Below are 1,153,433 nucleotides of genomic sequence, written 5' to 3' on the forward strand. Positions count from 1 at the left end.
TTGTTACAGCATCACATTCATGCACCACATAATTATAGTTGTCAAATATTTGTTATGTTTTATGCAGAATCCAAAATCATTTAATACCACCTTTCACTGATGACTCCCAATTTTATGCCTTTAGTCCTGATGTAAGCCTAAGCTTCTGCATCTAATTCAATTGCATACCTGATAGCTATACTTGATTCTCTAATGGGTATTCCAAACTCAACAAGCCCCAAACCCCTAAAGATATTATCCTCCCAGACTTTCCCACTTCAGTACCTAGCAGCACCTTCCATTTACTTACTAAACCTAAAACCCAAGAGCTACAATACACTCCACCTTATCATTCATTCCCCACACCCAACCTAAGCAAATCTCAAATTAACCCACTTTTCTTCTTTGCTGGATTACTAACAAGCTTCTATTTTTTACTCTACATTCCATTCTGCTCTCGGTAGACAAAATGATCTTTATAGAACATAAATCAGCTTCACGCCTGCTTTGAAACCCCTCAAAATCTTCTCATTGTAGTTTAAAAAAATTCTAAGTTATTAATGTCAGTTTTTCATGGGCTGATTAAATAATAACTTTACATCCTAACAGACCCAGGAGACAGGCATAAAGAGGGCAAGGCACAATCTTTACTTTTGATAACACTCTCTAGAGAATGCAGCTGAGTATCGACCAACTAGGACCGCTGACAGCTCAGCCCTGGATTAGACAGTGGCACTTCCTGATGATCATGGACTCAACGACAACAGCAGGCAGAACTCATCACATGACACATGCCTTCTGCAGGCAAGTGTACTTCCCCACCAAAGAGAGAGCTCAGAAGGGGCAATCTCAGTTTTCCCAGTCTCACCATTCAGCAAGTGCTCTGATCCCCTGGGGATGGAAAGAAGCTGGGAGCATTCCCTAATGGAGAGCTCCCTTCTTGGGACACAGATTTTTCCCAATACTCAACATGGCTACAAGATCAGTCCCCACCTGGCTCCTATCCTCCACCCCAGAGAATTCTTACACCAGGCTTCAGCCACACTGATCTCCTCTCTTGTCCTCAAATATGTCAAGTTTTTTCTTCCCTGCTTTCATGTCTTTGCACTTATTCTTTCTTTTTTCCTGCAGTCTATCCCAAGCCTGAATGCTTTTCATCCTTAAAGTCTCATACCAAATGGCACGTCCTCAGAGATGACAAGCAGAACATAAAACAAAACCTTAGAAATACGCCCAAATCCATCAGAAATTATTACTATTGAAATTATTTTTTAATCTAGCAATTTGATGCTTATGTAATACGAGCATAAGCATAAAAACAGAAATGTTGAAAATAAAGAATTGGAAAAAGATGTCAAAAGATAATATTGAGATCTTAATGCCAGACAAAAGGGAATGTGAGGATACAGCATTAAGACAGATGATGTGAGATGGTACATAGTAATAAAAAGGGACAATTAGTCTTGTAGATATAATGAAATCATGAACTGATATGCACAAAATGGTCCTGATATAGATAGTCTCAAAACCCAGTGGAACCTTATGAAAAACTGCCCAAACTATCATCATGGTGGGAGATTAACACATCCTCATCAGAAACAGATAGACCAAGATGGAAAAACTAAGCCATGCCACATTGGCTTCAAGGCCAGGCAGTGAGACAAGTTTCAAGATACCTCACAAGACAGTGAAGGTTGCAAAGTCAGTGAGGAAATGAGCAGCTGATTTGTGTCAGAACAGCAAGCAAAACTCCTGCTTTTCAGTAAATGGACAACAAAAAGGATTCCTAATAAAATTAAAGATGTGGCTAAGGAGATTTCCATGGCAAAATGCAACTGGCTTCTATTAGCTGCTTATAATAAAATATGGAAAAAATAAAATGAGCTAAAGAAGGAACTGTTTCATTTTCAAGTGAAATTTAGAGGAAATAAATAAAGACTAGGACTTTCTGGTTTCCAAAATAAAACTGTTTTTTCATCCCCAGTCTTTTGTAGTGAAATATTCTCAACATTATCAATTTCCCCATAGCAAAGATCAAATCCAAAGTGCCTCCAGTAAGAGAGTGGCCTCAGGAACAAAACCCTGTAAGGCACTTTGCTAAGACTTCAGGAATTTTTAAGCAAAACCTCATAGACTCTGTCCAGTTGACAAAAAAAAAAAAAAGCTTTATTTCTAAGTATCTTAAGACTGTGCCTCATAGACTCCCCAGGTAAACTGTAGAGCTTCCAAGAATTTTAGTTTATCCCACACTACCCTGACTTCCACCTCAAAGTAGAGAAAGATCTTTCTTGAAGGGATTTATAGGTATGGCTTTTATTCAATGGGGTAAATTTATATTTTATACATTACAAATTTGACAATTTTTCAAAGGACTTATAATATATTGGACTAAAAAGATCAGAGACAACTCAAAATGAAAAGAGGCTTCTAGGCCTCGGGCTTCTGAAGAAAACAGAATGTGTGGGAAAGGGTTAACTTAGCAGGCCGGAATTTCTCAAACATTCATGTCCCCAGGAAATACCTGTCTTCACAACTGGACTTTGGCTGACTCCTGGAAAATGAGCTCTGAGCCTGGAATTTTCTACCTAGGAGTGGTTTTGTATACCTGATGCTTTGGGGATGATGTTGGAGTCTGAGTAGCTAAAGTAGGTCCTGCAGGCACTATATGCCTACATGACTGATCTCAATAAAAACAGTGGATGTTAAGGCTCAGGTGAGCTTCCCTGGTAGTCAACACTTCATGTGTGTTGTTACACATCACTGCTGGAAGAATTAAGTCTGTCCATTGACTCCTGGGAGAGGACACCAGAAGCTTGCATCTGATTTCTCCTGGATATTACCCCTTTACTGATTTTAATATATATCAGTTTACTGTTATAATCCATAACCATGAGTATAATGGCTTCTGAGCTTTGTGAGTCTTTCCAGTGAGTCATTAAGCAAGGGTGGTCTTGGGGACCTTTGATACAGTGGGCATCGTAGGTAGGATTTTCTAGAATGACCCTGACTCACTTGAAATATGGTGAAAGCATTGTTTGGGGAAAGGCAAGATGATAGGATGGGGGATGACAAAACTCTGATGCCTGAATGGCTACCAAGTCACCTGTGGAATGGGACAACTGCTGTGCTATGATCAGTTATTGGAGGTAAAAATTATCAGTGGAATTTAGGAAGATAGACCTGGCTCCTGAGGAATTGACTCACTGAATATGAAAAGAAATGCAAAATAATGAGAAACAAACTAAATATGCAATCTTAGTTGTCTTTATCTGTAATAGCTAAAATGAAAGTAAAGGGTTGTGTTGGGGCAGATCCTGGCCCTGTGCCAAGTTCAGATTTTAAATGGTTTGAGCTATAGCTTTTAGTCTCAGAGCCACTACTGAAGGGACAATTTATGCTGTAAAAACAGACAGCACCTCTAGGACCTCTGATCACATTGAAGGTAGTCTTGGTGCTGAGGGGAGGCAAAACCAAGAAACTACTGATATTGTCAGCTTTCTGAAGAACTTTTACTAAAATGGATTGTGAGAGTGACCAACTTAGGGACAGTCTGATTTTGAATAGTGCAGAATGGAGGAACATGTTTGGGTTGATGCTTTTCTGGGTGTATCTAGGGAAGAAGGTATGGTATGCTTGCACAGTTATACAATTATCCCCCCACATCACCTCAACTGCTCCAGGACCAGAGCTGCAACAGTGGTGCTAGAGGCAGGAATGGTCCTTAAGCAAGAACTTTAGCTTTAAACACTTATGCCAGAATTCCTAAGGGCTCTGTGTGGTGGACTGGGCCTTCACTCTTACTGTCAAAATTAGGGTTGACAAATGACTACAGCTATATTACTTAATGATCAAGAGAGTCCACTAGTTCTACACCTGACCTTACCCCATGTCAGTGGGAATAGACTAAGTGGGAAGCACTTGCTAGACAAGCATTGCTGCTGGCAATCAGAACCAGCACAGAGGTGGAAACTATGTTCCTTCCAAAATTGGAAAGTTTGGGTAAAAATCAATGACAAATGGAGAAAAGGAGAAAAAAGTAGCCAAGGGTAAAGTGATGTGTAAATGAACTATGAAAATATGGAAATCCAATATTATTTTGCTGCCTCAAGAAGGGCTCAGAGGAAGGGATGATATCTCTTAGCTCAATTATAATAGATGTCTGAAAGGGTGAAGCTATATACTGCCAAGACAAGGTTAAATAGAAGCCTGTAAACATGAGAGGGAGTGTTCTGGGAGACATTTTGGCCATCAGTATGATGATAAACTAGACCAATTTTTAAATAATGATGAATGTGACTCTAGTAATATGTCAGTATCTTTTGATTCTTATTTTTCAGATTACATATATTACAAAGGATATCATCTGGCAAGGAATTTCTGGGAACTACTCCACATTTGCCACTGGACCACATAGTGTACAGTTCTTGGCAGACTGGTCTATGTAACTATAAACCTTGATGACCAGATGCTTAGAAAAGTTCCTGGTTATAGTGGATAAAACATAGAGACTGCATGCCTGACATGCTAAAATATGCTGTGCACAAATACATACCAGTTTTGTTATTGTGTATGTAAAACTATGAAACAGAATAGAAAGGATAATAGGAATTAAGCAGTAGGCATCACATAGTGGCTCTGAAATTTCCTAGGAAATGGTCCCACCCTGAGATAAGGAAGGCTGCAGTAGCCTTATGGCATACTCAGACTAAATTACATCTAGGTGTGACTACCATTCACCTGATCCTAGTATGAGGGACCTAACGTTTTTGGGCACACAAGTGTCTAACTACACTCAGGCCATTACAACATAGTGGCAACAACATGCATGGTGGAGTAAGCAACACTGGCCCACAAGATAGAAAAGGATTTTAGAGGGACACTGGTGCTGGTCTAGGTATCCCAGGACAAATTGAATTCAATTTAAAGGAGGAGCAGCACTCAGAAGAAAAAGATTTATTAACTAGAATAAGCAGATTCAGAAGTATTCTCTCCTAGGAAGAGAGCAATGGATGAGAGTCAGCCTGGAAAGATAATAGGTTTAGTGAAGTGGTCAGGCAGATTCAACAGACAATGCTAAACAAAGCCAGGACCCAGCATTGGGAAAGGCTTATTCCTGGCCCAACAGGGTCTCTTGACTACTTGAACACAGATAGAGTCTGAAGTAGCCATGGGACAATGGCCCTCCATCCTAGCTGCTGAGGCCCAAGGAGCACACCTATGAAAAACTTACAGACTTTTAAAATTATCAGAATTCTCTAAGGGCACTTGTAATTTACCTTGATGCACTATGACTGCCTTCACCCCAAGAACAGATCAAAAGAAGACATATTTGTAGTACAGTGAGCAGAATTAGGAAGTATTCTGAACACCACCTGTGTCCTTCCTGTAGAAGGGATGTGGACCCCACTATATAACAGTACACAATGGAAGCCAGTCTCAGTACAAGCCTCTGAACTAAGAGAAAAGGACTGGCTTTTCCCCCAACTGACTTGGAATCCAAAAATAATGAAATCATAGCCACATATAATCATTCCTGTCCATTATAATTTCTGGTATATGGGTAAGGGATTATTCTGTTGGGAAGACATAGCAAATATTCTGTTGGGAAGACATAGCAAATACAGCAAGTTCAGTATAGTGTAACACTGGCATTGTTGATAAAATTCAAGTACCTTATGTAAATAAGTGATATGACAATACTGATACTGATGATCAAATGTGTTGGGAGATCAAGTTAAAGACCCCTGAAGATATAATGTCAATGGAAAATTACTTGCCTGGGAAAGTACTGGATATAACAAACCATCAGTTGATTTCCATGTTAAATAGTTCTGTACAAGTTTATTACAAGGTACAAATAATAGATTAAGAGGGAAAGCAAATAATCAAATAAGTACAAAAATATAAAAATGTATGTAATGCCTTCAAAGGATGGATTAGTTGTTTCTTTAAATCTATCTTTGTCCCACACCCTGGCTTCTCCAAATGTTAAGCATATTCATTTGTCTGTCATATAAATTTTATACTAAATGCAGATGCTCATAAAAATATGATTGGCTTGCTGAAGGAAAGCCTAGGGCAAGGACCAGGGAAGGTGGCTATGCAGAAAAAGGTTAGGAGATCTGGTTTGCTCAAACACAGCACATTCCCAAGAAAGGCATCATTTCAGAACTGGACCTTGGCTCATTCCTGGGTAATGAGTTGTGAGCCCCTGGAATATTCTGTCTGATATAAGAAGAATTCTGTATGCCTGAGGCTTTGGGCTGTGCTGTACCAGTTTGATCAGAGAGTTCATGCTAATGATGTGATTTATGGTGAATGTCTGCTTTTGCTCTGAGAGTCTAGAGTCTGAATAATTGAGGTGTTGTGTGCTTGTATGACTGACCCCAATAAAAACCCTGGACAACAAGGCTCAGATGAGCCTTCCTGGTTGGCAACATTTTACTTATATTGTCACACATTATTGCTGAGAGAATTAAATCCTCTTCAATGGAAGAGGATACCTGAAAGCTTGTGCCTGCTTTCTCCTGGACATCACCCCATGTGCCTTTTCCTTTTGCTGATTTTAATCTGTATCCTTTCACTGTAATAAGCCATAATCATAAGTAAACAAGCTTCCAATCTCTGTGAATCTTTTTAGTGAATCACCATTGTAGGACAGTGAACACAGTGACTGCATGGGCCATGTTCAATAGGTGTCTGTCAGGTACCAAGAGATGTCAGTTATCCTGGCCACAGAGTAAGAAGCCACAGCTTTCCAAAGGATACATTTCCGATTTACATACATTTTAAAGTGACTATTTTGACTATCACTGAAATCATAGGGCTTTTAAGCAGCTGCTTTTCCACTTGGCATGAGCATGAACTTTAGAATTAGACAAACATGGATTGAAATCCTGACTTTTTTGTTACTCTGCGTGATTTTGGATGTCACTTAACTTCTCTGCAATCTATTTCCTTTTTCTGTGGAATGAGAATAACAATACACATATCACTATTGATACATATTTTGTCAGTTACATATAACATTGTGTTATTTATCAAGCTCCTATTCAATTTTTCTTCAGTTTTGCCCAAAACTTCCATGAAAACAAAATATTTCTGATAAAAAAAATTGCACTAATTACTAGCACTAAAATTTATATTCATCTACTTATCATAAGGACTGTTTAAAAAAATTTACATAATTCCACAAAGAATCTACCTATTTTCTATTCCATGAATAGAAACACTGGTGGTTGTTTTTTAATTAATGTTAGACTAAATTCTTATTGCATGAATTAGCCAATAGATGGCAGGACTTCAGAGAAAACTGAACTTCTGCTGCCCCTGTGCAAAATACTATCTGCATATCCAAAAGATCATTAACAAAGATACACTAGCTCCAGTTTGGCGTTTTCCATTCAAGCTTTGCTTATTTATGTTTTAAATGTTATACTATCTTCTCTTAGTCTAACAATAATTTGTATTTTTATATAATTTTAACAAAAACATTCCATTAATCGTGAGGATATGATGATATGCTGTAGTGCTATGTTAAAAATGTTTAGTGTTTTGACACTAAAGAAGATACATAATTCATCTCAGAATAGGTGGCTCTTAGTTTAGGAAAATATAGTTTTTAGGGAAAAAATAAAGTCTGCCGGGTATAATCTGGAAAGAGATGGAGAACAAAGAAAGCTGATTTTTTGCAGCTGAATTAAATGTTAGAGAGACCAGGAGAGAGAAATTGAGTAACACAGGGACCAAGAGAAAAGGCGAATATGTGAGGACCCCATGAGGAAGAGCTATTTAGGCAACATGCTTCCCCCTTCTTATAACCATTTTTGAACTCTCCTGCAAAATATGCAGGCCCCGGAAGCATCTTGTCCTTTTGAAAATTATATAATGTCTCCCTCTGGACCATGTGATCTCAGGTGTTTTAACATGCTATAACCCTGGGGCTTCATTCGGTTGCATATTTGCATAGTTTTGCAAATGTTCTGCTCCTTTTGCAGAATCTGCCCTCAAGTTTAAATCTACAAACAGCAGCTTGAGTAGGGTTTTGTAAATTAAAATAATTTTCAGGCACACTGGGACATTCATATCCTATATTATCATGGCACTCTTGGCAAGAGCTCAAAAGTAATTGTACACTACATTAATATTAAACAAGCCCTTTAAAAATCTTTCTGAAGGTGGTGATACAATTTCAGTAGCTTCCCCCCCCCAGGCATTTATAAATATCAAATTGGTTTAGTAAAGAGGCACTATTAGAAGGCTTCATCATAAACTGCACCTCTTAAAATAATCTTTCAATATACCATGTAGAAATCCCCAAAACTATGGTGTTGAAACAGATGGCACAATTGTGCTATTTAGCAACAATGCCACTCTTGGACTGTTAATTCCAATTATAAAATCTGAATCATGGAAGGGTAGATTATGCTACTGGTGCCTATCAGAAGTGTGTTTTCATAAGGTCACACATTTTTTGATGTTAGGTTATAAAGTAGGAGACAGGGATCTTATGACACTTATACCGGAACACTGTCAGAATTACCGGAGCTTAGTTTTAGGACACCCTGGGTTTGCCTCAGGTAAAACCAAAGCCTCCTGGGATAGGTCTCAAGAAGTAGGCTGACAGAACCCCAAATTTACACCATCTTTCTCTTATTTGAGAGGCTCCTCTGAAATAAGAAGGTAGAGTGAGATAATGAAATAATGGCAGAATGAAGCTGGAAGACAACATATTGTTTTCTGAAACTGGACAATATAAATAACATCAAAACTTAAAAGTGCTTAAAACTATGCAAGATCCTCCTACAAAGGAAGGGGCACAGTTTCATTAGGGACCTATTTATTATCCTGAAAAGAGAATATTAAAGAAAGAAAGTCAAAAGATACTAAAGACTTTTGAGTACATCATATGCTTGCTTTCCAACCCATCAAAATAGTATGTGAAATATTAACAGAGTTAACAAATTTTAAAAATCCTAATAATACCACCAAATTTGCAGAAAAGAACCAAAATGGGTTTGGTTCTTTTGGGGGTTAGCCCAAAAAGATGCAGAAAACCATCCGAAAGTAGAAATGCTTCTCACCACTTCAGTAGCTCATCACTTCCACTGCAGGCTGGGGAAAAACTGTCATGATTTGTCTTATTTTGTTTGGTTGGTTTTGGTTGGGTTTGGTTTTGGTGGTAGTAGGAGGGAATGGGAAGATGTTGGCCCACCAATAATGGAGGAAAATATTAATGTAAAAAGGCAAAATTATTGTGGTCATTTCATTAGTTTGCTATAACAAAATTCCACAGACTAGGTAGCTTAAACAACAGAAATGTGTTTCCTCACAGCTCTGGAGGCTGGAAGTCCAAGATCAAGGTGTCCAACCAGATTTGATTTCTCCTGAAGCCTCTCTCCTTGGCTTGTAGATGGCTGCCTTCTTACTATGTCCTCACACGGTCTTTCCTCTCTGTGTGTGCATTCTTGGTGTTTCTTCTTCTCTTTATAAAGACAAAGGTCATATTGTATTAGGGTCCCAACTACATGACCTTATTTTAATTTAATTACTCTTAAAAGGTTCTGTCTCCAAATACAGTCACATTGTGGAGTACTGGGGGTTAGGAATTCAACACATGAATTTGGGCTTGGGAGGCACAATTAAGTCCATGATGGTGGTCTAAAATAATCTATAATCTATCAATAGAGACTTAGTAAAACTTGAAGCCTTAAAGGGATGTGAATAGGAGATGCATTTTGGGCATGGAAATGTAAGGAGCTCCACAGACCCACTCCACAGTGGAACTGGTGAAAATTACAAAAAGACAACCATTTAAATTCCCTGGAAATAGTCCTAAGGTGAAATAGTAAATGAAGAAACATTTATTCAAAAAAAACTACTAAAACTTGGTAAGAACAGCAAGAATCTATGGCATTTGAACTATGGCCCGTTTCTCCTTCCCTTCTCTCCTTCTGCTGAGATGGAAATTCCACTCCAGATGCAGGTAGCCAAGAACACAGGCCTCCTTCTCTCTCCAGTAACCCCCTTGGAGGGCTAAGGTATCTTCCTGGGATGGGTAGGATGTCAGCATTTGTCCTCTTGTTCTCAGCAACCTGGGGCAGAAGCTAAGTTCCAGAAGGGTGCAGCCAAGATATGGGTACTTTCTTCTTTCACCACATCCTCATTTGTGGTATGGAGGCTCTACCTCAGTTGCAAACACTGAAAATACTGGGATCTGGGTGTCTCTCAGTCCTCCTGACTCACAAGGTGGAGATTCTCCCCCACGGAGAAACAAGCTAAAAAGACCAGAAGTGACTCTGCCAATTGGCAAGAGAAAAATAAAGTTTTACTTAGAAGGGAACCCTAATAAGATTATAGCAGACTTCTCTGTGGAACATAAGGAATAACATTAGGAGAAGGAAGGGGAAAATGAAGGGGGGTGGAAATGGGAGGGAGAGATGAACCATGACAGACTATGGAGTCTGAAAAACAAATTGAAGGTGTTAGATGGGAGGGGGGTTGGGAGGATGGGTTAGCCAGGTGATGGGTAATGTACTGCATGGAGCACTGGGTGTTACACGGAAACAATGAAGCATGGATCACTACAACAAAAACTAATGATGTGATGTATGGTGACTAACATAACATAATAAAATAAAATTTAAAAAAAGATTATAGCAGACTTTCTCATCACAAACAATGGAGGTCAGAAAAAAAAGGGTAACATTTTCCAAGTATTCAAAGAAAAAAAAAAGTCAACAAAGAATCCTATATCCAGCAAAGCTATCTTTTAGAAATGGAAGCAAAATATAGACATTCCCATATAAACAAACACAGAAAAAATTTGTTGATAGCAGACCTACCTTACAAGAAATACTTAAGAAAGTTATTCAAAACTGAAAACAGGGACAGTAATTTGAATTCACATGAAAAACAAGGGCTCTGGTAAAGGTAATTATGTATCTATAAAAGACAGCATAAATGCATATTTCTTCTCTTAACTGTTCTAAAAAATCAATTATATAAAACAGTATGTTTATGACTGTATTGTTAGACCTATAGCATATCAAAATATTTGCCCAAAATGACACAAAAGAGAAGGATGGGAGCAAAGCTGCATTAGGCTAGGGAAATGACCAGAGATGGTAACTCAAAAGCCCAGGAACAAATGAAGAGAATCAGCAATGGTAAAAAAAATAAGGTTAATATAACAAAAGCTATAAATATACACTTACTCTCCTTTCCTGTCCCAGCTCTTTAAAAGAAATAAAATTGTGTGATTATTTGTAACCATGTGTTGTTGAGTTTGTAACATTCATGGATACAATATGTACAACAATAATACCACAGAAAGCATAAAAAGGGAATAAAGCTACATAGGAGCAACATTCCTATATTTCATTGGAATTAAGTTAGTATAAATATGAAACTGATTTTTATAAATTAAGATGTATATCATAAGTCCTAGAGAAACCACTAAGGAAATAACTCTAAAAATAGTGAAAAAATATTTAAAAAATCAAAATGTTACATTAGAAAATATTCACTTACTGCAAAAGAAAGTAACTAGGGAGTAATAGGGGAACAGAAAAGACATTAGACACTTGAAAAATAAAATAAAATGACAAACATAAATCCAACTATATCAATAGTAACATTAAATGTGAATGGATTAAATAATCTAGTCAAAAGGCAGTTTGTCAGACTAGATTTTTTTTTTTTAAATCAACTATATGAGGCCTGTAGGAGACAGAGTGTAGATTCAAAAACACAAAAATACTGAGTCAGAATGAAAGAGGGGACATTACTTCCAGCCTTACAAAAATAAAGAGGATTATTAAGGAATACTATGAACAGTTTTGTCAATAAATTAGATAACTTAAATACAATGGATGAATTCCTAGAAAGACAAAAACTACTGAAACTGACTCAAGAAATAGAAAATCTGAATAGTCCTATACCAACTAAGGAGATTAACCACAAAAAAACAAACAAACAAACAAACAAACAAAAAACTATGTTGAAAGATGCAAGCCCAGATAGCTTCACTAGTGAATTCTACCAAATGTTTAAAAATTAATGCTAATTCTTCATAAACTATCCACCAAACTCATTCTATGAGGCCAATGATTACCCTGACACCAAAACCAGACAAAGATATCATAAGATGTCTAAGAAAACTATAAACATAAGAAAACTACAAACAAATGTATCTTATGAATATAGATGCAAAAACCTTCAATAAAATGTAGCCAGCTGAATTCAGAACCATAAAAAGCATTATACACCATGACCATCCCAGTAATGCAAGGTTGGTTTACCATCTGAATATCAATATAATACACTGTATCAAGTGAATAATAAGTAAGTTGGGCTGAAGTCAAAAAGAATGGACAACTCAAGTGGAAACCACCAGATTTTTATTTAGGTTGAAGTTCTGGTATTATTCACATTGTCTGGGATATAACAGTTTTTTTAATAATTGTGGAATAATAAAATTTAAATTTTTTGCATTTATACAGCAGGGCTTTAAGCTTAGGGCTTCTCTACCTAGATGTTTCTTATGCTCTATATTTATTAAGCAGCTACTTCATTTCCCATTTTATCTCTCTTTTGTTTCTTACATTCTAAACAAAATAAGCTGCCTTAGCCAATAAACAGTAATGGGTACCTGGGGCACCTGGGTAGCTCAGTTGGTTAAGCGACTGCCTTCGGCTCAGGTCATGATCCTGGAGTCCCGGGATCGAGTCCCACGTTGGGCTCCCTGCTCAGCGGGGAGTCTGCTTCTCCCTCTGACTCTCCTCTCTCTCATGCTCTCTGTCTCTCATTCTCTCTCTCTCTCAAATAAATAAAATCTTTAAAAAAAAAAAAACAGTAATGGGTACCTGCTGACAGTGGCTTTTTTCTGCTTTTTCTACTTCAGTATCAAAAGATCCCCTCTTTTAAACCTCCAAAATCCCACAAGAGCTCCCTGACATATTATGAGATTCCCATCATCAAAAGACCATTTTGATACCCTACTCTGCCTTTCAAGGCAAGAAAATGGCCTAGTACATTTAAAAATTGTGCACAAAGAGAAGAATAGTCATGGGCACATGGCCAGGTTGCTTCTTCTAATTGCCTGCACTGAGGATGGGCCAACCAGGCTTCCCTTTAGCTTCTCCAGCCATAGGGACCCACCACAGAAGGTGATGGACCTAAGAGTCATCATCCATAAAAGAAGGAAATAAAAAAATGCTGGGAAGACATTTCTTTTATTTTTGTTATTATGAGATATTTCAGACATGTTAAGAAGTCTTAAGGATAATTTAATAAACACCCATGTATCCTGAATCCAGTTTAAGAAATCAGCCAATTTAGACACATTTTGTTCTTATATGTTTTAACATTCATTTCATCTGTTCATTGGCCTTTATTTTAATTATATGACAAGAAGTCTGAAAATAATGCCTGGGTAAGAATTAGAATTAAAAGTTCAGGTCACATTCTTTGGCTGAAGCTTGGACACATGTTCTTCCTTTTTCTTTTGTTCTTCAAGCCAACTGAAATCTTTTTGTCATAATTGTTATTAGCTACTATGAGTTTTTATTTTTACTTGTTCAAAAGCAAGCAATCAAAAATTGCAATAAAAAATCCTTTTAAAATCAGTCTGCATAAAACTGTTAAAAAATCTCTGACATATACAGGTGAATGTACATTAAAGGAAACTTTTAGGGTATTATTGTTAATTATCTTTTTAAAATTTTATAGGCTTCTTTTGTCACTCATTAGATATTCAGATAACTAATGACTGTACCATCTGGTTCTTTTTATAAATGCACATAACATTACAACATGAGTATGGAAAATAGTCACTACTTGTTTGGGCCATTTTTAGGCTCTTTAAATCATGGGTACCCTGGTTATAGCCAACTTCAGCCAGCAGAGAGATAGCATTGTTATTTTATGATCCAGGCACTTCTCAACATTCCAACAGAAAGAATGAGTTTTGAAGTATAGCCAGTTCTGACTGTAATCTAATCTGGAAGCTGAAATAGTCATTTAAGTATATACTAAAAACTCTTGTAAAATTATCTTGTCAGAAGCAATTGCAGAAGTTGAAGCAAAGTGAATTTACATTCCAATTTATGTACATTGGTTGGTTTTACCTTGGAAAATATCTCACTAAGATTCTTAAAATACTTTGTGAAGAGTTTTGCTTCAATAAGTTGGAAGTGGTCTTTCCAACTATTAAATTGTTTCATTCTCTAATTTAGTGGAATGTATATGTCATGTTTAATACAGATGAATCACAGTAAATTTTCTTTTAAACCTTGGAAATGACCCAGAACTATGATTTATCCATTGCTCTTCTCATAAAATATAACACTTGGTAAAATAAAAGGATTCAGAGACAAATCTAACATACTTTCTCCTTAGTTCCCTGGAAAAATGGAGACTCTGAGGTTAAATCAGGGTAAATGATTCACTACCTATTGTTCACTCAGAACAGAAGTGAAAAATTGAATGTACGTGTTCCTGTGTCAGTCTGCAAGGGTGCCTTAACAAAATACCACAGCCTGGGTGACTTAAACAAGAGGAATTTATTTCTCACAGTTGTGGAGGCTAGAAGTCTGAGATCAAGTTGTCATCAGGGTTGGTTTCTCTGGAAGCCTCTTCTTGGCTTACAGATGGCCGCCTTCTCCCTGGGTCCTCACATGCTCTTCCATGTGTGTACACATGTCTGATGCTTTTCTCCATCTGTGTCCAGATTTTCCTTTTTTTATAAGGCCACCAGTCATGTTGGATTAGGGCCCATCCTTATGATCTCATTTTAACTTAATTACCTCTTTAAAGACCCTGTCTCCAAATACAGTCACAGTCTCAGGGACAGGGGTTAGGGCTTCAACATATGAATTTAGGGGGTCACAATTCGGCTCATAACAATTACATAACACTTGTGCAAAGCACACACTCTAACCAGTTTACAAAGGCAGGGCACTCATTCTTGGTGCCACTTTCTGAAAGAAGCCCTTTTATTTTAATTCAAAACAATGATTTTCATCCTTGTTTTCAATTCTGATTCAATGTTAACTATGCTAGCTGACTCTAAGAATCTGCTAAGTATTTACAAAAAGAAATAAATTATTGGATATTCAGCTGAAAAGAAAACACTCACCTTGATTTTCTAAGGCTGCCAATTTTAGACTCCAGCATGTCTTCTGGCATTTCTGAAGTGGCTTTGGCACCTGTTAATAATGGAAACACTGCTCTGCTAGCAGCAAACAGTTCCAATGACCCCACCAGCAGACTAAAAGTACTTCAAGCCACAACACGAGGCCATCAAGCATATGGGGCCCTAATGTCCAGGTTGTACTTTCATCTCCAAAAATAAGCTGAGTCCTGCTTCTGTGAGGTTAAGAAGTACCAAGACTCTGCCCTTTGCCTTGACACTGCTTTCTGCAGCTGGACTCAAATTTAAGTAGAACGATTCTAGTCCTTCTTATACCTGTAAAAATATATGCTGTAATTTTTATTTTTGTGAATTTAGAAATAGAATGTTATACATGATGTATTTAAGGAAATAATGTTATACCCTGGGCACCTGTCTAATACTCCTAATCCCCATGGTTTAGGAACTTATTACCATAGAACCTCTGTGGCTTAAGGATTTCTTGAATAATTCATGACCTAGCATCTCCTGGGAATTAGTGGTGAGCTCTAGGCCTGATATAAGAGAAAAGACGCCCCAGCCCAGGACTGTCCTGGGAGCAATGTCATAAGACCCAGCAGAGCCATTCAGCCTCTGGGTGAAGGGAGAAAAGCAATCTGGGCTGAGCACCTTCTTACAAGGCTCACGCTAGATTGTTTTCATCTTACCTGTTCATTTCATCCTCACAAGCTTAAGAAAAGGTATATGTTCTTCCCTCCTTCCTTCTTTCCTCCCTCCCTTTCTTTTTCTTTCTTCTTTCTTTCTTTCTTTCTTTCTTTCTTTCTTTCTTTCTTTCTTTCTTTCTTTCTTTCTTTCTTTCTTTCTTTCTTTCTTTCTTTCTTTCTTTCTTTCTCTTTCCTTCTTTCTTTCTTTCTTTCTTTCTTTCTTTCTTTCTTTCTTTCTTTCTTTCTTTCTTTCTTTCTTTTCCTTCCTTCCTTCTTTGTTTTGTTGTTTCGTTCTGTTTTTGTTTCTGCATTTTTAGGAAACTGAAACTCAAGGCTGTTACCTTCTTATTAGCAAAACCTCATAAGTAGAAATGCCAAAATTCCACCATATGGTCATCGTCCACCAAAACCTATGGTATTTAGGTGCTGCATGCCTTCAGTTAGGTGCAGGGATAAATGTCTGGCCCCAACTGGCCATCAGAGTGTGGCAACATTTTGTGAGATGTTCTGTCAACAACTTCTTAGGGAAACCTAGTTAGCACTACAGAAGTTATGTAGAGTTTTCAAGTTTTTGAGAATATAATCCAAACAAGTATGTATATGAGTTATTTTTATAAGAGTAAATTTGGCTCAGAAGACCAGTTTCTGAGAACTTAGTAAATAGTTATTGAGAAAAAGAATAAAGATGCTTCAAGAAGTTGGTAACAGAGTATGAGTGTGTTTCCTTTGGTGATGAACATGACTTCATAGGTAGACTGTCCTAGTCCAAACCCTGCTCTGGTGGCCAGGGGCAATTGTGTTTCTGGGTGCCATGGGTCTGATATAATTGAAGAGACAATCTTTGGCAAGCTATCACACCCAGGGCACTGCACAAACAGCAAACTGAAACATATCCCTAGTCTTCATGTGAAATAAGACTTCTTGTTCCTCAGCTTCATCCTAAGGAGCAGGCTTCAGATTTTCCACATATCCAGAAGCTACAGAGGTGCCCCCAGGGAATGTGGACAGGAAGATCCTGTATAGTACTCTTCCTTGGCCTCACCACAGCTTGCTGATACCCCCCAGAAAGGAGTTTATAAACTCATCTAAAACAATGATATTTGCAACTGTTGCCCAAGTGACACCTCCAGAATTCCTAATCTGGAAACCAGCAGAGTTTACAATTATAGGCTCACAAGACTGTATATATTTACATACCTTAAAAGCTGCTGCCTGAGGATCTGGCTTACAATTAGCCTGAACTAGACATTGTCTGAGATCCCTGTCTTTGGAACACCAGCGGGTCTTGGCACACCCTCATCAACTGGGACCTATGAAGAAAAAATCAGGCTACTTAGACAATCACAAAGGTCTGATAAAAAAAAAAGCTATGGCAATGTTAAATAACAAATGTCATCTCCTATACAAAGCCAAGATTGAAAGCAGTAGCTATTTAACTGGGTAGATAGACACAAATACAGAAAATCTAGCAAAGTAAGGGGACAAGAGAATATGTTCCAAATGAGACAAAACCTCAAAAAAGACCTTAATGAAACAGAAATAAGTAATGTACCTGATAAAGAATTTTAGTAATAGTCATAAAGGAGCTCACTGAACTCAAGAGAAGGACAAACACAGTGAGAACCTCAACAAAGAGATAGAAAACATAAGAAAGTACCAAACAGAAGTCACAGAGCTAAAGAATGCAATATCTGATCTGAAAAATACACTAGAGCAGCAGACTGGATGAAGCAGAGGAGTGAATCAGCAAGCTGGAAGAAAGGGCAGTGGAACTCACACAGACAAAGCAGCAAAAAGAAAAAAGAATTTTGAACAGTTATGTGGAATAATGTGTTATTCCACATCAAGTGGAATAAGATTTGCATTACAGGGATTCCAGTAGGAGAAGAGAGAGAAAGGGGGTTGGGAAACCTATTTGAAGAACTATTATTAGCAAGGAGATTGAATCAGTAATCAAGACCTTCCAAACAAAAGTCCAGGAACCAGACAATTCTACCAAACATTCAAAGAAGTTTTAACACCAATCCTTCTCACACTCCTTCAAAAAATTGAACAGGAGGAAATGCTTCCAAATTCATTTTACAAGGCTAGCATTAACCTGATACCATTTACAAGGCTAACATTAACCTGATACCAAAACCAGCACACAAATGAAAGAAAGTTACAGGCTAATATCGTTACTGAACATAGATGTAAAAATCCTCAACAAAATTTTAGCAAACCAAATTCAACAATACATTACAAGGAAAATACACCATGAACAAATGGGATTTATCCCAGGGATGCAAGAATGGTTCAACAACCATATATCGATCAACATGATACACCACATTAACAAAGGATAGGGACACCTGGGTGGCTCAGTAGGTTAAGTGTCTGACTCAAGGTCATGAGTTCAAACCCCACGTTGGGCTCCATGCCCAACTTAAGGGGTGATAAAAGGATAAATTTCATATAATCACCTCAATAGAAGCAAAGAAAGCATTTGACATGATTTAACATTCATTTATGATAAAAACTCTCAACAAAGTAGGGATAGGGGGAATGTACCACAATAGAATAGACCATATATGACAAGCCCACTGCTAACATCATACTCAATGGTGAAAAGCCGAAAGTTTTTCCTCTAAAATCATGAACAAGGCAAGTATGTCCACTCTCACTACTTTTATTCAACGTAGTACTGGAAGTCCTAGCCATAACAATTAGGCAAAAAAAGGAAATAAAAGACATCCAAATGAGAAGGAAAGAAATAAAACTGCCAATATTGCAGACAATAGAATTCTATATATAGAAAACCTTAAAAACTCCATCAAAAAACTGTTAGAACTAAAAATTCAGTAAAGTTGAAGGATACAAAATTAATATACAGAACTCTGTTTCATTTCTATATATTAACAACCTATCAAAAAGAGAAATTAAGAAAACAATCCCATTTATAATTACATCCAAAAAATACCTAGGAATAAATTTAACCAAGGAGGTAAAAGACCTGTCCACTAAAAACTACAAGACATTAATAAAAGAAATTGAAGAAGACAGAAATAAATGGAAAGATATCCTGTGCTCATTCATTGGAATAATTAACATTATTAAATGTCCATATTAGCTAAAGCAACATATGGATTCAATGCAATCCCTTACCAAAATCCCAATGGAATTTTTCACAGAACTAGAACAAATAATTCTAAAATTTGTATGGAACCACAAAAAATGCCAAGGACCCAAAGTGATTTTGAGAAAGAACAAAGCTGAAGGTGTCATGCTCCCTATTTTCAAACTATACAACAAAACTATAGTAATCAGAACAGTTTGGTATTGGTATAAAGTAGAAAACAGACATATAGATCAGTGGAACAGAAAAGAGAGCCCGGAAATAAATTCACATGCATATGGTCAATTCATTTACAACAAAGGAGCAAGAATATACAATGGGAAAAGGATAATCTTTTCAATAAATGGTATTGGGAAAACTGGACAACCACATGCAAAAGAATGAAGACCATTATACACATAAATTACACCATATACAGAAATAAACTCAAAATAAATACTTGAATGCAAAACCTGAAACCATAAGATTCCTAGAAGAAAACATAGGCAATAAGCTACTTAACATTGGTCTTAATCATTTTTTTTTTTTTGGATGTGACTCCAAAGGCAAGGGACAGTGAAGCAAAAATAAACAAATGGGATTATTATCAAAACAAAAATTTTCTGCACAGCAAAGGAAACCATCAATGAAACAAATAGGCAACCTGCTGAAAATGAGAAGACATTTGCAAATCGTATATCTGACAATGGGTTAATATCCAAAATGGGCAAAGAATTCATACAACTCAACAAGAAAAAAAATCAATTAAAAAATGGGCAGAAGACCTAAACAGACATTTTTCCAAAGAAGATGCAGATAGCTAATAGGCACATGAAAAGGTGTTCAACATCACTAATTATCAGGGAAATGCAATTCAAAGCCACAGTGAGATATCGCCTCACAACTCTTTGAATGGCTAATATCAAAAAGACAAGAAAAACAAGCATTGGCCATGATGTGGAGAAAACGGAACGCTTGTGCACTGTTGATGGGAAGTAAAGTGATGCAGCCACTATGGAAGACCACATGCAGATTCCTCAAAAAAATTAAAAATAGAATACCACATGATCCAGCTATTTCACTTTTGCTTATTTATTCAAAGAATACAAAACTACTAATTTGAAAAGATACATGCACCCCCTATATTCACTGCATCATATTTACAATAGTCAAGATATGGAAACAACCTAAGTGTTCATTACTGGATGAATGGATAGAGAAGATGTGGGATGGATAGATAGAGATTATATGATAGATGATAGATAGATAGATATAGAAAGATAGGTAGATAGATAGATAGATAGATAGATGATAAATAGATGATAGATAGATACACACAGTAGAATACTACTCAGTCATAAAAAAAAGAATGAAATCTTGCCATTTGTAACAACATGGATGAAACTTGAAGGTCTTATGTGAAATAACTCAGACAGAGAAGGACAAACACCATATGATATCATGTATGTGTGATATCTAAAAAACAAACAAATGAAAAGACAAAACAAAAGTAAAGTCATAAATATAGAGATCAGATTGGTGGTTACTAGAAGGGGAGGGGATTTGGGGTGAGAAATAGGTAAAACGGCTCAATTGTATGGTGACAGTTGATAACTGGACTTGTGGTGCTGATCACTGTGTATGTATACAAATGTGAAGTTATAATGTTATACACCTAAAATTTATATAATGTTGTATACCAATTTTACCTCAATAAGACAAAAACAAAAAGATCAAGGCAACAACAAAAATAATAGAATACCAGAGACATGTATCACTACTTTAGATAGCAGAAAGAAGTATTTATACTGTTATTAAAGAATCACAAGATATTCAATGCCTGGAAAATTCAAAAGATGAAAACAGGAAATGTTCTAAGCAGGAGCCCATGACAAGGAATGGTCCTCTACAAGAACCTCAGGGCTCAAGTTCAGCAACAGCAGCTCCAGGCCTTTATCCACCAAAAGTGATTCTCCAAGGGAAATAAACACACAGAGGTGGGAACACCTGCTGGAGGAGGAAGTCAGTGTAGTCCCAGCAACAAGGGGCAGTGACAGCGACACAGAAGGAGCAGACATTGTGTCATTTGTCAGAGTTCTGCCCTCAGCTCAACCTTAGTAGGTCAGGGCCCCTGGGAAAAAAGGGGCACCTGAAATAGAGGTTTCATTATGCCGGGTGGGAAAGAAACACACATCAATAAAGCCTTGGGTCTGTAGCTGCAGCTTGTGCAAATTTCTAATTTTTTAACAAACAAAATTTTTAATAAACAAAATTTGCAAAATACTGAGAGGAAACACTATACACAGATGAGCTTTTCCCCAGCTTGATGAGTGAGTTCCTCCAGTTAAGCCTAAGTCCATACAAGGGTGGACACTAACTGACATAGTGCTGAGATTGAAACAAAAATTGTCTAGATTTCTGTTCTTCCATCAGTCATCACCTCATCTTTGCCCTGGATGCCAAGTGTGGTTCCACATGGCATTAATTGCTGGGTTCTGTGGACATCATTTTGCTTCAGTTAACCGTGATACCAACAGTGACTTGCTTATGTATGTGTCTATTATGTATGTATGTGTGTGTGTGTACACATATTTGTGTGTACATTTGTGTATGTGTATTGTGCCTTGTGTGCATGTATGTGTGTGTGCACATGTTTGTGTCTCTGTGTGTGCATATGTGCACATGTATGCATGCATAGGCGCATATATGCATTTGATAGGAGTGGAGATGGTAGTGTGGTACATGTCCTATTAGCCCTCCGGATTCTCTAGAAAATGAAACAATTAGAAGCTTGCATTACCTCGGTTGGACTTCTGAAGTCCTGAAGGAAGCGTGGCTGGCAAAGACAGCCCAAGCTACAGCTGTCACCAGGAATCACAGTGAAGACTTTTTGGCTGAGGCTGAGAGGTTTAAAGACCGGGAGGATCATTTTGAGTTTCTACTTTCTCCCTGGAAATCTATTAATGTACAGGAATTCACCATGGCCAAATTTGGAACATTTCTATTTGCTGGTGTTATAGAAAGATGCATTTTTAGTTGGTCTTTTATTTATGTGGTATAGTGTCTGGAGATCTGTACTCCACTGCTCAGCTGGGCAGGACCAGGGCTGGAGAACACAGCAGGAAGGGAATTGTCAGTCTCAAAACAGCACTGTCCTGGAGCACAAGGGGGTGCTGTGAGGCACTGTCCTGGGACAACTGAGGTCATCTGGAGTGATGCGGGCAAACCTGGGTGTCAGAGCATCCATCTCATGAAAGCTAGAGCCAGGCTGAGGATGAAACATTAAACTGATGGCTTCCTCCATCCAGAAATCAAACCACAGCCTGCTGTAGAAAATGAAACCCAAGGGAATGTTCCTCATGCCTTGGAGATTTCCACTGAGCACTTGTATCAGAACACCCTTCGCCTGTGGCCTCTGCCTCTATCCCACACTCACTGTCCCGGAGGGAGGCATGCCTTCTCGGATTGGAGAATTCTGAGAGGGGACTGAGCTTTTCTGCATTGCTCACCCCTCCCCTCCCCTGCAGGTAGCTGCCTGACCTCCAGCGTGTGCTCCCTCATTCAGTCAACCCTCCAGGCTGCCAGGGAAGGCCTCCAGCTAGGGAGGTGGAGTCAGTTCAGGCAGATAAGGAGAAGGTTAGAAGGAGGGGGCATGGGGTTACTGGCCAGATGCCATCTGCATGCTCCCCCTTAGGTGCATCAGTAGGACAGAAAATATCATTTTGACCACCTGTCTGATTTCTGCATCTACTTCTCCACTGGTTCCAAACTTGGAGAAGGGTCTGAAGAGTTCATGATTATCACTGCTCAAACCTCAACTGTGGTAGCAAAACTTTTACTGGCTATGGCCAGATCGGTCGTGAATTACGACGAACGGTGTCACAGCTCTCTCATTTCTGTTTGAAACTCTGCCATGCCCAGCTTTCCCACAGCTAAGACTCCCAGGGACATATGCCCCAGGGTAGTCATGATTTCACCAGGTTTATCACTGAAACTCAAGCTAACCGTGATGTCTGGAGTGGGGGAGGGGGAGGAAAACTGGAGTCCCCACCAATACAGAACTCTAAACCTTAGTTTCAACTTCCTCCTCCATAAGCCCTTTAATTGTTACTAACCAAAACAAAAGCAAAAAACTATGCAATGCAAATTCCACTTTCTCCATGAATGTTTCCCTCTGCATCCTAGTCAAGAGTAATTTTCTGCTTTCTGTGAACTCCTAGAGTTTTTAAGTCTTCTGTAATAGTATAATTCACTATACTCTAACATGTTAGAATATCTAATATATTCATGGCTAATCTGCTACTTGACTCTAAGCTATTGGAGGGCAGGAACTTCATCCTGTTCATCCCATGTCCTTAGAAGAGTGACTTGCAAGGAGCAGTTGATACAAGTTTGCTCAATGAAATCAGTTTTACCTCCTATCGAAAGTATTTAAAGCGCTCAGCATTACAGCTTTGTACATTCATCCCATGGGGAATTATTCTTTACCACCCAGAAATTGTGAATTGCATTTCAGATGAAAGCTTTTGATTAAAACAGGCCTTGCTGGCAAAAGCACCTCATGTCACTAGCTGCAAGTGGTGCCAGAATGTGAAAATGAGCCGGGTCCCATCCGGCTTTCAGATTTCAATAAACATCAATACTCATATGTTTAAAACGGAAGCAAAATCCTTCAAAAGATCTTAAACTGTGTTGGAGTGAGGATGAAATATACTGCTGATCTGAGAGTTGGCATGGCAAACAGAATTTCTCAGCTCTTTGATCAATGCTGAAATGCTTAGAGTCTTACAATGGAAAATAACCACGTAGGTTATGCAGTAAGAGCCCTCCTTCTGTGGATGAGGAAACTGAGGCTCAGACAGGGCCGGCGAGGTGACCAGTGAAGTCACAGACGATCAGCTGCCATGGGTCAGAGCATACAGCCCCCCTGACTCCCACTGAGGCTGGCCTGTGAAGGGACCCAGATATCACCACAGCGATTCAGAGTTAGTCGAAATCTGGCCACTGAGAGAGCCACCGGCGATCTCTGAGCACAAGATGCCATGATCCAAGTTGCAGGAGCAACAGTCTGGAGGTCATGCTCAAGGCTAGAAAGAGGCAGAAAAGAGGGGCCAGACAGGCTACGGGAGAGACCCTGGGCCAGGAGGAGGTCACAATAGCATGAGTGTTTTAGGGGACATACTAGGCAGAGAACATTTTATAGAAATAATTTGTTTGATTAAACCGCTTTCTAAATAAATTAAGGAATGTTAGTCCTTGTTATGCTTTTTTGTACTTATTTTCCAGTATCTCCTGCAGGATTGTTCCTCTGGGCAAGACATAAGAAAATGATGAAGTTAGAGTTTTTGTCCACAACAGGGAAGATGTGTCTTTTATCCATCTCAGAGGAGGAAACAAAAAGACCCAAGTACACAAAATAAAATACATTTACATTTTGGAATATTAAGCAGCTATGAAAAGACTATGGTCTTCTGTAGTGATGTGCCAACATTTCAAGAATCCCATGTAGCTCTGTGAATAATACCAGTCAGAGAACAACATTATAATACCAGCCTACTTATTTAAAAAACTAATAGGGCAATAATCAGAAAGTGCATGCACACCCCTGTGTTCATAAATACAAAGGCCTTCCCCCGAATAATTTCTATGGGAAAAGGGAACATGCCCTTGTCAGCCTATATCCATCTACTCCATTCAAATGTTTGCCAACAATAACGTATTTTTGTGATATTTTTATTAAAAAATAAATTTAAAGTGTGCTTACTATACCAATTACTTTTGTATATTGCAGACAAAAAGGAAATTTCTACCCCATTTTCTTGGCTTGTAGAAATAAGCAAAAGCTACAGTGAGAAAGTTTTAGGAAGATGTGGCTTTGAAAGGGTCAAGAGCATGCTAAGCCCGGCTGGCCTTAGAAAGCCCACGCATACCTGATATTGTCGTCCTACAAGGACTTAGCCAGTGATTCTAATATATGGGTTATAAGAATTTATTGCACACTCTACTGTCCAGTTTCATCAACAATATCAGTGTTTCTGTTTCTTTTTTGATTTTTTTTAAAGATCTTATTTATTTATTTGCGAGAGAGAGAGAGAGAGAGAGAGAGAACTGAGCGAAGGGGATGGGCAGAGGGAGAGGGAGAAACCGACTCACTGCTGAGCAGGGAGCCCGATGCAGGGCTCAATTCCAGGACCCTGAGATCGTGCCCTGAGCCAAAGGCAGACGCTTAATCGACTGAGCCACCCAGGCGCCCTCTTTTCTTGATTTTTTATAATAAAAGTCCTTCCTCTTCATTAAGTTAGCCTTAGCAGATAAATGAGACAAACTTTGCATAGTAAGCAGACTCTTCTAACTCAAAGAGTAGCTCAAAATGACATTAAAATTTTCACCACATTCCCCTTTAAAGGCTTCTTTTCTTTCACTTATCAAACTGATTTGAGGTTTTACTGGTCTGTTTTATTTTTGTTTTGAAAATTACTTGAGGGTGCCTGGGTAGTTCAGTCAGGCTCTCTGCTCAGCGGGAGCCTGCTTCTTCCTCTCCCACTCCCCCTGCTTGTGTTCCCTCTCTCGCTGTGTCTCTCTCTGTCAAATAAATAAATAAAATCATTTTTAAAAAAAGAAGAAGAAAATTACTTGAGCTTCTAAAAAAAAAGTGATCCAGCAATTAAGTAATTGATTATTTTTAAGATTAAGGATTTCCTGGGGACGGTAATTTTATTGCAAACACCTTATCCATAAACTACAGAAAAATCACCAACTAACTTGAAGCTGTAGAAATATTGTCAATATGGATCCTAACTATACTGAATGTGCCCCCTTTTAAAATGAGAAAATAACCTTCAGCTCCTTTAAAATGTAGAGTTTGGCATTTTACTAAATTTCATAGGGAGAAAATGTAATGAGTCAATAAACCCAATTTGGAGGCTGGTTATTGTCACATAAATTAATTTGCCTGCTAAATGATCAGATTCACATCCACCTTTTTCCCCACCATCTGCCTCACAACAAAGTTGGCATTGTACTCCTTTGAGGACGGACTGTAAAAATGTCATTACTTAGAGGCTTATTATCCACCAAGTCATGTTAAACTCCAATTTCCCTGTGCTTGCTAGCTAACCAGGTAAAGAACGGAGTCTGGATTTTTTTTTTTCTCAAAAAATTATATACACCAGTGGTATACCTCAAGACATTTCTTTTTATTGGGCTGTTGTCCAAAAGAGCAGTGCCGCCATGTGACCTTGGACTCCTGCTTGGCAAGCCACCCCCATTTAGTGGGAAGATGGCAGGCCACGTTTCCATGGCTCAGTTTTGACTTGTCTCTCCAAACACTTGTGATCTGTGAAATCTCTCCTGACTGTCACACTGAGTGATCCCATCCCATTTCTCTGCGCAATCAGGCACCTGGCAGGCTTTGCCAAACAGAATGCTGGTCAGGGAGGGGTGTGTGGGAGCCAGATTTTTGCTCTAGCCAAGTTCTAAATATGACCCTAATAGAATCCAAAGGCCAAGATAATCCTGACCAGGATCTTCATACAATCCTTATTTGATGGGAGAAGGGGAAATATGCTCAGTAGAAAAAAAAAAAAATGGTAGCTATAAAAGAACTTATATAAAAAAAACTTTTAAAAGTTTTTAAAAGTCAGAAACCAAATCCAGAGTCAATAGTAATAGCCTTTTTTTTTTTTTTTTGAATAGCTAAACTATAACACCCGGTTGTAGGTAATGTTTTTGTGTTTTTATTTTTTGCTTTTTCATTTGCCTTCTCTAGCAGTCAAGATAGCATTATCTATACCAAGCCATTACGTGCTGTATAATTCCTACTGTCCAAAAGCTTCACGATAATGATATACTATGGATTTCTTGTTAGATTAACTCAAATTTTCTTGGAAAAATGTGATATGTAGATCATTGCAGTTACTCAAAAAATGGCTGATAATTATATAACTTGAGGAAAGAATAGTGGGGAATATACTTTGACCTCAGATCTGCACAAATATATTATTAATCCACCGAAAATTTTGAGGATTTCCTATGCATTAAATATGCAAAAACAAATACAATATAAAAAGAGATGGTCTGTGCCCATAGGGCTCCTCGTCTGGACTCTAGCAGGAAATCAGACAAGTAAAAAAGGATCTACTCTAGTATGTGGTACCAGAAAATGTTATGTTAGGTACAGAGTAAGAGGGAGAGAGTAAGGGTATCATCAGCCCAGTGACAGAGCCAGGGGTCCCCAAGCAGGAGGGTCCATGTGAGTAGGGCACAGGACACTGCAGCGAGGTCCCTGGGAGCAGCGGGGTCTAGCGTGGAACATGACTGGAAACTGCCAGATGCATTCAGGAATTCAGTTCTCAAGGGTTTCAAACGTCATGCAAGGATTTTAGAATTTGTCTAGTTAGGAGCCCCTGAAGAATTTCAGGCAGAATAGCATGAGGTATGAGTTTTGGAAAGCTCATGTATTTTACCAACATCACAGCAAATGTGTTGGGACCAGGGTGAAATGCAGATGTGGACACCAGAGGAGGCTGCTGTGGGTCAATCCAGGAAGAGATTACGGGTCAGAGTCACACAGCAACAGCAGGGATGCCCAGAAGGGTGGGTTCAGATGATGAGAAGGGACTGTGGTTAGTCATCGGTGACAACACCACAAACAGTGAGAAAGGCAGATATCAACTATGATTCCCAGATGACTGTCAATGACAACTCCCCACAACTATGTGGGATGAATTTCCACCTTCAATACAAGTGGTGAGAGTGAAAAGCAATGAGAGACACTGATCACACAATTTACCTGCAGGACAGACAGTTAACTTTGTGCCGGAGAAGGAGATTTTGCTGTTCGAATGGCATGAAAATGAAGCTGAAGGAGAAGGACAGAAATCCAGTCCCCAAAGGCTCTTGCTCAACCATCCAGAGAGGCATTTGGGGAAAGTTAAACAAGAAAGGAGATGGGGCTAGTGGGTTCAAGTTTTAATTTAAAAATTTGGTTTAGAAAGCGGTGAAAAGGGGCCCTGGGTGGCTCAGTGGGTTACACATCTGCCTTCAGCTCAGGTCATGATCCCAGAGTCCTGGGATCCAGCCTTGTGTTGGGCTCCCTGCTCAGCGGGGAGTCTGCTTCTCCCTCTCCCTCTGCCCCTCTCCCTGCTGGTTATCTCTCTCTCTCTCTTTCTCTCTCATAAATAAATAAAATCTTTAAAAAAAAGTAGTGAAAAGACACAAGACATTGAAACATGCTAAATATGTCTCATGCTAAATATGCCACAAACTGTGGCAGTGGGAGGAGGAGGGATGCGGAGGTCAGTTGGGAAAAGAAGACGGTGACAAGGGAACAGAGACAAGGAGTACACACCCACGAGTGAAGCCCCCACCTCCAACCCCCTCTGCACCCAGAGAGAAGCTGCCAGTGTCTAGGGCCGGAGGTGGCTCAAGCCACGGAGGGCACTGGCCCCTCCTGAGCTCCAGGTCACCTTTCCTGAGCTTGCTCAGTGCAGTGTCAGTCCCTGCCCCAGGTGGAATCTTGTCTCCTTAAAAAACCTGCTACTCAGTGAGTCTTCTCTACAAGATCCTGAAACACCTGGCTGAGTACTGAGGCAGCTTAGGAGGCATCGAAAACATTTAAGCAACAAAAGAATCCCAACTCAAGTTCCAAGGGTTGAGGTTTCTGGGCCGACATGAAATTTGTCAGGTTAATCTAAACTGTAGAAACTAAGTCATACTGCAGATATTTGCCTTGAGACTTACTTAAATCTGCTACCTTTATTCACTCCAAATCGGATAATTTCCAGATAGTCCTTTCACTTAATACTGCATAGACTCAGCTTGAGGGATTCATTTCCAGAAGAAATTTTTAAAATTCAATTATGGCTTCACCATAGCAGAGTTAAAGAGATCCTCCCCAAGGTTAATACCAAAGAAGCCTGAAGCTCATTCTACACTGTGGCATTATGGAAATAATCCCAAACTTGCAAATATAGCTTGAGTAGACAAGAGTACTCTTAGAAATCAAAAGTATTATAGAAAATAGAGGAATTATATTTACAAATTGTCATTTGTATTCAGAAAATATAACGTCTATTGGAAAGACACCCCATGCATTATTTACATGATTTGAGACCACTTTTTCATACGAATGATTTCAGTACTAACTCTAGCACCACACAGCAATTTAAAACCTTTTTACCCTATACTTTGAAAAGACATTTTTGGTCATTTTCATATATTAAATGTTAGTGATAATGGCAAAAATCCATCTGAATTAGTTGCTATCTGATTTTTATTTTATTCCTGTGTACTATCTAATTTTCAATTTAAAAATAAAAAATATTTGACTCGAGGCTACCAGCTCAACATCATCAAACTTCTCAATAAATTGGTGCTAAGTTACACAGTAAGTTCATCGGAAATTTAATTCTATTTTAAATGTGTTGAAAATTAGGCATATTTATTTCCTCTAGAAAAGAGTTCTTTGTGTCAAAACACCCTTTAGTAGGATTGACTCATTTTAAATTTTGGAACAAGGTTAATTATGACTATATCAGGATAATATGGAAAATAAGTTTTATTGTTCAGACTTTTTTCCATATCAAATCTTTTGTGTCTCCATAAATTGCATTTCTGATTGTGATCTCTGAGCTCCTATAAAATTTACTGATCTCTTTTTGATATTCTAATTATTATTCCTCTTCATTTTGACTTATTAATTTTCTTTTTTTTTAAAGATTTTATTTATTTATTTGACAGAGAGAGAGACAGCTAGAGAGGGACCACAAGCAGGGGGAGTGGGAGAGGGAGAAGCAGGCTTCCCACGGAGCAGGGAGCCCGATGCGTAGCTCAATTCCAGGACCCTGGGATCACGACCCCAGCCGAAGGCAGACGCCCAACGACTCAGCCACCCAGGGGCCCCTTGACTTACTAATTTTCATTCCCATTTTTTCTATAGTCAAAAACTGCATGTCTGACATGTCTTTAAATATTATGCTATGAGTCAATAATAATAAATTTTTTCAACAAAGATGTTGGTGTAGAATCAATACCCAAATCTATGCACATCATTTCATTTTTCTTCCTGAAAATTAGGACTAATTTAAGTACTAGTTTACTAAAAGAGGTTTGCTATTGGAATAGGATTTGCATTCTTTCAACAGAGATGCAAAAAGAAAAACTAGTCAGACGTCAGGGATGTATTTAATGTTGAATGAACGCACACACGCGCGCACGCGCACACAAGCATACGTACGTTAGAAAGTCTGAAACTAATGGGTATTTGCTTAGAGCCAGAGATGCCAGAAATCTATACCACACATTCATTTTTCAGATCTCTGCTAGCAGCTCTGAACTGGTACTATTTAAACTGCATTTTGTTAACTCACTTTGATAATAGGATTAAGTAACTGAATACTGTTTGCTCACCCCAGAAGCAAGTACTTTCATCATTCACAGCTGTTTCAACTTGAAAACTACAGTGTTTCCAGACCCTGACTACGTATTTCTTAAAAACTGTGGATATATCTATTTTACTATTTGAAATAATTCATAACAATGCATTTTAATACAAAAATAATGTAAAAAGAATAATGAAAAACAACAATTTGATTTTAAGAGATTCTGGAGCTTATGCTGAAAATCATAATTGATCACCATCTCAATGTGATATTTTTGTCTCCATCTTCTCATCACAACTGTGGTAAACATAAATGCTTTTAAGGAAAAATTTTCTTGGCTGTTCCTCACAAATTTAATATAGACTGCTGTGTAAATCCCCATGGATATCTAGGGGAGCCAAATAAACAGGTTGGAAAAAACACAGTCCACTGTCTAGGTCTGATTTAAGAAGACTCTTCAAATAATTTGTTAGTGTCTTGGTAGTTGAAATACTGTCCTCCTTTACATACACTTGCAGCTATTTTTACAAACATGGCATCCCTATCTTTAAAGTCTCTCTCCCCAGACTTACAGTAGTTGGTGTATAGTAGATGTTCAATAAATATCTGCTGAAAGAACTTTTCTACACTAATATAATATACTGAAAAACAAAAAAGGCTTCAGGCAATTAGAAGATGCCGTGAATATTTTGCATGCACCTTACCTTCTCTTTACATTGAATTCTACTTGATAATTACAGGTAAGCCTAAAAATATAGTGAAGATATTCACCAACATGATTATAGACTATGCATCTCCCCAGCCAGGAGTACACATTACTCAAAAGGACTGAAGAGAAAATGGACAATGGACAGATGGAAACACATCATCAAAGAAGTATGAGAATGGCGGAGATAATTGCCTAAATGGTGAGCCTAAACGATGAAATACCCTGCTTGTTTGGCTGAAGACATATTACTGAGCTAGCCCACTGCATTAAGGCATAAGGCATAGAACTAGATGTAGAAGAACTTTGGAAACGCACAAGACAATTGCGTGCTGATGGGAACTGAAGATGGGCAGTTCATTTTCTTGGGTCAGAAAATTATACCTGGACCTCCTGTCAGGTGACCTAGATCAAATTTTTTCTGGGATCTCTAAAAATTGAGCTTTCTTTCCTTTCTTTCTGCATATTGCCTTTCTCAAGGAGCATTCTTCCTCTCTTCTCTGAAGATTGGCTTAGGGACTGTTCTTATTTTTCCAGTTCCCATTTTCCTTACTTTCTTGGGGAAGAAAAACCCACTGTGTTATTTGGGCTTTTACTACTATTTTACCAAAAGGCAACAGAGATTTGGAAAGTAGCAAGCATGGGGGAAGTTTCAAAGGCTCAGGAAACCCCCTGAAAATAACTGGCATGAGTTTTTCTGTGGGCCCAGCCTTGCTCTAAGCACTTTCAATGTACTAGCACATTTGTTGTCATGGCAACCCAAATAGGTGCTAGCATGATTAGTCCTATTCTTAAAATGAGGAAACCAAAATTTGCACAGTAGTTATTCCATTCCCTGTGTTGTAATGTAAAATAATTCAGGCCTTACTTCTCACAGCGTTTTCTTTGACTTCTTTCTAAAAAGTCTGGAAGTTTCTCTGCCATGAAACTTTTCTCCCTTGATTCCTGGAGTTCATCACGTCTACCCTCACCAATCCCATGAAACATTCTCTTAATAACTTGTAACTTCACTGTGTGAAATAAGAGGAAATAACACTCACTATTGAGCATTGTGCTAGTTGCTTTACATAAATTTCTTTATTTAATCCTCATAGAAAATGTAGGAAGCATTTTCCCCAGTTCATAGAAGACAATGAGACTCAGACGTTAACAGTTTCCCAAAGTCATGTAGCTGGCACTCACAGTGAGGGTTTGATCCCACCCTGTGGCATCATTCCACGCTGCCTGCCTTTGGGGTAGGTAGATCATGAGCAGCGATGCAGCCCACAACGAGAGATTAGCAGAGGAGGAAAAGGCCAACAGCCCCCATAAATTCAGAAATTGAAGCCAGTTGCCCAGGGACCAAAGTCTAGAGGGCTGGACTGAGCAGGAAGAGATAAGATCCAGGGAAGAACACACATGTTGCAGACGTCACAGGTGTCGCTGTCTTGATTCAAACAGCACTGGCAGGGCTAAGCTGGAGAACTTTGCACCTGAGAGCCAGGCCTCAGGTGCACCGGTTGGGGTTGGTAGTAGTCCATCGTTTTCCATTGTCTTGCAGGTAACTTCCGTGTGCTCCTTCCAGTGCTTCTTCTCCGCCCTTCCCCCCTAGCCCCCTCACTAACTCCCAGAGCTCCTGAGTCCCAGTGGGAGAGCAGATGAAGGGAAAAGAAGCAGAATTTTTATTCCTGGATCTTCCCCAGCCTGCGAGTGGGATCCTCCCTTAGATTCCAGGTCTCCTTAACGCTACTGGCTGTGCAAGACTTTCCCTCCAGTCTGGGGACCTCCCTGCTGGTTGCTTACACCCAGCCCATTCCTTAGGAAGTAGCCTTCTATTAAATCTTCCTAAAATGGTCCTCCTGGAGCACATCACTGATCACTTCAGGTTCAGTTTGAGGAATATTTTTATCATAGATTCCTAATTTAAGAAATTATAGAAAATATAGGAGATACAGAAAAATTATTTAAAAAAAAATAAGAAGTTATATTTTTACTGAAACATATCTATTTAAAATTAATTTTTGAACCATTGAAGTGATGCATTTACACATGAAAACCTCCGATCTTTCGCCCCTCCCTTTTTCACCCCTGGGTATCTTTCTCAGAGCCTACCACATTCAATTCATTTAACTATTTCCTCAAAGCTTACCTCTGTATTTCCAGTTTTAGAAATGCTTTTTTATTTGGTTCGCTATGGTCTACTGACATCTGATTGTGAAGGATGGGGATTTCGTCTCTATGCTGGCTACCCCTATTTTTCTCCTGCTTTCCTCCCAGTATAAACACATTGCAATGTTTCATCATTAACGTTGTGTGTAAATACTTTTATTGACCTTCTGTGAGTATCGTTTCACTGCTGAGCTAATCAGCATACTATAAATACATTTTTTCTGTACAATTTTATTAATTGACTGATTTTTCCATCAGCTTGATTTTTCTACATCCCTATTATTAATTATTAGTTCCTAAGCTTCCTAACACTATCATTTAAACATTTTGAACACGATTTTCCATGTAGTCCAGCTCATCTAGTAGTTTATCAGTTTGCTTTCTTGTTCGCAGGGAGGGCCCTGTTCTTAGGCTCCAATAGGAACTGGACACCCAGCTCTGCTGCTCAGCTGTCTCCCTGGGACTTTTGTTGCCCTCTGACTGTGTCACTTCACTTGTTCTCCAGAACCGGAATCTTACTCTATTCTGACTTATACCTTCATACTGGAAGAAGACCTCTGCTTTTCTTTGGGAGTGTATTTGAGTGGTAAGCTTTTTGAGAACTCCCATGTATGGAGTTGTCTGCTCTGCCCTCAAGGGTTAGAATTATTGTCCTTTGTAATTTAGAAGGTGTGTCTCCATTGTCTTTCTCAATTCCAGTGTGATCTTCAGAAGTATCAGAGTATTCCGATCTTTCATCTTTGCTTTAAAACATTTATTTTAGGGACGCCTGGTGGCTCAGTCGTTAAGCGTCTGCCTTTGGCTAAGGTCATGATCCCAGGGTGCTGGGATCGAGCCCCGCATCAGGCTCCCTGCTCGGCGAGAAGCCTGCTTCTGCCTCTCCCACTCCCCCTGCTTGTGTTCCCTCTCTCGCTGTGTCTCTCTCTGTCAAATAAATAAATAAAATCTTAGAAAAAAAACATTTATTTTAATTCCACAATACATTTAGACTCTTTCCTGTATTGCTTATTCTCTTGGGGAGTTAGGTTAGTGGGAGGAGAGGATAGACCAACCCCAAAAAATAATTTTCTTCAGTTTTGAAAAAAAAACTTGCTTTAAAAAAAGATTTTTCTCTCTTCTAGAGAAAATTTCTGTTTTAAAGAAATTCTTTAAAAAACACTGGAACTCACAGACTACTTTTATCTTTCCTCTCCCAGTTTTCACTGTTTTACCATCTTGTTTTCATTTCTTCTGCTTGGCTTTCTCCACTCTATCTTCTGAATCTTTAACTGTTTTTAGTTTGAGTTCTCACATATTTTATTATCCAGAGTTCTTTCTTGTTCTCTCTTTGTTCCTTCTGATATTTTTACATGAATAAAACATCATCTCTTATTTCTCTGAGAGCATTAAGTATAATTTTACTGTTTTATTCTAATATCTTTATTATCATTTTCCCACTGAGTTCCTTTGTTATTTTCTTATTTTGTTTCTTTTTTTTATTCATTGACTTTATGACTTTATTGCTGGTATGGCTGTTAATTCACACTTAAGAATGAGACACTGAAAAACCTATTGAAACCACTTCTCACTGGGCAGGACTTGGAAGGAATGGGCTTCCTTGAACATGAATCAGCCAGGGACCTGGAGCCTCATAAGTCCCTTATCTCAGGCATTTTCCCTGAGGCTGCTTGGTTTCTCCAGAGAAGAGACCCCAGTGCCCCACCTGAAAGGAATGCCAGGAACCAATGGGGAGAGAAGTATGAACATTTCCCCATTCACCTATGGAATTGGAATCTCTCAGTTCCCCAGATTTCTTTATTTTTTTTATTTTTTTCTATTTTTTTATTATTATGTTATGTTAATCACCATACATTACATCATTACTTTTTGATGTAGTGTTCCATGATTCATTGTTTGTGTATAACACCCAGTGTTCCATGCAGAACGTGCCCTCTTTAATACCCATCACCAGGCTAACCCAGCCCCTCACCCCCACCCCCTCCCCTCTAGAACCCTCTGTTTGTTTTTCAGAGTCTATCGTCTGTCATGGTTTGTCTCCCCCTCCAATTTCCCCCCCTTCATTCTTTCTCTCCTGTTATCTTCTCCTTTTTTTTTTAATATATAATATATTATTTGTTTCAGAGATACAGATCTGTGATTCAACAGTCTTGCACAATTCACCATAGCACATACTCTCTCTAAGGTCTATCAGCCAGCCACCCCATCCCTCCCACCCCCACCACTCCAGCAACCCTCAGTTTGTTTCCTGAGATTAAGAATTCCTCATATCAATGAGGTCATATGATACATGTCTTTCTCTGATTGACTTATTTCGCTCAGCATAACACCCTCCAGTTCCATCCACGTCGTTGCAAATAGCAAGATTTCATTCCTTTTGATGGCTAATATTCCATTGTATATATATATACCACATCCTCTTTATCCATTCATTCCCAGATTTCTTTCTTTTTTTTTTCCCCTGGCCATGTGGGGCTGGTTAGCTCAGGCCCAGGGTCAGAGGCTGCTGGGGGTCCTGGGGGCACCCTTGGTGGTCCTGGGCACCACAGTGACTATCCAGAGAAATGTTCAGGGAAAGGGAAGTAGTCCACTAAGAAGCTCCCTGGGCAAGCCTGGGCAAGGCTGAGGCAGGGGCATGGATGCTCCGGGTGAGTGCGGTGGTTCTTGGTTCCTCCATGCCTTAGGCCTATCTCTCTGAGGACACCTGGACCAGGCTTCGACCTGGAGGCGTTTTCCTTTCTCCCATCCCTAGATTTCTTTAACTCATCCCCATCCCACCCTGTGTTGAGCCTGGTGAGTTTGAGCCCAATGTGACTCATTCTCATCAGAAAATAAACTTCTAATGCCATTGTGGGAAAGGGTGCTTGTGGAACATGATGTGGGAAACAAAGGCAGAAGAAAAATTATTACCTACAGCCCACTGATAAGTCCTTAAAACAGGCAGAATGACATTCCTCTAGGGACTTAACTGCCTGGATGTTAATACTTTGCTAAGGGCAAAGGGCAATCCTAGCCTGAGCCACACCTCCCCATCCAGGATCCTGTAAGTCTATCTTAACATACAAAAATTCCTTTGGAAACTTCCTTTATCTCTAAACCTCCCAAGATACATGTTGGCAGTCACTCCCAAGCATATGGCCCACCGATATACATCTGAAGGGTCTCATAACTAAGGTTTTATTAGACGGTAATAAATGACCTTTTCCCAACAATACCTAGCCCCCTCAAGGTCCTGGAAACCTTGCTTCCAAAATTCCTTAGAGACTTAACACTATCCCTAACCCCCTCCCAACTTGAAAGTATATAATGGGCCACTCCTCATGATCCCGGGGCAGCTCTTCCTGCCCACAGGTTCTGTCCCCGTGCTTTATTTTTTTATTTATTTATTTTTAAAGATTTTATTTATTCATGTGAGACAGAGAGAGAGAGTACATGAGCAGGGGGAGAGGCAGAGGGAGAGGGAGAAGCAGGCTCCCCGCTGAGTCAGGAGGCCGATGTGGGACTCGATCCCAGGACCCCAGGACCATGACCTGAGCAGAAGGCAGACGCTCAACCATTTGAGCCACCCAGGTTTCTCCCCCCGTGCTTTAATAAAACCACCTTTTTGCACCAAAAAATGTCTGAAGAATTCTTTCTTGGCCATCGGCCTCAAACCCTAACGTTTTTCCTACATCAGAACAGAGCAGAGGAGGGGGAGAATGTAGGATCCAGCTACTACACCCATTCCAAATGCTCCTCCTGTTCTTAGCCCAGCCTTTCTCTTCACTGGCTGGCTCCCCTTCTGAGGTCCTTCCTGAGACCCCCAGGCAGGGCTGGCATGTTCTTTATCAGCCATTCCCCTGCCCCTCTACAGACACTTGCAGTTCTGTATCTTTTCTGATGCCTTCCTTTAGTCACCATCTGCACCGTGACCACTCATCACTCATTCTCCTGACCAAGGACAGACTAAAAGCATCTTTCATTCACTCAGAGTTTGTGGGCTTATGCCTTTCTAAGCTTTTAACCTTCATTTTGGTGGTGAAGGAGCCAAATAGTGAAAGTTCACAAGGTAGGGGCTGCCTGACACCTGATGTGGTATGAGCTGGGAGTGAACGTTCAAGAAATTCTTGAGACATTTTTGGTGCAAAAATTTCCTTTTATTATAGCACGGAGAAAGGACCCATGGGCAAAAAGAGCTGCACTGGGATTTTGAGGAGCAATTGATTATATACTTTTAAGTTGGGAGGGGCAGAGATGAGGGAAGTTTCCAAAAGGATTTGCATATATTAAAGACTTACAGGATCCTGGAGGCCTGGCTATTGTCAAGCTAAGGTTGTTTTTTTCTCCTAGCAAAGCATTAACATTAAGACAGTTGGGAGTTTCTGGAAGAATATTGTACTCTTTGTCAATGGGCTGCAAGTTGTAAGGAAATTTAATCTTATCTACATTTCCTTTTGCTTTTGTTCTCCACATCAGCACCTATATCCCCAGTGAGCATTGCCCTCATCCTAAGGCTTTGTCCTTCCGTTTCAAACTTTTCCTTTTATTTCCAGGGGAAAAAGAGGAACTTAGGAATCTTATCTTCAATTCAAAAGGAAATATTAGAATTTAACGTGATTCATGTGAAGATATTTTTGCATGATTTTTTTAAAATTATTCTCAGGAGTTAAGTAATTATTTTTCCTTTTTTGTTTTATAGAACACTTATAGTGGAGGAAAAACATCCAGAGAGGAAGCTGTGCATAGCCAAAGGCTAATAGCCAATATTTTGACTGGACGCATAGGAGAGACTCTGTAGAGCTATTACAAAGGAGATCCAAAAGCCGACAGTCATAGTAAATAAAACTTTTGTGTTTATGTCTGAATATGAATAACATATTCATGGAATTAAGTGGGATGAAAACAAACCTAGAAGCACAAAGCCCAGTGGTGATATGTGTGACGATGTGGTGGTTCCTTTGACGTGTCAGTTTTACGGGGGTGCCCAGATATTCGCTCAAACATAATTCTGGGTGTGTCTGTGAGGGTGTTTTTGGATGAGATTAATATTTAAATTGGTGGACTAAGTAAAGCAGCTTGCCCTCCCCCATGTGGGTGGGCATCATCCAGTCAGTGAAGGCCTGACTAGAACAAAAGTGATCCTCCCTCCACCCCCCCACAAGTAAGAGAGAATTCTCCTGCCTGAGAGTCTTCAAACTGGAACATGGACTCTTCCTGGTTTTGCAGCAGCTTCCAGCCTTTGGACTTGAACTGGGACATCAGCCGTCAGCTCTGCATATTTTGGACTTACCAACCTCCATAATCATGTGACTTACATCCTTACAATGAATCTCTTTATTTATCTATCAGTTGGTCAACTGATGGGTTGATAGACATGTGTGTATATATATGTGTATATACACATCCCGTTGGTTCTGTTTCTCTGAAGAACACTGACTAATACACACTGTTAGTATTGTATTGACCACCCCCAAACTCCCATCTTTGTGTCTTGACCACTATCACCGAGGGCTCCAGTGCAGGGGTGGTGTGGGTAAGTGACTGCTGTTGAGGGCCTTGACCACAGCTGCACATTGGAATCCCTGAGGCAGCATCACAAAATACACATATTTTGGTCCCTCAGAAATTACAAGGGTCAGCCTGGGCAGCCTGGAAGTTGAGACTTGGGTTATTCAACACGACCTGCAAAATTTCACAGGATGACATGACCTAGTAAATCTGAGGTATGGTTAACTCAGCAAGTGTTGGAGGGTGGATACACAGTGAGTACTTTATTCTTTCATTTAGCAAGCCAATTATCTCCTGTGCGGCAGTCCCGGCCCTAGGTTCCGGAGAAATAACATCTGCCTAAAGACAGAGCCCTTTCTTTCATGGGCCTTACACTGTCTTGGGGAGCAGATGGAGAGAGCATGTCAGATGGTGAGCAATGGAAAAGGGGGTCTAGTTAGGGAGGGTGGTCAGTCAGGGAAGCCTTACCCGTAACTTGGCATTCCCTCACAGTCTAAAAGAAAGAAAAGAACCAGTCAGGCAAAGGTCAGGGGGACAGCAAAGGAGCTGGCAAGTGCCAAGACCCTGGGGTGGGAACATGGTTGGGATGTTCAAGAAATAAGGAGGAGGCCAAGGTGGCTGATTCATCCTCAAAAATCTCCCTTAAAATATCTCTTCAACATATACCCCTTATTATGTGGACCCATTGAAATGAAGTAACAAGAATACTGGAGATTATTGCAAACCAAAATAAAGCAAGGAGCCATTGTACCTGCTTGGGATATCATCGATGTTCAGACACATAGAATGCACATTTTAGAAAAGAGTTGACTATTTCCTTAAAATATACACTCTGAAAACCAAAATAACCCCATGGTAAAAATATTATTTTGTAGGTAATGTGTGTTAAAAGAATAGATGAGGCAAATAAATACCTTACTTTATAGAGTGCTTTATGATTTGAGAAAGATTTTTGTTACATTTTTTTAAATTTGCCCTCACAGTAGAGCTATAGAAAAAAATATATCTAGCTGCTTTATCATCATCGTTTTACAGACGAGAAAGCCAAGGCTCAGAAGGGCTGCCCAACCACTCATAGTCATGTAAGATCCATCTGCTATTAGATATTTGTCATTGTGCAGTGGATTGATATAGGTAGTCGACAATGGTTAAGATGATGTTGAGATTAAAATATTTCCCCTTAACTCCAAATTTTCTTAAATGTCTTACTTAAGATTCTCTGGTTGTAAGAAGACCTCACTCTGTGAAACAAGTAAAAAGGGACTTATCGCAGGGCCCTCAGGCAGTCCCCAAAGTGGAAAGGAAACTGCAGAACTTAGCTTTGGGCTGATTAGAACCAAGGGCAGCTCTGGAGCCTGGATGCGGTGGACACCTGGACATCAGGGGACAGAGTGTGGGATGGATAAGGAGCCTAGCGGGTCACCACTGATTGGACAAGAGAGTGAGAAACATCTTGCTTTACAATCCTAGCAAGACGAGACACTGTGGGGGAGTCAAATCCCCACTGTAACTGTGGGTACTGTGACCTAAGGAGAAACAGACACTGGGCAGGCAAAATGGCATCTGTCCACTCTTCTTGGTTCACAGCTCTGGCTTATTTTTGGTGATGCTAAATGCAGAGTAGTCCAAACTAATCTGTGCAATTTTCCAATGCACCTTATTCTTAGCGAGTGGAAAAATATGGTTTAATAAATGCAGAGTTGGGTAAAATCCCAAAGAAGTTGAAATTTCCAAGCCAACAGGAATAACTCTTTTATGGTTGTGGTTTTTCTCAAGAGAATAGAGCTATCAGAGTTGAATAGAACATTAGAAGCTCTGTAATTAATGGTCTGAATTAGCTTTGATTTTGTATTTAACCAAATTTTGAACGATTGTGGACCTCTGAGTTAAAAATTCTGAGTTGAAAGGATAGAAGCCAGTTGTTTCATCCAGAAATTATTTTGTACAAGTAAATCAAGGCAGTAGAATTTAGGATTCTGGTTTCTCTTTCTAATCAGAAGTTAAATTGAAAATATATTATTACAAAATGACAAGATGAGATTTTTCTCATTGCTTTAGCTGTACCTCATGTCCTGCTAGAGTTTATGTGATTGATACTAATAGAGTACATTGTAAATACGTTCAGTTGCTTTCTTGTCAATTTCTAGATTTAATCTCTGTGTCCATATTCTATCATTCATTCAATAAATATTTGAAAGTATGCTATAGTTAGACTCTGTGCTAGGTACTAGGGTACAAAGACACAGACATGAGTAGAACCTTACAACAATTGCCTGGGTGGCTCAGTTGGTTAAGCAACTGCCTTTGGTTCAGGTCATGATCCTGGAGTCCCGGGATCGAGTCCCACATCGGGATCCCCGCTCAGTGGGGAATCTGCTTCTCCCTCTGACCCTCTTCCCTCTTGCACTCTCTCTCAAATAAATAAATCTTAAAAAAAAAAAAAAACGATCATAATGTAACCAGTGTCAATGGAGAACAATGTGTCTATTGATAGCCTTTTTTTCTAACAATAACACCCCAAGGTAAATATGATTATTCTCACTGCATAGAAGAGTTGTACCTAGAATCTACAGAGCTGAAGTTTACAGAGCTGGAACTCCAGCCCTGTGCTCTGAAGTCTGTGCTATTTTAACAAGACAAGGCTTCCTTGGGGAGCTAGCCATGTACCTGAGTGTGCACACTTTGATAAATGCTAAAGAGGTTGTACACTCCACAACGGGAGTTCGTTCTACCTGGAGAGAGGGTGACATTTGACTTGAGCCTTGAAGCACGTGTAACATTGTGCCAAGCAAAAAGGGAAGAATAGACATCTCATGTAGGAAAAAAAAAATAACAAAAGGAGAACAGAGACTTAACATGCACTGTTTCCATGGAATGATGAATAGCCACGTGATAGGATATATGCTAACAGGGGAGCCTAAATATGATGCTGGGAAGTCTGGCCAGACCCAGCCATAAAAGTCATAAAAGCCATCAAAATTAGTTTTGTTTCTCAAAATACTGATGACTGTGGCTGAATGTGGCCATGTGACAGGAACCATCGCCTGATGTTTCCATTTTCTCAAGTGTGAAGTTATAGATATAGGGATGTGGGAGGTGTAGCTCTCTTGATAGACAGACAGGTAGGTAGATCAACAGACAGACAGAGAGAGAAATCAATTCTTAAGATTTAATTCTTTTAACTCAGAATACAAAGTGAATACATTCTCAATATAGAGAAAAATATCAATCAACAAATACAAAATTCCATATATTAACCACATAATAAACTCACAAGTCATAATCAACAATAATGCCCCAACTTTCAACTTTGTGTTCTTTTAATTCTCATTTTTAGAATAATCTTAGGTTTTTAGAAAAAATATATATATGATGTGTATACATAGGATGATGTGTATATATAGGATGGTGTGTGTATACAGAATTTTTTCAGAATCATATTTGATTTAGTGAGAACTTTGGACAACTTACTATCTTACTCCAAATCTTAGAATGAACTTAATTGGGAAACAGAATGCTAAAGGAAGACAGCATCACTCAGAACTGAGAGCTTCTAAGACTGAGAATAGAGATAGCAGGAGCCGAGGAAGAAAAAAGAGGAGAACAAATGTGAAAAGGATGCATTTTAGAAATACATATTTAGGCCTCCTCCCTGTCAGAAATACTTTCCCGAAGTATGTTTATCACTTTGGAAACTATGTTTTATTAAATAATTCACATGCTAGCTATCCCAAATCCTGAGTCCTGGGGAGCATAGCACAATGTGTGGGTCAGTGCCAGAAACTTCTAATGACATCGATGTGGAAAATAGGGTAGAAATATTTACATGTCATTAACAGTGCTTAAGTTAGACTGACACACCCCATTCATTTGCCATCAGATAGACTCTTTCTCTTCCCACTTCCTGTCAGCAAAATCACAACTCTAAACCTACGATTCTCTAAGAAAATATCTCAGGGTATTTTTAATTTCGGAAGTATGTTGACATCTGTTAAATATGGGTGGTAGTTTCCTGTTATGTTTTTTACTGCGTTTTTTTTAATATTTTAAATATGTAATCATTACTCTTTAAATGATTGCTGTTAAAAAGGAATATTTGTTCGTGCTGAATGATTTACAAATTTTAGAGAAAGAAGTTGTCAGAAGAGGATCGTCACATTGGTCTGACTCATGCTCTACCCCCAGACTGGCATGACACTGTGACAGTGCAGCCTGGCACAAACCAAATTTCTCTAAACACTCCTTCAGTTCCAGAAAGGAGGGCAAGCCTCATTAAGCCTTGAGACTCCTAACTTCTGAGATGCTTTTCTATTTGTTTGCTTGAATGTGTAGCACAGGGCATCCTGCATGAGGGGCTTAAACTTTTACTAAAATTCGGTGATGACTAAGCAAATAACAAATTTCTCTCTTACTTCTACAGTCTAAAATCAAATGCCTTATTAGGACAATTTTCTTTTTCTTTTTCTTTTTCTTTTTCTGTTCAAGCTAATATGATTAGGTTCAGTGACGATGTCTGAGAGAGCCAAGTAAAATTATTTTAAAAGGGTGTGTTTTATTTTCCAAACTTTGGTTAAATTTTTATATAATGAACATTAAGTAAGTCACATGCAAAAATAAGGGTTGTTATTCTTCAGGATGTATTCTGTCATGTTGATTAAGATGCAATGCAAGATGCCTTGACAAAATTTGACCAGCAGAAAGAAGCAGGATTTGAAGTAATTTTGTGGAAGATTCATGCATAGATTTGTCTTCCTGAAATATATGAAAGTACTCTATTGTAAAATAAATTATCCACCTATATTCCCAGGGTCTTTTCTAAACAAAAGACGGATAGTGGTATTCCTCTGCTCAAGCCCTGGAATAGCTTCCTAGCTTCTCAGAGTAATTGCCAAAGTTCTTAGAAACATACCCGTGACATCCAGGAGCCCGCCCAGCACTCACAGAAAACTCACGGAACAAATGAGTGTTCTCCTACTGAACACAAACCATTTCACACCAACATCAGACAAGGCCATTCTGTGGCCACGATCCACCAAAACAAAAGCAAGACCACCCTGTCCTCCGGTCTGAACTGTCAAAACATCATGTTCAAACCACAAAATGACCAAACATCGCCCTCTCCTGGCTAGAATAAGTCACTGCTCTTTCCTTATAAATCACAGCAGTAGCCTTGCTTCTCATCACATAAATAAGATGAGATTTAGTAAAGGACCTAATCACTGCTTCCTGACAGTATCATTCCTTAGCCGTTGTTTGAACCCTCCTCCAAAATCACCTAACAAAAGCCCAAATCCTATCATCGTTTCTTTCCAACACCTTCCTGAGACATCCATGGTTCCCCCGGCTGTGCATTCTCCCAGACTGCAAGAGCAGTAAACACAACTTCTCTAACCACACTTGTGCTTTTGGTGGGCTCTGGTATTTCCCCCACTATGATGTGGCTTTTTGCCTTTTGCTATTAAATCCAGAAACTCAAAAAATGGCTTCTAATCAATTTTTCATCTAATTTAATGAAATTTTGTGAAGTATTAAATTGAGTATTGTTAAAGGTAAGACCACAGACTTCACATTTAAAATCTACACTGTCGCTGATTTGCAAGATGAAAGAGATTATTCCTAAGAGAAAGTTGCAAGATCATAAGTCTGTTTTCTTAACATACAAACTGTGGGAGTTCTTACCAACTAAGACCAGCTTCCAAGATTGCAAGGACAAAGGTCCTCTGAACCTTAGGAAGGAGGGGAGGGTATATCTTGTAATCATAGACTGGCAAACCTCAAAAAGGCTGTCTAGAAAAAATCACAATGTTTGTCTGGAAAACATAATATTGAAGATTTTCTCTTTTAATGGGGATTTTATCTTCCTTTTTCTAACAACCAACATGCAGCACTGAGTGACTGTGACAGAGATTCCATCTTTATTGACATATCTACAGAGATTCAGAGAATTCTCTTACATTTGGATGCCTGCTTTGTAAATATTGTACTCTGGTGATGTCTCTATGCTATTACTAGTATATCTGTCAAGATACTAAGCTGAGGTTCATTATTACATTGTAATACATTACTACATTGTAAATATATTTTTCAACTCTTTCTTCTTGATAACCTCAATTTTTGTGTGATTCATTGTCAGATGCCATTTTGTTGTTTTTTTTATTTTTTGCCTTGTAATATGACTGATAAAGAAGTTTTTTTAGTTATAAGAGCAATGGCTCTGCCACTTTTTAATTTTTAGTTTGTGTTTACATTGGTGCCATTATTTCAGTTTATGATTTCTTTGCAGGAATATTTTTAGTCTCTTGTTCATTTTGCAGTGGTGGTTTAGTTAATACCAGATAATATAATCTGCAAATACATTTAACTAGGCCCAGCCAAACTGTATAACCCTGCAATATGCTGAAAGCAAACAGAGATAACATGACACTCTTGACCCTGGGGGTTATGGCTCCCCCATTATTCTCCCAGGAAGCTTTGCAAGTGTGCTTGAAAAGCGACAAGACACAGGAACCTCATGAGAACACAGTCTTCATTGGAACTGAATACTATTTAGCTCAATTGCTTTGCTTACGATATATAAAAATACATATGAAAAGTTCTAGTTTTTTCTTCCTGCACTGAAATAGAGCAGAGCATTGCTTCCCATCCTATCTTTAGTGAAGGACTAGTGCTATTTTCCCCCTTCTTGGACAAACACACTTGCAAAATATAATAAAAATAAATTACTAGGAAAATAGTTTTTAAAAAATACATTCAAAATACAAAAGAATTTTTTGGTTATGATATTCATAAAATATAAAATTACTATCATACTGCCATACCTGTTTCTACATGATCACTCTCAATTTCCATGCTGATCTCCCCACAGACCAAGAATCTGTGGGCTGGCACCAGCTTAAGGCAGCACAGCCCAGAACGCTGAATGGGGAGGTTAGCTCTATGTAGACAGAAGTGGGGGCAACATCATTTGCTACTGTACCCCCAGTACCTGGCATGATGTCTGGAACTTAGAGGGTCCTCGATACATATCTGTCAAGCAAATGAATGAATGCAAGCAGGAATGATGTAAAAGGAGCATCATTCACTCATTTACAAACATTTATTGGGCATTATTTGTGTCAGGCATTGTTCTAGATGTTGGAAATGAAGCACTGGATGAAACAGACTAAGTGCTCACGTTGCTTGTAAGAGTAAAACATTTATCAATGCCAAATGTGCAGGAATATGTATCAAGTGAGTGTCTTTAAAAAGTTCATACCCTTTGATCTTATAATTTAATCTGGAGGAATTATTATATATCATATAAACATATGATATATAATTATATATTACATACAATATGTACATATTACAATATACATATATGTATTAATATATATATCACTATATATATATTAAGAAATAGAGTGAAAAGTTGAAAATCTACCACCTAAAAATCTAGATGGCTAAAAAAAAGTTTAAATAAAGATTTTATTTAAAAGTCTACAGGGTGAAATATTGTGCAGCTGTTCAACTTACATATATATATTATTATTATATATTATATAGTGAAATTTTTGTGGATGAAGTGATGTAGTATCTTGGATTTGCATCAGAACACTTGAGGAGAAACCAGAGAAGAGGGAAGCATAGATGTGCCAGTGGCCTCTGCCCAAACTCTGTATCTTTACTTTTTCCAATATTGTGATGACACACGAGAGAATGGCAAATAGCTCTGTGGAGTTCACTATGTGCCCAAACACTGTGCTAAGTATGTTAGCACTTCAATTAATCCTCACAAACCCCAGACTCTGAGAGGCAGAGAGGAATCCCATTCAGGCTGCCAAGTACTTACTTGAACCACCACACTCTTTAAATACAACTACAGAACCCACACCAGTGGCTTTTCCAGAATAGACTTGGCTTCACCCGAAAAGTGAACGAAAATCTAACTTCTGGCAAAAGACAGAACAAAAGGAAGCTTTGAAATGACATTCACATCTGCTTTTACCCTCCCATCAATGGTTCATTTCTAACCTCTTACAGATAACTTTTGCCCTCAGCTCAAAACACTTGTATTGCTTTCATCCCTATCAAATATCCTACTAGAAAAACTCTTCTCCCAAGTCCTTGTTTTAAGAATGGGACTTGGCCCAATGTTGGTAAGGATAAAAGTCTTCTTTCCTCTTTTACATTTAGCTTCCAGAATCATGTATCTTCTCCCCACTCTTCTATATGCACATAACTGAGGGAACTGCTTTTAACAGAAGCATAACAAATCTACAAAGATGTCGAGATTTGTCTTCATCATGTCTTTGTCATGATCAAGGCCTCAGGTGGTTTGGTGTGGCTAAAGCATGGAGCACACAGGAAGGAGTGCTGGCAAGAGCTGGGCCCAGATGCTGAACACCTTGTAGGAATAACGTGCCGAAGAGTTTAGATTTCTCCATAGACCATGGAGGAACCACTGAAGCAAGACAGTAACTTTATCAGATTCATGCTTTAGAGTGATGAAATGTTTGTGCAACATGGAGGCAATGAAGGCAAGGAGAACACGTAAGCAGCCCTTACAACAGTCTATTGAGAGTTCATAAGGGTTTGAATTAGAACAGTGCTTTCTACACTTGAAAGTTTAGCTCCCATCTTTACAATTTTTTTAAATTTATTTATTTGACAGAGAGAGAGCACAAGCAGGGATGAGGGGCAGAAGGAGAGGGAGAAGCAGACTCCCCGCTGAGCAGGGAGCCCAACACGGGGCTCAATCCTAGGACCCTGGAATCATGACCTGAGCCGAAGGCAGATGCTTAACCGTCTGAGCCACCCAGGTGCCCCCCGTCTTTGCAATTTTTATAGAGAGAGTAAATATGGGCTTTAATTTAACTTTTTTTTAGTAACTCATTTTTAAAAGAAACTTTAGATTATTACCACGACCATAAATAGCATGACAGTATTACTTGTCATAAATAGAATATAGGTAGCAAAATACATTCAAGGAAATAAAATCACACTCTTGAATCCTAGCTAGGCATCTTTGCCAGGTAAGGACCCCAGCCTGAGGCTGCTGATTTTAGGTAGACACTAGCTCCAGATTGAGATGTTTCCCTTATATAATTGGAAGGATTGAAAGAGAATAACTTTTTCTACATAAGTCAGTATCAATTAAAACTATGTCCAAGAAGTACCTAAAATGACCTCGTCACATTGCTGTGCATCTCACTTCATGGAAATCCCTGAATAAGAACATGGCCTTAGGAGTGAGGAAGTGGACCCAAGATCCATTTAGGAGGCTCAAATCATAAAAACAGGGGTCAGATTAGAAAGGCTGCTGATTTCTCATGTCAAGCTCCCTTTCCTTTTTCAGATGTTGGAGTCAACCTAGTTAAAGAAAACTTTTCAGCAAAACAATATAAAAATTGAAAGATATGAAAGAATAATAGTCATAATACACACATATTATATAATATATATAATATTTTTCTGTACCTTATCCACAGAAATGGCCAGGAAACAGTTCTTTTACATAAATACATTGCCATGGTTAAGGATCTAAAAGAAGGTGATAACAATGACTACGGGCCCCAAATTCTTTGACTCAACCTTGATTTTAATCATAGTTAAAACTAAGAATCACAAGCTTCTCACTTGAAAACCTTGACAAATGTGTTTTTAGCAATACAAAAAGGTAGATTGACCATTACTTTTTGTTTAGAGAGGAAAGAAAGGTTGTTTACTATTTACTCATTATTATTAAAAAATAGGTTAAATCTCTATTCTATGTCTGTGGGTCTCTTTCCTTCTTTTAGCTCATTAAAAGGACAAAAAAAATTTAAGATTTTTTATTTATTTGAGAGAGAGCGTGAGTGGGAGGGACAGAAGAGAGAGAGAGAATCTCAAGCAGACTCCACGCTGAGCATGGAGCCCCACTTGGGGCTCCATATCACAACCCTGAGATCATGACCTGAGCTGAAACCAAGAGCTGAACACTCAACTGACTGTGCCACCTGGGTGCCCACCCCAAAAAAAGAATTTCATAAAAATAGGTTTACCATGGGGCACCTGGATGGCTCAGTCTTTTAAGCATCTGCCTTCGGCTCAGGTCATGATCCAGAGGTCCTGAGATCGAGCCCCACGTCCAGCTCTCTGCTTGGTGGGGAGCTTGCTTCTCCCTCTCCACCTGCTTGTGTGCTCTCTCTCTCTCTGTGTCAAATAAATAAAATATTTTAAAAAATTAAAAAATGAAAGGTTCACCTTAATAATTTCAAGGGTCTATAACCTTAAGATTCTGATTGTTATAAGAAACTACATTTTAAGCACATTGGTTGTAGGAAATTGTGTTTGTTTGAAGTTATAAACAACCTTTTTCTCAGGAGATTAATTTTCATAACATAACATAACTTGTCATGATGAACTACAAAGACCTCAAAGATTTTAAGAAGGCCATTAATTACATATAGTACAGCATTTCTTATGAGTTAGGAACACCTAAAAGTATACCTTATAAAAGCTACTACTCAAGTAAAATATATAAATACTTTAGCAAATTAACTTGAATACCCAATGAAAAAATGAAAAAAATCCCAAACTAAAAGAGAACAAAATGGAAAGAGGTGCATAATCTCAATAATCTAAACTGAAATTCATTCAACCCACTTTTCCTTCCTAACAAGGAAATACACTGCAGGAGGCTCTGGATTTCAGCCAGTTGTGTAGGAAATGACAAGGGAGAACTGGATCCTGACCCAGCCCAGGAGCCCAGTATTTATAGTGCTGCTGTGGCCAGAGTATGAAAGGGAGATGGCTGAGCCACACAGAAGGGCCGTGCAGGTGATGCTGCCCTGTGGGGAGGAAGTCTGGTTACTTCCCCTGCAGCACCTGAGCTAGGGCCTGGGGCTGCCCCATTGCAGGGTTTGTTTGTTAGAAGACCAAAGGGCAGAAAGTTGCTACAACAGTGAAAGTGAACCAATTAAGCTCATGTATCTCAAGTCATGCCAGGAAACTGTTTGCAGGAATTAAAAGTCAGTTGCTCAATGAGAGCTAAGTACTTGTCAATTTCTTTCTTTTTTCTTTTAAGATTTTATTTATTTATTTGAGAGAGAGAGTGTGCATGAGCGGGGGGGAGGGGCAGAAGGTGAGGGAGAAACAGACTCCCTGCTGAGCAGGGAGCTCGATGTGGGGCTCGATCCCAGGACCCCGGGATCATGACCCAAGCCGAAAGCAGATGCTCTACCGACTAAGCCATCCAGGTGACCTTTGTCAATTTATTTCTGGAGACGAAATTGAAATGCAGTCCCATCTCTAGATCTAGGTGAAAGGAACTCAGACCCTGGGACTACCCTGTAGGCCCTCCTTTGGGTTCCCCCTCCTCACAATCTAAGCATGAGGAATAGAATTCCTTTCCCAATGTGCCTGCTCCTTTTCAGAGACTTGCACTTCTCTCCCTTGGGTCTACTCTCCAGAGGGTGAACCTGGACATCAGTCTGTGTCCTTAGGCCTGAGGGGTGCCCTAGTGGTGTCCTGTTGCCAGGTCATGGACTTCAGGGTGACAGGGGAAAAGGAGAGGCCCCTCATTCCACCATCACATTCCAGGGGGCATTTGGGTGAGTCCCAGATCTGGAACTTCACACCTGGCCCTCTCCTTCACCGTTTGGAAAGGTCTGAAGATAGGACATACATCATTTAACAGTTTTACCTTGATTTATCACTTTAACTCTTTATATATTTCTACTATTGCCCCTGGCCACACAAAAGTAATGGAAATCATGACAGAGTAAGTTTAATACATTAGGTTTGATAATGAAGGTATGAAAGGAATCCAGAAAAGTGAAATCCAAATAATAAAAAAATTGTGTCAACAGGTCAGACTGATCTGAAATGGAGGCATCTGAGTCCAGTGATCCTCAATCTAGAGAGGAACCCAGAAACAGGTGTGAGCAATTCAGCATCTACCCTGGTCGTTAGTTTGCTAGGACTGAGGTATTAAAATTCCACACACTGGGTGGCAGGAACAAGAGATTTATTTTCTCACAGTCTGGAGGCTGGAAGTCTGAAATCAAGGTGTCGGCAGGGTTGGTTTCTGTCGAGGCCTCTCTCCTTGGCTCGCAGACAGTTGCTTTCTCCCTGTGTCATCACAGGGTCTTCTGTCCATGTGTACCTGTGTCCCAAACTCCTCCTTTTATACAGACCCCAGTCATACTGGATTAGGAAAACCCATATGGCTTCATTTTATTTTAATTACCTCTTCTAAAGACCCTGCCTCCAAATATAGACACATTCTGAGGTATGGAGGGCTAGGACTTCAACGTGAATGGGAGGGAACACAATTCAACCTCTAACACCTAGCTTCAGGAGATTTTATCTTCAGCATATGCAACACCTTCTGTTTTCATTCTCTACTCAACATGAAACTCTGTGATGCAGACTTTTGTCTTCTGGTGTCATTCCTCGGAAGGAAAGAGCACCACGTGCAAATGACAGTTATCAACCCATCATTAAAAAATAATCAACTGATATTTGGGTAACTTTCAGATGGTCTCTTTGAATTTCAATGGGATTCCTAGATCTAAAAGTCCCCAAATAAAATAATACATATATAATATAATAACAAAATAATTCCCCAAACTGCCCTGTGGAAGACAGAACCCTAATCCCACTGCCCCCAGGTTATGTTCGAGGAGAGGGTTTCACACAGACTGTTCTGCAAACACCCCCATCCTGCAAACACCCCAGATGTACCAGGCTGCCCACATGCCCACCCTGCTGGCCAAGCAGATGCCCCCCTGAGCTGGCCAGCCCCTTCCCTTACACTGATTCTTGCCAGTCTGTTATCCCTGGGGCTGTCAACTGCCCTCCCACTCAGAAAATCAGTTGCTGTGAACAGGCCAGAGGGAAGGAAGACAGGAAGGGAAAGCTAGCTCTGTCAATGTGGGCTTAGGAAACACTGGGGTACACTGATCAAGTTGAGGCCCCTCATCCCTGAGGCTGAGCGATAAGGCTGCCTCTGGAGAGAAGAGTGGAAGGGACACCAACATTGGCATCACCAGACCAGTGACAGGTTCAAAACCCACTCTGCTACTTACCAGCCATACAGCTTCAGTTGTGTTCATGTGCATTTATAGCCACGGCTTTATCATCTACAGGCGCGCTCTTCAACACTTTGGCCACTAACCCTGGGTGGTGTTGAGCACTTGAAATGTGGCTAATCCAAAAAGAAAGAAACTCTAACTATAAATACACACCGGATTTCAAAGACAGTACAAAAAGGAAGAATATATGGGGCGTCTGAGTGGCTCAGTCGTTAAGCGTCTGCCTTCGGCTCAGGTCATGATCCCAGGGTCCTGGGCTCAAGCCCTGAGTCAGGCTCCCCGCTCGGCGGGATCCTGCTTCTCCCTCTCCTTCTACTGCTCCCCCTGCTTGTGTTCTCACTCTGTTAAATAAATAAATAAAAATCTTAAAAAAAAGAAGAAGAATATGGAATAGCTCATGAACAATTTTATGCGGATTACCTTTGAAACTATAATATTTTGGAGATACTGGGTAAAAGATATTACTAAAATTAATTTCATCTGTTTCTGTGGCTTTTTTAAAATGTGACTACTAGAAAATTTTAAATCACCTATCTGACTTGTCTTATATTTCTACTGGAGAGCACTGATCTATAACATGAGTTGGATGGCCATCTGTCCTGGTCTGCCCAGAACAGTCTTAAATCATGCCTAGTGTCCTTATGGAATGATCCAGTTTGGCACTTTTCCTGGATTTTTTTTTTTTTAACGAAGTAGTACTAATAGTTGCATTAAAATAAGCTGGAATGAGTTTGCGGATCCGCATGATAATACCTCTGGCTTCTGCCGTGCTCTCGTTTATGGGTAGAGGAGACGCATTTCGCAGGGAACAGAGGCTGACGTGTGGGCAATTCCTGCAATAACTTACGTCTTTTCCTGACCCTTTCCAGAAGCAATTTTACTTGCACCTCCCTTCCAAGGACACATGCAGGCATGGGTAGATTAAATAAGATGCACTCAGAAACAGGCCTATTTACAAATCTTGTGCATTTGGACAGCTGCAGCTTCTCTTTATGTCGGAACACCACCACAGCTGGTGTGGACACACTGTGAATTATATCCGCATCACAACCGAATCCAAGTGCTTCTCTGACCCACAGTTTTCTTAACTTAGTAAGATCAACATTGTTTGATCTTACTGTTTCCAGGCCTCTGCACTCCACCCAGAACGTTTGGTATTTTCATCCCCAAACTAATATCTACCACATGGCAGAATTTACTCTGCCATTGCTAAATGCTTCAACATCTGTGGAGAGTTTTTTCAATTAAAAGTATTCCAGTCCATAGAAAGAAGTCAACGGAAAGTACCAATAATTCCCACTTTATTAACTCCAGATGGAACTTTGAAAAAGACTGCAGGCAATTTTATTTTTAACAATTTTAAATAATAACTATATTGAAAAAAATATTTTCAGAAAAATACCAGCGCCATGGTGTTTAAAAAAGAGATATGTCTTAAAAGTTGATTAAAGTATTTGACTATAAAGCATTACAGTATTTGAATATATAGCAAGAATAATGATTCTGTTATTTTAATGATCAGATAATCAATATAAAGTCATTTAAAATTTTTCTTCAGTATACACAAATATACCCTATTTTCATTTTTTAGAAAGAATAGGTATTTGCAAAATGATTTTTGAATCTAATTATTTTACAGATCTGCCACATAATAAATCAATGTGTTGGTTAATACATTGATAATTCAAAAAAATTTTTTTTTAATTTAAGGACTCTTTTTTATTCTCAGAAGTGTCCCAACTAGGTGGTCTACCATTTGGTCACCCAAGCCTAGAGACATCATTACCCCTCCCCCTGGGGCTGTGTCCCAGGTCTGCAGGCTTCTGTGTGAATCGTTTTGCACATACATCCTTCCAGATGCATCAGTCCTGCCTGTGGCTTACAGGCCTCCTAAAGCTTCCCATGATATTCCTGTTCCCTCCTTTCCATCCTCACCATCTTCAAAAGCCTCGACAATCGGTGGTATTATCACACTCCATTACTGTGTAAAAGTAGCCATTGGCTAAGAACTGAATCATTAGCATATAAAACTTCTCACCCGATGTGCCTGTTTTAAATAACTCTTTTTTGGAGACTTTATGATATAGTATGGAACCAAAGAAAGTGTCCTTTTCTTTGAAATGACTAAATGATCTCAATTTATAATTTTTATTACCTAACAACTGTACCTTTCAAGTTAGGAGAATACTAATTAAATCAGAGACCTAGTGGTATAATTTTTAATCATTACCTACCTAACTCACCAATATATGTTTTAGCGTTAAACAAAATATAAAGATTAATTCATTATGTTTTAAATATGTTAATTATGCTAGTTCACTGTCATTGTAGGAGCAATGATGTACTGTAATTTCATTTTAATGTATTTTGATTTATGATTTTTTTAAATGCTTGTTTTAAGACATTTCTAAATGTAAGCCATTTTCCAAAAAAGAAACTTTATTTTCAAAAACCTATTCGCTAATCAATTCTAATCTTGGAAAAGAAAAAAAAGTAGAAGGGCAGTGGAGGGGAAAACATTAAGAATTCATTCATTATTCCTAGGGTATTTTCAGAAAGTCTAACCCTTTCATTGCTATGTCAGGTGGTTGAAATTAAACTCTCTGATATTAAATAAATAAATAAATAAATAAATAAATAAATAAATAAATAAAATAGGGACGCCTGCGTGGCCCAGTCCGTTAAGCGTCTGCCTTTGACTCAGTCTCCTGGGATCGAGTACCGCATTGGGCTCCTTGCTCAGCTGGGAGTCTGCTTCTCCCACGGCCTGCCGCTCCCCCTGCTTGTGCTCTCTCTCTCTGACAAATAAATAATAATAATAATAATCTTAAAAAAAACAGACATCATCATACTTAAGATGACTTAAGAGTATATAAATGAAAAAGATGACAACATGCTCAGGAAGGTTAAAAGCAAATGTCTTTTATCATTTTGGGTTTAGATTTACATTTTCTAACATGTGGTCTTCCCAGATATTTTATTTCCATACTATTATTTACAATATAAAATAAAGGCTAATAAATCAGTAAAAAAATCTACCCTGCCTCAAACTCTAAAGGTCACAAGTGACTTCAGAGAAAAAGAAGAATCAGCGTGCTTCTTCCCTTTCCTTCAGTTGTGCTTTCTAAGCCTCTGCTCGGAAGCCTCTGCGCAGTGCACTGCCGCATGGCGGGGGGCGCGCGGCATCGAGGTCCCCGCCAGCCGCCAGCAGCCAGCCTTGCCAGGACTAGCCGTCACAGAGTTCCCCTGGCAGTTCTACGCCAGAGGCAGCGGTATCTGGGAAAGTGCAGAATTTCTGGACCTTTCTACAGCTGTATTCTTTCATGAACTGCAGTCACTGCAAGCTAGTGAAGGCGAAGCTCACTGCTGAGGGGAAAACAGAGGTCCTAGTGAAAAATGTAAAGCAATCTGTGATCTGGGAAATGGTGGTTCAAACTTTCAAGAAAAACTGTCTCGGAATGACATCAGCTTCATGGCCGCATGAGTCATCCTTTTTGTACCTCCACCTCCATTTCCAACTAGCCAGACAGCCACCAGGACACCTGAGAGATCCATTCATCTGTGCCGGCGGGCGGGTGGGACCTCGTGGGGGCTGCAGACACAGAGGAATCTGGACGGCAACAGGGGGGCCCCGGCGGCGGCAGCAGCGGTGACAGTGGCAGTGGCCCCAGAGGGGGTGGCCCCAGAGGTGGCAGCGGCAGCAGCAGCAGTGGTAACCCCCCAAAGAAGGTGGAGGGTGAGAACGGTGAGTGGACGGTGCCTGGCACCACAAGCTGCAGCTGGAGGGTCCGGCTGCTCTTCAGTAGCGCCCAGATTTCTGAGCGGAGGCCCCCCACGGCTGGGGAGGGGGAGGAGGAGAGGAGGAAGGCAGCCCGAGAACTCTGGAGGAACACATTTCCTGCTGTCAGCCCGGGGGCTCAGCAAGAGGCCCTCCCAGGACCTCTGGGACTCCCCTGCTTGAGGATCCCCGCACTAGGCGGTGGCACACCCAAAGCCCCAAAGGCTAAGCACATGCCTCCCCCTACTCTGCCAACAGCCTTTCTTTTTTGTTGTTGTTCAAATATTCTTTTTAAAAAATAATTTATCGGTTTTTCTTTTCTTATGCCCGCTCCCAAATACAGAGGCCACACAGTTCAAGTAAGAGAAACTAAAAACTTGTGCTAAAGCGCCACCTGCTGGAAAACAAAAGAAAGGCTTCTAATTGCCAACCTGTTGAACTGTCAGAATCCAAGTGAACAAAACCTGACCTAAATAAGAAAATGCGTTCATTATTTCAAGGGCAGCGGCAGAGACCCGTTTCATCAAACGCCAGGTGTCACAAAAAGAAAATGAAGAAAATTCTTCAGCAACCAAACAAAGACAGGGAATATTGTGAACTAACTCATATTCAACAGCTGTTATGAAAAAATTCAACAAGCTAAAATAAAACTCAGAGAGGCAATTCAGTGAACTCAGGGATAAAATTTATGAACAGGAGTACTTTACCAAAGAGACTGAAATGCTAAAAAAGAACCAAACAGAAACCCTGGAACTAAAGAACTCAATAAACAAGATGAAGAAATGCATTAGAAAGCATTGGAAACAGAGTAGATCAGATGGAAGAGAGAATAAGTAGTCTGGAAGATAAGAATCTAGAAATGATTCAGGTGCAAGAGAGAGAAGAAAGATTTTTAAAAAGTGAAGAAATCCTTTGAAAACTATCAGACTCCATTAGCAGAGTCAACATAAGAATAATGGGTATACCAAATGGAGAAGAGGAGGAGAAAGGATCAGAGAAGTTATTTAAAGAAATAATGGCTGAGACTTTCCCAAACCTGAGGTAGAAACTGGATATCTGTGTCCATAAAGCTAATAGAACACTTTATTACCTCAAGGCAAAAAGACCTTCTCCTAGACATGTTACAATGAAGGTGTGAAAAATCAATGATAAAGAATTTTAAAGGCAGCCAAGGAAAGAAAGAAAGTAACTGACAAAAAAGCTCCCACTAGGCCATCAGCAGATCTTCAGCAGAAACTCTACAGAATAGCAGAGAGTAAAATGACGTATTTAAACTATTGAAAGATAAAAACTGTCCATCAAAAATATTCTGATTAAAAAAAATTTTTTTTTTTAAAGAATGGCTTATCCAGTTAAGTTATCCTTCAGATATGAGGAGAAGTAAAGGCTTTTCTCCAGGCAAATGAAAGCTAAGGGAGTCACCACCACTGGATTTGCCTTACAAGAAATGTTGAAAGGAGCTCTTCAAACTTAAATGGAAAAACAAAAGTGCACAAACTTTAATTAAGGTGATAAATAGGCAGTCAAACTTTTAAAACTGTAACTGTATTAGAATAGAGTGTTAATTGTAGCATAAAGGTTAAAGGAAAAGAGCATTACAAATAACTATAGCAACTACAATTTGGTAACAAAATTACAGCATAAAAAGATAATTTATGACATTAAAAATATAAAAAGAAATGAAAAGGATGAAACTTTATAAGTGAATGAAGATAAGTGCCTGTCAGCAGAAAAGGGACTATTTTATTTATGAGATGTTTTACACAAAACCTCATGCAAACCACAGAACAAAAACCTAGAGCAGAAACAGAAACATAAAAAAGGGAGACTGAGAAAATCATGGAAAACCACCAACTCACAAAGGTAGAAAGAGAAGAAAAAAGAAACAATGGAGATACAAAATAACTAGAAGGCAGTAGTAAGTCCTTACATACCAATAATCATCCTAAATGTAAGGGGATTAAATTTACCAATAAAAAGGCACAGAGTGGCTGGATGGGTAAAAAAAGCAAGATCCATCTATATGCTACCTACAGGAGACTCATTTCACCCCTAAAGACACACATAGGTTCAAAGTGAAGGGATGGAAGACAATATTCCATGCAAACAGAAAACAAAAGAAGGCAGGCATAGCCATGCTTATATCAGACAAAATAGGCTTCAAGCCAAAAAATGTAACAAGAGACAAAGAAAGTCACCATATAATGATAAAAGGATCAATACATCAAGAAGATATAACAATTGTAAATATGTACCTTCCCAGAATCTGAGCACGGAAATACATTAAGCAAATGGTAACAGATCTTAAGGGAGAAGTAGACAACAAGACAATAATAGTAGAAGATTTCAATACCCCACTATCAGCAGGGATAGACCATCCAGATGGGAAGTCCACAAGGAAATATTGGACTTGAACCATGCCTTAGAACAAATGAACTTAACAGGCACATACAGAACATCCATCCAACAGCAGCAGAACACACATTCTTCTTACAAGCACACAGAACATTCTCCAGAATAGATCATATGATGGGACACAAAATAAATTTTAGCAAATTTAAGATTAAAATCCAATATGTAACTGTATCAAAGTAAAATGTTGTACACCTTAAATTTACATGTTTATTTTAAAAATGAAAAAAAAACTGCCTTACCCTGCTTTTAACCTAAAATACAGTAACATTGTTTTTTGCTAGTTTATTTAAGTACCATAAATTATGCTAAAGTTGTTGAAAGTGAACTGAGTCAATGAATTGATATGAATTGGTATAAATATATTATGTATTACTATTCATTATTGCATATTTTATTACAAACAGAAGAAGACTGTATCTTAGATTTGAATCCTGGCTCTGCTACTTACAAATTGCATGATCTGAGGCAACTCCTATATCCATAAAGAGTTACAGATTATGCCTGGTTACATATAAAGGAAACCTGAAATGATTGGCTTAAACAAGATGGACATGTATTTCTATCACACATAAACTCCCACAGTCATTTGGGATCCTGAAACTTTCTCTTTCTGCTCTTTCATTTTCAAGTTCTAAGTCCAGTGGCTTTTACCTAAGACTACCTCATAATCCAATATAGTGCCCAGAGCTCCATCCATCACTTTTGTAGTCCAGGAGGCAGAAGAATGAGGGTCAGAAGCCCAACCAAGTTAGGTTCCTTTAACGTACTTGCCAGAATTCCCACACAACACTTACAATTACACCCAGGAAATAGAATGTAGTCTCATGGTTTCACCTAGCTTTAAGAAAGGGTAGAAATTTAAGCCTTTAACTAGGTACACTGATAGTCGCAAATGTAGTAAGAATTACACTCCTTAGGAAGAAGACAAGAACTGATTTTGGGAAGCAACTATCTCTAACATTATATTAATGTTAATATATGTTAATATATTAATAATGTAAATATATTAATATTATATATATTAATATAAAATGGGGTAAATAATGCCTAACCAAATGGTGGGAATCCAGTTCAGGTCTGACGGCCTGAGAACCAGGAGCATCGAGGTAAGGAGAAGATTGAAGTACGGCTCCAGTAGAGTTCATTCGACCTCTCTCCACCTTTTTGCTCTATTCAAGCTCTATTCAAGTGGGTTGAAGGATGCTCACCCACATGGGGGAAGACAATCTGCTTTACTGACTTCACTGATTCAAATGCTAATCTCTTCCAGAAACACCTTCACAGAAACACCCCAAAATAGTGTTAGAACAGATATCTGGGCATCCTGTGGCCCAGTTGAATTGATGCATAAAATTAACCATCATTCCTGCGGAAGCAGCTTGCCTTCCAGAACACGAATCAAGTAAAGCCTTCCTTTACTTAAGATGCATAACAAGCTCACTTAGGGTAGTTTCCACATGAGGGGAGGCCTATTTTCCTTAAGATACAACTCAGCTACCTCTTGTTGCCACAAGACCCAAAGCTGGTGTCATGTATCAGCATCTCCAGGGGGAGCACAAAATCTGACTGCAGGAAATAGTTTGTGCACCAAAGTAATTGCAAGTTTTTGCTAATTTATGTTGTCAGAAAGCTGAGGAATCTGTATAAGAATGGATTCTCATGATGTTATATCAAGGAAGATGTATTAAAACACCACATAGAACCAGAATTGTTGAAATGGGTGCACCTGCCGGAAATTCTGGATTTAATGTGCTAGCTCATGCTGTTGTAGATAGCTCTGACAGTTTATTGGGTTTTTGTTGTTGTTGTTGTTGTTGTTGTTTGTTGTTTCATTTTAGCATAGTTGATACATGATGTTATATTAGTTTCAGGCATACAACATAGTGATTCAACAACCATATGTGTATTGCTATGCTCACCATAAGTTTATTTGGTTGGTTGGTTGGTTGGTTGAACCCTGAACTTAATGGAAGCTTAGAGAAACTATATCACTCCATGACCTGTATACCCATCCACCCACTACATCCCCGAGAGGAACCAGAGGACCTTCCCTCCATTAAGACATTGAAAAATGCATTAGGGAGGGGGGCACCAACATCTTTGCAAAGCTCTGTGGTGACTGCCTTCTGTACACCAGATATCAAGGAAGGAAAAGCCACCATTGAGGTGGACTCCCCAGTTTCAAAGGGTGTAAGTGACAGTGTACTAGAATGGCAGAGTTCAACTGGCAGTCCAAAGACAAAGAAGGTACACTAACCATAATGGGAAAGGGATGAAGTAGTCATGAAAATGTTTTGACCCATTGGCATCTTTGGCAGTAGCTAATTGACCATGGTGTCCCTACAGTGCAAGAGGGAGACAGCTTACTAAAATGTTACTTGATCTCTGTAACAGGGAAGTTTCCAGACCTGTGGCCAGAATCTGGATTTAAGACACCACAATGGAGGGTCATCAACTTTTATCTAGGTTCCATTCACAAAACCAGAGTGCCTTGACTAAAGTATAGGCAGATCCCCTTGAAGAAGGGACCCTGCAGCACAAATACAAGTGTATAAATGAGTCCTTTTTTATACTTTCCCAAAAGTATCTGTGGCCATTTAATGAAGTTACTCTATCCTGGAGAAAAGGGGAAATACCTAGATCTTTGGGGAATTACTAGGCATTGGTTCCAAAGTGACATTATTTCCTGGGCACCCAAAAAAACCATTATGGAATTCCACTGAAAGTAGGGGTCTATAGTAGTGAGATGATAAATGAAGTTCGGGCCAAAGTTTGAATCATGGTGGACCAATGGATTCATGAACCAAACTTATGGGTATTTTCCTATTTTGCAGAATGTATGATTAGAATAGACATTCTGACTTTTGAAACAAGGTCCATTATGATAAGAAAGACAAAGTAGAAGCCCCTAAAACTTCCTCTCCCTATCAGTATACAAACCAATGACAATACACTTGCAGGGGATTTGCAGAGATTTGTACCATTATCAAAGACTTGTACAATGTACGGTACATGCCTACATCTAATTTGCCTCTTTTTCCTATGCAAAGGATGAAAAAGGTGTTCCAAGAATGACTTTGGATTGTCATAAACATAATCAGATGATGGCTTTAACTGTAGCTGCTCTTCCTCACTGCTATCTTTACTAAAGCAAATTACATAGCCCTGGATACACAAGTATTGATTTGTCAAGTGCTCCTTCCTCTACACTAGTTAATAAGGACCACCAGAAGTGGTTTGCTTTTTCCTGGTAGGACCAAGAGAAGATCTTCTCAGTCACATTTCAGGGGCTCATCAACTTTCTTGCTGTCTCCCATAACACGTTTCACATAGAGATTGATCATCTTGATATTCTACAAAATATCACACAGGGCCACAGTATTGATGATTTTGTGATAATTTACTGAATGAACAGACACAAGCAGTATTTTGAATACCTTAGTAAGATAACATGTGAACTAGAATATAGGAGATACACTCCATGAAAATTTAGGACCCTAGCATTTCAGTGATGTTCTGGCACCCAGTGATCTAAAAGCATGTCACTTTCATAAAACAAGAATGGCAAGATATTGCATCTTGCATGGTTACCACTGAAATAGAAGCATAATGCCTGGTAGGCCTTTTGGATTTTGGATTTTTGTGGGTAGTTTGTAGTAGCATTTGAGTATGCTATTCTGACTCACTTATCAAGTGAACCAGATGCCTGTCAGTTTTAAGGTGGGAATCAGAGCAAGAGAAGATTCTGCAGCAAGTTCAGGCTATAGTGCAAGGTGCTCTCCTACTTGGGCCTATCACCAAGGAGATAAAATGATACTTGCATCATCTGCGGATGTACAGAGCCTCTGGAAAATACAAATAGGGAAGGCATTGCTCAGATCTCTAATGTTTCATAGTAAATTAAAGTCTTCTGCAAATAACAATTTTCTTTTGGAGAAATAGCTTCTGGTTTCTTCCTAAGCCCTAATGAAAGCTGAATATCTAATGATGCTTCATCAAGTGACCATAAGAACTAAGCGGCCTGTCATGAATCAGTGATATCTGACCCAACAAACCATGAGATTGGATATGGATAGCCACAATTTATTATCAGGTGGAAAAGGATTGAAGATCTTGCTTGACATTTTAAGTCATAAAGATACAAGTTATAGGGCCAGATAGATAAGACAACTTTCATCAACTGCATTACCTCCTTCCCTTCAAATGATACCTGGAGCCTCAGGGTGGGGGGCGTTCTTTACGACCTGTTGAATGAGAACGGGGGAAACTTGGGCCTGGTTTGCAGATACTGTTACTGAATATGCTGGCTCCAACTGAAAGTGAATGTTTACACAATTATGGGCCCACTCAAGAACTGTCTTGCAGAAGAGTAGTAAAAAGAAATCTTTCCAGTGGAAAATGGGCTTATGTCTATGGAATTAACTAATATCATCATAGATACCATCACCTAGATCGGTTGGACTAATATAAAAAGAAAAGAGCCTAATGATGACACAGTTTTAGTGCCAACTGGGAGAAAACAACCCTGAAAGCATGGGCTCGTAGCTTACAGAATACAGTAAATGCTTTGAATCCATGACCAATAAATGATGCAGTCCCTCCCATAAAATATATACTAGCTCAGGAATCAAGGGGGGTGAAAACGGCAATGGCCCTTCTCACTTTTATACTTAGTAACTCACTCATAAAATTTTCATTTCCCATTCCTGAAACTTTGAGCTCTGCTAGTTTGAAGGTCTTGCTTCACAGAATTCTTTCACCAGACCATGATAATAATTCTATTGAAACAGAAGTTGTGACCACTATTTGGCCTCTTGGAATCCTCATACCACTGAAACTAACAGACAAAGAATGGAGTTATTCTCCCAGTTGTTTGATCCTAGATTCTGGGGAAAGTTTATTCTCCTTCATGAGGCAAGCAAAGTGGATTATGTCTGGAAAATGGGATTCACTCAGGGCTCTTCGTACTTCCACATCCAGTAAGAAAAAATTACAGGAAAACTCAAGCAACAACAACAATGCAGAACCACTAATAATTCAGGGAATTTAGCAATGAAGTTTTGGGTCATTCCACTGGGTAAAAAATCCCAACTTGCTCAGTTCCTGTAAAGGAAACATAGACTGAGCTGTGGAAGAGGGAAGTTATAGGACAGTGACAGCTATTGTCTTTCTTACTTATGAATATATATTAAGTAATTTATTTTTTCTTTTTATAAATTTTTTTTATTTATTTGTTTGTTTATTGAGAGAGAGAGAGTGAGTGGGAAAGAGAAGCTGAAGCAGACTCCATGCTAAGTGCAGAGTCTGATGCAGGGCTTGATCCCTCAACTGCAAGATCATGACCTGAGCCAAAAACAAGAGTCAGATGCTTAGCAGACTGAGCCACCCCGGTGCCCCATTTTAACTAATTTCTTAAATCTTCTCCCTTCCCTTAATTTGATACACAATCTGTTGGTAATGGTTAGCGTTCCAACTTGGTGTGTAGATAACAGAGTATTCAGATAGATCTGTGACTGAATTTAAAGAGTAATAACAGCACCTGGAAATACATAGCATCACTGTTGGCACCTTGTGTATCCCTGCTCTGGGGAAAGAGTGAGAAACTCTTTGTACAAAAGATAACTGCAGCTCATTAGGAAGATGTATGGAGTTGTTTTGGATGTAGTGTGGAAGTTCAAACATGTATGAAAAGGCAATTATAAATTGACTGTATCAATGATTAAATGTACTTTCTCAGCTTTGAACCCATCCTTCTAAATTTTGTTGGGACTCTGCAGACCACATTTATATTTTGCCCACAGCCTCCATGTTAGGCTCCACCAATCAGGGCACAAAAGGGTGGCCAGAGTTTGAAGAAAGATGAAGGGACACACCATTTCCTGTTTCTTGTTTGTTCCAGCTTCTGCTTCCTGTCATTGTCCCCAAGGCAATGGTTCCTAACTCTGGTTGTGGCAGTTTGTTCCAACAGCAGCACTTGATTCACAGACCCAAACTCATCATGTCTCTTCAGAGATGCCAGCCCTAATTGGTCCTGCCTCTTTGGAGGTCTGGGTCCAGCCCCCTCGAGGCTTCCATGAGCTCAGAGACACCAGGATGGTCAGGCAGCCTCCCTACCTCAAGGCCTCCTCAGTTCTTTAGGGTTCCTTCTCCTAGTGTGTAAGTTCTAATAATCCCACCCACTTCCCTTTGTTCCCACAGCCCAAGAAGTGGTAACTGCTTCCTGAAAATCAGAGTGTCCACCTTTCTTAATTTTCAGTTCATCGATACTAGTTAGCAATTGTTATGTAAATTCTGTTAAAATAACTGGTATGGTTTCTGTTTCCTGACTGTCCCTTGACCTAGTGGACAAAATGACTTCGAACTTGGGGGATTTGAGCACAAAACCTGGGTGCACAACACGTGAGCTAAAAAACTCGGTAAAGACATCAGTCCAAGTGCTGTTACAGAACCTGGGCTGGATCGCCCGATGAAAGAACCAAGCAGCACTTGGAGATCTTGGAGGATAGGAGGTTTATTTAACACTGGTTGGCTCAGAGGAGAGTGATCTCCAAAGATCTGAGCCCCGAGCACAAACAAAAGGGGTAATTTATACACTTCTACTTCTGCATACTGGGCACTCTTGGCACGTGCGCAAAGTGGGGCAGGGAGAGGAACCTGGATTGGTGCACGCAGGAAGCAGAGCAGAGCAAAGAACTCGGAAGAGCCCCGGGGCAAGGACTGGGACTCTCTTGCTGGCTCAGTCGGCCATCTTAGGACACAGATTTCCCTTATCAGTGTTAGTTCCCATAACTATAAAAATGAGAGAGTAGTATTGCTAAAACTGTGAGGATTAAGTGATAAAATTCAAGTAGAACAGGTTTATTCATGAAAATTACAGCACAGATGTACAGGAACAAAACAAATTTTCTATTATAGAACTTAGTTTAGCTCTGAAACACCCATTTCCATGTGGAAATAACTTAATCTTGCCAGCAAACATGATTACTTCTGAGTTAACCCCATCACTTTCAGATTCACCCCAGTTATGTTCCCTTTTCAAAGAGTCTTTCTTCCTGTCCTCTTTCATGGTCTGACTGGTTAGCTCCTGTACTCTCAGGAAACTTAGGTGAAACATGGCACCAGTCCAGCACATCACATCCTATCCTCATGAGCTCCTCAGAGGCTTTCCATCTGCCTTGTCTTCAGTGTATGATTCTGCCCTTGGTCCCCGCTGTGGAGTTCTGACTAGTTCACCCCATCTGGTTGATGCTCAGCCAATTGGGCCACCTGGCCCCCCCCAACCCCTGCACACATGTGCCACCCAACACCCTTCAATTTTGGTTCTGCTTCTTGGGGTCTCCCAAGCTTGCTAGGCCCTCTGCAACCTGGCCTATGGCTCTGGATGGTCAGAGGGCATGAGATGAGCCCATTGCCTCTTCATCCCCCAACATCCCAGGGGTGTCTGTCCCTCCCTCCTCAAGTCCTCCTCCTGGAAGGACCTCAAAGACACTGTGGCTTTGTAGAAAGAGAATAGGCAGAAACTAATAGAAAGGATTTATTTTCACTGCAAAACACATTGCACTATTTGAATTTTCTACCATAAGTGGGTTGTCTCTATTTTATTTTTAAAATGGTACAGAGATTATCTGGGCAGTAGATTATGAATCATTTTTGCTTTCTTATAATATTTTCTTCTAAAAATGAATAAATACTTGATTAATGTGGGGAGGGGCACATTAAAAACTTTCCACAGCATTTGCAGATCCTAAAGGGTCTGGTGACATGTCCTGCATCCCATTCTGCAGTGACTCATCTCAGCCACTGGCCCAGATGAAGCTAGGCAGCCTCAGCACCAGGAAAAACAGACACCCATTTTGGGAAGAGCAGGGCAATTCTCTGCTTCAGTAATTGTGGCTTTTAGTCACACGAGAAATATTGCAGGTTTGTGCTAGATGAGGCTTGCTTCCCATTTATTATACATTATTCTGTGAAGCATTACTCATTATTCCACATTTGTGTGAAAGATAATGTCGTTAGTAGGCAAGAAGCAGAATGTGGCTAGGGAGTTTACCAAGAAGAATTGATTCAAAACCATGCTAACTGATTATGATCCTTATTGGAGCAGGGACAGAAAAAGAACTGGTTATGTATTAGCAAAAATCAAATTGTGATTTAAAGGCAGTAATTTAGTTAACCGAATGTATGCAAGTGATTAAAATGCAATATTGCTGTGATTATAATGCAATCAGCAAATTATTAAACTGCAATCAAAATGTAAACAAGTCCTATGTGTCTGCCAGAAGTCTCCTCGTCTCATTATTTTAACTCAATCTGTAAACTAGTTTTTAGTAAATAGACTCTTTCATATTTCTCAGCTGTCACGTTTCATTTTTTTTCTTTTAATTTGTTAAGTGAAAGAAAATATCAGAGGGACATTTTTGAAGAACGTAGTATATCTTTCCAAAAATAATTTTTAAAAGTATACAAATCAGAGTTTTTCAGTATTATTGTACAAAATTTGATTTGCTAAAAGAAAAAAATTAAACATCTTGTTTTCTTGTTTATAACACAAAAATTAAGCAACATGTTAATGAATGATAAGCTTAACACTACTTTTATGATTGGTAGATTAGTTTACAAAATAAGTTTTAAAAGGTCGCACTACATATGTAAATGTACTCAACACTAGCAGTGGATGTGATTACACTTTTTAAAATGTTTTAATGCAGGTGATTATTCAATGTTAAAATTATACCATTTTCAAAATGTAACGATCAAAACAGTGCATTTATTTAAATCACACATGTTGACCACATCCCTAGCTTTCTTTGCTCTGCCTACATTCTTTAAAATATCTTCCTGGTTTTCTGATCATAAATCATACAAAAAAGAAACAATCTCGCAAATATTTCACCCATCTTACCACAGTATGCGCCCCTAAAAGAAAACCTAAAATATTTTTCACGAATAATATCCTAATTTTTATTTTAATTAACATTATAGTACCCATTTTTTTTAAGATTTTATCTATTTATTTGACAGAGAGAGAGAGCAGCAGAGGGAGAAGGAGAAGCAGACTCCCTGCTGAGCAGGGAGCCCCATGTGGGACTCGATCCCAGGACCGCGGGACCATGACCTGAGCCGAAGGCAGACGCTTGACCGACTGAGCCACCCAGGCCCCCAGTACCTATTGTTTAATATAAATTATCATCTCCAGACTTCTTCAGATTCCTATCATGTAAGCCTCAAAGAAGTTTTGTCCCTCATTGGGAAACTCCTGCTAGAAATTCTGACTGTACTTATAATGTTGTAATATAGGTGGGTTGGACTGCCTTCAAGGGTTGAGACACAAAGAGCTATTTCATTTAAGCAAAATAGAGTGTTTCAGAACTGTTTTCTTAGACTAGGGTGAGTCCCAGTGGCAATTATGGTATTTGAGGCTTTGATTCCAGACAGACTACATTGTCTGTCTCTGGAACTGGAACAGCTTAGAGGCATCTTAAAATTGACCTGGTTGTTAAAGGAATTTTAATTTTTTCTTTCTATATCTTCTTTTTTAAAATAACAATGTACCAAGTTAAAACAAACAAAAGTAAAATACAGTCTTTTTTGATTGCAATCTTTAAACACTGAAGAGTTAAATACAAAATCAATGTATAAATATATTAGGTATTCATTTTTTTTCTTTTTCCAAACAAAAAAAAATTTATGAATCTACTTTTTCCATATGTTTGCCTTTTAATTTGCAATACAATTCTGTGATTTACTGATTCATTGTAAAATTATTAAACATTTGAGTTGTTCCTAGTTGTTATTAATACCTTATAAAACTATACAAATAATGTTTTTCTCACCTTTGAAATAAGTAAACAAAATTAATTGGTGGTGCAATCCATAAAACCAAAAAAAATTAAATCATAACATTAACGAGAGAACTCTTTGAATTTTAAGAACATATTATGTATAAAACAGTAAATGTGCTGGACAATATTCTAAGTGACTTACACATATTCACTTCTAATCCTTCAAACAATCTCACAGAGGTGAGATCATTTGTAGTCATTAATACGGTTACATTTTTACAGATAAAGAAACTGAAGCATGGAAAAGTAAAGCAACATGTCCAAGGTCACACAGATAACATATGAAAGAGCTGAAATTCCAGTTCGGGCTATCTGGTGTCAACATACACACTCTCAACCATTACACTACACTGCCTCTCTAATGACTACAAAAATATAGGATCCAAAAGTAAGAAAGACGAGATTTGGATAGTGGACTGAAAACAGAATTGTAGTAGACACACAGAAAAGAAGGAAGAGAAGAAGGGAGAGAAGTAGGGAGGGTGGGAGAAAAAGGAAAAGGAAGGAAGAGCGGAAACGCAAACCCGTAACGGTGCTAGAAAAGAAGAACTAGGCACCAGTGGAAGAGAACGGGTGAGGAATTCCTAGACACTGGGGCCATGATAGTGAATGGGACAGTGGACCAGTTGAGAAGCTTGAAACCTGGAACATGTCCTAGGAAGACAGTGAAGTAACTGCCTTTGGAAGATTCCAAAGGGGAATAAATATCGGCAAAAAAGGGAAGTCTATCTCAAGAAACTCTGGACCACCATAACAATCATAAAAGAGAAAGAAAAAAGAAGCTTCTACCCAGAATGGGAATACCACCCAGCCAAGTAAAGATGCCTTGACTTGGTTCTTCGGGATCCTTGTCCTGCCTCACTGTGTCACGTCCATGATCCCCTAATATGAACCTGCCATCTACCCCCTTGCCCACCTTACTGACCTGCCTGGAGTCAGCTCTCTCACTCAAGGGAAAAGCCAGTGGAAATATGGACTTGCAAATTGCAGAGAAACTCACACCAGCAACCTGCAGGGGCAGGAGGAGAATCTCCAGACGGAACAATTGATCCTTAAAAGTCCATAGTGATGCAGGTAGCAGAAAAAAACTTAGAAAAAAAAATAATTAAAAAGTTATTAAGTGGATCTGAGAGAATAATGTACAAAAAAGAACAGATTTCATGGGGAAAAGAACGGAAACAATAGACTATCATTTGGGGTAATGGAACTGTTCCATATTTTCACTTTACTTATAGTTACACGACTGTGTGCTTTAGTTAAAACTCATGGAACTGTATACTAAAAGGGGCAAATATTACCCTATGCAAATTATATTTAATAAACATGACCTTAAAAGAGTTCTAATGTGATTGCAAAAGGTTTTTTACATTAAGACTCCTAAGGGGGAAAAAAATAGCATAAGTAAATTAGTAATCTAAAAGACAAAGTAAAAGGGCAAAGTCAGAACTTCCCCAAGAACACAAAATAAAAAGACAAGAACAAATCACAAAGTCCAATATGCTTTTAGTAGGGGAGCTCCATAAAGATTTTAAAGAAAGAGAGAGAGAGAGACAGAGAAAAGGGAAGGGAAAAAGTAAAAAAAAAAAAAAAAATATATTTCTCCCAGCTAAAGAGAGGCACAAGTCCTTGAGTTCACATGCCTAGTCCAAGACCAAACAGGATAATAAATCAAAGACCATGACTTATATGCATCCTGATGAAATAAAAGAACTCAAAAGACAAGACTTCTAATAGCTGTAGTTAGGTTAGAAGATGGGGGAACAAGGATCGGTCTGGCATCAGAATTCTAATTGGCAATTAGGTTGCTATTAAATAATGAATTATCTTCAAAATTCTGAGGGGAAAGAAATGGCTAGGTTTCTCCCCTGGGAAGGTACTGTGTTTCTTTTCCCATACTCCATTAGCCAGTCACTATACCCAGCTCACTTCTCCTTGGGAGAGAAGTATCAAAGAATGCAGGGACAAATGTTAAAATGTTTCTTCTGCAAGGTTCAGGCTAGACCTTCAGCTCTTCTTCAGGTACAACCAGTATGTACCAGCTCAGCCTGTGCTTATGCCAAGACCGCAGCATGCATTCTCTTCTCTTCTTCATACTTCCAATCAGAGGCCACTTCACAGCCCTCTATGAACTCACACATACCACCTTGAATCTTCTGACCACCGTCACTTTTCTTATTAGCATTAGCTGACCTTATATTGTAATTAACCTATTGTAAGTTATTTCCCCACCACCACCACAATGTAAATTCCACGAGAAAGGGGTTTTGTTTATGTCTTTCACTGTTTTATAGGGTGTCTCCATGGAACCTGAAAAATGTTTGCTGAATGAAGAAACAAATATTAATATTGTTTGGAACCAAAGGACTCTGATTGTAATTTATATTTATGTTAAATAATGTTTCTTGTCTTTTTAAAACCTAAGCCTAAGGGAAAGATAAGGCAACACATACTTCCTTTTCCTCTCTGTCCTTTCTCAGTCATCAGTAACCCAAGGCAGATAACCATGATGGAATGTGCCAGTATCAAGAAGCAAATGGAAACAGTTGATTTTGTTTTCTGTGGTGTTTCTACTCTTCTCATAAGAATGAAGTGCATATGCATGCAATAAACCATGAAACGCAAATTGTGTAACTTCAGTGATTATGCATATGAGTTCAATGGTTTTATATCTGCATTTAAAACTGGCATTGCACCATATAAAGACAAAGGGCGAAAATCATTCTTAGTAATTAAAAATTTTGGGAGCAGAAAATTTATTTGAAGAAATAATGGCTGAAAATGTTCATAACTTGGGGAAGGAAACAAACATTTGGCTCTAGGAAGCACAGGGAGTTCCAAAGTGGGAAAAGTTATAAATGCCTACCAAAGGAAACAAGAAGAATCTCAAATAAATAACCTAACTTTACACCTCAAGGAACTAAAAAAAGAACAAATGAAGCCCAAAGTTAGTGGAAGGCAGAAAATAACAAAATCAGGCGCGTATCAGTCTCCTGGCGGCACCCGCTGGCCTGCATCAAAGCTTTGTTTGATCAGTTTGTCCTTTGGAGGAGCAATTGGGCTGATGTTTTTTGATGCTTGGATGTGCCCTTCCAACATACAACCAATACTGGCCTCTCTTTGCTCTGCTTTTTTTTTTTACATCCTCTCACCTATTCCATACTGCATAGTGAGAAGATGAGTGGATGATACCGATGCTATGAGTAACGCTTGTAAGGAACTTGCCATATTGCTTACAACAGGCATTGTTGTCTCAGCTTTTGGGCTCCCTCTTGTATTTGCCAGAGCACATCTGATTGAGGGGGAGCTTGTGCACTTGTTCTCACGGGAAGCACAGTCATCTCTGCAACTATACTGGGCTTTTTCTTGGTCTTTGGAAGCAATGATGACTTCAGCTGGCAGCAGCAGTGACAGGAATAACTGAACTACCGTCAAGTGGACTTCTCATCGTTTGTTGGCCATCCACGCACACAGGAGCTGGGGCAGGGAAGCTGAGTGGCACAGCAAGCCTCCTGGGTATTCTAGGTGCTCCCGTCTCACTTTTATTGTAAGCATACTATTTGCACAGACTTGCTGAAAGATTCAAAGTGTTTTCTCTTTTGGAAAAACTTGACTGATTTCACACTTACCTCTAGCATGCTCTTGTGGTGTCCAGCTGAATTTAAATATTTATGTGTCCCTGTTTAGCTATTTTTTAAATCAGTATACAATGTTAAGCATTTTTAAATGTAATAACCATTTGCATTGGTTAGAAATTAGATTTCTGCTGGCTATTACTGGGCTAAAGGACATCTTTTGTCTTAAAATTATTTAACCTCTGTTGCAAAATGTTCAAAAAGCTTTCAATCAGTCAGGATGACATCACTCCCAATTTTATGCAAACATGCAGACCGTTGGCATACCTTATAGACCGTATACTCAGCACAAACATAGCTGCATTTATACCTCAGAAGGGCCAAGTATCAATGCTCGTGCCCTCCATAAGGGTTGCTGGTTTTGCTGCCAGGAAGCAGGTGTTTTGTGAAATGAAAATTATTTTATGAAATTGCTGTAAAGGAGTACTTTTCTTCTCAATTGTTAGAAAAATTTATTGGTAAGCTTAAAGGTAAGCGTGTAAAACCATATTTTTGAGATGGTTTTTATTTATGTTTATTATAGTGAAAGTAGAATGAGTTGCATCGTGGGAAGAAATGACGTTGAAATTCCACTTTTTGAATCCTTTTTCTATCTATAAGTGAAATGTTTGATTTTCTATCAGCCTTTCATATTTTACCATGGGTGAAATGGACATACATGGAACTATACTACTGATAAGGGAAAGTTGTATGTTTGCATCATCTAGACCAGAAAACCTTTCCCTGCTTCCTCCTTTTAACTTATTTTATACATTGTATATGTTAAGTAAAATAACTTTTCAAATATAGTTTAATAACACTTTAAATTAGAGGTGTTTATCTCACCTGGAAAGTAATCCCTATGCCATACAAGCCGAGCACCCCCTGCCCCGCAAGGCCTTGACATGATTAGCAAGTGACTTGTTAGTCTTGCAGAGAAGTGATGCGTTAACAATTTAAAATTTAGACCATGGTAATTGTAGTTCTTATTCTCTAAGGTTATATCATATGTAATTTAAAAATATTTAAGACAAGTTTCCTGTATACCTCTCAACTTTTTTGATTTTTATTTCATCATGATAGATACGCTGTTTCCTTTTAAAAGGCATTTATTGTGTGAATTAAAGCAAAGTAGCCAAATCCAGCTGTATAGCAGCTTCAAACACAAACCTGACCAAAAAATTCCCGTTAACCAGGCCTGATCAAATCGTAGTCGTCATTTGCATCTCAACCATTATCAGTACCTTTTTCTAGAGTTAGTTAGGAAAATGTTCGAGTTGGTCCTACAGTATGTTGTTGAGGATATTTGTGTGTTTATTCAGTAAACTTACAGAAAAATTATCTTGCCTTCAGACAAAACTGAGTGATCATGACAACTACCTTTTGTTGTTTTGTAAAGTTTATTTCTCAAGAAAATGAGAACAGATTTTGGGTTTGTTCAGCTTTTTACTAAAGATGCATAAAGGCCACAACCCACGTTGTGACTTTAGCTGTGAGATGGGAGGCAGAATGAAAGATCTGCATGTGGCCGTCCCACTTAGACAGTAGGTTGGACATGACTTGCAGTGTTATAATGACGGAGACCTAAAGAGGAAGGTACAGGTATGCATGAAGTAGCTGGCCGTACAGTGGGTAAATCAGTGCCTGTGATCTACTTGATTTTTTTTTTTTTGCAGGAAGTACATCCTCTGGCCCTTCCCCATTTTCTGTTCTAGAATATCAGTGCAGTGCACTGCTACTGTTTTATTCACTTGGCCATAGAGTTTTTTTCTTACAGTTGCATATTCTTTCTGTTACTGATTGCATTGGCAGCATTGTGTCTTTTGTCTTGCACACTAGCTCGACATAGTGTGGTCTCTGATTTCTAGGCTAGTTATTTGAGGTATGAATTTTCCATACCCTATGCACTGATCCTGCATTGCCATTCTTCTATGGAAAGAAAACTTTTGACAATGAAACAATAAAGATTTTAAATATCAAAAAAAAATCAGAGTGGAAATTATTGAACTAGAGACTAAAAAGACAAGACTGTATCTGGTTTGCTAAAATTTTGTTGATACAAAAATCCTCAACAAAATTTTAGCAAACCAAATTCAACAATACATTAAAAAGATCTCACACCATGACCAAGTGGGATTTATTCCAAGGATGCATGAATGGTTAAACATTCACAAATCAATCAATGTGATATGCCACATTAAACAGAATGAAAGATAAAAATCATATGATCATCTCAATAGATGCAGAAAAAGCATCTGACAAACTTCAATATCCATTTATGATAAAAACTCTCAACATAGGAGGTGTACAGGGAATGTACCTCAACATTAAAGGCCAAATATGACAAGTCCACAGCTAACATCATACTCAATGATGAAAGCTGAAAGCTTTTTTTCTTAGATCAAGGATGTCTACTCTGACGACTTTTATTTGACATAATAGTCCTAGCCATAGCAGTCAGGCAATAAAAAGAAATAAAACACATCCAAATGGGAAAAGAAGAAGTAAAACTGTCACTACTTGTAGATGACATGACATCATATGTAGAAAATCCTAAATACTCCACCAAGAAACTGTAAAAACTAATAAATCAGTAAATAAAGTCACAGGATACAAAATCAATATACAGAAATCTGTTGCATTTCTATATACTAATAACAAATTATCAGAAAGAGAAATTAAGAAATGTCCCATTTACAATTGCATGAAAAAGAATAAAATACCTAGGAAAATATTTAACAAGAGTGAAAGACCTATACACTGAACTGTAAGACATTGATGAAAGAAATTAAAGAAGACATAAATAGATGGGCAGATATTCATGTTCATGGATTGGAAGAATTCATATTGTTAAAATGTCCATATACCTAAAGCAATTTACAGATCCAGTGTAATCCCTATCAACATTCCAATGGCATTTTTCACAGAAATAGAACAAAAATTTGTGTGGAACCAAAAGATCCTGAATAGCCAAAGCAATTCTGAGAAAGAGAAACAAATCTGGAGGTATCACACGGTCTGATTTCAAATTATACTATAAATCTATGTAATCAAACAGCATGGTATTTTATTGGCATAAAAATAGACACATAGATCAATAGAACAGAATAAAGATGCCAGAAACACTCACACATACATGGGTCAATTAATTTATGACAAAGAAGAAAGAGTATACAGTGGAGAAAGGACAATCTCTTCAATACGTGGTATTGAGAACAGTGGACAGCCACATGCAAAAGAATGAAAATCAGATCAATATCTTAACACCATACACAAAAAATTAACTGAAACTGAGTTAAAGACTTGCCTACAAGACCTGAAACCAAAAACTTCCAGAAGAAAACACGGGTTGTAATCTTGACATTGGTCTTGGTAATGAGTTTTTGGATCTGACTTCAAAAGCAAAAGCAACAAAAGCAAAAATAAACAAGTGGGACTGCATCAAGCTAAAAAATTTCTGTACAAGCAAACAATCAACAAAATAGAAAGTCAACCTACTGAATGGAAGAAAATATTGCAAATCATATACCTGATAAGGAATTAATTTCCAAAATATATAAAGAAGTTATACAACTCAGTAGCAAAAAAAAAAAAAATTAAAAATGGGCAGGTAATCTGAATAGACATTTTTTCCAAAGAAGACATACAGATGACCAACAGGTACATAAAAAGATGCTCAACATCACTAATCATCAAAGAAATGCAAATCAAAACCTCAATGAGATACCACCGTGCACTTGTTAGAATGACTATTATGAAAAAGACATGAAATAACAAGTGTTGGCAAGAATGTGGGGAAAAGGGGATTTTTGTGCACTGTTAGTGGAAATGGAAATTTGTGGAGACCCTATAGAAAATAGTGTGAAGTTTCCTCAAAAGATTAAAAATAGAACTACCATATTATCCAGCAATTCCACTTCTGGTTATTTATCCAAAGAAAGTGAAAACACTAATTTGAAAAGATATATGCATCCCTGTATTCATCACAGCATTACTTTCAATACCCAGATATGGGAACAACCTAAGTGTCCATCAATGGATGAACAGATAAAGATGTCACACACACATACACACACACACACACACACACACACACACACTAGAATATTGCTCAGCCATAAATAAGAATGAAATCTTGCCATTTGTGAAAACATGGATAGACCTGGAGGGCACTATGCTAAGTTCAATAAGTCAGACAGAGAAATAAATACTATATAATCTCTCTTATATGTATAATCTAAACAACAACAACAACAAGCTCATAGATACAGAGAACAGATTGGTGGTTGCCAGAGGTGGGGGTGGAAAAATGGGTGAAGGGAGCCAAAAATTACAAACTTCCATTCATGAAACATATTAGTCATAGGGATGTAATGTATAATATGATGCATATATGCATATATGAAATTGCTAAGAGAATATCTTAAATGTCCTTGTCACAAGAAAAAAAATTTTTTTTGTAAGAATGTATGGTGATGGATGTTAACTAACTTATTGGGGTAATCATTTTACAGTATGTACAAATATCGGATCATTATGTTGTATACTTGAAACTAATATAATGTTACATGCCAATTATACCTCAATAAAATTTTTTCACATTTTCCTTACTTAAAAAAACATTAAGTATCAAAAATATAGCAAGTCCAGAAATAGATGATAGAAGAAAGAGAAAAAATTGTTTATGTTGCAGTACCTTTAATGACAGTTTCATGCTATGCAAACAAGGTTACCTGTGCTTTCATTTTGACTAGACCCTATCAAAGATAAACTAAGCCAGGCACTAGTTAAAACATTATGGAGAGATATTAATCAGTAATTACTACTGCAATAAGGAAAAGAGTCCAGCAGGAACTGTACTCAACTTTGATTTGCTGAGAGGTGACAGCACAATTTAAACAATATGAGTAAATAGGGCCTGGGTGAATGGCGCTCAGAGGAGTCAGGAAAGGGAATCACAAAAAGCAGAAAGGGGGTTGGTCATCATGACCTGGCCATCTGAGTTTGCTAACTCCTGCTTATCCTTATCAAAGTCAGGCTCCTACTCTCTCACAAAGACCGGGAGGAAGGGGCCCTATCTTCAGGTGTTGGTTGGAACAAACAGTAAATTCTTTTGACAGCCTTGACCTTTCCCAGGCAGGATAAGGGGGCTGGAGCAGTCATCCCAGAGATGCTGCCTTGAGCTGTTAGAAACTATGCTGGTGTGTGTTCCAGGCTCTTAGTGAGGGCTGCGGGGGCGGGGGAGGGGGGGTGGGGACGACACAATATTTATGTTAAGAGTCTGCTCTTTGCCTAGGCCAGGGCAGAGGCCTAGTCCAGAAGAGGGCCCAGAGGAGCCTAAATAGAGTTGGCCACAGAGGGAATCTGTGTCAGTCTTGGGGATTACCTGGTGGGCACCTGCTGTTGATGCGGGAAATGACTGGGATAGTGTCAGGAAAGAGAAGCTTAGGTCATACTGTGATGGATTCACACACTCCAAAATGGATTTCTCATTCCAAATGAACATTACTTTGTAGGACATATTTTTTTCCAGAGGGATGGCAGCATATATTTAATACATTCCCATTAAAATTTATCCATAAATTCTATGGACTCCTTGCCTCATAGTGCCTGAAAGAACTTTAAAATCATTTCCAACTTGTATTTTAGGAGGGAGAAAACTAAGACCCTGAGATGTGGATTAGCGAGAAGTAGTAGGAAAAAAATGTGTTTCTGCCAACTCTTAATCCAATCGATACAATAAAACGTGTATTTATTTTCTTCCTCTTCTTTCTTCCCCTTACTACCTAAAATATATATATTTCTTTGTTCATTTAATCTTAGAAAGAGCAAAAGCAAGTCTAAGAATAAGTAGAACACTCTACCGCTGCATAAGGCTTTACCAATTAAAAGCATTTTCACCGGGGCGCCTGGGTGGCTCAGTTGGTTAAGCGACTGCCTTCGGCTCAGGTCATGATCCTGGAGTCCCGGGATCGAGTCCCGCATCGGGCTCCCTGCTCAGCAAGGAGTCTGCTTCTCCCTCTGACCCTCCCCCCTCTTGTGCTCTCTCTCTATCTCATTCTCTCTCTCTCAAATAAATAAATAAAATCTTTAAAAAAAAAAAAAGCATTTTCACCAGTGTTCTACTTGGCCTGCACAATACCGCAGACAGAGTGGCATGCCAGATCACACAACTTCTCTGCAACACCTGGAGACTCTTGGGCTCAGAAGAGCGACAAGACCAGTAACACGTACCTAGTGCTGGACAGCCAGGGGCAGAGCAGTCCCCTGAGCCTCCTCTGATGGTATGCTCTCAGAAATCTGTCTCATTCAGCTCTGGCTGCTATAACAAAATACCACACACGGGATGGCTTAAAAAAAGAGACATTTATATCTCACAGTTTTGAAGCTTGGGAAGTCCAAGGTCAAGGTGCCGTTCAGTTTGGTTCCTGGTGAAAACCCTCTTCTTGGCTGCTTTCTTGCTGTGTGCTCACATGGTGGAGGGAGAGAGATCATTTCTCTGGTGTATCCTCTTTTAAGGCACTAATCCCATTCACGAGGGCACCACCCCCTGAGCTAATTGCTTCCAAAGGCCCCGCCATCACCCTGGCGGTTATGGCTTCAACATATGAATTGTGGGGGGACTCAAACATTCAGTCCATAGCAAAATCCTGGCACCACATGCACATTAGTTAAAAAGTAAGATAAAGTGTAATATCCCCAACTCCTCCTTAGCACACAATGACAGGGAAAGGACAAATAAGTTTTGCAGGATGCTGTCAAATTGTAATGCTTTCAAACTATGCATGTGACATGAAGAGTATTGACCATCTTTGGCTGAATATTTTTTTTAATGTCTTAAACCTGGTTCCTGGCAAACTAAAACTAATTAACACTTATTCCTTTCAGTTTTTATATTTTGATGCTTTAAAATATCAACTTCAATATTGTATTGCTCCATGGTGCAAAAAATAAGCTACTTTAAACATATACTTATATATTTAAGACTTAACATATGGTATGTAATGTCTGATTCTGAATTAAGAAGGTTTTCTCTAAATTCAGCAGTGGAGAAAATCAGCTTCGTAAAAATGGTTTAGAACTAGATGGAAATGTTTTATTTCCGTGTTTCAAGAAAGAAAATTAATGAGTCTTTGGGATCATTAAACTCTAAATAAAAAGTTCCACTGCTGAGACATTATTTTTTTTTAAAGAGTGAAAACATCTTTCGAGCCAATAAAATGCTATGTAGGTTTGGAAAAAATGACTCATTTGGGGAGTGTGAATGTGACTAAAATATTCAGTGAGCTTCATTCACTACCTAATATGGACCAGTTCAGACGAGCCTGCATGTTTGCTGAAGTAGATAAGCAGTGGGGAATCTAACTTGTAGCATTTTTAGAAATCTCCTTTATTACTATGCGGCTCCTTTGGGATATCTTTTATTCATTCACACATTTATTCACTTCACAAAAATCTGTTGAGAGTTAGATCAATCAAAGACAGACCCTCTGCCTGAGAGTCTGGTGGGAAAGACCATCACATCAAGGACCCCACGGGTCAGTCTTGGAGGGAGTGGTGACAGCCAGAACACAGTACATGCAGTGCAAAGAAATTTCAAAATAAGTGCTCTCTTAACTTACATTTTCCCAGAACCCAAGTCTAAAACAAGGGAATGTACATGATTTGGGAGTTGATTCCAGGAAACACCACCAGTAAAGTGTGGAAGTGAGACAGAAAGGGAGAGAAGCCAATAATGGCTGTGGCATAGCATTGTGTCTCCCCTGGGGCCCTTGGAGGCCGGGGCTGTGGGGACACTGGGTGTGTGCTGGAGTCAGGGGTCAGGCCAGTTTGCTACATGGTGACAACTGGGGACAGCAGTTTGGGTAGGGTCCCTGCAGTGTGCTCCGTGGACTTCACATGGGTTTCCCAAACACTCTAGGTGAGCAGGAGACCCGCCTAATATTCCTCACATGGCCCTCTCGGTCTCTTTCGACTCCTAGCCTCTTCATCTTTTGGTACTATCCCTTCCAACTCTGGTTTGGAAGAACACGAAAGGCTTAAAAACAGTCTTAAATTAGCAGTTTTTGCCTTGGCTTTTATTTAATCCAATAATGACTATGCCAGAGGTCCTGGGATGCTGTCAGGAGCACAGGGAGGGGAGTGGCAGCCTCAGCTCGGGATGGTTGGAGAAGGCTTCTTAAGAGGTTTGAGAGGGATGGGGAGTTTGCCAGATAGGGATGGGAGTAAAGCCATTTCCAGCACAGGAGAGAACACGTGCAAGGCTCCAGGGTGCCCTAGAAAGAAGAAAACGTGCTTTGTGCCTGGAGTACAGGGTACAGAGATATTGGATAACAGGTCTCGGGTTAGGTAGAGCCAGATAGCACATTGGAGGGTTGGGAAGGACCGCTGCCACAAACAAATGCTCTCCTCCCAATTTGTTGGTAACACTAAAGATTTACATAACCCAAAGTCAAGTATAACGACATAATAATGGAAAGAAGATGGAGAGAAAGAAAGTTGGGGGGAGGGGAGTGACATAGCCAATCCTTCATTTTTCCATAATGGAAATAATAAATACTAAGTAACTAAGTAATAATAGAGATAAGGAGCAACGAAGAATTTAAAATGGCGGCAAAATGTTATGTACAAGTAAGACCATTAGACATTGCAAAACAGGCTAAAAATGATTGCACCTAGGAGTGGGGCTTGGAGGGAGAGGGAGAGACAGTAAGCTGATGGAGGATAATTTGATTTTAAAATATGAATATGAACACGTGTTATTTCCATAAGATTAAGGATAATTTTATTACAACTTCGCAGTTCAATACCTAAATGAATGTAGTTAATCAAGAAACATTATTTGAATGAGACTCTGTAAGATGTGTTTATTTGTCATCTGTATCTCCTGCTAAGAGAACCATTGAAAATTCTGACTGGGGGAGCTCTGAAAAGTTTTCTTGCTTCCTTTAAGTTTATTAGAATTCTAGTCAGTAAAAGTTCACAACTCTTTAGTGTGTTAAAAGTTTGCTCCATTATCGGTTTAAATAATTTTCCATAAATACAGTCATTTTGAAGATCAAAAGCCTGCATTAGGGTAATAAAAAAAATTTTTTTCACCATTTTCTCCCCAGAATTCAGAATCTCTTTAAAGCTGTGTTAAATGTTTAATCTAATTCAAATTAGCAAGACTGTGTGCTGAAACTTTGAGGAAGAGAGGCCACTAAAAGTATTTTCTTGCTTTTTTGTTTTTACACTGGAAAAAAACTAAACATTAAAGTGTTTTCTGCTAAGCAATCATTAGCCTACAGCCCTTTTGTAAAATTAATTTTCTAATTGCATAATTTTATTACACATAGGTGAATGTTATTAACTCTTTACCTAGGTCTCCTCAACAGAACCTTTGATTGCCTGGTGACCGTCTACAAAGTCAGACAAGCTTAACAGAAAGATAGGATGTGCTTATGATGCTCTCCTTCAGTTTGTCAAAAATGTGTCCATGTGTTTGTGTGGGTGTGTGTTTGTGTGGGTGTGTGTACGTGCATGCAGGGCTTTCCTGTAATGATAATGACTGGAAAATAATTGGTGTTTTAAAGTCCTTGTAAAATGTCAGATGCAAAAAGAATGGATAACTTTTTCCTAAAAGTTCCTGTCAGTGGCATTGTATCTGTCACTTACTAGACATTGGTAATTCGATATGCAAAGGTATGTGTATATCTTGTACTGTCATAAATAATAAATAGCCCATCAATACACTGTTGCATAGTGTTTATTACCTTAGATTTAGAATGACAATGTTAATCACTTACAAAAGAGGATAGTTGCCTGAAACAGTTTTTTTCTGTGGTGTCCCTGGATTTCTACCATGATAACCTTGACAACCTTTGATGCATATTTTTACAATGGCTCACCAGAGCTGATTAAAATCACATATTGTGGCCATGAAATAATGCAAAGCTAAGTGACCCATATAGAAACTAACTAAGTTCCATACTATGGCATTGGCTTCATTTGCTGCTAACAAAAGACATGACTTAACCTCATTGTACAGCCAGGTCATAAAACACAGATCATATTACAAACTCTGGTATATTAAGCACCCCAAGGGATGTTCTCTTGATTGCCACCATAAGGGGAAAAGAAAAGAATAAACAAAAAGGATGAAATGAGGCAGTATACTTTTCAACAAAACTAATTGGCAATTTAGGCAAGGAAGAGATTTATCAACAATTTCACGTTATAAAAATCTGCATTATAAAGTTAAGTGTGTCAACTCCTTTTTAGGACTATTGGGCAGTACTTTGAAATCTACTCCAGAAATATTTTATATTTGTATAATTTTATAGTGGGTACAAGTTACTCTTGACTTAATTTTACAAATGTATAGAAAATATCCCCCCAAATAGACAATTTTTTTGACTCAGTGTGATTTGGTAATATGACCTCTGTCACAGTTTGTAAAATTAACTCTTAAACTACCGGATTTTCTTTAGCCCTGAAATTTGCAGCCTTGCCACAAGGTGGCAGTAGGTCTACTGCTTCAAGTAATCAAATACTATCTCTTGAGGTCCAAATTTCCACCAAAAATTTTGTACGAATTCTTGTTGGTATATAAATCCACTGTATAAATCTGTTAAAGCTACCAAACATAACAGACATGGAGAGTACATAAGGCATTTTATGGTCATGTGCCCCAAGGAGATTTGTGTCTATCTGTCCCCAGCTGTGTCCAGCCCCTAAGGATAGTCTGACACCAAGTAACTATTCAACGAACACTTCTGGAGTGGACAAAGAATGATATAGAAAGCTTTCTGAAATGAGTACAATTTGGTACTCATCTTAACAATCATAAGTGTATCATTCTGAACAATAAATTGCTATATTCTATTCATAGGCTTTTTGTCTTAGAGTCAAATCCCTCAAAGGACATGCATCTTTCTGGGAATCCTCAGCCCAACATGCATTCCAGAGATTTCCCTAGAGGGAAAGTCTAGTCGATCATGTTTGTCATAGCTACTCCTTCAAGAATTCTGGATTGAAGTAAAAATGTTCATTTGTATTTCTGGCAATCTTTAATACATCAGAGAGGGGAGGAGGAAGAATAGGATTGGAAGAGCTATCTGGTAACAAAAATACAAATGTTACCATCCAACAGGGCAGAAGCAAATAGTTGCTGAAGAAGTCAGCAACTATTTGCTTCTGCCCTGTTGGATGGTAACATTTGTATTGCTGACTTCTTCGTGTGTGCCGGATTGTGTGCTAAATGCTTACTGCGTGGTTCCATGCCTTCTTGCTGGGTAAGCCTCAACCTCCTTACCTCTAAGTGAGAAACCTGTTACCTGCCTCATGGAGTCATTCTATCATGAGGTGACTAATGTAAACTGCTTAGCACAGTACTTGGCAACATTCACCAGCTCTAACCAATATTCCAGACATGCATACTCAGCGATGGACTCCAGCAGGTTGACTAACTTCATTTAAGTCACAATTCTAGTAAAATGACAGAACTAAACTTTAAGCCCAGGTCCACCCATTTCAAAGTCCGTGTCTTTGATTTCCCTGCAATAGTGTCTCTGTTCTGTATTAAGAAAATAGTTTTTGACTTGTTTCATCATCAAAATATTACTTTTTCGTTGTGTTCTTTTTAATTTTTTTTAAGATTTACTTATTTATTTATTTTTGAGAGAGAGAGTATAAGCAGAGGAGGGGCAGAGGGAGAAGCAGACTCCCCGCTGAGCAGGGAGCCCGATGCGGGAATTGATCCCAGAACCCAGGGATCATGACCTGAGCCGAAGGCAGATGCTTAACTGACTGAGCCACCCAGGCGCCCTGTTGTGTTATTTTTTAGTGAATGTTCTCTAATTAAGTGTTTCTTAACTTTTTTGAGGTCACATCTGATAGAAGTTCTGCACTAGTTTCTACCCCCCAAAAAATTGCCAAGACAATCTTGCACATAACTTCAAGAAGATTACATGCCCCCAAAATTCTTGCATGGAACCTAGATTAAGAAAGTCCATTCTGAATCCTCTTTTACTTAAGTATCTTATTTTTTAAATTATTTTCCGATGTTCAGTTGGTGCTTGTTATACTAAATGTTTGTGTTCCCTCCACCCCCCAATTTATATGGTGAAGCCCGAACCCCCAGTGTGGTTGTATTTGTAGATGGGACCTCTAAGGAAGTAATTAAGTTAAATGAGGTCATAAGTCTGGGGCCCTGATCTGATAGGATTAGTGTCCTTATAAGAAGAGATACCAGAAAGTGCTCTCTCTCTCTCTCTCGCTCTCGCTCTTGCTCTCTCTCTCCCTCTTTCCCTGAATGCAGGCATTAAGGGAAGACCATGTGAGGACATGAAGGCAGCTATCTGGAAACCAGATAGAAAATCCTCACCAAAAAACAAATTGGCCAGAACATCTGGACTTCTAAAACTGTGAGAAAATAAATTTCTGTTGTTTAGGCCACCCAGTCTGTAATATTTTGTTACGGCAACCCAAGCTAAGGGGGCACCCCAATAAACCTACAACTATCAAACCCACAACTATTCACAAACAAACTCTTTATGGAAATTAATGTTATGTCTTATGTTTTAAGTTTTAAATTTTTTATAGATGCTCATTTGTAGAAAATTGAAATATACAGAAAAATAAAACTAAATTAGCAATTAGTTTTTCCTCTTCTACTGATTAAAGGTAACTACTATTAAAATTTTGTTATGCCTTCTAAAATAGTTTTGATTATGATATATATATAATTCTATACACTTTTTCAGTTAAAACTATACAAAAACATTTCTCAATTTGATTAAAATAGCTGATTTAAATTTCTTCAAACATGAACATTTCTAGATTTAGGTTATTTTCAATTTTTTTACATAAATTTTTAAATATATTTATTGTTACTCTTTGAATGAGTCATGGTATGAGATCATTTAACCCCATGTATGCTTTTCTATGGCGTTTTGATACATTCTTGCAAATCATTTTTCCAAATAAATAAGGTTTTTATTTTTATGAGCAATTTATGCAATACACACACACATACACACACACACACACACACACACACTCGTGAGTAAAATTATGGGTGTGGGGCTGAGCTAGACCTAGGTTTCCCTCTTAGTCCATCTGCTTACTATCTGGTTCCTTAGCTGGTTATCTGACCACTCTCAGACCCACTTTCCTCATCTACAAAGTGGGGTTTATAAAAGTAGCAATTATCTTAAGAGTATGTTGGAAGGATTAAGATGAATCATCTTAACACATCTGACACAGCACCAAGTACATAGCAAGAGCTAAATAAATATTAGTAATATATGTTTACACCAGTGAGAAACATTTTCCTAACTTCAGGATCTCTCTGAAACCTCCACTCCACCTCAAATCATAGGTGTGTCCTATAATTAGGACTCATAACCCATTCTGTGTTTGCTTCTTCTGGAGAATGGTCCTCTTCCTTTGAGTACTCACAAAAGTTGGTTAAATGAATTAGTGCCAGACTTAAAACTGTAGGGTTCTCAACACTTACTAAGAATCAGTATAAGCTAAGGAACTTAAAAATATTAACGCAGATACTTGGGGCCCATCCACAGAGATCCCAATTTGATTCATTATTTTTTTACATTTTCTTAGGTGATTCTAATGTAGAGTCAGAAGTAAGAATCAATACTTTTATTATGAGCTCTATCATTTAAATTTGAGGCTTTATAATTAAAATTTGGCCTTTGCATAGGAAAAAAATGCAGTCAATAGGAACTGTCCTTAAGGAAACTCTGACGTTCGACTTAATACTAAGACTTTAAATCAGGCATAATAGATATGTCTAAGAACCAAAGGATACAATTTTGAAAGAAATAATGTATAACAAGGTTGCTCTATCAAATAGAGAGTATCAGTAGAGAGAAACTGCAAAGAAAGGACCCAATTAGAAATTCTGGAGTTGAAAAGTATAATAACTGAAATGAAAAAAAAAAAAAAAATCACTAGAGGGATTTAACAACAGATCTGAATGACAGAAGAAAGACTCAGAAAACTTGAAGATAATCGAAAGACACTATCCAGTCTGGCGAAGAAAAAGAAAAAGAATGAAGAAAAATGAAGAGTACCTCAGAGACCTGTGAACAGCCTAAAGTATGACAACTTATACATGGAGTTCCTGAAGGAGAGGAGCAAGTGAAAGAAGCAAAAAGAATACCTGAAGAAAAAAATGGGTTAAAAAGTTTCCAAATTCATAAAGACATTAATCATTTATGAATTTCAGCCAACCCCAAATAGGACAAACTCAAACAGATTTTCACCTCAATACCATAGCCAAAATGTCAAAAGACAAGGACGAAAAGAGAATCCTGAAAACAGCAAGTGGAAAAAGACTCATTCTGTACAAGGAAGCCTCAATAAGATTTACGGCTGACTTCTGATCCGAACCCATGGAGGCCAGAGAGCAGTGGGATGACGTATTCACAGTGCGGAAAGAAAACAGTCAATAACAGAATTTCTCTCTAGCAGCCCTGCTCTACAAGAAATACTAAAGGGAGTCCTTCAGGTTGAAATTAATGACATCAGACAGTAACTCGAATCCATGCAGAGAAAGCGCACCGGTACAGGTAACCACACATGTAAACATAAAGGACATTATAAGTGTCTTCACATGTTAGTCCTTTCTACTTCTATCTGATTTAAAAGACATTTGCATAAAGCAATAATTTTAAAATGTTTTAATGGGCTTATAATGCATAATGTTATTATTTTAATGATAATGATTAAACAAAGGAGGGGGAGAAAGGAGTGCTACATTGGAGCAAAGTTTTTGTATAGTATTGAAATTAATATTTTTTAATGGAGGAAACTAATTGTAATCTTTAGGGCAACGACTAAGAAAATAATTTTATTTTTTTTTAAAGATTTTATTTATTTATTCATGAGACATGGGGAGAGAGAGAGAGAGAGAGAGAGAGAGAGAGGGAGAAGCAGAGGGAGAAGCAGGCTCCCAAGGAGCAGGGAGCCCGATGCGGAACTCAATCCCAGGACTCCAGGATCATGACCTGAGCCGAAGGCAGTCGCTTAACCAACTGAGCCACCCAGGCGCCCAGAAAATAATTTTAAAATACAGTAAAAAAATTAGTGGATAAAATGGTACAATAGGAAATACCTACTTAACATAAAAGAAGGTACTAATGGAGGAATAAGGGCAAAGGGATGTAACATGTAAAGGAAACATATAAAAAATAGCAAAAATAAATCTTACCTTTCAGTAACTATGTTAACTGAAAATTGATTCAACACTCCAATCAAAATGCGGAGATTGGTAAAATGGATTTAAAAAACATTGTTCAACTAAATGCTGTTTGCAAGAGACACAACATAGGTTCAAAGAGACAAACTGGTTGAAAGTAAAGTGTAGAAATAGTATGAGAACAGTGATCAAAGGAAAAATGGAGTGGCTGTACAAATACCAGATGAAATAGACTTTAGACAAAAATTGTTACTAGAGATAAAGGACATTTTGTAATAATAAAAGGATAGATCATTCAGGAAGATATATAACTGTAGATAAGAAAATAAAATAATAATGAATAGGTAAATTCATAGAGACAGAAGAGTTGCCAGAAGCTGAGAGGAAGTAATGGGTATGGGCAATCTTTTTGTGGTTATAAAATATGTAAAATTAGAATATACTATGAATATACTGCATTTGTGAATATGCTAAAAACTACTTAATTAAACACTTTGAAAGGATGAACTCCGTGATACATGAATTATATCACAATAAAGTTGTTATAAAAACAAAATGCAAAGGCTTCGAAGATGATGTTGTAGTCCCATTATTATCTATTAGGTAAATAAGGAAGCCTGGCATAGCATAAGTGTAATATCAGCTTCATTGTCCTCAGTTACTCTGTTCTTCAACAGTTTTGGAGATAAAGTTAACTCCATTCACCTTTGCTAAATAATAACTAAATAGTTGTCACATGTTTCAGCTGTTGACCAAAAGTGGGAAAGTAAAACATAGAATTCTAGTACCTTCTGTAGAGAAAAATGTACTGAACCAGTGATTGAAAGACCAACTGTTTGCACGATATTTCCCTTGCAATCTCCTAAAGTCACCTCTAACTGAGCAGTTGGTCTACTTCCTGGTTATTTACTTGGGAGAAAGGAGACTGAGGATCCACTGTGATTCTTAGATATTGCCAGAACTGGCCATTTCTGGTGGACATTATTCATGATAGAAAATGAATCAACAACCTATTTTCAACTATGTGGCAAATAACCAGATGCCAAATCACCTAAATGAAGTAGCATACTTGGAACTTACTTATCGTAATGAAAATGACCCTCTTATGTATTTCTAAATTTCTTGAGATAGGTGGAAGATAGAACTCCTGGACATAGATACACGTATCTACATATATACCATATGAATGGGAGGCTTCCTCCTAAAATGTGATCTTATTTCCGTCCCTCAATGCCTCCCCCTGATTAATGCCAAAGTTGTTTAACTATCATGTCATAGTGCCTTGGCAGAGGAGAGTTCATATTCAGAAAAAGCTCATGTGATAATAATGTAACATGGAAATATTTTCTATGTCATAGTAAGAATCCGGCTGCATACTAAAGCCCATAGCAGTTGTGATAATGCAGGGAGAACCATTTTGGTGTCTATCAGTTGTCCATGAAAGTTGAGAGTTTGTGTGGCTTCAAGGTTTCTATTAACTTGTTTATGAGCACTAAACACTCACTAAATTTTTAAATAATAGAGGAACCAACTGATACAGTGGAAACAATAGTTGCACATTCACTGATAACTTGATAATGGGATATTTTTTATATTGTTGCCGTGTGTAAAATAAAGCAATGGCTAATCAAACTTTGTATACTAAGTACTGCGTGTTAGGAAGTAGAATCTCCTTGAGGCAGATTTATCAACATTCAATCTGCAGTTCAGCAAACAATGACTGCAAAGAGCAATGCTTAAGCTCTGCAGAGCTACAAAATGCTCTGCCCTCCCAGCTTCCTTCACACGCTACCCAAACGCACAGCCTCATGAGTTCATGCAATCACTTTATCTAAACCCTCCCCCTCTCTGACTCCTTACTATGCTTTATTTTTCTTCCCAGCGTTATCCCCATCTAAAATTATATTGATATTTTTCTTACTTGCATGTTCCTTTCCTTCTCCCCTGTTAAACTCCACATGCAGAGATTTTCTTGTTTATTAGCTCCAGCACCAGAACAGCACCTGCACATAGTAAGCACTCAGTAATATATGTGCTGGATGAATAAATAAAAGTTCATTTCAGGCTATGAATACAAAACATTACAAACTTTCCTAGTGCCCTAGTTTTACATAAACATGAAAGTCAATGAATTTTGAGCCCTTCACCAGTTAGGAATTTTGGCTTGCTTGTATGGCCCTCAGGCAAACTTTTGTCCTCAGTTAGGGCTCACTGGTGAAAACCTCTGACTCTAATCTACAAGGTCATGCTTATTAGGTTCAGCTATTCTGAAGCCTGGGTGTGTAACATGGACCTTAGGAAGTCCTGGGTTCTAGGAGAAAATTTAATGCAAGTTGATTTATCCAAGCTCAGAGTGAACCAGAAAAATACAGAGGCATAATGGGTAGTAGTTAACATTTGGTGAAGAGAGTGATAGATTATATCTAAATGTTTGTGTTATTTTAAACCTCTCTCATAATTGCATGTTATTTTAATTCCTAGTGGTGAGTGACACTTGCTTGGTAAAATCCCATCTGCTTTCTTCTGCCTTCCGGAGCAGCTGTGTGTTGCTAAAGGAAATTACAAACCAAGCTGAATGGTTTCACTTTAAATTCATGACCACAAAACTGAAATGCGTCTTACCACAGCACAGGACTCCTACTATGTTTCTTTAGTAAGATAATATTCCCATGCCCCTGGGCAACTGTTTCAAACGTTTTTCTTTTCTTCTTCTTTTTTTTTAAAAGATTCATTTATTTAATTGAGAGAAAGAGAGAGCAAGTAGAAGGAAGGGCAGAGGGAGAGAATCTTCAGACTCCCTGCTGAGCACAGAGCCGGACACTGGGCTCAATCTCATGACCTATGAGATCATGACCTGAGCCGGATGCTTAACCAACTGAGCCACCCAGGCACCCCCTTTTTCCTCTTTTCAAATCTCCTCCCCATACATGTTTCACTGAGACTGTAGAAGCCATAAACTAGACACACTTTCCCTGCCCCATCTTTTTCTGTTACAGGGGAAAAAAAATGTTTTTCCTTGTTATGGAATGAATTATGTGCCCTTCCAAAATTCATATGTTGAAGTCCTAACCCCGAGTACCTCAGAATGTCACTGCTATAAAATAAATGTTTGTGCACCTCTCCCCACACCCTACCAATCCATGTCGAAACCTAATTCCCAATGTGATGGTGCTTGAAGGTAGAGTCTTTGGGAGGTAATTAAGTCATGAGGACATGGGATTAGCGCCCATAAATGGGATTAGCGCCCTCAGAAAAGAGGCCAAAGAAATCTCCCTTGCCCCTTTGCCATGTGAAGACACAGTGTAAAGTCTGTGAACCAGGGAAGAGGCTCTTACCAGACATGAACACTGCCAGTGCCTTGATCTTAGACTTTGAGCATCCAGAACTACAAGAAACAAATGTTGTTTAAGCCACCTAGTCTATGGTATTTTTTTTCTTCAGATGAATAGGTTTTTTTTCCATAAAAGATTATTCCTTGTATTTGATTATAGCCCCTACAGTATTTGGATCATTTATATTCAGTGTACACTTGCTGTTTTGAATTGTGAATGTGGGGTCAAAAATTCTGGTAGAGCTGAGATTTTTACTCATTACATTAAATGGGTAAAACATTTTATTCCATCTGTTGAAAATACGACTTTACTCCCTACAAAAGGGATAAGAAAGTCACAGGTTCTCAATTTCTGCAAGTCAAGTTCAGTTTTTTCCTGAATCCCCATCCTTCTGGGCTGGGAACAGGTTTAACCAGAGGACCTAGAGGGGAGTTTCTTTCCCTCCCTTCAGGGTTGAAGGAAAGTTGTTGGCTTCCTACACCTTCCAGAACACTGGCTACTACTAACATTTTCACTGTCCAAATCCAGAAAATATGGAGCTCAAAAAATCTTGAGTTGAATTTGAAGACAGCATCTCTGGCAAAGCAAGCCCCCAGGATTTAAGTCTCCCAGGGATAGCACATCATTGTTTCCCTCTGAGATGCCCGTTTCCTAGAATTCTGTATTGGAAACCTCCTTGGCTCCCACTCCCCGTGGCTCCCCTGTCAGTAATATCTGCTTTGGTTCTCCTTCCATTTTTAATAAGTCTAGGTAGAATCTACTGGACTTTCCTCTAGAAGCCTACTTTAAAAATAAAAATAAAATTAAAAAAAACCCTCTGATTTGGTCAAGTTTTTTTTTTTTTTTGAAGTGAGATTGAGGGAAGACAAAGTTCTTGGTATAGATGAAAAAAGAAAACATCTACAATTTTATTTATTTAATCCAATAGAAATGCATTAATTTCCCACTCTCTGCCAAGCACAGTTCTAGACATCAGTTGCAGCAATGAACAAAACAATGTTTCTGCCAGCATGGAGCTCATATTTTATGGAGAAGACAATATATAAGAAAATTCATTTATTTGCTTATTCAATTAATGATAGGTGTTTTGAAGAAAAGTACTGGAAAATAAAGGAAGAAATAGCAACGAAAGTAAAATGTAGGTTGTGATGTCAGGAAAGAGGTTGCATTACACGAAGACCTGAATAAAACTATGGCAGAAGACACATAAATATAGAGGAAAAAGAAATCATTCCAGGACAATGGAAAAAACAAGCCTCAAGGTCCTCATCTTGGCATACTCAAGGACCAGCAAGGGAACAGTATACACTAATACATTGCTCTCATCATAATACGTACCAGAAGACAGTCTCCTCAGCTGTGGTTTGGTGCACATGCCTTTGTCTTCTCTGGTCACTGCTTTCTGTTATCTACTCTCTCTTGAATCACCAATCCTTTCCTCTCTCCTGGATATTTCTTCAAAGTGTGGAAACTCTCATTTGATTCTCTGTCCAGCCACCATTTGATGTCTTGCATCTACTCATACACCATGGTGGCCCCTTCAATTCACTAGTCTGAGCAAATCTAGTCTGGCTCTAGCCCCGCTCATGCCACACAGTCTTGTGAAGGTCACTGGCTTCCCTGCTAGTCTACATTGTAGAAAATTCTGTCTTCATCTCACACAACCTCTCAGCAGTATTCAGTAGAGTTGCTTTTCCCCCTTCCAGTAACACCCGCTTCCCTTAGCTCCCAGGACTCCACCCACTCCTGTTTTTCCCTCCCACCTTGTCGGAGGCGTCACAACGTACTAGGTAAGACGAAGTGCCAGAAGTGGCAGAAAGTCTCCACGAACTTGTTCTTCAACAATCATCAGTGCCCTGGATTGCATGAGATTAGTGTCATCTATAGCAATACCAGAATGTGCATGAATAAAGAGGACACTCCAGTTTCATGACCTCAAAATTATTACATAAATGTCTAATATGAAAATGTGATTAGTTTATTACAAAGAGGTAGACAAGTCCTAGACAGGTCAGTTGATGTTGCTCTTTATATGGCGTCCTATCTAATGAGATGAAAGTCAAAGTTTAGCTTTGCAATAAAAGCGAACTTCAGATTTGCAAGAAATACCTTTTTAGCCCAGACGGTCTAGAAAGTAGAGCCAGAAGTAAGGATTCAGTTGCTAATGCTTATTTGAGAGGTGCACATCCAGGACAGTGAGGTGAGGAAAAAGGCAAAACTAGGCAAGGAAATATAGGACACACTGTGCTGCGTGACACATGACAACACTTGACATCAGCTGGAAAGCAACCTGACTGTCCACATGCAGGACTGGGAGGTAGTCCACAGCAGAGGGAAGGAAGGGCGACTTTATTTGCTCAGCTCCCACCTGCATCCCACTTCTCACTATCCAAGGTTCACTCTGCAGGCAGGTAACTCTCACACTATGGCTCTTGTTGTGTGGCCCCATGGGAGCCAATCCCCACATTCCCTGGTTTTCCTCTGAGTCTGAAAGTGGCAAGGAAACTCAGTATGAGTGAATCATCAAGTGAAAGAGGAGTCAGGGAATCTGAAATAGGACAAGCCCACCTGCAATCTTTGACTTTCTTTCTAACTTCCTTGAGATAGGATCATCCAGACTAAGATTTAGCACCTCCGGAATTAGTTACCTCCTTTTGTTAGGAAGTTTTAACTTATCTTGAGTTAAAATCTGACTCCTAATGATCATGCTTTTATTGCTACCGTCTATGCTACTTGCATTAAGTGCCAGGCAGTGGACTGAGCACATCACTGACACCATCTCATGTATGCCTTACATGAACCCTGTGAAGTTAGTATGGCTGTCTTTAGGACAGAGATGAGGGTAATCAAGCTTAAATACATCAACTAGCAGAGCCAAGTTTTCACAGCTATTGAAGGGTGAGCTGGCACATGAATATGAGCAGCCTAACTTTGAGTTTAGACTGAACTGCTGTGCCAGATGATCACCCTTCACAGCCCTATTGCTCAGGATTTCTTCCCTGGATCACACAGAGGCTTATTGTCTCATCAAAATACAATCCTTCAATATCAGAGGTAGCTGTCATGGCCTAAGCCATGACCCCACAGCCCATTCTTTATTTTCATGATTACCTTGGTCAAGCCATGTCAGTTCTTTAAAGGTTTTTGGAGATCATCTCTTTATACAGCCATTTCCCACCTTTGAGTACAAATGAGGAGAAAAGAAAAATCATCCTCTGTTTTCTGTTTTAATTTGGTCTTTCTGCAAGTAACAGCACACACACACACACACACACACACACACACACACACATACCACTTCTTCAATCTTTTCCCATGGCACCTGGTACTAGAACCTGATATGCAGATTTACAGCTGTGCTTCACAGCCTTTTTTTTTTTTTTGCAGCATTTAGAAGTGTTTTTGTGTTTCTAGCAGAATTATTAAGTGTTACTATATTAAATTCATTTACAATGCTTCTATTTTATTTCCAGAAAATTCTGATTTCTCAAGCGTTGTGTAAAACTAATTGCCAAACCCCAGAACAAGAAAATTAATGTTAGAATAATATTTTCTTTTCTGCTTATTTGAAAAGTTATAACTTCTACATGGTCACAATCTTCATTAATTAAATCTCTGATAGGTACAACACATTAAGTCATTTAAGGTAAAAGTTACATTTTAGAATGGAGAAGTACAGGAAATAGGGTACAGAGCTATGCAAACTTTGCTTCGAATCTCAGCTCTGTGACTTACTAGATGAGTGCTCTCAGGAAAAGTTACTCCAATTAGCTAAACTTGCTTTTGGCAAATTGAGGATAATGGTTTCTAACTCACAGGATCTGGGGAGAGATGAACACAAGATAACAGTTGTTCTTGACTCAATTTTAATAACCAATGAATGGACTCTATTTTTGATGATGGCTATTCTTACTATACCTTCATAACATTTAAAGTAACAAGCTTTGTTACCCTCAATATTACCCATTAATATCTTTAATATGAAAACATTCACCTTATCAAATTCAAACCTCAAGCACTCCTCACCATACTTGGCAGCTTTATCCATATATTTCCACATAGCTGCATATTCAGAGATGTCCCCTGGGAATTAGCAATGCCCCACATATATTGTTAGGTATTACATGAGAAAAGTTCCAAAATTAATAAATGTGGGAAACCACATGATATTCCCTCTTGAAAATCTACATGTACAATAGCATAATAAAGGTTCAGAGATGCCTTATAGTAAAGAACCGATTTAAATTTGTGCTAATTCAGTGTCTTTTGGAAATTATTTGGCCAGAAATTTTTTTTTTTCATAGAACATCTATTACTATCTCTCTGGACATTAGTGTTACACGGGACCCAGTTTGGGAACACTTCATTAAAACATGTAAAGATGGAGTGACTATAAGAACCATGGAAGAGTTGTACAGAAATAATTATCTGGAGTGTGCTTCCCTGACGCTTAGGAACTCTGAGTCACAATGTAATTATATGGCACTAGCACAGTTGCATTTCTCAAGGAAGTCATTTTCATGCAGATTACTGGTGGGAAATAAAACAGCATATCATGCATAAGGCAATTCTATTGGCTCAGGCACTGTGAAAGCGATCTGTTCACTTTGGTAGTGCCCATACAAATTTCGCTATGTTTTGTTTTTAATAATATTGGCTTAATTTGTGATTCTATATGTCAAATACTGTTTTGCCTTTTAAAAATAAGCAGTCACACTAGGACATTTCATGTATTTTGTAAAGGTAGTTCCTGCTTCCTAGCTGATCAGCAAAGGTGAGCAGGCAAAGACACAGACTTGGAGCCAGAGACCTGGCACAGGGTCAAGCTTTGTTAGTCATGAGCTGCCATACCCTTTGGAGATCAGTCTCCCATCTGTGAGTCTGGAACAAAATAACCTATGTGGTAGCATTTTACATAGCGATAAATTCTATGTACACATAAGGTGTTAGTATCAAAGTCAATATTGCTAGACAGTGGAGAATAAAGATCTACATATGTGTATGAGCAAGAAATAACAATCATGATTACACATTTGAGGGGGATTCTCTTCTTCTTTGCTAATATTTCTAAGTGGGGATTTCTACTCCATTCTCCAAAATGGATCTATATCTGAGGACCAATTTCAGCCTTTCACATTGCTCTTCACATAAAAGTTGATTTATCTGATCAGGGAGAAGTTGGCATCTTTATTTGATTTGAGACGAACATCCATTTGTCTCCTGTCATCTACTGGTTATGATGTTCATTGGGACATCAATGCCCAGCTCCTTGCTCTCTGCTCATGGCTTTCTGCTTTCTTCTCTCCCAGGTGGCCTCACTGGGCAGGCTGGGACCCTGGGCTGGGGGGCGGGTAGGGGAAAATGAAAGGAGCCTGAAGTTTGAGGTGGACAATTTCAATTCAGAGATGACATTATTAACAACCCTATTTTCTTGCTCCAAATGTAAGGCCACATTCTCCAGTCTAGCTCCACCAGCAATAAAAATAACATCTTTTATTTCCTGGTGTCCTACTTCTCCCCCGGGGAGAAAGAGTGTGATTGGCTTTTCAGAGAGGAATCTAGTGACAAAGAGCATTACTTATAAAAACCACATATCAAGTCTATAACAAAAAAGACAGACCATACCAAGCATTGTTGAGGATGTGGAGAATATGGACCCCTTATATGCTGCTGGTGGGAATGTAAAATGGTATAGTTGCTTTGTTGTTTTGGAAAAGAGGCAATTTCTGAAAATATTAAACAGGAACTTACTAGTTCACAGCAATTCTAGTGAACCAGGTACCCGCTGGTGCCTGACATTGCAGTAACTCTAGTTACTCTACTCTACTAGTTACTCAATAATTCCACCCCTGGAAATTCACCCAAGAAAAATAAAAGCATGTTTCCACACAAAGATATGTATGTAAAAGTTCTTGGCATTTTTATCCATAATAGACCAAAACTGGAGACAATCCAAATGTCTGTCAAGAGATAAATGTGTTAGGGGTACCTGGCCCCCACCCCCACCCCTGAGGAGCATACCGCTCTCAATCTTGGGGTTGTGAGTTTGAGTTCCCTGTTGGGTGTAAAGATTACTAAAAAAAAAATAAACTTTGAAATAAAAAGAGATAAATGCATTTAAAATGTTGCATATACATATATGGAATACTATTTAGCTAAAAAACAATGAACTACTGATACATGCTAAAACATGGATAAATCTCAAAAGTATTATGTCAAATGAAAGAGACTGGATGAGAAGCCCACATATTATGTGATTCCATTGACATCAAGTGATCAGAAAAGGCAAATTCATAGAGTTGGAAAGCATATCTGTGGTTCCCTAAGGCTGAGGAAGAAGTGGGAATTAACTGAAAACAGGCACAAGGGAGTTTTTTGGGGAGATGAAAATGTTCTAAAATTGGATTGTGGTGATAACTGCACAACTCTGTATATTTACTAAAAATTGCTGAATTGTACTTATAATCAGTGAGTTATATAGTATGTAAATGAAAACTCAACAAAGCTGCTAATAATTAGCAAAACCCATAATAGTTTAAAAACTGGTGTGCTTAATATAACTATTGAAATATAGGAATTTTATTTGAAAATATGTCTTCACCCACACCTCCTCCTTTCCCCGGGCACCTGCTGTCTGTGCGAGGTTGCTTCATTCCATAGTCGCACCGCCCTTGCAAGGGTGCCTGAGCCTGCAGTGTCAGGCACCAGCGGGTACCTGGGCATGCCGGTGGAGGCAAGCGTGGGAGGCAAGGACGACAGCTTCCGGGAAGCAAAATATGTTACCATCAGCTCCATGTTGGACGAGATCAACTGCTGTCTGAACCACCTGGAGGAGAAGAATGACCACGTCCATGCCCGCCTCCAGGAGCTGCTTGAGTCCAACTGGCAGACACACCTTGAGTTCAGCAGCAGCTCCAGGAGATCCCTCGCGATCCCAGTCCCCAGACTCTGGAAGCCCCCCAACCAGGCCCAACCCTGCCTCCCTGGGCTAGGGGCTGTGGCCTGGACACTCACCACCTGGCTTAGATACCTTCTGGAGGGCTGTCCTATAGGTGCCCTGGTGGGTCTGCCTGCCTGAGCCACCCTTCTGGTACTACCCTTGGTGTGTTTGGGCGGCCCCCACCAGCCAGCATCTCCTCCTGGGGTCAGGTGTGGGCCTGCCTACCCAATTCCAGGGCACTCCCCACTCTGCCCAGGCCTTGAGCGTCTACATTAAATGGGTCTCTATTTTTTTTTAAAGATTTTATTTATTTATTTGAGAGAGGGAGAAAGCACGAGCAGGGAGAGGGGCAGGGGGAGAAGCAGGCTCCCCGCTGAGCAGGGAGCCGGATGCGGGGCTCCATCTCAGGACCCCGGGATCATGACCTGAGCCGAAGGCAGGCGCCTAACCGACTGAGCCACCACACCAAAAAAAAAAAGAGAGAAAGAGAGAGAGAGGAGGAGAGAAAGAAAAAGTGAAGAAGAGGAGAGGACAGGAAGGGAAGAGGATTTCAAGCACTATTATAGTTCTTTGGATGTCTATTGTCTTCCACCATTTAATAAACCATAATAATTGTATAAGAGTGTACCTACAGGTGCAAATTCTGCTACTCGTAAAATACAGTCAGCTGGATTTTTGAACTAATCTACAGGCAGCTCTGATTTGCAGGTCCATTTTGTAGCCCTTTCATGTCTGAGCAGAAGGGTCCAGGAGTACTCCCTACCCCAGAAGCTCTTTCAACATGGAGTTCTGTGAGAGTATTAAATTTGGAGAAATCTTGTTTTTTCAGGATTTTCTTAATTTTGATATGAAATGGGTATATACATCCTTACAACTACTTAATATAGTCTCCAGTGTATGGCACCTTGCTTTCTGAGAGGCTGTATGTAAATTCTCTGGCTAATCCCTAATGCCCTTAACACCCTTGCTAATACTAGCTACATGAAAGACCAGCTACAAGAAATATCTGTGTAAAATAACAGCTTTATACCTACAACGCCTTGAAGAGTGGTATCTCACATTTTCCATGACTTGTTTTTGTTTTTGAAATCAAGAAAATGTTTGTAAAGCTAGACAGAGGTCTGATTCAATAAATTGATAATTTATTAAACAACAGTTCTGAAGCTTAAGGGCCATGCCCAGAAGACTTATTTTCTCGGTAGATTTAAGCACATTATTAATAACAGAAGTATTTTTATATACTGTAGGCTGCAATGATGAACTATTACCTAAGTCCAATAGTTTGTAAGCCAGACGAATAGTCAACACCAAACCTGGAAAGTCGTTACTTAGGTTCAATTGTTATTTTTTTCATGCTCCATGGCTGCAAACTCAGACAGAAACTGACCATGCAGTTGTTAAAGTGAGTATGAAAATGATCATCAGAAACAAGAAGTAAAACACTGACAACTAACCAGCTGCCAATAATTAAAATATTGTGGAACAAAGCCCCATGAAAAGAGAGATTTCAGAATTGCTGAAACTGGGTAGGAACAGGAGAGCACCATGGCCAAGGAAGCTCCCCCTCTGCACCTAAAGCATCTTGCAAGTCTTAACCTCTACCCCAGATTGTCAGACAAATGAAAAATGATCCAGCAAGAGCTTTCCACTGGCAACTAGTAGCTGTGTTCCATAAAACATTTTGAGGAATTGAGGCAGAACATTTATCAGTACAATGTGACTTTTTAAAAGACCTTCATGCTCCTTTTATTTTTTTCATATTCTGGAAGATTAAAAGCTACTCCCTAAGTTGCACATGAAAATGACTTCTATACACACAGCAAAGTTGTCAGATCCATTCAGGATTGTTTTTTACGGGGTATATTTATTTTTCTCCATGACATAATAAGGCCTAAGCCTTCCTTGCCTAGAAATCCTTGAAGCTGTTTTATATTATTAAAATTTTTAATTGTGGTATTACACCTGACATAAAATTCACCATCTTATTTTTAAGTGTACAGTTCAGTAGTGTTAACCATGTGTACCCGTTGTGCAACCCATTTCCAGAATTTTTGTCATCTTGTAAAACTGATACTCTATACCCACTGAAGACTAACTCCTGATTTCCACCTCCCTGCACACCCCCTGGCAACACCATTCCACTTTCTGTCTCTCTGAATGTAACCATTCTAGGTAACTCATTAAGTAGAATCATACAGTATTTGTCTGTGACTAGTTTATTTCACTTTGCATGTCTTCAAGGTTCAACCATGTCATAGCACACATCAGTACATCATTCCTTTTAAAGGCTGACTAATAGTCCAGTGTCTGTATCCATTTATCTGTCAGTGGACCTTGGGCTGCTTTCACCTCTTGATTATTGTGGATAATGAAGCTGTGAACATGGGTGTACAACTATCTCTTTGGCATTCTGCTTTCAGTTCTTTTGGATACATACCCAGAAGTAAAATTGCTGGTAATTTTATTTTTAATTTTTGGAGGAAATGCCATACTGCTGTCCATAATGCTTGCACCATTTTACATTGTCACCAACAGTGTACACGGTTTCCAATGTCTCCATATCCTCATCAACACTTGTTCTTTTCTGTTTGATTTTTTTATAGTAGTCATCTTAGTGGATGCGAAATGTTATTGTATTGTGGTTTTGATTTATATTTTCCTAATGATTCGTGATATTGAGCATCTTGTCACATGTTTGTTGTTTTTGAAAATTTTAAGTTAAAAAACATGGCCAATTGTTATAGGTCAACTATTTTGCTAGTAGATTCCCATTAATCATGCTATTTGTTCAGTGGATTTCCTTTCTTTGGAAGCATTTTCAAGAAATCATGGCTTGAAACATATATACACATCTGCAATGAGAAGACATGTCAAAGTCCTGTGCTTTTATTTTTTATATATTTTTAAAATATTTTATTGATTTATATTTGACAGAGAGAGAGAGAGCACAAGTAGGTAGAGTGGTAGGCATAGAAAGAGGGAGAAGCAGACTCCCGGCTGAGCAGGAAGCCTGATGTGGGGCTCCATCCCAGGACGCTGGGATCATGACCTGAGCTGAGGGCAGACACTTAACCGACTGAGCCCCCCAGGCACCCCAGTCCTGTGCTTTTAACAAGAAACACCATGATCATCTTAACAAACATCTTTCATAAAAAAAAAAAAATCTGTTACAAATAAGCTAAGACTAATGGCTTGAAGAGTAGGCAAAATTCTGTTCTCACACCTGGGTTGGTGGTTGTGTTAGTTTGCTACTGCTGCCATAATGAAGTTCTATGGGGTGGCTTGAACAGTAGAAATTTATTTTCTCATGATTCTGGGTGCTAGGCGTCCAAGATCAAATTGTCATCAGGGCTGATTTCTTCTGAGACCTCTCTCCTTTGCTTGTAGAATGGCCTTCTCCCTGAGTCTTCCCAGGTCTTCCTTGTAAGTATGTCTGTGTCCTTATGTCTCCTTATAAATGCACCAGTCATATTGTGGTAACCCCCCCCATGACTTCACTACCTTAATTATCTTTTTAAAGACCTGTCTCCAAATACAGTCACATTCTGAGGTACACAGGGATACGATTTCAACCTATGAATTTGGGGGGACATAATTCCCCCTAACTAGTTGTAGCAGATGAAGAGAAGATAACACACTTCTGGTTGGAACCCAGCTGAGAGACCAGACTCCAAATCCAGCTGGGAGGAAAGCTGTGTGGCAAAGCCTGTTATGGAAAACTAACACTACACTACTCAAATCGTTACAGATGGCCTTCCTAACATTGTGTGGGGCTGTGCATAGAGAATAAGAGTCCATAGGGTCCACAATAGCCAAACTGTGGAAAGAGCCAATATGTTCATCGACAGATGAATGGATAAAGAAGTTGTGGTATATATACACAATGCAATATTATGCAGCCATCAAAAGGAATGAGATCTTGCCATTTGCAACAACGTGGATGGAACTGGAGGATGTTATGCTGAGTGAAATAAGTCAATCAGAGAAAGACATGTATCATATGACTTCACTGATATGAGGAATTCTTAATCTCAGGAAACAAACTGAGGGTTGCTGGAGTGGTGAGGAGTGGGAGGGAGGGGGTGGCTGGGTGATAGACATTGGGGAGGGTATGTGCTATGGTGAGTGATGTGAATTGTGCAAGACTGTTGAATCACAGATCTGTACCTCTGAAACAAATAATGCAATATATGTTAAGAAAAAAGAAGAAGAAGAAGATAGCAGGAGGGGAAGAATGAAGGGGGGGAAATCGGAGGGGGAGACGAACCATGAGAGATGATGGACTCTGAAAAACAAACACAGGGTTCTAGATGGGAGGGGGGTGGGGGGATGGGTTGGCCTGGTGATGGGTATTAAAGAGGGCACGTTCTGCGTGGAGCACTGGGTATTATGCACAAACAATGAATCATGGAACACTACATCAAAAACTAATGATGTAATGTATGGTGATTAACATAACAATAAAAAAATTTAAAGAAAAAAAAGAATAACCCTAGAAAATGAAAAAAAAAGAGTCTGTAGGGTCAAGAAAAACAGAAAAACAGAATCTGTCTTCTTGGAGCAGCAAAAAGGAAGACCCTAGAGAGAAGAAGGAGTCACTCTCTTTTGTATTTCTATGGCAGTGTTTGCTCTAATGACTGACACTAACTACCAACCAAAATTGGCTTCTAACCTGTTGTGGGCCCCCCCTCATGGCTTTGTCTCTTCCTCAGCCTTGCATCCTACCCATTTTGTTCTTTTTCTGTGTATTTTACTTGGGCTACTACCTTAGAAGGGATGCTTTTTCCTACTTCCTTTGGGGGAAACATTAATATTTGTACTGTGCTTAAACTGCCCATCAGGCAAAAACATAAATGCAACCCATTACCCAAGTAACGGAATTCTTTCATGCATCATGGAATCTATTTCAGTCTTATTAACATAAAGACCTCCATGGCGTTCTGAGCAGGCAATACCTGTTGGAAGTTGAATTTATTTAAATAAATATATATTTTATACATAAATATTAGTAATAAATTTAACCCAAAAAGTGAAAGACCTCAACATTGAATATTATAAGACATTGATGAAAGAAATTGAAGAAGACACAAACAAATGGAAAGATAGTCCAGGCTTACAAATTGGAAGAGTTAATAATGTTAAAATGTCCCTACCATCCAGAGCAATCTATGGATTCACTGCAATCCCTATCAGAATTCCACAATGGCATCTTTTACAATCCTAATATTTGTGTGGAACCACAAAGACCCCCTAATAACCAAAAGTCATCTTGAAAAAGCCAGAAGCATCACACTTTCTAATTGCAAGCTATACTATAAAGCTATAGCAATCAAAACCATATGGTATTGTCATAAAAATAGACACAAGGATCAAGGGAACAGAATAGAGGTCCCAGAAGTAAACCCATGCAGATATGGTTAATTATTTTTTGACAAAGGAGCCGAGGATACACAGTACGGAAAGAACAGTTTCTTCAATAAATGATGTTGGGAAAACTGGATAGTCACATGCAAAAGAATGAAACTGGATCACTATCTTATACCATACACAAAAATCAACTCAAAATGGATTAAAGACTTGAATATAAGACCTGAAACCATAAAGCTCCTAGAAGACACAGAGGGTAAGTTCCTTGATACTGGGCTTGGCAATGATTTTTGGATTTGACACCAAAGGTAACAAAAACAAAAATAAACAAGAGAGACTACATCAAACTAAAAAGCTTCTGCACAGCAAAGGAAACCATCCACAGAATGAAAGCAACTTGTGGAACAGGAGAAAATATTAGTAAACCACATATCCAATGAGGAGTTACTACACAAAATGTATAAAGGCCTCATACAACTCAATAGCAAAAAAAAACAAGTAACTCAATTAAAAAATAAATAAAGGATTTGATTAAATATTTTTCTGAAGAAGACATACAAAGGGCCAATGGGTACATGAAAAGACGTTCAACATCACTAATCCTTAGGGAAAGACCAATCAAAACCACAATGAGATATCACCTCATACCTGTTAGAATGGTTATTATCAAAAAGACAAATGGTAAGTGTTGGTGAAGATGCGGATAAAAGGAAACCTTTTGCAGTATTGGGGGGAATGGAAATTGGTGCAGCAATCACTATGAAAAACAGCATGGAGATTCCTCAAAAAATTAAAATCATAATTAAAATTATGATCCAACAATCTCAATTCCGGTCACATAGCCAAAGGACATGAAAGCAGGATATTGAAGAGATATGTGCACCCTCATGTTTATTGCAGCATTGTTCACAATAACCAAGATATGGAAACAACTTAAGTGTCCATCAATGAATGAATGATTGAATTATATATCTATATAGTATGGAATATTATATAAAATATGTATAACAGATAAAATATATAAATTATATAATTTTAATTACAAATGTTTATTTTATTATATATTATATATTTATTATATATAAATAAAAATTATGTATATAGTATAGAATATTATATAAAATATGATATATTATTCAGCCATGAGAAAAAGGCAATCCTGCTCTTTACAACACCATAGGTAGATCTTGAGGCCATTATGCTAAGTGAAATGAGTCAGACAGACAACTACAGCATGGTTTCATTTATATGTGGAATCTAAAAAAAGAAGTCGAAGTCATAGAAATAGTAGAAATTGGCTCCAGTGCTAGGGGCTGGGAAATGAGGGAAATAGGGAGAGGTTGGTAAAAGGGTATAAACTTCCAGCTATAAGATAAATAAATTCTGGGGATCTAAGGTAAAACATGGTGACTATAGTTGATAACATTGTATTGTATAAATAAAATTTGTTAGGAGAGTAGACTTAAATGTTCTCACCAAAAAGATAAATATGTGAAGCAATGGATGTTATGAATAACTAGTTGGGCAGATTCGTTTTACAATGTATGTGTTTACTGATTCATCACAATGTACACTTTTTTTAAAATTTTGTTATGTTATGTTAGTCACCATACAATACATCATTAGTTTTTGATGAGGTGATCCATGATCCATTGTTTTCGTATAACACCCAGTGCTCCATGCAGTATGTGCCCTCCTTAATACCCGTCACCAGGTTAAACAATCCCCCCTCCCACCTCCCCTCTAAAACCCTTTGGTTTCTCAGAGTCCATAGTCTCTCATGGTTCATCTCTCCCTCCAATCCCCCCCGATCATTTTTCCCTTCATTCTCCTAGTGTCCTCCATGCTATTCCCTATGTTCCACAAATAAGTGCAACCATACGATAATTGACTTTCTCTGCTTGACTTATTTCACTTCGCATAATCTCCTCCAATCCCATCCATGTTGATGTAAAAGTTGGGTATTCATCCTTTCTGATGGTTGAGTAATATTCCATTGTATATATGGACCACATCTTTATCCATTCATCTGTTGAAGGGCATGTCAGCTCTTTCCACAGTTTGGCTATTGCTGCTATGAACATTAGGGTGCATATGGCCCTTCTTTTCACTACATCTGTGTCTTTGGAGTAAATATCCAGTAGCGCAATTGCCGGGTCATAAGGTAGCTCTATTTTTAAATTTTTGAGGAACCTCCACACTGTTTTCCAAAGTGGCTGTACTAACTTGCATTCCCACCAACAGTGTAAGAGGGTTCCCCTTTCTCCACAACCTCTCCAACATTTGTTGTTTCTTTCCCTGTCCATTTTTGCCATTCTAACTGGTGTAAGGTGGTATCTCAATGTGGTTTTGATTTGAATTTCCCTGATGGCTAATGATGATGAACATTTTTTCATGTGTCTGTTAGCCATTTGTATGTCTTCTGCAGAGAAGTGTCTTTTCATATCTTCTGCCCACTTTTTGACTTGATTATTTGTTCTTTGGGTGTTGAGTTTGAGAAGTTCTTTATAGATCTTGGATACCAGCACTTTATCTGTAGTGTCATTTGCAAATATCTTCTCCCATTCTGTGGGTCGCCTCTTTGTTATGTTGACTGTTTCCTTTGCTGTGCAGAAGATTTTTATCTTGATGAAGTCCCAAAAGTTCATTTTTGCTTTTGTTTCACTAGCTTTTGGAGATGTATCTTGGAAGAAGTTGCTGTGGCTGATGTCAAAGAGGTACTGCCTATGTTCTCCTCTAGGATTTTGATGGATTCCTGTCTCACATTGAGGTCTTTCATCCACTTTGAGTTTATTTTTGTGAATGGTGTTAAGAGAATGGTCAAGTTTCATTCTTCTGCATGTGGCTGTCCAATTTTCCCAGCACCATTTATTGAGAGATGTCTTTTTTCCATTGCGTGTTTTTTCCTGCTTTGTCAAAGATTATTTGACGATAGAGTTGAGGGTCCATATCTGGGTTCTCTATTCTGTTCCATTGGTCTATATGTCTGTTTTTGTGCCACTACCATGCTGTCTTAGTGATCACAGCTTTGTAATATAGCTTGAAATCGGGCAACGTGATGCCCCCAGCTTTGTTTTTCTTTCTCAACATTTCCTTGGTGATTCGGGGTCTTTTTTGATTCCATACAAATTTTAGGATTGTTTGTTCCAGCACTTTGAAAAATGCCATTGGAATTTTGATCAGGATGGCATTGAAGGTATAGATTGCTCTGGGTAGCGTAGACATTTTAACATTGTTTATTTTTCCGATCCATGAGCATGGAATATTTTTCCATCTTTTTGTGTCTTCTTCAATTTCTTTCATGAGTGTTCTGTAGTTCCTAGAGTACAGATCCTTTGCTTCTTTGGTTAGGTTTATTCCAAGATATCTTATGATTTTTGGTGCTATTATAAATGGAATCGTTTCTCTAATTTCTCTTTCTACAGTTGCGTTGTTAGTGTATAAGAAAGCAACTGATTTCTGTGCATTGATTTTGTATCCTGCCACTTTACTGAATTGCTGTATGAATTCTAATAATTTGGGGGTGGATTCTTTTGGGTTTTCCACATAAAGTATCATGTCGTCTGCAAAAAGAGAGAGTTTGACTTCTTCTTTGTCAATTTGAATACATTTTATTTCTTTTTATTGTCTGATTGCTGTTGCTAGGACTTCTAGTACTATGTTGAACAATAGTGGTGAGAGTGGGCATCCTCGACGTGTTCCTGATCTTAAGGGAAATGCTCTCAACTTTTCCCCATTGAGGATGATATTCGCTGTGGGTTTTTCATAGGTGGATTTTATGAACTTGAGGAATGTTCCCTCTATCCCTGTACTCTGAAGAGTTTTAATCAGGAAAGGATGTTGTTTTTTGTCAAATGCTTTTTCTGCATCAATTGAGAGGACCATATGGTTCTTCTCCCTCCTCTTATTAATGTGTTCTATCACATTGATTGATTTGCGAATGTTGAACCACTCTTGCATCCCGGGGATAAATCCCACTCGGTCGTGGTGGATGATCCTTTTAATGTATTGTTGGATCCTATTAGCTAGGATTTTGTTGAGGATTTTGAAATCCATATTCATCAGGGATATCAATCTGAAATTCTCCTTTTTGATGGGGGTCTTTGCCTGGTTTGGGGATTAAGGTTATGCTGAGTGAGTTTGGAAGTTTTCCTTCTGTTTCTATTTTTTGAAACAGCTTCAGGAGAATAGGTATTATTTCTTATTTGAATGTTTGGTAGAATTCCCCAGGGAATCCATCAGGCCCTGGACTCTTGTTTTTTGGGAGGTTTTTGATCACTGCTTCAATCTCGTTACTGGTTATTGGCCTATTCAGGTTGTCAGTTTCTTCCTGTTTCAGTCTTGGCAGCTTATAGGTTTCCAGAAAGGCCTCCATTTCATCCAGATTGCTCGGTTTTTTGGTATATAGTTGTTGATAATAATTTCTAATAATTGTTTCTATTTCCTTGGTGTTCGTTGTGATCTCTCCCCTTTCATTCATAATTTTATTAATTTGGGTCTTTTCTCTTTTCTTTTGGATAAGTCTGGCCAGTGGTTTATCGATCCTATTAATTCTTTCAAAGAACCAACTTCTAGTTTCGTTGATCTGATCTACTGTGTTTCTGGTTTCTAATTCATTGATCTCTGCTTTAATTTTAATTATTTCTCTTCTAATGCATGGCTTAGGCATCGTTTGTTGCTTTTTCTCTAGTTCTTTAAGGTGTAGAGTTAGTTGGTGAATTCGGGATTTTTCTATTTTTTTGAGTGAGGCTTGGATGGCTATGTATTTCCCCCTTAGGACTGCCTTTGCAGTATCCCATAGGTTTTGGACAGATGTGTTTTCGTTCTCATTGATTTCCATGAATTGTTTAAGTTCTTCTTTGATTTCCTGGTTGATCCAAACATTCTTGAGCAGAGTGGTCTTTAGCTTCCAAGTGTTTGAATTTCTGCCAAATTTTTTCTTGTGATTGAGTTCGTTTTAAAGCACTGTGGTCTGAGAATATGCAGGGAATAATCTCAATCTTTTGGTATTGGTTGAGACCTGATTTGTGTGGTCTATTCTGGAGAAAGTTTCATGTGCGCTCAAGAAGAATGAGTATTCTGTTGTTTTAGGGTGGAATGTTCTGTAAATATCTATGACGTCCATCTGATCCAGTATATCATTCAAAGCTCTTGTTTCCTTGTTGATTTTCTGCTTAGATGATCTGTCCATTGCTGAGAGTGGAATATTGAGGTCTCCTACAATTAACGTATTGTTATCAATATGACTGTTTTATTTTGGTTAACAGTTGGCTTATGTAGATGGCTGCTCCCATGTTGGGGGCATAGATATTTACAACTGTTAGATCTTCTTGTTGGATAGATCCTTTAAGAATGATATAGTGACCGTCTGTGTCTCTAATTACAGACTTTAGTTTAAAATCTAATTTGTCTGATATAAGAATTGCTACCCCAGCTTTCTTTTGAGGTCCGCTGGCATAGAAGATGGATCTCCATCCTTTCACTGTCAGTCTGGATGTATCTTTAGGTTCAAAATGAGTCTCTTGTAGGCAGCATATGGATGGGTCCTGTCTTTTTATGCAATCTGCAACCTTCTGCTGTTTTATGGGAACATTTAGGCCATTCACATTGAGAGTGATTATTGAAAGAGATGAATTAATTGTCATCATGTTCCCTGTGAAGATGTTGTTTTTATAGATTGTCCCTGTAAATTTCTGTTGTGTATCACTCTTGGGGTCTTTCTCCTTTTATAGAACCCCCCTTAATATTTCTAGCAGGGCCAGCTTAGTGGTCATATATTCTTTCAGTTTCTGCTGGTCGTGGAAGCTCTGCATCTCTCCATCCATTCTAAATGAAAGCCTTGCCGGATAAAGTATTCTTGGCTGCATGGTCTTCTCATTTAGTACCCTGAATATGTCTTGCCAGGCCTTTCTGGGTTGCCAGATCTCTGTGGATAGGTCTGATGTTATTCTGATGTTCCTCCCTCTGTAAGTAAGGAATCTCTTCCCCCTAACTGCCCTTAAGATGGTTTCCTTGGTTCTAAGATTTGCAAGTTTTACTATTACATGCCGGAGTGTTGGCCTGTTTTCCTTGATCTTGGGAGGGGTCCTCTCTGCCTCTAGGATGTGAATGTTTATTTCATTCCCCAGATTAGGGAAGTTCTCAGCTATGATTTGCTCAAATACATCTTCTAGTCCTCTCTCTCTCCCCACTCCCTCCGGGATTCCAGTTATTCTGACATTGGAACACTTCATGGTATCACTTATTTCTCTGATTCTATTTTTATGGATTCTGAGTTATTTTTCCCTGGCCTCCTCTTTTCCCTTTTTATCTATTATATTGTCTTCCAGGTCGCTTATTCATTCTTCTGCCTCAGTTACCCTAGCTGTTAGATTATCTAGATTGGATTGGATCTCATTGATAGCATTTTTAAGTTCTGCCAATTCAGCTTTCATTTCTGCCCTTAGAGACTCTATGTTGCCCATTAATTGATTTCTCCATTCTAGCCATTGTCTTCACAATTGCTAGCCTGAATTCCATCTCTGACATCTTGGTTATATCTGCATCCATTTGTAAATCTGCAGCATAAGTCATGATCTCTGAGTCTTTTCTATTTTGGGGGCTCCTCCTCCTAGTCATTCTGTTGATGGGTGTTTGAGGGAATGTATAGAGTCTAAATTATTGACCAGAACCTAAGCAAGATGCACCTGTTTTCTAGGGACCTTAGGGGTTGCTGGCCTCTTGTTTTCCCAGCCTGTCTTCTGGGGGAGGGGCCTGCCGTGCTGTTGCTCAGGCAACCCTGTTTGGGTGGAGTTGCCCTGCCCCCCTGAGGCGGGGGATGGGCTCAGCCGGAATCAGTTTTTTGGGGCTTTTGTTCTCTGGGGGCTTTCCATGGTGGCTTTCCGCGTCTCTTCCGCGAGTCAGAGCAGAAGAGACCGTTTCCAACCCTCTGCCTCAGAGCAGAAGGACGGCAGTCTGTTCAGTGAGCTCTCCAGGCCACACTGTCTCCGTTTCTGTCCGTGCTGCTATAAACTGCAGCGTCCTGGGTTGTGCGCCCCTCCGCAGTGCTCCTAGTCCTTTCTCCAGGTCAGAGCACGTCTCTGCCCTTTGTGCTTCTAAAACTGCCAGCCACGGGGCGCCTGGGTGGCTCAGTCGTTAAGCGTCTGCCTTCAGCTCAGGTCATGATCTCAAGGTCCTGGGATCAAGCCCCGCATCAAGCTCCCTGCTCAGTGGGAAGCCTGCTTCTCCCTCTCCCACTCCCACTGCTTGTGTTCCCTCTCTCGCTCTCTCTGTCAAATAAATCAAATCTTCAAAAATAAAATAAAATAAAATAAAACCGCCCAGCCGCTCCCAGATTGCACGTGCGACCCCACCACTCTGGGTTTCCTCCCCGGGGGCTGCCCTAAAGTCCTTTCCCTGCAGCTACTGGTCCGCGAGTCTGTGCCCTGTCCCCAGAACGCAAGGCTGTCGCTCACCGGAGGTGTAGATCCCCACGGCCAGGCTCCCTCCTGCTGGGTTTATCCTCCGATATCTGCCTGCGGAATCATGGCTCCCCGCTTCGTACCTCGAAACCAACCGCCTGCTATATTCTTTTTGTAGAAATCCAGATCTTCTTACATCTCAGGCTGGTTTTGTGGGTGCTCAGAGTGGTCTGGTAGATATCCAGCTCAATTCTGGGACCAGTTGAAATAGGGTCCCCTACTCCTCCACCATCTTTCCTCCACCACAATGTACACTTTTAAATATCTTACAATTTCATTTGTCAAGTACACCTCAATAAGCTGAAAAAATATATATATAATGTATGTATATCTGTGTGTGTGTATATATATGTATGTATGTGTGTGTGTGTGTGTGTGTGTGTGTATAATTTAAGGGCATATGTGAGGTTGACCTTTAATTCTAAAATTAAATATGTATTTTGGGGTGCCTGGGTGACTCAGTTGGTGAAGTTCCGACCTGTGATCTTAGCTCAGGTTTTTTTTTTCCTAAAGATTTTATTTATTTATTTGAGAGTGTGTGAGAGAGAGCATGAGCGGGGGGAGGGGAAGAGGGAGAAGCAGACTCCCTGCTATTCAGGAAGCCCGCCCCACCGGGGCTCAATCCCAGGACCATGACCTGAGCCAAAGTCAGATGCTTAACCAACTGAACCACTCAGGTGCTCCTCAGCTCAGGTCTTATCTCAGGGTTATGAGTTCAATCCTCATCTTGGAGCCTACTTAAAAAATAATAAATTAGATGTTAAATAAACAAACAAATTAATATGTACTTTATGCCCGCTAAGCAGTTCTGCGTAAGAAGTTTAACATTCCATTGTTGCCCAAATAATCACAAGTGGATGTATTACTGTGGGACACAGAAAAATGAAAAGATAGTCCATGCTCATGAAATGGAAGAATTAATAATGTTAAAATGTCCATACTACCCAAAGCATTCCACAGATTCAATGCAATCCCTATCAAAATGGCAAAGCAGGGGTGCCTGGGTGGCTCAGTCATTTGAGCATCCAACTCTTGATCTTAGCTCAGGTCTTGATCTCAGGGTCATGAGTTCAAGCCCTATGTTGGGCTTCATGTTGAGCGTGGAGCCTACTTAAAAAAAAAAAAAAATGGCAAAGCAGACACACAAGTTTCGAACTGACCAGGCAGAGGTGAGTCACTGTTTATGTTTTATTTGATTCTACTACTTCCCACAGTCCTTCTGAAATTGTGTGCGGGAGTCTTAAGCAGAAGACTGGAGGCTTTAATTCCTGCAAGGCCAGTCCTAGCCAGCCTTGACAGACCCATCTCCTGATTCACGTCCTTGAGGCATCTTAGCATATTCTAGGGAGCCCTGTGAAGCTTGGGTAAACCTCTATTTGTAACCAGCAGAAGGACTCCTGCTTCCCATGCTGGCCTGTGGCCCCAAATGCAGGAAGTTCCAACCATAGCGTTCATGTCCCCTTTCCTTTACTTACTGCTTGTGGCTCAGTTTCAGTCCTCAGGGATATGTTTATTATTGAGAATAGCAATCGCAATCTCATTTTTAGACCAAAAAATGGGCTATGAGGGCTTAATTCGACTCAGTGCAAGACCAAAACTCTCCCTCTCCAGCCCTCATTCACCTCCTCATTCTCTCAGGAACAAGCTCCTGGCTCTATAGGCCCCTGCCCTCAGTGAGCTCCCTCTGAAGACGCTGAGGGCCCAGGGTGTGGTGTCTTTCCACTGGACCATGTACACACAGATGAGCTCTTCTTCCAACCCAATCTGGGGTCAGCACATCTTCCGTTACCCGAATTCTAGTCTGTGATTAGCAAAAGCAGTCCCAGGTAGCGGTGGGGCTCACAGTCGGTGGTAGTGCTGCTGTGGTACTTCCTTAGGCTGCTTAGCACCACACAGAATTTGGAGCTGGAGATGGGAAACCTGCACAAAGATGGGAGATGTGAGGAGCGGCAGAGTACAGAAATGGTGGGGGCCGGGCCAGCTCAGCAGCATCCCAGCCACACCATGGATAATACTATCCCAGGGCACATGTCTTCGTCCCTCAGGAGGAAGGGACACTGTATATGCAGGCTGTCTGGGGATGAGGGCAGTCATACCCTCTGGGGAGTCACAGAAACGATCTCCACTAGGAGGTTTTTGTCTGGGTTGGAAATAGGGAAGTGGTCTGCAAAATGAAGAGAAAATGTAATTTCTTGATGTATACATTTTGTGGTATTTTTGAGAGTGATCTGATTATTCTATGACATGGAAATGCTTGATTCTGAGACCCTGGTATCAGAGGGAGGGAGAGAAGAAGGGAGGGAAGGAGAAAGGGTATTAAAAGGACATGCTAATTAGAATTCTGATATCATAATATGCATTGCAATTAAGGAAAGGAGTCTGAAACCCAGACCTGCTTTAAATCACATTTCCCCTACTTAACCTCCATTTTCAGGGACTATCTGTTGTCCCTGTCAACTTCCTTTTTTATTAAACAGTCACCTCAGAAAACGTGGTCTCGCTTTTACTTTCCCTTAGGGAGTAGGTAGGCTTTATGTAACTGACAGGTTAGGAAAAAGATCTTTATTGACATGTATTAGCCTTAACTGAAACCTATTTTGAAGGAGGACTGAGAAGTATTGATTAATCCCATGATGCTGGTGTTACATGAAGTCAACATTTTATTTATTCATTAACAACCATTTACTGAGCACTAAGTATTGCATACAGTATTCTAGATCGTGAGTCTACACCATTGAATGAGACCAACCAGGTGCCTGCTGTTGTGCACTTAATATCCTTGTGAGGGGAGACAGTCAACTGACAAGTAATCAAATGAAAAATAATAATATCAAGGAGGGCATGTATTGCATGGAGCACTGGGTAGTATACACAAACAATGAATCATGGAACTCTACATCAAAAACTAATGATGTACTGTATGGTGACTAACATAACATAATAAAAAATTATATAAAAAAACAACAATAATGAGTACCATGAAATATTTTGAAGAGTGTCATGATAGAGAGTGATGTAGGGGTTACTTCATATGGGACGACCAGGGAAGGCCCTCTGATGAGGTGACATTTGAACAGACCCTGAATGAAAGAAGGAAGCCCCAGATGCAGAAATCTGCCTGGTGGCTGGGGCGCCTGGGTGGCTCAGTTGGTTAAGCGACTGCCTTCGGCTCAGGTCATGATCCTGGAGTCCCGGGATCGAGTCCCACATCGGGCTCCCTGCTCAGCAGGGAGTCTGCTTCTCCCTCTGACACTCCCCCCTCTCATATGCTCTCTCTCTCTCACTCTCTCTCTCAAATAAAAAAAAAAAAAAGAAAAAAGAAATCTGCCTGGTGTTTTCAAGCAGCAGGAAAAGTAAGCCGGTCGGTGTGGCTGGGGGATAATAAGACACGGTCAGGGAGGTCTGAGCAGTCCTGTTTGCTGTCTTCTCCTGTTACCCAGGACCCAAAGGGCCACAGCTTAGGGATGGGTGTGGGAGGTGCAGAGGGTAGAGTGCAGCTCCAGGAGCAGTGGGAGAGCCGGGGAAGTGAAGAAGGAAGTACCCACCCAGGCAGGCAATCTGAGCTGTGGTGTGCGCCCAGCATCCCGGAGCCCTGAGAATGCACATGGCACTTGAGTGTCCTGCACCAAGGAGAGCCTCCAATCCTCCTGTCCTACACACTTCAACCCTGGCCTTCCTCTGCACTTCGAAGAGAACTTAGGATCACTTAAGCACCAACCCCAGGTCCTAACCTGAGTTCGTCTGCAATAGCAGAATCACTTTTGGTGTAGATTTTTATTCCATTCTTTCTAGATAGTATTCTCTTCACAACATGGAGAACACTGCCTATCTCTCTCTTCCCCTGTTTTCGTCACTGAGTAATACGCACACTCAATAGACAATGTTGGAATGTGTTTAAGAATTTTGAAATAGGGGCGCCTGGCTGGCTCAGTCAATGGAGCATAGAATTTTTTATCTTGGGGTGGTGAGTTCGAGCCCCACACTGGGTATAAAGAGTACTTTAAAAAAATCTTTAAAAAAATTTTTGTTAATAGAAAAAAAAGTTTGAAAAGGAATTTCTTAAAGAAAAAAATGTAATACGTTCTTCTGGTTTCTTGAACTTAGTTGTGTCCGGCACATGACGTCTGCACAGAAACACAGGGGCGACACCCTCTGAACCTACCAAGCGGCAAAACTTGGTCACTTGCGTCTTCCATCACATGCTGAAACTACAATTTAAGGCAAGTAGATACGGCCACAAGTGTCCTAATGTCTGCTGATACTAGTAAACATTTTGCTTTTGAGTTCTTCAAAGAAGATTTGACATTTCATTTTTTAACCTTTTTTATTTGAGTATAAGTGACACACAATGTGACATTAGTTTCAGGTGTACAACATAGTGATTCAACTTCTCTATACATTATGCTATGCTCACCACAAGTGTAGCTACCACCTATCACCATACAACACTATTAAAATATCATTGATTATATTCCCTATGCTGTGCCTTTAATGCCAATGATATACTCATTTCATAATTGGAAGCCTGTATCTCTCACTCCCCTTCACCCATTTTACTTATTCTGCAGCCTGCTTCCCTCTGGCAGCTATCAGTTTGTTCTCCGTATTTGTGGGTCTGATTCTGCTTTTCGTTTGTTCATTTGTTTTGGTTTTAGATTACACAAATGCGTGAAATCGTGTGTCATTTGTCTTTCTCAGTCTGACTTACTTCACTTAGCATAATACCCTTGAGGTCCATACATATTTCCTCAAAACTCATTCTTTTTTATGCCTGTGTAATATTCCAGTGTGTGTGTGTGTGTGTGTGTGTGTGTGTGTGTGTGTGTGTGTGTCTGTGTCTGTGTGTCTGTGTGTCTGTGTGTTTGTGTGTATGTATACCACAGCTACCAATGGACACTTAGGTTGCTTCCATATCTTGGCTATTTAAATAATGCTGCAATATATGTGTACATCTTTTTGAATTAGTGTTTTTGTTTCTTTGGGTAAATACCCAGTAGTGGAATTGTTGGATCATATGGTATTTCTATTTTTAATTTTTGGAGGAACCTCCATACTGTTTTCAGTGGCTACACTGATTTATATTCCTACTGAGTGCATGAAGGTTCCTTTTTCTTCACATCCTCACCAACATTTGTTATTTTTCATCTTCTTGATTTCAGCCATTCTGGCAGGTGTAAGGTGATATCTCATTGTGGTTTTGATTTGCATTTCTCTGATGATTGGTGATGTTGAGCATCTTTTCATGTGTCTGTTGGCCATGTGTATGTCTCCTTTGGAAAAATTTCTATTCATGTCCTCTGCCAATCTTTTAATTGAATTGTTTTGTTTTGTTTTGTTTTGTTTTGATGTTGAGTTGTATAAGTTCTTTTTATGTTTTGGATATTAACTTCTTATCAGATATATCATTTGCAAATATCTTCTCCCATTCAGTAGGTCACCTTTTTGTTTTATTGATGGTTTCCTTCACTGTGCAAAAGCTTTAGAGGATTTGACATTTTAAATGAGCTAATTGAAATGGAGAAGTGGAAAACAGAGGAATATATTTTAAACTAATGATTTACAAAAATAATGAGACCCTATGGAAATACCTAAAAGTCTTACACTTGACTGATGCATCCTGTGGTCATTGCACATTAAGTAAATAAATAAACATTAAAAAATAAATTAAATAAGCAAATAAACTTCAACATGGAGTCCAGGGAAAAGCCACAAATTTGTATATGACCCAGTCCACCCAAGCAGAATATGAAAACGAAATATTAAGTTGAGTTGTCTTGGCAGCTCTCAGTGGGCAGAGAAACTGCATGGGATCTGGGGTCATGTGGAATATGGCTGTTCCCACCATCAAAATATTTACCAGGGGAGGGATCAAAGATCAAGGATGGCTCACATGCAGATGCTAACAGCTGCAGAGACTTTAAATGTGCTCAGTACCTCCCTGAACAATTTAGCACTTTGGCTAGACTAGTTCTCTGGGCAGAAGCTCATCTCACTTTTTAAAGAAGTCCGTTAAGAATCAATAGTCAGAGCTTTCCAACATCCATTAATTCTAAATAGCAATAACTTCTTGGAGACTTGTCTGGGACCTCAAACTGGAGAATACTGGCAACACAGAAGCCTGGAGCCCTGTTTAGTAATGGTGCATAAATCCCAGGTTCTGAATGTGCTGCCAGTCAGCAAAATGGGAATGACGATAGTAATCCATTAATAGTAACCAGCTCCAAGAATGATCAATATCTTCCAAGTGCACTGACCTTTACAAACTCAAATCTGAACATGCTCTGTCTTAAATCTACCATCATTTATGTACGATAACATGGAACTTGTAGTGCCTTAAGACAGTATTGGTGGGCACTGAAAAGTAATTTGAGCAGGGAGAAATTACAAATCAAATATGGGTAACATAATGTTGAATATTCAACACTTATTAATTAAAACTGTATGGAAATTATTGGCAATAAAATTTTAATAACTTGTGCAATATTAATATTAGATAAAATTAACTTGCTAATATAGTATACTGAGTGACCTTACATAAAAAATGTAAAAAATTTAGTTGCAAAATATATTTATGGTAGCACATATTTTATGATTTTAAGAAAAAGTATGAGGTTGAAGAGAAAAAAAAAGGTTAAAGAAAGTGATAAATGATTGATTTTAAAGCATTCTAAAAGCATAGTTCCTTTAACTACCACAAGTCATGATAGTATCTTCTCCAGATTATGTTGGATTCTCTTGATGAAGTGAATTCTAGAAATAGCCTATTTAATATTAAGAACAAAAACCATGAGTCCTAGTTGTGTAACCTAGCCAAAGAGCACATGAAAATTAAATGTGAGCTTTGAGATGAAAAAAATAAGGCCCGGAGAGTGTGAATGACTTAGTGGAGGTCAAACAGGGAATCATGCTGAGCAGGGTCTTGAAAACAAATCCTCAGACAGGTGCTTGTAAACCTTCAGTGGTGCCAGACTGTCTGCAATAAATTAAATCATTCCACCTCCTCTCCATTTGGAGAAAAAGTGCCTGCTTGACAAACCACTAGGTGAAACCCTTACTCTTAGAATGATAATCAGCTTTTTTTATTCACTTGTGTCTCTTATTTGGCTTAGTTTCTCTGGCAAGTTGCAGAGTTGTTTTGATGAGAACTTACAATATTCATACAAAGCCAACAGGAGATTTTTTCTACCTTTGTTCATGAAGTTTTTTTCTTTTTAATTCCATTGTTTTTTAGCCTTAAATAGAAAGAATAAATTAGGGTACAGTATACTCACTTATATTTAAAAAGTACTGTTATCGGTGTGATCTAGATTTGGAAGTTCTCAGTAAAGATTTCACATTTATTGTTAGATATTTTTTTGGTAGTAGTTATCAGGGAAAAATTGAAAACAATTATCTATCCATTTCAAGTTACATGTGGTCAGTGTGAGTGTGTTAAAGATTCATTAATAAGTTTATATCTAGCACCATATCTTATAAGAATAAAATAATCCTCCTTTTAAAAAATTCTAAATTTTTATTTTAAAAGTAAGATAATATCTGGAAAGAGTCCTGATGCCTTAGCTATATACTAAATGTTTTATTTCAGATTTTTACAGTTGGTAGATTTCTGGGAAATTAGTTAGCCCATAGTGCATCCCAGTGTTTGTGATATGAATCACATTACAGTATTTTTACTTTTAACTTTTGAAACTTTTTACTTCAAACAAACACCAGTTGCAAACAGCTAGGGATAGATGTTTATTTATTTATTTTTTTAAAGATTTTATTTATTCATTTGAGAGAGAGACACACAGAGAGAGCACAAGCAGGGGGAGGGCAGAGGGAGAGGGAAAAGCAGACTTCCCACTGAGTTGGGAGCCTGACGCCTGATGCAGGGCTCAATCCCAGGACCTGGAGATCATGACCCAAGCAGAATGTGGACGCCCAACCATCTGAGCCACCCGGCGCCCCGTGATAGGTGTTTAAAAGTAACTACACAGTACAGCACATTCATCTTTAAAATTGTCTTAGTTCACAACTGACACAGTTTCTCTGTGGATATATAAAATTAACATTCAACTTCCAAATACTGAATAACACATAATTTTAAAATTATATTTGAGACTTAAGTAGAATTTCTAAACAAATAGAAATGCATGGGCTCTATGGAGCAAGTGATATCCCAGAGAGCGCTGCTTCATGCAGCAATGAGATGCCTATTAGTCCCTGTTCAGGGGTTGAGAAGATGTCTCTTCTGTGATTCCCTCTTTCTGAGCTCCCCCTCTTCTTCCCTATTACCATTTTTGGGTGAATGGCTGATGCTGCCAAATGAGTTGGAAGATTAATTTATTTGAATGCATGCATAGCCATGACATGCTAATTTTTTAAACATTTCAAAGTAGATGTTTTCAACTGACATGCAAAAACACAAACCAAAAAGGCATCACAAATCCTGAATATGACATAAGATGAAGAATTAGTTATAAATATTTAAAACTATTATCAAACAATATCAGGATTAGAAAGCTTCTTTAAGATTCTGTGCCAATTCCAATGTATGGGTATTTTTCCTACACCACCAAGCAATTCTCTGATACCAGCTGGGTGTCCTACAATTCAAGTCATTTCTGATACTATTTACTTGGGAACTGTGTCAGATCCTACAGGTTAAGGGCTCCATCCCACAAAACTGTCCCTCCCCGCAACTTCTGTTGCCAATCACAACCTCCAGTCTTTCTCCCTGACCCAGAGTTTAAGGGGTGAAACTGAAAGTTTTAACCCTCTAATCATGTTGGTTACCTTAGCAACCAACTCCCCCATATTTAGGGGATTTCCAAAAGTCACCTCATGAAGATAAACTCAGTTGTGGTTGAAAGGTACTTGTTATGAGTAACAAGACAAGCAAAAACTCCAAAGCGATTTCAGAAACTGAAGACAAGAGACCAACTATAGCAAAAGATGCTCCCATTGTTTTATTGCTTTAGGAAATTTCAAGGGTTTTCGGAGCTCTGTGCCAAAACTGGGGACAAAGACCAAATATGTATTTATTATAAATCACAATAACACAGTCCACTCCCTGGTCTCCAGGGAGGGAAGAGGGCCTGGAGGTTGAATCAATCACTGATGGCCAGCGATTTAATATTCATGCCTATGTAATGAAGCTTCCACATAAACCTGAAAGGTTGGGGTTTGAGGAGATTTTAGGTTTATGAACATGTGGAGATTCATGGACAGTGGCAAGCTCAGAGAGGACATGGAAGCTCCATGCTTCTTCCCCATGCCTTCCCCATGCCCCCTTCTTCCCCATGCCTTCCCCATGCCCCCTTCCATCTGGCTATTCCTGAGTTATATCCTTTATAATAAACTGGTGTTCTAGTAAGTAAAACGCTTCTCTGAATTTTGTGAGTCACTCTAGCAAATCATTCAAACCTGAGGAGGTCATTGGAAACTCTGATCTATAGCCCAGTTGGTCAGAAGCACAGGTAACAATCTGGACTTGCAATTGGCATCCAAAGTGTGTGGACACGTAGTCTTGTGGGACTATCTTTAATCTGTGGGATCTGCCACTGTCTTCAGGTGGACAGTGCCAGAGGTAACTTGAATTGTAGGACACCAAACTGGTATCAGAGAATTGTTTGGTGGTGTGGGGAAAATAGCCCCCCCCCACAAATATAAATATTTTTTATATTTATACACACAAATAAACAAATAAACAAAGAGATGCCACAAATCCCAAACATGATATCCACTAAATTTTAAATTATTATCAAATAATTTTAGGATTAGAAAGATCTTTCAATTTCAAACACCTAATGCTTAACTTTCCTTCGCATTGCCTTCATAGGCTTAAAAAATGTAAAATGATGAGAATTTACCATCCAATGCACCCAATTTTTCTTATATAAATAGCTCTTTCCCTCATATTATCTTTCCTGGTAATAGTTTTACCAGAGTTTTGGTACTTTCCTAAATGTGGTTTTGCTGTGTTCTCTGAGCAAACTGGGTGCTGTTTCTTGTTAAATTTGTTCATAGTAGGGGCGCCTGGGTGGCTCAGCCATTAAGCGTCTGCCTTCAGCTCAGGTCACGATCCCAGGGTCCTGGGATCAAGCCCCACATCAGACTCCCTGCTCAGTGCGGAGTGTGCTTCTCCTTCTGCCCCTCACCCGGCTCTCATACTCTCTCTCACTCTCCCTCGTAAATAAATGAAATCTTTTAAAAAAATTGTAGTACACACACACACACACACACACACACACACACACACACACACACAACATTTGGAAAAGACTGGATCCTTTTAAAGTGGACATATTAATTGAAGTAAAGAGCAAAATGAAGGAATTCGTGCAGAAATACCAAAAGGATTTTTGACAGTTGGCAATATTAACAATATATATTATTAATTATACTTTGTTAATATATAAAAAGTATATATTAACGATTTATGCTGTGTTGTATATATATGCTATATTGTCTATATGTAATATATACTAAGTAAATTAATTATATTGTTATGTGTACTTATTTGTTTAGTTAAAGTGCAGACACTTTAGATCCTGATTCAACCATTACATGCATAGGGAATTCAGAGCCTTATTTCTATGGCTGCTCTACGATATCTGCCATAGTAACAGTAATGTCTTAAAAAGTGATTCAAATGACCTGATGGAGACACCCATATTCCAGGTGGCAGAGTATATTTCACATCATTTTTTTAATTGAAGTATAACTGACCTATAATATTCTATTATCTTCATGTGCACATCATGGTGATCCAATATTTTTGTACTTTACAATGATCCCCATAGTATGTCTAGTTCCCATCGGTCACCGTACAAACTTATTACAATGTTTTTGACTATATTCCCTGTGCATTATATCCCCATGACTTATTTATTTTATAACTGGAAGTTTGTACCTCTTCATTCCCATCACCTACTCTATTGCATTCCCCTCACCCCCTCCCCTCTGGCAACCACCAGTCCATTTCCTGTATCTATGAGTCAGTTTCTGTTGCCTTTCATTGACTTGTTTGTTTTTAGATTTCACATAAAGTGAAATCATACGGTGTTTGTATTTTTCTGACTCATTTTACTTAGCAGAATACCTTCTAGGTCCATACATGTTGTCACAAATAGCACTACTACATTCTTTTTTAATGGCTAATATTCTGTTATATATACACCATAGTTTCATTATTCCTTCATCAGTGGTTTGCTTCCATACGTTGGCTATTGTAAATAATGCTGCAATAAGCGTAGGGGTGCATATACCTCCTCAAATTGGTGTTTTTGCTTTCTTTGTATAAATACCTAAAATTGCTGAACTGTATGGTAGTTCAATTTTTAATTTTTGGAGGAACCTTCATACTGCTTTCCACAGTGGCTGCACCAATTTACATCTCCACCAACAGGGTACAAGGGTTCTCTTTTCTTTACATCCTCACCAACATTTGTTATTTTTTGTCTTTTTGATAACAGCTAATCTGACAGGTTATGAGGTGATGTCTCATTGTGGTTTTGACTTGCACTTCTCTGATGATTAGCGATGTTGATCATCTTTTTGTGTGTCTGTTGTCCATCTGTATGTCTTCTTTAGAAAAATGTCTATTCAATTCCTCTGCACACTTTTTTAATTTATTTTTTTTAAGATTTTATTTATTTATTTGACAGAGAAAGACACAACGAGAGAGGGAACACAAGCAGGGGGAGTGGGAGAGGGAGAAGCAGGCTTCCTGCTGAGCAGGGAGCCCGATGTGGGGCTCGATCCCAGGACCCTGGGACCATGACCTGAGCCAAAAGCAGATGCTTAACGACTGAGCCACCCAGGTGGCCCCTCTGCACATTTTTTTATCAGGTAGTTTGTTTTTTGATATTGAGCTTTTTATATATTGTGGCTATTAACCCATTATCAGATATATAATTTGCAAATATCTCTTCCCATTCAGGAGGTTGTCTTATCATTTTTTTGATGGTTTCCTTTGCTGGGCAAAAACTTTTTGTGTGATGTAATCCCATTTGTTCATTTTAGCTTTTGTTGGACTTGTCTGTAAAAACTGGTCCCTCTCCCCACCCCACAGATACGTATATATGCTGATAGATAGATAGATAGATAGCTAAGACTGATGTCAAAGAGTTTACTGCCTATGTTTTTCTTCTAGGAGTTTTATAGTTTCAGGTCCTACATTCATATCTAATACATTTTGAATTAATTTTTGCATATGGTATAAGATAGTGGTCCAGTCTCATTCTTTTATATGTAGCTTTCCAGTTTTCTCAACATCATTTATTGAAGAAACTGTCTTTTCCCCATTTTATGTTCTTGCCCGCTTTGTCATAAATTGACCATATACGCATGGGTTTATTTCTGGGCTCTCTATTCCATTTCATTCTTCTATGTGTCTATTTTCATGCCAGTCCCATACTGTTTTGATTACTGTAGCTCTATAGTATAGTTTGAAATTGGGGCACATGATACCTCCAGTTTTGTTCTTCTTTCCCCAGATTACTTTGGCTATTCTGGATCTTTTGTGGTTCCATACAAATTTTAGGATTCTTTATTCTAGTTCTGTGAAAAATGCCATTGGTACTTTGGTAGGGATCACATTGAATCTTTAAGTTTATTTGAGTAGTATGGACATTTTAACAATATTAATTCTTTCAACCCATGAACACAGAACATCTTTTCATTTATTTGTGTCATCTTCAATTTCTTTCATCAATGTCTTATAGTTTTCAGAGTACTGGTCTTCATCTCCTTGGTTAAATTTATTCCTAGATATTTTAGTCTTTTTGGTGCAACTGTAATGGGATTTTTTTTCTTAATTTCTCTTTCTGGTAGCCCTATAATTGGTCTATAAAAACACAACTGATTTATGTATGTAACTTTTGTATCCTGAAACTTTACTAGATTCTTTTATTAGTTCTAATAGTTTTTTGGTGGAGCTTTAGGGTTTTCCATATATAGCATCATGTCATCTGCAAATAGTGATAGTTTTCTTTCTTTTTTGGATACATTTTATTTATTTTTCTTGCCTAATTGCTGTGGCTAGGCCTTCCAATACTATGTTGAATAAAAGTGGTGAGAGTGGGCATCCTTGTCTTGTTCCTGATCTTAGAGAAATAGCTTTCATCCTTTTACTGTTGATTATGATGTTAGCTATGGGTTTGTCATATATGGTTTTTATTATGTTGAGGTACATTCCTTCTATACCCATTTTGTTGAGAGTTTTTATCATGAAAGGATATTGAATTTAGTCATGTATTGAGGTAATCATATGATTTTTATCCTTTGTTTTGATAATGGGATGTGTCACACTGATTTATTTCTGGATGTTGAACCATCCTTGCAACCCTGGAATAAATTCCACTTGATCATGGTGTATGATCCTTTCCATGTATTGTTGAATTCAGTTTTCTAATATTTTGTTGAGGATTTTTGCATCTATATACATCAGGAATATTGGCCTGTAAATTTGGGGTGTGTGTGGTGTTTTTGTCTGGTTTGGCATCAGGGTGGTGGTGACCTTGTAAAGGAGTTTGGAAGCATTTCTTCCTCTATAACTTTCTGGAATAATTTGAGGGGAGATGTACTAACTCTTTAAATGTTTGGTAGAATTCACCTATGAAACTATCTGGTCATGGACTTTTGTTTTTTGGGAGTTTATAAATTACTGATTCAATTTCATTATTTGTAATCAGTCTATTCAGATTTCTTATTTCTCCATGATTCAATCTTGAAAGGTTGTGTGTTTCTAGGAACTAATCCATTTCTTGTAGGTTTTCCAATTTGTTGGCTTATAATTGTTCATAGTAGTCTCTTATAATTCTTGTATTTTTGTGGTATCAACTATAGCTTTTCTTTCATTTCTAATTTTATTTATTTGGGTCCTCTTTCTTTTTTTCTTGATGAGTCTGGTTAGAGGCTTATCAATTTTGTTTATCTTTTCAAAGAACCAGCTTTTAGTTTCATTGATTTTTTTCTATTGTATCTTTAGTCTCTATTTATTTCTGGTCTGATCTTTACTATTTCCTTCCTTCTAACTTTGTGTTTGCCTATTTTTTTTTTCTAGTTCCTTTAGATGTCAAGTTAGATTATTTATTTGGGATTTTTCTTATTTCTTAAGGTAAGTCTGTATCACTATGAACTACTCTCTTAGAACTGCTTTTGCTGTGTCCCACAGATTTTGAAAAGTTATGTTCCTTTCCATTTGTCTCAAGGTATTTTTTAATTTCCTTTTTGTTTTCTTCATTGACCCATTAGTTGTTTAGTATCATGTTGTTTAGTGTCCATGTGTTTGTGTCTTTTCCAGTTTTCTTCATGTAATTGATTTCCAGTTTCATACCACTATGGTCAGAAAAGATGCTTGAAATTATTTCAGTTTTCTTGTATTTATTGAGACTTCTTGTATTTATTGAGACTTCTTTTGTGGCTTGACATGTGATCTATCCTGGAGAATGTTCCATGTGTTCTTCACAACAATGTGTATTCTGCTGGTTTTAGATGGAATGTTCTATATGTATCAGTTAAGTCCATCTGGTGTAATGTGTTGTTTAAGGCCAATATTTCCTTATCAATTTTCTGTCCAGATGACCTATCCACTGATGTAAGTGAATAAGCTACTGAAACCCCCTACAATAGTATATTGCTGTTGATGTCCCCCTTTATGTGTTATATTTGCTTTATATATTCAGGTACTCCTATGTTAGGTGCATAAGCATTTACAAATGTTATCTTCTCTTTGATAGAACCCATATTTCATTATGACTTTCTTTTTGTTTTAAAGCCCATTTTGTCTGATATGAGCTATTCCAGCTTTCCCTTTATTACCATTTGCATGGAATATTTTTTTCCATCCTTCCACTTTCGCTCTGTGCATGTCTTTACATCTGAAGTGAGTCTCTTATAGGCATCAGACTCATTTTTCTATCCATTTAGCCACTTTTATGTCTTTTGCTTGGAGTATTTAGTCCATTTACATTTAAAGTAATTATTCATAGATATGTAACATTTTGTTAAATGTTGCCATTTTTGTTAACTGCTTGGGGTTGTTTTGTAACATCAATTTTAATTTAAGAAGACCTCATTATTGAGTTCTTTCTCCAAAGGTCGATAAAACAATTTTCCAGAAGAATATCCTCAATTTAAAGTTAACTCCTAAATTTACCTAAATAGCCATACAAGATTCAAGGGATATCAAGGCTATTCTTAGGGTTATTTTTTAATATATAGTGAAACTGTGGCCTGGGGAAGTCAGGTGACTTTCCCAAGGCTATACAACAAAGTGGAATATCTCATACAAAACCTCTGTTTACATGTTTTGTTTAAGGAAAGATATTTGATCTTAACAGTACAAAATGTTACTTGTTTTGTTCTGTGGTGATGAAGCATAGTACATGAGCCTCCTGCCATATCTCCACCCACTTTGGCTAAAGTTTTACTAAGCAATTAAAGAAACTCACAGCAATTATACACTAACATTTAAAATGTGATTTGGAGAACTTTCTAAAAGATTATTATGAGCAAACCATGGTACCATGTGTTCAAACAAATGAGATTTTCTTGCAAGAGTTTTGTCTTCATCAACCTTCATCAAAGTTGAGTATGAATAAAGACATGAGATGTCCCAAGACACAAGGAAAGAAATCAGCAGCAATGTAAACTGGGTTCTCTTTGTGTTATACTTAGGGAGAAGGGAAAAGTTTTCTTCTTCTTTCTTATGATATAGCAGAATGGTTAAGAACCAAGTATTAAAGTTTTTCCTCCCAACATCAGGCATAAACAGTAACTGAGAAACACCTATGTTGCAGAGATACAGAGGTGAATGAGACAGCCCATGCCCTGACCACACAGAGCTTATATTCTACCACAGGCATCAAAGAGGTCTGCACTGAGTAGCACTTTGTTGCATACTAGTGCAAGACTATATTTCACTGGGCTTCAACTTTCCTACATGTCTAATGAAATTAATATTAGTTACATGGAGACATGTAGTTTTAATCATGAAAAGAGACAATGCATGAAAAGTGAAAAATACGAAGTTAGAAATATGGTAACCTATCAATAAAGATGGATTTCTATTACAAGTTTCCTTTGTTTTAGGGACCATCTTACAGGGACCCTCTTTCTTTTTTTTCCTCAACCGGGCTATATGATCTTTTAAAAAGACATTTTATATTAGGATTTTCCTCTTAGTCAAAAAGAGCATAGTGATTATAACTGAAGTAGGCACCAAATATCCAGTGATGAGCTGACCAACAGACTCACTGAATGAAAGGCTATTATTATTGTATATTTTTTATTAGTAGTCAATATTTACCTTTCATCTCTTTTGAGACTTTTCATTGGTAAGTTTAATAGCCACATTAGTTGTGAACTAAAACATAATCTCTTCCCAAAAGATGACATACTCCTTAAGTATTTTAAATGATATATTTTTATCTCTAAAGTGCAAAATTTTTAAAAATACAGAATAATGCCAAAATCACAGGCAATAAAAGAAAAAGAAGATAAATTGGACTTCATCAAAATTGAAAACTTTTGTGCATCTAAAGGCACTATCAACAAAGTGAAAGACAACCCACAGAATAGGCAAAATATTTGCAAATCATATATCTGACAAAGGATTGATATCTATAATACATAAAGAACTAAAACTCAACAGCAACAAAAAAATAAACAACCTGATTAAAAATGGGCAAAAGAGGGGCACCTGGGTGGCTCAGTCGTTAAAGCATCTGCCTTCGGCTCAGGTCATGATCCCGGGGTCCTGGGATCGAGCCCCACATCTGGCTGCCTGCTCAGTGGGAAGTCTGCTTCTCCCTCTCTCACTCCCCCTGCTTGTGTTCCCTCTCTTGCTGTCTCTGTCAAATAAATAAAAAAATAAAATCTTAAAATAAAATAAAAAAATGAAAATGGGCAAAAGACTTGAATGGATATTTCTCCAAAGACGATATACAGATGGCCAATAAGTATATAAAAAGATGCTCAACATCACTAATCATTAGGGAAATGGAAATCAAAACCACAATGAAACACCAATTCACACTCATTAGGATGGCTATCATAAGAAAATAAAAACAGAAAGCCACAAATGTTGGAAAGGATGTAGAGAAATTGGAACTATTGTGCATTGCTGGTAGATGCAGATGCTGTAGAAAACTATGGCAGTTCCTCAGAAAAAAATTAAACACAGAATTACTATTACGATCCAATAATTCCACTTCTGAGAAAATAACCCAAAAGAATTGGAAGCGGGGACTCAAACAGATATTTGTACACCCGTATTCATAATAGCATTTATCACAGTAGTCAAAACATAGAAACAACCAAAATGTCCATCAATGGATAAATGGATAAACAAAATGTGGTATATACATACAATAGGATATTATTCAGCCTTAAAAAGGAAGGCAATTCTGGCACATGCTAAACATGAATGAACCTTGGAAACATTATGCTAAGTGAAATAAGCGAAAAGGACAGATATATGATTCCATTTACATGAGTAATTGGAATGTAGAGTAATCAATTTCATAAAGAAAAAAGTAGAATGTTGGCTCCCAAGGTTTAGGGTAAGGGGGAATGAGGAGTTATTGTTTAAGGTCTATAAACTTCAGTTTGAGATGCTGTAAAATTTCTGGAGATGGATAGTGGTAATGGTTGCACAACACTATGAATGTAAATAATTCCACAGAACTGTACACTTAAAAATGGTTCAAATAGTAAATTTGTCATGTATTTTTTACCATAACTAAAAAATCATAAAAGTTAAAAAGACAAATATCCAGAAAAATTCTCTTTTGAATATTAAAATAACAGATAGATTGATGAAGAATGAAAATGAGCTCTTAGGGGCGCCTGGGTGGTTCAGTCAGTTAAGCATCTGCCTTCGGCTCAGGTCATGATCCCAGGGTCCTGGGATTGAGCCCCTCATTGGGCTCCTTGTTCAGTGGGGAGCCTGCTTCCCCCCTCTCTCTGCCTGCCACTCCCCCTGCTTGTGCTTTCTCTCTCTGTCAAATGAATACATAAGACCTTAAAAAAAGAAAAGAAACGAAAAGAAAATGAGCTCTTATGTAATATCAATGTATTAATGATGATGGAGTTCTAAAAACTTTTGACAAAATTACCTGAATAGAAGACTGCTCATTTCCTTAAAAAAATTCATTTTTTAAACTTCTAAATACTTTAGCCATTTCAAAACACATTATTCCAAGCATTAAGGGAGAAATATTTCTTCGGACCATTCAGTGACCTGTTTGTAATGTCTATATACTTTTTCTGTTACAAAGGTCATTCTTCTACTTAAACCAAATGTCTCACATTGCAATTTAATCTCATGTCTTCTTCTTCAATGTCTAGTGGATTTGTTGTACTTGATTTATTAAAGAAGATTCAATTTCCAAGATAAAAAAATGTGGTAATTAAACCATCTTTAAGGAAGCGATTTTCATCTTAGATTCACACCAACTTTCATTTTCTTCACAGGGCAGGAAACAATGACTGGAATAGAGCCAAAGCGAATTCCTGAGATTGAAGCTTTTCTATCACCAAGCTTTGGCTGCATCACAGTCACAGTGGTTTGGGGGATCCCTGTGATGTTACCAAAATGACAAGGACCATCTGCTCCCAGTCCACACTCCCAGCCTGGTAGAGAGCTATATTTCTTGGTTGCATTTAATTAAGGCATAGGCTTAGTTTTCTGTGACCAATCTGTTTTATATTTAATTATAACTTGCTTTCTTCCTTTCTTTCTTAAAAGATTTTAAGAATTGTGAAATTTAAATATACATATTTTGTAAGTTTTCCTTTCAGAATGCTCAATTGCAAAGTATGTCTAATAGAAGCAAATCAGTATCTGATCAAATATTTGCATTATCTGAAAACTAAAATAAATATTCAATGCAGAACTAGAGGTTGAGACTTTTCTATTCTTATCTAACTCCTCATTCCCTCAAGTAATTACATTAGACTAAAATTTACAAAAAGAAAAAGCATAAGGAAATCAGTTATCTTGTTCAGGTAACTTCATATTTTGATTCATGAAAGAGAATATAAAACTATTCACAAATCTATCTTTTAGCAAGGAGTTAATTCTGTTCATACTTGGGTTATCATCACCTGTTCTTCTTAGTGAAAATCATTATTTTGACCTTCATTTCTTTAATTCAATAAAAATTGACCTAAGAAATTAGAAATAACTAGCCAAAATCTGTGAAAAATAAGCTCAGTGGTTCTGACGGAGGTGGAATAGCATCTTTGTCTACTGGCTTTAAATTTATGTAGAAGGCCCCATGGTATTTGAATTTGAACAGAACTTTGCACGTTAGGTAGACAGACACACAGGCAGAGACTAGTTGGGGACAGGGCTGACCACTTCCCAGCCTTGTCGCCTTGGATGTCAGCTCTACTGCATGGTGCTACAACTCCAAGAAAAGACAGTCATTTTTGTAACACTTAGGAAAGTTATGTTGGTTGAAGAGCAGGGGGTTAGATCACAGAATTAACTGAGAAGTACTACAATTTAATCTTCCATTCATCCAGACACTGGACAAGGCACTGGGGGTAACAAAATATATAATCAAGTCAGGGCACCCGTTACTCACAGCTCCAAAGGAACTTCCAGATCTGTGATTCTGAGCTGTGAGGCTTGCCCTGAGCTCACCTTCCCCTGGTACTGCCCTGATAGTACTCCCTCATCTCACATCTTAGTTCCCCGTGCCCCCCTCACTGGGCTCCATGTTCTTCTTCACAAGTGCTAAGCACACCTCTCCCTCGGGACATTTGCACTGCTGTTTCCTTGTCTAAAAGACCTACCTGCAGATATTATCTTTATTTCACTCAGGGCTCTGCTCAAATACCACCTTTGCCTTCAGGCCTTCCAGGCAACAACTATCCGCATTTGGAGACTTCTTTTTCCTACACAGGTCACCCCTCAGCCTGCTTTATCTCCATAGTATTTATCCCTACCTCATGTACCATAAATCTATTTGTTCACTGATTTATTGTTTGTCTCTCCCTGAGAGTCCATGAAGGCAGGGACTTTGTTTTGTTTGATGCTGTATTCCCACAGATTTAGAACAGTGTCTGAAATGTAGAAATAAAAAAGTCATTGTTTGGGGGAATGAGTGAATGAATGAAGACATAATTCCTGTGGGGAAGACAAACACATCAAAATAATTGGAGCACACAGTCCAAGTCCTTCTGTACGGAGTCCAGAGAAAAAACTCCCCAGACAAGTGACATTTGAGAGGTATCTTGAAGATAAAGAGATAGGTGTTAGGCAGAAAAGGAGGCAAAAAGAGCATTATATTGCAGGACAGGAAACAGGAAGGCACAGAGTTACAACACTGTTAGGTTCAAGGGAAGGTGGAACATAAAGTGTTTCATACACTATGTGGTATCAAGTGGAGAAATTACAACATCCTAACAGCAGGCACCTAATTCATCACAGGAAGTCAGGCTCCTGGCACACTCAAGTTGGGTAATTTGAGGAGAGTTAACAGATGATTTACAAAGGTGGATCAGGGTTTAAAGACACCAAAAAGGGGTAACACTGCTCCCTGGGAACCCTTTGTCAGCCCTAGGCCTGAAGTGGAAATAGAAGAATGGCCAGACCCAGAGAAGGCATTTCAGAAGAGACACAGCCCACCCTGGGATCTGCCCAGATGCCACTGGGGAAAGGTGTGCCTAGACCTCCCCTTCCTCCAGCCTCCCATCCTCTTCAGGGCCTGCCACTAGCTGAATCTAACTGGAAGTCTAAGACGGGAAACTTTTGTTGATGTGGTCCACAGGTTTCCTGAGCCACAGAGCAGGACAGAGAAAATTCTCAGGGACCATGAGAAGATATCCAGCACAGAACTCTCTTTGGTGGGAAAAATTCTTCATGGAGCACCTTTAGATGGATGGTGAGACCCCAAAGTTATGCCCAGGCAACCAAAAACGTTCATCATTAATGCCTGCACAGGCAGCAATGAGGGACGTTTGTTTTACCTCAAAGGCAAAGGGGAGAATGTGAGGAGAGAACAGAGAAGTGCAAGGGAGAGAACCCTTGTGTCTACTGTAAACAGTGTATGTAGTTTCTCCTCAAGGATCACAGACCTTCAGCAGCCTGCACATTCCTGAGCAGATCCATGTTTATTTTTTGAGTAGATTATCTTTATTATTATTATTATTATTATTAGTGTGTGTGTGTGTATGTGTGAGATCTCATAAAGAAACTAGGTTTCACGCACGGGACAACAGACCCTAGAATTCCATAAATCTTTTAGGGCTGTTAGTTTTCCACAGGCTATAAAATTGCCAAGTTTTGTCCAATTTTACCAAGTTTTGGTTTCAAAGGGTTGAAATTTTGTAACTTTAAGTTGCAACTTAAAATTACTAAGAAGTGTGGATTTTTTTTTTCTCCAAACAATGGTCAAAATATGGAGGAATTAAGTGACCACTTAAGAGGTTGTGAAAATAGGTTAGGCAAGAAAGACAATGTCCCCACCTATGACAAAGCCACTGAGAATGCTCTGGGCTGTTCTTGAAAATGTTTGGTTCTACACTTAGGCCATGAATATCATCCTTAATAAATCACTCTGGGCCTGGGTTCACATATACTTAGACTTTATGCTGTTTCATTTAACATCCACCGTCTGTTCAACTGCTGCTAATCACTTCCTCTGTGCATTTTCTGAGGGATTTTTCCCTCTCGAGTTTATTTTAAATAGAGGTAATAACTTCTTTCTCTCCCATGCAATGTAACACTCTGGTTCTTCTAGAGCCCCTGTCTTTCATATACACTCCTTACCATCTGTTATTTTCATGAATTAATGATTCTAACTAGCAAATGATGATTTCATCTTACTAGTTTAAAGGAAAATTTAAAGTTTCTGTTATGTTATACTGGAAGACAGAAAGATAATTTTTTAAAAACACTAAATGGTGGGGCACCTGGGTGGCTCAGTTAGTTAAGTGTCTGCCTTCAGGTCAGGTCATGATCCCAGGGGCCTGGGATTGAGCCCCACATCGGGCTCTCTGCTCATCGGGGGGATGGGGGGGTCTGCTTCTTCCTCTGCCTCTGCACCCCCCCACTTGTGCTCTCTCTCTCTCTGTCTCTGTCTCTGTCTCAAATAAATAAATAAACCTTAAAAAAAATAACTAAATGGCATTCCTTTTTTTTCTTTTAGAAAAAAGAATACTTCAGGAAAACAAATGTTGATTTTTCATTAATTCCTTATTTTCAACTAAGACCAAAATAGGGTTCTGGGCTCAAACATGGCAAATTTGAGCATTCTGAAAAGGCCAGAGCTTTCATAATACCATCAACATAACCAAAAGTCATTGTATATAACCACCTACTGACCCACATGCTTATCTGAAAAGGCATGACTTCAAAGGAATGTTGAAATTTAAAAGACCATTGTCCTTGGTAGAGACACTAACTTCCTAGAATTCAATGGTCCTGTTTCCTGTAATTTTCATCTTTGGGAAAACCATGATTTCTATGAGATGTGACATTTATTTATGGCATTTTTTTAAATTATCTAACATGAGCCATTTTCTAATACTTACATAAGAATAAAGTTATTCTTTATTTTTGAGCCACAGATAAAATTCATCCACAAACACTCCCACATTTATTAACTCAAAGAAATAAAACACACTTTCATGTACTTTAATATACCCTATGACTATAAGAATAGTTATTTTAATAGCATGATCTTTCATCAATTTTTAAAAATTTTTGATATAACTGGTTAAAACATTGTTGGACTTTGTTTTGTGGTACACTGTAAAAGCACTGAACAAAATCCCAATGTACAAAACTTTAGTCATTGCATAGACACCATGCTCACACCCAGACAAATAATATTATTTTTTAGAATACGTGCACTTGGGATTGCTTGAACCAATTTTTATAAATTATCAAACAGAAAAAGAACTGAGGATTCTAATGTGAGATTAAGGGTTAGGTCAGAAATGTTAAATAAAGGAAACTGTTCCTATTCAAAGAACATACATTTTGCATGTAAGAATCCAGGATAACTGTTACTAGGTTTTTTATTTTCATTCCATCTAAAATGATAAAGAATGGAAAACCTCTGGTAGCTTATTCAACTAAATTACAATATATTTCTAAAAGTTATGAATTTGACTGAAATTTAACAAAGGAATTGACCTGTGTTTCTCCAAGGGTGATCCTCAAACCACCTGCATCAGAATTAACTGAGATGTGTATCAAAAACACCATTTCCAGGGGCACCTGGGTGGCTCAGTTGGTTTTACGTCTGCCTTCGGCTCAGGTCATGATCTCAGGGTCCCGGGATGGAGCCCCGGATCCAGTTCCCTGCTCAGCGGAGAGTCTGCTTCTCCCTCTGCCCTCTCCCTGCCCCACTCATTCTCTCTTTCATTCTCTCAAACAAACAAACAATCTTTTTATTTTTTTTAAAGATTTTATTTATTTATTTGAGAGATAGAGTGAACGAGAGAGAAAAAGCACATGAGCAGGGGCAGAGGGAGAGAGAAGCAGGCTCCCTTGCCGAGCAAGGAGTCTGATTCGGGGCTCGATCTCAGGACCCTGGGATCATGACCTGAGCCAAAGGCAGACATTTAACCCACTGAACCACTCAGGCGCCCCTAAATAAATAAAATCTTTAAAAAAACTCCATTTCCCAAATGTTCCAGGAAACACTTGAACACTCCTGAACCCCAGAGGTTGGATTCCTCTGCCATGTGACAACTTTCTTTTACCTCTGCGTATCTGGCCTTGATAAACTGCCATAAGAAACATGTGGTCATGCTATTTCGGTCTCATGAGATACATTTCAAAACAGAAAGAGAACAAAAACATGAGATGTTCTTGATCTTTACATCTTGCTCTAGAGCTTCTGTGTGCTTGAAACTTTGTTATATTTTTGTTACAAAGCAGATACACTTCTTCCCTCTGTGCTCAACTAAGAAAGAGTTGCAATTTAATGCTATTAATGGCATAAGAGAGAGGCAGGTATAGCCTTCGGAAAGTTTGACCTGGGTTTTTTTAACAAACTGCTAACATGGCACTCATTATGTGCTAGGCAACGTTCTGAGTACTACTTTACCAGTAGTACTGACTTACACAAACCTCTAGATAAGACTCTCAGGTAGGTATTATTGTTATCCCCATGACATATTATGAATGAACATTTTTCTGATTACCTCTTCTGAGAGCATTGTGTCTTAAGCTCTCAGAACTTTAAGATACATCACCAAAAACCAAAACAGAACAAACAGTTTTGCATAAGTAGAAGAGGGAGAAATTGGCACCAAAAATTTATTATCTTGAAGTGTTATTTGGTGTGGAAAATAAAAAGACTACTGAAAAATTCTTTGTCAGGGGTCCCTTGGAGCTCTGATATAAATTTGGGACATAACAGAAGGAAAGAGATCTATTTTCACATTTGGATAAGAAGTTCCTAAAACTCTGGGTGCTGCTTGAGACCTTGCCACTCTGAATCTCTGGGGGTGGAGCACAGAATACATAGGTGGACTGTCACCTCCTCCACACCGTCTGAACAAGCTGCATTCAAGGAGGCTGTTAGTCCCCTCTGCAACCCCAATGACAGGCAAACATCAGGAACGGAAAGAAGTTAATTTTTAATAAAAGAGGAGATATGTTCTACAGAAGCTAAAGTTCACCTGTATAATAGTAAAATATAACCATGGTCTTAAATATTTCTTTAAATTGTTCTGCAGGAGAACTGGACTACAAACTGGCAAAGGGAGGACAGGACACAGCTCATGTGAAAGTCCCTCTAAGGAGGATGCAGCTTCAAGCAGCTAAACTTGTGATGTCTTTCCACTCTGGATGGATATGGAAGAGTTTATCTGAAAATTAAAATTGTGTGGGACTTTTAACTCTTTGCAATATCAAAATTTAGTAGGAAAGTGGAGGATCCTGAAGCGTGGAAAGGAATCAACATCTACTAACAGTTGATTATATTATACTTTCACCTTCCTCATTAATGACTTGAGCAATTAAAAAGGATGAGTCAGTGCAGTTTCTCATATGAGCTAATATATATTACATTTAAATGATGTGATCTTGTTTATGATCCCCAAATGATAAAACATAGTATATTAGTCAGGATTCTCCAGAAACAACAGAACAAGTAAACACATACATATATATGTATATTTTGCTATATAAACATACATATAAACTCTCTCTATATCACGTATCTATAAACATTATCTATCATCTATCTATCTATCTATTGGAAGAAAGACAGAGAGATTTATTTTAAGGAATTGGCTCAGGTGATTGTGGGGGCTAGTTAGCCCAAACTCTACAAGGTGGGCTATCAGACTGGAGACACGGAAAGAAATGATGTTGCAGTACAAGTCCAAAGGCTGTCTGGAGCACAGTTCCAGCTTTCTCAGAGGGCCTCAATCTTTTTTTCTCCTGAGACTTTCAACTGATTGGATAAAGTCCACCCATGTTATGGAAGATAATCTACTTTACTCAAAATCTACTGATTTAAATATTAATCCCATCTAAAATATACCTTCACACCAACATCTAGACTGGTGTTTGACCAAATATCTAGGTATAATGGCCTACCTAGCCAAGATGACACATAAAACCAACTATCACAGTAGGAAAATGATCAACATTTTATTGACAGGTACTTTGTTGATTTAGTAATAGTTCCCTTTTTAATAGAATTTTGGAATTGGAAAGGTTTTTAAAGATGAAACATCTTAAAATCAGAGATGTTTAAACGATGGCCCCCAAATCATGGTTGCTAACTGTCAGAATCATAAATGTTTGTGGGCCATAATTCACTGCTACATCCCCAGAGACAAAAACAATCCTTGGTACTTAAGAATTAATTAGTTATATTCCAACATATATCACTACCATGTGTCAGGCATTGTTCCTCACAATATCATTAAATCCTTATAACTATCTTGAGAAGTGGGTACTCTATTAATTTCCACTTTACAGATAAGGAAAGAAAGTCATGGAGATACAGCTCACCTGGCTCTATGAAGCTGAGCTGACATTCAAACTCAGCCAGTGTGACTCCTCATCCATATGTTGACAAATGATCTGGTAGCAGTTTTGTTATTTCTCCAAGTTCTGGGAGACCACAGCTCCCCAACTCTTCCCCCAATAGTCTATTGGCCCTGCAATCCCACTCAGAATTCTTCACCATCCTTCACACTGCCTGGGATGGGCAATGGGTTAAGGTCAGGAGAGCTTATTTCACAACCTTATAATCTTCCTTGCAGAAGTGCTCTAGCGTTACTTTTATTTTTTTAATTTTATTTTACTATGTTATGTTAATCACCATACATTACATCATTAGTTTTTGATGTAGTGTTCCATGATTCATTGTTTGCGTATAACACCCGGTGCTCCATTCAGTATGTGCCCTCTTTAATACCCATCACCAGGCTAATCCATCCCCCCACCCCCTCCCCTCTAGAACCCTCAGTTTGTTTCTCAGAGTCCATTGTCTCTCATGGTTTGTCTCCCCCTCCGATTTCCCCCCCTTCATTTAGCATTACTTTTAGAGTATGACGATACTTGATGCATATTTTGCACTTTTACTCTTTTGAGTTCTCTGCAGAAAGTAGATAATAGTTAAAAGTATTATCTATCATCCTATGTTAGCAAAGTTTATAAGACTGTAATTCAATTCTAAATTTATAGTTGTATGAAAAAAAGAAATTATTTCACCCTATTCTTTTAAGTGCAAAAAGGAAATATTTCTTCTCTACTCATGCCTTTCCAATTTAATTAGGGTCCCAAAGTCAACTCCCAATCTGCGTTTATCCTGGTGTCTTCACAGGCCAGAGTGAGCAGCCAGGAATCCTTACAGAATGAGATCCTACAGGACTCATATCAAAAAGGGCTTTGATCTCAGAGGTAACTCACCAAGCATGCTTAGAACTGAGATTAAGACTCTAACAAGAAGATGATATGGAGACCACCTCAAGTAGTTTGCCATGTGCCCCAGGTGGGCAAGTGCTTGTCCTCAGATAGGAGAAAGATGACCTGTCCAGGATCCATTCTGAGACAAAGGGGAAGGTAGATTTGAGATGGACGAGGTGGACCTTGTTACTCAAATATCTCTTGACCTGGGTATGCTTGTTTCATTTAAGTTGAGAGAAGAGGATTCAATATGCCATGATCCCTTTGGAGGAAATTATGTGAAAGTGTTAAATAGTAAAACAAAACAAAAAACAAAAACCTCTCAGTTCTTGCAGCCACAGATGTATTGGCACTAATCAGGAAGGACATATGGATCGGTCTTAGAACATTGTTTTCACAGTATGATCCTGTGAGCTCGTTAGAAATGCAAATTCATGCGCCCCATTCATATCTGCTAAGTCAGAATCTCTGGGAATAGAACACACAAATTGGAGTTTTAACAAGTTCTCCATGTGATTCTTAAGCACAGTAGAGTTTAAGAGCTACCACCTTAGTGAATATTTTTTGTTATACCTCAAACTCAATCTAGAGGTGAGTTTCCCCTTTCCCATCCATAGAAAGCATGGTATAGGTTCATCCCATCAATACAATTCAAGCAGAACACAGAGGCTTTACAGCACTTTTGAGAGAGAGCATAGTGTAAAGCAGTGGTTCTCAAAGAAGAGATGTTGTTGCACTGAAGATTTGTAGCAATCATCAGGAAGCCAGTCTGCCCCGGGCACTGCTGTGGCTCTCAGGGTACATCTGTGATAGAGAGAGAGAGAAAGAGAGGGAAAGAGAGAGAGAAGGACTGAAGTGCCTGCTCTCAGGGAACTCACATTCTAGCAGGGCAAGACTCACAAACACATACATGGCACAACTCGTGGGGATGAGTGCTAGGAACAAAATAAAACAGGGGCCTGGGCTACAAAGCACAGCAACTGGGGCTGGGATAAGAGGGAAAACCTCTCTGAGGAATCGAATTTTCAGATGAGAAATAAGAGACAGTAAAATGTAAACTGTGTAGCATGAGTTCTGTTATATATCTACAAGAACAGTGATTTAGAGAGCATATACACATAATTAGAAAAAGAAGGCTTTCTGGATGATATAAAACAAGAATCAGGTATTTTACCTATCCTACTGTGAAAGCATTAGATATTCTTAGAGATCAAATGGAATTTATTAATAGAAATTGAAGCAGGAAGGGAAAAATGAAGGGGGGGAATCAGAGGGGGAGACGAACCATAAGAGACACTGGACTCTGAGAAACAAACTGCGGGTTCTAGAGGGGAGGGGGGTAGGGGGATGGGTTAGCCTGGTGATGGGTATTAAGGAGGGCATGTACTGCATGGAGCACTGGGTGTTATACGCAAACAATGAATCATGGAACACTACATCAAAAACTAATGATGTAATGTATGGTGATTAACATAATAAAAAAAGAAATTGAAATCTAGAGCAATTAGAGGTTCAGAAACCAAGAATGACTTAAGTGACCACTTGAGGTTCAGCTATAAGGAAGCAGCAGGCATTCAGTGCAGAAGACCATGAAGCAAAAACTGGGAAGAGGGTCACACAACAAGAGAAGAAAAATCTGCAATAGATAAACCCAGCTGGCGAAACTTTTACTAGTTCTAAGTGAGGAAATATTGAAAGCTAATTTGGAAACAGCAATTTAAGAACATTAATATATGTTCTACATAATTTGTTGCATAAAATTATACATACTTGAACTGTAAACTACACAATTCTCATTTTGTAGTAGTCCTTCGATTACATCCTTTTTATAGTCCATATTTATCAAGTTCCAGGTTAAACAACCCTGATTTAATTAAAATTATAATTTTAATACAAATAATAAAAATCATATGACCTTGAGAGCTCACAGAGATTGGAAGTTGGGAAGGGAAGAAGAGAAAGTGGGGAAGTGAATGCCATTCTCTTACAAAGTGGAGAATCAAGAGACTGTTTATGATTGATAGAGCAGGAAACATAGGCTTATACACATATTTCCAAAGATTAGAAGATATTGTAGAAGCAATAATTTCACAGGAATAAAATAAGACATCAGCAATAGTGAAGTAAGGGAACAATTTCCATATCCATTATTGGAAGAGGACGATAAAGTCTAAATTAGATGATAATCAATAAATAGCAGTTCATGCGTAATTTTAGAGTAAGGAAATGAGCACTACAAGAACTTAAAAGGGAATGATTATAGGTGGTGTCCCATGGGGAGAGTGGGTCAGAGGTAAGGGAGGATGGGTAAAGGGACTGTTGGCTTTAAGTTCTACAGGAAGATTTGGTTTTTATTAACCATGACACATCACTTTGATACAGTTTGAATATGGAAATTTTTTAAAAAACATTTCTAGGGAATCATTATAAATAAATATTTGGATTAGTAAACCTGGCTGTAAATTTTAAGTGCACACTGTTCTAATGCTTAGAAGCTCACAACAGGTAAGCAATACCCCTTGTGGCACTGATGATCAGCATGCTGCCCAAGGACAGCATGCATCAGAATTACCTGGAGCATGTGTAACACATTAAAAATCCCTGAGCTTCACCCAAAACCACTGACTCTGAATCTAAGAAAGGGGAGGATGGTGACAATCAGCATTTTTAACACAAGCGGCTTTTGTGAATATAAATGTCCAAAGACTAAGTCTTTTAGAGTATTTTAAACATGAAATTCTATAAAATCTGAGGTGACAAGGCCCCTCTGTTTGAGATACAATGATATTTCTTAAATCAACAAATTGTTTTTAAATGTAGGTTTAGGAGCTAGAGTTAATGCTTGGATCCATCACTACTACATACCTGACTTGATAGCTACCAGAACCCCTGGATCAGTGTGAAGTGATAAACACAGCACTTTGCACCATGTTGACAGTTACAGAGAGAAGTGGCACATCTCTAGGCTGTAAGAGCAAGAGGAGTAGCAGTTAAGGTGAAGCGATGACAGAACAGAGTGGCACCCGGGCTACAGCACGTGGGCATCAGAGGCATCCTTCCCAGGACATAGCCAAGGGAAGGTGTGTATTTGAAATGAGGTAGGACCTCCAGTTATTGTACTGGTGAGATCCAGGGGCTAAGGACTATTTCTCCTACTAGTTATTTTTCACTTATAGTCTTTGATTATCTCTTGCTGGGGCTGGTGTTTCCTGAGAAAGAAAATGACGAAGAAAGGAGGAGAAAATTGCAGTGTTTTTCTTTAGATCAAGATACAGAACATATTTTTAATCAATATACTATATTTTTAGCAAGACTTAGCAAGCCCAATTTGTGGTTCACATAACATTTGTTAATCCTCTATGCTGTGTCTGACACTGTAACATGAAAGGTGAAGAAGAGGAAATGCTTGCCCTCCAAGATTCAATTCAATTAGGAAAGCAAACAAGTAGACAATCATGAAAGTGATAGAGAGCTGGTGTGACTCTCCCCAGAAAAGTCAGAAATGGTAGTGCACTTTGAGTGGAAAGCTCAAAGATGTAATGAATCCACTAGCAGGCTCTGGCTATAAGCAGTTTGAAAGAACTGGAGAGACTATGGTGACAGATGACTGTGGAGAGGAAGACTGTGGCTACAGCAGTTCTTATCTGGGCTGCTCACGAGAATCATCTTTCCAAAAATAATAAAAAAGACTTTAAAAAATAGTGAGTGGTCAATGAAAATTAGGAAGTAGCCAACTATAAGCACTCATCCCTCCACAGAAGCGTTAAAAAAATTTAAAAAAAAATCAAAGGGAAACTATCACAGAACCACCTTTGCCAGAGTTCTGGAAGACAGCCACACTAAATGCTGAAGGAAGGACAACTGAAAAATGGTAGAAAAGCTTCGTGGCATTTTTACTAGCCATTGCCACACCCCTGCCCCAGCTCAGCGGTGGTCTTGAAGATGGCCACCCACATTCCCAAGGTGGGACCCTGGTCTCCAGCTCTGGAAGGAGCAGAACATAACTTATTTGCAAAGAATTGTGTCTCTGTGTTTTAACTTGTCTGGGGCTAACTGAAGGACAGACAGTAAACACTTGTTTTTTTTCACCTCAGAGCTCAGGTTGGAAAAGAAGCAGGCATACCTTAAATCATTCTAAGATGAACTAGCAACTTGTATTCTCCTGGGACTAAAGATTACAGTTGAGGTATATATGACAGAGTGACAAAATCTTAGAGAGAAAGCTGGGGAGAGAGTTTCTTTAGGAAATTAGGGTATACAAAAGCACCTATGTACACTATGGAATTTAGAAGGCCATGTACATGTTGAGACAGGATATATATTCACAAAAGAACTGAGACAGCCTTAAGCTCTCACTTTTGGCTGATTTCTGGGCTCAGTGCAAGCAGAACGAGCACTGAGACAGTACTGCTAATGACCTGGCTCAGTACTGATAGTACACTAGCACAGAGCCAGTCTGCAAAGACTGGGAGAGGTGGTGTGTGTGTGTGTGTGTGTGTGTGTGTGTGTGTGTGTGTGTGTGCATTTGGCTTTTTTGTTTCTTCTTCTCCTCCTCCTCCTTCTTGTTCTTCTCCTCTCTTTGTCTTCTTTTTTTTTCCCTAGGTCCTGGTGTTCAAGGAAATTACTCTCAAAACACTAGCTGAATACAAACTAAAGGAACAGAGGCTTCAGAGACCACACATGACAAAGAACACACACTTTACAAAAATAGTTTAGTAGGGTACTAAAGGGCACCTGGGTGGCTCAATCAGTTAAGTGTCTGCCTTCAGCTCAGGTCATGATCCCAGTGTCCTGGGATCAAGTGCCGTATTGGGTTCCCTGCTTAGCAGGGAATCTGCTTCTCCCTCTATCCCTCCCCCCTGCTCGTGATCTCTCTCTCTCAAATAAATAAATAAAATCTTAAAAAAAAAAGGTCACTAAACGAAAAACATCCCAAGGAACACAACAAAAACAAATGCTACGGGGAAAAAATCTGATTTCCAGATTTACTACATTATACTGTTTAATATGTCTAGTTTTCAACAAGAAATTATGAAGCATGCAAAGAAACAGGAAAGCATGGCCCTTCACAGAAGAAAGTAACAGAAACTGTGCCTGAGGAATATAGATCTGGACTTACTAAACAATGACTTTAAATCAATGTCTTAATTATGCTCAAAAATCCAGCATAGCCAGGAAAAAGATGTGGAAATAAATAGAGAATAGCTGAAAAGACACAGGCATTACAAAAGCAACCAAATAGAAATTCTGGAGCTGAAATGTACAATAACTGAAATGAAAGTGAAATTTAAAAAAACCTAAATAAATGGAAAGACAGCCAATGTTAATGGATTGGAAGACTCAAAACTGTTAAGATGGCAATCTATAGATTCAATAAAATCCCTATAAAAATACTAGTGGCCTTTTTTTATTTTTGCAAAAGTTGAAAGCCTTCCTCAAATTTGTTTGAATTATAAGGAGCTCTGAATAGCCAATGTTAATAAAGAAAAACAAAGTTGGAGGACTCATACTTCCCAACTTCAAAACTTATTACAAAGATATAGTAATCAAAACAGTGTGGTACTGGCATAAGGAAAGACATACAGAACAATGGAATAGAATAGAGAGTTGATAAATAAGCTCATGTGTCTATGGACAGTTGATTTGCAACAAGGGTGTCAAAGCCATTCAATGCAAAAAAATCTGGGATAAGTGGACATCCACACACAAAAGAATGAAGTTGTACCTCCTACTACACATCACATACAAAAGTTAACTCAAGAACTAGAACCATAAGGGGTACCTGGGTGGCTCAGTCGGTTAAATGTCTGCCTTCAGCTCAGGTCATGATCCCAGGGTCCTGGGATCGAGCCCCACATCAGGTTCCTTGCTCAGTGGGGAGCCTGCTTTTCCCTCTCCCTCTGCCTGCTGCTCCCCCTGCTTGTGCTCTCTATCAAATAAATAAATAAAATATTTTTAAAAAATTAAAAAAAGAACTAGAACCGTAAAACTCTTAGAAGAAAACTGAGGGTTGTTAAATCTTCATGACCTTTATTTTGGCAATGAATTCTTAGACCAAAGCATGAGTAACAAAACAAAAAATCGATAAATTCAACTTCTTGAAAATTAAAAACCTTTGTGCACCTAAGGACATTATTATCAAGAAAGTGAAAATACAACCTATAGAATGGGAGAAAATATTTGCAAGTCATTTATCTGATCAGGATCCAGTATCCAGAATATACAAAGAACTATACAACTCAACAACAAAATAATAACAAACAGCCCAATTAAAAAATAGGCAAAAACTTAAATAGACATTTCTTCAGAGAAATATGCAAATGGCCAGTAAGCACATGAAAAGATGCCTTACCTCATCATTCTTTAGGGAAATGCAAATCAAAACTATAATGAGGTACAATTTCACACCTACTCGGGTGGCTACAATAATATAAAACTGGAAATAACAACTATTGGTGAGGGCCTAGATAAATTGGAACCCTCATACATTGCTGGAAGGAATGTAAAATGGTTCAGTTGCTGTGGAAAACATTTTGGTAGTTCCTCAAAATGCTAAACATAGAACTACTTTATAACTTAGCAGTTCTATTCCCACATATTTTGAAAGGATTGAAAGGAGGTACTCAAATCCATTTTCATGCATGATCACGGCAGCACTGTCCACAATAGCCAAAAGGTGGAAACAGCCAAGTATCCATCAATGGATTAATGGATGAACAAACTGGGTATATATATAATGGAATATTATTCAGCCATAAAAAAGAATGAAGTACTGATCCATGTTGCAACATGAAAGAACCTTGAAAACATTATGCTAAGTGAAAGAATCCAAACACAAAAGATCACATATTGCATGATTCCATTGAGATGAAATATCCAGAACTGTTAAATACATAGAGACTGGTGATTTCCAGAGGCTGGGGTAAGGTGGGGGGAATGGGAGATAACTGCTTAATGAGAATGTGGTTTTCTTTTGAGGTGATAAAGAATTTAGAACTAAATAGACGGGATAGTTACAGAGCAATGTGAATATACTAAATGCTTCTGAATTATTCACTTTTAAAATATTGATCTTATGTTCGTTTCACCCCAACAAAAAAGCAAAACAATAATAATAATAAAGCCTGGACATCAAGCCATGTCAATTAAATCAGAATTTTTCATTGTGAGGCCCAGGAACTTTTAAGTCTTGAAAACTGCTCAGGTAATTCTAAGGAATATCCAGATTTGAGAAACACTGGGCTGGATTGAGAAGAATTTGCATTTTATGAATATTTTGTTTGAATGTTGTTTTTTTTATACTTAGGGGAGCCATTAAAGAATTTTGAATAGAACATGACAAGACATGATTTTTAAGATATTTGGAAGCAGAGTAAAGATAAATTGAAGGGGGCTTAGACTGGAATCAGTGAGTTTGAGGGGACTGAGACTGACAGGCCTAATGCAGGCAAAGCCAGTGAAGATTGAGAGCATCCAAGAAATAAAACACATGTGGAGGTGAAGTACAAGGATAGAGTTTTGACCCTCAGTTTTCTGACTTTGGTAATTGAGTAATTAGTGTTATCATTAACTGAAAGAAAGCTCAAGGAGATGGAGGTAAGAAGAAATGCTGGATCCCAGGTTTGCCTCAATTTAAGAAGTATTGAGCTTGAGGTACTGTGCTCATAGGACATGTGAGTAGAACCATGCAAGGGGCAGTCAGAACTACTCATCTGGGAGTCCTATTTATAATGTGTTGATTGGCTTTCCACAACATAACCTTTCCAATACTTAAGAGATTCTCAAAAAGACAACAAGGTAACACCAAAAATAAGATTGGCAGTATATCTCACAATAACTTGGAAGGAATTTCCAAAAACAACATCTGAAGCGTAAGTGGAACTACAATCACAAGCAATAAATTTTTTGTCACCAAAGCAAAGTTATACTGCTGACACCTAGATTTTAGCCCAATGAGCCTCATTTTCAGAATTCTGACTTCCGGAACTTAATACAAATCTGTGTTGTATTAAGCCACTAAGATTGTGGTAATTTTTTACAGCATCAATAGGAAACTAATATAGATTTTGGTACCGAGTGGGGTGCCGCTAGAAAACAATACCTTAAAATGTGGAAGTTGGGAACTTTTAAAATTGGGTAAAGTGTAGAGGTTAGAAAGATTTTTTTTTTAAGTAGGTTCCACACTCAGCGTGGAGCCCAATGTGGGGCTTGAACTCACAACCCTGAGATCAGGAGTCTGATGCCCAACTGACTGAGACACCCAGGTGCCCCAAGAGTAGAAGAATTTTAAGGAGAATGATAGAAGTTTAGATAGTCTTGAACAGACTGTTAGTTGAAATACAGATGTTAATGGCTTTGCTAGTAAGGACTCAGAATGAAGTGAAGGCAGGGTTGAGAAAAAAATTATCATCAACAGACTGTTAATAGAAACAAAAACATGAAGGCTTGGAAGGAAGTGAGAAAAATGTTCCTGGGAATTGGAGGAAAAGGGATCCTTGTTATATAGTAGCATAGCTGGCAGAAGTTACACAGTGGCTTAGCTGAATTGTTTCCTATTTTTATGTGGAAAGCAGAATTTAAAAGTGATGGACTTAAACACTGTTAAAGAAAAGTGTATTTCATGACACTTGCTAAAGAGAGTAGGTAAGGCTGTCACTAAAGATGGGGAGAGGGTGGTCAGAGATTGAGCTAAACAAGAGACTGAGCTGTTACAAGGACATGTGGAGATTTACAGCCAAGGAACAGGGTGGGGGGTTAGTGGATGGAATGTTACTAAGAGGAAACATCAGGGTAGGGGGATTCTGGTTAAACCAACTTGACAGGATTTTTGCTGAAGACAAGTTAACAAAGGTTGGGGATAATGAATTTGATTTGATTATCAAGGGTGGAGATTTTCGCTAAACTAACCCAGCAGGATTCTTGCTAAAACTAAACAAAATAGGCCAATGACAGAGCTCAAAGGGCAAGGCCTAGTCAAAAGAGGACTCTGAAGAGCCTGACTAAAGTTTGGTCAAAAGAGAGAATTTGTCAATATTTAGCTGAGATTTTCAAGCAGAGTATTGAAGGTGAAACCTGGTTCTTTCTTGCTGCTTATAAGTAAAATGTGAGAGGAAAGAGATAAATTGAAGTAAGAAATGTTAAGCAAAAAGGAATTAGAGCTTGATGATTTAGGAAATTCTCATCCTATCCAGACTGCCAAAGATGCTAAAATTAAGAGATTCACCGTCAGGAAAGCATACTCTGAGAGAAAGCCAAGAGTGTGGCTGGATAACCTTTTGGTAGTGCCTCAGAAGGATAGAAAGGTTGGAGTACTCAGTCACACAGGGGGCTCTCTGAAGAGAAGGAATTTGGTTCATGGATCTCCTCAGCCATCTAAGCAAAAACGAGGAATAGATATGGGATTATCTAGGAATGATTTGAGGAGGAGCCTCTTGCTTAATGGAGTGAAGCTGAGACATACATGAGAGACCCACAAGGATCTTGGCATAAATGCTGAACTGAAACGGACAAAGATAGAACAAAAAGAAGAAAGGCTGCCCAGGCTGTCAGACTACCACAGTCCTTCACACAAGAGAGAGGCTGATGGAACTACTCAATTGCAGATAACTGCTAGCTTTAATGAAAAAAGAACGATAACTGCAGGGGTGGAGCCAGGAGCCCAGAAGGCAAAGCTGAGACATCAAGGTGAAGCGGAGCCTGGGTGGCTCAGTCGTTAAGCGAGGGCAGACCCTCGGCTCAGGTCATGATCCCAGGATCCTGGGATGGATTGATCAATTGAGCCCCATGTCGGGGGTCTCCCTGCTCAGGGGGAAGCCTGCTTCTCCCTCTACCACTCCCCTTGCTTGTGTTCCCTCTCTCACTGTCTGTCAAATAAATAAAATCTTTAAAAAAAAAAGAAAAGAAAGAAAAGAAATCAATGTGAATCAGTGAGCACAGATGATTATTTCCAGGCCCTAAAACCTAGTGGAATTTGCCCAGTTGGATTTCTAAATTGCTCCCAATCAGTAAGTTATTTTCACCTTCCATTTTCTCTTAGTTGGAATAGGAATGTCAATAACTAGTATCCTATACCGGTCCCACCATTATATTTCTTGTTTTCTAGTTTCATAAGCCCACAGACTGACAGGAATCTTGCCCCAGGATAGATTATGCAAGTTCAAAAGATGTCATTCAGAGCATGTTCTTTGAATATAATGGAATCAAACCAGAAATTGATTACAAAAATATTATAGAAAAAATTTCCAAATTTTTAAATAATATACTTCTAATTAAATAATACACTTCTAGATTAAGAAGAAAATCTGAAGGATAATTTAAAAAACACATTAAACTGAATGAAAATAAAAACATAGTAAATCAAAATTTGTAGGACACAGCTAAAGCAGCATGAAGAACAAAATTTATAGCACTAAAATGCTTGTATTAGAGGAAAGTCCCAAATATTCTAAGCTCTCACCTCTAAGTAGTAGGGGAAGAATGAACTTAAATTGAAGTAAGCAGAAGGCAGTAATATAGATAAGAACAGAAATCCATCAAATTGAAGGCAAAAAACAATAGAGAAAAATCAGTAAAACCAATGATTTTTTTGGTAAAGATTAATAAAACTGATAGACCTCTAGGAAGACCAAAAAAGAAACAAAAGAGAGAAAGTACGAATTACTACTATCAGGAACAAAACACAGGATATCACAACATATCCTGCATTCATCAGAATGGTAATAAAGGATTACAAAGAAAACTGCACACATACGTTTGACAACTTAATTGAAATTACCACAACTCACCCAATATAAAAAAGACAATGTGAATAGCCTGTAATTACTAAGTAAATTGAATTTTTAACTAAAAGCCCCCTGAGAAAGAAATCTCTAGGCTCAGATGGTTTCACCAAAGATTCTACTAAACTTTGGTTTAACGAAAATTCGATCTCTTCCAGAAATTAGATGGAGAAGCACATTCTAACTCGTTCAATGAAGCTAGTATTATGCCGATATCAAAATACCACAAAACAGCAAAAATAGAAGACTACAGATTAATATCTCCCATGAATATAGATGCAAAAATTAGCAAATAGAATTCAGCAATATATAAAAAGAATTATACACCATAACTAAATGGTGTTTTCCCAAGATGCAATGTTGATTCAATATTTGAAACTTGATCAGTGTAATCCACCCTATTAAAAGGCTAAAGAAAAAAAATCACATGATTATATCAACAGAATCAGAAAAACTCTTTTGACAAAATTCAATATCCATTTATGACAAAAACTCTTGGGAAAATAGAATAGAGGAGGAACATCTTCAATTTGATAAAGAACATCTACAAAAAACCTACAAATACCATTATGCTTAATGATGAAAACCTAAATCCTTTTCCCCTAAGATCAGGAAAAAGGAAGTATATGTACTCACTGATAATCTACTTAGTACTACTGAAAGTTTAGGAAGCACAAGAAGACAAGAAAGGAAATAAAGGCATACAACTTGGAAGGGACGAAATACACTGTCCCTGTTTGTGGATGGTATGATAGTCTACATAAGAATCCCAAGAAATCTACTCACACATACGCAAAAGGTCTATAACTAATCAGTGAGTTCAGCAAGGTCACAAGATAGGAGGATAACATACAAACATCAATTGTGTTTTATATACTAGCAATGAGTATGTGGACACCAAAATTTAAAATTCAATACCATTTACAATTGCTCAAAAAAGTGAAATAAATACTTACATATTTAACAAAATATGTACAGGATTTGTATGCTGAAAACCAAAAAAACACTACTGAGAGATAGTCTGTGGCTATGAATGGGAAAACTCAACATACTATGTCAATTCTCTCCATATTTTTAGATACAGATTTAACATAATTCCTACCCAATTCCCAGCAGCAATATGTTTTTGTAGATGTGGACGTGATTATTTTAATATTTATATGGCAAGAGGATTAGAACAGCTAAAAGAATTCTGAAGAACAAAGTGGGTATAAATCACTCTGTTTTCAAAACTTATTATATAGCCAGAATCACAAAAGACTATGTGGCACTGGCAGAGGGATAAACTCATAAATCAATGGAAAAGAATAGAAAACTCAGAAACAATTCCATATACATACTACCATATACATACTACCAACTGTTTTTCGACAAAGATGCAAAATCAATTTAATGGAGAAAGGATAATCTTTTTAATAAATGGTGCTAGAGAAATTGAATATTGTAGGAAAAAAATAAAACCCAGCATAAAATTCATACCGAATATAAAACATTAGCTTGAAATGAATGATAGATTTGAAATACAAAACTATAAAACTTTTAGAAGACAACATAAGAGAAAAACTCTGGTACCCAGAGTTTGGTGAGTAGTTCTTAGGCATGATCCCAAAATACTGATTTATAATAGACAAAACTGATATAGTGGACTGTGTCAAAATTAAAAACTTTTGCTCTGCAAAGCACCCTGTTAAAAGATGAAGAGACAAGTGAGAGACTGGAAAAAATATTTGCAAACCACAATTTTGACAAAGGACTCAAACATGACATTAAAAACACAAAAAATTCAATTAGAAAATGAGAAAAAGATATAAGACATTTACTAAAGAGAGTATACTAATGGCAAGTAAGCACATAAAAAGATGTTCAAGGTCACTATTATTAGAACAGCTAAAATAAAAAAAATAGCAACGATATGGAAGACTGGTGAGGATGTGGAGAATCTAGTTCTCACGCACATGGCTTGTGAGAATGTAAAATGGTACAGCCATTGTGGAAAATAGTTTGGCAGACTCTTAAAAAAACTAAACATATACTTATCATATGACCTAGTAATTGCACTTCTGGGTATTTATCCCAAAGAAATGAAAGCTTATGTTTGCAGAAAAACCTGTACACAATTGTTCATAGCAGTTTTATTTGTAATAGTCCCAAACTGGAAACCACAAAAGTGACCCTCAATAAGTGAATGGTTCAACTAATTGTGGTGCATTTATACCACAGAATACTACTCAGAAACAAGAAGGAACAAACTACTGATACATGCAACAACTTAGGTAAATATCAAAGACATTATCTTGAGTGAATCACAAAATGTTATATATTGTGTGATTCCATTTCTGTAACTTTATATGACAAAATCAGACATGGAAAACAGATTAGTGGTTGTTAGAAGTTAGGGCTGGTGGGAAAGGGTGAGTGTGATTACAAAGGGGGAAGATGGGAGATCTTTGTGATGATAGAATAGTTTTAGGTCTTGATTGCACTGGTGGTTACAAGAATCTACACATGTAATAAAATTATGTAGAGTTATACATACAGAAGCAACGTCAGCAAGATGGTAGATTAGGAGGTCCCATCCCCATTGTCTCCCCCCACAAAAACAATGGCTGAACAACTACTCATGGAAGAAAATAGCTTTGAGAAAGTTGCAGAGTACAATTAAGAAACTGCAACAACCCACTTGAGCACAAAAACCAAGAATAGCTGCATAGAAAAGTATAGGAAGCATTTTATCTGTGTCAACCTCATTCTCTAGCCCAGTACAGTTTGGTGTGGAGAGGGATCCCCTTAGTTGCAACTTCCCTTGTGGTGGGAGGTGAGAGCAGGAGGACCCCAGCAGCCCTCACTCACCACTGCAGCACACACTGTCTTTGCCAATGAGGATTCCCATAGTCTTTGCTGATGCCCACGAAGCTTCCTGAAGACCATGCTGCTGAGCACCACGCTTCCCTAGCTGGAGCTGCCTCTGCACCCACTCCTCCCACCCAGCTGGAGCCATCTCTGAGACCCTGTTGCCAGGGCTGGAGTTATTGCATAACACACCTCCAGCCCTGGTGCAGTACACTTCCCCAGAAAATAGTGTCATCACAGGCCCCCCTGAACAAGAGCCCCTATAGACTCCCCTAAAAATGGCATCCCCACACATCCCTAGACTGATGCTGGACCTGTCACTGCTGTGTACCCTACCCAGCAGGTGATCTCGTACCTACTACTGGTGAAGGTCTTTCCCTACCAAAGCCAATCCATAAAGTCTGCAAGAGGTGATTGTTTTTTTCTTTTTTAAGATTTTATTTATTTATTTGAGAGAGAGAGAGAGAGAGAGCTTGAGCAGGGGGCAGAAGGAAAAGCAAGCTCCCTGCTGAGCAGGGAGCCCACTGTGGGGGGCTCCATCCCAGGACTCTGGGACCATGACCTGAGCTGAAGGCAGAAGCTTAACCAACTGAGCCACCCAGACACCCTGGTGATTCTTTCAAATGCAGACACCAACAAGGCTACAAGGAATACACACACACACACAATCAATCAAAGAAACATGACACCACTGAAGAAACAATATATTTCTAGTAAATAACTCCAAAGAAAAGGAGATTTACAAATTTCCTGACAAAGAATTCAAAATAATTCCTTTAAAGATGCTCAGTGAGCTACAAGAGACCACTTATTTGCTGGCATAGGACACTCCAAGAGAACACAGATAAACAATGAAATCATGAAAATAATACACAAACAAAACAGGAAGTTCAAAAAAGAGATAGAAATCATAAAAAAGAACCCAACAGAAATTTCTGGAGTTAATACAATGAATGAAATGAAAAATGCAATAAAGAGCTTCAATAGCAGACATGATCAAGCAGAAGAGTCACACATGCATATCGTACAATGTCATGTTCCTGGTTTTGATATTATAAATATGTAGGATATTAAACCAAGTAAAAGGTACATAGGAACTCTCTGCACTACTTTTAAAATTTCCTGTGAATCTATAATTATTTCAAAATAATCTCAAAGATAATGAACAGGACTAGAATCCAAATACCCAAAAGGGTGTGCTATACTTTTGTAGTGAATCATAAAATTTCTCAACGGTCAAACAAATGCTTAATTTTCACAACAAATATGCTAGTAGAGCATTAAGGCATATATATGAATTAGCTCATGGTTTTTATTCCAGACTACTATTTAAGTTAGGGAGCTATGCAATACAAATATATTCATAGAGTGTGTATTTCTGTTTCATGACTTTTACTTTTTATTGTTACTGCTATCAGACTAAAAGGATCTTCATATTTGGGATATTGTTTTCTTGTCTACTGTTGATTCTCTTGTTTAGTGACAAACAAAACCTTAAACTGTCTTAACTTTAAGAACTGGGACTAGGGCCCTCAGAGAGTCATTGTTATTAAGATTATGACTAAGCATGAAGGTAGTGGCAAGGAAACTTTGTCAGTCTATGTGAGAGTATATTTTTTAGCTTCATAATACCAATAATAAACAGGCCCCTTAGCACTTGGCTTTTTGTTTGAATATCTAACAGTGAGACTTTTCATACTCATATTTTGGTCTTTTCTTTGTGGAAATGGGAAAATTACCCACCCCCTTACAGACTGAGCTCTATGAAAAGTTCTGGCCAATGAGTTTTGGGCAGAAATGATGTGTGTCACTTCCAGGCTGGAACTACTTACTTATTTGCTGGCATAAGACACTCCAAGAGCTCTCTGTTCCTATTATAACAAATGTGGAAAGCATGTGTTAATATGGTGGTGTCTGGAATACTGACCCTATCCGTGGAGGACACTGCCTAAAATGTCACCTGATAAACTTCTGTTGTGCTATGCCACTGCAATTTTGTGTTATTTGTTAGAACAGCATAATCTGGCCTATTGAGACTGATATAGTTGAATCACTTATATATCAGGAAGCCATATAATTTATCTTTCAAACCTGGACATCTTTGAGAGTAAAAGGATACATTATTAATAAGTACAATAGGACAACAGTCATAGATGGGGATTGTCCTGAGCAACCAGGATGTATGGTCACCTTAAACATGTAGTAAGTAAAAGCAAAGAACAACTGACTGCCAGAGAGATCTCCAAGAATACCCTCTAGTGGCATGTTGGAAAGTAGTTAAAACCACAACAGATTGTACAAGTTTTAGATCATAAAATAATAGTCAAATTTTTTTCTAGTCAAATTAATTTTGAGTTTGTGCTCATAATCTATGGCACTAATGAAAAATTTTTAATTTGAATTATGTTTTTAGGTCTCCTATTCTTCAGGATTCTGGGTTATTATAGATGGTCAAATCATTGAGGATTCTTTGCAGGCCATGAGCCATCAGTTTATAAGTGGTTACTGCTGAAATGCCCATCGTCCCAGCTGGTGTGGGCCCTTTAGTTCTAGAGGTTCTACTGATTCCACCCTACGTTTGGGGCATGAGAAAAATGTGGTAAAACCGGAAACCCCAAGTCTAAAAATCCAGCCTCTCTAGATATACTGTGCATTTACTTTCTCTGAGGTTTTGCCTCCTGCTTGGGGAATTGCTTGGTAAACAGGTTTTTGTTTTGTTTTGCTGTTCCTTAGATCCAGGGTCATCTCTTTCATTCCCCTTCTGGGGAGGGCTTGGAGAGTTATTTTTGTGTGAGCAAGTCTGGTTTCTGCCTTGTCAATAACTTTACCTCTTCAACAAGGCAAAGAACCACACAACTTGACTACCTGCTAAAACAGATTAAGAAAAAAGGAAAAATTATAGAACAAAAATATAAACAATTAGTTCAGAGATATATTTTATCTTTCAGTCTTTTAATTAGAAACTGAAGGAAGCTAAGAAAACAAAAAGTCCTCCTGACTATAACAATCTAGCGGTAGCTTACCACCGAGGCCAAAAATCCTCTATCATTGGTAGAATATAATTATTTAATTCCTTTGTAATAATTTTAGATTTTAAGAGTTCTCTAAATAAAAACATTCCTGGAGAGAAATCAAGCTGATTTTATATATGAGGCATCTTGGTATGAATTTCTTTATCATATGATCTTTCCAACATGGTTTTATCTGAGTGCTGGGTCGAATAGGACACATTGTAGAGAAGGAGAGAAAAGGCTGGGTCAAAGGACAATACAGACGGGTAAGGTATGGATGAGACTATAAAGGGATACCCACACAGCCTCAGGCAGCATGAGGGCACTGTTTCCTGAAACTGTGACACACTCTGCTCATGTTACACACTGATTTATAGCCAGTCCTGACAGTAGAAGCAGTGGAAACAGTGGGATCCAACCATTTGTGCTTTTTGGACTGCCTATATCACTTAGCCATGACCTTCCAATTGGGCAACACTGAACACTTTTCCAGAATGTTTGGTGTTGACCAGACTCTTTAATGTCTCTTTGAAAGACACTGAATTTAAATCACGTTCTGATTTATCCAGTATTTATTCAGCATCTAAAAGGAATGATGTTGATTATTTAGAACAAGGGATGGCTTTAGGATTTTTCATTTAAAAGATTTTGTTCTGTCCTAATAATGGATTTGTTGTCACAACCCCTATTTTTAATGTTATTTTTAGCAAACTATTCCATTTAGTGGGATTTAAAAAAATACTCTATTTGAAGACCAATTGGTTCTAGCCAATTCCTCATAATTACTGTGTTCAACATTATCAACCTATTTAGAGCAGAAAGAATCTATAAATACTAGTTATCACTTCAGTGCCTGGACTCATTACTGTGGTTCAGTATCTGATCAAGTCAGGCTTCTGACCAAGTAATTTATCATCTTCATTTCAGAATTCTAATGTCATAGCTTACACACACAGAGTAATTTCATAAATACTATCAATCACTAAGGCAAACTCTCAAATGGTTTGACCTAATAGCAATAGCTATGTATAGTATGATTTTTAGCTCTGATATAAGGCACTAGAATCAATTACACATAAATAAAAATGAATATGGCTCCCCATTGCCTGATGCATAAAATCTAATGACTACCAAAATCTAAAAGTCTTAATCTACTTTTCTACACTTGGCTCCTATTATCCCTTTTGCACTTTATATTCTAGCTAAATGAGTTTTATCTCCATTCTTTGAAAATGCACCATGAATTTTCTATTTCAATGTTACACTTTTTTTTTAAAGATTTTATTTTTGAGAGAGAGAGAGAACGAGCAGGGTGAAGGGCTGAAGGAGGGGGAGAAGCAGACTTCCTGCGAGCAGGGAGCCTGTTGAAGGGGCTCGATCCCAGGATTCTGGGGTCATGACCTGAGCCAAAGGCAGACGCTTAACGACTAAGTCACCCAGGCACCCCTCCATGTGACTCTTTATGCTATTCCCTGTCCTAAAAATGACTGCTTTCATCATCTTTGTAATGCAAATTTTCTATCTAAATTTTAGATCTTGATTAAAATTTGACTTCTGCCCTGGAGACTTCTATGATGCAACAGCATCCTATTAGTACCCTTTTTACCCAGGGTCCTGGGATTGAGCCCCTGCAACAGGCTCCCTCCTGCTGGGAAGTCTGCTTCTCCCTCTCCCTCATGGGTCACTTTCTTCCTTGTATTATTTTAGTACAAGTTTATTAAGACAGCAATTATGTCACATATTGTTGTGTATCTTCAGCACCTATCATAGTTTCCCAGAAAATGTTGATTTTTTAACAGATTATTCAAAAATTGAAAATTTGGTTAAATATAAATTTAAAAATATTTTTATCTGTAGTTTCGATGCATTCAGTTTATAAGCAGAATTTTTTAATTTTATTTATTTTGAGAGAGAGAGAGAGATAGCGAGAGCAGGAACATAAGCAGGGGGAGTGTGAGAGGGAGAAGCAGGCTTCCCACTGAGCAGGGAGCCTTACGTGGGGCTCAATTCCAGGACCCTGGGATCATGACCTGAGCTGAAGACAGACACTTAACAACTGAGCCACCCAGGTGCCCCTATAAGCAGAATTTTTAGTGAAGGGAAAGCACCTATATAGTTTAAAAACCATAATAGTTTTAAAGTTAAAGTCACTATTTACTTGACACAATAAATTAGAAATGTTTATTTTCGTAAAAGAAAATTCCTTTTGTTGATAATTTTTATATTTCCTCTTATTGGAAAAATTTCCAATATCCTATTAATGTTAAATTTAGTATAATTGCCAAGTTAGTTAATACTCAATCCATCTGCAAAACATGAGGAGCTCACCAAATGGCTTCTAAGGTAATGTTCAGTTCTAAAAATTTTTATACTAGTATTCCATAATTTCATTTTGTTTTACATATAGCTGCATTAAAATATGTGCTCAAGAAGGCAAGGGCCTTTGCGGACATATTACCTGCTATATCTCCCACGTCCAGCATATCTTACATTCTAGTAAATATTTGTTGAATGAATGAGTTTGTCTTCCCTCCCCCAGAAGTTTACATATTATGGAAATTCTACTCAATACATTTTTTTGTGAAGCACTGATCATGAGCAGGACATTGTGCTAGGCCCTGGACCTCTATTAACCTTCTCACAATCTATTTGGAAAGGTCTGTCAACAAATTAAATATGAACACAGCTGTGAAAGGAGTTAAAAATAAGATAATATGGAAAAGGCAAAACAAAAGGATAAGAAAGCAACTAATCTGGCCTATTATGAACTTTATTAAATAGAGAATGGGCGGGGCGCCTAGGTGGTTCAGTCGGTTAAGCAGCTGCCTCCGGCTCAGGTCATGATCCCAGAATCCTGGGATCAAGTCCACAACTGGGCTTACTGCTCAGCAGGGAGTCTGCTCCTCCCTCTCCCTCTGCCTCTACCCCTTCTTATGCTCTCTCTCGCTTGCTCGCGCTCTCAAATAAATAAAAAATCTTAAAAAAAAATAGAGAATGGGAGTTATTAACAGTTTTTAATTTTCTTTCTCTCCTCTCTTTACACCATTCCTCCCTTTTCTTCCCTCCTCCTTTCCCTGTCATCGTCCTTCTTAGGAGAAATGTAGTACTTTATTTATAGATTATAATTCTCACGGTACCAAGTAATAGGAAATATAGAAATGAATATACTTCCAGTGTTTCTCTCCAATTTCTCAGTAAAAGATTGACCTTACCAAATCTGAAAGTTATATGCCATTATTCAAGTTTCTAATAGAAGTTTGTTTATATGCAGCTCTCTGGGAGAAGCCTTGGTATAAAAACAAACAAACAAAACACCTAAAAATGGATCTGAATCCAGATCCAAGATGAGTTATATTTCTCTTTTCTTAAATATTAATGATCTCTGAAAACTGAATAATCTACTTTTTCTGTTTACTAGTGCTGGATATCCCTGAGAAAAGAGATAATGAAAACTTGGAAAAAGAAGAGGTTGAATTTTCATGGATACAGAGTATCTTAAATGCTGTTTGTCAATAAAATAACATCCTCATTATATCTATTATTTTAGTAGCATAACATATATACTTACAATATATAGTTAGCAAATTAGGGTAATCCCTTCCTTAAATTGTAATTCTAATGAAAAGGAAAACCATATATTCATATTTGAGTTCTAGAAAACAGACTGTTTTCAAGAAACAATGTAAATTTCATCATAAAGAAATGTTTTAACTTGTACTTTTAAGCTATTATAGAGAGAGGCAAAATCTGATATGTGCAGGGAAGACAAATTCCAGGGCAAGAGAAAAAACAGGCAAAGATAGCTATATACTGAATATACAATTATTTCAATTGTTTAAGATGAAGCAATAGAAGTTCTTTTGTCCCATTTAAAAGCAACAAAAAACACATTCTTCTCAAGTGCACATGGAACATTTTCCAAGATAGATCATATGTTAGGCCACAAAATAAGTCTTAATAAGTTTAAGAGGATTGAAATAATATCAAATACCATTTCTAAGCACAATGATATGAGACTAGAAATTAATTACCTAAAGAAAACAGGAAAATTCACAAATATGTGCAGATTAAAACAACATGCTACCAAACAACCAGAGTCAAAGAATAAATAAAAAAATACCTTGGTACAAATGAAAATAGAAATGTAACATACCAACATTTATAGAACACAGCAAAAGCAGTTCTAGAAGGGAGCTCATAGCGATAAATGCCTACCTCAAAAAACAAAAGCCTTAAATAAACAACCTAAGTGCCCTAATTATCCAGAAGGAACAACAACAAAAAAGAACAAAGGAAGCCCCAAATTAATAAGAAGGAAGGAAGTAACAAAGAGAAAAAAACGAATGAATAAAGACTAAACAAATAATAGAAAAGCTCAATGAAACTAAGAGCTGGTTCTTTGTAAAGGTAAACAAAATTGACAAACCTTTAGCTAAGCTCACCAAGGAAAAAGAGAAAGGACTCAAAATCAGAAATGAAAGAGAAGATGTTACAACTGATAGCACAGATATGCAAAGTATCATAAAAGACTATAATAAATGTATGCTCACAAAGTGAACAACCTAGAAGAAATGGATACATTTCCAGAAACATATACCTAGCAAGATTGATCATGATGAATTAGAAAATTTGAACAAATCAATTACTAGTAAGGAGATTTTATCAGTAATCAAAAACCTCCCAACAAACAAAAGCTTTATTGGTGAATTCTACCAAACCTTCAAAAAAGGTTTCCTCAAACTCTTCCAGAAAATAGTTGAGGAGGGAACTCTTCCAGACTCATTTTACAAGGCCAGCATTACCCTGATACCAAAACCAGACAAGGATACTATAACAAAAGAAAATTACAGGCCAATATTCTTGATGAACAGATACAAAATCTTCTACAAAATATTAGCAAATTGAATCCAACGATATGTTAAAAGAATCATACACTGTGATCAAGTAGATGTATTCCAGGGATGCAAGGATGGATAAACATCCACAAGTCAGTCAATGTGATATACCACATTAACAAAATGAAGGATAAAAAAAATCACATGATCATCTGAATAGATGCAGAAAAAGCATTTGACAAAAATCCATTTATGATAAAGACTCTCAACAAAGCAGGTATAAGGGAATGTACCTGAACATAATAAACACCATTTATGACAAGCCCACAAGTAATACCATACTCAATAATGAAAAGTTGAGAGCTTTTCCTCTAAGTTCAGGAACAAGACAGGATGCTTACTTTTGCTGCTTTATTCAGCACAGTATTGGACGTCCTAGTCAGAGCAATTAGCCAAGAAAAAGAAATAAAAGGCTTTCAAAATGGAAAGGAAGAAGAAAAGCTGTCACTATTTGCAAATGACATATTTACAGAAAATGCTAAGGATTCCATCAAAAAATAGTAGAATAAATTAGAATAAATTCAGTCAAGTTGCAAAATACAAAGTGTAAAATACCAAATTCTGTTAATGAACTATTCTGATAATGAACTACTGAAAAGGGAAATTAAGAAAAAATCCATTTACAATTGCATCAAGAAGAATAAAATACCTAGAAATAAATTTAACCAAGGAGGCAAAAGATCTGTATATTGAAAACTATATGACATTAATGAAATAAATTGAAAAAGATACAAATAAATGGAAAGATATTCCATGCTCATGGATTCAAAGAATATTGTTAAAGCAATCACTATCAAAATTCCAATAGCATTTTTCATAGAAATAGAACAAACAATCCTAAAATTTGTGTAGAACCATAAAAGATCACAAATAGCTAAGGCAAATTTGATAAAGAACAAATTGGAGGCATCACACTCCCAGACTTCAAACTATATTACAAAGCTATAGTAATTAAAAGTTTGGTATTAGCATAACAGCCGATACATAGATCAATAGAACAGAATAGAGAACCCAGAAAAAACCTTACCCATACATGGTCAATTAATTTATGATAAAAAAAGAAAGAATATACAATGGGGAAAGGACAATATCTTCAATTAATGGTGTTGGCAAAATGGGCAGCCACATAGATTAGATGAAACTGAACCATTATCTCCCATCATACACAAAAATGAACTCAAATGAATTAGACTTGAACATAAGACAGGAAACCATAAAACCTCTAGAAAGAAATATAGTTGGTAACCTTCTTGACAGAGGTCTTAGCAGTGATATTTGAATCTGAGATCAAAAGCACAAACAACAAAAGGAAAAATAAACTAGTGGGACTATATCAAATTAGAAAGCTTCTGCAAAGCAAAGGAAACCATCAGCAAAATGAAAAGGCAACTTATTGAATGAAAGATAGTATCTGCAAATCATATATCTGATAAGGTGGTACTAATCAAAAATATATTTTAAAAATTCATACAACTCAATAAGGAAAAAACTCCAAACAATCCAATTAAAAAATGGACAGATTTGAACATTTTTCCAAAGACATAAAGATAGCCAAAAGATGCATGAAAAGATGCTCTACATCACTAATCAGGGAAATGCAAATCAAAATCAAAAGGAGATATCACCTCACACCTGTTAGAATGGCTGTTATAAAAAAGACTAGATATAATAAGTGTTGGCAAGGATGTGAAGAAAAGGGAAAGGGAACACTCTGCAGTGTGGATGGGAATGTAACTGATGAAGCCACTATGGAAAACAGTATGGAGGTTCCTAAAAAAATTAAAAATAGAAGTACCATGATTCAGCAATTCTACTTCTGGGTATTTATTCAAAGAAAGTGAGAACACCAACTTGAAAAGATAATATGCACCCCCATGTTCATTGCAGCAGTACTTGCAAGAGCCAAGATATGGAAACTACCTGTGTTCATTGATGGATGAATAAATAAACAGTGGTATATATATACAATGGAATATTATTCAGCCATAAAAAAGAAGGAACTCTTGCCATCTGTGACAACATGGATGGACCTCATGGGTATTATGCTAGGTGAAATAAGTAAGACAGAGAAAGACAAATACCCTGTGATCTCTTATATGTGGAAATCTAAAAAAAGAGAAATAAATTAAAAGAAAACAAGCTCTTAAATATAGAGAATATATTGGTGATCGCCAGAGGTGGCAGGTGGAGGGTGAGAGAAATGGGTGAATTGTTTTTTAGTTTAAATAAATTGAAAAAAAAGGAACTTACGTTATTACTTCCAAATTGTTATTTCATATATTTAGTTATTTCATGTTTAAATGTATATAGCAATAAATTATCTAATTCAACTTAGTCTTATGACATCAAAACTTATGACATATAAATACAACATGTTAGATAACTCAATCACTCAAATCACTTTATAAGTGAGAAAATTTTTCTTTAATAAGACTGGTACTTGCACTCTTTTTTTCACTGAATATCAAATTACTTAGTAATAGATCACTTTTAAATACCATTTGGCCAATTTAATATTACATTAGTATATAATTATAGTGTTTGGCAAATGCAATATAACCTTATACTTAGGTGATCAACTCAGGTGATCAAAAGGACTATCTGTATGGCTCTTTAAGTATAATGACTTTTCCCCAGCCAGCAGAAAAAAGAGTTGATGCAGGAATCAATTGTCCATTATAAGTTAATTTAGTAAATCCTAAAAAAGAAATGAGGCCTAAACCAGTCAATTATTTGTCTTTGGTATTTTTATGTATTATTAGATAAAAGATCTCTATATAAAAATAATGTAACATTATGTACATATATTAAGGTTTATAGGTACTAGAGAGTAATTCTCTAATTAAAATTCATTTCTATTGGATACAGTCTGAACCAAGAGGTTTCATTTTTAATATTAAATAGGGCAGGAATTCCTCAAGTAACCACTTGAAGAATAGGATCAAATGACTTTGGGAAAGTACAGTTTTATTTTTAGTATTTTAGTTGTTTAGTGAATTTAGTGTATTTGAGCAACTTTTCTGCTTTTCAGTATTTTGCTTTGAATACTTTTGGTGGAGGGAGGTGGTTGGACATGACAAGGCATGTATATTTACATTTTTTGTTTGGTCTCGTAAGAGTTATATTCTTTGATGTTCCAGTTTTTTTTTTTTTTTAAGATTCTCATTATAACTTTATATGAGCTTTATTGCAGCTTTTTAAAACACATTTGGAAATTTCAGAAAATATAGAATAGCCTGGAAAGGCTGGGAAAATACTGGAGTCTACTGATCCACTTGGCATTCTGGCTAGGTAGTTCCTGAGGGGAAAGAAAAGAAAACAGTTACCAAACATTAAGGCCCACTAAAGCAGCAGGGGTGCACAATTCTGGGCAACTTTCCAGTATGGAAAGGATTGCCTGGGTTGTCTTTTCAGTCACATTCAGAGTCACAAATACCATCTTTACATGTGAACAATGACAGCAACAAAACATTCTATTGTGGCTTGAAGGATTGAGAAAGGCTCATAAAGGAAAAAATTTGGGGGTGGGTCCATGAGCAATGAGTTAAATTGTCTTAGAAGGGTATAATACAGACATTGGGAATACCAGGAATGGAGTATTTTCACCAAAAGAAGCCTATTTTTTACCCAATTTCGTATCTAAGAACTATACGTATTTTTGAAAAAAATAATGTACTGAGAATGTACATTTTGTGGTTAGAACCAATGGTTCTCAAATTTTAGCATTTATCGAAATCGCCTGGAGGATTTGTTAAATTGGGGTAGGACACCATGAATTTGCACCTGTAGTAAGTTCCCTTATGATTTTATGCCTCTGATCACAGACCACATTTTGAGAACCACTGGTTTAAACAAAGTGTTTTTCATTTTTCTCTAGAGAATAGCTACTTTAATGCTGTCATAGAGCTCTTGATGCTTAATTTTGACTATAATGTTGCTTAATATGTGAAGTAATCATAAGTGGAATTCCATAAAAGTGGAATACAATTCCAGGGAGAGATCTTGTAATTAAAAAAAAGTGCTAATGGCTATAGACAAAGGTTGGAAGTTAGGAGATTCCATCTGTCAGCTCAAAGACTATGTATTTCCTCAATTTGTAAACTACATAGATATTACTTCTCTGGAATGTAGGGTCTTAAGCTTCCTCCTTCATTTTCAAATTCCAGTTCTACTTTAGAAAACATTATCCTCTTCCTAACAAACTACATTTATGTTTCTTAAAATCAGTAAGGAAGTGTTAATACGTTTTGTTTTTCAAACAGAGAAAAAGAAGCACCATGAAACTCAACCTCTTTAGAGAGCAAATATTTGTTTTTATTGTTTTTTTTTGGCGGGGGGAGGCAGGAGGTGATGCATTTGTAACTCTACTGAAAATAGTACAAGGAAATAAAATTGTAGAACAAAACAGTTCCATATTTAGTAGAATTTAGTTCTGGGTTTTCCCCAGACACTGCAGGTCAAATGAAACATATAAGCAAATTTTTTCAGGCCTCACAGGACAGACTTGGCACTATAAACCAAAACCAAGGCCTATTATGCAACACAGGTGTTTGCAAATAACTAGATGATTTGTTAATCTGGGCAACAAGGGAGACCTCAAATTCTGAAACTTTGCCATGCCTGTGGGAAATGTAAACTCCTAGGATGGTGACAGTAGTTTGTATGCTGAGTTAGATTTAATTTAATAAGCATTTGTTGAATGTCTTATGCATTCAAGTAACAGAACATTTCTGACAATATAAGGTTCCTGCCTACCCAGTACTCGGTATTCACAAGTATTCACTTTGGGTATTTTCTGCTTCACATTAAAATTGAAACAACCTGGTTTGGAGAATTAAGTTATAAAAGTGTTACTTTTCTGTTGCAAGACCAGACTTGAAAATTTAAATTACCCATTCAACAAATGCAGAGTACCAACATTGAAGCGGATTTTGTACTAGGCACTGGAAAGCAATAGTGAACACAGTGGGCATATGCCCAGACTTTATGGATTATAAATTAGTAGGAAGACACACATTCACCAGAAGTAAATTATATATGACACATGCTAAACAGAGGCATAATCAGAAATGGTCCGAATGGTGGAGATGGGAGGGACCATGAGACGTGTGCACCACAAAAAGATGTATTGATGGCTTATTTGCTGTTCAACTACTCACCCACAAGAATAGCACTTAGTCCTGTTTATTGACAAAGTACTTACTAGTAGTCTTATTAAAAATAACCTGTGGTCAACTTTAATAGAGTGAAGAAGAGAAAAAAGGTCTACAACTCCTGAAAAATTCCTACAGCAGAATGGGAGAAAACGAATACCTATGTGGAGGAGAAAAAACGGGAAAGGCGGTAGCAGTTGTTTAAAGATTTTAACTGTTTTCCTAACTTAATCATTCCTACTTAATTTGCTTATGGTAAGATATTTTCATGTGCTAAAATTTCTGCTTGGAATAGCAGAATGCTAATCCTGTAAAACAGTTATATGATCCCACCACAGTTAGAGAAGTGCCCTGGAACCAGGCCAAGTGCAAAAAAATCTGTGGCCAAGGGCTCTCATCCAGAAGGCAAGTGAATAGAGATTTTGCAGTTAGGAGCAAAATGTCCACCGTATTTGCATTCTTATTAAATAAAACAAAGTTCATTAAAATAACACAAGGTTGCTGGATTGCTGGCAGACCACCTTAGCAGCAACTTTCCTCGTTTGCAAAATTCCTACTTCGCGATTTCAGCTTTGACCTTAACTGCATGTTCTTTTATGAATATATTATTTAACCACTTTTGCACACAATCAGCTATGGTGGGAAATAGTAACCTGGGCATCAAAGATGTTTTAATTCTAACTTACCATAGGTTACCTTTAAAGGTAGGTACCCTACAACCACTAACACGTCTGAAAATCAAAACCGAATAGAATTTCAATGCAAACCTACTAGTGGGCTGGAGTGGCACACACACTGGAGGATTTGAGTAAGTAGAACACTGGCACAAAAATTATCGTACTTACGAGAAGACATACTGCATTTTAGGCATGCTAAAACCCCACTGAAAAGTGTGACTAGCTTGTTTACTGCCTAGGTTCGTGGGGCAACATTTTCTCAGCTCTTCAGACCCTGGTCTCCCTTCCCTTTCTCAATTTGCCAATCCCCCTCTCAAAACCCTTTCTCTCTGTTAATGGGCTATGGGATGTTTAGGCAAGACACGAGAAACTTGATTGGCACACATCTTCACCGGTTCTAGGTACTCAATTCGTTGAGTATTGAACACGTTAGTTACGGTAACAGGATCAACTCCCGAGCCAGGCCGAGAACGCAGGGAAATGCGAAGGCCCAGACGGCGGAAGCGTTAACACCGGGAGATGGGGAAACTTCTAGATGCTAAGCGGACACTTTACAGTGGCACAATCTTGTGAAAAACGGTTGTTGGCTCTTCAGATAAATCGGTGAGCACTTTCCACAAAAGTCTCTGTATAGTTACCCCGCGGGGAAACACCCTCGAAGATGCTCCGACACCTAGACGGCCCGTACCAAATCACCGCGGAACAGAACGGCCTCCTCGGGGTGAAGCCTCCACCCTCAAATCTAGCTCCACCACGGGTGACCGCCTCTCGGCAGCTATTCCGTCCCTGAGCGTCCTAAAGCGGGGAAGGGGGCTGGGAGGTTGAGGCCCTGTTCTCGCGGGATCTCTCCCACCAGGGTCCGTCCCCAGGTATCCTCAAGACCTCGCGTTGTTTGGGCGTGGGGGCGGAGCGATCCCCGTGTGGGGCGGAGCCGAATGGGGGCGTCCCCCAAGTCTTGTTGACTCCGGCGTCCTCCCAGAGCGGTCCTTGCGCCCGCTGCCCTCTGCGCATGCCCAGGTTCCCGACGACTCCCGAGGCAGCGACTGTCGGGCTTTCCCAGCCGTGGGTCCGGGCCCCGCCCTCCTCCAGGCTGCGGCGGCGGCGGTGTTGGCGGCCGTGTTGTTCTGGCGGTGGGGGCGGAGGGCTGCCGTGGAGCCCTCCGAGTCCTAGTGCCGGACCCTGCGCGTCGCTGCGGCGGGCCAGACGGACAGCCTCGCCGCAGGTAACGCCGCTGCCTGTGGACTCGGGGTCGTGCGGGTTGGCGTGTCTCGCGTGCTGGGGCACGCGTGCTGGGGTCAGGCTGGGGGGTCGGGGAGGTCTGGAGCTGGGGAGTCGAGAGAGGCTGGGGGTTTTGAAGAGGGCCGGGAGGTTGGGGACCGGGGTCCTAAGGGTCGTAGGGGCTGGGAGTGGAGGGTGGTCGAGGGAGTCTGGAGGGGTCGAAGGTATGGGAGGTCGGGGCGGACGGTCCTTGGTCTCTGACTTGGGTTTGGGGACCAGGACTCCCCGACGCTGCGGTCGGAAGACACCCTCGGGCCCCTTAGGGCCTTTTCAGTTCCACCCCGTGACTTTCTGTTGTTGTTTTGATTTTGAAGGAAGAGAATCCAGCCTACGTAGGCTCGGGGAAGCCTTGGGGGTTGAGGCTGGGAAGGGATTTACGAGGCTAGAGCAGGCGCTAACATTTTCTTACTTTCTGTTTTTTGTTTGAGCGTTTACTACTGTTTAAGTGTGGTACCCGTCCTTAGGGTATTTCAAGTAGAGAGGACCCACGAGTAGAACCAGCGGGAGTAATTTTGCAAATCCAAGATTTTTCGTTTTTAACTTCCAGTACGGTGTTTCTGTATGTCTTTTTTTTTTTTTTAAACTGGGAAACTATGTTTTTTAAAAATTACACAGTAGAAGAATTTGGATACGGAGGAGAAAGTATAGTTCTACCAATGGTTATTTTCTCCCAGTTATTTTTTTAATTACAAAAGTACTACGTGCTCTTTAAGAAAAAAATTAAGCAGCTAAACAATGAAGACGTCTTCTCCCTACCCCCCGCCCCCCATTTTTCCTCTCTTACTACCCAGGGTAACTAGTCTACCAGTGTGGTATTTAGCCATTCACGATTTTTCTATTCGTGTAAGTATGTTTTAAAAACAAAACTGGGATCATGTATAGTATATACTTTTTATTGGCCAAGGATATTCACAGATATTCATCCATTTTATTACAGTCTTTTTAAAAGCTACACAAACTGTTTTTTTATTGCTGAACATTGTCTCTAGTTTTTCTATAATCTTTTATTAAGTAGCTTTTAAAAAGGGCTATAAGCTATTATTTTGAAACATAATTTGGCAAAACTTTCAGATTGTCTAAGGCCAGATGGGGATACTTAGGTATTAGGCAAGTTTAGTAATACATTTACACAGAGCTTATGGTAGCTTACAGGAGGCTTGGATGACTTCATAAAGCAGCTTACTAAAATAGTTTATTTTTTGTTTTTTGGTAAGTGCATTTTTCAACTTAAATTTAAGTTCTGTATGGTCATTTGAAAACAAATTCAATTCCTTGACATGAACCTGCTCATGTCTGAAGATAAGGTAAAAGGTAGAAAGCCAGTGGCCTAAACCAAACCTCAGAACAGCCAGGAACTAAATATTTTGATAGTAGACCATAGGGAGTAAGCTGTAAGTAAAAGGATGATATTACACTGCTTACTATTAAGTAAGACAGAAAGCTAGGAAATCCCTATTATATTTTGTATGTTTGTGTGCAGAATAGCTGGAGGCTTTGTTGATCTGATCAGTGTCATGTATTTATTAAAAATGTATTGTGTGTTCATCTTCTTGCTAGCTTCCAGGGAAAATGTAGAACTGAGTAAGATAATCACAAAGAGGTTTGGTTCTAAGAAAATATATATATATATACATACACACACACAGCCTGAAATCTTAGGTCCAATTGTGTAATTATTCGGGGAGCCATGTTTAAAAGTAACCACAGTATCTACGGCATTTTAGTTATAGTTGCTGGTAATAATATGCTTTTTCTTATTTATCTCTAACAACATAGGTGGCATTCTCCCCAATCTAAAGATTAATAAACAGAGGCTCTGAAAGATTAATTCAGCTGCTCAAGATCTCATCACCTTTTTAGTGGTGGTGACTGCATTAGACTCAGGCTTAAGCCAAGAACCTGGGTTTTCTGCTTTGCCATCCTGCCTTTCATTAATGAAAACTACCTTATAAAATTGTTGATCTTAGAGTTTTTTTCCCTCTTTTTTGGCTTGGAGATGTTCCTTACAAAATAGAGACCAGAATATAATCATGCACTGAAAAATAGTAAATAGTATGAAACTGTATTGTTTTAGATGAGGTTTCTGTGCTGTATTACTAAAATATTCCTTGAGCTGGTGCCATTAACCAAGAAGAAGGGGGATTGTGTTAGTCACTCTATTTGATGCCATGGTAAATTTGGATATTATAGTAAACTGTAGCTCTTACAGGCACTTGTATTCCTTACAAACTTGGATGGATAATCTCATTTCATTTAACATTTTCATGAACCCAGTTGCACTCTAGTAAACTAATGTAATAAAAAGAATACAAAGAGGGCCCTAAAAAGATTAAAGTGTGCTTGTTTCATTTTTAGTATTTTGTAGTCTCTTAAAAATACATAATGACAATTTAATAAAGTATAGTTCCTAATACGGTATATTAATTTGTTTTGGGTTCCCAGCATATGTGACAACTGTGTATTTTAAAGAAATAGGGCAAATGCTGAAGTTAATAAAGTATGATCAGTTGTAATATGTATTTGAGAAGAAATCTACATATAGGAAAATATTTGAGCTTTTATTTCTTGGCAATTGTTAAGGATAGTAATTGGATTCATATCTAAATGGCGTATCTGCTCTCGATTATCTCTTGCACAACTTAACATTGAATGTGGGTGGGTTTTATAGTAGTGGGATACAAAAATGTTTCAGCACCAGAAAGAAGTCTTTAGAGTATGTTGAGATCTATTGACTTTTCAGCTGTTGAAGGGTGGGGAATCCAACACTGCGTGTGTGTATTTTCAAAAATTAATAAGAGATCTTATTGCTGATGGATAGAAATAGAAAGTTTATTTTGCAGTTTAGCCTGAAAGTCTCTTTTGGGGGCCTATATTCAGATGTAGCCAAAAATGAAGAAACTATGTAGGTCCTATTAATGATAACAAAAGAAGAATTAGGTAGGATCTAGAGTTTAAAATCTAGTTAGGTTTTAAAAACTAGCTGTTTAAAACAATTATTGTGGAATTGCAAAGAGGACTGTTGTTCCCTGAGGGTTCTGTTTCTAGGGAGAAACTAGTTAAGATGAAAGGAAAGCCAAAATAGAAGGGAGAAAACCTGAGAATTGGCTGTCTTAAGTGTGGGGGGGGGGTTCCCTCAAATAATGGATAATCAGTAGTCAAATGTGTGGATGGATGTCAAGGAAGATGAGGACTTAATACACTTTGAACTTTGAGACACTGGAAAAATATCTAATTGTAATTATACTGTGTTAGTTGTGTCCTTCTTGGGGTTGAGTCGGAATAATTAACACTTTTCAGTAACTTGCAGGCTCTTAAAAACCTATAATAATCACATCATCCTAAGTGTTTATAATCTGAGTTATGAGCATCTGAAGAGCCATGGAATATAAAGTTCTAGCAAGGCCTTGTCTTCTCTAACTTTCACAAGCCAGAACCTCAGACTTCTACCTTGTGGCTTTGTTCATTTTCTCATCTCACTTTAGATTGAGTTCACACTTCTTTTTAAGAGTTTTATTTTCTCCTTTCCAGTCCTACGCACTCCCATAGTTTCCGCTGTTCATTCCCTCCCCTGCTGAAGCTCCAGTTCTGCATCACCAGCCTTATTGTCTTTCCTGAGCTTCAGCCTTGCCTTTTGTTGTTCTTGATAAACTCTGTAAGTAACTGTCATTTTGTAATCGTGAATTAAACTGTTTCCTCCACAATTTAATTCTTCCCTCATTTTCCTGTTTATATTAATGATCTTAACACTTTCTTAGTCATCTAGGCTTAAAATCAAAGGTCACCTTTGATTCATCACTCTCCCCCTTCTCAGAAATTCTTTGTCATTTTATTGCATTATGGTTCAGGAATCAGGTTCTCCTGCTGCTTTTTCATTTTCTCAGCAACAAAATACTTTTAATTCCTTTGCGTCAACTGCCATTAATAAGACATTCCTAATCTCTGGGTTTTGCTATTCGTCATGCATACTGCTATCAAATTAATTGTCCTAAAGACAGTCTTGATCATATTTTCCCTGCCTGACAGAAGCAAACAGAACAAAAAACCGCTTATTGAATGTTTCTTATGTTAGCCTTTGTGCTGAATGCTTTGTTCTCGTTTGGTCCTCAAAATAGTTTTATATTGTAGACACTATTTTCCCACTCTACGGATGAAAAAAATTGAGACTTCATGAGCCCAGAGGGTTTCTAGTAGGTAGAAGAGCTGGAATTTGAATCTCAAGCACGTCTTCCAAGTCTGTGTTCTTGACCACCATGCCTCCTCTGAGTGGCTCCTGATCAACTCTAGCATGAAGTCCTTTTCGTCAGTGTTGCCTTTCAAAACTCCATTATTTAGCCTCAGTGCTCTTTTTCAAATTTAATTCTTGTTTTATTCAAACTTGTGTTTACATTCTTTCTGGAACAGAAGGAATGTAAACTCTTGGTTTCTTATGCATCTCCACTTGGAATTTTCTCCCTTTCCTATCTCTGCCTTCTGAAGTCCTTCAAATAAAAGGCTTGCTTATACACAGTATTTCCCTAGAGCCCCTTCTTTTCCGTTTTCATAGTGGTAAGATCTACTCTTATTTGTGCAGTTGCTTAACCTCTTGATGATAACTTTCTATTCTGAAATTGTTTTTGAGTGCTCTAACAGTAATTGAATTATAAAATGCCTGAAAGCAGAAACCACGTCTTATTGTTGTATTTCCCAATGGATGCTCAGGAAATATATGTGAATGAATATGAAAGTGATCACTAGTCAAGTGCTCCTTTAATGGCATCTAAGTAGTATTTGATTTTAGATGCTAGATGAGACATACAGTTCACTGAAGTTTTTAATTGTGTGTACATGTAACAAAACCAGATTGTCTTGTTGTAGGCTATCAAATGAGTTCTTTATTTTCAGATTGATTACTAGGTAATTATGATAAGTTGTTTATTTTAAGAAATTCTGTTTTGGGGGCTCCTGGGTGGCTAGTTGGTTAAGCGACTGTGTTTGGCTCAGGTCATGATCCTGGAGTCCCGGGATCGAGTCCCACATCGGGCTCCCTGCTCAGCAGGGAGTCTGCTTCTCCCTCTGACCCTCTTCCCTCTCGTGCTCTCTATCTCTCATTCTCTCTCTCTCAAATAAATAAAATCTTTAAAAAAAAAAGAAATGCTGTTTTGTTTTTCTATATGCACATGTCTGTGTTACTGATTCTACATTTTCACATGAACTGCAATGTTATCATAATTCTTTGGCCTCAGTTTCTTCTATGCTTATATGGATATGAAAGGTAGAATAAAACTTTCCCTATACTGCAGTGTCATTTTCTGCCTTTTGGTAATATCAAGAATCTCCAACTATGTGATTAGCTGAAATGCCCTCACACAAATTACAGATAACTCTTTGCTTCCTAAAGAGTTCATGTGAAATTTCAGACATAGTTGAATCCATCAAGGTTAATAGTTACCATGCAGAGTTTACAGTTTTATATTTCTCTTATGTCTGTCTTTGCATCCTATATTGTGTTACAGTTTAGCAGCTTAACAAGTAATTATTGCTTTATTAAATAAAAATAATAACCCTTGCTGTTAGAAATTAATAAGGTAGGATATCTTGTTGATGGTGTTGGGGCAGACATTTGGGGTTTCTTTTGGAATGCTAAAATGTTTGATTATAAAGGAGTGAGGTTGATTCTCAAGGTAATTAATTTGTCAGTTTATGTGCTCTCAACTTTGAAGTATTAACAGCAGTCACAAATACTCTGAAGATAAAAGTTTTAAGCAAGTTTAAAATAATTCATTGATTTTAAAATTAGGTAATATAGTCACATGGTTCAAAATTTAAACATACAAAAAGTTTTATAAACTGGAAATGTCTCTTCCTCAGCCTCCTGCTTTGTCCACTGGGAGGTATCCGTTCATCTCTGGAATTTATTGTATGCAAGTAAATATGAATAAATACTTTTTCTCTCTGCTTACATAAAGATGAGGTACACTGCACACAGTTTTTCACTTGATTTATCACTAATATTCATGTTAGATGAAAAACTTCACTCTTCAAAAAAATTTTTTTGCAGCCTCAAAGTATTTGCTATATATAACTTACATACATAGATTGTATATATACTAATTTAACCGTATTTTCTATTGGTGGGCATTTAGATAGTTTTCAGTTTTTTACTGTTCTATCCATTGAAGCAATACTTGAAGGAAGAGAAATAAAAAGTAGCAGCTCTTTCCCTGTAGGGGAAAATAAAGCATGAAAGCTGAAATGGATGTTTCATGGTGGGTAATAAAATGGATATCTTTTCTGGGCCTGGATGATTAATAGCTAAGTGAATGGAGAGAAGGCAGAAATGGAGAATCATGCAAAAATGCTTGCTAAAATTCATACTTGACTGTTGAGTTGGAAGACCAGGGATGGCAGTGCTGATGTGTAGCTCCCGTGACCAGTTGTCTGATCTGGACAAAGGTCAGCCTTGGATGTGTTTAGAAGTTTGGTGCTGAGAAGTAATCCTTGATATCTGGAAACTGGTCTCTGGGACTTTGGCTTCTAACAATATATTTAAGAAATCTGTTCAGGGATGAACTAAATTCCCTCTATCATCTAGAAGGAACTATCATGGCCTCCAATGCAATATATTTTATGTGGTCATTCATTTTTTTATTGTATGTTCAAAGATAAGATTTGAATTACTAAAATGCATGAAATTAAAAGAAAATTTCCTTCTTCAAGTCTCCCTCTCCACATCTGTTCCTCAGGGGTTTCTTGGGTAATGGTTTTTTAATAGTATAGTGTGGATCCTTTCAGACTTTTACATATAAACAAATAACATATTCATGCCTTTTAAGAATGTCATTGGGAATCCTGTTGAGTAAGAATGATGGAAGTCAGAATTAAATGGAGTAACAAGTGAATAATGTGATGACAGGATACAAGGTAAATAGCGAATACCCTTTGATTCTCTCAGACCAAGGGTGCTATATATACAGAGTATTGTTGTGTAAAGTGTCGCAGCTTCTGAGGTTTTGTAGCTGCTCTATCAGGTTACTCCTGACAAGTCATTTAAGGTTGTGCAACCTGTGCCTTTTTTTTTCCTTAAGTAGTACCATATGGCTTACTGAATAGTCAAGTGTTTTCTTTGTCATTTTTCAGTCATTCTGTCCTAAATTTGCGATTTGAGTATTTTTCTGATCAGTATGAAAAAATTAGTTTTTAGATGTTTGATATGTCATTTCCTTTTATGATGGTACTGTATATACTTTAGGTGGTACTTTGTATAGTTTAGATTTTTTGAGCAGTGGTTCATTTGCACCTATGATTCTGTACACTTATGATTCACTTTTGGTTACTTAACATGCGTGTTACTAGTCACTGTAGAAATAATAAGTAAAATATTTGTTTTTGCTTTTTTTCCTTCATACAATAACAGTAGGAATTCACTATAGAAAAACTAGAAAATATGTATAAAGAAGCAAAGGATTGTCAGGAATGTTACCACCCAGGGATGGTATATTCTGTAGTTAATTCTGAGAGACTTCTGTGTCTTGCTTCCCTCTCTATCTATTAGTACTCTTTGTTGAGTAGAGCATTATTAAAATCAAGTCCTGTTCGTAAATGTCTTAATTTTTTTGACTAGTGTGTCTTTCCATTCATTTTTAGTGATGCACTGAAAACATTTACCTGCAGGGCAGTCTATTTTTAAAAGGATGCTGCTCCCTCTTGAGGCCAGTCTAGAATCATACTACATTAAAGTTTGACAATTTTGAATCTGCTACAAATCTTGGCTATCATGTACAGGGTCTTACTCATGCTGAACTGAATTTTTGTAAGCACACAGAATGAATCCGCATAATTTCCACATTTCTATAATTTTTTTTAAGATTTTATTTATTTGACAGAGACACAGTGAGAGAGAGAACACAAGCAGGGGGAATGGGAGAGGGAGAAGCAGGCTTCCCGTCGAGCAGGGAGCCCAATGTGGGGCTCGATCCCAGGACCATGGAACCAAGACCCGAGCTGAAGGCAGACGCTCAACGACTGAGCCACTCAGGCACCCCTACTTCCCACATTTCTAAAAGTAAGGTCACGACTTAAGCACTACTGAGCCCTAAGCAGTTTTTAAGCTTCAGGTTTAATTTAGGCACAATTTTCCCAGTGGTGTAAAATGTTAGAAATACTGCATGTTTTTTGTAATACTATATTCAATACTAATTCAAGGGTTATTAAGACTGGGCATATATTTTCTAAGAGAGAAATAATTACATGGGTTAATAATAGCCAGACCAAAAGGTTGATGGTTTTATTTGTTACAGTGTTTCCAGTTGGTATTTCGAATTGAATTTCAGGGTCTTTGTAAGGTTTTTTTTACAGTCTATGGTGTAGTTATCACTGATTCAGTCAGGACTTCGTGCTGTCTTAAGAATGTGACCACACGTTATATATAAAAGAAAATGAATTCCAAGTTCTGTGAAGGAATGAGAGCATATCTCTCTGCACTGATTATCCTTGTGACCGCTTCTTTCCTTTCCTGTATATGGGGGGGCGGGGCGGGAAACAGGACTGGTGAGGATGGACTTGGGTTGCACATTACACGTTTAAGTTGGATTTGTTTGATTCCGTACTCTGCTGGAGATGGAGGGCAAATAAAATTTGGGTAGTGTGGTAGACAAGTAATGCCCCTTCCCCTGCAGAGATGTTCGTGTTTTAATCCCTGGAATCTGTGAATATGTTACCTAATAGGGCAAAGGGGAATTAAAGTTGCTGATCCCCCGACTTTAAGTTAGGAAGACTATTCTGGATTTTCCTGATAGGCCTAGTGTAATCAGAGGGTTCCTTAAAAGTGGAAGAAAGACAGTGAGAGGACTCAGCCTGACGTTGCTGTTTTTCAAGAAGGAGGAAAGGATCATGAGTCAAAAAAGTAGATGGACACTAGACAGTTGAAAAAAAAAACGCAAGAGAACAAACCCTGTAAAAGCCTCAGGGAAGGAATGCAGCCCTGCTGACACCTTCATCTCAACCCAGTGAGACCTGTGTCAGACCTCTGACCTCTAGAACTGTAATATAGTAAACTTGTGTGGATTTAAGCTACTAGTGTTTGTGGTGATTTGTTGTTAGGGCAGTGATAGAAAACTAATATAGGTAAGTATATTGAGACCATTTGATCCCATAGGGAAATGATTGCTAAGCAATACCTTTCCCCCCCACAAAATACTAAGATGATGTTTATAAAACTGATAAAACTAGCGCTACTGGGTTTAAATGATGATGACTTCGAACCCCTGCCAGGTGGGATTTCTTCTCATTTTTGCGGCTTCCTGGAGGCACCTCTGAATTTTTGGAGCTGCTTCCTTAATGACAAAAGGGTTTTATTGGGCATGTGAATCAGAATGGTATACAGGATGCTCTTGAAGTTGGGAGAACCACAGGTATGAAGACCAAATTGAAGTTAGTTACAGTAATCTAGCTAACATTGATATGACAGAACAGGATTTTCACTAAAGAGGAATATGAGTAATTGAATACAGTAGCTGGTTTGAGAGGTGGGCTATATAGAAGGTTTTGGGTTTGGACATAATTTGAAGTGGAGTTAATCTAGAAACTTATTAAATGCACTGGGAAATCTGTGCTAAAGAGAAGGATGATTTTGAATCAGCAGAGCAGGGGAAAGGATAAATACATACCTGCCCTAAAGTCCCTGAGGCAATTATGTTGGAGAAAGGCAGGGACAAAATTAACAGCCATGACATTGCTTTTCTGGCAGATAAGAAGCTGGGATCCTTGTCAGTTTGCTTCGTGAGTCTTTCCAGTTGGGAGGCAAGAATCTTGTATTTGAAGAAGGTGTACGTATGCTTTGTTCTTAGTAGGAAAGTGCATTCGCTGTGCATTCCCTGTAAATACACATAAATGAATTTCTGCCCTAGGCTTACCAGCTATAAAACATATTTGGAGAAATTATAGTAAGGTAGTGGGATAAGAGAAGTTACTACAAGTTACTGTTTTTGAAAGTATTTTTGTTCCTCCAAAATACGTATACCTTCCAACCCATCACACTAAAATAAAACAAATACCCTATAGAAACATAAGGCTGTTGGGGCACCTGGGTGGCTCAGTTGGTTAAGCATCTTAAACCAGTTTGGGTGCTGGGATTGAACCCCGAAACAGACTCCCTGCTCAGCGGGGAGCCGCTTCTCTCCCACTCCCTCTGCTTGTGCACATGTTCGCTCGTTCTCTCTGTCAAATAAAATCTTAAAAAAAGGAAACATAAGGCTGTCTTTCTGGCAATTACTTCTCTTCTTTGGGCTCCAGTGTATTGCATTTGTAGTACAGGTGCAAAGTAGGCGTGGCTTACTTAGTGTCATTTATTACTGATTTCTTCCAAAATTGTTTTCTGCTAAATGAGTGATACAATAAATTTGTTGATTTTTTTAGTGCCTACTTATTAGTTTTCCTTCTATATTTCTCCAACTCTGGGACTGCTTTTTTCCAAGAAATATTTTTTGATGCTCTTTTCTTTGATTTTGGAATGCCGCTAACAAGAAAAAGTAACTTTTACCATTGTTTATTCCTGGCATTTGTGTAAAGAATTTGGCTTTGCTGTTAACCTGCTCCTTTATTCCTTTGTGGGTTTCTATTTTTAGTTTGCCTACCTTGCATACATGAAATTTAATGAGTTTTTTCAATGGTTTTATTTTGTCCTTGTCCATGTATGCTAATAATCATTGAAGTCTATAGAGGGGAAACAGGGGCACCAGAAAGATCATGTGCTTCACTTAACAAGCTCATGTTTAAGCTGACTCCCAGTAGATGAGGCCACTAAGCCATCCTCCTGTCTAAAAGTTTGACAGTGATGGATTTCCTGAACAGGAATTTAAGATGTCAGAATGAGCAGCTGCTGCCCTCAGTACTCTTAGTCACTTGGCTAGCTAATGTTCCTCTGTGAGGATGGACAGCTCTCATAGCGCAGAAAAGCTGGTGACAACATTTTGCCCTGAAACTAAGATAAAACACACTCAAATACTTAGAAGTTAAAAAAACAAACAAACAAAAAAACCCCAAAAAACCAAGAGTGTTTTCAGTACATAGCAGTTGAAGTCAAATCCAAGGGATTGTGGATGTTTTGTCTGGCAGTGTATCAGGATCTGTTGTATTCACAGTTCATTTTATTGCCTGTCTTGTTCTTCATTCCCTCACTGACCTGAGTGTCATCTTAGTGGTTTTCAGCACTGTATCAGTCTAGTTCAAACAGGAAGGAGAAACCACACGGTAATATGAACAGGGAAAGTTTAATGTAAAGAAATGTTACAATAACAGGATTGGGTAGTAAGTAAAGAGAGTTCTAAAGAATATGGAAATAGGGTGCCTGGGTGGCTCAGTCTGTGAAGCAGTCTTGATTTCGGCTCAGTTCATGATGTCAGGATTGTGAGATCAAGCTCTGAGTTGGGCTCTGCACTCAGCGTGGAGTCTCCTTGAGATAATCTCTCTTCTTCTACCCCCCTCCCTTTCAAAATAAAATCTTTAAAAAAAATAATTTGGAAAGAGATAGAAGGATTAGCCTCTACCCCTAAGGACCAAGATTAAGCACCTAAGGAAGAGCCCCACCCAGGGTTGAGATCTGGACTTTGTGGATAGGATGTTTGGCTCACTGGATGGCAAGGAAGTTGCTATGGTGCCTCCTTAATGGAATTGCCAGAAATCTGCTTTCTGGTACCAGGGAAAGATGTTCACGGAGAGGTGTTTTACCAAAGACTGTCTTCTGCAAACTGTCCAAGGGAGGGCACTGGGGGAGGCTGCAGGCTGTTGTGCACTGTAGGAGTCTGTTGGTGGAGAACCCTTAAGGACTGCAGGAGCCTGCCAAGCAGTGCACCAGACCCAGAAGCAAAGCCCTTTTCTCATGCAATGTCTCTCTGGTACCATCTTCTCATGCTGTGACTGAATATTACCCATCAGTAGGAATTGATACAGGACGTAGAATTTTTTTTTCTACTTTTAATTGACTAAATTTGACACATGACACAGTATAAGTTTAATGTGTACAATGTGTTACTTTGATACATTCGTATCTTATAATGCCTTTGTAGCAATATTTATCATATTACATAATTATAGTACAATATTGTCTGTATTATATTGTGCATTAGATCTCTATGACTTACTGCTTGTTGCAAGCTTGTACTCTTAAAACACCATCAGTCTTATTCCCCCCACTCCCCATCCCCTGGTAACCACATTTACTCTGGAAGTAGAATATTTTTGATTTGTACTTAATTTCTCTCTGGCAGAATCAGGGCAATGAGCTGCTGCTGCTCTTAAAACCTTTCTCCATTGCTTTTGCTCCCTTGGCTATTCTAAACCTTTCTCCCAGCTAAAATGATGGTAGACTCCTTTTGACTTAAAGGCCAGTTGCTATTTTTATATTTTGTTCCCAATCAGCTGATCTTGACTATTTCTTGCTGGCCTTCTGTATTCTCTCGCATTTAAATATCAAAATGGAGTCCTAGTCCCTGGACCAGATATTTGAGCAGGCCTTTCTTTTTACTACACTGACTCAAATATTAGCAGCTCTTTCTACACTTTTAGTAAGGACTCTACACTTCTTCCCAGTCTTATTTTAACAATATGAAGGTTTTGTTGCTTTAAAAATAGACAAGCACATGTTATCTCAGAAAAGGTGTCACTTTTTGAGCTTTTATTTTAATGATGTATTGGAAAGAAACTCAACCAAGACTCTGGAGCCTTGAATCTTGTAAGTATGACCTTGAACAAGTAGTTTTCCCCCGTGCATGACAGGGTGAACTGGATAATGTTAGAGGTTTTCTTCTTTACAGTTTATTATTTTTCTTGACTTTTTCACAAATATCAAAGTGGTGTATTTTTAGGGGCTTATATGCACAGAAAACAATACTGGATAATTTTAGAGGTTTTCTTCTTTACTTTTTATTATTTTTCTTGACTTTTTCACAAATATCAAAGTGGTGTATTTGGGGGGCTTATATGGATTATGCCTTTGGTCTCATGGATTACAAACTTTTGAAATTTTAAAGTTCTAGAATGAGATTTCAAATGTCAGCAATATATAGGTATCCTCCGCTTTCTGAAAGGTCTCATTGTGCCACTTGGCTTTTATGAAAGACCTGCATTAGTACCTGTTTTCCTTAACTGAAAGAAATCTGTAGAGGATTTTCACTTTTAGGAAAAGAGCCATTACCATACTAATGTAGGTCTTTCTTAAAGCCAAGTGGCATCAGAAAGCAGAGGGAATACCTTTTGCTTAAATGCCAGTTTGGCTTAGGAAAGTTTTCATGGGAACACTCTACTTTGGAGAGCCTGGGAAATCTATCATTTGTTTTTGACTCATTTTATTCTACTCATTTTATTGCAACTGCCACAGTTCTTCAACTATAAAGAATTAAGGTGCCAGAAAAAGCTCTTGTAACCTATGCTAGTTAGGTCTGTACCTCACAGGAATGATTTAGAAAATGTGGTATACATGCCTGGGTTGCTTTCAGGTTGACTTTCTGAACACATTTTTAAGATCTCTTGGACATTTTACCAGCCTTTGTGTAACTCTTTATACTGACAATATTTGCAAAAGTGATCCTGATAGGTGTCAGCAAATTATGGCCCATGAGCCAAACTTGGCCCACTGCCTGTTTTTGAATAGTCTGCAAACTAAGAATGGTGTTTACATTTTTAAATGGTTAGAAAAAAAATTAGAAAAGTAGTGTGTGAAAATTAAATGGAAGTTTCAGTGTTCATGAATAAATAAAACATTTGGAACACAGCCGTACTTCCTTTACATGTTGTTTGTGGCTGATTTTGCTCTTACTGGCACAGAATTCAGTAGTTGTTAACAGAAACCAAGGGCTGCAAATTCTGATGTATTTACTCTTTGGTCTTTTATGGAAAATCTTTGCTGTACCACTAGTGACACTGAAGATTAAATGTAGTGGTAGAAAAAGAATGGGCAAACAATGTGTAAGATGTGATTGTGGGATAAAATAAGGATGCAGAGGTTGGACAGTGGGTGAGTAGGTCCTTGGAGTTAAAGGTGTTGTGGTGGTTGTTACCTTTGGGGCTTGAATAGTTGTTGAAGATGCCCAGGATGCTTGTGAGAGCTGGGAGCAGAGAAGACTGCAGCAGAGATGCCAGAGTCATGCTACTGATGGAAGGGTGGGCACCTGAATGTCTTCAGAATGGGGAATGGGGAGATTACTATTAATAGATAGGAGAATGTAGTAAATAAAAATGCAAAACATGTTTTCCTGTACACCTTTTCAAGAAGAGTTTGGGTTTTTTTTGACATTGTCTATCTTTGAGGCATTCATAAACAAGGAAAAGTATGTATGTATATTTGTTTTCTATAGCTTTGTAGTTTTTCTGTGTGTGTGTGTGTGTGTGTATACATGCAGTATTCCAAGTCAAATAATGAGTTCATGGTGATTCCTCTCATTCCATCCAGCATCACAAGATATGTCCCCAGGGTCTTTCCCCATCTTTCCGTGCTTTGGTTTCCCTCAGAAACACCATAGAGCTGTTGAGATCTCAATGAAAACTGGCACCTAAAATCCAAAGTATTTTATATATATTATATATTATTACTAGATACAGATTTTTATGCATTGAACAAATGCTTCTTGAAATGGGAACATGTTCTTTTGTGAGCGGATGAAATAGGACTGTGTTAATAGAAACAGGTAACACCTATTGAGTACTTGGTATGTGACCAGGGACTATAGGCAGTTTACATACATTATCCAGATACTTCTCATATGAATCCTGTGAGGTAATTATTGTTATTAATATTAACACAGCTAGAATTTACAGAATTAGGGTTCCAATCTAGAACCCACACTATATTATATGCTCTTTTCAGTATAATTTTTACTTACGTTGAGAAACATTCTATTAGAATATAACTGAATAATGAATCTATAACTTGATATGAAATCATAATTTGACATACTAGTATTCAATCTATAAATAATCTTTCTAAGGTTATCAAATGAGTAAAGTAAAATTGTTATATTCCTATTGATATAAATCCTGTTGAATTCAGACCAGAATTTTATATTGCTTACTGTTGTAACTCACCACTATAACCTGTGGGGATTCAGTCTAGATATATTTAATACATTGTTAAATAATTATTGTCCAGAGATTGATAATAATTCATAAACTTTGTTGTGAAGAATATGAATAGCTTCAAGTAAGAAAAAATGATTTTAGCTATCTGACTTTTATTATGTTTTCTGTAATAGTTTAAATTGGGCATTTTTTTTCCTTACGATCTCCCAGCAAGCTGTCATAAAGTCAGGTTTTAGTAATATTGCTTACTATCAGTAATTATTGAAATTAATAAAAAATTCTTTTTAAAAGAAGCATTCTGCTCAATTTCAAGAAATCTAAAAAGAGTAAATTAGGTCTTTTTGGCCTTATATGTTCTAATGTTTGAACAGATTTTCTCTTATCTAGATTATTATAAAATGACTTATAGAACTTGGGTTTCTTTCTAACTTGTGTGATCTTGGACAAGGCAGCTGCTGGGGCTCAATTCTTTATCCGTGAAATGAAGTGAGCTCTTGTGCTGTTCTTAGCTCCTAAGATAGCTCTTTAATTTGAGTTTAGCTTCTAGAGTATGGTCTCTGAATCCTCCATGCTTATCATAGTTGCTGAGGCAAAAGTCGAGGATCAGTTTTTGTTATTTGAATGAGGAAATCAACAAATAGAAGTCTTTTTGTGCAAAACTTAAAATATCCAAATGTCAGGCAATCTAATTGCTTTGGGTAACTTTTTGTTGACAGAGCATTTAGTTATTTTAACGTGTACTGTTAATAAACATAATTATACTCAGTTATGAGGACATAGTTTGACCATCAATCTAATTAATATGAAATAATTCCTTAAATTATTAAAAACCTTCAGTTCTATGAATTTATTGTAGTCAAAAGTAATTTTTAAAACTTTTTTTTTAAATACACAAACCATTTAAGAGACTAATTTCCATGAACAAAGACTGTCTACCGAACTGAACTGAAGCCATTTTTTTATTTTCTATCCTCAATGTCCCTGGGTGTTATTCAACTTGCTGGACCAGTGGTGAAGAACTTGTTAAATGAAGCCTGGAGGGAGGTACTGGGCTATGGTTTAACAAGCTTTCACAGCATTTTGGTTGTTTAGTTTGCATGGTGTTCTCCAAATGAGTTTTATTGTTGATACAAAGAACTATTGATGAAAGAGTGATCATTTTGAAATTAAGGTGTGCTTCCTAGCCATTACTTTAGAGCCTATAGAATTATGGTGGTCTTATAATTACAGTTTTATTTTAAAGATTTTATTTCTTTATTTGAGAGAGAGAGAGCATGAGCAGTGGGGAAGGGGCAGAGGGAGAAGCAGACTGATCAGGGAGCCCGACATGGGGCTCAATCCCAGGACCCTGGGATCATGACCTGAGCTGACGGCTTAACTGACTGAGCCACCCAGGCATCCCTGATTACAGTTTATTTTAAAGAACTTCTTAAACTTTCTCTGGGTCATGAGTAAAAATAGGGATAGAATTATTTGTCCCAATAAATGAGATGAAGGTATTAGTATCAAATGTGTGTGTGTATTTGTCAGGTCTTAGACCTACATTTCTAGTTGCTGTGTTTTCTTATTTCTGATAATGTGAATATTAGTGGTAGTACATGCCATTAGATCTATGAATAAGACCAAAATATCCAATTTGTTCTTTCTCAGTTGGTTTTCTTCATTTGCATGGTGCAGGTAATACCACCTGTCCTGTGTAAATACCTTGGGGTAGTTAATGAAATTATATGAGTTGCTATTGAAACGCTGAAAAATTAAGAATGATATATAACTAGGTATTTTATTCTATATAGCTTTCACTGCCTGTCCATAGATAAAATGATCATCTTGGACTTTGGAAAGATGCCATTTTATAAGGCCAAAAAAACTTTATAGTTAACCTGTTTATATTCTTTATCTTTGTATAGCAAATACACTTAGACATTTTTAAAGTTTTTATAGGTGCCATTGAGAAAATTTGATTAAGTGACATGACAGCATCTTCCAGGTGAAAAAACCAAAGCCAGAAAAGGTATCAGTTTGCTCAAAACCATAATGTGACAAGGCCAGTCTTTGCATTCCACAGTACGATAATACACAGAAAGAATATCTTTGGTGTGAGCTCGTATATTGGTTTGTGATATACTAGTGGAAGGGAACAGATACAGACCATCCGAACTCCCAGATTGTGGAATTTTGCTTTGGACTATTGTTTTATTTTTTATTTGAATATTGTTCTTTTTGAACTAAAAATTTTTCAAATAAAATAAGCCCAACTTTAAAAGCCTGACCCAAGAGGAGCCAAAAATGTCTATGTTCTTCTCTCATGCTTCCTTATTGATCTCATTACTTCCTAAGAACATTGTCATGTAATGGGTTAAAACCAGAAAGCTCAGTAGTCATTTCAGTGTTCTGCTTCAGACTTTTCCTGAGTTACAGGGGGTAAACAATTCTTCTGTTTGAAAGGTTTTCTAGGCTGTAGCTTCTGTAAGGAAAATTTTTAAGTGTTAAGGATGGTTACTAGAGCACTACTTACATTTCTTGAAAAATTGAAGATGTTAAGCAATAATCCTAAAATCTGAGGCAGTTATTCTCTGATGATTTTGTTAGGTCAAAGATACATGGAACTTTGCATATTGAGGGCATTTGTAGTATAAGGGTGTGATTGTGTTTAGGAATATGGACACATGCTTGTGTAGTGATACAGGTTTAAAGAGGTCATATATTCAGATGTTTAAGTAAAAGGAGTGGAGGAGACATTGGAGATACATGAAATCCTGTAACTTTCAAAATGATGAAATTTCAGCTTAAGTTGCCTCATCTTGTCCTTTAAAAATGTTTTATATTCCCCCATCCCTTTACATCCTATACCTTGAACTCCCATAGAGCTATCTCCTACTGTTTCTCCATCTTGTTTTGAGTTTATGCTGATCGTCACTGCCCCAGGCAAGGAGAATAGGAAAATTAAAAGAATGAGGGTGGAGGTAGAGAGAAGGAAAAGGCATAGGAAGCAAGACTGGAATAGAATTGAAAATATGACTGAAAAGTCTACATCTATGAATATAGGCATCTTAAAACTTGCCAAATATTAAAATACAGAACCTACTTGCTTCCAACAGAACTTTCTTTTGTTATTTGAAACAATTTGTAGTAGTGAATTGAAGGGTTGGGGAGCGAGCAGATAATCTTTAATTATCTTGAGACAGTGGTTTGTGAAGATTCCAGAGTTCAAGGGACTATGAAGGAAAAATAAACTTTCACTTAGCTGTAGCTGTTAGGTATGTTAAAATTTGAAAGGATGTCCTGGAGTAGAAAGCTAGAATTTACTCTTACAGTGTTTTATGTTTAATCATCATTTATTAAATGCTTGGTAACACCTTTACAAGTGTGATGAATATTTTAAATATTTTATCTTCATTTTATTTTATCTTTATTAATTATTGAGTTTGCAGTTTGGACAGAAAACGTGTCGAACCAAAGAAAACTGTACAAGACAGCTAATTTTTGCTAATTTATATAACAAATGCTCCATTAGAGAAAATTAGCACACGTGGAAGTTAGCTAGTAAGCTACCCAAGAGAGGTTCAGTACCTGACTGCTGCCTGAGCCCATGTAAGGGAGTACGGAGGGCAGCTGGTCCTAATTTAGGCCTCTTGGCTGAGTTTGTGGCCCAGAGCATGATGGAAAGCACTGCATTGTTTTTTGGGTTTTTTGTTTTGTTTTGTTTTTACATTAATCTCTCTCAATCAACTTACATGTAAATGGCTATATTTTTCCTTTTGCTTCTGTATACACCGTTCCTTGGCTTTTTTTCCTAACACCTTTAACTTTAGGATTTACATTTTCATTCTGTAATTCTGTCTTAAGGAAGTCACTAGGTGATCACTAGATTTCAGAACTGACACTTTTTTTGTTTTCCCTTTCTGGTCTTCTGGGTTTACGAATGAAGGTTTCAAATGTGTCTTTTTTGTCCTAGATGCGAAAGAAAGTGAATTACTTATTGGACATGTGTACATTAGAAGCTTTATGTGCGGTGCACTATTCACTGTTTACAAATTTATGATGTGGTTATTATTTTTCCCATTTTATAGGCAAGGAACCTGAAGATCACAGGTTAAATAATTTGCCTGAGGCTGCAGTCAGTACATGACATCAGCTGCTTTATTTCCACCATTCCATTCTTCTTTTGGAACCAAGAGTACTAAAAGGGAGGAAAAAGAGGAAATGAGAGTTAGAGAGAGAGAGAGAGATCTGAATCTTTTCAGGCAAGGGGACACAAAGTCTGCCTTCGAATTATGGGCCAGGGGCCTCTTTGCAAATTGTTCTGCTTCAGGAGGATTTTATGGCTTGCCAAACTGGATTTGAGTTGTGGTTCAGCTACTCACGAGCTCTGAGCTTGTCTCCTGGTCTCTCCGAACTTTGGTTTCCTCATTAGTAAAATGAAGTTAGTGCTTCTTCATAGAGTTTTGGTGAAGAAATAGGAAATTGCATGTATATGTTATTACTAGTAAAAAAAATAAATAAGATTGACACAATGAGTAGTGGACCTTTAATGTTGGAGGAAAAATTTTTCCTTCTACTATTCTAGGTTCTTTGGCTGGTCTGATAAATTAACATAAGACAGATTAGCAGGAGAAAAATTTAATTGTATATATATGGGAGCTCCACAAAGACGGGGAGACCCAAGGATAAGCTGGGCGAGCAGTTGAGGCTTACATGCCCTCATGAGCTAAGAAGTAGGATAGGGGCCTGAGATGTCACAGGGGAGGAGGTGGTTCACAGGACGATTAAGAAGAGCAGATGTTTGGTAATTAGATGTTTGTCCTGCTATACAGATAGGTCATTCAGATTAAAAAAGAAAAAAAAAGGTTGTATCTTGGTAATAGCTCTCTTTCTGGGCCAGGATCCTTACCTAAATTCTTTTAGGTAGGTTTAAAGGGAGGTAAAAGTTTTTTAGGGTCTTGATTGCCTTCAGCTCAAAATGGTCCACTTGTTAAAGAAGCACATTTTGGGGAGACTTGTTCTGAACCCCTTCATTAGCCTCTTCTTGTCTTTTCATGATTCTGTATTTATGTCTCATCATAGCTATTTGCCGTCACTGAGAAAATTTCTTCTGTGTCGTTGTCTCCACACTGAAAGCAGCCTTCGTGCAGGACCCCCATGACAGAGTCTTTGAGGGCATGAGGAAGAAAGATTGCTTTGTTCATGCCCTCAAATGGTGTGTTCTCCTTTGAATCACCAGTCTCCTTTACTTCCAAAGCTGGGTGAGCTTTGTCCTCACCTTTGCAGAGAAAGGAGCAGCAAGCAGCAGTTGGCTGCTTGCCACCGGTTGCTAGGAAGGAAAGAAAGAGAGTCAGCATTCATTCTGTTCTCCGACTCTGGGACATCTGTCTGCCATCTGTTTGCTTCCTGCCTCCATTGACTTGTCTTTAACCTTCCATAAAACATCCCTAAGCTGCCTGAAAGACACTGTAATATTGACCTGGGCCTTCAGTAGGTCTTCCCCTAAACAAAATACATTAAAGCTACATATCTTGTTTTGAAAGACTAGAAGCCACTTTTGGAACACCTTGCAAATCATTTCAGGTGAGCTTATGTGAATGTATGTACCCCAAACACAGGTACTAGAAAGAAAATGCCAAGGAGTGAAATTGTGTTCTGTAAGTAAATATGACAACTTCCTTCTCAAACAGACATAACTACGTAAGCTGTTCTGTCTTTTATTTTCGGATGCTTCTCTCTTTTGCCTTTACCTTTTCTTGTTTAATGCAGGACTTGAACATACCTAATTTTTTTTTTCTTTTCCATGTTAGAGAAAATGGCAGGAGTGGGGCACCAAAAAATGTGACCAAAGTAACAGAGATGCTGAGGCATGGACCGACATTCCTGGATAACTAAAACTGAGCTGTACTCAAATATGGGTTTGATGCCAACATAGCAGGGAAATTAGAGCTCTGGGGAACCTTAGGAATCATAGAATTTAGTCTCTTCATTTCACAGGTGAGGAAATGATGTTCTGGAGAGCTGCCCAGAGCCATACAGAAAAGTTATCAGTGGGACCAAGGCTAGACCTTGGTCTCTTGACTTGTATTTGGCACTTTTCCATGATTGAGATGAAATTATCTCAGAATTAACAAATGGCAAATGCTTCCATGACTTAATGCTGTAATGGCCTTTTAATAGTGTTTGTTTTACTCATAAAAAATGAAGTATAATTCAAGTTAGAGGATTATTATTGAATTATCACAATATTTATTACAGATTTTAACTTGCAAACTCCTCACATGTACATTAATTATGATCCAAAATTCATGGCCCAGCAGTTAGGGGGCTGATTTCATTTTGGTGCCTCCATGTGGTGGGATATCACACTTGGATTTTGGAAGAATTTTTAATGGCATGAAAATGCTTAAGACATATTAAGCAAAAGTTTGAAATAGTATATACAGTATAATAGTAATATTGTGTTAAGAAAGCGTATAGATGCTTAGAAAGTAAATATTAATAGTGGCCCTTTGTGTTTTTTTTTTTTTAAAGGCTTTTTTTTTAAAGATTTTATTTATTTATTCATGAGAGACAGAGGGAGTGAGAGAGGGAGAGAGAGAGATAGAGAAGCAGAGGGAGAAGCAGGCTCCTGAGGAGCAGGGAGCCTGATGCGGGACTCTATCCCAGGACTCTGGGATCATGACCTGAGCTGAAGGCAGACGCTTAACCATCTGAGCCACCCAGGCGCCCAACAGTGGCTCTTTGAATATTAGGGTTATGAATAATTTTTATTTCTTTGTTTTCAAATTTTCTACAAATGCACATAATACTATCACTGAATTGGTCAACGTTATGAAAATGTAATTTATAATAATTCATTTTCCACCCCATCAGAAGCTATGTATATGATAAAATGACTTATCTTTGAAGCTCTGTAGTATAAATTATTACTGTATTTTCTCTTTTTTTGTTCTTTGATTTTTCTACTGTAGCCTATTTGCTAAATGTATTTTTATTCCTTAGGAAATTATGTTCTGTGTGTCTTTTATCTTATTCTGGTCTAAAAAACACACACACATATATATTTAAGTATTCCCTTTATTTTCACCTTTACTTGTCAGTTTTGTTCAAATAATGCATGTACACAATTTAGAAAGTCAGGTGATACCCTGAAGACAAAGTATAGCAGTTCCTGGCTTTACCTGTTTCCACCTGGAGGCTCACACTCCGGGGGGATCTTAATGCATTCAGCTATTTCATAGTAGGGAAGTTACCTCCATGTTGCTAACTAAGATGCTCTTTTTAAATTCATGAATTTTAGATAGCATTTACTTTCCTATAATCACAGATGAGGTATTAACTTCCATACCCCTCTTTACCGCTTCCCTTTCGTCCTATTATGGTTAAATGACTATTCAAATGGAATCAGCAATTGTTTTCACTGTTCTGACTATGTAAACATTGTCTTCCCCAGACCAAATAATGTATAATTATATTCTCTTTCTTTTACAGTTTTGGTTTTTCCTTTACATCTTATTTTAAAATTAGTCATACAGTATGTTTCTCATTCTTTAAAAAGTCTTTGCTGGCTCCATTGTCTGTGGGAGGAAGTCCAAGCTGCATGTGTGTGTGTGGCCTACAAGCTTCATTTTTCATTCCTCTTTATTGTTTTAGCCTCACCAAGTACTGCTTTCTATTCCTGCACTTCAGCTCTTCGGTACTATTTGTAGTGCCTTAAGTGGGTGGGTGTATTGCCTCTTGTCTCCTTGTCTTTTCTGCTTGTTTTGAACACCTCTCCTTCCTTCTGCCTCTGTGCTTACCACGTCTTCATATTTAGGAAATTTTCCTATCCTTTTGTGTCCACCCCCATGTCTGGGCTGGTGTTCCATAACACCCCTGTATAACTCTACCATGGCTCTGCTCATCCCATTTTGTAGTTTTTCATGCCAGCTCTTCTCCTGAGGTCCCTCAGGTTTCCTGAGGTTCTTACAAGGGCCTGAGAAGTCCAGTACTGGGTTTTTCTATAACATCTGAAAACACCTACTAATGTTTTGCAAAACAACAGGACTTGTGGGAACAATAGCCTCAGAACATACCACTGAAAACCTGTGCAACTGTGTAACCAGTTTACCAACAAGAACAATAGCAATCCTAATAAAATTTTTAGCATAGCTAAATCTACTGGAATTTGCAAGTAGCATTACAGTCAGTCAGTCCTTCATAGCCTTAAACCCTAAGGTTCGTCTTCCTCTGAAATTTAGGCTCTAGAAGATAATTTGCTTATGGATATTGTTTTATTTGCACATGTATATTTTTATCAAAATTTAAAAATCTGAATCTGGGTATAGCCTCAATTCGTCTGTTGCTTTAATCCAGAGACATTGTCTTAACATTTTTTTCGTCAGCATTCACAGCTTCCCTAGACCCTTGAATTGCCTTGGAGGTAGGCACTCTCTATTTTTAGCTTTTTGCTGGAAGTTTTCTTAAGTCGCTAAGGTATCTTTCTATTTTTTAGTTTTATTTTATTGTGTTATCTTAATCACCATACATTACATCATTAGTTTTTGATGTAGTGTTCCATGATTCATTGTTTGCATATAACACCCATCTTTTTAATATGTGTAAGCTGTCACTTCAAAACATGAACATGGCAACCACCACAACTTCTTCTTTATCTGCACATCATTACCTTATATACTAAATGTGAGCTAATAATTTGCGTTAAAGAAACGATGCATTGTAGCAGATTGCACGTCCTATTCCAGAAAACCTTTCCTGACCACCTCCCTCCTGGATACCTTACAGTTTTGTGTCCAGATGTATTTGTCTTTCCTATCAAAATAGAAAAGAGTCCGGCAAATCTGTCTTCAAATTTTTGCGTGGCTTCTTGTTAACGAGGTGATGTGTTTCCCAGCTTTCTGAGTACCTGGTCTCTGGTTTGCTGCAGTAGTTCAGAAACACAAATTACACTGCACTTTCTAAAATGGAAATGTAATTCTCCCTCCCTTGTTAGTATCTGTGGCTGACTCTGTTGCAACTAATAGATGTCCTTAAATTAGATTCAACTCATGGGTCTGTAGGCACTCAGGATCCTTCTGAAGTTGGTTGTAAAACTTCTCATTCATTCATTTTTTAATTAGAGAAAGGGGCCAGAAATATCAGATTCTCAAAAGGGTTCAGGCTTAAAAAAGAAAAATCACAGGCCTACATGATAGAGGTCATATGGTACTTGGAAGGTACCCAACTATGTGTAGTTTCTTAAAAGTGTCATCTGGTCTTTTGCTTTAATACCAGCCATATCCTTAGCCTTTAATTCCCAGTGTCCGTCAGCAAATGGTAGTAGTTCGTGTTGGTTTGATACTTCTTTGCCTTTCTCACCAAGAGTGTGTGCTTTTGTGTAGTGAAGTCAGCGTTTGCTTATTTTGCTGTGATAATTTTGGACAGGTTAGAGTTCAGAAGGACCTGAGAAGGATTAGGTCACTCTGTGGAATAATTTTTCAAACTAGTAAAATAGAGCATTTCCAGGAGAGCCATTAAGTGTCTGCATAGTCAGAATTAGGCTTATAAATTCCTGAGGTAGGTGCCACACTGGAGACTCAACTGAAGCTGCCTCCTAGTCTAATGTAGCCGCTTTTTCTTTCATCTTGGGAAGGAATTCTCTCTGAGTACCAGGTAAAAAAGTTAACCTATGCTTAGAAGCCATGTTAGTAAAAAAAATAAAAAAAAAAAACACACAAAAAACCTTTAAATGCTAGAATTGTGCTCAGCAAGTTGAGATGCTTGGGCTATAAAAGGATGTCCAACTAAGACTGTTGAAGTTCGTTTCCACTTGCACTATGTGCTGTAAAATACACTCATTGAGGAGAATGGTGCTGCGAGCCCATGTATTTTTTTCAGTTATTTTTTTGGGTGTGGGGGGCATTGGAGCCATCCAGGTTTGTAATAGTGAGTTTGAATAAGTTAAATAAGAGTGTGACATAAGTTCACAATATTTACTCAGAAAGTTTAAGGAGCTCATAGGAAAATACAGAAGAGGACATAGGCAGTGGGGACAGGGACAGGACCTGGTGAGGCAGCTGCCCTAGTAGTGCTGGGGCAGCTTGGTGCCAGAGGTGTGAGGACCCTGATGAAGCTCGAAGCATCAGTTGTTTTTCTTCTCTAAAGTCAAGAGTGAATATACAGCCAGAGTTGGCTGTCATAACTCTTTTTTTTGGCCACAGGCATTTCATTTTTCTTTCTTTTTTTTTTTTTTTTAAGATTTATTTGTCAGAGAGAGAGAGAGAGCACAAGCAGGGGGAGGGACAGAGGCAGAGGGAGAAGCAGGCTCCCTGCTGAGCAAGGAGCCCGATGTGGGACTCGATCCCAGGACCCTGGGATGGTGACCTGAGCTGAAGGCAGACGCTTAATCAACTAAGCCACCCAAGTGTCCCGGCATTTCATTTTTCATTTTCCTTCCCTTGATTTATTAATTCAGCAATTGTTATATGAATTCATTTACTAACTATAGTTGAATAAAGATTAAATTGTGTTCATTATGATGTATTGACATTTTTATTTAATCAGATTGCACTTGTTTTCATTTAAAGATGCTGAATTTGACTTTAAAGAAGTTTATTGTACTTGTGTGTGTAACATATGTTCTAGTGCTTATACTATTAAAGTTGTTAATAAAATTTGTGGTCTCCTTATTTATCACCACAGGGCTTACCAAATAAAACAATCTTAATATATACTACTTGTTTGTGGGTATGTGGGTGTCTATATTTTAAACATGTGGATCTGTTTTTTTTTTTATATATATTTTGTATTCAGTGTTTAGGTAATATGTTACTTTGTGTTAACATTTTGAATTTATGTGGTGCATTTAAGATGTTTAGCATTCAGGTGTTAGTGGATTTTTAAGTTTAGGAATTTTAAATCAATCAAGTAATTCATGCATATTAAACTAGACTTACCATACTCCAAAGGCCACCTGGCTTAATGCTTAAGAGCATGGTTTCTGGAGTCTGAAAGACCTGGGCCTGTGTCCCAGCAGTGTCACTTTCTAGAGCAGCTCTGTTCAGTGTGGCAGGTACTGGCCACATGTAGCTATTAAGCACTTGAAGTGTGGTTAGTGTGCCTCACTGGATTTTAAACTGTATTTAATTTTAATTTTGGCCTAGGTAGCCATGTGACTATTGGCTAGCAAATTGGGCCTCATGGTATGAGGTGACTTAACCCTTCTGTGTCCCAGATTTCTCATCTGTACAGATGAGATCAAACTTAAGCTACCTTTTGTGATTGTTAAAAAGAATAAATAAAGTAATATATTTAAAGAACTTAAAACTATGCCTGGAACAGAATATGTCCTTTAAAAGTTATAATGACTATTATATATTTAATAAACTGGAATTACTTTCCTGTGAGTGTTAATTTAAACCTGTTTATTTTTATTCTTCCCTTTCAGGATTAATTTATTTTTGGAAATCAAGTGCAATATTAAAGGGAAAACAAACCACACTACATTATTGGAAGCCATTTCTGCTAATTTTATTACATTTTAAAATTTATGATTTGATTTGAATACTATCATGGGAGGAGCTGTGAGTGCTGGGGAAGATAATGATGACTTAATTGATAACTTAAAAGAAGCTCAGTATATCCGCACTGAAAGAGTGGAGCAAGCCTTCAGAGCGATTGATCGCGGAGATTACTATTTGGAAGGCTACCGAGACAATGCTTACAAAGACTTAGCCTGGAAGCATGGGAACATACACTTGTCAGCACCTTGCATTTATTCTGAAGTTATGGAAGCATTGAAACTTCAACCAGGATTGTCTTTTCTTAACCTGGGAAGTGGAACCGGATATTTAAGTACAATGGTGGGCTTAATTTTAGGTAATTTTATTTTTGTGAAATTTTATTTTAAAAAGTAAGCTGAGTTTGTATTACTGTTTATGATTTACAGGGTTTGTAAATTTGTATATCTTTGAATGTATGTACTCAAAGTAGTTCTTTTCCTTTCTTAAGTGTAGAAACACAAGGCAGTAGTAATCTTTCTTATTCTCTGCCCTGACCCTGACAGTTAGCTTGTGCATTTAATCCCAGACTTAAGAAACTCTTGGAATTGTTTTTCCAATCATTGTACTTAAAATTGAACAGCTGGTAGGCAGGAAACTCAGGGGTATCGTGTAATCTATTTCAGGTAAAGGGTTGTGACTGACTGCTGGCATAGAGGGTTCAGTCAGTCATCGATGTCCCATTTTAAAGGGAATGGTGCCAGGTTTTTGTTAGAGTTTGTGGGATGTAGAGTGTATGGCACTGGTGAGGCAAAGCAAGGGATTGGGAGAAAAACAAGAGAAGTATATGTCAGTAAGCTTTCATCATACTTACTGTCTGTTCTGTCAGGGATTATTCCTGGTGTAGGTACACAGCAGTGATCAAAAGAGACTACTCTCTCTGCCTTTGAGAAGCTTACTGGGTGCTTACTATGAGAATGAAGCATTGTTTAAAGCACTTTACATAGAGTAACTCATTTAATGTTCCTAATAATCCTGTGACGTACATACTATTAGGATTCCTGTGTATATAGGTGAGTAAATGGGGGCTCAGAGAGGTTAACTAACTTGCCTCAAGTTGCATAGCTAGGAAGTGACACCTGCAAAATACAGAATGTGGGTTGAAAAGGCATGGATGGAGGAAAATAAGCACTAAGACCTTAGGATGTTGGTGGAGGTTGAGCAACCATTATTTTTACTAAGCCACTTGGTATTTACCGAGTGCTACTTTGTGACGAGCCTTAAGGTAGAGCATCAAGGCCCACAATGTAGACTCTTGTCCTTGAGTTCACAGACTGGCAGGAGTAGAGAGACATAAGAAAATCAGCCATTGTCATCCAGTGTGTTATGTGCCATAGTTGAGGCATAATCATAGTTCTAGGGATGAGACTGATTTAAAATTCACCCTGCAGTGATGTAGAATCATTGAAGGATTTTGAATAGAGAAATAAGTATACTCTAGTAGGGTGACTACCTGTCCCAGGGTGCTGGGTCAGTCCCAGTTTATCCCTCTTGTCCTAGCATCAGTATTTATAATGTCCTTTTCTTTCCCAAAGTGTCCCAATTTTGACAGTAAATTATATAGTCACATTAGATGACTAATAAGGCATTTTCAGGCCTGAAATTCCCCTTTCTTACACACTGACTAGCTCCTTCCTTTCCTAGTCATGGAACCTATGTCTATCTCATAAAGACAACTGAGTCAGTTCCTAATACATAATACAACCTAATACATAAAACAATCTATTTCATCCCATACTAAGTTTCTGGTTCATAATGATACGCTCAAAAGTAGCAAAGTATTAATTTTTACCAAGAAAGAAATTAAGCAGCTTACATTTAAATTTGGTATTCCTGCCCTTCCTGAGACAGGAGTTTCTCTGCAGGTTGGGAACCCCACTTATTTGTTAACTTTTGAAAAAAGAATCTCAGGGTTTGAGACTGTCTCCAAATCAAAGGAACTTAGTTGAGGGAGTAGAGAGAGCTTTAAAAAAAATGGGAGTTGCCTTCTTGAAAGTGCATTTCTTGACCAGCTCTGGCAACTTCAGGCTGGAGTCCAGGCCTCCTAGCACGTCTGGCTAGCCTCAGAGCGCCTGTTACCCTGTCTTCCACCTCTCTAGCCCTGTCAGCTGGCTCATGCTGAGGGAGGTCAGTCTTAGCCAAAGGCCTGCAGGGAAGAGGGGGGTCATAATTAGCAACCTTGCTAGCAGTGAGATTGCCCCCTTAAACTCTGTTCCTCAGTCTCAGTCTCCAAGAGATCAGGTTCCTATGGCCAGATGCATTTGTAGGGTGACCTCACACTTTTATCGTATCTGGAATGTCTTTAAACCCGTACCAAAGGGAAGCATGGAGAAACAGACCCCTGTGTAAGTGATCCACAATGCAGTTGATATTTTCCTTCTGTTACAAGACTCCAGGGAGTCAGGGTCTTTAGTTACATGTATGACTATGGTTACTGGACTTTGTTCCAGGATTTATCTGTGTGTGACCCTGCAGTCAAGACGAAGATAAAGTTTCTTTCTTTTTGATAGGAAATGGTCATTTGGTGAGAAAGATAAAAACACTTTAAAGAAGAAGGAAAGGCAGAAAGAATAGTCTGGAAATTAGTGATTGCAGCTAATAAATCTTGGATCTGTCTAGCTACTGAGGAAGCTTAATCTTTTTACCCCTGCCCTTCCTTTTTTGGTTTGCTTTGTGAGGGTTTTAAGTTAAGAAGGTAGACCCAAAGAAAGGTCTTTACATGTTCCCTACAATTCACTGAGTATGGTGAATCAGATTTGGCTTCATTGCCTCACAGTGACCTTACTAACAGAAGTTCTGTCCTTATTAAGTAACTGTAACATCATGGCTCTAAGCCATGTTTCTCTCCTAGTCACAAGATGGGGATGACAGGTGCTCACCATAGGCAGGGATTCTCATTTGAGGACATGCTGAGCATGATCTGGAGGAATTGTGGCTAAGGCAGGGAGAGCAGGGTGTCTGTGGTTTGGTAATTGCAGATAAGAAAAATGCACACTGAGGAATTTCCACCGCCTCTCCAGAAACACACCTGTAGAGGATGGGCTGCAGTCTTTCGAGAGCTTTTGTTCAGTGAGAGAAAGTTAGGTTTATCTTAACCTCAGGAAATTTCTTGTGATTAAAGTATACTTGAAGCAGTTATTCATAAGTGGAATTTATTTTTGCTCTAGACCTGGAGAATGGATCACTCTGACTCCCAATGTGCCTCATTTAGGTAACTTGTTTAGTTTCACATTGAAGATAAGTTATTCCACTTGCTTCTCCTTAAGACTCTTCCTAGAACTAAGAACTTTCACAAAGAATCAAGTACTTATTTAATTCTCCTCTCAGTACTGTCTTTTCATACCTAAAGAGTCCTGTTGAAAAATAGGGTCCAAGAGAAGAGGGCTCCCAAGTCCTCTGCTTCCCAGACTTGAGTTATGAATATCAGGTCTATGAAGGCAAATTGGTCTGATCATCTTTCTGATTCAGGTAGGGATGGTTCTCCATTCTGATCCTTTTTGCTTAGGGATTCACTCCCATTTTCTAAACCTATAATATGAGGATTCTTCCAATTTAATGAGTTCCTTAGTCTCTTGACTAATTCTTGAGTTAATAGAAATGACTGGAGAAACTGCCAGAATCATTCCAATACTATGTTTGCCACTACCTCAGCATGACAACATTAGTTTCTAAAGTTAAAACAGTTGGCAAGCTTATGTGCTTAACAGACAACTCCCTGCCAGCATTATGTTGTCCAAAAGGCTGATTAGTTAAGCTACATGTTGCCATCATGTTTGGTCTCTATAGTCTCTATCTCTTTACCAGAGGACATTAAATGGCCCTCATTCAGCTGCCCATAGATTGCCTTTGACTTGAGATACTCATGTTTTAGCTCTCATTTTAGCCCCCTTTCTCCCTTTAATGAGATACAGCTTACCATAAAGTTTGCCCATTTTAAGTATACAGTTCACTGAGTTTTGGTAAATTTGCAGAGTTATGCAAACCTTACCATAGGTCAGTTTGAGAACATTTCCATCACCCCAAAAAGATCCCTCATGCCTGGCTGAATCTACTCCCTGTCCCCACCCTAGCCCCTGGCAACCACTTATCTATGTTCTTTCTCTATAGATTTGTCTTCTCTGTACATTTCATATAAATACAATTATATATGGTCTTTTGTGTATGGCTTCTTTCACTTAGCAATATGTTTTCCAGGCTGTAACATGTATTAGTATTTCTTTCCTTTTTATGACTGAATAATATTTCATTGTAAGGGCATACCACATTTTGTCCATTCACCACTTAATGGACATTTGGGTTACCACTTTTTGGCTATTATGAATGATACTGTTGTGAACATTCAAAATGTACAAATGTTTGGGTGACCATCCATTTTCATTTCTCTTGGGTGGATTCCTGGAAGTGGAATTGCTGGGCTCTATGTTAAGTTTATATTTAACTCTTTTTTTAAAAAAAGATATGTTTAATTTGAGAGTGAGAGAACGTGCACGAGAGTGTGAGTGGAGGGAGGGGCAGGGGGAGAGAATCTTTCAAGCAGACTCCCCGCTGAGTGCGGCTCAATCCCACGACCCATGAGATCATGACCTGAGCCAAAACCAAGAGTTGGACACTTAAATGACTGAGCCACCCAGGCGCCCCATGTTTAACTTTTTAAGAATTTGTCAAAGTATTTTCTACAGTGGCTGCACTATTTTATATTCCCACAATGAATGAGGTTCTAGTTTCTCCACATATTCACCGATGCTTGTGTGGTTTTTTGTTTGTTTTTTTAATAGCTACTATAGTAGGTATAAAATACTATCTTGCTGTGCTTTTAACTTGCCCTTCTAATGATGTGGAGGAGCATCTATTCCTCTGTTTTCTAGTCATTCCTATATCTTTAGTTAAATGTCTTTTCAAATCTTTCCCCCATTTTTTAATTAAGTTGTTGGGTGTTCTTATTATTGAGTTGTAAGTGTTCTTTCTGTATTTTGGTTACAAGCCCTTTATTAGAAATACAGTTCTCAAATATTTTTTCATGCTCCTTTAAGCACCTTTTTTAGAAATCTATCTTGGCTCACTGTGAGCCAGAGAATCAGGGAGATCCAGAGTGGTCTTCAGCTCCCCTCCCCCATTCTTTTTGATAAGACAAAACACATTCTGCAGGCTCTCAGGGTTCTCTTTAAAGCAAGCACATTTTCTGCATTAAACCACACCTCAGTTTTTCCTCTATCCATTTTTTTTTTTTGGAGGATATTTTGTTTTTTCTTTTTAGGAATTACAGAGGCTCTTGGTATGTGCTTTATTTTGGGCTCTGAGCAAATCTGTTTTGAAAAGAACCATTTCATTTGGGCTAGTCATATTTTCTGAAATCAGTAAAGCTTGTCACTGTTTAAACTTCTTACTACTAGCTAGACTTCTCAGCATTTTCTGCCCACACACCCTGTATTGAGTTACCATTACTTTTCTATATCTTAGGGTTTTTTCCCCCTCTCACTTCTGGTTGTGGAGTGGAAGTCTGACTCTCAACCATCTCTTTCATTGCTGCTATCTCTAAAAAGACACATGATTTTGTGTTTATGCAATATTACTGCTTATTCTTGGGCAACCAATAGTAATAAAAATATCAAATATTAGGAAATAGTATGGGTTTTAGTTTTCATAGTAATTTCTGGTTCTATTTCCTCATACTGTTCTTCAAAGTTTTAAGGCAATCCCCTCAGTGGTGTGAAAAATCTTAGGTGATTCTCTGAGCATCCTGAGTTTTTATTTACCTTTGGGATTAACTATACCCAATTCAAGATTATCCTTGTACCAAATACAGTTGATCCCTGTTGTTTGCGAATTCGCTACTTCTTAAAATTTGTACCCTTAGATGGTGGCTTTTGAGGTCATTTGTGCACATGTCCACGAACACCAAATTACCAATGCTACTTGGGGAAATATGTACATACACATACCTCAAATTGTTAATAATTTTAAATCCTAAAAACTCAACGTGGTTTATTTGCTTTATCTTACAAAAGAGAAAATGAGCTTCCAAAGTATTAAGAGATTTGCCTGAGAACGGCCCAGGAGGGGCCAGAAATGGGCCCCAGAGCCAGAAGGAGCAGGTTGTGCTGCACTGTCCCCTCTGTCTCCATTCTCTAAATGTTCTTTCTGTTGTATTTCTCATTCTGGTGAAAGGTACTTTTTTTCTACCAAAAATTACTCAGGTGGAAACCCGGACATCAGACTATTCTAATATTTTGTGGAATAAGTAACATATTGCTAGGGTTAAAAAAAATTCAAAAGAATAAAAAGTTTATTTTTTATTTTTTATTTTTTTTGAGAGAGAGAGAGAATGCCTGTGTGTTGGTGGGGGGAGGGGCAGAGGGAGAGGGGAGAGAGAATTCCAAGCAGGCTTCATGCCCAGAGTGGAGCCCATCATGGGGCTTGATCTCATGACCCTGAGATCATGATCTGAGCCAAAATCAAAAGTCATATGCTCAACCACTTGAGCCACTCAGGAGCCCCTCAAAAGGCATACTTTAAAAGGTTTTCCTTTTCTTCATTTTTTCTGGTTGTCTCCCCACTTAAAAGAATAGTTTCATAGAGCCTGGGATACCTCTACTTTTATATAAAACTCACATGATTATAGGGATAATAGTTGACTTGAAGTCATATTTTTCTTAGGTACATAAAGGAAAATATGTATTGCATTTTGGAAGATTCCTGTCAACAGCTAAAATTAATAAGAAATTTCTTTTGAATGGAATGTATTTATCTCTGTCTTCTGTGGAATGTCTCATTCTGTGATAACATAAAATAGATCTGACATATACTTAATGACTTTTGCTAGTGTACTTTATATTTAAATTAAGACATGAAAAATAAACATTTTGGGCTTTGTATATCATTGCCTCAGTCTTGGTTGTGAACCTTTTAACTTTGGGACCATAGCTACATTTTTGTACTTACCATTCTTTCAAAAAATAATTATTATATCAAACATCGCGCCAGCTGCCAAGGATACAGCAGTGCATAAGACACATCCCATAACCTTGAAATTGTGCATATCATCTCTGAACTAGCAGAAGCATTATGTCAGTTTCATTGGCTGTTCTCTTCATTTAGTTCACTAAATATTATGTGAATTGGTCACTACACTGGCCCCAGCATATCTTCATGTATTTCACAAATAAATACCCAGTGGAATGAAAGAGCTCCTAAAAATGGCTTCCAGGGGAAATGATTGCATTAAAGACAATCTAGATCAAGAACTAAAGCTGTTTAAATTAGCTTTTAGAACTATTTTCTGTTTTGTAGGTGAGCACAACTTTTTCTGTTTACTGAATTTACTTTCGTAGAAACAATCTATTTTAATTTTCTACTGTAGATGTGTGAGATCGTCATAAGTTGTAAACATATTAGAATTGAGTATTAGCCTGCTTGGTGGAAATATGTAAATGAGCTGATTGTGATGTCTGTTTTTGGTATTTTAGACATGTAGTTTACGTAGGGGTTTGGATCCATTTTCTGTGACTATTTAAACCAGTATGTTCAGATTTTGTGTAAACATATATCTGAGATTAAAGTGTAATAAAGAAAAACCACATTTATAATCCATCAGCTGAGAGGAGCTCGAGGGGCCGAACTGGAACTTCTGGAAAATTTTTCAGGATTTGCTTCATGAGGCCTTTCCTAAACTAGAGAGCAGAGAACCAAGTCTCTAGTCTAGTCTTAGATATATCTAGCTAGCTTCAGAATAGTTATGCTGACGTGGCCAGACTCAGTAAACATTTGAGTGTTTGTTTTTCTCTAATATGCTCTTTTTGTGTAATATATATAGGATGGAGAAACCATAAGAAATTAATTGTATCTTAAGTGTCAGTACATGAGATGTTTCTTTTTATCTAGTTAATGATTACCTAATCTTTTGCTGATTCCTTTTACTCCCCTTCCTTTATCTACCTTTGCACTATTTTATGTCTGTTATACTCCGAGGTGTTCACAGAGTGAAACCTAATCTTGTCTGCTTACCATATGTTACTGTCCCTGAATTCTTATAAACTTACTTAGAAGTCTTCCCAAAGATGCCTTATTTTATACAACTGAAATTAGTAATAAAATATCTTTGGAACTTACTAAAAGATGTTTTTACATTATATATTTCAGTTCTTACTGAGAAACTTTACACTAGGTTAATAGAAACCAAATAACTGATTCACCTGCTCCCTCTTGTGGTAAATACTTAGTTTTATCCATAATGCTTTTATTTGCAGTTATTAACTCTTGATAACACTTACTATTAGTGAGAACAGAGATTTGGATAGTCCAAAGAGATTTTAAAAATTAGGGATGTGGCTAGTGTGCTCAACCTGGGCTGCATTTAAGGTTATCTGCAGGGCCTGGGCCATACCCTAGGAGATTCCCTCTGCCTGCCTGGGTTGGGAACCAAGCATTTACAGCTTAAATTAAATTTAATCTACTTTTAAATATAATTTAAAAATTCCCAGGTATGCAGTCAGAGTTGAGAACTACTTAGAGGTTATGGTTTTGCTTATATAGCTAATCAGTTCTGTATACAAAGAGGGCACGTTATGATTTTTAATAATTTGTACCCATTTTGTACTTTATAGTGGGTGAAGCACTTTTACATAATTTACTTGATTTTCCCAGGAACCCATTTTATGCAATAGGAAAGACTTCAAAGGGTAAGTGACTGGTCTGAGATTATGCAGCTGTTAGGAGGAGGAACCAGGATTGGAAACTAGGACATCTAACCTTAAATCCACTCTCTTTCCTTCTGCTCCATAGAATTTAGATCTGAGTCCTCAATTGAAATGATGGATCTTAAATTAGTTTATCTTGAGAGCTCTTCTAGTTTATGTATCATGAAGTGGTTTTTTTTTTTTTTTTTTTGCCTGTGACTGTGTTCTGTAAATTAGCTTTACACAAAATACTGAAGGCACTGAAAACTTGATTAAAACGTGTGAAGCTCTCCTGATTTCCCTGGATTGCCTCAGGCCAGCTCTACCCTGCATACCACACTCAAAAAGCCTTTCAGGGTGCCTCAGAGAACAAAGCTGGAGTTTTGGGTGTCACATAGGGTCAACATTGATGTAAAGAAGAGATCTATATATTGAATAGACACCTAAACCTAATAATTATTGACCTTTATATAACATATGGTTTGATTCTTGACTGATATAAATGAGCTTGATTAGATCCAACTACTACAAAGGAATAATAGTCTCTAGATTTTATTATATTGGAATTTTGTTATATTTGTTACTGCTCTTAATAAATAGGCCTTTTGCCAGCCTTAAAAATCACATCTAATATTACATAGGATACCTAGGTTTTTCTAGTAACTGTTTGTCTTAATAAACTTTGACTTCTGTGTACTGTGTATATTTCTATTTTTCCTTTATTTATTAAAGATAATGGTAAACTGTTAGTACTTTTATTTTTTTATATGTATTACAAAAATGATGCCTTTCTCATTTTATAGAAAAACCTTCACATTGGCAAATACAAAATAGCATTGGAAACTATTGAATACAAAATTAAATTTATGCTTTATCTGTTAGATATGGTGTTAGAAAGTGTTGACAAAGTTTCTTTCGGATACTGTTTCATTTTTTTCCATTGACCTTTCCATTGTACCTTTCTGCCAGAATTACTTTCTGTTGTTTATTTTATTAATTTGAAAATCTTATACTCATGTTTTTCTCATCTCTTTGACTAGCCCAGTGTTTTTTGTTGGAAAAAGTTATAGGTATAGTCAAGACACTTTAGACAAAAGGGTGTAATGATGGAAATGTGTCTGTCCTTCTCACCCTAGATCTCTTAATCCCTTTCCTTAGACGCAGCTATGTATACTTTTTTAGTTTTGTTTTATTTTTCTGTTCTATTTAATATAGATGTCAAATATGAGTTGTAATAAACAGTATCACGCTACATTTTTATCATACACTTGATGTGTTCTAGTTGCATATCACATTCTAAATAAATGAGATATTGGTGACATTGCTATTTAAGTTCACCTTTTAATAATGCATTCTTTTAGATTTATTTTCAATATGTTAATTATTATTCAGTTTATTAGTGATAAAGATGTGTCTCTGTTATTTACATTAATTTCATTCACTAAAAAATCATAAATGGTGTTTTTGCACTAGAAGTTAATAGTCTATTCTGCATGTCTGTTTATGATATTGTCAAATCCTTTATATGTTAATGAAATTGTTTTCATTTTACGTCAAGGTAATGTGAAAAATAAGTTATATGAAAAACATTCTAAAGAAATTTTCTTAATAGACTTTAACCTTATTTCTGAAAGTTGCCACTTTGGTTTTAGACAATAAGCAGAAAGCAAGGAAAGGAAAAAGAGACCAGTGGTGTCTTTAAGTGATGAACACCTGTGTAGTCCCTTTGATCTAGAACTCTGAAGGTCAAACTCCCTCTGTTAAGAAAGCAGTTTGAGAGACTGAATAGAAGCCTTGATTTCCAGATTATTTACTTGACACTCTATTATAGTGCTTATGCATTTGGTCTTAACAGGAAACTTCAAATTACAGCAATATTGATGTTTTTCATTGATCTCTTACCCATGTAGCCCTAGTTTTGTTTTGTTTTCAAAAAAATAGTTGATTAGTATAGCTAGATGATGAAAATATGGAAGTCTGTTTTACATTAAATGGATCTCCTTTAAAAGGGTAAAATGAATTCATTTCATAGAACAGTATTTTCCTTATGTACATAATGTTAAATTAACTGGTTTAATTTGAATTTTTTAAATGAGGAAAACTTTATTCAGTGTTTCCTAACATTCTTTGTTTCCTTATGGAAATTCAAGTTATCGAAATATTCAGATTCCGTATAAATTAAAGAGACGTCACTGTGTGTTCTGTGAGTTTATTTTTAGGCACTTTATTTTTGAAAACAGTAAATTTTTGTTTGACTCAGTTTATGATAAAATAAGGAGTTGTGAGAGATCTTAAATGCTATCAGATGGATGTTCTAGTTTTCAGATGAATAGCAACAGTTCCATCATAAGGAGACAACAAATCAAAACATTAAGATTGCATCAATCAGAATAACTTACTTTAAAAAAGTATAAAAACATTGCAAAGGGAGTTAATTCTATCTGTTGTATTTTGACAGATCAGTACCTTTTTATTTACCCTTCTTATCTGAATACATTTTTCAAGTAGAACCAGTTTTTTTTTTTTTAATAATACTAATCAAATGCAATATGATAGAAATGTAGTAGGTTAAAGCATCATCTGATTTTGGCTTGAAGATAGTCTCCAAACATTTTGGTTTAATTTTTATAGTTTAGGTAGTTCTAGATCACTTTTTTTTAATGTGCCCTCTGAACATTCAAACGTGGTAATTGATGACTGTCTTTTGTTATTTAAAACATTTTAGAGGTCAGTAGAACTCCACCGTATTATTGTATTTTTAATGACATTCAGTAGGGGGCATATCGAGTTAATTAGTTCTTAAGATACAAGATACAGAAAATAAGTATGTATAAGAGACAGAAAATAAACATACACATACTTTTTCCTAGGAGACCAATTTCAAAATAAAAATATAATAAAAATGTAGTGTGGAAAACCCTGTTTGGCTCAGTTTTGGAAGTTCAAAAGCAATTAGCCTAACTAGATGAGATGGTGTGTTACTTTCGTGTGCATCATGGGGCAGGCAATAATGCACAGTAGCTTTAGGAAATGTGAATCCTGTTTGGTCATATTCTCAGCGAGTATACCAAGGTACCATCTGTTGACCATCTCCCGGGCTTGCTCTCTCCTTTTCTTTGTTCTTACGATGTCACTTATCCATGGCTATGGGTAAAAGAAATACTAAGTGAAGTGTGAAGTATGCTAAAACAGGAGAGTAAGATCAGCTCTGCAATGAAGTGTCTTGATGGCCACATTCTGCTAGAGTTTGGGAGCTCCAAAAGGCATGGAATGTGGTCTTGGCCCTCTAAGAATTTAGCATATAGTAGGGTGGTGTGAGATATTTATATAGTATCTATCTCAGCCCATGGTTTCAGGCATTTTAGAATTACAAAATTTTTAGAAATGATAAATGAAAATGTAATGGTAAAGAATTTAAACTTTATGTAGAAATATTATTTCTTTGTCAGTATTGTCCTGATGGATAAGCTACTCCCTTGAGAGAACTCTATAACAGCCTTTCATTTTTCTTTTCTTTTTTAAATTAAAACCATGCAAATAGTGAAATTTCCATTCAGCTTTTTAAATCTGGCTAGCAGATGTGCACATCTTTAAGCCTTTAAATGCTCCTGTGATAGATAAATGAGCAGATATTAAAAGAGCTCTGTAAAGACATATTTATATATATTATAAACATGTTGCTGCTACAATTGCAGGTCCTTTTGGAATAAATCATGGGATTGAGCTTCATTCAGATGTGGTGGAATATGCCAAGGAAAAACTGGAGAGCTTCATCAAAAATAGTGATAGCTTTGATAAGTAAGTATTCATATCTATAGTTTTGGTTTGAAAGCAGTTGATAAGTAGATATATATGACATGTCTATTCCTCAGTGCTAGTAGTTTATTGATCCTGAATTGCTCAGTTGAATGTAGCAAAAATCAGTGTGATATAAAATGATGGAAGAAATTAAGTTAGAAAAATTATTTGATGCTATAATTTTTGTTCTATGTAAGTCTCTAGTAAATTACAAATAACTTACAATTCTGTATTACTGTCACTTTATTAGTGATAGTAGGGTAATGTTTCATTCATTAAATATCATACAAGTACCTTTTCTAAAAATAGAATGTAAAGATGCTTGGCTTGAGAGAATTCTGTTCTGGAACTGTTTTTATACTTTTGGAGTGATAATTTAATAGATCTGCCCTCTTTATAAAATGAAGGTGATACCTGTTAGCATACAAACGACTTTCTTTAAATCATTCAATTACCTTATCATAGAAATACCATGATCTATTTTGTGATAGGGTTGTGTTTGAGCAATTTCTTTAGAAAATCATTGTTTGGAACTCTTTATTTTGACTTAGAAGAAATACTGCACAGACTTTTGGTCCTTAGCCTGGCAGGGGAGTCTTCTTGGTGTATAATGTTCCTAAAATTCAGCAATGACAGTACTATGGGGCAAGGATGTCTTATGCTAAAATTCATGAACTCTTGTGAGTTTATGTAAAATTTGAAGGCATTTATATCTCCCAACTAGTCCTATTTTTAAAGAAAGAAAGTTTTAAAATCTTAGAAACACTAGCTTAGAACTCAGTCACCTTATATATATATAAGCAAAGTTTTAGTACAAAACCAGAGTTCCAACTTGGCTTGTTGGGAGTGGGTCTTCCTCACTCATCTCTAGACCCTGGCCATGACCATGGAGGTGAGAAACTGGGGGGTCTGAATCAGAGCTGAGGGCTTCTTCCCAGAGAGTCTTAGGCTTGAGACAGTGCCATGAAGGAAGCAGAGAAGGCCCTGTGGATGTCTGCTGGAGTATATTTTTCTTTTACCTCCCCTTCTCTGCCCTTTCTCTCCCTCCCCTTGCTCTTTACTTTTACTCCCTTTGCCTTTGCCAGCGTGTGTCTATCCTCTGGCGAGTGGCACTTGATTGAAGAACAGAAAACTGCTGCAAAATCCTCGGTGTTATAGAGAGGGAAGGGGAGGTCTTGTGTATAGGTGTGATTGTAATTGGGTTATTAAAGACCTCAGGCAGGCAGGCTTAATTTAAGAGAATTGGAAAATGCTCAGGTTTATTTTGTTCTATAATTAATTCAGTGTATTTGAGCAAGCTGTTTGAATTTCCTGCATCAACTTGCTGAACACTATCCTTTATCTTATTTATGCTTGTCTTTATAAATTAAAATTTAATTCACATTTGAATCATTTTTCAAGTGCTTACCGTGTTGGTTCATATTCTGTTTCCAAGAATAACATGTTGTTTGACAGAAGTGAAATAGTTTCTAGCCTAAGTTATTTTATAAGAAGTTGGGATTCAATTTTACCATCCTTTTGTGTCTTGTGTTTCTGTCTGTCTGATGATTTGTAGCATGTTAAATGCTTAAGATATGGAATGAATATTTTTATATTGCTTATTAGAGCTGTAGAATTTTGTTGAATTTATTGAATTCCTATTGTATGTGTTTTGATGTTGAAACAGTGTACACATAAGGACTTTCTGAATACATTTGGACTTAGAAAATATAAAAGTACTATTAGTAAAAGCCGATGTTTAAGGTCTATCATAAGGTCTATTATATGTTAGATAGTAATACATTTCAGGCAGAACACACTCAAGGATGAACCTTGAATCACTGAAGCACCTCTATACAAGTATCTGTGGAGCTCAAATTTATTGCTGACAAGTGGGCATGGTCCTGGGAAACAGTAAAATATGTCATTATTCAAAGCATTTCTATGTTGATGTAATTTAAATATTAAATAATTCATAACAGATAAGTTGGAAGACTGTATATATTTGTCTCAATTTAAAAAAATTCTAAAATTGTTTCCATATAATTGTAAAATGATTAGATTTCCTTGTATTTCTTGAGTTCTGTTGTTCTGTTACACAGATTTTGTTATTCATAAAATGATGAATCATAAAATATGGTGACACGACTGATCTAAATGTTTCTTTATAATCTTCAGTGGTCTTGTTATTTTAGTTAAAATAATCAGTCAGACTTTGTAATATAGTTGTTTCTGAAGTGTTGAACTTAATTTTTAAAACAGATTCAGACATTAATAAACTAGTCTGAAAAAATTAGTTCTGGAAATGTTATCTATTCTGGTTTTCAGTAGTGTTCTAAAGTATTAGTTAAATTTTTCAGATTATAAAAGTATCTTGCATACAAAAAGTAGTAAGTACTGGGAAAATGTTTCATTTTGCATAAGTAGTGAATGGTTGGAAGCTTAGTAAAGTCGATGTGGAACTCATTGGGCTCCTTTTTTGGTCTTTATAGTATTGGTTTATATTATTGGTTTATATTATTGGTTTTGGTGATAGAAATTCTAAAGGTATGATAGTTTTCTTTCTGTCTTGTGTTTTGATGATTTCTTTGCCATTTTTCTTGATGTTCGTGGATGATATTTTATTTATGGTCGATTTTTTGAATTTGAAAGACTTGTGGAGCAAAGTGATTTTAAAAATCCCATTTCCAAGCAGTTTCATTATATCTAATTGTATACAGGCTATCAAAATACATATATTAATTAACCAAATATAAAGTAACTCTGTTAAATTGATTGCTATTTTGGTATTCCTTAGTACCAGATTATCCTTGATTATGTGTAACAGAATAGATAGCTAAAACCTAAACTCTTCCAATCTTACTTATCCTGTTGTGTGGATCTTTTTTAGTCAGTTCTTTTTTCAGAAGTGTTGTTGTGTCACTTATGATTTAAGTTGCATCTTATATATCTATTGGAGGTCATAATGAACTCTAAATATAGTAGGTGGGAAAGAATCTATAAACTCCTCAACCTTAAAATATATATTTAAGGTAAGGTGACCTTTTAAAAAATAAAATATTTGTTTTTGTGTGTGCTTTATAAAGCAAGCTTGGTTCCTCTGTCTTGAAAGTAGTAGTTCTTCTTTTAGAAGAAAGAATCTTTATTATATTGTATGTACTTTACTTTTCTTTCCATGTATCCATGTTTCCATGTACTCCTGTTATCAGCAAATGAAATAATTTGGAGAGGCTACTCTAAATTTACTGTATTTGGAGATGGGCAGGAAGGGGCAGCTCTCTTGTATGGTTTATCCCTTTGGCTCTACCTGTGGTATTTCCAGGTTCGCTGAAATGCCCTTATAAAACTGACATTTAATTTCAAAGGTCGTTCTAAACACTGGCAAAACTTTTGCAGTAAAGGACCAAATAGTAACTATTTTGGGCTTCCTGGGCTAAATGGTCCCTGTGGCAACTGCTCAGCTGTGCCACTGTAATGCAGAGGCAGCCTTAGCTACCAAGAAAGGGAATGGGCATGGGGTGTTCTAGTAACACTTTATTTACAGAAACATACAGCAGGCTGGATTTGGCCTGTTTGCTGCCCCCTGTTCTGCTCACTCTTTAGAATACATTTATTTTAGCCCACTCTGATCTAGACAAGTTTTCGGGCCTGGGTTTTAAAGGTCCTTAGGTATCTGGCTTTCATGAGGGCAGAAGTTTGGAGAAGGTCAAATTATAATCAGTATTTGTGCTTGAACAGTAAACAAAATAATCTCTCCAGTTATAGTAACTTGGAAGAGTAAGTCAGTTCAAGTAGCCTGAATTATAAACCTTTACCCTGTAAGTACTTTGCAAATGAGTTGATAATTGGTATAGCATTTGTTTATAGCAATATTTATGTACTTCTATGTGTACATGTGCATGAGGTTGACTTAGCTCTCTGGAATGCATGCTTTGGAATGTGCCATTTCCTTACAACAGATCAGTCCATCCTGTCTCCCCTCTGTTTCAAGGATACCGTAGCTGACTTTGGAAATATTCTAACATCAGTAGTCAAATGAGTGCAGCATGGTCTGATTTATTTGAAGATTTTCATTCTGTTTGAAAAGGGAGGACTTTTGTTTCTATGTAGTTTGTCATATAAATGAGTCATGATAGGAGTACTGAAAACAGTAATGAGATAACAAAAAATAATAGCACCTAATATGTATTGTCTCTTCATTAAGTACCATGTACCATTCATTCTGAGTGCTTAGCTCACAGCCCTAGAGGCAGTATTGGTATCCACATAGCCCAGGTGGGAAAACTGAGGAATAGACAGGCTGTGACCTCATTAAGCCAGCCTTTTTATTTAGTTCTGATTTAGATATGATGATGTAAACACTGATTTATTCTAACATTTCCTCCCAGCAGTAAGCTACTACCCATGAATTACTATCAAGCAACTTAGCCCCAGATAAAAAAGTTGAAGCAGCACTTACTTTTTCATCATCTACCTCCCTCAGGTTAGAATTAAGGTATGCTGTTAACACGTTTAAATGCACCATAGCATTTTTAATACAAAGCATACCTACCATGTTCATTAATGAAACTCACCTATGGCATGAGTTACTTTTGAGGGCAGAGATGACTGGGAGAGGCAATGCAGTCCTCAATTTTGTTGAGATATAAGTTTTAAGTTAAGTGAAGAGTTAGTATAGTCTTGTATTTTAGAAGATTTCTTTAATTGACTTATGGCAGTATCTAGTGGCCTAAGTTTATCTTTAATTATAGGTTCATTTTTCAAGTAATTTGATTTGCATTGGAAAATTAAATGCTTCTATATCCTGTCAGTTTTATCACTAGAGTAATCCTGCTTTATCTTTAAGAGAATTATGGCATACTTGAAGTAGTTTTGCTATCTACAAATACATATTCAACATTATTTCAAAATATTTCTCAGATATTTGAATGTTTTGATACACCAATAATGTTCAGATGGTAGTTTTATAACAGTTACTACAGGTTGGTAAACAGTTTTTAATCATGACAAACATTCAAATGGTGGTAACAGAAATGCTTGAGAATAGTCATCAGGGCTATTTATCAGTTATATATTTTAACATCAATGAGAAATGGCATGGGGAAAAGTTGGATGGCTTCAAAGATATTGTTAGGAGAATAAATTATTGTTGAAATACTGAAGGCTCACTTTCATGTGATGTACCTGCACATTTCCTATAAAATATTTAGAGATTGTTTTTGATCCTCTGGATTTTCCTAAAGCTTCATTCAATGGAAGAACACTGTATGTACTTACTCTTAACACTTTGCTTTAAATAATGCTTGAATTATTCTGAGATGAGTTTGGTGCAGTTGGAAGGGAAAACACTTGAAAAGGTAAAGTCTTCGATTTTTTGAATATTACTTTGCTTAATTATTGATTTAAGAGTTTTTGAATGGTATAACTGCATTTGGAGATCAAGAGATAATGTTTCCATGGATTTTCTTCCCAATGGAAAGTTTTGAAGTTGTGTCTTGTTTTAACTAAGTAGTCATAGCTCTTAAAACCCAAAATGTGTATTTTGACAAAGTGTTTTAAGAAAAAGAGGTTTCTCTGATTCATTTGGCAGATTGTTTTGGATGAGATATGAGAACAAGGTAGGATTCTCTCCTATGACCTTGAAATCCTTTATTCCATTGGAATAATTGTCTAAACTTTCAATGACAGCATCCTGTGGCACATGATAAACTAGGTGTGCAAATTGTCAGCCCCCACTTCAACAGTGTATTGAAGGGGAATGTTGTTTTTTCTACTCTCAGTCAGCTCCTAGACCTAGACTATCCGTCTAAGAGGGAAGCTGCAGGGCAAGGCTAGGTCACCCTGATCTCCTAGCAGCTTATCAAAAGAATTATATGGGCAAGTTGGCAAGGTCCCTGCTGTGAAGGAAATCACCTGTCCGTCTCCAGACGAAGATATTCCAACACGCACCTATAAAGAAAACCACTGCTAAGGTAAGTGATGAGAATCCCGGTGTTATTTTGGGCAAGTGTTCATGTTGTAAACCAAAATAATATGTGTTCTATATTTTTCCACAAATGATTTCCAGTGTACATTTTAGTAAGAGTGTGCCTAATATTTTTCCCTCTGCATAAGAGAGTCTAAAAACAGTTACTAGATTTTCAGATTTAAATCAACAAACAATTATGTAAGTCTAACGTGAATTAATTTGTAGTTATTACACACATTTCAGAACTGTTTATTTATTTTGTATACAGATAAGTTATATTGTTAGGTATAATTCAGTGTAATTTAGGAGTGTGAGTCATCTCTATCTGGGAAATTGTGTTTTGGAAGTTTTCTTCAAAGAATCAAAATGATTGCTACTTTTCATTTTACTGATAGACATAAAATTTTAATGAACTTTCCTAAATTAAGAATAAAAATTAGGTCAAGCACATGTGAATCATACTTCTTTGAATAAAATAATAACCACATAGGAAATGCCATTTTGGTATACCTGTTGCCTTCCCCACCCTCCCCTCAGGTTTTGTATAGTATGTGGTTGATGTGAAAAAATGGAATTTGGATTTTCCTTTTCACTATTTTTAATCTAGATTTTATGTATAGATCTATAAATAGTGTAGTGCTATTTTGTGATAAACTGAAAACTTCTGGTTAGTTTATTGCTGAAGTCTTCCAGATTATACACAGGTTGTATTTGTGGTTTAAAATATGTCCTTTGCCTCTGTAGAGGTTTGTGGAAACCTAGGTGAGATGCAGCTTTCAGAAGATAGTAAAAGCCTACAGAAGAAAATGTTTTCTTTATTTTCCTGTCTACATTGGAAAACTGAATAGGAGTTGTAATTTACTTTGGTAACACGGTGGCCATCATTCAGTTGTTTAGTTCTTGTAAATATTGGCATGAGCGTGATCTGACATGGTAGGAGCATATCCATAAACATTGGCCTAAACATTTTTAATCATAGACTTTCTCAAACAATATTGTTAGCCCTGGAATTGGTATGGGTTTATTTATGTGAAATGCTATTAATAAAATAAGCCATAGTTTTAATATTAGAATACAAAATGTCTAAATAAGATCCTCAACTATGTACTTAGTTAGAAATACTAAAGCTCATCTCTAAGTCCTTTATCAGGAAAAATAATCCATTACCCATTTATATTTATATATATATATATATGTTTGTGTGTGTGTGTGTATACACACATATATATAAAACATATATATATAATAATATGCAATTTGAGAATTGTTTTGTATTCTTTACTGATGTGAAGGATTCATGTATTACTGGTAGAAAAGATCAAGCCATAGTTACAATAAAGAATCACCAGATAGGACAGTATCTCTGGTAGATGCTTTTCTTAATAACCACTAAATTGATAGTGTTACAGTTTTTCTGTGAATTTTCTATGTTCTACATATTTTAGTGCCAACATTTAAAAATATACAGTGTTCTCCCCAATGTTACTTATGTCCTTGAAGTTTTACTATTTTGTATCTAGAAATAGTCTAATCCTTTGGAACATCTCAAGTTTGATTTAACTTTTCAGATTTGAGTATTCTATTAAAGGAGATTAATTTGACTATGTTAAATGAAAGTGTAAAGATCCCATATGTATTTGTTAGAAATATATGTTCCATTTGCATTAGTAGAAATTGATAGATTTAGAGATCTGATTTTCCGTATAATGATCCTTTGTATTACTCCCTAAGTGGAAGCAAATATACTTGTTTTGATCTGCATTACTGGGGAAGAAAGCATTAAGTTGTTTCCTAAAATTATGGTGGCTTATTTAAGATCTTCAGAAAGGCCCAAAAAAGTGCCTTTCAGTTATAGGGCAGTTGATTTATTCATTAAAGACAAAGATTTTTTTAAATTATTTGAGTTTTGCTTTTTTTTTTTTTGCATTTTGAGAAAAACTGTATTCTGTAGCATGAAGTTATGGCTTTTTATAGTGATTAATTTAGTAAAACAAGGGACCATCATATTGATATAGAAAGTGTCATAATCACATATTTTTTTCTGTAACTTTCTGGGCAAGTTTCTCTTCTAGTCTTGAGGTTTTTTGGGGTTCATGTTCAAAGTGGACAGGTGGAAAAGTTGACAAAACAGTTTTTTATGTGGTTCACTCAGTAAATGTATTTTGAGGACTGTAATAGGTAATGGAGATACATTGAAAATTCAGAAGAAATAATCACAGACATAGCAGGAAAACCAGGAGAATGTTTCAAAGGGAAGATTGTGTTAAGGAGAAAGTATTTGTAGCTCTTAGTTATAGGTGATAAGTAGAAGGGTATTTCTTTAGTATCTTCAGTTTGTGTGGCTGTTGAAATACACACACACTCACCCTCACCCACTCCTAAACACATAAATATAAAAGAAATATTGAGCTATTTTATATTTATTTTGGACTAAATCTTTGAAATCCCATGTGAATTTTATCCTTACAGTACATTTTGATTTGGACTAGCTGCATTTTAAAGTCTCAATATCCACATGTGGCTAGTGACTACCATCTTGGCTACCCTGTGTCTCTAGATTGTCCTGTCTCATCTTTCAGATCTTGACATTTCTCAGGGAACCATTCTCTGATTCCCTAGGTCTGTCCATTTTCGTTCACCCTCAGTCTTAATGGACTCCTATTCCTTTCCTTTAGAGCATTTATCATGGTTGTAAATCTTTATTACTGCGATTCTTTGATGCTCATCTCTTCCACTAGATGTAGGCATGAGTGTTTCCCATTGTATTTTCAATCTTTATACACAACTGGTGCTCAGTAAATAATATTTCGCTTAGTGAACTGTGCTTATGAGTAGTATAAGGAAATTTGACCAGAATCACACATCTGATTTTAAAATCAGGCACTAAATTCTTTCTAATTAATTTTGCTGGGATGAGGACATATAAAATACCACTAATCTGAGAAATGGTTTTAACTGTAAGTTGTTTACTTGCAGTGGTGTTGTCCTAGGTAGTAGTTCTGTAAGCTATCATTTATTTTTAACAAGTAGAAAGCTTTTAAATCTGTAAGTGTATTTTTGAGTTGATTTAACAGACTTGATAAAAGAGGTTTTAATAATTTAATTTTTAAAATAAAAATTCCCTGCTCATATTCATCCTGAAAATAAGACTGACTTAAATTATCATAAAATTAATTTATTTAAGATGAATTTTTATAAGAATAAACATTTTTAGATAGACTTAATTGAAAATAGTCTAACTTTTTCATTTTAAAGAATGCTTACTGTGACTTTGATAGAATGATTAAACCACATGATTCACATTATCTTATTAGTTAAAAGTCAAGAAATTATATTTTGGCCATATTTTAGACAATCATAGGTTGTACCATAGTCTTGAGTTTAAAAGGAATTTAAGCATGATCCCCACCTTAGGTAAGTTTACACTTCCTGTGTACTATGCAAGTAGAAAGAATGAGATACTGTTAAAATAGAGTTGGGTAAGATTTCATTACTAAAACTGATATTTGAACTGTATCTTGAAGGGATAGTAGGCATTTATCAAGGGAAGAGAGGGAAGGGTATTTCAGTCAAAGGAACAGCATGTACATAGATACAGGGTTTCAAAACATTTTGGAATAGTTCCACTAAGCAACTAGAAGCAGACACAGTTGACCCTTGAACAACATGGGTTTAAACTGTGCGGGACAGCTTAAATGCAGATTTTTTTATGGTACAGTACTATAAATATGTTTTCTCTTATTTTCTTTAGCTTACTTTATTGTAAGAATACAGTATATAATACATGTAACATACAAACTATGTGTTAATCAACTGTTTATGTTATCAGTAAGGCTTCCAGTCAACAGTAGGTTATTATTAGTTAAGTTTTTGGGGAATTGTAAGTTATACTCAGATGTTCCAGGGAGGAGGTCAGCACCCCTAACCTCTGCCTTGTTCAAGGGTCAACTGTAATTCATTCTGGCTACAGCATAGTATGGGGGGTGGTGTGGGGGAGGCAGAACCAGGAAATGAATCTGGCAGAACAACTTGATGGTAGGGTCATAAAGAACCCCATGTGGTACTCTAAGGGAGCTTCACCCTGTCCTTTGCAGTAGGGAGCAAAATAATGGAAGAGAGTCCTGAAAAGTGTGAGCAGCAAGGAGACAGTTACAGTGAAAGAAATAATGGGACATGGACTACCTTAGTGTGGAGTGTTGAAAAGAGAGTATACACTGATGATTCACCCCACCCCAACCCCTCAACCCTTCCCACCCTACCCGTGGCCCCTCCACTAAGAAGACAGGATACTGAAGACAGGACATAATTCTGGTAAACTTTTCCTTAAATATTAATGAAGATAATGTGTTGTGTTTTAGTGAATTTTAATGGAAACTTGTTATGTAATAAGTCTGTTAATTACTAAAGGACAGGATATGTTTTACAAAGTAGAAATGATTATGATTTAATCAGTGTCATTTTTCACTGCATGCCGAAACTTTTAACATAAATTATTTCATCCTCAAATAATAGCCTGATTTTGCTGTGTGGTCATATTAACTTTAATCAACTTAGATGTAAAAGGGTATTTCGTGAATTAGTTTTTTAAAAGATTATATGTTTTATTAGGGCATTGGGGTTTTAATTAATGTTATATGTTAGAAACTATTTTCTGATTTGTGTAAAATTTAAGGAATAAAGTAGAAGTCTAAATAGGGTAGCTTGTAAAAGCATAACTATATACCATGAACCAACACTGTAACCAGGAGCAAGCAGCCTGGATATGACGCCTTTGCTTTGAAACCACATCTCCTTTTGTTGCATAGGGAGATCACAGGGGCCAAAGCAGCAGTTACATCCTGTAACAGCCCTGCTAAAATCTATTAGGAAAATCTCCCTAATCTTAGTGGTTGCTAAGGTATGCGGTCAGGACATTGGTGTCTTCCTGACAAAGCTTTCTGCTGTTAGCCATAGCAAAAATATCAAACAGAGATGAATACTGTATGAGCCCTTCCCATTGCCACTGGCCCATCAGCTTTTTTTGGAAAGGGCAGTGGAAGGTGAACCTTTTCTTGTTTGCTTGACCCTTGTGATTCTCATCTTTAGTATACATCATTTGTGGGGTATCACAAAATTGGTATCATGAAGGGCTTTTCATTATGTTCATTTTTTTAAGCCCTAAGTGAGGTTTCAGCCTGGCAAAAAATAGGTTAATGTTTGAAAACATGTGCACTATAGTAAAACAATATATTTGATCAGTTAAACTTCATAAATGTGATATTTAAATCAAATTTCATAATGACATTTTATCCTAAAATTAATTTTGGTAACTTCACTATTTCAAAGAACTGAATTTTGTTAAAATTTTTAGACCTAATCTTTTGTTTAAATGAATTAAAATACATTTGTTTTTTTGTGCAGATTTGAGTTCTGTGAACCTGCATTTGTGGTTGGTAATTGCCTCCAGATAGCATCTGACAGTCACCAGTATGATCGAATTTATTGTGGAGCTGGTGTCCAGAAAGACCATGAAAACTACATGAAAATATTACTGAAAGTTGGAGGCATTCTAGTCATGCCTATAGAAGATCAGGTAACTTCTGTACTTTGCTTAAACACAGTAGTTGAGGGTGGGAAATACAATCAATGAAAAGTACGTTGTGATTTCTAGAGAAAACGCTTTATAGATAAATCTATCTAACATCTATCTATCTATCTATCTACCTGCCTACCTAAAACAACTTGAAATGGATTCTTAATTATTGAACCAAAAAAAAAATACATATATAGAAGAAATCCTTTATACTAAGATTTGAAGAGATTTGGTCTTTCACCAGAGCGTAGCTACTACATATGTGGTGTTTGCCAAGTTGCTTCCTTACCATACAGTCTCTTTACCTGGAGCTTTTTAATTGAATGTGATGATCTTTACTAGCTGCTCAATTTCTAACATTCTTTTTTTTTCTTTAATTTTTTATTGTTATGTTAATCACCATACATTACATCATTAGTTTTTGATGTAGTGTTCCATGATTCATTGTTTGTGCATAATACCCAGTACTCCACACAGAACATGCCCTCTTTAATACCCACTACCAGGCTAACCCATCCCCCCACCCCCCTCCCCTCTAGAACCCTCAGTTTGTTTTTCAGAGTCCATCGTCTCTCATGGTTCATCTCCCCCTCTGATTTACCCCCCTTCATTCTTCCCCTCCTGCTATCTTCTTCTTTTTTTTTTTTTCCTTAACATATATTGCATTATTTGTTTCAGAGGTACAGATCTGTGATTCAACAGTCTTGCACAATTCACAGCGCTCACCATAGCACATACCCTCCCCGGTGTCTATCACCCAGCCACCCATCCCTCCCCTGCCTCCCCACTCCAGCAACCCTCAGTTTGTTTCCTGAGATTAAGAATTCCTCATATCAGTGAGGTCATATGATACATGTCTTTCTCTGATTGACTTATTTCACTCAGCATAACACCCTCCAGTTCCATCCATGTTGTTGCAAATAGCAAGATCTCATTCCTTTTGATGGTTGCATAATATTCCATTGTATATATATACCACTTCTTCTTTATCCATTCATCTGTCGATGGACATCTTGGCTCTTTCCACAGTTTGGCTATTGTGGACATTGCTGCTGTAAACATCGAGGTGCACATACCCCTTTGATTCCCTACATTTGTATCTTTGGGGTAAATACCCAGTAATGCAATTGCTGGATTGTACGGTAGCTCTATTTTTAACTGTTTGAGGAACCTCCATACTGTTTTCCGGAGTGGCTGCACCAACTTGCATTCCCACCAACAGTGTAGGAGGGTTCCCCTTTCTCCGCATCCCCACCAACGCCTGTCATTTCCTGACTTGTTAATTTTAGCCATTCTGACTGGTGTGAGGTGGTATCTCATTGAGGTTTTCATTTGGATTTCCCTGATGCCGAGTGATGTTGAGCACTTTTTCATGTGTCTGTTGGCCATTTGGATGTCTTCTTCGGAAACAATGTCTGTTCATGTCTTCTGCCCATTTCTTGATTGGATTATTTGTTCTTTGGGTGTTGAATTTGATAAGTTCTTTATAGATTTTGGATACCAGCCCTATATCTGATATGTCGTTTCAAAATATCTTCTCCCATTCTGTCGGTTGTCTTTTGGTTTTGTTGACTGTTTCTTTTGCTATGCAAAAGCTTTTTATCTTGATGAAATCCCAATGGTTCATTTTGGCCCTTGCTTCCCTTGCCTTTGGCGATGTTTCTAGGAAGAAGTTGCTGAGGCTGAGGTCGTAGAGGTTGCTGCCTGTGTTGTCCTTTAGGATTTTGATGGACTCCTGTCTCACGTTTAGGTCTTTCAACCATTTTGAGTCTATTTTTGTGTGTGGTATAAGGAAATGGTCCAGTTCCATTCTTCTGCATGTGGCTGTCCAGTTTTCCCAACACCATTTGTTGAAGAGACTGTCTTTTTTCCATTGGACATTCTTTCCTGCTTTGTCAAAGATTAGTTGACCATAGAGTTGAGGGTCCATTTCTGGGCTCTCGATTCTGTTCCATTGATCTATGTGTCTGTTTTTGTGCCAGTACCATACTGTCTTGATGATGACAGCTTTGTAATAGAGCTGGAAGTCCGGAATTGTGATGCCACCAGCTTTGCTTTTCTTCTTCAACATTCCTCTGGCTATTTGGGGTCTTTTCTGATTCCATGCAAATTTTAGGATTATTTGTTGTATTTCTTTGAAAAAAAGTGGATGGTATTTTGATGGGGATTGCATTGAATGTGTAGATTGCTCTAGGTAGCATTGACATCTTCACAATATTTGTTCTTCCAATCCATGAGCATGGAACATTTTTCCATTTCTTTGTGTCTTCCTCAATTTCTTTTATGAGTATTTTATAGTTTTCTGAGTACAGATCCTTTGCCTCTTTGGTTAGAGTTATTCCTAGGTACCTTTTGGTTATGGGTGCAATTGTAAATGGGATTGACACCTTAATTTCTCTCTCTTCTGTCTTGTTAGTGTATAGGAATGCCACTTATTTCTGTGCATTGATTTTATATCCTGCCACTTTACTGAATTCCTGTATGAGTTCTAGCAGTTTTGGGGTGGAGTCCTTTGGGTTTTCCACATAGAGTATCATATCATCTGCAAACAGTGAGAGTTTGACTTCTTCTTTGCCGATTTGGATGCCTTTGATTTCTTTTTGTTGTCTGATTGCTGTGGCTAGGACCTCTAATACTATGTTGAATAGCAGTGGTGATGGTGGACATCCCTGCTGCGTTCCTGACCTTAGGGGGAAAGCTCTCAGTTTCTCCCCATTGAGAATGATATTCGTTGTGGGTTTTTCATAGATGGCTTTTATGATATTGAGGTATGTACCCTCTATCCCTATACTCTGAAGAGTTTTGATCAAGAAAGGATGCTGTACTTTGTCAAATGCTTTTTGTACATCTGTTGAGAGGATCATATGATTCTTGTTCTTTCTTTTGTTAATGTATTGTATCACGTTGATTAATTTGCAGATGTTGAACCAACGTTGGAGCCCAGGGATAATTCCCACTTGGTCGTGGTGAATAATCCTTTTAGTGTACTGTTGGATCCTATTGGCTAGTATTTTGGTGAGAATTTTGGCATCCATGTTCATCAGGGATATTGGTCTGTAATTCTTTTTGATGGGGTCTTTGTCTGGTTTGGGGATCAAGGTAATGGTGGCCTCATAAAACGAGTTTGGAAGTTTTCCTTCCATTTCTATTTTTTGGATCAGTTTCAGAAGAATAGGTATTAATTCTTCTTTAAATGTTTGGTAGAATTCCCCTGGGAAGCCATCTGGCCCTGGGCTTTTGTTTCTTGGGAGATTTTTGATGACTGCTTCAATTTCCTTAGTGGTTATAAGTCTGTTCAGGTTTTCTATTTTTTCCTGGTTCAGTTTTGGTAGTTGATACATCTCTAGGAATGCATCCATTTCTTCCAGGTTATTTAATTTGCTGGCATATAGCTGCTCATAATATGTTTGCATTTCTTTGGTGTTGGTTGTGATCTCTCCTCCTTCATTCATGGTTTTGTTGATTTGGGTCATTCTCTTTTCTTTTTGATAAGTGTGGCCAGGGGTTTATCAATCTTGTTAATTCTTTCAAAGAACCAGCTCCTAGTTTCGTTGATCTCTTCAACTGTTCTTTTGGTTTCTATTTCATTGATTTCTGCTCTTATCTTTATTATTTCTCTTCTCCTGCTGGGTTTAGGCTGTATTTGCTGTTTTTTCTCTAGCTCCTTTAGGTGTAGGGTTAGGTTCTGTATTTGAGACCTTTCTTGTTTCTTGAAACAGTCTTGTATTGCTATATACTTTCCTCTTAGGACTGCCTTTGCTGCGTCCCAAAGATTTGGAACAGTTGTGTTTTCATTTTCATTGGTTTCCATGAATTTTTTAAATTATTCTTTGATTTCCTGGTTGACCCATTCATTCTTTAGTAGGATGCTCTTTTGCCTCCATGTATTTGAGTTCTTTCCGACTTTCCCCTTGTGATTGAGTTCTAGTTTCAAAGCATTGTGGTCTGAAAATATGCAGGGAATAATCCCAATCTTTTGGTACCGGTTGAACCTGATTTGTGACCTAGGATGTGATCTCTTCTGGAGAATGTTCCATGGGCATTAGCGAAGAATGTGTATTCCGTTGCTTTGGGGTGGAATGTTCTGAATATGTCCGTGAAGTCAATTTGGTCCAGTATGTCATTTAAAGTCTTTATTTCCTTGTTGATCTTTTGCTTAGATGATCTGTCCATTTCAGTCAGGGGGGTGTTAAAGTCCCCCGCTAGTATTGTATTGTTGTCAATGTGTTTCTTTGCTTTTGTTATTAATTGGCTTATATAATCGGCTGCTCCCATGTTAGGGGCATAGATATTTAAATTGTTAGATCTTCTTGTTGGATTGACCCTTTAAGTAGGATATAGTGTCCTTCCTCATCTCTTTTTACAGTCTTTGTTTTAAAATCTAATTTGTCTGATATAAGGGTTGCCACCCCAGCTTTCTTTTGGTGTCCATTAGCATGGTAAATGGTTTTCCACCCCCTCACTTTCAATCTGGGGGTGTCTTTGGGTCTAAAATGAGTCTCTTGCAGACAGCATATTGATGGGTCTTGCTTTTTAATACAATCCGATAGCCTGTGTCTTTTGATTGGGGCATTTAGCCCATTTACATTCAGGGTAACTATTGAAAGGTATGAATTTAGTGCCATTGTATTGCCTGTAAGGTGACTGTTACTGTATATTGTCTGTGTTCCTTTCTGGTCTATGCTACTTTTAGGCTCTCTCTTTGCTTAGAGGACCCCTTTCAATATTTCTTGTAGGGCTGGTTTCGTGTTTGCAAATTCCTTTAGTTTTTGTTTGTCCTGTAAGCTTTTTATCTCTCCTTTTATTTTTAATGACAGCCTAGCTGGATATAGTATTCTTGGCTGCATATTTTTCACATTTAGTTCTCTGAATATATCATGCCAGTCCTTTCTGGCCTGCCAGGTCTCTGTGGATAGATTGGTTGCCTAATGTTTCTACCATTATAGGTTACATATCTCTTCTCCCAAGCTGCTTTCAGGATTTTCTCTTTGTCTCTGAGACTTGTAAGTTTTACTATTAGGTGTCGGGGTGTTGACCTATTTTTATTGATTTTGAGAGGGGTTCTCTGTGCCTCCTGGATTTTGATGCCTGTTTCCTTCCCCCTATTAGGGAAGTTCTCTGTTATAATTTGCTCCAATATACCTTCTGCCCCTCTCTCTCTTTCTTCTTCTTCTGGGATCCCACTTAGTCTAATGTTGTTTCATCTTATGGTATCGCTTATCTCTCGAATTCTGCCCTCGTGATCCAGTAGTTGTTTATCTCTCTTTTTCTCAGCTTTTTGATTGTCCATCATTTGGTGTTTTGTATCGCTGATCCTCTCTTCTGCCTCATTTATCCTAGCAGTTAGTGCCCCCACTTTTGATTGCACCTCATTAATAGCCTTTTTGATTTTAATTTGGTTAGATTTTAGTTCTTTTATTTCTCCAGAAAGGGTTTCTCTGATAACTTCCATGCTTTTTTCAAGCCCAGCTAGTATCTTTAAAATCATGATTCTGAACTCTAGGTCTGACATCGTACTAATGTCCGTATTGAGTAGGTCCCTGGCAGATGGTACTATCTCTTGTTCTTTTTCTTGAGGTGATTTTTTTCCTCTTGTCATTTTGTCCAGAGGAGAATAGATGAATGAGAGAACAAAATGCTAACAGGGTAACAACATCCCCAGAAAATATACTCCAAACAAATCAGAAAAGACCTGAAACCAGGGGAGAAGAAAGGGAAAGAAAGAAAAAAGTAAAAGAAAAAGATAAAAACAAACAAAAACAGAACATGATCAGATATGATCAGGCTGGTGCAGAGATCAGTGCCACACACTAGATTTTGGGTGTATTTTGATCTGTTAGAAGAACGTGCCTCCAAAATTTTAAAGAAAGAAAGACTTATATATATACAAAATAAGGGTTGATACGATGAAGGGATGGAATATGACTGTAAAGATGAAAATTATAAAAAATTTTATAAAAGGAATTGATAAGAAGTTGTTTGAAAAAGGGAGGATTTAAAAAAAAGGGGGGAGAGAATGTGATCAGGCAGGAGACTAGAACAAAGCCATACACTAGAGATTTAGGGTATATTTTGATATGTTAGAAGAAACTGTATCTCAAAATTTTAATGAGAGAACAACTTATATATATATATGCCTAAAATAAGGGTAACTAGTATGAAGGGATAGAATATGACTCTAAAAATGAAAAATAAAAATGTTTTTTTAAAAAAAGGGATTGATAAGATCTTGGTTGAAAAAGGGAAAAAGAAAAATAAAAAAAAAAACAGTTGAAAAAATTAAGTTTGAAAGACCAAAGAATCATGGTAGAAAAGCCATGAATTCTATGTTCAGCATTCCCCTAGCGGTGGAGTTCTGCCATTCTCATTGATGGGTAAACTTGGTCTTGGCTGGTTTTTCTTGCTGATCCTGTGGTGGAGGGGCTGTTGCTCCGGTTCCCAAATGTTTTTGCCGGAGGCAGAATTGCCCCGCCCTTGTCCTCTGGGCTAAGTAATCTGCTAGGGTTTGCTCTTGGGAGCTTTTGTTCCCTGCAAGCTTTCCCTACAGCTTTGGAGGACGAGAGTGAAAATGGCGGCCTCCCAATCTCTGCCTCGGAGGAGCCGAGAACTCGGCCCCGCTCCTCAGTGAGCCCCAAGAGAAAAGCAGTCCATCACTCCCGTCTCCCCGTCTGTGGCTGAACTCCGTGCTCACCTGGCCTGTGACTGAGTGTTTCTATCTCTGGCACCCGACTTGGTGTGGAGTCCCCAAAGCCAGCAGATCCCTGCAGTGTGCTCCCGCGCCGCTCCTCCCTGGGGAGGAAGGGGAGTCTCCCTGGATCTGCCGCTTGTTGGGTCCCTGCTGGAGGAGCAGCGGCCCGACTGTGCCGCGGATCACAATTTATGGCAACTGTGAGCTGAGAGCCCGCGCCTCGGCTCTCTCTGCAGTGGGCTTCCCCGCTCTGATACCCAGGAGCGCTGCTGCACTCAGGCACCCCTGGTCTTTCTGTGACCCTGAGGGTCCTGAGACCACACTGTCCCGCGAGTGTTCCACCCCCCACTTAGCCACTGGAGCGAGTCACTCAGCAGACCCGCCTTCTAAAAGTTCTGATTTTGTGCTCTACTGCTGTGTCACTTGCCAGAAGCGGCCGCTGGAGTCCCCCTCCCCCATCGTCTATCCTCCCGAATATCCCCTCAGATTCACTTCTCCGCATGTCCTACCTTCCAGAAAGTGGTCGCTTTTCTGTTCAGAGAGTTGTTGCTATTCTTTTCTTCAATCTCCTGTTGAGTTCGTAGGTGTCCAGAATGGTTTGATCCCTATCCAGCTGAATTCCTGGGACCAGATGAAATCCAGGTCTCCTACTCCTCCGCCCTCAATTTCTAACATTTTTTAATTCTTTGAACGTATAAAAAAGAAAATCTATTTGGGATTTGGTTTGGACTGCTTAAATCTATTAAAGGAAAAATAAATGTTTAAATCTTCATTTAGGGGGCGCCTGGGTGGCTCAGTTGGTTAAGCAACTGCCTTCAGCTCAGGTCATGATCCTGGAGTCCCGGGATCGAGTCCCACATCGGCCTCCCTGCTCAGCAGGGAGTCTGCTTCTCCCTCTGACCCTCTTGCCTCTCGTGCTTTCTATCTCTCATTCTCTCTCTGTCAAATAAATACATAAAATCTTAAAAAAAAAAGATTTAAATCTTCATTTAGTACTACATAGACTCATTTGAAAATATTTTTCAGCAATTTGCCTGCCCTGGTTTAGAATTACTAGGTATAATAAATATATGAAATACTGAGGTATTCAGAAAATGGGTGGGTCTTTTAAAAGGAAATTACTTTAAAAATGCATTTCAAAAAAATCTTTAGTATTCATATTAACCTAAGTTTGAGATGTTTAAAATGCCTTGTGTTTTATACAGTAGAAGATAAATTGTATAAGACAACTGGGACCTTGTCTGATCATTTCAGAGTTTATAATCCTAAGGGGTCCCTTAACATCACAGCATGTTATTTGCGGCTCAGTAGATTTCACCATTACCATGCACTGTGCTCTGTGGCAGGTTGTTTGTCAGTTATTAAAAAGACATAATATAAAAACATTCATTACAAAACATTCCTAGAAAAATGTTACTTGAATGCTTCCACAGTTGAGACTCCCACATGAGCAATCTTCTGTTTTCTGTTAATGATACATTTTCAAACATTTAAGATATGGCTTCCCAGTGGTGTTTTATTAAATATTAATTATATACTATTCTACTAATGTCAAATATAATGCACTGATTTTTATAATAGAAATTGGAGATATTAATTCAACTTGATCGAACCATGTACTGAGCTAATATTTTTTTCCAAGGACCGGGGATGGGTTTTTGCCAGGTAGGTAAAACTTCTAATCCTCTTGTGACTAATTACATTTATTTGTGAAATACTGATTTGGGATTGGAATTAGAATCTGCATTTTATTACCTTCATGGAAGACCATGAAGTTGACTCTTTGGTACAGTAATGAGGACATGGTTTTATTAATATCGTGCTTTAACCATCAGCTGAGTCTATGTGAGACATATATTTTGGGAGCCACAGGCAGGTATGGGTTGGAATAAGACCCCTAGAAGCTATCAGAGCCCAAATATAACATGATGAGTCACTTGACCATATTTGGATTTTTATTTACATGGACTAATCTTTCTTGAGCTGCAAATATTTGTCATTCCTTCTCTATTATTTTATGGTAAGTATTTAAATGAAAGTAATTTGGTTGCATTCAAATACAAGTGATTATAGCAACCACTGGCATTTATTCCATTAAAACAAAATTGTGACTGTAAGGCGATCACATTTCCAGGATTAAGCTATTCTGTTTCTGTTTTTCTCTCTAAATAGTTAACACAAATTATGCGAACTGGACAAAACACTTGGGAAAGTAAAAACATCCTTGCTGTTTCATTTGCTCCACTTGTACAACCAAGTAAGAATGATAATGGCAAACCAGATTCTGTAGGACTCCGTAAGTAATCGTTGGTCCTTTCCGATTGAAGTGTGACTTAGATTGTTCAACTCTTATGCTTAGAATTTAATGGACTATATAATTATGAAGAATTAAATAGGCAGTAATATATTCAATAGATTTATTCAACTTTTTTATGGAGGCAGGTTAAAGCCCCTATCTTGTACCAGGTGCTGTTAGCTGCCTTCATGGACATATGAAAAGAAGGGGCAGGTCAAAGAAAACATGAATTTATTATAGTTGTGAATTTATTAATTATATTAAATTGTTGGCATTTTCTATACAGAAGGACAGCAAATGCAAAAGCCTTTATTTGGGCTGAAAAGAGCTTGGTTTTTTCAAGACCAGAAATAAGTTTCAGGGTAGCTCATTGGCTAGAATGTAGAAGATTGATTATACAAGACTTTTCTTATACTCAAAGGGAAAATCAGTGTTGGTGTGGACAGAGTTGTTTGAAGGTAGAAAAATAGTAGACTACATGGAAGATGGTGGTAGAGAAAAAAGGAGTATGTAAAATTTTGCCTTGGATAGCTATCTGAGTGATGGTACCATTTATTGCTGTTTGCAAGACTGGCAATGGAATAGTTTGGAAATAGGTGTAGAAAGATGAGATATTTTATTCTGGCCATGTTTGAGTTGGCATGCACAGGTCAGGTAGTCGAGTAGGTATAAACCTACTGTGTGAGGGAGGTATAAATTAATCCTCAATGTAAAAATGGCCTTTTAAGCTATAAGAATAGATGAGAGCACTTGCGGGAGAGTGAGGAGAGGTGTTTGTGTTAGAAACCAAGAAAAAACATTTCAGGGAGAGGGGAGTGATCCACTTACTGCAGCTGAAAGACGAAAAGAGGTGAGAGTAGTATTAGGTTTGTGATTTATCATGATTTTGGAAATCACTAAATAAAGTTCTGTACCAAAAATGAAGTTTACCATGGTAGACTTCTTCCTTTAATTTGCTTTTTAAATGAATTTATTTCTGAGGAACCTGGATTTTTATTTAATTTTATTTTCATTTCATTTTACCCTCTTTTGAACTTTATGATTTTTGTGGTCTGTTTTTCCCTGTTTAGGTTCTTAACCAATGGAGAGATGGATTTGGCGGGGAGATAGCTAGGAATTGAAATGTCAGTTTTATCACCTACCAAAGTAGGTGGGGGGGAATATGGCTTAGGTCTGCACATTAAATTATTTTCTCCCTCCTTTTTCCAAACATTAGAATTACAGGTTATTTATGACAGTTTTCTTTACCTATCCATAACTGGTTAGAGAGTCATAAAGAGAAGTAATGAAAACAATGCTGTGACACTGTTTGGTCTTGACAATGGCCTAACTTAACCATTAGCATGATGTGTACCTGTAGAGATATTAGAAGTGTCCTTACAGAGGGCCCTGTAGATTTCTGTGCATCAGGCATTTAGGTGTTTTTCTTTCTAACAGACACTGTTGTAGCCTGAGCATTCCTCTTTATCTGACAGTTTTCCTACTTTAGTGTCCTTTAGAAGAGTGTAGGTTGTAAATGTGGTTTTACAGTGACATAATTATGAATGGCATGGATGATGATATGTTATAAATGGGCAGTTTTCATTCTCAGTTTAAGGATGTCAATACAAATAGATCTAGGTAGTTCCTTGGTTGCGTTGATTGACATGACTGTGAGTGTAGAGTAGGGATAAATTTTGGTTAAAAAAAGGATAAAATGGAAGACAAGCCTAAATGAAAAAAAAAATTCATCATGCCTCTAAAATATTTACAGGTGAAATGATCTGTCTAACTTTTCATCAGAATAATGTGGTGGGGATGGAAATAGGAAATGGCAGTGTTGATGAAGGAAGATTGGCTAGAAGGGATGGTTGTTGAAGCTGAGTGTCCGGTACATGGGGTTCCTTATACTATTAACTGTCTTGTGTATACTTGAAAGTTTCTAATAAAAAGAAAAAAAAATTATCAGCTCCAAAAGGAATTTATAAAAATGAGTCAGGAATTGTGATTTTGTAAAAAAATAAAGCTTCACTATGAATAATTTTCACAGAATGAAAAATGTTCTGAAAATATTGTTTGTCAAAATTTAATAAGATGTTTGGAGAATAAAACAAGTTTCCTCTTCTGTTAAAATTGCTTTCTGTTTAGAGAACATTATTTCATTAATTATAGAGGGTTAAAATAAGAATGTTAGCAAAAATAAAAACAACTGAAAACATACACGTGTAAATTTTTTGCCAAATATATTTTGTGGCTGTGAAATTGCCACATTTAGTAACATAAACAGTTACTAAATGTAATTATCACTTTTTCTCAGGTTTATTTGTCTCTACTTTTGATTCAACTTAAAGTCCTCTTTCTTTTTTGGGGGGGTATACAAACTGCTTTAACTTCAGGGTAGGCCCTTTAGAAAGGGGTGAAAGGAAAAAGGAAAAAAACTCTATACCAACTAAAGGAAAACTGTTTCCTCTACACACCAGCCATTGAACACTTCTTTCTGTATTCCAGATCTGTGGGTTTTTCCACACCAAGCAATTCTCCAATTCTTTGCGGACACCAACTAGGTGTCCTGTGACCTAACTCCATTCTGACACTAACCCGTGTTAGCATAGACCCTAAAGGTTAAAGGGCTCTATCCCATAAGGCTGCCCCCTCCTCCTCCAGCTGGAGACACCAATCACAAGTACAGGTTTTCATCTGTGTTTCTGATTGCCTGGCTGTAAATCAGAAACTCCCATGACCCCTTTCTAGAGTTTGATAATTTGTTAGAGCGGTTCACAGAACCAGGAAAACAGTTTACTTACTAGATACCAGGTTTATTATCAAAGTATCCAACACAGAAACAAAAACAGATGGAATTGACATATGAAGGGTTTATGTTCATCAGCCCAGAAGCTCTCTGAACTCTTTCAATTAAGGCTTTTTATGGAGGTTTGATTGATTAAATCATTGGCCATTTATGATTAATTCAACCTCCAGCCCCTTTTCCCCTCCCAGAGGGTGCTAGTGAAAGCCCCAATCCTCCAAGCACATGGTTGGTTCCCTGCCAACCAGCCCAGCATCCTCAGGGGCTTACCAAAAGTCACCTCATTAACATAAACTCAGGTGTGGTTGGAAGAAACCTGTTACGCTTTTATCACTTACGTAATTCCAAGTGTTTTCAGAGCTCTGTGTCAGGAATGGGAAGCCAAATGGATATTTCTTGTTAATAAATCACAAGGGACAAACGAAACTTCAGAAACCGTGGCACTAAACCACCTGAGCTATATGAAGTTGCTGTTTCTGTCGCCTAAAAAATGACCCCAAATCATCACTTTTGTGCGTTTGACCAAAATATAATGCCCTTTTCAATCTTTGTTAATAAATGGAAGTACTGACTGCTAGGTTCCTATGAAATCTTAATAGAGACTACCTTTTGGGAAACGAATAGAGCTTACACGTGTGTGTGTTAGAGATAACCTTAATTATAATTTTGGAGTGAAAGCTTCAATTCAAAATAAAATTTTAAAAGCAGTCAGGATTAGCATTGTCTAGTCCACTAAATCCTTATCTCATAACTGGAAGCATTAGAAACAAGGGAGTGTTAAAGAATAGAAAATATGGGGGACTTTTGAATAGCTAGTGCTGAGAATTATCTACAAGTTTTTGTATCATTCAGAAAAACTTAAATGCAGCTCATGTGGGTACTATCTTAGGACTTAAGGGAAGTCTGAATCTTTTCCATTGTGGATCTAGTTGGTTCTTTATGAAGTTCAGGTATTCTGACAGTTTAGGATTGAAAGGTTCATCATTCTAACAGTGTCCTTGGAATAACAGTGTTGCAGAGTAGGAACATAATTAAGGTGTGAAAAGAGAGTACCAAAAATGTAAGAGAGGTTTAAGAATAAAGACCAGCCAAAAAGACTAATTATAGCTCTGTTTCTTAGCTCTTATAATTCCCAAAACTCTTCTATAGATTTATTCTCCACCAGCTTCCCCTGCCCCTCCTTTTTCAGAGCTTCCTCAGGCATAGGCCTTTCTTCTCTGTCTATACTCCCTATTAGGTGCTCAGGGGGAGGCTGATGGCTCCCACTTTCTGGCAGCCTAAGTCCCAGAGGCATGATTCAGCTGCTTGTGGTTGGGCAGGAGCATAGACTGTGCAGTTAAACACCCATGTTCAGGTCCCAACTCGTGTCACTTATTATGACTTCTGTGACTGGGATCAAGTTATTTCACCTCTGTCTACTTCCTTTTCCTCACTTAGTGTGAAGTGTGTGTTATTGCCTGTAACGTGCTGAAATGGTGCTCAGTATATCACCGTTGTTTTTCTTCCTGAAATCTCCATTCAGGAAATGTAACAGACATTTCAGATTTCATAAAGAACAAAATTGTGATTTTCTTCTCCCCAACTACTCTTCCTCTTTGTCATGTCAATAATTGACCATTAGCACCTGCCTAGTTGCTTGGGCCAAAAATTCTCCTACATCTAATCCCCATCCATCCTGTCTTCAAAATATGTTGCAAATTTGTCCACTTCTCTACGTCTTTACTGACACCCTCCCTTACTCCCATCTGCATCAGAGCATGCTCAGGTCTCAGGTGGATTACTGGAGTGTTCTAGCTGATCTCCTGCTCCCTCTTTTTATGATCCATACTCCATAGAGGAGCCTGAGTGCCATTTTCATTGCATTATGACCCTGCTTTTTAAAAACCTTAAGTAGCTGCATGGCCAATACAAGGCACATTTTTTACCAAGGCCTGCAAGATCAACCCATGATCGTACCTCTTACCGTTTTCTTCCTGCTCTAAACTTCATCTGTACTAGCCTTCTTTCAGCTCCTTGAACATGTTGAGCTCATTTACCTCTTAGGGCTTTGCTATTTCCTCTGCCCCAAGATATTTACATGTCTGTTTCCTCATATCATTTAGATCTTAGCCTAGGCATGACTTCCTCAGGGAGACCGTTTGGACTACCCAGTCAGAAGTAGCTGTACCCCATGTTACTTTCTGTGCCATTGGTGTTTTTTCTCCTATCCTCTTTTTCATAATTATTTTTTATCTACCCCCTCCCCCAAATATAAAATCTCCATAAAAGCAAGGACTTACTTAGTCTGAAGCATCCACTATATGTAAGTGAGTTCTTTAATAGTAGGTGGCATATATTTTAACACATAGGTGTTGAGTGAATGTTAAACAGCTTAAACAGTTTGGGGAGGTAGGCAGAGCAGGTGATATTTTACACATTTCAACATATAAGGGATGAGATCCCACATGTTTTTACTTACCAGTGTTCACAAAACTCTGTCATTGGCAGAAGCAAGACTTGAACTCAGAATGTTCTGTATTGTTTCAGTTTCCATCTCATATAGTTGGGGGCAGGCCCAGGCAGTAGAGCAAACAGTTTCTAACTAAACATGCCCGGTCTGGCTCTTTGGAATTCTTTTCTAGTTCCGGTTTCAGTAGGGAGTTGAAAAAAGACAGTTTGAAGAAAAGGTTTTGTAGTGGGCCACTTAGGTATGTGCTAAGGGATCTTTGAATCAGTCTGAGAAGTCTTCCATGCTGGAGTTTAAAAAAAAAAAAAAACATAAAACAAACTTATCTCAGAGTGTATCTAATTTGTGGTAGGGTCTGGTGTTCAGAACACAGGAAGCACTCTGAGCCTTGGACAGGATGGTGCACTGTGCAGGCCTAGTGCCTACAGGGCCCTGTGAGGAGCACAAAGAGGAAATGCTGTGGCCCCTCACTCCTGGAGCTTATAGTCTGGCAGTAGAGAGAGACCACATACCGAAGAGTTACTAAAGAAGGCAGGATTTCATAGGTATAACAAAAAAGTTTGCAAGGGAAGTATCCAGAAAAGAGTACCAAAAGTAAAGAAATAAAAAAATAGTGAAGATTTTTTAATGCTGTTTAAACTGGAGGAGGGTTATGTTTTATTTTGTTTAGGCATTTGAGAGGGATCCTTGATGACAGTTTTATTTCCGCAGGGATGGAAACTTAGTGGGACTAGAAAATTAATTTCTCTATGTATAAAGTATTGGAACAGGCTACAAAGAAGAGTGTGTGTTCTAGGGCTTATGCGTTCATAGATCTGTGGGAGATGGGAGTGAAATGACGGACCCGATAGGGTACAACTGTGATGTGTTTGATAGAAGTAAACATCAATAACTTAAGGAAATCTGTGGTGTGTTTTTGGGTTATTAAATTGTTTACAGCATGATTTGTGGTGGCCCTTTGCCTATGAACCAGTTCTACTCACTGATTTACAGAGAAAAACTGTGTGTGTGTGTGTGTGTGTGTGTGTGTGTGTGTGTATACGTGTTTTTGGAATAGATCGTTCTCATATGGTTTTCAACATCAAAAAGTATAAGAAATAGATAGTATAAAATCTCTCTTTTATTCTTATCTAACTACTTCATTCTCATGTGATCTGTTTCTAAGTTCGTTCTTATTCTTTCAAAGAATTTTTATGCATATATATGGGGACACACATATCTGTACATAGAAAACTTTCCACTGTCCACAGAATTTAGAATGGTGGCTTGGCAAATAGTAAGCATCTTGAAATCTTTGTTAGATGAAAGTCAGAGTTTTTATACTTTCTGTGTTTTCTAACGTTTGCTAAGAAATACTTGTTCTGCGAAGAAATGAGCAATATATGATGTTTTACTTTTTTATGTTTTATGTGTGTGTGTTTTGTTTTTGTTTTTGTTTTTTTAGCCCCCTGTGCTGTCAGGAATCTCCAGGACTTGGCTCGTATTTATATTCGACGTACACTTAGAAATTTCATAAATGATGAGATGCAGGCCAAGGGGATTCCTCAGAGGGCTCCACCAAAAAGGAAAAGAAAGAGGGTTAAACAGAGAATTAATACTTACGTATTTGTGGGTAATCAGCTTATTCCTCAGCCTCTAGACAGTGAGGAGGATGAAAAAATGGAAGAAGATAACAAAGAAGAGGAAGAGAAAGATCACGGTGAAGCCATGAAGCCCGAGGAGCCACCTCAGAATTTACTGAGAGAAAAAATCATGAAACTCCCCCTCCCTGAATCTTTAAAGGCTTACTTGACATATTTTAGAGAAAAGTAACTTAGATCAAGAAGAAAGAATGCCTACTGATTATTCCTTTAGTCTTGAAAATGTAGCATTTGTTAGGAGTTAAAAGAGAATTCTTTCATCAGAGCGAATTATAGTGGAAAAAGTATAACTTGTTTCTGTCTTAGTAATAAAAAATGACGTATTCAGTAATTAAAAAGAATCCCTTTTATAAAATATATTTTTCTTTAAATCTTGGAAAAAATGCTGTTTTAACTCAGAGTGACTTCAAGAGTGGAATGCAACAATACTCAAGATTTGTGTACTGTAAATCCTTTTCTGATTCCTTACAGATTTGTAGTGGTGAGGCTTACATTTAATTTTGTATAAGGTTAAGTAATTGTTAAGCATATACTGATTTTTGAATTGTAGTTGTTTGCATTTCCTCTATGAAAACTTTCTTACCTAATTAGAAGATCAAATGCTGTGTAGACCCACTTACCTTACTTTGTTGCAATCATTATTACTGAGTTGCTATAGTATTCCGGGCAATATATGAGTGCAATAACAATACAGATACTGAATAATTTAGCTTTAAAAAAAAAAGTTTTATGGAATTCAACAGCACTGCTACTTTTGCTTTTGAATCTATTGCCAAAAGACAGGGGAAACTATCTGCTTCTCTCATAGAGATTTTAAGAGCACATCAAGTGAGTATTAAATAAAAAGTATATACCTAATACAGTTCTTAATTTGTGTGGACCCTTTACATTTTCAGTATTTAAAAATAATGAGGTTATCTTCCTTGCTGGAGTTTTAGAAGATAGTACATTTAAGATTGGTTTTTCTGTTATCCACTGTATAAAGTATTTAGGTTTAAAAAAGAATATCCATTGTTCTGAATGACTGTCGACAGCACAGACAGGGAGTAAACATGGGTAACAGCCTCTTTCTTGAGTTGTGCTCAGAGGCAGGACCAGAGCAGATTTGGTCAGCAGGTGCACTTTAGCAAATGGAACTCCTAGTTCATTTAAATATTTGTCTTTGACAAGGTGGAACTGAGCTAACCTACATTTACTTTGAAATTCATCTTTATGTAGCGTATGAGATAGTCACAGGAATTGTATGTAGATGCCTTTTTGCTTTGAAAATTGTGTTCAGAATCATAGTATAATCTTCGGGACCTATGTTGTGCTTATTTAACTTCTCATGGTGTGTGTGGTTTTTTGTTTTTTGGTTTTTTTTGGTAAAATTATAATGATTTTCACTTTTTTCTTAATATCATAAACTTACACTATCCATCATTTGACTATTAGTTATAGCTTATCAGTGATAAAACAGGTAGTAAATGCCATTGTTGGTTTCTTTTCTTTTCTTTGTTTTCTAGGACCTGAAAACAGTCATTCCTTGTTAAGAAAGTACATAGTGTAACATATTTACTACTTAGTGTCACATGGATTATGTACTTTTTAAAAGGAAAAATTTGAGAGTATCACTACCACCAGCATCACTATTGCAGTAGTTGATCAAATATGTTTAAGGAAATCCAATTAATGTATATAGTAAAAATGATTATTATCTCTTGAAAGATTCAGCTATTAGTAATACATAGATGGTTTCAAAAATCTCAGATCTGGTGATTCTACATATTTAAAAACAAGTGTTTGAAATATTCTAAGTATGAATTCTCCCAAGTAAATGAGGATATTTTAGTAATGGGAAAGATAATTTCATGGAAGTTATTTATTTTATACCAGGGACTGGGGTTAGGGGCTAGGGTTTGGAGTTGTGTATATCTCCACAATTTTTTTTTTTTTAGATGATTACTAAGCTGTTACTGTTAAGAAATGTCCCATCTCATTTCTATCAAGGAAAAAAAAATAGTTTTATACAGTTGTCACTTGTTAAGAATGTTCATTTTATTTAAAATTGTTAGTTTTAGAGGTTTAATATCAAGTTCCCAATGCCCACATATTTTTATCTAGCACCCTTCCCCTGGCTGCCCTCTACACACTTTGTTGGTTTTGGAGCTAGTGTCCAGTTATGTAAACATACATATTCTAAATGATGATTTTACCGTTCAAAAGAGAGTTTTTGTTAAGGATATATTTGAAGATTGACTTGTTCATATGGTCTCTTATTCTGTTGACCTTAGTAAAGTGTACAGTAGATTTTCATGATCATTACATATTTTTTGTCATTGAAATGTATCTTTTGTGTTTTTAAATGCAATTCATTCATTTTACAGTTGTGACTTTATTATTGACTTTAAATAAAGAAGTAGAAATAAAAAATGAAAGTTCAAGTGAAAAGCCCTTTTATCTATTAATGGGAATATATTAGAATGATTAAGAATCTTTGTGTTTGTGTTTATATTTTAATGAATTCACAGTTACTTGAGGATGGTCAATTATGCTTTATAGGTGGAAAAGTAGCAAATAAAGGTTAAGTAAAATTAATTGAAAATGATGAGGAATATATTCATGGAATTTTAGCAGCCAGATAAAACAATAGAAATAATCTAATCTAGTTTTTATTTTATTTTATTTTACAGAGAGAAAGTAGGGCTGGGGAGATAGCATGATTTTCCTAAGTCAGACAGCTAGATGGAAATGGCTTGAAATAGCGTCCAGCATCTGATAAATCCAAGAAACCTTCAGCGGCACCATTACTACCAAGAAGATAATTTAAATCTACATCTCTTATTGGTTGACACATTTGGTTCTAGTCTTAGTAAAGAAAAATGTCATTAAAATAGCATACATAATGGTTAAAATACAAAAAATGTTAAGTGTTGGTTTCTAGCTGTTTGAGAGGATAAAAGTGAAGCAACACCTGTGAAATCATGGGAAGGCTTGGAAAACTATTTTAAATAAACAGTTGCATATAATTAAATTTTGTTCTCCAGTGGCCTGGCTTTCTTTTTTTCTTCTTTTTAATTTAGAAAATCTTAATACACCCATGGATATATGCTTGAAGTATTATATACAGTTGTCCATAATTGGACATCTCATTTCCTTTTGACTGTTGCCACCTCTAAAGCAGTGTAGGTTTTGTTTTTTAAATTTGTTTTTATATTCAGTATAGATGAAGGATATTTAGAAGATATATGCAAAACACAAGGAATAATTCAGTGTACCTATACATACATGTGTGTACCTACTACTAGATTTTGACTTGTGTGCCCCTTCCTAATCTCCTCTTAATTCCTCTCTGGGGTGTTCCTTTTGTGTTTATCGCAACCTTGCCTTTTGCTATAGCTTTAGCACATATGTTTGTATCTCTAAACAATGTATCATTTGGCTTCATACATACTTAACTTTATACAACTGGAATCATACTCTGTATTCTGCAGGTTACTTTTTTCACTCCAGGTTGTCTTTCTGAGATTGTTCCATGTTGTATATAGTTAAGTTACATCCGCAACTCGGTTTAATTATTCATCCTACTGTTGATGGACATTTGTTGTTACATCAAATGGTTTGCTCATCAATATTCTTCAACAGGTCTTGTGACTGTATGTGTGCAAGAGTCTTCATAGAGTGTACATCTAGGAGTAGAATTACTGGATCATAGAATACGTTCATACTCACTTTCACTAGGTGGTGCAGATTTATTTCCCCAAAATAGTATAACATTATGTTCCTTCCTATAGTGTTTAAACATTCCAGTTATTCCATAATCTCACCTACATTTGATAGCGGTTTTGCCTATTTAGTAGTGTGAAGTGTTATAGAGGCTTTGTTTCTTATTAAGGAGGTTTTGTACCTTTTTGAGTGTTTCTTGGTTTTAGGTTTCCTTTCTGTAGAGTTCCCATTAGAGTCTTTTGGAAATGTTTTATTCGGTAGTTTCTTTTAAAGAAGTTGGCTTGTAGAGTTCCTTATGTAGCCTGACCCATTGTCATTTACATGTATTGCAAGTATCTTTCATTAGTTTGTGGTTTCTGTTCTCATTCTGTTTGTGGTATCTTTCTCGAATTAGAATTTTCAAATTTGTGTCAGATTCATCCTCATACAACCTCAACCCAGAATCATGAAAATGTTAGCCTATATTTTCTTACAAAAGTTCTAAGATTTTTGTCTTTCACATTTAAGTCTGTAGTACACCTGCTATTGATCTTTGTGTAAAGTGAGAAATAATACTTTTTTACTTTTTGATCAACTGTTTCAACACCATTTTTTGAAAAGTCCCATTTTCTTCCTCTGATCTGCAGTTAACTGTTATAAATTTTCGTATTTATGCTTTGTGTCTAGGTTTTCTTTTCTGTTTTGTTAGTCAGTTTATGGATCCCTGTACTAAAACTACCCAGCCTTATTTACTATAGATACAGTATTTCTTGATTTAGTAAGATAAGTCCCTTCAACTTAAATTTCAGTAATTTCTTGGCTATCCTTGGACCATTGACTTTGATACACAGTTTAGAATCAGCTTCTTAGATTACATATACACAGTCCTCTTGGGACTTCCTTTGGAATCACTGAATTTATAGATCAGTTTGTGTGAGAATTAACATGTTAACATGTTTATGATATGGAGTCCTTCAATCCATGAATAGGGTACTTCTCTCCATTTATTTATTTAATGTCTTAATAAAGGTACACAATTTTGTTTCAAGCATCTTTTGATTTATGTGTAGATATTTTATATTTTTCAATGCTGTTGTATTGTTTGTTAAAATCACTTTGCTCCATTATTGATTTTTGTACATTACTTAAATCCCACTGACTTGTGATTGTTCTCAATTTTCAAATAGACAACCAAATCATCTTTATAAAGACAGTTTATTATTTCCTTTGGGTTTCCTTGGGTTTCCTTTGGGTTTCCTTGGGGTTTGTTTTTATTTTGCCAGATATGCTGGTTGGGACCTCCAGTACAGTGTTGAATAGAAGCCACGAACAGGAGTAACCTTATTTCTTGTTTTATTGCCCATTTATAGTCATTTTTAATAAATGGCTTGGTGTGCTTCGAAAGAATATACTGTTCAGCATACTATTCTGTAAATGTCATTTGAATCAAATTTTTTATTGTATTCAAATCTAATATAGTCTAAGTAAGCTTTTTTTGTATGCTCTTATGATTTTCAGCAAAATCTCTCACTTTGATGGTAGAATGTCAGTTCATTATAGGTCTTTCAATTTTTCCTTTGTATATTTTGATGCAGTGATGCTACACTTTAGGTTCCCTATGTCTGCTTGGTGATTTGAACCTTTAACATTATGTGGGAACCCCCTTTGTATTCTTTGCTTCAAAGTCCATTTGGTTTGATATTCCTATAGCTATTTTTGGGGGGGATTGGTGGTCACCTAGTGTATCTTTGTAAATTGTTATTTTAGAAGCTAATTTGGGGGTATTATATCTGCAGGGAGATTTTTGTATTCCCTTCCTCCCCATAGCAAGTTTGATAACAGGCACTTTTCCTTGTGTTCTCTGGGTGAATGGGGATGGTGGTAAAGTGGATTATTTCTAGTTCATCCTTAATGAACTTGATGAAAATACAGGTTTTCCAGTTAAGACCCTCCACTTAAGGAAATCGGCTTTTTCTTCTTCCTGTAACCCTGCTATCCCCAAATCTCTTTATTTTACTTGGTTAAGCAAATACTCTCAAGCTGAACCAGGCTTCAGTGTTTACCTACCTTCTTAGCTTCTCATTTTCTCTTCCTTTTTGGACTCTAGTATACATGTTTAACTTAGCAGCTCAATGTATTTTTTAAAAATTGCTTCTAATACTTAACATATATAATAATAGTTTTCTGCAGGAAAGTTGTCCTGAGGCATTCTAGGAAAGAACCTACGGTCTATAGTGGCTGTGTCATGCATGTGGTTCTCTGTGCCTTGCTTGCAGTTCTTAGCCTTGTATTCACGGGAGGAAATCAGTAGAATTTTCTCATTTAATGGCAGCTTAGGTTTCTAAAGTAGAGAGTGTATAGTCTATCCTGGAAAAATGCTCGATCAGTACAAGCTAGTATTATGTTTTGAACTGAAAACAATGCACAAACTTGTATGCCTTGCTCATCCAAGTCCTCCAAGTCACAAACATTGGCAAAAGCACAGTAATTGTAAGGCATGGGATTGAAAGGAAGAAATTAGCTTTTTTAGTTTATTTCGATACTTAGACAAAAAAATAAACATTGAACAATTGTCAAGCATACTTGGTTTGTTTTAAAATTATTCTTGTTCGTAGAGTTTTTTTTTCTTGCAATCTCTGTATTTTAATAAAATAATAAAGCCCCACATATTTGAGTGTGAACATTTTGCCAAAAGAGGGCACTATTCACCCACTGTAGGATGTAAAGGGACTGAAAAATTACTGGAAAGAAGGCAAATAAATTTATTTTCCTTCATAAGGTTGATAAAGTTTGACAAAACTAGATCTGCAATCATTACATTTGTCTCCCAGTCTGGTCATCTGGGATTGTTTCCTACATTGGACCATCCCAAGTTTTAACTTGTTTTTCTATTACTTTTACATTTTTTAAAGTGCTAGTTTAGGGAAAAGATTTGTTTGGAAATTTTAGGCTTTAAGGTTAAAAGCAAAAACCTTTTCTAAACACCTGCCTAGAGTGACCAAAAAACTCGTGTTTAAGTCCTATTTGTTGGAGTCTGTTTTTGCCAGTGTCCTCAGGGCTGCTCACCTCAGTGACCCATGGCCAGTAAAACCTGGTGAAAAATGCGTCTACAGCCAACGGTGCGGCCACTGAGCCCAGCGGTGGCTCGGCCTCGTTCTACTTTACACATATGTTTGTCTATCAATTTGTCTCCTCTGCATGTTGGTATAGGAGTTCATGGTGTAGACATTAACAGCTTTAAATATTAAAGGAAGAAATTGGAAGTAGCTGGTTTGAATCTCATGAGTGAAATGCTTTGGGCTTCAGGTGTAGAATATATAGGAAGAAATGAAACCATTTTTTGAAAGCATACTTTGGAGCAGGGAAGGAAAATGTGAGCCTAGATCAACTAATTAGAACTCTGTCTGCCCTTTAGGATTTGGTAATACTGCCAGATGAAAAGAAAGGCTGTTCCGCATTGATTCAATAAATAATCAACTTGCGCTTCAAAAGGACAGCTAGGGGGAGAAAAAAGCACAACTAGGGGCTAAGAGGCTGGCGCTTACATAATATGTGCAGTGGAAGCAACTTTGGAAAAGTTTCTCTTTGCATTATGCTGCCGAAATAGAGTACGTTTGTTCCCTAAAGCGGCTTTGGCACGGACAAGCTTCTCCGCGTCCCTGAGAGTCCAGCGCCCCCTAGAGGCGGCGGGCGCCCTCCGCCCTGTAATGTGATCTCCCTGCTCCTGGATTGGTCAGAGGCTGAGTTTTCCCTGGGAGCTGCGCTTAGCTGGGGCTCCCAAGCCCGGCTCCGCTCCGCACGGCAGGCCTGCCTCTGCACGGCAGGTCCTGCACCGCAGCCACCGCCGCCGCCGCCACCGCCACCGCTGCTGCTGCTCCTGCTTCTTCGCTTCCAGCAGCGGGTGGAGCTATGGAGTCCAGACTCTTCTGCTGGACCACTTGCTTTCTTCTGGTCGTGTGGTGCCTGCCAGTGCTACCCTGCCCTAGCCGGTGCCTTTGCTTGAAGAGCACCGTCCGCTGCATGCACTTGATGCTGGATCACATTCCTCAGGTGCCGCAGCAGACCACAGTCCTGTAAGTTCACACAGATTCCCGTTCAGCACTTTTGCATTGCCCTCTACTGAGACTGAGCACTTTTCTTTTAACCTAGATTCCTGATGCGGTCTCTGCTGTATAATCGGAAGAGGGTTTTCACGTTTCAAACAACTCAGTGGTTCTGCTTTGTTAGACTAGAAAATGTGAGCAATGATGAGTTGAAATAAATATATTTACACTAGGTGCTGTTATCTTTTCCAACATCTTCCAGAACTTACTGTTGAGAATTTTCATCTCCAACTTAAGAATATTCCTGCATAGATTCTCAGATTATTCCTTTCATCCTCTCCAAAATCCTTTGGACTCCTAATTAGGTCACCATGTGTCTGTACCATTTGAAAAGAACTGATTTAGCTTCGTAATGTGCTTCCAACTTATTATGTGCTGGCAATTTGCATTTCTTCTGTTCATTGTCGGGCTTTGTATTGCGTGTGCCGCTCAGGTGGGTGATGCTGTCAACCTCAGGCCCTTGAAGGACTATTGGTTTAACAGAGCAGACCCTGTCCAGTAGAGCACTGGGTACTTGGAAACCTTCTGGAGCAGTGACTTAATCAGCATCTAGGAGGTGTTATGGGTTGGTAGTGGGATGGTAGAATAAACCATAATACAGGTATCAGATGGACTTGGGTTCAAATCCTTGTCAATATGGAGATAATAAACCTGTACCATTGAATTGACATTTGGATTAAATTAAATGATATGTGTGAAGTGTGGATCTTTTATTATCATAATTTTCAAGTCCTACATCACAAGAGAAGGAAAAACACTGAAAGGACATGCTGATTTGAAGGGTTCACCTCTCCATGGTAAAGTTTTTGCAGATTATGTCATGTCCATGGAAGAGAACTCCTTTCACTGTTCCAAGTCCATTCTTGAGCAGAGTGAAATAGCTTAACATTCCTGGGATTTTGAGATATGAGATAAGATCAGCACTGTTTTTTTTTTTTTTTTTTGGTCATAATCATGAAATGAGGAATCTAGCTTGGTAATGAAAAGTTGAAGTTAGTGGTTGGTAGTTGTGTAGAATAAGAGATAGGTATTTGCCGTACATCTTTATGGTAATTTTTATTAAGCATTTTGTTTGTTTCATATGCTTACAAATAACAAAATAAGTCTTACTTTAAAAAGTAATAAGACAGGTTCTGGAATCGGGAACCACTGCACCATCAGCACAGGCAATCAGCACAGCACCAGAAAGACCTTTGGTGGACTTATAACCATCCCTGTGTCATTTTGTAATAGCGGTTTCTGATAGAAAGTAACAGAGCCTTACAGAAGGGGCAGCTTGTCTAATCAAGTGCCACAGACTTAAATAAAAGGCTACCTAAGGTCCAATCTGGACCTAAAATTTTGATTCTTAGGTGTTTCAAAGAAATAATTAGCACTCATTAGACACTCTCCTCCTGACATATGGACAGAACTGAAAGGACACTATTGATGTACTTGTGAAGAGCCTTCCACTACATGTGGAAATAAGTCCCAATGGTTGGGTTCTCAGGTTCCAGACTGGGCCCGCCGGTGAGACAGATACCCCTACAGACGAAATGTGTGTTGCCATAGGTGAGTTCTTGGCTTCTTGATGTCTCGGTTTCCTTTTCCATAAAATGGGAATGCTAATAAGTTCACCCTCCAGGGTTATTCTGAAGATTAAATGAGTTAGTGCATGCTAAACACTTAGGACAGTGTCTGGCCCTACTAAGCACCATGGAAGGGTCTGCTATTATTATGTTTACAATTAAGGATAGGAGCTGCAAACTTAAATACCTCCAGGAAGCTAGCTGGTAAAGTAATGCGAGGTGGATGAAAGTAAGTGGATGAAAGACAAACCACTGCGTGAGCAGTATGATGGACTGCAAACAACCTCGGCTTGGGTCTGTGGGGGCCGCGAGGAGGGAGAGGCGAGCCAGTGGCAAGGCCCGGCCAGCTCCTGAGCTCATCGCTGCCCTGTGGGAATTTGGGCCTATTGTTAATGAGCTTGCCATATTTTTCAAGAGGATATGGAAGTCAAAAATGAAATACCCTAACTTTTAAATCTTAGAGGATAATTAAAATTTTTTTATGTGAAAGGCAACAGCACACAGGCCCAACCACACATATTTGTAGGTTACTTTTATCCCAGGACCTTCCGCTTGTGACCTCTATTAGAGAAATAGAATAAAGGCCAAGAAATATATGTAAAGTTTATAAAAGTTGGTGCGCTCTACTTCTTTTGGGCTCCAAATCCTTGACATAGGATTGTTTTCAAGTAAGCAATATCATGAAGGTACACTACTAACTGCATTAAGGTAAGAATTCTGAAAGAGAAAGAGCCAATCAGCCTTTGGAAGCTAAGGCAAATGGAGCCGGGCCCAGTTCCTCCCTAGCAGCAGCATTGAGAGTTTTTGTTAAACCTCACTTAAATATATATGTGTTGTCATCCTAACTGTGGAAACAAGATAAATAAACATAGCCAAAGTGCTTAGTAAATGTTAATTAGTAGTAGTATAACTTTCTTGAGTTTGTCTTTACATGTTTTTAAAATTTTAACCTTAATACAGAAAATACTTTTCTCAACTGTAGGTAAGGAAACTCCACTATACTTAATGACTGATTATGGTTAGGGTTTCAAGTTTAGAAAAATGAAAGAACTACTCCCCCTAATTTTAATTTAATTCCATCTATAAAGATATCATTGGGTATTCAAAGCAAATATCATTTACCAAATAGGCCGCTACCATTTAGAAACTCTCATTCCTCATGCTGTGTATTTTAGTAAAGCAAATCTTTCAGAATTGGAATTACCAAACAAAAAATTTCTAGTAATGAACTTTAGGGAGCCTATTCAATAATCAGAAGTCCTGTGTAGCTTTAGTTGATTTTACTTCAGCCCCAGGTCATTAGGTTGCACCTCCAGAATCTCAGCTGCTGTTTAAGAAATGTGATGTTCTTTGAATTCCCAGGAGTGAAAGACTGAGCCTTGGTTGAACTCAGGGACTGCGATTAAACAGACTCTAAAAACCATCTCAATTCCACTAGAAAAATGTAAAAAATGAGAATTTCCCCAAAAGTTTTAAATTTATAAATATGTAGAGTGTGAAGTTTTAACTATTTAAGGCATTTCCTTTATGTACAAACCTTGCCTAGCCCTCTAGATATACCCACCTTGGGAGGAAGGCTGGGGGTGGCAAATGGGAAAATGACAAGTTCAGTCATGAAAACATTTATCCAGCTGATAGAAATGTCATCTTGTTCAAGAAGAAAATAGAATTCCTTCAGTTCTTTCCAGTTTCCAATCCAATCAGACAAGTAGTTTTTTTTTCTTAAATTTAACCCTCAGGGGTTACTTTGACCTTTGAAACAGAATTTTTCATAACTTTTTTGCAACTGACATAACTTGCTGGCTTTGAGTTATCACTTAGTGAGCAGGCCTGGACTCCCTAGACGCTTTCCCATTTGGCATGGTTGAAGGGAAGCATGAGGGACCCGGCTAAACTATATCTAAATTCAAACCTACCCCAGTTGTTGACCAGTTGGGGAGAGAAATGGAACTAAAAGTTGAAATACATTTCCTATTTCATTGCCTACTTAATAAGTCAGGGTACACTATTTCAGCAAATGCCTCCAGTCTTGGGGGCCTAACATGATGCAACCTCACCACCCTAATGACTCAGGACGGCTTGGTCCTCAGAGAGGAGCTAGAAGAGCCTGTTCTAGAAGGTGGGTTGAGTCTTAATGGAGCTCACATGAGGATCTCAGGTGGAGGAACAGTGAGGAGAGGGCAGGGCTAGATACGTGGGGAGGATAAACACTGCCAGCTCTTGGCATCACTGTCTAGGATGTCTAGGAGTCATCCTTCAGTAAAACCAACCTACAGGAGAATTAATTTAGGGGATAAATGAGTCCTTTCTGGACATATTAATTTGGGAGTCTCCCGTGGGACAAATAGTTGAAGTCCAGCAGATAGTTATGGGGACCTGGCGATTTAGATCTGTGCTGTTGAGCATTCCCCTAAAGCACCAGGGAGGGTGCAGGGCAGAGGCGTGGGACAGGAACACACCACTGAAGGGGAGAAAGTGAGCTGGCCAACTCAGGGAAGGCAGCAGGATGTTTCCCAGAAGGGTGTGACCAAGGTATGGCAGAGTCCAGCTTGGACAGTGAAAGACAACTTGACGATTGGATGGTGCAGATGACTTAGCAAAAGCAGCTTTGCCAGATAGGAATAGAAGCCAGATTGCAAGGATTAAGGAGTAGTAGGCTTGCTTTCCCAGATTTCAGAACTTGGCCTCTACCAAGGAAGTGTTAGCATCCCCATCTCTGAGTCTTGGTATCCTCATCGGCAAAATAGGAATGAATAATTGCCTAGTGATGCCAGGATCCAAGTGATCTCGTCTCAGGATTTCCTACAATAGCCTGTACTTAGATGATATATGCTGATTAAATTAATGGAAGAGAATAGTGTTTTCTTTTTTTATTATGTTCAGTTAGCCATTGTGAGAATAGTGTTTTCTATACTGAACTCTGCATTTCAATCCCTACTATAGATTCTATAAGTGAGATGAAGGGAAGCATTGCACAATAACAGCTTTTGGGGGAGTAGTTAATATGAGGCTGCAAAGGTGAGGTCCCTGTTCTAGTTAGAGAGCTAGTGCATATATAAAAAGTTGAGTAACAGTACAGGTCTGATGCAAGAAAGACCAATCTGTTTTGTATTTATGGAGTAAGAAAGGATGGTGAATGTCCTGGTTTGTCAACTTGATAGGGTAATGTAAACAGTGAAAGTAAATGACAAACAAAGAGGGAAAAATCTGAAGAATAGGGAAAATTTGAGTTTTACTCGGGCATCCTGGTGGAGAGGGTAGAGGCTTAGGAATATAGTAAGCTTGGGAGGCAAGGGATACGATTTTGAGAGTCATTGGGATAAGAGTGTGCAATTAATTCAGCTGGAGGGAGGAAATGTGCTTTCCCAGGAGGCTCTTGTAGAATGAGACAAGTCTGCATAGGCTAGGATTTTGGAAGGCCCCACAGTCAAGGGAACACATATGTAAGCAAGAGCCAGGACGGTCAGCTGTGGTTGTGAAGTCTGTACACTCCTCAACTCCACACTGTGCTGGGAATGGTGCCCCCTGCACTTGTGCGGTGTGTTGGCCCTGGGGTCAAAAGAAGGAGGGGTCAGAGAAGAACACAGCAACCAAAGAAGTAGGAGTACCAGAAACGAGTGCTATCTGTATTTCAAGAGGGAGGAGGGTGGTCAAATCTGGCAGAAGAGGTTGAGGTAGCAGAGTGCAAATTTTGCCTTCAAGCTGTTAGAAGAGAAGAAGGTCGAAGGAATATTGTTGTTTTTGTTGTTGTTTTTTAAAGATTTTATTTATTGATTTGACAGAGAGACACAGCGAGAGAGGAAACACAAGTGGGGGGGGGGCGAGGAGGGAGAAGCAGGCTTCCCGATGAGCAGGGAGCCTGATGTGGGGCTCGATCCCAGGACCCAGGGACCATGACCTGAGCCGAAGGCAGACGCTTAGCGACTGAGCCACCCAGGCCCCCCTGGTTTGTTTTTTAAAGGATGGGGAATGTTTTGTGTGAGTGGTAGGCAAAGGGAATGGAAGTTACATAGGAGGAGTAAAGATACAAGAGAAGAGAGTGGGTATGTTTTCGTTGGAGCTTGCAGTTGCAAGGAGAGGTGTTCAATAACAGATTAGTGTAAGCAAGCAACTGAGAGCTTGATGTCTAGATGGATGAGGCAGGATGCAGACCTTATCTGAAAGGGAGAAAACCGAGCAGGACAGAGACTATAAACCTCACAGCCAAGGCATCTGGAGGCTATCACTGCTGCAGCAGATGTCCCAGCCCAGGCTCGGGATGAGTCTGATGTTTCTGGCTCCAAAGGGAGAGAGAAACTTATAGGAATTAAGTTAAGGAGACAGTGGTTGTTGAGCAACTAGATGTTTCTGTTAATTTATTCCACTGCTTCAATGGCATCTTCAACAAATAATTTTTATAAAGTGTTCTTTTATTCAGTGGAGTGGTAAATTTACTTAAGGCGATTGTGTTAGTCAGCTCAGGCTTCTATAACAAAATACCATAGACTGGGTGATGTAAATGACATTTGTTTCTCACAGTTCTGGAGGCTGGGAAAGCTCTCTTCCTGGTCCAATGAGATGGCTGCCTTCTCATTGCCTCACATGGTGGAGAGAGAGACCATCTCTCTGAGGGCATTAATTCCATCATGAGGTCTCCACCCTCAAGACCTACTTATTTCCCAAAGGCCCCACCTCCTGATACCACCACAGGGGGATTAAGGGTTCAACATATGACTTTGGAGGAGAATCAAGCATTCAGTCCATAGCAGTGACTCAGGTTTAAGTTATCAAAATGTTCATCCAAAACCAATAGGTTACTGATATAATGTAAACATTTTTGTATGTTCTTTATTTAATCTGTATGTTCCCACTCTGAGACACAATAAACTATTGTTTATTGTGATACATGGAAGGCATATTCTTCGTCTTGCTATCACATGAAGTTGAGTATATCTGACCAAAATTCAAATCATGAGACCTTTTCCAAATGCAATATGAAAACATTTAAACATTTTAAATATTCTGCCCTTCCTTCAGGCAAGAGAGAAGCCACAACAAATGACATAAACAGTTTTATTGTCTAACTCCAGACTCTGCAGTGAAAAACTGAGTTATGTTCAAAAATCGTTTGTTTTCTTGTTCCATCTGATCAGTTTGGATCACTGTATCATTCCCTCTCCCAATGATTCTTCATCTGAGTAGGAAAAAAAAAGTTTTATGTTTGGATTTTAAAATGGAAACAAGAAAAACATGAACATTATTTCAGCTAAAGAGACTCTAAAAAAAATTCCTAAGTCTACTAACTTCATTTGTTTTAACAGGCAGAACCAAAAGGCCCTCATTTAACCTCAATTGCTGCAAAGTGCTATATCTATATAATATAGATATCCATAATACTTTGTATAAATGGTTTCTAAGAGTAAGGACACAGATCTTTTTTTTTTTAAGTTTTTTTTTCTTAAGTTTTTAAATTCCAGCATAGTTAACATAGAGTATAATATTAGTTTCAGGTGTACAATATAGTGATTCAACATTTCCATAAAATACCAGGTACTTACCACAAGAAATGCACTCCTTAATACCCATCACCTATTTCATCCATCCTCCTACCCCACCTCCCCTCTGGTAACCATCAGTTTATTTCTCTATATTTAAGAGTCTGTTTCGTGGTTTCCCTCTCCCTCTCTCTCTCTCTCTCTTTCTCTCTTTCTCTCTCTCTTTCCCTTTGCTTCTTTGTTTTATTTCTTAAATTCCACATATGAGTGAAATCATATGGTGTTTATCTTTGTCTGACTTATTTCACTTAGTACAATAGTCTCTAAATCCATCTACTTTGTTGCAAATGGCAAGATTTCATTCTTTTTTATGGCTGAGTAATATTCCATTCTCTCTACCACATCTTTATCCATTCATCAGTCAATGGACATTTGGGCTGTTTCCAAAATTTGGCTGTTGTAGATAATGCTGCTGTAAACATTGGGGTGCATGTATCTCTTTGAATTAGTATTTTTGTGTTCCTCAGGTAAATACCTGGTAGTGTGATTGCTGGGTTGTAAGGTAGTTGTATTTTTAACCTTTTGAGGAACCTCTGTACTGTTTTCCAAGTGGTTGCACCAGTTTGCATCCCCACCAACAGTGCAAGAGGTTCCCCTTTTTCTACATCCTCGCCGACATGTGTTGTTGATTTTAGCCACTCTGACAGGTGTGAGGTTATAATATCTCATTGTAGCTTTGATTTGCATTTCCCTGAGGATCAGTGATGTTGAGCATCTTTTCATGTGTCTCTTGGCCATCTGGATGTCTTCTTTGGAAAAATGTCTGTTATGTCTTCTGCCCATTTTTTAATTAGATTATTCCTTTTTTGGGTGTTCAGTTTTATAAGTTCTTTATATATTTTAGCTACTAACCCTTTATCAGATATGTCATTTGCAAATATCTTCTCCCATTCCATAGATTGCCTTTCAGTTTTGTTGATTGTTTCTTCACTGTGCAGAGGCTTTTTATTTTGGTATAGTCCTAATAGTGGTGTTTTTATTTCCCTTGCCTCAAGGGACATATCTAGAAGGAAGTTGATAGAGTCAGTGTCAAAGAGGTTACTGCCTGCGTTCTCCTCTAGGATTTTGATGGTTTTAAGTCTCACATTTAGGCCTTTAATCCATTTTGAGTTTATTTTTGTGTTTGGTGTAAGAAAGTGGTCCACTTTTCATTCTTGTGCATGTTGCTATCCAGTTTGCCCAACACCATTTGTTGAAGAGACTGTGTTTTTTCCCACTGCATATTTTTTCCTTTGGTGAAGATTATTTGACCATATACTTGTCATTCATTTCTGGGTTTTGTATTCTGTTCTGTTGATCTGTGTGTCTATTTTTATGCCAGTACCATACTGTTTTGATCACTACAGCTTTGTAATATAACTTGAAATCCAGAATTGTGGGCCCATGGTGTAATGGTCAGCACTCTAGACTCTGAAGTTCAGAATTGTGATGTCTCCAGCTTTGCTTCTCATTTTCAAGGTTGCTTTGGCTATTTGCAGTCTTTTTTGGTTCCATACAAATTTTAGGATTGTTTGTTCTAGCTCTGTGAAATATGCTGTTGGCATTTTGATAGGGATTGCTTTAAATGTGTAGGTGGCTTTGGGTAGTATAGACATTTTACCAATATTTGTTCTGCCAATCCATAAGCATAGAATGTTTTTCCATTTCTTTGGGTGATCTTCAATTTCTTTCATCAGTGTTTTACAGCTTTCAGAGTACAGGTCTGTCACCTCTTTGGTTAGGTTTATTCCTAGGTATCTTATGGGTTTTGGTGCAATTGGAAATGGGATCAATTCCTTGATTTCTCTCTCTGCTCCTTCACTATGGATGTATAGAAATGCAACAGATTTCTGTACGTTGATTTTTGTATCCTGTGACTTTATCTGGTCTTAGTATCAGGGTATTGTTACTCTCATAGAATGAGTTTGGAAGTTTTCTTATCTCTTCTATTTTTTGGAATAGTTTGAGAAGAATAGGTATTAACTCTTCTTTAAACGTTTGGTAGAATTCCCCTGGGAAGCCATTTGGTCCTGGACTTTTGTTTGTTGGGAGTTTTTGATTACTGATTCAGTTTCTTTGCTGGTTATGGGTCTGTTCAAGTTTTCTATTTCTTCCTGTAATTTTAGTTTTGGTAATTCACATGTTTCTAGGAATTTGTCCATTTCTTCCAGGTTGTCTAATTTGTTGACATGTAATTTTTCATAATATTATCTTATAATTGTATTTCTGTGGTATGTGCAGGGGCTTGTGCTGGTCTTTTGGGGGAGGGGCCCACTATGCTGGGATTGAGTCAAGTTTGACTGAGAAGGGCAGTCTGGCCAGAGCACAGGGTGGGTGGGGCTTGGTATAAGTAAGTTAGGCAGCCAATGTTGGCATTGCACTGCTTTTTGCAGTGGTTCTATGTTTATGCTGAGGGGCAGGGGAGGGAAATGGTGCCAGTCAGCTCCTTTTTTCCCAGAGAGGTGTCTCCATGCATGCTGCCTCTCATGCACTCTGAGAAGAGTGAATAGTCTCCCCACTATGTGTTGTTCCTCAGATTGCTGTTTCCATGCCGTCCCCCCCCATCCCCCCTGCCCCAGGTTGTTTGTCTGCCTTCTCTCCAGGAACAGGGCATTGCCCTCTGGGCTCTATCCCAGCCAAACCCTCTGACCTTTAAAACTCCAGGCTTCAAATCCTGCTGGCTGCAAGCACTCACAAAATCCAGACTCTTTCATTTTCCAGGCCAATGGCTTTGGGGAAATGTTCTCCTTGTGCATTTCCCTATGTGCTCCTCTCTCTCTTGCCTTTCTCCTCCACCACAGTCCCATCCATCTGCAGCAGCCAGGATCTGTTTCTCCCCTAAACCACAGTCTCCACACTGCCTATCTTCTTCTCTGTGGCCTCTTCTCTCCCTTTAGTTGTGGAATTTGTTCTCTCAGTCTTCAGTTTGATTTCTGCGGTATTTAGGATGATTTAATAGTTATCTAGCTGTGTTTGTGGTACCAGATGAGCCTAGGGCCCTCCTTCTCTGCCCCATTTTGAAAATGCAGGACACAGATTTTAGGATTCATTTACCAATTTCACCTGGATTGTGAGCCCATGAGTAATTAGAAGAGGCAGCTGCCTACACACATGGTTTGGAAAAAACTTAGAGGTCTCCCAAAGATAGATTCCCAGATCCTGGCTTTTTCCAGATCCTGGCATTTTCCATGATCTTCCCTTGTATTAGATCACATAAGACTCCAATGAAAGTCATCCATTTTATCTTGCAGGAATGTTGTGCCCTCATAGATGAAATAGGACCACTGAATCAGTTAATTAAGTTAGTACTAGTCGAGCCCCTGGTGTAATTAGAACTTATATGGATTGTGTTTCTAGGAAGGTACAGCAGGAAGTCCAGAGATGCAGGAAGCCAATGGGCTTTGTACACACTGCTCTTTTGGCTTGGAATGCATGAACCCCCATTTTCCTCACTTGGCCTACTTCGGCTTAGTCTTCAGAGGTCAACTCAGAGCTCACCTCTGGGGATTCTTCTCCATCTCCTTTCCCTTCTTCCCAGTTTTTGGGAGATACCTTTCCTGTCTTGACCAGCGAACATGTCACATGAGATTAGGATTGTTAACTTATCTCCCTGACAGACCAAGTCCTGCCAGGGCAGAGAAGACAGATTACATCTTTTCTTTTTGAACTCTTAGGGCCTGACAACATAAAATATGTTGAATGCATGAATGAGCCAATTGGCAAAATGAAACTTGAGAGGTGGTGAAAACATGCCCTACCTTCTAAGAAAGCTGCAGACTGCTCTGTTTGGCCTGCATTAAAATGATTTCTGTTTTTTTGACCCTTACCTACTGCTTCTCCCGTGTTGGTCACTACTCTTGTAAGAGCCTTATGTAATATGCTCTTGAACTGCAGGCTGAGAGAAGAAAACTGATGCCTAGACACAAAAAACCTTAGGGGAAATGAGGTAAAGAAGAAAAGAGAACTGGAGGCCAAAATTCCAGCAAGTAGAAATGGGTTATCAGAGCACTGACTGATACTGTAGTACAGGGACAGGGAGGAGGTACTTATGAAGATCCTTGCTTCTCAAGTTGGTCCCTTTGGTTTGAAACAAGGTGTTGGTGCACTAGAAGATGGTTTGTTTTCTCCTTCACCCCACATACATGCATCAGAGGGCCTTCCTACCTGGAGCTGCTTCCTTCTTGTTTCACCTACCATCCTCCTTGTTGGAGAGAGGCCGACTTGGCTATCATCTGTATTTGGCCACCTCTAAAGACAAGCATAGATGAAAAGCTGGTGCAACATTGAGAATTTATTTTTAAAATGTTCCAAACCAGCTAAAAGCGGCTACCAACAAGGGATTATAACTCAGGGCCCATGGGAATACTCAACAGTGCTCACAAGGAGCTTCCCAAGAAAACAGGGACATCACTTATTATACTGTTAAAACTCCCCAAAATTGGTTATAGTAGTATTTTATTTACTTATCCCTCACATTTTTCCAGAAAGGTTTTCAAGTGGCTAATAGCTAATAGTTATGGGAGAAGATAAAAATCAATGTTTCCCATCTATTTTTCTAAATCTTGTGTTTTCCCTTTTTTGTACTTGTCTTATTTCTGATCATGTTTTTCATTTAATATTAATCTCTCTGAACTTACTGAATGCAAAAGAAGAGGAAGTGGAATTCTGTCAGAACAGAATACCATTTTTTTCTAAGTGTGACATCAGCAGAGTTGTAATCTAGTGCTGAATCTGAGTCAGACTTCCAGGTTATTATATTGAGAGTGGGACCCATACAAAGAATCTGATATCTAAGAATAAACATATGAAGGATTTTGCATCCATGACTGAATTTCCATTTGCCTTTATCCAGTGTGATAGGTCAAGTTCAGTACTAACCTGGACTAAAGGCAGCCGGAAGCTAACTAACTTTACTAAGGGGAGTCTAAATTGGCACTCTAAATTTAAAGAATTGCCCAAACTGGCAGGGGTGAAGGTGATGCAAAACTTCTTGCATACCGTTCTGCACTTTTCTTCCTCCAGCAGATTTGAACAATGAAATCCTGGCCAGGGCCTGAGAATGTCATCAGGCTGAAGTTGTTACCCCCCCAGCCCTTGGGCGCTCTCTCGCTGTCTCAGAATGGCCGTTCATTTTATGAACTTCAAGTCCTGCACTGTTGTTTCTAAAAGGGGATCATTCTGAGTGACTGCATGTCATGTCAATGCAGTGTGCATGGTACCTCGTGGCTAGTATGGACTGTATACTTGTGATATGATTCCGGTCACACTTGGAATAAAATCCTATTGAAGACATATGGCTGCATGACTTCCCAGTATTTTTCTGTGCTAGAGGAAGAATTTTAGTAAGTTTATGTTTTGCCTAAAATGTATTTCAGACTAACAGATCTAGTTGTGAGGCAGTGTGCTCAGTAGTTAGGATCACAGACCCTGGAGCCAGACTGCCTACGTTTGAATTCTCCCTTCACAATTTATTGTCTGCATGTCCTTGGACAAGTAACTGAAGTTCTTTGGCTTCAGCCTTCTCCTCTGTAAAAATACTACTTACCATGTATTGGGAACTATTTAAATGTTACTTGCTGCAATTAGCACTAATATTATTATAGTCATTAAAGTCTAGAGGTACAGATATCAATTCTAAAAGGTCCTCTTTTTTTCCTTCTCTCTCTATTTTAATAAGGCAGAGTATAAATATTATTTACAAAGATTATGAAACTGGTCAACTCATGTCTCTTGAAACCAAAAGCTTACTTTTCTTGAGAAAGCACTGGAAATATTCTTAAGCATGATTTTACTACGGTTGTGTCTGAAATGATTCAATGTTTAGAAAGTGTTATTTATTTCTGAAATTCAAGTTTTTATAGAGTCTGAGAAATACATGACAGTCAAATTATTAGCCTAGAGAGTAGGTTTAGTAGATTTTAACATTTTGATAAGATTTATAGATTTGCCTTTTTCCAGTATATAGTCACACTTGTTTTGATATTATGGTCATCCTGCTTGGATCTTGTTCTGATCCCAAAGCCACTACACTATTTTAGCAACCATATTTGTATAATGGAGAAGGGGAAACTCTTCAAAGTGTCTGCTGATTATAACACAGAAACAGTTCGTAGTTCTGGCAGTGAATGTCAGAGGTTAGAACAAAGTTTTATGCCACTTAAAACCATAGATTATAAATTGTATGTTTTTTCCAGATTCTAGTGTGTATTTATAAAAATTCTGAGATTTATACTGTGGGAAAATGCTCTCTTCATTTTTCCCTTGGGAGATATGTGTAAGGAAGAAGGAGAATCTTAGGTCATCTGTTTTGTATGTGTGTGTGTGTGTGTGTGTGTACACAGCTGTGGAAGCCTGAAACTCTAGATTTTTAAAAAATAAAAGAAGATGGAGACAATAAAAAGATCAGTGGTTGTCAGAGGTTGAAGGGAGGAGGGATGAATAAGTGGAGCAAAGACTATTTTTAGGGCAGGGAAACTATTCTGTATGATACTACAATGGTGGATACATGTCAGCCTGTAGAATGTACAACACCCAGAGTGAACCCTAATATAAACTGTGGACTCTGAGTGATAATGATGTGTCAGTGTGGGTTCATCAGTTATAACTGCACTACTCTGATGGGGATATTGATAACTGGGGAAGCTGTGTGGATGGAAGGGACAGGGGATATATGAGAACTCTGTACTTTCTGCTCAGTTTTGCTGTGAATTTAATAAAAAAAAAAACAGTTCTAAATATAAAGTTTAAGGGGCGCGTGGGTGGCTCAGTTGTTAAGCGTCTGCTTTCGGCTCAGGTCATGGTCCCAGGGTCCTGGGATCGCGTCCTGCATCGGGCTCCCTGCTCAGCGGGAAGCATGCTTCTCCCTCTCTCACTCCCCCTGCTTGTGTTCCCTCTCTCACTCCTCCTGCTTGTGCTCTCTTGCTGTGTCTCTCCCTGTCAAGTAAATAAAAAAAATCTTAAAAAAAAATAAACTAAATATAAAGTTTAATTAAACATATAAAATAAATAAAAGAGGATCCCTAGGGAGGTACAGTGCAGGAGTCTAGAAAGGAGCAGGAAATTCTGGAGACCAGGAAAGTACCTGGAAGCAAGGGGGAGGGGACAAGTTGGAAAAGCAAGCCACTTGTGAGTTAGTTAAAAATCTCTAGCCAGCTTTAGTGTCTGGGGGGAAGGGAGCCTCTTGACAGGTCTCCAGAGAAACCAAGCATCATGGTGTGGGTCCATTTATAAATATGATCAAGCAGTCATCAAACTTTAAGATGTGAGTAAAGCATCTATAAATTTATTTTAAAAAGTTTAAGAGTTTAGATCCTGCCGCTATATACTTCTAAATGCTTCTTGACAACTTTAATCAATGTTTATGTTTACTTATTTAATGTTTTCCCCATGACTTTTAAGCTCCACAAAAGCAGGAATCATTGTATCTTTGTTAACACTCCATCCTCAGCTCATAACACAGTTTCTGGAGCATAGGCGATTCTCAGTAAGCATTTGTTAGGTAAAATACCTAAGAGCATTACCATTAACAACAGTGGCGTCCATGCAGCATTTCCTGTGTTCCAGGCTGGAATAATGTAGGAAAACATACATGTGCATAGATCCTTCCAGCAGACCTGACAGCTCCCCTGGGAGTCAGTCATTGTCTTTACTATTCTGTCATTTTACAGATTCAGCTTGGAGCCTGCTCCTTGCTGGGACAGAAACAGGGAAGGCCCTTGCTTCTTGGAGCTTACATTCCAATGGATGACATACAGGGTGCTGCAAGAGAGATGGGTTTGGGGTGGGAGGATGTGCTTGTTTAGATGGAGTGGTCCAGGGGCCACTAAGGCAGAGACATTTGTCATGGAATCTGAATGACCAGAAGGAGCAGGTTTCCGAGGTTTGGGGTGAGCATGCCAAGTAGGGACCAAAGGTTTGGGGTAAGCATGACAAGCATGGTGCTTTTGAAAGAGGAGAGAAAAACAGATGAGGAGAGAAGATAGGCAGGAACCTAGGGCCGAGATGGAGTGGCCATGTTTGAGGTGCAAAGACAGCCATGGGGACCCAGCAGGACTTCCGTGACAGAGCAGCAAGGAAAGCAAGGAGATCTTGCTGTCAGGAGGGGAGCACAGGTGCAAGGTAGGGCAGAGAAAAGGAGAGGGGTGGGGCAAGGGAGGGGGAGGAGAGGAAAGGAGACCAACACCTGGGTCCAGGGTCTCGGGGAAGTGCATGCAGCATGGTCCCCTTCCAGATGCTTCTCTCCACGACCCAGGGCTGAGTTTCCTGGACCCCATCAGCCCCCGCCCTCTCCCTCCCTCAGTGTAGCCCAGGCAATGGGGTCTTCATACCTTTTGTCCCTTGTGTGACTTTGCTTTTGCTTTTGTTTTTGTTTTGTTTTGTTTTATGCCAAGACTCCCCATCTCCAGGCCTTGTCTGCAAGCCTTTGTTTTGCCCTTCAACGCTAACATTGGGAGCCTAGAGCAGTGTTGGAGAGAGTAGACTGATGGCCGTTGTTCCTATAAAGGAATAAAAGAGTCCTGGGGTCTCTGCTTCAGGGCCAAAACAATGGCGCCACTCAGTTTCTCCTGGGTGTGAGGAGGAAATAGGAAAAGGACATAGGCTTAGAAAGGCTTCTCCTTTATCTTAAAAAAGGGGTAGAAACTTCCACCAAAATAATAACAAATGAGATAAAAATTTAATGGTAAAATTTAAAAGTAATTTAATAGTTTTTTGGAATATTCACTCTTTGGAGTCTAAGGCAAGTTTTACTTCACAAATCACTGACTGACAAAATACCATACTTGCTGTTTGAAGGCAGGTTGATAAAGAATTTTTTGCCTCTTACTCTTACCTCTAGGAGGTTGTTTATCTATAATACTTTCTCTCATTTTTCTTTTAAAATGGGGTTTGTGCAAAAAAAATCTATTAATGAAAGAAAATTTTACTTGTGAGTTGTTCCCATTTCTGTCTCTAATCATTTTTTTCTTTTCCCATAAAATTATACCATGCTTTTATTCCTTTTAAAAAATACTACATTTAATTATCCTTGAATAATCTCATAGATTTTAATACACTAGAAGCATTTAAAACAAACAAACAAACAAACATCTGCCTTGGTTGTTCATTATGAGTCTTGTTGCATTTCAGATTTCCTGTGAACTTCCCAGAATTGAAAAACAGGGGAAAATTTACTAGAAAAATATTTTGCAAATATATTATGTTTAGGGCAACAATAATAATGGGTACAATAATTCATTTTTCAAAAATGACTGAATCTGAAGATAAGTAAACACAAGTTTCCCTTTCATTTTCAAATATACGTTCTTATTTCTAAACCCCAAACCCCTTTATTTGTATGTTCTTTCTCCTGAAAGATACTCCCTAGGTAGATTTATCTTATTTACCTTTTAATAAAAAGAGTGCAAAATAGGAGAAGGTAATGCTCATAGTTCCTTTGTCTTTTTTTATTTTGATTAGCCTTTAAAATTGCACAGGCATGGCATCATGGAAGGCCATGAATCAGAATACCTGTTTTCTTCTCACTCTAAGAAAGTATATGATCTTGGGCAAACCATTTAAGCCCCAAGCCTCCAGGGCTCTCTTTTTTCTCAATGTATAAAATGAAGACTATACCCAATAACTGCATGGGATGCTGCTGAATGCTGGTCATTGCTTATCCCTGAAGACTCTTGTGTCATTCCCCAAACCATTGATCTTGCTAAACTCTCAATGATTATTCTTTCTGAGAAAGAGAAAAAACAAATTTTATCTCTGTCAGAGCATTCTTTGAAGTACAGATATTTTCTAGAAATATCAACATGTTATCTGTGACTCTCTACTTCTGGTTTCTTCATTTCATGTTTAAGGTGGAATGATCATCATCTCTTCCACTGTGAAACTGTTCCATGAGTGAAGTGAGTGGTGGCCTCTGCCTCCCTCCAGCACCTCCCCAACGGGTGCCTTTCCTTTGGAGAATTCATCCTTGCACCCATTCTCAACCACACATTTTAGGTGAGAGTAATTTCATTCCTGGCTCCATAGGGGCAATGGTTCCACGAATCCTGAAAGTTATTAGCTGATATGCAAACATTTCTTACTAATAGTACCATATTTATCAGAATAACAATAAAATCTTGGAACTAGACTTTAAATGTGCACATCTCAAGTATTATTTAATGAGTCATGCTTGTTCTTTCATCCAAGTCCTTTGAATAGTACAAATAACCAGTATTATATTGTTTGTAATGAAGCCAAAAGAGTGAGTTTTGTACTTAGAGTGAGGACAAGTTTCAGAGAGTGTGAAATACAATGATCAGGAACATGTTAGAAAACAGACTGTTCTATCTACAATGAAATATTTAGTGCCCTTGAAGATCTTGATGGTGAGCCCAGGACTTTCACTGAAGACCATTTGCTGAGAGAAGTGTGTCTTGGGTGTTTGTTCATAATTTTACACATCATAGAAACATGGCAGTCTGGAGTAGTTCAATTATTTCAATAAGCAAAAGATACATAATGAAGATATTTTAATTCTAACAATAATATAATTTTTCTTACTAAGAAGAAGGGTAAATGAATCTCTTTGTTTTTCAGTTGTTTTAGGCACTAAAATATGACTTTTTTCTACATGTATCATTCTATGCTATAAAATTTACAGCAACTTAATAAAGGGAAGCAATGCAGAATGATGGTGTCTAACTGTAGGAGAAAATTCTGTGCTGCTTAATAAGTGCTCTTCTGATGAACAAGCATACTGTTTATTGTGTGTTCAGACTCTTCTATATTTTATTACTAGAAGCAAATTGTATTTGTTTCCATGTAATATTGATGCAATTAGGAGTAATGCTCATGTAAAAAGAGATGGCGGGTGCAAAGATGGACTGTAATAAGAGGAGTACTTCAGACAAGGGCATCCAACTGCCATATTTTCTGTTTAATGTTATATGAACTGTCAAAGGCCTTGAGGCTTCTTAGCTACTCACAATGATTTTGCAATGCACTTGTAACAAACAGGAAAGAAGCATACAAAATCCATGAATGATATTATGGTATGAGTGTACTACGATGATCTAGGAATTCACAAAAGTAATAAAAAAGCATAAGTTGTTAAGGAGAGATGATTAGTTTTTGACTGGTAGCATATGCAGTTTGGTTCTGGCAGGTTTACTTGGATCTTTTTTTTTTTTTTAAAGATTTTATTTATTTATTTGACAGAGAGAGAGAGAGCACAAGTAGGCAGAGTGGCAGGCAGAGGGAGAGGGAGAAGCAGGCTCTCTGCTGAGCAGGGACCCTGATGCGGGGCTCGACCCGAGGACCCCAGGATCATGACCTGAGCCGAAGGCAGCCGCCTAACCAACTGAGCCACCCAGGCGTCCCTACTTGGATCTTTTACCCGGGAGTTGTTTTGTGGTGATGCTATAGTAGGAGCCATCTGACTGATTAAACTGTTACAATTCAGAATTCTTATTCCCTATGGAATTTCTCTTGGTTGAGAGAATGCATGGAGGGTGCCTTTCCCCTCCAAATCAAATATGTATCCTATTTCAGTAATGGCCTCTATTAGTTTATCCTCTGTTTATCCTATATTGAAGATAGATAAGAGGGGATTATTTCTATGAAGTTTAATTATCATAATGCATGAGTGGGAAAGCATTGAAATTAAGAGTATCCTGTGTTATCTTTTTGTTTACTGACTCTTGTTGTGAACGCTTCAGTTTTAGGGATGTGAACACTCTAGGAAGCCAAGCAAAAGCATCTATCCAGGACAAGTTATTCAGTTACTGTTCTATATTTCTTGCCTCAGGATTCTGAGCCACTTCATTCTCTATTAGTAAAAGCAGTAAGTGTTACTCAGCTCAGCAACATAAAGAGGTTTTCTTCAATGGCCAGTGATTACTGGTATTTCAAGCTTGTGTATATCATGGTGAAGATAATAAAACACTTCCCATTTTGATGGTAGGGGTGTGCATAGTCACCAAATGCCAGCTAGTTCTAGACATTAATTATGGCCTAAGAACCCTATCTTTTGGCAAAGTAAACTGGAGTGAAATGGTCTCCAACTAAAACTATACTGCTTTTACACCTATCTGGATACATTTTTACCCAAGAGGAAGCCTATGGCTATAACTATGCAATATTGAATTTTTTAACTCAAGTTTTATAAAACTTCATACATGTTTGAATATTGCCCATTACCTGAATGATCAGCCACTGCAGATCTGAGAATGCTGTACCTCTTTTATAAGCCAATTTGCTTTATGAATATTAAAATCTCAGATTGCCCTGCTTCTTAAATTGAGTATAGAGGGAATGCTCAATAGGGAGAATGTTTGACATATTCAGGACATTCGTAAACCACTAAGTAAATTTTCTGCCTAAAAGGAAAATTTAAAAAGGGTAAGGTGATGTTAACTCTGGAAGATGGTTGTTGGTAATCTAGGCTTCATGGGTAGATGTCTTGAAGTGTTGGCTAGAAGGTACTATATTTTACTATAGAATGAAATTCTTTTTATTTAACATACTGTAAAGAAGTGAGCATATGCTAGATGGATTATTCAGCATAATTCAACAAATATGAGAAGTGATTGAGAAGAATCCATCAATATTCTTATGTGGGATGAATTATTCAACAAATATTTGATCAGTGACTATCATGAGTCCAAACTATAGTAAGAACAATGGAGGAGAATATGAATACATTCTTTAAGGAGCTTGTAGTCTACTGAGAACGGAAGTAAACCTACCAAAAGCTATGATGAGTCCTGCGGTTGGAGGGAACTAAGAGAAGTGGCTCTCCCCTTAAACCTGGGGCATCATGACTGCTCTAACCCACAGTGTATGGTGGGATCCTGAGATCCCTCTGAAGGCCAGGTAGTGCTGCTCAGTTTGTGGGAACTCTTGCTAATGGTAGAGTGGGGCCCTTTATAAGGGTCTGGCTTCTCTGAGGCATGTGTGGGCACCACAGGCAATAGTCCCCATAACCTCAACTTTCCACCTTTTCATGGAGGCCCCAGACACCAGTGGGAAAGGACAAGCCAGTCATACTGTGTTCTCCCCAAATTTCTGACCCAGAACATCATGATGTTTTAAGTCGCTAAATTTGGGGGTGGTTAGTTTTGTAGACTTTGCACAGAACATGTTTCATGAAGTGGTGGTAGCTAAGGATGCCCTGGAAGCAGCTGGACGAGGAGTGAAAGGAAGGTGCTGTAGACAGGAGCAGCTGTGCCAAAGGCTTTCACTGAAAATTAGTCTTATAATCATGCACCTCTGTTTTCTGACATGTCTTTTTCTTTGGTTTATGTTTGCTCTGGAATAATAATGACATCAGAGCATAATATCAGGAACTGAAAATTTAGCAGCAGAGAATGATGAGTTTACACGTCCATGTGAGCAACAGATAGCAGGCTCTCCTTGCCTGACAGGGACCACCGTGTCTCTGTCCTCTGGTGACACGTTTCCCTTAAAACTTTCTCTTTTTTTCTGGAGGGAGAGGATCCCAAGAAACATGTTTTATGTGAACATGACTATTTGCCACTAGATGGAAGTGAGAGTTTTCACTAAGAAAGAAGGATGAGCACAACTAAATGAGTGAGAATCAAAACCAATCACAGTGAACCACTATCAAGAAGATGAAATCATATGTAATTGGATGAAGAGTCCTAGGGAAACTAATGTGCCTCAGAGTCTCAAAGGATCACAAAGTTCCAGCTGATTGTGACTGAATTCAGTGATGTTTCTATGGCTACCACAAGTACCCTTGTTCTTTAATGCTTTTGGATGACATGGTTGACAATAGCCAGTCAAGGCCACATATGTGTATGTGCCCCCATGCATTTATGCAAATCGTAAAAGTAAAACTAAAAAGAGGTTGCTTCTTATTCTCCCTTTTCCCCAACCCTAGAACATTCACCACAAAAGGAAAACCCTTTTTGATTTATAGATGTGATCTTTCCACAGTGGATGTATATAGTATAAATATTTTATTTAACCTCTGCATACACAGTTTTTAAAGTTTTATCAGTTTAGGATAAGTTGTCATGGACACATTCCCCTAGAAGTATTTTTTGAGCTGAGGTCCTTGGAATCATGGGGACTTATATGTATTCTTGGCTCTCTGAGAATTTTCTATGAGAAAAACTATATGTCTTTTTCCTTCTGTTGGCATTCTGAACCCCCTACTTTCAGTGCTCCTCACAATTTACCATACAAGCGGATCACTGGGAGATGTTACAAAGCATGTTCTCAATCAGGAGGTCTTAGGAGGGCCTGGGTTACTGCATTTCTAACACATTTTCCAGTGAGGACAATGGTATGAGCCTGGGGACAGCACACTGAGTGGCAAGGACTGAGGTCACTGCCTGCCTTGTGTTTATGTGGATGATCATATGTGACCCACGGTGCCCTGTTAGAATTTCCACAGTTGAAAAAAGGCTGAGGATAGCTAAGTATTATTCAGCAGCCTCTTTGTTTCAGAAGAAGCAAAATGGAATTCATTGGCACACATATTCAGGAAAAATCCTGGCTCTGGGGTGGACTAGAACTGGAAGCTCCAGGCTATCAGAACTCTCCACCTCTGCTCAGTCTTCATGGCTGTGGGCGTGGCTTTTTCCCTGTAGTGAGGAAGGTCACCACTCAGGTTTCACCACACCCTCCATTACTGTACCATTTCTGTCACACCTGTTTTTCTTTTTTTAAAGATTTGATTTATTTGAGATAGAGTGAGAGAGAGAGAGCACAAGTGGAGGGCAGAGGGAGAGGGAGAAGTAGGCTCCCCCTGGGCAGGGAGCCTGACTCAGGGCTCGTTCCCAGGACCCTGGGACCATGACCCAAGTTGAAAGTGGACGCTTAACGAACTGAGCCACCTAGGTGCCTCTGTCAGTCCTGTTTTGATTCCTTTCCTCCCTCTTACTGTCTGGTTTCCCCTAATTTGGGATTTTGTGATAAGTAGTTTGAGGCAGATAGGAGGTTCCCTCTCATACACCTTGGAAACTCACCAAGGTGCCATGTGGACTTTTCCCATCCGTCAGACTGTGCTATGTTGTAGCCTTTCCTTATGGCCTTGCCTAGAAAACATTTAGACCATGGTTTATGGTGTGTGTGTGTGTGTCTGGGGGCAGGGTAATTACATAGAGCTGGCATACTGATGAGAGACTATAAACTGATAAACATAAAATATTAATATTTATCTGTAGTGTAATAACAATATTCTTTTTACTCTATCCCCCTTTTTATTAGCTTTAATTTATTTAAAAATTTTTCTGTGTTTTCAATTTTAAGTGGATATGGTTATTTTAGAATCATCTCAGAATCAGGTCAGATTGATACCGCCAAGATAGAAATAAAGTAGAGGTTCAACAAAAACTAGTGAACAACATAAAAGTTATTCCTAGGTTATAGTTTTTTGCATGCTTTTACAATCTCAGAACTGTAAATAGCAAAAATCTGTGTGTTCTTTAAAAAGTAAAAGAGCATATTTTTGGATAAGAATACTTGCAAAAACTGAATCATAAATAAAATATAGCTTCTGGCAGAAATTGGAATGCCAAAAAGAAGACATAAGAGCTATTTTAAGAATTATCATTATCTCTAATTTAAAAGTGAAAGTGTGGGAGGCTGCACAGCAGGAAAAAAGAGCTGGGTTTTGAAGTCTAACAACTTGAGTTTGAATCTTGGCTCTGCCCCGTTCCAGCCCTATGATCTAGGGCAAGCTGCTCAATCTCTTGGAGCCTCTTTCTTCCTCTGTAATAATAATCTCCAACTTGGAAAGCTGTGAGTATGAAACGAACAGTGCACTTAAAGTGACCAGAGTGCGCCGCACCCACAGTAACCACTCACCTAGTGAATTGTGCTTTTAAAAAAACTGTGTGCAGAGGAATGGTGAGGATATTGGATTGACAGTGCCCTGGGACCACGCTGTGAGTGCAAAGGGGTAGAGCCGAAGAGCCCAGCTGAGGCCTGTCCCTGGGGGCAGGAGGGAGTGCCTCGCAGAGTAGCCACCCTCCCACAGTCACCGCCTCAGGATCTTTGGCAGTACTGGAAAATTCTCATGAAGGAATTCAAGGTCAGACTGGCTTCACTTATTTGTTAATTTACTGGTGTTTGTTTCAGATCTCGAGTTTGTGAACATTTGCTAATATCCATGGCTCTCATTTCTGGCTATTTCTATTCAGTTTGCATTTTCCCAGTATACAGTGAAGAATAATTTCTCTATACCTGATCTGACCTGATGAAAACTGTGTACTTGGTACTGACTAAATTTGTGTTTATTTTTTTAAGTCAATTGACAGAAACTTCAGAACTGAACATAATAAATAAATTTGATCATTTTTTCTGTTAATGGTTGATGGTGTGTTACCTAGCACAAACTACTCTGTGGCAGCCATGGGTTTGTTTTCTCCTTTTGATTATTTTTGTGAAGTTTAAGTTTATTGAGAATTATTACATTCCAAGCACCATCCCAAGCACTTGACAGGTATTAACGCTTTTTAATTCTCACAACCCTATGTGGTAGATAATAATGTTATTTCCATTTTAGGAATGTAGAAATAAGCTCAGAGAGGCTAAGTAACTTGATCACAGTCACCCTGCTGCGTAAATGGTGGAAAATTGGAACTTGTTTTTCTGCCTTGGGAAAAAGTTCTGATATTTAACAAAGGTTTTAGAAACTATTATCATTCATATGTAAATATAAATATATATGCATATACACACATATACATGAATAAATATATGTATACATGTACTTACATATACATGAATACATATATGTACATATATTTATATATGTGTATATATATAGTGGGCATATGGCTGTAAGACATCATGAAGGAAATGAGTAGTTAATGCATTTTACTTATATATTTACTTTTACTTTAATGTGAAAATACTAAAGTTTTGAGTCAGGGCTTGTGTAAATCTGTAGTGAAATACTTTAAGTTGCTAACTGTAAGGTGTGGAATGGTTATATAGTGTAGGCTGTTTAGAACTGCATTTGTTGCTGGGCTAATAAACAGTATTTAAAACCAGAAAAAAGCAAGAGGGAGTGGTGAAGAAAAAATTATTCTGTCAGTTGTTAAAAGGCAAGGAAGACTTTATTCAGGAACACTGTGATAGGTAGTAAGACTGTCGTCATAAAAGGGGAGAGAGATTAGGTTCACCTTTGGATATAGCTGGGGACTTATAGCCATCGAGCAGAATGAAGGGGTCAGTGGATGGAAAACTGGTAAGAGGAGACATCAAGGGTAAGGGCAATTCTTGCTAAACCGACTCAACAGGATTCTTGCTGAAGGCAGAAGAGGATGATCTTATATTAAGGGTGGGGGAATTCTCTTGAAACTGACTTAGCAGGATTCTTGCTACCACTGGACTAGGCAGGTGGAAGACAGGGCCCTGTTGAGAGGAGGCTCAGAGGAGCCTGACTTAAGTTTGCTCAAGGGCGGCCCTGGTGAGTCCTCTAAAGAATCAGGAAAATGCGTTACCTCCTGAAAACAGGACTATATTATCCATTTGAATGTTAATGGATGGAGTGGTATGTTAAGTTGGTTTTACTCTTTTTCTTTATTGATTAATTTCATGATAAAGTTAATAAATGTTAAAACCATTGATTTTCTCCTATTCTCCATACACTTCTCTGTTGAGGATACAAAATTTCATTAGCTTTGTTTTTACTCTTAAATTGATGAGTTTTGTTTTTTTAGTAATCAGATCAGCCTGTAAATTTGCACTAAGGCCTTTGTGGATGGACAGATACTAATTAGTAAGCAAACCACCTAAGTAAATAACTATTGTATAAACATGTTCAACATAATTAATGGGAGAACAAAACCCATAAAAAACTGTATTGTTCTTCTGTACATATTTAATTTTGGAAGGAAATGAATCACACTGAAACCATAGACTTTTGGAAACCTCTTGCTTGAGTGAATTGTAAGCAAAGTACAATTCCACAATGACTTGAAAATACATTGTATGTCTTATTCTCAGGTATGAAAATGTATTATGATATTAAATGCATTTTTTCTTGATCTTTTATGTAAACTTCATAAAGCAATATGGGGGAATTAGTTGCATACATTTTCTACTTCAGACTGTAGTTTTTTGTTTCTTTCCTCTCCTTTATTTTTGCCTACATCATATAAGACCAAATGATAAAAAGCCAAACTGGTGTTCTAATAAGAGTAACCAATCCACAGACTTCTTTTTTTTTTAATTTTATTTTATTATGTTATGTTAGTCACCATACATTACATCATTAGTTTTTGATGTAGTGTTCCATGATTCATAGTTTGCGTATAACACCCAGTGCTCCATTCAATACGTGCCCTCCTTAATACCTATCACTGGGCTAACCTATGCCCCCACCCCCTCCCCTCTAAAACCCTCAGTTTCTCAGAGTCCATAGTCTCTAATGGTTCGTCTCCCTCTCCGATTTCCCCTGCTTCATTTTCCCTTCCTACTATCCTCTTTTTTTTTTTAAACATATAATGTATTATTTCTTTCAGAGGTACAGGTCTATGATTCATCAGTCTTACACAATTCATATACCCTCCCCAATGTCTTTAACCCAGCGACCAACCCTCCCACCCCCACCACTCCAGCAACCCTCAGTTTCTTTCCTGAGATTAAGAATTCCTCATATCAGTGAGATCATATACTTGTCTTTCTCTGATTGACTTATTTTGCTTAGCATAATACCCTCTAGTTCCATCCACATTGTTGCAAATGGCAAGATTTTTTTTTTTGATGGCGCATAATATTCCATTGTATATATATAATACCACATCTTCTTTATCCATTCATCTGTGGATGGACATCTTGACTCTTTCCATAGTTTGGCTATTGTGGACATTGCTGCTATAAACATTGGGGTGCACGTACCCCTTTGTGCACTACATTTGTATCTTTGGGGTAAATACCCAGTAGTACAATTGCTGGGTCATAGGGTAGCTCTGTTTTTAACTTTTTGAGGAACCTCCATACTGTTTTCCAGAGTGGCTGCACCACCTTGCATTCCCACCTTTCTCTGCATCCTCGCCAATATCTGTCATTTCCTGACTTGTGAATTTTAGCCATTCTGACTGGTGTGAGGTGGTATCTCATTGAGGTTTTGATTTGGATTTCCCTGTTGCCAGGCGATGATGAACACTTTTTCATGTGTCTGTTGGCCATTTGGATGTCTTCTTTACAGAAATGTCTGTTCATGTGTTCTGCCCATTTCTTGATTGGATTATTTATCCTTTGGGTGTTGAGTTTGAGAAGTTCTTTATAGATTTCGGATACTAGCCCTTTACCTGATATGTCATTGGCAAATATTTTCTCCCATATCTTTTGGTTTTGTTGACTGTTTCCTTTGCTGTGTAGAAGCTTTTTATCTTGATGAAATCCCAATAGTTCATTTTGGCCCTTGCTTCCCTTGACTTTGGTGATGTGTCTAGGAAGAAGTTGCTGCAGCTGAGGTCGAAGAGGTTGCTGCCTGTGTTCTTCTTTAGGATTTTGATGGATTCCTTTCTCAAATTTAGGTCTTTCAACCATTTTGAGTCTATTTTTGTGTGTGGTGTAAGGAAATGGTCCAGTTTCATTCTGCATGTGGCTGTCCAGTTTTCCCAACACCATTGTGGAAGAGACTGTCTTTTTTCCATTGGACATTCTTTCCTGCTTTGTCAAAGATTAGTTGACCATAGAGTTGAGGGTCCATTTCTGGGCTCTCTATTCTGTTCCATTGATGTATGCGTCTGTTTTTGTGCCAGTACCATACTGTCTTAATGATGACAACTTTGTAACAGAGCTTGAAGTCTGGAATTGTGATGCCACCAGCTTTGCTTTTCTTTTTCAACATTCCTCTGGCTATTCGGGGTCTTTTCTGGTTCCATACAAATTTTAGGATTATTTGTTCCATTGATTTGAAAAAAGTGGATGGTATTTGGATAGGGATTGCATTGAATGTTTAGATTGCTCTAGATAGCATTGACATTTTCACAATATTTGTTCTTCCAATCCATGAGCATGGAACGTTTTTCCATTTCTTTGTGTCTTCCTCAATTTCTTTCATGAGTATTCTATAATTTTCTGAGTACAGATTCTTGGCCTCTTTGGTTAGATTGATTCCTAGGTACCTTTTGGTTATGGATACAGTTGTAAAGGGGATCAACTCCTTAATTTCTCTTTCTTCTGTCTTGTTGTTGGTGTAGAGAAATGCAACTGATTTCTGTGTATTGATTTTATATCCTGCCACTTTACTGAATTCCTGTATGAGTTCTAGCAGTTTTGGGGTGGAGTCTTTTGGGTTTTCCACATAAAGTATCATATCGTCTGCAAAGAGTGAGAGTTTGACTTCTTCTTTGCCGATTTGGATGCCTTTTATTTCCTTTTGTTGTCTGATTGCTGTGGCTAGGACTTCTAATACTATGTTGAATAGCAGTGGTGATAGTGGACATCGCTGCCATGTTTCTGACCTAGGGTAAAAGCTCTTAGTTTTTCCCCATTGAGAATGATATTCGCTGTGTGTTTTTCATAGATGGCTTTTATGATATTGAGGTATGTACCGTCTACCCCTACACTCTGAAGAGTTTTAATCAAGAAAGGATGCTGTACTTTGTCAAATGCTTTTTCTGCATCTTATGAGAGGATCATATAGTTCTTGTTCTTTTATTAATGTATTGTATCACATTGATTGATTTGTGGATGTTGAACCAACCTTGCAGCCCAGGAATAAATCTCACTTGGTCGTGGTGAATAATACTTTTAGTGTACTGTTGGATTCTATTGGCTAGTATTTTGTGAGATTTTTTGCATCCATGTTCATCAGGGATATTGGTCTGTAGTTCTCCTTTTTGATGGGGTCTTTGATTTTGGAATCAAGGTAATGGTGGCCTCATAAAACGAGTTTGGAAGTTTTCTTTCCATTTCTATTTTTTGGAACAGTTTCAGAAGAATAGGTATTAATTCTTCTTGAAATGTTTGGTAGAATTACCCTGGGAAGCCATCTGGCCCTGGGCTCTTGTTTTTGGGAGATTTTTGATGACTGCTTCAATGTCCTTAGTGGTTATAGGTCTGTTCAGGTTTTCTATTTCTTCCTGTACAGTTTTGGTAGTTGATACATTTCTAGGAATGCAACCATTTCTTCCAGATTATCTAATTTGTTGGCATATCATTGCTCATAGTATGTTTTTATAATTGTTTGTATTTCTTTGGTGTTGGTTGTGATCTCTCCTCTTTCATTCATGATTTTATTTATTCGGGTCATTTCTATTTTCTTTGTGATAAGTCTGGCCAGGGGTTTATCAATCTTGTTAATTCTTTCAAAGAACCAGCTCCTAGTTTCGTTGATCTGTTCTACTGTTCTTTTGGTTTCTATTTCATTGATTTCTACCCTGATCTTTATTATTTCTCTTCTTCTGCTGGGTTTAGGCTGTATTTGCTGTTTTTTCTCTAACTCTTTTAGGTGTAGGGTTAGGTTTTATATTTGAGACCTTTCTTGTTTCTTGAGAAAGGCTTGTATTGCTATATACTTTCCTCTTAGGACTGCCTTTGCTGCATCCCAAAGATTTGGAACAGTTGTGTTTTTATTTCATTTGTTTCCATGAATTTTTAAAATTCTTCTTTAATTTCCTGGTTGACCCATTCATTTTTTAGTAGCATGCTCTTTAGCCTCCATGTATTTGAGTTCTTTCCAACTTTCCTCTTGTGACTGAGTTCTAGTTTCAAAGCATTGTGGTCTGAAAATATGCAGGGAATGATCCCTATCTTTTGGTACCTGTTGAGACCTGATTTGTGACGTAGGATGTGATCTATTCTGGAGTATATTCAGTGGGCACTAGAGAAGAATGTGTATTCTGTTGCTTTGGGATAGAATGTTCTGAATATATCTGTGCAGTCCATCTGGTCCAGTGTGTCATTTAAAGCCTTTATTTCCTTGTTGATCTTTTGCTTAATGATCTGTTCATTTCAGTGAGGGGATTGTCAAAGTCCCCTACTATTATTGTATTATTGTCGATGTGTTTCGTTGATTTTTTTTATTAATTGGCTTATATAATTGGCTGCTCCCATGTTAGGGGCATAGATATTTACAATTGTTAAACCTTCTTGTTGGATAGACCCTTTAAGTAGGATGTAGTGTCCTTCCTCATCTCTTATTATAGTCTTTGGTTTAAAATCTAATTTGTCTGATATAAGGATTGCCACCCCAGCTTTCTTTTGATGTCCATTAGCATGGTAATTTGTTTTCCACCTCCTCACTTTAAATCTGGAGGTGTCTTTGGGTCTAAAATGAGTCTTCTGCAGACAACTTATTGATAGGTCTTGGTTTTTTATCCAATCTGATAGCCTGTGTCTTTTGATTGGGGCATTTAGCCCATTTACATTCAGGGTAACTATTGAAAGATAGGAATTTAGTGCCATTGTATTGCCTGTGAGGTGACTGTTATGGTATATTGTCTCTCTTCCTTTCTGGTCTTTGTTACTTTTAGGCTGTCTCTTTGCCTAGAGGACCCCTCTCAATATTTCCTGTAGGGCTGGTTTGGTGTTTGCAAATTCCTTTAGTTTTTGTTTGTCTTGGAAGCTTCTTATCTCTCCTTCTATTTTCAATTGCAGCCTAGCTGGATATAGTATTCTTGGCTGCATATTTTTCTCCATTAGGGCTCTGAATATATCATGCAAGTCCTTTCTGCCCTGCCAGGTCTCTGTGTATAGGTTTGCTACCAATCTAATGTTTCTACCATTGTAGGTTATAGACCTCTTTTCCCGAGCTGCTTTCAGGAAATTCTCTTTGTCTCTGAGACTCGTAAGTTTTACTATTAGATGTCAGGGTGTTGACCTATTTTTTTTTTTTTTTTTATTTTGAGGGGGTTTCTCTGTGCCTCCTGGATTTTGATGCCTGTTTCCTTCTCCAAATTAGGGATGTTCTCTGCTGTAATTTGCTCCAATATACCTTCTGCCCCTCTTTCTTCTTCTTCTGGGATTCCAGTTATTCTAATATTGTTTTGTCTTATGGTATCACTTATCTCTCGAATTTTGTCCTCATGATCCAGTAGTTATTTATCTCTTTTTCTCAGCTTCTTTATTCTCCATCATTTGGTCTTCTATATCACTAATTCTCTCTTCTGCCTCATTTATCCTAGCTGTTAGAGTGTCCGTTTTTTATTGCACCTCATTAATAGCCTTTTTTATTTCAACTTGGTTAGATTTTAGTTTTTTTATTTCTCCAGAATGGGTTTCTCTAGTGTCTTCCATGCTTTTTTTTAAGTCCAGCTAGTATCTTTATAATCGTTATTCTGAACTCTAGTTCCAACATCTTACTTATGTCCATATTGATTAGGTCCCTGGCAGTCGGTACTGCCTCTTGTTCTTTTTTTTTGAGGTGAGTTTTTCCATCTTGTCATTTTGTCCAGAGGAGAATAGATGAATGAAAGGATAAAATACTAACAGGATAACAAAGACCCCAGACAAATATATACTAAACCAATCAGAAGAGACCCAAAACCAGGGGGAAAAGAAAGGGAAAGAAAAAAAAACAGAATATGATCAAATATGATCAGGCTGGTGAATAGATTAGTGCCACACAATAGATTTTGGGTGCATTTGATCTGTTAGAAGAAACTGCCTCCCAAAATTTTAAAGAAAAAAAAACTTATATATGTACAAATATAAGAGTAAATATGATGAAGGGATGGAATATGACCATAAGGATGAAAATTATAAAAGATTTTGTAAAAGGAATTGATAAGAAGTTGGTTGAAAAAAGAAAGAAGAAAAATTTTAAAAAAAGGGAGAGAATGTGATTAGGCAGGAAACTAGAACAAAGCCATACACTAGAGATTTAGGGTATATTTTGGTCTGTTAAAAGAAACTGTAGCCCAAAATTTTAAAGAGAGAACAACTTACATATATACAAAAAGTAAGGTTAACAACTATGAAGAGATAGAATATGTCTGTAAAAATGAAAAATAAAAAGATTTTTAAAAGAAGGGATTGATAAGATGTTGGTTGAAAAAGGGAAAAAGAAAAATTAAAGACAATAGAAAAAGAAAAAAAAGCAAATTTAAAAAATTAACTTTGAAAGACTAAAGAATCATGGGAAAAATGCCATGAATTCTATGTGCAGTATTCCCCTAGCTGGAGTTCTGCCATTCTCATTGATCGGTAAACTTGGTCTTGACTGGCTGTTCTTGCTGATCTTCTGGGGGAGGGGCCTGTTGCAGTGATTCTCAAATGTCTTTGCCCCAGACAGATTTGCATTGCCCAAGGCAGGGGCCAGACTGAGTAATCTGCTCGGGTTTTCTCTTGGGAGCTTTTGTTCCCTGCAAGCTTTCTGTACAGCTTTGGAAGATGTGAAAGAATATGATGGCCTCCCAATATCCGCCTCAGAGGAGCTGGAGACTCAGGGGGCCCTACTCCTCAGTGAGCCCCCAGAGGAAAGCAATCACTCCTGTCTCCCTGGTCTCCGGCCGCTCTATGTGCTCACCGGCCTGTGACCGAGCGTTTCTATCTCTGGCACCTGAGCCCGTGTGGAGTCTCCAAACCTGGCAGATCCCTGCTGTGCACTCCTACGCCACTCCTCCTGGGGCAGAAAGGGGATCTGCAGCTTGTTGGGTCCCTGCTGGAAGAGCAGTGGCCTGACTGTGCACTTCACCATGGTTTATGGCAACCCCGAGCTGAGAGCCCACTCCTTGGCTCTGTCTCTGCAGCCAGCTTCCCTGCTCCAATACCTGGGAGCTCTGCCGCACTCAGGCACCCCCGGTCTTTCTGTGACCCCGAGGGTCCTGAGACCACACTGTCCCAACGAGGGTTCCATCCCCCGCCTAGCCACTGGAGCGACGTCCTTCAGCAGAGCTGACTTCTAAAAGTTCCGATTTTGTGCTCTGCTGCTCTATCACTTGCCAGTAGCGGCTGACGGAGACCCCTCCCCTACCATCTATCCTCCCAAATATGGCCTTGGATTCACTTCTCCACACGTCCTACCTTCCAGAAAGTGGTCGCTTTTCTGTTCAGAGAGTTGTTGCTATTCTTTTATTCGATATCTTGTTGAGTTCGTAGGTGTTCAGAATGGTTTGATCCCTATCTAGCTGAATTCCTGGGACCAGACGACATTTAGGGCTCCTACTCCTCTGCCATCTTGCTCCTCTTCCCAATCCACAGACTTCTAATTTATCTTTTTTAAAACTTTTTGTGAACGTACATAGGCAGAAGATTCACATGATTCTTTTAAATGTCCAATCAACCTAAAGTTCTTAACACTTTAATCTTCCCACCCTGGATAATTTAGAAAACGTAACGTTGGTGATGGAAAGTAATAAAGAATAGCCTTTAAAAATGTCATTTTTATTAACTAACTAGTGAATACCATTGGAAGTTAAGCTCCTTTTTCTCTAAAGTGGTTCAACATTTTTGCAGTTAAGTAGGGAGAAAAATTCTGATATTCTTCTTTTTCTTTTTTAAAGATTTTATTTATTTATTTGACAGAGAGAGACACAGCGAGAGAAGGAATACAAACAGGGGGAGAGGGAGAAGCAGACTCCCCATTGAGCAGGGAGCCTGATATGGGGCTCAATCCCAGGACCCTGGGATCATGACCTGAGCCGAAGGCAGATGCTTAAGCAACTGAGCCACCCAGCTGCCCCCTGATATTCTTCTGAAACAAAGTAGCAGTTAGGTAGGACAAGGACCACAGTTTGAAAACTCACTTAAAGTTCTGAATATTATGAAATGAAAGAATCCTGTTGTTTCAATTACCATGAAACAATTAAAATTGCAGAGATCTTAAATAACTTTCCTGTAAGTTATACCACAGTGGGTTAAAGAAGACATTCATTTCAAAGTGCTGTATTGAAATTACACTGACAGTGAATATTTGATGGTCTTTTCAAATTATCTTCTACATAGTTACCATCATTTTATATACTGTTTTACATTTATCTGAATACTAATTCCCAGAGTAATGCTACTTTACATGAGTATTTCATTGAAGAAGAAAAGGACTTGCCAAAGGTAACTACAAACCAGCTTTTCATATGTTTTATATAAAGATTCAGTTCAGTGGAACAACCCAAAACAACTAGTAACAACAAATGAACAGGACCTGAAAATTGCTTAATTCATATGAGCTTGATGGAAGGACTTTCAATATAAAAGTGTCAAGATACACTCTTTCTTAGCAGAATGTTTAACTTGATAAATGGTAAATAAAAATAACTCATTGTAAAACTAGAGCAAAGTAATCTGGTTATATCTGACCTCCATGAGGAGTGCCGATTCAAAATGCAGACCCCGTTGCCCTTCTTGTTTCTTGTTTTTTTTTTTTTTAAAGATTTTATTTATTTGAGAGAGAGAGAATGAGAGATAGCACGAGAGGGAAGAGGGTCAGAGGGAGAAGCAGACTCCCTGCTGAGCAGGGAGCCCCATGCAGGACTTGATCCCGGGACTCCAGGATCATGACCTGAACCAAAGGCAGTCGCTTAACCAACTGAGCCACCCAGGTGCCCGCCCTTCTTGTTTCTTGTGATGGGAACTCAGGAACAAACTCTGAAGGGTGAGCATGAAGGACCTGGCCACTGTTTCACCTTTTGGGTGTCTAGTTTACTCACTTAGTCAGCTTCTCTGCCCTCTTTTATATCCCTCCAGGCTAGCATCATGCAGGAAGACCCCTCCACAGGTCCTAAGAGGGGCTTAATTCAGGCTGGGCTCTCTTCTCCCAGGGGTTTTGGGGCCAAGGGGGTAAATTGTGTGAAGGGCTGAGGGCGAGGTGGTGTTTCCTAGAACTAGAGGTGAGGGCTTAAATCCCAATTCATCCCTTACCAGCCCTGAACTTGAATATGAGAAAAAAAAAAAGTAACAGAAGTCTTACCTCATTGTTGTGAGGATTAAATAAGAAAATATACATAAAAGGGTTAGCAAAATGTCTGACACATAGTGAACAGTCAAATGTTAGCTATGGCTTCTTCTAAATATGCCAGGTTGCCTATCTCAACAACTGACTTTATCATCCTACTGTTTCTGATTCTCTTTAGTCTAAGCCCATTCTCTCAATATTCCAGTCCTACATCTTGTCTTAAAAATTGTAGAGCATTGTCATGTTGTTTAAGGGTTAGAGTAGATCTATGTAATTACCTAGAACCATAGCAGAGCATTAGCATGCAATAAAGGCAGTGTCTAACTTCTTGATTTTCTGTCTCTGTTAACAGGGTCGGTGTCCCCTCAGTCTTCTGCACTGGAACCCTTCCAGTCACTCTTGTGGTTCCCCAATCCTCTTGGTTCAATGGCAAAATCATCACTCTGATCTAACCTCACTTACTTGGTCCCTTTCTGTCTCATGACAGCCACCCAGCATGTCACAGCCTCTCTTTCTTCAGCCCTTCTCCCTCCTGCCCATCCTCTACTCCAACCCCAGAGGTTTCTCCTTAGACTCTTACTAGGTCACCTCAGCCTGAGGTTAAATGAGATCAGTCACAAAGTTGAATTCCTTAGCTTCCTGCTTTCCATGTTCTCAGATAATTCCTCCCAGAGAGTTCTGGGGGGCTCAGTGCTGATGATTTTTAGCATGTGGCATTTACTATTTTTCTTTTCTGCCACAGTTGGTTGAACTGACAGCATCTGCTCTGCTGGGGTCTGCCCAGGTCTGCCAAGGCTACCTGTACTCCTGATCTCCCATCTGCCCCCCCCATAGTTGCTACCAGGATTTTCTTTCTTCTTCTTTTTAAAAAAGAGTTATTTGTTTATTTATTGGAGAGAGAGAGAGAGAGAGAGAGAAAGAGTGTGGGGAGGGGCAGAGGGAGAGAATCTTCAAACAGTAGAGCATGGAAGCCTGACTCTGGGCTCCATCCCACAACCCCTGAGATCATGACCTGAGCTGAAACCAAGAGTCAGACACTCAACTGATTGAGCCACCAGGTGTCCCCAGAATTTTCTTCCTTAAAAAGCAAATCTGATCCTGAAAAACCCATTAGATTCTCTTGACAGCACATGATATCCTCCAGAAGAGCAGGTGTCAGCTGTTTCCATTCAGCCAGAAAAAAGTGTGGGACTCATGAAGAGATGGAACCCCGAGGCATCTAGAATGTTCACACCCATCCCGTTGATGTGACCTCCCTCTCCAGCTAATTTTGTTAACCTCCCACTACTCACCTCCACAACTGTTTTTCCAGTTTCTGACAAGTGTCACTGTCTAGCTCTGGAGGGTGTGGTTCTCTCTCTCTCTCTCCCTGCCCTTCTATACTCCATGACTGACCTTGTGGCAAGTGACATACTTGCAGGATCCTTCTTTCCTTAACTGTCCCCAATGATAATTTAGGGGTCTTTAGCATCTGAGCGACAGATTCTGAGGCCTGGACATCTCAGGGAACTTTGCATATATCCCCACCATAGGCCTTGTTGTAAAGGATGAATAGATAAAGAAGATGTGGTTCTTATATACAATGGAATATCACTTAGCCATCAGAAGGATGAATGCCTACCTTTTACATTGACATAATGGAACTGGAGGGGATTATGCTAAGTGAAATAAGTCAAGCAGAGAAAGACAATTTCATATGGTTTCACTCATATGTAGAACATTAGGAATAGATGGAGAACCATAGGGGAAGAGGGAAAATTGAATGGGAAGAAATCAAAGAGGGAGACAAACCATGAGAGAATCTGGACTCCAGGAAACAAAATGAGGGTTACAGAAGGGAGGGGGTGGGGGGATGGGGTTTAAGGAGGGCATGTGCTGTGATGAGCACTGGGTGTTATACATAACTAATGAATCATTGAACACTACATCAAAAACTAATGATGTACTATCTGTTGGCTAACTGAACATAATTAAAAAAAAAAGACACACACAAAAAGAATTACACTCAATGAAGTAGATCATGTCATTATTCATTACCTATAGGTTTATTTTCCCATTAGATTCGGAGTTTCTAGTGTAGTTAGGAAAGTGTATTGTTTATAACTCTCCTAATTCAGTGACTGTCTGTAAAAGAATGGATTAATGTAGTCTGTGTTTACTAAAATTTGTCGTATTGTACTGCTATGGGGAGATTTTGTTTTAAAACTTTCCCTTAACATTCTCTGTGGTATTGAGATTTATCAGGAGCAGTGTTCCTTGTGTCACTTGATGGATTTGGCTAGACATATTTTTTATTTTAGACATATTTTTGAAAACCCAAATGCAAGCCCATGGTTTTAGAACAGTTTCTGTTCTGGTGTTGTTTTTGGCTTCCAGAGATGAGACTGATAGTAGCATGCTATCATGTGTGTGTCATTCTCTTTAGTATCCCAGATACTGTTATTGCTGTTGCCACCATCCATGGGTCTGTGAAGGCCTCTGGGGAGCAGGCACTTTCCTTTCTTGGGGAATGATGTGATGTGCTGTAGTGTTTAGAAACATTTTTATGTCTTGTGTATGAGAGGCCACCCTCTGTCTGAGAGCAGCATAAATGGCCCCATCTGCCATTGAGAGCCAGCACAAAGGCATCTGGAAGTATTTCTTCTAACTTTAACAATTTCATTACTGCCACTTTATTTTTGCCATGAAAATATCTATCTCACTGAAGATATGAATGTTTTGTCTGGTTTAGAAATGTGGTATAACCAGCTTAATTTTATATTAAATGAGTAGTTTGCATCTGAGAGCCTGCTGGAGGCCTACCACATCCTGGCCAAGAGACAAGAAGAGAGAATCATACAGAGATCCCTGGCATGTAGATTCAGGGATCAAAGGGGGGGAAAGTCAGTCTGCCATGAGGGAACAACCAAAGGAAAAAACCTTCAGAGTAGGAATCAGGACATCTGGGACCCTGTGCTGGTCCGTCTCCACCAAAGCCAGTATTTTTGGAGCCTCTGTTTTCTCTTTTGTGATATTAGCTCCATGAAGGCATAGATTCTGTCTTCCTTTGTCACCTTGATAATAGCTATTCACTTAAAACTTGTTGACAGAATGAATGTATGGTTGTTCTGAGTTTCTTTTGGTACAAAATTTTATTAGGTGTTAAAGTGTGTATCACAGGAAAAGGGAGACACAGTTGAAGAAATGGAACATCAGATTATTAAAGCCATGTAATTCTTGAATAGCCAGAGAGGAGAAGGGCAAAGTTTTCACACACAGGTGTTTAAGACTACCCAGAGAATAGGATTGAGATCTGTGAAGTAAGCACCAAATATCAAATACTCTAAACAGAATAAAGTCTGCTCAGTAACAAACCCAGAGATAGTAAATTAGGTAAATGGTAATTTAGATCCATAACTGCATTTTGTGAGTTGGATTGAGAGTCAAGGTAGGCAGCAGGAGCCCAAAGCTAGCAGAGAACTTTAAAAACATCAGGCTTTTCTGTTGCCGAAGCTATGTTTTGGAGAAATGGTAACTATTGAACCAGTTTCATTAGAGTGGATGTAAGGTTGGCTAGGGCTCCAGAGCTGCTTCTGGGTCTCAAGGACAAATTCTCAGGAGTATGGCATTTCTTCAGATGTGAACTGTTAGGCATATAATAAACCATTAATAAATATTTGTGAAGTGAATGAAAGATATAATGTTAAATTGAACTTTGGTGTGACTTAACTAGGACATGTGCAGTCACACTTTATCTGTTTGCCAGTGATGTGCATTCTTTTTCATTCTGTGTTTTCACCTGATTTATAAGATATAGAATGGTGATTGCTGGACATGTTTTTAAATTATCATGTGTTTGTGCACATATGCACTCATGAAAAGTTGAAGCCAGCTTTAAATTTTTCATGGCTCATTTCGGATGCTGAGAAAGCTCTTCCAGTCCTGTATTAGCATCATTATCTAAAAATTTAGAACTTGGCTTTTACTGGCATCATGAATTTTTCCACAAATTCTCTTTTCCCCAAAATTTGCACTTATATTTGAACTTGAATGTAACAAAGTTAACTTCTTATAATTTGTTCCTAATATAGCAGAAAGGCCACTGATTTTGACATCAAACTTGGATTCTTATAAAGACTCAATTATCAACTTGCTATGTACCTTGAAGTCAGTTAAATTCTCTTAGCCAGAGGAAGCACTTTTGGAATGGCAGAATCAGGACTTCCAAAAATCCATTTATCCATTATAAACAATAAGAACATTGGCAATTTTTCCCCTCAGGATTCTGGAAATTAACCAAGAGCTTACAAAAATCTAAGGAGCATTTATGTAAGAAAAGTGGCTAAATTTCAGTAAGGATGTAGCTTTTTAATGTTTAATGTTTATAATGTTTTACTTGCTTTATTTCCTTCTTTTCCTTCTCTCCACAGTAGCCTTGAAAACTAACAGCCTCACAGCCATGGTAATTGTGAAAATAAGCTGCCTACAAATCATTAAGAGGGAAGAATAGGTTTGAAAATCCTTAAAATAGACCAGTCCTTAGAAAATTGTTACTATTTGACTTATCTGGAAACCCCCTCCCCCAAAAGTCCTATTCACATGTCTAGTCTAATCTTTATTTTATTTGATTCAGAGCTATCTCTGTGAAGAAAGCCTTATCCTTAGGGCATTGGTTGAAAATAATTAGCAGCAGTCATTTACTGTCATAGCTGCCCTATGCAATGATAGTAGTTGGGACAAACATGAAGATGGCCACAAAAACTTAAAAGGAAAATATGAGAAATAAGATGTCTGTAGAAAGCTTTGAAAAATGCTGACATATTCCAGGGGATGTAGAAGGTTATCCACATGTGCAGAAAAAAATTGACAAAGCCTCAATCTTTTATCTATGGCTGACCTTGAGATACTGCAAAACAGGAAGTGAAAGCTACAGCAGAGTAGTAAACTGCCAGAGTTTTGAAGGGCGAAGACACACACACACACACACACACACACACACACACACACACACACACTGAGCAAAGGGTGGAAGATTTATGGTTCAAGGCATTTAAGGAAATAGCTTTTTAATCATTAGCTACCTAATGATTAGCTATCTGAACAGAGACTTAACTGGCACTACAAAACAAAAATGCAGACTTTAAAAAAATATTTCAAGAAAATCACTGAATAAATAGCAAAAACAACTAAACTGGGGGAGGGTTTCTGGTTTTCAGTATTGGCACACTATATTATGTTAAATGTTCAGTTTTCAAAAAGAGGGAGGAGAGGGAGAGATTGAAAGAGAGAGAGAGAGATGCAAAAAAACAATAAAGTATGGCCCATGCAGAAGGAATAAAAAAGTCAATAGAAATTATCCATAAAGAAGCTCAGATGTTGGACTTACTAAATAAATATTTTAAATTGGCTATTATAAATATGTTCAAAGAACTAAAGAATTGTTCAAACAATGCCTAAAGAATTAAGGACACTGTGAGAATGATGTCTTACCAAATAGGGAATATCAGTAAAGAGATATAAATTACTAAAAAGAACTAGATAGAATTTCTGGAGTTGAATAGTACAAAAATGGAAATAAAAAACAACTAGAGGGGTGGAAGAGTGTTTTTGAGCTGGCAGAAGAAAGAGTAAGTAAACATGAAGACAGGTCAGTGGAAATTACCTAAATTATCTAGTCTTAGAAACAAAGGGGAAAAAAATGAAAGAAGATGAACAGAGCCCAAAAGACCCATAGGATACCATCAAGTGTACCAACATATACATAATGGGAGTTCTAAAAGGACAAGAGCAGGAAAAAGGAACAGAAAAAATAGTGAAAGCAATAATGGCTGACAACTTCCAAAATTTTCTGAAAACAATAAACACATCAGACAAGTTCAACAAACTCCAAATAAGATGAACTCAAAGTGATTCACACCTAGACACATACTCAAAATGATAAAAGCCACAAGGAATCTTAAAAGCAGGAAAAAAAGGAAACATCACATACAAGGGGTTCTCAATAAGATTAACAGCCAATTTCTCATCTGATACTATGGAGACCAGAAGGCAGTGGATGACATATTCAAAGTGTGAAAAGATTGTCAATCAATAGTTCTATATCCAGCAAAACTATCCTCCCCAGATGCAGAAATTAAGATATTCCCAGATCAGAGAAGATCCCAGACCTGCTCTACCAGATATACTAAGGAGTTTTTTTTTCAGGATGAAATCAAAGGACACTAAGCTATAATTCAAATTCATACAAAAAATCATAAAGGTTACTACATCAGTGAGAATAAACTATATTTTTATTTGTAAGTCTTTTCTCCTCCTATCTGAGTTAAAAACCAGTTAGATCAAACAATTTTTAATAAACTGTATTGATGGGCTTATAATAGAGATGTAATTTGCATGACAATAATAGCACAAAGAGCTCTAGGAGCACTTTTTTTGCATATTATTGGAATTGATATGGTATTAATGCAAGTCATTTATTTTAAGATGTTAATTGTAATCCCCAGGGTAACTACTAAGAAAAGAGCTACAAAAAATTGTAAGAGAAACAATGGAAGAATTAAAATGGCACACTAGAGAATTTTGGTTTAATAACAGCACAAAAGGCAGTAATTGGAGAAAGAGGAACAAAAAGATATGAGACAGAAAACAAAAGGTAAAATGGCATAAGTAAATCCTAGCCTATCAATACTTATATTAAATGGAAATGGATTAGACACGCCAATCAGAAGGCAGAGATTGAAGAATGAATGAAAAAAACACATGCAACTATATAATATCTATAAGAGGTCCACTTTTGATTTAAAGAAACAAATAAGGGGGGGGCGGAGCAAGATGGTGGAGGAGTAGGAGACCTGGATTTCATCTGGTCCCAGGAATTCAGCTGGATAGGGATCAAACCATTCTGAACACCTACGAACTCAACAGAAGATCGAAGAAAAGAATAGCAACAACTCTCTGAACAGAAAAGCGACCACTTTCTGGAAGGTAGGACGTGCGGAGAAGTGAATCCAAGGGATATTCGGGAGGATAGACGGCGGGGGATGGGGCCTCCGTCGGCCGCTTCTGGCAAGTGATAGAGTAGCAGAGCACAAAATCGGAATGTTTAGAAGTCGGCTCTGCTGAGGGACGTCGCTCCAGTGGCTAAGCAGGGGATGGAACCCTCATGGGACAGTGTGGTCTCAGGAACCTTGGGGTCACAGAAAAACTGGGGGTGCTTGAGTGCGGCAGAGCTCCCAGGTATCAGAGCGGGGAAGCCGGCTGCAGAGATGGAGCTGAGGAGTGGGCTCTCAGCTCGGGGTTGCCATAAACTGTGATCGGTGACAGTCGGGCCACTGCTCTTCCAGCAGGGACCCAACAAGCAGCAGATCCAGGGAGACTCCCCTTCCTCCCCCAGGAGGAGCGGTGCAGGAGTGCATTGCAGGGATCTGCTGGGTTTGGAGACTCCACACGGGCTCAGGTGCCAGAGATAGAAATGCTCGGTCACAGGCCAGGTGAGCACGGAGTGTGGCTGGAGACCTGGGAGATGGGAGTGACTGACTGCTTTTCTCTGGGGGCTCACTGAGGATCAGGGCCCTAAGTTCTTGGCTCCTCCCGGGCAGAGATTGGGAGGCCACCATTTTCACTTTCGTCCTCCAAAGCTGTATGGAAAACTTGCAGGGAACAAAAGCTCCCAAGAGCAAACCCGAGCAGATTACTTAGCCCAGACCCGGCAAGGGCGTGGCAATTCCGCCTCCGGCAAAGACATTTGGGAACCAAGGCAACAGGCCCCACCCCCAGAAGATCAGGACGAACAGCCAGCCAAGACCAAGTTTTCCTATCAATGAGAACGGGAGAACTCCAGTGCTAGGGGAATACTGCACATAGAATTCATGGCTTTTTTACCATGACTCTTTAGTCTTTCAAAGTTAATTTTTTTAACTGTTTTTTTTTTTAAATTTTTCTTTTTCCCTTTTTCAACCAACATCTTATCAATCCCTTTTTTAAAAAAAACATTTTTATTTTCATTTTTAGAGTCATATTCTATCCCTTCATAGTAGTTACCCTTACTTTTGGCATATATATATATAAGTTGTTCTCTCTTTAAAATTTTGAGATAGTTTCTTCTAACATATCAAAATATACCCTAAATCTCTAGTGTATGGCTTTGTTCTAGTCTCCTGCCTGATCACATTCTCTCCCTCTTTTTTGTCTTTCTTTCTTTCCTTTTTTTAATCCTCTTCTTACTTTTTCAAACACCTTCTTATCAATTCCTTTTTTAAAATTTTTTATAATTTTCATCTTTACAGTCATATTCCTACCCTTCATCATATCAACCCTTATTTTGTATGTATATAAGTCTTTCTTTCTTTAAAATTATAGGAGGCACTTTCTTCTAACAGACCAAAATACACCCAAAATCTAGTGTGTGGAACTGATCTACGCACCAGCCGGATCATATTTGATCATATTCTGGTTTTTAGTTTGTTTTGTTCTGTTTTTGTTTGTTTTTATCTTTTTCTTTTTTCTTTTCTCTTACTTTTTTCTTTCTTTCCCTTTCTTTTCCCCTGGTTTCAGATCTTTTCTGATTTATTTAGAGTATATTTTCTGGGGATGTTGTTAACCTGTTAGCATTTTGTTCTCTCATTCATCTATTCTCCTCTGGACAAAATGACAAGACGGAAAAAATCACCTCAACAAGAAGAACAAGAGGCAGTACCATCTGCCAGGGGCCTACTCAAAATGGACATTAGTGTGATGTCAGACCTAGAGTTCAGAATCATGATTTTAAGGATACTAGCTGGGCTTGAAAAAAGCATGGAAGTTATAGAGAAACCCTTACTGGAGAAATAAAAGAACTAAAATCTAACCAGGTTGAAATAAAAAAGGCTATTAATGAGGTGCAATAAAAAATGGGGCCACTAACTCCTAGGATAAATGAGGCAGAAGAGAGAATCAGTGACATAGAAGACCAAATGATGGAAAATAAAGAAGCTGAGAAAAAGAGAAATAAACAACTACTGGATCACGAGGGCAGAATTTGAGAGAGAAGCAATACGATAAGATGAAACAACATTAGAATAATTGGGATCCAAGAAGAAGAAGAAAGAGAGAGAGGGGCAGAAAGTATATTGAAGGAAATTATAGCAGAGAACTTCCCTAAAGTGGGGAAAGAAACAGGCATCAAAATCCAGGAGGCACAGAGAACCCCTCTCAAAATCAATAAAAATAGGTCAACACCCTGACATCTAATAGTAAAACTTACGAGTCTCAGAGACAAAGAGAAAATCCTGAAAGCAGCTCGGGAGAAGAGATATGTAACCTATAATGGTAGAAACATTAGATTGGCAACAGACCTATCCACAGAGACCTAGCAGGCCAGAAAGGACTGGCATGATATATTCAGAGCACTAAACGTGAAAAATATGCAGCCAAGAATACTATATCCAGCTAGGCTGTCACTGAAAATAGAAGGAGAGATTAAAACCTTCCAGAACAAACAAAAACTAAAGGAATTTGCAAACACGAAACCAGCCCTACAAGAAATATTGAAAGGGGTCCTCTAAGCAAAGAGAGAGCCTAAAAGTAGCATAGACCAGAAAGGAACACAGACAATATACATTAACAAACACCTTACAGGCAATACAATGGCACTAAATTCCTATCTTTCAATAGTTTCCCTGAATGTAAATGGGCTAAATGCCCCAATCAAAAGACACAGGCTATCAGATTGGATTAAAAAGCAAGACCCATCAATATGCTGTCTGCAAGAGACTAATTTTAGACCCAAAGACACCCCCAGATTGAAAGTGAGGGGGTGGAAAACCGTTTACCATGCTAATGGACACCAAAAGACAGCTGGGGTGGCAATCCTTATATCAGACAAATTAGATTTTAAAACAAAGACTGTAAAAAGAGATGAGGAAGGACCCTATATCCTACTTAAAGGGTCTATCCAACAAGAAGATCTAACAATTTAAATATCTATGCCCCTAACATGGGAGCAGCCGATTATATAAGCCAATTAATAACAAAAGCAAAGAAACACATTGACAACAATACAATACTAGTGAGGGCTTTAACACCCCCTGACTGAAATGGACAGATCATCTAAGCAAAAGATCAACAAGGAAATAAAGACTTTAACTGACACACGGGACCAAATGGACTTTACAGACATATTCAGAACATTCCATCCCAAAGCAACAGAATATACATTCTTCTCTAGTGCCCATGGAACGTTCTCCAGAGTAGATCACATCCTAGGTCACAAATCAGGTCTCAACCGGTACCAAAAGATTGGGATTATTCCCTGCATATTTTCAGTCCACAATGCTTAAACTAGAACTCAATCACAAGAAGAAAGTCAGAAAGAACTCAAATGTAGGCTAAAGAGCATCCTACTAAGGAATGAATGGGTCAACCAGGAAATTAAAGAAGATTTAAAAAAATTCATGGAAACCAATGAAAATGAAAATACAACTGTTCAAAATTTTTGGGATGCAGCAAAGGCAGTCCTGAGAGGAAAGTATATAGCAATACAAGCTTTTCTCAAGAAACAAGAAAAGTCTCAAATACACAACCTAACCCTACACCTAAAGGAGCTAGAGAAAAAACAGCAAATACAGCCTAAACCCAGCAGGAGAAGAGAAATAATAAAGATAAGAGCAGAAATCAATGAAATAGAAACCAAAAGAGGAGCAGAACAGATCAATGAAACTAGGAGCTGGTTCTTTGAAAGAATTAACAAGATTGATAAACCCCTGGCCAGACTTATCAAAAAGAAAAGAGAAATGACCCAAATCAACAAAATCATGAATGAAAGGGAGAGATTACAACCAACACCAAAGAAATGCAAACAATTATATATTGTTTATATATTATGAGCAACTCTATGCCAGCAAATTAGATAACCTGGAAGAAATGGATGCATTCCTAGAGATGTATCAACTACCAAAACTGTACAGGAAGAAATAGAAAACCTGAACATACCTATAACCGCTAAGGAAATTGAAGCAATCATCAAAAATCTCCCAAAAAACAAAAGCCCAGGGCCAGATGGCTTCCCAGGGGAATGTTACCAAACAATTCAAGAAGAATTAATACCTGTTCTCCTGAAACTGTTCCAAAAAATAGAAATGGAAAGAAAATTTCCAAACTCGTTTTATGAGGCCACCATTACCTTGATCCCAAAACCAGTCAAAGACCCCATCAAAAAGGAGAATTACAGACCAATATGCTTGATGAACATGGATGCAAAAATTCTCACCAAAATACTAGCCAATAGGATCCAACAGTACATTAAAATGATTATTCACCATGACTAAGTGGGATTTATGCCTGGGCTGCAAGGTTGGTTCAACATCTGCAAATCAATCAATGTGATACAATATATTAACAAAAGAAAGAACAAGAATCAAATGACCCTCTCAGTAGTTGCAGAAAAAGCATTTGACAAAGTACAGCATCCTTTCTTGATCAAAACTCTTCAGAGTATAGGGATAGAGTGTACATACCTCAATATCATGAAAGCCATCTATGAAAAACCTACAGCAAATATCATTCTCAATGGGGAAAACCTGAGAGCTTTCCCCCTAAGGTCAGGAACGCAGCAGGGATGTCCACTATCACCACTGCTATTCAACATAGTATTAGAAGTCCACAGCAATCAGACAACAAAATGAAACCAAAGCCATCCAAATCGGCAAAGAGGAAGTCAAACTCTTTGCAGATGATATGATACTTTATGTGGAAAATCCAAAAGACTCCACCCCAAAACTGCTAGAACTCATACAGGAATTCAGTAAAGTGGCAGGATATAAAATCAATGCACAGAAATAAGGGCATTCCTATACACCAACAACAAGACAGAAGAGAGCGAAATTAAGGAATTGATCCCATTTACATTTGCACACAAAACCATAAGATATCTAGGAATACATCTAACCAAAGAGGCAAAGGATCTGTACTCAGAAAACAATAAAATACTCATGAAAGGAATTGAGGAAGACACAGAGAAATGGAAAAACCTTCCATGCTCATGGATTGGAAGAATAAACATTGTGAAGGTGTCAATGCTACCTAGAGCAATCTACACATTCAATGCAATTCCTGTCAAAATACCATCCACTTTTTTCAAAGAAATGAAACAAATAATCCTAAAATTTGTATGGGACCAGAAAAGACCCCGAATAGCCAGAAGAATGTTGAAAAAGAAAAGCAAAGCTGGCAGCATCAAAATTCCAGACTTCCAGCTCTATTACAAAGCTGTCATCATCAAGACAGTATGGTACTGGCACGAAAACAGACACATAGATCAGTGGAACAGAATAGAGAGTCCAGAAATGGACCCTGAACTCTATGGTCAACTAATCTTCAACAAAGCGGGAAAGAATGTCCAATGGAAAAAGACAATGTCTTCAACAAATTGTGTTGGAGAAATTGAACAGCCCCATGCAGAAGAATGAAACTGGACCATTTCCTTACACCACACACAAAAATAGATTCCAAATGGTTGAAAGACCTAAATGTGAGACAGGAGTCCATCAAAATCCTAATGGAGAACACAGGGAGCAACTTCTTTGACCTTAGCCGCAGGAACTTCTTCCTAGAAACATCACCAAAGGCAAGGGAAGCAAGGGCCAAAATGAACTATTGGGATTTCATCAAGATAAAAAGCTTTTGCATAGCAAAAGAAACAGTCAGCAAAACCAAAAGACAACCAACAGAATGGGAGAAAATATTTGCAAATGACATATCAGATAAAGGGCTAATATCCAAAATCTGTAAAGAACTTATCAAACTCAACACCCAAGGAACAAATAATCCAATTAAGAAATGGACAGAAGACATGAACGGACATTTTTCCAAAGGTATCCAAATGGCCAACAGACACATGAAAAAGTGCTCAACATCGCTTGGCATCAGGGAAATCCAAATCAAAACCTCAATGAGATACCACCTCACACCAGTCAGAATGGCTAAAATTAACAAGTCAGGCAACAACAGATGTTGGCGGGGTTGTGGAGAAAGGGGAACCCTCCTACACTGTTGGTGGGAATGAAAGCTGGTGCAGCCACTCCGGAAAACAGTTTGGAGGCTCCTCAAAAACTTGAAAATAGAACTACCCTATGATCCCGCAATTGCACTACTGGGTATTTACCCCAAAGATACAAATGTAGGGATCTGAAGGGGTATGTGCACCCCAATGTTTATAGCAGCAATGTCCACAATAGCCAAACTGTGGAAAGAGCCAAGATGTCCATCGACAGATGAATGGATAAAGAGGAGGTGGTATATATACACAATGGAATACTATGCAGCCATCAAAAGAAGTGAGATCTTGCCATTTGCAATGAAGTGGATGGGACTGGAGGGTGTTATGCTGAGTGAAATAAGTCAACTAGAGAAAGACATGTATCATATGACCTCACTGATATGAGGAATTCTTAATCCCTGGATACATACTGAGGGTTGCTGGAGTGGGGGTGGGGTGGGAGGGATGGGGTGGCTGGGTGATAGACATTGGGCAGGGTATGTGCTATGGTGAGTGCTGTGAATTGTGCAAGACTGTTGAATCAAAGATCTGTACCTCTGAAACAAATAATGCAATATATGATAAGAAAAAAAAAGAAGATAGCAGGAGGGGAAGAATGAAGGGGGGTAAATTGGAGGGGAAGACGAACCATGAGAGATGATGGACTCTGAAAAACAAACTGAGGGTTCTAGAGGGGAGGGGTGGGAGGATGTGTTAGCCTGGTGATAGGTATTAAAGAGGGCACATTCTGTGTGGAGCACTGGTTGTTAAGCACAAACAATGAATCATGGAACACTACATCAAAAACTAATGATGTAATATATGGTGATTAACAAAACAATAAAAAATTTAAAGGATAAAGAAACAAATAATTTAAAAGCAAAAGAATAGAAAAGATATGCAAGAAGCAACCACAAGATGGGTGAAATGGCTATACTAATATCAGAATAGCCTTTAAGACAAATTTTTGCTAGAAACAAAGCAGGACTTTTACAAATCATGAAAGATTTAATCCATCATGAACACATGATGATTATAAACCTATATGCATCTAACAACTGAATCCCAAAATGCATGAATAAAAATTGATAAAATTGAAAGGAGAAATAGATATTTTAATAATAGTTGGATTTTTCAATACTTTCTGTCAAGTAATTAAAATAATACAAAATATTAACTCCCTGGAATGGAATTTGAAATCAATAACAAAAGGAAACTTGGGAAATTCAGAAATATGTGGTAATTAAGCAAAACACACCTAAAAAACAATGGTCAAAGAAGAAATCACAATGAGAATTAGAAAATGAGTTGAATGAAAGTGCAAACTTAAGATAGCAACAATTAACTGCTGTAGCTACAGCCATGATTAGAGGGATATTTGGAGTTGTAAATGCTTGTATTTTGAAAAGAATAGAGATCTCAAATGAATAACCTAATTCTCCACCTTAAAAGATAAAAAAGAGCAAACTCAATCCAAAGCAAACAGAAAATAGGAAGAATAAATATTAGAGCAGAAATAAATGAAACTCAGAATACAAAAACAAAAAAGTAAAACAAAATTGAAAGTTGGTTCTTCAGAAAGATCAACAATATCGACAAACCTTTAGTAGACTGACCGAGAAAAAAGGGGAGAAGATTCAAATTACTAGAGTCTGGAATGAAGGAGGGGACATTACTTCTGAAATTACAGAAATAAAAAGAATTGTGAGGGTCTAAGACTATGCATATAGTAGGTAATGTAGATGAAATGGTCCAATTCCTAGAAAGACACAAACAGCCAGCACTGACTCAAGAAGAATTAGAAAATCTGAGTAGACCTACAACAAATAAAGAGATTGAAGTAGTAATTTAAGAAAATTCTCATAGTTATACCCCAGTATCAAATAGCCTCAGATGGTGGTGAATTCTCCCACACATTTAAAAAGCTATTAGTAAGAACTCTTGACAAATATTTTCAAGAACCAAAAGAGGAAGGAGTACTTCCTAGTTCATTTTATGAAGCCTGTATTACTCTTATACCAAAATCGTACAAAACCATCACAAGAAAACCATAGACTAATATCCTTTATGAAGAGAGATGTAAAAATCCTCAAGAAAATATTAGCGAATTTAACCCAGGAACTTATAAAAGGATTATACACTATGAGCAAGTGGGAATTCACCCAAGAATGCAAGGTTGTTTTCACATCCAAAATCTACTGATGTCACACACTGTATTACTAGAATAAAGGAAAAATACCACATGACCATCTCAATATATGCAGAGAAAATAATTGACAAATTCAACACCTTTTCTTGTTAGAAACAGCCAACAAATTAGGAATAAAAGGGAGCTTCAGCTTTATGACCTAATTGTCTCCCAAATTCCATCATATTGGAAATGAGGCTTCAACATATGAATGTTTTGGGGAGACAAACATTCAGTCAATAGCACACTGGAACCATGTTGAAAGACATTAAAGAAGAAATAAATGGAAGGGCACCTCATGTTCATGGGTTGGAACACTTAATATTAAGATAGCAATACTTCTCAAACTGGTCCATAGATCAAATAAATCCCTATTCAAGTTCTAGCTGCCTTTTTGCAGAAATTGACCAGCTGATGCTAATATTCATATAGAAATGCAAGACACCCAGAATAAACAATCTTGAAACAGAAAAAACAAAGTTGGAGGACTCACACTTCTTAATTTCAAAACTTAATACAAATATGTTGTTATCAAGATTGTGCAGTAATGGTATAAGAATAGACATGACATAGATATCAATGGAATAGTATTGAGAGTGCAGAAATAAACTCATTAATGATCAAATGAATTGACAAGTGTGCCACGTCTTTTCAACAAATGGTACTGGAATAACTGTATGTCCACATGGAAATGAATGAAGTTAGACCTCTGTTTCAAATAAAAATTAATGCAAAATGGATCATTGACATAAATGTAAATGTGAAAACTATAAACTCTGAGAATAAAACATGGGAGTAAGTTGGTTAAGCGACTGCCTTCAGCTCAGGTCATGATCAGTCCCGGGATCGAGTCCCACATCGGGATCCCTGCTCAGCAGGGAGTCTGCTTCTCCCTCTGACCCTCTTCCTTCTCGTGCTCTCTATCTCTCATTATCTCTCAAATAAATAAATATAATCTTAAAAAAAACACATGGGAGTAAATCTTCATGGTCTTGTGTTAGGGAATGGATTCTTACAACACCAAACACAAAGTGACAAGAGGAAAAAATAAATTGTTCTTCATCAAAGTTAACAACTTTTGCACTTCAAGAAATGAAGTGCACCACCAAGAAAATGAAAAAAACTTCTCAAAGAATGGGAGAAATATCTTCAAATTCTATGTCTGACAAGGATCTAGTATCTAGAATATGTCAACAATAAAAAAAACAACCTGATTAAAATTGGGCGAAGTATTTGAATAGCTTTTTCTTGAAAGAAGATACACAAACAGCCAATAAAGCACAAGGTGATGTTCAGTATCATTAGTAATTAAGGAAATGCAAATGAAAAACACAATAAGATATAATTTTACATTAACTAGGATGGCTAAAATATAAAAAAGACAGATAATAACAAGTATCAGCGGGTGTGGAGAAACTGGAACCCTCATTCACTGCTGATGGAATTGGGAAATGGAGCAGCCATTTGGGAGAACAGTTTGGCAATTTCTCAAAATGTTAAACACAGAATTACCATATGAACGAGAAATGCTAATGTCAGTTAAATAGAGAAGAAAATGAGAACATATTTCCACACAAAAGGCTGTACAAATATGTTCATACTTACATTATTAATTGGGAAGAGTGGATAAAGAAAATATGGAATATCCATACAATGGAATATTATTTGGCAATAGGAGGGATGAAGTACAGATTCATGCACAATATGGATGATACTTGAAAACATTCTGCTAAGTGAGGGAAGCCAGTTACAAATCATCATATATTGTATGATTTTATTTATATAAATGCTCAGAATAGACACATCCATAGAAGCAGAAATGCAGATTAGTGATTGTCAGGGGCTGAGAGGTAAGAGTCAATGGGGGAATTAGAGCTAATGAATATGGTGTGATGATATGACTAATGGGGCATAATTATATGGGGTGATCTTTTTGGGGTAGTAGAGATATTCTAAAATTAGTGGTGATGTCTATAAATCTGTCAATATTCTAAAAACCACTGAATTGTACCTGTTGAGTGATTTTTTTTTTGGTATGCAAATTATATCTCAAAAGAGCTATTATAATTTTTTTCACTTGGCCTTCAGTTTCTCATTTGAGAAATGAGAGTTGGGGTTGATTATCTCTATAGCTTTTTCCAGCTCATTTTACTCATAGCTCATGTACTTTACGTATGCCTAGGAAGTTGTATGGAAATTGAACTTTGTAAAGCAGAAATGTATTTGCTCATTGTTTCATTCTCAGAGATACTTTAATTTTATTTGCCATGGTCTTTGTTAATCCTGTACCCTAGCTTCAGTTGCTCTGTAGAGAATGCAAACATTTCAGGGCTTCCCAAGGATGTACAGTTTTTAAAAAAGAATGTATATATGTGCACACATACACTGTGAGTGTTAAATGTAAAAGAGATCATTTTAATCCAGCAAGAGAAGTGATCTAAATTAAGTGAAATTTTCTGTAATATACTTCATTTTTCTCAGTAAGCATTTTTGAAATAACTTTTAATCAAACAAACTCTGGAGGCACTAAAGTAAGTGGAAATATTTTAAGTAGGTACAGTTATTGTATGTAGTAACAAGAACATTAAAAAAGGAATACCAGGACATGGGAGTTTAATTTTAACTTTGATATGGGCAAGTTTATTAAGAACCTTAAACCTTACTTTTTATTTTAAAATATAGATAATAAATAAACGTGTGTGTGTGTGTGTGTGTGTGTGTGTGTGTGTGTGTCTGTGTCTGTGTCTGTGTATAATTACTGGACAAAATTCCCTTAGTATTTATCAGAGGTAATAATAAAATAATAGGTGACATTTACTGAGCACTGTATATGAGCTAAGTGAAGAATACCTTGGGATAAGGATATCATATTTGTAGAATATGAACAATGATAAAAGCATGAGTTCCAAACTAAGTGCTAAAAAATTTGAGTTTTTTCCTTTTTTTCTGGAGAAAATTAGCCCTAGAGTTATTAGAGAAGTTTGAGATATGTGTAGAGAGTCTTAAAGGGACCCTCAAGTGACAGCATCTAAGGGATGTTTGGAAGTGGCTAAATTTAGCAGGGCTTACTAAGGGCTGTTAGGTCCCCACAAGCACTCATGACTTAGCTAATTTATCTGTGTAACAGCCCAGTCACCAAGCAGAATGTTTCCTGGATGCATCCGAATGGAGACCCAGGTTAATTGAATGCTTAGACATCTGGCTAAGATACTGTACAGGGTAAGGAGCTTAGCTCTTTGATGTTAAGTCCAGTATGAGAACAACATAATTTAAATGCTCCATTATTGCTTACTTTTTCTTCTTTTAGTTTTCCACAACACTAAAATGTGGCAAACTAATGAACAGTCATTTCTAGAAGTATTTTTAAATGGAGAATTGATCTGTTTATAACTCTTACCTATGGAGAATTTTCCAGTCTTTTCCCCCCCTCTACGTCCCACCAACAATAATGTAGTGCATATTGTGTGCTAATCGGAGTGCTTTGTGGTCCTTCCTTGTGGCTCTTATATTCGAAATGGGACATAGATAATAAAGAAAAAGCCCCAAATATATAGAGTGAAAATTCTGAAACTATGTGGAAAATGGTGCAGTGATGAAACATAGGTGATTGGGGTGGAGGAATTTATTTAGAAAATCAGGGCTTCCTTGCCCGAGAAAAGGACATTTAAGTTGAGACCTGCAGAATGAGGAGGTAGCCATTTGAAGAACTTCCAAGCAGAGGTGTGAAGTCTAAGACAGGAAAGATTTTGGCACTTAAAGCAACTGAAAGAATGGCAGTGGGGCTTAGTGACTGAAAGGAGAATAGTGCAAGACACTTAGTAGATGAGATGAATAGGTGAGGAACCTCCCTCAACTAACCTGGGGCAAACAAACAACCCATGGGTGCCTCTGTCCCTGGAAACTGGTGCTCAGTGCTGACACAGTACACATGTAACCCCAACATCTGATCTTATCGTCAACTCTATTCTGGTTCTGGAAAATGCTTCTTCACATATCTTGCCTCAATTCCTCAAAACAAAAGGTGATGTTACCTCTCCAAATGCTGCCAAGATTTATGGGTTATACCAGTGCTAACACTGGAGAAGACCACTGCTTTGGAGTGCAGAGAGGATTTGAGATGTGAAAATATGTTGGTAAGAGAAACCACCAATATGTTAACTTGTCAAATCTCTCCATTCAAAATACCTTGAAAACCATCCTAATTCTTGCATAATAAAATACTATTTCCCAATATTGTTGAACATCCATTTCCTTGATTGTCTTCATATACCCTTTCATGGTCTGGAAGTACTCATAAATTAGCATGGCATTTGAAATAGCTGCACATGGTGGCTAAGGAATTTATAAAATACAATATAATTTTAATTTATAATTTATAATACAATAATAAGTTTATCTTATCCTTAAATGCATAACACTTTACAGCTATATATACATGTGTCTAGTTGAATATATGTGAAGTACGATACAGATTCTTTACACTGGTAACTGTGTAGACCTAGAATGCTTAATTACAAATAGATTTAGTTTTGTAAAAATATTTAATGAGATTTATTGAATTTTTATAATTAAAGATTTTAGTTTAATTTTAAGAAATTTGATTTAAAATTTGATATAGATTATAATTTTGCAGTTGCCTTTTCATTATATTGTTTTGGATTATTTTATTTTAATTTTTGCCAGCTTCAATAAGTTTAATTAACAAAATTGTATTTAAAATGTACAATGTGATGTGTTGAAATATGTATACATTGGGAAATCATTACCACAATCAAGTTAATTAACACATCCTTCACCTCACGTAGTTGTCTTTTTTGGGTGCATATGTGAGGATGTTTACTTAGCAAATTTCAAATCTAACAATACAGTATTATTAACTAGAGTCACCTTGTGCATACTGGATCCTCAGAACTTATTTTATAACTGAATGTTTGTACCCTTTGACCAACATCTCCCCATTTTCCCCACTTCCAGGCCCCTGGAAACCACCATTTTATTCTCTGATTCTGTGAGTTGAACATTTTTTTAATTTTAATATTACTCATATAAGTGATACTATACAGTGTTAATCTTTGGCTTATTTCACTGATAATGCCCCTCCAGATTCATCCATGTTGTCACAAATGGCAAAATTTTCTTCTTTTTTTATGACTGAATAATATTCTGTGGTTATAAGTATATACCACATACTATTTATCCATTCATCCAGAGATGGACAGTTGTGTAGTATTTCATATCTTGGCTATTGTGTATAATGCTGCAATAAACATGAGAGTAGTTATCTCTTTGATATACTGATTTTATTTCCTTTGGATACATATGCAGCAGTGGGATTGCTGAATCATATGGTAATTCCATTTTTAATTTCCTGAGGAATCTCATATTGTTTTCCATAGTGGCTACATCAATTTTCATTCCTACCAACAATGCAAAAGAGTTCCCTTTTCTCCATATCCTTGTCAACACTTTTTCTCTTGTCTTTATGATGATAGCCATTCTAACTGGTGCAAGATGATATCTCATTGTGGTTTTGATTTGCATTTCCCTGATGATTAGTGATGCTGAGTACCTTTTCATATACCCGTTAGACATTTGTATGTCTTCTTTGGAAAATATCTATTCAGGTCCCTTCCCCTATTTTAAAATCAGATTATTATTATTATTATTATTATTATTATTATTATTATTGCTATTGAGTTGAATGAGTTCCCTATACATTTTAGATATTAACCCCTTATCAGATATATGGTTAGCAAATATTTTCTCCCATTCTATAGGTTGCCTTTTCATTTTGTGTATGGTTTCCTTTGCTGTGCAGAAGCTGTCTAGTTTGATATATTCCCACTCATTTATTTTTGCTTTTGTTGTTTTTGCTTTTGAAGTCAAATCCAAAAAATCTTTGCCAAGGGCAATGTCAAGAAGCATATTCCCTATGTTATCTTCTAGGGGATTTAAGGTCTCAGTTCTTAACATTTGAATCTTTAAACCATATTTAATTAATTTTTGTGAGTGTTGTAAGATAGGGGTCCAGTTTTATTCTTTTGCATGTGGTTATCCAGTTTTCCCAACACTATTTATTGAAGAGACTATCCTTGTGCATTCTTGGCATTCTTGTCAAAGATTAGTTGACCTTCTGGTCTATTTAGTTCCATTGGTCTATGTGTCTCTTTTAATGCCAGTATCATACTGGTTTGGTTACTATAGCTTTGTAATACTATAGCCTTGAACAATGCAGGGGCTAGGGGCACCAACCCCTCACCTGGCTGAGAACTTGTGTATAACTTTTGACTTACCCAAAACTTAACTGCTAATAGCCTACTGTTGACTGGAAGCCTTACCAATAACATAAACAGTCCATTAACATGTATTTTGTATGATATATATATTATATACTATATTCTTACAATAACATAAGCTAGAGAAAAGAAAATGTTATTAAGAAAATAATAAGGAAGATGGGACACCTGGGTGGCTCAGTCAGTTAAGTGTCTGACTCTTGGTTTTGGCTCAGGTCATGATCTCAGGGTGGTGGGATTGAGCCCTGTGTTGGGCTCTGCACTCAGCGAGGAGTCTGCTTGAGATTCTCTCTCCCTTTCCCCCTCCCCCCACTTATGCTCTCTCTCTCAAATAAATAGATAAATCTTAAAAAAAAGAAAATAATAAGAAAGAGAAAATACACTTACATTACTGTATACATACCTATTGAAAAAAATCCACATGTAAGTGGACACATACAGTTCAAACCCGTCTTGTTCAAGGGTCAGCTCTATAGCTTGGAGTCAGGTGTGATTTCTCCAGCCATGTTCTTTCTCAGAATTGCTTTGGCTGTTTGGGGTCTTTCATGGTTCCATATGAATTTAAGGATTTAGAAATAGGTTTTTCTATTCCTGTGAAAAATGCCATTATAGTTTTGATAGAGATTACATTGAATCTCTGTATCACTTTGGGTTGTATGGATATTGTAACCATATTAATTATTCCAGTCTCTGAACATGAAGTATCTTTATTTATTTATACCTTTAATTTCTTTCATTAATGTTATATAGTTTTCAGTGTACAGGTTTTTCACCTTGTTGGCTAAATTTATTCCTAAGTATTTTATTCTTTTTGATGCAATTGTAAATGAGATTGCTTTCTTAATTTCTCTTTCAGTTTGTTGTTCATATATAAAAAGGCAAAAGATTTTCATATATTGATTTTGTATCCTGCAACTATACTGAATTTATTAGAGTTTTCTATTTATAAGATCATGTCATCTGCAAGCAGAAACAATTTTATTTCTTTTCTGATTTGGATGCCTTTTATTTATTTTTTTTTCTTGCCTAATTTTTCTGGCTGGGACTTCCAGTACTATGTTCAACAGAAGTGGTGAGAGTGGGCACACTAGCTTTGCTCTTGATTTTAGAGAAAAAGCTTTCAGCTTTCATCAAGTATGATTTAACTGTGGCTTATTATATGGCTTTTATTATGTTGAGATATGTTCCTTTTAAACCCACTTTGTTAAAATTTTTTTATCATGGAAGAATGTTGAATTTTGTCAAATGCTTTTTCTGCATCTATTGAGATGATCATTTGATTTTTATCTTTCCTTCTGTTAATGTGCTATATCATATCTATTGATTTGTGCATATTCAGCCATCTTTGCATCCTAGGGATCAATCTCACTTGATCCTGGCACATGACCCTTTCAATGTGCTGTTGAATTTAGTTTGCTAGTATATTGTAGAGGATTTTTTCATCTATGTTCATGAGAGATATTGGCCTGTACTTTTCTTTACTTGTAGTGCCCTTTTCTGGCTTGGCAGAAGAGTAATGCCTTGTAAAGTGATTTTGGAAATGTTCCTTCTGCTTCAATTTTTTGGAAGAGTTTGAGAAGTGTTGGCATTAATTCGTCTTTAAATATTTGGTAGGATTCACCACTGAAGCCATCTGGTCCTGGACTTTTCTTTGTTGGGTGTTTTTGATTACAGACTCACTCTCCTTACTAGTTACATGTCTTCAGATTTTTCCATTTCTTCATGATTCAATCATGGTAGTTTGTATGTTTTTAGGAATGTATCCATTTCTTCTAGGTTATCGAATGTGCTGGTGTATAATTGTTCATAGTAGTCTCTTATGATTCTTTGTATTTCTGTGGTAACAGTTGTCCTATCTCCTCTTTAATTTTCAATTTACTTATTTGAGTCTTCTTTCTTTTTTTCTTAGTCTTTCCCAAACCCAGCTCTTGGTTTCATTGATCTTTTCTATTGTTTTTCTAATTTTTTTTATTATTTATATCTGCTCAGATCTTTGTTATTTCCTTCCTTCTGCTAAGTTTGGGCTTAGTTTGTTCTTTTTCTAGTTCTTAGAGGTATAAAGTTCTTACTTATTTAAAATCTTTCTTTTTTCTTAATGTGGGTACTTACTGTTATCAACTTCCCTCTTAGAACTGCTTTTGTTGCATCCCCTAAGTTTAGTATGTTATGTTTCAATTTTCATTTGTTTCAAGATATTTTTTGATTTCCCTTTTAAATTTTCTTTGACCCATTGATTGTTCAGGAGTGTGTTGTTTAATTCCCACATATTTGTGAATTTTCCAGTTTTCCTTCAATTATTGGTTTCCACTTTCATTCCATTGTGGTCAGAAAAGATACTTAGTATGATTTAAGTCTTCTGAAGTATGTGAAGGCTTGCTTTGTGACCTAAAATGTGATCTATCCTAGATAATGTTCCATGTGTGCTTGAGAAGAATGTGTATTCTGCTGCTGCTGGATGGAATGTTATACATATGTCTCTTAGGTCTGTCTGGCTAAAGTATGGTTCAAGTCCAATATTTTCTTATTTATTTTGTTGGATGATCTATGCATTATTAAAAGTGGGGTATAGAAGTTACCTACTATTATTGCATTGCTGTCTATTTCTGCCTTCAGATTTGTTAATATTTGCTTAATGTATTTAGTTGCTCTGGTGTTGGATGTATATATATCTGCAATTGTATATCCTCTTGATGAATTGACCATTTTATTATTATATATGAACTTTTTTGTCTCTTATTATAGTTTTTGACTTGAAGTCTATTTTGTCTGATATAAGTACAGCTATCCCTCCTCTCTTTTGGTTTCCATTTGTGTGGAGTATCTTTTTCTAACTCTTTACTTTGAGCTTGTATGTGTCTTTAAAGCTGAAGTGAGTCTCTTGAAGCTGTCATATAGTTGGTTCTCTCTTTTTCAGTCCTTTCAGCCAATCTTTGTCTTTTGATTAGAGAAATTCAATGCACTTACATTTAAACTAATTATTCATATATATAAGGAGCCACTATTGTTTACTTGTTTATTATTTTCTAGCTGTTTGTACTTCCTTTTTTTCCTTTCTTCCTTTGTGATTTAGTGATTTTCCATAGTGGAATGCTTTAATTCCTTTCTCTTTATCATTTGCGTATCTACTGTAAGTTTTTGCTTTGTTGTTGATATGAGGTACATATAAAATATAACTGTTTTATGCTTGTAACAACTTAACTTTCATCACTTACAAAAACTCTACTCTTACTCTCCCCTACAACATTTATGTTTTTGATGTAACAATTTATATCTTTTTATATTGTGTATTCATTAACAAATTATTGTAGCTATAATTATTTTTAATATTTTTTTCTTTAACCTTAATACTAGAGTTAAGTGATTTACTCACCACCATTACAGTGTTAGAGTATTCTGAATTTGACTATATACTTACATTTACCAGTGAATTTTATACTTTCATGTATTCTCATTTTGCTTGTTAGCGTCCTTTCATTTCAGCTTGAACTCCTTTTAGTATTTCTTGTAAGGCAGGTCTAGTGGTGATGAACTCTTTAGCTTTTGTTTGTCTGGAAAAGGCTTTATTTCTCCTTCATTTTTGAAGTTTAACTTTGTAAATAAAGTATTCTTATTTGGCACTTTTTTTTTTTCTTTTAGCACTTTGAAATGTATCATCCCACTCTCTCCTGGCCTGCAGGCTTTCTGTTAAGAAATCTTCCTATAGCATTCTGGGGTTCCCTTGTATGAGATAGGTTTCTTTTCTCTTGCTGCTTTCAAACTTCTTTATCTTTGATTTTGACACTTTTATTAGAATGTGTCTTGGTGAATTCTTGTTTGGGTTGAATCCATATGGGGACTTATGAGCTTTATGCATATAGATGTTTAAGTTTCTTCACAGATCTGGAAAGTTTTCAGCCATTATTTCTTTAAATAAGCTTTCTGCCCCCTTTTCTGTCCCTTCTCCTAAGAGGGATAGTGTGAATATTATTTTGTTTGTTGGTGTCCCATAACTCATGTGGGCCTTCTGCACTTTTTCATTCTTTTTTTTTAAAGTTTTTATTTATCTTCCCATTAACATACAGTGTAATATTAGTTTCAGGTATACAATATAGTGATTCAACACTTCCATACAACACCTGGTGCTCATCACAGCAAGTGCACTCCTTAATCCCTATCACCTATTTAGCCCATCCTCCTACCCATCTCCTTTTTGGTAACCATCACTTTGTTCTCTATAACTAAGAGTCTGTTACTTGGTTTGCTTCTCTCCCTCTTTTTTTTTTTTCCTTTTGCTCATTTCTTTTGTTTCTTAAATTCCACATATGAGTGAAATCATATGGTATTCGTCTTTTCCTGACTTATTTCACTTAGCATGGTATTTTTAGCTCTATCCATGTCATTGCAAATGGCAAGATTTCATTCTTTTTTATGGCTGAGTCATATTCCATTGTACATTTATTTAACATGTCTTCTTTTTTTCTTTAAATTTTTTATTGTTATGTTAATCAACATACATTACATCATTAGTATTTGATGTAGTGTTCCATGATTCATTGTCTGTGCATAACACCCAGTGCTCCATGTGCCCTCTAAAATACGCATGACCAGGCTAACCCATCTCCCCACCGCCCTCCCCTCTAGAACCCTCAGTTTGTTTTTCAGAGTCCATCGTCTCTCATGGTTCGTCTCCCCCTCCTATTTCCCCCTCTTCATTCTTCCTTTCCTGCTATCTTCTTCTTTTCTTTTTTCTTAACATATATTGCATTATTTGTTTCAGAGGTACAGATCTGTGATTCAACAGTCTTGCACAATTCACAGTGCTCACCATAGCACATACCGTCCCCAATGTCTATCACCCAGCCACCCCATCCCTCCCACCCCACCCCCACTCCAGCAACCCTCAGTTTTTTCCTGAAATTAAGAATTCCTCATATCAGTGAGGTCATATGATACATATCTTTCTCTGATTGACTTATTTCACTCAGCATAACACCCTCCAGTTCCATCCACGTCGTTGGAAATGGCAAGATCTCATTCCTTTTGATGGCTGCATAATATTCCATTGTATATATAGACCACATCTTCTTTATCCATTCGTCTATCAATGGACATCTTGGTTCTTTCCACAGTTTGGATATTGTGGACATTGCTGCTGTAAACATTGAGGTGCACATACCCCTTTGATTCCCTACATTTGTATCTTTGTGGTAAATACCCAGCAGTGCAATTGCTGGATCGTATGGTAGCTCTATTTTCAACTTTTTGAGGAACCTCCATACTGTTTTCCAGAGTGGTGGCACCAGCTTGCATTCCCACCAACAGTGTAGGAGGGTTCCCCTTTCTCTGCATCCCCGCCAACATCTGTCGTTTCCTGACTTGTTAATTTTAGCCATTCTGACTGGTGTGAGGTGGTATCTCATTGAGGTTTTGATTTGGATTTCCCTGATGCCAAGCGATGTTGAGCACTTTTTCATGTGTCTGTTGGCCATTTGGATGTCTTCTTTGGAGAAATGTCTGTTCATGTCTTCTGCCGATTTCTTGATTGGATTATTTGTTCTTTGGGTGTTGAGTTTGATAAGTTCTTTATAGATTTTGGATACTAGCCTTTTATCTGATATGTCATTTGCAAATATTTTCTCCCATTCTGTCGGTTGTCTTTTGGTTTTGTGGACTGTTTCTTTTGCTGTGCAAAAGCTTTTTATCTTGATGAAATCCCAATAGTTCATTTTGGCCCTTGCTTCCCTTGCCTTTGGCAATGTTTCTAGGAAGAAGTTGTTGTGGCTGAGGTCAGAAAGGTTGCTGCCTGTGTTCTCCTTTAGGATGTTGATGGATTCCTGTCTCACATTTAGGTCTTGCAACCATTTTGATCTATTTTTGTGTGTGGTGTAAGGAAATGGTCCAGTTTCATTCTTCTGCATGTGGCTGTCCAATTTTCCCAACACCATTTGTTGAAGAGACTGTCTTTTTTCCACTGGACATTCTTTCTGGTGTTGTCAAAGATTAGTTGACCATAGAGTTGAGGGTCCATTTCTGGGCTCTCTATTCTGTTCCATTGATCTATGTGTCTGTTTTTATGCCAGTACCATACTGTCTTGATGATGACAGCTTTGTAATAGAGCTGGAAGTCTGGAATTGTGATGCCACCAGCTTTGCTTTTCTTTTCCACATTCCTCTGGCTATTCGGGGTCTTTTCTGGTTCCATACAAATTTTAGGATTATTTGTTCCATTGCTTTGAAAAAAGTGGATGGTATTTTGATGGTGATTGCATTGAATGTGTAGATTGCTCTAGGTAGCATTGACATCTTCACAATATTTGTTCTTCCAATCCATGAGCATGGAAGGTTTTTCCATTTCTTTGTGTCTTCCTCAATTTCTTTCATGAGTATTTTATAGTTTTCTGAGTACAGATCCTTTGCCTCTTTGGTTAGATTTATTCCTAGGTATCTTATGGTTTTGGGTGCAGTTGTAAATGGGATCAACTCCTTAATTTCTCTTTCTTCTGTCTTGTTGTTGGTGTATAGGAATGCCATTGATTTCTGTGCATTGATTTTATATCCTGCCACTTTACTGAATTCCTGTATGAGTTCTAGCAGTTTTGGGATGGAGTCTTTTGGGTTTTCTACATAAAGTATCGTATCATCTGCAAACAGTGAGAGTTTGACTTCTTTGCCGATTTGGATGCCTTTGATTTCTTTTTGTTGTCTTATTGTTGTGGCTATGACTTCTAATACTATGTTGAATAGCAGTGGTGATAGTGGACATCCCTGCCACATTCCTGACCTTAGGGGGAAAGCTCTGTTTTTCCCCATTGAGAATGATATTCGCTCTAGGTTTTTCATAGATGGCTTTTATGATATTGAGGTATGTACCCTCTATCCCTATGCTCTGAAGAGTTTTGATCAAGAAAGGATGCTGTACTTTGTCAAATGCTTTTTCTACATCTATTGAGAGGATCATATATTCTTGTTCTTTCTTTTGTTAATGTATTATATCATGTTGATTGATTTGTGGATGTTGATCCAACCTTGCAGCCCAGGGATAAATCCCACTTGGTCGTGGTGAATAATCCTTTTAATGTGCTGTTGGCTATTGGCTAGTATTTTGGTGAGAATTTTTGCATCCATGTTCATCAAGGATATTGGTCTGTAATTCTCCTTTTGATGGGGTCTTTGTCTGGTTTTGGAATCAAGGTAATGGTGGCCTCATAAAATGAGTTTGGAAGTTTTCCTTCCATTTCTATTTTTTGGAACAGTTTCAGGAGAATAGGTATGAATTCTTCTTTAAATATTTGGTAACATTCCCCTGGGAAACCATCCGGCCCTGGGCTTTTGTTTGTTGGGAGATTTTTGGTGACTGCTTCAATTTCCTTAGTGGTTATAGGTCTGTCCAGGTTTTCTATTTCTTCCTGGTTCAGTTTTGGTAATTGATCCATCTCTAAGAATGCATCCATTTCTTCCAGGTTATCTAATTTGCTGGCATATATGTGTTCATAATGTGTTCTTATAATTGTTTGTATTTCTTTGGTGTTGGTTGTAATCTCTTTCATTCATGATTTTGTTGATTTGGGTCATTTCTCTTTTCTTTTTGATAAGTCTTTCCAGGGGTTTATCAATCTTGCTAATTCTTTCAACGAACCAGCTCCTAGTTTCGTTGATCTGTTCTACTCTTCTTTTGGTTTCTATTTCATTGATTTCTGCTCTGATCTTTATTATTTCTCTTCTCCTGCTGGGTTTAGGCTTTATTTGCTGTTTTTTCTCTAGCTCCTTTAGGTGTAGGGTTAGGTTGTGTATTTTAGACCTTTCTTGTTTCTTGATAAAGGCTTGTATTGCTATATACTTTCCTCTTAGGACTGCCTTTGCTGCATCCCAAAAATTGGAACAGTTGTGTTTTGATTTTCATTTGTTTCCATGAATTTCTTTAATTCTTCTTTAATTTCCTGGTTGACCCATTCATTCTTTAGTAGCATGCTCTTTAGCCTCCATGTATTTGAGTTCTTTCCAACTTTCCTCTTGTGATTGAATTCTAGTTTCAAAGCATTGTGGTCTGAAAATATGCAGGGAATAATCCCAATATTTTGGTACCAGTTGAGACCTGATTTGTGTCCTAGGATGTGATCTATTCTGGAGAATGTTCCATGGGCACTAGAGAAGAATGTGTATTCTGTTGCTTTGGGATGGAATGTTCTGAATATGTCTGTGAAGTCCATTTGGTCCAGTATGTCATTTAAAGTCTTTATTTCCTTGTAGATCTTTTGCTTAGATGATCTGTCCATTTCAGTCAGCGGGGTGTTTAAGTCCCCCGCTAGTATTGTATTGTTGTCAATGTGTTTCTTTGCTTTTGTTATTAATTGGCTTATATAATCAGCTGCTCCCATGTTAGGGGCATAGATATTTACAATTGTTAGATCTTCTTGTTGGATAGACCCTTTAAGTAGGATATAGGGTCCTTCCTCATCTCTTTTTACAGTCTTTGTTTTAAAATCTAATTTGTCTGATATAAGGATTGCCACCCCAGCTGTCTTTTGGTGTCCATTAGCATGGTAGGTGGTTTTCCACCCCCTCACTTTCAATGTCGGGGTGTCTTTGGATCTAAAATGAGTCTCTTGCAGACAGCATATCGATGGGTCTTGCTTTTTAATCCAATCTGATAGCCTGTGTCTTTTGATTGGGGCATTTAGCCCATTTACATTCAGGGAAACTATTGAAAGATAGGAATTTAGTGCCATTGTATTGCCTGTAAGGTGACTGTTACTGTATATTGTCTGTGTTCCTCTCTGGTCTATGCTGATTTTAGACTCTGTCTTTGCTTAGGGGACCCCTTTCAATATTTCCTGTAGGGCTGGTTTCATGTTTGCAAATTCCTTTAGTTTTTGTTTGTCCTGGAAACTTTTAATCTCTCCTTCTATTTTCAGTGACAGCCTAGCTGGATATAGTATTCTTGGCTGCATATTTTTCACGTTTAGTGCTCTGAATATATCATGCCAGTCCTTTCTGGCCTGCCAGGTCTGTAGCCAATCTAATGTTTCTACCATTGTAGGTTATATATCTCTTCTCCCGAGCTGCTTTCAGGATTTTCTCTTTGTCTCTGAAAGTCATAAGTTTTAGTTTTAGGTGTCGGGGTGTTGACTATTTTTATTGATTTTGAGAGGGTTTCTCTGTGCCTCCTGGATTTTGATGCCTGTTTCCTTCCCCACATTAGGGAAGTTCTCTGTTATAATTTGCTCCAATATACCTTCTGCCCCCCTCTCTCTTTCTTTTCTTCTGGGATCCCACTTAGTCTAATGTTGTTTCATCTTATGGTATCACTTCTTTCTCAAATTCTGCCCTCGTGATCCAGTAGTTGTTCATCTCCCTTTTTCTCAGCTTCTTTATTTTCCATCCTTTGGTCTTCTATATCACTGATTGTCTCTTCTGCCTCATTTATCCTATCAGTTAGTGCCCCCATTTTTTATTGCACCTCATTAATAGCCTTTTTATTTCGACTTGGTTAAATTTTAGTTCTTTTATTTCTCCAGAAAGGGTTTCTCTAATAACTTCCACGCTTTTTTCAAGCCCAGCTAGTATCTTTAAAATCATGATTCTGAACTCTAGGTCTGACATCATACTAATGTCCGTATTGAGTAGGTCCCTGGCAGATGGTACTACCTCTTGTTCTTTTTGTTGAGGTGATTTTTTTCCTCTTGTCATTTTGTCCAGAGGATAATAGCGAATGAGAGAACAAAATGCTAACAGGGTAACAACATCCCCAGAAAATATACTCTAAAGAAATCAGAAAAGACCTGAAACCAGGGGAAAAGAAAGGTAAAGAAAGAGGAAAAAATAAAGAAAAAGAAAAAGATAAAACAATCAAAAACAGAACAAAACAAAAAAAAAACAGAATATGATCAAATATGATCAGGCTGGTGCATGGATCAGTGCCACACACTAGATTTTGGTTGTATTTTGGCCTGTTAGAAGAAAGTGCCTCCCAAAATTTTAAAGAAAGAGAGACTTATGTATATATAAAATAAGGGTTGATACAATGAAGGGATGGAATATGACTGTAAAGATGAAAATTATAAAAAATTTTTAAAAAGGAATTGATAAAATGTTGTTTGAAAAATGAAGAGGATTTAAAAAAAAAGAAAGAAAGAAAAAAAAGGGGAGAGAATGTGATCAGGCAGGAGACTAGAACAAAGCCATATACTAGAGATTTAGGGTATATTTTGATCTGTTAGAAGACACTGTATGTCAAAATTTTAAAGAGAGAACAACTTATATATATATATGCCAAAAATAAGGGTAACTACTATGAAGGGATAATATATGACTAAAAATGAAAAATAAAAATGTTTTTTTAAAAAAGGGATTGATAAGATTTTGGTTGAAAAAGGGAAAAAGAAAAATTCAAAAGAAAAAAATACAGTTAAAAAAATTAAATTTGAAAGACTAAAAAGTCATGGTAAAAAAGCTATGAATTCTATGTGCAGTATTCCCCTAGCGCTGGAGTTCTGCCGTTCTCATTGATCAGTAAACTTGGTCTTGGCTGGCTGTTCGTGCTGATCTTCTGGGGGAGGGGCCTGTTTCCATGGTTCCCAAATGTCTTTGCTGGAGGTGGAATTGCCCCGCCCTTTTTGACCCAGGCTAAGTATTCTGCTCAGGTTTGCTCTTGGGAGTTCTTGTTCCCTGCAAGCTTTCGGTACAGCTTCGGAGGATGGAGTGAAAATGGCGGGTTCCCAATCTCCCCTGGAGGAGCTGAGAACTTGGGGCCCCACTCCTCAATGTGCCCCCAGAGAAAAGCAGTCCATCACTCCTGTCTCCCCGGCCTCTGTCTGCACTCTGTGCTCACCAGGCCTGTGACCGAGCGTTTCTATCTCTGGCGCATGACCCTGTGTGGAGTCTCCAAACCCAGCAGATCCCTGCGGTGTGCGCCTACGCTGCTCCTCCCAGGGGAGGAAGGGGAGTCTCCCCGGATCTGCCGCTTGTTGGGTCCCTGCTGGAAGAGCAGTGGCCCGACTGTGTCGCCAATCACAGTTTACAGCAACCCTGAGCTAAGAGTCCACTCCTTGACTCTGTCTCTGCAGCCGGCTTCCCTGCTCTGACACACCAGAGCTCTGCCGCACTCAGGCACCCCCGGTCTTTCTGTGAACCTGAGGGTCCTGAGACCACACTGTCTCATGAGGTTTCCACCCCCCGCTTAGCCACTGGAGCGATGTCCCTCAGCGGAGCCGACTTCTACAAGTTCTGATTTTGTGCTCCATGGCTGTATCACTTGCCAGAAGTGGCCGATGGAGGCCCCCTCCCCTGCCTTCTATCCTCCCGAATATCACCTTGGATTCACTTCTCTGCACGTCCTACCTTCCAGAAAGTGCTCACTCTTCTGTTCAGAATTGCTGCTATTCTTTTCTTCGATGTCCTGTTGAGTTCATACGTGTTCAGAATGGTTTGATCCCTATCCAGCTGAATTCCTTAGACCAGACAAAATCCAGGCCTCTTACTCCACCGCCATCTTGCTCCTACCATGTCTCCTTTATCCATTCATCACTTGGGCTGTTTCCATAATTTGGCTATTGTAGATAATGCTGCTGTAAACATAGAGGTGCATGTATCCTTTTGAATTAGTATTTTTGCATTCTTTGGGTAAAGACTTACTAGTGCAATAGCTGGATCATATAGTAGTTCTATTTTTAACTTATTGAGGAAGTTTTTTCATTCTTTTATCTTTTTTCTCCTCTTACTGGATAATTTCAGATGACTTGTTTGGACTTCATAGATTCTTTCTTCTGCTTGATCAAGTCTTCTTTTTTTTTAAGATTTTATTCATTTATTTATTTGAGCAGGCAGAGGGGCAGATGGAAAGGGAGAGAGAGAATCCTAAGCAGATTCCACCCTGAGCACAGAGCCCAATTAGGGGCCAATCCCACAACCCCAAGATTATGACCCGAGTTGAAACCAAGAGTCCAACAGTCAATCGACTGAGCCATCCAGGTGCCCCTCAAGTCTATAAATGCTCTATATTCCAGTTTTCACTTCATTTATTTTATTCATCAGTTTCAGAATTTGTGTTCAGTTCTTTTTTATGATTTCTATATCTCTGTAAAACTTGTCATTTTATTTGTATACATTTTTTCTGATTTCATTGAGTTGTCTATGTTTTCTTGTAGCTCACTGAGCTTCCCTAAACAATTAATTTGAATAATTTTCCAGCAATTCATATGTCTCTATTTCTTGGGGTCAGTTATTAGAAAATTATTGTGTTCCCTTGGTGTGTCACATTTCCTTGAATTTTGGGTGTTTCTTGTAGCCTTGCACTGATGTTTGCACATTTAATGGGGCAGTCACTTCTTTCAGACTTTACAGATTGGTTTTAGTGTAGAAAGACCTTCACCTGTGCATGGCAGAGAGGGTGCTGGTTGGGCTGGGTGTAGTGGTTCTGGCTCTGGGGAAGGCTCAGTGATTTAGTTTCTATTGAGTTATATTAGGTGAGGTCAGTGTTGATGAAGATTGCAGGGGTCCTTATGGTATCCACAGAGGTGAAGGGACGTTGGGATCTTTGGTGGCAAAGTCTTCTGGGACCACCCAGTGTTCCCTCTGTGGGGAATTTGTGGCTGAGGGGATCCCAGTTGGTGTTTGGTCTAGCTTGTGGTTGCCCTGATAATGGTGATGGCACTGAGGTCTGATACATGGATGCCCATGGAGTTGCCAGGGTTTGGAGCATAGGCTGTGGACCAACAGCAGCTCTGGCATCCAGAGCACTGGATAGCATATAGTGGCAGTGGGTGCTTGAGAAGTGGGTGCATGTCAAGCAGCCATAGAACTGGTGTCCAGAGCATGGTGCACACTGGGAGATAATGACTCTGGCCTCTGGGGTGCTAACTAGCCTGCAGTGGTACTGCATCTAGTGCCTAAAACATGGGCACAGAGCTATTATCTAGAGCACAGGTGACTCAGCTGCCATGGGGCTAAGTCTGAAGCACAGGGACAAGCAGAGCAGTCATGGCTCTGGGGTTCATGGTATGCGTTGGGGTGGGGGTGTTGGCAGCTGTGGTTCTGGGGCAGTACAGTGAGGCTCCTTTTGGGGGGGTGGCACAGTAATGTCTTTCTCCCCAGGGGACAGAGTATACAAACACTGCAGAATCCTCCACTATGAAAGCTTCAGGAAGTCTGTAGCTGTCCTAGGGGCTTTTGAGGTCCTAAGCAGCAAAGGCTCCCCAGGGCCCTCCACAGGACAGGTCATTGTAAATCACTTGCTGCATAGCTGATAGTGTCAGCCCCACTATCTTTGTTTCTCTCCTCTTCCAGATGTCTCTGTTAAGCTGATCTCCCCAGCAATCCTTTCTGCACAGTTATTCTTTTTTTCTTGCTCCACTGTGTTGCTGTAGGTTCTTAATTGGATTCTTGAGCCCTCCTAAGGCTATTCTCATTTGTGAAAGCTGTCTAATTGTTGTTTTCTTGTCAGGGGATTGAAGGCTTGTATCTCCTACTGTGCCATCTTGGTTTAGATTATTTTAGAAAAATACTTTCTGTCAAAATACATATGAAAAATAATTTTTCAGTTTTTTACATTTAACTCATATTTTTATGGATATATATTCAAATTTTATAGTCTTTGGATACAATTATGTTTTAAGAAATTGTTTAGATCATGGAGAATAAGTATATGTCAAGATAGGGCTAGAAAAGAAGATGCAAAAATTAAGCTCAGGGAAGGAAAAAAGCAGCAGAAAAATAGGAAATTTTAAAAGAATCTGCTTGAATTTTTTAAATCCCCAAATAATGGTAGAATAGGCTTCTGTCAAGTATGACCCATATAAGATTTGCCGAGAGTACATTACACATTTTTCAGATTTAATTACTGATCAAAACAATAAAAAGAAGCCATTGCAAATTGTTTAGATTTTTATCACTGATCAAAATAATGAAAATAAGCAAGAAAATTATTCTCATGAAATCCACTACATTATCAGGTCTGATAAATTCCACGAAGCTGTAATCTTTACTAAATGAAGCTTGAATTACTGATCAAAATAATGAGAATAAATGACAAAAGTATTCACATCAAATTCCTAACCCAGAAATAACAAATCCAGTTCTGTCAGCTGTGAGAGGATGAAGAAAATGCCTCCCCAGAATCAGCACATTGGAGGACAAAGGTAAGTCTTGTGAATCTCTACTGTCTTTTGGAAGCTGACTTTCAATCCTTGTTGTCTGGAGGTTTGCTTTTAGAAAACAGTCTGGTCCAGGTTAATGATGTGATTTTTCAGTGAATGAAGAAGTATTTAGAAACTAGCCCTTACTTTAAGTTCAAAAATAATGTATACTTTGTTACTACTGTTCCATGTTTTATAGCCAATCTTTAAGACCAGCTTTTGGCAGTGAAGTTATTTGTGATGAAAGCATTTAGGTTCCTTATGAACAGAATATAAAAAATCACTATACAGAGAGATGTACACATGATATAATTACTAGAATTGAAAAAAATCTGAAGAAATAGAAAAAATTAATAGTATTAACAAAGAGAATAGCCAATATAAAACATTGGTGTGATCTAAAAATACAAATGTCCAATATTTAGCCAAACATCATGATGCTTAATTTTTTTTTAACTCTAATGTCCAATATTTACTGAAAACAATGGATATATTTTAAGTATGGAAGAAATAATTTTTGCTAGGAAGTCTGAATATGTCAGATAAATATAAAAATGAAATAAAAACTACCTACAGTGATAGCATCAAAATGAAATTGTTAACATAATGGGAATGTTGTACAGTACAGATATTTCCTTAAGAGATGTGAGATTTGTAATATATGTAATAACAAGTTAGATGATGAAATTAAAAATATTTTGTGGTATTTTCCATGATAATGTATTTTTTTAAAGATTTTATTTACTTATTTGCCAAAGAGAGAGATAGAGCACAAAGCAGGGGGAGCTGCAGGCAGAGGGAGAAGCAGGCTCCCTGCTGAGCAGGGAGCCCGATGCGGGGCTCAATCCCAGGACCCTGAGATCATTACCCCAGCCAAAGGCAGACACTTAACCGACTGAGCCACGTAGGCACCCCGATAATGTATTTTTCGTATTCAATCCCCCTTTACAATTTTATATGTAGAATCTGGTTTTTTTCTGAGTGTAAATATCACTTTAAGAATTTTATTGACAGTTGCAGCTGCCTCAGCGAATGAAATTTCTCCAGAAGGAAAAACTCTCCAAGAACTACGGTGACTCCAGAAAGATGGTTTAATTTGGCATTAGAACAAGATTAGAACAAAATTATGTGGAAAATCTTGATTGTAATCACATAATTAGTGATTTTGTACATATGAAGGCAAAAGATAAATTTTGTGGAATAAATATGTGAACGTGACTGAGTTACATGTTTTCATTTTACTAGTCATCTACCACCACTGGCTCATCAGAATATCTCAATACAGGCAATAATGATTATATTTTTAAAGATCTTATCATCATGAAGGTATACTTGCCAAGAGAGAATGATAAAATGTATTTTATTTAATAAGTTAGGTTTATATCATTTCATTATTTAGATGTATAGTGTATGGGGTCTATTTGTATTCATTTATTTGATAAATTTGATGTTACAATTTCTAAATTTAAGGTGTACAGCATGTTACTTCGATACATTAGTATATTTTAACATGATTGCCATTGAGCCTATTTATCATATTACATCATTATAGTACAGTATTATTGACTATATTCATTTTACTGTGCACTAGATCTCTATGGCTTATTTACTACTCATTACAAGTTTGTACTCTTAAACACCATCAATCTTATTTCCCCACCTTCATCCCCTGGTAACCACTACTTTACTTTCTGGTTTTATTTTTTTATAGTTTTGACTTTTTTTTTTTTAGATTCTACATATAAAAGATATCATCAGTATTTGTCTGTCTTTGTCTGATTTATCTTATTTAGCATAATGTACTCAAGGTTCATCTAAGTTGTCTTAAATGGCAGGATAACTTACTTTCTCATGGGTGAGTTATTTTCTCTTAGGCATGTATATCACATATTTTTTTTTATCTATTTGTTGATGGGCATTTGGATTGTTTCCATATCTTGGCTATTGTGAATAAAGCTGTAATAAACATGGGGATGCATATATCTCCTTGAAATTCTGTTTTTTATTTCTTTTGGGTATATACTGAGAAGTGGAAATGCTAGATTATATGGTAGATATATTTTTAATTTTTTGAGGAGTCTCCATATTATTTTCCATAGTGACGGGACTAATTTACATTTCCACCAATAGTGTGTAAGAATTCCCTTGTCACCACATCCTTGCCAGCACCTGTTGCCTCTTGTCTTCTTGATGATAGCCATTATAGCGGGTGTGAGGTGATATTTCATTATGGTTTTGATTTGTATTTCCCTGATGATTAGTGATGTTGAGCATCTTTTCATGTGTCTGCTGGCCATTTTTAAGTCTTCTTTGGAAAAATGTTTATTTAGTTCTGCCCATTAAAAAACAGATTTTATTTATTTTATTTTATATTTTTTAAAGATTTTATTTATTTGACAGAGAGAGAGAGAGTACAAACAGGGGGTGTGGCTGGCAGAGGGAAAGGGAGAAGCAGGCTCCCCACTGAGCAGGGACCCTGATATGGGGCTCGATCCCAGGACTCTGGGATCATGACCTGAGCTGAAGACAGATGCTTAACCATCTGAGCCACCCAAGCACGCCTAAAAAAACAGATTTTTAAGTTGAGTTAGTTTTTTATATATTTTGGATATTAACCCCTTAGGGTTTGCAAAAAATTTTTCCATTAGGTTAGACTACTGTTTAATTTTGTTGATTGTATATTTTGCTGTATGGAAGCTCTGAATTTGATATAGTCCTATTTGTCGATTTTTTGTTTTGTTGTTTGTGTTTTTGGAATCATCTCCAAAAAACCATTGCCAAGACCAATGTTGATAAGTTTCTTCTAGGTGTTTTATGATATCAGGTCTTATTTTTAAGTCTTTGATCCATTTTGAGTTAATTTTTGCAAGTGGTGTCAGATCCAATTTTGTTCTGCATTGTTTCTCTAGTTTCCTCAGCACCATTTGTTGAAGATACTAACCTTCTCCCATTAGGTGTTTTTTATTTCTTGCTGAATATTAGTTGATCATAAATACTGGGTTTAATTCTGGGCTCTCTGTTCTATTCCATTGGTCTATATGTCTATTTTTCTACCAGTACCATACTTTTTTTTTATTACTATAGCTTTGTAGTATAGTTTGAAATCAGTAAGTATGATACCTCTGGCTTTGTTCTTTTTTTTCTCATGCTTCATTAGTGTTAAGGAATGAAACTGTTTTCTGTAAGTTGATTTTGAAACCTGCCACTTCACTGGAATCATTGATTAATTCCAACAATTTTTTGATTGACTCTATGGGATATTCTATATATATAGGATTATATTATCAGCAAATCACAACAATTTTATTTTTTCCTTCCTGATTTAGATTCCTTCTATTTCTTTTTTTTTCTTTCTTAACCAACCGAGCCACCCAGGCGTCCCTGCATTCCTTCTATTTCTTTGTCCTGCTTAATTGCTCTAGGTAAGACTTCCAGTACTATATTGGATAGGGGTAGTGAGAGTGGGCAAAATTATCTTGAACCTTATCTTAGGGGAAATCATTTTAATTTTTCTCTACCGAGTATAATGTTAGTTGTGAGTTTGTTGTGTATGGCCTTTATTATGTTAAAGTATGTTCCTTCAATACCTAATATGTTAAGGATTTTTTATCATGAAAGAATGTTGTATTTTGTCAAGTGCTTTCTCTGAGTCTATTGACATGACATGATCATGTGATTTTTATCTTTCATTCTATTGATGTGATGAATTATATTGATTTTTTTTTTTATGTTGAACCATTCTTGAATCCCAGGGATGAATCCCACTTGGTGGTTATGGTGTATAGTTCTTTTAATTTATTCTTGAATTCAGGTTGCTAATATTTTGTTGAGAATTTTTGCATCTATATTCATCAAAGATATTGATCTATAGTTTTCTTAATCCCCTTCACCTATTCCATCCATCCCCCACCCACCTCCCCTCTGGTAACCATCAGTTTGTTCTCTAATAGTTGAGTCTGTTTCTTGGTTTGTCTCTTTCTCTTATCTTTTTTTCCCTTTGCTTGTTTGTTTTGTTTCTTAAATTGAACATATGAGTTAAATCATATGGTATTTGTCTTTCTCTGACTGCCTTATTTATACTCTCTAGCTCCATATTGTTGCAGATGGCAAAATTTTCTTTTTTATGGCTGAATACCATTCTATTATATATATGTATATATATGTATATGTATACATATATATATATATCTTTATCCATTCATGAGTGGATACTTGGTCTGCTTCCATAGTTTCACTATTGTAAGTAATGTGCAATAAACATCAGAGTGCATGTATCCCTTTGAATTAGTGTTTTTGCATTTTTTGGATAAGTACCCAGTAGTGTGATTACTGGACCGTATGGTAGTTCTATTTTTAACTTTTTGAGGAACCGCCATACTGTTTCCCACTGACTCAATTTCTTGACTCATTATTTGTCATTCAGATTTTCTGTTTCTTTCTGACTTAGTCTTGGTAGGTTATGTGTTTCTAGAAATGTATCCATTTCTTCTAGGTTATGTAATTTTCTGGAATATAATTGTTCATAGTAGTCTCTTATAACTCTGTGTTTTTGTAGTATCAGTTATAATATATTCTCTTTCATTTCTAATTTTGAGTTTTCTCTTGTTTCTTCATCTAGCTAAAGGTTTGCCAATTTTTTTTCAAAGAACCAGTTTTTAGTTTCATTGATACTTCCTGTTGTTTTTCTGGTCTCTATTTTGTTTATTTCCATTCTGAGTTTTATTATTTCTTTCCTTCTGCTAACTTTGGGCATAAATTGTTCCTTTTTTTCTAATTCTATGAGGTGTATAGTTAGGTTGTTTACTTGAGATCTTTCTAATTTCTTAATAAGTGCATTCACTGCTATAAACTTTCAGCACTGCCTTTTTTTTTTAGATTTTATTTATTTGAGAGAGAGTCAGCGAGAGAGAGCACAAACTGGGGGCAGGGGTGGTGGGGAGGCAGAGGGAGAAGCACACTCCCCACTGAGCAGGGAGTTCCAATGTGATGTGGGGCTCGATCCCAGCAACCTGGGATCATGACCTGAGCCGAAGGCAGACACTCAACTGACTGAGCCACCCAGGCGCCCCTCAGAACTGCTTTTGCTGCATCTGACAAAATTTGATATGTTGTATTTTCATTTTCATTTGTCTTGAGATAATTTTTATTTCCTTTTTAATTTCTTCTTTAACCCATTGGCTATTTAAAAATGTGTTGTTTAGATTCCACATATTTGAAGATCTACATACTTTCATTTTGTTGTTGTTTCTAATTTCATGCCATTCTGGACAGAGAAGATAGTTGGTATGATTTCAGTCTTCTTAAATTTGCTAAGATTAGTTTTGTGGCCTATCATGTGCTATCTCCTGGAGAATGTTCCATATGCACTTGAGAAGACTGTGCATTCTCTTGCTTATGGATGGAATGTTCTCTATATATCTGTTAACTTCATTTATTCTAAAATGTGGTTCAATTCCAACATTTCCTTGTTTATTTTCTGTCTGTATGATCTATCCATTATTAATAGTGAGGTATTAAATTCCCCTACTATTATTTTGTTGTTGTCTGTTTTTCCCTTCAGATCTGTTAGTATTTGCTTAATATATTTCAGTGCTCAATGTTGGGAGAGTATATATTTATGATTCTTATATCTTCCTGATATATTGATGTCTTTATCTTTTATAATGACCTTCTTTATCTTTTGTAGTCATTTTTGGCTCGTAGTCTATTTTGTCTGCTATAAATATGGCCTTACCCACTTTCTTTTGGTTTCCATTTGCTTGGAGTATCATCCTCCACCCCTTCACTTTGAGTCTATGTTGTCTTTGGACAAGCATGATGAGTCTCTTGAAGACAGCACGTATTTGGATCTTTTAAAAAAATCCATCTGGTCACTCTGCTTTTGATTGGTGACTTCAATCCATTTACATTTAGGATGATTGCTGATATGTGAAGACTTACTACTGCCATTTTGTCTTCTCTTTTCTGGTTGTTTTGTATCTCCCTTGTTTCTTTTTCCTTGTGTTTCAGTCTACCTTTTTAAGTTGATTTTATATGATAATTTGCTCAGTTCCCCATTTTTTATGTTTTTTGTCTTTTCTCTAGATTTCTGTTTTGTTGTTACCATGGAGTTTTTATAAAACATCTTGTAGATAAAATGGTCCTTTTTCTGCTGATGGCAACTTATCTTCATTTGTCTATACATGTTCTATCATTTTTCTCCTCCCCTTTTATATTTTTGATCTCACAAATTATCCCTCTTTGTGCTGTGAGTTCATTGCCAAATTGTAGTAGCTATAGTTATTTTTAATGCTTTTCTCCTTTAACTATAATTAAGTGTTATACGTAAGTGTTTAACATCCTATTCTAAAATACAGTTACAAATTTCTGATTTTATCTGTCTATTTAACACCTTACTCAAAGTTTTGTGTTTTCAGGTAGAAGAGCTCCTTTTCAACATTTCTTGTAAGGCAAGTCTAATAGTGGTAAACTTTGTCAGTTTTTGTTGGTCTAGAAAAGGCTTTATTTTTCCTCCTTAAAGGAGGACTTTGCTGGTAGAGTATTTTTGGCTGGCAATTATTATCTTTCATTACTTTGATGTTTTTCCACTCCCTCCTGGCCTGTAGTTTCTGCTGAGAACCTTCTGATAGTCTAAGGGGGTCCTATTGTAGGTTATTTACTTTTTTCTCCTGGTTACCTTTGAGAGTCTTTATCACTGACATTTGACAGCTTCATTTATATTTCTTAGAGAGGGTCATTTTGCATTGAGATAGTAAGATGAGGCATTAGCTTTGTGGATTTGTGTGCCTAGTTCTTTCTCCAGGTTGGGGAAGTTCCCTGCTATTGTTTTTTTAAAATAACCTCTCTACCCTGCTCCTTCTCTTTTCCTTCTGATATATCCATTATTCTTATGTTGGCTCTCCTAATGGAGTTTTGTAGCTCTCATAGGGTTTCTTCACTTTTTAAAAATCTTAGTTCTTTCTCTTCTTCTACCTGAATCATTTCTAGATTCCTATCTTCCAGATTGCTTATTCTCTCTTCCATCTGATCTGCTCTATTACAATGCTTTCTAAGGCATTCTTCTCATTTATTTAATTCTTTAGCTCCAGAATTTCTCTTTGGTTCTTTTTTAGGATTTCAGTCTCTTTGGTAGAGAAGTCCTGCCGTTCATTAATTTTATTCCTGAGTTCACTGAGTTGCCTTTGTGAATTTTCTTGTAGCTTGTTGAATTTCTTTATAACAGCCATTTTGAATTCTCTTAGATCCCTATCTTCTGTGACTTTGTGTTTGGTTGCTGGAGAATTACCATTTACTTTTGTGATACTGTATTATCATGATTTTCAGTGTTTGATGAGATGTGCCTCTGCCGGCACATTTGAAATACTGAACACCTTTCTTAGGTAAAAGTGTGTTTACTTTGATTCTAACAATTCGACAGGTTGACAATTAGAAGCCTTTCTTCTGTCTGCCAGCAGGTGGCGCTACAGCACAAGGTTTTGGTTTTTCTTGCGCGGCTTTGAGGCTGTATTTGGGAGCAAGCACTTTGCACCCTCCACCCCCTCTGCCAGAGGGGTCATCAGTGCTAACATCGCTGCCATGGCCCTGATGCCATCGATGCTGCCAGTGTTGCCAGGGTGTCACTGAGGTCCTGCGTGTCATTGTGTGTGTGTGTGTGTGTGTGTGTGTGCGTGCGCACGCGCGCGTGTGTGTGTGTGTGTCTGTGTGTGTGTGTGCGCTGTGGGGAGAGACTGGTGTTTTGGGCGCTGCTGCCACTTCGGGGGGATGGTGGGGTTCGGGGTCACTAGAGCCACAGGCACTGCTGCCAGGGGAGCTTGGGTCACAGATGCTGCCACTGTTTTGGGAGCCATGCGGCAGGCAACGATGTGGGTGCTTCCTCAGTTCTAGGACCTCTACAAGGTAAAAGCCACCCACCCTCAGATATACAGATGTATGGATTGCTCAGCCATCCTACTGGTGTCTGCAGTTCAGGACATCCTTTGTTGGGCTATGGATGTCCAGCTGGTTGTAACTTAAAGGGGAGAGACAAAGGAAAGGAAACCCACCGTCTGGATGCTCAGGTCACTCCTTCGTTGTATTCTTACCCAGACACTGGGAAATGTCAAGGGCTGGCCTGAGTAGGTGACCCTTCATCACTCAGTGTTGTATTGCCTGCTACTACTTCCCTCAGTTCTGCTTGTCAGTACGATTTGACTTGACTTGACTTTCAAAGCCTAGATGAAAGCTCATTCTCAGAGAAGCCTTTTCCATTCCCCATCAGTCAGAAGTCATTGCTTCTCCCTCTTCCCTTCTGCAGACCTTACCTGTGTGCTGTATCCTGTAGAGGATCACTGTAGATGCTCTCAGCAACATCCTCCCCCAACCCCCAACAGCAACATAAGGGCAAACACACTGACCTTTACTAGTTTCCCACAGGATTTGGCAGATAGGTATTCATTACATGTTTTCTTTTACTCACACTATATTTTAAGAAATTGATGTAAGTTCCTACAGAAAAATCCCTATACCCCACATTATGAAATAAGTACTTCTGGTTTTACCTTTTTGCTGTAGATTTTTTAACCTTGTATTAAATATACACATAACAAACACTGTATATTTTCTGAGACCAGTGAATGGTTTTTATAGTGTTTCAGAATAAATCTTTAGAGCTTATTATCAAAATAGCTAACAGAAAAATATAAAAATAAGTTTCAATCCTGGTGGGTTGATAATTGAAATACGTAGTTTGAGGGGGAAAGATGCATTAGTTGGTTGAGGTGAAGTGTGATTTTCTATCAAATCAAAGAAAGGAATGCATGCTGGTTGCTGTGTCTGAGACGTCTGGGGGACAGGACTGCCTTACAACCGGGCTTTGGGTCAGTATCTTTCAGGCTTGCTTATTTAATTCTGAGTCTGCTTTTGGAAACACCTTTATCCTGTTTGCTATAGATGATCAATTTTTAGCTGCTATAATCTTCTCAGAAAACTCTATACCCCTTTAAACACCTTATTTCTTTTTCATTTTTCCTTCCCTGTAAAGGAATCTTCCCAACTTGACCCTAGCTAAATTTCTCTGTTCTTTTTATTCTGCTTGCTTCAGACAGAAGATAAACCAGATCACCAATGAACCATTTGGTGTGAGATGCACAGGTTTAAGTACTCCACTGAGTTACTATTTAAGGATGACTGATACAATGGATCAGAATAAAAACATAAAAAAAAGAGATGTTCTTCTTTTTTAATTAAAAAACAATTCCAAATGAAATTACATCAGTTTATAAACATTTGAAATGCATTCTCATTTTCCAACTGTTTGGTAAAAGTGGAGGGATTATTGCAATTCCTGTGGGTCTTTACTCTTTCCTTAAGGACAATCTTTTTCAAGGATTCTGCCTGGTATTCATTGTCTCCCACTTGGGAAATCGTGTGATAGTAGTTTAAAGAGGAAAATGAGTAATCAGTGTTCAAAAATACTTAAAAAAAATAGCTGATAGCAGTTTATGGTTTTGGGTAAACTTAAATGAAAAATGGAAAGGAGAATTAGATTTCCCTGGAAACTGTTCTGTTAGATTTTACATGAGCAAGAGAAATCTGTTTGGAGGACAAATCTGTGCTCTGAATGACAATTGTGCTATTCCTTATAAATGGTCAAATGCTCGCTGATGGGGAGGGCTAAGGGTACTGGCTGGAGGCAGACAAGTGTTGGCAAGCACCACCTACTTTTCCCCAGAGCTTTGTGCCTCTTGACCTCAGACACCTCAGCTGCACAGTTTGTATATGTCCGACCCCCACCCACCCCACATCATTTGTGCATTCTTTGTGAGCAGCCTTCATAATGTGGAAAGTATTCATGGCTAGCTGAGATGTGACCACCAAATTAACTTCCATCTGCAATGAAAGCCAAAGTTTTTCCCTCACTGCCAAACAAACTGCCTGGGGCTACCAAAACTTGGTGCTTTATTGTATAAGCAAGTATCACTGAAATCATGACCAGTGATTTTAAATTAGGTGGGCATTGAGAAAAAATGAACAATGAGAACAGTAAACCTTACTGTAGATATGTGGGCTCACCAACCCCTCTCCCAAACTCATTACCAGGAGACTGTGGGTGGGGATTTATAGTTTTGGTTCATGGTGCTAGGATATATGATCCATATTAAAATAGTCCTGTCTGCGTATAAGTTGAAATTATGGAGCACTTATCTTGGATAACAAAGAAAGGAATTTGGATGGAAAATACAATAATTGTGAAAAATTACTTAGTTTTCAAAACCTTTGAGATTATCTAAGACCAGGTAGAATTATAAGGAAGTCAGAAAGAAAGGGATAAAAGCAGACTTATTTTATCCCTTTCCTCAGCTTCTGCTTCCTATAGTTCTTTGTTGAATCTGGGCATAATCAGAGAGCAAGACTGTGGAGTTCAGTTTTGGATTAGACCAAGTGTTCAAATCCAACATTCTCTTTTTTTTCTTACCAGACCTTGGGAATTGATGGTATCTTGGAGTCAGATAGGTCAACTAATATATGCAGTGAAACTCAGAGAAAACATGAGCCTTAGCATAATGTAGAAGAAACATGCAAATTTATTTATTCACACATCACAGGGAAGTCATCAATTGGAAATGTTGGTTAAAATTTAGAAAGAAAATAAAAAATACTCTGACAGGGGTGGAATTTATAAAGGAATTACTCAGAAAAATACGACTTAATAGTATTTGATCTTAACAACATGGTCTTTAATGGTGATATATGTCTGTAGTGTGTCATATGCCCTTTTAAATTCTATTTTGTCAGTAATTTTAAGCTTTCAGGTAATTAGAATTAAATTGGATCTGCATACATATTTGGCACAGTATCTGGGGCATTTTGTTGCCCAGAACACATTTATATGACCTTTGATGAGGTCTCTCAATTTTTTGGCAAGAGCAATGATATTTCTGTTTGAAAAATCACTGCAACTGTCTGAAAGCATATTGCCTCTATAAAGACTTTTTTTGTTTGTTTGTTTGTTTGTTTTTGGTAAAGTAACGCTGGCATTTTCTCTGGATTGACTTTGCTTTTTCTCAGCCATATGCACAAAGTTGAAAACCACCAAAGCAATTGTGGTTCTTGTCCCAAGCCAGGAAAGAACTTCTCTGTCTGAACTGCCTGTTTATTAGCAAAGACAATTTGTGTATTCAAAGGTGGGTTGTTTTTTAGAAGGTTGTCTATATTGAGCCACATACCTTGAGCCACTGTGAGCCACAGTTGAGCCATTGCATACCACCTTGGGTACACAGTGTAGTAAAAAATATGGTGAGCACTGTGAATCGTGTAAGACTGTTGAATCACAGACCTGTGCCTCTGAAACAAATAATACATTGTGTTAAAAAAAAAAAAGAGAGAGAGAAGAAGATAGCAGGAAGGGAAGAATGAAGGGGGGGAATCGGAAGGGGAGATGAACTATGAGAGACTATGGACTCTGAGAAACAAACTGAGGGTTCTAGAGGGGAAGGGGTTGGGGGATGGGTTAGCCTGGTGATGGATATTAAGGAGGGCAGGTTCTGCATGGAGCACTGGGTGTTATACACAAACAATGAATCATGGAACACTACATCAAAAACTAATGATGTAATGTATGGTGATTAACATAACATAATAATAATAATAATAAAGTGTTTTGTTTTCTATCATGTTTGCTGGGAAGCTGATGCTCCAGGCTTCATCTAGGTGAATTAATCTGGGCCCCCACTTGGGGCCTCCAATTCAGATTGAAACTCTGAGATGTATTATGAATATTGACATGGTTGGTATTTGTGAAGGTACTGACATGTTTGCCACTTTGCATCACTTGTGCATTTTTTTCCCTTTTTTGTTGGAGTGTTGTGTCAACTGTGTGTATTTTGATAATAAGTTACATCGGAAGTAATACTTTACATCCTTCTGAACAGGGCCTGGGATATTTTTAATCAGCCTGTACTCCATCATCTGTTCTAACTGAAGAACACATTCTCTGAGAGAAGACAGCAAATACAGGGAAAAAGAAAGAGAAGATACACATTGATATCAGTGCAGTTCATCCTAAATTTATAAATCAAATTTGTATTATTTAAGACATTTCTAAAATCTTTTAATAGCTAAATTCAACAAACATTTATCAACAACTACATGCCCTATGAGATAGATGAGTATATTAGTTAACATGAGAGGAAACAAAAGATCTTGAAAGTGATTTTGATTGGGGGTTGGATCAGGGGAATGCAGGTCTGGCCAGTGTTTATGACACCACAGTATCTCCCTGAGAATCCTAATTCAATCCATACTTTTGTTCAGAGCTGTGGAAAATGAAACAAATAATTCCTACAAGGTGTCAGGTTGAGGTGAACCATCAGAGGAGATCTTATAAATGGGCTTTGAGGGCCTCTTATAAGAGTGGTTTGAAGGTCAAGCAGGGTATTGAAACTCTGTGACAAGAAAGGTTCTTTCCAAGTGGCTGTAATCCTAAGGGGAGAGGCTCAGGGATTCTCAAATGTCTTGTGTGGATGGCAGTGGGTAGCCTTTAGTTTATTCTTTTATGGCTGCCCTATGGCAGCTACCATTGTACTTTATGAAAACCCTGCCATGGGTTAGTTGAGGGACCACATAAGTGTAATAATGCTACTTTCTCAGCAAACTTATATTCTGGTGAGGTATAGCACATTTCTTTAAATACCTTAGGGCACCGGAACTGATTTGAAGAAAACGGCTGTAAGACAATTTTGTTAGCTGGGAAAGTAGGTAAATAAGGGAGCCTATGTCATGCCATGCTGGCATGGCAGATTTATAAATAACCCTGGCTTAAACATTATCTTGGATGGAAAATAATTGTCAGATAATTCCTCTCCAACAGATTACTATCTGTTTAAATATCAAACCTTCCTACAGTGTCATAGGACATAATTTGGAAGATAATTTCTATGTAAATACAATCATCTGCAGACATTCTTCAAAGTAATTTTATCTTCTTGTATCACATAATTAGTATCAATGAATAATTTAAAGCATATAGACCAATGCAATTACTACTGGTACCAAAAGGTTTAAAACTATTTAAAAGAATTCATAATGATGACTTTTAAGTAGTGATTTTTTTTCAAGTTGTTGTCTAAATTTGTCCTGTTACATTCAAACTAGTTAAGTCTTTAAATTTAGAATGAAATTTGAATGAACTTTGAGACAACAGGTAGTTTTAAATCAAATGAGGTTCTTAAATAAAATACATTCTCTGCTTATTTGTGATGTCCTAATCATGAAATAAAAACTCGCTCTTTCCTAAGTAATTTTTTGAAGGTTAGTTTGGACTGACAAATATCTCAAAGTTCAGCTGTTCATCCCAGGAGCCAGGGGAAGGACACTGGGAACCCTAGGCAGTTCTCGCCACTTGTGCGGGGACTTCTGGGCCCCGTGGCCGCACATGGTTCTTTCTCTCCATCCTCAATTCCGTGTGAATTGTATGATTACTTGTGCATCGTTTTTATAACCCCTACTTCACCCCCATCCCCAAACAAACTTTCCAGCTTTTCTTCCTGGGCCCCCCCCCCCCCCCCCCCCCCCCCCCCCCGCAGTGAGGCTGCTCTGCCCTCAGGATGGGTGGGCGGAGCTACAGGAACGAGCGGCGTGACTTCCGCCCTCTCCTTGCCCCCCCCCCCCCCCCCCGCTAAGCACAGGAGGTGGCGCTGCTCCTCAGCTTGGCACAATCCCAGCTCCCACTGCTGGGTCTCACGTCAGCGAACAGAAAAACGACCTCCACTGAAGACACAGGCCCTTTCATTGTCTGCTTTCAGAGCGTGGGAGAACAAATCTAACGTATTTAGTATTCTTCCTTTTTCAGTATTAATAGGAGATGATCTCCAAAAATAGGCAAACATGCCTTTAAATTGAATCAATCACTGCTGTAAACTGACAAAATGTATGTGTAAATCCTATATGTTCTATTATGTGTCGCATAACACAACTTTAGAGAACACGAGTTAGGAGCCTCTGCCTAGTCCTCCATCAGCAAATGATTCATGTGACCCTGGTAAATCACTTTGCTAAACACTCTCAATATATTGGTTCCTTTACTTCTCAAGATACTTACAAAGGCACTATTATTGCTTCTATATTTAGACAAAGAAGCTGAGACCCAGGGAGGGTGAATAACTCTTTTTCATTCCACCAGTTGGTGAAAAGGGGCTGAAGTCAGGCCCCCAGGCAGGCTGTCTTCTGAAATCAAGCTCTCACTCCTGACTCCTGCTATTTTGGCATAAGGTAACTTAAATACAAAGTTATTTTTTATGGTTTGAAAGACCAGGTTGAATTCATTAACACTGTGGCCTGGGAATTGACTCAAGTTTCATCCTACTTAGTAAAAGACAAAGGTACTGTAACACCAGCTAATTGTGTTTTAACTTGTGTTAAAATGTAGCCTGAAAATGTTTCTGGACTACTGAAGCATTGCCTTTATATTGCCACCTGTCCTTGACCCCTGATCTCCTTTATGCTTGGGAAGCTTGTGGACTGAATCTCTCTTCCTGAGGTTGGCAGGGGTGAGATTCATATTCAATATTCAGGTACTGTAGTGTGCTTCAATCTTAAACATCACCAAATTCTGATAAGTTCTAGTAAGAAAAGATGAAGTTTCACAATTTTCTCATAGAGAGATCATCCTTAATTATAATTATCTTTTTAAGTGAGTCCCATGCCCAGTGTGGAGCCTAATGCAGGGCTAGAACTCATGAGCCTGAGAACAAGACCTGAGCTGAGAGTCAGACCCTTAACCAACTGAGCCACCCAGGGGCCCTGAGATCATCCTTATTTTGATTATACCAGTTTGCTGTCTTTCCAAGGTGGGAAAAAAATCTATCATAAGAATTATTATTTAATATTTGTGAACATTGCTAGAGGGAATAGCAGATTAATAGTGAATTTGTAATTATTGGCCCTTGATTTTTTTAATATTTAGTACCAATTACTGACACTTATTGATCTATTTTGCACTTTATTTGCCTTGTTCACATTTTGAGTGAACAATCTTACTGCATTGAAGTGTGACAAAGCTCTAGTGTTCAAACTTGACTCACATAAACTAGATGTAGGTGTTCTACTGCCGAGATTAAACTATATTTTTTCCCCAGACAAACATTTTTCTCAATTTTGCATTTTTCTACTGTTTTTTCTTAGGTCTTTTAACCCATTACTGTTTGTCCATGCCAATGTCAAATATAAAATGATGTAGATAAAATTTCCATATTTTTAATTTTAATACTACAAATGATTATTTCATGTTGTTCCATGAAAAGCATGGTTTCTTCCAGGTGACCTGCCATCCTCACCAGTTTAAGAACTTCTGAAGATAAAAGCTAAACATTTTTGTCCTATATGTTAGGTGTTGGGAGTTCAGAATTGTGCGGAACACAGTTTCTATCCTATGTGAACTAAAAACCGAGTAGGGTGGGCAAGTCTGTGTAGATTTATTCACAGTAGAGCATTATAAACTGACCACAACGCCTGGTAGACAGAAACTGAATGCTATATGCATAATGTGGTATAAAAAACAAGTTTTTCCTGGGAATGTTGGAGAAGAGTGGGAATTGGTACCATTTGAGCTGGGTTTTGAAAAGCAACCAGGTTCACATGATGAATAAAATGGCAAAGGGCAATGTAGGAAGATGAAATAACATTGGTAATAAAAAATGGAAGTAAAGATGCATAATGTGTTTCTGCAACACATAGTGTTGTGTGTCTGGGGACTTGCCTATTGCCCCAGAAATGGTGACCAGTACCTACTGCAGCAAACACTGGATGCTGGATTTCCTACTAATTATAAAGAAAGTTGCCTCTATTGAGATTCTCACTAGGTATCCTAACAAAAAACAGACAAGACCCTTCTATAATTAAACTCCATCCAGACATCCAGACATCTCCTGCCTGATCTAGATGAAAAGAGGACAAAGGGAGGAAATGGACTGTTATTGGTGCCCTTGGCCTTGTGAGAATTACAGTGGTTGTAGACCACTCCCTCTTCTCCCTTAAATGAATGGAGCTGCTCTAAGGGAATATCTTGGACAGATGGAGGGGGCCTGCAGAAAAAAGACATTTGGTTCCTTGAATGGATACTTCTTGAGTTGCAGGTACATTCTGGCACTGTCCCTGGAGATGGAAATCTTGGAGGTGAGGGTTTTAACTGAATATAGAGATGATGCCTGCTTCTCTAGAGATTTGTGGAAATGGTGATCTTGGTTTTTTAAGAAAGGCTCATGGAACTGTGTGCCTTAGATGAAAATAATGGTAGGTAAAATGTGTGGTGCCAGAGGTCTTGGAAGGGCAAGGAAGTTGACTTCAGTGTTCCCATGTTTCCATACATGAAGGGGAAGGCAGTTAGAGAAGAAGGCAAGATTGTGGCAAGGACCACTGTCATAGTTAGAAGAAGACATGATGCTGAGAAAGCCATCATCACCTATGTAGGGACTTGCTTACACATAGAAGCCACCAGTGGCTGAGGTGTGCCTCCTTGCCTTTGTGGATAACCAGTTACTGAAGATCTTTGTTTTCCTCATTCCAGGCTTTCCCATTCCCACCCCTTTACCAGGGCAACGAGGCTAGAAAGAGAGGGAGGAGATATCTAAGCTAGGCCTTATTGTTATGTCTTCTCTGCTTTGAATTTTAATGTGGGGAACAGAAGCAACCTTCATCAAACAATAGTGTGGACTATGAGGGAGAAGGAGCAGAGTTTTGAGTGGGAATGTAAAATTGACATTTAAAATTGGTGATCAAAACTGATCCGCAAGGGGCGCCTGGGTGGCTCAGTCATTAAGCGTCTGCCTTTGGCTCAGGTCATGATCTCAGGGTCCTGGGATCGAGTCCCTGCATCAGGCTCCCTGCTCAGCTGTGAACCTGCTTCTCCCTCTCCTGCCTGCCGCTTGCCCTGCTTGTGCTCTCTCTCTGCCTCTCTCTGTCAAGTAAATAAATGAAATCTTAAAAGAAAATGATCTGCAAATTAGAGATTAGGACCAGTAAGCAGTATTGGAGACTCAACCCCACAGTTGCAAACAGCAGTCGGAGGGGGTGGGGGACTTGAAACTATTTTCTACCCTAAAAAACTGAGAATCCTCAAATTTAACATGTGCAATGTAAAACTGGTCAGACTTAGAGTTCCAGTTTTACACTAAGCAATATTGCATGGGCAAATTCCGTCTTAATAAACATTGGTTATGTTTATTGTTTTTAGTTGCCACAGGATATTCCATGAATTGATAAACCATAAACTACCCTTTCTTGATGGACATTAGGATATTTCCAAAATTGTGTGTAATATAAATGGTGTTGCAATATATACCTTTGTAATTACAGTTTTGCATAGTCATCCAATTATTATTTACTTAGGATAAATTCAGAGAAATAGCATTCCTAGGTCAGAGGGCAAGACATTTTAAATTTTGTTACTTATTATACAAAATGTCTTCTCTCCAAATAGGTTTTCAAATGTCAATTTTTCTTTTTTCTTATATTACTCTACATTAATATGTAAACCTGTTAAAATTGTGTTACCCTAATAATTCAATCTTATGGGATATCTAGCTGTTTTAATTTTTATTTCTTTCATCGTGAGAGTTAAGTGCTTTTTCCTGGATATTTTTGTAGGTATTTATGTTTTATCTTTTTTTAAAAAGATTATTTATTTGAGAGAGAGAGAACAATGTTAATTAAGATATTAATAATAACTAATGTGTTAATGGAGTATATTTGCCGAATTAATTGCCTTAAAATATCATGGTAATAAGTTTCTGTGTTTAGTTTCAGAGTAATCATAATAATAAGATAGTAAAAATTTATAGTGTGTATTATGCACTAGATACTAGTCTATGTACTTTGTATGTATTACCTCATTTATGCTCATAATAAGCTTATCAGAAAAGTTCTACCATTGTTCCCATTTTAAAGATGAGAAAACTGAGTAATGTGTCCATGGAAACACAAACAATAGGGCAGAATGGAGATTTGAGCCCCCTGGGTCCAGCTGTAAAGCCTGCCCTCTGTGGTGGAGGAGACTTAGTGAAATAACTTTGGGCATATTTACATTAAAGAAGTATAGTAAAACCAACTTATAAAAAGGTACAAAAAAGACATTGAATGAATTTGATCATGAAAGCCTTCTTTCTTGAAATACTATGTGATCCATCTTTGTTTCCATTACTTGCCATCTTTTATTTAGAAAAGACATTCAGTTTCTTGGGTTGGTTTATTTCATTTGGGGCATTTTTTGTTTCATAAATAATCATAATAATAGTGATGGTTAAGAAAATAATTAGTGTTGCTTGCATGAATTTGTTTGCAGCTGGATGAGTATTGTGGGAAATTGCTAACTCTAGCCCAACCTTCTGAGGTTCCTTGTGCAGAACTTGAAGCTCAAAGGCTTACAGGGCTGGGGGGACCCGAGAGCAGCTGGGTGGTCATGGACACAGGAGCTCAGTCTCCTCACTTCACCTGGGTTCTCCCTAGCACAGCACCGGGTTTTCTAGGTCTTCCAACCATTGCATTATATTTTAGGGGTTTTGTTTATAATTGTGTAAAAAATATGCATAACATTGACAGTTTTAACCATATTAAGTGTACAGTTTTATGACATTAAGTATATGCATATTGCTGTGCAGCCACCCCACCATCCATTTCCAGAACAGTTTTTTATCTTCCCAAACTGAAACTATACCCATTAAACAACATATACCCTTCCCCTCTTCTCCTGAGCCCCTGGCAACCACCATTCTACTTTCTGTTTTTATGAATTTGACTCCTTCAGCTACCTCATATATGTGGAGTCATACAGTATTTGTCCCTTTGTGGCTGGATTATTTCACTTAGCATAATGTCTTCAAGTTTTATCCATGTTGTAGCAATAGGGTTGTTCTGAGGAATTAATATATAAAATATATATAAAGGAGATAAAATAATGCCTGGCAGATAGTAAGCTCTTTGTAATTTGTTATTGTTATTGATATTAATTATATTTGGTTCCTGTTGCTACTGTAACAAGCTCCTACACATTTTGTGGCTTGAAACAACACAAATGAATTCTGTTACAGCTCTGGAGGCCAAGAGGTTTGCAATCAGTTTCCCTGAGCTACAGGCAGGGTAATGGCAGAGCTGGCTCCTTGTGGAGGCTCTAGGGGAGAATCTGTTTCCCTGCCTTTTCTAGAGAACCCCTGTATTTCTAGATTTGTGGCCCCTTCCTTCATCTTCAAAGTCAGCAGCATAGCATCTTCTCTCCTATTTGACCTCTGCTTCTGTCCCTCCATCTTTTTAAACTTTTTTTTAAGATTTTATTTATTTATTTTTCAGATTGAGAGAGAGAGAGAGAGAGAGAGCACAAGCAGGGGGAGTGGCAGGCAGAGGGACAAGCAGACTTCCTGCCAAGCAAGAAATCTGATGCAGAACCCGATCTCAGGACCCTGGGATCATGACCTGAGCCAAAGGCAGACCCTTATCCGACTGAACCACCCAGGGGTCCCTATCTTTTTTAACTTTGACCCTTCTGCCTCCTTCTTCTAAGGACCCTTATGATTACACTGAGCCCACCTGGATAATCCCAGATAATTTCCTCATCTCAGGATCCTACTTTAATCACATCTGCAAAGTTCTTTTTGTCAGATAAATTAACATATTGATGAATTCCAGGGATTAGGACATGGACAATTTGGGGAAACTTTATTCAGCTAATAATAATAATAATAATAATATAGGATTTACTTATGGAAGGAATGTTCTTATATGTTAACTCTTTGCTAATCACAATTGCATTGGTAGTTATATGGGAGGCTGTTAAATCTCAACACTCACTTTAGAACTTCTGATTCAGAAGGTGGATTTTAACCAGATTCCTTATAGATTTCAATGCACATTGATGTTTGAAGTGCTCTGCACTACCTCTTTTTTTTTTTTTAAAGATTTTATTTATTTATTTGAGAGAGAGAGAGTGAGCCAGGACGAGCTGGGGGAGGGGCAGAGGGAGAAGCAGGCTCCCAGATGAGCAGGGAGCCCAACCCTGAGATCATGACCTGAGCTTAAAGCAGATGCTTAACCTGCTTAACCAATCTGAACCACCCAGGTGCCCCACCCTGCACTGACTCTTATTCTCCCCATTGTTATTTAAAGTTTCTGTCCTTCATCAAGTGCCTTAATGGAAACGATATGCATGGATATAGCCTTAATTTTATTTTATCTGCTTGATCTTTCCTTACTAATGAAATTACCACAACATTGAAGACTTAGAATCGGAACTAAGTGTTGTGGACTTAAGTCTCAAATGAGACCTTAAGGTGTTATAGGATATAACGATGTTTGCTTTGTGAGTGATCACTGGCACTATTTTACCTGAAATTAGTGTCTAACATGGGATACCCATCGGTGCTCTCTATCGCCAGGGTCATTAGTACACCTCAGGAAGGGGGGTTATTGATTTATGACCCTCGAATTAGAGCAGCATTACCTTCTATTTTAGATCAAATGATCTGATGATGAATAAAATCTGCTACTCTAGCACATATCCTCTTTTGATTGTCTAACTTTTTACAAGAATATAAATTTGAAGATAATTTCTTGTTCTGTAGCCTTGCTGAGGAGATGGACAGGATTTTAAACGGAAACATGTACAGGGGCTGGACCAACAGACTAATGTGTTTTCTTTTTGTTGTTATTATTTGTTGGATTGGCTTTCTCCTACTTGGTTGTGTTGTTTTGTACTACTTTTCTTTGAAAAGTGAGGTTTTTTGAAAGGTGGAAGCTTTACCTTAACATACCACTGATTACTAATAAAAAGTCTTTTAAAATTCCATTGTATTAGAATGTTGTCTAGTGCCAGTTTTATATTTAATTTATCCTACAGGCATTTGGTATTTTCTTCGAGTATGCAGAAGAAGACATTAACAAATAAGTGGGTCTTCCAACAATCTTGTGTCTTAAATATCTATTTTAGTATTAGCTAGTAGTATGAAATCAGTAAATGTCATTTCCATCCAGAATTAACATTTTCTTCTGCTTTCTTTTCTTCAATGTGTTAACATTGGAAAAATAAAGACCCCAGCATTTATTGTAGGTACTCTCAACTGACCAAGAGAGACAACCCAAAACAAACAAAAACCAAAAAACAAAACTTGGAAATATCAAAAGTGGGGGCTGTCTCCTTGGTGTTACATTTGGTCTCATTTGGGCTTTTAGGTAGTATACTTTTAAAGGCACTACTTTGTTTCATTTTTAATGAGGTGACAAAAACCAATTTTAAATGAAGTGGGAGGAGCATTTTGTGTGTCTCTTTTTCCCTTTTACAAATTGGTAATGTTGCATAAATACCTTCCTGGAACTGGATGATGACCTATGGTTCTACTTATATTTCAGAATTCATTAAATTTCAGGAAAAACTCAGATTACTCACCCACAGCAAACTCCATTGGTTCTAAAATGTGTGCTCTTTCCTCATGCTGTCTTGGATTGTCTATCTGGCAAGTGCTTCAGATTTGGCCCAAATTTTCTTCTCTCGAGAAACGTTGTTTCTCCATTTTCAGATGACAATTATCAACTGCCTACTGTAAACAAAATAGTCACTGTTCACTGAAACTTGTTAAAGCTTATCTGTTGGATTTTACTTCTGCTATCCTATTTTCTGCTATGTATATGTTGATGTTTCCTTGATATCCTGATGTTTTGTTCTCCCTCTTGCCTAAATGAAAAAAATTGATTATTTTGAGATAATTATCGACTCACATGTGGTTGTAAGAAATAGTAGAGAGACAACCTGTATCCCCTAATGGTAACATCTTGCAAATCTATATAGCACAATATCACAGTGAGGAAACTGACATGGATATAGCCCATGCTTGTCATTCAGACTCTGCCAGTTCCAGATGCAGGCAATTTTGTGTGTGTGTGTGTGTGTGTGTGTGTGTGTGTGTGTGTATTTAGTTCTACTCAGTTTTATCACATGAGTAGATTCACATGAGAACAGTCAAATACAGAATAATTCCATTAGAAAGATTCCTTGTTCTCTCCTTCTTTAATCACAGTGATCCCCACCCCTACCTCTGCCCACTGGAAACCATTAATCTGTTCTCTTTAATAATGTCATTTTAAGATTGCTATGTAAATAAAGTTATACAGTATATAATATCTTAGATTAGCTTTCCATTCATCACAATTCCCCTGAAATCCAGCTAAGCTGTGTTGTGTATCAGGTTCTCATTCCTCTTTATTGATGAATAGTGTTCCATGTTATGGATATACCATAGTTTAACCATTCACCCTCAGAAAGACATTTGGTTGTTTCCAATTTGGGGGTATTTTGGGTGTAAATATAGCAGCTGTGAGCATTTATGTACAGTATTATTGTGAGCATTAGTTTTAATTTCTCTAGCATAAATACCAAATACAGAAATTGCTGGGTCATGTGGTAAGTATATGTTTAGTACTGTAAGAAATTCCCACACTCTTTTCCAGAGTTGTTGTATTTTACATGCCCACCAGCAAAGTATGAGTCATCCAATTTACCCAAATCTTCACCAATATTTGGTATAATCACAATTTTTAATTTTAATTATTCTGATGTCAAAAATCATTTGAATATAATTATGTGGGTCTATTTTGGGTTCTATATTAGTATATAGGAATGCAATTATTTTTTTATTGATCTTATATCCTGAAATCTCACAAAAATCACTTTTACTTCTAGGAGATTTACTTATTTATTTTTGTAGATTCCTTAGGATTTTCTATTTAGACAATCATGTCATTTATAAATAGTGATAATTTTATTTTTTCTTTTCAATCTGTATGACTTTTATTTCATTTTCTTGCCTTATTGCACTGGCTAGAACTTCTGGTACTGTGTTGAATAAGACTGGTGATGGAACATACTTTGCCTTGTTTCTAATATTAGGGGGAACCATTCAATTTTTTATCATTAAACACAGTGTTAATTGTAAGATTTTTGTAGATGTTCTTTATCAAGTTAAGGAAGTTTTCCACTATTTGTAGTTTGCTAAGAGTTTTATTTTTTTTTAATCATGAATAGGTTTTGAATTTTGACAAATGCTTTTTCTGACTCAAATGAGAAGATAACATAATATATAATTCTTTTTCTGTAGCATGTTGATATGTTTGGTTATAGGGATTGATTTTTTTTAATGTTGAACCAGCCTTGTACATACACCTGAAATAAACCCCAACTTATCACGTATGCATACTGTGATACATACACATATCACAGTATACATACATTCCTTTATACTTTGCTTTGTACTGTACTTTTGATTTGCTAATATTTTGTCAAGAATTTTTGTATCTAAGTTCATGAGACATATTGATCTGTAGTTTTCTTTTCTTGAACTGTCTTTGTCTAGTTTTGTTATTAGGGTGACATTGGCCTCGAAATAAGTTGGCAGTGTTTTTTAGTTTTCTATATCTTGGAAGAGATTATAGCATGTTGCTGTTGATTCTTTTTAAAATGTTAGAATTCTCAGTGAAACCATGTGGTCCTGGAGATTTATTTTTTGGAAATACCTAAATTAAAAACTCAGTTTCTTTAATGATCATGGAACTATTCTATTTGTCTAGTTCATGTAGGCTGAGTTTTGGTAGTTTGTGACTTTTGAGGAAGTTGTGCATTTATTTTAAGTTGTAAATTTATGAGTGTAAAGTTCTTTGGAGACTAGCATGGTACCAGATGCTGGACATGCAAGAGGTCATGACAGTTTCTGTCCCTGCCTCCATGAATCTTATAATCCAGTATTACCAAATAATTAATATTATACATTATATCTTAGATAATATATATTATATATTATATTAATAATATATATTATGGGGGTACCTGGGTGGCTCAGTCATTAAGCATCTGCCTTCAGCTCAGTCATGGGGATTGAGCCCTGCATTGGGCTCTCTGCTCAGCAGGAACCCTGCTTCTCCCTCTCCCATTCCCCCTGCTTGTCTTCCCTCTCTTGCTGTCTCTCTCTCTCTGTCAAATAAATAAATAAAATCTTGAAAAAAATAATATATATTATGTATAAGATATATGTGTATATGAATATAATCATGTCATATAGAACCTTTATCAGTGAACCATCTGGTCTCTCTGAGAGCTCTCTTTTTAGTCTATCAAGTTGAATTAATTACGATTATTCTAATTCAATGTTTTGCATGTGCAATTTCAGGGAGGTTCAGAGCACTCACCTTTCATGTTCTCAGATTTCTGCAGTGCTAATTTTGTCAAGTAATATAATTTTGAGTCTCAGTGGCTCCATGCTTAACACCATCTTTTAATTCTCCTTGGAGGTTTTAAAGAACAGAGAAGAAAATACAGTCTACACTTGATTTATTAGGTGTCATCCTAGAAAATTCCAGATGGTTTTGTCTGGTATTTTTGTCTCATATTTAGAGGAATACTTGTTTTTGAAGTTGCTAGGCTCGATGCCTATTTATACTGTCTGTGTCTTTTATCTCTCTCCTATTAAGATGTTAAGATAATCATACAAATACTATGTATTGATGTAGATGAGCTGTAAATTCCTAAAGGGTTAGAGATTATTCACCCGCTCTTTTGGACTCTCTTTTTTTCAGGCCTCAACTATTATAATCAAATTATTTCCATCATTTTGCAAGAATAATTGGGACTTAAATAGACCAATTTATCTGGGCTACACACAGAAAGGAATTTAGGTTATTGAAAGAATAAAGTATTTTCAGATATGTCCTGTATTTTTGCTTTAGTTTTCTTTAATTCTTGTTTTTAGTAAATGATTTAAAAACCAGTTAGTCTGAACTCATTGTTTGTTACTCTTTTCTAACAAACTTAAAAAAAAAAAATTCTTGGAGCTGTAAGTCCTAAAATAAGAAACTCGGGAAGATGTTATCCTATTGACCAAAGCTCCATAATATATTGACAGTGAAATTTCATGTAGTCATAGGAATTAGCTGCTCTTTGCTGATATGGTGACAATATCATTCTTCAGCTTGAAAGACATACTTTCAGTCAAGGGTGTTTAGTGTTAACCACAAAATAGGTATTCAAGATGTTTATTAACACAAAATGAAATCTTCTTTTGCAAATATGCTCCTTAAAATTCATTTTGAGCCAAGCAAATCTTCCTGTAATTCTTCTTTTATTGTTTCTCTTTATTTGTTTTTTTTTTTTAAGATTTTATTTATTTGACAGAAAGAGAGAGAGAGAACAAGTAGGCAGAGAGGCAGACAGAGGGAGAGGGAGAAGCGGGCTCCCTGCTGAGCAGGGAGCCCGATGCGGAACTCGATCCCAGGACCCTGGGATCATGACCTGAGCCGAAGGCAGCCGCTTAACCGGCTGAGCCACCCAGGTGCCCTCTCTTTATTTGTATTACACCCTCTTCTGTTCCTTTCTTCTTCATGTCTCCTCCTTTTCTGAAAATGAATCACCAATAACCTGATTTCTATTCATGGTAAACACAGGGTGTGCAAATCTTTTACTTTTACTTTAATGTTCTGAAAACAAAATCTACCCAACTGAGCACTCTTCAGTTACATTTTAACAAGTTCTGTCAATTCTGGATCAGCCCCTTGGGCATGAAGTGGGAGCCATAGTCTTAAATTACTTTATAGGGTTCTTTTGGGGATGGAAAGGAGAGAAGGGGAAGGAGAAAATATGTTACTTACCTATATTCTTCAGAATGCTAATGAAATGTGTTTTATAATATCAAGCAAGGCCAATCCAGGATTTTCCCTTTCCCCTTGGCTTTAGATTTACCCCCAGATTTGGTTCCAAAGCAGTTGTTCCTGGGTATTGTGTTCACACCACAGATAATTACTGAGTACCTACTATGTGACAGATACTATTCCCAGAATAAAACATACAAACAGAAGTCAGACTCTTACTAAAGCCATTAGGAAACAAACTGATCTAAAAATAGCCACAAGGAATTTATGTTTATAGTGAACACAGAGCAGTGAATTGTTAAAGCACACCTGGGATCCCATATCAGTTTTTATTTATATATAAACAGTTTATTATGATTATTTACTTTTCTGTCTGCTTCCATTAGACTATTAGTCCTTAGTGTCAAGAGATTTTATCTTAATCATCTTTGTATTCACAGTTTCAGTGGTACTTAGGAGATAATTGATTAGCTGTTCATAGACTGATTAGAGATTTTCCCTCTATCACTCCAAAATAAAGACTATGGTTTCATAAAACCTAGATTGTAAAAATAAAGCAATAATTTGTTCAAAAAATGTGCTAGAATTAAAAATGGGTTCTGAAATTTGGGATGTATAATGAGGGAAATAAAAATAAATAAAATCCAGAAAAGGTTAATTGATATTTTATATTTTATCAATATAAAATATTTATATGTTATAAATATATTTGTATTTATATTTTAGAGCAGTTTTAGGTTCACAGCAAAATTGAGTGGAAAGTACAGAGTGACTGTATACTCCCTGCTCACCCCACAACCTCCCCAACTATCAGCCTCCCCCATGATCAACATCCTCTTCCAGAATGGTATGTTTGTTATAATCCATGAACCTATATTGACACGTCATTGTCATTCAAAGTCCATAGTTTACATTAGAGTTCACTCTTGGTGTTTTCCATTCTCTGGGTTTTGAAAAATGTATAATGGCATGTATCCAACATAGTATCATACAGACTGTTTCACTGTCCTAAAAATCCTTTGTGCTCTTCACCTATTCATCTCTTCCTTCTCTCTAATCCCTGGCAACCACTGATCTTTTTACTGTCTCCATAGTCTTGCCTTTTCCAGAATGTCATATAATTGGAATTGTACAGTATGTACCCTTTTCATATTGGCTTCTTTTACTTAGTAATATGCATTTAAGTTTCCTCCATGTCTTTTTATGGCTTGATAGCTCATTTCTTTTTTGATATTCCATTGATTGCATTTACCACGGTTTATCCATTTATCTACTGAAGGACAGTATGTTTGTTTACAAGTTTTTGACAATTATTAATAAACTTTCTCTAAATATCAATGTGTAGGTTATAGTGTGGATATGTTTTCAACTCATTTGAGCACAAATGCCGGGTCATCTAGTAAGAATATGTTTACTTTTGCAAGAAATGCCAAACTATCTTCCAAAGTGGCTGCACCATTTGCTTTCTCACCAGCAATGAAAAAGAGTTCCTCTTGCTACAGAATTTAGTATTGTCAGTGTTCTGGATTTTGAGCATTACAATAGGTATGTAGTGGTATCTCACTGTTTTAATTTGCAATTCCCAAATGACATATATGTTCAGCATCTTTTCATATGCTTATTTGCCATCTGTATACTTCTTTGGTGAGGTGTTTTTTCAGGCCTTTTGCCCAGTTTTTAATTGGATTGTTTGTTTTCATATTGTCGAGTTAAGAGTTCTTTGTTTGTTTCAGATAGCAGTTCTTAATTAGATATGAGTTTTGCAACTATTTTATCTCAATCTGTGGCTTTTCTTCTCAACTTCTTGGCAGTGTCTTTTGCAGAACAAAAGTTTTTAATTTTTTTGAAGTCCAACTTACCAATTCTTTCTTTCATGGATCATGTTTTTTATATTATATCTAAAAAGTTATCACCAATCTAAAGTTCTCTTTCTCCTATGTTACTTTCTAGGAGTTTTATAATTTTGCATTTTATATTTAGGTCTATGATCCATTTTGAACTAATTTTGGTGAAGGACATAAACTCTGTCTAGATTCTCCTTCCTTCCTTCTTCCTTCCTCCCTTCCTTCCTTTCTCCCTTCCTCCCTCCCTCCCTCCCTCTTTTCTTTTTTCTTTTCTTTTCTTTCTTTTCTTCTTTTTATGTGGATATCCAGTTGTTCCAGCACCATTTGTTGAAAAGTCTATCTTTTCATTATTATATTGTCTTTGCTTCTTTGTCAAAGAACAGTTGACTATAAATTTGTGGGTCTATTTCTAGGCTCTCTACTCTACTCCATTCATCTATTTGTCTATTCTTTGCCAATACCACACCATCTTTATTATAATAAACAACTTATAGTAGCTTTGTGGTTTGGCAGTGTCAGTCATTTAACTTTGCTTTCCCCTTCAGCACTCTGTTGTTTATTCTGGGTCTTTTGCCTCTCCATATGATTAGAATTGGTTTGTCAATATCCCCAAAATAACTTGCTGGGATTTTGATTGAGATTGTATTGAAACTATAGATCACATTGGGAAAAACTAACATCTTGACAGTTTTGAGTCTTTCAATCCATAACTGTGGAATATTTCTCTATTTATTTATTAATCTTTGATTTCTTTCATCAGAATTTGATAATTTCCTGGGGCACCTGGGTGCTCAGTTGATTAAGTGTCTGCCTTCAGCTTGGGTTGTGATCTTAGGGTCCTGGCATCGAGCCCCACGTTGGGCTCCCTGCTCAGTGGGAAATCTGCTTCTCCCTCTGCCCCCCACTTGTGCTCTCTCTCTTGTTCTTACTCTCACTCTCTCTCAAATAAATAAATAAAATCTTAAAAAAAAGAATTTGATAATTTTCTTATATAGGTCTTGTATATATTTTGTTAGACCTGAGAATTTAATTTGGGGATGCTAATGTAAATGGTATAGTTTTAAATTTCAAATTCCACTTGTTCATTGCTAGTATATAGGAAAGTGATTGACTTTTGTATATTAACCTTATATCCTGCAACTTTGTTGTAATTGATTATTAGTTCCAAGAGTTGTTTTGTCAATTCTTTCATATTTTCTACACAGACAATCATGTCGTCTGTGCTTGTGCTGACTTTTAAAGGAAGGATGGAAAAGCTTTTCTGCTTGCATAGGGAAGTTTATTTTTAATTAACTGCCCCTCTATTGAAGACTGTTCTACAAATGTTTATTGTGGAGTACAATGTGTAGCTTTTATATATGTCCCTTAGGAATAGAGAATCACCCCTCATTAAGGCTATTTCTTAAGCAGTTACCCCCACTTCTACTACGATTGGTACTATGTTTTGAAGATGTTATCAAATACAAAATTCTTAAATTTAAATCCAATATTATGTACATAGGTGAAAGAACAAATATTCAGCAGACTAAATCTGAAGATCTAATTGGCTTTATTAAGCAAATCATGAACCTGGCAGCATCCTATCTAGCAAGTAGAGGAGATCTTTCAGTAGTTGTACAAAATGGAAGGCTTTTATAGGAAGGAGGGTGGGGAAAGAAGTTATTAGCAAAAGAAAAGAAAGGGTTGTTTCAAGCAAGGTCTTAAGGGTAAGGGCAGGGAGTCTTATTATGCAGATTACCTCACTTCCTTTGGGGGATGGAAAGGGCCCATGTGACAGATTACTTCATTGTCGCTGACCAGAAAATTCTAGATGGGTTGGCTTAAAATTTCACTCTTGGAGAGGTTAAAAATGCAATTAAGTCTTAGTTTGCTATCCTGAGGAGAAGTGACTCCATCTTGTGCCTGTAGGTTTCTTTTTAACAAAGATAACATATTTTAGCTGACAAAGCAAGGGCCAAATAAAATACCACACAATAGCCGAGGTGACATTTTTAAGACATAAATCCCTTGTGTAAAATTCTCAAGGCAGCGAAGGGAGCAAGATGGTGGAGGAGTAGGAGACCTGGATTTCGTCTGGTCTCAGGAATTTAGCAGGATAGGGATCAAACCATTCTGAACACCTACGAACTCAACAGGAGATCGAAGAAAAGAATAGCAACAACCCTCTGAACAGAAAAGCGACCACTTTCTGGAAGGTAGGACGTGTGGAGTAGTGAATCCGAGGTGATATTCGGGAGGATAGACGGCGGGGGAGGGGGCCTCTGTCGGCCGCTTCTGGCAAGTGATAGAGCAGCGGAGCACAAAATCGGAACTTGTAGAAGTCGGCTCTGCTGAGGGACGTCACTCCAGTGGCTAAGCGGGGGGTGGAACCCTTGCAGGACAGTGTCAGGACCCTCCGGGTCACAGAGAAACCAGGGGTGCCTGAGTGCGGCAGAGCTCTGGGTATCAAAGCGGGGAAGCCGGCTACAGAAACAGAGCCGAGGCGTGGGCTCTCAGCTTGGGTTTGCCATAAACTGTGATCAGTGACAGTCAGGCCACTGCTCCTCCAGCAGGGACCCAACAATTGGCAGATCTGGGGAGACTCCCCTTCCTCCCCCGGGAGGAGCAGTGCGAGAGTGCACCTCAGGGATCTGCTGAGTTTGGGGACTCCACACTGGTTCGGGTGCCAGAGATAGAAATGAAGGTCATAGGCCAGGTGAGCACAGAGTGTGGCTGGAGACTGGGGAGATGGCAGTGACTGACTGCTTTTCTCTGGGGGGATACTGAGGAGCGAGGCCCCGAGTTCTCGGCTCCTCCCGGGCAGAGATTAGGAGGCCGCCATTTTGACTCTCATCCTCCAAAGGTGTACGGAAAGCTTGCAAGAAACAAAAGCTCCTGAGAGCAAACCTGAGCAGATTGCTTAGCCCGGCCCAGCAAGGGCGGGGCAATTCCACCTCTTGCAAAGACATTTGGGAACCATGGCAACAGGCCCCTCCCCCAGAAGATCAGCACAGCCAGCTAAGACCAAGTTTACTGATCAATGAGAATGGCAGGACTCCAGAGCTAAGGGAATACTGCACATAGAATGCATGGCTTTTTTACCATGATACATTAGTCTTTCAAAGTTAATTTTTTTTATTTTTCTTTTTCCCTTTTTCAACCAACATCTTATCAATCCCTTTTTAAAAAAAATTATTTTTCATTTTTAGAGTCATATTCTATCCCTTCATAGTAGTTACCCTTATTTTTGGCATATATATATAAGTTGTTCTCTCTTTAAAATTTTGAGATACAGTTTCTTCTAACAGATCAAACTATACCCTAAATCTCTAGTGTATGGCTTTGTTCTAGTCTCCTGCCTGATCACATTCTCTCCACTTTATTTTTCTTTCTTTTTTTTTTAATCCTCTTCTTTCTTTTTTCAAACACCTTCTTATCAATTCCTTTTTTAAAATTTTTTATAATTTTCATCTTTACAGTCACATTCCATCCCTTCATTGTATCAACCCTTATTTGGTACATATTTAAGTCTTTCTTTCTTTAAAATTTTAGGAGGCACTTTCTTCTAACAGACCAAAATACACTCAAAATCTAGTGTGTGGCACTGATCTATGCACCAGCCTGATCATATTTGATCATATTCTGTTTTTTTTTGTTTTGTTCTGTTTTTGTTTGTTTTTGTCTTTTTCTTTTTCTTTTTTTTCTCTTTCTTTTTTCTTTCTTTCCCTTTCTTTCCCCCTGGTTTCAGGTCTTTTCTGATTTGTTTAGAGTATATTTTCTGGGGACATTGTTACCCTGTTAGCATTTTGTTCTCACATTCATCTATTCTTCTCTGAACAAAATGACAAGACAAAAAAAATCACCTCAACAAAAAGAACAAGAGGTAGTACCATCTGCCAGGGACCTACTCAATATGGACATTAGTACTATGTCAGACCTAGAGTTGAGAATCATGATTTTAAAGATACTAGCTGGGATTGAAAAAAGCATGGAAGTTATTAGAGAAACCTTTTCTGGAGAAATAAAAGAACTAAAATCCAACCAAGTTGAAATCAAAGAGGCTATTAATGAGGTGTAATAAAAAATGGAGGCACTAACTGCTAGGATAAATGAGGCAGAAGAGAGAATCAGCGATGTAGAAGAACAAATGATGGAAAATAAAGAAGCTGAGAAAAAGAGAGATAAACAACTACTGGATTATGAGGGCAGAATTCGAGAGATAAGCAATACCATAAGACAAAACAACATTAGAATAATTGGGATCCCAGAGGAAGAAGAAAGAGAGAGGGGCAGAAGGTATATTGGAGCAAATTATAACAGAGAACTTCCCTAATGTGGGGAAGGAAACAGGCATCAAAATCCAGGAGGCAAAGGGAGCCCCTCTCAAAATCAATAAAAATAGGTCAACACCCTGATATCTAATGGTAAAACTTACGAGTCTCAGAGACAAAGAGAAAATCTTGAAAGCAGCTTGGGAGAAGAGATATATAACCTACAATGGTAGAAACATTAGATTGGCAACAGACCTATCCACAGAAACCTGGCAGGCCAGAAAGGACTGGCATGCTATATTCAGAGCACTAAAGGAGAAAAATATGCAGCCAAGAATACTATACCCAGCTAGGCTGTCATTGAAAATAGAAGGAGAGATAAAAAGCTTCCAGGACAAACAAAAACTAAAGGAATTTGCAAACATGAAACCAGCCCTACAAGAAATTTTGAAAGGGGTCCTCTAAACAAAGGGAGAGCCTAAAAGCAGCATAGACCAGAAAGGAACACAGACAACATAAGTAACAGTCACCTTACAGACAATACAATGGCACTAAATTCCTATCTTTCAATAGTTTCCCTGAATGTAAATGGGCTAAATGCCCCAATCAAAAGACACAGGCTATCAGATTGGATTAAAAAACAAGACCCATCGATATGCTGTCTGCAAGAGACTTATTTTAGGCCCAAAGACACCCCCAGACTGAAAGTGAGGGGGTGGAAAACCATTTACCATGCTAATGGACACCAAAAGAAAGCTGGGTGGCAATCCTTATATCAGACAAATTAGATTTTAAACCAAAGACTGTAATAAGAGATGAGGAAGGACCCTATATCCTACTTAAAGGGTCTATCCAACAAGAAGATCTAACAATTTAAATATCTATGCCCCTAACATGGGAGCAGCCGATTATATAAGCCAATTAATAACAAAAGCAAAGAAACACATTGACAACAATACAATACTAGTGGGGGACTTTAACACCCCCCTGACTGAAATGGACAGATCATCTAAGCAAAAGATCAACAAGGAAATAAAGACTTTAACTGACACACGGGACCAAATGGACTTCACAGACATATTCAGAACATTCCATCCCAAAGCAACAGAATATACATTCTTCTCTAGTGCCCATGGAACGTTCTCCAGAATAGATCACATCCTAGGTCACAAATCAGGTCTCAACTGCTCCCAAAAGATTGGGATTATTCCCTGCATATTTTCAGACCACAATGCTTTGAAACTAGAATTCAATCACAAGAGGAAAGTCGGAAAGAACACAAATACATGGAGGCTAAAGAGCATCCTACTAAAGAATGAATGGGTCAACCAGGAAATTAAAGAAGAATTTTTAAAAATTCATGGAAACAAATGAAAATGAAAACACAACTGTTCAAAATCTTTGGGATGCAGCAAAGGCAGTCCTAAGAGGAAAGTATATAGCAATACAAGCCTTTCTCAAGAAACAAAAAGATCTCAAATACACAACCTAACCCTACACCTAAAGGAGCTGGAGAAAGACCAGCAAATATAGCCTAAACCCAGCAGGAGAAGAGAAATAATAAAGATCAGAGCAGAAACCAATGAAATAGAAACCAAAAGAACAGTAGAACAGATCAACGAAACTAGGAGCTGGTTCTTTGAAAGAATTAACAAGATTGATAAACCCCTGGCCAGACTTATCAAAAAGAAAAGAGAAATGACCCAAATCAACAAAATCATGAATGAAAGAGGAGAGATCACAACCAACACCAAAGAAATACAAACAATTATAAGAACATATTATGAGCAACTCTATGCCAGCAAATTAGATAACCTGGACGAAATGGATGCATTCCTAGAGATGTATTAACTACCAAAATTGAACCAGGAAGAAATAGAAAACCTGAACAGACCTATAACCACTAAGGAAGCTGAAGCGGTCATCAAAAATCTCCCAACAAACCAAAGCCCAGGGCCAGATGGCTTCCCAGGGGAATTCTACCAAACATTTAAAGAATTAATACCTATTCTCCCGAAACTGTTCCAAAAAATATAAATGGAAGGAAAACTTCCAAAGTTGTTTTATGAGGCCACCATTACCTTGATCCCAAAACCAGTCAAAGACCCCATCAAAAAGGAGAATTACAGACCAATATCCTTGATGAACATGGATGCAAAAATTGTCACCAAAATACTAGCCAATAGAATCCAACAGTACATTAAAAGGATTATTCACCATGGCCAAGTGGGATTTATCCCTGGGCTGCAAGGTTGGTTCAACATCCGCAAATCAATCATTTTTCAAAGTACAGCATTCTTTCTTGATCAAAACTCTTCAGAGTATAGGGATGGAGGGTATATACCTCAATATTATAAAAGCCATCTATGAAAAACATAGAGTGGATGTCATTCTCATTGGGGAAAAACTGAGAGCTTTCCCCCTAAGGTCAGGAACACAGCAGGGATGTCCACTATCACCACTGCTATTCAACATAGTAGTAGAAGTTATAGCCCCAGCAATCAGACAGCAAAAAGAAATCAAAGGCATCCAAATCGGCCAAGAGGAAGTCAAACTCTCACTGTTTGTAGATGATATGATACTTTATGTGGAAAACCCAAAAGACTCCACCCCAAAACTGCTAGAACTCATACAGGAATTCAGTAAAGTGGCAGGATATAAAATCAATGCACAGAAATCAATGGCATTCCTATACACCAACAAGACAGAAGAGAGAGAAATTAAAGAGTTGATCCCATTTACAATTGCACCCAAAACCATAAGATACCAAGGAATAACTCTAACCAAAGAGGCAAAGGATCTGTACTCAGAAAACTATAAAATACTCATGAAAGAAATTGAGGAAGACACAAAGAAATGGAAAAAACTTCCATGCTCATGGATTGGAAGAACAAACATTGTGAAGATGTCAATACTACCTAGAATAATCTATACATTCAATGCAATTCCCATCAAAATACCATCCACTTTTTCAAAGAAATGGAACAAATAATCCTAAAATTTGTATGGGACCAGAAAAGACCCTGAATAGCCAGAGGAATGTTGAAAAAGAAAAGCAAACCTGGTGGCATCACAATTCCAGACTTCCAGCTATATCACAAAGCTGTGATCATCAAGACAGTATGGTACTGGCACAAAAACAGACACATAGATCAGTGGAACAAAATAGAGAGCCCAGAAATGGACCCTCAACTCTATGGTCAACTAATCTTTGACAACGCCAGAAAGAATGTCCAATGGAAAAATGACAGTTTCTTCAACAAATGGTGTTGGGAAAAGTGGACAGCCACATGCAGAAGAATGAAACTGGACCATTTCGTTATACCACACACAAAAATAGACTCAAAATGGTTGAAAGACCTAAATGTGAGACAGGAGTCCAACAAAATCCTAAAGGAGAATACAGGCAGCAACCTTTTCAACCTCAGCTGCAGCAACTTCTTCCTAGAAACATTGCCAAAGGCAATGATAAGCAAGGGCAAAAATGAACTATTGGGATTTCATCAAGACAAAAAGCTTTTGCACAGAAAAAAAACAGTAAACAAAACCAAAAGACAACCGACAGAATGGGAGAAGATATTTGCAAATGACATATCAGATAAATGGCTAGTATACAAAATCTATAAAGAACTTCTCAAACTCAACACCCAAAGAACAAATAATCCAATCAAGAAATGAGCAGAAGACATGAACAAGACATTTTTCCAAAGAAGACATCCAGATGCCCAACAGACACATGAAAAAGTGCTCAATGTCGCTCGGCATCAGGGAAATCCAAATCAAAACCTCAATGAGATACCACCTCATGCCAGTCAGAATGGCTAAAATTAACAAGTCAGGAAATGACACATGTTGGCGGGGATGCAGAGAAAGGGGAACCCTCCTACACTGTTGGTGGGAATGCAAGCTGGTACAACCCCTCTGGAAAACAGTGTGGAGGTTACTCAAAAAGTTGAAAATAGAGCTACTATACGATCCAGCAGTTGCACTACTGGGTATTTACCACAAAGATACAAATGTAGGGATCCGAAGCAGTACGTGCACTCCAATGTTTGTAGCAGCAATGTCCACAATAGCCAAACTGTGGAAAGAGCCAAGATGTCCATTGACAGGTGAATGGATAAAGAGGAGGTGGTATATATACACAATGGAATATTATGCAGCCATCAAAATGAATGAGATCTTGCCATTTGCAACGACGTGGATGGAACTGGAGGGTGTTATGCTGAGTGAAATAAGTCAATCAGAGAAAGACATGTATCATACGACCTCACTGATATGAGGAATTCTTAATCTCAGGAAACAAACTGAGGGTTGCTGGAGTAGTAGGGGGTGGGAGGGTTGGGGTGGCTGGGTGATAGACATTGGTTTGGGTATGTGCTATGGTGAGCGCTGTGAATTGTGCAAGCCTGTTAAATCACAGATCTGTACCCCTGAAACAAATAATGCAATATATGTTAAGAAGAAAAAAAAAGGAAGATAGCAGGAGGGGAAGAATGAAGGGGGGTAAATCGGAGGGGGAGATGCACCATGAGAGTCAATGGACTCTGAAAAACAAACTGAGGGTTCTAGAGGGGAGGGGTGTGGGGGGATGGGTTAGCCTGATGATGGGTTTTAAAGAGGGCACGTTCTGCGTAGAGCACTGAGTGTTATGCACAACAATGAATCGTGGAACACTACATCAAAAACTAATGATGTAATGTATGGTGATTAACATAACAATAAAGAATTTAAAGAAAAAAAATAAAATAAAACTCTCAAGGCAGTTTCCTGTGGGGCTTAGAGTGAAATTCAGACTGGTCTTGGGAGTCTGTCTGGTTTGGCCTTTCCCATCTGCCAACTTCATCCCCTATCTCCCTGCCATTCTCTGTTCTCCCAGGACCCAACTTTTCCTTTGCCTCAGGTTGCTGAGTCACTGGCTTGGAAAGGCCAAACTTTTGTTTTTCAAAATGCTGGCTCCTTTTTGCCAGAGGCACTCCTATATTTTCTCCTTCTTAGTGAGATATTTCTAACATCCCCCTGCCCCCCTGGGAGGTCAGTCAGCATCCATGGCCACCTTTTGTCAGTGGTTGTCACATCCATCATTATTATGTCTTCCTCCGTAGGTGTTTTCCTAACACTTTCCAATACCTGATATTGTTCTGTAAAGCTATTAACTTGTTTCTCTATTATCTGTACTTGTCCATCATTATATGTGTTCCAAGAAAATTGGAAATTTTGGGGATCATGTTCTTGCTCTCTCCCTTATCAGAATGCCTAGTGTCTAGGCATATAGTGAACGTTTGTTACAGAAATAAATGGACATTCACTATAAATATGATAAAGATACTAAACCTTGCAGAAATTGAGTGTGGCATTATTATAAAATGTAGAAGGTGTAAAGGGGAAAATATACATAGATACGTGTATGTATAAAATCACATAATTCTTTGAAGAGAAACAATTTTTCTTGGTTATTGCCTTTTGGTGGCTTTTGATATCCTTTTCTTTTGGCTCGTGGTATACATGTGATCACTCACTATCTCTGCTCTTGCTTAAGCATTGGACCTGGAACAGCTTTTGAAGGAATGGGCTGCCTTCTGTGTCCACTCAGAGATACCACTGGGACCTATAGGGCTGTTCCTTACCTGGTGAAAAATTTTATTTCTCCAGTTTTAAATGATTTCTAAGGCTTCCCACATGCCTTAAATGATAATTTGTGAAATTATTTTCAACTTTTAACTTATCTATAAAACATTAGTCAATTATAAGTATGATAAACTCCCATGAGAAAATACCTCTTTGATTAGCAGCAACCTAGAGAATGACTAAAGCCACATATCAGGCATTTGTATCAGGAAGACTTTTAGTGTCAATATGACTAAATTATGGTTTTATACAAGTGGATGGATGATAGGTTAGAACACCAGTTGTGTAGAATTGAGCTCCACTCCTTACAAATACATTGGTATTGCGATAAAATGGCTAGAGAGGAATTCTTTCTACAGGGCCATGTGGTGGGTCTATGGTATGATTATAGGTTTTATTAGACTTGATCTCCACAAATCTGTCTATTTAAGAAAAGATGAAATATATAAGCTTGATTTAAAATGTAGAAGTTGGTTTTGTTTATAATCTGTATTTACCTTGTAAATACTTTTTTTTTCAGAAAATAGATGAAGATTAGAAAAGGTAGACAAAATAATTTTTGAAGGTTATTACTATTCTTCTGCTATGTATTGTCCAGCTATTTGGTGTTCATAAAATTAGTCCTACCACATATACAGACTGTAGATGGAAATATAAGATCAATGATTATGGAGGCTCATTGTGCTTCATATTGTGCAGTTATGGGAAGTTTGTTTGGATGTATGTGTCATTCGTGAAAGGCTTTTTCTGATCTAAAAGTAAGACAAAACAAATATTTAATTTTTGCTGAGTTACTATTTGGAATTTTTTGCTAATAATGAATCTGCCAGAAGCACTTAGTGTTTAAAATATTAAAAACATTTTAAGAAATAGAATAAATGTGTAGAATTTAAGAGGACATAATTTTACTTTTATCTTATTTTCTTTCTTCTTTCTTTATATTCCTTAAATAAATCCTGGGATTTTTCTATTTTTATAAGTGATCCTGCAATAGCAGACAATTTTAAAAACTAGAATTGCCATGAAGAGAAACATTTTTATAGTACTATGCATTATTGGGAATGTTTCATACTAACCAATTTATTGTTACAGTGGGATATGGTACAAAAGCTTATGGACCCCTACTGTGTACCAATAGGCTAGAACAGTTTTTATGTTTGTACCCAGTTCAATTTTAGTGTGTTCAGTTGTAATATGATCCATGAATTAAAAACAAACAAACAAAACAAAATGCCATGTTCTTTGGTAAAAGCAACACTATAAAGCATTTGGGATCAGCATTTGGGGTTTTTAGGCAAAATCAGTCTTGTTCCTAGTCTGTGCTTATTATATGCTTGTTTTCTAGCATTTCAGGAGCCATTTCTTTTTTGATGCAAAATATTTCTTTTAATTTGTACTATGTTGTGGGGCGCCTGGGTGGATCAGTTAGTTGAATGTCCCCCTCTTGGTTTTGGCTCAGATTGTGAACCTGTGGGTAACAAAGATAAAGATCAAGCCCCATGTTGGGCTCTGTGCTGGACATGGAGTCTGCTTGGGATTCTCTCTCTCCCTCTGCTCCTCCCCCTTACTCCCACTCGTACTCTCTCTCTTTCTATAAATAAAGAAAAAATTAATACTATATTGAGATCATTTTATAAGTGTGAATGGACTAGTTAGACTCTCATTCAAGATGAACTTAACTTTCTTGTATAGAGGAAGGCCAGGCAAGGGTAATGGCTGTTCTCTCATTCATGAAAGTGATGGAGTCCTGCTTGAACTATAGGAAAAAAAGCCAAAAATCTTTAATAATCCTAGGAAAACTTGTCTGAGTCTAAAAGTCTAGTATTACTTTGTAACTTATTTCAAATTGAATATTCTAAAAGGGTGGCAAATGAAATCAAACTTTTCAATAGCATTGACTATTTTTTCAAATGGCAGTTTCTTTTAATGGCTCAGTGTTATGAAAATGTTAGAAGAATTCATACCAAATTCATAAAGTTTGTGAATTAGTTCAACTTTTGTTTTTCTTAGGTTAAGCCTTATGCTATTTTATTTTATTTTAAATATTTTATTTATTTGACAGACAGAGACACAGCAACAGAGGGAACACAAGCAGAGGGAGTGGGAGAGGGAGAAGCAGGCTTCCCCTGAGCAGGGAGCCCGATGTGGGGCTCAATCCCAGGACTCTGGGATCATGACCTGAGCTGAAGGCAGACGCTTAACGACTGAGCCACCCAGGCGCCCCAAGCCTTATGCTATTTTAAGTATTGTTTAATGTTCTATGAATCTGTTAGCTTATAACCTAGACTAAGTTAAAGAGTGGGTCAAAGAACAATGATTAATAAAAAAGCCTTATGTACAGGTGGGAAGACCTGTTTTCCTTACTTTCTCTCTTTGCAGGGTCACACCTGCCTTTTCCTGGTCACAGGTGGTTTCCCTAAAAGCAAAGAGGCATAGAGTGGGAGGTGAGGCAGGCATGTGGGCACCTTAATAATCCCATTTTTCTGAAGCTCACCAGACCCTGAGCTAGAGGAGCATAGGTACTCTACTCATTAAGAGACTTTAGCCCAAAGGTACTGAGAGCTGTTCACTCTACCTTGGGCCATTAGGGATAATGGAGCTCAGCGCTCCTCACCTTGGAGCTCCTGTTAGTGGGAGAAATGGACTAGTAAAGCACTGATTTGATTGTGATGAAGTTAGAGCTACAACGAAGATACACACAGGGTGTCAAAATCCTGCGTTTCTTTCTGTAATGTTTAGGTCACAAAATCACCATTCAAGAGATTGAAGGTAATTTTAGACAATCCTTATTTTACAGAAAACTGAGGCTCAGAGTTTGAAGTGATTTAGTTAAGACTACATCGTTAGTTACTGACTGAGCTAAAATATCAGTGCCAATATTGTTTAAATGGTCAGTGATCCCACTGAAACCCGATGAAGCAAATTTTTTTAAAAAGCCAATAAAATCAACTTATAAGATGATCTACATTTTACCTATATTTGAATATTTGTCTGTTGACTAGTTATGTTTGAGACTTTATTGTCCACACTCATAAGAAACAGAAAATTATGAAGTGTATTATTAAAGGAAACTGGACTCTATGCCCAGTCAAAATGTTCTTCAGCTGTCTTCTCTCTCCTAGGACTTATAATTCATGCCTGGGAGCACTTGGTAATACTGATATTATGACAACTCAGCAGCTAACAGAGCATGGTACTTCAGGCGCCAGAGGTAGAGTGTTCACCTCTAGTGATGGGGCAAAGCACATGGCTCCTGGGAGGAAAAGAGAACATTTTGCCCTTGAATATGTTCATGAAACCTCATATTCGGGAAAAGCGACTCTAATTTTGTGGCTAGGTTTATCATAAAACAATAAACTAAATGGTGTTAGAAAAATGCTTATAAAAACAATTAGGATTTTTAATATGTTTATTTAATACATTTTTCTCTTCACTTCAAATATTACTAATAATAATGTAGCTTTTATTTCTAACTCTGGTATTTCTTGCTGATGAGAAAGGTAAACATGTTGATGACTTGCTTAATGTGGCACATGTGTTATTCTGTCTGTGAGTGATTAGCATAGCACAGTGAGGATGAGGGCAGTGCGGCTGATTCTCCAACAAGCATTTATTGGAAGCTTGATATTTTCAAGTCACTGCATTCGTGGACACAGCAAAACCATTAAACGGTCTTTGTCTTCAAGACCTTATAATATGGTTGAACACAAAATACGCAGATATAAGCCATACACAGAGTTGATACTAAGTCCAAAGAACATAGGTGGAGCCTAGAAGAGTTAGAGAAGTCTGGTTTCTTGGTGAGATGAGCCCTTGTGGGTGATTCCTGGAGAAGGAGCTGGACAGGAGATGAACTGAGAGATGTGTGCATTCTAATCAATTGTAGAGAAAGGCAAAGAACTGATAGCACTCACAAGGTTAGGGTGGGGAATCCCTGGGTGATGAAAGGATGGACAGGGTGCTATGAGCTTTCTGAGAAGTTTTTCTGTCTCCTCTGGGCTTCTTCTCACCTCTGCCTACTATGGGTGGACTTTGCTGGTGCTGGCTCTGCCATTTTACCACCTAAGAAGTACTATTCATGGCGGTCTTGAAAAGTGGCCTACTTTCAAAGGGTAGACACACCCTCCATAGGTAAACATAGCTTCAGGTTCTATTGAGAATGTTCTTGAGATATGCTTTTCTCTTGCCTTCTGCAATATCGTGTGCTCACTATTAGCCACTTCATAGAACAAATGTCATTAAGCTCCCACCTTGTCACCACGTGGCCCCTCACTGCCATTATCTTAGTTTTCCTGTGTTATTCCAAGTGGCTCCTGCTGGACTCCCTGTTACAAGATTTATTTTTTTCCAATTTATTTTTCTAGTTGTCAAGAGTAAAATTTCTGTAAAAACAGCTCTGATTGTGCTACTTCCCTGTTTAACGTTTTCAGTGGCTTCCTCTTGCCCTCAGGAAAATGTCCAGACATGGTTCATGGCCCTTGTTGACTGAATGCTGCATGTTTTTCCATCCCCACCTGCCATGGTCTACCTCCCCATAGCAGCCATACTGTTAGAGAGCCCATTTGGTTCTCCTGTGACCAAGACACTTCAATGTATTTCTCTTCCATTTAGGGCCTCAAGGAATCCTTTTCTGGTATTCTGGGCAGGTTAGTTGCTTCAGGGACTGCTTCTACTATCACCTGAGTGGTTCTGAAGCTGAGATCACCTTAGCAGTCATTAATTGTCAGCTTTACCTGCTAGATCATAAGTTCTGGGAAGGCAGTGTCCATGTCTACTTTTTGTTTTCCTTTTTATTATTGTTCTGTTGTTGTTGTTGTTTAATATTATTCAGAAGGGAGACTAGTTTCCACACACCAAGCATTTCTGTGACACCAGCTGGGTGTCCTACGGTTCAATTCAGTTCTGACAGGATTTACCTGGAGATAGGGTCAAGTCCACAGGTTAGGGCTCAGGACTGCCCTCTACACCCCCTTCAGGCAACAATTCCAAGTCCAGGTTGTCACCTGTGCTTCTGATTGACTAGCCATAAATTTGAGGTTTGCACAATCCCCTTCTCAGACATGATTACCTTGCTAGAACGGCTCATGGAACTCAGGAGAACAGTTTACTTACTAGATTACAAGTTTGTCATAAAAAGATATAATTTAGAAACAGCCAAACAGAAGATGGGGCTTGCAGGGCAAGGTATGGGGAACATAGAGCTTCCATGACCTCTGCAAGTGCACCATGGTCCCAGCATCTCCATGTGTTCATCAACCCAGAAATTCTCTGAGCCCTCTCCTTTTGGGATTTTTTGGAGGCTTCATTACATAAGAAGATTGATCAAATCATTGGCCATTGGTGATTAATTCAACTTCCAGCCCATCTCTTCTCGCTGGAGGTGGGTGGTAGATAGTGGAGGGCTGAAGGGATGGGCTGAAAGTTCCAACCCTCTAATTACATGATTGACTCCCCTGGCAACTAACTCTCATCCTTAGGTGCTTTTCAAAAGTCACCCATTAATATAAACTCAGGTGTGGTTGAAAGGGGTTTGTTATAAATAATAAGACATTTCTTTTTTCTCCTTTATTACTGTGGAACTATTACTGGACCCGGAGCTATTTGAGTATAAAACACCAAATATTTTAACAAAAAATTCTCCCATTGCTTTTATCACTTAAGAAATTCCAATGGTTGGGTGCCTGGGTGGCTCAGTCGGTTAAGAATCTGCCTTTGGCTCAGGTCACAATCTCAGGGGCATCAGCCTCCCTGCTCAGAGGGGAGCCTGCTTCTCCCTGTGCCCTGCCCCCTGCTCATGGTCGTGCGTGCTCTCTCTCTCTTAAATAAATAAATAAATAAAATCTTAAAAAAAATTCCAGTGGTTTTAGGAGCTGTGTGCTAGGAACAGGACAAAGACAAAATACATTTTTCTTATTATAGATTATAGTATCACAGCTATAGAAGTGAATTCTTGAATGTGAAGAGTTGTTTTAGTTTTTGCAGTCTGTGCTCATTTTTAGGGCTTGGTAAAACTTGTCAGACTGCAATTTTGAGGACTTGTCTGCCATTCGAAGATAGTCTACATAGTGCAACCTTGGGTGGAAGTCTTTGTTTCAGGGTTACTTTCTGCCCTGCAGTCTGGGGGGTCTGATGGAGTCTTATCTGACTTTGTGGCCTCTGACATATTAGCCTTGGTTCGCTCTGCCTGTCACCATCCAGAAGCTTCCTTTAGTGATAGGCATCCAAGGGCCATGATGGGACAAGCTTTCGGAAGAAAATGAGATTTGACTTTCGTTTGTGAGTGACTGTGCTGAGTCTTCATTTATTTGGCAACACTGAACAGCTGTTCTTATCTGCATGTTCATGGGGCCTTTAGTATGAAATTATTTAGGGCCAGCAGGGTCTGGCAGCAAGAGGAAAAAATACTGTGACAAATATCTTCCTATTTGAATATGTACCTTATTCAGTTACAAGAGTGATGTTTGCTATTTAGTCCTAATTGTTTCACCAAAATAACTAGCCAGTAAGTGAAAGATACACTCAATTTTTGATAATGGCTAAGTTAATTGTACTTGAATTTAGTGATTGTTGTGCTCACAAAATACCCCAAATATTTATAAAATATTAGGATCACACATTATTTTTGAATTTTTGGTTCATAAAAATAAATAAAATGCTGTGTGTAAATTCTCAGAAAAGCATATATTTTTTTCACATGTGATTCATGTAAGTAACATCCTGATTATTGAAATAAACCTGATTTATAAGTAATATCTATGTTATAACTAATAGCTGACAGTAAGCTTAGGAAAAGAGAAATGAATTAAAACTCCCCTTTACAAAGATACTTTCAAAATATAATAAAAATTACTGAGTATTAATATTAAAAGTTAATTCAGACACAAAGAACAAAAATGTCATGCATATTGGTTTTTAGGAGTAATTTCCATCTTTATAAATTTTCCTCCAAACTCAGATAAAACTTATCTTTAGTCTATGAGCATTTTAATAGTAATGACAAGTTCAGGGTCTTGGAGAATTAAAAACATCAGCTTTTATGGTTATAAAGTCGATGGAGGTGCTCATGCAGATAATCAGTATAACAATTTCCAAATATATTTACAAAGAAGTAGAAATCTCTAGTCCTTGGGGTGTCATATGAGTTGTCACAATGAAAATTGTAAAATGAGGTACCTCAAACAGATGTGTCTATCTGTGAGTTTTATAGCACACAAGAAGACTTATTACACTATACTTTTCAAAAATAATTCTATTAGAAAATATAACTGAAGCAAATGTGACTGGTAAGCAAGTGAAAACTGCCTTTTCAGGGCACTATGTGAAAATACAGGTAAAGGCAAACTATTAAATTTTAGCTATGATGGTATTCTTGGTTCCCTGTGGGTGGCTGCCATCTTTTTTGAAAAGAAAGAAAATCTAATGCTGGAAAAATGTGCAGTTGAGTTCAGATAACTTATACCTCTTTCACCCAACGTCCAGTGCAGCCAGTGACATTGGCATTCCCCGACCCTAGTCTCTCACAAAAAGGAGAAGATACCTCCTTGCTGGGTCTAGAGACAAATTCAGCTGGAAGGTCTTTGCTTTGTCATTTCTGATGGTAAGAAAAAACAAAACAAAACATTTTATCTTTATGAGTCTGAAGGCACCTGCTCAGGATGTTAAAACAAAAGGGTTGTCCACAATGACACTGCCGAATGCCACGGCAGCCCTGGACAGCCTCAGCTGGTCTTTTTGTGGGATGTATGTGTTTCAGCCAGATTCAGATTTTCCGTTATTTGTAGCCAAAGCCATTCCAAATTAATATACTAGGAAAGAAAAAAAAAAAAAAAACAAGAAAGAAAGAAAAAAAGGAAAGAAGAAAAGAAAGAAAAAGAGCTCTTGTATAAATAGTAAATATGGGTAGTGATTAAAATGCTACTTTTTACAAACCTCCTCTCTTTCTTCCCTTTGCATGCTTTGAGGAGCATGAGGAAGCTTTCTACTTTCTTCCTGACGATTACAGAACCTGCATCTGCAATGGCTTCCTACTTTCCATTGGGTCTGTCCAAAGTTTTTTTCCTATTGTTTTTGTACTTTCCTATATTACCATTTATTTTCTTTGATATGAATTAGAAACACAGAAAATAATCTGGAAAAAAATCATGGCACACATTTAGGGTTTTATACCATTGTCCTTAAGGATTCTGAAATGTCTTATTTTTTATGGGGTCTTTTCCTAACTAAAGGTATGTTGGCCTCTTATTGATTCAGCTTTTTTTTTTTTCCCCTGCATGAGTGCAGTTGCTTGTCAAAATGCATAGCATAAAGGCAAATTAGATGACTATACTTCAGTTTAACTATTATGTGAGACTGAAGGTCAGTCCCATTCTATGGAATAGCAAAAGAAAAAAGCATTTCTGTATTTCTGTCTATGTTTTATTTGAATGTATTTTATACATTTGAGCATTTGAATACATTTGTTTTAGGGTTTTGCTTTTTTGAAGAGGTAACAATGCAGCCAGAACTGCAATGGCTTCAAGGTACATCTGTCAAGAAATATGTACCTAAAGGGAATTCCTTCATTAAACCTAAGCCTGTCCTTTGTTCATAAGGATCTTGCCAGATGGGAATTTAGTGTTGTGGAAGGCAGGCATCCACATGGAATTTTGTTCTTGACATTGATGAATGACTTTCTGAATCCTGAGATGGGGGTTTCGCTATAGTGTTTCAAGGAGTGCCAGTCCAGGGTGTGACTCTAACTTGTCATGATATGCAGATCTGTAAGTACCAAGGTAGCCTGTGGTTGAGTGACCACATTAAGGCATCAGTATCTGTGATTCAAAAGGGTAAAATTAAACTTTTGAAGTCAAATTTTCATATTCCAAGATTCTTCCAAGTGGACTGAATACCACTTTGTTTCAAAACACTTTCATTTAGGGGCGTCTGGGTGGCTCAGTCGGTTAAGCATCTGCCTTTGGCTCAGGTGTTAATCCCAGGGTCCTGGGATCAAGCCCCATGTAGGGCTCCCTGCTCAGTAGGGGAATCTGCTTCTTTCTGTCCCTCTGCCCCTGCTCATGTTCTCTCCCTCACTCTCTCTAGTAAATAAATAAATAAAATCTTTAAAAAATATTAAAAAACAAAAAACAAAGCACTTCCATTAAACTTTCAGGTACAGTAATTTGCTGTGTCTGATGAGAAGCACAGGCAGAGCTGATAGAACTTTGGATTGAAGACCAAAGCAATTGAGATTCATAACAAAGAGGTCTGTTCTGATTCAGGTTATGCTACTTCTGCCTGGCTTGTCACCTGACTGTGTCCATGAACTTGACTGGAAACACTTCTCCCTTATACAGCTGAACAACATGGGTTTGAATTGGGCATGTCCACTTATATGGGGCTTATTTTTTTTCCAGTAAATACCGTATAGTACTGTAAATGTGTTTTCCTTATGATCCTTATGTTTTTCTTCATAGAATTTTCTTTTCTCCAGCTTGCTTTATTATAAGAATACAGTATATGAGGCATATAATATACAAAATATGTGTTAATCAACTATTTGTTATCAGTGAGGCTTCCAGTCAACAGTAGACTGTTAGCAGTTAAGTTTTTGGGGAGTGAAAATTTATACATGGATTTTCAACTGTGCAGGGGTCAGCGCCCCTGACTTCCATGTTGTTAAAGGGTCAGCAGTACTTCATTAGGATCTTTGGAGGGTGAATAAACTGCTTCATTTTCTAATGTTTGTAGAGCCTCTTGTCGGAGCATACCATGTTGTTTCTCTTTTATTAAGTTCTGTCATCAGATGTCAATGGGGTAGCTATTTATATTTGAAGAAACTAAGAATGGGAAAAGTCAATAATTTTTATGGTCATGTATTAGTAAATGACATTCAAAAGCTATTTTTTCACTCTTCTCTGCTGTTTAGTATAGTCACTACAGTTGTGTTTGGTGGAGTTGGTCAGAGTTTGTTCACATACCCAGCTTTGCAGTTGACTAGAATGTTTTTGGGCAGATAAGTCAATCTCTTGCTTCCTCATTTTTGTCACCCAAAACATAGCTATAAAATATTGCCCATCTCAGTATTATTGAGAAGAGTAAACAATTTCATTCATGTAAAGAAGTTACCATGTATGGCACCCAATAAGCACTCAATACACTGTGGACTTTATTATGGTTATTGGCAATGATGGATTATCTCTGTTTACTCATTTGCTGGTAGCAAGATTTGAGCCAAATATGTGGCCTATTAATAGATAATTATGTTGTACAGATTTTTAGCTTTGCTCTTGACTGCATCCACACTTTGGTTTTCTTTTGGCTCATTTTATAATTTATGCAAATATTTTTCTAGCTTTATTCAAGTATGATTGACAAATACAAATTGTATGTATTTAAGGTGTACATGTGATGTTTTGATATATATATATACACATTGTGAAATGATTACCACAATCAAGCTAATTAGTGTGAATGTCTTTTATGTATTGCTGTAAGCTAACTTAAATTCCTTCTGGAATAAAGGAGCATATAAAATACATGCTTACAAAAGACTCTTCCTAGGGAAAGAGCATCTAGCCACATTTCAATTCATGGGAATGTCTTTTTTTCCCCTACTTGGTAACACCATCTCATAGGCTTCTATAATAGACAGTGCACTTGAGATACTCTAAATTCACAGATGTTGTCTGTGTCTTAGAACTCTGGCCTCGAATCCCTATACGCCTGCTGAGTCAGGGATGCATATTTGAAATATGTTAACAAGACAAAACTAGATTGTTTTACTAGAGGGTGGAAAATTGAGGGTCCAAGCCTCAGGAAGGACCCATGTTCACTGTTGAATGGTAGGGGAAATGAGACTTATGGCCAGATAGGGCACCCAGTGACCAGATGTACTCTGGTAGCAATGGGAAGCCCCGTCTGGAGGCTTTGTTTTAAGTAATCTTCATAGTACCTTTGTCAAATTGTGAAGCAATAATTCAGCTGAATGAAAAAGGAACTACTTTTATTGATTTCTGTGGTTTAGGAAGTGAGATTGGTATTTTATATATATTATCCCGAATATATAGGTATTTTTATTTCCATAGGGATAATGACACTGAAGATCATAAAATTAACTTGTTCAAGATCTCAGTTTGTGAAGCCCACACTCTTTCTTACATTCTTTCTTATATTCTTTTTTTTTAAAGATTTTTATTTATTTGACAGAGAGACAGCGAGAGAGGGAACACAAGCAGGGGGAGTGGGAGAGGGAGAAGCAGGCTTCCCAATGAGCAGGGAGCCCGATGTGGGGCTCGATCCCAGGACGCTGGGATCATGATCTGAGCCAAAGGCAGATGCTTAACGACTGAGCCATCCAGGCGCCCTCTTTCTTACATTCTTTCTAAATAACTCATCTTATACCAAAATCCATGCTGTTAACCACTACAATATGTCTCCTACCATATTTGGTGACTCTTAGCTCGAGTTAATAGACAATAATAATAATAATAATAATGGTAAGGAAAATAATTTAGGTTGTTGTAAGTTATCTCTGGATCAAGTGACTAGCTTAGAAGATAATGAGGAAATACATGTGTGTGTGTGTGTGAGTGTGTGTGTGTGTGTGTTCAAGAGTGAAATCAGATATTAGTATCTAGACATGGAAAAAAAAACACCACATTCATCAATTAGATTCTCATTTCTGTAAAAAAGTAAAGTATAAACAAATTACCTTTAATAAAACCTAATGTTCTTACATTAAGAGATACATGAAAATATTGGCTATGCCACTAGCAAATGTTCAGAAAGTTGAAGATTTGCATGTTATGAATACTGATGGCTTCTTAAGGTTCTTACTTATTCAGAGACATTAATGACTTTTAAAGTAGGAGAGATTAGCCAAAGAAAACATTTGCTAATACTTAAATAAATAAACATGCTAACTTGGCTCCTTTATATGGGACAAATAATTTCCTATCCTAGTTGGACCTGAACAGTTCTGTATTTCTTTTTTTTTTCTAATTAGAGTTTTTTTTATTATGTTAATCACCATGTATTACATCATTTGTTTTGGTGTAGTGTTCCATGATTCATTGTTTGTTCATAACACCCAGTGCTCCATGCAGAATGTGCCCTCTTTAATACCCATCACCAGGCTAACCCATCCCCCTACCCTCCTCCCCTCTAGAACCCTCAGTTTGTTTTTCAGAGTCCATCATCTCTCCTGGTTCGTCTCCCCCTCTGACTTAATCCCCTTCATTCTTCCTCTCCTGCTATCTTCTTCTTTTTCTTTTTTCTTAAAATATGTTGCGTTATTTGTTTCAGAAGTACAGATCTGTGATTCAACAGTCTTGCACAATTCACAGCGCTCACTGTAGCACATACCCTCCCCAATGTCTATCACCCAGCCACCCATCCCTCCCACCCCCAACCACTCCAGCAACCCTCAGTTTGTTCCTGAGATTAAGAATTCCTCATATCAGTGAGGTCATATGAGACATGTCTTTCTCTGATTGACTTATTTCACTCAGCATAACACCCTCCAGTTCCATCCACGTTGTTGCAAATGGCAAGATCTCATTCCTATTGATGGCTGCATAATATTCCATTGTGTATATATACCACCTCCTCTTTATCCATTCATCTGTCGATGGACATCTTGGCTCTTTCCACAGTTTGGCTATTGTGGACATTGCTGCTATAAACATTGGGGTGCACGTACCCCTTCGGGTCCCTACAATTGTATCTTTGGGGTAAATACCCAGTAGTGCCATTGCTGGATCGAATGGTAGCTCTAATTTCAACTGTTTGAGGAACCTCCACACTGTTTTCCAGAGGGGTTTCACCAGCTTGCATTCCCACCAACAGTGTAGGAGGGTTCCCCTTTCTCCACATCCCCGCCAACATCTGTCGTTCCCTGACTTGTTAATTTTAGCCATTCTGATGGGTGTGAGGTGGTATCTCATTGAGGTTTTGATTTGGATTTCCCTGATGCCGAGCGATGTTGAGCACTTTTTCATGTGCCTGTTGGCCATTTGGATGTCTTCTTTGGAAAAATGTCTGTTCATGTTTTCTGCCCATTTCTTGATTGGATTATTTGTTCTTTGGGTGTTGAGTTTGATAAGTTCTTTATAGATTTTGGATACTAGCCCTTTATCTGATATGTCATTTGCAAATATTTTCTCCCATTCTGTCGGTTGTCTTTTGGTTTTGTGGACTGTTTCTTTTGCTGTGCAAAAGCTTTTTATCTTGATGAAATCCCAATAGTTCATTTTTGCCCTGGCTTCCCGTGCCTTTGGTGATGTTTCTAGGAAGAAGTTGCTGCGGCTGAGGTCGAAGAGGTTGCTACCTGTGTTCTCCTTTAGGATTTTGATGGACTCCTGTCTCACGTTTAGGTCTTTCAACCATTTGGAGTCTATTTTTGTGTGTGGTGTAAGGAAATGGTCCAGTTTCATTCTTCTGCACGTGGCTGTCCAATTTTTCCAACACCATTTGTTGAAGAGACTGTCTTTTTTCCATTGGACATTCTTTCCTGCTTTGTCAAAGATAAGTTGACCATAGAGTTGAGGGTCCATTTCTGGGCTCTCGATTCTGTTCCATTGATCTATGTGTCTGTTTTTGTGCCAGTACCATACTGTCTTGATGATCACAGCTTTGTAATAGAGCTGGAAGTCCGGAATTGTGATGCCGCCAGCTTTGCTTTTCTTTTTCAACATTCCTCTGGCTATTCGGGGTCTCTTCTGGTTCCATACAAATTTTAGGATTATTTGTTCCATTTCTTTGAAAAAAGTGGATGGTATTTTGATGGGGATTGCATTGAATGTGTAGAATGCTCTAGGTAGCATTGACATCTTCACAATGTTGGTTCTACCAATCCATGAGCATGGAACGTTTTTCCATTTCTTTGTGTCTTCCTCAATTTCTTTCCTGAGTATTTTATAGTTTTCTGAGTACAGATAGTTTGCCTCTTTGGTTAAATTTATTCCTAGGTATCTTATGGTTTTGGGTGCAATTGTGAATGGGATCGACTCCTTGATTTGTCTCTCTTCTGTCTTGTTGTTGGTGTATGGGAATGCCACTGATTTCTGTGCATTGATTTTATATCCTGCTACTTGACTGAATTCCTGTGAGTTCTAGCAGTTTTGGGGTGGGGTCTTTTGGGTTTTCCACATAAAGTATCATATCATCTGCAAAGAGGGTGAGAGTTTGACTTCCTCTTTGTCGATTTGGATGCCTTTGATTTCTTTTTGTTGTCTGATTGCTGTGGCTAGGACTTCTAATACTATGTTGAATAGCAGTGGTGAGAGTGGACATCCCTGCCACGTTCCTGATCTTAGGGGAAAAGCTCTCAGCTTTTCCCCATTGAGAATGATATTCGCTGTAGGTTTTTCGTAGATGGCTTTTATGATATTGAGGTATGTACCCTCTATCCCTATACTCTGAAGAGTTTTGATCAAGAAAGGATGCTGTACTTTGTCAAATGCTTTTTCTGCATCTATTGAGAGGATCATATGATTCTTGTTCTTTCTTTTGTTAATGTATTGTATCACGTTGATTGATTTGCGGATGTTGAACCAGCCTTGCAGCCCAGGGATAAATCCCACTTGGTCGTGGTGAATAATCCTTTTAATGTACTGTTGGATCCTATTGGCTAGTATTTTGGTGAGAATTTTTGCATCCATGTTCATCAAGGATATTGGTCTGTAATTCTCCTTTTTTATGGGGTCTTTATCTGGTTTTGGGATCAAGGTAATGGTGGCCTCGTAAAATGAATTGGAAGTTTCCCTTCCATTTCTATTTTTTGGAACAGTTTCAGGAGAATAGGTATTAATTCTTCTTTAAATGTCTGATAGAATTCCCCTGGGAAGCCATCTGGCCCTGGACTTTTGTTTCTTGGGAGATTTTTGATGACTGCTTCAATTTCCTTAGTGGTTATAGGTCTATTCAGGTTTTCTATTTCTTCCTGGTTCAGTTTTGGTAGTTGATACATCTCTAGGAATGCACCCATTTCTTCCAGGTTATCTAATTTGCTGGCATAGAGTTGCTCATAATATGTTCTTATAATTGTTTGTATTTCTTTGGTGTTGGTTGTGATCTCTCCTCTTCCATTCATGATTTTGTTGATTTGGGTCATTTCTCTTTTCTTTTGGATCAGTCTGGCCAGGGGTTTATCAATCTTGTTAATTCTTTCAAAGAACCAACTCCTAGTTTCGTTGATCTGTTCTACTGTTCTTTTGGTTTCTATTTCATTGATTTCTTCTCTGATCTTTATTATTTCTCTTCTCCTGCTGGGTTTAGGCTTTATTTGCTGTTCTTTCTCTAGCTCCTTTAGGTGTAGGGTTAGGTTGTGTATTTGAGATCTTTCTGTTTCTTGAGAAAGGCTTGTATTGCTATATACTTTCCTCTTAGGACTGCCTTTGCTGCATCCCAAAGATTTTGAACAGTTGTGTTTTCATTTTCATTGGTTTCCATGATTTTTTAAAATTCTTCTTTAATTTCCTGGTTGACCCATTCATTCTTTAGTAGGATGCTCTTTAGCCTCCATGTATTTGAGTTCTTTCCGACTTTCCTCTTGTGATTGAGTTCTAGTTTCAAAGCATTGTGGTCTGAAAATATGCAGGGAATAATCCCAATCTTTTGGTACCAGTTGAGACCTGATTTGTGACCTAGGATATGATCAATTCTGGAGAATGTTCCATGGGCACTAGAGAAGAATGTGTATTCCGTTGCTTTGGGATGGAATGTTCTGAATATGTCTGTGAAGTCCATTTGGTCCAGTGTGTCATTTAAAGTCTTTATTTCCTTGTTGATCTTTTGCTTAGATGATCTGTCCATTTCAGTCAGGGGGGTGTTAAAGTCCCCCACTATTATTGTATTGTTGTCAATGTGTTTCTTTGCTTTTGTTATTAATTGCCTTATATAATTGGCTGCTCCCATGTTCAGGGCATAGATATTTACAATTGTTAGATCTTCTTGTTGGATAGACCCTTTAAGTAGGATATAGTGTCCTTCCTCATCTCTTATTACAGTCTTTGTTTTAAAATCTAATTTGTCTGATATAAGGATTGCCACCCCTGCTTTCTTTTGGTGTCCATTAGCATGGTAAATGGTTTTCCACCCCCTCACTTTCAATGTGGGGGTGTCTTTGGGTCTAAATGAGTCTCTTGCAGACAGCATATTGATGGGTCTTGTTTTTTAATCCAATCTGATAGCCTGTGTCTTTTGATTGGGGCATTTAGCCCATTTACATTCAGGGTAACTATTGAAAGGTATGAATTTAGTGCCATTGTATTGCCTGTAAGGTGACTGTTACTGTATGTTGTCTGTGTTCCTTTCTGATCTTTGCTGCTTTTAGGCTCTCTCTTTGCTTAGAGGACCCCTTTCAATATTTCTTGGAGGACTGGCTTCGTGTTTGCAAATTCCTTTAGTTTTTGTTTGTTCTGGAAGGTTTTAATCTCTCCTTCTATTTTCAATGACAGCCTAGCTGGATATAGTATTCTTGGCTGCATATTTTTCTCGTTTAGTGATCTGAAGATATCTTGCCAGTCCTTTCTGGCCTGCCAGGTCTCTGTGGATAGGTCTGTTGCCAATCTAATATTTTTACCATTGTAGGTTACATATCTCTTCTCCCGAGCTGCTTTCAGGATTTTCTCTTCGTCTCTGAGACTCGTAAGTTTTACTATTAGATGTCGGGGTGTTGACCTATTATTATTGATTTTGAGAGGGGTTCTCTGTGCCTCCTGTATTTTGATGCTTGTTTCCTTCCTCACGTTAGGGAAGTTCTCTGCTATTATTTGCTCCAATATACCTTCTGCCCCTCTCTCTCTTTCTTCTTCTTCTGGGATCCCAATTATTCTAATGTTGTTTTGTCTTATCGTATCACTTATCTCTCGAATTCTGCCCTCGTGATCCTGTAGTTGTTTCTCCCTCTTTTTCTCAGCTTCTTTATTTTCCATCATTTGGTCTTCTATATCACTGATTCTCTCTTCTGCCTCATTTATCCTAGCAGTTAGTGCCCCCATTTTTGATTGCACCTCATCAATAGCCTTTTTGATTTCGACTTGGTTAGATTTTATTTCTTTTATTTCTCCAGAAAGGGTTTCTCTAATAACTTCCATGCTTTTTTCAAGCCCAGCTAGTATCTTTAAAGTCATGATTCTGAACTCTAGGTCCGACATCGTACTAATATCCGTATTGAGTAGGTCCCTGGCTGACGGTACTACCTCTTGTTCTTTTTGCTGAGGTGATTTTTTTCGTCTTGTCATTTTGTCCAGAGGAGAATAGATGAATGAGAGAACAAAATGCTAACAGGTTTACAACGTCCCCAGCAAATATACTGTATACAAATCCGAAAAGACCTGAAACCAGGGGAAAAGAAAGGGAAAGAAAGAAAAAAGAAAGAGGAAAAAAAAAGAAAAAAAGGAAAAAACAAAAACAGAACAATACAAAAAAAGCAGAATGTGATTAAATATGATCAGGCTAGTGCATAGATCAGTGCCACACACTAGATTTTGGGCGTATTTTGGTCTGTTAGAAAAAAGTGCCCCTAAAATTTTAAAGGAAGAAAGACATATATGTACAAAATAAGGGTTTGATACAATGAAGGGATAGAAGATGACTGTAAAGATGAAAATTATAAAAGATTTTATAAAAGGACTCGATAAGATAAGAAGTTGTTTGAAAAAAGAAAGAAGATTAAAAAAAAAAGAAAAAAGGGAGAGAATGTGATCAGGCTGGAGACTAGAACAGAGCCATACACTAGTGATTTAGGGTATATTTTGATCTGTTAGAAGAAACTGTATCTCAACATTTTAAAGAGAGAACAACTTATATATATATGCCAAAAATAAGGGTAACTACTATGAAGGGATAAAATATGACTCTAAAAATGAAAAATAAAAAGTTTTTTTTTTTTTTTAAAAAAAGAGATTGATAAGATGTTGGTTGAAAAAGGGAAAAAGAAAAAAAAACAGTTAACAAAAATTAACTTTGATGAACTAATGAATCATGGTAAAAAAAAAGCCATGAATTCTATGTGCAGTATTCCCCTAGCGCTGGAGTTCTCCCGTTCTCCTTGATTGGTAAACTTGGTCTTGGCTTGCTGGCTGTTCGTGCTGATCTTCTGGGGGAGGGGCCTGTTGCTGTGGTTTCCAGATGTCTTTGCCGGAGGCTGAATTGCCCCGCCCTTGTCCGTCCGGGCTAAGCAAGCTGCTCGGGTTTGATCTCAGGAGCTTTTGTTCCCTGCAAGCTCTCCGTACAGCCTTGGAGGACAAAGGCAAAAACGGTGGCCTCCCAATCTCCACCCAGAGGAGCTGAGAACTTGGGGCCCCGCTCCTCAGTGCACCCCCAGAGAAAGGGCAATCAGTCACTCCCGTGTCCCCGGTCTCCGGCTGCTCTCTGTGCTCACCCGGCCTGTGACCGAGCGTTGCTATCTCTGGCACCCGACTTGGTGTGGAGTCTCCAAACCGAGCAGATCCCTGCGGTGCGTTCCCGCGCCGCTCCTCCCCGGGAAGGAAGGGGAGTCTCCCCGGATCTGCCGCCTGTTGGGTCCCTGCTGGAGGAGCAGTGGCCCGACTGGGCCGCGGATCACAGTTTATGGCAACCCCGAGCTGAGAGCCCACGCCTCGGCTCCGTCTCTGCAGCCGGCTTCCCCGCTCTGATACCTGGGAGCTCTGGCGCACTCAGGCACCCCCGGTCTTTCTGTGACCCCAAGGGTCCTGAGACCACACTGTCCCGGGAGGATTCCACCCCCTGCTTAGCCACTGGAGCGACGTCCCTCAGCGGAGCCGACTTCTAACTGTTCCGATTTTGTGCTGCGCGGCTCTAGCACTTGCCAGAAGCGGCCGGCGGAGGCCCCTCCCCCGCCGTCTATCCTCCCGAATATCGCCTCGGATTCACTTCTCCGCACGTCCTACCTTCCAGAAAGTGGTCGCTTCTCTGTTCAGATAGTTGTTGCTACTCTCCTCTTTGATCTCCTGTTGAGTTCGTAGGTGTTCAGAATGGTTTGATCCCTATTCAGCTGAATTCCTGAGACCAGACGAAATCTAGGTCTCCTATTCCTCTGCCATCTTGCCTCACCTCTCTCTTTTTTTTTTTTAAGATTTTATTTGTTTATTTGACAGAGCGAGACAGAGTGAGAGAGGAACAAAACAGGGGGAGTGGGAGAGGGAGAAGCAGTCTTCCTGCTGAACAAGGAGCCTGATGTGGAACTCGATCCCAGGACCCAGGGATCATGACCTGAGCTGAAGGCAGACACTAAATGACTGAGCCACCCAGGTGCCCCGAGTTCTGTATTTCTGGAGGGATGTTTTTGAAATGTAGGATTCAGGACTACCACAGGGTTGTCAGGTGACATGGGACTTGTCTTCCCTTCACACTGATTGGATGTGACGCTTCAGTCTAATCTCCAGGCCCCTCAAGCATTCAGTTCCCTCATCCACAAAATTGGAAAACAAACAAGCAAGCAAACAAACATCTTTTGGGACTTCTTCCTGCTGTGTTCTGTGTTCTTCTTATCCTATATGAATATGTTGGGGAGGCATCTCCTTTGTGGAGCCAACTTCCTGGAAGGTTATCTCCTCTGTACTACCACCAAATGCCCCATTTCAAGGCCATTTAAGTTAAAAACATTTTATTTACAATTTTTATGATGACACCAATGACCTGATCATATAATTTAATAGAGACAGAATGAGGTGGCATCACTAAAGTAAAGCAGAGTACCCAAGTTAATGAATTTAAAAAAGAGTTTGTTGATAGCAAGTTGACAATATGGGAGAAATAAATGGAAGTGACATGAGGAGAAAGAACAAACCATACTTTGAGTGCCGGCCCAGAGAGCTGAAAGCAGCAAGCATGAGGTGGGTGGTGAAGGGCCGTGGCCACAGTGGGAAAATACCAAAGGAGTAAAAATAACCAAAGAGTTAGTTTAGTTTTCAAAATCAAAATATCTCTGAGTTTATTGGCATCATTGTGATATAGGATAGAAAAATCTAGAAAGGAATCATTCCTTTCCAGTCAGCAAGTCAAGGTTTTATTATGCTGCCATGTTTACATTTAGCATTCATCCTTTTTTTTTAAGATATTATTTATTTATTTGACAGAGAAAGAGAGAGAGAGAGAGTGCAAGCAGGAGAGAAGCAGGCAGAGGGAGAAGCAGGCTTCCCGCTGAGCAGGAGCTCAGTGTGGGAATCGATCCCAGGACCCTGGGCCCATGACCTGAGCCAAAGGCAGATGCTTAACAACTGAGCCATCTAGGTGCTCCTAGCATTCATCTTTTAAGAAGCAACAGAAACCTTAGAAAGAGTTGAAAAAAATGGCAACGGTGTCAGCAAATATGACTGGCCCTATGTTATCTGTGTAGTGAAAACCTAAAAACTGTTTAATTTTGCCTCAGGAGAAGTTGAACATGCTTTCTTTATGGCATTTATGATTTCTTCCCTAGCTGAAGGAAGAATATTAACACTTCATTGATGCTTTCTTTCTCTATTTCCTCAAAAAAAGGAAATTGCAGCTTTTGAATTTGTAAGCTGTGTGGAAAAACAGCATGTAATAGGAAGGGAAAAAAGTCTGACTGGAAATTTATTTTATTTGTCCATTCAGAAGATTCATTTTAGTTTGCAAAATGATACATTGGAAGAAATACCTTATCATTTTTTTTCCCCTCACTCAAATCAATTATTTCCCTCTCTGGACTATTCTCTTCCCTGGACTATTCTCTCTTGAATCCTTCTGTGAAAATTAGTAACATTTTATTCTTTCTAGATTTTCAAATGCTTTCACCATTGTATTATTGTGGTAGTAGGATCTCAGTATTTGCTTTCAGAATTGTATTGTGTTTTTGTGGTAATAGGATCTCAATATTTAACAACTTCAGTATTTAAACTTGAATGTTTTTCTCAGTATTACACTCAGAAAAGCCTTTTTTTTTCTTCTTGAGCTATTAAAAAAAAAGTGCTTTTCCAGAATGACTGAAGTATCTGTTCACTATAAATATATTCAGACGGTCAAAAGTCGAGTGGTAATAGAATGGTATCTGAGAACCCCTCAGTGCTGTAAGATGATGATGCTGGGTAATAGCACTGTAATATTACTAAATCAGTGAAATAGTGTCTTGGATTCATTAACAGTGCAATGTAGTCAATGATAGGCAATCATTCTGTGCAGAAGAGAGAATCTGAATGCACAAGGAAAGTACGGGGACATATTTGCTAAATCAAAAATATGAGGCCTCAAGGATAACATTTGATAAAATTTGACCAATTTATGCAATAGTCATTAGGGATGACTTAATTTTACTGGTTACAATATTCTAATCTTAACAAGGGTTTGGAATCAATGTGCTATCTATTCTGAAGAGTTCTAAAAATCATTTTGGGTGATTACTAGATCTTGTTATTTTTGCAATTTCCTTCATTGAAACCTCCCACAAAACAATTTACATTTTTATTATATGGATTTTGCAAACAACTGTATAAAGAATTAGAATGATACAGAGAAAAGGTAAGTTTTTTTACAGTCTACTTTTAATTTAATACAATAAGCGACAATTTTGCTTGGATCTGACGTCTAATGCAATTTGGGAATACATTTCAACCCTAATTAAGATAAATGGTAATTCACAATGGTAAATTCAGACTTTGTTAATCAGTTCTTCTTATATCACAAGTGAGTCCTTAAAAAGATGTGTGCATCTTCATGGCGAGCACTTAATTTTTTCATTGTGTTTTACTTCTACTTTGGTAACAAAAGGAGAAAGCCCATTTCACTAAACAGGCCTTTCAGCATGTTGGTTTGCACTTGATGAATTTTTCATGCTTAAACTATTGGTTCTATCTTCAGATTAGTGGCTAAGAACTGATTTCACAGAGTGGGAACCTGTGGGCCTGGCTTGTCTGTGGACCCAGGGTGATGTTAAAGATGTTCTTTTCACCCTCAAGTGTCCTCGTTTGGATGCCAGGTTACATCATTACTCTGCATTTAACTAGCTGCTGCTTTTGATTAAGACTGCTCTAGGAATTTAAAATGTGTTCATTATAAAAAACCATAGGCATATCAAACCTGAGATAAGAAATGCCTTGGGGCACTGTTTCATGTGAAACTTTTAATGTGTTTAGCCTCAGGGTAGTTATGCCTTTGCACAGCTGAAAGCTGATATTATAAATACTTGGTAAAGTTGAAGGGAATCTATCTAATTAGATTTCCTAAGGATAAAAGATGTATACTGGTTTGAGGTCATGTTTTCCATATTAAGGCATTTAGAAAGATCCGGATGTATTTAAACCCCAAATATTAGTTAAGCAGAATTTTTATGCACTCACATATTAGGAAAAAGATAAAAATGACCTTAAAATTAGTTCACATTAGGGATTTAATTGTCAGTACCCTTCCAGCTCATTCTTCCATACTTTTTATTTCTACAGTTTATTGTTGCATAATGTGAAATAATGTTCAGAATTAATGCTCTGAAACCCTGCAAAATTGTGAATAATTAAAATGTTATATTTTGTTGCCCATTAATCATAACATATTAGAAAAATTTCCAAAACAGGCTTGAAAGGAATATTTTAACAGCCAGAATGTTGCCAGAATGCAACAAACCAGATTATATAATTTCCTGAGCATGTTAAATTTGAACCCATTCATGGGTTCAAATAAGGTGTCATATTTTACATCCTTTTTCACATCCATTTTTACATCCTTTTATTTTGTGAGTTCCTTGACTGATTTTTTTGCAGAAATATTCATTTTTACTGCTTTTTGTTTCCTACTTTCATACTGTCAGTTTTGGTCTTTCCTTTCCACCCAGAGTCCCCTTTAATATTTCTTGCAGGGCTGATTTAGTGTTCATGAACTCCTATAGTTTTTGTTTGTCTGGGAAAAGCTTTCTCTCTCCTTCTATTCTGAATGATGGCTTTGCTGGATAGAGTATTCTTGGCTGCAGATTTTTCCCATTCAGCACTTTGAATATATCATGCCACTTTCTGCTGGCTTGTAAGGTTTCTGCTGAAAAATCTGCTGGTAGGCTGATAGCCTTATGGAGTTTCCCTTGTATGTAACTGTCTTGTTGCTTTAAATTTTTTTTGTTTCTTTATCACTACATTTTGCCATTTTAATTAAAATGTCTTGGTGTGGTTCTGCTTTTGTTAATTTTGTAGGGAGTTCTCTGTGCCTCCTGGATCTGAATATCTGTTTCCTTCCCCAAATTAGGGAATTTTCCAGCTATTATTTCTTAAAATGAATTTTCTGTCCTCTTTTCTCTCTCTTTTTCTGGGACTCCTATAATATGAATTTTATTATTACATTTGATGGAGTTGCTGAGTTCCCTATGTCTATTCTCATGTTGCATAATTCTTTTTTCTCTCTTTTATTCCGATTGATTACTTTCCATTACTCTGTCATCTAGGTCATTTATTTGTTCCTCTGCTTCTCCCAGCCTGCAGTTATTCCATTAAGTGTACTTCTTATTTCATTTAATGAGTCCTTTATCTCTGCTATGTTATTCCTTATCTCAATGTTAAGGGTCTCACTGATGCCTTCCACTCTTTTCTCAAGTCCAGTGAGTATCTTTATGATTATTACTTTAAATTCTTTATCAGGCATGTTACTTATATCTGTTTCACTTAGATGTCTGGCCATGGCCTTGTTCTGTTCTTTCATTTGGGACACATTCTTCTGTCTTCTCATTTTGTCTAAGTCTGTGTACCCTTGCTGTGTATTAGAAAAGTCAGCATGGTCTTCTGTTCTTGAGGACAATGGGCTTACAAAAAGAGGTCCTGTAGTGCCCTGCAGTGTAGTGTCCCCTGGTCCCCAGGGCCTGGCTCTTCAGGGAGTATCTCCAATGTGTGCTGCATGCATTCTGCTATTGTGTCCTGGCTGCTTTATCCTTTAGGGCAGTTGTCTGCCAAGGCTGTCTTTGCTGTGGGCAGCATTTGGTCCCTGGCCTGAATGTGGCACATTTTAACTAGATGTGCTCTGGTCTGCTTGTGAAATGAGATCTATCTCCACTGCCACTGGATCTAGGGCTTTGCAAAACTCCTGGGTCAGGAGATGCAGTGTAGGCAGGGGTTTGGCCCAGTCTTCCATGGGAGGGGGCCTGCTGTGCTGGGACTGAGGCAAGTAACTGGGAAGGACAGTTCTACTGGAGTGCAGGGGTGGGGAGAAGCTTGGTGTAAGCAAGTTAGGTAGCAAGTGTCAGCACTGTGCTGCTTTCCGCAGGTGGTCCTGTGCTTATGCTGAGGGGCAGTGGATAGAAATGGTGCTGGCCAGTTCCTTTGTTCCTGGAGGGGTGTCTCTGTGAATGCTGCCTCTCTGGGACATACTCCAAGATGAACAAATAACCTCTCCATTGTGTGTCCCAGGCACTCTTCAGATCACTGTTTCCACACTGTGAATCTGCAGGTTATTTGCCTGCCTTCTCTCCAAGAGCAGCCCCAATGCCTCCAAGCTCTCCTCAAGCCAAGCCTACTGATCTTTAGAACTCTAGGCTTTAAGCCTCGCTGGTTGTAAGAATTCATGAAATTCAGCCCTCTCACTTTCCAAGTTAATTGTTAGAGATTTGTCCTCTCTGTTTGGGTTCCCTGTGTGCTAGTCTGTCTCTTGCCCTTCTCTGTGCCTGAGGCTCCCTCCCCACTATGGTGGCCACAATCCATTTATCTCCCAAACCATATTGCCACACTTCCTACTTTCTTTGATGTGGCCTCTTCTCTACCTTTAGTTGTGGAGTGTGTCCTGCCAGTCTTGAGGTTGATTTCTAGGGTATTTAGGATAATTTGATAGTTATCTAGTTGTATTTGTGAGATAAGGTGAGCTTAGGGTCCTTCTACTCTGCTTCTATCTTTCCCCTCTAAAAACTCGAACATCTTGTTTAATTTAGATTTATCTGTATGGAACATGTGTCCAGTATCTAAAATTTACCATCTAAGGCAAATTATTTTTTTCTTACACTATGAGCTAAAGATATTATAATTTTCTTATAAGGGCTAACATCATCTATTTTGTTTATATTACTTTTGATACATGTCATCCATGTCTAAATGCTTATTCAACAAATACTTATTAAATGATTACTGTGTCCCAGGCATGGTTCTAGGTGCTTGGGATAGATCAGTGAACTAAAAAGAGAAAAATTCTTGCCCTTATGGACTTGTATTTTAGCAGAGGGATAGAAAAAAATAAATGAGAAATATAATAAAGAAACATATTTTGTATCGTAATAAATACCATATAAAAAGGAAAATTAGAGTAAGGTAAAGATGGTTAGGTATGCAAGGAAAATTACATAGCCACAGTATTTTTTGTTGACACATTGTAAAATTATATTGCCTACATATGTACAATGCTTTTGGAAACACTGTTCTAGGCCAGCATTTGGAAATTGCTGAAAAAAATCACTGTTAGAACAAAATCACTTGATAAATGTAAATTGACAAATTTACTAGGAGTATAGAATAAATCTAGAGTCTAGAAGTCACAGTCCTCTGGTTCCCTACTATGTATTATTTCTTTCCAATAATTCTGGAGCTTCATGACAAACTTGCAACTGTATTAGATCTTTGTAATTTTTATAATCTGAGGACAAGCTAAACCATATGTATATCTGTGAAGCAAAAGATCACCATGCATTTATGTGATCAAGAGAAAATTTTATGTTCACTTGAAATGGAAGGAGCGAGTTGCTTCAATATAAATTTTATTGATTTAAAATCTGGAATATGATAACTTTTGTCTTTTTTACTTAGAATTTCGGTAGGGGACATTATAAAGAGTACCCATTTCTCACTGTAGAAAATGAAAGTTAAGAAAGGAAAAATGTTAAGTGGTGTTTAGCATCAAGTTTTTAAAGCTCAAAAGTTCTAGCTTTGTTAAAGTTCAAATAATAAATTCAATTAGTAAAGCAGTGACTTATCTGAATAAACTAAAAAATTAAATTTAATGTTTTAAGCATTTTTAAAAGATTTTATTTATTTTAGAGAGAGAGAGAGAAAGGGGGAGAGAGAGAATCTCAAGCAGATTCTGAGCTTGGAGCCCAACATGGGGCTTGATCCCACGACCCCAAGATCATGACCTGAGTGGAAATTGACTTGAATGCTTAACTGGCTGAACCACTCAGGCTCCCCTTAAGCATTTTACTCTTAAACAAAAACTGTTCATAGCACAGTAGTATTTTATCTTGATTCACACAGATGCTTAATTTCATAAAGGGATGATAAAAGAATTGAGTAATGTCAATATTAAAACACAACCTCTTGGGGCACCTGGGTGGCTCAGTCATTAAACGTCTGCCTTTGGCTCAGGTCATGATCCCAGAGTCCTGGGATTGAGCCCCACATCGGGCTCCCTGCTCCGCGGGAAGCCTGCCTCTCCCTCTCGCACTCCCCTTGCTTGTGTTCCCTCTCTCGCTGTGTCTCTCTGTCAAATAAATAAATAAAATCTTAAAACAACAATACAACCTCTTATTCATTTAAGGCATTTTTTCCTGCTTAGCTTTAAGTTTATGGAAATTTTTTATCCTTTGGTTATAGTTGGATCACAGACTGCCGTTTTCACTGTTAGAAACAATTGCCCCCTTTGCACATAGTTGCTACTAATGCACCTCTTTATAATTTGAGATGTGCCATTTTACAATTTTTAATTTGGAGTTTCTTTTATGAGCATTCAATTATTCTTTCTCCAAGTCTTTATTGATATGATAGGCAAATATTCTCTGTAGTGGGACCTCACACAAGGAAAAACAATAGTTTCTCCCCTCCAGATGTTCTTAATTGAATGGAGACAGTGGACATTGTAATAATACACACTTACAGAAACAGGGCTTAGAGAGCCTAGAGGCAGGAATGTTTGATCCTGCCAGCCTCCCTGAGCAACATCAATGTGGCCACATAATGGATGCTTGTGATAAAATGGAGTCACCTCAAGATGTGACTTTCAGTAATTGCTGTCAAGAACTACAAAGAACGTATATGGTGCAATTTTGTTTAAAAACATTAACAGTTTTGTAAACAGACAACTCCCCTCCCGCCAAACCTGAGTCTCCTTTCCTTTACAATTTCTCTGGCCTGCCTATTCCTGGCAATACCATATTCTGATATGCAGTCTTAAGGTGGGCTGCCCAGAGTCAGTTATGTGCTGGCATCCCAGAGCCCTGCACTGGGGGTGGCTGCAGTTACAGACCTCAATAGAGCAGCAAAGGCAAGAAGAAGGGAGAGAGAAAGTATTTTTTATCTCTGTTCTTCAAGATTAAAATCTCTTGAATGCCTCTTCTGGTTAAGCGATAGATGGTTGGGGTGCCTGGGTGGCTCAGTCGGTTGAGCATCTGACTCCTGATTTCGGTTCAGGTCATGATCTCAGGGTTGTGGGATCGAGCCCCACATCAGGCTCCATGCTCAGCGAGGAGCCTGCTTGAGATTCTCTCCCTCTGCTCCTCCCTTGCCCCCCACTTGTGCTCTCTCTCTCAAATAAATAAATAAAATCTTAAAACAAGCAATAGATTGTTTATCTACAATGCTATAGAATAATATAAACATAAAGTAAAAATTATCTTCTTCCTTTTTCCTAGCCATCTCTAGATGTGTGAGGTTTGCTGGTCTGTGAGTGAGTGCTTTGTGCAGTGTCCCAAAAGGCTGGGGAATCTGGGCGCTCACTCCATTCTCCTCTTCCCAGTGACAGGAATTCTTTCAAGCCAAGTGTCCTGTTGGCACTGAGCAGTGCTGGTCTGGGGGATGGGATGATGCAGCAAAATGAAGCTGTTCCTCTTTTTTTGGGGTGTGGTTATTCTCAGATATGTTGCTGCAGCTTCGTAAGTGGACTCCCAAGCCCTCCCAGAACTATTTTAATTCATGAATAGAATTCTGTCGAATTCTTGATCTTTAGGGGGAGATAAAGGCTGGAGCCCCCTACTTTACCATCTTGGTGAAAAATCTTGGTTCTGTTTTTATAAAAGGATTATTTACTCCAGTGGGGAGGAGAGATAACAAAACAAACCTTTGAAAATACTAGAGACATTCAGTTCTACTACAAATGGGTATGATACATAACAAATTATTAAAATAGCTAGTTAAAAAATGGAACTGGTTTGCATTTGGGGCTATCATAAGCAATGAAAGAGTCTGAGTAGACTCCATAATGGTTCAGCTCTCCTTCACAATGCTACACAAAGCAGAACTCATTGGAATACAAGCATTAACCGCCAGAGTGCCTTTCTACAGTCCTTCTACCTAAAGCCCTGAGGATGGCCTCTGAATGATTCATCATTACACTTGCAGAGCTGGGAAAGCACTGTGGAAGTCTGGTAGTTTTGTTATGGAATTCACTGGTTTGGGAAAACCAGATTCCAAGCAAGAGTAGCATGAGGAGCTGCATATTGAATTCTGATTTGTCAATGGTATTCTTTTCAAATTCTTGACACATTTCTGAGGGAACCTTTGAAGTCAAATAGATTAGATGTTAAAAAATTGTTTCCTGAGTGTTGCTGAGTGGTGGGGGGTGGGAGGGATGGGGTGGCTGGGTGATAGACATTGGGTAGGGTATGTGCTATGGTGAGCGCTGTGAATTGTGCAAGACTGTTGAATCACAGATCTGTAATTCTGAAACAAATAATGCAAGATATGTTAAGAAAAAAGAAAAAAGAAGAAGATAGCAGGAAGGGAAGAATGAAGGGGAGTAAGTCGGAGGGGGAGATGAACCATGAGAGACGATGGACTCTGAAAAACAAACTGAGGGTTCTAGGGGGAGGGGGGTGGGGGGATGGGTTAGTCTGGTGATGGGTATTAAAGAGGGCACGTTCTGCGTGGAGCACTGGGTGTTATGCACAAACAATGAATCATGGAACACTACATCAAGAGCTAATGATGTAATGTATGGTGATTAACATAACAATAAAAATTAAAAAAATTGTTTCCTTTATTTGCTTTTTTGTAGTTTAGTTTGAAAACTCAACTTTAGGATTTTAATGCTGTTACTCCTCCATTTGAGAAAACTATTGCAATAAAAATAATTGTTGAAATATTTGAGATAATTGAATAATTAAATATTTGAAATAATTGAAATAATTATGGTATTAAACTAAATTAGGTATGTTCAATAAGCAGTTGTCCTCTTCGTGCTTTAACTTTAACAAAATCTGTGTGGACATCTTTCTTGACCTTCCAGTTTACATGTTATTCTTCCTGTGCAAGTCCTCCACTTCCTTACTTTACATCCTGCATTTTAACTATTTCTTTACTCATTGATCTAATTGAACCATGAGTTCTTAGAGGGAAGGAGCATTCCCAAATTCACAGTGTCTTGTCAGTTTTGAAAAATTCTCTGTCATTATCCTTTCAGATGTTTCTTCTGATTCATTCTTTCTACTCTGTCTGGAAGTCTATTGAAAATGTATAATTCCTAATAATATGTACAAATATGTATGTAAACATAAGACTGTATGTATACATTATGTTTTTACCAGGAGGGTTTTTCTGAACTACTTGATGTGCAGTTCTCAGGAGCTGGGCTCTGTTCCTGACATTAAAGAAGAAAATCAAGAAATATTTGTTGACAGAGATAATACATGCATTCTCTCTTTTATTTTAAGTGTGTTATAAATCTAAGTAAAACAAGGAATTCCTGGAATGGATAATATTCTTTCCTGCATGCATCGTCTGTCTCATTGTGCTGAATTACCCTGCTTTAGTAATATGATATGAGTTCTGATTTAGAACTCACCTTCTTTTCCCCTCCTCCCCCTTCTCCTCCTCTTCCTCCAGCTCCTCCTTCTTCTCCCTCTTCTTCTTTTGGCTAAATGGTTCTTCAATTAGCCTATAAAATTATTGCTTAGATGATCACTGATCTTCCCATGAAGCACATTGCTAATATGTGCTGTGCTATTTTCTATGTGATATTAGTCATTAATTTAACTTCTTGAGGTGTTTATTAGCAATATTCCAGACAAGGTAACCTAAGGGGCACCTCCGGCACAAGATGTATAAAATATTAATTGAATTTTCCTTTAGTGTTATAATAGCAGTGGCAAAAAGAAAAAAAAAAAAAAGAAAAAAGGATGCTACACTGGAATGTTAAGATGAAGAGAAATCCTGGATCCAGAGGATGTGTTTAACAGGCAGTCACTTCCCTCGTAGGCCAGGACCCCATGCAACAGACAGTTATGTGGAGACACTCCAGCCTGAGAATCAAAACTTCAAAGGTTGAACCAGGGGGCAGTATGGATATTTGCTGGTCTCAGTTTTGTCACTAAGTGAACAAAGGGCAACTATTTTCTTCTGAGGATTCTTAACCACAAACCAGCCCACAAACAGATTTGGGGGCATGAATTCACATTACTTGGGTGACACTAAGTCCACGATGTGAGAATTTAGTATAAAATGTTTCTTGGTAGGTGCATTTATTAAGGGCCAATAAAGAAAATGTACATATATTACATATGACAGACTAATAAGATCCAGAATATATGAATTCCTACAAATCAATAAGAAAAACAGTAGAAAAAAGACCATAATACAAAAGGCATTTCATGTAAGAGAACACATCAGTGGCCAATAAACCATTAAAAAATGCTTTACCTCATCCGAAATCAGAGAAATGCAAATTGAAACAATAAGCTACATTTAACATCCACTGTACTGACTAAAATTAAAAAGACTAAATACCCCACTGCTGTCATGCATGTAGATCAGTGAGGACTCTTACACACTGGTGGCAGTCCAAATGGGTATAAGCACTGGAGAAAACAATTTGCTCTTATCTAATAAAGTTGAATATATGCATATCCTATAGCCAGCAATTTCATTTCCAGGTACATAATCTAGAAAATTCTTATACACACCACAGTAGGAGACATGAACAAGACTGCTCATTGCACCATTATTTGCAATAGTAACTATTACAAAAGTAACCAACAACCCAATGTCTTGCATTGAATGGATAGATTATTACATATTCACAATTACAAAATACTATACAGCAGTAAAAGGAGTGAAGTGCCGCTCACATCAACATCAACTACTCTTACTGAGTTAAAGACACAGGTTGCCAAATATCTGCATATGATTCCACCTTATGTAATGTCGGCAACATGCATTATGAATTGTCTATGGGTATACTCATGTGTGGTAAGCTGAGAGAAAAGCAAGAGAGGGATGAACACACAACAGATGTAGGCGGGTGATTACCCCTTGTCAGGGGCACAGAACTAGGAAGGGGCAGACACATGGGACTACAAAGTTATTGGTAGTTTTCTATTTTACAGGCAAAATCATGAGTGCATTGGTATTTGTGGGGGGTGGATTTGGTGCTTTTCCCAGTAGGAAAGACTCTGATGATAGATTGTTTTTTCCTTACTAAAAATTAGATGAAAGTACTAAAATAATTTTGTACTCTTTTGCTATGGAAAACAGAAGAAATAAGCAAATGCTCTAAACTAATTGTCTAAGAAAATATCTGACTTAGCATAACATAAAGTTAAAGCATAACTTTAGAAAATCAAATTTGCAAGAGGGATTCTTAATCATGGTGCACTAAAATAGATTATTCTTTTTAAATATATACTAGAATTAATAGGATTATGAGTTGAACAAACTAAATTACATAGAAAATCCTTCAGAGGTGATTCTGAGTGGATACTAGAAGTTTCTCTTAGGACTAGGCAATATTTGTTACCCACAGTTTCTGATGGAGTGGCTCAGTAGGGCTGGGGCTGGACTCCAAGAACCTGTGTTTTTATCAAGCATGTCAGGTGCAGGTATTCCAGTGACCATGTTTTGAAAAACATTGGGTTAGCATTGAAGTTAACAGTTTGCAAATTTTGGCAAATAAAAGAGAAGCAAAAACAAAAATAAACTAAATCTTCAAATATTTTGCAAAGATATAATTATACTTGTTAATTTGAAAAAATGCACCAAAAGTAACATAAATTAATGATCAATTTTCCATAAAGAACATGCAGTTATAGGGAAAACAGCCAGAAATTTTCCTTGGCTGTATTCTGTGGACAGTTGTTAGTGAGAAATACCAGTATCTCTTTCCCTCTGAAAAAAAGCCTCAACTTGAAATATCTGGGCTGTACTATTAAATTACACCTGTAAAAATTAAGATTGATCAACGTACTAAAAGTGAGTTACTTAGCATGGAAAATTAAAGAAGTTCCTTGACAACTAAGAGATTCACAGCAAAATGCAGCCGTTTTCCACATAGTATGCCTATGTACATTTAACCTTAGCTGGGTAGTGAAGATTTCAGGTTTCAGGTAGCAGCACCAGTAAAGTGTAGAAAGGAATGTTTCTGAAAAGATTATTCTCAATAGGGAGGAAATGTGATAAAAATGAGATCATGGAAAGCGTAGAATCTACCTGCATGTTTAGGTTCTAGGATCCTTCCTTTCAACCAAATAGATTATGTCCACATAGAAAACAGCCAGGAAGTTTTGTGTTGCCATTTTATTTCAATATATTTCTGGATTGGCTGGATACATTTGATAGTGACTGAAAAGGAGGTGCATTCTGTGAAACCCTGATAGTCCAAGCACAGTTCCAGGAACATGGATAACAGTTCACGTTGATTCCTGAAGGAGGTAGTTTTATTTATTCTTCAATCAGCCATATGGCAGAGACACTATTATTGGGTCCATTTACTAGATGGGGAGATTGAAGCATAGCAGTTTAAGTATCTCGCTTAATATTTCACATTTAGTAACTGCAAGATTGAAATTCATGCCGCAGCTACACCCGGGTCAGTATCCTTCAAACAGATGGTAGGATGAAGGGAGGGCATTAGTTGATTCTGACCTGCAAGATCTTAGCGAAAGCTAGGAGATTGATTGGCATGGCTGTATACAGTACTTGGATTTAAAACAAATGTTTTTCCCCACCATATTTTAAAAGTTTCTTTCCCAAACCTCTATCACTTTTGTCATTTACTTCCCACCCTAAATTTCCCAGGACTCTGATGAACAGGGGTCACGTTTCCACTTCAGCTCTGGGTCACCACAGCCCAGTATTTACATAAGTAGCAGAGTCAACTGCCGAGTAGCCAATAAGTCACTCTGAAGTCAGCCTAGAAGTCAATCTTTCTTCAGCCAGCTTGTTATGGAAGACAAATGGATATATAACAGGAGGTACCACTGCAGTATTAGATCCATTATGCAAACTGACCGTACTTTACTTAAAAAGTTGGGGAAAAATAGCAGACTAAATGCTTCTTAAAGTGAGCCTGAATGTGAAATATATATATATATATAAACATTATACAAATATTTAGAGGAGTAGTCTGGATTAATACAGTTTTCACTTTTGGTTATATTAATAAAAAATAAATAATTTTTTAAAAATTTATTTAAAATTTATTTAAAAAATTTATTTAAATTTTATTTGTTTTTAAATTTTATACATTTAAATTTTACATTTTATTAAATTTACATAAAATTTACATTTTATACATTAATTTTATACATTTAAATTTCACATTTTATACATTAAAATTTTATACATTAATTAAATACAAATTACATTGTATTTAAATTTTATTTATTTAAAAAATAAATAAAAAATTAATAAAAAATAAGTTGATTAATAGCCAATCTTCAGTATTTGTCTAAAGTCCAAACCTCAGGCCAGTGGCTTTCTCCTTGCCTACACACTAGAATTACATAGACCCTTTTAAAATGTACTTAGAACCAGGTACATCACACATCACTTACTTCAGAATCTCTGGGGATGCGACTCAGCCATCAGGATTTAAAAATTTTCCTCAGGTGTATCTGATGAGCAGCCAAAGTTGAGAACCACTGTCTTAGCTATTTCCCATGCAAGAGCCACTTGATTTGGTTCTAAACAATTAAAGGGACTGTATTTTCTTTATTCTTATATCTGGAAAATCCTGTCCTTATCTTTTTAATCAAGAAATAATAGAATACCTCACCTTTCCTTAATGGAAAAGCAATCAGATGTTCAAACAGAGTTGAAATTTGTTTTGCTAGAATGAGAGAAATGTATAGTGGAGAGAGAATCACCACTAATGTAAATCAGTTATGCTGGTAATCTGTTTAACTACAGCGCTGTCGAATGTGGTGTGAAATATGGGACTGTAGAGGTTGTACTAATTGCTGTAATTAGCCACCAAGGACTAAAGCGAAGAGGATCACTAGTGTTGGGGAAGTGGAATGGCAGAATGATCCTATCAGTTTTCAGCCTGAAGGAAAACCCTTCGAATTTCTAACTCATCTTCTTCTAAAACAAGGGGAAAATTAATCATAATTGAATAATGCATTAAATCCGTTCTGGAATGATAGTCAGCACAAATTATTCAAAACAGTGTCTGAAGACCTGCTGAATATGAAAGAGGAGTTTTTAATGCAGACTGGGTGAAGGAGCCCAGTGACTCGCTATATGAGATTCATCTGCATTCATAAATTTTTAATATCTTTTTCATCTGTAATATAATTATATAAACAGGATGAAGATAAAATTGTCTGTATAAGTATATATGAACTACTAATTAAATGCTTATGATAATGCATATAATTTATGCCATCTTATGTAAAACATGTTTTCCTGAATATACTTGTAATTACATGATTTTGAGAAAAAGACAATGATTAATGTTAGGAAGGTTTCTATAGAAAGCTTTTCTAGTTGGTAAGAGTCTTGAAGGCATATATTTCTATTAAAATCCCTCTCCCAAAATATATATTGCCTCGCAGAATATACTGCTTATCCTATGCACTATGTTAAATATGTTTACACCAATAAGCCTTTTGGTGAGTCTTTGTACAACAAGAATAATCACCTCTTCTATTTCCTTATTTAGTTTTGAGTGTATTCATCAATGTTTAAATGAAAATTCAAAGAACTTCATCTATAACTTTCCTCATACATGCACCCATTTTTAGCTGTTGGTTTCTATTTTGAAATAGCAGCACCGTAATCAGCCAAAGCCATTCCAAAGTAGAATGTGTGTGTGTGTGTGTGTGTGTGTGTGTATGCATGCATAAGCATGTGTTTTTATGTGTTTGTGTGTGTGTGTGTAAGGATGGGCCTATGCACAGGTGATGAGTCTGCCCAGTGAGCTTCCTGCATTCTACTCTGTCCAGGTGCTCTTCCTATTGATCCAGTGTCTTAGTCAGCTCAGGACACCATATAAAATACCACAGACTGGATGGCTTCAGGAACAGACATTTATTTCTAATGATTCTGGAGCCCGGGGAGTCCAGGATCAGGGTGCCAGCAGGGTTCCAGATAGCTGCGTTCTTGTTGTATCCTGATAGGGGAGAGAGAGAGAGTTCTGGTGTCACCAGCTCTTGTGTATTATAGCTCCATACTTATGACCTCATTTAACCTTAATCACTTCCTAAAGGACCTATGCTACAATGCAGTCACATGAAAGGTTGGGGCTTTAATATATGAATTTTGGGGATACAATCCAGTCTATGGCAATCAGAGTCTATTTTCTTACCTGAGATGAAACCAGTGCTATTTTCATTGCTTTAGCAAGTGCTCAGTGCCAAGAACCGAAGTAGATCATGAGGAAATAAAACACATGATACTTATTTCAGACAATGCCATGCCTGAATTTGTACCTTTGTGTGGTATTTTAAGAAATCGAGAGCTAAAGTTTTATTCACCTTCAGATGTACTTTTTTGTATCAGCCCTGTTCCCTGAGGAAACTGCAAAATCTTGTTGTCCAAACCACTAGCCTGTGAAGGATATGAAGTAAGAGTCAGGGGAGCATGGAGTTAGAGATCAAATAGCTTCTAATTATCAGCTTCCCCAGGCACTTGTCCTTGAAACTTTTCAGCTCTTATGTTCCCTTGGTTTCAGATTTACCTTAGCTTTTTCTAGCAGAAAAAAACTCATATTTCCTTAAAATAATGAGTTGGATCATTTATTTTTATTTTTAAAAAAGATTTTATTTATTTATTTGACAGAGAGAGAGAGCATAAGCAGGGAGAGTGGCAGGCAGAGGGAGAGGGAGAAGCAGACTCCCTGCTGAGCAGGAAGCCCAATGTGGGGCTTGATCCCAGGACCCTGAGCCGAAGGCAGATGCTTAACTGACTGAGCCACCCAGGTGCCCCGAGTTAGATCATTTGATGTGAAAGTATAGAGGAACCTTACTATCCCATATGAATGGTTGCCATGATTGACTTGGGAAATGGCAGTTAACGGACATGCACACTCTTTGTCCTATGTGTTATTGTCTCTGAGGGTCTCACTCATTCAATGCATTTATTATATAAACACTATGACACCAAATACAAAACATAGTGTGTGGTGCTGTGGCACTGGGATTTACCATGTTGGTGTTTTCCTGACGTAATTGATGATAATAATGACAAAATAAGAACAAAATATGTGCCAGATTCTGTGCTAAGTGCTTTAATAGGTTATCTTCATTTTTACAAAAATCCTGTGATGGCATTAAAAGTCACCCCTATTAAATAAAAAACTAAATGTGACAACTGGCAGAAACTAATAGGAGAATAATGCATTTATTTTCATCCTTTCCTTCATTTTTAAGCAGAAAAATGACTAACTAAATGGGTCGGTGGTGCTAAAGAAAATTCTACGCATAAGTAAAGGGCTGCTACAGCCACAGTGAACCCCAGAACCACACCAGATACAGACATCAGCACATTCTTCTGACAGTCTCTGAGGTTAATCAGAACTTAGCACCCATCCTTTTATTTCTAATAAATGCAGTGAAACTATATCCTTGACTACTTTGCCCAACTTTCAGAGAGGCTCTGAACCCACTTGGGTAGAGTCACAGTGTATACTTTACTAGATTCAACATCCACATAGTCAAAGAAGAATGAATAGAAGTCTTCTTTAAATAGCTTGGACAGCAAAGGTATAGTTTAAGCACAATGTACTGTGGAAGATTATAAATTCTGGAAGCATGAAGAGTAGATTTTTACAGAATTGTAGGTCAGAGAGTGCCGTGAGATGGTCCTAATATTTGTCTAGTTTCTAGCCCAATACCTGTTTGTTGAACTTAAGGAAAATTAAGTCTAATATTGCCCTGTTATTTTACAAATGGAAATCTGGAAAACAGAGAAATTAAATGTCTACTTTAAAGTCACATAGCTCGGTAATTGTAGAGTCAGGATAAAAGTTTAAATGTTCTTGCTCCAGATTCCGTGCATTTGCCTGAATTGCAAGGCCTAGCTATGGGGGGATAGTTTGGGAGTCACGTGGTTCTCCTTTGTGTCAAACAGTATGTTAATCAAGATGTAATGCATTAGCAGCTTTTTTTTTAGTAAAGGGCTACTGTAAATGTTAGAACTTGAACATCTAAGTTCCCATCAGTTTGTTTAAAATCTCTATGAGATTTGAGTGTGAGTACCCGTTCCATTGTGTTGAGGGGGTAGCCACTGGGAAAACATTTTTCTTCGAGATCAAGCTCATGCTCAGTGCCCCCCATTGGTGGGATGGGGGGTGAAAAAGAGAAAGCTGTTATGTTTCACAAAAAAGAATTATATTTTAGAATATTACTTGAAGAAAAACAGATCTTTGATTTGATGACTCTGCATATAGTATCTTTATTAGGATAAATTCTTAGTTTTTATTTACTTTTATTTTATTTTTTAAAAATATTTAATTTATTTATTTGACAGAGAGAGACACAACAAGAGAGGGAGCACAAGCAGGAGGAGTGGGAGAGGGAGAAGCAGGCTTCCCGTGGAGCAGGGAGCCCAATGTGGGGCTCGATCCCAGGACCCTGGGATCATGACCTGAGCTGAAGGCAGACGCTTAATGACTGAACCACCCAGGTGTCCCAAATTCTTAGTTTTTAGAGTTTTCCTCTAAACAACATATATACTTTGTTCACATATTTGCTGGCAATGACAGATGCTCTTCTATGTCATCCATAGCCTATGGACTAAGAGCCTGAATCAAAGGGATATCAACCTTGGTTTGAAACTCTCTTACTAGATGGATGATATATATTTTTAAAGATTTTGTTTATTTATTTATTTTAGAGAGAGAGATGGAGAGTGGGAGGTGGGAGGGAGAGGGCAAGCAGACTCCACGCTGAGTGCAGAGCCTGACACGGGGCTCAATCTCACAACCCTGAGATCATGACCTGTGCCAAAATCAAGAGTTGGACGCTTAACTGACTGAGCTATCCAGGTGCCAATAGATGGATGATATTGAACAAGAAACTTAAGTGTCTGTTTATCTTCTGTGAAATGAGGATAATAATTTAGAACACAAACCCAGTGGTTAGCATGAAATAAATACCTTGTATTGTTATTAATCTTCACTCAGTGACAGTGTGAGTAGTAGCCTTGATGTAGCATGTAAATCTTTGGTTTATTCTGTACTACACTGAACTTGACTAGTGTTTTGAGCAAATAAGACTTTACTATTTTGTGCTTACCTCTTACAGTAAATGGAAAGGATTTTCTTATGACATGATATTTTTATGTTAGAGTTTACATAACTGATTTCAGTTATTTTTAGTGTATTAAAATCATTAATATTCCTTAAGTGGATGGAGGTTCTGATGTCTTTAGAGGACAGATTGTATTTAAACCTGGGGATCTGCCGGAAAATGACTTTGAAATTTTCCACCAAAATAATTATTAAAGCCACAAAGTTGTGACTTCTGATGTGAATCTAAATATAGATATAATTTTGGAAATTTATTTAGCTATTGCATTTTTGTGTAGTTTTTATTTATGTTGCAATTTGGAGGCATTGAGATAGGAACTTACACAATTCTGCTAGAGTGTATTTTCCATGAGGGTGATGAGAGCTTTCGCTTCTTTGTTAAGGTAAGGAGTGTTTCTAGTGGGAGAAAACCCTCTATTTTAGACTTGTGATATACCACACCTAGTAAACTATGATCTGAGCTGATAGTTAAGAAATTTTGCCATTTAGACTCAAAAACTTGAAACTATAGTTTTGGCATGATATTGAAAAGATGTGTCCACCCTAGTAAACCCCTCCTCTTCCTCTGTGATTTTTTTTCCTGGGTTTCTTTTGAGTTATGCTCTAATAAAATTGCTTCTCACCCCCATTAACTCACTCTTCTAGCTCTCCTTTATTAGATTTTTGATTTATTACTAAATTTTCAAATACTTGTTTGAGGAGGTTTTGTAGCCAAGGCCAAAAATAAAAAATTATTCTCTGTCTTTCCTTGTGTAAATCTTTATTCTCCCCCCCACACCCCACCAAACACATTGTATTTACTGTTCCAAATTCCTGTATGAATCTGACTGGAAGATATTCAAGAGATTCCCATATTTAAATAGCTTAACATTTGTCTTGCTTTTGCTTTCTCTTTGTGCTTTTGGAAAGAGACATTCGAGAACAAACAATAATTGGTAAAACTAATTTAGTATTGAATATTATTTTATGCTTATCAGTTAAATTCTTGTAGTACTGACAGAATTAAATACTAAAAGTTCTTTAGATCCTGCTCTAGGATCTCTCATCTTTTTCAGGTTCCATTAAAAGATAAATTAAGGCATATTAAAATTTTAAGAGTATATTTGAACAAAAAGCTATTGAGTCAGGCAGTGTCAAACCAGATGTTGTTAGGAGCACTCCACGGACAGGAACTCAGGGGAAGACTTTGGTAAAGAAGATGTGGAAGGAAGCAAAGCAAGGAAGTTATTTGATTGGCTCTAGTTTAAGCATTTGCCTTAACTAGAAAAGCCTAGTTGGCTATTTGTGATTGGTTTTTCTTAGGTTTAGATTTCTTAACCTTGAGGGATATACAGGCTTAGGTTTTGGTATGCTTATGTAGGCTATGAAGACATTAGAACCACCTAGTCTAATGGCCTCCTTGTTTAACTGATTTTATATTTCTTAGAGGCTGGCCTAGGTAAAGAGGAGGTTTGGAGATTGGGGTGGCTATAATGGAGACCTCATCCAAGGGGCTTTCTTGTACTTGCCACAGCCTGAGTCTACTTTGGCCTTGGATGCTTGGGGCTATTTTGGTTCTACTTATAAACAAATCTAAATTTAGGTTATAAGACCAATAGACACCTGAGTTAGTAAGAGCTTGTTTGGATCAGTAGGACTGTGTCGATTTGAAATACATCTTTTGAAACTGGACTTATGGATGTAAGGAATCACACACTGGCCTTCTTCTGGCCTAGGGTGAGGATGTGAGTGGATGGAGAAAGAGAGATTATCTTGGCATTGATCAGTGGTGCTACTAATTAGAAGTACCTCCGTCTTGATGACTTTTGATAACTTCCCTTAGATGGTTTGCTCTACTTTATATTTTATTTTATATTTAAGATTTTCCATTTTAAATTAACTTCCTTAAGTCAATCTAACTTGTAAATATTAAACTTTAAACTCTAATTGAATAGGTATTTCCTCTAGAAGAATAGTACTTTTCCACATACGAGATTAGCCCATCAAGCGGTTGATAATCCAAATGCAGTTGTGTTAGTTTGGTCTTTGCCAAGGGAAAAAATAGAGGCCTGACTTTCATTATCAGAGAGGTTAGGAGGACATGACTTTATTATTTCTCTATTACTTCACACAATGTGATAAAATCTTTATTTAGAGTTTTGCTATTAGCTGTTTGGAAGGAAATTTAATGTGCAGCCTCTGAAACTCAAGGAGGCATCTCTGTGGTGATGAACCTTTGGTGGATGCTTGTATTTATCAGGGATTTTAAAATTGAAAACTGTGCTTAGTTTCAAGCCAGTGTAACTTGGTGGAAGATTATTCTTCTACAAATGGGAAAATAAATTTCATTTTCATTGGGCCATTGTCCTTTCTCTGCTATTTATTTCCTTTAATTGGCAAAATGACAGGTGCTAGTGGATAACATTTTAGACAGTTCATTGTTAATGTTTTGGTTTTCTTATAATCTATTCATGTTTTATCTTCTCTTCCTTTAGCATCAGGACTCACTGGGGTAGGAAATTATGGAAGCAGTTATTTCATTAGAAAAAAAATACATCAGGTAACAGTCTCTTAAAATATCACTACTTTGGGTAGCATATATAAGACTAACTGGTACACATGATGATGAAAGAACCAGCCACTTCCCCAAATAAAATCAACTAATAGACCAAATGAGGGTAGAAAGATTAGCCATGTATTGATTTGATCAAGAGAGAAGTTATGGAATGCAGGTCATTAATATACAAAGTTCTTTAATAGATTTACATATAAATTTTTACTTAAAATAAAGCAAAAAATCTGGATATCTGAGATGGCCTATATGTTGGAGTTGAGTACAAAGAGTTGAAAGAAGTCATCAAGAACCCAAGAGCACAGTAGCTTCAGTGTTGCCAGAGTAGAAGAGCCTTCTGCTACAGAAAATATAGTCCTTGCTTTTCATAAGATGCCAATGTAAGCTTCCATCCTTGCCTTATGACTGGGCTCTAAACAACTTGAGGGTTGGCAACCTGCTGTTTGAACAGATGAACTCAAATATAGGCAACCCAGTGAGTGTGACAGTGCATACATTTTTTGTTGTTGTTGTTGGGTAGTTACAGGTGTCTGAAAGCACATGTTTCGATTTACAAAAGTAGTTCCTCTCTGTGAAGGCAAGTCTCCAAATCTTTAATGGGTTAAGAGGAAATTCCACTTCAGGATGATGGTTATTATCCTAGAGATTTAATTCTTCCTGGCTTTCTACAAGTGACAATAAGGCAATCTTTTGTAATTAGATAATTCTTTGGGAAAAATGTGTACTCACTTATTTTAGAAACATATGTTCACTCAGGCTGATTTTCTGTCTTAAGTCTGGTTAGTGCTTGATTTCACTTACAACTAGTAGTGGCTACTACAAACATGTTTCTGGTATCATACCATCAATTGATGGAAACTGTAAAACTTAGATGTCTGGATGTAAGGGTTAACCAAATACAAAATATATTTTGCAGTTGATGTTGTCATTGTTGTCAACTCGTTCCAGAAAACTCAGGGTTATCCAAGATCCCACCATCTTCCTACAACTGGCTTCAACCCAAAAGGCCACCAGAAAGTGTTTTTTCAACTTTCTTATCATTTAACTAAAAGACTGCCTACATAAATTGTCAATGCATTACTTTGACCTCACTTTCTGCTTTATAGTATGTTTTGGTTGTCTTTTTTTGAATCCTCCAAACAGCTGATTCACCTCTCTTTCTCTACCCTGTACCGCCTTCTCTTGCCCAATGCATCTCTGCTTTCTCTGATTACTACACCAGTTGTATAACAGAATTTTTAAGAAATATTAGGGAAAAAAAGTGCCGATCAAAATTTTTTTTTCATTCTGAAGGAAAATAATTCTCTTATAACCTAGATTTTCTACTTCATTGGGCAGAAGAATATCATTGAGACCACTGGAACAATGTAGGCACTGAAATGTCAATATTGGTGATATTTTAAAATTAATAACACTTTAACAGCTCTTTAATACTTCATTCTGAAAATAGGCTGAGGGCTTTAATGTAAAGTCATTTAGGCTGTTTTTGATACGCAGACCATGGCTTGCTCATTTCTTAAAACTTCTGTGACTGAGGTGTCATTTCCTCCATTCCCACTGATGTCTTGCTTTATCATTATGTCAGCTCCATACTCATCATCACACTTATCATACCTTGTTACAATGACTGTTTTAACAAGTTTATCTCCTTTATTAGACCATGAGTTTCACAAACACAGGTTCTTTAATCCCTAGAGATTACACCCGGCATGGTACACAGAAAGAACTCAATAAAAGTCTGTTGGATCAAGTGTAATCAGTCATATGATTTTTTTTTAATTCCATTCAGTAAGACTTCTGTGATGTTCTCATTATAAAATTACTTACATACTCATATAGAAAACTTGGAAAAAATGCAAAATTAAATCCCACAGACCAGAGATATAGTTAACATTTTGGCATATTTCCTGTACCACCTACATATATATATAAACTTATATATATGTAAATTTAAATATATAAATTATTTATATTAATAAATATCTATATTATATATTATAATAATAGAATTGAGATCATGGCTGTAGATATATTTTTTAAAAGCATTATGCATGAACATTTTTGCCATGTCTTATTATCTTTCAAACTATATTGCTAGTAATGGAATTATTGGACCAAAGTGTCTGACACGCTAAGACTCCTAAAACACAATGACATATTGCTTTAGAGGAAGGAGGTTAACAATTTTCACCTTCACTAGCTGAGTGTAAGTGTTTGGTTCTGCTACATTCTTGCTGCTACTGAATATTTAATTATTACTATTATTTAAACTTTTGCCATATCATATCACATCGCATCATGAGATGAGAAATTGTATTTGCAATCCTTTGGTTATTAACGAAGATGACCAATTTTCTCAAGTCTAGTATTCAGTTCTATTTATTTTACTGTGAAATATCTATTTCTGGCCTTTATTCATGTTTCCACTGGGGTTTTGATGTTCTCCTTATTGATTTGTAAAAGACAAAATATTGAGAATATTAATCCTTCCTGATTTATTGTAATCATTTCATAAATTGTTTGCCCTCTTTTGCCCTTTGGCTTTTATAATTTTTTGTGTGAATTATAACATTTTTCAGTGTTATGTTTTGATGCAGTCATTTGTCACTTATTCCATTTCTTTATGCTTACAATGTATTTCACCATTCAATCCTTAGAAATGTCCTTATATTTTTCTTGTTTGATTTTTTTAATTATATTTAACTTTTTATATATCTGTAAATTATTTTGATCTTTTGTATGAGGTAAGGATTTAGTTTAACTTTTTTCCATTGATTCTTGGTCAATTTTCATGCCTGTAAAATGCCATTGTTATAGAAAACTACTGTTATCTCCATGCTTCTTGCTCAGTAAATGTTGAAAATATTGATCTCAGAGCCTGATAGTCAAGTGGGACTCATTAAATCAGAGAATCATGATTGGAGGAAAAGGACAATTAATACTGTTTTCCTAACTCTTATTTCAGTGAGTCAATAGGGGAGGCACAGGCTTTCATTCTTCCTTCATTGCCCTATTAGCTCGTGACCACTGTGAATCATTCTAGGCTGGGAAGAAAGCATGGCTGTGGTTCCTTATACTGAATTATCTCCAGAAATATGGAAGTGCCAAACCATTACTGTGAGGTGTTATTACATTACTAAGTGAATTCTAGAGAATTATTTAAAAACAATGTCATGGTGCACTTGGCTAGAAAGTAGATCTACTTTCTAGATTGATTTACCTCTAACCCCACTGGAAGAACAATCAAGGACAGAGATTACACATAAATTCCTCTGTCTTTTTAGAAAGGATTGGAGGATTTATGGCAGGAAGGCTAATCTTCAGGTATGTCATCCTTGGGGAGGGCAAGGGTATTTGAATTTGTTCAAATTTCCGAAATTTTACTATCTGAATAGAAGCTAAAATAAATCATGTTACTCACACTCTTTATGCAGTATTCATTAATTTAGTAAATATCTGTTGCTGTAGGAACTCCTTTTAAAGTATAGTGGGAGATGTAACAGAAGCACACAAGAAAAAATATCCCTATACCAGTGTAATTAGAAACACAAAATGGACTAAGCTGCTGGGAGACAACATGCTCATCTGTTTGAACGCACCAGGGACATGAGGTTGGGAGACCTCAAAAAGTTGCTGAGTGCTTTATTTATTTTATTTTAAAATATTTATTTATTTATTTATTTATTTATTTAGAGCAGGTGAGCAGGGGGAGGAGAGAGGGAGAGAGAAAATTTCAAGCAGACCCCATGTTGAGCTTGGAGTCCTATGCGGGGCTCAATCTCATGACCCTGAGATTATGACCTGAGCCAAAACCAAGAGTCTGATGTTTGACTGACTGAGCCACCTGGGTGTCCCATAAAAGGCTCATTTGCTTTGAACACAGCAGTGCCTGTGTTGTCTGTCTGTGTGTGTGTGTGTGTGTGTATGTAAGTAAGGGAGAAAGGAGTTGGGATTGGAGAGGATAGAAAAGAATCCAGAGTGTAGGAAATGAAATGAGAACAGGCTCAGAGACAAGGACATATTCCATGTATTCAGGGAATAAGAAATAATAGGGTTCCCAGAGAGGATAACTAGAAAGGGATGAGGTTATAACAGCCCACATACATGGGGCTCAATCAGTGGTTCTCAGAGGGATGGTTCCACTCCATGCGGCCTTGCCAAATCTGGGCTAGGTTTTTTGTTGTTGTAGTAACTTGGAAATGCTGGCATTGGAAGAGTGAGAGCATGACCTGTTAAGCAACCTGCAATATATGGGGCAGACCCAGTCAGTAATTTCCCATATCCTCAACTTTCATATTTCCTGTCAGGTATTCATTTAGGTAAAAAAAAACTTGTGCATAGTGATGTTAGCCTAAAAACCATTTTACACAGGACATTTCTAGTATAGTTGATAGTGAGAAGAATCAGAAGGGAATAGAATAAAAACAGAAATGTTTAGGCACACTGGTTTGTCCCAATTAAAAAATCCCTTTCTTGTCTATATTTGTTTTCTAGTGCTGCATATCAAATTACACAGACTTAGTGCCTTACAGCAATACCCATTTATCAGTTCACAATTCTGTTGGTCAGGCACAGCTGAATTCTCACTCAGTGTTTCCCACAGCTAAAATCAAGTGTCAGTGGGGCTATAATCTCCCTGAGGTCAGGTCCTCTTGCAAGGTCATGCATCTTGTTGGCAGAATTCACTTCCTTGCAGTTGTAAGACTAAGGTCCCTGCTTCTTGGCTAGTTGTTACCTGAGGGCCCTTCTCGGGTCTTAGCAGCCATCCTCTGTCACCTGCCATGTAGCCCTCTCCACAAAATAGTCATCTGCTCCTTCAGTAACAGGAGGAGAATGTCTCCATGGCTTTACATCTCTGACTTCCTCTGCCTCTGATCTCTGGACCCAGACCCACATAGTTAAGTCAGACCTACATAATCTCGCTTTTGATTTAGTCAAAACCAACTGATTAGTAACCTTAATTATGTCTGCAAATTCTGTTTTGCCTGTAGTATGATATAATCATGATAACGATGCTCCATCATATTCACTGGTTCCTCTCACGCTGAAGGGGAGGGAATTATGCAGACATGTACATGGGAGAGTGGACTCTTGGGGGCTACCATACTATTCTGCTTTCTAAATTGTCTAGAAGCATCCAGAAAAACTTTGTGCTAGCACCCTCATGTTCATGGTGATGATTGAATACTTATCAGATCTGGTAAATTCTAGGCTTGGCTTTTGCCTTGGCCTTGACAGTGGATCAGATACAAAGAGATTATGTGAGATCTGTGAATTGGACACAATTACCACTCCTTTCCAAAAAGAAATCATCACAAGATATTTAATAAGTATGTGGATGCATATGCTACTAGCCATAAAACCAAACTCTGCTTTAATATACTGCCTTCTAGATGGAGAAATATAGCATAGATACTGGTGTCATATTTTAGTGATTATGAATTTATTTAAATTGACTAATTTGTCAAGTATGATTTTATTTTATACATCCCTTTATTTTATTTGATCTCTAGGTATTTAACATTTAAGTAGGTGAGAGGAAAAGGAATAAAAAAAGTAGTTGTGGAACAGTAAAAGTGAGAACAATAGGTTAGAGAAAGAAAAGGAGACTGAGCCTGGGAAAACCAAGTTTTCTCTGCTTCCTCCTGGTGCTGAGCTGTTTGCCTACATATTAATAGCACCTGTCTTGGACTCTGTGTGTCTTTTCTTATGGTCTTGCTAAAACTCTTTAGAGCTTCAAAACATGGTCTGTAGTGAGGCTTTTGGTTCAGAAGATTTAAAGGAGTTTAGGGAGAGGGCTAGAAGCAGCTCTCCAAGGGTGTTGGTACTTGGCTTCAGTATCTTACTTATTTCATCATGCTGATCAGGCTGGGCACAGTATGCTAATTAATATTTCTGGGTCTTTGATTTGAACATAGGTATTTTATACATTGGCTTACACAGTGATGACTCATCTATAATTTGTGGTTTGGAGTGAGGGTATACTCTATTCCCTGTGGTTCTTAAGTTATAAGTGGTATTGGCATCCCATGGGAACTTGTTAGAAGTGGAAATTTTTCCCCATCCAGACCTACTTCATCAAACCTCTAGGGAGGTTCCAGCCATCTGCATTAAATAAGTCCTTTGGGGGTTCTGATGAACTGAAGGATTTTCACTGGTTCTCAAACTAGAGTTCCAGTTGGACTGAAGGAACCAAATCCAGGGGGAACTCTAGTTTGAGAACCAGTGCTCTAGTCAAATCATACAGTCTTACCTTCTCTCTTTTATATCTATGTCTACATCATCTATCTGTCTGTCTACCTATCTACATACCTACCCACCTACCTATCATCTTTCTCTATTTCTGAATTTCTTCTTATTAAAAGTCTGGAGACAATGAATACTGTTTTATACACTTCCAAAAATTTAGAATATTTAAGTTAACAAAAATTTAGAATATTTAGGTTAAGTTCGATTGTAGCTCAAGAGGAGGTAGGTCAGAAAACAGGAAGTGGTATAAGGCTATCGCAGATGTCCAGCACAGTTGTTAAGCAACTAACAGGTTAAGGCTGGAGTTGTGTGTGAATAAGGACCATGAAGGCAGTGGAGCTGTTCATTCCTGAGTTCATATGAACACTGCACTAACAAGTAGGAATCCCAAGACCCCCTTCAAAAAGTTCATCACCTACAGTAGGAGATTAGGCAAAAGGCTTACTGTAAGTCTCTTGGTGTCATTTTCTGTTCTGTATTTGCTTTAAAATTAAAACAGTGCAGTGGTAGAAACTAGCCCACAGTAGCTGATATCTAGAAAATGCCCATTGTTTTGGCAGTTCTTCTTTTATTTTTAAAGACTTATTTATTTATTTGAGTGGGGGAAGGGCAGAGGGAGAGGGAGAGAATCCTTAAGCAGACTCCCCGCTGAGCAAGGAGCCTGATGTGGAACTCAACCCACGATCTTGAGATCATGACCTGAGTCGAAACCAAGAGTTGGACACTTAATTGACTGAGCCACCGCCCATGGCAGTTCTTTTAAAAAATCTTTCCTGACAAAATTTTCTCTATACATCTTTCTTAGAATGTATATATAATGTTTAAAATGCTCTATATAGATGTTTATGGTCTTTGTAATGGTCAATGTGTAATAGCCATATTTTTACTATAGCACTTATATAATAATTTGCTAACTGTATTTTAGCTCTAGAATGTAAAGATCACCCTCTTCTTATTAGTCTGCTTCTACATATTTTCTTTCTTTATAGCTTTTCATATTTAAAGTATTTTTATGTGGGCATATATTCATTTACCCTTTTTTTAAAGATTTTATTTATTTATTAGAGACAGGGAGAGAGCATGAGAAGGGGGAAAGACAGAGGGAGAGAGACAAACAGACTCCCCGCTGAGCAGACCTGAACCAAAATCAGTTACTTTTTCTTTAATGATTTTATTTATTTATTTAAGAGAAAGAGAGCAAGCACGAGAGCAGCATAAGCGAAGGGAGAAGCAGTCTCCCTGCTGAGCAAGGAGTAGGATGTGGGATTCGATCCCAGGACTCTGGGATCATGAATTGAGACAAAGGCAGATGCCCAACTGACTGAGCCACCCAGGTGTCCCGAAGTCAGATGCTTAACCAACTGAGTCACCCAGGAGCCCCTATTAATTTATTCTTATAAAAAGTCGACCTAAATATGTCCTAGACTACCTTTTTTTAATGGTAGACTTCTACAGATTCCATAATAAAGAGTGTCAAAGTTTTACAAAGCATTAGACAGTGTGTTAATGCCCAGTGGAACCAAAGCACCCACTGAGAGTTGGAGTTGACAGACATGCATGGAAAAAAATGTTTCAAAACTGTAGCAAAGCTGTGGTTTTTATTTTTGAGCTGGGTTATTTTGAAAATGCTCGTGTATTTTTCTTGTTAGCTTTACAACTTTGTAAGAAATAGTGGTGCTTATGGTCATCTGTGGGCCATCCCCTGGGACAGACTGGAGATGGTGTGGGACAGCAGGAACCTGGATGCTGGCTGGGTTGTGGAGTGACCCCACAGCACCGCTTGCTGCAGAGCTGCAGTGCTGAAGGTCCAGAGCTAGCCTGCTTCTCTGAGAAAATTGACTGGAATAGCCAGAAGCAAGACAAGTGAGAGGATGTGTGCCAACTCCACTGAGAATTTCAGGAATAAATACCAGCAAGCCAGACACCCATTTGTAATCCCTTGGGACCAGAAATGGGAGAGAAAATTAAGAGATAAATGATCAGGAAAGTAAAAATTAAGAGGGAAGGGAAGGGAACAAGGTAAAACAGGGAGAGTACTTTTCTTATGGGAGCATCTGTACAGGTGCTGATGGCATTGAGGAGGGCCTAGGGAGGGGAGGGAGTGGAGAGTACATGTTTGGCTTGTGAAACCTGAAGAAACCTTTCTCCTCCCACTGCCCATGTTCTTATAGTTTGTTCTTTTTTTCATTATTTAGTGGGCCAGCCCCTTGAATGATTCATATCCACTCATAAAGGTGCACCCAGATTCTGTACTAGATTGTGAATATCGTGATGTCCTTTGGTCCCAGTAACAGCATTCATCTCACCCCAGGAGGAAGAGCCCCCAGGCCCACAGCCCCAGGCACGTCCCATTGATGTTTCTGGGCAAATCCAGGAAACTAATCTTCCATCTTCTAGGGTTTACTTAGATCTAGGTACGTAGAGTGAAAAAAATTCCATGCTACCACCTCCCTCTGATTAAAATACATGTGTTCTACCTAATGAAGTCTCTTAATCACTAATCTTTACAACAGTCCTATGAGATAGATACTACTTAACAGTGAGAAAATTGGAGCACAGAGATGCCCAAGATCACACAGCAGTGCCAAGTGGGAGCGCTACTCCATGCCTGCAGAGCACAGGCATTCAAGGTGCTCCCCTTGCCTCATAACGCTGGAGGAGAGCACCGTGGGTTGGAGGGAAGGATGGTACCAAAGGTATACTGGCATTTTTTCCCACTCAATAAAAATAAAGTTTTTTTTTTTGTCAATAGGACTCAATAATGGTGAAAAACATAATGTTTTTGAGAATATGTAAATAGTTTTTTAAAAACACATACACACAGTATTAAATATACTCCCCAAACAATTTTTCTCCCTGTAATAAACTTTCACTTATAAAATTGTCAATGGAAGATTCCTGTACTGTATTAGATATGACCTTCATTGGCAAACTAGTCATTGAAACCCTGGATAAATTTGAGAAACAGCCAAGCAAAGAGTACCACCCCTTCTTGTTTTGTTTTTAAAGATAATTGGTTTCACAACCCAAAAGCTTCAATCCAGGTGCATACACACCAGGTACAGCTGCCACACAGACATCTGGCCTCTGTTGAAACCGACTCCATTTGGGCAGCATCTCTCTATTATGGATAAAGTGGAATCATAGTGCTAAGTACATCAGCACAAGTCTGGAGATTCGGATGCTCCATCATAACCACAGGAGAAATCATCAAAGCTTATCATAAATGAAGAGAAAGGGAATAGTTTTGAGCACAAATCAAAGTAAGTGACAGAAATAGAAGTGACCTGTGAATTTTATTGTGTATTATTCATAAACAAATTTCAGGGAATGGGAACTTAAGATTAAATAGAGCAATTCTCTGTAGCTAATGGATATGTGTGCCCCAGGAGAAAGTCATACACATATCAGCAGGGACAATCCTCACCCTTTCATCAGTCAGTCCCACTTTGGTGAAGCTGTTCTGTCAGAATGAGTAACAGAGGTTTGCACTTAGCTTCTGAAGGTGATGCATATTCATGAAGCAGGCACTTGTGAGGCTGTCAATCTGTGCTATGAAAGGGAATTCTGTTTCCATACTTTGAAGTTCACATAATACTGACCATATGCTAAATGTCTCTCTCTGGCAGCTGAGGTGTGAAGCCCTAATGCAAAATAAAAAGTTTTGTCTTCTCAGAAATGAACATGTTAAAAAATAAAATGGATACATTTACCTCACGGGCATAAATAATAATAATGATAAATACCATTTATTGAGTACTTACTATATGCCAGCCATTTTATACCAACTATCTCCAATTATCTTCTCCAATAATATGAGTTAGAAACTCTTAACTCCCATTTTCAAATAGATGTTATGTAATTTGCCCAAGGTGGTACAAGACCTATGACTCTGATGTAGGGTGCTGCAAGCAATATTTATACATCATACTATCTCACTGTATCCCTATTTGTAGATATGACTACAGGAAGCTGAGGCTTAGAGAGTTTACACAAATTACCCAATATCCCAGGACCAGGGAGTTTGAGATCTGGACTTCCAACCAGGTTTATCTGTTCAATATGTATGTGCTCTTTTCACTGTAATAGTCTGTTTTCCAGGCCCCCTAATAAAGAGGACCTGTTGTCTACCCAAAACAACGTTACTAGTAAAAGTAAGAAATTAATCAGATGCCTATAACTGCAATGTACATTGAACAGTTGAACAGAAATGATGGAGTTCTGAGATGGATATCAGAGACGTGTAAAATTGATTTTGGTTTAAGCCACTATTCCATTCTACAGTTAAATCCATGGCATGGCATTTTGGGGCCAAATCTGTAATAAAAGAATTGCAGTTTACAAATGAGGAAAAATCATGATTACGAGATATCAGATAATTAGGTTGTGGAGAATTTAGAATAGGTGGTGTAAAGAATGAGGCCCTGAAATGTCAGACTGAGACAGCCAAGGATAATTTGGTGTATGGTGAGTTGTGATTTAGTAAAAGCAGTAGTTAGATTCTTGAACACCTACCCTACCCCCTTCTCTTCCTTATACCCAGGAATGCAGGAGCCATATCAGAACCAATACTTGAAGAATAATGCATTTTGCTAAGTTTCTCCTTCCTAGATTATGCTCTATGCCTTCTCTTTACCTCATTTCCCTCATGTGAAACAAGCGGTTTTATGAGATAATCTCGTAGACTCCCTTAGCCCTGTCATTTTAAACCCTTGTCATTCAGCACACTCTCCAGGAACTCCTCAAGGTCTTCCTGATGAAGGAAGCCCTATTCCTAGGACTGATGTTAGCTGTAACCCTGACTTAAGGTTTTAATCCAGCCATCAAATACCCAAGGAATTAAAAAACCACAGTTTCCATATTTACTCTCATTGTGGAATGTTATAGATAAAATAGTGCTTTTTCTTTATTTTTAAAAGATTTTATTTTATTTTTATTTATTTGAGAGAGAGAGTATATGTGCACAAGCAGGGAGAGGGGCAGAAGAGAGGGGGAAAGAGAATCTCAAGAAGACTTCCTGATGAGCACAGAGCCCAATGCAGGGCCCCATGTGGGGCTCAATCTCATGACCTAAAGATCATGACCTGAGCAGAAATCAAGAGTAGATACTTAACCTACTGAGCCACCCAGGCACCTCAAAATAGTGCTCTTTCTAAAACAGTTATAATTTATCCAAATCTCATTTCATTTCATTTTGGGCAAAGATTTTATATAAAGAAATAGAGTATTTTTTTTAGAATTTGAAACCAACATTTCAAATTAATTTTTAGACCAATTTTAGACCAAAAGTCATCTACTTAGGAAATTAATATTGACTTCAAAGTATGTATTTGCTATTTATTCATTTCTTTATTTTTTAACTCGTTGACACATAACCCCACTAATACAGGAGCTAGCAGTTTTATTGCATACCAGAAACATAGTTTAAAATCACTTTTCTTCTGAGTAGTTTGGACAAATGCTTTTTTTCCCCCTCTGTTTGCTTTAAGTAGTGGAGAATAATGACTTGGCTGAATTAAAGAAACATACGCAATATGTTATACAGATTATCTGTTTTTATAAAAGAATAATCAGGATATCATGGACTAATGAGCAAAGGAGGTATGTAGGGTGATGTATGGCTCTAAGCAATGGAAAGTCGTTCAACTATTTGGCACCAGAAATGCTTACCAAGTATTTTCCTCCAATTCATCACCAAAACAAATGGGAAAAGTAATTAGAAACAAAGTGAAGGCTTTGGCAGTAAACTCTCTTCTCAATTAGAGCTTCAAGTAAACAGTCATATTTGAATTCTGCAGCTACCGCAACTGAAACTGCTCTAGTTTAATGAGTCAGTTATGAGGATACATTTCTACTCTGTGCTTTCTTTTTCCATTGATCTTGACCCATCTCAGAAGCCGACTCCCACCTGGAATTCTACTGTGAGCCCTTAGGTCATTGTGTTCCTTTGTTTTTTGACTGCCTAAAAATTTTTTGGTAGGATTGCTTGTTATTTTTCTGTCTTTTGCATTACTCAAAAAATATTTGTTATGTGGGCAAGGGATATATGACACTGAGCTAGATAATATATAGTGATGAGACAGAAAGCAAACATAAACCTGTCCTAACAGTTCTGAAAACTAATTTAGATAGAAGAGATAGAGGCATTTAGCCAAGAAACATATTATCCCCACATGTTTGGTAATTTTAAGTCAGGTGGGAAGGGTCTAGTTGACTTTGGATGGTGAACTGGACAGTTTCTGGAACAGGGGCACTTCTCTGTTGAAGAATGAAAATAGGGAGGGCTAGTGGTCAAAGGCAGTTCCATCCTGAGAGAACCGCAGAGAAAACAGACACTTGTCAGGGAGCAAATGGCCAGGACAGATAAAGGAACTAATGGGTTTAGAAGACATATGCAGGGTTTTCATAGTAGATAAAGTCAACAATAGTAATAAAATCAACAATAATCTGTGTAATAAAACATGCTTATTGAGGACTTCCATTTACATACATTCTTCCATTTAATTATCTTAACCTTGTTCTATGGAGGAGTAAAGGCTTAGAACTGTGAGTAACTTTCCCAAAACAACACAGATTATTGAATGTTATACTAAAGATGGCTGGAAAAAAAACTTGTAAGAGATGTAATGGATTAAGAGTTTATATAAGGGACTTTGAGAAAGTTTTCTGTATTGACTGAAGTGGAGCTACCTTGCAGCAGGAAGATCACTAAAGGGGCAACAGCAGTATTCCAACGCAGAAATGACTGGAGCTCATGAGTCCCAAGAGTAGGTAGTTGTTTACCAAAAAATAGAGGAGGAGAGTCTTAACTTTTGCTCTTGGATTTAAGTCAAGGTACTGTATAAAATTTGTGTAAAATCGGTATGGAAGTTCAATGTTGCTTTTCTTGCTCAGGGATTTTGAAGAAATTGGGTAGTTCCAGTGTGATATTTCTCTTTCTTTTCTAAACTGCATTCTTATGCCCACCTAAGGCATGCTTCTATGTATTGGCTGCTGCAGTATTTCAAAAAGTGTTTGAGACATTTCTTTAAATTATGCGCAATCCATAATGTTCGTGTTTTGTATGGATCACAAGTGCAGCATTCCATAATTCTCTGTTATTTGTCACAATTGTTATTTAAAGAACCAGGTATGTATTGCATGAAAACATTATGACCTTTTCCTCTTAGTTTAAATAAACTCCAAGGTAACTGGACTTCTAAAGCACCTTTCTGTTTGCCTGATATCTACTTTAGCAATAATATTTTTACGACCCTCTGACTCAACAAAGTAAATAAAAGTATATTTTATCACTGTTAAAAAAAAATGCATGGAACTCATGAGTCCCAAGAGTATGAAAGAAGTGTATTGAAGTGTAGGGGGGTGTTTAGTAGATGAAGGGCTATATAGAATACAGGGTGATTAATATTCAAAAGCTAGTTTTCAGTTTCCTGTGGACTAGAGAAAGGGCCATCGATTCCCACTGTCACTGTCCAGGAGTCTAAGACCTAGGGAGAAAATGAAATTTGTTCACAGTATACACAGAAGTGTAGGAGGGCTGTTAAGTAAATGCTTTGGGAAGAGACAAATCTGGATTTGAAACATAGTTCTGCTATTAACTGAGCAAGTTGGTAGTCCTTGGGCAAGTTATTTAGTTACCTCATATGTAACACAGAGGTAGTGGCACACCAGTCTAACAAGAAAGTGATAAAATATAAGGGCAGACCCAGTACACACTACATGGTGGCTCTTGTTGCGAGTTCCATGACTCCATGATGAGAACCCCAACTCTTGACTCCTCCAGCCCAGCAAGCTGCTCCTATAGCAGTGCCACACACCACTTTGAATTTCAGAAGAAAGACTTCTTACAAGATGAAATTCATGTTAGAGCTTCTTTCAGTGTGCTACTTTCCTGGGAGAACTTATCATTCAATAGCAGTCACTTAATATTAAGTGAACAACAGCAACAAAAACCCCTGTGTCTGAGGTTATCGGAAAAAAGCAATCTCTAGGAAGTTTCTCTTTCTGAAGTTGTGGCATCCAGTTATTTCAGGGGTTCTCCTTTATTCTCAGTTCCAGACAACCAATTTGCCATTATTTCCTTTACATTTCAGTTAACTAGTGCTGAGACATTCCAACTCCCAGGGCTATTTAACTTTAGTCACTGAATCCATCATGGCACCAGTCAGCCTGCGTTCCATGCATCACCGAGCAGATTCATGAAGCTGCAATGCAATCTTTTTGTCTTTTTGGGATACATAATAGAGTCCTTTCTCAGCAATAGTAAGAGAAAAGCAGGCAATGACTGAATCCTGCTCCATAACAGGTATAAATTGATAGGAAAGTGTGAGTGATTCAGAGACACCAACTCAATTTCAAAGAGATGAAAATACATTTCTGAAATTTAATGGTTGAACATATTGGATCCATCAATGAATTTAATGCAGCTTCAAGATTTGAGCCACATTGTTTTAACCAATGCATTTAAAAATTACTATTTAGTTCTTATTTAAGTTCTGAGATTCTTTTTAAAAGACATTTATTTAGCATCTGTGATCTATTGGCATTTCCTAATTAAATATTGAAAAATTTATACCCACATCTAAAAACCTATAAAAGCCTAAACTTCTTTCAAGTCTAAATTGCTCTGGGGCTAATGTCTTTCTGTGCATCATGTCTGTGTTTAACCAAACTATTTGGAGAGGCTGGTTTCGCAACTCTTGGGTTTCCTCTCCTAATTTTTATATTTAAAGGATCATAGATTCTGTACATTAAAAGGATTGTAAAAGTTGAGAACATCTTCTGCTTGACTCTTCTTTATGATGTGCCAGTTAGGTTATCATCTAGCCTTTGTCAAGATGTCTGTGGCCATGAGCACTGTTTTCCACACCCATTCATTTCATTGGATAACCCTTAGAAGCTTAAAATGCTTATTAAGCTGAAATCTGTCTCTCTATAGCTGCTGCTATTTATTGTTCTCTTTTGGGAGGAACCCATAAGCATATCTTTTATTATATCATTCATATTTATAAAATAAATATTTGCTCATTGTAGAAATGTTAGAAAGTATAAAGAAGAATGAAATATAAAAATGAAATTCATCTACATTTCTACCCTGCAGAGATAATCGCTATTAGGATTTGGTATCTTTTCTTATAGGTTTTCTTATGTGTGCTTATAAACACACTCAGGTGTGAAATTGGAACTGAACTCTGGCTTTGTTTATACACTATTTCTGGAACTACATCTTATGTTGTGAGCATTTCCCCACATCATTCGATATTCTTCAAAGTTGTTTTCAAGTAGTCCAAAATTTTGATGTGCCATAATTTATTTACCATTCTCTGAGTTTGTTAGTCACTTAGTTCAGATAAATATATGTTTGTAAAACTTGGAAGTACTTTCAAACATTTGAAGAGAGTGTGCATGTATTGCCTGAATCTTTTCAAAATTAAATATCTGTCAGTTTTTATTTCAAATGTTTCTCCTCTGATGTGCTTTCTCTGCCTTTCTTCATCTGAATTGCTTTCTCCTGATTTGAAATTTGTTTCACCCACAATTGAAAACAGTATTTTGATTGACATCTGAGCATTTCAGAGTCAATTAGGAATGTTTTCCTATAATTGATGAATGTTCTATAATAATGCAATGTAATATTTCATTAGCCTTTTTCACTAATATTGGCTAATACCAGCTTTACACTTAATTATTTTTAGTTTATAGAACCTCTCAGAGTACCTGGTACATAGTCCTGATAGACTCTAATGAATAATAAAAACAAAATCCAAAGTGATTCCTTTTCATTCTAGACTTATACAATTTGGTATTTGTACTGTAAAGGGTATTTATTCACTTTATATTTCAAATTTGTGCCATTATTCCAAGGGTCACTTAAAACATGACTGTGAATAGGCAACATATGACCTTCTCTGCAAAGGTTCAGGCTATTTGTAAATTCACCATTGCCTTCTTTATTGTTCCCCATTTCATTAATAAGATGTCAAGCCATGGGATTCTGACACTCTTGTAGAAACCTCCTCCTAGGTTAAAGTCAATCCATTTATCTGCAGCTCTTGACCAGCTTTTGACCAAATTTCCACCTGGTCCTTGTGAGATAAGTTATTTAGTCCCCTCTGTTATGTTTGCTGCATTTTCTGGATTCCAAGACTCTGTTAAAGAATGATTTGGCTTGCAAGAATTAATTTGTTTTTGATGAAACCATGCTAATTCTTGGTAATCATTATTTAAAATATCATGTGCTTATTAACCTTCTTCAAATAATCCATTTTAGTTTCTTTTCAAAGATTAAGTCAAGTTCATTTACTCATCAAGTAAGCCATTTAAGCTACTTAGATTTTAGCTAATTTTAAAATTCTTTTCTTCCCTCAACAAAATAGGTTTAGAGGGAACATACCTCAAAATAATAACATAATAAAGACCATATATGAAAAACCCACAGCTAACATCATCCTTAATGGATAAAAACTGAGAGCTTTTCCTGTAAGGTCAGTGAACAAGACAAGGATGTCCATTCTCACCACTTCTATTCAACATACTGGAAGTCCTAGCCACAGCAATCAGACAACAAAAAGAAATAAAAGCAATCCAAAACAGTAAGGAAAAAGTAAAACTTTCACTATTTGCAGATGACATGATATTATATACAGAAATCCCTAAAGACTCCACCAAAAAACTACTAGAACTGATAAATGAATTCAGTATAGCTATAGGATACAAAATAAATGTACAGAAATCTGTTGCATTTCTATACATCCATAATAAAGCAGCAGAAAGAGAAATCAAGGAATTGATCCCATTTGCAATTGCACCAAAACCCACAAGATACCTAGGAATAAACCTAACCAAAGAGGTGACAAACATATACTCTGGAAACTGTAAAACTTCTGATGAAAGAAATTGAAAACAACATAAAGAAATGGAAAGACATTCCATGCTCATGAATTGGAAGAACAAATATTGTTAAAATGTCTGTACTACCCAAAGCAATCTATGCATTTAATGCAATCCCTATCAAAATACCAACTGCATTTTTCACAGAGCTAAACAAATGATCTTAAAATTTGTATGGAACCACAAAGCCCTCAACTTGCCAAAGCAATCTTGAAAAAGAAAAAAAACAAACCTAGAGACATCACAATTCTAGACCTCAAGTTATATTACAAAACTGTAGTAATCAAAACAGTATGGCACTGGCACAAAAATAGACACAGAGATCAATAGAACAGAATAGAAAATCCAGAACTGAACCCACCACCATATGGTAGGAAAAGTAGGAAAAGAATATCCATGGGAAAAGGGCAGTTTCTTTAATAATTGGTGCTGGGAAAACTAGACAGCAACATACAAAAGAAAGAAACTGGACAACTTTCTTACACCATACAAAAAATATATTCAAAATGAATTAAAAACCTAAATGTGAGACCTGAAACCATAAAAATTGTAGAAGAGAACACCAGTAGTAACTTTGACATCACTATAGAAACTTCTTTCTTGATATGTCTCCTGAGGCAAGGGAAACAAAAGCAAAAATAAATTATTGTGACTACAACAAAATAAAAAGCTTCTGCACAGCAAAGGAAACAACAAAACTAAGGCAACCTACCAAATGGGACAGGATATTTGCAAATGACATACTCTATAAAGGGTTAGTATCCAAAATATATAAAGAACTTATAAAACTCAACACCACAAAAGCAAATAATCCAATTAAAAATGGGCAGAAGACATGAACAAATTTCTCTAAAGAAGACATCCTCCTAATGGCCAACAGACACATGAAAAGATGCTCATCATCACTTATTATTAGGGAAATGTAAATCAAAACCACAATGAAATATCATCTCACAGGTGTCAGAAGGACCAAAATCAACAACAGAAGAAACAACAGATGTTGGTGAGGATGTGGAGAAAAAGGAGCCCTCTTGCACTGCTGATGGAAATGAAAACTGATGCATCCAATGTGGAAAACAGTATAGTTTCCTCAAAAAGTAAAAAAAAAATAGAGGTATCTTATGATCCAGCAATTACACTACTGGGTATTTACCCAAAGAATACAAGAATACTAATTCAAAGGGATACATGCACCCCTATGTTTATAGCAGCTTTATCTACACTAACCAAGATATGGAAGCAGCCCAAGTGTCCATCAATTGATGAATGGATAAAGCCATAAGAACAAATGAAATCTTGCCATTTGCAATGATGTGGATGGAGTTAGAAAGTATAATGCTAAGTGAAATAAATCAGAGAATGACAAATAACATCCCACTCATATGTGGAATTTATGAAACCAAACAAGCAAAGGGAAAAAATAAGAGAGATAGAGAAAGAAATTGAGAAACAGATTCCTAATTATAGAGAACAACTGGATAGTTACCAGAGGGGAGGTGGGTGGGGGGATAGGTTAATAGGTGATGGGGATTAAGGAGTGCACTTGTCATGATTAGCACAGAGTGATGTATGGAAGTGTTGAATCACTATATTGTACACCTGAAACTAATATAACGCCATATATTAATTAACTGGAATTAAAATAAAATTTTAAGAAAAAAATTCATGGGGTGCCTGGGTTGTTCAGTCAGTTAAGTGTCTGGCTTTTGCTCAGGTCATGATTCTGGGGTCCTGGGATCAAGCCCCGCATACATCAGGCTCCCTGCTCAGCAGAGAGCCTGCTTCTCCCTCTCCCTCTGCCTCTGCCCTTCCCCCCTGCTCATGCTCTCTCTTTCTCTCACTCTTTCGCTCTCTCACTCTCGTTCTTGCTCTCTCTCAAATAAATAAATAAAACTAATAAAAAAAGAAAAAATTCAACAGCTGGAGCTTCCAAGGACCTTTAGAAGTGGATCCTATGTCTAGTAAAGCAGTTTATTCTCAGTAGAGACTGTGTACTTTAAAACATTTTAATTTGTGGAGTGAATCTTTATGTGTGCTAATACATAATATGACATAAAGGAACTTTAATTCAGTTCATACAAAAAGAGGCAGTCAAATTATACTTCAGTGTATCTTTGTCATTCTGGAAATGGATATGTAAATGTTTTACCTAGAAAAAAGACTTTGCTGTTTATTTTTTCTTGGAAGTAGATTTTAGCATAGATCTTCTGGAGAAAAACTCTTATTAACTTTTATTTTTCTACCCACCATACTGACTGACCTTCATATAGACACAGCCATGCCTAGGAAGTGGAGGCTGCTGGACTGTTAGCTCCAGGAGCAAGATCAAGTGTCCAGAGAGCAAGCAAACCTTGTTTATTTTACCATTTTCCTAAATATTTACTTTAAGTGTAGAATAGAGACAAAAATTAGTAGATGAGATATAGTCAAATATTTTGAAAAATGATAGTAGCACTACAATATTTAATTCTTGTGTACTTTAGGAGGAAACTCAGATCTTTATTTCTAAATAGGATTTGGTAGACAAGGAAAACAAAGGCAAAAATGAACTATTGGGACTTCATCAAGATAAAAAGCGTTTGCACAGCAAAGGAAATTGTCAACAAAACTAAAAGACAAGCAACAGACTGGGAGAAGATATTTGCAAATGACATATCAGATAAAGGGCTAGTATCCAAAATCTATAAAGAACTTACCAAATTCAACACCCAAAGAATGAATAATCCAGTCAAGAAATGGGCAGAAGACATGAACAGACATTTCTGCAAAGAAGACATCCAAATGGCCAATAAACACATGAAAGAGTGCTCAACATCACTCGGCATCAGGGAAATCCAGATCCAAACTTCAATGAGATACCCCTTCACACCAGTCAGAATGGCTAAAATTAACAAGTCAGGAAATGACAGATGTTGGCGGGGATGCAGAGAAAGGGGAACCCTCCTACACTGTTGGTTGTAATGGAAGCTGGTGCAGCCACTCTGGAAAACAGTATGGAGGTTCCTCAAAAAGTTGAAAATAGAGCTACCATATGATCCAAAAATTGCACTACTGGGTATTTACCCCAAAGATACAAATGTAGAGATCCAAAGGTGCAGGCGTACCCCAATGTTTATAGGAGCAATTTCCACATTAGCCAAACTATGCAAAAACCAAGATGTCCACGACAGATGAATGGATAAAGAAGATGTGGTATATATATACGATGCAATATCATGCAGCCATCAAAAGATGAAATCTTGCCATTTGCAATGACGTGGATGGAACTAGAGGGTATTATGCTAAGGGAAATAAGTCAATCAGAGAAAGACATGTATCATATGATCTCACTGATATGTGGAATTTGAGAAACAAGGCAGAGGATCATAGGGGAAGAGAGGAAAAAAATGAAACAAGACGAAACCAGAGAGGGCGACAAACCATAAGAGAGTCTTAATCTTGGGAAACAAAATGAGGGTTGCTGGAGGGGAGGGGGGTAGGGAGATGGAGTGGCTGGGTGATGGACATTGGGCCTCCCCAATGTGTTGTGGTGAGCACTGGGTGTTGTGTAAGACTGATGACAGACCTGTACCCCTGAAACAAATAATACATATATGTTAATTTTAAAAAAACTAAAAAAAAAAAAGAAAGAACACAGATCTAAATAAATAAATAAATAAATAAATAAATAGGATTTGGTAAACAGTGTAACACTACACAGGTCTCTGTTGTTGTAATTTCTGGAAGGCTATAAAAGGAGAAAACTTCTTAGGTTTTATTGCAACTTTAACTCCTAAGAAGGACACTACAAGATTTTTATTTAGGACATATGGATTTCCAGTACTATAATTATTAAGCTAATACAGACTGATAATAATTATTAAGCAAATACAGACTAATGATGATTTTATACCTAATTATCAGGTTTGGCAAGAATGTTACTTAGTACAGAAGTAAATAAATTTCATCTTTCCCCAAATGAAGACACTTCATTCAGTTCACAGAGGTTAAAGAAATTGCCAGTGCCATGCAGCTAGTTAACAGTAGACCTTAATCTAAAACCCAGTGGTCTTTCTAGTGCATCATACTTTATCAGCAAATGAGCAATTTAAAAATTATTTTAAAAAGTCACAAAAATGATTTATCATAAGAATCATAAATCATAATGACATTACTTCATTGTTCATAAATGCATTTGTGGAATTAGAGAAGATACGGAGAAGTGTAATATTCTATGCTCTTAGGTGTTCATGGAGGTATTCTTTGTGTGCATGTATATGTGTGTGTGAGTAAAAATACTGTTTTGTAAATGGTTAAAAAATTCCATTCCTTAGATTAGCACGTCTCTGTTTTGGATTCTGATGTTCAGGAAAGCTAGGCTAAATTTACTCCTGCCCAGTATGACCATTTTGCTCTTTATAGTTATTTTATAATCTTTGGTTAATTAAATCAGGAATTTAATCTAACTTTATGAGTATGTGTAGTGCTTATGTGTGCACCTACCTATGTAATAAATTCCTGCCAATCTGTAGCACATTTGAAACCCTGAAGTTACCCTGAAAAGTCTGACCAACCATCTCCTAATCAAAAGACTAAAGGATGCTGTAAATTATAAATTGTCTAAGAAGTTAAAAATGCTTCTGAAACCTAAGTAAGCAATTATAATCATTCCATCATTCCAGTCATACAATAAAACTGCTGACTAGAAGCTACAATGAATTGTACAGTACTCTTTTGCTCATTAAAAATTGTTTCTCTGAAAATAGGTCATAACAGTACCATTTTTTTCTTTTTTAAAATTTTTTATTGTTATGTTAATCACCATACATTACATCATTAGCTTTTGATGTAGTGTTCCATGATTCATTGTTTGTGCATAACACCCAGTGCTCCACGAAGAATGTGCCCTCTTTAATACCCATCACCAGGCTAACCCATCCCCCCACCCCCCTCCCCTCTAGAACCCTCAGTTTGTTTTTCAGAGTCCATTGTCTCTCATGGTTTGTCTCCCCCTCCAACTTACTCCCCTTCATTCTTCCCCTCCTGCTATCTTCTTCTTCTTTTTTTTTTCTTAACATATATTGCATTATTTGTTTCAGAGGTACAGATCTGTGACCATTTTTTTTTCATTTTTGTACTAGAAGCAAACAATATGTGCTCTAATGGAAAATCACTTTAAATCAAAGTCAGAAGATCTGATATCTAGTCCCCTTTCTAGTTAATTCTATGAACTTTTGTAGACTATGTTTCCTTATTTTCTAAATCTGGACTGAAATACATGACTGACAGTTTTCTTCCAACAGATTGGTTTTTGGTTAACCTGAGGGATAAAATAAGTTGATATTTTAATATCTTCATTCACTTCATTGATTCTTTTTTATCATACAGTTTCTGGGTGACTTCAGTGTGTGAGCTACTATATTATTTATTTTTCATAATATTTGTTTTACTTTATATTTATTGTCTTCTTGAAAGAGCCCACATCTATCTATGCATTTTTCCTTCCATCCATCCATACATACATACATGCATCATTCCTCAACAAATGTTTATTGATCATTTGTCATACATAAGAACATTTAGAAGTTTATGGATTTTCTGATCAGGTAATATTTCTAGAAAAACTGGGACATTTGATAAAGAATAAGTTTCAATCTTTATCTCTCATACCACTTAAAGGAAGAATAATTTTTTAATAGAAGATAATATTGTTTAATGTATTATTTGAATTTTTAATGAGAATGCTAATGATATAGATGTCCAAATTGTGTATGTTATGGGATTGGAGAATTTTGTGACATGAATTATGATCTGTACTGTAAAGTGAAACATACTACCAGCAGTATGTACATTTATACAAATAAGTTACAGATACTATAGAAAGAAATAGGTTGAGTAAAATTCTTCCTACAAGAGATCTTTTCTTCTTTTAGCCTGTTGTATTACTAACACGACAATTCATTAGAAATAAGATTTTGTATTATGGTAAAAACTGGTGATAGTAGATAATGTTCACCATAATACTCAGCTGGTTGGTCCTTCTTTTAAACTTCCACAATGTTGGTAAGCTTTCTGAGGGTGACACAAAAATTCCTACCTGTGACACCAAAAATGGATAATCCAATGACTTCTCATTCAGGGCTTCAGCTATGTTACAGGCAGAATCTCAACCAGGGGCTCAACTACGCTGTCAACCTGATATTTCAAACAGGATGATTTACAGGCATGGAATGCAGATGGAAGCAGATTTGTGAAAACCCATTTATGAGCCTTAAAACAAAAGGATTTGCCATGGAATGAGCAAATATGTAGGTTAATTCTGAGCATATCTCTATTGCAAATAGCTTTCAAAAAAGCAGTCCCTTCCTCTTTGTGTATTTTTAGCGAGAGGAACTGAAGTTGCACTTTCAAACAGTTGTGCTATTGTGGCCACTTTCTCAGCATGTTGATTTCTCTGTCTTGCTATCCTATTCTATAATGTAGTGAGGTCATAGACATTTACTTAACATCTTTAGCTCTTTGGATGAGATGTTACTGCTGATCTCACTGTGGGGTAAATTATGGTGCAAAAATACCATTACAGAAAACCAGCCATGGTAATAGCGGATTGGTAAAGAAAAGAGGGCAAACCATTTTTCTATAAATCATAAACAAATACTCATTTTTTTCAGTTTTGACTGTGTGTAGATTTAGTAGGGCTAACACAGGGGGAAAATACTTTGTTTTTGCAAAAGGTATATTTTGGAACTCTTAAGAGTGTAATGTACTCATTCATTCATCTCTTTGTTGAACCAAATTACATCTCGGTGACCATGCTCAATTCCTGACACAGAACCTGTGGGCTGTGTTGCAGATGTTTACAGAATAGTAGCTAAGGAAGGGGGAAAGATACATTGAGGGCACAGTTGAGCTTTCCTTTTTTTCTTTCTTTCTTTTCTTTATTATTATTATTTTTATTATTTTTATATTAATCACCATACATTACATCATTAGTTTTTGATGTAGTGTTCCATGATTCATTGTTTGTGTATAACACCCAGTGCTCCATGCAGAACGTGCCCTCTTTAATACCCATCACCAGGCTAACCCATCCCCCCACCCCCCTCCCCTCTAGAACCCTCAGTTTGTTTTTCAGAGTCCATCGTCTCTCATGGTTCATCTCCTCCTCCGATTTCACCCCCTTCATTCTTCCCCTCCTACCTTTTTTTTTTTTTTTAACATATAATGTATTATTTGTTTCAGAGGTACAGGTCTGTGATTCAACAGTCATACACAATTCACAGCACTCACCATAGCACATACCCTCCTCAATGTCTATCACTCAGCCACCCCATCCCTCCCACCCCCACCATTCCAGAACCCTCAGTTTGTTTCCTGAGATAAATTATTCCTCATATCAGTGAGATCATATGATACAGGTCTTTCTCTGATTGACTTATTTCGTTCAGCAGAACACCCTCCAGTTCCATCCACATCATTGTAAATGGCAAGATTTCATTCCTTTTGATGGCTGCATAATATTCCATTGGGTATGTGTGTGTGTGTGTGTGTGTGTGTGTGTGTGTGTGTGTGTGTGTGTGTATATCTCACATCTTCTTTATCCATTTGTCTGTAGATGGACATCTTGGTTCTTTCCATAGTTTGGCTATTGTGGACATTGCTGCTATAAACACTGGGGTGCATGTACCCCTTCGGATCCCTACATTTATGTCTTTGGGGTAAATTCCACAAGTGCAATTGCTGGATCAAATGGTAGCTCTATTTTCAACTTTTTGAGGAACCTCCATACTGTTTTCCAGAGTGGCTGCACCAGCTTGCATTCCCACCAACAGTGTAGGAGGGTTCCCCTTTCTCCACATCCCCTCCAACATCTGTTGTTTCCTGACTTGTTAATTTTAGCCATTCTGACTGGTGTGAGGTGCTATCTCACTGAGGTTTTGATTTGGATTTCCCTGATGCCAAGCGATGTTGAGCACTTTTTCATGTGTCTTTTGGCCATTTAGATATCTTCTTTGGAAAAATGTCTGTTCATGTCTTCTGCCCATTTCTTGATTGGATCATTTGTTCTTTGGGTGTTGAGTTTAGAAGTCCTTTATAGATTTTGGATACTAGCCCTTTATCTGATATGTCATTTGCAAATATTTTCTCCCATTCTGCTGGTTGTCTTTTGGTTTTGTTGACTGTTTATTTTGCTGTGCCAAAAGCTTTTTATCTTGATGAGGTCCCAATAGTTCATTTTTGCCCTTCCTTCCCTTGCCTTTGGTGATGTTTCTGGGAAGAAATTGCTGCGGCTGAGGTCGAAGAGGTTGCTGCCTGTGTTCTCCTCTAGGATTTTGATGGACTCTTGTCTCACATTTAGGTCTTTCAATGATTTTGAGTCTATTTTTGTGTGTGGTGTAAGGAAATGGTCCAGTTTCATTCTTCTGCATGGGGCTGTCCAATTTTCCCAACACCATTTGTTGAAGAGACTGTTTTTTTTCCATTGGACATTCTTTCCTGCTTTGTCAAAGATTAGTTGACCATAGAGTTGAGGGTCCCTTTCTGGGCTCTCTATTCTGTTCCATTGATCTATGTGTCTCTTTTTGTGCCAGTACCATACTGTCTTGATGATGACAGCTTTGTAATAGAGCTGGAAGTCCGGAGTTGTGATGCCACCAGCTTTTTCTTTTTCAACATTCCTCTGGCTATTCGGGGCCTTTTCTGGTTCCATACACATTTTAGAATTATTTGTTCCATTTCTTTGAAAAAAGTGGATGGTATTTTGATGGGGATTGCAGTGAATGTGTAGATTGCCCTAGGTAGCATTGACATCTTCACAATATTTGCTCTTCCAATCCATGAGCATGGAACGTTTTTCCATTTCTTTGTGTCTCTCTTAATTTCTTTCATGAGCATTTTATAGTTTTCTGAGTACAGATTCTTTGCCTCTTTGGTAAGATTTATTCCTAGTTATGATTTTGGGTGCAATTGTAAATGGGATCAACTCTTTAATTTCTCTTTCTTCTGTCTTGTTGTTGGTGTATAGGAATGCCACTGATTTCTGTGCATTGATTTATATCCTGCTACTTTACTGAACTCCTGTATGAGTTCTAGCAGTTTTGGGGTGGAGTCTTTTGGGTTTTCCACATAAAGTATCATATCATCTTCAAAGAGTGAGAGTTTGACTTCTTCTTTGCCAATTCGGATGCTTTTTATTTCTTTTTGTTGTCTGATTGCTGTGGCTAGTAATTTTAATACTATGTTGAGTAGCAGTGGTGATAGTGGACATCCCTGTGGTGTTCCTGACCTTAGGGGAAGAACTCTCAATTTTTCCCCACTGAGAATTATATTTGCTGTGGGTTTTTCATAGATAGCTTTTATGACATTGAGGTATGTACCCTTTATCCCTATACTCTGAGGAGTTTTTTTTTTTTTAATATTTATTTATTTGACAGGAGAGAGAGAGAGCAAGAGCAGGAACACAAGCAGGGGGAGTGGGATAGGGAGAAGCAGGCTTCTGCCAAGCAGGGAGCCTGATGCAGGGCTCAATCCCAGAATCCTGGGATCATGACCTGAGCCAAAGGCAGACACTTAATGACTGAGCCACCCAGGTGCCCCAACTCTAAAGAGTTTTGATCAAGAAAGGATGCTGTACTTTGTCCAGTGCTTTTTCTGCATCTATTGAGAGGATCATATGGTTCTTGTTCTTCTTTTATTAATGTATTCTATCACATTGATTGATTTGCAGATGTTGAACCAACCTTGCAGCCCAGGGATAAATCCCACTTAGTCGTGGTGAATAATCCTCTTAATGTACTGTTGGATCCTATTGGCTAGTATTTTCGTGAGAATTTTTGCATCCATGTTCATCAAGGATATTGGTCTGTAATTATCCTTTTTGGCGGGGTCTTTGTCTGGTTTTGGGATCAAGGTAATGGTGGCCTCATAAAACAACTTTGGAAGTTTTCCTTCCATTTCTATTTTTTTGGAACAGTTCAGAAGAATAGGTATTAATTCTTCTTTAAATGTTTGGTAACATTCCCCTGGGAAGCCATCTGGCCCTGGGCTTTTGTTTTTTGGGAGATTTTTGATGACTGCTTCAATGTCCTTAGTGGTTATAGGTCTGTTCAGGTTTTCTATTTCTTCCTGGTTCAGTTTTGGTAGTTGATACATCTCTGGAAAGCATCCATTTCTTCCAGATTATCTAATTTGCTGCCACAGAATTGCTCATAATATATAAACAATATATAATTGTTTGCATTTCTTTGGTGTTGGTTGTGATCTTTCCTCTTTCATTCATGATTTTGTTGATTTGGGTCATTTCTCTTTTCTTTTTGATAAGTCTGGCCAGGGGTTTATCAATCTTGTTAATTCTTTCAAAGAACCAGCTCCTAGTTTCGTTGATCTGTTCTACTGTTCTTTTGGTTTCTATTTCATTGGTTTCTGCTCTGATCTTTATTATTTCTCTTCTCCTGCTGGGTTTAGGCTGTATTTGCTGTTTTTTCTCTAGCTCCTTTAGGTGTAGGGTTAGGTTATGTATTTGAGACCTTTCTTGTTTCTTGAGAAAGGCTTGTATTGCTATATACTTTCCTCTTAGGACTGCCTTTGCTGCATCCCAAAGATTTTGAACAGTTGTGTTTTCATTTTCATTTGTTTCCATGAATTTTTTAAAATTCTTCTTTAATTTCCTGGTTGACCCATTCATTCTTTAGTAGGATGTTCTTTAGCCTCCATGTATTTGAGTTCTTTCCGACTTTCCTCTTGTGATTGAATTCTAGTTTCAAAGCATTGTGGTCTGAAAATATGCAGGGAATGACTGCATATTTTAACTGACTGCTCCCATGTTAGGGGCATAGATATTTACAATTGTTAGATCTTCTTGTTGGATAGACCCTTTAAGTGGGATATAGTATCCTTCCTCATCTCTTATTACAGTCTTTGGTTTAAAATCTAATTTGTCTGATATAAGGATTGCCACCCCAGCTTTCTTTTGGTGTCCATTAGCATGGTAAATGGTTTTCCACCCCCTCACTTTCAGTCTGGGGGTGTCTTCGGGTCTAAAATGAGTCTCTTGCAGACAGCATATCGATGGGTCTTGTTTTTTAATCCAATCTGATAGCCTGTGTCTTTTGATTGGGGCATTTAGCCCATTTACATTCAGGGTAACTACTGAAAGATAGGAATTTAGTGTCATTGTATTGCCTGTAAGGTGACTGTTACTCTATATTGTCTGTGTTCCTTTCTGGTCTATGCTGCTTTTAGGCTCTCTCTTTGCTTACAGGACCTCTTTCAATATTTCTTGTAGGGCTGGCTTTGTGTTTGCAAATTCCTTTAGTTTTTGTTTGTCCTGGAAGCTTTTTATCTCTCCTTCTATTTTCAATGACAGCCTAGCTGGAAATAGTACTCTTGACTGCATATTTTTCTCATTTAGTGCTCTGAATATATCATGCCAGTCCTTTCTGGCCTGCCAGTTCTTTGTGGATAGGTCTGTTGCCAATCTAATGTTTTTACCATTGTAGGTTATAGATCTCTTCTCCCGAGCTGCTTTCAGGATTTTCTCTTTGTCTCTGAGACTCATAAGTTTTATTATTAGATGTCGGGGTGTTGACTTATCTTTATTGAGTTTGAGGGAGGTTCTCTGTGCCTCCTGGATTTTGATGCCTGTTTCCTTCCCCACATTAGGGAAGTTCTCTGCTATTATTTGCTCCAATATACCTTCTACCCCTCTCTCTCTTTCTTCTTCTTCTGGGATCCCTATTATTCTAATGTTGTTTTGTGTTATGGTATCACTTATCTCTTGAATTCTTCCCTCGTGATCCAGTAGTTGTTTATCTCTCTTTTTCTCAGCTTCTTGATTTTCCATCAAGAAAATCAATCAGTGATCCTCTCTTCTGCCTCATTTATCCTAGCAGTTAGCACCTCCATTTTTTATTGTACCTCATTAATAGCTTTTTTGATTTTGACTTGGTTAGATTTTAGTTCTTTTATTTCTCCAGAATGGGTTTCTCTAATAACTTCCATACTTTTTTCAAGCCCAGCTAGTATCTTTAAAATCATCATTTTGAACTGTAGTTCTGATATCTTACTAATGTCCGTATTGATTAGGTCCCTGGCTGTCGGTACTGCCTCTTGTTCTTTTTTTGAGGTGATTTTTTCCATTTTGCGTTTTGTCCAGAGGAGAACAGATGAATGAGAGAACAAATGCTAACAGGGTAACAACGTCACCAGAAAATATACACTAAAGAAATCAGAAAAGATCTGAAACCATGGGAAAAGAACGGGAAAGAAAGAAAAAGGAAAAAAGAAAAAAAAAAAAAGAAAAAGATAAAAAGAAAAGAAAACAAAAAAACCAAAAAAACCAGAATATGATCAAATATGATCAGGCTGGTGCATAGATCAGTGCCACACTAGATTTTGGGTGTATTTTTGTCTGTTAGTAGAAAGAAGAAAGTTCCTCCCAAGATTTTAAGAATGAAAAACTTATATATGTCCAAAAATAAGGGTTAATATGATGAAGGGATGGAATATGACTGTAAAGATGAAAATTATAGAAGATTTTATAATAGGAACTGAGAAGAATTTGGTTGAAAAAAGAAAGAAGAAGATTAAATAAATGGGAGAAAATGTGATCAGGCAGGAGACTAGAACAAAGCCATACACTAGAGATTTAGGGTATATTTTGATCTGTTAGAAGAAACTGTATCTCAAAATTTCAAAGAGATAACAACTTATATATATATATATATACACCAAAAATAAGGATAACTACTCTGAAGGGATAGAACATGACTCTAAAATGAAAAATAAAAAATATTTTTTTAAAAAGGGATTGATAAGATGTTGGCTGAAAAAGGGAAAAAGAAAAATTAAAAGAAAATTTAAAAAATTAGCTTTGAAAGACTAAAGAATCATGGTACAAAAAGCCATGAATTCTATGTGCAGTTTCCCCTAGCTCTGGAGTTCTGCTCTTCTCATTGATCGGTAGACTTGGTCTTGGCTGACTGTTCGTGCTGATCTTCTGGGGGAGGGGCCTGTTGCCATGGTTCCCAAATGTCCTTTGCCAGAGGCAGAATTGCCCTGCCCTTGCTGGCCCCGGCTAAGTAATCTGCTCGGGTTTGCTCTCGGGAGCTTTTGTTCCCTGCAAGCTTTCCGTACAGCTTTGGAGGACGAGAGTGAAAATGGTGGCCTCCCAATCTCTGCCCGGGAGGAGCTGAGAACTCGGGGCCCCCCTCCTCAGTGTGCCCCCAGAGAAAAGCAGTCAATCACTTCCGTCTCCCCAGTCTCCAGCCGCACTCCGTGCTCACCCGGCCTGTGACCGAGCATTTCTATCCCTGACACACGGCCCTGTGTGGAGTCTCCAAACCCAGCAGATCCCTGTGGTGCGCTGCCACGCCACTCTTCTCAGGAGAGGAGGGGAGTCTCCCTGGATCTTCTGCTTGTTGGGTCCCTGCTAGAGGAGCAGTGGCCCGACTGTGCAGCAGATCACAGTTTATGGCAACCCTGAGCTGAGAGCCCGCGCCTCGGCTCTGTCTCTGCAGCCAGCTTCCCTGCTCCGATACCTGGGAGCCCTGCTGCACTCAGGCACCCCCGGGCTTTCTGTGACCCCGAGGCTCCTGAGACCACACTGTCCCAGCGAGCGTTTTACCCCCTGCTTTGCGACTGGAGCGACCTCCCTCAGTGGAGCAGACTTCTGAAAGTTCTGATTTTGTGCCCCGTTGCTCTATCACTTGCTGGTAGAGGCTGACAGGCCCCCTTCCCTGCTGTCTATCTTCCCAGATATTGCCTCAGATTCACTTGTCCACACTTCCTACCTTCCCAAAAATGGTCATTTTTCTGTTCAGAGTTGCTGCTATTCATTTCTTTGATCTCCTGTTGAGTTTGTAGGTGTTCAGAATGGTTTGATCCCTAACCAGCTGAATTCCTGGGACCAGACAAAATCCAGGTCTCCTACTCCTCTGCCATCTTGCTCTGCCCCCCTGTTTTTACTTTTGATCCACATATAAGTATTTGTCTTTCTCTGTCTGACTTAATTCACTCAGCATATGCTTTCAAGGTCCATCCATGTTGGTGCAAAGGCAGATTTCATTCTTTTTTATGACTGAATAATATTTCATTGTATATATCACATTTTAAAAATCTGTTCATCTATTCATGGACTATTAGATTGCTTCTAACTCTTGGCTATTGTAAATAATGCTGCAATGAACTTGTGGGCACACATATCTTTTCCAATTAATGTTTTGTTTCCTTCAGATAAATACCCACAAGTGGAATTGTTGGATTATATTGTAGTTTTATTTTTTGAGGAAACTCCATACTGTCTTCCATAGTAGCTGCAGCAATTTACAACCCCACCAACAGTGCACAAAGGTTCCCTTTTCTTCATATCTTTGCCAACACTGTTTCTTCACCTTCTCCTCCTCCTCCTCCTTCTTCCTCTTTGATAATAGCCATTCTAACATGTGTGAGGTGATATCTCACTGTATTTTTTATTTGAATTTCTCCAATGATTAGTGATATTGAGCACCTCTTAATGTGCTAATTGGCCGTTTCTATGTCCTCTTTGGGAAAATATTCAGATCCTCTGCCCATTTTTTTAGTTGGATTGTTTATTTTTTTTGTTATTGAGTTGTAGTTCCTTGTATATTTTGGATATTAGCCCCTTTTCAGTGATAGGCTTGAAAATATTTTCTCCCATTCAATAGGTTGCCTTTTCATTTTATTGACGGTTTCCTATGCTGTTACATAAGCTTTTTAGTTTGATATATCCCACTTACTTAGTTTTGCATTTGTTGTTTTGCTTTTGGTTTCAAATCCAAAAAAAATCATCACCAAGACCAATGTCAAGGAGCTTACTACCTATGTTTTCTTCTAGGAGTTTTATGGTTTCAGGTCTTACATTCAAATCTTTAATCCATTTTGAGTTAATTTTTATGTGTGGTATAAGATAGTGGTCCAGTTTCATTCTTTTGCATGTGACTGTCCGGTTTTCCCAACACCACTTATTAAAGAGAATGTCCTTTTCCTACTGTATACTCTTGACTCCTTTGTCATAAATTAATTGACCGCATGTATGTTGGTTTATTGCTGGGCTGTCTGTTCTGTTCCATTGATATCGGTCTCTATTTTTATGCCAGTACCATACTGTGTTGATTGCTATAATATAATAACTTTGTAATATAGCTTAAAATTAGGAAGTGTGATGCTTCTGGTTTTTGTTATTCTTTCTCAAGATTGTTTTTGCTATTCGAGGTCTTTTGTGGTCCCCTACAAATTTCAGGATTATATGTTCTAGTTCTGTGAAAAATGACATTGAAATTTTGATAAGGATTGCATCGAATCTGTAGATTTCCTTGAGTAGTATGGACATTTTAACAACATTTGTCCAATCCATAAGCATGGAGTTTATTTCCATTTATGTAATGTCTTCAGTTTCTCTCATCAATATCTTACAGTTTTCAGTATACAGATCTTTCACCTCCTTGGTTAAATTTATTTCTAGTTATTTTATTCTTTTTAATGTAATTGTAATGATTAGGTTTTTTAGTGAGGTTCATGGCTTTACAGAAGATATCACTATTAAGCATAATGCTTGAAACGGGTGGGTATTTTCTAGGGTAGGTTGGTGAGAAGGAATTCTAGAAAGAAAGAACAACACGTTGAAATCCATAAAAGCATGATACATCTTGAGGTGTTGTAGAGATTGAAAGCACTTTGACATGGCTAAAACATAGGTGTCAGAAGTATTCGCAGGTGAAAGGCAAGGAAGTAGGGGAATCAGGGAAGACTTCATATACCATATAAGCAGTTCCAGTTGGCCTCTGCTGACAGTGGAGAGCCACTGAAAGATTTTAAACTGGGAAGGTTAAAATAAATCAACAACAAAACAAAAAAGATTGCATTCCTACAGAAATCTTCCACAGCTGCGTGCAAGGGGAATATAAAGAGTGCATGAGGGGGTGCCTGGGTGGCTCAGTCGTTAAGCATCTGCCTTCAGCTCAGGTCATGATCCCAGGGCCCTGGGATCGAGCCCTGCATCGGGCTCCCTGCTTGGTGGGAAGCCTACTTCTCCCTCTCCCACTTCCCCTGCCTGTGCTCCTGCTCTTGCTATCTCTTTGTCAAATAAATAAATAAAATCTTAAAAAAAAAAAAGAGCATGAGGATATAGATTGTCTGGATGGTGATGATGTAGGCACAGAACTTGCCCATGGTAGGACTCAGGGGGACTTGATAGCTATACAGATGTGTTCTTAGGTTTGTGATTTTGTGTCTGGGTGGATATTAGGAGCAAGGATTTGGGGAAAGTTGAGGTGCCTTGGTACCTTTATCTAATAGAGAGATCAAGTGGCTGGATTAATGTCAGGCATGGAGAATGTGGTAGATATCTAAGAAAAAGGTAGAGATTTGGTATGTCTGTGTTTGTGTATATACAAATGTATGTGTGTATACACACCCATGTTACTCATATAATTCACGTTTCCTTGCTTTTACATAGTTTCATAGAAAACAAAATAGTGGATAGGATTGCTCGAGAAGGTTAAGGGAGGAAAGAAGATGGTTGAAGGCACAGCCTTAGAGACATCAGCATTTAAGAGGCAAACAAAAAGAAAATAATCTGGAAAAGGAGTCTGAGACAGACTATTAGGAGAAAAAGGAGAAAATCCAGAAAGGCTTAAAGAGGAAGGGAGTTAACATTATCAAATGCTACCAAAAGACAAAGCAAAATGATAACTCAAACAAATTCATTGACTTTATCCATCAAGAATATATAGATGGGGGCACCTGGGGGGCTCAGTTGTTAAGCGTCTGCCTTTGGCTCAGGTCATGATCCCAGGGTCCTGGGATCGAGCCCCACATCGGGCTCTCTGCTCGGTAGGAAGCCTGCTTCTCCCCCTCCCACTCCCCCTGATTGTGTTCCCTCTTTCACTGTATCTCTCTCTGTTAAATAAATAAATAAGATCTTTTAAAAAAATAAAAAAAAATAAAATCAACCTTAAAAAAAAAAGTGCATAGATGGCCTGGGCCAGGACAATTTGAATGAAATGATAAAGGAGAAAGTCACCTTCAGTGGGTTGACAAATAAATGCAACAAAAACGCTAAATGTAGAGACTTCTTTCTTTCGGAAATAAAATTAGACTTTTTTCCTTCAGTTGTTATCATTGGCATGCAAATCTTGGTATGGGAGATAGAAGCAAAAATGTTAAATAATTTACTTAAATTATAGACAGAAATATATTTTCCAAAAAGACATCACATATTTGAGAAGTCAAGGTTATTGCAAAATCTAACGTCCTTTTCAGCTTCTCTGAAAGTTACAGGAATTAAGTAGTTGTATGTGGAGATTTGATTTCCAGTCATTGTCTCTGGCATACAGGTCACATTTCCCAATAGTCAGGCCAATCTGGTGTGTGATGCCCAGGTACAGAATTGCAAGTGTCAGTGTCTAGCTTCATAGAGGAAAAACTATACATTCAGTTAACTGAATTTCTCTTTTCTTTCTGAAAAGTGGATTTTGAATTAGAGTATGTTATCACTAATATTTACAAAAGTTGAGTTTTCATCTATGGATGAACATCTTATATGCAACAGAACTGAAACCTAACTTTTCATTTGTTTTATATTTCTAGTATTTCCTATTTTGCCTATTATGGACCATAGCTGATTCATCCCACTATTATTATTGTTGTGGTTGTTATTATTAAACGATCTGTCTCAGTACTTATGCTTGGGATGCAAACTGTGTGCTATGTATACAAAGATGACTTAGACATATTCCCTGCTCTTAAGGAGCTCCCAATTTAGCTGTGTTGGGTGGGAAGCACAGACACTATAATTAGAAAATTACAAATCTTGCATTTAAAATGTTATAATAACAGAATTTATATTGATGATGGTAATGTTACAACTGCTAACATTTAAGACATGCTAGGCACTATTCTAAATGATTTGTGTGAATTCTGATATTTAATACAATGGGCTGAGTATCATTGTCCACAGTTTATGATGAGGAACCCCAGAGAGAGTATGGGCTTGTCCAAAGCCACGTGGCTGGGGAGAGGCCAAGACCTATTTGAGTGTGCTTCATTGGTTATGAAGCCTGCACTCCGAACCACAGCACTAAACTGCCTCCCATTGCAAGGCCTTGAAGGAGCACATAGGACCCCAGAGAGAAGTTGTCAAGGAATGTTTCCTGAGGAAATAAAGGATGGATTTGGAGGCTCATGCCAATATTGCATTGTGGAACACAGTCTGGGCATTGACGGTGAGGGACACCCAGGTAGATAGTGCAGGTGACAGAGCTGCTATCACTGGCTGTGCCTCCTTCTGACCAACTGTGAGGCTGCTTCAAAGGTGATGCCTTCAACGTTATCATGGAGGTGATATTTGCATGTTGTCTTGGAGGATTCTTGAGCATGTGATAGAGAAGAAAGGGAAGGGCGTTCCAAATAAAGGAACAGCATGTGCACATATGTAGAGTTATGAAACAGTGTGACCAACATGTGATTAAAACGTTTGGCCTATTTCACTCCAGGGTGCCTGGGGACAGGCAGGGAGGTGTGGAGCTAGATATGTGACATGCAAATAAGATCAACTTTATCCTGTGGCACAGGGCACCCCGGAAGTGAATCTCACCCCTGACAAATCCTTGGTCAGCAAATACATGGTCCTCTACAAATTTGGTGGAGAACCAGGTCAGGGGAGATCTTTCTGACTGCCCCAGAACAAAGTAGCAACCCAGTAGTAGGAAACAGCAAGGACAAACAAGATACATATAATCCAAGATAAAAATATAACCAAGTCTGATTTCAGGGATTCTGTAATATTCTTTCAGACTGTGTTTATTGGCTCATGAGACATACTTGTCTAGCGGGATCCAAGGGTGTTGGCCACTCTCCCAAGCACAGGGGCATTCAGACAAGCCATGCTTAACATGAAAAGAGGGGACAGAAATGTTAACATTGTTGCATAGTATCATAATGACCCTAATAGTGTGAATTATGTTAAGTAATTAATTTGAAAAGTTAAATCTTATTATTTTGAAATATATTTTCACCTAAATGACAAAGTTAGCAATGTCTTTACATTCAAGAAGTTACATTTGAGTTTTGGGTGAAAATTGAGTCACAGCTTCTTACTCCCCAAAAGACATTACTTTATGCAATGTGGTATATTATCACCTCAGAGTGAAACTTTGCTGCTGGCTGCTATTTTCACATGCAAATGAATGGGATTCAGTGAACGCTATTTAGCCTGCAGTCTAGTCCTTCAGGCACTGTGACATTTAGGACACATTAAACCACCTCATCTCCCTTGAAATCATTTATTTGACCTAGAAGAGAGGACTGCCCTTTAGTGACATCTGCTGGAAGGATCAGGTACATAAAGAAAGAAAAAAGTCTGGAACTATTTTGTCGGGTTGTCTGTTCTCTTTAAGTTTCCACAGACAGGAACACCATGCTTCAAAATTATAATGCTTTCTTTTACATTTGGATGTCTTTAATGACCTGAGTAGTGCAGCTGGACACTCGTGTTCATACTGACTTACCTTGGACTGGTTCACACCTTCCACTGACTTTATCATTGTTAGCTCATTTGTGCACGTCAGGGGTGTTTGTTAATTCTAACCACATAACCTCTGAAAGACAAAGAATTTAAATGGAATGCCAACTGGTCTGAGGGAAGTGGGAATTTGGTTTAGGATAATGAGGTGGAAATTATACTAAAATGAAAACAAGGAAAACTGTTTTCTGATACAACCTCTGGTCCTCGGTGGCTGGCAGATGATGAATGTGCCCTTCCATTGTCCTGGGCCCGTTTTCCTCAGGACGAGCTTAAGGTAAGGTGGGAGTCTGTAGACAGTGCCTGCTTTGTAAGCACACACAATTGGGAGACATTCCCCAAGGCCACTTGCTTTGCTTTGAGGTGAATGAAATGTTTTGAATGAAATGTTCCAGCTCTGAAATCAACATATTAATACCTGCTTTGAAAAGGTAGAGTTAAGATTTAGCCAGGATGAATATGTACTCATATTCCACTTCTCTCCTCTCCCCTTTACTTTTCCCTCTTGTCTTACACATAGAGTCAGAGGTTGGACTAATTAATCTGTAAGACAACTTCTTTTGTCAGAGGTTGGACTAATTAATCTGTAAGACAACTTCTTTTTAAAAAGTTCAAGTTCTTTAAGATTGTAATAGCACTACTTATTTCTTGTAAGAAACTGGTATATTAGAGAAAAGTACAACCTAAGTCTTTGTGTGTGTGTGTGTGTGTGTGTGTGTGTGTGTGTGTGTGTGTGTGTATGTCCCCCTGTTACCTTCTAATTTTAACTTTCTAGGAGCACCTGATGGCTCTCAGTGCTTTAAGACCCTTTGTTTACTTGATTTCCTTATCCTGGGGATATTGTGAACAAGTGCAGTGGAAAGAGCTTCAATCCAAATTGGTTTAATTCATAGTTTGAGAGGTGATTATAATCCATTTCTGGAAAACAGCATGGAGCTGGGCTGGAAATTTCATTGAAGAGCAAAATGAAGAAGCTAGATTGAGAAACTATTATAAGGTTGTTCTAATATCTTCTGAAGTCTTTATAGTATTGTGATTTATGTATAGAAACTTTCGCCATTATTGAAGATATGTAGGTAAATATCAAACACGTGAAAAAAAAAAAAAGGAAAAATGCCAGTACTATCTACCCAGCACCAACCCCAGGCAATGTTCACATGAGATCTGCCCTTCCTTTCCTGTGCTCCTCACTTAGTGGTCTCAGTACAGCTAGTGATGATTTTCACTTGAACACTGCAACAGCACCTTGTCAGGAGTGGAGACCCCTCAGAGCCACCCTCCTCAGAGAATTCCAAGATGCAGATCTGACCTTGGGAGGCCCTTCAGTGACTGCGCATATTCCATACAGATTTGGAAAGCTTTGTTGAGCCTCCCTAGCCAGGGGTTCAACCCTTTCTTACCCATGGCATGTTTCATTCATTGAAACTACTTGCCTCTCCCTTACAAGGGATGGCGCTTGGCCAAGTGTGGGCCATGTCTTCAGAAAAGCTACACTGAATGAAGGAATGAATGGACACCATCATTTTCACTTTAGCCAGGAGGGTCATATTGGGTATGTTAGGGTTTTCTAGAGAAACTGAACCAATAGAATGAGGAGATCAATAGGATCTTTCCAACACAGAGCAAGAAAAAAGAGAGGGATTCATTTTAAAGAATTGGCTCATGCTCTTGTGGGGGCTAGCAAGTCTGAATTTTGATGAGGAGGCAGGCAGGACTTTAAAGTGTTCAGATGATCACTTTAGGATCCACATTATGGAGGGTATCTGCTTTATTCAAAGTCTACTGATTTTGGTGTTAATTACATATAAAAATATACCTTCACAGCAACATCTAGACTGGTGTTTGACCAAAATCCGGGTACCATGGCTTAGTCAAGTTGACACATAAATTACCCTTCATAACAGGTTAACATCAGTCCAGACAAACAGCAATGGATGATAGACTCAAGCTCTGGCTGCTTCACACTTGGTAGGCAGAAAATGAACCTGAGGTCAGGGAAAACCAAAGAACGTGATTGGAAATCAGGCAAGCCATGCATTGAGTGGTGTCCTGCAACTTCTCTTCCTCAGGCCTGGAAAATATTTTTCCAATTCCTACCCTGAAAGGCCTGCAAGATGGAAAGATAAAGAAGATGTTTTAGGGCAGCAGGAGAGGTTGTGGAGAGATCTCTTACGTTCTTCCCCTGATTCCAAGGTCTGGTCAGTCTAGACACCATGGATGAGGGAACGGCACGTGGGATAACAGCTGAGAAAAGAGATGGAGGCCAGGGCAGCTCTAGGAGTTAGGATCAGAGTAACAGGGAAACTGGCTACAGGGAGCAGAGTGCACTTATGACTTTGACTCCAGAGACAGACAGGAGGCAGGAGTGCACAGATGTGTGCTCCTGGGAGAGATGATGATAGCCGGGCTATCAGTAGTCTATCTCACTCCCTCCTGCCCTTCCTGGAAGCCAGGGGAGACAAGAACCTGCTTACTGTTTTCCTGCAGTTTTATGCTTTTGACTATGGTGACTTAGTTGCATCCCCGCCTTCAACAGGAATGCTTTTGGCTCAAGTATGGATCTGCTTGATCTTTTTTTCATGAAGATAGGCTTTCTGCCAGAATGAATATTTCTCACTTATGAGAAAACAAGTAGCACACTCAGACTGAAATCAGCCTGCCTAAGTTGGTGCTCTCTGATAGCTTCCCTTGTTTGTTGTGCTCTCTCAGTGCTAGATTCTTAGCTAAAATGTCTAGGAATGGGCCCCTTTCGCTCAGGCATCTACTCACAATAAACCTGAAGGCCATCTCCAACCAGGGCACTATTAGGAGGACCCATACCACAGCAGGACCAGACAATCTGTTGGCCTGGGTATCACCTTCAAGAACTCAGATTTAGACTTTGATTTTATCTCCTAATGGCCTATGCATTCAGTCCCAGGGCAGGCTGATAGTGTTTTTCAAGAGCATCCCATTCATCTTACAACTTAAACTGGACTACCATCTGTGGACAATTACAATTTTATTTTTTATGTTTAAATACCCACTTGTTTAATGTTTTCAAAAATATGCCTTATGTTTGGCATTTATAAAATACACTGGGAACCTCAGACCTCTGGGCAAGGTCTAGCCTCTCTATCCCTCTGTGAGGTCTTTCGCTGGACTTTTCCACATAGACATAGTATAACTCTAACTAACCCACCCAGAGGGTGTGTAATGGGTGGTGATATGGGCATGGTGTGCCCTGTTCCCTGGAGGAACTAAATGACATGATCTTGAGCTATGTTAATGTGTTTGAGCCTAGTTCTGTTTGCTGTCTGTCCCTGCTTGTTCTCTGCCCCCTGTGTACAATGGGAGAATCATTTAAAACTCTTTTTGGAAGGAGATTCTTCTGGGTTGAATTTGAACTAAAACCCATCTCTTATTGGTTAAAAACATCAATTCCAAATTTCTCACCGTAAAAATCATTAAACGTTTCTTCTCCAGCTTTAGCAGCTTTAGATGGGGGTGGGCAGGCCAGACAGACAGATAGAAAGACAAACTCATGTTTAATCACTGCCAGTAAGCACTGTGTGCTCGGTTTTCATCTTGGTGCATTTCCTAAAGTTGCTTCTAAATTGGATTCCAGTGAACAATGAATGGGATGAAAATTGTGCTAAATAATAATAATTATTTTTATGAATATTATTTTATCAATATTACATATATCATAAAGGGATGAATTGTATAGGATATATAAAAATTCAATTTTCACTCTATGCAAAGAGTGAAAATATAATGCTATAACTTATGCTAAGGGAAGTTTTATATAAATGACAAATTTTGTGTGGGTGAAATTTTAGTGATCCATCTTGAACACAATAGAGGCAATATGGGAAAATAAATTATATTTTTGTATAAACTTATTTACACAGAAGGTAGCATGATCAAAATTTGGTGGTCATTTGAATTCAGATGATCTTTTAGTGTAATTTCATAAAAAGGTATGGTAAATACTACTTTCAGCAATTGTGTAACGCCCCATATGCAATCCTAAATGCAGCAATTAAAATTAGGAAGGGAAGTTTTTCCTTAGAGTTTTCATTTTTAATGTACCTAACTACACAAGTTTATGTGGTAGAATATACTAGCAAAGAAGATGAATGTTAACAGGCTAACTTTGGTGCATTTGAATATGCCTTATGGGAGTTTAAGTCAATGGGGAAATAATCTTTGGGTCTCTAGGTGTGTTTTGCTTCTCTGGAAGAAGTACCCTGTGGGTGCCTGAGCAATGAGAACTGTGGGTCATGTATCTCACAGTCCCCTGAATAACCCTTGGGACAGTGGACACTTTGCCACACTATTCTTGTGACAGGAGACCTTGGTTTTGCTTGCTAGTGAAGACAGGAGGGAATTTTGATAACCAACATACTTAACACCTTGACTCTTAAATCAATCCAGTGAAAAGTTTAAATTTGGTGATTAGTTCAAGCATCTTTTTGCATTATTTTTAATTACTTATATTACTGCTGTAGTATCTAATTGAAAATAAATTTGGAATTGACATCATTTTGTAAAACCGAGGCTGTGCATACACTATGATCTAGCAATCATAATTCTAAATATGTTCCAGAGAAACATTTCTTCATGTGCACAAGGAGACATGCATGCATGTTTATTGAAATATTATTTGTAAATGTTGTAAAAAATTGAAAACAGTCAAAATGGCTGTCAGTAAGGGAATATATAAATGAATGGTGGCCTGTCTGTATAGTGGAATATTACAGAACAGATGGGGATAAATATCTAGATCTTTATGTGCCAAGGAATGACCTAGAAGAGATGCAGTAGAGGGGGGGAAAAAGAAGTTTTAAAAACTATATAAAATTTAATACCATTTTTGTAAATTCAAAAACACTAAATATTTTATATTTACCTGTATTATGTTAATTTTCATATTTTTATATGTATACATTTTACTTATATTTATTCATATCCCTGTGTATGTTTGTGTTTCTGAAGAGAGGCATTACACTCAGGAGAGAGATTATATGAGGGCAAAGGAGACATAGCTAAAATTAAGATAGTGGTTAAAAGAGACTTTTACTTTACTTGTAATATATTTTTATATGTGATTTGTGTAATCAAAACAAAAATGTGTGGAACTATGAATAGAAGCAACTGTATCAAGTGAAAGCAGTTGTTAATTCTGGATATGGACAATAAAGAGTATTCTTTTCTCATTTGTACTTTTCTGAATTTTTAAAAAATTTCAAAGCCTAAAAAAAAGAAAGTGATTTATCCTTTTATATTTACTCCCTTCTTGTATTGTTGGAAGCTCAGTTTGGGAGGACTATTAGGATTTATGGTTTGATGTGAGAGGAGAGTCCTTTTTGTAATTTAAAGCTACTGTGTTGAAGGGAAACCATAGGTCTAGGGTATTTGGATTTATGTAACTTTATCTCTTATATGTTTATAGTGAGAATTTCACATCATTTATAAAGTTTCTTTTAAAAATATAGTACAGATGCATCAAATAGCAATGTATGATGTTTAAGCAGTGCATTCCATCTTACAAAGAGGTATATTCACATTGAGTTATTTTAATTGAATACCTTTGAAAAAATTTCATGCATCTTTTTTATTTCTTGGTGTCAGGATTTAATTGAATGATTTTAATTGAAAAAGCTCCTATAAAATTGTACATATTCTTCCAAAGTCAACTCAAGAGAAACATAAAATGATAGAATTTTAAGGTAATCTTACAAAGATTTTTGAATCAAGTATTCTAAAGAAGAACTTTTTATGGTGGTGAAAGATTTTATTTTGAGAAATTAGTTGAGGGGAAGTAGATGTTTTGTTTTTTGTTTTTCCTTTTGTGTTTGTTCTTCTGACACACTAATGTCTGGCTTTAGTCACCTCTTGAAGAGCACCTGATTAACATTTCCACCAAAATCATAGGCAGCAGAGTGGGTTCTTCTTTCACTGATAGAGAGGGTCTAGGCAGACCAATACCTAAGTTGGCTATCTGTGCAGAACATTTTGTTTGTTGCTCTGTTGTACCATTAATACTTTATATACGAATGCTGTAATTATTTGTTTGTAATCCTCAATTCAACTGTGCCTGCTCAGTAGCAGGGACCATATATTGCACATCTTTGTGTCCCTATTACATAACACAATATGTGGCATGTAGTTGGCACTCAATAATTTACATGCTGAATAAAATAATGTATTAATTGATGAAAGAGAATGTTGGTTGTCTCTCTTACACTAATTGTTTTGTTGACTTGTTTTAATACTTCCTTAGAAGGCTGTTATATTCCTGGGCTATGAAGAAAAATTAACTAATTAATAATAATTTTGCCTAAATCCAAGTAATGGTGTTATGTTGAATTGATAAGTGACATCTGATCTATCAATATTGTCCAAATTAATTATGCTCAATTGGCATGTTGCCATATATAGAATTTATTTTAGTGCCATATAAATATAACCTAAAGGAAATAGTATAACTGCCTTTAACACCTTGAAGAACTCTGTAAGTAGCTGCACTTGTCTGGCACCTTTGGACTAGCATATAGCTCTTGATGTGCATAATCTGCTATAAACAATGTACCTGCCTAATGATTATGCATAATGTACCTAATTCTGTCTTATGTTTAGTCCTTTAGTGCCATAATTTGGCTATAAAAGGATAATTAGTTTTCAAGTTTCTGGAAATAACAGCACCACTGGAATCCACATATTATAATCTTTCTCCCTCTTTTTATGTTTCCAGAGACTTGAGGTTTAACAGAATACGAGAAATTCCTGGGAGTGCCTTCAAGAAACTCAAGAATTTGAACACTCTGTGAGTACTTATTGCTTATCTGTGAGGTTTCTAAAAATACAATCTACTTGCATTGCAGTTTGCCATAAAAAGTCATTTGGAGAGTAAAGAACAGCTAGTATGGGAGTGAAAACTTGCTGGTGCTCTTGTAACCGGGAAGTTCTCTGCTTCTTTCCACAGTCTATATTTTTGTTACCTTCTGAATCTGTGAGAAATTCCTACTTATCTAATTGTCCTTTATATTCTATTTGTTTATAAAAGCTTCATGGATGAAGAAACTGAGAAAGAATAGTTAAATAATTTGTCTATGGGTCTCATAGCCAAAGCAATAGGCATGAAATTAAAATTCATGGTCTTGTGATTATGAAGTCCATACTTTCACCAACATGCCACTGGATCTCCTTATTTGTAATACCACAAATATCTTTAAAGTCATGTATTTTGAGGAAAAGCTACAACTTTATGGTTAAGTTTCGATAAAAATTTTCAATGTGTAAAAATACTCATTTTATTCATTCAAGAGATTTTATTATCTGTGGTCTGCTTAGCAGTTTGCTGGCTTTGGGTCCAGACCAAAATACACAGGAGTCTGCTATGGTATAGCAGATAATCTGACCTTGCAGATAATCAGTAAACAAAGATTCAACTGTAAAAACTGTAAAACATGTAATAGAAATATGGCAACTACTATAATGGAAGAGAGTAGAATGCTATGATAGATGATGACAGGGGGCTTACAGGTATTAACATTGCTCAATATTTAAAATTACTTGTGTTGCACTTAGATTAATCCATAAGGTAAAATCACTGGAAGTTAAGAATGTACAGTGTTGTTAGAACTATGTGGGTACATCAATCTTCTTGACATAATATTTTCATAATTGAGTTAATAATATTTTCAACCTAGCTGAATTTATCACCATATTACAACCAAGCTAGTCCTTCTAACTTCAAGGTTGAGATTATAACTTTATACTTGTGCTTTTCCCACCTGGATTCTTTCCAATAACTGATGCCTGAATACATATACTTTATCACAATATCTCTGGTTGGGGTGATGTAAGAGCATAAGGAAGTAAGGACTGCAAGGTTTATTTCCTATTTAACAATAAAGCAGTTGTTCTCAAACCATATTATATAAAAAAGTTTCCTGGAGAGCTTGTGGACATGAAGATGCCTAGTCCTCGTCCCCAAAGATTCTGATTTAAGACTTCTCAGGAGAGACTTAAAGATTTGCATTTTAACGAGTATCTCCAGGGGGTCTGACACTTGGGGAACACCTTCGCTGAAGCGTTCAACCACTATCTACTGAGATGTGTAGATGATAGAAAACCAAATATCTTATTAATCAAATGTTACCAAGTGTTATCAAATCCATTCTTCCATTATAGTTGCCACTTAAAAGTTTTTTGAGGAGTGTAGCAAAGTGATGATCTTTATTGCAGTTTGGCCACATTTTGGAGTTATAGCACACAACACTGTAATTATTAATGAACAGTCCATCTCCTCATTTGGTAGAAACCATACTTATTATTAATTTATGTCTAAATATTTTTATTAAAAAAACAAAATGAAATAATTATCATTTGTGGTGTTAATTACAAGCCTTATTCTATACTGGTTGCTTTATGTATATTAGCTCCATTTCTCACTCCATTTCATACTGTGTGATAGATGTTATTATTTCCATTTTACAGATTAGGAAACTGAGACTAATAACTGTAGTGTAATTTATCCACATTCATACATCTAGAAAGGGGCAGAGTCAAGATTCACACACACATTGATCTGTTAACTGCTGGGCTGTATGGTTTCTCATGATAGATTTTTAGGAAGCCTAGTTCCCTGGAATAACAGGTGATGGATAACTTAAGTAGTAAGTTGTGTAAGAAGGAAAGAAGTGAGATCAGAAATGGGACACTGGAAGACTGCTGGGGTTGGAGATAACTTGTGCTAGAGCTGTGTGGTGAAGCCCCAATTGCTCAATGAGTTCTGAGGACCCAACAGAGTTATACTTATAATGCAGGTATGTTCATGAAAGTTAGGGAAAAATAAACATTTTAGCTGGTGTAATTACTGAGTTTCTTGTTGTATGTTTTTTTAAACTACCAAATTACCAAATTTTGTAAGAAAATCTCAATATTTAAAATATTTCTCAAATAAGATATTATTATAAGGTATGATATTATGTTTTATATAATGTGATGGGAAATCTTCACTATGCCTCATTTTATGAGAGCTTTTTATCATGTTTATGAATCAACAGTCACTATTTCATTTATTTGTTTTTATTTTAAGATCTGGCATAGTGTTTTCTTTTCTCTCAAGACTTTGAAGGATTGATATTTAATGGTTTGTCAAAGGTGTTACTCTGTTAAGTAGCCATAACTTTAGTTAAGATATTTGATTTGTCTTTAAGGTTATTCTGTGATGTAGCAAGGGAACAAAATTTCCTGCAGTAAATACTAGTGTAGTTTTCTAGTTGGAGGTATGCAGGACAATTTTTAAAAAGCATTAATTTCTGGGATAATAGAAACATGTAGATTAGATTTGGCTTTCCACCCATTATTAGTAATAAGGCTTTGGTTGGATCACTTTGTAACTTCTTTAGTTTGTAACTTGCTTTTAAGATGAAAAAATAACCACACATGGTTTTATGCTGAGTTAGCCAGGATCATACACACTATCCAGGTGAAAAAAAATCGCAAAGATCTGAATAAAATACAAAAAGCAACTCTTTGGAAGTTCAGATGGCAATGAAAGCAGCCAAGATTTGAGTAACTAAAATCTGGGAAAGAAAGGAAACTCATTGAGCTGACTCAAACCTTCTGTGCAACTTTTCCTTCTTTGGCGATTTGCCAAATCAAGATGCAGAGCATGGAGGATGAAAAGAAGGCAATAGCCTAGATTTCATGTCAGTCTCACTGGACTGGGAAGACAAAGATTGGAAGTTAAGACCACCAAGACAACCAGCACTAGAAGGCCAGGATACTTGAAAGAAGGCAGGTGCAGAATAGTGAGATGAAGATTTTGCCAGCCATTTCATTGAGGTACTTGCTAACTTAGAACTGAAACACATAGGGAGAGGGTACCAGGAAGACAAGGAGAAAGCAACTATTAAGACTTAAAAAGCTAATCAGAGATTTTGGCCACTTCAATGTACCAGAGAAACAAAAAGAAGACTTTAGGGCCCATCACAGAAAAAAGCCCCTGATAAATACCTCTGGTTTTATTTTTTTTTAAAGATTTTATTTATTTATTTATTTTTAAAAAGAGAGAGAGAGCGAGCAAGAGAGAGGGAGAGAAAGCAGAGGGAGAGGGACAAGCAGACTCTGTGATGAGGGCTTGATCTCACGACCCTGAGATCATGACCTGAGCCAAAACCAAGAGTCAGATGCTTAACTGACTGAGCCACCCAGGTGCCCCAATACCCCTGGTTTTAATTTTGTACTCCTAAAAAGCTATGCCCTAGAAGCAATGGACCATCCTAGACTGGGAGAAGGTGATCTGCTGTATTCTTTCTGCCTCCTAAAAACAAATCAAACCTTCTCTGGAAAAATATAAAATGATCCCAACCCTCTACAATTTTTCACTCACAACATCAGTCAATAAAAGATGTCCAAGCATGCCACGAAAACCAAGAGAAAAAAAAAGAGAACCAAAGAAGCTATGTTTAAGATTTTGAAGTTATAAAACACAGACTTTAAAATAATTAGAATTAACATATTTAAGGTAATATATGAAATGATAAAAATTTTCACCAGATAAGAAGTAATTACTATGTTTTTCTTAGACCTAAGAAGATCATTCCATTTAGGAATTGAGTGGACTGATTCAATCATAGATTAGAATATGGCAGAAGGGAGAATCAGAGTCCTGAAAGATAGGTTATTAAAAATTACCCAGAGAGAAGCACATCGGGGGAAAAAAGATGGAAAACACAGAAAAAGAGAGTAAAAGACAGGGACATGACAAAAATATCTACATGTAATTGGAAGATGACAAAGAAAATAGGACAGGGGAATATTTGAAGAAATTTTAAACACCAATGTTCTTCTAAAACAAAAGATAACAAGTCAACAGTTTCAAGAAGCCTTATGAAATTATGTAGGCTAAATATACAGAGAACTACACTCAGTCACATTGTAGTATATTTGCTGAAAACTAAAGACAAATGGGTCATTTAAAAAAATATTTTTTGGGTAAACATACATTATCTTTTAAGAAATAGCCATAGAAATGGTGAAAGTTAAAAACAATGGAAAGGCATTTTGCTGGGAAAAAAAATAATGGAAAGACTTGAATTCTATTCACAGGGAAATTAGCCTTTAACAATGAAGGTAAAAAACCCAAACAAACAGACATTTGCAGAGACATAAAAGCTGAGATAATTTGCATTCAGTAGGCCTGCAAATTCTTTTTCCCCTCAGGCAGAAGGAAAAAGATGCAAAATGGAAATGCAGAAGTGTAGGATACAATGAAAAACACATAAAGGGTAAATATTTTGACAAACTTTAAATTATTTATTTCTTTTTTTAAAAGATTTATTTATTTATTTTAGAGAGTGTTTGAGCACACACCAGTGTGGGAAGGGGCAGAGGAAGAGAATTTTCAAGTATCCTCCTTGCTGAGTGCACAGCCCAACCTGGGTTTTGATATCATGACCCATGAGATCATGACCTGAGCCCAAACCAAGAGTTGGTTGATTAATCAACTGAGCCACCCAGGCACCCCATTTATTTCTTATAATAATAATGTGCATGTAACATATGTAGAATTAAAAGAAATGATAACAATAGGACAAAATATAGGAGGAAGTCAAATGGAATTAAAATGCTTTAAGGTATTTTTTTTGTTAAGAAAGTGCTAAAATTATCAACTAAAAGTAGACATTAATTAGGTCAGTATACTTGTTGATATTTCTGGGGTAACCACTACAAGAATAATAAAAAATGTATACTTAAGAAGTTAATAAGAGAAAAATCAAATAATAAAAATTATTGATTAATACAAAGAAAGCAAGAAAGGTAAAAGGAGCAAAGAACAGATATTAATATTTACCTATGTTATATTTGTGTATACATGAAATACACAGTAATATTCAGATTGGCTATTAAATTAATAACTTAATTTATTGATATAAAAAATCAAGTTTCGGGGGGGTGGGGAGGTAGGGTAGCCTAAGGATGGGTATTAAGGAAGGCACGTGTTGTAATGAGTACTGGGTGATATATGCAGATAATGAATCATGGAACACTACATCAAAAACTAATGATGTACTGTATGGTGTCTAACATAACATAATAAAAAAATTTAAAAAATTAAACATTTATCATCAAAAGGCAGAAAGTGAAAAGGCCATCCATAAGCTGGGAATGTATAGATCTGACAAAGGACCTGTATCTACAACATATAAGGAATTCCTGTATCTCAATAAAAAGACAACTCAGTGGAAAAAAAATCAAGTATATGTCTATATTCTAGTAACAACCATTTAAAAAAAAGTGATACAATTTGTAATAACATGAAAAATTTTGATAAGTAGAAATAAATGCAACAAAGATTATATATAACTTGATGAGAAAACTGTAACAGATTACTGGGAGAAATTAAAGAAATCTGAAATAAATGAATACATATATCATGATTATGAATTGGAAGACTTGATATTGTTACATTATCACTTCATTTTAAATTGATTTATAGATTCAATGCAACCCCAGTCAAATCTCAGCCATCTGTTTTGTGAAAGTTTATAAGCTGAATCTACAAAAGGCCACACATAGCTAATCAAGTAGTAAAGAAAGATGTTGTAGAAAGATTTAGACTCGATATCAAGAGTTATTATAAATAAAAGAAATTGCAAGTGTGGGTTTGGTTCAATGACAAAGAAACAAATGAAACAGAATGAAGAGTCCAGAAATAGACCCACATGTAAATGGTCATCTGAGATGTCACAAATGTGTATTGCATTGCAGTGGGAAAATGACAATTATCTAGTAAATGATGCAGAGTTATTTGGATATCCATGATGAAAAAGATAGATTTTGGCACTATTTCACTACTTTGGCTCACATACAATAATCAATTCTAGATGGATCATAGATCATGTAAAAGATAAAAATAATAAGGATTCTAGAAGATAAGAGAAAAAATTCTTCATATCCTTAAGACAGACAAACATTTCTCAGAGGACACAAAAAGCAATAACAGTAAAGAAAATGATTGATAAATTAGATTTCATTAAAATTAAGAACTTCAGCTTACCAAAGACACCTTTATGAATAAAAAAGAAGCCATAGCCTGGAATATTTGCAATTATGTATATCCAATAAAGGATTTGTATCAGGAATTCTTACAAATCAATAAGTAAAAGACAAAAACCCCAAATTAAAAATATGTAACAGCCATTTGACAAATTATAATATCCAAATGGCCAATAAACTCATGAAGATGTATTCAACATCCCTTTGCATAAGGGAAATGCAACATAAAATGACAATAGGATACCTCACACCATTACAACAAAAAACACTCAAAATATTCACTTATAATGGAGCACTGGCTCAATTATTTTAGAACATTGGCAGTATCCACTAAAACTAAATACATGTAGATCTGGTGACTCAGAAATTGCACATATAAGCATATAATCCATGGAAAGGAGTATAGTATTTCAAAATTATGTATAAGAACTTGGTAGAAACATTATTTGTAATACTGAAAACTGGAGAAAAGATTAAACCTACTAGCCAATCAAGTCCTAGTAAACCTAAAGTTATGCAAAATTAACTATAGAACAAACTATATTCCTGTGAGCTAGCACAGGTAGAATTATACAGCTACATGTGGTTACAGAGGAGGGCAAGAGAGAGAGAGGAGCACATGGGAGAATGCACAAGGAGAACCATTGGCTTGGAAAATGAAAGGGGCTGAATTTTGTGAATTCTCACAACCAGCAGGGCTTAAAGCCTGGAGTTTTAAAGGTCAGCAGACTTGACTGAAATAGAGCTTAAAGGGTACTGCCCTGATCCTGGAGAGAAAGCAGGCCAACATCCCAGGGGCAGAGTGATCTGAAGAACACCTGGGGCACACAGTGGGGAGATTATTTGCTCATCTAAGTAGGGCCCCTGGGAGGCAGCATTCACAGAGATACCTCTCTAGGAACAGGAGAACAGGCCAGCACAATTTCCCTCCCCTGCTCCTCAGCATAAACACGGAGCCACTGGTGGGAGGCAGCACCATGCCACACTGGCCGCCTGACTTGCTTACACTAAATACCACTCGCTGCACTCTGATAGGACTGCCTTTCTCAGTCAAGCTTGCCTCAGTCCCAGTGCAGTGGGTGCCTCCCCAAGAATACCAGCATAAGCCCCTGCCCACACTACATCTCTTGACCAGAGAGTTCTACAGGGCTTCAGTTCTGGTGGAGTTGCTGTCAGGTCTCATTTCACAAGCAGACCACAACACACCTAGTTAAAACTTACCACATTCAGACGAGGGACCAAATACTACCCACAGCAGGCAAAGAGAGCCTCTGCAGATGACTGACCTGAGGGATAGAGTAGGCGAAACAAAACAGCAGAGCACAAGAGGCCCCAGGCCATGGGCACTACATGACCTCTTCTTCATAAGGGCATTACTTTCAGGAGCAGGAGACATAAGGAGACTTTTCTAGCACACAGAAGGCAGAGACTTAGACAAAATGCCAAGATGGACGAATGTATCCCAAGTGAAAGAACAAGATAAAGCAAGGCCCAGAGATCTAAGTGAAACAGATATAAGTAACATGCCTGATGGAGAATTGAAAGCAATAATCATAAGGATACTCAATGGACTTGAGAAAAGAATAGAAGACATCAGTGAGACTCTTACCATGGATATAAAAGAGTTAAAAAAGAATCAATCAGAGATGAAGAATGCAATAAATGAGATTGGAAACAAGCTTGATGCAATGAACAGCAGGCTGGAAGAAGCAGAGGAATGATCTAGAAGTGATCTAGAAGGCAAAGTCATGGAAAGCAATGAAGGTGAACAAAAGACAGGAAGAAGAATTATGCAACACAGGAATAGACTTAGGGAACTCAGTGACTTCATCAAATGTAAAAACATTCGTATTAGAGGAGTCCTAGAGGAATAAGAGAGAGAAAGGGGGGCAGAAAATTTACTTTCTAGCCAGAAACTTCCCTAATCTGGGGAAGAAAACAGACATCCAGATCCAGGAGGCACAGAGATCTCCCATCAAAATTAACAAAAGCAGACCAACACCAAGACATGTTATTAAATTGGCAAAATATGGTGATAAAGGAAAAAATTTAAAAACAGCAAGACAAAAGAAGTCCTTAACTTACAAGGGGAGACCCATAAGCTAGCTGGAAATTTCTCAACAGAAATTTGGCAAGCCAGAAGGAGTGGTATGCTATATTCAAAGTGCTGAATGGGAAAAATCTGCAGCCAAGAATCCTCTGTCCAACAAGGTTGGCATTCAGAACAGAAGGAGAGTTTCCCAGACAAACAAAAACTGGAGCTCATGACCACTAAGCCAGTCCAGCAGGAAATATTAAAGGGGACTCTCTGATTAAAAAAAAAAAAATCTAATTTAATTAACATATACTGTATTATTAGTTTTAGAGGTAGAACTTAGTGATTCATCAGTTGCATACATCACTCAGTGCTCATTACTTTAAATGCATGCCCTCCTTAATGCCCATCATGCAGTTACCCCATTCCGCCAACCACCTCCCCTCCAGCAACCCTGTTTGTTTCCTATAATTTGAGTGGAAAGGAAAGACCACAAGTGACAAAGATGAAAAAGGATCAGAGAAAATCTCCAGAAATAATGACAAAACAAGTAATAAAATGGCAATAAATATTTATCAATCAGTAATTACGTTCAAGGTCTCCTGGGTAGCTCAGTCTGTTAAGCATCTGCCTTTGGCTCAGATCATGATCTCAGGGTCCTGGGACAAGGCCTGTGTCTGGCTCCCTGCTCAGTAGGGAGTCTGCTTTTCCCTCTCTCTCTGCCCCTCCCCCCTGCTCATGCTCTCTCTCAAATAAAATCTTAAAAAAAAAAATTACTTCGAATGTAAATGGACTAAATGCTCCAATCAAAAGACATTGGGTGTCAGAATGGATAAAAAACAAGACCCATCTATATGCCCGACCTACCAGAGACTCATTTTAGACCTAAAGACACCTGCAGATTGAATGTTAGGTGATGGAGAAACATTTATCATGCAAATGGATGTCAAAAGAAAGTTGGAGTAGCCATACTTACATCAGACAAACTAGACTTTTTTATTATCATACTGTTTTTTTTTAAGATGTACTTATTTATTTTAGAGAGAGAGAGAAAGAGAGCACAAGTGAGAGGGGCAGAGGGAGAGGGAGAATCTCAACTAGACTGCACACTGACTGTAGAGCCCATTGTGGGGCTCGATCCCACAACCCTGAGATCATGACCTGAGCCAAAACCAAGAGTTGGATGCTTAACTGTGCCACCCAGGTGGCCCTGTTCTTATATTGTTTTTATCCTGCTTGGTATCAAGGTAGTACTGGCCTCATGGAATGTTCTCTCTATTCCATTATTTGTAAGATTTTTTTTTAAGATTTTATTTATTTATTTGACAGAGAGAGACACAGCGAGAAAGGGAACACAAGCAGGGGGAGTGGGAGATGGAGAAGCAGGCTTCCTGCAGAGCAGGGAGCCCCAAGTGGGGCTCAATCCCAGGACCCTGGGATCATGACCTGAGCTGAAGGCAGATGCTTAAGGACTGAGCCACCCAGGCTCCCCCCATTATTTGTAAGATTTTGATACACAATGTCATTAATTATTTTAAAGAAATATTTGGTAGAATTCACCAATAAAACCCTGTGGTCTTGGGCTTTTCTGTGCTGGGAGATTTTTGATTCCTAATTCAACTTTTTTTCTTGTTTTTGGTCTAAGAAGATATCCTATTTCTTAGATTCAAGGTTCATGATTCAATCCTGGTAATGTGTGTTTTTTGGAATTATATGTTTTTTTTTTCCCTAAGTTATCTGATTTGTTAGTATATAATTGTTTATAGTAATGTATTATCACACTATATTTCTGTGGTTATCTCTTGTATTGTTTTCTCTTCCATTTCTCGTTTTGGTATTTGAGTTGTCTCTCTTTTTTTCTTAGTTAATGTAGTTAAAGCATTGCCAATTTTTTTTTTTTTGGAAAAACTGGTCGTTACTTTCAATGTTGTGTTACTGTTTATTCTGATCTCTATTTTATTCATTTCTGATTTTTCTTTGTTATTTTCTTCCTCTACTAAATTTCAGCTAAGTTTCTTCTTTTTCTACTTCCTTGTGGTATAACATTGTTTTAACGTTTTTTGTTAATACAAGCATTTATAGTATAAATTTCACTCTAACATCTGCTTTTGCTGCATCCCATAAGTTTTGGAATATTGTGTTTTCTTTTTCTTTTGTCTTGAGACATATTTTGATTTCCCATTTGATTTCTTATTTGACCCATTGCTTATGCAATAATGTGTTGTTTAATATTTACATATTAAGTATTTAATATTTACATGTAGATTTTCCAGCTTTGTTTTATTGTTGATTTTTATTTTGTACCATTGTGGTTAGAAAATATACTTGGTATGATTTCAGTCTTCTTAAATTTGTAAGATTTGTTATGTCTCTTTTTATATGATTTAACCAGGGGATTCTTCTGTGTGTACTTGAAGAAAATGTGTATTCTATTTTTCTTGGATGGAATGTTTTATATATATTAGAACCATGTTTTCTGAAGTATGCTTCAAATAAAAAATGTTCTTGTTGAAAAAAATAACTTTTACTGAGAGTACTCATTTAAAATAAAACATCAGGGGTGGGGGATGGGTGAAATAGGTGAAGGGGATTAAAAGGGCAGTTATGATGATGAGCACTGAGTAATGATGTATAGATTTGTTGAATTACCGTATTGTACACTTAAACTAATATAACACTGTATGTTAACTCTATGGGAATTGAAATTAAAAACTTAATTAAAAAAAAAGAATTACACAGCTAGAATCATAAGGATGAGACTACCAGAGTTCAATGTCATCCCTACAGGAGGTTGTTGAATAGTCTCTTGCAAGACAGCTCACCACAGTGTCTCTGAGAGATAGTGAGAATAGTAAAGCCACACTTTTACCAGTTTATTATAAGGACAAAGGGAAATAAAGAAAAGAGCTTTAAAAATAAAGTTAAAAGTTTCATGACAGAATATTAACAATTTTGACTATGTGGTTTTTATACCAATATAGCAGTACAAAGTGAAATCAAGCATCTGATGATTTTATTTCCTTGAGTCACCTTTGCACTAATTGCAATGGGAGCTCCTCTGTTTTCTTGATGTTTAAAACAAATTCCAACTGCACCAGCATGTTTGAGCCTTCTAGTTTCTGGATGAAGCTGATAAGAATAATACATTTGGGAAGAAGGCTCAAATTCAATTATGGATCACCCAAATGGATTACTCAAGTGGATTACTCAAATATGATTATAGGAGAGATAATTGAGACCCAGAGGAGCAACAATAATTAATAAACACCAAAGGCAAAGGTTATACTATACCACAGAAATAAAATAAATGCATGCTGTTATTTAAATAACACAACTGAAACACATAGATCTTAGTCCAGGGCTGATCCCCTCTGGTTTGCCTGCATTCTTCTGGAAGAAAGACTTCCTCAAATGGCAGGGTGAAGAGAGCCTTGGGGAGAATGTCAGAAGTATTATTTTTGGTTCTTCAAATAGTTTTGTGAAGTTTAGTGAGTTACTTAACCTCTGTTTTTATTAACATATCCCCCAACTTTTTAATTTGAAAATTTTCAAACCCACCCCAAACTCAAAAGAACAATACCATGATTACTTGTATACCTTTCACATAAATTTGCCAGTTGTTAACATTTTGCTACATTTGCATTTCTCTCTCTTTATGTACACATATATATATGTGCATAGATAATCATGCATTTATGTATTTGTTCTAATTGACTGAAACACTTCCAAGTAGGTTGCAGATATGGTACTTCATCTTCCATAATTTTTTATGCCTCTCCTAAGAACAAAGATATTTTCTTACATAACTGCAATATCTTCTAACACCTAAGAAATTTAATTTTAATTCAATATTATCTGACATAAAGTCCATATTCAATTTTTCCCAAGTGTCCCTCTAATTTCATTTATAGGTAGTTTTTCCTCCCAGCCTAGGACCCATTAAGTGCCAGGTTATCATGTGTCTTTAGTACCCTTTAATCCAGAACACTCACCCACTTTGTTTTTCAAAACATTGATATATTTTAAGAATCCACATCCGTTATTTTGTAGGATGGACCATAATCTGAATTTGTCTTATTATTTCTTCATGATCAGCTGTAGTACCGCTAAGTTTGATTGCTTGGTTAATGTGATGTCCACCAGATGTTTCCATTGTGAAGACAGTTTCCCTTTGTGATAAGTATCATGTGGGTGATACTTGGAGATCTCATATATACCCTGTTCCCCAAAAAGTTTTTACCCACTGGTTTAGAATCCATTGGTAACCCTGCCTGAATCAGTTATTACATTGGGGATTGCAAAATAGTAATTTTCTAAGTCTATCATCCTTCTGCATTTATTGGTTATCATTCCTCTGTAAGAAGAGTTTCCTCCCTCATTAATTTTAATATCATTATACACTCAGGTATTTTTTCTATTCACTGTGTTATAATCTGCTGGTGTCATTATTTTTTGATGCCCAAATTATTTCAGATTTGATCATGGGAACACTTTGAACAGCGCCTTCATTTTTCTGACATGTTCCCACTAATCTTTTTGACTACTTGTTTGCTTTCTGGTCCCAAGTGGTCCAAGCTCACTTTGAACTTTTCTTCCATAGATATAGAAATAGCCTAGGAATCCTGGTTCTTCTAAATGAGAAATAATATGTGGAAACAAAAATCTGGGCCATTAAATATACAGCAACACACACATTTATTTAGTCATGAGTTTATACTGATACCTTCAGTTCAAATCCAACATGACAGGGTTTTTCTTCATTCTCCCCCATTACAGATTTACATATTCTTCTCCCATCGTGAGACCACTGATTTCCAAAAATAGGAATGTATTTACTCATTTGCCATATTCTACAGAACACTCAAAATAGTTTCAAAATTATTTATACCAAATACAAAATTTATACCAAATATATTACAGCCAGCATGCCAAGTTAAGTGTATGGTAAGTCTCTTTTTGTCTTTTGTATCACTGAGCCAATAAAGTCAGCATGCTGTATTTAAAAGTTACTCAAATCAATTATTTCTGAGTATGCTATCTGTTTGATATACAGTTAAGTTCATTTTTTCTGTTCACATTCATTTTTAGGTTTTTAAAAAATCTTGTTTGATATAATATGTACATGTCTCAAAGGTCAAAAGTATATTAAAAAAAGATACATTAAATCTCATTCCTACCCTTACTTTTCTACCCTCTTAGCACTCACACCCTACACAAACTGTTCCATTAGTTTCAGCTTTATCTTCCTCACGTTTGTTTTATAATAAAATGCAAATATATGTGTAAATATATGAATATATAAATACAACATAAAGTATGTATATGTATTTTATTTCACTTTCTGTCTTACATGAAAGGTGACATATCTTTTGTCATTTGATAGTGTATTCTGGAAATCATAATAGTTTACAAAAGTTCTAATGGAAGTATTTCTATGGCACCACTGCACTCCATTGTATGGGTTTACGGTAGTGTACTCAGCCAGTCTCCTATGAATGGCATTAAGGTTTTGTCCAACATTTTCCTGTGAAATATTATGCAATAAAAAAACAATGAATGGAGTTGCTCATACATTATCTCCACTGGTAGAGTAAAACTTGTATATACCATTTTGTTGGATATTCCTAATGCCTCTTATAGCAGGGCAATTTACACTGTCACTAGGGATGCATGAGATTGTCTATTTCACTATAGTCTCATCTAGATAATGGCCATCACACTTTTAAATTTGATCTTTTGCTGATCTGATAGAGAAGAAATGATATCTCATGTAGTTTTAATTTTCATTCTTATGAGTGAAGTTAAAACATCTTTCACATGTTTAAAAGCCACTTGAATATCTTTTTCTGTGGACTGTTTGTTCATGTCCATTGCCCATACTTATATCAGAATTTTAGTCTCTGTCTTCATTTTTAACTCTTTATATTCTAGAGAGAGTAAACCCTTTCTTTCTTTGTAATGTATGCTACAAATATATTCTTCCAGTTTTTCATTTGTCTTTTGACTTTACTTAAGATGTTTTGTTGTTTGCAATTTGGAAGTTTTTATGTCAAATTTTAGGTAGTTAAATTTACATATCCTTTCTTTTACTGCTTTTAACTTTTGAATCATATTAGAAAGCCTTTCCCCCACACTGAGTTCATAAAAGAACTTATCCATATTTTCTTTCAGTGATCATATGGTTTCATATTTTTACATGTAGATCCCTGGTCCATTCAGAACTTATTTTGGTGTTTTTTGTAAAGTATGGATCCAATTTTATCTTTCTCCAAATGCCTACCATTTGTTATACTACCATTTATTTTAAAAAAGTTCAGTCACTTTTAGCATATACTAAATTTCCAAAGGCATTGGAATTAATTTTGAACTTACTTGTCCTTTTTGCTAATAGACTTTATTTTCACAACAGTTTTAGATTTATGGACAAATTGAGCAGATGTTACAGATTTTCTATATGTCCTCCTCCCCTTCTGGCAGACAGCTTCTCCTGTGATTAGCATGTCATGTTAGTATGGTACATTTGATACAATTAATGGAACAATTGTATGTACATTATTATTAGCTACAGCCCACAGTTTATTCACACTTGCTTAGTTTTTACCTAAGATCTTTCTGCTGTTCTGGGATCCCATCCAGGATACCATATTACATTAAGTTGTGTTTCTTTAGACTCCTTTTGGCTATGGCAATTTTTCAGAATTTCCTTATGTTTGAAGACTTTGATGGTTGTGAGAAGAATTGGTCAAGCATTTTGTAGGATGCCCTTCTACTAGAATTTGTCTATTTTTTCCCTCATGATTAGACTGGGGTTATGAGTTTTGGGGAGGAGGACCACAGAAGCAAAGTGCCATCATCATACACCTTTTCAAGGATACACATTATAAAAGTGATTTATGACTGTTGGTGTTGACCTTGATCACCTGGCTGAGGTCATGTTTGTCAGATTCCTTCACTCTAAAGTCACTTTTCTGTTCCTCCCTTTTCATGTTGTACTCTTTGGAAGGAATTCATTATATGAAGTTCACACTTACGGAGTGGGGACTTAGTCTCCTCTTTCTTTAGAGTGGGACATCTACATAATTTATTCAGAATTCTGCACAGATTTGTCTCTCCTCTCCAAATTATTTGTTTATGACAGTATGAAGTTATGGATATTTATTTTATAGCTTGGGTTATAATCCAAACTACTTTTTTAATGTTGTTGCTACATTTATTCCAGCTTTGGCCACTGAGAACTCTTTCCATTGGCTCTTGTATCCTTTTGACAACAGTCCCATCATTGTGGGTTTTTTTTTTTTTTGAGCATTATTTTACTTTCTAGAATTAGTCATTTCTCTAGCAGTCATTGCTCCCGTGTTTTGATTTTATTTCTGTTTCTTTTTGAGAATGGTATTAAAAACCAAGATCAGGGCACTGTGTTTCTATTCCTTTTCCACTAGTTTGTCTATTCATATGCCAGCATCACATGTTACTATAGGGGCTTACTAGTGTGTTCTAATACCTAGTTGCCCTATTCTCTCCCCTCCCCTATTATTGCTTTTCTTTTTTAGTTTTCCCAGCTATTTTTATGTTATTCCATGTTTGTTTTTTTATGTCTGGAATTAGTACGGGAGTCCAGTATGTTTTCCATTTGGGTATCCAATTGCTTCTTCACCATTTATTACAAAGATCACCCCTTCAATACTATGTTACAATGGCGCTTTTGACATAAGTTAAATGACTAAATATGTATGGACTGTATAGTTCTGGACTGTATATTCTGTGCCATTGGTCCAATTGTTTATACTTGTACCAATATAATACTGTCTTAATTACTGCTGTTTTAAAGTAAGACTTGAAATCTGATTGCATAAATCCTGCAAGTTTGTTCAGTTTCCATAGAAAAGGCCTCTTGGTACTATGATTGGGATTATATACATTTATATATTTTATTCATTTTGGGGGAATTATATACATTTAAAGATCAATTTGGGAAATATTGACTTATGTACAATATTGAGTCATTCAACGCATGATATATATTTTCTCTTCATTTAGTTAGGTGTCTACCATATCTCACAGCAATGTTTGAGTTTTCAGTGTAGAAATCATACACATTCTTTATTTGATTTATTCCTAGGTTTTATATATATATATATATGTATATATATATATATATACATATATATATACACATACATATCACATATAGCTACTAAATGGCTTTAAAATTTAATTTCTAATTGTTTCTTGTTAATATATATAAATGCAATTGATTTTTGTATATTGACTTTGCATCCAGTGACCTAATTAAATTAATCCTTATTAATTCTAATGGCTTGCTTATAGATCTTTGGGAGTGTGTAAGTACACAGACATGTCCTTTAGAAATAAAAATTTTCTTTTCCAATCTTGGTACCACCTCAGGGGGATAACATGTAATGTTAGCTGTAGATTTTTTTTGCAAGGTTTGTTTTGAGAAGAGAGCAGTATGTGAAGAACTAGTGATTGATTTGTGGCACAACTGCTGAGAAGAGTTAGATGATTAGGTCTTTGCTCTTACTGAATTACAAAGTAAATGCATTTTTCTTACTTTTGTTCCTCAACAATTAACCTCATCACTAGTGGCTAAGAGACTAATTTATCTGCTCAAATTTGGCATTGTAGCATAAATTGCACTCAGCTTCACCAACATGAGACCAATTATTCTGCCTCTTAACCCAGTCTGATCCTGGATGTAATTCTTATAGTGCAATTTCCAGCAGCAATAGGCCCAGGGTATTGAAAGCAGTGGTAGACAATTGAAAGAAGGGTTATGGTAAGGCAACTGAGGGAGGGCATACTGTCTTTTATCTCTGGCTGATCTTTTCCTAATGAGTTTCTCTTCCTCATTATCCTACAGAAGAAAATCACAACATCAGGAGATACAGCAAAGTTAAATGGTTTTGATGTCTATTTTTTTTTTATTCTTTACATTTCATGACAGAAATGTGTGTGTGTAGCTAAAGGGCTGGTGGAAAGAATCCGGTCAGATCAGAGAAAACTTCCAGTTAGTAAATAATTTACTCCAAGACCTATATGAAGACCTCCTTATTTTTTTTCTGTCTATGCCTGTACATTATCAAATTTTGAGTATCAGTCTCTTAATCTCTTGACTTTGTCAATATTTTGCTCTATATAATGATGCAGCATCCAATGCAATACTCCTCGGGAATGAATTCAAAAGCTACAAACTAGGTTTTCATCCTTGTTTTTTTTTAAAGATTGTATTTATTTATTTGAGAGAGGAAAAGAGAGAGAGAGGGAGAGTGGAGAGGGAGAGTGAGAGGGAGAAGCAGACTCCCCACTGAGCAGGGAGCCTGATGTGGGGCTCAATCCCAGGACCCTGGGATCATGACCTGAGCCTAAGGCAGATGCTTAACTGACTGAATCACCCAGGTGCCCCTAGGTTTTCATCTTTCAAAGAATGTTTTTCGGGCGCCTGGGTGGCTCAGTTGGTTAAGCGACTGCCTTTGGCTCAGGTCATGATCCTGGAGTCCTGGGATCGAGTCCCACATCGGGCTCCCTGCTCGGCAGGGAGTCTGCTTCTCCCTCTGACCCTCTTCCCTCTCATGCTCTCTGTCTCTCATTCTCTCTCTCTCAAATAAATAAATAAAATCTTTAAAAAAAAAAGAATGTTTTTCATCTATGAAACAGATCAATAATGATAATTTTTCTAAAGTCAATATAAAAGTTTTAATTAAAAATAAAGATAAAACATTTACTATTTATTGTACATATGCTATATGTGAAGTATTCTAGTGGATGGTTTACAGTGACTAAATATGTGAACTTGAGTCAATCATTTTACTCTTTGGGTCACAGTTTCTTCATCCATAAGTACAGGAATTATGCTTTCTAAGTATTAAAAATTCACATATTTCTTAGTGGAAAAAATAATTCCACATGAACATTTTACATGGGAATTGTTAAAATTACAGGCTAAAAAATTCTGTATATTTAGTGAGAAAGTTTCAAGTCCCATAACAGGTATGTTACTTGCCAAATCTCTTTCAAGTTCAATAGGTTGTTTCCAGACTGATGAGAGTATGGCAATTATAACAATGCTGGGTTCTGTGTTAGTATTTCAACTGTTTTAATGTTTTCTTCAGTGTCTTATCTGAGTAACTGAATACACAATTACCAGCCAAAGTGATCTCTCTTTTCTTTAAGACCTATTTTGGGCATGGAAATTTTGTTATTATTTCTTCTTTAGAAATCCTTTCACAATTGCAGATGAGGTGGTTGACTCCATAGTAATTGTTCTCTATTCCATTCTCCACCTTATTTTTTAAAAAGATTTTATATATTTATTTTATTTGAGAGAGAGAGAGAGCAGGGAGAGGGACAGAGAGAGAGGGAGAGGGAGAATCTCAAGCAGACTCCCCACTGAGCACAAAGCCTGAGACAAAGCTCGATCTCACGGCCCTGAGATCATGACCTGAGCCGAAATCACGAGTCAGATGCTTAACTGACTTAGCCACCCATGCACCCTCTCCGCCTTATTAATTGTTCTTCACTAGTGTGTCCTCATTAGTAGAAGAAAGAAGAAATAAAGTATATAAGTATATATACACACACACATAAGTTCATATATGATAAGTTCATATCAAAGTATATGAACACTAACCCAATTCTTACCCATCTGCAATGTTTTTACATGTTATTTAAACTTTATATTTACATAGTTTCTAAGCATAGTAAAACATTTTAGTAAAACCACAAAATCCTAACAATATAAATATAAGCCTAATGATAGCTTTTGAAATCATCTACTTGGATAAGAGTTCCAGCTTTAATTTTACAAGCTGTGTGATGTTGATTTCAGTATCTATAAAAAATATAATCCCACTTGATGGAATTAGTGTAATTATTAAACAAAATAGTAAGTGTAAAAACATAATATGTGAAATTTAAAGATGATGTACTAGTCTTCTAGGGCTGCTGTAAAAATTGCCACAACATTGTGTCTTAAACCAAAGGAAATTTATTCTCTGACAGTTCAAGAGGCCAGAAGCCTGAAATGAAGATGTTGGTAGGAATACCTTTCTGGAGGCTCTGGGGGAGAATTGTTCTTTGTTTCTAGTAGCTTCTGGTACCTGCCAACATTCTTTGGTGTTCTTTGTAGCTACATCACTCCAAATTCTGCCTCAGTCTCTGTGTTCAGATTGCCTTCTGTGTGTGTATGTGTGCATGTGTGTGTTCTCTCTCTGCCTCTCTCATCAGCACACATGTCCAGGATAATCTCCCATAATCTATTCCTTAATTTAATCATATCCCTGAAGAGTCTTTTTTCTTATCACATAACATCTATAGATTCCAGACATTAGACCTGATGTCTTTGGGTGGCCATTATTCAGGTTAATACAGAAAAGTAAATATTCATAATTATTATTCATTATGGGCAGTAGTCATAGTTGTAGAGGTAATGATAGTAATAATAATGGTAGTACTATACAGATAGTATATATTTAGAGACACTCTAATTATGACTCTCATAAGGAAGAATGATGAATGAAAAAGGCTCACTGTATGAGACTTCGGAAATCAGTACTATAAAAGGAAACATTACACGAATCCCAAGATATCATCTAAGAATAAAAGATTAAATATTTTGAGAGTTCTCCTATTGATATTAAAAATAGTTTAAAAGGTGGAAGGAAAGAAGCTAATATTGTTGAGTGCCTTCTCTGTCTCTGGCAGTATCTATTATGTAATAATAAAAAATGACAATATCCAATATTTATGGAGACACTGTTCTGAATACTTTTCATCTATTTACTCATTTAGCAAACCCTATAAAGTGTTATCATGATCCTTATTTTGCAGCTGAGGAAACTGAAGCACAGATAAATTGGCCAACTTGGTCAAGGTTACAGAAAAATTAATGGTGGAGCCTGTACTTGGAGCCAGGTACTCTGGCTTCAGATTTCAAGTTCACAACTGCTTCATAATACTCCCCCTCATATATGACAGTCCCTATGTACTTTGGGGAAATTTTAACTACTGCATCTGTAAAATGATAGGTGTAACATTTTTTTTCTATATTTTCAAAAGACTTGCAAAATACTCAGTGGAACAGTTGAGTTCCTCCCTAACTGGGTTTGGGACCTCCCAGAACGCACTCAGCAAGCATGATTCTATCTCTTCCTTCCCTGAGAAGTTTTCTTCACTTCCTTACTTTATTTTTTTTATTCAATTTTATTATATTATGTTAGTCACCTTACAGTACATCATTAGTTTTTGATGCAGTGTTCATGATTCATTGTTTTCGTATAACACCCAGTGCTCCATGCAGAACATGCCCTCTTTAATACCCATCACCAGGCCAACCCATCCCCCTACCCCCTCCCCTTTAGAACCCTCAGTTTGTTTCTCAGAGTCCATAGTCTCTCCTGGTTCATCTCCCCCTCCAATTTCCCCCCCGCTCATTTTCTTTCTTTAGTCTCCTTCTTTTGCCCAACTTAATGCCATCTATTGGTCCTGGCTGAAAAAAAGGTTTCCAGGGTGGATGCCAGGAAAATTTGGCTTATATAAAGTCCATGCAAAGCCCTTCTATGATAGTTAGGCATGACCCAGAGATTTCTTGGCTCTAAGGTGTGGACTTTACTACTTGGGCAGAAAAGCCTTCCTGGAGTCTTCTTTTTTTTTTTTAAGATTTTATTTATTTATTTGATAGAGAGAGACACAGCGAGAGAGGGAACACAAGCAGGGGGAGTGAGAGAGGGAGAAGCTGGCTTCCCGCTGAGCAGGGAGCCCGTTGCGGGGCTCAACCCCAGGACCCTGAGATCAGGACCAGAGCCGAAGGCAGAGGCCCAACTGAGCCACCCAGGTGCCCCTCCCTGGAGACTTCTTATCAGTTGTTTCTGCTTAATTTATGTTGCTCTGAATTACAGGAGGATGCATACTGATAGTTACAAAAAGGAAACTCCATAATGGTGAAAGACACCAAAGAACATGAATTTCTCATAAAATTGTATTATTTTTACAATGTATCTGCATTTTAAATTCACCAATATTCACATGCACTTACACTCCTAGGTCACCTACTCTATCTGCTCTCCTGCTACACCAAATGAATGGTCTTTGCTTCTTTCTAAGATCATATGTGCTCTGGATCATGTCCCTTCTTTCCTAGCCAATGGCAGCAGGCTTTCAATTGTCCCCTATCTCTTCTGAATCATAAATTTGTCCTTTTCTATTGTATCTTTCAAACAATTAAATAGACATTCTACAGTTTTTGCAATATGAAAAAATAAGTTTGCTTTGACCACCATCTCTCTCTTTCCCTAGCTATCTCATCTCCCTATTTCTCTGCTCTCCTTTAGGAGCAAGTCTCCTAGAAGCGTCAGTTTTCATTGTATCTGTGTGCTTTCCACCCTTTCTCTCTTAAATCAGCTGCAATCGATTTGTAACACTGACATTGTTCTTTTTAAGGTAACCAATGGCCATAGTGAAGGTGCCAAATCCAAAGGTCATCATGCCTCAGTGTTCATCTTGCTTAATTTATCAGCGGTATTTGACACAGGTGATCAGTCCCTTTCTTTTGACATACTTTCCTAAACAGACTCTGGGTCACAAATTATATCAGTCAACTAGGACTTTCCTAAGAAAATGTCCTGGCCGGGGTGGCTTACACAACAGAAATTTAATTTCTCACAGTTCTGGAGACTGGAAGTCCAGGGTGATGCCCGGCAGGGTTTGGTTTCTGGTGAGAGCTCTGTTTCTGGCTTGCAGACATCCACCATCTCTCTGTGTTCTCTGTGTCCTCAGAGAAAGAATGCGAGAGAGACAGACAGACAAAGAAACAGAGACAGAGAAAGAGAGAGACACACACAGAGAATCTTCTTATAAAGCCGCTAATGTTAATGGATTAAGACCTGCCCTTAGGGCCTTATTTAACATTAATTACCTCCAAAAGCCCTATCTCCAAACACAATCACATGGGGGATTAAAGCTCCAACATATAAATTTGGGGGAGGGGGAAAACAATTCAGTCTAAAGCAGTGGTCTTGGCACCCGTGTTAAAAATCAATTTGCCATAAATATGAGGGTTTATTTCTGTGCTCTTGTAAATTTGTTAATCTCTATAATGAGACAATATGGACTCGATATAAGTGTTGCAGAACAACTTTATGGCAGGAGAGCTAATGTGAATGGAAACCCTAAGATTTAAGTGGACACAGCCCACATAATGACAGCTTTGGTTCTTTCTGCCATTGTTCACTCTTAAAAAAATTTTTAGGGAGGCATAACACATTTTTAAAATTTAAATATAATTGACATACAATGTCTTATTAGTTTCAGGTGTTCAACACAGTGATTTGATATTTTTATACATTACAAAATGATCCCCATGGTAAGTCTAGTTATCATGTCATCACACAAGCTTATTACATTATCGATTACATTCCATATGCTGTGCATTACATTCCCATGACTTATTTATTTTATAACTGGAAGTTTGTACCTTTTAGTCCCCTTCACTTACTTTGCCCAACCCCCACCTGTTCTGGCAACCAACAGTTTGTTTCTTATATCTACGAGTCTGTTTCTGTTTTCGTTTGTTTATTTTGTTTTTTAGATTGCACATATAAGTGAAATCAGATGGTATTTTTCTTTCTCTGACTTATTTCATTTAGCATAATAACCTCTGGTCCATCAGTGCTGTTGCAAGTGACAAGATTTTCCTTTTTATGACTGTATAATATTCCATTGTGTATGACTATACCACATCTTCTTTATCCATTCATCTATCGGTGGACACTTTGGTTACTTCCATATCTTGGCTATTGTGGATAATGCTGCAATGATCATAGGGGTACAGATATCTATTCAGATTGGTGTTTTGTTTTCTTTGGATAAATATCCAGAAGTGGAATTGCTAGATTATATGCTAGTTCTATGTCTATCACCCTTTCAATTTTTGATAACAAAAAAATAGCCTCTTTGGTTCATAATGGCAAAATGATTGGCTTTTACTTACATTGTGCTAGGTTTACTGATTTGATTGTTTAAATTGAATATTTGTTAAAATATAAATTGACTCTAGTCACAATGACAAACATTGGCTTTGACAGAGGTTATTATTTACATTATACCAGATCTGCTGTTTGGAATGTTTGTCAACATAACTGAATCCACCGTTGACACTTGTTAGTCAGGAAGAACCAACGACAAAAAGCTTGAAAGTTTTTTTGGAGATTCCAAACAGAGCATATATTTACCTGGGAAAGTTATCTTCCTCTACGGAGCAGTAGTTATATGAAAAATACACATAAAGGAAGAAGGGGCACAGCACGTCAGCCAAACTGGAACTCTTCATCCAAGTGTTAGCTACTACCTTCAGAGTCAGAGCACCCTCATTATTAAATGAGGTTTTAGAAAAATAGATTGACATAGGGAATGGTTTGCTTCTTATAACAGAACTGTAGCTTTTATGTTTATATATCAGAGAGAATGAAAAGTCACTGAAGATTGTCTTGGTTTATATATTCCTGCAGATAGATAGGTAGGTAGGTAGATAACTCTCCCAACAGTGTCTGGCAGATAGTATTATGTAAGTGTTAGTTCTATTATCTTTGATAAAATACTTCTTGTTATTGTTTCCTCATTAATTCAGGTCATTTGATGCCACCATCACATTAGTACACTTTTAGCATAAAAATAAAATTAGGTTTTAAAATTGCACTTTTTGTTCAGTGTTCAAAGATATTGCTTTATGACAGACATTTGGTCACAAAGGCCTTAATTCTGGCATGATACAATGAAATCCTAATTTGCTCATTATTTTGGGAAGGCTCAAAGACTACAAGATATTCAAAGAAAACCTTTAATCTTTGGCTGTTTAGTAAGTCTCGTTATAAAGAAGAAAAGAGTGATAGAATTGCAGATCACAGTTTCTTCCCTTAGAGTACAAAAAAAAATCTATTCTGAATAAATATTTTAAAGACAGGCTATTATTGGGCTTAAGCCAGGAAATAATTTCAGTGCTGAGTTTTTCTTTTTTTCTATCGTGTGACTAGAACTTGCTGCTTTGTTCTTTCCAAACTTCTCAACCTGATTATACCTGTAAGCAATCCCAATCATGTGCTACCATATTCTAATCAAAATATTTTACTTATTCCTGTTATCCCTCCAGAGCACTGTGTGAAATTTACACCCTAATATTTTGCTCAGAAAAACAGATTTTTCTCCATTAGAAAAAAATCATTATATGTTTAACATTTTAATATTTATATCACAATATGTCATTATATATTTACCATTTTATTAAATATTAAAATTTAAACTTGTTTTTAATTTAAGTGAATCTTAAGGAATCTACAGAGATGGTTGTAAAATGGAAGAATTAGTGTGATTTGACCTACTTGGGGTTAGAATGAAGATTAATCTATTTACTAATATTTGTCTTTATAAATATTTGATGGTGATGGTGTTTAGAAGTCACATGAGTGTTGTATAATTTGTAAGAGTAATATTTTAAAATCATATGTCACTTTTTTTTCCCCTATGGATGAAAGAGACCTAGCTGTTTTAGTCTTTAGTATCCTAAGGATTCTAACAGTTTCCTGATAAAGCAGGAACTCTCATGGAATAGGAAGCCTGGGTGACTTGGGCAAGCACTATGACCAGGACTTTGTCACTCTGACTCCAAATTCTATTATATATTCTCCAAATTCTATTACTATAAATTCTCCAAATTCTATTACTGTTTTGTATAGTGCTTTTTCAAGTACCTTCAGTAATTTTTCAGGTTTCTATGTATCATATTTTATTATTTTTACATCCCCCAGGATTTAGGAATAAATCTGAGATATGGTAGATAACTTTTCATAATATTATTTCAAAATTTAAATTATTTAAAGCTCATGTTAATTATTCATTACTTAACATTTAAATTTATGATTATTTAAAAAGTAAGTTTTATTAATAAAACATGCATACAATAATGGATAATGGGTAATGGTCATCACTAATTATAAATAATTGTTTTATCTTGAGTACTTGATTATAGATTCATGTTTGAATGATTTTCAGACTGGGAACTCCTGAGTCCTTGGCTATGTTACATTCCCTGGCTAGGAACTGATTTTAATAATGTTGAGCCCACTTTGAGAAAAGAAGGGCATATATATATATCAGAAAGACATGGTAAGGTAGAACAGGCTTCCAATCATCACCTTTCCATTTGATAACTGGAGGGTGTTATGTTGATTTCTTTATTTTTAATGCTGACAGTCATCTTTGTGTTAGTTTATTTTTAGTATGCAATAGTTTGTTTTAGAAAATATTATTTCTGTTCAGTGGACTGAAAACAAAAGTAAATATTTTCTATGATGAAACATAAAATAATCACAGTAAGAATGCCATTATAAGTAGTAATGAAAATGCTAAATTCAAACACAATATTGCCAAAACAATTTTGGTAATAAATACTTCTTTCATGGCCAAAGTAGAGGGGAAAAGATGCCTGACTATTTTCTCCCTACCTTTGAGACAGATTCATTTCTGCTCTCATGACGTGGGTCCCAGACACCTGCTTTAAAGGGGTAAATCCCACACCCAGTCACAGGGGGCTGGGCAACCTCCGCTGCTCCAAGTGGTCTGCAGTTCTTTCACTGGGAGGTGTTGGGGTGGGCTGTATTCAGAGTCACTTCTGGATTACTCTATGCTCCTGGGGTTGATAGGATTCTGGCAAGGAGAAAGGAGGCTATTTACCTATGTGGATTTCTCTTCATTGCAGTGTTAAATCTGTAAGCATCCTCTAGAGCACCCTTTTCTCAAAATGGCCAAAGAGTAAAAATGAAAAAACAAAACAAAACACGACAGTATAGGAGAGGAAAAAACACAGCAAGAGGGTTTGGCTGTGTGTTATCCATTCTTACAAGGGCACTGAGGGAGCCTGGGTGTGTACAGAATTCCTCTTTCCTGGTCCACCCCTCATAAGAGGAAAAGCCCTCCAGCACTTCCACGCAAAGTGAGGAGATAAGACATATGCAACTGTAGTGGTTGAAACATAGACAGAGAATGCATGATTAAATGCTAATATAGACTAGGTACCAAATAAACATCGGCGTGTGCACACAGGCATATACTTTAAGGGGGAGAGTGAAGCAGCCCAGAGTCACAATGAGAAAAGTGAATACTTACTGCACAGTTACCACTAACTCTTTTAAATGCTTTGCATTCATAATGTGTTTAATCTTCTTAATAGTCTTTTGAGGTCCTGTTGTGATCCCAGGATATAGGAAGCACAAAAGGCTAAGGTAACACAGGGCAGCTCGGTGGTAGAGCTGGTGTCAGGCCCAGAGTGGCATACTTTACCTCTTCCATGTGCTGTGGATTGACTTTCCCAGGAATGGAAAGGAGGGGAGCCTTTCTGTCTTAGAGGATATAGCTAGAGAGAAGACAAGGAAGACCCTTTCAGTAGTAAGAGTTGAAGTTTCAATCCAGGAAGCATAGGAAGTCTTGTATTTCTTTTTACAGAAATTTAACACATTTAATATTGAGAAGAGCAGGTTTGTATAGGCCCAGGGAGCTGGTCGGGGGCAAAACCCTCTCTTCCTTCTCAGAGGTGGGATGCTGAATTGCCTTCCTTGGTTAACCCTCACTTTCTGTTTGGTGCTGGGGCAGTGGGGCAGGGCACAATGGACATTTGAGCTGCAGGAGACAAGAGGCAGTTGAGCCTAGCTTCCTTCCTTCCAGAGGTCTGAGACTTGATTTTCTCTTTATCTATTATTAGAAATAAGTCTGTACACCCAACTTATTTTGTGGAAGAAACTGAGGCCCAGAGGGGCTGTATGTGTTAACCACTTAGTCTGGGATCCAGGGCTAAAATCTGGTTCCGTTAAGCCCTCGTTCCGGGCTGTTTCTACTGCTACCTGTTCATCTTGCCATTCATGACATTATGCTATTAACTGCCCTGTGGTCACTTTCTATTAGTCTTTTCCTTCTTGAGAGTTCATATGTCATAAATTAAGGTAAGACTTTATTCTAGCTGATTTCTAATGTTAACACAAATTGTTTAACAATCAGGTTGTTATTGCTACATTGTCAGGCATTTATGTAATCTCAAATTATATAAAATATCCCTCTGTACTAGTTTTCTATTGTAGCATGGCAAATTACCACAGACTGCCGGGCTCAAAACAATGCCCATTCCTGAACTCACTGTTCTGTGGGCAGAAGTCTGGCAGGCTCTGCTGTCAGCCGGGTGTCGGTGGCTGGGCTGTCCTCTGGAGGCCCTAGAGAAGCACCTGCTCCCAGGCTCACTCAGCTTATCCCAGAATTCAGATCCAGGTAGTTGTAGGACTGAGGTGTTTGCTTCCTTGCTGGCTGTTAGTTGGAAGTCATTCTCAGCTACTAGAAACCCCTCTCTGGTGGCAGGTGGCCCCCCTCCATCTTCACAGCCAGCAATGGCCTACCAAATCCTTTTATGCTTTGAGTTTCTCTGACTTCCCCTTCTGCTGGAAGTAGAGAAAACTCTACCTTTAAAGGGAGTGAACTAATTAGTAACTTTAGCTGAAAAATTCCTTTTGCATTTGTAAGATGATACAGTCATAGACATGATATATCATTATATTCAAAGTCTCATCCCTGGGGAATAGATCCTGTGGGGGGGCGGACATCTTAGAATTCTGCCTGTCGTACCCTCCCAAGTCTGTATTTCTGCTTCACTATATCATTCATCTGGCATATATTCAAATATATATATGTATACACATATATATATATATGGTCTTGTAATATTATTTTATATTAATACATCACATGTTTCTCAACAAGATTTTATAGGGGCACATAGTAGGAAATTAATAAACCAATTTTGAATGCTCAATATTTTTAAAATACCAATTTTTGCTATTATTCCATTTATATTATACAGAATACATGGTTGTATATTACTATAAAATAATCTAAGACATACAGATTAGTAGCAATTTTATGATGTGTGGAAATCTGTAATATATGCTTATACATGGAAACAGAAAATTTGAGAATAGTGTTTATAAAATTGATTTGAATACAGATATACTTGATATTCCTACTAAATTTTTTTAAAGGAAAAATTAGATAGAAAAGTACTTTTTTTGTTCATTTTACAATATATTAGTAATATCATGAAAACTATGAGTCATGAATCGGGGTAAACTATATTGCATTTTAGTAATCTAATTTTCATTTCTTTAGAAGTTTACAGAAATATTGATATATTGTCTTGAGAAAGCACACAAAAGTAATTTTATTTAGTTGTTAGGAGAAACTATTTTGTTTCTCTAAATGGCTGAGTTGTAAGCTGCAAATATGCAAATGCCATGGTTACCCCATAAATTGGGCTTCTGTAATATCTGGAATTCCAAGAAAACAGTAACAGGCAAGACATTAGGAGTAAATGTTTGCAATATGTTGCCTAAAAACACTCTGGGAATAAACTATAGTGTTGTGTATAGCAAATTGGGAGAATCTTTTATTTTACATCTGACATATTGAGAGTTTTCAACCATCTCCAGGATTAAAGGCATTTTTGAAACCTTCAAAATACAGAAAATTTCTTCAGGATATCTCAAAAATATGGCTATAAGCCATGTGTCTTCAGCTGTTACTTTTGGTTCAATGATATATTTTATCCAAATTTTTCTTTGTAAGATCTTCATTGTGTTCAAAAAGTACATTTTCAGTTTTCCCTTAAAAATACAAATAGGTTTCCAATGCAAAATTTCTGAAATCTGATCTCTGTTGTAGATCATATGCTTCAGATTGTGCTTCCAAGCCTAAAAATATGTCTCAAAACATACAAGAAATACTAGAACTTTCACTGTGTAAAAGAATGTTGGAACACAGGAGATTTAATCATTTTTAGATTAGGAGACACTAACATTTTTTTGAGCATTCATTAAGGACCAGACTATACTAGTTCAGTCCTCATCATAATTGCACAGGGTAAGGCATCATTATTTCCCACCCTGTGCAAGCTAAGATGGTACTTTTGGATCTGGGATTCAAACTTGAGTCTGCATGAGTCCAGATCACTAAATTTTAACCACTGTTCCTTATTGCCACTCTTTATGAATCATCAGTTACCACCTAGAGCACCCTCTTCTTAATTTCAAAGTTACCCTCCTCCAGAGCCCTGCTCTTCCCCATGAGAGTCACCTTTAACGGGGTGCCCTCCTATCAGGATGTGCATTCTCAGGCACTCTAAGCTGAGAACTCACTTCTCAGTGAGTTTTCAGCTGAAAGGGGAACTAAAATATGAACAGTTGGCTGGTAGTTGGAGACTACTGTACCTTTCTCTTTAAAAGCAGATAAGGTTTTCCAAAGGAATATAGTAGCAATTTTATAGTACCCAATTCTTAGAATACGGTTCCATCCTGATTCTGCAGGATCCATCAATCCATCAGGCAGGTTTTCATTCAATTTCTCATTTACTGTTTGGTTTATTGAAGTCCATGGAAATGGACTCTGTCCCGAATGCCAACACCTGCTGACTTTCAGATTGTATGGGCCTCACCTTTCTGACTTTGCTTGGTTTGTGTTTCCTATTTCTGGACAATTCTCTGCTTTGGTAGTGGCTGGTGTCTTTGCCCTTTAGCTTCAATCCTGCTGTTGCCATATGGAGAGCCTGGGGACTGGCAGCTTTTGTAGAGAGAGGCAGCACCTGGGGGCTCAGACGACCATTTTCATTGCACAATGACTCAATGGGGAGCTGGAACTTGGCAGCCAAGAAAGAGGCAGTGAATTTCAAAATGGTGGGATTTTTTTCAAAAGATCTTTCATAACCATTTGGAAATCTTTGTATTTGAAAAGGGCTGGGATAGAAGACTCCTCACTGTGTGTATATGTAGGTGTGGAATGTGTGTGTTTACCACTAAAGTCAGAGGAAAGAGGACACTTTTCAGACTGTCTTGGCTTTATTTTCCCTTTCCATTGTTAGTAGTAGAACTACATCTAACAGGCATTTCTTAAACCCATGCGTAATTTATGTTTTTAAGTAAGCACGCTTGTTTCATTATAAACTAAATGCCTATTTACAACAGACATCTTGTAAAATGCAGAATATTCAAACATAAACACTCAAACCTAAACCAAAATCCCAACACTCAGAGAACACTGTCTTCTAAATTTGCTATATTTCCATTTAATACTGACTGATCCAGAAATCACTATCTTTTTAAACGTATATTTTCTTAAGTTTCCCAGTCACTCCATGGCACATGTGAATACTGGATGAAAGTCTAGCATTCTGTTTGTGTTGCTGCTTCCAGTGGCATCGAGAGAACCAAGAAACTTGTGGCACTCAATAGAAAAGCATCCTACTTGAAGAATGCAATTCTAATTTTAAAAACTTAAAAGAGATTAATAGAGCATTTATATGCTTTATTTGCGCTATCTTTTGGGTATCTCCTGTTAACCTTTTGCAAATTAGAATGTCCAAATATACAGTAACAGATGCTGTCATTTAATGTCATATGATTTCAAGAAATGGATCAAATAAAATTATATTGCTTTTAAATTTCACATGCATTTATTTAACTTAAAGAGGTTGGGGAAGATTGGGATAGCCTTTAGTTAAACTGGCAAATTGGTGAATTATGTTTTTGATTTATTCTCTCAAACTTCCCTGGAGATTTTCTGTTAACAGTCCAAACTCCTGACTCTTCTCAGACCCCCTTTGCTTCCTTTCACTTGTGCCTGTGTGTGCACACATACATGTATATACATATACACACAGATGCAAATATAGATACGGATACAAATATGTGCATGGATGTATTTTTCTCTAGAAAGAATTTAATTTCGTTTCTAGCCCAAAGGAGACCCAACCAATGGATTTACACTTTGTTGCATTTAGGCACCTCAATTATAGTCTCCCCTAGGCTTAACCCATGACCAACCCTGACTCAACATCTCCATATGCCTCTGGCCATGTTCTCTTTTTTGGTAAGTGATTATGCCACTGTTCTGGTAATCCAGATCTGAAATTTGGGAGGAACCTTTGATATTCATTTGTGCCCCCATATTCAGTTGCTTATTAACTATGATTGATTTTACCTCTAACCTTCCAGACCATTCTTCTTTCTATCTACAGCTTTAATTTAGGTTTTTGGTAAGTCCTCCTTATATCATGGCAATAATCCCTATGGCAGGCAGCACCTGACAAGAAACAATGGCATACACAAATTGGGTATTCTAAAGACAGATTAGTTCAGGAACTACTACCAAGTTTTGGGTGTGGTATAGGAAAATACACAGAAAAATGCAATATCCCATGCTTAGCCTTATCCCATGACTTTATCCCCCCCTGAAGGGATAATGGGAGAGAGAAAATATCAGACATAGATTCAGACATACAGAAAATTGTGTGGAGAGAGGCACTTAACAGGAACTGTGATCTTTACATGAAGGCTGACAGTCCTCTGCAAATCTGTAGGAAGGAAGCTGGGAAATAGATGCCTCAATTTTACTCTCCTTCCTCCCTTGAGTATCTTGCTGCTGCTCCCCATTGGCTGAAGCTAACTGGAAGTCAGAGGACGAAGAAACCATTGTTTCAGTCCCTATAGGTCAGCACAGGGCCAGGTGGAAAAGGCTAGAAGTGGGTCCCAGGGGCAAACCAAATATCCAGCCCCCTCTCACTGTCTTCCTCTACCTCCCTCCAATCTAAACAAACAAGATAAAAGAACATAACAACATTGTTTTCATCCTGTTGTTGGACTGATACTTGTAAATGCCATTATTCCTTTGGCTAAAGGGTTCCAGTGAGTCTCCAGGGCTTTCACCATAAGAAGAAAGCTTTTAGCAGGGCCTGGGAGGTTCTTCATAATGTGCCTTTGTTTGCTCCTAGCTTCATCCACCCCCTACTAGCTCCCTCTAATCTGCACACCTCCAATGCCCTCTGGCAGTGACAGACATCCACAACAGTGTACTGTTCCCTGTGACATCTTCCTGACCCTCTTTTGGCACTCTCTTCTTTTACTTCTTGAGATAATTCCCACCTGTCCTCCAAACCTCTATGCTCCCTCCTCTGGTAGACTTTCCCTGACTTTGTCTCTCTCAGAAATGGGTGTGGGTGCCTGACCCATCCCATGGCTTTTTTTTTTTTCACATAAAAATTTATAAGAAATACGTAATTTTTTATTTGTCTGGTTCCCTTGTTAGATTTTTGGGACTGTTGAAGGCAGAAGATTTGTCTTATAACTGTGAAAACAGAGTCAGGTACATGAATGCTTGTTTAACGTTATCTAAGTATTTATTACAAAATATTTAAGGACTCTTAAAAGGTCTAATAATGAACACTATGTAACCACCATCCCAGTTAAGAAATTAACCAACACTAAACCTTATTACATCCTCTTTTTCCACTATCAAGGGGACTACTATATTGAAATTACTCTTTTTCATTTCTTTATATTTATTTATATATCAAATAAGGGTGACACATATCCCTAGATAATACATACTTTTAAATGTTTAAAAAATTTTATTAAGTGCTATCACACTGCAGCTAAAAATAAAGTTGACAATGATGTGTCAACTACCAACCCCAAAGCTTCAGATGACAGTAAGAATTCTAAGATGACCTTCAATCATGTGCAAAATAACCCTTCCCTGGAGTATGGTGGGGGTTGGGGGCTAGGTGTCTAATGGGTTATCACTCTTGTGATTATTTATATTATGTGGCAAAGGTAAGGGGATTTTTCATATTTAATTAAAGCCCTTTTTTTTATTATTATGTTATGTTAATCACCATACATTACATCATTAGTTTTTGCTGTAGTGTTCCATGATTCATTGTTTGCATATAACACCCAGTGCTCCATGTAGTACATGCTCTTTTTAATACCCATCACTAAGCTAATCCATCCTTTCCACCCTCTAGGTTCCCACCTAGAACCCTCAGTTTGTTTCTCAGCCTTAATCAGTTGACTTTTAGTTAATCAAGAGTCTGTTCTGGGTGGGCCTGACCTAATCTGGTGAACCCTTTCAAGACAGCTCTAAGCAGCAGACGTGCTCTCCTACTACCTGGAAGAAGAAAAATAGTCATGCTGTGAACTGCCTTTGGAGAGAGTGGTGTCCAGTGGTGAGGGCATCAGTCCTCTCACTGCAAGGAACTGAATTCTGCCAACAATTTGAATGAGTTTAGAGGAGGACCAGATGAGGACTCACCCCTGCTGATCCCTTGATTTCAACCTGCTGAAATGTTAGCAGAGGATCCAACAAAGCTGTGACTGAATTCTTAACCCATGGAAACTGAGATAATAAATGGGTGCTGTTTTTTTAGCTACTAAATTTGTTGTAATTTGTTATAAAGCAATAGAAAACTCAAACAGACTTTTCTTCCTCTAATTTAGGGACACTTAAAATATTTTGCTATGAAATGTTTTTCAGAAAGATTTTGTCACAAAGAGAAGGAAAGGTCTATCTGTTAATAACTGGTAGTCCTGAATGCTGAAAAATATTACAATTGAAACAGCAAGCATTTCAATTAAAATTATTTATTTTTGTTTTAATTTAAATTTTAGTTAGTTAATATACAGTGTAATATTTGTTCCAGATATATAATACTGTGATTCAGCACTTCATAATATTCTCTTATAATTGTTGTATTTCTGTGGTGTTTGTTGTTTTTTCTCCTCTCCCATTTGTGATTTTATTTATTTGGGTCCTTTTTCTTTTCTTTTTGATAAATCTGGCTAGGGGTTTATCAATTATTTAAATTTTTTCCAAAACCAGCTCCTGGTTTCATTGATTTGTTTTATTGTTTCTTTAATTTCTATATCATTTACTTCTGCTCTAGTCATTATTATTTCCTTCCTTTTGCTGGCTTTAAGTTTTGTTTGTTGGTTTTTTTTGCCAGCTCCTTTAGGTATAAGGTGAGGTTGATCATTAGAGATTTTTCTTGCTTCTTGAGGTAGACCCATGTTGCTATAAAATTCCCTCTTAGAACCACTTTTGCTGCATCCCAAAGTTGTGTTTTCATTTGTTTCCATGTATTTGTTTATTTTTCTTTGGGTTGACCCATTCATTTTTTTTATTAACATATAATGTATTATTTGTTTCAGGGGTACAGGTCTGTGACTCATCAGTCTTACACAATTCACAGTGCCCACTATAGTACCTACCCTCCCCAATGTCCATCACCCAGCCACCTCATCCCTCCTACCCCCCTCCCCTCCAGCAACCCTCAGTTTGTTTCCTGAGATTAAGAGTCTTTTATGATTTGTCTCCCTTTCTGGTTTCATCTTGTTTCATTTTTCCCTCACTTCCCCTATAATCTTCTGTCTTATTTCTCAAATTCCTCATATCAGTTAGATCATATGATACTTGTCTTTAACTGACTTATTTCACTTAGAATAATACCATCTAGTTTCGTTCACATCATTGCAAATGGCAAGATTTCATTTTTTGATGGCTGCATAATATTCCATTGTGTGTGTGTGTGTGTGTGTGTGTGTGTGTGTGTGTGTGTGTGTGTGTATAATATCTTCTTTATCCATTCATCTGTTGATGGACATCTAGGGTCTTTCCATAGTTTGGCTATTGTGGAAATTGCCGCTATAAACACTGGGGTGCCTGTGCCCCTTTGGATCACTACATTTTTATCTTTGGGGTAAATACCCAGTAGGGTAATTTCTGGGTTGTAGGGTAGCTCTATTTTCAACTTTTTGAGGAACCTCCATACTGTTTTCCAGAGTGGCTGCACCAGCTTGCATTCCCACCAACAGTGTAGGAGGGTTCCCCTTTCTCCGCATCCTTGCCAACATCTGTCTTTTCCTGACTTGTTAATTTTAGCCATTCTGACTGGTGTAAGGTGGTATCTCATTGTGGTTTTGATTTGTATTTCCCTGATGCCGAGTGATGTTGAGCAAGTTTTCATGTGTTTGTTGGCCATTTGGATGTCTTCTTTGCAGAAATGTCTGCTCATGTCTTCTGCCCAATTCTTGATTGGATTATTTTTCTTTGGGTGTTAAATTTGATAAGTTCTTTATAGATTTTGGATACTAGCCCTTTATCTGATATGTCATTTGCAAATACCTTCTCCCATTCTGTCAGTGGTCTTTTGGTTTTGTTGACTGTTTCCATTGCTGTGCAGAAGCTTTTTATTTTGATGAAGTTCCAATAGTTTATTTTGCCCCTTGCTTCCCTTGCCTTTGGTGATGTTTCTAGGAAGAAGTTGCTGTGGCTGAGGTCGAAGAGGTTGCTGCCTGTGTTCTCCTCAAGGATTCTGATAGACTCCTGTCTTACATTTAGGTCTTTCATCCATTTTGAGTCCATTTTTGTGTGTGGTGTAAGGGTATGGTCCAGTTTCATTCTGCATGGGGCTGTCCAATTTTCCCAACACCATTTGTTGAAGAGACTGTCTTTTTTCCATTGGACATTCTTTCCTGCTTTGTCGAAGATTAGTTGACCATAGAGTTGAGGGTCCATTTCTGGGCTCTCTATTCTTTTTTTTTTTTTAAGATTTTATTTATTTATTTGACAGAGACACAGCAAGAGAGGGAATGCAAGCAGGGGAGTGGGAGAGGGAGAAGCAGGCCTCCCGTGGAGCAGGAAGTCCGATGCAGGGCTCGATCCCAGGACCCTGGGATCATGACCTGAGCTGAAGGCAGGCGCTTAACGACTGAGCCACCCAGGCACCCCTCTGGGCTCTCTATTTTGTTCCATTGATCTATGTGTCTGTTTTTGTGCCAGCACCATATTGTCTGCATGATTACAGCTTTGTAACAGAGCTTGAAGTCCAGAATTGTGATGCCACCAGCTTTGCTTTTCTTTTTCAATATTCCTCTGGCTATTCAGGGTCTTTTCTGGTCCCATACACATTTTAGAATTATTTGTTCCATTTCTTTGAAAAAAGTTGATGGTATTTTGACAGGGATGGCATTAAATGTGTAGATTGCTCTAGGTAGCATTGACATCTTCACAATATTTGTTATTCCAATCTATGAGAATGGAATGTTTTTGCATTTCTTTGTGTCTTCCTCAATTTCTTTCATGCGTATTCTATAGTTTTCTGAGTACAGATTCTTTGCCTCTTTGGTTAGAGTTATTCCTAGGTATCTCATGGTTTTGGGTGCAATTGTAAATGGGAATGACTCCTTAATTTCTCTTTTTTTCTGTCTTGTTGTTGGTGTATAGGAATGCCACTGATTTCTGTGCATTGATTTTATATCCTGCCACTTTACTGAATTCCTGTATGAGTTCTAGCAGTTTTGGGGTGGAGTCTTGTGGGTTGTCCACATGCAGTATCATATCATCTGCAAAGAGTGAGAGTTTGACTTCTTTGCAGATTTGGATGCCTTTTATCTCTTTTTGTTGTCTGATTGCTGTGGCTATGACTTCTAATACTATGTTGAATAGCAGTGGTGATAGTGGACATCCCTGTTATGTTCCTGACCTTAGCGGGAAAGCTCTCAGTTTTTCCCCATTTAGAATGATATTCGCTGTGGGTTTTTCCTAGATGGCTTTTAGGATATTGAGGTATGTATCCTCTATCCCTATACTCTGAAGAGTTTTAATCAAGAAAGGATGCTGTACTTTATCAAATGCCTTTTCTGCATCAATTGAGAAGATCGTATGGTTCTTTTTCTTTCTTTTATTAATGTATTGTATCACATTGATTGATTTGCGGGTGTTGAAACAACTTTGTAGCCCAGAAATAAATCCCACTTGATCGTGGTGAATAATTCTTTTAATGTACTGTTGGGTCCTATTGGCTAGTATTTTGGTGAGATTTTTTGCATCCATGTTCATCAGGGATATTGGTCTGTAATTCTCCTTTTTGATGGGTTCTTTGTCTGGTTTTGGGATCAAGGTAATGAGGTGGAAATTTTCCTTCCATTTCTATTTTTTGGAACAGTTTCAGAAGAATAGGTATTAATTCTTCTTTAAATATTTGGTAGAATTCCCCTGGGAAACCATCTGGCCCTGGGCTTTTGTTTGTTGGGAGATTTTTGATGACTGCTTCAATTTCCTTAGTAGTTATTGGTGTATTCAGGTTTTCTATTTCTTCCTGGTTCAGTTTTGGTAGTTGATACATCTTTAGGAATGCATCCATTTCTTCCAGATTATCTAATTTGTTGGCATAGAGTTGCTCATAATATGTTCTTATAATTGTTTGTATTTCTTTTGTGTTGATGTGATCTCTCCCCTTTCATTCATGATTTTATTTATTTGGGTTCTTTCTCTTTTCTTTTTGTCTGGCCAGGGGTTTATCAATCTTGTTAATTCTTTCAAAGAACCAGCTCCTAGTTTGGCTGATCTCTTCAACTGTTCTTTTGGTTTTTATTTCATTGATTTCTGCTCTGATCTTTTTTTATTTCTCTTCTCCTGCTGGGTTTAGGCTTTATTTGCTGTTCTTTCTCCATCTCTTTTAGGTGTAGGGTTAGGTTGTGTATTTGAGACCTTTCTTGTTTCTTGAGAAAGGCTTATATTGCTATATACTTTCCTCTTAGGACTGCCTTTGCTGCATCCCAAAGATTTGGAACGGTTGTATTGTCATTTTCATTTGTTTCCTTGAATTTTTAAAAATTCTTTAATTTCCTGGTTGACCCATTCATTCTTTAGTAGCATGCTTTTTGGCCTCCGTGTATTTGAGTTCTTTCCAACTTTCCTCTTGTGATTTAATTCTAGTTTCAAATTATTATGGTCTGAAAATATGCAGGTAATGATTCCAATCTTTTGGTACCAGTTGAGACCTGATTTTTTTACCCAGTATGTGATCTATTCTGGAGAATGTTCCATGGGCACTAAAGAAGAATGTATATTCTGTTGCTTTGGGGTGGAATGTTCTGAATATATCTGTGAAGTCCATCTGGTCTTGTGTGTCATTTAAAGACTTCATTTCCTTATTGATCTTTTGCTTAGATGATCTGTTCATTTCAGTGAAGGGGGTGTTAAAGTCCCTTGCTATTATTTTATTATTTTTAATGTATTTCATTGATTTTATTATTAATTGGCTTATATAACTGACTGCTCCCATGTTAGGGGCATAGATATTTACAATTGTTAGATCTTCTTGTTGGATTGACCCTTTAAGTATGATACAGTGTCCTTCTTCATCTCTTATTATAGTCTTTGGTTTAAAATCTAATTTGTCTGATATAAGGATTGCCACCCCAGCTTTCTTTTGATGTCCATTAGTGTGGTACATGGTTTTCCACCCCCTCACTTTCAATCTGGGTGTGTCTTTGGGTCTAAAATTAGTCTTTTGTAGACAGCATATCTATGGGTCTTGTTTTTTTAATACAGTCTGATACCCTGTGTCTTTTAATTGGGGCATTTAGCCCATTTACATTCAGGGTAACTATGAAAGATGGAATTTAGTGCCATTGTATTGCCTGTAAGGTGACTGTTACTGTATATTATCTCTGTTCCTTTCTGGTCTCTGTTACTTTTAGGCTCTTTCTTTACTTAGAGGACCCCTGTCAATATTTCTTGTAGTGCTGGTGTTCACAAATTCTTTTAGTTTTTGTTTGTCCTGGAAGTTTTTTTATGTCTCCTTCTATTTCCAATGACAGCCTACCTGGATATAATATTTTTGGCTTCATATTTTTCTCGTTTAGTGCTCTGAATATATCATGCCAGTCCTCTCTGGCCTGCCAGGTCTCTGTGGACAGCTCTAATGTTTCTACCATTATAGGTTACACACCTCTTGCCCGAGCTGCTTTCAGATTTTTCTCTTTGTCTCTGAGACTCATAAGTTTTACTATTAGATGTTGGGGTGTTGATTTATTTTTATTGATTTTGAGGGGGTTCTCTCTGCCTCTTGGATTTTGATACCTGCTTCCGTCTCCAAATTAGGGAAGTTCTCTGCTATAATTTGCTCCAATATACTTCTGCCTCTCTCTCTCTTTCTTCTTCTTCTGGGATCCCAATTATTCTAATGTTGTTTCATCTTATGGTTTCACTTATCTCTGGAATTCTCTCCTCGTTGTCCAGTAGCTGTTTATCTCTCTTTTTCTCAGCTTCTTTATTCTCCATCATTTGGTCTTCTATATCACTAATTCTCTCTTCTGTCTCATTTATCTTAGCAGTTAGGGTCTCCATTTTTTATTGTGTTTCAACTTGGTTAGATTTTAGTTCTTTTATTTCTCCAGAAAGGGATTCTCTAGTATCTTCTATTCTTCTTTCAAGCCCAGCTACCATCTTTATAATCATTATTCTGAACTCTAATTCTGACATCTTACTAATGTGTGTATTGATTAGGTCCATGGCAATCGGTACTGCCTCTTGTTCTTTTTTTTGTTTTTTTTTTTTTGTTTGTTTTTTTTTTTAAGATTTTTTATTTATTTATTTGAGAGAGAGAGAATGAGAGATAGAGAGCACGAGAGGGAAGAGGGTCAGAGGGAGAAGCAGACTCCCTGCCGAGCAGGGAGCCCGATGTGGGACTCGATCCCGGGACTCCAGGATCATGACCTGAGCCGAAGGCAGTCGCTTAACCAACTGAGCCACCCAGGCGCCCTCTTGTTCTTTTTTTTGAAGTGAGTTTTTCCGTCTTGTCATTTTGTCCAGAGGAGAATAGATGAATGAGAGAACAAAATGCTAAGAGAGTAACAATGACCCCAGAAAAATATACACTAAACAAATCAGAAGAGACCCAAAACCAGGGGGAAAAGAAAGAAAGAAAAAAGAATATGATCAGTCTGGTGAACAGAACAGAGCCACACACTAGATTTTGGGCATATTTTGGTATGTTAGAAGAAATTGCCTCCTAAAATTTTAAAGAATGAAAAACTTATATATATACATAAATAAGGGTAAATACAATGAAGAGGTGAAATATGACTGTAAAGATGAAAATTTTAAAAAGTTTTATTTTTTATTTATATTTAAGATTTTATTTATTTGACAGAGAGAGGCACAGCGAGAGAGGGAACACAAGCAGGGGGAGTGGGAGAGGGAGAAGCAGGCTTCCCATGGAGCAGGGAGCCTGATGTGGGGGTAGATTCCAGGACCCTGGGACCATGGCCTGAGCCGAAGGCAGATGCTTAATGACTGAGCCACCCAGGCGCCCCTAAAAAATTTTTTTAACAAGGAATTGATAAGATAAGGAGTTGGTGAAAAAAGAATAAAAAAAATTAAAAAAAGAGAGAGAATGTGATCAGGTGGGAGACTAAGACAACGTCATACACGAGATTTAGGGTATATAGTGGTCTGTTCAGGAGAAACTGTATCCCAAAATTTTAAAGAAAGACAAACTCATACACACACACACACACACACACACACACACACACACACACACACACACACATAAAATAAGGTTAAATACAATGAAGGGATAGAATATGACTGTAAAAATGAAAATTAAAAACGATTTTAAAAAGGAATTGATAAGATGTTGGTTGGAAAAGGAAAGAAGAAAAATTCAACTAAAAATAGAAAAAGAAAAAAAAAGAGAATTAAAAAAATTAACTTTGAAAGACTAAAGAGTCATGGGAAAAAAGCTATGAATTCTATGTGCTGGATTCCCCCAATGCTGGAATTTTGCAATTTTCATTGATCGGTAAACTTGGTCTTGGCAGGATTTTCTTGCTCATCTTCTGGGGGAGGGATTTGTTGCAGTGATTCTCAAATGTCTTTGCCCCAGGTGGAATTGCACTGCCCTAGCCAGGGGCCGGGCTGACTAATCTGCTTGGGTTTGCTCTCTGTAGCTTTTGTTACCTGAAAGTTTTCCATACAGCTTTGGAGGACAAGAGTGAAAATGGCAGCCTCTGAATCTCTGGTCCCAGAGGAGCTGAGAGCTGGGGACCCCACTCCTCAGTGAGCCCTGAGAGAAAAGCAGTCAGTCACTCCTGTCTCCCCAGTCTCTGGCCTCACTCTGTGCTCACCTGGCCTATGACCGAGTGTTTCTATCTCTGGCACATGACCCTGTTTGGATTCTCCAAACCCAGCAGATTCCTGCAGTGCACTCCCGTGCCTCTCCTCCTGGGGGAGGAGGGAGAGTCTCCCTGGTTTGCCACTTGTTGGGTCCCTGCTGGAAGAATAGTGGCCCAACTGTGCCGCAGATCACGGTTTATGGCACCCGGAGCTGAGAGCCCACTCCTCGGCTCTGTCTTTGCAGCTGGCTTCCCCTCTCCAATACTTGTGAGCTCTGCCACACTCAGGTCCCCCGACAATCTTTCTGTAACCCCAAGGGTCCTGCAACCACACTGTCCCAGCAAGGGTTCCACCCCTCGCTTAGCCACTGGAGTGATGTTCCTCAGCAGACCAGACTTCTAAAAGTTCCAATTTTGTGCTCCGCTGCTCTATCACTTGTTGGTAGCTGGCTGAGGGAGGTTCCCTCCCTCCATGGTCTATCTACCTAAATATCGCCTTGGATTCACTTCTCTGCACGTCCTACCTTCCAGAAAGTAGTCGCTTTTCTGTTCAGAGAGTTGCTGCTATTCTTTTCTTCAATATCCTGTTGAGTTCGTAGGTGTTCAGAATGGTTTGATCCCTATCTAGCTGAATTCCTGGGAGCAGACGAAATTTAGGTCTTCTACCCCTCTCCCATCTTGCTCCTCCTCCTACCCCCATTCATTCTTTAGTGGCATATTGTTTAACCTCCATATATTTGTGATCTTTCCACATTTTTTCTTGTTCTTGACTTCAAATTTCACAGGGTTGTGGCCAGAAAAGGTGCATGGTATGATCTCATTCTTTTTGTACTTGTTGAGGCCTGATTTGCCACCCAATATGTGATCTATTTTGGAGAATGTTCCATGTGCACTTGAAAAGAATGTGTATTCTGTGCTTTAGGATGAAATGTTCTGAATATATCTACTAAGTCCATCTAGTCCAGTATGTCATTCTAAGCCATTGTAAGTACTTCATTTCCCTTTCATAATTCCTGATTTTTCTCATTTTTGCCTATGTTATTCTTGCTCTTAGATTCATCCTTACACCTCAGTTGGTTTGTTTGTGATTTGTCTTACTTTTGTTTTCTATTTCTTACCAATTCTCTTCACCTCTATCACCATATTGATATTATGTTGATATGTATTCCCTTGATTCACCTTAGTTACCTGCTTCCCACCTGTGGATTCTGCCTACTGTTCTCTCCTTTCTCAAACTTTGATCAGCCTTGACATTTAACCTGTAGGAAGTGAGATGGTAGACTGCCAAACACCAAAATAAATTTTGTGACTGCTGTATATCATTTGTATTAGCTATTACTCCCTTATAGCTTAAAATTGAGACTGGAAACTGGAGACTATGGCTGGGATACTTCTTGAGGCCTCAGAATCTAGGACAGTGGTTCCCATCTGGCATGGTTTCTCTCCATAGGGGATATTTGACACAACTGGAGCTCCAGCATCTAAAGGATAGAGCCCAGGGGTACTACTAACTATCTTACAATTCAGAGGACAGAATTATCTGGACAGAATTATCTCCCATCACAGAATTATCTGGCTTCAAATGTCAACATAGCTAAGGTTGAGGATCCTGTTCTAGGGAACACTATATTCCATTGGACTTCCTGAGGTATCTTCCCAGGGAGAAACCCTTATTTCCAGGTAATTCTTTACCACCCTGTCCCTATGGTAATCCTCATTCTTTATAAATAACCAACCCTACTTCCCTCTAGTTTCTATTTTCATATATATTATCTTATTTTAATCCCAATTTAACTCTGGGGTCGCCAGATTAATGTTAGTATGATTTATTTAAAAAAAATTACAGATAGACAAACTCAAACTCCAAGATATTAAATAATCAAAAAGGTTTATTGAGGATTAGAACACATTACCTTTTTATTAAATAGTGCTTTTTGTAGTGCCCTAGAGTCTCTCTTTCAAGGCTGTCATTCATCATTAGAGAGCCATAAAAGCCTTAGAAATGGCTTTATAAGAAGACATAGCTAACAGAATGGAATCTTGAGAATTTTCAAGTTAATCTTGGTAGAATTGGGAAAGGGCTGGGGTCTGGGTTAAGTGACCTGAGAGAGCATCTCATCAATTTGAGTATTTCCATATTCAAAAGTCACTGAAAATAAGGTTCAAAGCAGGAAATGAGAGGAGCCTTTCCTTTGCCTTACTAAATTAAATGTATTTTCTCTTTTTCTTTGCCTTATTAATTCTTCATGGCATTATGATTAAAAAGGAAACCCAGGGGCACCTGGGTGGCTCAGTCGTTGGGCGTCTGCCTTTGGCTCATGGTCATGGTCCCGGGGTCCTGGGATCGAGCCCTGCATTGGGCTCCCTGCTCGGGGGGGGGGGGGAGCCTGCTTCTCCCTCTCCCACTCCCCCTGCTTCTGTTCCCTCTTTTGCTGTGTCTCTCTCTGTCGAATAAATAAATAAAATCTTAAAAAAAAAGGAAACCCAAAGGTCAATGAAAATGGTGTCCTGAGAAGATGAGCCAGATGACATAGTAACTTTGACAAACAAAGCATCCATCTGCTTTTTTATTGTGCTGAGCAGTATTGGTGGATAGAGGAGGCATTCTTCCTAATAGTAGGGTGGTTTCCCATTAATTCTAATAATCTGCCATTGATTATTCATTGTAGGGATAGAAAATTGGTTGAGAGCCATGATGATAATGAGCAACACAAAAGCCTAAAATAAGGGGGCTTTGTGTCACCTTTGTTATGATCATTAGGTATTGCAGCCTCCTGAGGTTGACAAAGAAATTGAGATCATAATGGGGCTCCTGGGTGGCTCAGTCAGTTAAGCATCTGCCTTCACTCAGGTCATGATTCCAGGGTCCTGGGATCGAGCTCTGAATCAGACTTCCTGCTTAGCGGGAAGTCTGCTTCTCCCTCTCACTCTGCCTGCTGTTCCCCTTGCTTGTGCTCTCTCTCTATATATATATCAACTAAATAAATAAAATCTTTAAAAAAAAGAAAATGAGATCATATTAATTACTGCTATTAGAGGAAATTAACTCTCAAAGATGACCTGCAGTCTTTGGCAGCGGGATGCCTTGGACTGTATAGGAACAGTCATCTGAGGATGTAGGAAAGTTTTAGCTGTATCCCTTTCATTTTCCAGGTCTACCGCTATACAGAACAGGTGTTGGCATGCTGGAGCTTGACATTCAATAAAATATTTCTCTCTAGAGTGCCTAATTAAAAATATGGGCCAATCAGATGGTATTCCACAATATGTATAAGCATGTTAGTTTATCAGAAAGAAAATATCCCAATACATAAATTTTAGTAAATTTTATGAGGAGAGAAGGCAAGTTCCTTCTGTTGTATAAGGCACATTTTAGTTAAGAAAGGTTTTTGGGAACTTGTGGATAACTTTAAATACCTTAGAGTATTATTTCTAATTGTGATAAGTGCATATACCTGAAGGTTTATTATGTTTTGTTTTGTCATTGATCTATGCAAGAACCATGAGGATGAAGCTTCATCTATTTAGCATCCCTAGTGGAATATGAGTGATTACTTTGCTAGCCATCACTCTCTGAAAGGCACGTGTTCACTTCATTGAAAATATGCTATGATAAGAAACAGACTCACGTTTCATCAGTTTCACTATTGAATCAGAGTCAAAACAAATAAAGACATTCAAAGTGAAATAACTTTTAGTCTCTTTATGTCTAACATTCTATGACGCTCTATACTACAAGATGACATCAGCTCCCCATCACAGGTGTGAATAATTTAACAAGAGGTGATTTTCCTTGTTTCCTGAAGTCAATCCTGCTACAATTCATGATAATATAGCATCTGGCATCTTTTTTTTTGAAGAGCATCTAACCTTAATTTTTCTTTTATTCCACATTAAAAAATTAATATTATTTATTATTAAACTCATCATTTAAGAATCTTATTTCTGATATTCAATTTTAAAATGTACTTAGCAAATTGATATTATCCTGTATACATGGCCTTGGGATTATCTTTTTAACATGATATATATATGCATATATATTAGTTTAAATAATGACTATATGTGTGCATTTCACAGTATTGAACTTAGATCCTTCCTTTATATTTTTTAACAAAAAAATTATGTTACATAAAGTGTGATCATAACCGATTAGCAAGAAACAGTCAAATGGCTAAACGTAGAAGAAAGGTCAGGAAAATTGGAAAATAGTATTTAGTCTGACCTATTTTACATTTCAGCAAATCTATAAAATTATCCTATCAGTTTGGCTAATTTCAAATTTCATAGCTTGACTCCTCCAAAATAGATTTAATTTTGTTAACTATATGTGCACAAATGGTGAGAGAAATGTCTTTGACTTATTGTATGTCATCATATATTTCATAATCATATCCTAGAAAGAATATTTGTATTTGATATGGTATAATACAAGAATATTAGAAAGTACAAAAATACTAGCTATCTGACTGTGGGCAATTTACAAACATCGAATCCTTCTATCTAAAATTTGGGAGTTATTTACCAAAGTAGTTACTTCTAAGTAGTGTCTTTTTTCTTTTTTTCTTTTTTTTTTTAACTTTCTTTGTGCATGTCCATATTGTCTATTTTTTCTATAATTAACACAGATCATTTATGTAGCATTATAGTTCTACTAAAATAGAAGTCGCATGAAGATGATATGTTCCTTGTATTTTGTGAGTTCAGAGGAATAGACATTGGCTCTGTGTGTTGGAAGATGACATAAGAGCTCTTGTATGTATGCATGTATAGTTTATTTAGATTTAGAATGGTAAAAAAGCTTGCAGTTAATGTGTCTTAAGATAACACTAAGACCTAAAACTTTTTAGAAATCTAATGTATAGGCAAATTTTTAAATTTAATAATGGATTTTACAGATTGGATAATATACTCATTTTACTATAATATGGGGAGAGGTTTCTTAAAGCAGTTCTAATATGCCTGCTATATTACTAAAAATGCACCCTTCTTTGGATTTGGTATAGATCTAAAAATGTCATATTTTTAGTTACTGCTTGTAATAACAATTTTTTGTGGTAAGACAAAGTATGAGCACAATGGCAGTATTTTGTCCTGTTTCTTTGTTTACACTTGACTGGTGCATTCTTTTTTTTCTCCCTTCTAAAACTTCTAGTCTAAAACGATCATAATTCTTTAGGGTAAAAGACTAAAACATTGTCACCATTATATAAAGTACATCTTAAAGAGTTTCCATGACATTAGGTCAGAGAGAGATGAGTTATCATTATGGAAAGAAGACAAAAGTATCATGGTCAACATAAGATTGTATAATGAAAACCCCACATTCAACTGAAAGGAGAATACTTCTTTTAGATAGACAGTTTAGATAAGTGGAAAGACAAATCACATTCTTAGATAAAGTCACAGTGGTAAAATTTAAATGTTAATTAAAGTATCCAAAGGATTTTTTTTTTAATTTGTATGCATGCTGCTGAAGTGAGCACATTGAATTTGAAGAATTGTCCTAAAATACATGGGGGTGGGGGGTGGGGTGGAGGGCTGGGGTTGTGGCTGTGGAAATAACCACTAAAATAGTAAAAAAGAAGAGAGATAGAAACTACCCTATACAGAAAATAAAACAGAAAACAAGAATATTTGAAATATTTCCATTGTACTTTGTCTAGAAATAGACCCAGTGCATGTCAGAGATATGTATATGACTATACATTGCAAATCATAGAGGAAATATGACTATGTCAGCCAATAATAATGACAGTACATAAGTAATTTGGAAAAAATAAAAAATTAATTCCAGATAAGTCAAATATTTAAGCATTAAAGTAAAACCACAATAGCTTAAGGAAAAATAAGCTTTTAATGTAATTTTAGATTCAGACAAGCCTAAGCAGGATACAAAATCTCAAAGCTATGAAAGAAATGACTAACAAATTTCATTAGATAAAGATTTAAAACATCTGTGTGATACAAATAATAAAGAGAGCTAAAAGTACAAACTATACTTTGAAATACTATTTCTAACATGTTACAAGCAAAAATTTATTTTTTTACATACAAAAGTTCTTAACAAATTAATGAAGACAAAGAACCAAGTGGAAATACAAAGAAAGAATTTATTTAGTTAATTTTTTTTTTTTTTACCTGAGCCGAAGGCAAACTCTTAACCGACTGAGCCACCCAGGTGTCCCTATTTAGTTAATTTACAGAAAAAGAAACAAATGACCATCACTATAAATTTTCAAATAGCTGTATCTTTCTTTTACTTCAGAACATTTAAATTTTGAAGTCTTAAAATTTCAAAAGATAGAGAGGGCAGTTTATCTATTGGATCTGTGAAATAATTTGTCACTCACAGAGAGATTTCACATGTAAATCTGCTTTTTCCTTTGAGAGATATGCATGAAGAGTTGATACATGCAAATGAAGAACTGTGTTCTTTAAATCTGCCTGATTTTTTCTTCGGTTCCTCTCCCACACCTTGCCTTATTTATTTATTTATTTATTTTTGTTTGTTTGTTTTCCACTGTTTTGAACTGCAAATGATTTATGTGGTGCTTAATAATTTACATTATTATGTAAATATTTTTAGTGGTATTAGTGGTGGCAAATTTTCAAAAAATAGTCATTACTGACTTTGGCCAAGAATCTCTTACTTGGTAACTATACAGATAACTCAGGAATCACAGTTTATGGTTATTGAAAGTTTTAGACTACTTACTTTATTTTTATTATTATTATTATTTTTAACGATTTCATTTATTTGACAGAGACACAGCGAGAGAGGGAACACAAGCAGGGGGAGTGGGAGAGGGAGAAGCAGGCTTCCCGCTGAGCAGAGAGCCTGATGTGGGGCTCGATCCCAGGACCCTGGGACCATGATCTGAGCTGAAGGCAGATGCTTAACGACTGAGCCACCCAGGCGCCCCTAGACTACTTACTTTAGTAAGCATGGAAATGAAGTACACAATCCTGCCATGTTAAGGGTAGCAGAACCACATTTCTGGAGAGTGTCCAAATGAAAAATAAACATAATTATAAAGCAGGAGCAGATTAACATTATTACCACTTACAAAACACCCCAAACTATCTTATTTGCATTTAAATGTAGATATAATAATTCACTTTCAGAGTAACTCTTGGCATTGTCTTGAATGGAAATTTTGACACAGGAGAAAGCTCTATTTTGCTTCTTTCCACTTTGATGAATACATAACCAGGCAAAAAGCTTTTATCTTTCCTAATGGCCACCAATTGCTTTTTAACAAAATATTTCCACCCACACAGTACACATTTGTATGTATATCAAATGTACAAGTATGTGTGTGCATCCTGTGTGTAAGATACTGTTTCAGCAATGAAAGATGCAATTAACACAAGCCCGTTGATCTATTGCTGGTTTTTCTTCCCCAAGGTTTTGATCATCAGGATCGCAGATCTCCTGTTTTCAGGAGTTATTTTATTTCCACAATAAAAGTATAACATTTTTCAAGGGAGCTTTGTTTGCTTCTTTTTTTCCCCTCCTTGGCATCATAGGCAATATTAGGATATAGAATATAACCACACATTTCCTCAAGCTTGCATTGATTTTTTGTGAAAGGATGTTAGATATTGCTTTATGCCCTGAATGTCAGTAGAATCACTCATAAATTTTGAATACATCTCCTTTATGAAAAATAAAACAAAAAATAATATATATGACAGTCTTTATAATCACTTAACCTAAACCTTGTTAGGAAAATATTCCATCCATTAAAATTATAACAAAGAAATTTTGATGGAAAACATAATGTTTTGAATAAACTTTAACAAGGTATATGTACTTGTGATTGGAAAACACATTCAACTGTGAACCACTGTAATGGGTTTGTTTCTTGTCAACAATAAAAACATTTCCAAGAAAACCTATGAGTTAAATTGCTTGATCTCATACGTTAGATTATTAACATTCATATTGAATTACAATGTTCAAGAAATGCAAACAATTTCAGTGCAATTTTAGAAGTCTAATGTTTTTTATTTTCACCAAAATTTAGATAACTATGTAAGAATATGCAGAAACATAGGAATTGAGCACATTTTATATACCAAAGAAAGATGAATTATGATGAATAGTATCTTTTCCTTTTTCAGTTCTTGTATTGAAAGAGAATGAACACTAATGACCAAAGGCATCCCTTTGTGTTAAATGGATCAGCTCCTTTCCTAGGCACCATCCTTCAGACAATTAAGAGAATAGTCAAACAGTTTCCTATATTCTATGGTTCAGATGAGATTGAGACTGTATATACATATCATGTAACACACATACAAACATATCACAGAAGATGCACAAATCACACATGCATGTAGTATATGTATATACACATGTATGCATACACACATGTACATGTATACACATTCAAATACACATCTATGTGTACACATGTGCATTATATCTATGTGCACACATATGCATATAAATATATGTATATATGCATGTGTGCATACATACATATACTTTTTTACATGTGGTGGTGCATGTATTTAATAAAATGTGGGGTAGAATAGTCATTCTTCAAGTAACAATAGATGTATAGTGGTAGTTTGGGGATCTAAAGCAAGTGTTGTATTGGATTTTGAATATTTGATTAAGAATGTACAAAGAGTAACTAACAAATTTTCTCAGGACAATATTTGTGACTGGTATTAACTAGATATTAACTAAGTGTGTTGCTTTTAGTCAGCTTAAACAATTTCTTGAACACATGGTAGACTAAAGTTGATGGGATCATTGACTGAAGCTAAGAATTATCCGTAAAAATGGACATTATCTCTGTTTGGCCTCAGCTCTAATGCATACAGTAGATTGATTGTTCTGCCTCCCTGATGGCCAGAACACTAGGCATAAATGGCAAGGAGTGGCTTTGGTACCATAAGTGGGGTGTTGGGTAGTGCCTTCAAATGCTATTTGGGGAATTAATTGTGTGACTGAACATTTAGAGGTGAGGCATGTCTGAATAGGTTAGAGGCAGTTGAATTTGGGGTCTTTGGGCTGTCTCTGTGTGTATAATGAGTAAAATAATCACCTGCTCCACTGGCCGAAACACTTATGTTTCCCTAATAAGTCATACAAAAAAAAAAAAAGGCACAAAACAAATATTTTATAATATACTAAAAGTGAATCCTCTAGCATTTTACTCTGGCAGTGGATTTTAGAAGCTTTGGAGTTTTTAAATGATATAGGATATTCAGAAAAATGTGTGCCAGTTCAATTAGTAGACATTCCCTGTACATTTAGACATGCCATAATAACTTAAATTTGAAAGAAATTGAAAGTGTATTTACTAGGGAAAAAAATCTATAATTTTTATTTGCCAGAGTGCTTTTTCTAAAATGTTCAAAGTTGTTGAGAGGTGATTTTTCTGTAACTTGTTTTACTGTTCAAATCCAATTTATTTTTGCCACCTGTTATTTTTCTCCCTGGAATTTTTAGAAGTCAGTTTTGGACCATTTGAGAGTACTATAATAAGAGCCTCACTTCCTATGGTGTAATTGACTCTCAGTTTGACAGTTCAACAAATACACAATGAGAGTCCACTGTTTGCCAAGAGCAGTGATATTTATTTTTCCAAGGAAAATGCTTAAGCCTGAGTGTATATAACTCTCCATTTGTTTATTTAGAAATATATTCCTTTGTCACTGTGACTATGTTGATAATTTTCCTTTTAAATGGTAGGCTTCAGGAAAACAGGATTTTATCCTAGGGTTTATAGTCCTCTTTAAGGGGTATTTTAGGGTAATTTAATAAATATAAATTATTTTTGAAGTCTTTTGTGACAAACTAACATTTTAATATAGCCTTGTTGAATAGAAAATTTTAAATTTGTAAATTTAGTGAACATATCTGTAAATGTTTTTCAACTCTGTAATCACTATTTCTAGTAGAATTATTATAATATTTGCAGAATCTGTTTCTCATTCTGGAATTTGTGTTTGTTTCTGTTTTTCCAGTCTCCTGAACAACAACCAAATCAGACACATTTCCAGAAATGCTTTCGAAGGACTTGAAAATTTGCTTTATCTGTAAGTTGCAAGAAAGAACAACAATAGCTTATGGTGTTGATAGATTATTTTTGCATTTTTGTTTGTTTTAACTAAAGTAATTCTTCATCTTCTTGAAAACTACTGTCAACCTTTACACAAAACACATTTGAACATTTCTAAGTGAAGTCAATTGTTGCTTTCAACAGATCATTCATCTGAGCACATTTGAATATTTATGCACATTTTTATCCCTTCATCTCTGCCACAAAAATTCTAAATTGGAGAAAAGTAAAACAAAACAGTTTGTTCAACTTTCACATTCAAATCTAATTAACCAATAATTACAAAAATTGCATAGATCCAAGAGAAGATTCTTATATCAACAACTCAGCCGTCCAAGACCTTCTGAAGCCAGTGAACACATTGCAACTAGGAACTTTAATGAACCTAGATAAGAATCAAATTTTGGAAAAATTAGCTCACAATTATGATCATTGACAATTGAGGTGCTCTTTTATTTAAAACAAGTAAATGAGTATAAAGTTATTCTAAAGATTTTATTTATTTGAGAGAGAGAGAGAAAGAGAGCACAGAGAGTGAGCAAGCAGAGTGGGGGGTGGTGGTGGTGAGGGAAATGCAGGCTCCTCCCTGAGCAGGGAGCCCGATGTGGGGCTCGATCCCTGGACCCTGGGATCATGACCAGAGCTAGAGGCAGATGCTTAACTGACTGAGCCACCCAGGCGCCCTGAGAATAAAGGTATTTTAAATGAGTCCCTGTTTTGACTTAGAAACTAGTCCATGTTGGTAAGTAAGTTGGGAGGTCATGACTGATGCACTTATGTGGAGGCTGAAGGAAGAAACTAGGACATTTGTCTAAGCACAGCGTGAATGCTGCAACTTTCCTTTTGAAGAACCTTCAAGAGGTTACTAACATTTTTACACAAATATGCCCATTTGTACTTCATTAAGTATTTTGTGTAAAAAGTTGGTTATTCTTTTAAAGAGAAGATGCTATCCTAGCCCTTTGGCTCCCATTTCATTTCTACAATGATCACAGCATCTTTCTGAAGCACTGGAATTCATATTACACCTCAGCTCTGGAGCCTTACAGCCTTTTGTGTTCAACTGAGATACCCCAGCCTACCAGGCAAGGCCTTCTACAGCTTTTTTTTTTTTTTTTCATCACTTGGTCCTAAATTGCTGGTTCCTTCTTGGAATTGTCCCATTCTATTTGCTGTCCTAATTGTTGATGACCAACCTACCAACCTAACATGCTCAGCAGGTGCATGTCAGTTTTAATCTCCATGTGAGAAACATTACTAAGAGTGCTTCAAGCTTTCTCGACTGGTGATGTGAGAAATCAGCTTCTCATAAGTGAAGGAGCTCTACCCGCCCTGCATAGCACCTCAGTCCTGTGGTTCTATGTTTCTTTGCTCATTGGCATGTAAAGAGTATCACCCTTACAGTAAAATAAGCAAATTAATAAAAAACACAAAACAAAAACTTTATAACTTTGTAAATAATGGCTTAGAAAAAACCTCATTACTACTGCAATATTCAGTGAAAGAATCTAGTAAAATGACAGTTATTAACAAGAAATTAATTTTGGATAAAATGAACATTCAACATTGCTGTGGCTTGGATCAATTACATGCACAAGTGCACTATCTGCTATGTGTAAGAAGCATTTTCTTTAGCCAGTTCACACACTACTCATTAAGTGAAAGATACAAATCTTCTGTAAGATGTGTATTTAGGAAAGGGGAAGGATAATTTGTAAATGTTTCATTATGCAATAGGTTGTGAACACATTCATGTGGCCACTGGAGTAAATCTTTCCATATTTTCAATAACATTGACAAGTAAGGATTACCTCTCAAATCAGAGAAGTTCATAGAAAAAAGAAGGTTATAGGCTACAAGACCTATTCATTTCAGACAGCACCTGTCTGGATGAGAAGAAAATGGAATTGTAAGGTTTAGAAGAAAATGTCAGGGTTTGAGGCAACTGAAGATGGTCTAACTCTGCCACTTTGTGTCAATAATACTTTAAGATTGAGCTGGCCATCCACTATCATTCTGTGAGCTGATCCAGAGAAAATGCTTGGAGCAGACATAAACTCTTTGGGGATAAGATTCACAAATACTCTGAAATATGGTGGTATTCATTATTTAGGTGGTCTGTGGTGATGTTGGGATAGGCAGTGGGGAAGATGGTAGTATATGAAGATGAAGAGGCATGAGTAATGCCTATATATGTGTTTGGAGGATTAAGACACACATGCTTATAGGACAATAGGTTTTATAATATGGGCACGTATAAGGCGGGGTGGTATCAGAACAGAAGGAAGACCAATTCTGTCTCCCAGTATGATGGGCAATTTAGACTTCAAATAAGGGGGTATTTAGGAATTATTGAATCATTGACCAATCATTGACCAAGCTAAGAACTGTCAACGTTGACATTGTTTCTGTCATGATATCAGCTATAAAGCATACTATAGTTTTGTTGTCTTGCTCCACTTTGGCCAGAAAAATTAAACACAAGTTGAGGAAAATAATATGCAAAAACATTCATAGAGACAATTCTGAGTTTGAGATGGCATGTGTTGGTTGGAGCAGTGAGTGCAGTAGGAAGGATGGAGTGAGCTGTAACTGGGAGCAAAGGGGTCAGACCGGAAAGGCCTTTGCACAGGTGTTGTGTCAGGGAGAATTTATAGGGGAAGGATATGATCAGCTCTGTGGTTTGGGAAAGGCCAGTCTGCGTGAATGGACAGGTTTGCTTGAGGCAGAAACTCAATGGTAGTAAGCTATGCCAAGGTCTCCTGAACTTCATGATGACAGCCTAGACACGAGTCTGCAGTGGGGTTGCAGAGCTGGAAAGGGACTCCTTCTTTCTTCTTCTTCTTCTTCTTCTTCTTCTTCTTCTTCTTCTTCTTCTTCTTCTTCTTCTTCTTCTTCTTCTTCTTCTTCTTCCTTCTTCTAAAGATCTTATTTATTTATTTGAGAAAGAGAGAGAGAAGGAGCACACAAGCAGGGGAAGGGACAGGGGAAGTGGGAAAAGCAGGCTCCCCACTAAGCAGGGAGCCCAACACAGGGCTTAATCCCAGGACCCTGAGATCATGACCTGAGCTGAAGGCAGACCCTTAACTGACTGAGCCACCCAGATTCCCCTGGGGAGGGATTCTTTATTGTAGATTTGTTTAATGACTTTATGACAGATGAGAGGGAATATCTGTCTGCTCTTCTCATAGAAAATCCCCATTCCTGTCTCAGTCTGTGCCACTAATACTCCAGCCCCTTCCACTGTCCTGAGTCTTCCTTGGCCACTTTCATACTCATACTTTCCTTCCACATTCCCACTCCTCCACAAATCTAGTTTTTATTTTCTACCCCATCTGAATCTTTTGATGGGTCACTCATAGGATTTACTCTATAATTTGACATTTAATTACACTTGGCATTTATTTCCACTTCTCTCCCTATGTGTATGTGTGTTGAGGTCTCCATGGCCACATACTTGAGAATCAGGGTCTTGCTTGTATTTCTGTCCAGTTCATACAAATTTTTAGACACAATTCTATGCTTCCCCAAACTTGCATGCTCCTCCAGCACACATCTGTTTCCTTTTCAGTAAATAGCACCTGTATTCTCAAGCTGCTTGACATCATGCTTAGGTTCTTCTTTTTTCATATGCTACTTCGGCACATTCAAATCCTAAAAATATTTCTAATTTGGTCACCTTATCCATCTCTCCTGCACCCATCCTAGTGTAAGCAGTCATTATTCTCCTGCTTCACATTTCATTTTAATAAAAGTGACACTCCCTATTTTGGCCTGTAAGTCCTAGCATGGTTTTTCATCCATCTATACATGTAAATCCATCTCATGTCTTTTTTCCTTTGCTTTTTATATTTGATCCATTGTTCTTTTATTTCTCCAAACACAGTAAGTGCTCCACCCCCAGCTCCCGTGGGCTGTCACATGCTGCTTGTTGGTTTTTCCTTGGTGATCTTCTGCTTGTCTCAGCTTTAATGTCATCTCCCTAGGACTCGTTCTATCTAGGTCAATTAACCTTCACCTCCTTTTTTCTCTATCAGGGTGCCCTGTTTATTTCATTTATCATGTCTGCCATAACAGTTAATGTTTTCCCCCTTATTTTTTTAAACTTATTTTCTGACTTCCCACTGGATTCTATGAAGGAAAATGGCCATACTCCCTTTATTTACCACATATCCCATCATCTAGAACATAGGAAGCAAGTGCTCATTAAATATTTGTTGACTAAATAGGAGAACATGAGGTGGTCAGTAAATGCTTGATATTTGACTGATTAACGCTTTTAGTTATGCTGAGTTCATTATTTCTTGAAAAGGGAGATAACACCATTAAATGTGTTAGCTTTTTCACAAACATATATCAGTTATTTATATTGTGTCTTTTCCCAAGGATTTCAGGTGTTTATATTATATAAAGTAGTTCTAGTGCATGTATATTCATTCAGGAGGCTAATTTTTATTAGACCAGATATACTACAGTATTGCAGTTTTGCCCTGCCAATACAAAGGAGGGCACATTATTTTTCCCTAAAACAAAAGCATTTCTGAACTCTTCTGAAATTCTAATGTGTTTTGGTCCAAAACATATCATTGATTCCCTTGGGTCAAAACAAATTGAATATCTCAGGACAAATTTTGCTTTCAGATTCACAAGAAAAACTACGACTGTTTGAGGATATCTTTGGAAACTAGTTCATTTAAGGTTAGCTGAATTTTGGACCTAGATGTATTGAAAAACTGAGAGCAAAACCTTTTTCTTTAGGTTAACAGACCAGCAACTGTTACGAAGAGCTTCTCTGATATTCGTTATTGTTAACCAAGTTAGAATTAATCTAATGATAAACTCCAAAATAAAATTTTATTTATTCAGAAACATCTTGGAATCTACAAAGTGATAATGATCTCATTACTGATGAGCATTAACAATTAAAAAAATTATCCATACAGTAAGAACTGTTACCTATCTGCTTGTGTTTGAGATACACTGAGTATCATTTGGTAGTATTTATAGAGGAAATTTATTTCACTTTAAAATCCATAATTTTGTTTCTGGGTTTGGTTCCCAGAGTTTCTTCTCTGAATTATAGCTTTCTGCCCCTAGTCCATCTCTTGTCATCATTGTCTTCATGAACTCCTATTTCTGAATTCTATTCCCTCTGCACAGACTCAACTTCTTTAGATCTTTAGTTGAATATGTCATTTGCAATTGTATACTCAGCATTGGCCTTTTTCATCTCTCTCAAGTCTCTGAATTTATTTGGAGTCTATCACATTCTTTTTGCAACCTGTAGATAAAAAGATATTCTTGTGGAAATATTGGGCAATTTACAAATGTTGAGTTCTTGAGCAAGTGAGTGCTACTGAAGAATCTCACCTTTAATACTGTGAACTTGAAGGACACAACTCTCACCATTTCTGGCTTCTCTGTTAATACTCCCTGAGCATTAATGACAATATAACAAAATAAATGAAATTTCCATAGGGTTTCTTGTTCACTGTATCAGCTTTTGCTGTGTACCAAGTTACTTTAGAACTTAGTGACTTAAAATAATAGAGAATTACTATTTCTCATGAATGACTTATGGGTTGACTGGACAGATCTTCTGGTCTAGGCTGACTCAGCTGAGGCTGGAAACTATAGGATGGATTTACTTACATATCTGGCAATTGCCCAGTGTCAGCTGGGATGGCTTTCTCTTCCATGTGGTCTCTTTTTCTCTAGCCAGCTAGACTGTGCTTGTTTATGGTGATCATATCCCTAGTGCCATCAGAGATGACCTTTTCATGCCTTTCTTTTGTCATATTTGTTAGCATTTCATTTCCCAAGTCAAACCACATGGTCAAGATCTGATTCAAGCACTGGAGAAATGGATTCCACCTCTTGAAGGGCAAAGCAGCAGAATCATCTGGCAAAAGGGTATGAATCCAGGGATGGGGAGAAACTTGCGGCCATTTCTTCAATCCATCACATTGACATTGGGCTTCCAAGAGTGAGGCCCAAGTTGCAATCACAATCAGACATATCCCGGTTTAGTCACCAGGATAGACTTATGCCATGGGTACTGTGTTCACAAGGAAGAAGAGGTCATATCTACTCAGGAGACATAGATCTGGGGGCAGGTTAGACTTGATGGAAGGGAAAGTGCTTTAGCTTAATCTTGAAAGGAAGATTTCTGAGAAAAGTCAAGACATGGTCTAGTATGTTTGGGAAATGGCAACTATCTTTTAATGATTAGATTGTAGGGCCCAAATAGAGCATGCTGAGAGATAAGGTTGGCAAGTTTGACAAAGGCCAAATAATGGGGAAGGGGAGGTTTGTATACCAAGCTCTCTGTCTCTACTTATTTACCTCTTACTTACTTCTATTCACTCCAAACCAGCCTCTGTTCCTACCACACTACTAGAAATTCTCTGACAAAGGCCATTCATACTATTAAACATATTGGAAATATTCCATTGTATGCTATATTTAATTATGTCTAGTGGTTTCTTTTTTTGACCACTCATACTCTTGAAAATATCTTTGGTGTTAGTGACACTTTTCATGTTCCTGGTCTTCCCTTCACTGTTCTTTCTGCTCTGTCTCAGACTCCACCTAGAGTTCTGTCCCAGGCTCTATTTTTTTTCATACTATGGTTGAACATACCTGCTTCCACTGTATCAGTTATTATCTAGATGCCCTGGCTCACAAATCTTTATTTTGAGCCTAAATTGTCTTATGTGTTCAAATACACACACACACACACACACACACACACACACACACACACTTGGCATGTCCCATAGGAGTTTCATACTCAACATGATTTAAACTTAATTAAATTATCTTTCTCCCTTCAAACTTGCTACTTATTTTCCCTTCAAAGATGCTTCTTAATTTGGGAAATGATGACAGACTCATACAGTCCTCTGAACTAAATATCCATGCATCATACTGGCCTCCTCCCAATTCCTCTCCAACTGTATCTAGTTAGTTGTCAAGTTCTGTATTCTGCGTTAGCAGTTTGTATCTTCCCTCCTGTCTATGCCCACAGTGATGACTTATATTTAATCCTTGTTACTCATAACCCTGACTATGAGAAAACCTCATTCCTCTGTTCAAGCTTTTCCTCTTCTGTCTCTGAGGGACAACCTGTCATCTTTTTTTTAAAACAAAGTCTCTATCACACCACTCTTCTAAGGGTCCTTCAATTGGCTCCACATTGCTGTTTGCATGAAGTAAAATTGAATTAGCACCATATACAAGACTTGACTTCACTTACACCTTCAGCTTTCTTGATGATCCCCTCCTCAAACCCTGTGCTCTGAAGTTCCTGATGCGTAGTATTTGATGGCCTCCTGACTAGGTGTCTTTAGGTCATCTCTGAGTTGCTGGATTATACTGGTATTGTGTCTTCCTGGGATTCCTTCCTGCTCCCTGACTCTGATACTGAGATCACGTCACAGATCTATTATTTATTATCACCTACTATGTGTGTGAGCCGTACACAATATCACTAGTCTGTGCAACAAGCCTGTTTGGTTTTATAACTGGAAAAATGGAGAAAGTAATTAATTTTATCAGGGACCCAATTGTGGGAATACTATGCCTTATGAAGAATAAAAGGGGAAAGAAGAGGGGAGCAAAGAATTTGTGGTAGGGGTAGAGAGTGTGGCAACTTTGCACTTTTGGGTAGTGTCTGCATATTATGCAGTACCATGCATACTTAGGCCTGAGTTTCCTCTTTCAACCAACTGATCTTAGGAAACTCCCCATGAGGCTATAGCTGCAGGCTGGGAGAGAGAGGGTGGTGTAGCAGGAATAGGGCCATGGGCTTTTAGGCCACTTCCTTATGTCCTTTGTTTTTGGCTTTAGGGCCTGCTTGGGCCTGATCATGTATATACTACTTCTGTTTGAGGATGGAAGTGTTGCTGTGCGCATCCAACTTTAGGGCTTGGTGGGTCAGATAACACCCAGCTCATGATAGACAGCTTAGTTCACTGAGCTTTATTTTTTTGTTTCCAGCTTGTTTGTAATTGCTTACTGAAACATTTTTATGACTCTTAAAATCTCTATCACAGAATTCTAACTTCACAGTTGTCTTGTAGGCATTTGTATTAGTCAGCTAAGGCTACCATAATGAAGCACACACTGGGTGGCTTAAGCAGAAGAAATTTATGTTCTCAGAGTTCTGGAGGCCAGAAGTCCAAGACCAAGGGATTGGCAGGGTTGCTTTCTTTTAAGGTTCCCTCTCCTTGGCATGTAGATGACCATCATCTCTCTATCTTGCAGTGGTCTTCCCTCCATGCATATATAAATCTGTGTCCTAATCTCCTCTTCTTCTAAGGATGCCAGTTGTGTTGGATTAGGGACTACCCTAATGACCTCATTTACCTTAATTACCTCTTTATAGAGCTTTATCTTCAAATATAGTCACATTTTGAGGTATTAAAAAGATAATGCTTCAACTTATGAATCAAGGGTGGGGGTGGGGCACACTTCCATCCATAACAGCATTTATTTATTATCTTTTTTCCTTAAGTTTGAGATCTCTCTGGTTCTCATTATGGTGAGTAGTTTTTGGTTAAAACCTGGACCTTTTTGGGTATTATGTTATGAGACTCTGAATCTTATTTAAATCTGCCTTAGCTGACTTCTTTGTTAGGGAAGGGACTGACTTTTTACTGTCAGGTTGAGGTAGAAGCCCAGGTTCCCCAGTTGGCCTCTATGGATATCCATGTGGTAGTGGGACTCCTTGTTGCTTCTAGGTAGAGTTGGGAGTTCTGGTTTTCCACTAGGCCTCCACTGATATGTTCCTTGCTGGGAGGAGTGTAAATGCTTCATTACTGCTCTCCACATGAACTGCACTGACACCAAGTAGAGAGGGTGGCTTCATGGTGGTAAAATTACTGACTGTTCACTAGGCCTCCCCTGATGCCACCCCAGTGGGGAGCAAAAGGGGCTGCTCTTCATTGCTAGTTTGGGATGGAGGTCCAAACTTGGAGGTCCTTGTGGTGGGTTTCCTTATTTTCACTGTTTGGAGATGAATGTCCTAGCTCCTCTAACAATACTGCTATGGGGGTATTAGGTGCCTCATTAGAGCCTCACAGGGGTGGAGATCTACCTCCTCTGTTGGCTTTTGCTGGCATGCGTGTGGATGGGGACACAGATTTTCTGTGGTATTTGGCTGGAGTAGAGTGGTTCTTTCCCAAAAGTTTTCTGTCTTGTTAGACTTCCCTATTCCCTCATTTATTGTGAGTTTTTATTGTCTGCATTCCTTGACATTTCCTGGTTTCTGGCTGTTCATCTTCACATCTGAATGACTGAGCGAAAAGAAATTATCTTTATAATTAAATTATCTTTATAAAAAGCAAAAAGAAATTATCTTTATAATTAAATTATCTTTATAAACACTTTGTGTCTTTTTCAGTATATCTATCTATCTATCTATATCTATCTATCTATATATATTTTTTCCTTTTAAAATTTAACCCATGTGTCCCTGCAAGTCCCCCCTCTGGCCCAAACTATCTGTAACCCTGCCCCTGTCATTGGGAGCTTCTACTTCAGATCACCCAAACATGTGCTCTTCTCTCCCTGTGCACCTTGTGCCCTTTGGCCTTCCTGACTTCTAGGTCTGTGTGTTCAGGGGGAGCCCCAGTCCAGGAGGCCATCTTCCTAGAGCTGGGAGTTCTTCACACACTGTACTCAAGGTGCCTCAGTTGGGGGTTGGGGGGGTTAGTTTGAGTCAGACCCCTGTGGATCTCTGCTGGGAAGAGGCTCAGGGCCTCTGCAGGAGTACGGTCTCCCAGCAATCGCTCATCAGCAGGCTTCCTGGCCCTGCCCAGAATCAAGTATAAGGAGTTCCATGACATCTGGCTTCAGTGGAACAGGGAATATGTTTTGGAGTAGGGTGGACCTTGGTATCACTATGAGTCCCCTCAGAAATCCCCACTGGGGGCCAGTCTATCCCCCCAAGTCCCAACTCAGGGACCCATCCCAGGGTACATGGATTCTGAGTCCCAGTGGCCTGCACAAGAGCACTTTCTCCCACCATCTTCCCCGCCAGGCATCAGGCCCTCAGGGCCTATTGGATAGGACATGCCATTGCCCACCAGTACATGTTAGGACAGATTTTCTCCACACTGTGCCCTTGAAATGGAAGTTTGAATGCTGGTTACCATTAGACCCCATTTGTGGGAGTAAGAGCTAGTATGTTGTTTTGGGTTTTTTTTGACACACACAAAAAGAAATAACTAATAATCACAATTCTTCAATATATGATAAAATTTCTTTGTTTTTAATGTGGTAAAATATAAATAACATAAAATTTACCATTTTAATCATTTTTAAGTGTATGATTCAGTGGCATTAGGTGTATATGCACATACATATATATATACACAATGTGTACAATCATAAGTATTTTTCCATTTCTGGAAATTTTCATCATCCCAAATAGAAACTCTGTATCCATTAAACAAAAACTTCCTATTTTTCCCTCTCCGCAGGCCCTGGTAATCTTTATTCTATTTTATGTCTCCATAAACTGGCCTATTCTAAGTACCTTGTATAAATGGAATAACTCAATATTTGATTTTGTGTCTGGCTTATTTCACTTAGCATGATGTTTTCAAGTTTCATCCATGTTGTAGCATGTATCAGAATTCCATTCATTTTTAAAGGCTCAATTATATTCCATTGTATGGGTATGCCACATTTTGTTTATCTATTATCTATTGATGGGAATTTGGGTTGTTTTTTCCACCTTTTGGCTATTGTGAATAATGCTACTGTGAGCATTGCTATAAATGTACCTGCCTGAGTTCTTGCTTTCAAATCTTTTGGGTATATGAGAGAAGCAGACTTGCAAATTTCTTTTTATGCAATTGTTTACTGATTGAATACTTTCATTAGTTTATATATTCATTCATTTATTCAACACATCTCTTGATTGTCACCCACTAGCCAAACTCTGTACTGATATTAATGTTCAGTATTACACATTTGCATAGTGTCTTATAGAGTTTTTATAAATCTTTCATTGACCCCTCACAATAGACTTATGATTTGATGTATTAATATCCTAACTACATACATAAAGAAATGTATCTTTACTGATTGAATACTTTCATTAGTTTATATATTCATTCATTTATTCAACACATCTCTTGATTGATCACCCACTAGCCAAACTCTGTACTGATATTAATGTTCAGTATTACACATTTGCATAGTGTCTTATAGAGTTTTTAATAAATCTTTCATTGACCCCTCACAATAGACTTACGATTTGATGTATTAATATCCTAACTACATACATAAAGAAATGTATCTTTATAAGCTTAATTTTCTGAGAGTTCCACACTGAGTCCAGACTCACATTTCTGCCTTCTAATTTTGAACACAATACTCTTTAATTTGACAACCTTGAAATATTTAAGCAAAGATTAGATTAACATTTGAGGACAGTGTTCCAAAAGCATGTTCTGTAACCTAAACTCCAGAAATTTTCCATTATAATGAATCCTATAGATGATATGTAGATGATTTTCTAAAGTTTTAGACATTGTTTTAGTTTTTCTTATTTTAACAGTAGGAAACAATATCTCTGGAAATGGCATTATCAACAGCGTATTTCGTTTGATGTGTAAACATTCAATGAATCATATCAATATAAATTTTATCAATGTATTAATTTTGCATATATATCTGTTATCTAAAGATATTTTTTGGAACCTGTAAAGATGTCTCTGAGCTGATGATTGTATTTTTGGAGCTTATCTTTAGCGATTTTATAATACTTTATTTCCAAAATGACTAAATATTGATCAAAAATTATGATTATGCTCTTGGCTCCAATTGTTGTAGAACTGAAATAAATTTGTTATTGAAAAGCCAGACTTGAATTTCAAATGAAAGTATTTCTGGAATACTTAGTACATGTTAAATACAATTTTACTTACAGTAATTTAAATTATCTGGCAGATTTTCAAGAAAAGGGACAGAGATAAATGATATGATTTTTAATTGTCACTTTTCTATTACTGTTTAAGAGCTTTGGAAAATTATGGATTATTACCTCTGAAATAATTCAGAACACAGTTTTAGTGTATAGAAAAAACTTTAGTTTTTTCCTCCATATAGTAAAAATAGATGTGTTTGCTACATGAACTTTGCCCATTTAAAGATTATTGTATATGCATATAGTTATAAAACAAAGTTTTAGTTATAAGATATATAGTATGTAATAGTATTAACAATATAACTATGTTTTAGTTATAAAACAAACCTACTGCTTGACCCTCACTAATTCTAGTTTGGATATTGAAATGACTTGGTGAGTTAAATGTGATTTTGTAGTGTGAATATGCACTATTGTCAGTAGAAAATGTATTTGAAAAGCAGGGGAAGTGACAAGAGATTGTTTCTCATGGTGGCAATTTTTAAAAATAAAAATCTTCAGGTTTGTCAAGTTTTCATGTTGCTGAAGACATTATGAAGAATTCAGAGACAAAGAAGATGAAGAGAGAGAAAAATAGAAAAACAGAGGTCTTTCTTTTCCTTGTCCTTTCTTTTTTTAAACATAATATCAGTTTAGATTTTCTTGGCTGCAATAGAACAAAATAAACAAACAATGAAACTCTTCAGATGGGCATAAATATTGTAGAGATAATGCAGGCATCAGGCCTGGTTTGATCCAATAGCTCAAAGGGTTACAGAGGGTTTTGTTTCTTTGCATCTCTCAAATGGGCCATCTCTTAGGTCTAGTCCATCCAGAAATTCTACCTGGTGGATCCTGGCAGCAACATGTTTCCCCCTTGACTTAGCAAAATTTCTCTGCCTGACCCTTCACACCACCGTAAGCAGGGTAAAGAGTGGGACTCTCCTGTTGACTCCTGAGTAAGACAGATGAAATTTTTTTGATATACAAGAAGCCTGGCAACATCCCCTCATGTTTCACTAGCTCAGGTCCTTTGCTGAGCCAGTCACTGTGGCCAGAAGAATGGAATGAGTCATTGACTTACATACCCTTGGAGTTGGATGTAAGCAACATAATTAAGACACACAAGGATGATTCCATCAAAACCATCCCTGAGACTTTTCAGTGCTGCTGTTAGAAGAAGGCAGATGGACGCTGGGTGGCAAAACCATCCTCAAAAACTTGTGCCATTTTCTGTAAAGCATCTAAACACATTATTTATTAAGCAAATATCTTCCCTTTTTTAGTAAAACTGTCACAAGCCAGTGTTTTGGAGAAGTTTTATGATGATGTATCTCTGATTTATTATTGAAGAAAAATATGGCTTTATAAAATTAAATTAGTTTTCAGCTTTACTGGAGCAATAATCTTTATTTTGACTTACATATCTTACTTAAATAGAATAATCTCTTAAAATGTTTAAAATAGTTTACGGGTTTTAAAAGTTATAATTAATGCATATGATAATAAAAACAATCTCATAATATATTCAGGAGTTCCAAAAGTTTAAGGTTAATGATATTTTTGGATAGCATTTCCAGTCTTGGACTAACCCCTCATCCTGCCTTATAGGGATACTAAGGAATAATTGATACTAAGTTGTATTACATTTTTAAGTAAATAGAATTTTATTTGCCTTCATAGGGGCACATACAATTGTCATGTTTGCTTAAAAAACATGGGTCTATCTCTGTGTCCATATCATAAAGTACTTGAAAGGACTAAAATGTGCATAAAATTTTATATCATAAACACCTGAGTCCTTTTTATTTTCTCTCAAAATTTTAATTTATAAAGTTGTAAGAAATGGAAAAATGGTTGAATACCTGTATATCCTCCACCTAAGAAAAACTAATTAGAGGGAGGAACCAGAAGGCGGAGGAGTAGGAGACCTGGATTTTGTCTGGTCCCAGGAATTCAGCTGGATAGGGATCAAACCATTCTAAATACTTACGAACTCAACAGAAGAGAGAAGAAAAGAACAGCAACAACTCTCTGAGCAGAAAAGCGACCACTTTCTGGAAGGTAGGACATGTGGAGAAGTGAATCTGAGGTGATATTTGGGAGGATAGACGGCGGGGGAGGCGTCCTCTGTCGGCCACTTCTGGCAAGTGATAGAGCAGCAGAACACAAAATCGGAACTTTTAGAAATCTGCTCCACTGAGGGACATTGCTCCAGTGGCTAATTGGGGTTGGAATCCTCGCTGGGACAGTATGGTCTCATGACCCTCGGGGTCACAGAAAGACCGGGGGTACCTGAGTGCGGCAGAGCTCATAGGTATCGGAGTGGGGAAGCGGCTGCAGAGATGGAGCCAAGGCGCGGGCTCTCAGCTCAGGGTTGCTGTAAACCGTGATCCGCAGCACAGTCAGGCCACTGCTCTTCCAGCAGAGACCCAACAAGTGGCAGATCTGGGGATACCCCCTTCCTCCCCTGGGAGGAGGGTATGGGAGTGCGCTGCAGGGATCCGCTGGGTTTGGACACTCCACACGGTGTCATGTGTCAGGGATAGAAATGCTCGGTCACAGGTCGGGTGAGCACGGAGTGCGGCCGGAGACCAGGGAGAAGGAAGTGATTGCTTTTCTCTGAGGGCTCACTGAGGAGTGGGACCCCCCGAGTTCTCGGCTCCTCTGGGTTGGAGAAGGGAGGCCACCATTTTCACTCTTGTCCTCCAAAGCTGTACTGAAAGCTTGAAGGGAACAAAAGCGTCCAGAGCAAACCCGAGCAGATTACTTAGCCGGGACCTGACAAGGGCGGGGCAGTTCCGCCTCAGGCAAAGACTTTTGGGAACCATGGCAACAGGCCCCTCCCCTGGAAGATCAGCAAGAACAGCCAGCCAAGATCAAGTTTACTGATCAATGAGAATGGCAGAACTCCAGCACTAGGGGAATACAGCCCATAGAATTCATGGCTTTTTCCCTATGATTCTTTAGTATTTCAAAGTTAATTTTTTTTAACTTTCTCTTTTTTTTTGAATTTTTCTTTTTCACTTTTTCAACAAACATCTTATCAATCCCTTTTTAAAAACATCTTTTTTATTTTTCATTATTAGAGTCATATTCTATCCCTTCATAGTAGTTAACTTTATTTTTGGGGTATATATATATATATACTATATAACTTTATATATATATAAAGTTCTTCTCACTTTAAAATTTGGGGATACAGTTTCTTCTAACAGATCAAAATATACCCTAAATCTCTAGTGTATGGCTTTTTTCTAGTCTCCTGCCTGATCACATTCTCTCCTTTTTTTTTTTAAATCTTCTTCTTTCTTTTTTAAACCAACTCTTATCTTATCAATTTCTTTTAAACAATCTTTTTTATTTTCATCTTTACAGTCATATTCTATCCCTTCCTCATATTAACCCTTATTTTTGTACATATATAAGCTTTTCTTTCTTTAAAATTTTGGGAGGAACTTTCTTCTAACAGACCAAAATATGCCCAAAAACTAGTGTGTGGCACTGATCTATGCACCAGCCTGATCATATTTGATCATATTCTGCTTTTTTTTGTTTTTGTTTCTTTGTTTTTATCTTTTTCTTTTCCTTTCTTTTACTTTTTTCTTTCTTTCCCTCTCTTTTCCCCTGGTTTCAGGTCTTTTCTAATTTGTTTAGTGTATATTTTCTGGGGAGGTTTTTACCCTGTTAGCATTTTGTTCTCTCATTCATTTATTCTCCTCTGGACAAAATGACAAGATGGAAACAATCACCTCAAAAAAGAGGCAATAGGCAGTACCGACTGCCAGGGACCTGATCAATATGGACATTAGTAAGATGTCGGAATTAGGGTTCAGAATGATGATTTTAAAGGTAGTACCTGGGCTTGAAAAAAGCATGGAAGATATTAGAGAAACCCTTTCTAGAGAAATAAAAGAACTAAAATCTAACCAAGTCAAATAAAAAAGGCTGTTAATGAGGTGCATCAAAAATGGAAGCTCTAACTGCTAGGATAAATGAGGCAGAAGAGAGAATTAGTGATGTAGAAAACCAAATGATGGAAAATAAAGAAGCTGAGAAAAAGAGAAATAAACCACTACTGGATCACGAGGGCAGAATTCAAGAGATAAGTGACACCATAAGATGAAAAAACATTAGAATAATTGGGATCCCAGAAGAAGAGAGAGAGGGGCATAAGGTATATTGGAGCAAATTATAGCAGAGAACTTCCCTAATTTGGGGAAGGAAACAGGCATCAAAATCCAGGAGGCACAGAGAACCCCTCTCAAAAATCAATAAAAATAGGTCAACACCCCAACATCTAATAGTAAAACTTATGAGTCTCAGAGACAAAGAGAAAATCCTGAAAGCAGCTCAGGAGAAGAGATATATGTCACCTACAATGGTAGAAATATTAGATTGGCAACAGACCTCTCCACAGAGACCTGGCAGGCCAGAAAGGACTGGCATGATATCTTCAGAGCAATAAATGAGAAAAATATGCAGCCAAGAATACTATATCCAACTAGGCTCTCATTGAAAATAGAAGGGGAGATAAAAAGCTTCCAAGACAAACAAAAACTAAAAGAATTTGCAAACACGAAACCAGCCCTACAAGAAATATTGAAAGAGGTCCTCTAAGCAAAGAGAGAGCCTAAGTGTAACATAGACTGGAAAGGAACACAGACAATGTATAGGAACAGTCACCTTACAGGCAATACAGTGGCACTAAATTCATATCTTTCTATAGGTACCCTGAATGTAAATGGGCTAAATGACCCAGTCAAAAGACACAGGCTATCAGATTGGATAAAAAAACAAGACCCATCCATATGCTGTCTGCAAGAGACTCATTTTAGACCCAAAGACACCCCCAGATTGAAAGTGAGAGGGTGGAAAACCATTTACCATGCTAATGGACACCAAAAGAAAGCTGGGGTGGCAATCCTTATATCAGACAAATTAGATTTTAAACCAAAGACTGTAATAATAGATGAGGAAGGACACTATATCATACTTAAAGGGTGAATCTAACAAGAAGATCTAACAATTGTAAATATCTATGCCCCTAACATGGGAGCAGCTGATTATATAAGCCAATTAATAACAAAATCAAAGAAACACATTGACAACAATACAATACTAGTGGGGGACTTTAACACCCCCCTGACTGAAATGGACAGATCATCTAAGCAAAAGATCAAAAAGGAAATAAAGACTTTAAATGACACACTGGACCAGATGGACTTCACAGATATATTCAGAACATTCCATCCCAAAGCAATGGAATACACATTTTTCTCTAGTGCCCATGAAACATTCTCCAGAATTGATCACATCCTAGGTCACAAACCAGGTCTCAACTGGTAGCAAAAGATTGGGATCATTCCCTGCATATTTTCAGACCACAGTGCTTTGAAACTAACAATCACAAGAGGAAAATGGAAAGAACTCAAATACATGTAGGCTAAAGAACATCCTACTAAAGAATGAATGGGTCAACCAGGAAATTAAAGAAGAATTTAAAAAATTCATGGAAACCAATGAAAATGAAAACACAACTGTTCAAAATCTTTGGGATGCAGCAAAGGCAGTCCTAAGAGGAAAGTATATAGCAATACAAACCTTTCTCAAGAAACAAGAAAGGTCTCAAAAACACAAACTAACCCTACACCTAAAGGAGCTGGAGAAAGAACAGCAAATAAAGCCTAAATCCAGCAGGAGAAGAGAAATAATAAAGATCAGAGCAGAAATCAATGAAATAGAAACCAAAAGAACAGTAAAACAGATCAATGAAACAAGGATCTGGTTCTTTGAAAGAATTAACAAGATCGATAAACCCCTGGCCAGACTTATCAAAAAGAAAAGAGAAATGACCCAAATAAATAAAATCATGAAGGAAAGAGGAAGATCACAACCAACACCAAAGAAATACAAACAATTATAAGAACATATTATGAGCAACCCTATGCCAGTAAATTAGACAATTTGGAAGAAATGGATGCATTTTGGGAGATGTATCAACTACCAAAACTGAAGCAGGAAGAAATAGAAAACCTGAACAGACCTATAACCACTAAAGAAATTGAAGCAGTCATCAAAAATCTCCCAACAAACAAGAGTCCAGGGCCAGATGACTTCCCAGGGGAATTCTACCAAAGATTTCAAGAAGAATTAATATCTATTCTTCTGAAACTGTTCCAAAAAATAGAAATTGAAGGAAAACTTCCAAACTTGTTTTATGAGGTCACTATTACCTCGATCCCAAAACCAGACAAAGACCCCATCAAAAAGGAGAATTACAGACCAATATTCCTGAGGAACATGGATGCAAAAATTCTCACCAAAATACTAACCAATAGGATCCAACAGCACATTAAAAGGATTATTCACCACGACCAAGTGGGATTTATCCCTCGGCTGCAAGGTTGGTTCAGTATCTGCAAATCAATCAATGTGATACAATACATGAATAAAAGCAAGAACAAGAACCATATGATCCTCTCAATAGATGCAGAAAAGGCATTTGACAAAGTACAGCATCCTTTCTTGATCAAAATTCTTCAGAGTATAGGCATGGAGTGTACATACCTCAATATCATAAAAGCCATCTATGAAAAACTGACAGCAAATGTCATTCTCAATGGGGAAAAACTGAGAGCTTTCCCCCTAAGGTCAGGAATGCAGCAGGGATGTCCACTATCACCACTGCTATTCAACATAATATTAGAAGTCCTAGCCACAGCAATCAGACAACAAAAAGAAATAAAATGCATCCCAATCAGCAAAGAAGAAGTCAAGCTCTCACTCTTTGCAGATGATATGATACTTTATGTGGAAAACCCAAAAGTCTCCACCCCAGATTTGCTGGATCTCATACAGGAATTCAGTATAGTGGCAGGATGTAATATCAATGCACAGAAACCAGTAGCATTCCTATACACCAACAACAAGACAGAGGGAAGAGAAATTAAGGAGTTGATCCCATTTACAATTGCACCCAAAACCATAAGGTACCTAGGAATAAATCTAACCAAAGAGGCAAAAATCTGTACTCAGAAAACTATAGAATACTCATGAAAGAAATTGAGGAAGACACAAAGAAATGGAAAAACGTTCCATGCTCATGGATTGGAAGAACAAATATTGTGAAGATGTCAGTGCTACCCTGAGCAATCTACGCATTCAATGCAATCCTTATCAAAATACCATCCACTTTTTTCAAAGAATGGGAACAAATAATCCTAAAATTTGTATGGAACCATAAAAGACCCCAAATAGCTAGAGGAATGTTGAAAAAGAAAAGCAAAGCTGGTGGTATCACAATTCTGGACTTCAAGCTCTATTACAAAGCTGTCATCATCAAGACAATCTGGTACTGGCACAAAAACAGACACATAGATCAGTGGAACAGAATAGAGAGCCCAGAAATTGACCCTCAACTCTATGGTCAACTAATCTTCGACAAAGCAGGAAAGAATGTCCAATGAAAAAAAGACAGTCACTTCAACAAATGGTGTTGGAAAAATTGGACAGCCTCATGCAGAAGAATAAAACTGGACCATTTCCTTACACCACACACAAAAGTAGACTCAAAATGGTTGAAAGCCCTAAATGTATGACAGGAGTCCATCAAAATCCTAGAGGAAAATACAGGCAGCAACCTCTTCAACCTCAGCTGCAGCAACTTCTTCCTAGAAACATCACCAAGGCAAGGGAAGCAAGGGGCAAAATGAACTATTGGGACTTCATCAAGATAAAAAGCTTTTGCACAGCAAAAGAAACAGTCCAAAAACCAAAGACAACCGACAGACGGGAGAAGATATTTGCAAATGACATATCAGATAAAGAGCTAGTATCCAAAATCTATAAAGAACTTCTTAAACTCAACACCCAAAAAACAAATGGTCCAATCAAGAAATGGGCAGAGAACATGAACAGACATTTTTCCAAAGAAGACATCCAAATAGCCAACAGACACATGAAAAAATGCTCAACATCACTTGGTATCAGAGAAATCCAAATCAAAACCTCAATGAGATACCACCTCACACCAGTCAGAATGGCTAAAATTAAGAAGTCAGGAAATGACAGATGTCGACAATCGGGATGCAGAGAAAGGGGAACCCTCCTACACTGTTGGTAGGAATGCAAGCTGGTGCAGCTACTCTGGAAAACAGTATGGAGGTTCCTCCAAAAGTTGTAAATAGAGCTACCATATGATCCAACAATTGCACTACTGGGTATTTACCCGAGATAATGGGGTAATGTAGGGATCCGAATGGGTACGTGCTCCCTGATATTTATAGCTACAATGTCCACAATAGCCAAACTGTGGAAAGAGCCAAGATGTCCATCGACAGATGAATGGATAAAGAAGATGTGGTATATATATACAATGGAATATTATGCAGCCATAGAAAGAACGAAATATTGCCATTTGCAACAACATGGATGGAACTGGAGGGTATTATGCTGAGCGTAATAATTCAATCAGAGAATGACATGTATCATATGATTTCAGTGATATGAGGAATTCTTAATTCAGGAAACAAACTGAGGGTTCTGGAGCAGTTGGGGGTGGGAGGGATGGGGTGGCTGGGTGATACACATTGGGGAGGGTATGTGCTATTGTGAGTGCTGTGAACTGTGTAAGACTGTTGAATCACAGACCTGTACCTCTGAAACAAATAATACATTATATGTTAAAAAAAAAAAGATAGCAGAATGGGAAGAATGAAGGCGGGAAATAGGATGGGAGATGAATTATGAGAGACTATGGACTCTGAGAAACAAACTGAGTGTTCTAGAGGGGAGGGGGTGTGGGGATGGGTTAGCCTGGTGTTGGGTTTTAAAGAGGGCACATTCTGCATGGAGCACTTGGTGTTATACACAAACAATGAATCATGGAACACTTCATCAAAAACTAATGATGTAATGCATGGTGGTTAACATAACATAGTAATAAAAAACTAATAAGAAATTTCAACATTTACTTTATATATTTTTATGCATAGTGCATTTTTACTAAATTATATGAAAATAAGTTAGATGCATTGTACAAGTCATCCTTTAGTTCTGAACAACTATTTTGCTTGGTTCCTATTACCTGATAGATCTTGCCAAGAAAGAGAAAATAGTTACATAAATGGTAGATATTAATACAACTATACTAATAATCATTTATGTGAATGGCATAAGTATGGCAATTAAAAGAAATACACTGTTGGAATGGATTTTTTGAAATAGACACAACTATGTGTCTTTAAGAACTGCCCTTTAAATTTAAAACGAATTGAGATGAAAAGTAAGGCCATGGAGTTGTATCATGCTTATACACATCAAAAGAAAACTCAGAGATTATATTAACTTCAGGTAAAGCAGACTTCAGAACAAGGAAAATTATAAGGGATAGAGAGGGTCATTACATAATGATAAAGAGGGCTGATTCTTCAAGAAGACATAACAATCCTTAATGTGAATACACCTAACAGTAGAACATCATATATGTATTTTTAATTTTTATTTATTTATTTGACAGAGAAAGACACAGCAAGAGACAGAACACAAGCAGGGGGAGTGGAGGAGGGAGAAGCAGCCCCTCGATGCAGGGTTCAATCCCAGGACCCTGGGACCATGACCTGAGCCAAAGGCAGATGCTTAATGACTGAGACACCCAGGCACCCCTAGGACATCATATTTTGAGGCAAAAACTGATAGAACTGAAAGGAGAAATAGACTAATCCACTATTATAGTTGGCGATGTTAACATCCCTCTGTAAGTAATTGACAGATCCATCAGGCAGAAAATTAGTAAGGATACAGTTAAGCTGAACAGCACCATCAGTCAACTGGTTCTAATAGACAGTTGTAGAATATTCCATCCAACAGCAGAATAACGTTCTTCTCAAGTTCACATAGCACATTCACCAAGATAGACTATCTTCTAGGCCATAAAACACACCTCAACAAATTTAAATGATAGAAATCACTCAGAATATGTTCTTAGATAATAATGAATTTAAACTAGGAATCAGTAACAGAAAGATAGCTGGAATATCTCAAGGTATTTGGAGGTTAAACAACAAATTTCTAAATAAGATATAGTTCAAATGTCTATCAAGTGATGAATGGATAAGGAAGATGTGAGATATATATAAAATGAAATATTACTCAGCCAAAAAAAAAGAAATCTTGCCATTTGCTATGATGTGGATGGAGCTAGAGAGCATTATGCTAAATGAAATAAGTCAGCCAGAGAAAGACAAATACCATATGATTTCACTCATATGTGGAATTTAAGAAACAAACAATCATAGGGGAAAAAAGAGAGAGGCAAACCAAGAAACAGACTTTTAACTAGAGAGAACAAACATGGTTATCTGAGAGGAAGTGGGCAAAGGGATGGGTTAAATAGATGATGGGGATTGAGGAGAGCACTTGTGATGAGCACTGAGTGTTGTATGTAAGTGTTGAATCACTAAATTGTGCACCTGAAACTAATATTACACTGTATGTTAACTAACTGAAATTTAAATAAAAACTTCAAAAAATAAAAAAATAAAAAAGACAGTTCAAAGAAGTCTCAGGATAATTTAAAATTATTTTGAATGAAATGAAAATGGAAACACAAATTATCAAAACTGTGGAATGCAGTGAGAGCAGTACTTAGAGGGAAATTTATGCATTAAGTGCATATTTTAGAAAAGAAGAAAGATTAAAGTCAATAATCTAAGCTTCCATCTTAGGAACCTAAAGAAGAGGAATATAAGCTTAAAGTGAGCAGGAGGAAAGAATAATAAAAAACAGAGCAGAAATCAATGAATCTAATACCAAAACCAGATGACATTACAAGATAAGGAAACTACCAACCAATATCTCTCATAGACATAAATTCAATAGTCTTGGTCAAAATGTTAGCTATTCATATCCACCAATGTACACCGAACCACATGAGATTTGTCTCAGTGCAAGGTTGTTTCAACATTTGAAAATCAGCAAGTATAATCCATCACATCAACAAGATAGAGAAGAAGAATCCTATAATCATATCAAAGATGCAGAAAGAACATTTGATAAAGTTTAACATCTACAATAAGAATTTAACGCCCTTGATAAAAGCTCTGAACGAATTAGGAATAGAGGAACTTCCTCAACTTGATAAAGAACATCTACAAAAACCCCTATAGCTAACACATAATGATGAAAAACTAGTTGCTTTCCTCCTAAGATTGGGAGTAAAGCAAGGATGCTGCCTGTTACTACCACTACATAACCATCATACAGGAAGTTCCAGCTAATGCAATTAAGACAAGAAAAGGAAATAAAAGGTATACAGGTTTGGAAAGAAGAAATAAAATTGTATTTGTTCTCCAATGACGTGATTATTTGTGTAGAATATCTCAAAAAATCAACAGAAAAATTCCTGGAACTAATACGCAATTACATAGCAAGGTTGTAAGATGCAAGTTTAATATACAAAAGTCAATTGCTTTCCTATATACCAACCAGTGGGAGACCATTCAAGCTAGCTCCTTTGTTCTTTTGGAATGATCCCATTAAACTCTGAGTGGTTTTTTTTTTTTTTATTGCTTTCTGTCAAGCATAATATGTTATATATTTATGCTGCCCCAGACTGAAAGCAGCCATTTCTTCAAATAGCTTGACCTATCTGGGGGAAATTAGCATTTTGAAAACAAGATCTGAATATCAGGTGTCTAGGACACTAACTGCAGGATTTTTCAGGGGACAGAAATAACAAATGGTTTTTTAAAATTGTGATTTTATATTTATATGTAGTTCAAACTTAATATTAACAAATTGGAGCAGCCACTATAGAAAGCAGTATGGAGATATCTAAAAAAATTAAAAATAGAACTACCATTTGATCCAGCATTCTTAATTTTGGGTATATCCAAAAGAATTGAGTTCAGGATCTTGAAGACTGATTTTTCTTAATTTCTTATTTCAACATTTGTATATGATTATTCTTAGAGTAATAATCTTTATACATAATAATATTGCTACTTCAAAATCTTGGTGCTAATTTATTTTATCTTACAATTAACATTCTCATCAAAACAGTCATATAGCTAAAAAATTAAACCCACACTAGAAAAAAATAATTTCTCTCTGCTTTTCTCTGTGTCATCAATTTTGTATACAGTAAAGTCCATTGTATTTCTATTTTTACCTCATTTTAAATCTGCATTTTTTTTAAAAGATTTTATTTACTTGACAGAGAAAGACACAGTGAGAGAAGGAAAACAAGCAAGGGGAGTGAGAGAGGGAGAAGCAGGCTTCCCTCTGAGCTTCCCTCTGAGCAGGAAGCCTGATGAGGGATCATGACCTGAGCCACTGAGCTACCCAGGCACCCCTAAATCTGCATTTTATTTTTTATTTAATCACATATTTAAACATGTTAATTATTAGCATGGTTAAAAAGTTAAATTATGTGACAAAATATACCCAGAGAAGAATTTTTACATCCCTTTTTTCACCTACTTCTTATCGACCCTCTTCTGCATAATCCTAGTTGTTGGTTTCTGGTTTACTAGATCTATTTTTTTAATGCAAGAATAAATACATATATATGTTTATTATATAAAACATGCTGTAAATTGCAAATATATTATATATTTTCATATATTCTTTATGCAAATATAAATACATATGTTTACCATGTTTGTTCTGTATAACAATTCTAATTCTTAATTATATTTTGTATAAAAATAAATAAAATATATACAATATGTGGAAGGTTTTAGGTTTTTTTGTTTTCACTTAATAAATACTAGAAATCACTGTATATAATTTTACAGAGAGTTTTCCCATCTTTTATGGCTTCATTGTATTCCAATATGTGACTATATCATATTTTATTCAGTCAGATCCTACTGATAAACATTTGAGTAGTTTTCAGTGATTTACTATTTTAAAAACTTATCAAATAATCTTGTGTATATGCTATATTTATTTGTAGAGGAATATCTTTAGTTCTAGAAATGGGCTTACTATGTCAAAGGGTAAATGTATAGTATATTTCTTGTGTATGTTGCTGAAATTAATTCCCTAAGCATTGTGCCATTTTGCATTCTCACTAGAGATGCACAAGAGTGTAGGCTTCCATACAATCTCAGCAGCAGGTCATGTTGACAGGATTTAGGACTTTTTCCCTCAGGGTGATAGGGTAGAAATGATATTTCAGTATAGTGTTAATTTGCATTGATCTTATTATGAGTGTAGTTTAATATCTTTTCATGCATTTCATCATTTTTACATATGTTAAATGTGCAGTCTGTGATGGTTTTTGCCCATTTTATGATTGAATTTTTGTTTTCTCAAATTTTAATCTTTCTGTGATATTAGTTTTCAAAATGTTCCCTTTCTTTTTTGACTTAGGTATGAAATTTTTTGCCATGTAAAGTTTTATTATTTAAAAAATTTATTATTTTTGAATTATTTCTGGATTTTGAGTCATGGTTAGAAAAGCTTCCCCAATTCCATCAATAAAAGAATTCATTGTTTTCTCAACACCAATGATTTGAAAATGAATCTATATTATATACTAAATTTACATATGTAATTAGTTCTTCAGCTAGACCATTTGTTTTTCCTGTTGGACTGTTCATGTGCCAAAACCATACTGGTTTAATTATAGACGCTTTATTGAGTTTTCTAAATATATGTTATCGTGTGTCTCCTCGTTGCTCTTCTTTATTAGGGTGTATCTAGCTATTCTTATTTGTTTACTTCTCTATAGGAACATTAGAATCAATTTATATACCTCTATAAAAATTTGTTAGTATTTTTATTGGAATCACTTTGAATGTATATGAAAATTAATGGGGGAAAATGGTATATTTTAGTTTTGAGGCATCTTATTCAAGATGTCTTTCCATTTGATTTATTTCTTCTCATGTAGGCTTGTGTATTTCAAATTTTCCTAGTTTTCTTTTTCCTGTTACTATTATATGTGGTGTATTCTTTTCTATTATATCCTTTATTTGAATATGCAAAGCTTTTGATATTGTATGTTAATTTTATATTTTGTAATCCTACTAAATTTTCTTGTTTTGTTTTAAGATTTTATTTATTTATTTGAGAGAGAGAGAATGAAGAGAGAGAGAGAGAGCACAAGAGGGGGGAGGATCAGAGGGAGAAGCAGACTCCCTGCTAAGCAGGGAGCTGGATATGGGACTTGATGCCAGGACTCCAGGATCATGACCTGAGCTGAAGGCAGTCGCTAAACCAACTGAGCCACCCAGGTGCCCCTAAATTTTCTTGTTTTTAATAATTTTGGCAGCAATTATTTTGCAATGTCCAGTCATCTATCATGGCATCCGGAAATATAAATAGATATCAACATGGGTTTTTTTGGTATTTTAGAATATAATCATAAATATTGCTCCTTAGAACTATTAAATGGTAAGTTCAGTTTGCTAATATTTTTATTAATTTTGCATTGATATTCAAAGATAAGATGAGTTTATTGTTTTCTTGTGCAATGTTTCTCAAGTTGAGATGCTAACATTTGATTTGAGTAACAGGTGATTAAATATGAAGGTAGAGGAGAGAACTTTGGATGGCTTATTTCTTAGTTCAAGGCCATGCCCTTCTGTTGACAGAGTGAAGCACAATTTCCTTATTAAGTATAGCCTTTTTTGGTGTGCCTTTATTTTTAAATTTTTTGAAAGGTTTTATTTATTTATTTGACAGAGAGGGCGAGAAAGCATAAGCAGGGGGAGTGGCAAAGGGAGAAGCAGGCTCCCCACTGAGCCACCCAGGCACCCCTTGGTGTGTCTTCAGATTCTATATTATCTTATCTCTGTAAGATCCTTTAGTTTCTTACTTCCTTCTTTACCTTTAATGCTACTCCTCCACAAGACACCCTGAAATTGTGAGGTGCTTCCCCCATTCACTTTCCCAGCCCCTTTCTGTCAATTCCCAAGAGCTAGGGCTCTGATCCCCCAGGGCTCAGGCAGATTTTCATTAGGTTGGTACTTTCCCAGCTTTCCTGTTCCACCCCCTTCTCCCATGCCCCTTGTCTATAAAATCCTGCCTGACTCCTTTCTGCAAAGCAGCCTCTGGAGCTGACTTTGCTGGTGTTAATACTTCCCCTACTTAAATGTAAATTGAAGTTATTAATTTCTCTTTCTCCCAGTCATGGCATAGATTGTATTCTGGCTGATTTGTTTTTCCCTCTTAGTTTGTTTTCAGGATGTGTGGAGAGATTTGAATTCAGGTGGTTACCATGATTCCACAGGAAGCTGGAATTTCTCTTGCTGGTGTTAACTTAAGTAGCAGTGCATCTTGACTGTATACTTTATTGTTTTAATCAACATGTACTGATCTAACTATAGAAGTTCTATTGCTTCTTTTTTCACTACTATTTGGTCACTTTTTTAGTTTTCTATAAAATATAAGTTTAAAATGAATTTGTATATATAATGTAAAATTTTATAGGTGTTTTCAGTTTTGAGACTCCTCAATGAATATTTGATAATTTAGTTTAATTTTTATGAAACAGCTCATCATTATTTAAATATGATAATAATAAAAACATTTTAAGCCATTATACATATCTCCATAGAAATTGGGTCAATTTTTTTTTTAAAGATTTTATTTATTTGAGAGAGAGAGAATGAGAGATAGCATGAGAGGGAAGAGGGTCAGAGGGAGAAGCAAACTTCCCGCTGAGCAGGGAGCCTGATGCGGCACTCGATCCCGGGACTCCAGGATCATGACCTGAGCCGAAGGCAGTTGCTTAACCAACTGAGCCACCCAGGCGCCCAATTGGGTCAATTTTTTTATGCCTCAAGATATGATACCTGAAAAGTAATGTGGTTCTTTGACATTCTGATAGTCTGAGGGTCCTTACCAGGGAGGTGTATCTGAATCCTCTGGAATAAATTTACAAAATACTTTTTACCTGGTCTATACCCCTGCGATAGAGGTTTTAAAATTTTCTGCATATTATTATCTTATTCCACATGCCAGACCCACTATTAAATCAGAGTTTGTGGAGGCAGTATCCCATCCATCAGTATAAGGCCTGAGATAAAGCTCAAAATTATGTCTTAGAAATATTGATTCATATACCTATACACTGATTCACACACAATTGATATAGGAAAGATGTTAGTGTTTGAAGCCAGTGGCCAAGAAAGAATTCTTGAGACATCTTTGGTACAAAAAGGTGGTTTTATTAAAGCACAGGGAAAGGACCCATGGGCAAAGAGTTGCACCCGGGTCTTGAGGAGTGGCCCATTATATACTTTCAAGTTGGAAGGGGGTTAGGGATAGCATAAACCTCCCAGGTATTTTGGAAACAAGGTTTCCAGGATCCTTAAGGGGCTAGCTATTTTTAGAAAAAGGTCATTTATTACTGTTTAGTAAAAACTCAGTCATGAGACTCTTCAGATGTATATCGGTGGGTCATATGCTTGGAGGATGATTGCCAACATGTATCTTGGGGGATAAAGATAAAAGAAGTTTCCAAAGGAATTTTCATATATTATACAAGACTTACAGAACCCTGGGGGTCAGGCTAAGATTGCCTTTTGCCCTTAGCAAAGTATTAACATCAAGGCAACTGAGTTCCTAGAGGAATGTCACTCTGCCTGTTTCAAGGACTTGTCAATGGGCTGTTAAGTAGTAAGATTTTTTTCTTCTTCTGCCTTTGTTTCCCACATAACAACCACAGTTGAGAACCAGTGGTGCTTTTTGAGACCACAGCTCAGTACTCCTTATGAGCTAGTTGAAGAAACATGGTTCTAGAATTTTTTTTTTTTGTCATCCTAACACGTAGCTATATTTCTGAGATTTTAGGTCAAATCAAGATCTTCCATAGTATCAAGTAATGCTAAGGAAATATCTCCAGTTAGGCATATATCTCTACCAGTTACTACTACTGCTCTGAGAAACTTAACAGAAGTTCTAATCTGTGGGAAGAGAAAGTAATTTGGAACTTCCAAAGCTTTACTAAGCACACTTTGGAAAAGCAATCTCATTTTTATTTTCAACTAGAATTGTGATTTCTATGATGTCTATGGTTTTTAAGTCATCTGCTGAGAGATTGCTTCAGAATCAACTGGGAAACTTGATAAACATGCAGTTTCCTAGACCTCACCCCAAGAGAATTGGATTGAGGAGGTTTGGGGGTATGCTCAGGAGTCAGCGTTTTTAACACACCACCAGGTGATTCTGAAGCATTCAAAATCACTGTGAGGGGGCACCTGGGTGGCTCAGTTGTTAAGCATCTGCCTTAAGCTCAGGTCATGATCCCAGAGTCCTGGGATTGAGTCTCAGGTCAGGCTCCCTGCACAGCAGGAAGCCTGCTTCTCCCTCTCCCACTCCCCCTGCTTGTGTTCCCTCTTTCACTGTCTCTCTTTGTTAAATGAATAAATAAATAATGTTAAAAAAAATACTGTGAGCTCTAGCTTATGCAAAGGTGCAATCCAGAGGAACTTGGTAGGAAGTTTCAGGAATTCTGATCATCTCAGATCCCCAGAGGCACAAGTAGAAAAGATGTAGGTTTCAGTTTCATGACATTCACCAAATATTCACACTGAGATTTAAAAATGAAATAACTTTGCTATCCCATAGTTGAAGAAAAAAGGACATAGTGCTCATGTTATGGAAATTGTTTTCATCAAATCTTTTGACCAGATTAGTTATCATATTTCTAAATCCATTAACAGTATCCTTTCCTGTAGGTTTTCAGCAGTAGCCATGGGAGAACCAAAATACATCTTGTGGATCTGTTAATATGTGTTTATCCCCCTCAGATGAATCCTATGATATTCGCCAGCTTTGCAAATGTAACTCCTAGTTCAATATATTCTGTATGATAGCATGAATTTGAAAAAAATTGTTGTAGTCAAACTTTTCTTTGTCTTAGAGAAGATGTTACCCAGTACATGTGACCTCATTAGTCAGAATTTTTCTACAATCTAAGTTTTGGAGGTTAAGGCAGTGATTCTTAATATTTTGGATCAAGGATTTCTTTGAGAATCTGATGAGAGCCTTGGAACTGTCTTACCCAGATACTTGAACATATTCAAATGAAATCAAAATCTCCATATATTTTTAGGGAATCTATTAACATTCTAAAGCTCTTTAGAGCCACACTGCAGTTTAAAAATTCCTGATATAAGAAAGGTGGTATCTACGCAAATTTATAACTTAATAGGATTTTATGTTTTTCAGGTATCTGTACAAGAATGAAATTCATGCCCTAGATAAGCAAACATTTAAAGGACTCATATCCTTGGAACAGCTGTAAGTAATAAAAACTTCTTTATTGAATCATTGATGGTTATGGTTCAGATAGAATCTTTTAAATGCCATTATGTGATAGTTGAGCAATTATTTTAAGTTTTGTCATGCAGCTTGAATAATTGAATATTCTGTCATCAATTGGATAAAAATCAGAATGTATGATCAAGTTGGCATGAGGGCAGGAAGACAGACAGAGCTCCGCTGGAATCCCAGCTCCTGCATTTATTAGTTGTCTGTTGGGCAAGTTGCCTTCCCTGAGTCTCTGTTTCCAAATCTCTGAAATGAAGATATTTCTACTGTGAATATTAAGATATTCCATGCAAAAAGTCTGGTTTATCACTTGACACAAAATAGACATTTCATAGAAAATAGACATTGATACCTGCGATTATTATTAATATATCAAGTTCATAGATATTTAACTGATATGGGATTTCCCAGAGCATGAGATCTAACCTCTCATTTGACAAATTAATAACCAAATACAATGTTAATTAAATGACTTGCCTGAGGTTAAAAGTTTGTAGAATTATCATTACAACCTAGATGTCCTGACTGCTATTCTAGTGCACTTTTCAGCATTTGACACCTTACTGCTGGTTTCAAGAATAGTTTGAAATCCCATAAACTTTAGTTTCACTTTTCAGAATTTCAGTGTGAAATATAAATTCTTCAGTATGAAAAAGTTATGTTATGTAGTTATACTGCTACTGAATGACAATTTGATGTTTCTTCAGCTATTTCTCTCAATTTTTAGTGTCTGTGATGCAAACATTAATTAGATATTTGAAGAGATTTTTCCTCATTTACGACAAGCTATGGGATATTTATCAGCTTAGATATATAGAACACGTCTTGATCTTTAATAAATCGGACTCTTAAATATCAGAAACTTCAACTCTCAGCTTTGTTTCTATCTTCAATGCCACTTCTTATTTTCAAAAGGCTATTTGCAATCATTTCTGTAATAAACATGTTTCTATAACAGTCCAAAGAAATCTAGATTTTAGATTATTATATTAAAATATGATCAAACACTTTTTAAAAATTATTGTTTCTGTTTACTTCTCCCCTTATTAATTTTCTTTTACATGGCTAATGAGCCATCCTATGACAAAGTGTGTTTCTTCACCTTTACATAATTTTTACTGTATTATAGAACCATCACAAAAACCAATTAAATATAACTTCTTTAATAACAACAACAAACAAAACCCTTATCACTGTGATGTGTTTTTCATCAAATATATTCACAGATAGTTTATAAAAATTAACATATGAAAAGTTCTAATTCTTGTTTAAAGTGCACATAATTCTCATCAGTAAATGCTTTGTATTCTGATAATAATTATTGGTCTTATTAATATTGAGTAATACTATTGTTTAAAGCCATGGAGATAGGCATTTCTGCTTGCTAATTTTAAAGCATGATTCCATGCTCTTGTAAATCACTATTCAAAGAGGATTTTTGGAATCCAAATATGTAATCTCTAATCCTTGGAATTTTTCATAATTTTAATTGTAGCTCTGAAAGCCAATTCATTTCAGTATATCCCTATCAAACTAAAGAAGAGCTTGAGATGCCTGAAATATTTGTTCTTTAGGATCTATATACATGGTCTTTCTTTTAGTGATTCTTATTGTTCATAATCTTTTTTGGGTTAAAATCCTTTTTGAGGAAGGGAGGGACACATGATAGATGTTTGCATAGCCTTGAAAATATAGTAGGGCATTGTAATGCCAATTCTGCTACTGACATGATTGTTTACATTCAGCATGAAAATACATTTTTTGATTTTCCTGTAGTCTTCAAGACATAGTCTGTGATCTAAAAAAAAAACAGGAATGAGAAGTGAGGAAGGGATATTGAAGAAGGATTTGTTAGTCTAAGTCTTTTTTTTTTATCTTTTGGTCAATTGAAAGTTTGATAAACTACATTTTTTTTAAGATTTTATTTATTTATTTATTTATTTATTTGAAAGAGACAGTGTGTGTGAGCAGTAGCGGTGGGGAGGAGTAGAGGGAGAGTGAGAAAAAGAATCTCAAGCCCACTTCATGCTGAGCACAGAGCTGACACAGGGCTTGATCTCAAGACCCTGAGATCATGGTCTGAGATGAAATTAAGAGTTGGAAACTTAACCAACTGAGCCACCCAGGTGCCCCAAGCTACGTTCATTTTTTAAAACCACTTTATTGAGGTATGATTCACATACAAAAGGCTGTGCATACTTAATGTAAAAAACTTGATGAGTTTGGGGATAAGTATATACCCATAAAATCATTGCCACAATCTATGCCATAAATATATCCATCACTTCCAAAAGTTTCCTCCCATCTCTCTAGTATTATTTTTTATAAGAATATATAATATACCCTCTTAAATTTTTAAGCATACAATTCAGCCTTAAGTCCTGAAACTATAACACTACCAGAAGAATACATAGAGAAAAATCTTCTTGACATTGGTCTTCAATGATTTCTTGGATATGAAAGCGAAAGCACATGCAACAAAAGCAAAAATAGACAATTAGAGCTACATCAAACTAAAAAAAGCTTCTGTACAACAAAGGAAACCATCAACAAAATGAAAGGCCTCTTAAGTAATGGAAAAAATATTGCAAACATACATCTAATAAATCCAAAATATATGAGGAACTCCTACAATTCAATAGCAAAACACCAAATAACCTGATTAAAAAATAGGCAAAAGACTTGAATAGATATTTCTCCCTAAATGACTTACAAATGGATAATAATTATATGAAAATGTGCCCAATGTCACTAGTCATCAAGGAAATGCATATGAAAACCATGATGTGAAGTCACCTCACACTTGTTAAGATGGCTATTATAAAAAAAAAAGTGTGGGGATGCTGTAAAGAGTGTACAGTGTTGGTGGGAATGTAAATTGGTACAGCCACTATGGAAAAAAGTACAGAGGTTCCTCAAAAAATTAAAAATAGAATTACCATGTGATCTACCAACCCCACTCCTGGGTATTTATTCAGAGAAGTTGAAATCAGGATCTCAAAGAGATGCAATCAGGATACAAAGAGATACAAGAACTAATCTTCGACAAAGTAGGAAAGAATGTCCAATGGAAAAAGACAGTCTCTTCAACAAATGGTGTTGGGAAAATTGGATAGCCACATACAGAAGAATGAAACTGGACTGTTGCTTTACACCACACACAAAAATAGACTCAAAATGGTTGAAAGACCTAAATGTAAGACAGGAGTACATCAAAATCCTAAAGGAGAACACAGGCAGCAACCTCTTTGACCTCAGCCACAGCAACTTCTTCCTAGAAACATTGCCAAAGGCAAGGGAAGCAAGGGCAAAAATGAACTATTGGTACTTCATCAAGATTAAAACTTCTGCACAGCAAAGGAAACAGTCAACAAAACCAAAAGACAACCAACTGAAGGGAAGAAGATATTTGCAAATGACATATCAGATAAAGGGCTAGTATCCAAAATCCATAAAGAAATTCTTAAACTCAACACCCAAAGAACAAATGATCCAATCAAGAAATGGGCAGAAGACATGAACAGACATTTTTCCAAAGAAGACATCCAAATGGCCAACAGACACATGAAAAAGAGCTCAACATCACCTGGCAACAGGGAAATCCAAATCAAAACCTCAGTGGGATACCACCTCATACCAGTCAGAATGGCTAAAATTAACAAGTCAGGAAACGATAGATGTCAGCGGGGATGCAGAGAAAGGGGAACTCTCCTACACTGTTGGTGGGAATGCAAGCTGGTGCAGCCACTCTGGAAAACAGTATGGAGGTTCTTCAAAAGTTGAAAATAGAGCTACCATATGACCCAGTAATTGCACTACTGGGTATTTACCCCAAAGATACAAATGTAGGGATCCGAAGGCATCCATACACCCTGATGTTTATGGCAGCAATGTCCATAATAGCCAAACTATGGAAAGAGCCAAGATGTCCCTCGACAGATGAATGAATAAAGAAGATGTGGCGTATATATACACAATGAAATATTATGCAACCATCAAAAGGAATGAAATCTTGCCATTTGCAACAATGTGGTGGAACTGGAGGGTATTATGCTGACAAAATAAGTCAATCAGAGAAAGACATGTATCATATGACCTCACTGATATGAGGAATTCTTAATCTCAGGAAACAAACTGAGGGTTGCTGGAGTGGTGGGAGGTGGGAGGGATAGGGTGGCTGGGTGACAGACTTTGGGGAGAGTATGTGCTATGGTGAGCACTGTGAATTGTGTAAGACTGTTGAATCACAGACCTGTACCTCTGAAACAAATAATACATTATACGTTAAAAAAAAAAAAGAAGAAGAAGAAGATAGCAGGAAGGGAAGAATGAAGGGGGGCAATCGTATGGGGAGATGAACCATGAGAGACTATGGACTCTGAGAAACAAACTGTGGGTTCTAGAGGGGAGGGGTGTGGGGAGATGGGTTAACCTGGTGATGGGTACTAAAGAGGGCACATACTGCATGGAGCACTGGGTGTTATAAGCAAACAATGAATCATGGAACACTACATCAAAAACTAATGATGTAATGTATGGTGATTAACATAACATAATAATAAAAAAATACAAAAAAAAACTAATGATGTAATGTATGGTGATTAACATAACAATAAAGAAAGTGTTAAATGAATAAATTTGTGAGGATTCAATCAATTTTACCAAAGGTAAAGACCATTTCCTTGGGTACAATTTTCCATTTTATATATAGTTGAACATCACTCTTTAAGGGCGATAGTATCTCCAAAGCATGTTTTTATCCTACAGATGACACAGAGGACTCTAATGCTTCTATCTTTCAGAACAAAAGTAACTGCTGTGTTCTTACAAAGCACAGTTTAATATTTCTTTATTAGTCAGTCATCCTGCTTTCAATTATTCTTCTTCATCCAAAATTTCTGTCTTTATTCTGTTGATACAATAGACATATTTTCATTGATTAATTTTTTTTGCCAATAAATTTCTCATCTTAGCCTCCTTAATAGGCGCTAAATATCTCTTGTGAAATTGATATTTTCTAGTAATGGTCATCATATGACCACTGAACTAGAAGTAATACAATCCATTTTAGCCATTATTTTTAAGTTATATTTCCTTTTCAATGTATAACTTCATATTCCTTACTTTTCCTTTTCTTTAGATGTTTACTTATTGCTAAATGGTATATTTTATCTAGAGCATTTTTATTAGATAACAGCAGGCTTTCATACCTGTGTTAAACTGTTATGTTTTCCTCCATGTCTTAAATATCAACATCTTATTCCATTGTCTACTGAAATTATAGAAAAAGGCAGAATGGTGTTTCCAAGAACATAAGATCTTAGAAATCAGACTGAAATAAGTGTGATCTGACTGAACACGTGTTGCACTTATTAATTATTTAATCTTCAGCATTTCACTTTACAATTCTAAACTTCATTTTCCTTTTATTGTTTTTTTAAATGAGGATAATAGTATCTATTTGCCAGACTGACTCTGAGATCTAGGAATAATATATATGAAAGACTTGGCAAGAGTTGACCTTGAAATAACAATACCTATTATTTTAATAACTATATTTATTATTATTTTATAGTTATTAGTTCACTAATTATTTTCTACACAATTTGTTAAAATAAACAGCTAATTTATTATTTATTTATTTTAAGAAATAGCTAATTTAAATGGTGTAATTTTTTTGAAGATTTATTTATTTGAGAGAGAGTGGGGGTAGGAAGGGATAGAGAGGGGGAGAGAGAAACTCAACCAGACTCTGTGCTGAGCATGGAGCCTGAAGCGGGGCTCCATCTCATGACCCTGAGATCAAGACCTGAGCTGAAACCAAGAGTTGGAGTCTTACCTTATTGAGCCATCCAGGCATCCCTAAATGGTATATTTTTAAATACAAAGTTTAATTTAGCTAGTGATACAAAGTATTATTAACAATGTCTTTGATCTTTCTTGATCTGTCTAGTTTATTTTAAAGGACTTTCCAATTTGATTACTTAATATAAGCCATAAGTGACTATAAATGCTAACAAGATGTCATCTTTTTAAACATGTAAATATATCAAATTATAAAGTTAATATTTCAAAGCTTTTTAAAAGTAACTTATTTTTTCAGGAGGCTTTAAACCTAATTAAAATTTTTTAAGAATCTAAAATTACAAAGAATTGAATAACTATCATAATGCTTTTGGATTTACATATACTTGGAAAATACAAAAATTCTGACTGGTCAAAAGAATATATGAGTAAAACTTCTTTTGCTTATTCATTGCCTGAAAGTCCTGCATTAGAGCCACTTTGGGTTTATCCAAATTGTCAATGTCATTCATCCAAAGACAACCAGGTAAATCCCCATAGTTAAGCAAGTTGAGTTTGTTACTAATTGCAGTGAATGAGAACACATGCTGTCGGGAGTCATGAGGGGTATCAGTAAGAGGGTGTTAGAAAAAACATATTATAAACTTAAACTTTGGTTAGGTGATTTTGGAGAGGGAAAGAAGGCAGGGATTTTCTCTAAATTGAATAATGCCCCCAAATGATTGTGTATCTTAATAAATCTTATCTATAGAGAGGGGAGAATAGAATGAGGTTAAAGATGTAATTGGTAAGGATATAGCATTCACTCAATCTGGCCAAAAGAAGAGGGTGTTTGGTATTTGCAGGTGGCAAAGTAAACTTGTTTTTGTTTGTGCTTAGACAAAATTAAGAAGTAGCCTTGTTTTGTCTCATTTTATCAAGGTCTCAGAGTAACCTTGTTTTAGCTAGGATTCTGTGAGATTATGTTCAATAGAATACCATGGCGTATCTATGAGTGCCAGGCCAGCTTCTGAATGTCAAAGATAATCTTCCTTTTTTTTTTGTTTTTCCTGTCTCAAGATAAATTAGAGCCCAGAATTCAGAATAAAATATAGATCATTATGGTGGTAAAGATTCTTCATTAAAGACTTTATTTAAAATGATCCTTCCATCATGATAACTAGTAACTTATTCTCAGTGTAAAAAGCATCTTTGATGTATAACATCTGAAAAAGTTTCATTGATTTATGAACAGAGACAAATCTCTGCTTTTGGCTATGATGTTGTAGGAGAGAGCAGTTTTACATTCTGCTTTTAAAAACTAGAAAACAAGGCAAAATATATAAGCCAGCAGTTTCCAGGCATTGGACAACAGGAACAAAGAGCTGTGATCCATGACACAGGTACACATGATGTGATCTCTGTGATTGTCATAGTTCACTGCCCAGAGGCAGTTTCCAGGTTGAAGCACAGGAAGGGTTACACAAGCCAGAGACTGGCTGAGTTGAGGAGACAGAGATTGGAGTTTGGGGATCCTGGCATGGTGAAAACTGATGACATGGGGCACCAGAGAGTAGAAGGCTACATGGAGAGGGCCCTGGAGACCTGCAGAGGCTTCTCCTAGTCTTTGGCTTGGTACTGATCAGTACATATTTCAGGAAACTACCTGTGCATAGAAGAGAACTACTGGAAATCTCTAGGTCAGAAAATTCCCAGAAATTCCTACAGAGGGCTAAGAATAGTTTGTGGTACTACCAGCCAGTATGGAAGGACCTGATGCTACATAGCACTGGATAGAGTCCTCAGTGGAGTGTCACCTTAATAGAAGGGCTAAATGAGTCCTAATATAAAGACTGCTTGACCTTCTCTAGTATAGGTTAAAACAAACCAGAGAGAATCAAACTGCTCTCAGATAATATAACTGTGCCAGAATGAAGTCCACTATTCATCAAGGAAATGCAACAAAAGCCAGCACCCAATAACCCAACATTCACAATTCTTCTGATTCAATCAAAAATTGCCAAGCAAGCACATCATACCAGAGTTATAAAATTAAGAAACCAAAACCTGATAGTACTAAAAGGAGAAATAAGTAAATTGAACACTCTTCTGTCAATAACTGATGGAAATATAGACAGAAAAATCACTAAGCATATAGGAGACCAGAATAGCAGTATCAACCAACTTGACCTAACTGAAAGTAATAGGGCATTCTACCTTAAGCCTGAAAAATATACAACATTTTCAGTGCACAAGATAGATCATGTTCTAAGCTACAAAATAATTCTAAATAATTTTCTTTTTTAACCGCAAATGGATTTATTCATGAATAGGAGAGAATTGCAATTTGGGACAAGCAAGCTATAGTAAGCCATAGACAAGTCCAACAAACAAAGGAGAAAATATTATTTCATGGGGAAGGAGGGGGGTGGGAGTGATTGTTTTGGACAAAATCTATTGGAGAAAAGGAAGAGTTCAGGGTGATGATGGTTTCTCATTGGCTGAGTTGCTGGGGTAGTTGATTTCTTATAGGAGGTGCAATGTGTATCTTTGTTGTGCCTTATAAATTGATAATTCTTTCCTGTTGATGATTCCTCTTTTGGGGTCTGTAATCCCACACGTCTTCATGTAATTGACACAAAGTAGTACCATGTGAAGGCTCCTCCTTCTGGCTTCCTGAATCCATTTTAATGAGGTTTCCCTTTACAAATTTTCACATTTCCTTCTTTTGATCAAGATCTTTTTTTGAAAACACCACTGATCAAGAGTCAGGTTTTCTGGGGCACCTGGGCGGCCCAGTCGGTTAAGTGTCTGCGTTTGGCTCAGGTCTAGATCTCCGAGTCCTGGGATTGAGCCCCATGTGGGGCTCCCTGCTCAGCGGGGAGTCAGCTTCTCCCTTTCTTTTCTTTAAATTTTTTATTGTTATGTTAATCACCATACATTATATCATTAGTTTTTGATGTAGTGTTCCATGATTCATTGTTTGTGCATAACACCCAGTGCTCCACACAAAATGGGCTCTCTTTAACACCCATCACCAGGCTAACCCATCCCCCACCCTCCTCCCTTCTAGAACCCTCAGTTTGTTTTTCAGAGTCCATCGTCTCTCATGGTTCGTCTCTCCCTCCGACTTACTCCCCATCATTCTTCCCCTCCTGCTATCTTCTTCTTTTTCATTTTTTTAACATATGTTGCATTATTTGTTTCAGAAGTACAGATCTGTGATTCAACAGTCTTGCACAATTCACAGCGCTCATCATAGCACATACCCAACCCAATGTCTATCACCCAGCTACTCCATCCCTCCCACCCCCCACCTCTCCAGCAACCCTCAGTTTGTTTCCTGAGATTAAGAATTCCTCATATCAGTGAGGTCATATGATACATGTCTTTCTCTGATTAACTTATTTCACTCAGCATAACATCCTCCAGTTCCATCCACGTCGTTGCAAATGGCAAGATCTCATTGCTTTTGATGGCTGCATAATATTCCATTGTGTATATATACCACCTCTTCTTTATCCATTTATCTGTCGATGGACATCTTGGCTCTTTCCACAGTTTGGCTATTGTGGACATTGCTGCTATAAATATGGGGTGCATGTACCCTTTCAGATCCCTACATTTGTATCTTTGGGGTAAATACCCAGTAGTGCAATTACTGGGTCATAGGGAAGCGCTATTTTCAACTGTTTGAGGAACCTCCATACTGTTTTCCAGAGTGGTTGCACCAGCTTGCATTCCCACCAACAGTGTGGGAGGGTTCCCTTTTCTCCGCATCCCCGCCAACATCTGTCTTTTCCTGACTTGTTAATTTTAGCCATTCTGACTGGTGTGAGGTGGCATCTCATTGAGGTTTTGATTCGGATTTCCCTGATGCCGAGCAATGTTGAGCACTTTTTCATGTGTCTGTTGGCCATTTGGATGTCTTCTTTGGAAAAATGTCTGTTCATGTCTTCTGCCCATTTCTTGATTGGATTATTTGTTCTTTGGGTGTTGAGTTTGATAAGTTCTTTATAGATTTTGGATACTAGCCCTTTATCTGATATGTCATTTGCAAATATTTTCTCCCATTCTGTGGGTTGTCTTTTGGTTTTGTGGACTGTTTCTTTGGCTGTGCAAAAGCTTTTTATTTTGATGAAATTCCAATATTCATTTTTGCCCTTCCTACCTACCCTTGCCTTTGGCAATGTTTCTAGGAAGAAGTTGCTGCGGCTGAGGTCAAAGAGGTTGCTACTGGTATTCTCCTTTAGAATTTTGATGGACTCCTGTCTCACGTTTAGGTCTTTCAAACATTTGGAGTCTATTTTTGTGTGTGGTGTAAGGAAATGATCCAGTTTCATTCTGCATGTGGCTGTCCAATTTTCCCAACACCATTTGTTGAAGAGACTGTCTTTTTTCCATTGGACATTCTTTCCTGCTTTGTCAAAGATGAGTTGACCATAGAGTTAAGGGTCCATTTCTGGGCTCTCGATTCTGTTCCATTGATCTATGTGTCTGTTTTTGTGCCAGTACCATACTGTCTTGATGATGACAGCTTTGTAATAGAGCTGGAAGTCTGGAATTGTGATGCCGCCAGCTTTGCTTTTCTTTTTCAATATTCCTCTGGCTATTTGGGATCTCTTCTGGTTCCATACAAATGTTAGGATTATTTGTTCCATTTCTTTGAAAAAAGTGGATGGAATTTTGATGGGGATTGCATTGAATGTGTAGATTGCTCTAGGTAGCATTGACATCTTCACAATGTTTGTTCTTCCAATCCATGAGCATGGAACGTTTTTCCATTTCTTTGTGTCTTCTTCCATTACTTTCATGAGTATTTTATTGTTTTCTGAGTACAGATCCTTTGCCTCTTTGGTTAAATTTATTCCTAGGTATCTTAAGGTTTTGGGTGCAATTGTAAATGGGATCGACTCCTTGATTTGTCTCTCTTCTGTCTTGTTGTTGGTGTATAGGAATGCCACTGATTTCTGTGCATTGATTTTATATCCTGCTACTTCACTGAATTCCTGTATGAGTTCTAGCAGTTTTGGGTGGAGTATTTTGGGTTTTCCACATACAGTATCATATCATCTGCAAAGAGTGAGAGTTTGACTTCCTCTTTGTCGATTTGGATGACTTTGATTTCTTTTTGTTGTCTGATTGCTGTGACTAGGACTTCTAATACTATGTTGAATAGCAGTGGTGATAGTGGACATCGCTGCCGCTTTCCTGACCTTAGGGGAAAAGCTCTCAGCTTTCCCCCATTGAGAATGATATTCACTGTAGGTTTTTCGTAGATGGCTTTTATGATATTGAGGTATGTACCCTCTATCCCTATACTCTGAAGAGTTTTGATCAAGAAAGGATGCTGTACCTTGTCAAATGCTTTTTCTGCATCTATTGAGAGGATCATATGATTCTTGTTCTTTCTTTTATTAATGTATTGTATCACGTTGATTGATTTGCGGATGTTGAACCAACCTTGCAGCCCAGGGATAAATCCCACTTGGTCGTGGTGAATAATCCTTTTAATGTACTGTTGGATCCTATTGGCTAGTATTTTGGTGAGAATTTTTGCATCCATGTTCATCAAGGATATTGGTCAGTAATTATCCTTTTCGACGGGGTCTTTGTCTGGTTTTGGGATCAAGGTAATGCTGGTCTCATAAAATGAGTTTGGAAGTTTTCCTTCCATTTCTATTTTTTGGAACAGTTTCAGGAGAATAGGTATTAATTCTTCTTTAAATGTCTGATAGAATTCCCCTGGGAGGCCATCTGGCCCTGGGCTTTAGTTTGTTGGGACATTTTTGATGACTGCTTCAATTTCCTTAGTGGTTATAGGTCTGTTCAGGTTTGCTATTTCTTCCTGGTTCAATTTTGGTAGTTGATACATCTCTAGGAATGCACCCATTTCTTCCAGGTTATCTAATTTGCTGGCATAGAGTTGCTCATAATATGTTCTTATAATTGTTTGTATTTCTTTGGTGTTGGTTGTGATCTCTCCTCTTTCATTCATGATTTTGTTGATTTGGGTCATTTCTCTTTTCTTTTTGATAAGTCTGGCCAGGGGTTTATCGATCTTGTTAATTCTTTCAAAGAACCAGCTCCTAGTTTCGTTGATCTGTTCTACTGTTCTTTTGGTTTCTAGTTCATTGATTTCTGCTCTGATCTTTATTATTTCTCTTCTCCTGCTGGGTTTAGGCTTTATTTGCTGTTCTTTCTCCAGCTCTTTTAGGTGTAGGATTAGGTTGTGTATTTGAGACCTTTCTTGTTTCATGAGAAAGGCTTGTATTGCTATATACTTTCCTCTCAGGACGGCCTTTGCTGTATCCCAAAGATTTTGAACAGTTGTGTTTCCATTTTCATTGGTTTCCATGAATTTTTTTAAATTCTTCTTTAATTTCCTGGTTGACCCATCCATTCTTTAGTAGGATGCTCTTTAGCCTCCATGTATTTGAATTCTTTCTGACTTTCGTCTTGTGATTGAGTTCTAGTTTCAAAGCATTGTGGTTTGAAAATATGCAGGGAATAATCCCAATCTTTTGGTAGTGGTTGAGACCTGATTTGTGACCTAGGATGTGATCAGTTCTGGAGAATGTTCCATGGGCACTAGAGAAGAATGTGTATTCCGTTGCTTTGGGATGGAATGTTCTGAATATGTCTGTGAAGTCCATCTGGTCCAGTGTGTCATTTAATGTCTTTATTTCCTTGTTGATCTTTTGCTTAAATGATCTGTCCATTTCAGTCAGGGGGTATTAAAGTCTCCCACTAGTATCGTACTGTTGTCAATGTGTTTCTTTGCTTTTGTTATTAGTTGCCTTATATAATTGGTTGCTCCCATGTTAGGGGCATAGATATTTATAATTGTTAGATCTTCTTGTTGGATAGCCCTTTTGAGTAGGATATAGTGTCCTTCTTCATCTCTTATTACAGTCTTTGTTTTAAAATCTAATTTGTCTGATATAAGGATTGCCACCCCAGCTTTCTTTTGGTGTCCATTAGCATGGTACATGGTTTTCCACCCCCTCACTTTCAATTTGGGGGTGTCTTTGGGTCTAAAATGAGTCTCTTGCAGACAGCATATGGATGGGTCTTGTTTTTTAATCCAATCTGATACCCTGTGTCTTTTAATTGGGTCATTTAGCCCATTTACATTCAGGGTAACTATTGAAAGGTATGAATTTAGTGCCATTGTATTGCCTGTAAGGTGACTGTTACTGTATATTGTCTGTGTTCCTTTCTGGTCTATGCTGCTTTTAGGCTCTCTCTTTGCTTAGAGGACCCCTTTCAATATTTCTTGTAGGGCTGGTTTCGTGTTTGCAAATTCCTTTAGTTTTTATTTGTCTTGGAAGCTTTTTATCTCTCCTTCAATTTTCAATGAGAGCCTAGCTGGGTATAGTATTCTTGGCTGCATATTTTTCTCCTTTAGTGCTCTGAAGTTATCATGCCAGTCCTTTCTGCGCTGCCAGGTCTCTGTGGAGAGTTCTGTTGCCAGTCTAATATTTCTACCATTGTAGGTGACATATCTCTTCTCCCGAGCTGCTTTCAGGATTTTCTCTTTGTCTCTGAGACTCGTAAGTTTTACTATTAGATGTCGGGGTGTTGACCTATTTTTATTGATTTTGAGAGGAGTTCTCTGTGCCTCCTGGATTTTTATGCCTGTTTCCTTCCTCACATTAGGGAAGTTCTCTGCTATTATTTGCTCCAATATACCTTCTGCCCCTCTCTCTTTCTTTTTCTTCTGGGATCCCAATTATTCTAATGTTGTTTCGTCTTATCGTATCGCTTATCTCTCGAATTCTGCCCTCGTGATCCTGTAGTTGTTTCTCTCTCTTTTTCTCAGCCTCTTTATTTTCCTTCATTTGGTCTTCTATATTGCTGATTCTCTCTTCCGCCTCATTTATCCTAGCAGTGAGTGCCCCCATTTTTGATTGCACCTCATTAATAACCATTTTGATTTCGACTTGGTTAAATTTTATTTCTTTTATTTCTCCTGAAAGGGTTTCTCTAATAACTTCCACGCTTTTTTCAAACCCAGCTAGTACCTTTAAAGTCATGATTCTGAACTCTAGGTCCAACATTGTACTAATGTCCATATTGAGTAGGTCCCTGGCTGATGGTACTACCTGTTGTTCTTTTTGCTGAGGTGATTTTTTCCGTCTTGTCATTTTGTCCAGAGGAGAATAGATGAATGAGAGAACAAAATGCTAACAGGTTAACAACGTCCCCAGCAAATATACTCTATACAAATTAGAAAAGACCTGAAACCAGGGTAAAAGAAAGGGAAAGAAAGAAAAAAGAAAGGGAAAAGAAAGAAAAAAAAAAGAAAAAGATAAAAACAAAAACAGAACAGTACAAAAAAAAACAGAATATGATCAAATATGATCAGGCTAGTGCATGGATCAGTGCCACACACTAGATTTTGGGTGTATTTTGGTCTGTTAGAAAAAAGTGCCTCCTAAAATTTTAAAGGAAGAAAGACTTATATATGTACAAAATAAGGGTTGATACAATGAAGGGATGGAAGATGACTGTAAAGATGAAAATTATAAAAGATTTTATAAAAGGAATTGTTAAGATAAGAATTTGTTTGAAAAAAGAAAGAAGATGATTTAAAAACAAAAAAGAAAAGAAAAAAACGGGAGAGAATGTGATCAGGCCAGAGACTAGAACAAAGCCATACACTAGTGATTTAGGGTATATTTTGATCTGTTGAAAGAAACTGTATCTCAAAATTTTAAAGAGAGAACAACTTATATATATATATATATGCCAAAAATAAGGGAAACTACTATGAAGGGATAAAATATGACTCTAAAAATGAAAAATAAAAAATGTTTTTTTACAAAAGGGATTGATAAGATGTTGGTTGAAAAAGGGAAAAAAATTTAAAAAAATAGTTAAAAAAATTAACTTTGAAAAACGAATGAATCACGGTAAAAAAAGCCATGAATTCTATGTGCAGTATTCCCCTAGTGCTGGAGTTCTCCCATTCTCCTTGATCGGTAAACTTGGTCTTGGCTTGCTGGCTGTTCGTGCTGATCTTCTGGGGGAGGGGCCTGTTGCCGTGGTACACAAATGTGTTTGCCGGAGGCGGATTTGCCCCACCCTTGTCGGTCCGGGCTAAGCAAGCTGCTCAGGTTTGCTCTCAGGAGTTTTGTTCCCTGCAAGCTCTGGTACAGCTTTGGAGGACCAGGGTGAAAATGGTGGCCCCCCAATCTCCACCTGGAGGAGCTGAGAACTCGGGGCCCCGCTCCTCAGTGCGCCCCCAGAGAAAAGCAGTCAGTCACTCCCATCTCCCCGGTCTCCGGCCGCACTCTGTACTCACCCGGCCTGTGACCGAGCATTTCTATCTCTGGCTCCCGACCCTGTGTGGAGTCTCCAAACCCAGCAGATCCCTGTGGTGCACTCCCGTGCCGCTCCTCCCGGGGGAGGAAGAGGAGTCTCCCTGGATCTGCCACTGGTTGGGTCCCTGCTGGAGGAGCAGTGGCCCGACTGGGCCGTGGATCACGGTTTATGGCAACCCCGAGCTGAGAGCCCGCGCCTCGGCTCCGTCTCTGCAGCCGGCTTCCCCGCTCCAATACCTGGGAGCTCTGCTGCACTCAGGCACCCCCGGTCTTTCTGTGACCCCGAGAGTCCTGAGACCACACTGTCCCTTGAGGGTGCCACTCCCCACTTAGCCACTGGAGCTACATCCCTCAGCAGACCTGACTTCTAAAAGTTCCAATTTTGTGCTCCGCGGCTCTATCACTTGCCAGAAGCGGCCGAGGGAGGCCCCCCTCCCCCGCTGTCTATCCTCCCGAATATCGCCTCGGATTCACTTCTCCGCACGTCCTACCTTCCAGTAAGTGGTTGCTTCTCTGTTCAGAGAGTTGTTGCTATTCTCTTCTTCTGCCTCCTGTTGATTTCATAGGTGTTCAGAATGGTTTGATCCCTATTCAGCTGAATTCCTGAGACCAGACGAAATCCCAGTCTCTTACTCCTCCGCCATCTTGCTCTGCCCCTGCTTCTCCCTTTCCCTTTGTTTCTCCCTGCTCCTCCACCCCACCCCTCCACTTGTGCTCTCTCCCTCTCTCTCTCTCAAACAAATAAATAAAATTTAAAAAAAAGTCAGGTTTTCTTAATTCAATGACCTTTTGTCCCTTGGTACCAGGAAGGAATTTTCCTGGGTGTCATGTCGAATGTTGGAGAGAAATTGTGTAGATTGGAAACCTACTGAGGTCACATGCCATTAACAAGGGGTAGGAGGGAGAACTCTCAGGCACTTCCATCAATAGCCCATATTTATGGGTACATTGTTTTTACAAAGGTTTGACAGGCAACAAGTACAGAATCAAAAGTAAATGACAATTCCCAGTTGTATGATGGTTCTAAAAGTAGCCCACTGAAAATATTTATTGACACATATTGTGACTTAAGGAAGAAAATTCTCCCTACAGAAGCAAAGCTGGAGTCATATATCCCTCCTGGAAGTCCCTGCTTCAAGCAGCCATGAAAGCAGATGAGTGGATACTGCAAAAGCACACTGAAAGAACTAACTGAGCACATCTGGGAAGATACTGTGTAGATATGAACATGAAGCAGTAGCTGATAAACTTTTTGCAAGACAGCAAAACTTCAAAGACATTTTAAAACAGTATTATTATCCCCAAAGAACTATTTGGAACCAAATGTGTTACCAAAAATAAAGCCTGTAAATACAAACCATGAATTTGGATAAGAATGCAGAGTTAGTTGCATAAAGAAGATATGGTATATAAACAGAATGGAATATTACTCAGCAAATTAAATGAAATCTTGTCATTTGCCACAACATGGATGGACCTAGAGGGTAATATACTAAGTGAGATAAGTCAGAGGAAGACAAATACTGTATGATTTTACTTATATGTGGAATCTAAGCAAACAAACAACAGAAATGGACTCATAGATAAGGAAAACAGATTATTGGTCAGAGGGGAGGGGATGTGGGACAGATGAAACACGTGAAAGAGATTAAGAAGTATAAACTTCCAGTTATAAGTCATGGGGATACAATATCCAACATAGAGAATATAGTCAGTAATTATGACTTTGGTAACGGTAACTGAACTTATGGCGGGGATCATTTTGTAATGTATAAAAATATCAAATCGTTATGATGTATACCTGAAACTAATAGGACATTATGTCAATTATATGTCAATAAAAAATGAAAAGAAATAAGTAAAGTTTGCATATTGTGAAAATAATAAAAATAACCATCCTTTGGTAGAATAATCTTTTCACAGTGCACTCCTGGGAGAGAAAAACCTTAAGCATCACACTTTCAACCTGGAGATTTTCTCTGTTGGAAATGACACGTCCAGAAAGACTCTCTTCAGCTGTGATGGAAAGGCCCCTATCATGTACTGCTAACTAGCCCTTGTGCCACCAAACTCCCAGGAACAGACTTTTGGATTCATGTGACATACCTAAAGAAAGCACCAAACCTTGACTGGACTATAGTCCAGTCATCATTTGGTGACCTGAAAGTAAAGATTTCCTGGAACTGAAGATGTCCTGATGACATCTGATGAGACAGCATTCCCAAAATGTCTGGGCCAGACCAGTTAGAAGGTTCAGAAAATTTCAGAGGATGGAAATTATACAAAATATCTTTTCTGATAAAAACGAAATTAAACTAGAGAACAATGATAGAAAGATATCAAATAAATTTCCAAATTGTTAGACCTACCAAGCAATTCAAAGAAGAAATTACAAGAAAAATTAGGAAATATTTTGAATAAAATAAAAATGAAATGACAACATATTGAAATTTTGAGGATGTAACTATAGTGGCTAGATTGAAATTTACAAAATTAAATACTTATATTTGAAAAGAATGAAGATATCAAATCAGTGATCCTAGTTTTTACCTTAAGAATCCAGACAAGCAGAGCAATTTATATCCAGAGGAAGCAGAAAGAAGGAAATAATAAAGATGAGTTAAAATCAAAGAAATTGGAAATAGAACCACAATCGAGAAAAGTGAATACACAAAAATCAGATTCACTGAAAAAAACTATAACATTGATAGACCTTAAGCCAAATTATCAGATAAAAGGGAAAAGATACAATTTACCAATATCAAGAGTGGGAGTGAATCAGAACAGATACTTTGAAAACACTAATGGATAATAAGGATTTGTCATGAGCAATTTTCTTCCAGTAAATTGGACAATTTAATGAAATGAAAAAATATTTTTGAAAAATACAATTTACAAAGTTTACTCAAAAACAAAGAAATAATCTGTATAACTGTATATATATTAATACATATAATAAATTACATTTGTAATTAAAACATTTCTGAATAAAAATAATTCCCACGTCCAGATATCTTCATTGGTGAACTTTTACAAATATTTAAGGAGGAAATAAATCCAATTTGATACAATTTTTTTAAAGCAAAAGAGGAACACTTTCCAACTCATTTTGATTTACAGTCATTTTATGACACCAAAGTCAGACAAAAGCATTATAAGAAAAGAAAATAAAAGGCCTGTATCCCTCATTAATACAGATGCAAAATTCCTTAACCAAATATTAGAAAATTAAGTCTAGCAAATTATCTAAAAGGTATAATACATACATCATGCACAATTACATTTAACATAACAAATACAGGTTGGTTTAACATTTGAAAACCAAAAATATATTTCACCATATTAATAGATTAAAGAAGAAAAAACATATGACTATCTCAATATATGCTGAAAAAGTATTTGGGAAAATTCAATGCCCATTCATGATAAAAACCCTCAGCAAATTAAGAGTGAGTGGGAATTTTCTCAACCTGGTAAGTGACATCTAAGAAGCACCCTTGCCTAGGGGCACCTGGGTGGCTTAGTTCGTTAAGTGTCTGGCTTCAGCTCAGGTCATGATCCCCGTGTCCTGGGACCGAGCCCCACATCAGGCTCCCTGCTCAGCAAGGGTGTCTGCTTCTCCCTCTCCCTCTGCCCCTGTTTGTATTCTCTCTCTTGCTCACTCTCTCTCTCAAATAAATAAATAAAATCTTAAAAAAACAAACAAAAAAGAGAAAAGCCCTTGCCTAACTTTATATTCAATGGTAAAAAGACTGAATACTTTACTCTTAACGTTGGGAACAAGGTAAGAATGAAAGGAAATAATGAAAGATGTTCATCATTTTGAGTCATTAGGGAAATGCAATTAAAACCACCATGAGATACCAATATACACCTTTTAGGATGGCTAAAATTAAACACATGGAAAGCACCAAATGGAAGGGGAAAATGTGGAGCACCTGGAACTCTCATAGATTTGATGCTGGGAGTGCAAAACTGCAGTCACTTTGAAACACCGTTTGGCAATTAAGAGTTTGGACACAGCAATTTCACTTTTCAGTGAAAGTATTTACCCCAAAGAAATAAAATATCTTTCCACACAAAAACTAGTACTTGAATGATTATAGCATCTTTATTAAAATAGTCCTAGATTAAAAACAACCCAAATGTCCATCAACTGGTGAATGTATCAACAAATTAGGATATATTCATATAGTGGGATAACACTCAGTAATAAACAGGAACAAACCACTGATACACTGATACCCCACATCATGAATGAATTTCAAGCACATATGCTAAGTGAAAGGAGCTAGATAAATGAGATTTTATACTGTCTGGTTACATTTACATCACATCCTAGGAAATGCACAACTATAGTGACAAAAAGCAGGTCAGTGGTTTCCTGGAGCCCAGGGGCGGGATGGGAAGTAGGATTGGCTGCAAAGTATGTGAGGGAATTTTGGGGGTCATGGAAATATTCAAATATCATATTTGTGATGCTGGTTAAATGAGGTATACATTTATCATAACTAATTTATTTGCATACTTAAAATTGGTGAATTACTATCATATGTAACTTATACCTCAATAAATATGACTTAACAATAAACAAAAAAATAAATATCTCATATATCTCATTTATTTGCCAGATGTTTCCATGCTTTTACCCTCATTCCCTTTTTTTTATTATTATGTTATGTTAATCACCATACATCACATCATTAGTTTTTGATGTAGTGTTCCATGATTCATTGTTTGTGTATAACACCCAGTGCTCCAATCAATAAGTGCCCTCTTTAATACCCATCACCAGGCTAACCCATCCTCCCACCACCCTCCCCTCTAAAACCCTCAGTTTGTTTCTCAGAGTCCATAGTCTCTCATGGTTCGTCTCCCCATCCAATTTCCCCCCCTTCATTCTTCCCCTTCTGCTATCTTCTTCTTCTTCTTCTTCTTTTTCTTTTTTTAACATATAATGTATTATTTGTTTCTGAGGTACAGATTCAACAGTCTTACACACTTCACAGCACTCACCATAGCACATACCCTCCCCAATGTCTTATTTTTTTTAAGATTTTATTTAATTATTTGACAGAGAGAGACACAGCGAGAGACGGAACACAAGCAGGGGGAGTAGGAGAAGGAGAAGCAGCCTTCCTGTGGAGCAGGGACCCCGATGCGGGGCTCGATTCCAGGACCCTGGGATCATGACCTGAGCTGAAGGCAGACGCTTAACGACTGCCCCTCTTTTTTTTTTTTTTTTTTTTTTTGCTAAATCTATGATTTCTTATACTGGTTTATAGTAAGTCTTCAAGTCAGAAAGTAAAATCCCTCCAATTTTGATTTTCTTTTAAAAATTGTTTGCCTCCCATATATGTTTTAGAATTAGCTTGTTCATTTCTATCTTCTTGCCACCACCCACTCCATTACCACCAAGTAAAAGCCCTGTGAGATTCTTATTGGGATTACATTGAATCTGTAGATCTATTTCTCAGAATATTTATCACCAAACATACCATATATGGATTCAGACCAGGCATAATAAAATGGATTCTTTTGGGTAGAATTATATCCAAAACAAAAATTTTAGTCACCTAACTGGTTTGGGTAAAGTCAAAGCACATCTTTGGCCAGTAACAGCATTAACTGTATCTTGGGTAGAGCAGCTAGGAGAACTCTCCTGGAACCCGAGCAACTTGAGGGCTGGGTGTGAAGTTACAAGGGGCTGCAATTTGATCCTATTTTCTGAGCATTATTAAAATTCAATTTTGAAGCACCTTCTAGGAACAGTTCTGTTCTTGCCTCAATTTTGTCTTTCCAACTGCTTTGTGACAATGTTTGAGATATATTTGATGAGAAAATATTAATAGAATATTCTCTGTTGTTTACACTCCACTACATTCCATTCTGGGTCTGGGATTGGCTTTCCCAATCCAGTCCATAGCATCATCTTATTTCCTCACTGATGTGCCCTGACATGAAACTAACGCTGGCAAACCGTCTTTGGGGCACTGCATGAAAAGAAGGCTTTGAGAACTTTTCCCTCTTCTGCACAATTCTAGATAAAATCTGTAAGACAAAGAATAATCCTGACTTTGAAATTCCCAAGTTTGTTCTTCAATAGCAAGTGGATCTTAACAGAGAAGTTCTCTGATTTCTGGGGGCTCTCCAAGGCTTCCTAGGGAAAGGCCCAGACACTCACACTGAGAAATAAGTCAGTGGGGGTGGGGTTGACTGTTTCTCATCTCCCCAGTCGCTCTGTGCTTGCACACAGGTGCTTCTGACGGGTTGGGATCAGAGGGAAGGAAGGCGCTTGTGTCAGATTTCAAGCACTGCTGTTGCTAAAATGTCTGGAGACCAGAACAAGATTTACGGGTTTGAGTATGTTTTGAAGGCAGTCTGTAAACCACAATTGCTGCCAATTAATTTGTGCTTGGGTTTTTGACTGAATTTCCTTTTCTAACTTATGTTTTAAGAGGACAGTTTGTGGATTAGTATTTCTAAAGTTAAAACTTTCATCTGCCTTGCAACGTGCTCAGTACTGTTCCCGAACCAGAGAATATCCAGCCTGACAGCATGTGAGAATCACCCAGGGAGCTCCCAAAATAGTACTGTCTACCCACCCTTGCTATGAATCAGAATCCCAGGAGGAAGGTGCTGGCATTAGGAGTTTCTTTTAAAGTCCCCTGGAAGATTCTAATGTGCAGTTAGGGTTAAGAATTATTATTTCTACCTTAAAGGTATTACATATCCTCCAGATACCATCCAAGTCTTTACCTGGGATTTGTTTCTTTTTCTGTCTGCAACCCTCTCTTAACAACCATCACCAAGAGTTTATAAACCCTGTTATTTAGAGTCTTCCTTTATCTGACATAAAAGCTGTGTCATGTACCAGCCAAATAAACACATTAGGTTTGGGTTTTTAAATGAATTATTATAAATATTTGGGCTCAAATACTTAAATAGAAATCATCTCAACTTGTTTTTCCATACTGCAGAGCACTTGTGTCACTGGACTCATTTTCTATCCTCCTGATGTAATTTCATGAAAGCTCTGTGAGTGTGTGTGTGGGGGGTGGGATGGGGGGGCATGGGAGGGCAGCCTCCTTCAGCTCTGTTTAATGTTATAGCAAATATTTGTGTTTGGCCAACATACACTTTTGAAAATTGATATCATAAAATTTGTGATATATTATCAAGAAGGAAGAATCCAAAAACTTAACAAAATAAATGCATTTATGTTTATTAAAAAGACTTGGATTACGTAGCAAACAATATGCCTTTATTAGCCAAAAGACTAGAATACTTGTCTCCATCACTTCTCTGTGCTCTGGACTGTGTCGCATATTCTTCAGGACACTTCCCATTTCTCCTTTGCATTTTATTTGCCTTATTTCATGGTATCTTTCCTTTAAGGATATGCTCAAGTTTTTCTCACAAAGCCCATTCTTGAGCCCATTGTTTTATTTTTTATTTTTTTTTTATTTGACAGAGAGAGACGCAGCAAGAGCAGGAACACAAGCAGGGGGAGTGGGAGAGGGAGAAGCAGGCTTCCTGCTGAGCAGGGAGCCCGATGCGGGGCTCGATCCCAGGACCCTGGGATCATGACCTGAGCCGAAGGCAGACACTTAATGACTGAGCCACCCAGGCGCCCTCTTGAGCCCATTCTTAAGAATAATAGCTACTATTCTCTTTCTTCTCTGTTTATATATCAAGTATACATTACGCTGTGACAGAAAACTCAGCTTAAATTGGCCTAAGCAAAACAGGGAATTCATAATCCAATGACTTCCCCAAAGAGAAGCTAGAACAAACAAACAAAAAACCTCAAAAAAACCAAAAGACCAAGATGCTATCTATGCTTCACTCCTGCTCAGATGGCAAAAATGGTAAGCAACACTACACAGGTTGCCAGGTTCATCATTAACACAGTGTTTTATACAAATTATGGCACTTGATTTTCTAGTAATTGTGATGTAAATGTTTTTATCGTAAATGTTTTTATCATAAAAGTTAAAGAAAGAGAAACAGAGTCTTAGAGAATATGCAGGTAAGTGTCCTGTGCATTGTTGTACAGTTATAGCAAGTGGTGAGTAAGATAAATTTTAAGGTCCTTTGATTCTGAGTTTTGAGTCTTTATGAGAATATCACAATTTAATACTGTAAAAATAACAGGATTTCTGTTTTAGAAATATTTTACCTTTTTCATTCTGGTTATTTCTCAAGTGGTGATAATAAAAAAATGTTTATGGAGTCAGTCTTTCTAGTATGATTGCTATGGTCCTGAAGTGAAGCATGCCTTCTCAACTATGGGTCAAGACCGTGCTGGCTCATCTGCATATTCTGCACTATAGAGAGACAAGACCCACGGCCTCAATTATGATAGCAACTTCATCTTCACAAGAATCTATAGCAAAGACTTGCCGACTGTGGTAGCAAAATTTAATCAACAACAGATTATATATTAAACAGAATTTAGGGCATGTTCTTGCTTATCAGGACGTCTTCAACTGAGTGTGGCTGGTGACAGAGGAAGAAACTCTTCACCGTTACTTTATGATTGGAGTTTAGCAGTGACTGACTTGTTTCTGTACTTGAAATTGTAGGCCACCCACTGAGATATTGATGATAGTCACCATGTATTCTTTGAATGCATTCTTCTCTCACCTCTTAACCTTTGCAGACACTCTTTGCTATTCCTGGAATCCCTTCCTTGTCTTCTTTACCTGACTCAACTCCTTGCTCCATCATCTTTGTAAGTCAAGGCTGTGTCTGACTTGAGTAACACAGTGTCTCTCCTACTCCACTTCCCTGCTCACCTGAAAGATCTTTATTTTTATGTCTTATTTGCTATTGAATGCACCTGCCTTCCTCCCAGGGATGAGCCCCTGGGTTCCTGGGGGTCTGGTTCCTGCCACCAGGCAGGGGTCTGAGATCTCTTCACTGTACGAGCCTCCACAGCTACAACAGCTGTGACCCTCAGAGTCTGATGGCTGGCAGATGGGTTATCAGCACTCCTTCAGTATATGCTGGACAGGAAGAACAACACGATGAGCAAGCTAACAAATATCTTGGAGAAAGTGGAGACTTTGTAGCACACAGTCATACATGGCCTATGTGGATAGAGCATCTTGCTGGGCAAAGATAGTGAGAACACCCTCCACTGGTTTCAGATCCTTGGTCAAATAAGTTGGTAGCCCTACATGGACTCTGGCTAAACCCCTTCTTGGGGTATGTTGGGAGATGGTCTGCCTGTGGGCTGGGCAGTTTCAGCAGCCTATTTCCATTGGTGTCAGTCCAGAGGCTCAGGGATTGCTTTAATGTTTTAAAAGTCATAGGCTATAGCCTTCCCCCTATGGGCTTTACTTGACTATAATTAATTCATTCATTCATGTGCACATTCAAAATATTTGAGTGCCTACTTTGTTCTAGGTATTTTGTAGGCATTGGAAATCAATGAGCAAATAAAACAGAAAATACTAGCCTCAGGGTGTTTACTTTTCTTGGGAGGAAAGAACAAAGACATAAATCCATGTGTGGAATAGCAGGGAGATAGTTGTGGTGCTATTGTGCAAGGCTGGGTGGGTAAGTTGTGCTGCTCTATAGGGTGGGTGGAGGCTCACAGTGAGGGGTGTTTGAACAGAGACCAGAAGTGAGGGAAGGGACTATCTAGGGACAGAGCATTCCAAGCAGAGTGCAAAGGTCCTGAGGTAGAAACTAAGTTGGTGAGTTGTGTTTAAGGAACGGTAGGGAGCTAGTTGGGATGAAGTTCAGGGTGAATGGAGAGCAGCAGAAAGATGTGGGCTGTGGTGGGTAGTTAGTGGAGACATTGTAGTAACTTTGACCTCATTCAGAGTGAAAGAAGAAAGATACTGGGAATTATGAGCTGAGGAGTGACAGATCTGATTTATGTTTAAAAGGATCATTCTGGCTTTGAATTATTCAGAAGGGAGAAGGGAAGAATCCTAGAGGCCAGGGTAATGGAGGTGGGGAGGAGAAGTATTCCTATTCCGGAAAATAGGATTTCCTGAAGAACTGATTTATAAGGTGGGAAAAAGACAGAAGACAAGAATGACTTCCAAATTCTTGGCCTAGATGAGTGGGTCTTAATAGAGGATTTTGCAATTTTGCCTTCCTTGGGCATCACTTGGCAACATGTGGAGGCATTTTTGATTGCATAGCTGGGGAACAGAGTATGTTACAGAAATCCACTGGGTAGAGGCCTGGGATGCTGCTAAACATCCTATAACACATGGTACTCCCCCACCCCCAATAAATAGCCAGCCCCAAATGTCAACAGTGCCAAGACTGGTTTGGCACTGGCCCAGAAGAACAGATTTCATTTACTGAGATGTGGAAAATGCAGGAAGTGTGGCTGAGAGAAGCAGGAACTCCATCTGGACAAGTCAGACTGGAGGTGCCTGTTGGATGTTCAAGGGGAGAGGCAGGCCACTGGGTATGTGAGTTTGGAGTTGAGCAGAGGCTCAGACTGGAGATCAATTTTGTGTGGATAAGATTTAAGTCCACCTGGTGGACTTGGAGATGAGTAAGGAAGGTGTAGATAGAACAAAAAAGGGATCTAGTACTTGATCCCTAACTCACTCAGACCTCAGGAGATTTCCAGATGAGAAGGAAACTGAAAAGAGACTTAGAAATGGCAGGTGAATGACAAGAACCTAGAGAAAGTGTTCCGGAAGCTCAAGAACAGTTTTAGGTCCTAAGGAGTGATCAACTACATTCAATACTTTTGAGAAGTGAAGTGAGATAAGGATGCAAACTGAACATTAAACTTTGTAAACTAGTCATCAGTGACCTTCTTAGCAAGTTCTCCAGGCACAAACACAGGGGCAAAGGCCCAATTACATCAGCATCCAGAGACATTGTGTGAGAAAAAGAGTAAGACAGTGACAACAGGCAATACCCAAAGAAGGCAATAAAAATGCCCAAATCCCAAACTTTGAGGAAATATTTCCATGTAGTTGTTTTCAATCTTGCTTGTACATATCTGCATATACAATGGGATGTGACATTAGTATATACGCAGTTTAGTTGCACTTCTATTTTTTCTTACTTAATTTTTATGTTTTTAACTGTATTATTTTTACCACACAATTAATAGCTTAAACCACACAACTTCATTGTCTTATAGTTCTAGGGGTCAGAATTTTAGTATGGTCTCCCTTGGCTAAAATTAAGGTGTGGGTAGGACTGTTTCATTTCTGAATTCTTGAGGCGAGAATCAATTTGTGCTCATTTGAGTTGTTGGCAGAATTCAGTTCCCTGTGATCTTAAGACTGTAAGCTCAGGGCTAGTCCCAACTTCTAGAGGTGGACTGCATTCCTTGGCTCATGGCTCCCTCGCACCATCTTCAAAACCAGAAGTGGTGGGGTGAGCCCCTCTGAAAATCTGAGTCTTTGCTCTTTCTTTTTCTGTTACAACTCCCTGATGGACTCTTTTGCTTTCTTTTTCCACTTTTAAAGACTCATGTAATTATATCCCACCCATATAATCCGCCCAGATAATGTCCCCATTTCAAAGTCCTTAACCTTAATAACATCTGCAAAAGTCCCTTTTGCTATTTAATGTAACATACTCATTCATAGGTTTTGTGGATTAGTGCATGGATATCTTTGGGTGCCTACTACAATAACATTAAACATTCTTTGATAACATAATTTAATGGGTGTATATAATTAACCATGTGAATATATTAGAATTAATATAAACATTGTTTTCATTTTTGGATATTTTTACATTTTTAAATTTTGCTATCTTAAGTAATATTATGACATCATTTGCCTTCACTTTTTGTTATATTCTTAAGTGAAATTATTTACATCTTTTTGACATTAGCTGGCAGAACTTATTTTCTCTCCATTTTCTGCCTTCCACGTTATTTTCTCAGCTGCAAGGAACATGGGCACCTGTCATTTTCAGTCCTAGGACAATGGTCTAAATGACTTATGGATAAGTCAAGTGATCTTTTTAAATTAATATTTTATTTATTTATTTTTTTAAAAGATTTTTATTTATTTATTTATTTGAGAGAAAGAATGAGAGAGAGAGAGCACATGAGAGGGGGGAGGGTCAGAGGGAGATGCAGACTCCCTGCCGAGCAGGGAGCCCGATGTGGGACTCGATCCCGGGACTCCAGGATCATGACCTGAGCCGAAGGCAGTCGCTTAACCAACTGAGCCACCCAGGTGCCCTAAATTAATATTTTAATCCACTCATGGTTGTTAATATTGCAATGGTCTTTGGTCTCTCCCTTTTCTAAATCATCTTGTGTATAACCACCAGATAAGACAGATAAGGACACTGGGCCACAGAGAGGTTAAGCTACTTGGTACAGATCAAACAGCCAATGAGTGAAGGAGCCAGGATTAGACCCAGGAGTCTGGAGCCAGATTATACACCCCACCTCTGTACTTGCCTCCCTTTTTTTTTTTTTTTTTTTTTTGGTATTCCTTTCCTGACTGCTTCTTTTTTCAAAGCCAAGTAGAAGTAACCTCTGTCTTTCCCCTATAGGTTTCCACTGTGTGTCCCCAGTAATTTTGTGATACCTCTGTGGATGGTTCTCTCTACTACATCTAGTTCGTAAGGATCGTGAAGGACCTGTGTTTACTACTAACAACACCATGACCTATAACTCACTTTAAGTATTTACATGCAGAAAAGTAGTAGCCATTTAGACAACTGTCCTAAGCCCTGGACCAGAATATCTCCTGGGGATATACCTCACAGAAGTTGTTGTAAAGTGTAGATAGGATGATTTATATAAAGCTGCTAGATCAGTGCTTGGCAAGCATTAAATGCCACAGAAGTGTTTGCTGTTACTGTTTGGGTGATAGTCTTGAAGGAGGAGTGAATACCACCAGGTACAAATAGGAATTTGAGAGTAGAAGGTAGGTGAGGAGAGTGTACCAGGTAGGTGGAAATATAAGGGGTTTGTGAGTAAAGGTGTTTAGGTAGGAAATTTATACAACTGCCCCATCACAGGCAACAAGGGGATGCGAAGGTAAGAAATCATCTTAAGTCCCACATCACAGTGGGCCTTATACGGTGTGCTAAACTGTCTTGTTGATAAGGAGGAGCTAAGAGGTGATTTAATCAGAGTTATGCTTTAGAAAGATTTCCTGGCAATTGTCTAATAAATGGCTGCATGCATTCAAAATGAGAGGCATCTAAAGAAATCAATTAAGAAAAGAGTCAGAATGAACACAACTGCATTGGGGCAGGCAAGGGAGGTATATGAAGGAGGTAGAAGTTACACCAATTGATGTCTTGAGTAGGCAGGAGAGTGAAAGGAGGCACTGGATCTACTGAATGAATAATGATGTTATTCTCTGGATCATGCACCCAGAAGGGGCAGGCTGGAGGGAATACGATACCATGCTGAGTTCCAGGTGCCCCAGGACACCCAGGTGGAGATGTCTAGTAGGCAGCTGGAAATGCAGGTCTGCCCCGGCTGAATCAATTGGAAAGTCATAAGCATGGATAGATAAATAGTGGTCAGAGTGGAGGGTGAGGTTTTATAGTAATTATTTCTTTGAATGGCAATTAAACTGTAAGCACAGTTAACATTCAATCGTATATTGGGAAAGAATGTAATTAGAAGGGTATATTGTGTGTTTGGAAATGCAGAACTTGAGTGACAGTAAGAATAGCTATTTAGTGATAGAAATAGAAGAGGCAGGAGGAGGTGGGATGGAGAAGCATTAAAATAGATATCCTTGGTGTTTATCCCAGAAATGGAAATTTTCCTTAACTGTTGGGACATTTTTCCTCACATCCATTCTAGATGTATCTACAACCTCAGCTGCTATCTGCCACATTAAATTTTAGACACTCTTGGCTTAACAGATTGAATATTAATATGGACACTAATCCCAAAGGCTGTCTCACATAATAAAATTTAAACCCCCCTAGGATTCAGTTACTCAGTCGTACTGGTTGAGGACTCATTCTGAAATCGAACGGCTATTCTGATGCATTGTTATGCCCCTTTCGTCCTGCAGGTGTCACCATTAACTCACAGTCCTGGCCTCAGCCTCGGCCCTCATGCAGCTAGTGAGGTCAAGCATTCATCCACAGGAGCCTTGCCTGTGTCCTGTGTCATGTGTCCAGTGCAGGGAAGATTCTGAGGACAGATTATGTAGTAAAATGAGGGAGACACTTATATTCTAGTGAAATTTTTATTTGGGTGAGAGGAAAACTATATATAGAATAGAATTTCAGTTGGAGAAATAAATATCTGGGTTTTTGGTATTCTCTGCTGCCAAACTATAGAGACCAGCAGGTCATTTTAATAGACAGCAAAGTATCTGGGTTGGGTTTTCCAATTTCTTATTTGTCACAACTCTATATGATCAGTGTTAACACTGTGCCCAGTGTTAACAGGGCAAATCTGTAGGGAGGCTCAAAATCAAGTGTGAGTATGCACATTTATCAGGTAATATGGCTGTCTGAGGTCCTGCTTTCTGCTTGTCATAGAAGTGATCTTTGAACATGGACACTTTCTGCTTTTTAGCAGTGGCCCACTGCTCTGCTAAGAGGAGAGACAGGTCAGCAGAACTTTCCCTGAGCCAGAAATCATGGATTTTGGGGTGGTGTCTATGACTGGCTATCATTTGAACCTGGCTGATCTTTATGGCACCATCTCGATTTTCCTTCTGTTGAAAGGAAACTGCTTACCAAATATTTGAGTGAAAAGAGATGTTATATTAAGTTGGATACATATTTCTGACTGTGTGTAATTCTGGATATATATAGAGATGCAGAAATGGGCAGCAAAAGAATGTCATAGGTGGTAATTACTGGGGGGTGGGATTTTGAGAGTTTTTTAAGGCACTTTTTTGTATTGTTTGAATTTTCCTCAGGTAATATATCATCTTTTAAAACAGCTTTATTGAAGTATAACTTATATACCACAAAACTCACCCATTTCAAAGCAATATGTAACTTTTACAAAAGCTGCCACACCTTTAAATTCATGAACAGATCAGACAAAAGATAAAATGGGCTTCACAGAGCATGCCTTTCCTGTACTTTACTGTTGTGGCAAAAGTGAGATGTGTGGAGACTTTTAAAAGATTTTTCTGTATGAAGGTGACATATAAGCTCAACTAGCAATTATTTATTTATTTATTTATTTATTTATTTATTTATTTATTTTAAAGATTTTATTTATTTACCTGACGGAGAGAGAGGGGGGAGTGAGAGAGAGAGAGGGAACCCAAGCAAGGGGAGTGGGAGAGGGAGAAGCAGGCTTCCTGCAGAGCAGGGAGCCCGATGTGGGGCTCGATCCCAGGACCCTGGGACCACGACCTGAGCCGAAGGCAGACGCTTAACGACTGAGCCACCCAGGTGCCCCAATTTTTTTTTTTTTAAACAAAAGCAATGTTTGCTTTAAAATTGTTCTTCCTTCTTTTCAGCTTTCAGTCCCTGGGCACAGGGACAATGCCATACGCCTTTGTTTCAATAAAGCAAGGTGTGCAATTCAACAATTTTGGTGTTTTCTGGGATAGTTCAGAACTTTGGCATTTTTAACCTTAAACTTTTTCAAAGATTCCAAAAGTTTCAAGATTGCAGTCTTGGGTTGGAAAACTCCCAAGAGCAATTTCCTAAAAAAACTGTGCTGTTTCTATTTCAGGAGAGAAACTGATCACATAATAAATTTGATTTACAAAATTTCCTGTTCTATAACTAGGCACAAACTAAAAGTAAAAGAAGCATTTCATTAAAGCATCTAAACTGTTCAAATGATACTTCTGAAAGACAAGTAAAGATTTGAGGAAAACTTATTTTATATTAATGTTTTTATTTTTTTCAGTTAATGATGGCATTATGAGAAAAATTACATCCAAAGTGAAAATCTAGTGTTTCACATTTATATGATTACTTTGACTCCATATTAAGTGGGAAGATTTGCCCAAATGTTGAGAGTTGTGATGATCTTTCAAAAAGTCCAGAGAAAGAGATTTAAGGAAGGTTTTTGAAAAGCTCATATTGTAACAGTTTAATTACATTGATAATGATATGTCAAGTAAGAAGTTTGTAAGAATGTATAATGATTACATTTAAAGCAAGGCCATACATCAAATGGTATAATTCCAGTTATAACTTAGGAGTCGTGAAGTGGCTTGGTGATGTACATCTGTGAAATGACCACTCACTGTAGGCAGCCCCATAGATCCATTTGAGTGTTCCCTTATCCTTCTGCAAAAGCCTCTGTCCATTTCAGTTACAGGCCGCAAGTGTTTATCCAAGGGTCTGGGCTTGGTGGGGTTTCTAACTTGAGGTTAACTTCTATTTTCTCCATTGTTCTTTTTAAATATTCTTTTTTAAAAAAAGATTTATTTATTTTAGAGAGAGAAAGAGAGAGCATAGAGAGGAACAGAGAGAGATGGAGAGAAAGAATCTCAACCAGACTCCCCACTGAGCACAGAGCCCCGACGTGGGATTTGATCTCAGGACCCTAAGATCATGACCTGAACTGAAATCAAGAGTCAGATGCTTAACGGACTGAGCCACCCAGGCGTCCCTTTCATTAAATACTCTTGGAGATTTTCCTTTTCCAGGCCTTATTTTCATCTTCCGAAGATCAGAGAATTTTCAGATTTCTTCCAGGGATTAAAAAAAAATCTAGCTTGTTCTAGTTCACTCTTTTACTGTTTTGATTTAAAATTCTTCTCTTTCTATTGCTCAGGCTCATCTCTGGGCTTGAGGGACCTGCTGTACAGAAGCGGCAAGGTCGTATTTATCCACCTTAAAATATGAACATGGAAGTCTCCTTGGGAACAATTGACCGAAGATGTACAAATGGGTAGTAGGGCATACGTTTGTAGTAACATTTCTAAGACAAAGTCAACTTGCATTTTCATAAGGGCATGGCATATTAATCTTAAAGGGTTTGGGGTCATTAAGTTCAGCACTTCCCATTTGTGTTTTGCCTTGTTTTGTTTTTTAGTCGATAAAATTAAGAACTGGATAAAGTAACTGATTTTCTCAACATCACAAGGCAAATTAATGGCAGGCCAAAATTGGAACTCATGATTTTAGATCACCAGTCAATTATTTTCCAGTGTGCCATGACTGCTGGCCCATGCCGACTGCATATATAACTTGATGAAGAGAAAATTTCTTTTTTAAAATACAGTTTTACAATTGTTCTTAAGAAATATTAATAGAGAATAGAAATGGATAAACATTGGAGATGCTTCACAACTTTCTTTTCTTATATATAAGAATATTTTTAAATCTGTATCATTCATAAATCCTAATATCTGATCAATTTTGCACTTAACATTTCTTTAGACACATCACAGATGTTTAACTATGCTCCTGTTGTTATCAAGTTTCTCCCATACTGCAGAATGCACAACTGGTTCTTCATAAATATATGGTTTTAAATTATCACTAAAATAACTATCTTTTTCTTATGGTGAAGATTGATCTCATAAAAAGATACCACTCTTGTAGGTAATTCCATTTTTAGATAATGAGACTAAATGAAGTAATAAGTTTATATGTTTTCCACAAGGAAAAATTATTTCATTATATGGAAGAGACTTCTATTACATTTTCTATAATGTATAAATTACAACTGGAAAAAAAATGTTATTTTTTTAATGAAAAATGGACTTCTCTGCTGGTTTGTTTCATTTTTTCCACTATAATTTCTTTTTTTTAAAGATTTTATTTATTTATTTATTTATTTTGAGAGAGAGAGAGCAAGAGCAGAGGGAAGAGGCAGAGAGAGAAGCAGACTCCCCGCTGAGCAGGGAGACTGATGTGGGGTTTGATCCCAGGACCCTGGGATTATGACCTGAGCCAAAGGCAGATGCTTAACCAACTGAGCCCCCAGGTTCCCCACCAATGACATTCTTGCTTGTATTTCTTCTCATTCAATCAGCATAAGAATAACCAAATCATATTTCAATATTTCTACTTTCCTAATGGTCAAACCAGCCTCTTATTCCGAAGTTTCTGTTTATAAAAATTTCTTACACTAAAATCCTGGAATCACATTTTATTTCCCATTTTTTTAAATCTTTTGTATTACCCTTTAATCCTTTTCTTCCTCCTTACTCCTTTCCCCATCTGCACCTTTCTTCATTATGTGCCAATTGCGATGGCCACCTACTGGGTTTTTCTGCCATGATTATTTCTCCCATCTACTTTATTCTTTGTATTTCTGTCAGATTTATCTTTAGCCACTTTCTATCTCATTAATATATAATTGCTCCCATGCCACCTGCAGGGGTGAAACCAGATTCTCTCCTCTCTCATTCTTAAGTTACTGTGTAATCTAACCTGTCAGTCATCTTTTACTTTCATACTGCATGTAGTCCTTTAGTGAGGTTAGTTTTTTTCTGCTATGATTTATGCTGTTTTCCCATCACTGGCCTCTTTCTTTTGTTCTCTCTATAAGAGCTCCTCCAGATACAAATCAAGGTTATTTGAACATGTTCCCTGACAGCTTCAATCCATAGTGATCTCTGTCACCTTCAACCAACCCAAGCAGCTGCATCTCACAGTTTAGAAGACATTATGTGCTGTGGTTTTGCACAAGCTTAGGTCTTGATCCCCACAAGCATTGTGCCCTCACTGAGAATAGGGACGCTGATGGTCTCTGATAAGGCATAAGCAATATATGCCCAGCTGGAGCTCCAGGAGCACTACTACATTAATTAAATTTCAGGGTGGGTTTCCACCTGTGGGGTTACTATAACCCCACAGAAGCTCTTATTCATTTGATATGGGAGTTGACTGTTATTTCTTATTTGTGCTTAAAAAAGATTAACATGTTAAAGAAGCCTACGATAAAAGCAAAACAAGATAAGTTGACTGTGAAGTCAAAGAATAGCACTGTTAAGAAACCTGTCTGTAGGCTTAAAGAGGTTTGTTGGGGATAAAACCTTGCCATTATATGAAGATAAATTAAGGAACTAACTACACTAAACAGAAACAATCTGTTAAAACCAACATTAATCAAACCCAAATTATGTTTCTTTTGATTTAGCACCCAACTATGAAGGCATAGAGCGGAGAACAAAAACAGTTCTTTGCCTTCAGCTGTCAATTTACAAGGGCTCAAAAATATAGTCATTAATATATTATTGATCAGATGCTGATCTTTGTAAACTGGAAGCAACAGTTAAAATGTACTAGACTGCAATTAATCTCAGTTTTTTCTCTGAAGCTAGTTAAAAGCTTGTCATCAGTTGGGAAATAGAACAAGTTCATATAAAACTGTCTGTGGATAAAACATATAAAGAGCATTTATACATATAATACTATCACTCATCTTTGATATGTCCTACAGAGAGATTATGATGAATTTTATTTTGCACTAGCATTTCAGAAATAGCAAATCTCCTGCTCTGGCGAAGAAGCCAGGCCAAGTCTTAGAAAACATGAATAAGACATAGTTAAATCTATCTAAAATGGCTAGAAAAGAGTTTTATTAACTGTTTAAGAGTCCCTTAACAATATTAGATATATATTATCAGTGCACCATTGGTTTTAAGCTTATTTACAATAAAACACTTTGTACATTATATAATTAAAATTGGCTTCATATATTTCAGCAAATTGCAGCTATAACATAGGGTCATATTCTATTGCTGCACATCAGTTGTTCTTCATCTAGCTTCTTATAAGGTATCCAAGATCTATAAAGAACTTCTCAAACTCAACACCCAAAAACCAAATAATCAAGTCAAAAAATGGGCAGAAGACATGAACAGACACTTCTCCAAAGAAGACATACAAATGGCTAACACACATGAAAAAATGTTCATCATCATTAGCCATCAGGGAGATTCAAATCAAAACCACACTGAGATACCACCTTACACCAGTTAGAATGGCAAAAATTGACAAGGCAAGAAACAACAAATGTTGGAGAGGTTGTGGACAAAGGGGAACCGTCTTACACTGGTGGTGGGAATGCAAGTTGGTACAGCCACTTTGGAAAACAGTGTGGAGGTGCCTCAGAAAATTAAAAATAGAGCTACCCTATGACCCAGCAATTACACTACTGGGTATTTACCCCAAAGACACAGATGTAGTGAAAAGAAGGGCCATATGCACCCCAATGTTCATAGCAGCAATAGCCAAACTGTGGAAAGAGCTGACATGCCCTTCAACAGATGAATGGATAAAGAAGATGTGGTCCATATATACAATGGAATATTACTCAACCATCAGAAAGGATGAATACCCAACTTTTACATAAACATGGATGGGATTGGAGGAGATTATGCGAAGTGAAATAAGTCAAGCAGAGAAAGTCAATGATCATATGGTTTCACTTATTTGTGGAACATAAGGAATAACATGGAGGACATTAGGAGAAGGAAGGGAAAAATGAAGGGGGGGAAATCAGAGGGGGAGATGAACCATGAGAGACTATGGACTCTGAGAAACAAACTGAAGGTTTTAGAGGGGAGGGTGTGGGGGAATGGGTTAGCCCAGTGATGGGTATTAAAGAGGGCACGTACTGCATGGAGCACTGGGTGTTATATGAAAACAATGAATCATGAACACTACATCAAAAACTAATGATGTATTGTATGGTGACTAACATAACATAATAAAATACAATTAAAAAAAGAATAATCTGGAAAATAACAATGACTGTGAAAAATAACAATGACTGTGCCTCACTCATGCCAATTAAATCAGAATCTCTGAGTGGGTTCTTCATATCCATGTTTAAAAAAAAAGTTCTGGCAGTTACAATGTTCAACCAGGGATGAAAATTAGTAATGAAAGGTTACATTGAATTGAAATGATTGATACTGTTCTATTTACTTTTATATTTTTTTCTTCAAAGAAGGAAGAAGACAGAATATGCTAAAACAAAATGAAAACCAAATAATTAGAACTTTTGATAATCAGAATAAATGATAAATAAGACCTAACAGTATCAATCTCTATGGCTTTGATAGCTTCTAATTCTTTTCTTTGTGGACTTTGCTATTGAAGTAGGGCCTTAGAGGCACTTTAACTCTTTTAGGGCACTGAGTGTTTATTTAATACATAATTTATACAGCTTAATCTATTTCTAGTGTCATAAAACAGTTAAAGGAGCCCTGGCAGCATGCTACTACCAAAGAGTGACTTAGAATATAGCCAATAACAAGAATAGAGATGATTGTATGACTTATGGCTAGTTATATAATTTCTCATCTCATTCTGGCAAATGAGAATAATAGGGTACACTCTAAGGAATGCTAATATTTTAAAACTAATTTTACATAGAAATATACAGGGATCGAATGTCAATTTAAAGTGAAATGAAGAACCATAAAAATTTTAAAATTATTTATCATAGTGGATTTTCTATCAATCCTTTTACCTTAAAGGAGAAATATAAATGAAAGTATATTCTTGGAAAGACTGTAATTTATGTCTGCCAAAGCCAACATTCTCACAGAGACTCAGATTTAAATAGCAGCTTATCTGCTCAATGGGCCAAGTGAAAATCAACTTCTTTCTGGAGTTGAATTTACATTTCTAATCAAAAATGGTTATGCAGTATTTCACAATCAGAACTATACACTTCGCATGTTTTATATGAATTGAATAGAGAAATATGACTTGATTCTTTGATTTGAATTGAGTGATGCTGTTTTTCATCTCAGAAGGATTTTCATAAATATAAAATTTGCTTTCTAGAATTGCATAATTTTGTTTCAGAGAAAGCTGTAATAATATCTTTTTTTTGAGTCAGAAACATAAGGAAAACCTACTCAAAGCTGAATCTTTATCCTTTCAATTATTTTATTGTTGAAAAGACTACATCTTATTTTTCCTCAGTGATGATTCTAGATTGAAATTTTACATACAAGTGTTTTTAAAAATTACTGAGAGGGTTTCAAAAACTATTATAAGTTCTTTATAGGTTTTGGATACTAGCCCTTTATCTGATATGTCATTTGCAAATACTTCTCCCATTCTGTTGGTTGTCTTTTGGTTTTTTTGACTGTTTCCTTTGCTGTGCAAAAGCTTTTTATCTTGATGAAGACCCAATAGTTCATTTTGGTCCTTGCTTCCCTTGCCTTTGGCGATGTTTCTAGGAAGAAGTTGCTGTGGCTGAGGTCGAAGAGGTTGCTGCCTGTGTTCTCCTTTAGGATGTTGATGGACTCCTGTATCACATTGAGGTCTTTCATCCATTTTGAGTCTAGTTTTGTGTGTGGTGTAAAGAAATGGTCCAGTTTCATTCTTCTGCATGTGGCTGTCCAATTTTCCCAACACCATTTGTTGAAGAGACTGTCTTTTTTCCACTGGACATTCTTTTCTGACCGTAGACTTGAGGGTCAATTTCTGGGCTCTCTATTCTGTTCCATTGATCTATGTGTCTGCTTTTGTGCCAGTACCACACTGTCTTGATGATTACAGCTTTGTAATAGAGCTTGAAGAACGGAATTGTGATGCCACCAGCTTTGCTTTTCTTTTTCAACAGTCCTCTGGCTATTTGGGGTCTTTCCTGGTGCCATACAAATTTTAGGATTATTTGTTCCATTTCTTTGAAAAAAGTGGATGGTATTTTGATAAGGATTGCATTGAATGTGTAGATTGCTCTAGGTAGCATTGACATCTTCACAATGTTTGTTCTTCCAATCCATGAGTATGGAACGTTTTCCATTTCTTTGTGTCTTCCTCAATTTCTTTCATGAGTATTTTATAGTTTTCTGAGTGTTATACCCAAACAATGAATCATGGAACACTACATCAAAAACTAATTATGTAATGTATGGTGATTAACATAACATAATAAAATAAAATTTAAAAAATAAAAAAAATCCCAAAACTATTATATATCTTTTATTAATGTGAAAACTTGAACAAGGTGAGCACTTTAAAATTTCATAAAATTTGAAGAAAGGAAAGAAGGAGGAACTAATAAAAATATGATATTGAGATAGTCACAATTGTTCAGTGTCAGTATATACTATGTGTTTATATGTCTCTCTCTATATTAATAATGTTTTATTCACCCTCATCAAACCTCCAAAATATTGTTATTTTCACTTGTGACAAATAAGGACATTAGATCTCAGGGAGTTTAGGTTATGTGCCAGAAATCACAGATTATACCCAAAGCATACTTTTTTCCCCTGTGGGAAGAGGGATGTACTATATCTAAACGCTGTGTTAAAGAGAAACAAAATAAAGGTAAAGATTGACATTTTCCTCATGACTCCCAAGGATTTTAGCCATGGACATGGAAGATAAAAATCTAATGAAACATCTATAATGCAATTGGATAAATGTTTAATGAATGTGTCATGAGAACATTGATGCCGGGCATTTAATTTCTGAGTCAGCTTTCCAGAATCACTGGTATGTGTGCAGAACATTGTTTATCTCATCCTCTTTTTCTCCATGCTCTGGCTTTAGCTGCAGCCTGCGATTCCTTGAATGCAGTCTGAATTGATGGACCCTACCTGTAATGGCCTTTTCCCCATGTCTATCTATTTACCTAGATGCAAATTTCTACTACCTGTCAAAATACTAATCAAACATTTTAGACTCTGCTTCCCTACTGCTCATCAGTTGTTCCATAATCCCATATCTCTAGTGATAGTCCCCTCACTAAGTTTTAAATTTCACATTAATTTTTCAGTACCAGATCATAAGCCCCTAAAGGATGGAGGCATAGCTCCTTTATTTGTGAATTATCACCTTACCAGCTTCATATCAGGCATTCAGCTAGTGCCCAATTAATGTGTTTTGAATATATAGCAATGATTGAATAAAAGCACAAATTATGCCTGGGATAGCGAGGAAAGACTTACAGAAATCATAATCATGAAATTTTAACTGGGTCTCCCAGGTAGAAAAGTAGCAAGGCACCTCACATGAGGTGGTAACACGAGGAAAACTGTGGGAGAGATTAGTCTGGTAGGTAAGTCCAGTAAACAGGAATGAGGGAATGGGACAGTGGCTGAGGCCATTCTGAAAAATGTAGCTAAGAGTTGTGTTATCAAGCTCATCATAGTGCAGAGCCTCAAGAATTTGTCTGCAGACTGAGCTTAAGAAACTCTGGGCACATGTTGTGATGAGCACTGGGTGTTATATGTAACTAATGAATCATCGAACACTACATCAAAAACTAATGATATACTATACGGTAGCTAACTGACCATAAAATAAATAAATAAGAAACTCTGGGTTAGTGCCATGCTGTGAAGAATATTGTATGTGAATTTTATCTTAGGTCTGTGGAGGAAGAATTGGAGCAAGGAAGACTGAAGACTGGGAGCCCAGATGGGAGGCTATGTAGGGGGGGTCTCCTGAGGCAAGGTGGAAGCCTGGAGACAAACAAGGTGGTGGGGATGAGGTACAGGTGGTTTCCAGAAGTGATTTCACCATCAGAACCCAACAAATCAGCTACATCCAATTTCGGCCTAGTCCTGAGAAGATTTGCCAAGAAACTGAAAGAACATTCAGTCATTCTACCAATACAGTACTCAACATATGCCAAACACTGGTCTGAGATCTACAATACTGGGCTTCTCTGGGGAATACAGTAATGAACAAAAACAAAGTCCTGGTCTCATGCTACCAGTATTTGAGTGGAGAAACAGACAAAAGCAAACACAAAGGTAAAGGATTTTAAAATGGAAGCGACAGTTGAGAAATACTCTTGAGTGAGGTGTCAGCCCAAATGCAAACATTTCAAAGGCAATAAGGAACATTTTCCACATTAGGAATAAAAGATTTCAGTGTGGGTATGTAATTTTTCTCCATTTTCCCAGGACAGTACTTGTTGTATCCTCAGGTTCTCCACAGAGACATGGAGGGTCTTACCCAGTTGCCTGGGCTCAACTTGGGGTGACACAATGTATGTGGGCAATGGACATATTTAAGATGATGTCATTTGTTTGAATTATTACATCTTTGGAGGTTTAGCAACCCAAATTGATTTATGTTATCTTCCTTTATCAATCCTATGTATGAGAAATAATTTAAATTGTACTATTGGAAGGTACAACCTAGAAGATTGGTGTATTACAAATAATTCTGTTATAAATGTTTCAATGGCCAAGTCATGTGAATTTTCATAACATAGTATTAAATCTACCTAATAGGGTCTCAATTTTTGCATTTGTAAAGCTTTATCCAGTGATGTTCCTTACATATGTAAAGTTCTGACACTTTGTACTAAATATGAAATTAATGGCTTAAAAAGAAAGGAACAAGGTTATAATTTGGAAATATGTCACATTTGCTGACTGAACAATTGAGTCTTCTTTGCAATTTTATTCATTAACTATTTCATACAACTATCATGGTTTTTTCTTCATATCTTTTCCTATCCTATTATCTTCTATATGTTAAAAGCTTATTTACTATTCATTTGTTTCTTATGCTTCCAACTAAGATAGAAACAATGTATTCTCAATGCAGTGCTAACATACCCAAGATTTCACAGCAACAATCTTCCTCAGTGAGAAAAACTGGTCTATTCATGGTTGACAAACATTTTGTAATCTGTATATGGCTTAAATCCAGAAATAAAAAAATAGAATAAAACCATAGCTATGGGCATAGAAAAAACACTATTCATTTATGAGAAGCTTTGGTCAATGACATTTCCAGTTCTCTCTGAGGTGTAAATCCCCAGGTGGCAATCAACCATGTCTGGAAACTGGATTTATGGGTCCAAGAGTGTGTTCCAGTCCAAAAGATTTAGAGAATTATGGAATTTTGGAGTTGACAAGAATCTTGTGGAGCAAACTTAACTTTAACTTTTATAATGTACACATTTAAAAACTGAATTTGAGCTTCTGAAGCCAATCTAAAATAAAAGGAAGCAGGCATACATGCATACAAATAAAAATGTTGTTCTCCCAAATGTTTGTGAACAAACACATTTATAGTAAATTTTTAAGTACACTGCATCTAGAGACTTCTATTGGTTTTTGAGGAACATTTATTATAGTTTCATTTGGTTTCTTTTGGAAAAGTTTTGTTAATGATACAGTAGTCAAATGCCATGCTTGTCTCTAGTGATAAAAAGAAATCAGTGAGGTCATATTGTTGTGTGAGGCATAAGGACCAAGGGCAGGCCACCCCAAGATGGGCCACTTTGGCATGAACATTATTTTGAGTGAAAAGCATTCCAAACCCAGCAGATTCAGAAAAAGCTCTTTACCTACCCCTCAATTGCCTGCTTGTACCAGGAAGAGACCTATTGATAGAGATTCCTCTTTACCTAAGAAATGTCAATATAATAGAACAACCTTTAGTTTTCAAATGCCTTCTTTTACATTCTTGCTAATGGTCTTTCTCCCCTTTGTAGCCTCAGACCCCTACCATATAACCATCATGTTGCCTGACTGTCTTTGGAATTTCCATGTCTGTGTGGATTCCCTGTACATACACTATTAAATTTGATTTTCTCTTTTAATCTGTCTCATGTCAATTTGATTCTTAGTCCAGCTGGAAGGATCTTGAAGAGTAGAGTAAATTCTTTCTCCCCAACAGAACTAAGAATTATTTTCTGGTTCTTTGCCCAGCTACTCAGATGTGTACCCTCCATCTTTGCCCTCAGGTTCATCCCAGCTCAGCTTCTGAAGTGACTTCTACTGAGGAAGAAGGCATGTCAAAGGCTGGCCTCTTGTGCTTTCCTCACTGTCTCCCATCTTCAGTCTTTTTAAACTAACCTGACACTTCATGCCAAGGAATAGCTCTGAAGAACATAGCCTAACTTGGCTGAGAGCCCACTTCAGACTTTAGCCTGTATTAATCTCTCTTTTATCTCACTTTTCACCCGTTAATCTCCTTCTTGGATCCACGTCCTTAGCATCCTGCTAGCTACAGTCCACTCTGAACAAGTCCCAGATTCCTAATGTGTCTATGAAATTGAGTTCATTTGAGTGAAAACTCTGAAAGCTGAGGGAAAGGTGGGTCTTGTGTGAGGTCATGTAGGAATGCATCCTCCCAAGATGACTTTTATCTCCTTAGAACCTATCTCACATATCTCCCTCTTTACATACTACTCTCACAAACAAATCTACACTTTATGGCCAAAATAGGCACATATTGGTATATTTCGTCCTTTTTGATTTTGGTCTTTTCAGTGATTTCTGTCTTCAGCGATTTCTTCTGTCTTACTTAGAAATCCCATGGTACACATTATATCAAGTTTATTTCTTACTTTTGTCTTCACAGTCAGGTGGTTTAGTTTTTGCTCTTCTCTTCAGCATATTTCTTCCCTCTACTGGATCTAAATTTGTTGCTTTCTTTCCTTCACAGCATGAACTATGAATTTCTACATTATGTTGCTTTTATTTGAAATACTCTGTACTTTTTCCACTTTCAAAGTTTTAGTAGATGTATAAATTGTACATAATACCCCATTTAGGAGATTTTATGGAAGTGATCTCAGAAGGAGCCATCTGACCCAATGAATATTGTCCACTGTGACAATGTCATAAAATTATTGTGCATGAAGGAAATGTGAGATCATGTTGTTATTACCTTGGGTTTAAATTCGACTAAAGTATTTTAGCAAGTCACTTGGGTAGGCGACAGAGCATTCAGAACTTGGAAGAAATATAATAAATGCAGTATGCTGGGAAAGAAAACATCTACTTTTTCCCCTTCTCATGTTTCTCCAACATTTCTTCTCAAGCTTACTGTAACCTTAACAAGGGAGTGTTGCATCTCCATTATAGGCATTTCTCCCCTTTCCTTTGTGCCTTCCCACAGAAAAGGGAGGAGCAAATTTAGTGGATTGGTGATTGATATTCCTGAACCAGAGTCACTCTGTGGTGACCCACAGTGATGGCTGGGCCAGCCATGCTCTTTCTGTCCTGTGTGTAGCTGGCCAGCAATCTGATTGCTAAGTGGCTTTGGCATGGTCTCCAGTCCTGGGGATATCTGAAAATACGCTTGAGAAGGAGGATCCTATGATTTAAATTTGGAAGCAGGCAGTAAAAAGCTCTGCTTTGGCCTCAGCACTAAACCAAGTTGTCCATTCCAGTTTTTCGAAAAAACTCTGTATTGGGATCCACAGAATGCTGGTACACACTAATAACAGCTTCTCAATTGGCTCTTGATCCTCATCTATGTTGTATGAGGGACAGGAGTATGGGTGTAAGCCTTGGCCAAAAAGTCCCTATGCCAACCCCTTGTCTAACGTTCTAAATCTTATGGATTTTCTCTGCCTCCTGTGCCCTCTACTTCTAATCAGATGCCGTGGACATCTGCCACATGCCAGGAAAGTGCTGGATGATTTTTGTATGATCTGCAGTCCTCAACCACCTTCAAATGAGGCATCATTAGCTCCATCTTGCAGAGAAGGGAGTGCTTTTTTCCCAATGGCAAAGAGTAAGGGGCAAGTAAGGAGGTGAGTAGAGGATCCCATGTTGAAAGCTTGCCGTCTTCCATTGAACCACCCTGTCCCTGTATAAGGCCTATGGTGGCTGGTGGGTTTTCTCTTGGGTTGTCCCCTGCATCACATTACACTTGCTGCCAGTTCATCCCAGGCCCCTCATTTCTTCATTTCTACACCACTATGAAAGCCTCAAGGTTCATCCCTTGTTCTGTTCCATTGTAATACCTTTGGCCAGATTGTGCCACTAAATTGCAACACTGATATCAATTCCCTACCATTGAACATTTTAATTACTACCTAAAATAAGTACAAATCTATCAGGGAAGACAATCTATCGGGAGAGACAAACAATAAAAATAATAAATAATATATTGTATAGAATTATGTAGGTCTATGGCAAAGATTTAAAAATATACTTATGTATATGAGCAAAAACAGGGAAGAGAGGGGGCTTAGCAGTGGCTGTAATTTGAAACAGGAGGCCTCATTGAGGAGGTGCATTTGAGTCAAGACTTGAACTCGGGAAGGAAATAGGCTTGTGTATGCCTGAGGGAGGCACAGAGCAGGCAAAGGGGCAGCCCTTACAAACACCATAAGCTAGGACTGTGCCTGGAATGTCAGTGGGGTAGCTTGAATGCTGATGTGGCCAGAGCAAAGAGACAGGCTAAGTTAGCACAGGATGTTGCAGATCAAAAGAGTGGATTTGCTTTGTATTGTGAGTGATTTGCTTTTTGTTCTGACTGAACACTGCAGGGAGTTGAAGAAAGAGGTGGCAGGATTGATCTGACAGGTTTTAAAATGATTACTGTGACTTCTGCATTTTCTGCCTTCTTCTGACTTCCTTGTTGACAACAGACTTAGGCCAGGAAGGGATAAGCAGGGAGTGTCAGGAAGCCCTTGGTATAAACCAGGCCAGAGACAGTGATGCCTCTGCTATACTTTGTAGTAGTATAGGTTTTACCTGGGTGCACTTTCTATTGAAAGTCACCACTTGGATGTAGGATTTAGAGAAAGAAAGAAGTCAATGATGTTCTCAAGATTTTTGGCCTAAGCAACTAGAAAAAAGGGCCATCAGCTGAGATGGAGGAGGCTGTGGGTGGAATGCATGATGGAGGGATAATCAGGATGGCAGATTTGCACATAAGTTCCAGAAGTCTACTGGACAGCCAAGGTAGCATATGAGGTAGGTAGCAGGCTTGAAGGCAGGAGTATGAGAAAGTAGTCTGGCCTGGCTGTGCAGCTCGGTTGTCACTGGCCTACAGAAAGTATTCACAGTCACAAGACTGGAAACAGCAAAGGGATTGAGAAGGAGCAGCCCTTTAGCAGAAGAGAAACCAGTGTGGAAAGTATATTGAGGAGGAGGGAGTCACCAAGAGGCTCAAATGTTGAAAAGTCAAATTTCAACACCAGCTCTAGCAGTGACAATACAAATGTACTGAACTTATCTTGCTTGCTGTAGTGACAATTCAAAATGTGCTCCTCTGTCTTTATTTCATACATTTCTCTGGCATTTCAGAGTTACCTTTGCCTTTCACCTTAAGGAGGAAAATTGAGGGCAAAAGTTAAGAGTCATCTCACTCGCTCTCCTGGCTACCAAGAGACTGTCATAAATTGTTCCCAGCCTGTTTCACTGGGTCACTGTCTCACCTCCTGTTTAAAGTGACATCTTTCAATTGTGCATTGGTACCATTCAATCCTTTCCCTCCTCTGTAGGGTCTTCCTTAACTTACTTTAGTTCTCTCCTCTTCTCTGGCACCCTTATAATTGTTTCCTACCATTTTGTTTTTCCTGGCCTCTGGAGTAGCTCTTCTACTCTTCAGTCTTTCAGTCTGTACTCCACACAGCATCCAAAGTCACCACCACTCTTCTCTGCTTAAAAATGAAATCAGGCTTTTATCACTATATTATATACCTGAAATTAATATAACAGTGTAAAAATTGTATGTATAAGTATATGTATAAGTATATTATAAGTATATGTATATGTATATGTATTTCCCTATCTCTGAATCTCTACCTCAGCATTTATTGACAAGAAGGGCCAAGTAATGTTGTGGGGGCTATCCTGTGTTGTAGGATGTGGAGCAACAGTCCTGGCCTCTTTCCACTGGATGCCTATGGCAGCACCACCCCCAGTTGTGACAAACAAAAATATCTTTGCAGATTGCCAAATATCCCCCAGGGTGGGCAAAAGCACCCTAAGTTGGAAACCACTGATCTAGCTCATATCTCTCTCTAGTTAACTTCCAATCTTTTGTTCACATCATTACCAGAATAATGTTTCTAAAATAAAAAAAAAAAATTCATTACGGAATTCCATTTCTTTAAATCTTGTAACATGTCCTGATCACTTTCAGGATCAAGTTGAAACTTCCTTGCTGAATTTCTTGCCTTCTGCAGGCATGGATGCCTCTGTCCAGCTACTTCTGTTCTGTAAAAGAGCCATGTGCTTTTATGCCTTTGTGCTTCACATATACTTGTCTTTCCACTTCCTAAACTGCATTTCTTCTTTTATATCTAGGTAAGTACAGCTTGTCCATAAAAATTAGTTAAAGAATCCTATTTTCTGCACAACCTTTCTTTACCTTTAAATCTGGTTTAGATCCTTCATAGTTTCATGGCTTTCCTTTCATACATTATCATAATACACAGCCTATTAGATGTCTTCTGCTAGAATTCAAGGTTCATTGATTTTTTATATACTTATTGATTTCTTATCTTTTACCTCTAACCAGACTCAAAGCTCTGAGAAGGTCAAGGATCTTGTCTTACACTACAAAGGAACTCAATAGAGCCTATTAATGTTTTAATATGCTAAAGGATCACAGAGGAGTAAAGTTACTTTTGACATGAAGTCCTTATTGGAGAAAATACTATTTGAATTGCATCTAAATGGATGAGAAAACATTTTAAACACAGACACTAGTTTTAAAAAAGGGGGATTCAGAGATAGGAAAATAAAAATTTGGTTAGAGGGTGATTAGACTCATGTGAGAGATGAAGGAAGTCACAAGTTGGCACTAGATCTTGGGAAACCTTGAATTCTAGCAGAAGACAGTGGGGGAGATATTAAGGATCCTAATAAGGGACCAGTTTAGTCAACACTTTTTTCTGTAATAGCTATCAGATAATTCAATATGATAGATTGAAAAGAAAAGGCTTGGTTTGGAAGGTCCATCTATCTATAGCTATTAGTTCAGGTGAAAAGAAATAAAGACTGGAATTGGATTATACCTAAACTATTTTAGAAACATGACTTTTTCTATAAGTATTCTAATTTATGATTGAAAAACTTTTTGAGAAGTCAAGCTTGTACAGTATAAATTTTATCTGGTTTTAACTGTTTAAGAATAAATACAATCCTTTGTACAATAGATTTTGGTAGAATACACTATTGACTTCAGAACAGCATGCAAATAAGATACAAGAAAGCTTTTCTCTTGAACCTAATGGATTATGGTAATTCAGTCATTTTTTCCTTTAAAATTAGTTAAAATAATTTACTGTGCTCTGAAATAAAGATCTCCATTCAAATGCTTAATTAACTCCTAAACTGTATGAATAATTCATTGTTCTAACAGATCATTCCTACTTGCTATTGTGCAATGAAGCTAGAAAATGCATATTTTAATCTCATCTGATTTGTATGGAAAGTTGGAGTCACAATGGTGCATCCAGCATGCAAAAATTCTTTGGTGAATATGGAGGCAGGGCACAGTAGATCTCCAAGTCAGCTGTCACCTCAGTGAGGTCTGTTTTATGTGCTGGATTGTTGAGAGCTTATTTTAAACATCTCCTCAGTCATCCCAATTCATATTTCCTTAGCTTATGTTTTACATAGACACATGAAAAGGGTTGGGTGCACTGAACTTATATTCTTTTTTGATTGTGCAATTAGATACAGATAAATATAGTGTTCTTCTTCCCATCTCTGCTCTTACATTAGAGTGGGGTTGCCAAGGTGATGGTAGAGCACAGTGGATTTGTTTTTATGTGGCTCAGTGAGTTCACACTAAAAGCTAAATCAATACCAGCAACTTCTCTCCCTGAGAACCATTCTTTCTCTATTATTTTTGTTGTCATTCTCTGGCCACATGTTCTTGTTCTGCCCATTTTATAAAATTTGGGAAGATTTTTGTCCTCATTTGGGTGGGCTAATACCTGGGGCTGGCTGTGTAAGTCAATATTTACTCAGGTAAGAGCTGTCAAATATGTTGTCCATGCTCACAAAAAAAAACTGTAATTGTAAAAACATCTCTTTGGAATGAGATTGATTCAGAAAGCCCCAGGAATTTGCTAGATGTCCTTCAGGTTTGTTGCGCCTAATAAGGTTTTAGGAAATGCAATTAAACGTACATTATCACAGATCTCACAAAAGTCAGGGTTAATGTCATAATTTGTTGTGATCTATCTAGCCATTAAGCCTGTGCTAGGAAATTGGGAATTTGGAAATGAACTTAAACCCAGTATGGTCTCTGTCTTCATGGAACTTAAGAGTCTAGTTAGGGAAGATAGATATGGTTTGAACAACCACTCAAACTAGTATAAAATTGCAACTATGCAGTGCAATGAAAGCCTTAATAGGGGATTTGACAAGGAGCTCAGGAAAGGCTTCCTGAAGGAAATAACACAGTTGAGATCTAAACACCAAGTAGGAATTCAAGCAAAATGAGGAGGGGGAGGTTATCAGGCTGAGAAGACAACTGCATGAAGACCCCTGTGGGCAAGAGTATGGCAAATATAAGAGCTTGGGAGAAGGCAAGGGTGCTGGGATTGAGGTGGCAAAGGAAAGCAAGATAAAAGGGGAGGCTGGAAAAACTTTTTCAGGTAAGATCATGAAGGGACTTGGCTTTGTAGAGAACTTTATCTTTGTTCTTATACAAATTGAAAACACTTAAGGGTTTTTAATACTTCCTATATTGCAGTACCTAAGGGCATGCCTTGGTCCAGTGCAGAGGTAGTGGGAAAAGGAGGATGGAATAAATTCAAGAGATATTTAGAAGGTAAAGGCAAAAGAATTTGGAGTTGGATAGCATATGGGGAGTGAGGGAGGAAGAGTTACTGCTAGTTTTCTGACTTCACACATTGGTATGTAATGGTTCCATTGAGACAGACGGCAGCACAGGAAAGCAGGTGTGATGGAGGGAGATTATGAGCTGGGCCTCAGACATGCTGGGTTTGAGATACCTTTGTGACATCCAGAGGATATGTAAGAAGCTAGATGTATGAATCTAGGTCTTAGAGGTACATCTGAAGATGTAATTGTAAGCCTTCTAGGTAGAGATGATTGGAGCCATCGGTGTAGATGAAATCATCTAGGGAGGCTCTTTTTGACTAAATATGAAATGACAGTGGTGATAATTTTCTTCTTTCAACATATGAAGAGATAGCTACTGATTTATTTGTGTCTAAATGTCTTGAAATGATTCAAAACAGAATTCCAATCTTTTCAAGTGATCATTCATATTTATCTACCTAGCAATAGGTACCTGAAAATGTCAGAAATTTCAAGAGCCCAGTAAAAGTAAGGTTACAGGAGAGGATAGACTTGCTATGTTACCAAGTTGAGAAGGGAGTAAAAAAATCAAACCTAAATCCCTCTTTATTTGACTGGGCCAAAGCCATGGCATGAATCAAATCAGCCCCACAAAACATTATACTGCTTTGAATTGGGTTAAAGTAAAAAAAAAATTTTTCATTGTTAGGAAATTTGTCAAATCATACAGAAAAAAGCTACAATCAAACAGAACTCTCTGGGTTGTCTTATTTCCCTGTTAGGAACAAAATCTACTTTTGTGCATTGTTCACATTTATTAGTAGTGAATTCAAATACTAGTTGCTTATGCTACCATGTAGTATATTAGATTAAAGTTCAGTAGAAAGTATTTGACCTGGAAGTTTCACCCTGGATGAGTCTAGAATTTGGGAGATTTGCTCTTGGGAAGCATTCCTCGAATGCAGAATAAACAGGGCTGTGATTAGTACGTTCTCAGTATGTGCGTGTTTGAAAAGATTATATATTTCTTATGAATTACTAAGCATAAATTGCAAAGTACAGAATATTTAAATGTAAAAATCAATATTTTAAAAATTCTTTAGTTACTGTGCAGTACAAATCACAAAATCTATTGACAAAAAATATAATTGTAGATTAGTCCTTACCATCACAGTAGCTATGATATTGAACAAAATATTGTGTGTTATTTTAACCCTTAGATTGTCTTCTGGCCCTGATTTTAGTTGACTCAGTGATTTAGTTGACTCTCAACAGAAAGCTCTGCTCATACCTGTATACTGGAGCAAGTTCTTCAGAATGCCAATGGGAAGTGTTTCTGCTAAACTCCAGTTTTTATGCGGTAAAAATTCTAATAAAGAAATTGTTCACAAGAAGTTTACAAGATAAGAAGGAGGGAAAACAAGGGCTTAGCTAATTCATAAACTAGAGTACTCACTTCTAAAATCTGAAATTTGGCATTCAAGTGGCTAAATGACAGACCTTGGCTTGTGACCTCTTTTCCTGTGGCTTGTTAGGTTGTTCCAGGAACTGGAATGTGATATTTTCCCTCAGTTAAGGACTCTACATCTTTCAGTAGAGGAAGGCACTAATGTAGTGGGATTGGCTGCCAGGCATGCTGAGAAGTAGCCTCCAGTGGTGTCTGTAAGCACAGGTTTCACTCGATGCATAGGTTGGACTTAATTACTGATCATCTCTTGAGTTCTCCACGTGGAGCAGACATTTCCCTACCTGAGGAAGGCTTTGCTCCTGACATTGTTGGATCAGGTCTTACTAGATCATCTGTGTGTGCTCTGCCTGTCTGCTGATCTGTGTGCAGCCGCTCACTTTGTCACCAGACTACGGACTCAGGTGATAAGAAAAACAAACATCTGCCTAAACTGAATCTTGATCCCGGCAATTCAAAGCTACACAAAATTGAGCAAGTACCTTAACCTGTCTATAACACATTTTTCCCACTTAAATAATAGGGGTATTCATAGAACTCATCTCACAGCATAGTTTTGAGGATTAAAAATGACTAAATGCACGTAAAGTACGCAGAACAGTAGTGTTTGGTGTTGCTGTTATTATTATTTAGTTCATGCTAAATTTGGAGCCCTAATCAGCATTTATTCATAGTCATCTTTTGCACTATATGTTAGTAAGCATGGAATTCCAATGATGCAATGAATTCCACTTGGAAAGAAAAATCCTGTAATTGGCCTCTTTCCAAATCTTTCTTTTGTGTGATCCCTGAGGCTCCTCTCTCTTCCTTCCTTCCTCCCACACTTGGTCTTACCCTGAATACCCCATTCCCGTCCCTTCTGTCTTGAACTCTTCCAGGCTCTACCTCCTCCACTGTGTGCTAGACCAATTACAGAAGTAATGATTTTTAGAGGGCAGTGTGTGGTATGTGTGAGTGTGTATGTGTAATATAAAAACAAAGTTGTCTTATGCAAACATTAAGGCAGTTATGTCTTACACAGTGTCATTGTTGCTTTTATAATTAGTGGAAACCTTGGAAGGAATGTTGTGACCATCAGCCAGGATGCCAAATTTCAGAGAGTGGGAAGGTGCAGTACTGCCTCCAGGATCCAACCTAACACAGTCTGAAATTATCATTCCCTTCCAACTACATCCTTTTTAACATAATTATTATGCTTTTGCATTGATGTCTGAAGTGCTCATCCTGTAATAATTATTTTATAAGAAAGGAGCCTATGAATGAAGTAGAGGTGTTTCTTTTCCTTAAAATGTTTTTATTTTTTCTTTCAAAAGTGTTCTAATTCCGGGTAAATAAATATATTTAATGTAAGCATATAAAATATGAAGCTTCTCTTCTTGTGTCCTCACTTTAAGTCAAATAACTTTCTGTTGACTAAGTCAAGTGCAATTATTGTGTTCTTCTGTTTGGACATAATTCAGTGTGAGACTTGGCAGTTCTTTCTCATTGTGAATTTTGTGTTTGAGGTGCTTTCTGCAGACAGTTCACTATAGACTGCTGGATGTGACTGTTGGTTTCATTTCAGTGATTTTGAAAAAGCTGTGTTTAGAAGTCAGGTGCAAGGTGGATATTTAAATTTTTGTAGAGAAGTATGTAACCTTAGCAGTGGATCTAAGATTTGCTCTGCTCAGCCCTCTGCTTTGAAGGCATGTTTCTCCATTTCATCACAGAATTTCTGAGAGAAAGGGAAATCTTTCCGTCTTCAGTTGTGCTGCTTGTTACTTCAAGAGAAGCCTTTCTGAGATGGCAGCTTTGGAAATATCCCCTGGATCGATTGCATAGGGGGTTGCCAAGGACTGAAAAGGTCTAGTTCTAAATGGATTAAAACAAGACACATTACTTTGTATATACCCTCAGGCATAATTAATTCACTTCAAATATTCATCACATTATATAAAATATGTCATTTTTTTGTCTTCTCTAGACAGGAACATTCCCTCTATCCTGAAGTGTAAGAATGTGGTCACTTGTAATGTGTCTTATTATGATTCCAGTCTTATTATTCTAGTTTCATTTTAAAAATTTTAATAAGTAGGGGTGACTGGATGGCTCCGTTGGTTAAGTGTCTGCCTTAGGCTCAGGTCATGATCTCAGGGTCCTGGGATCAAGACCTGAGTTGGGCTCCCCGCTCAGTGGGGAGTCTGCTTCTCCCTCTTCTCCTCCCTCTGCTTGTGCTCTATTTCTCTCTCTCTCTCTCTTTCTCTTTCTCTCTCTCACATGCTCTCTCTCAAATAAATAAATAAATAAATAAATAAATAAATAAATAAATTTTCAAAAAAATATTCATGAGTTGAAGAGTAACTTCACTAACCATGTAGTATCTTTCTACTCAAGAGCACTACCTAAGAGAAGAGGTGATATTGAATTACTGCTTCTGGATGCTCTTCGTGTTGGTTCCCTGTTGGAACATCAGGTTTTAGACCCAGGACTAAAGAACAGAGGGGACTTGGAATACTTCAGAGCTGAATTTCAGCTGAAGCTATTGTTAATTCCTCAAACATTTTATTTTTCTCACCAGCACAAGAAATAACCAACTCGTTTTGTGCCTTCCAGGTATATTCATTTCAACCAAATAGAAACGCTACAGCCAGAGACATTTGGAGACCTTCTGAAATTAGAGCGACTGTAAGTGTTGACTCTCTAGATGTCCTTTGCTTCTGCTTTACTTCTGTTTATACAATGTATTGACTGCCCTGGAGATCAGGTGTAAGCCTAAGAAGCAAAGTCTGCACGTTTGTACTATAAGATAGAGTTACGGTAAGCCATTCTATAGTTTGAAATCAATGGAGAAAAGACGAGTAACCCAATTAAAAACAGGACAAAAGCAATGAGCATTTCAAGGAGGTAAAACCACTTTGCAAACTTATGGCAGAATCTACCACAATTAACCATACACATCCCCTATGACCTATCCATCAGTTCCACTTCTAGTTATAGACACAACAGACGTGCACATGTATGCATGTGCACCAGAGTGTGTTCTGGGGTGTTTAAGGCAGCATCACTTCTAACAGCTCCATTGTAGAGCTACTCAAACATCCAACAACAAAAGAAGAGAAATAAGTTGCTGCATATTCATAAAACAGAAGACTATACAGCACATACGAATCTCAGAAACATTTTGAGCAAAAAAAATCCAAACATTGAAATTGCATAGTTTGATTTTGTTTTTTGAATTCAGAAACAGTAGTAACATGTAATAGCTAGAAGTTAGACAGTGGTTACCTTTGGAGAGAAGGAGGTGATAGGGAATAGCAGGAGGGAGCTTCTGCAGTCCTGGCAGTTTTGTCTTTTTCTGTTTTCCCAGCTGCATTCACTTTCAGGAAAGTCATCATGCTTATAGCATGATGTGTGTACTTTTCTAGATGAATGTTATATTTGATAAGCTTCATTTTAAAAGTTTTAATAAGTAGGGGTGTCTGGATGGCTCAGTTGGTTAACATAACAATGACAAACCAGAAGGACACTTGGACAGCTTCCTTTTGTGTTGTCTTTTATCAGATGAAAATACTTTATCTCTTCATTTCCTCGATTACCTTATATTAACAAATTAACTGTGATTTTAGCAGAAGATAACAGGTTTTTTTTATGAAGAGAAAGAAAGTGCAGAATGATACATCATTCTAAACTTAATCAGGAATCAGTTTGAATTAAAATATATCTGAAAAGAAATTCTAATTAGGAGTCTGTAGGTTTTGAAAATGATGCCCTTTCATACTGATACATGAAATAGGCCAGTAAAATTAAAAGATTAAAAAGAGCTAATCAACCACTTTCCCATGCCATCACTCCAAACTTATCTGCATATAGAAGTATGGGCATTGTAATGAATAAAATTGCATTGTTTAGATTTGTGTGCTTGCTTTGCTGAAGGCATGTAATGGAGGAGGGAACTATACCCATTTCCTGCTCCACCAGGCTTGAGCAGTGAGTTCCACCTTTGGCAAATTCAAGGCTTAGCATCACGATAACTAATAAGTTCAAAGAACTTAAGCCACTGACTTTAATGTTGGGGAAAATTTTGCTGATGAATAAGCATTGCTTTCCTCCACTGAAACCTGGGAAGGGGAGATTCCTGCTCCCCAAAGGAGAGTCCCAAGGCAGTGATGGCATCTCCTACCTTTTGGGGGGGGCTGCTATCTTAGGATCCATGAAGGAGTAGGGAACTGACCAAGAAAAAAGGCTTTAACTTCTCGTTTCCTCCCTATTATGTAAATAAAAACTATATATACATATTTCTTGAAAGATCGCTGAATATATTAATCACAACATGTTTTTGTTATGTTTCTCTTTTTTTAGTTCTTTGGATTCTCCTGCTTCTTCTGGAGTTGGTTTTTGTTTGTTTTGTCTTGTTCTTTCTTTGCCATGGTCCTGATTAAGCTCCTCTGCCTGGTGATCTTTGGTATTTATACTTGAAAATATTGGGCTGGGGGTCTAAGTGGCTCCTGTTCCCTTGTAGGTAGGTCTGTTTTCTTTCAAAATTTCCCATTAGAGGGAATTTTAGTTTGGACAGTTGGGTGGGAAAATGGCAGATTTCTCCATCTAAAATATTAGAATGTGAAAGGAAAGGCTTCCTCTTCAGTTGCTGCTCCACACAAAATCTGTTACTTTTCTTTGTCAATTTTTAAATTTTCTTTAGAGAAAAACCTGTAAAAATAATAAGAAATATATATATATGTAATTTTTTTTTCCTCTTAGCATTTAGCAGCGCTACAAATTAATTACATTTCTCCATCCACACATTCAGTAAACCCCATTTCCCATCCTGTCCCTCTACTCAGTTTGGTGTCCTGGGTCCCAAACAATCAGATTGTTCCTGCTTCATATATTCTCTGGGCTTCTGCTTTTTCCGTTTCATCTTCCAACCCTCTTCCATACATTTTGTATGTTTCCAGAGTTCATTGAAATCTCTTATCTGTTGATGACCTTATGCATTCTGTCCTCTTGATTGTTATGGGTTTATTTATTGTATTGACCATCTGGGCTATGTCAGTTGACCTCTGAAAGAGAATGAGGCAAATTTGCATGCCTCGTTCACTATTTTGAGTCAGAATTCTTTTCTCTATAACTTTGAAGTATGTTTGTTGAAATAATATTTTAGATATTAAAATTAAACTATTTTAATTAAGGTATTTCTCAATCTATACGAATTCAGCATGATTTTGTCTGTAACTACACATCCTCAAGTGATGTGCATTCAGCAGTAGCAGCAACAGTATCTAGAATAGTTCTTTACTTATAGGCTTTGATAAAAGCCCCCATGTGTTGTATTCATAAATATCAACCCCTACCACTGTGTGGAATGTTCTTTTCACTGGACGCATGATGTCAATACAAGGCAGTGAAGACCTGCATCTTCATCTTTCCTATGAAGAGAAGAATTAATTTGAAAATCCTGGCCCTTTACCAAACTTAGATTTTTCTCTGGTCAATAAGCCTTATTGCTAAACAATCAATCATAAACTATTTATTATTACATCACCAAGCAAAAGAATCTATACACTTTTTGTGAAACCACCTGGGTTAAAATTTTCAAGCTGAAAATTTAGAGCTTGATGCACAGGCAGAAAATTGCAGTAATGCCTGTCAAAGTATACAAAATTCTGACTTTTTGTCTAATAATTTGTGGTTGGTATCGAAGAACCTGATAACTATGCCATTTCTCCCCAGTGCCACTTGCAAATTGCAAAGTGGTGAGACTATAGACATGCTTTATAAAGCTGGATCCCTGTATTTATTTTTTATATGCTGACTGACCTCAGCAAGCTATAGTTTGTATATTGCATAGTTTTTCTTTTAGAATCTTTAATGAATCTCTCTTTTAAAAATGGGAAAAATAGGGCACCTGGGTGGCTCAGTCGTTAAGCGTCTACCTTCGGCTCAGGTCATGATCCCAGGGTCCTGGGATCGAGCCCCACATCGGGCTCCCTGCTCCACGGGAAGCCTGCCTCTCCCTCTCCCACTCCCCCCTTCTTGTGTTCCCTCTCTCACTATGTCTCTGTCAGATAAATAAATAAAATCTTTAAAAAAAGGGAAAAATATGCCAAGAGGAAGAAAACCTTGGTATTCTGTAGCCATAAAGAACATTCATGGTGACTAAGAACACATTTAGTTTTAGTGGTTTGGGGAGAATACCAGCTTGAAACAACATCCCATGGAATGCTTTATGGAGCATCAGGGACTGGCATTGAGTCAACCAGCCTGGAAATGTCTTCTTTATCAGGCATGCACCTCACTACAGCCAAGGTTCTTTCAAGAAGCTTTCTCAAAGTATAGGATCTGAATATGAGGTTTTCTCTTCTTCTTAGAAGTCTCTTGGATTTCCAGTGGATATATCTTGAAATGCTAAACTAAATTTCAGGCAGAAGATAACGCTTTTCTCCCCTCAGAACATTAATGTTGAAAAAACTCATTCATGCCTTGGTTTGTTTGATAACTTGTATATTTCTGCCACAAGAAAGAGATCAGTCATTGTATCATTTTGGTGCAATGGATACTGCTAATTTTCTTTTTAACCAAATATCTTTGACAGAAAACATTAGCAGTAAATAATTATTATAAGAACTTTCCAATACAGGAAGAGGTGCTTTTTAGGTTTTGTTGGGAGTAAAGCAATCAAAGTGATACTTCTACAAGCAGAATTCAACAAATAGTCAGCATTTTGAAGATTAACTTCACAGAACCTGGAAAGAAGAAAGAGAAAAAAGGAAGCATAGGCACACATTTTTGCACCCCTGCTGAAGAGGACCACAGAAATACTACTACTGTTTTAATGTTGTCACTGACATAGTAATCTAGGAGATAAATAATAATATTATAATAATAAGCTCATTTTATGGACAAAAGAACTGAAGTTTAGACAGATTAATCTACTTGAAAACAAATAGTTATAGAAATAACAAGTAGCAATAGTATCTGATTTGGGAACCCCAATAATATGTATGATATAGACTAATATTGAAATAACATTTGGACATTTTGTCACCATACAAGATGAAGGAAAATTTTTGACAATGATTTTTCAAGATTTACATACCTTGCCTCAAAATCTGTGGTGATGACAATGTTATGCTTTTTTCTTGATTTGTTTTGCCTGTTAAACAATTCTGGTCTACTTGGCTTGGAAAATAGATAACATCTTTCAATCTCTGGTTATTGGTGCAATTTCCAGGCTTTAAATATGTTAAGAGATGATCAACAGCATTCTTACTGTTATCACCCTGGACTCTACTAGTTGTAAAATAGTGAAATAAGCTAGTAGTCCAGCAAAAAAAAAAAAAAAACCACATGAATAAGTTGTCCAAATTACGTGGCTTTCCCCGAGGTTCAGCTGCAATGTACTACAAGCTACTTCTCCATTATTAAATTCTATTCCGATATCTCCTGAGATATGGATATGGGTTAGGGCTTGTGGGGAATGAGAATTACTGTGTGACTTCTGTCTGTACACCCATCTTAACCTAACTGTTCACTGTTTCTTCTCTAGTCATTGCTTCTGAGTTTGGTGAATTGGGTGGAGCTGGGGATAATGGGTATAAGGAACTAAAATAGTAAGGACCAGGAAAAAATTATATCTACTCAGATGTGCATCAAATTCCAAAGCCATAAAAATATTTTGACTCCTGCTGACACAGCACTACCTTAATCCCTAATAGATAAAATAGTTAAAATTAAGCTAAAAGCATACATTGCTAGGAAAACATGGTCATATAATCTTATTTAATTTTGAGATGGGGCACTGGTCATGAATTAGGACTCAGAGGGAGGCTGGATGTAGCTAATTGTTAACATTTTCTACACATTATTTGATTATTTATGCTCATAATTAGGCTCAAAACCACAGTGTCTAGAAATAAATGGCATGGAGCTTTCCTCTGTGTTGCAGACTACTGTTTGTTATGTTGTCTCTTCATACATGTGCTCTTTGTTGAATATGCTTTCAGTGGTGCTAGTGAGCAGATGAACCCTAGCTAGTTATTTGCTAGTCATAGTTTCTCTTGTCACAGTGGGAAAAAGTGGTATGGCCAGGGCAGCATTCAGGGAACCCAAACCAGTGCAGGACCGACCAGGTGGAAGGAGGGGTAGAGATACTGTGGCCTGGGCCTCCTCCATGAGCAACAGAGCCTGGGGATGTGCATCTCTGTGATCTGTCTGGAGTGGGGAACATGTGCATGGACTTGAAAGGGAACAGGCAAATGGTTGGCTGAGCCAGGGACCACAGCACCACCAAATGGAACTGTCTTTTAGCAAAACTGCTGCTGGCCAGTAAGTGAAAATAGACAAAGGATTGCCATCCGCAGGATCCAGTTATTCATGGTTCTCTTGCAAGCTGCTGCAGTCATACATTATTGTGCCATTCTTTTTAATGAATACATTCTCTATCTTGATTTCCTATGTGTTTAAAGACTTATTTCTGTGATTTTTATTCTTAGCATTTGTAATCTCTAACTAAATAAAACAAAAAATTAAAAAAAACATGGATGAGAATACACATGCATGTAAATCTTTTAAGACTGTGCTTGCATAAATGACACTCTGTTTTGTATTTGCCTTCTCTCACACTGAAATACTTTTAGAAATGTATTTGGATTCACAATTCCAATTTTTTTTTAAAGTCTCCCAAAGCATCATTACTGTGTTGTGATTCAAAGTTATCTTTTGTTTTTCAGGTTTTTGCATAACAACAAATTATCTAAAATCCCAGCTGGGAGCTTTTCTCATCTGGATTCATTAAAGAGACTGTAAGTGAAAGCAAGTGCACAGACACAAAACCCTTATGATTTCCCCCCAAATAAATAAATCCCAAGCAATGATTTGCCTTTGTCTCCTTTGGCCATGGAAGATCATTGCAATTCTAATGTGTAAGGGAGAAAATGGTTTCGTTAACCACAGAGCGATAAAGGACGCAGTCTACTGAGCATTCATGTATTCTCTTAGAAGTGACATTCAAAAGGAATATTGAAGATAGAAGTTTCCTTGGTTCTCAGTAATTTCCTTGCTGGTCAAATCTAAAGACTCCCAAGGCTTCCTTTTCCTTTAACTTTTATTTAAAAAGAGGTGTGAGAAGTTCTGAAGAAAGTCTAACTCCTCCGGCCAGGCTTCAGAAGTTTTCCCTAATTGCACGTATGGTTACTGGTAGAGTTCATTTCTTCCCACACTAAACAATTCAGAGTGAACCTCCCAATCCTGTTTGAACCTCCAGCTGCCTCACTTTTCTCTCTGCTTGTGTGAATAACTCGCCTTTACCCTGATCTGTCTCTTCATCCCGATCTCTGGGTATACTTCTGCATTGTTGATGGATTTGGGGTTGTTGTTTTTTCCCTCCGTAAGTCCCAGTTATCAGGTAAAAGTCCAATGTCCTGCTTCCCAGAGCTAGTTGGAGGGCACAGAGGGGAAAAATTACAAAGGTGTGCATCTCTCAGCTGTCTTGGAGGTCACGTTGTTGCTGGTGTCTTTCTGGTGTGATGTGCTCAGGTCCAGGTCCATGGGCAAGGGAATGTTAAGATTAAGTAGATATCAGAACACGGGGGGAAATAAATGTGTGTGGAAATAACGCTTAGAATCATTGTGTTTCAAGGATCATGAATAATCAGGAGGACCATTCATCCAGCCCCAGTCCATCTTGTCAAGTCATTTTCTACTTCCATTGCAGTTCTCACAGCAGGTGCTGCCTACCATCTTTTCTCCTCTGGCTGTGCTCTTTGTGCTCAGACTCACAACTGCTTGCTGATTCTCTTTTTCTGTCAAAATTTCCTTACTTCTCAGAACTGGTTGCACCACAGCCATTTGGAGTAGTATGCGCATTGATTCTTGTTTGTTGTCATAAAAGACTTTATCTTTTAGAGCAGTTTTAGGTTCCCAGAAAGTACTGAGACTTCCCACATACCCTCTCTTCCTACACAGCCTCCCCCAAGATCATCCTCCACGGGAGTGGTACCTTTGTTAAAATTTATACCCCATAATCACTCAAAGTCCAATGTCCTGCTTCCCAGAGTTCACTCTTGGTATTGTACCTTGTATGAGTTTAGACGAATGTATAATAACATATATCATCACTATAATGTCATAACGGAATATTTTCTCTGGCTTAAAAGTCCTCTGTGTTCCACCTATTCATCCTCTCCTCCCCCTAAACTCTGGCACGAAGCATTTTACTGTCTCCATAGTTTTGTCTTCTCTTGAATGTCATATAGTTGGAATCATACAGTATGCAGCCTTTTCAGATTAGCTTCTTTCATTTAGTCATAGGCATTTAAGATTCTTCCGTGTCTTTTCATGGAAATCACTAGCTAATTTCTTTTTCGTGTTGAATAATATTCCCTTGTCTAGATGTACCAATGTCTTTATCTATTCACTACTGAAGAACATTTGTTGGCTTCCACATTTTGGCAATTATAAATAAAGCTGCTAGAAACATCCGTGTGTAGGTTTTTGAGAGGACATAAGTTGCACTTCCTTTGGATAAATACAAAAGAGCATGATGCTGGATGGCATGCGTAAAGTATGTTTAGTTTTATAAGAAATTGCCAGACTGTCTTTTGAAGTGGCTGTACCATTTTTCAGTCCTGCCAGCTGTGAATGATAGCTCTCTTGCTCCACACCCTCATCAGCATTTAGTGTCCTCAGTGTCCTGGGTTTGGCCCTTCCAACACATATGTAGTGTTACCTCACTGTTGTTTTAACATTCTTGTTTTTAAGTCACATCTGGAAAATGAAAAATGCCAAGGCATTGTGTTACCAATATTTTTTTTACTTGCCGTCTTTCTCTTTTGTTGGATTTATGACTTGTGGTTAGAGTCACTTTCTTTGTATATTTGCAATTATAATTCCCATTAAATGTTTCTTTTTCTACATACATTTCCATCTGGGTATCATTCTTGACTTCTAAGACTCTCAGAAATCTTGAAATGCTAAATTTCTTGTTTGTTTTTCTAATCCCTTTCTATTATTCTTTCTTGTTAAATTTTAGTAGCAGTTTTTTTGTTCTAACTTCTTAATTTAATGAAACAGCATTCACTCTATTGCTGGAACACACACAGAGAAATAAACACTAATAAAGAAGCAGAGGGAGACCCTACGTACAGTGATGTGCCAGTATGTATCTTTTATGCATGTGCTATATGTATTTCAAATGTTTTAAGGCAAGTATAAGAATGTTAGTATGTTGTGTTGATGAAACATCTGTTTTCATAGATGGTACACTGATCACTTATGGTCATGGTAAACTGACATACAGATGATTTGAGCAAACTCTTCCAGGGTTCTACTGGTCAGTCTGAGATGGCGAGCACTGGTACCTCGTTATTCCAAATCCTCAAACCCATGCTTGTCCAAGCTGTAATTTACACATGAAAATCAGAATAAAGGAAAGTGACTGAGGGCTAGTAAATAAACTACACGTACCATCCAATAAATTCTATCTTCCACATTGAAGTCTCTCAACAGCTGGGGGAATGTTGCTTCAGGGGCTAGCACCTGGGAGTCTGAGAAACCTGTGTGAATCACATTTGCCCTATCAACCCAGGAGCTGTGTGTGACACCTGATAGCAGTTTCCCCATCTGTACCATATCATTTCTAACTCATGACAACCACATTCCTTCCAAGAGTACTGAAAAAATTAATGAAATGCTTTTTAACAGTGCTTTTGGGTCTGCAAGTGAAAGGGATTATGCAAGTACAAGTGATATATTACTCCATTTTCAAATAGAAAGATTTGAATTTGAATTTACCCCATGCTTTTCGTTCCCTTTCAAATTGCCCATTGAGCAGTGAACAGGCCCAAGGGAGTAATTATTTGGGTGTTGTGATTCTTGACTGAATACTATCAAAAGGCTGTTGTCTTTTATTTAGCACACTTGGTGTGACATTTGATTTAAGAGAACTTTCAAAATAGAGAACAGTAAAATGGCAATGATTTTAAGCATAGGGTACTACTAATAAGTATGGTCTAATACAAATTAAGACAACCCTCCTTTACTATTGATTTACTTGATAGCTTTTTATTTTTCAAAATTTATGGCTTTAAATTATAGGCAATGTTTCAAAGAATGCTTTCCCAGTATGAATTTGGAAACACTCTATTTATGGACTCCCCAAATGGACTTTTGTACAAAAATACAGTTCTAGTGCTATGTATTTTTTTCAAATATAAAGGAGGTTTTTAAGTGACAAGTGAAAAAGAATTCCATAGTTGTTTTATTTATGTTTTATATCCCGGCTATAGATGAATTTTTTAATTGAAGTCAATGGTCATAAAAAGAAGAAATTAAATCTTATGCTCAAGTGTTGCTAAAACACACAAGCATGAGGATACATATGGGAAAATATTGATCACTGATTAATGGAGGGTTGATATATAAGCAATGATGATGTCAAGGAAATGGAAAATTCCAAACTATTAGGGTCCTATGACTATGATGTTCCCAAGGAAGTTATTTTGATGTCCTGGCTTTTGTTCAGCTTGGAAACCTCATGGTGATACTGAAGCAAGAATTTACACCTTAATATTTAACAACAAAAAACTGCTTTTGATAAAATTACCAGACATTAATCTCAAAACATGATTAAACTAAAAAACAGGAATCAGAATGAACTTTAATGTTGAAATATATCTGCTTTTTAACAAAGCAGCTGATAGAGTAAATCAGTCAGTGATATGGAATAGCCAAGGACACTGAACCCAATACTTTGCTGAACAAGTGCTAGTCAACTGTTATGTCTTTTACATCACTCCAGACAAGGCTGAAAGTATTCTCCATTTCAGTTATGGCTTTTTTTCCTCAGTTTCATGTGAAATCTTGATGGAAGCATTAAGAAAATAAAATCCATACCATTCAGCAACTTTTTAATGAGTGTAAGATTTTTTTCCCCTTAATTTAACAATTTAATGCTCTAAATATAGCTACTCTTTTTAGAGTAATACAATTTAAGTACAATATAACTTAATCTTATGAACTAAGCATCTACAATATACTTCACAAAATTATCAGAAAATAAATCTTTCTTAAATTTATTTAAAAATGTACAGTTTTCTGGAATTATTATAATCCAAATCTAGAGAAGAACATGAATTTTTTTACTTTTAGAAAAAAACTGTTCTAGTAACTTGATATTAATACAGACTCCTAAGTTAAAACAGCTAGGATTTTTAATTTTATATGCCTATTGATTCTTTAAATTCCTTTGTTTGTTTCCCAAATGATTTTTTAAAATTTTTTAAAAGATTTTATTTATTTATTTGACAGAGAGATAGAGAGCACAGGTAGGCAGAGAGGCAGGCAGAGGGAGAGGGAGAAGCAGGCTCTCTGCTGAGCAAGGAGCCCGATGCGGGACTCGATGTGGGGCTCGATCCCAGGACCCTGGGATCATGACCTGAGCCGAAGGCAGACGCTTAACCGACTGAGCCACCCAGGTGCCCCCAAATGATTTTTAAGGACATTTCATACAATTATTAAAAAATTATGGCATTTTAAAATTCTGCTTAAAAATCACATTTGGCATTATTACAATAAAATTTGAACAATGTAACCCTTGTCACTATCATAAATATATCCATATTATCATTTAATCTCTGGAATTCCCTTGTGCAGAATGTGACCTGATCACTGCTATAGACAGACTTGTGGATTTCATTTAGCTAATGCTGCCCTTTAACCCTTGGGATCAATGAAAGAGATAATTTATCATATCTGTGCCCTTTTGCTATATATCTTTTGGCAAGAATGGAGGTATACATCATAAATCTCTTTGGTTTTCTATCAATTTTATTTCATGAGGAAAAAAAGTGCTGGAAAGGATTAGGAAAATATAGTAAAACTTAGCAAAAGTGAAGAACTTGTGGGCCTAGATTAGGAAATATCACAAAAAAATATGACAGGCCTGCCCATCACGGTTTCTAAGAGACAATTCCAGATGTGGACCTTTGTAAAATGGTGTCATTTTCAGTGATAGCCAGGCCTTTTAGTACACACAAAAAAGAAAATTTTAAAAGTCCCTGTCTCTAACCTTTAGGGAAAATTGAAAACACAAAGGAACATATGCCTATCCATATTGGATGTCAAGGTGGTTTACAAAAGAAAAGAGCAAGTCATCTAGGGCAGCCGCACAAACTATACACAGCACATTTATAGGCCTCCTTTGGGTAAGAAAGCATCTACTCTTAAAAGTAACATCTATGAAAAAGTTTAGAAAAGCAACACCACCAAATATAAATTCTCTGTTCCTAACATGTAAAAGAACTATAACATTTCAATATGTATAGTTTTAATTTTTAGTCTTCTCTAAAACAAGTAAGTTCTCATTTTATCTTACAGTTATTTATTTAAATCAAATAGTATACTGCACGTTAAGTAAAATGCATGTTAAGTAAAAACCACTTTTTGAGTCTCAAAGTGCTTTCCAAAAATATTTAATATGAAAATATATCTATTTCTGTTCAAGAAATGCAAACAGGTAAGCATGTGTTTTAATCTGTTAATTGGTAGCTAGAAATCCTAGAGCCAAAAATGTGACTGAGAAGGTAAATTACAGGAAGTTAAATATTTTAATTCAGAAGATTCAAAAGAAATTAATAGTCACTTTCAACAGTTGTAATTCTTGCCTGCATGCCTAGGCGTCTGGATTCCAATGCTCTAGTTTGTGACTGTGATTTAATGTGGCTGGGGGAACTTATGCAAGGCTATGCCCGAAATGGCCAAACTCAGGCTGCTGCTACATGTGAATATCCCAGAAGGCTCCAGGGACGCTCCATCGCTTCGTTAACAGTAGAGGAATTCAACTGTGGTATGCAATTTTCTCTGTGCGTGTAAAATGGAAATGTCTTTTGTTTGCCCCCTTTTTATAAAAGTTTGTTATATGATGTTGCATTTGGAAGGACATAATATCAGAAAATGTTATCAAGTTCTTTAGTTAAAAGTATGGTCAATTTCCTTTTCAGCATCTGCATTTTGATTTAAGGAAGTTTTTATCATTTTAAACAGAGCTGGGATAGTCCTTGAGGATCATTTAATCCAACTTTCAAATTTCAAAGGAGAAATATTAAAGAAAACTATTTTCAACAAGGTCACAGGACACTGTGACCAGCATTAAAGTTTCCAGTTAAACTAGTATTACTTAAGTGTTAATAATCAATAATTGAGGTTTTTCAACTTTAGATCAAATAATTATTAATATTCATAATAGTAATGCAAACTTTGGATTTGGTAAGCATAGTTCATATTCTGACAACTTCAATAATTCTCTCAGACCTTATTTGAAGATCCAAGTATAACTTCTTAGGAACTTTTTGGTTCTCGGGGCGCCTAGGTGGCTTAGTCTCTGCCTTCCACTCAGGTCATGATCCCAGGGTCCTGGAATTGAGCCCCATGTCGAGTTCCCTGCTTAGTGGGGAGCCTGCTTTTCCCTCTCTCTCTGCTGCTCCTCCTGCTTGTGCTCTCTCTCTCTCTCTCTCAAATAAATGAATAAAATATTAAAAAAAATTATTTGATGCTCACTTAAAGCTTTTAATATAAATAAAGGAATATCTACCTGTGTATCTATCTAATCTATTTTTTATATATAGCTTTAAATATGAATAAATGAATATACTTACATACGTGTGCATGTGTGTGATAATTGGGCTCCTTGAAAATTTACTCAGGTGATAGCTTACAGCAGAAATTTGCTTTCTAGTGCTCTATTCATTGGAGGCCAATTTTTGAATTTCTCTAAGGAGGTCATTTGGAAAATTATATTAATATAATTTAATTCCATCCAGATGGAGAAGCAAAATGACTTGGTCTTTATTTCCAAATAAATCTCAAATTTGTCCTTACCTTCCATCTTTACTATCAGCTTGGAGTTTATGTCATAGTCAAGTTTGCTGGGAACACAGAACATCTTAACTGCTGCCCCAGCTTTCATTTTCTTCCCTCTCCAATTGTATTTAGGGAGATCTTTTAAAACACTGGTATGTTACTGGGTAAAAGCAATACCAGTAATTCTTTCACTCTCTTTTATAGCTTCCTATGCCTTCAAATGAAACACCAAATCCTTAACAACGCCATACTTCCTATATGTTGTAGTCCTTGGCTACTCTGTAACCTTGATTCATTCTGCCCCTGCCTCTGCCCAGTGATGTTTAGCCATCATGATGTTCTTTCAGTTCCTAGAAGTTCTTAAGATTTTTTCCAACTCAAGGACTGGCTATATGCTATTTACTCTGCCTACAGTATTCTTCTTGCCTCTCCTCTTTTAAGGGCCCTCTTCTTAAATGTTAATTACTTGGAAAGGCTTTATTTAATTTTGCTCTCTACCCACCTTCTCCCTACCACACACACGCTGAGTCAGGTCCCTTTTTATAATCTATCAAATCACCATTTACTTTTCTTAGCACTTATTACAACATTTTATTATACATTTTTGTGTTTGTTTACTTTCAGTTGTTTCAATGAAACTATAAGCCCATGAGTACAGAGACTTTGTTTTGATCCCTGTTTTATCACTGTCTTAGCACTGTGCCTGACACACTGTAATGTTGAATTATTTTTTAAAGTAAACATGTAAATGAATCAAACAATTTTTCTAAAAAGGGTAAGGCCAAGATGTTGGTTATATGGACTTGGTGATGAAGCAGTTAAGATTAATAGAGATCTATGCAACATTCTCCAGACATGTTAGATCTGGTTATTTATTAATGATTGAAAGTCTCAAATGATGCACTTATTAAAGAAAGAGTTTTATCATTTAGAAAGGTTTAAAAATTAGGTTTGCTGTAGAAAGGTAATTTCTACATTGTTTCTCTATAATTTAAATTCAATAATATTATCTGGTTCATTAAATATCAATCACTCCACTTCCTTATTAAAATAATTTAAATGTTTCCATGTTTTACCACTAATTATTATTTGAGAATGGAAACATTCATTTATATTAATAAGCAATTTTGCTCAACCAGGTTTGAGGTCTAGACATACAAATTCTTATAAATTTTATAAAGTGCGTAGTTAGATGGCTAATTGTCTAGAAGAATGCCTACAAAATTGCAAGCTCAACTGAAGTATTTGGCTTAAAATACTGACCCATAAAATCAAAATCCTTCCATAAATATGGCTGTAAAAGGCACAGGGAAATTTATTTAATTTACTTCATTGGAGATTCCTTTATGCAGTGAATCTTTCAAACTTCTAAAGTTTTGTTAAATATATGTCTAACATTGAAACTGGTATGTTACTGGGTAAAAGCAATACAATTTGTAAAACTTTAATGTAGAAGGAAATTAAAATTATCTGTAGTCCTTTGTCAATAATATCTTAAAGTACTGTAATTTTGTATCTTTAAAAGTATACCAATAATTCTTCTGTTACAGAGAGTCCTCGAATTACTTTTGAGCCCCAAGATGTGGAAGTAACATCAGGGAATACTGTCTACTTTACTTGCCGGGCTGAAGGAAACCCCAAACCAAAGATTATTTGGATACATAACAAGTAAATACTGAGCATGGGCATGTGTTGTATTCTCTTTCAACTTTCATTAATCCATTTATCTTGCTTCAAGTTTATCTAGAGATGAATTTTCCAAAATTGTCAGTATATCTGGACATTTCATAAAAATGTCTTTTAACTTTCATCTTTTGACTTGCCCAAAGTATCTGGAAGACTTCTTAAAATTGTATATTTCCAGACATCAAAGATTGTAAAATCGAGTAAAGGAATTTTGTATTATTTCTAGAAGGAAATATTGGGATAATAACAAACTAGTATGTATTAAAATCTGATCATAATTAGATATAACCTCACCTTAATTATTTTAGTTTCAACCTGGTATTTTACACTTGATGTAAATTTCACATAGTAAATCAGTATAACATTATGTAAGTAAATTGGAAATAAAAGATATGCCAGATTACTTAAAATGCTAGTCATTTATTTTATTCTTATTGCACTATTTGATAAAACATGGTATCTACTAGTCTAAAAGTCTGTGAATATAAAGTTGAATAGTAATAACAAACTTATAAAAAGTTAAAATAAAAGTTTAAAAGAGGAGTGGGAAATGAATTATATATTTGATACAATTCAATGATAATACTTGGACAATTATATTATCATTAATTACATTATTGGTAAGTAGCATGGTTTGCATGTGTCTCTTCCATGCCTCCACAAAATTTCATTGTTTTCTGTCATGTGTATAATCAACTCTAAATTTTAATGCTTTTCTTTATAAAATATTCTGATATAGTTTGTGTCTTTTTTGTATATAATTTGTATTTGTAATTGTAGTAAGAAACCTGGGCATGTTTATAAAGTGTGTTTTTAATTCTAGCAAAAAACTAATAAGTATAGGTTAAAAATAGCTTGGAAAGAAGGCAATTATGAATACTATTAAATCTGGAATCTGGCTCAGGAGAAAGACTTCAATTGATAGAAGACATCAATTTATTTCCATCTGGAGATAGTTCAAGGGTACTTGAGAAATAGAAATTGCTGCTTATAATGTCTTCCAACTGCTTGCTCTGCCTTCTTACAGTTTAAATTAAGTCATTATGTGTTCAAGGTTATAAAGGTACTGACTAGTATTCAGAAAGGAACAAATAAAAAATCATATTGCTTGATGGAATGTATGACATATGGGTTTTAAATATGGTGACTAAGGAAACTAAGATGCATTTCAAAAGAAACAAAGAAATTGAAAAAGAAGGAATAAAATGAAGGAAAGGTGAAGCATAGGTAGAAATTTCTGTTATAATATTAGCCATTTCATATAGAAAAAAAATAGAAACGAAAGGGAAGAATTTATACCAAGAAATGTTTAACATTAACAATTCTTGCTGATTATTTGTCATAAAGTATTTTTTAATAAAAAGATAATATATATACTGAAAGTGCATGAAATATACCCTATATTACAACTGGTAATTTGAAACAAGCATGTTTAACATAAACTAAGCTAAGAAAAAAAAATACTGCCAATTCATTAGAAGCAACCTAGGTGTTCCTTCCTTAACATTCTCCTGTTTTCTTCCCCTGGAGATAACCTCTATCCTGACATTAGGGTTCATAGAACAGTGAGTTAAGAACTGATTAGACACAAACAAAGGTAGAATTAGAGAATTAGAGGGTATGTCTGTTGGAGTATATTAGCTATCAGGATGGTTAAGAAACATGGAAACTATAATCCAAAGGTCTAGGACATACTCACTAGGAATTCCAGAAAGAGAAGTTAGAAATAATGAGCTGGAGTCAATGTTTAGAGAAGTAACAATGAGAACTTTTCCAGAAATGAAAAAAAATCATGAGATTTCAGATTAAGAAAGGTACTGATTCCCAACAAGGACTTAAAAAAGGAATCTGTATCTGGTACATTATGATCAGAAAATTGAAAGAGATGGAGGAGGAGCAAGATGGCAGAGGAGTAGGAGACCTAAATTTCATCTGGTTCCAGGAATTTAGCTAGATGGTTATCAAACCATTATGAATACCTACAAACTCAACAGGAAATCAAAGAATAGCAGCAACTCTCTGAACAGAAAAGTGACCACTTTTTGGAAGGTAGGACATGCGGAGAAGTGAATCCGAGGTGATATTCAGAAAGATAGACTGCGGGGGGAGGGAGCCTCTGTCAGCTGGCTACCGGCAAGTGATAGAGAACGGAGCACAAAATTGGAACATTTAGAAGTCTGCTCTGCTGAGGGACGTCACTCCAGTGGCTAAGTGGGGGGTGGAACCCTCGCTGGGACAGTATGGTCTCAGGACCATCAGGGTCACAGACCGGGGGTGACTGAGTGCAGCACAGCTTCCAGGTATAGGAGCAGGGAAGCCAGCTCCAGAGACAAGGAGTGGGTTCTCAGATCTGGGTTGCCATAAACCGTGATCTGTGGCACAGTCAGGCCACTGCTCTCTCCGAGCAGGGACTCAACAAGCGGCAGATCTGGTGAGACTCCCCTTCCTCCCCTAGGAGGAGCAGCACAGGAGTGCACTGCAGGGATCTGCAGGATTTGGAGACTCCAAACGGGGTCAAGTGCCAGAGATAGAAATGCTCAGTCACAGGCCAGGTGAACATGGAGTGCGGCCAGAAACCAGGGAGACAGGAGTGATTGACTGCTTTTCTCTGGGGGCTCACTGAGAAGTAGGGTCCCAAGTTCTTGGCCCTCTGGGGTGGAGATTGGGAGGCCACCATTTTCACTCTCATCCTCCAAAGCTGCACGGAAAGTTTGCAGGAAACAAAAGCTACCCAGAGCAAACACGAGCAGATTACTTAACCTGGCCCCCTGCAAGGGAAGGGCAATTCTGCCTCAGGCAAAGACATTTGAGAACCACTGCAACAGGCCCCTCCCCTAGAAGATCAGCAAGAACAGCCAATCAAGACCAAGTTTACCAATCAATGAGAATGGCAGAACTCCATCACTAGGGGAATACAGCACATAGAGTTCATGGATTTTTCTGCCTGATTTTTTAGTTTTTCAAAGTTAAATTTTTTAATTTTCTTTTTTCTTTTTCTATTTTTTTATTTTTTTCTCTTCTCCACCAACATCTTATCAATCCGTTTTTTAAAAATATTTTTTATTTTTCAATTTTAGAGTCATATTCTATCCCTTCATAGTAGTTAACCTTATTTTTGGTATATATATCTATATATATACATATAAGTTCTCTCTTTAACATTTTGGGATACAGTTTCTTATAGCAGATCAAAATATACCCTAAATCTCTAGTATATGGCTTTGTTCAGTCTCCTGCCTGATCATATTCACCCGCCCCCCCTTTCTTTTAAATTTCTCTTCTTTTTTCAACCAACTTCTTATCTTATCAATTCCTTTTATAAAATCTTTTGTAATTTTCATCCTTATGGTCATATTCCGTCCTTTCATCATATTTATCCTTATTTTTGTACATATACAAGTTTTTCTTTCTTTAAAATTTTGGGAGGCACTTCCTTCTAAAAGAACAAAATACACCCAAAATCTAGTGTGTGGCATTGGATCTATGCAGCAGCCTGATCATATTTGATCATATTCTTTTTATTTTTATCTTTTTCTTTTTTTCGCTTTCTTTCCCTCTCTTTTCCCCAGGTTTCAGATCTCTTCTGCTTTGTTTAGTTTCTGGGGTCATTGTTATCCTGTTAGTATTTTGTTCTCTCATTCATCTATTCTCCTCTGGACAAAAAGACAAGATGGAAAAGTCACTTCAAAAAGAAGAACAAGAGGCAGTATCGATTGCCAGGGACCTAAACAATATGGATATTAGTAAGATGTTGAACTAGAGTTCAGAATGACGATTATAAAGATACTAACTGGGCTTGGAAAAAGCATGGAAGATACTAGAGAAACTCTTTCTGGAGAAATAAAATAACTAAAATCTAACCGAGTCAAAATCAAAAAGGCTATTAATGAGGTGCAATAAAAAATGGAGGCTATACTGCAAGGATAAATGAGGCAAAAGAGAGAATTAGTGATATAGAAGACCAAATGGTGGAGAAAAAAGAAGCTGAGAAAAAGAGAGATAAACAACTACTGGCTCATGAGGGCAGAATTCAAGAGATAAGTGATACCATAAGATGAAATGATATTAGAACAATTGGGATCCCAAAAGAAGAAGAAAGAGAGAGATGGGCAGAAGGTATATTGGAGAAAATTATAGAGGAGAACTTCTCTAATTTGGGGAAAGAAACAGGCATCAAAATCCAGAAGGCACAGAGAACCCCTCTCAAAATCAATAAAAATAGGTCAACAGCCCGACATCTAATAGTAAAACTTATGAGTCTCAGAGACAAAGAGAAAATCCTGAAAGCAGCTCAGGACAAGAGGTCTGTAACCTACAATGGTAGAAACATTAGATTGGCAACAGACCTGGCAGGCCAGAAAGGACTGGCATGATATATTCAGAACACTAAATGAGAAAAATATGCAGCCAAGAATACTATATCTAGCTAGGCTGTCATTGAAAATAAAAGGAGAGATAAAAAGCTTCCAGGACAAACAAAAACTAAAGGAATATGCAAACAGGAAACAAGCCCTACAAGAAATACTGAAAGAGGTCTTCTAAGCAAAGAGAGAGCCTAAAAGTAACATAGACCAGAAAGGAACACAGACAATATACAGTAACAGTTACCTTACAGGCAATACAATGGCACTAAATTAATAACTTTCAGTAGTTACCCTGAATGTAAATGGGCTAAATGCCCCAATCAAAAGACACAGGGTAGCAGATTGGATAAAAAAAAAAACAAAAAAAAAAAACCAAAAAAAAAACACATTGATATGCTGTCAGCAAGAGATTCATTTTAGACCCAATGACACCCCCAGATTGAAAGTGAGGGGGTGGAAAACGATTTACCGTGCTAATGGACTCCAAAAGAAAGTTGGGGCAGCAATCCTTATAGCAGGCAAATTAGATTTTAAACCAAAGACTGTAATAAGAGGTGAGGAAGGACACTATATCATACCTAATAGGTCTATCCAACAAGAAGATCTAACAATTGTAAATATCTATGCCCCTAAGATGGGAGCAGCAAATTATATAAGCCAATTAATAACAAAATCAAGAAACATATTGACAACAATACAATAATAATAGCGGATTTTAACAAACCCCTCACTGAGATGGACAGATCATTTAAGCAAAAGATCAACAAGGAAATAAAGATGTTAAATGACACACTGGACCAAATGGACTTCACAGATATATTCAGAACATTCCATCCCAAAGCAATGGAATACACATTCTTGTCTAGTGTCCATGGAACATTCTCCAGAATAGATCACATCCTAGGTCACAAATCAGGTCTCAACCGGTGCCAAAAGATTGGAATCATTCCCTGCATATTTTTGGACCACAATGCTTTGAAACTAGAACTCAATCACAAGAGAAAAGTCGGAAAGAACTCATATACATGGAGGCCAAAGAGCATCCTACTAAAGAATGATGGGTCAACCAGGAAATTAAAGAAGAATTAAAAAAATTCATGGAAACAATTGACAGTGAAAACATAACTGTTCAAAATCTTTGGGATGCAGCAAAGGCAGACCTAAGAGGAAAGTATATAGCAATACAAGCCTTTCCCAAGAAACAAGAAACATCTCAAATACACAACTTAACCCCCAAAATAACCTAAAGGAGCTAGAGAAGGCACAGCAAATAAAGCCTAAACCCAGCAGGAGAAGAGAAATAATAAAGATCAGAGCAGAAATCAATGAAATAGAAACCAAAAGAACAGTAGAACAGATCAACGAGACTAGGAGCTGGTTCTTTGAAAGAATTAACAAGATTGATAAACCCCTGGCTAGACTTACCAAAAAAAAAAAGAAACGACCCAAAAAAATAAAATCATTAACGAAAGAGGAGAGATCACAACCAACACCAAATAAATATGAACAGTTATAAGAACATATGAGCAACTATATGCTAGCAAATTAGATAATCTGGAAGAAATAGATGCATTCCCAGAAATGTATCAACTACCAAAACTGAACCAGGAAGAAATAGAAAACCTGAACAGACCTATAACCACTAAGGACATTGAAGCAGTCATCAAAAGTCTCCTAACAAACAAAAGCCCAGGGCAAAGTGGCTTCCCAGGGGAATTCTACCAAACTTTTAAAGAAGAATTAATACTTATTCTTCTGAAATTGTTCCAAAAAATAGATATGGAAGGAGAACTTCCAAACTCCTGTTATGAGGCCACCAGTACCTTGATCCCATAACCAGACAAAGACCCCATCAAAAAGGAGAATTACAGACTAATATCCCTAATGAACATGGATGCAAAAAAATCTCACCAAAATACTAGCCAATAGGATCCAACAGTACATTAAAAGGATTATTCACCAGGACCAAGTGTGGTTTATTCCTGGGCTGCAAGGTTAGTTCAACATCTGCAAATCAATCAATGTGATACAATTCATTAATAAAAGAAAGAACAAGAACCATATGATCCTCTCAATTGATGCAGAAAAGGCATTTGATAAAGTACAGCATCCTTTCTGGATCAAAACTCTTCAGAGTATAGGGATAGAGGGATCATACCTCAATATCAAAAAGCCATCTAGGATAAATCTACAGCGAATACCATTCTCAATGGGGAAAAACTGAGAGCTTTTCCCCTAAGGTCAGGAACACGGCAGGGATGTCCACTATCACCATTGCTATTCAACATAGTATTAGAAGTCCTAGCCATAGCAATCAGACAACAAAAAGAAATAGAAGGTATCCAAATCGGCAGAGAAGTCAAACTCTCACTCTTTGCCAATGATACGATACTTTATGTGGAAAACCCACAAGACTCCCCCCCCCAAAACTGCTAGAACTCATACAGGAATATAGTAAACTGGCAGAATATAAAGTCAATGCACAGAAATCAGTGGCATTTCTATACACCAACAACAAGAAAAAAGAAAGAGAAATTAAGGAGTCAATCTCATTTACAATTGCACCCAACACCATATGATACCTAGGAATAAATCTAACCAAAGAGGAAAAGAATCTGTACTCAGAAAACTATAAAATACTCATGAAAGAAATTGAGGAAGACACAAAGAAATGCAAAAATTTTCTATGCTCATGGATTGGAAGAACAAATATTGTGAAGATGTCAATGCTACCTAGAGCAATCTACACATTTAATGCAATCCTTATAGAAATAACACGAACTTTTTTCAAAGAAATGGAACAAATAATCCTAAAATTTGTATGGGACCAGAAAAGACCCCGAATAGCCAGAGGAATGTTGAAAAAGAAAAGCAAAGCTGACGGCATCACAATTCCATTTTAAGCTCCATTACAAAGCTGTCATCATCAAGACAGTATGGTACTGGCACAAAAGCAGACACATAGATCAATGTAACAGAATAGAGAGCCCAGAAATGGTCAACTAATCTTCGACAAAGCAGGAAAGAATGTCCAATGGAAAAAAGATGGTCTCTTCAACAAATGGTGTTGGGAAAATTGGCTAAATTTAACAAGTCAGGAAACAACAGATGTAGGCAGGGATGCGGAGAAAGGGGAACCCTCCTACACTGTTGGTAAGAATGCAAGCTACTCTGGAAAACAGTATGGAGGTTCCTCAAAAAGTTGAAAATAGAGCTATCATATGACCCAGCAATTGCACTACTGGGTATTTACCCCAAAGATACAAATGTAGTGATCTGAAGGGGCACATGCTTCCCAATGTTTGTAGCAGCAATGTCCACAATAGGCAAACTATGGAAAGAGCCAAGATGTCCATCGACAGATGAATGGTTAAAGAAGAGGTGGTATATGTATACAATGGAATATTATGCAGCGATCAAAAGGAATGAAATCTTGCCATTTGCAACAACGTGGTTGGAACTGGAGGGTATTATGCTGAGCAAAATAAGTCAATCAGAGAAAGACATGCATCTAAGCTCACTGATATGAGGAATTCTTAATCTCAGGAAACAAACTGAGGGTTGCTGTAGTGGTGGTGGGTGGGAGGGATGGGGTGGCTGGGTGATAGACATTGAGGAGGGTATGTGCTTTGGTGAGTGCTGTGAATTGTGTAAGACTGATGAATCACAGACGTGTACCTCTGAAACATATAATACATTATATGTTAAAAAAAAAGAAGCTAGTAGGAAGGGAAAAATGAAGAGGGGGAATCAGAGCGGGAGCTGAACCATGAGAGACTATGGACTATGTGCAACAAACTGAGGGTTCTAGAGGGGAGGGGGTGGGGGGATGTGTTAGCCTGGTGATGGGTATTCAAGAGGGCAGGTATTGAATGGAGCACTGGGTGTTATACTCAAAGAATGAATCATGGAACACTACATCAAATACTAATGATGTAATGTATGGTGATTAACATAACATAATAAAATTAAAAAAAAAAGAAAATTGAAAGAGATAAAATCTTTCAATCCAAGATAATTTGCAGATTACCCACAAATGCATAACAATTACACTGACAGTTAACTTTATATACCAGAAGGTAATTGCATATATTTAGTTTGTTAAAGGGAAAAAAATCTAGTTTCCTTCAGTTTTATATTCAGCTAAATTAACTGACAAGTAAAATAAAGACATTTTCAAGTAGTTGAGGTTTACTTGGGGATATTTGCTAAAAGTATTATAAATAAGGAAGATATGATATGCAAGAAGCAAAGATCAAAACAAAGTATTTTTAAACATGTTGATAAATACAAGTTAACTGAGATTGTTAAAGTATTGACCAAGTCTAAAGTAAGAGAGAAGTAAAATATTAGATGATAACTAACAAAAACATTGTAAGGAGAGAGGACATAAATAGTTTTTCATGCCCCATTTTTGAATTGTACAATGATATTGACTGGATTTTGTGAAGTTAAGAAAGCCTGTTAAAAATTATGGTGAAATACTAAGATAAGGAAAAGAATACAACTTTCATACTAGGAGAAGGGAAAGAGTGATTAAAGAAAAAGGGACCAATCAACAAAAGGAAAGGAGAGATAGAATTAAGGTATAGGAATGGCAAAGGACAGAGAAAATGAACAGAATATCTCATCAGAAATAAGCTTAAATATATTAATAAAAACAATGAATGCACAGAATTAAGTAGTCTTTTGAAAGACATAAGATTGAATTAAAAAATTCAGCTATGTGCTTTTTATGTTTATTTAAAACATTATGATATGGGGAGGTGGAAGCTAGATGGGTAAACACATAACAACAAAGTTCTCTAAACAAAATAAAGGTGCTATATATATCCAGATTAATATCAATCAAAATAAATTTGAAAAAGGTATAATTGCATATCATTAGATCATAAGTGATAAAAGCAACAATTCATCGGGAGATAAGATTCACAAAACTTTGTATACCTAACAAAGTAGCTGTCTGAAAATAAAACAAAATTAAGAGGATTACCAGGATTAATTGACAGAAAGTCAATTATAGGGAGAAATTACAGTAGTCTTCTCTTAGAAAGAATAAGAACAAAAATTAATAGGAACAACATAGGAAGGCTGGTTTTATATGTAACACATATATCTACTACATAAAAAGCTACACTATGCTATGTTTTCAAGTAACTATGGAATTTTTATCAGTTGATCACATATAAAAAAACAAAAATCTCAACTCATAGTAAAGAACCAACTTCATAAAGATCCCTTTTCTTTGAACAAAATTTAATAAAATAAAAATCAACCACTTATTGATGTTTGGAGATTCTTTAGGTTTCTCAGGAGGAGAGTAAAGTGATTACAGTACCTAGAAATAATAATCAAAATAATTTTTAAATAAATTATTGAATTCAAAGAGGAGGGAAAGCATTCTAATTGGAGAATGAATGAGTAAAGGCACAGGATGGAAATCAATTATGATTGGATTTGGGAAAGAGGGTAGATCATATTTGTTGGAATAGAGGTTTTACCTATGAGTATAAGAGGAAAAGATTGCAAACAACTGGAAGGCTATGACTTTGGCTTTTAATCTATAATCTTCGAGTGCCATTAGATGTTGAGCAAGATAGTCACAATACTAAAGAGTTTTCTAAACCAACCATGTTTTTCTTAATGTTGAGGTTCTAGATTGTGGGAATTTTGGCCATTTAAAAAAAATGAAGCTGTGGCAAATATTAGTACAATAGTTACAGTAGATTACAAACAAGCCTTATAATTACATTCTGCTTATAGTTTTTCACTATATGCCTTCTTATGTGGAAGATATTTTAAATTTATGGGCACAGATGATAACTTATTCATCTTTATATTTCTGGTACCTAGCCACAGGGCCTAATTCTTAGAAAGCACTTGATAAATGCTTGCCACAATGAATTGCCTTTAATAAATCAAATGTGTTTATTGGCACATTTTCAAGAGAAAAAGTCTGGGTAAATTTTACTTAAGCAAACCTTTGTGTTTTTACATATGATTGCTACTTGGTTTGCATCAAATTAACAATGTGGTATGTATATTGAATCATGAAGACTTGCTTTGAATTTTTGAAGGAACATCATGATTCATGAGCAAACAACTTTTATCAGTGTAGTGAAGAAGATAGGAACAAAGGGGGAAATAACCAGGAAAAGGAATGGTGCATTTTAAATTTATGGGTGTGATGTGCTGCTGTTGGTTTTAAATCATTCTAAAGAGTGAAAATTGGTGAATTCTCTTGCATTGTCTAGTCAGAAGATAGATATCATGTACACATTTGGTAACTTTTGATATTTTAGGAGTCAATTTTAGAACAAAATTTTTTTGCCACATTTGCTTTATTTCTCTGTGTGTAATGTGTGTATGCAACTATTTTTCTCCTCCTCCTCCTCTTCTTCTCCCTCCTTTTTCTTTTGTCTGAATTCTCCGTCACATGGAGGCTGAGACAAATGTCATGTTGTACTAGTCTGTCCTTTTACAAGACTGCCTCCATGAAGGAAGGGACTGTGTCTGTCATATCATTCCAAGGAGTTAGGAAGAGTTAAATTATAGTTTATTATAAAAAGGATATAACTCAGGAACAGCCAGATGGAAAAGATGCATAGGGCAAGCTATGTGGTGAGCTTCTATGCTTTCTGAGTGTGACACTACCGAAATCTCTATGTGTTTACCAGCTCAGAAGCTCCTAGAACAAATTTTAAGGAAACTAATTCATCTTTGGAAAAGGTGAAATTCCATTATTGCTGGCATGTTCCTTTGCAAGTAGGCTTATTTGGATTCTAGGTTAGATGATTTTAGAATTGTGTTTAAAGTAATTCATTTAATACTAAATAATACTTTTGAATTTGTGCACTTAAAAAAAAAAAACACGTTTTCTGATGTTCATTGCATGTTTCTGTCCCTGAGTAGTTGTGGCAGTCTATACTTACAGGAATATCCAGGATCTAGTTTCTTATGCTTTGCATTGCTGGCCTTTCAAAAGCAATATAGTTTTTCCTAAAGCTAATCTCTTCAAAAATAGCAACTTGAAGTTCTCATTGACTAACTGGTAGTTCTTAAAATTAGGCTTTTCAGTGGGCGAAGAAGAACAGATGGCATCTATCTGTCCTGTCTTGTCTTCTGCTCTACTCTAAAAGAATGGATGTAAAATTTGGCCATTATGTGCTTCTTTATCCCTTGTGATGAAAACTGCTGAATGAGGATGGTTTCTCCATCTCTTTAACATGCTTTAGTTTTTACATATATGAAAAGATGAGTTATTACTCTTCAGTGTTGGCACATTTTTAAATTAGTAAGACAAATGTTTATTTGGAAGCCATTGGCTTTGTAAAACAAACAAATTATAAAAGAAAGAAATGAAATCCTCTCAATGGACTTTGTCCTCTATTAAGGGTGTTATTGATGGGTGACATATAGTAAGTGTTTAATAAATACCTATTGAGTGATGAATGTATGTTGGGGGGAAATTTTTTATGTTTAATATTTTTATAGTACTAAGCATACTCATGTGAACATCTATATTCCTCCTCACAAATGATTATTCAGTATTTTTAAAGGGGAAAAAGTACTCTGGTAAGACAAAAAAATTCTGTTGAAACTTCTGACATATATTTATGTGTCAGTAGCTTTGCATTTATTGCTAAAGATAACCCCCAAAAAACACAATACTGATGTCTGAACTTTCTGGATGATAGTCTTCACTACTGTGCTCAATGGATATTCCATTTCAACTGATAAACAGCATTTTTCTAGTATCTCCAAAATGGTCCAGTTCAGTTAAGAGGGCCTAACCTCCAACAACTGGGTAAATGGGTGTGCTTATTTAATGTCAGTAGTCATATAATTGTCCTTGGCTTTGAGCTATGTTGCCTTGAATATGAATATTTCCCTACTCTTCAACAAAATATAAGTGCATACTGAATGACTCACAGAAAAGAGGTGCAAAGCTTACATATCACCACTTGGTGATTCCACTTTTTTTAAAAAAATAGGAATTCAGAGGTATAACAATGTGCTGAAGTATCTTTCATATTGGAGAGATGGCTTCAGTGTTCAAATTCATGCTGCCTTGGGAAACCGGACATTTATACCTCCTTCCTTTCTATCATGTCTTGACTTGAAACCTGTGTTTAGGATACAATCTCAGAAATAGGAAGGGACAACTAGGATTTAAAATAAGATGATCTGAATTATTAAGACAATTTAAAAATCAATAAGTTGATGTAAATAAAGCATATTTATAAGGTCTTATATTTTCAGTCTTGGTAAGTGTTTTCAATATGATTGGAATTAAATAATATGTATGTAAAATGTGTATTTACAGCCACTCATTGGATTTGGAAGATGATACTCGACTTAACTTGTTTGATGATGGGACACTCATGATACGAAACACTCGTGAGTCAGACCAAGGTGAATATCAGTGTATGGCCAGAAACTCAGCTGGGGAGGTCAAGACACAGAATGCCATGCTCAGATATTCCAGTCCTCCAGGTACAACTTTTTTTTTTCCCCTGATTGAACTTAATGTAAATGCATCAGTTCTCCATAGTTATTTGCACTAGAAAATGATTTCATATTGCTTCTTTAAGGTATGGAATGCTTAAAAGTGAAACAGTTGCCATTGTCTATCACTTCCTAATTTTTTACAGAAACTTGAGGTTTTTTTCTCCTGAAGTTTATTTTAATTTCTTGCCTTAGTTCTATTCTTTTCTAGTCACAATAGGTGCTGTCCCAAGGCTGTCGTTACCTTTTTGATTACCCATCCATCTTCCTCAGAAGATGACCCAGCATCCTCAGAGGGAATCAGTGGTACCTAGGCAGGACTATCAACCTTTCTAACAAATAATTTAATTATTCATTCATAATTAATTCACTCAACACATATTTATTGAATGCTCACTGAGCTAGCCATTGAAGATTGTATAGTTAACAACCTATGCTCCTTTAACTTTACAGGAGTTTGCTTTGCTATAATTTCAGTGGCTTAACAGACACATAGCTATGACAAATTTTTTAGTAATATCATTATCAGTAAGGTGATGGAAATAGTGAGACACTATGTCTTACTTTACCGAGTCTATAGTCTATTAGGTGATAGCCATAATTCAACAAAATGGTAAGTTTTATGATGGATAAGGAAAAAGGATAGAAGCAGAAAGGATAGTTGTGTGCTGGTAAATGTTTGTTTAGTTATTTATTTATTTTTAAAAGATTTATTTATTTATTTTAGAGAGAGAGAGCACACCTATGCACAGGGGTGGAAGGGGCAGAGGAAGAGGAAGTGAGAGGGTCTCATGTAGACTTCCTGCTGAGCACATAATCCAATGTGTGAGGGCTTGATCTCATGACCCTGAGATCATGACCTGAGCTGAAATCAAGAGTTTGGACACTTAACTGTGAGTTAATCCAGATGCCCCACTGGTAAATGTTTAAAATTTTAAAATGTTTAAAAACTGGCTCTGGGGGTGAGGGCAAAGCCCCAGTTTGCAGTATTTGCCAATGATTGACATGACATCACTGAATTTGGAGTTAGGAAGAGATGTGTAGTAGTACACCATTGCATAGTATTTCCACCATGCAGACACAATAGATGTAAATAATCTCAAGACCTTAGATCATAGTAAAATGCAAAATAATTAGAAGTGGTAAATGTCAGAATTTATCTTTGATATTAATGAGATTTATTTAGTTGTAAGTTTATGTAATTTAATTTTTAATAATGGCTATGCTTAACAGTCAGTTTGAAAAATTCCAAAAATTTCATACTGGCTTTCCAGAGCCAGCTCCAGCAGACCCCTGACAGAGGAGGAGCTCTTAGATCAGACTTGGAAATCTGTGTTCATTCATGGAAGGATTTTCCAGGACCAGTGACATCTAAGCTGAAAGCAAGAAGTAGAAAACAGCCAGATAAATAAGATTGAAAACTTATTTTAGTAGAAAGGGCAGTAAAGGTAGAGAGAGCAGTGGATATTCAAGACATGGAGTTCTGGATGTCTGGAGGATACAAATGAAGGGTTGGGAATTACATGAGATTTGATGAATTGTAAGTCAGAGTTTGAACATTCATGACTGTACTCTAAGTGTTTCAAAATCAGATTTATCTGTTACAAAGATCTCCCAAGCAGCAGTTTGGAGGACAAGCAGGAAGACAGAGTAAGGTGAGGAGGTCAGCAGATGTAGTGATGATGCAGAGGAGAGTAGTGACATTGGCAGTGACAGAGGGAGTGGAGAAAACAGCCCTGAACGAAGCATTATTCCAGCAGAAATAATGCATTTGAGTCAGAGATTGACTGAATATGGGAATTCCTTACAGAGTTTGTCAGTAATTTCTGATTGGCAAACCCACTAGCTCCTTCCAAAGTGTCATTCATTTGCCCTCCAGATCAAGCCTGACACTGCACACTGGAGTATTCCTACTTTGACTTCTGGGCACCACTTCTTCCTGATACTTTCTGAAGGTCCTCTCCTTTCCCAAGGCCTTCAGCCTGCATCAACTGTGCCATTCCTCACACCCTCCCCACCTGCTCTTTGTCCATTCTGCCTGCCCTAACCACATTTCTTCTTCCTCCATTGAGCTCTTCTTGAGTTTTAAAGCAATTCCCATACATCCAACTTGCATAATTAACGTACACTTCAAAGATTTTATTGCTGGTATCTTTCCTGAGATTTGGATTGATGTCACTATTGTCTTATTGTTCATTTTCAGTATATGTGCTGCCAAAGCGAGCACTATTGTTCATTTTCAAATGTAAATTTTTTATGTTCTTCAAGCACATTCACCTGCACTACATCTTATGTTTTCCATCACTGTTGATATTGTTATCTTCCCAAAACTTCAGATTCAACCTCCATTGCTATCTTGTCTTCATCAAGTCTCTAGAAATTTGGCTCCAAGATGTATCAGATTGTCTTCCTTTTCATTTCTACTGCCATTGATTCACTTCAAAAACCTTTCATACTTCAATTATTATAATAGTTCTTTCCATTTCTCTATAGCACTTTACAACTTACTGTAATATAATGATTTCCAAGGTATGTTGTAGTTCTTCAGATTATATGGTTTGTCTTCTGTCCTTGTAGCTAAAGCATAAGCTTATGAGGAAAGGAGTGTCCTGTGCATCTTTGTATCTTTCCAACATCTAGCATTTTATCTAACTTAAGGCATTCAATATTGTTAAAATTAAATTAAATCTTGCTTGTTGAATTAGATTAAATAAATTTATCTCTACTCTTAATGGTATATTCATCTCAGAAATTAAGGAGCCCCCCCAAAATTAGACCCAATAACTAAGCATGTTTAACACCCTCATAAGTATTTAATTTCTGCTTGAGATTTCCAGAAAAGATGAAACTCTTATGAATCGGTGAGTGGAACACTCCATATGGAAGTCTAAATTTTGTATTTACAAGGATACTTAGCAAGTCAATTTGTATTATATTTAGCTGAAAGTGACAGAAAATTTGATGAGAAATGGTTTAAACATGGTGTGTGTGTGTGTGTGTGTGTGTGTGTGAACGTGTGCACGTGCACGCATGGGAATGTGGTTTATTTGTATGCCACAAGGAATGCAGGAGTCTGGACAGACTGCCACATTAGCCCAATGCTCCAATGATATCTTTCTATTCTTCAGTCCTTTGCATTGAGACCTTTTTCTCCATTTCATAATTGTCACTTCGTGGCCCAAGTTGGCTCTTGTAACCCAAACTCATGCCTGAGTGCCAGGTAGCAAACAGGAGTAAAAGCAGTGACTAGTTAGACTGTTCTTTTATCTGGGAAGGAAACTCTTCCAGGGATGTGTGCCTACATCTCACTGGTAGAACTGTGTCACATGGATACCCTTAACTGCAAGAGAGTCTGAGAAGTCTAATTTGAACAGTTAGCCCCTAAAATAAAAAATAGGTGGGCACTAGCAGTGTCTGTGATCCATGATGGTATCAAGGGAAGCAACCTATTAAAAAAATTGCATGTTTATATCAATCTAGATTTAAGACCCAGATGTTTTAGATTTAACTATTTGAGTATTTAATGTATGTATATAATATTTTAGTTTAAAGTCATTTTGAAATTGACAAAAGTTTTAAGAACCACAATGTAGAGGGGTGCCTGGGTGGCTCAAACAGTTAAGTGTCTGCCTTCGGCTCAGATCATGATCCCTGGGTCCTGGGATCAAGCCCTAAGTCCAGCCCTCTGCTTGGTGGGGAGCTTGCTTCTCCCTCTCCTTCTTTCTGCTGCTCCCCCTGCTTGTACTCTCTCTCTCTAATAAAAAATAAAAAAAATCTTAAAAAAAAACACAATGTAGAATAAATAAGGCTTCTTAACTGCTACTGGTTGTATTTTGTTTTGTTTTTCTCTTTCCTTTAGCCAAGCCTAGTTTTATAATCCAGCCCCAGGACACAGAGGTTTTAATTGGTACCAGCACAACTTTGGAATGTATGGCCACAGGCCACCCACACCCCCAGGTTACTTGGACTAGGGGCAGCGGAGAGGCTCTGGATGGATCCAGGCATCTGGCTACTTCTGGAGGACTATACTTGGAGAATGTCACCCTGCAGGATCATGGTCAATTTACCTGTCATGCTGACAATAATCAAGGCTCTGTTCAAGCTACAGCAAACATAATTGTACAAGGTATGGGAGCAGGGGGTCATGATTGAAATGTTCATGCTGCCACATTCAGAAAATTATTTTTCAACTTAAAAAAATAATGTTATGTAAATCAGTGAAGAAATTTTTTTATTTGCCATTTATTGTTGACATAATAGAATTTTCAAAACTAATCTGCTTCATATTAAAACTTGGATTTTTTTCACTTCAGTCTTTATCCAAATGTTATAATCAACCATTAGCAACAAAAGAAATGAAGTCATTTGTCAGCAAACTGTCAAAAGATATTTGTGCTTCAGGATACTTCACAGATGTAGGAAAGACACTTCAGATATGAAAGTGAAAATGCTGTGCCCGATGTTCATAGTCACTTACCAAGCTGCCTACTAACATAGCTTAGGACTATGCTGATGGCTCTTACGGGCCTGGGCTATATAACAAAAGCAGTAATAAAACTATTCTAAACACCATAAATAATTTATATGCATGGGCATGTAATCCTGTTGTAAAGAACTCATGTTTTTCTCTTCTGCTTTTGTTCTGAACTGGGCTGCCCTTCCCTGTCTGTTATGGTGGTTGTGTGTGTGGGTTTAGGTGCATGTGCATGTGTGAGCACAGATACTCAACACTCCTTGTGGGCTAAGAGGTTTAGTTTTTTTTTATGTTATGTTAATCACCATACATTACATCATTAGTTTTTGATGTAGTGTTCCATGATTCATTATTTGTGTATAACACCCAGTGCTCCATGCAGAACGTGCCCTGCTATCACCAGGCTAACCCATCCTCCCAACCCCCACCCCTCTAGAACCCTCAGTTTATCAGAGTCCATTGTCTCTCATGGTTCGTTTCCCCCTCCGATTTCCCCACCTGCTATCTCCTTCTTCTTCTTCTTTTTTTTTTAAACATATAATGTATTATTTATTTCAGAGGTACATATCTGTGATTCAACAGTCTTGCACAATTCACAGCGCTCACCATAGCACATACCTTCCTCAATGTCTTTCACCCAGCCACCCCATTCCTCCTACCCCCCACTTCTCCAGGAACCCTCAGTTTGTTTCCTGAGATTAAGAATTCCTCATATCAGTGAGGTCATATGGTACACGTCTTTCTCTGATTGACTTATTTCACTCAGCATAACACTCTCCAGTTCTATCCACATCGTTGCAAATGGCAAGATTTCACTCCTTTTGATGGCTATATAATATTCCATTGTATATATATATATATAACACCTCTTCTTTATTCGTTCATCTGTTGATGGACATCTTGGCTCTTTCCACAGTTTGGCTACTGTGGACATTGCTGCTATAAACATCAGGGTGAACATACCCCTTTGGATCCCTACCTTTGTTTCTTTGGGGTAAATACCCAGTAGTGCAATTGCTAGGTCATGCGCTAGCTCTATTTTCAACTTTTTGAAGAACCTCCATACTGTTTTCAGGAGTGGCTGCACTAGTTTGCATTTCCACCAACAGTGTAGGAGGGTTCCCCTTTCTCCACATCCCTACCAACATCTGTCATTTCCTGACTTGTTAATTTTAGCCATTCTGACTGGTGTGAGGTGATATCTCATTGAGGTTTTCATTTGGATTTCCCTGATGCCAAACGATGTTCAGCACTTTTTCATGTGTCTTTTGGCCATTTGGATGTCTTCTTTGCAGAAATGTCTGTTCAAGTCTTCTGCCTATTTCTTGATTGGATCATTTGTTCTTTGGGTGTTGAGTTTAAGAAGTTCTTTATATATATTGGATACTAGCCCTTTTCTGATATGTCACTTGCAAATATCTTCTCCCATTCTGTTGGCTATCTTTTGGTTTTGTTGACTATTTCTTTTGCTGTGCAAAAGCTTTTTATCTTGATGAGGTCCCAATAGTTCATTTTTGCCCTTGTTTCCCTTGCCTTTGGTGATGTTTCTAGGAAGAAGTTGCTGCAGCTGAGGTCGAAAAGGTTGCTGCCTGTGTTCTCCTTTAGGATGTTGATGGACTCCTGTATCACACTGAGGTCTTTCATCCATTTTGAGTCTATATTTGTGTGTGGTGTAAGGAAATGGTCCAGTTTCATTCTTCTGCAAGTGGCTGTCCAATTTTCCCAACACCATTTGTTGAAGAGACTGTCTTTTTTCCATTGGACATTCTTTCCTGTTTTGTCGAAGATTAGTTGACCATAAAGTTGAGGGTCCATTTCTGGGCTCTCTATTCTGTTCCATTGATCCATGTGTCTGTTTTTATGCCATTACCATACTGTCTTGATGATTACAGCTTTGTAATGGAGCTTGAAGTCCGGAATTGTGATGCTGCCAGCTTTGCTTTTCTTTTTCAACATTCCTCTGGCTATTCTAGGTCTTTTCTGGTTCCATACAAATTTTAGGATTATTTGTCCCATTTCTTTGTAAAAAACGGATGGTATTTAATGGGAATTGCGTTGAATGTGTAGATTGCTCTAGGTAGCATTGATAGCTTCACAATATTTGTTCTTCCAATCCATGAGCATGAAACATTTTTGCATTTCTTTGTGTCTTCCTCAATTTCTTTCATGAGTATTTTATAGTTTTCTGAGTACAGATTCTTTTCCTCTTTGGTTAGAGTTATTCCTAGGTATCTTACGGTTTTGGGTGCAATTGTAAATGGGATCGACTCCTTAATTTCTCTTTCTTCTGTCTTGTTGTTGGTGTATAGGAATGCCACTGATTTCTGTACATTGATTTTATATCCAGCCACTTTACTGAATTCCTGTATGAGTTCTAGCAGTTTTGGGGTGGAGTCTTTTGGGTTTTCCACATAAAGTATCATATCATTGGCAAAGAGTGAGAGTTTGAATTCTTTGCTGATTTGGATGCCTTCTATTTCTTTTTGTTGTCTGATTGCTGTGGCTAGGACTTCTAATACTATGATAAATAACAGTGTTGATAGTGGACATCCCTGCCATGTTCCTGACCTTAGGGGGAAAGCTCTCAGTTTTTCCCCATTGAGAATGATATTCTCTGTGGGTTTATCCTAGATGGCTTTTATGATATTGAGGTATGTTCCCTCTATCCCTATACGCTGAAGAGTTTTGATCCAGAAAGGATGCTGTACTTTGTCAAATGCTTTTTCTGCATCAATTGAGAGGACCATATGGTTCTTGTTCTTTCTTTTATTAATGTATTGTATCTCATTGATTGATTTGCGGATGTTGAACCAGCCTTGCAGCCCAGGGATAAATCCCACTTGGTTGTGGTGAATAATCCTTTTAATGTACTGTTGGATCCTATTGGCTAGTATTTTGGTGAGAATTTTTGCATCCATGTTCATGAGGGATATTGGTCTGTAATTCTCCTTTTTGATGGGGTCTTTGTCTGGTTTTGGGATCAAGGTAATCGTGGCCTCATAAAACGAGTCTGGAAGTTTTCTTTCCATTTCTATTTTTTGGAAAAGTTTCAGAAGAATAAGTATTAATTCTTCTTTAAATGTTCAGTAGAATTTCCCTGGGAAGCCATCTGGCCCTGGGCTTTTGTTTGTTAGATTTTTGATGACTGCTTCAATGTCCTTAGTGGTTATAGGTCTGTTCAGGTTTGCTATTTCTTCCTGGTTCAGTTTTGTAGTTGATACATCTCTAGGAATGCATCCATTTCCAGATTATCTAATTTGCTGGCATATAGTTGCTCATAATATGTTCTTATAATTGTTTGTATTTCTTTGGTGTTGGTTGTGATCTCTCCTCTTTTTCATGATTTTGTTGATTTGGGTCATTTCTCTTTTCTTTTTGATAAGTCTGGCCAGGGCTTTTTCAATCTTGCTAATTCTTTCAAAGAAACAGATCCTTGTTTCATTGATCTGTTCTACTGTTCTTTTGTTTTCTATTTCATTGATTTCTGCTCTGATCTTTATTATTTCTCTTTTCCTTTGGGTTTAGGCTTTATTTGCTGTTCTTTCTCCAGCTCTTTTAGGTGTAGGGTTATGTTGTGTATTTGAGACCTTTCTTGTTTCTTGAGAAAAGCTGGTATTGCTATATACTTTCCTCTCAGGACTATCTTTGCTGCATCCCAAAGATTTGGAACAGTTATATTTTCATTATTATTTGTTTCCACGAATATTTTAAATTCTTAATTTCCTGGTTGACCCATTCATTCTTTAGCAGGATGCTCTTTAGCCTCCATTTATTTGAGTTCTTTCCAACTTTCCTCTTGTGATTGAGTTCTAGTTTTAAAGCTTGTTGTCTGAAAATATGCAGGGAATGATCCCAACTTTTGGTATGGGTTGAGACCTGATTTGTGACCTAGGATGTGATCTATTCTGGAGAATGTTCCATGGGTACTAGAGAAGATTGTGTATTCTGTTGCTTTGGGATGGAATGTTCTGAATATATATGTGAAGTCCATTTGGTCCAATGTGTCATTTAAAGTCTTTATTTCCTTGTTGATCTTTTGCTTAGATGATCTGTCCATTTCAGTCAGGGGAGTGTTAAAATCCCCCACTAGTACTGTCTTGTTGTTGATGTGTTTCTTTGCTTTTGTTATTAATAGCCTTATATTAATAAGGCTGCTCCCATGTTAGGGGCATAGATATTTACAATTGTTAGATCTTCTTGTTGGATAGCCCTATTAGGTATGATATAATGTCCTTCCTCACCTCTTATTACAGTCTTTGGTTTAAAATCTAATTTGTCTGATATAAGGATTGCCACATCAGCTTTCTTTTGGTATCCTTTAGAATGGTAAATGGTTTTCCACCCCTTCACTTTCAATCTGGGGGTGTCTTTGGGTCTAAAATGAGTCTCTTGAAGACAACATATCAATGGTCTTTTTTTTTTTTTAATCCAATCTGAGAGCCTGTGTCTTTTGATTGGGGCATTTAGCCCATTTACATTCAGGGTAACTATTGAAAGGTATGAATTTAGTGCCATTGTATTGCCTGTAAGGTGACTGTTACTGTATATTGTCTCTGTTCTTTTCTGGTCCTTGTTGCTTTTAGGCTCTCTCTTTGCTTAGAGGACCCCTTTCAATATTTCTTGTAGGGCTGGTTTCGTGTTTGCAAATTCCTTTAGTTTTTGTTTGTCTGGGAAGCTTTTTATCTCTCCTTCTATTTTCAATGACAGCCTAGCTGGATATAGTATTCTTGGCTGCATATTTTTCTCATTTAGTGTTCTGAATATATCATGCCAGTCTTTTCTGGCCTGCCAGGTCTCTAATGTTTCTACCATTGTAGGTGACATATCTCTTCTCCTGAGCTGCTTTCAGGATTTTCTCTTTGTCTCTGAGTCTCGTAAGTTTTACTATTAGATGTTGGGGTGTTGACCTCTTTTTATGGATTTTGAGGGTGGTTCTCTGTCCCTCCTGGATTTTGATGACTGTTTCCTTCCCCAAATTAGGGAAGTTCTCTGCTATAATTTGCTCCAATATACCTTCTTCCCCTCTCTCTCTTTCTTCTTCTTTTGGGATCCCAATTATTCTAACGTTGTTTTGTCTTATTTTATCGCTTATCTCTCGAATTCTGCCCTCGTGAACCAGTAGTTGTTTATCTCTCTTTTTCTCAGCTTCTTTATTCTCCACCATTTGGTCTTCTATATCACTAATTCTCTCTTCTGCTTCATTTATCCTAGCATTTAGAGCCTCCATTTTTGATTACAACTGATTAATAGCCTTTTTGATATCGACTTGGTTAGATTTTAGTTCTTTTATTTCTCCAGAAAGGGTTTCTCTAATATCTTCCAGTCTTTTTCAAGCCCAGGTGGTATCTTTAAAATCATCATTCTGAACTCTAGTTCTGACACTGTACTAATGTCCATATTGATTAAGTCCCTGGCAGTCGGTACTTCCTCTTGTTCTTTTTTTTGAGGTGATTTTTTCCTGTCTTGTCATTGTGTCCAGAGGAGAATAGATGAATAAGAGATTAAAATGCTAACAGGGTAATAACGTTCCCAGAAAATATACACTAAACAAATCATAAGAGACCTGAAACCAGGGGAAAAGAAAGGGAAAGAAAGAAAAAAGAAAAATATAAAAACAAACAAAAACAAAACAAAACAAAAAATCACAGAATATGATCAAATATGATCAGCCTGGTGCATAGAGCAGTGCCACACAATACTTTTTGGGTGTATTTTAGTCTTTTAGAAGAAAGTGCCTCCCAAATTTTAAAGAAAGAAAAACTTATATATGTACAAAAATAAGGGTTAATACTATTAAGGATGGCATATGACTGTAAAGATGAAAATTATAAAAGATTTTATAAAAGGAATTGATAAGAAGTTGGTTGGAAAAAGAAAGAAAAGGATTTAAAAAAAAGTGGGGGAGTGAATGTGATCAGGCAAGAGACTAGAACAAAGACATACACTAGAGATTTAGGGTATATTTGATCTGTTAGAAGAACGTGTATCCAAAAATTTTAAAGAGAGAACAATTTATATACATATATATATATACACATACATACCAAAAATAAGGGTAACTACTATGAAGGGTTAGAATATGACTCTAAAAATGAAAAACAAAAAAGATTTAATTAAAAAAGGGATTGATAAGATGTTGGTTGAAAAGGGAAAAAGAAATTTTCATAGAAAAAAAAAGACAGATAAAAAATATTAACTTTGAAAGACTAAAGAATCATGGTAAAAAAGCCATGAATTCTATGTGCGGTATTCCCCTAGCGCTGGAGTTCTGCCGTTATCATTGATCTGTAAACTTGATCTTGGCTGTCTGTTCTTGCTGATCTTCTGGGGGAGGGGCCTGTCGCAGTGGTTCCCAAATGTCTTTGCGGGAGTTGGAATTGCCCTGCCCTTGCCTGGTCCAGGCTAAGTAATCTGCTTGGGTTTGCTCTTGGGAGATTTTGTTCCCTGCAAGCTTTCCATACAGATTTGGAGGATGAGAGCGAAAATGGTGGCCTCCCAGTGTCCCCCCGCTGGAGGAGCCGAGAACTCGGGACCCCACTCCTCATTGAGCCCCCAGAGAAAAGCAGTCAGTCACTCCTCTCTCCCTGGTCTCTGGCCGCACTCCCTGCTCACCCAGCCTGTGACCGAGCGTTTTTATCTCTGGCACCCGACCCCCTTTGGAGTCTCCAAACCCAGCAGAGTCCTGTGGTGTGCTCCCGCATCACTCCTCCTGGGGGAGGAAGGGGAGTCTCCCCAGATCTGCCACTTGTTGGGTCCCTGCTGGAAGAGATCCGACTGTGCCGCAGATCATGGTTTATTGGCAACCCCGAGCTGAGAGCCCACTCCTTGTCTCTGTCTCTGCAGCCAGCTTCCCCGCTCTGATCCTTGGGAACTCTGCTGCCCTCAGGCACCCCCAGTCTTTCTGTGACACCAAGGGTCCTGAGACCACACTGTCCCAGCGAGGGTTCCACCTCCCGTTTATCTATTGGAGCGATGTCCCTCAGCAGAGCCAACTTCTAAAAGTTCCAATTTTGCGCTCCGGGGCTCTATCACTTGCCAGAAGTGGCCCACGGAGGCCCCCTCCCCTGCTGTTTATCTTCTCGAATATCACCTTGGATTCACTTCTTTGCACGTCCTACCTTCTAGAAAGTGGTCGCTTTTCTGTTCAGAGAGTTGCTGCTATTCTTTTCTTCAATCTCCTGTTGAGTTCATGGGTGTTCAGAACGGTTTGATCCCTATCCAGCTGAATTCCTGGGACCAGACGAAATCCAGGTCTCTTACACCTGGGCTAGGAGGTTTAGTAAACATTAGAATATAAATCTTATTGGAACAATGCCAAAATCCTGTTATACCCAAAACCAGTTTTCATCAGCTGACAAGAATACAGTAATTTACAGTGATGCATTTTAAGGGCTTCCTGCAGTCATGAACATTTTAATTTACTTAAGAAGTTATGTTATTTTACATAACATATTTGCATAAGATGTTACCAAGAAAAAAACCAGACCCTGGGAAACATAGAATGAAAACAGTTTATTTTTTTATTTTTATTTTCTTAAGATTTCTAATAAGTGAGAGAGAGAGAGGGAATGAGCTGGGGGGAGGGGCAGAGGGAGAAGCAGCCTCCCTTCTGAGTAGGGATCCTGATGTGGGGCTCCGTCCCAAGACCCTGGAGTTATGATCTGAGCTTCCCAGGACCCTGGGATCATGACCTGAGCTTCCTAGGGCCCTGGGATCATGACCTGACCTAAAGGCAGATGCTTAAATGACTTGAGCCACCCAGCACTCCATGAAGACAGTTTTGAAACATGGAGTTGGGGCAGTTTTGGGGCTGTGAATGCTGGCTTCTGGGGAGCAGAGGAATTGTCCTTACTAGAAGTCACAGTACTTCATCCATCCTGTGTTTTCAGCATTCAGTAAATGTTTTCCAAATTGTTTTTGCTTAACATCAACTCTTTAAGTAGAAATAGATCAATAATTCCTTGTTTCTGTTCATACATGTCTGAGGAAAAAATTGTGTTTCCCCTAGAAATGTTAATACCATGAAAAACATTTTCCATGAGCTAAAAAGGTGTAGAAATGAAATTTTTTCTTGATGTCTTTGTTAACTCCTGGGGGAAATTACTTTTAAAGGACTCAAACATTATTTTTGGAGTTTCCATATGTCAGGATTGAAAAATGCTTCCAAAGAAATAGTATTTGGGGTCTTTTTTGCTTGCATTATTTTATATTTAATATCTGGTGTTTAGAAGCATAATGCCTAATTTCACTCCAACAGGCTCCTTTATTTCATACCAGTTTATCTACTGTGTCTCGGCTTCTTGCATTTAGTTTCTACTTCTATTTTTTTCATCTGCATCAGTTCACGTCTAACTGAACTCTGACATTTATGGTGCTGTTCATTTCTCATACCACAATGCACTAACGATTTCTTTTTACTAGGTAGTTTGCACTGAAATTGCCACCTGATTATCTTTTGTCCCTTGCAACTGTGTAGTTGGGTTACTTGTAGGTCTATGTGTCGAGATTTTTAATTGGTCTTGATGTGGTCCATTAATCATTTGATACATTTATAAAAGAGGCTTCTTTTACTTGCCTAGTGCATAGACTAAATATTTTAAGATGTACCCTTTCTGTGTCATCTTAACAGATGTTCTATCAATTTTCTTTCATTCTTTTAATGTCCATTTAAGCCAAGAACACAACTCCCAACAAATTAATTTCCTTCCCTACACTGCCTGAACAAATGATAAAATGAAAAAGAAACAGCTTCAATGAACGGTGTGAATCACAGCACGAGGCACTTATATGTAAGGGCCTATAGTTACCAACGATGTAAATAAAAATGCTTTTTTGTATGAGGCATCACAGTCATGGGTTTTGTAAAATCCACCAGAAGGGTGGATTTTAATAAAATGGCAAAACGCTTCATCTAAGCATGTGGTGTGTTAGTATTGGAGGTGGGACTGATGGCCACCATTGTAAGTGAAAGGCCCAGAAATGTCTACTCATTATTTCTGTTGAATTCCTCCAGCTTACACTACCTGCCTTTGTGATGTTTAGCTCTTCTGTGTTTTCTTCCCATTAGATCAAAATTTCTCCATTGATCTAGCAAATTGGTCATTTTACTGCTAGGAAAAAATGTAAAATGTCTTTCCTATTTTTTGGTAGGATGTAGTCTTGGATTAAAAATATAATTTTTCTATGAAAACATATAAAATATAACAAAGCTACATATGAAATATAACAATGCCAGACATGGCTAGTTGTGTTTTAGTTACTATTAAAAAGTTGAAGTCAAATTTCCCAACAGTTGTGCCTTGACTAAATGACTTCCCATAACTACTATCTACTTTTGCTTTATAGCTCTTCTACTGTGTCATGAATCCATTTTTTAACATAGAAATATGTTAAAGTTGTTCCTAGCAATTTAAAAAGTTCGTGTAATGTTCCAGAAAGAACATCATGCTGGGGGTTGAGTGGCCTAAATTCTCATTGTATCTCTCAGAGTTATTCAGTTCAACCTCCCCCAGCCCGAATTTCTTCATCTGTGGAACATGGAGCCTGAGCCTACTGATCTGTGGGATATTTCCACCCTGACTTTCCTAAGACTCTATTACAAATATCTTGCAGGCATTCCTGAGGGCTTTCATGAATTTTATGACCTTATAATTTATCTTTTACCACTGTTTAGCCTAGTGCCTTACTTAGAATTGAAGACTTTTAAAAGTCTTTATTACTTAAACACAATGTGAAAGCTGAAACAAATACAGTTTCCCAAATATTATTTATTTTATCATGATTCTTGTAAATCCAGATGGTGAGGAAGAGCAACGAGGGGTAAGTACAAAGATCCAACAGCAAGGAGAAGAGGTCAGGTCATCTCATAAAGTTGTTTGGAAAATGTCATCACTTAGGTATTATTGGAGATCATTGTCCCTTAAATAGTTATATAGATTTTTTTTTCATATTAATAAAAGAGTCATGAATAGACTTTATAACTGTATATGCATCTATTAGCTATTTACTATTTAAACAAATTCAACTGTAAAAGATCTGTAGGTTTGGAAATCTTGACCTAAATGTGAGTTTTTAAAAGGTATCATAGCACGTGTTATAAGAAACATGTTTTTCCTGAAATTAACAAAGTAACTTGTAGCAAATTTTATGATGTGTATGAAAGTTTGGAGGAAACAATTTTGTGAATGGTTCAAATACAATTTGTAGTTTTATATATGTCTGTTGCAGTTAGTAAATAACATATGAAGCAGACTCCATAAGGTTTAGAAATAATTCGTTCTTACTAACTACTACTTTTCTGCTTTGCAAACCAGCTATGTATATTTTTGGTTTCTTTGCAAGCAGGCACAAACATACACAAGCACCTGTACATTCTTAATAGATTTTGTGTAAATAATTGGAAACAAATTCTAATTAAGCAACATATTTAAACATATTTCCTTTTTTCCTTTACTATTAACAATTTTTAGAGTAATTTTTAATTTTGATATAATTTTTCATTCTCTTTAGCTCCTCCGCAATTCACAATAATCCCCAAGGATCAAGTGGTGCTAGAAGGACATACTGTAGAATTTCTCTGTGAAGCTGAAGGCAACCCACCTCCAATAATTGCCTGGACCAAAGCAGGTATTAGCATATGGACAAGTGATTGTGAAAAGAGATAAATACCTTTTTTATTATGACAGGATAAAAAACAGTTTAAACATTATCATAGGTATATTATGGACATGAAAACATCACAGAAAATGTAATCTTTGAATTAAATATGTCATCATAATTTCTGTTATATGTTAAGTTTCAACATTTGAATATGTGGCCTTCCTCAGATAATCTCTCTGGCACTCAGTTTCTTCATCTATTTTTTTTTTTTTAATTCATTCATTCTCCCACACCTCTCCTCTCTGGCAACTACCAGTTTGTTCAGTTTCTTGAGATTTATTTATTTATTTATTTATTATTTTAAAAGATTTTTTATTTATTTGTCAGAGAGAGAGAGAGCACAAGCAGGGGGTGTGGCAGGCAGAGGGAGAAGCAGACTCCCTGCTGAGCAAGGAGCCCGATGTGGAACTCGATCCCAGGACCCTGGGATCATGACCTGAGCTGGAGGCAGGCACTTAACTGACCAACCCACCCAGGTGTCTTAGTTTCTTGATTTTTAAAATAAAATTATTGGACAGTTAGTGGTTTTAAATATTTTTTAAAGTGGCAGAGTTCTCTTTTTGTACAAAATGTAATTGTAAGTTCAGTGAAACCAACCATAAGTAAAACTCTAGCATGTTAAGTGGATAAAAGAGAGCTACTTTTGGTGGGGGTGTGGGGCGCTTGGGTGGCTCAGGAGATTAAGTATCTGCCTTAGGCTCAGGTCATTATCCCAGGGTCCTGGGATCAAGCCCCATCTCAGGCTCCCTGCTCAGTGGGGAGTCTGCTTTTCCCTCTCCCTCTGCCCCTCTACCCACTTGTGCATGCTCTCTCAAATAAATATTTATTTATTTATTATTAATAATATTTATTTATAAATATAACATTTATTTATAAGTATATTAAGTTTATTTTTATTTATTTTTAAGTATTTTTATTAATAAGTATAAAATAAATATTAACTTATTAATTAATAAATAAATATTTATTTGTGAGAGAGAGTGTGTAAGAGAGCATGAGTGAATGGAGGGACAGAGGGAGACAATCTTTAAGCAGACTCCCTGCTGAGCATGGAGCCCCACATGGACTGGATCTCACCAACTCATGAGATCATGACCTGAGCCAAAACCAAGAGTTGCTGGCTTAACTGACTGAGCCATCCAGGTGCCCAGAGAGCTGCTGTCTTTTAAGTGTTGGGGGGGATGCGGGGTGCACCTGAGAGGCTGGGCACTTCCAGTGATCCCTGGGGTGTTAGAGATTAAGGTCTACATTCTGAGAAGAGAGCTCCTCTTAAGATTTCTCTGGTCTTGGAATTGCTAACTTTTATATTAGTTCAGGTAACTAGGTTAAATTCTAAACACATCAAAATTGTGAACGTCTTCTGGCTAAAATTTTTGCTCTCATCTTTGTAAGAGTAGAGTGGGTAGGAGGTGAACTTTGAAGCTGGAAAGCCAAGATTCACATTTCCCTCCTTCATTTACTAGTTTAATGACCTTGGGCAAGTAAGTTAACTGTGGTTTTACTGGAGTTTCTTTATCTATATGCTGGGAGTGATTTGGGGATTATTTTGAATGTATACACATAAATATTTAGAAGAGTATTTGGCTCATTTGTGTACATGGTCAATAAGGTTAACTATTTACAAAGGCAAATCATTTTTAAAAATTTATTATTTATTTTAAAATTTATTGTCCATTTTTTATTTATCATTTTTTTGTTAACAATAAAGGTTAACTATTTACTTTTGATGGTAACATATTGTTACTGAAATACTTGAGAATGACAATCCAATGGCCACAAGGAGTGTAAACTCAGTATAAGCTCAGAGGTGATAAAGGGCAATGTTGGCTGGGTGGGTATAACTGTGAGGATTAGCAACCTGAGTGTCACAAAAACCACCATTATCGAGATTCTGTCTCAGCACCTTAAATGTTGTAATTCCATAATGTTTTTATATTACAAATATTGCATACATGTGACAAATGTGATAAAGATATTTGAAAATTGTATTTAGTAATCATTTTGGGGGTAATCTAGGAATAAAAACTGTTATTAAAAATAAAAAATGCAAAAACAATTCTATCCAAATTTTGCCTTGTTTGCACTCCATTAAGTAAAAAGTGGGAGTGATGAGGCTATAGAAGTAGGTGTGGTTGGTTAGCCTGTGCAATGCCTTGCATGCCCCCTTAGGCATTTTATAGCTTGTTCTAAGAGTAATAGGAAGCAAGGGTAATGTTGGAATAAGGTTAGTTTTGAAATTTGCACTCTAACTATGGAAAATAAAACTGAGGGGGCAAACATGAAGGTGGAGGAATTCATTAAGGGAGCTGACCAGTTCTCCTGCAGGGGGCTGGTCAAGGGGTGTGCCCCATTTCCCAGATGCAGTGTTAGGAGGAGCGGTCCCAGTATTGTGACATGGAGGATTTCCAGAGAGATCCCAACTTTTACCCACCCCCAGAAGATCACACAGTAATAGTTTTCAGCTTTTTGAGCCATAACAATGCCATACAAAGTATTTTCTTTCCCTCTTTGCAGGAGGGCAGCTCCCTCAGGAAGGTCTGCATACAGTTTTCTCCTCTGGAACTTTGAGAATTGACCATGCAGCACCTCATGACCAAGGCCAATATGAATGTCAGGCAGTAAGTCCATTGGGAGTGAAAAAAGCATCTGTCCAGCTGACTGTAAAACCCAAAGGTAATGTGTGCTGTGACTGGGTTTACACACCTGAAGAGTGCCTCTTTATGTGTCTTACATACATCCCCAGGGTCTTTATTACTTAGTTATTTTTTATCTTATAGGATCTAAGAAATTGCAAATTTTACCGCTTTCTTTCAATCAGTCTTTTTTTTCAAACTTGAGGATTTTATTTCTATTAATACTAATTATTAATGTTCCTTCCCAAAATATCCTTTTGTGTTTTCTTACATTTTTTTTGCAAAGCTAGTTAATTAGCCCTACCTGCAGAGACTAGCTCACAAAAAGATACATTTCTCATACCTGATGGTCTGAATTTTGGTCTTATATTGATGTATCTTTTATGCCCAGGGTTATTGGGAATATACTGCAGATACTTTGCTCCAGACTCATCATGAAATACAGTACTTTGGTTTATCATAAATAGTAATATTCTGGTATGAGGTTGGGTTATTAGCCCATAATTTATCATTAACTGACATGTAAAAAAAAAAAGAAAACTCAAGGCTTAAATTTTTATTTTTTTATTTTTATTTTTTTTAAAGATTTTTTTATTTATTTGACAGACAAAGACATAGCAAGAGAGGGAACACAAGGAGGGGGAGTGAGAGAGGGAGAAGCAGGCTTCCCGCCTAGCAGGGAGCCCGATGTGGGGCTTGATCCCAGGACCCTGGGATCATGACCTGAGCCAAAGTCAGATGCTTAATGACTGAGCCACCCAGGTGCCTCAAGGCTTAAATTTTTTAAGATAGTTCCAATGTAAGGATGAAAAATGGTTGTTATTAAGTACTCTTGAAATTTCTTCTTAGTTAGTGGTTTATGTTGAAATGGAGGACCTAAGTTACTGTGTGTGTATATATATATATATATATATATATATATATATATATATATATAGGCATTATATATAGTGCCTAAACTGCATTTTTAGCATTATTTTACATTTAAATATAATTTTATATTTACATTCAAATATAAATTCCTAGGTTTCTCCCTAAATTTGCTATAATTTATTTTGATGTAGTAGATCTAAATTCAGAGGTAACACATATTTAGATAAGGTTGTCCAGATGTAGCAATACAAAGGTAAAAAGAAATATTAATAATGTTGAAATGTTCAATGATGCTGAGACATAGACATACAATTATACTGAACTAATATCTATGTACAATCTAGTATTGATTCCTTTCTCACTATATTTTCAACATACCAAGTGCTTATTATTATTTATTTGATGGAAGTTAAGGTTCTATGAAGAGGAAAAAGGATATCAGGGAAAGTAGTCAAGTAGCAGCTGAAATGCATGGGAAGATTTGAAAAAACTATTGAAAGATGAAAGGAACTATCATGCCCTTGGAAAACCCCATTTCTTTGGTTCATTCTTTCTAAGAGGAAATGCTGAAATCTGCTCTGCAGAATGTTAAAATTACTTTTGAATTGTTTTTCAACTAATTCAACTAATTTAAAAATCAGAAGGTTTTTACATTAATATCTTTTTATTTTAAAGATTTATTTATTTATTTGAGAGGGACAGAGATAGTGTAAGAGAGAGTGTGTTGGGGGGGTGCAGAGGGAAAAAGAGAGAGAGAAACTCAAGCAGACTCTGATTTGGGACTTGATTTCACGACCCTGAGATCATGACCTGAGCCAAAACCAAGAGTCAGATGCTCAACCAACTCTACCACCCAGGCACCCCTACATTAATATCTTTTTAAAAAGGAGAACATATTAAATCAACACATTGTAGTCAAATAAAATATAGCATGAAGTTAATGGTCTTAGTTTTGTCCTCTTTTTGTTCCATTATTACATCCTTCCACCAATGTCTCCCACTGACCCTCTAGATCTCAATTTAAAAGCATGCTCCTTCCCCAAGGTGGGTTCCTTTTCTCCACTCTGTAAGATATTTTAAGAAGCCACCGTTGAAATTAATATTAGAATATACCATTTAATCTAATAGTTGATACATGTGGAGGAACTTGATAAATTTATCAAATATCCATAGCTAAGAAAATATTACCAATAGGCACAAATGTAGAAACAAACAAATTTTTTTAGCAAACAGAGAGCCCTACATGTTGAACAAAAACTATGTGAATGGAGTGGGGGAGAGGGTCATAGAGAGGAAAGGGTTGGGATGGTTGGTTGAGTTAGAATGTATCAGATCTTGACTATAGGCCATGGAAGTTTCCAACTGTTGGCCAGATATATTATGTGGGATATTAATCAGCCCAAAATGATTAGGCAAATGTTGAAGTGAAGAAACTCTAAAAATAAGAAACCATTAGATCTATGACATAGCCAAGCGATGTATGAGGTGACCTGAACATCCATGACAGAGGGAATGGAAGAGTTAATGAATTCAAGTAAACATATAACAAGTGGAACCATTTTATTTCTGAAATTATTAACAATATATTTTTTTTTACCAATACCGCTGACAATATTTTGCAGGCCCCATTTTGTTTGTATTGAAGTGTTTCTCAAAGTGTGTTCGTGGATTGTCAGTGGAGGAAATTTCCAAGACCCTTTCAAGGGGGTTTTTAGTTTAAAACCATCTCATAATAATATCAAGATCTTATTTGCCTTTTTTACTAGGTTGACATTTGCCCTGATGGTACCAAGATAATGGTGGATAAAAATGCTGGAGCCTTAGCATGAACCAAAGCAGTGGTACCAAACTATATTAGTAATTCATATATTCTTTCCTTGTAGTGGGAAAAAGAAAGTAATTTTATTTACAATGTTACTGATAAAACAGGGGGAAATATTACTTTTATTAAATCTTGGCCCTCTAGAAGATGCATCATGAAAGAAATTGGCAAAAGAAGCTATCAATTGTCAAATTTTGATGTAATATCATAGATTTTTCACAATTATCTGAAAAAACTTTTAAAATATCCCTACATTTTGCAAGTACTTATCTTTCTGAGGCCATATTTTATTCATATACTTCAACTAAAATGACTAATTGCAAGAGATTGAACTCACAACAATTATTCAATTATTGAGATTTACAAAAGTGTAGAACAATATGCTACTCCACTCACTACTTTCATTTTTGGAAAATTAATTAATGTTTATAAAATTGTGTTATTTATCTGAAAATTGTATGAGTTTATATCTAATTTTTGAATAAGTAAATTTTAAAGTTTCAGATTTAATTTCTAATATGGTGAACATAGCTACATATAACGAACATAAATAAAAGCTCTTTGAGCTTCTCAGTAATTTTTAAGTGTAGTGTTCCTGAGGTTAATGTGTTTTAGTAACATTCATTTGTTGGATCTTCTTTGCCTGATTTCTAGATCTTTCATTTTTCTTTTTAATCTCTTTAAACTCTTTGTTGCCACATCATTTTACTTGCCTTTCCCATGTCTACCCTTTATGGCCCTTGCTGTGTTATGAACAGTGTGTATTCACTCCAGAGATGCTTCTAACTTTTAGCTATGCAATAGTTTTATTTTTTCCACTAATATTTTGCTCAAGTATATGCAAATATATATATAAACATTGGATGAAACTAGTAATTTTATAGAAACATATAATTAATGAAAACTAATTCCCAAAGAGATAGAAATATAAACAGAATATAATAGGGGAGAAAAAAGTTGCCGAAGATCACAGCAGTGCAGATACCCAGCTGTTACTCTTTGGCATAGCTGAATAGACTGTTAATTATTCTGAATATTAAACTTGCAAAAGAGATCTCTCCAGTAAGAGCATGTGGCCATGTGGTTTCCCAAGAAAACCATCACATCTATAAATAACAGAATTTCTAATGCTATTTACATTGTTTCAGGAATTAGACAATAATAAACATGCTAAAAATATTTTTAGTAAAACAAACCTAAGCTTGATAACAAAATCCTGAGAGTTGATTAAAATATATAAAGGAAAAACTATCTTGCACATCTATGCAAAATATCCAATAATGTAAATAAATAAATGTAGTTATAAGTCATAAAGAATCCAGTAGCACATGAAAAGATATTAGTCCATAATTAAATGGTTTTTATTGCAGAAAGTCAAAGATAGTGCAATAATAGGAAAGCTATTAATATATTTTATCATATTAATGGATTTCAGAAGAAAAATCAGTATTCTTTCCATAGATGCTAAAAAGACATTTAATAAAATTCAACATTTATTCTCAGTAGAAATGCTCAGTTAACATAGGCCTGAACAAACATTTCTTCAACATGATAAAATAGATTTACATTCCTGGATTTTTTGCATATGTATCCAAATAGTCTTCCTTTCATATATTTTAATGATTTTTTAGAATTTGTTATAAATTACACTTGCTTTACTGAACTCATTATTAGCCAGAATCCTGCTTAATAGAGAAATGGTATAAATAATTTCACTAAAGAAAAGATTTCTGTTGTCATTACTATCACTTAATATAGATATAGAGAGATAAATTATTACCATTAGCCAAGAGACATAAAAAAGAATAACCAGGAAAATTCTGAGAAAGAACCATAATTAAGGAGGACTTATCATACTAAATTATAAAATATATAATAAAGCTACATAAATTAAAACTACCCAGATAGTACATTAAGACAAACTATATAATCTACAAATTGATTCACTTTCATATGGGAATGTCATATATGAAAAAGATGGCATTTCCTTTGAGTGAAGAAAAGATAACAATTCAATAAAACCTTTGGGAATAACTGGGTAGACATATGAAAAATAGCACTGTGTGCATATGATGCACATTTTGTTCTGGAGATGTCTTTCTAGTCGGGAAGTATATGTGACTGGCCCTTCTTGAGATCTGTGTCATAGCCTCTTCCACACACATCTCTACTGATCTTCTCTGCTTTAGGTAGCCCTCCCTCTAACTTTTTGGTGGGGTGGGCTTTAGTGCTTCCTTAATTTTACTGAAAATGAATCTGGTAGTTTTATAAGCAAAACTAACAGTATGTTTCTGATTTTCATCATCCCAGTTGCTGTTGGACCATTTTTTTGGATAAAAACTGGAAATGCCACCCTTATGCTCCCACAAGGCTCCATTTCTTCTTTTCAATATTTAAATCTCACAATCTATATGCAGTTCTTTTCCTGGCCTTCTCTCAGTGCAGGCTGGAGCAGGTGACTCTAGTAGATGGGGTGTCCATCTAAGTGTAGGGACTGGGAAAAGGCAAGGTTTAGTTTTTTGTATACTTTCTTCTTTTTCAATCTTTCAATTCTTTCTACCTAGTGATAGCCTAGAAGGAATGGAGAGGAAGGCACTGGTTCACTAATGGGAAGCCAATGGCAAGGTGACCCTCTCTTTTTTGTTGCTATGAGGTCTTGTCTGGTCATAAGGGACCTATGCATGGCTAGTTCTCCAGCATTATATGAATTTTATTCAGAGGCCATATTGAGGTTCTCCTACTGCTCATTTCCCTGGTATGGGAGACCGAGCTCCATCCAGCTTGTGGCCTTTTAGCCAATTGTTTCTTCTCACAGCTGGTTATTCTACAGCCCCTGCTGATACAGTTTCCTCACTCAATGGGTAGTTCACAATAGTGGTATTATCGGTTAGAGAGGAAAGGCAAATCACCTATATCAGTTAAACTAACAACAGGTTTCATATCAGGAGCAATAGAAGCCACAAGAAGCTGGAATCAAAACTTCAAAGTGGGGGGCGCCTGGGTGGCTCAGTTGGTTAAGCGACTGCCTTTGGCTCAGGTCATGATCCTGGAGTACCAGGATGGAGTCCCACATCAGGCTCCCTGCTCAGCAGGGAGTCTGCTTCTCCCTCTGACCCTCTTCCCTCTGGTGCTCTCCATCTCTCATTCTCTCTCTCTCTCTCAAATAAATAAATAAAATCTTAAAAAAAAACAAACTTCAAAGTGGGGGCACCTGGGTGGCTCAGTCACATAAGTGTCTGCCTTTGGCTCAGGTCCTGATCCCAGGGTCCTGGGATCAAGCCCCACATTGGGCTCCCTGCTCAGCGGGGAGCCTGCTTCTCCCTCTGCCCCTTCCCCTGCTTGTGCTCTCTCTCTATCAAATAAATAAATAAAATCTTTAAACAAAAAACTTCAAAATGTCTCAAGGAAACAGTAAAAATGGTATTGTATAACTAACAATCTTTCAAGAACAAGGGCTTAATAAATATATTTTCAGTAAACTGAGAACGTTTGTCAACTATAATACTACTTTAAGGAAATTTCTAAAGGAAATTCCTAAAGAAAAGAAAGATCCTGAAAGAATAGTTGATATTCAAAAAAGAATGCAAAGGTGAACAAAGGAACTGCTGAACATGTAGGGAATATTAAAATATTTTCTATATCAAATATTAATAATAATAATTGCTATGATGTGGCACTGAATAAAAATCACATAATTAAACATTACCTAACAATGGAATATCAGTTAGGAAAGTGATTATTGGTATTAGAGTAATATAATATTCTTATATACCCAGCAAAATATCAGGGGTAGGTAGCAAAAAATAAAAAGTATGGTAAAACAAACAAAAAACTATGGTAATAAGTTTTAAATCAGAAATGTGAAAAAGATGGAGTTAGAAATTACTTAAATAAAAGATAAGAAAAGAATAAAAAATCGGCAGTTATTTTGTAGACAAATTCTGTAAATGTCTAAGATCAGTTCAGCCTTATACAAAAACTATTATAGAGAATAGAACAGGGAATAGTTCCCAACTTTAACTAATAAAGGATATTATGAGAAAAAATTTCAGAATAATCTCTATAGAAAATATTGGCCAACTGAATCCAATGACATTAATAGATTGATGGAGTACAATTTATGATTTTAATAAATAGAGGTAGACAAAACATTTGATTAAATTTATCATCTATTTGTTATTAAGAAATGATCTTAGCAATACAGAAATAAACAACTAAAATGTTTTCTAAAAAATACTTTTTATAGATAATGTAGATAACATTTTTGAAAATGATGTTTTTCAAGATAAAATGTCAGAAATATTTCCTTTGGGAGTAGAAAGAAGATTACTTTTACTCAACACCGTAATGAAAGGTCCTCACCTGTGCAAAAAGAAAAGAAATGAAAACAAATGTTATGAATTTAGAAAGAATGCATACAATTTTATTATTTATATGTAATAGAATTTTCCTCATACATAATTCAGAAACATTTACAAATATACAATCAGAAATAATAAGAGTTTAGCAAGATTATTAGTTGACATTAATAAGTAAAAATACTACTTGTATTTGTACACATGTAATTCTACGTCAGCAACAAGTAGAATACCTAATTTTATTTTTAAAATAATACTTCTTAAAATAGAAAGTATAAATAAGTTAAAAATAAATCTAACAATATATTTTATTGAGTGTACATACAATATTGCACTGCATATCTGTAGAACTTCTTCATCTTGCTTAACTGAAACTTTATAACCTTTGATTAGTAACTAATAATTTTTAAGAATTTCTAAGAATTTTTAAGAATATATGGTAAGTGTTCTTAGCACAATAAAATGAAATTTAAAACATAAATAAAAAAATAAATAAAAACATAAATAAATCTAACAAAATATGTGCAAGAACTTGTAGGAAAAAAAATGCTGTTGGAAGAAATTGAAAAGACGAATCCTTCTGTAAAGATGTTAGTCTTTCCAATATTGATTTGTAGGTCAATGCAATTCTGGTGAAAATCCTAGAAGGGTTTTTGGTAGAAAATGAAAGTTTGATTAAAACTGCATATAAATGAACAAAGATTTAAGGATGACTAAGATAATCTAATAGCAAAAGGTTATGAATCTATCATAATTAACATATTGTGTTATTGGCATATTGACAAATTGACTCATGGAACAGAAAGACATTATTAATTACAGCAGTGGCACTGCTCACCTACAGAAAGTAGATTTCCTCAATAAATAGTGATAGGAAACTGGTCACAGGGAAAACATGAAATGAATCTTCACTCTACCCCATACTGCAAATTAAATTCCAGATTAAAAAATGACTTTAATATTAAAACAAATATTAAATATTTATGAATAAAATAAGATTTTTATGATAGTACAGAAGAATTTTTAGAGCAAAATATAAAAATCATTATTGTATAAGAAAAGATTGATAAAGTCACCTACATTACAATTTATATCTTCCATTCACTTTTAAAAAAAGAATCAAAAGGTATTTGCAACATATATAACTGACAAGTATTCTTTTTATTATTTGTAATATATGAAGAAATTTCTAGTTCAATAGCAAAAAAGGACAAATAAATTAGCAAATGGGGAGAGATAATGAGTACAGTTTGGAAAAAGTTACATTTAGTATGCTTGTTGGGACTGAATGTAGATCTCTAAGATGGTTAGTTTATGAGCATGAAGCTAAGTTGTGTAGTCTATGGTTGTGAATGAAGTCATTTAGAACCAAGGGGGTGTTTTGAGTGAGAAGACTAGAGGGCCAAGGGTGGGAATTCCTTGTAATGCAGAAAAAAGAAAAGCTGTGAATTTACCATAACAAATGCCCAGTTTGACACAGAAACTCAGAGAAGAAAGGAATCCCAACAGCTAAGAATTATCTCCAGAAGGAAAGAGTGATTAAATGGGTCAAAAGCTACAAAAAAGTACTCTCAATAAAGACTGATTTTTTTTTTAAGATTCTGAATTTAAGGACCTAAAGAACAATTTTCATGCAATCAAGGAAAATAAGCTTCAGCGTAAAGGGGAGGGGAGGCAAATATGCAGACTATTTTTTCCAAGACATTTCTTTGTGAAGGCAAGCAGTAAGAAAGTGACACTGAAGATGGGGTAGGAATATGGGCAAATAAGGGGAGGAGCCAATTATTCTGAGGTATTTTCTGAAGGAAAGAAGGCAGAAAGATGGAAGGGAGTGAGTAAAGGTGGTTCAGGATTTCTCAGGTAGCAAGATGGGATGGGATTTGCAAAATTCAGTGAAGCAATTTACCTTAAAGATAAGAGGCATTTCTTCACTTTAGATGAGGAGAAAAGGGCAGTTAGGAATGGGTGTATAGAGAAGTACCTCTATGAAGAAGGAGTGTAGGAAGTTGAAGGATTTATAGTCTGAGGACTTGTTTTGGCTTGTTTTTTGTTTGTTTGTTTTTTCCTGTGGAGTAGAAAATGCTGACATTTTGTAGGAGAAAAGTATGCTGAGAGATGGATTTTTTTATTGTTAAATAGGATCTGAAGTGACAAAGGCAATTTGTCTCTGATAAACCAGGACGCATGATCACTCCAGATATCTTTGAAGGACGGGCATGAAGAACACAGTGCCAGTGTGTTGAACAGAAGGACAATGGGGTAAAGGAGTTGAGAGTTTAGGAAGGACAATGGGGTAAAGGAGTTGAGAGTTTAGGAAGGAAAGTGGTAGAGGGGATGAAACTTAGGATCCTGGCTGAGGGCACCTGGGTGGCTCAGTCTTTAAATGTCTGCCTTCAGCTCAGGTCATGATCCCAGGGTCCTGGGATCGAGTCCCACATCAGGCTCCCTGCTCAGTGGGAAGACTGCTTCCCCCACTCCCCCTGCTTGCATTTCCTCTCTCGCTGTCTCTCTCTCTTTCTGTCGAAAAATAAAAATAAAATCTTAAAAAAGAAAAAAAAAAAGGATCCTAGCTGAAAAGGGGAGAATGACAGCTGGCTGAAAAGGGGAGAATGACACTAGACAGTCTTGGCCAACAAGAAGGAAGAGGAAAGTTCCTAGTAATCTAGATAGCGCCCAAATGAGGAGATGATGGAGCAGAAGGGAGAGGAGGTTTTGCTGTAGGGTGTGGTATTAGATATGTTCAAAAGACTGTAAGTGATGGCATATAAGTGGTGGTAATGAGTAGCTATTAAGACAGGAGGTGAATATGGTTAGAGATACAGGACATCTGATAATGGAGGCCATGATGTGAAGTGTTAGTTAGAGATCCTTTGGGTGAATCAGGAAGGTCACTGCCTAATAGAGTCACTAGTCCTCATGAGATGTCCACTATGCATTGTCAGGAATCTATAAGCCTTAGTTTTAGCAAACTCAAATACAATATAAGATTTGAATATAACAAAATACAGTTCTCACTTAAAGAACAGAACCATTTTATCTTCATAAGTTTTTGATGTTACCATATATTTTTATTTCAGTCATACAAAAAGCCATCAAGAAAGATGAAAAGCCTTTATGCCCACTACTCAAATGAAGAAATAAACATTACAAATATACTTAAAGATTGTTTGTTCTTCTTCCTTTCCATCTATTCTTAACTCCAACATACTTGCCTCTAACCTGGGTTTGGTGTGTATTATTCCCTTACATGTCCACATAATTGATTTATTTTAAAGTTTTTATTTTGAGATAATTGTAGATTCACATTTAGTTGTAAACAATAACACAAAGAGAACCAGACTCATTAGGAAACTGCAGACTCCACCTACTAAAACTCCGACAACTACTAATCTGTTCTCTATTTCTATAATTCCATTGTCTCAAGAATGTTATATAAATAGAATCATATAGTATGTAAACTTTTGGGACTTTTTTTTTCATTCAGCATAATTATTTGGAGGTTCATCCAGATTTTGTGGGTTATCAGTTGTTCCTTTGAATAAACTACAGTTTGTTTAATCATTCACTCATTGAAGGACATCTAGATTTTAATTTTTGATTAGTACTAGTAAAGCTGCTATAAACATTCATGTACAGGCTTTTGTGTGAGAGCAAGTTTTGGGTTTTCTCTGGGATAAATGTCCAAGAGTGCAATTGTTGCATTAAATGGTAGTGTCATTTTTAAATTGTTAAGGAAATTTCTAAATTCTTTCCAGAATGGCTTTGCCATTTTACATATCTTACCAGTGATGTATGAGTGATCCAGTTTCTCTGCATCCTTGTGATTTGTGTTGTCACTATTTTTTATTCTAGCCATTCTGACAGGTGTGTAGTCATATCTTATAGTGGTTTTAATTTGCATTTCCCTCAAGACTAGTGATGTTGAGCATCTTTTCACAGACTTGTCATCTGTATATTCTCCTCAGTGCAATGTCATGTCTTTTGCCCGTTTTCTATTTGAATTGTTTGGTCTTTTATTGTTGAATTTTGAGGGTTCTATGTATATTCTAGACACTAATCCTCTGTTGTGTATGTGGCTTGTAAATATCTTCTCTTAGTCTGAAACTTGTCTTTGCATCCTCTCCACATGGTCTTCACAACACAAAAGTTTTTAAATATGATGGAATCCAGCTTATCATTTTTTTTTTTTTTTTGGTGGATTATACTTTCAATACAAGATCTAAGAACTTTTTGCCTGGCCCTGAATTTTCTCCTATTTTTTTTTTTAAGTTTTATAGTTTTACATTTTATACTTAAGTTTGTAGTCCATTTTGACTTAATTTTTGTATGAAGTGTGAGACTTAGTTTGTTCTTTTTTTTTTTACCTGTGGGTACCCAATCGACCAGCACCTTTTGTTGAAAAGTCTCCATTGAATTGCTTTGCACCTTTGTCAAAATCAGTTGGGCACATTTGTGTAATTATATTATTGGGTTCTTTGTTCTGTTGATGCAGTTCTCTGTGTCAATATCATACAGTATTAATTACTATAGTTATATAATCAATCTTAAAATCTAGTGGGTTGATTCCTTTCACTTTATTCTTCTTTGTGAAAATTGTGTAGCTATTTCAGTTCCTTTGCATTTCCATATAAATTTTAGAATGATTTTGTCTATATATATTACAAAAAAACTGGGATTTTGATAAGAATTGCATTAAACCTGTTATCAATTCATGGAGAAATGATATCTTTACTATCTTGAGACTTCCAATTCACAGATACAATGTGTCTCTTCATTTATTTATATCATATTTGATTTCTTACATCAACATTTTATAGTTTACAGCATACAAGTACCACACATTTTGTTATATTTATACATAAATATTTTAATTTTCTTGAAAAATTATAAAAGGTATTATTTTTTAAATTTTTGTGTTCATATAGTCATTGCTTGGATATATAACCCAGCTGATGTTTTTTTACATTTATCTTGTATCCTGCAATCTTGCTGAGCTCACTTTGAAGTATTTCATAGATTTCTAGAATAATCTGTAAAGACACTAATGTCATCTGCAAATGGAGACAGTTTTATTTCTTCTTTTCTGATCCGTGTGTCTTCTATGTCTTTCTCCTGCCATGTTATACTGGCTAGAACTTCCAGCACTATGTTGAGTCAGAGTTCTGAGAGCAGACATCCTGGCCTTTTTCCATTTCTCAGGGGGAAAACAATTACTCTTTCACCATTAAGTAAATGATTATCGTAGGTTTTTGTATATGTCCATTTTCTTTTTCTTAAATTTAGTTTAAATTCATCTAATTAACATATAGTGTATTATTAGTTTCTGAAGTAGAGTTCAGGGATTCATCAGTTGTATATAACACCCAGTGCTCATTACATGAAATGCCCTCCTTAATGCCCATCACCCAGTTACCCCATCTCTCCACCCCCTCCCCTCCAGCAACCCTCAGTTTACTACAGTTAAGAGTCTCTTATGCTTTGTCTCCCTCTCTGACTTCATCTTGTTTTATTTTTCCCTTCCTTCCCATGTGATCTTCTGTTTTGTTCCTTAAAGTCCACATATGAGTGAAATCATGTGAAAATTGTCTTTCTCTGTTTGACTTATTTAGCTTAGTATAATACCCTCTAGTTCCATCCACATCATTACAAATGGCAAGATTTCATTTTTTTGATGGCTGAGTAGTATTCCATTGTATACATATACCACTTCTTTATCCATTCATCTATTGATGGACATCTGGGCTTTTTCCATAGTTTGGCTATTGTGGACATTGCTGCTATAAACATGGGGGTGCACGTGTCCCTTTGAATCAGTACATTTGTATCTTTGGGGTAAATACCCAGTAGTGCAATTGCTGGGTTGTATGGTAGCTCTACTTTCAACTTTTTGAAGAACCTCCATATTGTTTTCAAAGTGGCTGTATAAGCATGCTTTCCTACCAGCAATGTAAGAGGGTTCCCCTTTCTCCTCATCCTCCCCAACATTTGTTGTTTACTGATTTGTCAATTTTAGCCATTTTGACTGGTGTGAGGTGGTCTTTCATTGTCGTTTTGATTTGTATTTCCCTGATGCTGAGTGATGTGGAGCATTTTTTCATGTATTTATTGGCCATTTGTAAGTCTTCTTTAAAGAAATGTCTGTTCATGTCTTCTGCCCATTTCTTAATTGGATTATTTGTTCTTTGGGTGTTGAGTTTGATAAGTTCTTAATAGATTTTGCAAATATCTTTATAGATTCTGTTGAGTTTCATAAGTTCTTTATAGACATTTGCAAATATCTTCTCCCATTCTACAGGTTGTCTTTTGGTTTTGTCAACTCTTTCCTGTGCTGTGCAAAAGATTTATCTTGATGAAATTCTAATAGTTCATTTTTTGCTTTTGTTTCCCTTGCCTTTGGGGAACTGTATAGCAAGATGTTGCTGGAGCCAAGGTCAAAGAGGTCCTTGCCTATGTTCCCCAGAACTTTCAGCTCTGGGGATGGAGATCAGGGCACTGCTGATTTCATTTTCATTTCAATCCCCCAAAATGGTGCTGAAAGACTTCAGAGAACAAAAGCCACACAGAGCAATCCAGAGCCACTTATACTAAGCCCATGTATGTGTATTAGGTATTTAAACCTAAACCCAGGAGGAGAGGAGAAATTATAAAGATTAGAGCAGAAATCAATGAACTAGAAAACAAAGAACAGTAGAACAGATCAATGAAACTAGGAGCTGGTTCTGTGAAAGAATTAATAATATTGATAGAACCTGGGCCAAACTTAGCAAAAAGAAAAAGAGAAAGAACCCAAATCAAAGCAATCATGAATGAAAGAGGAGATATCATAACGAGCAACAAAGAAATACAAACATTTATAAGAACATATTATGAATGGATGATTTTTTGTCTATATTAATGAGAGGTACTGGTCTGTAGGTTTTTTTTTTTTCTTTTTGATTTTGGTACTGTCATTATCTGGTTTTGATATTAAGATAAGCCTCCTAAAAAGTCAGGAAACATGTCCTCCTCTTAGTTTCTAGAAGAGATTGTATGTTGGATAAAATTCTCTAGGAAAAGATTTTAATTCTTTCCTAAAAATTTATGTTTTGGGGTTTAAAATGTATTATGAATGTAATTCCCTTAATAGTTATATAGGGTTATTCTAATGATCTATTTCATATTAGGTAAGTCATAATAGTTTGTTTTTTGAAGAAATAAAGTAAGATTGAATCTCTTTATTTTAGCCAGCAATAAACATTTGATGTTACCATATATCTTTTTTTTAGACTTATGAAAAGACATTGTAAAAGAGTACTAAAAATCCTTGTACGCACTACTCAGCTCAATAAATAAATATTACAAATATTTAAGGTTAAAGGCTTTGTATATTTCTCTTCCTTTTTTTCTGTTCTCATCTCTATCCTAATTATCAGTGCCCTGGCTTTGATATTTATTACTCTCTCTGATGTCCAAGTAATTGCTTTTTAAAGCACTAGTGTGGCTAACCAATATCATATCTAGATTTATACCATTTGACTTAGATGGTGCATGTTGACAAAAATGGTATCAACATGATGTCATTTTGATCTGTTTCCACAGCTCTCCCAGTGTTTACTCAACTACCTCAGGATACAAGTGTAGAGGTTGGCAAGAATATAAACATTTCATGTCATGCTCAAGGAGAACCACAGCCCATAGTTACCTGGAACAAGGTAAGATCTCAACTAAAGGTACAATAGTATTAAAAACACTGACAAATATATTGACCCAATGAAAAGAGGTAGTGATTCTCACATTGGTTTATTACTGTTGTGACTTTTGTTAGCAAGTAATATTTTTTACACTGAAACTTTTTTGTTCACTTTTTAAGTGACTACATCTGATTTTGTTTCAGGGCTTTGATAAATTTAACCTTTGTCATTTGCTTGGTGATGAAAGCTTCATAAGCATAACTAAATTGTTCTAAGGAAAAATTGCTTTGGTTTTATGTAAATTTAAGAGTTTTAGTGGCTAGAAAGAAACAATTTTGAATTAATAACTCAGAAGTGGATTAAAAGTAGGGCATTAGCTGAAACAAGAATGAAAAACTTGGTTTTAAAACAAAGTGACATGAAAAAAGTCCTTCTGTAGGTTTAAAATTTGAGTGACTTTAAAGAAATAACTTATTTATCTATTTTACTTCCTTTGGTTCTTTGAGCTATATTCTTTCAATATAATTGCTTCTTTCACTTTAAGTTTTTTATCAGAATGCAATGATTGGTCTCAGATTCTGATGTTTTTAAAAAATAAATGAAATGGTATACATCAAAATGACAGTTTTTATAGAAAATTTTGACAAAAAGTAAATTTTCACTGTGAAAACTTGCAAAGCCATTTTCCAAAACACTTGGTTTATTTTTGTTGTTGCCATACAGCAACAAGGCCTTAGTTTTGGTGGTTCACTTCTCTTGTGCTGAGCTGAGCATCAGATGCAGTTATGCAGTTCTTTATAAAAAGTAAATGTAGTGGTCTCAAAGTTGAACCTTTAGGCTCAGGTGCTCTCAAGTATGAATAGTTTTTATAATTTCTTTCGAGTGTAGTATTATATAATTCAAATATTTTTTACTAAAAATAAGAAGTGTGAAAAATACACATTTTAGTCAGTCTCTAGAGCCTTATTTGACATTATACTAAAGACTGTATCATATAATCATATCAGCAAAATAGCTCAGTTTAACTCCTAAAGGGTAGTTTTTAATCCCAAGTGAATTGATTGAGGGCTGACTATATGCCAGAAGTTTTGTGTATGTTATCACATTTAATCTTTATAATAATCCTCTGCTATTCACAAGGTCAAAATGAATGTGAATTAGGCTACTCCCAAAATAAGCAGATAAAGAATTTATTGGAAAGCTAGCTGATAACTCAGAGACTCTAAGCAAAAACTATAGAACTGTGGGGTTAGTTTAAGAGTTCTGGTAATACGTAAGGAGAGCAGATAAGAAGGGAGTGCTTTTGCAAAGAAGATGAAATTATGGATCAGCAAGAGGAAGTGGAGGGAGGTAGTCCTAAAGGAAAGACACCATGGGCCTTACTGCTTGTGCACCTGGTCACTTCTCAGCCTTCTCTATGTCCAGTCTTTTTTCATCTGCCCTCCACCTGGTAGATCCTGTTAGTTCATCTCATCTCCTCCCCTGAGTTACCAGCAGCCCATCACTTTGGACTTCCTTTCTAGTATTGGTCAAAGACAACTGTGAGAATCTGAAGACCTATGAAGCACTTTTTTCACTCTGAATCTTTCTGGTTACATTCTGGCCTACTAGTCATCACAGGGGTATGAGTTCTTTTGAAACAGCAGCTCTCATCCTGTTTCCTCTGAGTATTTTGGCGAGGGGAAGGAGAGAAGAATCTCTACCCCTACCCCACTCCAACGCAGTCCTAGAAAGCCAATTTCTTTTCCTTTTTAAAAATTAATAGCATAATAATGAAAAGTATGTAAATCCATACTAATTATAACAATACATTTTAATAATATTTCATATGAAATGTAGTCATCTTATCTTCTTAAGGTATAATTTTAATTGAGAAACACTGATATATAAAGCTTTACAGGTACATAAAACTTATGAGTACATACAATGAAGAAATAGAAGAGGAATCAGAAGTATGAAAATATTTTGATGCTTTTAGTTGGTAGATTTATGAAAATTTTCCTTCTTTCCAAATTTTATTTTTATTGTTGTTGTCAGAATCCTTTTCTAGAAGTAAGAAAATATGAATAAACTATTTATTCATTCTTTGAATGATGATTTTAAAATAATTATATTAAATAATTACATAATTGAATTTTGAGTATCATATTTATTTTAAGAGAGAAAGATAAACCATACTTCCTAGAAAGTACTTTCTCTCTCTCTCTCATTTCTTCTCTTCATTAGATTCATAAAATACCTCATCTAATGCTTGACACAGTAGGTGCTCAGTAGATATTTGTTGAACTAATCAAACTATATCAAACAAGATGTAAGATGCTATTTTTTAAGGAATCATATTTTCTTCCAGTGACAATTCTTTTCACTCCCTAGGCAGGTGTTCAGATTACTGAAAGTGGTAAATTCCATGTCAGTGGTGAAGGCACGCTAACCATCTATGATGCAGGGCAAGCTGACCAAGGAAGATATGAATGTGTGGCTCGGAATTCATTTGGCCTTGTTGTGGCCAATATGTTTCTCACAGTTGTAGGTAAGTATGGCTCCTCATGCAATCTAAACAAATGTCTTTGACAGCTACTCCTCATCCTAACTGATTTGTCTCACTACCCAAGTTCCCTTATACGTTTTTTTCTAGTCAAATCAAACTTATTTTAATTTTTTAAATCTAAGTTTTAAGTGTAAACTACATTAATGGGTATCAAACACCAAAACTATCAATGCCAAAGGTGAACAAAAATAGGAGGGATTCACAAATGTATACCACGTTTTCTTAGGAAATGAAAATTATAGCATGTAAGATACATTCATAGCTAAATAAAGTGGGGTCAGAGATTTAAGGATAAATGGAATTTAACATGTATGAGTTACTCTGATCTGGTGTATTTAGTTCTACAGTAAAATTAAAAATCAATCAATCAAACTTCTAGGTAAGATTTGCCACTGTAAGAACAAATATCTCAATATTTTGGAACATTTATAATTGGTCAATGTATTTGGCATTGTTTTACATTTTGTCATCTGGCTGGTTATTTATCTGTAGCCCTCTGCTAGTTGTTTATAAATAGTGACTGCTTTAAAAAAATTGTCATAGTTTTACAAAAAATAAAATCCTTTTTTTTTCTTCAATCAATTGGTTTGTATTGGAAGTGAGGGAGTCTATTTGTGGGCAGACTCGAGTGGAAACCTCAGCTGTGGGTATGGGAATGGGAACTGGCTGTGATAATGGACTGGCATGTTCTCCACATGGGGAAAGAATTCAAGAAAAGCACAGCATGTGGGGACATGTGAATTGACGTCAGGTTGCTTTTTTTGTGGATGGGTTTAAGAGTGTCTGCCTTATTGACAATCAGCAGTTGAAGTAAATGAGTTCAGCTACAAGCATATGGAGTACTATTTTGGGCTTTGCCTGCTTTTTGGTTTCCTTAGAAATGGGCAGATTTCAAAAATAGGGTTTTACAGATTTTTTTTTTTCCTTTTAGTTTTTCCAGCTCTTACGGGTCTCTAAATCTATTGGGTAACTCTTCTCATTATAAATACAGGCCTGGATAAAAATAGATTTATTTAATTGAATCACATCCTTAAAGATGTCACTGTCTTTCTATCATGTAGTACAATAGTTTCATATTCTTACCCTTGAAAACTCTCCTGAGAAATCAAACTTCCAAATACTCATTTGTTTGGTTATTTTATATAAAGTATATATTTTCATTAATGGTGCATAAGTCTTCACATTTTTATTATACTGTATGGTAAAAAGTATTCTCTGTAGAATATTAGTCTTAAAATTATAACAATATATCTAGTAACTAGCGAATATTTATTCTAGGAGAGTCAGAAATTCTTTATCACATAGAATTTCTTAAAGTTACGAAATCTTAGCCTTACTTGGTATTTGCTATGAGTTCATGTTTTTCCTGATTTAGAATCTGTAACAGTTGTGTTTCTTTTTATAAATTTATAGAGATCCTTTTCTACTGCTTAACTATTTATGAGATCTATGAGAAAATATTCTTGAGCATTTTGGAAAAAAACTTATTATAAAATTTAAATAACTATTTTTTAGGTTCTAGAGATGCTAGAAATCTTTACCATTAAACAAACACAGACACGAACAAATATTCTCTCTCTGCCTCTTATTCTTTCAGTTTGTCTGTTTTGCTCTGCCACATACACACAAACACTATAATCACAGTGGTCAGTATTTTAGAACCTCCAACATAAGATTTTCATTGTGGTAGACTGAAATTTAACTAACCATTTTATATATACACATTAAAAGTAAAACATTTAGATTAAGATGTATTAATCACTCTATTTACCAGATTTTAAAACAGTGATAAGTAGCATTTACCAATATTCTGCTCTATTGTATAGAAAGCAGAAAGTCAGGCTGTAGAGATAAAATAGTACAAAAGAAATTCTTCAGTCAAGAAAAAAATGTTTTTTTCTCTTGAGACATTTTCATAACAATATAAGGGGAAATCAATTTATATTTGTGTCTCATACCAAATAAATTTTATGATATTAGACATATTTTTATAAAAAGAAGAAAAAGTATGAAGATATAAATTTTAAAATTTTGAATAAATTTAAGATTAAATGTGTGTGTGTGTGTGTTCACACAACTCAAATTGCAGAATAGGAGGAAATGTGTCAACATAAAATATCACTTATGGAACATTTTATGACTTAGACCCTTTCATTCACCAGTCATCCTAATTAAAGGGAAAAGACCATGCATTATAGGAGGATTTTCCAATTTTAATGCCCTAATTGAGCAGTGATGGAATGTTGTATCTCCGCTCATTGTATAAGAAGTGATACAAAGAGGATCATGCTTTGTGAGTTTCTATTCTGTATTGGGAATACAACCATACAAAGTAATCTAAAAGAATAAAAATACATAGTAACAATTTAAGCAAAATCTGGGCATTATATATATAAACCATGCATTTGAATGAGTGATGTTCAAAGTAAGGTATTTATAATAGCAAAAGATAAAAGGGTTCCCACAAGTTGTGATTTTTAAGGAGTTTTTTTTTATAGATGTAATAGATTTTAATAGTTTTAATAAATTTTTAAAAACCTGTAAGGCTGATATAGTGTTTATTGGGAACCTATCCTTTGGTTTAGGGTGTCCTCAAAGTATTTTGTATTGGCAAATATTACTCACAGCAGCATACTTCTTTCTCTGGATGATATTTGGCATATGAAAGCTACACATATTACTTTAGACCCCAAAAAACCTCACAATTTTTGTTCAAAACATAATTTATTTTAACACCTCCTATATATATTGATGTGCTGTTAAGTGCTGTCAAGTTCATCATTCACAGTATATTCTTATGACTCATTTCTTGCTTGTGAAAATGGCTCAGTCTGATGACACAAGACATTTATATTGAATATTAACAGTTTAAGATAGTGGGAAAAACCCTCGGTTAATTCATTCAACTTACCTTTATTGATCTCAGTCACTTTGGATGCCTTACCCATAACTGAAATTAATTTTCTCATTTCCTAAAAATGTGGAACTGGACACTCTCAAGAGTCCTTCTTGGCATAGAAATTCTGTTTCTACAATAGAATTCAAATGTGCAACAATAGTCAGGAAGTAGTTTAGAGCATGTCTACATGATAGAGTGTTTACCAGTGAGACATTGGAATAATATGTGGATTGGTAAAAGTTAAATAGTGACACAGCATGAATTAAATGAAAATTTTGGAGCACAAATACCACATATATACTGTTTGTAATGATATAAAGAAATCAATCCAAACAATGTTGTCTCCTTTGAAATTCTGAGTTGAGTATCTAATTGTTGTGTTGGACGTTTCATTTTGGATGACCCACAGGCTTTCCAATTCCATGTGTTAAAAACCGATCGAATGTATGCTAAATTGAACTCCTCATTTTCACCTCAAGACCTGTAACCTCCTGTGTCACTCCTTTAATACAGTCCATATTCTATAAGGAGGAAGGCAGAACTTCTGATTTTTTTTCTCCTCCCTCCTCCTTCTTTACCCTAACTACCACGTCTCACCAGTTTTTCCTGCAAATATTGCTTCTTTTCCATTTCTCAATAGACCTCCTCTTTCATAGTTCATTCTTTGGTCATTTAGACTTCTGCAATAACTTTCTAAATGGTATTTCCACTTACAATATTCTTTACTTTGACTATATCTTCAACCTGATAAATTATAAATGAGAATTAAGGTTACATTAGTTGACTTTAAGTTAATGAGACTTTTCCTATTACATTAAGTAAATGACCTGTATTAAACTGATACTAATATTACTACTAAAAAAAATTTATTGGGCATTTACCATATGTTCCAAGTGTTATTTATCAATTAACTTATTTGATTCTTTTGGGATCTAGTTATTTTTTTGAAATTCTGAATGAATAACTCACTGATTTTTTGACAATATTCAACCATGCTAAGATTAAGTTATTGCTTTAATTATGTCATATAAATTCTTATTATACTTTTAATATTCTTAAAAATTAACTAAATAATATGGATATGCTCAATTATTTTTCTTATGTGAGTTTTTAATATCCATGATCATTTTTATTAGCGTTTTTTTTTCTTTACCTTAAACTTCTTAAACCATCATCTGGAGAAGATTAAATATGTTGAAGATTATCAACTCTAAGTGAAAATATTTCTTTGTCTATAATATTCAACTTGATAGAATTCTCACACACCAAAGATCTATAGAAAAAACATGAGTTATTTTTCATTGAAATCTTATTGAGAGTTCAATTCTTGCTTTAAGAAATCTCCATAAGGATGTGATAATATTTACTTCATTTTAATGTTTCACATTAAAGCAAGGTGGCTGAAGAGATAGGCATTTCTTACCTTTCTGAAGATGACAAATTACTAACAGAGTTGAATCCCATTCGAATCAGTGTTGTAAAAAAAGGAAATATTTCACATAGCTTTACTAGATTTTTGGAATGCTTTAGTTCCCTAAATAATACTGTTATAATTTCTGGAAGCTTTGCTTCAGGATAATTACCTACTCTTCTGCAATGGACAGTATTATGTGGACACTGTATAACATTTTTATTGTCCTGGAAGTTTCTGTAATGCCATTTGTATAAGATTATTCCTAACTTCAAGGTCTGTTTGATACTTTTAATCATGGAATTGATTTTCAAAGCAATACAGGGTAGACAAGCTGGCGATGACTTTGTTGAATCATCCATTCTTGATGCTGTACAGAGGGTTGACAGTGCAATTAACTCCACACGAAGACATTTGTTTTCACAGTAAGAATTTATTTTATTTTGATTACAAAATTGTTTTCACTTCAGTCCTACTTGGTTTTTATAATCTCCATAAATCACAGCAGGCATCGTGCATAAGATTGCCAAAAGCGGGTGTTTTCTTTAGTCTGTGTGCGTGTTATCACCCTCTGGGCTACCCACTATTGCCAGCTCAGTCTCAAAGAGAATGAAACTTGCTCCCCACAGAATCTAAATGGCATAAATTTACATCACAGATCCACTCTATGTGGTTCTATGATAGGTATCAGGTAATGGGCTCTCTTAGGTCAGCATCCACCAGGGTCAGACCCAGTGCTCCTGCCAATCCAGGAATTGAGAGTGATTGTCAAGTTGAACACATCTGGCCATAAACTGATAGCTCACAGATGAAAGTTTTGTTTAGGATATGTAGTACTTTGGTTATTTTTATTTGAACCAGAATATCTTTAGAGTAGTGAAGACTTCAGGTTCTATAAAGTCCCCATCAGTCCTGATGGAGGTACAAGGGATGCAGTTTTGCATCACCTGAACATATTAATGAAAACATGGCTGTTGTCTTTAAAGTCAAATAAAGTATATACCCAGTCTTTGCAACCGTCGGTCTAAAAGGAATACCTTATAATACCATAATCAAGTACAGCTCTGCTCCTTGCATACCACAACAGCATGTCTCACTGATCGTGGACGTGTTCTAGAGCCATACAGCTTATTTATATCTTTATAGTGATTCCTCATTTCATCACTTCCTATCTGGGTGACCTTGGGCAAGTAACTAAGCATCTTAGTACCTCACACTTCTTGCCTGTAAAATGGGGATAGCAATAGAATCTGTTTCATGGACATACTTGCTAGGAAGATCTAATAAGTTAGTACAGATAGTGTCTCAACAGTGTCTGCTACATGGAAAGGGCTTAATTAAAGTGAGCTATTAATATCATTACTATTCTATGATCTAAAGTTATTACAATATCTGATGTAGAGGACCAGACATGCCTTCGCTGACCAAAATCTCTAAAACAGTTTCACATTCTCAGTGACTAATATTCTTTTATCTTAATTAGTTCAGTTTTTCAATGTGTATGCTGGTTGCTAGGCTTGGTACATGGAATATAAAGATGTATAAGGCAGCATCTCATCCCTGACACAGTCTTTCTGTAGCAGAAGAGACAATATGTCAACAATTAAAGTACATCTTGCTGTGTATGTAATAGATGTATATGAGCATACAGACGTAATTGAGAAGGTGGTAGCTTGTCAGAGTTACCAGGGAGAGTTTCTGGGGAGAACAATGCCTGAGCAGGGTTTTAAACGTGAGTGGGAATTTCCAGCATCTTCCAGGCAGTTACATTTGAGGAAAGAAAAGACAGACAGTGCCAATGTCCAGAAACTGAGTGTCTTGCATGCTGCTTCAGAGGGTTTACTGAGCCCCCTCAGACCTATGTGTGGACCCCACAAGTTTATAACTTTCACCATAAATGTTACCTTTTATAGAAAACTGTTCTTTGAATCATTGATTCATTAAAAATATATCTTTTGAGTTCAGCACAGGCACTGGCATTTGGGATTCACTCATTAATAAAGTAGGAAAAGAACTCTCAGCTCCCCCTGTGAAGCTTATTTTCTGGTGGTGAAACTTTTCTTCTTCTTGATTGTTTGGGAAATGTATTCTTAAATGCACAGTGAGATTCATGGATTCTGCAGTTTTGCCTTGTGAACAGTAATGTCTTTTGTCATTTGCAGGAAACCTCGCACCCCTAGTGATCTGCTGGCTCAGTTTCGTTATCCGTATGACCCATTTACTGTGGAGACAGCAAGAGCTGGAGAGGTTTTTGAGCACACACTTTTGCTCATCCAGGAACACGTGAAGCAGGGGCTCACTGTGGATTTGGAGGGCAGAGGTCAGCTTCTAGGGCGCATTCTGTTCTCAGCCTACTGTCAGTAGCAAAACTGATCACCCCTCAGTTTTTAATCTCCAAAACTCCATGTGATGTAGAAATTAATTTACCACTTTACCAAATGAATGCAGATGTTTCTCGTAAGAACTATAATTCAAAAGAAAGGATGATAAATGTATATTCAAACTTGTCAACTTCTAGCAGCTATCTACGTCAAGTAAATCTAGGGGGCCCATTTTAGGTGGACGTTTTGAATCCAAAAGATATTCCTCTTTCCTATGAAAAAGGCTTTACTCCTAGGGTAGTGTTCCTCTCCTTGTTATTGGAATCACCTAAACCATTCAGTGAATTTATTTGAATTCCTTACTCCACCTATAACATACGTATCCCTCCCAGATCTTTTTTATTGTTGTTGCTATACTGAAGTTCTCATGTACTTTTTCCAAAACCAGACATTTATTTAGTAAATGTCAAATGAGAATGATTTAGAAATCTTTCAGATTTTCTAAGTCTTTCTCTTTAAAGTGAAGTAAAAATATGATCTTTTGCTATACACTATTTGTTCTGTGAGCACAAGAGCAACTTCTAGAGGTTTACCCTTTCTTTACTCGCCTTCAGAAAATAAACCCCCGTCCCCCCAAAAAGAAAATAAATCAAGATACAGTGCACAAGCCCCTTTCTGTGCATGGCTCACCCTTTAGGTGCCCTATACAATTACTCAAAAAGCTCTATTTAATAGCTCCTAATGATCCATTATGTCGGGTTTCAGAGTTTCCTTAACTAAAATATCCAAGTGAAATTTCCATAGGGTCCATATTAGCACTTGAATCAAATTTCATTCCGAGTCTTACTAAGGATGAGTTAGCTGTGGTCAGGTCTGCAAAAAGCCCAGCTCCAGGTCAGGACAAAGGGCCTTTGAGTTCTCTTCTCACACATATCTATTGGAAGAAACAATTTTCAATAATAACTTAATCTAAATTCATAACTAGAGAATAAGCAATGAATATCTACAGGGATTTAACTTTGCTAAAATATGCATCCGTTGTTTTTGGTGTTCATTACCAAACTGAGTATTCTCATCTAAAATATTCGAGAATTTTAACAAAATTTTCTCAAGAAAAAAACATTATGTTGTTCTACCTCTCTTTTATTATTTGTAAAGTTAAAGGCCTTTATTTATTTATTTTTCCCTCCAGGATCAGTTTGCCCTAAAAGTGAACCCAGGATCCATGTATTTATATACAGAAAGATTATTGTATCTATCCAAGATTAAGATATCTCAGGGTCCAGCCAGACAGAGACCAGCTTACACAGATAAAGGACAAATGGTCCTGGTATTATTAGCCAGTTTCTGATGATTAAGTGGGGATAATAACTCTTAGCAAGCAGGACTTAGTGAAGAGTTTCTGCAGATTTAGGACTATGCTGCAATTTTAAGCTCTGTTAAAAGAGCAGCTCCAAAACACCTCCAGGTTGTATTGCACATTCCCTGGGGGATGACAGCTTGTGGTAGTTTACAAGTTACTGCTTAATCCATTCATATCAACTATCACGCAGGTTAATATTCACACAACCACACTAGCACATCTTAGACCCTGTCTTCTAGGAGCATAAAACCTGAAAGAAAGAATTCTGAAATGGGAAAAAAAAAATATTACAATCTTGTGATGAGGACTTACCAAATCCTTACCAACATTATATTGGTAAAGTCACAGAACTAAGAGCTTGATGGGAACTGGGACATTTCTCTCCTTTTCTGTTCATTCTAGCAATTTGTCATTGCTCATAAGAGAAGCATCACTAAGTACCACCCCCTTTTAATTAGAACTTTCAACTTTGTCCTAATGAAATGTGGTGGATGTAGGAAAGATTTCTGCCCGCCTAGAGTGGCCCATCCCTACGGCACCTGGGCTTGAGGTTCCCCCTCTCACTCTACCTCAAGGACAGCTCTCTTCATTGCCCTTGCTGTTCTGTGTTTCAGAGTTCCTATACAATGACTTGGTGTCCCCACACTACCTCAGCCTCATAGCCAATTTATCTGGATGTACAGCCCACAGGCAGGTGCCCAACTGCTCTGACATGTGTTTCCATCAGAAGTATCGAGCCCAGGACGGAACGTGCAACAACCTGCAGCACCCCATCTGGGGTGCATCCCTGACCGCCTTTGAGCGCATCCTGAAGCCTGCCTACGAGAACGGCTTCAACCTGCCACGTGGGGTCGGCCGTGAGGCCCTGTCAGGCCGGTATCCCCTCCCACCACCCAGGCTGGTCTCCACAGAGCTGGCAGCCACGGCCACAGTCACTCGTGACCATAGATACACACACATGCTCATGCAGTGGGGCCAATTTTTAGACCACGATCTAGACCACACAGTGCCTGCGTTGAGCATGTCTCGCTTCTCTGATGGGCAGCCGTGTAGCTCGGTATGTACGAATGATCCTCCTTGCTTCCCCATCATCATTCCTGACACTGACCCCCGAGGGACCCGAGCACCGTGCATGTTCTTTGCACGCTCCAGCCCCGTGTGTGGCAGTGGCATGACCTCCTTAGTGATGAATTCAGTCTACACGAGAGAACAGATTAACCAACTCACAGCCTATATAGATGCCTCTAATGTCTATGGGAGCTCGGAGCGGGAATCCCAAATTCTCCGAGACTACTCAGAACCTCGGGGACTCCTGAGGACAGGCTTGCTGTGGGTGCGGTCGGGAAAGCCCTTACTGCCCTTTGCTGCGGGCCCACCCACTGAGTGCACAGGGTGGGAGCAGGGTAGCCGCAGCCCCTGTTTCCTGGCCGGGGACCACAGGGCCAATGAGCAGCTGGCCCTCACAGCCATGCACACGTTGTGGTTTCGGGAACACAACAGGGTCGCCACGGAGCTGTCTGCCCTGAACCCCCACTGGGACGGAGACACCCTTTATCATGAAGCCAGGAAGATTGTGGGTGCTCAGCTGCAGCACATCACCTACAGCCACTGGCTGCCCAAGATTCTGGGGGAACCTGGCATGAAGATGCTGCGGGATTACCAGGGCTACAACCCCAATGTGAATGCAGGGATCATTAACTCTTTTGCTACTGCAGCCTTCAGATTTGGTCACACGTTAATCAATCCTATTCTTTATCGACTGAATGACACCTTCGGAGAAATCCCTGAAGGCCACCTTCCACTCCATAAAGCTTTCTTTTCACCCTCCAGAATAATCGAGGAAGGTGGGATAGATCCACTCCTTCGGGGGCTATTTGGTGTGGCTGCTAAATTGCGGGTACCCTCCCAACTGCTCAGTTTAGAGCTGACTGAGAAGCTGTTCTCCACCGCCCACTCTGTGGCCCTGGATTTGGCTGCCACCAACATTCAAAGGGGGCGAGACCACGGGATCCCTCCCTATGCTGACTTCAGAGTTTTCTGCAATTTGACTTCTGTTGAAAATTTTGAGGATCTTCAAAACGAGATTAAAGATTCAGAGATTCGACAAAAACTGAAAAAGTAAGTGTGCAAATGTTGCTTAGATTTATATATTTCTTGGTCAGAGGGAGAAGTGTTAAAGGACATTTTGTGTGGCTGGATTTGGTTGCCTGGGGATGTTATTGCAGAGCCTTTAATAATTGTTATCTTGGGAGAAGCCAAATATTAAAGGAAGGATTTCTAGAGACCAAGCAGTAAACGCCTTTGTCCACCCACTTCCTTTGTAAATGTAAATGTTGCTCCCTCCTTGGTAGTACTTGCTAGTACATCTCAACTAAGAGAGGTTGGCATGTCTCCTGCATTCCTGCTCTGTGGTAATCCAATCAAGGCCTTTTTATTGATATGATAATGTCACAAGTTGGCTTTCTTAGGCAGAGCAAAGTAGTGAAATGAAAATAGAAATTAGTTTTTGTCAAAAGAACAAATAATTCTAAATTTATCATCAGAATGTTGAGTTGAGGCTTATTCATTACATCATTAGTGCCTTTCAGTAAAGTATTAATATTATGTTCTCTATAGGTGAGATTCAAATTTCCTTTTAACTTACAAGTAATGGATATTTCCAGGAAACAACACTAACTGCTCTTCATGCTCACCACTCTTCATCCTCCAAAATAGTTAAAAATAATTAAAGAAATGTTTTATTAAGAAGTTTTGTCTATAGTTGGCTAAATATTGAAGACTAACATGTTTACTAATAGTTTATGGTGTATTAATGTGAAATCTTTCAGAGAAGCTTAAAATTGCAAATTATGGAGCTAATTGTCAACATTAGGCCTTTATTTTGTAATACTAAGGGTATGAATGTTTTTATACCACTAGAATTTGTTTCATACTTATGTAGAATATTAGACTAAGTAAATGTATAATATATGTAGAACAAGTCAGAGTATCATGCAGATTGAATTTGCAAGAACATTAACTTTGGCTTCATAGAGACCTGGTTTAAATCTCCATTCCACCACCTATTAGTACTGAGAGCTTGTGAAAAGTATTTAAACAGTTTTAAATCTCAGAATATCTATAAAATGAAAAAAAAAACATTGCTTCCTTAGAGATGTTCAAAGATGAAATTATATAGAACGTATCAAATACCTAGTTCCGTTCTGGTGCATCATAGGTAATCAGTAAGTGTTACCTGTGGATAGATTTATTATAACATTATCATTTCAGTTGTCAGCATCATTATTAGATTGCACGTATGCTCTGATCCAGCCCTGTGCTAGGCACTGAGACCCAAGATGAAGGAAATAGCATTCTGGAGAGCCAGACAGCATGCAAGGAAGGCAGGGGGCTGGTGGAAATCTGTGTGGAATGGGCTGTCACAGAGATGGGAATTGAATGTTATGGGAACACAGAGCTGAGAAATGGGAGTTACGAATAAGAGTCACAGCAAGCTACTGATAAAAGATGCCGTTTGATCTGCTTTGGAATTTTCTGAGTGTGATAGTTGAATGAAGTGGGAACAGCAGGCAGTATCCCAGGGAGGGGGAATGAAGCAGGAAGGTGTGGGGCTACATGGCATGAGGGGGTAGAAAGGTGACAAGGGGAAGCTTTTAAAGGGCCCTGCATGCCATGCAAGGGAGTTTGATCATCCTGTGTTTAAAGCAGGAGAGTGACTCTAGGAGAGACCTCCCTGTGAAACGCTAACCTGCACAAGATGTCCTGGGAGAAGGAGAGGCTAGCAGCAAGGAATCCCATGGTTTCAGGAATACTCCAGGTGAAGCAAGAAGACAGTGTAGATAGGCTCTTGGCAGTCTGTGCAACACTATCATTATTTTAAATGTTTCCTGTAAGCACAGTGTCTACATTGAATAAACCTGGGGGCAAGTCTGGCTTTGCAGTTTGTTGGGGTCCCACTTCTCAATTCGCAGCTAATTTGTAAATTCACCACCAATTATAGAGTAGCAGAAATGTGTCCTTTTAAAATGTCCCCATCACAAAGTCCTCCTGAGTCCTCCGGCTCTCATGTGTGATGCAGCAGGCTGCTTGTCATCACCACACACAGCATTAGGCTGGAACATGGATGCGGACCATCTGCTGCAGGACACGTCCTCCCAGTGGCCAGTGCGAGGCGTGACTGGCCTCCCGGATGGACAGTGGCCCATACACTGCACATTGAGTGTTCACACGCCTGGCTTTCTGTGTGCTCCTTTCAGGCATTTGGAATGTTAACTCTGCGTCTTCTGAAACCTCAACAAGGAGTCTTTATCTTTGCTTTGGGGAATGTTTGAACTGCAAGAACTTTGTGCAGCCTGGTGCGTGGCCTCTGCATGAGGAGAGCAGGACTGACCAGCATGAGTGGGTGCGGGGAGGCCAGGAAGCCGAGCTACCCTACTTTCTTCTTAGGCTGCCAGGTGTCTGACTTTGCAGTGGCATTCATACTGAATTTGTAAAATAGCAACCACAGACTCATTCAACCGTGAGCACAAAATAGATAAGTTGGAGTTGTGTTTACAGTCTCCATCTTCAAATCTATAGATTGCAGTTTGTCAGGAGCTGATTTCACTAAGGAGGGTGGCATGGCTTTAAATATGCCGATTTATAAGTTATTTCTTTACCCTCTCCTGTTACTTGTTATTTCTTCTCCTTTTGTATTATTTTGCAAGTGTGGTTTTAAGTTTGTTTCTAAACCACTCCAGTCAAAACTGGAAACAAGTAGAGCATATCATTAAATCAACAAAATAAATACTGCCCTGGAACATTAAAAACTCCATATTTTAGATTATTAGGACCCCTTAAGAATTGGCTAAAGCACATCTTAACTTCACACATTTGAACACACATAAAGTCCTGTAACTTGAGCTTTGGGGCCGCAAGGGTGAGGTGGGGGCGGGGGTTGCAAAGTCTGCGTTCTGGTTTTGTCATTGCTGCTTTGATACAGATCTGCTGATTAGAATTCATAAGCTTATGCCCAGGCTTAATTTTTTATGTTTGTATAAGATTGTTCTGAAAGGGGAATAGGAATTTTCCAGGGAAGTGATGGTATGAATGCAGATTCCTTGTACGTGTTTCTATCATTCCCCTGTAGTTATAGTTTAGTTATGTAACATGCAACTAGTTGGTATTGATGTTTGACTCTCCCTTTGACAACCTTTCCCAAAACAATGAATTTGGTTTTCATAGGAATAAGTACTCTCCTCTTTTACACAAAGGGCTCATTATTTTATATAACATTTAATTAAATTACATAATCCAAATCACAACTATGACTGTGATAAGCAAGTTGGTAAACTCCGCCAACTCCCTGCTGGCAGCTCAACAGACAGCAGCTGCAACTTGGACAGGAGCCCCTAACCCCAGGGTCATTAACTGTCATCTCTGTGGGCCGGAAAGTGAGGATTCTTAGGGAAGAAGAGGTTGTTTAAAATAGCTGATACCTGCTGTAAGTAATGGGGGGGATGGAGAGGTGGTGTCAGGAGGCCCAGGTTCCTTCTCTCTGTTTGGACAAATTGAGTTGTGCAATCTTGGACGACTTTAGATTAGTTTTTGTTCTCTCACCTGTGAAGTGAGGCTGTTTCACTAAAAAGTCCTTGAGGTCCTTCTAGATCTAAGATCATATATTTTTTTCAGTTAACGACTATGTGATATAATAAAATGATAATTCAGAAGGTGCTCTTTAATTAATAGTTTTAATTCACACATGATATCTTCATATTCCAGAATATATCCCCTCATCTTTATGTGTCATCAGGTGTACAAAGTTAATGATTTTTCTTCACTTCAGTTAATTTTGAAGGCTTGTGTCAGTTTACCACCCCGGAGTAAAATCTGATTTTCCTTGTACCTTCACATTGGATCTTTTCGGTAGCTTTAAAAAGCCATAACAACATGTGGAAACCATGCTACAACTTTTCTCTTGAATGACCAACAGTTTTGCCATAAGGAATACCTGGTCTGTCACAAGAAAGCCACATTGGGACATTGTTTTAGTCAGCTTTCAGTTCATTTCAGTAAGATTGGTAAGATACTTTGGATTCTCCTCAAGGAGCTCAGGGCCTGGGACGTGGGGGACTCACAAGCCACATAACCCTGTCATGTCACATATGGAGCAGTGGGAGCTAGGAAATCAGGACGGATTCCTTCAGGAAGGTGGTATCAAATTCTGTCCTCCATATTGTTTTCCACAGCAGCTGCATCAATTTACATTCCCATCAACAGTGTGCTAGGGTTCCTTTTTCTCCATATCCTCACCAACACTTATTATTTCTTGTCTTTTTGATGCGACCCATTCTGACAGGTGTGAGGTGATATCTCATTGTGGTTTTGGTTTGCATTTCCCTGATGATGAGTGGTGTTGAGCATACAAACCGGCAAACCACTCTTAAACAGAGAACAAACTAATGGTTGCCAGAGGGGAGGGAGCCGGCAGGATGGGTAAAATAAGGAAAGGAGATTAAGAAGTACAAACTGCCAGTCATAAAATAAATAAGTCATGGAGAATGAAAAGTACAGTGTGGGGAATATAGTCAATGATATTGTAATAACGTTGTTTGGTGACTTATCCTGGTGAACACTGGGGAATGTGAAGAATCGCTAAATCACTTTGCTGTACACCTGAAACGAATATAACATTGCATGTTAACTATACTTAAAAACAAAACAAAACAGAACAAAATAACTCAGTCTTAACAGAGGAGTGGCGATTATCCGTGAGAGACTGTCATCTGAGAGGGCAGACCGAGGTCATTCGAGATATAAGAAATATGGAGGGAAGACCTGGCAGGCAGGCACCAGAGCTAGGGCAATAAGCAGGAGAAACTGGAAGCCCTTGGTTTTGCGGGCTTGTAGAACGCCCTGCATGGAAGCGTGTAATCCTAGAATTAGCATCTGACCCATCCCACTCCAAAGATATTAAGACTTATGGGTGAAATGGACCCTTTGTTCCTAAGTGAAATTGTAGACAGAGCCCAGATAGATAAAAAGGAGATCAACAGGAGTTCTAGAAGAAGCAAACAGGAGCAGTGCCAAACCCTTTGACTTCCATTGTGCTCGCTTCACTTCTCTTGGACCCAAAGACCTACAGCCTTTGCTAGGATTGTGAAATGCACAGGCTTCTTACTTCCTTCAGTACCAAGAGCTGCAGGAATTTCTTTCTTTCTTTTTCCCCTTCCTTCTTTCCTTCCTTCCTTCCTTCCTTCCTTCCTTCCTTCCTTCCTTCCTTCCTTCCTTCCTTCCTTCCTTCCTTCCCTCCTTCCCTCCTTCCCTCCTTCCCTCCTTCCTTTCCTTTCTCTCTTTCTTGTCAAAAATGTTTAAGTTTTCAGAGTTGCTTAAAGACCATATGAAAATGAATCATTTCTTTTTTATAGGATTATTTTTGCTCTAAAAAATCATGCTATTTCCTTTTATTCTTTGCAAAACATATAATGAGCTGATTGTGAGGATTAATTATCCATTGAGTGGAGAACATAAATTCTCAAACAGAGAGAGGTCATTTTGATGGCTATTTTTGAATACCCTTTTGAAAATACAATGTGTGGATGTTTTGTGGATATGGATACTTTGGTTCTTTAATAAATAAAAGGTTATTGTCTCCCATTATCACAGGGATGTGCAGCTGCCTCAGCTTTTTTAAATAATAGCTTACAACTCACCAGTTAAGTAATTTATATTCAGTACATGCACCTATCTCATAGCTGCTTCATTTGATACTATTAAAGAAACAAAAACACTTAGTTTCTCCCCCTTTTCCACCCTAAGTTTCCACAAGGTCAAACTCTGCAGTGATGCCTTTTCAACACCTTGCACCATCTGTCTCTGTCCTGACACCTGAGGGACGTTGGTCACCTTCCTCATGGCTGGGTCTTCCTTCCTCAAGATTCCTGGCTCTCATTCTTCTAGATGTTTCTCAACTTCCATATTCGTACCTGCCTTAAAGGACCTTTCATCAACATCATCCCTTTACCTTTATAGAATGGTTAGTATGTTAGTAACTTCAGTTGCTGTGAAACAATGATTCCTAGCCATTTCATGTTAGACCATTTTAAAAGTCTGCTAGAAGCTATGAACCTTCTTTTGCAGAGAAACAGTAAAACTACCCACTCCAAATTCTGCACATATTTTTTAGAGGACTCAGATTCCTACAGCCACCTGTGGGCACTCTTCTCCCATTGATTTAACAAATATTTATTTGGCACCCATATTTATTTAGCACCCCTTTTTCCCCCTAGAGCTTACCACATGTGTGCAATGGGTACTCCCCCACCTCATATATTGAAATGGTTGTTCCCTTTGCCAAAAACGGCCCCAAACTTGAAACTACCATCTGTTCTTAGTCCTTGCTCAACTGTCCTTGTTTCTTATCCTTTTTGGAGGGAGTGACTTTGTTCTTTCAGTTACAGAAGGATGCTAGACTGTTTAAATATAGCCAGGCCTCCAGAGGACCAGCATTTTCTTTCCACCTCTTATCTCTGCTTCTTTCTGTTCAGGATTTATTTTTCATTCTCCCTCAGCTCTCTTATCTCTTGTTTCTCTTGTTTTATACATATGGCACACCACAGACAACTCTCTCTTAGCTTCCAAGGTCACATACAGCATTTCATGGCATAGCTAGCACAAGATGCCCGAGTATCACATTTTCTCCAAACAATAATTTTAGAAGTATACCATCTTATACAATTATACGAAGTCATATTGCTTGACTCTAAAAGCCATTTTCAGAGCCTTCCTTCTCCTGATCATTTTCATTCCATCGCTTTTCTGCCTTTCTAGAGAACATATCAATTTAATGACAGGGTTCCAAGAGTATGTCCTTCTTGGTGGCAGATAAATTGTCTAATTTATCTTTCGGTCCCCAGAGCTAAGCACATGGCCTAGTGCAGTGTAGCAGCTCAGTAGACACTGGATGGTCCATTAAGGGAAGTGTGACAGCCTGGTGAGGCTCATTTTAGTTCCCCAAGGGCCCTGGATTTGAAAACTATTCTCAGTTTGAACCCCCTGACCGGATAAAGTTTTCTTAGGTGTAAATTAGGTTTTTACACTTATCCATCCATACTAATTCATTTTTTCATTAAATATTTAGAGGCCTCAATTAACTATAGTGTATACTAATTTTATATACAAAGAAATGAAAAGTTACAGCACAACAAATCATGTATGTGTTTCATTCTTGCATTACATTAACCCCAATTTCAAAAAATTAAAAACTCATTCAATCAACCCTGTAGCACTGAAATAAGGAAAACACAGGACTGAGCAAATAAGAGGTGACAAGAGGCCAATTAAAAAATCAGGTTGTCAGTCAGTTATACCCAGAGGTCCAGTTCTCAGAGGGCACTCAAGACAATTCATTTAGTAAAAATGGAATGCAAAATTAAAGCATGACATTTAATGACATTTAATTTAGCAACCGTTTTGTAGATTTTATAGTGGTGAGTCTTAGTAATTGTATTTTAGAAATGAATTTCTTTCAGAATCTGCTTTTTTCCTACCTTTGAAAATTGATGCTGTATTAAAATATTTTAGTGATAATCATTCAACTGAAGACATTTATACTGTATTTTACTATATATATTATACTAATGTATACTAATATATCCCATAAGTGTTATGATCATATGCAAGATGATATAATAAATACTTTTTTTGATATAATAAATACTTTATAGAAAACTTTATAATGAACAAAATATGTGCTTCATTTTATTTTTAAACTCTATTTTGCCAAAATATATATATCTGGATGCGGTTTAATGTATTTTGTCTAAATTCCCCAAATCTGACTAAACTAAAATTACATTTCTAGTCATATGGTGGCTGTAACACACAATAAGATGCATGTTTTGAGTGTACAGTGTGATGACTTTGAACAATATTCATACCTGAGTAATCATCACCCAGTAAAGACAACATTTCCTCACCTCAGAAACTTACCTCATGCTTCTTACAGTTCATTTTCCCACCCGTCCCTCCCCAGCGCCCACAGATCATATTTCTATCACTGTTGGTTTTGCCAGTTCTGGGACTTCATATAAATGAAATCCTATTGTATGTACTCTTTTAAGCTTGGCTTACCATGTTTTTGAAAATTTATCTAGGTGCCAGATGTATCAGTGGATGATCTGTTTTCTTGTTAATGTGAGTAGCATTGTTTGTGGATTTATGTATCCATTTCTGTTGACTAGAAGTCCAACAGTGCAATTTCTGGATTACTTGGGAACTCTGTGTTTGTTTCTTCCTCAGGTTGGATATTTTCTACTAATTTTCTTTTCAAGTTCACTGACTCTTCTGCCATCTTCAATCTCCTCTTACCTACAAGTGAAGTTTTCATTTTAGTTACACTAGTTCTAAAATTTACAATTTTTATGGTTCCTAATTCTCTGTTGACATTTATCTAAATGTTAACTCATTAAGAACACATCTTATTTAATTTTTTTAATGCATTGATAATACTGCTTTAATGTCCTTTCTTATCAATTCAACATCACAGCCATACTTTTGGAGTTGATTACTATTGACTACTTATCTTCTTATGTATGGACCACATTTTTTGTTTCTTTGCCTGTCATAACTTTTAAATGCCTATCAACTACTGTGATTCCACCTTGGACTTGAATAAGCTTTTCTTTATGCTTTGTCTGATTGGAAATGTGGAAAGCTCAAGGTGTTATCCTAACCTCGCTGACTTGGGAGAACCAATCTCCAAGCTCTGTCTCCCATGCAGATGCTAGGCTTTAGGCTTTCTTAAAGAAGGTTTTATCCTTGTAAGGTTAGAGCTTATCCTAAAACTTGGTATGTTGTACCTTGGCTATTTGTCTGGGGTGTTACTAAGGTGTTAAAGGGTTCTTCCTTTAGAACCTGTGGTAGTTGGTCTTGGTAAGACTCAGGTGGTCCCTCCTGCTCAGGTGCTGACCTGGCCCTTCCCAAGGACCGTGGCGGCCCTCAAGTCAGGGTCTGCCCCACTCCTTACTCTGTTTCAGGAGCTTCATCTGCTCTGAATTCTGATGGGAACCCCTCAGCACAGCACCACCGTGAATTCTGGCATAGCTTTGCTTGAATTCTAGCAACCTGCCTGGCCTGGGGGAAATTTTCCCCAGGCAGAAAGCTGGGCCCTTGTCACAAGTTTCCCTTTCCTCAGTTTCTTGGTTTTATGCTGCCTATTGTCCAGTGTCTGAAAACCAGGCACTCTTATGTTTTGCACTTCTTTACGGTTGTTTGTGATGGAAAGACTAGTCTCCTTCTTGTTACAACACCATTGCCAGAAACAGAATCTAATATTCATTCTAGCTTATGTAGTTTCCCCCCCCCTACAATTTAGCCTTGGTGCAATTGTTTAAACAAAAGTTTTTACCTTCCTTAAGTCTATATTTTAGGTTTCTCTCTACTTCCACCTGAATTCTTACAGCCCTTCTCTATTATCTTTTCCTGCACTACATTCCTGTTTTATTACAGCTTCAGAATTACTACAGAGCACAAATTAGAGCATATCCCCTCTCTGCTTAAAAACATCATGGGATTTTCTCTTTCCAGTTAGGTTAAGAAAAATATTGTACTTGGAGTCTAATCCTTTTAGATTCTGGTACTAATCTAAATTTTCAGCCATGTTTCTTGTTTTCCAAACCAAACTTGGCACTATGCTTTAACTATATTGCTATTCACTTTCTCCCTTTCTCTGAGAATGCCATGATATTTCTGGCATTTATACCTTTGCATAAGCAATTCTTCCTGCCTGGAAAACACAGATCTCCTTTACCTACTTGGTTAAGACCGCCTCAGTCTTCCAGATTCAGTTCAAGGTTTTTGAATTTTGCTACCCCTGAAGAGCCAACTTTTCTCTCTTTCTCTAAACTTTTCCTCAGTGGTCTGTTAGCACTTTGTTCTTATTTATAGTAAAGTACTTCTTATTGTAACTGTTTACATACTCAACTTTTTCATTAAACTGTGAGCATTCTCAAGAAAAATAGCATATCGCTGGGGTGTCTGGGTGGCTCAGTCAGTTAAGCATCCAACTCTTCGTTTTGGCTGAGGTCATGATCTCAGGGTTGTGGTGTTGAGCCCTGCTCAGTGCAGTCTGTGTGAGATTCTGTCTCCCTCTCCCTCTGCCCCTCCCCTGCTTGCTTTCTCTCTCTCTTTCTCTAAAATAAATAAATAAATCTTTAAAAAAAAAGAAAAGAAAAAGAAAAATAGCATATCTCCTTAAACTGTCTATCCTTCATGTCTAACAATGCCTGGTTCTTAGTAAATATTTATTAAATAGGCAGAGGATTAATGAATAGATTACACAAGTTTTTTTTGTTTTATTTTATTTTGGTTTTGAGGTAGTACAATTCTTGTTGCTTTAGATTTTAGGGGTTTGGACCATGTAAATCTTAATAAGTAAATTTAAATTGAAATAAATTTGAATATATTACATAAATAAATTTGAATATATCTTAAACGACAACTACAAAAAAAATCCCTGTAAAAAAGAAGAGTAATTAGTTTGTGATTTTAACATGAATATGACCATTGGGACTTATTTGAAACTCTCTTTCAGTTAAGGAACTAAAATTTGAATTTTAAGCAAGCATGCTTAGTTTTTCTTATTTCATAAGGACTTCTGACCATGAACAGGCCCCAGTGGATAAGCACTTTAAGGACAGTAGTAGACTAAAATGTTTTATTAGCTTTTTATTTATTAACTGAAATCCTAAATAAAATATTTTGGTAAGTATCAGACCTGATGTGTATGGGTTCATAGTGAAGGTCACCTTAAAATGGCTGTGGCAAAAACATTCATTAAAATGTTAAAAAATAAAATGTAACCAATAGGTTCTTTCTCAGCTTTCAAGTGTAAAATTTATTTTTCAGAAGCTAAAAATATGATCAGGTCCCTGTTTTTTCTACTGTGAACAGAGATAGAAAATTGCTTTATTACAAGTTCTTGAGGAAAAAGCAGGGCTTATTGGAACTAATATTTTGACTAACATATACATTGTTTATTTATTTATTTATTTATTTATTTATTTATTTATTTATTTATTTATTGTTTTCTTCCAGGTTCATGTTCACATGTATCCAGGCTTCTTAGGACTCAGTTATCACTGAGTTATGTGGAAATACAGGGAGCATACACTTTGCTGAGGAAAGTCTTTGGGAACAGTGGGTCGTCCCGGGTCCCCATGTCACACTGTCCCAGAACACACACACACAATGATGCTGCCAATGGGGCATCTCGACACACAGTATGTGCCTTGACATGAAAGGGAAAAAAACTGCAGCTTAGCCATTTTGATCACAAATCAAACATAAATGAAGGCTATATTTATATTCCCTATCAAGTCTTTCCCTTTTTTCTCAGAACTGTGGGTGGTCTGCTGAAGCCGATTTCCCTGACTGTGGGCCTGTTTATTGCCAATCTATAGAACAGATTTATTTTTCAGCCAAGTGGAGCTAAGATCCATTAGTGTCAATACCTGTAGCAAGAGAGGCATATGTAGCCATAATTTGTTATAATCTTATATAATCTTCCCTTAGAAAATGAAGGGGCAGTGGGGTAGCTATGGAATTATACTGTGACAGTCCCATTATCCAATGACATTATGCTGGTGATTTAGAGGTGGGCAGGCTAACTGCCCTGAAAGTCAGTTGAAATAAGTATGGGTCTCATTAGGCAGTAATAGATTTTTTTAAAGTTTTCCAAAGCTATTTTTTTCTTTAATGAAAAAAAAAGAAAGCAATAACATAGCCATGTGTTGCCTGTTTTCCAATATATTTTGTCCTATTGTGATGTTTCCTACCACTCATGTCTGTTAAATTACTCTATGCATTGTTTTCTCCCCTTGGAAACCAAATTATAACAAGTCTGTTAATCCTTCCATGTCCTCCCTTCCATAATTTCACCTTTTATTTTTTAATTAAACATACACTTCTTTAAAAAAAATTGGTTGTTTCTTTGTCCCATAATTATCTTAATTTTCTTTTTTCTAATTTCTTAATTTAACAAATCCTTGTTTTTGAAAACTTCCTTTTTCTTTTTTGTATTTCTTTTTTTTTTAAGATTTTATTTATTTGAGAGAGAGAGAATGAGAGATAGAGAGCATGAGAGGGAAGAGGGTCAGAGGGAGAAGCAGACTCCCTGCTGAGCGGGGAGCCCGATGCGGGACTCGATCCCGGAACTCCAGGATCATGACCTGAGCTGAAGGCAGTCGCTTAACCAACTGAGCCACCCAGGCGCCCGAAAACTTCCTTTCTCAATGACTTAACTTTTCTGTTTGCATGAAGAGCATTGGTCTTCTTAATATCATATCAATGCCACAAACATTTGTTAAGTTACTGTTATTTATAAACAAAGATTGGGAAAGAGGAGGCAGTGCAGATTAGTTAAATGGCATTCCCACATTTGACAATCTCTCAAGTGTGATTTTAAAGAATCTGTTAAGCATCATTTCAGTTATCATGAGGGCTGTGTTGTGATTTGCCCAGTATCCAGAACAGTGTCTACAAAGTCAGGGGATGGTCCAGAATTGCAAGGCTTAAAGTGTATCCATTTTGTTTGGTAAATCTGCCTCTGAGTAGTTACTCAATGACTAGACCTACACACCACAGATATTTTTCCTTGTCCAAGCACGTATTTCTTAGGGTTGGCATCTTTGCAACATGTGAGGCAGACATACAGTGACCATTGTGCCTATCTGCGTCAGTCCCAATTTGCACCTGGGGGTTTTCCAATGATAATAGTTAAGTGGTCATGAGAGAGAGGCCCAATCCCTTGGGGAGCTCCTGGGCAGGCCAAAGACTTCCAGGCATTTGTGACCATGAGACTAGGGCCATATACCCCCAGACACTTGAGAGTGAAAGATGGCACTAAGAAAGGTAAAACTTCAGAGTAAATGTGAATACTCCTCAAGCCAGACTCTAACACAGGGTTTGCAAACTACAGCGAAACTACAGCCAAACAGACTGGCCACCTGTTCTTATAGTTTATTGTTACACAGCCATACCCATTCATTTCCATATTATCTGTGGTCAGTTTTTCACTATAATAGCTGGATTGAGTAGTTGCAATAAGATGTGTGGCCTGAAAAACCAAAAATATTTATTACCCACTATGTAAGAACAAAGTTGCTGATGCTTGCTTTAGTAGAATAAGAACACAATAGGAGAATGATATTCTTTGATGAATTTTCCTAATTTATCTCAAATCTAGGGAATGAGACTGTTCATTTTAGACTTTTATAATTTTCTCATATCAAAATGAGACAGTCACATATCAAAATGTCCCTAAATGGAAGTTATGTCTTTCTTGTTAATCTTTTAAATTTTATGGATTTTATAAGGCAACAATTTAATATATGAGGTTCTATTTTTGAATAGTTCTTCGTGTTTCAAAATGAATAGAATATTTCAATTGGATCTTTTCTATATATGCCATGAAGCCTTATACACTTTCTAGGCCATTATCTTGTGAACTAGTGTTAACTTTCCCGAGGACACGCAGTTGGCAAGTAGAGAATGCAAACTTTAATCTTAATTTATCTGATTCCAAAGTCTAGGCTCTATCCATAGCCAAACTAGTGTAATATATAGCTATGTGTTCGTTTCTCGTGACTGCTGAAACAAATTACCACAAACGTGGTGCCTTAAAATGACACAAATTAATTATCTTACAGTTCTAGAGGTGAGAAGTCTGAAATATGTCTCATTGGGCTAAAATCATGATGTCCCTTTCTGCAGGCTCCAGGGGAGAGAATCTGTTTCCTTGCCTTTCCAGCTTTTAGAGACAGCCTGCTTGCATTGTTTGGCTTGTGCCCTTTCCTCCATTGTCAAGGCCAGCAATGGTGTGGTTGCATTTCTTACATCATATCATTCTGACACTATTCTGTAGTCAACTCTCCCTGACCTACTCTTCAGTCTCTTGTCTACTTAGAAGGACCTGTGTAATGACACAGGTAATCCACAGTCATCTCCCATCTCAACATCCTCAATTTATTCACATTTACAACACCTCTTTTGCTATCATAGTTAACATTTTTCCAGTTTCCAGGGATTAGGACATGCTCATCTTTGCAGAGGAAGGGGAGGTGAAAAATGCATGGTCACTATGTAAAACTTAACATCGCCAATATTTTCTTTTCTTTACTTTTTCAGAATTGTTAATGGTGGTGTTTTGCATTGGCTTTAGAACAGGAGATTGTGAAAAACATAGTACAGCACATAGAAATAAAGGCTCTGATAACAGACCACAGGGGTTCTAGATGCTCTCTCTGATTCTTTCTCACTGTGTAGCTTTTTGTGACCTTCCCTAGTCTCATATTTCTCATATCTAAAAGGACAATAATAATAGTAAGTATCTCATAAGTTTATTGAGAAGATTAAAATATTTAAGGCACATCAAACTCAGCAGAGTGTCTAGCAACTAAGAAGCCCCCAGTGAATGCTAGCTGTAAGGACACTTTAGAATGCCATGTTTAAATGAATCTGCTTTGGCTTACAGTTGTCAGTAGTGTTGATTCAGGAAAATTAAAGAAAAAATGTTCTGTAAGTAAAGCTGGAAAAATGTGTCTCCATGGTAGCTCGTCTTCCCTTTCCTGTTCATTGTAGCATGACATTCACATGAAAGGTACATTTCAAATTGGAAGCAAAGGAAATTGACTATATTATGCAAAAGTCATTATAGGGTATGTGCAACCCAAAGTTTTTTTCTCACAAAATATATATCAAAATGGAGTCAGAATAATCTCAGTTGTATAATCTCTAGGCTTTGTATTAAAATTATTGAGGAACTTTGATATTATTAATTTACATGACTATCAAACAATTTCTTCTAACTTCAAAGCACACTATTGTCACTGTTGAAAATCTTTACTTTGTGCATTTAATTGTGCAGGTCAGCTGGTTGCCTCACTAAGCAAATAAAAATCCCAGGAGACCTTGAATCTACATCTTCACTTGTTGGCTTGAATTGGGGAAAGCAATTGATGTGGTTTTCTGCTTTAGTGAATGAGAAAAGCAATAATTACTTTTATCATGCAAAGTTAGTAGAATATATGGAAAATATTTGTAAGTGCTTAGTAAGTTATAGGAAAGAAATGTGCAAATTAATATTCATACTTACCTGATCCATAATCAATATGAAGAAAGCAAGAATATTAGAAAAGGCGTAGGACTCATGATATAACCTGGGTCCTTCTCTAGGTTCACAGTAATCAACTTTGAGAACATGGGCTAATTGCATGACCTGTGTAGGTTTCCATTTCTTAAGCATGTTATTCTTTGGCTAAGACATAGGAAACCCATAGAACATCCTAAAATATTCTCCTTTGAAAATACTCGAGTTTGAAGCAGACATAAACTAGTTGCAATCAGTTTAGATGTTTTTAAATATTGGATCAAGTCAAGGATTGCTTTCATTCTGCATAACACCAGATCTTCTTTGCAAATTCTGGATAGTTTGGTCCATATCCCCATTATCGCATTAACTCCAAATGGTACTTTATAACCTTTTTTAGCTAGGGTAGAATTTTTTTAAGTATGACTTCTATAGTCAATGAACTAGCCAGCTCATTTTTCATTTTTAACTACCTGAAGTAACATTTGAAAATGCAATTAAAATATATAAACATATTGTACTGTATATAACATTAAAAATTTTTTTTGTTCTTACCTATTCCATTATTGGAAAATGATAGAAACGCAATCTTAAAAAGAGCATGATAATTTGACTAATAGCCTCTTTTCAGTGACAATTTGACTTCAGGAGAATTTCCTGGGAAATAACCAATTCAGTAAAGTAAGCCTCTTTTTCTGTTGAACTTTTTCTTAGAATCATTAAATAAAAGGTAAAAATATAAAGAAGCGTTTTAAACATAAAAAAGCTCAAAATAAAGGACAATTTTTACATGCCATAAAGGACAAAGAAATGAAAAGCCAAGGAGAAATTAGTGGTGAATGCTGTCTTGGCCCAGGAGTTATATGATACATGAATAGTGGTTCTAGGAATCAGAGGCGGGGGTTGTAATACCACCCAGGGCAAGGAGACTTGCTCTCTAGCTTACTGTACATAGAGGGCTGAAACAGAGCTCCCCGCATAAAGGCTGTTCATCTATTCAAAGGATGAAGGGAATCAGAAAAACACTTCCCATTAGGAAAGAGGAAGCAATAAGATAATTTCTTGACTAAACACCAGAGACTGATGCTGGAATAAAACAGGAAGCTTTGTGAAATTCTTATCTAAGCCTATATTATACAGGAGAGAAATTTGAATTTACTTAGATGCCATGATGCTGGAAAGACCAACTGACACATGAGCATTAAAATTGCTCTCGAACACATGAAATCACTGAGATCTTGAGAAAACTTGTGTGAAATCACCATGTAAGTTTTCCACAAGCCCACGCATATGGACAACCACAGGAAGGAAAACAGACTCCCAAGAAGTTCTCTCTGTCACATATGTACACAAATTAAAAACTGATTAAGAAAATAAATAGCCGTAAGACTACCAGCAATGAGAATAAATGAAAAGCAATAAAACAAAACAAAACAAAGAAGGAATTGGGATCCAAAATCAAGGGAGATCAGATCAATATGAAAGACACTGTAAAAGTACATTTAACATAATTAAGTAAAAGAATGAATAGATACTATGTTCAAAGAAAAGGAAAATATAAGAAATACAGATATTTGAAAAATAAATAGAATTTTAAGTCCTGACATACAGAATTGAAGTTAATATCTCAATAGATATGTTAAACAACTAATTAGAATAAAGAATTAGTGAACTGGAAACTGGAAGGGGTCACTCAACATGTAGGACTAGTAAATCATAAGAAAGATTAAGAGACATGGAGAAAGATTGAAAATGCCAAATATTTATAGAGGTTCCAAAAGATAGAAAAAGGAATGCAGGCAAGACAAAATGGAAGAGTTAATGGTTGAAGAGTTACAGATATGAAGAAAGGTTTGAGTCCTCAGATTAAATGTACCCACCTACTGCCTACCTAACTTAGGAAATAGAACAAACCTGTATCTTTGAAGCCTACGTGGTTAAGATAGGCTAGATTATGGTTATCAACAACCACAAATCTCACAGGCTGAGCTTGACGGACATTTATTTCTTGCTTATGTTAAGTGTCTGACTGAAGTTGGAAAGAATGATAGCAAAAATTAATAAAGTGGAAAGGTGAAAACTAAAGAGTAACTAATTTATATATCAAAAGCTGGAAATAATGAAAACACAAAATAAGCAGAATTTCTTAAAAATTGCTATTTTTATTTTTATGAAAATAATTTTGAAAATCCTAATAATTTTCTAGTTGATTTTAGGATAATGAAAGACACGATGTCAAATTAGAGCCTTTAGAAATCTGAAGTAGTCAAAGAATAGCTTTCAAATAGTCTCTGGGTTCTAAATAGGCAAACTCTTCCAAATTGTAAAGAATGCATTGTATTATGGAATATATAAAGAGATGAAACTCTACTCATTTTATTAGATGAAACTAGCATACCTCTGGTAATAACCCTTAAGACAGCGTCAATAAAATCATATCCTAATATCTTTTTTTGATAAGGAATGAAAAATGTTTAAGTGCTCCTCAGACAGATCATTAATAGTAATAGAGTAATGCAATGTGATTAAGGAGGGATAATTTCAGGAGTATAAGACTGAGTCAGTATCAATATAATGATCACTATAGAATGTCCACTTATAAAACCCATGCAGTCATCTCAGAGGATGACAAAATTTGGTAAAACTGAACATAAAACCCACGCAGTCATCTCAGAGGATGACAAAATTTGGTAAAATTGAACATGCATTCAAGATGAAAGTAATAATAACAGCCACAACAACAGCAGCATAATTCTTAGTATTCTGGAAATAGAAACATCTTTTTTACCATTAGATTCACCCATTCATTCAATTATTAATTAAGCTAATTAATAAGTATTTATAAAATGTCTACTGTGTTCCTGCTATTTGCTTTATAAAAAGCATACAGTCAATATTGTAGCGAACAACGAAACACTAGCTTAGAATAGGCAAATAACTAGCAGTTGCGTGACCAGTCCCCTTCTATTACATCTGTGACAAACACTGCTAAGCTCTTTCAGGGCTCTTGTTGAACATGGATATGATCTCAGAATTCTGAATATGATTCTCACGGCAACCAGCAGTTGCTCCCATTTGATTGGACTTGGCATACCAGATGCGACCTCCTCATGACCCCTCAACTACAACTGTTCCTGTCTGGAAACCTAGGAAGGCTCTATTACCAGTAGTTAACATGCCTTTTGAATTTCAATATGCCATATTTCAATTTGCAATATGCCATATTGGGACAAGTGAGTGATAGGAGATACAAAATGGGACGGCTTTTTCTCATAATTTGAGAATTTTCACCATTTTAGAGTGTAGTTTTGAAGAGAGAATTGTAAGAGGAGATGATGATGATGAGATGTCAGTGGTGTTGTAGTTTGTGGTGAATGGTTGAGGAGGTCATGGCTGTGGGTTTTAGTTGCTCTGTAAAGAAGGAACATAGTTCATCTGTGTATGTGCAAAGGTAGAGTGGTGGGAAATTGGATTTGGGTGGAGAACTTCTGAAATGGTCATGGAGCAAGATGGAAGAGATTCAGACAGAGTACCAATCCAAATTTGTTTCACAGTTTTGGAGACACAAATAAAATTTATAAATCAAGTGTTTACAATTAAGATCAAATAGGACAATAAAAATAAATGCTGATCACTTAAGCTGGCATATAGAAAAGACTCTCTTATCTACTACCTATTATCTATCTATCTATCTTCTATCATTTCTATCTCATATTATTATCTCTCTTACTACAACTACTATGATATATGGAGCATGACTTCAGAGACTTAGAAGAAATCTCTATTTTTGTCAATATGCTTTTATATAGTATTTTTTTATACTATAGTTTATGTTTTAAATATCTGTTATGTCTCCTATCTGGCCTATGCTTTTTTAGAGCAGAGTCTGTCAATTAGTTCAGTTCTTAATCCCAGAGTAGTGTCTACAGAATTCTAGAAGTCATTAAAAATCTGTGAACTGAATGAAAGAGTTAATTGTGTATATCATAATCAGACATTAAAACCATGGTTTATTACTGTATTTCCTTAAGTGTGGGATGCCTACCACAGGATGTATATTAGATTATTTTATGTGGTTTGTAGACATGGCATTTAATAGTATTGTCTCACACAGTGAAAAGTATATTTCCTTTCCTCTTTCAGTTATTTTCCATTCTTTTTGGTTATAGTATGATGAAAAGTCTCTTTTGGGGATTACATGTCTTTAACATCCAATACTTGTTAAGGAATTTTTTTAAGCAAAAAGAACACTTCTTAGAGCCAGAGATTTCAATGGTTGCTATCTGTGAGAATTTAATAAAAATGTTTTTTTTTCAGTATTTTATCCTGACTATGAAAAATAGACCAAAAAGCAAATTTCTCATCTATGTCTACCATTGGTGTAAAAAAAGGAGGGCAGGAGGACTTAATTGTTACTAGTTACCATGGTGTAAATGTCCAAATATTATTTTCATGAAAGATTTTTCTCTCTAAATGTTTTTCAAATACGTTAGTGCTCTAAGCACATGAATTTTTGATGGGTACAAACCTGTCCTTTTTCCTGTGAGGAAGTCTATTCCACTCTCCATGATGTCTGGATGTATCTCTTACTCTTGATTCTCTGCCTTGATTTTATGTTTTTATTCTCCTTTTTCTTCTAGTTTTTTTTTTCTACTTTTTTGTCCTTTCACTTTCCTTTTTTCTCCAACTGATCACAAGATAGAGTTTCAATGATTATTTTTATTATCATACATAATTATAGAGTTCTATATTCTGTACTCTTCTGAAAATTTGATGACTATTAAAACATTTTTAGTGCTCTAAAAAATGTTATGTAAAGTAGCTTAGATTATTTTCCTCCTGTAAAGTTGTAGTAGAAAGAAAAGTTCCTCCTCTTGTAAAAGCAAAAAATGGAATGTATTATATATTTGTTCAAAAAGGAAAAAAGTGACAATTATTTTCCCCAGTTGCTTAATTTTCTGTGCCATTTCAGTTACAGAGGTAATGTTTCTTAAATATAGAGTTTATGCTCTCCAAAATGCATAAAATTTTAATTGTAGAAAAATTTTAAAAGAAAAAAATATGATGTCATTAAAATCTTTCAGGAAACATTTAGAGTCCTGAGATAAACTTCTAGTAAAAAAAAAGTATTTTGAGGATTTTTTCTTCCAGGTTAAGGAACTAACTTTTTTTTCTGGTGTTTTAGCGACTTTAAATCAACCCTAAAGTTATATCGTGTAATGTTTCTGGTCTGACTAATCACCCTGGTGAGGTAGTATGTTCTCATTGTTTTAATTTCTTTGATAGTTATGTCATTTATTTCTCTCAAATTGAAGCAATCATCCTGAGGTAGAAGAAATTTTACTTTGCGTGAGAGTACACAAGAGCATTTTGCTTTTTTGAAGGATGTGTTTCATATTTTCTCTCTAAAAGCTACTAAATGATCACATTTATTCTAAAAATTCAAAAGAGTGTCATAAAGCTTTTCCACAAGGACACTTTCTCACAAAGCACCATTCCTCAGTTTTGTGGTAAAGGCTTTGATTTGTTTCTTAAAATCATACCTTGCTATATTATCTGTTTTTCACTCTCTGAATCAGGAAGCATGTAGAGGCCTGGAAAAAAATTCCCTACAGGACCTTCTACTCTGGTGTCTCTCATAATGACCCAGTTGAAAGTTCTTATTATTATTCATCCTTCTAGAGGAGACTCTAAGTCAAACTATTGTTATGAAATTAGATGTGGATTACATTGTCTTTTGTGGCATTCAATAGCTCATTCCAAGGTTTGCAAGTCTTTTCTTTCAACTTTCTGTATATCAAAATAGTTACAAAAATACCACCTTAAACATAGTTAGACTTTTACTCTTATTGTCTATATATAGTTTGTTTTGCAGTAATAAAAAAAGGTAAGAAGCTAAATTTAATTAAACACAGTTAAATGTTACATTATCAAAGCTAGGGGACTATTTATGAGGACGGTTTCCACACTTGCTCTGGGCAGTGCACACTAATGCAATATTTAGGTCAATGTTATGGTCAGAAGTACCTGGAGCCTTCTAGTTTGTTCCTGCACTCAACAGAAAGGAGGTTGGTATACACTGTTGTCACTCTCCGGAGCAGTGCTGATCAGATGTCATCTCAGATTATATAACCCCCCTTTTCTTTAAAGATTTTATTTATTTATTTGAGAGAGAGAGAGAGAAAGCACACAAGTGGGTGGAGGGGCTGAGGGAGAGGGAGAAGCAGGCTCCCCGCTGAGCAGACAGCCCAACGCAGGGCTCCATCCCAGGACCCTGGGATCATGACTTGGAGCCAAAGGCAGCCGCTTAACCGACTGAGCCACCGGGATTATGTAACTCTTTACAGTCATAACTGATGCAGGATCATAGAGCCCAGTGGTCAAGAAGGAATTATTGAGACATTTTATGGTGCAAAAAGTTGTTTTTATTATAGCACAGGGATAGGACCCGTGTGCAGAAAGAGCTGTACTGAGATGGTGAGAACTGACTGATTATATACTTTTTAGTTTGTGGGGGTTAGGGATAGCATAAGTCTCTAAGGAATTTGGACGCAAGGCTTTTAGGACCTTGAGGGGCCAGCTGCTGTTAAGATAAGGTTACTTTTAGTCTTTAATAAAGCATAAGCATTAAGGCACTGAGGCAGCCATGAGTTCCTTGAGGAAAAGTCATATTCTGCATGTTTCAGCTATTAGTGGGCTGCAAGCTGTTAGGAGATTTAATTTAAGATACATTTTTCTTGCCTTTGTTTTCCTCATCAATTATCATGCCACCTTTATGTTGGATTGCTATTTTCAAGTATGGAATAAATGTTGAGTATTAGCTTTGGGGAGGAATCTAAGAAGTGAATTGACATACCAAAGGCATTAAACATAGAAGCTGCTTTATATTCCTACTAGGAACTAATTGTAACCAAAAGAAGAGGTACAATGTCTATAATTTTAAAAATTAAAAAAAAAAAAAGAGCTAACATTCTCCTGAGTAATGTAGATGAGTCAGTAAAAAATGTTTTGAGAACTCATTGATTTCAGATTCCCTCTAATGAGGTTGGAGCTCATTATTGTTATTGTTTCAAACATAAGCCATATATGATTAATAAGTTACTCAATATGGTACCTGTACTAAGTACCTTTAAAAGGCTCTTAATTTTTCTTGTAGCTATGTGGTAAGCCACAATAAAAGCAATAAGTTATAATAAGGATAGGAAATGGTTAATGTTTAGCTGAATTGGTTAAGAGATGAAAAACAAATCAGTATCAAAGGACTGAAATTAACAAAACCATGATTCCCCTATCTGGGAAAGTGCAATGTTCTAATTTCTAAAACCTCAAACTACCATTTCTTGTATGAACTCTTAACAATTCACAGACATTAATTTCACCTTGTTTAACTTTCTGATTTGCATTAACCATTATTTACCATATGCTGTATAATGTCATTTTAACCATTCAGAATGCAACATCTTTATTACTGAGTCTAAGAAATTAATGTGAATTCAAAGACTATCAAAATTACATTACATTAAAAAAATAAGCATGAAAACAGGACAGTGAACATTTTGGCAGGAAAACTGTTTTAGAAATTAGGAGTGACTTTTGTATAGAATTATGGGAGCTAATAATTGTCTTAGATTCCCAGTGTTGCCATAACAAAGTACCATAAACTGGGTGGCTGAAGAAAACTACATTTTAGTGTCTCACAGTTCTGGAGGTTGGAAATATGAATTTAAAGTGTCAGCAGGACCATGATTCCACTAAACCTACCAAAGCGAATCATTTGCCTCTTAGCTTCTGGTGGTTTGTCGGCAATCCTTGGCATTCCTTGGCTTGTAGCTGTAGCACACAATCTTTGCCTCTACCATCACATGGTGTTCTCACTATGTGTCTGTGTCCATATTTCCCTCTTCTTATAAGGACAGCAGTCGTATTCATATTGGATTAAAGCCCACCCTGCTGACCTCATCTTAACTTGATTGCATCTGCAAAGACCCTACTTTCAAATTATACCACATTCACAGGTACTGGGTCTTTCTTTAGGACATAATTCAACCCAGAACAATAATGAAAATTTACCTTTAAGTAACCATTTTCTTTAATTTATTTTGTTGAAAATGTAGGGCAGGGGACACAGCAATAAAGAGAAACCAAACGCTGTGGCAAAATATGCTAGATGTTATGACTTTAAGTGGGAAGGAAGCTTTCAAAATAAATTTGGACACATGTTCTTGAAATCAAACCTAGTATTTAATTTTGTCTTAGAGTCCTAAAGCCCATGGAGTTTTTCTGAGAATACACAAACAGGGAACGCAGAACATTAACTAAGTTACTTTTAGGGACCAGTACTATTTTGACATTTAAAAAAACACAAAAACAAAAACAATGACAGTATGAAAAAAGGAATTTTTGTAAGATAGTATCTCATATAAGTTTAAATAAAAAATTTATTTATTTATTTATTTATTTGAGAGAGAGAGAGAGAGAGAGAGAGAGAGAGCACCAGCAGGGGGAGAAGCAGACTCCCCACTGAGTGGGGAGCCAGATGCAGGGCTCAATCCCAGGACCTTGACATCATGACCTGAGCTGAAGGCAGACATTTAACTGACTGAACCACCCAGGGGCCCTAGATAAAAACTTCTAAACAAAGCATTAAAAATCCAGGTCGAACAGTATATATATTAAACATGATGAAAATAGGTTTATTCTGCTAATATGATTGGTCCAACATTTTTAAAGTATTGATAGAATTTATGCCATGAAGATTAAAAAGAAAAAGAAATGACAATTTCAGTGTTTGTAGAAAAAAAAATCCCAGGTAAAATGCAACATCCCTCTTGATTTTAAGAAAAGCTCTTATTCTAGGAAAATGGAACATCATGACTTAATAAAGAGCAGCTCAAAAAATCTACTGCAATTGATTAAATGTGAAAAGCATTTCATTTAAACACATGAATAAGACAAGGATGGCAACTACCATGTTTAATGTTCAAAGTTGTATTGAAAACCATAGTGAGGTAATAAAATAAGAAAGAAATAAATACTGGAAAGGATAAAATAAAACTATCATAATTATTTTTTGGAAATTCTGTACATAGTAAACTAAGATAAATATAAAAAAATCAAATTGCAATACCAAATGAGAAGAAAAGATTAACAAAAGCTGTGCAATATTTTAGGAAGAAAATCAGAGAATTCTCTGGGTAGTTGCTAAAGAGAACTTAAGAAATGGGACATGGATTTTATTTAGGAGGAGTAAGAGTCAATAATTCAAATGTGTCAATATTCCCCTAAAATTATGTATTTATTGTAATCCTAATTAAGATCTTTATAGTTCTTTGCTGTGGCATCAACAGAATGATTTTAAAGTTAACTTGATAGAGAAAATGGCCAAGAAGAATCAGAGAGATTTGATGTTCCAGTTAGCAACACTTATTATACAGCTTTTAGTAATTAATATAGTGTGATACTGATTCAAGAATAGACAAATAGACTGATAGAATAGAATAGAAAACCACACAAAAAAATGTGCTCCTGTGTGGAACCATGGTATTTGAAAGTAGTGCAAGACAAATTAGTGAGAAATGAGAACATTCTTAGTAAATGGTGCAGTAAAAATTGGCTATCCATGGATAAAAATGAGTATCGATTTCTATCTCACATCACGTATGAAAATCAATTCCAAATAGATGAGGGACTTATATCTGAGAGGCAAAAGTTTAAAACTTTAAAAAATATAAAAGAGAATATCTTTACAGCATTGGGGAAGAAAGGGGTTTTTTACTTTAAATTAAAAAAAACCACCTATAGAGGGGGAGGAGCAAGATGGCAGAGGAGTAGGAGACCTAAATTTTGTCTAGTCCCAGGAATTCAGCTGGATAGGGATCAAACCATTCTGAATACCTATGAACTCAACAGGAGATCGAAGAAAAGAATAGCAACAACTCTCTGAACAGAAAAGCGACCACTTTCTGGAAGGTAGGACATGTGGGGAAGTGAATCCAAGGCGGTATTTGGGAAGAGAGACAGCAGGGGAGGGGGCCTCTGTTAGCTGCTAAAGGCAAGTGAGAGAGCAGCAGAGCACAAAATTGGAACTTGTAAAAGTTGGCTCTGCTGAGGGACATTGCTCCAGTGGCTAAGCAGGGGGTGGAACCCTCGCTGGGACACTGTGGTCTCGACCCTCGGGGTCACAGAAAGACCGGGGGGGCCTGAGTGCAGCAGAGCTGCCAGGTATCAGAGCGGGGAAGCCAGCGCAGAGACGGAGACGAAGAGTGGGCTCTCACCTCGGGGTTGCCATGAACCCTGATCTGTGGCACAGTCGGGCCACTGCTCTTCTAGCAGGGACCCAACAAGTGGCAGATCTGAGGAGACTCCCCCTCCTCTCCCGGGAGGAGCAATGTGGGAGCACACCACAGGGATCTACTGGGTTTGGAGACTCCACACAGGGGGTCAGGTGCCAGAGATAGAAACACTGGGTCACAGGCTGCATGAGCATGGAGTGCAGCTGGAGACTGGGAAGATGGGAGTGGCTGACTGCTTTTCTCTGGGGGCTCACTGAGGACTGGGGCCCTTGGTTCTCAGTTCCTCCCAGGCAGAGATTGGGAGGCCGCCATTTCACTCTCCTCCAAAGCTGTACGGAAAGCTTGCAGGGAACAAAAGCTACCAAGAGCAAACCTGAGTAGATTACTTAGCTGGGCCCCTGACAAGGGTGGTGCAATTTTGCCTCTGGCAAAGACATTTGGGAACCCCGGAAACAGACCCCTCCCCGAGAAGATCAGCAAGAACAGCCAGTCAAGACCAAGTTTACCAATCAATGAGAATAGCAGAACTCCAGCACTAGGGGAATACTGCAACAGAATACACATTCTTCTCTACTGCTCATGAAACATTCTGCAGAATAGATCAAATACTAGGTCACAAATCAGGTCTCAACCGGTACCAAAAGACTGGGATCATTCCCTGCATATTTTCAGACCACAATGCTTTGAAACTAGAACTCAATCACAAGAGGAAAGTCAGAAAGTACTCAAATAGATGGAGGCTAAAGAGCATCTTACGAAAGAATGAATGGGTCAACCAGGAAATTAAAGAATTAAAAAATTTCATGGAAATAAATGAAAATGAAAAGACAACTGTTCAAAATCTTTGGGATGCAGCAAAGGCAGTCTGAAGAGGAAAGTATATAGCAATACATGCCTTTCTCAAGAAACAAGAAAAGTCTCAAATACACAACCTAACCCTACACCTAAAGGAGCTGGAGAAAGAACAGCAAATAAAGCCTACCCCCAGCAGGAGAAGAAAAATAATAAAGATTAGAGCAGAAATCAATGAAATAAGGACCAAAAGAACAGTGGAACAGATCAATGAAACTAGAAAAGATTTCTTTGAAAGAATTAACAAGATTGATAAACCCCTGGCCAGACTTATCAAAAAGAAAAGAGAAGTGATCCAAATAAATAAAATCATGAATGAAAGAGGATAGATCACAACCAACACCAAAGAAATACAAACAATTATAAGAACATATTATCAGCAACTCTGTGGCAGCAAATTAGATAATCTGGAAGAAATGGATGCATTCCTAGATGTGTCAACTACCAAAACTGAACCAGGAAGAAATAGAAAACCTAAACAGACCTATAACCACTAAGGACATTGAAGCAGCAATAAAAAAATCTCCCAACAACAGGAGCCCAGGGCCAGATGGCTTCCCAGGGAAATTCTACCAAACATTTCAAGAAGAATTAATACCTATTTTTCTGAAACTGTCCAAAAAATAGAAATGGAAGGAAAACTTCCAAACTCGTTTTATGAGGCCCATTAACTTGATCCCAAAACCAGACAAAGAACCCAACAAAAAGGAGAATTACAGACCAATATCCTTGATGAACATGGATGCAAAAATTCTCACCAAAATACTAGCCAATAGGATCCAACACTACATTAAGAGGATTATTCACCACGACCAAGTGGGATTTATCCCTGGGCTGCAAGGTTGGTTCAACATCCACAGATCAAACAATGTGATACAATACATTAATGAAAGAAAGAACGAGAACCATATGATCCTCTCAATAGATGCCAAAAAAGCATTTGACAAAGTACAGCATCCTTTCTTGATCAAAACTCTTCAGAGTATAGGGATAAAGGGTACCTACCTCAATATCATAAAAGCCATCTATGAAAAACCCACAGCAAATATCATTCTCAATGGGGAAAAACTGAGATCTTTCCTCCTAAGGTCAGGAACATGGCAGGGATGTCCACTATCACCACTGCTATTCAACATAGTATTAGAAGTCCTAGCCACAGCAATCAGACAACAAAAAGAAATAGAAGGCATCCTAATCAGCAAAGAAGAAGTCAAACTCTCACTCCTTGCAGATGATATGATACTTTATGTGGAAAACACACAAGACTCCACCCCAAAACTTCTAGTACTTAAAAAGGAATTCAGTAAAATGGCAGGATATAAAATCAATGCACAGAAATCAGTGGCATTCCTGTACACCAACAACAAGACAGAAAAAAGAGAAATTAAGGAGTCGATCCCATTTACAATTGCACCCCAAACCATAAGATACCTAGGAATAACTCTAACCAAAGAGGCAAAGAATCTGTACCAGAAAACTATAGAATACTCATGAAAGAAATTGAGGAAGACACAAAGAAATGGAAAAATGTTCCATGATCATGGATTGGAAGAACAAACATTGTGAAGATGTCAATGCTACCTAGAGCAATCTACACATTCAATGCAATCCCTATCAAAATACCATCCACTTTTTTCAAAGAAATGGAACATATAATCCTAAAATTTATCTGGAACCAGAAAAGACCCCGAATAGCCAGAGGAATGTTGAAAAAGAAAAGCAAAGCCAGTGGCATCACAATTCTGGACTTCCGCTCTATCACAAAGCTGTCATCATCAAGACAGTATGGTACTGGCACAAAAACAGACACATAGATCAATGGAACAGAATAGAGAGCCCAGAAATGGACCCTCAACTCTTTGGTCAACTAATCTTCGACAAAGCAGGAAAGAATGTCCAATGGAAAAAAGATAGTCTCTTCAACAAATGGTGTTGGGATAATTGGACAGCCCCATGCAGAAGAATGAAATTCACCATTTCCTTAACCACACACAAAAATAGACTCAAAATGTTTGAAAGACCTGAATGTGAGACAGGATTCCATCAAAATCTTTGAGGAGAACACAGGCAGCAACCTCTTCGACCTCAGCCGCAGCAACTTCTTCCAAGAAACATCACCAAAGGCAAGGGAAGGAAGGGCAAAAATGAACTATTGGGACTTCATCAAGATAAAAAGCTTCTGTACAGCAAAAGAAACAGTCAACAAAACTAAAAGACAACTGACAGAATGGGAGAAGATAATTGCAAATGACATATCATATAGAGGGCTAGTATCCATAATCTATAAAGAACTTGTCAAACTCCACACCCAAAGATCAAATGATCCAATCAAGAAATGGGCAGAAGACATGAACAGATTTTTTTTTTTCTAAAGAAGACATCCAAATGGCCAACAGACACGAAAAAGTGCTGAACATTGCTCGGCATCAGGGAAATCCAAATCAAAACCTCAATGAGATACCACCTCACACCAGTCAGAATGGCTAAAAATAACAAGTCAGGAAATGACAGATGTTGGTGGGCATGCGGAGAAAGGGGAACCCTCCTACACTGTTGGTGGGAAGTGCAGCCACTTTGGAAAACAGTATGGCGGTTCCTCAAAACATTGAAAATAGAGCTACCATACAGACTCAGCATTTGTACTACTGGGTATTTATCCCAAAGATACAAATGTAGGGAGCCGAAGGGGTACATGCACCCCAATGTTTATAGCAGCATTGTCCACAATAGCCAAAGTATGGAAATAGCCAAGATGTCCATTGACAGATGAATGGGTAAAGAAAATGTGGTATGTATATACAATGAAATATTACAGAGCCATCAAAAGGAATGAAATCTTGCCATTTGAACCGATGTGGATGGAACTGGAGGGTGTTATGCTGAGCGAAATAAGTCAATCAGAGAAAGACATGTATCATATGATCTCACTGATATGAGGAATTTTTAATATCAGGAAACAAACTGAGGGTTTCTGGATGGTGTGGCATGGGAGGGATGGAGTGGATGGGTGATAGACATTGGGGAGGGTATGTGCTATGGTGAGCACTGTGAATTGTTAAGACTACTGAATCACAGAACTGTACCTCTGAAGCAAATAATACATTATATGTTAAAAAAAAAAAGAAGATAGCAGGAAGGGAAACATGAAGGTGGTAAATTGGATGGGGAGATGAACCATGAGAGACTAGGGACTCTGAGAAAGAAACTGAGGATTCTAGAGGGGAGGGGGGGAGGGGGATGGGTTGGCCTGGTGGTGGGTATTAAAGAGGGCACGTACTGAATGGAGCAATGGGTGTTATATGCAAACAATGAATCATGGAACACTACATCAAAAACTAATGATGTAATGTATGGTGATTAACATAACATAATGAAATTCAAAAAATAAATAGATATTGAAAAGAATATAATTATATTAATAGCAAAAAAACCCCATAAAAATTGTTAAAAGTGACCTTAAAAGGAAGACAATATTTTCATCAAAGTCTGACGTAATGAGAGTAATTAATACAAAAAGTCCTATTGGGTCACCTGTGTGGCTCAGTTTGTTAAGCATCTGACTTGAATTTGGCTCAGGTCATGATATCAGGGCCCTGGGATCAAGTCCTGCCTTGGACTCTGCACTCAGTGTGGAGTCTGCTTGAGAGTCTCTCTCTCTCCCTTTCCCTCTGCCCCTCCCCCTTCAAATAAATAAATAAATAAATCTTTAAAAAGAGTCCCAAATTTGAGGAATACATTTGAGAATAGATAACAATGCATTAGCATCCCGAATATATACAGAACTCCTAAAGTAAGACAGGAAATTATAACCCAATAGAAAAAATGGGGAAAAGACATGGTATAAATAGGCATTTTATGTGAAAAAAAAAGATTGCCCAATCAATATATAGCAGATGCTCAACAAAATAATCAGGATAATGAAAAATCATAATGAAACACTATTTCACTTCCATGAGATTAGCACAAATTTTACAAAGTAGGCATAATTTCAACTTAGTCTTAGAAAAATAACAAATGGTCATCTGATTTTAAATCTCTTAACATGGCGTCCTATAAAACTATGAGTCTGATGAAGAGGACACACCAAATAACAAGACTTATACGTTTAGAATTAGTAGGAGACAAGAAAGTCATGAATTTCAAATTATTTTAAGTCTGAAAATCATCACCAAGTTCCAACAGAGCTGCCATCGAAGCTCCACTTCCACAGCAAGTCTGTGGGCATGGAGAGAAGGATGGAGAACCTAAAAATCTTTGTGGGCATAAGAAAGGGGATCAGGGTATATAGATGAACTATGAGGAAAAAAAAAAAGAAATCTCTCTAGAAGGACACAGGTCAACAATAAGCGTTAAATCACCAAATGTAGCTCTAGAACCCAGGAGTCCACAACACCAGTCACATGGCTGAAAGCAACCAGAGTTAGCCATGTTTTGGGGACAGAAGATAAGTAAAGAAGGGATAGCACCCCTTCAGATATGATAGGAAGCTAAATCAGAATGAAGTGAAATTAAGAATACTGTAAGAATGAAAGAGAAATAAAACCCATCAATGCCTACTGTCTCCCATTGCCACCAACACCTCAACCAAAGATGCTTTACTTCACTGCAGTAACAGAAGAGTATGGTACTGAACTAGAAAGCCATTTCATGAAATGCCTAGAAATAAAAGAGAGAGAGAGAAAGCTTATTTCAAATAAAGCTATGTAGCAAGAAAACAAAAATGCAAATCAAAACATTTCAAAGAAAAATTCTTCCAGGGGAAAAAATAATTGAAACAGAAGGAATCTATAATACAACACTTGAATCTGAATTAAACAAGCACTCAAACACTCAAACAAGTACTTGGAGATATAAAAAGCCCAGCTATCATCAGAAATTAAGAAAGGAAATGCAGGAGGATGAGGAGAAGGAGCAGGAGGGGGAGGATGGAGAGGGGTACAAGGGGGAAGGGAAGGAAGGAGGAGGTGGGGGAAGGAGAAGAAAGGCAGCAGCAAAGAGATTTGACTAAACAAAAAAAAAATTGAAGAATAAATTCAATATGCCAAGGACACTATCTATTAAAATTAAAGATATGCATCACAGAGAACTTCTGTATGCTCATTATGAGAGTATGAACTATACATATGTTTTGGACAGCAATTTGGCATTATCTATTAAAATTAAAAATGTCATCCTCCACACTCATCATTTGAAACTTTAGCATCAGCATATTCTAGAGCAGGGATCTGCAAACCACAGCCCATTGACCAAATCTAACCTTCTGCCTGATTTTCTAAGTAAAGGTTTATTGGAACAAAACTGTCCATTTTTTATGTGTTGTCTTTGGCTGCTTTTGTGAAAAAGGGGAGTTGAATAATTGCAAAAGGTAGCCCACAATGCTGAAAATATTTACAATCCTATCCTTTGTTGTAAAATTTGCTGATGCCTGGCCTAGAAAGGCCTTTGTCTGTATTAAGAAACATGTATGAGAATGTTTATAGTAAAAAGCTGAAAACACCACAAATATTCATCACCAGTAGAGCAGACAACTAAATTGGGAGAATATCCAGTGGGCTACAATGGAGCAGAGAAAAGCATGCAGATGTATGCAACAACAGGAATGAACAGTTGAGTGAAACAAAGGAAGTATGAACATGATGTTTCCATCTGTGTCAAGGTTAAAACATATGAAGCTGGACTATATGCAATCCGTGGAATCATACACATGAAATAAAATGTTAAAGTAACATATGGGACAGGTCAAGTTGTTCCCATGTTTATCCTTGGGACGGGGCAAAACAGTCTCAGTGGCTCTCCAAGGAGTTTCACGGGTACTGGTCTAATTTTCTTTCTTTAAATGGATGGTGTATCCAAAGCTGTTTGCTTAATTGTCATTTACATTATGATTTTTTTAATTTTAAAAAATCACTTCAGATCCCAAATCAAATATCATTGTCTTTTTAGCAAGAGAAAATTTATCTAACACATTATATTATTTCCACAGATTATTTTTTCACTCTGTTTAACCTACTTACCATATACACTGACATGGACATTTTTTAATAGTTAGCTAATTAGTTTATTTGTTACTTATTTCTGAACAAATTAGTTGGATATAGACCTACACACATACACACACACACACACACACACACACACACACACACAGAGTTATATTCCATATACTTATGGAGTAATTATAAAGGACACAGTGGATGTTACATGACTGGGGTTAAATGCTCTTGGTTAGGTCACTTCTCTGTTCCCTGGCCAGCTAGGTGATCCCTGAATTCTTTTATCATCTCAAAGTATTACCTGTGAAATGGGAATACTAATAATCTCTGCCTTTCTTTTTAGTGTGTATAAATTTTTAAAAAATGCTCTGTAGTCATTTGTATAAATAATACTGTCATTGTCATTTTCACACCCCAGCATGTGACATCTGCACATCTTTGTTTCAGGTTGTACGGCTCGCCAGGCGACATTGACTTCTGGCCTGCCCTCATGGTTGAAGACCTGATCCCTGGTACGAGAGTGGGACCAACACTTATGTGCCTGTTTGTTACCCAGTTTCAGCGGCTAAGAGATGGAGATAGGTGAAGAATTATCTGTTATACTTATCAAAGCTAACAAAATTGTTTTTTGCCCCAAAATATAGGTGTACAATAACATTATGAGTGTGAGTTCATGCCTTCTATGATTTAAAATATTTTGAATATGAGAAATAACAAATAGTATCTGGTCACAGAATTTTTCTGACTACTGATAATACCAGATAGCACTCCTTTTTATAAATTTTTATAAATCTTTGTAAGAAAAAAAGAAATAGACTGTCTAGGAAAGGCATAGAAGTCAGTGGTTAAAAGGATGCACTAGACTTACTACCCTGTGTTTAAATCTGGGCACACCTACTCGAAACTATTTAACCTTAAGAAGCATAACACCTGAAACCTGTTGCCTCATCTGTGAAGTCTGATTAACAGTAGTACCTAGGGCTCATAGATTGTGGCAACTGTGAATGATGTTGGCAGGCAGGAGTTGACAGCAGGCCTGCAGCTGCATCTCTTCATCCTCATGGAAGACCTGTTGACCCAATACTAGATCTCCTTGCAAAACTGTGCTAAGGGCATTTACTAGGAGAAAGATAACTGGGAATTCTTTGTAAAGATCTCTTGGTTTGTCTGAAGTGTTTACTGTAAATCAACCTGACTTTATGAAATTATGACAGACAGCTGGCTGGAGATGTAAGTTCACGTAATATCTTTCTTGCAAGGCTAACCAAGTATAAAAACTAAGAAAACTGAAAAGCTAAGTAGCCCCCACTGGGTTGACATGGGACACACTATTAGCTCTCCTTTCTTACTTGAACCAAATGTGTTCCAGGGCACTCGCTGTATCTTCTGAATCATTAGTATAGTCTTGAGTAAGAGCTAGGAGTCTTGTGAACCTGTTTGACAATTCAACCTTTTGATTATTGCAGACATGTGTGTATCTATATCTATATCAACTATCTATCATCTATCTATCTATCTATCATCTATAATGACTTAAAACACTATCTAGAACTTATTTTTTTAAGATTTTTTATTTATTTGTCAGAAAGGGGAAGAGAGAGAGAGTGAGAGAGCACAAGCAGGGAGAGTGGCAGGCAGAGGAAGAAGCAGACTCCCTGCAGAGCAGGTAGCCCGATGAGGGACTTGATCCCAGGACCCTGGGATCATGACCTGAGCTGAAGGCTGAGCCACCCAGGTGTCCCCTAGAACTTAGTTTTTAATTAAAGTTATACTAAAAATTATTCTTTACTTAAATTTTTCTTCCCAATCTCTTCTTATGAATTATAAAGAAAGTAGGAACAGATTTAATTCCTTTAATTGCACATTGGCAAACATTCATAGTATAATATTTCATTTTAATTTTTATAAATTAGTTTTAGCACTCTGGATTTATTGCCACACATAGTTGGGCTATGTTCAATTGATAGTAGTTAAAAAGTAAATAAATTTGGGAAAGCTTTGGTTTTTTTGATGTAAGCTGCCTTCCCCATTTGTATTAGTTTACTATGGCTACCATAACAAAATCCAAAAGACTGAGTGGCTTAAATTACAAATGTACTGTCTCACAGTTCTGGAGTCTAGGTAAAGGTTGGGAGTGTTGGTCCCTACAGAGACCTTTCTCCTTGTCTTGTAGATGGCCAACTTCTCCCTTTCTCTCCACATAGTCTTCCCTCTGTACCTTTCTGTGTCCATATTTCCTTTCCTTATAAGGAGACTAATCATATCGGATTATGACCTTAATTCCCCCATGACACTCTAATGACTTATTTTTACTTAACTACCTCTTTAATAGACCCGTCTCCAAATAAAGTCACATTCTGAAGTACTGGGGGCTAGGATTTCAGAATATAAATTTTGAGGGGACACAAGTCAACCCATATGCCATGTGAGTGGCAACAGTCTTTTGCTTCTTATCATATGTTGTATTCCTAGCATGAGAAAAGTGCTTGGCATATGGTACTGAAATACTTCCTGAAGGAATGAACAAGGGCTCACTTTAATAATGTTTTTAAACTGTATGGTTTCATTTGAAACCGAATGTGTTCATTCTAATTAACCAATAGATATAATAAGCTAGTGTTTATTAATAATTACAAAGCAACATTTCCCTTTTAGACAAACATGTCAATATTAAACTGTTCAGGTAATTTCTAAAAGCAGTTTATGGAATTTTAAGATTAGAAAATGTGCTTTTTAAAAATCTTTTAAAACTTTATAAAGCTTTACTTTGAATCATTTTGTAAAAATTGAAGAGAAAGCGATAGTTCAAAAGCATGGGATTTAAGAACTTTATAAATATTGGAGGCAGTTCAAACATGCTTAGTTGGAGAACAAACATAATCCTTTACATATGCTTCTCTTTTGCTGAGCTCTTCCGTGCTGTTATCACTGCTCCGCACGGAGCTCAGTACAGTGCTCTGCCCAAGACCCTCACTCTGCCTCTCCTTGCTGACCACCAGGTTCTGGTATGAGAACCCCGGGGTGTTCACTCCCGCACAGCTCACTCAGCTAAAGCAGGCGTCACTGGGCCGCGTGCTCTGTGACAATGGTGACAACATCCAGCAAGTCCAGGCCGATGTCTTCGTGAAGGCACAATACCCGCAGGATTACCTGAGCTGCAGTGAGATACCTCAAGTCGATCTGCGAGTGTGGCAAGACTGCTGTGAAGGTCAGTCAGTGAGCACACCGTTAGCCCTGTCTGAATTTGCATGTGTGCGCGCTTGGGTGATTTCTAACGTCAAAGACTAGGCTCCTTCAACAAAGGTGCACGGAGGAAAACACACGAGAGCAGGTTTTCTTCCCTTTAGGAATCAAACGGATGTTGGAGAGGACTACGGGAACGCGTTCCAACTCCCCTCCTCCATTTGGATCCAGTCTCCTCAGAATGGGGAGGGGCTTGTCAGGGAAGGAGGGGCCCAGCAGAGCGGGGTGGGGCTTGTCAGAAGGGGGGAGGGACCTGGGAGAGCAGGGAGAGCCCAGCAGAATGGGGTGGAACTTGGTGGTCTCTAGTTCTCCTCGCCCTTCAGATGACTATGCCAAACATCAAACTCCAGTCATTTGGTACTGGATATATCTGCTTCCTGGGGGTCAGCTGGCCACAAAGAGGAGAAAAAATCATAGTAGCTCAGCTAGTTTAAACTATCTAGTCTCCATATGATGTTGCACCCATGTTCATTGGAAATTTGGGGATGTCCTGATAGAGAACTTTCTCTAGTGATACAACATAATTTGCCACGTCTACCATATCACCTTTTATAAGCCAAACTCTATCTAAGGTGCTTTGTATGCATCTATTTTGTCACCACAATACCTCAAGAAATATGGCTCTAACTTTTCTTTAATAAATGAGAATATGGCTCAAGAGTGTCAGATAACTTGGAGTAAGTGGTAACCTAGGGCTGGGGAAAGGATGTATGTCAGCTGACACCTAGAAATGAACTAAGAACTTGATGGTTCTGAGCAGAACATGCCGTGGTTCCACATGTGAGCACATATCTCTCACATGATACCACACTTGTGTCTCTTTTGCCTCTACCAACATACAGGCCACAGTGGCCTTGTGCCTGCCATGTATAGAGGCTATGGACCTGGGGGAGCGCTGATGTTCTCTAAGAAGAAAAAGGCAGCTGCCATCATAGAAGTAGTACTTGGCATTCACAGGAGAGATGTTATTAGCCCCAAACATTCCTGAGTGGGAAAATCAAGTACTAGAAATAGGAGAGAATGTTGATCCAAAAACAGTGACATCTGAGTTGCAGTTTCCTTTTTCTCTACGGTGGGTTTTATGGGACAGAGAAGAAAGTCATTTAGTACAGTGAGAAGGAGATGTACTTTCCCTCACCTCAAATTCTTGGTGATTATGGCCAGGAATAATGAAATATTTCCAGCTCTCCAAAACATGGGATGCAGGGAGGCAATGTGAAAAGCAAGATGTATGGCAAGTAGTAACAGTCCTCTTGCTTTTTCTGCCATCTTCAGAATGGGCATTGAGCCCACCGAGTAGAGGAAAAAATAGATGGGATGGCAGGGTGTGGGCCATGATGATGAAAATAGCTGTGCTGTCGATGGAAGTGATGATTCAAGTCCTGGAAACAAAAGCTGTGGTCCCATTATGCCCACATATGCCTGTTCTAGATGCTCACACCACCAGCCCTGTGATAGGTGATTCATACATAACACCTGCCTATTTCATAGTCTTTATGAGTCTTTCAAGGTGGTTATCATTGTCCCCACTTCACATTTGAGGAAAATGAGGTTCCTGGATGCTAAATACATATTCTGAGGTCCCCCAGCTGTGATTTAAACCTATATATCGCCAACCTGAAAGCCTCAGCTCTTTTCTCTGTGTGCACGGTCTCTTCTGAACACCCATAAGACGTGTGCATGGCACAGACAGTGAGCAGGTACCAAATGAAGGCACCCTGCTCCTTCAGTCCTGTGGCTCCAATGTACTATCAGACATCTCAAAACCCATAGGAGAGAGCCTCTCATTACTTAAATTGTAATGCATTTTTTATTGGTGATATTTGTTATGGAAAATGCATTGCAAAGATTTAACAGGCAAGGGGAGGAGAGAATCTTGAATATGTGAAGCATTCTTATTATTAAGATCCTAATTTGTGGTCTTGAGCAATAGTAAGAATGCTCTTTCTTTGATAGAAACTACAACAAAAATCCTCTCCTAAATGCAAAAATACATTGAAATTGATCTTTCCAAAACTGTAATATTGTAAATGCAATTGGGTTTTGGATGACTGTACTTTATTATTCTTGGTAGGTAGAAGGCATAAGACCTAAAAGATGGACATGGGACTTGTATGTCACTTAGAGAGCGGTGTTGCTGTGTGTTTGTGTAGACAGTGAAGTGGTGGAGTATCTTAGGGTGTTAAGGAGTTGGACTTTCTTTTAATTTTGCATGTCATTTGTCACATTATATCATCCATTTATCTTTGCTTCTTACCACTGTATAAATATACCCAAGTCATTCCATTTATATATATTATTAGGTCAGAATATGTCTAGATGGTAACTTTTCTTATCAACTCAGTCTCGAACTTGTGAGTAATTTCAATTCACAGATTTATACTTTTCTTCAACAAAGGGGGATGTGAATCTCATATTCCTTAATAATTATATATTCCTTAAATATTGTATAATATATATATATATTTTTCCTTTTGAACTGTCTTTGGCTATTAGGCCTACACAGTTTACCCTCCAAATCTCTTTTCTTGTCCTTCTTATTTCAACCTCTTATATTTTTGCTAAATGTTCTAATATATTTTTTGCACATGACCACTAATATCAAATTCACTAATTTCAGTCTCAGTAGGAACCATCCTCCTTTTAAATTCCTCTATTTAATTTCTTAGTTCCAACATCATCTAATTAAGCTTTAGGAAGTTTTTCTCTGCAGCATTTGCCATGCCTTAAATTCCTGTATTATAATTCTCTGCCTCTTCCATCACATGGGGCATGCTTGATGATGCCATTCCCTACTCTTTCCTTGGTTGTCAGGCTCCTGGAATGGACAGTTACTTTTCCTCTCTTGGATGGTGGGGATTCAGGTCAGGTTGTTGACGTTACCTCCATGGCAAAAAACCTCGCAGAAGGTGATATCAGCCACTCCCAGGCTGAGGGCAGGAAGACAGCCCATCTACCCAGGTCACTCTCCACCTTCTGAGAAGTAGAGACCCCTGGCAGGCCCTGAAGGCAGAAGCTATCAGGGAAACCACAGAAATCTGGACATCAAGTCCTTCCAGAGCTGAGCTACCCCCAGTCCTCTTCCCTGGCTGGGTGGTTCCCAAAGTGTTGGGGTCCCTCAGGAGCACTCGGCCTGACTCTTTCCCAGGGCCTCAGCACAGCCCTCTCCTGGTCCCCTGAGTGTGCACCTGTCTTCAGGGTCCGAGGCAGCGCAGCTTGCCCTGGGGAGTCCTGGCCTCCGGACTGGGAACCTAGGGGAAGACCTATCTTCCACACTGGGGAATTCCTGTAGTTCCTGTGACCTTGTGATGAAGCATCTACCACTGAGCCAGGCAGGTACCTTTCTTCTTGCCTTTTGTTGAGCTGCATGCCAATCAAGGTCTAAGATCTCCAGGGAAAACATGGGTACCTGAGGTTTCCTTTGTGGCAGCGTTAACCAGCAGATGTGGTTGCTGAAGGTCATGGAGGTTCCTGTTTAATCGTTTTATGCTCTCCCTTGTGTGGACTAAAAATATACTGAAGCAAGCTGTGGGAAAACTAGTTTTGATCTGAAGCTAAGGTAGGACCTGGAATTCAGTTATAAAACATGGGTTTCTTTGAAGATTAAAAGCATTCTTATATAGAACCTTAGGAGTTCCCATAAGGAAAAAGCAAAACACATTTTAACTGTTTACTAGGTCATTTATTCTCCCTCCTGTCCTCTTGTCTGGGAATATATAAATCCCATGGGCTCTAAGCCCATGAAGCCCATGTTTTTTGTTTTGTTTTGTTTTTTGTCTTTGTTTTTAGAGAGGGAGAGCATGAAAATGAGGGTGGGGAGAGGGGAGAGGGAGAGGGAGAGAATCTCACGGCTCAGGTCATGATCTCAGGGGTCATGGGACCCAGCCCAGCGTGGGGCTCCGTGCTCTGTGGGGAGTCTGCTTGAGATTTTCTCCCTCCTCTCCCTCTGCACCGCCCCCCCCACCTGCACTCTCTCTCTCTCTCAAATAAATAAATAAATAAATATTTTTAAAAAATAAAAAATAAAAACAAAAATCACACAGCAACCCTCCAAAAACTTAGGAAAACTTGCCTAAGCATCTTGTTTATTCCATTTTGTCATTGCCTACTTCATGGTTTTTGCCTTATGGGTTTATTTCTCTGCCCAGCTTCTGTATTTGACACATAGATTTAAACTATTTGCTGTGTTGACTCTGATTCTGTCAATATGAGCAAACTGCAGCTAAGTATGTGTGAACTAATTTATTTGAAAGAATCTATAGACAACCGGACATCATCTACCAGGATGGCCTCCTTCAGGGACCAGTTCTAGATACTCCCGGCTTGATTTCTTTGTTGTACCACCCGGCAGTACACTGGAAGTCACTAGGGGAGCCCGTAATTTGCACAGGTGCTACTACTAGTAGTACCAGAGAATGTGGAGAAATGACAGAGGCGAAGTGGGAGCTATATGCTGGTTCTGGATGCAAGCTTGCATGAAGCAGATGCATACCTTTGGTATAAGTGATATGGCAGAAAACTAGGATACTTATGAGTTAGTCTTTAAATACAGCACTCTGAAATGATTAATATTGGTAAGGATTAAAGAAACAATATTCTAATTCAAATCATGGAAGATTCTAGTCAAAGATTATTTACCTACTCTTCATGAGGTTTCTGTTTTTCTGAGCACATAAGAAAATGCTGTTCTGTCCACAATGTGTCTGTCTATATTATGTCAAAACAACTTAAAGTTTGATTCAAAGTATATGTAAGCATTAGGCCAGTTTGTGGAGATAGTTACCAGATGAATACACTGCTTGATTTGTTGTTATTCTTATTTCAACCAACATAAAACTAGTAATTCAGTGCCATAAGTATGTACTAGAAAACAGTAAGTTTTTACCAAAAATATGGAGAAAAGCATGAAGAACAAAGAGAGGTTCAGAACAGAACCTTTGCTGTGGAAATTATAAGCAGCAAGTATTCAAAGTATTCATTGATTTGATTCGGTTTTAAGGAAAAGGGAACATGGAAACCTCACAAGGGTTGTAATTAACAAAAGATAACAGCGATCAAAAGAGCAAATGACAGAATGAATGAATTTAATAAATAGGAATCTTTTTTACCAGCATATAAGGTAATGCAAGATTTCTCAGATTTTTAGATTTAATATGTTATATCATTTAACGTAATTTATAAAGCATAAAGCATTTCACATTACATTTCTGTGTTCTTTTTCTCCCTTAGCTATCTTAGTTATAGGTCTTCAGAGTGAGAGATAATGTGAGAGATCGTTTCATTTGGGAAAAAAACCCAAAAAACAAAAAACAAAAAACAAAAAACACTTCATTTTAAGATTAGGAAGCAAAAATTGAAAAGGTCTAAGTAACTTACCCTCACTATTTATTAGCAGGGCTAGGGATAAAATGCAGACATCTCAATTCCAAGTCCAGGTTTTATTTCTGTTCTTCCTTATCTCACCTTGTCATAGCTAGTTTTCTTTTCTCTATACTTTCCATAATTTCCTCCAAGTCCCTTTTACCTGAGATAAATATGGGAACTCTTCTTTAGCTGGATGACCTTCCTTTTTAGAATCCTGTGCTAACAAATTGTAAATGCAACACTCTTGACATTTTACCATCAATTTAAACTAATTTTTAGAATCATTTAATCAATAGATCAAGAGTCTTTGCATAATATTATAGACATCACAGATGCAACTAACAATATTCACAAGTCGTATTACCAATCTACTTATTTCAACAAGCTCTATAATTGGCACATTTGTTTGTGCTATAGATCAAATAAATCAAACTCTACTGATAAAATTGATTTTACATAGAGCATCAAACATTTTCTTGAGTATCAAACAGAAAATGATTTACTCTCCACTCATTTTAAAAATGAAAAATACACCTAATGTAGGTAATGTATGAAGACACCATGCCACTTGATTAAAACTTTCAAGTAAAACAATTTCACAAAGAACCAACAGATGTATATTTTCTACTGGGGTTTATGGAACATCTGGTCTTGCAATTTCCAGCTGCATAGTTTACATGAAGTTCTGTCTTTAAAGCATCGAGTAATTTTAAATACAGTATATTTTATATACAAATGTAAATATATGTTTACTCTTGACTTTAGTTCAAATAAATTGTGCTTATGTCTGTAAACTAATGAAAGTTTAATTTCTCCCATAAGAGACTGATTTTATTACCATAATATTTCATAATGTTATGGCTGTTTCATGCTTAACTTATAAAATGCCTTCAAAGTATTACTAAAGAAGTAAGATTTCAGCAACTCCTATAAAGCTTTAATGAACCCATTAATTTGCAACAGTGTTCTCAGGTTTGGCTTTGAAAATTGTTGCTATTTTTAATAGAGCGCCATAGGACATCTCCCACTCTCCTTGGTTCTGCAAGTACATAATATCTTATATGAATAGCTTATTGAAATCAAGGCGAGAAGAAACCTCATAAGTAGGGTAAAGGGCACTAAATAGCCCTGAAATGATACAAAATATGATGTATTTAAATGGTGATACAGTTAATGAATCAAACTGTACTGATAATATTGACTTTACATATAGCATAAAACATTAGCTATTGAATGACATCTTATAAGTTCTGAGGTATTGAGTTATCTTCCAAATACAGCATTTTGTTTTTATTTACAATCTGTGACATCCCAGTAGGAAAAAACCTTCTGGTATCAGAGGTAGGTTGTTGGGGTACCTGGGTGACACTCTTGATTTCTGCTCAGGTCATGATCTCAAAGTCATGAGATGGAGCCCTGTGTCCAGCTCCATGCTGGGCCTGGAGTGTGTGTAAATTCTCTCCCTCTCCCTTGGCCTCTCCTTAACCCCCTGCAACTCGTGCTCTTTCTCTTTCTCTCTAAAAAATAATAAATAAATAAATAATAAAAAATAAAAAATGAAGTAGGTTGCTAATAAGCACGGTTTCATTAAGTTTTCATTAAGTTGTTTAAGTGTCTTTTAATATCAAAAATTGATTTTTGATTACTTTTAGTGTTACTATAAAATTTAAAAATTCTCATCATATTTAGAATTATTAGTGTTTAAGTATTGACATTGATAATTAGTGAAATTTCTTTTCAAATATGCTCCCATGAAATATACAGGTACTTAGCAGTAAAGACAGGATATATGCCCTGCAGATCACTAGGGGAATAAAATCAACAAAGTAGAAACTAACCAATGAGGCATAAGCAAAAATTAAAGAAAGCTAGTAAGACTCAGAAGTAGTTGAAGTTTCAGTGTATTAAGAGAATTATTAAAGGTAGAAAATTCTTAGATGTATACAAAAACAGTTTTAACTCTACATCATTACAAGAGATACACATAAGCAAAATATTTAGAATGATCAAATATAAAACAATAGGTAAAAGTAAGTCAGGCACACAAAGAGATAGAAACATGAGTGGCAAAAACAATATTTTAAAACGTTGAATTTAAGAAAGAAAAGCATTAATGGACATAAGGTCTACTTTCATTTCACAATCTGATATACCATAGTTAGAAACTCTCATGTGAAATAACTTAGCATCTATTTAGCACACTTTAATGGAAGTGTATTTGAATTTATCAGTGAGATCCCTTTATAAGTGATGTATCCAACTTTCTACTCTATAAACTAAAATTAACTTTATTTTCAAATATCCATGGAAAATTTTGAAAAGTTGGTTATATGTCATATCACCAGAAAAACTGAAATTCTAACAAGGAGAATTGACATGTAGTATTCTCAACTAGTCTAAAATTAAATGATTAGATTTAAAATAAAATTATTACTTAGACTTTTTAAAAAGATTTTATTTATTTATTTGAAGAAGACAGCGCACGGGCAGGGGGAGGGGTGGACGGAGAGAGAGAGAAGCAGACTCCCTGATGAGCAGGAAGCCTGATGCTGGGCTCGATCCCAGAACCCTGAGATCATACCTGAGCCCAAGGCAGTCGCTTAACCAACTGAGCCACCCAAGCGCCTCTGCATAGACATTTGTAAATCATTTGAACAAATATTTTGTCAGGGAGATAATGAAAATTAAGTGGAATATTTTATTAAATATTAATATTTATATTAGAGTATTTTAATATATATTTAATTTCATACATTTTAATAATAAATTAATATCTGAGATAATATTTTTAATAATTAAAATTTTAGTTTGCTAGGGCTGCCATGACAAAATATTCCAGGCTGCATTGCTTGAACAATGGACGTTTCTTGTCCCACCATTCTGGAGGACAGAGGACTGTAGGTATTTATTGCAGGGCTGGTACCCCTTGAGGGCTATGAAGGAAAATCTGTTCCCTGCCTCTCCCTGAGCTTCTGGCGGTTGCTGGCATCATTGGCTTTCCTTGGCTTCTCCTGTATTACCCATTTCTACCTTCATCTTCCCATGGTTTTCCAGCTGTGTATGTGTTATCTGTGTCCAAGCTTCCCTTTTTATAAGGACACCAGTCACATTGGGTTAGGGCCCATCCTACCCCAGTGTGAACTCAACTAATTACATCTGCAATGACCCTTTTTCCAAATAAGGTTACATTCTGAGGTACTAGGGCTTAGGACTTCAACATATGAATTAAGGGGAGGAACACAATTCAATTCATAAAAGTGCATTAGTGTTTGTTTTAAGCCACCGTGTTTGTGGTAACTTGTTACACTGCAATAGATAATGCAATTGTAAGGTAGAAAGAAAATGGAATGCTGGTAAGAGTATGAAGAAATATGAGTGGTTTCCTGCTGTCACCCCACAGTTCAGTATTGCTCACTAATTCAGATGAAACACCATCTAAATATAGGGAATGTTAATATATTTGGTTCCTCCATAGGAACTAAGAACTAGGAATTATATTTGATTGTTATATAAATACAACCTAAAACCACAGCATTGAATAAAGTTGTTTCAGAGTCTCCCCAAAATTTTCATTTTTATGTTTCTTTAAATTGTTATTTGTACTTTTTTCCCTTTTCTCTTCTTGCCAGCAAATGAGAAGTGCTAAAATGTTAAGAAACAAGTGTTGATGATAACTTAAAAAAAGTGTTATATATATTTTTGTCAATTTTTAAGCCTATCATCATTGATATATTTTTAGTATGTGGAATGCAGCATCAGAACCCCAATATTCCATAGCTGCAGAATTTTGATCAGTTCATGGAAACATGCATGATTGCCTGAGCTACTGTAGCTTCAACTCCCCAACTTGAACTTGTTTACTCATCAAGGAATGTCAGTCCATGCCAACAAATCTGAATGTCCAGTCCTATGCCTAAAGCAACTTGTTGTCTTCAGAATCTTCTGATTTAGTTAAATTAATCATTAATGTCCAGGACTTTATGTCCTGACAAGTCTCCTTACCATGTGTCCATCTCTGGGCCAGACCAGATGGGGTCTGAGTTTGGATATGATTCATAGGGATTGCAATCTACATACCTATTGAAATAAATTTTCCTTTTTTCAGTACTCACTGCCAAGCAGGCTGACATCACATTTCTACTAGTTTAATTTGACAGTACATTTAAATAGCAAATTGTTGCTTTTATGCAAGTTCTGCAAATTGTTCTGTGCTATTTTTCACTATAAAGAAATGTAAATGTAAAAAAAAATCCTGAAGTATTTATACCAATTATTTTCAGGGAAATTGTTTTTTAAACTCATTTGGAATTGCCTTGAAAAACTGTCTACAAACACATTACATTAAGTTTTAATTCATTCAACATTTTTTGAATGTTAGTTCTATGCTTATGAACAAAAACATTTATAACTTTGACATTATGCAAAAGTTGCTTGTGAACTAAATAAGCCAGTCATCTTATTCTCTAAAGTTTCTTCCAAAAAGAAGAGACACATTTGAGCTCAATCTGTGTACGACATTCTTTCAGAGTGCTTTACTTTCCTTAACTCATTTAATGCTCTAACCAACTCCATGAGATAAATCGTGTTATCATCCTCATGTACAGATGAGAGAATGGAGTCAACAATTTTAAATAGCTTATCCAAAGTAATATAATTCAAATGTGGAAGATACAGTATAAACCCAAACAGCTTGAATCCTGCAATCAAACTCTTAAATACAGAAAATAACAACTGGATATTTTAAAATAATGATTTGGCCACTTTGATTTCATTCATTCATTCATTAGAATATTTATTCAGTGTGGATCATGTTCAGGTCCTGTACTATGTGGTGAGGATAAACTGGTAGGTAGGACGGAGCCCTCCTCTCTGCTCTCTCCTTAGCCAATGGAGAATAGTAGACAGATGTACAGAGTGCTAAGAGAATGTAATGAATTTCCATCTGACCTGGTCCTAGCAGTTTAAGAAAGGCTTCTTAGAGATGGTGACATAACACCGGTGGTGTTTGTTACTCAGGTGAGAGAGACCAAATAAAGTTGGAGCTGGATGATTAGCCATGAATGGTGCATTAGAGAGAAATGAGGCTGGAGACAGAAGAATGTGTGCACAAGGAAGGATTTTGTTTGACAGAGTAAAGATCTAGGGTTTCATTCATAGTGCAAAGGCTGAGGGATTGGTTGGGGGGTCAACTAAGGCTGCACTGAATGGGAAGTTACATGTACTCATGCACACACACTTAGCATTATGCTTCTTGAAAATGAGCCATATTGCTTCATCTTCATCTGCACCTCCTAATGGTGTCTTGAAATATATCTGCTGTATTTATTTCATGCCTCCCCTAACTCATATGTAGACCAGAAATTTGACAATATTTTTGAGCCAATATGAATTCAAGTCATCTCCTTTTATCTTCTACTCTAGATCTATTCATCCATCCAACTATCCATCCATCCATCCATCCATCCATCCATCCATCCATCCATCCATCAATCCATTCATTCAGTTAACAAATAATGATACCATTATTCCAAAGTTGCACAAACCACATATTCAGGAGTTTTAATCTTGTTATTTCTATTTTTCTCATCCCTTGCTGTAGTGTGGCATTAAAGAGGTTGGACTTTTGAAACAAAATGTCTGGATTCGAATCCTGGCTCTTCCATAAAAAGCTGTAGTACCTTGGAGAAAGTAATGTAACATCTCTGTCTTAGTTTCCTCAATTTAACACTAGGGATAATAATACCCATCACATGTTACTATAAAGTTTCAAATTAATAATTGATGTTAGGCCTAAGAACAGAGTTTGACCAAGTGTATATACATATTTATATAAGAAATATATGCATAGGTATAAAACCAAAGCATCTACCAAATTAACATACTGTTTTAATTCAAATGTTATTTGCATAAAAGCCAAACATTCAGCAATCAAGGATGCTTTGCCTCTGCAGCAATAACTGGGGATAAATACCAAGGTGAATTAAAAAAAAAGATGTCAGGAATAAAACAACTGTCACATTAAAGGAAAGAACTGCCTGGTCATTGCAACCCTAGTGGGTTGGTCACCCCACTCTCAATGCTCATTCTCTGGTGGAAAAAGGGTACTGGGGAATGCTTCTCTGTGTTTCTGTTCTCATATGTGCATCACTATATACCTGTTAAATTACAAACACAACTAACTCTTTGCTTTTGGGATTTATGTATCTGACCTTGCATATTCTATTGGTGCTTTAAAATAAATTCTTAAGTTCTATCTTCCTAAAAAATAAATGAAAAACAATAGATAATGTGAGTTGACCTGCAGCCCCCTTTCTATACTTTTCCTTTTTTTAAATTTTATTTTATTATGTTATGTTAATCGCCATACATTACACCATTATTTTTTAATGTAGTGTTCCATGATTCATTGTTTGTGTATAACACCCAGTGCTCCATTCTGTACATGCCCTCTTTAATACCCATCACCAAGCTAACCCATCCCCCAAGCCCCCTCCCCTCTAGAACCCTCAGTTTGTTTTTCAGAGTCCATAGTCTCTCATGGTTCTTCTCCCCCTCTGATTCCCCACCCACTTCATTTTACCCTTCCTACTATCTTCTTCTTCTTTTTTTTAACATATAATGTATTATTTGTTTCAGAGGTACAGGTCTGTGATTCAACAGTCTCAAACAATTCAAGCACTCACCATAGCACATACCCTCCCCAGTGTCTATCACCCAGCCACCCCATCCCTCCCACCCCCACCACTCCAGCAACCCTCCGTTTTTTTCCTGAGATTAAGAATTCCTCATATTAGTGAGATCATATACTACATGTCTTTCTCTGATTGACTTATTTCGCTCAGCATAACACCCTCCAGTTCCATCCACATTGTTGCAAATGGCAAGATTTCATTCCTTTTGATTGCTGTATAATATTCTATCATATATATATACCACATCTTCTTTATCCATTCATCAGTCGATGGACATCTTGGCTCTTCCCATAGTTTGGCTATTGTGGATATTGCTGCTATAAACATCAGGGTGCACGTACCCCTTCAGATCCCTACATTTGTATCATTGGGGTAAATACACAGTAGGGCAATTACTGGGTCATATGGTAGCCAATGGTACTGGCACTCTATTTTCAACTTTTTGAGGAGCCTCCATACTGTTTTGCAGAGTGGCTGCACCAGCTTGCATTCCTACCAACAGTGTAGGAGGGTTCCCCTTTCTCTGCATCCTCACCAATATCTGTCGTTTCCTGACTTGTTAATTTTAGCCATTCTGACTGGTGTGAGGTGGTATCTCATTGAGGTTTTAATTTGGATTTCCCTGATGCCAAGCAATGTTGAGCACTTTTTCATGTGGCTGTTAGCCATTTTGGATGTCTTCTTTGGAAAAATGTCTGTTCATGTCTTCTGCCCATTTCTTGATTGGTTCATTTGTTCTTTGGGTGTGGAGTTTGATAAGTTCTTTATAGATTTTGGATACTAGCCCTTTATCTGATATGTCATTTGCAAATATCTTCTCCCATTCTGTCGGTTGTCTTTTGGTTTTTTTGACTGTTTCTTTTGCTATGCAAAAGCTTTTTATCTTGATGAAGTCCCAATGGTTCATTTTGGCCCTTGCTTCCCTTGCCTTTGGTGATGTTTCTAGGAAGAAGTTGGTGCAGCTGAGGTCGAAGAGGTTGCTGCTTGTGTTCTCTTCAAAGATTTTGATGGGCTCCTGTCTCACATTTAGGTCTTTCAACCATTTTGAATCTACTTTTGTGTGTGGTATAAGGAAATGGTCCAGTTTCATTCTTCTGCATGTGGCTGTCCAATTTTCCCAACACCATTTGTTGAAGAGACTTTTTTCCATTGGACATTCTTTCCAGCTTGGTCGAAGATTAGTTGACCATAGAGTGGAGGGTCCATTTCTCTATTCTGTTCCATTGATCTGTGTGTCTGTTTTTGTGCCAGTACCATATTGTCTTCATGATTCTAGCTTTGTAATAGAGTTTGAAGTCCAGAATTGTGATGCCACCAGCTTTACTTTTCTTTTTCAATATTCCTCTGGCTATTCGGGGTCTTTTCTGGTCCCATACACATTTTAGAATTATTTGTTCCATTTCTTTGAAAAAAGTGGATGGTATTTTGATAGGGATTGCATTGAATGTGTAGATTGCTCTAGGTAGCATTGACATCTTCACAATATTTGTTCTTCCAATACATGAGCATGGAACATTTTTCCATTTCTTTGTGTCTTCATCAATTTCTTTCATGAGTATTTTATAGTTTTCTGAGGACAGATTCTTTTCCTCTTTGGTTAGAGTTATTCCTAGGTATCTTATGATTTTGGGTGCAATTGTAAATGGGATCGACTCCTTAATTTCTCTTTTTTCTGTCTTGTTGTTGGTGTGTAGGAATGCCACTGATATCTGTGCATTGATTTTATATCCTGCCACTTTACTGAATTCCTGTATGAGTTCTAGCAGTTTTGGGGGGGAGTCTTTTGGGTTTTCCACATAAAGTATCATATCATTGGCAAAGAGTGAGAGTTTGACTTCTTTGCTGGTTTGGATGCCTTTTATTTCTTTTTGTTGTCTGATTGCTGTGGCTAGGACTTCTAATACTATGCTGAATATTAGTGGTGATAGTGGACATCCCTGCTGTGTTCCTGACCTTAGGGGGAAAGCTCTCAGTTTTTCCCCATTCAGAATGATATTTGCTGTGGGTTTTTCATAGATGGCTTTTATGATATTGAGGTATGTCCCCTCTATCCCTATAGTCTGAAGAGTTTTGATCAAGAAAGGATGCTGTACTTTGTCAAATGCTTTTTCTGCATCTATTGAGAGGACCATATGGTTCTTGTTCTTTGTTTTATTAATGTATTGTATCACATTGATTGATTTGCGGATGTTGAACCAACCTTGCAGCCCAGGGATAAATCCCACTTGGTCGTGGTGAATAATCCTCTTAATGTACTGTTGGATCCTATTGGCTAGTATTTTGGTGAGAATTTTTGCATCCATGTTCATCAAGGATATTGGTCTGTAATTCTCCTTTTTGATGGGTTCTTTGTCTGGTTTTGGGATCAAGGTAATGGTGGCCTCATAACAGGAGTTTGGAAGTTTTCCTTCCATTTCTATTTTTTGGAACAATTTCAGAAGAATAGGTATTAATTTTTCTTTAACGTTTGGTAGAATTCCCCTGGGAAGCCATCTGGCCCTGGGCTTTTGTTTGTTGGGAGATTTTTGATGACTGTTTCAATTTCCTTAGTGGTTATAGGTCTATTCAGGTTTTCTGTTTCTTCCTGGTTCAGTTTTGGTAGTTGATACAGCTCTAGGAATGCATCCATTTCTCCAGATTATCTAATTTGTTGCCATAGAGTCGCTCATAATATGTTCTTATAATTGTTTGTATTTTTTTGGTGTTGGTTGTGATCTCTCCTCTTTCACTCATGATTTTATTTATTTGGGTCAATTATCTTTTTTTTTTTGATAAGTCTGGCCAGGGGTTTATCAATCTTATTAATTCTTTCAAAGAACCAGCTTCTAGTTTCATTGATCTGTTCTACTGTTCTTCTGGTTTCTATTTCATTGATTTCTGCTCTGATCTTTATTATTTTTCTTCTCCTGCTGGGGGTAGGCTTTATTTGCTGTTCTTTCTCCAGCTCCGTTAGGTGTAGGGTTATGTTGTGTATTTGAGCCCTTTCTTGTTTCTTGAGAAAGGCTTGTATTTTTATATACTTTCTTCCTAGGACTTCCTTTGCTGCATCCCAAAGATTTTGAACAGTTGTGTTTTCGTTTTCATTTATTTCCTTGAATTTTTTTCATTCTTCTTTAATTTCCTGGTAGACCTATTCATTCTTTAGTAGGATGCTCTTGAGCCTCCATGTATTTGAGTTCTTTCTGACTTTCCTGTTGTGATTGAGTTCTATTTTCAAAGCATTGTGGTCTGGAAATATGCCGGGAATGATCCCAATCTTTTGGTACTGGTTGAGACCTAATTTGTGACCTAGGATGTGATCTATTCTGGAGGATGTTCCATGGGCATTAGAGAAGAATGTGTGTTCTGTTGCTTTGGGATGGAGTGTTCTGAATATATCTGTGAAGTCTATTTGGTCCAGTGTGTCATTTAAAGTCTTTATTTCCTGGTTGATCTTTTGCTTAGATGATCTGTCCATTTCAGTGAGGGGGGTGTTAAAGTCCCCCACTACTACTGTATTATTGTCAATGTGTTTCTTTGGTTTTGTTAGTAATTGGCTTATATAATTGGCTACTTCCATGTTAGGGGCATGTATATTACCATTGTTAGATCTTCTTGTTGGATAGACCCTTTAGTACGATATACTGTCTTTCTTCATCTCTTATTATAGTTTTTGGTTTAAATTCTAATTTTTCTGATATACGGATTGCCACCCAGCTTTCTTTTGGTGTCCATTAGCATGGTAAATGGTTTCCCATCCCCTCACTTTCAATCTGTGGGTGTCTTTGGGCATAAAATGAGTCTCTTGCAGACACCATATCGATGGGTCTTGTTTTTTTATCCAATCTGATAGTCTGTGTCTTTTGATTGGGACATTTAACCCATTTACATTCAGGGTACATATTGAAAGATATGAATTTAGTGCCATTGTATTGCCTGTAAGGTGACTGTTACCCTATATTGTCTGTGTTCCTTTCTGGTCTATGTTACTTTTAGGCTCTCTCTTTGCTTAGAAGACCCCTTTCAGTATTTCTTGTAGGGCTTGTTTCCTGTTTGCATATTCCTTTATTTTTTGTTTGTCCTGGAAGCTTTTTATCTCTCCTTCTATTTTCAATGACAGCCTAGCTAGATATAGTATTCCTGGCTGCATATTTGTCTTGTTTAGTGCTCTGAATATATCATGCCAGTCCTTTCTGGCCTGCCAGGTCTCTGTGGATAGGTTTGTTGCCAATCTAATATTTCTACCATTGTAGGTTTCAGATCTCTTATCCTGAGGTGCTTTCAGGATTTTCTCTCCTCTCTGAGACTTATAAGTTTTACTATTAGATGTCGGGGTGTTGACCTATTTTTATTGATTTTGAGGGGGGTTCTCTGTGCCCCCTGGATTTTGAAGTCTGTTTCCTTCCCCAAATTAGGGAAGTTCTCTGCTATAATTTGCTCCAATATACCTTCTGTCCCTCTCTCTCTTTCTTCTTCTGGGATCCCAGTTATTCTAATATTGTTTCAACTTATGGTATCACGTCTCTCTTGAATTCTTACCTCGCGATCCAGTAGTTGTTTATCTCTCTTTGTCTCAGCTTCTTTATTTTCCGTCATTTGGTCTTCTATATCACTAATTCCCTCTTCTGCCTCATTTATCCTAGCAGTTAGAGCCTCCAGTTTTGATTGCACCTCATTAATAACCTTTTTGATTTTGACTTGGTTAGATTTTAGTCCTTTTATTTCTCCAGAAAGGATTTCTCTAGTATCTTCCATGCTTTATTCAAGCCCAGCTAGTATCTTTAAAATCATCATTCTGAACTCTAGTTCTGATATCTTACTAATGTACATATTGGCCAGGTCCCTGGCAGTCGGTACTGCCTCTTGTTCTTTTTTTTGAGGTGATTTTTTTCTGCCTTGTCATTTTGTCCAGAGGAGAATAAATGAATGAGAGAACAAAATGCTAACAGGGTAAAAACAACCCTAGACAAATATACTCTAAGCAAATCCGAAGAAACCTGAACCCAGGGGAAAATAAAGGGGAAGAATGAAAAAAGAAAAAGAAAAAGATAAAACAAATCAAAACAAAACAAACAAACAAAAAACAGAATATGATCAAATATGATCAAGCTGGTGCATAGTTTAGTGTCACACACTAGATTTTGGGCGTATTTTGGTCTGTTAGAAGAAAGTGACTCCCAAGATGTTAACAAAAGAAAAATTTATGTATGTACAAAAATAAAGGTAAGTTCGATGAAGGGATGGAATATAATGTAAAGATGAAAATTATGAAAGATTTTATAAAAGGAATTGATAAGGTAAGAATTTGGTTGAAAGAAGAATGAAGAGGATTTAAAAAAAAAAGGGAGAGAATGTGATCAGGTAGGAGACTAGATCAAAGCCATATACAAGAGATTTAGGGTATACTTTGGTCTGTTAGACGAAACTGTATCCCAAAATTTTAAAGAGAGAACGACTTATATATATATATATATATATATATATATATATATATATATATACCAAAAATAAGTTTAGCTACTTTGAAGAGATAGAATATGGCTCTAAAAATGAAAAAAATAAAAAAAAAATTTAAAAAAGGAATTGATAAGATGTTGGTTGAAAATGGGAAAAAGAAAAATTCCAAAAAACAAAAGAAAAAGAAAAAACAGAAAATTAAAAAAATTAGCTTTGAAAGACTAAAGAATCATGGGAAAAAAGCCATGAATTCTATGTACAGTATTCCCCTAGTGCTGCCGTTCTGTCATTCTCGTTCATCAGTAAACTTCCTCTTGGCTGGCTGTTCTTGCTGATCTTCTGGGGGAGGGGCCTGTTGCCATGGTTCTCAAATGTCTTGGAGGCAGAATTGCCCAGCTAAGTAATCTGCTTGGGTTTTCTCTCGGGAGCTTTTGTTCCCTGTAAGCTTTCTGTACAGCTTTGGCAGATGAGAGTGAAAATGGCAGCCTCCCAATCTCTACCCCGGAGGAGCTGAGAACCCGGGGCCCCACTCCTCAGTGAGCCCCCAGAGAAAAGCATTCAATCACTTGCATCTCTCCGGTCGCCGGCTGCACCCCATGCTCACCTGGCCTGTGATCAAGCATTTCTACCTCTGGCACACAACCCCATGTGGAGTCTCCAAACTCAGCACATCCCTGTGGTGTGCTCCCATGCCATTCCTTCCAGGGGAGGAAGGGGAGTCTCCCTGGATCTGCCACTTGTTCGGTCCCTGCTGGAGGAGCAGTGGTCTGACTATGCTGCGGATCACGGTTTATGGCAACCCTGAGCTGAGAGCCTGCTCCTCAGCTCCGTCTCTGCACCCAGCTTCCCCGTTCCAATACCTGGGAGCTCTGCTGCAGTCAGGCACCCCTGGTCTTTCTGTGACCCCAAGGGTCCTGAGACCACACTCTCCCGCGAGGGTTTGACCCCCTGCTTAGCCACTGGAGCGCTGTCCCTCAGCAGAGCTGACTTCTAAAAGTTCCGATTCTGTGCTCTGCTGCTCTATCACTTCCCAGTAGCAGCTGATGGAGGCCCCTCCCCACCATCTATCTTCCCGAATATCACCTTGCATTCACTTCTCCGCACATCCTACCTTCCAGTAAGTGGTCGCTTTTCTGTTCAAAGAGTTGCTGCTATTCTTTTCTTTGATTTCCTGTTGAGTTCGTAGGTATTCAGAATGGTTTGATTCCTATCTAGCTGAATTCCTGGGACCAGACGAAATTTACGTCTCCTACTCCTCTGCCATCTTGCTTCTCCTTCCTCTATACTTTTCCTTTTTATATGAGGATTAAAAGGGGAGATATATAGGCTTAATTGGAAATGCTGTGTTTTCCACTTGCAAACTCTTCAAAACCAAGAACCATAGCTTATTCATTTTTATTTTCCCTACAGTACTAATAGTTTAGTAAGTTCCATATAAATATTTATTGACAAAAATTATATACTTTTCAGAAATAGAAAAACTAAGTTTTACTACATGAGTGAAACCCATATATTTTAGTTGTGTTTTTTGTTTTCTTTTCTATTTCTTTTTTTCTCACCCAGATCTGTAAATATTTATGGATTATTGGTTATTGATAAGGCGCTAGGTTGAAGTAATGCTGTAAAAGTAGACACATATAGATCTGTAAGTATACTGCATAGCTTTATCTATAATGTCTTGATACTATAGTTTCAAAAGTAACACACGCAACATTTTCAACAGCATGCATTTCCCACCAGTTCACTGGCAAAGCTTGCCCATTGAGGTAGTTTGTTATTGCCACAGTTCTACCTCCCTTCTTGAGTACTTCTCTGTCCTTGGGAAGAATTCTGTACTTCCATGTTCCTCCTCGATTGTCCAAAGTCTCACACTTGTCCTAGGGCTCAGCCCACTGTCAGACTTGGAATAATCCATTTCTCTCTGCTTACTTGCATTTACTATTTTTAAATTGTTTAAATTATGACTGTTTCTTATTGAAAACTGGGACAAAACAAAGGATAGATATAGAATAAGAAAAAAGAAATAATAACCATAACAATGTTCTAGACACATTGCTGTCACCATTTTGACATGTTGTCATTTCAGTTTATTTTTTATATGTTTTAATATTAGTAAGCTCATATTGTATAATACAGTTTTGCTTTTCTTTTGTGTCTAATTTTATAGCACTTGCCATTTATTTGTTATTTAAAAAATCAACTTAAATTTTATCTTCAGCTTTGCTTAACAATTTATCATGGGGCATATTCCTCTTATTTTAATTTATATATGCTAAGGTGAAGATGTAAGTTGTCTTTACATCTCTCCCTTCCCAAAGAAATAACTCCCTTCCCTAAGAAATAACTTGTTCATTGCCTAACACAAAAAGCTGTAGAGTAATTCCTTGTTCCCCTCCAATTTATGCTGTCCGGTGTAACCTTTTAGATTCAAGTGCATAGTGAAATGCTCTGGGATGGTTATCATGTTCCATTTCAATATATTTTTTATTCCAGTACTAAAAATTCCTTTTTTTTTGAGCTTTATATATAGTAGCTTTACTATTTGGAAAGGTAGGTTCCTACATCATTGTTTTTCCTCTTCTCAATATACCTAGTTTCCAATCTAACTGTTTTCAGATGAAATTTAAAGAGCATTTGTTGTTGTTCTTTTATATTTATATAAAAATTTTCATAACATTCTCATGTGTTTTTATTGTGGTGAAAAACACATAACAAAAATTTACTATGCTAGCCATTTTAAGTGTACAGTACAGTAGTGTTAACTATATGCACATTGTTGTGCAATAGAGGTCATTAATAACAAAAACTAGCCTTGAGTTGGTAGCAGGTGTTGATTAAGTAATTTGAGGAGCTCAGAATTTCAAGCATTCTGTCTACCACGTTTTTGTTCCTTTCCCCATTTTCAAGTCCTCTAAGTGAAAAAAATGTACCCCATGATCAGTGCCCTTGCTCAGATTCACCTTCCTCTCCCTATGGAGAGAGACTCTACAGATTTTGCAAACTGCCTTGGTATTTCATCTGCTTTGGTAAAAACAGAGATGCAGCCATTGCAAAACCAGAAAACTATAAATGAACTGACTGAAGAGCTATCCATCTCCCTCCTCAATTAAAGAGATACTCTAGACAGGAAGATGATGCCAATCTCACACAATGCTCATGTGGATACTTTTTCCCCACAGACTGTAGGAGTAGAGGACAGTTAAGAGCATTCACACAAGAATCTCAAAAGAAACGCTCTGTTCAATACAGCTATCCTGATGAGAAAGATAAGGACTTAAGTGATCTAATCAGTAGGTATGTACAGAAATATCTAATTTCTTTGGGCTATTTACCATAGATTTATTTCAAATATACAATTTGAGGGGTTCTATAGAAACAATGTTTGACTCATTTACATATAGGATAAATTATACAACGATGAACAAATAAATAAATTTTGTAATATATATGGGTTCCTTTTCACTCTGGGACATCATATCCAGGGCATGTTTAGCAATAAATATTTCTCAATAAAGTACAGAAAATTGCACATCATAAATGTTATTTATGATTCCTTAAATCACATTATGGATATTGCTGTTTTTAAAATTCTTTTCAAAAATAGGAAACTCAGCATATTGTTTGTAAGAAAAGTAATAATATTTATCAAGGTAAGTTGATTTTAATCCATGTATTGTGTACTGCAAAGAAGGTTTAATTTGTGACCAAGATGGGATATTTTTGATCCCTCAGAAAACTGAGAAATGTCAATCTTAACTCCTTTGAAACCTGTTAGGACTTCTCCTGTGACACTTATATACAAGTTTCATATATAGTTAACTTTTTTACAAAGTTTCTCCTCACACTTGTCTTAGAAGCTTCTGGAAACAGAAACAATGACGTGAGCATGGGTGTATACAGTAGCTCCTTTTCACTGAGTAAATATTCAGTAGATGCTTGTATAATTAAATTACAAAAACAAACATACAAACATTATAATTGACAGTCCGGTAGGAGACACTATTGAAGACATTTTGTTATCACACACTAGTAACTTTGTCTTTCATAGCAGCCTCCTAGGTATTATAATTCAGTCAAATTCAAAATACATTTTTGGAGTTCCTGCTATCAGTCACAAGTGGGAATTTGTGACATATGTAGAAATGAACAAGACATAGTCTCTGTCTCGTAAGATTTATAGTCCAAGAGAGAAGGTGGGTAATCTGATAAGGGAGATGGGTGAAGGTTTCAGATTCTGGCACAGGTGCACACCTTCTTTCCATTACTTCATAACCACAAGTTATGTAAAATTTCAGAGTCTCAGTTTCCTCAGCTGTAAAATGGGCATAATAATACCTACTTTATGGGATTATTATGTTGAGAATACATATATATGTAAAGCACTTAATAGTGATGTGAGATGCAACAGTATAGGCATTTAACAAAAGAGAGGATAGCAAATGCTGTTATAGTTAGTGCTCACTATATGCCAAACATTCTTTTAAATGCTATGCAAATATTAACTCTTTGAACAGAAGTTCTCATATAATACTGAAATGAAATCCAATTAGGATGCTGTATAGTTCAGAACAAGGTGTGGATAATTCTGGACTTTTAGCCTATGCAGAGGTGAGCTCTTGAGAAAGAGACTAAGATTTTGATGAAGGTTTAGGGCTTCCCAGTCTGAAAGAACAGTGAGCAAAGTCATGGGGACAAAGAAATTTAGGTGTGTTTGCAGAGTGGTAAGTCTTGGCGTGTTACTAAATGACCTGGTGTGTTCAATACGTAGGGATGAAGAGCATTCTGGAAGAATGTTCTATAAAAAGAGATTGAGGCAGAGAGAGAAAGGCCTTGGATTCTAAGCTAAGAAAACTAAACCTGTTCCATGTGTTCCTGGAGCTCCTTCCTGCAAGGTAGACTGTTGACCAGGAGCAATAACCCCAGTCAGAACCATTTTTAAATAATTCAAGTGGCAGAAAGCAGTCACATGGCCCTTATTTAATTTAGCATTTCATTTGTTTTGTAATCCACTCTACTACATGAAATGTTTCACCAGAGAAAAATTGGAAGTAGATGTTGGGCAACACATTTGTAGGCAATTTTTCTTTTTCTTATAAGATGTTAAAGGAGATCTGGCTCTCCAGTCACATCCACAAGTATGTGGCATGGACAAAACACCCACTACCTGCCTTCTGCCCTGTCTTACAGCCACATCCCGGTTCTTCCAGAAACATTCATTTCACTTGTTTTGAGGTAATAATTAACGTATAAATTATCTGAACTCTTTAAGATTATGGTGACCTCGGGGTGCCTGGGTGGCTCAGTTGGGTAAGCAACTGCTTCCACTCAGGTCATGATCCTGGAGTCCCAGGATTGAGTCCCACATCGGGATCCCTGCTCGGCGGGGGACCTGCTTCTCCCTCTGACCCTCCCCGCTCTCATGTGCTCTCTCTCTCTCATTCTCACTCTCTCAAAATAAATAAATAAATCTTTAAAAAAAAAAAGATTATGGTGACCTCATGGACGTTCTCCTTACCTGTAGCCTTAGTCACTCAGCTATAGATTGGTTAATTTCAATTTTAGTCTCCTGCCAATCTTATCAAATTTGACTCAAACATGAGCCTTGCAATTGGGAGTTCTGTTTATTGTTGATGTGATGATAAAAAGATAATACCAGCTTTGTTTTGTCTTCTAACTATACACACTTCAGTAATCCTTTGTAGATTGTTCTGTTGTGCTGAAGACTTGTTTAGACCAAAGAGGGCCAAATTCCATCACTCAGTGTGCACAGATCACTCAGACTATGATTTCACTCTCACTTTTCTCTGCACATTCACCTTTCTTTTTTTTTAAGATTTTTTTATTTGTTTATTTGACAGAGAGATAGAGATCACAAGTAGGCAGGCAGGCAGAGGGAGAGGGAGAAGCAGGCTCTCCGCTGATCGGGGAACCCGATGTGGGGCTCGATCCCAGGACCCTGGGATCATGACCTAAGCTGAAGGCAGCCACTTAACTGATTGAGCCACCCAGGCGCCCCCACATTCATCTTTCTTGCATTTACTCTCTCTCAGTCACAAATTGAGCCATTTTTTAATACATTGTTCATGAATTAACATCAGTTTAACTTGATAAATATTATTTTTTTCTTACAAGCTCTATGCTGAGTTTCATGTTTTTAATAATATATAGCAACATCCATACTATCCATCTTTTCCTTCCATCCTCCCCCCACCTTCCCCACAACCCCCCAATAATCTCCCTAGCTGGTATCCTTGTCTCTTTTCTCTCTTTCCACACTGTCTAAAACATAAATCTGATCAGGCCTAAAATGTCTGTGTAGTGGTTAAAAAAGGATTTTTAAATTTTGTTTTTAAAAATCCTGATTTGCATCCAACTGTGCAATTTAATAGCTGTATCATATGGACATATTAACTTTCTATTACAGTATTCTCATCTGAAAGACAGGGCTGCTTCAAGTGTCTCTTGGCACTGCTGCGTGCATTGAGTGAAGCGATGTGGCCTCTAGGTCAGAACACTCAGAGCTGCATGGTCCCTGAAATGGATGAAGAATTATGGTCTGCTTTATTTAGCTTCCCTGACTCATGCCACCTCCCACCCCCACCCCAGGCAGAAGTCATTACCTTCTTATTTGTCTTCCTCATACAAATATTGTATTTCCTGCTTGTTCATCAGTCAGCCTTTTCTGAGAGAGTGTTAGCAGCCTACTTACTGGAAAGCACCCTCACATGTATCTTAGCGTAATGCTTATTACATAACCCACACCCAACACATACTTATTCCATTGTGAACACCATTTGACTGTATAATCTGGTTTTGCCAATATCAACTACTCCCTGTGTTCCTACATTCAGTACTTTAAATCCTGGTTGTACCTTTATACAATCATCCAGACTTCCTTGTGGCTAAATCCCCTTTTATTCAACACTGATGATCTACAGGAGAGAGCATCATGAAAACAAAAGTGTCAAATAATCTTAATTAAAATTATCCATTGTTACTAATATCATCCATGTCAACATTGGTACACTTGAATCAATTTGAACACGGCACCATAGTAAAAGCTGGTGTGAGGCCACTAGTGATTCATGGTGCCTCTAATTCATAGTGTCTTATGGGACATAGAGTTGATCTAGTGACTGAGTAACTGGCATTGGTAACTCCTGTTCTTTTTCAATGCTATCTCTTCCTAAATTACCTCTCTGATGTAAGCTCTGTGACATGTCCTTGGTTTAGGAATTGTTTTACAAGCTCATGGGATGTACTGTATCTGGCAAGCTATTTTCTTACTGAACAATAGAAGACATATATCAAGCAGAACAAAGCAGAACAATTTTGAAAGTTACAATGGCTTTTTCACAAAGAAGAACTTTTAACAAAATTTGGGGAAAAAAAAGAAAACTTGAGACATTAATAGCACGTCAACTAAATCAAATCTATATAAAAATATTTTTTTAAGATTTTATTCATTTATTCATGAGAGACAGAGAGAGAGAGAGAGAGAAGCAGAGGGAGAAGCAGGCTCCCAAGGAGCAGGGAGGCCGATTGCGGGACTCGATCCCAGGACCCTGGGATCATGACCTGAGCCGAAGGCAGATGCTCAACCATCTGAGCCACACAGGCGCCCAATATATAAAAATATTTTTGACAATATATTGTAATCATAGGTGGATGGAACTTTCATTTCAATTTTCCAAACTTATTATTTACCTCTGTGTTTTGAGAACTTCAGTTAAGCTCTAGGAATCATATTTTAAATTCAGCCCAAGACTTTTTATTTCCTTTTATTATCAATAATACTGAGCTATTTTGCATCTGGTTTAAGATTAGATTTTTGTTAGACTAGTATTCTCATCTTAATTTAGTTCTTGCCATGAATTTATAATAGAACAAGGAAATTTCCCACCTGCGTACTATATAATATATAATATTTAATTTGTCACTGCTCTTTCACTGTGAAGTGGAATGAACAATTTACTAAAAGACATAATTTGAGATCTAAATAATATGTCAAATAGATATGTAATACTATGTGGCATTCCCTTTATTTCCTAAGAAATACTTCCTTATCATTTTGAATAAACTATGTGGAACAGATATGACACTCTGGATTATCTTCTTATATGTCATTTAATTTTAATTTCTAATTCCAGTCACATCTTTTTATGTCCACACAGCATAGCAGTCACAATGCCCTGTACATTCCAATGCCTGAGGAATATTTGTTGATTTTTTTTTATCATGCAACTTCTATTTTTCAGCATTTTATTTGCTTCTTGTATAAACAGGCAACAAGGTCACTTGTACATTGATGAAGATGGTAGAAACGTGACACTTCTGGCAAAAGCAAAGTTTGCCCAAGATTTCAGCAATTTTGCAGTGGAAATTCAAAAAACCATCAAAGCTCTCAGAGAACAGGTTTGTTTTTTTTCCCCTAAGTAACATGTCCTTGTTGTAGAGACTGGAATAACTAGATTAAAAAAAAAAAAAAATCTGTCCAATGACTTTGTGAATATATAGCACAATACCAGAATAATAATGGGGAGTTATTATATATATGTGGAGAGTTTCCTTATAAGAGTTGAATTCAGGGAAGGAGCACTTGGGTAAAATCCATTTCCTTTCTACCAAATACCAATATCTTCAATACACAGGGTCCCAGTGATGGAGCTCTCTGCTCAGTGAGTTTTTGAGTTCCTGCTCAGTGCCTTTCTGAATAGTTGTGTTTGGGTGCTCTCTTCATCTCTGTGGATATAGAAATTTGTAACAGACCAACAAATACTTTTCCTATAATTTTTTTTGTTTTTGAAATGGAGTCCAAACAAGCCTCTTAGGGATTATTGGTTTGTCTGGCTTTCCTTTTTTGAAAAAGCTATTGTTAAAAATGAAATTTCCACACTCCTCTGCACTTTTGCTTATTTTGCCAGTTGTTCTAGCTCGTGGTTTATTTAATTTTTTCTAAAATTTGGGAATGAGTCAATGAGAGATTTGGCTTGTATTAGAAATGGCATTTAGATGGTTTTATTCAGAAATGGAAGTCTGATCTCTTTCAAGGCATGGTGCTGTGCTGGCTCCTTCTTTGACTTTAATGTCACTGTGAAGCGTATTCTTCCCTTCTTACCATCAGAGGTCTTGAGGCAGAAAGCACTGTAGGGGTGTGAGAAGAACCCAGGGTCTGAAGACAGGAAGTTCTACCTTTCAAGTTGTCTGACCTGGGCAATTTATTTGACCATTCAGAATAAGTGCTGTCCTCTGCACTTTCAGGAATGTTATGAGGATCAAATGAGATTATATGGCAGAGGCACTTTGTGAACAGTAACCTCCTTAACATATTACTGTTGCGTGTGAACGTAAAAATATTATCTTGTATAGAAATGCGAGATTACTGGCTTGATGTGTGTGCCACCCTTAGGGGCTGGCTGCAGCCGTGGTTTGCATCAGTGTGCTACTCATCAGCACCGTTCCTTGTGACCAGAACACCTGTTTGTCCAATCAGTTGTCCAATCTGAGTCTGAACATGAATCTCAAAGATGTGAAGCATTGTTTCTTGAAGGTTATTCTTGAAGGATAAGGTTATTCCATCTTAGAATGGTTGGGGTGACCTAGGACTCTGGGACCCCACTGAGTCTAGGGACCTTTATTTTATTTTCAGTGAGCTTATGTGTTATATTATACTGGTAAGAGAAAGTCCTCGGCACTGGGCTGCAGAAGGTGGGCCCTGTTAATTTAAACATTAATCCATTTATCTATATAGCAAATTATTTTTTTATAAACTTATTTTATGGATTTTCAGACACAGGTAGAATCCATAAGCAACATTTTAGTCCAATTTTATCTGCATGTTAGTGGTAATATTTCATCTTTGGTATGTGCTATAGTGATTAGAAGCATTCCATATACCCCAAGACTGCAGTAGCTGGCCCTCCTAGTTGTCCAGTAACAATTTGAAGTAACACATATCTCTAAATGTATCAAGGAAAAGTGTTTTTTCCTGTTAACTTGCTCTATCTCTTCCATTATATTGTAAATTTCTTAATAGCTGGGGCCGTTTCACTGCTGGATCCTCAGTGCCTGACACATAGTACTTGTTTAAAAACAACCAATGTTGGGGTGCCTGGGTGGCTCAGTCGTTAAGCAACAGCCTTAGGCTCAGGTCATGATCCCAGGGTCCTGGGATCGAGCCTCACATCTGGCTCCCGGCTCAGTGGGAAGCCTGCTTCTCCCTCTCCCACTCCCCTTGCTTGTGTTCCCTCTCTCGCTGTGTCTTTCTCTGTCAAATAAATAAAATCTTAAAAATAAATAAATAAAAGCAACCAATGTTTCTTTTTTTTGTTTTTTAATATTTTATTTTATTTGTCAGACAGAAAGAGAGAGCGTGCGAGCACACAGTAGGGGCAGAGGGAGAGGGAGAAGCAGGCTTCCCGCTGAGCAGGGAGCCCAATGCAGGGCTCGATCCCAGAACCCTGGGATCATGACCTGAGCCAAAGGCAACCACTTAACCGACTGAGCTACCCAGGCACCCCTGTTTTCTTTTTGAACTCAAAAAGTTCTGGATCTATGAAGAATATAAAGGGTTTGTAAGGATTGGACAAAGATGGAAGAGGCAGTTTAGAAGGTCCTGAGAGCTCTTACAGGAGTCAGGTTTCCCTGAGCTGTGGCCGGGACACACTGATGGGAAGAGGGGGCAGTAGGGCACAGAACTGTGTGCACACTGAATGAAACCCAACAAAATCTTGACAGATAAAAATTGAATGAATAAATAAATATGACATAATACCAGCATTGGGAACTATTGATTCAAGTCAGAAATCAGCCCAGATCATGTAAAGTAGATTGAAAAAAGAAAAAAAAAGGTTTAGAATGGAACACAGAGATAAATTGAGCATATTTCCTGGGTAGCTTTCAAGAGCATCTACAACTACATCTATGACCAGAACAAGAAACACTCAGAGGTGGACAGGATGATGAAGACAGACGTTCTGAGGATAAAGCATATTTTCAGATAGAACAAACCCTTAGGATTTGTGAAATTAACATTTGTTGTTAATCTGTCATTTACTGTATAAAAACCTGTTTTAATGGTCCATGTTAATATGAAATGTATCCTCTTAGCTAAAAGAAGGACATTTCTAAATGTGCAGTGTGTTCAGCTTTGTAGCTTTTCTGTTGTTTATCAACATGAATGCAATACATTCTGTAAATAAATAAAAAACAGAAATTAAACCCTTTATTTTATGAAAAGTGAGCACCCAGATAAAGTCATGTCTATTTCTCATGGTAAAATTAAAGACAATGAACAAGTAGATTAAACAGAATATAGAAACTGTAGTCCATAGTGGTACTCATCACGTAGGAGATTATTGTTATTCTTGAGACCATCCCTTGTCTAAGACACAAGATTCCAACCTTCACTTACTAGCCATGGGTTTCTACCTTTACTTTCTGACCCTAGGTGCATTTTGTCTACGGGGCTGTGAAATAGTGCCAGTCTTGACATTTTCCATTGTTGATTGTTTACATTTATTAGGTGACTTTGGAATGTCTAGAAAAGATATTCATTAATGGTGGTCCTTTAACCATGATAGAATCAAAGTAATGAAGGTGGTCTGCAAATTCCATGATGTTGTAGGTGTTTTGTAATCAGTGGATTATAGTAAAGTATATTTGCTCTTTAAATATGATTCTGATCATTGTAGAGATAACTAGAGCCATAACTACATTCAGAACATTTAATTATTTCAATCTGTGATGGTGCCTAATTTACATGGCTGTAAGGGTGTTTGTGTATGTTGCAGGGGGGAGGTGGTATATAATGAACAATGAGATGATATATAAGAACTTATACGTTTAATTAAAACTAAATTCTTAAAATGAGGTTTTCAAACTGTTTGATGTCACAATAAGTGCTTTATAAAGAATAATTGAGACTTTGGGACAAGTTCTCAGATCTCTAGTATCCTTTTGTATGAATATAGAGTAAAATAAGATATACATTTGGACTCAAACCATCAGATTTTTTAAGAGAAATCTAAGCCATTCAAATAAGCTCTTAAGCCATTTATTTCAAGTTCTATTCAAGCTAAATAAGACACACAAGTTTGCATTTAATATTTAAAATTAATTAAAATAAGCATATGTTATATTTTTATATAAATATCAATATCATAATAAAACTGAATTGTAGTCTTCATATGGTATATGCTTTTTCCACAGCCCTTTGGTATAATGGATATATTTTCTCTTTCTCTAGGAGCCTCTCATACAGATATTTATTATTTTATGGTTGAGGTTCATGGTGTTTACACCTCTATCATTATATTATTATCCAGAGCTAGAATTTACTTAATTGTTATAGACTTGGAATTTATCTTGCAAGTATATCATTTGTTTATAGAAAACAAAATGTTTTGTACATTTTGATGCAATTTCTAGAGCCACAATGTACTAAAAAATGGAGTCTACCTGTTTTATTATATGGGCCTAAATATCATTTTTCAGATATTGTGTCATATGTGATCAGATCTCAGACCTTATGACATAACTCAAAAAAAGTGCCTAATTTTGAGTATCAGTGAATAGTACAGTGGAGATACACAGATATCACTAAATAATTTGCATGTACTTAAGATCATTTGGAACACCACATCAATATTATGACATTTTAGAGTGAATTTTCTTTTTTAATATTTTATTATTTCTTAATATGAAATAATTGCAAGTGATTTAATTTTTTTTCAACAGAAAGAAGAAACACTAAAATTAAATTTAAAATGTAATATCATTTTATTTCCCAAGGAGATGTATAAGTCAGTTTTCAGTGAAAATAACAGAAACCCTCTAGTAATTCCAAGTAGGATGGGTTTAAATACAAGAAGTTATAGGTTTTCACAACCTTTGGAAGGGTGAGAGGAATAGAGGTCATAGAAACAGGTGCAGGGAGCTATTTGGTTCACAGGAGCTCATTTGGAAGCCACAGTGAGTCTCAGCAATTTCACAGGAGCCTGAAGCTCAGCCTATGTACCTGTTAGCAGTTGTGCTTGAGGATAATACTGCTTTCCTTTCCAATCTTACATGAGTGCCTCTCATTGGTAGACGAACCCAGAACCATAATGGGAAGGAAGTTAGGGTGTAGTTGTCTAGATATCTCCTCTGAGATCTATGTAAAAGGGTGCAGTTGATGATAATTTAATGATAGATAATCAATGGCCCATATTTAGGCAAGATCATGTATTTCACTGTAACTTGGTAATTGGTTGGATGGTTGGAAAGACTGAATGTGAAGCTAGAAAGATACCTTGTGGTCACAAAGACAAAATTCTTGTTCTGAATTCAGATTAGTTAGAACAAGCAGGAAGGGAGATAGAGCAATAGATTGTCCACTATAACTTATTTATCCAAAGTGGGTTCTTTCATGAGTTCAAAGGGGACAACAGTAATAATAATTAAGCCTGAGGGAGGAGGGAAGCATAAATTAGAACTGTTCCAGAAAATCCAGCTCCATCACTTTACTGAACAAGTATATGAGGATGAGTGAAAGAAAAGAATCAAAGATACTTCAGAGGCTTCCTTTTAATTAAGGGACAGGTAATGTTATTACTAATATGACAACCACAGAAAGTGAAACAATTAAAGCTAAAGGAAGTTTTGACATATGTAAGGAACAGAAAGATGTCAAGTATGGCTGGAGAATAGGTAATAATCAAGAATAAGAAAAATCACATGATATGAGTCTGAGAGGCAGAAACTGTCTAAATAAGAAGGCCTATTAGTGTTCTCCTGAATTCCAAATCTCTGAGGAACAGGAAGGATGCTTTGCATTTGAATTTAGATAATTTGATCCGGTTTCTGTGGGAGAACTGATAAAGGAATACAAAAGTGACTGCAGTGATCTGTCGTGTTCCAGAAGTGAGCAGATGTTGGCTTAGGCTGTGCTGATGATCTTAGACAGGAAGAAAAAGGACAAGCTTTGGAGACATAATTGTGAAGTAGAATGGTCAGGACTTAGTGACTGAATGTATTACAGCAACTCCATTTTGATGTGGAGAAGCTCCTGCCCAAAGTGAGGTTCTTATGTCAAAACCCATGGGAGTAATTGTTTGGTATGGCCAAAGGAAGATTTATTACTCACACAGCTGGGGAGATGCCAGGGATGTTCACACACAGAAGACCACGTGAGGACACAGTGAGAAGTTGGCCATCTACAAGCCAAGGGGAAAGTCCTCAGAAGAATCCAACCCTGCCAGCACCTTAATCTTGATTTTCAGCTTCTACAACTATAAGAAAATAAATTTTTGTTGTTAAGCTGCCTGATCTGTAGTACTTTATTATTGCAGCCCTAGAAAACCAGTACAGATTTTGGTACCAAGAAGTGGGATGTTGCTGTAACAAATACCTAAAAGTGTGAAAAAGGTTTCAGAACTGGGTAATGAATAGAGGCTGTTTAGAGTTTTGAGGTGCCCATTAGAGAAAGCCTAGATTGTGTTGGAGAGATTTTTGGCAGAAATATGATTGTTAAAAGTACTTCTGATGAGATCTCAGATGGAAATAAGGAACATGTTATTAAACATTGAAGGAAAGATGATCCTTGTTATAAGTGGCAAAGAACTTGGGTGAATTATGTCTAATGTTTTGTAGAACACAGAAACTAACACAAGTTGACACAGGTTGACTGCTAATGCATACAGGGTTTATTTTGGGATGATGCAATGTTCCAAAATTCGATTGTGATGATGATTGTACAACTTTGTAAATATACTGAAACATTTAAATGACAGTTTTATAGATTCTTTGGGGTTTTCAACATAGACAATTTTGTCATCTGTGAATAAAGGAATTTTGTACCTTACTGTCCATCTATGTACCATTTATTTATTTTTTATTGTCTTCTAGCATTAGCTAGGACTAAAAGTTCGAAGAAGACTGAGAAAGGAAAGTTCCCAATCTTATAGGGAAAGCACTGTGCCTCTCATCATTAAATATGATAGCTATAGATGATTTTTGTAGATTTTTTTTATCAACTTGTGGAAATTCTCTATTACTAGTTACTGAGAATTGTTATCATGGGTGAGTGTTGGATTTTGTCAGATCTTTTTTTTATCGATATCATGAACATATGATTTGTTTTTTAGCCTGTTGATATCATAGATTCCACTAATTGATTTTGGCTGTTAAACAAGCCTTGTATACCAGGAATAAATCACACTGGGTTATGGTATGTAATTGTTGTTATACATTGTTAGATTAAATCTGCTACTATCTACATCTACATGTATGAGAGGTATTGTTCAGAAGTATTTTTCATAATTTCTTTTTTTCCCTCATAATTTCTTAACCTGGTTTTGGCTTTAAGTGTTCTATTTGCTTCTATTTTCTGGAAGAGGTTGTAGAGTCTTGCTTTTACTTTTTCTCTAAGTGTAAATCACCAGTGAATCCATCTGTGCCTTGTGCTTTCTTTTTTGGAAGGTTTTTAAATTACTGATTTAATTTTTTAATAGATATAGGCTGTTCAGGATGTCTGTTTCTTATGTGAGTTTTGATAATTTGTGTCTTTAAAGGAATTGATTCCTTCCATCTAAGTCATGAAATCTCTGGGCCTAGAGTTGTTTATAGTATTTTTTGTCCTTCTAACGTTCATAGGATTAGTAGTGCTGATTTTATTTATGATGTTGGCAGTTTGTGTGTTTTCTATGTTTTCTTGGTTAGTTTCACTAGAGATTTATGAATATTATTGATATTTTTAAATAATTAGCTTTTGTTTGTTTCCATTTTCTATTGTTTCCCAGTATTCAGTTTTATAGTTTTCTGTTATAAATTTCATGTCCTTTTTTCCCTATGCTTTGGGCTTAATTTTCTCTTATTTCTCTAGAAATTAGAGTTTTTCTAGAAACTAGAATTAGTTCATTTGAAACTAGGACAATTATAGCAACAAAATTAAACCTAAAATATGACAAAGAAAGGACATCAAATGTTTAGAACAGAAATCAATAAAATTGAATATAGAAAAGCAATAAGAAACCTCAATGAAAACAAAAGCTGATTTTTTAAAAAAACAATAAATTTCATAAATCCCTAGTGACACTTAACCAGGATAAAAAAGAGAGAAACACACGAATTTCCAATACTGATTTCCTATCTTTCTTCATTTACAATATATGGATTTAATTCCATGAATTTTTCTTTAAACATTCTTCTATTGCACTTGCCAAATTTTGATATTATATCTTCATTTTCATTTATTTAAAAGTATGCATTTCTTTTCTATTTCTCTTTCTTTGATACATGGATAATTTGAATTGTGTTTCCCAATTCCCAGATGTTTCTGTTATTGACTTTTAGTTTAATTCCACAGTAATCTAAAAGTGCACTTTGTATATCTATTCTTTTCTATTTGTTTAAGGTTGCATTATGGTCCAGGATGTCATAGATCTTGATGAATGTTTCCTGCTCTTTGGGACTCAACTATGTCTCTGCTTCATAGATTTTAAATTTCCAGACCCAAACTAAAGGAGCACCCCTGTCTGGAAAATACTTTTCTTGTGGTAGAAGAAAAAAAACAATGTTGGGACTGGTGTTTAAAACTTCTTTAATATGACTCACATTAGCTCTGCTCATGTGTCATTGGCCAGGGTGAGTTATAGAGTCAAACCTGATGTCACTGGGAGAGAGCTATACTACTCCCAGAGAGAGTGACCACAGAGGGGTCCATGGAGAAAGGCCCACTATAGAGGACCATTGACTTTTGTGAACAGAACAATGCAATCTATCACAAGCCACTTCCAGAGTGGGAAACTTTGGACACAAAATTGAGTGGGCTTTAGGAATAATTGCTACTTAATAGACCTGGTTCTAAATTCAGTCAAATATTCCAGTAAATACTTGGGAATTTCAATACACTGTAATTAGTAAATTTTAGACTCAAAATAACTTTTAGTATATTTCTATAAAATGGAATACTACTTTTTAAGGGACATACTTTCTCTCTGGATGAATTTTGCAAAAATTTTAAGTTCTTAGGTCATTTACTTTTATGATTGGATCTCTAAGTTTCCTTTAGGTGTTAGATATTGTGTCTAAATTTTACCCTTTTTATGAGGCTACCATTCATAGAAGAATAGGAGCCCAACCTACTCTGGCATAACTTCATCTTAACTAATCACATCTGCGATGCCCCTATTTCCAAATAATATCACATTGTGAGGTACTGGGGATTAAGGCATTGAGTTACAAAATTTTGGGAGTCACCACTCAACACATGAAAGGAACTATGAAAGTAAGGATCCTACTAGTAGGCAGCTCAAGAATGACAATATTGTTATCAATATTGTCTGCTATGATTAAACAGCGATATGGTGTGGCTAAGCTTTTGGTTAAGTTATTAACTTTGCAGAGCAAGTTAATAAATTATATAGAACAATAATTTTGGAGTCATTTAAGTCAAAATTTTACATAACTGTATATGATAAATTACTTCTGGGAAAATAGAGTAGATGTGCTTTTGCCTATTCCTTGCAATGTACAACTAAAAACCTTAAACATCATATATAAACAAACATAAGAAGACTCAGAATGGTGAAGAGAAGAAAGAAGTGACCTTGGGTCCCAAGGAACAACGTGTTTTTGTTTCATGGTTTTAGGTATTTTTGTTTTTTCCTCATGCAACCCAGTTTGGAGCTGAGTAGCTTGCTTGGCAACTCTGAAATGACATCAGGTAGAGAGGGAAAAAAGGCTGAATGAAACCTTACTCTCTCTAGGCAAAAGACTAGGAAACAGACAGCCTAGTGATAGAGAAAACTTTTAGACAATAACCATCCTTCCCCAGCCAAACAACATAGACAAAACTTTGGCCCCACTGCCACCAATGCTAGCAAGCCCTGAATGAGGAGCCCAGACTTCTACCCACTCCAGCCTTTAATTAGGCATCATAACTCCCCCCATGAGGCTATTGTCAGAAAAGGCCAAGCAGGAAACCAGGATTTTCATCTCTTTTAAGTGATTACAGTCAAAAGCAGTAGAGACCCTGTGGGGAGTTTTGACTTCCACTCTGACCCAACAATAATGAAGCACCACTCTCCTTTCCCACTGGGGTGGTGTCAGAAGAGGCCCAGTGGAGAGTTAGGACTTCCACTACTTCCCACTGGTAATGAGATCACCCTTTCCCCTCACCACCCCATGGTCAGTGGAGGCCATGTGCAGAGCAGTTAAGAATGTACTTACGTCTCCCAGCTAAGAAAATATAAGTGGAGGCCCAACAGGGAGCCAGGACTTTCAACTCCATATAGGATTAATGAAGAGAACTTTCTTGGGCATCGACAGAGGCCAAGTGGGGGACACAGACTCCTACTTCCACATGGCAGCAACAGTGTGGTGCCCTCCTTCTGTTAGAGCAGTTTCAGAGGAAAACACACACAACAGAAGGCTTAATAACATCCAAATTCTCACACCATAACACTCAACATGTCCTTATTTAAATAGAAAATTATTCATTATGCCAAGAACCACGAAAATCTGAAATGGAGTAAAAAAAAAAAGACAGTGGATTCCAACACTAAAGTGACAGAGATATTACAATTATGTGACAGGGATTTTAAAGCAGCCATCAGGAAATCAAGAAATAGAACACAGAAAAGTGAAAAACAGAAAGAACAAATGGTAAACAAAGAATAAATTGTATATTTAAGCTCTAACATATCTAATCATATTAAATGTAAATGTTCTAAATATACCAATTAAAAGACAGATATTAAACAAACTGTTTAAAAAAGCATAACCTATATTTTATGCTGTCTACAAGAAACTGACTTCAAATATAACAATATAGGAAGGTTGAAATTGAAATGGTGGAAAAATATATATTATGCAAAAATTAATTAAAATAAAGCAAAAGTGGCTAAGTTAATTTTGGATAAAATAGATTTCAGGGGAAGGATTACCAAGACAATTATACAATGATAAAAGAACCAACCACAAAGAAGACAAATCTTATATATACATGCACTAACCAAGAGAACTGCAAAATATTTGAAATATATGAAGCAAAAACTAATAAAACTGAAAAGCGAAATAGTCAAAACTATTTAGTCAAAACTTCAACATCCCCATCTCAACAGTACAGAAAATATCTAAAAAAAAGTCAGCAAGATTTAGAAGAATGCAAAAATGACTACAAACAATAGGATCTAACTGACATTTTTATAGCACACTCAATCTAACAATAACAGAACACTCCCTCGATTCAAGTGCCTACTTCTAGTACCAAGATAGACTTTATTCTGGGTCATAACAGAAACCTTAATAAATTTAAAAGAATTCAAGTTATGCAGAGCATGCTTTCTGAACCCAACACAACAAAACTAGAAATAAGAGAAAGACATGACAATGACCAAATATTTGGAAAGGAAACAACGTACTTTTGAAGAGTTGATGAGTCAAAGAGGAAGTCTCAAGGGGAATAAAAAAATACATTGAACTGAATGAAAATGAAGCATAAATTAGCATAAAGCAGCACAGAGAGGGAGATTTATAGCCCCTAATACAATAGAAAAGAGGGAATGTCTTTCAAATCAATAATCTAAGTTTCTACCTCAAGAACATGGAAAAGTAACAACTAAATAAACTCATGGCAAAAAGAAAGAAGGAAAATCTTCACACCTAAATTTGACAACTTAGATCAACTCCTTGAAAAACACAAACTACCATGATTCACCCAATATAAAAATAGATAACTTGAATAGCTTTAAAGCTGCCAAGGAAATTGAATTATTAATTTAAAAAAATCTCCTCCCAAACTCCCATGTGCGTATGGCTTCAAATGTGCAGAAGTCTACCAAATATTTAAAGAAAATTTCACAGAAATTTTCCCATAATAGGAGAGGAGAGAATACTTTCAATTCACTTTTTTTTTGTTTCATTTTATTAACAGAGGTAGGGAAATCACTTGCACAGTGTCACATAGATAATGCACAGTAAAGACTGCTCTCAAGAGTAGATTTTCTGAAAATCTTTTCACTAGAGAGAGAATTTACTGTTTCCATGGGAGGTAGAGGGGCTGGAATATAAGCCCTGACAGTTGTTTGTTTTCTGTGTTTTGTTTGTTTGTTGTAATGCACGTGCCTGACTTAAGCTTTGTTGAGGCATCAGTTTCAAAGAGGCATAGGCTACCTTGAATAAATACATTGCCAACTACACCACCAGATAAACAGCTAAGCCACCTCTCCCCACAGAGTTTTCTTTGATTTCATATTTGTTTTGTTTTGTTTTGAAGGGCATGAATGAGAGAAATAGGAAAAAAAATAGCATACAGAAATATGTCTTTAGTTATGTAAGAAATAGGGCTATTCATTACCTATATTTTTGGAAAAAGAAGGACCATGAATTCTTTGATTAAAAAAAAAATAAACATCTTGGTTGGATTTCTATAATAGACCACATGGGCAACTTGTCTTTTCTTTATATTTTAAATTTCTGCTCTTATGTTTTAAATTCACCAATAAGGAGCAGGCCCTCAAAACTCTAGACCCCCACTCTTTTTTTTATTATGTTATGTTCATCACCATACATTACATCATTAGTTTTTTTTATTATTATGTTATGTTCATCACCATACATTACATCATTAGTTTTTGATGTAGTGTTTCATGATTCATTGTTTGCATATAACACCCAGTGCTCCATTCAATACGTGCCCTCTTTAATACCCATCACCAGGCTAACCATCCCCCACCCCTCCCCTCTAGAACCCGCAGTTTGTTTCTCTGAGTCCATAGTCTCTCAATTCATTTTTGAAGATAGTATTAACCTAATACCAAAACTAAATAAAAACAGTGCAAAAGAAGAAAACCACATACCAACATCCCTCATGAATATGGATGTAACAACTTTTAACAAAATATTAGCAAAGAGAATATAGCAATACATAAAAAGAGTTATATAACATAATTAAATGGGGTTTACTTGAGGAATTCAAGGCTGGTTTAATGCTCCAAAATCAATTAATTAATGTAACCTGCTGTATTAATAGGCTAAATGGTGAATGGTTGAATTCTTTCCTCCTACTATTGCCAATAAAGTAAGGATGTCCATTTTCACCATTCTTATTAAACAGAGTGCTGAAAATTCTTCCTAATGCAATAGGGCAAGAAAAGGAAAATGTTTTCAGATTGGAAAGGAAAAAAGAAAACTATATTCAGATGATACAGTTATCTCTTAGAAAATTGCAAGGACTCTACTAAACAACTCTTAGAATTAATAAGTAAGTTCAACAACGTCACAGGATAGAAGATACACAAGATAAACATACAAAAATCAATTGTACTTCTATATACTAGCAATAGTTACATGGGAAAACAGAGAAAGGAAACTTATTGTCCAGCATGTTCTCTGACTCCCCACCAAAGTGCCTCTTATTCTCAAGACTTTGTGATTAACTCTGTGACAAAATTTCATCATGCATTTTATCTCTTACATTTATGGTACATAGACAGTTCTCAGACTATTTCCCTTAAAAAGTTTCTTTGTCATTTGAAAATATATTATTGCTCTAAGTGCCAGAAGTTTACAATAGATGTGCTGCTGTCATTTGTCTAGTTTGCTTTTCTATACTTTTCTCCTTGAGGACAGACGTTACCACCTAAATATCTTTTCTATATCTTAGAATTGCCTCTACTCTTTTTTATTTTTGGAACTTATTCAACTTCACTAATGTTTTACATTATCTCAGTATTTTTAGAAATAAAAGTGTTTTTTTGTTTGTTTGTTTGTTTGTTTTAGTCTTCTAGGCCATAATCACTAATATCTCTACAGAATTTTATGATTTTCATCTTTCACACCCATGACCCTGCTCAGGCAATGACTAACTCAGTTCACATCTAGTCATTGTAAAACCCTCTCATTCCTGCCTCCACCATAATTTTTAATTTATCCTACCATGATCTCCATTATCACTACTTAGAAAAAGCCAGAGATTTAGTCTTTTAGTTCAGCAGTGTTTACCTGGCATATATTGGATATTTAAGAATCCTATTGGGTGATGAATAAATTAAGGAACAATGGTTCACATCCCAAGTAGGCATTGTAATACTAAATTACCCCAAAGGCCCATCCTACTGTCTTACTTCAACACAAATGTAGTAAAACATTTTACACAATTTTTATTTATTTATTTATTTATTTATTTATTTATTATTTATCATTTATTTATTTTTACACCAAGACATTGTATCCTTAATGAATTCCAAGTTCATGGGTATTCTTGGCTCTGGAAAATGTAGTCCTAACCCATCTTTTTTTTTTTTAAGGCTTTAATTTAATTTAATTTAATTTTTTAAAGTTTTTTATTAATATATAATGTATTATTTGTTTCAGGGGTACAGGTCTGTGATTCATCAGTCTTACAGAATTCACAGCTCTCACCATAGTATATACCTTCCCCAGTGTCCATCACCCAGATACCCCATCCCTCCCACCCCCTCTCCTCCAGCAACCCTCAGTTTGTTTCCTGAGATTAAGAGTCTTTTATGGTTTGTCTCCCTTTCTGGTTTCATCTTGTTTCATTTTTCCCTCCTTTCCCCTATGATCCTCTGTCTTGTTTCTCAAATTCCTCATATCAGTGAGATCATATGATACTTGTCTTTCTCTGACTGACTTATTTGCTTAGCATAATACCCTCTATTTCCATCCACATCATTGCAAATGGCAAGATTTCATTTTTGATGGCTGCATAATATTCCATTGTATATATATACCACATCTTCTTTATCCCTTCATCCGTTGATGGACATCTAGGCTCTTTCCATAGTTTGGCTATTGTGGACATTGCTGCTATAAACATTCGGGCATATGTGCCCCTTTGGATCACTACAATTTTATCTTTGGGGTAAATACCCAGTAGTGCAATTGCTGGGTTGTAGGGTAGCTCTATTTTCAACTTTTTGAGGAACCTCCATATTGTTTTCCAGAGTGGCTACACCAGCTTGCATTCCCACCAACAGCATAGGAGGGTTCCCCTTTCTCTGCATCCTTGCCAACATCTGTCATTTACTGACTTGTTAATTTTAGACATTCTGACTGGTGTGAGGTAGAATCTCATTGTGGTTTTGATTTGGATTTCCCTGATGTCAAGTGATGTGGAGCACTTTTTCATATGTCTGTTGGACATTTGGATGTCTTCTTTGCAGAAATGTCTGTTCATGTCTTCTGCGCATTTCTTGATTGGATAATTTGTTCTTTGGGTGTTGAGTTTGATAAGTTTTTTTATAGATTTTGGGTACTAGCCCTTTATCTGATATGCCATTTGCAAATATCTTCTTCATTCTGTCAGTTGTCTTTTGGTTTTGTTGACTGTTTCCTTTGCTGTGCAAAAGCTTTTTATCTTGATGAAGTCCCAATAATTCATTTTGGCCCTTGCTTCCCTTGCCTTTGGCGGATGTTTCTAGGAAGAAGTTGCTGCAGCTGAGGTCGAAGAGGTTGCTGTCTGTGTTCTCTTCAAGGATTTTGATGGATTCCCGTCTCACATTTAGGTCTTTCATCCATTTTGAGTCTATTTTTGTGTGTGGTGTAAGGAAATTTTCCAGTTTCATTCTGTATATGGCTGTCCAATTTTCCCAACATCATTTTTTGAAGAGACTGTCTTTTTTCCATTGGACATTCTTTCCTCTTTGTCAAAGATTAGTTAACCATAGAGTTGAGGGTCCATTTCTGGGCTCTCTATTCTGTTCCATTGATCTAGTATCTGATTTTGTGCCAGTACCATACTGTCTTGATGATTACAGCTTTGTAGTAGAGCTTGAAGTCCAGAATTGTGATGCCACCAGCTTTGCTTTCTTTTTCAACATTCCTCTGGCTATTCATGGTCTTTTCTGGTTCCATGCAAATTTTAGGATTATTGTTTCATTTCTTTGAGAAAAGTTGATGGTATTTTGATAAGGATTGCATTAAATGTGTAGATTGCTCTAGGTAGCATTGACATCTTCACAATATTTGTTCTTCCAATCCATGAGCATGGAACCTTTTTCCATTTCTTTGTGTCTTCCTCAATTTCTTTCATGGAACATTTTCTATTTCTTTGTGTCTTCCTCAGTTTCTTTCATGAGGATTCTATAGTTTTCTGAGTACAGATCCTTTTCCTCTTTGGTTAGATTTATTCCTATCTTATCTAACCCATCTTTTTATCTAATTTCTAAATAATCTTTTTCACATGTTTCATGTTCTTTTTTTTTTAAGATTTTATTTGTCACAGAGAGAGAAAGCACAAGCAGGGGGAGCTGGAGAGGGAGAAGCAGGCTCCCCGCTGAGCAGGAAGCCCAATGTGAGGCTCAATCCCAGGACCCTGGGATCATGATGTAAGCTGAAGGCAGACGCTTACCCGACTAAGCCACCCAGGCGCCCCTTGTTTTAGCCAAACTTACATACTCATTGTTCACTCTCCCCTCATATACTTCCTTCACATACTTTCCCTCCAGCTGAAATATACTACAAATACTACCATGACCAAATGCTATCTTTATTCAAGACCTAGCACAAGTACCACTTAAATTGTAAATTCTTCCCTGATTACTCCATTTCCTGCTCCATTTTTCTAAAAATAATCCATATTAAAGAGGGCACGTACTGAATGGAGCACTGGGTGTTACACGCAAACAATGAATCATGGAACACTACATCAAAAACTAATGATGTAATGTATGGTGATTAACATAACATAATAAAAAAATAAAAATAACCATTTTTCCTTGAAATCCCATCTCATTGTGTATATGCTCTTTTAGCACACAACATCTGGACTTGTATCATATTTATTTTTTGCAGAAATTCACTCTTCCCTACCACATTGCAGACCCCTTAAGAATAGAAACCCAGGAGTATTTATCACTGTAGTCTCCCCTAGGACTAGGTGACAAATAGCAGGTGCTCAGTAACCATTTAAAAATAAATCATTGCTTTTATGGTCTTTAAGGCATCCAGTCTGGTCTATTGTATGTCTCCAAATTTTTCTTGGGCACAGTAATTTCTGTCACATACAAGTAATCATGGTCAAGTGTTTGAAATTGTTTTATTATTTCCAACCAAATAACAGAGTTCAGAGAATCTGAAAGGAACATTCACTAGAGGATAAAAGCATAATGATTTTTAGATATACATTAGAAATTTCTTTTGAAAATATGGGATCTAGCCCTAATGATGCATGTATTCATTTGCTAGCGTAGCTATAACAAATACCACAGGCTAGGTGGTTTTACAACAGAAATTAATTTCTCATAGTTCTGGAAGCTGGGATTCCTGGATCAAGGTGTTGACAGGGTTGGTTTCTCCTGAGGTCTCTCTCCTTGGTTTGTGTCTTCACACAGACTTCCCACTGTGTCTGGACTCTAATCTCCACTTCTCATAAAGACACAATCGCACTGGATTTAAGTTAATTACTTCTTTAAGGACTTTATCTCCAAACACAGTCACATTCTGAGGTATTGGGGGTTGGAGCCTCAACATATGATTTTCAGGGGATATGGTTCAGCCCATAGCATTGCAGCTGCAACTTTCATAAGTCATTCAGTGCTCTTGGACTTAGCCTTTTCTTTTGTAAAACTGCATTTTTTCATCCTTTCTAAAATTCCTCTCAATTCAGTATCTTTAGTTTCTCTATGGATCATTACTCTTTTGTAATGCATTCTCTAGAATATATCTTACTGAACGTCACCATCATTCATGCACCTTATGAAACGTGGAACTTTGCAGTCATCTTGGTTCTTCTTTCTCCCCTACCCTCAATCCAACCAAACACCTCTACCTGCTCAATGGCTCTTCCTGACTCTCACTTCTTCCTTTCTCAGCTGAGCCCATGTGGATCTTCTTGAAGTTTCTTTATTTTCACTAGTCTGTCTTCATATCGCCATTATGTGATCACTGCTATTTTTCCCCGTTGTCTAGAGACTATAATATCTAAATGAATTTATAGGACTGTTAAGTCCCTAATTTTCTTTGCTGCCTTGATTCCCACCAACACTGCCCCTGTGCCTTTTACCCTCCACAGCAGTTTATGTTCCTGAGATACTGACCTGTTTGTGGTGCCCATGCTTTGGCCAAACTTTTCCCCTTTTGTCTGAAATGCCTTTTTCCCTGCTTGTTTTTCTGAATGATTTTGTTATGTGCACTTACAGTTCAAATGCTTTTTCCCATGTGAGGCCTCCCTTACTTCCTGAGGCAGAACCAAGAGAAACTTGTCTTCTGCTCTTCTTTTGCTTCTGATATACCGTCATTATCTAATTGGCTTAACACTGATTTATTGATCTGTCATTCCACTAAGTCTTAAGCTCCTTGAGACCTTGGATTGTTTGCTTTATCTTTGAAGTCTAATAAACATTTGTTTAGGGAATGCTGTTTATAAAAACCTAAGTACAAAGATTAAGTAAAATATAGATTTGTTGAATTAATGTTAATATTTCTTAAGATTTTTATCTACTCATTTGATTTTAATTCCATTCTTTTAAAACTTACCTGTTTCAGATAGTAGATCCATATTCAATATTTTGTCACATATAGGGAACTATTTATTTGCTTAGACACTGGATGACTTGGATTCATTAAGTTTTGGGTAAAAAAAAGTTAAAAATTATGTTGGCTTTGAAGTTTCTTTTGCCCTCTAGGTGTTTGCTTACAGAATAGAGCATTTCATCAAACTGTGTTAGTTATCTGCTTTGTTGGTACTATTTCAATTCCCACATTCCTTTCCTTCATCTCCTTTTTTAGATAAACAAGCTGGAGGCACGCCTCAGGCAGGCGGGATGCACAGATGATAAAGGGATTCGAAGAAAAGACAATGAACACTGGATGAAAGAAGACTGCATTAGCTGTATGTGTAAGGTATGTGTCGCTAGAAGTTTTTCCATCTTCCTCCTCCTGTTTTACTTCTGCTAGCTTGCCAGTTGAGACAAACCTGAAAAATTCAAGAGAGAAAAATGTTCTTTTTTTGTGAACAGATTCTAGGCATATTTTTAAGGTCAAGATATTGATGTGAGATTTTGAGGTTTCTGATTATTGATATAAATATGCCACTATCTCATGAACACTTGCCAAATACCACATGGGTTTTTCATATTTTCACTAATAACTGGGAGAGCTGACACTCAGGATGTTTACTGAGCTTTGCCCAAGATTACACAAATAGAGGCAGAAATGGGGCTTGAATTCATCTCCTTATTCTCCAGTCAGGCTCACTACAAAAGTTGCCTGAAAGCATTTGGTAAATATTAAAAAAAACTTATCATGATACCCACCAAAAGAGAAAAGCTCAGTCTTTATTTAGTTTGTTTTTTGGACAGAGCTGATAGCAATCACTCCTGCCTCTCTCCACACCTCAAGCCCTCCGGTTTGGGAGGTAACATTTTATAGGCCAGTACTTCCAGCCTTGCTTTTTCATGATGCAAATGTAGAAATAAAGCATTAATAGGAACTACATGTATAAATTAGCTCATACCATGGATAATTTTTATTATATTGAGATAGTCAGCCAATCAGATTACATATTATAAGAAACTTTTAAAAGGTAATTCCACTGTAAGAAAAATGGGAATAATCTTTGAATGTTGCCTTTCAGAGTGGCCAGGTCACCTGTATGGTAGAGACTTGTCCTCCGGCTCCATGTCTCAGTCTTGAATTGGTGAAAGGAACCTGCTGTCCAGTTTGCAGAGACACAGGAATGCCAGCTGATTCCTCAGAGAACCGCTAAGCAATTTACTGCTCTTGAACCCTGAATGGGGAATTTCTCAGGAAAAGGCAGTCAGGCACTTTTGTTTAACCTGTGGTCACACTCCTGGCACAGAAACCACTGATCTAAAACAAATTAGTTCATTTAACCCTTCAACATACTGATGATCTTGCATCTTTTCATTTTCTTACATACCTTGAAGTAATGCAAAATTAATGTCTATAAAGAAGATAGGGATTACTTTATTGTGAGAAATATTTCTTATTGTAAGCTACCAGTTTTACATGCTGTACAGGGAAATAAAAAGAATTTCATGCAATATTTTTAAAAAATCTGAGTATTGTGGAAAATCTCTCATTTCAAAATTCAGAGAGATTATATGATCTCCAGGAATTTTGAGAGAATGGGTTTTGCACTCAGAGAAAACATCTGGAAAGATCTGTGATAACTTTGGCACATGTAATACATATTGCTTTCCTCACTCCGTCTCTCACATCTAGAACCTAGATAATGGCCAGATGTTTCTGGAAAGGCACTTACCTTAACCATCAGTAGGCTCTAACTTCTAGAACATTAGGGAAAAGTGAGTGAAAGTATTTGGAGGAGCTTGCCATTTTTACATTTGGCTAGAAAATACAAACACTATGAAGGGAAGATCCTTCAAAGGAGCCTTGCTCAATCTCTGCCTTTCCATCACTTGTCATTATTATCACCAGTGAGATGTCGAAATTGAAATTTATCAAGTCTGAACAATTCAGGAACAAGCTGAGTTTACTATCAGAAAAATTGGAAATGTTTTTGACTTTAACAAAAGTTGTTGCTATGAGGTTTCTTCTAATTTTGGCACTCTGTTATAGCATTTAAAATACAATCCAATAGACAATAGGTTAGCTATATTCAGAATGGAATATTTAGTAAATTAGGTGAGTTTCACTTAATAAATTCTTTTAAACTATGATGCAGCCACAGTATTTGGGGTTGGTTGCAGTTGTTGTAGATTTGTTTAAGAAATTCTTTGTTCTAGGACTTTTGAGGGGAGACTTCATGTAGTGTCCTGCCCAGAGGGACTCTCAGGGTGATAACTCTACTGTTTTCCAATTACAAAATAAACATTTAACACCAGGCACAAAATCTCCCAATATTTAGAAGTATTATGTAAAATACAGTATTCATTGTAGTGAAAATATTTTCATGGTTTTAATATTATGAGTGAGGAAAGGTGTTTTCGGAGTTTGATAATACAGGTCATTATTTTAAAAACGTATTGGTGATTCCCTCCTACGATACAAAATAATTTTTTACTAAAAAGTTTAAGGACAAAACTATATGTCCTAAAAGTTTGATGTTTGATGCATTTTTAAGTCCAAAATAATTTTTAATTATATTTCATTTTGAAAGACAAAATGTAACAAGTTGCAAAAGCTTGACATTTGGTGGCCTTTCAAAATGCAACAAAGTGAAATGAAGCTAAACGTTATGGAAGTATAATTAGTTCCTCTGAAACTACAGTAAACATATTGCAAATGACAATAATACATGTAATAGTTTAGGTTTCTCATCATGTTCATTTGTCATTTTATCATTTTATTAAAGTTTAAGCAAGACCTGTATGATATCTCATATGACTTTTTGTCCATAACCACATGTTAATTTGGATGCCACCTGGTCAGTATGTTTGGCTTGTTGAACATAAGCAAATATCAAAATAACAGAATAAAATTATCATTTAAAATGGAACATGGGGATTTAAAAACTTGTCTATCAACTGACAATTTGAAAATCCAGTAACCTTTACAAATATGGTTATAATATCATCATACAGATTACCTTTTGCTTTATTCATTTTATTTGTATTTCATTTATTTGACTGTATTTTTAAAAATGTTTCATTTTGAAAGTATTATTGTGCATAATAAAAATTTCAAGTATTTCCCAAGGATATATAAACCTTTGTATTCCATTTCTGCCGTCCAAAGGTGAATGTTATTTTCAGTTTCCTATGTGTGTGTCTGTGTGTGTGTGTGTATTCCTCTATACAGTTTCTATGCAACACAAATATGATGATGTTTCTTCCTCAATGATTTTGTCTATTCCAAAGAACCTTAAAACATTGAAAATCCAAATGTATTTGTTAACAATATTTGATATATTATATTCTGCCAAGAAATTTGTTTTAGGTAAAATTTAATGTTTTTTACATGTGACACTTTTCTGATCTGGGGCAAAAGAAGTATCCATGAGGAGGTATACACAAAGAAGATGAAAGCATTCTTGGGCTCACTTTTTGCCTGATTTTGTCTGCTAAAGAAAAGCAAAGATTTTTAACCAGGATGTATGATTATGTGAAAAGGTAGAAAAATAGCTCCTTTCTTTCAGGGGCTCTTTAATGTCTACTTTGTACCTCCTATACCTAAGTGGCCACACTGCACACAGAGCTACATGACATGTAGTTGAAGGGATATAGACAGCTTTTATTTGAGACTGGAGATTAAAAATAGGGCATTTACCTGACAAATAGTCTTTAATGCTCACAGAAGGCAAATAGCAATGTTTAAGACAGAGTTTTTATGTTGGCCTATTTATTTTCTAGATCTGTATGTTATGGGGCAGAGGTAGGAAAATCTGTTGGGAATTTTGGTAAGGATTTTTTTGTTTAATTGTGAAATGATGTTAAAATAGATTTACTGAACTGTAATTACTACAAATACCCCATTGCCCAATGTCATGTATAATGCATTTTCATTTGCAAATAAAATATAGTTTATTAGTAAGTTAAATCAAGGTCATGGATATCTCACACAGAAATCCTATATTCCAGTTTAAGAAAGATGTGTTTTATTAAAAGCCATATTTAGGTGAGTGTCCTCAACATTTATTGGCATGGTAGGGTTTGTAAAAAACAATGTAAACTTTTTTATTCCTCATGAATATACAAAATGAGGGACGGTGTACTAAATATAAGTAGTGCTAAAATCTGTACCTTAAATATAACTGCATATGCTATGTTTTTAGTCCTTGCTTTTGTTTCAAGCATCAGAAATGAATCAATGTTTAAATTTGCATCTCAAACATAAACTAGACAGACAGAAGAGATAATATTTCCTGAAATTATGAAGCTTATTTTGTGTTCTAAACATACTTTGTGAAATAAGAGAGGAGAATTTCTTTAAACTTAATTATTAACAAAAATGGTTCAACTCTAAGGCTCTGGCTCATATATATATATATATATATATATATATTTATCTGTTATATACACAACAATATTATAGACATCTATATATAATATGTATTATGTGTAAATAAAATTAAAATAGTGTTATCTTTTCTTATATCTTGCACCTAAATGTTGGTACACATTTGGAATTTGTGTGTATGGGAATAATCCAGTGTAAAAAATTTTAAATTGCATTTTTATCTTTGGAAAGAGTATGTACTATCTAATTGTTTATTCATCATTTATCTAGTTATCCATCATCCATATTTTGGTCAATGGACTCTGGAAAATGTTCTTTTTTTCTTTCTGGAGAATATTCTTAATTCCATGTATGTTAATATATCCTAAAACATTAGGAATAAATGAAGATCATTTATTTTTTTTAAGTAGGCTCTACACCCAGAATAGAGCCCATGGGGGCTTGAACTCACAACCCTGAGATTAAGACCTGAGCTGAGATCAAGTGTTGGATGCTTAACTGACTGAGCCGCCCAGGTGTCCCTCAATCAGTTAAATGTCTACCTTCAGCTCAGGTCATGATTCCAGGGTCCTGGGATCAAGTCCTGAATGGGGCTCCCTACTCAGCGGGGAGCCTGCTTCTCCTCCCTCTGCTCATGCTTGTGCTCTCTCTCTCTGTCAAATAAATAAATAAAATCTTTTTTTTTTAAAGAAGAAAACTTGGATTTTTAGAGACTTAAAATCCTCTAAACAATAGAAAGTATTACGCAATCTTGTTTCTGGAAAAGCATGTGGAAGAAACAATATAATTTACTAGAAAGGCTAGGGACTATGTGGTTGGTATGGGAAGCTCAGTCTAGAGCAAATGAAACCCAAATAAAAAGAAAAAAACAATTTATAAAGGAAAAACATCAAACTGGATGTAACTGTGAAGAGAGGAATTTAGAGTCAGAGCTGAAGGAACAGGTCTGGAACCCACACGGATGTATGCTCATGATTCTGGAGAACATTCCAGTTTGGTCATTGTTAAAGACCATGTGAAGATGTGAAGTTTAAATTTACATGATCATTGAGGTGTAGAAATCCCAAGCTACAAAATTAATGAAAACACTTGGCTTGTACCAATAGAGAAATCACAAACTCAAAAATTTAAGTGTAGTGACTGAAATGATAGAAATATATAATTTTCATTCAGAAAAACATGATCAATTCAAAAGAAGGTAAGAAAACAAAGAAATTAAAATTTTGGTTAATGGAAAATTTAATATAATAGTAACAAATTTAAATATATTTGAAATCATATTAAATAGAAATGTTATTTGCTCATCAGACAAAATCCAGAGTCTCAAACTGATTTTAAAAACTATATATACAATATATATACATATACACAAATGCAAACACATTCACATGACAAAACTAAAACATAATGTCACAAAAATGTTGAGAAAAAGGGAGAAAGGGAGATAGCCCATATTTTACTGATTTTTCAAGGAGCTTTGTTATGGGTTGAATTGTGTTTTCCCAAAATTTATAGGTTAAGTCCTAACCCCCAGTACCTTAAAATGTGACCTTATTTAGAGAGAAATTTTATAGAGACTATTAGGGTAGGTCCTAATCCAATATGACCAGTTTCCTTATGAAGAGGGGACATTTGGAGACAGATACACAGATACACACAGGGAGAACACACTGGGGATGTGAAAACAGCCATCTACAGGCTAAGGAGAGAGGCCTAGAGCTCATTCTTTCCCCACAGCCTCAGAAGCAACCAACTCTGCCACACCTTGATCTGTGAGCCCATGCATTTCTATTGTTTAAGCTAGCTGGATTGTGGTACTTAGTTACAATAGCCCTTGAAAACTAATACAGGGTGATTATGGTCATTAAGTAGTGATGAAGAAACAAATCATCAGAAAAGTACAAAAATCCCGCACATATATATGCATAAAACATCATAATGTTCACATTAAAAAGTGCCAATTTATGAAATATAATTTGCACATCTATAAATGATTACTCCTTTTTCAGATTTTCATATACTTCTCTCAGAAACTGACATATCAAGCAAACAAAAAGTAGTCAGTATTTGAACAGTACAGTTAACAAATTTGAGCTAATGCTCATATTTGTAATCCTGCCCCTAACAGTAATAGAATACATATTTTTTAAAGTTCTGTAGGAAACATTTTCAAAAACTGATTCCTGGTTACACAGCATACTTTAACAAACTTCAATAATTTAATAGTATTTTATAGACCATGCTATCTCAATTACTGTGCAATCAAAAATAAGGAAAAATAAGAAAAATTATAGCACATACATACATATACATCAACAAAGAAATTACAATGGATGTTATAGAAATATTTAGACTACACCCAAAATTAAAAAGAAAAAATACTATAGAAATGATATTTTTAAAAATCGGGAGATGATGATGGCTAAAGCCCTGGTGGCATGGAGCTAGGGTCTTAAGAAATCTTTGAAAATAACCCAATGATGCTTCTTAGAGTCTGATAGCCTCAAGTTGTTCCAAATGTTAATATAGAAAGTAAAGGATGTGCTTCCCATCTTTTAAAATGTTTGAGGTTCAAATGAAAATAGAAAAAAGAAGTCCCACAAACCAACTTATTTGAATAGCATATAAGGTAAACATTAGGAGCAATGTTTCTTTCTTGATATATACACCAAATATCATAAATCATGAGTCTGTATAGATGTATGCATGTAGATGATGATAGTAGATAGATAGATGATAGATAGATAGATAGATAGATAGATAGATAGCCTCATAGTCTAGTGTAGTGTGACATTTCTCACCTACCAAACTACAAATTTTTTAACGTTTAAAGGATACAAGACAGAAATTTAAAGGAAAATCCTAAACAATTTTTGGTTAAGACCACTCTCTGCTCCCCTCCTATAACCAACTATGATGATGATTTCATCATTTAGTTAAAATAATCCAGATTAGAAAATTTGGACATCTGAGTCTTTAGGCATTTATTTTATCATTGTTTTTATAAAGAACATTTTTTGTACTAGTTGTTGCAAACATTTCCATATCCTTTTATACTTATTAGAATTGGGATTTATTATTTTTATATGAAAACAGGGTCAGTAAAAAATAACAAACTTAGTTGTAGATCCATTAGTTTATATATTGTGACTGATGGTGTTTTGAAAATTTAAAGGAGTCAGTGCCCTTTGGATTGCTAGAATTGTATTTCTCATCAATCACTTTAAGTACTTTTTTTCATGCAATCCATTACCTTCTTGTTTACTTCATGTTGAAGTTCTTCATGTAGTTTCCATAAAACTCTGACATTCATGAATTCTTCCAATTTTCTCTTTCTTATGCTCCTATGCATTTTTCTCCAAGGCAATTCCCATTTACATAAGTTAACTAAAATCATTTTTCTTAATAAATATATGTCCAATATAATAAGCCATGGAAAAGATACTAATTGTTTCTCATTAAAAGAATTCCCATGATAGGAATAGGTGTTCTGCAATCTTAAAAAAAAAAATATGGACTATGATTAATTTATTCAATACCTTACTACTTCTAAGTGGTAAGGGCCACAGTATGGTATTTTGGTGTTCTAAACAATGATTTTATTGGACTAAAAATAAACAATGATTTTGTTGGACTAAATGGATGCAAAATGCATTTATTAGACACAGAAAATATGTGTCTCTTGAAAAGTATTCAATGTATTAACTTTCTTGCCAATGGATGAAAGATTCCATGTTCTAGTCATTGCTGTAGATTCCTATATGAGCAAAGAAGGGATGAAATAGTTGTGAAATATGAGCTAGTGGGTTTTTTTTGTTTGTTTGTTTTTGTATCACAATGGGAAGTGGTTCTTTTACACAATTAGCTTCAGGCAAAAAGGATATAGTTTTGTGCTTTAAAACTGAAATAAATGTGCAGTATGAAATCCAGGAATGGTAAAGGATCTTAAGAAGCAATTTTCTGAAACGCAGTTTGAAGCCATGTGTCATTACGTTAACAGCTCAGAAATTACAGGAGCTAACGCAACATGCTAGCATCAGGACTGCCCTGGGCAGTCGGAGATGGAGTGGCTTTGCTTACAAAACCTGAGCTGACCTGTAAATAGAAGTCATGCTGACTTTGAGCCCCAGGCAGTGTTCCAAGTAGCATAGTGCTCTACAGGCAGCAGCAACAATGATAGTTTCAAAACCCACTGTCATTTTGGGAGACCACCCACAATGCTTTCACCATCTTCAAACTTTATTTGCAAAGGAAGTTATACTGCAAAACCAAGCCATGGTCATTTAATAGTGTAACCATGAAGGATTTCAATTGCACAAGCAGAAAAGGGTTATTTAGTTAAGGTAGAACAACAAAATTTCTGAAGATCCAAGAGTTTTAGTTATTCAAAGATTGGGGTTATGGACTTAAGCTTGTTTTTTTTTTTTAAGATTTTATTTATTTATTCATGAGAGAGAGGCAGAGCGAGAAGCAGGCTCCCAAGGAGCAGGGAGCCCAAAGCGGGACTCAATCCCAGGACTCCAGGATCATGACCTGAGCCGAAGACAGACGCTTAACCATCTGAGCCACCCAGGCGCCCTTAAGCTTGTTTTTATTTGATAGTGTTAATAAATCATTAATGTAAAACCAGGCCTACAACAAAGATAATGGGGATAAATTGCAAATGGCCTGGGAGTATAAAGGCCAGGACAATATAGGTGTGTTGACTGGGGACTGCCCCTTTTCCAAAGTAGAGACAGGATGGAAATTGGATTTTATATCCCTAGCATACTGAAGTGGATATGGAAAATCAAGTCTATACTGGAGGTCAGTCATCAACAAACATTAAAAATAAAAGCAAGCAAGGGGAATCAATAGTCAATAAATTAGAACCCAGAAATCAAAATGAAGAGTTATGGGGAAAGGCAAATGTGTGTATTTATAATATATGTGTTTCTAGGTGTTGTTTTGATAAATTTCAGCATGGAATTGCCATGCCTAGGGTAACTATTTTCATTCTCACACACATTCTTAATATTCTTTTGTACAAAAAAAGTTGCAATAGATGTGACAGTATCCTGGCTACATGGTAAAACTCATCTATATTATAGTCTGAAGTTTGTATCACTTTATTGCCTGACACCAAAACAGAAAATAGCTTCAAGATTACCTAAAATGTAATAGTCAAATCAAACAAAAAAAAATGGGCATAAAAATTGTTTAGCTAAGAGGGCAGAGCAAGATGGCAGAGGAGTAGGAGACCTGGATTTCATCTGGTCTCAGGAATTCAGCTGAATGGGATCAAACCATTTGGAAAACCTACGAACTCAACAGAAGATAGAAGAAGAGAGTACCAAAAACTCTCTGAACAGAGAAGCGACCACTTACTGGAAGGTAGGACGTGTGGAGAAGTGAATCCAAGGCGATATTCGGGAGGATAGACGGCGGGGGAGGGGGCCTCCGTCAGCCACTTCTGGCAAGTGATAGAGCCGCGGAGCACAAAATTGGAACTTTTAGAAGTCGGTCCAGTGGCTAAGCAGGAGGTGGAACCCTCACGGGACAGTGTGGTCTCAGGACCCTTGGGGTCACAAAAGACTGGGGGAGCCTGAATGTGGCAGAGATCCCAGGTATCAGAGCAGGGAAGCCAGCCGAAGAGACGGAGCCAAGGCACGGGCTCTCAGCTCGGGGTTGCCATAAACTGTGATCTGCTGCACAGTCGGGCCACTGCTCCTCCAGCAAGGACCCAACAAGCAGCAGAGTCAGGGAGACTCCCCTTCCTCCCTGGGGAGGAGCAGCGCGGGAGTGCATTGCAGGGATCTGCTGGGTTTGGAGACTCCACACAGGGTTGTGTGCCAGAGACAGAAACGTTTTCTCACAGGCCGGGTGAGCACAGAGTGTGGCCGGAGACCTGGGAGACGGGAGTGACTGACTGCTTTCCTCTGGGGGCGCACTAAGGAGCAGGGCCCGAGTTCTTGGCTCCTCCAGACAGAGATTGGGAGGCCAGCATTTTCACTCTCATCCTCCAAAACTGTAGGGAGAGCTTGCAGGGAACAAAAGCTCCAGAGAGCAAACGCAAGCAGATTGCTTAGCCCGGACTGACAAGGGCGGGGCAATTCCACCTCCAGGCAAAGACGTCTGGGAACCACGGCAACAGGCCCCTCCCCCTGAAGATAAGCACGAACAGCAAGCCAAGACCAAGTTTACTGATCAAGGAGAACGGGAGAACTCCAGTGCTAGGGGAATACCGCACATAGAATTCATGGCTTTTTTACCATGATTCATTAGTTTTTCAAACTTAATTTTTTAACTGTTTTTTTTTTTATTTTTCTTTTTCCCTTTTTCAACCAACATCTTATCAATCCCTTTAAAAAAAAAACTTTATTTTTCATTTTTAGAGTCATATTCTATCCCTTCATAGCAGTTACCCTTGTTTTTGGCATATATGTATAAGTTGTTCTCTCTTTAAAATTTTGAAATACAGTTTCTTCTAGCAAATCAAAATATACCCTAAATCAATAGTGTATGGCTTTGTTGTACTCTCCTGCCTGATCACATTCTCTCCCTTTTTTTTTAACCTTCTTCTTTCTTTTTTCAAACAACTTCTTATTTTATCAATTCCTTTTATAAAATCTTTTATAATTTTCATCTTTATAGTCATCTTCCATCCATTCATTGTATCAACCCTTATTTTGTACATATATAAATCTTTCTTTCTTTACAATTTTAGGAGGCACTTTCTTCTAACAGACCAAAATACACCCAAAATCTAGTGTGTGGCACTGATCTATGCACCAGCCTGATCATATTTGACCATATTCTGTTTTCTTTTTGTTTCGTTCTGTTTTTGTTTGTTTTTGTCTTTTTCTTTTTCTTTTTTTTTTCTTTTTCTTTTTTCTTTCTTTCCCTTTCTTTTCCCCTGGTTTCAGGTCTTTTCTGATTTGTTTAGAGTATATTTTCTGGGGACGTTGTTAACCTGTTAGCATTTTGTTCTCTCATTCATCTATTCTCCTCTGGACAAAATGACAAGATGAAAAATATCACCTCAGCAAAAAGAACAAGAGGTAGTACCATCTGCCAGGGACCTACTCAATACAGACATTAGTATGATGTCGGACCTAGAGTTCAGAATCATGATTTTAAAGATACTACCTGGGCTTGAAAAAAACATGGAAGTTATTAGAGACACCCTTTCTGGAGAAATAAAAGAGCTAAAATCTAACCAAATCGAAATCAAAAAGGCTATTAATGAGGTGCAATAAAAAATGGGGGCACTCACTGCTAGGATAAATGAGGCAGAAGAGAAAATCAGTGATATAGAAGACCAAATGATGGAAAATAAAGAAGCTGAGAAAAAGAGAGATAAACAACTACTGGATCACATGGGCAGAATTCGAGAGATAAGCAATAGGATAAGATTAAACAACATTAGAATAAATGGGTCCCAGAAGAAGAAGAAAGAGAGAGAGGTACAGAAGGTATATTGGAGGAAATTATAGCAGAGAACTTCCCTAATGTGGGGAAGGAAACAGGCATCAAAATCCAGGAGACACAGAGAACCCCTCTCAAAATCAATAAAAATAGGTCAACACCATAACATCTAATAGTAAAACTTATGAGTCTCAGAGACAAAGAGAAAATCTTGAAAGCAGCTCGGGAGAGGAGATATGTAATCTATAATGGTAGAAATATTAGATTGACAACAGACCTGTCCACAGAGACCTGGCAGGCCAGAAAGGACTGGCATGATATCTTCAGAGCACTAAACGAGAAAAATATGCAGCCAAGAATACTATATCCAGCTAGGCTGTCATTGAAAATTGAAGGAGAGATAAAAAGCTTCCAAGACAAACAAAAACTAAAGGAATTTGCAAACATAAAACCGGCCCTCCAAGAAATCTTGAAAGGGGTCCTCTAAGCAAAGAGAGAGCCTAAAAGTAATATAGACCAGAAAGGAACACAGACAATATACAGTAACAGTCACCTTACAGGCAATACAATGGCACTAAATTCATATCTTTCTATGTTTACCCTGAATGTAAATGGGGTAAATGCCCCAATCAAAAGACACAGGCTATCAGATTGAATTAAAAAACAAGACCCATCGAAATGCTGTCTGCCAGAGATTCATTTTAGACCCAAAGACAACCCCAGATTGAAAGAGAGGGGTGTAAAACTATTTACCATGCTAATGGACACCAAAAGAAAGCTGGGGTGGAAATCCTTATATCAGACAAATTAGATTTTAAACCAAAGACTGTAATAAGAGATGAGGAAGGACGCTATATCCTACTTAAAGGGTCTATCCAACAAGAAGATCTAACAATTGTAAATATCTATGCCCCTAACATGGGAGCAGCCCATTATATAAGACAATTAATAAGAAAAGCAAAGAAACACATTGACAACAATATAATAATAGTGGGGGACTTTAACATCCCCATGACTGAAATGGACAGATCATCTAAGCAAAAGATCAACAAGGAAATAAAGATTTTAAATGACACACTGGACCAAATGGACTTCACAGACATATTAAGAATATTTTATCCCAAAGCAATGGAATACACATTCTTGTCTAGTGCCCATGGAACATTCTCCAGATTAGATCACATCCTAGGTCACAAATCAGGTCTCAACCAGCACCAAAAGTTTGGGATTATTCCCTGCATATTTTCAGACCACAATGCTTTGAAACTAGAACTCAATCAGAAGAGGAAAGTCGGAAAGAACTCAAATACATGGAGGCTAAAGAGCATCCTACTAAAGAATGAATGGGTCAACCAGGAAATTAAAGAAGAATTAAAAAAAAATTCATGGAAACCAATGAAAATGAAAACACAACTGTTCAAAATCTTTGGGATATAGCAAAGGCATCCCTGAGAGGAAAGTATATAGCAATATAAGCAATATAAGCCTTTCTCAAGAAACAAAAAAGGTCTCAAATACACAACCTAACCCTACACCTACAGGAGCTGGAGAAAGAACAGCAAATAAAGCCTAAACCCAGCAGGAGAAGAGAAATAATAAAGATCAGAGCAGAAATCAATGAAATAGAAACCAAAAGAAAAGTAGAACAGTCAACGAAACTAGGAGTTTGTTCTTTGAAAGAATTAACAAGATCGATAAACCCCTGGCCAGACTTATCAAAAAGAAAAGAGAAATGACCCAAATCAACAAAATCATGAATGAAAGAGGAGAGATCACAACCAACACCAAAGAAATACAAACAAGTATAAGAACATATTATGAGCAATTATATGCCAGCAAATTAGATAACCTGGAAGAAATGGATGCATTCCTAGAGATGTATCAACTACAAAACTGAACCAGGAAGAAATAGAAAACCTGAACAGACCTATAACCACTAAGGACATTGAAGCAGTCATCAAAAATCTCCCAACAAACAAATGCCGAGGGCCAGATGGCTTCCCAGGGGAATTCTACCAAAGATTTAAAGAAGAATTAATACCTATTCTCCTGAAACTGTTCCAAAAAATAGAAATGAAAGGAAAACTTCCAAACTCATTTCATGAGGCCAGCATTACCTCGATCCCAAAACCAGACAAAGACCCCATCGAAAAGGAGAATTACAGATCAATATCCTTGATGAACATGGATGCAAAAATTCTCACCAAAATACTAGCCAATAGGATCCCACAGTACATTAAAAGGATTATTCACCACGACCAAGTGGGATTTATCCCTGGGCTGCAAGGTTGGTTCAACACCTGCAAATCAATCAACGTGATATAATACATTAACAAAGAAAGAACAAGAATCATATGATCCTCTCAATAGATGCAGAAAAAGCATTTGACAAAGTACAGCATCCTTTCTTGATCAAAACTCTTCAGAATGTAGGGATAAAGGTTACCTACCTCAATATCATAAAAGTCATCTATGAAAAACCCACAGCAAATAACATTCTCAATGGGGAAAAACTGAGAGCTTTCCCCCTAAGGTCAGGGACATGGCAGGGACGTCCACTATCACCACTGCTATTCAACATAGTATTAGAAGTCCTAGCTACAGCAATCAGACAACAAAAAGAAATCAAATGCATCCTAATCGACAAAGAAGAAGTCAAACTCTCACTCTTTGCAGATGATATGATACTGTATGTGGAAAACCCAAAAGACTCCACCCCAAAACTGCTAGAACTCATACAGGAATTCAGTAAAGTGGCAGGATATAAAATCAATGCACAGAAATCAGTGGCATTCCTATACACCAACAACAAGACAGAAGAGAGACAAATGAAGGAGTCGTTCCCATTTACAATTGCACCCAAAACCATAAGATACATAGGAATAAATTTAACCAAAAAGGCAAAGGGTCTGTACTCAGAAAAGTATAAAATACTCAGGAAAGAAATTGAGGAAGACACAAAGAAATGGAAAAACATTCCATGCTCATGGGTTGGAAGAACAAACATTGTGAAGATGTCAATGCTACCTAGAGCAATCTACACATTCAATGCAATCCCCATCAAAATACCATCCACTTTTTTCAAAGAAATGGAACAAATAATCCTAAAATTTGTATGGAACCAGAAGAGACCCCGAATAGCCAGAGGAATATTGAAAAAGAAAAGCAAAGCTGGCGGCATCACAATTCCGGACTTCCAGCTCTATTACAAAGCTGTCATCATCAAGACAGTATGGTACTGGCACAAAAACAAACACATAGATCAATGGAACAGAATAGAGAGCCCAGAAATGGACCCTCAACTCTATGGTCAACTAATCTTTGACAAAGCAGGAAAGAATGTCCAATGGCAAAAAGACAGCCTCTTCAACAGATGGTGTTTGGATAATTGGACAGCCACATACAGAAGAATGAACCTGGACCATTTCCTTACACCACACACAAAAATAACCTCCAAATGATTGAAAGACCTAAACGTGAGACAGGAGTCCATCAAAATCCTAAAGGAGATCACAGGCAGCAACTTCTTCGACCTCAGCCGCAGCAACTTCTTCCTAGAAACATCGCCAAAGCACGGGAAGTAAGTGCAAAAATGAACTATTGGGATTTCATGAATATAAAAAGCTTTTGCACAGCAAAAGAAACAGTTAACAAAACCAAAAGACAACCGACAGAATGGGAGAAAATATTTGCAAATGACATATCAGATAAAGGGCTAGTATCCAAAATCTGTAAAGAACTTATCAAACTCAACACCCCAGAACAAATAATCCAATCAAGAAATGGGCAGAAGACATGAACAGACATTTTTCCAAAGAAGACATCCAAATGGCCAACAGACACATGATAAAGTGCTCAACATCGCTCGGCATCAGGGAAATCCAAATCAAAACCTCAATGAGATACCACCTCACTCCAGTCAGAATGGCTAAAATTAACAAGTCAGGAATGAACAGATGTTGGCGGGGATGCGGAGAAAGGGGAAACCTCCTATGCTGTTGGTGGGAATGCAAGCTGGTGCAACCACTTTGGAAAACAGTATGGAGGTTCCTCAAACAGTTGAAAATAGAGCTACCATACGATACAGCAGTTGCACTACTGGGTATTTACCCCAAAGATACAAATGTAGGGATCCAAAGGGGTATGTGCACCCCAATGTTTATAGCAGCAATGTCCACAATAGCCAAACTGTGGAAAGAGCCAAGATGTCCATTGACAGGTGAATGGATAAAGAAGAAGTGGTATATATACACAATGGAATATTATGCAGCCATCAAAAGGAATGAGATCTTGCCATTTGCAACGACATGGATGGAACTGGAGGGTGTTATGCTGAGTGAAATAAGTCAATCAGAGAAAGACATGTATCATATGACCTCACTGATATGAGGAATTCTTAATCTCAGGAAACAAACTGAGGTTTGCTGGAGTTCTGGGGGTGTGGGAGGGATGGGGTGGCTGGGTGATAGACATTGGGGAGGGTATGTGCTATGGTGAGCGTTGTGAATTGTGCAAGACTGTTGAATCACAGATCTTTACCTCTGAAACAAATAATGCCCATATATGTTAAAAAAAAAAAAAAAAGAAGAAGAAGAAGAAGATAGCAGGAGGGGAAGAATGAAAGGGAGCAAATCGGAGGGGGAGACGAACCATGAGAGACAATGGACTCTGAAAAACAAACTGAGGATTCTACAGGGGAGGGGGATAGGGGGATGGATCAGCCTGGTAATTGGTATTAAATAGGGCATGTTCTGCTTGGAGCACTGGGTGTTATGCACAAATAATGAATCATGGAACACTACATCAAAAACTAATGATGTAATGTATGGTGATTAACATAACAAAAAAAATTTAAAAAATTGTTTAGCTATAGAATTAAGCAGTTTGAATATACCATGGATATTTGATAGCAGTACATTTTTTTTCTAAAATGTTTTCCTTGGTATTTAGGGAGGTGACTCAGTAACATATTCACTTTAATCTTAGTCTAAAAACCTAATCGAAGACAAGGATTATCAGCTTGGATTCCAAAAACAAGCCAGAAATAAACATATGCACAAAAACAGGATCCAACTCTACCTTATCTATAGGACACTCACTTTTTAATTTTTTATTTTTTTAAATATTTTATTTATTTATTCGACAGAGTGAGAGAGTAAAGCAGGGGGAGCTGTAGAGGGAGAGGGAGAAGCAAGCTTCCCGCTGAGTGGGGAGCCCGATGCAGGGCTTGATCCCAGGATCCTGAGATCATGACCTGAGCTGAAGGCAGACGCTTAACCATTTGAGCCACCCAGGTGCCCCAGGACACTCACTTTAGATTAAAAAATGCAAAGAGGTTGAAAGTAAAAGGATAGGAAAGATGTACTATGAAAACAGGAACCAAGAGAGTTCCATTGGCTATTCTAATAACAGATAAAATAGGTACTAAAACAGAAAAAGTTACTAGACATGACAAAAATATTCTCAAATCCATCAGGAAGATATCACCATTAGAAAGACACACACAAAACCAAAAAATGAGCCCTAAATCATATGAGGCAAAACAGAAAAAAATCAGGGAAAAAATAGACAATTCAACAAATACAGTTGGAGATTTCAATACCTCACTTTCAATAATGGGTTGAACAATTAGGAAATATATCAACAAGGATATGGAATATTTTAAAAATAGTACAAACAACAAGAGGTAACAGAATCAGTAAATACAACGTGCCACCAGCATAAATACATTCTTCTCAAGCACACAGGGAACATTTCTGGGACAGACAATGTACTCACCAAAAAACAAAACTCAATAAATTTGAGTCTTGAATGATTGAAATCACACAAAATATGTTCTATGATCATAATGGATTGATATTAGAAATCAATAACAGAAAAATACTTGGGATATTAAAAATATGTAGAAATTTTTAAACAACACATTGTTACATAACCAGTAGGTATAAAAAATTTACAAGAAAAACTACTTTGAGGTGAATAAATGAAAACAAAACATGTCAAGACTATGCAGTGCAGATAAATTTGTGGTTATAGGGAAATTAGGAACTCTGAATGCCTATATCAATAATGAAAATAATAACTCAATGACCTAACCTCCTACTTTAAGAAAAATGGAAAAAGAGGAAGAGAAATTAATGAAGAACAGAAAAACAATAAGGGAAATAAACAATACCAAAGTTGGTTATTTATAAAGATTAATATAATTGGCAGACTTTAGCTAAAATACTACAAAAAAAGAGACAGAGTTTTCAAATTACCAGTATTAGAAAGAAAGAGAAAGTACTACTATCAAACATATAGAAATATAAGGGATTCTAAGGGGATGCTATGGATAACTGTATGCCATAAAATTATATAACCTAGGTGAAAGAGAAAACTGCTAGACTCACTACCATAGCTAACTCAAGAAGAAACAGAAAATCTAAATAGAATGAACACAAATAGATTTAATTAGTACTTTAAAAGACTTCCTACAAAGGAAAGTCCAGGCTCAGATATCTTCAGTGGTACATTCCACAAACATTTAAAGTTAATAGCAATTCTGCATAAATTCTTCCCCAAAATACAAGAGTTGGGAATACTTTCAAACATACTCTATGAAGCCAGTATTACTCTATTACTCTATGCCAAATCCAGACAGAGATATAATAATCAAAGACCACTATCTCTTATGGGTATAGATGTAAAAATCCTCAACCAAATAGTAGCAAACCGACTCTAGTAACATATATAAAATATTATATATTACAGCCAAGTGGGATTTATCCCAAGAATGCAAGGTTGGTTTAACATCTGAAAATCAATTAATGTAATACACTGTATCAATAGAATAAAGGACAAAAAAAACCCAAACCATATAACTTATCTCATTATGTGCAGAAATGACATTTAACAAAATCCAATACCATTTCATTATAAAAACCTGCAACAAATTAGGACTAGAAGGAAACTTTCTCAACTGATATAGGGCATCTATGAAAAACCAAGAGCTAACATCATCCTAAATTATTTTCCTTTTAAAATCAGGAAAGGTTATCCATTCACTACTTTTATTCAGTTATGTGCTAGAATTTCTAGCCAAGGCAAGAATTTCTAGCCAAGGCAAGAAAAAAAAAATAGCTCAGAAAAGAAGCAAAACTATTTCTATTTGAAGAAGATATGATCTTGCATACAGAAAGTGTTAAGGAATCTACTAACAATTACTAGAAATAATAAACAAATTCATCAAGGTTGTAGGAATACTAGATCAGTATATAAAAAGCAATTGTATCCCTATACACTAGCAAGAAGAACAGTGAAAGTGAATTAAGGAAAAGATTCTATTTTTGGCATCAAAAAATAATAAAATACTTAGGAAGAAATTTAACAAAGGAACTTAAAATTTCTTTTACTCTGGAAACAATGACATATTGCTTAAAGAAATTAATATTCAAATAAATAGAAAGACATCCCTCATTTATGGATCAGAGAATTAATATTATTTTAAAATGGCAATATTTGCCAATATGCAGGACATCTCAGGTGAGAAAAATCACAAGAGCAGAGAAGAAAATCATGATTGTGTTCAGAGCACAGTGAGTAGGTCATTTTGGCAAGAATAATTATGTGGATAGAGGAACTTCAGGAGACAAAGGGGGGCCTAAATTTTGAATAATCTTGAATGCCAATCATAGAAGGTGGAATTTAATTCCTTAGGCCATGGCAGTCTTGTACAAGTTTTTGAGCAAGCAGATGAAATTATCAGTGCTTTAGGAATTTAAGTCTGGAGAACATGTGCAAATTGGATAGGAGAACAAAGGACTGGAGGCAATAAATATAAAATGTAGTGAAAGCTATAGACACAGTGAACTTAGACTACTCCACTTTAATTGCTCTAGGTTATGCTGTCCAATATTGTAGCTACTAGCCATGTATGGATATATAAATTTAAATTAATTAAATAATATTAAAATTTTACTTCCAGTCGCTGTAACCACATTTCAAGTGCTTACTCAATTGTGGCTAGTAGTTACCATATTAGACAGATAAAGAACATTTCTATCACAAAGAAAGTTTTAACCAAACAGAACTATTAAGAAGCTTATCTCTTGATTCTATGGACCCACATTTTATACTTGGGGTCTGTTATGTAAAGACAGAATGGGGTGTAACCCAGAAAACAGAGGGCTCTGGGTACAAATGGCACTCTTTCAGAGCTAATCCAGTGACAAATAAGAGGTGCTAACTGGATTCCTGGTACAAAATGATGAGAATTTGAACTTGAGCCATAAAGAAAAAATGGAAAGTAATATGTAATTGTAAGAGATATTTGAAGGGAAAATAACAGAAACTAATCCTGTATAAATCAACTAGCCTGGCTGGTGAAAGGAGTATGTATTTCATCTTTAAGTTAAAAATATCTTTAGTGAGTAGCATTTAACCTTAATTAGAGTTGACCCTTGAACAACATGCAGGTTGGGGTGCCAAGCCCCCCTGCAGTTGAAAACTCACACATGACTTTTGACTCCCCCAAAACCTAATTACTAATAGCCTACTGTTGGCCAGAAGCATTACGGATAACACAGTTACTAATATATATTTTTTATATGTATTATATTCTACATTCTTAGAATAAAGTAAGCTAGAAAAAAGAAAATGTTATAAAGAAAATCATAAGGAAGAGAAAATACATTTACAATACTGTACTGCAAAAAAAAAAAATCTGCTTTCAGTCCCTTTTATTAGAAAACCAAGACACAGAACCCCCTGCACCCTGCAGATTTCTGATTGTATTGGCTAGTACCATGCCACCTGACCACCCCTAACCTGGAAGTCCTGGAACATGAATGTTTAGGTTTCAAAGTTTCTGTGGTGGGATGCCTGCATAGGAGAAAGAAGTTATGATCAGAAGACCTTGAGTGTCTGCCACAACTACATCAGTTTCTTCCATGGGTCAGAATTATTATAACAATTACTGAAAAAATTATTCAAGATATTGGTGTCTATTATACATTTCCAGCCAAGAATTGATAAGGTGTACAAGTTAAACCAATTATTTTGCTTTTGAGCATCCCTTAGTTGTATCGAGAAGGTGTTATCTGACAGATATATGTGTATTTTATGCTTTTCTTATAGGAATAATGGTACATTTTAGCTGTCTTAGTTCTTTTTTTCCTCAAGAATGTCAAATGAGTAGGTATCAGTGTCAACAGGCAGTAAAATTGGATTTAATGCCAAAAAAGTAACAATTGATTTTTATGTAAAAGGAGATTAGTACTATTGAGCTCTACTTTGTTCTATGTGTTATTCATGGTTAGAAATTATTTATGCTTCTATATCATGAAAAAGTGGATGGGGAAATCACTGAAAATAACTACTTGACACAGACACATGATATATGGTAAAACTGAATCAACTCTGATAATGCATCACAATATTTTCTTAACGATTGAATAGGATGCAATTAGATATTTGCAAAATTGGATTGAAAACTGATAAGTCCAGGGGCACCTGGGTTGCTCAGTTGGTTAAGCGACTGCCTTCGGCTCAGGTCATGATCCCGGGGTCCTGGGATCAAGCCCTGCATCGGGCTCCCCCTGCTCTGTGGGGAGCCTGCTTCTCCCTCTGCCTGCCACTCCCTCTGCTTGTGCTCTCTCTCTCTCTCTCTCTGTGTCAAATAAATAAATAAAATCTTAAAAAAAAGAAAACTGATAAGTCCAAAGGAAATATAAAAGGATAGTTAGAAAACATTATAAAATAAATAAAATCTCATTTTAATGGCCATAACTACTGTATTAGACCCCGAAAATAAACAAATAAACCCGGAGAATGCACTGCTACCTTTAAGTGTTTATGTTTATCCTCTAGGATCACCATTCAACAGGTGTCTAATCCTACAGTCTAGTTCCCAGGGTATCTCCGGACTCTAGGAATTCTGACTCACACTAGAGGCACTAGAGGTATGGATTAGAATTAAATGAAGAGAAATGGCCACTAAAGACTAGTCTACCAGTATTCCAGCCACTTCTAAAAATTAAAAAAAAAAAATCCCTAAACCAGGGCTTGAGCATACATAAGTAGCTCAGAATCAACAGTTTTCTATTACTCTATGTTGAAATTAGATAAAACACACTTATCTCAGAGGGCAAACTAACTCCTTTACTCACTTTGCATTAGTGGGAACCAAGCTCTCAAGTATACTAATATTTTTGAACACATATTAAATGCAAAATTTGTAATAATGGTAGGGAGATATGAGAATGTTATGAATGATATATATCCATATGCAAATGCATGTATATAATATAGTTGCTGACTCTTACTGTATGCATAAATTTATCAAAAATTGGCAAATATTCTGCAAAGTTGTTATACCAATGCAAACTCCCACTCCAAATATCTTCCTTTAGGAATTTTAGTATTGTTGAACTTTCAAAATCTAGTTGTTATATCTGACATGGTTATTATTGTGATTTTAATGTGAATTTTTTTTAATAAAAAGTGAAAAAGTATTTTTGTATGTTTATTTTCCATTTATACTTCCTCTTTTTGTGTGAATTACCCCTTCATATCCTTGTCCATTTTTCAATTAGGAAGTTCTTTTTATAAACACTGATTTTTAGGAGTTCTTTATATAGATAATGATAATCCTTTGTCATTTGCATGCATTGCTAAAATTTTCTCCCAATCTTGAGTTGTCTCTCTATTTGTTAAAATAGCTCTTGCAGTATAGACATTTCTGTCTTTAAAACATTTGACATTACCAGGTTTTCCTTTATGACTTTCCTTTATAACTTTGAGCTTTTTCAAGAAATTCTTCCTAGTCTTGAGTGCAACCTTATCTTCTCCAATAACTTTTCCTAAGAAAGTGATAAGTATTTTTCTTTCGTTAGGTGTTAGTCTTGGGTTTACCTGCAGTTTACATTTTTATGTACATCTAATTCCATTTTTTTCAGTAATGATAAGTAGCTCTATTAATTGATGAACTGATCCACTGTTTTTTAAGGCCTCCTCTGTTGCATATAATGTTTCCATATGCCCTGGGTTTGTTTCTACTCTCTGCACTGTTGGATAGGTCTGTCTATCCTGGTGACAAATTTCACAAAGCCTTCATCACCATAGCTCTATAGCAGGTCTGGACGTATGGGAGGGCTTGTGGAGGCATTGTTTTTTTCAGAGGTATCTTGACAAGTTTTGGTCCCAGGTATTTCTGTATGTATTTTTAAATTAGCTTTAAAAGTTCCCTAAAAGAAATCCCACTGGGATTTTGATTGAAATTGCACTGAATTGATAGATTAAATTTAGCAAAATAATATTTTATGATACTAAGTATTTTGATATATAAATACACTATGTCTTCCTATTTATTTAAATTTTTCTGTTGTCTCTTAGTAGTACTGCATTTTTCCCATAAATGTGTTCTTTTGTTAGGTAAGTTTCTAGAAATATCAGGCTACTGTGGTTATTATAAAATAAATCTTTTTAAAACTATATTTTCCGTATATTTGTTACTGACATAGAGAATTTCATATTGATCAGAAAGTTAGTAACTTTTTTGAGTTCTTTAATTAGTCCTATTAATTTATTTCCAGGTTCTCTTGAACTTGTTAAGCAGACTATTGTATCCTATATGAGTGTTCAAAGTTTTGATTTTTCCTTCCTAAGACTATACATTATATTTCTTCTTATTTTTATAATTTTGCATTATTGTATTGACTAAGATCATCTGCACAATTTTGAATAGAAGTAGTGATATGGAACATCCTCTCTGGGTCTTAAATTTAAGTGGGATATTTTAGCATTTCACAATTAAGTTTGATATTTATTATCAAACTCATTTGATTGTCACATCAGTACTGTGAGGTAGGTTAGGTATATATCACATCCATTGCACAGTTGAGAAAAATGAGGCTTAGAAATGTTAAATGGTGTGTATAAGGTCACTCACAATGGCAAATGTAGGAGTGGAAGCCGGGTCTTATACCACCAAAGCCCCTAATCTTTTCAAAAACACATCATGCTACTTCCCCAGGAAGGTGAAGCACAACAGATAATCTGGGCAGCGTGCAGTCCACACACTGAGTGCAACAAAACATGCAGGACCAAGGTGAGCTGTCCTCAGCTGCTCAAGAAGCGCTCGAGATAAACCATTTCCTTCAGGTTGGGGTAGAAAGTGTGGCAAGTTTTCATGCTGTCAAAAATGATACCACTTTGCATTGGAGAATGATTCTCTCTGCTTTGTTTGTTTTTAATGGATGGAAAAACCTTGCACCTTAAAGTCACATACTCAGTGCTTCCGCAGAATTTTTATCCAAGAAACCAACTTGTTTACCTGGAGCAACCCCACACATATGATGTAGCTCTACCTTCTGGTAGCTGTAATTAGAATTTTTAAAAATCTTTAAAGGGAAAGAGAGCAAGCTCAGTAATCTTTTTTGCAAACTTTATTGTTTGTTTGTATTATTTAATCCTTAATTAAAGAATACATATGCTGCTTTTCTCCTTTATTGCATGGTTTTGAAATTCAGCTGTTGAGCACCATATACATCCATATCTATCTACCTATCTATATATATATAGATATATGTCTATATATCTATATATGCAGCCACCTTATCTCTATTCATCTCAGCTCTCAATCTGCTGCATCTCTTTCTGGAGTGGCTGCAAGCTGTCATATATGCTGATAGCATAGAAATCACTTGGTCTGCCCACTCCTACTTTCTCACTCCAAAACATGTCTGCAATGTGATACATCCTCAATATTCTACAACTTGACATTTTTAAGGTTTGTATTTCTATTTCTAGACAAAAACCAAAAACAGAAACAATGTTAAACAGTGTCAACAATCCAGAGACATTGCTTAGATTGTTTTCAGAACATACAAAACAATACAAACTTTGAAGAAGATTATTGGAATGCTATTTTTAATCAAATGAAAAATAAATTATGTAAATGAATATAAACAGGTCATATGAAACACTTGGGCTTCTGGAATATTGTTATGAATAGAAAATTGAGTATATCCAACAATTAGTCAAGTTAATATTTTCAATGAAAATCATATTGGTATTTCCATTACTAAAATTCAAGTTTATAGGTTGGAGTGGACAATGACAAGCCATGTCCTTCTAAAAACTAATTATGAATTAATAAGAATATATTCAATTACTAGAAAAGTCAAATGTAATGAATGAAATGAACAAGTACAGACGTCTGAATACTTTTCACTGCCCTAATAACTGGATTTTCTCTGACATTCATTTAGGGGGCATGGCTTATTCTAGAGAAGTGTTACTGGAAATTCAAGTTGATGAATTCCAACTTTATTTTTTCTTAAAGATTTTATTTATTTATTTGAGAGAAAGAGAGAAAGCAGGGGGAGGAGCAGAGGAAGAGGGACAAGCAGTCTCTGCACTGAGCAGGAGCAGAAGCAGGCTGGATCTCAGGGCTCTCAGATCATGACCTGAGCCAAAAATGAGTGGGATGTCCAACAATGAGCTACCAGGCTCCCCCCCAACTCTAGTTTTTAAATTAACAATTCAAATAACATTAATGGTGAAAAATTGGTTTGAAAAGAATTTTGATGTCAAGCATTTTCTTGAAAGGATATAATAAGGACCAAATACTAAACAAAAGCCATGCCCAATCCCAAATCATCTCAGTATTTTAGCGGGAATATCTAAGCCAGCTCTGGAGGGCGGTGGGGTCTCCCGGGAAGGTCAAGGCTCCCACATCACCCCAAATACACGTACATTTTGAGGAAAAGATTGTACTTGCAGTACACGCCCACCTTCCCTGCCCCTCCTTGAACCTCTTTCCCCGATTAATTGGTTCAATGAAGCCTCTACTTCGTAGGGATTCCGGCGGCCCCGGCACAGGACAGAGCAGTGATGCCAGCAGTGATGCTGGGCACAGGCTCAGAAGGAAGGGCCTGGCGTGTCCTGCGCTCCTGTTCTGCATTGACCAGTCTGTGTTTCACTCCTCATCCTGAAAGGAGGTGAAGATAATACCCACCTCCTGGGGTTGCTGTGAGCAATTACAAATGTAAATTTTAAACAGTGGTTATTTGCATATAGTAAATGTCATTCTTTCTGATATTGAAACAGGGCCAGATATACATAAGATTCTCTTTCCCTTACTACTTCTTAAGAAAATGACCAAAGAATACTCATTTTTGCAGACTCATATCAAATAGATAGGAGCACCTTAATAATAAATCAGGCAAGAGAGAGAGAGAAAGAGAGAAAAACAGTGCCAAAATCAAACACTAACTGTCCTGTTTGTTAATATGCATTGGAAGCAGGGATGCTAATTTTAGAAATTGCCAAATAAGTAGTCTTTATTTGACCTAAAATGACATCAAATTTCTCCCCACTGCCCATTCCTGGAATCCTTTAGTTTCTAGGCATTTCCATTGTGTAACAAAGGTTCTGTTTTATTTTAGGTAAAAAAAAAATGTTAAATTAAAAAAATATTTTTTTTCTATTTCCCTCTGGATTTAATGCTAAAACATTTTTACTAAAATAAGTTTAACTTTTCCTGTCATCTCAAAATTTTAGTTGAGGTCCCAAGGCTAAGGAAAATTGATGGTAAATACCCATGCTCAAAAGAATAGTGCTTATATTGGTCAGAGTTCTCCAGAGAAACAGATATATATTATATATATATATATATATATATATATATAAATTTTAACCATGTAAAGTTGGGCAAACTTCCTCATTATTGATTTTCCAGGCACAGTGGGGAAGAGGAGTTCTATATAATGGTTTCTTTATTTAGCTGTGAAAATTTATTGAGCAGTGTTAAAAGTCACTCTTATTTTGTTAAGAAGGTCTCTAAAATGTTTTTGAAGCTATGGAATTATATGCCTTTAGCAAAAATAAACCCTTAGTTTCTTTTACTTAGTGTAGTTCACATTATTTCTTTTATGAATAAATGTAAATGCTCTTTGGAGCTAAACCACATAATGACCACCACACAAAATGCTATTATTTCCTAACCAACTTGTTTTCCTGCGTGTGCAATTCACTCTTTAAACCTGGATTATATCATATGTAATTATAGCACTGGAGTTTTGCAGCTGAGAAACTAGGAAGGATTAGAATAAACATAGAAATTGATGAAATGAGGATTTTATGGATCAGAGAGCATTTTGAGGGGATGATAAAGCAATGTGTGTCAGGAGGTGTTTTAAGACCATGTGTACTATGGGTGTTTCATGTAGTTTTCCTCTCCTTGAGGCCATCCAAAGGGAGTTGGTGTCGATTGTTTTGACTGCCCTACAATCCTGCTTCTGATCCTGCTGCTTTTCTCCAGAGGGACCTCACTGGCATTGGCTGAGTAGAGACTGTCACAAACCGGATCCCATAGACCTGGGGAAAGAATGTGAGCCGACTTGAAGAAACACCTGAATCTTCTTTTGTAAATGTAGACAGAAACTAAACTGTGGTGTTGTTTAAGGGTTTAGAATGTTAGACAGCCAACAGTGAAGAATGTGAGGCATTAAATCTGTTGCACGCTGCAGTGAACACAGGAGCAATCTGAGACAAAAAGGTATCAGGCCAGAGGGGAACTTACTTCTACTTCTAAGTATGAGATTGTGGACACAGAACATCATACTTAATCTCAATGACCATAGGTAAATTAGTTTACCTTTAAACATCACTAACTTTTGCTGCTTATCCTTAGCAGCAAAACATTACACAATTTGTTTGTTGGGTAAGTTCATTTATCTTTATTGCAAGTGGAAGAGGAGAAAGGTCTTGTGGTATGGTGAATGCATTAGAAGCATCTTTATATTTTATTAAGCACTGTTCTCATTTTTTTTAGTTCAAACCAATCTATATTAGCTTGCATATTCCTTATTTTTTAGTAAAGCTATATTTTTGACTATATTTGTCAAAATCTCCTGTTTTAAGAAACTCCTATATTTATTCATGGAAATGAGACTTGACTCAGTTTTTTCCACTCCCAATACTTATTATAGAAATGAAAGTACTACTAAGAAGTGATGGAAAATAAAAAATACAGGCTTTTTTTCTTTTTTAAACATAGGAAGTAAGTGGCTAAACTTTGGCTTTGGAAGCTGATTTTGATAAAGGTGAAAGAACACAGATCAGCACATTAAAAATGAAAGGACATAGAAGCTGTAGGTGTAGACATTTTGTTTTATCATTATAATAATGAAATAAAGAAAAATTCCTTCAAACCTAGGTGGAGAAAAGGAGTTAGGTAAGATTTTGTTTTGGTTGCTTCTTTTTTAAAAGTGTATGTAGAACATGTAAACATTTGGGGATACTGGGGAACTTAATGGGGTAAGAAAGTCAATGAAGATATGAAATTAGGAGTAGATGCATATCTTAGTAAGGTTGCTGAAGTGGTGAACTTATAGGAGGAATTATTCATTTTAATAGAAGGAAATAAAGACCTTCCTTTGAGATTAAAATTAAGAATTAGAGGATGCCAGAGATGTAAAGTTCTGTCATCTCAACGATGATAGATATTTTCAATTTATTCACAGATGTCCAAAATGATTAAAAACTGCACTTTGGATAAGGGCCCTTATGGACTTCCCAGACTCCGTGACCAGGAAGGGATTAATTTTTGGAGTCAGGTGAAACTTCCACCAGGGGGAGCATATGACTCACAACTCAGCCTCAATGCCCAACCTTTGTCAATGTCACCCAGACACCATGCAGTCTTCTATAATACTATAGCATCTGTCAGTGATGGGTCACCTTGGAGACGTTTATCAGGTCCACATTTGAAAACTTACCCTGTGTTCCACCATTAGTGGAGCCCAGCTCTCCCCTCCCACAGTTCTCTCTAAGTTCCACCTGGAATCAGCCTTTAGGAGTTTTCCCTATGTGCCTCAGATGTCTCTGTGTCTTCTGAACTCCATGGGAGAAGTGATTCTTCAAAGCCCTTTTCACTTGGTGTTTATGGGGGATGTTTGAGAACCACACTCCAGCATTTTTTTTCCTGCCACAGAAGCCTCCCTTTCAGTCTTTAATCTCTTATTCTAAGCTTTCTTTTCTATAGACTGGAGTGGATGTCAGGCTAATGACTGCAAAACTGGGCTTACATAGTTTTAGCCTGACCAGGAACCACTCAGGCCTGGACTCTCTTGACTGCCAGGAGTGTCAAGCAACTAGCAAGGTTCACTGATTATTTTGTTCTTGTTGACTAACAAACAACCTTCTGAAGCACTTGCTTGGAGACTGAGGTTCCTGGTGACAACATAAGTAACAAATATTTTGCTTGATGTCGGCTTGTCCTTAAAGTACGTTACAGATCTGCATACTTGAGAAGATATCTCTAAAAAAAGTCTGAGAGTCCATTTCAGAAACTAAGGCATCTTAGATGTCATCAGTGACTCAGAAATCTCATCTATCCTATCTTTTCTTTAAGACCCTTTTCAAGTTCAAAAGAAGAAAAATAGCTCTGGCTTACCACCAAAGGCAGTTTGACTCACTTTGCCAGGGGGAAATATATCAATAAACCAGGTCATATTTGACCATTTAAAATTCTTAAAAAGTCTGTATGATACCAGGAATTCAGATAGATGTATCAAAAATATATTAATGGGGAGAGGAGAGGCAAGATGGCAGAGGAGTAGGAGACTTAAATTTCGTCTGGTCCCAGGAATTCAGCTAGATAGGGATCAAACCATTCTGAACACCTACAAACTCAACAGGATATCGAAGAAAAGAATAACAGCAACTCTCTGAACAGAAAAGCGACCACTTTCTGGAAGGTAGGACGTTCAGAGAAGTGAATCCCAGGTGATATTTGGGAAGATAGACAGTGGGGGAAGGGGGGCCTCCATCAGCCAAATGGCAAGTGATAGAGCAGCGGAGCACAAAATCAGAACTTTTAGAAGTCTGCTCTGCTGAGGGACGTCACTCCAGTGGCTAAGTGGGGGGTAGAAATCTCATTGGGAGAGTGTGGTCTCAGGAACCTTGGGGTCACAGAAAGACCAGAGGTGCCTGAGTGTGGCAGAGCTGCCAGGTATCAGAGCGGGGAAGCTGGCTGCAGAGACAGAGCCGCGGAGTGGGCTCTCAGCTCAGGATTGCCATAAACCATGATCCGTGGCACAGTCATGCCACTTCTCTTCCAGCAGGGACCCAACAAGCAGCAGATCTGGGAAAACTCCCCTTCCTCCCCTGGGAAGAGCGGTACAGGAGTGCACCACAGGAATCTGCTGGGTTTGGAGACTCCAGAGATAGAAATGCTCGGTCACAGTCTGGGTGAGTATGGAGTGCCACTGGAGACTGGGGAGAGAGGAGTGATTGACAGCTTTTCTCTGGGGGCTCACTGAGGAGTGGGGTCCCGAGTTCTCGGTTCCTCCAGGATGGAGATTGGGAGGCTGCCATTTTCACTCTCCTTCTCCAAAGCTGTATGGAAAGCTTGCAGGGAACAAAAGCTCCCAAGAGCAAACCCGAGCAGATTACTTAGCCTGGACCAGCAAGGTCGGGGCAATTCCACTTCCAGCAAAGACATTTGAGAACCACTGCAACAGTGGTTCCCCAAGAAGATCAGTAAGAACAGCCAGCCAAGACCAAGTGTGCCAATCATTGAGAATGGCAGAACTCCAGCACTAGGGGAATGCAGCACATAAAATTCATGGCTTTTCCCCCCATGATTCTTTAGTTTTTCAAAGTTAATTTTTTTTTAAATTTTCTTTCTTTTTCCTTTTTCTATTTTTTAAGTTTTTCTTTTTCCCTTTTTCAACCAACATCTTATCAATCCCTTTTTTAAAAATCTTTTTTATTTTTCATTTTTAGAGTCATATTCTATCCCTTCATTGTAGTTAACCTTATTTTTGGTATATATATATATATATATATATATATATATATATATATATATGTAGTTTTCTCTTTAAAATTTTGGGATACAGTTTCTTCTGAAAGACCAAAATATACCCTAAATCTCTAGTGTAGGCTTTGTTCTAGTCTCCTGCCTTATCAAATTCTCTCCCCCACTGTTTTTTTATTTTGCTTCTTTCTTTTTTCAACCAGCTTCCTATCTTATCAATTCCTTTTATAAAATCTTTTATAATTTTCATCTTTACAATCATATTCCATCCCTTCATCGTATTCACCTTTATTTTTGTACATATATAAGTTTTTCTTTCTTTAAAATTTTGGGAGGAAGTTTCTTCTAACAAAGATATGCCCAAAATATAGTGTGTGGCACTGATCTATTAACCAGCCTAATCATATTTGATAGTATCCCTTTTTCTTTTTTTTTTCTTTCTTTCCCTTTCTTTCCCCCCAGTTTTGGGTCTCTTCTGATTTGTTTAGTGTATATTTTTCTGGGGTCATTTTTGCCCTCTTAGTATTTTGTTCCCTCATTCATCTATTCTCCTCCAGACAAAATGACAAGGTGGAAAAACTCACCTCAAAAAAAAAAAAAGAACAAGAGGCAATATCGACTGCCAGGGACCTACTCAATATGGACATTAGTAAGATGTTGGAACTAGAGTTCAGAATGACAATTATAAAGATACTAGCTGGGTTTAGAAAAAGCATGGAATATACTAGAGAATCCCTTTCTGGAGAAATAAAAGTCTAAAATCTAACCAAGTTGAAATCAAAAAGGCCATTAAGGTGAAATCAAAAATGGAGGTTCTAACTGCTAGGATAAATGAGGCAGAAGAGAGAATTAGTGATATAGAAGACCAAATGATGGAGAATAAAGAAGCTGAGAAAAAGGGAGATAAACAACTACCAGATCACGAGGGCAGAATTCGAGAGATAAATGATACCATAAGATGAAACAATATTAGAATAATTGGGATCCCAGAGGAAGAGGAAGAGAGAGAGAGGCAGAAGGTATATTGGAGCAAATTATAGCAGAGAACTTCCCTAGTTTGTGGAAGGAAACATGCATCAAAATCCAGGAGGTACAGAGAATCACCCTCAAAATCAACAAAAATAGGTCAACACCCCAAAATCTAATAGTAAAACTTACAAATCTAAGAGACAGAGAATTCTGAAAGCAGCTCAGGACAAGAGGTCTGTGACCTACAATGGTAGAAATATTAGATAGGCAACAGACCTAACCACAGAGACCAGAAAGGACTAGCATGATATATTCAGAGCACTAAATCAGAAAAATATGCAGTCAAGAATACTATATCCAGCTAAACTGTCATGGAAAATAGAAGGAGAGAGAAAGAGCTTCCAGGACAAACAAAAACTAAAGGAATTTGCAAACATGAAACCAGCCTTACAAGAAATATTGAAAGGGGTCCTCTAAGCAAAGAGAGAGCCTAAAGGCAGCATAGACCAGAAAGGAACACAGACAATATACAGTAACAGTCACCTTACAGGCAATACAATGGCACTAAGTTCATATCTTTCAATAGTTTTCCTGAATGTAAATGGGCTAAATGCCCCAATCAAAAGACACAGGCTAGCAGACTGGAAAAAAAAAAAAATAAGACCCATCGATATGCTATCTGTGAAAGACTCATTTTAGACCCAAAGACACCCCCAGATTGAAAGTGAGGGGGTGGAAAACTATTTACCATGCTAATGGACACCAAAAGAAAGCTGGGGTGGCAATCCTTATATAAGACAAATTAGATTTTAAACCAAAGACTGTAATAAGAGATGAGGAAGGACACTATATCATACTTAAAGGGTCTATCCAAGAAGATCTAGTAATTGTAAATATCTATGCCCCTAACATGGGAGCAGCCAATTATATAAGCCAATTAATAATAAAATTAAAGAAACACATTGACAACAATAAAATAATAGTAGGGGACTTTAACACCCCCCTGACTGAAATGGACAGATCATCTAAGCAAAAGATCAACAAGGAAATAAAGACTTTAAATGACACACTGGACCAAATGGACTTCACAGCAATATTCAGAGCATTCCATTCCAAAGCAACAGAATACACATTCTTCTCTAGTGCCCATGGAACATTCTCCAGAATAGATCACATCCTGGGTAAAAAAATCATGTCTCAACAGTACCAAAAGATTGAAATCAGTCCCTATATATTTTCAGACCACAATGCTTTGAAACCTGAACTCAATCACAAGAGGAAAGTCGGAAAGAACTCAAATACATGGAGGTTAAAGAGCATCCTACTAAAGAATGAATGGGTCAACAAGGAAATTAAAGAAGAATTAAAAAAAAAATTCATGGAAACCAATGAAAATGAAAACACAACTGTTCCAAATCTTTGGGATGCAGCAAAGGAGGTCCTAAGAGGAACGTGTATAGCAATACAATCCTTTCTCAAGAAATAAGAAAGGCTCAAATACAACCTAACTCTACACCTAAAGGAGCTGGAGAGAGAACAGCAAATAAAGCCTAAACCCATCAGGAGAAGAGAAATAATAAAGACCAGAGCAGAAATCAATGAAATAGAAAACAAAAGAACAGTAGACCAGATCAACAAAACTAGGAGATGGTTCTTTGAAAGAATTAATAAGATTGATCAACCAAGCCAGACTTAGCAAAAAGTAAAGAGAAATGACCCAAATAAATAAAATCATGAATGAAAGAGGAGAGTTCACAAGCAATACCAAAGAAATACAAACAATTATAAGAACATATTAGGAGAAACTATATGCCAGCAAATTAGATAATCTGGAAGAAACGGATCCATTCCTAGAGATGTATAAACCACCAAAACTGAACCAGGAAGAAATAGAAAACCTGAACAGACCTATAACCACTAAGGACATTGAAGCAATAATTAAAAATCCCAACAAACAAGAGACCAGGGCCAGATGGCTTCCCAGGGGAATTCTACCAAACATTTAAGGAAGAATTAATACCTATTCTTCTGAAACTGTTCCAAAAAATAGAAATGGAAGGAAAACTTCCATACTTGTTTTATGAGGCTACCATTACCTTGATCCCAAAACCAGACAAAGATCCCATCACAAAGGAGAATTATAGACCAATATCCCTGATGAACATGGATGCAAAAAATCTCACCAAAATAACAGCCAATAGGATCCAACAGTACATTAAAAGGATTATTCACCACGACCAAGTGGGATTTATTCCTGGACTGCAAGATTGGTTCAACATCTGCAAATCAATCAATGTGATACAATACATTAATAAAAGAAAGAACAAGAACCATATTATTCTCTCAATAGATGCAGAAAAAGCATTTGACAAAGTAACACATCCTTTTTTGATTAAAACTCTTCACAGCGTACATACCTCAATATCATAAGAACTATCTATGAAAAGCCCACAGTGAATATCATTCTCAGTGGGTAAAACTGAGAGCTTTTCCCCTAAGGTCAGGAACAGACAGAATGTCTACTCTCAGCCCTTTTGTGCAACATAGTGCTGGAAGTCATAGCATCAGCAATCAGACAACAAAAAGAAATAAAAGCATTCAAACCAGCAAAGAAGTAAAACTCTCACTCTCTGCAGATGACATGATGCTTTACGTGGAAAACTCAAAAGACTCCACCCCCAGAACTTATACAGAACTTATAGAACTTATACAGAAATTTAGCAATGTGGCAGGATACAAAATCAATGCACAGAAATCAGTTGAATTCCTTAGACTTATACAGAACTTATACATAAATTTAACAATGTGGCAGGATATAAAATCAATGCACAGAAATCAGTTGCATTTCTAGAGACTAACAATGAGAAAGAAGAAATATAAATTAAGGAATCAATCTCACTCACAATAGCACAAAAAGGCATAAGATACTTACGAATAATCCTAACCAAAGAGGCAAAGTATCTGTACTCTGAAATCTATAGAACACTCATGAACGGAATTGAGGAAGGCACAAAGAAATGGAAAAATATTCCATTCTTATGGAATGGAAGAACAAATATTGTTAAAATGTCTATGCTACCCAGAGCAATCTATTCATTCAATGCAGTCCCTGTCAAAATGTCATCAGCATTTTTCACAGAACTGAAACAAATAATCTTAAGATTTGTATGGAACAGAAAAGATGCTGAATAACCAAAGGAATGTTGAAAGAGAAAACCAAAACTAGTGGCATCACAATTTTGGACTTAACCATCCATAAAGTATGGTACTGGCATAAGAACAGACACATAGATCAATGGAACAGAACAGAAAACCCAGAAATGGACCGTCAACTCTATGGTCAACTAAACTTTGAAAAAGCAGGAATGACTAACCAATGGAAAAAAGACAGTCTCTTCAACAAATGGTGTTGGGAAAATTGGACAGCCACAAGCAGAAGAATGAAACTGGACCATCTCTTTACACCACACACAAAAATAAACTCAAAATGGATGAAAGATCTAAATGTGAGACAGGAATCCATCAAAATCCTAGAGGAGAACACAGGCAGCAACATCTTTGTCCTTCACCACTACAACTTCTTGCTAGACATGTCTCCACAGGCAAAGGAAACAAAAGCAAAAAATGAATTATTGGGACTTCATCAAGATAAATCTTTTACACAGCAAAGGAAACAGTTGACAAAACCAAGAGACAACGTACAGAATGGGAGAAGATATTGGCAAATGTCTTAGCAGATAAAAGGCTAGTATCCAAAATCTATAAAGAACTTATCAAACTCACACCAAAAGAACAAATAATCCAATCAAGAAATGGGCAGAAAACATGAACAGACATTTCACTGAAGACGACTTACAAATGGCCAACAGACACATGAAAAAATGCTCCACATCACTCAGCATCAGGGAAATACAAATCAAAACCACAATGAGAGACCGCCTCACACCAGTCAGAATGGCTAAAAATAAATCAGGAAACAACAAATGTTGGGGAGGATGCAGAGAAAGGGGAACCCTCTTACAGGGTTGGTGGAAATGCACACTTGTACAGCCACTCTGGAAAACAGTATGGAGGTGCCTCAAAGAAGTTCAAAATAGAGGTACCCCATGGTCCAGCAATTGAACTACTAGGTATTTACCCCAAATATACAAATGTATTGATTCAATGGGGGCACCTGCACCACAATGTTTATAGCAGCAATGTCCACAATAGCCAAACTATGGAAAGAGCCCAGACGTCCATTGACAGATGAATGGACAAAGAAGAAGTGGTATATATATTCAATGGAATATTACTCAGCCATCAAAAATGAAATCTTGCCATTTGCAATGACTTGGATGGAACTGGAAGGTATTATGCTAAGCAAAATAAGTCAATCAGAGATTGACAATTATCATATGATTTCAATCATAAGTGGAATTTAAGAAACAAAACAGAGGAGTGTGGGGGAATGGAGGGAGAAATAAAATAAGACAAAATCAGAGTAGGAGACAAACTGTAGGAGACTCTTAATCATAGGAAACAAACTGAGGATTGCTAGAGAGGAGAGGGTGTGGGGTTGAGGTAACTGGATGATGGACATTAAGGAGGGCATGTGATAATGTAAAGACCCCTGGATATTATATAAGACTGATCAATCACTGAACTCTCCCTCTGAAACTATTAATACACTGTATGTTAATTAATTGAATTTAAATAAATATTAAACATTTTTTAAAATAAAATAAAAAGTACTGGCATAGTCTAATAGACAATCAATACTTTTAATTTCAAAAGTGATTTTCACGAAAGGGTTGACTACATTTCAAACTCATTTACAAATAATTTGATAAGAAACTTTACTTAACATGTTTAATCATTTCTGAGTACCCAAATAGCCTAAGACAAACTACAAGGATTTTCCAAAAATTTAATTTGGTTTTATGATTTTAATTCATGTTTGTTTTTTGTAATCATTTTAGTCTTTAAAAAATGAAATGTAAAACATAGCTTTCTATCTATAAGTTATCAACAAATGCAAACAGATGACATCTAAAATCATGTTTCTTATTTGTATTACTTAATGGATTCAAAGCATCCTAAACTTTGAGGGGTGGTTATATTTGCCTTTTGATAGTATATTATTGTAACTTAGATAAGGTGTTTTTCTAATAATGTAGTTATATATACGTATTTTGTACTTCCAAATCACTTGCTGCCAATTCACTTTTGAAATATGTGACTTTCCTTCATACTGAAAATATCCAGACTCTCTGAAGGACAGTAATAAAGTAAAAATCTCTCAATGAGAATAATGGTACAGCTTTTAGTCTTTACAAACACTAAAAGCCTCGTTAAAAGCATGTAAGCCATATGTAAGCTTCATTCTTAATTATTTTGCTCATTATTTTAATCTTTACTGCAAGTCATTAATTAGAAATTTCAGAATTTGCGAGCTGCAACATATGCACCATTAAGATTTTTAACAGCATATTCAATTTTGCTTCTTACTCAAATTTCTTTTTTTTTAAGATTTTATTTATTTATTTGAGAGAGAGAGAATGAGAGACAGAGAGCACGAGAGGCAAGAGCGTCAGAGGGAGAAGCTCAGCAGGGAGCCCGATGCGGGACTCGATCCTGGGATTCCAGGATCATGATCTGAGACGAAGGCAGTCGCCTAACCAACTGAGCCACCCAGGCGCCCCTTACTCAACTTTCTGAAAGTTCAGATATTATTATCCACTTCTAAAAGAGAAATACATACTGTTTGTTTGTGCCTAGAGCCAATAAGTACTCTTTAGCATTTCCAAAATCCAATATACTCCAACATAACCTTAGAAAATTGCAATTCAATGGAACTGAATTTGGGATATGCTTTTATGGAGTACCACAGAAACCATAACTCATCAAGACAGGGTTTACTAAAACAAGTTTGTTAATTCCCTGTGCTCATGATACTATATATATTTCAGGGTTTTTTTTTTATTATTCCTTAATTGTTTGAATGGTAATTTGTTGAGTTACTTATAATATTAAAAAAGTTAATATAGAAATGATTGAATATGCTCACAATTTAATTGTGATTTATTGCACATGAATTAAATGCAATCATTTTCTCTAAAGAGATACTTCAAATGGCAGGAGGTAAGGAAAGGCATTCTACTTTCATAAAGTTGTTTTTCCAAATTATAATTTGGTTAAAATTCTTTTACTTTCATATTATATCTAGTTTTACATAACTGATGGAATGACAATGGTGTTTGTTCTTTTTGTTTGGTGATACACTAAAACTAAGTTATCATGGTACAGAATGTATTCTTTATGGAATTTAGAAGCTAATTAGTCAAGAAGAGAGAGCTGGTATCTACATAAATCAAGTAATAAATCTGCACAAATTTTTTGTCTTCAAATATATATAATCAAGGAAAAACAAACATATTTTGATCTGTAAGTACCAAAGTCAGTATTTCCAAGATTACTTAGAGCAAAGGTTTGTAAACTGTTCCTTTAAGAAGCCAGATAGTTAATATTTTAGTCTCTGTAAGTCATGTGGTCTTTGTCAACACTTTTCAATTCTGTCCTAGGGAGACAGCTGTCTGCAGCCAGAAAGTAGCCATACACAATGTGTGAACAAATGGGCATGGCTGAGTTTCAATAAAACTTTATTTACAAGAAAAGTAGCTCATCTTTAAACCTCCTAATCCTGACTTGTCTTTGTCTTCTCTAATGCTGGATCCTCTTCCTCTGTTTTCCTCTCAAAGTCTTCTTATTCTCTCCTTACTCTTTACTTTCTCTTTGGGCAAATTTATTTATTCTTATGTCTTTACCTCCCACCAGAGTGGTCTTTCTTCAATAATTATCTGGACTTTAGAAAAAAATTCCTAACTCCACTACTAGTGGTAGTACCACTACTCCTATTTCTATTGCTATTATTATTACCCCTGCCACTTCCACCATTCATTCCCTCCTGTATTTATGAGAGTGTATAACACCTACTAAGCTATCTTTAATGCTCACATCTCAGGGAGGTAGGACCCAGTCATGTACCTACTTTACAAATGTTGTCTTTTACTTAGGAGAGTTTAAATGACTTAGACAAATGTATATAGCTAAAAAGTAGTACCGCCAATGCTTTAAGTCAGCTAATTCTACAGATCACATTTATAAGTAACTAATAAGTGGCTTAAATATTTCGTTTACCCTTAATTTCCATTTGTAAAAATATTCTAAGAAGAAGTCTATCTCAGTTGGTGAAATTCATAATAACTGAAAAAGGAATAACTTAATGTTTTCTAATTTGGTTTTTAGTACTAGGTGATTTATTGCAATCTCTGGGAAGATTACAGATTATCCTAAATTATGAATTACCCTAAAATGTGTGTGTATACATGTGTGAAAAGAGAGCAGAAAATTTTGATAATGTTAGAATATTTAATGAAGAACTCTGGGTTGTTTGGAAGGAAAGAACAGAAACTCTTTGGGCTGATACACAATAAAGAAAAATGTCATGGACATATATTGGAAAACTTGGTAAAATTGGATGAAATGGACTTTCAAATAAATTTCAATCATCAAGATAAATATGAGAGAAAAGATAGTGAATCTACAGAAAAAATAAGCTTACCAAAATAATGAATCTAATGAATTTACTGATGACAAGAAAGTAGATCCTTTGAGGTTTTTTTTTTTTTAATGACAATGGAGAGATTTTTACTCTATTCTCAATCCCGTATTTGTCTCTGCTTTTGTTCAAAAAGGATATTTTTGAAAGAATGAAGGTAAAACTAACATGCATTCATTTGTCAAAGAAATTATACATACAATCTTGGTCTCATTTGGTAACATTAACTGACTTCCTGGGCAACAAGGTCACAGATGTGGAATCAACAGGGCCATTAATGAGATTCACATACTGTTGGTATGAAGATGAAGAGAGAGGGGGAATGACAAACTATGCAGCTCTGTTGACACACATATTTATTGAATATTCTCTTCAAAATAAAGGGCAGAATAATACCTGAACCAGAGTATCAAGTAGTGTTTGTCTTTGTTCTTTGCTTCCATTCTCTCAACTAAGGAAGAGTTCAGCCTGTGTGCTCCGCAGTTGTGACTCCAATCTCCAGTCTGAAATTTCCAACTGGTCAGTGAAGATCCTACCAAGGTGTTCCGCCATCCCATCCAAAAATGCATGCCCAAATTGCAACTCAGCCGTAGTGCCCAATTAGCATTTTTTGTTTATTCCCTTTATTTATGTTCTTATCACCATTATTCTCCTGGTCATCCAAAAACCTGGCTGGCCTGATGTGGACTGAGTTATAGGAAGGAGCTGGGCAGATGCACCCTTCTATTATAGGCTACTCTGAGCTATGGTTACAACCTCTGCTGATCAACAAGCTGTATTTTCAGGAGCTCATCCTAGAGAAGTGGCTGGCTTTCATCTTTGTTTGTTTCACTTCCCTTATTCATCATATTCACAGTCCTGGACTTGCACCTTCCAAAAGCAGTATCAACACTTTAATCCTGTCCTTAGGCTGTAGGTTTTTGACCTAAGAGTGTAGGTTTTTGATCTAGGGCTCCCAGTCAAGTCTATATGCCAGTAGCCAAAATCAAAGTTCTGTCCTGAAATTAGTTCCAATGACTGCTTAATTTCTTTCTTTCCTCAGTCAACTTAAGTATTTTCTTTCAATTTAATGATGGATAGCTTGTGGTCATCTGAAGATGTTTGTTCTAGGGAGGTAGGTAAATGCTTCATTTCCTGCTGCCTAGATTCCAAAAGCATGAAGCTTTTTAAACCATGAAGAACTCAATTTTTAATTTTCCTTTTTTTCTTCCAGTTCTGCTTTGGAATTTGGCTAATTCCTATATGAGATCATCTCAGATTCCTCTAATCATTTCCTCTGATGGATACACAATCCATTGCATTTTATATGTGCATTTAATAGACCATAAAAAACAACATGTACTTGATAGAAAGATCTGTGTTTAAATTCTAACTTTCTACCGAGATGTGTGATTCAGACAAGTTAATACATTTGTCAAAGGCTCATTTTTTATATTTTAACATTGGTTATGTTATACATCTTACATGATTGATGTAAGAATTGAATTAACAATGCCTATAAGTATCCAGTAAATGAGAGGCATTTAGCAAACTTAGAATAAATGGTGGTTTTTGTTGTGACATCTCAAGAAATATAACAGGTCAAATAGTTTTCAAAAAGTAAGTCCTGAAGTAAGTATTGTTAGACGTATGATATGTGTAATTAATAAATCTAATTATCAATATGTATTTTAAGTCCCTATCATTTATTCAATCTTTATTCAAATAGTTATTTTTTTCCAATGGAGAAAAAATGCTTGTATGAAATAAAAACAAGGCATGTATTAAAGAAAAAGAATAAAAGTGTTTGAGTTAATAAGACAGTAAGGTATCTTAGGAAGGAGGAAGGAATATAATATACTAAACTAGTTTGGTTAGGAGTTGATAAAAAGACATGATATAGAAGAATGAGGAGTGCATTATTTATAATTTAATAAAAGAGACACCTATGTGGCATAAAACCAAAAAAATGTAGCCAATTCTTGCAACAGACTTTACTTAAGAAATGTTTATATGCTTTGTTCAAAGCCTTAAAATTTACTATACTGACACCACTGAAATAGTTAAATTGGGCAGAGATTTAATTTTGAAGACACTATTAACTCTTATTTTAGGCGGCTTTTTTTTGGGTTTATGGATTATATTAGTTGCTGAATTTTTTCTTATGTCATTTCTGCCCTGGCAGGGCCTGATATTTTTCTCTCTCCTCTTGGATGGTCTTTGCTTTTTTCCTCGCCACCTTCAATTTCATTACAGAGCTTTGCACCCTGGCATGCTTTATGTTTATTTGGCTGCAAATATAAAACATGTCATATGAATGCCAGAAATGAAACAATTTTCTTTTGCTAGTTACCATGAAGTCTCATCTATTGTCATTATAATTTCTTTAATAAAAAGTGGGAAGAAAAGGAAAAGATGTTTTTAATACATATCAACTGATATTCCTCCAATTCTACCTTTTATGGTAAAAGTTTAAGAAACATTAATTAGATATTATACTATCTAACAATCAGTTAAAATCTGTCCTGGACAACCATAAATTTTTTTCTGATCTCAATTCTGTTCACATATTCAGTTGAAATGCACAGATGGGGTCTTAAGCCCATTGCACCTCATATGGACATTAAATATGACAAGTATATTATTTTGCAATCATTTTTCTCCACACTTGTCACCTGCAATAGACTATAGTCTCTATGATAATAAACAATACCTTTTATCTTTACTCACCTTCACCTAATGTATTAGCCATTTCTTTAGCAGGCATTTCAGAAATAGTTGTTGACTGACTAAATTAGCTGACTTAATTAAAAATATATAGCATTGTGGCTTTAAAGTATAAAACATTATTCTGCATTTTACTAGATAAGACCATTGAAGATGGGCTTTTCCTGTAAGAGTAGCTTAGGTTGCCTGTATTTAGAATACCATGTAAAAATAAGAAAAGCATATTAAGTGCTATTTTTCTTGAAATTTTTGAGAGTTTTTTTATGTATACAAGTTATTTTTTATTAAAAATCTTACAATAAAGGCCTAAGACTTTTCAATAAAGATTTATTTGAGAGAGAGAGAGAAGCCTAAAGAGAGAGTGTGAGCACAAGTGGTGGGAGGGTCAAAGGGAGAAGGAGAAGCAGGCTCCCCACTGAGCAGGGAGCCCAACTCTGGCTTGGCTGGCTCCCAGGATTGGACACTTAACGGACTGAGCCACCCAAGCACCCCAAGGCCTAAGACTTTTTTTTTATTGTGTTATGTTAATCACCATACATTACATCATTAGTTTTTGATGTAGTGTTCCATGATTCATTGTTTGTGCATAACACCCAGTGCTCCATGCAGAATGTGCCCTCTTTAATACCCGTCACCAGGCTAACCCATCCCCCCACCCCTTCCTTCTGGAACCCTCAGTTTGTTTCTTTTTTTTTTTTTTAAAGATTTTATTTATTTATTTGAGAGAGCGAGAATGAGAGAGAGAGAGAGAGCACATGAGAGGGGGGAGGGTCAGAGGGAGAAGCAGACTCCCTGCCGAGCAGGGACCCCGATGTGGGACTCGATCCCGGGACTCCAGGATCATGACCTGAGCCGAAGGCAGTCGCTTAACCAACTGAGCCACCCAGGCGCCCTGGAACCCTCAGTTTGTTTCTCAGTCCATAGTTTCTCATGGTTCATCTCCCTCTCCGATTTCCCCCCCCTTCATTTATAATACAGATACAGTGGTTCCAAAATGAGCACCTTATTTCTTATTATAGCTGCCATGCTTACTTATTTTTAAATAGATGCTCATACATTAAAATTGGATTATTTATTTTTAAACTAACACACCAAAAATATTTTGGTGTGCTCATTTATTTTATTCCTCCGCATCGGTATGGAATCTATCAGACTCTGGTTACATTTACTTGGGAGGTGTACAATGGTATGGGATCAAATCATCTAAGTATTTTTGCCTTAGTTGGACCAGATGACTCTCCACACCTGTGGATGGTGTGAGTACATTGTGCTGCAAACACTTCACTGACATGACAGAAAAGGACACTCCCCAGGGAGCAGGTCATTTGCTTTATTCATGAGGAAGATCAAATCCATTAGGTGTGGCTTATTAGAATACTGTAGAAAAATGCCCTACCCATCTATGGATATTAACATTATTAATATCTGGAGTAAAATACAATGTATTTTTTTTTCCAAATGGACTATTTCAAAAACATCAGTCGTTTAGAATCAGATTTAGATATTCAGTGGTGAGTTCAGTGAGGGTCAAATCAGTCGCTGAAAAAAGATTACTGAATTTTAGAGATGATGAATACTCTGTAAACTGCAAAGAAGACAGCTGCTCTGGATAGAGAGCTCTGCAGTGTAGTCCGCTAGCTGAGCCCAAATCAAAACCAAACCAAGCCAAACCAACTCCAGCCTAATCTACATAATATAATATAACCTAACCCAAACAACAAATAGGTAACCAAGAATTCCAACATGTTGCAGCAATGGCAAGCTGTAGCAAACAGACTGAACATATCAGGAATTTTAAGTGTCATCCAGAAAAATTTGAGGACCCAAAGGGTTTTTAAGTATTTGACTTCAGCAAATAATAATTCTCAATTGACATTAAGAGAAGACACAGAAAATGTGATTCTCCAGAAAGTACCAGTGAGTGTTTAGTTTTGTTTTTTGACTACCATTGTTCTCTATACAGAATAATTTCAAATAAAAATTAGTCTTAAACTTGTATATTTCATTTTGTGAATACTAACATATTTTTCAATACAATAAAGTGAATATTCTGATTCACTGGTAGCACAATGCAGGTGGAGATTATTCTTTTGAAAATGACAGAAGAGAATTTTTGCTACTTTAAATTGTTGAATTGTCATCAAACCAAACATATTAAAGGATTCTGTCAAAATACAGTCCTCACCTGAAGGAAAAAGTTTCAAAAAGTGTTGTAACAAGCTGTAGACAATCTTGGCTTCTTCTAAAACACTGACACATAAAACAAGGTGGAGACAAAGTAAACAGGTAATTGGTTTGTAAAAGTCTATGTTTAAAACATTCCCAGATGACAAAATTTAGGTTTACAACCTTAAGGAATGAATATAGGCTGTGTTTAATAATTTATCACATAATTGTTCTTCATTGGAAATGCTTTTCAGAATACCTGAGATTAATGTCAAGAAAAGATGTATACATATTTGAGTGGATAAATGGTTGGAGATGGATAGATAGAATAGGCATGTGAATAGTTTCTGTTTGAAACAGACAGCATATATCTGAAAAAAAACTTTTTAAAAATTAGAATGTCAGGACAAAGTGGATTTTCTCTAAGTTTTAAGGTAGTAAGATAAAAGTGCAGAGTCTAGGGTAGTATGGGATGGGTATTCATACCTGACTTTGCCCATGCCCTCTTTGCCCTAAAAATCTTTGAGAAACAACACAAGTGTATATTTCATTAGTGATTATCCTAAGCCTCCCATATAAAAAGCCAACTTGAGATAATTATAGTAATTTGCTTATTTAACTCGATATCTGTTTAATTTCTTTACACATACACACATTGAAGCAGACTTTTACATTAACACACATATGATCATATTAGTTCTTTTTAGTGTGTTTTAAATTTTGTCCTTTTTATGCCTATATCCTTTGCTCTTGGTCTCCTCTCCCTCCCAATGCCATTTCTTTTCTGCCTCTTGCTGATCTGTATAATAACTTTCTGTATATCCTTCAACATGTTTTTGTAAGTATATAATTATTTATGATCAGGGACTTTTTTCTAGTTAATGAAGACTTTTTTTAAAATGGCATTATACTAAACATATTTTCCCCATTTTGTTTTTGTTCTTCATCTTTAGAGTAAAAACCTTAACGGAAATCATTCTGACTCATTTATTCTAATTTGTTCTTTTGAATGCTTGCCTGATACATCTTAATGCAGATGTATCAATGTATCCTAATAAAATCTCCAATTTATTAAAATTCATTTTGTTTGAAGTCTGTGCTATATAAAACATTCTTTTCCATATGTTCTTCACATTCCTGCCTTTATATCTACAAGGTTATTTTCAGAGTTAACTGAGGCATTTATTTTTATATTTTGTGAGTGTGAAATTTATTTGCAAAACAGCTTTAGCTTTTATAGGCAGGGAAGTAGCCATTCTCCCCTCATCCAGTTGTCACTTCTCATAGAGTTCTACCATGTCCAGTGTAGTTTGTGAAATTGCCATGGGTCTTAATTCCTTTCTACCTACCTAGCATGTAAAAACAGAACATGTAGAACTTCTGCAAGAGTTTTCCATGGTGCAGGCCTGGAAGAGGTACAGTACACATCATTTCAGGATTTACTAGCTAAACTTTTCATCAGTTGACCACATCTACCTTCAGAGTAGTTACTGTATATGCAGAAAGAATTCCATGAGTATTTTTTCTCCTCAAGATGGACTGGAACTTTATGAATCCATTTGATTTTCAGACTTCAACTTTTCTATTACATCATTTTAGTCAAGTAAAGAGAATTTTTTTTTCTTAATGTCTATTTAATTATTGTATCTTCTCTTTTATTTTTTAATGATTTTTTATATCTTTTAATTTTTGTTCTCTGAGTTGAGATATTTCTTCTTCATTATAGATCTGGGTAATGACCCATTTTCTTTAATTTAGTTACTTTTTTTTCCTTTTAGTTGTATGGCAGACAGACCATAAAGTGATATCCCATAATCTCTGCTATCTGGTGTTCACACCCTGTATAATCCCTTCTCTTGAATGTAGGCAGGACCCAAGACTTATTTTTGACCAATAGAATATGGCAGTGGTGATGGGATATCACTCTTCCTGGCCCTGAACAAAGAACATGCCCTCTTGGAGAGGTCCCATGACAGAAACCTGAAAGTAACCTCCAGTCAACAGATAGCATGCAGTTGGGATCCTCAGTCCTACACATGTGGGGAAATGAACTTTGGAAGCAACCTGAGTTTGGAAATGATTGAGTCTCCAGAGAAGAATGCAGACCAGCCAATACTTTCACTGCACCTTGTGAGACCCTGAGCAGAAGACCCAGTTAAACGGTACCTGTAATCCTGAGCCCTGGAAACTGAAGAAAATGAATGGGTTTTTTTTAAACTATCATGTTTCTATTGTTGCACAAGAGAAAACTATCCATATAGATTGAAAAGCAAGCTTCTTTTGTTTCTTTCGGGGTCTTTCTTTCTTTCTTTCCTTTTTTTTTTTTTTCCTTTCTCTTTTTCTTTTTGGTGCTGTACTTGAAAGTTAAGTAATTTATTTTATTTCATTTTACTCCTTTTTTAAACTAAGGATTTTATCTGAGTCCTATTTCTATAATCCTTCATTCTGATTGATTGAAGATAGTTCTTGCTGATTTTCAGATGGCCACTGTGCTCCTATATTGCTAGCATGTGGGTGCTTGACAAGGTGGCTGCAATACTGTAATAGCAGGAATCCAGTCGTATACAACAAGGTGAGGTTCTCATTCCTGCCCCTTACCTGAGGTCTGATGGCATGTTGTACCCCTGGGTTGAGGTACTTGGAGAAAATCTCTTTGCTCTACTATCTCCCTCTGAATCACAGATTCAAAGAGAGGCAACACTTCACTACATTTGACTCATTCTTGCCTTTGGGGACCTGGAGGACTCAGAATGGTCAATATTTGCCTCCCTTTATGTTAGGAAAACAAAAGATCTCTTCAGAATTAACTTCTTTTCAAGTCTCATTGTTGGGATCTCATCCCAAAAATGGATGGACTCATGCATGGGTCCTTTACTGTATTCCTTATAGAACTCAATGCATCAAACACTCTCACCCTCAGATTCTAGTAGTCACTTGAAGGGAGGGAGTATAGGTTGGAAAGGAAAGAAGAACAAAGACTGAAGTTTAGACAACATCTCCACAACATGTAGATGTGGGAAAGGAGGAGAGAGCAAATGAGATTGAGAAAGAATGTCCAGTGGAGTGGGAGGAAAAACAGGTGAGTGCTTCTCTCAGACCAGGTGAAAAACATTGCTTCTATTGAAGAATTGACAGTTCAAAGGTGATTCAGGTGTATTGATCAGCTCTTGAAAACCTTGATGATAATTTTAGCACAGTGATGGTGGAATAACTCTCATTAGAGTGTTTTATAGGAGATGAGACAGAGGAGACAGTGACATAGACATCTCTTTAAAAGAATTTTGTTATAAAAAAGAATACAGAATAAGGTAGTCAAAGGAAGAAGTTGAGGGGTCAGGGTATGCTTTAAATAAATGAAAGCAATTTTATTGGTTCCATCCTGCTGGGATGATTTGGACAGGGGATTATTGATAATATAAGAGGGAGAAGAAATCATTTCTGAAGCTACACTCTAAGAAGATAAGAGAAGATCTAGAACCTACTTATAAGTAGAACTGTTATTCTGAGATTGGAGGAGAGGTAACTCTTCCAAATTAGCAAGGTTTGTACTTAGATGGTAGAAAGATGTGGTAATTATCTTCTGTTTCCTCAGAAAAATGAAAACAAAGGTCACCAACAGAGAGTGAATATTAGAAAGGAGGTGCTAGAGGTTGGTGAAGACAAAAAAGAGATGAAATAATTTAGTCAGCACAGTGAGCAGCAAAGCTAGTAGATAAGCTTCCGAAGACTGAGGGGTAGAGAGTTGGAGGCTGATGACACACCTGAGATAGGAAGTCCTAAACTAAAAGTTACATCACAAAGCACATTTGCATTTTTTCCCAGTCTTGTTAATTTTTATGTTATTTGCAATTTGCTTTTAATTCTGGATAATCTTTACAAGTAAATTTTTTTTTTTGGTGCAAAAAGGTGTGTAAATTAACTAGTTAGTGAACTATCTATAATTTAGTACATGCTGTGAAATGTTATTTTCTGTAGTTTCTTTTATCTATTTACATATAATTCCTTTATTATAAAGCCATGAAACAAAAAGAGCACTTTACATATTACTTAAGATCAATGTCTGAACTGTGGAATCTACTGACATATGAAGACTCTATATGTCTGTGGAGACTTGACAGACCACAGAAGGAGTAGCTCTGCACATGATGCTCACAAAAGAGCTATTGCTGCATGGATGTGAAATCCAGAGAGTAAATACTTTGTGAAAGAAAAGCAGATATCCTTCCACTCCCCAACCCCCCTGTCTGTGTGGTAGAAATCAAAGTGGATAGATCTTGATATTAGTGAGGTATTACTAAATAAGTATGCCTGTTTGACACATGGGATAATAAAATAATAACTGTATTATGGTGATTGGGTTCCTGACTTCATCTGCTGCCTTTGACTATCAGTTTATTTTTTGTAATTATTTAGAAATTAACATATTAATGAATTATCTCAAATATTGATAGATAATGTTCTTAGTAATTGTTAGTTTCTAGAATTATGATCAAACTATTAACATTTAAAAGTAATAATCTATGATTAAATATTTAATAAGTTAAATCAATTATATAATAATTAATATTTAGTGATTTGTTTGCTTAATTTATTATAAGTATACCTTATATAATTATATTCATACTCTAATAATACTTTATTTAACTATGAATAGAGAACCAATGCATCATTTCATTAAAAACACAAGTGTTTTTTTATATAGTATTTGCTCATCATAGCTTTATGTGAATCAAATATAGGTTTGGGCCACTTTCTTAGGCAAGGTCAAATGCATCTGAGAGTCAGGATACCACCCTGGTAGTGGATGCATGAAATAAGTCACCTGTAGAGTTCAAAATTAGGCACTTCTCTTTTTTTTCTAGAGCTCTGTGCTTCAGAAGTGTAGTGGGGATTATGATTATATCCAAAAATTCCTCTACCTCTAACAGCTGTGAACTTTGTGGGGAGACTGATTCTTTGTCTAGCTTTAGGATGGGCATTGATTATTTTACCTGAATCAAATTATTCTCAGCTCCCTCCAAACAATGATTCTTTTTAGGTAATGTAAACCATTCCAATTCCCTTGGCCAAAGGGATTAGTTCAAGAATGAATGTTTGTCCAGAAACCAATCATTCCCAATGGTGGTTGTGAGGGTTTTCTGGGAAGTTACTGACTCTGAAGAGTGAGTTGCAGAAAGTCAATTTTCGCTTTCTCTGAGTCTTCAGTGGATTGAAACCTGAAGAATACAAGCACACAGAGAGGTGGGAAGAGTGAGAGAACTGCGGAGACTTTGAGCTGGAATCCCATGTAAACTACATCTGATCAATGCCTGCTACTCTACATTTTAAGAGGTTTTTGGATTGAGTTATTTTACTTATAGCTTAAAGGATTTTAAGTGATTCAGAAATCTCTTTCTCTTTCTCTCAAATTTCTCTCTGTATTCTGCTGTCTTGCCACCAAGCTTAGAGTCATTAATATTTCTTGTTCCCCCATTTTCACCTCCTGAGTGGGAAAGTTCTGGAACCTATCAAATATCAAATCATAATTTTCAGTCCATTACTTCAGTGTCTTGAATGAACTATAATTCTAGTAAATAAAGCAAATTACAATTTTATGCAAAGGAACATAGATTATTTTTTTTAAATGCATCATATCAAATTCAAATTATAAAATTTCAAATCATTTTCAAATTATAATTTTCAGTCCATCACTTCAATGTTTTGAAGGAACTATAATTCTAGTAAATAAAGCAAGTTACAATTTTATGCAAAAGAACATAAGATTAATTTTTTTAAAAATGCATCATATCAAATTCAAATTATAAAATTTTAGGTGAACCCTATATAGTACTTTAAATTTCAGATATTAAAAATATTTCTGCAAATTTTTTAGTATTTATCAATAGGAATAGAAACATAGATGACCTTACCAAATATCTGAAGAACTAGCCCAGTTAACAGTCTTTTGGTAGTCTATAAACTGTTAATTCATTTTGCCTTTCTGATTTAAGAAGAAAGGGAAGGGAAAGCCATGGGTGAGAAATGGCATACCCTCGGCATAGCCTCCTAATTTTTGCATCGACTGCTCAATTTCAGTTAACTACTAAATTTTGCTAATGTGTCGTTGACCTGGATTAATTTCTATTTTTTAGGTATCTATTCTTTACTCCACTTCCTATAATTTGACTATGACTATAACTCCATTATTGAAATAACTACCTATAATTTAATCAGTATAAATAAGAAAGGTTTTTATTTTTTTCCTGAGAATTTGATTATCATTCTTTGTTTTTATGTTTAAACCAATTATTTTTATTTCAATAAAAGGTTCATTCTTGTTCTCTATAATGTAATTTAATAGCTTACATGTTTGTTTTTATTCTTTCCAATTATTTTCTGTTTACCATGTATTATACATTTTTGCTTCATCTTTTATTTTTTCTCATAGATCTGCTAATTGGTTAAGTTGCTCTTGAGTATATGTTTCCCATTTGTTAAGGTGGTGGAGTCTTAGAGTATCCTTCTATACTATGGGTGATTTCCTAGACAGACACCCACTGATCCTCTCACCCCTACCTCAAGGTTTCAGTGAAGGTTGATCTTCCACTTCTCTTCTACTCCTGCTATCTGCAGAAAGCAGGCAAAAACACTCCAACACTACTGATGGGTAGAATAAAAATCCCACTGAATGAGTTTGATGGTAGAGTGGGCATGACAGAAATAAGTCAGTAGCTATAAGGACAGAGCAATAGAACTTACCCCACCTGTACAGCATAAAGAACATAGGATGAAAAAAAAAAAAAAAGCAGAGTCTCATGGATCAATGGGACACTAACAAAATAGTTAACATTCATGTAATTAGAATTCAAGAAGGAGAAGAGAAAGATAGTATTTAAAGAACAAATGGCTAAAAACTTTTCCGATATGGTAAAAGACAAATATACAGAACTGTAGGATTGGGAAATTTTTTTTGCTTCTATCCTCAGGTTATTTGACTACAGCCTTGAAAATTAGGCTTACATAAACAGATTAAAAGGAGAAAGCATACAAATTTTATTTGATGTTAATTTTTACGGGACACAGGAACGTTCCTAGAAAAGAGAAGACTCAAAGAAGTCAATAGGCCTGAGAGCGTCTGTACAATTTTTAACCCTAGAGCAATAGACTGTAAAGATGTGACAGACAGGGGCACTTGGGTGCCTCAATCGTTAAACGTCTGCCTTCGGCTCAGGTCATGATCCCAGGGTCCTGGGATTGAGCCCCGCATCGGGCTCCATGCTCCGCTGGAAGCTTGCTTTTCCCTCTCCCGCTCCCCCTGCTTGTGTTCCCTCTCTCGCTGTGTCTCTCTCTGTCAAATTAAAAAAAAAAAAAAAGATGTGATGGACAAAGGAAAGAGGTTTTCAGGCTTCTAGAGGTTGTAAGCTGTGAGTAGCTATATGAAGGAAACTAATGCAAGATCAGGGCTCTCTTAGCAAGATTGTGCCAAGTTTTTGTCTTCTTTATGACCATAAAAATTCCCTGAGAGAGGGATTTATAGCAGTCCTTATTTTTCAGAAGTTTCTGCTTTTAGTTAGATAAAGGAAGCTTTGGGAGGGCTTTTATCTGCATCTGTTGAATCTCAAAATTCTATATCTCAAAATAATTCTTATGCCAAAGTAGCATATTTTGGGTGGCATACTTGGAATCAAGTAGATGAGTGGACCCCAAAAAGGACAAATACAAAGAAATCCATGATGATAGATCATAATTACACTTCTGAAAAATAAACACAAAAATAACTGAATGCATCTCAAGAGAAATGACACATTACCTACTGGGAAACACCAATTTGATTAGTAGATAATTCGTCTGAAACCACGGAGACCAATAGAAAGTAGCTGTATTTGTTTTTTTGTTGCTGTTTGTAAGCTATTTATTCTCCTACATAATTATAAACACATATAACAGGATCTCAAAAACAAAAACAAACAAACAACAAAAACAAAACAGAAATAGACTGATTTGAAAACAGGCAAAGGACTTCAAGAGACAATTCTGCAAAAAAAGATGTATAAGTAGCCAACAAGTATATGGAAAGATACTCAATATGACTAATCATCAGAGAAATACAAACCAAAACCATAAAGAGATATCACCACACATCTGTTAGGATGGTTTTTATCCAAAAACAGAGGGTAAAAAGTATTAGTGAGGATGTGATGAAATTGGAACCCTTGTACACTGTTGGTAGAATTGCAAAATTATGTAGCTGCAATGGAAAATATTCTAGAGGTTTTACAAAAAATTAAAAATAAAATACTATATGGTCCACATCTAGGTATTTTTCTAAAAAAAAATTGAAATCAGGACCTCTAGAGTTATCAGCACTCCCATGCTCATTACAACACTATTCACAATCACTAAGATGAAAGTAGCAGTATATTTTAGGTGTTGAAAGAGTAAAACTGAATTCTATTCAGCAAAAATATCTCTTTGATAATGGAGGAAATCAGGACATTTTCAGCAGAAGTGAAACTAAGAGGACTTGTTAGTAACAAACCTTCCCTTAAAGAGCAGCTAAAGGAAGTTCTATAAGCAGAAAAGAACGATAATAAAAGGGTTAGAACCTCAGAAATGGAAGAAAACATTGGAATGAATAAAAATAGGAATAACTATAACAGACTTTTTATTAATTTCTTAAATGGCATTTTTTGATTGAAGCAAAAATTATAACACCAGTTGATCTGATGTTGACTATATGCAGAAGAGATATTTAAGAAAAGTAGTGGCGAGTATAAAAAGACCTAAATGGAAGATTTCTAGTCTTCACTTGAAGGAATCAATACCGATAGGCAGTGATAAGTTGCATAATGTATATTGTAATACCTAAAGCATCAACTAAGATGACTATATAAAGCAGTATATTTAAAAGGCAACATAAATAAATCAAGACTCAACCCTAAATAATATTCAAGTAATCCAAAAGAAGGTAAGAAAGAGAAATGGAAAAACAAGAAACAGAGGAGATATAAGCAAAAAGCACATACCAAGATTACAGATTAGAGTCCTCAATGTAAATAGTCTAAATTAGTGTAAATAGTCTAAATACACCAATGTATTTATGTAAATAAATTTATGTAATGTAAAAAGTCTAAATACACCAATTAAAAGATGGAGTTAACAAAGTGGATTAAACAAAACAAAACAAAAAAACACCATCATTTATATGCTGTATACAAGAAAATTGCCTAAAATAGTTATAGTGTTAGGTTGAAAGTTAATGGGTGGAAAACATACCATGAAAGTATTAATTTAAAAAGCATAAATGACTCTCTTAATATCAGGTAAAGTAGACTTAGATGAAAGAAAATTACTAGGGACAAAGAGAACAATTACCTAATGATAAATAGTCAGTTAACAAAGAAAATGCAGCAATCTTAAATGTGCATGCACTGAATGAAAGAGATGGAAAAGATATTAAGCAAAAAAATTGACAGAACTGAAAGGAGAAAAAATAATTCATAGTTAAACTTGGGAATGTCAGCAACCCACTCAACAGTTAATAGAACTACTGGACAGAAAATCAGCAAGGGTAAGGAAAACAACATTACCAACAGAATCAAATCAGGATATGGAGAATCCCCCATCCAGCAACAGTAGAATATACATTTTTATCTCAAGTGCCCATAGGAAATTCACTAATACTGAGACCATATGCTTGTGTGCAAAGCAATCTCAATCAAGCTTTATTTAAATTATACAGAGTATGTTATCTGACACTAATGGTATCAAACCAGAAATCAATAGAAAGATAACAGCAAAATCTCGTCACTTGAAAATAAACTACAGCCTTCTAAATAATCCATGGATCAAAGAGGAAAACTCAAAGGAAATTTTAAAAGCGTATTGAACTGGGGCAGCTTGGTGGCCCAGTCAGTAAAGCATCTGACTTTTGATTTTGACTCAAGTCATGATCTCATGGTCTTGGGATTGAGCCCTACATCAGTTTCTGTGCTTAGCGGGGAGTCTGCTTGAAATTCTCTCTCTCTCTTTCTCTCTGCCCCTTTCCAAGCTTGTGTTCTCTCTCTCTCTCTAAAAGAAATAAATCTTTAAAATAAATAAATAAATAAAAACACACTGAACTGAGTGAAAATTAATATACAACATAGCAAAAGATGTGGGATCCAGCTAAAGCAGTGTCAAGAGGGAATAGCATCAAATGCTTACATTAGAAAAAAAGAAAAGGTTTTGAATAGATAATCTCAATTCTCAATTTTTACCTCAATGAACTAAGATAAGAAGAACAAACGAATCCAAAATTAACAAGAAGATGGAGATAATAAAGGAAAAGTCAAAATGAAAATAATTGAAAACAGGAAAACAATAGAGAAAATGAATGAAATAGTTATTTCTTTGAGAAAATCAGTAACATTGATAAACCTCTAGCAAGATTGGTAAAGATAAAAAGGGATAACACAAACTCACCATTATTAAGAATAAAACCCGGGATACCCCTACAGGTCCTGTAGCCATTAAAAAGATAGGGAAATACTTAAGACAACTTTGCTCTGATAAGCTAGTCAACTTAGAAGAAATGGACCAATTCCTTAAAAACCATACTCAATCAATACTCAACCAAGATGAAATAGAAAAGCTAAATATTGCTAACTATAAAATAAATTGAATTTGTCATTTAAAAACTCCTGAAAAAGCAGTCTCCAGGCCCAGATGATTTTACTGGAGAATTCTACCTAAAATTTAAATAATTAATACCAATTTTACAAAATATCTTCCATAAAAGAGAAGACAAAGAAATACTTCTCAACTCATTTTATGAGAATTGTATTACCCAGGCATGCTAACTAGACAGAGTACAAAACAAGAAACCTACAGATCAATATTTATCATCAAATTAGATATAAAACTCCTCAACAAAACATTAGCAAATCAAATCCAGTAATGCATTAATATATTATGTTATTTTGTCCTCAGTCATGTGTGTAGTACTATTAATATTTCCATTTTCCATTTGGAAAATGGGGCCCAGGGAGCTGAAATAGCTTGTCCACATCTACAAACTTGAAAATGGCAGAATCTGGGTTTCAATCTAGGTTGTCTAACCCCACCACCTGTCTTCTTAACAATTATAGTAATACTATAAATTCCTTATTTTCCTTTTTATGGCTGAAACTGCCAGTTGCCAAAAAAAAAAAAAATCTGTGTCTTCCTTCTTTAGTTGTAAAATCCTAATGTTAGCATATTGGTATTCAGTTAAAAGATTATATTCTTGCTCCTAGGTGTGGCCTTGTTACTAAGTGATTACAAATGGTATTTAAGCAAATTTGTTTTGAGAGATTTCAGGGTAAGCTCCTTAAAGTGCCTCGGCTTGTGCTTCATCTTCTTTCCTTCTTCCCACTACTGGTTAGCCTGATATGATGACTGAGTGCCCAGTAACCCTGGTGGACCATGAGGTTAATTGAGAATGGTTGCTGCATACTGAGGATGGTAGAACAGGGGTTTAGAGACTGTTTTTTGGAAGATAGTGTGGAGTTGCCATATACATTATTGGATGTCTTACTTTCAAATTCTGTTATGAGAGAAATAAATAACTATCTTGTTTAAACCACGGTTATTTTGGGTTTTCAGATATATGAAGTCTAACTTATTCATAACTGACACTCCTACCATATTCTTCTAATTAATCCTAATACAGATAATAAAAAGCCATCATCATCTTATTTATATTCAGTTCTGCTGATGTTAGAAATATAGACATAATCCTTTTGCTATTTATCTATATCCAATTTGGCATTTTTATTTGCCCTGAAAGGAATGAAATATTTTTGAGATTGTCATTTCACAAATCTATTACTTTTTTACTATTATTTTAAAGATTGACATTAATAGATATTTTTAATTAAATTCTGCAGGATTGATACTTGTCAGCTTTAGACAAAAATATTTCCTTCGGGCTTATCATTACTGGTGTTGCCAATAAAGTTGATTTGCCTGCAGCCTGCCTCTGCAGACTGATTTATGACTGCCAGCATTTGGTAAGCTCAGAGAGCAGACTGAACTTGTCAGTGAGAACATCATATAAGTCTATCTTTGACTTGTGAGAGTTGTCAAATGACATTAGTATTCTGCATGATTCTTTGGCCACCTCATTATTTTTCTCTCATTGCAATAGTATTGACTCTTTGTTGGTCCTTTTTTAGCTCATTTTCATTCAGTTAAAGGAGGGAAATTATATGTTTCCTTATGTCAATTTCCTGGGATATTTTCCATAAGACTCAATACTTAGGAAGGATGTATCAGAATAACATTAAAGTTATTTAATAAAGGGTACTTTATTAAAATGTCATGACTTACATTTTAGATCACTGACATTAAACTACTAAGTGCTTTTCTCTATAGGTAGAGAGGTTGAATATTATACAAATTTTGAAGTTAAAGAGCTCTTACATTTATTTCTGCTGGTTAATGGGTTATTAAAGATATTTATAATGATATAATATTAATCTATTACACTAATGAATATCTTATTATTAATAACTGAAACATTGTAAATTAGTCTTCTAACAATGTCTAGATATAAAATATACACTGTTCAGGAAAATATAGGGCAGAATTGAGTGCTTCACATATATAAAAAACTATGACAATTCTGTTGGATTATGTAGGATCATATAGTTGTTCATCCTCTTCCCCACCATAAAACTAAAAAGCCCAAATTCCAGCTCCAGTAAATATTGAAATGCAAAGAAAGATGTCTTAATGTATTTCCTAGTTGAGCTCAGAAAATATGTAGGCAGACAGTTGCTTAGGCCATTTACTAGTGTGTAGAGAGATGACCCATTTCCTTTGCATCAAAGATACTATAGTCTGAGTGTTGATGCCCTTTCCCTACCCCCAAATTCGTATGTTGAAATCCTGACCTCCAAAGAAGATGATATTAGGAGTTAGGGGCTTTGGTAGGTGCTTAGGTCTTGAGGGTGGGGACTCCATGAATGAAATTAGTGTTCCTTTAAAAAGGGTTATGACTTGCTTTACCTTTTGTACCATAGGAGGACATAGTGAGAAGGCACTGGCTACGAAACAAAGCAAGGCTTCACCAGAACATGACCACGTTGATGCCTTCAGCTTGGACTTTTCCACTTCCAGAAAGTGTGAAATAAATTTCTGTCATGTATAAGCCACCCAGCCTGTGGCATTTTGTTATAGCAGCCTGAGTGGACTGAGATGAGAGAAAACTACCAATGTGATAAGAATTAGTGCCCATCATCAATAGGCAACAAATGCTTGAGAATAGCTGCGGATAAAATTCCCCAGAAAAAGGTTTTGGGTGCATTGCTGGCTTTTTTGACCACTTTGAGAGGTGACAAATGGATGTTAACTGAAATGCACATCTATCCTTATTTTGTAACACAAGCATCCCCAGAGAATACAATTAAAAGTTTGAAACAGCAGATTCTCTGTCTATTTAGCTTACAATGATTTGACACAAAACCAAAGAAGGAAATAAGACGTAATATTACTTGAATGTACCACATTCCTTTCACCCTCAGAGCAGTTGTCTCACTGAAAACTGGAAAATGAAACTGGAACACTAGTTATCTAAACAGTGAAAAAGAAAGGGTTGGCTTAATCATTTAGCTCATCTTGTCTCTATAACAAATATGAAGGGAAGTAAAGGGTGGACTTCAGGTTTTTGGATTGAGGAGTGGGAATGAGGTGGTGGGGAAGAATGCAAATACACAAATTTATATACCCAGCCCCCCACACACATGAAATTTTTCTTCCATTTTGCCCAATTTAGTGGTCCTAGGTCTATCTTTAAACTTACACATATCGGTAGGAGGTACTATAGACTCACAAATGGCAACATTTACAACATTACATGTGACAGAAAATTGCTATCGTTTAACTTCCTAAAGGTACATCAGAGGGGTCATAACTTTACCTCAGGTACCAATTTACAGGTAGTTGTGAAAATGGCTCCAATAATCAATGACAGGAATGGTGCAGTGATTCTTTACCTGTCAAATCCTGTGACATCTCCTCAAGGGGGGGACCAAGGAGAAGTGTTATCAAGGATACTCTTACTATTACTGTAGGTTCTATGGTTGAACACTATGTCAGGAATGGATAACTTGACCATGGGGTAAGGATGTTTGTGAAACAGAAAATAAATACAAATGAGGAAATCATAGAAGACAGAGGGTCACTCACACATGGGCCTCAATTTCACGAGCAATGTAATAACATATATCCATGAGAGTAACTCAGAACAAGGGAAGAACACACTTAATTATCTTTTTCGGATATCGTGCTGACTAAAGGCCAGTACAGGGAGAAACTTCTGTTTCTCCCATAGAAAAGGATATATACGAAAACAATGAATCGTGGATCACCACATCAAAAACTAATGATGTATTGTATGGTGACTAATACAGTAAAATAAAATTTAAAAAATGAGAAAAAAAAGAAAAGGATATATATTATATATATCTCTGCCTAAACTCTCTGCCTAGATAACTTGGTGAAAAGAAGTAATGCAATGCTCCTACTGATTCTTCCTACAGGTAATTGACTACAGCTCTCTTCATTTTATGGCTTATAGGGCATGTTTACAATTCTAGATTTTTCCCAGATGATTAAGAGAAAGATTACCAACATACAAGGTAGAAAATGCCAAGTAACATTGCTTTAGCTTTTGTGCTCTATGTGGCCGTAAATCAAGATGGTATATTGCAAAGGTGTCTGCTTGAGAATAATGGGAAGCAGATTGTGGTTGCTTATGTTATGTAAGAACTGGATTTGCTCTCTTTTTTAATTTTATTTATTTTATTTATTTTATTTTGTTTTTGGATTTGCTCTTTTCATATAAGAATAAGTATGGGGATGAAACACATTTAAGGAAATCAGAAATGGAAACTTAAAAGCCTAAGAGAATTTGGTCATGCCCATGAATTTGGGCATGTTTTTGTTAACCTGATATTATTGGTAAACTCTTCTCTGGAGCTTTAAATTTGTGACGTGGTGACCCAATAGATAAATCCTCTCCCAAAGCATGCGAAGAATGTTTATAGGCAGTTTCATGGCATACCCAAATGTAGATGTGTTTGGGAGTTGAATCTACCTAATTGTCAGCCTAGTGGGAAATGTAATAGTTTAGGGCACAGACTATTTTCTCCAATAGCACTGACCAAGTAAATATTCAACTGCACAACATATAGGATCCTTGATCAGTGTGGGCTGTTATGCCACGTTCTCTAGGGATTTTAGGCACTAGTCTTGGTTACTAAATCAGGTCAAAATCCAGGGGGCTCAACCTATGATACAAATGACCACTACTGGTGCACTGTAATGAACTCTCTTCCAGGACCCTGAGCCCCAGCTGGAAATCAGACTGAGCATGGGGAGGGTCTATAAAGCTTTAGGTGAATAGCTTAATTGATTAATTATCTGAATAGAACATTATGTCAACAGCACTGGGAGATGCCTTGCACTGTCCCTCAGTGAGGAAGCATGGATATTCTAATCACTATATTATCTGATGTTTTTAGGTGTTAGTTTCTAGGCTAAGAAGTTGCATAAATGTTTACATCATGGAAAGACTAAGTTATTGCAGAATAACACTGAAGTGCGGCCTAAATTTATTTCTTGTGGCCAACATACAGTTGGGTTCTGTTTTTAATCTACTATTAACAGTCTAAGTCTTTAAATTAGTGTATTTAGGGGCATCTGAGTGGCTCAGTAGGTTGAATGACCAACTCTTGGTTTCAACTCACGTCATGATCTCATGGGTGGTGGAATCGAGCCCCATATCCAGCTCTGCGCTCAGTGGGGAGTCTGCTTGAAGATTCTCCCTCTGCCTCTCCCCCTACTCTACAGCCATGCTCATTCTCTCTCTCTCTAAAATAAATAAAGAAATCTTTAAAATAAATAAATAAATAAATAAATAAATAACCTAGTGTATTTAGATCACTGATGTTTAAAGTGAGCAGTGATACGGCTGCCTTAGTACCTACCATACTTGTCACTCTAATTACTCCCCTTATTTTTACTTTCACTTTGTTTCTCATATGTTTTCTGGTTTTAATTAAGCATTTTATATGATTTCATTTATTTCTTCTCCCCTCTTAGCCATCAGTTGTCTTTTTTTTTTTTTTTTAAGTAGTTGTCCCTTAGTTGTACCAATATAGTGGCACCGGGCTGTCTAGGTCAGTAGAGCATGCAACTCTTGATCTCTGGATTGTAAAGTCAAGCCCTATGTTGGGCATAAAGATTGCTTAAAGATAAAATCTTAAAAAAGCCCACAAAAACAAATAATGCTTTACCACTTCTTCATGGGTAGTGAAATACCTTATAGAAGAGTACTTACAATTTTTCCTCCTAATCACTGTAACATTTCTTCCATTCCTTTCCACATCATGATCAACTATAGTCACCAAATATTTCATTGCTATTACTTTAAATAAACTGTTAACTATTAAGTCATTTAAGAAATATATTTTATTTTACCATTTATTCATTCTCTAATGTTTTTCCTTTCTTCATACAGATCTGACTTTCTGATCTATATCATTTTCCTTCTTTCTGAAGATTTTTTTCCAATATTTTTTGCAAAGCAGGTCTACTGGCAACAAAATCTCTCAATTTTTTTTTGTCTGAGAAAGACTTTATTTCTTCTTCACTTTTGAAAGATAATTTCACAGGGTACAGAATTGTAGGTTGGTTGGTTTCTTTTTCAACATTCCACTTTTTGCTTGCTTTCATAGTTTCTGAAAAGAAATTGGTGATAATTCTTATTCTTGTTCCTCTATAGGTGAAATTCACTACCCCACCCTCACCCCCCCAATACTGGCTTCTTTTAAGATTTTTCTCTTGGTCTTTGATTTCTGTAGTTAGGATATGATATGCTTAGGTAAAAATTTTAACTTCTAGCTATTTGTTAATTACAATTAGGTTTTCCTTCCCTGGTAATTGTTCCAGCAGCAGTTTGTGCTCCTGAACTTCTGCTTGGGTAAGTTGTGATTCTTTGTATCTACCTGTCTGTCTTTCCAATTTGGGGGGGGGGCAGTGGTTTGCCCTCTGATTTCAATTGTCTGATGCATCTAAAAAGAGTTGTTGATTTTCAGTTGGTTCAGTTTTTTATTTTTTTTTCTTGTTGTGGGGATAGGAGCAATGACTTTCAAACTTTTTAAATGACAGATCAGAAACTGGAGGTTACTTTAAACCATTTTTGAATATCTTATTCGCTTGTCTTTATTCCATCTTGTAAATCATGAATAGCTATTATGAGATTCTATTTTAGGAAATTTAAATGAACTCTTCTTTTTAAAAAAAAAAACTCATTTTCTAATTTTTTTTTAGATTTTATTTATTTATTTGACAAGAGACACAGCGAGAGAGGAACACAAGCAGGGGGAGTGGGAGAAGGAGAAGCAGGCTCCCCGCTGAGCAGGGAGCCCAACGCGGGGCTCAATCCCAGGTCCCTGGGATCATGACCTGAGCCAAAGGCAGACGCTCAACAACTGAGCCACCCAGGCGCCCCGGTTTAAATGAACTCTTCTAACAGCAACTAAGATGATAAATTTTTCCCCAAAAGGTCTTTTATCTTATTTTGTCTTTCAAAGACATACATATGTGTGACACTGGTGTATGCTGTTAATATTGGATATGTTTATATGATGTATCTTTAGAATGCCATAGAACTATAAATAGCTCAGTCATTTTTAATTGCTATAGTTTTAAGTATTTATAAGATAAAATATTCTTAGGTATAAAACCTGGTCTGAAATACTGGTTTATTTATGCATATATTTAGAGATATATAGACATTGTCACTATTAATTTTTATAATGCACTAGTTTTGAGCTGAGATTCTAATTAAGTTGATTATTGGACTCTAACTCAAGGGTGGAGAAACTAAGACGAGAAGGTTAAATTTAGCTCCTCATTTGTCTTTATAAAGTTTTATTAGATCACAACCACAAATTCATTTGTTTTCATATTGTCCATGGCTGTTTTTGCACTATAGTGATAGAGTTGAGTAGTCATAATAGAGCCTATATATCCCACAAAGTCTAAAATATTTATACTCTGGGGGTGCCTGGGTGGCTCAGTCATTAAATGTCTGCCTTCGGCTCAGGTCATGATCCCAGGGTCCTGGGATTGAGCCCTGCGTTGGGCTCCCTGCTCAGCTGGAAGCCTGCTTCTCCTTCTCCCAGTCCCCCTGCTTGTGTTCCCTCTCTCGCTGTCTCTGTCTCTGTCAAATAAATAAATAAAATCTTTAAAAAAATATTTATACTCTGACCCTTTACAGAAAAAAATTCCAACTCCTGTTCTAAAATATAGCAGAGATTTTGAATTTTTTCTATATACATATATTTAACATGTAAAACATTTTTAGAGGTGAATTTTTTTTTGTTTTGTTTGTTTTTAGATTTTTTATTTATTTATTTGACAGAGAGAGAGACAGCGAGAGAGAGAACACAAGCAGGGGGAGTGGAAGAGGGAGAAGTAGACTCCCCGTGGAGCAGGGATCCTGATGCGGGGCTCAATCCCAGGACCCTGGGATCATGACCTGAGCTGAAGGCAGACTTAACGACTGAGCCACCCAGGTGCCCCAAGGTGAATTTTCTTTGGTTTTAAAATCTTTTTTTGGTGTGTGTATATAAGTCATCAATATTTCTATACCTATAAGGTGTTCATTTAAAAGTGAAAAATGTATTTATCTTGTTGAATAGAACAACAATTCATTTAAGGATATAGTCTAGAAATAGAAACGAAATATTTTTGTGTTTCCCTTATTAGATTTTTTAAAATTTAAATTCAATTAGCCAACATATAGTACATCTTTAGTTTTTGATATAATGTTCAATTATTCATTAGTTGCATATAACACCCAGTGCTGATCACATCACATATCCTCTTTGTTGCCCATCACTGGGTTACCCTATCCCCCCACCCACCTCCCTTTCCACAACCCTCAGTTTAGATTTTTCATGATGAATTTCATGCCTTCATATCACCTCTGCTATCTCCTTGTATTACTGTTATGTTGGTATCCTCCAGTCTGTCACTCATTTTCATTAATTAATAACTTTGTCATCTGACTTAACAGCTTTCCTTTTATATTGTCTGTCACTATTCCTTTGGACTATAAAAATGTTTGTAATACTCTCATTCACTCCATCTCCTTCATCACCAATGTTTTTTCCTTTACTTGGACAGCACCTGCCCCCATTTCCATATCACATCATTAACCTCATCACCACGAACATCCATCAACACCACCACTTTTCCTTACTCTATCGCCTTGTTTTGTTGTTAAATTTTCCTTGCCCAGCTTTCATGATAGTTTGCTATAATTTCTCTTTTGCAGACATTGTTAGCTCCCTCATCTCTTCCTCTTGTTAAATTCCTGTGATAGAAAATCAACATTTGTAGAATTTATCTAGTCCCTCCTACACCTCAGAACATTGCAATATCATGCTGAGAATTATCACTCAAATTCATGACCACAGATTACAATGGATACCTCTCAGTGTCTAGCAGCCATCCATACTTTCTTAGTATATTTTTGCTCTTTCTAAAATGCTTGTTTGGCAACTTCTATCTCCTTACAAGTATTAAATCTAGTCCCCTTTCTCTTTCAGCTGATTGTCTTACTTAACATTATGTTGCAAAAAATGGACATAACCTGGCATATTCCCCCTTCCTTGTCACCACCAAATCACTACATGCATCCACTCCTTCTCTTCCTTTTTGTTACAATGAATAAACTGACTCAGTTCCTGTCAAATATCCACCCTCATGTGAATACTGGTCTTACTTCTCAGAGACTTGGTTCTTGCCAGTATCTTATTTTTCCCTGGTATCGCCAATATGCCTATTGTTACTGTTTTAGTTATTTTATCATACAATCGTGTTTTCCTTCAATAAAAACATCAGTCACTTGACTCCTTGACATCACACACTTTTCTAACTACTGGTTCATCTCTCTACTCTGTTTAATAGAAGAACAAGAAAATATGTGTTATTGATATAATATTTATTTATATCTATTTATATATTTACATATGGATTTATACTTATAAGACAGTATGGACACTGTCTTCATTTCTTCACCACACGTTCTCTTCTCAGCCATCTCCAGTCAGGCTTTAGGTCTGGATCTTACTACCCCTGGGTCCTCAAATCCAGTGCCTACACAGCTGCTTTTCAATATTTGACACAGTTGATCATGTTTTCCCTCTTGAATTCTTTTTCCCCTGGGATTTTTTCTGTATTATCAAAACAGAGTGTTTAGTGTTTCCATCTATAATACTCCCCTGTTAACTTGCTTTCTCTTTTTTTCTTTTTCCTTGTTTATCTTTCTTTTCTTCTTGTTTTCAAAATGCAGCAGCACTTAGTGCTCAGGCTCTTTTATCTTATACGGCTACCTGTTCTCTCTATTAGCTCTTTCACAGCTTTAAATACTCCTGCTTACATATCAATGACTCTCAAATATATTCCTTCACCCTGACTTGTCTCCATCATCCCAGACTCATATATCAGACTGTGCCTTTGACATTTCCATTTAGATGTGAAATAAGCATTTCAAACTTAACATGCCCAAAATAGAACTTTCCCAACTGTGTTTCTCAAACCCCAAATGTTCAAGTAATACCTCCGTAGTCATTGATTTCCTCTTCCATACCCAGTGTTCAGATTCAATCCATCAGCAAGTCTTATTTATTTCATGCTTAAAATATATCCTGAGTCTGGCCATTTCTCACCACCTCCACATTTATCCCTTATTTGAGTCACCGTCCTCTGTTACTTGATTAATTGCATCTTTGTCTCACTACTTATATTCTAGCTCCTTAAAATATGTTTTTCACACAGCAATCAATAGAGAGATTTTTTTTTGATGTAACCATGCCATACCCTTGATTAAAACTCTCTGACTTTTTATCCCAAATTTATCTTTGCCTAAAGGTGTCTGCAAGATCTGACCCATGGGTGTATCACCAATCTTTCTGTCTTTAATTTATAATGTTCTGGCCTGAATAACTTACTTTTGGACACTTGAGTACATTATGTTCAATCCAGCTCACTAGGTATCCCTAGTGAGCTATAGCTTACACCCAATTAGTTTTTACTCTGGAAATTCTACTCCTTCCAAATTCATCTTTCCTCCTTCAAATCAATGTTCACATTTCAAAAGTCTCTGAAATAAATATATTATTAAAATAATTCCTAATGCTTGGTATTAGAAAGTTGGATATTGAAATATTGCTATACCTTTTATGATTGAATAAATCAAGATATTTTCCTGAAATCAGTTCAAATTGATTGTCAGTGAAAAATAAGGCAGTTAGCCCAAATAAAGCATTGAGAAATACAGCAGGGAGATGCTGTACATGAGCTGGAAGCTAAAGAATACACATGTATAAAACATTTTTAAATTCTGGGCCATCAGCATCCCCAGCACCTTCATAATCAGACACTGATCTGTGCTACAGATAGAATAAGATCATTACCTTCCAGTAGCTGACACTCTGCAGGTAGAGGAAATGAATATCACATGGCATGTATGATATGGGCCAGTGCTGGCTAAGAAAAGATTCTCTGTAGGTCAGAGCGAAGAGGGGTGTTCTGGATATTGTGCCACAACAGATATTCTACCAAGGACAGTGCTTGGTCCATAGTAGAAAATAAATATTTTTGAAGTGAATGATTGAATGAATGAATGAATGTGGAATTAAGTTGAGTCTTAAAGAAATGATAAAATACATTTGGCCAAAAATTTTGATACTTTCAAAATATTTTGGAAATGTTAAAAAGGGCTCCCTGTGCTTCCCCTCTGCATTCCTTCCTACTGCCTTAAAGCCATATGTATTTAACAGACCTGTTTTAAGGCTTTCACTTAAAGAACAGTTATTGTGAGATGGTAGAGTTGGAGAGTGTGCTGTGAAGGAAAGCTTTCAGAACCATTCACAGCTGGAAACATGAACAACTGCCAGCTTTAGTCTGAGTAAAATATTTAAAAAGATGTTTAGAAGCAGAAGACTGGTTTCACATTAACCTTTCCATATGGAGAAGAAGCTAGGGTGACAAGAAAATAAGATGAAGGGGCTTGGAAAACAGATTTTTGTGTTTATTTTTAATGCTTATTTGTGGTTATCTGCATTTTTGCTACTTTTACCTTTAAATATATTTGTGCTTAACAAGCAAACATTTGTAATATCAGAGACTATTTGCAAATGGGATTCTGAGGAATCTTCAAGATAATAATATATCTCAGGCAAAATTATCATGAGATCAAATGCTGCTCTTGAACTATCAAAGTTATTATAATCAAATGCAAAATCAAGATGAATTTTATCATAGTAAAAAACTAATGAATTAATTATAGTCTTCAAATATACAACAGTTTGAAGGAAAATTAGAAGTTTGATGCCATGTCTTCAGGGATTATTTCATTTGTATAGGCCAAAAGATTTAATCATTTTGAATTCACAAACGCTTTTAAGAACATTTTGCAGCAATAATGGAAAACAAGATTTAACAGCAATGTTCACATTGTGCTTGACACGATATTGCTCTCATATCATGAAGCAATTCATTTGCTGTTTAATCTATGGAAACTCAGGTTTTTCATTAACATTACAAGTGTATTCTGATTGAGTCAGATCAATATATCTCCACAAGTAGCATTAATTTATATGAGAGGAAAAAAAGTTTGAGATAATTTACTTTCCAGATTTATTCAGGTTAATATATTATTTACAAAAAAATCCAGCTAATCTTTGAAAATAATTATAACAACTTTGTAAATAATAACACTCTGTGAAACCCTTTCCATCCCTAAAGCCATAATACTTTGTAAAACGTGTCATTTAAATGTGTGGAGGGCATATATTTCAAAGTAGTACAAATTTGATAGTATTTGAAATTTAACTTTACTCAAGAATATCAAGTTAAGGGGCTCCTGAGTGGCTCAGTTGGTTAAGTGTCTGTCTTCGACTCAGGTCATGATCCCAGGCTCCTGGGATAAAGCCCCACATTAGGCTCCCTGTTCAGTGGGTAGACGGCTTCTTCCTCTCCCTCTGTCCCTCTCCCTGCTCATTCTCTCTGTCTCAAATAAATAAATAAAATCTTAAAAAAAAGCATGTCGAGTTAAATATTAGCTATCTTATCTATGAAAACTAATAATAAGGGACAAAAGAAAAATTCAAATCTATGTTTCTCAGGTGCCAAAGACTATTATATATTTCACATCCTGTTTTCCTGTATCAGATATCCTCATAGTTCTTTTTTTTCCTTTAAAGATTGTATTTATTTATTTGACAGAGAGGGAGACAGCAAGAGAGGGAACACAAGCAGGGGGAGTAGGAGAGGGAGAAGCAGGCTCCCCACTGAGCAGGGAGCCCGATGCGGGGCTCGATCCCAGGACCCTGGGATCATGACCTGAGCCAAAGGCAGATGCTTAACGACTGAGCCACCCAGGTGCCCCTATCCTCATAGTTTTATCTTATAATTTGAATTTTTAGTTTTCTTTCATAACATCCAACCTACTCCGTCTTTTAAATGTAAAATATCTTGCTTATCTCAGAGCATTTTCCTGCTTTTAATATTCACCTGATATTAGTCTTGATTGAACCAACCCAATTTGCTATCCATGCCATTCATCATGTCATTGATCTCAGGCAATAGTGTTATTGATATTGTGATTATTTTTATTATAGATATTATTTAGGTAATCCTATGTAATTATAAAAGATCTGGATTTTTTTTGTTATTACCACACCTTCTAGTATTATGTAAAATAAGTTATTTGCAATCATAGTTTAATAAAAAAGTATCAGACTAATCCTTCTGGCTTATTAATTAATTTTGGCATCATGAGTTTATAATGTACATATTTGGGCATTATTTATGTGTGTATTTATGTCAAGATTCATATAAGAATGACAGTGTCATCTATAGCTGGTAATCATAATTTTGCCCAGGTGCCCCAAAGAAAAACACAAACAAAAAAGACAAAACAAAACAAAAAAAACCCAAAAAACCAATAACATCTTTACAGAGGAACTTAGCCACATTTCTTTTTTTCTTTTTATACTCCCAACAGTCCCATTTATTCTTTTTTTTAACTTTTTTTATTATTATATGTTAATCACCATACATAACATCATTAGTTTTTGATGTAGTGTTCCATGATTCATTATTTGCATATAACACCCAGTGCTCCATGCAGAACGTGCCCTCTTTAATACCCATCACCAGGTTAACCCATCCTCCCACCCCCCTCCCCTCTAGAACCCTCAGTTTTTCAGAGTCTATCGTCTCTCATGATTCATCTCCCCCTCTGATTCCCCCACTTCATTCTTCCCCTTCTGCTATCGTCTTCTTCTTTTTTTTCTTCAACATATAATGTATTATTTGTTTCAGAGGTACAAATCTGTGATTCAGTAGTCTTGCACATTTGACAGCACTCACCATAGCACATACCCTCCCCAATATCTATCACCCAGCCGCCCATCCCTCCCACCCCCCACCACTCCAGCAACCCTCAGTTTGTTTCCTGAGATTAAGAATTCCTCATATCAGTGAGGTCATATGATACATGTCTTTCTCTGATTGACTTATTTCGCTCAGCATAACACTCTCCAGTTCTATCCACGTCGTTGCAAATGGCAAGATTTCATTCCTTTTGATGGCTGCATAATATTCCATTGTATTTATATATCACATATTCTTCATCCATTCATCTGTCGATGGACATCTTGGCTCTTTCCACAGTTTGGCTATTGTGGACATTGCTCTTAGCCACATTTATAATTACTTAATTGAGTCAGTTGTCCCAATTTGTTGCTTCTAATTTCAAAATATTGTAAATGTTCATAGATTGTATTTACCTACTGATATTTCTTTCTATCTTCAAGTGTTCTGCTGAACATGCTAACTAGCCAGGACATGTTTGGATTCATATAACTATTGTTTTAAATAATATGGCCTAAATGTAGTTGATATCAATATTTATTTGTTTCTTTATTTGGATCACCATGATTAAATCATGGGGAGATCATGAAATCTCCAACAGTTATGTTAGAAATCTGAATACCTGGATTTTTACTTTTAGTTGTGTGTTGTTTCTTATGTATACACGTTGCTATTGCACTGTTTCTGTTTGGTTGGCAGAGTTACTCTTGTGGTGACTCAGGGAACCAGACTTTCTTTTTCAAGTTTTGCCATTTACTTGGGGCTGCAAGTATAAATGCAATGAGGATAGGGATAACACCCTACAAATTGTAACAATGGATAAGTAACTTAAGTTCTCTGAGTTTCTACTTCTTCATGGGTAAAACTGAGAAATAGATAGCCTTATCTTCTGGCACTAATCATTTATGATTATGTAGTCATAGAAAACAGGCCACTGAATAAAATTACATAAGAAAAAAATAAGGAATATACTTTATGTGCATTTTTTTAATACTTTAGAAACATGCAAAGCTTTCTAATTTTTAAATCATATGCAACTTATTCAGAAACAGGACAGGAAAAATCAACTGCTGATCTCTCAACTTAGAATATAAATTTAAATATTCTACAGTATTTAAATAATGTCAGCATAGATGAATAAGATTTCTTACAATAATAAAAAATGAAAAAGTTTATAAAATCTAACAAAATAATAAAATATTTCATTTCAGAACAACTGCTAATTAAGACCTGATTCTTTTGCATTTAAAAAGCACTTAATGACATTCAAAAACATTCAAAACATCCAAACATTCAAAAATAATTTCTTATATAATCCTTGGAAAATTAGAAACAGAAATATCCTCTTTAACATTATAGAAAATATTTATACCTTCTTATTAGCTAACATAATATACTACTGGCAAAACAGCACCTTTAAATCAGGAAAACAGAGGTCTAGATTCACTATTATCATGACCAAAGTTGAATATAGGACAAATAAATGAGAAATATAAATATTAGAAAGGGAAAAACATGATTGCTGTTTGTAAGTGATGTGATTATGTATTTAGAAAACCAAGAGAAGCAATGCAAAAATTTAGAGAACCTGAACCCTAATATTAATCCTAACACTTTGAATTAGTTTTGCAGTGAGAATACTCCATAGGATTTCTCAGTGCAATGTCCAGGTAGAGGTTAAAACTGGAAAAAACAGGTTTTCCAACATATTAACAATGAACAATTGAGATATATATAATGGGGTAAAGAATTATATTCACATAGCAGCAGTTTATTGAACCAATCCATGTTTATTGGGTAGAACATGAAGTTCCTTAAAGATAATGAGAATGTATTTGGATTTGTACTAAGGCAATGGGAAACTATTTTTCACACAAGAAAATATGTGTCAATAGACATAGGGAAAAGTAGTCAACCTCAGTAATAATAAAGAGGTTAAAAAAATCCTAAACCCAGAAGTCAAAAGAATATCATATGGACAAATGTTAATAAAAGTGATCATCCTTAACATGTTTCAGGTACAGGGAAATAGGTACTTTCATACAAGAAAATAGCAGTAAAGGATGTAATCTTCCTAAAGGGAATTTGTACACATTTGTAGTTTCAGACATGTTTATACCTTATGAATTGTTGACCTTCTAAAAAAATGTATTTTAAGGAAATAAAGATGATGGCAAGATGAAGATATTCATCACAGTATTTTATATAGAAAAAATAATTTTATTTTTAGTACTATGGACTTGACTAATAGAGACTGTGTTCAACTTCTTCAAAGTAAAACAGACTTCTAGATAAGAGTTTCACATCTGCCACCTACTATCTATGTATTTTGGACAAATTCTTTACCCTGTCTGTAGCTCAATTTCTCCAACTGTGAAAGAGATAACTATAATAACATTTGAATATTGAAAGGCATAATGCTTATGAAGAAACTTATGATAATGTTATATAAAATGTAAAATACAGAATGTTAAATAATATATGATCCAATTTTAACTATATAATCATTTTCTGTATCAATCTATATATGGATATACATACATTATAAATAAGGCTTGATTCTAACTACATATTGTATTTACATACATTCCATGCACAAGTATTCTTAATTTTAATGGTTAGGAAAAAAACTAGGTATAATTTTGGTTGTTGCGATGTTTGCTATCAAAGAGATAAAATAAACGTGCATCCAATTAGAGAAGAATTATCACAAGGGAGCACAAATATGGGGTTATGGGTTAAGGTAAATTTTTCTTAATTATTTTCTTCATTTTCCAAATTTTATACATTATGTATTATATATTGGTTTATTTTCAGAAAAGTAAAATTTTGATTTTACTGCATTGATGTATACATTTTTAGCGTATCAATAGAAGGTTTTCCATACCACACACACACAGACACGCACACAGAAGGGAGAGATTGTAAGAGAGAGACAAAGATGGCAGTTAAGCCTTTAAATGCTTAGATTCTTTTAAGTCTCTTTCTCTTTACCTCAGTTTCTGGGACTGAGGTAAAGTAGATGCCAGACTTAATTAACTGCATCAGAAATTCAGAGCATCTGCTTCACAAACATGGAAGTCAAGCTTTGAAAAATCAGGGCAAGTGTACCTACTTGGCAACTTGGCAGCACTGATTTAAGCAAGTGTCCAGTGGGCTCTGGGCATGTGTTCTCATCACTGCCAAATGCCAGTGCTATGTATTAAACCTCCAGGTCAAACCATGAGCCTGACACCTGTTCATGAGAACACACTAAGTCTGCTTCCACAACATAAGTCAAAATTCTTATTTCATACTCTGATCCTTGAGGTTGTAACTCCTCTTCAGAGTCTTGTTGCTTTTCCTGCCCTCAGGTTAGTGTATTAAAATAATTGATTTGTTTTGTGATGAAGAGAAAGATATTTAGAATGGAAAGAAAGTAAAATTGTAAGAAGCATCAAAATGGGAAAGTAGAAGTAAAAAGGAACTTGAAATGTTATAAACCAGCTTAGTGATTATTGAACTGGGGCAAAGAGAGAAGAAAATCTCAAAGCAAAATTTATACCTTCTAATTCTATGTGATGCTGCACCCACCAAATTCAAGCTGTAACGTTTTGAAGAAAACTTACAAATGAGGTCAGACAGTGTAAAGAAAAGGAATGAACATTAATGCTATCTTTCTAAAAAAATATTCATGGCAAAAAGATAAAGAATTGGTTCTCTGATGAGATAAACACATTCAAAGGGCTTCAGAAAGAATGTCAGTGCACTCACACATCATTTTTATACCAATGGAAATAAAATGATTTAAAAGATTCTTTTCAGAAACCTAAAATATGGCAACATCTGGGGAACAGGGGTAAAATGAAAGTATGTTTGGTGCACCTGGGTGGCTCAGGTGGTTAAGCGTCTGTCTTGATCTCCAGGTCCTGAGATCGAGCCCCATGTCAGGCTCCCAGCTCAGTGGGGAGTCTGCTTCTCCTTTTCCCTCTGCCTCTCCCCCTGCTTCTCCTTCTCCCTCTGCCTCTCCCCCTCTTGTGCTCCCTATGTCTCTGTCTCTCTCTCTCAGATGAATAAATACAATCTTAAAAAAAATAAATAAATACAATGAAATTATCTTCATAATACACTTATTTGATTTTTTCAAGCATGCCTCTTTTATATAATTATTTGTGAACAAGTGGCAAACATAAATATAAACCAACAACTACAATTGAGATCAAAAGTAAAAATACATTGTTCATCTAGAACAAATTAAAATGCATAAAATTAACTTTTATATCACTAACCTAACGTCTATCATCATCTATCATCTACCATTTATTCATCCAAAATGTGCATAGTCACGTTACAGAAATAATTGAAATATTGTAAAGTTACTAAAGTGGAAAAATAGACCAAAATCCAGATCTAGAAGGAGCAGTTCAACTGATTGTTTTCTATGATTTGGCTCATTTTCCCATTTCTTCAGCAAATATTCATTAAATGGCTAGTTCACAACTTGGCTAGGCAGCAAGAATTGAATGGTAAAAAGACATACAATTTTATAGTTTTAGATTATATTCTAGATAGGAATACAGGTAAAATGTAATAAATACCCATGAACAAATTCACATTTTGGTAAGTTACAAATGGGTCCAAGACAGGAAATATTTGAGGTGGCAGGACATGACTACTATATCATTCAGTGTTCAATTAGGAAACTAGAAACTGTACCAAAGATATTTATACATATATATGTGTTTAAGAAGTTTATTAAAAATACTTCAATGGTCACTAGATTCAAATTAAGAGTTGAACAAATAATGCTAGTAAAAAAATAGTGATATCAAAGCAGAACACTAGGCAAGTTAATTAAGTTTATTAAAATCAAATGACTCATCTTTTCACATTGACATGGTAAAAAGATGCTTCATTCTAGAAATATATTTCCTTGTTGGTATTGACATTTGGATAAGAGGGAAACTATGTTTTATTTAAAATATTAGATAACAAGGAAGTTTAATTATAGAGAGATAAAAAAATTTTGATTAACATCTCTCATTCACATACACCAAATACATTTAAAAAATTTCTGACTCTAATCTATGGGATGAGAGGCCTTGTTTAATTTTCCTTTACAACTTGCAATGCAGTCTTAGTTGTAGGTTGCTAAGGGCTGTGGGGATGGAGAAGTGGGGAATTTCTAATCAATACAAAGGAAGTTTCAGTTAAGCAAGATGAGTAAGTTTTAGAGACTTGGTGTATAACATTTTACCCATTATAACAATAGTATATTGTACCACTAAATACTTGTTAAAGGGGTAGGTTGTATGTCAAGTGTTTTTACCACAATAAAATACAATAATAAAAAAAATCTCACACAAAAAAGTTTTGGCAAATATCTGGAGAAATTATATACTGTTAGTGGTAATGTAATATGCCGCTATGGTATACAGACAGAGGTTCCTCCAAAAATGAAAATTAGAACTATCACATGATCTAGAAATTCCATTTCTGAGTGTATATCCAAAATAATTTAAATCAAGATCTTAAAGAGGTATTTGCACTCCCATGTTCTTTGCAGAATTATTCACAATTGTCAAGATATGGAAACAACTAAAGCATCCATTGATTGATGATTGGATAAAGAAAATATGGTATATACATACAATGAAGTATTTATTATTCAGTCTTAGAAAGGAAAAATATCTTGCCATTTGTGACAATATGGATGAACCTGCAGGACATTATATTCAGTAAAAGAAAGCAGACACAGAAGACAAATACTACACGATAATTATATGATGTATCTAAAATAGGAGCAAACTCACAGAATGATAGCTGCCAGAGGATGGGGGAGGTAGAAATGGGGAAGTATTAGTCTAGAGATGTGTTGTATAATATAGTGCTTATAGCTAACAATACGGTATTAGGCACTTTAAAACTTATTAAGAAGGTAGATCTCCTATTTAGTGTTCTTAGCACACACACAAAAGACACAAGGAAACTCTGAGAGGTAATAGGTATATCTATACCTTTGATTGTGGTGATGGTATTAAAGGTGTTTGCTTAAGTTAAAGTCCCAACTTACTGAATGGTAGACATTAAATATGTGTAGTTCTTAGTTTATATATTATATCTCAAATGAACTATTAAAAAAAACTCAGTGGATTAACTCAACAGAAATTTATTTCTCATTATTGACACATTCTAAAATACAGCAAAGTGGACTGGTATGCAAGCACATGAGGAGCCAGGCTCTATAGCATCAGGGCTCTTGTATTTACTGGGCACCTTGATATCCACATATAAAAACTGCATTTCTCTATCTCCCTTGTAGGTAAATTTATGCTCATGAGAATTTATTCTGGTCAATGATATATAAGTGAATGCATTATACGGTAATTTTAAGAGGTCTCCTTGAAAAACTGGGGGTTTATTCTTTTTCATTCCTTTCTTCTTACTATGTAGAATGTGGACCAAATGATAAAGGCCCAAACCACCATTTGAACCAGGAAGTGGAAGTGATTTGCTAAAGATGGCAAAACAACCACATGAAAAAATAAGAGTGGACACCACTGAGACACCACATCAGCCATGACCACGTACACTTCCTTTTACCTAGAAGAGAAATAAACTTTTATTTTGTGTTAGACACACCTACTGGGGACCTTTGTTCTATGCAGCTGAATCGAATCTTAGCTGATACAGTAGGTATAGCAGAGACTCAAACTAGCTTTTTAAAAACCCCTTTTCTCTCTCTGTTACATTTAATGACATGTGACATGTTAGAAGCAAATTCTTTAAAATCATGAATAATAAGGAGGCTCACTTTTATTGTTTCAATTTAACACTGTACTTAAATAAGTGGTAAGACAGTAAAACAAGAAAAAGAAAATTATTATGATTGGAAAGCAGGATTCAAAACTGTCTTCATTTTCAGTTGATATGGTTTTCCTCATAGAAACATACAGTAATACTTAAATTGTTAGATTTCATAATGAACTCAGGAAGGATGCTAGATATAAAATCAATTTAGAAAAGTAAGTTGCCTTGTAATACCAACAAAGATGTTAGAGAATATAATTTAATAAAAGAAAAAATTATAAAACTACCTCAAAATATAACTGATATAAGAGAAAATCTTAAAAAAGCACAGGATTTTGAAAAGAAAATCACAAAAGTATTTACTTTTTATATGTGGCAAGCAGTGTTTCAATATGAGGAAAGTGTCAGTTCATTCCAAATTAATCTATAAAATCAATGTAATTCCAATCAAAACCACACCTACTTGGGTTTTTTTGTTTTGTTTTGTTTTCTATAGATTAGGTAAGATATTTCAAAACTACATGTGGAGTCTGAGGAGGATTTTGGGCTTGTTTATATATGAGCTCATATCATCTACAAATACAGATTATTTTACTTCTTTTCAGTCTGGGTTTTTCTTTCCTTTTCTTTTTTTTTCTTGCTGGGAAGATAAGTAATGAGGGCAGAAATCCTCATCTTTAAAATTTTTAGAGTAAAAACATTTGGTTTTTTATTATTTATTATGATATCAGCTTTGGGTTTTTCATACATGCTCCATCAGATTGAAGGAGGTCACCTTTATTCCTCATTTATTGAGTAGTTCTTACCATGAATGAATGATGAACTTGATCTAATGATTTTTCTGAGTCTATTACATGGCAATGTGGTTTTGTCGTTTTCTCTATTAATATGATCTACTACATTTGTTTTCAAATGTTAAAACTATATTGCCTTCCTTGGATATAGTTTACTTGGTCATTGTATATATCCATTTTACATTTCACTGAATTCAATTTATTAATATTTGGAGATTTTTTGTGTCTAAATTAATATTAATTAACTTATTAATATATTAATAAAAGACATTGATCTGTAGTTTTCTTGTGATGTCTTTGTTTTGTTATGATATCAAGATATACTAACTTCATAAATGAGTTGGGATGTGCTCCCTACTATTCAATTTTTTGGAAGTTTGTGAAGAAATAGTATTAATTTTTCTCTAAGTTTTTGGTAAAATTCATCAGTGAAACCATATGGTTCTGGGCTTTGCTTTGTGATAAACTTAAAAATTACTAATTCAGTCTCTTTCTTTTTAAATCAATGAAGGAAAATGGAAAAACTAATGTGTAATTATTCCATCTTTTATCATTACTTACCTAAAAGTAAATTACCTTTGCTAGAATTCTTTGTTTGTTTGTGGATTTATATTACTGTCTACACTTGATCTTAGCCAAAAGGCCGAGAAGCGATTTATATTACTGTCTAAAGACACATGCTTTCAAACTAAAGAATTTCCTAAAGACAATGTATGGGATGGGAGAAAATATTTCCAACCTCATATCTGGTAGGGGCTAATATCTAAAATATGTAAGGGACCCATACAACTGAACAGAAAACAAAACAACAACAACAACAACAACAACAAACCACCAAATTATCCAATTTAAATTTTGAGCGAAAAATCTGAATAGATGTTTTCCCTAAGAAGACATCCAAATGGCCAACAGGTACATAAAAGGTTGTTCAAAATCACTAATCATCAGGAAAATGTAAGTCAAAACCACAATGAGATGTCACCTCACATGTGTTAAAATAGATATTGTCAAAATGATAAGAGATAAGTGCTAGTGGGGACATGGAGAAAAGGGAAGCCTCAGGCACTGTTGGTGAGAATGTAAATTGGTACAGCCACTGTAGAAAATAGTATGCAGATATACTGAAAAATTAAAAAATAGAGGTATCATATGATCCAGCAAATCATCAAACAAGTGTATACCCAAAGGAAACGAATCACTATCTCAAAGTTTCTGTACCTCTATGTTTTTTTGTGGCATTATTTATAATATGAAAACAACTGTGTCTATAAATAGATGAGTGGGTAAAGAAGATATTATGAAGATAAATGGGATTTTACTCAGCCATAAAAAGAAGGTAAAGGATTACCTTTCCACTTTCAACAACATGGATGCAACTTGAGGACATTATGCTAAGTGAAATGACTTAGACAGAGAAAGACAAATATTGTTTAAGCCCACTTATATATGAATCTAAAAAAATCCAAACTTAGGGGCACCTGGGTGGCTCAGTCGGTTAAGCGGCTGCCTTCTGCTCAGGTCATGATCCTGGGGTCCTCGGATCAAGCCCTGCATTGGGCTCCCCACTCAGCGGAGAGCCTGCTTCTCCCTCTCCCTCTGCCTGCCACTCTGCCTACTTGTGCTCTCTCTCTCTCTCTCTCTCTGTCAAATAAATAAATAAAATCTTTAAAAAAAATAAAAAATCCAAACTCATAGAAACAGAGAATAGATTGGTGGTTGCCAGGAGTGGGGGTGGGGAGGTGAGGGAAATGGGTGAAGGTGATCAAAGCATACAAACTTCCAGTTATAAGATGAAGAAACTCTAAGGATGTAATGTACAACATGGCAACTATAGTTAACATTATAGTATTATATATATATTTTAAAGTTTTTAAGAGAGTAATCTTAAAAGTTCTCAATACACACAAAAAAGTTGTAACTATGTGAGGTGATGGATATGGTAACTAACTTATGATATTCATTCATAGTATATACATATATCAAATCATGTACAGCTCAAACTTTAACAATGTTGTATGTCAATTATATTTCAATAAAGCTGGAAAAAATAAGGATTTCCTCTAGTATGTAAGGCAGATCTTCTAGCAACAATATGTCAGTTTTTGTTTATCTGAGAACCGCTTTATTTCATCTTTATGTTTTAATGACAGCTTTTCTGAATATAGGATCTTTGGTTGACAGTTTCTTTCTGGCAGTATTTTTGTATGCCATCCCACTGCCTTCTGGCATTCATTGTTTCTAATGTATGGTCACTGGAAAGAGTAAAATAACACCATTTCTCTTACTACTCCCAATTTTTTTTCTCTTGATTTTGGCTTTCAACCTTTTGTCTGTGATGTTTCTGGGTGGGATGTTTTTTAATTTATCATACTTGAGGCTTATCTTCTTAAATGTATAGGTTGGTGTTTTTCATTGAATTTGTGAAGTTTATACTATTAATTTTGAATAGTATTTTGTCCCTTTTGCTTTCTTTTCTTCTGGTATTTCTATTACACCCGTTGGTGTATTTAATGTCCCACAATCTTCTGAGGTTCTGTTTATTTTTCTTCATTTATTTTATCTGTTTTTCAAATCATGTAATATCTATTCATATTCCTTTAAGTTCAACTTAAAGGCAGGGATCTTGGTAAGGGGGAAGGAGAAATGTCTTAATTTCCTGAAAATGCTGAGCCTTTTCCTGGAATGTGTTATCATAATTCTATGAATCCTATTTGGCCAAAATCATGTAACAATGCTGACCCTAGCTATAAAACCAAGTCCAAATTTTTTTTTTTAGCCTTTCTAATGGGAATGTCCACTAAGAAGAGAGCTGGAAGTATGTTTGTTTCATCAATAAATAGTATTTGAAAGAAGTAATTTAGGAATAGTAAGAATTGTTATTATATCTGTAATTGCAATGTTGATGTAATTGGGACTCCAAAGGAAACTAGAATGTTTCATGCCCAAGAGTAAAATAATGGTTGCATGAAAAAAAATGGTTGCATAGTATATTAACAGAAGTGAATAGGCTTAATTTTGGTGTTAAATAAGAAAATACTCTTTGAATTAGACTGCTGATTTAGCAACAGTTAAAAACATACCACATATGAACAAGAACAAGTTGATACAACTGTAGGAAAAAAACCCCAAAACTTCTTTAAATAATAACATAATTACAGGAAAATCAAGCTTCTGATTTTCAGAGCATTTTATCCTTCTATTCTCAGCAGGAAAAAACAATTGGGGAAAAACCTGACAAATTCTGTGACCCAGATGTTAAGAATGAGTTTGTAATTTTTTTCTGTATCACCATCTGAATTCTATCATCTCAGGTATTTTCCTGGCAATATATGGTGTTATTTTAATAGCTGCATATTCTTTTGTGATTATTTAACTGCTTACAGTGTCTTTTGGGAGCAGATACTTGATATGCTTTCCTTTACTCCTGTGTATCATTTTTATTTGGCATCATCCTAGTTAAAAATTAACATTTTTGCAAATAAAATAAGTAATATTTTTGGAGTCTGTGCTGGAGTCAATCAAATAAATTTTAAGCAACATTCTTGACCACTGCAAATTGTAACATTTACTTTATATATTTGCATAGCACATGTACTATCTTAGCAGCTCACTATAGTACTGTGGAAGATTAATGGAGTATAGAAAGATGACTTGCAGGTTAATTGACTTGTTGAAAGGTAAGGAAAAGAAAATATGTAACTCTCGTTGTGCAAAATGTAGCTCTTTTTCTCAACTTTCCCCTTCTGTCATGAGTAGGCTTCAATAAGAATCCAACATAGCTGTGCTTTAGTGTTGAAGAGATACTCTCAGACTGTGTGCATCACTTATTCATGGTCATGTCTTTGTACATAGCTAAGTTTAAATTTCTATACTGATTCAGCTCTTTGTTCCTAATAAGTGTCTATTTGTCTATGTCAAAAGAGCAAATCAGAAATTTATCTATGTCTAGACCAACAATCCCTGAGAATATATCTCCTAGGTAGCATTGAAGCCATAAACCATCCAGGATAGTCAATCATTAGCCAAGTGCCTGAGATGGAATCTTCTAAGCCGTGTTCAGAAAGATATTAAAAAAATGCCTTAATTATCCTTGAGTTTTTCCAGAATTAGAATCATAAGGTGGTTAAAACTCATAAAATAGTTTGATAAACTGTATAAACTTTACCTTGCAGAAGAAGTTGATATTTACAGAATATCACCAGCCTTACTGTCACAAATATTTGGATACACTTAGATATGTCTATGAATATATCAGGAACAAATAATTTATATTTTAAAATGTAAATTTGTCTCCAAATAGTATTATAATAGCACTCATTCAGTTCTCTTACATATTAGCAAATGAAATAAATCACATGGGGAATTTTACTTGCTACAAATAAATTTTAATAATTACAAGACACATGAAAAATGTTCACTTTAAGAATCGAAAAATAAAGATGGATTTTCTTTAAAGAGATAATTAAAAAATATTATTATTCAAACTGTCCAGTGCTCTCTCATAAAAGGTGGGCAAGTTGATTGCTTTGTTTTGCAATAAACAATAAGCGAATTGAGAAGATTTATAAAACAGTGTGGCTCCTGTGAGATTTTTTAAAAAAAATTAGTTGTTTCTAATCATGATGATTTTAGGGATCTTGCACATTTACAGCACTTAAACCAAGAAAAATATATAATATACAATTAATTTAATAATATTGTTCTTAAAAAAAACTGAAGCTGTGTATAGTTTTATGAACACCAGGTAGCCTTTATTCTTGGTATAGCTAATTTATTTTACCATAATACTTTTTTTCAAGTTTTTATTTAAATTCTAATTAACATACAGTGCCATATTAGTTTCAGGTGTAGAATTTAGTGATTCATCACTTTCATACAACACCCAGTGCTCATCACAAGTGCCCTCCTTAACACATCACCCATTTAACCCTTCACCCATGCCCACCTCCCCTCCAGCAACCCTCAGTTTGTTCTTTATAGTTAAAAGTCTGTTTCCTGGTATGCCTCTCTTCCCTGCACCCCCAATATGTTCACCTGTTTTGTTTCTTAAATTCCACATATGAGTGAAATCATATGGTATTTGTTTCTCTGACTGACTTATTTGACTTAGCATAATTTCTCTAGGTCAGTCCACAGCAATTGCATTACTACATATTTACTCAAGGATACAAAAATACTGATTAGAAAGGATACATACACCTCGATGTTTACAGCAGCATTACCTACAATAGCCAAAGTATGGAAAGAACTCAAATGTCTATTGGCTGGTGCTCACTTCGGCAGCACATATACTAAAATTGGAATGATACAGAGAAGATTAGCATGGCCCCTGTGCAAGGATGACATGCAAATTCATGAAGTGTTCCATATTTTTGGTATATATATACAATGGGATATTATGCAGTCATCAAAAGGAATGAAATCTTGCCATTTGCAATGACGTGGATGGAACTGTATGGTATTATGCTGAGCGAAATAAGTCAATCAGAGAAAGACATGTATCATATGATCTCACTGATATGAAGAATTCTTAACTTCAGGAAACAAATTGAGGGTTGCTGGAGTGGGGGGATGGGAGGGATGGGGTGGCTGAGTGATAGACATTGGGGAAGGTATGTGCTATGGTGAGTGTTGTGAATTGTGTAAGACTGTTGAATCGCAGATCTGTACCTCTGAAACAAATAATACATTATATGTTAGAAATAAAAAGAAGAAGAAGATAACAGGAAGGGAAAAATGAAGGGGGGGAAATCGGATGGGGAGATGAACCATGAGTGACTATGGACTCTGAGAAACAAACTGAGGGTTCTAGAGGGAAGGGGGTGTCTGCATGGAGCACTGGGTGTTATACACAAACAATGAATCATGGAACACTACATCAAAAACTAATGATGTAATGTATGATGATTAACATAAAAAAAGTGCAAAAAAGGTCTACTGGCTGATGAATAGATAAAGATGTGGTATATATACAATGGAATATTACTCAGCCATGCCATAACACTTTTAATAGAGATAATCATGAAAACCTAAATCACTGAATAAAAACTGACAAAATATTCATGTTCACAGTTAGAGAAATATGCTTTAATTTTCAGGGAAAATTTGCGAAGACTGTGATCTGGCCAAATGAGTAAGCACATCCAAATTTACACATCAATGCCATTGTCTTATTTGTAAATGATGTGTGTTTACTAAATTCTAAAGAAGTTGTTTTGTTATATAAATTAGTCTTAAATAACAAACAAGCTTTTTATAATTTCCTCATTGCACTTTTATGTTTTTTTTTGTGTGTGTGTCTGTGTGTGTGTATAGGTTGGTAGTTAACAAACATCAAGTGTGCACCATGTGCTAAACATTCTTCACAATTATTAACACTTGTTAATTTATTTAAATCTTATCATAGCCCTGAGGTAGAGTCTAATGTTTTACTCAGTGTTACTGGTTAGAGAGCAGGTAGAGTGAGGGAATCTGTGTTCAGAACCCACACTTTTGACCACTACAATTGTGCATCATATTAAATTAATAGCTATAGCTATTCTATTGATATTTTCTTTAAAAATGTCCCAGGATTTGATAAATTAAAATCATAACAGATTTATGTCATTTATTGTAAAGTGGTAGTAATATGAGGCAGTATAGAATTGAAACAAGAATACAATCCAGGAGGGACACCTGGGTGGTGCAGTCCATTCAGCATCTCCCTCTTGGTATCAGCTCAGGTCATGATCTCAGGGTTGTGGGATGGAGCGGGCTCCATGCTCAATGCACATTCTGCTTATCCCTCTCCCTCTGCTCCTCCCGCTGCTTGCACTCTTCTCTCTCTCTCAAAAATAAATAAATAAAATCTTAAAAAAAAAAAGAATAGAATGCAGGAATACAGGCACTTCACCTGCTAATGAAAAAATAACACTGCAATGTAGTCATGAAAAGGTGATTTTTAAAAATAAATGGTTCTGAATCTCTTATATTTAAAAATAATAACTTGATCTTCATGTCATATACAAAAGTCAAGCCTAGATTAATTATAGATCTAAATATGAAGAATGAAACAATAAAATCTTTAGAGATAAATATAGAAGAATGTTTCTATGGCAAACATTAGGCAATATTTTTAAAGGTGTTACAAAAACCACTAGCCACAAAAAGTTTTGCTGAATTGCATTTGTTTATAAATAATAACTTCAGATCATCAAAGGTACTATTAATCGAGTGAAAAAGTAGTCTACAGAGACATAGGAAATAATCATAATACATATATCTGGCAACATACTCATGTCTAGAATATATAAAGAACACCAACAAATCAATAATAAAACAAAAGGCAATGTGATATAGAAAAGAACAGAAGTCTTAAACACTTCAAATAAGAGGATATCCAATGTCTAGTAAACATATGCAACACTGTTCAACTTCATTTTCCATCTGAAAAATGCACATTGGAACCACAGTGCAATGCTATTACACAATCATCAGGAAACCTAAAAGGAAAGATGACAATCCACGGATTGTCAAAGTATTGGAACAACTGAAACTCTGATATACTGCTGGCAAGAGTGTAAATTAATATAACCAAAGCGGATAACTGTTTGCCAGTATCTGTTAATGCCAAATACATGTATACTTTGTGACTCAACAAGTCCAACACTGGGTATATAAACTAAAATAACGACATATATTCACCAAAAGACATGCTGAAGAATATTGTAGCAGAACTATTCATAATAGTCAACAACAGAATAAAATTGACAGGTAAAAAGAAGGATAGCTAAGGTGTAAGCTCTCAATGAAAGTAAAACATTATACATCAATAAGAATAAACAAAGTATAATTATGTGCACCTACTTATGTAAAACTGACAAATAAAACATTAAAAGAAGCCAAACATAAGGTGTAAATTCTGTCTTAGTATATTTATATAAAGTCAATTAATTGTGGTGTTAAAGTTCACCCAAGTGGCTATCTTTGGTGGTAATAGCGACTTAGAGGAGGCTCTAGGTTTGTTCTGGGGAGCAGGTAATGTTCTCTATATCTTCAGTGGGTGTAGGGATGCTCACTTTGTAAAAGTTCACTTTTGCTTTGTGCAATTTTTTATATGCATATTATAGTTTACTATATTGTAGTAATTTCAAAATTATAGTAGAACATTTCTTAAAGTTATTAATAAGGATGCATTTTGAACTTGCCCTTGTCTTATAGACACTTATTTATTTTAGTTATTAAAGCCATTTCATTCCAAACCCAGTGAAAGTGCGGCAGTTTGACTACCAGATTTTCATTTCCATCTTTTAGGTGACTTACTGTCTTTAATACATTTTTTTTTTGCTAGAGTTAGTTTTGGTTATTTAGCAATTATTTAAGATTTCTAAATATTATGGAAATATTGGCATATGAAAACAAAAGGAAAAAATCATAAAATACTCTATAGTCTCTCTTACGAAAGCACATTGAATAGAAAAGCCTGGATGCAATAGAAAAAGGGTAGAGGCAGGAGGAGCTACTGGTCAAAAACTGGTCCAAAAACATGTTATTTTTTAAAAAAAGCACTTTTTCACAAAGTTCCTAATACATTACAAGAAAATACTTGGACTAAATGAATGAAGTGTTCAAAAATTGAAACATGGAGTTGGGCCCACTTCAAAGCCCTTAAAGTGACTCTATAGTAGCTCTGGTTCAAAGGATTCATGGATGTAGTACAACTAGGAGTCAGCTGTAGTCCTTCCAGCTGTTAGACGGGGCAAGACACCAAAGCCTCTTATTTTAGGTTTATTTGTAAAATGAAGATAATACTTCATACTTTATAGTCTTTTTTACAATAGTGACCTTATTTTTTTTTAATTTTTTAGTCTATTATAAAGTAAGATAATTAGTAAATTAGAGTGTATATTTTTGAGTCTTAATACACTACTAACAATCTCCTTTTGGAATCATAGTCTAGTTTTAAGCTACTGTGAATAAAGCTGCTATAAACATTCACAATCTGATTTTTGTGAAACATAAGTTTGTGAACATAAATTTGCATTTCTCTGGAGACTAATGTTCAACTGTTTTCTAGATTTACAGTATCATTTTACATTTACATTCTCACCAACAGTGTTTGAATGATTCAGTCTCTAGGTATCCTTGCCAGCATTTGGTGTTATCAATTTTAATATAGCCATGTTGATAGGTGTGCTGAGATATCATATATTGTAGTTTAATTTACACTTCATTGATGGCTAATGATGTCAAACATAATTTCATAACAATTTTTTACCTACAGATAAGATATTGTTTCTGTCCCTACTTTCAAGATTTTTTTCCTTTGTCTTTAGTTTTGTAAATCTGAATTTGCTGTGTCTTGGTGTTTACCTGTTTGGTATTTATACAGCTTCTTGTTTCTATAGACGTATGTCTTTTGCCAAATTTGGGAAATTTTTAGACATCATTCTTCTAGTGTTTCCTTAGCCCTGTACTCTCTCTCATTTCCTTGCAGCAGTCTGATATGAATGTTAGGAGTTTGGTAATGATCTCATTTGTCTTTGAGGTTCTAGTCATCTTAGTTTATTTACTCTGTCGTTCAGATTGCATAATCTCGATTGTTTATCCAGTTCACTTGTTCTTTTTCTGCCCCTCCACCCTGCTGCTGTACACATATACTGAGGCTTTTATTTCAGTTATTGTAAAAATTTTATGTTCTATTCCATTTGGTTCTTCTGTTTCTTTGCTGAAACTTCCCATTTTTTTTCATTTGTTTAAAGCATATTTGCAATTAATTGCTTAGTGAAACATTTTGATGATGGTTGCTTGAAAATCTTTGTCTGATAATCTTAACATTTCTGTCATCGTGGTATTGGCATCTGTGAATTATATTTTCTCATTCAAGTTGAGATTCTCCTGGTTCTTGGTATACTGACTTATTTTCCAATAAAACCTGGACATTTGGGGCATTGGTTTATGAGGCTCTGGAATTTATATAAGCCTTATGTTTTAGTTGTTTTTCTCTAATTTTGCTCCAGCAGTGGACTGGCGGTAACTCTTTATTATCAGTAAGTGGAGGTAGAAGTCCAAATTCCCCATTATCACCCATCAGACATCTGAATGGGCAGCATCCTTGTTATTGCTTGGCCAGACTGGGAGTTCCAGTTCCCACTACTGATACCGCTGCCTGGGTCAGGGAGGTGGGGTTGGCACAAGTAGTACATCATTACTGCTTCCCACTGACACCAAAAAAGAGCCTCATTATTGATAGGTAACGGCAAAAGTTCTGAGTCTCTTTTGACACCACCCCCAAAGCAGAGAGGAATGGGAGCCTCCCCACTACTAGCTCGTAGTGGAAGTCCAGTCTTCCCAACTGGCTCCTAACACATCATTGGTGGTAGGGGAAGGGGAAACATCATTAATATTGGATGGAAATCTCTTTGATTTTTTTCCCCTTTATCTCATTTTCCTTATATCAGTTTGCTATTGTTGCTGTAACAAATTAGGACAAACTTAATGGCTTAAAATAACGTACATTTATTCTCTTATAGTTCAGAAGGTCTGAAGTCTAAAATCAACATGTTAACAGGGCTATGTTTCTTTTTGAGGCTTTATGGGAGAATAGTTTCTTTGTTTTTTATCAATTGCAAGAGGCTGCTTGCATTCTTTGACTCATGGCTCATTCCTCATATCACCTTAACCTCTTGTTTCCCTTGTCACATTTCCTACTACTGAATCTAATCCTGCCTTTTATAAAGGCCCTTGTGATTACATTGAACTCACCTGGATAACCCAGGATAATCTTATTTCAAAATCCTTAACTTCATCATATCTGCTGAGTGTCTTTTAACCTGTAAGGTAACATAATCACAGATTGCTGGGATGAGGACATGGACGTATTTGGGATGCCATTATACAGTTTACTCCACCCCCATTTAAACCATTGTTAATTCTTGTAGTTTCCACTTCCAAAATATCAGAATTTTTGTTCTCAATCTTCATTTTTATCACCCTGATGGAAGCCTCCATTTCTTACCTTGACTCCTGCCATCAGAGGTTTTATTTTTTTTTTAAGATTTTATTTATTTATTTGACAGAGAGAGAGAGACAGCTAGAGAGGGAACATGAACACGGGGAGTGGGAGAGGGAGAAGCAGGCTCCCGGCTGAGCAGGGATCCTGATGTGAGGCTCGATCCCAGGACTCTGGGATCATGACCTGAACCGAAAGCAGACGCTTAACAACTGAGCCACCCAGATGCCCTGCCATTAGAGGTTTTAAACAGCAATGAGAACTATAAATTAGAAACCTGAAAAAATTTGGAAAGATATGGAAGTGAGGCTCAATTTTAAAGAATGTAATAAGGTTTTGGTTATGCATATGAGTCTGTAAAGAGCATTCCAGTCATGGATAATTTGATATAAACTGGCTGATGATACCTGGGTTTCTACCATGTGTAAGACTTTGGCAATCAAAAATCTTTGCTTGTAGTAGTATACAATTGGACAAAAAATCAGGAGAGGCCAAATATGTTAAACTGAGAAGAACCTTGCATGGATGCTATGTTGTAATATTAAAATGAGGTGAGTGTTTGAGAGAAGGGTAGATATTGAATAGCAACTATTGAACGGAACTATGAATGTCATTCTATAGAAAAGGAATTTAATTAAATTCAATTAACCTGAGTATGTTCTATGTGTCAGACTCAGCTAGGAAAAGTCTAAATATAGGAATAAATAGTACCTATGATGTACCTAAATCAGCTTACATTTAATAAGTGTAATAAAGCCCTTAAAATATGATATAATAAGTAAACTTGGAAAATTGTGTAGAGGATCTGAGAAGATTTGCACACAAATTATTGCACCAGTGGTTTGGGAAGATTTTTTTTTCCTGTCAGCAGAGATGGATAAAATGGAGAATACACATGATGCAATCAACAAGAGTGATTATCACAAAATTATGGTGAAAAGCAGACAATATATACAGATGGACAGCATGGGTATGATTAAAAACAAACAAACAAACAAAAACTTTCACCAAAACAACTTAGAAGATAAAGATTCATAGAGTAAAAACATAGAGGGGTTGAATATATTTTAGGCATTTTACACCTCCCAGTTTTCTATAACATCCTTCCTTAATTTCAGAAAAGTGTTTTTTGTTTCATGGAGAAGAGTGATGCATAGGAATACTTTTGTAGGAAACAGGATTGGGTCTGATTTACATTAGTATTATACTGATATCAGTTGTCACTTTTCCTGAATTTTTCCAGCAAGATATAGCTACATAATGTTTCAGTGTCAAAATGTCAACTCCAATGTCAAAGAAAACTTAAAATATCAAAATTTAAATCAGTTGTCTAACTACCATAACAAAAATTGTTGAATCATAGCCTATTTTCAACTAACATTGTTCTAGAAACTTGAGATAAAAATGTCTTTTCCAAAAGAGGAGAAACTTGTTTCCATATGTGGATTTTATTAAATCACCATAACCTCCTAAGCCCTTGATGGGTGTGAATAATAAATCAATAACTATTTATAATCTGGGGATATGAGTAATCCATCTTAGTACAACAATCTATGAAGAAAATTTCATCAAACATCTTAGATATTAAAAATTATTTTGTAAAATAGACTTTAAAGTTTTAAATTTGTCTGGCTATTTGCTGGATTTGGAAATAAGTCATTTTCACCAGATGGGACCTGTAGCAGAGTGCCTTGTCACTGGAATGGAACATTTAAAGAACTGTAGCAACTTATGCTTCCTCAGTGGGGCATGTACCCTCCAGTGACAAAAATTGTCTGACCTTAGCAGGAGAAATATATTAACATTTTTTAATTCCAGAGAACAACCTTGTACTTTCAGTGTTTTATCAGAGAAAAGAACTTTAAAAACCTTATTAATTAGACTCAGAAAACCTTAAAGGCTCATTATAGAATATAACCTAGATTGCAAATTTCACATATTGCAGAGTTGATTGATAATTAGAACAGAGTAACATTGCCTGTCTTTCAAAAAATAACACTTGAATACATCTATCAGAATTGTCTATTAAAATATAATATTGCTCCTGTCACACCATCAAGAAAATACATCGTTTGACTCTAAATGAAGTTATATATTTAAAACAATAGAATCTTTGGTTAAGAAAAGAACTGAATATTAAAATTGGAGGGATAAAATTATCAAAGGGTATGTTGACTATAAAGGGCATGATTCAGTAAATTATATATCAAACTGTTTAGCTGGTATTAAATAGAGCAACCTAAAAAGTGTTGATTCAATGTCTAGAGTAAGAACTGTGGTCAAAAGATGGTGAAGATATAAAGTTATAAATATGGATTCCTATAATACACTGCTTGGGTGTAGGAGCTCCTCTGGTCTAGAAGTGCAGCCCTCTCTCCAGATAATTTTTGTAAAAACTTCATAAACATAGTTTCTTAGTGTCTCTACAAAGGACCTGCTAGTCACAAGTAACCTCACTCAAGAAAGCACGAAGATAGAAGAACCTCATTTTGTATCTATAGTTATCCTTGAACAGAAGCAATTCACCTCCTGGGGTCATTTTAACTATAAACAAACTGCCTAGAAATATATACTATCAGTTTCCAAGGAAAAAAAGAAGGGAATTAACCAAAGTTCAAATTCTCTTGTCCCCCTCCCTTTTTTTGTTATTCTGTTATGAAGGATAATTGGTCTAAGTTTTTTCTTTTCTCAATTATTTTAATTATTTTTTAATTTGTTTTATTGTGGTGAAAACATATAGCATGAGATCTATCTTTGCAACAAATTTTGAAGTGCACTATACTATATTATTAACTATATGCACAATGCTATACAGTACATCTCTAGAAATTATTCATCTTGCATAACTAAAACTTTATATCTGCTGAATAACAACTGCCCATTTTCTCTCTTCCCAGTCTCTGACAGCCGTCATTCTATTCTGTGCTTTTATCTCACATAAGTGGAATCACATAGTATTTGTTCTTTTGTGTTGTTGTTTTTTGTTTTTTGTTTTTTTTTTTTTTACTTAGCATAATATCCTCCAGGCTGATCTATGTTGTTTCATGTGGCAGGGTTTCCTCACTTTTAAGGCTGAGTAATTTTCTTATGTATGCACATACCGCATTTTTCCCCATTCATCCGTCAGTAGATGTTTATGTTGTTTCCATATCTTGGCTATTGTGAATAATGCTGCCATGAACATAGGAGTGTAAATATCTCTTTAAGATTCTGATTTTATCTCTTTTGGATATGTACCCAGAAGTGATATTAGTGGATCATATCTTTGACAAGGGAGCCAAGAATACACAGGAGGAAAGGATAGTTTTTTTCAAGAAACAGTGTTGGGAAAATTGAATTTCCACATTCAAAAGAATGGACCCTTATCTTATGTTCTACACAAAATCAATCAAAAAAATGGATTAAGTACCTATACATAAGACCTTAAACTGTAAAACAATTAAAAGAAATCATGAGGGAAAATCTTTTTGACATTGGTCTTGACAATGATTCTTTGGATATGACACCAAAAGCAGAGGAAACAAAAACAAAAATAAACAATAAAACTGTCAAACTAAAAATCTTCTTCACAGCAAAGAAAAAAATCACAAAATGAAAATATAACCCATCCATATCCAAGGGGTTAACCCCCAAAATATATAAAGAACTCTAACAACTCAATAGCTAATAATAACAACAATGATAATATTAATAGTAACAATACAGATAATATAAATTACCTGACTAAAAAATGAGCAAAAGACCTGAATAAACATTTCTCCAAAGAATACATACAAATGGCCAATAAGTATATGAAAAGTTTCTCAAACCTGTGAGAAATGTTTATTTAAACAAAACACACAAACACAGATTACAAGCTTTGGCAAGGATATGGAGAAATTGGAACCTTTGTGCACTGTTGGTGGGAATAGAAATGGCGTAACCACTATGGAAAACAGTATGGAAGTTCCTAAAAAAAAAAAAAAAATAGAACTACTATATGATCCAGGAATCTTACTTCTAAAATATTTTTCCTTATAGTGTCATTGTCAAGCTCTTTTTGTCTTCCATTTTCTAAAATTATTTGTGTATTTTTGTTCTTTTTAGATTTTTGATAGAATTCAGTGAGAAATGGGCTCTGAGATTCTCTTCCTCTCAGAATATTTTTAATTACAAATGTAATTTCTATGTGAAATATATAAAACTTCAATTTTTTTACTGCATCTCTTTTTTAAATTTTTTATTGTTATGTTAATCACCATACATTACATCATTAGTTTTTGATGTAGTGTTCCATGATTCATTGTTTGTGCAAAACACCCAGTGCTCCACGCAGAACGTGCCCTCTTTAATACCCATCACCAGGCTAACCCATCCCCCCACTCTCCTCCCCTCTAGAACCCTCAGTTTGTTTTTCAGAGTCCATCATCTCTCATGGTTTGTCTCCCCCTTCGACTTACTCCCCTTCATTCTTCCCCTCCTGCTATCTTCTTTTTTTTCTTTTTTCCTTTTTTTAATTTTTATTTTTTTAAAGATTTCATTTATTTATTTGAGAGAGAGAGAATGAGATATAGAGAGTATGAGAGGGAAGAGGGTCAGAGGGAGAAGCAGACTCCCTGCCGAGCAGGGACCCCAATGTGGGACTCGATCCCGGGACTCCAAGATCATGACCTGAGCCAAAGGCAGTCACTTAACCAACTGAGCCACCCAGGCGCCCTCTTTCTCTTTTTTCTTAACATATGTTGCATTATTTGTTTCAGAAGTACAGATCTGTGATTCAACAGTCTTGCACAATTCACAGCTCTCACCATAGCACATACCTTCCCCAATGTCTATCACCCAGCCACCCCATCGCTCCCACGCCCCACCACTCCAGCAACACTCAGTTTGTTTCCTGAGATTAAGAATTCCTCATATCAGTGAGGTCATATGATACATGTCTTTCTCTGATTGACTTATTTCACTCAGCATAACACCCTCCAGTTCCATTCACGTCATTGCAAATGGCAAGATCTCATTCCTTTTGATGGCTGCATAATATTCCATTGTGTATATGTACCACCTCTTCTTTATCCATTCATCTGTCGATGGACATCTTGGCTCTTTCCACAGTCTGGCTATTGTGGACATTGCTGCTATAAACATTGGGGTGCATGTACACCTTCGGATCCCTACATGTGTATCTTTGTGGTAAATACCCAGTGTGCAATTGCTGGATCATATGGTAGCTCTATTTTCAACTGTTTGAGGAACCTCCATACTGTTTTCCAGAGTGGTTGCACCAACTTGCATTCCCACCAACAGTGTAGGAGGGTTCCCCTTTCTCCGCATCCCCGCCAACATCTGTCGTTTCCTGACTTGTTAATTTTAGCCATTCTGACTGGTGTGAGGTGGCATCTCATTGAGGTTTTGATTTAGATTTCCCTGATGCCGAGGGATGTTGAGCACTTTTTCATGTGGCTGTTGGCCATTTGGATGCCTTCTTTGGAAAAATGTCTGTTCATGTCTTCTGCCCATTTCTTGATTGGATTATTTGTTCTTTGGGTGTTGAGTTTGATAAGTTCTTTATAGATTTTCGATACTAGCCCTTTATCTGATATGTCATTTGCAAATATTTTCTCCTATTCTGTCGGTTGTCTTTTGGTTTTGTGGACTGTTTCTTTTGCTGTGCAAAAGCTTTTTATATTCATGAAATCCCAATAGTTCATTTTTGCCCTGGCTTCCCTTGCCTTTGGCGATGTTTCTAGGAAGAAGTTGGTGCACCTGAGGTCGAAGAGGTTGCTACCTGTGTTCTCCTTTAGGATTTTGATGGACTCCTGTCTCACATTTAGGTCTTTCAATCATTTGGAGTCTATTTTTGTGTGTGGTGTAAGGAAATGGTCCAGTTTCATTCTTCTGCAGGTGGCTGTCCAATTTTCTCAACATCATTTGTTGAAGAGACTGTCTTTTTTCCATTGGACATTCTTTCCTGTTTGTCAAAGATTAGTTAACCATAGAGATGAGGGTCCATTTCTAGGCTCTCGATTCTGTTCCATTGATCTTTGTGTCTGTTTTTGTGCCAGTACCATACTGTCTTGATAATGACAGCTTTGTAATAGAGCTGGAAGTCTGGAATTGTGATGCCGCCAGCTTTGCTTTTCTTTTTCAAGATTCCTCTGGCTATTCGGGGTTTCTTCTGGTTCCATACAAATTTTAGGATTATTTGTTCCATTTCTTTAAAAAAGTGGATGTTACTTTGATGGGGATTGCATTGAATGTGTAGATTGCTCTAGGTATCATTGACATCTTCACAATGTTTGTTCTTCCAATCCATGAGTATGGAACGTTTTTCCATTTCTTTGTGTCTTCTTCAATTTCTTTCATGAGTATTTTATACTTTTCTGAGTACAGATTCTTTGCCTCTTTGGTTAAATTTATTCCTAGGTTTCTTATGGTTTTGGGTGTAATTGCAAATGGGATCGACTCCTTGATTTGTCTCTCTTCTGTCTTGTTGGTCTATAGGAATGCCACTGATTTCTGTGCATTGATTTTATATCCTGCCACTTTACTGAATTCCTGTATGAGTTCTAGCAGTTTTGGGGTGGAGTCTTTTGGGTTTTCCACATACAGTATCATATCATCTGCAAAGAGTGAGAGTTTGACTTCTTCTTTGCCGATTAGGATGCATTTGATTTCTTTTTGTTGTCTGATTGCTGTGGCTAGGACTTCTAATACTATGTTGAATACCAGTAGTGATAGTGGACATCCCTGCCACGTTCCAGACCTTAGGGGAAAAGCTGAGAGCTTTTCCCCATTGAGAATGATATTCACTGTAGGTTTTTCATAGATGGCTTTTATGATATTGAGGTATGTACCCTCTATCCCTATACTCTGAAGAGTTTTGATCAAGAAAGAATGCTGTACTTTGTCAAATGCTTTTTCTGCATCTATTGAGAGGATCATATAGTTCTTGTTCTTTCTTTTGTTAATGTATTGTATCCCGTTGATTGATTTGCGGATGTTGAACCAACCTTGCAGCCCAGGGATAAATCCCACTTGGTCATGGTGAATAATTCTTTTAATGTACTTTTGGATCCTATTGGCTAGTATTTTGGTGAGAATTTTTGCATCCATGCTCATCAAGGATATTGGTCTGTAATTCTCCTTTGTGATGGGGTCTTTGTCTGTTTTTGGGATCAAGGTAATGGTGGCCTCATAAAATGAGTTTGGAAGTTTTCCTTCCATTTCTATTTTTTGGAACAATTTCAGGAAACTAGGTATTCTCCTTTTTTTAAAGATTTATTTGAGAGAGCGAGAATGAGAGAGAGAGAGTACATGAGAGGGGAGAGGGTCAGAGGGAGAAGCAGGCTCCTCGCCGAGCAGGAAGCCTGATGCGGGACTTGATCCCAGGACTCCGGGATCATGACCTGAGCCGAAGGCAGTCGTTTAACCAACTGAGCCACCAAGGCACCTGGTATTAATTCTTCTTTAAATGTTTGATAGAATTCCCCTGGGAAGCCATCTGGCCCTGGGCTTTTGTTTGTTGGGAGATTTTTGATGACTGCTTCAATTTCCTTCGTGGTTATAGGTCTGTTTAGGTTTTCTATTTCTTCCTGGTTCAATATTGATAGTTGATACATCTCTAGGAATGCATCCATTTCTTCCAGGTTATCTAATTTGCTGGCATAGAGTTGCTCATAATATGTTCTTATAATTGTTTGTATTTCTTTGGTGTTGGTTGTGATCTCTCCTCTTTCATTCATGATTTTGTTGATTTGGGTCCTTTCTCTTTTCTTTTTGATAAGTCTGGCCAGGGGTTTATCAATCTTGTTACTTCTTTCAAAGAAACAGCTCCTAGTTTTGTTGATGTGTTCTACTGTTCTTTTGGTTTCTATTTCATTGATTGCTGCTCTGATCTTTATTATTTCTCTTCTCCTGCTGGGTTTAGGCTTTATTTGCTGTTTTTTCTCTAGCTCCTTTAGGTGTAGGGTTAGGTTGTGTATTTGAGACCTTTCTTGTTTCTTGAGAAAGGTTTGTATTGCTATATATTTTCCTCTCAGGACTGCCTTTGCTGTATCCCAAAGATTTTGAACAGTTGTATTTTCATTTTCATTGGTGTCCATGAATTTTTTTAATTCTTCTTTAATTTCCTGGTTGACCCATTCATTCTTTAGTAGGATGCTCTTTAGCCTCCATGTATTTGAATTCTTTCCGACTTTCTTCTTGTGATTGAGTTCTAGTTTCAAAGCATTGTGGTCTGAAAATATGCAGGGAATAATCCCAATCTTTTGGTACCAGTTGAGACCTGATTTGTGACCTAGGATGTGATCAGTTCTGGAGAATGTTCCATGGGCACTAGAGAAGAATGTGTATTCCGTTGCTTTGGGATGGAATGTTCTGAATATGTCTGTGAAGTCCATTTGGTCCAGTGTGTCATTTAAAGTCTTTTTTTCCTTGTTGATCTTTTGCTTAGATGATCTGTCCATTTCAGTCAGGGGGGTATTAAAGTCCCCCACTATTATTTTATTGTTGTCAATGTGTTTCTTCGCTTTTGTTACCAATTGCCTTATATAATTGGCTGCTCCCATGTTAGGGGCATAGATATTTACAATTGTTAGATCTTCCCGGGGGATAGACCCTTTAAGTAGGATATAGTGTCCTTCTTCATCTCTTATTACAGTCTTTGTTTTAAAATCTAATTTGTCTGATATAAGACTTGCCACCCCAGCTTTCTTTTGGTGTCCATTAGCATGGTAAATGGTTTTCCACCCCCTCACTTTCAATGTCGGGGTGTCTTTGGGTCTAAACTGAGTCTCTTGCAGACAGCATTTGATGGGTCTTGTTTTTTAATCCAATCTGATAGCCTATGTCTTTTGATTGGGGCATTTAGCCCATTTACATTCAGGGTAACTATTGAAAGGTATGAATTTAGGGCTATTGTATTCCCTGTAAGGTGACTGTGACTGTATATTGTCTGTGTTCCTTTCTGACCTATACTAGTTTTAGGCTCTCTCTTTCCTTAGAGGACCCCTTTCAATATTTCTTGGAGGGCTGGTTTCATGTTTGCAAATTCCTTTAGTTTTTGTTTGTTCTGGAAGTTTTTTTTATCTCTCCTTCTATTTTCAATGACAGCCTAGGTGGATATAGTATTCTTGGCTGCATATTTTTCTCGTTTAGTGCTCGGAAGATATCTTGCCAGTCCTTTCTGGCCTGCCAAGTCTCTTTGGATAGGTCTGTTGCCAATCTAATATTTCTACCATTGTAGGTTACATATCTCTTCTCCGGAGCTGCTTTCAGGATTTTCTCTTTGTCTCTGAGACTCGTAAGTTTTACTATTAGATGTTGGGGTGTTGACCTATTTTTATTGATTTTGAGAGGGGTTCTCTGTGTCTCCTGGATTTTGATGCCTGTTTCCTTCCTCACATTAGGGAAGTTCTCTGCTATTATTGGTCCAATATACCTTCTGCCCCTCTCTCTCTTTCTTCTTCTTCTGGGATTCCAATTTTTCTAATGTTGTTTCGTCTTATCATATCGCTTATCTCTCGAATTCTGCCCTCGTGATCCTGTAGTTGTTTTTCTCTCTTTTTCTCAGCCTCTTTATTTTCCATCATTTGGTCTTCTATATCGCTGATTCTCTCTTCTGCCTCATTTATCCTAGCAGTGAGTGCCCCCATTTTTGATTGCACCTCATTAATAGCCTTTTTGATTTCGACTTGGTTAGATTTTAGTTCTTTTATTTCTCCAGAAAGGGTTTCTCTAATAACTTCCACGCTTTTCTCAAGCCCAGCTAGTATCTTTAAAGTCATGATTCTGAACTCTAGGTCTGACATCGTACTAATGTCCGTATTGAGTAGGTCCCTGGCAGACGGTACTAACTCTTGTTCTTTTTGCTGAGGTGACTTTTTTCATCTTGTCATTTTGTCCAGAGGAGAATAGATGAATGAGAGAACAAAATGCTAACAGGTTAACATCGTCCCCAGCAAATATACTCTATACAAATAAGAAAAGACCTCCAACCAGGGGAAATGAAAGGGAAAGAAAGAAAAAAGAAAGAGAAAAAAAAAATAAAATAAAAAGATAAAAACAAAAACAGAACAATACAAAAAAAAACAGAATATGATCAAATATGATCAGGCTAGTGCATAGATCAGTGTCACACACTAGATTTTGGGCGTATTTTGGTCTGTTAGAAAAAAGTGCCTCCTAAGATTTTAAAGGAAGAAAGACATATATGTACTAAATAAGGGTTGATACAATGAAGGGATGGAAGATGACTGTAAAGATGAAAATTATAAAAGATTTTATAAAAGGAATTGATAAGATAAGAAGTTGTTTGAAAAAAGAAAGAAGAATATTTAAAAGAAAAAAAAAAGGGAGAGAATGTGATCAGGCAGGAGACTAGAAGAAAGCCATACACTAGTGATTTAGGGTATATTTTGATCTGTTAGAAGAAACTGTATCTCAAAATTTTATTTTTTTTAAAGATTTTATTTATTTATTTGAGAGGGAGAATGAGAGATAGAAAGCACGAGAAGGAAGAGGGTCAGAGGGAGAAGCAGACTCCCTGCTGAGCAGGGAGCCCGATGCGGGACTCGATCCCGGGACTCCAGGATCATGACCTGAGCCAAAGGCAGTCGCTTAACCAACTGAGCCACCCAGGCGCCCTATCTCAAAATTTTAAAGAGAGAACAACTTATATATATATGCCAAAAAGAAGGGTAACTACTATGAAGGGATTAAATATGACTCTAAAAAATGAAAAATAAAAAATGTTTTTTAAAAAAAAGAATTGATAAGATGTTTGTTGAAAAAGGGAAAAGAAAAAGTAAAAAAAAAAAAAAAACAGTAAAAAAAATTAACTTTGAAAAACTAATGAATCATGGTAAAAAAAAAAGCCATGAATTCTATGTGCAGTATTCCCCTAGCGCTGGAGTTCTGCCATTCTCCTTGATTAGTAAACTTGGTCTTGGCTTGCTGGCTGTTTGTGCTGATCTTCTGGGGGAGGGGCCTGTTGCTGTGGTTCCCAAATATCTTTGCCGGAGGCGGAATTGCCCCACCCTTGTTGGTCTGGGCTAAGCAAGCTGCTCAGGTTTGTTCTCAGGAGCTTTTGTTCCCTGCAAGCTCTCGGTGCAGCTTTGTAGGACCAGAGTGAAAATGGTGGCCTCCCAATCTCCACCCAGGGGAGCGAGAACCCGGGACCCCGCTCCTCAGTGTGCCCCCAGAGAAAAGCAGTCAGTCACTCCCGTCTCCCCGGTCTCCGGCCGCACTCTGTGCTCACCCCGGCCTGTGACTGAGTGTTTCTATCTCTGGCACCCACCTCGGTGTGGAGTCTCCAAAGCCAGCAGATCCCTGCAGTGCGCTCCCGCACCCCTCCTCCCCAGGGAGGAAGGGGAGTCTCCCCAGCTCTGCCACTTGTTGGGTCCCTGCTGGAGGAGCAGTGGCCCAACTGGGCCGCGGATCACAGTTTATGGCAACCCCGAGCTGAGAGCCCGCGCCTCGGCTCTGTCTCTACAGCCGGCTTCCCTGCTCCAATACCTGGGAGCTCTGCCACACTCAGGCTCCCCCAGTTTTTCTGTGACCCTGAGGGTCCTGAGACCACACTGTCCTACGAGGGTTCCACCCCCCGCTTAGCCACTGGAGCGATGTCCTTCTGCGGATCCGATTTCTAAAAGTTCCGATTTTGTGCTCCGCGGCTCTATCACTTGCCAGAAGTGGCTAACGGAGGCCCCCTCCCCTGCTGTCTATCCTCCCAAATATCGCCTCGGATTCACTTCTCCACACATCCTACCTTCCAGTAAGTGGTAGCTTCTCTGTTCAGAGAGTTGTTGCTGCTCTCTTCTTCGATCTCCTGCTGAATTCGTAGGTGTTCAGAATGGTTTGCTCCCTATTCAGCTGAATTCCTGAGACCAGAAGAAATCCAAGTCTCCTACTCCTCTGCTATCTTGCTCCACTCCCCCTTACTGCATCTCTTTTGATGAGTTTTTGTCAACAAATATGTATATTTTATTCATTTAGTCTACTGACAGAAAATGTTCAAAATATGTAGAATCTGTAATGAGATACAATCTATCAATTCTCGTATTAGTCATTTGTATTTAATCTCCTTCTCTATTTCCCTTTGCTCAGACTTGTTAAATTTCTTATTCTTTTCAAGAATCAAATTTGTCTTCATTAGTTTTCACTTTTGTTCATCTGTTTTCTATTTCATTAATTTTTGCTCCTATTTTAAAAATTGTTTCCTTCTCTAAAAAAAGATATATAAATGGCCAATAAGCCCATGAAAAGACTGTCAGCATCGTTAGTCATTAGAGAAATGCAAATCAAAACAACAATGAGATACTACTTCACATACACTACTAGTATAGTGATAATAAAAAATAGACAAATAGCAAGTGTTGGCAAGGATATTAGAAACTTTGTACATTACTGATAAGAATTCAAAATATTAAACATATTATTAACAGGGGACCCAGACAGTCTACTCTTAGATATATACCAAAAGAATTGAAAAATGATACTCAAATATTGCACATGAATGTTCATAACAATACTATTCAAAATAGCCAAAAGGATAGCTTTGGACATTCAATATTTGATAAAATGTAGTATATCCACACAATGGAATTTTATTCAACTTTAAAGGGAACTTAAATTATGTTACATGCTATCACATAAATGAATTATAAAAACATGCTAAGTGAAATAAGCCATCATTTTCAAGAACAATGTCAAACGGCATATATTTTATTATTCCATTTATATGAGGTACCTAGAATAGTCAAATTTATAGGAATAGGGAGTTACTGATTAATGGGTACAGAGATTCAGTTTGGGATGATGAAATTTCTGGCAATGGATAGTGGTGATGGTTGCTCAACAATGTGAATGTACTCAAAGACACTGTAATGTACACTTAAAAATGATTAAAATGGTAACTTTTATGCTGCACAGTAAAACATTTTTAAGTGAAGAAAAAGCAAAAAAGCAAACAAAATGACAACACTGATACATCCTACAATATGAATGAGCCTTGGAAACATGCTAGGTGAAATATGCCAAACACTAATGGTGACACATTATATGATTCCATTTATCTGAAATATCCAGAATAAATACATCTGCAGAACAGAAGGGATATTGGTGGTTCTGGGAAAAGGAAGGCATAGAGAATAACTGCTAATGTGTATGGGATTTAATATTCAGGTGATGAGGATGTTCTGGAACTAGATAAATGTGGTGGTTACAAAATATTGTGAATGTCTAAATGTCACTGAGTTGTTCACTTTAAAATCATTAATTTTATGTTATTTGAATTTCACCCCCATAAAATATGTAAAAACCATATTCTTATGTATTAAAGACTGCAATGGAAAATGTAAGAATATGTAAGAACATATGCATGATATAGGCAGAGAGAAAATTTCTAAGTAAAAATCAAAAGGAAATGAATGCTAGAAATCATGAACACTGTAATGAATACCTGTAAAGTTGTCATTAGTGGACAAGACAGAGCCTAGAAGAAAGTAGGTTGAAGATAGGTTAATAGCAGCTTCTTATGCTGAAATGAAAATGGGGAAAAATTTAAAAAATGGAATAAACATCCATGTACTGTGAAACAATTAAAAAGATGTAATGTGTGTTTAATTGAAATAGTGGAAGGACAAAAAGTTTGGAGCAGGAAAAAGTATTTGAAATAATATGGGTAAGAACTTTCTTTTTAAAATTTTTACTTAAAGTCCACTTAGTTAACATTCAGTGTAATATTAGTTTCAGGGGTACAATATAGTGATTCCACACTTTCATATGACATCCAATGCTCATCACAAGGGTACACCTTAATCCCTATCACCTATTTAACTCATTTCCCTACCAACCTCCCCTCTGGTAAACATCAGTTTGTTCTCTATATTTAAGTCTCTTTCTTGGTTTGCCTCTCTCTCTCTTTTTCCCCTTTGATCATTTGTTTTGCTTCTTAAATTTCACATATGAGTGAAATCATATGGTGTTTGTCTTTCTCTGACTGATTTATTTCACTTAACGTAATACTTTTTCACTCCGTATAAGTCATTACAAATTGCAAGATTTCATTTTTTTATGGATGAGTAATATTCCATTGGATATATATAACACCACTTCTTTTTCCATTCATCAGTGGATAGACACGTGGGCTATTTCCATAACTTGGTTATTGCTATTGCTATTGTTATAATGCTGCTATAAACATTGGGGTGTGTGTATTCCTTTGAAATAGTATTTTTGTATTCAATGGGTAAATACCTAGTAGTGGCCTTGCTGAGTTGTAAGGTAGTTCTATTGTTCACTTTTTGAGGAATTTCCATACTGTTTCCCAGAGTGGCTGCACCAGTTTGCATTCCCACCAACAATGCAAGAAGGTTCTACCTTTCTCCACATCCTTGACAATATCTGTTTCTTGTGTTATTGATTTTAGCCATTCTGACTTGTGTGAGGTGATATCTCATTGTGGTTTTGATTTGTATTTCCCTGATGATGAGAGATGTTGAGCATCTTTTCCTGTGCAGGTTGGCCATTTGGATGTATTCTTTGGAAAAATGTCTTGTTCATGTCCTCTGCCATTTTTAAATTGGATTATTCATTTTTTGGGGGTTGGGTTTATAAGTTCTTTATATATTTTGGATACTAACCCTTTATCAGATATGTCATTTGCAAATATCTTCTCCCATTCTGTAAGTTGCCTTTTAGTTTTGTTGATTATTTTCTTTGATGTGCAGAAGTTTTTTATTTTGATGTAGTCCCAATAGTTTGTTTTTGCTTTTGTTTTCCTTGCCTCAGGAGACATATCTAGAAAGAAGTTGCTATAGCTTATGTCAAAAAGGTTACTGCCTGTGTTCTCCTTTAGGGTTTTTATTGTTTCCTGTCTCACATTTAGGTATTTCATCCATTTTGAATTTATTGTTGTGTATCGTGTAAGTAAGTGGTCTAGTTTCATTCTTTTGCATGTTGCTGTCCAGTTTTCCCTACACTATTTATTGAAGACACTATCTTTTTTCAGTTAGATATTCTTTCTTGCCTTGTGGAAGATTAATTGACCATATAGCTGTGGGTTTCTGGGTTTTTTATTCTGTTCTATTGAACTATAGTCTATTTTTTTTTTTTTTTGCCAATACCAGACTATTTTGATCTCTACAGCTTTGTAATATAGCTTGAAGTCTTGAACTGTAATGCCTCCAGCTTTGCTTTGCTTTTTCAAGGTTGCTTTGGTATTCAGGGTATTTTGTGGTCCCATGCAAATTTTAAGATTGTTTCTTCTAGCTCTGTGAAAAATGCTGTTGGTATTCTGATAGGGATTGCATTAAATGCATAGTTTGCTTTGGGTAGTATACACATTTTAACAATATTTGTTTTTCTGATCCATGAGCATGGAATGTCTTTTCATTTCTTTGTGTCATCTACCATTCTTTTTATTAGTGTTTTATAGTTTTCAGAGTACAGGTCTTTCACCTTTTTGGTTGGGTTTATTCCTAGGTATCCTATTGTTTTTGGAGCAGTAGTAAATGGGATTGATTCCTTATTTTCTCTTTCTGCTGCTTCATTATTAGTATATGGAAATGCAACAGATTTCTGTATGTTGATTTTCTATCCTGTGACTTTACTGAATTTTTGTATCAATTCTAACAGTTTCTTGGTGGAGTCCTTTGGGTTTTCTATACAGAGCATCATGTCATTTGCAAATAGTGAAAGTTTTACTTCTTCCTTGTTGATTTGTTGGCCCTTCATTTCTTTTTGTTGTCTGATTGCTGTGGCTAGGACAACCAGTACTATGTTAAATAACAGTAGTGAGAGTGGACATCTCTGTCTCGTTTCTGAACATAGAGGCAAAGGTCTCAGTTTTTCTCCATTGAGGATGATATTAGCTGTGGGTTATTCATATATGGCTTTTATGATGTTGAGGTATGGTCCCTCTAAACCTACCTTGTTGAGGGTTTTTATCAAGAATGGATGTTGTACATTGTCAAATGTTTTTCTGTATCTGTTGAAAGAATCTATGGTTCTTATCCATTTGTTTATTAATGTGGTGTATACATTGATTGATTTGCAAATATTGAACAACCCTTGCAACTTAGGAATAAATCCAACTTGATCATGGTGTATGATTCTTCTAATGTATTGTTGGATTCAGTTTGCTAGTATTCTACTGAGAATTTTTGCATCCATGTTCATCAGGGATATTCGTCTGTAGTTCTTTTTTTTTTTTAGTAGAGTCCTTATCTGATTTTGGTATCAGGGTAATGCGGCCTCACAGAATGAGTTTGGAAGTTTCCCTTCCATATCTATTTCTTTTGTAATAGTTTCAGAAGAATAAGATTAACTTTTCTTGAAACGTTTTAGTAGAAGTTTCCTGTGAAACCATCTAGCCCTGGACTTTGTTTGTTGGGAGTTTTCAGATTACTGATTTGATTTCTTTGCTGGTTATTGGTTTGTCCAAGTTTTCTATTTCTTTGTATTTCAGTTTTAGCAGTTTATATGTTTCTAGGAATTTAGTGATTTCTTCCAAGTTGTCCAATTTGTTGTTATATAGGTTTTAATAATATTCTTTTACAATTGCTTGTATTTCTCTAGTGTTCATTGTTATTTCTCCTTTTTCATGTGTGATTTTATAATTTAGATCCTTTCTCTTTTCTTTTGGTTAAGTCTAGGTTTATCAAGTTTATTAATTTTTTCAAATAACCAGCCCCAGATTTCATTGATCTGTTCTATTGTTTTTTATCATCTTTATATTATATATTTCTGCTCTAATCTTTATTATTTCCTTCTTTCTGCTGCCTTTAGGCTTTGTTTGCTGTTCCTTCTCTTGCTTCTTTAGGTGTAAGTTTAGGCTGTTTATCTGATATTTTTCTTGCTTATTGAGGTAAGCCTGTATTGCTACATTCTTACCTCTTAAGAATGCTTTTGCTGCATCTCAAAGATTTTAGACTAATTTGTCTTCATTTTCATTTGTTTCCAATGATTCATTTGTTTCCATGTATTTTTTATTTCTTCTTTGACTTCCTGGTTAATCCAGTCATTGTTTAGTAGCATGTTGTTTAACCTCCATGTATTTGTGGTTCTTTCCAAATTTTTTCTTGTGGTTGACATCAAATTTCATAGCTTTGTAGTCAGAAAAGATGCATGGTATGGGCGCCTGGGTGGCTCAGTTGGTTAAGCGACTGCCTTCGGCTCAGGTCATGATCCTGGAGTCCTGGGATCGAGTCCCACATTGGGCTTCCAGCTCAGCGGGGAGCCTGCTTCTCCCTCTGACCCTCTCCCCTCTCATGCTGTTTCTCTCTCTCTCTCTCTCTCTCTCAAATAAATAAATAAAATCTTTAAAAAAAAAAGAAAAGAAAAGATGCATGGTATAGTTTCAATCTTTTTATATTTATTGAGGCCTGATTAGCAACTAATATGTGATCTCTTCTGGAGAATGTCCCATGTGCACCTGAAAAGAGTGTGTATTCTGCTGTTTTAGGATGGAATGTTATGAATATATCTGATAAGTCCACATCATCCATTGTGTCATTCAAGACCATTGCTTCTTTCTTGATTTTCTATTTAGCTGATCTGTCAATTGTTGTAAGTGGGGTGTTAAAGTTCCCTACTATTATACTATTATCAGTGAGTTCCTTTATGTTTGTTATTGTTCTATATATTTGGGTGCTCCCATGTTAGGTTATATATATTTAAAATTGTCAGATATTTTTCTTGGATTGTCCTCTTTATTATGATATTGTGCTTTTCTTCCTCTGTTACAGTCTTTGTTTTAAAGTCTAGTTTGTCTGACATAACTATTGTTACTCTGGCTTTCTTTTGACATCCATTTGTGTGATAAATGTTTCTCCACCCCTTCATGTTCAATCTGCAGGTGACTTTAGGTCTAAAATGTGTCTCTTGGGATGCCTGGGTGGCTCAATCTCTTAAACGTCTGCCTTTGGCTCAGGTCATGATGCCAGGGCTCTGTAATCGAGTGCCACATCAGGCTCCCTGCTCAGTGGGGAGCCCGCTTCTCCCTCTCCCTCTGCTGCTTCCCCTGCTTGTGCTCTCTCTCCCTCTTTCTCAAATAAATAAATAAAATCTTAAAAAAATAAAATACCTCTAATAGGTAGCAAATAGGTGGGTCTTTTTTTTTTTTTTAACCATTCTGACACCCTATGTCTTTTGATTTAGAGCATTTAGTCCATTTTTATTCAGGGTAATCACTGATAGATATGAATTTATTGATATTTTATTACTTGCTTTGTGGTTGTTTCTGGAGATTTTCTGTATTCCTTTCTTATCTCTCTCAATTTTTGTCTTTCCTTTCCACTCAAAGATTCCCCTTTAATATTTTTTGCAGAGCTGGTCTAACAGTCATGAATTCCTTGAGTTTTGTTTGTCTGGGAAACTCTTTATCTTTCCTTCTATTCTGAATGATGGCCTTGCAGGATACAGTATTTTTGGCTGCAGATTTTTCCCATTTGGCACTTTGAATATATCATGCCCCTCTCTTTTGGCCTGTCAAGTTTCTGTTGAGAAATCTCCAGCTAACCTTATGGGTCTTCCCTTGTAATTTAAGGACTTCTTTTTTCTTGCTGCTTTTAATTTTTTTTTAAAGATTTTATTTACTTAATTGAGGGAGAGAGAGAAAGAGAGTGAGAGAGAGAGCAGGAGCAGGGGATGGGCAGAAGGAGAGGGGGAAGCAGACTCCCCACTGAGCAGGGAGCCTGATGCAGGACTTGATCCCAGGACCCTGGGATCATGACCTGAGCTGAAGGCAGATGCTTAACTGACTGAGCCACCCAGGTGCCCCAGATTTTTTCTTTATCACTATATTTTATAAATTTAATGACAATATGTCTTAGTGTTGGACAGATTTTCCCGATTTTGGTGGGAGTTATCTGTACCTCCTGGATCTGGATGTCTGTTTCCCTCCTCAGATTAGGAAAGTTTTCTGCTATTATTTTTTGAAATAAATTTTCTGCCCCTTTTCTCTCTTTGTCTTCTGGGACTCTTATAATACAAATGTTATTATGTTTCATAGTGTCTCTAATTTCCCTAGATCTATTCTCATGTTCCATAATTCTTCTTTATCTCTTTTGTTCGGCTTCATTATTTTCCATTATTTTGTCTTCTAGGTCACTAATTTGTTTCACTGCTTCTTCCAGTCCACTGTTCATTGCATCAAGCCTGTTACCTATCTCATTCATTGTATTTTCTATCTCTGATTGATTCCTTTTTCACTCTTTTATCTCTGTGGTAAGGGTCTCCCTGATGTATACTATTCTTTGTTCAAGCCCAGTGTGTATCATTATGATTGTTGCTTTGGATTCTCCATCAGGCATGTTCCTTATACCTGTTTTGCTTAGATCTCTGGCTGTGGCCTTATCTTGTACTTTCATTTGGGATGAATTCCTCTGTCTTGGCATTTTGTCTGTGTCTGCCTTCTATGTGTTAGAAAAGTCAGTTATATTTCCTGCTCCTGAGAGTAATGGCTTTATGAAGGAGAGGTCACATAGTGTCCAGGGCCTGGCGCTTCAGGGAGTGTCTCTGATTGTGCTACATACACTCTGCTGTTGTGTTTTGGCTGCTCTAACCTTTAGGCTAGTCATCTACAGAGGCTCTCTTTTCCTGCAGTGGGCAGTGTTTGTCCTTTGGTCAGAATGTGGTGAGTTTTAACTAGGTGTGTTGTGGTCTGCTTGTTAAATGAGGTTTGAACTATTTCCATTAGAACTGAAATCCTGCAGAACTCTCTGATGGGGAGATATGGTATGGGCAGGAGTTTCTGTTGGTCTTCTGGGGAAGAGGACTGCCATGCTGGGACTGAGGCAAGCTTGACTGAGAAGGGAGTTGTTGTAAGCCAGTCAGGCAGCCAGGGTGGGTGCTGTGCTCTTCCCACAGATTGACTCTGTGTTTGTGCTGAGGGGTAGGGTAGGGTGCCAGCCAACTCGTTTGTCCCTGGAGAGGAGTCCCTGTGAATGTTATCTTTCAGGGAAGCACTCCAAAAAAAAGCAAATAATCTCCCTGCTTGTGTACAGGCATTTTTCAGATCGCATTTCCATACTGTCTGTTTCTGGGTTATTTGCCTGTATTCTGTCCAGAAGTAAGGCAGCACCCTCTGGACTCTCTCATCCAAGTCCACAAACCCTTAAAACTCCAGGTTTTAAGCCCTGCTGGTTGCAAGAACTCATGGAAATCATCCTCTTTTGTTTTCCCAGCCAGTGACTTGGGGGAAATATTCTCCCTGTATGTTCCCTTGTGTGCTGCTTTCTCTCTCATCTTTCTCTGTGACCAGGGCTCCTTACCCCTACAGCACCCATGATCTGTTTCTCCCCTAAATTATGTTTTTGCTCATCCTACCTTCTTTGATGTGGACTTTTAGTTGTGGAGTTTGTTCTGTCAATCTTCAAGTTGATTTCTGGGGTATTTAGGATGATTTGATAAGTGTCTAGTGGTGTTTGTGGGATGAGACTAGCCTGGGGTCCTCCTACTCCACCACCGTCTTCCTCATCCATCCCACTGAGAACTTTCTTAAACTAACGACAGACACTAAAATCACAGAACCAGGAAGCTCATTGAACACCAAGCAAGGGAAACACACACACACACACACACACACACAACTAAAACCAAAAAACGTCAACATATCATATTCAAATTATAGAAAACAAAAGACAAAGAAACATTTTTGAAAGGACTGAGGGGAAAAACCTTTACCTATAGAGGAACAAAGGTAAAATTACATTAGATTTCTCATTATAAACCATGTAAGCAAGAAGAAATAAATTAAAAAATTTAAAGTGTTGGGAAAAAAACCTCTATTCTTTTAAAATGCTTTATACATTCTAATTGCCCTTCAAAATTAAATGAGAAATAAAACTTCCTCAGACAGATAAAAACTGAGAGAATTCATAGCCTACAGACCTGCCCTACAAGACATGTTAAGATTTTTTTTTTTCAGGGGCGCCTGGGTGGTTCAGTTGGTTAAGCGACTGCCTTCGGCTCAGGTCATGATCCTGGAGTCCCAGGATCGAGTCCCGCATCGGGCTCCCTGCTCAGCAGGGAGTCTGCTTCTCCCTCTGACTCTCTTCCCTCTCGTGCTCTCTGTCTCTCATTCTCTCTCTCTCAAATAAACAAATAAAATCTTTAAAAAAAAAAAGATTTTTTTTTTCAGAAAGAAGGGATATATCTGAGGTCAGAATCTTGGATCAACATAACAAAAAGAAGAGCACCAAACAAAGAGTGACTGCTAATAAAATAATATATTTCATAATCTTAATAGATCTAAAAGATAACATTTCACTTGTTAAAAGTAATGAAGGTAACACAGTATAAGATGATCACAGCTTTTGGGTGAATTAAGTGAATGACAGCAAGGTTTCAAGGGATATGAAGATTGTATTGGGAATTCTCTAAGTTACAGTAATATGAAGCAGAACAATGTTATTTAAAAGTGGATTTTAATTAGTTAAAAATCTATGTTATAAATCTTAGGAAGAGCACTACAAGAAAAACTGAAAGAGGTACAATTGATATGTTGAAAGAGGGCATAAAATGGAGTCATAAAAATATTCCAATAACACCATAGAAGGCATATATTTTTTGAATTAGTGTTTTTATTTTGTTTGGATAAATACCCAGTAGTGGAAGTACTAGATCATATGGCATTTCTCTTTTTAATTTTTTGAGGAACCTCCATATTGCCTTCTACAGTGGCTGCACAAACTTACATTCCTACCAATAGTGCACAAGAGTTCCTTTTGCTCCACATCTTCTCTAACACTTGCTATTCCTCGTCTTTTTGATGTTAACCATCCTGACAGGTATGAGGTGATAACTCATTATTGTTTTGATTTGCATTTCCCTTGATGATTAGTGATATTGAGCATTTTTTTCATGCAGCTGTTGGCTGTTTGTATGTCTTCTTTGGAAAAACATCTATTCATGCTTTCTGCTCATTTTTAATTGTATTTTTTGTGTTTTTTGGGTGTTGAGTTGTATAAGTTCTTTACATATTTTGAATATTAACCCCCTGTCAGATACATCACTTGCAAATATCATCTCCTGCTTAGTGGGTTGCCTTTTCATTTTGTTGATGGTTTCCTTCATTGTGCAAAAGTTTGTTTGTTTGTTTGTTTGTTTGTTTGTTTAATTTTGGTGTGGTCCCAGTAGTTTATTTTTGTTTTTGTTACCCTTGCCTGAGGAGACATTTCTAGAAAAATGTTTCTACAGCTAATGTTAAAGAAATTACTGCCTGTGTTTTCTTCTAAAAACTTTATGGTTTCAGGTCTCTAATTTAGGTTTTTAATACATTTTGAGTTTATTTTTGTGTATGGTATGAGAAAGTGATTCAATTTAATTCTTTTGCATGTAGCAGTCCAGTTTCCCCAGCACTATTTTTTGAAAAGACTGTCTTTTCCCCACTGTGTTCTTCCTGTGTGCACCTGTATGTTTATTGGAGCATTATTTACAATAACCAAGATATAGAAGCAATCCAAGTGTCCATCAGTAGATGAATGGATAAAGAAAAGTGGTATATATATGCAATGATATATTCCTCAGTATTAAAAAATTGTATCTGACCATTTGCAATAATATGGATAGATCTAGAGGGTATAAAACTAAGTGAAATAAGTCATACAGAGGAAGAAAAATACCATATGATGCCACTCATGTCCAAAATTTAAGAAACAACCCAAATTAACAAGGATTAAAAAAAAGACAAATGGAAAAACAGACTCATAAATACAGAGAAGAAAATAGTGATTGCCCAAGGGGAGGTCGGTGGGGAAATTGGTAAAATAGATAAAGGGGATTGAGAGATACTTCCAGTTACACAATAAATAAGTGATGGAGATGAAAAATACAGCATAGGGAATACAATCAAGAACATTGCAATAATGTTTGGTGACCAATGGTGACTACACTTATTATGGTGAATGTTGAATAATGTATAGAATTTTTGAATCATTATGTTATTCACCTAAACTAATATAACACTGTATATTAATTATACTTCAATTTTAAAAAGCATAGAAGGCAGAAAAGGAATCGTCTAGGGATATATAGAGGAGAGTTATAAACATAGTTGATAGTAATCCAAATTTATAAATAATTATTTCAAATGTTGTCTAAATATATCAATTAAGATGTAGAGATTATTAGGATTTTTTAGAAAAAACAAGTATCAACTATGTGTTGTTAAGAAGAAATTCACTTGTAAAATAGAAACAGGTTAGAAGTAAAGAGGTGGAGAAATATGTGCCATGCTAACACAAATCAAAAGAAAGCTTGAATAACTATATTAATTTCAGGCAAGGCAAACTATCAGGTGAAAAAAGAAGCATTATACAATTATTAAGGCATCAATTTCTTAAGAGAACAGAAACCCTAAATGTATGTACACCAAGCAATACATCAAGGTATGTGAGGCAAAAACTGATAGAACTAGAAGGAGTAATAAACCAGCCCACTATTATATTTGGGGCAGTCAACATATTTCATCAGTAATTGAAAAATGAGGCATGCAGAAAGCAATAAAAAATATATTAAGCTGGTCAGCACTAATTGCTCTAATTAACATTTATAGAATACATTAACAACTGAAGAATACACATTGTTCTCAGGTTTGCATGGGACATTTGTCAAGATAGACCACAATCTGAGCCATAAAACATACCCATTAAAAATTTAATAGAATTGAATCAACCCAAATCCCCTCCAAACTCTCAGAAAATTGAAGAGGAGAGAGTATTTCTTACTTCATTCTATGAAGACAGTTACCCTGATAACAAAGTCAGATAAAAACATTATAAGAAAACTTGAGACCAATATCATGAGGAGTTTTGATGTAAAAATCCTCAACAAAATACTAGCAAACAGTTTGAAGCTCCTTAAAAAGATTATATCCTTTTATGACCAAGTGAGATTTTTTTCTTTTCAAGTGAGATTTGTTCTTGAAATGCAAGACGGTTTAACATATGAAAATCAATCAATGTAATGCCCTCATTAACAGAATAAAGGAAAAAAGAGAATAGAAAACATACAAAGTATATTCTCAAGCAACAATGGAACTGAACTGGAAAAGAATAACAGAGAAATGTCTAGAAAATTCCCAAATATTTGGATATTGAACAGTTTACTTTTAAGTAACATACAGGTCAATGAAGAATTCTCCAGAGAAATTTGAAAATATTTTGAGCTAAAAGAAAATAAAAATATATTTTATCAAAATGTGTGGAGGACAGAGAAAGCAGTGCTAACAGAGAAATTTATAGGTATATTTTATTTTTTAAATTTAAATTTAATTAGCCAAAATATAGTACATAATTACTTTTTGATATAATGTTCAAGGTATATTTTAAAAAGAAGAAAAAACCTAGAATCAATAATCTATGTTATCACTTCACAAACAAGAGAAAGAAGAGCACTTTAAGTCACAAGAGAACACAAAAAAGAAATAAAAATTTGACCAATAACCAATAAAATTTAAAACAGGATAATGATACAATCAATGAAACAAAAAAAATGAAGTTTTGAAAAGATCGATAAAAGTGATACACTTTTAGCCAAGTAAAACAAGTAAACAAACAAATAAGCAAGCAAACAAGTAGAGAAAATAAGCAAATTTTCAATCTAAGAAATATAGTGATCAACACTAATGTATTAACAAGGAAAAATGTGAGCAACTCTATGACCATAAAACTGATAACCAGATGAAATATGCCAATTCCTTGAAAGAAATCAATTACCATAACTCATACAAGGAGATAATGATAACCTGAATAACCCAATGTGTATTTAAGTATTTGAATCAATGATTAATAACCTTCTAAAAAGAAATCACCAGACAAAATGGTTTGCTGGTAAATTGCATGAAATATTAAGGAAGAAATTTTACCAATTCTCCACAATATTGTCTTAAAAATCGAAGCATAGGAAAACTTCCTAACTCATCCTAGATGTACAGAATTATCTTAATACCAAAACCAATAAAACAAAACATCTTTAAAAGAGATAAAAATAACAGATTATTTTCTCTCAAGAATATAGATGCAAATCCTAAACATATTAGCAAATTGATCTTAATTATGCGTAAAATACAAAACAATGCATAAAATATTATACACCATGACCATATTAAATTTATTTCAGGTGTGCAAATTTGGTTCAGTGTAGAAAATAAATCAATGTAATCTATAGAATCAATAAAATAAAGGAAAAAAATCATCATAAATATTAACAAAATTTGACAAAATTCTTTCATCATAAAAACCTCTTAGCATAAAGGAATAGAGGGGAACATCCTAAATTTGATAAAGAATATCTACACAAAACCTCTAACAAACATCATACTTAATGGCAAAAAACCTGTATGCTTTAACCCTAAAATTGGGAACAGAGGATATCCTCTGTCACCAGAAGTACTGGAACTTCTAAGAGAAGAAAAAGAAAAGCATTCTATAGAATAGGAAGGAAGAAATGAATCATTTCTTATGCAGATTACATGACTCACTATCTAGAAAATCCCAAAGAATTGAATACAAACTCCTGCAAACTAATAAGTAAGTTTAGCAAGGTTGCAGGACACAAGGTTAATATTTAAAAAATTCAGTTACTTTCCTATACACCAAAAAGCTAATCATTGGAATTTGAATTTAAATATATAATACAATTTAAATAGCACATAAATGAAATACTTTGGTATAAAAACTAAATGTGTAGAAAGCCTATATCCAGAAAAATATAAAACACTGATAAAAATTAAAAATTAAATAAATAAAATTATATTCCATATCCATGATCTGGATATTCAATACTACTGAGATGTCCATTTTTCCAGAATTGATCTTGTAGATTTGACACAATCAAAACTGGCATCCAAGAAAGATATTTTATAGATCCTGACAAACTGATTCTTTAAAATGGAGAAGCAAAAGATCTAGAATAGCCCATACAAGACTGAAGAAGAAGAACAAAGTATTGAAGAAGAAGAACAAAGTTGGAGGACTCAAACTACCCTATTTCAAGATTTACTACTACTAAGGCTATCCTAATAATGATAGTCCAAAGAATAAACACATAGATAAATGAACCGGAAGAGAGAGCCCATGAATAGAACCATACAAATATCATAAACTGATTTTTGACAAAGGATTTCAATTCAATGGAGAAAGACAGTCTTTCAAATAAATAGTGCTAGAAAATTGTGTTTATATGCAAAAAATACAAAACCTTGATCTTACACCTTTCACAAAAATTAAGTCAAAATGGATCATAGATCTAAATGTAAAATACAGGACTATACAGCTTCTAGATGAAAATACAGTACAAAAATCTGTTACCATATATTTAGAAAAAATACATCAAAATTATGATCCAAGAAAGAGAAAATTGGTAATTGGACTTTCAAAATTAAGCATTTCCTCTCTGCAAAAGACACTGTTAAGAAAATGAAGAAACAAGCCACATATTGAAAAAAATTGCAAAACACATATCTATTGAAAGCCTCATATCACAAATGTGCAAAAAACTATTAAAACTCAACAATAAGAAATAAATCAGCCAATTAAAATGACTGAACAGACATTTTTTCAAAGATGTACAGATGGCAAATAAAAATATAAAGAAGTGCTTAATTTCATTTGTCAACAAGGATTTAAAACTAAAACTATAGTGATATATGACTACACATCTTTAGGATGGCTAGAATCTGAAACACTGATAATACTAAATGATGGTGGGGTGCAGAGCAATGGAAGTTTTTATTAATCAATAGTGTGCATTCAGATCACCACAGCCATTTTGGAAGGCAGTTTGACACCTTATTATAAAGTTAATCATGGTCTAAACATACAGTGCAATAACTGAACTCCTCTTTATTGATCTGAAGACTTACAGTCATACAAAATTCTATAATCTTGTTAATTTATTCATAATTGGTCAAACCAGAAACAAACTATATGTCCTTCAAGAGGTTAATGGGTAGAGAATCTGTGATATATCAATACATGGGAATATTATTCAGTGAAAAAAAAAAAGAAATGAGCTATGAAACCATGAAAAACATAAAACTATAAATGTAGGGGTGCCTGAGTGACTCGGGAGTTAAGCATCTGCCTTTGGCTCAGGTCATGATCCCAGGGTCCTGGGATCAAGCCCTGCATCAGGCTCCCCGGTCAGTGGGAAGCCTGCTTCTCCCTCTCCCATTCCCCCTGCTTGTGTTTCCTGTCTCACTGTGTCTCTCTCTGCCAAATAAATAAAATCTTAAAAAAAAAAAAAAAAACTATAAATGTATATTGTTAAATGAAAGAATCCAGTCTGAAAGAATTATATACTGCATTATTTCAATATATATCCTCTGTTAAGGTGAAAAACAGAGACAGTAAAAAATATCAGTGGTTGCTAGGAGTTCAGTGTTGGGGAAGCACCAGGCAAAACACAAGGCTGTTTATAAGGCAGTGAAGCTATTATGTATGATTCTCTAATGATGGATGTGTATCACTATGGATTTATCAAAACTCATAGAAATTTACTACACAAAGAATAAACTTCAATGTATGTAAATTTTAACAATTAATTTAGGAGGTTCAGTGATCATAGGATGGAATACAGAACGTGACAAAGGTATATGACAGTATTTAAAATATAAGAAACAGCCTCACTGATGGAGGTGGTGGAATAAGTGGTTGACTCAGGTAACTTTGAAAATGAGTGGAGGGTACAGGTTAATTTACAAAGAATCAATCACTTTCCTATACACCAGAAATGATGAAGGAACTATGAAAAAGAAACTGTCCATAAGAATTTTATTTTGGTTGGTACAGTTGCGTGTTCCCATAGAAATACAGGTTAGTATTTCTGAAACCAATATGTATATGTATTCTGGAATTGAACAATAGAGTAAATGGATGATGGGTAGTGGGATCCTGGTTTCTCACTGTTGGAGTGGGAGGATGTTAGAATGATCCATATGGAAATGAACTAGAGTTGAAAGATATCAGTGTGAACCCATGTTTATCTTAATATTGACAAGGAAGGTTAGATACATATATGAACAGAGAACACACATGCATATTATATTATATGTATGTGTTCTGTGTTCATATATATATATATATATATATATTCTTGATCTGTCAGCTGAGAGGATCCAGATGCAGAGGACAACCCAGATCTCAGTTTTCAGCAAAATTTACCAACAAAAAGAGTCAGAGCTCTTTGGTGATATGGTTGATTAAAGCACTGGCACAGAAAATATACAAAATCAGCCTTGTGTAGAGTCAGAAAATAAGAAAGTGCCAAACACACATGTACACACACATTCACATACAATAATGGGAATATGGCAAAGGGGTAATAGGAGCCAACTAAAAGACCCTTAATGGCCAAAGCTGGAGGAATTTGAGCAACAAAACAAATATGACGGTATTGGATGATAACCCAAAATATAAAATACATATCCATAATTCCATATTGACATAAATACATGATTAAATAAACAAATTGGGTATATTAAACAAATTTGAAGAATATCAAATAACTTAGAATATTATTAAATAATGTAGATTCTTTGCCCTGAAGTATGTGAGGCATGACTCCCCATTCCTTAAGTGTGGGCTACACATAGTGACTTTCTTTTAAAGAGCACATTATGAAAAGAGACCAACTATGTTAGAGAAAATAGACAAGGCTAACATCAGCAAAGATAAGTTGTACTGAAAGTATGTATTTTGGACATGATGTAATAAGAATGGCATTTTACCTCTGTGTTCCTCCTCCATTATTCCTAATCCTAGTCTAATCATGAGGAAAACATCAGGCAAATCCCAATTGATGGATAATTGACAAAGTATCTGACCAGTCATCCTCAAAATTGTCATGATCATCAAAAGCAAAGAAAGTTTTGAGAAACTATCACAATCAAGAAGAGCCTAAGGAGGCATAACTATTAAGTGTAATGTAGTATATAGATAAAATTCTGCAACAGGAAAAGGCCATCAAGGGAAAACTGAGAAGATCTGAAAAATGTATGGATGTTAGTTAACAATAATTTACCAATATTTGTTTATCAGTTGTGACAAATGTACCATGCCAATGTAAGATATTAATAATAAAGAAACTAGGGGATGGAATATATGGAAATTCTCTGTACTCTCTTTGCAATAATTCTGTAAATCTAAAACTTCTAAAATAAAGTGGGTTTTTAAAAGAAAAAATTAAGATAATTATTTCCTTCTGATAAAAATATAAATATGTATATTTCTGATATTCTGAAGATAAACCTATGTAGCTTTTGTACTTTTTTCACAAACATACACAATTTTAAATTTAACTACAGTAGACAAAAACATGTGTCATCAACCATGACTATTCTTTTGTTCTAAATACCTGTGTAACCCTAAGAGAAGCTGGGTAGCCTTGTCTCGGGTGGAAAGTTAGGGCACCTCACTTCCCTTTTCTCATTTGTTGCCAAGAAGTGTCTCAATTTTCTCTCTCTTGCAATTTATATTCTCAATTTTGATATTTTTATCTATCTTGGAAATCTATTTGACTTGAGAAGTAGATCAATGAATAAATATGTATGTTGCTTACTAATAGTCATTTCACTCTTTGAAAATATTTTGTTTTTTAACTTCTTTCTTAATGCACATTCATTTTATTAAGTTTTTAATATTGTTGGGTATTTGTCATAAAGTCTTCTATAGGCAAGAAAAAACAAAAAGCAAAGGCTCTTCAAGGAATTCACCTTTTAAATGTTATTTTTTCATTCTAGGAAATCAAACAAAAGGGATGCTTAAGTACTCAAATAATTTTTATGTATTGTTCACATAACTCTACATAAATGCTTGAATGCAACTGTATGAAGTCAAGAGTAAAAACTCCATGCTTTCTGAAATGAAGTATACTGAAGTAATAGGTTTTATGAAACTATTATAGGTTGTCCTCACATAGTTTGAGAGGTTTCATGTGTATTTTTTTGTGTTAAATAATCATTATTGATTTAATCTATGTCACAAATTTATGCCCAAATCATGCAATCAAACAACTCATTCATATTCCTTCAGGAATGAGTTAATACTGTGCAGTCAGGTTTTTTAATCCCTTTAAAATCTAAAACACCATTTTGTTGTATCCCTTTCTAAATATGCTCTCTCTATATACACTAAAGTATATGTATAATAAAATATACTTTTATTGAACAGAGTAACTATGGAGTGATCAATGTCAATGGACTAGAATTGTTATGGCTCCAGGTTCCATGATGCTGTAGATGTCACTGTAGTAGTCCGTATAGATAGTGAAAGGCCCAGGGATGAATGACAACCACTTTCAACATATTTGGGGAGCTAACAAATTTTATAAGTCTCTATCAATCCCCTCATTTACTGCTAACAATACAGATTATCCCCATGATCTAGGTAACAAACTTAAGAAATTAAATGATGTGAATGAGGTCAACCAGTGAGTAAGATGTAGAGAAGAAATTTGTCTGACTCCAGGACCCATGCTGTTTGCAATTGAGCATGCTGCATTTTAGGAACTCCCACTTTATTTAAGTAAAAGTATTTGTATTAGATAACATGCACACACACACACACACACAATCAAGATACAAATTTCTAAAGATACAAAAGTCAATTTCCCTCTGATGGTTTCCACAGCCAGTCACCAGTTCCCTACCACAAGGGGCTACCATTGCTATCATTTTCTCAAATGTCAAAACCTTTCTGTAGATAGTCAGTTCAGCTTGCTTTGAAAATAAAACCTGCTTCTTAAAAAAATCTAATCGACCATCCATATTCTATTTTTGTTAGTTGACCCAAGATGTTCTTTGTAGCATTATTTTCCTTCAGCAGATTTTGATCTAGCATTCTCTGACATTTTCCCAGATTTCTGCATCCTGGGTGTTAGAGCAGTGGGTGGGATCCTGGATCTCTATCAGAATTTTTGTTTGTTTCTATTTATAGGTAATTTGAAGATTTTACTGTTCTCTATTTCCTGACATTGTGGCTATATGTGGTTTTGTTGTTGTGATTTTAAGAGTGTTTTGTTTTGTTGGAAAGAAGATTCAGAATCAAGCAGTAGCCATCATTTTCCACGCATGTGCAATTTTGAGGCAAATAAATTATTCCTTAAAATGTCATTCCTCATGCTGTTCTTACTCAATTTCTGATGCTTATATATTTTGGACTGAGTCCTACTGACTATTAAAGATGCCTTCCCAATTATCTCTAATCAATTTCCCACTTTATATTGTATTTACCATATTCATTAATCATGGTTAGAGGGGCGCCTGGGTGGCTCAGTCATTAGGCGTCTGCCTTCAGCTCAGGTCATAATCCCAGGGTCCTGGGATCGAGCCCCACATCGGGCTCCCTGCTCCGCAGGAAGCCTGCTTCTCCCTCTCCCACTCCCCCTGCTTGTGTTCCCTCTCTCGCTGTGTCTGTCTGTCAAAGAAATAAATAAAATCTTTAAAAAAAAATCATGGTTAGAAAAATATTTCAGTGATTTAAAATTCCATCTGCTCCTAGTATATATGTTCTAAATCACTCATTTGCTGTGTTTAGCTTGACTGATATCTTTGATTAACTCCTTTTTATAGTACCCTCTGGTTTCCTCATGTTTCTCAAGGTTACGATAAGGGTCATTTGTTTCATACTGACCTGAGATGTAAACCATATATACTTAATCTATTGTAACATAAGCTTCTTATTTCAATTAACGGTCATTTAGTGTGTGCCAGACCTTGTGCCAAAAGTTTTACATACATTATCATACTTAACCCTACCACGTTTTAATGAGGTAAAAGTTAGTACTGGAACTTTAGATATAAGGACACTGGGCACAGATTAGAACACAGGTATGAATTCAAAATCTAAGCTCTTAACCACTTTAATGTCTGTACATGTTAAGATTTTATTATATGCTTCCAGATTAATTTGGTGGCATTCTCTTGAATAATAAATCATGATATTGTCTTACCAAAAGAAAAACCAGAAGGCTGAAATAAGAAGTCATAACTTGGATAAAGATCTAAACCTGCTCCAGAAAATACTAGCTCAAAATCCAGAAGTGGAGTTATGGAAGAGTGGCAGTATGCTGGATCTCTCCCCTCATTCATCATCTGAGATCCACTCTTTGCCCATCTTCACCTTGCTCTCTATTCTGGGAGGCTGAGCCATGTGGATGACATTAGCAGGTTTTTGCCCTATAAAATATGACTGGATTTGACCAAAGGGAGAATGTAAGGGAGGGAGGAAGCAAGCTGAAGTTAGAGTTTATTTTCTGGGATATTTTCTGTGAGGTCACCCAGGTGAACTACATTCCTCAACCAAAGGAAATAACTTCTTTCAAAAATGAATGAATAGTTTTCGGGTGGAGTCTTTTGGATTTTCCACATAAAGTATCATATCATCGGCAAAGAGTGAGAGTTTGACTTCTTCTTTGCTGATTCGGATGCCTTTTATTTCTTTTTGTTGACTGATTGCTGTGTCTAGGACTTCTAATATTATGTTGAATAACAGTGGTGATAGTGGACATCCTTGCCATGTTCATGACCTTAGGGGGAAAGCTCTCAGTTTTTCTGCATTGGAAATGATATTCACTGTAGATTTTTCCTAGATGGGTTTATGATATTGGGGTATGAGGTATGTACCCTCTATCCCTATAGTCTGAAGAGTTTTGATCAAGAAAGGATGCTGTACTTTGTCAAATGCCATTTCTGCATCTATTGAGAGGATCATATGGTTTTTGTTCTTTCTTTCTTTTTTTTAATAAAAGATTTTATTTATTCATTTGACAGAGAGAGACACAGTGAGAGAGGGAACACAAGCAGGGGGAGTGGGAGAGGGAGAAGCACGCTTCCCACAGAGCAGGGAGCCTGGTGCAGGGCTCGATCTGAGGACCCTGGGATTGTGACCTGAGCTGAAAGCAGATGCTTAACCACTGAGCCACCCAGGCGCCCCTGCTCTTTCTTTTATTAATGTATTGTATCACATTGATTGATTTGCAGATGTTGAACCAACCTTGCAGCCCAGGGATAAATCCCACTTGGTCATGGTGAATAATCCTTTTAATGTACTGTTGGATCCTATTGGCTAGTAATTTGGTGAGAATTTTTGCATCCATGTTCATCAAGGATATTGGTCTATAATTCTTCTTTGTGATGGGGTCTTTGTCTGTTTTTGGGATCAAGGTAATGGTGGCCTCATAACAAAGTTTGGAAGTTTTCCTTCCATTTCTATTTTTTGGAACAGTTTCAGAAGAATAGGTAGTAATTCTTGAAATGTTTGGTATAATTCCCCTGGGAAGCCATCTGACCCTAGGCTTTTGTTTGTTGGGAGAATTTTGATTACTGCCTCAATTTCCTTAGTGGTTATAAGTCGGTTCAGGTTTTCTATTTCTTCCTGGTTCAGTTTTGGTAGTTTATACATCTCTAGGAATACATCCATTTCTTCCAGATTATCTAATTTGTGGCCATATAGTTGCTCATAATATATTCTTATAATTGTTTGTATTTCTTTGGTGTTGGTTGTGATCTCTCCTCTTTCATTCAGGAGTTCAGTAAAGTAGCAGGATATAAAATCAATGCACAGAAATCAGTGGCATTCCTATATACCAACAAAAAGACAGAAGAAAGAGAAATTAAGGAGTCAATCTCATTTACAGTTGTACCCAAAACCATAAGATACCTAGGAATAAAGCTAACCAAAGAGGCAAAGAATCTGTACTCAGAAAACTATAAAATACTCATGAAAGAAATTGAGGAAGACACAGGAAGTGGAAAAACGTTCCATGCTCATGGATTGGAAGTACAAATACTGTGAAGATGTCAACGCTACCTAGAGCAATCTAGACATTTAATGCAATCCCCATCAAAATATCATCCACTTTTTTTCAAAGATATGGAACAAATAATCCTAAAATTTATATAGAACCAGAGAAGACCCCAAATATCCAGAGGAATGTTGAATAAGAAAAGCAAAGTTGGTGGCATCACAATTCCGTACTTCAAGCTCTATTACAAAGCTGTCATCATCAAGAGAGTATGGTACTGGCACAAAAACAGACACATAGATCAATGGAACAGAATCGAGAGCCCAGAAATGGACCCTCAACTCTATGGTAAACTAATCTTTGACAAAGCAGGAAAGAATGTCCAATGGAAAAAAGACAGTCTCTTCAACAAATGGTGTTGGGAAAATTGGACAGCCACATGCAGAAGAATGAAACTGGACCATTTCCTTACACCACACACAAAAATAGACTCCAAATGGTTGAAAGACCTAAATGTGAGACAGGAGTCCATCAAAATCCTAAAGGAGAACACAGGCAGCAACCTCTTCGACCTCAGGTGCAGCAACTTCTTCCTAGAAACATCTCCAAAGGCAAGGGAAGCAAGGGCCGAAATGAAGTACTGGGACTTCATCAAGATAAAAAGCTTTTGCACAGCAAAAGGAACAGTCACCAAACCAAAAGACAACTGACAAAATGGGAGAAGATATTTGCAAATGATATATCAGATAAAGGGCTATTATCCAAAATCTATAAAGAACTTATCAAACTCAACACCCAAAGAACAAATGATCCAATCCAGAAATGGGCAGAAGACATGAATAGACATTTTTCCAGAGAAGACATCCAAATGGCTAACAGACACAGGAAAAAGTGCTCAACATTCCTCGGCATCAGGGAAATCCAAATCAAAACCTCAGTGAGATACCACCTCACACCAGGCAGAATGGCTAAAGTTAACAAGTCAGGACACGATAGATGTTGGCGATGATGCGGAGAAAGGGGAACCCTCCTACACTGGTGGTGGGAATGCAAGCTGGAGCAGCCACTCTGGAAAACAGTATGGAGGTTCCTCAAAAAGTTGAAAATAGAGCTACCATACGACCCAGTGATTGCACTACTGGGTTTTTACCCCAAAGATAGAAATGTAGGGATCCGAAGGGTTACGTGCACCCTGATGTTAATAGCAGCATGTCCACAACAGCCAAACTATGGAAAGAGCCAAGATGTCCATCGACAGTTGAATGGGTAAAAAAATGTGATATATATATATATATATATATATATATATATTTGTATGTATATATATACACACACAATGAAATATTATGCAGCCATCATAAGGAATGAAATCTTGCCATTTGTAATGACGTGGATGGAACAAGAGGGTATTATGCTGAGCGAAATAAGTCAATTAGAGAAAGCATGTATCATATGATCTAACTGATATGAGGAATTCTTAATCTCAGGAAACAAACTGAGGGTTGCTGGAGTGGTGGGGGTGGGAGAAATGGGGTGGCTGGGTGATGTTGGGCAGGGTATATGCTATAGTGAACGCTGTGAGTTGTGTAAGACTGTTGAATCACAGACTTGTACATCTGAAACAAATTAATACATTATATGTTAAAACAAAGAAGAAGATAGTAGGAAGGGTAAAATGAATGGGGGGAAATCGGAGGGCAAGAAGAACCATGAGAGACTATGGACACTGAGAAACAGAGGGTTCTAGAGGAGAGGAGAGTGGGGGGATGGGTTAGCCTGGTGATGGGTATTAAAGAGGGCATATACTGAATGGAGCACTGGGTGTTATGCGCAAACGATGAATCATGGAAAACTACAACAAAAACTAATGATGTAATGTATGATGATTAACATAACAATAAAAAAGAAAAAAATGAACAAACATGAACAACATGGATTTTTTTTCTATGTGCTTTTTAAAACTATAAGTAGATTCTACTTTCATAAAAACAAGATAACAAAATTTTTTTTCTTTACTTTTGGATGAAGGTATATTTTTCTCCTATTTTACAGTTCAATTAAAATTCCCAAGTACATTATTAACATAAGAGATATAAAAATATACCCTTTGGTCTAATTTTATCAAGTATGAATAGATTTATTTTCTGCTTTATCTTAGAATAATATTCTTGCATCAATATATGACTATAATAAAGTTTTGAAACTGATTTTTATCAAGGAAGTCATTTGCAGTTTATTTTATAACTGCAGAATTACTCATTATCATATGATATCATAATCATATCATAATCATAAGATGATTTCCTCCAACTGTACTAGACCAATAATTATTAGAAGAGAAGTTAAAACATTTCTAATCAGAGAAATGGTAGACTTAGATCATCAGGTATAATTTATTTACATCTAGGTTTGTTTTTGAGTCTAAGAGAAAACATCTCAAATACATATATTTCATATTGGTTATTAATTTGCTTTTTTTCCTCCTTACTCATAACTTTGTTAACAACATCTGGATGTTAGTAAAGATTGCAAAAGCAAATTAAGAGACTCTATTAATTCTCCAAAGAGTTGACTACGATAAATACAATGGTTAAACATTCTCACAAGGATGCAGAGAAGCAGTTTCCAGGAAAATGGCAGTATGTTCGAATGTTTCATTCAAACATATCTAGTTGGCTATTTGATCATGGAATTGTGTGTGTGTGTGTGTGTCTGTGTCTGTGTAAAACAGAATATAAATTAAATTAGTAATGTAGAGATTTACATGTTCTTTTCATTATTTTCATGATCCATCTGTATCAATATCAAACTGTGTTTTTAAAAAAAAATTTGACCCATTAGAACAACAACAAAATAAAATTAACATGAAAGAGTCTTTAAAACAGATGTGAGCAAGTAAATATTATGTACAGCATGTCCCCACACTCTTAAAAAGTGAACACCCAAGTCATGTAATTTCTCTTCTTTCAGTTTCATCAAAGAATTTGAGTTAAAGACATGTTACCTCAGCATTGTTCACTCTAGCTCTTCTGTCCATCATTAAGAGTTGAAAAATGGGCTTGACAAAAATTGATATTTATGTATAAATAAGTAAAATAGGGTCTACCAGCTTGTTTGGAAAAAGCCACAATTAAAAGGACAGGTTGAATGATGGGTAGTAATTAAGAAGACCACATATTCTCTGTGATGGGCTTCATGAAGGTTTTTTAAGTTCCTGATCTTCACTGCTGCTCATCATTATAAACATTCAATCCATGGAAGCTGCATGAATAAAAGTAGAGAAATAGGCATCCAAAACTTTCACTTCCACTCCAAAAGAAAGCTGGATAAGAGAGGAAAAAAGCCTACTCAAAGGCTTTTCTTTATAGTACTTAATATCACCTAACTCCATTTGTTATGTGTTGATCCCATGAGAAATTAAGCCCATAAAAGATCAGGGCCATTGTCTGTTTCCTTCACTCTTGAATCCCCAGGACTTAGAAAGTACCTTTCATGTAGTAATATAAAAGTCCATGCTATTCATAATAGGGATAAAAACTAAGGACTCTAGTTATGACCTTAGGATGCTCTATATGGTAAAAATTATAAATTATTAGATCATTGAAATAAATTATTATGCATCAAATTAAACTATTCTTGTCAAGCCTACTTATTGTCTTTAATTTAAAATGAGACATTATATACTTTGGGATTGCTAAGATAGACTGGACTGTCTTCAAATTCACATAATTTACTATGTAATTCTAATTACCGGGAAGATCAAGATTGTCCTGAAATTACTAGATGGAAGCTGCCAACTGGAAATGATTTACATATGTGAAATTTCTAGTTTCTTGCCTGCCTTTCTTTCTTGCCTGCCTTGCCTAACAGCAGGCATTCCCTAAATAATCATTTCCCTTCCTTCCTACTTTCTAGACTATATTCAATTTAAAGTAAATTAGAAACAAAGTAGTGCATTTTTGAAGATGATTACCTGTATGTGCAAAAGTAAAATATAAGATTTATTAATTTTATAATCAAGTATACAGTAGAAAACATACAAGACTAGAAAACTAGTTGACCTAAATTTGAATATAGGCCATATCTTTATTAATTGATTAACCTTGGAAAATCGTGTTTCTACCTAGTTGTATTTATCCATATGCAAAATATTGGTAATATTGTCAACATCACAGAGGAGCCAATAGACTAATGCTCTCCAAGAAGTTCAATCTGACTCATTTTTAAAGTTTAGCCTGGTGTAAGAAGGATTTTTAACAAGAACATAGTAAAATTGTAGTAAAGCAAGACAAAAACAAACTGCAAACAAGTATATAGAAAGAACACAAAACAGACATGCCAATGAAAATATTCAGGTAAGAAAGTGTAGCTATAAACCATTAAATAGAGACTGACTTGAAATAGAACTATTTCATTTTTTTAAATTTTACTTATTTATTTGACACAGAGAGAAAACACAAGCAGGGGAACGGGAGAGGGAGCAGCAGGCTTCCCTCTGAACAGGGAGCCCAATATGATGCCGGGCTGATCCCAGGACCCCAGGATCATAACCCCAGCAGAAGGCAAACGCTTAAGGACTGAGCCACCCAGGCGCCCCAGAACTGTTTCACTTTTAAACAAAATTGCTGTGTCTCCTGTTCAATAAGAATTATCTAATTTGGATGATACATTTTAGTCAACCAAAATAGTAGGATTCTCTTTTCTAGAAATGTAAATGATTTGACCAACATTACCCTAGATTATTGTCACTGAAAGTGGTCTGGTCCTCAATACAAAGAGATCATTTTTTAGGATTGTAATGCCTTGAATGAAGTGATAACATGAGTGCTCTGTTAAGAAAGGAAATCAGTATTCAAGATGGTAACATAGCTAACAGAGTCATCCTTCATATAAAAAATGAAATATGTATTATATTATCCCACCTGGGGAAAATGTGGCTGCAAAATCTTTCAAAACAAATGTTCCACTGGGGCCTAGTAGTTCTAGTAAAAAGTTTGGCAGGAGTTTTTGGAACAGAAATCAATAATATAAGATTTATAGTATGATTTAATTTTTAAATTGTTAAGACATAGTTTATGCTTTATCTAACTTCTCTGACACAAATGAATTTAAATGTATAATTTTGGAGTGCTTGGTCTTATTAACATTTGGTTGTCTCAGCTCCAATCCAGTACTCCATGATTCATACTAGCTTTTCCCTTTGCTTATCTCTACAGAGCTATCTTCTAAATACATAGTTCAGAAAATCTCCTTTCTGTGCTTAAAACCTACAAGGCTTCTCCCTTCAGAATAAAATCCAAGCTTATAACTCTGACTTAGTAGGTCTTATGCTGCACTAGATGAGCTAAACTCATCATTTATTTTCCTTAATTAAGGACCATCTGTAGGAGAGTAAAGAACCTGTCTCTAGCTATTTCTCTGTTTAGTCATGTGATTAAAAAAAATAAAACAAAGAAAATACCATATTCTTTTGTTTGAACTATAAATTTCAAAGCCAAATGCATTTTGTTAATTAATATTTAATCAATTAATTAACATTTAATTAATTATTCAATTACATCAGTGCCGTATTGGTAAAAGTAAAATTATATTAAATATGGAGTAATGTTGGGGTGCCTCGGTGACTCAGTCGTTAAGTGTCTGCCTTCGGCCCAGGACCCTAGGATCAAGCCCCACATTGGGCTCCCTGCTCAGCAGGAAGCCTGCTTCTCCCTCTCCCATTCCCCCTGCTTGTGTTCCCTCTCTCGCTGTGTCTCTCTCTGTCAAATAAACAAATAAAATCTTTAAAAAAAAATTGGAGTAATGTTTCTCAAACATTTGGCCACCATGGATTCATTAATCTTGTTTGTTCTACACAAGAGACAACAAATTTAAGAAAAATCAAACAAAGTCATATGCAATTTGTGTGTGTGTGGTGAGGGAACACTCTCATATTAGGAAGTTATACTGTTTGTAATTCATGATTCATGCATCCATATCAAACTAAAGAGAACACCTGAGAAATAACTAAGATTTAACAAGCCATTAGTTTCTCTAACTAAGCTTTATTTAAAGTAGACATTTCTAGGGGTTCCTGGGTGGCTCAGTCAGCTGTGTCTGTTCAGGTCATGATCCCAGGGTCAGCAGGGAGCCTGCTTCTCCTTCTCCCCTCTGCAGCTCCCCCTGCTGGTGCTCTCTCGCGCTCTCTCTCAAATAAATAAATAAATAAATAAATAAATAAATAAATAAATAAAATCTAAAAAAAAAGTAGATATTTCTAATTTCTAATTATGCTTTTAGGAAGAGGAAAAGAATATGGCATTCTTTATTAAACAGTCCTGGAAATTCAGACTTGTCTTTGACAATTTCAGAACTTCAGAGGCATTTTCACTACAAATGAGTAAGTAATAAAAGTTGGAAGTTTAAAATTTAAGGTAAGAAAGATTCCCTATCACATCTTTGGTTTCATTCATGTCTGGAATATTCTACATGGTCTGTTGTTGAATTTAGACATGGTTTTATAAAAGTACTTAACAAATGGGTAAAACTTAATTATTCAATTGTCAAGATTCTCCATGGTTTCTTTCCCTAAGATAAATGATAGTTTTTTTCTCAACATAGAGAAAGAAAGAAAAGTCATTTCAGGACTGAAGTGAGAGGGTCATGTTTTACAATATAACAAATAACATAGCTTTCTGAAGAATTAAAAAAAAATCATGTCTCTCATTTTGATAAATGAAGTGTAGATCTGCCCCCCGGAGAAAGAACATGCTTGACCTGATATCCCATTTCTGTGCATGGCATGACCAGGATGGAGAGCTAGACAGTTATGTCAATGATTTGCCAGAGTCGTGGCCTTCACTGTTTCTTTCAAACATAAAGCATTATTTATGACCAGTTGTCTGTGGATAAACAGCCCAGTCTGATGATTGACATTAAGGCATTTCTTGCTGTACCTAGAAATATAGCTGCATGAAAGATGTTTATGCTGATTCTAAAATACGATTTCAGTCTCTGTTATGGCTCACAAAAAAGTTGTTCAATAAATAAAAAACCTTTCTCATTCAGTGAAAAGCACTGAGTAAGCACTCTCCCCTAAATGATGCTCACATATATGCCAAGAGCTGATTTACACTCTCACATGATTTCATCCAACTGTGTATGTATAATCATTCTTCTACTGATGCGTAATTTCCACAGTGTTATATGATAAATAGGTTGGTCAACATTTATTCTGTTTTTGCCTCAATCCTAAGATTTTTTACATTCACTTCGGTACTAGTTTTTAAGCTTCTCAGTATAGAGTTACTTGGATAAATTTTTACTATGACTCCTATTCCTTGATACTTCTCTAGTTTGAGTCTCTTATGAGCCCTCAGGGGAAAAAAAGACACTTCTTACTATAAAACATACTTCTGATCATGTTCTAAAAAAACAAAATTTTCAGAAAAAAATGATACAAATTCTGCATTTTTGACAAAATTTATAAAGGGTAATGTGTGGGAATTAGGGATTTTTGGATATTACAAAAAATTTTGGATAATTATAACTGCACTTCCTTTTCAAAATTTACTTTTTCAGAGCCTTGGTGCAGCCATCACATTTAAATATTTACTTCTCATTTATATTCTAAATCATATTCTGTGAGTCATGTTCCTTTTTATAATTACATTTTTATAGTTACATTGTTTTTTATAGTTACATTGTTATTCTGTTTTTAATACTTATATCTTCCTTTTTTTCCCCACCAGTAATTGCTGTTTTATATTGTTTTAATGATCCTTTTTAGCCACTGATCTATGTTAGTGAATTAGTGTTACAATAAACAATAGTTTATTTATTTTTAATAGATTATTTATTTATTTACTTATTTACTTATTTGACAGAGAGGGAGAGAGAGAGAGCGAGCACAAGGACAAGCAGGAGGAGCAGCAGGCAGAGGGAGAAGCAGACTCCCTGCAAACAGGGAGCCCGATGTGGGACTCCATCCCAGGACCCTGGGATCATGACCTGAGCTGAAGGCAGACGCTCAACCAATTGAGCCACCAGGCACCCCAATAAACAATACTGTAATAGTAAAAATGTAAATGTAACAAAAGTAAGCAATGATCTATGACTGACCTGAAAACAGTTTCCCCAAGAGGAATGGCACCTAGCTAATACAAGGTAGACAGGGACCTCAGGTGCAGAATTTAAGAGTACACCAACTCAGTAATATAGATAAATAATACTTAATGCAGAAATCCCTGATAAATAAAAAATATCAACCTTTCCAAATTAATATCAGTATAACCCTAATCCTTCGAATTCTAATATGGATCTACAAAGCATTGACAAAAATGACAAAATCTCTATGTAAAAGTATTAATAAAATATACAAGCAAGTTGAAAAATGTTAGAAATCAGATTGCCTCTGCCTTTTCTTTTGAAACTACCAGAGCAGTTGTGAATCTCCTGACAAATAATTGGGGACTATAAACAGATGATATTCTAGAGAAATTTATTGAGAAAAACTTATCCATTCCATGTTTATGTTCTCTGCTTGGAAGAACTAGTATTTTGTGCATGTGTTCCTTATGTTTAATGCTAGTCTACTATAGTAGTTTGTAAAATTTCTTCCTTAATTGCAAAGCTGTATCCACATGTAAACTGTTACCATTATATGTGGTAAAAGATACTCAGGCATTCTATTTTTTTTTCTGTTCATAGAAATGAAAGTTTCCCCAACTACATTTTCAAGTTGCATCATGATATAACCATACTATTTCATTTACATATCATATATAAGCATATGGAACAGAGAATGAAACATCAATGTTTTATTTAAATTTTCTTTTATTTGGACTTATTCCTACATGAAACCATCATAGTAAGGTGAAAAATATTCAGTGTTATATATTTCATTTTGGGATGTAATTTTGTTTGAAATATGTTTTAGCATGTTCAAAAGTGTTCAGTAATGAATCATATATTTTAAATTTAAGCTCTAGGATTCCTACATCAAAGGCAAAATTTCTTTCCATAGCATATAAAATGTTTATGATTCCTGAGCAAATGAAATCAGTTAAGAGATTATGTATGCAACATAGTTAATGTACCAGAAAAAGATTAAAGAAAAATACAACATGGAGTAAAATCCCACATCATAAAAAGCCTAAGACTGCATTTCAATCATGCCTTCTATTAATAGCAAGAACTCCAGGGCTTGCCTTAATGTGACAGAAATAGTGGGGCAGCTGTCATAGTGACTAAGCCACAATGTCTCCCCACCTCCAACTTCATTTTGTAGGGGTTTGGGGAGCCCCTCAAACGTGAGATGCCTGCTGGGTAGCTTAGATTTTGAAATGTGAAATGGGTATGATGGGCCAATAGTCCCTAATGATGAGAGGAGTCAGTCTGAGAGTATTATGTCAAAGCAGTCTGCTTATCAACAAGTCAAAAATTCATTTTTTTTAAACAAAAAGATGTAATCTTCTGTTCAGATTAAATTCAAACATCTGACATGGTGAGAGTACTCAAAACAGCTTCTATTTTAAATAACTGGCATTTTTTTTCCCTTTCGATTAGTTTAATGTCTCAAAAACATCTTAACTCAAAAAGCAATTGACATCATTTATCACATTGAAAAACATCTCAAGGCAAGACAGACATAGTAAAGTCAATTGAAAAAAATATATAGGGGCTCCTGGGTGGGTCAGTTGGTTAAGTGTCTGCTTTCGACTCAGGTCATTATCCCGAGGTCCTTAAGATCCAGCCCCACGTCCGGCTCCCTGCTCAGTCGGGAGCCTGCTTCTCCCTCTGTCTCTCCCCCTGCTCATGCTCTCTCTCACTCTCACTCTCACTGTGTCTCAAATAAATAAATATATATACACACACACAAATGAATAAAAATACACACACACATAAAGGCATGGATATATTTTGTGCATATATCATACATTAATATTTCAAAGAAAATGGATTTCTAATATCTGTTTTTGGTAAGCAGTCTTAATTATAAGCTGAGTTAATTCAAAAGAAATACTTGTCACTGCAAAGAAAAGAAAAAAAGGAAAAATATAAAAACTTTGATTCTTAAAAAAAAAGATGGCAACTCTTTAAATGTTTTTAGGAAGTCAGTGGGGAAGAATGAGATGGAAGGTTCTCTGGTTTTCTTTTACTGATTTAATTTCAAAACTCGTCTACCCCTATGAGTGATGAATGGGAAACATTTATCAGGTAGATAGTAATAGAGCTAGAAAGGTGGTTTTCAGCTTTGTTTCAGATATTTCAGATATTTCAGAAAAATATCATTGACTTGAGAGAGTCATTTACACATGAATACAAGTCCTAAAGGAGTCTGTTTAGTTACATTTGGGAGATCTGGAAGGGGGTATGGAAAAATGGGTCCCATTTACTAAGGTAATATGACAGGAATATGACTAAGTGTTATGACAGGAATGGATCACTTTAAAATAGATGAAATATAAATTATTAAATGTCTCTTGGGGAAGGTACAGTACTTAGTGCATCATAAGTGGGTTTAAATAGCTACAAGTTTGCTATTCAATGAAACAAAACTATAGTTAAAGTTAGAAGTAATTGGTAATCAGTTCAGGATGATTTTTAAGAAGATGAATGAGTCTGTTAGAAGGAAAACAAACTTGATCTATTTTTTTCCAGCAACTTGATTAGGGGATAAGGATGAAAACCTTGTATTTCAGAGTACAAGTAATTATGATAATAAACAATTATAATAATATTTTATTTATTTATTCATTTAATAATCTTAATTTTTAGAGCAGTTTTAAGTTCACAGCAAAATTGAGTGGAAAGTACTGAGATTTGCCATATACGCTCTGTCCCTACACAGGTACAGTCTCCCCGACTATTAACATACTTTATCACAGGGATGCATTTGTTACAGTCGATGACCCTGTATGGACATGTCACTACTACTCAAGTTTTGAGTTTTTGTTTGTACTTAATATGTATGTTCTAAGTGATTCACTTATATTTTTTACACAATTGTAGGTTCACATGCAGTTGTAAGAAATAATACAAAGTCCATATACTTTTCTCCCAGATTGACCTTGTGGTGTCACCTTGCTTAACTGAAATACGACATTACAATAGGAAATTGGTATTTATACAATTCATTGATTTTATTAAAGTATCATTTTTATATGTAGTCCTGTGTGTGTGTATATGTGTATTGCACATATGCACATTTTATTCTATGCAGTTTTGTCATGTGTGGATTTGTGGAACCACCCCTGCCGTCAAGATCAAGGACAGTTTCATCATGAGGATCCCTTGTGCTACCCTTTATAAGCGACAGACATCTTCTTCCCCATCCCTAAACCCTACGAACCACTGTTGCTTTCTTCATGTTTATAATGTTATTTCAATAATTTTATGTAAATGGAATCATAAAGTGTGTAATCTTTTGGGATCAACATTTTTTATTCAACAAAATCTCCTTGAGGTCTATTCAAGTTGTGTGTATAAGTAGTTTTTTCCGTTTCATTACTGTATGGAATTCTACAGTATTCATGTACCACAGTTTTAATTATCCAACTGTTAAAGGACATGTGTATCGTTTCCAGTGCTTGGCTATTACAATAAAGCTGTTAGAAACATTCATGTACAGGATTTTGTGCATGAAGATAATTTTTATATCTTTGGGATAAATGCCCAGGGATACAACCGCTGGGTCTTTTTTTTTTTTTTTTTTTAGCCATTCTGATAATGTGTAGTGGTATTTTACTGTGTCTTTAATTTGCATTTCCCTAATAGCTAATAATGTTGATCAACTTTTCATATGCTTACATGTCATCTGGAAATTCTCAGGGAAATGTCTGTTCATGCCTTTGACCATTTTCTAATTGATTTTTGTTCTTATTTTTCCTATTATTGTTTATATAGTCTAGATATCAGTCTTCTATCAAAAATGTGGCTTGCAAATAATTTCTCCAAATCTGTGGCTTGTTCTTTCATTTTCTTAACAGATTTAAAAAAATAATTTCAATGAGGCCCAGTTTAACAAATTTTCTTTTTATGGAATGTGCTTTTATTGTCAAGTCTAAGGATTTTTCACCAACCTCAGGTTCAAATAATCTCTTATTTTTTTTCCAAAATTTATAGCTTTATGTCTTACATTTAGGTTTGTGATGCATTCTGAGTTAATTGTTAAAATAAAATATGAGGTTTAGATTGAGGTAGTTTGTCTATTTTTTTGTTTTTATGCCTATAGATATCCAATGCTCCAACATTTGTTGAACTACTCTTTCTCCATTGAATTGTTTTTGCAAATTTGTCAAAACTCAGTTGTACATATTTATATAGGCCTATTTCAGTGTTCTCTATTCTGTCCCACTAATCAATGTATTCATCCTTCTGCCAATACAATAGTCTTGATTACTATAGCTATGCATTATATCTTAACATCAGGTACAGTGATTACTCTCCCTTTAATCTTTTTCAGTTTGTTTTATGACTGCAAATTCAAGGTCTTAAGAATTAATAGGTCCATGTAAGGTCCATGTAAATTTTAGGATAAAATTGTCTATGTATGCAGTAATACCTTGCTGGGATTTTGACAGAAATTATATCAAACCTATAAATTAATTTGAAAAGAACTGACATTTTTTACTAAGTTGAGTATTCCAACCCATGTACACAGTTTCTTTCTATTTAGGACTTCTTTGATTTCTTTTACCCAAGTTTTTAATTTCAGCATACAGTCTCTACACATGTTTGTTAGATTTATACCTATAAGTATTTCAGTTTGGTAAGCAACTGTAAATAGCATCCTGTTCTTAATTTTGGCTTCTGTATGTTTACTATTATTATAAGAAAATGCAATTGAATTTTTAATAAACATTTTATTTTAAATAGTTTTATATTTCCAGAAAAATTCTGAAGACTACAGAGTGCCCTCATACTTCACATTCAGTTGCATCCACCATCAACATCCAACACTGATATAGTATAATGTCACAATCAATGAACCAAAATTGATACGTTATTTCCATCTAAAGCCATACTTAATTTAGATTTTCTTAATTTCAAACCGATGTTCTTTTTATATTCTAGGACTCTATCTAGGATACTGCTCTACATCTAGTGGTCATGTCTCCCCTGGTTCTCCCCAGGACAGTCTCTAAGATACTTCTGAGGACCAATGGTCCATGGTGACATAAATAAATGATTGAATAAGTAAAGAAATCACACATAAGTGGATAAAAGAGACAAACACTCTATGAGGAAGAATTGAAAATAATTTATGTAGATACTTAAATTAATCATGTTTTCTATTTTCTGTATTTTATGATGTATTGACAACATGAGGCCTTGCTGATCCTGGAGACACTGCCCTTCCCAAGGGTAGCTAATTCCAAAAGACAGTAAACAACCTGCCTGAGAGCACACCTCTCATATGCGAGTCAATTCTTCCAGAGTTCCACTGTTCCATGAAAACCACAATAAAAGTTCTATTCATGCTTTCCCCTTCATCCTTTGTGCCTCCTGACTGGCCCTCATACTTCCCCATGTGGTTTTGCATGGTGTGGCATGCTCCCTCCCCTGGTGAACTGTAAGAAATAGACTCTTCTTTTAAAAGAATAATATATCTGATTTTTAAAAAAACATGGGGTATATTTTGAAAGAATAATCTTCCTTTCATGAGGTAGATAGAGCATGACACCTCACTTTGGAAACGTGGGCTGCATATAGTGACTTCTTTCAAACATGTACTGTAGGGAAATGGGGTGGAAAAAGTAACTTTACAGTGGAGAAACTTGACAAGCACTACTTCAGCTTCAACCAGCATGACTTATTACTACTAAGATTTTAAACAGCTCACATCACATTAAAGTATCTAAAAAAATTAAAATTTCTTAGAATTTTGTAGTTATGAAAATACTTCATATTAGAAATTAAGCAATTCATCCAAAAGGTATTTCAAAAGAAATTTAAATCCTTAGAAGAAAGCATAAGACAAAATCTTGGATTTGGCAATGTTTTCTTGGATATGACACCAAAAGCTCAGTTCACAAAAAAAAGAAAAAGAAAAACTGGACTTCATAGAAATTAAAATAAAAATTGTTCACCAAAAGACCCTATCAATAGAGTAGGCAACCCATGGAATTAGAGAAAATATTTGCAAATCATATATCTGAAAAGATATTAATATCCCAAGTATATAGAACAGCTAAAATTCAACAACAAAGCAAACAACCTGATTCAAAAATGAGCAAAGGACTTGAAAAGATATTTCTCCAAAGAAGGTATATGAATGGTAATAAGCAAATGAAACATCACAATTTAAAAAAAAAAAACACAAATCAAAACTGCAATGAGATATCTCCTCACAGTCAATTAGGATGGCTATTATCAAAAGCAGAAAACAACAAGTGTTGACAAGGATATGGGGAAACTGGAGCCCTTCTGCACTGTTTGTGGAAAGGTAAAATGGTAAAGTGTTAGAAAATGGTATAACAGTTTCCCCAAAAATAAAAAAAAATAGACTTGCCATATCATCCATCAGTTCCTCTTCTGGGCTCAAAAGAATTGAAAGGAAAGTTTTGAAAAGGTATTTTACACCCATGTTCATGGCAGCATTATTTATAACAGCCAAAATGTGGATATAACCCAAATATTTACTGGCAGATGAATGGGTAAGTAAAATGTGGTTTACACATACAATGGAATATTATTTATCCTGAAAAAGGAAGGAAATTCTGTACTATCCCACAAAATAGATGAAACTTGAGGACATCATTCCCAGTGAAATAAGCCAGTCACAAAAAGACAATTACTGTTATCATTCTATTTATGTGAGTTACTTAGACTTGTAAAATCATAAATAAAGGAAGTATAATGATGGTTCCCAGGAATTGAGGGGGAAGGAGGGACGAATAAGTGCAGAATAGAGGATTTTTAGGGCAGTGAATCTACTCTGTATGATACTGCAGTGGTGGATACTTATCATTACACATTTGTCCAAACCCACAGAATATACAGCATGCAGAGTGAACCCTGATGTAAACTGGACTTTCATGGTGATAATAATACATTAATGTAGGTTAATTGATTGTAACAAATTTTCCACTCTATTTTGTGATGTTGATAATGGGGGAGGATTTTTGGGAGAGTGGGGTAGGCCGGGTGTATATAGGAAATCTCTGTACCTTTGACTTAATTTTGTTGTGAACCTAAAAACTGCTTTAACAGATAAAGTCTATGAAGACATATTGATATTTATACATATCATATTTATACAACAAAAAGTAGGCCAAGGCTTTATTCTGATAAAGGATAAATTGTGTAATAAAAATATTGTAATGAATTTGAATGTATCACATAACCTAACATCAAAATACGTAACAGTAACTTCAGATAAGGAGAAATTGAAAGGAAATAATAATAATAGATTAATTAATTCTTATTATTAATTAATGTAACTAGTAACCTTGAGGCAACCTGCCAAAATATGTTCCTTGGCTTAAGCAGTCCAGTAAAAATGTTTGAATTTAAATTGATTTTAGTTTTATACCACTCTTAATCATATGTTCAGCTCCTCATGGAATTCATTCAAATCTAAAAGAAACAGAAAATTTCTTATGACAGTTAAATTGTCACAGGTCATGAAAAGGAGTTAAATTTCTACCTTATTTCCACATTATTTTTACTAACTCATGATGGTTAATTTTGTGTGAACTACTGGGCCATGAGTTACCAAGATATTTGGCCAAACATTATTCTGGGTGCTCCTGTGAGGGTGTTTTAAGGTAGACTGAGTAAAGCATATCACCCTCCCTAATGTGGGTATGCCTTAACCAATTAGCCAAAATGGCTGACCTCCCTCAAGTGAAAAAGAATTTCTCCTGCCTGACTGCTTTTGAATTAAAATAACAGCCCTTCCTGGGTCTAAGCTTGCTGGCCTTCACAGTGGAACTATCAAAATGTCTAGTAAACAGACAAGTAAAAACCCTTTATATAAAATCTATGTGACATTCTTCAGCTGTGTATGAGTTTCCATTTCCTTAACCAGCCCCCCAACAAACAAATTTTGTGTATAAGACTTACTTTTCTATACTGTGAGTGTAAATCTTAATTTTGTTTCCTGAGAAATATTTCATACTTCTTGTGTGATTTAGATCTCTTTTCCTGCGATTGTTAATTTTATGTGTTAACATGACTAGGAGATGGGTGCCCATAATTTGCCAATTTCCTATTGGTTTTGTTTCTCTGGAAAATCTTTATACATTACCCATGCTTTATTTGAGAAGCTTTATTTTCATATCTTTTACATTTATATCCACAATTTATCTGTAATTAACTTTTTGAACAATATAGAGTAACAATTCTCAGAAGGTTATTTAGATAACTTTACATAAATTGAAGCAAACACGGGTAAATGTACATAAATTTAAATCACATATAGTCTTATAGTTCTAGAAAATTTCTGGAAGGAAACACTAAGAATTATTAAAAGTGACTATTTCAGTGGAGTAAGTAATATCAGGTATGGGGTCATAATTTCTTATTTTATTTGGATTGAACAATATACAATGGTGGTTAAAGTATGCTTAAAATCTGTCCCTTGATAAATAGATCTCTAAAATCATTATTTTGTAGGGTTCCAAGAGGGATTGAAATGAAAAATGCAACAGGAATAGTCTCTCAGGAAACAAACACTGTCTTTACTCTTTTCCATTGCTGTGCCAAAGATCAAAATTATAAAACATTTCTTCTTGCTGAGAGTCATTATTACCTCGTCTGTAAAATATCACTTGGGTAGTCTGGAGAAACAACATGACTCTTACTAGTTACACTGGGTTTTGTTAATAACTTGATGTAGAAAAAACTTGCTCTGAATAGGCCAACTAATGAAGCTTGGAGGAATTAGGAAACTCCTTTTAATCCTGACTGTGATTTCCAATAGACAAAACTAATTAAATCAAGTCCAGCTCAGGTTTGATTGATTACCTTATGGCCTGACATGGTGTTGAGGGTGTATTTGGAACAAACATATAAACACGTACTGTGCATGATGGAATTTCAAAGTCAATATTTTGATGACTAACAGCAAAAAAGAGAAGATTTTTACAATATGATCTGAGAATATGGCGCTTTAGTGCAATACAAGTTAGCACTTCCTTTCCTCATCTGTCATGTAGGAAAATAATGCAATTATTTAGTGACCTAAAAATGAGGAATACATCTTTGAGTCTAGACTAATCAAAATCTAAGTTTTCTGAAGAAAGCTTTACAGCTGGTGGGAGAATGAAGAAAAGAAAAATAAAAGCAAATAAATGATTTTCACCTAGCCAATACATAAATGTTTTGTTATGTTGTTAAAATGATATAGCTGGCTGAGAATTTATCTAAAGATGAATCATGTCAAGATGCTAATGAAGAAATTGATGCGATGTCGATGTATACTTATTGCTAGCATTCAGGCAAAATTTAGAGTTTACTTTATATGGAATTAAGGTTCATTATCTCATGTAATGACTGCAATTTGAGGTTCTATATTTGTGTGAATCATGGCAATGACTATTACTTTAATGAAGCTGAAATTGCTGACTCCTGTCAGTGAGATCAGGCTGCCAAGTGTGGGAAGTTGTACCCGCTTTCACTGGAAAGGGTAGACTGTCATCTTTGGTGAGGCTGCTGGTTAATGTTATGATTAAAAGACCTGCTATTGGGGGTATCACTCATGAGAAGAGCACTGCTCACATTGGCACAAAGGAAAGTGCCTTCTCAAAAAAGTTTTCTGGGTTAGTGTACTAATTTGAAGAAAAGCTTAATGCTTCAAAATAGCCATCAAATTTCAGTTTTCCACACAAATAATGAAGAATGATAATCCAAAAATAAATTTAATTTAATTTTGTGGTTCTTATTTGAATATGGGAAAATTTGTAATAATCCATTTAAAAATAATACATTATAAGACCATCTTTTCAAAGAATCAGAAAACTATACTTTCTGCAGTTACTCTTTTTTTCAGTTTTTCTCTGACTCTTCCTCTTGCTGAGTTTCAGTCTTAAAAAAATGCTGATGAGAGCACCTGACTCACATTAGACATCCAATTAATGCTAGGTCTTTTTACTTTGATATTTCCAATTAAAATAAAGAAGGACGTGGACATCAATTTCCATTTTAATTCTTGAAGACTGAAATCTCATACATCTTTGTCAAAACAAAATTTGAAGTATATTTTATTAGGGTTTTGTTTATCTGGTCTCTCTAGTTAAAGTAACTGCTTTTTATCATAAGAGTGAAGCCCTTAGACAGAAGTCAAGGCTTTAATTTATTTATGGCTCTTGTCAATTATTTCATTTTTTTTATTTACCATTTTTATTTTTGTATATTCTATGTGTGACATATTTTAATGATTAGGAGCATCACTCTGGAGTCACACTATGTGAGTTCAAATCCCTCTTGGTAACCTTAGCTAATTGTCCCACTGGCCAGAGTTTTATCTCCTGGAAATGGTGATAACAGAATCCTTCACATGGGATGGTTTTGAAGGTAAGATGAGATAATACATTTAAATGACTAGGACTCTGCCTAGCACATTGTAGATTAATAAATATATGATTTTATTGTTATTATTGGACCAAGATAAATGTTCATATAAATTTTTACTCAATTGCAGATTGATACACCTCATTTCATTTACATCCACCATTACTATTTTGATCTTAAGTGAGGTTACACATATTTGGGAAATTCTATAATTGCAAGAGTTTAATAATCCTTGTGAAATTCCTTAAGAATACAAAAGTACACAGTATAACTAACATATTAGGTATTAATAGATACTCATTTTAATATACTGGGAGAGAATATATTTTGTTTTCCCTAGAAACTGCCTCTGTTATTTGGAAATTTCTTCCTTTTGGTCTCATTTCACTAGCAGACCAAAGCACACCTAGCTAAAATGTGTGGCATTCTGGCCAAGGACCAAACACTGCCCACCACAGACAAGAAGAGCTTCTCCAGATGATTGGCCTAAAAGATAGAGCAGCCAATACACAGCAGCAGAGTGCATGCAGCACACTCTGGAGACAGTCCCTGAAGCACCAGGCCCTGGCCACTATATGATCTCTTCTTCATAAAGCCATTACTCTCAGAAGCAGGAAACATAACTGGCTTTTCTAACACACAGAAGAAGGCAGAGACTTAGCCAAATGTCAAAACAGAGGAATTCATCCCAAATGAAAGAACAAGATAAGGTCATGGCCAGAGACTAAGTGAAACAGATATAAGTAGCATGCCTGATGGTGAATTGAAAGCAACAATCAAAAGGCTACCCACTGGGCTTGAGAAAAGAAGAGAACTCATCAGGAACTCTTAAAGATTAAAGAGTTAAAAAAGAATAAATCAGAAATGAAGAATCAAATAAATGGGATAAGAAACAGGCTTGATGCAGTGAACAGCAGGCTGGTAGAAGCAGAGGAATGAATTAGTGACCTAGAAGATAAAATAATGGAAAATAATAAAGCTGAACAAAAGAGAGAAAGAATTATGGAACATGACAATACACTTAGGAAACTCAGTGACTCCATCAAATTTAATAACATTTGTATTATAGAGAAGAAGAGAAGGAAAAGGGGGAAGAAAACTTATTTCAAGAAATAATAGCAGACATTTTATTACTTGCTTTGTGGTTGTTTCGGGAGATTTTCTCTGTTCTTTTCTTATCTCTGTCACTTTTCATCTTTCCTTTACCAGAAGAAGAAGTACCAGAAGAAGAAGAGAAGGAAAAGGGGGAAGAAAACTTATTTCAAGAAATAATAGCAGAGGGGCACCTGGGTGGCTCAGTCATTAAGTGTCTGTCTTCGGCTCAGTTTGTGATCCCAGGGTCCTGGGATCGAGTCCCACATGGGGCTCCCTGTTCTGTGGGAAGCTTGCTTCTCCCTCTCCCACTCTCCCTACTTGTGTTCCCTCTCTCATTGTGTCTCTCTCTGTCAAATAAATAAATGAAATCTTAAAAAAAAAAGAAATAATAGCAGAAAACCTCCCTAATCTGGGGAAGGAAATAGATATCCGAGACCCAGGAAGCACAGAGAACTCCCATCAAAATCAACAAAAGCCAGCCAACACCAAGACATATTGTCATTAAGTTTGCATAAAGTGATAAAGAAAAAATCTTAAAAGCAGCAAGGCAAAATAAGTCCTTATACAAGAGAAGACCCATAAGACTAGCTGGAAATTTTTCAACAGAAACTTGGCAAGCCAGAAGAAAGTGGCATGATATATTCAAAGTGCTGAATGGGAAAAATCTGCAACCAAGAATACCCTGTCCAGCAAGGCTGTCATTCAGAATAGAAGGAGAGATAAAGAGTTTTCCAGACAAACAAAAATTTAAGGAGTTCATGACCACTAAACTAGCTCTGCAAGAAATATTCAAGGACTCTTTGATTGGAAAGGAAAGATGAAAAGTGACAGAGATAAGAAAAGAACAGAGAAAATCTCCAGAAACAACCACAAAGCAAGTAATAAAATGTCAATAAATACTTATCTATCAGTAATTACTTTGAATATAAATGGACTAAAAGTTCTAAATCAAGACATAGGATGTCAGAATAGATTTCAAAAAATCTATATGCTGCCTATAAGAAACTCATTTTTCCCTAAAGCCACCTGTAGATTGAAAGTGAAGGGGTGGAAAAACATTTATCACACAGATGGATGTCAAAAGAAAGCCAGGCTAGCAATACTTATATCAGACAAACTAAACTTTAAAACAAAGACTGTAACAAGAGATGAAGAAAAGCATTATATCATAATAAAGGGGACAATCCAACAAGAAGATCTGATAATTTTAAATATTAAAAAACATCCTACATGGGGACACTCAAATATACAAAACAACAAACACTGAAGAATGAATTGATAAAAATACAATAAAAGGAAGGTACTTTAACACCACACTTACAAAAATGAACAGACCATCTAAACAGAAAATCAACAAGGAAACAATGGCTTTGAACGACACACTGGACAAGGTGGACTTAACAGATATGTTCAGAACATTCCATCATAAAACAGCAGTATACACATTCTTTGCAAGTGCATATGGGACATTCTCCAGAACAGATCACATATTAGGTCACAAATCAGGCCTCAGCCAATAAAAACTATTGAAACCATACCATGCATCTCTTCTGACCACAACGCTATGAAATTTGAAGTCAACCACAAGAAAAAAATTTGGAAAGACCACAAATACATGGAGGTTAAACAACATGAGTGGGTAAAGCAGGAAATCAAAGAAGTAGTATATATATATGTGTGTGTATGTATATGTATATATATACATACACACACACAAATAAAAAATGAAAATACAGCCCTCCAAGACATTTGGGATGCAGCAAAACTAAGAGGGAAGTATATAACAACACAGGCTTACCTCAAGAAGTGAAAAATGTCTCACATACACAACCTAACCTGACACCTAAGGTAGCTAGAAAAGGAACTATGAACAAAGTTTAAAGCCAGCAGAAGGAAGGAAATAATAAATATTAGAGCAGAAATAAATGATATAGAAACTAAAAAATTCAATAGAACAGATGAATGAAACCAGGAGTTAGTTCTTTGAAAAAATTAATAAAATTGATAAACCTCTAGTCAGACTTATCACAAAGAAAAGAGAAAGGACCCAAATAAATAAAACCACAAACAAGAGAGAAGAGTAACAAACACTACAGAAATGCAAACAATTTTAAAAGAATATGCCAACAAATTGGACAATCTAGAAAAAATGGGTAAATTCCTAGAAACATACAAACTACCAAAACTGAAATGGGGAGAAACAGAAAACTTGAATAGAATGATAACTAGCAAAGAAATTGAATCAGTAATAAAAAAATCTCCCAACAAACAAAAGTCCAGGTCATATGGCTTCACAGGCAAATTCTACCAGACATTTAAAGAAGAGTTAATACCTATTCCTCTCAAACTATTCCAAAAAATAAAAAAAGAAAGAAAACTTCCAAACTCATTCTGAGGCCGGGATTACCCTCATACCAAAACCAGAAAAAGACTCCGCTAAAAAAGAGAACTACAGGCCAAAATGGATGCAAAATTTGTCAATAAAATGCTAGCAAATTGAATCTAACAGTACATTAAAAAAATATTTACCAGGATCAAATAGGATTTATTCCTGCATTGCAAGAGTCGTTCAGTACTTACAAATCAATCAACATAATATACCACATTAATAAAAGAAAGGATAAGACCCATATGATTCTTTCAATCGATGCAGAAAAGGCATTTGACACAGTACAGTATCCATTTTTGCTAAAAACCCTCAACAAAGTAGGGCTAGAGGGAGCATACTTCCAACAACATGAAGGCCATATATGAATAACGCACAGCTAATATCATTCTAAATGGGGAAAAACTGAGGGGTTTTCTTCCAGTCAGGAACAAGACAGGAATATTCATTCTGACCACTATTATGTAACATAGTACTGGTTTTCCTAGCCATAGCGATCAGATAACAACAACAAGGACAACGACAACAACAAAATAAAAGGCATCCAAGTCAGCAAGGAAGAAGTAAAACTTTCACTATTTGCAGATGACTTGATACTCTATATAGAACACCCAAAAGACTTCACCAAAAAATTGCTAGAACTGATACATGCATTCAGTAAAGTCACAGGATACAAAATTAAAAGGAATCAATTCCATTTACAGTTGCACCCAAACCATAAGATACCTAGGAATAAACCCAAAGAGGTAAAAGACCTGTACTCTGAAAACTATAAAACACTGATTAAAGAAATTGAAGGGGACTCAAAGAAATGGAAAAACATTCCATGCTCATGGATCAGAGGAACAAATATTGTTAAAATGTCTATACTGCCCAAACTAATCTAACTTTTAATATAATCCCTATCAAAATACCACCAGCATTTTTCACAGAGCTAGAACCAATTTGTACAGAACCACAGAAGACCCTGAATAGCCAAAGCAATCTTGAAAAAGAAAAGCAAACCTGGAAGCATCACGATTCCTGGCTTCAAGCTATATTATAAAACTGTAGTTATCAAGACAATATGGTACTGGTACCAAAATAGAAACATAGATCAAGAGAACAGTATAGAAATGAACCTACAACTCTGTGGTCAATTAATCTTTGACAAAGCAGGAAAGAATATCCAATGGAAAGAAAAGACAGTCTCTTCCACAAATGGTGTTGGGAAAACTGGACAACAACGTGCAAAAGAATGAAATTAGACCACTTTCTTAGACCATAGCCAAAAATAAGTTCAAAATGGATGAAAGACTTAAATGTGAGCTAGGAAACCATTAAAATCCTAGATTAGAACAGAGGCAGCAAACTCTTTTACATCGGCTATAGCAACTTCTTTCTAGATATGTCTCCTGAGGCAAGGGAAACAAAAGCAAATATAAACTACTGGGACTACACCAAAATAAAAAGCTTCTTCACAGTGAGGAAAACAATCAAACTAAGAGGCAACCTATGGAATGGCAGAAGATATTTGCAAATTACATCTGATAAAGTTTTTGTATCCAAAATATATAAAGGACATATAAAACTCAACATCCAAAAATGAATAATCCAATTAAAAAATAGGCAGAAGACATGAACAGACATTTTTCCAAAGAAGGCATTACAGATAGCCAACAGACACATGAAAAGATCACTCATCATCAGGGAAATACAAATCAAAACTACAATGAGATTTCACCTCAAACCTGTCAGAATGTCTAAAATCAACAACACAAAAAGAACAGGTGTTGAGACTGTGGAGCAAGTGGAACACTTCTGCACTGATGTTGGGAATGCAAACTGGTGTAGCCACTCTGGAAAACAGTATGGAATTTCCTCAAAAAGTGAAAAACAGAACTACCCTAAGACCCAGCATGTGCACTACCAAAATATTTATATTTACCAAAAGAATACAAAAATACTAATTCAAAGGGATACATGCACCCCCATATTTATAGCAGCATTATCTACAATAGCCAAATTATGGAAACAGCCCAAGTGTCCACTGACTGATTAATGGATAAAGAAGAATATACATATATATAATGGAATATTACTCATACATAAAAAAGAATGAAACCTTGCCATTTGTGATGACATCACTGGAGCTAGAGAGTATAATGCTAAGCAAAATAAGTCAGAGAAAGACAAATACCATTGATTTCACTCATATGTGGAATTTAAGAAACAAAACAAAGGAGAATAGGAAAAGAGAGAGAGTGAGGCAAACCAAGAAACAGACTCTTAACTACAGAGAACAAACTATGGTTACCAGAGGGGAAGGGGGTCGGGGAATGGGTGAAATAGGTTATGGGGATTAAGGAGTGCACTTGTGATGAGCACTGGGTGTTCAATGGAAGTGTTGAATTGCCAAATTGTATATATGAAACTAATATTACACTATATGTTAATGAATGTTAACTAACTGGAATTTAATAAAAACCTAAAAAAAATTATCAAGTCTTCCTTGCTGCAAACTTGGAATGTCTACTTACTTAGGTTTTCTTAGAGTTTTTAAAAACTCAGTGTTTTGTAGCTTTCAGCTTACATGACATGCTTTTTTCTAGATACATAAATATTTCATGTTTTGTGAATACCATCAATAGTTCTGTATTTTATATACCAAATTTCAGTTGTCCATTAGTAACATATAATGATGCAATTGATACTTTAATATTGATATTTGTCTTACGGGCTTGTTAACCTCACTGATTAGTTCTTGAACTTTTTGGGTATATATTGGGGGATATGTTAAATAGAAAATAATTTCATTTGTGAATAGAGAAATTTTTATTTCTGCATTTTTAAATTATATGCCTTTTATTTCTTTTTCTTGTGTTCTTACAGTGGCTAGGACCATAAGTACAAAGTTGAAGAAGAATGGAGAAAGATAACATTCTTGTCTTATTCCCACTCTTTGAATGAAAGCAGTTTCTCAAAAGTAAGTATAATGTTAAGCAATTGTTTCTTTGTTTTTTCACCTTATCTCATAATAGCTTGTAGAGACTTTTTACCAGGAATAGCAGTTGATAGTTTTTCTATTCTTTTGTTGCATTAAGATGATCCATCATATGTTGCTTCTTTTTAATAATTATGGCCCAAATGAGAAGTACCTGCCTTGTTCTCTAATTTAATACCTTCAACACCCATTTCACCTATATTTCCCAGTTTTTTTCTAAAATTAACTAACAAAAATATAATAATTTTGATGTGCAAGTTTTCTCTTCCCAGTTTGAGTCATACATTGGATCTCTGGGGCATATTGTCATCTGCATCTACATAGAGGTATAGCAGCATGAAGCATTTCACAGTGGTGCTTAAGAAACATAGACATACCTCTGCTCAGCAAATACTTCAGGTGAGGCCATTATAGGATCTCTAATCAAGGCAGTTTAAAGGGAGAGCATTCTGCAGGGACATGTGGATTCACTTGAATCTCCCAAGTTAACAATTCACTTGGCAATGGTTCAGCTTTTGTACTGTGTCTTATATTCTACATAAGAAATTTCACATAAAAGACAGCTATATACATATACAGCTATATTTAGGACCTAACTCTGTGATTTTCTTCTCCCTTTGCCCTGATCCACATGGCATATAAGATCAGGAATTATTTCCAGGCAGTTATAAAAATATGCATACTTTATGACCATAATTCAGAAGAAATTAAAATTAGACTTCATAATTTTCAATTACTAATTTCTATAATGCAGGTAGAAATGACCAACCTGCCCCACATGCCTGACATCTCATATGCCCATCCCAGCATTGTGGGGTAATAGTCCCACAATCCAAACAGAGCTTTGTCCTTGGCTGACACTTCATTCTAGATATCTGTTTCCCTGCTACTATCCAGAGCTACCAAATATCCTATAATTTAATGCTAATTCTCACTGATCAATTAGATCAGATATTAAATTCTGTTTTTTAATAACAGTTACTATATTGGTCAGGTTATTAGTTGCAGACTACCAAATTCTTTCTTTTTAGCTTAAGCAGGATGGGATTTATTAAGTGATGTTATATATCAAGCCTAAATTGAATGATAAGTAGACATTGAAGAGATATTACACATAGGTTTAAGAATTATGTGTAAGTAGGAATGCCTGGGTGGCTCAGTTGGTTAAGCGTCCAACTCTTGATTTTGGCTCAGGTCATGATCTCAGGGTCATGATCTCAGTGTCGTGAGATTGAACTCCAAATGGGGCTTTGTGCTCAGAAAGGAGTCTGCTTGAGATTCTCTCCCTCTCCCTCGGCCCCTGCTCACATATTCTCTCTTTCTCTTTCTCAAATAAATAAATAAATCTTAAAAAAAAAGAATCATGTTTAAGTAAAAATATAGTCTACACATTTAACCGATACACTAACACTGTATCTTTATAAGAAAGAATATATCTTTGACATAAAATAAACAGAAACTTGTAGAATATTTATTTTGTTATTGCATATATGTTCTAAATGTTTTTGCTAGGACCTTTTATCACAAAGTTAATTATGCAACTCTTTCAACTGGTGGCTTGTTTGACTAGCCAAGCAGTTTGGAAAACATACAAAGGATACTTTTTGATAGCACGACTACCGGACTACCAAACTGAAATTGCTTAGGGACACCAATGCAACTATTACATCAGAAAGCTTGGTATTTATTTCAAAGTCATTTTTCTCTTGGGTGAAACCACTGAAAATGATACTCTTTGATATTATCAAGCATTCCTGACAACTTTGACTTTAGTAAGTTTTCATTTTGTTCTCTTGCCTACTAAGTCAGTGGGTTATGACCTGGAATCAAATCTTTTTAGCCCCTTTTCTTGTGATAGATATGGATCGATAAGCATACACACACAAATGCTTCCAAAAAGTATGACAAATGTTTTGTTGGTGGTAGTGGTGAGAGACTGTCTTTAGCTCTCCACACATAAGACATCAAAAGTGACCTGATAATTAAAGTCTTTGTATGACCCCTCTATAATAAGAGAAAGATTAGCACAAAATACTTATCTTTTTTAAAGATTTATTTATCTATTTCAGAAAGAGAGCATGAGCAGGGGAGGGCCAGAGGGACAGGGAGACAAGCAGACTACCTGCAGAGTGGGGAGCCTGACCAGGGCTTGATCCCAGGTTCCCAAGATCATAAACTGAGCTGAAACCCAGTCAGAGGCTTAACCAACTGAGCCATCCATGAGCCCCAAAATGTTCTTCATCTTTTTAAGGCTCAACTTCTGTAAAAAGCAATGATCATGTTTTAAAGAATTTAGAAGTTAAATATAAAAGTGGAAGACAAGGTCCTGGTGAAGACACTTAAACTATAAATGTCATCACTAAATAGAAAAATACTAAGAACTAGATTTCTGAAACATATGGCCTTGTCAAAAAATAATTGACAACCCTTCTAGTGTTTCTAACTGAATAATTCAAGAAATATTAATCAGTTGAGTAAGTTGGAAAAATGCTGAACATCTGTAAAAACTCAACGTTCAGCTGAGAATGTCACCTTAACAAGTTCAGATGTTAATGTTGGTATGTGCAGTATTGCTTGGTTTTGGTAGAAAGCCTTCATGTCTTGATACCTTTAAAAAGGCCATTCTAGGGTCACCTGGGTGGTTCAGTTGGTTGAGCGGCCGGCTCTTGATTTCAGCTCAGGTCATAATCTCATAGTCCTGGGATCGAGCCCCAAGTCAGGGTTCTCGCTCAGAAAGGAGTCTGCTTGAAATTCTCTCTCTTCCCGTCCCACTGCCCCTCCCCCTGCATACACTCTTTCTCCCTCTAAAATAAATAAATAAACCTTAAAAAAAAAAAGCCATTGCAAAACAGGATATGAATAGGGAAGGATGTCATTGTAGTTGATAAAAGTGCTATTGTACCAGGACTGGCTTAATGAGTTTTGATCAAACAAGTGGGTCCTCCACATATTAGAATTAATTTTACATAGGAAAGTTGTGAATTTTAGATCAACACAAGTATGCCATTTGAGTTTCATGTCACCACAGCAGTCTGTGTCTGACCCGCTCAGCTGCTAAATGACCATAATATGTATATAATAAAATGTTTCTCATTCACATTTCAAACCAAGTGTCCATTTCCATTGTTTGTACTAAAAGAGGTAAGAATAAAAAAATACATTGTTTCTAAATGTAATATTACGTACATATAATATAAAGAAATAGTAGTCTATTTCTTATAAATCATGCTAAATTAGTATTAAAAATCCAAAAGGAAATAACATAACTTACAAGTAGAAACCAGCATGGCATAGTACAAAAGACATAAAATTAAACTCAGAATATCTTGAATGTGGTTTCTATTTTGCCAATTTTTTATTATGTAATATTTCTCAATCATAACTGTCTTGTTCAAATAATAATGACAATAATGCCTACAAGCTTATAAGAACCAAATGTAGTAATGGATATAAAAATGCTTTTCAAGTTTTAGTCTCTAAGTCGATGCTGCTTAACATTTTAAATATCTGCTTATTTTCTACAAATGGGCATATTTATTCCTCCTGCTTCAGGATCTTCTTGCCAAACCTTCAAAATATTAATGAGACACTCATCTATGAATAATAAGCTACCTTGTTCACATATCACACAGTCAGAATAAAGTTTATCAGTGTACTGATTGTCAAATTTTTAAGTATTTTTTTTTAATTTTTAAGTATTTACCAGCTCACAACTCATCGACTATTTTCAATGCTTAATCTGAAGACATTTTATGACCTTGCAGTGGGATAAGTTCATCATATCAATATCAGTTTTGATTTTTCAAGTGGAAGGTGGAGTTAAAATTCTGCTTGACAGAATGATTAATATTTTTACTGAATCATGAAACATTTTTAAATTAGTTTTGAATCATGTTATTATACAAACTCAGAAAATACTAAAAATTGACTTGTTAAGTCACCTATTTTCTCCCACTGTTAAAAATTGTACATCCCTGCTATTTGTTTAGGTCACTTTAAAATCAGATATACTGATGACATATCAGCAAATGCAATAGCCATCAGTAGCAAATTGCAAAAGATACAAGGTGATGACATTATTACCCAGAAAGATCAAAGGCCTTGAAGAAAACACAGTCAAGGATAATATTGTTAATTAGTAGCATGTAGTAGAAAAACTAATAAGTAATTTATTGAGTTAAATGAAAGAATTAGAGAAATGTTTTAAATAAACTTAAGTTTCTATATATTTAAGTGACTTTTAAAATCAAAACCACATTGTTGCTATAACTTTCAGACAAAAGTAAAACAGATAAAAAATTCTTCTGTTGATCAAGACCTCACTTTTTTTCCAGAAGTGCTTCTCATATCTATTTGAGTCTTTATAGTAAGTATATTCACCAAGTGGTCTTTAGGTTGCTTGAACTTTCACTTTTATGAGAAATGGAGAACCAGTGCATCTCATTATTTGCTCAATATAAGCCCATGACTTATGCCTGAGTAATGTTGATTCTTCTCTGGAATATTTTCAGTTCGAGATATGAAACTGGCTGTCTTGTCTGCCTGGATTATCAGGTGGAAGCATTCAGGCCTCGGCTGTTGGAACCATCTTCCCAGCCACTGAATAGAGAGGAGCAAAAGGAGAAACAGGGAGAGGGAGACACACCTGTCTACCATCACAGGGTGCCCAGTATCTGAAGCACCAGTTCCTACACTACTTCCTGTGTCTTTCCCAGCTATCTGAGTCAATAAACAATCTTTTTCTTAAAAACAAAACAAAACATATAGGTTTTTTTTAAGATTTTATTTATTTATTTGAGAGAGAGAGAGAATGAGAGATAGAAAGCACGAGGGGGAGGAGGGTCAGAGGGAGAAGCAGACTCCCTGCTGAGCAGGGAGCCCGATGTGGGACTCGATCCCGGGACTCCAGGATCATGACCTGAGCTGGAGGCAGTTGCTTAACCAACTGAGCCACCCAGGCGCCCCATATAGTAGTATTTTTAAGAATTTCCAGACAAAAGCATCAAGACACATGTGGCATTTGAAAGAAAATGTGAAACATTATAATAGATTTACACTATCAGAACAGAATTGATACTAGGCTTTAAAAAATGGGCTAGAGATAAGGGATCTGGTATTATAAAACATTGAGGCTGTGGTCCCATTAGATGTTTAACTACATCTGCCAGTCTTCCTCGGCCTGCTTAATAGAATGACAATAATTATAACAATATAAATTCTATCAGTTCTCTGCATCTATATACCTGAATAAGGTGGTATTCATGTATTTCTAAAGTGTTTTTAATAGGTGCTTCATAGGAGTTTATGAAAAATCTCTTGTCATTTTCCACTAGTAATCTTCTGAGAACAGGTGTTTCCCACTGGATGGTCTGACAATGACCATCTGTGCCTTGCCACCATCACCTTTCCCTGTATTCCTTTTGTTGTTGTTATTGTTTCAAGTTTCTATTTAAATTTTAGTTAGTTAACATATAGTGTAGTATTGGTTTCAGGAGTAGAATTTAATGATACATTACTTACATATAACACCCAGTGCTCATCACAATCCCTTTATTCCTAAAGTATGGGAAAGCCCAATGGCAACATTTTGAAGAATTCTCTTAAAATTATGTAAGACCCTTCCCCCCTTTTATGTTACAATTTGATAATTTGATAGACAGTTACCTTAGCAGTGCTCCTTGAATTTCAATGTTTTACTGAGTTTTTATAAAATTGTTTTTTCTGTCTTTTATTACAATCCCATTACTCAGACAGGGCTGTGGTAAACCCTAGTTAGGAAACAAATAGCAATGATGGATGCACTGCTCAGGACCACCCTCCCCTCCTAGACTAGGGTTCTCTTACTGAGTCAAGCTTATTATTTCTTTTTTTTTTTTTTAAGATTTTATTTATTTAGTTGACAGAGAGAGACACAGTGAGCGAGGGAACAGAAGCGGGGGAGTGGGAGAGGGAGAAGGAGGCTTCCTGCGGAGCAGGGAGCCCAATGCGGGGCTCGATCCCAGGACCCTGGGATCATGACCTGAGCCGAAGGCAGACGCTTAATGATTGAGTCACCCAGGCGCCCCTCGAGCTTATTATTTCTTATTCCTTCTTGCCTTAGGGTAAGTTCTCTTTGAAGATGCTTTCGGCTCCTTTGAAAGTAACTTTAAAAGGAAGGTTTGCTTCTCAGAGTCCATAGTCTCTCATGGTTCATCTCCCCCTCCAATTTCCCCCCCTTCATTTTTCCCTTCCTACTATCTTCTTTTTTTTTTTTTAACAGATAATGTATTATTTGTTTCAGAGGTACAGGTCTGTGACTCAACAGTCTTACACAATTCACAGCACTCACCATAGCACATACCCTCCCCAATGTCTATCACCCAGCAACCCCATCCCTCCCAACCCCCACCACTCCAGCAACCCTCAGTTTATTTCCTGAGATTAATAATTCCTCATATCAGTGAGATCATATGATACATGTCTTTCTCTGATTGACATATTTTGCTCAGCATAATACCCTCCAGTTCCATCCACGTCATTGCAAATGGCAAGATTTCATTCCTTTTGATGGCTGCATAATATTCCATCTTCTTTATCCATTCATCTGTCGATGGACATCTTGGCTCTTTCTATAGTTTGGCTATTGTGGACATTGCTGCTATAAACATCGGGGTGCACATACCCCTTCGAATCCCTACGTTTGTATCTTTGGGGTAAATACCCAGTGGTAAAATTGCTGGGTCATATGGTAGCTCTATTTGCAACTTTTTGAGAGACTACAGACTCTGAGAAACAAACTGAGAGTTCTAGAGGGGAGGGAGGTGGGGGCAGATGGGTTAGCCTGGTGATGGGTATTAAAGAGGGCACATATTGAATGGAGCACTGGGTGTTATATGCAAACAATGAATCATGGAACACTACATCAAAAACTATTGATGTAATGTATGGTGATTAACATAACATAATAAAAAAATGAAAAAATATATAAAAGGAAGGTTTGCCACACAAGCTTGCCAGACATATTTGAATTTCCTCTAGATTCAAGCTGAGTCATCCATTTTGAATGCTTTGGCCAAAGAGACATCAAAGAAAAAGCACAGTTGATTGAATATATGGACATATAAAAATGTTTTAAAACAGAAATTTTGCTTCAAATTTTCTTAAAAGAAATAGAATTTTCCAAACTAATCATCCTGCATTCCTTATCAGACAAAAATTCTTCAGTGTCTAACCAAACAGTATGCTCTCCTTCCAAGTTCGCTACAGGAACAAGAACTTACTTGTGATATCTGTGTCATTTTCAACTGAATTACAATTTTTTTTTTAACTGAGTTACAAATTTATATGCTTTAAATGTTATTGATCCTAGTATTACTTGCAGGAACATTGTAAGAGAAGATTGAGAAAAATAATGTCTATATTTTTGTTCAAAATAATGACTGTATTTTTGTAGAAAATAACCTATTTTGATGTTATTTGGACAAGAGTCACTTCACTTTATTTGTTACTTACTTTAAACTATATAATGTTGCTTTGCAAAGAAAATTAGATTTGTAGTATAATAAATGTTTCTCATTGCTAAAAGACAATTCTTAATGTACTATTCAGTTTTATTTTTCAGTAGTTCATTTGCATTATTTAGTGATTAATACCATATTATTTCTTTATTTGTTTAAAACTCTTTTAGGCCATTATAGAATCATATACTGCTGGTCTTGCCTCCAGAACACAGAAACAATCCTTGTGAGGTTTAATGGCATATTTTACCTTGAATCTCTTGTCTATTTTTTCTTGAATCTCCATTACTATGTAATTTTGTACATGTTCTGTTCATTCATATGGCTCATGGATATTGTTATATTGTCAAGTGATGAACATACAGTTAGTCTCATTTCAGTGGTTATGGATTTCCATTTGTGAGGTAATTAAAGTAACATTCTTGCCTTCTAAAATCACCAGTTGGGTCACAGTAAAGCACTGATGTGAAATCATTTAATGGGGATCTATTTTAATAACAGATTCAAAAAATGCAGTTTTCATGAACTTTTTTTTAGTATTTACTCACTATGATTTAAAAACAAAGACAGTAGTCTAAGATCACAGTTGGCACTGTTCTATTGCTTCTATAATCTTGGTGAATGACTTTGATTTATGAAATCAGTCCATAAGTGAGAAAAGCCTGCAGTAAGTTTGCCCTCCCCCCCAACCCCCAAATGGAGGCTCCTCATATTCCATGATGCTGAGGCACCTAGAGACACAGAGGGCATTCAAAATGTCTTGTAACACTTCAGGCAAGTCAAATTAACTGAATCATAAGCAAGATGAATAGGAGGACTGAAAATTGGTTTATCAGACTACACACCAAAACTCAGATTGGAGGTTAACTCCCATGAACTGAACACTAAGTAGATATCTTAGGAACATTAATTAGCAACTTCTCAGGGTGACATTGCATACAGTGTAGAAATGAATACAAAGCTGCTGTGTTGTGTTACCATCACCTCACAATAATTATATATAGAATATAATTTGCCTTGTAAGTCTTGTGATATAGCTGTGAGGTAGCATGTTGATGGAGCACAGAAGAAGAATGAAAAATTCTCTAAAATATTTTGCAGGTATATAGGCCTCTGTAGTCCAAAATTTCCCAGTGATGTATTTTGATTTTTGAGATAACCAAACCCAAAATCAAAGTTTCTTTTTCTTCTAAAATTCTGAACAGGGACACCTGGGTGGCTCAGTCGGTTAAGCATCTGCCTTCAGCTCAGGTCATGATCTCAGGGTCCTCAGATTGAGCCCCATATTGGGCTTCCTGCTCAGTGGGGACCTGCTTCTCCCTCTCCCTTTGGCCCTCCCTGCCACTTCTGTTTTCTCTCTCTAATAAATAAATAAAATCTTAAAAAATAAAATAAAATTCTGAACAAGATTTTTATGTAGTTAGAACCAGTCACTTCACAAAAACTGGAGGTTCACATAATATTGTAATAAATTGAGACTTTAAAAAAAATAATTGATACTGTTTTGTTCATTTTGTATATTGTCTAATAAGAACTAAAATAGGAGAGAAAGTAGCTTTATAGGCAGTTGTTAAAGTAATATTATTTAGTGGCCAATTAGTAGAAATAGCCAATAGAAGATTGTACTATTTTAAAATGAATTTTTAATTCCTTTCAGTATGAATATAGATCTTTCATGTAACTATTTAAAAAAAATGGTTAAGAATTAGCCTTTTGAAAATGGTAGATGAGGGACACGTTGGTGACTCAGTTAGTTAAGCATCTGCCTTTGGCTCAGGTCATGATCTCAGGGTCCTGGAGTGAGTCCCACATCAGGCTCCTTGCTCAGTGGGGAGTCTGCTTCTCTCTCTGCCTGACTCTCCCCCTGCTTGTGCTTTCTTTCTCTCTCTCTCTCTCTGACAAATAAATAAATAAAATCTTTTTTTAAAAAAAGAAAATGATAGATTATTTCATATTTTCTCTCTTTCCTCTATGTGATATGTGAACCTGTATTTTGTTATTTAAAAATGTACACACACATATTCACACACACACACACACACACACACACAGGCATACTACCACATCTCTTCTCTTTCAGGTATAGATAAATGATATTTCTTTTAGTAGAAGCAAAACTGGATGACCCAATAAGCAGACAAAACACATATATGCCTAGAAAAACAGCAAAAAAAAGGAGGATTTAAAATTTGTTAATGCAATATTTTTTAAAAAGCAGTAAAGGGCTGGTATCCAAGATCTATAAAGATCTTCTCAAACTCAACACCCAAAAAACAAATAATCAAGTCAAAAAATGGGCAGAAGACATGAGCAGACACTTCTCCAAAGAAGACATAAAACTTTTTTTTTCATCATCATTAGCCATCAGGGAAACTCAAATCAAAACCATGTTGAGATACCACCTTACACCAGTTAGAATGGCAAAAATTGACAGGGCAAGAAACAACAAATGTTAGAGAGGTTGTGGAGAAAGGGGAACCCTCTTACACTGTTGATGGGAATGAAAGTTGGTACAGCCACTTTGGAAAACAGTGTGGAGGTGCCTCAAAAATTTAAAAATAGAGCTACCCTATGATCCAGGAATTGCACTACTGGGTATTTACCCCAAAGACACAGATGTAGTGAAAAGAAAGGCCATATGCACCCCAATGTTCATAGCAGCAATGTCCACAATAGCCAAACTGTGGAAAGAGCTGAGATTCCCTTCAACAGATGAAAGGATAAAGAAGACGTGGTCCATATATACAATGGAATATTACTCAGCCATCAGAAAGGATGAATACCCAACTTTTACATCAACATCATGGGCCTGGAGGAGATTATGCTAAGTGAGATAAGTCAAGCAGAGAAAGTCAATTATCATATGGATTCACTTATTTGTGGAACATAAGGAATAGCATGGAGGACTTTAGGAGAAGGAAGGGAAAAATGAAGGGGGGGGGAAATGGGAGGGAGAGATGAACCATGATAGACGATGAACTCTGAGAAACAAACTGAGGATTTTAGAGGGGAGTGGGGGGATGGGTTAGCCCCGTGATGGGTATTAAGGAGGGCACGTACTGCATGGAGCACAGGGTGTTATATGAAAACAATGAATCGTGGAACACTACATCAAAAACTAATGGTGTAGGGTGCCTGGGTGGCTCAGTTGGTTAAGCAACTGCCTTCTGCTCAGGTCATGATCCTGGAGTCCTGGGATCGAGTCCCACATCGGGCTTCCTGCTCAGCAGGGAGTCTGCTTCTCCCTCTGACCCTCTTCCCTCTCGTGCTTTCTGTCATTCTCTCTCTCTCAAATAAATAAAATCTTTAAAAAAAAAAAACTAATGGTGCATTGTATGGTGATTAACATAACATAATAAAATAAAATTTAAAAAAAGAAGACATACAAATGGCTAACAGACACAGGAAAAAATGTTCATCATCAGTAGCCATCAGGGAAATTCAAATCAAAACCACATTGAGATACCACCTTACACCAGTTGGAATGGCAGAAATTGACAAGGCAAGAAACAACAAATGTTGGAGAGGTTGTGGAGAAAGGGGAACCCTCTTACACTGTTGGTGGGAATGCAAGCTGGTACAGCCACTTTGGAAAACAGTGTGGAGGTGCCTCAAAAAATTAAAAATAGAGCTACCCTATGACCTGGCAATTGCACTACAGGGTATGTACTCCAAATACACAGATGTAGTGAAAAGAAGGACCATATGTACCCCAATGTTCATAGCAGCGATGCCTGCAATAGCCAAACTGTGGAAAGAGCTGAGATGCCCTTCAATAGACGAATGGATAAAGAAGATGTGGTCCACATATACAATGGGATACTACTCAGCCATCAGAATGGATGAATACCCAACTTTTAAATCATCATGGTTGGGACTGAAGGAGATTATGCTAAGTGAAATAAGTCAAGCAGAGAAATCAATTATCATACGGTTTCACTTATTTGTGGAACATAAGGAATAGCTTGGAGGACGTTAGGAGAAGGAAGGGAAAAATGAAGCGGGGGAAGTGGGAGGGAGAGATGAACCATGAGAGAATATGGACTCTGAGAAATAAACTGAGTGTTTTGGAGGGGAGGGGGGTGGGGGGGATGGGTTAGCCCAGTGATGGGTATTAAGGAAGGCACGTACTGCATGGAGCACTGGGTGTTATATGAAAACAATGAATTGTGGATCACTACATCAAAAACTAATGATGAACTGTATGGTGACTAACATAACATAATAAAATAAAATTTTTAAAAAGCAATAAATTAGTCAACATAAGAAAAAGTAGTTTTCCTTACTCTTAAGTTGTATTATTTTTATTTTAAATTACACATGGGATTGCCAAAATATTATCAGTGCCTAAAGATCTTAATCTGGCTCTGCTAAGGAGACAGTTCTGTGACCACATAACAGACTTTCTCTTTTATTTTTTTTATTTATTTTTTTTATTTTTTTTAAAGATTTTATTTTTATTTATTCGAGAGAGAGAGAGAATGAAAGATAGAGAGCACGAGAGGGAAGAGGGTCAGAGGGAGAAGCAGACACCCTGCTGAGCAGGGAGCCCGATGTGGGACTCGATCCCGGGACTCCAGGATCATAACCTGAGCCGAAGGCAGTCGCTTAACCAACTGAGCCACCCAGGCGCCCAGACTTTCTCTTTTAAACCCTGTAAATCCCCTCCCAAGAAGCTCTTGTTCTCTTTCCCCTTTTGGTAGGTAGACATTTGGGAGGTCCACCTGATCTGTCCTCTGGTGTTCATGCTCTATAATCCCCTCCTCTTGAATATGGGTGGGACCTGTGACTTGTTTCTAGGTACTAGAATAAGGCCAAGGTGAAAAGATTTTGCAGATGTAATTAAGGCCCCAACTCAGTTGATGTTAATCAAAAGGGAGATCATCCTGTGTGGGCCTGACCTAATATAAAGGCCTGACCTAAATAAAGGCCCTTGAAAGAGGGGCAGGGAACTCCATGAGCTGAAAGATTCTCCTTGCTGACTTAAAAGTGGCTTCTAGGAACTGTGGTGACCTACAGCTCACAGTTAGCAAAAAGCCTAGGTCCTCAATCACACAGCCACAATGAAATAAATTCTGCCAATGAAACAAATGAATAAATTCTTCTCCAGTTCACCTCCAGTTGAGAATATAGCCCAGAAACACTTTGCAGACTCATGAGACTCTGAGCAGAGGATCCAGCAAAGCCGTTCCTGGACTGATAACTCATGGAAAGTGCAAGATAATAAATGTGCATTGTTTTAAGACACTAAATTTGTGGTGACTTATTGCAGAGCAATAGAAAACTAATACATTTTCCTTCTTGTTCCCAGCCTTCAAGATAATCTGTTTTTCTTTCCAGTTTAATTAAAATTTGCCAGAATTAAAAGTCTTAGGAAATTAGCCATTTCTCTCTAGCAGCTCCTAAAGGGAAGGTTCTCATGTCTGTTGAACTAGAATGAATCTCTTCCACTGTGACTACTCCTTGATTCATTTTGGCAAATGTAATCACTTTCTCTTTTTTGTCACCACCATCACAACCACTGAAAATCAACAGCCTTCTCTTTGCTCATACTGAGTCACCGATCTTCTTATTATTTTGCCAATCCAATTAATAAATAACACAATTTTCTTTGGCAATGTACTAGGTTTCATTTAGCTGAAACATGGAAAATTTTAAGAATACACTAATTGTTTATTCCTCAAGAACAAAGACATCATCCTTCAGATTACATAAAAATACTCTCATTAAATGAAAGTGTAAATTCTCTGCAATCATTGATCAACAATTTTAGATTTTCTTTCTCTTTTGAGTTACCTTCCAATGTAAGTCTACGCCTTTAAATATAGATCTTCTTCAACTTACAGTGTGGTTGTGTCCTAATAAACCCATCACAAGCTGAAAATATTGTAAGTAGAAAATGCATTTAATGCATCCAATCCACAGAACATCATAGCGTAGTCTAGCCTAACTTAAACTTGCTCAAAACACTTATATTAGCCTAAAATTGGCAAAATCACCTAACATAAAGCCTATTTGGTAATAAAATGTTGAATATCTTATGCAACTTATTGAATACTACACTGCAAGTGAAAATCAGAATGTTTGTATTGTTGCAGACGGTTGTCAGTGCATTAGTTGTTGATCCTCCTGATCACGCAGCTGATTGGGAGCTGCGGCTGCTGCCAACCCAGCATTAGGAGAGAAGATCATACATACCATATGTCACTAGCCCAGGAAAGGTCAAAATTCAAAATTCAAAGCATAGTTTCTACTAAATGTATCTCTTTTGCATCATTAGTCAAAAAAATCATAAGTTGAACCATCGTAAGTCAGAGACCATCTATGTATGTTTTCAATACTGATTTGTTATAGTTGCTTTTCATTAATTTTCCAAGGAAAATAAAGCCCTTTATTCTAGTATTCTTCAAATCATGTGCACACAGAATAGATGAAATCATCATGAACTTTCATGACATCTATAGAAGGTTACTGTGAAATGGGATAAAATCAATGTTAAAACAAGAAAGAGAAACAAGATAGAAAGAGACAATCTGATCCTATATCATCATAAGTAAAATATTTCCTTAATTATTATCAACCTAAGGGGGGACTTGGTGGAACTTGCTTAAACAGCTTCACTGAGTGCCAACTATTATCTGCTGGTTCCAGTCCAGTAAGGTTTTTTCTTCTCTTTTTTAATTGATCTTATTTACTATGAAATGTCATTTCATACTATCCATTTTTATGTTTGTCTGCTGATATTCTCTGCAGTTTTCTTATTTAGTGAAAAGAAAAAAAAAGTCATCTGTTTTACACTGGAATACAAATATATTGATGTTTCCTTTTGATTATAAATTATGCATGGTACATTGTTAGTTATGCTCTGTAATTTCCACTTAAAACTCAATAATCTTGTATAAGGAAATAGATTTTCAAGCTCATTTACTTTGACAGAATATGTAATGCACAATGAAGCAGATTCATTTGTCCAAGCTATTTCATGATATAAAAGTTATACAATATAAACCCAATCAGAATGACATCACATTCTTCTGGTTATTTCTTGTTGAAGTGCAGTAAATATTGAAAGACAAGAGGGAGAAAGGGGAGTGAAAACTAACATTTATTGAAAGCAAAGTACATGTCAGTCTTTATTACTTATTATCTCATTAAATTCTAATAATAAACCAGTAAAGTAGGTAATTTTAGCCCTTTTTGAGGTTAGGGAAACTGAAACTCAGATAAATAAAAAAAATACATTGACCAAATATGTGTGGATCACCTTCTCTAGGTCAGATATGATAGGCACGGCCTATTTCAAAGTTAGAGAACACCTGGGCAACCAATCAGAAGTTTCTAAAATCTAATTATAAAAGTCTACATCCTTTCCACAATGATGAGTTCATAAATTAAAAACAAATTAAAACATGGTTTTTGAAGCAGTTGAGGCTTGTTTTAAAATTCTGCTCCCTCATTTACAAGATGTGGAACCTTGGTCACATAGCTTGATCTTTCTGATTCTGTTTCCCCATTTAATTCCTGAAGTTGATGGTGGCTGTCTTTTGCTGCCTCATTGTGGAGCTAGAGAGAATGTCGAGAGAGTACCGAGTCCATATCTGGGCCCAGCAGATGAGACTTACTGTTATGCTCACTGCCTGGCAACTTAGGACATCTAGATCTAAGCATGCTCACAGTTGTAGCACCCCAAATGCTTACTGAATAATTTAATAAATGCAACCTTACTAACGGTAAATGCAATGATTAAAATAGTATATCTTCTGCTTCATGGAGAAATTACTTAATTGAATAATGGAATGAATAGTAATTGAGTAATAATTGAATAATGATTGTCCCACATTCTTTCTTGTATAATATACAGTAAACAGGCACTGTGTTATTGACACACTTTATCCATTATCAAACCATCGACTTTTAGGGTGTTCTATACTTCTCTATTAGGTAATTCTTCCACCAACAAGTTAATTGACAAGCAAAACACTTTACAGTTTATTCTTCTGGACCTAGTACTGAGGAATGGGGTAAGTTTTAGAGAAGGAGGTAGATGCATACACAACATCCATGCAAAAGGCAGCATGTTTTGTGCCAGGCTTCGCCTTGCCCAGGGGCATGTGGGCCAGACCGCTGGGCACTGCAGGAAGAAACTGTAAGCAAGATAAAGGTGTGGAAAAAAATTCCAGCTCTTCCAGAAATCTACTCAGTTAGAACACCTTTTGCTGATGACAGAGTGGTCTTTAATCGACAAAAGGTTTGAAGAAAAACACGCATGCAACAGATGCGAGAAACTCTGTAAGGTGGATTCTCATTTCCTAGATTTTTTGAAATGTTTTCTAAAGTTCGTTTGTAATATTAGCATTTTGCAAATCTGTGAATGGAAAACCAAATGTGAGTTTGGGAGTTTGTGTAAGTAACCACCAGAAGGACATTTTCCAGGATTCAAGATGGAAACCATGAGCTAAGTTTACAATTGACAAGGAGAAAGATGTACTTTGTTTTGTCCTGTTAGTAAGTTCAAGTTCTGAGGTTTGATGTCATTCACCCATAAGATTCCAGAAGCCCCTTACATTCCTGTTTAAAAGGGACATGCTTTTCAGAAGCAGCATTCCTAATCCTGTTATCTCAGGCATTGAGTCCTAACAGCAGAAAGGTGGACACCAACAAAAAGCCTGCAGTGGGTTTTAGTGGCTGGTTGTAGGCCATGTGCACTCAGGGGACACAATAGCTTTCTTTAATGAAGAGCATTAAGAGGTACACTAGTTTCATGGGGCTGCTATAGCAAAGTACCCCAAACTGGGCATTTTAGAACAACGGAAATGTAGTGTTCCACAGTTCTGTATACTAAAAGTCTGAAATCAAAGTATCAGCCGGGCCGTGCTCCCTCTGAAACCTGTCAGGGATGGATCGCTCCTTGCTCCTCCAGTTTCTGGCAGCCCCAGACGGTCCCTGGCTTGTGGCAACACAAATCCCATCTTCACAAGGCTCTCCCTGTGTCTGCACATGGTCTCCCCCCTGCCCTGTGCTTGTCTCTGTGTCCAAATTTCCCCTTTTTGTAAGGAAATTAGTCATATGGGATTAGGGTGCATCTTAATAATTTCATTTTAATTTGGTTACCTCTGTGAAACCCTTATTTCCAAATAAAGTCACATTCTGTGGTCCTGGGAGTTAAGATTTCAATACATCTTTTTGGGGGACACAGTCCAACCCATAACACTGAGTTATGCCCAGAGACTCTCAGTCTCCACAGAGCTTTACTCTCTTTGGAGAAGAGTTAACATTACTAAGTTAACTTTACTAACTTTTGCTCTCCATCTCAGAGGAAATGGTTGCAACCATCTCGTGACTGTAGGGAGAAGCCAGCAGTCGTCCTTTTCTCTCTTGCAAATAGCTAGGAAGTCAGGCGGCAAACACATCAGTCAGGGTGCTGCTACTGTAGGAGCTGGGGCTTCTCATCATCAGGGCCCTGGGAACAGGAGCACTTGGAGGTGGTGGCAGTGACATGAGTGGGTGGGAAGCCACAGTGTAGTGATCCTGCTAAACATTTCCATTAAATCTCCTCTTGGAAGAGAGATCTCAGAAGAAACTGGAACTCTCCAGGGTTCAAGTCACTGGTTGAGATTTATGTCTTCTTTTTAAATGAATGTTTATGTTTGTACCTAATTTTGCATATGTAATTTTGTATTCTTTTCCTGAAAGTGAATTCATCAATTTGGAAACCAGGCATAAACTTGGATCCGCCTCTGGAAGGAGACCAGCCTCAGTCAGGCTATAAATATTAGGGAGATGTTCGTTAGGAAGTAATTTTCTCAAGGGCAAATCTCAACTGGTTGATGTCCTGTTTGAGATGCTGCAGGTACCTGCCCAGCCTGCAGGGAAGGCCTACCCTGGTTGGCTGTGCTGTGGCTGCCCCATCACTCACCCTCCCTGTTGGGCACTCACTGTGGGCCCATCGCTCTGACCTCTTGGCAGGACGTGACCATTTGGAAACCTTTTCGGGCTGCCCAGGATGGCACTGGGAAGCCTGTCATGCACTGCTGTCAGGGTAACTAACACCCCCTAAGTCCCCCAGTCCCACTCCCTGAGCCCCGCAGACATCAGTCCAGGCCCAGGACAGTCCCTGTCATGTGAGAGGTGCACTGGCTGTTTTCTAAATAAATGTAAGGTGGTGCCTGGATATTATGATGATGACTACAGTGCTCAGCAATAACCACTCCTTATAGTTTTAATGATTTCCCTTTGCTTCCTCTCCTTACTCCCTTGAGGAAAATATCTGGTAACTGCTCTATTTTAGCTCACCCATATCTCAGGTTTTGCCCATGAGCAATACCATGTGTACCCATGAGCCTTCTGCTTCTGTTCAAATGATGACCCAAAATTAAGCTCTCAGATTCTATCTTCAGGTTAGTCTTTTTTCCCCCCTAGGAAGTATCGGTGCTCTTTATTTCCCTATGGTATAAATTTACCTATTAACAGCTCATCTTGGTTCTTTTCTAAAGTAAAACAATAGCTAAAGCAAATAGTCATTCCAGTCAAATATATATTCTTATTATTGACTATTAAACACCATCTACTTCTCTTCATTAATTTAGATAATCAAGAGTTTACATATGCTGTAATTGTATCTAAATATTATATTCAGGGGGACCTTGGTGGCTCAGCTGGTTAAGCATCTGTCTTCAGCTCTGGTCATGATCCCAGGGTCCTAGGATCAAGCCCTGCATCAGTCTCCCTGCTCATTGGGGACCCTGCTTCTCCCTCTACCTCTGTCTCTCCCCCCTTCTTGTGCTCTCTCTCTCTGTTAAATAAATAAATAACAACTTTAAAAATAAATAAATAAATATTATATTCATACTTCATGTATCAACTAATACAGCATTTCATTCGGAGATTATTAGTTCACTTTAAGTCATGATATTTTTTGTGATTGATGTTTTCATTTCCATATTAATTTGTTATAAAATTTCCTTAGAGGAATGTGATTTGATTTCCCTCCCTCCAAAGAAATAACTCCTTAAATCTCACTACGCTATTTTGCAGATATATTTAAACGTTAAATACTTCACATTTTCAGTGAAGTCTTGCAAGAATAACATATTTGGGAACCATTTTTTCAGTTAAAGGGTGTGTTGGTAGTTACAGATAATGCAAGAAATACAATCGCTTTTATGCTTTCTGTTATCCCCTAATGTTACCAAATGTATCAACGAGGGAGATAGAGAGACAGCTTCCCAAATGAGGAAAATCAATGTGATTCTATTTCATAGTGATTCTGTGCCAGGGACTACTGCCTTCTGGCCTCCCACGGCTCTTTATCACACAAGTTCAGAATTTGGGTCCACAACTGATTCATGATAATATTTAAGTTCTGTTTTAATGTCCCCAGTGGCTTTGCCCCAGAGAGGCAAATAAAAGCCTTTCTATCAATCCCATTTTCTCCTGAATCTCTTTAATCATCAGTTATTATTAGTACTTATTTCCATCTCAATATGCTCTTACCGACTTCTCATTTGTAAGTTAGACTTCAAATTAAGTAATTATAATTGATTGGTAAAGTATCTATTTACATTTCTCAGCCTCTGGTTTTGAATGATTTTTCACTCGTTGAATTCTTGTCATTCCAGTTGGAACTATATTGGACTAACTTAATTCATTTTTGTTCCTGATACATCCCAGTGTAAACCCACCTTAACCATCCACTGTTCATGATATTTGAGTGCAAATTATCACTCATCAGAATGTTTCTTTTATTCAGGTTAGTCTTTTAAACAAAATTTATTTTGTTTCATAGAATTAACATGTCTTTCTGTGTTGGTAAGCATCACTCTCATCTTCACATCACAAAACTCTAGTTATATAACGTATATGAAACCAAATGTGAAACCTTTATAGTAATTCATAGCAGATTAACATGTGACTGATAGTCTATTATATAGACACAAGTCTGACCATGCTAATTATCTTCAAGTTCTGTAAAAATGATAAAAGCCAAAATAGGTTCAATAAAGATTGTTATTAATACATTTAATTCACTGATTTCCATGTTTGTTTTGATTTGTTTTGTTTTTACTTCTTACTAAAGATTATGTACCTCCTATGTAGCATTTTTTGAAATGTTTGAAATTAATTATTAATCTGTGATACTCTAGTAAGATGCATAATAAGCTTTTTGAAAAATAGTTTAAAGCTTAAAAAGTCTGTTATTCAGACTTATAAGGATGGAAAGGCCAGATTAAATTTTATCCTAGTATACTGTTTAGGACTCCTGGAAACAGACATGATGATGTCTATCTGACCAAGAATCTTTATGAGAAATTGTGTCTGCAGTTGAGGTGGCTGACAGAAGACAATAAGATTGTCTTACCTGAAGCACAAACAGAAGTCTCCCATATACATTGAGAACTATTGGATCCCCTCTTAGAACCCTGAGTATCCTCTGACCTTATTTAAGGAATATAACCTTAAAAACAAAGCACTGCAGAGTTAGATGATCATTTGGCACCAACCCAATCATAACATAAGTACAAACGCACTTACTGCATAGCAGTGCTCAAGAAAGAAGTGATTGTTGAAATGATCCAGGTTGGGCACACACATGTATACACATCCATGCATAAACAGACACATTAGATTAGTAACAAAAAAAAAAAAAGCAAAACAGTTCCTATCAAATTCCTGGATCACCAAACTATATATTTAGAGGATCTATTTTGAGAAACTCTAATGAGTATAAATAAAATATAATCAAATAGTCATAAAATTTAAGACTCTATCCTGGCAACTTTCAATTATTTAATAAAATTATGTTAGAAATGGCACTTTGATGATAAGATCGCTTTGGTATTGAGAGGCTTGGAGGAACTGATCAGCAAAACCTCTGTCCACCATCTCTGTTTAGCTCTAACTCTTTGGGCTGGAAATTTTCAATTTATTAGGGTTTGGTGCTGTTTATCCAACTCTTTCCAAAAATTTTGATATCTAATGAGGAAGTAGATTCAATAAGTATTTTGTTCACAACTTTTCCTTATATAATAAACATTTCACTCTCTGTTTGCCTTTAGTATTTATTTAATGTTAATTTTGCATAAAAATGAGAGTGACCAATACAGGGGTATCTTTTGCCTGGGTGAACCAAATTAATTTCATATTTTGTTGTGTCAGTTAAATATTTAGTGTTTATTTATTTGCTTGTTTGTTTGTTTTTCAATTAACCACCTGGTTGAACAAGGATATTGTTATTTAGTCAACTCGGGCTACCATGACAGAATACTACAGTCTGGGTGGCTTAACCAACAGAAATTTGTTTCCTTACAGTTCTGGAAGCTGAAAGTCCAAGATCAAGGTGTCAGCAGGATTAGTTTCTGGTCAGAGCTTTTTTCTTGGCTTGTAGATGGTTCACTGTACTCTAACATGGCCTTTTCTCTTTGCATGCCCAGAAAGAATGCCCCTGGTAGCTCTTCCTCCTCTTATAAGGACACAGGACTTATTGGATTAGGGCCTCACCCTTATAACCTCATTTAATTTTAATTACCTCCCTAAAGGCCGTATCTCCAAATATAGTCACATCAGGCTTTAGGACTTTAACATATAAATCTTAAGGGGGGGGTGGAGAGGCACCATTCAGTCTGTAACTGATATTTATTATTGTTTTATTATTTATAATAATTGTTTATAATTTTTAAAATAGTAAATTACCACCTTTGGGTAATCCAGTAAATGAGTCTGATTCCCAGGAAGCTGACTCTGAGATGGAGACCATTTGCAGGAAATTTACTGGGGAGAATTCTCTGAGTGGGACTGGAAGAAGAAAAGGGCTTTACAAAAGATCCAGGCTGCAATGCAACTGGCCTTGCTATCTGGGACGCAGGACCATTAACCCAAGCAAATTAGCCTCTAGTGTTATCATCCCGTGGGAAAAATGTCAGATGGGTATAGAGCAAGCCCCAATAGGAAAATTATAACATTTACTCCTGAGGTATTGAAGCAAGGTCATGCTATCTGCAGTAGATAATTATACATTAACAAAACAAAACAAAGCAATTTTTGGCATGGTACTGCACCTGGCATATATGAAGTGCTTGACCATGGGGAATTAAATGACCTTGTGGTCAAAACTTCCCATCATGAGTTGAGTTATATGAGATACATCAAGTCATAAGATCATGTGAGCTTAAGAGCAATCTATATGAAAGTGGAAGATGAACCTGCCAAATAAGAAATAAACAAAGCCAGAGCCAGAGTAAGATGCATTAGCCAGTGACCCAGGCTCGGCGTCCCTAACTGTTGCACCAGGGCTCTGCTTCAGGGAATGGGGTCAGAGGACCACTGATGGAAAAGAGACAACTGAGCTTGATTCACAGATTGTTCATAGACACAAACTGAAAACAGAAAGACAATGTATTTGAGCCTCACCCAGAGGTGTTATGGAAGACAGTGGAAAGTAGCAATTTGTCAGAGGACATTATGGTATGCCACAGCTTTTCACACACCATGAACAAGAAGTGATGTGAGGTAGGAACATAGGCATGAACATGGTTTGTCTTGCTAGGCAAGAAAATTGGAAGATTGAAAACAAGGGGGAGTGGGAAAGATCAATATAGATAAATTTCTCAGAATGGGCACAGAGTATGATGAGATATATAGTGTTATTGGGGCTATTCTCTAGAGGGCATCTGTTGTAAGGAAGATGCTTATTAATCAGGTGGAAAATCAGGAGGAAAAATAAAAACAACAAAAACACTTGACCTGTGGATGTCTGTCAGCTTCAGATCTCTGCTTCTCTCCATGTTATGTAACTGATTTACATACACATTGGTACTGTCATGAAGGAAGCCAAACATGCATTCCACAGCATGGTCTTTTTCTCACCAAAACAGGTCTGGTAATAACTCCCAGTAAATGCTACCAGGAAAGGTTTGCATGCAGTCTTTCATATGGCACAAGTCCCTGTGGGCAGGTAACCTCCTGGGAGTATTTCCATACATTAGACAACTTCCATTCCATTAAGACAGTGATTTTCTCATGGGGAAAGACAGGATTTTCAAATATATTTTTTATTTCTTTGCCCATAACATTTCTGCCAGCACTGCTATCTGGAAGCATTCAGAATGGACATTCAGAATGTTTTATTTGTCAAGATGGTATTACACAAAACATTGTTTCTGAAGAAGGAATTTGTTTTACAGGGAAGGAGTGTACAAGGGTCCCTGTCATTAAATTCACTCATCTTACTGCAAAATCATATCATTCATAAGTCACTGACCTGATAAATCTCAGACTCAGACTATGAAAGTCTCAGTCATGTCACCATCTGAGGGGTGGTATGTGACAATTTGGGTCTTCCAGGAAGCAGACTCTGAAAGAGAGTTTAATGTCTGGTATGTTTCTCAGTGAGGCCCCTTATGACTGACACCTGTAAAAAAGAAGGGAGGAAGAGTCATTGGGTAGAGAAAGAATGCAACCTGTGATTCAGATCTCATGGTTTCAGCAATACCATAGGGATTTCTGGAGCTGAATAGGGCTGGATAGTTCCATGTTCAGCCCAAATAGCCAGCACTTCAAAATCCATTTCAGTCACTCAACATGGCCTGTAAAGGGAAAGAAAATGACTTCAAAGTAGATCTCCAGAGCTAGAATAATCCCTGGTCACTGACTGGTAAAGATTCTAGGTTGATAACACTTCCAGCACTAGGACAACCAATTTTCCTTGAAGGTGGAACTTGGTAGTATATCTCCATGTCCACCATAATCTACCACTCAAATTTGAAATATGACTGATCTGGATTCAGCATTTGCTTTAATTGTGCAACGAATATATGGTGCTGCTTTCCCCCATCTCCCGAACCAAGAGTCCAGGGCAGGTGGCACTGCAGGAGAGTTAATACTAAGTGCCCTTTCATTATTTTGCCTTTCAGCCACTAAGGGGTTTTTACTTCCTATCTCACCCTTGGACTCAATGGCTTTGAAGGTCTTGGTTCCCAAGAGAAAATCACTTCCATCAAGAAAGGTGGCATGGAACTGGAAGCTGAGATGCTCTTCAGGTCATTTTGGGCACATTATGCCACTAAAAGAGCAGTCAGAGAAGAAAGTGACTCTATTGGCTAAGAAGATTGTCCCACTTGCTATGGGGAACCCAGGTTACTTAAATACCTTTGGGCCAATGAAATACCTGGAAGACAGGGCACACCATGAATTCCTGCATCTAAAAGTAAATGACAATATATTGACAAAGATAAGACCACTGGGGACTCAGGTCCATCAGTACTGAAGATTTGTATCACACTCCTGGTATAAAATCTCAGTTAGTGAAGGTATTGGCAGAAGCTAAGGGGGACATAAAATAAATAATGGAAGGAGGATATTGTGATCGTCAGTTGTGGTCTAGTGATCATTTATAGAGACTGACGGTAGCAACTCTGGGTATTTTATCTTAACTATTTCTTCCTACTTCTTCTTCAATATTCTATTATTCTATTTGTGCATAAGTGGAGTCTAATGTCATAATCTAGGTTCCAAAGGGGAACATACAATATTTATATCATATTGTGATACCCCATGGCCAATGACGACTTCCAAGTTTTTCTTCATGGGAAAGAATGCTGAGTGGAGATGTTGTTGAGTTTACTGGTTATTCTCCATTTCTCTCTCCTGGATGTGTTCTATTCTCTGTCCTCCTCTGCCCATCTCGGTAGCCCACAAGGCTCTCCTGAAGTTCCCCCATCATCCCAGATCTTTTGCCAGCTGGATTTCATTTGGGAAAGAGCACTGGGAAACACAGACATTCTATTGGAAGGTAGGATAAAACAGAAATCAGAGTATTTCTTCCCTGCTCCCTCCATGCTGTAGTGGCAAAAGGTTGCTCTCAGATATTTCAGCATGTGTTATTTTCCTTAATCTCGACCACCCTCTATTCGTAGTTCCTTAATTAAAAACTCAACATTTAAACAATCTGGGGTGGATTCTGTTTCCTGCTAGGACTGTGATTAGTACAGATATTTGAATTAATAGTATCCATACAGTCTAACACGGTCACCTTCAAATCAGTTAAGCTCTTTATACCAAAGTATCTATTGGCCACATTTAGGCATAGCCATACTGTTGATGCTTCTATAGTGATGTGTTTCTAGAAAGTGTCACTATACAAGTTAATCAAAGTCCATCTGTTCCTGCTTAATTTGGTGTTGTGCTCAATGCAGGGTTTTAATCAATAGCCCTCTTGAATGAGTTATCCACAATTTAAGAAAATCTTTGGAAAGGAACTCTTGTAAGAGGAAAGGGAGGCAATGGAAGTAACTTATGAAAGCAATGCCTTCAAAACAACCTCATATTACAATTTTTATGATGTCAATTTTATAGATAAAAAACAACCATAGAGGGTTGAAGGGATGAACGCTGGTTCCCACACTTTGTAAGAGGCAGTAGATAGTAAATGCCACCAGTGATGCCATTATCTGGAGATCCTTAAACACTTTTCTCACCGTTTCTATTCCATTTTAGGATCTAGGACTTTTTTTTTTTTTGCCACCTCGATTTCTCATTATCAATTCAAGGAGTAGAAATCTGGGTGGTCTTTTTTTTTATTAAACTGACCTTCTGCTTAGCTTTTACTTTAGCTCAGTTCAGAGTTTTTGGGATCATATATATTTAAAATTGATATTTTAAGTGCCTTAGGCCAGTATTGGCACATATGTGCTCAATAAAAATAACTTCCCTGAAAACAAGACATTAGATAGATTACAGGGATATGGGGGCAAAAAAATCCCTAACACTGCTGTTGTAACCAAGCTACAGCAAGTATGTGGGATTCATAATATCTTGTGCCATCATTCATTTTTATTAAATGCCTTGGCTGCCACCTCAGACATCTAGCCACTCCTTACAAAGTTATTGTTTCTTTACTCTGGTTGACAGAAGATTAATCAAATCTGCTTGTGGAAATCTAAATAACATTAGTAATATCAGTGAGTCAGTCATGTTATTTTGAACCTGTCTAGAACATTTTTCCAGAACTAAAGTCTATAAATGAAATTTTAAAAAGTAAACCTAGGTTAATATTTTCAACCAATAGATACACCATGTTGGGTTAAGATTGTGGGACAGAAACTAAGTCAAAAATAGTTCCTGTGGTTTTCTTTTGTAACTGCTTTAATTAAATAATTGTATACACACACACACATATATACACACACACATATATACATTACATTGCAACATGTATTATATATTATATCATATAAAAAGGTATCTGAAACTTTTTATTTGGCTTCAGGTATATAATGCAGTGATTCAATAATTCTATAAATTACTCAGTGCTCATCACAATAAGTGTATTCTTAATCCCCTTCACCTTTTTCACCCAACCACTCATGCATCTCCCTTCTGGCAACCATCAGTTGGTTCTCTATATTTAAGTGTCTGATCTTTGGTCTCTTTTTCTCTTTGTTCCTTTGTTTTGTTTCTTAAATTCCACATATGAGTAAATCATATGATATTTGTCTTTCTCTGAATGACCTATTTTGCTTAGCATTATACCCTCTAGCTCCATCTATGTTGTTACAAATGGCAAGATTTCATTCATTTTTATGGCTGAACTATATATATATATATATATATATATATATCACGTCTTCTATATCCATTCACTTACCAATGGAAACTTGGATTGCTTCCATATCTTGGCTCTTGTAAGTAATGTTGCAATAAGCAATAAATATAAGGGGGTATATATTTTTTTAAATGAGTGTTTTTGCTTTCTTTGGGTTCCCAGTAGTGGGATTACTGGATCATATGGCAATCCTGTTTTTAATTTTTTAAAGAACCTCCACACTGTTTTCCACAGTGCACAAAGGTTTTTCTCCATATTTTTGCCAGCACTTGTTGTTTCTTGTGTTTTTGTTTTGTTTTGTTTTATTAAGTTACGTTAGTCACCATATAGTTCATCATTAGTTTTTGATGTAGTGTTACATGATTCATTGTGTATTACACCCAGTGCTCCATGCAGTACATGCCCTCCTTAATACCCATCACCAGGCTAAACCATCCCCCCACCCCCCCTCCCCTCTAAAACCCTCAGTTTGTTTCTCAGTGTCCATAGTCTCTCATGGTTCATCTCCCCCTCCACTTCTCCCCCTTCATTTTTCCCTTCTTTCACCTAATGTCCTCCACGCTATTCCTTACGTTCCACAAATAAGTGAAACCATATGATTTCTCTGCTTGACTTATTTCATTTAGCATAATCTCCTCCAGTCCCATTCATGTTGATGCAAAAGTTGGGTATTCATCCTTTCTGATGGCTGAGTAATATTCCATTATATATATGGACCACATCTTCTTTATCCATTCATCTGTTGAAGGGAATCTCGGCTTTTTCCACAGTTTGGCTATTGTGGACATTGCTGCTATGAACATTGGGGTGCATATGGCCCTTCTTTTCACTACATCTGTGTCTTTAGGGTAAATACCCAGTAATGCAATTGCTAGGTCATAGGGTAGCTCTATTTTTAAATTTTTGAGGCACCTCCACACTGTTTTCCAAAGTGGCTGTACCAACTTGCATTCCCATCAACAGTGTAAAAGGTTCCCCTTTCTCCACAACTTCTCCAACATTTGTTGTTCCTTGCCTTGTCCATTTTTGCCATCCTAACTGGTATAAGGTGGTATCCTAATCTGGTTTTGATTTGAATTTCCCTGATGGCTAATGATGATGAACATTTTTTTCATGTGTCTGTTAGCCATTTGTATGTCTTCTTTGGAGAAGTGTCTGTTCATGTCTTCCGCCCATTTTTTGACTTGATTATTTGTTTTCTTGGGTGTTGAGTTTGAGATTTTGATGGATTCTTATCTCACATTGAGGTCTTTCATCCATTTTGAGTTTATCTTTGTGTATGGTATAAGAGAATGGTCAAATTTCATTCTTCTGTATATAGCTGTCCGATTTACCCAGCACCATTTATTGAAGAGAATGTCTTTTTTCCATTGCATATTTTTCTTGCTTTGTCAAAGATTATTTGACCATAGAGTTGAGGGTCCACATCTGGGCACTCTATTCTGTTCCACTGATCTATGTGTTTGTTTTCGTGCCAGTACCATGTTGTCTTGGTGATCACAGCTTTGTAATATAGCTTGAAATCAGGCAATGTGATGCCCCTAGCTTTGTTTCTCTTTTTCAAAATTCCTCTGGCTATTCGGGGTCTTTTCTGGTTCCATACAAATTTTAGGATTGTTTGTTCCAGAACTTTGAAAAATGCCATTCGTATTTTAATTGGGATTACATTGAAGGTATAGATTGCTCTGGGCAGCATAGACATTTTAACAATGTTTATTCTTCTGATCCATGAGCATGGAATGTTTTTCCATCTTTTTGTGTCTTCTTTAATTTCTTTTTTTTTATTTTTTTAAAGATTTTGTTTATTTATTTATTTGACAGAGAGACACAGGGAGAGAGGGAACACAAGCAGGGGGAGTGGGAGAGGGAGAAGGAGGCTTCCTGCCGAGCAGGGAGCCCAATGCGGGGCTCGATCCCAGGACCCTGAGCTCATGACCTGAGCTGAAGGCAGACTCTTAACAGCTGAGCGACCCAGGCACCCTAAGTCTTCTTCAATTTCTTTCATGAGTGGTCTGTAGTTCCTAGAGTATAGATCCATTACCTCTTTGGTTAGGTTTATTCCAAGGTATCTTATGGTTTTTGGTGCTATTGTAAATGGAATTGATTCTCTAATTTCTCTTTCCACAGTTACGTTGTTATTGTATAAGAAAGCAACTGATTTTTGTGCATTGATTTTATATCCTGCCATATTCCTGAATTGCTATATGAGTTCTAGTAATTTGGGGGTGGAGTCTTTTGAGTTTTCCACATAAAGTATCATGTCATCTGGGGTGCCTGGGTGGCTCAGTTGGTTAAGTGACTGCCTTCGGCTCAGGTCATGATCCTGGAGTCCCAGGATCAAGTCCCACATCGGGCCCCCTGCTCAGCAGGGAGTCTGCTTCTCCCTCTGACCCTCCCCCCTCTCATGTGCTCTCTCTCTCTCTCTCATTCTCTCTCTCAAATAAATAAATAAAATCTTTAAAAAAAAACTAAAAAAAAGTATCATGTCATCTGTGAAGAGAGAGAATTTGACTTCTTCTTTGCCAATTTGAATACATTTTATTTCTTTTTATTGTCTGATTGCTGTTGCTACTTCTATTACTATGTTGAACAATAGTCGTGAGAGTGGGCATCTTTGTCATGTTCCTGGTCTTAAGGGAAATGCTCTCAGCTTTTTCCCCCTTTGAGAATGATATTCACTGTGGATTTTTCATAGATGGATTTTATGAAATTGAAGAATGTTTCCTCTATCCCTATATTCTGAAGAGTATTAATCAGGAAAAGATGCTGTATTTTGTCAAATGCTTTTTCTGCATCACTTGAGAGGACCATATTGGTTCTCTCTCTCTTATTAATTTGTTCTACCACATTCATTGATTTGTGAATGTTGAACCACCCTTGTATCCTAGTGATAAATCCCACTTGGTCATGATGGATGATCCTTTTAATGTACTGTTGGGTCCTATTACCTAGGATTTTGTTGAGAATTTTGGCCTCCATATTCATCAGGGATATTGGTCTGTAATTCTCCTTTTTGATGGAGGCTTTGCCTGGTTTTGGGATGAAGGTAATGCTGGCCTCAGAGAATGAGTCTGGAAGCTCTCCTTCTGTTGCTGTTTTTTGAAACAGCTTCAGGAGAATAAGTATTATTTTTTCTTTGAATGTTTGGTAGAATTCCGCAGGGAATCCATCAGGCCCTGGACTCTTGTTTTTTGGGGAGGTTTTTGATCACTGCTTCAATCTTGTTACTGGTTATTGGTCTATTCAATTTCTTCCTGTTTCAGTCTTGGTAGTTTATAGGTTTCCAGGAAGGCATCCACTTCTTCCAGGTTGCTTAATTTATTGGCATATAGTTGTTGATAATAATTTCTAATAATTGTTTCTATTTCCTTGATGTTAGTAGTGATCTCTCCCCTTTAATTCATAATTTTATTAATTTGGGTCCTTTCTCTTTTCTTTTGGATAAGTCTGGCCAGTGATTTATTGATCTTATTAATTCTTTCAAAGAGCCAGCTTCTAGTTGTTGATCTGCTGGTTTCTAATTTCTGGTATTTCTGGTTTCTAATTCATTGATCTCTGCTCTAATCTTAATTATTTCTCTTCTAATGCATGGCTTAGGCATCTTTTGTTGTTTTTTTTTCTCCAGATCTTTAAGGTGTAAAGTTAGTTGGTGAATTCGGGATTTTTCTATTTTTATGAGTGAGGCTTAGATGGCTTTATATTTCCCCCTTAGGACCACCTTTGCAGTATCCCATAGGTTTTGGACCAATGTGTTTTCATTCTCATTGGTTTCCATGAATTGTTTAAGTTCTTCTTTGATTTCCTTGTTGACCCAAACATTCTTGAGCAGAATGGTCTTTAACTTCCAAGTGTTTGAATTTCTTCCAAATTTTTTCTTGTGATTAAGTTCCAGTTTTAAAGCATTATGGTCTGAGAATATGCAAGGAATAATCTCAATCTTTTGGTATTGGTTGAGACCTGATTTGTGACCCAGTCTGTGGTCTATTCTGGAGACAGTTCCATGTGCACTCGAGAAGAATGAGCATTCTGTTGTTTTAGGGTGGAATATTCTGTATGTATCTATGAGATCCATCTGATCCAGTGTGTCATTCAAACCTCTTGTTTTTTTGTTGATTTTTTGCTTAGATGATCTGTCTATTGCTGAGAGTGGAGTGTTGAGGTCTCCTACAATTAACATATTGTTATCAATAGGTCTCTTTATTTTGGTTAACAGTTGGCTTATGTAGTTGGCTGCCCCCTTGTTGGGGACATAGATATTTACAATTGTTAGATTTTCTTGTTGGATAGACCCTTTAAGAATGATATAGTGTCCTTCTGTGTCTCTAACTACAGTCTTTAGCTTAAAATCTAATTTGTCTGATATGAGAATTGCTACCCCAGCTTACTTTTGAGGTCTGTTGGAATGAAAGATGAATCTCCGTCCCTTCACTTTCAGTCTGGATGTATCTTTAGGTTCAAAATGAGTCTCTTGTAGACAGCATATGGATGGGTCCTGTCTTTTTATCCAATCTGCAACCCTGTGCTGTTTTATGTGAGCATTTAGGCCGTTCATGTTGAGAGTGATTATGGAAAGATATTATTTTATTGTCATCATGTTGCCTATGAAGTCCTTGTTTCTATAAATTGTTTCTGTAAATTTCTGTTCTATATATCTCTTGGGTTCTTTCTCCTTTTATCGAACACCCCTTAATATTTCTTGCAGAGCTGGCTTAGTGGTCCCATATTCTTTCATTTCTTGTGGGTCCTGGAAGCTCTGTATCTCCCCATCCATTCTAAATGATAGCTTTGCTGGGTAAAGTATTCTTGGCTGCATGTTGTTGTCATTAATACCCTGAATATATCTTGCCAGCCCTTTCTGGCTTGCCAGGTCTCTGTGGAAAGGTCTGACATTATTCTGATGTTTCTCCCTCTGTACATGAGGAATCTTTTCCCCCTAACTGCCCTTAAGATGGTTTCCTTTGTTCTAAGATTTGCGAGTTTTTTTTTTTTAAGATTTTATTTATTTATTCATGAGAGACACACAGAAAGAGAGAGAGAGGCAGAGGGAGAAGCAGGCTCCCAAGGAGCAGGGAGCCCAATGCGGGACTCGATCCCAGGACCCTGGGATCATGACCTGAGCTGAAGGCAGATGCTTAACCATCTGAGCCACCCAGGCGCCCTAAGATTTGCGAGTTTTACTATTACATGCTAGGGTGCTTGTTTGTTCTCCTTGATCTTGGTAGGGGTCCTCTCTGCCTCTAGGACGCGAATGCTTGTTTCATTCCCCAGATTAGAGTTCTCAGCTACAATTTGCTCAAATATATCTTCTAGTCCTCTCACTCTCTCCACCCCCCAGGGATCCCAATAATTCTAACATTGGAACACTTCATGGCTTCACTTATTTCTCTAATTTTGTTTTCATGGATTTTAAGTTGTTTGTTCCAGGCCTCCTCGTGTTCCTTCTTTTCTATCAGTTTGTCTTCTAGATCACTAATTCATTTTTCTGCCTCGTTTACCCTAGCTGTTAGAGTATCTAGATTAGATTGGATCTCATTGATAGCATTTTTAAGTTTTGCCAGATTGGCTCTCATTTCTGCCCTTAGAGACTCTGTGTTGCCATTAATCGATTTCTCCATTGTAGCTATTGTCTTCATGACTGTTACCCTGAAGTTTATTTCCAACATCTTGCTTATATCTATATCCATTTGTAAATCTGTGGCAGAAGTCACACTCTCTGAGTCTTTCTTATTTTGGGGACTCCTCCTCCTAGTCATTTGTTGAGGGGTGGTTGAGGGAATGTACAGAGTCCAAATTATTGACCACAACCCAAGCATGATGCACCTGTTTTATAGGGACCTTAGGGTTGTCCGCCTCTTGATCTTCCAGCCTGCCTTCTGCGGGAGGGGTCTGCCATGCTGTTACTCAGGCAACCCTGTTTGGGCAGAATTGCCCTGCCCCCTGTGGTGGGGGATGGGCTCAGTGAAAACAGGTTTTAGGGGGCTTTTATTCTCTGGAGACTTTCCCTGGCAGCTTTCCATGTCTCTTCCAAGAGTGAGAACAGAAGTGACCATTTCCAAACCTGTGCCTCAGAACAGAGAGATTGCAACCTCTTCTTCAGTGAGCTCTCCAGACCACACGGTCTCCATTTCTGTCTGTGCTGCTAAAACTACAGTGTCCTGGGTTGTGTGCCCCACAGCAGCGCTCCCAGCCATCACTTCCAAGTCCCGGCACATCTCTGCCCTTTGTGCTTCTAAAACCGCCAGCCACCCCCAGTTTGCAGGCACACCACTGCAGCTCCAGGTTTCAGTTGGGGGGCTACCTTAAAGTCCTTTCCCTCCCGCTATTGTCCTGTGAGTCTGTGCTGAGTCCCCAGCATGGTAGGTTTTTGTGCTCTGGTGGCACAGGATCCACAAGGCTCCCTCTCCCTTCTGTTTATCTTCCGATATCTGCCCGCAGAATCACGGCTCCCTGCTTCATATGTCAAAACCAACCACTGGGGATATTCTGTTTGTAGAGATCCAGACATATCGTCTTACATCTCAGGCTGATTTCGTGGGTGTTCAGAGTGGTCTGGTATATATCCAGCTCAGTTCAGGGGACCGGTTGAAATAGGGGCCCCTACTCCTCCACCATCTTTGCCCCCTCTCTCTATGACTCCCTTTTTGTGCAGAGCAGGATCCCCATGTGTGGAGGTGTTTCTCCAGGGTATCTCAGAGCTGCTGGAGATAAACTAACTTGCCTGTCTTGCAAGCCTGGAACTCAGGGCCACAGTGCACACATCCTCAGCATCCCCAAGCCTCTCTGTCTTTCAGAGATCACATAGGAGTCATTTTTTGTGTTTTTTATTTTAACCATTCTGACAGGTATGAGGTAATATTTCTTTGTGGTTTTGATTTGCATTTCCTGATGATGAGTGATGTTGAGCATCCTTTAATAAGTCTGTTGGCTATCTATGTGTATTCTTTGGAGAAATGTCTGTTCATGTTTGCTGCCCATTTTTTAAATAGGATTATTTGGTTTTTTTTGTTTTTTTGTTTTTGGTGTTGAGTTGTATAAGTTCTTTATATATTTTGATATTATCAGATATATCATTTGCAAACATCTTCTTCCAATCAGTGGATTGTCTTTTAGTTTTGTTGATGATTTTCTTTGCTGTGCAAAAGCTTTTTATTTTGCTATTGTCCCAATAGTTTAATTTTTTTTTATTTCCCTTGCCAGAAGGGACATATTTAGAAAAATGTTTTTATGACCAATGTCAAAGAAATTACTGCCTGTGTTTTCTTTGAGGATTTTATTATTTCAAGTCTCACTTTTAAATCTTTAATTCATTTTGAGTTTATTTTTGTGTATGGTGTAAGAAAGTAGTCCAGTTTCATTCTTTTGCCTGTAGTTGTCCAGTTTTCACCATACCATTTGTAGAAGAGAATTGTTTTTTGCCTCATTTTATATTCTTGCCTGCCTTTGTCATATATTATTTGACCATAAAAACATGGGCTTATTTCCAGACTCTCTATTCTGTTCTATTACTCTATGTGTCTATTTTTGTGCCAGTACCATACTGTTTTGATTATTATAGCTTTGTAGTGTATGTTGAAATTTGGAATTGTAATACCTTCAGTTTTGCTCTTCTTTCAAGATTGCCTTGGCTATTTGGAGTCTTTTGTGGTTTTACATAAATTTTAGGATTATTTGTTCTAGTTCTGTAAAATATGCCACCATTATTTTGGTAGGATTGGATTAAATCTGTAATTGCTTCTGGTAATAGAGACATTTTAACAAGTTTCCCCCAATCCATGAGCATGGAATATCTTTCCATTTGTTTGTGTTATCTTTAATTTTTCTCACCAGTGTTTTATAGTTTTTGGAGCATTGGTCTTTCACCTCTTTGGTTAAGTTTATTCCTAGGTATTATATATTTTTGGGTACAATTGTAAATGGGATCGTTTTCTCAATTTCTCTTTCTGCTACTTCATTATTAGTTTATATATATGCAATATAAGACTGTATATTAATTTGAATCCTATGATTTTACTGAATTCACTTATCAGCTCTAGAAGTTATTTGATGAAGGCTTTAGTGTTTTCTACATATAATATCATGTTATCTGGAAATAATGAAAGTTTTACTTCTTCCTTACTAATTTGGAAGGACTAGGAAGGACTTTCAGTACTAGTTAAATAAGAGAGTGAACATCCTTCTCTTGTTCCTGATCTTAGAGGAAAAGCTTTCAGTTTTTCACCATTGAGTATGTTGTTAGCTGTGTTTTTTCCACATATGGCCTTTATTTGTTAAAGTATATTCCCTCTAAACTTACTTTGCTGAGAGTTTTTATCATGAATGGATCTTGTAGTTTGTCAAATGCTTTTTCTGCATCTGAGATGATCATGTGGTTTTATCCTTTGTCCTGTTGATGTGATGTATCACACTTATTGATTTGCAAATATTAATAAATCCCACTTGATCATGGGAAATGATCTTTTAAATGTATTGTTGGATTTGGTTTGCTAATATTTGTTGAGGATTTTTGCATCTATGTTCATCAGAAATAGTAGACTTTTTTCTTCTTTTATTTTTGTGTGTTGTCTTTATCTGGTTTTGGTATCAGAATAATGCTGGCTTTGTAGAATGAATTTCAAAGTTTTACATCCTCTTCTATTTTTTTGGAATAGTTTCAGAACAGGTATGAACTCTTCTGTAAATGTTTGGTAGAATTCACCTGTGAAGTCATCTGGTCCTGGACTTTTGTTTGTTGGGAGTTTTTTGAATACTGCTTCTACTTTACTGCTAGTAATCAATCTGTTCAATTTTTTTATTTTTTCCTGATTCAGTTTTGGGAAGTTATGTTTCTATGAATTTATCCATTTCTTCTAGGTTGTCCAATTTTTTTGGCATATAATTTTTCATAATATTCTTTTGTTACTTGTTTTATAGGGGTTTTTTTTGGTGTGTGTGTAGTTCTTCTTTGTTCCCTTCTTCTCTTCTCCCTTTCCTGTGGTTTGATGGCTTTCTTTAGTAATATGCTTGGATTATTTTTTCTTTATTTTATGCACATCTATTATAGGTTTTTGACTTGTGATTACTATTAGGTTTATATATAACATCTTATGCATATAGCAATCTATATAATGTTGATGGTCGCTTATATTTAAACACATTATAAAAGCACTAAACGTTTACTTCCCCCCACCCAATTTTATGTATATGATGTCATACTTTACATACTTATATTCTGTGAATCACTTGACTGATTTTTATAAATATAATTGATTTTATTGTTCGTGTGCTTAAATCTCCATACTGGATTTATAAGTGATAAATCTACTACTTTTATTATGTCTGTATTTACCTATGAAATTTTCCCCTTTCCTGACTTTCTTACTCCTGATTATGGCCTTTTCTTTCCACTCAGTGAATTTCTTTTCATGTTTCCTGGAAGGCTGGTACAGTGGTGATATACTTCTTTAATTTTTGTTTGGGAAACTCTATATCTCTCTTTCTATTCTGAATAATTAGCTTGCTGGATAGGGTATTCTTGGTTGTAGGTTTTTTTTTTTCCTTTTGCTAAATATATCATGCCACTTTTTTCTGGCCTGCAAAGTTTCTGCTGAAAAATTCACTGCTGAAAAATTTGCTGCTACCCTTATGGGATTTCCCTTGTTTGTAACTGTTTCCATTTCTCTTCCTGCTTTTAAAATTCTCTCTTTATCGCTACTTTTTGCCATTTTAATTTCTATGTATCTTGCTGTGGGTTTCCTTGGGTTGATTTTGTTGGTGGCTCTGTGCATCCTGGATCTGGATATCTGTTTCCTCCCCTAGATTAGGGAAGTTTTCAACTATTATTTCTTCAAATAAATTTTCTATCCCCTTTTCTCTTTATTCTCCTCCTAGGATCCTTATAATAGAAATGTTATTATGCTTAATGACATCACTGAGTTCCCTTAACCTATTCTCCTTTTTTATTATTCTTTTTTTTCTTTTTGCTGTTCAGCTTGGTTGCTTTCCATTACCCTGTCTTTCAGTTCACTGATCCCTTCTTCTGCTTCCTCTAGTCCACTATTTATTCTCTGTAGTGTATTTTTTATTTCAGTTAGTGAGTTCTTCATCTCTGATTGGTCCTTTTTTATATCTTACACCTCTTTGTTTAAGGTTTACTGAGATCCTCCACTCTTTTCTCAAATCCAGTGAGTATCATTATGACCATGATCTTGAATTCTTTGTCAGGCATGCTTATTTCCTTTTCATTTAGCTCTTTTGTTGTGATTTTATCCTGTTCTCTCATTTAGGACATATTACTCTGTTTCCTCATGTTGTCCAATTCTTTGTGTTTGTTTTCATGTACTACGAAAATCAGCTATGTCCTGATCTTGAAAGTAGTGGCTGTATGAAGAAGTCTAGTGGCGCCCTGTAATGTAATATCCTTGTTCACCAGAACCCGACACTTCAGGGGTATCTCCTATATGTGTTGTGTGTACTCTACTGTTGTGACTGATCCACATTTGTCTTCAGTCCAGTCATCTGGAATGGCCCCCTTTGCCTGTTGCAGGCAGGGTTTGGTTCTGGTGATGTTAAGGGGCCAGTCTGGGGTTTCCTTGGCTTGTGGTTGGATCAGACCAGATGCCTGCTATCAGCCTGTTTGTCAGGGCTGTGGATACATCAAACTGCAAGACACTTTTCCTGCATAGTCCTCTGAGAGGCTTTTGTTGATGTGCAGGGCCTGCAGTCAGACCAGATAGACATCTGTTTGTTGTTCCCAGTCTGTCTGTTGGAGTTACAGTGGCCCCTGTAACAGAGCTTTCTCCTTGTACTGCCTCCTGTGAGATTTTTGTTGGTGGGTGGGGCTGGCCATCAGATTAGTTGTCTGCCCCCAGCCTACTGCTGATACTGCAATCAAATTGTTGTGTTAGTCTTCCCCTCTCCCAGGGCAGAAGTCATTCTGGAGTGGTGCTGGCTGCTGTTGGGGCTGCTTGCAGAAAGAAACATGTCAGGAGCTTCTTTGGAGGGACTTCTGCTGAGTGGAGTGGGTTGGGTGGGCTGGATCTACAGGAGAACATGGCGCAGTAAGCTAGGTGGATAGTGTTCATGTTTTTTTCTGCAGGTGTCTGGTTATATAGGCTGGGGTTGCAGGGTGGGGGGAGAGAAATGGTGTTCCCCCAGGTCTTTTGTCTTTGGAGATGTCTCCTAAAAATCCCTGTTCCTCCAGCACACATTCTGAGATTAGTAAACAAACCTCTTTCCCATGTACAGCAGGCACTTTTAAACTGCTGCTTCTCTGCTCTGTCTGGGTGGGGTTTTTGTTTTACTTGCTCTTTAAGAGCAGAGACTGAGTTTCCTATCACCCTCTGGCTTTCCCAGAGCTAAGCCCACTGATTTTTAAAGTACCCAGAGTTAAGCCCCTCTGGATGTAAAAAACTCATGGACTTAAGGCCCACTGGTTTTTAAGGCCAAATGTTATGAGGACTCATCTTCCCAACGGGGGCCCCTGGTGCTGAGGATGCCTGCTGTGGAGTCTATTCCTCTCCCTTTTCTGTGATTGTGGTGTCCTTTCCTGTTGGTGCTCAGTCTTGCCAGGAGTTTAATTTCCAATTGTGTCTCTGCCCTTACTACTCTTTTCAGTGTGAACTCCTCCCTGTGATTAACTATGGAGAGTCTGTCCTGCCAGTCTCCAGATTGTTTTCTGGGTTAGTTGCACTGAAGTGGCTGTTATCTAGGTGTATCCATAGGATGAGGTGAGCTTAAGGTCCTCTTATTCCACCATCTTCCTATGCTTCTCCTGAAAATAGGATAATATTTGAATTATTACTGAGAAAGCAGGTTCAGTGCCAAAGATTGCATTTAACCTTGAAAATAATATTGCACAATGTCCAGTGTAAATTTGACTGCTTTATAGTTTAAATCTTCATTTTCTTGTATATTTATAACTGAACCTCTTCCTCATTTAGACTTTATCTTCCCAATAAGGCAAAGTCTGCAAAACATATAGTGTGTATCATGGTCCATTAGGGATAGTATACTTAGCAATGACTATTTATAATAATTAAAAATTCTGGAATCTATAGAACACTGCCATTCTGCCATGAATTGAGCTAAGTGTCTTACATAATTTTTACTTATCCCAACAGCCCAAGTCTGTAGTTGTTCCCTTCTTATAAATGAAGCAACTAAAGCTAATAAATGATAAGAAGCTTGTCTAAGATCCACAGGGTGTGGGTGCCTGGCTGGCTCAGATGGTTAAGTGTCTGCCTTCAGCTCAGATCATGATCCCAAGGGTCTTGGGATCGAGTCCTGCATCAGGCTCCCTGCTCCTTGGGAGCCTGCTTCTCCCTCTGCTTCTCTCTCTCTCTCTCTCCCTCTGTCTCTCCCTCTGTCTCTCATGAATAAATAAATAAAATATTTTAAAAAAAGAATTTAAAAAAAAGATCCACAGGGTGTATTATTGGGTGGCATTAGGACTTTAACAGATGTTTGCCCTCAAAAGTGGTGCAGTGTAGTGAGCCCTGATGTTCATGCACGTTTCCTGTCACTGCTCACTCCAAGACAGCAATGAAGGCAGAGGCCTTTGCTTGTCTGGAGTTCCTTTTGCCACAACCTCAGGGTGATGGTGGCTGTTGGGTAGACTAACTCTCCAGCAGAGGAAAAAGAAAGCATTCCTATTGTACTCAAAGCAAAATGGAAAATTTCCATGGGAGAATCATCTCAAAGGAAAACAACATACATGTAGAAATCTTGTCTGCAATGGTAAGCAACAGGAACCTAGACTCCAACTCCAACTGATCACTTCTTTTACTGACAATTTGTCTACAATCCCAAGTAAGTAAAATTCAGCATAACCCCTTCCCCATTATCAATATCTTCTTTAAACAAAAGTAATTTTCCTATCCCATTAGTGATTTTTTAAGAAACATCAAGCAATTGCAAAAGAGTACATTTATTAAGTTTTATTATCAAAAAAATGTATTTATACAGAAGGCTAGAATTTAATTTTAGAGATGTTGGTCCTTTTCATTAGTATGAATTAACAGCATTACACAAATAACTAAATAGCATGCATTTGTTTGGTAATGAGCTATAATCATAAGTCATTTCCCAAAGAGTAAATTAAGCATTCATTAGAAAAAGTAATCACTATTAATTGCATTAATCATTTCAATTAAAAGACAGAAAGTGCATTTTTATGTGAATCTGGAATTATTTTAGTTTCCATCTTTGGAAAGTTTCAATTCACCGGATTTTTTTTCAATTCTCTGGATTTTTAAAAAATAAAAATAAAATGAATATATGGATATTTGTATACATCTTATTTCTACAATGTTTGAAGACTAACTGAAGTGATTTATGTGACCATTACTAGTCTTATGTGAAGTTGTAGAGCCTAGAAATTTAATTCAATTAATTCAGAAAGAAATTTAAAATCTTTTTCTGTAACCACACCATGGTTTGTAAGATACATCTCTCACATTTTAACATTTATATCTGTATGATGAGTGACATTCTAATTTCCTCAGTACAATTTTATGACAGACTGATGGTTAATTTTGTGTATCAACTTGACTGGACAATGGGATGGTCCCTGATATCTGATAAGACATTTTTTGAATGTGTCTTGAGGTTCTTTCCAGAGAAGACTGGTATATGAATTGGTGAATTGAGTAAAGCAGAGTGCCGTACCTCATGTAGCCCTGAGTGCTTAAATAGAATAAAAAGGTGGAGGAAGGGAGGAGTTGCTCTCTTTGTCTGACGGTTGAGTTGGGATAAAGATCTGCCTCCAGCACTCCTCATTCTCAGACCTTCAGATTCAGAGTGGGATCCACACCTTTTGTTATCCAGCTTTCAGGGTTTTGAACTACACCACTAGTTTTCTGGGTCTCCAGTTGGCAGACAGCAGGTCTTGGGACTTCTCAGCTCCCATAATCTAATATCTATGGGTTCTGAATTGGCTCCTTAGTATTATTAGATTTAAAGACATGAATGGCACTATTTCCTTTAGTAAAGAGAGCATTGATGATCCATGGCATGATACAGCAATAGTGACATGGAAAACATCTGCATTGTATACTTCTAATCTATGACTTATCAGAAGCAAAGAGCTAGGTGACTCTATATATGATACTTTAGAACATTTAGTAACAAATATAATGATGTTGGTTGATTTCTCCTAATGTTTTGGACAAAGTGGAGAAAGAAAAAGATGAGCTCAGGGATTCAAGTTCCTAGTTCAAGGGCCACATAAATGACCTGAAGGTCTATGTGTGCCCTGAAGGAAACCCTTATCTCCTGTAGCTGCAGGACTAAAGTGGTGAAAATCAAATGTGGAATTCCATCTGTGATTGGCTGAATTATAATGTATTTTGAATTTTTAGCCTTGCAAAATATCTACTATTAAAGAAAGAGCATTGATTAGGAAAGAATGGGATCAGGGCACCTGGGTGGCTCAGTCAGTTAAGCGTCTGCCTTTGGCTCAGGTCATAATCTCAGGGTCCTGGGATCGAGCCCTGTGTCGGGCTCCCTGCTCAGAGGGGAGTCTGCTTCTCACTCTCTGTGCTCGCTCTCTCTCTCACTCTCAAATAAATAAAAATCTTAAGAAAAAAAAGGAAAGAATGGGATCTTATAAACCGGATTGGGGATATGCAGGAAGACCCTAATGAAGCTGAGGACATTGAGACCCTAAATTTCAGTGAGCCTTCTCCCTCAGGGGAAGTGGCCTCACTGCTGCCAGTGGCAATGGCATCCCCACCTGCAGTGATATCAGATGTCTTTTCTGCCTCTGCCTGAGATGCCTGAGGGGATTAACCTTGTATTGCCTGAAGAAATGGTAATGGACTCTCCTGAGGCAGTTCCTTTGCAAGATAAGACTGATTCTTCTCATGATGCACTGCCACCCTGCCTCTCTGCTTCTAGACACTGGAAGGAGACTTAAGTCCCAGAGGGCCCTCAAAGGTGAAGTACAAAGTGTGACCCATAAGGAGGCGGGCTACACTCAAAAAGAGCTACTTGAGTTTAATTTACACATACAGGAATCAGGAACATGTGTAGGAAATCAAAGGTGTGGGATAATGGTGGAAGGAACATTAAATTGTATCAGACCAAATTTGTTAATGTGGGTTTACTAAGAGATTCTGCATTTAATGGGCTAATTTGATGAGTTAGAAAGTGCTCTAAAATTTGTTTGGTTGGCTGAAACATGAACCAAAAGATGGCCTATAGTGAGAGAACTGGAAATTCCCTGTGGTTTAATGTAGAGAAAGGGATGCAAAGGCCTAAGGAAATTGTAATATTAGAGTGGAATTTTCATTTAATACCTGCTCACTCACACTGGGAAGATCCAGAAGGTAGGTCTTCTGTCACAATTGTGAGAAATTAATGTGTGAGGGGTGTCCCAACATCCTTGAAGAGCCCCATGATCCTTCTTCTCTGTAGGTGAGACCTCACAATGGGAACTCTAGCCACTCAATTGGGAAACCTAAATACAAGGAGGGTAATTTAATCCTGGGTTCAGGGGCCAAGAGGAGATACTTGGATGCCAAAGGCAAGGTGCAGGTAATGGACAGCAGAGTCAAAGCCTATGGTGTTAGCTAGTTGATCATTGTATTTCTAGAAGTGAATGGATATGATGCCTGATGAGGGAACAGAAGGCAAGCTGAGTTCATTTACATGACAGTTCTTAATTGATACAAAATTTATATAACACATAGCTTTGCGCAGTGGCAGTATCGTAGCCAATGAGCTTTATCCGAGGCGCGATTATTGCTATTTGAAAACTTTTCCCAAAATTTATTTAACACTAAACTGACCACTTTAAAGGGACTAGTTCAGTGAGTAACACTTAGTGAACTTACAGTGTTTGTGCAGCAAACATCAGATCTATTTAGTTCAAAATATTTCTATCACTCTGAAAACAAATCCAGTACCCCTTAAGCAGTTGCTCCCCCTTCCTCCCTTTCCTCTTTTCGCAGTGACCCGTCTGCATCTGACTGTAAGGATTTGCCTATTCTGAATATTTCATATAAATGGAATCATAAAATATGCGATGTTTTGTGTCTATCTTCTTCCACTTAGCCTAATTTTTTGAGGTTTATCACATTTTAGCATATATCAGTACTTCATTTTTTTATTCCTGAATAATAATCTATTATCTGTGTAGACCACAATTTGTTATCCATTCATCCACTGGTGGACATTGGGGTTGTTTCTACCTTTTGGCTGTTGTTAATAGTACTGCTATGCATGTACATGTATTTATCAGTTTTATTTTCTTGTGGGCATATACCTAGGAGTGGAATGATTGGGTCATATGATTTTTCTATATTTAACTATTTTTATTTGAGTATAGGTAACACACAATATTACATTAATTTCAGGTGTACAACATAATGACTTGATAAATCTGTACATTGCACTATGGTTACCACAAGTGTAGTGACAACTTGTCACCATTCAAGGCTCTTACAATACCACTGATGATATTTTCTATGCTGTACCTTTCATCTCTATGACTTATTCATTCCATAAGTGGAAACCTATATACCTCCTTATCATCCATTTTGCCCATCCCCTCACATCTTCCCCTCTGGCAACTACCAGTTTGTTCTCTGTACTTATAGGTCTGATTCTGCTTTTTGATCATTTATTCATTTGTTACATTTTGAGGAACAACCACCTCCTTTCTATAGTTGCTTCACCATTGTATAGTCCTACCAAGAATGTAGGACTGTTCCAATTTCTCCATACCCTTGCTGACACTGGTTAGTTTCCATTGCTCTGAGCTGGAGTAATGTTTCAATCCTAGGCCAGACTGCTAAAGCTTTGCCTTTGCTATCACCTCCTGCTTCTGCAGGGCTCATGTGCAAGCCTAGAGTCCTCTCCATTTTTTTTTTTTTTGAGCATATATCCACTGCTGGGCATGCACATTGCATTCCCTATTTCCCTAGTATATGTGATGATTGTTTTGAGTATTTTTTCCTGCAAAAGATTTCTTTTTCTGCCTCCTCTTTCTCATGCTTGGGTATACTTGATTTTTGCCCTGTGTGTTGTTCCTTGCCCTATGTGGGCAGAGATAGTATATGTCTGTAAACATTTTGACAACCTGGGTTACTGCCTGGAAAGCTGCTCCAGCCTAAGGGAGTGGGGAGGGGGAAAAAAAAGAAAAAAAAAAAAGGTCAGTCTTTGAGCCTGTCCCTCAGGGACAGGCTGAAAGGTAAAAACACAACATTTTGAGCATATGTGTTTTAAGAACTACAAAATTTTAAGAACAAGGTCCGTACTAACCCCTGACATCAGTAAGCCACATAAGGAACATAGGTCATCACACCTACAGCTACAGCCACTACCACTGTCTGGAGAATGGGTGATGGTAGGCAAGTGAACAGAAATGCCACACTTTCTTATCAAAAATCATCACCACCACCACGACCACCCACCCCGCTTTCTTTTAATTAAGCTGTTCTCCAATTGCAGCAAGTTTTGGATTTAATTCTAGAGTTCCAGAAAATTGATTCTAAATTTCTTCTTTGATGTGGAATTCTCTTTCATATCCTTAAAAATTTATTCTTTACTTTCAAGTTTTAAAATTAACTTTGAGCTGAATTCTTGTTACCCTGACCCACAAGTTAGGTCTTTCTAGGTCTTGCCTATCTCAGTAAGGGGTAATTTTACTTTTCCTGGTTTATTTGTTTCCTATTTATTTTGTTACTCTGCTGGAATATAAATTATATAAGATCAAGACTTCTATTTAGTTCATTTTTACGTGCCTTACATTAGCAAAGGTGATAGACACTCAATACATATTTGTCAAGTAGATGTAGAATTAAGTTATCTTTTAACAGACTCACTTGGATTCTTTTATGAATAAATCACTCTTCATTACATTGTAGTTTATTTGTCTCTTATTGCATCTTATTACAATCTGCCTCATTCAGCTATTGTGTATGTTTTTAAGTACTATAGTACTAGTTTACAAGTGCCTTGAGAATGAGGTTTTATTTACCTAACACAATACCTTACCAGGAATAGATGCTCAGCTATTATTAATGGCTTTTTAAATCTCCAGCTGGATTCTTTTAGAATCCAGCAGTGTTATTTATAGTAAAGCCATGAGTGGGCATTGTCTAAATAGCAAGGCTTGTCCTCCAGAATGTCTCTATTCTATAGGTAGTCATTTAAAGTCAATCTATGTTCATTTAGTACTAGATTCTTAACTACTAGTAACTTTTACTACTTACTCTTCTCCCCTCATAAAATAGGATCCAACAGAGTGCTGTTATACTTATCAATTTTTGTCTATAACTCCAGCTACATTACTTGTGTACAATAATTATTGAAAACAATGTGGGATTTGGGGGAAATGAAGCAATTCATTTCAGGGAACTAGAATATAAATGATCTTTTCCTTTTTTTACTTGTAGAGTTCTATTGTTCAGAAATGCCACAGTCCTTTCAATGGGCTGGGAATAAAACTTTTATATTGATAATCCTTTTTAGTCCTCTTTTTATTTTTGATGGTTTTTCAGTAGTGGATTGGTAATAAAGGAAAAACAAATACAACTAAGATAAAAATGTAATTAGGAGATAACCAGAAACAAACATTTAGGAACACATATTTTTATCTATCACATTATTACAGAAAAATGAGAACAAATATTTTTAGTATGGAAATTGCCAGTAACATTGATGTACTGATATTATGAGTATTAAAATGGTGTATTTTTTTGATAGAGAAGAGGAGTAAGATGGTGGAGGAGTAAGAGACCTAAATTTCCTCTGGTCCCAGGAATTCAGCTAGATAGGTATCAAACCATGGTGAACACCTACAAACTCATCAGGAGATTGAAGAAAAGAATAGTGACAACTCTCTGAACAGAAAAGCAACCACTTTCTGGAAGGTAGGATATAAAGAGAAGTGAATCAAGGTGATATTTGGGAAGACAGACTGCAGGGGGAGAGCCGGCTACCAGCAAGTGATAGAGCAGCATAAGACAAAATTGGAACTCTTAGAAGTCTGCTCTGCTGAGAGACGCTGCTCCAGTGGCTCAGTGGGGGGTGGAACATTTTCTGGGACAGTGTGGTCTCAGGACCCTCGGAGTCACAGAAAGACTGGGGGGTGCCTGAGTGTGGCAGAGCTCCCAGATATTGGAGCAGGGAAGCCGGCTGCAAAGACGGAGCTGAAGAGTGGGCTTTCAGCTCAGAGTTGCCATAAACCATGATCCGCAGCACAGTTGGGCCACTGCTCTTCTAGCAGAGACCCAAAAAGTGGCAGATCCAGGGAAACTCCCCTTCCTCTTCCTGGAGGAGCAGAGTGGGAGCCCACCACAGAAAACTGCTGGGTTTGGAGACTCCAAAGAGGGTTGTGTGCCAGAGATAGAAACGCTCCATCACAGGCCTGGGGAGCACAGAGTGAGGCAGGAGACCAGGGAGATAGGAGTGATTGACTGCTTTTTTCTGGGGGCTCACTGAGGAGTGGGGTCCCCGAGTTCATGACTCCTCTGCAGCAGAGATTGGGAAGCCCCCATTTTCACTCTTGTCCTCCAAAGCTGTATGTAAAGCTTTCAGGGAACAAAAGCTACCAAGAGCAAACTGGAACAGATTACTTAGCCTGGCCCCTGGCAAGGGCGGTGCAATTCTGCCTTGGGCAAAGACGTTTGAGAATCACTGCAACAGGCCCCTCCCCAAGAAGATCACAAGAACAGCCAGCCAAGACCAAGTTTACCGATCAACGAGAACAGCAAAATTCCGAGTGCTAGGGGAGTACAGCACATAGAATTCATGGCTTTTTTCCCATGATGCTTTAGTCTTCCAAAGTTAATTTTTAAAATTTTCTTTATTGTTTTCTATTTCTATTTTTTAGTTGAATTTTTCTTCTTTCCTTTTCAATGAACATCCTATCAATTACTTTTTTAAAATATTTTTTAATTTTTCATTCTTACAGTAATAGTCTATCTCTTCATTCTATTAAAACTTATTTTTTGTATATATATGTTTTTCATTCTTTAAAATTTTGGGATACAGTTTCTTCTAACAGACCAAAATATAAACTAAGTGTACTGTATAACGTTATCCTAGTCTCCTGCCTGATCACATTCTTTCTTTTTTTAAAAATTTTTTATTGTTATGTTGATCACCATATATTACATCATTAGTTTTTGATGTAGTGTTCCATGATTCATTGTTTGTGTATAACACCAAGTGCTTCATGCAGTGTGCCCTCTTTAATATCCATCACCAGGCTAACCCATCCCCCTACCCTCCTCCCCTCTAGAACCCTCAGTTTGCTTTTCAGAGTCCATCGTCTCTCATGGTTCATCTCCCCCTCCGACTTACTCCCCTTCATTCTTCCCCTCCTGCTATCTTCTTCTTCTTCTTCTTCTTCTTCTTCTTCTTCTTCTTCTTCTTCTTCTCCTCCTCCTCCTCCTCCTCCTCCTCCTCCTCCTCCTCCTCCTCCTCCTCCTCCTTCTTCTTCTTCTTCTTCTTCTTCTTCTTCTTCTTCTTCTTCTTCTTCTTCTTCTTCTTCTTCTTTTACTTCTTCTTCTTTTAACATATATTATATTTGTTTCAAAGGTACAGGTCTGTGATTCAACAGTCTTGCACAATTCACAGCGCTCACCAAAGCACATACCCTCCCCCATGTCTATCACCCAGCCACCCCATTCCTACCACCCCCCACCACTCCAGCAACCCTCAGTTTGTTTCATGAGATTAAGAATTCCTCATATCAGGGAGGTCATATGATACATGTCTTCTCTGATTGACATATTTCGCTCAGCATAACACCCTCCAGTTCCATCCACGTTGTTGCAAATAGCAAGATCTCATTCCTTTTGATGGCTGCATAATATTCCATTATATATATATATATATATATATACACCACATCTTCTTTATCTATTCATCTCTTGATGGACATCTTGGCTCTTTCCATAGTTTGGCTATTGTGGACATTGCTGCTATAAACATCGGAGTGCATGTACCCCTTAGAATCCTTACATTTGTATCTTTGGGGTAAATACCCAGTAGTGCAATTGCTGGATTGTATGGTAGCTCTATTTTCAACTTTTTGAGGAACCTCCATACTGTTTTCTAGAGTGGTTGCACCAGCTTGCATTCCCACCAACAGTATAGAAGGGTTCCCCTTTCTCCACATCCCCGCCAACATCTGTTGTTTCCTGACTTGTTAATTTTAGCCATTCTGCCTGGTGTGAGGTGGTATCTCACTGAGGTTTTGATTTGGATTTCCCTGATGCCGAGCGATGTGGAGCACTTTTTCATGTGCCTCTTGGCCATTTGGATGTCTTCTTTGGAAAAATGTCTCTTCATGTCTTCTGCCCATTTCTTGATTGGATTATTTGTTCTTTGGGTGTTGAGTTTGATAAGTTTTTTTATAGATTTTGGATACTAGCCCTTTATGTGATATGTCATTTGCAAATATTTTCTCCTATTCTGTCGGTTGTCTTTTGGTTTTGTGGACTGTTTCTTTTGCTGTGCAAAAGCTTTTCATCTTGATGAAGTCCCAGTAGTTCATTTTGGCCCTTGCTTCCCTTGCCTTTGGCGATGTTTCTAGGAAGAAGTTGCTGTGGCTGAGGTCGAAGAGGTTGCTGCCTGTGTTCTCCTTTAGGATTTTGATGGACTCCTGTCTCACATTTAGGTCTTTCAACCATTTTGAGTCTATTTTTGCGTGTGTTGTAAGGAAATGGTCCAGTTTCATTCTTCTGCATGTGGCTGTCCAGTTTTCCCAACACCATTTGTTGAAGAGACTGTCTTTTTTCCATTGGACATTCTTTCCTGCTTTGTTGAAGAATAGTTGACCATAGAGTTGAGGGTCCATTTCTGGGCTCTCGATTCTGTTCCATTGATCTATGTGTCTGTTTTTGTGCCAGTACCATACTGTCTTGATGATGACGGCTTTGTAATAGAGCTGGAAATCCAAAATTGTGATGCTGCCAGCTTTGCTTTTCTTTTTGAACATTCCTCTGGCTATTCGGGGTCTTCTGGTTCCATAAAACTTTTAGGATTATTTGTTCCATTTCTTGGAAAAAAGTGGATGGTATTTTGATGGGGATTGCATTGAATGTGTAGATTGCTCTAGGTAGCATTGACATCTTCACAATATTTGTTCTTCCAATCCATGAGCATGGTACCTTTTTCCATTTCTTTGTGTCTTCCTCAATTTCTTTCATGAGTATTTTATAGTTTTCTGAGTACAGATCCTTTGCCCATTTGGTTAGGTTTATTCCTAAGTATCTTATCGTTTTGGGTGCAATTGTAAATGGGATCTACTCCTTAATTTCTCTTTTTTCTGTCTTGTTGTTGGTGTATAGGAATGCCACTTATTTCTGTGCATTGATTTTATCTCTCCTATTTTCAATGACAGCCTAGCTGATATAGTATTCTCGGCTGCATATTTTTCTTGTTTAGTGCTCTGAATATATCATGCCAGTCCTTTCTGTCCTGCCAGGTCTCTGTGGATAGGTCCGTTGCCAATCTAATGTTTCTACCATTGTAGGTTACAGATCTCTTCCTAGCTGCTTTCAGGATTTTCTCTTTGTCTCTGAGACTTGTAAGTTTTACTTTACTTTACTTTACTGAAGTCCTGTATAGAGTTCTAGCAGTTTTGGGGTGGAGTCCTTTGGGTTTTCCACATAAATTATCATAACATCTGCAAAAAGTGAAAGTTTGACTTCTTTGCTGATTTGGATGCCTTTGATTTCTTTTTGTTGTCTGATTGCTGTGGCTAGGACTTCTAAAACTGTGTTGAATAACAGTGGCGATAGTGGACATTCCTGCTGTGTTCCTGACCTTATGGGGAAGGCTTTCATTTTTTCCCCATTGAGAATGATATTCACTGTGGGTGTTTCATAGATGGCTTTTATGATATTGAGGTATGTACCCTCTATCCCTCTACTCTGAAGAGTTTTGATCAAGAAAGGATGCTGTACTTTGACAAAAGCTTTTTCTGCATCTATTGAGAGGATCATATGATTCTTGTTCTTTCATTTGTAATGCATTGTATCACGTTGATTGATTTACAGATGTTGAACAAACCTTGCATCCCGGGGATAAATCCCACTTGGTTGTGGTGAAAATTCCTTTTAATGTACTGTTGGATCATATTGGCTAGTATTTTGGGAGAATTTTTGCATCCATGTTCATCAAGGATATTGGTCTCTAATTCTCCTTTTTGATGGGGTCCTTGTCTGGTTTTGGGAATCAAGGTAATGGTGGCCTCATAACACAAGTTTGGAGGTTTTCCTTCCATTCTATTTTTTGGAACAGTTTCAGAAGAATAGGTATTAATTCTTCTTTAAATGTTTGGTAGAATTCCCCTGGGAAGCCATCTGGCCCTGGGCTTTTGTTTGTTGGGACATTTTTGAAGACTGTTTTAATTTCCTTAGTGGTTATAGGTCTGTTCAGGTTTTCTATTTATTCCTGGTTCAGTTTTGGGTTGATACTTCTCTAGGAATGCATCCATTTCTTCCAGGTTATCTAATTTGCTGGCATAGAGTTGCTCATAATATGTTCATGTAATTGTTTGTATTTCTTGGGTGTTGGTTGTGATCTCTCCTCTTTCATTCATGATTTTGTTGATTTGGGTCCTTTCTCTTTTCTTTTTGATAAGTCTGGCCAGGGGTTTATCAATCTTGTTAATTCTTTCAAAGAACCAGCTCCTAGTTTCATTGATCTGTTCTACTGTTCTTTTGGTTTCTCTTTCATTGATTCCAGATCTGATCTTTATTATTTCTCTTCTCCTGCTGAGTTTAGGCTTTATTTGCTGTTCTTTTTCCAGCTGCCTTAGGTGTAGGGTTAGGTTGTGTATTTGAGACCTTTCTTGTTTCTTGAGAAAGGCTTGTATTGCTATATATTTTCCTCTAAGGACCAACTTTGCTGCATCCCAAAGATTTTGAACAGTTGTGTTTTCATTTTCATTGGTTTCCATGAATTTTTTTTAATTCTTCTTTAATTTCCTGGTTGACCCATTCATTCTTTTGTAGGATGCTATTTAGCCTCCAAGTATTTGAGTTCTTTCTGACTTTCCTCTTGTGATTGAGTTCTGGTTTCAAAGCATTGTGGTCTGAAAATATGCAGGGAATGGTCCCCATCTTTTGGTACCAATTGCACCCGATTTGTGACCTAGGATGTGATGTATTCTGGAGAATATTCCATGGACACTAAAGAAAAATGTTTATTCTGTTGCTTTTGGATGGAATGTTCTGAACATATCTATGAAGTCCATCTGGTCCAGTGTGTCATTAAAGTCGTTATTTCCTTGCTATTATTTTGCCTAGATGATCTGTCCGTTTCAGTGAGGGGATCGTTAAAATCCCACACTATTATTGTCTTGTTGTAGATGTGTTTCTTTGCTTTTGTTATTAATTGCCTTCTATAATTGGCTGCTCCCATGTTAGGGGCATAGATATTTACAATTGTTAGATCTTCTTGTTGGATAGAGCCTTTAAGTAGCATGTAGTGTCCTTCCTCATCTCTTAATACAGTCTTTCTTTTAAATTCTAATTTGTCTAAGGATTGCCACCCCAGCTTTCTTTTGGTGTCAATTAGCATGGTAAATGGGTTTCCACCCACTCACTTTCAATCTGGGTTTGTCTTTGGGTCTAAAATGAGTCTCTTGCAGACAGCATATTGATGGGTCTTGTTTTTTAACCAATCTCATAGCCTGTGTCTTTTGATTGGGGCATTTAGCCCATTTACATTCAGGGTAACTATTGATTGGTATGAATTTAGTGCCATTGTTTGCCTATAAAGTGACTGTTACTGTATATTGTCTGTGTTCCTTTCTGGTCTATGTGCTTTTATACTCTCTCTTTGCTTACCCCTTTCAATATTTCTTGTAGGGCTGGTTTCGTGTTTGCAAATTCCTTTAGTTTTTGTTTGTCTTGGAAGCTTTTTATCTCTCCTATTTTCAATGACAGCCTAGCTGATATAGTATTCTTGGCTGCATATTTTTCTTGTTTAGTGCTCTGAATATATCATGCCAGTCCTTTCTGTCCTGCCAGGTCTCTGTGGAAAAGTCCGTTGCCAATCTAATGTTTCTACCATTGTAGGTTACAGATCTCTTCTCCTTACTGCTTTCAGGATTTTCTCTTTGTCTCTGAGACTTGTAAGTTTTATTATTAGATTTCGGAGTGTTGACCTATTTTTATTGATTTTGAGTGGGGGAAGTTGTCTCTGCCTCCTGGATTTTGATGCCTATTTTCTTCCTTATAATTTGCTCCAATATACTTTTTGCCCCCCTCTCTCTTTCTTCTTCTTCTGGGATCCCAATTATTCTAATGTTGTTTGTCTTATGATATTACTTAACTCTTGAATTCTGTCCTGGTGATCCAATAGTTGTTTATTTCTCTTTTTCTCAGTTTGTTTCTTTTCCATCATTTGTGCTTCTACATCACTAATTCTCTCTTCTGCCTCATTTATCCTAGTAGTTTTGCCCCCATTTTTGTTTGCACATCATTAATAGCCTTTTTGATTTTGACTTAGTTAGATTTTAGTTCTTTTATTTCTCCAGAAAGGATTTCTGTAATATCTTCTGTGCTTTTTTCAAGCCCAGCTAGTATCTTTAAAATCATCATTCTGAACTCTAGTTCTGACATCGTACTAATGTCCTTATTGATTATGTCTCTGACAGTCCATAGTGCCTCTTGTTCTTTATGTTGAGGTGATTTTTTTCTATCTTGTCCTTTTGTCCAGAGGAGAATAGATGAATGAGAGAACAAAATGCTAACAGGGTAACAATGTCCCCAGAAAATATACTCTAAATAAGTCAGAAAAGACCTGAAACTGGGGGAAAAGAAAGGGAAAGAAAGAAAAAGGAAAAGAAAAAATAAAAGAAAAAGGAAAACACAAACAAAAACAGAACATGATCAAATATGATCAGGGTGGTGAATAGATCAGTGCCATCCACTAGATTTTGGGTGTATTTTGGTTGTTGGAAGAAAGTGCCTCCCAAAATTTTAAAGAAAGAAAAACTTATATATGTCCAAAAATAAGGGTTGATACAATGAAGGGATGGAATATGACTGTAAAGATGAAAATTATAAAAAATTTTATAAAAGGAATTGATAAGATAAGAAGTTGAAGAAAAGAAAGAGGAGGATTTAAAAAAAAAAGGAAAAACAAAGGGACAGAATGTGATCCAGGCAGGATACTAGAACAAAGCCATACACTAGAGATTTAGGGTATATTTTGATCCTTTAGAAGAAGCTGTATCTCAAAATTTTAAAGAGAGAACAACTTATATATATATGCCAAAAATAAGGGTAACTACTATGAAGAGATAGAATATGACTCTAAAAGTGAAAAAAAAAATGTTTCTTTTTTTAAAAAAGGGATTGATAAGATGTTGGTTGAAAAAGGGTAAGAGAAAAATTTTTTAAAAATTAACTTTGAAAGACTAAAGAATCATGGTAAAAAAGCCATGGATTCTCTGTGCAGTATTCCCCTAGCTCTGGAGTTCTTCCATTCTCATTGATTGGTAAACTTGGTCTTGGTGGGCTGTTCTTGCTGATTCTCTGGGTGAGGGGCCTGTTGCCATGGTTCCCAAATGTCTTTGCCAGAGGTGGAATTGCCCCGCCATTGCTGGGATAAGTAATCTGCTTGGGTTTGCTCTCAGGAGCTTTTGTTCCCTGCAAGCTTTCAGTACAGCTTTGGAGGATGAGAGTGAAAATGGTGGCCTCCCAATCTCTGCCCTGGAGGAGCTGAGAACTCAGGGCCCTGCTCCTCAATGAGCCCCAGAGAAAAGCAGTCAATTACTCCCATCTCCCCGGTCTCCAGCCGCACTCCATGCTCACCCAGCCTGTGACCGAATGTTTCTATCTCTGGCACCCGACTCAGTGTGGAGTCTCCAAACCCAGAAGATCCCTGCAGTGCACTCCCAAGCTGCTCCTCCCAAGGGAAGAAGGGGATTGTCCCCGGATCTGCCACTTGTTGTGTCCCTGCTGGAAGTGCAGTGGCTGGACCGTGCCGCAGATCAGTTTATGGCAACCCCGAGCTGAGAGCTTGCACCTTGGCTCCGTCTCTTCAGCCAGCTTCCCCTCTCCTATCCCTGGGTGCTCTGCCACACTCAGGCAGCCCCAGTCTTTCTGTGACCTCGAGGGTCCTGAGACCACACTGTCCTGCGAGGGTTCCACCCCACGCTTAGCCATTGGAGCGACGTTCCCTCAGTAGAGCAGACTTTTAAAATTCCCGATTTGGTGCTCCACTGCTCTATCACTTGCAAGAAGCGGTGGACAGGGCGCCTGGGTGGCTCAGATGGTTAAGTGTCTGCCTTTGGCTCAGGTCATGGTCCCAGGGTCCTGGGATTGAGTCCCGCATCGGGCTCCCTGCTCCTTGGGAGCCTGCTTCTCCCTCTGCTTCTCTCTCTCTCTCTCTCCCTCTCTCTCTCCCTCTGTCTCTCATAAATAAATAAATAAAATATTAAAAAAAGAACTGTTTAAAAAAAAAGAAACAGTGGACAGAGGCCCCCTCCCCTGCCGTCTGTCCTCCTGAATATCACCTCAGATTTACTTCTCCACAAGTCCTACCTTCCAGAAAGTGGTCGCTTTTCTGTTCAGAGAGTTGTTGCTATTCTTTTCTTTGATCTCCTGTTGAGTTTGTAGGTGTTCAGAATGGTTTGATCCCTATCCAGCTGAATTTGTGAGACCAGATGAAATCCAGGTCTCCTACTCCTCTGCCATCTTGCCCCGTCCCCCCTTTTTTTGTTTTTTAAATTTTTTCCATTCTTTTTCAACCAACTTCTTATCTTTTTTTAAAAGATTTTATTTATTTATTTGACAGAGAGAGCCAGAGAGTACAAGAGGGGGTGCAGTGGGAGAGGGAGAAGCAGGCTTCCCGCTGAGCAGGGAGCCCTATGTGGGGCTTGATCCCAGCACCCTGGGACCATGACCTGAGCGGAACGCAGATACTTAACTGACTGAGCCACCCAGGCACCCCCCAAGTTCTTATCTTATCAATTCTTTTTTTAAATACTTTTTAATTTTCATCTTTACACTCATATTTCATCCCTTTATCGTATTTACCCTTATTTTTGAAAGTGACCCAAATAAATAAAATCATTAATGAAAGAGGAGAGATCTCAACAACACCAAAGAAATACCAACAATTATAAGAACATATTATGAGCAAATACATACTAGCAAATTAGATAATCTGAAAGAAATGGATGCATTCCTAGACATGTATACTACCAAAACTGAACAAGGAAAAAATAGAAAACCTGAACAGACCCATAACCAGCAAGGAAATTGAAGCAGTCATCAAAAATCTCTCAAAAAACAAGAGCCCAGGGCCAGATGGCTTCCCAGTGGAATTCTACCAAACATTTAAAGAAGAATTAATACCTATTCTTCTGAAAGTGTTCCAAAAAATAGAAATGGAAGGAAAACTTCCAAACTCATTTTATGAGGCCAACACTACCTTGATCCCAAAACTAAAGACCCCATCATAAAGGAGAACTACAGACCAATATCCTTGCTGAACATGGATGCAAAAATTCTCACCAAAATACTAGCCAATAGGGTCCAACAGTACATTAAAAAGATTATTTACCATGACGAAGTGGTATTTATTCCTGGGCTGTAAGGTTGGTTCAACATCTGCAAATAATCAATGTGATACAATATATTAATGAAAGAACAAGAACCATATGATCCTCTCAATAGACGCAGAAAAAGCATTTGACAAAGTACATCATCCTTTCTTGATCAAAACTCTTCAGAGTATAGGGATAGAGAGTACATACCTCAATATCATAAAAGCCATCAATGAAAAACCACAGCGAATATCATTCTCAATGGGGAAAAACTGAGAGCTTTCCCCCTAAGGTCAGGAATACAGCAGTGATGTCCACTATGAGCACTGCTCTTCAACATAGTACCAGAAGCCCTGGCCATAGAGATCAGACAACAAAATAAATAAATGCACCCAAATCGGCAAAGAAGTCAAACTCTCACTCTTTGCAGATGGTATGATAATTTATGTGGAAAACCCAAAAGACTCCACCCCAAAACTCCTAGAACTCATACAGGAATTCAGTAAAGTGGCAGGATATAAACCAATGCACAGAACTCAGTTGCATTTTTATACACCAACAACAGGCAGAAGAAAGAGAAATTAGAGTCGATCCCATTTACAATTGCACCCCAAACCATAAGATACCTAGGAATAAACCTAACCAAAGAGGCAAAGAATCTGTTCCCAGAAAACTATAGAATTACTCATGAAAGAAATTGAGGAAGATGCAAAGAAATGGAAAAACGTTCCATGCTCATGGATTGGAAGAACAAATATTGTGAAGATGTCAAAGCTACCCACAGCAATCTACGCATTTATTGCAATCCCTATCAAAATACCATCAACTTTTTTCAAAGAAATGGAACAAATAATCCTAAAATTTGTATGGCACCAGGAAAGACCCAGAATATCCAGAGGAATGTTGACAAAGAAAAGCAAAGCTGGTGGCTTCACAATTCCTGACTTTAAGCTCTATTACAAAGCTGCAATCATGAAGACTGTATGTTACTGGCACAAAAACAGACACATAGATCAATGGAACAGAATAGAGAGCCCAGACATGGACCCTCAACTCTATGGTTAACTAATCTTCGACAAAGCTGGAAAGAATGTCCAATGGAAAAAAGTCTCTTCAACAAATGGTGTTGTGAAAATTGGACAGCCACATGCAGAAGAATGAAACTGGACCGTTTCCTTACACCATACACAAAAATAGACTCAAAATGGATAAAAGACCTAAATGTGAGACAGGAATCCATCAAATTCCTGAAAAGAACACAGGCAGCAACCTCTTCGATCTCAGCCACAGCAACTTCTTCCTAGAAACATTGCCAAAGGCAAGGGAAGCAAGGGCCAAAATGAACTACTGGGACTTCATCAAGATGAAAAGCTTTTGCACAGCAGAAGAAACAGTCCACAAAACCAAAAGACAACGGACAGAATGGGAGAAGATATTTGCAAATGACATATCAGATAAAGGGCTAGTATCCAAAATCTATAAAGAACTTATCAAACTCAACACCCAAAGAACAAATAATCCAATCAAGAAATGGGCAGAAGACATGAAGAGACATTTTTCCAAATAATACATCCAGATGGCCAACAGACATATGAAAAAGTGCTCAACGTCACTTGGCATCAGGGAAATCCAAATCCAAACCTCAATGAGATACCATCTCACACCAGTCAGAATGGCTAAAATTAACAAGTCAGGAAATGACAGATGTTGGTGGGGATGCATAAAACGGGAACACTCCTACACTGTTGGTGGGAATGCAAGCTGGTGCAACCACTCTGGAAAACAGTATGGAGATTCCTCAAAAAGTTGAAAATAGAGCTGCCATACAATCCAGCAATTGCACTACTGGTATTTACTCCAAAGATACAAATGTAGGGATCTGAAGGGTACATGTACATCAATGTTTATAGCAGCAATGTCCACAATAGCCAAACTATGTAAAGAGCCAAGATGTCTCTCGACATGAATGGATGAAGAAGGTGCGGTATATATACATAATGGAATACTATGCAGCCATCAAAGAAACAAAATCTTGCCATTTGCAACAATGTTGATAGAACTAGAGGGTATTATGCTAATCGAGATAAATCAATCAAAGAAAGAGAAGTATCATATGATCTCACTGATATGAGGAATTCTTAATCTCAGGAAACAAACTGAGTGTTTCAGGATTTGGGGTGGGTGAGAGGGATGGGGTGGCTGGTTGATGGACATTGGGTAGGGTATGTGCTATGGTGAGTGCTGTCAATTGTGTAAGACTGTTGAATCACAGACCCGTACTTCTGAAACAAATAATACATTATATGTTAAAAAAAAATAAAGAAAGAAGATAGTAGGAAGGGGGAAATGAAGTGGGGGAAATCGGAGGGGGAGATAAACCATGAGAGACTGTGGACTCTGAGAAACAGACTGAGGGTTTTGGGGGGGGTGGGCAATGGTTTAGCCTGGTGATGGGTATTAAGGAGGGCACATATTGAATGGAGCACTGGGTGTTATACGCAAACAATGAATCTTGGAACACTACATCAAAAACTAATGATGTAATGTATGGTGACTAACATAACATAATTAAATTAAAAAAAATTTAAAATAAAAACTAAATAAACTAGTGTATTTTTTAAAAATTGAGTTGTTCATTATATAATGTTAATTAAAAAAGGATCAAAATCTAATATGTTTTGTGAGTTATTTTGTTTGAAAATTCCCAACACTTAATAAAATTGGAAGAAAATACATCAATAATTTTAACAGTACTTCAGGGACCCTGAAAATACAGATAATATTTATTTTATAATTTTACATTATTAAATTGTCAAAATCATCTATAATGTACATTCCTTATTTTTTTTCTGTCCATTTTCCTGTCCATTTTCTGTCCAGTGCTTTGTCCATATTGAGCACTCTAACACCAAATGTGGGCCTGGGACCTTTACATCCATTTTTTATTGTGAACTAAATGAAGAACACCCAGATGAAAACAGAGGCTATTTATACAGAGGCTGCTATTTAACAAGCCATGTCACTTGTGTTTGGCAGAACCTGAGAGGTAGGAAGAGGAATGGGAAAACTTTAGAGTTTAAAAAAAAAAAAGGAATTTTTTGATATGCTCTGATTGGAGATCATTGACATAGGGGGGCAGGGAGTGAGCTGAGTAGAAGAAGTTTGGTTTAAGGAGTGTCTTTGGCTTTCTATGATTGATCCTGAATTGGACATAGTGGCAAAGAATAGGAAAACTGGCACTTTTGGACCAAGTGCTGATCATCCTGGGCTGGTTGCTACAGAGGTTGTTACTCAGATTTCCTATTATCACATATGATCTGACATTGTCTATGTGTGTGTATAGTGTCTCAATCTTTACAACTAAAGGTACGTTTTAAGTCATGTATGTTTTATGGCACAGGCATAATGTACATTCTTGTTTTTATTTTTAAAGAAAAAATATTAAAAGATACAATATATGTACTTGCATGAGTTATTATTCTAATCTAGGTAACCCTATATTAAAAATGTAAAAGCTGCTATAAGCCTCATTATGCCCAAAATTTATCTCTTCATTCATTCAATCTAGGAAATATTTTCTGCATGTGGAAAGTATGCTGATTACTATGCTAGATGCTGGGGCTATATTGTTGAGGGAGAAAGACATAAACCTGCTCTCACAGACCTGCGTTTCTCATGACTGTTAATACCTGACCTATATCCTTCACCGGTTCACCTGTTGGTCTGTGTGTGCTTTAAGACAAGGCTATGCCAGTAATATTTATATCTCTAGTACCTGACATTGGCAGATTAGGTGGCCACATGATTTTTAAATGAATATATGAAGTAGTATTTTTAAAACTCTAAAACTCAGTGTAAGTTTTCAGGTCAACACTGGCCACTGATGGAATCAGTAGGAGGTAAAATACAATTGTAAGATATGCACCTGCTACAGGGACTTCTTAAGGTGAAAACTTTGATTTTCTTGCCATGAAAGAAAATTGTTTTATGTTGTACTACTATGATAGATAAGAAAGCAAGAGTGAGGGGCACCTGGGTGGCTCAGTCAGTTAAGTGTCTACCCTCAGCTCAGGTCATGATCCCAGGGTCTTGGGATGGAGCCCCACATGGCGCTCTTTGCTCAGCAGGGAGTCTGCTTCTCCCTCTCCCTCTGCCTGCTGCTCCTCCTTGTGCTTGCTCTCTCCGTCAAATAAATAAATAAAATCTTTTAAAAAGAAAGAAAGAAAGAAAGAAAGAAAGAAAGAAAGAAAGAAAGAAAGAAAGAAAGAAAGAAAGAAAGAAAGAGAAAGAAAGAAAGAAAAAGACAGAAAAAGAAAGCAAGCAAGCAGGAGCAAGCAACTGAAATGTTTCGGCTTCTAGTGTTATCAAATTTGAATTAAAAATAATATTGAGTTGTAGTTTTACTAATTTTAAATAGAAACATTTCTTAAATTATGTTTTAAGAAACATTTAATAAAATATATTGAAGTATATGTTAATAAAATATAATGTTAAATACATATTCAAGAATTACTTTCCGGGGCGCCTGGGTGGCTCAGATGGTTAAGCGTCTGCCTTCGGCTCAGGTCATGATCCCAACGTCCTGGGATCGAGTCCCGCATCGGGCTCCCTGCTCCTTGGGAGCCTGCTTCTCCCTCTGCCTCTCTCTCTCTCTCTTTCATGAATAAATAAAAATCTTAAAAAAAAATTACTTTCCTACTCCTTATTAAAGTGCCTTTGGAGTAACTTAGAAAGGAGTAAGCAATGCATTGGAAAGAACAACCTTGAAGAGATGGTTTGGGAAGGAAAAGTTTCCTGCTACTGTGTTTAGGAGCAGAAAGATCTGAGCTCATGTCATGAAGTGGGCCAATCTTGTACACATCCTGTTTCCTCAAGTGGGTGTGAAACCCCACAGGACCTCTTGGCTTTTCCCAGCACTAGTAAGGCCAAGGTCTAATGGTACCATCTTCATTAGTCATGTCCACCATGCAAGAAATGTTCAGTCCTGCCCTGAGCACATCCTGCTTCAGACCTAGATGGGAACTTAAGAGAGCTGGTGACTGGTGCTTCATTCTTGGCCCACTTTGGTTTCTTCTCCTTTTTAAGAACCTGATGCTAAGTGGACTCAATGTAATCAGTAAATGACTACATGTTAGAGAGTTGGGGGATGAGCTCTTTCGCCTTTTCTTAGCATTGGCATTGGCAATGATAATAAATGATACTTACCAAAATGTAACACACATTAAAGTTTCAAAACTTTTTGTAGCTAACAAATGAATTAACACAATTTTTAAAAATCAAAATGAAGAAAACTCTTTTTCTTTTTTTTCCTGGTCACACCATAGGATTGATAGGAGCTTGGTTTTTGTTAGTATTCCACTAGCTTACATGCCTTTTGTTCAGATATAAAGAGGAAAATATATTACTATTATATTATTATAGTTCTGAACCCATTTGCAATTCTAATCAACATATTTGATTTGGGGCGGTGAAGCAACTTGCATTGTATTAAGACCACAAAATCACATTTCAACATTGATAATAAATTATAAAAATGTATATTTTGTCGTAACCCTTTAGTAGTAACCATCCAAAACCTGGAAACAGCCCAGATGTCCTAGACAGACAAATGATTTAAAAAACTCATTTAGGGGCGCCTGGGTGGCTCAGTCATTAAGCGTCTGCCTTCGGCTCAGGTCCTGATCCAGGAGTCCTGGGATCAAGCCCTGCCTTAGGCTCCTTGTTTGGCGGGAAGCCTGCTTCTCCCTTTCCCACTCTCCCTGCTTGTGTTCCCTCTCTCGCTCTTGCTGTCTCTCTTTCAAATAAATAAACAAAATATTAAAAAAAATAAAAAAACTCATTCATCCATACCATGGAATATTATTCATTGATGAAAAGAAACAAATTATATATACATGTAACAATCTGACTACATTTCCAGGGAGTTATATTGAGAGAAAAAGCCAAGTCCCAAAAGTTATAAATTCTATGAGTTTATAATTCTATAACATTTTGTGAAATGACAAAATCTAGAAATGGAAAGCAGATGAACGGTTGCCAAGAGTCAGATGTGAAGGGAGCGTTGGTGGCAGGGGGCATATGAGTGTGGCTATACAAGGGCACTGAGAGAACCTAGAGTGCTGGAAATGTTGTGTCTTACTGTATCGATGTCAATATTCTAGTTGTTATATAGTTTTACAAGATGTTACCAACATGGGGTGGGGGGAAACTGGGTAAAAGGGTACATATAATCTCTGTATTATTTCTCACATGGCATATGAACTTACAATTATCTTAAAATAAGTATTTTAATTAAAAATATAGTGCTCTAGATCTGAAATCAATGAAAATATGTTTTAACCCTGGTAAATCTGTTACCTATAGACAATAAGAACTTTACTTAAATTCTCTGGGTCTGAATTTTACCATCTTTAAAATGAGAATGTTATAGGGCTCTTGACATGATTAATGAGATTACTGATGTAAAAACCAGATTCTAAAATATTAAAAGTTTAGGTGAGGGGATGGGTGAAATAGGTAATGGGGAATAAAGAGCACACTTGTGATGAGCACTGGGTGTTACATGAAAGTACTGAATCACTACACTGTATACTTGAAACTAACATTACACTATATGCTAACTAATGAATTTAAATAAAAACATATATATAAAGTTGTATAAACTCAAAATATATAGATTTTGAGGTAAGTTCTTTTTTTAAATACTGTTTACTACAGTGGTAAACAACTTCATGCTTATGTTTCTTTATAGATCACTGAGTCACACAAAATTCAAAACCTACAAAGAAGCTAAGAGTCTTTACATTTAATGTGTCCTTCCTGAAAATCCTTAACTGTATACAGTCTGTCCTCAAGCAGTAAGTTCTTTTAAGAAAATTCAACATTTTTAACTTATATGTTACAAAAATGTTCAGATGCTCACATCTGCAAAAGTTATAATAATTTGTAATGGGTTTTAAACACTTGGCAGCAGGATCCCAACATTTCAGACTTCCATAGGTTGAATGAGGGTAATATTGCTCACTTAGCTTCCTTTTCCCCAACCCAATAGATTTTGAGGCTCTAAAATACACACTTTTTTTTAAAAAGATTTATTTATTTATTTATTTGGCATAGAGAGAGAGAACACAAGCAGGGGGAGTGGCAGGCAGAGGGAGAGGGAGAAGAAGGCTCCCCACTGAGCAGGGGGAGCCCAATGTGGGACTCCATCCCAGGACCCTGGGATCATGACCTGAGCCAAAAGCAGAAGCCTAGCCAACTGAGACACCCAGGCACCATAAAATACATACTTTAAAAATTACTGATTTATAATATATAGTACCACTGTTTAAAACATGTGAGAAATACTATTTAAAGCTATGTAGACTCAAATTATTAGGTTGATACAAAGTAAAATTGTATTGAAAGTAATTTGAATTTTTAAGTGAATTGCAACAGGAACTTTATATGGATTATCTCATTTAATCCTGACAGCAATTTTATATAAAATTGGTATTCTTCATACATCCATATGTAGATTTTTTAAAAAGGCACAGAGAAGATAAATAACTCTTCTAAGTCAAACCCCAGTGAATGAAAAGGTGTTACTCAAATCAAGTAGACTTAGGTCTTAGTTTCCTGTATGCAGTAGTTTCCTGCATGATTTATTGAACTTATGATTTTGGTTTCTTATTTTTATCATTGAAATATCTGTGTTAACTGAGGACACCCTTTTGCTACCCTTGATTTAACCTGGCTAATGACTTCATTAAAGGATGTTGTAAAATGACCAGTAAGCAGTCTATTTTCAAAGACCAGTTTAACTTCTGTGACTACAGTGATAGCAATTCATATAAGCAAAGGAAAGGCACTGTAATACTTAGCTAGGTTACATAGCAGCAGAGAGGTCTGTGTGAGCACAGACACAGAAGATCAAGGCTTCATAGTTTCCTCATCTCTCTTTCTGGGAAACTGACTCTTTCAAGATTCAGTTCTGGTGTCACCATCCCCTTGGTGAATACTGGCTGGCCTCACTGTGGTAAGTGGCCACTTTCTCCAGGGAGTCCCCACTGTAATTCAGTTCCAACTTCCATTAAACCAAAATGCAAAAACTGTGGGAGAATTGCTATTTGCTAGGTACTTTTACTGACTGCCCTACATCTGTTTACATGGATCTCTCTCCCAGTTCACTGGAAGCATCTGGAGGACAGAAGTAGCTAGAATCTTATTCATCTTTCTATCCCTAGCCCCAAGCACCTGGTGCCTCATACATAAAAGTTTCTCTGCAAGTGTTCATTATGTACCATTGGGATTTCAGAATGATTATATGAGTCATTCAACTTGACCTGTTACTACTCAAACTTTTTCCATTTTACTAGACACGTGACTTAATCTTCTTTGGAAGACATGTTATTCTTATGTTAAGCTCATATATATATATTTCACATGTATCAGATGTACTTCAGAGCAGTCTGACACTATTCAGTATCATTAATTATAAAAAGTCATTACTAGCTCTTCATCTAAAGAGAAAAGCAATTGCCTGAAAAGGTTTGTCAGTAGAGAGTTAGATCTCTCAAATTATTGTCCATGATTTGGGCACAATGTGAGGACTTGTGCAAATCATCCAGGCAATTTGTTATAATGATGTTTTTTTCTTTCTAGGACATGGCATCACTATTGGCTAGTCATCAATATCTTAACAGGGAATTCTAGTTAAGTATCTTTAACTGTCTAAATTTTTCAGATAAGCAATATATAATTACATGGTTACTATATAATCACTGTCACAATAAAGTAATTGTTGCATCATTGTTATTGCCTTATTTTTCTAATGTAAAGTGACACCCTGGGTCAATCACTGGTAAATATTTCATACTAGAATATGAAGATAAAGTGAGGCATTGCAAGGACAAAACTTAATTCATTAACTGTCAAGACTAAATTTAAACAACCTAAAAAATGTTCATGACATTTCCTGACTGCTACCTGAACATTCATTTACTCATGAATTATTGAACTCACATTTTAAAACTTTTCCCAAAACTAGAACAAGAGATATCTGCTCAGTAAAACCCCAAATTTTATAAATGGCAGTTTAATGCAGTACAAAAAAAGACTCTTTAATGACAAGAATGAATCATTGATTGAGAAAATGAATACAAATTCTCATGAAGTATTACATTTATTCAACTGGAAATATAAAGCCAGATGAAAAATCTGATACTTAGAACATGAATATTCCAGAGTAAAATTACCGTATGTTACTAAGCAGTATCAAGAGTTTATCATTAAGTGAATTTAATAAACTTTCAAAGCTCCAACATAGTAAGCAAGTGCTGACAGGATGTAATGCTTTAGATAAAGTACTTTCACAAAAATCTTCTAAAGGACTAATTTTATCTCTTGATTCATTGTTGAAAATGATTTAATAATGAGATCAGTAAAATAGAAGAATCTTCTTCCTATATCCATGAATTTCTGGTCAGGAGTAAGTCAGGATTAAAGGATCTCATTAAAGGAAATGGAAGCTATAGGTATTCACTTATTTGGGGAAAGAGAAAGAAAGGGCAGGAAAACACAGGATGTAACTGAATCCTATCGTCAGGCAGAGATAAAATATCAAGGAAGAGTGTTAAAAAAATAATTGATGCATGTCATGAGAAATGATATGGATTAGGGGTCCTTATTTTAAGTTCATGGATCCGAGCTTAGTACATAACTTACACTTTATCTGTTCTTGGGAGGAGGGGAGATTTTTGGTCTTTAATGATTGTCAAAGAGCAGTACTGGTGGAAGAAAAAGTACTGTAGCTACTTGAATAGGCTTCAAACACATAGTAAAAAGATGGCTGCTCAGTTTTCTGATTAAAATCATCTTTGGATATCTGAGCCCAAGAAACCATTATTCCATGAAGGGATAATGATCTCCCTATGGGCTCTGAGAGAGACCAAGTAAATGTGACTACCAGGTTTATTTTATTACCCAATCCCATTGACCTTTAAGCAGTAAAAAATTCTTCTGAATTCTGTTGACAAAGTGAATGTGTATTCTGGTTTTCATTCTGCTAGACAGTTATCTTTTAGTAGGGAAGCCCCCATATTTATAAACACATCATATTACACTTAGAGAAAATAGAGATGACCTGGAGAACAAGAACTTGAACACTGGCAATAGAGAGCAACAGAGAAAGAGCCTAAAGTTAGCAGCAAAGGCCCAGAAAGGGTGTTATACATAATTTAGGTACATCTACTGATTGTGCCTGAGAATCAGGCAGGGAGTGATGGGGACAATACCAACTCAGTATGGAATAACGCATTTGAGGGTATTCTTCTTGAAACCAGAGACTAGGGCAGGAGTTATTAAAGAAATGGAATAGCACCAAAATTAAAACAATGATTAGCCCTGAGGAAGATCTTTTGACAAATGAAGCTAAAGCAATAACAACATATTATTAAAGAAAGCATTTCTGCCTTGAAAATGTAACTATGAATTCTGAACAAAAGAGCTCACTCATTTGTCAGTGAATTAGCCTAAAAAGAACTTGAATCCAAACATTTCCAAATGGGCTCAGAGAGTGCTGAGTGACAAGGAACTGTGACTCAGGAGTTCTGTTTTCAGAAGTTTATATTTAATGGTTGAAGTCAGCAGAAAAATTTCTTGGTTATGGAAAGACTCTGAAAATGCATGTCTTGTTTTAAAAGAATTATTGGAAAACATTCCTTATGGTCATAATATTAATCTAAAAGAAGGATTTAAGAATTTTCAGTTACATTAAAAAAATAGCAACATTCACAGTGAAAACAGATGTGGGCACTGCAATCATTTCCTTTTAAGAAGTGGTGAATCCTTGCTCCCATCTTCCCTCCACAGTGGACATTTACCTTTGCTTCCATTATACTGTGGTCCTCACACTTATTTAGGAAAAACCCACCCTTTACTCACAGAGGTTAATCTCACTTTAGGGGCCCTTCTCCTTCCTCATTTCTGGTTAAATCACAGATTTCTAAAGCAGTACATTTCTGAAAAACCTGTCATTCAGAGAAGGGAGAGGAAGGTGAGAAAAACAGTCTAAAAGAAACAATGTAGCAATTTATGTCTCAAAGTTTCACCACTACACTGAGGGGAAAGTTTTCTTCAAATCCACAGGACTATATATGTGTTTCTTAAATCAAATGCACATACACATACACATATAACACAGCCTTCTTGAAGACAAAATAGAATTTTCACTAAAGACAAAAAACATTTTCTTACATGCAGCAAAATCTGCAAGCATTTCCCCCACCGGCAATGCACTAACCAGACAGCAGAAAGCATCTTTGTAGTTAGTTTTCTTTAACATGGCTGCACGTGATAGCCTCTCCCACTAATCTCCATAGATGGAAGAGGAATATATCTCCAACATCCTCAGAGACCATGAGTCACATGTTTATTTGTTTTCAGGTTACACGTTAATACAAATAAACCCAACACAAATTAAAAAGTGACAAGGTTATAAAAGAGGTAAAATGCCAACAGTTCAGTAGAGATCACTTTCTTCTGCTAATAAAAAGGCTGCTCTATGTTTATCCCCATACTAGGTACTACTAAAGCTCTTGACACCTGTAGTTACTTTTATGATGCCATTTGTATGACATTTTTGCCAAGGTAAAACTATAGAGACAGAAAATAGCCCCCTGGCTATCAGGGGCTGGAGATCCAGAAAAGGCTTGGCTTTAAGGGTCCTGAGGGAACGAAGGGTTTGAGGTGATGGAAATCTTGTGGACACTTTATAGGTTTATCAAAACTCACAGAACTGTGCACTAAATGAGTTAATTTTACTGTATATAAATTATGGCTTAATAAAAATAGAGAAAAAATAAATAAAAGCTCTGTAAATAACAGAATTATTTCTGTATCAGAGGAAAAAGAAAGTAGTAGACATAAACTTGTAATATAAAGCTCAATATTTAAATTCCACAAGAAAAAAAAGTACTAAGGGATCACAGAATGGGCAAAAATAATTTATACCACATTTTCTTTTTTTAATTTATACTCATGCATAGTGGTAAGAAGTCTCCATTCACAGATATTCTTGTTGCATGCACAGAATTTTGGTTACAAACCACACCCAAATTCTGTATTTAATAACATTAGCTTTTTGTGACTTAAGAAGATCACTTTTTTAAAATTCCTTTCAAAAATTAATTTCTCCTATAATAGTAATCAAGTCACCTTCTCTAGCTTTGATCTGCCTATTGTAAGGCTAATAGCTTCTTTGTATTTACTAAATTAAGATTTAAAACTATATATCTTCCATCATTAGTTTTTCATTTTATTTTTATTTACTTTTTAGGTATAGTTAACATACAACATTATATTAGTTTCTCGTGTACAGAGTAGTGATTCAATATTTATATGTATTGTGAAATGATTACTACAGTAAGTCTAGGTAACATCCAACAACAATATAGTTACAATTTTTTTTTTTTTTTGGTTCTTGTGATGAGGACTTTTACTCTCCTAACAACTTTCGAATATACAATATGGTATTATTAACTATAATTACCATGCTGTATATTATCTCCCCATGACTTACTTCTTTTATAACTGGAAGTTTGTACATTTTGACCCCCTCACTCATGAGTTTACCCACCTCATGTATCAGTGAGATCATACAGTATTTGTCTTTCTCTGACTTATTTCACTTAGCATAAATCCCTCAAGGTCTATCCATGTTGTCACAAATGGACAGATTTCATTCTTTTTTATGGCTGAATTACATAATATGTATATATAAAATCACACTTCCTTTATCTATTGATCTCTTAGGTTTCTTCCATGTCTTAGCTGTTGTTAATAATGCTGCAATAAACATGGGAGTTGGGTTTATTTCTGACCTCTCTATTCTGTTCAGTTGGTCTATGTGCCTATTTTTATGCCAATATCATACTGTTTTGATTACTTTATTACTGTTTTGATAGCTTTGAAATCAGGGATAGTGATGCTTCCAGCTTTGTTTTTTTCCTCAAGATTCCTTTGGCTATTTGAAGTCTTGTGTGGTTCTATACAAACTTTAGGATTGTTTTCCAAATTCTGTGAAAAATGACATTGGAATTTTAATAGGGATTGCATTAAATGCGTAGATTGCTTTGGGTAGAATGGACATTTTAACAGTTTACATTCAACATTAAACATTTTAAAAATCTTCTTTCAATCCATGAGCAGAGAATATCTTTTTATTTATTTGTGTCTTCCTCAATTTCTTTTATTAATGTCTTATAGTTGTCAGTGTACAGGCATTTTACCTCCTTGGTTAAATTTATTCCTAGGTATTTTATTCTTTTTTGATTCAATTATTAATGGGATTCTTTTTTAAATTTCTCTCTCTCATATTTTCTGATTGGTCAGAAAAGATTCTTGATATGATTTCAATCTCCTAAAATGTATTAAGACTTGATTTTTTGGCTTAACATGTGATCTATCCTGGAGAATGTTCCAATTGAGAGGAATGTGTATTCTGCTGCTTTTGGATGAAATGTTCTGTATATATCTAAGTCCATCTGGTCTAAAATGTTGTTTAAGACTGATGTTTCCTTATTCATTTTCTGTCTGGATGATCTATCCATTGATGTAAGAAAGGTATTAAAGTCCCCTACTATTGTTGTATTACTATTTCTCCCTTTAGGTCTGTTAATATTTAATTTATATGTTTAGGTACTCCTATGTTGGGTGCATAAATATTTACATATGTTACATCCTCTTGTTGGAATGGTCACCCTATGTAATGTTCTTCTTTGACCTTTATTGGAGTTTTTGTTTTAAAGTCTATTTTGTTTGACATAAGTATAGCTACCCCAGCTTTCTTTTTGTTTCTATTTGCATGTAATATCTTCTTCCATCCCTTCAGTTGTGGTTTGTGTGTGTCATCTGAAGTTAGTCTCTTATGGTGAATGAAGAAAGGATTGCCCTTAGAGTTAAGGATGGCTGGAAAGTATATTGATAGTGTGACATGTGAGCAGGTATCTGAGTGATAAGATACAGTCAGCCATATGCAAATCTTGAAGATTTGCAAGTTCAATGGCCTGAACTCCAGTGGCAGAGACCATGTTTGCTCTTCCACCATTCTCCTCAGTGCCTCCCACTTCCAGGAACAAGGTTGGTGCTCAATAGACATGAATTGATGGGCTTATTCACTATGTCCTTTCTGAGGACCTTCCTCAACAGTCAGAGCTAATAATTAATATCTGTGTGATTTCCACACATACACATACTGCTGATAGACCACAACACCTATAGCTGCCATTTTCTTTCTTGCTTGCAGATACAGCCCAGCTCTCAGAGAAGGAAGTGCCAGTTACTCACCTTTTCAACATGGCTCCTAGCAAGGCATATCTATGTTAACCACTCCTGACCTGAGGTGGTGCAGGGCTCCTGGTGAGTATCTGTACCCCTTACCCTTATCTGCTCTGCCAATAAAACTGAAAAGAAAGAGCGTTGCTTCACAACTCTAGAAACTTCCTGTGTGTAATCTGAAACTGACTCCTATATACAAAGGTTGGGAAAAGGCCAAAGATAAAAGCAGACCATTTCAGATTAGTAAGCAGACATTTTAGTAAAAACAAGGGAACTTACATATGAGGCTTATATTGGACAGCTACAAGTCGAGTAGATCTCTGCACCTTCTCACCAAATCTTTACAGTTTTTGTACAGGCTTTAACTGGTCAGCTTCTGGGAATGGGAAACACAAGTGGAACACACATTCCAAAGATAGAGGAGGGGGTGGGGAGCTTCCAATTGAGCAGATCCAGATCTTGATTCAACTAGTGGTCACATCTTTTCAATGACTTCTCCCAGTATTTCACTTTTTGTGACTAGCTCTTACAATCTCATTTGCCACCTTTTTTTTGGCAATGTGCCCTGAGCAGTAAGCAAAGAGTTTTACTAGTACACAGGTGGCTCATTTGGTAGCTATCTGGCCACATTGGAGGCAGATGCCATAGCAACAATATATGCACATGTAAGAGAAAACACAGATTAAGACAATGATTCCCAAAATCAGTGATAATTTTTTTTATTCAGAGCCCCATAATCTAAACCACTGATTTACTAAGTCCCCTAGGCTGGGGGTTAGGTTATTGAGGGATTCACTTTTGTCTTTATAAAATTTAATAAAGACAAAACATCCAAAGACTCGTTAGGTATAAACACACAGCATTTTTTTGGGATGTCGTCGATGTCCCCTTGTGAGGCAATAATAATGTCCAAGGCCATTTTAGTTTGGAAGATAGCCTTTTAAAATTAGAGACATTTCAGTGTTTAGTAAAGATAGGCTTTGCTGACTATCATTTTGAGACTTGCTGGATTTAGTTAGGACTATAATGTCCTTCTTCCAGGCCAGTGGAGGGAACAAAGGTGGCAACCAAATAATGGTACCAGTGGGAAACAGAGCATGCTCATCTGGCCCGGAGGACAGGGAGGTTGACAACTTTAGAAACTTGACTTGGTTGTACATACCCTATATGTTGGTGGGGGAGGCAGCTTTGTTATGGGCATGGGATATGCCAGACCAGGACCCCCACCTTCTTCCCCCTTTCAATGGTGTGTGTTCCATTCCAGGTATAGTGTGTTTCAACAGGTCCAACTTGCAACAGGATAATGGGATCCCAGTCGAGATTGAGTAATTCCTGTTCACCCAGTGGTGCAGACATCTCATTTTAAATTCCATTAGATAACTCCTTCCCCAGGCATGATGGGGATTATTATTCTCAGCAACTCTGTGGGTTCACCACTCATCTTCTCCCTTGCAGATGTTCGAGCAAAGTCTGCGGGGTGTCAACAAGTCTTCACATGTTGATATTATATTGTTCCTGTAATGGACCCATTTTACTGATGTGGGGAAGATGAATGGGGACAGGTTCTGGGTTATTATCTCATGGCATATGGTGGGGCTGTGCACATAGCTTTGGGGAAGCACTTGAAAGTTCATTATTGTTCCTCCTACATGAAAAAGAATTGATCTTATCAGGTTATCAGAAACCTGTCAGTCTTTCCCATGATTTCCTTAAAGATGAAACACTTTTGCAGAAACACTTTCAATTAAAGTATCGGAGTAAAATAATAACTTTAAATGACAAAAGACTTAAAAATGGTTGATCATCATTAAAGAACTGATAAGAGTTTATTATAATGCAATTGACAAGGGAATTTCATTATTTCCGTGACATATGTTTTAAAATTATGACTGATAACATTATATCAGGACAAAATAGATTTTTAGTTATTTTATATAAATATACCCTACAAAAAGTTTGGCAAAACTTCGTATTTGACTATGCTTCTAATGAAATTTAACATATACAAAAATGACATAGTTGTAAAAAGCTTAGCCTTTTTTTTTTAATAGAGAAGACTCGGTTTTTTTAAGTGATCAAAGACCTGATAAAGAAAAGAAACAGACTCCTTGTCTCCTAGGCAGATTACATTGAAGGTACAGAAAAATCTTTGCTTATAGTTTTTTATTAAGAGCAGACCAATGATCTAAGAAAACTTTGTTTTTTTAACAGAGAGAAAACCAAATTCTATTTGTATACCAGTACACTTTTGATTTTAAATTTTCTTTTCTTAAATAAATCTATTTTAGTCTTAGCTTGACTATATACAAAATTTCTTTTATTTATTTATTTTTTTACAAAATTTCTTTTAAAATATTGTTTCATTTCAGACTTTTTGCAATTTTTTATATCAATTTAACTTTTGTCCTTTTCAAAAAGAATCCTATAGTATTTATTTTATTTTACGATAAAATTATTTTTAACCAACCTGCCTCATGCCCTTTATATCTTCTGTTATTCAAAAAAAACACACTTTATTTTTCTTACCTACTTTTCATATATAGTCTTTTTTTTTACCCTTATTACTTATAGTAGTTTTGTGAAAAACCTTAGCTCTTTTACACAGCAATTTTGGGAATACCCTCTGGAGGTAAAAAAAAAAAAAAAATCATTGCATATACACAACATACATCATAACAGACACAAACAGAAAACCCACAGCTTTCATTTTAAAAGTTCTATCCGTGAAGTAGGTACCCACTCACATGGTTAAAGCTTTTCACTGGTTTGTGAACTCATGGAGGTTGTTGACTAGGCTTTTTGGGCAAGGGAACTCCTATTGCAGCCTGTATTTTCAAAAGTACTACCCTGCTCCCTTCACCCCTCCCCTCCCAGCCTTTTCTTTTAGTCTCTGTGAGCAATGTTTTGGTTATCTGCTGCGGTGTTTATATTTCAAAGACATGGTAAGATTTACAACTTCAAAGGACAGAGAAAGAATGTAAGTTTTTTCCTAGGCGTTTTGGGGTAAAAATTATTTAATGTTTTTTGTGTTGGGGGTCAGACTGCATGGGGTGTTGTCCATTTCCCCACCAATCACCATATCATCTCCCCTTCATTTTCATCACTTTTTGAGAGATTCCACCTTTTAGTGTCCCAATCAGGCTTTGTCACACTGCTCAGATCTTAATCTGAGGTAGCTTGTGCACTCTTAGCCCTGCAAAATGGCACGCTAAGGTCTCTGAACTTATCATCCTGCTTTCCCACCTTGTCTGTGAACCTCAAATCTAGCAAAGTAGTGGACACCGTCTGTCATTCTCTAGTCTCAGCTTTTCTTCCAATTTTTTAACTTGAGTTCCTGTCTCTAGTTAGGCATCAGTGTTTAGTGGAACTGCGCAGAGTAGAGGCCAGTCCCATCCCCCACATGCAGGCAAGCGTTTCCCTTCTTTGTCATAGTGTGCTATGAACAGTTCCACAATAAAGCAGCTGGTGTTTTCAGGGCATCCCCATACCCACATGGTAGTCCACAAGCAACCGACATACCAGCAACCCCTCCCCACACAGAGGTCAATGGCTAAAGCAGGATGTCCTCCACAGATACCTCTTTCTCAAAGCCCTTTTTTTTTTTTTTTTTTGGTCTCCTGGCTCCTGGCTGGCTCACCAGTTGTTGCTTCACAACCTGGCAGCTCCCTGGGTGTAATCTGAAACTGACCCCCATATGTGGGGGCAGGGAGAGACCAAAGAGGCAAACCACTCCAGATTGATAGGTGGCAGGTTTAACAAGCAAAGGAAGTTATTTATGAGGCTTGTCTTGAGTGGCCACAAAAGTACATCTCTGCATCCACCTGCCAGAATCTTAAAAGCTTATATAGAGGCTTTACCTGGATTCAGTCATGTATGGCATCCAGAGAGTCTCAACACCACAGTTCTATCTCAAGGCTATGTCCTTGGGGCAGCACCTGGGAGCAGGGAAGGTAAGTGGAATGCACATTCCAAGGACAGGTGAAAGAGGGTGGGAAGCCTTCAATTGCTTGGATCCAGCTTCGGGGTCAATAGGAGGTCATATATTTTCAATGACCTCCCCCAACAGAGAACTACTTTGGGCATTATCATATCAGAAGAAGAAACCTGGCACCACTTCTGTCCCTACACAAGTAGGACCAGAGGGCCTGCGAAATTGCATTGCAGGAGACCCACCGCTCAGCCTCTGATCAGACCTGGAATTGCCCAACCTGAATTTCCTATGAAATGGAAGAAATAAACTCTTACAGTATTGGCCTTCTTATTCAGTTGTTCAGCCAAAAGCAATATATACACCACAAAACTGTACAGAGAACTTCTCACATTTCATTAGTGAGATTTGTTGTTCATTTTCTCTTGTGTGTCTTTAGCCTCTAATAGAGGAGCTTATGGTTATTTATCCTTGTATGCCCATAACTATGTTAGCAGAGTGAACAAATCCACACATTTTCCCTTTTGGGGATTTTCTGATTCTAATTCTTTCTGTCAAATCATGTTGCTCTTTTTCTGTAAAATTTATCTCAAGGCACCAATTCTCCCTGCAACGCTGCCTGTCTAACTTGCCCTGGTGAACCACAATGCTCTGTCATGTAACCCCACAACACTTCTTTACAGCACTTACTTGTGGATTTAAAACACCTGTACCTTTTGTATAAAGCTTACTGTCATTGAGATTTCCTTGTTTGTTTCTAACTCCACTCTGCAGATTGCCAAAGGAGATCAAGAATATGGAGGAAACATTAGGGGCCATTTGGAAAGGGTGCAAATTTTGCATTTATTAACGCATATTGAACAAAGCAAATAGTGAACAAAACAGACATTTTCTGCTCTCAAAAAGTCTATTTTAAGTCAGTTATGCAAATATGGAACATCCATTCATCATTACAGAGAGTTCTGCAAATGAAAAAGTTTAGGGCTCTACAAGAATGTACATTAGTCTGACTTCAAGGAACGTGTCCTAAAAACCTAAGGTGTAGGAGGTGAATTAGTGAGTCACAAGTGGAGAAAAAGTGCCTAAAGCAGAAATAATAGCACAATCAAAGACCCTGAATTGAAAGTATACAGCATCTTTGAGAAGCAGAATTAAATTATACAATGCTAGAAATTCCATGGAAGAAATTTGAATTTATCCTAAGAGGAAAGACAAGCATTTATGGCTCATCACAATAGGGTGGGGACTCGGAAGAAGAGCAGGAAAGATGGGGTCATCTGATCAGATTTGTGTTTTAAAGTGAAGATTCTGGGAGGAAGTGGATGGAGGTAATAAGATTGGATGTTGCTGTGTGGATGGTGGTGCCATTTTGCAAAGCTAGAAGTCACAGGAGAATAGTGTGGGAAGGCCATGAATTCAGACTTGAACCTGTGGAATATGAAGCATCTGGGAGGCAACCCCAGGAAGTCATGTGGTCTGCGGCCTTTAAAAATGGATTTGGCTAGGTACGCCTGGGTGGCTCAGTCAGTTAAGCCTTCAACTCTTGGTTTCTGCTCAGGTCGTGATCTCGGGGTCCTGGGATCAAGCCCTGCATCGGGCTCCCTGTTCAGCAGGGAGTCTGCCTGTCTCCCTTTCTCTCTGCCCCACTCCTGCTCACAATCTCTTTCTCTTTCTAAAATAAATACATAAGTCTGAAAAAAAGATGGATCGACTAGGGTGTGAGATCTTAATTAACTGACATTGCATTGTGAGGTCACTCATCTGTGCTCCTTCATTAGAAATCCTGCAAGTACCCTCCTCACCAGTGTTCTTATGCTTCTTCAGCTCCACATCTTATTTCTCTTCTCTTACCAGCCCTCCTAGCAAGCCAAGCCAAATTCATATTTTAAGCACTACCCTAACTCCTCAAATTTATGTTTCTCTATGAATTAGTTATGATAATGTAGGTCATCTGACAATTAGTTATAGACCTCAAAACAAAATGCACAGTGGTTCCAATCATAATATAATTATTTCTTGCTCATTAATGGCACCTGTAGTGAGCAGGTTTTTACTAGCCATTTTCACATGGAGGTCTCAAAATGACAGAAGCCCTGTCTTCTTTCATCCATCCTGGGTAGCTGGAAGGGGAAACAGGCAGAGATGGGCATGAATGGATTGCCTCTGTCACTTAAGTGCTACCACCTGGCCTATAATAGGTGGAATCTTATCAACTCCTTGATATTGCCATGCAAAACATGTCAAAGCGGGGTATTCTCTCTCCCTGGACCTTAGCCCCTCTTACAATTACAATTACAATTACAATTACAATTACAATTACAATTACAATTACAATTACATTCTGGACCTAATTTTTAGCACATTCCAGCCCCTAGCTGGAAGAGAAGAGTCTTTTTAGATGCTGTCATAGAAGATCTCTGACTTCTTCAAGGTGAGCAGAATTAATAGTTGGTAAATCTCAGTATGCTCTTCTTCTAGGCTTTTAAAACTTAACAACCCAGGAAATTGTCATGGTCTTTGTATAATGACCACACCATGGGGCGCCTGGGTGGTTCAGTCACTGTGTCTGCCTTCGGCTCAGGTCATGATCTCAGGGTCCTGGGATGTAGTCTGTCATCAGGCTCCCTGCTCAGCGTGTAGCCTGCTTCTCCCTCTCCCACTCCCCCTGCTTGTGTTCCCTCTCTCACTGTGTCTCTGTCAAATAAATAAATAAATTCTTAAAAAAAATAAAAAATAAAACTTACCTAAATAAATCAATAAATCAATAAATCAATAAATGCCACAACAATACTTAAACCAATGCTTCATTTATTATGTGTACCTCATTATAATCAACCACTGGTCAGATCTTAGTAATTGCAATTTTATTGTACTTGAGGGATTATCAATTCTCTAATTTTACCTGCAATCAGCTGTGACTCTCTTCTGACCAATAGTATTTTCATTCTGGAATCTCATCCCGAGGAATTTCTTCCAAGTATACACATATAGTTAACTTGGGTTTAATACAAGAACAGACTACAGGACTGGTTTTGTACTAAAGCAGAGCCTGAGACAAGGGACTATGGGCAAGTAGTCAAGTATGGGAAGAACAAAAGGGAACATAATTGCAGATACTAAAAACAGTGAAACCCCGTAAAGAGAGATCTATAATTCAAGAGTGCATGTTGAGCTAATTACTGTTGTGGGTAATTGGGGCTCAATTTAGCTGGGGATCTCTGAAAAGTAATTGTGAATATACCTCAGAGCTGTCTTCATGAAACAAAGAAAAGAGAAGTACCAGCAACTTGTTTCTGTCTCTTATTGGCAAAGGCTAATAGGGGTAGAGACTACTTTGCATCCATACTTGCATAAGTTCCAGAATATCTGAGGGAATTCCTATAGTTATCCAATGTGAGAGCTGCAGAGAAGCTCCAGACAGAAAAGAAGAGACACACACAGTCCAAGTTATACAAATGTAGCCAGAGAACACCTGTATTCAACACAATGCTACAGCCATGGCTGAGGCAAAAGGGATAGACTGAGACAATGCAATCCTGGTCATAGAGATGACCCTAAATCTGGACTCCACAAGTCTTTCCTGTGTCCCCATCTGGTCACTACCCACCCCAAAGATTACTACTTTTCTGACTTTCAACACCATGGACTATGATTGCCAGTTTTTGAACTTAATATGAATGGAATTATAGGATATGAACTGCTTGTAATTAGATGTTTCTCACTCAGTATTGTACTTGTGAGATTCATCCATGTTGTTCTGCTTGTCAGTAGATCATTCATTCTCCTTATTCTTTAATGTAAGTTTATGTGATTATAGTACCATTTATCATTTTGCTACTGATGCATATTTGGGTTATTACCATGCTATTGTTCTTATGAATAATGCTGCTATGAGCTTTTTTATACATGTCTTTTGATGCACAATTGTGTGCATTTCACTTTTGCCTGTACCTAAGAATGGAACTGCTAAATTCTAAGTGTAAACATATTTGCTTAACCAGATACTTCGAACCAGTTTCCAAAGTAGTTGTACAATCGGCATTACTACCAATAGCGTATGAGTATTCTAGTGACTCCATTTTTTGCCAATCCTCATACTAGACATTTTCATTTTCACTGTTTTCGTAAGTCTTTGGTAAAATTTGAGATCCTAATTTGCATTTTCCAGAAAATAAATAAAGTGGAACAGTTTCATATGCTTATTGATCTTTTGGAATTTTCTGCTTGTGAAGTACCTGTTCAGGTTTTTGCCCTTTATCCATTGGCATAATGATTGTTTCATTGAATTATAAATATGATACCTGTAGTTATTTGTTCCCACCCACTCTGATATTGGTCACTAATAGGTTTGTTTCTGTTGTCTGTTTTTCTCCTTTATTTGTCTTAGCATGCTTATTACTTTCTCTAATGATAGCTGGGAATTTTATATGAAAAATTGAAGAGGCTATCCTCTTCCTTCATAGAGGATTTATCCTATAGTTTGGCAGCTTGGGCAGAGAACAGAAAGGCAGATGACCTCATCTCCCTTTGGTTCACCCATGCTCTTACGGTGTAGGACTCCAGAGGACATAACTGACTGCTGAGGATGATTCTTAGAACTTTCCTTCTTTTTGAGCCCTGTAGTCTGTTCTTTCTCCTAGCAACTTCATTTTGCTTTGCAACGTCTTTGGTTTCTGTTTTGTTTTGTTTTTGTTTATGCTTTGCTTCTTAGTCTCCTGCATTGTGTCGATAACTCTCATACTGTTTACTATATAGATAAATGTGGGCAATGTCTCGAGGGGACAGCAGGCACTAAATGTTCCTTGAATCTCTGCATCTCTCTGCTTTCTAAAATAATGGCCTCTTAAGTCTTTGTTGTCTTGATGTATTAGTTCCAACTTTTTATTCTCTCTGCAATGTGTGATTGCCCAAAGTTTTGTAAGTGCCTCTTCCTCTTAGCATCTGCTTTCTGCCTGGCTTTTTAGTCTCTTTCCCTACACAAAAACTAGGCAAATGCTTGAGGGGAGGAGGGACTTGCATAAACATAAACACTCCTGTGTAAGCTTCCCTTTCTCCAGGATCTGTCCTTTCATGTCCTGGACATCGTAGAAGCCCTCCATTTCAACCAATTTTTGGTTTGTTCAAACCATTGTTCTCAGTGGGAGAATTTATCTGTTTCAAGCTTCTCTGTCAATATCCAAGAGTGGAAATGTCCAAAAATATAATCTTATTTTCATTTTTTTGTTATGTCCTCCAGTAATTCCCTCTAGTAGGTGTTCCCACTTTCTCTCTTTTCCTTGAACTGCAATTTTTAGCCTCTTTCTCTGGAATATAACCTTTTCCTCTATCTATAAACATTCTTACTTTTCTGACAACCAAATGAAGAAAAAACTTTGACGTTGTCTCACATTTGAAAATAGCCCTTTTTCTTTTCTAAGGCAACCTTCTTTTAAAAAAAAATATTTTTTTCCTACTATCTCCATTTTCTTGTATCCAATTTCTTCTCCAAACCTTTACCCTTGGAATACATTTTTCCATCTCACCACTCTGCTAAAACAAGTCTAGATTACATGGACATCTCCATTCAATTCAAAATCTTTTTTTCTTTTCTTTTTACTTTACTAAAACTCTCAGTTACATGTGAACACCTCACCTTCCTTTATGAAACTGGTTATCCTTTTGGCTTTGTGCCCCACCTCCCCAAGGCTGGTATTTATCCCACTTCTCACACTGTCTTCATCTCTCTTTTTCTGCCTCTATGTTTAATGCTTATATTTTACAAACCCAGCCCATTTCTCATCTTAATTTTCCCGATTTCCTTGGGCAATGCCATACTTGCTTTTTGGTTTCAGCTGTCAAAATTCTGGTGACATAAATCCATGCATTTTTATTTCAAGTCTTGGCTAGTACCCCGATACCACAGTAATCAAGAATAAGGATTCTGGAGATACCATGCCTGGTATGTGAGTCATATTGATAATTACTATTTGCATAAGCTTGAACAAATTAATTGACCTCAGTAAAATAGGCATATAATAAAGTACCTTCTAGAGTGTTTATGGAAATTGTTCTATGTAATCAGTATAAGACCACCAAGGACAGATTTGTAGTCCAATAAAGTCAAGTTTATTGACTCATGCAATAAGGGTAACAGTACATCAGAGTTTCCATGGGATGTTACATGAAGTAAAGGAAAAGATTGAGCTGTTGTTAGTTTGGGGAAGGATGGAATTTAAACAAAATTTAAATGAAGTCATGTAAGTGTGTATAGGCACGTGTGTGTGTGTGTGTGTGTGTGTGTGTGTATGTGTGTGTCTGTTATAGGAAGATTCAAAGTAGAGTACTGTGGTAAAAAGTTTAGCTTGAATCCATTCTTCCTAGATTCAATCCCAGCTCCACCATTTACATGCTCTGTTACCTTGGGAAGTTAGTCAACCTTTCTGTGTCCAGAAAGTGGGATTTCTTCCTCATCCATAAAGTGGGATTATTAATATTTCAAAAGATCATTTTGAACAACATTTGGCACATGGGAAGACTTTTGCTGCTAATGTTGTTGCCATTGTTATTACTTGATATGTGCAAAGAAGATGAAGGAAATATTGAAGAAGTGCTGGTATATAACAAAAAAATGTATCTGTCATAGAGAACTTACTAATTAATAGTGTATAAATAACATTTTAAACAAATAGGTGCAGAATATTATTTTAATGTAAGTATGGTCAAATTATAATCTAACTGGACTTGTATCAATTTCTTTAGGTTTAGGCATTAAATACATTTCAGGGAAGATTTTTATTAGTTTTTCCTCAAATAATTTGGGGGCAAAAATGCAGTTAAAAGTTTAAGAAATCAGGGTCCCTCGTTGGCTCAGTGGTGGAGCAGACAATTCTTGATCTCAGAATTGTGAGTTTGAGCCCCATATTGGGTGTAGAGTTTACTTAAAAACAAAATCTTTAAAAAAAATAAGTTTGAAAAATCTTCATCTTTAATGATAGCTCTTATTTATCTAGTATCTTTCTTACAAATATTTTAAAACTTTCAAATATACATATATAGATAGAGAGAGAAGGTAGAGAGTTAAAGTGGTTTGAGAAGAAGAACCTTACCAATACTTTAAAAGGAAAGTTGATATTTTTTCTCATAAAAACACCTGTTCATCAAATAAATTTGGAAAGGTACAAGTAGGAAACATTAAATAATAGTCATAATCTCACCATGTAAAGTTAAGTATTTCAACGTGTGGGTACACTTCATTCAGTATTTTCATAGGTATTGATTTTGCTCCCTTAAGTGTCTTTATCTAAATGTAATTTTATTTAGTTGGATTTCTAAATTTAATAATCAATAGCCCTTGAGGAGAGATGCTTTTAAGAAAATAGCATAAATTTATAGATTATTTGCATAATGAGGGGTGATAATTTCTATCAAATGGTTTTCTCTTAAATTTTTTATGCACTATTTTGAAAGATGTCAATACTTTCAATCACTATATTTGCTATTGCATTCAGCTGATTGTCTGAGGGGCTGAATCTCGAGACAGAATCTTTTCAGGACAAGTCACGCAGTTCATAACAAATTAGGCCTTTTGTTGGTGCTTTTCTCATCTGCCAACTCCTTTTCTCTCAGTCAGAAAAGGATAGTTCCTCGCTATTGCTTGATTGATGGAGAAAATTAAAATAATGGCTTTCCTTGCTTTTTCTATCATCTTGTTCCTAGATATAAGGAGAATGAAAGTAATGATAATGGCAACCATTACTGCAGTTTCGTTGTTGTTTTCTCAAACTTTTTAAAAGAAGTAACTTTTAAAAAATAACATTTTTATTCTAATATTTAGGTTATTTTATAACAAACAATATTTTTCCTTCTTAACATTTCATTTTTTGCATCTCCTATTAATAGTGACTATAGCCCAAGACTTATATTATCTATTTATTTACTTATCATCTTTCTATCATTTATCATCTATCTCTCAAAATTAATATATACATATATTATAATAAATTGGAAATTATGTTAGAGTAACAAAGTGAAGATTCAGGGTTATGTTTCTAAAGAAACCAATATACTTAGAAAATATCGCATAGAGAAGCCATTAATGAAAAATAACTTCTTTTTTATTTTTTATTGTTTTTAAAATATTTTATTTATTTATTTGTCAGAGAGGGAGAACACGAGCAAGGGGAGTGGCAGGCAGAGGGAGAAGCAGGCTCCTCACTGGGCAAGGAGGAGCCCGATTTGGGACTCAATCCCAGGACCCCAGGATTGTGACCTGAGCCAAATGCAGACCCTTAACTGACTAAGCCACCCAGGTATCAGGACAATAACTCCTTTTATATATAAGGAATTCTATTTGATTATTTGTAGTAATAATTTATCCAATCTTTTCTCTACATAATAGAGGCCTTACAGTATCAAAAAATTACCGTACCTATATAGAGTAGTATATTTTGTATTTTTAAAAGTATTCGTCAAGGTAGAAAGGTATCAGGAATCATAGACATACACTGATTGACAAAGTCCCTTAAGTAGAAAATCATTAGAACTATATTAAGCACTGTGTTTTGATTTGTTTCATGCCAGTATCTTTGTTGTTGATGAAGGGAATTTTTTCAACTTAAAAATATTAATTGATTAAGGGATGAAACTTGAGAGGAAGTGTACAGCAGGTAGTTTATTCATCTCTCTCAATAACTTTACTTTTAATATCTGTATCACCCTTGATAACTTGGAAAATGATCCTAGTATAGACACAGAAAATTCACTAGTATACCAGAGAGAGCTGATTTCAACTATGAGGGCTTGCTAGTTTTGTACCATTAGTGAAAATTGGGTATGTAAATTACCCACATAAAAAGAAAACACATCAGTTACATATAAGCCACATCACTAGCCACAATGCAATTAAAAATAATCAAACTTAAAATGAAATTGCAACATTTTACCCATGTAAAAATCCCCCAAATTCCTAAATAGTCACTGGAATTTAAATGTATCATTAATGATATTTCTTTAAAAAGCACAATGTTTATTGTATGAATATAAGAATAATTTATTTAGGGTAATAACAAACAACTGAGCAAAGGCTCAAAATAATTACATAGTATCTGCTTTTCAAAAATGTTATAATTATAACTTCTAAGAAGAATAATAGTATGTATAAAAAGAAAAGGTAATCCCCAAATAATTTCTTTTCTCCTTTGAACACGGTTTCTATTCCCTTATTATATTTGTTTTTTATACTATTGGTAAAGTGAGAAATATTAATTTTATTAATAGCTTTATAGAGCTATAAGTCACATACCATAAAATTTCCCCCTTTTAAAGCAGATGATTTATTGGATTTTAGTGCATCAATAACAACAATCTAACTTTACATTTTTAAGATTTTATTTATTTATTCGACAGGGAGAGAGACAGGAGAGAGGGAACACAAGCAGGGGAAGTGGGAGAGGGACAAATAGGCTCCTTGCTAAGCAGGGAGCCCGATGCGGGGCTCGATCCCAGGACTCTGGGATCACGACCTGAGCTGAAGGCAGACGCTTAATGACTGAGTCATCCAGGCACCCCGACAATCTAACTTTAGAATATTTTCAGCACCCCTAAAAGAAGCCTCACAGGTCTCATTCTATTCTGTACCCCCAGCTCTAAGGAATAATTGACCTGTTCCCTGTCTCTATATATTTACCTATTCTGAACATTTCATGTAATGGGGATCATACAATATGTGACTTATTGTGACTGGTTTATTTCACCTAGTACAACGTTTTTAAAGTTCATCCATGCTGTAGCATGTATTAGTACTCTATTCCTTTTTATGATGTAAATATATTACATATTATTCATTCTTTCATCAGCTGATGGCACAGGAGTTGTTTTTACTTTGGAGCTATTATTAATAATACTCCTATGGACATTCGGGTACAAATTTTGTGTAGATGTATTATCATTTCTCCTGGATTTGTGCATAGAATTGATGGATCATAAGCAAACTCTATGTTTAAAAATTTGAGGAGTTGCTGAAGTGTTTTGCAAGTAACTACACCATTTTATATCATAGCACACACATTTTTAATTTTGATTAGTATAATTTATCAATTTTTTTCTTTTGTCACATGTGTGCTTTTGTTATCTTGTGTAAGAAATCCCTGTTTAAGCCAAGGTCATGAAGATTCGTCCTATGTTTTCTACTAAGGGTTTTATAGTTTTAGCACTTACACTTAGGTCTCTGGTCCATTTTGAAATAGTTTTCTTTTTTAATTTTTTTCTTGTTATGTTAATCACCATATATTACATAATTTGTTTTGGTGTAGTGTTCCATGATTCATTGTTTGTTCATAACACCCAGTGCTCCATGCAGAATGTGCCCTCTTTAATACCCATCACCAGGCTAACCCATCCCCCTACCCTCCTCCCCTCTAGAAACCTCAGTTTGTTTTTCAGAGTCCATCATCTCTCCTGGTTCGTCTCCCCCTCTGATGGTATGAGGTAGAGGTTCCAACTTCATTCTACTGTATATGGATAGACTTTTGTCCCAATAGCATTTGTGGAAAGGACTATTTTCTACTTTTTAAATTGTCTTGATGCCCTTGTTAAAAACAATCAGTAATAAATGTAAGGGTAAATTTCTGGACTCTTAAATATATTCCACTAACCTACACTATATTCCATTGATCTACCCCCATCTTGCTTACCATAGTGACATTAAAATTGGGAAATGTGAATCCTCTTCTTTTTAAGATTGTTTTTTGCTATTCTGGGTAATTTGAATTTTCATATGAATTTTAATATCAGCTGTCAATATCTGTGAAAACTAAGCTGCAATTTTGACAAGGGTTGTACTGAATGTGAAAAACAATTTGTGGAGTATTGCCATCTTAACAATATTAAATCTTCCAATTCACAAACATAGATGTATTTCCATTTAAGATCTCCTTTCATTTTTTTCAACATTTTGTAGTTTTCAGTATACAATTCTTACACTTCTTGTGCTCAATTTATTTCTAAGTATGTTGTTCTTTTTGATATTGTAAGTGGAGGTTTTTCTTAATTTTATTGTTCACTGTTACTTTATAAAAATATAATTTTTTATAATGATCTTTATCTTAAAGCTTGTTGAACTTGACTATTAGTTCTAACAACTATTTTTTAGTTGCTTGCTTAGGATTTTCTATGTATATGATTATGATACCTGCTATTAGAAATAGTTTACTACTTTTTTTCCCTAATCCAAATGTCATCTTTTTTCCCTGCTTACTTGCCTTGACTGAAACCTTTAGCACAAAATTAAATAGACATGGCCAGAACAGACATCCTTCTTTTGTTCCCCCTCTGTCACCATTAAGTATGATGTTTATTTTGTGGTTTTCCTAGATGTCTAGGATATTTTTCACCTTCTTTTTGATGGAGATTTTTTTATTAAACTGTAAGCAAACAGTAAGTGTTAACTGCAGACATTTGGGATCTGTGTTGTTTTAGCAAGGAAGATATTTGAAGGCATTTGTTATCTTCCTGTGCCATTAATTATACCACCTGAGGGAAAACCTTCAGAAACACTAGAGCGGATCTCTTAAGTATCTCACCCTCCCAAACACTGATATATATATATACACCATTTGAAAGTCCCAGGGAAGCCATGAGTTGGCTATGACTTAACAGCCAGATTGGTAGCTAAACAGTAATCTTGCTGCTACTAAACTAAGAGAGATTGGACATTGCTGTTTTTTAATTTGAGGTTATAAAATTATCTGCTTACCTCTTTTGGGTTTAAGCACTAAATCTGAGAGGGTTTTTTGGTCTTCTATTTCTTTTGTTCTGTTCTCACATCTAGTAACAATATCAAAAGTACATATACCAGGGACATAGGTTTGTTTGTTTGTTTTTTTTATTACTGCCACCTGCCATTGTCACTACATTTCTATCATGAATTTCTATTTGTACATCAAGCAACATAGTAAAAAAAAAAAAAATTAAAACTTCCTTACTTTCACTCCTTCATTTATTTTCTTTCTTGTTTTGCTCCTCAAGTGACATATTAGAAATACTGCTTCAAGACTAATAGCCAAGAAGGATGTTTAAATCAAAACCCAAGTTATAATCAAAGCTCATTACTTTTTCACAAAAGGGAGGAATGTAGCCATCCGTGCAAGATTTCCTTGAAAATTATGAGCAATTTCTCATTCATTCACCTTCAAATCTAATATGCACATGCACATGTATTTTTTAAAAATTTACCTAACTTAAAATATATCTTCTGAGGAATATATTTGAATAGGAGAAAGCCATAAAATACTAGTTTTCCTGCTGATTGAAACATACTTAATAAGATCCCCTGCTGCATTTCTTTGATTTTCATAAATCTCTAAGAAGGGCCTGAGGAACTGATATTTTCAGCTGTGTTCACTGTTTAAGCAGGGGTAGTGGGGAAAAGTTCAGGTTATCATTTTTCTTTTTTATGAATTAAGAAAAAGGTTATTCTGTGTTTGTTCCCCTATTGGTACAGGTAGAATCTCAGTAGCTGGTTGATTAAAGACTATTTAACATAACTATTAGGTCACATAATATTTCAAGGAATTTCATAAAGAGAAAGTCCTTTAATATATATTGTTTGCTTTCTAAATATTCTGTTTTCATTGTGTGGAAACTTAAGGGTATGTGTACAAAGCAGAACAAAATGTAGTAAGTCTTTGTGAGATATGGCTTATTAAATTGACTATGGCAATAAAAATTACATATAAGTGTTAACTGTACTTTTAACATCTTAGATGTTGGATTTTATTAAATTAGCCCAGGCAAATCTATAGGTAGTCTATCCCAACTGTCTTTCAGATGCTGCTAATTAGTTATCATAGACTTTTTATTAGTCATCATAAACTATCAGTCAATTGTTCTCATTTGTTTGAAAAGGAGAATGCTTTGTTTTAGTAATTGAGAGTTGAAAAATAAGTCCATTTCCTATTTGAGCCAATAAAATTGTGTTTATTAAATATACACTATTTTCATAACCCTTGGGTTCTCCCCAAGAAAACTCCATCCTAGTATCAAATCCAAGGATTAAGATATGGAATTTCTGGAAGTTGACTTCTCAGCATTCATTTCATCCTCAAAATAAGCCATTCTTCATAATCCCTTTGTCCACCAGAGTGATTGGTTTAGAAAAAAAACATGTGACTTGAAACTATAAAGGAAATTCTTATGGGGTGGTTCTGCTGTTGAATACTTCCTAGTTGCCTTGTTTCCAGTGCTGCTAATGGATTTGATGCTTGGAACTGCAACAGTCTTGCTGCGAGATTTAAGATGAAGCCAACATATCAAGGAGGACAAAGTCAAACATGCAGAGAAGTGAATCCAGAGCTTTGCCATGTCATTTTTGGAGCAGTCCTATTTCCAGACTTCTTGTCTGGGAGATAATACATGTTTTCACTGTTCAAATCAAAAGGAATTGAGGGTTTCTTTTCCTTACAGTCAAAGGCAACTCATCCAAGATATTAGTTAAATATTTTATTGTAACTAACATTGTACAATTTTTAATTATTTAAAAAATGAAAAAGCTTTGTTATGGGATTATTTTTCAGAGATGGGCTTTATTTCTCAAAGTATAAAATACAATATTTGAAAAAAAAACAAATTGTACAACTTATAGATGCAGTCCTACATTACTATGGTTAAAAAAAAATTTAACCAAGTATAAATTTGAAGATCTAATTATTAAATAAATGATTCATGAATCAGACAGCGTCTCATCTAGCAAGTAGAGGGAAGCTCTGAGGAGCTGTACAAAATGGAAGGTGTTTATAGGAAGGAGGGTAGGGCAAGAAAGTTATAAGCAAAAGACAAGAAAAGATTGTGGTTCCAGGCAGTTATTATCCCTTAGGGGAAACTACAGAGTGTCTTATCATGCAGATTACTTCATCTTCCTTTGGAGAATGGAGAGGGTTATATGACAGACTCATTGGTACCCATTAAAAAATTCGGACAGGTGAATGCTTACATTCCTGGGAGTTGAAACTGCAGATAGTTTAGGTATTGAGTCTTGGTTTACTGACTTGGGGCTGTAACCTAAGTGACACAATTTTAGGCCTGGAGTTTTCTTTTTAGCACTGCTAACATGTACAAGGAGCTTCTGTTTTTTAAAAAAATTATTAAACTTAAAATATATCTTCTGAAGAGTATATTTGCATAAGAAAAAGCCATAAAATACAGAACACTCCTGCTGGGTGAAACACGCTTAATATAGTCCCCTGCTGAATTTATGTAAATTCTGCAACTCTTTCAGAAGGATCTGAGAGTAGTTGTATTTTCATCTGTGTTTGTTGTTTATGGAGGGGCACCTGGGGAAAGCTCGGGTCATCATTAATCTTTTTTCTGTGAATTAAAAAAATAAGTTATTTTGTGCTTGCTCCCCTTTGGACACAGGTGGAATCTCACTAGCTACGTGTGTAATTTCTACCCCATTCTTCCCCAAAATTTAGAACTGAAGTGTATAAGTTATAAAATATACATCATTGCATATAAATAAAGGAGTTTTTAAACATATATATTTTTAATGTACCGAAAGTGTCTTATTATGTCTTAGTGGTGAAGCTTTTTATCTGTACTACTAAAGGCAACATCAGCTTCTATCACCTGTAAGCATACTCACTACAGCTTTGGCAGCTGGAGAATTGATGATGGGGCCATGATGTGTCAGTGTGTGAATAACAGATATCACCTTGATACTATAATCATAATACCACCTTTTCTTGCTATCCAGAACATTTTAGGAATTATTTTCTGAAAAAAAAAATAGCATCCTTTTCTTTTCTGTAAACATTTAATCTTTGCGAACATTCAAATTCTTTTTATTATTAGGACATTATTTCCTATTAATTTATGTAATATGGATATTAGCATTTGTTCTCCTGGTATTAAATCCAACTGCAGAATTATAAAACCTTAATAATGTTATTGACACCCAGGTTAGGTAAAAAATATATTCTCATACAAATTTTGTCACATACTTGAAAGAGGAAAAAAAAAAAACCCTACATGGTAAGTGGTTTTGCTTGATAGTTTCCATTTCCTTTGTGGGTGTGCTGATCTTAACATTATAATTAACTTGTTCATATAGAAATTTAATTATAGAGTTTCTGTTATTTTTAAGGATTATGCCTTGATTTTCATACTCCTATATATACATTTTGTATTTTCTCTAAATATTTTGTTTCATAATGTAGTCAATCCCCAGGCATTATGTTTATTATTCACACCCTGACTCCCCAGTTATTATTTCACTATCAGTGAGAAAGCCCCCAAGCTGTAGGAACTGTGGCTGGTGGAAGAAAGAAGTCAATGTTGCAATTAGTTTTGCAGATAGAATGCCACACTACTAAGTCAAAAAAAGCTACTTTGAAAACTATATAAACATATATGTTTAAACATTCCATAATTTTTATCATTCAAACGCTGAATTACTAGAAAGAATGGTATTGTAAAGTTGTATAAAATTATATTAAAATCCTCCATTAGAACAAGTGTATTTATATAACAGCTGTTTTATTTTTATTTTAAATGAGAATATATAAAAATAAGTTGTGTGTCTGTCTTCTCTTTATAATATGCTGATACAAAATATCTAGCAACATTTTGGCTTTTGTTTTCTTAGAGATGGCAGGCTGCCCACTTTAAATTTCTTCCATAGAAAAATGTCCTACATATAGATGTTTTCTTCCTCTTTGTTTTTCTTCACATCAAGGGGAGAAAATCGGTTGAAATCATCTTGTGCTTTAGGACACAGAAAATGTGCTGAAGATCAGGGCGACCTGCACACAGTGCGCATGCCTCTGACTCTCATTGTCTACAATTTTTTTCACTAAGCTTGCACATACCATCTGAATATGTGAAGTCACACCTATTGCCTTTCTATTGTAGAAACTGTCCTTTCAATTATCCAAAGAATGTGTCTCTGGAACTTTTTATCTAATGCATCTGATCCACCAAATGCATACTGATCAAAAATTTCTATTATAATTTAGGAGACTTGTATGCTGAATTTTGGTTTGTTCTACAAACCAAATTATAATAATTATCAAGCCAATCAGTTTGCTAAAATGACATTTTGAAATTTAAAAAAAATGGAGCACATAGTTTCCTTTTGTTCTATCTTTATTAGGATTTAAATAAATACCCCAAATTTATGCCAGATTCTTCAGCTCTGTGGCTGAAATATCAAAATTCCATCCTTTTTTTCTTTTTTTTTTTCCTCTACAGTATATTCTTTTCATGGTTTATAGTGAGGACATAAGAAAGTACAATGACCTCGACCCCATGTCATTCTTAATGCATGTCATCTTCAGCAACTATCTATTCTCCAGCATAGGCACTAAAGGGATCATTTGTTTAAATTAAAATTAGATGATTAGGTGTTTATTTACCACATTCCCAAGAAGTCATGTGTGGTCAATCAGATATATTTGTAATAATTTATTTTTACAGAATAAATGTGAATCATAATAAATTTATAAAGGACTATCATGTGTTTTCTCAGGATTTTTGGAAAAGAATTGGAAAATGGAACCCACACCACTGAAATTAATAAATAACAACATAAAATGTGAGAGTCCTATTTGCAAAGCAATCATAGAAATAGACACAGATGAAATATTTTTGATATTAAAAAGGCAACTATACTCTACAAGATGGTTATAAAAATCCTGGCCTGAGTTGATGGCACTGTAATAGATTAACAGAGTTAGAGAGTTAGAATTTTTTAGTGTTTATTCAGCTCAGTTGGAAAGCAGAAAAGTATCTTCTGTTCTGCTCTCAGACATATAAATTATCATGATTATATATTTAACATGTAGGTGAAAATGTTTTTAAGTTGTAGTTTAAAAAATATTAAAGGGGTACTGAACTGAATATTTGAAGTTAGTAATATCTCCTAAAATCCAGACAAATGCTACCCCCAGGAAGATGTATATGAAACATGATATCAGAAAGAATGCTAATTCACATGCTTTGAATGATTTAGTAACCATTTTTTGAAACCTAAGTGCTAAAAGATAATCTGTGTCAACCTAAAAAGAACTAGTTTAAGAGGCAATGGGTATATTTGGAATCAAAGAATTGCAATTCAGAGTGCACAGATTTAGGTAAAAAATCAAATAGTGTCCCAATTAGAGGAGATGGACTCAGGGCTTTTATGGCAAAAAAAAATAGGTAAATTGTTTTTTGTTCTCTCTCTCTTTTTTTTTTAAAGATTTATTTATTTATTTGAGAGAGAGAGAGCGTGAGGGAGGGGCAGAGGGAGATGGAGAAAGAAACTCAAGCTACTCTGAGCGAGGAGCCCAACACAGGACTCAATCTCACGACCCTGAGATCAGACCTGAGATGGAAACCAAGAGTCTGATGCTTTACTGCTCCACCCTAGGTAAATTGTTTTTAAGAAGAATTCATTGGTGAAATGATAGTCAGAGAAAGACAAATACCATACAATTTCACTCATGTGGAATTAAAAAACAAAACAGATGAACATAGGGGTAAAAAAAGAGAGAGAGAGAGAATGGCAAACCAGGAAACAAACTATTTTTTTTAAATATTTAATTTATTTATTCATGAGAGACAGAGGGAGAGAGAGAGAGAAGCAGGCTCCCAAGGAGCAGGGAGCCCGATGCGGGACTCGATCCCAGGACCCTGGCATCATGACCTGAGCCGAAGGCAGACGCTTAACCATCTGAGCCACCCAGGCGCCCAGGAAACAAACTCTTAAATATAAAGAAAAAACTGATGGTTATGAGAGGAGAGGGAAGGTGGGGGGATGGGTGAAATATGTGATGGGGATTAAGGAGGCACTTGTGATGAGCTCCGGGTGTTGTGTAGAAGTGCTGAATCACTACACTGTACACCTGAAACTAATATAACACTGTATATTAGTTAACTGGAATTTAAATAAAAACTTGAAAAATAAAAAGAAGAGTTCATTGGCGCTGAGAAGCATGGCTAGATTTGTACTTCATTCATTGGTCAAGCTTAGAGGTCATCAGGCAAAAGGTCTTTTTTTTTTTTTTTAAGAGAGAGAGAGAAACAAGCAGGAAAACTACTGAGTTTTATTCATTGTACCTGTCAAAATGACACTTTGATGGCAGGGATTCTTTCCTTGAATTCTGTTAAATAGTAATAATTAATAAAAGAAGAATTTATGAAAGATTAATATTTCCTTGTAGGGAGTCTGAAAGCTTTCTGGAAGCATATATGTTATAACAATATACAATGTAATATTATTATGTAATTATATATATTATGTTATATCATATTTCTATATTTTTATACTCTTCTGCTTTATACTGCTGCTATTCATGAATTATTTTCATGAGGGAAAGTAAAAAAATACAGAGAGCCATCCTCTTGATCCTCAAGGTATAATGCAAAATCATTTTTCCTTAATTATCTGGCCTTTAAAATGCCTTTAAAACAAAAGAATAAAAACATACCACCATGCCATTCAATATAAGGTGCCATAGATTGTAAGATTTATAATTATTTAAAGGGCTACTAAGAAAAACCTGTAAAATAAATTACATTATACTATTTTGTTGTTTGTAGTTTTTATCCTTAAGAATTTTCAAAAATTCCATACCTATTTAAACAGATTTTTTTCATGTCATTCATGTGTAAAACTTAAAATATATATACATATATTGATTGTTTCTTAAAAACACTTTGTTTTTAGAGTCCAACTCATTTCTATAACTTTTTTTAAAGATTTTATTTATTTATTTGACAGAGAGAGAGACAGAGAGCACAAGCAGGCGGTAGTGGCAGAGGGAGAGGGAGAAGCAGGCTTCTCACTGAGCAGGGAGCCCGAGGTGGGGCTCGATCCCAGAACCCCGAGTTGAAGGCAGATGCTTAACTGACTGAGATACCCAGGAGCCCCCAACTCATTTTTATAACTTTTTAATTCATTTATAATTTGATATCCATGTTTTCCTACAAATTATTCTCTTTTGTGCTATAAAGAGCTGAGGTGATGGAGGTTTTCTGAAAAGAAAGCTCCTCTCTGGCATTTTCTTCCACATCACTGACCTCTGTTATGCAGGTTTTGATGCTGGTGCTTTCTTCATTATACCAAAACATGTTATTGGAATGTTTTCAGATAACAGTGTGCAATTATATTCCTTCCTCAAAGGATTTTTAAGAGGTTCATTTACTGACATGTTGAGAGGCTGTACGCTGACCATACAAGTTACCAGGAATACAACCAATTTGCCACATTTTTCATGCCACTCATTTGCCACATTTTCAAATGCCTGCCCATGGACTGCATTAAGAACCAAGATATTTGGTAGTTTGGTTATCAGGCCTTAGGATCTCTATTCCATATAACTTCCAGCTAATTCTTAATCAGCTCACCTAACCTCCATTTAAGTTTCTGTGCATGTATAACAAAATTACTGGGAAGATTTCATTCTTAAGAATTATTATATGGGTGAAAATTAAATATGGAAGCAATCTTTAGTGACCAGCAGTAATTTATATCTTCACAGTGACATGACATGGTGTTTCGCATAGTCAGTATTCATGACCTTGACCTTTGTAGCATTGACTTTATAATTTTAAAGCATGTCAAAAACTGTGGATAAACCACTATTATATATATATATATATATATATATATATATATATATACTGATTTGAATCACATTAGAAGTTAATTAAATTCTGGTCTACTAAAGTAGATACGAAATTTCTAACACATTAATGTTTAATGCCTTTAAAATAGTACTAGATGAGGGGTGCCTGGGTGGCTCAGTCGTTAAGCATCTGCCTTCGGCTTGGGTCATGATCTCAGGGTCCTGGGATCGAGCCCCGCATTGGGCTCCCTGCTCAGCAGGAAGCCTGCTTCTCCCTCTCCCACTCCCCCTGCTTGTGTTCCTGCTCTCGCTATCTCTCCCTCTGTCAAATAAATAAATAAAAAATCTTTAAAAAAATAAAAAAATAAAATAAAGTAAAATAGTACTAGATGATGCATGAGTCAGACATGCCAGAGTTTTCTTGCTGTGGATGTCTTAAGTCTATTATAAAGAATTTGGCAATTTTTTTTGCCATAACTCACACTGCATGCCATATGATAAGCAATTTTTTTGCAATATATTCCTAACAGAACATAACACAGTCACCTGAAAGCAACTTAGAAAAGGCTGGGTTTTTGATTCACAGGCCAACATACAATGGTGTTCATTCCTCCAAATGATGAATATTTATAAAATTTATTGTTTGTAAGGTTTGTTAAGATCTGCTCTGTTTCCAGTCTTTAGTGCAATGTTGAAATTCAGTATAATTTTAAAGACATATTAAATACCAGTTAAGCTGAACACACATACAACTAGTAACTCACATTTCTCAAAATAAATGATAATGTGGATATCTATGTCCAAATTTGTACAGGGACATGCATTGACAAATATTTCATTATAGTTACCTCACTGACAGCAATTTTCAAACACATTGATTGAAAGATATGCTCAATTACAAAGATGTTAAAATATGGAAATTTGCATCTTAAAATAGATAAACATGACCTTTTGTAAGAGTACATGTTTAAGATTAAAGTGGTCTATTATTATTTCTATCTGATGGGAGACCCCAGTGGTGATTCACTCCTGTCTCAGAAACAGACAGTAAATATATTATGACTATATGTGAGAAAAATCATAATGGATTTATAACAGTATAGCCTAAGACTTTTATTTTTTAAAGATAGATTTTATTTATTTATTTGTCAGAGAGAAAGAGTGCACAAGCAGGAGGAGCAGAAGGCAGAGGGGGAAGCAGGCTCCCTGCTGAGCAAGGAGCCCGATGTGGTACTCAATCCCAGAACCCTGGGATGGTGACCTGAGCCGAAGGCAGATGCTTAACCACTGAGCCTCCCAGGCATCCCTGGCCTAAGACTGTTAAAGTTATGGCCTTTCAATATAATATTGGAACTGTAGACATGGCTTTGTTATTCAAAAATTTCCTACCAACATCAAAATATTAGTTAGAAAATGTATAGTGGCAAGATATTATTATCTTTTAAATATTAAATTACCCACTGAGATAATATGAAACGCCTTTTTTATACTATGGTTATGTACCCAAAACAAAAACCTGGGTTGTGATTTTTGTTTTCATTGAGACAAGATGAAATTGACCCCACAGAGAAGTTATTTTAAAGAAAAGTCATCAAAAATTCATGAAGAATAATAGCTCACTTTCTGAAGTATCTAAAAACTGAGGACAGCTGTCATAAGAATTATCATAACTACACCATCATTTCATTCTTTAATGTAATTAATTCCGAAAAGAGTAAATTTCAATGTCAAGATTAACTCTGCAACTAAAGTAATACTATAGGATCTATCTTGTTCTTTATCTGTGACAAACACCTGCAAACATTTGTCCTAAGAGGTTAAATCAAATCCTCTTATTATGATTGTAAGATGTCAGCTAAAAGAAAACTAAACTATTAACGAGAGTAGTTATAGTTTACTTTTTATATATTAGGTGAAGGGGATTAAAAATACACTTATGATGAGCACCTAGTAATGATGTATACAATTGTTGAATCACTATAGTGTACACTTAAAACTAATATAACACTGGATGTTAGCTATACTGGAATTAAAATTAAAAACTTAATAAAAAAAAGAAAAATAAAATAAGATGAAAACAAAAAATAAAAAAATAAAGATTAGGTATTTATAACACTTAGAATGGAGTTCAGTTTAATAATGTATTATAGAATAACTTTATAGCAACTTGATTAAAGCATTGAGTTGGACTTATTTGACAATATTAATTAATCAGAAACTAGGTTACCTAAGTGTTTCAGTGTTTTGTTCCATGAGTGTCAGTGCATGCATATATGTTATCCTTTTTCAGAGAACATTTGAAACATTTTTTTCCTTGAGGAATCTAAAAAAATTCATTTTGATATGAATAGACTAGAGATAATCATTCCTAATAAACTGATCCTAGCTTTATTCACTAGTAGAAATAGAGATGTATTGAAAATAAAGCCATATCAAAGTGGAACAAGCTCTTTTAACACTATTTTGACACTTATCATGGTACAAAAATGATTCACTTACTGATTATTTTTCAAACTGAAATGAACATTGTTGGATCATTTGATATGACCCAGGATACTCATCAAGTCATGTAGTGGTTTTAATTTAACTTCTAAGGTTTATTATTAATAATTAAATAAAGCAATCCAGAAACTATTTTGTGTGTATTGCAAGTTTAAGAAAACTAATAAATATATCAGTGTTGTTGGAGGTAAGCCTGTGAGGAGAGCAGATATGCCATCCCAAATTGTGCCATTGTGGCATTGATTATAAATAATTAAAATTACTTAAGAAATAGCTGGTGAGAGGACACTCTTGTAAGCAGAAAGAGTTAGGGGTCCTGGAAAAAGAAAGACAAGATAGAGCTATCTTTGACATAAGAAAGGTCATTTTAGGTCCCTAACCATTTTGTGATCTTTGCCTGATGGGCACTACATGCCCAAGCACATTTCTTGCAGAACTTTCTAGCAGGTGTTGGAATTGCAAAAGAATGCAAAAATATTAGTAAAGATTTTAAGGAAACAAAGAGAATGCAAAAACTAACAGTCTCTACCAGATCAGGAGATAGTCTAACCCTATCAGAGACAATAAATCAATGGTGAAATTCCCAGGGCTGTTTCAAAAATTAAGATTGACTTAATGCACATTTTTGGGTCATTTTTGCAGAATTAAACTCCTCTGAGCACTCAAACCCTGGACTAACTGGATCCAGAGAACTGATGGTGCCTACCTTTGCTGGCCCCTGTGACTTTAATCAACCAGGACCTGGATTCTGTTGACCTAGGATGACTTTGGCCCCAGTGCTACAATGAACTTTCCTTTACCAAGTGCCTCCATGGATATGCATGCACACTCAGCTTAAAACTTCCCCAATTTGGGGACGCCTCGGTGGCTCAGTTGCTAAGTGTCTGCCTTCAGCTCAGGTCATGATCCTGGAGTCCTGGGATCAAGCCCAGCATCAGGCTCCCTGCTTAGCAAGGAGCCTGTTTCTCCCTCTCCCACTTCCCCTGCTTGTGTTCCCTCTCTGGCTGTCTCTCTCTCTGTCAAATAAATAAATAAAATCTTTTTAAAAAAACAAAAACCTTCCCCAATTTTGCTGTTTGGGGTGGGAGGGGCACTGCTTTGGGAAATATTGCTGGTGTTTCTTCTACTTGTTGCAAATAAAATCCTTCTTTTTCCTACTCTTTGGCTTGGTTGTGCCTTTTGGCTCCACACCCACCAAGAGGTGAATCCAGTCTCAAGTAATACTCTGACCCTAATTTGTCCCCTTGAAAGCAGGAAATACAACTCCCATGTCAAAGGTACTCTCCATGAACAGGAGGATACAAGGCACCCTTATCACCAAAGAGAGAGTTTGGGGCCAAGAAGTCTATTAAAAGAACCTTGTTACTTATTCACTAATTTACTACCCCAAGCCCCAACCCTTTTGTCTTGTCAATTCTTCACAAACTTATTGTTTCTTTATCTAAAAGGTATAAAAGCTTCCTGCTTTGGTTACTTCTTTGAGATTCATTTTTTTATGGGACTATCACATGTATGAAATTAAATTGGTTTTTCTCCTGTTAATCTGTTTTATGATTAGACCAGCCCAAGAACCTAGAAGGGAAGAAGGGAAAAGTTTTCTGCCCCTAGAGGTGTCACAGTGGGGGGAAAAGGAGATAGAAATACAAAATGGGAAGGCAAAAACTCAATAATGATACAAAATACTCTAGTGGAATGTTAAATAAAATATAACAATCAAATAACAATGATGTATCATGACCAAGTGGATTCTATCCTATGAATAGAAGATTGATGTAACATTTAAAAAGAATTCAATTAAATTCACCTATTGATACAACAGATTCAAAGAAAAAAACATAATAATCTTTTAGTTGGACTGGTCAACTAAAGTGTGGGCTAAATTCAGCTTACCAGTTTCTTTTGTAAATAAACTTACCCACAGCACATTCATTTATTATTGTCTATGCAGCTTTTGTGCTGTAGTAGAATTGTTGAGTTGTCACAAAGAGACTGTACAACCTATAAATACTAAAATATTTTCTATCTGATCTTTCACAGAAAAATTTTGCTGACTCCTGACCAAAAAATACAGTTTGAAAAATTGTTTGGCAAAAGTTAACGGCCATCAGTAATAAAAATGAAACTAAGCAAACCAGGTATAATAAGAGTTGAAAGATAAACTGAGTCATATTAAAAGTTTTAAGTTTATCTAAGCAAAAATTGATTCTAATTGGGCAGCACCAAACTGGAAGTGCTTAGGAGCCCTCCCACCCACAAGAGCAAGGAAAGACTTCTATAGAGAAGATGAGGAAGCAAAGCAAGGAAATTATTTGATTGGCTCTATAATCAGTTGTTTTGTTTCTGAAAGTCTAGTTGGCTGTTTGTGATTGGTTTCCCTTCAGTTTTGAAATCTTAACCTTGAGGCATTTCACGCTTAGGTTTTGGTTTCCTTAAGTAGACTACTAAAGTTCTAGAGCCACCTCAATCTAATGGCTTCCTTGTTTAATTAACTTAGCAAAAGGATCTTTATTAACTTGATAAACAGCAATTATGAAAAACTACAGTTAGCAACATACTTAATGATCAATGACTTAATGCATTCTTCCTAAAATTGGGAAAAACACAATGATGTTTTCTTTTATGACCTTCAGTCAACAGACTACTGGAGGTTTTAATAAGTGTAATGTGCAAAAAAGAGACATCAAGGATTACAGATTAGAAAGAAAAAAGTATAAGTGTCCTTAGTTGCAGATGAAATGATCATCAATATAGAGAATACTAAGAAAACTACAAAATAGTTATTAGCAGTGACAATGAATTTAGTCAGAACACAGAATATAAAATCAATATAAAAATCAATTTGTCCTCAGATATCAGTGAAAATGGCATGGTATTAACTTTGAAAATGCTCTCCTCCATAAAAGTAACAGCAAGGCCAAAAAAAATGGCCAAAATTCTCAGAATCAACATTTTCCGAATCTGAAAATTAACCCCAGATTTTTGAGCATTTATTCAAGAAAAACAGCTGAATCTTGGTGAGAACCACAAGCTCTGTGGCTTTTTTAACTTGATCAATTTCCATGCCCCACTTCCAGATTTGAAAACCAAGAGCCCAGAGAAGGGTAGCAGAATATGCCATCCTGAAACATTCCTCTTTGGCATAAGGATTATTTTGAGTTAATTACTTTGAGAAACTGCAGACAGAAGAGACACTCTAAAAACAGAGTTGACTTTGCCCTATTTTAAGTGAAATCTGAATTTGTAAATTTCCATTTGAAAGGGGGCCTATAGGAAGTGAGCTATTTTGCCTGAGAGACTCATCTGCTTGTCAGCAACCTACATTTCCTCCTTTCACTTTCCCAAGAATTGCCTTCCCTCCATCCCCAAGTCCCAGACCCCTATCCCTTTCCTTAACTCAGGATGGTATATGAACCTCAATCTTCTGGCCACATTTTGAGCTTCATATTTTTGTCAGGCTCCCATATATATATATGTAAGTAATTGAAATAACTTTTCTTCTCCTGTTAATCTGTGTTAAATCAATTTAATTCTTAGAGCAGCCACAGAACCTAGAAGAGTAGAAGAGAAAAATTTTCTTCCCCTATAGTTCTATGTTAACACCAGCAGCCTGGCAGTGAACACTAGTCACCTGGCAGCCACCCCAGAGGACAGGATGTATTTGGCGCTCCTTCTCAAAGCCTCATTCTCAAATGACTGTAATCATTTGACCCATCAGATGGTTCCCTGGAAGACCTCATGTGCAAAGCTGTGTTTACTTCACCTGACTAGACATTTGCTCAGTGTAAAAAGCCTTTTCCCTGTTTTTTTTTTCTATTTTTTTTCCTAAAAACAATTACTATATTTAAGTACAATTAACTCCAAGAATATTTTTCATGACATCCTCTAGAGTGGAGAACATTCTAATCAATATAAGTGTAATCAATAGAGAACTAGATGTATAATATGTGATATATCTACAAATGGGGACTTTCAAAGATATAGAGTAAAATGCCACAATTAAGTTTTAAAATATACTTAGGTTAAAAAATGTGATTGGATGACATTCTTAGAGATCATTGTTATTGGGGAATGTATTTGACATTATAATATTTTATATTTTGAAAACCAAACTACTATTTTTGTAATGTAAATCAATGAAATTAGAGTCTAACAAAATCTTCCTGGGTTATGGGATCCCATAGTAGGAAATGTGCAAATGGGTTAGCAGGAAGAAAGCAATTTTGTATGAGATGGAAATCATTAGCATATCTGGAGGGTTTTGATGTCTAGATTTATCAGAAGTGAGCATGAATCCAAAAGGAATAAGAACAATTTTATAGAATAACTGGATATTATATTTTCCAAAGATTAGAATGAAAATCTCTATTTAATAAGATTTCTGGGCCCTGACATTTATTTAGGCCATTTAGTTGTATTCAATACAATACAATTTTAATTGAATGAAAAAAAATGGTGGAGCATCTATTAAAGTTTAGTGTAACTGGATTTAAATAAACATCTTAAAAGAAGAGCTTATTTAAGAGTCTACATTACAATAGATAAAGCATGATATTGCATGGGGATTTAGGGATTATGAAGATAAAATGCAAAACCCAGTTTTGAACTTTTATTATTGCAAAAGAAAATGAAGAAGAGGGGAAAATGAGAACATGGTAAAATAAAGCCTCAACCTCTTACACAGTCATGTTTGTATGTTGGAAAATTTGACACATTTTTGTTAATTGACAAATTAACCCCTGGGTCCCAGGCCTGGGCAACCAGTAATCTACTCTGTGTCTCTAAAGATTTGCTTACTCTGGATATTTAATATAAATGGAATCATATGCTATGTGTTATTTTGTAACTAGCTTCTTTCACTTGGGATGATTTCAGAGTTCACCCATGTTGTAGCATGTATCAGTACATCACTTATTTTTATTGCCAAATAGCATTTTATTGTATAGACATACCATATTTTGTTTATCCATCATCAGTTGATAGACATTTTGGTTGTTTCTCTGTTTTTAACTATTAGAAATAATGCGACTATGAATATTTTATGTGAGTTTTTACAAAGACTTATGTTTTCATTTCTTTTTTGGTACATACCTAGAAGTTAAATTGCTGAGTCTGGATAGCTTATTGTTGAGCCAGTGCTTGGTCAGAGGTTGTGCATAAGCCCCTGTGGCAGTGATACTTCAGTTGAGTTGGGGTAAGGAAGACTGAGCACCCTGGGCTAGAGCTTACCGCAAGCAAGCACATCTGGGGTGGAGCTTCTATCCTATAATTAGGGCCAGGCTGGGGAATGGAGTTTCAGTATTTTTGGCTATACCCAACCAGAGTAGAACTTGTGCAATACAGGGCCAAAAGGAATGAGAAATGCTGGTGACCCAACATCCTAGAGGTGAGGGAGACCAAGTATTTTGGGCCATAGAGTTTCTATAACACAGAACTTGGAGTTAAGCGAGTGTGTACCGCTCAAATGCCAGAGACAGTCTTGGTTCTTACAGATACTTACTAGTTTTAATTGAATAAAAATATATCCATTAGCTGTATGGTTTTAGGATAATTTCCAAAGACAGGAATTATTTCTTTCATAATTTTCACCAATTATGGTTGTTTTGCCAAGAAGAGGGGTCATTAGGTTCTTCACTAAATTATTCAGGAAGCCCCAACTCTCTGGTGGCATGTTATTATAATAAAATGTTTCTACAATTCCCATTCTTTCTACTTATCTATCATCTTACATTCTTTTGAACGATTTAAATGTGGAGAGGAGAGTCATTATTTTGAAAATAGTCCATTTTTCTCTGCTAAGGGCCACCTCATTTCTATTTTTGAGGTGGTGTTCTACATATCTCCAGTGGCACGATTCACCTAGTGATCAGCTTGCCCTGTTGTAAGTGACCTGTGGCATCTGCAGGTGCAGAAGCTGGAGATGGGGCTTCCTTTGGGTCTGGGTGTGGGCCTGTGGCTCATGTTCATTTTGCTGCTGTGGTGCTGCCTAGTGCTGAACCATACACACAGCTTGTACCACTTCACCATCCAAGGTTGCATAATGTGTCAGGGCACCCTGTCTGCGTGTGCCTGGCACTCAGTGCAGATGCTTATGACAGATACTTCTTTCAGCTGGTTCTGTGCTGACACAAGCTGGAGCTTCAGGTGCCAGTGCAGCTGTCAGAGGGCCAAGAGCAAATGGGCCTGGGCCTTATTGTTGTCCGAAGCTCAACATCAACCCTTAGACTTATCTGCCACATCAAATCGGCATGTGGTCTGCCACTGGCCACTTGGGGCCACATACAGTCTAGCCATCCTGCTGTGCAAGACAGGTGTCGTTGACAAGCTGAGTTTTCAGTCTGATTAGGAAGTGTGACTCCACACCAACTCCTTGCCCCACCTCCAGGAAGTGTTTCTCCCTGCCCTTCTAACCTCCCACCCCCAGCTCACTCCAGCTTTCCTCCCAATAAAGCTGCCTCTTCTCTCTTGTTTAAAAAGAAACAAACAAAAATCTAACAACCATGGTCAGTGAGCCTGAAAAGATGACTTTTGTGTGAAAATAAATAATTTTTTTTAAAGATTTTATTTATTTATTTGACAGAGAGAGATGGCGAGAGCTGGAACACAAGCAGGGGGAGCAAGAGAGGGAGAAGCAGGCTTCCCGCTGAGCAGGGAGCCCGATGGCGGGCTTGATCCCAGGGTCCTGGGATCATTACCTGAGCCGAAGGCATTCGCTTAGCGACTGAGCCACCCAGGCACCCCTAAAATAAATACTTTTTAAATGTAGAGTGAAGGGCACCTGGGTGGCTCAGTTGGTTGGGCGACTGCCTTCAGCTCAGGTCATGATCCTGGAGTTCCAGAATCAAGTCCCGCCTCGGGCTCCCTGCTCAGCAGGGAGTCTGCTTCTCCCTCTGACCCTCCCTCCTCTCATGTGCTCTCTCTCTCTCTCATTCTCTCTCTCAAATAAATAAATAAAATCTTTAAAAAATAAATAAATAAATGTAGAGTATATTTTTAGTATTGTATGTTGTCTTGAGGCAAGTGAAGAGTGGTTCAAATTCAAACTCCACAAAATTATATTTCAAACTCTGGATGACTATGATAATGTGGGTCTCTTTTTAATCTAGTATATGTATGAAATTCATTATTCAAAAAATGCATATATATTTTATTATTCATTTTTGTGCATTTTATACATAATATTTATAATATATTACTATAATATCTTTTAGTGAGGATTTGTCCAATTTTTTTTCATGATTAGTTACACTGGAGTTATGTTTTGGGAGAAAGAACTACAGAAATTAAGTAACATTATCGTTACATTATATCAAGGGTACATCCAATCATCAGGAGTTATCCCTTCTGATGGTGACCATGATCACATGACTGAAGAAGTATTTGTCTAATTTCTCCATTGCAAAATTAGTTTTTTATATCCTTCCCACTGTACTCTTTGGAAGGAAGTCACTATGTGCAGCCTACACTTAAGGAATAGGAAGGATCAAGGAATGACTCCATGGTCTTGAAGTATCTACACTAATTATTTGGAATTCTTCTGCACAGATTTGTCTCCTTTTCCCCATTTACTTCTTCTATCATTTATTTGAATCAAATGGAAGAATCGTGATAAATAGGCAGAATTGGAAGTCTCAAAATTGTTTTTTGGGGGCTTTTTAGGGCAGTGAAAATAGTCTGTATCATGTTATAATGATAGATATATGTCATTATATTTTGTCCAAACCCATAGAATGTACAATACTAAGAGTGAACCCAAAGGTAAACTAAGGATTTTTGGTGATTATGATGTGTCAATATAGACTTATCAATTTTAACAAATGTACCATCCTGGTGAGGGATGTTGATTATAAGTGGGGCTATACATGTTGGTAGGGGGGAAGCAGTGGGCATATGGGAAATCTCTGGATCTTCTGCTCAGTTTTGTTGTAAACATAAAAGTGCTCTATAAAAAATAAAGTTGTGTGTGTGTATGTGTGTGTGTGTGTATTTTCCTTTTTATTTCTTTTCATCTATCATGGAACATGCAATTAGTATTTTATCTAAGAACTCATTATAAAACCTCAAACCTCACAAATTTTCTCTTCTGTTGTCTTCTGGAAGTTTTGTATTTTACATTTTGCATTAAGGTCTATGATCCATTTTGAGTTAACTTTTCCCAAGGATGTACAGTTCATTTTGGAGGGGGGATTATATAGACATCCATTGAATGGCCTTTGTTTCTTTTTCTAAGATCAGTTGAGTTTATTTGTGTGGGTTTCATTCTGGTTGTCTTTTTTCTTTGATTTGTGTCTATTCTCTCCCTGTCTTGATGACTGTCTTGATAACTGTAGCTTTATGATAAGTATGGAAATCAGAGTGTATTAGTCCTTAAACTTTGTTTTTTAGTTTTGTATTGGCTCTTCTAGGTTTTTTTTTAAAGATTTTATTTATTTATTTGAGAGAGAGAGAATGAGAGCTAGAGAGCATGAGAGGGAAGAGGGTCAGAGGGAGAAGCAGACTCCCTGCTGAGCAGGGAGCCCGATGTGGAACTCGATCCCGGGACTCCAGGATCATGACCTGAGCTGAAGGCAGTCGCTTAACCAACTGAGCCACCCAGGCTCCCGGCTCTTCCACGTTTTTACCTTCCCATAAATTTGGAATCAGTTTATATTCATATCTAAAAAATGTCTTGTAGAGACTTTGGTATTGCAATGAGTCTATAGATCAAGTGCTTAAGAATATTTGACATTTAATAATTTTGAGTCTTCCAATCCATGAATACTCTATTTGTTTAGATCAACTTCAACTTCTTTCCTCAGAGTTTTATACTTTTCTACATGTATATTGTGTACATATTTTGTTAGATTTAACCATAAGTTTTGTTAGTGTGCTATTGTAAGTGGTATGTTTTTAAACTTCAAAATCCAATTGTTCATTGCTAGGATACAGGAAAGCAATTAAGTTTTGTATATAAACCTTACATCCTGCTTGCTATATTTGCCTATTAGTTCCAACAGTTTTTTGTTAATACTTTGAGATTTTCTATATAGACAAAAATGGTGTCAGCTTATAAGGACTGATTCATATCTTCCTTTTCAATTTGAATACAATTGATTTACTTTTCTTGTGTATTGTCCTAGTGAAGGCTTTTGGCATAATGTTGAATAAGAGAGTTCATTCTTACTCCCAATATTGCTCCCAGTTTCAAACCATTAGGTGAGATGTTAGCTCTAGGATATTTCCAAGTTGAGAAAAATCCAAACTATATTCACCCATTTGAAGTGTACAATTCAATAACTTTTAGTATTTGCACAGAATTTGCAGCTATCATCACAGCAATTTTAGGACCTTTCCATCATCTCTTCAAGAAAACCTATACCCTTTAGTAATTACCTCTCATGCTCCTTTTGCCCCAGGCCTAAGAAACCAGTAATCTATTTTCTTTTTTCATATATTTACCAAATATCAACATTTCATACATTGGAATCATATGTGGTATTTTGAGACTTGCTTGTTCACTTAACATTGTGTTTTAAAGTTCATACATGTAGCATCATATACACATAATTTATTCATTTTGGGGGCCAAATAGTGTTCCATTGTATCGATATACCACATTTTGTTTATTGATTCATCAATCGGTGGACATTTGGAGTTATTTTCCACATATTAGCCATTATAATGCTGTGATGAACATTTGTGTACAAGTTCTCATTGGAGATATATTTTTAATTTTCTTGGGCATATCCCTAAAGTCAAATTTCCAGGGAAAATTGTAATTATTTTTAATTTTCTGGAAAACTTATAGTCTGTTTTTTTTTAAGTGACTGCACTCTTTTACATTACCACCAGCAGTTTATGAGGTTTCCAATTTCACCACATTCTCATCAATAGTTGTCTAATTTTATGATTACATCCACCTTACTGCGTATGAAGAGGCATCTTATTGTGATATCGATTTGCATTTCTCTAACCAATGATGTTGCACATCTTTTCATGTACTTATTGGCCATATGCATATCTTCTTTAGAGAAATGTCTATTCAAATCATCTGTCCATTTTTAATTTTTTTGTTTGATTTTTTATTATTGGGTTGTAAGAATTATTCTGGACATACATTATTTATCAAATATATGATTTGCAAATATTTTTTCTCTTTCTTGATAGCATATTTTTAAGCACAACGGTTTTTCACTTTCTTGATAGTATATTTTTAAGCACAACAGTTTTTAATTTTGATGAAGTTAAATTATCCAATTTTTTAGTGTGAATTGTGCTTTTGGTGTCACATCTAAACTCTCTTGACAAACACAAGGTCATGAAGATTTAGCCATAAGATTTTTATATTTTTGGCTCTTATATTTCCAGCTCTATATCTATAATTATGTTTTTGTTTTAAAGTCTATTTTGTCTAATATTGGTATAGCCACTCCAGCTTTCTTATAGTTGTTATTTGCATAATATATATATTTTTTTCCATCCTTTATGTTGGATCTTGTTTTGTTTTGTTTTTTTCAGTCTGACAATCTCTGGCTTTATTGGATTCTTTAACCCATTCATATTTAACATTATTAATGTAGATAGATATACCTGCCATTTAACCTTTTGTTTTCTATATGTGCCATCTCTTATTTTTTCTTTCTCTCTCTTTTATAGCTCTCTTTTGCATTAAGTGAAAATTAATGTAACATTTTCTAATTTCTTAAATTTTTTTCATTATATTGTACTGAGTTATTCTTTTCTTTAGTGACTGTTCTAGGGCTTGCCATATACACTTTAACTTAGCAAAATTTACTTCATTTTTTACTATATGTTAAGCTTATTACAATGAGATTCAGAAATGTTATTCCTATATAGCTCAACTTCTCTCTTTACTTTGGGAAGAGAAAATATGTATTATTATTTTATATGTTAAATCCTATATATGTCATAAGCTCAACAATACATTGTTATAATTATTACTTTATATAATCTTATGTCTTTTAGGAAGCTGAGAGAAGAAAGGGTAGCAAGTATATATTTAATAGCTTTTCTCATATTAGCCTTCTTAGTTTTATTCCTGTTTCTATTCATTCTTTCTGTGGCTTCAAGTTACTATTGGAACTATTTCCTTAGCCCTGTAGATCTTTGCTCCCACCCTAGTCCCTGGTGCTGTTATTGGCAAATACTTTACATTTTTATAAGTTATAGGCTTAACAGTATAATTACGTACATATTGTTTTATGTAATTGTTTTTAAAGTCACTTAAGAGAACAAAAGCAAGGAAATATGCACTCATACTGTCCTTTAAAATTACAAAATTACCTTCACTGGTGCTCTTTTTCTTCATGTAGTTTCCAGTTACTGTCTGGGTTACTTGCTTTCAGCCTGAAGAACTCCTTTTAGTATTTCTTGAAAGCTGGTTTTTCTTGCAACAATTTTTTTTAAATTTTTATTATTTGGAAATGTCTTCATTTTATTTTTTTAATTTATTTATTTTAAAGATTTTATTTATTTAATCGCCAGAGAGAGACACAGTGAGAGGAAACACAAGCAGGAGGAGTGGGAGAGGGAGAGGGAGAAGCAGGCTTCCCGCGGAGCAGGGAGCCCGATGCAGGGCTCGATCCCAGGACCCCGGGATCATGACCTGAGCCGAAGGCAGACGCTTAACGACTGAGCCACCCAGGCGCATTTTACTTTTATTTTTAAGATATAGCTTGCTGAATATAGGATTTGCCATGGGCTTAATTGTGTCCCCTCAACATGTAAATGTTAAAGCCCTAACTTCCAATGTGACTATTTCTGGAGATTAAGTCTTTAAGAGGTAATTAAGGTTAAATTAGGTCATAAAGTGGGACCCTAATTCCATAGGACTTCTGACCTTGTAAGAAGAGGAAGAATTCTCCCTTGTGTTTGTTTTTTTCTCTTTTCATACATGCAATGAGGAAAATATATGTGAAAACCTATTGAGAAGGGGAACATCTACAAGCCATAAAGTGAACCTGCCCCAGAAACTGAATCTGCCAGAACTTGATCTGTCACTTCTGGTCTCTAGAACTGTGAGAAAGTAAATCTCTGTTGTTTAAGCCACTCAGTCTGCTGTAAATTGTTATGGAAGTCCTAAAAGACATACAGACTTCTTGGCTCCAGGTTTTGTTTTGTTTTTTTCTTTTCCTTTTTTTCCTTTCAGTACTTTGAATATGTTATCCCACTGCTGTCTCCATCCGTTATTTATGATAAACCATAAACTCTTAGTGTTTTTGAAGCTTCATTCTAAGTGATGACTTATTTTTCCTTTTGCTGCTTTTAAGATATTCTCTGTGTCATTGGATTTCATTATTTTTATTATGATACAAGTTTGGGATCTTTTTGTCTTTCTCCTACTTGGAGGTTTTCAAGCTTCTTCAATGTGTAGATTAAAGTTTTTCTTCAAATCTGGGAACTTTTTAACCATTATTTCTTGGAGTGTTTCCTTAGCTCCTTTCTCTTGCCTCTTTTCTGGCACTCCCATTCATGTATGTTGCTATGTTGGTATGATTCATGGGGCCCCACATTTTGCTGAGGTTGCTTATTTTTATTCCTTCTTTTTTTAATCTCTATTCAGATTTCATAATTTCTGTCAATCTATCTTCAAGTTTGCTAATGTTTAGTTCTTCCAGTTTAAATCTACTATTGAGTCCCTTAGTGAATTTTAATTTCAGTTAGTGTAGATTTTCCATTTGGAGATATGCATGTCTATATGTTTTTATCTCTCTATTGATATTCTCTATTTGCTGAGCCATTATCCTCACACTTTCCTTTCTTTTTTAGGCATGCTTTCTTTTAGTTCTTTGAACATATTTATAATGGCTACTCTGAAGTGTTTGTCTATTTCTAGTAGATCTCATGGTCAGTTTCTGTTGCCTTCTTTTCCCCTCATGTATGTGTTACACTTCCCCATTTTTATTCATGTCTCATAATATTTTGTAAGGGATTGGACTTTTTAGATAATATATTGTAGCAATTCTGAGTACTGTTCTCCACTCCCCCCCACCCAAGGCTTGTTATTGTTCATTGTTTACTTGTTCAGTCACTTGATTGCTTGCTTTAATAAAGTCTTTAATAAAGTCATTCGGGATGCCTGGGTGGCTCAGTCGGTTAAGTGGTTGCCTTCAGCTGAGGTCATAATCCCAGGGTCCTGGGATAGAGTCCCATGTCAGGCTCCCTGCTCAGCGGGGAGTTTGCTTGTCTCTCTCCCTTCCTCCCCTCCCTCTCCCTGCTCATGCTCTCTCTCTGTTTCACATGATTTCTTTCTCTCTCTCAAATAAACAAATAACATCTTAAAAAATTAAAAAGCACATTTAATATTAAAAATAAATAAATAAATAAATAAATAAATAAATAAATAAATAATAAATAAGTCTGATTCTTCCTTGCTGTGTGAAGTCTCTGATGTTGTTACTTGGAAGGTGCAGCTTTGGGAATGCACAGTTAACTTGAGATGATAGTGTTATTTGTAGGGTTTTCTTTGCCTATTTTCCTCAACACACCCAACTATTAAGCTCCATTCATTTTGCAGGATTATTACTCTATTATTTTCAGTAATGCCCTGGGATATTTTGTTTCACAAAACGAATGAACTAAACTGGGTTCACTTTTTGAGGCCAGTGTTTAAGATTTGTTCTGACCTCAGGAGGGCTCTCCTTCCACTTCTTTTTCTTTGATTCTCTGTGGTAAACTAGCTCGTTTTGGGGTTACCTTATATCTCTAGTTATCTACTAGTTTCTTCCTAAATTGCTTTTCACTACAATCTCTAATAATGTTTGAAATCATCTTAAGCTTGAACTTACAAATATTCTGTTGCAAATGAAATTGGTTCTTTTGGAAGAATCTCTGGCCTGCCTCCGCCTGGGCAAAATCTTTGAGCCACGGCTCTAGAACTGGCAGTGGGGACAGTGGCAGGTTTCTCTCTGATTGAAAACCATGCTGTTGAGCTAGGTACTCAGCAGAGTGTGTGCTTGGGGATCTGTAAACCTTTACAAATTAACTTGTGCTAGGGTTATCGGGGCCTTTCTCAATATGCTACACCCAAAGTGGAGCCTGCATCCAATGAGTAGGAGGTAGGCAGAAAAGGGAGCCCTTACCTCTCAGCTCCACTCACCTGGAATTTAACCTCTGCAACAAATTATGGGGGCAGAATGAGAATTGCTGTTGTCATGTGCCTCCTGGGAAGATATTGTAGCCTTCTGACCTAGAGATCAGGGAAGAAGGAGCCCTGTGTTCTCAGCTATGTTCATCTGCAGTGGACTTTCTGTCATGTTGGGCTGGAAGTTGTCAGGGATCATATCATGATTTAGATGCCATAGACTCTCCCTTCTTCTACTGAGCTTTAGGAAATTTTCTTGAATAAATGTCTCTTCATTTGTTGTATGATCTTAGAACCACTTCTACAGATTCTAAGTGGTTGTTTTCTAAAATACTTCTCGGGGCGCCTTGGTGGTTCAGTCATTAAGCGTCTGCCTTTGGCTCAGGTCATGATCCCAGGGTCCTGGGATCCAGCCCACATCGGGCTCCCTGCTCCACAGGAAGCCTGCTTCCCTCTCCTACTCCCCCTGCTTGTGTTCCCTCTCTCACTGTGTCTCTGTCAAATAAATAAATAAAATCTTTAAAAACAAATACTTCTCAACAGTATCACTGGGAGCATGTCTGCAGAATATCTCATGTTGCCATGCAGGGAGTCCAGATCCTGAATTTGGGAGTTTTTTTTTTTTCCTCTTTTTCCTTTTCTTTGCCAATCAGTATAATCCAATAGTTTTCTTCTTTTAGTTTTGACATAGTTTATCCTATTGGTTAGGTTTCGGATGTTGAGCCAGCCTTAAATATCTTAAATAAATCCACCTGTTTATTCTTTGTTGACACTGTATACATTGTATAAGTCTTTTTACATATTGTTGAATTCAATTTGATAATATTTTGTGTAGAATTTTTGCACCTATGTTCATAACAGGTATTGGTCTGTTATTCTTCTTATTGTAATGGTTTTCTACGGTTTTGGTAATAGAGTAATGCATGCCTCATAAAATACATTAGAAAGTAACGCTCTGCTTCCCCCCACTCCTCGGGAAGGATCACATAGAATTTGGCATTATTTCTTCTTTAAATACTTGGTAAAATTCACTAGTGAAACTTAGGCTGTGTTGCTTTCTTTTGGGGAGATCATTAATATTGATCTAGTTACTATAATTGATATAGGCCTATTCAAATTATTGATCTTTGTGTAAATTTTCATAGTTTTGTCTTATAGGGATTAATAAAGTTCATCTAAGTTATCAAATTTGTGGGAATAGACATTCATATTATTATTTTTCTTTTATTGTCTATGAGGCCATAGTGATGAACCTTCTTTCTAACATTGGTAATATGTCTCCCCGCCCCCCCTTGGACAGCCTAAGTGCTTATCAATTTTATTGATTTTTCCAAAGAAGAAGCCTTTAGTTTTGTTGCTTTTGTTTCCCTGTTTTCAATTTATTTGTTTTTGGGATCTTTCTTCTTATTATTATATTTCCTTCTACTGTTTTATACTTAAAATCTTCTTCTTTCTCTAGTTTCCTAAGGTGAAAGCCCAAGTTACTGATTTTAGATCTTTCTTTTTTTCTTATACATGCTCTTATCGCTATAAATTTCTCTCTGAGTACTATTTTTGCTGCATCCCACAAATTTTGATAAGCTGTTTTTTCCACTTTCATTTGGGTATATTTTTAAATTTCCCCTCAAACTTCCTTTTGATGCATATATTATTTAGAATTATATTTACTAGCTGTCTTTTTCACTGATTTCTAGTTTATTTAATTGCATTACTATGTGAAGTCATACCTCATATGATTTGCAGTTTTGTGATTTGTTAGGGTTTTTTGGGAGCCAAGAATGTGGATGTTACATGTGAGTATGAAAAGAATGTGTATTCTATTGCCGGGGGAAATAGTCTACCCATGTCAATTAGATCAATTTGATTGATAATATTCTTAAATCAACTATACCTTAGTGATTTTTTTTGCCTGCTTGATCTATCAGGCTTTAAACACTTCCCTCTTCCCTTCTGGGAAACCTGATAAGAAAGCCTGGATGCTTTCTCATTTGTCATCTTGGGAGATTAAACCACGCAAGCTCCTGACCATGTGTAGGACCCTCCCACCCTGACACACACCCTAAACACAATGAAAATTCCGAGTCAGCCTCCTTTCCTTCCCTCACAAGAAATTTTTGAAATCTGCTTAGGAGACTCTTCCCAAATAGCTCCATATGTAAGTAATAAATCTTTCCACTAGCCGATTAGAAGCCACGAAGCATTGTATGTGGCATGGGTCCACTTCTTTCTGGCAAACTTGTGCTTGAGTTTTGCTGCACTGAGCTATATTTATTGAGTTTTATAGAAACTTTATTATATATTTATCTGACCTAAGTCAAAATTTTCAATATTTGGTTTTGGAAGGAGAGTCATACATGTTTGGGGCCCTCTCTAGTGGCCCTGGGTTATGCATTTTAACATGGAAATATCTGTGCATTTAGAATAAAACTGGTTGACAATAAGTTTAGGGGAAAGAGTCTCACCTCTTACCAATTCATTGTGTGTCTCAGCCACATTTTGACCTCTGTTCTGTAAAGTGCTCAAAGGCTGGTACTCTATGCAAGATATGGGCACATCAGTTGGTCACTCATGAAACAGCGCCACTAATGAATTTTAAAAAAAGAGAAAGAAAAAAAATGCAGTCATTATCTGGAATGCTGAAGTCTATACATCTAAGAGCACAGGGCTCACTAGGACTCATAAATATACTTCTTCAGCTGCTGCTGTCTAAGCTTCTGTTACAACAAAGATCTTGATCCTCAAGATTATAGAGAAAAGCACTCATGCCACCCCCATGGCACACTGAAGTAGTTAATTCAAAACCAACATAAGCAAAACTTCAATCCCGTGACCATGTGGAGGCTACAAACCCTGGAGATGGTAATTTGAGGCTCTCTGGAGGAACAAGCTCCTGCATATGAGCAAGGGAGAGAGAAATTTGTCTGAAATATATCCAACAACAACAACAATTTAAAAACAGAAAAGAAGGATAAAATAACAATAGAAACCTGGGTATAGAAAACTGAAACAGAGGTCCACAATTTACCCAATCCAAAATTTACTAAATTATTTTACATAACAAAAATAAAATTTACTAAAATGATTTATATAACAAAAAATAAAAGGCTACTGATTGACTTTTGTGTCTCAACAACTTTGTGTTGTTGTTTTTTTTTTTTTTTAAATATGGAATGCTTCACAAATTTGCTTTCATCCTTGCACAGGAGACATGCTAATCTCTGTATCTATCGGATTTTAGTATGTGCTGCCAAAGCGAGCACTCAACAACTTTGGATCTGAATTAACCTTAATATCTGTCAAAATGTACCCACTGGCAAATCTTCATGGTTTTAATCTTCACAGTCTGACGGTCAAATTAGAGATATACCTGGGGATTCTAAATATTAAGCAAGGTACTTCTTATACTCTTAAAAGACTTACAAAATATAAAGCAGAGTACAAATAGATGTGCCTCTGCTTGACAATCAGAACTATTATCTTGCCTAAATTCTGCACTACTAACCCAGTACACTGAAACTCCTCAGAGTAGGCATTACTGTTATGCAATGAGTAGTAAGTTAAAATTAAATTGGTCTTTGGAATTTTCAAGTCGTCTTGATAAAATAGGACCTCAGAGATCTTCCCCCAGTTAATATGTTATGGCCCAGTGTAAATTAAAATAGATTTCAAGCATTAAAACCCCACTATTCAAGACTTTTTTTTTTAAGTTAATTATCTTCACTGCTTCTTCACTCAGTCCAATTTGGCCTGTTCTTAAACTTAGAAAGAAAAAGTAGCTCTTCATAGTAGACTATTGCAATAATGCTGTGGCTCACACTGAAGCCCTCATATACAATATCATTGAAATTACTGACTCTATCTAATCAGCAACCAATAAAATTTCTGTTATAGATTTGGCTAATATGTTCTGCTCAGTGTTCTTTCAACAGCCCCTCAGCTGAAGTTTTCTTTCAACTTTGTGGGCCCATGGGGTACCTCAAAGCCTTGACACCATGCAATCTTTGCAAGCAAGAGCTTAACTTCACTCAACTTTGTTCAAGAGCACAGGCACGACATCACACTCATTATATCCTCTTTCAGGGAGATTCATTTGATACACTCATTCAGGACATAGAATCACTCACAGAGGAACTCACAAAAAAACATGGATATATATTAGGCTTTACAAATTTTGTTAAATCTGTAGACATTATTTGGTAAATCAAGGATTGCACCATATTTGCCATGATTGAGAAATAGCCGTTGATTCTGTCAGTGTCCACAACATTAAAACAAGTCCAACAACTTTTCCCCTGTTTCAGCTTCTGAAGACAACCTGTCCTTCACTTCCAAATTTTACTTAAGTCCTTATATGTTTTTACTTGCAAATAAACTTTCCTTGACTGGTTACTCTACAGCAAAAGGCTCTAGGATCTGTCAAAATTGCAATACAACAGTCATTCCCACTAATGCCTCCTCCTCAAAAAGAGGCTCCTTCATTGAGGAGGCTTTAGCAACCTCCTCTCTGGAACACCCATGATAGCCGTAAGTTGACTATGAGCTTTCGATGCAAGAAACTGCTTGTGTCATTAGTGTGGAGTCGCTGGTAACAAATTGCTCTTCTCAAAATAGAGGCTTTCACAGGCCCAGAGGCAGTAACCCTCTGTACGCAGCTGCCTATTTTGCCTTTAGTCATCAAAGGAGCATGCCTATAGGTCAGAATGCCTGCCAAGGCCTGCTTTTGAAGGATGGAGCCAAACTTGGGCCCTATATCCACCTATAGGTGGGGGTTGTCTTCCCTGTCCTCAGTACCTTGCCATACACCACATTCTAGAATGTAGTCACCTCTTTTCCAGACTCCTTGGCTACCTGGCAAGTCCCCTGAGGTCAACTGAATGAACAGCAATGGGAGTTCATATACTTTATGGATGGCTGCATAAGCACTACTTGCATAATTTTATAGATTCCTGGGCCAGTACTAATGTTCTAGATATCTGGTCTGACCAATGGCAGCATTAACTGGTCACGCCATTTGGGGTAAAGAGCTCTGGGAATCTCTTACCTAACAGACAACTAAAATATAAATCAATGTATTAAATAGTTATCTACATATACTAAAGTCACAGTACAAGGCCTCATCAAGACTCTCCATATGGCCCTCAGAGTTCCAGACATCAGTGATAGTGACCAAAGCACTAACTTCTCAAAATACATAATGCTGAACTTGAACAAGATATTCAATGTAATTTTCACCTCTTTTACCATATTTATGCTATAGACCTTATACTCTTACCTTTGTTCTCTGTAGGTTAGGTGATTTTCTTCCCTTTTCTTCTTTCAAGGTCATCTTTTTCTTTGGTTTTCTGCAGTTTGAATATAATTCACTTAGGTCTAGATTTTTGTTGTTTTAAATTTGGTATTTCTACTGTTCAGTGTTCCCTGATTTTCTTGGGTCTATGGTTTTGTACCTCTCATTAATTTGGAAACTTCTCTTTTATTATTACTTTATCACATACTTTGCTCTATTTACTTTTCTTCTTTTTTTCTGGTGTTCCCATTATGTAATTATAAAATTGTGACAAATTTCTTAGATGTTCTTTTTTTTTTTTCTTTTTTAAAAATCTGTTTCTCAGTTTGGGAATTTTCTATTAACCTATCTTCAAGCTTACTGCTTCTTTCCTTGGTCTTGTCCAGTTGAGTGACAATACCATCAAAGGCAATCTTAATTTCAGTTAGTGGCTTTGATTTCAAGGATTGCTTTTTGATTATTTTTTTGAGTTGCCTTGTATTTGTTGTTTTTATCCATTTTTAAATGTTGTCTACTTTTCCTCATATAGCCTTTAAGGTATTATTCTAGTTATTTAAAATCTGCTGCTTGACAATTCCATCATCTATGACATATTCAATCTGTTTCTAAATTTATCTCTTTATACATTGATTTTCTTGCTATTTGGCATATTGTGTTGGGTAACTGGGATTGAGTTAAACAGTTCTTTAGTGTGAGGATTTATGATAATACATCTAGAATTTAGGCTGTTTAATGTTTGCTGTAGGTATAGGTGCCAGAGACTTCAAATTCTTCTATTCTCCTCATTAATTTCCCTTCTTGATTTTAAGGTCCCTATGTGCCTGTTATCTGCTCTTAAGCTCCTTCAGGTGGATCCCTATTGGTATGGTGGTAAGGTGTCTGGGAGGGGAAGTATTCTATAACCTTATAGTGGGCCTGTGTCTATGGACTGTGACCTTCACAGGTGTTTCTTCAATGGTAAAGGGTTTTTTGTTTGTTTGTTTGTTTTACCTTTTTTTAGTAATATAGAAAGGCTAGAGGAAGCTGAAGTGGGAGGCAGGCCTTTTCCTCAGTTGGGATAAGGTTCTGATAAAGTTTCCCTTGAACCCCCAGAGTATTTTTTTGTTATGTAGAGTGCTCTCGGGTTATTTTACAATGATTTCTCTTCCTTTGCCCGGCCAGACTCACAAAGAGACATTTCTTGGCTCTTCACCATGAGAACTTAGTGGGGTTCCTGGAGCATGTGGGGGTTCCCCTAAGACTGCAATCACCAGTAGTTCCTCCTTCTCAAGGCAATCTACACTCCACCTCGAGAAATCAGTCAAATTTACCAGTTAAGTGATCCTCTCAGTTTATGGTTGTAGTGGCTCTTCTCTCCATGAGTAGACCTGAGATTTGATTCTCTAGATTTGCCAGATTTACTCCAGATTTTGTGAGGTCAAATTTTGCACAGTCTCGGTTCTCTAATGGGTCAATGAAAACTTTTTGATTTGGGGGTTGTTTAGCTTTTTCTTATTGTATGTGTGGGGGTTGTGACTTCCAAGCTCTTTACATGTCAGGGCTGAAACTGGAAATCTGAAGTAATTTTTAAATTTCTCCTATTCACTTCTTGTTTCATTCTTGATTTCTTTCAACCACTTCTGCATGGAATATTTCTTCTAGAGATGCTCTTGTCTTTTTAAGTCTCTCTCAGGTTGTCAGTCAATTATTTCCACAGAATTTTTCCTTCAACATAGTGATGTAGTTGAGATCTGGATAGATTCTATACAAAGGAAAGATGAGGAAGGGAAAGTTTCTGTCACTGTACCAGCCATAGGGAAAAACATATGAAAATAAACAATTTTTAAAATTAATATATCCTAGTGATTTGGTCTACCATTTGATTTTTGAGGAAGATTTCATAGTTTCAAATTTCATCTCTATAATATTTATTTATTTTTTACATATTAAAGAATGTAAAAAATGTATATTGTATTCTCCTATAATGCAAATTTTTCTCCTAATATGTAAAATAATAGTACCTATTTCATACTCATGTTATAAGGAGGTGATGTAGATGAAATGAGGTGACACAATACCTAGCACATAGTAATCCTAAAAGACATACTATATATTTTTTATAGTTCTCTTCTCTTTCTCTCTTTCTTTCCTTCTTATATATTAAGACAATATCACCAACATGTTAACTAGCTATATATCCTTCTACATTTTCTTTCTTGTTAACACAAACATATACAACTATTTAAGTCATATTTATGGGAATTTAACTAACTATTCTATTGCCAAGATTGACTTGCTATCATAAATCTGGTGCATTGATATGCCAAAATGATATTTCTGTTTCTTACCTGTACCTTAGCAAAGAAACGTCCATTAGTTTTATTTAGTGTAGCTGTAGGTCCAAGAAAGAGGTATGTGGGTATGTGTGCCCATTACCCAAGGAAAATGTTGAGGTGTGCAAGTAAAATTGTATCTTCCCACATTTTATATAACACTTACAGAGTATAAAACACTCACACCTACATTACCTTATTCAATTGTTATATGGCTATGAATAATAAAAATTTAATATATCTATTTACAGATGATTGAGGACTTAGGTTGTCAATTTATTCTTTAAAACTACAGAAAGTCCCCATGTCTAAGGAATTTTTTACTAGACTATGTGGAAGGAAATCAAACAGAAAGCTATTAAGTGTAAAATCTTATTCAGATTTCTGCAGCATAAAAACACTTTGACAAAGAAAGCATAAAGTTTTAGCAAGAGTGGTCAGTTGAAATGTATATACTATTGGGAATAGTTTATCAGAAATAGTTCTTCTTTGGTTGTGTTGGAAATGACATGATGGGGAAAATTAAGAATCATATTTATCAATCAAAACCTTAAATTAATAAACAAAAATATTGCCATGCAAAGGAAGCAAAAAAAGCCAAAGATCAATGTAGTATTTCAAGGATCCTGAGTTCAGGAGTCTTGGTTGAAAAGTTTTGGATGGAAGCTATTCACATTTACTAATCTCTTGTTTGATTGAAACTTCTTAACACTACCTGTTTCAGGAACCTCTCTCAAGAGAATCTTACACTTGGATATCTCTTTAAAGTGAAAATATAGGTGATGGTTGTATATTGTATCATTTTAGCTGGGAGACATGAAACTTAGGAGAACTTAATTGGAAATTTATTTCAGTATTTACAGTTGACAATACCTGGTAAGGTCACTTCTAACAAAGTTCAAGAGCAGTCTTACATTGGTGTCATTTCCATTAAACCAAGTGTTTGAGATAAATATTATGCACAGGTTCTTGTAGCTCTTCATTCTGAACACTGCTTATATAGATAATAAACTTGGGCATATTATTTTAAACCTCTACAGCATTTAGCCATATTGATGGCTTTACGTGATGGAGTTGAGAATGGGGTGAAATTCCCACTTATGTGCACATCCAGTTTCTAGCTTATATTGGGATAATCTATGATTTCTTGTTGAAGTAGATCTTGTTGAAGTGTATGCAACTGAAATTAAGTTGTTATCAGTTTAAAATAGAGTGTTAGAATTTCAAGATTTTATTGTAATCTCCACAGTAATAGAAGAAAATATCTATAGAATATACACAAAAGAATATTAAAAGGATATCAAATCATGTGACTAAAAACATCAGTAAACCAAAAAGGAAGACGGTAAGAGAAAACAGAGGGAAAAAAGCTATAAAACAAAACAGTTAACAAAATGGCAGTAAGAAGTCTTTTATCAATAATTACTTTAAATGTAAGTAGATTAAACTTCCCAACCAAAAGAGGTAGACAGGCTGGTTTTTAAAAAAGGATCCAACTATATATTATGTATAAGTGATTCACTTTAGATCCAAAAACATGCATGGGCTGAAAGTGAAAGAATAGAAAAAGATATTCTACATAAATGGTAACATATATATGAAGCAAACATTCATGGAATTGAAGGGAGAAATAGATAACAACACAATAATAACAGGAAATTTCAATACCTCACTTTCAATATAGGATAGAAGAACCAGACAAAAGATTGTCAAGGAAATAGAAAATCTGAACAACATTATGGAACAAATAAAACTAAGAGACAATATACAGAACACTCTCCCAACAACAGTCTTTTCAAGTGCACATGATTTTTTTTTTTTTTGTACTTTAAAACTCCTTTATTCTTTATTCACTCTTAGAAGCTTTTAACTTGGCTTTTCTTGGAAGGAATACATAGAATTCAATTAAAACATTTACTTTCTTTCCAGAACTTTTCCAGAAATACTTGGGAGTTTAGGGGTATTTTTTTTTGTTTTGATTTATTTTTTTCTTTAAATTTTTTACTGTTATGTTAATCACCATACATTACATCATTAGTTTTTGATGTAGTATTCCATGATTCATTGTGCATAACACCCAGTGCTCTACACAGAACGTGCCCCCTTTACTACCAAAATAGTAGCAATTAAGCTATTCACTCTTAAGCAACCATTGGTTCAAAGAAAAAATCACAAGAGAAATGAGAAAATAACTTGAGAGAAATGAAAACAAATATACTATAACTACGGCTTGCAGCAAAAGTAATGCTGAGGGGGAAATTTATAATGGTAAATACATTTGAAAAGAAGATCTCAAATCAACAACTTAACTTTATACTTCAAGGAACTAGAAAAAGAAAAAACTACACCGAAACTAGCAGAAGGAAGGAAATAATAAAGATTAGAGCAGAATGAAAAATTAAATGAAACAGAATGGGTATATAAATAAATGAATGGGTGATTATATGAGCAAATGAATTAATAAATGAAATGAAGACTAAAAAAACAATAAAAAATTAACAAAAGAAAATTTTTGAAAAGATCAATAAAACCAACAAAGCCTTAGATATATTTTTAAAAAATAGTAAGAAGACTCAAATTACTAAAATCAAAAATGAATGAGGCAACTTTACAGTTAATGCCATAGAAATAAAAAAGATTATAATAGGGGTGCCTAGGTGGCTCAGTTGGTTAAGCATCTGCCTTCGGCTCAGGTCATGATCTCAGGGTCCTGGGATGGAGCCCTGCATTGGGGGAGGGAGGCCTTACTCAACAGGGAGACTGCTTCTCCCTTTCCCTCTGCCCACTCTCTCTCTCTTTCAAATAAATAATAAATAAATTCTTTAAAAAAATTCTAATAATATGAATAGTTCTATACGAAGCAATTGGATAACCTAAAAGAAATGAGTAAACTCCTAGAAACACACAACCTTCCAAGACTGAATCATGACAAAATAGGAAATCTAAACAGAATAATAACTGGTAAGGATATTGAATCAGTAATCCAAAACCTCCCAACAAAGAAAAACCCTGTAACAGACTGCTTCACTGATGAATTTTCCCAAGCATTTAAAGAAAAACTAACACCAATCCTCCTCATACTCTTCCAAAAAATTGAAGGGGAGGGAACATTCCAAAATTCATTCTTTGAGGCCAGAATTGCTCTTATATAAAAATCAGACAAAGACAATGCAAGAAAACAATAGACTAATATCCCTGATGAATATCGGTGTAAATATCCTCAACAAAATACTAGCAAATTGAATTTTACAGCACATTAAAAGTATCATACACCATGACCAACTGGGATTTGTTCCTGGAATACAAGGATGTTTCAGTATATGAAAATCACTGAATGTAATACATCATTGACAAAATGAAAGAAAACAGAGATAAACATTGAGGACATTATGCCACATGAAATAATCCTGTGACAAACAAACAAACAAATACAAACATTGTATGATTCCACTTGTATAAAGTATCTAAAGTAGTAAAATTTATATAAATAGAAAAAAAATTTATATAAATAGAAAATATAAATTTTCTGTAAGCCTAAAACTGTCCTTAAAAAGGTATGTTAATTTTTAAAAACAACAGAACTTAATACAAACAAACAAAGAAACAAACACATTGTATGATTCCACTTGTATAAAGTATCTAAAGTAGTAAAATTTATATAAATAGAAAGTAGTAAAATTTATATAAATAGAAGAAAATAAGCAACAACTAATCTGCTTTATGTCCCTACAAATCTGCCTTTTCTGGACAATTCAGATAAACAATCATACAATATGTTGTCTCTTATGTCTGGCTTTTTTGCACTTAGCATAATGTGTTTGAGATTCATCACTGACATGACAACATGTAGTTTATTCCATTTTATTGTTAAATACCATTCCATTGAATACTGCATTTTGTCTATAAATGCAATGGTTGATGGACATTTAGTTTTTTTCCAGTTTGGGGTTATTATGAATAATGTTGCTATAAATGTTCATGTGCAATTCTTTGTGTGGACATATGTTTTATTTCCCTTCAATATAAACCTAGGACTGGAATTGCTTTGTTGTATGGTAGTTTTATATTTAACTTTTTGAGGAACTGCCAAACTTTTTCCCAAGTGGCAGCACTATTTTACAATGCTGCCAACAGTGTATCCACTTTCTCATTTCTCCATATCTTCATCAACATTTGTTATTATCTATCTTATTTGTAATAGTTATTTCAGTGGATATGAAATTATATCTCATTGTGGTTTTCATTTGCACTCATGATTAATAATATCAAACATCTTTTCATGTGTGTATTAACTATTCATATATCTTTTTGTTCTTTTATGTTATATTTTGATTTTTATTTCTGACCAGATTGTTTTTTTTAATACTGGGTTGTAAAAGTTCCTAGTACATTTTGGATTCAAGTCTTATATATGTGTTTCAAATAACTGCAAATATTCCCTCAAATGTTTGTCTCTACATTTCCTTAATATTAAGTGTCTTCTGAAGGACAAATGTGTTGAATTTTGATGAAATCCAATTTATCAATCTTTTCTTTTATATACCGTGCTATTGTTTTCATTAGCTTACAAAATCTTTGGCTAATCCACAGACATAAAAATTTTCTTCTAATCTATAAAGTTTATTTTAGCTATTACTTTTAAGTTTGTGATCCACTTTAAGCTAATTTTTGTGTATGATTTAAATTAAGGGTGATGTGAACATTTTGCATATAGATATACAATTATCCCAGCACTATTTTCTGACTCTATTATCTTCTGGCCAGATAATTGCATATGAACTTTTTTCCAAAACTCAAGTGATTAGTTGGTATGCTTCAGGAAAGGCAGAGTAAAGATATCCAAAATGTGCTCAACATCATCTACCATTAGCATAGTGCAAATTAAAACAATGATATATTACTACCTAATTATCAGAATGGCCAAAATCCAAAAAACGACCATATCCATTGTTGTTGAGTTATGTGAAGCAACAAGAACTTTTATTCATTACTTGTAGGAATACAAAATGGTACAACTATTGTGGAAGACAGTTTGACAGTTTCTTACAAAACTAAATGTAGAATTATCATACAAAACAATAATTATTCTCCTTGACATTTACCTAACAAATTTGAAACCTTACATCCCCACAAAAACATGCAATGAATATTTGTAGCAGCTTTTTATCATAATGACTACAACTGAAAGCAACTTATTTGTCAATCAATAGGTTAATGGATAAGCAAGTAGTGGTACATTCATGCAAGGGAAAACTATTTAGTGATAAAAAGGAATATGCTACCAAACCATATAAAAACAGAGGGGAATTGTAAATAAACACTGGTAAGTGATAGAAACCATTCTGAAAGACAATATACTCTGTGATTCCAATTATATGACAATATGGAAAAGGCAAAATCATAGAGATTGTATTAGGTCAGAGGTTGCAAGAGATTTGGGCAGAGAGGGAGAGGGTTGAATAAGTAAATATAGGAGATTTTTAGAGCACTGAAGCTATTTATGTGATACTGTATTGCTGGATACATGATGCCATTATCAATGGAACTCTACAACACAAAAATATGAAATCTAATAAAAGCTATGGACTTTAGTTAATAATAATGTATCAATATTGGTTCAACAATTTTAGCAAATGCACCACGTTAATACAAGATGTTAATAATAGAGGAATCTTTGATCATGGGAAGATGATGTATATGGATATTCTCTGTATTTTCTGCTAAATTTTCTGTAAGCCTAAAACTGTCCTTAAAAAGGTATGTTAATTTTTAAAAACAACAGAACTTAAAAGTAAACTTCAACACTTTTTTTTAAAAATTGATAGAAAAAATGAGACAGAAGATTAGATATTACTACAAACTCTGTAGACACCAAAATAATAACAAGGGAATACTACAAATAACTCTACATATATGTTTGACAATTTAGATGAAATGGACCACATCCTAAAAAACAGAAATTATTACAACTTACCTAATATGATCTAGATGACTTGAATAGCTTTATAAATACTAAAAAAAAACTGAATTCATAATTAGGAAAGTCTCTCAAAAGAAAAAGAACAAAAGAAAAAAAAAGAAAAACAAAATCCAGGTCAAAGGGCTTCATTGCAGAATGTTCCCCAAATAATTTAATTCTACACAATCTATTAAAAATAAAATTAACACCTATAAATTTATTTCACAAAGTTAGTCTGACCTTGATAATAAGACAAGGAAAAGATGATGCAAAAAGAGGAACTACAAATCAAAATCTGTTATTAATATAGAAATAAAAATCTTTAGCAAAATATTAGCAAATCATTCAGTAATACAAATAAAAAAGTCACACCACGACTATGTGATGGGGGTCTGGCATATTAACAAGCTGAAACAGACAAACAAAAAATGACCATATCAATTGATGTAGAAAAAGCATATGATAAAATTTAACATGCATTTATGATAAAAACTCTCAACAAATTGCAAAAAGCATCTATCAATAACCCAGAGCTAACAGTATACTGATAGTGAAAACTTGCATACTTTCTCCCCAAGATAGAAAATGAGGAATTTTGGGTGGCTTGGGTGGCTCAGTTGGTTCAGCTCAGGTCGTGATCACAGGGTCCTGGGATCACAGAGTCCCACATTGGGCGCCTTGCTCAGAGGGAGGATTCTTCTCCCTCTGCCTGCTGCTCCTCTTGCTTGTGTTCTCTCTTTCTCTCTGACAAATAAATAAAATCTTAAGAAAAATTAAAAAAAAAAGAAAATGATTAAGGATGTCCAGTCCTACCAGATTTACCTGACACAGCATTCAAAATTCTTCTATCCAGGTGGGAGGAAGGAGAAAGATGGTGGAGGAGTAGGAGATCTAAATTTCATCTGGTCGCAGGAATTCAGCTAGACAGGGATCAAACCATTCTGAAGACCTATGAACTCAACCGGAGATCAAAGAAAAGAATAGCAACAACTCTCTGAACAGAAATGCAACTACTTTCTGTAAGGTAGGACGTGAAGAGAAGTGAATCCCAGGCGATATTTGGGAAGATAGATGGTGGGGGGAAGGGGCCTCCGCCAGCCAAATGGCAAATGATAGAGCAGTGGAGCACAAAATTGGAACTTTTAGAAGTCTGCTCTGATGAGCGACGTCACTCCAGTGGCTAAGCAGGGGGTGGAATCCTCACTGGGACAGTGTGGTCTCAGGACCCTCGGGGTCACAGAAAGACCAGGGGTGCCTGAGTGTGGCAGAGATGCCAGGTAAAAGAGCAGGAAAGCTGGCTGCAGTGTCAGAACCGAGGAGTGGGCTCTCAGCTCCGGGTTGCCATAAACCGTGATCCGCGGCATAGTCAGGCCACTGCTCTTCCAGCAGGACCCAACAAGCGGCAGATCTGGGAAGACTCTCCTTCCTCCCCCGGGAGGAGCAGCGCGGGAGCACACCACAGGAATCTGCTGGGTTTGGAGACTCCAAACAGGGTTGTGTGCCAGAGACAGATATGTTCAGTCACAGGCCGGGTAAGCACGGAGTCCAGCCGGAGACCAGGGAGCCAGGAATGATTGATTGCTTTTCTCTGGGGAGTCACTGACTAGTGGGACCCCGAGTTCTCAGTTCCTCTGGGGTGGAAATTGGGAGGGCACCATTTTCTTTTTCATCTTCCAAAGCTGTATGGAAAGCTTTCAGGGAACAAAAGCTATGGAGAGCAAACGCGAGCAGATTACTTAGCCCACCCCCCACAAGGGCAGGGCAATTCCACCTCCAGCAAAGACATTTGACAACCACAGCAAAAGGCCCCTCCCCCAGAAGATCAGCAAGAACAGCCAGCCATGACAAGGTTACCAATCAATGAGAACAGCAGAACTCCAGCACTGGAGGAATACAGCACATAAAATACATGGCTTTTTTCCCCATAATTCTTTAGTCTTTCAAAGTTACTTTTTAATTTTTTTCTTTTTCTACTTTTTTTTTGAATTTTTCTTTTTCCCTTTTTCAACCAACATCTTATCAATCCCTTTTTTAAAAATCTTTTTATTTTTCATTTTTAGAGTCATAGTCTATCCATTCATTGTAGCTAACCTTATTTTTTGTTATATATAAGTTGTTCTCGCTTTAAAATATTGGGATACAATTTCTTCTAACAGACCAAAATATACCCTAAATCTCTAGGGTATTGCTTTGTTCTAGTCTCCTGCCTGATCACATTCTCTCCCCCTTTTTTTAATTTCCCTTTTTTTAATGAAATTTTTTAGATTTCTTTTTTTTTTAAGATTTTGTTTATTTATTTGACAGGGAGACACAGCGAGAGAGGGAACACAAGCAGGGGGAGTAGGAGAGGGAGACGCAGACTCCCCACTGAGCAGGGAGCCTGATGTGGGGCTTGATCCTAGGACCCTGGGATCATGACCTGAGCCGAAGGCAGATGCTTAAGGACTGAGCCACCCAGGCGCCCCTTTTCTTTCTTTTTTCAACCAACAACTTACCAATTCTTTTTGTAAAATCTTTAAAAATTTTCATTGTTGCAGTCATATTCCATTCTTGCATCACATTTACCCTTATTTTTGTACACATATAAGTTTTTCTTTCTTTAAAATTTTGGGAGGCAGTTTCTTCTAACAGACAAAAATATGCCCCAAATCTAGGGTGTGGCACTGACCTATTCACAACCTGATCATATTTGATCATATTCTTTTTTCTTTTTCTTTCTTTTCTTTCTTTTCTTTCTTTCTTTCTTTCTTTCTTTCTTTCTTTCTTTCTTTCTTTCTTTCTCTTTTACTTTCTTTCTTTCTTTCTATTTCTTTCTTTCTTTCTTTCTTTCTTTCTTTCTTTCTTTCTTTCTTTCTTTCTTTCTTTCTTTCTTTCCCTTTCTTTTCCCCCAGTTTTGGGTTTCTTCTGATTTTTTTTAGTATATATTTTTCTGGGGTCCTTGTTGCCCTGTTAGCATTTTGTTCTCTCATTCATCTATTCTCCTCTGGATAAAATAACAAGATGGAAAAAAATCACCTCAAAAAAGAAGTCAAAATCAAAAAGGCTATTAAAGAGGTGCAATCAAAAATGGAGGCTCTAACTGCTAGGATAAATGAGGCAGAAGAGAGAATTAGTGATATAGAAGACCAAATGATGGAAAATAAAGAAGCTGAGAAAAAGAGAGATAAACAACTACTGGACAATGAGGGGAGAATTCAAGAGATAAGTGAGACCATAAGACAAAACAATATTAGAATAATCGGGATCCCAGAAGAAGAAGAAAGAGAGAAAGGGGCAGAAGGTATATTGGAACAAATTATAGCAGAGAACTTCCCTAATTTGGGGAAGGAAACAGACATCAAAATCCAGGAGGCACAGAGAACCCCCTCAAAATCAATAAAAATAGGTCAACACCCCAACATCTAATAGTAAAACTTACAAGTCTCAGAGACAAAGAGAAAATCCTGAAAGCAGCTCAGGAGAAGAGATCTGTAACCTACAATGGTAGAAACATTAGATTGGCAACAGACCTATCCACAGAGACCTGGCATGCCAGAAAGGACTGGCATGATATATTCAGAGCACTAAATGAGAAAAATATGCAGCCAAGAATATTATATCCAGCTAGGCTGTCATTGAAAATAGGAGAGATAAAAAGCTTCCAGGACAAACAAACACTAAAAGAATTTGAGAACACCAAACCAGCCCTCCAAGAAATATTGAAAGGGGTCCTCTAAGCAATGAGAGAGCCTAAAAGCAACATAAACCAGAAAGGAACACAGACATTATACAGTAACAGTCACCTTACAGGCAATACAATGGCACTAAGTTCATACCTTTCAATAGATACCCTGAATATAAATGGGCTAAATGCCCCAATCAAAAGACACAGCGTATCAGATTGGATAAAAAAAAAACAAGACCCATCAATACGCTGTCTGCAAGAGACTCATTTTAGACCCAAAGACACCTTCAGATTGAAAGTCAGGGGGTGGAAAACCATTTACCATGCCAGTGGACAACAAAAGAAAGCTGGGGTGGCAATCCTTATATCAGACAAATTAGATTTTAAACCAAAGACTATAATAAGAGATGAGGAAGGACGATATATCCTACTTAAAGGATCTATCCAACAAGAAGATCTAACAATTGTAAATATCTATGCCCCTAACATGGGAGCAGCCATTTATATAAGCCAATTAATAACAAAAGCAAAGAAACACATTGACAACAATACAATAATAGTGGGGGACTTTAACACCCCCCCTCACTGAAATAGACAGATCATCTAAGCAAAAGATCAACAAGGAAATAAAGGCTTTAAATGACACACTGGCCAAATGGATTTCACAGATATATTCAGAACATTCCATCCCAAAGCAAGAGAATACACATTCTTCTCTAGTGCCCATGGAACATTCTCCAGAATAGATCACATCCTAGGTCCCAAATCAGGTCACAACTGGTACCAAAAGATTGGGATCATTCCCTGCATATTTTCAGACCACAATGCTTTGAAACTAGAATGCAATCACAAGAAGAAAGTCGGAAAGAACTCAAACACTTGGAGGTTAAACAGCATCCTACTAAAGAATGAATGGGTCAACCAGGAAATTAAAGATGAATTAAAAAAATTCATGGGAACCAATGAAAATGAAAACACAACTGTTTAAAATCTTTGGGATGCAGCAAAGGCAGTCCTAAGAGGAAAGTACATAGCAATACAAGACTTTCTCAAGAAACAAGAAAGGTCTCAAATACACAATCTAACCCTACACCTAAAGGAGCTGGAGAAAGAACAGCAAATAAAGCCTAAACCCAGCAGGAGAAGAGAAATAATAAAGATCAGAGCAGAAATCAATGAAATAGAAACCAAAAGAACAGTAGAACAGATCAACGAAACTAGGAGTTGGTTCTTTGAAAGAATTCACAAGATTGATAAACCCCGGCCAGACTTATCAAAAAGAAAAGAGAAAGGACCCAAATAAATAAAATCATGAATGAAAGAGGAGAGATCACAACCAACACCAAAGAAATGCAAACAATTATAAGAACATATTATGAGCAACTATATGCCAGAAAATTAGATAATCTGGAAGAAATGGATGTATTCCTAGAGATCTCTCAACTACCAAAACTGAACCAGGAAGAAATAGAATACCTGAACATACCTATAACCAGTAAGGAAATTGAAGCAGTCATCAAAAATCTCTCAAAAAACAAGAGCCCAGGGCCAGATGGCTTCCCAGTGGAATTCTACCAAACATTTAAAGAAGAATTAATACCTATTCTTCTGAAAGTGTTCCAAAAAATAGAAATGGAAGGAAAACTTCCAAACTCATTTTATGAGGCCATCATTACCTTGATCCCAAAATCAGACAAAGACCCCATCAAAAAGGAAAATTACAGACCAATATCCTTGATGAACATGGATGCAAAAATTCTCACCGAAATACTAGCCAATAGGATCCAACAGTACATTAAAAGGATTTTTCACCACGACCAAGTGGGATTTTTCCTGGGCTGCAAGTTTGTTTCAACATCTCTAATCAATCAATGTGATACAATACATTAACAAAAGAAAGAACAAGAGCCATATGATCCTGTCAATTGATGAGGAAAAGCATTTGACAAAGTACAACATCCTTCCTTGATTAAAACTCTTTAGTGTGTAGGGATAGACGGTACATACCTCAATATCATAAAAGCCATCTACGAGAACCCCACAGCAAATATCTTTCTCTGTTGGGAAAAACTGAGAACTTTCCCTTAAGATCAGGAACATGACAAGGATGTACTAGAAATCAATGCACAGAAATCTGTGGCATTCTTATACAACAAAAACAAGATGGAAGAAAGAGAAATAAAAGTGTTAATCCATTTACAATTGCACCCAAAAACCATAAAATACTGAGGAATAAATCTAACCAAGAGGCAAAGAATTTGTACTCAGAAAACCATAAAAACTCATGAACGGATTTGAGTGCTATGGCGAGCCCTGTGAATTGTGTAAGACTGATGAATCATAGACCTTTACTTCTGAAACAAATAATACATTATATGTTTAAAAAAAGATGATAGTAATAAGGGAAAAATGAAGGGGTGGAAATTGGAAGGGGAGATGAACCATGAGGGATTTTGAACTCTGAGAAACAAACTGAGGGTTTTAGACAGGAGGGGAGTAGGGGGATGAGTTAGCCTGGTATTAGGGAGGGCAAGTATTGCATGGAGCACTGTGTGTTATAGGGAAACAATGAATCATGGAACACAACATCAAAAACTAATGATGTAATGTATGGTGACTAACATAACAAAATAAAATAAAATTAAAAAGTAAAAAATAATTCTATCCAATGCAATAGCACAATAAAAGGAAATAAAAAGCATATAAATCAGAAAGTAAAATATAATTTTTTCCTGTTTGCAGATTATATAATTGTTTACGTAGAAAATCCGTAAGAATCTAAAAAAAAAATCTGAATAATAACAGTTCAGCAACGTCACAGAATACAAAATAAATGTATAAAAACCAATTACATTTTTATACACCAGCAATCAATATGTTGACATCAAATCAAATGTATTATAGCATTTAAAATCATTCAATCAGGGGTGCCTGGGTGGCTTAGTTGGTTAAGCAACTGCCTTCGGCTCAGGTCATGATCCCAGGGCCCTGGGATTGAGCCCCGCATCGGGCTCCCTGCTCGGCGGGAAGCCTGCTTCTCCCTCTCCCACTCCCCCTGCTTGTGTTCCCTCTCTCTCTGTCTCTTTCTCTGTCAATTAAATAAATAAAATCTTTAAAAAAATTAAAAAAAATAAAATCATTCAATCACTCAAAAATATGAAATACTTAGGTGTAAATATAACAAAACATGCACAAAACTGTATGTTGAAAACTACACAGCACTGGTGAGGAAGGTGAAAGAAGCCCTAAAGAGAGAGAAATAATTATGGAATGTAAGATCCAATATAGATGAATTCTCTGCCAATTAATATATAGAATTTATTAAAAGTCCAGTAAGATTTATGTAAATTTGAGAAAATTCTTCTAAAATTTATATGGAAAGGTGAAGGAACTAGAATAGCTAAGACAACTATTATAGAGAAGAACATTGTGGAAGGAATTATACCCCATTTCATAGCTACAGTAATTAAGATTTTATAGTATGTGAAGAGGGATAGACATAACAATAGGATGAAAGAGAGAACCTCAAAATGTTTATCTTCACATACAGTGATCTGCTGAACTGGTTTTTGACACAGGTACAAAAAAATTCAATGGAGAAAACATAGCCTTTCCAACAAATGAGCTAAAGCAATTAGGCATTGTTTAGGTGAAAAAAAAATCAATCTCTACTTACTAGAACTCATACAAGAATTAACTCAAAGTGGATCACAGTTATAAATATAAAATAAAAAATTGTAAAATTTTTAGAAAAGGAACTTTGGAGAAAATCTTCAAGATCTATGTTGAGGCAAAGAATTCTTAGACTTAACATGCAAAAACAGGATCTATAAAATGAAAAAAAGTGTGAAATCAGACTTTATTAAAAGTGAAAACCCTTGTTTTGTGAGACTTAAAAGGATGAAAATACAAGTTACACACTAGGAGAAAATATTTGCAAAGCACATGCCCATCCAAGGACTTGTATCTAGCCTATGTAAAGAATTTCAAAACTCAACAAACAAAATATAATACAATTAAAACATGAACAAAAGTCATGGATACACATATCAGTGAAGAAGATATACAGATGAAAAATAAGTACCTGGATAGATTTTCAAAATCATTAAATATCAGATAAATGCAAATTAAAAACACAATGCAAAATCATTATGCAATATCAGAATGGCTAAAATAAAATATATATGTATATATATATATATATATATATATATATATATATATATATATATAGGTATGGTGGCAACACCAAATTCTTGGATGGGTGTGGAGAATATGGATCACCCCTACATTGCTAGTAGAAATGTGAGTAAGTAACAAATGTGTAGTAAAATGGTACAGCCACTCTGGAAAATTGTTTGGCTCTTTTATTAAAACTCTAAGTGTAAAATTACCATTCAACACCATTCCTCTCTTGAAGCATTTATCCCAGAGAAATAAAAAATTATCTTCACAATAATTCTATATATGAATGTTTATATTTGATTTTTTTAAGCCATAAATAGAAAGTAGAAACAACCCTCAATAGCCTCAAGAAGTGATTAATAAACCATGGTATATTTATATCATGGATTACTACTCAACAATAAAAAGGAACATATAACAACTTGGATGAGTCTCCATGGATATATACTGAATGGAAAAAGCCAATCTAAAAAGTTTACATATTTCATAATTCCATTTGTACATTTTTGAAAAGGCAATATTTTAGAAATGCAGAACAGATTGATTTTTGCCAGGAGTTAGCAACTGAGAAGCTTCGCAAAGATTGGTGTAATTATAAAGGGAATCTTGGTAAAATGGAATTGTTCTGTTTCTTCATTATTTTGGTAGATAAACAAATGTACATACCTGATGAAGTCTTATAGAGCTAAATACTCACATATATATATATATATATATATATATATATATATATATATATAAATGAATACAACTAAAACTGGGGAAATCTGAATAAGTAAATTTTATAATATCCTGGCTTTGATATTGTAGTATACTTTTGCAAGATATTACCTCAAGGGTAGATTGGATTTCTCCATATTATTTCTTATGACCACAGACAAATCTACAATTATTGCAAAATAAACATTAAATTTAAAATATATTCCAAACAGATGGTTACCAGAGGGAAAGCTGGTGGGGAGCTGGGTGAAATAGTTGATGGGGATTAAAAAATAATAATAATATAGAATATGTTTTGCCAGAACTTCAAGTATCTGGTATAATGACACAATAATAATTACAGATGTAAGAAGTCAGACAATAACACGGAAATTCATCATTAAGCTTTCTATTACTCACACTATAAAGTTGGGAGCAAACAATACAGATAATCAGCCCTCCAAAATCTCAGCACTACAATTCCACCTCACTTGTTATATCCCTGAGTTAAATAAATAAATAAATAAATAAATATCTTATTCAAAGACAGGAGGGAAAAATCTATGGCACTCAATGCACAGGAACAGAGGTTATGTTAGGAGCATGACTTAGCTGTCTAAATACTAGGACTCTGAGAAGCATTCCCAGAGTATTCTACCCTTGTTAAAGTGGATGTAGTGGAGTAACAAAAGGTCGAAACCTATTCTGAGTCATGTCACTAAATAATGTCAAAGAAGTCATCCAGATCACCAGTAGGCATACTTCAGCATGAAAACCACTCCAACAGGGTGTACTACCCTGGGAAAGAAAGGAAATCTTATAGTGCTTTAGCAAGAAGAATCAGCTGAACTTTAACTAGTTTAAGGGATAGTGTTCAAACATGATTCTTCAAAGGGGGAGTCATTGTTCTTATGACTTAGAAGTGGTGGTTAGAAAATTTGAGTTTAACAAGAGGCCTGGTGAAGAATACTTGTGAGCTAAGGCCATATGAGGGTCAGAGCAAAATATTTTCTCCTTCGGAGCATCTCACAACTTAAAGGAGGATTATAGTTACTCCTGTTTTCCTGGTGGAGTGCCATTGGTCCCATTACACTGGAAAAATTGAGACAAAACATGATCAAGCAATTTTCAGAGTTATTTTAGAACACTAAATTATTTTGAGGTTTCTCATATTCTTATTTTTTAGAACATTATGAATTATCAATTTGTTCCTTTTACATGGTATAGTAAAGTAACTCAAGGTACTGTTCTGCTCTGGCATAACTGAACTCTGTTTTGAAATAACTGATTTTTATGTGGATGAAATTTCCCATAGCTGATAAGGGTAATAATTGTTATATAATAAGGTGGTGGTATTTGCAAACAGTTTATTTAGAAAGGGAAGCTGTATAATTTTAAGCATCAACTTTTTGTAAGCAATAGTAAATTTTTTCTATGATGAAAGTACAAATTATTGTTTTTCAAGTCAAATAAATGGTATAACATTGTCCTGAAGCTTTCCTAATGCACTGTACAATTTATGGACAGTGTTTTTTTGTACTATTAAATTACTGAGCATATGGGATTGTAAAACAGTCACTGATTAAACCATAGAAAAAAAATAGAATCACCAAAATAAAACTACCAGGATATATGTTCAGTAAAGTAAACCTAGACCACAATTACAGCATACTAATTCTGCCTTTAACAACGTTGACATGGAAACATTGTGATAGATGTTAGCAATTTGATCAGCAGTAAGACACTTCTCACCTTCAAGAATTTCATATTCTAAAAGAGTAGAGAGGAACATACCATGAAATTTGTCATTAGAAATGCTAAGATGAGAACATGAATACATACTTATTTTCACTAACCATACTCTAATGTCTGCAAGGACACACAATAGCAGCAGTTGGATGTTAGTGAGCCTGTGGCACTGGAAGAACCCAGTGTGGATCCACAGTTCTCTAGAGGTAAGACCAGCATTAAGACTAGACAACTGTAATGGGTTTTCCTGGCCCCTGGAAGTTTAAGTGAAGATGAACAGACAACTGAGTGTTCAAGGAGATCAGAGAATGGGCTCAGCAAAGCTAACTGGGAATATAGTTTGAGAGGAGGATAATTTGTGTAGATAATGAAAAGATACCTCTCAGAACACAATTGACTAATGCCCCTAGCTCCTATACTCTGAAATTCATCACCATGGTTCCTTGCAGAGGCCAACTCTCATGGGCTTCTCCCAGTCAAAGTCTAATTGTAGTAGGAATACTAAGGCAGGCTGGTTCCTAGGAGACAGTTTCTAATGGGAAACTTTGGCCTGAGGGGTTTGCATTGGCCTTACCAAACATTCTTAAACCTGCACCACAGTTTTTGTTTTGTTTTTTCTAAAAATCATCTATCCAACTGTCCTCCCTTCCCAGTGTCTAACAGGATCCAGATCTGCATCACTGTCAGTCAGCTAAACAACCCTTCTCTGGCTCATCCACCATTTCCCTCACAAGCATTTCCCCTAATAAATCTCTTCACATCTAGTGCCTCATGTTGACACCTGCTTCTCAGAGCATCCAGTTTAACACATAATTCTTTACCTTCACTCACATTTTAGATTGCTGGTGTGGTGCCCTAATAATTTACTCCAATCACTAGTGGGCATACAAAACAAAAAACAAATTGACTAACAGCATATCTGAGGGAACCTAGAAACTAGGTAGAAGATCAAACACAAGAGATGTCTAAAACCAAAAAAATATGATTTCTTGATGAGATGTAACTTGAACAATAACTTTAAAATTGAATAACATAATGGAACTACTTGAGATCTAAGCACAGTATTTAAAAAAATATAACTGAATCTTAGATTTTTAAAATTTATTTATTTATTTATTTATTTCAATTAGCCAACATATAATACATCATTAGTTTTTGACGCTGTGCTCAATAATTCATTAGTCACATATAACATCCAGTGCTCATCAGATCTAAATATTAAATTTTTAAATGTGAAATTCAGTAGGTATTCTCAATGGTTACTATTTACATGCAAATTAATGTCTTAGAAGATGGAGAGGAAAACATTCTTCTAAGCCCAGGGTAAAAATACAATAGAAAATTCACAAAGAAGATAAGATGATAGACTTAGATCTTATATGTAAGTAAGATATTTAGAGATATAAAAAGGACTCATAAATAATAGAATTTATTAAATCAATAATAAAATATATTGTCCCTAAGCTGAAGAAAGACATGCAATTCATATCCCAAAGAGTTCAAGTTCTAGGGTAATTAGAAGGGAAATATAGCATGCATAACAGGGATGGTTCCCAAATGTTCTCAAATACCTACATTTCAAAAATAAGAAAAAAATTCTGCAGGTAATCTTAGGAAGAACATACTATCTATTAAGGAAAAAAAAGACTGGTATCAGTGTTCTTATCTGAATTTTTAAAATAAATAACATCAACAGAATATTAAGAATAAAGGACTGAAATTAAAAAAAAGAATTGATATATACAAGCAAGGTATTTGGCCTGCTGGAATTAAAGGGATATTTGCGGATATGCAGGGATTCAGAGTATATATCATCCATATGACCACATGTGAAACAACTGTTCATTGAATTCTTCTATGTAACTGTGATTTTGTTAACATTTTATACACCTCATTTTATTTATAGTTACAATTCTGTGAGATTGATTCATTCTGTTTTATTTTTAATTCATTCGTTTTTATATGAGGATCCATGGTTCAAAAAGGTTAACACATTTGGGCAAAACACAGAACTGATATGCTATCTTTGGATAAAAATTAAGTGGTTTTGACTCTATTTACTGTTTTAAAGCATCATATTTTTTCAGGTATCTATAGTTGTAATGGAAATTGAAAGTACTAGTTTTACATTTATTATACTATTTTTTGGCTGAAATGAACATGCTGGATTGTTTCATTTTTGTCTTGTTTTGTTTTTGGTGAAAAAGAGAGACTTCTGATAACCTGCTAGCCCCTAGAAGATTGCAGTTTGCAAAAACTATTTCTAATTTTTAACTTAAAGAAAACATGTATATGTGTGTATATCTAATAACCATATTTAAGGTTAATATGCAAGATAAATGCCCAAGAAAACTTACAGCTTAGCAAATATTCTATGCTTATTTTCAAAATTTGATCCTTGTCACGTCACTGGCATCCCTTGGATGAAAAAGTGGAAATTAGCAGCAGTTTTATAGATTTTGAAATGCTATGGCAGGCTTCTCAGCAAACCAGAGACACTATTGAGATACAAATGTTGTCTGCAACGATCTCATAAATCTAGTGCATTTCATCTTTATATTTACATCAGTTTTTAAAGTAAACCTATTAACCATGAAGTACACCAGGGTATTATATTATTGAAATGTAATATAAAACACTATAAAATGTTAAATTGCTCCCAAGAAACCTGAAAGAGTTAACAGACTTCTGACACCTATTGACTTATTGTCAGGGAATACATCAGACACTGGGGAGAATCAATGCAGTATTATTTCCCCTGAGCACACTCATAATGAAAGAACAGGGCTTTGACCTTTAAATATTCTTTAACAAAAGTACCAGTTCACATTTTGTACGATTCCTGCCTCTCTCTGTTCACTGTAGTCCGTCCTGTGTACAGTGAGTTCTGCATTATAAAGGCCTAGTTTATATGACAGACTTCAGGATGGCTGGGAATCAGAAATATGTGTTATTATTTTGCCAAGTAGAGGAAAAAATGACTCATCTTAATTCTAAGAAAGTGTCATTGTTTTGATGAAAGTTGCATAGAAAATAACAATATTCCTAAATTATTTTCAGTGAAAAAGAAGGAATTTATTATTAAAAAGTATAGCCCTATAGTTTCAGAGGACTCTAGAGAGAGAGAAATCTATAAGGATAAAAATGAGAATCACATATCACAGCTTTAAAGTCAATTGAATTCAGAGTTAATGTTTAAATTTATGAGGGAATGAAATTATTTCTAATAAAGCACTGAAAGACACATGTTAGGTGTTGAACTTTTTTTTCCTGTTAATTGTAAATTAATGTGTTAAAAATGTTCACAATATTGCTAGCTTCTTGTTTGGCTGCCTTAAATGATTTTTTTATTAGCTTTGATTATGCGCGGCTATAAATATGATACTAAAAGCTGTCAGTTATATGCTGGACAGTTTTATTATACTCCAGTTGAAGATGTTGGCAGTGTACCTTTGTTTGAAAGAGATATAACTTTTATTTGACTTTAGTGCTTGAACCCTATGACCTGGCTAATAAATGAAAGCAGTAGATAACCAGTTTCATTAGATACTAAATATTGTTATAATGGCTATGACATTTCACCTGTTCAACAGAGACTAAATGCTCAGTAAATCTTCAGCCTCTCAGACATTCCACCTTGTTCTTACAGTGGATTATATGACTGCCTCCTTACGAGGTTATTCAGTGAAAGCATGGAATTAAAATTATTATAAAGTAGTTACGAATCATTGCAATAAATTTTATTGCCTGTGTTTCTTGGAAAGCAGCTGAATGTTCCAGTGGCTAAACATTGACTCAGTACTCAGTGACTTCATTTTTACATTGTGGAATTAAGATCCAAGAGCAAAATGGGGTGGAAAGTAAGAAAATACATTTATATCAAATGAAGCAACAATAGAGCAGGTCATTCAGACATAGTATTCAGTGTTGCCCCAACACACATACACACACACACACACACACACACACACACACACACACAGAAGCAGCACCTGCAATGGGCAGTCCTAACACAGATCCGAAATTCTACTTGTCATCATGTGCAGAGGCAAGTAACAGAGCTTTACTTTGCAGTGTTTGGTGATTAAGGAATTCCTAGATGAGGGAATATTACGTGCTCACACTATTTGACAAAAGCATTAAAAGCCTTATAAGGTCAACAATTGAAAAAAAAAATATTTTTCTATGAAACATGATCCTTTAATAAACATTTAATTTTCAAATTATTTTATATATTAAAAAGAGAATCAGACATTTTGTTTTTAATCATAAAATTAATCATTATTTTCTACTTTGAGTAAGATCATTGTGTTTTTTTCAATTTGATAATCCTTCAGTGTAATAATCCTTAACTTCGAGTACCTTGAATCTTTTATGAGAAGTTTATGACAGCAAATATATCTGTAAGCTAACTGGTCAAGGAAATAAAAAAGGGAAAAGCAATTAAATTCAATGATGGCTTTGGGTTAAGTTTTTGTGGCTATATTAAACACAATGCATAAATGTTATCAGTTTTTGATAATGAAGTCTGTTGAATTTAATTATTCAACTTTTTCAAATGTGTATAATAAACACTTATTTAGTGGATGATGGACACTATACTGTACAATCATTGAAGGGAACAGATATTCTAGCCTCCCACCCCAAAGAAGGTTGTCTGTTTTAGAAGAAAATATATGAATAAGTTAACATTTTAATTGTTCCTATGCTGAATATTGGGCAATTTAATATTTATTTATTTAGCTGATGTAAATCATGCCATAAAAGAGAAATAGTATTAAGAAAATGGACAGGAATGAGAAACTGAGTTGCCTGTGAATTTAAGGAGGACTTGATAGAGGTAGTAATATTTCAGTTAAGCCTTTTATGGTTAATAGAAATTTGGAAGGTACATAAGGGAAGTGATGTGTATGTTCATTGTAAATTTAAAAAGTACATTGTAAATTTGTCTAGAAAATAAGATTCTGTGAACCTTAAATAGAAAAAGATGAAGCTGGAGAAAGGAGATTAGAAGCAAATTTGGGAACTCTTTTATTCCTGGTTACATAATTTGGAATTGCTTTCATACATAAGGAAAAATCATCAAAAGATGTTTGAGAACTGAAATTATGTGAACATATCCTTGAATTTATAAAGGTAAATATTTCAAGAATATAAAGTGATGATTATCAGCCCTCGCCTCATTTTTGAATCATGAGAGGTACATTTAAGAAGGAATGCAGTGAGCTTAGAAGTCATTACTCCTGTCCATACGATAGAAAAGGCAGAGCAAAATGAAAATCAATTTTTTTCTAGACCCATCCAAGAATTGAGTTGCCAAACAAACAGCTACCCCAAAAATGGGAAAGGCAGGAAATCCAGAGTCATAGCCAAGATCTGCTTACCTGGAGCAGAAGCTGCCATAACCATAAAGGAATAGGAATACTTAAATGGTAATTTTGTCTAATTGACAGAGGCTGAGTATGGATAAGTGTAAAAGTGAGAAACTCCTGGGGACCAGAGTTGCTAGGAGGTCTCTACACTTTTCAAAGTGGAGAAATCTGACAAATGCTATCCTTGCCAAGTGACCAAGGTCAACATCAACAATTATAAATCATGTTGACAGTATTTTCCTTTGATGTGTGATGAAAAGGGCACTTTACCTCTTTGGTTTTCCTCCCTAAAGACCATAAACCCAGTCTTATTGCCAGAAAATAACAGACAAATACTGTCATGGTAATCAAAACAAGGAAAGTTTGAAAAAACTCATAAGCCAAAAAGAGGCTGTTCAGACAGGACTACTAAATATTAATATTGGTTCATTAACTGGGGCATGTACTATATCATTATAAGATCTTAAAAATAGGGAACTAGCTATACCATTGGGATCAGAGAGAAGGAAATGCTGAATACATGACTGGAATCCCTATAATGTGGTGGGATCAGAATTGGAATTGCTGGGAAAAATTTTAAATCATGGCTGTGGGGTTCATGTGGAAAGAGAATATAGATGCAAATCAAGCTTTGTGGAGGAGACTTGTTTAGGACAGAAAGTTATGATCCTCTAACATTCAAGGCCATTGTACATAAAACATTTCATTAGAATTTTATTTATATTCACACAGTATTACGTTATTTTCTCAAGCTACCTAATTGCTTGATCAGTTTCCTAAAAGCATGTGAATTTTTATTATACTAAAATTAGTCTCATCTTGATGAATCTTTTAATATTGAATAATTTAAACAAATACTTTCACAAGGTCAGATTTCATTTTCTGTATAAAAATTTATAAGGCATGGCTTCAGTCAGTGTTAATGTACTATTGTGGCCGTTACATCTACCAAACCCAACTTTCCATGAGCAAATTTTGCAATCCTAAATTTTTTCAAGATCTAAATTTAATCTCCTTTCAATTTTGACTCAGTGAATTCTACCACAGACAATTTTAGTTATCAGTTTTTACTTGATGCTGTTCATTTTCGCTGATATGTTCCTTGTGTTTGAAAATAATTGTGAAAGAGAGATTAAGGCGAGGGTGTGGATGGAAGAGGAAAGAGCAGTTATTCTGGAGAATTGATTTAAACTCAAGAAAAGCTCCAGTGGAATTTGTCAGAGGGACAAAGGGCAGGGTAAATGCACACAACACACTCAAATCTACACGTGCATGTACTAAAAGCATTGACTAGATCCACACTAAATTTATGTTAGTGACTGTCTCTAAGAAAGGAGAAATAGAAAGAGAATTTCCTTATTTTGCTATTTTTGGCATCTTTTATAATATCCATAAATAGTATCAGAGATTACATTAGTATACACTAAATAGTAGATTTAAAAATATATTTTTATTTATTTTATAAATATGTAAATTTTTAAATAAAATTTTATTTTAATATATTTTTATATTTTAATTTTGAATTTCTTTATGAATTTTATAAACAAACAGATATATATATATTTTCTTCATTTTTAACCCAAATACTGTTATATCCATATTTGGTTTGCCTGTTTGAATTGTTGCATATAATCTTATCAAATTAATATTTGGAAATGTATCTATTATAACAATGATGGGATATAGAGTTCGGGCCAATAATTTGTATTCTGAAAGAAAAAAAATATGGTTCACTGCTTATCTTCCCCCCCCAACATAATTTCTTAACAAATATTTATTCAAGACTCAGAAATGTAGGAAATGGTCCTTCACATGTCCCTCCAGGTGTGAGGTTGAACAGCTTTGCTCATGTTGACTGACCATATGGCTTCTTTTACATGGAATTGCCCTTCAGGGATTTTCCATTTTTTAATTGTGTTGCTTGTCTTTCTTTAAATTGATTTTAGAAATATAGTTTTACCATGGAAAATCAATAATTTCTCTCTAACATATTGATTGTTCCATAATTCCCCTCTTACTGGAGATATCCTTTTACAAGCTTATCTTATTTTATTACACTTTCACTTTATTGCACCTCAAAGATACCATGTTTTTTACAAATTGAAGGTTTGTAACAACCCTGCATCAAGCATGTCTATCAGTTCAATTTTTCCAGTATTTTCTCACTTTGTGTATCTGTGTCACATTTCAGTAAGTCTTGCAATAGTTCCAACTTTTTCATTATTATTATATTTGTTATGGTGATCTGTGATCAGTGATTTTGGATGTTACCATTGCAATTGTTTTGGGGTGCTACAAACCATGCCATTATAAGATAGTAAACTTAATTGGTATGTTGTATGTGTTCTGACTGCTGCACCCACTGGTCTTTCCCTCATCTGTCCTGTCCTCAGGCCTGTCCTCAGGCCTCCCTATTCCCTGAGGCACAACAATATCTAGAACCCTAAAACTTTCTCCATTTCAGCAATAAAGCTGTTTCAGTTTCTTATCATTCATGTGTTCACTGGAATGGCAATTTTGATTTCCTTCAGGAACTTTTCATTTCCATTGACTACTTGGCTAACTGGTGCAAGAGGCCTAGGTTTTGGCCAATCTCAACTTTCAACATGCCTTTCTCCATAAGCTTGATCATTTCAGGATTTTGATTTAAAGTGAGAAATATGTGACTCTTGCTTTCACTCGAACACTTACAGGCCATCATAGGATTATTACTTGGCCTAATTTCCAAGTTATTAGAAAGTCATCTTAGAAATCTGTATAATACTTTATACCTTCTTAAAGCACTACAACACTGTTGGAGTTCCGGTTTATTGCACCCTATTTTATGTAATAATCATATTGAAATCTCTATTTATTCTCATTGTTTTAAAGAATCACAAGAAACCAGTGTATCAATGACCTTAGAAAATCCTTTATGAAATTCATATATTTAACTTTATTCCAGAGTTCCCAAATTATTAGACCAAGAAAGTCTATTTTACAGGTTATTTATTAGCCTCTATCAAAATAATAATCCTTGGGAATTTCTCAAACAGATTACTTGGTGTTATAAATCATGAGGTAAGGACCTACTTCACACTCTATTCATTTCAATAAATACGTATTTTATGCTTAAAGTGTTTCTACCTCTTACTTGACTATTGGAGTGGATTGAAATGCATAAGCAAAAGCACAGAATCAAAACATACCAGACTGTCTCCATAGAAACTGTTTAATAATATCCAGATCAAACATAGGGGTGCATGCAATGAGACTGGAGAGTTGTACTGTGGTAGTATCACCAGCTTGTGTGTCTGAGGGATGGTGGGCCACTTTTTAAAGGTTTAAGCAGGGCAGGATTGTAGGCGAATGTCTAATTTATATGTCTATGGTAATTTTTGTAGGATTGGTTTAAAGGGACATTTTTGAGGCAAAAAGACAATAAAGAAATGACTGGAGCTATCCAGGGAAGACAGGACAAAGGCATGAAAATTATTTAGGGTTTGTAGCAAGAAGAGTACAATGCAGAGTCAAGGTAAGTATAACAAGTAAATTCATCAGAACTTGGCACTTAGTTGGCAGTTGGGAGTGAAAGCCATGATAATGTCAGGTTCATGATCCAACAAATGAGATTTCAGAATACCAGAAGTGTTTTAGAGAGAAAAGATGAATTCTACTGTGGCCCTGAAGGGTGTGAGCTATCCCAGGATATTCAAGCTGATATGTCCTACAGGTGGTTGGAAGGTAAAAAAACTTACGTCTGTAGCTAAAATCTGAATAATCCCACTTGAGGAAACCTCCACTGGAGAATTTGCAGCATGCAAAAAAAGGGAACTGAGGATTGGTCTCTTTCCCTCCCTCTTTATGTGGCAACATGCAAAAGACTTCATTTTTAGGAACATGGAAAATAAGGAGAGCTAGGGTAAGTTTCAGAAGAGAGTGGAATTCATGAAGCTGGCAGGGCACAAAGCTTCAAAACACAGTTTGACTCTGTGTAAGAAAAGTAGTGTACAGGTTAAGAAACGACAAAAAAAAAAAAAAAAGAAATGACCCTTGAAATCTGTCACACTTGGGTCCAGATCTCAGCTCAGTCATGAATTGTTGTCATCATTGAATAAGTTACTGGGGTTTGTGGGCATTATTTTTTTTATATAAACTTTATTTTTGAGAGCAGTCTCAGGTTGACAGAAAAACTGAGGGAAAAGTACAGAGATTTTTATATACTCTCTGCTCCCACATATGCATAGTCTCCCCCATAATCAACATCCTTCACCAGAGTGTATATTTGTTCCAACTAATGAAACTACATTAACACATGATAATAATCCAAAATCCATAGTTTACATTATCTTTCACTCTTAGTGTTGTATATTCTACGGTTTTTGGATGAATTTATAATGACATATATCCATCATTATATTATCATACAGAAACTTTCCCTGCCCTAAGAATTCTCCATAAGCATCATTTCTTCAAAAATAAAATATGTTTAAAACCATGTGCCTTATAGTGATGTTGCAAAAATCAAATTGTGTAATGAGTATAAAGCATTTAGTCTAGTGCAGAGTTCAAAACAGATACAGTAAGCTCTGACAATTATAAAAATAATATCATGACTGAATATTTCCATTGCATTTGATATTCATAATAACACTGACAATTTTTGCAAAATATATTTCAGGAGAGTGGTAAGGTCATGAAAGCTGTATGGGACTGTGATGTGAAGGCACAGAGACAGTGGATAGACTATGCTTCTGAGAAGAAGAAATGCACTAGGAGAAGAGCAACTGGAAGTAGACATAAGTCAAGATCAAGGAGTGAGCTTATTTCTTTTATTTGCTTCAGAGTGGACACACTTAATTATAGGCTTCTAGGAAAATACTAAGACAGAAAGAGAGGTTGATGTAGGACAGAGGAGATCAAGTGGACCAGTTGTACTGAAAACTGGCCCATAGTAGCCGGTTGATGTGTGTTTTGGTGTTAATCAATGAATTGGATTTAATGAATTAGGGCACCAGTAGAATGCTGGCCTTGAGCTGGTAGCAGATACAGAATCTAATTTTACTGAAAATTGTCTTTTACAAGTACTTTTTATTTGCTTCTTTGGAATACAAACAATTGATGTGTTCAAATCCCGTCTAAATTTAAAACACTGTTAAAAAATGATATCAAACAAGAAAATTCATTTCTTATGGTACTCTTTATAGTAGCCATTTCTGAAAGAAAAATTCCACATGAAAGATAATTGTAAGCCTCAGTCAGCAAGAGAGCCCTCCTGTGAAAATATTCACTACCTGGTTTAGAAATATGACATATCTGTATAAGGCAAAATTAATGTTTCTGATAGCCAGGAAATGTTTATAATAAATTCAAGATTTCATATAAAAGAAAAACTGCTTGTGATTGACTACAAAAGTGATTAGCATGTGGCATTTTAACTTAAAACACTTATATGTTAAATATTAGATTTAAACATTTATGAATTTGCATTAAAATATTTCTCCTGATTGGCATTACAGTTGCCACAAGAAGTGAATACCAAGAGAAATAATATATTGTACTTTATATACATGCATAATCGTTGTACACATCCTTAATCACCTCTGAATTTCTCTTTAAATTTGCTATTCTCTTATTCCTCAGTGAATTACTGTTATCTTTTTTAGTTTGGTTTCTATGAACCATACCCTGGGCTCTTTCTTAAAAGTGGTAAGATAAATGGTAGCATTTTCTACCATAATTAAAACAGAAGGAGGCTATAGTGAAAGCAAGCCTTTCCTCGTTCCCTGCTGTCCCACACATTACCCAGTTGGTACCACAATAAATAATCGTTTCTGTAATTGTTCAACCACAGCAGCTTTCATCTGGAATACATCACATTAGGAATTTACCATATTGCATCCTGCAGAGCTGGGAAATTTCTTTTGTCACCTCTGTATCTGATTCGGTAGAAGCGGCCTTTTTATCTTTTATTTCCCTTCATGATTTCAAATGAGGAGCTGCTTTATTATTTTGCCAGTGTCTTCCCATTCATAAATTTTCTGTTGGCAATGCAGGCGGTTCCAAAGTTAGTCCACCTTTTTAGCCCTGGCCACACCAATTCTCCTCTGGAGTGCACACATACACACACATACACACACACACAAATACACACACGAGACAGAGAGACAGAGACATAGCTGGAGTTAGGCAAGAGGGCTTTAGAAAAAAATAAACCTCATTTTCTTTTGTTTTCCATGTTATTACCTACCCTCCATTTGTTCCAGGTTGCTTTCTTATTTGGATGAACAATTCTGGATTTTTGATGAGGAACTTCTTTTTGTCTTTGGTTTGTTTTCACCAGAAATAATTGAGATGTTTGAACGAGAGGATAGGAATTCGAGGTTTAGTACAGGGAAAATGATCTTTGGTTTGAATAATTTTTGGACTTAATCAAATCAAGATATAAAGCAGTAGTTATTTGGATCACCTAATTGCATGTGGGAACATCTCTTATAGTTATAGCCATTGTTAAAGTAATGCCTTGGTGACATGGAAATGCAAACATTTGCAGTTCTGTTTGCCTACCCACGTCACCTGTTTTGTAGGGTATGCGGTTGGCCTTGAGCTCTGCGAACAAGGAGGATCCTGTTGGAGGTGGAGAAAGAGACACTCCTTACTACTGGACTTCATCATCTCACAGAAATGTTTCCTAACGACATTTAGAAGAGGTGCTTTCAAATATCAGACTGTACAAATTGTAAACCAAACTCAGCAGCAGATGGGGGAAATTAGTCACTGAACAGGAGAAAGGAAAACTTTTGCTCAAAAATCTTACTTAAAGTTTCCCAGTGAACCAGAAAACACATTGCCTTCTAAGTTCATTAAGAGAATTTTTTTATTTTTTTTATTTTTTTATAAAGATTTTATTTATTTATTTGAGAGAGAGAGAATGAGAGATAGAGAGCACGAGAGGGAAGAGGGTCAGAGGGAGAAGCAGACTCCCTGCTGAGCAGGGAGCCCGATGCGGGACTCGATCCCGGGACACCAGGATCATGACCTGAGCCGAAGGCAGTCGCTTAAACAACTGAGCCACCCAGGCGCCCCGAGAATTTTTTTTAAATATGGAAATGTATTTTATAAGTTCCAAGGAAAACTATTTGTATTTTGCCATGCTTTCATCATTTTTTCCCTATTACTTTTGCTTTTTAAACAATTTAAAGCAAATTGTATCTTGCTTTTTCCATATAATTGAATCAAATATGTTAGAATCATATTTCACAATGTCCTAATAAGTAATTAATACTCAAATAAAATTAAATTTATCTAACCTTTCCTAATACTCATACATGTAAAAAGATTCTATTTTTTTCACAACTATAACTTATCTTTATGAATATTTTTCAAGTTAAAGTCTTCTCTCTAGCACAAATTCCTCATACTGGGATTATTAGTTCTAAACATTATTAGTCTATAAGTATATATATATTTGTTTTTAATATATTTTTAAATTTCTTTACAATTTTTGGGATAAAGAGAAAATGAATTTCAAATTTAGTAATCCCATATATTTTACATTAACATATAACCCAAAATGTTGAATATTTATCATAGAAATCATAGCACAATTATAAAGAAAATTTAACATTGACAAAATACTATTACTTAACTTATAGTCCATATTAAAATTTAGTGACATCACAATATGTATTAGAATCACCACATATCAGTTCATAGAGGACTCCTACATCTTTTTTTATTACTATATATTGTGTGCTTTTGCCACAGTTTGCACAAGCAACTTTTTATACATCGGTATTTGGAAAATTGTTGAAATGACAATCTCAGAGTAAAAGTCAGCATATTAAATATATTTAGCTTTGTTATAAATTTGCTTTAACCTTTTTAAATTAAGCTAAATTAAATTAAATTAAATTTTTCATTTTACTGTGGGCCATAAATATCCTTTCAAAGACCTGTGCTAAACTGTGGGCCAGCACTTATAAATGAATATATCTGTATACTATCTAATAACTTTGCCTTTGAAATGTTTATGTGATCAAAAATGAATGCACCTATCACACACACACACACAATGAAATATGCACATGACAAATCATTTAAATTAATATACTTAATGAAAACTATTATTCTTTTGTAAGGTTTTTAAATTTAATAATTAACATTGGTTAGGTAGGGCTTTGTGAACATTTTGAATTGGGGCCTAGAATTAAGGTTACTCCAAGGTTAACGGCCTGTTTGGTTCAGCTTTTAAACAAGGGCAATCTTCCAGGCTTGCTTTTTCTCTAAATTGAGTATCAGCCAATGTATTTATTCTGGGCACATGTAGTTTCTTTCAGTGCAGTTACACAGGATGCTTCTTAACTGTTCTTAATAAAAGAACAAATCACGTTCTTCCTTTTCATTGCATGTCACACAGTGTGTCTGTAAGCTGAGCAGTTAGAGCCCCATGTAGTTCCTTCATTTCCTGTGTTCTGAAATACAGATGGTGTAATTACATAGCATCGCTGTGCATAGGTACCTTATGTCAGCTCTCACCGACTTCTATACATACACATGTTTCTATCCTACTAGGGGCTCCCATGATCCTGTTTTCCCCAAGCATATCTCTTCTTTCACCAGGGGATAGGTTATAAATAATACTTGATCATAATTTGCTCACTTTTTTGTTACCCCTCCTCTCCTGTCACCCAACTTCTTCTGCCTCACAAAAAGCAAGTTGTCTGGCTCCATAAAAATGTGACAAGCAATATTTTGCTTAAATCTACAGTTTCCACGTTGACATAAGTGAAGTTTACTCTGAATTTTTTTGAAAATGGCCCTTGAAGACCCTATAAAGGAAAGACATGGGTCATTTGTCCTATGTTTGTGTTGTATAGTCTTGGCTCTGACTTTGTGCCACCTGTGATCATGTCACTATAAATTAAATAACTTCACTGAACTCTGAATGTGAAAAGAGAACAGCTGTTCACCTGGCACAAAGAGAAAACTATACTTACTTTTAGTATTAAAAAAATTAAAAAGAAAATTCCTGATTGCAACTATTTGTTCTCTGGTGGAAATAAAGAAATTGATACCATTTACAATAGCATCAAAACCAAAATGGTTAAGAATAAATTTAAGTAAGGAGGTGAAAGACCTCTACTCTGAAAAGTACAAGACACTGATGAAAGAAATCAAAGAAAATACAAATAATTGGAATGGTATCTTGTTAATGGATTAGAAGAATTAATATTGTTAAAATGTCTATACTACAAAATGTTTATACTATACATCTATAGATTCAATATAACCCTTACCAAGATTACAGTGGCATTTTTTACAGAAGTAGGAAAAACAATTCTAAGATTTATATAGAATCAAAAAAAAAAAAACAGCCAAAGAAATCCCAAGAAAGAATAAAGCAGGAGGCATCAAAATTTCTGATTATACTACATTAAAGTTGTAGTCATTAACGTCAAAATACAGTATGCTACTGGCATATAAAAAGACAAATAGGTCAACGGAACAGAATTGAGAGCCCAGAAACAAACCCAAGCATACAGGGTCAACTAATATTTGATGAGAGAGTCAAGAATACTAAATGGAGAAAAGACAGTCTTTTCTTTTTTTTTTTTTAAAGATTTTATTTATTTATTTGAGAGAGAGAGAATGAGAGATAGAGAGCACGAGAGGGAAGAGGGTCAGAGGGAGAAGCAGACTCCCTGCCGAGCAAGGAGCCCGATGCGGGACTCGATCCTGGGACTCCAGGATCATGACCTGAGCCGAAGGCAGTCGCTTAACCAACTGAGCCACCCAGGCGCCCGAAAAGACAGTCTTTTCGACAAGTAGTGCTGACCTAATTGGATATTCACATATAAAAGAATAAAACTAGACCCATATCTTATGTGACTCACAAAAATTAACTCAACATGGATTAAAGACTTAAATTTAAGGCCTGAAACCATGAAACTCCTGGAAGAAAAGATGGGAATGAGGCTCCTTGATATGGGTCTTAGCAGTGATTTTTTGAATATGACACTTAAAACACAAACAACATAATCAAAAATAAACAAATGGGGGGGTGCCTGGGTGGCTCAGTTGGTTAGCGACTGCCTTCGGCTCAGGTCATGATCCTGGAGTCCCAGGATCGAGTCCAGCATCAGGCTTCCTGCTCAGCAGGGAGTCCACTTCTCCCTCTGACCCTCCTCCCTCTCTATCATTCTCTCTCTCTCTCTCTCAATAAATAAATAAAAATCTTTAAAAAAATAAACAAATGGGACAACAGATTGACATTTCACCAAGATATGAGGAAAATATTAAATCTTCTGTTTCTATTTATTTTTATTCTGAAGGTAAGGCAGTTAGTAAGCTTTTCTATCATTTAATACAAAAATTGTCCTGGTATCTTCACATGTGAAAAGAAAAGCACTGGCTGTAAGAACAAGCAAAGTACCAGGGTTACATTAAGGTTGATTTAACAAAATTATCTACACTAAATTTCATGAATGTGGAAGTGAGGAAAAAAGTATCTTGCAAAGAAATCTTGAATTGACTATATGAGTAAAATAAGTACAAATGAACAAAAATTTTGACACCTCTTCTACTAAGAGATTTTTCATTTGACTGTTTGCATGGGAACAAAAATATTGATCTTATTATATCTTACAAAATAAGAGAGAAAAAAAGCACAATTATTAAAGTGAAAATCTGAAAATCTGAATATATTTTCTATATAGCAAATGTTGAACTAGCTAATGGATAGTGTATATTGGGCCCAGAGTTATTCTCTACTGGTGATCTGAAGTCATACATATAGTGAAAGAATGTTTAAAATTATTTTACTGGGCGCCTGGGTGGCTCAGTTGGTTAAGCGACTGCCTTCGGCTCAGGTCATGATCCTGGAGTCCCGGGATCGAGTCCCGCATCGGGCTCCCCGCTCAGCGGGGAGTCTGCTTCTCCCTCTGACTCTCCCCCCCTCATGCTTTCTCTCTCTCTCTCTCTCTCTCATTCTCTCTCTCAAATAAATAAATAAATAAAATCTTTAAAAAAAATAAAAAAAATAAAATTATTTTACTGATGCAATGTGCAATCAGAAAATGTGTAGGTAGTAGAGTAACATTTGCAGATGGGCTAATCTTTTGTTTAGCATCTTCACCAGTTTCTGTTTGGGAGGAACCACATTCAATCCATACCTCCTTCTATGTAGCAGTAATAATTGATTTTCCTTAACCAGTAATGGAGTAGTATTTTCCTTGGCATCAACGATTCTAAAACCTTCACAGAACTGCACAGTTGTAGCCTGATCCTTTCCATCACTCTCTTGTGAAAATCAATGAAAAGTTTCCCTCAAGCAAAGTAGGCTTTAAAGCAGGTAATCGCACTATAACCACTGACTGGATTATAGCTCCTTGTTTTAAGTGAGCTCTTCCATTTTCATACTGTCAGGCAAATTAATTAAATTTACACACAGGTCTGGTGCATTAGTCTGGGATTTTTATAGGATGATTTTATATTGTATCCTATTTTGGGGGTATGATTTAAAATAATGAAAAAGACATGGTTCTTCCTTAGTAGTGGAGGGACACAGATTAAAACAACAGACATTTTTCAGAGTGGAGTAGATTCTCTGACAAAGATAACTAAGAAGCTCTTTACAAACCCACAAGAATTGTAAGCTTTAATATGTATAATTCATCATTTTTAAACCCTACACAGATCTATTTTTTAAGATAACCTTGAGAATATTTTTAAACAAAACTGCTTATTTATCTTCCAAATGTCAGTGGGATGTTTATGGAGTAACTATCACCCTGAAGATAGCTATGTAACAGAAGCCAATTTCAAAATTACTTCAAATCACCTCAAGCTTGGCAACCAAAAAAAAAAATTTTCCCAAGAGAAATTTGAATCCTAGTGTTCTCTTTTCTACCAGCAAAACAATGGTATTAAGAGGATTTTTTTGAGATTACCTTCTCTGGTTTGCCAAATTCGCTGTTTTTCTTCATATGTTTCTTTACACTGCTTGTTACTTTACATATTCTCTAGATTTGGTTACTATTTCCACTCATGTCAGGGATGCTCTATTTACAAACTTCATATCTTAGAACCACACTGACTGAGCCAACCTTAGCAAAGATCTCATAAAAGGAAAAATATCAGGAATAAATACATTTGAATGAGAACAACAATAAAATAGTATAAAACACATTTGCAACTACAGAAAAAAAGAAGGAACGTGGGAATTGAGGCAACCATTTAGAAGGTGATTAAGAACGTAGGCTATTCATGATCCAAACTACTCCTCCTGCTTTGCAAATAAATCAAAAGGATTCTTTTGAGATAATAACATGAATGGTGGTATTATTTGGATGACAGCAGTAGTGGTGGTAGAAATACTTTTAAAATTTCCCTGAATCTGTAATTCAGGACTTGAGTTACATAAAAAGTAGGTGACAAGATACCCTCACAAACCTCGGACTATGAGTGGATGGAGAAAATCCACCAACAGTCATAATACTCGCATGCTATCAGTGTCTGTGAAAAAAGAATCAAAAGGAATACATGAGGTAGATGATAAACCTGAGAACAAAACAGCCCACAGGCAATTAAATAAAAGTGGGGCAGTATAGCAGCTGAAACTAGGATGACTTTTGCTCAGTCTTGAAGTTCTTTTAGCACAATGGGCCCGAGGTAGAAAAGATCGAAGAGCACAAGCTCTCTAATTTCTGTGATCTCTGACAACTGATCAGCCAGGACAAAGTTTCATGGCCCCACAATAAGAAGGAAGTATTCAAGGTGGAAATGAAAGTGAGTAGGACTAGCATCTTAAAACAAAAGAAAGCAAAATCTCAAATAAAACTAATGGAGGCCCGGGGAGCCTCAAAAACAAACAACTAAACAACAGAAGAGAGGACTCTGAGAAGTTAAAAAAGTTACACTAAATATTGCCTTGTGTTGACTTCAGGAAAACTAATTTTACATAAAATGCAAGCCACAGAAAAGTGTCAATATCTAATTCCACACAGACTCATCAAGAATGACTGAAGAGCAACACAACATCCCCACTGACAATAAAAGAACACCAGAAAGACTTTCCCATAAAACAGATTAAAATGTCACCTACTGTTTCAAAATGTAACAAAATGCACTTGTAAAATGATAGAAGAAATAAAACACAGCACAATTAGAAAAACTCAGGAATAAAATGATATATTTCAGACAGAGTTGGAAATTTAAAAACAACATTTCATCATAAAGAAAAAAATAAAAGGAACACGAAAACAAATAAACATAATGGATAATAGCTAAAAAGAAAAATAAAATGAAAAGAAACAATTGTAAGAATTTTAGAAAAAAATTAAGGGACCTCCAGTTCTGAACAGTGTGTAATCATTTAACAACTAGAAACTTGACAAAATATGTGGAATATAGTTTTCAGGTACTAGACAAAAGACAGTACAACACTATATTCCTGGAGAAAAGGAAGAAACAAGATCAACCCAACAACAGCTTCCAATTTATGGTAGAAACAACTTTTATTCTGCAGGGTAGGGAGGGAGAACTCTAACAGAGCCTGCCAATCTCAATGAGTTAAAGAAATGCAGAATAGATTTCAGTGAGGACAAGCCAGCTAGAATGGAGGCTGGAGTTTCACAGGGAGACAGAGCTCCAGAGATCTGCAGAGGTTTCCCCATGATCTTTTAATTAAGTACTGATCTGTTTATACATAAGATAAAAATGCTTGACTCTAGGCAGAGAGCTGCCATAAATTAATAGACAGAAAATTTCTAGTGTCCTAACAGATGGGGAATAATTTGGGTCCACACAAGGAAGAGTAGATAAAACCTCTAAGGTTATGTTACCTGTATGTATGTTACCAAACCCTGGAAGCAAACCTCAAAAAGATCCAACTGATTCATAGTAACTTAATTATTTGTCAAAACAAAGTCAAACTTTATTGAAAGAAATACAGCAAAATACAACAACCAACAACATAAAATTCTAATGTATGGCATCTAATAAAAAATGTTGAGTCATTTAAAAAAGCATGAAAATAAGACCTATAAGCAGAAGAAAAAGCAATCAATAGAAACTTATACAGAGATGATGAAGATAAAACTACCAAACAAGAATATCAAAAATTGATTTATAAATATACTGTATATGTTTAAGAAGGTTGAAGAAGCCATAACAATCATAAGGTGACTACTGGAAGATATAAAGACTCAAAACACTAAAGATGAAATATATAGTATATGATATTAAAAAAAAACACAAAAAAACCTTTGGGTGAGATTAACAGCAGATTATTTGATGCAAAATCAAAGAGCAACATAGTTGAATTCATAGCAATAGAAATTATCCAATTTTTTTTCCCAAAAAGAAAAAGAATTTAAAAATTGAATGGAGCAACAGTGACCCATGGGACAGTACTAGTCTAATGTAGGCATAACTGAAATTCTTGGAAAAGGATATGTATCCAAGAAACTCAATAAACAAAAGTAGAATAAACAGAAATATAACCATATGAAAATATAATGAAATTTCTGAAAACTGATGAGAGATAGTCATAAAGGAAACCAGTGGAAAAAGTGCTCATTAAATATGGAAGAATAATAGCTGCTGATTTCTCCTAAGAAAAACTGTAGGTCAGAACGAAGTGGAGACATATTTTTAAAGTACTGAAAGAAAAAAAATACACATAAACTAAAATTCTTTACCGACCAAGATTGTTTTTCAAAGTTAAAGGGAAAATAAAGACTTTTTCAGATATATAAAGGCTGAGAATTTCACTGTCAGGAAACCTACACTAAAAGAAATATTAAAGAAATCTTTCAGGAAGAAGAAAAATTATATGAAGGAAATTTAAATCTTCACAAAGGAATGAAATTGGTAAAAGTATAAGTAAATTTAAAAACTTTCCTCATTTATTAATCTCTTTAAAAAATGATTGACTTTTTGAATTAAAAAAATAGCACTCAGTATAGTGTGGAGCTTACAGAAAGTAGAAGTAAAATATATGAAAGTAATTGCACGAAGAATGGGAGGTAGAATTCAAGTATATTGCTGTAAGTTGCTCATATAATAAATGAAGTGGTATAACAATACATTAATTGAAGATAGATTTTATTTAGTCAACTTTGAGCAATCACTAAACAAGAGGAAGGGGAGAACTGATAAAATAATAGCAGAGATAAAATAAAAACATTAATGAAATTTTAGTCCAAGAGATGATTGAGATATAGGAAAAATGGAACAAAGTACATATAAGACAAAAAAATTAAGATGACAGAGTTAACCTTAACCATATACTCACATTAAGTGCAGATGATTTAAATAGATAAATTAAAAGAGATTATTGAGTTGGATAAAATAAAGATTCAACTATACATGGTCTGAGAGAAATCTAATTTAAGTAAGTTTTCAACAAAATGAAGGGCTAGTGGATGAAAAAGATAAACCATACAAACATGAAGCCAAAAATAAAAATAAATAAAACCGTTGAATGACTATATTACCACAGAAGAATTAGACTTCAGAGAAATGAATATTACCATGGATAAGAGGGTCATTCCATAATGAAGAAAGGACTAATTGGTCAAGAAAACATGACCATCCTAAAGCATATGGACTTAAAACCCATTTAAAATAGTTTAAGCAAAATATGGAAATGTAAAGGGAAAAATCCTCAAATATATTTGGCGATTTCAACATTCTACTGTCAATAATTGATAGAACAAGTATATAGTAAATTAGTAGAAATACACAAGACTGAAACAATATTGTCAACCAAATTGACCTAATTGGCAATTATAAAACATCTAAATAAAAATAGATGAATATATTCATCTAAGTGCACATGAAATGCTCACCAAAAGAGAATATATGCTGAGCCATAAAACAAATCCCAGTAGCTTCCTGAAGATGTAAATAATACTAAGTATCTTCCTGATCACAAATGCTATTAAACTGAACATGAATTAGAGAAAGATACTTGGAAAATCCCAAATGTGTGAAAAATTTAAATACACTTCTAAATGTCCTCTGGGTGACATAAAAAATCATAGGAAAAGCTAGGAAATATTTTGAACTAAGTGGAAATTGAAACACACATATACAAACATATACATTTGTGGAATATGGCCAAAGACATAAATTTTTAATAGAATTAGATACTTATATTAGAAGAAAATAATAGAATCTAAATAATTAGATAAAATGATAAATCATTGACAAAAAAACAGCAAATCAATGCAACTCAAATCTAATTAACTTAAAAGATCAAATTTATAAATTTGAAACTGTCCCTGAAATAAGGGAAAAATTACAAATTAGTAATATAAGTAATGAAAAAATAGACTATTGGGGTGCCTGGGTGGCTCAGTTGGTTAAGTGACTGACTCCCGATTTTGGCTCAGGCATGATCTCAGTGTCCTGTAATGGAGCCCTGCATCCAGCTCCATGCTCAATGAGGAGTCTACTTGAGGATTCTCTCCCTCTTCCTTTAACCCTTCTCCCACTTTCAATCTCTCTCTCTCTCTCAAAATAAATAAATAAATCTTTTTTTTTAAAAAAGAGACTATCATGATAGATTCTACATAAAATAAGAGTATAATGTATAATATGGGAATATTATGAACAACTTTATATGAATACATTCCATAACTTATAAGAATTGAATGAATTCCTTGAAAGACAAAAGTTATCACAGCTTTTAAAGAAGAAGTAAATGATCTGAATAATCCTATATTTATAAAGCAATTTAATTTATAGATAAAACTTTTCCAAAAAATAAACTCCATGCCCAGATAATTTCAGTATTGAATTCTACCAAAATTTAAAAATATTGAGAATTGAAATTCTCTCAGTAAATTAGAGGAGGAGATACATCTTCTCAACTAATTTTATGAGGCCCCTATAAATCCAACATTACCTTGATATCGCAACCAATAAAAGCCATTGCAAGATGAAACTAAAGACCAATATCATAAAAAATCTTTAAACCATATTTTAGCAAATTAAATCAAACAACGTATACAAAGGTTAATGTACCATGATGAAGTGGTGCTCATTCCAGGAATGCAAAGTTTGTTTAACATTTAGGAATCAATCATAATAATCACCATAGTAATTCACTAATCACATGTTTTCAGTAAATGTAGTAAAACACATTTGACAAAACTTAATGTCTGTTCATAGTAAATTTTCAGTAAACTAGGACATTAGCAGAAAACTTTCTTAACTTGATGAAGAGCATCCATGAAATGCTTGTAACTTACTCCATATTGTCCTTTATACTTTATATATTTCTTTAGAATCATAACTGCTTTCCCACTAAAATAAAAAAGAAGTAGCAATGTTCGTATTCATACCTTTTATTTAGCTTTGTATTGGTGGAATAGCCTGTGCAAAAGACTGAGAAAAAGAAATAAAATTATCAGATTGGTAAGGAAAAAATAAAATTGTATTTATTTGCAGATGACATAATCATCTCTGTAGATATTTCTACAGAATCTAAAGAAAAAGCTACTAAACTAATAAAGTGAGTTTAGCAGGATAGCAGCATAGAAAGTCAACATACAATGATCAGTTGTATTTCTATATATTAGCAATAAGCAATAAGGTGTTTATATTTAGATATCCAGTTTACAATGCACTTATAATAATATTAAAATATAAAATGTTGAAATAAATGAAAAAATGATAAATTGGACTTCATTAAAATTAAAAATTTTTCTATAGTCAAAAGATACAGCTAAAAATATGGTATGTTTTGTTTAGCTACTCATTTTGGTTTCTTTTTTAATTATTTTCTAAAGAATGTATCTTTTCCTATTTCTCATTCCTAAAAATCATTCCTTCCTCATTAAATACACCCCCCTCAGTTTTACGTCTTCCAGTTATCTGCTGTTCATCTAGATCAGGGATCAGCAGACTTCTGTAAGGATCCAGATATTAAATCTTTTAGGCTTGTGGACCATATAGCTTTTATCACTACTATTCAACTCATCACTGTAGTACAAAAATGTCCTTAGATTGTAGATAAATGGATGGGCATGACAGTGTTCCAATAAAACTTTATTTACCAAAACTGTCAGTGGGTCAGATTTGACCCACAGCTATAGTTCGCCAATCTCTCCTGTAGACCAGTACTTTCCAGTAACAAATAGCATATGAGCCATAAATGCAATCCATATACATAATTCTAAATCTCCTACTTGCCACAAAAAATTTTTTAATGAGATTAATTTTAGTCTATTTTATTTAACCTAAATACACAATTTTATCATTTTAACATATAATCAACACAAAACATTATAAATAAGGTACTTCACATTCTTGGTTTCATCCAAGACTTCCACATTGCAGTGTATAATTTGCATTACAGCACATCTCAATCCAGACTAGCCACATTTCAAGTGCTCAGCAGTCACATGCAGCTAATGGCTACTTTATTGGATAGCACAGCTTTCAACCTTTGAGTTTGCTACTTGAATCTTGGAAGGCACCTGCAGATATTCCAAGGAAAAGTCAGGTAAAATTATTTGGTCTTTGGCTCATGCTTTTCTTTCCCAGAATTACTATATTGCAGCATATCTGAAAAAATCATTATTTTATTGGTGTATGTTTGGTTGGTTGATTCTATAAACCTTTCTGGATTCAATGTTAAACATTTTGCTAAAGATTTCTGCCACTGGTTTACAGTCTCTTTTTCCATTTCCATCTATCAGGGTAAATTCTCTTGTCTTTTCTCTACACTTTGAAAAGACCATCTACACATATAATCCATACTATATGATATTTTGAGAAAATGGGCAGAAATTACAGTACTCAATAAACATGAGAAAATAATGGAGTGCTGATTTTTACAATGCAAGTATGATTTTTGGATACAGTTGTATACAGATACATGTGGAGAAACAACATGATAAAAATAATTTAAAGTTATGCTTTTTCTAATAAGGATTTTTGACATCTATGACTTGTAGTTTGGGACACTTCATTCTTGAATTTGTAAGGGTGACAAAAGCCTTTAGTAGCCTCTATGGAAAAAGGTTAATGAAACAGTTTGTATGGGAAAGAAGATAATTAAGGTAAATTAAATTGTATTCAAAAGCATTGTATTGGGGAAAATTGTCCTCTATCTTCACTAAGGGTAGAACTACAGAAAATTAGCTTTAACTGTAATAGAAACAATTTAGCCTAGATATTACAAAGAAACTTTTTCAGCATGAGGGTTGCAAAAGAAAGTGTTGCCATGGGAGTCCTTGGCATTTCATTTTCTCAAGTATGTATGTTTTAAAGGATAGGGGAAATATAATTATTTGAGGGTGTTACTTGGAATATAACTTTTCCCTAATGTACAGGGAAATAATAGAGAAGCAATAGTGGTTCTTTTCATTCCTGTAATCTTCTGTTTAGAGAACCAAATGAAAGGAAAAGACAAAAAGATTTGCTAGAAAAGGTAAGGGGACTGAGGTGTGCAGACCAAAGGCTTATGTGATTATTATATTTCAGGCTGTTATATTTTATTTTAATAACAAATAGTGAGAATTACCAAAAAAATCTACTTTTCTATGTTTCCTACTTGAAAGAACACAAAACTTCTTTTCAACTCTATTGGGAATTTTATTTTTTTCTTTAGGCATCGGTTTCTAGTGTTCATTTAAAAATTTAATGAGAACATCTATTGACTAGTTCTTTTATCTTCCTATATATGTTTTCTTATTTTTTTTACAAATATGTCAGAATGATCAATTTTAAATTTTAAATAAGTTTAACATTATTTCTCTTATAGGGAAGTTGTTTGGCATACAGGTGGTGACACCACATAGCTGCTTTCAGTGGTGGCTGTAATTGGGAATGAGGTTGGATAATATGAGTAGGGCAATGGGTTCAAGCCACACATATGTCATCATTGCTATACTCTTGGTTTTCTGTTCTCCCCTCAATTAATTACCCTTCTTAGCCCCAGAGTTACTGTTTGAATGATGTATTATGATGTATTAATGAGATTATACTTCATAATATGTACTTTGTGAAAGGTTAAAAATAGTGAGAGCCACTGCTATATACTACCTTACTCTCATTCTCTCAGCATGTAATTGTAGCAGTTTATCCCCATCATTAAAAATCCTCTTTTGACAATGGGTTACCCTCTACCATCCTATGGTCCTTCATGGTACCACCCAGGTTTACATATTATGTACAATTCGTACATACATTTACTACTTAACCCACTGCATTGTTAGTTTCTAAACATCTTCATCTTGACTATTTGGTGGCCTTTTGCAGGACTGAAACTTTTCTGAGTGCCCTTTACTGGGTCTCCAGAAACATCATTTGCTTCTGAACTACAATTTTTCTCCCTGATTGTGCTATTTCATTCATTTTCACAAGATCTCTGCATGTGTGTTAAATATTTATGTTTCCTTTTCATCTCTCTGTATACATTTCTAGACAATCTTACACATGTATGCATCTCCAATTACTTCATGCTATTGATGAATTTCATCAGCCATTCATATATTTGCATTGCCCATTCATATGTATGTATCACCCATGCATATATGTTCCTGACGCCTAATCCATATAAGCAATCATCTACCAAATAACTTTATTAGAAGAGTGTATGGGCTCTTATAAGACAAGTGAATACAGCCTATTTTCTCTTAAACATTCTTTTCTGTCTTTCCTCTTTTGTTAAGACTTACCAGTCAATCTGCCTGTACTAATATCTGAGAATTATCCTCTGATCTCATACTCATCAGTTACATCCAAATGATACCAGTCACCAAATATTATTCTACCCCTGATATCTCTTAGAATACCATCAATACATGATTATTTGAAGAAGGATGAAATTAGTGAGGGAAGTAGGAGAAGAAGCTGTATCAGGGAACAGATTTATGGCCACTTCTGACTAATCTCACTACTCACAGTGGCTCATATGTCCTTCCAAAGAACATTGATTTCCACAAAGAACAAGTAGTCATCAAAATCTACACAACTTTGTATTGCTTGAAATGACTACTTACTTGTCTTTTGCCATGGCTACCACTATCCAATATATACTTTATAACTCTTCAGTGTTTCCCTATTGACATTTATAAAAAAATATATGTTTTTAATTCTTTTTCTCCATTTCTCATGCCTCTGGTTGATTTCCCTTACCTGATTGCATTGGTTAATATCTCCAATACATGTTTAAATGATAATAGAAACAGTAGTTATTCTTTTTTTTCTGTAGATTTTTGTTAAATAATGCATTTTACGAGTTAAAGTCCTTTTAAGATTCAAAAATAATAAGCAGAGGTTACAGAGAGTTCCCATATTTTACAACCCACCCTACCCACCTACCAGTTTCTCCTATTATTAACATCTTGTATTAGTATGGTACATTTTTTATAATTGATAAACCAATACTGACAAATGACTATTAACTAAAGTCCATAGTTGACATTAAGGTTCACCTTTTGTGTTGTACAGGTCCATGGGTTTTAACAAATGCATAATATCATGTATCTACCATTACAGTGTAATGTTGAATAGCTTCAGTGCCCTACAAAATCACTTCTCTTTCTGCTTTTAAGATTCTCTCTTTGTTTTTGACTTTCAATAATTTGATTATGTTGCTCACTTGTAGATTCACAAATAGGGAATTTGTGGCCAATATTTCTCCAAATACTCTTTCTACCTATTTCTTGAAATATGCTTTTGCCCCTTTATTTCTCTGATTTTCTTTTGGAACTCCCATTGTTTGCATATTGATATGCTCAGCAGTGTTATACAAGTCTCTTAGAATCTTTACATTTTTTTCCTTTCTTTTTCTTTCTGCTTCTCAGTATGGGTAATTTCAATTGTTTTGTAATAAAGTTTCCTCATTCTTTGTTCTGCTTTTGAACCCCTCTAGTGCAATTTTCATTTCAGTTACTATACTTTTCAACCCCAGAATTTGTATTTGGTTCCTTTTTATGAATCCTGTCTCTTTATTCTTATTCTCAATTTGTTAAGACACCATTCTCTTTGTTTTCTTTGGTTCTTTGGCCATGTTTTATTTATTTATTTTTTATAACTTTTGGTCATATATAAAACAGTTAATTTAAAGTCTTTGTTGGTAAGTCTATGTCTGTGCCTCCTAAGGGATAATTTTTGTTGATGTTTTTCCCTCTAAATGGACTATACTTTTGCATCTTGAATTTCTCATATTTTTTTGTGAAGCTTGACATTTTGAATATTACAATGTGATAAATCTGGAAATCAAATTATTCAACTTTCTTATGCTTTGCTGTTGTTCTTTCCTATGCATTGTAATTGCTTGTGATTTAAAACCTTTTCTATATTATCTGTGAAACATTGTATTCTTTGTCATGTGTGGTCTCTGAAGTCTCTTTTCGTTCAGCTTATGGTAAGGTACTAGCTTGACAGAGAATTCTTTAAATGTCTAGAGCCATGAAAAGAAACAAAAAGAAAGGAAAAGACAGAAAAGAAAAAAGAAAAGAAAAGAAAAGAAGAAAAATACAGTCTCCCAGTGTTTGCTAATTGGCAGCATGTTGTGGCACTCCTTAAATGTTTGGCCAGTCTGTTTAGTTCTCTTCCTTAGCATCCACTCTGTTTACACTGAGCCTAAACATCAGCTGGATGTGAAAGTTTAGGACCTTCTCCATTCCTTCCTGAGCATGACTTTTGCCCCAGGTATTTGGATAGCTTTCTAAATATCCTGTTATATGCAGGAGATTTTTGAAGTCCTTTTGTCTCAAATTAACTCTGACCCTAGCTTTGGCTCCAAAGTTCTTTGGCATGTCTATTATTCGTCACCATTCTAATCTTCTGTTCCAGGCAGAAGCAGTTTGTTTATCTCCTTTTCAATGTTGTCAAGCAATGCTATCCACTTAAATGCTTTTACACCCTGGGAAAACTTGAATTAGGCTAAACAAAGGCAAATGTCTTGCACCAGTCAATCAGGAAATTCCCAAGCAGGTCAACACAAACACAATTCTTTGAGAACAAAGTCCACTCTGTTCCTTCTATTACCAGATTACCACTCTGGGAACATGGGCTACCATCCTCAACTGCCACCAAGCTAGACAAGGGGAGGTGAAACACAACTAAGTTAAAATACAACAAAGCACCTACTATGTTTGTCACCTTTTTCTCAATTATTCACTTAGTTGCTATAAATCTTTGACTATTTTCCAGCATTCTGACAAATTTCATTCTTACAGATTTTGCTTGTTTTTTCTTCTAATTTTCCTATAGAGAGACAAGCCCTTGAAGCTCCCTACTGTACCATTTTAACTGAAATGACCATTCTTGCCTATTCCTGAATTTAGTGGAGCATTAAATAAGTAAATAAGTATGATTTTGGCTTTTAAGCTGACAATGTCTTTTACATATTAAAAAAAGATGCAGGAATTCTTCATATAGCTTTTGGTTGTTTGTTTAGAATTGTGTTGTGTCAAATATTTTATGTGCAAGTATACAGATTATCACATTATTTTTCTCTTTTTTATTTTTCTCTTAAGATTTATTAATATAAATATATGAATACCTATCTTAATTATGACAAACATTTAACTCCTAGAATAAATCCCATTTAGGTGTTATATATTACTATTTTATTTTATTTATTTATTTTTTAAAGATTTTAGTTTTTGACAGAGAGAGATATAGCAAGAGAGGGAACACAAGCACGGGGAGTGAGAGAGGGTAAAACAGTCTTCTCGCTGAGCAGGGACCCCGATGTGGGGCTCAATTCCAGGACCCTGGGATCATGACCTGAGCTGAAGGCAGACGCTTAATGACTAAGCCACCCAGGCACCCCATGTATTACTATTTTAATGTGAAATTTACTTCTGTTTGTTTCTATTTTATTTGGGATTTGTGTATTGATACTTCAAGTGAGATTGGCTTAGAGATGTCTATCATAGGCAGTTTTTATAAGGTTTAGTTATTTAGTGGAAGCAGAGATATATGTGAATTATGAATTGTTTATAAGACAAAAAGATTTGAAGTAGAAAATGGTATACACACATATCATATAGACTTAATATCATATAGACTAAAAGTAAGTCTCTTTAACAAGACTAATTAAATATTTAATTTATTTAATTTTTCTGGCAAAATTTTCTTCCAGATAATAATGGAACCACAAAAGACCCTGAATAGCCAAAGCAATCTTCAAAAAGAAAAACAAAGCTGGAGGTGTAACAATTCCATACTTCAAGCTATACTACAAAAGCTGTAGTTATCAAGACAGTATTGGCACAAAAACAGACACATAGATCAATGGAACAGAATAGAAAAGCCAGAAATGGACCAACAACTTTATGGTCAACTAATATTCAACAAAGTAGGAAAGAGTATCCAATTGAAAAAAAAGAGTCCCTTCAACAAATTGTGGTTGGGAAAATTGGATAACCACATACAAAAGAATGAAACTGGATTACTTTCTTATACCATATATAAAAATAAATTCAAAATGGATGAAAGACCTAAATGTGAGATAGGAAATCATTAAAATCCTAGAGGAGAACACAGGCAGCAATCTCTTTGACCTCAGCCGTAGCAACTTCTTACTGAACAGATCTCCAGAGACAAGGAAAACAAAAGCAAAAATAACCTATTGGACTTCATCAAGATAAAACGTTTATGCACAGCAAAGGAAACAATAAAACTAAAAGGCAACCTACAGAATGAATGGCAGATGTTTGTGAATGACATATTTGATAAGGGGTTAGTATCTAAAATATATAAAGAACATATAAAACTTAACACCCCAAACATCAATAATCCAGTTAAGAAATGGACAGAAGACATGAAGAGACATTTTTCCAAAGAAGACATACAAATGACTAACAGACACATGAAAGAATGCTCAACATCACTCATCATCAGGGAAATACAAATCAAAACTACATTAGATATCACCTCACACCTGTCAGAATGTCTAAAATTAACAATACAGCAAACAATAGATGTTGGCAAGGATGCAGAGAAAGGGAAACCCTCTTACACTATCGGTGGGAATGCAAACCGGTGCATCCACTCTGGAAAACAGTATGGAGGTTCCTCAAAAAGTTAAAAATATAACTATCCTACAACCTAGCAATTGCACTACTGGGTATTTACCAAAAGCAAAAAAAAAAAAAAAATACTGATTTGAAGGGACACATGCACCCTGATGTTTATAGCAGCATTATCAACAATAGCCAAATTATGGAAAGAGCCCAAATGTTCAAGATGTGGTATATAGAATAGAATAGAATAGAATAGAATAGAATAGAATAGAATAGAATAGAATAGAATAGAATATTACTCAGCCATAAAAAAGAATAAAATCTTGCCAAGGTAGATGGGGCTAGAGTGTGTTACACTAAGCAAAAGAAGTCAGTTAGAGGAAGACAAATACAATATGATATCATTCACATGTGGAATGTAAGAAACAAAACAGATGAACATAAAAGAAGGGAAAAAAAGAGAGGGAAGCAAACCACAAAAGACTCTTAACTACAGAGGACAAACTGAGGGTTGCTAGAGGGGAGGTGGGCCAGGGATGTGCTAAATGAGTGACTCGCTATTAAGGAAGGAACTTGTTGTGAGGAGCACTGATTGTTATATGTAAATGACGAATCACTAAATTCTACTTCTGAAACCAATATTACACTATATGTTAAATAAATAGAATTTAAATAAAAATTTGAAAACAAAAACAAAAACCCAAACGAATAAAAAAAGAAAGTGAAAGGCTGGAAAAAGATATCTCATGCAAACTTTAACCAAAAGAAGGCTGATATTAAGATGTTAATACTACTCAAAGCAATCTAGAAATTTAATGCATTCCCTATTAAAACTCCAATGTCATTTATCTGTCTACTTATCTATTTATCACAAAAATGGAAAAGCCAAACTCTAAATTCACATGGAATTTTAAGTGGCACTTGAAAAAAAAGGACAAGTTTTGAGGATCCATATTTCTTGATTTCAAAGCTTAGTATAAAATCACAATAAGTGGGGGTCTGGGTGGCTCAATTGGTTAAGCATCTGCCTTCAGCTCAAGTCATGATCTGGGATCAAGTCCCACATCAGGCTCTCTGCTCAGCAGGGAGATCTGGGAGATCTCTGTTCCTCCGTGTCCCTCTGCCCCTCCGTGTCCCTCTGCCCCTCCGTGTCCCTCTTCCTCTGCTCCTACCCCAGCTTGTGCTCTCTCTCACTCACTCACTCTCTCTCAAATAAATAAATAAAATCTTAAAATCACAATAATCAAAATCTTGTGATGTTGGCATACTTATACACATATGTACCACTGGAATAGAATTTAGTATACAGCAATAAACCCATACAACTACGGTCAACTGATTTTTTGAAAAGAGTGTTAACATTATTTATTTTTAGATTTTTTTTAATTTTTAATTTAAGTTTATTTTTTTTATTTAAGTTCAATTTAATTAACACATACTATTAGTTTCAGAGGTAGAATCCAGTAATTCATCAGCTGCATACAACACCCAGTGCTCATTACTTTAAGTGCCCTCCTTAATGTCCCCATCACCCGATTACCCTATCCTCCCCACTCACCTTCCCTCCAGCAACCCTCAGTTTGTTTCCCACAGTTAAGACTTTCTTATGGTTTGCCTCCCTCTCTGTTTTTGTCTTATTTTATTTTTCCTTCCCTTCCCCTATGTTCATCTGTTTTGTTTCTTAAATTCCACACAGGAGTGAAATCATATTGTATTTGTCTTTCTCTGACTGACTTGTTTTGCTTAGCATTACACCCTCTGCTTCTACCCATGTCATTGCAAATGGCAAGATTTCATTCTTTTTGGTCCCTGAGTAACATTCTATTGTGTGTATACACACACACACACACACACACACACACACACACACACACACAGACACACACACACCACATCTTCTTTATCCATTCATTGGTTGATGGATATCTGGACTCTTTCCATATTTTGGCTATTGTAGACATTACTGCTATAAACATTGGGTGGCATATGCTCCTTTGAATCACTATGTTTGTGTTCTTTGGATAAATAAAAAAGACTGCAATTGCCTGGTCATAGGGTAGCTCTATTTTTAACTTTTTGAGGAACATCTGTACTGTTTTCCATTATTTATTTATTTGATATATATAGAGAGAGAATGCACACAAGTTGCGGGGAGGGATAGAAGGAGACGGAGTGGGAGAGCATCCTCAAGCTGACTCCCTGCTGAGTGCAGAGCCCGATGTGGGGCTCAGTCCCAGGACCCTGCAATCATGACCTGAGCCAAAATCAAGAATCAGATGCTTAACCAACTGATCCACCCAGATGCCCCAACACTATTTTTTTAAAGATTTTATTTATTTATTTGAGAGAGAGAGAATGAGATAGAGAGAGAGAGCATGAGAGGGTCAGATGGAGAAGCAGACTCCCTGCTGAGCAGGGAGCCAAATGTGGGACTCAATCCTGGGACTCCAGGATCATGACCTGAGCCGAAGGCAGTCACTTAACCAACTGAGCCACCCAGGCGCCCCAACACTATTGAATGGAAAATAAATTAGTCTCTTCAGTGGTGCTGATATTGCTAAATATCTACATGTAAAGAAATGAAGTTGGACCTTTACCTCATGCCATATACAAAAATAAATAAAAATGAATCAGCCACCTAAACACAAGAGTTAATAGTATAAAACTTTTAGAAGAAAACACAAGGATAAATCTTCATAACCTTGGATTTGTCAATGGATTCTTAGATATGCCTCTGAAAACAGCAGCACAAAAGAAAAAATAGATAAATCTGACTTTATCAGTTCTAAACTGATACTGATCAGTTATAAACTTATATTTCTGATACTTTGTGCATCAGATGACATTATCAAGATAGTAATTAGGAAAAATGTGCAAATGATTTGGATAGACATTACTCCAAGAATATATGCAAATGGCCAACATGCATAGAAAATGATGCTGAACATCATTATTCCTTAGAAAAATGTGATTCAAAACAACATTGAGATACCATTTCACACCCACTCAGATAACTATAATAAATAATAATTTTTAAACAGAACAGTAAGTTTTGGTGTGTTAAAAGGAAATTGGAATCCTCACAAATAGTTGGGGTAGGGTTATATAAAATGTTCTAGCCTACGTGGAAATAGTTGTGACTCCTCAAAAAGTATAGAATTATCATATGCTTCCATAATTCCACTTTTAAGTATATAACCACGCAGTTGGAAAGAGATACTCAAATCAGTACATATGCATGAATTCATAGGAGGATGATTCACAATAGTCAAAAGGCAGAAATAGCTCAAATGTCTATCAATTGTTGAATGGATAAACAAAATGTAGCATAGGAATACAATGCAATATTATTCAGCCATAAAGAGAAATGAAGTACTGGAATATGCTGCAACATGGATATATGCTATAAAGCCTGATATAAAATTTCACAAATTTCATTAATTCTGTTTATATCAAAAAACAAAATAAATAGAAGACAGAATGCTGATGGTTGGATCCATGTTGCCAAGGGCAGACTTTGGGAAGATTGGTAAGAATTGAGAAAAATTTGTTAATGGATAGGGGTTTTACTTTGGATTGACAGAAGTATTTTCAAACTAGATAGGGGCAGTGATTGCACAACATTCTGAATGTACTGATGCCACTGAAGTGTTCGTATTAATTTTTAAAATTTGAATTAGAAAATATAAAAAAAAAACAAAATATAAAACCCATAGAGGATTCTAAGCAGTTTTTATACTTATGAATAGCACTAGGGATATTGAGAAGACAGTATCAAATCAGATCTGTACCTCTGAAACAAATAATACAATATATGTCAAGAAAAAAAAAAAGAAAAAGATAGCAGGAGGGGAAGAATGAAGAGGGGGGAAATCGGAGGAGGAGATGAACTATGAGAGACGATGGACCCTGCAAAACAAACTGAGGGTTCTAGAGGGGAGGGGGGTGGGGAGATGGGTTAGCCTGGTGATGGATATTAAAGAGGGCACTCTCTGCATGGAGCACTGGGTGTTATGCCCAAACAATGAATCATGGAACACTACATCAAAAACTAATGATGTAATGTATGGTGATTAACATAACAATAAAAAACTTAAAATACAAAAAAAATTAGATCATTAAAATAAAAATGCATTTAGTGCATAACCAGTTTTTGGGTGCTTTAAGCATGTTTGGTTCATGGGACGTAACTGAGATACTGACAGTTGCTAACACTCCCGAGTGACAAGATGATTTGGGCCAGAGGTTGAAACTAATTTCAGTACATCGATGTTGGTGTGTCTTTTGAAATTAGTTTTCTATAAGTGTAGTATTTTGTTATATAGTTTAGACTCATAAAATATGAAACCAGAGAAAGCCAAGGGGAAACAAGCTTTAATCTTTAAAGAAGATATGAATAACATGAAAATATGATGCCTACTTCACATAATGAAAATAACATTATTTTGGTATATCCCTGCTAGACAAAATGAGTTTACTATTCATATATTTTAAAAAATTGTAATGAAAATCATCTAATGAGGTGTGATATGTGAAGCTGTTTTTGAAGCACTTAAAATCAGATGTATAAGCAAGAATTTAAATTGAATATACAATTGGACTTAAAAAAAAAGAAAAGTAAAGTTTACTAATATAAAAATAAATTCCTAATGTTGTCTCACCAGTCTAGGTAGTGTGTTTTGAATCCTTTATCACCTTTTCTTCACTATTATCAGAAAAGAAAAATTAAAATAGAAGACTTAAAACTATTTTCAGGACATGAAACTATTCTCCTGTTTTACATTTTAAAATTAAAGTGCTATTGGATATTATAGAAAGTATTACTAGAATGCAAATAAGAGAGAGGTTATATCTGAATATAAAGATGTAAGAAATATGTGCATAGGTGTGGTATTGGGGTCACTAAAGTAAAGAAAACAAAAAGGGTAGCAATTCAGAGTCAAAGGAAAACAGCACATCTATAAGTAAAGGGAAGGAAAAGGGTAGTATCCAGTGTCTAAGTAATTAGAAAAAGATTTGTAATACTGAAGTAATATGATGACCAGTGTGCCCATCTTTCTCCATTGATGACGGAAATTTCTTCTCTCCTTCTCTACTCACCTTCACTGTTGCAATCTTTTTGCTACCCATAAAACCTATGACTACCAGCAGACAAAGATGAGCTGTAGACATTGCTCTGCTAGTGCTGTAATATTGTAAATACTGGACTCAGGAATTTTTGTTAGGAAAAAATTGAGAGAACTTAAGTCTCGAATGTAATTGGAATCTTCACCTCGGAGTGGAGTTGAAGATGCTATAGCCCAAGTGGCTGTTTACTGCTTTTCATTAGCAGTTGCTCACATGTCTTGGGGTGGGGGGAAAGGAAGAATTGGCTATCTTAAAAAGTGGGTAAAAAAGCTGGGTTAGGGTGTGTGTTCACCTTGGAAATGTTCTATTTAACAATTGGGTCATGCGCATCTGGTGTAGGAACTTTTTCTACCATAAGTGACACCAATAAATGTTTGTTATTAAAAAAAAAAAAAACTATGACTACCCTAGTGTTCCCTTTCTTTACTTGATTTATGTGTTTAATCCATTATTGAATAAGTGAATATGGTTATTTATTTCTTAATTACTGCCTGTATTTTAAATTTTCATTTAAAAGTTATTTGCTTGGGCGCCTAGGTGGCTCAATCAGTTAAGCATCTGTCTTCAGCTCAGGTATGATCCCAGGGTCCTGGGATCAATGCCCATATCTATCAGGCTCCCTGCTCAGTGGTGGGTCTGCTCCTCCCCCGCCCTCTGCCCCTCTCCCAGCCTGTGCTCTCTCTTGCTCACTTTGTCTCTCAAATAAATAAAATCTTTAAAAAAAAGTTTTCTGCTTAGTGTAATATTCCCTGCTCATAAGCCTGATTTAGATTCCATCTTTACTGACAACTACTAATCTCTTTATTTTTTATGGTTTTGACAATCTGTGGACAGGTAGGGAAATGTTAAATCCCAGAGAGGTAAGTACTTCGAATGGATATGGAGGAAATGATGTAGAGAAGAAGACTTTTTCAGGGAAGAATTTGAAATATTAGCACTGACTGTAAAAAAACCTGTGATAAACCTCAGTTTACTTGGGATTGTTTTCCTGAGATACAAAGATGGGCAAAGATGAAATCCAAAACTATGTTCATTTTGTACCAAACATCAGACACAGGGTAATCATTGTCTCAAAACAAAAAAAAAGATGGTGGGAAGGAAGTCAGATTCAATACCTGTAGAGTTTAAAGTGTCAGGTGGGGCAAATATCAAAAATTATATATAAAAACACAAGCAACAAAAGCAAAAATCCTCAAAAGGTACTATATCAAACTTAAAAGCTTCTATACAGCAAAAGAATAATTAACAAATGTAAAGGCAACCTAGTGAATGAGAGAAAACTTTTGTAAATCATATATTGGATAAGAGGTTGATATTAAAAATAGAGAACTCATACAACTCAATAACAAAGTTTTAACTCATACAACTCAATAACAAAAATTTTAAAACAAATTTTAAAAAAGAGCAGAAGAACTAAATAAACATCTTCCCAAAGAAGACATCCAAAGGGCCAACAGGTACGTGAAAAGATGCTCACCATCACTAATCATCAGGGAAATGCAAATCAAAATCACAATGAGATATCAACTCATACCTGTTAAAATGACTATTATGAAAAGACAAGAAATAACAAGTGTTGGCAAGGATGAGGAGAAAAGGGGACACTTGTACACTGTTAGTAGGAATTTAAGTTGGTGAAGCCACTGTGGAAAAGAGTATAACGTTTCCTTACAAAATTAAAAATACATCTACTTTATGATCCAGCAATTCTATTTCTGGGTATATACCCAAAGGGAATGAAAACAGGATATCAAAGAGATATGCACTTCTATGTTTATGACAGCATTATTCACAATAGCCAAGATATGGGAAGTATATATATATATATATATATATATATATATATATATATATGGAATATTATACTGACAATGAGTGGATGAATGGATAAAGATGTGATATATATGTGTATATACACATATACCCACATATATGAAATATTATTCAGCAATGAAAAGGTAGAACATCCTGCTATTTGCCACAACATTGACGGAATCTGAGCACATCATGCTAAATATGATAAGTCAGACAGAGGAAGACAAATACTGTAGGATCTCACTTTTATGTGGAATCTAAAAAAAGAAAGCAAATAAAAACAGAGAGTAAATGGTAGTTACCAGGGGGTGTGTGGAGGAAAGATAAAACAGATGTTAAGTTTACAAATAATGCAGTGAATAGTAAATAAGTAAATAGAGATCTAATGCACAGTTTAGTGAATATTGTATTATAATCATCAACTCTTGCTAACAGACAAGTACTTAATTACCCCAACCACTAAATAAAAATGATAATTATGTAACATGATAGAGGTTTTAATTATTGCTACAAGGGCAATTATATTACATTATATAAATGTATCAAAATCAAAATAATATGTTCAACACCTTACATTTACACAATGTTTTATGTCAAATATATTTCAAAAAAGAAAGATACTGCAGAAGAAAAAATATATATTTTCAGAATGGAAAACAATGAGGTTAAGACACTAATAAAAGAAAATGAGGTGTGAGACAAATTTAAATAGCTGAATATACATGGAATTGGTTTCCCAAATATTTAGAGCAACAAAAATTAAGGAAATAATGGCTGAAATTTTTCAAATTTGAACAAATTAATAGACTCATGTCCAAGAAGGTCAAGAATCCCAAACACAAGAAATTTAAAGAAAATTATACACCAAGATATACCACAGAGAAACGTGATACATTACACATAACAGAAATAAAGATAAATTTGATAGCATACTCCTTCTAAGAAATAATGCAAATGATAAGATAGTGGAACAACATAATTAAAGTACTAAGAGAAAAGAATATGACTTTTAATGCAACTAGTGACAATTCTTTCAAAATAAAGGTGAACTAAAGATTTTATAAAATATATAAAAGCTAAAAAAATTATCACCATAGATTTCCATACAAGATAAGTTAAAGGAAGTCCTTCAGAGAGAAGGAAAATATACCAAATAGAAATCTGGGTCTCCACAAAGGATTGAAGAGCACCAGATGATGGCTATGTGGGTAAATATGGACATTTTGTATAGGACATTTTGGATCTTAATATTTTATACTCTTCAAAAGAAAAATAACTGTTTAAATCAAAATTAATAACAACATATTTTGAGATTTACAACAAACGTGAGCAAAATATATAACAATAGTAGCATAAAGCCCAGGAAGAAAGAAATGGAAATATATTCTTGTAAGTTTCTTATAGTATATATGATTTGGTATGATATATTTTAAGGTTTAATTATGATAAATTAAAGATGTATACTTTCAACTCAAAAGCAATTTCTACAACTAAAATAATCATAAAATTATATAAGCCACTAAATTGAATCATAATAAATAGGCAATAATAAAAATGAAAAAAGGATAAAAAATACAAAGGATGAGAAAAGGAAAAAATAGCAGAGAAATAGCAAGATTATAGATGAAATTTCAACCATGTCAATAATTGCATTAAGTGTGAATTTTATGAATATTTAAGCTCTCCACTATGTGTAAGCCTCAGGAAAGCAGAGACTAATCCTTTTGCTGGCTTCCATGATACATGGCATATAGAACATCATAACTTTTTACCAGGTCTTTTTTTAAAACTTTGAACATATTGACTTTCATAATGAATTTTAAGTGGGAGATTATTTTGTGGCAGTTCAAAAATATATTTGACCATAGAAACCTTTCTGTAATACATATTCTCTTCTTTTTTATCACTCATGGTGAATTCTACTATATTTGAATGATATTAGTGTTCCCTGGAGCACCGTTAAAGAAACATTAAGCTAGATTATTTCTTAATCAAAACAACATTATCATGTCATATTTTTAGAAATATATTAGACATAAAAGTAAATTTCATGCTTCATAGTTATTTATAGTTTTTATAGTATACTGAGGAAAGTATAACATATACATTTTAAATTTATACATGGCTTTATTATGTTTTAAATATTTATAGGAAATAGCATTTCATAAATGTTAAGTTATGCAATTTTATACATCAGTTGGGTTTTTATATAAACAAATTTGTGATAATTAACACCTGAGCTAGTTTTTAAAACTCAAAAATTAAAATAATCAAAAAAAATGTTAATGCTCACTATACTTGAAATACTAAACAGTGTACCTGCTCACATGTTTTTTCCTACCACGGTTTTCACATGAATGTTCCACTAGGAGAGGTTATGAATAGACTGGTCTAAATTTGAAAATTAATAAAAATAAATGCCATTTTTATTGAATTTTTAAATGTGTTATGCATTCTGAATAGTGTATTATACATATTTTTTTAAATATTGAAGAGTTTTCTGTATCAGCCCCACCCTACTTAAAAGATAATAAAACTTATGGATCACTACATCAAAACCTAATGATGTATTGTATGGTGACTAACATAACATAATAAAATTAAATTAAATTAAAAAAATTCAAATAGAATTTAAAGAATTTGCCTGACATCATTTATAAGCTTGTAAGTGTTTTTTTTTTAAAGATTTTATTTATTTATTTGAGAGAGAGCGCATGAGAGGGGGGAGGGTCAGAGGGAGAAGCAGACTCCCTGCCGAGCAAGGAGCCCGATGCAGGACTCGATCCCGGGACTCCAGGATCATGACCTGAGCTGAAGGCAGCTGCTTAACCAACTGAGCCACCCAGACGCCCCTGTAAGTGTTTAAGTCTGAGTAAGAACCTTATCAAGCTACTCCTGGAGATTGTACACTTAACCTTTACTCAAAACTTATGTGTATATGAATCACTGATTCAGTATGTCTGAGTTAGAGCCTGAGATTCTGCATTTCTAGAGTCCCAAGTGATGATGATGCTGTTAATCCAAGAACCATACTTTGAATAACAACATTCTATTCTAGATAACCTCTATTCAAAAATGGCAATTATTATATTTGTGAGTCTATGGAGTATTTTAACTGGTTCATTGTAGGTCTTAAAATAATATTAAAGAAGGGGAAAATTACATTAACTATCCAAAACAAAACTATTTACTATTTTTCCTGTAGGCAGATGCTCATATTTTCTCACAGTTTCTGTGTTTGTTTTTTTTTTTTTCTGTTTTATATTTGTACTCTCTTACTTTCAAGACTGCACTCATCACCAAGATAATTGTATAACTTGGGTACTGCATAGCTGTATGTGGCAGCATTTTCCAAATTTCCTTTGGGAAAATTCCTTCTTACCTTCTCTGGTTCTGATTGGGCTTCCAATTATCACACCTCATTAGCTTGTCTAGTTGTTTATCCATGGATGTGCTTGTGATTCATTCAGAGACTAAAATTGTGAGAAGAAAACTATTTTCAATAAGGGATCACCCATCAATGATGACATAATCCTGGGGAAGTCTGTAGCCATTTCCTCCTTCTAGACTTCCCAGCCCCTGCTTGGAGGAAGTATATATTGAAGTGAAACTAACAAAGAAAAAAAGGGAAAAATTGAACCAAGGGCTTAAGGTAAGGGGGTGAGGGAAAGAAAGATTAAGGGTTAGTTGATGTCCTTCAAATCTCTAGATTCTCTGAAGAGGCCATATTCCTAGATTATGGGAACCAATGAATTTTATTGTCTGCTTAGTTAAGAATTATTTGGTGTTTTACTGTGTACAACTTAAAGTGTACTAGAATCATTATGTCTATTTTTGTGTTTCAAGTTTTATCGCTTACCAGCTTTTTTGAACATGAGAAAGTTGCTTCACTAACAGCCAGTACTCTTAAATAGCTTTGATGATTAAAAGATACAATGCATGCACAAAATGAGCAGTTGGTAGACAACACATGGAGTTATAAAACCATACCATGAAATTCAAAAGAAGAGCCTGTTCAGTATTTACATTGGTAAGAAAAATATGTGAGAAGATGAAGATAAGACAAATACTGCTTCTTTACCCCCCTTAATGTGCCCTACTTTACCCTTTTCTCAGTCACACTTATCACCATCTACATACTATGTAAGTTATTTATTTACCTATTATTTTATATCTGTCACATAGGATAAAAATTCCACAGGGGCACGGAAGTTTCTCCCTGTTGTTTACTAATGCATCAAAGCACTTAGAATGGTGCTCAATTAGGTTCTAAGAGACCGAGAACAGATGCTCAATAAATACCTGTTGATTAAATTCATAAATTTAAAAAAGTTTGCTCTGCTGTTAAGGGATTGCAAGGAAATGTTCATGGCTTTCACTTGGTGCTGGTAGAAAAAATAGAAAATATGCCCTTCGGAATTTGCAATAAAAATCCAGGCTTTACATGAGTTTGGAGACTGAATTCAAACTATTCCTATTTCTGGAAACCTCAGCAGGATTTATTTAAAAGTAGATTCAGGTCTATAGTGCCACTAGATATCTAGCAGAAAGAAATGCTAATTTTTTTTTCCTAAGGAAATGACCTGCAGCTCAGGACTCAAGCGTTCCAAATATTCCCCCAAAATATGAGCTCAAATTAAGCAAAGCAAAACAAAATTTAAAATAACAATAATAAGATATCATTAAAGCCAGAAAAAAAAAGCTAGACATCAGAATCACAGATGCAAAACCTTTGAGTAATGGAAATTTCACACTGAGAAATAAATCTAAAGAATTGCTAGAAAGGACAGAGAGAGAGAAACCTAGACAGAAGTTCCCTAAATAAGGTAGATATAAAGCCAAATATATTGCCAATCATAAATAATATAGGGATTAACTATTCATTGAAAAATTACATATTGTCAAATTGGCTTTGTAAAAATATGGTATAACCCACTTTAAAGCATAAAATAAAATGCAAGGGCACTTATTGTGATGAGCACTGGGTGTTATATATTATGTGATGAATCACTAAATTCTACACCAGAAACTAATATTGCACCGTATGGTAACCAGCTGGAATTTAAACAAAAACTTGGGAAAAAAATAAAGTTACCTATAGAAATACACAAAAAAATGTTCAAAGGAAAAAATATTTGCAATAGCAACAAATTGTAAGCAACACAAATATTACCAAAGGAAAGAATAAGTTATTGTGATATATTCATATATTGAAATTTGGGGTATTTACCCAGGAGAAATAAAAGCCTGTACATAAATGTTCATAGCAGCTTTAGTTAAAATAGTCAAAAACAGGAAACAAGCCAAATGTCCATCAACAAATAAATGGCTAAATAAATATGGTACATCAGTACCATGGGATACTATGCAGCAATGAAAAAAAAACCCAAAATACTGATATATGAAACAATTTGCATGGGTCTCAAGGGGATATTGCTGATGAAAAAAGCCAATCTCAAAAAGTTCAATAATGTCTGATTCCATTTCCATAACATTCTTGCAATGGCAAAATTATAGAGGTGGAAAACAAGTTAGGGATTGCCTGCCATAAGGTGGGGGGTTGAGGTGGCTCTATCAAGGGGTAGCACAAGGAATGTTGTGATGAAACCATTAGGTGTCTTCACTGTTCAGTATGTTGTGTGGTGGTGAGAGGACAAATCTATACATATGGTATTTACTAGACCTAATCACACACACACACACACAAATAAGTGCAAGTAAAAATGATGAAATTTGAACATATTGGTAGATTGCAACAATGTTGATTTCCTGGTTGTGGTATTTATGTCATTATAAATATGCAATATGTTACCATTTTGGAAAATTTGGTGAAGAGTATATGAGACCTATATTATTTTTGGCACTGTAGGTGAATCTATAATTATCTCAAAAAATAAAAACAAATGAAGTCGGTTGCACAAGCAGAATACATTTCTTTAAACTTAAATTTCTGTTTGTCTGGGTATGTGTGTGTATATCTGTATATGTGTATTTTGTCTTTAGTAAATATTATTTCAACATTGACCTTTTGAATGTGTTAAGTTGGTTGTGGTTAGTGAGGATCTCAATAAGACTAAAAGGTGTGTACAAGGCATTCAGGAACTATTACTGAGGCTGTAACTCTACTATTTTTTACATACTTTAATCTTTTCTACCACTCTTGGAATCTTCATTATTAAATAAGACCCTTTTTATTCAGTACAAAATAGGAAATATGTAAATGGTATGTGCATAAAATATGAGAAAAAATAGGGAAAAGGAAGAAACATTTTTGAGTGAGTGGGTAATAAATACTAATTAATTATCTAAGCAAACTGAAAATGTAACTGATTTTTGGAACACTTGCAATTCCAGACTTTCACTGAACCAATGGTGGTATAGTATTGACAACATCTTGAAGATTTTTATGTCAACCATTGTCAGGATCTCATATTTAGAAATAACCCAAGAAAGGGCTATGCTATTAACATTCATTGTGTGAGCATAATACCTGATGTTAAGATTATTTGAGTGGTTTCCTTACGACTCCAGGAATAGCTGATTGACTATGATTTCCGCATTTTGTCTTATAATAATAGAACTGTATTTTTCTGACTTCAAAGTGTTTTGCTTTTAAAATCTTACCAAAATTCTATCAATCCCAGAAGCAACAAACTAAAAATCATCAATATACACTATTTTCTGCAGTTCCTAACATGACTTCTTGTTTCCAACAACAGACTTTATAATGGCTTAGAATTTAGGAGGATATCACAATGCTTAATTCAACATGTATTGCATCATTTTGCAGAATTATTGTTTACCAATGTGAAATCACTGTGACTTAAGGAAAAAAATAGCTTTACAGTTATATTTCCTTCCTGTTTACATTTTCTGTTAAACTTTTCCTCTGTTTAGTCACTGCCATAAGTTAAACTGTGTCTACCCCAAATCCATATGAAGTCTGGGACATCCTTTCAAGTCCTAATCCTCAATACCTTGCATGTGACTGTATTTGGAGAGAGGGTCTTTAAAAAGGTAATGAAGGTGAAATGAGATCATTAGAATAGGACCTAATTGAATATGACTGGTGTCCTTATAATAAGAGGAGATTAGACACATAGGACACAGGACAGACACATACCCACAGAGGGAAGACCATGTGAAGACACAGGAAGACGATAAGCATCTACAAGCCAAGGAGAGAGGCCTCAGAAGAAACCAATCCTGCTGACACCCTGATCTAGGACTTCTAGACCCCAAATTGTGAGAAAATAAATTTCGGTTAAGTCACCTGTGTTGACTTTGGTTATGTCAGCATTAGCAGACTAACACAGTCAGTGCCATAGGAAATACACAGGAGGGAAGCTTATTAAAGAACTTAGTTTAGTCTTAGTTTTGCACTCAATGTCACCTCATGGTGGGAAGGGCCCCACAACTGAATATGTTGAAATGACTGAACAGATAATTAGCACCTGAATAGATGGACTAGTAGAGTTAAGCTAGCAGATGATTTTGACAGAGATAAAACTAAGGTCAGTAACTGGGGCACAAAAAATAATGCATAATGACAGTTTTCACTGAGTGGGTCTGGGACTGAAGGAAGGTGGCTACCTGACAGCCACATTGAATGGTTTCCAAGTTTAGTTTCAAACCCTTGTTCTCTAAATATCTGGCTTCAAATCCCAGCTTCCTATTTTCTGGCTAGGGAACCCACTTAATCTTTTTCAGCTTCAATGTCCTTTTTCTAAAATCTGAGTGATAAAAGTAACTACTCCTGGTGTTGTAAGGATTAAGAAAGTTAATGCAACTAGTGTATTTAAAGCACTGACTTGCACATGGTTCATACTCAGTCAATATTGACTATTGTTTTTCTTAGTCCATTTACTACTCATTCCTCAGAACCTTCTGAATATTTTACTTTCTTATTGCATTCTATATTCTCTTACTGCATTCTATATTATCTGGGCAAAATATCCACAGAAAATTTGAGGTTTATGTTGTTATATATTAAAATATTATTTTACCATTTATGAAGCAATTTCTATAGAATACAAATTTTTCTTCTTAAATTAATATATATGTTAAATGTAATAAATAGATATTTTGTGAATGAATGTATCTTTGACAATTTATCAATCACTCTTTATAAAACTTTTGATCCAGTTAAAGTCTGAGTGTATAAAGAGTGATGGGTAGAAGCTGTGTTCCATAAAAGGTGAACTTCAGAATTTGTGGTCAAAGATCAAAAAAATAAAGTTATACAATAAGTTGTATATTACTAACTTGGGCAGTGTCTGTGATGGCTTCCAGTGAGGCCCAACTACTGATATGCATACCTCTTTGAATTCCCTCTGCCTTGAATATAGCCTAGACCTCATGAATCAATTTTAATGAATGGATTATAGCAAAGTGAGAGGATGTCACTTTTTAAGATTAGGTTTGGAAAAAGACTGGCTTCAGTGTTGTGTACTGCATATTTCTCTCTTGCTTATTTTCACTGATGGAAGCTACCTTCCACAGTGAGATCCATGAGTCAAAGAACTGAGGGAGGCCTCTGGCCAACTGAACAAGTAGAGACAAACCCAGTCATCAACCACAAGAATGAGCTTTGAAGTGAATCTCTCTCAGTAAGCTTTCTGAATAGACAGCTGCTCTGGGAGGGAATGCACATCATACCCATCATAGAATAAGATATGCCTATTGTGAAAAGGTAGTGCAAAAGGTCATTTTGCACATGAGTCTTTTGAGCAAGCATTGGAGTGTCTGGGTCATCTTGCCCATCTGAGTTTTGGCCTTTCTCTGGTGTGGACGCTTTTTCATGAGCAATAATATAAAATGCAAATATCTTTATACCCTGTGTTAGTTCCAAGTGGTCCATTCACATATTTCTCTCTTAATCTTTCTTGTCACCAATTTTCTAATCCAACCTATTAACTTCTTTTTCCAACCTATTAACTTCTACCTATATATCAATATGTACTCAAACTGCAAGCCATCTCTCCTTCTTTTTTTAAATTTTTTTAAAGATTTTATTTATTTATTTGAGAGAGAGAGAATGAGAGATAGAGAGCACGAGAGGGAAGAGGGTTAGAGGGAGAAGAAGACTCCCTGCTGAGCAGGGAGCCCGATGTGGGACTCGATCCTGGGACTCCAGGATCATGACCTGAGCCAAAGGCAGTCGCTGCCATCTCTCCTTCTTATCAAGGTCAACAAATCCTGTCCATTGGTATGATTTTCTTTCTCTGTATTGTTTGGGGTCACCACTGGGTATGGATATAATTCAGTGACCATCCATTTGTGGCCAGTAAGCACATGATCTGAATTCATCCCTCAATCAAGCTCATGTGTTTTCCTCCTCTATTAAGTAGAATTCTCCATGAGGTGTAAACATGATTTGAGGGAAAGTGGATATGAAGAATTAGAAGCTGATGCCATAGAGAAGTCTGAGACACCTGCTCCTATGGGATACTTTTACTTTTAGGTCTGTACAGGATCAGTCTCTACCTAGACCTGGGGAGACAGTGGAAGTACTCAGCTACTAGAAACAGAGCATACTGGGATCTTTATAAGGGAATTACCCAAGAGAACTACAGTATTCCATTGAGGGACACAGCCAAATGGACCAAATCAGCAGTGAAGTATCTGGGATAGTAGACATTTTAAGCCCTTTCCTTCTTTTTTTTTTTTTTTGTGTGTGTGTGTGTGTGTGTGTGTGTGTGTGTGTGTGTTTTATTTTTTTTAAATTTTTTATTGTTATGTTAATCACCATATATTACATAATTTATTTTGGTGTACTGTTCCATGATTCATTGTTTGTTCATAACACCCAGTGCTCCATGCAGAATGTGCCCTCCTCAATACCCATCACCAGGCTAACCCATCCCCCCAGCCTCCTCCCCTCCAGAAACCTCAGTTTGTTTTTCAGAGTCCATCATCTCTCCTGGTTCATCTCCCCCTCTGACTTACTCCCCTTCATTCTTCCTCTCCTGCTATCTTCTTCTTTTTCTTTTTTCTTAAAATATGTTGCGTTATTTGTTTCAGAAGTAACCCCTTTCCTTCTATACTTCATTCCCTATATCCTAGTATAATCCCATGGGACAAACCTAACTGGAAGCCGAAAGCAGTAGAAACTGATAATGAAGTTTATAAAGGTCAGCTTCCTAGGGCACAGAGCCAAGTGGTAAATAGTAAAGAATAAATCCAAAGGAATAAGCAAAAATGTCCAGAACACTTGCTATGGTATTTTTCACACATTCACTTTCAGCACTTTTTTTCTTGTCTTTAAATATTTGGGTGTGGTTTTTTTTTTCCCCATCAGAATATGGATGGATTTTATTTTGTTTAATTTATTTGTTGATTGGTTAGTTTTTTGGGTTTTTTAAATTTTTATTATTATGTTAATCACCATACATTACATCATTAGTTTTTGATGTAGTGTTCCATGATTCATTGTTTGTGGATTGGTTAGTTTTTTCAAGTATAATTCTATTACCTCTATCTTTTAAAAGTATATTTAATATGTTTTCATCCATATAGGATGAAATGTTTTATCATTTTGTCCTATATTTGACTGCATACAACAGGAAACTGTTTAGAGTGGCTCAATCAAATGGGGCATCAGGTAAACCTGCCTGAATAGGTCATGAAGGAAAGGACCCTTGGGGATCCTCATTCACCCTTCTTCATATGTGACTCATCCTCACAGATGCAAAATACTTGCTTTACCCACAGGCATCACTTCATTAGACAACCAGAAAATAGTGGCTGGGTTGGAAATGGGAGATAAAAAGTACATGCCAATGGAAGGCTATGTACATTTTTATAAAACAACATATTCAGAAACTCTATTTGTCACTTACATTTTTAAGTACTGGTCCTATCACCACAAGTAGATAAAAAAAAAAGTGTCAGTAAGCATTTCACACTGGGTACATTGCCCCAGGGGATTAAAAAATACAGATTTTCTTATTATGGATTTTGGGTTAACACATAGTAGTATTAACCACATGTCATACTTGGATATTTTCCCTTTTTTATATTTTAAGCTCTCTATATACCGTGTTCCTCCTCTGTTTTTTTTTTCCCCTCTCCTTTTCTGACTTCTATTGGATTGATTGTGTTCCTTCATTCTCATTTTCCTGTATAAGTGTGGGAGTTAACATTCAATTTCTGTCCTTTTAAAAGCTACTCCTAAATGTCTAACATACATATTTTATTTAGAGTGGTCCTCAAATAATCATTATCTCTATTTTTCTTATGAACTATAATATATCTCAAATATTTTCACTCTGGTAACCTGAAATTTGAAGTACATCTTTTAAAAATGATTTTGCAAGGATCTTTCACACAGGGGCTCCCAGGAAGAACTCTGTGGGCACAAGCTTATTGGCTTGGTCAAAATAGGAGTACTTTGGACTTCTATAGTGACTAGAGGTTGGACAAGGAAAATTTCCCATGCAGGAAATTTGAATTTCCCATTAGTGTCAAAGGATTAGTTGCATGTGCATGTGGTTTTCTTATCAGCCTGTCCACATAGAGGCCAGGGAGGAAAGAAGTCAATAGTCAAACACCAGAAATGGAAGTAGACACTTTATCACTAATATTTACATTTTAGTGTTTTATTTCTTATTCATTCCTGAATAACAATCAACTGATTATGGCTTACTAAAGAGAAAGTTATTTTTCCTGAATATTTTAGATAACATTCTAATATTTTGTAACTTCTATTACTGCTGTTGAGAATTCTGCTGCTTTTTAGGTACTCTTTCTTTTTCTTCCATTTACTTTTAATCATTCTTTTTATATTTCATATTCTGCATGTGGTTTGACAAGACTGTGTCAATGAAAGAATTACTTTTTATTTTTGGGCTCAGAATGCATGCTCCATCAATCCTGATAATTTCTAAGCTTCTATCACATTGACTGTACTAACCACTATTCTGTTCTTTCTATCCTTCAGTAATCAAATAAAATATGTACTATATCTTATTAATTTTTAATAATGTGATTTATAATAAAATCATTATTCATTAGTTTTTAATAAATTCATCTAATATAAATTATTTTCCAGAACTAAAAATGTCAGAAATTTTAAAAAAATAGATTTTTGAGGCAAAATTACAGAATAATCCCAGACTAAAGCTAGAAGAGTAAATTGGAAATCTCAGAAACCCAGGGAAAATACACTATTATAATTGAATTTATAGTAGAAAATAGACATTAAATCTCATAAACTCCCTAATCAGGGGAATTCAATCTTTTGTACCTTATATTCAAATAGCATGAATCTCATCATAGTGCATATTAGATTTGTTTTTAGTAAAGATATTTAAGTGTCATCACATATTCTGGAAAGGCCACTGAAGTTGGAGCAGTGCTAAGGGGATAAGTCTCTGACTTGTGAATTCAAGGCATATGTTATAAAAACTTGTGACTTCCATGCATTTCCTCAGGTTCACAGAGTTCAGTGAGAATGTGGTCAACTGAAAACAGTGGTTCACAACCAATTCTATGTCTCATCACACTTGGGGTATACTGTCTGCTCTTACTGTTATTAATGATTCATCAGTGTGGGATGTAACTTAGAGGGATAGAATGAGGGAATAAAGAGAAAAGATAAGATGGAGGAAGGTTAGCATAGCAACTACAGGGCAAGTGGAGAGGAAAAGGTAATGCAGAGGCATCTCACTGTCACTAAAGGGTAACCCCATCCTTTACTCCCACTTTCCTGCCACATCACAGCTGTTGACCAAGACATGACATGCTCTGGAATTTTCTTCTTGAATTTGTCTTTTAATAAGCATATTAAAAGGATGTTCTTCATTTGTCAATAGCATTCGGAGTGTAGGGCAAATGAATATGTCACATAAAAATCTCAACTAAATAAATCCAGTATCCAGGAATTAACTGAATGTATACTTGGAAATAAAAGCAGCGACATTTACTCTCTGGGTCCAATGGACCCTTTTTAATTCTGTATACTTATTTTACTAATTTTACATGATTAAGAATAAAGAAATAATGAAAGGAAACTTATAAGAAATTGTAGTAAAAATTTAACCATAGCAAACTCAAAATTTACTTCTTTATATGAAACCAAAATGGTCAGTGTCTTCTGAATATATATATCCATCTTGTAAATACTAGAACGATATTCCAAATATGTAGATTCCAGCTTAGCACCACTAGTGATTCTTCTTAAACTGCACCATCAAAATAAAATACTCGAATAATTTTTGAAACCTGTGATGGTTAGTGATAATCTTGAAGAGAAGATTACCATCTTTTTTGGTATATTACTACCTTTAAGTTTTTAATTATAAGCATCATTTAAAATGACTTATCCCATAATTTTTTACTACATACATCATTTATTTCCTTCCAGTCATCTTTATTATTTACTTGCCTTCATCATTTATCCACTTCCAAAGAGTATCAAGTAAATTTTGGCACATAAACATAATGAAGAATACAAAATTTCTCTGACATATTTTTCTAACCAACTCGGATGGGCCAGGATCTTGTCAGAAAATATTGCATCATGAAGTCCTTCCTGTTGAGTGACTAAATTGATATGAATATCATATTTCCTTTCTTACTTCAAAATACATTGTCTATTTATAAATTCATGAGTTTTAGAAAATTCATGTAGGATACTATCATCTGAAAATGTATCTGATATTTTAATTATGTAATCAAATTGATCATCCTCATTATAGTCTCAAGTGCTGCTATTTGCTTTCATCTTCTGATTTTTCTGATAATTGTGACCTGTCTTTCTTTGCCCTTTTTTTCCTTTGTCATTTTAGTGAAGAATGAAAAATTCAATCTCAGTCGTGTTAAATAAAATTTAAAAATAATCTATAAGGATAGTGTCTCCAGTCTTTTATACATTTTTGAAAATTCAAAACTCTGGGAAATGCAATAAGAAAACTGAATGATGATGCAATAGTTATAGTTTATTGTATTTTTGAATCATCTTTTAGACCAAAGATAGGCAAATGTTTGCTGTAAAGGGCCAGATGGTAAATATTTTAGCTTTCTGAGCCATATAGTCTGTGACATCTCATCTCAACTCTGCCTTTGTGGTGTGAAAGCAGATATAGACAATACATAATGCATGTGCTTAGAGGTGATCCCATAAATCTTTATTTATAAAATCAGGCTGCAGTGTGCCACACCTGTTTAAAGATTCCACAATTCTTTTGTTTCCCTATTATTTCAGTATATTTTAGTCTACTTAGGAATAATTTCTATACAGCAATAAATACCTAACATGATTTAGAAGCAAAATAGCAAACACAGAAATACAGCCTGTAAGATATAGAAAAATAAGGTCACTAAGAATCCCTATTCTGAGATTTATAAAATGGCCCAATGATTCAACATAAGAATTGCAAAACAGAATTATTATATTGGAAATTAATAAATTTTATTTTTGGTATTTGAATGATATACTGTAAGTAAGAATAAAATTATAAAATACCAGTTGTTACAAGTGCTTTTAATGGTACAAAAATCTCATAAACTAAAAGTTTAGTGGCTGATGGTAAACTTTTTATATAAAAAATAAATGAAGGTCCTTAACTGGGGTAAAAACATGGGCCCCTCTCATCACCTTCTCCAAAATTGTTACCTGATAACAAGTATTAGTGACAACCATAGTGGATGAAAAGGATTGTGCAGAGATGAGCATCAATAGGAGAACTATGATTGCTGAAGTAAGCTTTGCATTAGCAGCCAGATGAGGGAAAGGGAACTTTTGTAAACCTAAGATACGTTATGAGAAAAGGACTCTAGGATAGTAAATCTAAGAATCTTGAAGGGTACTACATTGGTCCAATTTTGATAGTGATCTCTGCTTCCCATAAAAAAGGAATATACATTCTCTCTGCAAGAAAGCATGGCCAATTTAAGCCCTCAGGACATGCACCAACTAAGACTGAGCACATTTAAGAACACAAGCAAAATCTAGTGTACAAGGAAATAAGCTAAAATGGATGAGGGTCAGCAGAAATGAAAATAGAAACATCAGCCCAACAATGTAAGATCTTTGAATACTTTAGATGTTATATTTATCATACATTGATCCTTGAACAACATGGATTTGAACTGCATGGGTCCACTTACACAGGGATATCTTCAATAAATATGGTACAATTCCATAAATGTAGTTTCTCTTCCTTATGATTTTCTTAATAACAGTTTTTTGTCTAGCTTACTTTGTTGTAATAATACAGTATATAATAACTATAGCATACAAAATATGCATTAATTTGCTGTTCATGTTATCGGTGAAGCTTTCAATCAACAGTAGGTTATTAGTAGTTAAGTTTTGGGGGAGTCAAAAGTTACAGATGGATTTAGACTGCATGGGGGTCGGTGCCCCTAACCCCATGTTGTTCAAGAGTCAACTATATAAAAATATAAAATGCTTATAAAGTAAAAAGTAGTATCACAAAAGCACAGAAGTTACTGAGTATTAGAACATCAAAATGATCAGAAAGATTCGAAAAAATCTCTCTATATCTATATATCTATAAAAAGATATATAAAGAGATAATCTTTATAAACTATACATATAATCTATATAATCTGATCTTAATAAATATATTTATTTTATAATTTATAAATCTCTCTCTATATACCTTTAATCTGAATAACCAAATCGAGTTAATTTTTCATCCTAAATTCTTCTCTCTCAAAATGCATCTCTTTTTCTCCATTGTACCATCATACCTGCTCCTAGGTGGCCATCATCTCTTATCTGGACTTCTGTAATACCTTCCAAATTGACATCCTTATATCAGTTCTTATCTCTTCACTCTCTTTCACTATAACTAAAGGAATTTTATTTTTAAATGCATATCTAGTTATGTCTCGCATTCCATTATATCACGATTGCCTACCACCACCTGCTAGGTTTTTCCTCCCCGCTACCATGTTCTCCGGCTTATCACCATGTCCTCATGGAAGAATCCTGTACTTTTCTTGCTGGGATTTTCCCATTATAATATAAAATTATAGCACTTTGTAATACTACTTGATCAGACGTTTATGTATGTATGTATGTATGTATTTATTTTTAAGATTTATTTATTTATTTGAGAGAGAGAGAGTGCGAGCGGGAAGAGAAGAGGGAAAGGGACAAGCAGACTCTGCACTTGAGCATGGAGCCAGAGGAGGGGCTCAATTCCAGAACCCTGAGATCATGACCTGAGCCGAAATCAAGAGTCAGATGCTTAACCCCTTAGCCACCAGGTGCCCAATAGTACTTTCAAGAAGTGTAACTGTGTGTTTATCTGAGTGACTCTTTTATTAATGTCCATCTTTCCTCCCAACTGTAGACCCTACTGGGGAAGGATGCAAGGACTTTTTTTTTTTGCTTATTATGAGCACCTACCATAATGCCTGTCATGTTGTAGTTTTAAACATATATTTGCCAAGAAAAATGATTGAATAATTAGCTTTTATGTTATGGAAACATAATTGGTCTAAGAAAATGCTACTATAGTTACTGTCATATGAATATTAGTTTGTTAAATGAAGAGGATCAGTGTGGCATGCCAGGAATATAAAAATAAACAAAATGGAACAGAGTAAATAGATTCCACGTTCATTACTTTTTATTATGTATAACACAAGAAGCATCACTTGTCATTGAAAATTAAGTGGGTGTTAAATAAACTGATATTTACATAACCAATTTGCATTTTTAAGTGAGTACATTTAATTCCCATACATATGGCTATAAGAGAAAAAAAAACACTCATTACTTTTTTTAAATTTTATTTATTCATTTGAGACACAGAGATACAGAGAGAGAGAGAGAGAGAGAGAGGGAAAGCATGAGCAGGGAGAGAGGCAGAGGGAGAGGGAGAAGCAGGCTCCTCGCTGAGCCAGGAGCCCGATGTGGGCCTTGATCCCAGGACTCCGGGATCATGACCTGAGCCGAAGGCAGACGCTTAACCATCTGAGCCACTCAGGCGCCCCAAACACTCATTACTTTTGACAATAATTCAATCCCGAAAAATTTATCCTAAGGAAATTATTTCAACTTTCCTTAAGATGACTTTGCCCTTGTCCATCTGTCTGTACTCAGTTGTCACACAGCTCCCAGCCACTCTCACAGTTACAACTGTATGACATGTATTTTGAGTTCACTGTAAGCTCTCACTTGCCTCTGGTTCTGATTTCATAGCTGCTTTTTAAAATATTTTATTTTTTAGGAGTTTTAGATTTACAATAAAATTGAGATACAGATACAGAGATTTCCCATAAATCATCTGTCTCTATTCATCCACAGCTGTCCCCCATGATCAACATCACACCAGAGTGGTACATTTTTTACCAAGGATGAACCTGCATTGACACATCATAATCACTCAAAATCCATACCCAAAGTTCATTATGTACACTCTTGGGATTGTACATTCTATAGGGTAGACAAATTTATAATGACTTGTGTCCATCATTATACTATCATACAGAATGTTTCCACTACCCTAAAATCCTCTGTGCACTGCTGCTACATCTCTCTCCAATGCCATGCCCCTTGCAACCACTACTCTTTTTACCCATCTCCATAGCTTTGACTCTTCCAGAGTGTCATATAGTAAGAATTACACAGTATGTAATCTTTTCAGATTGGCTTCTTTCACTTGGTCATGTGCACTTAAGTTTCCTCCATGCTTTTTTACGGCGTGATAGCTCATTTCTTTTTTTTTTATTGTTGTTTTAGTTTTTTTATTATGTTATGTTAATCATCATACATTACATCATTAGTTTTTGATGTAGTGTTCCATGATTCATTGTTTTCGTATAACACCCAGTGCTCCATGCAGAATGTGCCTTCTTTAATACCCATCACCAGGCTAATCCATCTCCCCACCCTCCTCCCCTCTAGAACCCTCAGTTTGTTTCTCAGAGTCCATAGTCTCTCATGGTTCATCTTCCCCTCCGATTTCCCCCCCTTCATTTTTCCCTTCCTGCTATCTTCTTCTTTTTTTAACATATAAGGTATTATTTGTTTCAGAGGTACAGGTCTGTGATTCAACAGTCTTACACAATTCACAGCACTCACCATAGCACATACTTCATTTCTTTTTAGTCCTGAACTATAACTGCTTTTTTAGCTGCCTGAAATATCGCTGTTCCTGTTCCCTTCACCTTCTTCTTCCTCATAACCTAATATGTACTCTACTCATTCTTCAACACTTATAGCTTGTATTTTTCTTTATTTTAAATCATCTGTCTCCCCTTCTAAACTGTAAATTCCATGGGGGGGGACTAATGTTGTCTATCCCTCCACCATCGCACTCCAGTGCTTATCACAGAGTTGGACAAACCATAAATACTTAGTAAATATGTGAAAAACTTAGTAAATATGTCAAAAGTATAACATCGTTTCATTTTTTTTTTAAGATTTTATTTACTTATTCGAGAGAGAGAGAATGAGAGATAGAGAGCATGAGAGGGGGGAGGGTCAGAAGGAGAAGCAGACTCCCTGGTGAGCAGGGAGCCCGATGTGGGACTCGATGCCAGGACTCCAGGATCATGACCTGAGCCGAAGGCAGTCGCTTAACCAACTGAGCCACCCAGGCGCCCTCGTTTCATTCTTTTATAATTACAAAGTGTCCAGTACATAAATGTTGGTACATATATTTAGGAGAATACTGTGATATTATTAAAAATGTTAACTCTACAATAAGCCTCAAATAATAATAAAATGGTATAATAGTGCTAAGTAGTATGAAAACTGCAATGCATAAAAATTATTTAGAAATCATATGAAAGCAATACATTTAAACTGCAAAGGGGCACCTGGGTGGCTCAGTCATTAAGCCTCTGTCTTCAGCTCAGGTCATGATCCCAGGGTCCTGGGATTGAGCCCCACATCGGGCTCCCTGCTCGGCGGGAAGCCTGCTTCTTCCTCTCCCACTCTTCCTTCTTGTGTTCCCTCTTTCACTGTCTCTCTCTCTGTCAAATAAATAAATAAAATCTTTAAAAAAATAAAAAAAATCTTTGCAAGAAGATTTGGAAAGTTTGGGTGATTTTAAACATTTATTACAACAGTTTATTAAATATGTGTATGCTACTTACTTAACATCAGTAAATAAAGCAAAAATTGATTGATAGATAATAAAGAACCTTCCAATGGATTTCTGGTTTAGACATTTTAAAGAAAAACTGAATTTATTTTATTTGCACAGTATCAAAACACTTGGTAATTCAATCAAAATATTATTCAGAATGCAAATAGATTGATATGACTTTTGGTTTCAGTGGCAAGTATTTAATTTAGTAACTTTTTCTCCTTTAAGTGACCATGCAGACACTATAAATATAACCTAAATGGATTTTTTCTTGACATATGTGTACTTGTGTTCAGCATCTACCTATGTAAGAACATGTCATAGTGAGAATCTATCTAGCTTGTAGAATATAGGAATAATTGTATATATGATTTAATTGTTATATATGTGGACCTATGTACATACAAATATATGTGGACACTAATATACACATATATATAGAAAAGCAAGTAATGTGTATTTGATGTATATTAATACATTCTCAGACATCAGATTAACATGACAGACAGGGCACACTCCCACCTCAAATTCTTAAAAAAGGATGTGAGTGTGTATTTGAAGAAAATGAATCTATAATAGTAATAATAGTGGGCAAAATAAGAGTGCTATCAAGAAAAAATATTTAAATTTTTGTCCTTGTTTAATACAAAAGAAAAAATAATAATTGCATTGTCTGAGAAAAACCACATCCAAAGGTTCATATGATCAAAGAAATGCTGAAAAGCTTGATGAGGAATAGTTCTAGGATGAGGAATATAGGAGGTAGCAATCTCAGAATAAGTGGGTCTGGGGTAGTATAAGGATGATTAATTGGGTAAATACATTTTATCACAGCATCTCCTACCTCTACTGTATAGAACAGATAGCAACAGAGGCATTTATCCAGAATGTAAGGAACTGAAAAGGAGTCTTGGTCATTCAGTGAGAACAGAGCCACCCACAGATTAGCTTCAAGTACCCAGAAGGAAGAAAGAGCGCACACCCAAAATAAATATAGCATGTACTGACAATCTTTTGTTAGGTTTCTTGAATAATTATTTTTATAGAATGAGTAAACATAAATTTTAAACAGAAAGGTGAGTTGATAAATAGACATGCTAAATATTAGCCAAAAACAAAAATCACAAAATTATGGTAAACTACTTCAACACCTGAGGGTATCAAGAGCAAACAGAAGATATATTTAAATTAAATATAACTTATGACGATTTAAGAGGCTAGTATGTTCATTATCATAAAATATTAAGACCTAGAATTCTGCCTCTGGTTAAGATGTAGGCCACAGCCCCAAGTCTGTCCTGAGATGATAATTATATAAACCAATAACTTTAAAACATCATTACATACACACATATATATATTTTTGAACACTTCAGATATCTGGGGAATCAAAAGACTCTAAAAAAACTAAATTTCATAGAGTGAAGTGTTCTTTTAGCTGAGCAGAAATCAACTTTCCTCCCTGAGGCATGTGTTGAATATAAAAACAGGCAAGAAAAGCACTAAGCTTGTCATAGACAAAGGGACTCTTTGTGGAGGAGGAAAACCAGTTGAGACTTTAAAGACAATGTAAGCTGTTGGGATTGGGATTTTTGATAAATTCTAAGCATTCAGCTGCCAAATGACTCCAAAGGATTTTCACTAAGTATGGTTAATGCAAGAAATGGGTGTCTTGGGGTGTGGGAGGGATGGGGTGGCTGGATGATAGACATTGGGGAGGGTTGAATCACAGATCTGTACTTCTGAAACAAATAATGCAATATATGTTAAGAAAAAAAAAAGAAGAAGATAGCAGGAGGGGAAGAATGAAGGGGGGTAAATTGGAGGGGGAGACGAACCATGAGAGACGATGGACTCTGAAAAACAAACTGAGGGTTCTAGAGGGGAGGAGGGTGGGGGGATGGGTTAGCCTGGTGATGGGTATTAAAGAGGGCACGTTCTGCGTGGAGCACTGGATGTTATGCACAAACAATGAATCATGGAACACTACATCAAAAACTAATGATGTAATGTATGGTGATTAACATAACAATAAAAAATTATTAAAAAAACTAATGATGTAATGTATGGTGATTAACATAACAGTAAAAAAATAAAAAAATACTAATTCGAAGGAGAAAAAAAAGAAATGGGTGTCTTGGAGGAAAAGATAGAGATGGGGAGCCTGAATGGTTCAGTTGGTTAAGCGTCTGCCTTTGGCTCAGGTCATGATCCCGGAGTCCCAGGATCGAGCCCCGCATCAGGCTCCCTGCTCAGCAGGCAGTCAGCTTCTCCCTGTGACCCTCCCTCCTCTTGTGCTCTCTCTCTCTCACTCCTCTCTCTCAAATAAATAAGTAAAACCTTAAAAAAAAAAGGAAAAGGTAGAGATAGAAGGCCCACATTCCTTCAGTGCATAAGGAAAAACCTTCTAGCATAGAGGACAAGCCTGCAATTGATATAGGATAGGTCTTCTATCCCTGAATGCAACCTAGCCCTAACTCAGATAATTTAATCAAAATGATCATCCGCTCACCTCACTGATTCTGATAAGCAGCATTATTACTATGTCACAATGACCAGTACACTGCAGAAGAACAAAAGAAGAAATAAAGCAGCCAATATAAGCAAAGTGACATACATATTTAGAAAGTAAGAAGAAAATAAGGGCATGCTACATTTAACAGAACAATGGAAAGAATAACAGCTGGTTATTTATATAAAACCACGAAGGCCAGAAGACAATGAAATGCACATGGACTAGATTTACCCCTACACTTTAAAATGACAATAGATAAATAAATAATAATAAATTTAAAAATTCTAGCTGAAAAAAACCTGCTGAGTTGAGGAAAGGGAGCTGAGATTCTGAGTGCACCAAAGCAGCCTTAATTTAGAAGACATATTAACAAAGAGGAAAAAGATGCACAGAGTGAGAAATTAAGAAATCTGCAATTAGCCTTGAGTATTCAGCAAAGCACTGATCAAGGCATGCATGTTCTGGAGGAAAGTTCTGGAAGCCACAGCATCACATGAGAGGATCAGAGGCAACAGTACCTAGTGTTCATACAACCAGGCAATGATTCTTCAGCAGCCAATGGGAAGTCTCATGATTCCTAGCCATTAGGTAGAACCCACAGAGAGATGTTGCTTCAGGAAAAAGTTAAAGCTGAACCAAACTCAGTTCTGGTCTCAAAAAATCTTAAAATAAAGACGTAAAAAAATCAAACCATCTCTCTGCCCAGAGACTCCGTGGCCTTGTCACTTTCAGGCCCAGCAGCCTAACCAAAGACAGAGAGAGAGAGAAATTAAAAAGAAGGAGGAGAGGCATCTGGGTGACTGAGTCGGTTAAGCATCTGTCTTCTGCTCAGATCATGATCCCAGGATCCTGGAATTGACCCCCCCTCCCCCCCACCACTTTCAGGCTCCCTGCTCAGCGGGGAGTCTGTTTCTCCCTCTCCCACCCCCGACTCGTGGGTGCTCTCTCTCTCAAATAAATAAAGAATAAAATCTTTAAAAATGAGTAAATAGGGGTGCCTGGGTGGCTCAGTCGTTAGGCGTCTGCCTTCGGCTCAGGTCATGGTCCCAGGGTCCTGGGATTGAGCCCCGCATCGGGCTCCCTGTTCGGCAGAGAGCCTGATTCTCCCTCCCCCACTCCCCCTGCTTGTGTTCCCTCTCTCGCTCTCTGTCAAATAAATAAATAAAATCTTTAAAAAAAAATGAGTAAATAAAAAGAAGAAGGAAGGGGAAGAGGAAGGGTAGAAAAGAAAGGAAAAAAGAAATACTTTAAAATATATATATATATAATTAAGAAAATTAGAATAAAATAAATAGAATTGAATAAAATGGAAAGGAGAAAGAAAGCGAGAATCCTTACTGAACGCCAGTCAGGGAAGCCGTCTGGCCAGGTCCACTGTGGGGTGGCTGGTGAGCCAACAGCAGCTGTACCCGGTCTCCCTCAGGCTTGGGAGCTGCCCACAGTGGGTGCGAGGGATGACTGCAGGCTCCGTCCATCCAGGGCTTGCACAGTGGCACTGACAAAGTTTTTGTTCCCCTCCCTGCACTGGCTGCTGTAACCTTAAACTTCCAGGAGCCCGATGCCCGTATCTACAGAAGAGGGCATGTCCTGGGGTCCCTGTGAGCAACATTTAGTGGCCTCCTGATGGACAGCTGAAAATTACAAACTCCCAGGAGGGTCATATTGGTTTTAAGAGCCTCTTTGTGGTGCTGCTGTTGTGCCAAGCTGTCCCTGAACTCTTTCTTGTCCTCTGTCTCTCTGAGCTACAGCTTCCCCTAGCTTCACTCTGTGCCAACTGTGGATGCGGCCTGGGCCACAGCTCTAAGAAGAGCCCCTTTGACCTGTGTGATCCCGACAGGACATCCTCCTGGTGGGGCCTGGGGTGGTGGGGGCAGGGGACATGAAAGCTGCAGCCCCCAGCTGCACCTGTATGGGAGTGACCTGCACTTGGAAGTCAGGGAGAACTCGCTGGATGAAAAGTTCAATACTGCGGTGCCTATGCTGTCCATTCAGGTTTGTGTGACATGATCACCGTGCTTCCTGGGTTATAACTCTGTCAACTTCCAGCAGCTTGCTGATGCTGGGTGTGCCTTGTGTACCAAGAAATTTGATGTGATTAAGGGAAAGCCACTTTGTATCATGCATCCTCTGTCTTTGAGAAAATCTGATATGTGAAATGTCTTCATCCAAAACGTGGACAAATCTCTAGGAAACAAGGCAGTTTCTGCTTTTGGAAACACTCTGTCCTGCAAGATGGTGTGTGATGAGAACGACTCTAAAGGTTATGCATTTATCCATTTAGAGCCGCAGGGGGCTCCTAACAAGGCCCTTGGAAGACAAACCGCAGGCTCCTCGATGACTTTGCAATGTTTGTGAGCAGATTCAAATCTCCAAAGAGTGGGAAGCTGAATTTAGAGCCTAAGCCAAGGAATTCACCAATGTTGATATCAAAAACTTTAAGGAAGAGGTGAATGATGAGAGTCTGAAAGAGTTATTCAGCCAATTTGCAAGACCCTAAGTGTCAAGGTGATGAGAAATCCCAGTGGGAAATCCAAATGCTTTGACTTTGTGAGCTATGAAAAGCATGAGTATGCCAATAAAGGCTAGGAAGAGATAAATGAAAAATAAATAACTGGGGAAGTCAGATTTATAGGCTCTTCACAGAGGAAAAAAAGTGAATAATGGTTTGAGATAAAGTGGAAAATTTGAAGAGCAGAAATGAGAGAATTCACCGATATCAAGAAGTGAATTTCTACATAAAGAACTTGCATTATACCATTGATGATGAGAAGTTAAGGGAAGAGTTTTCTCCTTTCAAAGATTACTCACCTGTGCTAAGGTAATGCCGAAGGATGGGGAAAACGGAGGATTTGGTTTCCTGTGTTTCTCCCCTCCCCGAGAGGCAACCAAAGTAGGCACTGAGATGAATGGTGACTCTCAACCACTGTATGTTGCCCAGGCCCACAGGAAGGAAGAGAGAAAGGCTCAACTGACCAAGTGTGTGTAACAGATGGCCAATGCCATCTTAAGTCAGTTTAGCCTGCAGGTGGAAGCTACTGTGTGCCAACATCTCCGCGAGCTCAGGGAAGACTTTTACCTTATGCACCTTACCAGTTAGCACAGGTGAGACCTAATCTATGTTGGCAGCAAGGTGAGAGACTTCAAGGTTTCCGAGGAATACCACGCGCTCTTAGCCAGTCCGGGCTTGTCCAGCTCCTCACCATCTGTCTCCAGCTGGTAATGTTTCCTCTTCTCATGGACTCCATGCCGCCACTCCGAGAGTCAGTGTTCCCACAGCGAAAGCACAAAACGTACTGCCTCATGCTGCTGTTGCCATTGCTACCTGACAGATATGCTCCCAGTGTTTGCAGCCCTTGCCCCGTCTGTGGTACAGCCTCTGCAGACACCTCAGCCTACCTCACATGTGAAGGCACTAGAGCCCCTGACCACTTCCATGCCAGCCACAGCACCTCCCAGGAACAAAAGCAGATGCTGGGAGAAGAGTCGTTCTCTTCATCCAAACAATGCATTCAAGCTGTCTGGAAAGACTGTAAGGACTGGCAAGTCTGAGCTGCCACACATGCCAGAGTCCACTGAATCCCTCCACTCTAAGGTGGACCAAGCTGTGGCTGTTCTACCCTTCCGCATGCTAAGAAAGAAGCTGTCCAGAAGATAGCTTCTGTTGTTGTTGCTAGGTCTTAGACAAGGGGAAAAAAATCAGTTCAGGAGCCAGATAACCCCTTATGGAATTCAGTTAAAGGTTTGCAGATTTCCTAGCTTAACCTATGGACTTCAACACCAAGAACCACAAATTACAAATTTAGTAGGTCATTTTGTATCAAAAGGTCAATTACGAAGTACCTAACATTTTTCAATTAAAGGAATATATTCTCTGGGTTCTGCTATTGTCCAGACAGTGTTAACTATTTTTTTTTTCCTATTGTGGGCTTTGATTTTTCCCTCCAGAAATTTGTTTTATTTAATGTACCTAAGTCTTAAGTTTTTCAATAAAAATTTTTTTTCATAAAAAAAGATCAAAACAATTCCAAGCAATTTAAACATAGCCCAAATAAAACTAAAAGGCATTGATAGGAATAATAAAATATTCAGTACCATGAGAAAAAATTTACAATGCCTAGAATGTTATCAATGATTACTAGAGAGGCAAAAAAGCAAAATATGTCCCATAACGAGGAGAAAAAGTCATCACTCATCCAGAATTGAAAGGAATTAGCAAAGACATTTAAGTAGTTACTATAACTCTATTGCATGTGTTCAAAAATTGAAGTAGAGTTGTGGTATAAAAAAGACCCAAACCAAACTTCTAGAGCTAAAACTAAATGTTTTTGGAGGGATTAACAGCAGATTAGATATACGCAAGTTGGAATTAGTGAAGACAAAGCAATAAAAATTATCAAATAGAAATGTGGAGAGAAAAAACTTAACAGAGCATTATTGACCATAGGTACAATTTTAACCAACCTAATATATGGTATTCAGTCTCCAAAAATGATTTTTTTAAAAAAGTACTTTAAGATATAATTGCCTGAAATTCTCTAATTTTATGAAAAGTATAAACTTCACAGATCTGAGAGGCTCAATACAGCTTTTTAATCAAATTAATCAAAATCTGTGATAAATAGAATTTTTTATAAACAACCAAGGAACAAAGACAAGCTACAAGTTATGTGCAGTAGGACAAAGATAAGGATGCATGAAAATTAATAAAAGGAAACCTTTAAAAGTGAAGTCAAGCAGCCAGAAGGGGATCTCTAGTGCCCTACCACTTCATTTTGCAGACCCAAAGTACCTTGCAAGTCAATACTACTTTAGCTACTACTTTACTACCCCAGCAAGAGGAAGAAAAGCTAAAACATAATCTAAATCACGAAATAAATCTCAACACATTTTAAAAGGAGTCAACTTACACTGAGTTTTTACTCCAAATTCTGAAAAATATAATTAAACTAGAAATCAATAATGAAAGATATCTGGAAAATCTCCAATTATATGAAAAAAAAAACAAAACAAAACAATGTATTTTCAATATAGTGAAAATGGGAAAAAATATCAAAGTTTGTGGGATGCTAAAAATAGTACTAAGGGGAATATTATAGAGTAAACACATATATTAAAAGAAGAGAGCTTTAAAATCAGTGATCCCCAGCTGCCATCTTAAGTCACTAGAAAAAAAACAGCAAACACAATAAAAATAAGCAACTTAAAGGAAATATTAAAAATCACAGTATAAATCAATGAAATAGGAAATAGAAAATAAATAAAAATAGTAAACCCAAAAGCAAGTTCTTTGAGAATACAAAAAAAAAAAAAAAAGACTATAGTAGGACTGGTTATGGAATAAAGGAGACATGACACAAACTGCTAATATCAGGAATAAGAGAGATGGAATTGGCATATGTTCTATAGATGTTTAATACAAAAGAGAATATTATGAATAACTTCATGCTCATAAGCTTAATAACCTCAATAAAATGAACACTTTCTTTGAAAGACACAAACTACCAGTGCTCATTCAAAAAGTGCATAATCTGTGTAGTTCTAACATTATTACAGAAACTGAAATTGTAGTTGTTATTTTCTATAAAGAAATTCCAGGTTTATATGGCTTTACTGGTGAACTCTAACAATAATTTAAAGAAGAAATAATGACAATTCTCTATAAAATCTTACAGAAAATTGAACAAGAGGGAATAATTTCCAATTCATTCTATAAGGCCAGGATATCCTCATCACAAAACCTGTCAGTTATCACAAGAAAAGAAAACTCACCAATATCCTTCATTAACATAGGTGCAAAAATTCTAAACCAAATTTTATGATGGAAAATCCAAGAATAATATATCAAACAGATATGAACAAACATGAGCAAGTGGGATTTACCCCAGGACTGCAAGGTAGGCTCTACATTTAAAAAAAATCAATCAATATAAATCAATTTACTAACAAATTACTAACAAATTACTGGGCGCCTGGGTGGCTCAGTTGGTTAAGCGACTGCCTTCGGCTCAGGTCATGATCCTGGAGTCCCGGGATCAAGGCCCGCATCGGGCTCCCTGCTCAGCAGGGAGTCTGCTTCTCCCTCTGACCCTCTTCCCTCTCATGCTCTCTGTCTCTCATTCTCTCTCTCTCAAATAAATAAATAAAATCTTTAAAAAAAAGTTTAAAAAAAAATTACTAACAAATTACTAAGAAAAGATGCTGAATGTTCTCAGTAGAAGCAAAAAAAAAAAAAAGAATATTTGACAAAACCCAACATCCACTGATCATAAAAGTCTTAGCATATCAGGAATAGAAGGGAAATTCCTCAACCTTAGAAGTGGGACAGGGAGAGGTAGAGAATAAGAGCTAACATTACACATTGGTGAAAGATCAAATCTTGCCTACTTGGATCATAATTGAGACAAGGATATCTTGACTCATTATATGGAAACTTTATATTGTTGATTCTAACCTATACAATGAAACAAGGAAGAAAAATACATCAAGATAAAAAGGGATTAAAACTGTGCTCAACATCGCTCGGCATCAGGGAAATCCAAATCAAAGCCTCAATGAGATACCACCTCACACCAGTCAGAATGGCTAAAATTAATAAGTCAGGAAACGACAGATGTTGGCGGGGATGTGGAGAAAGGGGAACCCTCCTACACTGTTGGTGGGAATGCAAGCTGGTGCAGCCACTCTGGAAAACAGTATGGAGGTTCCTCAAACAGTTGAAAATAGAGCTACCATACGATCCAGCAGTTGCGCTACTGGGTATTTACCCCAAAGATACAAATGTAGGGATGCGAAGGGGTACGTGCCCCCCAATGTTTATAGCAGCAATGTCCACAATAGCCAAACTGTGGAAAGAGCCAAGATGTCCATCGACAGATGAATGGATAAAGAAAAGGTGGTATATATACACAATGGAATATTATGCAGCCATCAAAAGGAATGAGATCTTGCCATTTGCAACGATGTGGATGGAACTGGAGGGTGTTATGCTGAGTGAAATGAGTCAATCAGAGAAAGACATGTATCATATGACCTCACTGATATGAGGAATTCTTAATCTCAGGAAACAAACTGAGTGTTGCTGAGTGGTGGGGGGGGAGGGAGGGATGGGGTGGCTGGGTGATAGACATTGGGTAGGGTATGTGCCATGGTGAGCACTGTGAATTGTGCAAGACTGTTGAATCACAGATCTGTACTTCTGAAACAAATAATGCAAGATATGTTAAGAAAAAAGAAAAAGAAGATAGCAGGAGGGGAAGAATGAAGGGGAGTAAGTCGGAGGGGGAGAGGAACCATGAGAGATGATGGACTCTGAAAAACAAACTGAGGGTTCTAGAGGGGAAGGGGTGGGAGGATGGGTTAGCCTGGTGATGGGTATTAAGGAGGGCACGTTGTGTGTGGAGCACTGGGTGTTATGCACAAACAATGAATCATGGAACACTACATCAAGAACTAATGAGGTAATGTATGGTGATTTACATAACAATAAAAATAAAAAAAAACTGTGTTCACAGATGATATGATTGCCAATGGAAAATCTCATGGAATCTACCAAAATTCTATTAGAACTAGTAAGTTCAGCAAAGTTGCAGGATATAATATCACTATGAAAGCTAGTTTTATTTACATATCCTAGCAACAAGCAATTAAGCATTTAAAATAAAGAGAACAATAGCTTTGGAATAGCATGACATAATTAAGGATATAAAATAGGATAAAACTGACAAAAGATATACAGGACCTATATTAAAACTGTACAACAGTGATGAGATAAATTAAAATATATAGAGAGAAATAAATTTAATACATTATTAATTTTATTTATTAATTAATTCTTAATTTTTAATAAAAATCCCAGCAGACTTTTTGTAAAATTTGACAAGCAGATTCTATCAGTGTTATGGAAAAGAAATGGCCCAGAATAAAATAAACTACTCTAAAAAAATAGAGTTGGAAGACTAACACTACCTATTTCAAGGCTTAATTTAAAAATCAAAAACATGACATTGGCATAGTGATAGAAAAATATAGCAATGGAACAAAATAGAGACCCTTTCATACATCCATAAATCTATACATCCATACATCTTTTTTTGTTCAAGATTTTTTTTATTTTTATTTATTTGAGAGAGAGAGAATGAGAGATAGAGAGCATGAGAAGGAAGAGGGTCTGAGGGAGAAGCTGACTCCCTGCTGTGCAGAGAGCCTGATGTGGGACTCTATCCTGGGACTCCAGACTCCAGGATCATGACCTGAGCTGAAAGCAGTCGCTTAACCAACTGAGCCACCCAGGTGCCCCTATACATCTATACATCTTAAATACATATGTATTTAAGAAAATTTAAACAACTCAGGGGAGAAAGAAAAATTTTCCAAAAAACAAAACAGAACACCACACACACACACACACACACACACACACACACACACACACACGTTTATATGTCACTGGAGCAATTGCATATCCATATGCAAAAAACAAAACAAAAATAATAACAAAAAATTTGATCCATAGACCTAAATATAAAATAAAAAATTGACTTTTTGAAAATTAAAACATAGGAGAAAATAGTTTTGACCTAGAATTAGGCAAAGATTTCTTAAATATGACAATAATGGCACATCAAAAAAAAAAAAAGGAAAGAGAAAAAAATCATAAACTAGGTTTCTAAAAATTTTAAATTTCGACTTTTTGAAAGACATTTTTATGATAATGAAAAGACAAGCCAGACTTCCAGTTTCCAGCCCCATATGTAAGAAGCTTGAAAGTCACCATTCCATCCTAACAACAAGCAAAAAGCTGAACAGTAAAAAATCAATAACTTTCCTTGGATCCATGAGAGGGGAAGACACAGGGCAAACCACAACCCCCCAGGGTTGGATAGACAGACTGGAGAATACAGGGAGCTGCAGCTTCCCAGAACAGCTACTCACTAGGGAAACCATCACAGGAACAAGCACCAAGGTAAGACCTGCTCTGTAACTGATGCATTGCTGGGGGTTCAGTGTGGGCAATACTAAGAGTTAAAGATTCTAGGGGACCTGGGCACTGGGGGGTTAGCCCACATAATCTTGTGGTATTTATTTTCAGGAGTAAATCTTACCAGATTCCCAGAGTAATTGTCAGAAAAATTTTCTCAGACTTCTGGCAGGGGCAAGGGAAAAAAAAAAAACTCTTCTGAAAGACACCAGAATACTCTGTTATTCATAGAAAGGCCTGCCCTCGATGTAAATGGTAAGACTCAATTATAGGAAACAAACTGAAAGTTGCTGGAGGGGAGGTGGGGGGGATGGGGTAAATGGTAAGACTCAATTATAGGAAACAAACTGAAAGTTGCTGGAGGGGAGGTGGGGGGGATGGGGTAATAATCGGGTGAAGGGTATTAAGGAAGGCATGTGATGTGATGAGCACTGGGTGTTATACAGAACTGATAAATTATTGAACACTGTATCTGAAACTAATGACATACTATATGTTGGCTAATTAAATTAAAAAAAAGGGGGGGCTGCCCTCAGAGGAAACAGGTTAACCAGAGCCTAACCTACAGGAATATTAACAGAAACTAATTGACCATTTCTTTGAAAAAAGCTGATGGTATTTTGATAAGGATTGCATTAAATGTGTAGATTGCTCTAAGTAGCCTTGACATCTTCACAATATTTGTTCTTCCAATCCATGAGCATGGGATGCTTTTCCATTTCTTTGTGTCTTCCTCAATTTCTTTCATGAGTATTTTAGTTTTCTGAGTACAGATTCTTTGCCTCTTTGGTTAGATTTATTGCTAGGTATCTTATGGTTTTGGGTGCAATTGTAAATGGGATCTACTCCTTAATTTCTCTTTCTTCTGTCTTGTTGGTGTATAGGAATGCCACTGATTTCTGTGCATTGATTTTATATCCTGCCACTTTACTGAATTCCTGTATGAGTTCTACCAGTTTTGGGGTGGATTCTTTTGGGTTTTCCACATAAAGTATCATATCATCTGCAAAGATACAAATGCAGTGCTCCAAAGGGGTACATGCACCCCAATGTTTATAGCAGCAATGTCCACAAACTATAGAAAGAGCCAAGATGTCCATCAACAGATGAATGGATAAAGAAGATGTGAGATATATATACAATGGAATATTATGCAGCCATCAAAAGGAATGAAATCTTGCCATTTGCAATGACATGGATAGAACTTGAGGGTATTATGCTGAGCAAAATAAGTCAATCAGAGAAAGACATGTATCATATGACCTCACTGATATTAGGAATTCTTAATCTCAGGAAACAAACTGAGGGTTGCTGGAGTGGTGGGGGGTGGGAGGGATGAGGTGGCTGGGTGATAGACATGGGGGAGGGTATGTGTTATGGTGAGTGCTGTGAATTGTGGAAGACTGTTGAATCACAGACCTGTACCTCTGAAACAAATAATACATTATATGTTAAAAAAAAAAGAAAGAAGAAGAGAGTAGGAAGGGATAAATGAAGGAGGGGAATCGGAGGGGGAGACGAACCATGAGAGACTATGGACTCTGAGAAACAGAGTTCTAGAGCGGGGGGTGGGTTAGCCTGGTGATGGGTATCAAAGAGGAAAAAAAAAAGAAATTAATTGACCTGGGGAAAGGAAATACCTAACTCCAGCCCACTCTAGCCATCCTGTCCCACATAACTGAGGATAAAAATACTGAAAAGCACTTGAAATGTGTACAGTCCAGAAGCATAAGTTGACTAAATGACTGACACCTAATCATAAGACTATAAAACACTTTCTCTTGACCTACACCTCACCACTACATTACTAAATGCATATTTTTATACTCAGTATATCCTGCCTGGCTATCAAGAAAAACTTACAAGTCATACCAAAAGGTGAAAACACAATTTGAAGAGACAAAGCAAGCATCAGAACTATACATGGTTAGGATGTTAGAATTATCAGATAGGGAATTTAAACACTATGATTAATATACTAAGGGGTTTAATAGGTAAAATAGCATGCAAGAGCTGATGAGCAATATACACAGATATATGGAAATCTTAAGAAAGAACTAAAAAGAAAATCTAAAGATGTAAAAACTATAAAGAAATAAAGAATTCCTTTGATGGGCTTATTAGTAGACTGGATATGGTTGAGGAAAGAATATCTGAGCTAGAAGTCATATCAATAGAATCCTTGTAAAGTGAAAAGCAAAGCAAAATAAAACAAAACAAAAACAACTAAAAACAAAACAAAAACAAAAAGAGAATATCCAAGCACTATGGGACAACTACAAAGGTGTTGTATTTGCATAATGAGAAAACCTGAAGGGGAGGGGAGAGAAAGGAACACAAGAAGTATTCAAAACACATAATGACTGAGAATTTCCCCCCAGTTAATGTCAGACACAAAACCACAAACCCAGAAATTTCAGAGAACACTAACCAAATATGGTATATATTAATCCAACTATATCAATGATCAGTTTGAATGTCACTAGTCTAAATAGACCAATTAAAAAACAAAGATTGTCAGAGTGGATCAAAAAACAGGACACAACTATATGTTGTCTACAAGAAACCCACTTTAAATATAAAGACACACATAGACTAAAGTATATGGATGAAGAAAAATATGCCATACTGGTACTAATCAAAAGTAAGCAGGACCAGCTGTATTAATTTCAGATAAAGTAGCTTTCAAAGTAAACAAAGTTATCAAGGATAAAGAAAGATATTATATAATGATAAAGGGGTCAGTTTTCCAAGATGACATAACAATTCTGAATGTGTATATGCCTAACATCAGAGCATCAAGCTACATGAGGCAAAAGCTGAATGAACTGCAAGAAGAAATGGATGAATCCAATATTATAGCTGGAGACATCAACACCACTCTCTTAGAAATAGATTGAGCAGTAAATAAATCAGTAAGGATATAGTTGAGCTCAACAACTAGATATAATTGACATCCATAGACTACTCCATCCAACAACAGAAGAATGCACATTTGGAACATTCTCTAAAATATACCACGTTCTTGGTCATAAAACATATCTGAACAAATTTAAAGGAATAGAAATCACAAATAAATGGAAAGAATATTTCATGTTCATGATTTGAAAGATTTAATATTGTTAAAATATTCATAATATGCAAAGCAATCTATGGATTCATGTAATTTCTATCAAAATTCCAATGAAATTTTTCATAGAAATAGAACAAACAATCTTAAAATTTGCATGGAGCCACAAAAGACCCCAAATAGCCAAAGCAATCTTGAGAAAGAACAAAGCTGGAGGCATCATGATCCCTAATTACAAACTATATTACAAAGCTATGGTAATTAAAACAGTGTATGATTTTAGTATAAAAACAAACACAAAGATTGATAGAACAAAATAACCCATAAATAAACCCATGCATATATGGTTAATTAATTTACAATAAAGAAATCAAGAATATGCAATGGAGAGAGGGCAGTCTTTTCAATAAATGGTGTTGGGAAAACTGGACAGCCACATGCAAAAGTATGAAACTGGACCACTTTACTTGATACACAGAAATTAACTCAAAATGGACTAAAGAGTTGAACGTGAGACCCGAAGCTCCTAGAAGAAAACACATGCAGTAGTCTTGATGTCAGTCTTGGCAGTGATTTTATAAATTTGACATCAAAAGCAAAAACAACACAAGTAAAAATAAACAAGTAAGACTACATTAAACTAAAAACTTTTGCACAGCAAAGGAAGCCATCAATAAAATTAAAAGAAAACCTGCAGAATGGGAGAAGATATTTGAAAATCATATATCCTTTTAGATGTTATATCCAAAATATATAAAGAACTCCTACAACTCAATAAAAAACCCCAAACAATCCAATTAAAAAGGCAGAAAGTCTGGATAAACATTTTTCTGAGGAAGACATCCAGATGGCTTACATCATTAATCATCAGGGAAATACAAATCAAAGCCATAACAAGTTACAACCTCACACCTTAGAATGAATTTATCAAAAGACTAGGAATAATAAATGTTAGTGAGAATGAGGAGAATAAGGAAAAATTATGCACTGTTGTGGGAATGTAAATTAGTACAGCCACTATGGAAAACAGTATGAAGTTTCCTCAAATACTGAAAGGATCCAGAAATTCCACTTTTGGGCATTTATCTTAAGAAAACAAATATGCTAACTTAAAAAGGTATATGTATGCCCTATGTTAATTGTAGCATTATTTACAATAGCCAAAATATGGAAAAAACCTAGGTGTCAATCAATGGATGCATGGATAAAGAAGATGTGGTATATACTTACAGTGGAACATTATTCAGCCATAAAAAATAATTCAACAACATATATGGACCTTGAGGGCATTATGTTTAGTGAAATAAGTCAGATAAAGACAATACCATATAATTTCTCTTATAGTGGAATCTATAAAAATATTTTTAATAAAAAAACAAGCTCACAGCTCATAGGTATAGAGAACAAATTAGTGGTTGTCAGAGGCAGGGGGTGGGGGATAGGAGAAATGGGTGATTTTTTTTTTTTTTTAGTTTAAGTAAATTGAATAAAAATAGTAACCTCCACACACACAAAAAAGAAAGAAAACAAACATAGAGGCAAAATTCTTCAACAAAATATTAGTAAGTTGAATCCAAAAGATGTAAATAATTATACATTATGACCAAGTGGAAATTACAACAAATATGCAAAGCTGATTCAATAATTGAAACTCAATTATAATCCATCTCATTCATAGACCTGATAACAAAAATCACATGATCACATCAATAGACACAGAAAAAGTACTTAACAAAATTCAACACTCATTCATGATAAAAACTCTCAGTAAACTAGGAATAGAGGTTAACTTCCTTAATTTGAAAAAAAAAATTCAAAATAAACCTATTACTAACACCAAACTTAATGGTGAGAAACTTGAAGTTTTCCCATTAAAATCAGGTACAAGGCAATAATTTCTCCTTTAACTGGAAATCCTTGCTATTTCAATAAGCCAAGAAAAAGAAATAAAAGTAGCACAGATTGGGGAGGAAAATGTAAAACTGTCTTTGTTCATAAATGCCATGATAATTTATGTAGAAAATCCAAAAGAATAAACAAAAATCCCTCCTGGTAGTAATAAGCAATTATAGCAAGGTTGCAGGATATAAGGTTAATATACAAAAGATGATTACTTTCCTATATACCAATAATAAGTAGAATTTGAAATTAAAAACAATGCCATTTATATTAGCACCCAAATAAATAAAACACTTGGATATAAATCTAACAAAACACATACAAGATCTATATGAGGAAAACTACAAAACTGGTAAATAAAATCAAGAAGAACTAAAGAAACATAAAGATAGTCCATACTCACAGATAGGAAAACTCAATTTTATCAGTATTTCCAATTTTAACTATAGATTCAATGAAATAAACATTACAACTCCAACAAGTTATTTTATGGATATCAACAAGTTGATTCTAAATTTTATATGCAGAGACAAATGACCTAGATTAGCTAACACAATATTGAAAGAGAACAAAGTTGGAGAACTGATGCTACCTGGCTTCAACACTTATTATAAAGCTACAGTACTCAAGATAGTGTGGTATTGGTGAAAGTATAGACAAATAGATCAGTGAAACAGAATAGAGGTCCACAAATATGCCCATGTAAATAAAGTCAACTGATCATTGACAAAAGAGCAAAGCAGTACAGTGGAACAAAGGTAGTCTCTTTAATAAATGGTGATGGAACTGGACATCACATACAAAAAACAATGAATCTAAACACAGATCTTACACTGTCCACGAAAGCTAACTCAAAATGGATCACAGGCCTAAATGTAAAATGCAAAACTTTAAAACTCCTACAAAGGTAACATAGGAGAAATTCCAGATGATCTTGGGCATGGTGATGCCTTTTTATTTAAATACAATACCAAAGATATGATACATGAAAGAAATAATTGATAAACTGGAGTTCATTCAAATTAAAGATGTGTGCTCTGCAAAAGACAGAATCAAGAAAAATAGACAGTAAGTCATAAACTGGCAGAAAATATTTGCCAAAGACACATGTGATAGAAGACTGTTATCCAAAATATTAAAAAAAAAAACTCTTGGAACTCAACAATAGGAAAACAACCTGATTAAAAATGGAATAAAAACCTTAACAGATACCTTACCAAAAAAGATACAAAGATAACAAAAAAGGATATAAAAGAATGTTCCACGTCATGGGTCATCAAACAAGTGCAAATTAAAATAACAATAGGATACCACTACACACCTGTTAGAATAGCCAAAGCATAGGACACTAACAACACCAAATACTGGTGAGGATGTGGAGCAACCAGAACTCTCATACATTGCTGGAAGGAATGTAAAATGGTACAGCCAATTTGAATGACTATTTGGCTGTTTCTTATAAAACTAAATCTACTCTTACCATATGATCCAGCAAAAGTAGTCCTTGGTATTTATCCACATAAATTGAAAACTTATATCCACACAAAGACCTGCACATGGATGTTTATAACAACTTTATTCATAATTGCCCTTGGCTATGAATGAGCATGTATCTGTGATCAATCAAGATGTCCTATAGGTAAATGGATTAATAAAGCGTGGTACATCCAAATAACGTAAGAAACAAGCTATCAAGCTATGGGCAGACATAAAGAAAATGTAAATGCATATTACTAAGTAAAAAAAAGCTAATTTGAAAAGATGGTGGTTGCCAGAGCTGTGGGGGAGGCAGGGTGAATAATCAGAGAATGGTGGATTTGTAGGGCAGTGAAAATACTCTATATGATATTATAATGATGGATACATGTTGTTATACATTTGTCCAAACTCACAGAATCTGTGATGCTCACACTGAATGTAAGGTAAACTATGGACTTTAGATGATTATGATGTGTCAGTGTAGGTTTGTCCTCGGTAACAAATGTACCAATATGAGTAATGTTGATAATGGGGGAGGCTGTGGATGTTTGCGGGGAGGGGGATATAGGAAATCTTTGTACCTTCCCCTCAATCTATTGTGAACCTAAAGTTGTTCTAAAAAATGAAGTCTTTATAAAAAAAAATACAAGTCTCAGACTAATAAAATATGCTTGCTATGCACATAAAGGACACATATTCAGAATACATAGTTATTAAACTCAGCTAATAAACACAATAATAAAATGTGCAAAAATTTAACAAATGCTTCATTAAAATACTATATGGATGGTGAGTATGCACATGAAAAAATTCTCATTAATAGAAATGCAAGTTAAACTCCAATGCAATGCCACATCACATCTATTAGAATGGCTAAAATTACAAAGACTGGCCATATCAATTGTTGGCAACTATCTGGAACATCTGTAACTTTGAAAAAAATTTAAGTTTCTTAAAATGTTAACCAACAGTTTTTGCACTCTCAGACACTAATCCAAGAGAAATGAAAACATATGTTCATTCAAAGACTTGTATGCCAAAAAAAAAAAAAAAGACTTGTATGCCAGTGTTCATAGTGGCTTTATTTGTATTACCAAAAAACTCCATCTCTGCTGCTTTCTGAGGTCAATCACTGGGCTGCTTCTGCTAACTTGCCAGACCTGAGAGCAATTGTAACCCCCCAGTTCCTGATGTTTCATAGCTGCCCGGTAGCCTCCATGCCCTTGGCTATGAATGAGCATGTGTCTGTGAATGCCTGCCACCATCAATCTGGCCTGCAGAAGAGAACCACTAGTGGACTCCTTTCACTAAGACATCACTGATGCTGCTGGGAAATGGCATGTCCTCTGGGTTCTCCATGGAATATTGCCATTCAGTCAGCTTCTGGCCTCACATTATCTTCATTCCCACATATCTCCTTTACCAGAGTCTATTCCTTCCTCTCCTGTCTGCTGGGACCACTCGCTATTTCCACTTTACTACCTTTCCAGGCCTTTAGGACACTCCAGCAGCAGGTTTATCAGTCCTAAGGGATCCTTGCCAGGTTACTAAATCCCGAATCCCAAGGAAGTACCCCAAGTCAGTGAATCCTTGCTTATTCAGTCTTACATGCCAGCCTGCTTGGCCAAGCACCCTCAAAACATAATCCCAGGAGTTGTCCCCCGGCTTCTGCCAAAAAATACTCTTCCCATATCAATACCTGCCTATCTCCAGAGAGATTATCCTGGGATTTATCTCATCATAGGCTTTCCTGCTTGCATTAGGCACAAAATCTTAAAAATCACCAAAAAAACATGGTAATGATCAAGGCAAATAATATTTAAATACAAATATTTAAAAGTGAAAATGTATGCAAAAAGCTATATTTAACAAATTATCCAAATTTTAAAGGAAGGAAGGTGTAGTTATTGCCTTAGTCCCAAATCACCACCATTCTCATATCTGTCCCTGATTATTGCACTGTTAATCTATTTCACTGTTTGTCTCTCCTCAATAGATATCCTAGTGAGGACTGACAGGTTAAGTGTCAACACTCCTCACCAAGGCTGTTCAGTGTCATGCACTGCCATTTAGCTGGTCTCTTATTGCAATCAGCTGACCTAAGGAAGGTCTAGAAATACTTGCTTACAACCAAACTGAACTCCTTCCAATCTTCCTTTTTGCTACAACACATAGACACATGTTTTGTTTTGTTTTGTTTGTTTTGTTTGAAATGCTACCAGTAGAATTTTCTTCCTGAAGCAAATTCATAAATTATAGCTCTGACAGGTTAAGACATAGTAAAGGAATTTCATGTTAGCTAGAAGAATTTCTCTCGGTCAAAATTGTTAAAACACTGACATGTTTTATACAGGAGCTTTACTACTGTGGATTATATATATTTTTAAAAGAAATAAATTTAGTGTAAAGAATTAACAGTATTATAGGTTTTCCAAATATTTAATTTTCTGGCCCTCAAATAAACATTTATTATTTATGATATTTTTTCCTAAGAAGAATTTAATTCTCAGCATACATTTTTTGGATAGAACATTTTTTAAAGAAACTTAGTTGTCTTTTAAATAATAAAAGTGAGACTATTAAGAAACTTGATTTAAAAAAAGGGAACCATCCATTACATGGAGAGCAAATACAGTTCTTAACTTGGGTTTACCATATTAATTCTCTTTCTGAATTTCTTTTGGTCATTTCCTGAAGGCTAATAACACCCTTTGTTCATATTTCCTCATAGGCTCTGTGTGTAAGTAATATAACTGAGATAATGGAGACATTGTATTTATGATTTGTAATATGCTGTGAATAAAGTGAGCAAAAATATAGGAGAGTATAATAAAGGTGAGTAATATCATTATATACAGTTTATTTGACTGTATCCCCTTGGCCCTATTTCTACAACACAGAAATCTCTTTTTCTTCTCTTATATTCTGTATCATCAATAAAAGTCTTAGGGGAAAAAAATCTTAGTTTTTAACCTTTATATAAGACTACACCCATATTCAAATCTCACATGCAAATGAAATTCTTTTTTTAATAGTAAAGTTAATTTGGAAGAAAGTACTATAACTATATGCAAATGTTTACTACTATTTAATCAGTTTCAAATTTAAATTTTTGTGTTCCATTTGGTTTAAATTTCACATAAATAAAACTTTGTTCAGATAATTTTTATTTAGTCTTTAACCTAGTTATGATAGTCTTAGTCTGAGTCTTGGTGTTTGAATAGAGGCAAAAATATCAGCCTTGCTTTTCCAATATGCCTTTTCTTAAAGTGATGTGAATAGGCCTTGATCCTTTATTAAGGCCTTCCAGTCTTCACACTCTGTGAGTCACATTTCCTAGAAATCTGATGAAGACAAAGTTGATTAATTTGATAGAGACATTTATGCAATAAGAATCATTTCTGACACCATTTGATAAATGAATTGATGAACAATCAATTGTTGAGTCCCTAATGAAAACTTAAAAAAGTTCTCTTTAAGAAATATCTGTTGTCCTTGAGTTAGGCAACAGGAAATTTAGGTATAGTTATCCCCAAATGAATGTTTGAAAACTGACGCTTAAATATTTGAAATTACTCACTTATGAATAACTAATAAATCAGCTCGAATTTCAATCCAGGCCTTCTTATTTCAAATGTGTAATTCTACTATAAGTCAGTTACTTTTTTTATCTGGCAGAATGGTTTTTGGAAATTTTGAAGCCTTTTGCCTAATGTTACATGGCATAAATTGAGCATTAGAAAAATTAACTTGACAAAATACTCAAAGCAAGTTTATTTGTCAGGGTGAAGAAGAAAGCCCACATCTCCTGATTTTTATACTCATTCCTCTATGCCAAAACAACCTTTCTAGGTGAACTACATACAGACAATCATTCAGCACAGCACCAGGAGTGTTTGCTAATAGCATTTCAAAGCAGGATTTCAATCCCTCAGCAAATGCTATTTCAGTGCCCATTCCATTTCAATTTTTGTCATTTTCCTTGGTTTTGTTTATGTTGTAATTGCTCAGATCTCATCGACAACCTGATAATCTTGTGTTTGTTGGAGATCTAAATATAACCAGCAGGAAATGTTTCACATTTGAGTTTAATGGCTTTTGAAAAAAAAAAAGACATTTGTTTCTGTGTTTGTTTGGTGAGATTTACACCTACTTTTCTATAATTCCAAATCAAGAGGCATACACATATGCAATCTATCAAAGTATCCTCTTTCAATGTCAAGTTAAGAAAAATCTTGGGTATTTTACAATCTTTACCAATAACTGTCTATTCTGGTAACTCTTGGTTTTTGACCATGGTTGTATTTTCAGTACAATACAGCTTACAAAAACTCTTCACAGACAAGATGGAAAATGGTCAAGTGGAATTTTCACATGAGAACCAACTTCCCAAACTAAATTACATTACAGTGGTCCATGGATATTAGAAGTTGTGCTTTCAAGTTGTCACAAAGAGTAAAACAAAATATAAATGTTAAAAAATCCCTGGAATACATGTCTGTACTCTTCAGAAGCAGCTTTTGAGGTCCTATTTGGCTGAAGAAATATATTCATGAATCCAGATATTCTAAATTTTAATCAGCCACATTTATTATTTAGTAAAATTAATCTCTGTTTAGTGCTTTCATCTTATTTTGAATATAAATTTTATGTTTGTCACCATACTGGCTTAAATGTCTATTTTTCATCCACTAGATAAAACACTCCACAGGTTAGAGAATACTTCCATCATAACTGTACCTCCAAGACAATAAATATTTGTGGAATAAACAAATTGACATATTTATTTAGTGTCAATAGGAAACTGATTATCAGAATCAAATGTTTTCCATTAAATTTCTTTACTACATCATCAGAAAATTGGCAACAAAGACTGGTGTTGAGAAGCTGAGGAAAATATAGCCTGTATTTCACACAGCATCAGATGTCAAAGTAAAGAAGGGAACAGGAGCTCTGAATCCAGAGTGCTGAGGCAGCTCTGGGCTGACCAGCTGACCGAATGGTCTTTGTGTTTCTTTGTCTTTTTCTACAAAATAAGGACACCATTTATTGGTCCTACATTACAGAGTTGCTAAAGGAACTTAATGCAATTCTGCATTTATTTCAACTTTCTCTTGCCCTAAAGAATTGTCTGTTGATCATAACAACATGTATGTGAAAGTTCTTCAAAATAGTTAATGCATTATACATCTAAAGAAAATGAATGGGATGATTTTATCATTAAGGTTTTTCAACAGTACTTTACTAATAGAACCAAGTTGAGCATGCTTTTATGTATGAACAAAGCAAAGTCATGTTAGAAATTCTTTGGGTACATAGGTGAGAAAAAAGCCAAATAAGGATGTTCAGAAAGCGCTTGGATAAAGGAAATGTGCTGAATCCTTCTCTTCAGTACTTCTCACAGTGTTGTAGACAGGTTGCAGACTCTCTGAGATGGACAGTGGGTAAATATCTTATGAGGGAATGTTGATTATGCAACTCAAAAAGAGTCTTAGGACAAGAAGAGAGGATGATAAGAATCTAGGTTTTTATTTGATTAAACCACACTCAGTTTTATGTGTGTCTGTACATCTTTCTTCATTTGTTTTCTTATTATTAGTGATTCCATTTATCTTTTATATATTTGTTTGGGTTTCAACAAGTTTGTGGGTTACTCTGCTACATGGTAAATGCATTTTTAATATTTTGTTCATGTTTTATTTATTATGAGTAAAATAAACTTAATAAAGTCTCAATCTGTCTACTGTGCACACAGGTTGTAATAATATAAGGTAAGTTAGAGTGCTGGTTACAAGTTCAGGCTCTCAACTCGGATATACTTAGAGATGAATTCCAATTTTCCATAAACTAGCTTTGTGAGCTTAGGTTAAAATTTCACTTACCTGTATTTGTATAACAACTCTCCTAAAATTTAGTGCATTAAAATAACGGGAATTTATTTTTCTTATAATTTTGTAGGTTAAGTATTTGAACAGGGCTCAGGTGGGCAATTCTTGTGTCCCTGAGTCATTAGATGTGGTCATTTATGTAGCAGCATATAGCTAGTGATTGTGCTAGCTTGGAAAATCCAAACTGTCTTCACCTGCATTACCTTAGGTGCAATTTTCTCACTCACACACACACATACACAGTGTCTCACATCAGTATGCCAGCCTGAACTTATTTAGAGCATGATGGCAGGCTTCTCTATAAGGCACAAGGTAGAAGATTCCAGAATGCTTAAGTTCTAAGACTAGAGCTGGGACAGCATCACCTCTGCCAAAGTCTGCTGATCAAAGTAAGTCTCAAGGCCAATTTATAATCACAGATATTAGAGTCAGTTCTTGACACATCTACAAAGAAAGCAAAGGAAAGAATTAGTGGTTGCCATCTTTGGAGACTCTCTAACATAATTACACTCAATGTTTCAAAGCATGAACCTCTTTACCTATAAATGGAGATGATAACCTCACAGAATTATAAGGATTAAGTGAGATGAAATTTGTAAGTTATATAGTAAAGCATAGTCATTTTTATGTATTTTATGTATATAATAAATTTTTTTGTATATAATAAATATTAATTTCACATTATTATTCTTCTAATTATTTCACTTAAATTCAGATAAAAGTCTGAATGGTAACTATCAAAACCTCATTTTAAAATTATAGGAAAGGAGGAAAACAATTTTAATTAACATATCCACAGTATGAAACTGAGGGATGAAGGAGAACTCAGAGAACAACTTTCTAGTAGATAGAAATCAAATGCAGAAACATGTGTATTCTATTGAGGCAGTGAGTAAGGAAGGCACAACAGCAGGAGGGTGGCCAAATTCCCTGGACAGACATCTAGACAGCCATTACATTTGGATTTTGGAGACCATAGGTATAATAAAGGACAGGATGAGAAATGGAATAGAAAAGAATTTATTAAAACTTTGTACGTGGAATTCCCAGTTATCCAATACACTCTCCAAATGCATATTCAAATGTGCAACAATTTGGGGCATACTAGTTGGGCAAAAGAAGGAGGAAATTTCTCTAAAAGCTATTGGTTGAGTTATCTGACAAGAACTAGGAAATCTAGCAAGGAAATTGTCATCCTGAAATAAAAAATAAAAAATAAAATTAAAAAAAGGATACTTTAGGGCCTTCAGTATAAGTGGCAATTTTTATTCTATTACTCAAAAGTAAAGCTTGCATTATGACAAATTCTCCCACATTTGCACAGTAAATATTTCTATTATGTTATCTTTTACATAAGTGGATATGAAAGGATCATCAGGAATTTGAAGAAATTGGTAATCTGAGAGAACAAAGCCCAGATAAGTATAGAAACATATAAGGAAAGAAAAGAAAAAAAAAAAAAAAGTAGTTGGTATCCACCAAACATTTTTAAGATGATATTGTATTAAAAATATTACAATTGCACCAAAAGAATAAAATACCTAGAAATAAATAATCAATACACTGAAAACTATATAATGTTGATGAAAGAAATCAAAGACATAAATAAATGAAAAGATATTACATGTTCATGGATTGGAAGAATTAATATTGTTAAAATGTCTGTATCACTCAAAGCAATATATAGATTCAATGTAATCTCTATCAAAATTCCAATGGAATTTTTTTATAGAAGTAGAAAAAACAATTCTAAAATTTTTATGAAAGCACAGAAGATCCCAAATAGGTAAAGTAATAATGAGAAAGAAGAGCAAAGTTGGAAGCATCACACTCCCTGATTTCAAACTGCATTATAAGGCTGTAGTCAAAACAGTATGGTATTGGCATACAAAGACACAGATAGAAATAGAATGAAAGTGAGAGCCCAAAAATAAATCCATGCATATATGATCAATTGATTTACAACAAAGGACCTAAGAATATACAGTAGAGAAAGGACAGTCTCTTCAATAAATGGTGTTGAGAAACCTGGACAGCCACACACAAAAGAATGAAAGTAGACCACTATTTTACCCTCCACACACAAATTTATTCAAAATAGATTAAAGACATGAACATAAGACATGAAACCATAAAATTCCTTGAAGAAAACATGAGTGGTAAGCTCCTTGCCATCAGGCTTAGGGATGATTTTTTTTGGACTTAACACCAAAAGCAAAGGCAACACAAGCAAAAATAGACAAGTAGGACTGAATTAAACCAAAAAGCTTCTGCAGAGTAAAGGAAACCATCAACAAAATAAAAAGCAAAATGTGAAATAGCAGAAAATATTTGCAAATCATATATCTGATAAGGGGTTAATATCCAAAATATATAAAGAACTCACACAACTCTACAGTGGGAAAATAATCTGATTAAAAAATAGGTAAAGAAATTAAATAAATAGTTTTCCAAAGAAGATATACAAATAGCCAGTAAGTACATGAAAAGGTGTTCAATATCAGTATTCTTCAAAGAAGTGCAAATCAAAACCACAATGAGATAACATCTTACACCTGTTAGAATGACTATTATCAAAAAGACAGGAGATAACAAGTGTTGATGAGAGTGTGAGGAAAGAAAAACCCTTGTGCACCACTGGTGGGAGTGTAAATTGGTGCAGCCACTGTGGAAAACAGTATGGAGTTTCCTCAAAAAATTAAGAGTAGAACTACCATATAATCCAGCAATCCCACTTCTTGGTATATATTAAAAGGAAATGAAAACAGGATCCCAAAGAGATATCTGCACTCCCAAATTTACTACAGAATTACTCACAATAACTATGATATGGTAACATCCTAAGTGTCCATCAATGGATAAATGGGTAAAAAAGATGTGATACATATACACTAACACACACACACACAGAGAGAGAGAGAGAGAGAGGAATATTACTCAGCCATAAGAAGGAAGGAAATCCTGCCATTTACAAAAACATGGATGGACCCTGAGAGCATTATGTTAAGTAAAATAAGCCAGACAGAGAAAGAAAAAATCATCATAGTATTATTTATATGTGGAATCTTAAAAAAAGGTAATGCTCAAAATTCAGAGGAACAGAGAGTAGAAAAGTTGTTGTCAGGGGCTAGGAGGTAAGGGAAATGTGGAAATCTTGGTAAAAGGGTTCAAACTTTCAGCTAGAAGATGAATAAAGTCCGGAGATGTAAAACATGGTGACTATAGTTAATAATATTGCATTTTATAATCAAAATATGCTAAAAGAGTAAAACATATATGTTCTCACCAAAAAAAAAAAAAATACATAAAGTTGATGTGATAATTAACTAGATAGGGAGGAATTCTTTCACAATGTATACATATAGTGAATCACTATGATGTATGCTTGAAATATCTTACAATTTTATATGTGAATTATACCTCAATAAAGATGAAATATTAAAAAACTTCCTTAAAAATTTAAAAAAACCCACAAAAACCCCATAGTTGTCTGAAAAAGAAACAATCATGCAATAATAAATTATCAAAGAGCCTTCAAAAATAAAAGGTAGGGGTCCCTGGGTGGTTCATGATCCCAGAGTCCCGGAATCAAGTCCCACAACGGGCTCTCTGATCAGTGGGGAGTCTGCTTATTCCCTCTGCCCCTCACCGCACTCATGCTCTCTCTCTTGCACTCTCTTTCAAATAAAAAATAATCTTTAAAAAAATCTTAAAAAAATAAAAGGTAAAATAGTAAAGTTATATACATGGGGGGGCGGAGCAAGATGGCGGAGGAGTAGGAGACCTGGATTTCATCTGGTCTCAGGAATTCAGCTGAATAGGGATCAAACCATTCTGAACACCTACGAACTCAACAGGAGATCGAAGAGAGTAGCAAAAACTCTCTGAACAGAGAAGTGACCACTTACTGGAAGGTAGGACGTGCGGAGAAGTGAATCCGAGGCGATATTCGGGAGGATAGATGGCTGGGGAGGGGGCCTCCGTCGGCCACTTCTGGCAAGTCCTAGAGCCGCAGAGCACAAAATTGGAACTTTTAGAAGTCGGTTCCGCTGAGGGACGTCACTCTGTGGCTAAGCAGGAGGTGGAAACCTCGCGGGACAGTGTGGACTCAGTACCCTTGGGGTCACAGAAAGACCGGGGGTGCCTGAGTGCAGCAAAGCTCCCAGGTATCAGAATGGGGAAGCCGGCTGCAAAGAGGGAGCCGAGGTGCGGGCTCTCAGCTTGGGGTGGCCATAAATTGTGATTGCGGCCCAGTTGGGCTACTGCGGCTCCAGCAGGGACCCAACAAGCAGCAGAGCCGGGGAGACTCCCCTTTCTCCCCGGGGAGGAGCAGCGCGGGAGCACACCGCAGGGACCTGATGGGTTTGGAGACTCCACACGGGGTCGGGTGCCAGAGATAGAAACCATCGGTCACAGGCTGGGTGAGCACGGAGTGCGGCCGGAGACAGGGGAGACGGGAGTGATTGACTGCTTTTCTCTGGGGGTGCACTGAGGATGGTGCCCCAAGTTCTCAGCTCCTCCGGGCAAAGAGTGGGAGGCCACCATTTTCACCCTGGTCCTCCAAAGCTGTATCAAGAGCTTGCAGGGAACAAAAGCTCCTAAGAGCAAACCTGAGCAGCTTGCTTAGCCTGGACCGACAAGGGCGGGGCAATTCTGCCTCCAGCAAAGACATTTGGGAACCATGGCAACAGGCCACTCCCCCAGAATTTCAGCACGAAGGGCCAGCAAGCCAAGACCAAGGTAACCGAACGCAAGAACTCCCTCGCTAGGGGAATACTGCACATAGAATTCATGGCTTTTTTACCATGATTCATTAGTTTTTCAAAGTTAATTTTTTTAACTGTTTTTTTTTTTTGAATTTTTCTTTTTCCCTTTTTCAACCCACATCTTATCAGTCCCTTTTTTAAAAAACATTTTTTATTTTTCATTTTGAGTCATATTTTATCCCTTCATAGTAGTTACCCTTATTTTTTGCATATATATATAAGTTCTTCTCTATTTAAAATTTTCAGATACAGATTCTTCTAACAGATCAAAATATACCCTAAATCATTAGTGTATGGCTTTGTTCTAGTTTCCTGCCTGATCACAGTCTCTCCTTTTTTTTTTTCTTTTTTAATCTTCTTTCTCAAACAACTTCTTATCAATTCCGTTTATAAAACCTTTTATAATTTTCATCTTGACAGTCATCTGCCATCCCTTCACTGTATCACCCCTTATTTGGTACATATATAAGTCTTTCTTCCTTTAAAATTTTAGGAGGCACTTTCTTCTAACAGACCAAAATACACCCAAAATTTAGTGTGTGGCACTGATCTATGCACTAGCCTCATCATATTTCATCATATTCCGTTTTTTTTTTTTGTTTTGTTCTGTTTTTGTTTGTTTTTATCTTTTTCTTTGTCTTTTTCTTTTTATTTTTCCTCTTTCTTTTTTCTTTCTTTCCCTTTCATTTCCCCTGGTTGGAGGTCTTTTCTGATTTGTATAGAGTATATTTGCTGGGGACGATGTTAACCTGTTAGCATTTTGTTCTCTCATTCATCTATTCTCCTCTGGACAAAATGACAAGATGAAAAAAATCACCTCAGCAAAAAGAACAAGGGGTAGTACCGTCTGCCAGGGACCTACTCAATACGGACATTAGTACGATGTCAGACCTAGAGTTGAGAATCATAACTTTAAAGATACTAGCTGGACTTGAAAAAAGCGTGGAAGTTATTAGAGACCCCTTTCTGGAGAAATAAAAGAACTAAAATCTAACCAAGTTGAAATCAAAAAGGCTATTAATGAGGTGCAATCAAAAATGGGGGCACTAACTGCTAGGATAAATGAGGCAGAATAGAGAATCAGTGATATAGAAGACCAAATGATGGAAAATAAAGAGGCTGAGAAAAAGAGAGAGAAACAATTACAGGATCACAAGGGCAGAATTCGAGAGATAAGCAAGACCATAAGATGAAACAACATTAGAATAATTGGGATCCCCGAAGAAGAAGAAAGAGAGAGGGGGGCAGAAGGTATATCGGAGCAAATTATAGCAGAGAACTTCCCTAATGTGGGGAAGGAAACAGGCATCAAAATCCAGGAGGCACAGAGAACCCCTCTCAAAAATCAATAAAAATAGGTCAACGTCCCGACATCTAATAGTAAAACTTACGAGTCTCAGAGACAAAGAGAAAATCCTGAAAGCAGCTCGGGAGAAGAGATATGTAACCTACAGTGGTAGAAACATTAGATTGGCAACAGACCTATCCACAGAGACCTGGCAGGCCAGAAAGGACTGGCATGATATCTTCAGAGCATTAAATGAGAAAAATATGCAGCCAAGAATACTATATCCACCTAGGCTGTCATTGAAAATAGAAGGAGAGGTAAAAAGCTTCCAGGAAAACAAAAACTAAAGCAATTTGCAAACACAAAACCAGCCCTCCAAGAATTATTAAAAGGGGTCCTCTAAGCAAAGAGAGAGCGTAAAAGCAGCATAGATCAGAAAGGAAGACAGACAATATACAGTCACAGTCACCTTACAAGTAATACAATGGCACTAAATTCATATCTTTCAATAGCTACCCTGAATGTAAATGGGCTAAACGTCCCAATCAAAAGACACAGACTCTCAGATTGGATGAAAAAAATAAGACCCATCAATATGATGTCTGCAGGAGACTCATTTTAGACACAAAGACGCCCCCAGATTGAAAGTGAGGGGGTGGAAAACCATTTACCATGCTAATGGACATCAAAAGAAAGCTGGGGTGGCAATTCTTATGTCAGACAAATAAGATTTTAAAACAAAGACTGTAATAACAGATGAAGAAGAACACTATATCTTACTGAAAGGGTCTATCCAACAAGAAGATCTACAATTGTAAATGTCTATGCCCCTAACATGGGAGCAGCCAATTATATAAGGCAATTAATAACAAAAGCAAAGAAACACATTGACAACAATACAATAATAGTGGGGGATTTTAATACCCCCCGACTGAAATGGACAGATCAGCTAAGCAAAAGATCAACAAGGAAATAAAGACTTTAAATGAGACACTGGACCCAATGGACTTCACAGACATATTTAGAACATTCCATCCCAAAGCAACGGAATAAACATTCTTCTCTAGTACCCATGGAACATTCTCCAGAATTGATCACATCCTAGGTCACAAATCAGGTCTCAACCGATACCAAAAGATTGGGATCATTCCCTGCATATTTTCAGACCACAATGCTTTGAAACTAGAACTCAATCACAAGAGGAAAGTCGGAAAGAACTCAAATACATGGAGGCTAAAGAGCATCCTAATAAAGAATGAATGGGTCAACCAGGAAATTAAAGAAGAATTTAAAAAATTCATGGGAACCAATGAAAATGAAAACACAACTGTTCAAAATCTTTGGGATACAACAAAGGCAGTCCTGAGAGGAAAGTATATAGCAATACAGGCCTTTCTCAAGAAACAAGAAAGGTCTCAAATACACAACCTAACCCTACACCTAAAGGAGCTAGAGAAAAAACAGCAAATAAAGCCTAAACCCAGCAGGAGAAGAGAAATAATAAAGATCAGAGCAGAAATCAATGAAATAGAAACCAAAAGAACAGTAGAACAGATAAACGAAACTAGGAGGTGGTTCTTTGAAAGAATTAACAAGATTGATAAACCCCTGGCCAGACTTATCAAAAAGAAAAGAGAAAGGACCCAAATCAACAAAATCATGAATGAAAGAGGAGAGATCACAACCAACACCAAAGAAATGCAAACAATTATAAGAACATATTATGAGCAACTCTATGCCAGCAAATTAGATAACCTGGAAGAAATGGGTGCATTCCTAGAGATGTATTAACTACCAAAACTGAACCAGGAAGAAATAGAAAACAGACCTATAACCACTAAGGACATTGAAGCAGTCATAAAAAACTCCCAACAAACTAAAGCCCAGGGCCAGATGGCTTTCCAGGGGAATTCTATCAGACATTTAAAGAAGAATTAATACCTATTCTCCTGAAACTGTTCCAAAACATAGACATGGAAGGAAAACTTCCAAACCATTTTATGAGGCCACCATTACCTTGATCCCCAAACCAGACAAAGACCCCATCAAAAAGGAGAATTACAGACCAATATCCTTGATGAACATGGATGCAAAAATTCTCACCAAAATACTAGCCAATAGGATCCAGCAGTACATTAAAAGGATTATTCACCATGCCAAGTGGGATTTATCCCTGTGCTGCCAGGTTGGTTCAACATTCGCAAATCAATCAACGTGATACAATATATTAACAAAAGAAAGAACAAGAATCATATGATCCTCTCAATAGATGCAGAAAAAGCATTTGACAAAGTACAGCATCCTTTCTTGATCAAAACTCTTCAGAGTATAGGGATAGAGGGAACATACCTCAATTTCATAAAAGCCATCTATGGAAAACCTACAGCGAATATAATTCTCAATGGGGAAAAGCTCTCAGCTTTTCCCCTAAGATCAGGAATGCAGCAGGGATGTCCACTATCACCACTGCTATTCAACATAGTATTAGAAGTCCTAGCCACAGCAATCAGACAACAAAAAGAAATCAAAAGCATCCAAATCGGCAAAGAAGAAGTCAAACTCTCACTCTTTGCAAGATATGATACTGTATGTGGAAAACCCAAAAGACTCCACCGCAAAACTGGTAGAACTCATACAGGAATTCAGTAAAGTAGCAGGATATAAAATCAATGCACAGAAATCAGTGGCATTCCTATAGACCAACAACAAGACAGAAGAGAGACAAATCAAGGAGTCAATCTCATTTACAATTGTACCCAAAACCATAAGATACCTAGGAATAAATTTAACCAAAGAGGCAAAGGATCTGTACTCAGAAAACGATAAAATACTCATGAAAGAAATTGAAGAAGACACAAAGAAATGGAAAAACGTTCCATGCTCATGGATTGGAAGAACCAACATTGTGAAGATGTCAATGCTACCTAGAGCAATCTACACATTCAAAGAAATCCCCATCAAAATATCAACCACTTTTTTCAAGGAAATGGAACAAATAATCCTAAAATTTGTATGGAACCAGAAGAGACCCCGAATAGCCAGAGGAATCTTGAAAAAGAAAAGCAAAGCTGGCGGCATCACAATTCCAGACTTCGAGGTTTATTACAAAGCTGTCATCATCAAGACAGTATGGTACTGGCACAAAAACAGACACATAGATCAATGGAACAGAATCGAGAGCCCAGAAATGGACCCTCAACTCTATGGCCAACTAATCTTTGACAAAGAAGGAAAGAATGTCCAGTGGAATAAAGACAGTCTCTTCCACAAATGGTGTTGGGAAAATTGGACAGCCACATGCAGAAGAATGAAACTGGACCGTTTCCTTACACCACACACAATAATAGACTCCAAATGGTTGAAAGACCTAAATGTGAGACAGGAGTCCATCAAAATCCTAAAGGAGAACACAGGTAGCAACCTCTTCGACCTCAGCTGCAGCGACTTCTTCCTAGAAACATTGCCAAAGGCAAGGGAAGCAAGGGCAAAAAGGAACTATTGGGATTTCATCAAGATAAAAAAGCTTTTGCACAGCAAAAGAAACAGTCCACAAAACCAAAAGACAACCGACAGAATCGGAGAAAATATTTGCAAATGACATATCAGTTAAAGGGCTAGTGTCCAAATTCTATAAAGAACTTATCGAACTCAACATCCAAGGAACAAATAATCCAATCAAGAAATGGGCAGAAGACATGAACAGACATTTTTCCAAAGAAGACATCCAAATAGCCAACAGACCCATGAAAAAGTGCTCAACATCGCTCGGCATCAGGGAAATCCAAATCAAAACCTCAATGAGATACCACCTCACACCAGTCAGGATGGCTAGTATTAACAAATCAGGAAACGACAGGTGTTGGCGGGGATGCGGAGAATGGGGAACCCTCCTACACTGTTGGTGGGAATGCAAGCTGGTGCAACCACTCTGGAAAACAGTATGGAGGTTCCTCAAACAGTTGAAAATAGAGCTACCATACGATACAGCAGTTGCACTACTGGGTATTTACCCCAAAGATACAAATGTAGGGATCCGAAGGGGTACATGCACCCCAATGTTTATAGCAGCAATGTCCACAATAGCCAAACTGTGAAAGAGTCAAGGTGTCCATCAACAGATGAATGGATAAAGAAGAGGTGGTATATATACACAATGGAATATTTGCAGCCATCAAAAGCAATGAGAGCTTGCCATTTGCAACGACATGGATGGAACTGGAGGGTGTTATGCTGAGTGAAATAAGTCAATCAGAGAATGTCATGTATCATATGACCTCGCTGATATGAGGAATTTTTAACCTCAGGAAACAAACTGAGGGTTGCTGGAGTGGTGGGGGGTGGGAGGGATGGGGTGCCTGGGTGATAGACATTGGGTAGGGTATGTGCTATGGTGAGTGCTGTGAATTGTGCAAGACTGTTGAATCACAGATCTGTACTTCTGAAACAAATAATGCAATATATGTTAAGAAAAAAAAAAGAAGAAATAGCAGGAGGGGAAGAATGAAGGGAATAAGTTGGAAGGGGAGACGAACCATGAGAGACGATGGACTCTGAAAAACAAACAGGTTTCTAGAGAGGAGGGGGGTAGGGGGATGTGTTAGCCTGGTGATGGGTATTAAAGAGGGCACGTTCTGCATGGAGCACTGGATGTTATGCACAACAATGAATCATGGAACACTACATCAAAAACTAATGATGGTGATTAACATAACAATAAAAAATTAAAAATATATACATACATCAGAGGGGAGATGGCTGTGGAGATGGGTTAAATAGGTGGTGGAGATTAAGGAGTGCACTTGTCATGATGAACACTGGGTGACATATGGAATGGTTGAATCATTATATTGTACCCCTGGAACTAATATTACACTATATGTTAACTAACTGGAATTTAAATAAAAACTTTAAAAAACAATAATAATAAAAATATACCTACATATATAAAGTTAAATATATAGTTAAAGGAAAAGTTAGGGGGAAACCCGAAAATTCTAAAATAAAACAAAAGAAGAAAAGTTCAATATGTTAGATAATACAAAGACCATAGAATATCAACCAAAGAATGTGACTTATGATTAGCAAATTCTCAGAAACAGAAATCTGAGAAAAAGTTTTCCTAAATCGCCTTGCTGGGAATTTAGTTGGTGTACATCTGAGTCATAAGAAGTCAGCTGACACAAACAGCATAGATTGGGAATAATGGCAGGCATTTATCCAAAGGAAATGAGAAGGAAGTTAAAAACAAAATTGGGAGATATCTATTTTCCAGTGAGACATGGAAGAAGCTTGGCAGTTGTGACTCTCATTCTCACAATATGTTATGAAGAAAGCTGAAAAAGTGATAGGAATAACTCAACTTCATGTCAGAGAATTGAGATCACAGATTAAACCACTGATCCCAATACTGGAGACACAAACAGGTGGATATAGAGAAGCCCAAAGCAGAAACCTCTGTGGGAACCAGTAACAGATAGGAAAATCTAAACTCTAATTGAGGACTTGCTGGAGTCTCAGAGTGGACAAATCTGAGAGAGAACAACTCCGTGGGATTTAGTAATGGGGGCCAGGGTGCAAACTTTAGTGAGTTTCATATCTTGGAGCTCTACCTGCTTCTGGTGGAGGGAGGAGAAAAGGAACCATCATGAAATCTGTCCATGGCATTGTTTTCTTCCTAACAAGTCATGCCTTCAGAAGAAAAGATTTTACCAGAGTCTAACCTGCGGGGGTTTTACCACAGCTTCTAGCTGTGGTAAAAATACCCAGTTCTAGCTCCCTCAGGCTTCCACAGAGGTAAGAGAAATACCAAACTCCAGCTTCATCTTGACTTTTGATTTCACTTAAAGGGAAAAATTTGAGAAGAATTTGCAAAATTTTCAGCCCATACGTGCGGGCTCACTAAAGGACTGAGACCTAATCACAAGACTACAGAAAGCTTCCCATCCCTCCAAATCTCACCACCACATCAATGGGGCTCCTGTACAATAACAGGAGAACAAAATGGAAAGAACTGCAAATATCAGACCTCACTGAAGAAGAAGTCTCTAGGAAAACCAAAAGACAACAGGTCTACCAAGATGCCTGCTATAAAGATAGGCATGGCTTATATTTATAGGCATTGTCTTAACTAGGATAATAAAGCTTTACTTTCTAGGATTCAAGGCAAAGGTATTTTGCACTATTGAAGGCTAAAAATAATATTTTAACGTATTTTGGTTTAGATTCTAAAATGTAGAAAAATTTTTACTGACAAGATCAGATTTTGATACCTAGATGTAGATATGAGAGAATCATGGCACAAATTAAAATTTTTAAGAAATCCATTCTGCCTCAAATCCTTAAACTTATGTGATAATTAATTTATAATTTTTTATTTATTAGAAGTAAAGTTAACATAATCTTTATTAAAAAATATGACTAAATATTTGTTTCTTAAAAGGAATGTAGACATTGCTTGAAAAGTGGTGTTTCAAAATCTCTCTATTTACCCCAATAGATTATTTTAGCTTGTCTTCCAAATATTATATAGAGCTAAACATCACATATAAATGGTGATATAAGTTGTTAAGCCATTTAAAATGGATCAATAATTTTGGTTAAATCTGGTTTAAAAATTAATAAAAAACCTTTCAGTTACTGAACCTACTTAATATTCAGATGTTTATTCATTCAAATTTTTTTAAAATTTAGCCACTGTACCCAGCTTACTAAGACAATTTTATTTTAGGCACTGTGCTCAGCTTACCAACACAACTATGAGATAAATGTGATGCTCTATCAATGGAATCAGAGTATATCAGAAAAGAAAGATAAAGTCAGGCTTATAATCATGTATGGTTGGTTGAATAGATGTATTTTTAAAAGTTTCTTCATTAAAGTATTAAGGAAAAAGTATTTCCTGAAATTAATACATATCATATTTCATTAGCTAAATGAACTAAATATTCAAAACACTTTATATAAAATAGTTTCTGTAATCTATACCTTAAATGTCATTAGATTTGTTTAAATAGTCTCTCCGATTTCTAAAATATGTAAAGCTCCTTTCAAATAAGATAAAATATGGAAAATTAATAACAAATATTAGCTTGTGACTTTCTATAAAATAACTTCCTTTGACTCCTCAAATTTATCCTTTTGTGTAAGAGAGCTCTCTGTTATGCTACTTGTAAAGTCATCCCATTTATCAACTTATGAATTGATTGCTAGTTCACAAATAATACATTTCCTCATTATCTTTGACATTAAGGTTGTAAACTGTAGGTAACATAAGTATTTGCAATATAATTAACTCAGGATATATTTTATTCTTGAAGCAAAATTTTGGCCATTGTGGAACTTGAGGAATTATTTTTTTAAATTCAAAGAATAAGAAAAATTGCTCTAATGACATTTTTATTCTTGGCTTACTGAGAAATGACAGAAAAGGTACATTTTCTATTGTAGTTCTCTATCTCAAATAAATAAATAATGCTTTTAATGAAAAAAAGTTTTCTTAAAATATGCTACTTTTAAAGTTGGATTTTAGATGGAAATAAATATAAATATGAGTGGACTCTGGTTTAAAAATATAATTATTTTCTCTTACAGAATTGTGACAGGGAAAACTTCTTCAATACTAGTTTTTTGGATTAACTACTAGTGTATTTGCCAGGCTTTTAAGCATGAGTAATTCATTTTTCTTTCTCCAAAGCCAAAGCAGTATTTTTTGGATTTTGGTCATAAGTAAACACAAACAATAAACCTCTTACTGAATTGTCATGACCAAGTAAAAGAGCTGATGGTTGATAGTGACATTTAATATTATTTTTGAAAATTGGAATCCTTTTTTTTTTTGAAGATTTTATTTATTTGAGAGAGAGAGAATGAGAGACAGAGAGCACGAGAGGGAGGAGGGCCAGAGGGAGAAGCAGACTCCCTGCTGAGCAGGGAGCCCGATGCGGGACTCGATGCCAGGACTCCAGGATCATGACCTGAGCCGAAGGCAGTTGCTTAACCAACTGAGCCACCCAGGAGCCCTGAAAATTGGAATCCTTAATTGTACCATGTAACATTGTCCAACTCTCATTACAGAGAAATATACACACCACAACTAATGGACATTTTTCTCACAAAGTATTTCAATATAATAATGAAGCACTAAATTACCAAAAATATACCAAAAGCAGTCACATTATCAATGGGATATTTTTAACAGTGGATAAAACCTAAAAACAAAAGAAATAACAAGTGTTGATGAGGATGTGGAGAAAAAAGAACCTTTATGCGCTGCTGGTAGGAATGCAAATTGGAGCAGCCACTGTGGAAAACAGTATGGAAGTTCCTCAAAAAATTTAAAAAAATAGAATTACCATAAAACAGTAATTCCACTACCGGATGTTTACCCCCCACCAAAAAAAAAAAAGACAAAAACACAAATTCAAAAAGATATATGCCCCCCTATGCTTATTACAACATTCTTTACAATAGCTAAGACATGAAAGCAACCTGACTGTCCACCCATGGATAAATGGATTAAAAAGATGTGGTACCTACGTTCACACACACACACTCAGGGAGGGAGGTGGAAAGAGAAAGAGGGAGAGGATGGACCTAGCAGGGATAATGTTCAGTGAAATAAGTCAGAGAAAGCCAATTATCATGGTATTATGCTTATATGTGGAATTTAAGAAAGAAAACAAATGAACAAATAAAGAAAAAAAGAGAGACAAACAGAAGAAACAGACTCTTAAATACAGAGAATAAACTGGTGGTTGCCAGAGGGGAGGTGGGTGGGGGAGGGGTGAAATAGATAAAGGGGATTAAGAGTGCACTTACCATGATGAGCATTGAGAAATGTATAGAATTGTTGAATTGTTATATTGAACACCTGGAACTTATATAACACCAGGTTAATTATACTTCCGTGTTCAGAACATTAACATTAGCCTACAATTAACATCACCTAACACAAAGTCTATTTTAGAAGAAAGTGTTGAATATCTAATGTAAAAAAAATGCTTTTATTTCTTGTACACTAGGTTTGAGTTCAATTTTAAGTGGCAATCTAAATGGTTTTTAATTTAGACCAGATTGTGCTGGAGGCATTCATCTAGGCAATGAAGGAGTTCAGAACATACCCTAAAATATGCCACTTTGTCATATTAATTATTTTTAACTAAAGACCTTTGAGAAATAGCAAATGGGGGAAGAGTTCTTTGACCTCCCTATTTTTACACAAAAACACATCATAAAATTTCTCATGAGATAGGTGCCATTCCTGCACCTGGAAGATGAAAATATTCTTAACACCAGAGACTGAGAGATGATGCTGAAATGGACCAGTATGAGCAAATTTACTATAGTAATCCTTACCTTCCTTTAGTTTCCCCCATGTATTTCCCAGTTACTGTCCCTAATTTATGCCCCCCTTGCCTCAAGTCACTTTGACACATCATATCCACAAAATTTTTCATTCTTTGTTTGAAAAGGTAATAAGCATTTGGACCTAAAAGTGTTTTTAGGTCATTTTCCTTCTGAAAACTCCCATGTACACATAAAGATCATAAATAAATTTGTATGCTTTTTTCTGTTATTTTATCTTATTTCAGTTTATTTCTTAGGCCAGACACAGAACCTAAGAATGTAGAAGGAACTTCTGTCTCGTCTACAGCAAAATACCCTGTTTTAACCTGTGGAAAGTATATCTGATATGTGAACTCTTTTCTCTCAGGTACTGTGTGAGAAAATGGTTCTGTTCAAATTAATTGTTTTACAGAAGGATTTTTTTTGTCCCCTAGGTTTGATTCTTCTCATACAGAAAAGTAGAACATTAGGTGTTAGAAGTACAGAGAGACAGAATTGTTGAACCACTATATTGTACACCTGAAACTAATATAACACTGTACGTTAACTGACTAGAATTAAAATATAAACTTAAAAAAAAAGAAGTACAGAGAGACAAAACAAACCAGAAAGGATGGTCCAAGATGGCAATGTAAGAGGGATCTGAACTTACCTATTCCCATGAGCACACCAAAATTACAACTACATATAAAATAATTCCTTTGAAAAAGACAAGAAAATTAGCAGTACAGCTTCTTCACATCAAATGAGAAAAAAGCTGTGCAGCTTCTTTACATCACATTAAGGTGGGTAAGAGAGGCTGAGATGGAGTCTCACCATAACCCACACCACGTGTGGTGACCCATAATTAAGAGGAATCTCACTAATCTAAACTTCTCCCTGAGCAGCAAAGAGTTCATGCCATACATCAAGTACCCCAATTCTTAAGACCTGCACCTGAGAAATGAGCCCCTAAAGTATCTGGTTTTGAAAACAAATGGGGCTTGCACCCATAAGACCCAAAAGACTGTAACAAACCAAAAAAACTGCCCCTAAAGAGCTCACATGCAGACTCACTCATCTCTGGCCCCAGGGCAGAAGCAGCAGCTTGAAAATCACCCAGACTATAATGTGAAGGAGATTCATTTTTTAATCATAAAGTGTTTGCATAAAAGGTAGGGGCCTGTTAAGATACTTTCCAGGAATGGGGGCCCTGATAGGTGCCATTTTTGTGTTCTAAGTTTACCTTACTAAAACTAGGCAGGTGCCACCCCTGTGCTCTTTCCACCTTGCTAGAGCCAGCAGATGCATGGCATCCTTGAGCTTTCCCTCTGCCTTACAGAAGTTGGCAAAACCATCCCCGTGCTTTCCCTCTGCCTTGCTAAAGCTGTACATTGGGCACTGACATTGTATAATTTCTCTGCCATTCTCCATAGTGTCAGCATCTTTTAGAGGGAAGCTCTTACATATATTTGGTATCCTGATTTTTTTTTTTTAATGACTTGTGCCCCAGTTCCTATGGCAGCAGCCCAGGGGATACCCTGGATTGTCTGGGTCTGGAGACCAGGTGAAGCTAGTATTACTGGGTCCGATAGGACTATAGCAATGGGAAAGACCATTCTTGATAGGTTTCTACCCTAGGATTCTGCACAAACAACAGACTGAAACACACCTCTGTCTTTCTGCAAAGGAAGCCTATTCATTTGTCCTGAAGCTTCAGCCTGAGGGGCAGGCTTCAGATGTACCACACATACAGAATTTAGAGATGCTCTTAGGGAACAGAGGCTGGGAGATGCCGTGTTCGTGCTCTCATTCTGCCTTGCTACACCTTACTGGTACCTCCCCAAAAAGAGTTTATACACTCATCTGGAGCTCTAATTTTTGCAAATGTCACACATAGGACACCTCCAGATCTCTTGGTCTGCAGAACAGCAGGGTTTATCATTGTAGTCACACAGAACTGTATATATTTCATATTTTGAAAACTGCTGCCTGAGTGTCTGGCTTCCAAACAGGCTGAAACTAGGTGCTGACTGAGACTCCTCCCTTTGAAACACTGACAGGTCTTGACACATCCTCAAAAATTGGAAAATATTAAAAATAAATCAGGCTGTCTGGGTAATCACAAAGGTTTTAGAGACAACCAAGAACTTAGGCAAAGTTGAATAAGTTTTATGTCCTATAAGAGACCACTCCTTCAGGACTGAAGGAAGTAGTGATCTGACCCAACACACAGAAACAAACACACAGTGTTGAGCAAAATGAACAAATAGAGGAATATGTTCCAAATGAAAAAGCAAAATAAAACTTCAGAAAAATACCTTAATGAAACAGAGATAAGTAAGTTACCTGATAAAAAGTTTACAGTATGGGATGCCTGGGTGGCTTGGTCAGTTAAGCGTCTGCCTTTGGCTCAGGTCATGATCCCAGGGCTCTGGGATTGAGTCCCGCATTGGGCTCTTTGCTTAGCAGAGAGCCTGCTTCTCTCTCTGCCTGCAGCTCCCCCTGCTTGTGCACTCTCTCTCTGACAAGTAAGTAAATAAAATCCTAAAAAAAAGTTTACAGTAATGGTCATAAAGATACTCAATGAACTTGAGAGAAGAATAATGAAAATAGAAAAAAAAAGAAAGAGAAAAAAATATAAGAATTTACCCCAAAGAAGTCACAGAGCTGAAAAATACAATAGCTGACCTGAAAATATACACTAGAAGAGTTCAACATCAAACTAGATAAAGCAGAAGAAAGGATCAGTCAACTCAAAGACAAGGCAACAGAGCTTGTACAATCAAAGTAACAAAACAAACAAACAAAAAAGAATTGTAAAAAGTGAAGATAGTTAAAGGGACCTATGGGACAACATCAAGTGAAATAACATGTGTATTACAAAGGGTCCTAGAAGGAAAAGAGAGGCAGAAAGAGGCAGTAAAGTGAAATTTTATAGTAGACATACAAAAATAATAAGAAATCTAAGCATAACATAAAGTCATCAAGCCACAAAGAAAGAGAACAAGAGAATAAAGGAACAGGGGAACTACAAAACAGCCAGACAATTAATAAAACCACAGTAAGTATATACCTATCAATAATTACTTTAAATGCAAATGGGCTAAATTATCCAATCAAAAGACACAGAATGGTTGCATGAATTAAAAACAATTCCCCCCAAAAATAAATAAATAAAATAAATAAATAAAAACAATTCCCATCTATATGCTGTAAGGACACACACAGACTGAAAGTAATGGGATAGGAAAAGATGTTCCATAGAAATAGAAACCAAAAGAAATCTGGGGTATCTACATTTATATCGGACAAAACAGACCTTAAAACAAAGACTGTACTAAAAGACAAAGAAGAACATTACATAATGATAAGGGTGTTAATCCAACAAAAGAAAACAACATTTATAAATATTTATTTATATTTATATATTATTTAGGTGCTCCCTCCATAGGAGCACCTAAATATATAAAGCAAATATTAACAATCTAAGTAGAGAGATAGGCAGCAAAACAGTACTACTAGGGGACCATAATACTCCTACATACATCAATGGATAGATTATTCAAACAGAAAATCAATAAGGAAACTTTGGCTTTACATGTCACATTAGACCAGATGGACTTAATGGATGTATCCAGAACATTCTATCCAAAAGCAGCAGTACAAACATTCTTCTCAATTGTGTATAGGATCTTCTCCAGGATAGATCATATTGTACGACACAAAACAAGTCTTAATATACTTAAGAATACTGAAATCATATCAATCATCTTTTCTGACCACAGTGGTATGAAACTAATAATTGATTATAAGAAGAAAACTGAAAAAATCACAAAAATGTGGAGAGTAAATAGCATGTTACTGAACAAACAATTGATGAGTTAAGAAGCCAAAGGAGAAATAAAAAAATACCTTGAGACAAATGAAAAATGAAACACAATATACCAACATTCCTGGGATGTAGCAAAAGTATTCTATGAGGGAATTTCATAGTGATATAGGCCTATCTCAGGAAACAAGAAAAATCCCAAATAAACAATCTAACTTATCACCTCAAAAAAATAGAAAAGGAACAAGTAAATCCCAAAATTAGTGTAGGGTTGAAATACAAAGATAAGAGTGGAAATAAATAAAAGAGACAATAAAAAGACAATAGAAAAGATGAATAAAACTAAGAACTGGTGTTTCGAAAAGATAAATAAAACTGACAAACCTCTAGGTAGTCTCACCAAGACAAAAAAAGAGAGAGAACTCAAATAAATAAAATAAAAAATAAAAGAGGAGACATCACACTGGATACCACAGAAATACAAAGTATCATAAGAGACTACTATATTTATATGCCAACAAATTTGACAACATAGAAGGAATGGATAAACTTCTGGAAACATACAACTTTTCAAGACTGAATTATGAATAGAAATTCTGAATAGACAGTACTAGTAAAAAAAATTGACCCAGTAATCAAAAGCCTCCCAACAAACAAAATTCCAAGACCAGACATCTTCTCTGGTGAATTCTACATGAATAGATAAAGAATATGTGGAGTGCATGTGCGAGTGTACACACACACACACACACACACACACACACACACACTGAAATACTACTCAGCCATAAAAAATAATGGAATCTTGCCATTTGCAACAATATGGATGAAACTTGTGGGCATTTTGCTAAGTGAAATAAGCCAAAGAAAGACAGATACTGTATGATTTCCTTATTTGTGCAATCTAAAAAAGAAAACAACACAAACAAAACCACAGAGAATAGACTGGTGCTTGCCAGAGGGGAGGGTTGTTAGGAGGTGAGTAAAATAGGTTGAGGTCAAAATGTACAAACTCCCAGCTATAAAATAAATCCTAGGGATATAATGTACAGCATAGTTATTGTAGTTAATAATACTGTATGGCATATTTGAAAGTTGCTAAGAGAGTAAATCTTAAAAGATTTCATCACAAGAAAAACTTCTTTTCCCTATTTGTACTGACAGATGGTAACTATAGAGTTATCGTGGTGATCAACTAGTAGTTAACAAATAAAGAATTACAATGTTGTATACCTGAAAATAATATAAGGTTATATGTCAATTATACCTCTATTAAAAAAAAAGTATACAAAAGATGATGAGATCAAAGTCTTTATCTCATAGATGAAAAACTTAAGCTGCTAATGGGTAGTCAAATAATAGCCCAGAAAGCAGCAGATCCCTGGATATTGCTCTATGACATTAACATTTCACACCTGAGAACCCTATAAAATGCTTCTGCAGATCCTCAGGCCAGTGATTCTTAACCCCTTTGCATATCCACAATCAATCCATAATTATCTCCCTCCCACTCTCAAGAATAATGGCTCACCATAGTCATAGGAGTAACTCATTTGAGATAGCAAACAATGGTTGTCTTTCAGGTTGGTGTCCAGAAACCCTTATTCCAAGTGCCTTCAGTGTGAGAACAATTAACTTCGAAGAGCCACTTTAATGTTCAATTATTAAAGGATCAGATAAGGAAATAGGTAATTACAGGTTACTTCCTTTAGACACTAAGGTGTATCCCGTGGGACACTGAGTACATCACTGAATTTTGTTCTTCTCTCTCTTGTGTTATATTACCTATACTGTATTTGTTGGTAAAATTCCATGGCTGCCTAGAAGTTATGAGGGACACAGTCATTGACTTCTTTGTGTCAATTTCCTTGAACCAACTTTTTGGAACACACATTATTTTTCATAAAAGTTTGTTTACACACTCTTAAAAACTGTTTCATGTACCTGTGCATATAGGTGTGTGTGTGTGTTTGTACTTTTAATTCCATGGGTAAATAAGTAAAAGAAATGTAAGAATAGTATTTGGAAATGAATCACAAAATTTGTTTAGAATATTACAAAGTTCATTAAAGTGTGTAAGTCGTACTGCTTTTTAAATGTTTTGTATTTAAAACTTTTCCAGTTTCTCAATGTATAATTAATGATTTAAATTAATTCACAACTGTTATTATAACACTCATTTTATTGTATTGTTTTATCTTGGACTTGAAATTAATCATACTTTCTAAGGGCTATTTTCCTTAACTATAATTATGTAGAGTCAGAAATGATCTTTACTAATGTGTATTAAGTGACAGTTGTAACAATTTGTGAGATGATACCCACAATTATTTTTAACATTTTTAGAGTAAACCTCCATAGATTTAGCTTACCATTAGGGAAATAGAGACAAAGTTATAATGTTATTCTGTTATTGCACTCTCTATTTGGTATCATATACACACATTATGTATACACTTCTCCATCTTAAAAATGCTTTTCATAGAAAATATATGAGTGAGATTTTTTGGCATTGTTTTCATATATTATTCTTGCTTATATAATTTTTGATTCCATCAAATATACCATTTATTTTCCACAAGGTCTTCAGAAAAATGGAAAGGTTTTACAAGAAAAAAAAAAAAAACAGAAATACTGTTTTTTACTAGGTTGTCCCTGGTTGAAGAAACTCAAACATGAATGAATTTTATTACTTGCAAAATATAACTGTATAAATTACAACTTCTCAATAAATTTCCTGTTTTATCTATAACAGAAATTATATCCAGCCAGTATAATTGAGCTGAAATAGTCAAATTCATCTAGATTATTTTTTCAGCATATCCTAAAAGCTAGCATTAACAAATTCATCTAAATATTAATATGATCTAGCAATTGACTTTTTGAAATTTTGCACAGATTTAATATTTAGCAAGATAATTAATATTAGATTACTTATTTAAAAGTTGAATGTATATATTTACACAAGTATCCTATAATAATCTATATAATGATAAACCAATTAGTAGTATATTGATTACACAAAACCTGTTATAAATATTACACTTAATCCCATGAAGTTTTATAAATTTAAGATCCTCAACTCATAAGGGAGGGGGGTGAGGGGATGGGTTAACCTGGTGATGGGTATTAAAGAGGGCACATTCTGCGTGGAGCACTGGGTGTTATGCACAAACAATGAATCATGAAACACTACATCAAAAACTAATGATGTAATGTGTGGTGATTAACATAACAATAAAAATTTTTAAAAAAAGAACCTCAACTCATTTACTCAGCAAGTAAATACTGAGATACTAGTCTGTGTTCTATCTTATGACATTTTTTTATTTCTTGTATGATAATATATACATACATATACTGTAAGTACTTTTTAGAAAAATTAAGGGGATAATAACTTAAAAAACCTTATTTCTGTTGGGACTTGAATTTAGAGAGGTAAAATATAAAGATTATTACATAAATTTAAAACATTTGCCATGCCTTAAAATATTAGGTTAAAAATCCTTGCTTTAAATGACATATCAGATAAAAGGCTAGTATCCAAAATTTATAGAGAACTTATCAAACTCAACACCCAAGGAACAAATAATCCAATCAAGAAATGGCCAGAATACATGAACAGACATTTCTGCAAAGAAGACATCCAAATGGCCAACAGACACATGAAAAAATGTTTAACATCACTCAGTATCAGGGAAATACAAATCAAAACCACAATGAGATACACCTCACACCAGTCAGAATGGCTAAAATTAACAAGTCAGGAAAGAACAGATGTTGGCGGGGATGCGGAGAAAGGGGAACACTTTTACACTGTTGGTGGGAATGCAAGCTGGTGCAGTCACTCTGGAAAACAGTATGGAGTTTCCTCAAAAAGTTGAAAATAGAGCTACCCTATGACACAGCAATTGCCCTACTGGGTATTTACCCCAAAGATACAAATGTAATAATCCAGTGGGGCACCTGCACCCCAATGTTCCTAGCAGCAATTTCCACAATAGCCAAGCTATGGAAAGAACCCAGATGTACATCAACAGATGAATGGATAAAGAAGATGTGGTATATGTATATATACACACGCACAATAGAATATTATGCAGCCATCAAAAAATGAAATCTTGCCATTTGCAATGATGTGGATGAAACTAGAGGGTATTATGCTAAGAGAAATAAGTCCATCAGAGAGAGACCATTATCATAGGATCTCACTGTTATGTGGAATTTGAGAAACAAGGCAGAGGATCATAGGGGAAGAGAGGAAAAAGTGAAACAAGACGAAACCAGAGAGGGAGACAAACCATAAGAGACTCTTAATCTCAGGAGACAAACTGAGGGTTGCTGGAGGGGAGGGGGGTTGGAGGTATGGGGTGGCTGGGTGATGGACATTGGGGAGGATATGTGTTATGGTGAGCACTGTGTATTGTGTAAGACTGATGAATCACAGGCCTGTACCCCTGAAACAATATATTATATGTTAATAATAATAAAAAAAATCCTTGCTTTAGATTCGTTTTTATTTATTCAATTCCTATCATTTATATTAGGCTCAGGAAGTCAAATATTTTTCCATTATAATACCACAAAGAAAAATCACTGCTCTTTACAGGAAAAGCCACTTTCATTGACAAAAAGAATAGACCTGAATACCCAGTTTTATTTGGCTATTATCCCACCACTGACTTTTGTGAAATTATAGATGTAACACATGAAAACAGCATCCTTCTATGTTCTAACTGATGCACATTCCACTTGATAAATTTCCTAATAGTATTTAAATTGGTGCACATTTAAAGTCACAGCAAAGGCGCAGATGTGGGGCATTGTCCAAATCTCTGGTCGGAAAGCAGTACTTTCCCACACCACTGCCAAATACCAACTCCAGGGGAGAAGTGACAGAGCAAGATAGGAAGAATAACAGAACAGAGCTTCAGGAATTTTGAATAATTGTGAAGAGTAAAAAACCAATATAAATTGTTTAATCCTTCTTTAGGATTATGTTTTGTTCTTGTATTCATTACTTTAAATTACAAAGAATCCTGGTTCTATCACCACTAATCATCATTATAATAAATTATAGTTTGAAATATTTTACATGGTGCTTATCAAATAGATAAAAACTAACAAAACATATACAAAAGCTATAGGAGGAGAACTATAAATCTCTGATGAAAGAAATCAAATAAATGGAGAGATATTTTATGTATATGGTTAGAAAGATTCAATATTTTCAAGATATCAGTGTTTCCAATTTGATTTATAGATTCAATGCAATCTAAATAAAAGCCCAGCAAGTTATTGTATGGATATCAACAAAATGACTTTGCAGTTTATATGGAAAGGCAAAAGACCCAGAATAACAAACACCATATTGAAGGAAAATAGTCAGAGGGACTTACACTGGCCAACTTCAAGATTTACTACAAAGCTACAGTAATCTAAACAGTGTGGTATTGGCAAAAGCATACAGAAATGAATTAATGGAACAGAACAAAGAGCTCAGAAATAGATCCACATCAATATAATCATATGATCTTGGATAAAAGAACAAAGGCCATGACAATGAAGAAATTAGTTTAGTGATTTGAGAAATTTCTGCTTTTTTAATATAGGTATTAGCCATGTTTTTTCCTGTGAACATTCTTTAAGCCATATCTTATAAATGTTGATATTTTAAAAAATTATCTCAAAGTACTTTTTATTTCGTTGTGTGATTTTTCTTTCATTCATTGTTTATTGCAATTTGTTTTTTATTAATAGATATTTGTTTATTTCCCATATTTAAAAAAAATCCCATTCTATCAGAGGACATAATGTGTATATCTTTTATAAAGTAGAATATGGTTTAGCTGGAGAATATTTTATGTGCACTTGAAACGAGTATGTATTTTGCTGTGGTTTATTGGGACCATCTATCAATGTTCATTAGTCAACACAGAAATAGTGCTACTAAAGTTTTTTTTTATTTTCCATAAATCTTCTGCTGATTTGTTTTATTTATTATTAAAGGGGAGTATTAGAAATTCCAAGTAATAACATCTATTTCTCCCCTCAGTTCTATCAGTTTTGCATCATGTATTTCAGGGCTGTATTCTTGGTGTATGTTTTTAACTATTATATCTTCTCATTGACTCTTATCATTATAAAAATACCTCTTATTTCTATTTATTTGTTTCTATTTTTGCTGATATTATAAAACCACTTCAGCTTTCTGATGTTTATTGTTTACATGGTATATTATTTTACATTCTTTCACTTTCAGCCTATTTATAAATCTTTAATATAAAGTTTGTCTCCTATAGATGATACATTTTTCTTTTTTTATAATGTTGAGTTTTATTAAGAATAAATTGCTGCACTGATTTTCAGGTGGACTTGCCCAGGTAGAGATGCACCTGCAGGGCAGGGTGGGGGTGTTGGTGTAAGCTGCTCCAAGCTCCACTGGGTGGCGCTGTGTTGCCCACTGAGATTGGACAGTGTTGATGGGGGTGGGGGTGTGGGCAGGAGCCGGGTAATTGTGACACCTCACTCTCTCATTCCAGGGTTGGGAAGCTTGCAGCTGTCACTCTTCAGGAAGCCTTCACGGAATAGCAAATAATCACCCCTCTTTTATCTCCAGCTTCCACCAGACCCCTGGCCTTTACCCTGTGCGCATCCAAGCTGTCCACCTGCCAGGCAGCACAGTACTCCTGTGTTTTATTTCAGGCACACAGTTGGATTTCAGAACTCTAAATTTTAGAGAACCACGTGGTGCGACCCATGCTGGTCCTCTGGGAGAGGATCTGGCTGCACTTTTGCCATTTGCTGGTTTGTCCCGTAAATTGGTTGTGTGACTGCGCTGTGGTTCAGAATTTACGGTAAAGCGCAGTCAAAACCCAGCATCAAGTTTTGCAGCATCAGCTGATGTCTCTGTTCGTATGCTAGTGAACAGGACTGCTCAGTGGTGCCTGCCAGGTTTTTTGTCCCCATAGGCCATGACACCACTCAGAAATGCACTTGGAGGTGAACTGTTTCTCCCCTTGTAACCAAGGGGATCCTCAGACCACACTGCTTGCTCCCAGGTCTCCACCTTCCTTCCACACCGGAGCACCGCCAAGCCCTCCTGGCAGGACCCTGGCGATAGTGCAGACCTCCAAAGTTTCAGATTTCTCGCTCCACTGCTTATAAAAACTTGGCGGTAGTCATCCCCTCTCTTTTTCACAGTCAATGATTTTGGGGGAGAGTTTTTCTTCTGCAATCCCCTGCATGCACTTTCACTCTGTCTCTATTTCTCACTCCTCTCCAATCAGGGCTCCCTCCCTTTCGCAGCACCTGCGATTCTTTTCTCCCCAGATCAACCCTCTGCTGCTTCTACCTTCCATGATGTGGCTCTTTTACCACCTCTAGTTGTGCAGTTTTGCTCTCTCAGTCCTCAGATCAATTTCTTGGGTGTTCAAAATGATTTGATATTTATCTGGCTGTGTTCAAGGGATGAGGCAAGCTGAGGGTCTCCCTATTCTTCCACCATTTTAACTCCTTCTCTGTTTTTCTTTAGCCAGTCTGTCAATCTCTGCTTTTTGATTGGGCTAACTATTCACATTTAATGGTATTATTGATATAGTTGGATACACATGTGCTATTTTGTTTTCTATTTGTTTTCTTTAAAAAAAAACATTTTATTTATTTATTCATGAAAGACAGAGAGAGAGAGGCAGAGGGAGAAGCAGGCTCCCAAGGAGCAGGGAGTCCGACGCGGAACTCGATCCCAGGATCCTGGGATCATGACCTGAGCCGAAGGCAGACGCTTAACCATCTGAGCCACCCAGGCGCCCTGTTTATTTGTTTTCTATATGTAACTTTTTTCCTCTGTTCCACTCTTTCTTTTTTTTAATTTAGTAGTTATTTCTGAATGTAATATTTTACTTCATATACTGATCTTTAATTACGTTTTAAATTATTGGTTATTATTAGAGGTTAGAATATATATCTTAACGTATGAAAATTTACTTCAGATTTATATTAACCTAATTTGAATGACAGACTTTCCTCCTATATAACTTCATTGCTTGCCCTTATTTTTCTTCCTGTTATGGTAATACATATTATGTATGTACAGGTTACTATAAGATACATTGCTATAATTATTGCTTTATATAAGCACTATATATTTGTATTGTTGAAAAGCTGAGAGAAGAAAGATCAAATACGTATTTGCTACATATTTTTATCAAATATGAGTTCGTTATGTTATGTACTCATTTACCATTTTTTTTTTGTTTTTATGGCCTCAAGTTACTCTTTTTAATCATTGCTTTACTTAAATACAGCTTTGTTCCAACCCAACTACTTTGTGCTGCTTTGTCAAATATATTTCTTTTCTATATATTATAAACCCAATAATACAATTATATATACATTGCATCATGCAATTGATTTTTAATAAGTTATTAAAATAAAGCAAAAATACAATTATATTGTATTTTGTAATATCCTATATATTAAATTTCTGGTGATCTTTATTTTTTGTGCATATTCAAAATACTGTCTGGTGTTAAGATATATATTTTTACCTCTAAAGATAACCAATAATTTAAAACATAATAAAAGATCTGGTGATCTTTGTATTTTGTGCATGTTCAAAATACTTTTTCAACCCAAAGAATTTCCTTTGGCATGCTTTTTAAGGTGGATCTACCATAACAAATTCTGTTTGTGTTGGTGTCAATAGATGTACTTCACCTTTGTTTTTTTTTTTTAATTTACATATATATTTTATTGGAGTATAATTAAGACACAGTGTTATGTTAGTTTCAGGCATACAGCATAATCATTCAATAATTCTATACATTTATTCAGTGCTTACCACAATAGGTACGGTCATCATCTGTCACCAAATAACATCATTACAATATTATTGACTATATTCCCTGTGCTGTACATTCATTTTTGTGATTCATTTCTTTTATCGTGGAAGTTTTTACCTCTTAATACCCTTTCTTTCACCCATCCACCTCACCTACCTCCCCTCTGGTAACCACCAGTTTGTTCTCTGTATTTAAGAGCCTGTTTTGGTTTTTGCTTTGGTTTTTAGATCCCACATATAAATGAAATAATATAGCATTTTTCTTTTTCTATCTCACTTATTTTACTTAGCATAATACCTTCTAGCTCCATCCGTGTTTTTGCAAATGGCAAGAGTTCATTCTCTTTTTTGACCGAGTAATAGTCCATAATATATATACATACCACAAACTCCTAGAAGAAAACATAGGTAGTGGTCTTTCTGACATCAGCTGTAGCAAGGGAAACAAAAGCAAAAATAAACTATTGGGAGTATACCAAAATAAAAAGCTTTGGGACAGTGAAGGAAATAATCAACAAATGACAAGACGATCTACTGAATGAGAGAAGATATTTGCAAGTGATATATCTGATAAGGAGTTAATATCCAAAATATACAAATAAATTAAACAACTCAACACCAAAAAAGCAAAGAATTCATTTTAAAAAGGGGCAGAGGACCTGAATAGATATTTAAAAAAAAAATCCAAACACACAGATGGCCAACAGACACATAAAAAGATGCTCAACATCATCAGTCACCAGGGAAATGCAAATCAAAACCACAAGGATATATCACCTTCTACCTGTCAGAATGGTTAGAATCAAAAAAACAAAAAATAACAAGTGTTGGGGAGGATGTGGAGAAAATGTAAGCCTTCTGCTCTGTTGGTGGCAATGCAAATTAATGCAGTCACCTTTACTTTTGAAATATAGCCTGAGTACATATAATATTCTTGGTTAGATTTTTCCTTCAGCACTTTAAATATATCCTTTTTGCTCCACTGTTTTTGTTCAGAAGTAAACGTAAAATCTTATTCAGTTTCCTTTGTATGTGATAAATCATTTTTATCTTGTTTCTTTCTGTGTGTGTGTGTGTGTGTGTGTGTGTGTGTGTGTGTGTGTGTGTGTGTTTTCTTTCTGGTCTTTGCCTTTGAACATTTTGACTATAGTATATCTAGTTGTGGAAATCTGTGTTTATTTCATTTGTAATTCATTGAGCTTTGTGTGTATAATTTAAAGTTTTCATTTTAAATTTGGAAATATTTCCAGATATTTTATCCTTGAATATTTTTCTTCTTTCTCTTCTATCTGGTACTCCCATATGTGTTTGACAATGTAATTAATGATGTCACAATTCTGAATCTTTGTTTTATTTTTTGCATTTTGTCTTTGGCATCAAATCAAGTAATACTTATTAATGCTTCTTAAAATCTATCAATTCCAATTGCAGTTAGCTCAAATCTACTGTTGAGCTCTTATGAATCTTTCACTTTGGTTTTTTAACTTTTTAACTCCAGATTTTCCATTTGGTACTTTTTAAAAAATAATTTATATCTCCTTATTGAGAGTCTTTATTTGATGAGAAATTATCCTCCCTTCCAGTAATTCTTTAAACAAAATGCTCTTATTATTTGAACATTTTATAATGACTGCTTTGAAATATTTGCCTGCAGTTTCTGTTGCATGCTTTTCTTTCCCCAAATGCCCCACCCCCAGTGTATGGGTCATGTCTCATTTTTTTCCCTTTTTTTTTGCATATTTAACAATTTTTGGTGTTGAAAATTGGACATTTCAGAAAATATAGCAAATTTGGATACTGATAATCTCCCTCAGTCACATCACCTAGGCCTGTTGTTGCTCCTGTTTACTCATTTAGTTTTTAGTATTTGGCTGGACTATTTCAGTATACCCTATTTTATCCGAATTGCCCTGCCTCTTATGTCACTATGTAAACATTTCAGCCATATTTGTTACATTTTTTCTGGGTTGTTTTTTTTTTTGTCTTTTTACTTTGCTTTGTGTGTGTGTGTGTGTGTGTGTGTGTGTGGTGTCTTTCATTCTTGTCTTGCCTTCTCTGGTTTTAATTAAACAGTTTATATAATTCCATTTTATAATTAGTATATCATTAGTCTATAGTAATCAATCCATTAGTATATCAATTACTATATCAATTATACTTCCGTTCTTAGTTGTTTAGTGATTGCTCTTGACTATTCCAAATCTACTTTCAAATATCACTACACCACTTCACAAGTAGTCCGAGTACCGTATAACAAAATATTCCCAATCTCTCCATTGTATGCCTTATAACATTGTGGTCATTCATTTCACTTATCCACTTATATATATTTATTCACTTATTCATTTACATATATATGACTATAATCACTATGTATATTTTTGCTATTGTTATTTTGAAGAAACTTTTATCTGTGCAATGAATGAAGAGTAAGAAAAAATAAAAGATTTTATTATATATTCACATATTCTTTCTCTATTGCTCTTTTTTTATGCAGATGAAAGTTTCTGACATATATCATTTTTTTGCTTTCTGAAGAACTTTTTAAAAAAAATTTTTATTGTTATGTTAATCACCATACATTACATCATTAGCTTTTGATGTAGTGTTCTATGATTCATTGTTTGTGCATAAAACCCACTGCTCCACGCAGAACGTGTCCTCTTTAATACCCATCACCAGGCTAACCCATCCCCCCACCCCCCTCCCCTCTAGAACCCGCAGGTTATTTTTCAGAGTCTATCTTCTCTCATGGTTCGTCTCCCCCTCCGATTTCCCCCCTCTTCATTCTTCACCTCTTGCTATCTTCTTCTTCTTTTTTTTTTCTTAACATATATTGCATTATTTGTTTCAGAGGTACAGATCTGTGATTCAACAGTCTTGCACAATTCACAGCGCTCACCATAGCACATACCCTACCCAATGTCTGTCACCCAGGCACCCCATCCCTCCCACCCCCCACCACTCCAGCAACCCTCAGTTTGCTTCCTGAGATTAAGAATTCCTCAAATCAGTGAGGTCATATGATACATGTCTTTCTCTGATTGACTTATTTCACTCAGCATAACACCCTCCAGTTCCATCCATGTCGTTGCAAATGGCAAGATCTCATTCCTTTTTATGGCTGCATAATATTCCATTGTGTATATATACCACCTCTTCTTTATCCATTCATGTGTCGATAGACATCTTGACTCTTTCCACAGTTTGACTATTGTGGAAATTGCTGCTATAAACATCGGGGTGCATGTACCCATTTGGATCACTACATTTGTATCTATGGGGTAAATACCCAGTAGTGCACCTGCTGGATCATATGGTAGCTCTATTTTCAACTGTTTGAGGAACCTCCATACTGTTTTCCAGAGTGGTTGCACCAGCTTGCATTCCCACCAACAGTGTAGGAGGGTTCCCCCTTCTCCACATCCCCGCCAACATCTGTCGTTTCTTGACTTGTTAATTTTAGCCATTCTGACTGATGTGAGGTGGTATCTCATTGAGGTTTTGATTTGGATTTCCCTGATGCCAAGCGATGTTGAGCACATTTTCATGTGTCTGTTGGCCATTTGGATGTCTTCTTTGGAAAAATGTCTGTTCATGTTGTCTGCCCATTTCTTGATTGGATTATTTGTTCTTTGGGTGTTGAGTTTGAAAAGTTCGTTATAGATTTTGGATACTAGCCCTTTATCTGATATGTCATTTGCAAATATTTTCTCCGATTCTGTCGGTTGTCTTTTGGTTTTGTGGACTGTTTCTTTTGCTGTGCAAAAGCTTTTTATATTCATGAAATCCCAATTGTTCCTTTTTGCCCTTGCTTCCCTTGCCGTTGGTGATGATTCAAGGAAGAAGTTGCTGCGGCTGAGGTCGAAGAGGTTGCTGCCTGTGTTCTCCTTTAGGATTTTGATGGACTCCTGTCTCACATTTAGGTCTTTCAACCATTTGGAGTCTATTATTGTGTGTGGTGGAAGGAAATGGTCCAGTTTCATTCTTCTGCATGTGGCTGTCCAATTTTCCCAACACCATTTGTGGAAGACACTGTCTTTTTCCCACTGGATATTCGTTCCTGCTTTGTCAAAGATTAGTTGACCCTAGAGTTGAGGGTCCATTTCTGGGCTCTCGATTCTGTTCCATTGATCTATGTGTCTGTTTTTGTGCCAGTACCATACTGTCTTGATGATGACAGCTTTGTAATAGAGCTGGAACTCCGGAATCGTGATGCCGCCAGCTTTGCTTTCTTTTTCAACTTTCCTCTGGCTATTTGGGGTCTCTTCTGGTTCCATACAAATTTCAGAATTATTTGTTCCATTTCTTTGAAAAAAGTGGTTAGTATTTTGATGGGGATTGCATTGAATGTGTAGATTGCTCTAGGTAGCATTGACATCTTCACAATGTTGGTTCTTCCAATCCATGAGCATGGAACGTTTTTCTATTTCTTTGTGTCTTCTTCAATTTCTTTCATGAGTATTTTATCGTTTTCTGAGTACAGATCCTTTGCCTCTTTGGCTAGATATATTCCTAGGTATGTTATGGTTTTGGGTGAAATTGTAAATGGGATCGACTCCTTAATTTGTCTCTCTTCTGTCTTTTTGTTCATGTATAGGAATGCCACTGATTTCTGTGCATTGATTTTATATCCTGCCACTTTACTGAATTCCTCTATGAGTTTTAGCAGTTTTGGGGTGGAGTCTTTTGGGTTTTCCACATAAAGTATCATATCATCTGCAAACAGTGAGAGTTTGACTTCTTCTTTGCTGATTTGGATGCCTTTAATTTCTTTTTGTTGTCTGATTGCTGTGGCTAGGACTTCTAATACTATCTTGAATAGCAGTGGTGATAGTGGACATCCCTGCCGCGTTCGTGACCTTAGGCGGAAAGCTCTCCAGCTTTTCCCCATTGAGAATGATATTTGCTGTAGGTTTTTCATAGATGGCTTTTATGATATTGAGGTAGGTACCCTCTATCCCTATACTCTGAAGAATTTTGATCAAGAAAGGATGCTGTACTTTGTCAAATGCTTTTTCTGCATCTATTGAGAGGATCATATGATTCTTGTTCTTTCTTTGGTTAATGTATTGTATCACGTTGATTGATTTGCGGATGTTGAACCATCCTTGCAGCCCAGGGATAAATCCCACTGGGTCATGGTGAATAATCCTTGTAATGTACTGCCTGGATCCTATTGGCTAGTATTTTGGTGAGAATTTTTGCATCCATGTTCATCAAGGATATTGGTCTGTAATTCTCCTTTTTGATGGGGTCTTTGGTTTGGGGATCAAGGTAATGCTGGCCTCATAAAATGAGTTTGGAAGTTTTCCTTCCATTTCTATTTTTTGGAACACTTTCAGGAGAATAGGTATTAATTCTTCTTTAAATGTTTGGTAGAATTCCCCTGGGAAGCCATCTGGCCCTCGCTTTTATTTGTTGGGAGATTTTTGATGACTGCTTCAATTTTCTTAGTGGTTATAGGTCTGTTCAGGTTTTCTATTTCTTCCTGGTTCAGTTTTGGTAGTTGATACATCTCTAGGAAGTCACCCATTTCTTCCAGGTTATCTAATATGCTGGCATAGAGTTGCTCATAATATGTTCTTATAATTGTTTGTATTTCTTTGGTGTTGGTTGTGATCTCTCCTCTTTCATTCATGATTTTGTTGATTTGGATCATTTCTCTTTTCTTTTTGATAAGTCTGGACAGGGGTTTATCAATCTTGTTAATTCTTTCAAAGAATCAGCTCCTAGTTTCATTGATCTGTTCTACTGTTCTTTTGGTTTCTAGTTCATTGATTGCTGCTCTGATCTTTATTATTTCTCTTCTCCTGCTGGGTTTAGGCTTTATTTGCTGTTTTTTCTCTAGCTTCTTTAGGTGTAGGGTTAGGTTGTGTATTTGAGACCTTTCTTGTTTCTTGAGAAAGGCTTGTATTGCTATATACTTTCCTCTTAGGATGGCCTTTGTTGTATTCCAAGGATTTTGAACAGTTGTGTTTTCATTTTCATTGGTGTCCATGAATTTTTTTAATTCTTTTTTAATTTCTTGGTTTACCCATTCATTCTTTAGTAGGATGTTCTTTAGCCTCTATGTATTTGAGTTCTTTCCGACTTTCCTCTTGTGATTGAATTCTAGTTTCAAAGCATTGTGGTCTGAAAATATGCAGAGAATAATCCCAATCTTTTGGTACCCGTTGAGACCTGAATTTTGACCTAGGATATGATTTATTCTGGAGAATGTTCCATGGGCACTAGAGCAGAATGTGTATTCTGTTGCTTTGGGTTGGAATGTTCTGAATATGTCTGTGAAGTCCATTTGGTCCAGTGTGTCATTTAAAGTCTTTATTTCCTTATTGATCTTTGCTTAGATGACCTGTCCATTTCAGTCAGGGGAGTGTTAAAGTCCCTTACTAGTATTGTGTTGTTGTCAATGTGTTTCTTTGCTTTTGTTATTAATTGCCTTATATAATTGGCTGCTCCCATGTTAGGGGAATAGATATTTACAATAGATAGATCTTCTTGGTGGATAGACCCTTTAAGTAGGATATAGTGTCCTTACTCATCTCTTATTACAGACGTTGTTTTAAAATCTAATTTGTCTGATATAAGCATTGCCACCCCAGCTTTATTTTGGTGTCCATTAGCATGGTAAATGGTTTTCAACCCCTTCAGTTTCAATGTGGGGGTGTCCTTGGGTCTAAAATAAATCTCTTGCAGACAGCATATCGATGGGTCTTGTTTTTTAATCCAATCTGATAGCCTGTGCCTTTGATTGGGGCATTTAGCCCATTTACATTCAGGGTAACTCTTGAAAGGTATGAATTTAGTGCCATTGTATTGCCTGTAAGGTGACTGTTACGGTATATTGTCTGTTTCCTTTCTGGTCTATGGTGTTTTTATTCTCTTTCTTTGCTTAGAGGACCCCTTTCAAGATTTCTTGGAGGCCCGGTTTCGTGTTTGCAAATTCCCTTAGATTTTGTTTGTCCTGGAAGCTTTTTATCTCTCCTTCTATTTTCAATGACAGCCTAGCTGGATATAGTATTCTTGGCTGCATATTTTTCTCGTTTAGTGCTCTGAAGATATCTTGCCAGTCCTTTCTAGCCTGCCAGGTCTCTGTGGATAGGTTGTTGCCAATCTAATATTTCTACCTTTATAGGTTAGATATCTCTTCTCCCGAGCTGCTTTCAAGATTTTCTCTTTGTCTCTGAGACTCGTAAGTTTTACTATTAGATGTCGGGGTTTTGACCTATTTTTATTGATTTTGAAACGGGTTCTCTGTGCCTCCTGGATTTTGATGTCTGTTTCCTTTCCCACATTAGGAAGTTCTCTGCTATAATTTGCTCCAATATACCTTCTGCCCCTCTCTCTTTTTCTTCTTCTTCGGGGATCCCAATTATTCTAATGTTGTTTCATCTTATGGTATCGCTTATCTCTCAAATTCTGCCCTCGTGATCCAGTAGTTGTTTATCTGTCTTTTTCTCAGCTTATTTTCCATCATTTGGTCTTCTATATCACTGATTCTCTCTTCTGCCTCATTTATCCTAGCAGTTAGTGCCCCAATTTTTGATTGCACCTCATTAATAGCCTTTTTGATTTCGATTTGGTTAGATTTTAGTTATTTTATTTCTCCAGGAAGGGTGTCTCTAATAACTCCCATGCTTTTTTCAAGTCCAGTTAGTATCTTTAAAATCATGATTCTGAACTCTAGGTCCAACATCGTACTAATGTCTCAATTGAGTCGGTCCCTGGCAGACGGTACTACGTCTTGTTCTTTTTGCTGAGGTGATTTTTTTTTGTCTTGTCATTTTGTCCAGAGGTGAATAGATGAATAAGAGAACAAAATGCTAACAGGTTAACAGCATCCCCAGAAAATATACTCTATACAAATCAGAAAAGTCCTGAAACCAGAGGAAAAGAAAGTGAAAGAAAGAAAAAAAGAAAGAGAGAGAAAAAAAGAAAAAGATAAAAACAAACAAAAACACAACCAAACAAAACAAAAAAACAGAATATGATCAGATATGATCAGGCTAGTGCATAGATCAGTGCCACAAACTAGATTTTGGGTGTGTTTTTGTCTGTTAGAAGATAGTGCCTCCTAAAATTGTAAAGAAAGAAAGACTTGTATATGTATAAAATAAGGGTTGATACAATGAAGGGATGGAAGATGACTGTAAAGATTAAAATTATAAAAGATTTTATAAAAGGAATTGATAAGTTGTTTGAAAAAAGAAAGAAGAATTTAAAAAAAAAAGGGAGTGAATGTAATCAGGCAGGAGACTAGAACAAAGCCATACACTAGAGATTTAGGGTATATTTTGTTCTGTTAGAAGAAACTGTATCTCAAAATTTGAAAGAGAGAATGACTTATATATATATATACATACATATATATATGCCAAAATAAGGGTAACTACTATGAAGGGATAGAATATGAGTCTAAAAATGAAAAATAAAAAAAAAATTTGTTTTTAAAAAGGGATTGATAAGATGTCGGTTGAAAAAGGGAAAAAGAAAAATTAAAAAAAAAACAGTTAAAAAATTAACTTTGAAAAACTAATGAATCATGGTTAAAAAAAACCCATGAATTCTATGTGCAGTATTCCCCTAGCGCTGGAGTTCTCCCATTCTCCTTAATTGGTAAACATGGTCTTGGCTGGCTGTTCGTGCTGATCTTCTGGGGGAGGGGCCTGTTGCCTTGGTTCACAAATGTCTTTGCCGGAGGCGGGATTGCCCCACCCTTGCCTGTCCAGGCTAAGCAATCTGCTTGGGTTTGCTCTTGGGAGCTTTTGTTCCCTGCAAGCTCTCGGTACAGCTTTGGAGGCTGAGAGTGAAAATAGTGGCCTCCCAATCCCCACTCCTCCGTGCGCCCCCAGGGAAAAGCAGTCAGTCACTGTCATCTCCCCGGTCTCTGGCCGCACTCTGTGTGCACCCGGCCTGTGACTAAGCGTTTCTATCTCTGGCACCCGACCCTGTGTGGAGTCTCCAAACCCAGCAGATCCCTGCAGTGCACTCCCGTGCTGCTCCTCCCGCGGGAGGAAGGGGAGTCTCCCCGGCTCTGCTGCTTGTTGGGTCCCTGCTGGAGGAGCAGTGGCCCAACTGTGTCACCGATCACAGTTTATGGCAACCCCGAGCTGAGAGCTGCGCCTTGGCTCCGTCTCACTGCAGCTGGCTTCACTGTTCCGATACCTGGGAGCTCTGCTGCACTCAGGCAATCCCGGTCTTTCTGTGACCCCAAGGGTCCTGAGACCACACTGTCCTGCGAGGTTTCCACTTCCCGCTTAGCCACTGGAGTGACGTCCCTCAGTGGAGTCGACTTCTAAAAGTTCTGATTTTGTGCTCCACAGCTCTATCACTTGCCAGAAGTGGCCGACAGCGGCCCTCTCCCCCGCTGTCTATCCTCCCATATATCGTCTGAGATTCACTTCTCCGCACATCCTACCTTCCAGAAAGTGGTTGCTTCTCTGTTCAGAGTTGTTGCTACTCTTTTCTTCCATCTCCTGTTGAGTTCGTAGGTGTTCAGAATGGTTTGATCCCCATTCAGCTGAATTCCTGAGACCAGAGGAAATCCAGGTCTCCTACTCCTCCGCCATTTGCTCCACCTCCCTGAAGAACTTTTTTTAACATTTGGGGCAAAGCAGGTATACAAACTAGTGACAAATTCCCTTAAGGTTTGTTCGAGAAAGTTTTTATTTATTCTTCCTTTGAAGAATATTTTACTGAATATAGTATTACAAGATGCTGGGATTTTTAATTCAACACATTTAATATTTCATTCCATTCTCTTCTTGTTTGCATGGTTTCTGAAGACTGATGAATGAAAACTGTTTATACTTACCTTCTATAAATAGTTTTTCAGGCTTCTTTCAAGATGTTTACTCTTCATTCAAAATTTTTAAGTTTTCTGCTGCTTTAATTTAGTATGCCTAGGTGTAGATTTTTCTTATTTGTATTTATCTTGCTTGGTGTTCTCTCAGATTCTAGATCCATGGTTTGGTTTCAATTATTAAATTTGTAAAATTTTGTTATTGCCTCACATATTTCTTCTGCAGATTTTTCTCATATTTTATATTCTAATTATGCATGAGACACATTTATCAATTATCTCACAGTTCTCAAATATTTTTTTTTTTTACATTTCAGTTTTGGGAGTTTCTATTAATATTTCTTCGTTCTTACCAATTTCTTTAGATGTGTCCAGTGTATCGATGGGCCTAAGGCATTCCTCATTTCAGATACAGAGTTTTGTATTTCAAGGATTTTCTATTGGTTTTTGAAATTGTCATTACCTATCTGTTCTTGCATATTGTCTACTTTTTCATTAGAACTTTTAGCACATCAATCATATTTGTATTAAATTCCAAGTCTGATAATTCTAATTTACTTTACATTACCTGCTTACATTACCCATCTGTTCATGCAGTTTGTCTACTTTTTCACTAGAGCTTTTAGAGTATCAGTCATATTTGTTTTAAATTCCAAGTCTGATAATTCTAACTTCCCTGCCATATATAAGTCTGGATCTGAGTCTTGCTCTGTCACCTTCAATTTGTGTATCGGTTTTTATTTTCTCGTTTAGTATGTCTTATAAATTTGTGTTAAAAGCCATACATGATGTTCTGAGTAAAAAGTAACTGAGATAAATAGGACTTTAGTGTGAGTTTTTACGTTTATCTAAGAAATAAGTTGTGTTTAATGTTTGCTGCAACTGTAGATATCCGAAGCTAAAATTTACTCTTGTTTTTCTTTCTTTATTTTCTTTGGGTTTCCCTAGAGTATTTTTAAATAACGTCTGAGATATACCATACTTTCAGTTGTATTTCTTTGTTATTATATTGGAGTCCTACATGTGGTGGTAAAATGTGGAGGTTGGTATTGGGGAAGCTTTCTATAGTCATATAAATGAGACTGTGCTGTTTTCCTTCCTCCACTTAGAACGCTACAGTGGGGATGCAGTTGGGTAGGTCAATTAGGGTAAAGAGAAAGTCTTGTTAAGAAGAACAAAAAGCCCTGGGCTTATTTCAGAATGATTACTTTTCTCTTCTCTCTGCCAGAAGAAGAGGATTTCCTCTGAGATTCACTGTGAGAACCTGGTAGGGCTCTTTGAGGTAAACTCATAGTTTTCATAATTTTTACTTGAAGTACAGTATATGGTCCTTTTAAAGTTAATTTTTGTATACAGTGAGAAGCAAATGTCACAGATCTTTTTTTTTTTTCCAAATAAACATTCAGTCATTGCAGCACAGTCTATTAAAAACAAATTCTATGCCCTTTGGAATCAACCTGTCACCTTTATCAAATATTATTTGGTCATATATGTGAGTACAAAATTGTTTTTTCTGTTGTCTCCCACTGAACAGTGAATTTACCCTTGTAACCAAACTGTTTTGATTGCTTTAACTTTATAGTAAGTCTTGAAATCATATAGTGTTAAGTCCTCCAACATGTTTTTACTCTTTCAAAATGTTTTTGGTATTCTACATCCTGCATATTCATATAAATTTTACACTCAGCTTGCTCATTTCTACAAAAACACTTTTAGTATTTTTATTTTTATTGGATTTTCATAGAATCTGTAGGCCAATTTGCAGAGAATTTGTATCTTACTGATAGTGAATTGTTAATTTTTGACTGTCATTTTTTTTTATATGTAAGTTTGAATTTCTCTGGAATGTTCTGTAGTTTTTAGCTTAACATTTTTGCAGTCATTTCATTAAATTTAAATATTTCATGGTTTAGAATTCTATTATAAACAGTATTTTTCAAATTAGAGTTCCTGAATTTTTGTAGCTCTTATTATTATTGCATAATAATCTGTGTTCTAAGATTTTGTTGAACTTATTCATTTTCTCTAGAAACATTTCTGTAGAATTTCTGGGATATTCTAGGTACAGAATAAAATTATCAGCAAATAAGACATATCTGCTTTTTATTCTTTGATCTGTATGTATTTTCTTTCATTTACTGATCTTTTACAATGGCTATACCCTCTATAACAGTTGTTAAACAGAATTACTGAGAGCCACATCCTTTGTCTTGCCTCCTATCTTAGTTGCACAATATTCACTTTTCACCAGTATCACATTTGTTGTAGACTTTTTATATATGTCCTTTATTAGATTGAGGAATTTCCATCCTATTTTTTATTTTCCTGTGGGTTGTACCATGAAAAGGTGTTGAAATTTGTCAAATGATTACTATGCTCCATTGACATAATTAACATTTTTCTTTTATTCTGTTAACATAGCAAAATACATTCACGATTCTTGACTTGTTAAATCATACTTGCATTTGTAAAATAAACCTTCTTTGGTCATGATATGTTATCTTTTTAATACATAACTAGATTCAAGTTGCCAAATTTTGGTTACAAATTTTTACACCTATATTTATAAGAAATATTTTGAATTTAAGAAATAATCTGAAATGTGTTCTTATTGCTTAAAATTATAATGTTCTCTTATTAATCATTTAATCTATGTGGCATCTTTATATCTTTTCCTTAATTCCTGATATTGGTAATTTGTAGTCTAATTACAAGTTTTGTTTCTTACAGAAAAAAAACATTGTGTTTTTCTAGTTTTTGTTTATTTTCATTTTTAATAAATTCTGCCCTTATTTTTATTATTTTCTCTGCTCACTTTGATTTGCTCTTTTGGTAGCTTTTGTTAAATAACAAAAATTAAACCAAATAAATTTTAAAGATCTGACTGTCTTTATTGATCGATTCATGAATCAGGCAGCATTCTATCTAGCAAGTAGAGGGGAGCTCCAAAAGGCTACAAAAAAGACAGTTTTATTTTTATTTTTATTTTTTTTTAAGATTTTATTTATTCATGAGAGACAGAGGGAGAGAGAGAGAGAGAGAGAGAGAGAAGCAGAGGGAGAAGCAGGATCCCAGGACCCTTGGGATCATGACCTGAGCTGAAGGCAGATGCTTAACCATCTGAGCCACCCAGGCGCCCAAAAAAGACAGTTTTAGAAAGAGAGTGGAAAAAAGGAAATTATTAGCAAAGAATCCATTGTTTTGGGCAAGGTTGCCCTTCCAAGGGAAATGGCAAGGGGTCTATCAGTAAATTTCCTAGTGAGACCAGGAAATTCCTATGTTCACTAATTAAAGGTTACAGTGCAGGGGGCTTGTAACTGAAGTTAGGTTAGGGGCTAGTTAGTTTTTGTTTACTGACTTGGGGCCTTGACCTCCATGATGCCATTTGGGCCTGTGGTTTTCTTTTTAACCACTTTGAAGTGGAAATTAAGACCACTGATCTTGTAATTTAAGCACTTAATTCAATTTTCCCTATTTTTGCTGCATCACACAAAATGTGATTGTTTTAAGTTTCATTTACATTCGTTCAGAATATTTTCTAATTTTGTGATTTCTTTCTTGACTCATGCATTCTATAGAAACATTTTATTAAATTTCCAGATATTTGGTGGCTTCCAAAATATCTTTTGGTTAATGCTTTATAATTTAATACCTTTGTTTTAAGATAATGTACTTAGTATAATTTCAATTATTTATACTTACTGAAAATATTATTTATATTGGCTTGTTTCTATTGCTATCTTTTTTCATTCATTGTTCTTACATATTATGTATCTATTATATTGTCAAGGCCTACCTAATTTACCTCAACTTAGATATTATATGTTTAATCTCTAAAAGTATCCTTTTGTTTATTATTAGATCATCCATTTCTTTTTTTTATTTCCTTGTTTTTCTCTGGATCTTTAAGCAATGAGCACATTCATAACAGATGTTGGAGTCTACCTTTTTTATAATTTCTTATTTGTTTCTATGACAGCTTTTTCATCCTATATGTTAGATTTTCTTCCTTTCCAATGTTTAGTATTTGATGGAATGTTATACACGTACTTTTTAAATTATTGTGTTTGTATTTTGTTTCCTTTCTTAAAGACTTTTGGGGTTTTAGGGCCAGGGAGTCAAGTGACTTTTTCTGGGCAGTTTGATCTTTTAAGGTTTGTTCAAGTTAATATGAAGTAGTCTATATTATAGTGATAGTTTATTCCTACTATTCAAGTGTGATATTTTTGGGGTTTCTACTGAATGCCCTGCATGCTCAATCAATACTTCCTGCTCTGGCTTTTCATAGCTTGAACATCTAAGATATCACCTTATGAAAGCTCTGGGATTTTTTCAGTTTATGTCTCCCGGCTCTTTATTAGCCTCATGGACTTTTTTTGCTCTACACGTTGCTAAGGTATCTCAAAGGAAATAATATCCAAATAGATTTCATCACCTTCTTCACTAGTGATATAGCCCTGGTCACCAATATTCATTGTTTGGATTATTGTAAAAACCTCCAGTCTAGCTTTTCTCTACTCAGCAGCCAGAATATTCCTTTTAAGACAGAAATCATAGCATATCACTTTTTAAAAATGATTTTATTTATTTATTTGACAGAGAGAGACACAGCAAGACAGGGAATACAAGAAGGGGGAGCAGGAGAGGGAGAAGCATGTTTCCCGCTGAGCAGGGAGCCCATGCGGGGCTGATCCCAGGACCCTGGGATCATGACCTGAGCCCAAGACAGATGCTTAATGACTGAGCCACCTAGGCGCCCCTATAGCATATTACTTCTGTATTAGTCTGCCTGGGCTGCGATAGCAATATGGTATAGACTATGTGACTTAAAAGCAGACATTTATTTATCACAGCTCTGAAGAGTCTGAGATCGAGGTGCAGGCCTATGCAGTAACTATGCAGTTACTATGCAGTAACTGAGGAGAGCCCCTTTTCTGGCTTGCAGCTGCCTTCTTTCTATGTCCTCACATAGCAGGAAGTATAATCTTTCTCCCTTCTTATAAATCCATTAATTCCATCATGAGGGCCCTACTCTCATGACCTGGTCTGATTCTAATTACCTCTAAAAAGCCCCATCTCAAAATATCAAAATAAGGAAGGTTAGAACTTCAACATATGAATTTGGGGTAGTGGGGGCCAGGAAAGTGGGACATAATGCAATCCATGGCAGCTTCTCTGAATATAAACTCTCCACAGACTTCCCAAAGACTTATTACATTTTGGTAATAAACAAACTTTTAATTATAGCTCATTCTTTCTCCATTGTTCTTTCTGCTCCAAACATTCTGGTTTACTGCTGTTTTGTGAATAAGTCAAACCTATCCTCACCTCAGGGCCTTGCATTGACTGTTACCTCTGCCTATAATGCTGTTCACATGGATCACATCATCAGTTTTTGTACTTCTCTGTCACCTTATCACAGCCATAATTACCCTTCTGCTTTATAATTATCAATGTTTCACTCTACCCAATGGACACTCTATTTTGCTTATCCTATTTATTTTTCTCCAAATGCATATCTTCCTATGCTATACATCTTAACTTGTTTACTCTCTTTTAGAGGAACTAAAATATAAATTTCTTGAGGATGAGGCTTTTTTTCTCTTTTAATCATGGTTACATGTAAAACTTTTAGAAGAGTATCTGGAATAAAGAAATCATTATAAAAACATTTGTTTAAGTCATATATGAATAAACAGTTGTATAAAGAACATTCTTGGTAGGGGAATCATAATATCAAAGATACTATGTCAGAAATAAGCTTGACAAAGACTCTAAGTCAGAAATAAGTTCCCAAAAAGTTGAATTACTCTTTTTTTTGAGATTTTTTAAATTTATTTATATGAGAGATAGAGAGAGAGCATGCAAGTGGGGGCAAGGGCAGAGGGAGTGGGGCAGAGGGGGAGGGAGAGGGACAAGCAGATTCTATACTGAGTGTAGAGCCAGATGCGGGGCTTGATCCCATGACCTTAAGATCATGATCTGAGCCAAAACCAAGAGTCAAGACATTCAACTGACTGAGTCACCCAGGTGCCCCACATTACTCTTCAGTGTAGTGTCAAAGTGTAGAGAGGCATGAGAGGTACTCATAAGTAGATCATTATGGAATTTGGGGACCAGGATAAGCAGTCCGGATTACATGAATGTGTATTTCAGAAAATGTTGTAGACTGGAGATGAATATTTATGTCACTATTTTTGTGACTTAAATCCTGTGTCAATATGATCATATGGATATGAATTTTGGGAGGACACAATTCAGTCCATACAGGTGTACAAAATCTCTACATATCAAATTGCAAAATGTTATTGACATAAAGAAATCTATGTAAATAAAGTGATTTTTCATGTTCATGGATTGGAAGATTCAATATTCCAAACTTTTGATATTCTACAAATTTGTTTTAAAATAAATTCAATCCCCATCAAATCATAGTACATTCTTTTGGAGAAAATAATCACCTGATTTTAAAATTTATAAAGAAATGTAAAAAAAACTATTTCAGACAGTTTTGAAGAAAAAGCATAAATTTAAAGAACTCTACTGGATACAGAAGTCTTATTATGTAGTTATACTTTAAAAGTGACCTATGGTAAAAATATCATTTTGACTAAGGGACTAAGGGAAGCATATAACAAGATATATATATATCTTGTTATATGCTTATATATATATCATATCTAATATGATATGAATATCACATCCAATATCCAAATATATATATATATTTGGAATTGCCCTGCACAACAGTTGGTACAGAGCAAATTTTTCCCTTGTAATAAAAATTACCACCATACATTATCCTCATGTGTAAAAATCAGTTCCAGGTTGATTGTCAATATAAATGTGAAAGAGAAAACAATAAAGTTTCTAGAAAATTGAAAGAAGAGAAGAAAAGATCATGATATGGAAGGCAAAGATTTATTAGACAATAAAAAGCTCTAAACACAAAGGAGAGATTTCATAGATCTCTCTATGGAATGAGACATCCACAGGGGTAAAAAGTTTTGACATATTGTTGGAGATTGGAAGACCAAGCAAAGGGCAGGGCTCTGTTCATGTCTAGGAAAGACTTGACAGAACACTGTCTCTGACTCATCTTGAGGTTCAGTGCAAGCAGTAATTAAAAGTTAAGGTAAATTTTCAAACTGCTTGGGAGTTGAAAGAGTGCCCCTATACCAACACAGAACCCTTTAACAAAAGGAGGGAGATTAAGAGTTCAAAGAATTTAGGGTAATTTCTGATCAATTATTAGCTGACCATTGACCCAACCGCAAGGAGACTTCAGTGACCAACAATACAGGGAGTATATATTTTCTTTTCTTTTCTTTTTTTATTTTTTTAAAGATTTTATTTATTTATTTGACAGAGAGAGACACAGCGAGAGAGGGAACACAAGCAGGAGGAATGGGAGAGGGAGAAGCAGACTTCCCACTGAGCAGGGAGCCCTATGTGGGGCTCGATCCCAGGACCCTGGGATCATGACCTGAGCCGAAAGCAGATGCTTAACGACTGGAGCCCAGGTAGTATATATTTTAAAGAGTTAATCTCACAGTGTTATTTGATAAACAAACATAATTAACAACCAAGAAACAAAACAAACAGGCAAACAAAAAATAGAGTTACCCTATGACCCAGCAATTGCACTACTGGGTATTTACCCCAAAGATACAGATGTAGTGAAAAGAAGGGCCACATGCACCCCAATGTTCACAGAAGCAATGGCCACAATAGCCAAACTGTGGAAGGAGCCGAAATGCCCTTTCAACAGACAAATGGATAAAGAAGATGTGGTCCATATATACAACGGAATATCACTCAGTCATCAGAAAGGATGAATACCCACCATATGCATCGGCATAGATGGAACTGGAGGGGATTATGTTAAGTGAAATAAGTCAAGCAGAGAAAAACAATTATCATATGGTTTCACTTATATGTGGAACATAAGGAATAGCGTGGAGGACATTAGGAGAAAGGGGAAATCAGAGGGGTTGCTGAACCATGAGAAGATTATAGACTCCGGGAATCAAACTGAGGGTTTTAGATAGGAGATGGGTGGTGGGATGGGGTAGCCCAGTGATGGGTACTAAGAAGGGCATGTATTGCATGGAGCACTGGGTGTTATAGGCAAACAATGAATCATGGAACACTACATCAAAAACTAATGATATACTGTATGGTGACTAACATAACATAATAAAAAAAATCAAAAAAAGATAAACCATTAGGTAAGGGTGATCTGAGTCCCAGAGTTGCCTTATTATTTTACCTGAATGATTCAGTTTTCAACAACAACAAAAAAATTTGATAGTCATAAGGAAACAAAGTATAAGAAGTAAACAAGAAAAGATCAGTCAATAGAACTTGTCCAGGAGGAGGTTCAGATGTTGGATTTATTACAAATGGATTTTAAATGAGCTATTATAAAAAAGAATCAAAGAACTAAAGAAACCAAGTGTAAAGAAATAAAGTATGACTCTCATATATTACCAAATAGAGAATACTAATAAAGAGACCAAAATAATATTTTAAAAAATTATAAGTTCCAGAATTTAAAAAATACAATTACTGACGTTTTAAAAAATCACTTAAAGGGGGATCAACAGTCTGTTTGGACTGAAAGAAGACAACACATAAGACTTGAAAATAAGTCCATATGGGAAAAGAAAGAAAAATAATTAAGACAAATGAATCTTTCAAGGACCTGTGGAATACCATCAAGTAGTCTAATACACATATGGTTACAACCCCAGGAGGAGAAGAGAGAGGAAGGGGAGAAATTATATTTGAAGAAATAATGCCTGAAAGTTTCCAAATTTGATAAATAACATTAATGTATACCTCAAAGAAGCTGAGCAAAGTCCAAGTAGCATAAACTCAAGAACTATAGCTAAACATATCATAGTGAAAATATCAAAAAACAAAGAGCAAGTGACTTGTCACATACATGAGATTCTCAATGAGATTAACATCCAAATTCTGAAACCAGGGAAACCATAAGGCAGTAGGATGATATAAAGTGCTGAGGGGATAAAAAACTATCTACCAAGAGTTCTATACCCATGTTCTTGGCCAAAAAAGATAAGGGATTTAAGAAAAGTCCTCAGATTGAAATCCAAGGTTGCAGTTTTAAGTACAGACTGGATCACAGTGTAAGATTAGGAATAGCTCTTCTGGAAAATTCCAGAGAATGTCCCCCGTGAGTTTAGCAGAATGTACTACTTTACTGAGATGCACTTGTTCTAGAGTATTAAGATACTCACTTTTTTTCCATTGCTCAAATTTTATCTTTGAGTTCAAAGAGAACTGGCACTTTGTCAAACATGTTTTATTTGTTTTAATTCTTTAATATTCATTTAGTAAGGACAGAAGGTGTTTTTATTTATAAATATTTTGCTTATCTATTCATAAAATATAAATGACAATGTTTTTAATTATTTGGAAATTTATTTCATTTCAGGAAAATTTTATGGTGCGAAGCATTCACAGTAAGGTTAGAAGTTACCATACATAAATACAATTCCAAATTCTTGTGCCAAATATTATATTATGTTTCCCCTTTGATATAGTATTTTAAGTAGTTCCTATTTCTTTATTTCCAGACAAGAACGCCAACTTTTCTATCACTACACCTCACAGACACCTCCTTTATACCACTATGTAGTCTCTGTTATTTGTTTTCTATTCTGTGTCCCCAACTAGACTATGAATTTCATGAAAGCAAAAATTAGTCATGTTTACATCTCCAGAACTTGAAATGTACCTGGTACTTAAATATATAAGTATGTGTATGGAACAAATAATTCAACAACTTTGGCTTTTATAACTATACAATGGGAAACTGTGTCTAGTTTTACTCCTTGTATTACCTCTTTTCATATACTTAGCAAATCCTATCACTTGAAGATTTATTCTTTGCTGATCACATAGGTTTTGATAGATATCATTCAGTGAACGAGTATGGGAGAATCCTTTATTTTAATGTGCAATAGAAATTTACTATTCGAAGTTTCTCTCCTATCTCTTTTTTTAGCAGTATTTCTGACTTAAATTTGCTTATAATGCACCCACTAGTATACTGTGCTAATGCTGGGGAGCCCCATTGGAATGCCGATATTAGGAAGCAACATTCATAATAAGACTTAACTTAAACTGTATATAATTTTGAGATAAAAATCCCTGAATTCATGACATAGAGAACTATGGTATAATGCATAATTGTATTTTAGATTCAATTGCAGTGATTTTTTTCTCCTTATTTGAACAACCTGTGAAAATTCTTTTCTTATTTCACCTTACCACACGATATCATTATTTCAGTTTTTTCAAAAGAGCTAAAAATAAAAGCAGTGAATGGGTATTTATTTGGTGCCTGGGATGTATGGAATTCAGCTGTGTGTTAGATATTGAAAATTTATACAATAGAAAGAGACAAAACTTTTGTTTTTTTAAGATTTGATTTGATTTGATTTTTTAAAGATTTAATTTATTTTTGCATGTACTTGAGAGAGAGAGAGAGAGCAAGCATGAGCAGGGTGGGTGGTGCGGGTAGGGGGAGAGAGGGAAGCAGACTCCTTGCTCAGCAGGGAGCCCAATGCGGGACTCCATCCCAGAGTCCTGGGATCATGACCTCAGCTGAAGACAGATGCATAACCAAGTGAGCCGCCCAGGTGCCCTAAGATTTTATTTTTAAGTAATCACAACACCTAACATGGGGCTCAAATTTACAACCCAGATATCAAGAGTTGCATGCTCAAACGAAGAAAAGAAAAAAGAGAGAGAGAGGAAAAAAAAAAAAAAAGAATTGCATGCTCTACTGACTAAGCCAGCCAGGCATCCCAAAGAAAGACAAAATTTTTAGAAGTAAGCTTAATATTTGCCTCGTATTTATAGCAATTAACGTAGAAGGGATTATAAATGTCAAAATTATATATGACACTGATGAGAGAAGCAGTGTGTCATCATGAAAACAATAAGAATGAAAACCAGTTTTACCTTATTCCAATTCTTGTCCTCTCCACTGTTTCCACACTCTTCTATTATATTTTCAGTTTAAAATAAGGAGATTTTTAAAAAGGAGTTATAAAAAGGAAAACATCTTAATTGACTTAAATCACCAGGTAAAACATGAAAAAAAAAAGTTTCTTGACCAGGCATTGAAGTATATATAAGACAGTGGTAACTGGGAAGAAGAGGGAAAAACCCAAGAGAATGAGTAGCACCATCAGCTTATTACTTTCTTGGTTGTCCCTTAAGTTCCAGCTTGCAAACTTCAATAATAACAAATTCACCTTGAAAGGCATTTGAAATCTAATGTGTTTTATGGGAATTTTTAATCAGAAGAATTAAAAAGGACTGTCATATAATCCATCATCAATACATAGGAGATAGCAACTGTTGATATTTGTGACTAATTACATAAAGATACTGAAATAGGTAAGAAGTAACTGAAGAGTGATGAAATAAAAAAATCTACATGTATTAAAAATTGTAATTTGAAAATTAATGATTGTATTTTTTAGAACTAAGCCTTGTATTTTAGATAAATGCCATACTGTGGGTTAGACATCAACACTAATATAAACAAGAGTCAATTCCAGTTGCTAATGCTATCTTTGCTGAAATAACAATGTGCTTAGTACCACATTAGAATAATTTGGGAGAATTATTTAGAAAGAAATGTAACTAGACGTTGCCCAGTGCCTTTTGACATGAAATGTGCATTAGAAACAATATGTGCTTGAAGACTATGCTGCACACTGCCGTGAGCTTTGAAATTTTATGGAAAAATCTATAAAAGGCACTAAGTGAAGACGTGAGAAACATAAACTCCATATTTTATTTAGTTTGGCAAATTGTTTAAATTTATAACTAAGCGATTTATTAACCCTATTAAATTGTAGAGACAAAACTCATTTTCACTCTAGTTTATGCTTTCTTTCAGCAAGTTTGTATTGTGTACATACCATGCTTCAGGCCCTGTTCTAGGTGCCACTGTTAGAGTCAAACCATCTTTTTAAAAGAAAAATAATGATCTATAGTTATTGGCAAAGTTGTAAAAGTCTGCATTGTGATTCACCCCTGAAGCCTATATATCCCTTTATACACTTTCCCCTAGCATTCCTCATATCTCTGTCAAGGTTCTTTTAGTGATAACTTGAAGTGTCTTAATTTCTATTTCTTTATCTTGTAACTAACATCTTATGTACTTCTATCTTTGAATATTTCTGGGCCTATATTCTTGATGGATTCCACAATACTTTGTGTATATTAACCAACTCTTTCAAGTGTAGAGTTAACGCCACTCTTGGGAATTTTTGTTTTAATTTAGTGACTATTCAGTGATCATTCCTTTCTCTAAACATCTTAAGTTTACTTATTCTTTAGTATAATATGAAGATCATTCTTCCATTTTTATTTTGTATGATATAAATATATTTTCTATTTGGTGATTTTATCAGGGCTTTGGGGGGTGGTTTGTTTGTTTTGGTGAGAATATTTGAGTTCTATTTCCTTAGTAGATCTTAATTACACAATAACAGTGTTATTAACTATAGTCACAATGTATTAATTAGATCCTCAAACCTTGTTCATCTTATAGCACTTTTCTACTCTCTGTTTCTATGATTTTGACTTCTTTTTTTTCAGATTCCACATATAAGTAATAAGCATGCAATGTTTTACTTTCTCTGTCTGGCTTATCTCACTTAGCATAATGCCTTCAAGTTCCTTCCATGTTGTTACAAATAGCAGGACTTCCTTCTTTCTCACAGGTGAGTAATATCCCACTGTGTGTGTGTGTGTGTGTGTGTGTGTGTGTGTGTGTGTGTGTGTGTGTGTGTGGTGCGTGCGCATATAATGCATATATCCACTCATCCATTAACAGACTCTTAGGCTGTTTCCATATCTTGGCTATTGTGAATAAAGCTGCATATCAGCTATTTTTATTAAGCAACTTTCAGTATGTGTTTTTGAAATTTATTCTCCCAGTTTTATCTTGAATTAACTTTATTTTGCTCCAATCTCTCTCTTGTCCCCCGCCTCTCTCTCTGTTCAGCAATTTTGAGTTAAGATTCACCTGACTTCTTAGAATAACCAGTATAGAATCAGGTGTTAACTTTTGCAGTTCAAAGCTCCTATATGGTTGAGTAAGTAGAAAGGGCATTCATAACATCAGCAAGTATGTTGCATTTTATAACCTATTGCTCTGTGACATTCCCAGGTTTTTCACCTTGTTCCCACTCCTCACCTTATGTTGGGGGAACTTTTCATCTTTCCTTCCTATAGATGCTGGAAACCCCTGCTGTCCCTGCTTCCTTGCAGATTTGAAGACTAACAGGTGATACCTTTAGTCTTACTTTCAGGTTTTTATGTCTGTACTATATCTGGTTATGTTTTTCTTTAAGCTACTTAAAAATATTATTAATTATTGCTTTGGGATCTTAAAAGCAGGTGAAATCATTTAAAACAAAAGTTTGAATTCTTGAAATCAATCTTTTATCTCTATATTGTTAATGTCAAACTCTGAAGATGGATCAGTGACTTCCTAATTTTTATCATTAAAGACTCATTTGTCATTTTACTTGATTACCTTGTGGCTTTTGATAAATTCCCAGTCCTCTTGAAATGCTGACTTCCCCAGGCATGCTTTCCACCCTGATTCCAATTCTCCTGGTTACAAATGTAGGGACTCCTTGAAGTTTGGTCTTCAGGCTATTCCCTCTATGCTCTCTTATTAGGAGATTGTGTCCCATCTCCTGACCTTATTCGTTGGCTCTGAGCATATGATAGATACTCTAGTGTTTTTACAACCCCAAAATTCATTGTTTTTTTCTAATTGTCTCTTGGGAATTTTCACCTGTGGTAATCTAATCTTGGTGTCTAAAATTGAAGTTATTATCTCCTTGAAAAAGAAAGAATTCCTTGTCCCCTATGAAAGCCCCATTTCTTTTAAGAATACTGCCATTTTGTCTTCTGCATTACTGGAAAATATGCAATGTTTTAAAAAATTATCTGTGCTGCTTTCTAAATTTTGATTATGCCAGTTATTTTTTGTTAATTTTTTCTCTCTCATGTTATTTACACTTATTCTCCCTACCACCATCTGTCTTAAATCTAAAGCTTAATTCCAGGGCGCCTGGGTGGCTCAGTTGGTTAAGCGACTGCCTTCGGCTCAGGTCATGATCCTAGAGTCCCGGGATCGAGTCCCACATCAGGCTCCCTGCTCGGCAGGGAGTCTGCTTCTCCCTCTGACCCTCTGCCCTCTCGTGCTCTCTATCTCTCTCATTCTCTCTCTCTCAAATAAATAAATAAATAAATCTTTAAAAAAAATAAAGCTTAATTCCAGAATATTGTAAGGATTTACAGATTCTTTTTTTTTTAAGATTTTATTTATTTATTTGACAGAGAGAGACACAGCGAAAGAGGGGACGCAAGCAGGGGGATTCGGAGAGGGAGAAGCAGGCTTCCCGCTGAGCAGGGAGCCCGATATGGGTCTTGATCCCAGGAATCTGGGATCATGACCTGAGCCAAAGGCAGACGCTTAACCATCTGAACCACCCAGGTGCCCCAGGATTTAGAGATTCTTATATTTATTTCTCAATTTTAAATCTTTACTATTGCCATTATTGAATTAATCTTCCAAACACCATTTATACCATATAATTCATGGATTTAATTTTTTTTAAACATGTTTGTTGGGACATTAATCCCAAACTTTAAAAAGTGTATATTTGTCTGTAATGTTGAATAAACTTATGAAATTAAATATGAAAAATTAATGTATTATTTATTTTACCCAGTTTCAAAAAGGAGAAATGAGACTTGAAGAGGTTATGTAACTTATGCAAGTTTACTTACAATGTTAAGTGATGGATCTGGAAATCATACCTAGATAACTTCTATCCAAAGATTATGATCTTCACCAATACCCACATTTGTGGTCCAGAACTACTTACTTTACTTAATATGGCACTTTGTACATTTTAGAGCCCTGAAATAATACTTTCTTACTTGATAGGCAAAGCAAATCTATAACCACCATTTATAGGACATAGAACTAGTTCAGAAATGGAATTATTTGCTAAAGGTATAGAGCTAACGAGTGATTGTACCAGATTTGAAATAAGACATCTCTGTGAAATAGACTCTAAAACATCTTTCTATGGACTTCCATTACATGGTTTTTTTAAAGTAGCACACCACAGTACATGAAGATATGCATCTCATAAACACTACAAAGTCAAGAATTAGATAACAGTTTATGGCACTGAACCAAACATTTGATACTGTTCTTTCCATGTTAAGTGGAAATAGAACTCTTAGTATTTTTAAACAAATTCATAAAATTCTAATAGAATATAATGTATATGTTCCCTGTATTGGGTTAATAATAATGAATTTTAAATTATTTAATGTGCCCTCTCACTTATTTTCTTAAAATTTTATCACATTATTTTACTTTATGTTTTTGTGTTTTTATGTATTGTTCTTATAGTCTTTTACTTGTGAATACTTATTCTTTGACAACTATGAAGAATAAACTAGTTATACATAAATTCAACATTAAAATGTTTATATTTAGGCAGTGCCTGGGTGGCTCCATCAGTTAAGCATCTGACTCTCAGTTGGGGCTCAGGTAGTTATCTAATGGGTCCTGAGACTGAACCCTGCATGGGGGGGGGGTCCACCCTCAGCAGGGAGTCTACCTGAAGATTCTCTCTCCCTGTCCCTCCCCCCACTTGCTCTCTTTCTTTCTCTCTCTCTCTCTCAAATAAATAAATAAGTCTTTAAAAAATGTTTTTATTTGATAAAGATTAGAGTGGAAATCCTCTCTTTGGACTAAAATAGAAATAATAATAATAAATACAATAATGTCTACATTTAATGGATTGTAATTACAAATATTTCTGTAAGAATGGTTAGGTAAAAAAAAAATCATTTTTACCACACCCTCTCGGGGCCTAGAGCCCAGATAAATTTCTTGCATCTTAATTGTATTTATAAGTGAATGTGAAAACAGGAGAAGCAGTCATAAGATCAGAAGGTATATCAGCAAAAATTCTTTAAAACCTAGTTTCTAGTGTGTGAAAATGAAAACAATTGAACAAATAAAACACATTTCAAGTTACATTACTTTTTAAGAGACTAAGTGGTAGTCATTGGGCTTAGATCATTGAAATTTGCTTTTATAAAATGGAATTAGTTGATAAACTTACTGTTTTCAGCAAAAATATTGAATGTCAAATTAAAAATACTTTTTTTAATGAGTTCAGATGAAAAGAAGTCCATTTTATATATAATACCTGGAAAATAAAAGCATACATAAAAACATTTTATATGTCTTTCACCATTGTTTGCACTTATAAATACTCTTAATGTTCATTCTCTTGGCATACAGGAAATACACATGTACAGATATACAAAAAAAGCTGTATTTGCAATTATTCTCAGAGGAAATTGTTCACATCTAGATAGTTTGCGGTATAGTTCTTTTAAATTATAGTACTGGTTATTCCTTTAAAATATGACTCTCCTAACTAAAAACTAAATTATAAACATTTTACCAGTATATTTGCTGTCTCAGCTTTCATTCTCTAAGGATAAAGGGCGATTAAACTCATCTTTAGCACTCAGAAAACAATTCTACCTGAACTATACTTTAATTTTTAAAGGTTTCTTCAAATTGCTATAGTTTAGGGTTTTTGCAAAATCAGCTAATTTATTTTTTGGCTATTTTTCTGATTTTTGACCAAGATTCTGACACATATTTTTTGTATAAAATGCATAATTTTTCAGCTTCAAACATATATTCATTTATTGGATTTCAGCAACATAATATTATGGACATTATTAAGCATAATACACAAATATCTTATTCAGGAATTCCAATTTAAACAAAGTTTTCGGGGATCACATCATGATTGTAATTATTTTCCTGGGAGCAGCGTATTTGAAGATATATCTCCATCTTTCTATCTGTCATTTATTTTGCTGTTTTCTTTTTTGTCTATCATCTCTCTCTCTCTCTCTCTCTCTCATCACCTATCAGAAGATGTCATAATCTATCTTTGTTAGTTTTCTTTATTTCATTTTTCCTGATTTAAGAGTTATACTTATGAGATGTCAGCAATGGCAATCTTATCACTAACAGAACACAGATTTAAAGTCCCATTGACACGTACAGGGAACCTGTCCAGTATATTGCATTGTCCTGATATCACTGTCTCCTTTATCCGTGATATCCCTATCACCAAATCCAAAGGTTACTTTCACTTGGACTTGATCTCCTTTGGCTTATTGATTAGTTAGAAGGTACTGAAAGGAAAGTATGGATTAATTGGTTCTTCTGTGTCATCATTTATTAGCATAAGTGTATGGTTCATACCTGGAATAATATGAGTAAGAAAGGTTTTGATAGGGTTCATTAGAACATTCCTTGTTTTTGTGTTTGAAGTAGGTTTTAAATGGAACAGAAAGCACAACTTCTTGGGTCATCCTAGTCATAGATGAGTTATGCTCAGTCTCTGCTCACTTTGTCACTGAACTCCATACACCATGAGCCAACCAGAATTCTATGCCCACGGGATATCACAAACCCTATATGTGAATGACACAGCAAGAACAGCAGACATGCATATTGTGACTATCTCCTCTGCTCACATGATTAATATATTACCCCAATGGACTTCAATTACAAAACACAAACTCAAAGACAAAAGTAGTAAGAATTTGAGATGACACCCACAGAGGATTAAAGCAAGAGTGAGGCCCTTTTGGGTGTGGGGCCAGTATAATTGCACAAGTCACAGGTCAGGAAGCTGGTTCTGTTCCCATGTCGAACAGCTTTAGTTGGATGCTGCATACTGATCTCTACCTCCCCTCCTGGCTGTAGCGTGACATTATCCCCAGTCGAAGAACCAGGGATTGCATGACATTCTTTGTGAATTTCCCTTCCCTTGGGGATCACAACATTCCATTGGCTATTTACCTAATACCTGAAATGGGTTACTTCATAATTTTTTTTGCAGTTTTATAGATAAAGAAATACAGCGAGTCTTATATCAGATACTCTCATTGATGCAAGCAGAGGTGAACTAAATTTTATTATAGTTTTGTCTGTAAATTCTTCTTAGCAGTGTTTGCCATAGAATAGATAGTAATGATTATTACAAAATCAAATTCTCTTGAGAATTCTAATTAAATCATAGTGAGTTATTATATTAAACAAAGAATAACATCCTTATGTTAATCACATTTGATACATCTGTTTCTGAGCATAGATTTTTTTGAAATGCATTTTCTTAAATTGCATGTAAGAATATCTACTTGTAACCTCATGTAAGAGCAGGTGAATTGTGTATCTGATATATTATTTCTACATTCATGCTGATGATAAATGTTCTATATAAGGTAAAGACAAAGTGATAGAAACATAGTATACTATGGATAATAAACCATTAGACTTGAAAGTTTTATTCAGTGTAGGATATTTTAACTTATTAAACAACTGATTTATCATCTACATAGCTGACATTTCTGGTCTATGAACTAAGGATATTTGGTGAAGTGGTCTTTATGTTTCTATCCAATTCTTACATTCTCTGTGTGTGACATATAAAAAGACTATATTTTTTAATATATGCTCTAACATAACATATTCTCACATTTTAATGGGTCTTTATCCCTCAATATTTAACTTATTCTTACTAAATTTAGATGACTCTTACCATAGTTATGTCTGTTCAAGACTGTAGTAAGTTAAGAAGGTGAACGGTGTCTAAGTACTTAAATTTTATGTAACTCCAATGGGGTAACTTAAGTAGTCAGATTAAAATAACCAAATTATATCTTGCTGCCACAATTATTAGTAATAATGTAAATTACTAATAATTGAAAAAATTTGAAGGAGAAAAGGTAAGAATAATGAGATGGAATTAAAACAACTCTACTAACTACAATCTCATATCTCACATTTTATGTTAAAGTAAATTTAATCTGTTTTAACATTTTTCTAAAAGATCATTATGTGACAGTGGTGCCTGGGTGTCTCAGTCGTTAAGCATCTGCCTTCAGCTCAGGTCAGGATCCCAGGTCCTGGGATCGAGTCCCACATCGGGCTCCCTGCTCAGCAAGAAGTTTGCTTCTCCCTTCCCCACTCCCCCTGCTTGTGTTCCCTCTTTCGCTCTCTCTCTGTCTAATAAACAAATAAAATCTTTTAAAAAAAGATCATTATATGACACATAATTTCCTCTGCCCTATATCTGCCAATACTAGAGGATTACACAGAAAAAAAATTGTCTTCTCTAAATACCATACTCTATTTTATTGTTGCTAGGCTAAAACAGATTTCAAAGTTGTTTTATGTAAAATGTATTTGTCTCAGTAGAAGATATAGGTGAGAGTCTCTCAAATCAGTTGCCATACACTCTTCATAGGAGTAGACAGTTTTTCCTTTAATATGCATAATGATTAATATAATTCTGTTCCTGGAAGAGAGGAAGCTTAAGAATTTTGACTATAAATGTTCCTTTTGTGGCTTTTTTAATTTTAATATTTTCATAAAATTAAGAAAGTACATTTGTTTAATATGTTTCGTCAGGGGAAAAAATATCTAAATGATTCTTGTCTATTTGGGTTCAAAGATGTACTGCCTGACTATGCTTAATAATTTAATATACTGCATAACTAAAATTACTTTTTCTATTATAAAATATTTCTCAATTGACTATTCAAATTCATTTATTACCATATTTTGATGTAAATTTCTATAAGCTAATAGACTACCTGCTCGTAATATTCAAATAAGTTACTAATAATTGTTCATCCTTTCATTTCAGAGTATTTTTCTTATTTTTTTAATTTTATTTTATTATGTTATTTTAATCACCATACATTACATCATTAGTTTTTGATATAGTGTTCCATGATTCATTGTTTGCATATAACACCCAGTATCCATTCAATACATGCCCTCTTTAATACCCATCACCAGGCTAACCCATCTCCCCACCCACCACCCCTCCAGAACCGTTAGTCTGTTTCTCAGAGTCCATAGTCTCTCCTGGTTCATCTCCCCCTCCGATTCCCCCCCTTCATTTTTCCCTTCCTACTATCTTCTTTTTTTTTAAACATATAATGTATTATATGTCTTACACAATTCACAGTGATCACCATAGCTACCCTCCCCAATGTCTATCACCCAGTCACCCCATCCCTCCCAACCCCCACCACTCCAGCAACACTCAGTTTGTTTCCTGACATAAAGAATTCCTCATATCAGTGAGATCATATGATACATGTCTTTCTCTGATAGACATATCACTCAGCATACCCTCTAGTTCCAACCACGTTGCTGCAAATGGCAAGATTTCATTCCTTTTGATGGCTACATAACATTCCATTGTATATATATATAACACATCTTCTTTATCCATTCATCTGTAAATGGACCTCTTGGCTCTTTCCATAGTTTGGCTATTGCGGACATTGCTGCTATAAACAAAGGGGTGCACGTACCCCCTCAGATCCATACATTTGTATCTTTGGGGTAAATACGCAGTAGTGCAATTGCTGGGTCATATGGTAGCTCAATTTTCAACTTTTTGAGGAACCTCCATACTGTTTTCCAGAGTGGCTGCACCAGCTTGCATTCTCAAAAAACAGTGTAGGAGAGTTTCCCTTTCTCCACATCCTTGCCAGCATGTGTCGTTTCCTGACTTGTTAATTTTAGCTATTCTGACTGGTGTGAGGTGGTATCTCACTGAGGTTATGATTTGGATTTCCTTGATGCAGAGCGATGTTGAGCACTTTTTCGTGTGTCTGTTGGCCATTTGGATGTCTTCTTTGCAGAAATATCTGTTCATGTCTTCTGCCCATTTCTTGATTGGATCAATTGTTCTTTGGGTGTGGAGTTTGATAAGTTCTTTATAGATTTTGGATACTAGCCCTTTATCTGATAGGTCATTTGCAAATATCTTCTCTCATTCTGTCGGTTGTCTTTTAGTTTTGTTGACTGTTTCTTTTGCTGTGCAAAAGCTCTTTATCTTGATGAAGTCCCAATAGTTCACTTCGGCCCTTGCTTCCCTTGCCTTTGGCGATGTTTCTAGGAAGAAGTTGCTGCGGCTGAGGTTGAAGAGGTTGCTGCCTGTGGTCTCCTTTAGGATTTTGATGGACTTCTGTCTCACATTTAGGTCTTTCAACCATTTTGAGTCTATTTTTGTGTGTGGTGTAAGGAAATGGTCCAGTTTCATTCTTCTGCATGGGGCTGTTCAGTTTGCCCAACACCATTTGTTGAACAGACTGTCTTTTTTCCATTGGATATGCTTTCCTGCTGTGTCGAAGATTAAGACCATAGAGTTGAGGGTCCATTTCTGGACTCTATTCTGTTCCATTGATCTATGTGTCTGTTTTGTGCCAGTAGCAAACTGTCTTCATAATTACAGCTTTGTAATAGAGCTTGAAGTCCGGAATTGTGATGCCGCCAGCTTTGCTTTTCTTTTTCAAGATTCCTCTGGCTATTTGGGGTCTTTTCTGGTTCCATACAAATTTTAGGATTATTTGTTACATTTCTTTGAAAAAAGTGGATGGTATTTTGATGGGGATTGCATTGAATGTGTAGATTGCTATAGGTAGCTTTGACATCTTCACAATATTTGTTCTTCCAATCCATGAGCATGGAACGTTTTTCTATTTCTTTGTGTCTTCCTCAATTTCTTTCATGAGTATTTTATAGTTTTCTGAGTACAGATTCTTTGTCTCTTTGGTTAGGTTTATTGCTAGGTATCTTATGGTTTTGGGTGCAGTTATAAATGGGATTGACTCCTTAATTTCTCTTTCTTTTGTCTTGTTGTTGGTGTATAGGAATGCGACTGATTTCTGTGCATTGATTTTATATTCTGCCACTTTACTGAATTCCTGTATGTGTTCTAGCATTTTGGGGGTGGAGTCTTTTGGGTTTTCCACATAAAGCATCCTATCATCTGCAAAGAGTGAGAGTTTGATGATTTCTTGGCTGATTCAGATGCCTTTTATTTCTTTTTATTGTCTGATTGCTGTGGCTAGGACTTCTAGTACTATGTTGAATAGCAGTGGTGATAGTGGACATCCCTGTCATGTTCCTGACCTTAGGGGAAAAGCTCTCAGTTTTTCCCCATTGAGAATATTTGCTATGGGTTTTTCATAGATGGCTTTTATGGTATCAAGTTATGTACCCTCTATCCTTATACTCTGAAGAGTTTTGATCACGAAAGGATGCTGTACATTGTGAAATGCTATTTCTGCATCTATTGAGAGGATCGTATGGTTCTTGTTCCTTCTTTTATTAATGTATTGTATCACATTGATTGATTTGCAGATGTTGAACCAACTTTGGAGCCCAAGGATAAATCCCACTTGGTCGTGGTGAATAATCTTTTTGATGTACTGTTGCGTCCTATTGGCTAGTGTTTTGGTGAGAATTTTTGCATCCATGTTCATCAAGGATATTGCTCTGTAATGCCGCTTTAAGATGGGGTCTTTGTCTGGTTTGGGGATCAAGGTAATGGTGGCCTCATAAAAGGAGTTTGGAAGTTTCCTTCCATTTCTATATTTTAGAACAACTTCAGAAGAATAGGTATTAATTCTTCTTGAAATGTTTGGTAGAATTCCCCTGGGAAGTCATCTGGCCGTGGGCTTTTGTTTGTTGGGAGATTTTTGATTACTGCTTCAATGTCTTTCGTGGTTATAGGTCTGTTCAGGTTTTCTATTTCTTCTTGGTTCAGTTTTGTCGATACATGTCTAGGAATGCATCCATTTCTTCCAGATTATCTAATTTGCTGCCATAGAGTTGCTCATAATGTGTTCTTATAATTGTTTGTATTTTTTTGGTGTTGGTTGTGATCTCTCCTCTTTCATTCATGATTTTGTTGATTTGGGTCATTTCTCTTTTCTTTTTGATAATTCCGGCCAGGGGTTTATCAATCTTGTTAATTCTTTCAGAGAACCAGCTCCTAGTCTCATCGATCTGTTTTACTGTTCTTTTGGTTTCTATTTCATTGATTTCTGCTTTATTATTTGCCTTCTCCTGCTGGGTTTAGGCTTTATTTGCTGTTTTTTCTCCAGCTCCTTTAGGTGTAGGGTTAGATTGTGTATTTGAGACCTTTCTTGTTTCTTGAGAAAGGCTGTATTGCTCTATACTTTCCTCTAAGGACTGCTTTGCTGCATCCCAAAGATTTTGAACAGTTGTGCTTTCATTTTCATTTGTTTCCATGAATTTTTTAAATTCTTCTTTAATATCTTGGTTGAGCCATTCACTCTTTAGTAGGATGCTCTTTAGCCTCCATGTATTTGAGTTCTTTCCGACTTTCCTCTTGTGATTGAGTTCTAGTTTCAAAGCATTGTGGTCTGAAAATATGCAGGGAATGATCCCAATCTTTTGGTACCAGTTGTGACCTGATTTGTGACCTAGGATGTGATCTCTTTTGGAGAATGTTCCAAGGGCACTAGAGAAGAATGTGTATTCTGTTGCTTTGGGATGGAATGTTCTGATTATATCTGTGAAGTTCATTTGGTCCAGTGTGTTATTTAAAGCCTTTATTTCCTTGTTGATCTTTTGTTTAGATGATCTGTCCATTTCAGTGAGGGTGGTGTTAAAGTCCCCCACTATTATTGTATTGTTGTCGATATGTTTCTTTGCTTTTGTTATTAATTGGCTTGTATAATTGGCTGCTCCCATGATAGGCACATAGATATTTACAATAGATAGATCTTCTTGTTGGATAGACCCTTTAAGTAGGATATAGTGTCCTTCCTCATCTCTTATTATACTCTTTGGTTTAAAATCTAATTTGTCTGATATAAGGATTGCCACCCCAGTTTTATTTTGGTGTCCATTAGCATGGTAAATTAATTTCTACCCCCTCACGTTCAATCTGGGGGTGTCTTTGGGTCTAAAATGAGTATCTTGCAGACAGCATATTGATGGGTCTCGTTTTTTTATCCTATCTGATACCCTGTGTCTTTTGATTGGGGCATTTAACCCATTTACATTCAGCATAACTGTTGAAAGATATGAAATTAGTGTCATTGTATTAGTGCCTGTAAGGTGACTGTTACTGTATATTGTCTGTGTTCCTTTTTGGTCTTTGTTACTTTTAGGCTCTCTCTTTGCTTAGAGGACCCCTTTCAATATTTCTTGTAGGGCTGGTTTCATGTTTGCAAATTCCTTTAGTTTTTGTTTGTTGTGGAAGATTTCTTTCTCTCATTCTAGTTTCAATGACAGCTTACCTGTATATAGTATTCTTGGATACATATTTTTTTCATTTAGTTCTCTGAATATATCATGCCTGTCCTTTCTGGACTGCCAGGTCTCTGTGGATAGGTCTGTTGCCAATCTAATGTTTCTACCATTGTAGGTTACAGATCTCTTCTCCCGAGCTACTTTCAGGATTTTCTCTTTGTCTCTGAGACTTGTAAGTTTTACTATTAGATATCAGGGTGTTGACCTATTTTCATTGACTTTGAGGGGGGTTCTCTATGCCTCCTGGATTTTGATGTCTGTTTCCTTCCCCAAATTAGGGAAGTTCTCTGCTATAATTTGCTCCAATATACCTTCTGCCCCTCTCTCTCTTTCTTCTTCTTCTGGGATCCCAATTATTCTAATATTGTTTTGTCTTATGGTATCACTTATCTCTCAAATTCTGCCCTCATGATCCAGTAGTTGTTTATCTCTCTTTTTCTTGGCTTCTTTATTTTCCATCATTTGGTCTTCTATATCACTGATTCTGTCTTCTGTCTCATTGATCCTAGCAGTTAGAGCTCCCATTTTTGATTGCACCTCATTAATAGCCTTTTTGATTTCGACTTTGTTAGATTTTAGTTCTTTTATTTCTCCAGAAAGGGTTTCTCTAATATCTTCCATGCTTTTTTCAAGCCCAGCTAGTATCTTTAAAATCGTCATTCCCCTGAACTCTAGTTCCAACATCTTACTAATGTCCATATTGATTAGGTTCCTGGCAGTCAGTACTGCCTCCTCTTCTTTTTTTTGAGGTGATTTTTTCTGTCTTGTCATTTTGTCCAGAGGAGAATAGATGAATGAGAGAACAAAATGCTAACAGGGTAACAATGAACCCAGAAAAATATACACTAAACAAATCAGAAGACACCTGAACCCGAGGGAAAAGGAAGGGATAGAAGAAAATGGATAGAGAGAAAAAAGAAAAAGATAAAAACAAACAAAAAACAGAATATGATCAAATATGATCAGGCTGGTGCATAGATTTGTGCCACACACTAGATTTTGAGTGTATATTTGTCTGTTAGAAGAAAGTGCCTCCCAAAATTTTAAAGAAAGAAAAGCTTATATATGTATAAAAGTAAGTGTACCTACAATGAAGGGATGGAATACAACCGAAAGATGTAAATTATAAAAGATTTTATAAAAGGAATTGATAACATAAGAAGTTGGTTGAAAAAAGAAAGAAGACAATTTAAAAAAAAAAGGAGGGAGAGAATGTGATCAGGCAGGAGACTAGAACAAAGCCATACCCTAGAGATTTAGGGTATATTTTGGTCTGTTAGAAGAAACTGTATCCCAAAATTTTAAAGAGAGGACAACAGATATATATATATATATATATATATATATATATATACATACACACACACACACACACACACACACACACACACCAAAAATAAAGTTAACTACTATGAAGGGATAGAATATGAGTCTATAAATGGAAAATAAAAAAGATTTTTTAAAAAAGGGACTGATAAGCTGTTGGTTGAAAAAGGGAAAAAGAAAAATTCAAAAAAATTGAAAAAGAAAATTAAAAAAATTCACTTTGAAAGACTAAAGAATCATGGGAAAAAAAACATGAATTCTATGTGCAGTATTCCCCTAGCGCTGGAGTTCTGCCATTCTCATTGATCGGTAAACTTGGTCTTGGCTGGTTGTTCTTGCTGATCTTGTGGGGGAGGGACCTGTTGCTGTGGTTCTCATATGTCTTTGCTGGAGGCAGAATTGCCCCGCCCTTGCCAGTCCAGGCTAAGTAATCTGCTCATGTTTGCTCTTTGTAGCTTTTGTTCCCTGCAAGCTTTCCGTACAACTTTGGAGGATGGGAAAGAAAATGGCGCCTTCCTAATCACCACCCCAGAGGAGCTGAGAATTCGTGGGCCCACTCCTCAGTGAGTCCCCAGAGAAAAAGCAGTCAGTCACTCCCATCTCCCTGGTCTCTGGAGTCACTCTGTGCTCACTTGGTCTGTGACTGAGTGTTTCTATCTCTGGCACATGACCCCCTGCAGAGTCTCCAAACCCAGCAGATCCTTGCAGTGTACTCCCCCGCCGCCCCTCCCGGGGGGAGGAAGGGGAATCTCCCCGGATCTGCCGCTTGTTGGGTCCCTGCTGGAGGAGCAGTGGCCCGATTGTGTTGTGGATCATGGTTTATGGCAACTCCAAGCTGAGAGCCCACTCCTCTGCTACGTCTCTGCAGCCAGCTTCCCCACTCTGATACCTGGGAGCTCTGCTGCACTCAGGCACCCCTGGTCTTTCTGTGACCCCAATGGTCCAGAGAACACACTGTCAGGCGAGGTTTCCACCCCCCCCTCCGCTTAGCCACTGGGGCAATGTCCCTCAGCGGAGCCAACTTATACAAATTCCAATTTTGTGCTCCTCTGCTCTATCACTTGCCAGTAGCGGCTGACGGCAGCCCCCTCCCCCGCCGTCTATCCTCCTGAATATCACCTCAGATTCACTTCTCTGCATATCCTACCTTCCAGAAAGTGGTTGCTTTTCTGTTCAGAGTTGCTGCTATTCTTTTCTTCGGTCTCCTGTTGAGTTCGTAGGTGTTCAGAATGGTTTGATCCTTATCTAGCTGAATTCCTGGGACCAAATGAAATTTAGGTTTCCTACTCCTCTGCTATTTTGCTCCTCCCACAAGTAAATTACTTTTTAAAAATAATTGTTTCTGGGTGCCTGGGTGGCTATTGGTTAAGCGTCTGCCTTCAACTCAGGTCATGATCTCAGGGTCCTGGGATCGAGCCCCAGGTCAGGCTCCCTGCTCAGTGGGGAGTCTGCTTTTCCCTCTCCCTCTGCCCCCCCCACTCATGCTTTCTCTCTCTCTCTCTCTCTGCTCCCTTGCTCACTCTCGCTCTATCTCAAATAAATAAAATCTTTTAAGAAATTTAAAAAATAATTGTATTTAATCTTTTTCATTTTTACCACTATAAATAAACAGTTTTTTTTTTCATAAACAGACTTTTCTACAAAGTTGGGGGAGCTTACTTTAAATTTTAAAGTACTGTGAAATAGGAAATGACAGAGACATGATCTGTTTTAGCAGAGGTGTCTGACCATGATTCAGCTTTGGGATTCCCATCTGCAAGCAGGTTTACTGGAAAAGTACACTGATGTTCCTTAATGTTTTTAAAGTGCTTATTTGTCTTTATAATTTTCCATGTGGATTCAGTTCACAAGGGAATTCCGTTATTATTTATGACAATTTCAAGCAGTATGTTTGTTTCCCCAACTATTAAGCAAGAAAAAACAGGATTTGCAAGCTCCTTAGCAACAAATGTGTGTGTGCATCTCCTAATGTTATTACTTGAAATAACAGAAAAGATACAAGTGTTTACATATGCCTACAATAACCATGAGTTCCGTTCAGTAAGAAAAAGTAAGTTTATTTTGTAAAACCATCACCTCCTTCAATGATTTTATGTATATACATATATATAAATTATATTGCCAAAAATGTTTTGCAGTCTTTCCAGTGCTTCCTAATGTCAATTTCACTGCAGCCATTATGCAGAATGATGTTGCTATGGTAATTATTTATTACTCCCAGATACAGCTTGCTGTGATAATAACATCCCATGCAGATTTCTGGCAATCAAGTCAGAACCACTTATATACAATAAGTGCATATAGATGAAAAACAGGTATTTAGAACCCCTTAAAGCTGTTTCTGAAAACGAAATGTATTCAATGTACTGGGAAGTCCAGCTGGATCTCAGTCACTCTACTTGCAGACATAAAGCACCTTTCACATAGGCTAAGATGAGCCAGACCATATGCTCCTTTTAAAATGAAATAGTTGTCAAACATGCTGCTGCACAGCTGTCACCTGGCAATAACTTGTTATGAACACTGTTAGAAATAAGATATAGGATCCTGAATAATTAGAACCTCAGTCAGTTTCAGCCTGTTAAATGGTCTTTAGCATTACTTTATTTTTCCTTCCTCTTTCCTTTCTTTTTCTTTTTTTAATCAAGTAGAGGAGAAAGGAATATACAAATAACTACAACACAAGGCAGAACATGATATGCATACCAGGTGAGGTGAATTGTAGGCAATTTCAGAGCCCTAAGAGACCTCGGTCGTTTGGGAGGGTTTGAGAAGGCTTCTTGGAGATCGTGGCCTTAGAATTAAGTCATAGAATATGGATAGGTCTCTGCCAGAGGCAGAAGGCCAGAGAGAGATGGAAGGACATTTCAGGGAGAGGACATAGTGGGAACTAGTTGTGGAAAAAGACACTGTGTGGTAGTATTTGCAGCACAAGAAATGTTCATTTGGTTAGAGTAAGAGACTCATAGAAAAGGACTGAGAGAAAGGTCTGAAAATATAGGATAGTCCCTGATCATAAAGGAACTTGACCAGATGGTTTAAGAAATCTGGAATTTGTTTTGAGGGTATAATTACTAGAGGTGCCTAAACAGAGGAGTGGCAGGATCGGCCATGCTTCCAGAAGATTCCTCTGGAAGTACGTGTAAATCTCCCATTGATGTTGGGATAAAGTCTCAAGTTCTTTTTTTTTTTTTTAAGTCTCAAGTTCTTAACATGGCCTATAACCCATGTGTGATCTAGCCCCTACTGCCTCTCCAGTCTCCTCTCTCCAGAGAACCCCTTGCTCTCCAGGCCCTCTTGGGTTCTGTAGCCAGGGTGGGAGGCTGGGAGGGATGCTGGTGGTGGTGGTGGTGGTTGTGAAGTTGCATTCTGCTTCTCCCACACCCCCTCCATAGCCAGTTAATACCTACTTCTTCTTTCATAGTGTGGATAAACATCACTACCATGATCAATTTCAGCCTGCTAGTCATTGATGTTGTCTTATTTTTCCTTTCTTGCTAAACATAAAACTTGAGAAAAGATTTAAAACTGGATTTCAGAAGATTAATTCTCAAAAACAAAAGTTATATTTTTAAAATGTAAAAAAAAAAAAATCTCATCTCTTGATAGTAGATGCTCTGCCTTAGGGAAAAAAGAGAGATTGATACTTTGCAAAATTTACCATGGATTAGAAGAAAGAGGAACACTCCTATTGTTTTCATGAGATCAGTATACTATTTTATATCAAAACATGGCAAAGGCATTGCAAAAAAGGCAAAGTACAACACAGTCTCACTCCTAGAGAAGCTACAATTTTAAATATTATTTTAAATAAAATTTTAAATAAAATATCAAACTGAAAACTAAAAACGACCAATATATAAAAAGTATTGTATATCAGAACCAAAGTGTGATGATACAAGAATGCATATTTATGTTAATATTTTTAAATTAGTCAATATAATTCTTATATTAAAAGGTTAAAGGACACAATTTATATTTGATCTCAAGAGATACAATAAAATGCATGATAATATTCAATATCTACTCATTACAAAATTAGACCCCTTACCCCTTAACAAATTAGTAATAATTTATTATGAAAAGGACACATAGTAAAAGATCAGCAAAAAAATCACACCTAATTATCATTTACACATAGATTTATTACGTATGTTTAAAAATAAATCTACGAATAAATTATTTATTTATTTGAGAGAGAGAGCACAAGCAGGGGGAGCAGGAGAGGGAGAAGTAGGCTCCCCACTGATCAGGAAATCCAATGCGGGACTTGATCCCAGGATCCCAGGACCATGACCCTAGCCAAGGGGCTCAACTGACTGAGCCACCCAGGCGCCCCTAAATTATTTAAAATAAAAAAATTAATTTAGCGAGCTTGCTGAATTAAGATCAATGCTCAAAAGTTATTTTTTATGTGGAGGACCCACACTTCTCAATTTCAAAATTTACTATGATGCTACAGTAATTAAACATACACACACACACCCAGCCTGAACTAAGAGAGATGACGGCTGTTGGTGACTGATATATATAATTACCTTTGATCCCAACTTTCTAAAGACCCACCAGTTAGCTGAGAAAATTTCTCACTGTAACATGTGGTATTCTCTCCATTCCCCTCTTTAGATGTAGACTAGAAGGAAATGAAAAAAAAAACAGGACCTCACAGGAGCAGAACCAAGAGTGGGGATACAGTGAATCAGAAGTCACTATGCCCCACAAATACAATCAATATTTGTGTTTTGTGTGTGTAGGGTGGTGGTGGGAGGGTGTTTTACAGTCAGTATTTGATCAAAATATATTCTCTATCTACAGAGTATCAGGACTTTATAACATTTTCCTTTTTTTTTAATTTAATTTTATTATGTTATGTAAGTCACCATACAGTACATCATTAGTTTTTTATGTAGTGATCCACTTCATTGTTTGTGTATAACACCTAGTGCTCCATGCAGTACATGCCCTCCTTAATACCCATCCCCCCTCCCCTCTAAAACCCTTTGGTTTCTCAGGGTCCACAGTCTCTCATGGTTCATCTCTCCCTCTTACTTCCCCCCTTCATTTTTCCCTTCCTTCTCCTAATGTCCTCCATGCTATTCCTTATGTGCCACAAATAAGTGAAACCATATGATCATTGACTTTCTCTGCTTGACTTATTTCACTTAGCATGATCTCCTCCAGGACTTCATAACATTTTCCAAATGATATTTCAAAATTGTTATATATGAGGGACAGCTTTGTGCTTTCTATTCCATCCCATTTAGAATAGGAGTGTTGATCATGTTTCTCCTCTCCCATTATACTGGCTTGTGGGAGACAGATAATATATACCGGTTACTTGTATCAAGAGAAGTCAGATTGGACATAAATTTTTGGACTTTGTGTCTGATGCCCCAAGTACCTTAAACTATTGGGAGTGGGGATAGATTGAGTATATTTTGTGTATCTGAAGGAAATATATACTCATGAACAACTGGATGGAGATAATTGTTTCTAACAATTCTAAAGTATCTGTATGATAGAATTATATGTCTCTACCTTTGCAGTGCCTCTAAGTAAGCAGTGTATACATCTCTATTTGTAGGCTTTGAGATTTTTTCATGGAGCTTAATGTAGGTAAAAGTTCCAGTTCTAAACAGAGGCTCTAAAATGCGGATGTTTCTACCCATCTCTCTTGCATGTGTTATAAGATTATGTCCCCAAAATCTTTTAGTCCTTTAGTTTGTGTTTTGGAATGAGAAAAATGAGAAATTATGTGTTATAAGACACTGATATCCTGGGATTGTTTGTTGTTACAGCAAGCATGGTTAAGACTTCAACATTTATTTTTGCAGATGCCATGATTCAATCCCTAATAACTATTATGTGGATTGACATCGGAACAGTTTTGATTGAAAATCATGATTTACCTCAGCAATAATTATAAATATCCTTTGTGCTATAGATCCTCAGAATGTGTAAGCAGATTTACATTACATTTCAGGGACTTAATGGAACTCCCTGATGAACACTCAGGTCAAGAGCTACTTTAACTTTAAAAATATTCCTTGCCAGAATATGTAGATTCAATATCAATGTGTTACATGATTATTCCAGAAATGACTAAATTTACATTATTCTAAAGTTCATGCCCTTTATTTGTGTTAGTATATAAGCTTATATTTAAATCATTCTGTTTTAAACATAAGGAGAAAAGTCAGAAAAAGAATTAGATTTTCTTCTGGCAAGAGTATGTTTGTCCTTGGATAGTGACATTAAATAATTTCTTTGATCAGTCTGTTTTGCACCTTTCTTCCAATCAAGAATGTTTTAGTAATATCTGTTGTCTTGTGCATTCCTTTGTATTGAGGCCACAGTAAAATTGGGTAGCATCTGGCTCACTTCCTTAAGAGACAAATATGCTGTCAGGAGTGTTTTCATGTGACTACCTTGTTTCTCTCCAAGTCCACCCCCACTGTTTTGAAAACCACACCTTGGAGGAATTTACTCATTCACAGTAATCTGCTGCCAGTTTTCTAATAGGGCTGTGAAACCAAGTGAGAGAGATCAGTTTTACTCTGCAAAGAATGTGAATTTTGAGAAGAGAATGATTAGAACAAAAGAGATAGGCAACATCTTCTCTGACGGTTGAACAGTAGATGTTGCTCACCATTCCAGAGTTGTGTGTGTGTCAGATATTGCTAAAGCATGGTTTTGAAACTATTTATTTGATCTCTGAGATACTCAGATGTCCATCCAATCAACCGTTCTTGCATTAATCAGAGTCCATTTAATTACTTGCAGCTCAAAAAAAAACCAAACAAAACAAAACAAAAACAAAACAAAAAACAAAAAATCTTAACATAAAATGTGACAGCAGTGCCTATCACTTTTGGCAGGCCCTTCTGTGGTGACAGTTGTGTGGCTATATGGAATAGTGGAAAGCATGTTGGGACCAGAAATCAAACTACTTTCTCCATAATGACTTTAATTTCATTTCAACAACAACCTTAAAAATTCAGGCCCTTATTGCCAATTATTGCAATAGTCTCCTGATCTATCCTGTTCAGCCTATCCAGCACATTATTGTCAGAGTGGCATTTTAAAATCAAGACTGATAAAGTAACTCCCTTAATCAAAAACTTCCAAGGCCTCCCCATGATTTATTAAATAACAATTTATTATATCTTTGTACTCCTCAGATCATCATTCAGTGCCCTACACAATATCATTTGAGCTTTACTTTTTAATTGCAAATTCTAAGTTCACCTGTCTTCTGTATGCCAAATTTCTAGAAAACTTAGTAGTAGCTACTTCACAATTATGCTCCCATATATTATAACCCTCATGCTATTTTCTGTATTTAGCACATGCATCCTTTCTCATCCAACTATATCTGACAAAATTCTGCCCAGATATTAAAATCAAACACAAATTCTTCTTCATTAAAAAACTCTTGACCCTAAGACAGCTTTTTTAGCATATATTTTTCCTATTTAGTAATTGATTTACACTTTTATTTATACACTAAAATAAAATCTTAATGGGAATATTGGTATCTTGTGATTCCCTCTACCTTCCAGACCGTGCTTTATGCCATAGGTTCTCAGCAAATATTTTCAGGTTGAACAGAATCTTGAATTATTCATATCCATTTAGTTCCTAGTTGTGCCAGTCAATTTACTAGATAGTTCGTGTTAAGCTACATGTAATAGAAAATCAAAAATGGCTTAAAACATAAAAAAGATGTATTAGTTTATGAAACTGATAAAGTCTAAGTGTGAGACTGTGAAGAGGCAAGGATTTATAACACCCTTGCTCCATTTCTCAAGCAATTGTCCTATCTCTGCCTGCTCCAAGTACACTTTAGTCTTAGACTCTGACAAGCCCAGGATTGATAAATATATCTGGATATATGCAGAGCAATAGAAACTGTTTTTGTTAAGTTATTCCTCAAAGCAGAGGGAATACCTTCCTTAGAAGATCCACAGAAGTTCCTTGAAATGTATTGACTAAAATTGGGTGAAATTCCAATGCTGATTCTGATTCCTATTGCAAATGAGTTGCTATGTGATGAGTGGTTTTACCTGGGTCACCAAACCTATTGCAGACAAGGGGATAAAATACCCTTAGACCAGCAGGAACACCTAAGGATTTATGGAAGTGGTCAACTTCCTGAGACACAGTAGGTCTGCAGGAAAAAAAGAAAAGTGGTTGCTGAGACAGAGAGACACCCTAGGTGGGTCCACATCACACCAGATCTCACCTTATTCCTTGACTATATTCTAGGTGCTAGAAGGGGCTGGAAGTTACCACATTTTATATGCATCCTCCCAGGCGTAGTTCTTTGATGAGATATAAATGCCAGTCTATAGTGATGCCCTCCTGTTTTCTCATTAACCCTACCTATAAAGTATGTATGATAGCTTGCTCACAGTAGCCATCCTGTGACCAAGACAAAAAAGTCAAAAACATCACAGAGACGTCCAACTGTTATCACTGGCCCCTGAAACAACTCCAATGGCTGACTACCTTTGGATTCTTTATAATGTAAGAAAAATAAAATGTTTTAAGTCCATGTAATTGGGTTTTCTATCACTCTCAGGTGAAAGTACAACTAAATGATATGGTGGAAAAACAACAATTTTCACTTCAGTAAACATCGAAAGAAGTGTGAAATCCAAAAATTGAAGTGAGTATTAGACCTGGTTCTGCTTTCGACAAGCTACAAGTTGTTCAAGTGGGAATTTCACTGAACCTTAAGTTTAGCATTTGTAAAATGAGTTGTGTTGAAATACAAGGTATTTGATTATCTGAAACCACTTCTTGCTTGAAAATTCTAGGAATTTATAATTCTATAAAAAATCCTATAATATAGAAGTTGAATGATTTGATTTTCAAAATCTTTAAAGTCTTTTTTAATTTTTTAAAATTGTTATTATCTTCAAGAAGGTATAGTTACCATACAATAACTGAGTAATATTTTATCCTCTCTTATGATATTGGCATGATTGTTACAGAGGCAGCAGTGTTATTTGATCTGGGGACCAGTGAGCTATCAGATCCCCGCAAGAATGCACAACTAAGACTGAGGTTCCTCTCCACGCTACCTCATGCTGGCCTTGCAAACCTTGTTTATAAATCTCTCTTCCATATGGTTTGGAAGTAGACTATTTCCTCCTCTCTTCTCTAGCTTACTGTCTTCTGTATTTCAAAATTCTCTTTGCACATTCCTCTAAGGCAGTGGCTATCAAAGTATGGTTCATAGTCCCATAGGGTCTCTGACACCCTTTCAGAGGGTCTTTAAGTGAAAAACCTATTTTCATAGTAATAATAAAATATTATTTACCTTTTCCCTGGGTTAACATACACACTGATATGGCTAAAACTGCTTGCTCCTTAGTATGAATTAAAGCATTGGCACCAAATTTTATTAGCAGGCATGCTACCCTTTACTACAACGTGCTTATAGAAAATAAATAAACAAAGTCAGTTTCACTTTTAAAAAATCCTTGTTAATTGAGAAAACAATTAGTAAATCTCACCCTTTGCATAAACGTTTTCAGTATACAGCGGAATAGAGAAAGCGCACATAAAGCCCGTGATAGTTACCTTGAGGAAAAGCAGTCCGGGAATTGTGCGAGTTGTGAGCTGAATTAATTGCTTTCTTCCTGGAACACTGTTTTTCACTGGAAAGAATGATTGACAAGCAAACTAACTTTAGGCAGATTTGGATACCTGGCAAACATTTTCACAAAAACGGAAAAAGTGAAGCTACGCTATTAAGAAAAGTCACTGACAGGTATTTTTTGGTCTGTTGTTTGTTTTGGCCAAATTCAAGCATTGAGTAAGAGTTAACATTTTGGAAAACTTGTATCTACCAACATCTAGGCAGCTTTCTGATTTGTAAAGACATTTTGATGAGATTGGTAATAACATTATGAAAGTGATTTTTTAATGTAGTAAAGTGAAATGTGTCATTGTTTGAAATATGCCCTTAATTCAGTAAACTAGCAGTTTCCAGATGATCAAAGCATGATGTTACATAATCACATTTAATTCAATAATCTATTCAAATAGCATTAGAATGATGCATTTTAGTGTAATAAAAAACAAAACATTCATTGGTATGGCTTCAAAATCCGTGTTGATACTAAAAAGCTATTACTTGTTGAGTTGTAAGGTATGATTAAAGAAGAATATCAATAACTGTCTGAAAATGCTACTAAAATACAGCACTCTCTTCCAGTTATATACCTGTGTGAGTTGCATATACTTCAACCAAAACATAGCGTAAGACTTTGAATGCAGAACCCACAGAATACTCTTTATGATATACATTAAGAATTTATAAAATTATGGAGTACCTGGGTGGCTCAGTTGGTTAAGTGTCTGACTTTGGCCCAGGTCATGATCTCAGGGTCCTAGGATTGAGCTCCACATCAGGTTCCCTGCTCAGCAAGGAGTCTGCTTGTCTCTCTCCCTCTCCCTTTGCCCCTTCCCCCACTTGTGTTCTCTCTGTCTGTCTCTCAAATAAATGAATAAGATCTTTTAAAGAAATTAAAAGAAAGAATTTACAAAATTGTAAAAAATGCCACCACTCATTTTGCTTTTTTTGAAAATAGTTCTGTTCTCTAGAGATATTTTGTTTATATATTTTGTTCTTATAATATTTATATTAAATTGTAAAATTATAGTATTTTAAATATTTATTTACATCATGTAATAAGTATTACATAGCAATCAATATTGCTATTTTTTTCTCTCAAATTTTTGTTTAAGTTCTAGTTAGTTAAATATAGTGTAATATTGGTTTCAAGAGTAGAATCTAGTGATTCATCATTTACATACAGCACCCAGTGCACATCATAAGTACCCTCCTTAATACCCATCACTCATTCAGCCCATCTCCCACCCACCTCCCTCTATCAACCCTCAGGTTATTCTCTAAAATATTGCTATTTTAAATAAATTAACATATAACAATTTTTATTTTTTTTTCTTTTTTAACTTCTACAAAAAGTAGCAATATATATAACATAAACAAAAGCACTTCATCCCTTGATAATTTTTAAGAGATAGTAGAATCTTGGGGCCCCTGGGTGGCTCAGATAGTTAACCTTCTGCTTTAGGCTCAGGTCATGATCTCAGGGTCCTGGGATCAAGCCCCATGTTGGGCTCTCTGCTCAGCGGGGAGTCTGCTTCTTCTTCTCCTTCTGCCTCATGCTCTCTCTCTCTCTGTATCTCTTTGTCTCAAATAAATAAATAAAATCTTTAAAAAAAGGAGATAATAGAATCTCTGAGAAACAATCTTGCACAGAACATCTTTTATTCTTTTCCTTAGTAACTTGTCCAAAACAGAGTAATAATTACATTTGGTTATAAGACAAAATATTTCCCTTTAAGGTATATAAATTAACATTTGTAAAATGATTATCCCAACTAAGAGCTCACAAAAATGAAGTTATTTAACTTAAGGCATGTGACAATTATGCTATACATATGTGTAGCATAATTTATATATAATTATATATAAATTATATATAAATATATACACATAATTTAAATATAAATATTAATTCATATATAGATATTTCTGTGTATTTATGTATAAATATAAATCTGTAAATGTTTATAAAGACTAAGAGATATGGGTGAAACAAAAAGATATTCAGTTGCTGTAAACATGCTTAGGTTTAGGGGCGCCTGGGTGGCTCAGTCTTTGGGCCTCTGCCTTCGACTCAGCTATGATCCCAGGGTCCTGGGATCGAGCCCTGCATTGGGCTCCCTGCTCCATGGGAAGCCTGCTTCTCCCTCTCCCACTCCCCATGCTTGTGTTCCCGCTCTCTCTGTGTCTCTCTCTGTCAAATAAATAAAATCTTTAAAAAAAAATGCTTAGGTTTAATTACATTCATTCAAAAATTATCATTCTATTCACATCCAAAACTATGCAAGGTATTGTAAACAATGCAATAAGCAAACAAGACATTTCTTATGCACAACCAAGTGGTACACAACCTAATTAGTGTAACAACCTGAAACAATATAGATACGGCTACATGAAGCAGTAAGATTATATAATTATACTCTTGCTTGTTAAAAATAAAAATAAAAAATCTAAAGTGTATATATGTTATTTAATAATTTATTTTTATTTACTACAACTAACTAAATGAACCTAAGATTGTTATACAGTTTGACGAGTGTAACTCTCTAGTTATGTTTCTACCTTTACTGTTTTGTGACATGCATCCCTCTAAAACATCTGAAAAAATAATTTAATACTAGGCTAATGAAGAACTTGATGGCAAAGAGATTAGTGAGTGAGTCATAGTCTTTGATGTCCTAGATTCTTCCATCCTTCAGCCTATCATTTCTAGTTTTTATTTCCATCCTAATCCAGTTAAACACTGCTACGTTTTTACACCTTTTAAAAAAAGAATTGGAAGAAATGTTCTAAAAGAGAACAATAAAAGCAATTTAGGAATTAGGGAAATGAGATATGAATATATGACTTTTGTAAAACACAAAGGAAAGCTAAAATAATTAACACTACTTAGTGAGCCTAAGGAAGTTGTCCTATGAACTATTTCTAGGTAGAAAGTATTAACATAGAGGAGACAGTGTTCGTCTGTTCATCTATATTAAGGACAAAACAAGGGCAAATTTACTTATTTATACAATTAGGGATATTCAGTTTATTAGATATATGGAAATTTTCATTATGAAGATTTTTTGTCTTATAAGAAGTCACAGAATGGTTTAAGACAACAAAATGTGTACCCAGTTCTGCAGTATATAAGCAAAAACCATCCATTCATTCAATTTTAAAATTAAATAGCAGGCATGAAAGAAAAAATACCAAGACAATAATGGCATGGGGGAGCATGATGTTCCTCAGCTGCCTTTTCTTGAACATGATCCCATATTTTCTTTCTCCAATGAAAAGTTTTACTTGCTAATCTCAACTCTGGGAGTCACTTTCTGAAAGACATAGGTAACAAAATTAACTGATGTCTGCTTCTATATGTTCCATGACATATGGTTTTGACAGTTTTTATTTTTACATAAAATTCTGTTATCTTCTAAGGGTGAGAACTTTTGTATAGTGAGTATCGTGATATCTTGGAGTATAAAAATTGGGAGTGTAAGTGGTGCCAGGAAGAGCTGTTCTGCATAGTAAAAGGGGGGGCAACTGGTCTTGGGGTAGAAGTATGAATTCAATAAGAAAGAGAGAAGAATATTTGTTTTTTGGGTGTTGAGTTTGAGAAGTTCCTTATAGATCTTGAATACCAGCCCTTTATCTGTACTGTCATTTGCAAATATCTTCTCCCATTCTGTGGGTTGCCTCTTTGTTTTGTTGACTGTTTCCTTTGCTGTGCAGAAGCTTTTTATCTTGATGAAGTCCCAAAAGTTCATTTTTGCTTTTGTTTCACTAGCTTTTGGAGACGTATCTTGAAAGAAGTTGCTGTGGGTGATGTCAAAGAGGTTACTGCCTATGTTCTCCTCCAGGATTTTGATGGATTCCTGTCTCACATTGAGGTCTTTCATCCACTTTGAGTTTATCTTTGTGAATGGTGTTAGAGCGTGGTCGAGTTTCATTCTTCTGCATGTGGCTGTCCAATTTTCCCAGCACCATTTATTGAAGAGACTGTCTTTTTTCTAATCAAGTCAAAAAGTGGGCAGAAGATATGAAAAGACACTTCTCTGAAGAAGACATACAAATGGCTAACAGACACATGAAAAAATGTTCATCATCATTAGCCATCAGGGAAATTCAAATCAAAACCACATTGAGATACCACCTTACACCAGTTAGGATGGCAAAAATGGACAAGGCAAGAAACAACAAATGTTGGAAAGTTTGTGCAGAAAGGGGAACCCTTTTGCACGGTTGGTGGGAATGCAAGTAGGTACAGCCACTTTAGAAAACAGTGTGGAGGTTTCTCAAAAATTTAAAAATAGAGCTACCCTATGACACAGCAATTGCACTACTGGATATTTACCCCAAAGACACAGATGTAGTGAAAAGAAGGGCCATATGCACCCCAATGTTCATAGCAGCAATGTCCGCAATAGTGAATCTGTGGAAAGAGCCGAGATTCCCTTCAACAGATGAATGGATAAAGAAGATGCGGTCCATATATACAATGGAATATTACTCAGCCATCAGAAAGGATGAATACCCAACTTTTACATCAACATGGATGGGACTGGAGGAGATTATGCTAAGTGAAATAAGTCAAGCAGAGAAAGCCAATTATCATATGGTTTCAGTTATTTGTGGAACATGAGGAATAGCATGGAGGACATTAGGAGAAGGAAGGGAAAAATGAAGGGGGACAGAATTAGAGGGAG

At 36.5% G+C, this 1,153,433-nt stretch overlaps 2 protein-coding genes, 1 non-coding gene and 5 pseudogenes across 5 annotated transcripts; 6 read left to right on the top strand and 2 right to left on the bottom strand.

Annotated features, from left to right (window-relative positions):
* The first annotated feature begins 54,852 nt into the window (after positions 1-54,852).
* Positions 54,853-71,130, top strand: LOC114220908 (leptin receptor overlapping transcript-like 1 pseudogene; annotated as a pseudogene).
* A 93,712-nt stretch (positions 71,131-164,842) lies between these two features.
* PCMTD1 (protein-L-isoaspartate (D-aspartate) O-methyltransferase domain containing 1) lies at positions 164,843-234,590 on the top strand. 3 transcript variants are annotated; one of them, XR_015768109.1, is made up of 7 exons: positions 164,843-165,107; positions 191,622-192,052; positions 204,101-204,203; positions 215,551-215,722; positions 224,583-224,706; positions 231,382-232,405; positions 234,250-234,590. XR_015768109.1 is itself a non-coding variant. In XM_028118979.2 (6 exons), the coding sequence occupies exons 2-6, from the start codon at positions 191,746-191,748 to the stop codon at positions 231,747-231,749; spliced, it is 1,074 nt and encodes a 357-aa protein (XP_027974780.1). In that variant the 5' UTR covers positions 164,843-165,107; positions 191,622-191,745; the 3' UTR covers positions 231,750-234,590. The 3 variants fall into 3 exon arrangements, 2 of the variants coding, with proteins under 2 accessions (XP_027974780.1, XP_027974783.1); XM_028118979.2 differs by having other exon boundaries at positions 231,382-234,590; XM_028118982.2 differs by lacking the exons at positions 164,843-165,107; positions 191,622-192,052; positions 204,101-204,203 and adding an exon at positions 209,769-210,154 and having other exon boundaries at positions 231,382-234,590.
* Positions 234,591-239,170: 4,580 nt separating this feature from the next.
* On the top strand, positions 239,171-718,021 carry PXDNL (peroxidasin like). The gene is made up of 23 exons (XM_088023147.1): positions 239,171-239,334; positions 430,489-430,560; positions 481,668-481,739; positions 511,872-511,943; positions 564,482-564,553; positions 570,598-570,669; positions 576,541-576,710; positions 579,274-579,391; positions 592,100-592,269; positions 596,141-596,407; positions 607,265-607,381; positions 609,929-610,087; positions 624,679-624,791; positions 627,144-627,300; positions 631,945-632,053; positions 633,791-633,948; positions 635,927-637,430; positions 670,022-670,156; positions 672,574-672,782; positions 693,489-693,603; positions 698,595-698,724; positions 717,043-717,156; positions 717,890-718,021. Exons 1-23 carry the CDS (start codon positions 239,171-239,173, stop codon positions 718,019-718,021), a joined length of 4,401 nt encoding a protein of 1,466 aa, XP_087879273.1.
* A 75,379-nt stretch (positions 718,022-793,400) lies between these two features.
* Positions 793,401-793,550, bottom strand: LOC114220953 (U2 spliceosomal RNA; annotated as a pseudogene).
* Positions 793,551-798,162: 4,612 nt separating this feature from the next.
* Positions 798,163-798,269, top strand: LOC114220955 (U6 spliceosomal RNA). The gene has a single exon (XR_003611662.1). It is a non-coding gene; the product is annotated as a U6 spliceosomal RNA (small nuclear RNA).
* A 106,064-nt stretch (positions 798,270-904,333) lies between these two features.
* Positions 904,334-904,489, top strand: LOC114220954 (U4 spliceosomal RNA; annotated as a pseudogene).
* Positions 904,490-974,739: 70,250 nt separating this feature from the next.
* On the bottom strand, positions 974,740-974,840 carry LOC114220948 (U6 spliceosomal RNA; annotated as a pseudogene).
* Positions 974,841-1,055,626: 80,786 nt separating this feature from the next.
* Positions 1,055,627-1,058,001, top strand: LOC114220909 (polyadenylate-binding protein 4 pseudogene; annotated as a pseudogene).
* The last annotated feature ends 95,432 nt before the right edge of the window (positions 1,058,002-1,153,433 follow it).

The sequence above is a fragment of the Eumetopias jubatus genome, unplaced genomic scaffold (assembly GCF_037043125.1).
Source record: "Eumetopias jubatus isolate StellerSeaLion01/CBP00866 unplaced genomic scaffold, mEumJub1_p1.0 scaffold_4, whole genome shotgun sequence".
NCBI classification, from domain to species: Eukaryota; Metazoa; Chordata; class Mammalia; order Carnivora; family Otariidae; genus Eumetopias; species Eumetopias jubatus.

Coding starts and splice junctions, on each gene's coding strand:
- PXDNL (XM_088023147.1), top strand. CDS start 239,171: ATGGAGTCCAGACTCTTCTGCTGGACCACTTGCTTTCTTCTGGTCGTG. Junction 637,431..670,021: donor ATTCGACAAAAACTGAAAAA/GTAAGTGTGCAA, acceptor TCTTTGTTTCAG/GTTGTACGGCTCGCCAGGCG. Junction 693,604..698,594: donor TTAAGTGATCTAATCAGTAG/GTATGTACAGAA, acceptor TTGTATAAACAG/GCAACAAGGTCACTTGTACA.
- PCMTD1 (XM_028118979.2), top strand. CDS start 191,746: ATGGGAGGAGCTGTGAGTGCTGGGGAAGATAATGATGACTTAATTGAT. Junction 192,053..204,100: donor AATGGTGGGCTTAATTTTAG/GTAATTTTATTT, acceptor CTACAATTGCAG/GTCCTTTTGGAATAAATCAT. Junction 224,707..231,381: donor ACCAGATTCTGTAGGACTCC/GTAAGTAATCGT, acceptor TTGTTTTTTTAG/CCCCCTGTGCTGTCAGGAAT.